This window comes from Pituophis catenifer, unplaced genomic scaffold, assembly GCF_029215685.1.
Source record: "Pituophis catenifer annectens isolate HBS135680 unplaced genomic scaffold, rPitCat1.0.hap2 SCAF_1, whole genome shotgun sequence".
Lineage (NCBI taxonomy): Eukaryota > Metazoa > Chordata > Lepidosauria > Squamata > Colubridae > Pituophis > Pituophis catenifer.
Genome location: NW_027256881.1, coordinates 104,302,127 through 105,285,643, shown reverse-complemented (window position 1 = coordinate 105,285,643; position 983,517 = coordinate 104,302,127). Strand labels below are relative to the sequence as shown.

At 37.8% G+C, this 983,517-nt stretch overlaps 1 protein-coding gene across 1 annotated transcript; it reads left to right on the top strand.

Moving 5' to 3' along the window:
* Positions 1-177,524: 177,524 nt before the first annotated feature.
* Positions 177,525-693,431, top strand: GRIK2 (glutamate ionotropic receptor kainate type subunit 2). The gene is made up of 16 exons (XM_070953760.1): positions 177,525-177,639; positions 383,524-383,700; positions 389,039-389,296; positions 419,244-419,425; positions 427,411-427,464; positions 431,314-431,487; positions 503,493-503,636; positions 505,772-505,879; positions 509,549-509,662; positions 516,028-516,234; positions 534,571-534,794; positions 579,414-579,532; positions 584,858-585,075; positions 664,729-664,954; positions 678,149-678,399; positions 693,267-693,431. Exons 1-16 carry the CDS (start codon positions 177,525-177,527, stop codon positions 693,429-693,431), a joined length of 2,736 nt encoding a protein of 911 aa, XP_070809861.1.
* The last annotated feature ends 290,086 nt before the right edge of the window (positions 693,432-983,517 follow it).

Genomic DNA, 983,517 nt, shown 5'->3' with positions numbered 1-983,517 from the left:
GGCATATCAACAATTACCAGTTGATGATGCCACAGCAGAGGCGCAAACGATTGTAACTCATAGGGGTGCATTTAAATGCACCAGGCTCCAGTTTGGGGTGAGCGTCGCACCCGGCCTATTTCAAAGCACCATGGAGCGCCTTCTTCAAGGGCTCCCCGGAGTGGTGCCCTATTTCGATGACGTTCTAGTCAGCGCTCAGGACGAACATCAGCTAGGGGACAGAGTAAGGAACGTCCTTTCTAGGTTTAGGGAAGCGGGACTTAAATTAAAGAAGAATAAATGTATGATCGCTGTCCCCTCCGTTGAATTTTTGGGGTACAGGGTGGATGGCACAGGCATCCACCCTACCGAAAGCAAGGTGAGAGCTATTAGGAGCGCACCTGCCCCCAAGACCAAAGCTGAGCTCCAAGCCTTCCTTGGACTGCTAAATTTTTACTCAATGTTCCTGAAAGACAAAGCTACCGTCGCAGATCCCCTACACAAACTATTGGGGAAGAATGTACCATGGGTCTGGGGGAAACCACAAGCAGCCGCTTTTGAGGCAGTAAAGAAACTTCTATCGGAAGACAGTTTCCTAATCCAATACAATGCAGCGCTACCGCTTGTATTGGTTTGTGACGCCTCCCCCGTAGGAGTTGGTGCCGTCCTAGGCCATAGACTGCCGAACGGCCTAGAGGCGCCCATTGCGTTTTACTCTCGCACCCTGTCAAGCGCAGAGCGGAACTATAGTCAGTTGGACAGAGAGGCTCTGGCTGCAATTGCGGGGGTTAAAAAGTTCCACGAATACCTCTATGGCCGGCAATTCGAACTTGTGACTGATCACCGGCCCTTGCTAGGACTTTTGGCAGGCGACAGGCCCACCCCCGCTGCTCTTTCCCCACGTTTGACTAGATGGGCTATTTTTCTTTCGGCCTATTCATATCAACTTGTACATCGACCTGGACGGACCCTGGGTCACGCGGATGCCCTCAGCCGCTGCCCCCTACCTGACTTACTGACCAATCCAACACCAGAGGCCTCCGTCCTTCTACTGGACTCATTAACTTTGGGACCTATTTCCTCTGCCGAAGTGGCAAAAGCCTCAGCCAGGGACCCGATCATTCGCACTGTGATGGAGTGGGTGCTGAAAGGGTGGCCGGTCAAGGTGGACGGGGGGACTACCAAGGTTTTGTAAACAAACGAAACGAACTGTTTACGCAAGGTGGTTGTTTGTTGTGGGGTGACAGGGTGGTAGTGCCAACAAAGCTACGAACAAGGGTCTTAGAACTGCTGCACGAAGGGCATCCGGGCATTGTCAGAATGAAGTTTAGCCCGCAGTTATGTATGGTGGCCCAACATGGACCAAGTTATCTCCGAGTGGGTGGGGAAGTGCAGACCCTGCCAGGAGTCTCGCCCCAATCCCCCAGTAGCGCCCATCCGAGAGTGGGAGAAACCGAAAGGGCCATGGGGGAGAATCCATATTGATTTCGCTGACCCCTTCCATGGGCAAACATTTTTAATTGTAGTAGATGCCTTTTCGAAATGGCTAGAAATAATTCTAATGCCCTCTACCACAGCTGAGGCAGTTATTAAAGCCCTTCGCAAGCTATTTGCCACACATGGCCTACCGGATACTCTAGTATCTGACAACGGCCCTCAATTCACAGCAACCCTGTTCGAGGGTTACTTGGCCGGACTGGGCATCTGCCATGCCCTATCGGCCCCGTTCCACCCGGCTTCTAACGGATTGGCCGAACGTTTTGTAAGAACGGCCAAAGAGGCCCTATCCAGACTAGATAACGGGGACTGGCAGGCCAGGATAGACCAATTCTTAGCTGTCCAGCATGCCACACCATGCACAGCCACAGGGAGAAGCCCAGCAGAGCTCCTCATGGGCAGGAAGCTTTGGTGTGTGTTAGATAGGCTTCACCCCAACTACTCGCACGAAAATTTCAAGGGAGAGACCTCTGGACTAAGACAGTTTCAGGTTGGGTCCCCGGTGTTCGCTCGCAACTATGCCAGCGGACCTCTATGGGTTGCAGGAACCATAGTGGGCATAACAGGCCCGAAATCTTATACGGTAGACGTAGGGGTAGACAGACTCTGGAAGCGCCACATAGACCAACTGAGAAAAAGGGTAGTCGGCGAAGCAAACATCAATTTAGACATCTCCGAGCCTAACTATAACAACTTTCCCAAAACAGCTAACTCAAGCCCGGGTTCGCGAAAATACTTAGCTGACAAGCCCTGGTTCCAGCGCTGCCCCAGCGAGTCGCCACTCCCAACCGGGGATAACCACGCCCCGGACAAAATCCAGGAGGTTCCATTGGCGGAGCCGGGAGAGACAGAAAGTCCCTCCGACCAGCTCGACGCCCCACCAAACACTGAACTGCGCAGGTCAACTAGGACGAGAACTCCTGGGCACCTGCGAGATTTTGTGTGTACTTATGTAAATATTTGAATGTTAGTGCCTTCTGGGAAGGGAGGGGTGTTATGTATTGATACTTTTAAGCGGGAGTTTCAAACCTGCCTATGTTTCTGATTGGCTGACAGTCCCTCCAGGATTGTATATAAGGAGGGCTGCAGCCTCTGAGTTTTTGCTGAAGTCTCACTGTATATTAAAGAGCTGTTGTCACTTGCTTGGTTGTGCCTCTCGTTATTCCCGAACCACTTCATAGACTTTGGCTGGTGTAATGGTGTATGTAGAGCATGTAGTCCCTTGGTAGCTGTTTGGACTCTCAAACCTGGGCCATGTTTTAAGAATCCCTTGATCCTTACGGGATTGAGCAAACTAAATAAATGCTAACATGGCTTTATATATAGTATCTTATTAGGTTAGAATTAATTAAGCTTTCTGTTAATTACTGATTAAATGATCAAATATAGTAAAATAGGACTTTCTCCCTGTTTCCTTCTTTGAAATTGTTTTGAAACAACTCCATTTTATAAATCATAATACTATAAATTATCCCTCTGATTCTTCCCACATGTTTGCCTAGTTTGATCTTGACCAGTGTCTTCTCCTGGTAGTCTTAGATGGATTTTACATAATTTGAAACTACATTACTCACAACTTTTATCTTTAATTTTTACAGTTTTGAATACCATTTTAGGCTTGATGCTCTGTTCGATGACAGTGAGAATTCTATCCAAACTTTTGAATCTCCATAAAATTAAATTATCATTAAACCATCATAAAAACTAACCCATGGCAGAAATATATGTAACAAAGGTTGCTGTCTTAGGAAGGGTAAAGCAAGCAGATAAATCTCACTACTCAATTTTTCCTTTAATGGGTTACATTTATTAGAATTTAGTGTCATAGTCTACTATTGCTTGACATGTCTCAATTGGCATCATTATGATTGCCCTACACTTTATTTCTTCTGTGTTCTTCTGGGGGCCCATGGCCTTTAAACATGTCATCAGGTCTTGGTAATATCCACATTTTGAAAAATGCTGCTTGGCCTTGATTTTCCTTTCATTCAGGGATGCCCCACAATCATCTATTTCAGTTGGCCATTGGCCCATAACATAGTTTCTGGACTGTTGTTTTTTTGTTCTAGTGAGAATAGATTATCTTTTTTTTTCTTTTTTGTATTTTGGTGCATCCTGCAAAGGGTCCTAATGACTGGAATGGCACATGAAATCTGTAAAACAAATGAATAATTAAAAAATACCACCACAATGTGGGTTGGAAGACAAAGAGGTTGTAAAATCCTAACTCATATTAAACTATCCTATTCACAAGATTTTTTTGTGTGCCTTTGAATCAATGTTGGATTGATTCCTGAAGTTTTCTTGGCAAGTTTTTCCAGAAGTGGTTTGTCGTTTCCTCCTTGCTAGAGCTGAGAGAAAATGATTGGCCCAAGATCACCCAACTGGGTTCTTGCCTAAAGAGGGACTAAAACTCACAGTCTCCCCGTTTCTAACCCAGCACTCAGTGGTGGGTTGCTCCCGGTTCGCCCCGTTCAGGCGAACAGGTAGTGGTTGCGGCGGGAGGTTCCACCTACCCTCCCACATGTCATCAAAAACAATCTGCACATGCGCAGATGCACCACACGCTACCGATAACGAACCGGTAGCACCGGGTTTTGAAACCCACTACTGCCAGCACTGGCTATCACACAAGTATATTTACCTCAATTGTATTAAACATTAGAAAGCAGATTGATACTTGACCAATTGCTTTAGATCAGTTTATTAGATTGCTCCTGATAAATTCTTACTCTGATAAGCTGTTTTCAATGACACTAGCAGTGCTTCTAATCAGACATGTTAGTAGTGTTAGTACTGAAATGTAGAATAAATTATTGAGGGCTCAATACTATACTGGGGTTTTAGTAAAACAAGCAGAGGCACCTTTGATACAATTTATTATCCATCTGAAGAGCAAATGGCCATTTCCTTTTTCATTATTTTGTATTGTGCTGAGGACAATTTAAAATTAGCACTGATTTGCTCTTCTTCCTAATAAAAAGAAGTACAGCTTTCCCTTAAACACTCCACCGTATGCAAACTGAAAACCAATCCACCAGCTGCTGCCCACTTCTGGGCAGCCTGCCTGCACTTCTAGCATAAGCTAGTGAGGATGTTGTGAGCAAGATGGCAATGTGAGTTCTTTTATAGTAAAACACGAAAGAAAGGAAAGAAAAAGCAAGAGAGAAGAACAGGCCGATTTTTCTCAAACTCTACAGGACTTACAAACCTGGCAAGTTTTTTTTAAAAATCCCACATAGTAACCGACTCTGTTACTGTAAAAAAACAATAACGGGTCCACCCATTTGGGCAGTTTGGTGGGGAAGGAAAAAAAATCCAATAGAATTACGGTAATATAAATACAATTGGTAATAATAGTAATTAGTATTTGTAATTATTAAATAGGTAATGCAATTTACCTATTATGCAATTTATCAGGCATCTTAATTCTCCTAGACTATAAGCATTCTACAGATATTAAAATAGAAATTAAATAAAATTGCATGATACTAATAATGCAATTTTGCCTTATAGTAATAAAATGATACAAGCAACATTTTATTCTGTTTTTAATCTATGTATATTGTCCTGAGTTGTATGTCAATTAAACAGCTATATAAATTGATTAAATAAGAAATAAAAGTAGTCAAATAATAAGAATATTGTATTTGGATATATACAAACATACATATACAGCTGATCCTCATTTATGACTACAATTGGGTCTGGAATTTCTGTTCTTAAACAAGGCAGTTGATAAGTGAGTCAGGCCTGATTTTTATGATATTTTTGACACAGTTGTTAAGTAAATCATGTATTCATTAAATGAATCTATCTTTTCCCATTGACTTTGTATACTGAAAGCCCCCTGGGAAGGTCACAAATGGTGATAATTCACCCTGGAATGCCGCAACTGTTGTAAATACATATTAATTGCCAAGTGCCTGGATTTTGATCATGTGACTGCATGGACTGCAATGGTCATAACGGCAAAAAAGTCATAAGTCACTTTTTTCAGTGCCACTATAAATTCAAACGTCATGAAACAAATGGTCTGAAGTTCGGGAGTATCTGTATCCAAATTATCCAAATTACTACCACCAATAGCCTTCCACCGGCCAGTACGCTCTCATAGAGAGGGACTCCTCCGGGTGCCGTCAGCCAAACAGTGTCAACTGGCAGCCCCTAGGGGGAGAGCCTTCTCTTTGGGGGCACCTACTATCTGGAATGAGCTCCCCCCGGAGATACGGAGGATCCCGGATCTGCGCACCTTCCGCCGCTCTGTGAAGACCTTTTTATTCCATCAGGCGGGCTTGGCCTAATCTCTTCCCTTTTTAAATATGTAAATTTTAATCTGTTTTTAAATTATTGGGGTGTTTTAATCTGTCTGGGCCAAAATGATTTAATTTGATTTTATCTGGTTTTAAATTTTTTGTATCTATGTATTTTATTGTTGGCTGTTCACCGCCCTGAGTCCTTTGGGAGTAGGGCAGTATACAAATCAAATAAACAAACAAACAAACAAACAAACAAACAAATTGCGAGCTGCTGTTAAACAATTTGCTTGAAACTAAATAATAGCATTATTTGAGAGGCAGTTTGGTGTACTATGTAGTTCAAGTCACTAGAGTAGAAATCCTAGATTGGGTCAATTAAAAAAACATACACCTACCAATTTGTAGTGGGACAGCATGGTAGATTACACTCCACAACTTCAATGAAGAGGATGGATTCACTGATCATATTAAGCAATAATGTGGCTTTTTTCAATTTGGCTAAGCATGTTCCATTAACCCAGCCAATCTGTTTTTAAAGCCATGCTTTACTGCTCAGTGTATTATTTGAACTTCGTCTTAGAAATTGAGTTAAAACTAACTATGGCTTGGTGTGATGTGAGAGCCCAGTTAAAATTCAATAGTAAGGAAACCTGGAATAGTAAGGAAATCTGGAAACCTGGAAAGGTGCAAAGTAGATGCTTGAAACAGCATCCAATCTCTGGACCTTCCTGAACATCACTGGCCTATGGCACATGGCACTGGTGCTGCCCACCACTCCTTTCCTGTGGTGGGTTTCAATTTTTTTTACTACCGGTTCTGTGGGTGTGGCTTGGTGGGCATGGCTTGGGCATGGCAGGGGAAGGATACTGTAAAATCTCCATTCCCACCCCACTCCGGGGGAAGGATATTGAAAAATCCCCATTTCCTCCTGATCAGCTGGGACTTAGGAGGCAGAGAATAAATGGGGATGGGGCCAGTCAGTATTTTTACTACCGGTTCTCCGAACTACTCAAAATTTCCGCTACCGGTTCTCCAGAACTGGTCAGAACCTGCTGGAACCCACCTCTGATCCTTTCACCAGATTCATCCTTGACACCTGGACCATCTATCAATACATTATGGATGACCATTTTATTTTATTTCGTCCTCTCTTTTTGTCTTTCAAATCTCCTCCTTACCAGAAAAATGGGTTTATTATCGTGAAAGCATGAACCAGTTCTTCTTAATCCTGTAGTCACGAGGATGCTGTAAGTTGAATTTTAAATATGAAGCTGCACATATTTAGAGCAGTTTTGTTTTTGTTATTTGTTTTTAATCAGAGCTGGCAAATTGTCTTGTAATTTAGCAGCAACTACAAAACCAGAAATAGCACTGTGACAGGGAGCAGGGATATTATTTATGCGCTTCACAACTGAAACAATACTGAAAAGCTGAAGAGTTTAAAATAATGTATTAATTAGACTGAGGCTTCACTACATGGCTTTCTAAAGGTGGCCTCCCAGAATATAGCAGGTAAAACAGAGGTGAAAAGCCTGTGTCCCTAAGAATGCCTGCAGTCTTCTGCTTCCTTTCAAAAGTGCCCAGCAAAGAATTGATTTCTGAGAGGCCAGCTAAGAGTTTTGTTGTTCAAAATGGAGAGAGAGACGAGAGTGTCAGAGAATGAGAGACGGATAGGAAATATGTCAGAAACTGAAAGAAAGGGATATGCTACAAACAGTATAGACCTCCTTCTATTTGGGGCTGTAACTTTACCCACTTCTATCCTTCACATATGAATCCAAACAGGTTAATTCCAAGGGACTGCTGTCCTTAATTGAGGGCCAGAATCTGAAATCTGTTTGTGAGCTATCTCTTTTGGATCATAGAGGGTCCTTGAATTTTGAATAATGTGCCAATTGCCACTTTCCAAACAGCAGAGGCAGCGCATCACTCAACACAATCAAGAACCGGGCTGTGTCACACATTTGGACCCCGAGCTCAATCACAGAGCTAAGTCTTCAAAACTTTATGGAAGGTCATCATGGATAGGACAAACTAATCTCCAAAATGATGATACCCCACAGGGCAGATGCTATGGCGGAAAGGACTCTCCTCCTGGACCCTGCCAGCCAGCAGCCAAGACATGGAGCTTGCCCCTCCTGATATGAATTGCTATCAGGTTTTGGATTATTTTTCCTTTATAGAATACTATATTTCAGTTTTCAAAATAGCACCCAGAACAAGTAAATAGGTGAGTTTTTATTTATTTATTTATTATTTATTTATTTATTAAATTTTTATACCGCCCTTCTCCCAAAGGACTCAGGGCGGTGTACAGCCAAAAATAAAACCCACAACTATATGAAAGTTAAAAGACAATTTAAAAATATTAAATAATTTGGCCGAAAGAGCTAAAATAGAAACCACCCATTAAAATAGCATTTAGGCCAGCCCTGCTTGGTGAAACAATAGCGTTTTGAGGGCGCAGCAAAAGGTGTGAAGGTCAGGGATCCTACGAATGTAGTCTTGCTTTAGTATATACTTTGTAATCTTGCTTTAGTATAAATTAAATTAAACTTTTTAAATGTAACCTTCAAAGGAGAATTAAAAGACAAACAATTATTATTATTATTATTATTATTATTATTATTATTATTATTATTATTATTATTATTATTATTATTTTGCTGTTGTATCTCAGAATAACTACCTGTTCTTTCTTTGCAGGCATATTCCAATTTAATGTCAGCGGCGCATGATCTGATTTTTGTTACAGTCAGTCACAACATTTTGCAAGCAGCAATGAGGTTATGAATACTGTATTTTTTATTAAGAATTTTAAAATAAATACAGCCTTTTAAAATATCAAGCGGGTGTTAGTTGAGATTTTGTGGATTTAGATAAGCTTAGGAAACTACTTCAGTAAGAAAATGTTTGCCTTGAAAATCTAATAGAAATTTTAATGATGGCTCCCCAAAGCAATTCACTGTGGGGAAAAAAAGCTATTATATGGTGTAATGAGGCTTTCCAGCAATTTTCTGAAAACATTTCCCTTTCACTACTCAGACAATATTGGGAACTTCAATTAATTATTTAACAACACCCCAAAAGTGCCTTCTCATTAAGATTGTAACTATCTTTTAAGACCTTTTGGTTGAACATTCCATTACTACACAGGTTTCAGATATCTTTTTTTTTTTAAAGTGAGATTACAATTCAGATAGACTTTTAGAATGGTTTTCTCCCAGAATACCAAGACTTTTTTGTTTTAGGAAGCAGATCTTTCCATTCCACAGAAGAGTCTTTTGACAAGTTGTAATTCAAAAGGGAAGCCAGGTCCTTTTTTGTTTAAAATTAAGATTCAAGCAGAATTTCTTCCCAGATAAATCTGAAATTTTTCAAACTTGGTCCATTTTACCAGACTGTAAATATTTTAATGCAATGCATGAATTAGGAGCCCAACTGAAACTATACAGTCAACTGGATCTTTGAATCTTGATATCCAAAAGTCCCTTGAAGATCATAAATAATATAACTTAAATGTAGCTGTATCCTGTGGGGGCTCTTTGCTCTCCAAGGACTTGACACAAATCTGTACACAATACTTTGTTGCAACACGCACTTTCCCCAATGACACACTATTGGTCTTCATCAACTCCACTCTTCTAGGACTTTGCAAGGTGATGTTGCCAGCAGTGGCTTCTTTGAGTGATGAAGATAGACAGGTCCCATTAAAGACATATGATTTAGTGGGAATGGTATATGATTGTCCTATTCATTTGAATGCAACATCATGAGTGCTTTCCCATCTCACCTCTGGAACAGTAGTGGGTTTCAATTCAGTTTGTATGTGCAGAAGTGTCCGGGCAGGTGGATGGAGCCTCCTGCCACCGCCGCTACTGGTTTGCCCGATCCAGGACGAACCGGTAGCAACCCACCACTGCCCTGGAACCCAACTAAGTATAAACATGTCCTGGCAATAATTTTTTTTCCTGCTATCTCTTCCTGATGTTATATTTATGTCACCTTCAGGCCATAAGTGAAAGGAGTTTAAATCTATTCCACTATTAAAGTTGTGCTTTTCCTTTCCACTGACAGCATCCAAAGACTCCTGCAGAAGATATGAAGCCTGTTGTGTATTCTCGCCCATTATCAGTATAGTAGGTAAAATCAGATAGGGGATTCTTGGCTGTTTTAGGTTAATATGAATAATCTCCTATCACTTGACAACCTCATTCACCATCACTCTGTAATAGCCTCCCTAAAGGATCAGACATAGCAGTGCTGTGCTGGTGGTTCTTTTGATTTTTGCAAGAATTCATTTGTTCATTTCTTCATTCATCCAATTCCTGAGCTACTCAACTCCAGAATCATTTCAGACAGCTTTACGAGAAAAAAGAAAACAGATAAAAACGACATTATTTTAAACATTATTACAAACCGCGGTGGTGCAGTGGTTAGAATGCAGTACTGCTGACTGCCAAGCTGCCTGCAGTTCAGAAGCTCAATTGTCACCGGCTCAAGGTTGATTCAGCATTTTATCCTCCCAAGGTGGGTAAAATTAGGACCCAGATTGTTGTGGGTAATATGCTGACTCTGTAAACCACCGAGGGCTGTAAGAACTGTGAAGCAGTATATAAGTCTAAGTGCTATTGCTATTATATACAATTGTTGCTTGGAAAGAACAAAAGAAAAAAGAAAAGAAACACTCCCACCCCACTATTCATCCATTTAAAAGGGTCAGTCCCTACAGAAACCCAAGCCTTGGGATAATAACCAGGTTTTTAAACTACTTACATGTAGGTAGATGAGGGCCATATGGATATCTATAAGAATGCTGTTTTAGAGAAAGTCATGAAAGACAGACAGTCTCTTAGATCAGAGGTCCCTAACCTGTGGGCCATGCCCCACTACTGGGTCGTGGTTTAATTGCCACCAGGCCACATGAGTGGCTGGCTGGTGTGCATGTGCCTGTGCACAGCCCCATTTGCATTAGCCTTTTGTGCCTGCCCCTTCCACAAAATCATCCCCTCTTTCCTCCTTCCCCCACCCTGCTCCAGGCCACCAGCCTGGAAAGTTTGGAGAACTCTGATGTAGACCTTTAAAGGAATTAACCAGCATCTTGAATTGTACCTGGAAGCTTACTTATCAAACTATATTGTTTTAGGCACTGGGGTGCCATAGGCAATCTTCATTTGTCATTATACAAATATTTTCCTGCCACACCCACATGTCTATCTATACAACAGGAACCGTTTATTATTTATTTTAATAAAGCACAGTTTATTGTAAAGTAAATGGTAAATGAATTATTTAATTTGTTTAGCAGCAGTTAAAGCAGTAAAGAAACAAGACAAACATATGGGTGCTGCCATTTTATATCCCTTAGAGAATATTGGAAGCACTCAAGAGCCAATAAATTTGAATAGAGATCTGTGGGAACTGAATAAAAGCATTAGAGTGCTCAGTGAATAGTCTTGTAAATGCTTTAACTCTATGACCTTTATCAGTTTAATACAAGACTGAAATGGCATAATGTTGAAATGATGGGACCAATTCTGCCCCCTTCCCCATTATCTCCCAACTGGAAGTTGCATTTGTTACTGTTTAAGTGGTGGGGCGAAAAAAAAACATTAATAAAAGTGTTGCTTGAGATTCAGTTCTCTTTATGACTCAGTCTGATTTGGTTGGTTTCGTTACAGCCGAACGAGGAGGGACACAGGAAGTAGCCTAAAAATAAAAGACATACTGTTAGATGCAATCCATTCCTGTTGCAGTGTTATGGTTGTTTCTGCTGCCCGCAGCTGACACACTGAAATGGAAGGGCAGCAAAGCCATAGGAATCAGCCAAACACTTTGCTTATCACATACTGCTCAAACGTAATCAGGACAGGAGCATTTAGCAGTGGCTCAGAACAGATGCACTAAAGGCAAGATAGGGATCAGCAGCGAAGCAGCAAATGTCATCCTGGTAAGTTTTCTGTTGATGACATAAGAATGAGCGCTTAGGACTTTAACAGTGGGCAAAGACCCTTAGGTGACCCCTAGATGTGTCGTGTGGTATTCAGAGATGTCTAGAGTGCAGGTTAGAAGGGTCAGAGTACAGCATGATGTTACGAGTTGAGTCACTGACAAAAGCACTGAATCCTGCAGATGCCTCTGATGGTATCACAAACAAATAGCTCCCCAATGACAGTAGTAAGATTCATAAATATACCTTAAGAATATATTGTGTGGGCAGAATTATGTGTAATAATAATATAAATATGAATAATAATAATATGATTCATATAATGGATGGTCATTCTTCATGAAACTCTTCACAGCTCCTTGGGTCTTCCCACAGATTTGGCAAGCTGCGTTCAGAAAATTGCCAGAGATAAAATAGATGGATTCACACTGCTAGTGGCAGCAGGAAACCAGTTATTTTCAACCAGACAGCTAACTTATCCCTGGCAAGCAGGATTTTTGAGAGAAAAGGGCAGCTGTGTTTCTTCCTCTTCCTCATAGTCTGTCGAATCGTGATACAGAATATGGGGGTAGTGTTTAAGGAAACATTGAAACATAGTATGCATGTATACTTATTAAGTGTTCGTGTAGTCCTCGTGCTCCCATTAGATAATGAATATGATGTTGAGCTAGAAACATACCTTTTTGTGATTGGATGTCTAACAGAGAAAACAGGTGCATTGGAAAAACAATATCTCAGCCCAAGAGAGAGAAGAAATGTGAGAAAGAGACTCAGAGCAATTCTACACAGTATTAATTACTCTACATATAAGTTGAGCTGGATAATGAGCAAGAATTTTTTCAGACCCATGAACGATTTATTATACACTAAAATATACTAAATATTCAAATTAATTGCCATTTTCTTCTAAACACTTTCTTATTAATTTGGCATATGATCATGACCATTTGTACATACAGTAACATTTTATCTAAAAAAATAAAATTAATAAAACATACTGGTGTGATAGGGGAACTGATTTTAATATACCCTGTAGAGCTGGTATACTGGTTCACATATCAGGCTAGAAAACAGGAGACTATGAGTTCTAGACCCACAATAGGCACAAAGCCAACTCGGTGACCTTGGACTAGTCCCTCTCGCTCTGCCCTAGGAAGGAGGCTAGGGCAAACTATTTCTGAACTCTTGCTAAGAAAACTGCAGAGACCTCCAGGCAGTTGCCAAGAGCCATAAACACACACAAACACACATTTATACATATACATGCATTCATTTTTCTGTCACTCAAATTAATTTATGTGCTCATCTCTTGGCCCATTCAAGCAAACATATTTGACTCATCACTGATCTCCAAGTGCTCTCTGTTTAAATGTGTGTATCAAGTAATTGAAATGAAATTCCTCTCGGCAGATGCTACTGTCACGGAAATTGTGAGAAGCATCCTAAATCAGTATTATTATGTAGGGACAATGCAACTTCCTCAGAAAATATCCAACATTTCTATTGCCCATGATTATGAAGTGATCATACTGTTCATGGAAAACAACAGCAGTGCACTTTACTGAGTTTGTATCATTTAGAATCAGCTGTCATTCTTCCCTGTGAACTTGTTGCTATGGCTTAATGCCTCCTTTCAAAATAACAGGAAGACTCTAAGTGGTCTGTTGGTTTTGGAACTAAACACTATGCCTCAAAAAAGGTGTTGCTACTGCATGAACATCTGCAAGTCTAATTTGCTTCTCTAGAGGTTGTCCTTCATTCTGTATTGCAGAATGTATTGTCATTCATCCATTAGTATTGCAGAAATAGGAATGAGATACCATTGCTTGTTGCTACCCTGTTTTCCCCAAAATAAGACATCCCCTGATAATAAGCCAAATTGGGCTTCTGAGCGCATGGCGATAAGGCCAAGTATTTATTTCAGGGTTCAAAAAAATATAAGACAGGGTCTTATTTATCAATGAAAATTCCTAAGCAGGGGCTGCTTTGCTTTGTTCGATAAATTATATGGAGTAGAATGTAAGCACATCTTTGCATTGTCCACCCCAAGATGCTTTTGATATCGATAAACTATGCTGTGGCTTGGTTGTTCATTTGGACTTCCTCTCTAGAGTTGAAGTTTGGGCTGAGAATGTAAAAGTTTTCACAGGCCCTTATTCTGCTGCTGTTTGGGCTAACTGAAGTTCCTGACTTTATGCTAGACCCATGATGGCAAACCTATGGCACACGTGCAACAAGTGACACGTGGAGCCATATTGGTGGGCACGTGAGCCCTAGTTCAGCTCCAGTGCGCATGTGCATACCGGCCAGCTGATTTTTGGGCCTTCCAGGCCCACCGGAAGTCGGGAAATGGGACGTTTCTGGCCTCTGGAGGGCCCCTGGGAGGGTGGGGAAGGCCATTTTCGCCCTCTCCAGGCTCCAAGAAAGCCTCTGGAGCTTGGGGAGGGCGAAAAAACAGGCCTCCCAGGCCCACTGTGCCATTGTATGCTAAAAGTGGGGTGAGCGTGGGGGGGGGGTTCGCACGTGTATGGGGGTGGGTGGGATGCATTGAATTGTGGGTGTAGGCACGCACGCGCACGACCCCCCCAGCGGTCCCCCTGCTTTTGGCACGTGACGGCAAAAAGGTTCTCCATCACTGTGCTAGACCTTCAGCTCCCTTGCCAGTTATGGCCACCATCGTGAACTTTGATGAGGTAACTGCCAGGGCTCCTAATCATTGAAAGAATTGAAAGTACTCTGAATCTCCACCCTGGGCTTTTGTATTGCACTGTTGGTACTCTGGGTGTATTTTAGCTTCCTGGGTTGGGTATTCTAGAATTCTTACTATTGCTACAGAGCTGGGCTACCTTGGCAGTGCTCTTGGCTTCCTTGTGCAGTTGCCAGTGCCCTGGACCTCACTTCCATTCTGGGCCCAATGAAGATGACTTCCAGCACCCTGATCCTCTCTGCTATGTGGTTGATGTGTTTCAAAGTTCTTTCCTGCCACTGCCAAAGCTGTCTGCTGTTGCTCTTCTCCACTAATATTCCATGGCATGGGGCGAAGTGGCAATGATTCTGTGAGAGGCTTTGGTGATGACCAGATACCGCACTCCTCAAATATCTGTTCCTGAGGTCAGGCTATAGAGCAGAGTAAAATAAAATAGTCTAACATCCTGTATACTACCCACTCTGGCTTCTGCAGCTGAATTGCTAGGTATTATTACGGGTCTATTTATGCTAGGAATTTTCAATTTCTATGCTCTAGAGGTGGGATCTGGAATGGTTCAGGAGTTACAGCCAAAATGATAATGCTGAGCTTATTTCTGGTGATTACTAGCACAATGTATATACAGGCAATTCTCGAATTACAACCTTTAGTTTTATAACTGTTTGTATTTACAATGGCTTTGAAATGGGTGCTTCACAATGGCTGGTAAAGCAACTTCAATCATCATAAATGGTTGTCATCTCTCCCCGTGCAGTCATATATGACTGCATTTTGGGTGCTTGGCAATCTCTTCTCATTTACAACCTCTTGCCAAATGCCCTGTGATCAGATGATTGCAGTTTGCAATCTTTTCTACCAGCTTCTTCAGAAAGTCAATAGGAAGGCTGAAAGTGGAGGATTTGAGATTAGTTTCCTCAGTGCACCAAGGGATTTCCTCTCCCCTCTGCTCAGGGAAGGATATCCTCACACACATTGGAGGAACAGCCCTCAAATGATGAGGGCACTGAGATATTAATATTCAGTGAAATATTAATGCATAGGCAGAATCTCATCCAACACTGCTGTTTAATAAGTCTTGTATGCTATTGGGAAAAAATGGTTGGGTTAAGCTCCCTTCAGAGAGCTGTGATTTGTTTTCAAGATTCATTTTGATATAGAAATCCTCATTGACAAGAACAAGCATGATAAGTGGAACAACATCTTGAGGGTTATCTAAGGTTACTTTGATTTTTTTAGACTTTATGGATGTATGCTGGGTTCCTGGATACATGAGGCCATCTATTGATCCAGCAGTGTTGAATAACTTCAACTTAATTTTTTTCTTTCTGGGGAAAAAAGCAATAAAAATGCAGCTACAGGGAGCCCTGGATGAAGTAGATTGATTCTATTCTTCTCAGCTGGGCTTCAGACCCAGATATGGGACTAAAACAGGATAGGATAGGATAGGATAGGATAGGATAGGATAGGATAGGATAGGATAGGATAGGATAGGATAGGATAGGATAGGACAGGACAGGACAGGATAGAATACTTTACTGGCCAAGTGTGATTAGATACACAAGGAATTTGTCTCTGGTGCATAGGCTCCCAGTGTACATGCAAAACAACCAAGTAATAATAATCATAATATCAAAATAATAATTATCATAATAATGATACCAATAAGGGAAGGTAATGGAACAAATGAGAAGGATAAAAGTAATACAGCCATACTACATGGGTACTGTAGATATATTTAGACATAAGACAGTAGTGTGGGAATTAGGTGTTCAGCAGAGTGAACACCTAATCCCAAAGATGCTTTTCAAAAGGCAACTGGACTTTCAGTTCTTCCAGAACTGATGAAGCTTCTTGGATGAGAAGTTAAACATTTTCAAGGAAAAAAACCACGAAAGTCCAGTTGCCTTGTGAAAAGCACTTTTGGGACAACCATGACCTGGATGATTGAGAATCTTCATAGACGACTGAAACTATATTGTTTTTTCTCAGGGATGGTCTCTGGTGCTAATGGATCTCCCAATGATATTTGATATAATTGATCCTAGTAACCTTTGAGACTGCTTGCAATAATTGGGGGTGTTTTAGGGTTTTAGTGTTTCGGCTTCTATTTGAATAGATATCTCCAACTGATGTAATGGGGGATGAGCCATGGAGTTCCTGGCCACTCCTGCATGAGGTTTGGTTCTTAGTTCCATGTTGTTTAGCTTCTACATGAAATTCGTGGATTATGTCTTTTATTGATTTAGGATGAGGTATAATTAATTTGTTCTCAATACCAGTTATGCTGTAATTTACCCTATGCTGGATAAAGGGTACTACAGATGAACGTATTTAGCATCTGGAGACAATAAAGAATTAGATGGAAGAAAATAAACTGAAACTAAATTGTAGCAAGATGGAATTGCTCTTGGTCTAGAAGCTATTAGATTTCATAGAGGTACCTAGCCAGAAAGAGCAGGTCCATCCATGACTCAGAGGAAGTCCTGAATTCATAGCTTTTGCTTCAGCATCAGTTGAGGCCAGCACCAGAGTCAGTTACTTCACCTTTCAACTATTTCTTTAATGACAGACCCTAATAAAAGTCACTCTGTCTGAGTTACCTTGAGCTTGGATGATTGCAGCACTATCATCTGTGGTTGCCATTGTAAACTATCTACAATTTTAAAGTAGCATAGAATGTGGCAGCATGCATGTTGATGGATGAGAGCTGCTTCACCTTTATCGTTGGGAATGCATTGGCTGCCAGTCTGTTTTTGAGTACAAAATGCTGGGTTTTGACTTATGGCTTGGATCCATATTACCTTTAGCCCTGTCTTCTCTGAACAGTTCCAGAATATTTACAGGCCAGGATATCAACTAAATTAAATGTCAAGATATTCTTGGCTGTAGCTAAACAAGGCCATGCTTTCACTGATTGCATAGCAAGTAGAGACATCTGTAGGATCAAAGGTTTTTTTGGCAAAAACACAAACAACAAAAGCAGTGTTGTGGCATTGCAATGCAAGACCTAACCTTTTCATACATCCTTGCATAATCACAGTGCATGTAACCGCAAGGGCAGAACTGGCATTGACACAATGCAATGGTACTTTCATCATTTTCCCTGCTTGACCCTCTGACATCAAGCTCATTTGTTGCTGTACTTATCACTTCAAAGTTTTAAAGATTTTTAAAAAGGGCAAGCCATTTTCTAAGTTCTTACCATCAGGCTTAGGCATCCTCAGAGCATCAGAACACACATTACTTTCTTATTAACAAGCAAACACAAAAGAAACTTTCCACGTCACGATATTTTTTTGAAAAAGGCCAATATAATTACAGAGAAACATTGTTATAATGAGTAATTTATTTCAATACTGTGACCTTGTTTTCTGTTTTTAGAACACTTTGACTAGTCCTGATTTGTTGTCATTCTCTGAGTGCTTAATGGGCATAGAATCCCAATAATAGGTTGGTTGCAATTTGTGTTCACATTATAATTAATTGTTTCATTACTGCCTGAGTCATTATTTTAGTTGTGTGGCATTATTTCTTAGTTTGAATGAATGGAATTGTAATATAGAAATAAAAGAGTTCAGTCAATGAACATTTCAAACTGTCTTCCCTATATATTTTGGGGTATTTAAAATCAATATCCAAAATAGTTAAGAGATGTGCCCATATGTCTGTTTCTAGATGTAATTTTCTTTTCTTTTCATTCTTTGAATATTCTTGGATTAAGGCAGTAGGTTTCATGATCCCCCCCCCATCTCAAAAAATTTGAGAACTGCAATAGGATTTAAATAACTTTTTAATTTTTGGGTATCCAAAACTCAATAAACAATTTTAAAAATCTTCCACAAAACTATAGTAGTAGAAACCTACATTAAAGTACAGAGTGGAAATAAAGTATTAAAAGTATGTCTCAAAGGCAAAGTAGTTTAGTGACAGTTATTACACAGAAAAATGTCAGGTGAACAAGTATATCTTTAGTAGATTTTTTAAATATAACAGTATTGGGAATGGGTAAAGCAACCATCAATCAATTAAGCTTCCCATTGGAAAGAGTTTGATACCTTGGGAACTGCCACTGAAAAGAGTACATTCTGAAAGCACCATACTACTAGCCAGTCCTATCAATGGGATTATCAGCAACTCCAAGTTCTAAGACCAATTGATCTTGGAAATCCATGTGTTACATTGGCATTCAAAATTTGCTCCTTACATATGGCTAAATAAGCCATAGGGTAGGTGGGTGGATAAGCAGAAAAGCACTAACAGATCTCATTGATAATCATCACACAGTCAATGTTGTGGTCATCGAATGTTGTAGTTTATAACTTTTATTATTATTAATCATGTCTGCTTTCAGCCATAGATACTTGCTGGTTCCTCATATAATCATGACTTTATCCATACCCAAAGTATCTGTACTGACTTTATGCTACATCTTCTTGATTAGGAATAAATTAACAGAAGATAGATTAGTCTCATAGGACACAGTGCTCAGAGGTCCTGGAGAAGCAACAGGAGGAAGTCGTAACACATCTAGGAAGAAGGAGATTGGAAATGGAGGTGATAGATGGCAGGTTAGATACACTTAGACAGCTCTAGAATTTGTTGAAGATGGTATGTTAGTTTTAATCTGGAAAAGGGATGGCTTGTGATCCTAAAATGAAGCCCAGTTCATCCTACTAAGATGGAAATGGCCAATAAGTTCTATAACCTCTTTTCTTAACACCACATAGAGTAATTTTACTATGTAACCATACAGTGAGATGCAAACATGCTTGAATACACACATATCTTAAGTTCAAATAATAACTTGCGAAGATACGCATGGGTGAAATGGCTTCAAGCTAAATGTTAGCTGAAAAAAAACCTATCATTTCCTGTACTTTTATAGGATGGGGAGGAACTACTCTCTGTGGAATGTAAAGTGATTAAGGGGATATAAAGCTTTTGCATAGTTGGAAACTGGAAACTGGGAAACCAAAACTGCTTTTCACTCTCTTTTAAGGTAAAAGAAAAAAGCTGGAATACTGTGTGGTACTGTCAGTTTGAATCCCTTTTAATACAGGGTATACACCCTATCACCATGTTGGCGAACCTATGGAATGTGTGCTGGAAGCGGCATGCATTCCATGATGAATGCGCGGCCTTGCTGGCTTCTCTTCTGCATTCCTGTGCACGCGCGCGTGCGCACACACACAAACACACACACCGGTCAGCTGGGCACCTGAACTTCTGGGTTTCCGTCGCGCGCATGTGTGATGGCCAGCTGTTTGTCGGGCGCACATCCGTGCCAGAAACCGGAAGTTTGGGTGCCGGCTCCCTCATGTGCGATAGACTGCCACTCTTCTGGGTATCAGTGCTCCCGTGCATGCGAAGGTCAGTGGGGCCGCGCATTCCTCACAGGATGGTTTCACATGCCATTTCCGGCACGTAGGCCAGCACACAGTGACGTAAAAGGTTAGCCTTCACTGCCCTATGACAAACATGTTGACTAAAACTTTGAGGAGTGATGTTTGAAATTTTGGGAATGGTTGAAATTCTGGAATTGTTACCATGCCACTTCTGTATGTTCAGAACTCCCTACATATTGCCAATGTGATATGAATGAACATGGGCTAAATGAAAAACAGCTCAACTACTGTATTAATATGGAGCCCTCTTTAATAGCAATCTACCTGCCTCTCCTATTTCATCACCTTTCTTCTTTGTTGCCTGAATAGAGTTAGCCAGAGAGCTGGGATCTGTCTGTAGATGTATGAGTGTGTGTGTGTTTGCGCACACATGTACATATTGTGTGTGCACATACATGCAGAAGTGCAATTCTCCTGCTTGCAGGTAATAATATCTATATGTTGACCTTCTGCATTTCCTCACATCTTCTTCTATCCTTCTCTATACAAATAAGTATCATATAAGAGGAAAATAGTCCATAAACGAAAGCCATTTAACTGAAAATAAAGTAAATAGTCTTGAGTCTTTCTCAGTGGTACAATCCTCCTATTTTTCAATAGTTGTCTGAAAGCAGTTTGAACAGAAAATGCATCCCTTTCCTTCTCTATTTCTGCAATGAGTTGACATTAGGTTGGATATTAAGACTTCTAGCCCAAGAAGTTATTGCATAAAAACAAGTCCAATTATCTCCACCTTGGGGAGTCATGAGTTGCAGAGGCCTGCAATGGACTTGTAGACTGCAATTTCTGAGAGGAATCCTCCAGCACTCCAGGACCACAAGTCAGAGAATTCAGTGACTGTTCAATTGATCCTAAAAAAATAGGCCCTACAAATGGACCGGAAAGGTATACGAAATACCAAAGTTCATCAGGTGAACCTTTAGCAGCATAAGGAAATTTCAGATGCCTCTGTGTTTTATTCTTTCGGGGTATGAAGGTACTAAATGTATAGCAGTTTTGTCAAAGGAATATGCTGATGGATACTTTAGACTCATCAATTATTTTTATCACGTTAATAATGGATCTGTGCTACTCTCAGTCATATGAAATGCATCTTCAATCGGAGAAAATGTTCAGGTATTTATTTTCCCCTTTTATGCAGAAACAAAAATATCTGAGAGAAAAAAAAAGGAACCTCAAATCTTACTGATTTAAATTATTTGTATCCTGCCTTTATTATTTTTACAAATAACTCCAGGTGGTGAACATGTTCAACACCTCTTTCTCCTCCTCTTTTCCCCACAACAACAACTCTGTGAGGTATATTGAGCTGAGAGCGAGAGTGATTGCCCTAAAGTAACCCAGCTGGCTTTCATGGCTAAGGTGGGACTTGAACTCAGGATCTGCCACTTTCTAACCTGGTGTCTTAACCCCCAACTGGCCCCAGGGCTAAATTACAGATAGACCTTGACATACAACTATAATTGAGACCAAAATTTCTATTGTCAAGTGAGACATTTGTTAAATGAATTTTGGCCCATTTTACGACTTTTCTTGCCACATTTGTTGAGTGAATGACTGCAGTTGTTAACTTAGTAATACAGTTGTTAAGTTGACTTTGCTTGTCAGAAGGTGATCGCATGATCACCTTCTCACAAAAGGTGATCACATGATCCCTGGACACTGCAACCGTCATAAATATGAACCAGTTGCCAAGTATCTGAATTTTAATTATGTGACCAGAGTGATGCTGCAATGGTTGTAAGTATGAAAACTGGTCATAAGTCATTTTTTTCAATGCCATTGTAACTTAGAACAGTCACTAAATGAACTGTTGTAAGTCGAAGACTACCTGTATCAGCAAAGCAATAAGAAAGTATATTTGGTTTTCTGTTTCTCTTTTCAGTTCCGTTCCACGTTAATAGAAGGATAGATCTATTGTAGTATATAAGCAGCTTCTGAATGTGGATTCAGAATAGGTTTGATTTTTCTTTTAAACTCCCGTCGTTCACATGCGTGAATCCATGCTGTGTGTGCAAATATCAAACAGATATATTGCAATGCTTGAATATTGTTTATTTCAAACTCTTAGTACGTGCTTTATGTTGGAAATGAGAATTCTTTCACTAAGGAAGCATGTATATTTTTTATTTCTTTTGAATGAAAGACACGTGTTGCAGCCCCAACCTTTCTGTATAACTCATCTTATTTCCGAGGCTTACATGGAAAGCTGCTTTAAATATTTCTTGTTGCTTGGTCCTTTGGATTGTTTTCAATGGAAGTTTCTAAAACCCTTTACCAAAGTAAGTGCCTTGGTAGCAAGTGTAACGGGACCCACCAAGATTGGCTGCCATTGTTCTTCACAGATACGTTGAGAGAAACTAGTCCTACTGGAATTGCACAAAGTAATGAAGCGTGTGCTAGTGGGCTGCCTATCACAATTATAGGCATGGATGTGTGTGAAATTATTCAAAATGTTTCAGCATCCTATGAATAAATATGAAGCACCGGCAGCAGATATTGGTGATTATGTGAATACTAGGAACTGCCTTTCATCTTCAGCCAAATCAGAATAGGTTATAGGTGTCCTGCCTTTGCCTTTACAATACCCAAAGTATAATCAAGTTGGACAGACTTTTCTTATTCCTTTTACAAGCCCCCTGCTTCTCATCTAAGGTCACAGACAGAAGGCAACATTACTGTATGTCGAATAATGTTTCTAAATGGGAAGAAGCAAGTGTCTGCGGTGCTAGGATAATAAATAAAAATTGGCAGAATTCTGAGTTTGAGAGAGTGTTGATTTACAATAATAGCAAAATGTTCCTCTTAAGCAGCTAGTCATTAAGTCAAGAATTATCTTGTTCATTCCAAATATCAGTGCTTGCGATCAGATCACTATAGAAGTCTAGAAAGTTCTCCAGGTTCTTAGCCAACCAAATCAGCAAAAATACTATTAGGGGACTCTGCAGAAGAGCCCACAGGCTTATAGGATGTTTGCACTAACTCCAGGGGTGAAATCCAGCAGGTTCTGACAGGTTCTGGAGAACCGGTAGCGGAAATTTTGAGTAGTTCAGAGAACTGGCAAATGCCACCTCTGGCTGGCCCCAGAGTGGGGTGGGAATGAAGATTTTGCAATATCCTTCCCCCAGGAGTGGGGAGGGAATGGGGATTTTGCAGTATCCTTCCCCTGGAGTGGGGTGGTAATGGAAATTTTGCAGTATCCTTCCCCTGCCATGCCTACCAAGCCATGCCCACCAAGCCACACCACGCCTACCAAGCCACAGCCACAGAACCGGTAGTAAAAAGTTTTGGATTTCACCACTGACTAACTCCAACATTTCTGCCAAGTTCTGCCACATATAGGAGGGCAAATGTATGTAGCATTGAGTTCTTACACTTATCGAAAGAGAGCTTATTTGAGTCCAACGGGTTTCTGCTGAGTTATGCCCGTATGAAGAACACACTGGAGGGGAAAGAAATAGTGCAGTTTTACAGGCTTCTAATATTTTTGCACCGATGAAATCCATGATAGGCTCAGGATTCAGCAGCTTTTATTTGCATTTTGAGATATACTGTACTGCAAGAATTACTTTGAATGGAAATTGTGCTCCTTGCAGCTGAGCTATTTTTGAAGTTGATCTGAACATTTCTGTTACTGCAAAAAGCAGCTTCCCAGATGTTTCTGGGTGGGAGAAACATAACATATGCATTAAAAGACTTAACACAGTGGGGAATCAAATTATTTGAAGGCCTGCCTTCAACCTTACCATTTAACATCAGGAATGGGGTGCTATTTGAAACACCAGCTTTAAAGAAATCTTAAATAGTTATTTATTCATGCAATCCTCTCCTTAAAGGATTAATTATCTAACAAATCTTATGTGCTTGCATATATGTGTTTAAATTGGTTGATTGATTAACTCTTAGTTTTATTAAGCTTGTCGTGAGGTTGAGGATGATGATAATGGTGATGATGACAATATGGGATTTTGTTTTTCTAAGTTGCATTGATAGAATTTTCTTCTAACAAACATCCTACAAATCAGATGGAGAAGTACTGTAGGTAGACCTGTCTTCAAGACTTTCTTTCAGTGAAGAAAAACATACAATTTTACATAAATTAGTAGCTTTATGTCAACAGAAAGCACCTGTCCTCAGGATAGGTACCTAAATGTTACTAGACTGTACTTTCTGCCTAGGCCTACTATCCTGAACCCACTTGGAAGCCCACTGTCCTGAACCCACTCCTACTTCTGAGGAGTTAGGACCTTCTAGTCAACTGTGTTTCTCCAGAAATAAGACCCGTCTTATATTTTTTGAACCCAAAATAAGCGCTTGGCCTTATTTTCGGGGAGGTCTTATTATTTTGGGGCACATGGAGCAAGATGGGAATCCTCTTGCTGTCTTACCTGATTTCCAGCTCTGTCTCCCTAACCCTAATCAGAAGAAATGGCGGGGACTGGCCGTGCATGGATTTAAATATTTTTTGGGAGGGTTTATTTTCAGAGGAGAGCTTATTTTTAGGGAAACACAGTAGGATGCGATGTGATGTGAAAAGCCAGAGTTGGAAGAAGATAGTCTTCCGGTGGACACATATTGCTTTATTTTTTTAGACATAGCACCCATTTTATTTATTCGTTTAAATGTATATAGCTGCATCTCTTGCCAAAACAATGCATATGATCCACATGTCTGCTGCATCACAGAAATGTCCTCTCTAGCGGAAATTTAAAAAGTGCCTTGAAAGTTTTGAAAGGTATTTTCCTCAAAGCTTAGTTTAGAGATCAGCATTTTATGGACAGCAGACCTAAGCAGAAAATTATTTTCATCGCTCTTATAAAGATTTACCCTTGATAATGGACAAAAGTGTTCAAACAGCATTAGGAAAACATTCTGAAATGGAATCATTATGCACACAGCATTTTTCACTTTGCCGTCTTTTAAAAATGCTTCTACATTGCCACCGACTAAATAATTGCCACAAGGAATATGTATTTATTCATTTATTTCACAGGAGTGGATGATGCCTTAGTACAAAACCAACCAATGGTATTGTCAGATGTAAATGCCTTATTCTCTAATGTGTAAATAATGTATATATGGAACATCAGGGGTTAACTTATTACTTGAGCTTTAATGTATTCATATTTTACCACTCCCATTCCTGGCTCCGCCCCTTGTATATAAAAGGAGCCATCCTCCCCATTTTCCTTGCTTCTATCTTGAATATTCAGCGAATATAGAATGCCTATTATGATTAAAGAGAATTATATTTAAACCTATAACTTCTATTATCTTTATTGAGTCTGATCCTGAAAATATTGCAACAAGCTGGTAGCAGAGGATGGTTAATTGACTCAATAAGTAATTAAAAATGTCCAAGAAAGATAGGCCCAACACCAGAGCCTACAGCAAAGAAATAGAAACTGATCAAGAGATGATCAACGAATCCACTAATGCGATTTCGAGAGAATCCGAAGAATACACCACTGAAGAAGAAGAACTGATGAGTGAAAATAACGACCAGGAAGAAATCGAGATAGAAAATAACGAACTCAGGTCAGAAATATTAAAAATACTAAAAAGCCAAAAGAATGATGAAAGCCTCATCGCGGACCTCCAGGAGATGCTGAGGAACAGCGGAGCAGCGAGAGAGAAAAACGTCATTAAAGAAAAACCCAAAGATCAAAAAACTGTGAGTGAAATGACTACTGAGAAAATAGTTGTAAAAAAGAAAAGATGTGACCCCGCGCGAAATTTTGAACGGCAGCCATCTTGGTTTCAACGAACTTCAAAAGAGAGTGAAGCAGAGCCAATCAAAACGCTCAGTTCAAAATTTCTGGCGCGAAAAACGCTATCAGACGAAGAAAGTGAAAAAGAAGTCTCAAACTCTTCAGATGAACCAAAATCAGAAAGTGAAGACGATTTAACAAAGTCTCAAGTAAAGTCAGCAATGAAAACGCTTTTTGCTGCTTTTGGGCCAAGATTGAAAATCTCCAAGACATCGACGAAGAAGCAAGAAATCAAACCGACAACTCAAGACCTGCACGCTCCCATCCTGACTTCGAAAACGACGACACCCGAGCCCAGAGAGCCATGCCGATTCCGTCCTACACCGCAGACAGAATCGAGTGCCAGCACACACAAGAGAAAGAAAAGAACCGCCGCCATCACCAAAGCCCCAAAAACCGAGCCAGAGACCGACTCATCTGAAGAGGAGCGGATCGAGAGAGCTGAAATGGAGAGAACCTTCCACAACGGCGCCAAAGAAGAAATGAGCAACGCGCATGTGCAAAACTACGTAGACGGCCCCGAAAGACTTGAACTGGCCAGAGAACCGCGCAGACTCGTTACAAGCATCCCAATGCCGTTCTGTAATTTCCTGCACTTGAGAGACCACGGACTGCCTCAGGTTGTAAGTAATGGACAAAATAATGTGGGGAACTTACCCAGTGACTTCCCAAAACTTAGAGTTGATGGCATTAATTTACAAGAGTGGTACCAACAGCTTCAGGTTATTTTTATGAAAGAAAATTTACTATTCTTTATAACTAGTCCTCCAAGAAGACCTTGGACTTTAAAAATAGACTGTTTACATCATAGAGCATTTTTCATAATAATTTCTAGCGTGTCTCCTGCAATGTATCATAGCATCAAACCAAACCTAACTGTATCAGAAATAATTCAATGCATGTTTAATCTATTTCACAGCGATAGTGTAGCCACAACCACAAGAATGTCTAAGGATTTCTTTTCTTCTAGAGTGAAACCAGGGGTTTCTATAAGTGAACATTTGATAAATCTAAACAAAATAAGAGCTGAGCTGCAATTGAGGGGGGAAGTGATTTCAGATCAAACTATGAAAAGTGTTATTATCAATTCACTTGATCCATCATGGGATAGCTTTATGTCACACTTAGATACCATTAATTTGGGATATTTATCAATAGAAAGTCTATCTAACAAATTGATAGCAGAAGACAATTCAAGAAAAAATCGTTCCAGTAACCAAACAGAACACAAATCTTTTAGGAAAGTAGTCTTTCAAGATAAATATAATGAAGCCTTTAGATGCCACAATTGTGGATCCAGGGAACACAGTAGAAGAGACTGTCACAAAGTCCCAAGGGAGAGACATAGGCCAGAACATAGGAGCAAATACAATTACAGACAATCTTCCACAGATAGACACAAATATAGAAGTCCACCAAACTACAGAGAAAGTAGAGGGGGTAGAGAAAATTCAAAAGAGAGAAAATCTGGGTCACTAAATGGGTTAAATAAACAAGACAGCACCAAAACACAACAAGATGAGAACAATAATTGGCTTATTGATTCTGGTGCAACAAATCACACCACTAATAACAAAAGTATATTATCTTCATTTACAGAAGATAAGTTTGTGATAAAGGTAGCTAATCAAGAAAAGGTTCAAGTATTAGGCAGAGGAAATGTGACCTTGCCTGGTTTAGGGAAAATAGAGGGGGTATTATTAATCCCAGAAATACCTCACAACATACTAAGTGCTATAAAACTAAGCAGAGAATCTGACATCAATATAGTTTTCTCAAAGGGGAAAGCAACTATAGAAAAGAACAAAACAAAGGTAGGCACTGTGATGATAAAAGGGGGTCTACCCTATCTGATAACCAAAGAAAGATGGTTACATAACATTGATTCAAATATGGAAGATTGTATTGAAGCAGATGATGAAAATGTCAGTAACAGTGACAATGATGAATGTAAATTAACTCATGATAACAAAAATACACACAATGAGAAGAAACCAAAAATAGGTAAACCAATTCATGATGAGTGTGCTCATATCTTACATAGGAAGTTAGGACATGCTAGCTTTCCTGTAGTACAAAAAATGACTGAACACGCAGAAGGTGTAAAAATAAAAAATTGTGAAAATTATTTAGAATGCTCAGTATGTAAATCCACCAAACTGAAAACCAGTCCTAGACCAAAAAAATCTAACAGATCAACTAACAATATTTTTGATTTGGTACATATGGACTTAGTTGGTCCATTAACTCCATCAATTACCTATAGAAAACGTTACTTCCTAACAATAGTGGATGATTACAGTCGCTATGGTTTTGTTTACACATTAAAGCACAAGGATGAAACCTTTCAGAAATTTAAGGAATTCTACAAACGCATAGAAACACAACATAATATCAGAATAAAACAAATTATGACAGATAGGGGATGTGAATTCATGTCTAAAGAATTCTCCCAATGGTTAAAGGATAGAGGGATGCTACATTTCACGTCCAATCCATTTTCTGCCTTTCAAAATGGGATTGCAGAGAGAAAGAACTCCACACTACAAACCATGATTAGATGCACATTAGAGGATGCTGGTTTAGGCAAACAATTTTGGTCAGAAGCCTTACATTATTCAAATTACACTCAAAATAGAACATGGTCCAGTATTGTGAATAAGACACCATATGAGGTGATGTACAATAGAAAACCTAAATTAGCACACATGCACATATTTGGAGTTACTGCAGACGTGCACATACCTAAACAATTGAGGAGAAAGGGAGAAAACGTATCCAGGAGATTAAGATTCATGGGATACGAAACTGGAACCAAAGGGTACAGATTCATCGATAATAATAACAAATTTATAGTATCCAGAACAGCTGTGTTTCATGAGCAGGCCAATTGGTCTAAGTTGCACCTTAATGAAATTTTTCCTAATAAAAGCAAAGATAATATATCTTGCGAGGAAGGAACAACAGAAAATCAAAATATTAACAAAAGTAAGAACAAAACCAAAACTTGGACAAATAGTCAGCATAAAATAAAGACAGACACATTAACAAAAAAAGAAGCCAGATATTTGCATGACAACCATAGCAAACCTGAAAGAAATATTAGAAATAATAGAAACCAAATACCAAATAAATACAAAGATTATATTATGCATATGGATGGAGAACAAATAACACCTAATACATATGAGGAAGTATTGAAACTTCCCCGTGAAGAAAGAGAAAAATGGGAACTAGCTATGGAAAAAGAAATGAAAAGTTTACAAGGATTAAATGTATTCACACCTGCGATCGCACCTAAGGATAAAACAATTATAGGTACTAGGTGGATTTATAAAATTAAGAATTTAGAAGGAGGTAATACCTTATACAAGGCCAGACTAGTTGCACAAGGTTATGCACAAAAATATCCAGAAGACTATACTGACACATATTCACCCACAGTGAGAACAGAGAGTGTCAAAACAGCTCTTGTAGTAGCATCTGCACTCAATCTAGACGTGTTTCAATATGACATACAGACTGCATACTTACATGCAAAATTGGATAAGGAAATATATGTAAGAGCACCACACAGTCAATACACTAATAAGAACGAAATTTGGTTACTAAATAAGAGTCTGTACGGATTGAAGCAATCTGGCAAAAGATGGTACGATTGCTTGGTAAAAGTACTAAAGACCATGAATTTCAACGCCACCACTGCTGATAACTGTTTCTTTGTAAAAAAGAGTAATGATCATATTGAATTTGTATTAATTTATGTGGATGATATTTTATATATTGGAAAGCATAAAGAGAGCAGGGAAATCTTTGTAAATAAGTTAAACGAACACTTCTCATTGAAATCACTAGGTAGAGTGAATAAATACCTTGGTGTACAAATTAACAAAACAAAAAGGGGATTCAAACTTACTCAAAAAGATAAAATCATTGAACTCCTAAACAAATGTAACTTAAATAATGCCAAAACATGTGACACACCTATGCAAACTGATTTTCTTAGAAACAATGATGAATCTTCCCCTGAGTTTAAAGACAACACATTTTACAGATCAGTTATAGGTTCACTCCTTTATATATCTAATTGGACTAGGCCAGATATTGCATTACCTCTCAATTTATTGTCAAGATATGTTAGCAAACCAACCTTGTATCATTGGGAAGCTGTCAAAAGAATTTTAAGATATCTGAAAAGTACATTAGATTTTTGTTTAATATTGGAACCCAATAATGACAAAGAACCAAAAATTACTTGTTATGCTGACGCAGATTGGGCTGGTGATACATCATGCAGAAAGAGTACCTCTGGTTATGTTTTTCTATTGAACGATTGTCCAGTTTACTGGTATACTGGTAAACAAGAACTGGTAGCCACCTCTACCACAGAAGCAGAATATGTTTGCTTGTCTAAAGCTGCAAATAATCTTGTATGGTTCAATGATTTGATCACAGATGTTTGGAAGAAACCTACTTTACCATTTATTATGCATGAAGATAATAAAGCGGCCATTGAAATTTCTAGATCCGATGCAATTGGACAAAGGTCCAGGCATATTGATATAAAATTTAAGCACGTGAGACAACTATCTCAAGACGGATTCATCAAAGCAATACATTGTGATACTTCTGAACAATTAGCTGACATATTAACAAAACCCTTACCTTCTAAACAACACAAATATTTAACCTCTAAATTATATGTATTATATTGTCCTGAATCTGAATGTAACTGGTGTTGTATAACGAACCGGCATTTAGAGGGGGATTTGTCAGATGTAAATGCCTTATTCTCTAATGTGTAAATAATGTATATATGGAACATCAGGGGTTAACTTATTACTTGAGCTTTAATGTATTCATATTTTACCACTCCCATTCCTGGCTCCGCCCCTTGTATATAAAAGGAGCCATCCTCCCCATTTTCCTTGCTTCTATCTTGAATATTCAGCGAATATAGAATGCCTATTATGATTAAAGAGAATTATATTTAAACCTATAACTTCTATTATCTTTATTGAGTCTGATCCTGAAAATATTGCAACAGGTATTACATGTCAATCCAATAATGATTAAAGCATAATAACTTTATATACCCTGAAAACACAAAAATATAATAAATAACCAAAAATTAACCCAGTCGTAAAATGCTGAGGAAAACCTATTCATAATAATATCCCCACACTTCAGAGGATATCCAACCCTCAGTCTCCCTCAAAGATGGTGAGTCCAGGAGGACCCTCAAGGTATGAACCAGTTAAGTACAGGGGAGTGCCCAGTCATGAAAAATAAATATAGGTTTAATTCTATGGAATTCAACCGATTTAGAACTGGATAATTCTTGGCACTAGCTCATCTATGTATTAATTTGATTTAGATGGCATCTCACTTCAGACCTACTGTGGATGACTCACAATACAATGAACAAGATAAAAATAGAGTATACTGTAAATTAAAAAAAAATTGAAAAAAAAAACCAAAGAAGGGGACAAACCTGGCCAACATCAGAGAGAGAAAGAGAAAGAGAAAGAGAAAGAGAAAGAGAAAGAGAAAGAGAAAGAGAAAGAGAAAGAGAAAGAGAAAGAGAAAACACAAGGGGCTCTAGCCACCAATTGCAATAGCAATAGTACTTAGATTTATATACTGCTTCATAGTGTTTTGTAGCACTCTCTAAGTGGTTTACAGAGTCAGCATATTTCCTCTAACAATCTGGTTCCTCATTTTACTGACCTCGGAAGGATGGAAGGCCCTTGAGCCCCTCAGGATTGAACTCCTGGCAGTGGGAACACTGCATTCTAACCACTGTGCCACCACATGTCCTCAAGACCTGGGAGAACAAATAGATATTTAAGGCTTTCCCAAATACCATAAGGACAGGACCTCCTAGATCTCAGGGGGAACCTCATTCCAGAGGGCAGGAATTCAGCATCATTAATAGCTGTGTCTTGTACTGAAATACTGATTTCTTGCCCCTATTATATTTTGAAGAACATCCCATATTTGCTACTGGACTTCCAGGATTGTACCACCTTCTACTTCAGTCTTTTGCTATTGTAGCTCCCATGCAAAATCAGCATCACCTTGATGCTTAGCATAAAAGAATTTTGACCCTAGATAAGTATAAAAAGGGGGATGCGATGGCTTAGTGGCTAAGACGCTGAGCTTGTCGATCAGCAAGGTTGGCAGTTCGGCGGTTTGAATCCCTAGCACCACGTAACGGAGTGAGCTCCCGTTACTTGTCCCAGCTTCTGCCAACCTAGCAGCTCGAAAGCATGTAAAAATGCAAGTAGAAAAATAGGGACCACCTTGGTGGGAAGGTAACAGCATTCCGTGAACCTTCGGCGTTCAGTCATGCCGGTCACATGACCACGGAGACATCTTTGGATAGTGCTGGCTCTTTGGCTTAGAAACGGAGATGAGCACCGCCCCCTAGAGTTGGGAACAACTAGCACAACCTTTACCTTTATAAAAACATCCCCCAAAACATGCAAAAAGTGTCTTAGATATATGTTGACATCCTAATAACAGGCCCCCCTTGGTGAAAAGTAGAAAACAGGATTGTGTGGAACACTGTTACTTTAATGGAATCAATAAGAAAACACAGCATGATTCATTTCTGATTTTGATGTTTTCAACTTGTCTTTGTGGATGTGGTTCTCCATCTGTTCATGTGATTGTCTGGGAGATCAATTGCATGGAGAAAGCTTTTCCTCGGTGTTTACTAGAAACAGCTGCAGCCCTGTATTGAGCAGGACATTTGTTCTATTATATGTAGGATCCTGAAGTGTATCTTTATAATTTATGGCTTTCATTCTGAAGTTAGAATTTTACTGCAACAGGCAGGAAAAAAGGAAGTCTCCGGACAAAAGCTCTCTGCAAGGGAGAGTTACAGGAAGCAGGTGATATGTAAGGGCAGTAGCTACAGAAAGTTATATCTTATCCTCCTTTTTAAATTCCAAGAATATCTTTACCTAATAAGAAATGGCATCCCATGTGGTGACACAACAGAATGTGACTTTTCAAATTAAAGGAGCAATCACTGCATCATTCTAACTCCTGCATGCATTGGGTAATTTCTGCTTAGGCAAGAGATTGAACAATGTAATATTAATTAGTTTTTGAATGATGTGGATTATCTATGTCCATTTCATTATGGCTTCATACTGGTTTAAAGACAGAGACAGGCTTGATCTCCTTTGTGGAAGTTCTCCTCTAGGAAATGAACTTGCTGTTGATTCCATTGGACTCCTATGTAACTTCTGATGCCATTAATCATAATTACTTTCTGAATCACCATCCATCCATCCAATTGCCTCATAATAGCATTGTGAAATGTGTTATTTACTTCTGGCATGGTGTCTCACCTATATGGGTGAACTGATACAAGCAATATTTGCCTCATGTGTGCATTAACTGTATAACGTGTAGACAGCCTTTGAAAATATTCAGAACATTTAGCCTTTCAGAATATTGAAGGCAGACTATTAATTATATGGTTCTGTTTTTCTATAAGAGCCAATTTGGTGCAGTGGTTAAGGTCATAGGTTAAAAACTAGGATAGTGTGATTTCTAGTCCCACTTTAGGCACAAAGCCATTGGGTCACTCTCTCTCATTGCCTCATTGCCACTTCTGAAATTTATTTTTATATATTTTTTATTTATCTATTAAATGTATATGCTGCCAATTTCCCTAATAGGGTGACTCTGAGTGACTGAAATTTTGCCAGGCAGACGAAATCATCTCCAGAACAGTAAAGCCTACAAACTTGAAATTTGGCACGTATGTTCCTCTTGGCTTCTAGGTGCTCACTAAGAAAGGATTTTTCGAAATGCCTATCGGATCATTAGTATTTCATATACAGTATTATATTCACATGCTCTGATTCTAAGGAGTTAGACATTCTACTCTCCCTCCCCACCTGAAAGGAACTCTTGTTTCAACTGCCAGTTGCCTTATATTAACACGTTCTGATGCTACTCCTTCGCTAAACCAGGCATGGGCATGGTCAGTGCGTGACTCATCCGGCCTGCGGGCTGAGACATTCTACTCCCTCTCCCTCTCTGTTCCAACTGCCAGTTGCCTTATATTAACATGCCCTGATGCTATGGAGTTACACATTCTACATTAACTTTCAGGCTTTAAGTGCCAATTTATCACGCCTGATCACATAGTTTCGTAGATATATATATGTGTGTGTGTGTGTGCGTATCAAATTTATATTTCCATTTATCAGCGAAATATAAATTTGGTATAAAATGGTTTGTCATGAATGTGATTGCTTGAGGGCTCCTGGATTGGACCTGAAAGGCAAAAGGGATGCAGTACGCTCCCTCCCACATGTTGGGGTAGACCAGGTGACTCGATAGGAAAACTCTTTTTATATATATATATATGTGTGTGTGTGTGTGTGTGTGTGTGTGTGTTTTCTCAGGTTTTCGTGGGTGTTTGTATGTAGGTCTTTGGTTATTCGGGTCTTCTCCCACGTAAAATTGGAAGTGTCTTGGCGACGTGTTGTTCGTCAGCTAAGCGTTTTGTTCTGGAAATGAGTGTCTTGGCTACAGAGTTGATCTGGGCAGGGTGGTGGTGTGAGAGTGCGTGCAGATAGCGGTTTGTGTGTGTTTTCTTCTGGTAGATAGTGTGTCCTAGGGACGAACAACACCTAAAAACCGAACTACACATTCTTACTAACGTACTAACATCCAATGGATTCCAAAGAAATAAGATCACCAACCTAATCCAAAAAGAAACCCCCACTAAAATCCAAGACAGAGAACAAGAAAACGGCAAAGCCCTCCTCCCATACATAAAAGGCACCACAGACAGAATAAGCAAAATCCTCCACAAACATAACATCAAGACAGCATTCTGCACAAACCGAAAAATATCCACCATCCTAAGGAACCCCAAAGACAAAATTGAGTTAGAAAATCAAGGAGTATATGAAATCCCATGCACCACCTGCCCCACTACATACATCGGACAAACCAACAGATGAATAAGTGCACGCATAGAAGAACACAAGAACTCAGTCAGAAAAGAGGAACCAACTTCTTCCCTGGTCCAACACCTTAAAGCCACAGGACATGATATTGACTTTAAAAAGACCAGAACTATTGCCAAAACTGAACACTTTAACAACAGAATAATCAGAGAAGCCATCGAGATAGAAAAACGCCCACACAGCATGAACAAACGAGACGATACCTCCCGCCTACCAGCCATTTGGAAACCCGCCCTTATTGACAAACGAGTCCCTAACACGACAAATGACACCAGACCCACACTCACGAGAGCCACACAGGATGTCACCACCACACATCCACGCAGAAAGCAGACTCAAACCCACACTGATAATGAGCCACGACCAAGGACCAGAAGCCAGACCACAGCTGCATCATTAGCCACTTTAAACCCCTCCAATCCATACATGAAGCAGACTGACACCCACCATGAAGAGCTCGCACGGCCACAAACACGAAGCCAAACAACAACAACGCAGCTCACCAGCTCAAATCCCCCTGCAACTCAGACTAAGCTGAGCACAACCAAGCCCCCACCCAAACAGAACACACCCCCAGCCAATCAGAGCACAACCAACCCCCCATCCAATCAGAGCACAGCCAAGCCCCTAACCAATCAGAACACACCTCCACCCAATCAGAACACAGCCAAGTCCCCACCCAATCAGCTCACACCCCCACTAGCAGTTAAAAGGAAGAGACAGCTGAGATCTCACATTGCTCCTGGAAGCACGAAGCCGAGAACACCAGCCTGAAGATGACGAATGAGACTTCGTCGAAACGTCGCCAAGACACTTCCAATTTTACGTGGGAGAAGACCCGAATAACCAAAGACCTATATATATATATATATATATATATATATATATATATATATATATATATATATATATATGTGTGTGTGTGTGTGTGTGTGTGTGTGTGTGTGTGTGTGTGTGTGTGTGTGTGTGTGTGGTTAATACCACTAAAATGTGAAACTAGCTGAAACTCAAATACTGGTGCTTAATCCAGTGATAAAGGTATAAATTCAAGCATATTTACTCATGTGAATGAAGCCCTTGCATTAAAAATCCAAATAGTTTGCAGCAATCAATTATGTCATCATGAAATATTTGAAATCCAGAAGAATATCATGAGCTGTTTTTAAAAATGAATACATTTAATGGTAGCTTTTTAATAAAGATGATGATTAAAATTTCTTATTAAGAAAGAGACTAGAATAACTGCAATAATTAACCAAAATGAATAATATGCATGGAAAAAATAGAAGAAATTGAGGATATTTATACATAAAAGCCCAATTCAATATCCTCCCCAGGCACAAATGAAATTCAGCAGCAAATCTTTAAATAACAGCATGTTTAAAGTAAAATAAATGAAATAGATATATTAAGATTTGATGAACTTAATTATTTTAACCACTGATATTCCCCCTCCCAGGGGTGGGTTCTACTTACCTTTACTACTGGTTCGCAACGGGGCCGCACACGCACGTTTGCTTCGCTCCTGCATGCGTGCGCTCTTCTGCGCATGCGCAGAAGCATTTTGATGACATCGGGGTCGGTGGGCGGGGCCTCCCACCGCTTTTACTACCGGTTCTATAGAACTGGTGCAAACCGGGGGCAACCCACCACTGCCCCCCCTAATTTTGAAAGTCAAGAATCCAGATCTCTCTTCCTCTAGTGAGATCATCTCACCTTTGCTAAACTGCCTGTAATCCTTAACTACCAGTAATAGTAATAATAGGGCTTGTGGCTGCAAAAAATGTTTCCTAGCTCTGCACTTGGTGAAGGATCACAGCATCTATCACTACATTAAAGCTGACACGTAATTAAATAATGCATGTCCAGATTGTCAACAATACGTTTTTTCCACATTCTCAAAACTAATATGTACAGCTGCTAACCAAATCACTACTTCCTTGCAAAAGTTCCCAGAGGAGTCAATAACAGATGCATGGTGTATTGAGTTTTGCATATCAGGAGATAAGAGCCAAAAAAAGGAACTTAACATTTGCACAGCTCTTGGAAGAGATGCTTGTAAAACTATTAACAAATGACCAGGAGCAAATTTCATTTCCTTTGAACAAGGTAACATGCCCCCAAAAGCCAGGTTCCGTAATACTTTGCCTAAATGTACATGTGTCCACATTAAATATTAAGTCTGCTGAACTGATAATAGCTATACATCAAATAGTTGTTCCCTGGCTGTTCTCCTGGAGTATTCCCAAGCATGATATACAGCATCTAAATAAAAATAAGAAGGGATTTCAGGCTTAAGAAGTAATGACAAGCTTAAAAGACAATAAATCAAAAGAGAGCAATCTGAAGCTTCCCAAGGTAGCTTGTGAGCACTGAAACCTCATTTAAGACTCTCTGAGAGTTTTAAAAGTTGTTACTGAGAACATTCTTTTAAGTATCAGAAGTGGAGAATTACTGAATGCATATTTAATCTTATTAAATATATTTTAACTTTGAATAAATGTCAAGGAAATCTTCCAGATTCAGTTTTGGTCTTGGGGAAAAGCTGTTGCCTATATTACTTACACAATTCCATAGATTTACAGAATAATCTACAAATGAGTGTAATAAATTGTTGCAATATTTTTCAGGATCAGACTCAATAAATTTAGCAAGAGTTAAAGGTTTAAATATATCTTCTTTTATTTACATTAGGCATTCTATATTCACTGAATATTCACAGATAGAAGCCAGGAAGTGGGTGCATACAGCTCCTTATATATACAATGGGTGGAGCTAGATGTGGGAGTGGTGAATTATGAATACATTAAGAAGTGAAGAATAAGTTAACCCCTGATACCCCGTTCATATACTATTTACACATTAGAGAATAAGGCATTTACATCTGACAAATCCCCCTCTAAATGCCGATTCGTTATGCAACACCAATTACATTCAGATTCAGGACAGTACAAAACATACAACTTAGAAGTTAAGTATTTATGCTGCTTAGAAGGTAAAGGTTTTGTCAATATGTCAGCTAATTGTTCTGAAGTTTCACAATGCACTGCTTTAATAAATCCATCCTGAGATAATTGTCTCACATGTTTAAATTTTATATCTATGTGTCTGGACCTTTGTCCTATGGCGTCAGATCTAGATATTTCAATAGCTGCCTTATTGTCTTCATGCATAACAAAAGGCAAAGCAGGTTTTTTCCAAACATCTGAAATCAAATCATTAAACCATACAAGGTTATTTGCAGCTTTAGATAAACAAACATATTCTGCTTCTGTCGTTGAAGTGGCCACTAATTCTTGTTTACCAGTGTACCAGTAAACTGGACAGTCATTTAAGAGGAATATATAACCAGATGTGCTTTTTCTACATGAGGTGTCTCCAGCCCAGTCCGCATCTGCGTAACATGTAAGCTTTGGTTCTTTATTATCGTTAGGTTCCAACATTAAACAAAAGTCTAGTGTATTTTTCAGATATCTTAATATTCTTTTAACAGCTTCCCAGTGGTACATTGTTGGCTTGCTGACATGTCTGGATAATAAATTGAGGGGTAAAGCGATATCTGGTCTTGTCCAATTAGATATATAAAGAAGTGAACCTATGACTGATCTATAAAATGTGTTATCTTTAAATTCAGGGGATGATTCATCAGCATTTCTTAGAAAATCAGTCTGCATAGGAGTATCACAAGGTTTGGCATCACTTAGATTGCATTTGTTTAAGAGCTCTATGATCTTATCTCTCTGAGTAAGTTTGAATCCTCTTTTAGTCTTATTAATTTGAACACCAAGATATTTGTTTACTTTGCCTAAAGATTTCAATGAGAAATGTTCACTTAGCTTAGTCACAAAAGTTTCTCTTCTCTCTTTATGTTTTCCTATGTATAAAATGTCATCCACATAGATCAATACAAATTCTATGTAATCATCACCCTTTTTGACAAAGAAACAGTTATCAGCAGTGGTGGCATTAAAGTCCATGGTTTTAAGTACTTTTACTAAACAATCATACCATCGTTTACCAGATTGTTTTAACCCGTATAAACTCTTGTTTAACAACCAAGTCTCATTCTTGTTTGTGTATTGACTGTGAGGTGCTCTTACATATATTTCCTTATCTAGTTTTGCGTGTAGATACGCAGTCTGTATGTCATATTGGAATACATCGAGATTGAGTGCTGATGCTACCACTAGAGCTGTTTTGACACTCTCAGTTCTTACTGTGGGGGAATACGTGTCAGTATAGTCCTCCGGATATTTCTGTGCATAACCTTGTGCAACTAGTCTAGCTTTGTATAGGGTATTGCCTCCCTCTAAGTTCTTAATTTTATATATCCACCTGGTACCAATAATTGTTTTATCTTTTGGTGCAACTGCAGGTGTAAATACATTTAATCCTTGTAAGCTTTCCATCTCTTTTTTCAATGCTAATTCCCATTTTTCCTTTTCTTTACGAGGGAGCTTTAACACTTCCTCATATGTATTAGGTATCGTTGACTCACCATCCATATGCATTATATAATCCTTGTATTTATTAGGCATCTGATTTCTGGTGTTTCTAATTGTTTTTTCAGGTTTACTATTGTTATCATGCAAATATCTTGCTTCCTTTTTTGTTAGTGTGTCTGTCTTTATTTTGTGTTGGCTATTTATCCATGTTTTGGTTTTGTTTTTATATTTGTTGATATTTTGCTTTTCTATAGTCCCTTTCTCTTGAGATTTTGTATCTTTGTTGTTACTTGGAAATATTTCATTAAGATGTATTTTAGACCAGTTGGCCTGTTCATGGAACACAGCTGTTCTGGAGACTATAAATTTGTTATTATTATCAATGAATCTGTACCCTTTAGTGCCTGTCTCATATCCCATAAATCTGAGTCTTCTGGACACGTTCTCTCCCTTTCTTCTTAATTGCTTAGGTATGTGTACGTCTGCAGTGACTCCGAATATGTGCATGTGTGCCAATTTTGGTTTCCTATTATACATTACTTCATATGGTGTCTTATTTACAATGCTGGACCAGGTTCTATTCTGTGTGTAATTGGAATAATGTAGGGCTTCTGACCAGAATTGTTTGCTTAAGCCAGCATCTTCCAATGTGCAACTAATCATGGTTTGTAATGTTGAGTTCTTTCTCTCTACAATCCCGTTCTGGAACGCAGAAAATGGACTAGATGTGTAATGTAACATTCCTCTGTCCTTTAACCATTGGGAGAATTCTTTAGACATGAATTCACATCCCCTATCTGTCATGATTTGTTTTATTTTGATATTGTGTTGTGTTTCTATGCGTTTATAAAATTCTTTAAATTTTTGAAAGGTTTCATCTTTGTGTTTTAATGTATAAACAAATCCATAGCGGCTATAATCGTCTACTATGGTCAAGAAGTAACGTTTTCTATAAGTGATTGATGGAGTTAGTGGACCAACTAAGTCCATGTGTACTAAATCAAAAATTTTGTTGGTTGATCTAGTAGATTTTCTTGGCCTGGGGCTAGTTTTTAGTTTTGTGGATTTACATACTGAGCATTCCAAATAGTTTTCACAATTTTTTATTTTAACACCTTCTGCGTGTTCAGTCATTTTTTGTACTACAGGAAAACTGGCATGTCCTAACTTCCTATGTAAGATGTGAGCACACTCATCATGAATTGGCTTACCTATTTTTGGTTTTTTTTCATTGTGTGCATCTTTGTGATCATGAGATATTTTACATTCATCATTGTCACTGTTGCTAATGTTTCCATCATCTACTTCAATACAATCTTCCATATTTGAATCAATGTTATGCAACCATTTTTCCTTTGTTATCAGATAAGGTAGGCCTCCTTTAATCATCACAGTGCCTATATCTATTTTATTTTTCTCCAAAGTCGCCTTTCCTTTAGAAAAAACAATGTTAATATCAGAATCTCTACTTAGTTTTATGGCACTTAGTATGTTATGAGGTATTTCAGGTATTAGCAATACCCCCTCTATTTTTCCTAGACCAGGCAAGGTTACATTCCCTTTACCTAATACTTGAACCTTTTCTTGGTTAGCTACCTTTATTACAAATTTATCTTCTACAAATGAAGACAATATATTTTTGTTATTAGTGGTGTGATTAGTTGCTCCAGAATCAATAAGCCAATTATTGTTCTCATTCTGCTGTATGTTAGTGTTGTCTTGTTTATTTAATCCATTCAGTGAACCAGATTTTCTATCCTTTGAATTATCTCTGCCCCCTCTATTCTCTTTGTAATTTGGTGGGCTTCTATATCTATGTCTATCCATGGAAGACTGTCTATAATTGTATTTGTTTCTATATTCAGACCTATGTCTTTCTTTTGAAGTTTTGGGGCAATCTCTTCTATTGTGTTCCCTGGATCCACAGTTATGACATTTAAATGTTTCATTATATTTTTCTTGGAAAGCTACTTTCCTATATGGTTTGTGTTCTATGTGTTTGTTAGAACGATCCCTTCTTGAATTGTCTTCTGCTATTAATTTATTGGATAGACTTTCTATGGATAAGTATCCTAGATTGATTGTGTCTAAATGTGACATATAATTGTCCCATGATGGATCAAGTGAGTTGATAATAACACTTTTCATTGTTTGGTCTGAAATCACCTCCCCCCTTAAATGCAGTTCAGCTCTTATTTTGTTTAAAGATATTAAGTGCTCACTTATGGAAACCCCTGGTTTTATCCTAGATGAAAAGAAATCTTTAGACATCCTTGTGGTGGTAGCTACACTGTCACTGTGAAACAAATTGAACATGCATTGAATAATTTCTGAAACAGTCAGATTTTGCTTAATGCTGTGATACATTGCAGGAGATACACTAGATATTAATAAGAAAAATGCTCTATGGTGTAAACAGTCTATTTTTAGAGTCCAAGGTCTTTTTGGGGGACTAGTGATAAAAAACAGTAAGTTTTCCTTCATAAAGACAACCTGGAGCTGCTGATACCATTCTTGTAAATTAATGCCATCTATCCTTAGCTTTGGGAAGTCACTGGGTAAATTTCCGACATTATTAGGTCCATTACTTACAACCTGAGGTATTCCGTGGTCTCGTAAATGCAGAAAGTCACAAAACGGCGTGGGGATGCTCGCAACGAGCCTGCATGGTCTTCTCGTCAATTCATGTCTTCCCGGACCGTCTGCGTAGTCTTGCGCATGCGCGTTGTTCATTTCTTCCCTGGAGTCGTCGTGAGAGGTTCTCCTCGTTGCGGCTCGCTCGTTCTGCTCCTCCTCAGACGAATCGGTCTCTGGCTCGATCTTGGGAGTCCTGACGATGGTGGCTGCTCTTCCTCTTCTTTTGAGTGCGTTGGTGTTTGCTTCGGTCTGTGGCGTGGGGCGGTATCGGCAGGGCTCTCTGGGTTCGGGCGTCGGCGCTCTCGTAGTCAGGATGGGAGCGGGCAGGTCTTGAGGCATTGGCTTGCTCGTTCGCTTCTTCGTTAGCTTTTTAGTAATTCTTAGTTTTGGCCCAAATGCAGCAAAAAGCGTTTTCATTGCTGATTTTATTTGATTGTTTGTTGAATCACCTTCACTTTCTGATTCTGATTCTTCTGAGGTGTTTGAATCTTCTTTTTCGTTTTCGTTGTCTGATAATGTTTTTCGCGCCAGAAATTTTGAATTGAGTTTTCTGATTGGCTCTGCTTCGCTCACCCTGGAGGTCTGTTGAAACCAAGATGGCTGCCATTCAAAATTTCGCACGGGATCACCGTTTTTCTTCTTCACAACAATTTTTTCTGCAGTCATATCACTCACTATTTTTGGGTCTTTTGATTTTTCATTAGTGATGTACTTCTCTCTCGCTGCTCCGCTGTTCTTCAGCATATCTTGGAGGTTCGCGATGAGGCTTTCATCATTCTTCTGGCTCTTCAATAGTTTTAATATCTCTGACCTGAGTTCGTTATTCTCTATTTCGATTTCCTCCTGATCATCATTTTCATCTATTATTTCTTCGTCTTCAGTGGTGTATTCTTCGGATTCTCTCGAAATCGCGTTTGTGGATTCGTTGATTATTTCTTGTTCTGTTTCCATTTCTTTGCTGTATGCCCTGGTGTTGGGCCTATCTTTCTTAGACATTTTTAAGTATTTATTGAGTCAATCAACCATCCTCTGCTACCAGCTTGTTGCAATATTTTTCAGGATCAGACTCAATAAATTTAGCAAGAGTTAAAGGTTTAAATATATCTTCTTTTATTTACATTAGGCATTCTATATTCACTGAATATTCACAGATAGAAGCCAGGAAGTGGGTGCATACAGCTCCTTATATATACAATGGGTGGAGCTAGATGTGGGAGTGGTGAATTATGAATACATTAAGAAGTGAAGAATAAGTTAACCCCTGATACCCCGTTCATATACTATTTACACATTAGAGAATAAGGCATTTACATCTGACATAAATATCTGTAAATGTTTGTCTGTGTCATAGGTTTGATTCAATAGGGTAAGAGCACAATTCAAGCAGCTAGATTTTATGGCCAAATATGGATGACCATATTTTGAGAGAACGTATTTGTGGAGCCTCAGAAATAGAAGACATTGCATGTCTACATTCGATTATCAATGATATGCTTCAGAAGGGTCTCAGTGCTTAGAGATACTATTTGAAAGAACCATATATTCTAATAAAAGGTTATCTTATTTACCTCAGTACATAAATATACTGTATATATAGTCACTAGAATTTTTAAGTTTATAGTCAGGGCTGTCCACCAGAGAACACATTTTATAGAACACATTGGGGCTGTGCGCAAAGGTAATGAATTCACTTTCACTATTAAATTTAATATTCATTTTATTATACATCTTTGTTTTCTATTTTATCTTATGCTCTTTTATCTTATCTTTTTATCTTGATTTTATTTTACCGTATTGTAATTAATTCCATTTTTATCTCTCTGTAGCCTATTCTATCGTATTGCACTGTATCTTACCTTACCTCATTTTATTAAATTTTATTGTGGCTGATGCTCATGCTCTGATATGCTCAACTGACTAATCAATAAAGTATTATCATTGTGATATTATGGTTGGTTGCATAGTCAGGCAGTAGTTTAGACTGGATTTGCATTTTTATTCACCTACTGAGTCCTTCCCAAGCACCTGGGAGCAGCAGACCCTTATACTTAATGGTGTATAGCCATAGGGTGTACAGTGTTCAAGTAAAGCTGCCTTTTGCAATTGACCGATGGTGGTTTTGTTAATGCTGATGGTATTAAGTGGTGTTCCAAATGTTTTGGAATTGCACCCGAGGCGCCTATCATTATCGATACTGTCTTTGCTTTTTTTGCCTCAGTCATTCTACTTCTATTTGCAGGTCTTTGTATTTTATTATTTTCTCCAGTTCTTTCTCTTCTATTTTTCAGTCTCCAGGTACTAACATGTCCACTCTCCAGATTTTCTTTAAACATTATTATTATTTAAAGTAAGGAATTAAAAGCCAGACTTCTTTTGGTAAACAGCTTTTTAACTTTGGACCTGACTCCCTATACATATGTTCTTTACGATTCCCCAACTAACCTTTGGACTAGTACAAGAGTAGTCTTCACTCTGATTCCTGGAACTTGGATTTTTTTTCAGTGTGGAATTTTGGCTTCTGAAATAAACATATTTGCTTTCCTGAGTTCTTGCATTCTTGCATTTCAGTTGCTACCACAGGATAAGTTAATGGGACACATGGGAACATGTGCAATTATCTCAGCCACTTAAGCAAAAGAGACTGCTCCGTTTTCTTTTATTGCTGGTTATCAGGGCTTATTTTAAGACTGGAGGAGGTGGTTTGATTTCCTTATGATCAATGGCATCAGGGTTGGATATGTTCTTGTACATGAATGGATCTGTTAAGTTTAACAGATTTAACTCTATTAAGTTAGTTCACTGGGTCAGAATAGAACAGAATAACAGAGTTGGAAGGGATCTTGGAAGTTTTCTAGTTCAACCACCTACTCAAGCAGGAAATCCTATATCATTTCAGGCAAATGGTTGTCCAATCTCTTCTTAAAAACTTCCAGTGTTGGAGCACCCACAATTTCTAGAGGCAAGTTGTTCCACTGATTAATGGCAGTAGATACACCCAGGCTTTTAGTCATGGGTGATTTCAACTTGCCATCCGTTGGTGAAACGTCCGAGGTGGCTCGGGAGTTCATGGCTTCCATGACGGCCATGGACCTGACCCAGTTAGTTCATGGCCCTACTCACAGGGGAGGTCACACTCTGGATTTGATTTTTGTCTCTGGCCAGTGGTTGAGTGGCCTTGTTATAGGGGATATAGACATGGAACCCTTGTCATGGACTGACCACTCACTCCTTCGCCTAGATCTTCGAACCGCGACCCCTCACCGCAGGGAGGCGGACCCAATTAGATGGATCCGCCCCAGGCGCCTGATGGATCCTGATAGGTTCCAGACGGAGCTTGGGCCATTTCCTGAGGATCTAGCACATGACTCGGCCGAGGACCTGGTAGCCGCCTGGGATCGGGCGGCTGGTGGGGCCTTGGACCGAGTTGTGCCTTTGCGGCCTCTGACCCGATGCCAATCCGTGCGGCTCCTTGGTTTACTGAGGAGCTGAGGGAAATGAAGCGCCGGAAAAGACGCCTGGAGAGCAGTTGGAGGGCCAGTCTCGCTGAATCTGATCGAACACTGGTAAGGTCGTATATTAAGGCCTACCTAGTGGCGATAAAGATGGCAAAGTCTAACTACTTTTCCGCCTCTATTGCATCATCAGGGAATCGTCCGGCCGCCCTGTTTAGGGTGACTCGCGCCCTGCTCCATCAGGGAGTGCGGGAGGATCCCTTAGAAGGCAGGGCGGAGGATTTCGGACAATACCTGTATGACAAAATCGCTCAGATCCGGGGGGATCTGGACTCTGACTGGGTAGATCAGGGCAGGGTGACGAGGAACAGTCTTGAGAATGTTATCTGGGAAGAGTTTGATGCTGTGACTCCCAATGATGTGGACAGGATTTTGGGGAGACTTAGTGCGGCCACATGTTTACTGGACCCGTGTCCCTCCTGGTTGGTACTGGCTTCCCGGGAGGTTACACGAGGCTGGCTCCAGGGCGTCATTAATGCTTCATTGAGTGAGGGTCACTTCCCCGCTGCCCTGAAAGAGGCGGTGGTGAGGCCTCTCCTCAAGAAGCCGTCCCTGGATCCAGCAATATTGGCCAACTATCGTCCTGTTTCCAACCTTCGCTTCATTGCGAAGGTTGTTGAGAGTGTGGTCGCGCAACAGTTTCCGCAATTCCTGGAGGAAACATCCTATCTAGATCCGTTCCAGTAGGGTTTCAGGTCTGGGCACAGCACGGAAACGGCATTGGTCGCATTGGTGGATGATCTCTGGAGGGCTCGGGACAGGGGTTATTCCTCTGTTCTGGTCCTATTAGATCTCTCAGCGGCTTTTGATACCATCAACCATGGTATCATGCTGCACCGGCTGGAAGAGTTAGGGGTGGGAGGCACTGTGTTGCAGTGGTTCTCCTCCTTTTTCTCCGACCGGTCGCAGTTTGTGTTGGCAGGGGGGCAGAGGTCGACCTCGAGCTTCTCATCTGTGGAGTGCCGCAGGGATCGGTCCTCTCGCTCCTTCTGTTCAACATTTATGTGAAGCCGCTGGGCGAGATCATCCGTGGCTTTGGGGTGAGATACCACCAGTACGCTGATGACACCCAGCTGTACATCTCCACCCCAGGCCACCCCAACGATGCCCTTGAAGTGATGTCCCAGTGCCTGGAGGCTGTGCGGATCTGGATGGGGAGGAACAGGCTCAGGCTCAACCCTTCCAAGACTGAGTGGCTGTGGCTCCCGGCATCCCGATATAGTCAGTTGACTCCATCGCTGACTATTGGGGGCGAGTCTTTGGCCCCCACTGAAAGGGCTCGCAATCTGGGAGTCCTCCTGGATAGGCAGCTGTCTTTGGAGGAACATCTAACGGCTGTTACCAGGGGGACCTTTTATCAGGTTCGCCTGATTCGCCAGTTGCGGCCCTTTCTTGATTGGGATTCCTTGTGCACAGTCACTCATGCCCTCGTTACCTCTCGCCTTGATACTGCAACGCTCTCTACATGGGGCTCCCCTTGAAGAGCACCCGGAGGCTCCAGCTGGTCCAGAATGCAGCAGAGCGGGTAGTGATGGGAGCAACATGGTGCTCCCATGTAACACCGCTCCTGCGCGAGCTGCACTGGCTCCCGGTGGTCTTCCGGGTGCGCTTCAAGGTGTTGGTTATCACCTTTAAAGCGCTCCATGGCATAGGGCCTAGCTATCTCCGAGACCGCCTGCTGCTACCGACGACCTCCCATCGACCCGTGCGCTCCCACAGAGAGGGCCTCCTCAGGGTGCCATCAGCCAAACAATGTAGGCTGGTGGACCCCAGGGGGAGGGCCTTCTCTGTGGGGGCTCCCACCCTCTGGAATCAGTTGCCCCCGGAGATAAGAAGAATCCATGACCTCAATGCCTTCCGTCGTTCCCTGAAAACCTATCTTTTTCAGCAAGCCGGGTTGGCTTAGAACAAATTTTTAAATTCTTTTAATTAGTTTGTGATTCTTAACTTCGGGCCAAAATTTATATATATTTTAAATGTTTTAATATTTGTATTCTATGTTTTTTATCTTGGCTGTACACTGCCCTGAGTCCTCAGGGAGAAGGGCGGTATATAAATTGGAAATTAAATTAAATTAAATTAAATTAAATTGTTCTATTAAATTAAACCTTCTTGGGTGTTTTTACAATCGAGCTCCTCATGTTAGTATGGGCATAAGACAGGGGTGAAATGCTACCGGTTCAGACCGGTTCGACTGAACCGGTAATGATGGTGGCGGGTGGTTCGGAGAACCGGTAGTGTTGGCAGCTCTAGGGTCCGCCCACACGCCCGGTCATCATTACTTCCTGGTTTTAACCAGGAAGTAACCTGTTTTTTACTCTGTGCATGCGCAGAAGGGTTTGTGTATGCACAGAGGTTCCGTGCATGTATGTGACATGTGCACGCACGCATGCACTTCAGAACCAGTAGGGAAGGTAAGTAGATTTCACCCCTGGCATAAGGCCAAAATAAAGCTCTGTAGATATTACAGATAAACACTTGTATAAAAAGGTGAATTGTCACATAACAAAATATGCAGTTATGATAATGACTGGAAAACCCAAAGAGTCATGAAAACCAGCTAATATAGGTAATGTAGAAATTGCTGAGTCAGCATATAGCATCATTTCTGTATCCTTCACTATCCCTAGTGTTTTACTTGATTTGTATTGTTTATAGACCTAAACCTGACTGTACTCAAGAAATTAACATCTGCTACCAAAATTACATGCACTTGCTGATTATACTGGCTTGGCTTTTACAACAAATACTGGCAAAATGCCTCATCTTTTTACAATAATTACAGTTAGCCTTCTGGGCAAGACATCCTATATAACTTGTAAATTGCTGCATAATCGAATCAATGATTTTCAACCAATGGCCTCTTTATAAATGTTTGTCTTATAATGAAATTTTCCTGCAAGACATCAGCTGTTTGCACTTACAATCCCCTCCCTCCCAAAAAAACCCCCTCTATTTTGACTTTTGTCAAGAATATCCCAACCTGAGTCAATTCCTAGAACTTTCTCAATATAAAAAAGAATTCCAGAGGCAAGGCAAAGGTATTTTTTTTAAGTCCATAAGTTAGTTTCTAATATTTGATATGGACTAACCCAATCTCCTGCAGGTACAGTATATATTCCATCTTCCATTCTCTATGAAATTTAAGAAAGAATAGACCAACTATAAAGATTAACTAATCTATTTGTTCAAGGCTGAAGCTTGCAAACTTGATATTGTGCAACATGAATGAGTTGCTAAGCTAGATCTGGTTCCATAAGGGTCTCTCCGCTGAGATGCTCTGGAATTACAACAATCCTGGGGAACCTAACATACCTTTTACTTCGTTATTCAATAAAGGCACTGACTTCACCATTGCATTATTTACTGTTGCTCTGCCACTTCTTCAGTACATTTATTTATGTTATTTATGTACAGGGCTTATACATTACTCCAGTCTGCTGAATCTGAGCTGTGTGAAACTCCTAATTCTTAATTGGGATTAGAATGATCCAATCAGAGGCCATGACTAAAAACATTAATAAAAGAAATCTAGTCTCTTAGACAAGAAACATTTGCAATAATCCAACCCCTCCCCCCTTACAATCCTTCCAAATAAACTCCACTATCTCCATAATCTTCTTAATTTCCCAATCTTTCATTTTGATGCCGCCATGGCAACAGTTCCTTCCCATCAATTATCAGATGCATTGATTTGTACCTTTCCCAATCCAAATAGCCTCTTTAATTCCTAACATTTCTCTCTCTCAATCACAGACCCCATTGGGGGTTAGATCACATTGTGCCCAAAGCAGATATGGGAAAAAATAGCATAAACTTTGAGAGTCTTCTGTCACGACCCCAAAATTGTGAAGCTTAGAATTCATATGTTGAGAATTAATTCATATACCATGCATCTTTATGCCTTGCTTATTGGCTTTTTTCCTGGAAGCATCGTAGTTTGGATAGAATGTGGGCCAATATATTCCTAGTATAATAATTCTATATCTTCTTTACTCAGAGGACAAATTGATAATTAAAGATTAAAATGTTATTTAACAATAGCCTTCATGAACAGTTAGTATAGGGTATAAATTGTTTCATTTTTAAAAATATACCAATGAATCTATGTTGTTATGATTACTTTCAAAATGAATAGTAAATTTGTCATAGGAAATTTGCACAGATTTCACAGGTTTCCCCTTTTTGTATATATTCCCCTCCCTTAGATACACTTGCCTTTTCTTATTTTGACCCTATCCAACATTTAATTGCCATCCTTTTTATTGAATTTTTAAAGTTTACTTAGCTTTATAGATGAGAATTTGATAGTTAACTCTTAACTCTCATTCTGAAGTGATAACCGGGCAGCCATGTTAAAATACAATCTTAGTCCTTGTGCTTGAAGGATAGTAGGTCAGCTCATATTACACCTTAGTCCTTGTCGCCAGTGACTTTTCTGTCTCAGTGATGAGACCAGCAAATACTTCTGCCCTCCCTGTTTTAATATGGGACAAGGACAGCAATCCCTTTAGCCTTGTTCTCTTACCAAACATTGCCTGCCATGACGAAGAAAACACAAACCACTATCTCTTTCCTTAATTGTGATAGGGCAATATTTTGTGTCTCACGGGTCTTTTAAAGGTGGGTTATCCTAACAACAGGTCACAGGTTGGACCTCTGCAAATTCCCGCCCTAACCATGTCATCAACTATATAGTTGACTAAGCCTCCTCCTTTTGATTGTATCCACATCAAAAATTGTTTCAGAAGAAAATACATTAAAACTGGAACAGCTAAAGTCAGTTTTACCCTGTTTCAGCTATGGATTGGGACTTACACAAGCAATGCAGTCAGCCTTTAGAGCAGTAGTGAAATCCAATTTTTTTTACTACTGGTTCTGTGGGCGTGGCTTGGTGGGCATGGTGTGGCATGGTGGGCGTGGCAGGGTAAAGATGCTGCAAAATCTCCATTTCCACCCCACTCCAGGGGAAGGATACTGCAAAATCCCCATTCCCTCCCTACTCCTGGGGAAAGGATATTGCAAAATCTCCATTTCCGCCCCACTCTAGGGCCAGCCAGAGGTGGTATTTGCCAGTTCTCCGAACTACTCAAAATTTCCGCTACCGGATCTCTGAACTGCTCAAAATTTCTGCTACCGGTTCTCCAGAACCTGTCAGAACCTGATGGATTTCACCCCTGCTTTAGAACTTGTCTAGACAAGAAGCACTAACCACATTACCATTATTATAAGGATACACTAGCAAAGTGTTGCAAGTCTGAAAATAAATCTCTGCCCCCTCACCTTTGCAGTCCTAGAAACTAGTGAGGGTTCCTTCGGAGACATTTGTCATGCCTCCATTGCTTCTGTAGGGTACACTGTCTCTTTTCTGATCTGCTATTGGTCCTGTCTCTAATGGACATTCTAACAGACCATTACAATATCATGAAGACATGTTATTAAGGTATGATAATATGGGCAGACCAGAGTCAGATGATGTGAACCTGGCTACTTAGAGAGAAAAGAATTCCGGTACAAAGTCTGGACCTGAAGCAAACAAGATTTCCCTTAAACTGACCTAGTAATGAAGATGATCATCAGACTTGTGTACACACCTTCCATTCATACTGCACGATAGCATCCTTAATCTAAATCTACTCATAAGAGACATCTCGTAAAAGAAATGTTGGGCTGTTCCTCAATATCTACATTGTGTCTTGGTAATCACCCATTCACTGACATTACTTCTATAATGACTTTTTACATGGTATTGATAATAAATTGATTATTTTTGGTGCTTGTATTTCCTTGCAGCAACATAGTCAGGATCAGATCTGTGAATGTGAAGTTTGTGTAATGTGTGTAGGATTCTCAGTGCATGATTTTTCTTGCTATCCCATGAGCAGCCATAATTTGGCACAGCAGAAAACTAAATGAGCCTTTTTAAAAGGACAGGTCACTTTGACTCTAGATGTAAACTGTGCCAAATAAAAGCAAAATACATGATGGTGAATTTGGATTGTCATCCAGAACATAAGCCACTGAAGTGTGTGACTGACCTAATTAAAGAGATTGCAAATTGCATCCTGACAAGGTCATACAAAAGTGGTTACTAGGACATGTTCATGCCATAGTTGGGGGATGAAGATGTGTCCTAAAAAAGGATCTTTCATCGTATCCTAATTCAAAAGATCTATTTTTCCAACTTGAGATTTAGAATCACAAACGGTCACATTTTAACCAAAAAGTTTCTTTTCTTGTTTAGCTTTGGTCTTTACATTATTTTCTCTGTATTCTATGTGCATGGGCAAAAGGTATTTCTGTCTTCTTTAAAATGTTATAAAATATTTCTAAAATGTTAATTCTGTGCTGGCAGGCATTACGGCAGATAATGAGAAGAAATGATCATCTAGTAGTAATGTCTTGTGGTGTGCTGATTGTGTGTGTGACAACAATGGACACTGCTTTTGACTAATAAAATCAGCATGGTTATTAAAGTTGGATGACTGACTTTTATTTTCCTTTTACAGAATTTGTTCCCGTAGACACAGTGGTGGGTTGCTCCCGGTTCTGTCTGGTTCTGGCGAACCGGTAGTAACAGCGGCGGGAGGCTCTGCCCACCCACCTGAATGTCATAATGGATGATCTGCACATGCTCAGAAGCGTGCATGTGAGCGAAGCAAAACATTGCGAACCTGTAGCAAAGGTAAGTAGAACCCACCCCTGCATAGACAGTATTGTTTTAAGAATTATATTCCCTTTTTGTTTCTGCTATTCTCATAGAGGCATGGTGGCTTAGTAGCTTAATGGCTTAATGATGCTGGAGAAGGTCTGTATCCCAGTTGTTCAAGTCCTAGCACCATGTGATGGAGTGAGTTCCCATCACTTGCCTCAGCTTCTGTCAAACTAGCAGTCTGAAAGCCTGTTGCATACAAGTAGATAAATAGGTACTACTTCAGTGGGAAAAAATGGTAGTTTGTGTGGTAATATGAATTCAACCATTGCCGGATGGCTGTCCACCCTGTCCAAATGCAGAGTGACATTGGTGATGGGAAAAACTCTGGGTGATGCTACAGAATGCCATCAAGCCTTCTGAATATGGAGCTAGCTTGTCCCCTATGTTGCACTCTGGATAGTGCGCGAGTGTGAACTGAACAATTGTCAACAATCAAACAACTACTTTGTTAATACACTGTAGTCTCCTGGCTAATGTAACATCATCATACACTAAATAAAGAAATCTGCCATTCTGCTAACAGAATAATTCCGAGCAAGTGTCTTACACCTGTCTTGATACATTGTTCTTCAGCAAATGTGCTGAGCTTCCAGGATTATGAGCATTTGTAGTAAGATTTTTTTTCTTGCTTTATAACAAAAATGAAACGTGGCTGAAGAGGGGAGAATGACCTCAGGAATTTCAAGAATGTAAACAAAAATATCTCTTTTTTGTCTTAATTAATTCTCTCTTAATCCCTTTATTCCCATAGAGATATTTGGAAATTTTATATTATTCTGAATGCTCATAAGATTCTGCAATAATACATACAATGAAAGCTGAGCAGAACATTGGAAATTTAACATCATAACTATCAATCTATCCATCAATCAAGATCTCTGAAAACTCCCTTCATACTGTGAGGTTTGCCATCTACAGAGAAAAAATAGACAAGTGAAATGTAATTAAAAGCAACTGATGCTCAGAAGAACTTGCATTAAATCATATTAAATCACAGAGTTGAATAGTCATAATCATAACGCTTTCATTTCTGAGATTTGAAGTCAGTGCTATGATTTTGCAATCTAGACCATGGAAATCCTAGAGGTAAGCATCAATCTAATTGTATCTTCATCTGAGAGCAGATTTTTATTGATTGATTGATTTGTCAAGCATATATAAGATAACAGGTAAAAGTGTAAACATAATTTGAATACATAAAGAAAGTAAAAAGGAATATTAGGACAGGGATGGTAGGCACGCTGGTACATTTATGCACTCCCCTTACAGACCTCTTAGGAATGGGGTGAGGTCAACAGTAGACAGTTTAAGGTTAAAGTTTTGGGGGTTTGAGGAAGAAACTACAGAGTCAGGTAGTACATTCTAAGCATTGATCACTCTGTTACTGAAGTCATATTTTCTGCAATTGAGTTTGGAGCAGTTTACCTTGAGTTTGTATCTATTATTTGCTCATGTATTGTTGTGGTTGAAGCTGAAGTAGTCATTGACAGGAAGGACATTGTAGCAGATAATTTTATGTACTATGCTTAGGTCAGACTGAAGTCGGCGTAGTTCTAAGTTGTCTAAGCCCAAAATTTGGAGTCTGGTGGCATAAGGTATTTTATTGCAGTTAGAGGAATGGAGGACTCTTCACCTAAAATATCTCTGAACTCTGTTGATTGTATTTATGTCCAATATGCAGTGCATATACAGATGAGCTATATACTCATCTGCATATACAGATGAGCGGAAATTTTGAGTAATTGGGAGAACCGGCAAATACCACCTCTGGCTGGCCCCAGAGTGGGGTGGGAATGGGGATTTTGCAGTATCCTTCCCCCTGGAGTGGGGTGGGAATGGAGATTTTGCAGCATCCTTCCCCTGCCATGCCCACCAAGCCACACCCACCAAGCCACACCCATAGAACCGGTAGTAAAAAAATTTGGATTTCACCACTGGTAGAGCAGGTTTGCTTCAAATGGCCAATTTGTGGTCTAAAAACATGGCTGCTCTGTATGAGTATGGTGCTTTTCTTGAGTGATGAAAAGCAGCACAGATCCTCATCTGCTTTTTAGAAGGCTCTTCTTATCATCAAAGGGCTTCAGAGAGATGCCTCAACTGTAATTCCATTTAACTGTATTGCTCAGGAGAAAAAAAGTGGTGTCTCCCCTTTACACATAGTAAAGTCACATCCCAATGAGAAAGAATGTTTCTTTCTCATGGAGATGCTTTTGAAGAGGCATGATGATTGAGCTTTGGTTGACTGGTCACTTCAGCACTCCTGGGGCATGAACAAAGCTCTGGCTTTGCTCTATAGAAGTGGTAAGTGCTTCTCCTTAATGGCACCACAAAGAGAAACTCTAATCTAATCTTCAGAATTTTGCCTCTGTTCCTATAAGATTAATGAACATTGATTTTCCAGTTTTGTCAAAGCATAGAGGTTGTGAGGTATGATTCTTGAAAACGTCCTTCTCTCCAAGGAGTTATGGATGAGTGCAAAAAACTCTCAAAATGGGGTGCAAATTGATGGACCCCCCCCCCAATGGAGACTCACCATTGCATGTATCTTAGCTTTTTTCTGTTGCAGTATGGACGTTTTCATCAGTTGGGGATTTCTGTTTGCAAGCGTAAATGTCATTACACACATAACTGTGTTGAACTGAGCTGGCCTCCATTAAGCATCCCATGTGACTATTGCAGGGAATTTTTGGCTTGCTCTGTATTCCAGCTCCTTATCTCCCAGACTATTGGGTTGAACATCAGAACTGGATGAAAGGCAGCATAAATAGTTTGTTGGTTAGACAAATTATTCTTTCTTTTAATGGACCAGAAAAAACAATTGTAGCTGTTTTTTGCAGCACAAAACTGAAGGGTAGAATAAGGTACTCCTTGCTGCCTGGTAGATGAATATTGAGCAGCTGACTGATTTCTGTGTTTGTTTTTTCATTATAACTAGCAAAAATGGATTGGTTGTTAGTTTTCCATTAGCACTGAACACTTGCAATCTAGTAAGTTTTTGTGCATCCTGGCATACTCCAATAATTTGAACGGTTGATTAGTTTTAATCGTGAAGTCAAAAGGTCTGGGTAATGGAAAGGTTGGGGGGAGCGTGTCTGTAACTGGACTCCATGCAAATTATTTTCATAACCCTGCAATAAGAAGACAAAGAAGATGAATAATCCATTCTTGGTAAATTGATTAAACAACAGAATGATGAGTAAGAGCATGTCACAACACTGATAAAAAAGGCTGGTTGAAGGGTTGCATTGCCTGCCCAATATGATCTGAGAGTCACTATTTCTTTTATGTAATTACAACATTTTCAGCCCATCTTCCATTAAGAATGTAAGAGTTTTCAAGTCAGAGAAAACATGATAGCAGATCTGACCATTGCCAGAACAAAGAACAGATTAAAACCAAAAGAGGCAGTCAGTCTGCTATGATATACAGTAGAGCGGGATAAAGAAAAAGGAACAGAAGGACTTCAATATTGATTCTATAAATAACCCTTGCTCTTGAAACACAGCATTTGCTGGATTCTTTCATAATGGTTACCTAAATTTTTTTCAATAAAAATTATTTACCAGCAAGTCTCAGATTCTTGTGAGCCTGCTTAACTGGCTCTATTGCCCATTTAAGCTTAAGAAAAGTCATCCCAAGTTTCCATAAATTCTTGCAGAGGTGAGAAATCCATCCTTGCCAGGTTTGCAGTCATTAAATGAGTTGTGTCCAATGCTATGACTCTTTTGCCACCACCATTAAATGAATCACCACAGTCAATAAGCAAATCACATAGTCATTAAGTAAAGCCACCTTTTCCCATTAAGTTTGTTGAAAAGCCCCTGGGAAAATTGCAAATGGCAATCACATGATCCTGGGAGGCTGCAACCATTGAAATATATGCTGGTTGCCAATCACCCTGGTTACATGACTGGGGAACACTGTGATGATCCTAAGAGCAAGCAAACCATATTCTGACTTGGCACGATGTATGAAAACTAGAATTTATGAGACAAGCAAGGGAAAAGAAAACGTATTGACTGTGGTGATTCGCTTAATGGGGCTGGCAAAAGAGTCATAGCATTGGACATAACTCATTTAATGACTGCATTATTAGTGATGGAAGTTCCAGTCCCAATTGTGATTATAAGTCTAGGACTGTATATAACAGTGATGGCAACCTTTTCGGGACCGAGTGCCCAAACCGGAACACGCATGCATGTGCATGCATGTGCGCGCACCGGAGCACCAGAAACCCAAAGACTAACTGGCCAGTGCATGCATGCCTGTTTCCCAGCTGTTTTCAGGCCATTTTTGGGCCAGTTTCGGGCCATTTTCCAGGCTGTTTTGGGGCAGTTTTTTGGGTCCAGAAAACGCCCCAGAAATGGCCCAGAAAATGGCTTGGTTTTTGGCTGTTTTCAGGCTGTTTTCCGGCACTCTGGTGCCCCTGAAGCAGTGGTGGTTTCCTCCCAGTTCGGCCCAGTTCCGCCAAGCCGGTAGCGGTGATGATATGATGTCACTGAACCAGTTCTGCCCCCCCGCCCCCACCCCCTGCATTATTCTTACCTTTTATTTGGCCCCACCCCCAATCTATTGCTGCCTCCTGAGTCCCAGTTGATCAGCTAGAAGGAAAAAAACTGTTTAAACTCTTGCTGCAGGGCTTCAAAGGGCCGCCCTACAGCTGATCAGTATTAAAAGGCAGTGTGGTGGTAAACCGGAGCCTCCAAAAACAAATGAGTAGACCGGTGCCTGCAAAAATAAATGGGTAGACCAGTACAGCTCTGCAAGCAGTTAAAAGCCTGGTAGACTAGTACCTCTGCTAAATCTTAAAGAATTGTCACATGACCATCAAGCCATGCCCACAAAATAAGCCACGCCCACAGAACCGGTAGTAAAAAAATTTAGAACCCACCCCTGCCCTGAAGACCAACTAGCCGGCATGCATGTGGATGCCGGAAACCAGAAGAGCAGCTGGTGATGGCACATGTGTCCATAGGGAGGCTCTGCGTGCTACCTCTGGCACGCGTGCCATAGGTTCGCCATCACGGGTATATAATATACTGATCACAGAACATAATAAATGATAGATAGATAGATAGATAGATAGATAGATAGATAGATAGATAGTTAGATTCATTCATTCATTCATTCATTAATTCATTCATTCATTCATTCATTCATTCCAGGCTTGGTTGTATTTGATTCCTAGGCAATTAGATTTTTAAAAAATTGTCTTAAACTGTGTTAAGCTTGTTCAGAGTAGCCAAAAAATATGATGTCAATTGTTATAACTTATTCTTTTCCCCAAAGTACAGCAACTAGGGCTCTACATGCATATATTGGTTGTAGGGATCTCATGTGTATTTATTTATAAATTCAGGAACACAATTATTTCTTTTAAATAAGGATTGAATTAAAATGATGAGTTTTAGATTTGGTTACTGCTTTGTATTTTGTCATAGATAAATACTATGGTTCTAAGTACAGCCTAGATCAGGGATGTGAAACTCAAGCACGTCAAGGGCCAGATCGTGATATATCGTGATGTTTTTTGCCTTTGCGGAGCCAGAGTGGGTTGGCCTGCACGTGACATATATGGCCCACATGCCACAAGTTTGACAGGCCTGGTCTAGATCCTTTTGCATGAATAGGAACAATTTGCTGGATTTTAACTAATTTACAGAATTTATCATGCTATTAACTCCTGGCGAAGAGCTGATGTCAGTCTGTTATTTTGTCATATTTTTAAATGTTTTTCTGTTATATTGTGAACTGCTGAAAAGCAGTACGTAACAAGTGAATAAATAAAGAAGAATTCCATTTGAGAATTTCTTCTGTGTGAACGCTGTGCAAGGCCAGAAATTATGTCATGAACAAGTAACCACCAACAGACTTGTTAAATCTGCCAAGCAGGTTTTCATGTTTTATTAAAATTAGAATTGATTATATTCTTCAAGGTAGCCTGAAATACAAGAGTTCCCAAAAGATTAGCGGTTCACCTGATTTAAGATGATAAATGACTAATACGATTCTTGTTAGTCATATTGGGAAAATATGATTCACTGGACAACATTTTAAAGTTGGACAGAAACATGATGAAAAATGAGGAGTAAACAAACCATTAACCATTGCCAGTACAAATGATTTAGTTGTCCATAAGACTTCAAGACTTCTGTAGGCACATGAAATATTCACATTCAAATACATTGTGCTGATGTTTCTCATGATGGATAGGTGAATGGTATTGTGCTTTAGATAATATTTATTTCCTTTACCTCTGTATTTCTCAACATGTCTTTGAAAAGTGATATGGCCTTTGCAAATGACTAGATAATCTACCCATTTAGTGTAATGACTCCTGGCCGAATACTGATGATATGCATCCTTAGAGTTCAATCACTGAAACATCACAAGAGCAAATGCCAATGATTGCATGCACAATTTCCTGGAGCAGAAAGAGAGGTAGCTGTTGCCAATTCCACTTTCTTTCTTTAGCTACTTCCATGTCCCCCTCTCCTTCAGGATCTGATCCAAAAAGTTGAAATTGTATAACAAAATTTCCCCAACAAGTGCCTCAAGTAAGTCACTCACTTCCACACAGCTATTGACCATTTGCCCTAAATCTCTGAGACATTTTTGCCCTGTTTCAAATGCGTCTTCACTGCTTTTGATTTTATAATCCCTGACATATTCTCTAAGCCAATCAATGCCATCTCTACCTAATTCATAAAGGGGCATATTAATTGGTATTGAGACTGCATTCTGTCCTTCATGGTTATTTATTTATATGACTTGTGTATCAATTATTTTTAAAAATCACATAATTTATAAAGTACTATGACATAGCAGTATGTCACATTGATTTCAACCAGGAGGGAGAGAAGGTGAAGGAAACAGGACAAATTAAGAGTTCGCGCCAATCAGAATTGATTTAAGAAATTTGGGGCCCATTAAAACATGAGATTTGCAAGGTCCACTACAGATGGATTCCTTTAAATATGGTGTTGCAAGATAGCCCTAGCAATAGCACTCAGATTTATATACGGCTTCATAGTGCTTTACAGCTCTCCCTAAGTGGTTTACAGAGTCAACATATTGCCTCCAACAATCTAGGTCTCATTTTACCAACCTTGGAAGGATGGAAGGCTGAGTTAAGCCAGTGAGAATTGAACTACTGGCAGTTGGCAGAATTAGCCTGCAATACTGCATTCTAACCACTGCGCCACCATGGCTCAGTGATGAAGGATGAGATGAAGGATGCATGTGTGCTTCTGATAAGCTGTTCTTCTGAATAATATATTTTTTAAAATGTGTATATTTCACACATTTAATACATGGTAAACTATGATATAGTTGGCTTTTAGAGAGTTTTTTTCAAGTTTACAACAATGGTTTCTCTTGCTTTTTTAAGTAGCGCTGTCAAGGATTATTCTAAAGGATTATAAAAGAGTTTTTCTGTTATGCTTAATATCATTTCACTTTGTTAGCATTCAACTATTTCAGAACTGAAAGCTAACATTGAGCTACTAAAACATGCACACTGTAGCCAAAGAAAAATTAATAGTAGCTTATAGTACAGAAACAGCAAATGTCAGCATACGGGAACCAGAAACTTGACAATACATATTTTAAAAATTAGCTGCTTAAATCAGTCAACCATTAATTCATTCTTAACAGGACTGCAATGGAAAGTTGATGAGAAGGCATTTGATTCACAAATCATTTTGGCACCACTCACATTAAAGGGGCAGGATAAGTCTAATTTATGACATTTCCTCTCTCTAAGGAACCCATTTTCTCTAACACAAAATGGTTCCTATGTTGCTTCTAGGAATTTGCATCATCTTGTATGTATAGGCTAGGATGGAATTAACAGGAAATTGGCTGCTTCAGCTTGAAGGCTAGTTAAGTAACATCATTAAATTGTAAAGTGTGTTTGAAACAAACCATGAATAAGCACAATAAATTTAAGATCTCAAGGCTAAAATTTGAATGCACAATAAAAAGTTTGCTTTAAACATGTGAGGCTGAGTCAGTTTCTGAAATTCAACCTTTCTGTTTTTCTAAAACCAACTCTTTGTGTGGTGTATTCAATCGATAGGATATTCATGTTATTTTAGACCGACTCTCAGGTGGCAACTTTGCCGGATAGTGAAGATGCTGAAGTTGGACATGATTGATTATAGTACTCTCTGAATCGGTCTATTGAGTTTGTGGCCCACTGCATCCAAACCGCACTCCCCAGATTTACACTGAACACAATGATGACATTCTTAATTCAAACAATTATAAAAGCATCATGGAAACAGTATGCCAAATTCAGATGTCAGGGCAGTCCCTTGACTGTCAATGGCTTTACTCTGCCTATTTATATCAGACTTGGAGCTGAATCCAGCAACCAACTGAATAATTCAATCTTCCAGCACAATAATTTTATTTGGTATAGCTGTTTAAATGTCTGTTTCCCCTTCTCTTTGCACCAGCTCTAGGAATAAGTAATCCTCTTTTCTCCATATGTTCAGGGAACATAATTTTTTTTTTTTAAAAAAGGCAATCTGTAAATAGCACTTGGTAATCCAGCCCATACATTGTGAATCTCTGTAGAACGTCTTTGTTTAGCTATGGATGACTAATTAATTCAGAATGGTGGAAAGTTATGGCTACAGCTGCCTAGATCAGAGAAGAGGTCCTCCACTTCAGGACAGGGAATGGATTGCTCAGATGGATGGCTTTTACAAATTCAACAAAGACATTGTAAGAAATACAGCCACGTTTAAGAAACCACCATAGGACTTCTTTGTATGGCAATACAGAGTTGGATTGCCTTAAAATTCATTACACTGCAGAGTTGCATTCTCAAATTAGAGAGAGGGCAAGGCAAGTCAGGGAGCTGATACCAAGTCATTCAACCAAAGGGAGAACATAGTAATATAAAATAAAATAAAATAAAAATGGGATGGAACAGAGCAACAACCTGACCGAACTGGATGTCAGTGAAAATTTGCTTAGGGCAGACCTGGGCATTTTATAGCCTGTGGACACAGCTAGTCCTTTCACTGACCCTGTCTGGTCCACAGCAGACAGGGGGCAGTGCTGAGGTGGTATTCAGCAGGTTCTGACCAGTTCTAGAGAACTGGTAGCGGAAATTTTGAGTAGTTCGGAGAACCGGTAAATACCACCTCTGACTGGCCTCGCCCCCATTTATTCTCTGCCTCCCGAGTCCCAGCTGATTGGGAAGAAATGGGGATTTTGCAGTATCCTTCCCCTGGAGTGGGGTGGGAATGGAGATTTTACAGTATCCTTCCCCTGGAGTGAGGAGGGAATGGAGATTTTAGTTTCCTTCCCCTGCCATGCCCACCAAGCCATGCTACACCCACCAAACCATGCCCACAGAACCGGTAGTAAAATTTTTTGAATCCCACCACTGCCCCAGGGACAATGGCAGGGGAGGGGGCAGCAGCGATCCTTCACAGCAGTCCTAGATTCTCATATGGCCCCTGGGAAAACTAATTGCCCCTCCCTGGCTTAGAGAGACATTTCTTTTCCCACCTCCTTTATTAAAATGTTCCTGATAGTTGCAGGAGCCTGCTGGAATAAAAAATACAACGCTTGCCTCTTTTCACCTTCACTGAGACTATCCCAATGACTAATGGCTATGCGAAACATAGGGTGATGGATAAGATATATGAACTCAAAGAAAATACATCTTGTCGTGGGATTTTGAAATTCCCATTAACTCATGTTCACCTTATTTGGCTTATTGTTCCTCTTTTAGCATTGCTCAAGCTCAGGAAGAATCAAGAAAGCTGTCTACACCCCATAGATACCGTGACATATTCTAAGACTGGAACATGTTGCAGCTAGTTTTAAAAGAAAGTCACAACATCCATTACATCAGTCTGTATGTGGAATTTATCTTTTGCAGCCTCTTTCTTCATATTGCAGATAGTCCTTGATTTATGACCAGTCACTGTTTGAAGTTACAATGGACCTCCTCCCAAAAAGTTACTTATGACCTGGTTCCAAAATTCTAACAGCCGTCCACTCCCGTGGTCATATGACCACATTTCAGGTACTCGGCGCAACATTTCCAGCCATTTGTAGCATCCTACAGTCATACGTCTGTGATTTACAACATTTTTGCCAAAACCTGGCATTTACTTCTGGCAAAAATAATCCATAACAAAGAATGGATTTGCCTAATGATTGCAGTGTTTGCTTAATGACCATTAATTTGCTTAACAACCACTGCAAAAATCAAAAAATCAAGTCCGTCACTGATTACCTGCTTTACAATATTCATCACTTATGACCATAATGGGTAGATTCCATTATGGTCGTAATCAAGAATTATTTTACTGCACATATGGTAATAAATCAGAACTGGCCTCTTCACAAGTATAAATCCACCCTTAAAGACTTAGTAATAACAGTGATAACAACAATAGAACAACAATATCTGGATCCTTTCAATCATACTGAGTATCTTTGATTGCTTTTGCTTAGTATAAGCCTTACTACCTCCTTACATATTCAATAGTTTTTTAAAAACGAGCAAACAAAATTCTTTCTCTATTAGAGTCTATTTTTTCCTAATGTTTGTTCAAAATTAACATGCCACAAAATGCATATGCTAATTCAGACAGAAGTGATTCTGTCCACTTTGCAACCCTTTATTATTCAATTATCACAAAAGGTATGCGGGCTCAATAGGTGGTGAATTCCATACATTTCTTTGAATTCCCCTGTGCTATTTGTATGGCAATAGAGTAGGCACTTGTTGAAGGTTTGTAGCAGGAACAACACCAGTTCAAAATGTTTTGGTAGTAGCTACAGGATCAGCCTGTTGGTAGTATGTCCAGTTCTTATGTCAACCCTGAAGCTGGCTTGATGGAGGCCATTTTGAGACTTCAGCACTGACACACTGGAGAAGAGGGACAGGGAGGGGGGGGAATAGAGATAGTTGAGGTGTTGTAGTCAAAATAAAATACTTTCTCTTGGGAACCAAGGACATTCCTGTAGGTGCTCGGAAGGAGGGGACTGGAGTCACCTAGTAACTGGACAGTATCCTGATTGGACCATGTGACTGATTGTTTTGAGAAAGTGAAAAACTTTTACTTTTAATTAGGTGAAAACCGGGGAAATAATCAGAGTCGGTTTTCACCATCCTGAGACAATATGATATATCCAATAAACTTATTCTTTGAGTAATCTACCTGTCTCAAAATTTTGTTTGCTACGGGTATGTTACTTAAAACCCTGACATCTTATGGAGCTAATTCATTCTGTCATAACTATTGAACTAGATGATTCATAGGCTAGAGACAATCCATCTGGATAGTCCATTGATTCCAATACTGGTTGAAGGTTTTTTATGATCAGCTGACTTCTTAAGGCTTTGGTAGCCATCCTTCTGCTCCTCAAACAGTGTGGTAGGAATAGGTGAAGAACTAATAACATCGTCAGGCTCACTTGTAAGACTTAGGCAAAAATTATGAGATACTCCATTTCTGAGGATTTCTGATTAGGCTCTAGACTCACATTTGGGTTAATGCTTTCAGACATAAAACATGGCATGGTAGAAAAGCATCTTTGTTTTTACTTTATGTTAATTGCACATTGGCACTTCAGATTTAGTAAATGCAATAATATGAAGAAAGTGATTGGAAAAAGACAAATTCCATGTACATCATGATCAGATGTGCTGGATGTGGCCAGCTTTCTTTTAAAACTAGCTGCAACACAAAATAATTCTTCTTTTAGATCCACTATAGAATATTTGTTTCTCCCTCCCTAATTTTTTAAACAGGCATTTCTCCTCCATTTTTAGGCTTTAAAGCTAGGCAACTATCGATTGATGGCATAATTTACCCATCTGCTTGAGAAATTCTGGCTTTCTATTTATCTTCCACAATGAGAATCTCCCATGGGCCTTATTTTCTCTAGCATTCAATTTGTGTTTACCAGAGTACCCAGTTTTTAAAACTTTTTTTTGAGGGAGTTAAGGGGATTTTTGTCCCAGATCTGGCAACTCTAATTGCCACATTACTGGCCACCTCCTCATAGAATCAGACTGGATAGAAAGTCATAATATGGCCCCCAGGGTGAAAAGGTTGGAATACCCTGATTTATGTAACGGGGGAAAGATAGTTATTACTGCTCACTGCTCATATTTATAAAAGGTATGCAGAATCATTTTATAGCCAGAATAGTATTATAAATTCATAACTTTCAGGAATGCAAATGATAAAGATATTTATGTTCAACTGTATATAGTGAGAAAAAAACAATCTGGAGCCTTGCCACACCCTATGTTTAATGATGTTTCTACGGCTACATGTATCTTTTCCCTGCAGACATTGCAAAAGGTAACACATTAAAACTGCAAAGAACTAGTTTCATTATTGAAAAAACAGCTGTTTACGGTTTATTCCCTTGCTTCCCAATGGGATGGATTACATTCATAGCCTGTTTCTCCCGTGTTTGCAAGTGTCTGTTTTCATTATCATACCCCCTTCCTTGTCTCCCACTTTAAACTTTCCTAATTTATTCCAGCCTAGGATAAATATTTTGGATGCTTACAAAGTTGCCACCTAGTTTAGGATTTGCAGATGTGGTGATGTGGTAAAGGGAATATTGTTTTAAGTCCTTTATGCTTGATAATAATTTTAGTAGTTAGCCTTTCATCAGATTGGCTCCATAATAGCCTATTAAGAGGATTTTATAAACCATCAGACAAATGCCTAGAAACTCAAATGGACAAATATCTGGATTGTGTATATTTGGAGAATGGGATGCCAGAAACCAACCTTCCTTCCTTCCTTCCTTCCTTCCTTCCTTCCTTCCTTCCTTCCTTCCTTCCTTCCTTCCTTCCTTCCTTCCTTCTTCCTCCCTCCCTCCCTCCCTTCCTCCCTCCCTCCTCCAAAAGAAGAGCTGTTTGCTATTTGCTTTTCACTGAGTGCTGGAAGCTTGTGGGGAAGCAATGACTTCATTGATTAGCAAGTTTGAAATGAAGAAAGTGAATAGTGATAGGCTTTCGTTTTCTGTATTCAGCTCTTGGTTAACCAAGGCAGAGCAATGACTGGCTTAAGTCAGATTTGCCTGACTCACAAATCATTAGGATAGGTTTAGGTAAGGATGACAAAGTCAGACAGGTTGGGCAGAAGTCCTGTGATGGGCAGTTTATTAGATTGTTTGATTACAGGATAGTTAAAGAATTTGATTGTTTCTTCATGCTGCCAACTCAGAGGTCTTTTCCCTTCTTGCCTTGGAAACTACAGAGGTTTCTGTGCTTTCTCAATGGATATTTTGGTGGCTAAATGTCTATTGAGGCTAAGTGCCTGTGAGATCTTGCACAAACTCTTTCTTCCTTTGGGCCTCCCATGATCTTCTTCCAGAAAGTCACCTCAGCCAATCCGAGCCTTCTGCTACCAAAAGGTGGTGGACTTGCTTTGGAGGGTTACTGCTTTGGAGGGTCAGGGATTCTTGGCAGGGCACATGAACTACCACTGTGCTATTTTGAAAGTTACTGTGCCACTAATACTGATGGACCCTCTTCCTGGGTGGCTTCTGGCCTCCCATAGCAAATCTATTGTCAACCTTTTACAAAGGCCTATATTCCCTAAAGACCCTGCTGACTTGATATTCCAATTCCTGCTGGGCCTTATCCTTCAGGCTGCCTTCTTTTCACCTGCTTCAGCTGCTATAGCCTAAAAGATTAGCTAGCTGTTGTTTTCTTTTTGGCATTAGCTACTCCCAGCTCTTTAGTTTAAGGGAAAAAAGCTTTACCACTTCTTTTTATGAACAGCAGTATTTTTTTTTTAGTTTCTCACCCCCCCACCCCATTACTCTAATGTATGGGGGGGGGAACATCTCCATGTCTTTCTTTTACACATTTCCCCTCTGCACTCTAAATTCTTGCACTTTGTGCTACCTAGATCCATCAGTATAAGCTTGTGTAGCTATTTAAATGCAGTGGAAAAAGGGAGAGATTACAGGGTATGTGTTCGGCCCCAGCTACGGACACCAAAGAACGCAGCACACACAAAGTCTATACAAACCTTAGTTTACTAAATTAAATCAGTCTTTTTCAAACAAAGGCTGTTAATTAACTTTCTTAACAGCCTACAAGAATCCAAAGAATAAATAATCATAATCTTACTATGGTTGGCAGAAAGTCCAAAAGCAATTTGCAGGAAACTGATAAGAGCACTAAGATCAAGACACGAAGGAGAGTGAACAAAGTTGTTCCCTGCAAATTGCCTCAGTCGTCATTAAATAGGCTAAGGGAGTGGCCAATTAGCCCCAAGCCTTACTCTTGAGGAGACCTCCTCCTAAGGAGCCACTCCTGCCTTTTGGCAGCTCTGCGCGCCTATGCATTGAGAAGAGGCTCCTCCTCTTCTTCCTCTTCACTTATGGGAACTTCTGGAGGTTCTGAAGGCCCTGGCTGAATCCCCACCTCTGGCACCACATCTTCTCCAGCCTCCTCATTGTCTGACATGAGTGCCAGCTGCACAGACTGCTGGCACAGCACCATACCAGCCTCCTCACAGTCAGAATCAGCTACTAGCTGCACAGGCCGCTGACGGGCCACAACAGTATGCCTTTTCAAATCTTGCAGGTGGTACAGTTTAACCACCTATAGCAGGGCTGTCAAACTTGTGGCCCATGGGCCAGTTGCATCACAAGCTGGCCACACCCATGCCCGGTTTAGCAAAGGAAAAAAAAATGTGATACATCACGTGACGACACGAGTTTGACACCCCTGAACTATAGTTTGTAGAATGCATTTTTTATTTGCAGATAGCAAGGACAAATATTGGTTGGATTTAAAGTTTGTTGGGAATTACAAATAATTGATAAATGTAAAATAATAATTGTAAGTAATTGTGTGGTAGATCTGAGTTGATACTATTTAGTATTTTTTAAATTCACATATACACATATGATGGATGTCCTATTATGTATCAATGTTTGGCATTCAAGGCTATTCAGAAATAAAATAGAGATCAGTTCCAAGCAAGTCAAAATAAAATATATACAAAATTAATAGCACAGAGTGACAGTTTGCATCATATTAAGGTCTAAAAATGCAATCCAATTATCAGCTAAGCCAAAGGCCTACCAGAACAAAAACAGCATATATCACTGGCAACAATACTGAAATCCGAATATGTGTGACTTTGAACAGTAATGCTACCTTAAGAGCAGTTTATCATCATGCAACTGACCATAGACTCTTTTCTCTTGTGAGAAACTTACATACAGGCCAGGAAACCACAATGGGAACAGAATGTGGTGAAATTGACTGGCAAAATCAGGAAGGGAGGGTGACAAGAATGCATATTCTTTCTTATGGAGTTTACTTATATATTGAATATATTGTATTAATATACAGGGAATCTGGATTGGAAGAAGATGAGTGTGGTTTTAAAGTGGGAAGAAGAAACTCAATAAACTGCTATTGTTGTGACCTAGGCTTACTGAGTAATTACAATACACAATTATTCCCAACAAACCTATTTTATTTTAACAGCTGAGAATTATGTTCATTCCCAGCTGAGTCCCAATTAGTTGCAAAACAAGTCCTTCAGAAGAAGTCCTTCGGGATAATCACTAACCTTCATCTTCTTTGACACCCTGCCAAAGGCCTTACTTGGCAAAGCCCTACAAAGTTCACCGACACCGACTGGAAACAGAGTTAGCAACGTTGCTTTCCTGCAAAATGGCCCAAGTGCCTCTGTTTCTCTTTTAAGCTTTATGGGAGAGGCCAGTCATCTCCTGGCCTTACTCCCGAGTCATCCCTTTTGCTTTAGCTGCTCTTGCCTTCTGGCAGCTCTGCGCATGCATGCACTACGAACAGGCTCCTCCTGTTCCTCTGCCTCTCTGCTGTCCAACTCTGGGGGCTCCGGAGTCCGCACATCACTCCCTGTTGTGACCCCGACTCCTGAGCCTGTCCTAACAGAGGAAAGGAGGAACTGACAAGGCCTCCCTCTCCAGGACCCTCCTTTCTGGCAATGCCTCAGGTTCCATCCGAAGGCCAGGAGGAACAGCCTGGGATGTGCCAGGAGGAAGGCATATCGGAGCACCAATTGATAGGGAGTGAGGATGATGAATCCTGACTTGATCCCAGGCAGCGTCAGAGGGAAAAGTGTGTGCAGCAACGGAAGAGGCATGGGAGGGCCAGAGATTGAGCTGATTCACGGAGCCACGCCCCACCAGAAATAAAAGTGGGTGGGATTGCTCTTCAGGCTTTGTGACGGACAAAGTTAAACCCTGAAAGTCACATCGTGATCTCTGAAATTCGGCTTGGATATATTTTGGACTGAACATTGACTAAACTCTTGTCTCATGGATAATTTGTTGCTCCTGGAACGGACTGAAGATAAGTCCTCTTCTGCTTTATGGGAGTGAAAACGGTCTTGGCAGGCATTTGGCAGTTTGCTGCCAAAACCTTGGTCTGCCAAGAATTCTAATCTGTTTACCTAATAAAATATTGGCAGGCGTGCTTGGTATTACGTAAGTCTGTGTGAGGAAGGGGGACAGAACACTCCCAGATGGCCCTGGTCCCATCTCTGCTTCCGACCTAGAGCCCTCATCAGGGCCTTCCCCAGACTCCACGACTGGCCCATGTTCCTCTCCAGCCTCCTCATTGTCCGACTCCACTGCCAGCTCTGCAGGCTGCTGGTGGACCACAACAGCTATGCTGATGATACTGTCCTGATAGCCAAAAATATTGAAGATCTGCAAGCCTTAGCATTAAAAGTCAAAGAGCAGATGGGAGAAATGAGACTAAAATTAAATCTAATGAAGACCACACTAATGACAGTTGGTAGAACACTGAGCCTTAGAACTGACAGTTCCAGGATACTGAAATAGTAGATAATTTCTGCATCTGGGGATCAACCATTAATAGTAAAGAAACAAATGTCTATGGAGATTCTCAGTCATCCAGGTCATGGTTGTCCCATGGTTTTTCAAGAGGCAACTGGACTTTCTGGTTTTTCTTTGAAGATATTTCACTTGTTGAGAAAAAAAAAAATCTTCAAAGAAAAACCAGAAAGTCCAGCTGCCTCTTGAAAAAGCACCTTTGGGACAGTAAAGAAACAAGCAGTCAAGAAATATGCAGCAGACTAACACTTGGTGGAGCATCCATGAGGCCATTGGAAAAAATGTATTAAATGCCATGATCTTACAAAGATCAGAATCATGCAAGCCATGGTATTACCTGTGATACTCTATGGAAGCAAAAATATTGACATTTTTGAACTTTGATGTTGGAGAAAATTCCTGAGAATATTGTGGACAGTTAAGAAAACAAAGCAATGGATTATTGAACAAATCAATCCAAAATTCTCACTTGAGCCACAAATGGCCAGGTTCACATTAATTTATTATGGAGATGTTACATGAAAACTGAGTTCTCTGGAAGATGCTGTAATGCTAAGAAAAGTGAAAAGATAGAGACGAGGATTTCAAGGAACAGGGTGGATGGATTTACAGAGGTGATAAATGCACTATTGGGAGACTTGAAGCCAACAGGTTAAGAATAGAATGTTGTGGTGGAAATCTATGTGATTGTTAGGAATTGAAAATGACTTGATGGCACATAATCCCTTAATCAATGTCCCCAAGATGATGATGTATTTATATAAAGTTAATGCTAATTTGGAACTTGTTTTTAATGCCATCCTTGATTTCATAGAGAGTATTCAGAAAAAAAAAATATATCTTCCTTGTCTAAGGGGATTTCACATAAACCCAGAACCTGCATTTATCGATGACTCCCTGCGCTATATTCCCGAAGCTGTGTTGTTTTTATGTGGACCAATGTGGGAAACACAAATAGGATTGCACAGAGCCTCTAATTTGCAATAGAGAAGATGTCTGTATTCATCCATAGAAGGTATAAATATGGGTAAAAGCCTATTGCAGTGGTATCATCAAAATGTTATATAAGGACTTTTCATTTAACCTGGTGAGTGAAAACTTTAAAGTTTTAAGACACAAGTAGTCCTCGACTTGTAACCATTCATTTAGCAACAGCACTGAAAAAAGTAACTTATAATTGTTCCTCACACTTATAACCATCATAGCTTTCCCCCAGTCACATGATCCCAAGCTGGGCATTTGGCAACCGTCTTGTATTTGCGATGGTTGCAACATCCCAGGAACACATCACCATTTGCAACCTTCCTAACTGGCTTCTGAGAAGCAAAGTCAATGGGGAAAGCTAGGTTTGCTTAATAAGCACGTGACAATTTTTAACAATTCCAGTGGTTCACTTAACAACCATTTCAAAAAAGGTCATACAATCAGGCACAACTTGTTTAACAATCCCCTGCTTACCAGTGGAAATTCTGGCCCCAATTGTGGTAGTAAGTCAAGTACTACCTGTACTTGATGGCTGATTATATATGTTATAAGGAGCAAATTACCACACAAAGGAAACGAACAATCATTAGCCAGTCTAGAAAAGATAAATTTTCTGATAACTGGATTCCCCTGTCTCTATATTTTAAAGTTTGATGCTCTTCCTATCAGACATTGTGGTTAAAATATATATTTCTTCCTGGAGGAATAAAATGTATTAACCTGCGGGAAAAAAGAAGGATGTCCATGCATGGAATGACACTTGACTGTCATCAGAAAAGAGGGGGAATTAGAAAGAGATTACCTAGCTGAAATAGTTTTAACTAGATTGCCTTTCAGTTAGTCTTGACTGCTGGATATTATTTGCCATGGACACCTATCAATCTTACTCTGCTGGATTTTTGTTCTTTTATAAACCCTTGGGTTATGAGCCAAATTATATCCCATATAATAGTTTGGAAACTGTTTTAGTCATACACAGTTTAAGTGTTATTAATCGTTCCTCATTACAGTAGGATGACAAGATTCACAGGGCCTGCTTCAAACCTATAGAATATGAAGCTAGAAGAACTCCATAGTCAGCATAAAGTAAAACTGAGAGATGTCTACTGGCTAATTTAGGGCATGGATAGCAACTCGCTGGAGAGGTTTAATCAGAGCATTGTTATGAGGGAATGAAATGAGGAGATGGATTCCCAGGAGGGAGGGGGTGCATCCTAGAGGAGTAAGAAGCAACTCACTCCAGATATTATATATGCTAGAAAGAGGGTAAAGACAGCTCCTCCCTTAATAGTTCACAGAGTATATTGTGGTTGCACATGGTAGAGTCTTCAGTCGGGCAAGATTTTCCCTATAGGTGTGAAACAATAAAGAACTCATCTTGGAAGAATTACCACATAATCATTACCAAGATTATGGTAAAAAAAGGGTAAAGGAGTCCCTGCAGATTTTATTCTACTAATCATTGTTGACTATAGGGGGTAGTGCTCATCTCTGTTTCAAGGCCATTAAGCTAGCGCTGACCGAAGACATTTCCATGGTTAGGTGGCCAGCATGACACCACAGAGCATTGTTACCTTCCCAATGAAGTGGTACCTATTTATCTACTTGCATTTGTATGTTTTCGAACTTCTAGGTGAGGGTGGGAGTTCACTGCATCACATGGATGTCGGCAGGTGTGAAATCCAGCAGGTTCTGACAGGTTCTAGAGAACCGGTTGCAGAAATTTTGAGTAGTTTGGAGAACTGGCAAATATCACCTCTGGCTAGCCCCAGAGTGGGGTGGGAATGGAGATTTTGCAATATCCTTCTTCCAGGAGTGGGGAGAGAATGGAGATTTTGCAGTATCCTTCCCCTATCATGCCACCAAGCCACGCCCACCAAGCCATATCGTGCCCACCAAGCCACGCCCACAGAACCGGTAGTAAAAAAAATTGGATTTAACCACTGAATGTCGGTTCGAACCTGGGCTGCTGGCTTTCCATCTGAGAAGCCCAGCATCTTAACCGCTGAGCCCCCGTGCCATCCCTTATTCATAGTTATTATAGTGCTGACAGCAATTAAATAGTCATAAGCTTTGCTTTAGCCTAGCCAGTACCTGGAGGGAAATCTCAGATCTCAAGCAAAATTTTAGGGAAGTAATCTGGAAAAGATTGAAAGGTACATGGCTGTTGTGACTCTGACCCCTGAGCCTGTCCTAACAGAGGGAGAGGACTCAGAAGGTGAAGGAGAGGATTTGGCAAGGCCTCCCTCTCCAGGACCCTCCTCTCTGGCAATGCCTCAGGTTCCATCCGAAGACCAGGAGGAACAGCCTGGGATGTGCCAGGAGGAAGGCAATTGATAGGGAGCAAGGATGATGAATCCTGGCTTGATCCCAGGCAGCGTCGGAGGGAGAAGCGTGTGCAGCAACGGAAGAGGCATGGGAGGGCCAGAGATTGAGCTGAGTCACTGGACCACACCCCACAAGGGATAAAAGTGGGTGTGTTGGCTCTTCAGGCCTTGTGACGGACAAATTGAAAAGCTCGGAAGTCATATCGTGTTTCTAGAACCCTGTTAGAATCTCTTTTTGGATCTCTTCGGACTGGACTTTGACAATTCTTTGCTTTGTGGAATTAATTTGGTATATCGGACTGAGGAGAAAAAACCTCCCTTAGTGAGTAAAATCTCTTGGCAGGCAGTTCATGGGTCGCTGCCAAGACTGTTATCTTAAAGGAATTCCTGACTGTTTGATTCATTAACTCCTGGCTGTCTGTTTGTGTGTGTGCGTGCGACAGGGACAGAACAATGGCTTACAATTGTTACAAGCATAAAAAACTAGCCTTCATCTTGTTATCAACTTGTCTTTCTTTTGGCTACTCAAGTGGCATGCCCTGGTTATTTTTCCACAAACAAATCTGCTTATGATTGACCATAACTCTAGGAAAAGAAATTCACTGAGTTTGCTGTTTAACCATTCAAGATGTAAAATGGTTCTCTGTTCACAGCCAGTTGTTGTCTGCCTTTGTACACATGTTATCTTCTGGTCTTATTAAATTCAACATCCACATTCATATTGACTTTAATGGAAGAAGAATTAGACTCATATTGAGATACTGGAACAGCATAGCTTATACCGTCAGTATGATTAGGAGTTCTGCCATCATCTTCCCTTGCTCACCCCCATTCTGACATCTGTCTTTTTCAGCATATAAATGAACTGCCTTGCAATGTAAACATTTCAGGAAATTTATGCATCTGCTTTTATTGGCAACCCAAGAAAAAGCTGTGGTATACTGGAAGCTTGACAGACCCACTAGTTTTTATAGCTTGTATTACAAATGTTCTCCATTTAATTTCATTAAAGGCCTAAATTAATGGAATAGATAGGAGGAAAAAATATCTTTTTTTCACTGCTTTAGCTATGAAATATATACATAGAAAAGAGGGTCTGTTCCCACAATCTTGCTTTTCTCCCTCCCTCTCTCTCTCTCTCTCTCTCTCTCTCTCTCTCTCTCTCTCTCTCTCTCTCTCTCTCTTTCTCTCTTTAGTGTTTTAACAGTTGTGACATTCTTGTAATTGTTAGTTGTATACCATCCAGAATCATATTTCGTGAGATTGGTGGGTCTATAACTTTGTTAAATAAATAAAATATATAGTTGAATTGCTTAATGCACTGTAAGCCGCCCTGAGTCTCCGGAGAAGGGCGGCATATAAATCAAATTTAAAAAAAAAAAAAAAAAGAATTGAAAAAACTGAATGACTGCAGATAAATTGAATATTAAGAGAGATTATGTTTTAAGTCAAACAAGTTGAGAATGAAAGTAAGATACAAATAAGAGCAATGGAATTGAGAAAGACAGTAGATTAAACAAGAACGGACATAGCAACTCCTTTGAAAGAACAGACTAATATCTCTGAATCCCTTTCTCTATTTCAAGTAAACCTACATAAACAAATTCTATCAGTAGACTGCAGAGCAGCAGTCTCTAAGTGTTTGATAGACAGAATCGGCATATATGTGTGTGTGTGTGTGTGTATACTGTATACTTATGACCATGATTGAGGCCAAAATTTCTGTTGCTAAGTGAGATATTTGTTAAGTGACTTTTGCTCCATTTTACAACCATTCTTGCCACTATAAATAAATGAATCACTGCTGTTGTTAAGTTAGTCACATGGTTGTTACTGCAACTGTGATAAATATGAGTCAGTTACCAAGCATCTAAATTTTGATCACGTGAGCACAGGATGCTGCAACCGTCATAAGTGTGAAAAACAGTCATAAGTCACTTTTTCCAGCACCATTGTAACTTTGAACAGTAACAAAATGAACTGTTGTAAGTTAAGGACTACATTCACACATACATACGTACATACATACACATATTAATCTAATGCTGGGAAAGGTAGAAGGAAAGAAAAGAAGAGAGCTGCTAGCAGCAAGGTGAATGAACACAGTGACGATGACAATTGGTTATACTGTTGGAAGACCTGAAAAAAGGGGTAATGAATAGAATAGAATAGAATAGAATAGAATAGAATAGAATAGAATAGAATAGAATAACAGAATTGGAAGGGACCTTGAAGGTCTTCTAGTCCAATGTCTTGCTTAGGCAGGAAAGCCTATATAATTTCAGACAAATATTTGTCCAATCGCCTCTTAAAAACTTCCAATGTTGGAGCATTTACAACTTCTGGAGGCAAGTTGTTCCACTGATTAATTGTTCTAACTGTCAGGAAATTTTTCCTTAGCTCTAGATTGATTCTCTCCTTGATTAGCTTCATCCATTGCTTCTTGTTCTGTCTCCAGGTACTTTGGAGAATAGTTTGACTCCCTCTTCTTTGTGGCAACCCCTGAGATATTGGAACACTACTATCATGTCACCCCTAGTCCTTCTTTTCATTAAACTAGACATACCTAATTCCAGCAAATGTTCTTTATATGTTTTAGCCTTCAGTCCCCTAATCACCTTTGTTGCTCTTTGCACTCTTTCTAGAGTCTCAACATCTTTTTCACATTGTGCCTACCAAAACCGGATGTAGTATTCCAGGTTGGGGAACAGATTGTCATGGAGAAAAATCTATCTATCTATTGACATTGACTTCATGATAAATAATAAAGCAATCACTTGTGTCAATGTCAAAAGAGACTATTCAATCTCTCTTTTCACTTTGTCCATGTATGGGAGTAATGCTTGAGACTTTGCAAAAATACCAAGTCTACTGAATCACCAAATCACCTTCAAATCTCTCTAAAGTGACCTGAAGGCACTGATTCAACTTGATTGTTTGAATTAACATGACCATTTGGTCGAAGTTGTAGTGTGAAAGATTGATTAGTTCAAATCTCCTCTAGAAACCACCCTTTAAAGTTTATCTCAGCCCCAGTACTATGGTGGCTCCAGAGGTTTCTATCTTTATTTCACTTTAAAACAAATTGTCCTTAACTGTTCTGCAATAAAATATTGCTCATCCTTAAGTAAAGGGAAATCACACCATGTAACAATATAAGTTCCAAATTACTTAGCTGCAAAACTGAGGATCTTTGGGGCAATATATAAATGCTGCCAGTGTTCAAATGAGGGGAGAAAATAAAAAATGAATGATATCTTACATTAGTAACATTAGTTACCTGACATTTTTTTTTTTTTTGGTCTAATGGCATGTGAAAATATGATAATGTTAAGAGATTGTGTATTACAAATGAAAACTCAAATTAAAAAATGAAACTTAGATTTGATCTGGACTCCCTACCACTGAGTTAGCTTTGCTTATCATACAATATATTTGTTTTCATATGAGAGAGTTTCTCTGCTGCAACCCTCCCCACCCAACCCAGAAATAATAATAATGGCTGAGCAACAGAGGGCCAGAAGCTGCAGTACTACTGGAAGAAAAGATATACAAAGATGAAAATCAAAGAAATGATTATCTGTAATTGGGTGCAATCCCAAAATATTTGGAGGACCATCGGCATTGACAAAATCACCATCAGTCAATTGCAAAAAGCAGCCTTACTTGGAACAGCTTACATCCTGCAACAGTACCTTTAATACACTCAAACAACAATATCTGCCTATCCTAAGTCATTGAGCAGGATTCAATAGGTAGATAAAAATGCCAAATCCAGTTTAATCATCTGGCTGACTGTACAAAAAACCAAAATAATAATAATTAGAGGTTGCTTCTGCAGATTTCAGAATACCGGTGAACATTCAATACCAATATTTAAAAATTAAAATTATAATCCAGTGTGAGCAGAAGCATCACATTGTTACCAGGCATATTGATCTCAATGGATCTCTGAATTGAAGCTGTTTTTATTATTCAGTGAAATGACAGAAAATGAGTTGGACTTTGTTTCGTCTGGCACATGTATCATCAGCTACATCTAATTGCAGCATCTTTTTGACAGATGGTGATTTATAGGACAAAAAGCACAGTAATTTTTATTCAAATGCCAGCCTGATTGACTGTGGCAACAGTTTATGGAGTTGCTAATTTCTGACTAAACACAGGGATTGTTTGGAGAAAATAAATGCAGAACAGCAAAGTCACCCATGGTTCGAGTTATATCTTGCTTTGGGTAGCTGATGAGGCAAATTCTAGGTGTGATAATGGACTTTCCCCAATTCTTCATCACCCAGGTTCTATTTGACTTCACAGTATATGCAACTTTAGCTGATTCAGATGGTAGACTGCAGCTTAAAGCCCCCAAAGGTATACAACTCTCCTACATATCTGGGCAAAACATGGTGACTTATACACCTAAATAAGAAAATAATGAGAATATAACTCTTCTGGGTCAAATCCTTATCCACCATTTGTTTCTCACAATGACCAATTAGATGGCTCTGGGGGGTATTCCCATGCAGGTGATGGAGACCTCTCACACACCATTGTGGTGATGTGTGTTTTATTTTCTTCTTTTTTTCCCTAAAAAGGCTGAGCTGCATAGAAAGAGGACTGAATGAGTAGTTTATGGTGACCAGACGTCCCGCTTTTGGCGGGACAGTCCTGATTTTTAGCAATTTGTCCCGCGTCCTGCAGCGTTTTAAAAAAGTCCCAATTTTTGGAAAGAATGCAGGACAAGCTAGGGAACAGCGGGAGAACGGGAAGGGAATATACGGTTTTCACTCACCCTCACCCTCTGTCTCTGTTGGATCGCTGGTCCCCGTTCGCTTACCCCACCCACTCCCAATCTATTGCTGAGTCCCAGCTGATGGCTAGAGGGAAAAAAACTGTTTAAATTCTTGCCACGGGGCTTCAAAGGGCCGCCCTACAACTGATCAGTGTTAAAAGAAAACAAATGAGTAGACTGGTGCCTGCAAAAATAGAAAAAACAGCCCCTTTCAGCTTCAGCATAGGTTAATTACCATAAGTTGATTTGATCAGCTCCCGACTCTCAGCTGATTTGCTCTCAGCTGTTTTGTGGAGGGCTAGCTAGCTGCAAAGAGGCAAATTGCTGGAGCAGATGTTTTTTTCCCCTAGCTATGCTGAAAAAGCGAAACTGAAAGTAAAGCAGGGTCTTTGCTGCAATGTGACAAAATGAGGCAGAGAGAGATTTCTTTTTCTTTTTCTTTTTCCTCACCAAAAAAGGCAAAATTGCAAACAATGGGAAATTTAGGGCAAAAGAGGAGGTTCAAGATTTTAAAACACAAAAGAAAAAAGCTCTATTTAACTAGGGAATTGTAATAATTGAGATATTATTAATTGTATATTGTGTTGAAAGCAGAAATGGTTAAGTTGTGGTTTGGAGGAATATATGGGGGAAATTATTTGGTTTATTATTATTAATTATTATTATTATTATTTGGTAAATATAATTAATTAATTTGTAAGAAATTGGATTGCATGGAAATAATTGGAATATTCATGTTCATATTGATTAATATACAAAAAAGATAGTTATATAACTAATTGATTTATATTAAAATGTTGAATTTGTATTAAACAACTGTATTACATAATTACATAATTAACCAATGTGAGGATGGATATAAAAATAGATGACAATGGGAAGGGGTATAATATAGAATAGAAGGGAAACATTGAATTTGATTAAGATTAGAGATGAGGATGAAGGGTAATATTGGTTTTTTTACAAAAATAGATAAGGAATAAATATGGCAAAAAGGAAATATAGAAATTGTAAATTTAATTGAAATGACTAAACACTGTTTAAATTTGTGAACCGGCCAAATACTCTGTTCAAAGAAAATACATTGTATGTTTGTATATGTGTTTCTAATTATTGCTATTTATTCATATTTGTTCTCTTCAGCTCTGCAACCTCTTGGCCAAAGAGGTGATTTAAAAAATGCTTTGAAAAATCTCTGACGATCCCAGCTGAGTTCCCTGATTGGCAAAGAGGCTTTTCAAAGCATTAGAAAAAATGCTTTGAAAAGTTTTTTTAAAAAAGTTGGCCACGCCCACCCAGTCACATTACCCCCTCACCCACCAAGCCACACCCACAGAACTGGTAGTAACAGATTTTACATTTCACCCCTGGTTATGATAGAATCTTCTCTGTTATGGTGGAACTTAGGAGCCCTGGTGGCATAAGTGGTTAAAGGGCAGTATTGCAAGCAAACTCTGTTCATAGCCTGAAGTTTGATTCTAATGGAGCTCGAGGTTGATTCCATCCTTCTGTGGTTGGTAAAATCAGGACCCAGATTGGCAAATCATGCTTCTACATTATAAACTGCCCAGAGAGTGCCAGAAAGCACAGTATTTTATCTATCTCATTGTTTTGGCATTTCACCAAGTCTTCATGATTACCCATTTTGAGTTTATCTCTTTTTCTGGATTTCAATATACATTTTGCTGCCAAATTTCCCATATGAGAACCATTGAAAAATTTGAATTGCTGAAGAAATCAGTTTATTTTTTTCTCCTTTAAAGTGAGCTGAAAAATATTAATGGTTTAATTTTATAGCATATTTAGACCTTGATCTAACACATAGTAGATATATGATTTTGCACACAAAGGTTGTTCCTTCTTCTGTCCTTTTATTTTTGCATGTAATGAAAAGAAAAACAAAAGCTATATTGATTTTAATGGCATTAAAGCAGCCTGAAATTGTCTTTATATCCAGCTAGGTTGTGTATTATAAAACTAAGCTACAGTAAAATATATTGTTAATGCAAATTCTAAAATATATGCTTATATGGCAGTTAAGTGTTGTGCATACTAACTAAAAGTATTAGTTTTAATACTAATACCTACTCTCCTATCGGGAGTAGGGCGGTATATAAATCCAAAATAAAATAAAAATAAAATTATTCTTTTCATATCTATTGAATTAACAGAAGCCATTGAATTAATAGGATACTCTCTCAGAGAAGCTACTTCACTGTGGAAGGAAGGAATATGAATCTAAATCAATAATAATATCATTATTTAGGATAAGCTTTAATATGGAAACTATGTGTTTTTCTGTTGGTCAAGCTCTTTTCAAAATAAACAAAGTTGAACTTTTTCAGCAAAAAAAGGGTATAATTCACATAAAGTTCAAGGAAGTTTGTTGAACCATTTTAGCTTGAAGTTCTAATGGTGAAGCATTAATGAGCCACCTAGTTTTGCTCACACTGTGAACAGAATAAATGTACATTTTCCCCTTGTTCCCAGCAGCTTTTGCCATCTGAAGGAATATTTTTGCCCTTACGTGCTGTGTGTCAGCTTCAAGCGGTCACCCTCATTCTAGATTGCTGAATCTTATTACTTACAGGCACCATTATTCTAGACCTTAGAAAGCCTTCCATTTTCACTTTGTTATTATTATAATTCTCCTCTGTTCTTTCAGGCTATTACATCTGTATAGATCCAGAGCACAATCCAGTAGTAGCAAGAGGGTGTAGAGCAAACATCTGAACTGATCAGGGCTTGCAATTCCTGCCTTTTGTGTGTAGTTTTAACAACTGCTCCTAAAACTGAGGCACCCTGTATTTCCACAATGAGAGTTAATGTTGATGAATGGCTGGTAAATAGCTTTGATGATGCTTCAGATAACTGCCTGCATTATATAACAGTACTTTGAAAAATGAACAATAGACTCATTAACAACTGATTGGCATGAGCTGGCAGTGTTTAATCACATTTACAACACAATAAAGCTCAGTGGCTTTTCAAATAACAATTTTCACTGGTGTACAGTGAACTTTTTCTTTCTTTGTAACAATTTCTATTTTTGTTTACAGGTGCATCTGGCCATCTGGTGAATAAGTATTTTCCCAAAAACAATTTCTATGTCACTGAAATAGAATTAGTCCTTTGGATGGTACAGATAGGTCATAATTTATTGTATTTGTATTTATTATTAGATTTTTATCTGGTCTTTATTGTTTTTAATAAGTAACTCAATGTTAATAAGTAACTCAATACTCTTGAGGGGTCCTTGGTGCTCTCTGAGCTTGCTTGTTTTCTTGCAAATGTTTCATTACCCAAACTAGATAACAACCTCAGTGCTAGTCTACAAATAACACTCTTTCCTTCTCTTTTCTCCATAACAACAATCCCGTGAAGCAGGTTGGACTGAGACACAGTGACTGGCCCAAGTGTCCTTGGAGATTCTAAATTATCCAGGTCATGGTTGTCCCAAAGGTGCTTTTCCAAAAGACAACTGGACTTTTTTGGATTTTTTTCCTCAAAAATGTTTTACTTCTTATCCAATGTTGGAAGAAATATCCTTCTGGCTTCAGTTCCAAGTGGGGAAAAAGATACTGGAAACATGGAGACTGCTTGGAAAGATAGTTTAATGGTGGACAGGATCACATGGTTTCAGTTCCTGAATAGAAAAATAGATGCTGCGAGTCCCTAGGTTTTATGCCCTCTCTGAGCCCTCAAATTCCTGGGGCATAGGAAGAATATCCTGATTGATTGTCAGACTCCCAGAGGGTGGGGGTTTTAGCTAGCCTCGCTGGCTGATGCAATCTTCCCAGATGCCATGTGGTGAGTTTCTGTTGCTAGATAGGTCCTATTGTGTTGCAGACGATGGTCCATTGACAAAGGTGGGGGAGGATTGGGTTTCTGCCTCTGGCCCATTGACAAAGGCGGGGGGAGGAGGAAGGAAGGTGGGAGTTGCTTTGTCTTTAAAACATGTTTCTCCATTCCTCATCCAGGGAAATATATTCTGCCTTTTTAATATTTTCTAAAATATTTCATTCTTCTAGGAGAGGGGTGGGTGCTAACTTCCTACACCAAGAAGCTTCCTTGAAAACTTTTCGCTTCTCATTTCAGAAGTTTCTTGGATAAGAAATGAAACTTTTCAAGAAACACCTCCCAAGAAAGTCCAGTTCCTTTTGGAAGAGCACTTTAAATATTAAGCCAAATTCATTGTTTTGAATGGTGGCATACAGTACAACATTTTTAAAGTAAGTACCATCAATAAAAAAAGGTCACAATTTGAAGAGGATATGGGTAAATGAAGTACAAATAGATATGAGCTTCAAGAAAATAACATTTGGTGGTATAAAGTGAATGAAATGTAGTGTACAAAGTTAGCACCCACACTTCTCCCAGAAGAATGAAATATTCTAGGAAATATTAAAAAGGCAGAATATTATACCTCCCTGGATGAGAAAAGAAGAAACATGCTCTTGGATAGCAGCCCGCACCTTTCTTAATAGCCCCAGAAAGACTATCTACAAGACAAAAGGCTGGGCCAGCTTATCTACAAAACAAAAGACCTTCACCCTCAGGACATAATAGGATTAGCCCTCTACCCATCTTACCACAAGGCACCTGAGAAGATTGCATCACCCAGCAAGGTTTAACCAAGTCTGGGGCTCAAGACAGCCTATAAAGTTACCCCTGCATGGCCCCATGGGAGCCTGACAACCAAACAGAATACATGGCCTTGCCACAGAAACAGGAAGCAAGTTCAAAGCCCAAGAGAAGGTATAAATCAATCCCCCCCCCTCTCTCTCTCTCAATCTCCCTCCCTCCCTCCCTCCCTCCCTTCCTCCCTCCCTCCCCCCCTCTCTCTCTCCCATGTGCTCAATTGCCCAGGACCTCAAACCATGTGGTCCTGTCCACCATTCTTGCCAAACAGCCTTCATGTTTCCAGTGTCTTTCTCCCCACTTGGAACAGAATCCAGATGGACATTTCTCCAACAGTAGGAATCCCTGACAAGAGATTGAAGACAAACTGCATCTACATTCCTTTGTCTGCCTTCCAGTGTACCCAGACAGAGAAATTAATTGTAGAAGAAACCCTCAAAAATAAGGCATACATTCCTTCTTGTTCCTTAGATAACTAGGCTCCCAAAAATTATAGAAAAGCTGATAAAAAACAAGGCATAGAGATCTCAACTTTTGGAAGGACAATTCCATATATTTTTATCTAAGCCAATATGTTGTATAGAGAGAGAAAGACATTTTACAGATCACTGTACATTAACTCCAATGCCTATGACTAGTAATCATCAGACATAAATATTAGGCCATTAATTAGAGAAACCAGTAAAGGAAAGGCTAACTCAATTTTCTTTTTTCCTGATTCAGACAGATGGGGAAGTTATTTTTATACATCTTAATGTAGAAATGTATTAGTGAGTTGATTAGACGAATGTTGTCCTATAGTATCCTATTTCTACAATTGTCTGATACTATTTTAACTTGATGTAACCAGGAATAGACACAAATTCTTACATTTCAGGATAGAGAGAGAGGGAGGGAGGGAGGGAGGGAAAGGGAACACTTTTTGAATAGACTAGAATAGAATTCTTTATTGGCCAAGAGTGATTGGACAAGGAATTTGTCTTAGGTGTATATGCTCTCAGTGTACATAAGGAGAATAAAATACATTCATCAAGAATAAAAAGACATAACACTACTAATAAGCTATCAAATCGTACTAGCAAACAAATAAAAACAATATAATTGAAAGATACAAGCAACATGGTTATAGTAATAAGTGGGAAGAGATAGATACTAGTAAGGAAGAGAAGAATAATAGTAATACAGTCTTAGTAAATTATTTGACAGTGTTGTGGGAATTAGTTGTTAAGCAGAGTGATGGCATTCGGGAAAAAACTGTCCTTATGTCTAGTTGTTTTGGTGTGCAGTGCCCTATAGCGTCTTTTTGAGGGTAGAAGTTGAAATAATTTATGTCCAGGATGTGAAGGGTCTGTAGATATTTTCACAGCCCTCTTTCTGACTCGTGCAGTATACAGCTCCTCAATGGAAGGCAGGTTGGTAGTAATTGTTTTTTCTGCAGTTCTAATTATCCGTTGAAGTCTATGTTTGTCTTGTTTGGTTGCAGAGCCAAACCAGACAGTTATAGAGGTACAGATGGCAGATTCAATAATTCCTCTGTAGAACTGAATCAGCAGCTCTTTGGGCAGTTTGAGCTTTCTGAATTTGTGCAGAAAGAACATTCTTTGTTGAGTTTTTTTAATGATGTTTTTGATGTTAGGTGTCCATTTCAAGCCTTGAGATATGATAGAACCTAGAAACTTAAACTTAAACTTTAAGTGTATCAACACACTGTTGATACTGTGTTGTCTAGTATTGTAAGAGGTGGTAGTATAGGAGGTTTTCTTCTAAAATACCACCATTTCTACGGTTTTGAGTGTATTTAGTTCAAGATTGTTCTGGTTGCACCAAAAGGCTAGTTGTTCATCCCGTCTGTATGCAGATTCATTGTTGTCTTGAATGAGACTAATCACTGTTGCATCATCTGCAAACTTGAATATCTGGAATTATGGTATTGAATGCTGAGCTGAAGTCTACAAAGAGGACCCTTGCATAGGTCTTTGGAGATTCAAGATGTTGTAGGATGTAGTGCAGAGTCATATTAACAGCATCATCTATCAATCTATTTGCTCAATAGACAAATTGCAAGGAGGTCTGATTTGCCAGGGTATGACAAATACTGTGTGTTTAAATTACAGGAGACCAATATCCATTATTGTGTGTAATAACTAGTAAGCAAATAGCTCAAACAGAGTTATATTAGGAGAAATTTGTGTATAAACAATAGTCCATAACCATGAATATACATAGGAAGCCATTCCTTACTCCAAGGACAAAATGTGCATTGTGATATCATAATGCAAGCTATATTGTTTTATAGTGGCCTAGCAGTGCTATACGCAAGTTTGTAACGGGGAATGATTGTTCTGTTACATACATTTTCTCACTACTCCTTATGAAATACATAATCAAAAAAAACAATTGCTTATCATTATCAGGAACAATGGTGGTGCAGTGGTTAAAATGCAACTCTGCAGGCTACTTCTGCTGACTGCTGGTGGCCTGCAATTCGGCAGTTTGAGTCTCACCAACTCAAGGTTGACTCAACATTCCATCTTTCCAAGGTTGGTAAAATAAGGACCAGATTGTTGGGGCAGTATGCTGACTCTGTAAACCACTTAGAGAGGGATGTGAAGTGGTATATAAGTCTAAGTGCTATTGCTACTGCTATTATGTGTGAACTCAGTCAAGACAAGGTACCTTGATTACTGCTTACAAGTTAACCTTTGACAAAGATCAGTTGTTATCACTGTGGCAATGGGATCTATTCATCCTATGTCACATCTTTTTTTATCATTGTCCTTTCAAAATTCAAATAAAGTATTGAGATTTCAAATATCCAGAAACATTGAAAGATTTTTTTTTCTTTTTTAAAGAAAAATTCAAAAGTTTTGGGGAAAATATATGTGTTGCTTAATTTCACAAAATGAACTCTATAAATATAATGTTATTTTCTTAACTGTACAAAATGTATTCTGTGTATCTTGATTGCTTATACAAGTACATTTGGTGGATGTTTCTGAAAAATATGCTTTACTCCAAATAATTATAGGTGTATTGACTCAATTTTGAGTGTTTTCCTTTCATTACAAATAGAAGCAAAAACAGCTGAGTTAAAAGGAATTGAGCATCTTTCCATTTAAATACATACCTCGATCTATAGCATTTTGTATAATTTGTCTCACTTCTTGAATCTGAAATATTATCAGAAGTTCCTACATCTGTGCCTTTCGTTGTACAGTATTATTTTTCATTTTCAATGCTTTCTGAAAATGGAAGATTCCCTTTAATCTGTAAACTTGATTTGGATTATTTCCAAATATAATGTTACTGGATCTATATCAGTGTTCTCCAAAATTTCTGGCTTTGTGGACCGCCAGAGCAGGGGGGATGGTTCTGTGTGAGTGGCAGGCGGCACGTGTCCACTACTTGCACAAATGGAGCTATGTGTGTGCACATGCACCACTCTCACAAGTGGAACTGAGCGCACTTGCTTATTGCTTCCACAGCCAAGTTCTGAATAGGCTGCAGCCCAGTCCTGGGCTGCGACCAGGGGGTTGAGGATCCCTGTTCTATATTCTATATTACTTTAAAATATCTATATCTATATTACTTTAAAATATTTCTTTCGTCTGTCCCCAAATTCTCCAATTTCTTAAACCATGTTTGTAAAACAAAAGTAGTTTAACTTATTTTATTTTTATTTTTTTAAATTCCTCTGGGAGCGACTCATTTTTTTCAGATCTTTACATTTCTAAGCCTGACACAATTTACTGTTTCAATTTTTTTTAATAACAAAATACTAAAACAAATATTTGATTGATTGATTTAATGCCCTTAAATTGAGGCCAACTTTTAGTGAACGCTAAAAGTGTTTAGGATGATCTGTCTCCTATTTTTTTAAAAAATGCCTCATAGGGCATTTTTTTAAAAAAACATTTTTTATATATCTTTACATTTCGAAGCCTGACATGATTTATTGTTTCAGAATTCTTTATAACAATCCCAAAGAACCAAAACAAACATTTGATTGATTGATTCCATACCCTCAAGTTGGGGCCAACCTTTAGTCACCACATAGGTAGACCTTGCTTAGGATGATCTGTCCCCAACCTGGTTCTTCAGACCTTCCAGTGGGGTACCCATCAACACGTAGTCAAGTACTCTGGATATTGCTGGTTACAGCTACTTTCTCCCAGTACTGCCATTCCCTTGAACACTTATCAATCTGGGATATAAGGGAGTTGGGGTAAAATTAACAAGAATTAACTGGGAAAAAGATTATAGGCATAGTGCAGGGCATGGGACAAAATAAGAGAGAAGTTGTCCAGTGCTTCTCACAGTTGGAGTGATAGGTGAAACAGCATGGAAGAAGTATCAGATAATCTCTCTCTTGGTTCATCCTGTACTCCTCTTTTTTCCTTTGTTCTTCCAACCCACCTTAGAACTTAGAGCTTAGAACTTTCCCCAAAGAGTGCTATCCTTTCCCCTAACTTGTCCCACATCAATCCTTCATTCACTTGTTAAGGCAGATGCACACTTTCTGCTTAACCCTTTGCCAGTACACTGCTTTGTGGTCTCCCAACCCTTTGCAAATCCATATCACATCCATGTAAGTTGTCCCAGGCTTCTCTAGGTCAAGTTATTGTTTATAATTGTGTATAGTAAAGGTTTGAATTACTGAATTATTTGAACAAATATATTTCAGATCCAAATGTCTGTTAAAACTGAATTTACACAAGACCTGTCATTTGTGTTAATTTACCTTGTTTGCATAACCATAATCAATTGGTTTAAAAAAATCCCCAAAATCCATGTGCATGTGTGTGTGAATGAAGGATGAGGAAAAAACACAGTGAAAGCTCTATATGTTTCGAAAAAACAAACTAGTATCATGAATGGGAAGAGTCTATAATCTAGTGAGTGATCATCTAACACTACTGGCTATTATTATTTTTTAATTTGCAAAGAAGATTAAAATACAAAATGTCAAATTATTTAAAAAAATACAACAAAAAAATACCTTAACCAAAATTGTCTTTAAAAAACCCTAACACACATATATATATAACTTACTTCCTAGTTGAATGCTGATTAGTATAATACAACAATGTTGGTTTCCCTTGTGAAAGAGGCCAAAATAATTTTAAACTGTTAAACTACTATATCTGCTTACAAATTGTTAGCCTGTCATCTACCAGTATAAACTATATTAACATTATTAATATTTAACTATATTAATAATTAACTATATTAATATTAATATTAATATAGTTTTTAATATGGATATTATTATTATTGTTGTTGTTGTTATTATCATCATCATCTTATTTTAGTTGAAGGTACATTTAGCTATTAAAAATGTTTCTCACTATTTCCCTCTTCTTTCATCATATCTTCCTTTAAATTGAAATAACTTATTTCTGAATATTTATGTATAGGAATTGCAGCACCAGTAAAGACATTAAAAGAAATGTTGTTGATGGCAAATATTTCACATTTTGATGCAGTTCTATATCCAAGTTTTGTGTTTCATTATGCTCCATTGAGCAGAATGTCAGTCATTTCAAAACTTCATTTCTTGAAGTAGACTTACATATTTTATGTCTAATTATAGTACTGATTGTTTTAAAAGCAATATTCTTAGCATAATTAAAAACATCCTATTATATGTGTAACTAATTGACATTCACAAATTTGCTTAGCAACTAATGTTTAAGAAAGAGATAAATGAACAAGATTATGGGCCTAAACTATATACAGACAATTATATGGAAGAGAAGGGCTGACAGTAAACATGCTTGTTAGGAAGAAAATCCTGACTGAATGCTGGAGGACTTGGGTGTTGTAAGCATAGATAGGAATGCACTCTTAGTGATTTTGGACAGAATTTATAGTATCTTATCTTAATAATTATTATGTTGTTGAGTATAACTTACATAAAAACTGTAGGATATAATGCAGGGGTAAACTCAGGGGTGAAATCTAAAATTTGTTACTACTGGTTCTGTGGGCGTGGCTTGGTGGGGTGGGTAATGTGACTGTGTGAGCATGGCCAACTTTTTTTTTTTTTTTACTTTTAAAAGCATCTTTTCTACAACCTCTCCGGCTGAAGAGGTTGCAGAAAAAAATGCTTTTAGAAGCCTCTGACGATCAGGCAATTCAGCTGGGATCGCCAGAGGCTTTTAAAGGCATTTTTTTTTCTACAGCCTCTTTGGCCGAAGAACCGAAGCCTCTGATGATCCCACCTGAGCCGCGCGATCATCAGAGGCTGTTTTTTTTTATTTTTAAAAGCATTTTTTCAACTGAAGAGGTTGTAGAAAAAATGCTTTTAAAAGTAAAAAAAACAGCCTCTGATGATCGCGCGGCTCAGCTGGGCATTGGGGGCAGGGATTTTTGTACTGGTTCTCCGAACCACCCACTGCCATCACTACTGGATCAGGTGATCCGGTCCAAACTGGGAGCATTTCACCCCTGGGTAAAATCCACTTATCTTCACTACCGGTTTGCAAATGGGAGCATGCAGATGCCTGCAAGCGAAGCAAGTACCCAAGCAAAGCAAGTGCGCAACACCTCTGCGCATGTGCAGGACCTTCTGTGCATGCGCAGAGCATCAAAAATGGGATGTGATGATGTCCAGGCGGGTGGGCGGAGGCTCCCGCTGCTGACGCTACTGGTTCACCCAAGCCAGATAGAACTGGCTGCATTTCACCACTGATATAATGAACAAAATGGGCATGGATTTTCCTGAAATTTATATTCCTAGAAGAGCATTCTTATGATAGGTTTCAGAATTTTAAGATTTGGCTGATTCAGTTTCACAGAGCATTGTAAAACTGTAAAATGTGCTGTAGGTAGCTAGAAAAACAGAAAGTGAAAAAGTGATGTGAAGGAGGGAGAATGTAGATTATGTCACATATAAATGCCTAACTCCCATACCACCCCCTACCTGGTACAGCAAGTGTTAACCAAAACAGGAGCAAGCGGGCAATGACCTGGTAAGAGGCACACCAACTTATCCCATTCCTCCGAGGAGGCCAAGACAGATTTCGTGCCTTTTTTGTGGTGGCCATCTTGGACTGTGACATCATTAGAGATGGCCGACCAATCACCGATGGGGATCTAGAATTCAAACCCAACGGTGGGAAACGGAGCCTACTCGTGAGTAGATGGGATGGGCAATGCCAATGATGGGGAAGAACATGACGTCGACCCCGAAGAATTGCCCAGTGAACTAGATATTGATTGGGCCATACGGACATTAACCGCAGCCTTCGGCCTGAAACTAAAAATACCTAACCTACGCCCGGACACCCTGAAGATGTCCGAGACAATGACCAATGCGCAAAGAACCCCGGCCGGAGCCTACCTGAGGGACTCAACCACCACTACGAGGGCCCCGATCCCAACGCAATGCACATGGGCCCAGCCTACACCACAAACAACGCCTGTGCCGGAGCCTGGAAATCGCACCGGACACTCACCAACCCAGTGGATACCGGCGAGCCATCCGGAACCCTTGACGACCGAAGACTTTGACCTGGGCCCAGCCAACGGACCGAGCGCCGGACCAGGCCACCTGGACCTTCGCCCTACAACCGCGGGTCTTCCGAGCACCACAAGGATCCAGAGGGACATCTCGACGATTCAGGCGACGGCCCAAGACTCCTCCAACCTTCGAAGGACTCCCAAGACGGAACCGAGACTTCAGCCAGGCGAGTGGGGCCTTCATCCAGGAGCTACGGCAGCGAGCTCCTTCCCCGGCGACAGCAGAGCGCAAATGATTTTCGAGCATGTGCAAAACCGACCACTTAGGAAAGAAGAAAGAAACATAGAAGCACGTCAGTTCAGACTACCGGCCAGCATACCAATGCCATTTTGCGAGTTCCCTTACATCCTAAACCATGGACAGCGCCCACCTGTAAGTAACCTCTCACACAACACTGGGACTTTATCAATAGACTTTCCAAAACTAAGATTGGATGGGACAAATCTACTAGAATGGAACCAACAGTTACAGGTCATTTTCTTAAAGGAGAATATATTATTTTTAATTACTGACCCCCCCCCCAAAAAGCCTTGGACTTTTGAAATAGACTGCTTACACCATAGAGCATATTACCTATTGATAGCCAGCATATCACCCTCCATATACCCTAGCATTAGTCATCACCTGACTGTGCCAGAATTGATACAAAAATTGTTTAGCCTGTTCTATAGCAAGAGTAGAGCCACCACCACTAGAATTTCTAGGGAATTTCACTCTGCCAGGCTTAAAGCAGGGACATCTATGAGTGAACACTTACTCACACTCAATGCCACTAGGGCTGAGTTACTGCAGAGGGGGATAATCATAATTGAAGAAAGCATGAAAAGCATAATTATCAACTCTTTGGACATAAGCTGGGAAAATTTCGTGTTGCAGCTTGTAGACAATCTCAGCATAAAACACCTATCTTTTGAAAACCTCACAAACAGACTACTAGCTGAGGACAACTAAAGGAAAGACCGCTCACAGTCACGCAGGGATCACAGATCAGACAGAAGGATAGGTTCCATAGACAGGAACAGCAATTCACCTGAATGCTACCTATGTGACTCCAGGAATCACTACACGAGAGATTGCCCCAGAAACACCCGAGGTAGGGAACATGGCCAGCACAGGGATAGGCCAGGATACAGGCAGAGACATTCCCCAGAATGAGGGTTCAGGCGCAGGGACTCTCCCAATCCCAACAGCAGAAGGGATAACAGAGACAGCTCCCGGGAGAGCCACTCAGGCTCACTCTATGGACTTAGAGGACAGGGGCATGCCAACACATGGATAAAGAAAGAGAACATTTGGCTAATAGATTCAGGCGCAACCAACCACACTACCCACAACACTAACTTACTCTCCTCATTCACTGAAGAAAACTTCATGATTAAAGTAGCGAACCAAAACAACGTTAGAGTGGCGGGAAAGAGAAACATAACCATACCAGAGATTGGAGAAATAGAGGGGGTATTATTCGTGCCAGAGATCCCACACAACATATTAGCCGCCATACGGCTTAGCAAGGACATGGACATCGAAGTCATTTTCAAGGCAGGACAGGCACTTAAAAATGGTTAAAAATGGAAAGGACATAGAAGAGGTTATGATTAGCAATGGCCTGCCATACTTCAGGGCAGGCAACATTAACCATCTAAGTATAAACACCAACTCAGAGGTAGAGCAGGAACATACATCTCATGAAGGCAATAGAGGGAACAATGATAAAGTAGAAGGAGATAGCCACCAAGAGACACGGGGCAGCGAACATAACCACAAGCCCACCGACAACAACAAACTCTTGTTAGGTAGGCCCATACATGACAACTGTGCGCACCTCCTACACAGGAAGCTAGGCCACATTAGTTTTCCCGTTGTACAAAATATGACAAAATGTACTGATGGTTTAAGAGTAAAGAATTGTGAAAACTATCTCGAGTGCTCTATCTGTAAGTGTTCCAAACTAAAAACAAAACCGAGACCAAAGAAGTCGGTACGCACAACTGACTCTATCTTTCAATTGATACATATGGACCTAGTGGGGCCTCTAAAACCTTCTATCAAATACAAAAAAAGATTCTTCCTAACTCTCATAGATGACTACAGCCACTATGGCTTTGTATACACCCTCAACCATAAGAATGAGGTATATCAAAAATTCAGGGAATTCTACAAAAGAATAGAGGTCCAACATAACACAAAAATAAAACAAATAATGACTGACCAAGGTTCTGAGTTCCTATCAAGGGACTTCTCAAGGTGGTTAAAGGAACATGGGGTACTGCATTACACATCCTCGCCGTTCTCCGCTTTCCAGAACGGAGTAGTAGAACGAAAAAACAGCACATTACAAACAATGATGAGGTGTACCTTGGAAGATGCGAGGTTAGGGCAATCCTTCTGGTCAGAAGCCCTTCTATACTCCAACTACACACTTAACAGGTTGTGGTCTAGCGTAATAAACACAACTCCCTATGAACTAATGTACAAGAGGAAACCCAACATAGCTCACCTACATGTGTTTGGGGTCACAGCCGACGTACATATATCAAAACAACTAAGGAGAAAGGGAGATAAAGTGTCTAGGAGGCTTAGGTTCATGGGGTATGAGCCAGGGACCAAAGGGTACAGATTCATAGACAATCATAACCGGTTCATAATATCTAGATCAGCTGACTTCCATGAGCACACTAACTGGTCAAGAATACATTTAAATGAAGTGTTTCACATACCCAAACTAACAAATAGCCAACAGAACACAGACACCAGAGAAGACAGTGAACACCAAAAAATCAAGCCTAGACATCAGGGTGTCAGCATCAGTGAGTGGAAGGAGAATCACCCGACACTAAAGCCCTCACAGAAAAGGAAGCCAGGTACTTACACGAATCAGTCACTCCACCAGACAGACCAGTCAGGGCAAACCAAAACAAAAGACCCAACAAGTTCAATGGCTTCGTCATGTCCATACATGCGAACAAAGCAACACCAAACTCATATAAAGAGGTGCTTAAATTACCCCAGGGGGAGAGAATAAAATGGGAACAAGCTATGGAGAAAGAAATGAGTAGCCTCAAGGAACTAGATGTATACACCCCCTCCGAGGTTCCAGAAGGTAAAACCCCAATTGGAACTAAGTGGATATATAAGATCAAGACTGTAGACGACAAGAAACACTATACAAGACAAGGCTAGTGGCACAGGGGTTTGCACAAAGAAGATTACATACTCACCCACTGTCAGAGCTGAAAGTGTCAAAAGTGCCTTAGTGATAGCCTCCATCTTAGGGCTCGAGGTACATCAATTTGATGTACAGACCACATACTTACATGCCAAGCTCAACAAAAGAATCTACGTTAAGGCACCACCAGGCACAAGGTCACAGGAAGGTAACACATGGCTTCTGAACGAAAGCCTATATGGACTCAAACAATCAGGGAAGAGGTGGTATGAATACTTGGCCAAAATCCTTAGAGCAATGGGTTTCACAGCCACATCAGCAGACATTTGCTTCTTCATAAGGAGAGAGAAGGACTCTGTAGAATATGTCCTCGTTTATGTGGATGACATATTATACATAGGCAAACAAAAACACAAATGTGACACATTTACCAAGGAGATGAGTAAACATTTATCTCTGAAAACACTAGGCAAAATAAACAAATACTTAGGGGTCCATATCGCACAAACTGAAAAAGGTTTCCGACTCTCACAAGAAGAAAAAATCTTGGAGCTGCTAGGGAAATTCAACAAGAGTAACACCAAGCCCTGTGATACCCCCATGCAACCCGACTTCCTGAAGAACATGCACAACGAGGACGAGCCATTCACAGACAACAAGCTATACAGATCAACCATAGGATCTCTACTATATATCGCAAACTGGACAAGGCCAGACATCGCTCTACCCAACCTACTATCCAGGTATGTTGGTAAACCCACAACTTATCATTGGGAGGCAGTGAAGAGACTTCTCAGATATCTAAAATACAGCTCCAACACATACCTAGGACTCAAACCAAAAACCTCCAAGGGACCCATACTCTCCTGCTATGCAGACGCTGACTGGGCAGGAGACATGAAAAGCAGGAAAAGCACATCTGGATACATCTTTTTCCTCAATGGCAGCCCTGTCCATTGGTACATGGCAAACAGAACTTAGTTGCTACATCCACCACAGAAGCTGAGTTCGTGTGTATGTCTAAAGCCACAAATAACCTAACCTGGTTCGATGACCTACTATCCAGTATTTGGACTGAGCCCTCATACCCCATCATCATTCACGAGGACAACAAAGCAGCCATCGAGATATCCAAAGCAGACGCAGTAGGTCAAAGGTCAAGACACATAGACATTAAGCATAAGCACGTAAGGCAACTCTCTAACATTGGATTTATTAGAGCCAACCACTGTGAGACAGAGGAACAGATAGCTGACATACTCACGAAACCTCTACAGGCCAAACAACACACCTACCTAAGATCCAAATTAGGCGTATGCTTGTAATATGCTTTGCCTGTGAATCTCACACAGACGCAACCAGTTAGGCATTTAGAGGAGGTTTTGTCACTTATAAATGCCTAACTCCCATACCATCCCCTGGTACAGCAAGGGTCCCCCACACCCTCACCTTTAGTACAGCCCCTCCTTACCTTTAGCCACACCTCCCAGGTACTTAAAGGACATGCACGAGGGCATCGGGCAGTTCTACATTCTCTCCTGCAAGAGAGCAGAGTTGATTCAATAAACATGATTGGAACATACCAGTGACTCTGAGTATTTCTTGGGCTGGATCCTCATACAGTAACAGATTAGACTCTGAAATGTCTTATTTAATTTAATGTGGCAGGTTAAGCATTTTATGGGTCCCATCAGCCAAGTTATGTTAACTGGTGGGTACCAGGAGATGTACCTTCTCTGTTGTAGAGTTGAGGATAACCCCAACTCTGTTGGCCTTTTGTAAGTTATTGAAGACCTGACTTTGTGCCCAAACCACAAAACAGGGCCCCAAATGTGTGAAGGGCCCCGTTTCATGACTGTATTAGCATCCATGGGCAATACTGCTGCTCCGTAACCATATATTTTTATTTTGTATTGCTTTAATTGCTTTTAATTTGTTTTTATGTTCATAAAGTCATAGGGTTAGAAGGGACCTTGGAGATCTATTAGTCCTTCCCAAGGTTATCCAATCTTTTCTTGAAAACTTTCACTGATAGAGCACCCACAACTACAGGAGGCAAGCTGTTTCATTCATTAATCATTCTCACTGTCAAGGATCTCCCTGTCTAACTATTCACTAAGTCTGCATTACTATTACTATTAATCTTGTCATCGTTCCTATCACCCATCTCCTCCCACTTATGACTGTATGACTGTAACTTGTTGCTGGTATCCTTAAGATTTATATTGACTGTTTCCTAGTATGATTCGATGCTTATTTGTACCCTATGACTATCATTAAGTGTTGTACCTTATGATGTTGTATCTATTCTATTCTATTCTATTCTATTCTATTCTATTCTATTCTATTCTATTCTATTCTATTCTATTCTATTCTATTCTCTATTTCTAGGTTGTTGATGCTATCACTCTATATACGCAGCCTAGGACTGCATTGGCTTTTTTGGCAGCAGCACTCTAACTCATGGTTAAGCTTATAATATATTATATATAATATATCAATACTTATTCAATATCTACTCCATTTATTTGGATCAGAAGCAGAACGTTTTAACAGTATTATCCTTTAGTAACTAACCAGCTATCCTTGCTCTGAATTAATTAGAATCGTATTGTACATGTATGTGCCAAAAGAGTTGATCTTGCTAGTAAATGAGATGAACTAAGAGTCAATAATTCATTGAAGAGATACAACAGAAGAGAGAGAATCTATCAGAGGTAATTAGTGGAGCCTTGGTGGTGCAGTGGTTAGAATACAGTATTGCAGGCAAGCTCTGCCCACAGTCTGGAATTCGATCCTGACCGGCTCAAGGTAGATTCAGCTTTCCATCCTTCCAAGGTTGCACCTAGATTGTTGGGGGCAATAAGCTTTGTAACTGCTTAGAGAGAGCTGCAAAGCACTATGGGGCAATATATATTTCTAAGTGCTTTTGCAAATGATTTTTTCATATTTCTTAATAGCTTTTATGAAGATAGGCAACAGTATTAAGGTATCATGGTGCATAGCATACAAGAAACTTACAGATTTTGCAAAACAGCAGAAATGAATGCCTAATGACAAAGTACAAAGGCTTCTGTGATAAAAAAGCAAAGCTTATAGACAGGGGTGGATTCAGCCTATTCAGACCGGTTCGGGTGAGCCGGTTACTCCAACGATCAGCTGAGAGCGAACCGGTTCGCTCCAACTATCATGTGGGCCTGCCTGCCTGCCTGTCCCTGCCTGTCGCTGCACTATCCTGACCTTTATTTTCTTTCTTTTTTTTTGAAGCCCAACTGATAGGTGCGGCAGAGCGGATTGCCACGCCTCAGCTGTTTTACTCACTGGGGCTGCAGTTGAAGGTAAGTTTTAGACCGGTTTTGAAATGTACTGCATGTGGGTGGAGTGCATGTTTGGCACGCATGCACTCAGAGAACCAGTTGTTACACTGGTTGAATCCCACCACTGCTTATAGAGCTCATATTTTCCTCTACTATTTCTGACAGAGAACGAGAACATTTAACCAAACACACAAACAAGTCACCAGTTGCTCTTTCAAAAACTGGGAGGAAAAGTTGCCTAGATATGGAAATCCTAAAACTACAACCAGTTTGACCCTCAATAAACATGATGGAAATACAGAGCTGGGTTTTTTCTCATTTTTCACTTTGATATTTTTGAAATGTCATTGAGAAGCTATGTGCACATTCTTTGCCCTTATCTCCTCCAAAGTATGAACTGTTTACTGATTGTACTGGATAGCTGATATGTACTAAAAAGAATAAGACCCATATTGCAAAAAAATATCTTCCCCTTCCCTAAATTCTCTGTATTTTTGTTCTTGCATATCTACAGTAAGCTTGATGTCTAATGCTGTTAGACAGGAATTTTCCAATTGGCTATTTATAGGAGTAGAGTGACTGGGTACAAAAACTTGGCAGGAAATATAAAGGACCAGAATATTGCTAACATTCATAAACTGATAAAGGCTAATATATCTTTCTGATAAGGATGAAGTTTCTCTGAAACCTTACAATTTGTCACAAGGAGGAGATGTTGAGTAGTTCTGTGTCTTCAGAAATAAATATTTCTTCAGCAGTTTGGTTTAAGCTGCTATGCATCATGCCTTCAGCTTTTGATTTATGTAAAGCCATAATTACTTATCACTTATGCATATACTTATCTCTTATCGCTGATATCAGTATATGTATATATATATTATTTATTTTTTTGTAAAGCCATAATTATCTCTTGTGCTTCTGCTTATCGCTTATCTCTCATATCAGTATATGTCGTCTGTACAGTAAATACAGTAAATTTTCTGTAGTGCAGGAATAAACAATGTGGCACAGTCTCCTGAGAATGCTACATTGTCCTGACAATTTAAAGGAATTAAGCTGATGGGTTTTAACGTGTGTTAAGAATGATTGGCATGATTCATAAGCTATTAAAATCATGTTTCAAACAAACCACGAATTACTTTGTAAAATGCATTACATTTTAATGTATTTCAATTACTTTTTTGCTAGATTTTTCAGGGATTTAAGTAAAAGTCCTTTGTAATTAAAATTTCTATTATAGTTAATCCACTAGCAATATATTACATGTGCACTTATGAGAAAATATGCTAATATAGATATGCTAAAGGTCATATGGTTGACCCAGAGAGAAACTTTATAAAGATTAGTCCCAGAGGCTAGAGACAAAACCATATTGGCATTAATATATGTGAAAGGTGACAAATCAGTGATCAATGGAAATCAGAGATGATTCGGACAATTTGGCCTAGTGGTTAAGGTGCTGACTAGAAACCAGGAGACTGTGAGTTCTAGTTTCATTTTAGGCTTGAAAGTCAGCTGGGTGAGTTTGGGGCAGTTACTCTTTCTCAGCCGACTCTACCACAGGGGGTTGTTGTGAGGAAAACAAGAGGAAGGAGGAAATAGAGAATACAATCAATGCAGAGAAAGATCTGATTCCAGGCAAAGGTATCAGGGAAGGCATTCCCCAGAACGCAGACCCAGAGGCGGGAGAGGGCATAGAGGGTCCCCTATCCCCAGACAAGTAAGAGAACGCAGGGACAACTCACAAGACAGCAATATGGGTTCCATATATGGTTTTAGAAATGGAAATTTTATCTTTAGCCAAAAAGAGAAGGAGAACATATGGCTCATAGACTCAGGAGCCACTAGCCATACAACATTTAATGTCAAACTATTTACTTCATTTACTGAAGTGGATTTCATAATAAAGGTAGCAAATCAAAACAACGCCAGGGTAGTAGGTAAAAAGAACGTATTCATACCAGAGATTTGTAAAATAGAGGGGTACTATTTGTACCTGAAATACCATACAATGTACTAGCCACCATAAAATTATGCCAAGATACCAATGTGGAGGTTGTGTTCAAAAATGGTAGAGTACCGTTGGCGAAGGAATAGGAGATGTCATAGTAAACGGTGGTTTATCATATTTTGTACCAAAAAAAAAGAGTAGTCAACAATGTGTATATGCAAGTTCAACCAATGTAAAAAGGAATAGAGAAATAGAGGGGGTCGATCTAAAAAATGCTGACAATGATTGTAATTTGCCTAAAGATAATGAATTTTCTATAGGGAAACCCATACACGACAATTGCGCCCATCTCCTTCACAGAAGGTTGGGCCACATTAGTTTCCTGGTTATAAAAAAGATGGTTAACTGTACTGAAGGTCTGAAAGTAAAAAGTTGTGAAAATTACCTTGAATGCGCTGTCTGTAAAAGTTCGAAACTTAAGGTAAAGCCAAGACCAAAAAGGTCAGGACGCACCACTAACTCTATTTTTCAATTAATGCATATGGACCTAGTAGGCCCACTTAAACCTTCTATTAGACACGAAGAAAGGTTCTTTTTAACAGTTGTAGATGACTTTAGTCGTTACGGCTTTGTATACACTCTTAGGAAGAAAAGCGAGGCATTCCAGAAATTCAAAGAGTTTTACAAAAGGATAGAAACCCAACATAACATTAGGATCAGACAAATAATGACAGACCGAGGCTCAGAGTTTATGTCCAGGGATTTCTCAAAATGGCTAAAAGAACATGGCGTATTGCGTTTCACCTCTTCTCCTTTTTCAGCCTTTCAGAACGGAGTGTCGGAATGCAGAAATGGAATTCTCCAAACCATGATGAGATGCGTTCTAGAAGACGCAGGGATGAGTCAGGTTTTTTGGTCAGAAGCTCTTTTTTACTCCAATTATACACTAACTAGACTATGGTCCAGCATAATAAACAAAACACCATATGAAATAATGCACAAAAGAAAACCCAACCTAGCACACCTACATGTATTCGGTGTCACCGCCGATGTTCACATACCCAAACAATTAAGAAGGAAAGGAGACAAGGTCTCCAAGAGACTGAGATTCACAGGATACGAACCAGGGACAAAAGGTTTTAGATTCATAGACAATAATAACAAATTCATAGTATCATGATCAGCAGAGTTTCACGAACACTCCAACTGGTCAAAAATACACTTAAACGATATTTTCTTTAAAAGAGAACATTCTATACTCAGACAAGATAACAGAAACCAAGACACAGACAATGCAAAAGAAAACACAAAAAATATAGAACTAAACATCACAAGGTTAAGATCAAAGAGTGGAAGGAAGGACACCCAACATTAAGAATAGACAAACTCACTGATAAAGAAGCCAAATACCTACACGAAGCAGACACACCACCAGACAGGCCAGTCAAAACAAATAGGTACAAAACACCCAAAAGATTCGAAGACTATATTGTTTCCATACATACATATAACACCACTCCTAAATCATATGAGGAAGTACTCAAATTGCTCCAGGAAGAAAGAAAGAATTGGGAACAGGCCATGGCAAGGGAAATGAATAGACTCAGAGACTTACAGGTATATAAACCAGCTGAAGCACCAAAGCACAAGACACTAATTGGAACAAAATGGATTTACAAAATCAAATCTTTAGAAAACAACAAGGTATTATACAAGGCAAGACTAGTTGCCCAAGGTTTTGCACAAAAATATACAAATGATTACACTGACACCTATTCCCCCAAAGCCAGAGCCGAGAGCGTTAAGAGCGCCTAGTAATAGCTTCCATATTAGGGCTTGAAATATATCAATTCGATGTCCAAACAGCATACCTATACACTAGATTAGATAAAAGAATCTATGTTAAAGCCCCACCAGGAATCGATGATAGGGACGGTAAAACGTGGCTCTTAAATAAGAGTTTGTATGGCCTAAAACAATCTGGCAAGAGATGGTATGACTGCCTAGCTAGGACTCTCAAATCAATAGGTTTTATGGCTACCTCAGCAGATAAATGCTTTTTTGTAAAGAGGGAAAATAATTTATTATTAAATTTATTATTAAATAATAATTTAATTGAAAATGTTCTTGTTTCTGTAGATGATATATTATATATTGGTAAACATAAATCCAAATGTTTATGCTTTTGCTGCTGAACTTAAAAAACACTTTTCACTTAAATCCCTGGGGACTATTGACAAATATTTGGGAGTCTATATCACCAAGACAGATAAAGGATTTCAATTCTCCCAAAAAGAAAAAATCATAGAACTGCTCCATAGATGCAACATGACAGAAACCAAACCCAGCGAGATACCTATGCAGCCTGATTTTATTAATAACATGTACAACAAATCAGAACCATTCACAGACAACAAACTATACAGATCCACTATAGGTTCACTGTTATACATAGCCAACTGGACACGACCTGATATTGCTTTACCAGTCAACCTTTTGTCCAGGCATGTCAGTGATCCCACCGTTTACCATTGGGATGCAATCAAGAAACTACTCAAATACTTAAAATACAGCTCTGATGCATACTTATGCCTTGAACCAGATGTCTCGAAAGAAACAAAATTATCCTGCTATGCAGACGCTGACTGGGCAGGAGACGTCAAAAGTAGAAAAAGTACTTCTGGATACATTTTCTTCCTCAATAATAGCCCTATACACTGGTATACGGGCAAACAGAAGCTTGTATCTACCTCCACCACAGAGGCAGAGTTTGTATACTTATCCATGGCCATTAACAACCTAACCTGGTTCGACGATTTGTTCTGCGACATCTGGACTAAACCTTCATATCCAATTATTGTTCATGAAGACAATAAAGCTGCCATCGATATATCCAAGTCTGATGCTATTGGACAAAGATCACGTCACATAGACATTAAATACAAACACGTTAGACAACTAGCAGAAATTGGATTTATTAAGGCCGTTCATTGTGAAACCGAAGAGCAAACTGCGGATATCCTCACCAAGCCTTTACAACGTAAACAACATACCTATTTAATGTCAAAACTGTGTGTATATATGTAATGCTTATACAAATATATGTATATATATGTATATATGTTCAAAATCTACCTATCAGTTAGACATTTAGAGGGGGTTTTGTCAGATAAAATGTCTAACTCTTGTATTTATTCTGCACTCTATGGTTTAGCATGGGTTAAATCCCTTAAACCCATCCCATTCCCAACTCGGCCTTACTTTTGACTCCTCCCTCCAGGTATATAAGTCCTTGTCTGTAAAACTTCTCCCTCAGATTTAGATGAATACCTATGAGATACAGAAGCAAGGTTATAGATGTATATGAATAGGTTAAGTTATATTCTCAAAAATAAATAGTTATTTCTGTTATTGATGAATTACTGAGAGTTATTGGGCTAGATCCTAGAAATTTAACATGCTAGATGAAATAAGTTTGTGTGCGTATGTTTAAAAAGAACAGCATTCATTATATAGCACTAGAAAACAGGGAAAACAGTTTTGCACTGAAGGAACAAGCAGTTATTGCACATTTATCTAATAATGTATCCTAGTGGTATTAACATAAATGGAACATTTCTATATTTATTTTCCATGGCAACATAATTCTAGTCTGTACTTACCCATATACTAGCATTTGTATATATAATTTGATATTGACAGTGTTTTGTACATTATCACTGAGAAAGTAATAGTAAAACAGTCAATATTTTTTTCTCCTTGATAATGTTTTTGAAGAAGTAACATCTTACCTCTGGTAACTGTTTAAATAAGTACTCCAGAGTTGGATCAGTGAGAACTTAGTTAACAGCTGAAAAGAATGACCATCTTCCACTTAGCATCTTAAGTTTACAAGTGACTCTTCTTGGGTATACTAGGTAAAAAAACATGAATGAAAATCTTATGGAACGATTTTGTGTTTTTAAGTATGAAAAAAGAAAGTATAATAAATAAAAGTAAGAGAACATGGAAATAATGGAACTCAAATTTTTTTATTCACAGAAAATACAGAAAGAATTATTTTAAATAAGCATAGAAAATTCCACAGCTCTTGAAAATGGCATCAGCAGTAATTCAGAAAAATCAAGTGTAACTTTCCTAATGGTCTAGCACAACTGTGAGAAACATTTCTACCATTATTGACAAAATGATGCAACTGGAATTGGGGAAGAGGGAAACTGGAATTTTTGGTTTTCTTTTCCCATTTTGATTTTTAAGCAAATACTAAATGTTAAAGGCATCCATTGTTTCTTGTTTTGTCAAGAATAATAATGTTGCCATCAGTACTGAAAGCCAAGGATGAATTTTTCATTCTACTTTATGGGTTTCTTCAGTACTACTGTCACAGTCAATTCATGTATGAATCTGTGAGTCAGCAAGTGCTGAGTCACCAAGCAGTGACAAACGAAACTACAAGGACATAGGTATGCACCCAAACCAACTTTTAGCTGTCAAAGTATAAAATCACTTGTGCCCTAATTAACATTACTCAAGGCTGGGGTTGAAATGATAGAAACTAAAAACAACTGTTCTATTGCTATTAAAAATAGGAAGCAGTGGGAGAAATACAGTGGGTGAATGTATATGGCTATTTCGGAGCACAACTGAATAAAATCTCTAAGTGACAGCAGTGTGAATGGCAGAATGCCCAAATAATAGAGTGGACTATATTTTTTCAGATATTTTTGGATGCACCCCAAATTAAAATTTCTCCAAAGGCTGGAAGCTGAAGAAAAGGTAAATTTTATCTTCAGGGACATTTGGTGTTTAAAAATAAAACACTTAGAAACATGCAAAAATAATAGTGTCTGAAGTAGTATAGTACATAATCTCTCCACATTCTAAAACATTTTTACAGAAGTCTCCAAATTTATATACCCATTGTGGACTAACCTGGAATAATTATGAAGATACAAAACATATTCAGAAGAGAAACCTTTAGCTGTGCTCCTGACCATTTTTGAGTCATCCAAACTTTAAATACGCAACTGACATGGCCTGTTGGATATCTGAATGCACATAGGCTTCCTTAGATTTCGAAGCTCAGTTAGTTAGGGTTTGGCATGGAAGGGATTCCCTGCTTGTGTGAAAACTCACAATTGCACCGATGTGAACAGGAGGAACTGCTTAAACATGTTGCTCTGAATGCTGACCTTTGAGTGAAGTACCTGTGAAGAGTGAAGAGTCTAATGTGGAAAAATCTTACTTAAGAACAAAATCAGCATAGAAATCAGAGGACATTCTAACCCATTAATTGTTCTCACTGTCCGAACATTTCTTGTTCTGTGGGAAGTTTTATATAAAAATCTATTTTATTCCTTACACTGTCTCCATCTTCCCTTAAGCATTAACAGAATCCACAATGGACTGAGAATCAGCATCTCTACCAGATAATTGATAGTCAAGCTGAAACTAAGTTAATTAAGTAAAAATAGCAAACGGGGTAATTTTTCTAAATTCAAACTTCCTTAAACCTCTAAATAAATTATCCAGGCTTAATCCACACAGCAAAGAAGAATGTCTGGAAACACAGAGAGTTAATTAAAACTGTTTCCCAGTGGAACTGCATGTTCACCAGAATAAACCTCACAGATGACATGTACCCATGTGCCCACACCCCTCAAGTGACACTAGCATGTACACACCTACACACCTCTCAAGACCCAGACCAAGGACAAGGCCTTATAAAACAGCCTTTTTGTACCTCATTTTCTCTCTGGCTATTCCCACAAGCAAACCTCTTTGCTTTTGGGAATAAATACATCTCCTTTCCTCACAGCTGTCTGGATTTCAAGCCAGGCTCGAGTTGAAACCCCAAATTATTCTTCTGACACTCCTAGTTTGGATCTCTTCTTAACAAGCTTTCACCCATTACTTCTTGTCCTGTTCTCTGGTACTTTGGAGAATATTCCTATTCTCTGTGACAGCCTCTCAAGTACTGGGAGACAGTTATCATGTCCTCCCTAATACTCTTTGATTGGCTAGACATACCTAACTCCCTCAACTGTTCATCATAGCATTTAGCTTCCAGACACTTTACCTGTTAGATCAGGCGCAGGAACAGAAGACGTGACCAGCTCGATACATGTAACAACTTTATTTACATAGTAACAAGTAAAAGAAGACTGCTGGTGCGCTGCCGGAGCTCTCCTTATATTCGCTCCCGGCAGACGCACCGCCCCTAGACAGGGATTCAAATCTCCCGCCCGATGGCTGGCAGCCAATCAGGGCGGATGCCCTTATATGGACATAACACTCCTCCCCCCTTAGTCTGAACTGTCAATCTCGTTTACAAAAGTCACGTAGTCGCGCAGGTACGTAGGACGCCTCGGCACCCTAGCTGACCTGCGCAGTCTCACTTGTTCTCCGTCTCCGACCTGGATGGACGGGGCTCTGTCGTCTCCGGGCTCCCTCTCCGGAACCGGGCTTGGTTCGGCTGTCGAGTGAGCGGGGTCACCCCCAGCGCCTCCGGCCGGACCGCAGACCTTGGGTGGCTGGTTCTGGTGGTCTTCTTCCTGGCCTGTGGATCTGTTTCCTCGTCTCGGTGGCTCGGTTCCGACCCGGGAAGAGCGTCTGCGTCTCGGTAAGTCCATCGTTTGCTCCTCCCTGGTCTCCCGGGCGCTGCGGTTCGGTTGCGGTTCGGCCTGGTGCCGGGTGGGTGGTGGTTCTGTTTGGTGCCCTCTGGACCGGCCCGCCGGCTGCGGGAGGTGCTGGCCCGTGTTGCGTTGTCCGACCTCGCAGGGGTGGTGTTGGTCTGCTAGGTCGGGCTGGCGTTGGTCTACCCTGTCTGGTCGGTGGTTGTCGACCTGGTCGGGCTGTTGTTGCGGCACTACCTCTGCGGGGCGGCGGAGGTCTCCCTTGCCGGGGTGGTGCAGGCCTACCTGGCCGGGTTGTTGTCGGCTTTCCCTTCCCCCTAGTCCCTGGTCTACCGTTGGGTGGTGCCTGGGGTCATCCGGGTCGGGGTGTCGTTTCCTGGCTGCCTCTTGTGATGGGCGGGGGTCCCTCTCGCCGGGGAGTCGAGTGCCACCCTTGCCCATAGGTTTGGGGGTGCCCGTCTTGGATGGGTCCCGGTCTACTCGCCTGGAACTGCAGTCCCCCTTGCTGGGCTGGCATGGGCTGCTGTAACTGGTGGGGTGCGCTGCTCCTCCTCTGGGCAGGTCCCGGTCTACCTGCGGGCTGGGTTGGTGGTCCTTGGCCTTGCCGTGCCCGGTGCCCACCTGGCTGGGTTGGTGGTGCCATCCCCCGTGCGGTTGGCCCCGGTCTACCTCGCTGGGCTGCCGGTGTGACAGCATTTGGTAGTGGGCTGGGCCAACCTTGTCGGGGTGGTGCTGCTCTGCCTCGCAGGGGTGTGGTAGGCCTACCTCGTCGGGGTGTTGTAGGCCTACCTCGCCGGGGTGTTGTAGGCCTACCTGGTCTGGGTGTGGTAGGCCTACCTCGCCGGGGTGTTGGAGGCCTACCTCGTCGGGGTGTTGTAGGCCTCCCTCGTCAGGCTGGTTTTCATGTGCCCCCCCCCACCTTTTTCGGAGTTGGTCGATGTGGCGTCTCGTGAACTGTCCATCTTCCAACTCAACGATGTAGGATTTGGGCCCGGTTGTGCTGGCAATTTTCCCCTTCAGCCACTTAGGAGAGCCGCTGAAATTCAGCGCGAAGATTGAATCTCCTTTGCTGAAGGCGCGAAGCGGGCGGCTGGCGGTTGCGGTCACTTCCGGGCTGTATTGGGGGTGCAGCCGGTCCAAGGGTGACCTCAACCTTCTGCCCATCAACAGTTCGGCCGGGCTCTTGTGGGTGGTGGCGTGTGGCGTGATGTGCTGGGTGAGGAGGAAGTTGTCTATGCGCTCTTGCCAGTCCCCCGGGCCCATCCGGGCCACCCTCTGAGGATCCAGGACTTCACTTGGCGGAGTGTGGGGTCCTTTTGGGTGTGGACGGCCACATCTGCGGATGACACCGGGCAGCTGGCGTCGTCATCAATGTGAAGTAGGTGGAGCGTGGGGGCTGGGTCCTCGACCGGCTTCTTCGACGGGCATCTGCTGAGGGCGTCAGCGTTCCCTATGGCTGTGCCTGGCTGGTGCACGAGCCTATAGGAGTAGCCAGCTAGGAAGATGGCCCATCTCGTCATTCTTGGGGACATGAAGGTCGGGGTTGGTTGGTCGCCTGCGAGGAGTCCCAGGAGAGGCTTGTGGTCTGTGACTATGGTGAAGCGTCTTCCGTAGAGGTATTCGTGGAAGCGCTTCACTCCAGCCACGATGGCCAGGGCTTCTTTGTCCAGCTGGCTATAGTTCCGTTCTGCGCCGGACATAGTCTTTGAAAAGTACGCGATTGGGGCTTCCGAGCCATTGGGCAGTTCGTGGCTGAGGACTGCCCCCACCCCGTAAGGCGACGCGTCGCAGGTCAGTCTGATGGGGAGCGTCTCGCTGTACTGGATGAGGACGCTTTTGGACGTCAATAGTCCTTTGATGGCCCGGAATGCCGCTTCCTCTTCCTGGCCCCACTTCCAGGAAGCCGATTTCCCCAGCAGGCGGTGGAGTGGCTCAGCAACTGTGGCTTTCTGTTTTAAGAAAATGGCGTAGAAGTTGAGCAACCCAAGGAAAGCCTGAAGCTCCGTTTTGTTTTTTGGGCTTGGAGCTTCATGGATTGCTTCCACTTTTGATTTGGTGGGGTGTATGCCTGTGCTATCAATGAGGAAGCCCAGGAACTCGACTTCCTGTACTCCTATGATGCACTTGTCCCGCCTGACCCTCAAACCCTTGTCCTTGAACCGCTGCAGGACAAGCCTGAGCCTTTCAAGGAGTTGGGGGTCTCGAGTCACCGGAGATGAGCACATCATCGAAGTAAGGCACCACCCCTGGAACGCCTTGGAGAAGGCGTTCCATCATGGATTGGAATATGCCAGGGGCAGCGCTGACTCCAAATTGGAGGCGGTTACATTTAAATGCCCCTCTGTGCGTGACAATTGTCTGAGCCTCCGCCGTTTTGTCATCCACTGGCAGTTGCTGGTAAGCCTGGGCCAGGTCCAGTTTCGCGAAAATTGATCCAGATCCCAGGGAATGCAGCAGGTGTTGCACCACTGGGACTGGGTATGCGCTCTGTGCCAACGCCTTGTTGATGGTACAACGGTAGTCAGCACAGATGCGCACAGACCCATCATGCTTCAGTGGGGTCACAATGGGGGTCTCCCATGAGGCATGATCGATCGGTTCCAGTACGCCCTGGGCGATCAGCTTATCCAGCTGTTCATCTACTTTCGGCCGCAGGGCAAATGGAACTCGGCGGGGCTTGAGCCTGATTGGGGTGATTCCCTTGTCCAGATTAAAAGAGATTGGCCTCCCCACAAATTTCCCCAGCTTACCATCGAAGACTTCTTTGAACTCTTCGATGATGGAGTCGAGTTCGTCCCTGCGGATCTCGTGGATGCCCTGAAGTGAAAGTCCTAGAGGCTTGAACCACTCCACGCCCAGCAGGTTCGGTCGGCTGTGCTGCACGATGGTGATGGGCAGCTTTCCATCGAAGTCGTTGTACTTCACATGGATGGTTGCTCTGCCTAGGATGTCGATGGGGTTTCCATTAAAGTCCACAAGTTTGTCTTTCGGGGCTTTCAGCTGGGTCCTTTTGTATGCCGGTTTCAGCTGTTGTAGGTGCTGCCAGTCCATGATGGAGAAGGCGGATCCGGAGTCTACCTCCATCTTGCACGGAGACCCCTCTGCTAGCAGCGTCACGTGGAACTTGGTGGTCCCCTCGTCGCTTGTGTGAGCAATGGTGGTGGTCTGGTGCACCGTTCTGTTTCGGGGATATTCCTCCTCCCCGCGCCGGGACTGGTTTGAGGACCGTTTGGATGTCCTCTGGTTATCTTTGCGATTTTCCCGGAATCGCGGTCTGGGCGGCTCCGGGGCTGGGTCTGTGGCTCTGCAGGCCTCGGCGATGTGGCCCCTCTTCAGGCATCGGCGGCAGGTCGCGTCCCTCCATCTGCAGGTCGCTCTGGGGTGGTCGCCTCTGCAGCTGCCGCATCGCTCTCCGCGGTCGCCATGCGGTGGGGTTTCCCGCCTGGGAGGGCGGGACACCTTGTGGACGGCCATTTCCTCATCAGACTCGGATTGAGTGGTTGCCTCGTCTGATGAGGTTGGGCCCGACTTGTGGATCTTATGGATCCCTCTTGCTTTTACCATTGCCGCGGCTGCTTGTTCGGACGTTTCCGCCGCTGTTGCCTCGTCGAGGACGTCTTTAAGCGGAATCTTCTTCCTGCTGAGGAATTTCTTCTGCAGCCCCACATCTCGCATTCCAAACACAATGCGGTCCCGGATGGCATTGTCCACATTGTCGAACTCACAGTTGGCAGCGAGTTGGCGGAGCGCTGCCACGAATTCTTTGATTGATTCACCTTCCCGCTGGTTTCTTTGCTGGAAGGTGAACCTGTTTGCGATGGGGGTGCCTGTAGGTGCATAGTGCTCCTGTAAGACGTCCTGCAGGTCATTCCAGGACATCTCCTCGATGTCCCTAGGTGCCACGAGGTCCATCGCCATCTCTAAGACGTCCGATCCGCAATGAGCCAGGAAGAGGGCTCTTTTCCTCTCATCATCGAGGTTCTGGTATCCATTGCCTCGCAGGAACTGCCGGAATCGGACCATGTATGACCTCCACTTCTCCCGGGATGGGTCGAACGGGTTCAGCGCGGTCATCGGGGCTTGCGGGGTAGCCATTCTGGAAGTCGCTGTGGTGAGGTGACTTCAGCTCTTTGGGCGATCGTGCCGTGAGTCTTTCTCAGGTTCTCTTCTCTAGTCCTTCGTCGCCAGTGTTAGATCAGGCGCAGGAACAGAAGACGTGACCAGCTCGATACATGTAACAACTTTATTTACATAGTAACAAGTAAAAGAAGACTGCTGGTGCGCTGCCGGAGCTCTCCTTATATTCGCTCCCGGCAGACGCACCGCCCCTAGACAGGGATTCAAATCTCCCGCCCGATGGCTGGCAGCCAATCAGGGCGGATGCCCTTATATGGACATAACATTACCATCTTTGTTGCTCTTTTCCTCACAATTTTTAGACAATTTCTCATTGTCTTTTTTTGTATCATGATGACCAGAACTGGATGCAGCATTTCAAATGTGGCCTTGCTAGTGCAGTATAAAAGGGTATTGTCACTTGTCATGACACTGATATTATCCTCTGTTGATACAGCCCACAACTGCATTGTTTGTTTAGTTTTTGATAACTGCACCACACTGCTGGCACTTATTTAAATATGTGATCCATCAGGAAACCTAGATCTCTCTCACAGTTAAAGTTGTGACTTTATATATACTAAATATGCCATGCATACATCAGCATAAGATAATCAAATAACTATATTAGATCATAGGCATGTTTAATCAATTCATAAGGACAACCCAAGGGTTAAAAATCTGCTGCAAAAACCTTTACAACCTCCTCTGCATACCTTTCTTTTTTCCCTAACCTTCACAAGTCAGCTGGAAACTTTTCCTTCCCAGGACTTCAGAAAGAAAAATTATGTTATCTTGTCCTTGAGTTCCTTGATGAAAAATGAACTGTTTGTATTTATATCATGTTTTGAAAGAAGGACAGAAAATCGGAAACCTCTAAGCTGTAAAGATATTGCTGCTAATTTGAAAATTCTTGCAAACCCAGATAATGAAATAATAGATTTTCCTTACAAGGAGTCCTTGATTTACAACGATTCATTTAGTGACTGTTCAAAGTTACAATGGCACTGAAAAAAGTGGGTTATGACCAGTGGTGGGTTGCCCCCAGTTCGCACTGGTTCTATAGAACCGGTAGTAAAACCAGCGGGAGGCTCCGCCCACCGACCCCGACGTCATCAGAACGCTTCTGCGCATGCCCCGTTGCAAACCGGTAGTAAAGGTAAGTAGAACCCACCTCTGGTTATGACTGTTTTTCACACTTATGACCATTGCAGCATTCACATCGAAATTCGGATGCTTAGCAACTGGCATGTATTTATGATGATTGCAGTGTCCCATGGTTATGTGATCACCTTTTGCAACCTTCTGACTAACAAAGTCAATGGCAAAGTCAGTTTCACTTAACAACTGTGTTACTAACAACTACAGCGACTCACTTAACAAATGTGTCAAGAAAGATTGTAAAATGGGGCAGAACTCACTTAACAACTGTCTTGCTCAACAATGAAAATTTTGGTCTCAATTGTGGTTGTAAGTCAAAGACTACCTGTAGTCTTCTTAAGCAGTGTTTTTCAACTCTGGCAATTATAAGACCAATGAACTTCAGCTTCTGGAATTCCCCAGCTAGGAGATTCAGGAAGTTAAAATCCATTCTTCTTAAAGTTGCCAAGATTGAGAAACACTGCTCTGGAGTATGGTTCTGATGGCTAGGAAAGGGAGATACATTCTAATCCCTGTCTCCCTGAGGGTTGGAGGGGTAAATTATTACTTTGAATCCAACATCCAGGAAGCAGGAGTTGGCCAAAGTTAGACCACTGGTGGGATTCTACCAGTTTGGACTGGTTCAGGTGAACCAATAGTTCTGATGATCAGCTGGGAATGAACTGGTTCACCCCAACATTCAGATGGACCCACCTGCCCACCCACGCTATTTTCCTACCTTTATCTCCTCAGCTGATTCACACAGCAGAGTCGATTGCCGTGTGAATCAGCTGTGTTACTCCTCCGAAGAAACCTGGAAGCGAAGATTTGTTCAAACTGTGCACGCGTCCACAGCATGCATTAGGCTCTGGGCACGCGCGATCAGCAAACCGGTTGTTAAGCCGGGAGGATCCCACCACTGAGTTAAATCAGTGAGAAAGCAACCATCCTATGAGCACTGCAGAGCTCATATGCAAAAAACAAAAACAAAAAACAACAACACACAAGATTTGTGTATCTTTTGTTGGCTACAAGATACACACACATAAAAAAACAAGCTTTTTAAAAGAAGTCAGAGCCAGAAATATATCAACTCCATTCTCCAAATCAGCCATTGCGCTTCCGCAAAACACTGACATAGTGAAGGTGTCTACATTGACAGTACCAGAGAAGATGGATCAATGATCTGTCTCTGCAGAATGCAATTTCCTATCTTCTTACCCAAAGCTGGGGCTAATTAATATCACATAGTGTGTTTCCTGCCAAACATTTGGATGGGCAAAGTGATATCTCATGGAGTAATTAATTCCATTTTACATAGATGGTTGGCTGCAAGATACACTCCATCTGCTGACTTTGAGATTAGATTCATTGATTTCATTCTGGCTGAGATTAATATGGGAATTCAATCATTGTGTTTTGTGAACCTTCATTCTGTGTTTGTGCAGGGTTTTTTTCCAGAATTGTTCTAAAAATGGCTTATTAACATAAAACATCACCAGGTGGTTGAGATGCAATGTTGTATGTGAATTGCATGTATGCATGCAATTGTTCTGCACACATGTGCGTGTACACACAAACATAGAAAAGAAGCATATCTTGTGCCACAAGTAGCACCATGCTGCTTTTGTTATTGGATGCCTCTGTTCTAACAGATATACTGTATTTTTTGGAGTATAAGACACACCGTTTTCACCCCTAAAAGGGGATGAAAATTTAGGTGCGTCTTATACACCGAATGTAGCCCCGCCCACCCACTGGCCCCCACCCTTTGGCCTCTGCCTCGCAGCAGTTACTACCTTGCAAGCAAACAGCAAGAAAAAACAGCTCCTTTCAGCTTCAGCACAGCCTAATTAGCACAAGTTGTTTGGATTGGCCTCCCAATTCTCAGCTGATTTGCTCTCAGTGCAGGGCTGTGCTGCTTGCTGCAAAGAGATAAATTGCTGGAACAGATTTTTTTTCCTTGTGCTAATCAAGCTATGCTGAAAACGAAAATGAAAGTAAAGTAGGCTGTTTGCTGTTTGCTGCAACGAGGCAAAATTGCTCAGAGGGCAGAGGGAGATTTCTTTTTCTTCTTTTCCTCACCAAAAAAGGTATGTGCGTCTTATACTCCGAAAAATACGGTAATCTTCCTCCAACATAGATAATTTATTAAATTTGTTACGATATTTTCAGGATCAGACTCAATAAATAAGTTGAGAATTAGATATTCAAATAAAGCACTGTTTATTTACAGAAGGCATTCTATATTCACTGAATAATCACAGATAGAAGCACAGAAAGAATGCATACAGCTCCTTATATATACAAGGGGTGGAGCTAGATATGGGAGTGGTGAAATATGAATATATTAAGTAGTGAAGAATAAGTTAACCCCTGATACCCTGGTCATGTACTATTTACATAATGAAGAATAAGGCATTTACTTGTGACAAAATTTATAATGCTACCTGATTCCCAGCAAAAATAGAAAAGGACATGAAAATTGATTGTCCTAATCCAAGTGGAAAATTCCAGATTCTGCCCAACTATATGAAATCCAACTAGCTAGAGTCTAATACTTCTTAGATATCTTGATTTTTTTGTTGTTAATTGCTAATGAAGTTGTGTGAGTTTCAGTTGACTACAACTGGATAACATCCGTTCAGAGAAGTCTGATATAATTACTCATTCCTTTACTAGCAGAGATGGTCTTCCTTTTCCTTTTATTCTAGTTTCTAAAAAAAAATATTTCATGTAATAAAATGCAGAGATTACTATTTTGTCTATCTATTTCAAATGCATTTACCCATTTCTTAAAAAAAAAAAAATTAGCTGCCACAAACTCACATTTCTAAAATTAAAGAAAGAGAAAGTATTCAATGGAAATAAATAGATTTAGGAATCATTTATTAGGATTTAGTCCCCTTTTATTTGAAATACATAAGGATCACAAAATGCGATCATAAAACAGGTAGTCCTCAACCACAATTGAGCCCAAAATTTTCATGGCTAAACAAAATATTTGCTAAGTGAGTTTTGCCCCATTTTATGACCTTTCTTGATACAGTTATTAAGTGAATCACTGCAATTGTTAGTAACATGACTGTTAAGTGAATCTGGCTTCTCCATTGACTTTGCTTGTCAGAAAGTCGCAAAAGGGAATAACATGAGCCCAGGACAGTGCAGCCATCATAAATACACATCAGCTGGCAAACGTCCAAATTTTGGTCACGTGACCCTGAGGATACTGCAATGGTCCTAAGTATGTAAAACAGTCATGTCATTTTTTTTTAGTGCCATTGTAATCTTGAACTAAATGAATGGTTGTAAGTTGAGGACTGCCTACATATGTTATTTATACCTTTGATAAACATTTTATATATTGTCTACATTGAACTTGTATTATCAACGTAAGTATGCTGTTTCAGTTGCATGGTGGTAATGTTATTGCTTTTTAATTTATACATTTTAAATCTTTTCGGAGATAATTATCATTGTAATTAAGAAAGAACAATAACCATAATTATTTTATGTTCTGCAACATTCCTAAAAAAGTTGCCAGCTCAAGCCATATTAGATTTGTTATTGCATTATGCCATACCAACACAATGTTCTAAAATAAAATTAGAACAAATTAATGAGTGAAAATAAATCTATCTGAAAAATAAATCTTTTTAAAGGCTGGCACTTTTTACATAATAAACAAACTACGAAGAGTGAGAAATGTTTCAAAATATTTAACTTATTTAGTAACCCTAATCCTAACCCTAAATCTGTACATTGTTTTGTATATTATATTTTCACAATAAATATTTATGAAAGACACTATCATATTACTTCTTGATATATTTTTTCTAATTATTTTACCACTGATTATAAACAAACAAACAAAAAACAAACAAAACTTTAATTCATAATGCACTCTCAGTGGGGTACAGTTAACCATAATATAAAATTTACATTTCCTCCAATGAGAATGATTTACAGATGAAATACTTTTACATATTTAAGGTCCTTCCTACTTTAAAACTACCAGCTCCATGATGTAGACCAGACCAAAATATCAGTTCCATCTTACGGCTAAATTAAAATTAGAATAATAGTGTCTTGCAAATCTGTGCTTCAGTCAATAAAGGAGAATATTTGTAGCTCAGGGCTGAAATTAGGGGTCCTTGGTTCTCTCTGAGCTTGGTTCTTTTCTTCCAGATTTTTCATTATCCAAACTAGGTAGCATCATGTAGTATAGTATAGCCTTTACTGTCATTGTATATCACGTATACAACGAAATTGGTTTTAGCCTCACTGGTGCAATCCATGACAAAAAATACAAACAATATAAATAGTATAAAGAATAATCCCTATGCAAGTAATTAAGGGGGGGAAAAGAAAAAGAAAGAAAAAGAAAAACTAGTCATATGTTTCTGCGTGGACATGGAGTGATTGTGGTTGTGTTTAAGAATCTGATAGCCCAAGGATAGAAACTATTTTTAAATCTATATGTTCGGCTGGCTATGCTTCGATGTCTTCTGCCCGATGATAGAAATGCAAAGAGACACTGGCCAGGGTGTGAATCATCTCTGAGTATCTTCTTTAGTCTGCTAAAGCAGTGAGACCTGGCGATGTCATCCGGTGGTGTTATTTCTTTATTTACTTACACAAATTTATATGCCACCCTTCTCCCTAAGGACTCAGGCTGGCGAACACAGGTTAAAAACATACAATAATAAAAGAAAACGTATTTAAAACCAATTTAAAAGAGCGACAATAAATAATAAAACCCAGGAATCCAAATCAACCCATTTGTAGAAACAGCCAAGTCTTTAGGTCTCGACGGAAGGAGTTAGAGGGCAACCAATGGTTTCTTGTGCCAAATTGAACACTCTCTGCAGTGCCTTCCTGTCCGCAACAGTTAAACCAGTGTACCATACTATAATGCAGTATGTGAGCATCGTGGACCGATACAAAGAGGTCATCAGCCGTTGTTCCACCTGCTTTTTTTTGCAGGACTCTAAGGAAATGAAGTCTCTGTTGGGCCTTGCCAATCACCAAGGACATGTTGTTTTGATTTTGTTAATTAGTTAATTATTCATTCATTCATTCATATATTCATACATTCATACATTCACTCATTTATATAGCTGCTTATCTCGGTCAATGACTCTGGGTGGTTTACAGTTAAAAAATACATTGCATTTAAAAAATATTTTAAAACAATAAAAACAATAAAAATATTCAGATTAAAGTTTACCTTCTTTTATATTCCTGTGAATTAGGGAAGTGTCCACGTAAGATGTTTTTGCATGCCTTCTACACGACTTGGGTTTAAGCCATGTTTTTGCCTTATTGATCTAGTAATGGATCACACATGTGTCAAGATCCTCTTTATTCTCTAAACCATTATGCAGTTGCAAGCCTTTGCCATGCATATTTGAACCTATATATGTAGGGCTGAGCAAAAATTCAACCTGAAGGTGACTTGATGATAGACTCCATTGGAATTGGGTGGCCAATAAATTCAAATAAATAATAATAAATAATAATAATAATACATGTGGACTCCAAACTCTAGATAAATGGATGACAGCAACAAGTGTTTTGGATTCTGTTGTTGCTATACCATGATCAGATTTTTATAGCTGTAATCAAATCAAATTTTTATCTAATTTTTAAATCAAGATATTGCATTAATTTTATATGTCAAATTGAATCATGTGCCTTTGATTTTATTCAGAAGATCCGTGGGCTTTGGCCCATTTTTCAGATCAAATATTCCAACTAAACCAACCTATGTTTTCAAATTAAAATGTAAATTTTAATCAGATCAATGAATGATATTGAAAATTGGAATAGGAACTTGGATGGTTCGCTCACCCATGTGCACATGCTGATTTAATTATTGAAGATGGATTATATTACTGATAAGGAAGAAGGCTTATTTACTGTAAGAATGTGAAGATTTTTGCTAGTAGCTGGCATACAAATATCAAATGGACATTATATGGCTGATGATCTGTACATTTTATTAAATAAATAAATGCTGTGCTTATAGTCCAAAATACTTTTAAAAGGTAAAGGTTCCCCTTGCACATATGTGCTAGTCGTTTTCAACTCTAGGGGGCAGTGCTCATCTCCGTTTCAAAGCCGAAGAGCCAGTACTATCCGAAGACGTCTCCGTGGTCATGTGGCCGGCATGACTAAATGCCAAAGGTGCATGGAACGCTGTTACCTTCCCACCAAAGGTGGTCCCTATTTTTTCTACTTGCATTTTTTACATGCTTTCAAACTGCTAGGATGGCAGAAGCTGGGAGAAGTAACAGGAGCTCACCCTGTTACGCAGCACTAGAGATTTGAACCACTGAACTGCCGATCTTTTGACCGAAAAGCTCAGCGTCTTAGCCACTGAGCCACCGCTCTAGTTAAAGTTTGTACCATAGTAGATGACCACGTGAGTGTTGTCTCCCTGGTTCTTAACACACCTTCTGATGATATGTAAATAAGTTATTGGATGGATAGGCATAGTGAGTATTGAACAAAGTCTGAGAAGTTAATCCAAAAGGTTTACAGATTTTTCATCAATCCCCCCCACCCCCCACCCCAATTTAACATATACATTATTCTATCCATATGAAATTATTCACTGGTCATTATATCAGAAAACATTGTTCAGAAACTGTCATATATGTATTTGTGTGTGCCTACTGAGTGTTTTAGAGGGATTTTAAACGGCTTGATTGCATTTTTTCTCCCTATCCATAGATAACTAAACTAATGCACAAATACAATTCTGCCAGAACATATTCCTATTAAATCTTCACCTCTCTGTAACTAATCTTCTGTTCCTAACCTTTGTTTTTCTTCATTTCAGAGCCCATCTTCAGTTAAGAAACATTTTTGCATTTCACTGAGTGCTTACTAAATTCCTTTAATAGCTTTATGCAGAAGAATTTATCAGAGCTTTTATATACAAAGAAGCTCCATTAATTAGTTAAGTTAATGGTGCACTTTGAAGATTAAATAGCACGGTATAAATGGTAAGTGGCATTATAATAAAAATGTTCCCTGTATATAATTGCTTCATTTTTAATGCAATAAAACTGACATTATTGGTGCCTGTCCAAATCATGTTGTCAAAATTTCACAGGTAATTTGAATTTGCTGTGCTTTGTTTTTATCCATTTATTCATTGGAGTCCTACTACTAGCGTTTGATAATTTGTATGCTTTTGATGTTCCTTAGCTCAGTCAGATTTCATTGTAATTTGTTTTATTTAATACATGTAAATAAAGTAATCAATCATATATTTCTTTCTCCTTTCTTCCAACAATCATGCCACATTAAGATATTTATTTTGTCAACATTAAAACCCAGAACCAACAAATAATTGGTTTGTAAAGTTGTATAATATAAGCCAACAAATACTGTTGAGTCAGTCTTCTCTAATCTGGTGGCTTTCAAGTTTATTGAACTTAATTCTTGTAGTCCTCAACTACTATGACTCTACATGTTATGATTTGGAAAATTGAGGATTGAACATCTAATATAGTTAGATGAAGAGCCTTGGTGGCGCAGCAGACTAAAGTGCTGTTAAGCAACACCAGCTGCCTGCAATTACTGCAAGTTCAAATCTTACCAGGCTCAAGGTTGACTCAGCCTTCCATCCTTTCAAGGTAGGTAAAATGAGGACCTGGATTGTTGGGGCAATAAACTGACTTTGTATAAAAAAGAACACCGCTTAGGGGGCCCTGAAAGCCCTACTAAGCAGGTATATACAAAAGTATGAAGGCTATTGCTTAAAAGCATTGTAAGTCGCCCTGAGTCTCCGGAGAAGGCTGGCATATAAATCGAACCAATAAATAAATAAATAAATAAATAAATAAATAAATAAATAAATAAATAAATAAATAAATAAATAAATAAATAAATAAATAGTTGGAGAGAACAATGGTGAAGGCTTTCTTAGGTTTATGTAGTCTACTGGTGCCCTACCTACAGAACTGTAATGCTGTGGAAGCTAATCTCCTCACATATATAGACAGACAGACCCACAATCATTGGCTGAATTCCTGATATATGCATAGTATGTTAACATTCAACACCATAAGAAAAACATGAGTTGAGTAAAAGAAGAGGCAACGAAAATGTAGGCTGGCTGCAGTGTCTGACAATTAGACTGGATACATAAATGGAGTTGATGAAAGAATTTTGTAATGTTAGAAGCCTGTGATAGTAGTTAAGAGTAGATTGTGCTTAGGTAGATAGACAGACAGATTTTTGCAGATATGGTCAATTACTACAGTCGTGTCGGGCATACCGGAGCACTTCCAAGTCGAAAGGAATGAATGGTGGCATCACCATTGCCTGGGGCACGCCCAATTAGGGGCTCTTTCATGCTTCTGCTAAATTGGCCATCGAAGTTGATAGGTTCTTCATCAAGTCACATCAATAACCAGTGTCTGAATGGAAATCCATGCTATACTTTCTGTAAAGCTGCTGGATGGAACAGCAGCTCCTTCATATGCACCTGGATGAGAGAGCAAGCGATAGAATAAGTGTTGCATCATTGTCATATACACTCTATGCTTATGGACTTGTATGTAACATTACAACCCAAGTACCAAAGAATGGCTCTTGTCCCATAAGTCCATTATAGGCAGTGGTGGGATTCAAGTAATTTAACAACCGGTTCTCTGCCCTAATGATTTCTTCCAACAACCAGTTTGCCAAACTGCTCAGAAAGTTAACAACCAGTTCTCCCGAAGTGGTGAGAACTGGCTGAATCCCACCACTGATTATAGGCATTTTGTAATTTTGGTATCATTATGGCTAGGTATAGACAAACATAATAACTGTTACCTTTTCAATTCTAGAAATGACTATTATTTTGGTCAATGAAGTAAATACAATCACTTCATTTATAAGATTAAGATTTATAAGATTAATGATTATTTGGTCAGATTAAAATTAATAGATAACATGAAAATACTATTAATATATTAATTTACATATTAAAAAGGTGCAAGCAAAATTATTTTGTTATTCAATTCAGAGTATCTCAGTGCAGATGAGAATGACAGTATAAGAATATAAGCTTACATAAACTGTGGGCAACATTTAGGTATCACTATAACCTTCCTGTTCAGGAGTAATCTTGCTACTTATAATAGGTTACATGAATGAGGTTTAACATCTGGATTAAGTTGAATTAAGTTCAACCCATGTAGACATCACCAATATCAGATGGATTTATTTTAGTTATCTCTAAATACAGTGTAAGAAAGACTGTGTTCAATCCATAATATTTAAAGGTGTTATTAAGGATGCTGGCAAACTCAAGATGATTAGTATGTTGTCATTATTTGTACTTAATGTTTGTATTTTCTGGAGAGCTCAGTTACAGTTAAATAAGCCTAATTGAATTTTGTGTGCCTTTGGCATTCAGAATTTAGTTACCCTCTCCCCCTTCCTACAGCATTTGCTGATAAATTTGCTTATTTATTGGATTTTGTTACTACATTTTCTTAGACTGGCTGAATTATTGTGGCTTTGATTTTTTAACCTACTGTTCATTATGAGATTTTCTGAGAGGATCCAATTCATATTTAAATTGAAAAAAATGGGGCACATGAGATTAAAAATAAGACTACTGCTTTATATTTATGTCATGGATTGATATAGATTATCGTTCTAGTTTCTCGTCCAGATATTATTATTATTATTATTATTATTATTATTATTATTATTATTATTATTATTATTATTATTATTATTTAATTATAATATTAATATTATTATTTAAATTTATTAAATTTTTATACTGCCCTTCTCCCGAAGGACCCAAGGTGGTGTACAGCCATATTAAAACAACATATACCCACAAAATTTAAAAACAGTTTAAAATATATTAAAAATTTGGCTCTTATATTAAAAACTACATACACCCAATTAAAATTCATTTTCTAAGCCAGCCCGGCCTTATTTCCACATCTGTTAAATTATTATGGTTTTAGAATTTTGTTTGAAGTTAGTTTTGTGGTTATATAATTATTGTGAGTAACTGAAGACTATTTTGGTTTGTTACAGACCTTTTGATAATTCTGTGGCTTTTTTGGTTGGACCTGTTTCCAAATCTGAAAATCATACTAATATTTAACTGAAGTTGGGGAAGCTGAAGTTGGGTTGAGGACAGTGAAGATGTTGATATACAAACTGTACTTTGCTGACTTTATAACACAAACACACTTTCACTGAAATGTTCTTTTGTTTTTTTGTCACATAGATAAAACATGGTTTATCCATCCAATTGTTTCCCAAAATGGTGTACAGTAATATGGTGGTCTTGCAGGAATATTTTATTCCATTGAAATTTATAAGCTGCTATTATGACTGAGAACTCAGACAGAATCTGAATTTGATGAAACCTGTGGAATATCGGCCTCAGCCAAGAATCAACTAAAGTTGATCAAGCACAGGAACCACCTGAACAGCTGGAGCAGTTAGATGACAATGATGTCAGGCCTCCCCAGCCATGACACCCAGCAAGTAGACTGGAGAACAGAGTAGAGACATTCTATGAGGCTCCTTACCAAGCAAGGTTGATTAAAGGCAGCTGACTGCAGTCTGATTTAAGAGGCAACCTCAACCCATGATCTTTCATTGGAATCAACCATCTGATTTTTGACTCTTGTGTGATGTTCATGTAGATTCTGCTCATGGAATTCTGATCTCTGAATTGTCTGACAACTCTGACCTGGATCTTGGAACTATGGATTGGATTTTGACTATTCCTCTGTGTGCACTAGTTAAAAGCAAAACCATTCAGGCAAGGTTTTCTTTAGAGATTCTGCTTTGGTATTCATTCTTTGTCTATGTTATCTCTTTGGCCTAGAATAAATTAATTTCTGTAGCTGGTTGTGTGGATGTTGAAACTAGAAGCAGGACAACTGTATTTCTTGCCTCATTTCCCCTGTTGCTTAATTTTTTTTAAGTTAAAGACATTGCACTGTGCTATTTCCACAAAAGCTGATTTCAGCCATCTAGTAAGTAAACTTTATTTTATACATTCCCCGTATGATTCTTTGAATTCCACACATGATCTTGTTTAAAGAGGAATCCTGACATTTCCTCGAAAAGCCTTCTTAGATGAAAGGTCTTTTAGATCCATTTGTTTCAAGGCCAGGGCCCAAGTATTCCACAATGTTCTATGTTAATTGAGATTTTTTTAAAAAAACTATGTGGAAGAATATATAGCTGCTTACAGGCTTCAACATGAATGACTTAGGCCTTTAGATATCAACTAATGACCAACATAAGTCATTAGACACCAAACAGTAGTGGGATGTAATATAGTATTCTGAAATATTTTGAGCAAAAAGTGGAAACTAACAAGACTCATTGTAACAGAGGGACACAACAATTAGACCAAATTAGCTGGATTTCTTATTCATTAGACTTTAATCAATTCGTGAATGCAAACTAATTCTGAGTTATATTTTAAATTTGATTTTTTATAATTAGCTGTTAGAAAAAATGCTTATTAAGCATGGAGTTCATTTACATGAGGAGAATGCTAAAGCACATTTTTATATTATTAGTTTATTGGGGATAGCTAGGCATACAGTTCATCTGTGCTCAAAATCCAAATGACCCTCAGATGGCAGCAAAGATGCACAGAAACTCTCATTCTTTGCTGACATCTGTTTATCATCTGAAATCAGGCCCAGATTTCACAGACCCAGTTAAAAAGAACCACTTCGCACTATTTTAGGAGAATGGGCCTCATATAATCTAAAATTCATTGCTGCGATATAAGCTTCTGTAATGCTGGTTGGGCTATTTGCACATTTAATAAATCAATAGATCTGTATAATTGCAGTTGGACTTTATAGATTAAAAATACTTCAAGTTATGGGTTACATGTCAAGAGTTGGTATAGGACTATGTACCTGGTATATTGTCAACTTTTGGCTTTCTATTGTATGGTGAGTAAGTAGATACTTTGGTAAACAAATGTTGCTGCTGGCAAAAGATAGCAAGAAAGGTAGTCCTCAACTTACAACCATAATTGAGCCCGTAATTATGGTTATAAGTCATTATATGGGTCATTATGTGAACATATCTGATTTTACAACCTTTTTTGTGTCAGTCATTAAGTGAACACCATGATCATCAAGCAAATCCATTGTCCACAAAGTGTAGTTTTTGCTAGAAACTAGAAGTAGACATTGTTTTCTGGCAAAAAATGCCATAAATGAAATCACATGACCCTTGTTCCCTTCCCCCCTGGCTGTCAGAACTTCAAATCTGGGTTGTAAATAGTAGTCCTGGTGAGGTCTGTCATAACTTTGAATGAATCATTCACTAAGTGAATGATCATAAATTGAGGACTATCTGTATGCTGCCAAGATACTTAAACTTGCAATCCACCTAATATTATTGCTGAATGTTACCGCTGCATTTAAAGTATTCCAAAAATGTCAGCAAACACAATAACATCTTACAGTATTTGAAAATATCAGACTTGTGATGGGCTTGTGATAAAGACATATTGCAGTTAGATTTTTGTCTTAATTCAGAAGATTTTTAAAACAAATATAAAATTGTAACCAGGTGTTTTCCCTTTAAAGGTAAAGGTTCCCCTCGCAGATCAGGTGTTAAGGATGTGCCAGGCACTACAGCCAACCAGAGCCAGGGCTGTTACTACAAAGGAACTAAATACTATATAGACCAGCCAGTATGCTGACTGAGGAATTTTGTGAGCTGAAGTCCATACATCTTAAAGTTGCTGAGGTTAAGAAACATTGCTATAGACCAGTGACCAGATTGCGCGGAAATGGCACACACCCTCGTTGGGGCCGCACTCTAGAAAAGCCAAATTTCCGGATTCTAGCACGCATGCACACCCGATGATCAGCTGGCCGGTGCGTATGCACAGGCCAGTTTTCAGCACTGCTGTGTGCATGAAGGGATCGCACTCTGGAAAAGCCAAACTTCTGGTTTTGGCACGCATGCGCACCCAATGATCAGCTGGCCGGCATGCCTGCTCACACTGGTTTTCAGCACTGTCACGCACGTGAAGGACAGCTGATCATTGCATGTGCATGCACGCCAGAAACCCAGAAGACAAACAGGCAAGGCCACACATGCTGGGTGACATGGCTTCATGTGCCACTTCGGGCACACATGCCATAGGTTCTCCATTACGACTATAGACCATCCTTCCTGAAGAGCTTAATATACTCAATCAAAGATGGAGTACACATACAAAAGGCTGGAACTAGGAGGAAGCTGATGTCATTCACAAAATGGGGAAAATGGGAGATCTGCCCCAGTGGTGAAATCTAAAATTTGTTACTACCGGTTCTGTGGGCGTGGCTTGGTGGGGTGTGTGTAATGTGACTGAGTGGGCGTGGCCATTTTTTTTACTTTTAAAACCATTTTTTCTACAACCTCTTTGGTGAAGAGGTTGTAAAAAAATGCTTTCAAAAGGCTCTGACGATCCCAGCTGACTTGCCTGATCGGCAGAGGCTTTTTTTCTTTTAAATGCCTCTAACGATCAGGCAACTCAGCTTGTATTGTCAGAGGCATTTAAAAGAAAAAAAGGGTTTTTTCATGCCCAGCTGAGCCGCGTGATCATCAGAGACTTTTTTTTTTTACTTTTAAAAGCATTTTTTCGGCCGAAGAGATTGTAGAAAAAATGCTTTTAAAAGTAAAAAAAAAAAAAAGCCTCTGATGATTGTGCGGCTCAGCTGGGCATGGGGGGTGGGCAGGGATTTTTGCTACCGGTTCTCTGAACCACCCACCTCCATCGCTACCGGATTGGGCGATCCGGTCCAAACCGGGAGCATTTCACCCCTGATCTGCCCTAAACGTTTTCATTTTAGATGTATCTCAGTAAAATAGCTTTTCTCAAAAGTGAAGGCTTGGCAGTTGAACTCCATCTCTGCAAGCAATTGATCTAAGCAGACTTTCCAAGTTATTTTTATATAGATCTTTGGATCTTTTGTTAAGCTTTTTTCTATATTGGTTATTTGAATATGTAAAGACTACCCTGATAGGAAAAAAATATTCAAAACTAGATATATATTTTTTACCAACCATGCTGTTTTTAAGATATTGATAAGCAGCACATGCTACAATTAAAGGCATATCTGCATGATTTCTGGTGATATTCTAACTGCCATATGGTAATTTTCAGCTTTCTCTCTGGGCTAGTTTGCATATCATCATTCTTGTATTATATCTGCATGTAACTTTGTGACATGCATGTGATTCTCAAGAGTACATCTGTGTATTTAACATTCAGCATGAGTACTCTTCCAGAGGCTGTAGCTATGACAGCAAAATGCTTTCTGATTATCTACACAGACATTATCTAGATTTTTAAAAATAAAGAAAAGAGATGGGAAAGAACTAGAAAACGGAGGCATTGGAGTTTTATTTCTATGTGTACAAACTCTGGTGTCTTTTCACCAACTATGCAATGTTCTTCACTAATGAATCCTGACTAATAGTCATTTTTCCTCAAAAATATAAAGCAAAATCTTACTACTGATCAAGTTATTAGTAGAATTAAAGTGTTAAAACTCACTGGAGGACACATAGGGCTAGAAAGAAAATTCATTACATGTAATATTAATAAAATACTACATTAGAATTGAATCTCTCTAGTTTTCAAAATCCTATTAAACTTTCTGATGTAGATTTTTCTATGCCATGATTTGATGCCATTGCAAACTGGAACTCTGCATGATACATCTAAGGATGTAATGCTAAAATATTTCACTTCTCAGAAGCATCTGTTAAAAATATGCAAATTGCTTGATAAAAATAGGTATAAAGTGAAAGAATAATGAAAGTAATTAATTACTGAGTGACTAATATGCAAAGAAGAACACTGATGTTGCAGGATTCAAAAGTACTTTTTAATGTCAAAAGCAAAATATGCTGGTGTAGGCAACATCTAAGATTAATAAATGCCCTTTTCTGAAGCAGATTCAGTGCAAATATGGAGGGATAAGATGAATTAAAGGACTCCACTAGCAAATATAAGATGTCATTTCATTGTCAGTATTAGCTAATACATCCAGGCTTTTCTCCTGGTACATCTCAGTAGTGAAAGTTCCTTGTAATAGGTTGGTGTCTACTCTTTTCCTCAAAATATCTTACTATATAATTTTATTTATTTATTTATTTTAATTTTTTTAATGTGTGGTTGGGTCAATTTAAAGAAGAGCAGGTGAAGTTACAATGCTGTACCACAGTTTTTTCCAGTCTGTTATTAAATGATGTCAATACCATCAATATAGAATTATTGTTTATGAGTTTTAGCATTCTAACATCTTGTTTTGAATTGAATTAGGTTCTGTGTATGAGTTTTAATCTTAATTGCTTCTACATTATTGTTATAATGCTTCATCTCACTCGCTTCAATGTTGCTTGGTTAGATATAGGCAATATAATGTTCCTAGGAACAACTGTAAATGAAGACGATTCCTTCTGTGTCTATGGAGACTTTCAATTATCCAGGTCCTGGTTGCTCCAAAGGTGCTTTTCCAAAAGGCAACTGGACTTTCTTGTTTTTTTTTTATTGATAAGAAGAATTCCCCACCAATAAGTTAGAACTGAAGAAGTTTCTAGGATGAGAAATGAAACATTTTCAAAGAAAAAGAAAAAACAAGGCAAATCGGTTGCCTTTTGGAAAAGCACCTTTGAGAAGACTCCTCCTAGATTTTCTGACCTGTTTTTTTAAAAACATTATATTAAATTAAAAGTAGAAGAGATAATATGGGGTACCAGAAGTCCTTTAACATAATCATTCCAACAATGTATCTATGCAGGAGGGGTGTTATTCAGCAGGTTCTGACAGGTTCTGGAGAACCAGTAGTGGAAATTTTGAGTAGTTCCGAGAACTGGCAAATACCATCTCTGGCTGGCCCCAGAGTGGAGAGGGAATGGGGATTTTGCAGTATCCTTCCCCTGGAGTGGGGTGGGAATTGAGCTTTTGCAGTATCCTTCCCCTGCCAAGCCCACCAAGCCACACCCACAGAGCCAGTAGTAAAAAATTTTGAATTCCACCACTGCTCCGCAGGTTTAGAAAGTAAAGGTAAAGGGGGACTGCACCCCATTATTGTGGTTAGAGAAGCAACCTAACCAAATTGCCTCCTATTGAAAAAAAAATATTCAATTCACCCATCCTGGCAATCATTTTGTGAACAGGGGTAAGTTCCCCTCCATAGCAATCATTGTGGTTATAACAGAATGGTCATTACGTTCTCTCAATATTCAAAATATGCCTATTGGTCCATAAGTATCTTATACATAGCCTTAATTGTCTTCCGCTCTCACTCTTAGCATGGTATAATTAGGGAAATATCCAATGTTAGCTTTGCTTAGCGTTCACAGTTATTTCCTATTTATTGTACCTCCTTGTATCCTGCCTGAAGAGCTACTTTTGAGTAATCAAGGAGAATACTGTAAGATATGATGGCAGTAGAAAAAAAAATCAACAAATGGATTGTTCTATCCTAACAAGATGGACATGCAAAGTCTTGGATAGGATTATGCTACTTGCTTTATCTAGTACACAAACCCTAAGAATATCCACTTTTTTGCAACAACTACAAACCCAGTGGTATCATTTTCCATTTCCCCAGTAATAGTTCAAGAGATAAAGAATACATTCTAAACAATATACACAAAGCAACAAGCTCCAGAAATAATGTGCTGAATTACCCCCTTAATCCTGCAGATGTTTGCAACCCAATAGACCAACAGAAGTTTATACTGCACCCAAACTAATGAATCACCTGGTATAATCTCATCCAGAAGAGAAGTAACACCCAGCAAAGAACTATCCTTCTTTTTCCTTGAAAGCACCTGCTTTTGATGCTGGCTATCCATGCCTCTGAGGATAGCACAGGACACTGCTGCTATTATCACTGCTACATAGGTAAACAGCCACTCAAAGTCTCTTAAGGAATGCTCTGCAAAGGTGACTCTTCCTGGTCCAGCCATAGAGAGCCAAGTTCAAACTGTGCTGCTTGAACAGCTAAAGCACAACTCAAAATCAAAGTTCATTCACTACCTCTGGAGTCAATGAACCATCCAATAAAACTGCCAATCAATTTTCTGGCAGTGGGTGGGTGGGGGGGCAAGCAACCCTGTACTGTCCCCCTCACCCTCAAGAGAATGAGACATTCCTTCTCACCTCTATTAATTGAAGACAGTGCACTATATCCCCGAATTCTGACCTTAATCCACTGTATATGCCTCTCTCTCTCTCAGTTCCAAACTTCTGCTATTGAACTCACAGCACAGAAAAGAGAAAGTAGACTCAACTGGCAGAAGCTGAGAATGATGTTTGGGGAAAAATCACCTTGGAACAAACAGGGGTAGAACCAGGGTTATAATGTAACTTTTTTCTTAATCATTTGGTTATCAACATCAGTCCTGATATATATTTGCATGAGAATCATCACAGAATATACAAGCACAATGAACTCTACTCCCTTGACTAGTGAATTTGCAGTTTTTCTGCTTTTATGCCTTCCTTCTTTAAATATAACCATATGTATGTTCCACTTTGGTTATTTTATTTGAAGGATGCTATTTTGTCTTCCCTTCAAAGTTCAAATTAAAAAAAAAAGTTTGCTTCTGCCATCCATTCTTATTTGCTTAGACAAATCAGGTGGGATTGTTGCAGTTTCATTTTGAGGCATTAATTGGCAAGGTGGAACTGATTTTTAAAGGGAAATTACACATGGAAATTTTACAAGGGGTTTTGCACATGAATAAGAACATATCTAATCACTTGATTGTGCATAATCACAAGTTAATGTAGCAAACTGATTTTTAGAAAGTCATTTGAAAAATAACATTTTAGAAGCTACTCAGGTAGCTACAAATGTTTTTTTTTTTTTTAACCCTGGAATGAAAGCTTTACATTTGTGGATCTAGACTTGTAGGTAAGATGATCCACAGAGGGGACAGATTTAACAATATGGAATTTACTGAAGGCAGTAATGCCGGAACTTATTATGGCATTTTCAAGTCAGTTTCCTAAGCAAAAGTATTTTCAAAATCCCTGTCAGTGTCTCATCTACATTTAGATTTGAGGTAATTTCATAATCATAGAGAAGCACTTCACATGCAGAGTTTCTGTTCATATGTTTCCATTTCTTTGAAAGTCAAAATCAGCGATTACCTAGAGACACTTTGATTTGCATGATTTGTAACAAACAGTAATACCTACATCTGTTTTGTTTATCCATCAAACTGTAACCTTTTCTCTCTTCAGAATACATTTTGCAGGGGTCCTTTGTGCTCTCTGAGCTTGGCTGTTTTCTTGCTAGCACTGATGATGATGTTACCTACAGTAGTTTGGGTAATGAAATGTCTGCAAGAAAATAACCAAGCTCAGAGTGTCTATGGAAATTCTCAGTCATCCAGGTCATGGTTGTCCCAAAGGTGCTTTTCAAAACGTTTTGCTTCTCATCCAAGAAGCTTCTTCAGTTCTAAGAATTCAGAACTGAAGAAGCTTCTTGGATGAGAAGTGAAATGTTTTGAAAGGAAAAAACCCCCAAAAGTCCAGTTGCCTTTTGAAAAACAACCAAGCTCAGAGGGCACCAAGGATCCCTTCTTTCAATCCTGAGCTACAAATGTTCTCTTTTATTGGTAAAACTTCGTAGGGCCACAAAGGAGCTAAAATGATAGATTACCAGGAAATCTAAAAGATGTGGGGTGTACTAGGCAATAAGTAAGTCATCCTAGAAGATGACTGTGACAAACTACTTCTCTACTGTTGTTAAAATTGCAGGATATGTTGAATTTTCCTTACGTCACTTTCCCCTATTTTAATGAAATGCTTGAGGGCACAGAGCCATTCCTAAAGAAGCAGGCTACCAATATACATTAGTATTACACAGTTAAGATGAAAGTAAAGGTGCCAATTCCATTAATTCCATTAATTGATCATATCACCTTGAGGCTGAGATTCAGGCCTGCCAAATTCCAAATGAAAAATAGTTGCACCCCCTTTATTGAAATATTAATCTTGATAGTCCCCTTATCATATCACCCTTGAAAGCAATGCCCAGAAATACAATATCCATATACATTTAATCTTTGTTTTATACATTGATAAAATATGAAACTAAACTAAAAAGACATTAAAATTAGCATATTTATTGCCATTTTTATGAGATGCGCTTCTGCAACAAACATAAAATCTTCTAGGATAAATCTGCATCTGGCATTGTCTCAATAACTTAAATTTACAATGGCACAATATTTACACTGGCTCTCCCTTTTAAAGAAACAATGAATTCTAAAGATGTCCTACACAATCTTGATTGTGGCATTTGATGTTGAGAGCACTGGGTAGATGCTACTATATGAAAATATGATCCAGAATATTTAGAATCCATGTATTTGGAATATTTGGATCATTTTGGAAAATGACATATCAACCTCTATGCTTCATTTCCTCCTTTATTTAATTTTTGTGATGTGTGCTTCAAATTGGCCCAAACTTCATTCTATGTATGGTTTATATCTGGTATTTATAAGATTTCTACTCAAGTCTGACTGAAAGATCTTTTTCATCTTATCATAAAAAAGGATTCACTACATTAAAATAAGGGCCACAATCTGGAAAAAAAGTTATTTGGAAAGTGCGTTTGATTTTACAGTTGGAAGATATGCATGGGTTCTTTCTGTGTCAGATGACCAGTCTTTTAAAGATATATGCAATTCTGTTAATAGGAAATTTCAATTATCCTAACATCTGCTGGCAACCAAACTTTGCTAAGGCTCAACAAAATATTGCCCTCTCTTGATAGCAACTTCACTTGTCTGTCAGCCCTCCAAGATAGACCAAACTTTGAAACCAAAGATATGCAAGTTAAAGCTACTTTTATTATAAGGTTATAGTAATAAAATCTTGCAAGTTTGAATTAACTCCCCCCCGTCTTCCTCCCTTTTTATCTTCAATAGAATTTAAGATGTTTTCTTAAATTACATTTCTGCCCTGGACTCGTATTTCTTTTATCTGTGGTTTGGTTCAGGCTCTTCTTCCTCTTCATCATGGTTACATAGCTAAAGGTTGAAAAAAGATAAAAAGATTTGCTATCTTAGACTTAATCCTTATCAGCAGCAGGGACAGTTCTAGGCTTAAGCAACCTAGCCAGTGGGCTAAGACACCAAATTTTAGGGAATGCCAAAATTGAAAAGAAAAACACAATAAAAAGCGAAAAGTAGTAATGGCATATTCTATGGATCAGTGCTGCTACTAAAGACTAAATATAATTTCACAGATGTATTGCCATATGACAACAATGGGCACTGATGTAATTAACATTATTTACTGTGATTCCCATTATTTGTACATCACATAAATAGTATGAAAAGTCCAAGAAACAAAAAATAATTGTCCAGGGCTGAAAATCTTACGTATAAAGCTCAAAAACTTGAAGAAAAAAGGGAACAAGCAAGTGCCTTTTTGAAATTCCTAACAAAATTGGAAGATGAGCTAAACCAAAAGGGGTACCAGAATATGACTTTGCCTAGGATGCCAAAATATCAAGAGCTGGTCCTGCCAACAGTGAAGAATTGATTGAAGAAATGAAGGTGATTATAAAATGTTATCCCTTGGAGGAGGAATTGATTTCAGAAAAGCAGATTTTGATGTCCTCTGAAGGAAGGTAAGCCAGATGCATTGGTTTGAAATCCTGAAGAAGAAATATGTCCAGGCAGATGGAAAACTCTATGAAAATTCATCATTCTAAAAAATGGAAGAAATTTAAAAGAGCCAGTAGGAATACATACCAAGCTCTTCAAAATAATAATAATAATAATAAAAAAAACACAAAGGGAAACACAAAGGAAATTGAAGGAGGACACATAACTAAAGAGAGATACAAGGGAATCTTGTGAAACTGAAAGAACTGTATCAGAAAAGGAAATCTTGAGTATTGTGAAAAATACAAAAATCGTCAAAAAGGCTCTCTTTGGGCACATTAGAAAGAAGGGATACATTGCCAACTGGCAATGCGGATGACTGCAAAAGCGAAACTTAATTCCAAATTTGCAACAGTATTCCATAGAATGGAAATGGAATCTTAACTAGTCATATAATTATGCCACTGGTAGAAGAAGGAATTGAGATCTAAAATAGACAAGAAGAATGTAAGAGGGAACTTAATTTAAATACATTCGATTTTGCAGGTCAGATGGATTATATTCCAGAGTACCAAATGAAGTAGCAGAAATAATAACAGAACAGCTCTCTGTAATTTTTGAGAACTCCTGAAGGACTGGCTTGGTCCCAGAAGACTGGAGGAAAGCAAATATTACTTTCATCTTCAAGAATAGAATAAAGGAGGAAAGTAAAAGTCAGCTTGATGTCTGTGCTGGGCAAGGTCCTTGAACTGATTATTTAGACATGTTCCTGAACACTTGGATAGGCATGCTGCAAATTCGGTTCTGTTGCAATTAAATTATTTCAGAATAAAGTTAGTTAGCTCTTTCTATGATAGTATTCTAGTTTAGTAGACTAGAAGAATACTGTAGACATAGCACAATTATATTTGAATAAAGCCCTCAAGAAAGTATTTTAGGTTATTATTCTTTTTTTAAAAAAATGGTAAACAATGGGCTAGAAAGAACTGTTCTTAGGTGGATTAACAATTAGGTGAACTAACAATTGCTCAAGAATGCTCCAAGAATGCTCATTTGAGATTCACAGATGGAGAAAATTGTCAAAAAGATAAGCCAAAACCAGGAAAGACAAAATTCTCGGGAATGAATTTATGAAAGAATTTCAGAGACATTCCTGAAGAAGTTCCAGAGAGAAGAAGTAGTGTTACAACATCTGTAAAGATTCTAGTTAAATAATGCTTAGGATCATCCAATGCAGATTAAAGCCCCACCTGAAAACAGAGATGCCAGATATTCAAAATAGTTTTAGAAAAGATCAAGGAATAAAAAACATTACTGTACCAATAAAAGAGAATATCTGTAGCTCAGGGTTGAAATGAGGGGTCCTTGGTGCTCTCTGAGCTTGGTTGTTGTTGTTTTTTTTGCAAACTTTTCATTACCCAAATTAGGTAACATCATCACTAGCCCTGATGATGTTACCTAGTTTGAGTAATGAAACATCTGCAAGAAAACATCCAAAATCAGAGAGTACCAAGGACCTCTCAAACATTACTATGGATGTATACTGAAAAAGAATACCAAAAAGAGTATGTTATGCTTATGGAAAGACTTTCATTAATGTCTACCATGTCAAACTGTGTGATATGCTTAGGAAAATGAGTCCCCAGGACATCTGATTGTCCTCATGCAAACACTATACACAGGGTTAGGACTATAGAGGAAATGACAAACAGAATGGTTGCAAGTTGGCACAAAAATGAGACACGTTTGCATACTTTCTCAAAAGAGTTTTGGGAATAGCAAGGATAATCAGAAAAACAACAAATGGATCATACAAGAATTGAATCAGAATTCTAACTCAAGACACAAACGATCAGGTTCAAATGGTCAAATTTTACACATAATATATGAAGAGCTAGGTTTTTTTTTAAAAAAAGAAGTCTATAATGCTGGGAAACGTAGAAGATAAAAGAAAAGAGGATGACTAGCAGTGAGGTGGATAGACTCAATTGTAGCTGGGATGGGTATACCACTAGAAAATCTGAAGGGTCAAGTTGGAGACAGATCATCTTTTAGAAAGTCTATTTATATCAGTGCTGGGTTTCAAACAAATTGACTGCCTGTTCTGTGGGTGTGGCTTGGTGGGCGTGGCAGGGGAAGGATACCATAAAATCTCCATTCCCACTCGTCTCCAGGGGAGGGTTACTGCAAAATCCCCCATTTCCTCCCGATCAGATGGGACTCGGGAGGCAGAGAATAGATGGAGGCAGGGCCAGGCAGAGGTGCTATTTACCGGTTCTCCAAACTACTCAAAATTTCCACTACCGGTTCTCCAGAACTGGTCAAAACCTGCTGAAACCGATCTCTGATTTATATGTTTAAGAGTCACCACCATCATCAATAAAAATCAAAATAAATTGAATCCTTGACTGCTAAAATTAATGGAATTGGCAGAATAAAGCACATCAAGAGAATTCCTTTACTAGTTACTAGATTAGTGTTTTAAATATGTAAGTTTCCAAAAATGATTTTAGCAAATTTTCTAGGTAGTAGATTACTAGAGGTCAGTGTATTCTAGCAATTTATAAAGACCAATACATATGACTTCTCCCAAATGTTTCTCTTATAATAAGTGTGAAATTGCAGCTGGGCCACAATTATGAAAACAGATAAATTATAATTACACTCAATGTATACCAGACTTTGGAAGAAAATGAGCGTTACATATTCTATAAATTCTAGTCTTGAGGAGTTGAATCAGCTGTTTTAATATTCATCAGCTAAAGCTTTTTGACTCATAATTTTTGTGTCTAGGCAGCTGTATATTTCTTTTACAGAGGAAGAAATCAATTGTTTCAGGACATTCCAATGAACAGAATGCTCAAATTGTAACCATTTACTAAGAAATATATATTTTAATTCAAATGCGTGGACAGGATCAGTTGAAACTAAAATAATAAATGCATGAATATTTGTATTGCTTCTAAAGGATGGTGTCTTTAGGGGTTACAGAAGGAAAGAATAGAATAGAATAGAATAGAATAGAATAGAATAGAATAGAATAGAATAGAATAGAATAGAATAGAATAGAATAGAATTTTATTGGCCAAGAGTGATTGGACACACAAGGAATTTGTTTTGGTGCATATGCTCTCAGACCAGTGGTGGGTTGCCCCGGTTCTCACCAGTTCTAGAACCAGTAGTAAAACCGGCAGGAGTTTCCACCCACTGACCCCAACATCATCAAAATTCTTCTGTGCATGTGCAAAAGTTTCTGCACTTGCGCAGAAGAGCGTGCACGTGCGAGTGAAGAGAACGCGCGCACATGGTCCCACTGCAGACCGGTAGTAAAGGTAAGTAGAACCCACCCCTGTCTCAGTGCACATAAAAGAAAAGATACGTTCGTCAAGAGTCATAAGGAACAACACTTCCTCATGGCTCAGCAGACTGATAGCATTGTGATTAACACCAGCTGTCTGCAATTACTGTAAGTTCGAATCTCACCAGGCTCAAGGTTGACTCAGCCTTCCATCCTTTCTAAGGTAGGTAAATTGAGGACCCAGTTTGTGGGGGCACTAAGCTGACTTTGTATAAATATACAAAAATATGAAGGCTATTGCTTAACGCATTGTAAGCCGCCCTAAGTCTCCAGAGAAGGGCAGCATATAAATCAAATTAAAAAAAAAAACGTGATAGTCATAGGGTACAAATAAAATCAAATCATATTAGGAAACAGTCAATATAAATCATAAGGATACCAGCAACAAGGTTACCGTCATACAGTCATAAGTGGGAGTAGATGGGTGATAGGAACGATGACAAGATTAATAGTAGTGCAAACTTAGTAACTAGTTTGACAGTGTTGAGGGAATTATTTGTTTAGCAGAGTGATGGCGTTTGGGGAAAAAACTGTTCTTGTGTCTAGTTGTTCTGGTGTGCAGCGCCCTATAGCGTCGTTTTGAGGGTAGGAGTTGAAACAGTTTATATTACCACATTATATCCTATATGTACAACATCTCAGAAAATGGGGGAAGCTTCGCCATTCTCCGCTGCCTCCCATCACCATTCTCCTCCTGCCCCTTATCTAAAGCAATCTAAATGAAAAAGTATATACTTTTCCTATACATTTTAGTTAATGAAGACTAGCCATTATCTACAGCTAGGGTAAAGAATTTGTTGGTGTGGTGGGAGAAACCAAATTGAGGAAATTATGGATTTCACAAGCTTATGTCTTTTCAGGAAATTAAGAAATATTTGATTGTTAGAATAACTCAAAACACACTGTGAGTAAAAATAATATAAAGCAATAGTTTTCTCTTCCCTGTGACATCTCAGTGTTATCTTCCAAAGTTCTTTCTTTTTCTGTATAGTTGTCATTACTTCTATCTTGATCCTTATCCAGTCCACAATATCAATAGGGATTATGTGTACTAGCTTTAAAGAACTGATTACTTAATGCTGGGTACTCCAGATACCATGTTTACAAAGGAACCTTATGGCATTGGCACAACATGAAAAATAACATGACATACATTCATATATCACTGTACCAATAGTCCAGCAGACATAAAGTCTATGGGACATAGGAGAAGGAGTAGCAGGACCTGGGGATGGCATGAAAAGGGGGATCAGCCTAGAAGGGATGGACATAACCCTCTTGAGTCCTTTTGGCTATCATCTAACTCTAACCAGGTGTCAACTTTTAGTTGAGAAGATTCTGTGCATAGGCTTTAGCAGTAAAGTAGTTTAATTGACGCCTTGTGGATCTGATGTTTTGTGTCTGAGATGGGCTGATGCATGAAATAACTACCCATCTAAACATGTTGCTGTCTACAGGGAACAGTAGTGTGCGCATCCTTCAGTGTGTTAATGAAAAATAAGAATAGTTGGAATGACATGAAATAGATTGTGAGGGCAATAAGCTGACTTTGTATAAATATACAAAAAGTATGAAGGCTATTGCTTAACGCATTGTAAGCCACCCTGAGTCTCCGGAGAAGGGCGGCATATAAATCAAATTTAAAAAACAAAACAAAACATGAAATAGAGATCTATACATTCTTCCTGGTCCATTGCCAGTATAGGCCACTCATCACTTCCTGAATATAGGAATGGGTGATGGGTGACAGCATCTTCTGCCCACTCTTAGCCAATGCTAAGAGTGGGCAGTGCTTTCTAACAGTCTAACTAACTAAATGCTAGGAGTGGGCAATTCTTTCTAACTTGGATTCAAAACTTCTGTGCCCTTCAAAATTGATGATCTTCAGTGCTTCATTCCATTCTAGCAGCAGCCCCAGGTCTGATTGGCTGCGGAGTACGGCAGGACCTTCCCCTCCAGCACTTGGTTATTTTATTCTGGGCTGCTGCTGGCTTTCTATATTTTGTCATGGTCATTAGTTCCTGTTATTTTTATAATCTTGGAGGTCGATCCATGTCAGTCCATTAAGTCAATAAAATATCCACAACTCTAGATTCTTATCTGCTACTTTTCCACCTTTCTATCCTCCCTGGACAGCTTTTCAGATTCTGCTTAGACTGGGTGAAGCCTGTTCCTCTAGCTTTCCCATCCTCAATACTTGCAAAACTTCCTTAACTTCTTTTAAACATCTGGAAGTTGCAACACAAGAACTTTGTTTCTAAAAAGCTGAACTATCATTCTTTGTTACAAAGTTTGTATGAAACTACAGAGGAAGAAAAGAACAAAAGAACAACCTGTTTGCTATTGCTTTGATCAGTGTAGCATCAGAGTATAATGGTAGCATAAGGGGAAAAAAGAAAATAAAGCAGTCTGTGTTAGTGTCAAAAGAGATAACATGGAAAGGGGAGTGTGTGTGAAGGCTTCCATCTGTGCAAACATCTGGGAAAACAATAGAAAGGCACGTGGGTGGACTAGTGAGGAGGGAACAATCTTTTTTTTTTTTTTTAGAGGCACTAGGAAACTGGTCCACAAAGGAGCTAGTTAGTGAGGCTGGCCTGATTTGCTTGGATAAGAAAGGCAAGAAGGAAGAGAAACAGGTTTTGCAGTGACCATAGATCAGTCTGGACCTCTTGCCAGCCATTGTAATCTGGACCAGAATTTCTGCAGCTGGTTCAGGAAAAAAAAAACTGGAAGTACCATGGGACTGAATCAAATTGGGATGCAGCATGGAATTCTTCTATATTTTTTAAATCCCTTTGAACTGCCTGAAAAGTAGAAGAAAATCTGGTGCGTGGTTTATGTCTGCGTGCGTGCAAATTGATGCAAATAGTTCACAAAGAGGAAAAATGACTGTTGGCTTGAATTATAAATAGTTCTAATATATATGTTTTCACACAGCCTTCAAGCGCAATCTTTTGGCTTTGCCTGTTAGAAGGAACTTTATTAAGTCACTTTTTATTTAATATCTTTACTAAAGATTTACAAAAGGGGCTGCTGAGGACGTTGGTTGATAACATCTATGTTTCTGTTTACAGATTTGCTAAAGCAAATGAACAATAAAAATATCCTTAGGTTGTCAGGCAGGCAGCCTATTTTAACAATCATCCAGCTTTGTTATTTACTGTCTGATAAACTGAAGGTTCAAGAACAAATGAAGGAAGCTGGTTAGAGATCTTGTATTGATTATCTAATTTTTTTAAAGGAATATGTACCTGTAAAAGCCTCTAATTTTAACTGGACTCTAGCAATTGCCTCCCCCGCCCCCCGGCCCCATTCTCACTGCTTCTATACTCAAGATAACAATTCCTTGAAGCTCCCTTTCACTATCAAAATAAATTCAAACTTCAATACATCAGCCTGTGGGTAATTTGCCCTACAAAATACATTTTTGTTAGGGTTTCGAGAAGGAAGAAATTGCATGTGGTGACAGAGACTTGGAACAATCTGTGCTTTCGCATAGGGTACACTTGTGCTGTGATTCAGAGTCACAACTTGATGAGTCAATAATGGATTGATAGAAATGTGCTTCATTTGATAGTTATGCCAGACATTTCACATTTTAAATATGTGTTGTTTGCATACTGAGCAGCTTCGGAAGAGATTGCAATATGTAGCAATCAACACTACTGTCTTCTTACTAAGTAGTGTGGAGAAGACTGAAATATTTCCTTCTGAAATCTGTTTCTTGAGGGCTTTGTTTTCTCTAAAATATGATGTCATCCTAGAACTTTGGATAACAGTAGTTCCATCATGGAAATTTTTTCTTCTGAAGCAAATGTGAAATTTTGTTATTCCAGCAAAGAAATTCTAGGAAAAGCTTAGAAAGCCGCTCAGATATGTTGGTAGATAACCACCAACTGAGCATCTGTTTCTGGTATTTTAGGCCCACTAACCAATTACAATGAAATAAATAAAAATCAAGGTCAGTATATCCTTCATGACTGCAGAAGGCCTTTTCAAGGATAATGTGAGGCACAAACAACCAGAACCATCCATGAATAGCTTCAAGGTATAACTTTATTGTTTATCACCTATGTTACAAGAATCTCACCAGACTGCTTGTCTTCCACTGGGGGAAAAATATTTCGACCTTTCCATCCTTCCTGGACAACCTGTCAGATTCTGCTTACACTGGGTGAAGCCTGGAAAGACCAAATAAGGCTTCATGGATTGGGGGGGGGAGGTCATGCTTATGCCATTTGCAGCTGCATAACAATTCTAAGATTGGCCCTCACAATTCCCTCCTGCCAATTCACCAACAGATATTACTATTCTTTTCCAGGAAAAAAGCAAAGGAATATAAATTTCAGAACATGGGCATTGAATATGATGGGTGGACAAGAAAAACTGGTCCTATAAGACTTCCTTTCTTCTCACTTATCTTTCTTGTAAGGAATTCCCTGGAGTAACATCATCCAGCAGAGTATTTCTGCTGGTGAAATAGATGGGGATGCTTTCCCTCTCCTGCTCCGTTATACCATTTCTTTCAATATTGGAAAGTGCTAAAGTATAAACCCCTGGATGAAAGTCATGCAGTCTCTTTAATCCCTAATTATAAGAAATATTTCATTTAACCCAAATTTGGTTAGGGTAGTCTTGTTGTCTTCTGGCAGAACCAGCCAGGAATTGAACTAGAAAAGCCATCAACTGTGCGCAGATTTCTGCAATAAAAGAATGCCTAAGAGAATGATGTCAGCTACAGTGAAAAATGAGGCTTAACTTCAGGGTCTGTTTGTCCTAAGAAATACATTACTGGGTTTCAAAGAATTCAGGAGCTTAAATGCCGAAGTGGAAACTTTGATACCATCAACATCCTGACTGAGTTTATCAGGAACTGGAAACACTGCTTTGAACACAAGGGAATATTCATCTGTTGTTTGCAGGGATAAGGGGAATGCTGCTATACCACAAGTGGTGTAGAAATCTCCCCCTATTGCTATGGATGACTCTGAAATTGAGAATCTGATAACCAATCAGATTGGTGGCGCAACAGACTAAAGTGCTGTTAAGCAACACCAACTGCCTGCAATTACTGCAAGTTCAAATCTCACCAGGCTCAAGGTTGACTCAGCCTTCCATCCTTTCGAGGTAGATAAAATGAAGACCCAGATTGTGGAGGCAATAAGCTGACTTTGTATAAAAAAGAACACCGCTTGGGGGGGGGGGGCGAAAGCCCTACTAAGCAGGTATATACAAAAGTATGAAGGCTATTGCTTAACACATTGTAAGCCACCCTGAGTCTCCGGAGAAGGGCGGCATATAAATCGAATCAATCAATCAATCAATCAATCAATCAATCAATCAATCAATCAATCCCCGGTAATGATTCATTTACTGTTGAGATGGAAATACATTCCTACAGCTGGAACCTGCTGCACACTTTGGCTGGGTACAGATCTCAGTCCTGAAACCAGTCATCCACAGCCTGATGCCCCAAGGGCATCCCAATTCTCTGAAGCCATCTCCTCATCTGAAAAGAAGAATTGCAAAGTGGTAAGCGAGACTAGCATTGAAATAAGGAATAACTGCATCAGCATAATAAGCTAACTGTGGATCAGAAGAACAATTAAAGGGAAATAACATCTACTCTAACTAAGTCACGGGTGTCAAACTCATCATGTCACATGTTGCCATCACATGATGTTTCGTAATGTTTTTTCCTTTCTCAGAGCTGGGGTGGGCGTGGCCTCTGCGGGACACATCTGGCCCATGGGCCGCCAGTTTGACACTTCTGAACTAGGTGAACTTAAAGAAGATGGGAGCAGAGTAATTTGTTTAAGAAGAAAGAAACCTTACCCTGTCTCTTTTCCTTTCCACCCAACCCCTAACATTAAAAACAAACAATGAAAGTTGTAGAAAGGTGGTATCGACATTTCCTGTTAAAAAGATAGCTATTTTTTGGCAGTGCAAATACTGTACATGAAAATAATACTTGGCCTTGTAGTATATGCTGCACTGGTTTTTCCAAACAAAGTTCATCCACTTTAGAGACAGAGGTGTCCTTCACAAAATACCTTCCTCAAGTAAAATGTGTTTTATTACTGGGCAAAGTTTTGTCACTCTACACCTCCATCAAATTCATTTGAAATTACATGGTAGCTGGCCATTGTTTGCAACAACCAGAGAGCTGGGAAAAGGCTGTTAGAGGAGCTTGTTCTTTAATAAAATGGCCGCCATGCAAAATAAGCTGCTTGCTGTTCTCACTATATCCTTCTCTTTCTACAGGGGACTGCTTTTTCCCCCCTGCTCATCTTTATTCTTTTTCTAGGCAGATGAACAGTCTTCCAAACCACCCAACACTGGGATGCAGCCCCATAATGTCTTTATGTTCTAAGAACACTTTCAGGAAGCACTGGACACTTAGGGGCATTATGGGAAATAAAGATGATGCCATAGCATTTGCTATATAGGCTGCCAACTTTTTTTTTAAAAAAAATTAAAAATGTTTTTAAAAGTCAAAAAAGTTAAATGAATACCGAGAGAAATGGTTATGGACAGAGCGTTCGCTAAGCATTAGTTGAGTGCTTCAGTTGAAGAGCAATAAATTGAAAATAGGTAAGATATATGGGAGAGGGAATGATACTTTTACAGACATCCTTAGCTCTATTTTAGCAAGGAGACCTGGTAATAATCCAATATATTTATATTTAAATCACTTTATAAATGCTTTGAGGCCTTCAAAAGGTTCCATAACAGAATTTACAACATTAAAACAGGAAACCAGAGATTACCAAAATAAAATATAATCCACTTGAAAAATATAGGTAAGGGTTACATAAAATCAAAAGTTTTGTGGAATTTTAAAAAGTGGTATATTTCTTCTTAAAATCTTAAAAAAACCAATCTAACCTTGATAAGTGTGGGTGTGAACAATGAGTGGGTATGGGCAAAGTACAGGGGTGAAATGCTCCCTGTTTGGACAGGTTCGGCCGAACCGATAGCAATGGCGGCCGGTGGTTTGGAGAACCAGTAGTGATGGTGGCGTGAGGTTCCGCCCACCTGCCTGGTCGTTGTTACTTCTTGGTTTTAACCAGGAATTAACCTGTGTTTTACCCTCTGCGCATGCGCAGAAGAGTTTGTGCATGCGCAGAGGGTCCAGTGCGTGCACTTCCGAACCGGTTGGGAAGGTAAGTAGATATCACCCCTGGCACAATATCACCACCAAATATATCCCCGTTTGTCCTTATTTGTGAGTATGTCCTATTGAGCAAATAATCTGTTCTGTTCTGTCCTTAATTTTCAAATAGTCTGAATCAGGAGTGTATGAAAACATGAGTGTCCAAGATACGTTGTGACTAAAAGATAAGTTCCTGGAAAATATTTGTTATTGCTGATACATTTAATGAGTTATTTTGGGGAAAGTGGCTTAAATGGAAACAAGTTTATGCTATGCAATACTGAGCCTTAGTGCTGTATATTTTATTGTTTTGCTTACATCACAGAATAAGTGCTTTTAAAAAAATCGAAATGGATGACTCAGTAAATTTATTAAGAACTAAAGCTTTGATTGCATCTCATTTGAGCTCCATTTACATCCATGTAACATTAGCAATTTCAATGCTTATTTTTAATTTACAGTTGAATATAATGGAAATGCATGACATCTTGGTCAGAGGTTGCCACTTGCGGTATACTCATCAAATGATAAACATTATAAAGGAAGGCAGCTGTCACATCAGATCACTACTATCTACCTCCATCAATCTGACTAACTCTTAATTCTATAGAGTAGGGGTGTCAAACTCGTGGCCCACGGTCCGGATGCGTCATACACTGGCCATGCCCACATCCGGTTTAGCGAAGGGGGAAAAACTCATGATAGGTCATGTGACGACTCCGTGATGATGCAAGTTTGACCCCCTTGCTATAGAGCAAGGAGGTAATTCAGCCTCAGTGCATTAACAAGGTTAAATATTTAGGTGAAGGCATATAAGTCGTATCATGAGTATTTGTTCATTAGCAGTACAGATGGTCCCTGTTCAGGGACTGCTCATTCAGAGAAGGTTCAAAATTACAGGGGTGCTAAATGAGGACACTTACAACTTCTCCTTGTAGTTGTGGCCATCACAGCATCTCCACAGTCATTTATTTATTTATTTATTTATTATTCGAATTTCTATACCGCCCTTCTCCTTTCGGACTCAGGGCGGTGAACAGCCAAAATAAAAACATTTATACATAAAGTACGATTAAAAATAGATTTAAAATAATTAAATTTGGCCCATAGTTTAAAATTTATCAATTTAAAATCCATATCAAAATTTAAAACCAACCATAAAATCATAAAATCAAGAGAGACCGGCTAACTGAAAGAGATGAGTTTTTAGGGCCCGACGAAAAGTCTGGAGGTCGGAGATCACTCGTATCTCTGGGGGTAGATTGTTCCAAAGGGTAGGTGCCACCACTGAGAAGGCTGTCCTCCTGGGGGTTGCCAGCCGGCATTGTCTAGCCGACGGCACCCTGAGGAGGCCCTCTCTGTGGGAGCGAACTGGCCGGTGGGAGGCTATTGGTGGCAGAAGGCGGTCCCGTAAGTACCCTGGCCCTAAGCCATGGAGCGCTTTAAAGGTGATCACCAACACCTTGAAGCGCACCCGGAAGTCCACCGGAAGCCAATGCAGCTCGCGCAGGAGAGGAGTCACATGGGAGCACCCAGTCGCTCCCATAATCCCCCACGCGGCCGCATTCTGCACCAGTTGGAGCCTCCGGGTGTACCCCAAGGGGAGCCCCATGTAGAGAGCGTTACAATAGTCCAGACGAGAGGTGACGAGTGCTTGAGTGACTGTGCGTAGGGAGTCCCGATCCAGAAAGGGGCGCAACTGGCGTATCAGGCGAACCTGATAAAAAGCCCCCCTGGCCACAGCTGCCATATGCCCTTCTAAAGACAGCCATGCGTCCAGGAGGACGCCCAAGTTGCAGGCCCTTTCTGTGGGGGCCAATGATTCGCCCCCAATAACCAGCGATGGCGTCAGCTGGCTATACTGGGACGCCGGCAGCCACAGCCACTCGGTCTTGGAAGGGTTGAGTCGAAGCCTGTTTCTCCCATCCAGACCCGCACAGGCTCCAGGCACTGGGACATCACTTCCAAGGCATCGTTGGGATGGTCTGGGGTGGAGATGTACAGCTGAGTATCATCAGCGTACTGATGGAACTCCACCCCAAAACCACGGATGATCTCACCCAGCGGCTTCACATAAATGTTGAACAGGAGGGGCGAGAGGACCGACCCTTGTGGCACCCCACAAACAAGGCACCTCGGGGTCGACCGCTGCCCCCCTGTCAACACGGATTGCGACCGGTTGGAGAGATAGGAGGAGAACCACCACAAAACGGTGCCCCCCACTCCCAGTCCCTCCAACCGGCACAACATGATACCATGGTCGATGGTATCAAAAGCCGCTGAGAGGTCTAACAGGACCAGGATAGAGGAATAACCCCTATCCCGAGCCCTCCAGAGATCATCCACCAACGCGACCAATGCCGTTTCCGTGCTGTACCCAGGTCTGAAGCCGGACTGGAGCGGATCCAGTCATGTGATCATGATTTGTGTACTTGGCAACAAGCTTACAATTACAACAGTTGCAGCATCTCATAATTATGGGCTTGTCATTTGCAACTTTTAGAGCTGGCTTCTGAGAAGCAGAATCAATACAGAAACCAGCAGAAGGAGGCAAATGGGAAGCACCTGACTGTGGGATCCTGCAACATCACAGGATTCACCTAACAATGACAACTTGGACTACTGGAACTGTTGTCATACGTTGGCATGGTCATGTGACATCATGCCTTACAACCACTTCACTTAATGACAAAGTTGCTGGCCCTAATTATTGTTGTCAAGCAAGGCCTACCTATATGGGGTTCAAGGAAATTGTCTTAAGTTTTTAGCATATTTCTTAACTCACCATCTTTGGATGAAAGATACTGTTTGGGTGAAGATATAAAAATGTTTGGAAGAGAATTTCCTTTTGCTCCTACCCTGTTTTCCTTTCACAGATTCCAAACAGAATAAATTAATTACAGTTGGATGGGCATCAATTCCATATCACTGTATCTTTAGCACATTAGAACATGTGAAAAGTTTGCATTCTTCAGATCCTGAAATGATACCAAAATGACTTTAAATATAGAAATAAACAGCTGGAAATTATTCCACAGATTCATGAAGGAAGCTTGATGTTGGAATTCAGCTGTTCAAATGCTGGCTTTTTGCCCTTATATACTATTGATTGCTTAGGGGACATAGATATAGAAATAATTATCAGAGGGAATCTTCACATTGATCTCCTTTCCTTGTTTACAGGACTTACTTCTCATGTTTCTACATAACATGCCTCTTGATATTATAGTGATATTCTTAGGGCTTTTATCTAAGTCCACTTCCTTTTGTCTTCTGACTGTTCTGTTCAGTTTAGATACTTATCTGATTTATTTATTTAGTTGTTGCATTCCAAATAGCTTCTTCCAAATAGCTCTGGAATACTCCATAAACTAAAAGCATAAGACATACAACTAGGGGTGGGTTCTAAATTTTTTTACTACTGGTTCTGTGGGCGTGGCTTATTTTGTGGGCATGGCTTGATGGTCATGTGACAATTCTTTAGGATTTAGCAGAGGTACTGGTCTACCAGGCTTTTAACTGCTTGCAGAGCTCTACCGATCTACCCATTTATTTTTGCAGGCACTGATCTACTCATGTATTTTTGCAGGCACTGGTCTACCCATTTATTTTTGCAGGCACTGATCTACTCATGTATTTTTGCAGGCACCGGTCTACTCATTTGTTTTCTTTTAACACTGATCAGCTATAGGGCGGCCCTTTGAAGCCCCGCGGCAAGAGTTTAAACAGTTTTTTTCTCTCTAGCCATCAGCTGGGACTCAGGAGGCAGCAATAGATTTGGGTTGGGCCAAATAAAAGGTAAGAATAACACGGGGGGGGGGGTGAGGGGTAGAACCGGTTCGGTGATGTCATATCATCACCGCTACTGGCTCGGCGGAACCGGGCGGATCCGGGAGGAACCCACCACTGCATACATCATAGAGCAAAGTGTTGAGGGAAATCACAAAGTTGCATTACATTGTCACTTTATCTTAATATCTATCTATCTATCTATCTATCTATCTATCTATCTATCTATCTAAAAGGATGTATGTATGTATGTATGTATGTTTGTTTAAGCATAACTCTGCAACACCTTGAGCAATTCCAACAAAACTTGGTACACAGATGACTTATCCTCTGGAGACAAGAACTGTGGAGTTAAGACACCCCTGGTGTGTGTGTGTGTGACTGTATATGTGTGTGTCCCAGCCTAACTCTGGAAAGACTGGGCCTTTAAGGAGAGTGAGTGCGGTGTCCTATAGTAACATTTGTTTGTGATGTCATGGGAGGGGAAAGGGAGCCTGATTAGGCCAGTACAGAGACCTTTGATTGAGCGTGCTCCCTCACACAGTGGGCCTTTAAGGCCTAGGCCTCCCTCACACAGTAGGCCTATGAAGCTAAGGGAGCCTGATTAGACCAGTACAGAGGACTTAGACTGGCCACGGCCTAACCAGATCGCCCACCCCCTCCTCACAGCTTCAGCCCATTTTCCCAGGATCGTCCTTTGCCCCAACTCATCGCGTGAAGGACGCGACCACACCAACTGAGGTGAAACAGGTATGGAGGCCACAGCCTATTTCAGCAGGAGTGGAGGAGGCGCAGCATGGCCCACCTCAGGGATTTATGTTCCAGCCCCAGGCCCAGTTTGAGGAAATGGTAAAATGGATGGTGGCACAGGTAGGGGGGTGGGAGGGGGATGGGAGAGAGCAGGGATGATGGGCATGGGAGTAGGGGGAAGGAAGGCCCCTCTCAATGGCTCCCTATCAGACAAACACTTTGATGTCTATAAATACCCGGGCAGCACCGGGTTATCAGCTAGTTGGAAATAAAGATGATGCCAGAGGATTGCATTTACTATGTAGGCTGCCATTTTTTTTTTATTAAAAAAAAGTTTTTTAAAACTCAGAAAAGTCAAATGAGCACCAAAGGAGATGGCTCTGGACAGATTGTTCCCTGAGCATTAGTTGACTGCTTCAGTTGAAGAGCAACAACCTGAAAATATGTAAGATACATGAGAGAGAGAGAATGATAAAAAGGGGTCTTGATAATCTGTTTTGTCTAGGACCCTCTGTAATTGCAGCCCAATCAACTTTCCCATAAAGGGACAATTGGAGAGTGAATGATAATTGTCCAGGGTAGTTTAGTGATGGCCTCTTGAGAAGAGCACAAGGCTCATTACTCTATACAGACTCAGGTTTTCCTGAATAAAGATTATTTTTCTTGTTTTTCACATAAACACCAGCCACAAGAATACTTCTTTACTAGAGTTATACTTCTAAATTTTAGTGCTTCTCTCTCCATGCATTTTTCTACTACATAAAGTTATATACAATGGAACTTCAGTATTCTGCTTCAAAAGTCATTGAATTTGGTACTTGACACATTTTGATGCAAAAATGTTGCCCCGGTACTTTCTTTGCTATTTGGTGTGCTGCAAAAGGAATAGGGGACCGCTATTGGCCCTTGAATGGAAAGCTCTGAAGAATTCTTTTACTCCTTAGAAAGCTCTCAAGAATTTATATATGTCTGTGTAAAATAGCCTTTTCATTCTATCTTTTAGGGGTTACACATACACAGGTATATTTATAAGACTGATAAATAATTTTAACACTGAATTATTGTTTTTTGTAAACCAGAATCGAAATAGATTTTTAAGAAGGTCTCCATCTGGATGGTTTATATAAGTCAGAATCTTAAATTAACACCATTTTAACTGTTCTCCTATTAAGAGGAGATGGTCCAAGCAACCATTGACTCTTTTAAATAAAGGAAATAGGCATGTCAAATTGCTTAGAGGAATTTTATTGTTTTCATTTGTAATTTATATACCTCATCCAAAGTGAACTTTTTCAAACACCTCTCAGTGATAAAACAATCTCAATAAATAAACAGACAATATATATGGTATATTTAACTAACTTGAGGGAAATTGATATTAAGCCACTACTACACAAGCTATAAATATACAAAAGTATGAAGGCTATTGCTTAACGCATTGTAAGCCGCCCTGAGTCTCTGGAGAAGGGCAGCATATAAATCAAATTAAAAAAAAAAAAAATAAATAAAGGAAAGCCACAATTGCTATACAATGTTATGGTCCAGACACCAAACAATCTAAGATACCTGGCAAAGGAGAGCAAATCATGTTTGTGCCAGTTAAGTTATAAAAGGAGAGCCATTAAAAATCTTCTCACTTTCTTGTATAGTACATAAATTCAGTCAGGATTCAGGCCTAATGATGGAAACAGAAATGGTTGCATTTTTAGATGATCTCTTACCAACCATGGTGGGGGTTAATCAGTGGTGAAATCCAAATTTTTTTACTGCCAGTTCTGTGGGCGTGGCTTGGTGGGTGTGGTGTGGCTTGGTGGGCGTGTTGGGGAAGGATACTGCAAAATCTCCATTCTCTCCCCGCTCTGGGGCCAGCCAGAGGTGGTATTTGCTGGTTCTCCAAACTACTCAAAATTTGCGCTACTGGTTCTCCAAACTGCTCAAAATTTCCACTACTGGTTCTCCAGAACCTGTCAGAACCTGCTGGATTTCACCCTTGAGGCTAATGCATCCATCCTTGCTCTGTTTGACCTTTCAGAAGTCTTCAATACCTGTGACCATGGTCTCTTTCTGCATCAGCTTTGGGGATTGGGGATGGGTGAACTCTAGTTAACTGGTTCTCCTTTCTCTGATTGCAGACTAAATTGGGAAGGTGAAAAGAAAATCCAGAAGGTGACAATGGCAAACCATTGCTATACTACTACCAAGCAAGTCTGCAACATGTGGTAAAAAAGTCAAGATGGCAACCATAATGGAGCAATCAGAGCTCTGCATGTTTTTGTGTGCATCATACATATGCAGCCACTGGTACATATTGGACCATCAATGACTAGACATAGGTTTAGGGTGGCCATAAAGGCCACGAACTCCTGGGCTACCCCAGTCTTAATGCCACCAAATGGCAGATTGAAATTCCTGAACACCAGCAGCCTTAGAGACTCTATTGCCAGATAAAATCCAACAGAAAGGGGTAATTATGGACAGCTGGGAATACAATACACCAGCAGCAATTTTAACTGTTTCCTTAAACTCACTTTCAACTAAGTCCCTTAAATCTGCCTCTGTGAACCCGTATGGATTCACAGATGACAATAGCCACTGGCCACTCTTCACTGGGATCTCAGTTGCTGCAAAACCCAAAATGATACATCTGCCTCCAAACCCAGTAATTCATGCTTGGTGTTCAAAAGAGGCTTTATAGTCTTGAATTGTCAGTTGCAATAGGTTTGTGTGCTGCAAAAGTGGTCCTATTTTCCAACGCTGACCATCTACTGTCTCTATCATCACTATCTTTTGAGACTCTGGTTCAGCTACTTTAATTTTGCATTGTGGCTTCATCTAGAAATCAGAGATTGCCCCTGAGTCCACAAGATCAAAACATTTTACTGGCCTGAATGTAAACAAAGAGTAAAAAGCACAATAAAGTATGATTGCTTGCTATTGGCTATCTTAGTTGTCTTGAAACCCCTGAGAGAGGGCCTTGCAAAGTTTCCTGATGAATTTTGAAACAAGTTGGGCACTTGCTTGCTACATGCTCCAGAGACTTGCAGTCTTGCATTTTGCTGCTATGTCAGAATCCTGAAATTTCAGTGTGCATACAAGTTCCATAGTTACAGTACATACAAGCTCCATAGTAAAAGTAAAAATAGTAAAAACAGAGGGTCAGATGTTTCTTTCTTGATGTTCTCTTGGGTGCTCAACTTCATACTTCATACAGCCTCTCATTTTCCTGGATTCCAAGATGGTCAGCAGAATGGAGGAAGGGGGAAAGAGAGACTGTAAAACTCCCCCCCCGCCCGGGCCATTTCTTCCTTGCCTCAACAATTCCAACATGTCATCTATTATCACACAACTTTGGAAATATTTTCTCAAATTATGTGGTGTGTTGCGTTGTCTCACATGCTTATCTTAGTTCTTCAGCAAATCTTCTCTGAACTGGTCAATCAGGTCCAGGTCATTTCATCTACATCTCTGGCAAGTAATTTAAAATCCAATATATATATGTAACCTCATTCTCCACTGACCTTTGCAGATCTCATAGATGGAAGTCAGGTGCTCCATGGAATCATCAAAGCAATGTGTAAATCTTCACATAAAGTTTCGATAATTGTCCAGTACCAGGCAATTGCTATCAATGATTGGTGAGGCCCATTTAGCTGCTCCAGCTTTTAGTAAACTTAGCATAAAAGTCACCTTGGTGTCATCTGTGTGAAACTACGCTGGTCTGCCAACCATAAACAGTTCATATTAAGTCAAGAAGGTCAGGAATTGGTCCTGGTCTCCTCCAATTTTTTTCTGGCAAGCTTCCAAGAGAACTCAGAAACACCAGCTATGCTGTAGGCTGCTGTGCCAGGGCAGGTTGAGGCAAATTATATCCCAATTGTTGCTTGCTGCATCATGGCATTTTATAAATCAGTTATTTGTATAACCATTTACAGCTGGTGTTGCAACAATGCTTCAATGAGGTGATCAATAGATAGCAGTGAGCCCCCCCTCCGCCCCTGAGGATCAAAGGCCATCTCCAATACCCAAAATGATCTCTCAGAATCTCTTCTAATAATCTCTTCTAATCTCTTCTCTAGAAAGAGATTAGGAGATTTGCAAGATTGATGTTACCTTATGAGGTAGACCAATGCAGGTCATTAGTACTTTTATTGTAAGAGAATCTTGCAAGTTTGAATTTGAACTAGAGAGGGTCTTGTCTGAGATTTTTTTTTTTTTTGAAGTTACTTTCTTGGTCAGGCCCAGACACTTTTTATCATATAATTGCTTTGGTAGCAGCTCTGCATCCTGTCCCTCAAGGCCTTTCCCTCTATAGGAATTTATAAAAATTCTTATCTTTGTTTAGGTTATGGTCAATGAAAGTAAAAGCTAAAATTCAAGACAAATTTCATGAGCAAATAATAAGAACACACCAGATTTTTGTTAAGTGTAAGAGCTTTATTAAGTGTAAATTACAGCAATTTTTTAAAAATGGAATAATAAACAGTGAAATAAACTTTAGCATCTAATATATATATATATATACTGTTTGCTAACTTTTTAAAATTTTAGTTATAAATTATTTTATTAAAAAAATGTTGAGTTCTGCTTAACCTCCTGTTATGAATTTGGTTTATTTAGGAGCAGCTATTGAATTAGTCCCAGAATAGTACTATTTAAATTCTGTTGCTTCTTTGAGATTGAAACAACTGTTCAGCTAAAAGCATCTTCCTTTTCATGAAAGCCTTTTCAAGAGTTCCCACAAATCAATTTAAAATTGCATATTGCAGAGAGCTAAATTTATAGTATGTTCTTTAACACATCACAACAAAAATATTTCTATGAATCTTAATTCTATGAGACCATCTGCCCATAATATATATTTCCATGATGTACATATTTCTGGGTTATATTAAAGTTTTGATTCTTCCTTTTAACCTATTTGTATACTGTTGGGCATGAAGAACCTGACCCACATGTGCAGAATTCAAGCTAACTACTTTATTATGTTCTACTTTATTATGTACAGGGATCTTCTCAGTCTTGCAGCCTCTTCTTGAGAACAATTAGATAAGGCTCCAAGGAACTAAGTCCTTGTCCTTTTAGCCTTTTCCAGGCTAGCTATACACTTGATCCTTCCTCCCAGTGGAGTGCTTCCCAATATATACATTAACATTCATCTATGATAATTTAGCTCTGATCTATGCTATTCGAGCATATTAAATCTATGATTATGAACACCTTATGTGGGAGTTAGAATCATGAGAATAAAGTCAAGCTTAACTACTTTTAAATAAAAGTTCATCTACCTTTACATTTTATTCTTCTTCCCATATCTCCTGTCCCTACTTTCCAGGCTGATGATGATCATGTAATTGCCTTATAGTTCTAATAAAACTACAGTTCAATACAGGTAGTCCTTGACTTATGATCACAATTAGGATCAGAATTGCCTCTACTAAGCAAGGCAATTGTTAAGTGAGTTGGGCCTGATGTTATGAACTTTTTCACTATAGTTGTTAAGCAAATCATTGTAGTGAATCATGTGGTCCTTAAGCAAATCTGGCTTCCCACACTGACTTTGCTTGTCAAAAGCTGTCTGGGAAGGTCACAAATAGTAGTCATGTGACCTGGGAACAGTGCAACCTTTTAAAATATATGCTGGTTGCCAAGCACTCAAATTTTAATCACATGACCATGCTGTAATGGTCATAAGCGTGAGGATTTGTTGTAAGTTACTTTTTTCAGTGCTGTTATAACTTTGAACAGTTACTAAACAAACTGCAGGTTGAGGACTCTATGTAGTACAAAATGACACTTTATAATATACACAAAGAAATTAGAGCATTAGGTGGTCAAAACAGGAAAAAGAAAGAGAGAGAGAGAGAGACGGAAAGGGGGAGGGAGAGAGAGAGAGAGAGAGAGAGAGAGAGAGAGAGATATGCTGGATTTAAGCTAAGGATGGAGAAGTTTGATAGTGGGATAGTTCTATAAATTCTGAAAACATTTTTCTAGCTCCCATTTCCAATTAGACGTAGTTCATGCAGATTTACTTATAATAGATCTTGACAACCTTTTTATTCAGAGCTTGGCATCCCTATCCTTTATCTACTATATTTAATTGTATCATATTTTTATACCAGGTGATGTATTATAAACAGTAAATCTGCACAAAGACAATATTCAACAAAGAACATAGAAAATCTATCTAGAAATATATATCATTGTCATTATCTATTGCGATTAATACAAGCATGAGTTAGTTAGGAGCTGCCTTTCCTGTCTTGAAAAATTCATTTGAATATGTGAAATATCAGGGGATATAATGGTGAACAGCTGGATGTAAGCCCTCCAGCCTTCTCTTTGGGGCTTTTGGCAGCTCAGCAGCAAGACACGTATGCCACAATTGGCCTCAGGAGAAAATGGCAACCCATCTCTTCACTTCAAGGCATGCTATTTTAACATCTGGCATAATAGAAGTGGGAGACTCAAATTGAGCAATGAGAGTATGTTGATAACATTCCCGCTTGGATGATTAAATTAAGGAAAATGCCTTTTTTTTTCCTTGGCTGTATTCAGCTGTCAGAAACTATGCCAGGGTTAATGTAAACATCAAAAATATTGTTGATCATTTGTTACATTTGCAGTAATAAAGCAAATTGAATTTTTAAAAAAATACTTTTGTTTTAGCATTTAGTAATGTTTCCTTTCCTTTCCTTTCCTTTTATTTGAAATGCTGCAGAAGAACAGACGGAGCCAATGAATGTATTTCTACTGAGCAGATCAAAAGGATGTTAAAGAGCAAAGCAAAGGAAGATGGATCATTTTTTTTTTTTTTGTGAAGCCTTGACAAAGCTTTCAGCTACACAGTCCCCAATGTTTAATTTTATAGCACTGTTTATACTGTCTGGAATGAAATTCCTGCTGTTTACATTGTACAGGGGCTTTTCTTTGGTAAAGGTAGATCTTTATCTACCATCCAGTTTCTAAGAAGAGTCTGTTTTGATATATTAAGCTGGATGTTTTCTCTGTATAAACAGAATGCTGGTTCTTTTCTGCTTTTAAAAAATGAAATTAACAATAAAAACATAAAACTGGCACAAATTTCATATGTTTTGACTCACACAAAACAGAAAATCTTTTTTTTCTCCTCCATAAACAGCTATGACAAACCTTGGTTTTATGCATTCTCATTTTGGACGTGTCTGTGTGTGTTGATCAATAATTATCTAAGCATTTAAGCTGAGGGAATTGTGGAACAATGGATTCAGAACAAGTTAGGATCTAAAATGATAGCCATTATGAAATTGTTATCATTTCCACTATTCAGTCATCATGGGAAATGATAGTTAGTTTAAAAGTGAAAGTTTCCAATCTCTTCGTAGCTGTGAAAAGAGGTGGAAAAAAGAATGGGAATGTATAAGCAAAGAATAATAATGGCCTTAAGATGCGTGGACCTCAACTCCAAGTATTTCCCAGCCAGCATGGGAGTTGAAATCTACATATCGGAAGTACAGAAATCCCAACATGAGAATTGAAGTACATTCATCTTAAAATTGCCAGCTTTAAAAAAACAACCTGATTTAGATTCAAAGGTTAACAGTCTCTTTTTACTGCATCTGTATAACCACAAAGCAGACACACAAGCGAAACAAATAAAAGTTCAAATCTCAGTTCAGAGTCTCTCAGCTGATAAATAGAATATGAGTTGCAGATGACAAGTGGTGTGGCCTCTCATAAAACATTTCCTCTTATTATTATAGGAGCAGTACAAGAAGAACAAGCACAAGTAGCAGCTGGAAATTTTTACAGATTTAGTCTACCTCTGGCTTGCACAAATGGAGGACTGTACACATGACTCACTAGTTCCTTTTAAAATTATGTCTCTCTTGTCCATGTAACCAAAGCCTACTGTGTTTCCCCGAAAATAAGACTGTCATATTTTTTTGAACCCCGAAATAAGCGCTTGACCTTATTTTCAGGGAGGCCTTATTATTTTGGGGTGCGTGGAGCAAGATGGGGCACCTCTTGCCATCTTACCTGATTTCCAGCTCTGCATTTAAATATTTTCGGGGAGGGCTTATTTTCGGGAGAGCTTATTTTAGCACATGTGCTCAAAAGCCTGATTGGGCTTATTATTAGGGGATGCCTTATTTTGGGGGAAACAGGGTATTATTTGCAGCCTTTACAGTTCATAGAGAAGGGTTGGTATGGTTTCTGTTGAGAGTTAAGGCTAAAGGTTGAATATCAGGTTAAAATAAATTCCTGATGGAATGGATTGGAAGCAAAGAAAGACAGAAATGTTACATTATGGACACATTCACACAGGCACTGAAGAATACTTTACTTCTACCCCAATGGTATATAAACCTGAATTTTCTAATTTCATGCAACATACCGAGTCAAAAAGCATGGCTCACTAATTACAATATTCAAAATTACGTAACACGCATAGCTGTAACACATAACAGCTTAGTGCAATGTAAAAACAAGGAGGATGTGTGTGTCTTTTTGCTAAGCAATAGGCACTTGTCCAAATTCCTCTTTCCCAGATCTTTAATTTTCTACTAAAATATTGTAGCTTTGATTTAGGATGTTTTTTTAAAAAAATTCTGTATCAGGGCCAGTAGCGTGTACTCATTGCACATACACCATGATAAATGTCATTATTTTCAGGCAACATCAAGTTAATATAGTTAAAACCAACTGTCATTAAGAGCTGGGCTCTAATCTGTTGGCATGCGAATAAAAATAAGAAACTCTTCTGGGAATTTAATTATTAAGCATATGATAAAAACCTATTATCTTTAATTGCTAAAAGATAAGAAGTCTATTAATGACCATTCTTGCTAGCTAAGTAGCTGGTATTCTTTCCTGATTATTTAATGCTGCAAACCAGGTGTGGTAGGAGAATGATCTACTGCATCATTTCTATATTTAGCAAGGCTCTCCAGTAAATTACACCTAACAATATACTGACATTTACACAATCTGTCTCAGGCATATTACACTTTGTCAATACTAAATTCCTCTGGCCATTTACATAGGAACTGATATAATTGCACACAAGTCTTGTTGGGAGTGTATTTTCCAGGTCCTGACAAACTCTAGGAGGAATTTTATAACTGATTATTGCTTAGGAAGATATTAAATTTGCAAATATTGTCTCTTGTGCTTGCATTTCACCTGACTTGGAAAAGAAAAGGAAGATGGGAGACATTTATTAATGTAGCAGCAGTTAAAACTATTCTAATCAAATCTTAATTCATTTTTTATTCTAAAGTAATCAAAAATATTAGTTGCTTGTATACTTGTACAACAATTGTCCCTTTACTGCTCAAATTGGAAGATTATAGGAGTTAGATCAAGATGCATATTTCAAATCTGTATCTTTAAAGAGATCTTCATTATCTCATTGTGCCCAAATCTTTCACTAAGCCATGGTTTGTTATAACTCCAGTTTGTTGAAAAAGCCATAATGATTTTGTTTGCCAGAAGGAGTGTCACATTTTATATTAAAGGTGAAACCAAGGCAACCCTATTTTGATTTAAATACAGTCCATGAATAAAGGCATTCAGTTTTATTGTTGGAATTTCTAAAAATCAAAAACTTCTGTTTGTTAATCTCTCCCCAATATGTTGTCAAGTGAAACTTATGTTCCTAAGCAATAGATATTAATGTCGTAGATATAAATAAAGATGGCTGTAAATGGACTAAAATATAAGTCTGTTTACAGAATCCCACAACATATAGACCTATACACAAAGTTACAGGGTAGACTATCAAATGTTGTCAAATGAGCCTTAGGTCAGGGGTATACAGAGCAGAGGTGGGTTTCAGTGGGTTCTGACCAGTTCTGGAGAACCAGTAGCGGAAATTTTGAATAGTTCGGAGAACCGGTAGTAAAAATTCTGACTGGCCCCGCTCCCATCTATTCTCTGCCTCCTGAGTCCCAGCTGATTGGGAGGAAATTGGGATTTTGCAGTAACCTTCCTCTGGATTGGGGAGGGAATGGAGTTTTTACAGTATCCTTCCCCTACCACACCTACCAAGCCACACCCACTAAGCCACACCCACAGAACCAGTAGTAAAAAAATTTGAAACCCACCACTGATACAGAGGCAGGACAGGATTAACTATGCTTTATTACAGGTTTATAAAATATGAAGTTATAAGCCATGATTTAGAAACAGCAATAGTGAAATATATACATAGTGCTAAACTGCAAATAAGGAATGCACACTATAACTTTGCATGGTCAGTGAATTCTGTGGATAAAATAAGATGAACCTTAACAAAGTAGATGTTTTTAAGATAAGACATGACAATTTGCCATGGCCAACTTGCCATGGCCAACTCATCACAGCCAACTCGCTGCAGGACAAGAGTTACATTAATATCAAAGAAATAGTGAAATAGAATCATTGAAGAAAGGATGCAAAAGGAGAGACAGGATGAAATGTGAATGGAAAAAAATAAAATAATGTTTTTATTTATTTTAAATAATTAAATAGAATTGTTAAATTGTCCCGCAGAGAGTTGTCCCATGGTGAGTTGGCTGTGATGAGTTGGCCTGCAGTGAGTTGACTGTAGTGAGTTGGCTGTAGCAAGTTGTCCCATTCCAGGAAAAGACATCTTTGTATCATTTGTAAATATTATACGGATTATTTGTGACTATTGTGAGGGATTGAGGCTATTTATACATATTTTCTTCTGGAAATATTTTGTGATACTGTTGGGAGACGTTTGAGGAAATTTGTATATTTTAATAATAATAATAATAATAATTTTATTTCTATACCGCCCTTCTCCCGAAGGACTCAGGGCGGTGTACAGCCTAATTAAAAACAGAATAAACATCAATTAATAATTAAAAATATTAAATAAATTTGGCTTAATTTAAAACCCCAAAAATTTAAAACATCCAATTTAAAATTATATTGCTAACCCAGCCTGGCGGAACAATAGGGTCTTGAGTGCACAGCGAAATACCCGGAGGTCAGAAATCTTACGAATTTCCGGGGGCAGTTCATTCCACAGGGCTGGGGCTCCCACAGAGAAGGCCCTCCCCCTGGGTGTCGCCAGCCGACATGACTTGGCCGATGGCACCCTGAGGAGACCCTCTCTGTGGGAGCGGACTGGCCTGTGGGAGGCTATTGGTGGCAGAAGACGGTCTCGAAGGTACCTGGGTCCTATGCCATGGAGCGCTTTAAAGGTGGTAACCAACACCTTGAATCGCACCCGGAAGACCACTGGGAGCCAGTGCAGCTCGCGCAGGAGGGGTGTCACGTGGGTGCAACGGGTTGCACCCATAACCACCCGCGCGGCCGCATTCTGGACCAGTTGGAGCCTCTGAGTGCTCTTCAAGGGGAGCCCCATGTAGAGAGCATTACAGTAGTCCAACCGGGAGGTAACAAGGGCGTGAGTGACTGTGCGCAGGGCGTCCCGATCCAGAAAGGGCCGCAACTGGCGAATCAGGCGGACCTGATAAAAGGCCCCCCTGGCCACGGCCGTCATATGTTCTTCTAAAGACACCCAGATTGCGAGCCCTCTCTGTGGGGGGCAAAGATTCACCCCCAATAGTCAGCGATGGCACCTGCTGACTATATCGGGACGCCGGGAGCCACAACCACTCGGTCTTGGAAGGGTTGAGTCTGAGCCTGTTTCTCCCCATCCAGACCCACACGGCCTCCAGGCAGCGAGACATCACATCAAGGGCATCGTTGGGGTGGTCTGGGGTGGAAATGTACAGCTGAGTGTCGTCAACGTATTTTGTATTACATAATAATGAATTTTATTGAGCAAAATTTCTACAAAAAGATTCTGTCAATCCTACCTCTCTTCCCCCCTAGTTGAATTTGTTTATTTCATGGTCTGGTCATTGTGATGCACCAAGCTTTGGGTTGCAAAATGTCGCTTTGGATTTGGGCACTAAATCAAATTAGAAAGTCTCTGATTTAGTTAGAATCACAATTCATGATTTTCCAAACTGGGGCTGAATCAATAGGTGTAAAGTATGGTACATTTATACATACTGAAATCATAATCTGTAAAAGTTGCTATGGATTTTTCCTCTTAAGCATGTGGTTGTATTAATTCTCATTAGCAAATTATTTGATGATCTATTTTACCACTCATGTTAAATCTTGCTGATGCTCTTGCTAATTTTACTGAATTCTTTCTCCACAGAAGTTAACCAAATTGCCTCTCCAAACTGGTACTGGCTCTGGGGATATAGCCAAGTATTTAATCATTTTTGCTTTTAAGAATTGTAAACATATTATTGCTGTGAGATAGCACTTGATTATGTAAAGAAAGCTTTTCTTGCCATTCTAAGCTACTCTCAGGATAATGAAAGTATTTTTTTTTTCTTATTTGCTAAATTATAATAGTTAAGCTGAGTCAACCCTGCTTAACATTTGGATGAGGAACCATCTGATAATTATAGGCCTGCCTGAATAAAGTCCCAGAAAAAGACAGTTGCAAAACCCTTTTGCCAAAAACTGCACAACCTACTCTATAGATCAGCTCATTGAGAATCAAGTTTGAAATCTTTATCTTTACAATGAATTGCAACCCAATCCATTGCCCAATTTGGCATGCTTATTGTCTGCTCAGTACAAGTTCAGTTGAACATAATTCATGTATTGGAATGACCTATTGAGGTGAGCCGAGGTGGCGCAGTGGTTAGAGTGCAGCATTGCAGGCTACTTCAGTTGACTGCTAGCTGCAGCTTGGCAGTTCAAATCTCAATGGCTCAAGGTTGACTCAGCCTAAGTGCTATTGCTATTGAAGTGAAGCAGACTCAGTCCAAATGTTTGTTAGGAGAAGTCCCACAATTTCAGCAATTAATACATTGACTAACCAATTCAGTCATTTAGACTGCAGGATTCCTGATTAAAGACATTTTAGTAAAATCAGAGGTAATAAAAGCATAGACAGAAGAAATTGCCATTAGCCTAAAAAAAAAAGTAATGGCTTTTTTATTCTATGTGTTTCAGTGAGTCAATAGCTTGACTCTCTAAAGCAGGCGAGTGGTCTGCAAGCTGCATGCAGCCCTGGACAGCTAGTAATGCATCCCACAAGATCATAAACATTAACATTATTATGTGATTTATATACTTCAATTATATTGCATATTTTATATGCCACTTATTCCTCTTCACCCAATGTGGTCCAGGCAAGCCAAATGTTTGGACACCCTTGCTCCAAAGCAAGGGTGTCAAACTCACGTCGTCATGGCGGCATCACGTGACGTATCTAGACTTTCCCTCCCTTTGCTAAACCGGGCATGTGTGTGGCCGGTGTGTGACACATCTGGCCCATAGGCTGGGAGTTTGACAGCTGTGCTCTAAATGATATTTCTTTAAAAGATTTGTCTGTGTTACTTAACTTATACACTGCTCAAAAAATAAAGGGAACACAAGCAGAAGACATCCGAGATCTGAATGAATGAAATAGCCTTATTAAATACTTTGTTCGTTACATACAGTAGTTTTGTGTTCCCTTTAGTTGTTTGAGCAGTGTATAAACTACTGTATGTAAAGAACAAAGTATTTAATAAGGCTATTTCATTCATTCAGATCTCGGATGTCTTCTGCTTGTGTTCCCTTTATTTTTTTGAGCAGTATATTATCAGTAGTATCCATCCATCAGTCCATCCATCCATCCATCCATCCATATACACATTTAATCATGTGTGTGTGTGTCTGTGTATATTTAATACGTGGGACCAAGTGGCCAAACATCTATGATCTTCAACCACAATTGCTTACAAGAATTTTTTTAAAAATCAACTGAATCAAAATGTGATGAAAACTATCTTGTATATTATACCAAATCCAGTGATATACTACCTTGATTGTTAATTAAGTTGGGACCTGCTTGGTTTTTTTTTAATTACTCCACAACATTAGATGCTCCCTGTCCATTCTTTGAGTTTAACCGCTTCCGTATGGTAGAATACCTGCAAACACAAAACCAGTGCAATAATGGACTGATTGAAAAAATAGCATCTCTCAATTGCACTGTGACACCATACAATCAGTGCTATAATGTCATTTTTCCTCTCTTGTTATTTAAATATTAGGCAGCCCTAAATGATGAGCAGGCAATTTACTGACACACATAACAAAACAAGCCCTTAGGCTCTTACTGCAAAGTGTGGCTGGTTTTCACATCTGGTAGTTCTAGCAACATAGCCTGAAAACCTTTTTTTTTTTTTTAATTTGATTTATATGCCGCCCTTCTCCGGAGACTCAGGGCGGCTTACAGTGCGTTAAGCAATAGCCTTCATACTTTTGTATATTTATACAAAGTCAGCTTATTGCCCCCACAAACTGGGTCCTCATTTAACCTACCTTAGAAAGGATGGAAGGCTGAGTCAACCTTGAGCCTTGGAGAGATTCGAACCAGCAGTAAATTGCAGGCAGCTGTGTTAATAACAGGGTGCTTTAAACCACTGTAGTACCAACCTTTCATTCCTGCATCTGGAAAGCATTGCTATAGAATGGTAGACTGGCCTGTGAACTAAATAGCAGACCTGGAAGTGATTGTACATTGATATATTACTAAATTTTAATATAAACAGAAAATGTCCATTTATTACTGAATTGCATCATTGCATCACAGACCCATTTTTGCAGCCTTAAATGTTTCTACAGTCCATGTTCCATATGATAGGATAAATTAGGAACATCGTACAATTGAAAGAAACTATTTAATTTAGGAAAAGCCACACTGTAGCATAATCCAACATATGGTTATTGGCATCCTAAGGATAGCTTAAGGAAATAGCTAGAAAATCCATCACGGGTAAAGGAGATGTCTTTTAAGGTCAACAAAGTTAATTTTATCTGCTAACTAGAAATGCAGAAATAGATTTATACAGAACAATCTTTCATAGCAGAAGCAGAACAATATATTTTATTTTATTTATTTTTGTATTAAATATATACCCCACTTTTCTGCTAGTATAACTTCAAAATAGCTTACAACAATTAAAAAACTACACAATAGTCAAATATGTAAAATTAAAATAAATACAATAAATATAATTTAACATTTAAAAGCTTGATCAAAAGATGTGCTTTTGTCATCTTCCAAATAATGGGAGAGTTATTATTTTATAATGTTATTATAAAATCAGGTTATATGTTGCCTTAATTGCCTAATGCTAGTGTGCACACAACATAAAATTATTTGGCTGTGTGCAGCAGTGTTAAAATATCAATAGCTGTGCTGCCAGTCAACCCCAGAATTGTATTGTTATTTATTTAGTGTTGAATTTATGCCCGTCTTTTTTATTTATTCAAAGACTTATAGCAATTTTTAAAAAGCATAAAGCAAAGCAAAATCAATAGAATAGAACTAAAATCTAATCCTTAAAATAATAAATAATTAAGAGCTTGGTGGAAGACATTTGTTTTTGACCAATTTCAAAATATTGGAAATGTTGTGGGAATCACATTTCTTTCCGGACAGTATTCCTTAGCTTAGCCACAAAGGACAAAGTGTTTTTCTGTATAAGCTTATGGCAGTGAATCATCTTCAACAGGGCCGTCTCTGTTTCTTTAAAAAACTACAGTAGTCCTCTACTTACAACAGTTCATTTAGTGACTATTTAAAGTTACGGCACTGAAAAATAATGACTTATGACTGTTTTTCACATTTACGACCAGCATCCCCATGATCAAAATTCAGACACTTGGCAACTGATTCATACTTATGACGGTTGCGGTGTCCCGGAGTCATGTGATCACCTTTTGAGACCTTCTGACAAGCAAGGTCAATGGGGGAAGCCAGATTTACTTAACAACCGTGTTACTAACTTAACAACTGCAGTGATTCACTTCACAACTGTGGCAAGAAAGGTCATAAAATGGGGAAGAATTCACTTAACAACTATCTAGCTTAGCAATAGAAATTTTGGGCTCAATTGTGGTTGTATGTTGGGGATATTGGTAGTTAGTTTCATTCAGTCACATACTACAAGTAAAAGCCATGATCCATCCACTCCAGAGTTTAGTGTACAAAAATTGCCACAAATTATGCATTCAAGAACATTTCAACTGACTTCTAAGCATGAAGGTAGAGAGAAAAATGTGCAGGTACAGTACAGAAAATGGAAGGCCAGAACTTTCTGTGTTATACCAATCTTGGTGAGGTTGGCTGCCCAGGTCAAAAAGCTGTTTTCCTGGTGAAAAAAGGAATTGTGTAGCAGTCTTGACTGTTTGTATACTTCAACTTGTGCACCAATTGCCAAGTTGCTAAATGAGCAAGAAATATTTTTTTAATAACAAAGCATTACATAATATATTTAATACTGTAGTGTTTCTATTATATGTAAATGATTTTATTCTAGTATTCTGTGTTGCCTTTCTCATTCCTATTTACTGCAGCAACAATGTACCATAGGGCCAGAGGGAGAAATTTATTTTGATTGTAGAATCCCATTGACACTAATGGAATTTTATATCCAGAAAGAGCTTGGCACAACATCCTTAGATAGCTTTTGCCCACAGTTAATATCAGAATTGGTTTTTTCATGGGAACAATTACAAATGAAGATTTTTTTTTTTTACAAAGGAGGAACACAACAAAACAAAACCCACCAATACTTTGCATTTATTGAGTGTACAATAATGTAGAATATTAAAAATCTACATTAGATTTTTGAGGACACAATGCAAAAAAAAAAAAAAATTGCATTGTGTCCTTTTTAGGGATTCTGCTGATCAAAAAAAAAGTTTCAATAGCTGGAAATCAACAGGATTCCTTGACAGCAGGATGATGACTCCAGGATCCACTTCAAACCTTTTCTCCTGGCATCTAGAGGGAACCAACCCATTCAGCTTTTGAAATTATTAACATGGGAGGGGGAATCCCACATGCACAGGAGCACTGCACATGGAAACTGTATTCAGTAGATTCTATCTTAATTCTCTAGAGTGATTTTCATTTATTTACTAAACAATTTATATGGCTGCCCAATTAATGCATGTTGACTGCAGATGGCTTACAACATTAAAAATCCCCAATAAATAGGAAATACTAATAAATCCAGTATAAATTGGATTAGCAATAATATGGAGTCCTTGGTGCTCTTATTTGCTTGCAGACATTTCATTACCTGATTAGGTAACATTAGCTAGTGAGTATAGGGTTTTATATACAATATTTGCCCTGCCAGTGTTGGTAAAAATGTAGTTTTCTCCTTGATTAGCATATTGCTTTCTGCTTATTTGTCTGGTGTTAATCCCTGCTTATCTGGGCGTTGGTTGCTGGATAGTATGTGTTCTGGTCTTTCTCTGACCTTCTTACCTTTATTTTATTGTCTCTTACAAATAGTGTGTAAGTGTAGTTTATCTCGATGGGTCTATTGATAGCTGAATGCCAAGCATCCAGGAATTCCCTAGAGTTTTTTTAGGTTTAGCTTGGTCTAGGATGCTGATGGTTTCTCAGCTGAAACTATAGTTGAGACTATATGTTGTGAAATTAAGGAGCTCTCCTTGTGTCTTCTGACAGCTGTGGTATTCATTAATATGTTCTGCTAGTGTTCTGTCTATGTATGTTAAGTAATGGCTGCTACAATCCTTACACTGTCTGTTCTCTTCTATTGGTATCGATAATGTTTCAACTTAGGAATCCCCAAACAATCTAACTTATGGATTTGTATTTGGGTGTCATAATTCTGTCAGTCAAGTCATGTATGTGTGTTTGTGTATATTGATTTAAATTGCTTCATCTTAATAGGCTATGCAAAAGATTAAAGAGGGGTGCTTTTTGAAGCAGAACAATCCTCAAAGCACTAAAATAGCTGCATATTCCAGAAAGATTGGCATGGCTGCTTCAAAGGCTTTCCTGTGGTCTGCCTGTGGCATGTCCAAGCATGACCATTTTACTTCACAGATGATGTGAACTGAAAGTGTTGGTCTCTGTACAGCTGGGGAACACCTTTGAAATACCCTAGCTGACCTTTCCTGGATGATGCAGCTGGTTTAAAATTTTGAAGAGGGCTCTTTTCATGTACCAACAGAAAGCCCCCGTTCAAAACCACAAATTAAATTGTGAACTGGGATATCAGTTGCTCTGTTCTCTTAGGTCCTTTGAACTAAAACTAGTCTAGTATGTGCATGATTTCCATGCACTTCAAAGAATAGTTCACCTCAATAGAACTACGATCAACAAAAAGACAATGGTAACACCAGAAAAGATTATTCAATAAGTGTAACAATATATTATACCAGTTTTCTCTCCTCTAGTAAGCCTTCAAAACAGCAAATAACTAAATAATAAAAGCATAAACTACTAGCCACTGATCAAGAGGAGGTCTTAGCTGCTTTCCTAGAAAAACCAGAAGAGTGAGAGGTGGATGTGGTATTTGAGGAGCATGTCATGGCTTGGGAGCAACCAAGAAGCTCTGTGTAAATAATTGCTGTGCTTTGTTATAGATTAATATTCTCATACTCCATGCACAAGCATTTTAAGAGAGAAATCATCAGAAAAATGATGTAGGAGATGACCAGGCTGAGCTCAAGGGAGGGGTCAAGCGAATCATTAGTTTGGAGTCCCTTCGCACCCACAAGAGATCAAACTCCAGCCTTCCTTGAATTCTGTTGACTCTTATCTACCATCAATTTGTCTTGACCATTAGTAGTTCAGATTTTTGTTTGGAAGTAGCATGGAATAAACTTGTACTCATTTTGGACCTAACCCTGGTTCCTGATGTCTTGCGCCTGACAATTGCCTGCATTTACATTTCTTATTAAAAATAATTATATAAAAATAATAATTAAAACATGAATCAGCAGCAAATCAGAGTAGTTGTTTTGTCTTGGAAAAAGGTGTTTCTGGATCCTGACTGCCCCTTCTGCTTGGCATAGTCTCATAAATGAATGGCTTTTTAATCAGTCCTCGATCCATTTATTAAATTAAATTCTGAAGAAAACCTTACACTGAAGAAATACTTCCAGCATTTCCCCCGTTTTTTATTACCAGGAGCTACTATTGAATTGTCACCCCCCTCCCCCCCCAGATTTTGGGCAAAGATTAACCAAAGACTATGATGAGACATTTCCAAACTCCATAATTTAGTTTTTCTGTTAATTGCAGAAATGCCATCCTTTGGCATTTATCATTATGCATGGATGTTAGTGTGATTATCCTTCAAATTTTTTTTTTTTGCATAAAAACAATTTATTTCTTTCACATATTTTGAGGTTGCAAAATGTTGGGGTACAGAGAACATCCTACGGAACATTTAAAATTCACTCTCTGGTGCAATAAAACTCCAGGATATCCAACAAGATTGGTCTTGGGTGTAGATCACGTTGATTATGTTTCATAATCCATGATTATCCACTTGGGTGAAAGTTTCTCTATACTAAATTTGTCTAAAAATATTGTCAGTGTGTTTCCTGTTGAACCAAACAATGCATAACCAAGCCATTATCTTTTAAAATCATCCCGAAGAGCCCATCAGATTCAAACCTAGCCTTTATAAGGGTTAAGTAAAGGTAGTTAAGCCACTAGTCTGCTCTTGGATTCCTTTGTTATTGTTTCCCTGGGTAAAAAGGTCACAAAAAGCCTCATTTTGTGGCTTGAATCCCTCCTTCACATAAGGTCGTGTTTGTCTGGGATCAATGCTGCCCTTGTACTATAACTTATAAAGTTTCTAGTGGCCTTCACATCCTGGACCAATTGACTTCAGAAGCTTATTTGCCTATTGGTGCTCCAGAGTAGTGTTTCTCAACCTTAGCAACTTTAAAATGAGTGGATTTAAACTTCCAGAATTTCCCAGTCCTCTTTAAATTGCCAAGGTTGGGAAACACTGCTCCAGAGACAGGCAGCAAAGACAGCTTATTCCCCATTGGAAGGAACTTTTGGGTCATCTTGCCACTGGATTCCTGGGTCTCTCCCTCCCTCCCTTTTGTGAAATGTGCCAGGCTGCCTTGTGCTGTTTTTCCTCTGGCTTCTGGTCCTTCAATAGTCCCTTGGTTGCTACTTTTCTGCTTTTCTTTTTCACCGCAAGATGCAAAAGGAGCACAATTTTACTTAGATGCCCTTTAATGCTGATCCATTGGCCGGTTGGAGAAAGTCCCTGCTGGTTTAAAAGAAAAATTCAAGAGCTTTCAGAACTTCAGGAAACCGAGGAAATCTTCTGCTTAAAAAGCTTTGAGGAATGAAGCAGGCAGCTGGATATTTTGATCCTTTCAATGTGTAAAAAGTTGCTATTCAAATTGAATCCACACGGGTGCCTAATGCACAGAGCACAGTCTACCTTTGTGTTAAATACTTTTTGACATGTATGCTTATGCACACTTCTAAAATGATCCAAAAGTATCACCTTATCTTTGCTAGTCTAAAAAAAAAGGAATCCATCTGATTTAAGGAATCCATTTATTAAAGTTAATGCAAATTCAGGCTTGCAGTAAAGCATGAGAAAGGTCAGAATCCTTTAGGAAATATCATAAAAGCACTGTCCTCACCCTAGATTTGAAAGCCTTCCTCCAAATACAGTAATTTTCAGTGCAGGCAAAGCCTTATTAACAATATCATCCTTGACATCTTATCCAAATGACTTAAAGTGCTGTTCTGTTATTGTTTTTTTCTCTATTTCTAACCTACTCAGTCCAAAAGGCTGAGTTCATCTCTTGATTTCCCCTCCCCCCCTTTCCTTATCCTTTCTGAAAAAGTACACTGCAATTCCAGAGGTTGAATCTGAGGAGTGGATAAAGTCACATTTGGGTATAGCTAGCTCTATACATTTGATAGAATTCAGAACTAAGGAGAAATTTCCTGACACTTAGAACAATTAATCAGTGGAACAACTTGCCTGCAGAAGTTATGAATGTCCCAACACTGGAAATTTTTAAAAAGATGTTGGATAACCATTTGTCTGAAGTGGTGTAGGGTTTCCCGCCTGGGCAGGGGGTTGGACTAGAAGACCTCCAAGGTCCTTTCCAACTCTGTTATTCTATTCTAATCTGAAAAGTAGTTCTGATTCCTTTTGGTATGATCATGCTGCTGCAACGTAAGAATATCCAGGATCTTACAGTGGCAGCAGGACACACAATACTTTTTGAAACCAAGAGGTAAATATGAATTTCTAATCTTTTATATATAGCAATAGATATAGCACTTAAGACTTATATACTGCTTTACAGCCCTCTCTAAGCAGTTTACAGAATCAGCATATTGCCCCCAACAATTTTGGGTCCTCATTTTACCAACCTCAGAAGGATGGAAGACTGAGTCAACCTTGAGCCTGGTGGGATTTGAACTGCCAAATTGCAGGCATATATGCAATTTAACTCCTCATCGTGTCAATCTCCTTTGACAAGTAAAAATATTCAATAGGGCAGATTCCTCACATTTTCCCAAATAAAGTAAGAAGGATAAATATTTGTAAACTACATGTAAAAGTTGGTGGTGGAGAGGAAAATTTGCATTCTTTATAACCCTAACAAGAAACCCTCAGCTGGCTTTCAGGAAAAGAACAGGATAGGAGAAGCAGCTGGAAATCAGGATATTCGGAAAGAGGGTGCAAAAACAGCCCATGAAGATTTGGCTCAAGTTGTTTTTGCAGTGATACAGGTAGCCCTCGACTTACAACAGTTCATTTAGTGACCATTCCAAGCTACAACAGCATTGAAAAAAGTGACTTTTTCACGTGACATTTGCCCCATCCCTGTGATCACGTGACCAAAATTCAGTTGCTTGGCAACTGACTCATATTTATGACGACTGCAGTGTCCCAGGGTCATCTTTTGCAACCTTCTGACAAGCAAAGTAAATGGGAGAAGCCAGATTCACTTAACTGGGTTATTAACTCTGGTTATTCACTTAACAGCTGCAGCAAGAAAGGTCGTTAAATGAGGCAAAATGAACGATTGTCTCACTTAGCAACAGAAATTTTGGGCTCAGTTGTGGCCACGGGCTATCTGTACATGCTTGGTAAAGAGAGTTAACTCTATTCATCATTACTTTGCCCAGCCACCGACACAGCACCTGTGTATCCTTTGCTTTGGGAAAATATACTCTTGCCATTTTAAACTCGGAGGATTAGAAGATGCTTCAGCAGCAGCTGAAAGGGAGCCCCCATTTTCACTGGTTACAATCCTTCTTTTCCACTCTCACTATTGCTCAGGTACATTAGGAAGAGTCTGCACAGAGAATCAAGCCCTCTTAGCACCAAACAGGATGCACTAGTGCATATGGAGATTCTCAGTCATGGTTGTCCCAAAGGTGCTTTTTCAAGAGGCAAATGAACTTTCTGGTTTTTCTTTGAAGACATTTTGCTTTCTCATCCAAGAAGCTTCTTCAGCCCTGACTGGATGATTCCCCATTCTCCCCACCATCCAGTCAGAGCTGAAGAAGCTTCTTGGATGGTCTTCAAAGAAAAACCAGAACGTTCAGTTGCCTCTTGAAAAAGCACCTTTGGGACTAGTGCAGTCTCTAATTCGCTCTAGTTTTTCCTTAGGTAGCAGAGCAAATGACAAATAAAATCATCTCCCAATTCCCATTGAATCCCCTACCAAAGGAGGTTCTCCTCCTCCTCCCCCTTCTTTCAATATTAAAAACTAACCCTTTTGGACCCCAAGATTCCCTTTTCCCTTTTATATCAGTTTAGGATTTCCATTGCCACATCTTTCTCCCTTTCTTTGCCGAACTAGAACTGCTCTTGCGCCCAGCCTCAAGCTAACTGTAGGGAGCACTCCGCTTTGACCTGCCTTCTGCAGGAAGGCGGTCCCTCAATTCCCGCATCTCCTCTTTTGATTATCGTCCGCGGGGAGGGGGGGGGTCGTCCAGGGAATCGTCGTTGCTTGCTCTGAGGTCGATTAAGCTGCAAGTCACAGCCAGCCAGCCAGCCCGCCCGGGCGAAACCCGCTCCGAGTACGCGCTGCCTCTTTCTCTTGCCGCACAATGGTTCCCATTGACCATTTATTTACGCCGTACAACAAGGCTGCTGTTTGCTCAAGTCAGAGGAGCCTTTTCAGCTAAGTAGCAGAGAGAGTAAGGCGCGGATGCTCCACGGTTCATCTCTCATTCTCTCTCCCGTCCCTTTCCCCTCTCTCATCAGGACCCAGCTGTTAGCCGGCTGCAAGCGTCACCTGAGAGAAAGAGAGAGAGAGAGAGAGAGAGAGAGAGAGAGAGAGAGAGAAAGAAAGAAAGAAAGGGAGAGAGAGAGAGACAGAGCGACAGAGAGAGAGAGAGACAGAGAGAGACAGAGCGACAGAGAGAGAGAGAGAGAGAGAGAGAGAGAGAGAGAGAGAGAGAGAGAGAGAGACGGGGCGAACTGCCGGTTTATCCCCCCTCTTGTATGTAGGCGGATCCCTCTTAGCTGTCCAATCAGAAAGGAGTTAGGAAAACAAATAGATTGGGGCTGGAGATCCCTGGCTGGGGATTGCCTGCGGCGAGGGCGGGGGGGAGTGGGGAGGGGAAGGGATGGCGATGGGGAGGGGGACACCACTGGGAACCACGGAATAATGGCCAAAAGGCAAAGCCCCAGCTGTCACTGCAGCAGGTAGAGAAAAGAGCGAGGGATTTCCCCAACGGTCTTCTGATGCAAGGCAGACCCCCAAGCGGGGTGGCCGGAAAAACGGTCTAGTTCAGAGTTAGAGGGAGATGAGTTGGAGATCCTCATCCGAGATGCGCTTGCTTGCAAGTTCAGAGCCACTGACTGAGCCAGAAGTGCCGTGGCTTTACGATTTGAGGGGTGTGTGTGTGTGTGTGTGTGTGTATGAAAATACTCTCCGCCAGCTCGTATTTCCAGAGGGCTGCAAATGCTTTACTGTTACTCTAATTGCAGCTCACCTAGCTGACTTTGGCTACTTTCGAAAATTAGCCAGAGAGGAGACGGCTGCAAAATCTCCAACGCTGTGAATTGGAGGGCGGGCAGAAGGCTGCCAGGCCGAACTCCCTTGGATCTCCCCAAACAATCCCTCAAAAGCTGGACGCCAGAGTCTTTACGGAACCGATGAAAAGTGAGCGAAAGTCTTATAGGTTAGTTGAAGCAGCATGGAATGAACACAGATCTCCCCCCCCCACCCCGTCAGAAGACATTCAGGGTCACCAGTCCCCTTACCCACGCCTGGTTTATAAAGGCGCGTCTCGCTCCCCGCTACTTTTAACCCCTAAGGAACTTGAGGCTGTTCATCCGTATTCCCTTCTCTTTGAAGAAGCAAACCAGGCAGATCGTTGGGACCGGTTGCCCTTCGTTTTAGCCTCCCCAAGATGGCACGGCTACAATCGGCATGAGAAGCGGAAGGGGCTTCGATCCCCCCCACTTTTTTGGGGGGGTTGGGGGGAAATAACATGAGAACTGCCGGCGAAAAAAGTGCGGTGGTTCACAAACCATTCGTACTACAAGGTTGCTTTAAAAAAAAAAAGAAAAAGAAGAGAGAAAGGCGAGTGGGGGCAGATTGGGGAAGCTCGGCGATCCTCATGGCAGTAAAACACGCAAACCTGATTGGGTTCCATCCTTTCACCATCCTTCTCCGATGCTGCTAAGATTGCCACTTTCTGAGACTCCCAAGGGGGTAACTAAGCATTCTGGTAAGGGGAAACACACTCTGCACATTGCTTAGGAGTGATCTCTTCCGCCCGGGTCCTATTTCACACCGATGTGTTCCCGGGACTTCTTGCTTGCTAAACGGTGTTACTGACTTCTCGGTAACAGCGGTGTCTGAAGTCAGAAGTTCTGAGACGTGTCCGCAAAGCGGGATCGAGGCCCGTAGGAAAGGCAACCGGGCGGGGGGTGGGGGGGACTGGGACTGGCTCCGAATGACTCTCCAAAAACGAAGAGCCTATTGCCCGGGTCTTCTCTAGATCCACCGCCGCCCCTCTCCGGAGCTCCCGCCGTCGCTTCTCCCTTGTTCCCGCCTTGGTTTGAGGCCGGAATCCTGACGGAAAAAAGAGGCGCTGTGTCTTTAAAGGGCTCTGCGCGGAGCTCCCGGCAGGAGGCGTACCTCTCTTTAGCTTGTCCGCCCGCCTCTGCTCGGCTGCCGCGGCTGCTGCTTTCAATTGAGCTCCGCGCGCCGCCTCTGCTTTTCAGTCCAGAGCCCGGTCTGACTACAGCAGCTCCGCGACTTTTTTGCGGTAGGACCGTCCCTGCCACCTGTCTAGCTTCTCCGAACGGCCGACAAGGTAAGGGGGACTTGCATATTTGGTCGCCCCCCCCTTAAAAAAATCCCCAACAGGCTGCTAGTGTGTGTGTGTGTGTGTGTGTGTGTGTGAGAGAGAGAGAGAGAGAGAGAGAGAGAGACAGAGAGACAGAGAGACAGAGAGACAGAGGCAGAGGCAGAGAGAAAGACAGAGAGAAGCAGAAAGAGAAACAGAGACACACACACGAGACAGAGAAAGAGAGAGAGAGAAAGAAGGACAAGAGAAAGGGACAGAGAGAGAGAGGGAGAGAGGGAGAGAGAAAGAGAGAGGGAGAGAGTGGGAGAGAGAGAGACAGACAGAGGCAGAGAGAGAGAGGAGACAAAGCGACACAGAGAGAGAGGGACAGAAAGATACAGAAAGAGAGAGAGAGGGAGAGAGAAAGAGAGAGAGGGAAAGAGAAAGAGAGGAGAGAGAGGATGAAGGGAGGATGAATAACTACCAAGAGCGAAAGAAAAGCATCCCAGAGCGACCAGGGTGGGTGAAGACACCGGACCTCTGCCGGACAGCTACCTTGCTCAGCGTTCTTGAAAGCAAATCCAGGCGAGAGCGTAATAAAAGCGACCCGACCAGCCAAACTCTTTAGCAAAAGCATCTTTCCCTCCCTAAAGATAATAATAATAATAATTGCCCCCACATCTTTTATTACTCGATCTATCTAATTTAACAATCCGTTCTTCTGTTCGCTCTCGCTCTCTCGCTCTCCTTCTGCAATCTTAAATCCACTTACGGGACTTGGAAACAACTTTAACAGCAACCGCCGCGGCTCCTTTCCAAGTCAAGGCCAAGGCTGAGCAGTAACTTTGCTGTCACCAGCCAGCCAGCCAGCCATCAGTCTAAAAATCCCTTCTTTCCCCACCCTGCCTGTTGGGGAAGGGAACCCTACCCCCCACCCCAAACTGGACCTTCGCTGTAGCCTCCCTCCGAGGTGCCCGCTAGTTTTGTAAAGCGGGAACCCGGAGCGTTGGAAGGGAGGCAGTGGGGCTCCGGAGTAAGACTTGCGGGCGTCGATCTCCGTCTGCTTCTTTCTTTCCCTTGCCCTCCCTCATCCTGAAGCTTTCTTCTCCATAGCAACAGTCTCTCTCTCTCTCTCTCTCTCTCTCTCTCTCTCTCTCTCTCTCTCTCTCTCTCTCTCTCTCTCTCTCTCTCTCTCTCTCTCTCTCTCTCTGTGTGTGTGTGTGTGTGTGTGTGTGTGCGTGAAAGAGAGAGAGGGAGGGAGAGAGAGAGAGCGCGCGAGAGCCTCAAAAAAGCCTGCTAAAAGACTTGTTCTACAGAACAAGTCACTAAATCTGGTTTGCGGGAAAGGAAAATGCCTTACTTAATTTTCGCGACCACGTTCGGCTTCTCACTACAACCCCTGTTTGCAGTAGGATTGCTTGAAAGTATGTGGGATGCAGCCTTTGTGCAGAAGTCAGAAAGACGCCGTCTTATCCGCCACCTGATCGGCAATCAGCTAAGCCATCCTTCTGGCACTGAACCCTGTTCTCAGTCCGACCTATCGCCAAGATACACCGAAGTTCTTGGACTGAATCCAATCGGACTCAGCCGTTTTAATACATTCCGGCTTATCTAGGACTTATTGCTGCCAAGCGATCCTTATTCGGCTGAAAGCCAAGCATCTCTGTTTAATTGATTTCTAGATTAGGCTTTTAGCTTGGATAGATTGTGCTATACATTCAACTACCAAAGCCAATTTTTTTTTCAAATATTGTGTTTTATAATCTGGCACATTGTTAAATAAACTGGGGTTTCAAAAAGCGAAACCTACTTAACGGAATCGGACCCAGTTGTCATGCTTTTTAAAGGATCCAGCAGTCTATTCCCAACAATGAAAATGTTAATCAGAAGCTTCTTTGTGCAGCGGTAGGAACAAACCTTACAATGAAGTGTTGCATATAGTGTAAAAACTTTAGGAAAAGGAGGATAAAGGAGAACCTGAGTGTTGACCGAAAAGAAAGAAGGAAGGAAGGCAAGCAAGGGGCTTCAAGAGAAGGTGGCAGGGGTGTAGGAGTGATGAATGGATCAAATCACAAATATTTGCATTCCCATGGTTAAAAATCTGCGAAGAATTGCATTGCGATGGAGTCCTCCCCACAAAAAGTGCTCGAACAAGTAAATCTATCATCTCCTCAGCTCCTTAATTAGGATGCACAACTCTTAGGCAGCTAAAAATTAATTACCATCTTAAAATGCCATTAATCATGGGCTCGGCAGAAAGGGAAAGACGGTGAATCTTTGGCTGAGCTAATAACAGGCAAAGGGGAATCTATCGTTTCTTTGGAGTGGAAAACAAGTGGATTCTGTGAGGTCCATGGGATGTTTTAAAGAAACAGAATATCAACATTTACAGAACTATCAACATTTATTTGCATACTTTGAATAGCCAACAGAAAGAAGGTGGCCTGGTTTACTTCTGTAAAGCTGTGACAGGTCTCTTTCTACTTACAAGCAGAGTTTTGGGAGATACAGAAGATAACAACTGTATATTAAGAGAGAACATCTCAAAATACTTCGGCCACAGCAGGATTTGAACTCTGCTGACTGCCAGCAGATTTAAAAAAAAAACATTTTCTTTAGAGGGGGGAAAAGCATATTGGAGACTCAGTCTGTCAAAGATAGGTTCTAAATATATTGATGAGAAAGGGAAAGGTGCATCAAATAAAGGACAGGACAGGAAAGGACAAAAAGACTGCCCACACCTTTTATGTATAGTTATTCAAGATTTTCTTGTTTCAAGCCCCTCTGCTGGGATTGAACTCCTAAATTTTGTAGAGTGCACCTAGCTTTACAACTTTAAAGCCATCCTAGTTTTGTCAGGATGTTATACCTGGGAATAAATCCTAATGAATTCAATCTAATTAATTGTCCATAGACATGCCGTTAGTCTTGTTAAGTCCTTCCCAGATAGAGTCAATTTAACCTGTAGATGAAACAAATTTTTCAAGCCTTTTGGGGAAGCATATGTATGCTTTCATGAAAGGAAACTGGAGGAACTGTTCTTTTCCATCGCTAGTGGTAGCGATGAGGAAAGTGCTGATTGGGGATAGTACCAAGAAATGATCTCTCAACATCATGCAACTCTAAAGCCTGACGTAACATTATTGTCCAGCACAGACAATTTTGGATTGGCTTCATGCTTTTAACAGACCAGCCTTCTATTCTTGATGTATGCATTTGAATTTCCATTTTACCTGCACACTTGGCTCGGGCAGGAAAGAAAATATGTTCTTTCCTAGGCTTTAAATATTGAAGAAAAAGAGTACATCAAGTTGCCAATGGCACCCAAGCATGGAACTGACATACACAGCTTCTCCTCTACTCCTCTAGCTTCTCCTCTACTCACTGCAATTCAGTGAAAGAGGCAGAAACAAAGAGCACAGTCAAGGTTCCATTTATCTGAAATACATGTATATGTAACAGATCTGCCACCTCTAGAAAAATAAATTAAAAACTAATTATTTCAGAAAATTATCATAAAAGTGGTGCATACCTCTTGAGGCATGTTCATTTTTTTTTAAATGAACATATTTAAATATTTATTTAAAAAAAAATCTAGGACCAAAATGAGTTACATATTTGAGGAAAGGACTTTGCTTATAGAAGGAAACTTACAACCATTGCAAGTAATCATTTATAAGGTTTGAATACCCTACTTATCACCCAAAATGATAATTTTGTCCTGTAATTTAATCAGCTCTAAATCTTGTTCAATCCTGTTTGTCTGCTTTTTCAACATACCCTGACAGGGTGATTTTAGTTTTATATTTTACAACATATTTTGCACATATATACAGCATTCAGCATGTTAGCAAGTTCAAATGTGTGTCGCTCTCCATGGTACTGAAAAAGGGAACCAATATTTAGTTGCTAAAATTCCAGTTTAGCATAGTGGTAAGGCATCAGGCTAAAAACCAAGAGACTGTGAGTTTTAATTCCATTTTAAGCACAAAGCCCAGATGGGTGACCTTGTGCCAGTCACTTTCTCTCAGCCCTGGGAAGAAGACAAGGGCAAACCACTTCTGAAAATCCTTGCCAAGAAAACTGTAGGGATTTGTCCAGGCAGTCTCCAAAAACAGGACAGGATGGAAGAAGAAAAAGAAGAATCCAGCAAAGTAGATTTGATGATATCTTTCTGATTCACAATCATCCAACAAAAGTTGAGAGTAAATAATTTTGCAAAGTAAAAACAGATGCAATATCTCATGCCAGAATTCAATTCCCTAGATAAAAGAATCTGGTGAGTCTTATAAAATAATGTCAAGCTGACTAGATAGAAAAACAAAGAAAATGCAGAAATCCTCATGAAATTAATAATGGGATTCAAATCTAGCAGTGGCTGTTAATAAAAGTTAAGTTACAACATTTTTGGAAAGGGAAGTCTTACAAATAAAAGAAATTATTTTCAAAACTATGTTGTCTCATCTAGAGGCACCAAACTAGAATTATATTTATTCATTTTAATATAAGCTTGGTTTTACCTTGTATTACCTTGTATTTGTTTTTGATCCAAATTAAAGTATTATGAAATGAATAATATATCCAATAGAGACAATCTCACACTGCAGTTTCATGGTAAAATATTCCAGAAGTGCACTGAAGGGGTCGCTAGATCCCCTTCTTTTCATTATTAATTCCCTCCCCTTCCAGTTCATTGAATTGCCTGTTAGTCTGCAGAAGTAGCCATTGCTGATACTTACTTTTGACATCACTGTAAGTCCCAAATTTTAATAGTTTTAAAAAAATCCCAAAGTTATTTATTTATCCCTTATTAATATGTAAATTTCAGTTCAATTGCAGATACGATAAATACCTTAATAGTAGAAAGCTATTCTGATTTGTTTTCCCATAACACAAGCTTTAACAGTCATAAATCTTAGTTATTTCATGACAAGGAGTAGCCTTACCCATCTTGACATCAAATCCTCTCTGCAGTATTCCTGGGGGGTTATGAAAACTGTAGTTGCTTACACATGGAGGGCATCACATCAAGGAATGGCTTCCTAATACGTTTGGTCTGAAATAGATGCATGAAAGGTGCAACCTATCATATTAATATCCAATTGTTATTCTTCTAGATGAACCAAATGAATCCAGGTTTAGATAAAGCAAGGCACAAAACAGCATAAGAAGAATCAGATTCTAAATTTCTTGGTGCAGTTGGGCCTATCCTTTTTTTTTTTCTTTCATTCCACAGTCTTACGGAGAGATAGATTGTCACACTTGTTGATGTGGTTCTTATGTCATCTTAATTTATAGAATGTCTTTTGGATCTTCTTCTGCATTAAAGTGGGGAGGGGCGCATTCCAAGACAGAATAAATCTCCATTCACTTTCATAGGATAGTAATAAAAGTTACCCTTCTCTCTCCCCCTATTGAACCATAATCAGTGCTTAACAATTTGAATGACAATGTCTTTCTTTCAAGAAATGCAAAAAGATTTGTGTTCTCCACAAAATGTGGTTTAATGAGTCCCCCTCTCCATTTTTTAAAAAAGCCCCTCAATTGTTGAAATATGACCCTAGTAAATATGTCTTTAATCTGATAAGTATATCTGTATGACAGACTGAGGGAGAGTAGTGAAAATAGAGATGAAAAGTTTCTCAGATTACTCTATTCAACTCTAGACAAGATGAATTCCTATTAAGTTTAAAGGTATCTAAAACTTCCAGATATCTCCATTTCTACATTAATAAGGCCTTCACTAAGAACTACACATGAACCTGATGAATACGTTTTAGGTTGCATTTGCTACCTATGTTTATATGGTGTTTTTAGTCTTACAAAACTTAGCCGTTGTTACAAAAGTATATAAAGGACATTAAAAACAGAACTTTTGTAATAGGGATATACATGAGAGCAGAGTTTAGAAACGTGGAAAAAAAAAGTTTCCTTCACTCACTGTTATTTCTGACAACAGCATGCAATCATATACAATATAGGTCTACATAAAGTAAGCTTCCTGGGTTCAGTATAACTTCCTTCCAGATAATCTGACATCAAATTACAGCTTTGGTTGTAGATAAGCGTTTAATTCTGGTTGTCATTCTTCCTATGGGTTTATGCAAAATTAGTTGTGTGGATTGATTGATTGATTGATTGATTGATTGAATGAATGAATACTTGTGAAAAAGCAAATGCCTATTGCTTCTTCGTATACATTTGGAATCAACAGAAACGTCATTTTCCCCCAAGTCTTAAGAAAGGATGTTCTGTCACCCATCAGTCAGCAGTGACTTAATTTTGATGGAGCGGTCTTGTTTGCTCTTCATGCTAAGCCTGAAGCTGCTTCTATGGAAATCGATCCGCTCTCAGTTTCAAGACTTTGGAACTGAAACTGACGCCAATCTCACAATTGGAGGAGCAATGTTGAGAAGGGCCCAGCATGGGACTTCGGGCTCCCCAGACAGGTGAATCCGGGATGCAAACCTCCCTCCCCGTCACTCACTTTGACCCAGGCTTCCCGCAGATTCCCTAGTCTCAGTTTCGGCTGCGTTCTAGTACCATTCCCGCTTAAAGTAGCCCATTTGCTCATCGCCCCAGGAAAAAAAACAAAAAAACAAAACAACAACAACAACAACAACAACAGGTTATTGGAAGGAAATCACCCAAACGCCAGGCACGTCACGACCGCCACGTTTCTTTCAAACTGTAACATGGTTTACTCCCAAAGGTTGGGTTGGCGATGGCATCGGCTTGAATAAGAGAAAGCGGGTTGGGGGGTGGGAAAAGGCCGCCTTAGCTGGCGGCCTCAAGACAAGGCGAGCTGTCTCCGTTTCTCACACTTCATCTTTGGCTGCGCGTCAGAAGCTGTGCGGCAGTTCAGTGGAAGGGAAACCCATCGGCCAAAGCGAGCGCCCGCCTCTTGCTCGGTGGCGGTTTCGCCCGCTCGGATCGCCTATTGATCTCTCTTTCTCTCTCTCTCTTTTGCCCCCCCTCCCTCCCTCCCTCCTTTCGCTTTTCTCCTCAGGTTCGCCCGGCTGGCCAAGGCGCCCCCAGCCTCCCTCTTTGGATTTCTCCCGGATTCCTCTCTTCCCTCCTTCCGCTCCCGCTCGCCCGACTACCATGGATGTCCCACCATTCCTTGCAGGCGAAGGCTGCTCCTTGGCGCAGTGAATGAAGAGCATGCAGGCTCGGCTAGCGGCGTTGGGAAGCGGAGAGTTCCTTGCCTCTGTTGTGACCATGCCGTGATCGCGTCTCAGGGCCAGGCACTTTTGACTACGGGCGGCTTCCTCGGCGCTTTTAACCCGACCCGCGGGGGGAAAAAAAAACCCTTGACGCTGAAGCAAAAGGGGGCCGAAAGGGAAGCGGCGCGGGTGTGCGTAGGGAAAACACCATGAAGATTATTTCCCCGATTCTAACTCATCCAGTCTTCAGAGGCACCGCTCGGCTCCTGCTTTGCTTAATGTGGATTGGATATTCTCAAGGCACCACACATGTGTTGAGATTCGGTAAGGCGGCCGTTTTATTCTCCTCCTCCTCGCCCCCTTACTCGCTTTGCCTTTATGTTGTGTCCCCAGGATTTGGTCAGGGAAGGGAAAGGGAGGTCGGAGGGAAGAGGAGAGGAAGCTACTTCCGGGCTAATCGCTATTTAGACTCTTCCCGGTTGCATTTAAGGCGCCCCTTCCTTCCCACCGTCTGACTTGGAAGCGAAGCGGCTTAACGAGCGAAAACAAGCCGAGGGAACCGCTTAGCTAGGAAGCGCCCGCCCCGCCAAGCCAAGCCAAGCCAAGCCAAGCCAGGCAGGGCGGGCTGGACTTCTCTTTAGCAAAGAAAAGCTGGCTTTTGTAGTTCTCTCTCTCTCTCTCTCTCTCTCTCTCTCTTCCCTCCCCCCCGGAGTTGCAAGGGGGGGGGTATGCGAGCCTCTGTATGCCTTTTTCGAAGTTGGTTCCCTTCTGATTTGCCAAGATCGAAGTCATTGTCCGTCTGATCGAGTCAGTGGCTTCCAAGCTTTTAAATTCCCGGCCGGATAGAAAGGTCCCTCTCGCGCCGTTTCCTTGGTTTACAAAGCACTTTCATCCACGGATCGATGGTTGGCGAACAGGCGGTTGTGGAAACTCCTTAACGCTCGTACTTTTCTTTCCCGCCCCATTCCGCCTTCCTCCAAATGAGGTGGGAAGGGTTCGTTTGTTACCGGTATATGGAGAGGGGTGAAGCATGCCTACCTTGAGCCAGGCAAGGGCTTTTACTTTAGGAGAAAGTGTGCCTGAGACTACAATGGCAATCTAGACCCCCAGAAGCCAGTGGCGGAGAAGGACGGGGGTGGTTTTCTAAAGTGGGACGGTAGGCGAGTTCTTTAGCAGCGAAGTACCTGGCTTGGTTGGAGATGTCAATACTGTGTCCTGAAGTAGTCGCTCTAGTAGGCTGCCTGAAGGCCAGAGTTTCTTCGAAAGAGGCGCTGGATGGCTGTGGTCAGCGGTAGCATTGGTCGTTGGATTTTTTTAAAAAAAAATTTATTTGGAGGGGACATTTCAGTCTTGACTTTTTTCAAAGGAGTTTACGTCTCCCTTTCCCTCCTGCATTCTTGAGAAACCTTGCTATTTAATAAACAGGGTGCAAACTCAAGCTTTGGAGGGTAATGCAAGCAAAATAGACAATGTTGGGGAGGAAGGGTTCAAGGTCAGGCTTCTTGGCATCTCTGAGCTGTAAATCTATCCAAGAAAAGTTAAGTCTGGCAGAAAGAGAAAGTTAAGGTCCGAAACAGCGGCTCCTCATATGAAGCCCATAGCTAAGCTGGGGGTTCGATTGGAATCATTCCAGATTGTCGTTATTAGAACAATGAGGAATAAATAACATTGGGATAAAGTTGTGCCTAATTCAAGGCGTGTTTGTCTTCCGAGCTTTCTCCTGCCGCTGAAACAATTCCTTCCCAGTGAGCATCGACAACGTTGCTTTGTGTGTGCGTTGGAACAAGATAGATGGTTAAAAATTGAGGAAGGAACTCGCAGCTGGGATCTGGGAAGAAGTGGGGATGCTCAGTGATCTTTATGTGACAAGGTAGATTATTCCTAGCTACCTTCCTTCCCCTCTCTTTTCCTGCCCCCCCTCCAAGCCCCTGTCCGCAATTATTGTCGCGTTGCTGTTAGCAACCATCATCAGGAAGGCCCCCTCCTTTTGAATGAAGCGCGAGGTAGTTCTGAAACACCTGTGGGGCATGGCTGGCAGGGAACTGATCCGTAGCCTGCTGAAAGCACCAAGCAGATGGACGTTGCTTGTGACACTGTCACTAAATGTTGACTGAGCACAGACATCCGCTGGGCTTTGGATGACAATATTATGCTTTCTCTGCAACTTTCACCAGAGAGGTTCTCTGGGGTTAATTAAAGCTGCCCCTGTGGGCAACTTCATCCCATTAGGCTTGTTTCAAGGAATAGTTTAGTGAAATGTTAATTGATCAGACAATGAAGGTTTCGCTCCCTCCTTCTCCAAGCACTGGAATTTTATTTTTTATTTTTTGTGGGATGTCCTTCTCACTTCTCCAGACTTGTTCGGTGGAAGATAGATCTGGGTGGGCTAAGTCTGTGTAACCCCAATGGGGGCAATGGATCTGAAGCTCATCTAAATCCTTTTTTTTTTTCAATTTCATCAGAATCGGATACCATTCTCGCTCCCCATACTATGTTCTGGGTAAAAGAGATATGAATAAACAGCAACCAGAGCTTTATTCTGCCACAGAAGGTAGCTGAGGCAGAAAAGGGATGAGATCCGGAGATTTCAGAGATTTGCCTTTTCCCAGCGTAGTTTTATTGATCAGAGGCAGCAAAACTGGAGATGCAAGGATGTGCAGGCGAGGGGACCCTGGTAATTGTCAGCTGTGCATATTGCCTGATTTCGCCAGAGAATGTCAAAGAATTTGTTGAAGCACTGACGCATGGTGTATGTATGTGTGTGCGTGTGTGTGCGTGCGTGCAGGCACTGTGTGTGCTCAAACTTCAAAATAAGCACTCCCTTGGATTGTTGGAGTAGGAATCAACTGTTGTAGGGAAATAAAAATGAATGAAATCCATCCAAAACAATCAGAAGCTTCACTCTGAGGGAATGTCTGGCTAAAGGAAGAAAGCATCCTTTGAGCAGATAAGGGAACATGCCCAGACATTTGCTGTTTGCTCTTTCTGCTCTACTGAACTTGGAACATTGACAGTAAGGGTTCTCCAACCACCAGTCCCCTCCTCTTTTTATTCTGTTACTCCTCCTCCCTGCCTCATCAAACATTTGGTAGACTGTTATCTCATCTTTTCTTCAGGTGATCAATATGTTGTACTCCTCCTCCCAATTTTCCTCAGAGCAAGCCTAAGAAATATTGACTGGCCAAAAGTCATCTAAAGGGTCTCTGGGGCTGTGGATAGATTTCTGCCGCATCTTAATTGCTCCATCACACTAGCTGTTCTGTGTCTTCAGCTAGTATTTTTGGTCCTTGATTTAAAGTAGTGGTTCTCAACCTGTGGTCCACGGACCCCTGGGGGGGGCACAGGGTCATCACAGGGGGTCCACGAAGGCTTGAAGAAATGTTATGATTTAAATCTTGAGTTAAGTCTTGGTGGTCTGTGGTCTCTGGCCACAAAAGGTATTTAAAGGGAGTCCATGGTGAAGAAAAGTTTGAGAATCACTGATCTAAAGCATAGTCAGCAAATAATTTTGTCCATTGCTTTCTCCCCCCCCCCAAGTTCCTTCTGGGCAACTGGGGAATCTTTAATGCCATTATGCATAAATCCATACAGCTGTTGCCCAGGCTTATCCCATTAACACTTGCACATGAGTGTGCATTTGTACAGTCAACCTCAATGGAAAGTGGTGCTAGAAGAGAGCTACTATGTTTGTGGTTAAACATTGGCATTATTCTTGTATTATTTGGCATTAGATGCATGTAATAGTAAATGTAGCGGTTTTGCAGCCTAGAAACGGTAGCCCTATGTTAGACAATAATAATTAATCCTGTGGGAGGGAGAGGGAGGGAAAGAGGGAGCTAGGAAGGGAGAGAAAGAGATATTAAGGCCAGTGGCCATCAAGGCCAGGGAAACAAAAACCAAATGCCAATTCAGATTCTTGGCCAAGAAAACAGACCAGCTTTTGGCTGCCTTTTGTTTCGCTGGGCTTATTCTTTGCCACCAACAAATATGAAAATTCCCAATCTCTCTGGGGAAAAAAAATCCCTTCAAAAAATATTTAGAACACCATCCTGGTGGTTACATTCAGATCTGAAGGGGTCATGAAAGTGAGAGAAAAGCCCAAGGAAAGATTTATTGCAATGGGACAGTCCTAGGACCAGCAGAAGGAAAAGGATTGATGTGGGAGTTTCAGACTGGTCTCCCAGATATTCATTAAACAATCTGATGAAAGCTTTCAATCTTTAGATTCTTTCTTTAAGGGAAGGTGGCAGGCAAACAAAAGCTAAATATTCGTGAGGGTGTGCAGTTCAGTGCATGGTCCTTTTTTTTGAAGACAGGTTTGAGACTTCTTTCCACATCAATATTTTGTTTGAATGCAGATTTATTTTATCATTACCGTGGGAAAAATCTGAGTGAATGTTTGTTGTGGTATCATTTCAAAACCTGATAAAGTACATGTTGTTTTGAGGGGTTTTTTTTTCCCGCCAAAAAAAATCTAATACATTTATATAGTTGCTCATCTCATTGGAAGCTTTCATTTTTTCCCTTCTTCTATGGAATTGTGTCTGTGTCCCTGTGATCTTGTGGGATTCTCAGAGACTGCTTGGACAACTTCCGGCAGTTTTCTTGGCAAGGCTTTTCAAAAGTGGTTTGGCACTAAAAGGGCTAAAAGAAAGAGGTTAGTCCAAAGTCACCCAGCTTGGCTTTGTGCCAAGGCGGGAAAAACTCATGGCCTCCCAGTTTTCTAACCTGATGCCTTAACCGCTATATCAGGATTGTTCCCCTTGCCAATTTACAGAATTAAAAACAAAAAAAGCAATATAAGGACAACCACCAAAATAAATAAATAAATAATAATAAAATTAACCATAAAAATATAAACTATGGGAGATTATACTGATCCGATGGAAAGCTTATTCCATTGTTTTGCATTTTTCTCTGTCAATTTGCACATCCATCTCTAAGCATCGATATGCATAATTCAGCTTTGTGCATTTATGACTTGCATGTTTTTAATATTGAGGCTTTTTGCTACCCTATTTTTAAACTGGCAACATTTCTCTTTTGAAATCAGTTTTATGTCAAATCTATCTGCCTAGTTACTTCCTCACTTAAACGTGTGTAACGTTTTCTTGCTGGTATGAGAATTTATATATTTTAACAAGCTGTTCATAATAATGTCTGTGTGTACAATTGATCTATCAATCTTGAGAAAGTAATGATTAAACTTAGGCATGTCATCTGATTAAAGAAATCATAACCAATGTATAAGTGCTATATTATATAACTTGTATTCAATTCATCTATTTGCATACATTTGCATATGAATAATAGCAGTGGCATAAAAGTAGACAGGTTGGTTTCTTTGAGTTAAATTATATTCTTGCTGCTAAATAACCAGGATTTTAGAAGAGGCATTCTACCTCCTAAATGCATGACAGAATACAGATTTTCTAATTGATCTTGTAATCTATACTTTTCATAAACACTAAAATAATATTTTATTAGCTGTTTCCAGAATAATAGATAGAATATTATAGAAATTTTTAAATTAATTATTTTAAACTTTTCAATATATTTTCTATAAAATCCTAAACTGATTGTACTCACAACATCTGCAATGGACCATAAAGACTGACTGAAAATACAATTTTTATTTCTTTATGGTATCTCTCTACAATTCTGTAACAATGGCCTACAGGGACTGAGAGATATAAATCAGAATTTAAAGTTTGATACAAAGTTAATAAATATATATATATACAGCATAGAAATAAATTTCCTGAGAAGTGTGGAAAATAAGAAATTACTGCAGAAGGAATAAAATGTGTAAATTTTTCTTTTGAGATTGTGTCATAAGCAGCATGAATTTCCCATTCTTCCTTTGGAACTATTAGTCATAACTAATGAAGTATCATATAGTGTAGAATCAAATACTTTGGAAATATAATGCTAACCTTATATTTACATGAATTTGCAATACATCATCATCATCATCATCATCATCATCATCATCATCATATCTATGATGAAGAGCTTCAGGACAAATACTGCAATACAGTATTTAGGTCCATGTTTCTTCTGAATTAACCATTTATTTTCCTTTGAAATTTCTTTGAGGCCCAGCTGAGACATAATATATAGCGTCTCAGGGCTCACATACGAATTATCTTTAAAGCTGAGGTACATATAAGTCTTGAATTTACTCTACACTATCATCTAAATTATCCTGCATACTTCACCTCATAGAGTGAGTAGTATATTGCTTAATGCCATAAAATGCAGCATCTCTTCATTTTTTTTCTTCATTCTTATGTTATCTTCTTTTGCTTCTTCATTCCAAAAACTATTCAAGGGTATGCAAATGTATAATAATGGCAGCTAAGGGAGCAACATGTATTTATCATTTTTATATTTTGAACCAATTATTTATTATTATTATATCCTTTGGTTTCTTTCTTACTGTTAAAATGCAACAAACTCAGTGTGTAATAAAAAAAAAATAGAAAAAGCAATACGAAAGAATGGTTAAAACAAATAAAATCAAAATACATAATTAAAAGTAATTCAAGACTCAGATTGAAAAAGATACATTTGTACTGAAGAATAAGAATAAGGGTCAGCTCTAGCTTCAAAGCAGATATGTCCTACAAAGATTCAAGATCATATTGGTTGGAAACATGCAGAAGAGGCCTTCCTCCTGCAGTGGATATACAATGGCTACAATGATGATGATGATGATGTCCTATAAAAGTAAAGTATAGGTCAACAATTGCATTTAGCTTCTCATTCAAGGGTTGGATTCCAAAAAAAGATAGGCATGGCCAGGATAAAAGCCATTATTTATTTTAAAGTCAATTAAATCAAGATAATTTATTTATTTATTATTTATTTATTAGTTCAATTTATATGCCGCCCTTCTCTGGAGACTCAGGGTGGCTTACAATGCGTTAAGCAGTAGCCTTCATACTTTTGTATATATCTGCTTAGTAGGGCTTTCGGCCCCCCCAAGTGGTGTTCTTTTTTATACAAAGTCAGCTTATTGCCCCCACAATCCGGGTCCTCATTTTACCTACCTCAAAAGGATGGAAGGCTGAGTCAACCTTGAGCCTGGTGAGATTTGAACTTGCAGTTATTGCAGGCAGCTGGTGTTATTTAATAGTACTTTAGTCTGCTGTGCCACCAAGGCTCATTATTTTCCCAATTCACTTATCAAAAGTAAATAGAATATCAACATTTTGGAAGCACCTGGCCGGGAGGTTTAGATTTTGCAGTCATGCTTTGTGAGAGAGTATATTAGAAGTTAGAGTGATAGAACTTTCCTGCCTGGGTGACAAGAGGCTTCTGTAGGAAGGATCATCTTCAGAAGGATTCTTTTTTAGACTGTTAGGTCCAGAAACAAGATTAAAACTTATCAAATAACGAGTTTACGGACTTAAAAAAAAAATTAAAATCAGCACTTTTAACTGAGTTCAGAAAATTGGTAAAGTAACATTTCGAGAGTTATCTTTGCAGTAGAAAGACTCTTACATTTTCTCATACGGATTTTTCAAGGACTTCTGGTGTTTTTATTTGCGTGTGTCATTTTTCTGAATTCTGAACTTGCAGGGCCTCTTGAGTCAAGTCTGCCTGATTACTCTTTTGGAAAATTATTATATAATTACAGGCATCTTGAGTAACAAAGGAACAAACTAGACATAAAAGGATATTAACATTTTCATTTATGACTTTTGTTTTTGTTTGTACATGACCTTTAAACAATATGCTGTTTTAGTGAATCTTGTGACAAGGGGTATTTAGTTACTGGAGCCAGGGAGAACATTTATATCAAAAACAGATACTCCTCTGGAGCAGCAAAGATTCTGCTTATGAAGTTGTGACAGCCATATTTTCAATCCACTGTATCTTTTGGAGATTTAAAGTTGACTACACACAAGGTAATGAATCTTGCTTTAGATCAGGGGTGTCAAACTCAAGGCCCGTGGGCCGGTGGGCCAGTGGGCCGGTGGGCCGGTGGGCCGGTGCTTACATCTGGCCTCCCTGGAAACAGCGAAGGACCAGTTCACGGTGCCTCTGCCAGCAAAAATGGAGTTCAGGTGGGCTGCATGTGTCCCTCCCAGGCTCCATTTTTGGCCACGATGGCCTCCTGCAGCCCTCTGCCAGCAAAAACAGAGCTCAGGGGGAATCCATTTTTGCTGACAGAGGGCTGCAGGAAGCTGTTGCGGTCGAAACCAGAGCCTCGACAAGTGACACTGAGCTGACCATGCCCTTTGACCAACCCCCCGGCCCCCGAGGTCAAACACAACCCTGATGCAGCCTTCAATGAAATCGAGTTTGACATCCCTGCTTTAGATTTTCACCCATATCTAGCACTTCTTTAAAACTTTATAGTACTCTAAAGATTATGGTTGAAATAATGGCACTCCATTATCGAGCACATTCTGTGAGCCCTGGCGGCTAGTTAAGGGTGCTCATGCTTTTATAGGAAGGTTAAGAAATAGAGACTTTCATAGACAAGGTAGAAACTAAAACTCTTCGGTGTGACTTCTGCTAGAAGCAGCTAACTGAAGACTGTTGGAAAAGGTCTCTGGTTAGAATATCAGAAGTGACAACAAACAATGTGATCTAATCATTGCTGAAAGTGTGTTACTATTGCTTTTCTCAGGGTAGGTAAAAGAAATCAGAAATGAAAATGGCCACACAGACAGCCAGAATTAAATCTCGCCTTCTACTCTATCTTTGATGATGGGAAATGAAACCCAGCGAGGGTTTTAGAATAGAATGGCCTGCATGGTATTCTTGCTAATGGCGATGTAATGATATAGTACTGACAGCTGGATGGTTGCTTTTACAAAGCCATTATTATAGGTACAGGGAGCGAAAACGGCTGGTATTGGGATTGTCTATGTGCTTTCCGTGGTCTTTTCCTGAATGGTAATAGTGTCTTTTACTTGAATGTGCCCACAGCAGGGACTTCGAGTCAGATTTCTTTACAAAGATTTGCTCTCAGTCCAGAAAAAGGATTCTTGCTGGTTCTTGCAGTCAATCCTCTGCATAGGAAAATAAAGTCAAGCTGAATTATGTATTAACACATTAAACTTGAATAAATCATCACTACCCCCTCACTATTTTTCTGCAGGTGTTTAAACTGTGCTTGAAGTAGCACATAGCACATTGTATAGTAGCACATTATATAGTAGAAGCTAATTTTGATCTTTTGATTCAGGGATGATGTAGAAAAACTGCTTAGGGGTCACAGGGAGAAGCCCAGAGCCACCCACCTCTATTTGGTTACCAGGAACCAGGGGGAGATTTCGTGTGCTAAAGGCATGGGCTGCAAGAAGGTAGAGAATAAGGCTTCAATAGTAAAATGCTAAAAGAAAAAAAAAAAAGAGAGAGAGAGAGAGAGAGAGAGAGAGAGAGAGAAAGAGCAAGACATTTGGAGGAAAGTGGAGGTTAAGAGTCCCCTGAAGGAAGGAAAGGGATGTAGAGCATGGTTATTGACTGGTCCAGATTAAAGAGCAGAGAGGAAGATTTCAATTTGATAACGTCATAGTCCTTCCTGTTTTTCTTTGCTGCGTGTGCCAACTATTTTGTAAGGTAATTAAATTGGCTGATTGAAGTCACAGTGGTCATGGGGCGATAAAGACCATTTGGATTTAATGGAATTTAAAAACAACAGTGCTCCATGCACAACTCTTACCGAACGAGAATTTTAATGATCCATTCAGGGTGCTGACTAAATAGAATGTCCCGGAACACGTTTAATTGAAAGGGCAAACCTGATTAGATATATGCTGTCTTTATGACCAGAGACAGGGAAATTAACATGATCCTTTTAAAATGACTCATTAATACATTATCAAGTTTTAAGGGAGGTCAAATGAAGAGTCTCATATGGAAAAAAAAATCTTTGGGGATCCTTACTCATACATTTCAAGTCAAGTCAATTTGAATGAAAGAATATCCTGCTGGTTATAAATACATCCTTTTTATTTTTAGCGCCTGTATTTATTTTTTGTGTGTATTCTGAATTCAATTAACACTATCAGTGCAAATGTGAGCAATAATGAATGATGTGCTTTCTTCTTTAGAGATAAGGGAGGAAGCCTCATTTTTCTACTTAAGTTTAGTATTTTTGTTTCTTAAATGTCTGATAATGATATATTGTTAGATGCCTACTCAGAACTAAAAATAAATAACTGGATGGTGGGGTGTCTACGCACACTTTTGATTTAAAGACTCCTGATTATAAATGTGGTACTATCATGTGTGTTGGGATATCAGAGAAAATGTAATACATAACAATATATAGTCATATTTTCATAACTGGAGAATAAAAAAGGCTAGCTGAATAAAAGTGCAGCCATCATTTTGTTCTTCCAAATTTATACTCATTGATTTGGATCAAGATTTTAGATATATCATTTTTGTCACAATGCAGCTTATATTTCCATATGTAGACGCAGAAACAGACTTATGATACAGATATAATATACACTTATGCATTCATATTGTGCAGCAATGTGTAGCAAATGTCAGAAGTGATGCTTAAACACGACAGCTCTTTAAATACTTCTAGTTCACGAATATTAAGGGAAGATGATAACTTTCTTTTAATGGATAGAACAAAACTTTTAAAATCACATAGAAGGAAATAGTCACTGCTGCCAACAGTGATATGATATGGCTGCAATCGTTCTCACCAGTAGTGGGTTCCACTTACCTTCGCTATTGGTTTGGAATCGGGAGCGTGCTCATGCTCTCTTTGCTTGCACACATGCCCAGAGCATCCGTGATGATATCCGGGTGGGTGGCCGCCACTACCAGTTCTCCTAAACTGGGGCAAACTGGTAGAAACCCACCACTGGTTCTCACTTATCATTAGACAAGCTGTTGCAGTTTGCATCAGATGTAGCTTCTGAATAATCTTCAAGAGCAGCCCCATAAAGAGTGAGTTACAGTGACCATGAGTTATAATGACCATGAGTTACAGTGTCAGCATGTTTGTTCTACAATTAGCCACAAATGGTGCACCAGCCAAAACCTGTAGGCCATGACTTTTACATGTTGATTCAACAAAAATTTCAAGTCCAGACAATAGAGGAGAAAAAGGAACCATAATAGCTGGACCATTTATATTTTAGGGAAACATTATGTACTTTCCCCTTCACGAGATACTTTATTGAATATTATGCATTAAATATGAGATTGCTGAAATCATCAAATCTACTAGTATGCATATATGCATTGATAAATGCATATATCTATTAACTGTAAAATGCTATGAAGTGGTATATAAGTCCAAGTGCTATTGTTACTACTCAAATTGCTCTTTAATATTTGTCCACAGTCTGTAAGAAAGGTATTCTTGACTCCACTTATTTTTCTTTAAAAACAACTCCAGAGACTGAAGCTTTGCATGGATGTTCTATCAGTAAAGTGCTCTGACTAATAATGAAATGTATGTCCCAAAATTAACAATTAAGTAATTATAAAAATGAAATATGGATTCTCCTGTATAGGAGAAAAAAACTTCCACATCCAAAAATCAATATTCTTATCTTAATTAGCGCACAACATTATTGAAGTACTTAGCAATGTCTAAACTGGAATGGAATTTAAAAACATGAGGTGAGTACTCAGAACACAATTCTCCCCATTTGTTATCTACACTTTGCAAAATATCTACAGAGAACGATAGCTCTGTTCTTCTCTCTCCTGCTCAGTGAATGATCCTACCCTTTTAAGAAGGAAGGTTTGGGCCTTTTATCATTCCCTTGTGGAGACAGAGTTCTGGGAATGGAGAAACTCAGTTTAGTTTGCAAAGATGTAAAACTTTTTCTCAATTCCTACAAAGATTACAATCATGAAACATGCAGAATCCCATTTGACCTTGAGTTTTCTTGCAGTGTTGACTATGATAAATGCACATCATTCTTTTAAAGTTTTGCTTATCACAGCTGATAGAATCCTTAAGTCCTGGCTACCACTGCCAGTTACCTGGCACACACACCCACCCCCAATGGTCCAAGCAATGGCATGCTTACCCTTCTCAGCCTGCCATCAATTACTCGCTGCCGCTGCCCCCAATTGGCTGGTGGCTTCTTGTCCTGTGAAGCCAAAGGCCCCAGTCAAATGGTGTCTGGGCAAATGGGCAGGGACGAAGAACAAAGGGTGAAGGGCCAGAGGGCCATTGGCCATGGAGCATCACTGAGGGAGGAGCAGTGGAGGAGGAAAGCTGGCTGTGAATCAGCTGAGGCAGGTGGCCGCGGGTGAAGGGGGCACGGCCAATGGTGGGCACCTAAACATCCATTCCACTTGCAACTGCATACCTACTCTTAGTTGGGTATGTATCAGTTGGATGGAACCAAAGAGAAACAGGAACTTTTTCAGGGTTGAATTTTCTGGGGCTCTTGCTGGAAAGCCTATATATATTTTGACTGGGCTAAGATTGCCAGTTGGGTGACTTTGGGCCAATCACTCTCTCTCAACCCAACTCATGTCACAGGATTATTGTGAAGAAAATAGGAGGAGGAAGGTGTTGGATATGTTTGAAGACTAGTGTAATATTTGGGCTAACCTGTTGACTATTGTTTGGGTTTTTTTTTACTTTTTTTCTTTCACTTTTTGTATATATTAGATGTTGGCTCAGTTTTATCAGATAGAGACGTCTTCATCTTCATCTGAAATATTTGTTTATATATTTTTCTTATTAAATAAGGGTGACAAAGGTTATAACTATTTGCAGACCCATTATCAGGGGTGGGTTCTACTTACCTTTACTACCCGTTCGCAACAGGATCTGTGCATGTGCAGATCGCAGATGACGACATCTGGGGTGGTGGGCGGGGCCTCCCACCAGTTTTACTACTGGTTCTTGCAAACTGGTTGGAACCGGGGGCAACCCACTACTGCCCATTATGCAAAGAGAGGAGAATTGATCTGGTTTTTAAATTTTATTTTCAGCCTCCAGCCAAGATGAATTTTTTCTATGTTTAATGTTGGACTTATTTGATGTTTGGGTCATTATTTTTCTTTTTTGTACACATTTTTATTTTTGTTTTGTTTTGTTACTGTTGGATGTATGGTTTTTTTCCTGTTTTCTATTTCATTCTCATTGATAAAATACAATAAATATATCATAAAAAAACTAAAACTAAAATAAAGCTCTGTTTAAAAGGAACAGCAAATTGCTACAAGACATTTTAACTTTAAACTCAAATTGCCTATCACACAGAATGTCCTGAATCCTTCTCTTGCCATGACTCAGAATTTATTCAGTATATCTCACCAAATGAGAAAGAGTGGTGGGGCAAAGAACGCGGGAGGAGACTGTAAAACAAAGATCACAAAACTGATTGAAAAATATATGGAAAACTGTTTTATTTCTTTAGGGATTTTACACCTGCTTATTGCACTCTTACTCTGAATTGAGTAATGTGAATTGAGTACTCTGAATTGAGTAATGTGAATTGCGTACTATGAATTGAGTAATGTGAATTGAGTACTCTGAATTGAGTAATGTGAATTGCGTACTATGAATTGAGTAATGTGAATTGAGTACTCTGAATTGAGTAATGTGAACTCTGAATTGAATAATGTGAATTGAGTTGCTACCACTGCACAGTTTGGACTCAACCTGCTGCCATTCAGATATGATGACTCTCACTTTCCCTGTGCAGGCATGCAATTATGGAAATTGAATTCTAGCATACTAGTCCTCCACTTTCAACCTTTCATTTAACAATAGTTTAAATAGTTTCAAGTTACGACAACCTCGGGAAAAGTGACTATATAACCTGTACTCTCAATGGTGACTTTCATATTGCCCTCGGGGTCCCGGGATTACAATTTGGATGCTTGGCAACTGGCTCACATTTATGACCAGTTGCAGCATCCTGCAATCAAATGATCATAATTTATGGTTTTGTTCTGTGCCAATTTATGGTAAAAGTGCTCATTGGAGAATCCGATGGAACGTCCATGGAAATTCACTTAACAACTGATGTAAAAATGGTCAAAACATCGGATCTGACTTAATTTTTATGACTATTACAACTTATGATACAAACTGTGGTTCCAATTGTGGTCATAAATCAAGGACAATCTGCATCTGAAAGATACTATGAAGAATTAGCATACTAACTTAAATAGTATGGTGTAGTAGAATTTAGACTGTAAATAACCAGACTCATACCTACTCAGCAATTAAGATTCATTAACTGGCTTTGGACCAATTATCATCTGTTGATTTAAACCTTCCCCATAGGGAGTCATTACAGATGTAAAAATTGAAGAAAGAGAGCAGCATCAATGCTGTTTTGAGTTCATAGAGGGAAAATTGGACTAACAAAATTTAAAACCAAAGCAAGCCAAACAACAGCTTAAAATCATTCTGCATTTCAAATGATATCTTGGTTTCCCTAAAATCTACCACATTTTTAAAGTTAAAATTATAATCCTGTACTTACTGCATAATGACCAATAGGACCTTCTATTATATAGTTTATCATGAATACTACAGATTCTCAGAAGTCTTTCTATGAAGAAGGATTAATAATAACAATAGTGTCAACTCGCAAAGCATTTATAGTTCACTCTCGAGTTGTCATGGGCTGAAAGTGGGGAGATCTGTTGGAGAAGTTCAGCAGCCACATTTACAAGCTCATTTCACACATTCCTTCCTTCAACTTCAGATCTTGGATTACCAGAGGCAGTTTGTGAGGCGTAGTTTCTACAGCCCGCGGAAGTGCCTCACTGGAGAATGTGATTTATGATACAGCCTGGGAGGAGGGGGGGAATTAGGGTCATAGGTGAGACGTAAATTATGTGCAGTAGAGTTGACTACACTTGACAAGCTGCCGACATGGCAAGCTCCTAATAAATAACTGGATTTCTTTTGAAACTTGGCTCAAGGCTCATGAGTTAATTAGGGCATTTGTTGGAGACCTGACAATTAGCACTTAGACTTATATACCACTTCACAGTTCTTTACAGCCCTCTCTAAGTGATTTACAGAGTCAACATATTGCCCCAACAATCTGGGTCCTCATTTTACCAACCTTGGAAGGATGGAAGCCTGGTGAGATTCAAACTGCCAAACCGTAGGCAACTGGCAGTCAGCAGAAGTAGCCTGCAGTACTGCACTCTAACCACTGTGCCACTATGGCTCCATAATGATGAAAATAATGGACCTACATATTCCCTTTGTTCACCAACAAGCTCCTTCTTTTCAGTACATTCAAATCATAATTATTCTCTTGCAATCAAAGCAATTTCTAATGGAATAATTCTATTCTATTTACTATTTATAGTAGCACAGACATCTCTAGAATGCATGCTTAATTTGCTCTCATAAACTTTTTGCTCATCTCAGCAGCTGAAAGTCAGTCTTATTCTTATCCTTCTTCCACTAGAATCCTACAGAAATTCTAAGAACAAGGTCAAATATTACATAAATCATCAATTCTTCTGCTTGTCCATTACTTTTCTTAATCAAGACCAATCTGATGACTCAGCATCTTGGGAAGATTTGTTCGCAGCATCTTATTTCTTTAATTTTGATCTGGTTTTACAAGCTTTCCTTCAAATCAGTCATCATAACATGGTGTGTCTTTTGTTGCCTTTTGTTGCCTCTTCAGCTTGTGCACCTGTGCCTCAAGTAGAATACGAATTGAGAAACAAGAATTTCCAACAATATTCCCCTTATGTAAACTGTAAAGTTCATTCTGCCCTATTAAAATTACTGGGTCAATCCCAAGGGTGATTGCACATACAGGTTGTCCTCGCTTACTGACTGCCTCGTTTTATGACTTTTCAAGATTATAATGCTGACAAAAAAAGAGATTTGCAACCAATTCTTGCATTTATGACTGTCAGAAAGTCCCATCATCATATGATTGCCATTTGTGTGCTTCCCAACTGGCTTGTGACAAGCAGAGTTAATGGAGAAGGAAGAAATGAAATCTTAAATTGTGGTCACATGATGTTTTCTTTAATGACCAGATGGGAAGTGATATCGTAAGTCCACCATGGTCGTATGATTTTCTGCTTAGCAGCCATGGTGCTTAACAGTACAGTTGCTGATCCCAATTGTGGCACTAAGTGAGGACTATCTGTATAACAAACATATCACAACCCTTCGAACAGTTACATGAGGTTAGAGAGCTCCCAACAAAACTTGAAAGATTCAGAACCAGAAAGTGTGCAGCAAGAACAAACTTCTTTTCACACGTGTTTATTGACACATGTTGTATAGTCGTTTGTTTCAGACTTTCACTGGTCTATCTCTCAGCATCTTCCACTCTACTCTTTTTGTAACTCCTTTATTTATTAAAAAATACTGTATGTTTGCATTAAGATTGAAAATAGTGAACATAGTTTTATTGCCTTGAAGAAAAAAAAAACCCTGAACATACTTTTTACTGATCTTTTAAAAACCAGTTTGGTCTCTGGAAAGTTTCAGGCAATGGAAAAACTACAAAACATTTCGATAACAAAAGAAGTGAATCCAAAAGCTACCATTGTGTAAAAATGTTTGAATTTCAAACAGTACATGATGAGTGGACTGTTTGGGATACAAGGTAAAAGAATATATATATATTCCTTAAACTCTGAGTAGCTCAGGGACACCAATAGAGTGCTTAATTATGTGCTATGGTTAGACTAATGAAATGTCTCTCTGTGTGTATATCCACACATACACACACACTATTTTAGAATGAAAAGAATAGAAACAATGACTCTTAGTAATGTTTCTATGCCTGTATAGAAGAATTTCAACACTCTTTGTATCAGCCTACTCATTTAGGTTGCAATTTGTGCCAAGTAATTTAAAAAAAAATACAATGTAAAAAGAAAACATTAAAAATATCATCTTAAATACCTGAAAAGAAAGATACATTTAAAATCAAAATAACATTAGCTAGCAAATGGACATTATCTTCAGCAGTGGGCAATGCTGATTTTTTGTATTACATCACCAACATTTTACAGGTTAATTTATACCTCTATACCAAGATATAATTTTACTCAAATACTTTATAAACTTTGATAAGGGAGAAAAATCTTAAGTGATTCAGATAGCTTTATTTTATTCCTTTTTGGTAAAGCATTACTCTTTCATGTTCTTGTTAACCATGTTTGGTAACTAACAACCATAAAATAAAAATTAAAAGCCAGTTTGAAGATTTGCAGCAATGTGAATAGAATTCCAGAATTAATTTGGTAGTTAAAGAAAGAAAGAAAAAACAGTAGAGCAAAATTTTTTAGCATTCCCCAATGCAATGGCAATTCAGGTCAGAAAATTGAGTCTGTCATCTGCACCTCTATAACTGTCTGGTTTGGCTCTGCAACCAAACAAGACAAACACAGACTTCAGAGGATAATTAGAACTGCAGAAAAAATAATTGCTACGAACCTGCCTTCCATACTCGTGTATACTGCACGAGTCAAAAAGAGGGCTGTGAAAATATCTACAGACCCCTCACATCCTGGACATAAACTGTTTCAACTTCTATCCTCAAAACGACACTACAGGGCACTGCACACCAAGACAACTAGACACAAGGACAGTTTTTTCCCCGAATGCCACCACTCTGCTAAACAACTAATTCCCACAACACTGTCAAATTAATTACTAAGACTTCTTAGTAGAAGATTCTTCTTCTCATCCTTACTAGTACCTATCTCTTCCCACGTATGGCTATATTCATGTTGCTTGTATCTTTACAACTTATATTGTTTTTATTGTTTGATTGTAGTATGATTTGATTGCTTATTAGTATCCTATGACTATCACTAAGTGTTGTATCTTATGATTCTTGACAAATATATTTTATTTTTTCTTTATGTACACTGAAAGCATATGCACCAAAGACAAATTCCTTGTGTGTCCAATAACACTTGGCTAATAAAGAATTCTATTCTATTCTATTCTATTCTATTCTATTCTATTCTATTCTATTCTATTCTATTCTATTCTATTCTATTCTATTCTACTCTACTCTACTCTACTCTACTCTACTCTACTCTACTCTATTCTAAAATCAATACATCTCCAAAACACAAAAATTAAAATGAATAATATACTTTTGTTCCTTAATAGAACCTTAATATTCTGACATTACAATGGCTCCAAATTTATCCCTCATATTAATAACCTATTTTAATGATCATTAATATGACACCTGTGATGTTTCTATGTGAGTATAATATCATGTAGACTAGTGCCTTTCATTTCATCATATCCTAGACACGCCACCAAGAGGCCAACATTGTGGAAACACTTCCCACCATTTGAAAATTCAGATAGAATGGAATAAAGTCCATGCTACATGTAGCTTAGACTTTAATTCACACTGTCTGAATTTCTGAATCCATGCATCAGTATGGACTGATGCATGGATTCAGAAATTCAGACAGCGTGAATTAAAGACTAAAGTACATCCATAGTGATGTAGACATACAAAACTCTTTTGTGTGAGAAAACGATCTGGCTCATTTGAGTTTCCTCCTCAGCGGAAGATGAAGAGTTTTCTGTCACTGTACAGATGGATGACATAGCATACTAGACATAAGAACCTGTGAAGCAACCCACTTTGTACTTTGTCTCATGCTTGTGTGAACTCCCCTTGGAGGGAATTCAAAGTTGTAGGGGATAAGGGAGGTGATCTTGACAGAAAAAGACAAAGTGGGCTGAAACATTATTTAAGTCCTAAGAAACAAGATAATATCTGGAAATGGCCCACCTCCCTAATTTACAGGGATATAAGAAAGAGGACAGGTAAAGCACAATCAGACTTGCAAGGTTCTGTTATTATAGCTTGTCTCAAGTAGCTATGGTTTTAGTCTTCCTGTGGAGTTGATTTTCTGGTTTGGTCTATCTAGTGGGGCTAACACAAGTGGGGCCAGGAAGGAATTCTGTGGGAAATCTAGATATCTGCTACAGTTGAATGTGGATAATATTGAGCTAGATAGATCAATTATCTACCTCAATTTAAGGCATCCTTGTATGCTCTTACATGAAGCTTCCACAGGGAGTTCACTTGTTTCAGATATAAAACATTAATAAAATAAATACTGTAAAGGAATGTAAACCTGTAAAGTGGAAAGTCTGAAAACTTCTCTCCCTGAACACCTCTGGGTTCTTACAACTGAACTAAGCCTGCGTCTTACTTTGGGGTAGATCCTGCCGCCGTAATCTATCTTCTGGGAGGCATGTAATGGGATGTGAGAATAACCTTGAGGAACAGGAAGAAGATTCAAACTAAGATTTTGGTTGGATAAGAGAAATCTGAGGCCAACGCAGGACTGTAATTTGAGAAAGCACCTAAATTTTGACCCACCTAAGAGTAATGTACAAATAAAGATGGGAGAGGTGCCTTCAGACTTGCAAGTTATTGAAATATTATAATAAAAGTCATAACTTTGGCTTTTTGGACTGGACTACCATGAAGGGCTGACATGGCACCTCATCCAGTATTCATCTCCAATCCCAGTGTATGCAAAAGGTAGAACACATCCTGTGCTGCCTTTCTGGCAATTAAAAACTCAAAACAGAAAAAGTGAAATAGTTTCTATCTAGAAAGACATCTTCTGGCACAGAGCATCGTGGATATAGCTTTTCTCTAGGAGAAAGATCAATCTTACAAAAGATAAATCAGCTATATTAAAAAAGAAAGAAAAGCCAAATCCATAATTTAGATAAAAGGCTAAATTACAGTGCTGACCAGATCATGATTAGCAGAATTTTACAAAAGAAAATGCAATGATCCAATCTATAAATAGAAAGTTTATAAAGTTTAAAGTGAAGCTGCAGGGAACTCAAAGTTTCTACAGGTCACAAGAAGATTATAAATACAAATAATGTCTTCATGCTCAACTTGAAAAATAGATAAAATAATATGCTAGCTGATATAGACAAACACAGAAAATCAGACAGCAACACACTGAAAACCAATCAAACCTTGCACAATGTTCCTAGCTACATACTGTACAGTAGCTAATCCCCACAGTAGATTTTTTCTGAAGAATATTAACCTGTGCTTTAGAGTTCCTGAATTATTCTGGCCTTTTGGAAGTTCAAAACTTTCCTTGGAGGCTCTTGGAGAGAAAAAAACTGATTTCTTAGCTAATTTATATAGGAGAGGAAATAGCAGAATGTGGGGGTGGAGTTAAAAGAGGGATCAGCCTAAAATCCCTATGTAGCCATAAGTGAACTAAATCCAACTTCCTTTGAATTCCATTGACCCTTATCCATTGACTCCAAGCAGGCACTAATCATTAGTTGAGAAGATTCCTGTTCATGATTAGCAATAAATCAGTTTAATTGAACCTTCATGGGTAGACCTTATCTTTCATGCCCAATACCTCTTGTCTCAGCTTCTCCAGCATTCAGCCTTATTTGAAAGGATCAGAGTGCTTGATATTTCCAAGATAGGGTGAGGCAAGCTGACTCTATAGATCAGGGTTGTCAAACTCACATTGTCACGGCATCATCATGTGATGTATCGGGACTTTTTCTCCCTTCGCTAAACCAGGTGTGGGCATGGTCAACACTTGACACATCTGGCCCACGGCCCGGGAGTTGGACAGCCCTGCTATATAGATAGTCCTTGACTTATGACATGTTGCTTTGCGAAAATTCAAAGTTATAATAATAAACTCTAAAAAAGGGATTTACAAGTTGGAGTTCTGACAGCTGAAATTTCGATGTCTGCCCTTCACCCCTCATGGCCATATGACTGTATTTTGGATGCTGGGTAGCCAAGCCACATCTATGGCCATTTGCAGCATCTCATAGTCCTGTGACCACAACTTAACAACAGTTTTGCTGGAAACAGCATTTACTTCCAGTTTCCAGCAAAAAATGCCCATAGCGAACAATGGGTTTGCTTATTGACTGCTGTGCTTGCTTATCAATTGCTGTGTTCACTTAATGTTAATTGTGTTCACAATTGCTGACACAAAAAAGGATGTAAAATCAGACATCATCACACAATGACTCATTTAACAACCATCATGATATATGACCGTAATTACAGGCTCAATTATAGTCATCAGTTATATACTTCAACTGTATACATCAAAGAGCTGCATCTTACCTGAGAAAATGTGATCTGAGAAATTGTTTAGCAAGTCAGCTTACACTTAATAACAATTTCATTCAGTGATGATCATTTTTTTCTTTTTGTTACCTGAAGAATTACAGATTATTTAATATCATAGCATAAAAAGGAAGGCAGGATTGGTAACTCATATGTGCATTCAATCCTCATAGCCCAATGGAGATATTCAACATAAAGAAAATAAAATATGCTTTTGAAATTAATTATATTATTTTCTTCACCTCTTTGCTGACTTTTTTGAGGTAGGGTCACCTTCACAGGGACCAGTGGAATGGGGAGTCTCTACTGTAATTCAGTTCATTAATTTAAGATTTTGCATATTGACTTATTACATTTTGAACTAAAATAATTCTGTGTGAATTGTTTTGATTTACTTTTTGGAAATGCAGTCATGCAGGCAATGGAACTTAAATAGTGTTTGTCGCATTTATTTAGACGAGGAAGAATTCTTCCACTGAATCATTTCCAGGAGTATAGAAGATTTTGAAACTGCAATATGAGAGAATGGCCTTTATGACCCTGTATTAAGGGCAAAATAGATGAATCACGTACTGCTATTATATCCAGGAATTTGGGAATTGTTGGACAATAAAAGTTATAACTGAGAAAATGGTTCAGCAGATTGTTCTGAAGTTTGGAAAAGTAGGTATGGTAGGTTCAGGCTAATATAAATAACTATTTTATTTATGTATTTCAAAAAATAAGAGATAACATTTTGATAATTCAGTACAGCAATTACAGTAACAGTATAACAAAGTTAGAAGGGACCTTGGGGATTTTCTAGTCCAACTCCGTTCCACTGATTAATTGTTTTCACTGCCAGGAAATTTCTCCTTAGTTCTAGGTTGGCTCTTTGATAAGTTTCCAACTGTCATTTCTTGTCCTTAGGTGCTTTGGAGAATAGGTCAATTCTCTCCTCTCTGTGACAGCCCCTCAAGACTGCTATCAAGGCACTCCTAGTCCTTCCCTTCCCTAGACATAACCAGTTCCTGCAACCTATTCATCACATGTTTTATCCTCCAGTCCCCTAATCTTTGTTGCTCTTTTCTGCATTCTTTCTAGAGTCTCAGCATCTTTTTTGTATTGTGGTGACCAAAACTGGATGCAGTATTACAAGTGTGGTCTTGCCAGTGCAGTAAAAAGCAGTGCTAACACTTCATGTGATCTTGATACTAACCCTTTGTTGATGCAGCCTAGGATTCCATGCATTCTGTTTTTAGGGAAATGGTTTATCCCATTTATGTTAAATGTCTATTGTGCACTTAACCCTTGATTGGTTAATTATGTGCCATCAAGTTAACTCAAGTTGACTCTTAGTGACCACATAGATAGATTTTTCTCTGTGACGATCACTCCTAACCTAGAATTTCAGGTCTTCCAATGGTGCCCCCATCACCGTTGTAACAGAGTCCATCCACCTTGCTTCTAGTTGTCCTCTTCACTTCACTTCTATTTCCTCCAGTATTAGACCTTTTCTATAGTTAAGTCTTCACATCATGTTTCCAAAGTAGGATGATTTGAATCTGGTCAGTTGTGCCTCAAATGAGAATTCTGGGCTGATTTTTTTTTGGGGGTGGGTGGGTGGGTGGGTGGGATGAGCCATTCATTTTGGGCTACAAGAAAAACATGCAAGGTTTCTAAAAACCGAACATTTATTTTTTCTGTATAGTGAAGCTGAAAAGATCTGATTAAAATGCTGTAGATAATCTTTTCAAAATGTAATTAAGACCCATTACTAATAAATCTGTTTTAATTCATTGCATTAAGGACTTTTCAAATTGCTCAAATCCCTAAAATCTGGGAAATTTATAATCCCAAGATACACTTTGCAGTCAAGAGGAATATAACATCATTTTTGTTGGGAGCTTAATTTGATTTTATTAGTTCGATAAAGCTGGATGATTGTCGGTAGCTCAGATTTGCCTATTCTAGTGGTGGTTCTAGCATTATGGAATTCCCTCTTTCTAATCTGCCTCTGCCTAAAATACAGAGGTTGTATTTTATTTAACATAAACTAAATATTTTATATTTTAGTAGATGCTTGGATATTTTATGCCGATGCCATGTTTTTATGGTTTGTGATTTATTTTATTTTGATGTTTTGTTTATCATGTTAAATGCTTTACTCTATTTTGGATAATATATTCCTTGATTTTGTTTACTATTTATTATTTTTGTTGAAAAGTACTATGATTGGTTTTATTAAGATCAGAAAGCATATACATTTTTTTCAATATATTTTCACCAGCACTATGGTTTAGAGCCCTGCAAAATTCTACTTTGTAGAAATCTTGCAGACTATGATAAGAAATATAAAATAAATACAATGACTTCTCTCTCTTTTTTACACCAGTAAATGATAAAATGCTTGCTTCGTTCTGTCCGTTTTGAACCCATTTTGTTTATTTCACCATGTAAGCACATGTGACTGTAAACTTGGTAGAAAAAAAATATTCTATCTGTTTAAATGCTTCTCAAAAGAGGGATTCCCTTCAAAAATTCATTTTGTGTATCTGTATCTGGGTCTGTCTGTCTGTCTGTCTGTCTGTCTGTCTGTCTGTCTGTCTCTGTGTGTGTATGTCTGTGTATCTAACAGAAGAGAGAAAAAGGATTTCTTCAAATTGCCTCTAGCTAAATTTTTGCAGTTTGGGAAAGGTATCTATTTCCTGTCAACAGGAATTAAAACAGAAGTTCAACAAAGGTGTGAAGGCAGAATAAATGTCATCACCTGGTGAGAGCACTATTGTATCTAGGAAGATATTGTTAGAAATAAAAGCCATCTAGGAAGATATTGTTAGAAATAAAAGCCATCTAAACAAATTTTACCGCAGATGAGAGAGGTAGAAGATGCTAGGGCTATGCGATTGAATGGAGGAATAATACATATTCTTCAGAAAAGCAATCTTAAATGCCATCAAAAAAGAATGTTTATAAAAAGAAGATGTTTTTCAAAATAATTCAAACAGTTGATATGATTAATTAACCATTACATTACAATGGTACCATTGATTATAATCAGACAGATATCTAGGGCTCCACGCAATGATGTAAAGCAGTGGTTCTCAACCTGTGGGTCGGGACCCCTTTGGGGGTCGAATGACCCTTTCACAGGGGTCGCCTAAGACCATCGGAAAACACATATTTTCAATGGCCTTAGGAATAATTTTATGGTTGGGGGTCACCACAACATGAGGAACTGTATTAAAAGGTCGCGGCATTAGGAAGGTTGAGACCCACTGATGTAAAGTAACAGGACCATCAAATTCAACAGATGAGATTTCCATACTTGGGAGGAAGGGAACATATATTCATTGCCCTCTTAAAAAGCGTGAGGCATTTTGTCCAGAATCTAATTGAACTACTATTAAAAAAAAAACCACACACACACACACACACACACACACACACACACACACACACACCATGAAGCAGTATGTTGGGAACTTTCTTTCTTTTAAAAATATAAGATAGCTTGTAAATGTATACATTAGCATATCTCTATTACATGTATTGGGGATTTTAAGGATTTCATTCAGTAGTGTATACTGGTTTTCTTTAGTCTTTCATACCATTTGTGGATCTGTATGCTCCCAATTTGCAGTTATCTAATAATCTCCTCAGCAGGCATAGGGGCAGGGTTTTGTTTTATTCCATAACATCCTAGACACCTATGGCAATTACAGGTAGTCCTTGACTTATAACACTTCATTTAATGATCATTCAAAGTTACAATGGTGCTGAAAAAATGTGACTTATGACCATTTTTCACACTTAGGACCAATGCAGCATCCTCATGGTCATGTGAACAAAATTCAGATTCTTGGCAATTGACTCATATTTACGACAGTTGCAGAGTCCTGGGATCATGTGATCACCTTTTGTGACCTTCCGACAAGCAAAGTCAAGTGGGAAGCCAGATTCACTTAACAACAGTGTCTGTCAGATCCCTAAAAGTGATACTGCCATTCAATTGGAAGAAGGGGGAGACTTGGATTCGATTTACTAGCATTGCCTGTGTCAACAGATATTTTACCAAAGAGCCCTGAGGTCCTCTTTACCTGGAGGAATTTTTATGATAGCCGTGTGGATTGTTTCAGTTTAAAAGGATAACAGTGTGAATACATGGTTGTTCGGGTTCTCAGGGAAACTAGTAAAGAAAGCATCTTCACACTTGTGTATTGGTTAAAATCTGCATTCTGACTTAAAGGGAGGGGTTCTCTACTGCTTTAATCCTACTTGTCTTGCCTAAGGGTATTCAGATCTTGCTTTAACTGGGTGGCTATCACTTCTGCTTAATAAAAGATCTCTTTTGAACAACCACGTTTCAAGAGTTTTTACTTTCTTAAATTGGAAGGAGAGGCAATCCTTACAGTGTCACTAACTTAACAACTGCAGTGATTCACTTAACAACTGTGGCAAGAAAGGGTGTGAAGTGGGACGAAATTCACTTAACAACAGAAATTTTGGGTTCAATTGTGGTCATAAGTCGAGGACTATCTATAATACCCCTTTCTCTTACAGTTGGGGGATAGTTGTGAAGGATCAGTTAAATTGGGATTACCTAAATAATAGTCACCCATATACCTTGTACTTTTAGTATATTTTTATCTATCTATCTATCTATCTATCTATCTATCTATCTATCTATCTATCTATCTATCTATCTATCTATCTCTACATACCAACATACCTACATACCTACCTATCAAATTTATATACTGTAGGTACCTTTCTTATCAGTAGGGACTCTGGACAGGATACATGTACATCAGCATGTATCATATCTTCTTGCAAAGGTGTAAAACAGTAATTGTGCAATGCAGGGGTGAAATCCAGCAGGTTCTGACAGGTTCTGGAGAACTGGTAGCGGAAATTTTGAGCAGTTTGGAGAACTGGCAGCAGATATTTTGAGTAGTTCAGAGAACCGGCAAATACCACCTCTGGCTGGCCCCAGAGTTTGGTGGGAATGGAGATTTTGCAATATCCTTCTTCCAGGAGTGGGGAAGCAATGGGGATTTTGCAGTATCCTTCCCCTAGAATGGGGTGGGAATGGAGATTTTGCAATATCCTTCCCCTGCTACGCCCACCAAGCCACGCCCACCAAGCCACGCCCACAGAACCGGTAGTAAAAAAATTTGGATTTCACCACTGATGCAATGGCATTTGAATAGCTGATTTCCCCCCAACCACTAATACGTACACAATAGGATGCAATTAATCAGCCAGCATATTGCCAGATGCAGATTGCGGAACAGACCATGAACTATTTTCAAAATAAGATTAAACCTAGAAGATGAAAGAGAATAGGTATGCTACCAAGGTAGGACATGGACAACATATGGATAGAATAAATGTCAAAGGACTTACTGTAACCGGTGGAGCAATAGTAAATTCCCTTTTTATATTTTCTGCATTATCCATCTTATACATTTTCATTGAATCGCTGTATTTCTTTTCTGTCTCAGACTTTTATCCTTCACCTTTCCCTGACTATCATAAGTTTATTCCGAAAGCCACTTGGATCTTTTCCACTTTGAAATTTGGAGAATACCTTTTCTATTCTGGTTTTTAATATTTTTTTTTCTTTCTACCATTCATTGGTTGTTTTTCATGTAAACTGAGTGTGCAGGGATTTTATTATTTTTTGCTTCACTGACTGCAGCAAGGCCTTTGACAGAGTAGTGAGATAAGGATGTATATTTTTCTCTGAAACTTACATTGCGTATATATTAGAAGAATGGTCTGGAATTAAAATTGAAGGTTGAAAGACTATGAGATATGCAACGATGCCATTTTGTTTAAGAAGATAAGAGCTTGTTATAAAAGTAAAAAATCAAAAGTGAAAAAAAAATCCAGGGCAATGTTAAATATGAAGATGATAAAAATGATATCGAACTGCATACTTTGTGACATTACAGTCAATAGCAAAGAAAGGAAGGTAGTGGATCGTTTTCTTGGGCACAAGATTAGATAAAGACGGACAGTGTGCTGGAGAAGTAAAAGAAGATTAATTACAGGGAAAGAAGCAATGACAAATCTAAGCAAAATAATTGGGCATGTAATGGGGGCAGATGATGAATTATTATGCTTGGCACATAATAAAGGTAGCAGATAAAGTGGATGGATGGGATCAAAGAAAGTTACTGGCATGTCCTTGGAAGAGTTATGGGTTATTACTAAAAACAGGGCAAGAGGGTGAGCATTTGCCCAATATTTGCCTCCATTCACTTGCCCATCCCATCATCAGAAACTGAATACAACTCAGTGATATATGCCATATTTTTCCATCTGTATAGAATCCTATACATCCCCCATGTATAGGATTCCCCCACGTTTCATGTAGAGTAAGTAAGCACACTACAAGCCATCACTGTGCAGAAGCCATCTTATTAGAGAGTGAGTAATGCAAGAACAAGAAATGCATCACAGGAACAATAGAGATGAAATCTAGAGGGCAATGTGATACAGGAAACAACTACAATAGAGAGGAATGATAGAGCTGCATATAAAGTAGAGGCTCATTCGGCAGAGCTGGAGGAAGAGTATTGACCACATCGTCTCCCTCCCGACCTCCTGTGTATAAGACGCCCCTAGATTTTCAAGTAAATATTTTAAAGAAAAAGTAGCATCTTATACACGGAAAAATACAGTAATTGGTAGATAGTAGTAGGATTACTCTTCCACACTGCTTATGAAATAAAAACAATACTCTATGGCATTAGGAAACTTTTCAAAACAAGCTAAAACTTGGAGTGCAATTGAACTTTCCTTTATTTCTCTGTGGTGTATGTCAACAAACAAGACCGGCTATTTGACAAGTAAAATGAGAGACCACTGTGTATAGTTAGAAAGTCTCTTCTAATCCAGACAGACATTCTCTGGTACCTCAGTTACATTTATATCCTCATTTTCTAACATAAAGATGTGAGCCATAGAAGCAATATGGGATTTCTGGTCATTTTTTACAAAAGTAAATTAGTCAAGCCAACAATCTGTCCTCATTGAAAATGTGATTAAAATAGGCAGACAGATTTGGGGCAAAACAATGTAAATATGTAAATGACAATCATATACTTTGATTCAAACAGAGGTAATGTTGCCCACATAATATGCTTAGAACTGCAATTTAAGTTAATAATCAAGTCAGCAATGAGTAAGTTATAAACCATGACAGACTAGTAAAATATTTGCTGCTTATAAATACATAAATAATAATGCCTTGGCATTTTACCCAAAATTTTGGGTAGTTTAGATACAGTACAGTTTAGTTGATTAGTGGGATTTGTTCAAGTGTTGTGTCTTCACTCTCATCGTTGTGTGACCCTTCCTTTCCTTCTTTCTTAGTGCACTATAACTGAAGAATTTTTGGCCTAATTAACTATAGTTTCTCGTTATATTTGAATTAAGAATATAAATATAAAAAGGGAGTAAGAAAAAAACAGAAAAGAAAAAAAAAGAAAAGAAATAGTTAATACAGAAATATAATACCAATAAATGGACAAAGGAATTACCAAGATTGCATAGCTAGTACTTAGTACATTGTTGCTGAAAAATTAATCCCAAGAAACAAAGTACATTAAATCATTTTAACAATGAGAAAGGATTTAGATTTCTAAGTTGAGTGCCAAAGACTCCACTATTTGTAATTTAAAAATTAAAAAGAAAGAAAGAAATAAAACTGAAAAATTAATAAAACATAAATATTAGCTTCTAAGCTCCCCTGTATTGCAATTATTATTTTTTATTAAAAGGATAGCAATACCATAACTGAGTTAAGTGTTTATTATAGAGATGTGACAATTTCTTACATTTTCTCTTGTTAAAAAATCTTCCTCCCACCAAATTCTGTTTCATGTTTTGCTATCATTATAGATAATGACTTTTTTTTTTATCACTAAAGGCATATGTTCTTCTGCCTTGATGAAATTTCCTCTTATGTCAAGTATTATAGTTGATTCTTTACTACCATAGATCTTACCCAAATATTTTGAACACGTTTAAATTTTTTAGTTCTGTGATTTTTTTCTGATTTTTACTTTTGAAATGAAATGAAGTTGTTTTGCATTATTGTTTCTAGGTAGCTCTATAACATATTTTGCATGCTTTGGAACCATGTTTACTTCCTTTTCTAGTAGTTGCCTTCACCAACTACTTCAGAATATGAAAGAATGCCATCTCTTTATCATGGATAGGATATGACTTCACTCAATTTATGGAAAAGTCTTAGTTTACAAAATGATGTAGTTGAAATAATAAAAACAGTGATCAGATCCATTGTTGTTTCATTGCAAAGACAACTATTGGCTTATATCAGACATGTAAAACACATGGCCGGCGGACCGGATTTGGCCCACGATAGGCTCATAATTGTCCTGTTGGGCCATCCCGGAGATGGTGAGGGACCAGACCATGCCATCCCACGCCCACCCAGTCAGTTGTGATGATCAGGCCCGCCCCCCCAAATCCTGATACGGCCCGCAATGGGATCAAGTTTGACACCCCTCATTTAGATAATTGAAATTTACTTCAGTATCTTATATGGTATTCACATCCGCAGTTTCTGGACTGGGCCTGAACCGTTTTCTGTACTGTACTGAAAATCAGTGTGAGAGCATTTTTGAATCACACTTTCTCTGCTGCGCTGAATGCAGGACAATGTGTCACAAGTAAATGTCAGTGGTCACTGAAATATCAATAGATCACTTTCATCCTTACTTCCATGGGGGAAAATTTTATTGCTCAATGTGATCATGCTGTTGAACTGTAGTTTTCGGAAAACACCAAACACTGCAGGATTGTGACTCTGATTGCACAAAATAAAGGTTTTCTTTAATCTTTAATTCAGCACCTTCATGGAAGAAGCCAGTGGAATACGGTCCTCTTATTACTCAAATTATATATTAAACAACTTGGAAAGATTGCAACGGCTAGATTAACAGGATGTTCTTGTTAATGATTTTATCATTTCTGATATAATGCTTTTCTGAAGTCTATTTCTCTAAATAGAATGTGGTGCAAATGATAGGAACATATCAAAAGTCAACACCTTCTAAATTTGTATAGAGAAATGAACTGGTACATTTAGCCAAACCATAAATACCAATAACAACCAATGCTTAATTATAAAATTACATATCCTCATATAAGAGAATGCATACATATTTATTATTTTTGTCCTACCCTTACTATGCAAATACTCTCCTGAGCACATTGTGGTCCTTCAACATTTGAAGAGATGATAATGCTGGCAGGTGAATGGGCCCAGATTTGTTTGGTAGTTTTATGACTATGGCAGGTTTGAGATTGTTTTAACATGGCACCTTGTTCTCATAGCACACTGATTGTCAGGGTAGCAATGCACTGGAAGGCTTTGATCCAGCCACAGCCATTTCCAGATGTTCAAAGGTTTTTTTCCCACTTTTTTCAATCCTTTGTTCCCCATAAAACAACTCAGGGAGCAAAGAAATTCCCTGAAATAAAAAGCAGTGTAGAAGGAAGGAAGGAAGGAAAGAAGGAAGGACTCAAGAGATAATAGTGCTCAGATTACTCCTCATTCTCAGCAGATGAGCGGAATTTTTGAATCTGTTTTTCAGAAATATATTTTCAGATAATATAATTTACCGTATGCTAAAACAAACAAGGACAAATGACTGTAATATATTTCAGTGATAATGGCTGGAAGAATCCTTTCACAAGCCTTCTAGTGAAGTCAGTCAGACCCATTTATTGTTGTTCAGCTGCTAAGTCATGTCTGATACTTCAGGATCCCATGGAGCACAGCATGCCAGCCCCTCCCATTCTCCATTGTTTCCCTGAGTCTTCCCAAACTCATGTCCACTGTGTGGATGATGCTATCTAACCAGCTCATCATTTGCCATTCCTTTTTCCTTCAATCTTTCCCAACATCAGGGTCTTTTCCAAGAAGTCCTTTCTTCTCATTTGGTGGCCAAAATATTTGAGCTTTAGCTTCAGTATCTGAAGTAGATCCATAGGCTAAGAAATAGATCCTTTACAGATTCCTTTCTGAAACCTTAATAGGAACCCAGAAGATTGCCTTAGGCCATCTGAGAACATTACCTGTTCTAGTTTAGGATTATCTACCTTGCCTTGGCAGTGCCTTCCTTGCATTTCAAGAGCCTCTTTCAGCATTTCTTCTATATGGTATTATTTATACCAGCCTTACCTCAGGCTACCAGAACTGGACTGCAAAAATTCAGATGACCACTAGGCAACTCTATCACACTTCTGTAAGGATTGGAATGAAGCTATTTAGTAAACAAGGAATTTTACCCAGATCTACTGGCTCTAAGTTTCTGCAATGTGAAACTCTACAGACATTTAAGATTATAATTCACAAGATTATCAGACAGCTGTCATTCATCTTGAGGTTGTCATATGAGGGGACATTGATGTATATGAAAGAGCAATGGTTTTTAGGGGTTTTCAGAGTACAGTTTTGATGTTGGAACTCTGGCACAAAAAACACGACGTTTTTTACTGAGCCGCAGCCCTGTTCTATTTCCATCTTCATTGTCTTTAGGAAGATCCTAAACATTTTTTTTTTTGCTTTTAATGATTGATGTCATATTGTATTATATAATTTTTCACTGCTTGATATTTTAAATCTTCATTTGAAATAGGCTATATTTATTTTACCGTGATATATATATTTACAATCCTCCATATAGCTTTGTACAACTTTATGAGCTATTTTGCAAAATACTTTTCTGTCATTAAAGACAGAATTCAAACCTTGAAGGAAATAAACACAGCATGCAAAATATCTGATTAAAACTAATTTTACCATAGTGTATTCCCAGGTTAAATATTCTTGTCAAATAAGAACCTTTTGGAAAAATACCAGAACTATATGCCTTCTGTTTCCTGCAGCATTTCATACTGTTTATCCATTTTATTGGCAAGGCAGAGGAATTCTTTATGTGCTACTGTGCTATATCTGTGGTGTCCAATGATCAAAACTCATTTTTCTGAATCACAGACATCTTGACTCTAATTAAAGCAATGTGCTGAGAATTAAACCCAGTTTCCTAAGGAAAAAAAAAATCTGATCAGGGCTCGTGTTTTTAATCCCATTGCAATCCCTAGGACAAAACTGGCTTAGAAACAAATACTTTGCTTCCTTCATAGTTTGTACTGTTCTTTGTGGCCATATTATAGCCTTTCCTAAATAGCCCGAACAAGTAGAGCACAGTGGTCAGTTCAGAGGCTCTGTGATAAAGTATTCATGTTCTCAAAGTTGTCAGCTGCATCCTGACTTTCATTGCAACCTACACAGATATGCATAGACCTGTGTGATTACTGTCCAAGAAAGAGTCCTTGGGAAGGTACCCAAGCTTTGGAGCAGCATCTGCATCCCTGGGGCACAGCTGGTGTTCCTTTACTCTGCACAATGGCCAGCATTCTTCTTTGAGTACCATACATTATCTGAGACAATAATAATTGATGAAACGATTGTCATCTTTTAAAAAATCTTTATTTTTAAGCATTAAGGAACCCCTTTCAGCTTTCAAGGATTCTCGTGAAGGACGTTTTGAAAACCACTGTAGGGGTAAAGAGGAATTTGCAAAGCCATAGCAATTAACAACACTATCTTTCAAAACTATTCCGATTCATTTTCTCAGAGATAACAGCAGCTCAGTTTTGAATGGCACCATACCAGCTTTCTGTCTGAATAGCATGTGTCCTTTTCTGGATTTAACTCAGCAGGAATGGTGTCTCAAAGAAACCGAGCAGCTCAAAGAGCAGCCAATGGAAAGGTCATCAGGCCCAGCAGATGTCTTCCTTGAGATGATGCAGAATGAGATTTGATATAATGAGACAACACTGAGATACTTTAAAATAATATTGATCTGTTAAATATCCCCCTTACAGTGCCCTATCAAGTCATACAAATAAATTGGAATAGAGTAGAATACTTTATTGTCACTTTGAATGTACACTAATCGGCATACATTAAAATGAAATTACCCTGCATACAGCTCTCAAAGGGTCTCCAGCTCTAATGTAAACATAAACATGACAAGATAAATAAATAAATAAATAAATAAATAAATAAATAAATAAATAAATAAATAAATAAATAAAAAGTTATGCATGTACCCACATATATTATATGACATGGAGAAACAACACAGTCTAGTTCGGTTTTATACATATACATGGCAAGAGAAACAAATCTTGCAGGTTTACCAGAAGGATAGGGAAAAAAAGTTGTTACAGAATCTGGAAGTCCTGCTACAAATACTTCGAAATCTCCTCCCAAGAGGGGAGCTACAGAAACAGACTGTGAAGTGGGTGTATGGGGTCTCTAACAATGTTTTGAGCTCTAAGCGCATAGCGCTTATAAGCAGTATCCCAAATGACAGGAAGTGAGCTTCCTATAATCTTCTCGGCTCTTCTTACCACTCTCAGTAAGGACTTTCTCTCTGAGGCACTGCAGCCACCAGCCCAAACAGTGATGCAGTTTGTTAAAATGCTCTCAATTGTGCCTCTGTAAAAAGTGGCCGGGATAGAAGGAGAAATGAGGAAATCTATAATTTATACATATATGACATTACTTTAAAAAAAAATGATCAGATTTTAAAATAAGGAAATAAAAACTAAAAGAACTAATAATTAAGATAAAAGATAGAAAAGAGAAAAAAGTAAAGAATGAAAAAGAAAGCAAAAGTGCAAAACAAAAAGGAATGACTTCTGACTTCCCTTTAGAACAGATAGAAGTATCGATTGACCTTCATCTCTTATTCTATGTTTACAACGTAACTTTATTTTTTCTATTAACTACTATTACCTGCAATCATCAAATCTGTGTATCACGTTGGTTCTCTTGTCTTGCAATTATTTGTGGGGAGAGGTGGCGGTGACAAGGGAAGAGTAAAATTTGATCCCTGGAGCTTAAGAACAGTTTACTATGAACTTTTCAGTTTAAAGCATTTCCAAAGTTTCTTATAAAATTCTTTCCATAGAGGTATGCTGGACAGAATTCCAAATATTCAGAATAATTCTGAGGCATTACCAGTAGTGGGTTTCAAATCTCGTCGCTACCAGTTCGCTTGTGCAGAAGTGTCCGGGCAGGTGGGTGGAGACTGCCACCGCTACCAGTTTGCCCAATTCAGAGCAAACCGGTAGCAACCCACCACTGGGCATTATTATAGAGAATAATTCTATTACTTTCAGCTATAGTATTTTTAAAATAACTAAGCTTCACTTTGGGTTCTTTGGCACAATCATTATAGCTACATGCTACAGTTGCAATGAAGTGATTCAGTTCCTTTCAGCAAATCACAGTTGATATCTTCAGCATTCCATAAATGATTAAGTGGTTATCCTATCTGCTTGGTCAGACTTTCTGCTGATTCTAAACCTTTTACTGGTAGTGAAAATATGATCCTAATTAATTAATAGAGGCAGGGGCGTGTGTTGGGTGTCAAAAAGCAGCAAGGTTGCAAGCATGGCCTTCCAATTTGGAATCCATCACTTCAATTAGCAGAGGCAGACTAATGGGGTAAGCAGATTATTTAGATATTGTAAATTAAATTGTGGTTTAAATGAAAATCTCATGCCATTTCAGAACAGTGACCTGAAAGAAGAGGTGTTTTCATCTTTTTCTCCCCTTCTTGCCTGCTTGGCATTTTTTCTTTTTCTTTTTAGAAAGTGTATTCCACTGAAGGCAGAAAAAGAGAGTGAACCTATGCTCCCTCCAGTGATGGGGTCCATCCAGGACACAGGTTGCCTCTTGAAGTCATGTGCTTGGTTAACTTTAACATCTCCCCTCTTTCTGATACTAGACTTTCTAATATTAGAAAGAACTGCCCATAGATGCTGCTAGGAAAGAATGTCTAATATTGGATTTGTCCCTTCAAGCCTAGAGCTCTACTGTGGATCTTCTGAAGAAACTGATGGAGCTGAACTGCCATTTTAGAGCCCATCCATTTGCCCTCTCAGTGTGCAGTTAATTTCCAGTGAATCTGAGTCACACAACTGCCCAACCTACATTAGTACTACTGAGACAAATGAGTCCTGACCGGCTCAAGATTGACTCAGCCTGCCATCCTTTCAAGGTTGTGAAAATAAGGACCTAGATTGTTGGGGGCAATTTGCTGACTCTGTAAACCACTAGAGAGGGCTGTAAAGCACTATAAATTGGTATATAAGTTTAAGTGCTGTTGCTATTGCTATTAGTACTTTCCTTACTTCATGCGTTATATCAAAATATGACTCTTTATAGGTTTCTGCCTACAAATTACCTCAAACAAATATAATGTATTGTTTAAAGTGGAGGATAGCAGTTAAGCTGTTAGACTAGAGCTGTGGAGATTCAGGTTCATGTTCTGTCACAGTCCTGGAAACGCATGAGTTATTTGTCACTCCCTCCTAGAGCAGTTTTTCTCAGGAGGTTATTGTTCTGAAGTTAAAATAAACAGAAATCCTAACAAAAGCTACCTTGAGTTCAGTTTAAAGGATTATAAAATAAATAAATAACTGCCCACAAATCCAGAAGTTTACAAATCTTGTCTTTATGACACAACTACTCATTTGTTGATAATGTTGGATAGTACTTTTATCTCATAAGTTTTATTTGCAACATAAACTTTTAGCCTGGTCATACAAGTTTTACCTAGGGGACAGCTGCCTTTTGGTTTGAACCTGACAACATGAACATTAACAACAAGCAGATCAATGAATCCTTTGACTGCTAACCATTCAGGATTATAACTAGATATCTGACTGTCAGCTCTGTGAGATAACCCAGACAAGATGCACAATAAAGGGCTACTAGCTCTCTCTTGGTTGTAAGCAGGGGTGGGATTCAGCCGGTTTGTACTAGTTCGGGCGAACCGGTAGCTCTGACGATCAGCTGGGCCCACCTTCCTGCCCCTGCCCTATACTGCCCTATATTCCCTTTGTTTGAAGCCCAGCTGATAGGCATGGCAGAGCGGATTGCTGCACCTCAGCTGTTTTATTCACCGGGGCTGCAGCAGAAGGTAAGTTTTAGAGCTGTTTTCAAACGCACTGCGTGCGCTCAGCAAACCAGTTGTTACACTGGTTGAATCCCACCAATGGTTGTAAGGCTACCGTAATTGAATCCTGAAAGTCCAAAAATATTTCTCTCCTCCTTTCCTTTTAATCTCCAGAAAACTAGGGAGGTTCTCTTTTGAAAGGCTTCCCACATTATCCCACCATCTGTGGGTTGAGACATCTCCTACATTTTGGTTGTCCAGTCTGCAGCCTATCTCTCAAGGTCATTCCCACATACCATTACACCAATGATCCATGTTATAGTCTAGAATTGAAATACAGCAATACAAATGGTGTAGTACAGAAGTTACCCCATGCTTTATCCCAGTGCCAAAATGGAGACTTACATTCTGAATTTTATTACTATCATTTTGTTCAATAGCTCTCTTCACATATCTAAGTTGTTAACAACAATGTTGACAAAAGAACAAGACATACATTGTGCTGCTCAGACATGAGCTCTATTCTTTCGTATTTGTATGATAAGGCTGTGCATGAATATAAGGTGTAGAGCTTGTGTGTTGCAATGTTGTAATGCATGTTTTGTCCCTCATGGCCATCTCTTCCCCTGCATGCCAAGGAATCTAAAAATATATCTTGTGTTGTGAGAATCTGCACAAATTCTGCACAATCTATATTTAATATAGCATATGCGTATAGTAGGTATATGTATGTGTGTATGTGTGTACAATTTTCAGTCAAAGAGAAATGGCAATAACCTTACTGCACAGATACATTTTTTATCAATGAAGTAGTGAAACAAAACAAATGAAAATTCTTGGTAACCAATTACCAAATTAAACAATACAAGGACTTGATATGTCTCAAAAATAGAGTCGCGTGCCAAAATCAAATGTTATTTTGAAGCCTATAAATCAGATCAAAGCATATGGATATGGAGAAAGACATATGGGATCTCCATATGTTACAACACATCTTTAGAGAGAAGCATGTCATGCAACTGAGAGGAAGTACAACATACTGTGCTGGTACAATTAAAGGCTATTGACCTTCAGCTGGTATAATAATATTACTCTGAAATAAAATGGAAGTTGCAAAACATCCTATCAATGAATGTTAGTGAGATACTAACAAACCATTTGAGAACCTTTTCACATGCTTCTCTTTGCAGAAGAAAGAGAAAACGAAGCACACAGAGTGCTTCTTTCAAAGAAAATGCATTTGCCACAATGAAGCCAAGTAAATCCCAGGCTTCAAATGCCGGCATGCAACAACTAAATAGTGTCATGGCTTGTTTATATTCTGGAAATAAGTGAATTACTAACCAATTTTGGCTTTCCTCACTGTTTTCTTGAACCATCCATTTTGAATCATCTCACAAAAGACAGCCACCTACAAGGCAGCTGAGTTAACTTGCTTTGTCTGAACAGGCAAAAAACCCAAATAATTTGACAGCTCACTTATTCTATTTACTACATGATTGGTGGCATCAGATGTGATACTTCTGAAAAGTGGCAAGAAAATCTACTTGGTAACCTTGGTGAACCGAATGAACTGAACCAAACCAAACCAAACCAAACCAAACCAAACCAAACCAAACCAAACCAAACCAAACCAAACCAAACCAAACCAAACCAAACCAAACCAAACCAAACCAAACCAAACCAAACCAAACCAAACCCATTTTGATATAGCATGCACAAAAAAACTGGTAGTCTAAACTCTAAACTCGGTTAGCAAACCAAATCAAAACATATATTTGAACCTTTTCTCAACCCAAGTCACTGAAATTGTTATGAAGTAGAGAAGGAGTGTCCAATCTTGGCAACTTTAAGACTTGTGGACTTCAACTCCCAGATTTCCCCATACAGCATTGGGTGCTGGAAACACAGAAAAGATAAAGAGCATAAAATAATGACATTCAAATTCTAAACACATCAGAGTTATCTAAACTTTCTACTCAAATTCACAGTATTCCTTAAATTGGTGAGACAATGTGGGCATTTTGCGCATCAACTTATATTACAATACGGTTTGCTTAGTTTTGAAATAAAGACATATTTGAATCCAGCTTCTGTGATTTGTAAAGTGTAGTTTCATGCGAAATAAAGAATAACCCAACAGCCAACTATGGCTTGTGAAAACTCAGTTAATGAAATATTTGGACATTTATTTGTACAATTTTTTTTAAAAAATCACTAAAATTATATACTAATATGCAAATCAAGAGAAGTTGTATCAAAAACCAAAGATCGGAGATATAGATAGACAATTTTAAAGTTAACACATTTAATTATTTGATCTAAGTAATGGTAACCAAAGTAAGATTATGCTTTCCATTTCCATTTAAGGAGATACTGGTTTACATTGGATTAGCAGATTGACTGCTACATAAGTAAATGTGCTCCTGCCATTATGATTTGTATTTCAGTCTTTGGCAATATATCTTCACAGATGTGCAAGAAATGTATTCATATATTCATATGGAATAAAATGAGGCATAATATCAGGCATAGCAAGGCATAGCATCCAAGTGAGAGAGAAGAGGTATGTTCACTAATATTTATTTATGTGTTCATTTTATTTATAACAGAGCTGGCCAAACTCTGAGATCAGATCTATTCTCTCAAAACCATTTTGATATACTATGCACAAAAAACTAGTAGTGTAAACTTTAACCTAGACTTAGCAGTCTTCAAAACAACAACTAAAATAAAGAAACATTGGCCAGCACAAAAAAAAAAATCCTGGCCCTAATTATTATTTATAAGGATGAACCTACCTATACTGCATCATTTTGCCCTATCCACTCTACCTATTACCACTCTGCCCCAAAAGTTAACTACAGCCTCTGACTTCTGTGCTGCCTTTTAGATCGTTGTTCTCACAAACCAATTCATTGACAAAAGATAAAATTCCACAGATCTCTTATTGGCAGATCCTTCACTATTTTCCTCTATCTAACTTTGATGTGGTTTACAGAGTTCAAATCTTCCTCTCTTTAACCTTGACTCTGGCATTCCCGGCTAAACACAAAATGGTATTATTCTTACTGAATAGAAGTTGGATGTATTCCCTGTAGTGTTTTAGGATTAGAGAGTAGTAAGTGATGGTAGGTCTCATACTGTGTAATCTTTGAGGGAATGGGGTGATGCTATTGTTTTGTTGACATAATGTCTCTTTCCCACATATGAACATTTGTCTGAAAAAAATCAATACAACGATGCTTCTTTTTAAAAGAAGGGCTCTTAAAACCACCAGCCAAACAGAGAATATCAATTTAAACTGAAGCCTGAAGCCCCATTTGGATAACTAGCAACAAAAAGATAATTACACAGAATAATGTTTTGCAATAAATTACATTAAAGGTTGCCACTGCAATGATGTCTCACTGACACTGACTATTTACATACTGTAGACCCATTGTTATTGGCTATCAATGGGAGTGTATATGTATGGAAAGAATAAAACAGTTTCTTTCATAAGATTGTGATCTAAGCCAACTTCATTGGAAGAATGTCCTCTTGTCTATCTGTGCTATTTATTTTATATGTATTCACAATGATGCCTCAGATAAATCTACTCAGTACTCACAACTGATTGTGATAAAGGCAGTTCCTCCCTATACCCACATCCCACCACTATAGTTCTGCTTAAGTGAAAATTGTCTATAGTAATAAAATCATAAACAGACCTTTATTTACCAATTATGCTGATGGGAACATTTCAGTTCTAGTTCAGCATCCTCACATATACGACTGAGACATACAAATAGTCCTTGATTTACTGGTTCATTTACCAATGGTCTGGGATTATGATGTCCTTGGAAAGAATGCCTTATGGCCTGTAAAGCACCTCCAGCCATCACAAAACATTGCACCACCACCTCTGCATCATGTAATCATGATTTAGGGGCTTGACAATGTAGGAGATGACCAGGCTGAGCCTGAAGGAGGGATCAAATGTGTCATCAGTCCTGAATCTCTTTGTGCCAACCCACCTTGAATTCCTTCTACCCTTTTCTACCACCAATTTCCTTTGGCAGTTAGTAGTTCAGATTCTTGTAGAGAACTTAAGCTTACAATAAATCTTTAACCCCATGAACTGCCTGGATCTCCTGATTTCCCTGGAGCTTGACAGACAACCTGTTCACACTTAATTGTTTACAACATAGCCAATTGCCAAGCACCTGCAATCATGAATGTCATTCTCAATCTTCTCTATTGGCTTCCCTAGAGAGTCAATGGGGGAAGCTGGCAGTGAAGATTGCGTGCTGCTGCCGCTTGCTCAAAGGACTCCTTCTCATCTCTCTGTCCTGGCTGAAAGAGCTGCCTCTTTCAGCTGAATTACTTCTGTGGGGATACAGAAACAGCTGAAATCCTGAAGATTTTGGCTTTGTTCCTGCACCTTGCTAAAAAAGTTTCCTTCTGTGCATGGAGGAGAGCTGAACTCCTTCAGTAGTAATTCAGCTCACCTAAAGAGATCAGAGGGAATCAAAATGCAAACACAGAGTGGACTGTCAGTGTTGTAAGATAAGGAACATAGGGTGCCTCAGGCATGAGGGGTCCTGGGAGAGCCTGACACAGGCCAAGCATGAACATCTCTTCACTTAATAGCTGAAAAACTTGCTTAGATTTTAGCAGGAGGACTTTCAGCTCCTGAATGGAGTCTCCCACTGTTCCAGGGACTCCCACAACAACCCTTTAAGGCACCTCACGCTCCTTGCCTTGGAGTCTTTCTGCTTAACAACCCCTGCAATTGCTTAATAACCACAACTGGGAGTGCCAGGACTGCAGTCATTGAGCAAAGTTGTCGCTTAAGAAATCATGCAATGTCTTACTTAATGTGACTGCCTTGCTCAACAACTGAGATTCCTGTCCCAATTGTGGTCTTAAGTTGAAGACTACTGGAAAATTTCCAGGAAACACCAAGGTTGAAGGCCGGACTGAGAATTTGGACAATAAATCTCAGAAGGTAATGGCAAACCACTTCAATATTGTTGCCAAAAACACAATAGGAACTGAATTTGACACAAGGAAGTCATTAGCATAATTGTTAGTTTGATTTCAGAGCAATACAGCAAACACTACAACAGCTTTGTATACCATCCCAATGCCTATTACCAAAGTTCTTAATGCACAATACATCTAACACACTGACTTGGTGTAACCATTTCTTGAATAACCATAGAGCTGGATTCTCTCTGTATACTGAACCATCACAACTAAATTCTTTGTAGCACAGCATATTATATGAACCTTGGTGCTGATTTCCATGGAGCAGTTTGACTGCTCCATACCATCTGCTTGCTGTATCAACTCCAATTCTCCACAAACTTTTCTTGGTGATGGATCCAGTCCCTTCTTTTCAGAACCTTGATCTATAAGTAGCAACCTTTCTGTTTCCTTTGCTTCCTTGAACTCTTGCTGATTTTCCCCCTGTTCAATTCTCCTTATTATAGTTGGGATGATAGATAGATTTGTAATATTCCCCCCTCAAGGAAATGGGTATATGTGGGATATAAAAGCAAACCAACAACCCAGATAAATGCCTTTATAATGTAAAATGAGAACTTGCCATGAAGGATCCAACTAATGAACAATAACTCCTTTCTCTCTTTCCTCTTTTGCATTTCCATTAATTTCTTTCTTCATTAATCTCCCAGCTATGTCCACCCTTTACAATTTCAAGCAAGAGAAAACAAATTAAGAAGAAAAAAAATCACCTCTCAGTTAATTGACTTTATTTGCTTTAGTGCTGCCAGTCCATATTATCTGCTTTCTTAAATAGAGTTTGAGATTGCAGTCCTTTGAGAGTATTACACTGCATTTTGAGTTGCTGCCAGCATATTTTGAGCAAATATATTTAAATCAAAGTTAAGCTGCTTAAAATATTCATCTAATTCTCTTAGTGTGATTTAGAGAAATGTGAAACCATTTAAGACTTAAAACCTGTTATAAGGCCAAGAATGGGTTGGAACTATCAGACATATAATCCAAATTGATAGTCAATCTTTTAGAATAGCTGGGCAGTCTGGTCAGGGGTGAAATGCAGCAGGTTCTGACAGGTTCTGGAGAACCGGTAGCGGAAATTTTGAGTAGTTCGGAGAACCAGCAAATACCACCTCTGGCTGGCCCCCATAGTGGGGTGGGAATGGAGATTTTGCAATATCCTTTCCCCAGGAGTGGGATGGGAATGGAGATTTTGCAGTATCCTTCCCCTGGAGTGGGGTGGGAATGGAGATTTTACAGTATCCTTCCCCTGGAGTGGGGTGGGAATGGAGATTTTGTAGTATCCTTCCCCCAGGAGTGAGATGGGAATGGAGATTTTGCAGTATCCTTCCCCTGGAGTGGGGTGGGAATGGAGATTTTACAGTATCCTTCCCCTGGAGTGGGGTGGGAATGGAGATTTTGCAGTATCCTTTCCCTGGAGTGGGGTGGGAATGGAGATTTTGCAGTATCCTTCCCCTGGCACGCCCACCAAGCCATGCCCACCAAGCCACACCACGACCACTAAGCCATGCCCACAGAACCGGTAGTAAAAAAAATTGGATTTCATCACTGAGTCTGGTCCTTCACCAATTGTCCTGCTTCACCATCTCTTTTGTGAAAATGTCTTCTGGACATGTATAGGGATGCATAGAAGACTTCAGGAAGGCTTCTTTGCTGTGGGTTTGATTTTTGGGTGTTTTTAGCTGCTTCAGTCTTTCTAAGAATGGATTCAGAGGAGTATTTGGGATCAAAGCAATGTTTCCTGTTAATGATTATGATAGGTCTAATGGGCATCCATTTCAGATAAATATTTTTTTAAAGGAAGGAGAGCAAAGTGTTATAAATGAAACAATTACTTTTCCTTTCCCTTTAGATTGAAATGGTACATTTTAGAAGCTTGTTCTTGAAATTGACATTCCTTCTGAAATGCCATTGGAAAGTCTAAAGTTCCAGCTTCAGCTGACTTTATATTTTTCAATGAACAAAACCAAAGATTCCTGTACATAATAATCATTCATATTCATGGAATCATGAAGCCATTGTCCCAACTTTCTGCTCAGTGAAAGCCTGCAAATCCAACATGCTCAGCAGAAGAGTAAAGTCCCCATTACTAGATAATTGGTTCCCCTATCAAAATGCTTTTATCCTTAGGATGCTTTTCCTAATATTTAGCTGAAATTTGTTTTACTGCCTTAAGATAAATTATTCCATGCCATTCATTATTTAGCATGATCTGAATAAATTCTTTATGTCTTAGGGGTTTGTACCAGGTGGCAAGAACACACTATGGGAAATCTGAGAATTCAGCTCTGACCTAGAATTTGACCTCAGCTAGAGAAGAATTCAGGAAAGTGAAATATAAAAGTTTGATTCTTTTTTATGGTGGTCTTGAAAGAATGTCAACAGCATTGGGCATTCCCTACATTTCTACATGTATGCACTAAAATACACTTTTCCTCCATACATAGTTCCCATTAGAACAGTGTACAGCAGCTTTATTTTCTTTGGAATAAGTAATTTGTTCAGTGGATAGTCACAATATGATTTAACTTCTTAGGTTATCTTGCATTAGTAAAGCCCTTATTTCGATCCAACTATCTTAGAGAATTTCTCTCCTGCCTTCAACCTTCAATTTTTGGAGAAGGGTGTTGAGAAGATCGACTGCAGTAGTAGAGGATCCTGGAGGTAGCAGATTATGTAGACCTCTTTCAGTTGGATTTGTCTGGTATTCGCTACACAAGCAATCTTGGCCTTGTAGGCAAATTCTAATTGGTGTTAGTAAGAGGAAAAGAGGCTGCTACTTTAGTCCTTCCTTTGTGGGATGTTATAAGATTTGATAGTCTCTTCTCTCTTGTTCAAAGTATATATGCAACCACTGGGTGAGTTTATCCAACATTTTGGCATCTGGTAGCACCACTATGCTCATGATACCCATTTATATACACCGCTCAAAAAAATAAAGGGAACACAAGCAGAAGACATCCGAGATCTGAATGAATGAAATAGCCTTATTAAATACTTTGTTCGTTACATACAGTAGTTTTGTGTTCCCTTTAGTTGTTTGAGCAGTGTATAAACTACTATATGTAAAGATCAAAGTATTTAATAAGGCTATTTCATTCATTCAGATTTCGGATGTCTTCTGCTTGTGTTCCCTTTATTTTTTTTAGCAGTATATTTTGACTACAGCCCAACCAAGTAAGGTTGTCAGAGACTTCTCCCAATGTCTGGAAGTTATGAGGGTCTGGATGTGGAGAAACAGTTTGTCTTAACCCAAAAATACCAAGTGGCTGTGCTTGCTAGCATCACCCAGGTCCAGAGACCTTTGAGTCTTACTCCTGGATGGAATGTCAGTTCTCCAATTCAGAATGGCATGCAATCTTGGGGGTCCACTTGGACTTGATAAGCAGGCGGCAGTTATGGCTAGACGCCTTTGCACACAGCATGTGTGTTCCTTGCTAAATTGGGCAATTTTCCAGAAAGTCATTCCTTTCTCATCTAATGGCCCAACAATGACGCTGCCCTAGAACATCAAATGGAAGTTTCAACTGGTCCAGAATGCAGTGGTGTGAGCAGTGGTGGACCTGCCCATGATATCCATGCTTTGTAAGCTATTTGGCTGGCAGTATGCTTTTGGATACAGTTCAGAGTGCTGATTCTCACCTATGCCAGTCTTAGATTATATTGGTTCCAGTTATTTGAGGGGCAACCTGTGTTCTGTAGTTTCTATTGCCCCTGAAAAAGCTGATGAGTGAGCTTACCCTTAATTAAATAGTGTTCTAGTTCAGTGTCCTTCTCTATCATGGATGTGGTTCCCCAAGATATAAATGGCTCTCAATCTGATGTCACTCCAGAAAGTCTTAACAAACCTGGTTATTCTCCTAGGTCTTGGGGTGGGGTGGGTGGAACCACTTGTTAGATGCATATATCTTATGTTCATATGTTTTGATCTTAATTGCTTGGGTTTGCTTATTTCCTTTACTGTATTTTTAATTGATTGTACTGCTTTGTTTTTCTTTTTTATATGATGAGCCATCCAGAGCCTAGAGTCAAGCAGCAACACCAAAGTTGAGTTAAATAAATAAATGATCTGATGACGTTAATTTTGCACATGCATGATATGGGGCAAAGACTTCTGAGTATTGGAGTTGCTAGAGAGAGAGAGAGAGAGAGAACGAGCATGGAAATTAAGTCTCTTTCCCTTTGGAGGCGGGGTAGGAACATATTGCTTTGTAGAGCAGCTTCAAAGGGGTACTTTGCATAAACCTTTGTCAAAGCAAAGCATCTCTTCAAAGCTTTTGGCAAACGTACTCATAATATACATGTTTTAATATTCAACTTAAGCTAATATGTACTCCCTTTTCGTATATATGCACATATAATTCATGCACATATAATTTGAAAGAATGAATTTTTTTAATATAGCTCAAGATCGCCAATGTGAAATACCTTACAAGAAGTAAAAATAAAATACAGATAGTAGCGCAGTACATAATAAAACAGACAGAAATATAAAAGCAATAGGAGATTGACAGCTATAACTGGAGAGGGAGATAGAGCACTAATTTTGCTGGCATCCCTTTGTTACCTGTTATCGCCCTCTACATGCTGCCATGCAAAATTTTGCTGCATAATAGCGACTAGCTGTCTGCCTGTCTGCCTGTGAAAGAGAGAAGGACTTCATCCAGGTGGCCTGAAAACTTTAGCAAAAGCAGCACAAAAAGCTTCTTATGTAAATCCCTATAGCATTCACAGTATAGGAAGATGCAACCCAATGCTTTGACTATCCCTGAGTGACAAAATGAACTTCTAGAGAACTGTAGTAAATCTGCCTTCTAACAGAGTAGATTAAGAGACAGAAAGCTCTGTGAAAATGAAGCAATTTGAAGGTAAGTAGGTAGATATCTGGTTGGCAAACTCTGTTCCTAGAACCTATTGAAATTGATCTCAGTTTGCCTTTAGTTGTATATGAAGCATCCTTCCATAATCATATGTCTAAGGATATACAGTATATTCAGGTAGTATGGCTGTATTACTATTATCGTTCTCATCTTTTCTACTACCTTCTCCTATTGGTATCTTATGATTATATTACCTTGTTGTTTGTATGTACACTGAGGGCTTACACACCAGAGACAAATTTCTTGTGTGTCCAATCACACTTGGTCAATAAAGAACTGTTCTGTTCTGTTCTGTTCTGTTCTGTTCCGTTCCGTTCCGTTCCGTTCCGTTCCGTCCCGTCCCGTCCCATCCTGTCCTGTCCCATGCTATACTATTCTCATAGAACTGAAAAAAACTCAGTGGAAAGGCCATGGGTTAGTTTATTCAGTAGCATCTTTTCAAGGAATGAATGAAGAATCCACTTATGAATGATATTTGTCAATAATTGTTAGGAAAGCCAAACCCATTGCACAGAATTCAACCTTTAACTAGAATTTAAGAACTTCCAGCCAACCCCTTCCTCCAACTACAAGGTGACATTGGGGATATTTTTGGGGATCTGAAATGTGACCCTCAGGAATTTAGTCGGCACTTTTTCTAGATGGGAATATTTGGGGAATGGCAGCAGCAGAGGTCTGTATAACTGTTGAGACAAGAACGTGGCCATAAATTGTTTGGCGACAGCAGGTACAATGATGTCTCCTTTTGAATGCAGAAAACATAAAATGCCTGTAGAATTTCCCTGTGGTAATTCCATTGCATTTTCAGTTTGGGCTCTCTTACTTGTTCATGGACACAAGTCCCAGATATTTAAAGCATTAAACCTGCTTAGTGGCATTGCCCTAGCAACTGTGTAATGCCACAATTTAAACATAATATAGGTTTTCTTTTTTTTTAAAAAAACTTTTCTGAATATAAATTTATATTTAACTATTTTTATAAATATATGCTAATTAGTAAGTTTATTACTATTAATTCTATTTGGACCATAATGAAATGGGTTTTAGCTATCATGCATATTGAAATAAAAAAGCATGTGCTTGAAAACTATAACTATTTATCTCTCTATCTGTCTCTCTGTTTCTATCTATCTCTCTGTCTTTCTCTGTCTCTCTTTCTGTCTGTCTGTCTGTCTATCTATCTATCTATCTATCTATCTATCTATCTATCTATCTATCTATCTATCTCATTCCTATTTATCCAGGCAGCACCAAAAATATTTTCTGACCTTTTTAATATATTAGAGATAATATACAATTGTTGTTAGTTCTTTAACTCCAGGACCCCTGGAGCTTCTCTTCTTTTATGACTGTGTTTTTGAAAGCACCGTTATTTAAATTCTACATTTGTGTTGCTCCTTCCTCAAACCTTTCAACAACCATTTGTACGATTTCAAGATCTATGCTATGCCAATTGGCAGGAATCCCCATGTTGAAGCTGCACCAGATTTCCTAGAGATATTTTGCAACACAAATTAGTCAATCTCAGAGCTCCAGCTGCATCTTCCTATTTGAATACTGACATTAATGCAAAGTAGTTTTTTTTAGTTTATAGTGTGAGTCTTATGACTGTGTGGATATGTCTGTCTGTCTAATCTCTTTCTCTCTCTCTCTCTTTCTCCATCCATAGTGTAGTGTATGTGTGTGTGTGTGTGTATGTGCATGTAAATGTATAAGTCTGAGGAGGGAGGGAGGGAGGGAGGGAGGGAGGGAGAGAGAGAGAGAGAGAGAGAGAGAGAGAGAGAGAGAGAGAGAGAGAGAGAGAGATTACCAGTCTGCAAGTTGTCTTTTTAGCCTATTTTACACTCAATATAAAGGTTATGCATTACTAACACTACATTTTTCTTCTTAGAATCAGTGAATGGATTCTAACTGAAGAATGCAAAATCACATATACAATATATTGATACTGTATGCAAAAGAGGCTATATTTCGAATTTAGAAATTCTATGGCTTTGTCTGTAGAGCCTTGGAGATCAACGACAAAGCCCAGGTTTCTGAATTGTAAAATTGTTGTCATCAGATAGAAAAGATACAGGCATTTTCATACTCATTTTTCAAATTGCAATTCCTGCTTTATAGTTTATAAAATAAGTGAAAGATAGAGGAAATAAAACATCATGAAATGTTAAGCTGAATGTTGTTCGAGCTAGTGTCTTATAGTAGAACTGAGGTCATTTTAGAATAAAAAAGCCAACACACAAAGGCAGAGAAGACAGGAAAACAACTGTACATTACCTTTCTTTAATGTGCAATTTCCAATGTATTTTAAGGCAGCTGCTTTAGCAGTTCCTTTAAGTTGCTTCTTTGAAATTAACATGCAAATTGAAACAGGAAGGACACTTGCACAATATGTAATGCTTTAAATTAGACTGCAAAATAATTCAATGTCGCTCTGTCTTGGATATTTCAGATAGGCTAGCGACAAAAACTGAAACAGAACAGAGACTTTTGGAAGAAATGAATTGTGGCATTTATCTGATGGATGTTTTGGGCTGCAATCCAATATGATGCATAAGATGTCTGTATTTTTCTCGAGAGCCTTCAGGTCTACTTAATCAAGCCTGGTGGGCAAGGTCATTGTTATTGGGGCCCACCTAAGTAAGTTGCAATTCTTTCTCCTGCCAAAGCCTGCCAAACTTATTTAACAAGCTATAGTACTACAGAAGTAGCAAAAGCCCCCAGCTTCCCACAATACACTGTGCTCCCACTGTTTATTCTTTTGCCAATTCTGCGGTACTCTGGCCTCTGTGTGAGCCAACACAGAGATGTCAGATGGTGCCATAGCAGGGTGGTGATGCAACTCTTTGTATTTCCACTTCATGTTTATCATTTCTGACTGACAATGAATAACTGCAGCTGCAGTTACCCAGTTTCTTGCTTTCTCTCTGGTGCAAAGTGTGAATGATAGGGATTAAACAATGAATCAACTCTCTGAGATTATAGAAACTGCTATTGTGTTCTTTGTTCCTGGCGCAGGCATTTTAACATTCTGCAGTGGAATTCTGACATATCCTATGCGGCAATAAGAAATATTATTGTTGCATTTTTTTAGAGGTGCTCAGAAAGCATGTTTAAGTTTTAATTAAAGTAAAACTGCTGCTGCAACCATGTATTATGTTCTGTCTAAGTAGAGGAACCTAAACATTAGGATCCAATGAAAAGATTCAAAGAGAATTGCATACATAGCCAGCTTTACATTCTTATACAGTAACAGCAATTCCCAATGGAAAATACTTTTAGTTTCTTGAAATGGTGTGTTTTAATCCAAAAGAAAAAGGTAAGGGTAAAGTTTCCTTTGTTCAGTCATGTCCGATTCTAGGGGGTAGTGCATGTGTCTATTTCTTAGCTGAGGGAGCCGATGTTGTCTGAAGACATTTGACTAAACACTGAGATGCACGGAACGCTGTTACCTTCCCACTGAAGTGGTACCTATTTATCTACTCTCATTTGCATACTTTCAAACTGTGAAGTGGGCAGAAGCTGAAGCAAACAATAAGAGCTAACCCTATCATGTGGCACTTGGGTCTTGAACCTGGCTTGTCAGTTTTCTAGCTCATAAGCTCAGTGTCTTTAACCACTGAGCTATTGTGCCCCAAGAGAACATTGAAGCTAAAATACACAGTACTTTATATTCTCACTCACTATAATCTTTTAAAAAAACTGTTTGGGTTGCTTCTCTTTAAAGAAGCTCTGCTCTCAATTAAAGGAGAAACTCATTGTTTCCAAGGCCTGATGTGGTACATTTTCTGCAGTTTCTGCAACCAGTGAGGAATCTCAAGAAAGCCTTTTGGGATTAGAATCCCCATGTACAGGGTAGACCCAGATGAAATCTCTTCTCAGTCTTTTTGGTCCCCACCCCCTTTCTTCAGGTCTGAGGGGAACAGGATGAATGAAAAATAATCAGGAGCAGAAGAGGCAGTGCTGCAAAGAGAAACCACATTTTGCAGTTGCTCCTTCATTAGGATTACCCAATCTGAGCTGCAGATAGCCAGGTGATCACTCAATGATATGAAAGCAGGCTTTCTCTGTGATAACCCTGAGGTCTTATCCCCAGAGGTACATCCACCCAGTCATTGTTGGCAAGCAAGGTGAGGGCCACATTCACCTCAGGGCAAGGTATGTCACTGCACAGTGGTTGCTATTGAGAAGGTATGCTTCTGCCCCTCCTTCTTGTACCTCATTTGAAGTGGCAACTCTGAGATGAATGCCTAGAATGACCTTGGTCTGGTCAAGAGATCCAAGAGAGTGATCAATAAAGAGCTTTATAGGTTAAAATCAGCACCTTGAATTGGATCCAATCTGGGTCAGTCCCTGGGACCAGATGTTTAGTCTTCTGAGCTTCTGAACTTTGGACACCATCCTTGGAGAACTTCTTTCTACTGGAATGGGTTACATTCCAGTAGAGAGAAGTTTCTTGAAGATGGGCTCCAGCACAAGTCAGAAAGCTCAGAAAACTAAACTTCTGACTCAGATTGGATCCTACAACAATCTACAACATTATCCTGGGACACGTATATTTGCCTTCAACATTGAAATCGATTTGAATGTCTATTAGCAACCAATGCAGAACTTAAGGTTGCTACTTATCCTGGTTAGTAACCTGGTTGCTATAGCTTACACTATTGATAGCTTCCAAAGCATTTTCAGAGGTTGACCTATGTAAAGCAAATTTAAGTCACATAAGAGAAATATAGTCACAACATCCTGCTCTAGAAAAAGTCACAGCTGGTATCAGCTAAAACTTACCCTGTGCCATAGCTTCTACCTTCTTTTTTGGGGAAGGCCAGTCCTGTTCAGAACCAATCTCAGGACTGGCAGGAAGCCAGGCTGCTCACTTTCAAATACCAAACTTCATTTTGTCAGGAATTGAATATGGTCTTCAGCTTATTTCATCTACAATGTTCAACTTTCTGATTCTGTCCATCATGAACATATTATTTTTCATATTAAAGCCAAACACGATTATATTAATTATTTTAAACAAATAACACTCTTCTTTTTAGACTATAGAATTTTTCACTGCTCCTCTACAAGGTTACTCTATAACATTTTGTAAAAATGAACACAATCTCTGCCAACATATATATTAAATCTGACAGTAATCCTAAGGAGTTATATGATTTTAAAAAATGATGAAATCTGCAGGAAGGAAATGAAAATCTTGATTTACAAATATTGGGTATGGAATATTGCTTCTTTCAAAATTTAAATTCCAATATTAGTGGAGCTGAGTATTCAAAAAACTTATAAAGGATTATAAAGGTATCTCTATCTCTATCTCTATCTCTATGTATTGTGTTTCGATTTGGCTGCAGAACAATGCAGTCTATTATATTCTTATACTCATTATACTTCCACTAGTATGGAAGAAACCTTGTATTTATATTTATATTTTGCCTTTCAATAACACATTAAAACAGAACCAATAAAGTGTACCTTCTAATCACTACCTCCTTAATTCCATAATAATCTTTAGTATAAGGAAGGGTGCTTTGACAAATGAACAGCCCTAGTTCCACTAGCTAGGATGTCGTAGCCTAAGTGGAAAAAGGAGAATTTCTTACCTATGAATTTCTTACCTTATGTTTTTCATGTTCCTATCTCCTCCTTTCTCCTGTTCTTTCACTAAAGTATCAAAAGCTATGAGATTCTAAAAAGGGACAGTCAATTTTCCATTTCCATACTCGAATGCATTTTTGAATTCCATGTGGAAATTTTTCAATTATAATAGCGTGAAGGAAACCAACCTGTTTCTCTTCTGCTTTGCTTGGTGAAGCTGTTATTCCCTAGTAGGCTCTGCTCGTGTGACAGGATTGCTGATAATGGCAACTTTCCAAATTTGCTGGCAGCAATTCTTTCATCACCTTCACAAATGGGAACAAGGAATAATGTCCCTGGAAGGATTTCTACTTATTTTGTGCAAGGGGGTATTGGGAGCAGAGGGGTTCCTTCACCTTCTGTATTTTACTTTGGAGATCACAAATTTGTAAAACAGTGCCTGAAATACAGTGATAAATAAATAGCAAACTCTTATTCACACTCCAGCACAGTCGTGGACTGCAGCCGGTTCGGACCAGTTCTAGTGAACCGGTAGTTCCCATGATCAGCTGGCCCCGCCCAACCACCCCTGCCCTATCCTGTCCTATATTTCCTTCTTTCTGGCTCATCTGATTTCTGCACCTCCATTGTTCTAAGTAGAAGAACTGGGGTTGCCTTAGAAGGTAAACAGCTGATCTTCAAATTGCTGTATTTTGAACACTGTGCGCAAGTGCGTTAGGCACGTGTGTGAAGCCCGCATGCACGCACGAAGCTCACACTCACAGAACCGATTGTTAAACTGGTTGCAGCCCACCACTGCTCCAGCACCTGACCAAATATAAAGACTCTTCCATCAGCTAGATGCTATTGGGGGAAAATACAGCAGTGGCTGCTGGAAATAACAGGTGTGAGCTTTCCCCTTCACCCAGACCTCTATTTACTCGGAATAAGACCAGACTACATCGATAAGAAGGATTGATATATATTTGTCCATGTCTCAACAGCGGCGAGAATGGCATTTGCTCAACTGTGGAAAGATGCAGATATGCCCCCTGACCATCTGATAATAAACAAGATTTTTTGATGTGCTGAGATGGACAGGCTAACGTATATCTTAAAAGACAAGAAAGATTCACTATACAATAGAAGCTGGGACAGATGCTTTGTCTGGCTCAAAAGAAGGTTAAACCTAGGAGAAGGGTGATAAGATCGTCTAATTAGATTAACTAGATATTTACTAGGCTTTATAACTCTTTATAATTTTGATAAAAACAGACCAATTGTTTTGTAGTTAGTAAAAAGAACTTGATTGCATTGAAATGTTTGGCTAGGATGATACTAGTTAATATTAATTGGAGAGTGAGCTTAACTCTCGGTTAGTCATGTTGTTTCGTTTTAGTCCTGTGTTTATGTGTTTCTATATTTCGCTTCCTATATTGCTTCTCAATCATTATTGTGTGTTAATATTATTGTAAATATTTAATAAAGATTATTTTATATATATAAAAAAGACTCTTCAGGGATAGTTAAATGGAAAAATACTAATAATACCACATAAAGAAGCAGATGCAGGAACTTGGGTTGAAATGCTTGTTGAGAAGTGTTATGAAGAAGGATCAGACCTAACTGCTTGGGTGGGGTTGGACTAGATGACCTACAAGGTCCCTTCAACTCTGTAATCTGATCTGGATTTGTATCCTGCTTCCCACTGTGGCAAATCAAATGCCCTGAGAAGTTAATAATGAGGAAAATGTTTCTCCTGAACAGCTGGTAATAGGGATTTACTTCTTCAGAAGAAGCATAAAAGGGTTGGCGCTGTTATAATTTATTTATTTATAGTAGGTATTCATCATTTTCCTAAATACAGGAACAGTTGGGGCCAAACGTTCTTCTTGAGGAGTGCATATTATAAACGTGGGGGCTTCACAGGAAATAGCAGAAGGGGATCTTCTTGTGTATCTCTGAATCCATAGAGATGCATAATTGCTACCATACAATTAAATTATATGTGGTAAACCTTAAGATATAAATAATTAATTTTAGAGAATAATATGCAACAGTGAATGCACACAGCAAGGGCAACACCCCTCCCCCCCACCAAAACTAAACTAAACCTCTTAAAATTAATTTAAAAGTAAAAATAGGAAAGATGGCAAGAGACAATTTACAAAAAATATTCCGTCTAAAGCCATTTCCAGAAGACTAAAAGGATGGTAAGCCTTAACTGATGCAAGAAACTACAGTATTTCATTAAGGCCAGCATAGCAACTGAGAAACAATATTTTCCTATATTCCATCCATGATTCATAAAATGAAAGTCTCATTTTACCTTATTTTTGAGTAGGGTTGCCAGGTCTGCTTCCAAAAAATAGTGGACAAGCCGGGGGGGGGGGGGGGAGTTAAGTAGTAAAAAAATAAAAAAAAATTTTTACAATTAAATTATATATTTTATATATAATATATATTTATTTACAATATATATATTTTCTTACAAACATTATTAAAATAATCACTTCAAAACTTTACTTAAAATTCAAAACATCAAATATATTATAATAATATGTAAAATATTAAATTACATTTTACTTTGCTGTCGTGTGTATTTTTTATTTGACTGCGCAGCTTTATTCAATTCTTTGTGTTTAAGGAATAATTCTTTAATTTCAGTACAACATTGAGAAATATTAAAAAATATAGATATAATTTCAAAAAGACCAGTGATAACCGTTCTCCATTTTCACTTTCTAAGCTGCTATTACTTTATGTGAGACTGAGGGGCATTCTTAGAAATAAAAATGATGCTGGAAGAAAACATTTTATGTGGCACCACCTTGCCATTCCATTTAATGATTTTTAACTTATAGAACATTTTGCAAAATCCAGCAGAATAAGGATCCTGGAGTACCCTATTGGGATCTCAAAATCAGAAAAATGAGCTTGTGGTGAATTTAAAATTGCATTATAAATGGAAAAGAACATTTTATAGAATGTTGGGAGAACAAAATCCTTTCATCAATTGTTAGATCACAGGGTTATTTGCTTCCTAAATGTTTTCAAAGAAAAAAGAGGAAATAGCAAAGGGTTTCATTGGAAAATTAATAAAGTGTGCAATATAACATATATTGCATTAAAATACACCACAATTAACTGAGGGAAACATTTCTTTAATAATAATAATAATAATAATAATAATAATAATAATAATAAGAAGAAGAAGAAGAACAACAACAACAACAAAACAATTTTTATTTTAAAACTGCAAATATTTTATAAATTAATATTAATCAATAAATTATAAATTAATATTTAACATTACATATGTAAATTAATTTAACATAGATTATTTTTCCTGATTAGATCATTCTATCCTCTTGTATTTAGGATACTGTCTGTTCCAGTTTTCCGGAACCTAATCCATTACTTGAATCAGTACATCGTATATTTTTTTCCCTAGCTTCTGTGATGCACAATTTTTAAAATATATTTTCTTTGAGGGCAACTACTTAAAGCTAGGTCACAAACATTCAAAGTTATCAGATATGATAGGGTAGTTCTGAAGCAGCTTGACAGGGTGGAAGTAAATGGTTTGGACTAGTCTCTTCATAGCTAGTATCTTCTTGAAATGTTAGAAATACAGTTTTCAAAATTCCTATGTAGTATGGCTGTGAATTTTAAGAGTTGTGGTTTCTTAAAAAATCTTAATGTGGTTTTTCTACATTAATTTGGAATCTAGAAATAAAAAAATGAAGCAATTCATTTTGCCATATTATTATCATTCCTTTCTTTCGAGTGGTGTGGTAGCCTAGAGGTGGAGTTTTCACCTCACAATCAGGAGGCTGTGAGTTCGATCCTAGGTAGTGGCAGATATTTCTTCCTGGGTTCAAAGAGAAAATATTTGCTCTGAGCTCTGTGTAGGTGTCAGGAAGGACATCCAGCTAGTAAACTCTCAGGTCCATTCAGTCTCCCCAACTCCACCCCCTATGCAAGGGATTATAGGGTCATTAAAAGAAAAAAACTCCGCTGTTTTTCCATCTAACTCAATGTAAAGTAGAGATTTTGTCTCATGTTTTCTCTCATATTCACTATATGAAAAAGGTTAGGAATTTTCATACATGTTGTATTTAAAAATGATTCAAACAAAAATTTCTACCATCAGTACTGGACATTTTAAATAAGAATAGTTATTTATAAATAGAGAGATTGTGTTCTCCCTGTTGAATAAGGTGTGTCAGAATCTTTATTCAGTGCCAATATGTGTAAAATACACTTAGATACAAATCTAACTTTTTAAAGTGTTTTATACAAAAAGGTTTTTCTGAATAAGGAAGGCTGCATTTTCCTTTTCTCCAAAATAGATGCACGGAATTTGCATACATGTATCTGAAAATGATCCAACCCAAATTTTCTACCATCAGCTTTTATTAGAAACTGGCAAATGTTTTAAAGTTCCTACATACAAAACATGAACATTTCTTTCTTCATTCTTAATCCACACTTCTATTCTTTCTAGTTCATTATCTTTCACTCTCCTTCCATTGCAGATTCAGCTAATCCTCAAATAGCCTGACAGGACCAAAAATGAAAAGTATGATAGCAGTTATAGGTCATAAAGATCACAAGTTATGATGAAAGATATTTGCTTGAGATTTTTATTTCATTAACTGAAAGTATACCAGCTACTGATCTGCATTGAGTTGATTAAGGGGACTGCAGCTTAATAAAATAGATATTTTGAGAAAAAATAATGGAGACCAGATTATATTTACAATATATAATTCAATGGGTGAGGAGGAAGACCTTATGCTCCTTGAAAACTCATCATGTTAATCCAATTATCAAAAGCTCTACTTAAACAGTTTAAACACTGCTATTAACGGTGGTTTGCTTTTCATGGGGGACAGCTTTGATTAAAATTAGAAATAAAATCCAATTTTGAAAGGTGTGATTAATGAGTCGGTTGATCAGTCACATCAGTGCATTGATTAATGCTTCTAGGCCTACTTTATTAAGTTTAATGTCACATTATGGAAAGTCAACAAACCTCTGAATGTTTCTAAGGTCAAGTATGATCCAATAGCTGAAGCTGCATGCATTTCTTCTGTTTAGGCTGCACAATTTTATATCGACTGGCCGAAATGCTAGGTGCATGGCTTCAGAACCAGCACTTTTGTTTGACCCTGGAGAGGCCAGGCGAGGTGAGGCACCCCTCGACGTGAGTGACATTGAGTTGGCCACACCCACCCAGTACACACCCACCCAGTCACACGACCACCCAGCCATGCCTATCCAGCCGCTCATTAGGGCAGAGAACCGGTTGTTAAATTATTTGAATCCCACCCACTGTATGTATATGTATATGTATATGTATATGTATATGTATATGTATATGTATATGTATATGTATATGTATATGTATATGTATATGTATATGTATATGTATACAGTATGTATATGCATATATATTTCATGTGGATGATACAATATAGGAAATATAATATTAACTTAAAATAAAATCATAATAAAATCACCATAATATGAAGCCATAGAACTGCAATGGGATGGATGTTATAATTTGATATCTAAGGAAGCGAACCATCTAATCATTCTTCTGTTGTGGCTGTGATGAGATCATCCCGGGTGCCTTGAAATTTCCTGAGGAGACATTCTTGAACTATATGTGTTACCCTGATAAATCAGTGATTTATGGTCAGAAAACAGGGCTGAGGGAAATTGGGGAAATATGGGAGGAATGGTGGATAAATGGTAGTGTAACTAACCCTCCCTCTTCCTGTTCCCCTTTTAATGGTATTGAAAGTGTAGTAGTTGCCTCAGGGATATGTTGTGAGTCTCATTCACTAGCAAAAGCACAACGTGTCCAATCCAATTGCAGGTCCTTTACAATAATTCTTCAACTTGTCTCCAGATCTCTCACCTGTGCTCCTAAAATGCTTGCTGCTTCTCTTCAAAATTGTACCCATTCCCAGATGACCCTACCCATTCTTATTCCCAATCTAAACTCCTAATCCCTATTGTTGTATTATCCCAGACAGAAGCATTCAGAAGATCACATTCCAATGAAAGAAGAAAGAACGTTCAGCCTGACACATTATCTGAAACAGCATGGAACACTCAGTGGTGCTGCTCAAAATAGCTGCATTTTTTCTGTAGTGAAACAAATAAACAAGCAAACTCTAAACTTTAACTCAGCATGGTTTGTTGCATTCCTGAAACAACTGACTCCAATATGCACGTTGACATGTTCTTCCATATTTACTAAGGGAAAACCTGACCTCTCAGATTTGGGTTTTCCCAGATGTGCCAGTTTACCTATTCTAGTAAATAGAACTTTGAAAACTGCTTGCTTCAGAGTTTTTACTTGGAGTTGGGGGGGTTTCTGGAACGCTGACACATGTTTTGTTCTGAACATGAAACACTCAAAATGGCGTTTTTGAGTTTCAGAACAGTTCGTGTGCAACCTTTTTGTACTCTCGTTTATCACAGGACCAAATTGGATAATTACTTTCAGAACTTTAAGTGTTTTTCTGGTATTACCCCAGTCTATACCAGGAAGTGATATTTATTCTTCATAATAATCTTCAAGGTCATTTTTGAGAGCATTGTTTCATTAGCTATAGAACTAATTTGTCATGGGTGCTTGTATGGATATGGTATTAGCAAAAATACTACTTCATCTTTTGTGCCTTTGCCTGTAGAGGAATATTTCTAAATTATATATATAATTTAGAATAACTTAGTTCAAATAATATTAGCATAAATGAAACCAGTCTGTTATATACCTATCAAAAATTATCAAATGAATACATCAGAGGTGTTATGTGATTAGATTCAAAATTCAGCATTAAAGACATGAGTGACTTAAAATTTTGGATGAACATTATAATTCTTATTTCTTATTAAAATAATAACCAATATTAACTCATAATATAGTAATATAAGAAGCTGTATGGCTGTGATCCTATTCAGATATGCCTGTATTTAAAATCTTTAGAATTCAGTAGGAATTTGTTCTAAAGAAATGCAATAATGATAATAATCCTCAAATGTCTGGAACACTCCTTGAACACCATCAGCATTGACAAAATAACCATGAGTCAATTGCAAAAATCAGCTTTACTAGAAAATCCTTACATTCTGCAGTGATATCTTTTAACACCGTCAAACAATAACATCTGCCTAAACCAGGTCTTTGGGAAGGACTTGATAGGTGGATAAAAATTCCAAGTCCAGTCTCAACATTGTCAAACCTTAACTATCTTCCTCAAGATCCCAGTCAAACTAGGCTAGACCAAATTGTCAGGCATGAAAGCTGGCTGGAAAGCTGGGCCATAACAACAACAACAACAACAATCCACAGTGAAGCACTACCTTGATGTGGTTATGGGGCTTGTGTGCTCTGAGGAAGATGAGAGCTATGCCAGAGGTTCAACCATACTGGACAGGTCTCATCAGAGGAGTCAGACAAAGAGTGTCTCTCCCATAAAACATATGGTGAGATGTAAATTTCAAAAAGCCATACCGGCTCAGATGTTACGTGGGTTAACAAGGTCTGCACTAGATGTTGGAGTTCCTGGATATCTGGTGAAAAGTGGGCTACAGGACTCAGGACTGTTGGCTGAGCAACCAGGGCCAGCAGCTGCAGAACTACTGGAAGAAAAGGTATTTAGCAACAATGGTGCATTGGAAGATCTGCAAGAAATATCATTTGCCTGTAAGCAAGAACTGGTGGGACCATAAAATAGAAAAAGTCATAGAAAATGAAGAAGTTAAATTGCTCTGGGACTTCAGAATCCAGACAGACAGGCATCTGCCACATAACACCCTGGATTTAACAGTTGTCGATAAGAAAGATAAAAACGTCTGGATAGTGGATGTGGCAGTGCCTGGAGACAGCAGAATAGAAGATAATAAAATACAAAGATCTACAAACAGAAATAGAACGATTATGGCAAAGGCAAGCAAGGGTAGTATCAATAGTAATAGGTGCCTTGGGTGCAGACCCAAAACAACTGGAGCACCACTTGAACACCATAGGCATTGACAAATTTGTCACCAGTCAATTGCAGAAGGCAGCTTTACTTGGAACTGCTTTCATCCTGTGACAATGTCTGTAACACCATCAAACATCCAGATTTGCCTATCCCAGATCCTTGGTAAAGACTCGATAGGTACACAAAAATATTGTTCAGACTGATAATACTTTTATTCATTAAACATGAAACTCAATCAACTGAACATTTAAAAATGTATCATACATTTGAATTTCATGTTTAATGAATAAAAGTATAATAATAATAGTAAATGTTTCACATTTAATATGTGAGTGCAGCAAAATCACGCAAACTGATTACAAAGCTAGACATGACTGAGTTGCTAAATTAATCCACTAGTCTTTATGTAAAAAATACAACTTACCTGTATCCGAAAAGTCATGGGAACATAAAGTGGAAAAAGTTGTCAAAAATGAGAATGTGAAGATCTTGTGGAACTTTTGAATGCAGACAGATCATCATTTGGAACACAACTTGCCAGATATCACTGTTGTCAAAAACTGAAGCGTACAATTTATTGATATCTGTACCAGGAGATGCCAGAGTCAAAGAAAAAGAACTAGAAAAAATAACGAAATATCACGACCTGGCCATCGAAACTACGCAATTATGGATGAAACATGTAACAATGATACCCATTGTCATCGGGCACTTGGTACCATGTCCAAGAATTTTACAAAATACATCAATAAATGGAGCTTCCTGCAATAACTCTAGCGGAACTGCAAAAAACTGCGCTACTTGGAACATCGCACATTTTAAGAGGATACTTGGTTGACACCTAGGATCCTGGCAGCAACCTGTATCAACCATCAGCGCCAGTCAATGATATTTGTGATAAATTTTTAAATGTTCAGTTGACTGCGTTTCATGTTTAATGAATAAAAGAATAATAATAATATAATGCACTTGCAGGAAAATGCTAGGAAGAAAAAAATGATATGGAAAATGATGTGATGGCCCCATCATAAAAGTTTATCTTTTGTCCACATTTGTCTTTCTGCAGATTCCCACCTTGTGTTAAGCAACAATAGGTTTATCAAGTTAGAATATTCCTAGAAATATGAGAGATGTTATTCTTTGATTATGCTTTTGCAAAAGCTCTTAGAGGTTTGGGAAATATACTACTTATTCAAATGGTCCCATCCTGCTTCATAATTGAACAAAACAAAATATGCCATTCCCCATGAAAAAGAGAGAGAGAGAGATTCATAAAGTAAATTGACAAAAATATCGCAATTTTGTTATGTTTGTTGCATAATAATGGGTACCATACAGGAAATAGACAAGAATGACCTTTTTAATATGACATTGTCTTTGTAATGCTTGATGAACAATTTGATATTAATGTTTGGTGATCTCTTCATATAGAGAGATAAGAGAGATAAAAAAAACCCACCCACTGCTTGCATTTGCATTCAATATATGAACAGCAGGATGCTATATGCCTGCAGTGAATCTTCAATTTTCACCGCTCATGCCTTAATTTTCTCCAAGAAATCATCTCTGTGAACTAATAATGGGCTCTTCACCTCAAAATAAGTTCCTCTTTCAAATCTCTGAGAATGAAAAATAGCGTAATTTAGAAGCTGCAAAATCAACATTTTTTTTATTTTTTAAAAAAGCAGATACACTATAATGCATTCTGTAAATGCCATTAAAATGTTTTAGTATTTATATGTCTAAAATTAGGAAACCCTGAGAACATGTACTGCCGTGTATTTTTTAATTATAAAAAGATTCCTGCCTTCTAAAATGTATTTTCCCTACAGTTTTACCCAGCTTGTAATTACATACTAAGGTTGGTACCACATGTGCTAATTGATACAAAAGAATAGCAAGAAAACAGTCATAAGTACCTGCTGGGAATCTGTCACTTTCCAGTTACTGCTGAATTATAACTTCCAGCAGCTTCAGTCAATGTGGTCCAAAAGAGACGCTGGGCGCTGCAGCCAGCAACATCTGGAAGGCCACAGGTTTCCATTTGTTGCTTTTTGATATCCCCAGCCCCCCAATTCAACTTGCTAGCTAGTTGCTAACTAATTTCCTTTCAGATCTTTTATGCTGCTTCTTGGATACATCTCTGTATCTAAGTTCTAGGGCTCAGATCAAAAATATTGGTTATGGGAAGGAAAGGCTGTCTTTTGCTAATGCAAAAATACTATGGGAGGTATGTAATATAGTTATTATGGTAAACTAATCCTAGAGTAAGTCAAATGATTGACTTGAATGCTTTAATCTAGCGAACTGCAGGTATATATCCTGCTGGTAGAAGAGATGGGGAAAAATAAGCCAAGATTATATTTAACAGCTCCTTATTCAGATAACAAAAAACACTGTTTCAGTAATGGAGGCAGAATGGGGTGGAGTCAACCTTTATATGTGCTTATTCCAAACATTTTTTTTTTTCAGGATGTGGAGGTACTTCTGCAATCTTCACATATCAGTGAATGTAAAAAGGAAGTGGTCTATACCCAACTAGTGGACAGAGTTATGGAACTGGTTAACCATATCTGAATTTCATGATTCAGGTTTCCTAATTATAAGGAGTGATTTTGGTTTCAGAATTTAAGGGATTATAATGTACAAATCAGGATTGGAATAATTAATTTGGAAGTGGTAGTTACGGCAATTGAATTACTTATTGGCCCTGCTTTGGAAATGTATCCATTTATTTGTTTGACTGACATGGCAGAAGAATTATTAGATGTCTCTCTGTGACAATAGCATTAAAGCATTGTATGTATGTATGTATGTATGTATGTATGTATGTATGTATGTATGTATGTATTTCTCTTTAGCCAAGATTTTAAACCAAGATTTTTATGCAGCCCTAGTTCAGTGAAATGACAATACACTAGTTTCTAGGCTTTTTTTTCTGGCAGCCAGCAAACACTCTGCTGCCCTAATGGATAAAAATCTTGGTTTAGGTAGGAAGAACCTGGCTAAAGAGAAATACACATAAAGCCTACGAAAAGGAAAGAAAACAAATATATATATATATATATATATATATATATATATATATATATATATATATATATATATATATATATATTAGATATGGATATAGATAGATAGACAGACAGACAGATATTACATCTATATATGACTATATATATTGTTCAGAAGGCAATCAGCTAAAACTGACTCCTGAGTGATAAAATTCATTGGACTTTTAAATGACACCGCTATAAACTGAGACATTTTTACATTTATTTTTCTTATTCATCTACAGTGGTACCTTGGTACTCAATTGCTTTGAAACTCACTGAATTTGGTACTCAATGCATTTTATCCCAGTGTTCATCATTTGTTTGATACTGCACAAGCTAGAACTTGTCAGTGTTAGTTGCCTTGTGACTCACTACATTATTCCCTATGGGAAAAAATTGTTTGGTATCATCATTTTTGGTATTCATTGTCTCTCTCAGAACTAATTAATGATAAGTACCAAAGTATCACTATATCTAATTAATTTAACAGCTTTATTATATTGATCCCGATCATCTTCACGTCCATTTAACTGCTTCATGATGATTGACAACAAGTAAGTTGTCTGGAGTTTTATTATGGTAAAAGAGAGAGCTACAAGCAATAACTAATTATGTATGTGTATACTTTCCTCTTTAGGTATGTAAAATAATCACGAAGGGCTAGCTTTGCCATTAGGGAGAATGTTGCAAATATTTCAGTTCTTCCTCTTGAGTTTAGTGGCAATATTACACTCATAGTTACTTCACGGGATCCTCATAATTAGATCATATTTTTTTTAATGCAGCTGTTTATGGCTGCAATCCTACCCAACTTAATGGGATTTATTTCTGAGCAGAAAATGCCTTTGGGTTGCACAACTGCTTTCTGTCATACACTTTAAATAATTCTTCCAGAAAATACAGAAATAAGAAAGCTTACAGGAGTATCTTCTGAGTAGCTTTGAGACATTTCTGGAATTCATTGTTAAAAGATGTGTTGAAGCCATTGGCACTCATAGCATTAAGAGTGGATTAGATTAATACAGGGAGTATGGGTCAGCAACATCTGCTTTTCATGAACCATTAGCCTCATGGATTTTGGAACAATAAGTCAAACACTCTGAAATTTATTGCCATTTTTTGACAATGTGTTCTGCTTTTTAAAGAAAAAGAATGTTCTAAGCATCATATACTGTCTAAAATTGGGAAGAAAGAGAGTAAAAAATAATGGGCCCCTGTAGGATAACATCATTGTATCCCTGCCATATTCTTTGCAGTCCTCACTTGACAATGAGATGGGCAGCATATAAATTAAATGAATTAATTAAATTAAAACAATCAATTTACAGAAAAAAGCCCAGCGTCTCAGACTTTACTGATAATGTTACAAGTAAAACCAATAGCTGTAGAACTTCCCAATTAAATGGGATATGCTTTCAGTGCTAGCCTGGGAGCATCAAAAAAAAGCAGTGGTTTATTGCCTGTTTAGAGCTATGCTGATGCAGTGGTTAGAATGCAAGACGGCAGGCTACTTCTGCTCACTGTTGGCTGCCTGCAGTTTGGCAGTTCGAGTCTCACTAGCTCAAGGTTGACTCAACCTTCCATCAGAAATGGGTTTCAGCAGGTTCTGACCAGTTCTGGAGAACCGGTAGTGAAAATTTTGAGTAGTTCGGAGAACTGGTAGTAAAAATTCTGACTGGCTTCACCTCCATCTATTCTCTGCCTCCCAAATCCCAGCTGATCAGGAGGAAATGGGGATTTGGCAGTAACCTTCCCCTGGAATGGAGTGGGAATGGAGATTTTACAGTGCCGCACCCACCAAGCCACGCCCACAGAACCGGTAATAAAATTTTTTGAAACCCACCACTGCCTTCCATCCTTCAGAGGTTGGTAAAATGAGGACCCAGATTATTGGCAGCAATATGTTGACTCTGTAAACTGCTTAGAGAGGGCTGTAAAGCACTGTAAAGCGGTATATAAATCTAAGTGCTATTGCTATTGCATTCATATCCTAGTTGTAGATTTCCTAAATATATCTTACCTGCCACTAGGGAAAATAGACTTTTAGACAAGGTACACCTTGGTTTATCTAGACTAGCTTTTCTTATGTTCAGTTGTTCTGAAAGCATTTACTATGGCGAGTAGCAGCTTATTTCATCTGCTGCTTTGTTGCATCTGGAGGCATAACATGGACCATTTTGATCACTTGTAGAATATTATATCAGGGTCCTCAGATTATTACACCACGTTAAGATTGGACATTTATAGTATTAAATTGCCTCCACGATTATCTTTCAGAATAATAAGCTGCTTAATTTTTAGACAGGAGAATACAGTCCATGTCAAACAAGAACTTTAAACTTAAGCCTTCCTGGACCAACCACAAAAAAATTGAATGTATACCAAATTGACGGTTATGCTGCATAAAAGTCTAAGGAAACGCTTGCATTTTTAGTGCAGCATGTATTTATGCTGGACTTTGAGCACATCTTTTTTGATGTGCTTTTCAAATTTGCAAGAAAATAGACTAAAATGGATAGGCAAATATTAAGTGAACATAAGCAGATGCTTTATGTAAAAGAAAAAAAAAAAGGATCAAGCATGAAATCTTTGATTTGGAGGGGAGAGAGGAAGCCCGGCCTGACATAACCTGTTCAAATGCATACTATATTGAAACAATATAAGGCAAACCAAAATTGCCTGTTCTTGCCCAAGGCTCTTTCGGCTACAGGCATGAATTGCGGAATGCATGCTGATTTTCAAGTGATCCCTTGAAGTGGCTGCTCGCTTTTCAGGATACAGAATATGGAAAGATGAGACAAAGATATTAAGGAGTCTTGAAAAAAGGTTTTAACTTCAGCAGGAAAATGTGAAATAATGAAGAAAACACTAATAAGTTAAACTTCAACTCAATTATGAGATAGGGTACTGTTAAAACAATGCTTCTCTCCTCCCGCCCCCCCAAAAAAGAACCCACCAGATTAAGATTAATGTGATGGGTATAATCAAGTGGTTTCCCTGTCCCCCAACTGAATATTTGTAACTAGGAGGCCTAAAGAAGGAGAATTTCTCATTCAATGTATACATTCCAACAGTGGCAAATCATGAAATTGGCAAAGGGTCAAGTAACCAAGTAATGCAAAATTTTAATCTCCAAGTAGCCCTTTTTGTTTCCATTTGACAATCCAGATGCATTTCTTCAGGTGCACTTCTTAAAAGAAAAGTCATTTGGTCATACCAACCAACTACAGGGCATAGGACCAGGTTACTTGATGGACTGCTGCCTCTCCAAAACCTCTTCCCATCCCTCACATTCCCACAGTCCAACAAGGAGGGCATGCTTCAGGTTCCTTCATTTGGATCTTTTTATCTTACAGGACTGAGATAAGAGGTAAAGGTTTCCCTGTCAGTCATATCCAACTAGGTCATGGTGCTCATCTCCATTTCTTGGCTGAGGGAACCAAGATAATTTCTGGGGTCATATGGCCAGCATGGCTATATGCCAAAGGTGCACAGAACGCTGTTACCTTCCCACCAAAGTGGTTGCTATTAATCTACTTGCATTTGTATGCTTTTGAACTGCTAGGTGGAAAACATACCTATTTTGAAGTTTCTCCTACTCTCTGGAACAACCTCTCTCTCACCCACCCTGATATAGGACCGGTTCTATAGAACTGGTAGTAAAACCGGAGGGAGGCTCCGCCCATCGACCTCGCTGTTATCAGAATGCTTCTGCACATGTGCAGAAGCATCTGCACATGTGCAGAAGAGCACGCGGGCAGCCCTGTTGCAAACCGGTAGTCAGGGTAAGTAGAACCCACCCCAGGGGTGGGCCGCCCGCGTGCTCTTCTGCACATGTGCAGACGCTTCTGCACATGTACAGACGCTTCTGCGCATGCGCAGAAGTGTTCTGATAACAGCAGGGTCAGTGGGCGGAGCCTCCCTCCAGTTTTACTACCAGTTCTATAGAACCGGTCCAAACCTGGGGCAACCCACTACTGGGATTGCCCCAAGTCATCTCACTTTTCAGAGAGTCATCAAACCCCGGTTATTCCCACAGACATTAGGTGTTGGTTGAGTGGGGATTCCCTTTTGATTGTTTCATTATATGCTTGGTTGCCATTTAATATTTATATATTGGGTTTCTTTATTGTTATGTGTGCTGTCTCCCGAAGTTATTCTCACAGACCATTAATTCAGTGAAAACCAATGGAAATGATACATTAAATAATATTCATAGGCTTTATTGTTCTAATTATTTCCAGATGTTTTCAAACTGTGGGACCCAGCCTGAAACAATTAGCGGAGGAGGGGAGGGTTTGTCTAAGTTGAGGTGCTGCCAAATTTACTATGGGCTTTCCACTCTGCTTTGACTATGGACCTTTCCCATACAATACAAAAACAGGTTTTAACAATGTACCTATACTACCTGTGTAAGTTTGCAGTTCCACAAAATTAGAAGAATGGTGTGATATATAAAGTGTAATTATTATAAGTGGCATATTTATTTTTTGCTAAATTGAAATCATTAATTTTCTTCATGGGGTGGGTCAAACAAATTCATACTACCTCAATTTAGTTGTTTCTATTTAATAGCAGTCTATAAGTATACCCAGGTACAAGTAATGCTTGACTTATAACCATTCATTTAGTGACCATTAGAAGTTACAATGGCACTGAAAAAAATGACTTCTGACCGTTTTTCACATTTATGATGGTTATAGCATCCCTATGGTCACATGATTAAAATTCTTATGCTTGGCAACTAGCTCATATTTTTGATGGTTGCAGTGTCCCAGAATCATTCTGAGACATTCTGACAAGCAAATGGGGTGTCAGTTTTGGAAGACAGTTCCTAATTGCCACATATTTTAGCCTAGGAAATTGGGTCAGGGGTTTTGTTGGAGCGGTAGAAAATTAGTCATAACAATATTCCATATTCAAGGACACTTTTGCCTGCATCTGCTGGAGACTGCCTGGAGATTGTATCCAGTTGAATGTGAAGAGTTGATTGGGTTATGTGATGAACTTGTGGGTGTGGGGCAGGGCTGTGAACTGTTAGCTGAGTGGAGAAAACCTGGAAGCTTTCAGATTCAGGTTTTCCCAGATGTGCCAACATGACATCTCTAATAAATTGGCACTTTGAAGAACCTCAGGCCTCGGAGTTTTATTTTGTTAGGGGTGTTCCTTGGAACCCTGACATGGGGTAGACAGATTCACTTTACAACTGTGTTACTAACTTAAACTGTCAGTGATTCACTTAACAACTGTGGCAAGAAAGGTCATAAAATGGAGCAAAACTCACTTAACAACTGTCTTGCTTAGCAACAGAAATGTTGGGGTCAATTGTGGTGGTAAATCTATATTTAGATTTACCTGTAAAAACTACCTGTACTTTAAAGAACATAATGCCCAAATCTTAAGAATGCCCAAGATTTGGACATTCTTCCTCACAAATCTCACAAAATGTGGCAATTTCAACAACACAGTGGCTATTTTTTAAAAACATAGTTTTGTTTAATTTTGGATCCATTATACAAGGTAAAAGTTTTGTGCAGTTCTGCATCTCTTTAGGAAAAAAAAGATAAAAAGCACTTGTTTAAGAAGGGCCTGGAAATATACATGTGCAAGGAGTGTGTCTGTCCTTGTCAACACATTAAACATGAGCCAGCATTTGCTAAAAAGGGAAAAGCTATTTTGGAATATATTAACAAGAATATAGGGACATAATTGTTATATTTTACTCTGTCTTGGAGATGGCATGACGTGGACAGTTTATTAAAAAGGCAATGACAAAATGAAGAACGTACAGAGTACAGCTTTCAAGATGACAAGATAGCTAGAGGCCAAATCCTATGAGGAACAGCTGAAGTTTGGGGTATGTTTAGATTCTAGAAAAGTGACTAGCTGAGTGTCTTCCTCAGCTCTAGGAAGATAGTAGTGGCAAACCACTTCTGAAATCTTGCTAAGAAAACTGCAGGGACTAGTCCAGGCAGTTGCCAGAAATCAACACTGATTCAAAGATGTGTGTGTGTGTGTGTGTGTGTGTGTGAGAGAGAGAGAGAGAGAGAGAGAGAGAGAGAGAGAGAATGCCTGTGCACACATGCCTCCCACACACATTTCAAAGATAAGCTCCTGTAATAAATGCCTCACACTTCAGAAGTTGAAAATGGAAGACAATAGGAGAGAGAACAAATTAAGGTGACTAATATAAGAAAATACATTCATTTTTGTGTATTTCTATATGGTTTTGTACTACTGGGTCAAAGGCTTCCAAAAGCAGAGGGTTCAGAGAAGAAGACTGAAGGAGAATGAAGAACAGTCACTCCACAATTTTCTGTTTTGATGTTCTTGCTAAGCAACAATCCCTCATTTACAGTGGATGGGTTCATACAATATGCCAACTCAAAAATCGAACAAATCACATTATAGTTCAATATGATCTGTAAGCCAGATCATCCTGTTCCTTCCCACACAACAGCTAGAACAAATTACTCTTCTCCAAAGCTCTGAAATGATGGCTTTTGCAATGGGGCTGAGGAGTTATGTTAGCCATGCCTATTTTATGGACATGTTACCATGACCGTGTGACATCTGTGCCAGCATGAAGTTTTTATAATGTGACCTTTTACTCTGTTGTCAGTGGTCCCATAGTTCACCATAACGCCACTATAGATCAGCCTGGAAAAACAGATATATTTAACCACACCAGCCACGAAAGAAGGATGCTGCAGTCTTCCAAGGAAACAATTTGAGTAGTATATTTAGCCCTCTCTGTGTTTCAAAATGAATTGTGGTAGTATGCTTTCCTAGTCTGTCTTCTGAGGGTAGGGAAATGTAGGTTGAAGATTTCAGGGGAAAATATCAAGACAATTCAGAGAAATGTATGTTTTCCTTTTCCCCTAGGCCCTTGTTTTATTTTTCCTGCATATGCTCAAAGACTCTTCCCCAAGGGTTCCTAGATCTCATTAAGTATTCATCCCTTACAGTGCTCTACTTTAACAACATGGGAGTCCTTTCAGTTAGCAACTTTAAAAGAAAAAGCATTTGAGATGTTTATTCTCTAGTCACAGGGATAAGTTGTGCTCAACCTATGAAGTTCTAAAGAGAATCCTTAGGGAGATAAACCTGATGATGGCTTGAAATGGGGCTTCTTAAAATATTTATCTTTTTTTTGGGGGGGGGCTATGTTTTTTTAAGTCTGCTGGATGCTCACCTGTCAATCATGCTCTAGGATAGTGTTTCTCAACCTTGGCAACTTTAATATGCCTGGATTTCTTCAACATGTTGGCTGGAAAGTTCTGGGAGTTGAAGTCCACAAATCTCAAAATTGCCAAATTGAAAAACACTGCTCTAGGAGATTTTGCACTGAGCAGGGGATATGCAAGGCCTGGCAAATATACTGTACAGACAAAATATTTGGCATGACTAAAGTGTTAAATACAGTACATGCCATTGGGGGAAGTGAGTCAAGAATTGTAAGTGGGGCAAAATATTGCCCTGTACTTTCACTGAAGCCCCAGGGAAAATAAGCTTGTAAGGTATTCCATTTGAGCTCCCATCTCCCTGGTGTTCCAGCTTCATTCCCACTCATGATCGCCATGCATGCTTCCCTCCCATAGCATATTTCTGAAAATTTGTTTTGCATCCCTTTGGGGCTTTATTCTCTAAAGATATCTTTTGCCACAACTTCTGCAAACAGTGGAATTCCTCTAAGCATGCAGATGTTTACATAAGGGTCCTTGCAGTATATAGAGGTGATATAAAATTAACTCCCAAATAAGTAGTAGTTTTGAGCATTATCTTACTTAGTTGGCTGTATGGATGCCTGAGTCTTACAATATGGGAAATGCAGCTAGAGCAGAGGTTCCAAATAGCTCTTGATTGGCTGGTAAAATTCCTTACAGAAGTATAAGATTGGTTTCAGTTTGACAGTTGTACTGGTAGAATTGGCATACCCTTCCACAGATAACCAGAAAGTCTCTTAAAAGGGCTGTGCCAAATTTCATGAAGCAATGTGATGTGAACCACATCTTCAAACAGCTTGCACAACCCTATTGTGTAATCTATATTCATAATGGAGATTGAAAGGAGGATAGTAAAAGGAGAGCTTTTTCTTCACAATTCATGGATCCAAATACCTTGGCAGGGTGTCAAGCACCAGGGAAATCAGGAGACCAGGAAATTCAAATGGGTATAAAGATTTATAGCAAGCTTAAACTCTCTACAGGAATCTACTAACTACTAACAGCCAAAGGAAATTGGTGGTAGATAAGGGTAGAAGTCAAGGTGACCTGGGCTTAGAACTCTTGTGGGAGCACAGGGATTCATGACTGATGATCCATTTGACCCCTCCTTCAGGCTCATCTACATCTACATTAAGGTTTTTTGTTGTTCTAGACCAGGGGTGTCAAATTCAAGGCCCGGGGGCTGGATCCTGTCCATGGGGTGCTTAGATCTGGCCTGTGGGCCTACCCTGGAAACAGCAAAGGACTGGCCCATGGTGCTTCTGCCAGCAAAAATGAATCTTGGGAGGGCCACGGGCAGTCCTCCTGAACTCTGTTTTTGCTGGTAGAGGATTGCAGAAGGCCGTCACAGTCAAAAACGGAGCTCAGGAACCCATTTTCACTGGCAGAGCACTTGGGCCTACAGGCACACCCAACACAAGGACGTTGAGCTGGCCATACCCATCCAGGCCCCCCAAGGTCAAACACAACCCTGATGTAGCCCTCAATGAAATCGAGTTTGACATCCCTGTTCTAGACAATACTCTGTGCACCTGCAGAGCTGAGCTTAATCCTTCAAAATTTAAGCAGGTGTAGTATATTTGTTTATCTTTGTGGTTTTTCAGAAATACATTAACATACATTAGCTATTCCTATGGGTGTTTCAGAGGGTATTCAATCCTACAAATCAGAAATTTATCCCTACCCCTAACTTAAGCCTTTTCCCCTTTGGAAAATGTAAAATGGACATTCAGATTATTCTGAAAACACCCAGCTTTGTTTGTTTTCAGAAGATGAGCATGGTTAGATCTGGTTAGTACATGGAAGGGAGGCAACAAAGAAAGTCCAAGATAGTTTATATATAATTGGATTAATACTAATACAATGTTATAATAAGATTTTCCTGTATGTTCAATGAGTACTTCATAAGAGGCAATCCTTGATTTATTAAGACAGCTACTACACATTTACTTCAATTATTCACAACCCTCATGAAAAATTTTGGAAGGTCAGTACCTTTGCTTTAACCACTCAGTGAACAAGTATTTAAAGTTTACACATGGTAAGGGGTTTTGCACTTAGCCAGTTGCCTGCATTTCTCATGAATACTGTAAATCAGCTCATTCAATTTAACTATTTAAGTTCTGTATTAGCCATTCAAAGATAATTTGTCTCTACCATGCTAGATTTTCTTTTACTTATTTATTTATAGCATCGACAGAAGAATCCCATCACTGCCTTTTCAAAAGTAAATCCAATTGAACTGAATGGAGCTTATTTCAAGATATGTGAATAAGAAATTGTAGAGGTGCAGCAGGACTGCTGGTGATATTTTTATTTAATATTTGCTCACCTCAATGTAAATATTGGAAGCAGCCATTGGACAAATAGTGAAGAGATTTGGGGAAACCTTCTGCTTCTTCAAATCTCTATGGAATAGTATTTGCTTTCCTTAAATTTCCCAAGAGCTACGGTTCATGCAACTAGTATATTAAGTTGCCTCCAAGTTATTTTATTGTCGTAAGACACAAATCTTGTTGAATGCAAAGACCGATAGTTTTATTTTATTCTTTCCTTCTTGTTTGGTGGCCATATGAACTTGCCATTTTTAGGAATGGAATGAGAAACCTCTTCTTTAAAAATATTCTCTTTGGTATTATAGCAATTCTATTATTAAATATCTGATGAGAATGATTTTTCAAATTTATATTTGTAGGAGGGAAATTATTATATATTCTCAAAACCTCCTCTACATTAGGTTTTTAAAGCACACATTCTTCTCCTTCTTTGTGCATGTAAATCTAGTTTTAAAATGTTGCTTTGGGTCAAAGGTTTTTTTCTATACGCTCAGAAGCATTCAGATTGAGACCTTGAACATTAAATAATGACCTGTATCAGGATTTTTGTCCAAGTCTGTCATGGAGGAAGTCCCTTAGTTTTATTGGCTAGCCACTGCACTCAAACATTGTTCCAGTAACAAGCCAGTTACAAAGTCAAAATGGTTTGCCAGATATATTTTTTTTAATTAAAAAGATCTTGTTAGGCATTAACCTTATAGTTTCAGGAAAAGCTATGGATTTTTGAATTTACACAGTCATATAAAGTCTTATAATTTGTACCGTCTTTTTTATGAATTAACTCAGTGGAAGGAACACTGTAATAGCACAACAAACGTTATCATTGTTTTTAAATAGTCCAAGGATGATTGTGTTCATAGTCTTAGTGTAAAATATTGATTGTAATGTTAGAAGCTAGACATTTGCATTGCTCTATTAATAATAAGTCATAACAATGTTGTCCTGTGCCCTTGCTGAGGGCAATATTTGAAACTGTACGTTATATACATCCATCACTTCCCCCTGTATTAAAAATGCTTATCTTCACCAGAGCTAGGAATATGAATTGCTGAGCTCTACAGTCTGGGATCCTATATCTGAGTAGTCAGATATATTTCTACAGAGATTACCTCAGAGACATAAACTTTCAAATTGTCCATATTAATATCCCCTTGCTCCGTTGAATCCAATTTGTTTGATCCGTGCAGTAATCAGTTAAACATGGTTAGGTTCAGGATTTAAACTCTTCTACAAGAAGTAGTTTAAAAATGTCTCTTGTCACCAATGAGGACTCAATAAAATAAAATACTTTGATTTCAGAGAACAATATAAATCAGCAAGGTCTATGGCTGATAGTTTGATGTTAGAATTCCCTCAAAATACCTTTGTCTCACCTCCAAAAAGGGAAAAAAACACAGAAACCTGGAAATTTAATCTTATAATGTTCCTCCTCCTCCTCCTCCTCCTCCTCCTCCTCCTCCTCCTCCTCCTCCTCCTCCTCCTCCATCATCATCATCATTGGGTTGACTCAGCCTTCTATCCTTCCGAGATGGGAAAAATGAGGACCCAAAATTGTTGGGGGCATTATGCTGACTCTGTAAACTGCTTACAGAGGGCTGTAAAGCACTGTAAAGTGGTATATAAGTCTAAGTGCTATTGCTAAGTGCTATTGCTATCATCATTATCATCATCATCATTATCATCATCATCATCATCATCATCATCATCATCATCATCATCAAAAACAACACTCTTCTACCCAAGGCAATGCCCACACTATTAAGCTTCTTCATATCTACACTAACAGTCTAGGAATTCTCAAGACTGCAGCATATTGCTTCTTCTTTTCATTTTATTCTATTTATGTCCTAGGCTGAAAATTCATTATAATGCATATATTCTTTTCACTACTGTCCCCTTTCTCTTCTGTACATAATATACCTGAGATGCCATCTGCAACCTCACTTGGGAAGCTTTCAATTTTTACATAACATCTTATAAGGGGGTGGGTTTCTCCCCTTAAACATTCTGCATTGTGAAATTTAGGCTTTCACAGGGGGTCTCATGTGGAAGTACAACATATAAGTAATGCAATACAAAAACAAATTTCTGAAATGCACTATTCATGACAAAAAGAAGAAATAAAATAAGGGTGTATGTCTGGTTTTCTGATGACACAATACAATGTCCCCCCCAAATATTATTTTTGTGATATATCTGAACAATAAGCACAGGGTGAAAAAATTGGGGCCTTTGCATTCTAGACCAGCTTCATTATCCAATATAATTCCATGGGAGCTAGCTGCATGACCTTTAATACATATTATCCCCATCAAACATACACTCCTCAAAGAACGTGTCTAGCGAGAGAGGAAAATAAAGTTTGAAAGAGAAAAATAGTACAGTAAATAAGGAGAATATAAATGAAATCATGAAAGGGGCACAAAATTGTCTCTTTTGTAGGTAATGTGCAGAGGATCTATATTAAGAAATAAGATAGTTACATGAGAAACGTACTGCTGGATTGGTATGCATAGGGTTCTTTTGTCAACAAGATTCCTCAACACTACTAATTCAACACAATAGCCACACTTGTCACATCAATGATTCTATTGTTCAATTTGGGAATAATAGAATACAGAAAGAATTAAAAGGGAGGCCTAGAAAGCAGTACTGTATATACTTGCATTTATTTATTAATTAAACTGCCATCTTCTGAGGTTGGAGCAAAATGCTTTCAAGAATCTTTGAGAAAAGCAGTCTGGATAATTATGAGGTCCATTCTTTTTGGAATAGTTCATAATCAAAATGGAACTGCGGTTTTGTATATTGTAATAATGCATGTTCAGGATTTTGGTTTTAGGATCCTGTTAAATGTCACCCTAAAGATAGTAGTCTGGATATTTGTGTCTGATGCTTCTAAATCAACAGCAAGCTCTCTTGATGGGAATAATTTTATCTTCAATTGCCTAACAGCCAAAAATGCAGTAAACTGCTGACAAACCCCCATATTTGGATCTAAAACAGCGTTTTTTTCAAACTTGGCCACTTTAAGATGTGTGACTTCAACTTCCAGAATTCACCAGCTAGGAAATTCTGGAGGTTGAAGTCCACACATCTTAAAGTTACTAAGTTTGAAAGCAATTGGTCTAAAATCAGTTGGGAAACCCAACTGCATGTTACTTGACAGCTAGCAGCAAATGTAGTGTTAAGCTTTGCAAAATGACTGCCTAAGCTATTATGCACACCACTTTTCAACACAGGCTCATAACCTGTCCTCCAAAGAATTTATGAAACCTACAAATATTGGGAAGTGGGGACAAACATATTAGTAGTAGTAGCAGCACTAATAGTTTACTTTATTTTCACTGAACCTTGTACAACGAAATTAAATGCCATCTTCAGTGTACATTATACATAAAAAATAAAACAAAAAGATACATCCTTCACACTCTATACAATTGCGTTGAAAATTCCTGATATTGCATTAATATTGCACTATACAGTGGAATTCAATATACTTACTACTCTGGGGTAGAAGTTGCTTTTCAGCCTATTTGTCCTTGTTTTTATTGTCCTGTACCAGGGGTGAAATCCAGCAGATTCTGACAGGTTCTGGAGAACCGGTAGCGGAAATTTTGAGCAGTTCGGAGAACCGGTAGCAGAAATTTTGAGTAGTTTGAAGAACCGGCAAATGCCACCTCTGGCTGGCCCCAGAGTGGGGTGGGAATAGAGATTTTGCAATATTCTTCCCCAGGAGTGAGGAGGGAATGGAGATTTTGCAGTATCCTTCCCCTGCCACGCCCACCAAGCCACACCCATCAAGCCACACCACACCCATCAAGCCATGCCCACAGAAGTGGTAGTAAAAAAATTTGGATTTCACCACTGTCCTGTTCTGTCTGTAATAGTACTGTCCTGTACTGTCCTGTAATAGTTCAGAAAAGGGTGCCCAGGATGAGATGGATATTTAAGAATGTCTTGAACTTTCTTAAGGCAGCGGGAGCTATAAAGCTCTTCCAAAGAGGGGAGAGGACAACCAATGTTCCTCTGGGCAATGACATTAATCCTCTGGAGTGCTGTCCTATCTGCTACTGTGTAATTGGCAATTGTCCTTTTAGCTTTGTCCTAGGTTGGTCTTCATGGCTCTTGTAATCAGTTTAACATCTTGCTGTATAAATTGAAAGGAGATTTTAGTTGCATTCAATAGAAAATGAGTAGATGTTTAGTTCATACAGGAAATGTAGAGGACAAGTCTACCTATTGAGGGTCCTTAAGTATTCTGAAAAGTCAATACATGTGAAGAGGACAGTTATAGCATTCCCTTGCAGCACAAGGGTACCCTGTATTGCAAGTTTATTTAATGATGTGAAACTGACCTTTATTCTGGTATGTTCTATTTTGCTCAGGTGTGTTAATTTGATTTTCCCCATTCAATTTTATCATTCATAACAGCCCTTTGAGATTAGGAATAATGAAAAGATCACCCAGTTTGTTTCATGAATAGGATTGTTTACAAGTCTCTGTGGTTCATGCCAGACATTATCTTTACTGAGTTTCATCAGTTGTGGCTTTAGTATAAAGCCACCTGTATAACTACCAGCTTCCTGGTGTTCAAAGAGCTGCTACCCAAATGGATAATGGCAGGACCGTATTGTAATATAATATATAGACTTCTTTGAGACAAGGAGAAGGGTTGGGATAGTCAAAAGATCCCAGCAAGTCAATGACAACTAATTGCCTATTGCTTTTAACAAACTTAAGAGACATCACAGAATGTCAGTTAGAGGTAAGGGAATCAATACACACTGGTATCTTTGTGTGTGGTGTGTTAGCACTCATGATTAAGTGTTACCCTGGGTTTTTGTTATTGTTGTTGCTGCTGTTCTTTTTGTTTTGAGTCAAATCAGTCAGGACAATTTAAGCCTATTCACTTAAAAGTGTATTTGGTTCTGCTGTTCTGCATGGAAGTTTAGAGATGTGAAGTAAACAAAGTTATGAAAACTGAGGGATCATTATTTCTTTGCTTGTTTTATTTGTTAGAAAGCTATTCTGCTTTTCCTCTAAGGAATTCAAGGTGTACATAGGCCACAAAATAATGACTGGCTCAAAATAATTGAATAAACTTTCATGACTGAAGCTAGAATTGGATGTTGACTTTCTGAAATTTAATTTAATAATGTAACCACAATGCCGTTGTGACTGTCATTAAGCAACACAAATGTGCCAGATCCTATTTATCGTATGCATAAAAATAATTTTGATTCATCAATTGGTTTTGGTTTTAATTTTGAAACCAAAGGTATCTGAAAGATAAACTATGTGAGAAATTAATTACTCCTTCATTTTTATAAACCAGCAAACCTAATTAGATGAAGAAACCATACCAAATGCATAAGCCTACATATTGAGCTTTGATATATGGCTACTGAATCTCTTATATTGTCTCCTACAATTTTTTTATTCAATTAATACATATCTCCTTAGATATGGGATTAATTTTAATATGATTAGATTTAAATGAAGACTATGTTAGAGCTTGGAAAAAGATAAATAAGGATTTGTCTCAGTGGAAAAACACTTCATGTAGGATACTGAACATAATAGTTGGATAATCTCTATTCCAAAATAGAAGTGTCAGAAAATGTAATAAATTCTGAGGAAAAAATGTTAAGGCATCAAAATCTCAAATTAAAAAAAAATGTTTGCTATATCTATCTTTTCACTAGATGATTGGATTATTTCTTATTTAAGCATCACTTACCTAAAAATATCACTATGCTTTATGATACAATGTTTGTTTTCTTTGCTATAGGACAATTATATAAAATAATGGGTATCAATGAAAAATATTTTTAAAGAATCAAAGTCTTTGACTGTGGTTGTTTTAAAGGAAAAAATGGATGTAGAAAAATTATGTTTTCAGTATGACTCTCACAGGACAAATTAAATTAGACACTGTTCCTTTGACTCTACTGCTAGCTTGTCCATTATTTTATAAGTGAAGGATTAATATATTCCAAATTTGATCAAAGAAAATAATTTTGGATTTTCAAAGACTTTTAGGCAAAATTTATCTCCAAATCCAAAAGATCAGTATAAATCTACTTAGACTATAATTTGGATTGGGTGCAAAGGGAACAATTGAATTTTTATTTTTACAACAATCTGAAGTAAAACAAATCTCACTGTTTTTCTGTTTTAATGCCTTTTGAATACATAATAAATATTTATTTAATAAGAGTCAAGGGTACTACTAAAATTATATAGATTGAAACATATAATAAGGAAGGGTTAAAGGCAGAATTAAAACAGAATAGAATAGAATTTTTTATTGGTCAAGTGTGATTGGATACACAAGGAATTTGTCTTGGTGTGTATGCTCTCAGTGTACATAAAAGAAAAGATATGTTCATCAAGAATCACAAGGTACAACACTTAATGATAGTCATAGGGTACAAATAAGCAATCAGGAAACAATATCAATATAAATCGTAAGGATATAAGCAACAAAGTTACAGTCATATATGACTATATGAAGTGGAAGTGGAAGGAGATGGTGGTGGGAACAATGAGAAGATTAATAATAGTGCAGAGTAAATAGTTTTACAGTGTTGAGGGAATTATTTGTTTAGCAGAGTGATGGTGTTCAGGAAAAAACTGTTCTTGTGTCTAGTTGTTCTGGTGTGCAGTGCTCTATAGCATCGTTTTGAGGGTAGGAGTTGAAACAGTTTATGTCCAGGATGTGAGGGGAATTAAAATAGCCTTAGGGACTAAAATGAGAGGAAAAACTAAGTAAAAATAGGAGAAATTCATCTTATTACAGCAATAGCATTAATTTTGGGGCTGCGATCTCATATGTGGAAGTAAGTTCCCACTGATTTTGATGGAGATTGGAGAATACTTATGATTAGTCATATTTAATTCCATTACAGATCTATTCAAATTATAACTAAATTTATAATTCTAAAGAATTAAAAGTTCTGTATTTAAGAGTTCTGAATATATTTTCCGAAAAAAGTCAGACTTCCAATGTGACCTAGAATAGGTGCTTTAGCAGTGAAATCTGCCACAACATTTCTATTACATATCATTTCAACACCATATTTTTCTGAATTCACTCTTAATAGAGAAAACAAAACAAACTGAAATACAAATACTGTCTAGAGATAGCAGACAGACTTTCCAGATACAGCTGAACTATAGCACACAGCACCCAAATTAACATTGCCGATGGGAATAAATATTGGGAATTGTAGTTCAACTAACCTTTATAGGACCATACAATCTCTTCCCAGCTGCATACTATTATCTCATCTTGAAATAAATCCAGCCAGCATGAACTGGAATGAGTAACCCACAGGGTGGTAAAGAATTTTATGAATGGCTTAGTGGGCATGATTGTTCCTTCATTCATACTTTCCATTGTTGGAAGATAATGGGACCAGAGCATAATGAAACACTTTCTTGGCTTCATTGGAGAGGCACTAGAAGCATGCATATAGAACAAAGAATATGATAACTGGTTATGCAAATGGATCTATCTTCATCTGTTATCTACTTCTGATTTTAGAAAGGATGCTATCTATCTTCCAGGATTCTGAATATGTTCCGGAATGTTGGAGCAGAATATGGAAAGATGGATAGGTCATATGCAGAGACAAAAGTGAAGGAAATTAAAAGTTTGGGAAGCCAAACTTCAAATGAGAATCCCTGGATGTGATCTGCCAGAGATTTACTTTATTCCAAGCAGAGAGAAATAAGTAATAAAATGCTTATTATCATTTACTCTTTGCTTCTTTACTCTCTCCATTCTGAAGTGAAAGGTAAATATCCAGATCTGGGCACAGCCTTTGTAATCTGACTTCTTCTGTGCTGAAAGTTTGCAATCCAAGTAGGTCTTCCTTAAAACACTTAGTAAAAATTACTGACAGAAAATTGGGGACTTAGTAATAAGGATCCATTTTAAATTTCTCAATAGTAATAATACTATTCTTCGTTTTACTATTTTGAAGAGGCATCTGTTGCTGATGCTTCATGCATAATTCCAAGAAAAGATGCAACATTACTTTTTAACCATTTTCCAAATTGGAAAAGGCATTTCTTTCTTCTTTTAAAGATTTGGTTGATGTGATATAGGATTGGGAATAGCCTTTTGGTCCATCAGGTTTAACCCTAGTTCAGTGCAGGAATCTAAGATAACACTTATATTAGAGGCATTGCTACTTCACTGTTGGGAGTCATTTTGAATTGAATTGGATTAAAAGAGTAATTTGAACCAAGATGGTACTTTGCAGTGGTGAAATCCAAATTTTTTTACTACCGGTTCTGTGGGTGTGGCTTGGTGGGCATGGTGTGATGTGACTTGGTGGGCGTGGCTTGGTGGGCATGGCGGGGGAAGGATACTGCAAAATCCCCATTCCCTCCCCACTCCTGGGGGAAGGATATTGCAAAATCTCCATTCCCTCCCCACTCTGGGGCCAGCCAGAGGTGGTATTTGCCAGTTCTCCAAACTGCTCAAAATTTCTGCTACCGGTTCTCCAGAACCTGTCAGAACCTGCTGGATTTCACCTCTGGTACTTCAGTATGAAAAGTTCTGTGATGCCTCAATCAAAGCACTGAATTCATGTTGTTTTGTCTTCTAAAAGTGCTAGAAGGAACTTGGAGCAACCGCTTTGATGTGGCATGGCCTTGCTGAGCTTTTAAGAAAATAGAGGATGCCTTGAGGTTTCATAGAACAGTCTGCAAGAAATGATTTGTTTCAGGCTTTGATCAAGGGGAAGGTATCACAAAGTCCATCAATAAAAGAATTCCTGCCCACCCTTTCCTTGAAAATATCTAGTAAAGGAATGCTTACTATCTCCCTTTGATAATTGGTTTCATTGTATTCATACTTTTAGGAAATTCTCTTCACATTTGGTCAGAACTAGTCTCCCCAAAATTTAAGAGTATTCTTTCATGTTCTGCATTGTGGGATAATACAGAAGAGGCCAAAGTTTTCTTCTGTGTACTTGAAGAATGCTGTCATATACCCATTCAGTCATCTTGTCTCAAGGCTAAATATTGCCAGTCCAATCAGTCTTTGAAACAGTTGCAAGATTTGTAGGCTGATGGTAATCCTTATTGCCCTCTTCTCTAGCTGCCCAGGGATACCTATATTACCTGAGATTGAGTCAGACCAATAAATGAACAAATGATGCTGTAACCAAGGCAAGTACTCCTATCTTATGCTGGCACATTTGATATTTTTCCTGAGTAAATAATTTTCCACTTGTCTCAAATTTCATTTGCTATTTTAAGTTCGTTTGTCTGCAACTCAAAATTATTTTGATGCCATTTAACTTTGTGTCATCTGCAAACGGGGTAACTATCCTTTCATCTCTTTATCCAAACCTTTAGTGAAATTATTCCAGTGTCGAGGACTTAGATAAAAGCCTACAGCACTCACTAAGTATGTCCCTCCAATTAATTGAGGAACCATTGATGATTGCTCTTTGAGTATAGTTTTAGGGCCAGGTAAAGATCTAATAGTTGTGCTTTCTAACCACACTTAACTATTATATCTTGCTAATCCAAGGTATGACAAACATCCCATCACATTTCTATTAGGCCTATTTGTTCAAGATTATTTTCAGATTTGGACATTGAAAGCTGAATTTACCTGAAATTGAATTTTGAGTCAGTGTTATTTCTGATTTTTCATTGGATGATTTAACAAGTCCTAGTTTAATTTTTCTCTCATGTACTTCTACAGTGCAGTTATAGTCAGTTATGCAGGTATCTCAGACCTTACAGACAGGAGCCAAATCTTTCCCACTGAAATAATTTCCATGGCCACTCATTCAGTTGTAGTATTCTTTCTCTTTTGTTTCTCTGGAGTGAAAAGATAGATTAAAATGTCACCTGAATCCCCAGATTATTTAGCTTCCTTTCTAAACCTTTGAACCTTCAAATTTGCATCTGCTCTTAGTAATGTCATTTATTCCCTAATGAATAACCAGGAAACGATGATAACTATTCTGTCACATCCCTAATTTGTATCCCTGGGAGACTGCATATTTTATAAAGCAATGGGTCCTGCTGGCAGATAAGCACTTTTTATTCCTTGTAGAAGACATCATCCACTGCTACAACTTTGCTCTTGCAAAAGGTATTCACATTTTTCTTTTCTGTTCAAAGGGCTCCAGCCTTCCATTTCCTATGCAGCTAGATTTAACATTGCTTCTAGTGATATGTGTTTTGGTATTGCTGTCCTCCTCTGGCATGCTTCTTTTACATTCGCTTTCTTAAGGAAAGTTGCTTCCTCTGTCAGCTGCTATTGTAGTGCCTCCTTTGCCTTTGCCTCTTCTTTTGGACTAAATAACAACTCATTCTTCCAATCATCTCAGTTGTTCTGCACCAGAAATTCATTGTTAAGTGATTCAGCGATCAAGTGAGGTTTCACATGATTACATGTGATTTTACCACCATTTTGCCATGGTCATTAAACAAACCACCCACGGTCGTTAGGCAAGACATCATGTAACTGTGACTTGCAACCTCCTGCCATTGACTTTGCTTGTCTGAAGCTGGCTGGGAAGGTCACAAATGGTGATCACATGACTTCAGGATGCTGCAACCATCATAAAAGCACAAGAGTTGCCAGGCACACAAATCATGATTACTTGACCAGGGGAATGCTGTGACAGTCCTAAATGCGAGGCTTGGTTTTTCAGTGCATTTGTACTTTGAAAGGTCATTAAATGACTCCCTGTAATGTTCAGATTCATGCAATGTATTGAATCTTGTTGTCAATCATATTTTCTTATTTGCTCATAAAGTACATGTATATTCACGTGCCATGTCAATACATTTTTAATGCCATCAAAATGATGCAATTATCCATCCATACATTAGACAATCAAGGAGACACCACACAGCTTTGGTTTATTTCCTGCTCCATGTTGAACTATTTAATAACATTCCATTTATTTTCCCATGTGCTTTAGTTACATCATATACTTCTTTTTTGCATTTAACAAGCAACTTTCAATCTTAGTTCAGGCAAAATTCATGCATAATTCAAGTCTATTAATTTTATCTGACATTAAAAATAACTTAGATTGCTAATGGTTAGATTATTAATCCTTAAATAGAACAATTTAATTAGTATACAAGTGCTCACTATTTAAGAACATTTGATAATGGAGCATAATTGCATCAGGATGGGCAATGTTTGATGGTTGAAGGTTGCAATTCAGTCTCATGACTTTCTAGGGAAAGAGGGCTGTTTTGTGAGATTGTTATGCCAGCAAAGGGACAGTATAACACTTTGATATTTCATTTCTGGAGATGATTAAAGATTGCCTCGCCAAACCTTCTCATATAGATATTTTAGATGTGGGCTTATTTGGGAGGGGAAATGGAGAGTATTGAGGTAGATATGGGAGGAATTTAGCTTTAAGAGGCCTCTTGCTGCCATTTCATCTCTAAATCTGTCAGAACTAATAAACAAATTGGTATTGTGCCAAAAATAGAAATATGAGAACACTGGGGGTGGGGGCATAGGGAAGTTTTAAGTCTAGGAATGGGTTAGCTATATCTGCCTTTTGCGTTAAAAAATTACTGTACTTTTCAGAGTATAAGACACACTTCCCCCCAAAAAAGTGGGTGAAAATTGTGGTGGGTCTTATACACTGAAGCCCCGCCCACCAACCAGCCCCCACCTTTCGGCTGTTTTTGGCTTACGTGTGTCTCATTTTTGGCCGGTTCCAGGCAGCGGGGATCAGCGGTGGCAAACAGGCTGCGCTGAATGGGCCGTGCCGGCAGCGAACGGGTGGCAGCGAATGGTCACGGTAGTGAATGGGTTGTGGTGAACAGGCCAGATGAATACTGGATGGATGCTGGGAGGTAAAGGCAGATTTTTTTTTCTTGCTTTCCTCCCCCAAAAACGTAGGTGCGTCTTATAGTCCAGAGCGTCTTATACTCTAAAAAATATGGTACTCTGGTTAAATGTGGCCACTTTGCTACAAGGTTTTAGCAGCATTTTCTCAGAATACTGGGAGGATGTTCTTCTAAAACACAGATACGTCTACAAATAATAAAAGAAACCCCAAGCTCTCAATGCTTCAGAACAACAGAACCAGGTTCTAAAGCTTTGCTAATATCCTATTTAACATTGCCTTTCCTTCCATATACTTGCAATTATTAAGTAAGCCATAACTTTGAATCAAATGCAGCACTAGAGAGATGCTGACCTTTCCTGCACAATTAGAGCTTTTCAAAATTTGAAAATTATTTGCTTACATTTTGTTTTCCTGTGAGCAGAGATGGCTTTTGTAAGGTACAGGCAAGTATCAGTTAGGAATATTTTAGCTTTATTCTAGTCAGTCAGAAGTACAGAATGAAATGCCAATGTTTATCCAAAATTCCTCTTGAACAATTGTAATACTCTTGCTTATGATACCTGTGATATGATCTATGATATGATACGATACGATACAATATGATGTGATGTGATACGATACGATATGCCAGCACAAGTTTTATTTTAATCATAAGGTAAAATCAAAAGAAGGAAATAATCTTTAGTATTTGAATTGTATCCTTAAAAATAAATTTGGCTAATTACCCAAAGGGCTAGGCCAGGCATTTTTATTTTTGTAAACTGCAATTATCCCAACGATGCTTTTCAAAAGGCAACTGGCCTTTCTTAGGGTTTTTTTCCTTAAAAATGCTTCTCTTCTCATCCAAGAAGCTTCTTCAATTCTGGACTTCTTGGATGAGAACTGAAAAATTTTCAAGAAAAAACTAAGAAACTTCCTCTGAAAAGCACCTTTGGGATAACCATGACCTGGATGTTTTATGATAGACATAAAGTGCAATTAGATTTTAGAATTGGGTTAGAAATTTAAAGGCTTTAGTTGAACAGAGTTTGAACCTAGTGCTTATTATTCTAGGCTCATTCATATGTGTTGTCTTCATACGATTAAATCCATTGTATATGACAATGTTTTTTTAAGAAACAGTGGTACATATACAACAGCTTTAGTAATGTTTTTTGCAGGGGGAAAATAGATAGTTACAGAGTGTTGATTGGACATGCTTTATATCAGGGGTGAAATCCAGCAGGTTTGGATAGGTTCTGGAGAATCGGTAGTGGAAATTTTGAGTAGTTCGGAGAACCAGCAAACTGGCCCCAGAGTGGGGTGGGAATGGAGATTTTGCAATATCCTTTCCCCAGGAGCGGGGAGGAAATGGGGATTTTGCAGTATTCTTCCCCTGCCACTTCCACCAAATCACGCGCAAGAACCGGTAGTAAAAAAAATTGGATTTCATCACTGCTTTATATTCATGATTTAATTTTAGTAGTATACAGTTTATTCTTCTGTCCCTTATTAACTTCATTTAATTTGTTCATTAAAAGCACAACTTCAAACCATAAACAAATCAGTCACCCACCAATCTGAAAAGAAGTTTCACTTAGGTAGTCCTTGGTTCTTGGTTGCCTCATTTAGTGACAATGGTATAAAAGTGACAATGGTATAAAAAGAAACAGCATTGCAACCAGTCCTCTCATTTACAACTTTTGCAGCATCCCACATTCACATGATCACCATTCAGGTGCTTTGTGTCTGGTGTGCATTGATGACCTTTGCAGCCTCCCACAGACATGTGATCACAATTTGCATTCTTCACAATCGGCTTCCAACAAGCAGAGTTAACAGAGAATGCGGAAGTAAAAATACAAGTTGCAGTCACACAATATCTTGCTTAACAACTGCAATGGTATACTTAAAAACCAAATGGGAAATCATGTCATAAGCAAATTATGGTCATGGTCTCCTTAGTGACCACAACACTTAATGATGAAGTTGCTCATGTCAATGGTTGTTAAGTGAAGGCTACATGTACCTGAAATACCATATAGATAGCTAGATAGCTAGATAGATACATGATAGATAGATAGATAGATAGATAGATAGATAGATAGACAGACAGACAGACAGACAGACAGACAGACAGATGTAGATGTAGATGTAGATGTAGATGTAGATGTAGATGTAGATATAGATATAGATATAGATATAGATATAGATATAGATATAGATATAGACAGATACAGTGGTGGGATTCAAGTAATTTAACAATGGTTCTCCTGAAGTGATGCGAACTGGCTGAATCCCACCACTGGATAGATAGATACACACACCTCTCTCTATATCTGTATCTGTATCTGTATCTGTATCTGTATCTGTATCTGTATCTGTATCTGTATCTGTATCTATATCTATATCTATATCTATATCTATATCTATATCTATATCTATATCTATATCTATATCTATCATCTACATCTACATCTACATCTACATCTACATCTATCTATATCTATCTATCTATCTATCTATCTATCTATCTATCTATCTATCTATCTATCTATTATTTATTTATTTATTTATTTATTTATTTATTTATTTATTTATTTATTGTTAAATTTGTATACCACCCTTCTCCCTGAGGACTCAGGGCGGTGAACAGCCAAGTAAAAACATAAACTACAAACATTAAAATACAATTAATATATATATATAAATTTGGCCCCATGATTAAAAACAATAACAAACAATTAAAAACATTTTTAAAAATGTTAGGCCAGCCCAGCTTGCTGGAAAAAGAAGGTTTTAAGGGCATGGCGGAAGGCACCGAGGTCTTGGATTCTCCTTATCTCTGGGGGTAGCTGGTTCCAGAGGGTAGGTGCCCCCACAGAGAAGGTCCTCCCCCTGGGGGTCACCAGCCTACATTGTTTGGCTGATGGCACCCCGAGGAGGCCCTCTCTGTGGGAGCGCACAGGTCGATGGGAGGCCGTCGGTAGCAGCAGGCGGTCTCGAAGATAACTAGGTCCTATGCCATGGAGCGCTTTAAAGGTGATAACCAACACCTTGAAGCACACCCAGAAGACCACTGGGAGCCAGTGCAGCTCACGCAGGAGAGGTGTTGTATGGGAGCTCCATGCGGCTCCCGTGACTACCTGCACGGCCGCATTCTGGACCAGTTGGAGCCTCTGGGTGCTCTTCAAGGGGAGCCCCATGTAGAGAGCATTGCAGTAATCCAGGCGAGAGGTGACAAGGGCATGAGTGACTGTGCACAGGGAATCCCGATCAAGAAAGGGCCGCAACTGGCGAATCAGGTGAACCTGACAGAAGGTCCCCCTGGCTACAGCCATCAGATGTTCCTCCAAGGACAGCTGCGTATCCAGGAGGACTCCCAGATTGCGCGCCCTCTCCGTGGGGGCCAAAGACTCGCCCCCGATAGTCAGTGATGGAGTCAACTGACTATATCGGGATGCCGGGAACCACAGCCACTCAGTCTTGGAAGGGTTGAGCTTGAGCCTGTTCCTCCCCATTACATATATATAATATAATGTCCATTGCATTCTGCTGAAGGCACAAAAGAAACGACCTATAAAAATACGGCCAGATTTATTTAATTGAAGCCAAAGCTTGGATGCCTCACTTTAGGGGTGGGGGGGGGGAAGCTAGTGAAATTTACTGCAGGATATACAATTTATGGCAAGCTGGTGGTTTCACTAAATTGATTGTGTTGTCTAGTTTCCTTGCTCCTCCTGGCATTTAGGTGTTCTACAAAAATAATTATCCTTCCTCTCTGCTCTAACTGCATTTATTTTATAGCCACTGCATCTTTGGGAGAGTGCGCTTTGTGGTTCTGTTAGCCTTATCTCATCTTAAGAAAAGGAAATAGGTGATTCTGGATTAAAACCATTTGTTTTAGTGGGAGGGTGGGGTGTGTGTGTTCAATTTGATCTCTCATCATTTGCCAAAAAAGCTGAACCCTTCAATGTGACTGAGAAGGGCACTTAATGTCACAAAACAAATAACCATCACAGGGGATGCTTCTCATATTTCTCCAAAGAGGAAAAATAAGAATTTCAGCTATAGCTAGGGGAATATTCAGAACACGGCATCTTTTACTCAGAGAGTTCTGGTGGCCATGAGTGAGAGCAGATGTCAACATGTGACGTCCTATTATACAGTTTATTTTGCTTGGCAAGGGCAGCATTGGTAAGCCAGACACTTTGTTCCCCCTGTTCTGCTTCACCTCAGGACCATGGGATATAATTTCCCTGGATTTTATTACTGATCTTATAAATTTGCAAGTTTACACAACAGTTTAGATGACAGTACATCTGTTTTGCTAAAATGGCTCATTTTATTCTACACAAGGGACTACTATCTGCTGTGGAGATTGCAAAAATCATTTCTAGGTTACATTTTTTTGGCATAATGTCTGCTGTCAGTCATGTGATCTTGAATTTACATCCAGGTTCTGGAAAGCTCCTTTTCACTTGCTGAATATTCATGATCATTTGTCATTATCTCATTACCCACAAATGGATAATCAGAAGGGACTAACTCTAGGCTGGAGCAATTTTTGCATTGTTACTTTTCCTATCAACAGGACAATTGGCCTGATTTGTGATTATTTGCAGAATTTGTCTATAGCAATTCTCTGCATTTCTTGATTGGTTTACGACCATAATCCCCACTGCTTGCCCTCTAAAAGTCCTACTTTTAAAGTTCTGGAAGTCTTTGATGTTCTCTAAGAGAGATAGACTGCTCAGCTCCTCTTAAAAGAATGGTTAGGTATGATCAAGGCTACGTTTAAATTTGTGTCACATTTGTATAGGCAAACACACATCAAGATTGCTGTGGGGAATTTTGGTATGGCTTTTGATTAAGTTTCTTCCTGTCCAAGAAACTATTTTACTGATATTTTTTCTGTCATAGATCAATTCACCAGTCTTCTGTGTGCAATTGCCTACCTCAGTGGTTTTTCTCTTTGGGCAGAAGAAACACTCCTTTACATTTAATATTTCCTTTTCCCACTAGTTTTTGTAGTTGGAGAAGAAGAACATTAAGTTGGGTATATTCTAGATTCTAGAGGCAGGAGGGGAAGGCTTGAATATTTTATTCACAGGAAGGATTGCCCTGACATAGAATGATCATGGGAAGTGGCAGAGGATGTTCAAACATCACAATTTCTCCATCTCATTCTGGCAAATGGAAGACAGTTCTGCTGAGAGCAGAGCTGAATCATTGCAGTGAAATGAAGAATTGGTGAGTGGACTGGCTTCTCATAATTCCTTTCTGGAGAAGGAGAAGACTTGGGATTGCCTACAAGTGCTCCAGACAGTTGCTTCCCATGCGGAAGTTTCTAATAGGCTTAGCTCTGGGAGTTGAGCAAATGTCATCTTAGCCCAAACAGTGTTTGGTCTCTTTATGGATGCAGAATGCACATTCTTCCTTTTCTAGGCTACTTATCTTTTGAGAGCACCCCTGGTGCTGCCCATGAGGGGGCATTGATAGATAATCCTATAGACTGAAGTGTTTGCATAGGTTTGTTTTTTTAAACCAGTAAGGAAGTCTGTATGAGCATGGATTTTGATCCTTAAGACAAGTTTTAATTCTCTCAGACAAATCTCTTATCAGGAAACCTTTCCTCAATTTTCTGCTTATGAAGACCAGCAACATATTCTTTGGAAAATTGGCTGTAATGAGCTGGTTGTCCTTGAGCTGAAGTGCCAGTATGGAGAGGTAGTCCCAGTCTGTTGTCTCAAGTGTCTCTCCCAGTAAAGCACGAGTTCATTCTCACCTTAGGCAGCAAGACAATTAGAGCGCCATTACACAAGACAAACCCATGCCTGTGCTGGGAAGCCCGCCTGTCAGTCTCCTGTCACCACCTGCAATCTGGTGGCAGCTCTTTGCAGGCAGCCAAATTCCAGCTGCTCTGCAGCTGCCAGAAGCAGTGTTTTTTTCCCTTGTTCGTCTCTGCGTTGGGAGGGAGGAAAAGACTTGTGAATATGTGTCTATAGTCCTTTGCTTGGCAAATGGAGAAGCTGGCTTTGGACCATGCCTCGCAGCTTGGCTTCCCAGTATAGAAAAACACAGATTGCAGCTGTGAATGGTGACTTCAGCAGAATATATGGGTGGGGGTTTATAGCAGGCTTGGGATGCCCAGCAAAACAAACAGATGGCTCTGTGAAAGACCTCCTGGCCTAATAGTCAGTGGCACCCTCACTCTGCCAAATCTCATTCTCCAGAGCTGCCTGACTTCTACTTTGACCTTCAGGTTTGGCTGGTGTGGCCCAGGCAGTGTGAATATTGATCTGGATCTCTTTAGGATCTTGATATCTATGCATGTCCTTCCCGCAAATGTTTAAGGAGCTTTCTTCTGCAGATACTGGCAAGCCCGAAAGCTCCATCTCATATGCTTTGGGCTTTAAATGTTTATCCTTTTCTTGTTCGCAAACTAAACCAAGGACATAAGGACATGTGAGTTCTTGTAACTCCAGCACTACTCTTTTCTATTTAACTCTTGTTTAACTGAGGGAAAAGGCTAAAACTGGAAGAATGACTACTGTAGAAGAGCTAGCAAGGATCATAGAGTTGGAAGGGACTTAAAGATCATCTAATTGACCTCCTGCTTAGTGCACGATCCTCTACAGTATCTCTAATGGATGGCCATCCTGCCTTTGTAGCAGTATGAAAGAACTCACCTTTTCATCTGGCAGGCTGTTTCATGGACTGACAACTTGTACAGTCAGGAGATTCCACCTACTGACTATCCTGGACCAGGGTTGGTTCTTCTTACCTTTACTATCGGTTTGCAATGGGGCCACGCACGTGCGCTCTTCTGTGCATGCCTAGAAGCATTTTGATGATGTTGGGGTTGGTGGGTGGAGCCTCCCGCCAGTTTTACTACCGGTTCTATAGAACTGGTACGAACCGGCGGCAACTCACCACTGGCCTGGACCTACTTCCTTATATTTTTAATCCACTTGTTGTGGGCTTGCTCTCTGAGGTATTAGAAAATGAATCTTCATAACAATCCTGTAGATATTCCAAGACTGTTAACATATCCTCCCTCCATTATCTGGTCTGTAAGATAAGGATTCCCATATTCTTTAACCATTTCTCACCTGGATTGATTTCCAGACTGTTCTCTTGGTAGTGCTTCTCTTGGTAGTGCTTCTCCTTGTTTTAATTTTCACCTTTTTTAAAAAAAAAATGTGGTGCCCAGAATTGGATACAGAATTCAAAGTGAAGTCTAATCAAGGCAGACTACACTGGAACAATTATATACCATGATCACTGCTAAAGTTAAGATATTGTTTTCCTGTTCAGCAGCTGCATCACATTATGTACATGTATACAACAGAACTCTCAAGTTTAAGAATAAAAATGTATCTCTATCTCCAGAGGCATTGTTTCCCAAACTTTAGTTATACATTAGTGGATCTATTCCTGACTTAAACATGGTCTCAAGGCCCTTGGAAAGTATGAGACATGAGCAGCAGTGCTGACTTATTTACAGCATATGGTAATAGACAACCAATATGATGTTGTCTTTAAGAGACTGGACTAGGAGTGGAATACTTAAATTCTAATTCTCATTTAGGCATAGAAGATAGCACTGGATCATTGTAGTAGATTATAATCCATAACTTTCCAAGAAGAAGCCTTCATCCTGCAGAGGAGAGTTCCTGTTAATAGTAATATGACTCCTGAGGAAGTGGACAAGGCTGTAAGAGCGATGAGTTCCTCTACTTGTTTGTTGGATCCGTGCCCCTTCTGGCTGGTTTTGGCCAGCAGGGAGGTGACATGAGGCTGGTTCCAGGCTTTAGTTAATGTGTCCTTGAGGGAAGGGGCCTTCCCACAACCATTAAAGGAAGCAGTTGTAAGGCCCCTCCTCAAGAAGCCTTCCCTGGATCCAGAAGAATTAAAGAACTTTTGCCCAGTCTCCATCCTACCCTTTGTGGGAAAGGTTGTAGAGAAAGTGGTGGCACTTCAGCTCCTGTGGTCATTATCTAGATTATCTAGACCAGTGATGGCTAACCTTTTTGCCATCGCGTGCCAAAAGCGTGGGGAGCGTGGGGGGGTTGCGGGCGTGCGTGCCCACATCCATAATTCAATGACACCCTGCACCACCATGCATGCGCACGCGACCCCCTTAACAGTGGGCCCAATAGGCCCAGTAGGCCCATTATTTGCCCTCCCCAGACTCCAGAGCCTGGGGAGGGTGAAAACAGCCTTCCCCACCCCCCCAGAGGCCCTCTGGAAGCTGGAAATGGCCCATTTCCTGACTTCCAGTGGTCCTGGAAGGTCCAAAAATCAGCTGGCCAGTGCGCACATGTGTGCTAGAGCTGAGCTAGGGCAACACTCACGTGCCCACAGATATGGCTCCGTGTGCCACCTGTGGCACCCGTGCCATAGGTTCGCCATCACGGATCTAGACCCTTTTCAATCTGGCTTCAGGCCTGGCTACAGCATGGAAACTGCTTTGGTCACGCTGATAGATGATCTCTGGTGAGCCCGAGATAGGGGTCATTCCTCCATCTTGGTGCTACTTGACCTCTCAGCAGCTTTTGATACCATTGACCATGGTATCCTTCTGGGATGACTAAGGGAGCTGGGAGTGGGAGGCACTGTGTTATGATGGTTCTCCTCCTATCTCTCTGGTCTGTCACAGTTGGTGTTGGTAGGAGGACAGAGATCAACCCCTAGGCCCCTTGTTTGTGGGATGCCTCAGGGCTCGGTCCTCTCCCCCCTCCTATTTAACATCTACAACAAGCCGCTGGGTGAAATCATCCGATGACACGGGGTGAGGTATCAGCAATACGCGGATGATACCCAGCTGTATATCTGTACCCCGTATCAATTCAGTGATGCAGTGTGCCAGTGCCTGGAGGCTGTGAGGGTCTGGATGGGAGTCAACAGGCTCAGACTTAACCCAGACAAGACCGAGTGGCTGTGGCTATTGCCTCCTAAAGACTATGTTGATTGTCCATCCTTGGTTCGGGGGGGGGGAGGAGAAATTGTCCCCCTCAGAACAGGCTCACAATTTGGGTGTCCTCCTAGACTCACAGCTAAGATTAGAGCAACATGTGACAGCTGTGGCTAGGAGGACCTTTGCACAGGTTCACCTGGTGCACCAATTGCGACCCTACTTGGATCAGGAGACTCTCCTCACAGTCACTCATGCCCTTGTCACCTCACAGTTAGATTATTGCAACACATTCTACATGGGGCTACCCATGAAAAGTGTTTGGAGACTACAATTGGTCCAGAACGCAGCTGCACGAGCTGTTGTGGGTACACCTAGATACACCCACATTACACCAATTCTCCGCAAGCTGCACTGACTCCCTATTGGTCTCCGGTCACAATTCAAGGTGTTGGTTATTACTTTAAAGCCCTACATGACTCAGGGCCAGGTTATCTTCGAGACCGCCTTCTGCTGCATAGCTCCCGGCGACCAGTAAGATCCCACAGAGTTGGTCTCATCCGGGTCCCATCAGCTAAACAATGCCGGCTGGTGGGCCCACGGGGGAGGGCCTTCTCTGTGGCTGTCCCAGCTCTCTGGAACCAGTTACCTCCTGAGGTCCAGACCATTCCCACCCTATTGGCCTTCCTATTGGCTTTTCTGGCAGGCCTGGGGCCGTTGATCTCGCTCTTGTTATCTGGCGAGATCTGGCCATGAATGGCGTGAATGAGTTTTTAATGTTTTTAATTTTTAAATGTTTTTTATAATGATTTTTAAAAATGTATTGTGAGCCGCCCTGAGTCTTCAGAGAGGGGCGGCATATAAATTGAATTAATTAAATAAAATTAATTAAATTAAATTAAATATTATATAACCCAATGCACATCTCTCATGACTTTTCAAACACATTTCTGCAAATACAAAAGGAGTGTTATAAGGCACAGTTAAATTGAAATTAGGAATATTTTCTAGTCCATAGAAACTTGGTGAGTGGGCAACCTTTAAAATATAGCTAGAGAAAATGAAATGAAATAACTGCTCAGTAAAAATTCAGCGTAGAAATTTGATTTAAAGGCCTGAATCAAACTGACTTTCCAAATTGAATCAGAAAAGCAAATTATCAAATCTGACAGTTCAGAAGTGTTGGATACTTCCACACATACATGGAAATGGCTTTTTCTGAATTAATTCCATAATCCAAATCAAACTAAATGCATTCAGTGAATTGAACTCAGAAGTTCAAATCTAGCTGGATTGAGTATATAGGAATTAGTCTGAATTTGCAGTGTGAAGAAAGGTCAGGGATGATAGGAATTGTCCATATCCAGGAACTATGTCTAGAATCTGTCCAAAGATGCTTTTCTCAAAGAGCAACATTGTTTTTCCTTGAAGATGTTTCACTTCTCATCCAAGAGGCTTCTTCAGTTCTAGTCTATGCCAGGCTAACTTTTTCTGGCAGCAGCTCAGAAACCTTGAAAATCAGATGTTTTCATGGCAGTGTTGATATACATGATTGTGATATGATTAATACATATTGACGACAATACTCTGCAAGAAATACTGTTGCATTTATGGGATTAGGTTGATTTATCACTCCTGCAGCACCTACATTTTTTTAAAGGACTCTAAATGTGGTGGCAATTCAAACATTCAAGGATCTTAAATAAAGTAATGGAAGAAAGGGGAAAAAACTTGAGAGCTGTTGGGGTGGGTCAAAGCTATGTTTGGTAATAAAATATTTATACTTGGGCCACAGATTGCTTATTAAATATTTTATTGCAGACTTCTATTTTCCCCATGGCATTCTGAACTTTTCTTATTCTAGTTCCCCGCATACTGCTGAACACAGTTTTTTGTTTGCATCCATCCGCTGCCATACCTTCCAGAGCAGGCTGGCTATATTTCTTTAAAAAAAGTTACATCAATTCTATTTTTTTTCAAAATTCTCATAATTGAACTTTATGGGAAGTTCCTCTTTACCCTGGAAATCTCCCTCCAGTATGACATGTAACTCTTGGTGTTGAAACAGGCTCTTCATCTCTTGCCCAGTAATTTTTAGTAATTTGGAATATACAACATAAACCATTTATTCCTTATTCCCTTTCTATGTGACTGGATTCACCATCTACTCTATGAAAAGAGCAGTTTTAAATGAAGAGTAGTAAGAGGGAGAAAAAAGAATTTTTTATTCTCTCCCCTCCCACCTTTTGAGGAGGAAAAAAGAAAAAATTCAGACTGGCAAATCGCTAATTGATTTTAGCATCTATTGGATTATAATGCTTCATTAGCATGGCACATTTTCAATGCAGCGTTTTAACATGTAGCCTATACGTTTTCTAATATTGCAATACCATTGTCTTGAAGATGTATTAATGCATTATGACAATTGTGAATAGGCATAATATAAACAGAAAATGAAAGTAATTGTATTAATGCAATTTCAAGTACATTTAGAAAATGGGATTTTATAAGGACTCTTTATTCTGCATGATATTTGATTGCATGTTTAGGGAAGCAAAGCATGTCTAACAAGATGGATTTTGGGGGAAAATTGACAAATCTACATGGATTATAAAGAACACTTGTGCTTAATTATTTGAAGTGCCTGTAGTATATGCAATGCATACTTAATGATTGCAAAATGAATGATTGACTGTGATTTATTCATGAGAAGAATATTTGTGCTCTAATAAAGGAAATGAGTGAGAAGTGACTGCATCTGAAGCCTTTAGAGTTCTCTTTTTCCTTGGAATTAGTTAAGTAGTATAGTACTTTACTCAAATTATGTTCAAGGTTATGAAGTCATCTGAAAATGAGAACTGAGTATTGTATGGGTTATACTGCCATCATTTATTATTCCAAAACATCATGGGTATTGTAGCATATTATTAATTCATTTGTTTTGAAAACAAAGATTTACATATTTGTTTTCTCCTCTACTTTATAGCTGGGCTATATGATAAGCCATATTATGTTTTTTAATCATAATTTAGATAAATCAGAGTGGCTGAGTTCATAATTACATCGAGTCATTGGCTACTCATGGTTTTCAAACTATAAAGCTTGGATTTACACAGTAGGATTAATCAAAGTTCAGACAAACCAAATACTGTATTTTTTGGAATATAAGACACACTTTTTTCCTCCAAAAAAGAGGGTGTGTCTTATACTCTGAATGTAGCCCTGCCCAGCTTCTCAAATGGAGGTTTAAGAGGCTGAAAAAAGCATCAGAAAAGAAGCTTCAGAAAAAAAGCCCCCAAACAGAGCTTCAGAAAATAAGCCCCCAAACAGAGCCTCAGAGGCTTTTTTTCTGAAGCTCTGTTTCGGAGGTTTTCAGAGGCAGGAAAAAGTTTTTTCTGAAACTGAGTTTCAGAAGTTTCAGAGGCAGAAAAAAAAGCAAAAAAAAAAAAAAAAAGAGCAAGGCACAGAGCTCACAACCAAGGAACCTGTTGCTAAAATTCACCTCTGGAAACAGTTGATTGGGGGTATTCGGAGAGGCTGATCCACCTGCCAATCAGCTTTTTTTCTTATTTTCCTCCCCAAAAACTAAGGTGTGTCTTATACTCCGGTGCATCTTATACTCCGAAAAATACAGTAGTTTAACCCAGGACAATCCATTGTACGATTATGCAGAAATAACACTGAGTTTAGAATGGCTTAATTTCTATGAAGTCTTAAACAACTTGGGTATATATTTATTTATGTGGAAGAAATGCATGCATATATAAAAGAAATAAATATGGCATTCTAAGAAAACAATTTTTGTAATTTACGTACAAAATAATTGCTCAGATGAGAACTTGAGATAGCTTGGCATAATAAAATGGCACATTGTTATGGTGTTATATACTACACCACAAAGCTTTCCATCTGGTGAACTTAAGTATATATGGCATGGCACTGGGATACACTATATCAGGCCCAATATTGATCCTTTCCATATGATACAAACATCTGGAGATAGCCTGCTAGAGTCTCCCTTCATGGAAAGTTCATAAGACTGGGATTCAGTGACAGGCAAACCTTCTATGAAGTGGTTCCTATGGTCTGGAATATACCTGTGCTGCCATCCATTAATAAGTATGATGTAGTGATTAATGCATCAGCTAGAAATCAGAAGACTGTCAGTTCCAGTCCCACCGTAGGCACAAAGCCAGCTGGGTTACCTTGGGCCAGTTATTCTCTCTTGGTCTTTTAAAGGAAGCAGTGGTAAACCACTTCTGAAATCTTGCCAAGAAAACTGCAGGGACCAGTCCAGGCAGTTGCCAGGAGTCAACACTGACTCAAAGGTAGGTGTGTGTGTGTGTGTGTGTGTGTGTGTGTGTAAATGTGCATGTGCTTTTTTCCTGCTTTAGTATTATATACCAGAAGATACAGACTGTAGAGGATATTTCCTAGTCTTCTAGAAGAGCAAAGCATTTGTATTTCACTCATCCAGTATTTTAATATTTAGAAAACATGCCTTTCTAAGAAATGACAGTCTAAAAAAGAAAAGTGACAGATTAGTCCACTAACTCAACAGATTAGTCCACTAACTCTAGGAAGGTGCTTCCTACTGACTGACAATGTTTGTGTTTATGTCCTTATTCCTCACAGTCCATTAAGTGATAAGGCATTCAGACAAAGAAGATTGGCCTGCAAATCACAACCCATCTTACTATGCATGCAAGAATTTTTGTTTGCCTGGTTTTGCCAGCCCGAACAAGAAAATGGCACCTTCCCATGTCTGTCTTCCTCACTGTGCCCAATGCTGAGTGACTGCTTTCTTTTTTACTTCCTTTGGAAGTTGCTCAAAAGTTTGGAAGGGTCCAGTGGCATTCTTTTGCTTAATGTAATAGGTGTGAAAGTGAAGGCATGCATGAACAAATCGTTAGGAAGAAAAGAATTGGGCAGTGCTGGACTACATTTCCCTTTACATGTGTTACACTAAATGAGCAGATTTTTCCAATTCACTTTAAAATAACAAGGCCAGCCTCTGTGCTTCAACTGGCAAAATTACATGACATTTTAAATTGGCAATACTGTTATCTAATTCAGGCCAGGCACAGTTTGTGACCAGCAAGGTAAAATACAATTAAGTGCCAAAATGCCCCGACCACTTCCCTGAGGTAGCAAAATTAAAATATTCCACAGAACGTTTGCTTTTCATCATCAAAAATCCAAGATCTGACTTCAACTGGGATATTTATTTTTTTAATCTCATGAACAATTTTTTATGTTATCCTCACTTCTAACTTGAAATATTAACAGAGTAAGCCAGTATTTTCCCTCAAACTCCATCCTATCCTGCAATATTGGTATGAGGACAGTCTTAAATATCTTAAATATAATATTCTTGTGCTAAAAAAAGCTCAATTCATATTAATACCCGTATTAAGGAACATAAAGTCCTTTCTTTTCATTTAATATCTCTTTTGGGTGGATAAGATGTTGTTAATTATTGTTGCACTGATCCTGAATTTTCCCATTTTTCAGGCACTTTCAGGCACTTTAAATTTGCATCCAAGATAACAAGATAATATCCACTATAAATATGATAAATTCAGTTTTCATTTATAAGTTATGTGAAATGATTTTTGTCCTTCACTGATTGGAAATTGGAAATAAAATTAGTAATTATAAATAGCTTCCAAACCATCTTGAAATTTAAAACTAGATATAGGTAAAAGAGCAATTTTAGATATTCATGCATAACTTAATTTAAATCTGCATCAGTCCTGAATATTACTCAAAGCAGAACAAACATAAAAAGCAAGTATGTTTAAGAGATTTCTTCAGAATTACATGTTTATGACTGTGGCTTAGGTAACTTCATGCAAACAATGTTTCTTTGCATTGACTTCCTTCTCTTCAGCCCAATATGCAACAACATTCTTTAGGGCTTATTTTAAATTTTGATATAGTGCATGAAACAAACTCTTATAATTTGTTAATTGCAATCAGTCTGTACTCTCAAGTAGTATATTCATAGTGATGTGCCAGGCACTGTCATTTGTGGATACCATCTAACTATTGCTTGTATGATCGTGTGGGGATTATGTGCAGAAGTGACATATTCAGCAAAAGCTTGAATCAAAAACAGTAAGACTCAAGTGGCTTGTCCTTAATCTCTCTTGAGGATGCTGAGCTGCTACACACTGTAGCAATGAAGTGTCTACTAAAATCCTGACTTGACAATCCTTCTGCAAAAAAGAAATACATTTTTGTAAAATCTTGGAAAATTCTCCTGCTGTCCTTAAAAAACAATGACCTTACAAAAACAAAACAAAAAGTATTTATGTGGCTTTTGATGTAGCAGGTTCTTCCAAATAATTTTGGAAGAAGGAATAGTTGTATTTATCAGAAACAGTTTCAAAATCTAAGGGACTGGTTTGGACAAAATTGAATAGCACTTTTTTGTGTGGCTGTTGATAAAAATAGGATTGCCAACATGATCGCCAATGTCCAATGACAAATATGGCACAACAAGAAGAAGAATAAAAAAAAGTCTCCCCTAACTAAGCTGGCAATTGTTATATGCCAATTTAACTTTAGATCTAAATTTTTTTTCCACATGTTTTATCTGTAATACCATTTGCAATATTATTGTGAAATTATCCCCAATAATACATTAGTGGTTACATTGTATTTAGGCTTGATGAAGTGAAAGATTAGGCATACCACAACATTTGAAATTCATATATTTGTGATGTGAGTGGATAATAGACTAGAGAAAGCTATGCTTGGCAAGATAGAAAGAAATAAAACAGCCGCTAAAATGGATGGATGGGATCAGATTATAACTAGAGGCAGGTCATGGTTGAGAATATTTTTTCATACAGTCATTCTGAGTTTAGCTCAACTTGATGACATCTGACTAATGATTGATGTTTTTATTTTCTGCTCTTCTTGGCTTGCAGCTCAGCTCTACTATATCTTATTTCAGTATCCTGATAATGTTTGTCTTTCTGGTTGATCTGTGCCTGCATTGACATTTCCAGACAAATTTACAGATCCAAGTTTGAGGTCACAGACTTCACTATTGTTTTATCTTAGTTTCTGAAATGGAACAGGGACTACTGGTAGCAATAATGTTGTCAAATAAAATTTTGTTAAATAGATGACCTCATCATTTCTTGTTTTCACAAGTTTGAAAACTAATTGGTTTTCTTTCTCAATTTTAAAATAGATGTCTAGCCAAAGACATTGGAAGACCTAGCCAAAGACATTGGAAGTTAATTGAAATAATCCTAAAAGTCTATGCCCTTCTTGAAACTGAATGGAGGAGAATGGAAGAGTCTACAACTTCTTGAGTTCCTTTCCAACTATTTGAATTAAGGAATTCATCTTTTCGTATATAATTTAACCTTTCTACAGACATCATTTAAACTATCATATTTTTATACCTAGTCACTTGCATGTATATTAGCCTACAGAGAACAGTATTCAGTGAACTAGCCACTTAGTACTTCCTTACAATCCTTAATTACAAACTTTGTGGGGGGAAAGCCTATAGGGTCTCTTTGTTAAATAATTGTTAAATAACATTATTTTGATTTCAATTATTACAAATTGGTTGTGTTCCCCACCGGAACACAATTGGGAGGCTACTAACTATATAAGTATTATTTTGGTTTATACTAGCAAAGCGGAATAGAATTTCTGAATGATAAAATAAATATAGTTTCATAAAAATAGGCCAGGAGCAGAAAAAATAAATTGCAGACATGGATTGCATTCTTGGAAAAGTAAACTCCTATTTATATTTTACTTAATACTATATATTTAACAATACGCTTTTGCGAATTAGCATATTATTATTCAGAATTGAAGTTATTTCTAGAATGGTGTGGTGGAGTTGGGTTTTGTTGGGTCGTTTTTTTTTTGTTTTTTTTTGGTATTGTGGTGAGGACAGATGTTTCTTAAGAGATACCCACAGGAGTTATGAACTTTTAGCAGATTGTTGGAAGTTTGTGGGTTGAAGGAGTTCGAGTTGCTTGGATTGGGCTGTTGGTGAAAAGATGACCATGAGTTGTGGATTATGATTGCCCTAGAATGGCCATCTGGGTGACCCGATGATGGAGCTCCCTGTCAGCCTATATGATTAAGGGTCCCAGTTGTTGGAATGGCAGCAGAGTTAGTGCCAGAGAAGAGGTTACAGCAGCACAGAGGTGGTATTCAACCGGTTCGGACGAACCGGTAGTAATGACCTACGGGTGGGCCCACCTGCCCCAGCACTATGCCATCCTATTTAGCCACGTTTTCAAGCTGTGTGCATGAATTGAAGCCATGCATGCGAGCAAAGCACATGCACAGAAGGCCGCACGCACATTCACATTTTTGGTGCTGGGCGAACCAGTAGGTAAATTATGTGAATCCCACCTCTGAGCACCAGTGATTGGCTCATCCAGTGGTGCAGAACTAACTACTTGTTCCTTGTTTGGGCAGCAATTCCAACATTGACAAGCAAGGTATCAGACAGTAAAGAAGATGACTTGGAGAAAAATATGAAAGTTACTTAGCCAAAGTGTCTGAACCATTTTTAAGTACAACAAACATAAAAGAGTATTTGGAAGTGGCTTTAGGTAGATGTATGATTTAATTGTCAACAAGAGACTTTCCACTATTTCTCCTGGTCTGTAGAAGAAGCTTACAAGATGCCTGGAGCGCCATTAGAAGAAAAAGTAGACTGAACCCAAGTAAGCACATATAAGAGTTTTTCTTAAGGATTATCTGGTGGCAAAAAGGGTGCTAAATATATTTACTGTATCTTGCTGCACTTATCATATTCATAGAGAACTGGCTGCCAGCCCCATAAAGTTTTAAATCTGGAACACTTACCTATATAATATTTAGACATTAATTGCTCTGTATAAGCAAATCTTTTGAGTGATTATGCTTTTCTCCTACTTTGCAATCAAGAAACTTATCCTGTTGTATTGTCTTCATCAGTCTTCTGCTAAGAAGAAAGTTTCTGAATGCAGGACGAAGTATTTGGGGAATTGACAGAAGTGAGACACAACTGTGTCAGTCATAAAGCCAGATAAAGAAGACCTTAAAATGGTAGATTTACTGTCTTGAAGAGATGCTTCCTTTCTCTACTGATGCTAACTATGGTCATATAATACACTTACTTCTAGCAAACATAGTGGCTACATTGAAAATAGATAAAAGATAAATAACCAGTTTCTTTTTTAAAAAAAATCTGGACCAGAAGGGTTGTTTATTGCATTCTGGTCTGGCATACCCAAGGGAAATTTTATGTACTGGCTTTTAACCTTTGTTTTATTATGGTAGTTTTGTAACTTTGGTAGCAGCGACAGTAGTATTATTTACTGCTGGCAGGCATCCTTCAGTTGCAGAAACTGAAATGACAGAGAATTTAGAGAAGGAAAAGAAGTGATAGGTTCTGTCAAGTAAAATGCAATTATGGAGAGAATATTTTTTGCTCCAATAACATCACTGTGCATTTCTATAATGAGTTGTAGGAATAACCTTGAGAAACAGAAAGAAGAGCCACAACTAAGACAATGGGCAGATGAAAGAAACATGAGTCCAAGACAGAAATGTAATGTGAGAAAGCATCTGAGGCTTCATTCTCCCTAGTTCTCTTGAAAATAAAGGCAGGGCATGGGGACACGCTTTCAGACTTTCAAGATTCTGTTACTGTAGCTTTATAATAAAAGTAGAATTAGCATTAATAACCTTAGTTTCCCAGCCTGGTCTACCTCAAGGAGCTTACAGTTTAATAATGTTTGCATTTAATTAGAAGCTGTAATTCCATCTGACTTCGGTAGGAGATAGTAAGCACATACTTAGCAGAGCAATTCTGTCTTGCAGTTATCCCAGGAACGAAAATGTGCCACTTTCATCCTGGTAGTGCTATCGCCATGCAATCCATGTTATTTCTGTGGCAGGAAGCACAGAAATATTTATTTATTCCAATCTGCAGATGCTGCTTCTTATAAAATACATCAAAATGGTTTACAATCACATGCTGATAAAATAATACCAAGCTAAAACAGTTCATATGAAAGATTGTTTGTTAAGAATGGGTAGGAGGAATTAAAAAAAAAGGACCCCTAATTCCCATTAAATATTAGGGGTCACACATTCCAAGCAACAGCTATTTTCACTGGGAAGGCCAATTCAGTCACGTTTACAAGATGATTATTTGTATTTGTGTCCAATGTTTGATGTAGTATGTAAGGCCCAGTGTTTGTTTCATCAGTTGCTTTTCCTTGGTAGCTCTTTCTCTGCGGATGGCTAAGTTTTTGCTGCATGGAAAACAATAGCTAAATTTTCAATACCCAGAAAAAGTTGACAGAAATAACACGACCCATCACTGCAAAAGCAGCAGTTAAACCTACAGCAACCATGGGAAAAGCACTTGTATTAAATATGATGAAAAAGTTACTTTCCTTATGGTCCAAAATGAAGAAACCCAACTAATCCTGTCAGCTCAAGTGTCTCTTGTTCAGCATGCACAACACACAATGCTCGTCCCAGTAACAAAAGCAAAAAGTATAGTTTCCCAAGACCAGACAACTTTGTAGAAACATAGACTGAAACCTTCCCCACATCTAGTCTACACTTTGATTTCAAGCATCCCAATCCTTCCTTTTGTCAACATGTCAGCCTGTAATTTTATGGGACAGTCCCCATTCCTTCTGGTTCCTTTTCCTCTTGTTAGAGAGCCTCCTTCATGGTACTTCATGTACTGATTGCCTTCAAGAAACTCACAGCATATTGCCTATGATTTTCTGAGTAGGTTTGCATTCTGAACTAGAGAGGAGAAAATGCCTAGGTAATATTAATTCTGCTCCTAAGATAAATGAAATCAGTGTTGGAGTACAATGAACACTGGTTTTATTCAGTTGTGAACATTGAAACAGAAATATGTGACTAATTGCATTGATTGAACAGTCCCTGGTGGGGGGTATCCCTAGAGAAATCCTTGTGAAGATTTTAATCAATGAGTAAGTTCACATTTCTAACATTTTCCATACTGAAATAATCCGGACCATTGTCCGTATGCTGTATTGTTCCAGAAGCAAATGAGAAGCCAATCAAGGTTTTTTTTTTTAATAATTAAAAAAGCACCTCTTTATAAAGTCAAGCTTGACTCCTTCATGGACATGGTCTTGATAGTGATGTGGAAGTAGTTTGCTGTAGTTTTCTACTGCCCCCTTTTCTCTGTTTAGTCTTGGGTTTCCTTAGAAATCAAATACTAACCAGGACCAATCCTGAGGAGGATTGGACAAATGGACAAATGCTGCCACCTGCTGAGATTGTGTTTGTTACATATTGGTATTGAGAAATACATTCCCAGGGGGAAATCGGATGACTCTGGCTGTGGGATTCTAGCAACCACCTTGAGCTCTCACTCTTTTGTAGAAGCTGTCACAACCTAGCCCAGTTTATAACTAGAGGGAAAATATCCTACCTGGCAGTGTAGATAAATCAGTTAGACAGATATAATGCCAAGAAAGTGAAAGATCTAAATGTATTTTGTTTGCCTCAGCTTCTTACAGATCAAAATAAGAGTTTGCTACGTAATTTTTAACCTGAAAAAGGTTGAAGACAGAAGAAACTTGGAGAAGATCACTGCCATGTTTTCCAGAAAAGACCAAAACAAAAAGTTAGAACTGTACTGATATCAGTATATTTTTCCAGTTCTGTTGTGTTAATAACACAATCCCCTACTAAAAGCATAATCCAGTAGTTCATTTCCCCAGAGTTTTATAATTGATTTTAATTATTCTAGATTATTTTCCTACTTGTGAAATATAGTGCATAAACTAGTTCACAGTTTGCTTTTTTTTTTTGTTGTATAAAAATGGATAAGCCATAAACAGAATAAACAACATTATGTCTTAATGTTTGAATCCAGCCTGAATGTATGAGTACAGGTACAGGTCCTCAAATTATGACCTGAGTGACATGTCAAAGTTACGACAGTCCTGAGTGAGAAGATTTACGCCCTTGAAGATGTGACCGTTGTTAAGGATATTGTTGTGTTAACCAACCAGCAGAGCAAGTGCACAGAGAAACGGTACTGAGAGCAATGAATACAATACATACAAACTGGTTTAACAAAGCTTTTACTTTGTAGTGAAAAACAGTTGCATAGTCTTTTAGTCAATCCAAATCTTTAGCCATTCAAATCAGTCCAGAGTTACATAAATCTTCTTACCATACAAAGCAGCAGTAGGTAATAAACAGCAATTCAATGCTGGTAACAAATCACGATGGTAGCAGATCCATCCACGATGAGAGCTCCTTCACACATGACGGTAACAGTTCCAACAGTTCCAACAAATTCTGACCAATTCCAACCAACAATGACTATAGCTCGGCTCCCTTCTTATACACAGTTTACACTAGTAATTATCCACTTAAGATAAGTGAAGTCAGCAGTGCAATGACTCAACAGTACAATTAGGATAATTGGAGTCAGCAGTCAGTCAGCAGTCAGTTACAATGACTCATCAGTACAATTACTCAGCATTACATCTTAAAGTTACAGAATACATTTAAAGTTATAGAACACGTATATTGCCTGGACAACCTGTTAGGCTTATACCATATCCTAACAATCGTCACAGCATCATTGTGTCATGTGATCACCGTTTGGCTTTCAGTTATGATAGTAGCAGCTCTCCGCAATCATGTGATCACCATTTTTGACCTTACTTGCCAGTTCCCAACAAGCAAACCCAATGGGAAAACTGATAGGAGTCACAAATGGTGATCAATGTGCCTTCAACCCTAACAACCATGCAGGGTTCACCTAATGACTGCAACTGGAATTGCTGTGATTGCTGTTGTAAGTCAGGGCAGTCAATGACATCATGCTGTATGACCACATTGCTTAATATGGATTTCTCAGTACCAATTACCATCATTAACTGTGGACCCCTCTATTTAATCATATATGAACATATATATATTGGTGAAATCCAGCAGGTTCTGACAGGTTCTGGAGAACCGGTAATGGCAATTTTGAATAGTTCGGAGAACCGGCAAATGCCATCTCTGGCTGGCCCCAGAGTGGGGTGGTAATGGAGATTTTGCAATATCCTTCCCCCAGGAGTGGGGAGGGAATGGGGATTTTGCAGTATCCTTCCCCTGCCATGCCCACCAAGCCACACCACGCCTACCAAGCCACGCCCACAGAACTGGTAGTAAAAAAATTTGGATTTCACCACTGATATATATTCATTATTAACTGGGGAACTAGAAAAAAATAAAGATTTGAGCTACTATATTACAAGAGAATTTAGGGCATAGTTTCAACAGATTTGAGATGAAACCTATTGAGATGAAACCCATTGGCGTGAATGCACATGTATAGATAAATGTATTTGTCCTGCTCCTGTTTCATTGGAAAAGGATCTTTATTATGACTAACTGATAGCAAGCCTGTGATTTTAGGTATAAATCAGCCAACACTGCCTTTTACTGTTTGCTTGTTTATTGCCAAGATGTCTAACCCACATAGAGTCTTCTATGAGATGGACAGCATGTACATTAAGCAAATCAACAAATAAAAAATTGCTGTTCCATTCCAGTCTAGCTCTGAGAAGAACCTTAAAAACTACTTTACACCATTTTTTATACCTAATGTTTCTTTCAATTTTGATTTCTATCTTGTCTTCCTCTTGAAAGGCAGAACTCATCTATCTTACTTAAGCTCCCATGCAATATAAATTTTAAAAAGTAGGATTATCAGTTCCTGGTATTCCTTAATGCTATGTCACCTTTGTAGCAAATGAAAGGAGTTGCTCTTTATGCAATCTGAAAAGTGTGGGCCTGCAGTTCAGTATCTTAATAATAATAGTCTATCTTTAGAAACTGGCATGTTTAGATTTGTTTAGAACTCTTCAAAGATAGATCTGTCATGGTAGATGAGAGAGCACTGTGGTTTTGATAGGCTTTCACAGGAAAGTTTTGATCAAAGGGAAGTCCTGATGTTGAGATAAAAGTATGTTTGCATACGTGCGTGTATCAGATTGTCAAACTAGGAACTCTAGCCTATATTAACATTTGACTTGAAAGAAACGTGGTAGGTTCCTAGAGTAGTGATGAGTTCATTAGTGGACTCTTTCATTCATTCTTCTCCAGTGCAATGTCTACATACTGAAAGAGAAGTCAATGAGAAAGAATTGACTTATGGCCAAAGAACATCCTTCATCTGTAAGAATGTGCACTTACTTTAGATGTTAAGAGTTGTAAAGCGAGCTAAGCAATCTCTGCCTGCATGATTTACCACTATGATCGCTGCATTGTGTAGAGAATACCTGTAGGATTAAGCTTTCAGGCAAACCACCATCTTTTACAAAACCATTTATATATTTACTCATTCCTTTTTCTTATTGAAGTGAGCAGATAATATTCAAATAAGCTTATTGAGTTTTTTAGATAGGTAGCAAAGCCTACTTCAACATTGTGTGTGGCCTCCAAAGTCCATGAATTATAAAATACCGTATTTTTTGTTCCATAAGACACACTTTTTTGTCCTCCAAAAGTGGGTGGAAACATCTGTGCATCTTATGGAGCAAATATTGTGTCACAGACAGGGCCGTGGTGGCGGGGGGGGGAAGATGTGGTTGGTATGGCAGTGGTGACAGGCAGCAGCGATGAATGGCTTGTCACTGCCACTGCCTATCACCACCATTGTCTATTGCCACCTATTGTCGCCACTGCCTATCATCACTGCTCACTGCCACCATCACCGTTCGCTGCTGCCACCTATCAGCAGTTAGATCGGCCTCCTGGAATACTGCCAATCAGCTATTCCAGGCGGTGCAAATGGCAGAGCAACAGGTGACGGCGATAGGCGGTGGCGATCCCCACCACCTGGAACAGTTGATCGGTGGTATTCTGGGAGGCCTATTGAACCGCCAATAGGCAGCGGCGGTGAATGGCGGCAGAAGCAAATGGTAGCAGCGAACGGCGGCAGTGGTGATAGACAGCGGCAATAGCTGGGGAATGTTGGCAGAGGCTCCAGCATTCCCCGGTGGAGGCAGCAGACACAGAGGAGGCAGCAGTAGCACTGTTTCTAGTCAGTCAGCCCTCTGATTGGCAGGGCTAGAGGATGCCAGGACCCAGCTGTCGCTCAGCTGACCGGTGGCAGTTGCAACGGAGTGGAGCCCTGACAAGCCACGTGCTTGGACTGGGAGGCAGAGGCAGATTTTTTTGTTTTCTTGTTTTCCTCCCCAAAAGCTAGGTGCATCTTATGGTCTGGAGCATCTTATGGAGCAAAAAATACGGTACTGGTATATGGATTCACAGTGCTCTTAAGATTAATAAAAATCAGACCTTAATGATGGGGAAACAACCTTTGAACAAAAAATGATTATCACTGACTGTAATTGTTACTGATCACTAGGAGTTCTGATGCAACCAGTTTCATCCTTAAAGAGATTTATCGGGCACAAGTAATCTCCATATGCTCAAACTTTTTATCAAGATTTGAATTTGCAGGTCCAAATGCATTTATCTTACTTGTGCATTCCTGTTGAGTGATATTAAAAGCCAAATGGGATTATTTTTTTCCCCTACAGGAAAAATATATGCTTTAGTTGTGAGATATCTTGTTTTTGCTTTGTTTTTTCATTTTCCATTGCCTCTTGATGTCCTCCTTCTTATACTTGCATAGCAATGCCTATAGTCCAGGGTTGGCAATGTATGACTATGAGCTACAGCCTGCTTTCATCCTCCTTTTTATCCTCATTTTTCAACTCATTTTTCTGACCCTCCAAAGATTAAATCACTAGCTTTTGGCAGCTAAATGCAAGTTTTGACAGCATGGTTTTTGTTGTTCTTGCTGAAAATAAGCTTTAATGGGCCTATTTTGCATTAATTTTCTCCTGAAACTTCCAGAAATAGGCTAGGCATTTCAATTTATTTCCCTCTGATAGTATCCTATGCTCTCAAGAAAACTGTTTGAAGGATTCTAGCATATAAATTTAGTATTCCCTTCCCCATTCGATCAATAAGTTGATACTGCTGTAAACTAGTTAAGACTCCACATAATCCCATCTTTCTTTATAATTGTGTTGTTAGCTGTCATTTAGATAGATGATCTGTCAATTAAAAGAAGGTGGCCTGTTGTGAAGAATGGGGTGCCAAGAACTACTGTACCTGAGTTGCAAAATTCCAGGCAATCTTTAGATGACAACAAAGTGATACATAAAATGTAAAATTGTTGCTGCATCTAGTCGACTATTGGAGTTTTGCCAGGAAGATTTGAAAGGTTTTTGCTCTAAATTAACTAGATGGTTTCAAACTCCTTGCTACTCTTACCACTTTTTCTTTTATTTCTCTTCCTCTGAAACTGCGAAGTGCTTATTGTTGTGCTTATTAATGCATCTTGTCTTTGTACAATTCTTCTCCATTCACATTCATTTCCAGAACACAACAACAAAATAAGTATAGCTGTTCAAAATATATAATACTAAAATTGTGCGAATAAATCCAACATTTCCCCCTATAACTTTGTCCAGAATTGAATTAGCTCCACATATTACCTGTAATTTTTCAATATTAACACTATTTTTTTTAAAAAAAAAATGATTCTGGATTAATCATTATACAGTATAGATACATACATACATACAGTACATACATACATACATACATACATGTATATATACACACACACATATATGTATATACTGTATATGTACACACACACACACACACACACACACACACACACACACACACACACACATATATATATATATATATATATATATATATATACAATATATATTGTACTGTATATATAATGTATAAATACATACACACATTGATTTATCCAAAAAGTCAAATAATCCAATATGCTTATTTTGTTACAAGTGGATCTGATATTTTGTTTTGCATCCTTGTTGCCTACTAGATTTGGAAAGTCCATTTCTATGAATACATTATAATGGTTACAATATACATATACAATATGGATACATTTGTAAACATGTACAATATATGCTTATCTATATGTGTATTCTGCATTATTATGTTATGTTATTATATTACATTATGTTACATTATATTATATATGTATACATAAGCATAGGCACACACAAGCACACACAGGCTTATAAATATAACATATTTGTAGGCATGGACCTTCTAAGTCTATTATGTCTGTTATAAAAATGGATCTTACTAGCAATCAGCTTGTCATTGGCATAGCAACAAGGATGCAAATCAAAATATCACACTCACTTGTCACAAAATGAGCATATTTTATCTCCTCTGTAGTAATGACTGTACAGAAAAATAAAGATAAAACATGCGTATTGGGAGCTGCTGATCTTTTAGAGATGGATCCTGGAAATATTGCCATAAACTGCTTTTCAGACATTATTGAGTTTTAGATTATGATTTCCTGTATATTTACTTGGCAAAACATCTTTATTAAAAGCTGTTCTCTCCTGAACGTAATATGTATGAAATCCTGACTGACAGCTAATCAAACATATGAGAAGGACTTATTTTGAGAGTAATGTAATTTTTGATTGAGTAGCAAAATGAAGTTCTAATTCTACAATTCAGATTAGATTCAATTCTTGGTGATTAGGATATCAAACAAGGAGAGGGTTCACCCAGTCAAAGAACTGATTTGTTTTATCTCAGAGGTCTCATCTGCTTAGACAGGTGAGAAGAGGTCTCCCATAGCCTATAGAACAGGGATGTCAAACTTAAGGCCTGTGGGCCAAATTTGGCCTGTGGGGTGCTTACATCTGGCCCTCAGGGCTGCCCTAGAAACAGCGAAGGACCAGCCCGTGGTTCCTCTGCCAGCAAAAACAGAACTTGAGAGGGCCACATGCAGTCCTCCCCAGCTCCATTTTTGCTGGCAGAGGATTGCAGGAGGCTGTTGCAACCAAAAATGGAGCTTAGGAACCCGTTTTCTCTGGCAGAGTGCTCGGCCCACCACAGGTGCCTCCAACACAAGTGACATGGAGCTGGCCATGCCCAACCTGGCCACCCCCACCCCAGTCCCCCAAGGTCAAACACAACCCTGATGCAGCCCTCAATGAAATCGAGTTTGACACCCCTGCTATAGAAGCTGACATGACTATTCCTTTCTGATGGATATTGTATCACAAGAAGTGCGGCATATTGTAATTAAGAAAAAAACACACACACAAGATCTCCTTGCAGAAAACATTTTATCACTTCATTACGATAATTCTCTTTCAATCAAACCAGCAACGTTCATGAAAATTTGCAAAATAGATACAATCTGGATACAGCTTTTATTTGTGTAGTGATAAAATTCAACTGAACCTAGAGATTAACTCTAGGAAAAAAAATTCCCAAGTTAATGTCTAATTTATGTGTTTTGTGAAGAGAGAGAAAAACAGATGGAAAAATGTGCGTGCACACATCTGTCTTTAATCTCTGATGAAGTGTTGGATACTTTTCATTTGTTACTATTCATTTATAGCACTCATGCCACAAAGCTGCTTTCAGACAGGTGAATGCTGGTGTCTCTTTTTAAAAATTCCATTAATAGTTTGAATTGCCTTAAGAAATCTGGTGATGGATGTTATGGGGTGGATGAGAGGCAGAGCTGCATGTTGTCAATAAGGCATTAATTTAGGCAAAGCCTGCAGAGATATTTGGAATCAGTCATAAATTATATGATCAGTTATCATTTATATGAGAGTAGACAATCTTCTTGGCACCTGTTATCCATCTTATATTTCATTGCTGAGATGGTTATAGACAAATCAGAATTAGGATGCATACTGCATATAACATATGGTGTGTATGCATGATTTTCTTTGTGTATACATAAGTAGTGGCCAAAATTGTGGAAACCTTTTGGGAAAAGTATATTTTTGAGGTTTGATGGCTAATAACACCACTTTTTTTTGGAGTTTCAAGATAATCATATTCCACTGCTGGAATGGCCCGGGAATAGCCCAGACCTTAACCCAATTGAAAATCTATGGAACTGACTAAAGAAACTTGTTAGTCAGAAGCGACCCAGCAATAAAACCAAGTTAATAGAAGCAATCATTCAATCTTGGTTTCACATTATAACAGCTGCAGAACTAAAAGACTTGGTTCGCTCCATGGGAAGATGTTGTAAGGCCATAATTCATGTTAAAGGTTACCCAACTTAGTATTAACTGACGTGATAATTTTTATATAACTCGTTTTTTCTAGAGTGATAATTTTTGTATATCTCATTTTTTCTACGTGCTTCACTTTTCTTCTTTATATTGTAACTGCTATTCTAATAGCCAATCCTTCATAAAAGTTATTGCATTACATTCTTGATTAAAGATATATATATATTCCATTGATATATAATTTTATCGTACTACTCCAAAAAAAAAGTGGTGTTATTAGTTTTAGAAAATACACTTTTCCCAAAAGGTTTCCACAATTTCGGCTACTACTGTATAGTAATTATTAAGGGCTGAACTCAGCACCATTTAGTGTATTATGAAATACACACTTCTAGTTGTAATATGGGAAACAGCTCCCAAAGAAAACAACTGAGAGGTATGTGCAACAAAACTAAATTACGGAAGTAATTGTTCCATAGGTCAATTATCATGTAAGTGAGCAACTGTTGATGTTGCCATGGTATTGAGTTCAAAATACAATATAGTCATGTCTCTCACCATCAAACACCCACAATGATTCATATTTATATTTCTTTATAAGTAGGTGTATGTGAATGTGTGTGCATTTCAAGCTCGAGGTGGATTTAAACTAACATTTCATAAATGTAACCAGATACAGTAGTTGTATTAGGAAATTATATAATGGTGCTAAAAAGTCTGATTTTAAAAAGTATTTTAAAAGGTAAATATTGGTATTGAGCAGAATAAGAAAGGAAGAAGCAATCTACAGTACATTAAGTTTAAAAATGTAGATGCAAATTGGAAGATGTTTGACAAGTTTAGGAATAAAAATAAAGTCTGGGTGCTAAGGTCTGAATCATAGAAACAGAAACATAGGGCTAGAAGGGATCTTGGAGGTCTTCTAGTCCAACCCCTTCTCAAGGTAGGATACCTTATACCATCCAGGTCAAATGGTTGTCCAGCCTATTTTTGAAAACCTCCGGTGATAGAGTACCTACAACTTCTGGAGGCAAGCTGTCCCTCTGATTAATTGACCTGGAATTATGGAGTAACTGCAACTAGAGGTTGTAAATAATCAAGAGCAATAGAAACTTCTACAACTAGAGTAAATAGAATTCTAAGGAAGCTGATGTCAGAGTGAAGTGAGAATGAGGAAGCTCCAGACAAAGTATTGCCCCAAGGAAAAAAATATGAAGAAAAAAAAAAAAGAAGTCTTTGGAGGGAATAGTATGTCTTTGAGGAGAAGTAGGTGTATAGGATGAATCCTACCTGACAAAAGGGTAATTGCTACAAAAGAAGAAGAAGAAGAAGAAGAAGAAGAAGAAGAAGAAGAAGAAGAAGAAGAAGAAGAAGAAGAAGAAGAAGAAGAAGAAGAAGAGGAGGAGGAGGAGGAGGAGGAGGAGGAGGAGGAGGAGGAGGAGGAGGAGGAGGAGGAGGAGGAGGAGGAAGAGGAAGAGGAAGAGGAAGAGGAAGAGGAAGAAGAAGAAGAAGAAGAAGAAGAAGAAGAAGAAGAAGAAGAAGAAGAAGAAGAAGGAGAAGAAGAAAGATAGCCTCAAAGATTCACCTAAAGAGATAAGGTAATTAGGACCAGAACTGGGTACTAATACTAATACCACTCTATAAAGCCCTAGTAAGACCACATCTAGAGTACTGCATCCAGTTTTGGTCACCATACTGTGAAAAAGATGTTGAGACGCTAGAAAAAGTGCAGAGGAGAGCAACCAGGATGATTAGGGGACTGGAGACTAAAACATATGAAGAACGGTTACATGAACTGGGCATGACTAGTCTAGTGAAGAGAAGGACCAGGGGAGACATGATAGCTGTCTTCCAATACTTGAGGGGCTGCCACAGAGAGGAGGGGGTCAAGCTATTTTCCAAAGCACCTGAGGACCAGACAAGAAATAATGGATAGAAACTGACCAAAGAGAGATTCAACCTAGAAATGAGGAGGAACTTTCTGACAGTGAGAAAAATCAACCAATGGAACAGCTTGCCCTCGGAAGTTGTGGGAGCTTCATCGCTTGAGACTTTCAAGAAAAGATTGGACTGCCATTTGTCAGAAATGGTGTAGGGTCTCCTGCTTGAGCGGGGGGTTGGACGAGATGACCTATAAAGTCCCTTCCAACTCTGTTAATATGTTATATCATACAGGTGGGAAGGAAAGATAAAAGGAAAGTAAACCCCAAAGGTGGAAAGGAGCAGATGGAAGGCTTTCTTCCCTGCAGCCCTGTGATTGGCAGCAAACAGAAAGGAAGGGGAGCTTTGAGGATACTTAGTTTGGTGGTATCTCAGCCAATAAGAGGGAGAAAGGTTGGCAGACTAAGCAGTGAGGAAAGAGCCCAACGGATTGGCTGATAGATTGTGACTTGGAGTATTAGGCCAGATTGGCCAGGAAGGGAGAGATCCAATCTAAAAGACATGATCAAGCAAGGAGGAGGGAATCCAAGAGTGAGCAAATTGCTTCAAGAGATTGGCAGACTCAGTTCTTGCTTTTAGAGCATTTTTTTCAATGGAGTGGAAATTTAGTGTCCTTGTTGTATGTTTTTAAAATACATGTTTTTAAGCTTATTGAAATTGCAGTCAGCAGAGAGGAAAAAATAACTAGGGGGTGGAGTGACTCTGAGTGTCAAGGAACTGCTACCTCAGTAGGAGAAAAGGGAATTATTCAATGGGTTTCATAGTATAGTTTAAAGTTATTCTTATATCTGTGTGACAATATCTGTTTGTAAATCAGGTTTGTTTATTGTTTGTAATGTAACGTTCATAAGAGAGTCAGTTTTATTGGATTTTCAAAGAGGAGTAGGGAAATGATCAATCAATATCTCACATTGGGTGGAGGTGTTGCTCACAGTAAATTGCAAGAACCCAGTTTAGGATGCTTGAAGAGAAACCACCTTCTTATAGACCAGAGGTGCCAAACTTGTGTCCCTTGGGCTGGATGCATCACACACTTGCCACACCCACTCCTGGTTTAGTGAAGGGGAAAAAGTCACGATACTTCAGGTGATGACAACATGATGCCACAAGTTTGACACTTCTTTTATAGACAAAGCAACTTCTGCTTCAACAGAATGGTTATATAAACAAAGTACATTCACAACTAAATTAACAGCTCACAGCTTCTAGGTTATTTTTTTACTTATCAGATGCATTCGGAGACACATTCCTTCTAAAGCAAAATGCAGGATGCTTTTTCTGTTTCATACTCATTGGCAAGTGAATTTTATTGTCAATAAATTGTATCTTTAGGATCCAGATTGTTGGGAGCAATATGCTGACTCTATAAACCACTTAGAGAGGGCTGTAAAGCACTGTGAAGCAGTAGATAAGTCTAAATGCTATTGCTATTATCTATTACTCCTATTTACACATAGAAGAACATAGTGCTTTTCTACTTTGCATATTCTTTCCTCTCTAGTTCTTCATGGCACGGGACCAAGATATTTGAAAGACCACCTTTCTCAAGTTGTCTGTCCCTGGCCTGTTAGATGTGACTGGTAGGCCATGTTTGGGTCCCAAGACTTCATCTTGTGGGACCCAAGAAGCATGACATTTTATAATCCTGTGTATATTCTGGAACACCCTGCACCTTGAGATTAGATTCTCTTCTTATTTTTTTGGGTGGGCAGTTGATTAAGGGAGAAAAAGAGAAAACACAGGAAGCCCTGTTAGGTTAGAAATGTTTAAACTTCTAATCTATGGTTAGAACAATTAATCAATGGAACAAGTTGCCTCCAGAAGTTGCGAATGCTCCAATACTGGAAGTTTTTAAGAAGATGTTGGATAATCATTTGTCTGAAGTGGTGTAGGGTTTCTTGCCTGGGCAGGGGGTTGGACTAGGAGACCTCCAAGGTCCCTTCCAACTCTGTTATTCTATTCTATTCTTTTTTTAAAAGAAGAAGTAGAACAACTGTGGCAAAAGAAAGTAAAGATGGTACCAATAGTGACAGGCCCCCTAGGTGGAATCCCCAAATAACTGGAACACCATTTGAACACCATTGGCATTGACCAAATCACCATCAGTCATTTGCAAAAGGCCACTTTATTTGGAACAGTTTACTACATCCTGTGATGGCACCTTTAACACCATCAAAGAACATCTGCCTATCCTAAGTCTTTATCAATAGGTGGATAAAATGTCAAATTGAGTCTAAATGTGTGGCTGACTGCAACAAACAACAATAATAAACAACCAAACTCAGAGAGCTCAACAATCCAACTCTGAGCTACATATATTCACTTCAATTAGAATAACAATAATGATAGCTGCCTCGCTATCCCTAAATCTAGAACCAGCTCTAGCATCTAGCCCATTTTAGAATACAGTTATTAAGTTCAGTCATAATGTTAACCCACCAGTTTTAATTTATGATTTGTTGACCAATGAACTTGGCTCATGCATTGCACAAATCCACTCATCAGTTCGTTTGCATATTATCTTGTGCATAAAGCAAATTTATGGCTTAACGTTCTGTACCATGCATATATATTTATTCACTATCTTTACACACATCATTTCCCAATTACTATAAACAGATAATTAACTTCTTTTAGGTTGAGAGAATATTAAAAGTCAAACAAAAGTGTTCAAATAGCATACATGCATTTGTCCGCCCCAAACTGGTTTAATATTAAATAGCACTTGTTATTGTATTTTTTAAAATTATATCTTTACTTAAAAGTTGTCTTAGGAAATATTCCTGTTCCATCACTTATTACTGCCTTACTAACTATATAAAACCTGTTTTTCTTTCAATGGAATATTTCATGATTACTGTAAATGATCAGTTTGTTTTATCTTTATCTTGCCCTTTAAAACCACAAGACTTCACTTACTTTATCTGTCCAAATCCTGCTTCCTTGAAAATGATCAAAATCATCCCTGGTGCAGGTGACAAAAAAGGCTGTTTGATCATAGTTTGAATATTTCTAACCCAACAGAGCTTCCCGTGCTTTTTCTTTTTTCCTTTAATCATCTGCCTGACAAAAATATAAGAGAATTCTTTCCCCAATTTTAATGATTCTGTGTTTTGTTCAGTGCATGGGGAAATCAGTTATTAAGATATTTACTGTTAGGATTGACAGACATGAGTTAAATGTATTTATTTCAAAATGTCATTACTGGGTGGGGAATAACTTAGAATATTTGGGGTGATCACTTTGTGTCTGCCCAAATGAAAATATTTACTTGGCTCCCTGCAATTCTGTGCTTGGCAAGAAAGTGTTAACATATAAAATCCATTAAAAAAAAAAAACAATTCCTGAATCTGTCTGTTTCCCTCCTTCCTTCCTTCCTTCCTTCCTTCCTTCCTTCCTTCCTTCCTTCCTTCCTTCCTTCCTTCCTTCCTTCCTTCCTCCCTCCCTCCCTCCCTCCCTCCCTCCCTCCTCTCTTCCTTTAATTATTTTTTGTTTTGGAGAACATTCTTATGCTTTTCCCCTGACAAGAAACAATGTTTTTACCAAGCATTTGCCAAATTTACCCTATGGTTTGGTCTAAGTCTAGCACATTTGAAAGAACTGAGAACGTTTCCCTTTATTTTAAATATAACAACTCTGTCTTTTTCTTTACATACAGCAAAATATTAAATCTTTCTGATATTATTATATGGTGTAACTGTCTCTAAGTGATAGATATTATTTTGAAGCATAGTTTGTATTTATCAGCATGTTAAATGTGGCTGCTTTGATAAAGACCACAGAAAGCAATCTGATGCCAGCCTACATAAAAGTAATTATATTGAATTAGAAAGGACTTATTTCTCTATAAATGCACATATCTGGAATCTTTCACTCACACAAACTTGTGTATAAGCCCCTTTCCAAAGATACATGCATAAAATTGTGGTATATGAATTGAAGAGAGAAGGACCCTCTGCTCAAGATCAACTTGTTTTCTTTCTTACAAATAATGTAATTGCCGCAAATCTGTTTCTGTTGCATAAAACAAGCACGTGGAATCATGCCTTACAGTAATACACTGAACCCCGCACAGTTAAAGGATACATTTTTCAGACTGTAATGTATACTGTATTTCAGTTTACAATTTTCAGCTGGTGTTACAATAGATTGCCTTGGGTTTTACTGATCTGTCAAAATAGTTATGGCTAAATGCTAGGCTTATATATATATATATAATTATATAATTTTCATGTTCTCTTATGTGTAAGGAAGTACACTCTGTGTCCTGTAAACTGTTTTTGAATTATATGTGAATTTTTAAATCTTAAAAAATATATTTCAGTCTGGGGAGGTAGAGCTTCTGTTACTTGTCCCAGCTTCTTCCAACCTAGCAGTTCGAAAGCACATAAAAAATGCAAGTAGAAAAATAGGGACCACCTTTGGTGGGAAGGTAACAGCATTTTGTGTGCCTTTGGCATTTAGTCATGCCGGCCACATGACCATGGAGACATCTTGGGACAGCGCTGGCTCTTCGGCTTTGAAATGGAGATGAACACTGCCCCCTAGAGTCGGGAACATCTAGCATATATGTGTGAGGGGAACCTTTACCTTTATTATCTAAGTATAGCATATTAAATTCTTTATTGTTTCAGCAAGATGTTGCTATAGGTTTTTCATTAATTAATAAATAATAAATATTTTTGTTGCAATATTCCAATATTAAGTGAAGACAAAAAGTATAATCGTTAGCCCAGGTGACATTTTAATCTGGCATTATGGTTTGCTCTTGTCCTATGCCATTTTCCTGAATTCTACAGTTGCATTTTAGAGCAACGACAGCACAGACAAAAGATGAAAATGATTTTGAACAGCCTGGCATCCCTTTGCTGAATATTCTATTGCTCATTAAATTTCAGATATTCAGATCAGCACCAGGAGATTTGATAAGTGTGAGGAAAACGTGAACAAAATCCATGATCCAGAAACACAGTTACTCTATGTTTTTAACTTTGGAATATTTGCTTGCATCCACTTTTTCCCAGCCAAGGTTAATCTGAAAAACCAAGGCAAACTGGATGCATAAACCCTGACTTGTAAAGCTATTATAGCATATGAGACTGAATAACCCTTACAATTTATGTAGCGTAGAATACAAGATGGCATTTTTCTATTGCAACTATATGGATTTCTGAAGAATGAATGCAATGTTCGGTTGTATTACAGAGAAAATACATACTTGTTGGTTGGTGAACCAATACATACTTGATTGTTGGTGAAAAACAATCCTATCAAATCTAATGTCAGGTTTTAATGTTTTTTTTTAAATAAATTCAAGCTGCTAGGGGTTTTTTTAGGCACTTAGTTATATTGTCTTGGCAATCTTGTTTTAAATAATTTCAGCAAATATGCAGTATTCCATATAAAATATACATTGTTCTGAGGGCTGCTCATTGCTGATAGCAATGTCCAAATGTACTTATTTAGAAGGGATGTTCCAGTTTCCTTTACATGTATTTAGAGCCTTGGTGGCACAGCAGACTAAAGCACTGTTAAGTAACACCAGCTGCCTGCAATTACTGCAAGTTCAAATCTCACCAGGCTCAAGGTTGACTCAGCCTTCCATCCTTTCAAGGTAGGTAAAATGAGGACCCGGATTGTGGGGGCAATAAATTGACTTTGTATAAAAAAGAACACCGCTTGGGGGCCCCCCCGAAAGCCCTACTAAGCAGGTATTTACAAAAGTATGAAGGCTATTGCTTAACGCATTGTAAGCTGCCCTGAATCTCCAGAAAAGGGCGGCATATAAATCAAACCAATAAATATTTCATTGGGGGAGAAGGAAGCTATGAAAAAACAGATATTATTGAGACTAACATATTTTTTTTTAATGAATAAACACAACACAAGAAATATCAGAAATCTATATGCTATTTCTAAATTGACAGCATTTGTATTCTTCGGTGTCCCTGAAAAATAAGTGAAGTTTTATATTGAATCCTTACCTAAGTTAACGTGCATTAAAATTTAGTGTTAAGGAGGACTGCATTCAAATTAAAGGTTCTGGTGTTTCTCAGCTTCAGCAATTTTAAGCTGTGTGGACTTAGACTCACAGAATTCCCTAGCTGGGTTCCCCAAATTCAAAGAATGGAATTCTTGGCTGTTATAAATATTTACTTTAAGCCACACTACATCTCTCAAGAGGCTATGAATGCTTTTCCAGTACCCCTCCCTTTGTTGCATTTACCTTTGAGAAAGTATTTGGGCCTCTCATTGGGGATGGGGTGATTCAGGGCTAATGGCTCTGGAGAAAAAGTCTCTCAATCCCTCAGACCTGCTTTTTAGGTGGCTGCTTCACTTTGATAGTAGTGTGTTCTTTGTGTGGAAGACTCTAAAGGATGAGCTGAAGATGTTGTAGATACAGTCTGTTGTGCTAAGGCCAGATGGAGAAAAGCCTTGTGACTGTTATTTCTCCAGGATGCTCAAGTCATAATTCTATCTGAATACCTTCCCCCCAACACCCCAAACATTCTGTTTTTGTGCCACGCTTTAAAAAAAAAAACACCTTGCAGTATTGTTCCATCCTGAAGTAGCCTGATAAGCAGTAGAAAACAAATGAATCTGGGAAGCTTTCCAGCTATACTTGGCACTTGGAGCTCACTTCTTTCTGTACTTGTGTGCTGCCTAAAGGGCTTGAATCTTGAGGCACCAATTGAAAGCTTCAAGCCTGAAACCTGTTGTGTTGCAAAGCCAATCTAGATATTACTATGACTCTTGGGTTTGACTAGAGAACTTATAAATGACTGTCTGGTCCTGTTGAACTTCTGCTTGTGAAAGAATTCATTTTCTAAGAAATGTATCTGTGAAGGATGATGATGATGATGATGATGATGATTTTTTAATTATTATTTATTGAATTTGTATACCGCCCTACTCCCGAAGGACTCAGGGCGGTGAACAGCCAAATAAAATACATATAATACAAATGTTAATACAAATACATATAATACAAATGTTAAAAAACCATTAAAATACAATTAAATAATTGGCCCGAAAAATGAAATTTAAAACACCCCAAATTCATGACAAATTTAAAATTAAAAAAAAAAAAATTAAAAGAGAGGTTAGGTCAGGCCGGCCTGCTGGAAAAGAAATGTGCGCACTGTGGAAAGTGTGCAGGTCCGGGATACTCCGTATCTCCGGGGGGAGCTCGTTCCAGATGGCGGGTGCCCCACAGAGAAGGCTCTCCCCCTGGGGGCTGGCAGTCGACATTGTTTGGCCGACGGCACCCTGAGGAGCCCCTCTCTATGGGAGCGTACTGGTCGGTGAGAGGCCATGATGATGATGATGATGATGATGATGATGATGATGATGATGATGATGGTGATGATGATGCACTTTGGTCTGCTTCCTTCTTGTTCCAGGACATCTTGTTCCCCAACTTTCTATGTAATCTGACCACCAGTGCATTAGACCACAGAATTAAATTTTGCCTGCATTTTTTTCTTTCTTGTCCAGACTCTGGCTACTTCATTGGCTTCAAATGCTACTGGGCCCTGAAACATCAGGGTTCATGGTAAAATAAGTGTTTAGGTTCAATTACTGGCTGATCACTTTGTCCCTGTTTCTGCTGTGGTTATCACCTCTTCTGATTCCTTTCAGATAACAAAGGCATCTGCAGGTACATCTGTTTCCGATATTTTGCTGAAGAACTTTTTCTTTTATGATAGAAGAAAGAAATGGAAATGCTAACCGGCATCCCAGGGATATGTTTAATCAGTACAGATACTGAATGCTGGACTAGATGGACCTTTGGCACAGTTCCTCTTTTGTCTTTGTATGTGTCTTTTTATTTTATTTGCATAAAAAAGTGCAAGTGCTGAAATGAAATACAGACAGTGTTCAGTCGAACCAGAATGTTAAGTGGCAAAATTCACTGAGATTAAAAAAAAAAAAAATCTAGAAAAAGGTTAGATCAGTTTATATTATGTGGAAATCTGTTATACATCCATTAAACCGACAGTGCTTTTGTAAATCGTGAAAGTCTCGATTTCCCATGAGACTATGACAAATTTATGACACAGAGTTGTAACTTAGAAAATGTGCAACTTGCATTAAGAACCTGGTCTTCACATTTCACCATACAGTAGCCATTTTCTCTTTGGGAAGATTGCCAGTGGGCAGATGTGTTGGCATCATAGAACTGTGGTGGCACAGTGGTTAGAATGCAGTACTGCAGGCTAATTCTGCTGACTGCCGGCTTCCAGCAGTTCGACAATTCTATTCTCACTGGCTCAAGGAGTCAGCATTCCAAGTAATGCACCTGTAGCAAGTGGAACTCTGAGGCAGGTAGATTCCTCAAAGAACAATTTATTGAATACATCATATTGGCACAACTGGTGAAAACCGACTCTGAGAGTTCCTGTGGGTTGCACCTAATTAAAAAGTGAAAGTTCCCCCTTCCCCCCAAGTCATCAGTCACATTGTCCAATAGAAGTGCTGGGCGGTTGCTTGGTTACTCTGCTCCTCCTCTTCCCAGCACTTGTTGGAATGTCCATGGTTCCCACAGGAAAACTTTTTGTTTTGACTACAAACCCCAGCTATCTATTTGCTGCCCTCCATGTCCCTTCTTCTGCTTTGTGGCAACCCTGAAGCCTCAAAGATTGCCTCAGCTAGGTTTGCTTCAGGGTTGACATAAGGTTGATTCAGCCTTCCATCCTTCCGAGGTCGGTAAAATGAGGACCCAGATTATTGGGGGCAATGTGCTGACTCCTGTAAACTGCTTAGAGAAGGGTGTAAAGCACTATGAAGCAGTATATAACCCTAAGTGCTATTGCTATAGTCGGCCTGAATTGAGACGGTAGGAGATGGTGTACACAATCCCTTATGCACAATGCAATCTTTGTGCTTCATATTCAATAGCTGTAGGCTTCACTCTGTGCCTCTTTTCTCCCTCTTTCTTTCCAAAGATTATTATCAACAAGAAAAATATAATCATACAGAAGCCAGAACATATTTTCGGAATCTTATCCAAAATACAAAATGCGCTTATAAACTGAATATAAGCTTTATTATCATTAGTAGTTGTTTTTTTTTTTTTTAAACTAAATATCAGTGTAATGGCATCTGCCCTGCTCTTAGACATTTATCATGGAATTTTACAGACTCTGATTTATGAGTACAGATAATCCACAATTTACAACTGTAATTGTCAGTCATAATAAAGGTTTTAAAAGAGGTCATCACGTGACCATGCCTGATTTTACGAGCTTTTCTGCATTACTCGTTAAACAAATGCCACATCATTAAATGAAAGCATTGTTTGCAATGAGGCAGTTTTTGCAAAACACATGCACACACAAATCCCTGTAAAATTCACAGTTGCTATATGGTTTGAGAATGATGAATCCATGTAAGTAATACTTTTATATTTTGATGGAGAATTTGTTCTCGGGACCCATTATTTTCAGTTGGACTGCTTGGACTCAAACCTTATCAGCATTTTGTTGACTTGACTGAAAAATTACTTAAAACTCACGTTTCATCTAGGCCAGGGGTAAAATTCAAAATTTTTCCCTATCGGTTCTGTGGGCGTGGCTCGGTGGGTGTGGCAGGGGAAGGATACTGCAAAATCCCCATTTCCTCCCCACTCCTGGGGGAAGGATATTGCAAAACTTCCATTCCCACCCCACTCTGGGCCAGCCAGAGGTGGTATTTGCCGGTTCTCTGAACTACTCAAAATTTCCACTACCGGTTCTCCAGAACCTGTTAGAACCTGCTGGATTTCACCTCTGACCTAGACCCAATGAAGGTAAAGGTGCTAATCCTCTTACCAAAGAAGAGCCTGGACATATGGGCTCAGTAAACATGTATATAGTTGGGTTTGCCCTAAATTATGTCAAGCAATTGGCACCGCTCCTGATTAGAAATTAATTAGATCAGTGTCAGTACAGCACAGAGTTTCTTTCTCATACAACATGCCAAATCCATTAAGAATAAACTACTTGATGCTGATTTCAGCCTTTCATGCTTTGTCAGTTCAGCTGCATATCTCGCCAATGTTAATGAGGATCACTGCATGAATACCATTATTGGTGTAAGTATACAGTGTTTAGTTTAGACAGAAATTTCATTCCAATGGGCAAGACCATTTCTCTTGAAAGTTGCACTAGACAGTAGCATTGACTAGCTCCTATCCCATCCGGCTACACTGATGAGCTTTTCAAATGAATAATAAATAATCACTTATAATTAGAATGACAAAGCAGACGCTTGGTTTCTTTTGCTCGTTTTTTAAAAAATTGTAGCATTAGCCAGCATGTAGCATTTTGAAGTCCCATGCTAGCCTACAACTCTCGTATTTCCTGGTGGTCTTCTAATTAGATAACCATCTCCAACCTTGCTGAAGTTTTATAGGCAACATCAGCTACAGGTAATCCACAAGTTACAACTATAATGGAGCCTGCCCATTCTGGTTATAAGTTGTGATGGTTACAATACAGGTCATCACATGACCAATTTTATGACATTTTTGGGAATCACCATGGTTATTAAGTGAATTCATGATAATTAAGTAAACCCATTGTTTGGTATGGGACATTTTTACTCAAACTGGAAGTAAACACTAGTTTTGTGCAAAAACATAGTAAAACGTAGTCATGTGACCATAGGATGCTGCAAATGGCTGAAAATGGAGGCTGGTTGCCAAGTGCCCAAAATGCAGTTATGTAACTATGGGAGGGAGGGGGGGGGCTGTTGGAACTTCAGGACTGGATCATAAGTTTCTTTTGAGAAGGGTTCATCATAACTTTGAATGGTCAACTGTCTATGGAGATTCTCAGTCATCCAGTTCATGGTTGTCCCATAGGTGTTTTTTCAAGAGGCAACTGGATTTTGTGGTTTTTCTTTGAAGATGTTTTGCTTCTCATCCAAGAAGCTTCTTCAGCTCTGAAGAATCCTTCCATTCTCCACCATCCAGCCAGAGCTGAAGAAGCTTCTTGGATAAGAAGCAAAATGTCTTTGAAGAAAAACCACGAAGTCCAGTTGCCTGTTGAAAAAGCACCTTTGGGACTTTGGTCACTAAATTACTAGCATAAGTTGAAGACTACCTGTAATTACAGTCACTTAACTGGATCTATACATATGTAAATAAACCCAAAAGTTACATAAATATAATGGGGCATTTTCCAGAGATAACTACTTTTAGAATTTCTCTTCATTTGAGGAAGAAGGAACAAATTGGATGAATCATCTGGGGTGCGTTAATGTTTTAAAACTTTCCTTCTGAATAAAATTAAAAGTCATGCTATATACAGTTGTCAGAAGTAGGATGCAGTAACATTCCATGTTTATAATCAGCAAATTACTAGCATTTGTTTAGTCACATAATAATGGCTATATTATCAGTTTTGCATTATATGATGGATATTTATTCAGGGACTAGATTCATAAGGTTGCATGATATAATAATTTATTACACTTCCAGAAACAGAATTCTAAATATTCAGAACTTCTAAGCTTTTGAATTCATTTTATACTGAGAGCTGAAGAAGCTTCTTGGATGAGAAGCGAAATATCTTCAAAGAAAAACAAAGGAAATCCAGTTGCCTTTTGATAAAGCACCTTTGGGACAACCATGATCTGAATGAATGAGAATCTCCACAGACTTTTATACCAAGTGTTTAACAAGAGTTTCTTCCTTCTCACTTGGACCCTCAGGGACAAGATAAGGTTTATTTTTTTTTCTACTCAGACAGGACACCAGAGTATTTTAGTTTCCAAAATTTATTACGGGTATACAAAGCCAGGTTAAGCACACATGGAGATGTTCAGTAACACTCAGTAGTGGGTTCCATTTGCTGTTCGGAATCGGCAGCGCACGCACATGCATGCACTTGCTTTGCTCACGTGTGGCGCTTCTGCACATGTGCAGAACCTTCTGCGTATGCGCAGAGCATCTGTCATGACGTCCGGGTGGGTGGGCGGAGCCTCCCGCCACCGCCACTATCGGTTCGTCTGAACAGGGGCAAACCTGTAGAAACCCACCACTGGTAACACTCCATAGGCAAGATTGAGAAACAAAGAAAACAGGATGTATTTATAATCAGGCAATAAGAAACCACAGGATTATAATGTGATTAGTTACAATTGATTATAAAAAGGCAAAGTTTAAAACAGAATCACTATGCTGTATCACATTGGTTAAATGTCAATCCAGAACTTCAGTGAACTAGCTATCTGACCAACTTTCTCTTAAACTGCTCATTAAGTGTAAAGCTAATTCTAAAAAAATTGCAAATTAATGGCTACTATGCTTAAAATTCTGAGAATGCTCAGGAACTAAAACATTTAGTAATATTAAGGTGTCCCAAATTCTTCCACACATTCCAGATTTTTTTTAAAAAACACTGTTTTCTAATATTTTTGGATGATTAGTCTTCTTTGCACTTGTTTTGTTTGTTAGCCTGTAGAACATTTGTAACTGTGACAACTGCTAGCAAAAATGGCATAGGGAAGTGTTTTGCAATCCTTTGTAATAAAAGATGTTAAGCACAATCGTCTGAAGAATAGTAGAATGAGATCACATTTTAGTGTGTGAATATGTCGGGACAATTCATTTCATTTGTTCAAGTTTTTATTTTAAAGCACTTTTTAAAAAACACTTTCATTCTGTGGATCCTGCTTTGCTATTTAAATGGATTCATGCTGTTTTTACAAATTTAGGCCTCCACCAGCTGTGCATATGGATTATATACTTGGTTACTCTTACATAGATAATGCATTGCCTATTTGCTCTTCTTGATAAGCATCCAGGAATTAAGTCTGAAATTAATGTGAAGGGACAGAAGTATGGCTGCAGAATAAGTTGAAGACTAGGAATTTCATATTTCTTGGTTCTTTTGGTTTTTCAATCCTCTCTGCTTATAGTGGATGCATACTGTAAGAATCCTTCTCCTTGACTTTAAGCTGTCGGCCGCTGTTTCTTCCTAAACTGACCAGAGGACTATTCATTTTGAGTGGCGTGTGGACTAACTGTTGCCTCCTAAGGACTTTCTAGAGAGAACGGCCAGAGGATACAATTCAGGAAGACAGAAAGTTGGGTGTTTCTTTGTTCTCAGTAAGCTTTGGCTGGGTGGTCCTGAAGGATTTGAAGAAAGATGGAATTATGTGGCTGGATTTAAGCCTAAAAAAATCTCAGGAAAACTGGAACCAGCTTGGGAAAGTTGATAGGTAACATTTAGCTAATTTAACAAAAGAACCTTTATGTTTTTTAAGTAATGCTGACTCAGTTTTGATAATTTTATATAAGCATCAATTATCTACCTATACAGTACATTAATTTTTTGATTAAATTTAGAAAGCTACTCAGTTCCAGAACACTCCGGGTGGTGTACAATGCTAAAGCTAATAGAAATCAAATCATTAAAAAAGAACAATACTTGGAAGAAAACAGTCCACTGACGTATAAAAAAAAGAAACTTGCTGTCCACTCAAAGCCAAGGGCTGTGAATAAAGCCATGTTTTCAAGGAGTTTTTAAAGATAATCATGGTAGGAGCCTTGAAAGAAAGATGAGTTTGACAGAAATATGTAAGAATCTTTATCTAGAAAACAAGGCCAGGGTCTGGACCAAAGCAAGAACATTTGGAAGTGGTTCAGGTAGAGGCCCCCTTAATTCAGTGGACTATAAGGAGGAGGAGGAGGAGGTACAATACAATCAGACATGCAGGATTATTATTTAGATAATCTCAATAAAAGTAGTTTTGACTTTTCCATGGAGCTGATTTCTTTTTTTGGTCTACCTAATGGTAGACCAGAAAAGTCTACCATGGAGCTGACAATAAAAACAGAGAAAGCAAGCTGGCTGGGGAATTCTGAGAGCTGACATTCATATTTATATTATATTTATTTATATTTCACAATTCTGAAATGCCCATCCCCTCAAATATTCTCACATATCTTAAAGTTGCCAAGGTTGGAAAATAATATTCTAGATTTTCTCAAACAAGTAACATGACCACATATTGATGTTGTCTCCTCCCCCTCCCCCTCTCCCCCTTATTCCTCCTGATTTATAAGATTGTACTAATTCCATTCAATGGGGGAGATCTCTCTCTCTCTCCCCCCTCTGTGTATATATTCAAGACTGTTAGCTTCAGCAACTACTTCCATGCATTTAATCATTATTATCATCATTCTTTTGATCATACCTCTAGTCAGAAACTTTCCACAGTATCAGCACAAAGCATCAATGCAAACTGTAGATATAGCAAATGGCAATTTTCCAACATTTACTTAAAACTAGCAGCAGTTTTAAAAAAATACAAACTTTTTTAGTTCTCTGAAAAGCCAGCACCAATGAAGCTTTGTGTGCTCCTCTGGGGAGGATGTTCTAAAGAAGTTTGTGTCTTCTCCCATCTCTCCCTGTATTCCGCATTCTTTTTGCATGAATGTCCTTGTCATCTGAGGTCAAGTAGAGAGGCAAAGAGGGAAGGAGTGAGGGGTACTTTCAATTATGATGTCCTGCTGTCAAACTCTTTCCCTAGGGACGTTTGCCTGATGCCTGCTCTAATGTTTTTAGATGGCCTGAAAAGGCCCTTTGTTTTCCTAGGCTTTTAATCTCCAATGTAGTTCTGTTTCTGCTCTGCTTATTTCCACTGCTGATCCTTGCTGCAGTTTTGTTGATTGAAGTTATATTATGGGTGACAAAAAATTGTACACTTTTTTTTACTGGAAGATAGCAGAAAAAAAATCAACCTACATATCAGAGTGTGCTGAAGATTGTTTCCACTTCCTTTTTCCCCTAAATAAATTTTCAGTTAATCCATTTTCTGAGGTACAACACTTCAGTCTATAGGATTATCTATCAATGCTCCCTCATGGGCAGCACCAGGGGTGGGTTGCTGGGGGTTCACAGGGGTTCGGGAGAACCTCTATCGGGAGAACCTCTATCTAAGATTCTGTGCAGTTCGGAGAACCCCCAAATCCCATTCCTGGCTGGCCCCACCCACCCTCCAGAAGTCCCCACATGGCCCGTTTTGGATGCAGGTAAGTATAGGGCACAATGGAGGCTTGGGGAGGGTGAAAAATGGGCCTACTGGCCTCCAGAGGAACTCCGGAGCTTGGGGAGACCGTTTTCACCTTCCCAGAGGTTCAAGGAAAGCCTCTGAAGGCCAGAGAGGGTAAAACGCCCCCCCCACCTTGGTGCAGGAGGTCGACTAGACCACGCCTACCATGGCCACACCCACCCAGCAACCAGGCAGAGAAGCATGATGCTTATGAGAAGCTCATAGGTACCAAAAATTTTTTTTTCTTGGAGAACCTGAATAAGAAGTGTTTCAGATTCATATGGTACTGTATGTATTCAGCAGTGGTGGGTTCCTCCCTGTTTGGTCCGGTTCGGCCGAGCCAGTAGCGGTGACGATATGATGTCACCGAACCGGTTCTCCCCCCCGCCCTCCCACCCCCCACGTTATTATTACCTTTTATTTGGTCCCACCCCCAATCTATTGCTGCCTCCTGAGTCCCAGCTGATGACTAGAGGGAAAAAAACTGTTTAAACTCTTGCTGCGGGGCTTCAAAGGGCCCTCCTACAGCTGATCAGTGTTAAAAGCAAACAAATGAGTCGGGTCGTAAGTGCGAGGACTGGTCGTAAGTACGAGGACCTTCCAGAAATGACTGACCAGCTAGCCACGCCCACCTAGTCACATGACCTCCAAGCCACACCTACAAAATAAGCCACGCCCACAGAACCGGTAGTAAAAAAAATTAGAACCCACCCCTGGTATTCAGGAATGGAAAAGAACCCTTAACTGAGGAGAAGCCTCAAGTGGCCACTGCCATGATAAAAACTCTGTGATATTTAACAGCATCCATCACCGTGTCTTCTCTTAATTTCTTCCCGCATGTGACTTTAGAGATAAGATAAGATAATTTTCCTGTTCTTAGCTCTAGAAATTAACTTGGTGATAGGGCCTCATTTTTTTTTTACATTTTGATCTTCACACATTTCTAAGAGGAATATCCAAAATACAGTTTTATTTCAGGAAACCTAATGGAATACTACACATCACACTACTTATCTGGTCTTGCTGAAATCTTTTTTCCTAAAGGAATTCTATATTTTCTCAACTCCAGAAGATAAAGGTAGCATTTTTTGGCAACGATAAATTATTTTTTTTTAAAAATGACAGTTTTTTTAAAAAAACTTGATTTTTTAAAGCAATTATAATTAATATTTTGAAATTGCTCTGTATTCTTTAGCTGGATATTATGTATATTGTTTAAAAAAGGAGGGGGAAAAGTCTAATAGCGTTTATAGATAAAGACATTAAGCATCTGGCACTTATAAAGTAGCTTAATTGGTTTTGGCTACAGTCCTAGACATACTTCCTATGATAAAAATACCATTGGACTCCAGGATTTATTCTAAGTAAATGCATTCAATTTTGACTATTTGCTATAAAGGTGGAATAGACTTCTTGTATTACCTGTACCTCTTGAAGAAAATATTCTAAATATTTTACTATTAGATGCCCTTATCATTATTTTATGTATATATAGTATATATTTTTTTCTTCTGTACATTCATATCCACTTCTTAATGACTGCTTGGACAAATTCCCAGTCTTTTTGGCAAGATTTTTCGGAAGTGGTTTGCCATTGCCTCCTTTCTAGGACTGAGAGAAAGTGAATGGCCCAAAGTCAGAAGGTACTGTGAACAATGTATCACCTTCAAAGTCCCTGGAAACCAAAGCTGACCACATCTCAATTATTTTCCTTAAAAAGGGAAGATTGGAAACTGGATGAAAATTGTCTAGGATTTTTGGGTGCACCTTCTTGAAGAGGGGGCACTCAACCATCTCTTTCAAAGCCAAGGAAATAACCTCCTTTCTCAGAGAAGGATCCAATCAGAGATCACTTCCAGGAAAGGTCTGGTGTTATCAAACAGGTGGCTGAGTTCACCATCCAAGGATCCTATTTACTTCCTCAGGAGTCACAGGAGTGAACTCGCTTGAGATAACTTTTTAAGATTCTGCTTCATGTACCTTTATTGGATCTATCCAGTTAGTCTGCTCTAAGCAAATCCAAGTGATTATCTGCCAGGCAGCAAGGATAATCCCCATAGCGGCCAAATAGATGTTTCTGTGACAGGGAATGAGTCACCTTAAACTGTACCCCTAGGTGGCTATTGGTGGATGTAATAAAGATGGATAAATAATAATGTGTCACTGCCCTAATCACCAAAACATAATCCCAATATATGGACTCTTACTCATGGATATTAGGTGCTCCCATCATTTATAATAGCTTAAGATATATCTCTTCCAACAAGTAAATTCATGATCTTGTATTTTAGAAGTATGATTTATGTTTCAGTCATAAAATAGTTTAGTTTAGTTTAGTTTACTTTATTGTCATTGCACCTCGTACAACAAAATTAAGTGCCATCTTTAGTGTACATTATAACTATAAAAATAAAACACAAACACACATCCTTCACATTCTATACAATTGAATTGGAAACCCCTGATATTGCATTAATATTGCATTATACAGTACAATTCAATATGGTTACTGCCTTGGAATGGAAGCTATTTTTCGGCCTATTTGTCATTGTTTTTATTATCCTGTACCGTCTGCCAGATGGTAATAGTTCAAAAAAAGGGTGCCCAGGATGGGACAGATCTTTAAGAGTTCCTTGGGAGTTGGGAGTTGGGCGGCATAGAAATGAGATAAATTAAAATTAAATTAAATTAAATTAAATTAAATTAAATTAAATAATTAAATTAAATTAAATTAAATTAAATTAAATTAAATTAAATTAAATTAAATTAAATTAAATTAAATTAAATTAAATTAAATTATTAAATTAAATTAAATTAAATTAAATTAAATTAAATTAAATTAAATAATGTTTTGAACTTTCTTAAGGCAGAGGGAACTATAAAGCTCTTCCAAAGAGGGAAGAGGGCACCCAATGATCCTCTGCGCAATGATGTTAACCCTCTGGAGTACTGTCCTATCTGCTACTGTGCAATTGGCAAACCATACACAGGTGCAGTAAGTTAAAATATTCTCTATGATGCAGCGGTAGAAGGTCACCAGTAGTTTTTCATTTTGTTGTTGTTTCCTGAGAAGTCTCAGGTAGTATAATCTCTGCTGGGCCCTTTTGACCTGTGCTGCAATGTAAGTGCCCCAGGTCAGGTCCTCTTTTATGCTAACACCCAGAAACTTAAAACTGGCCACTTGTTCCACTCGGTCTCCATTGATAAGTAAGGGCTGGATGTCTGATCTGTTCCTTCTATTGTCCACTATAAACTCCTTTGTCTTATTGGTGTTAAGGACCAAATTATTGTCTCCACACCACAAAAGCATCCGATCCACCTCATCTCAATAGGCAGACTCATTCCTCGCGGAGATAAATCTGCCACTGTTGTATCATTTGCAAGTTTAGTAATAGTATTGCTAGCGTGAGTGGGAATGCAGTCATGCACATAAAGAGTATAGAGTAAGGGACTCAACACACAACCCTGTGGTGTACCAGTGTTAAGAATAAGGGCTGAACAGATACAATTACCTAATCTGACTCTCTGAGAGCAGCCAGACAGGAAATCCATAATCCAAAGGCAGATTGAATAAGAAAGTCCAAGATCCATAAATTTAGACACTAGTCTATGTGGAAGTATTGTGTTAAATGCAGAGCTAAAATCTACAAAAAGCATCCTCACATAGCCCCCCCACTGTTCCAAATGAGTCAGAGCAGTGTGAAGAGCAGGGGTGGTATTCACTTACCTTCGCTACCGGTTCGCAAATGGGAGTGCACGCGCCACCTCCGCACATGCGCAGAGTCTTCCGCGCATGAGCAGAGCATCAAAAATGGGATATGATGATGTTTGGGCAGATGGGCGGAGCCTCCCGCAGCTGCCACTACCAGTTTTCCCGAACTGGATAAAACCGGCTGAATACCATCACTGATGAAGAGTGATGGCTATAGTATCCTCTGTAGATCTATTTCTTCAGTATGCAAACTGGTGTTTATCAAATGTATGAGGAATACCAGAAATGATGTGCCAGCAGACCAATTTCTCAAAGCACTTCATGATGATAGGAGTGAGTGCCACTGGTCTGTAATCGTGAGATTATTGATAGGGAACTTCTTTGGCAGCGGAACAATGGTGGAAGCCTTCAAACAAGATGGAATAGTGGACTGGGATAAAGACTGATTGAAGATCCTGAAACCATCACCGAACCGGTTCTGTTTCTTCGGGAGCTGGGCCCTCCCATCCACCCCCACATTATTCCGACCTTATATTTCTTCTTTTTTCGCCCAGCTGAGAGGTGCGGCAGAGTGGATTGCCACACCTCAGCTGGGCAGATTCGCAATGCGCTTGCGCAAAGCCCTAATTTGGTGCGCATGTGAGTGAAGCGAAGAGGCGATCGCGCGTGAAGCGCACGCACAAAGAGAACTGGTAGTAAAGCCGGTTAGAACCCACCACTGGCCCAGGGAATGGATCCGGCCCACATGGTGCTTAGATCTGGCCCACGGGGCCACTCTGGAAACAGCAAAAGGCCAGCCCGCCGTGCCATTGCCAGCATAAACGAAGCTCTGTTTTCACTGGCAGAGGGTTGCAGGAGGCTCTCACAGCCAAAAATGGAGCTCGAGAGCCCGTTTTCACTGGCAAAACGCTTGGGCCACTACAGGCGCCCCCGACATAAGTGACATCGAGCTGGCCATGCCCACCCAGCCAACTGATTAGCACAGTCCAGCCCAGACTCCAGCCAACTGATCAGCACAGTCTTTAAGCACTTGGCCAGAGATACCATCAGGACCAGCAGCCTTTCTAGGGTCCACAGCCCTCTGAATGCTCCTCACCTCTTGTTTCTCCATGATGAGGTAGGGGCTACAATAGGCTGATGGCTATATTTTAGCTGTCTCTGTCTACATGATGCAAATTATATCAATTTACATAATGCATATTATATCAATTTATATTTTAATAATATTCCACATTTGACATAATAGAATTTCATTAAGCTGTATTAAACACTTATTTAAAATGAAGTGATTTGATTGCTATTTTAGTGTTGTAGATAGGAAATATTCATTTTAACCAGGCATTTTGTATCTTATTGGCTTTTTATTGAATTGGTACTATCATATCACAAGATTAAGACATAATCTGCTCTTTTATTAATATTTAAAACACAATGTCTACTTTTACTAATATTGGCTAAAGCAAATGCATTATTTAGTATGGCATGATTGTTGCGTTGTTTGAAATTATGTTAGAATAATTTCTAATCTTTTTGGTTTGGTTGATCGTGTAATAGTCAAGACAGCAAGCACTTAGTATGCATTTCTCAAGCCATGTTCTTCATCAGTTAGTCCTTGACTTACAACAGTTTATTTAGTGACCATTCAAAGTTACCATGGCATTGAAAATAGTGACTTATGACCTTTGCGGCATCCTCAACGTCACATGATTTATGTTTGGACACTTGGCAACTGAGTCATATTTATGGTGATTGCAGTGTTCAGGAATCATGTGATCCCCTTTTCCAACCCTCTGACAAGCAAAGTCAATGGGGAAACCAGATTCACTTAACAACCAAGTTACTAATTTAACAACTGCAGCTATTCACTTAACCAATGTGGCAAGAAAAGTCATAAAATGGGACAAAACTCACTTAACAAATTTCTCAGTTAGCAATATAAATTTTGCGCTCAATTGTGGTCATAGGTTGAGGACTAACTGTATTCCAGAAATATCTTAATTCAAAGATACTTTTTAGAATTTAAAAATGTCATAGAACGTCTTTTTAAAAATGGATTCTCATGTATAAAACTTCTTCCATTCATTAGGCCTTCAAAATAGCTCAAATAGGCGAGTTTCCGTAATGCATAGTCACAGCTTTGCCCTAATCAGAAAAGAATTGTTCTACTGCTCAGTGGCCTTGTGAGATAAGAATCCTGGCTGGACTCCATTCATTTCATTTACACAAACCTGCATGGCCAAGATGTTTCTAATACAGGCAGAACAGGCTGAAGATGGATGAACACCTACAGCTTCCTGTAAAAAAGCATTAGTGAAGTATTAGGCAAAAGAAGAAAGAAGATGTGAATACAGCAAAGTTTTGGGTTAATGCGTTGAGCAATAATTTCAGATGAATTGATTTAAAACATATTGATCAATATTTCTCTGCTGGGTGAATGTAAATACTTCTGTATCTTAATTTGCTGGTTTAATAGGATTATATTTTAATAAAGCTTCATAGTTTCAAAATAATGCGGTGAACACTCATTCAAAAAAAAAATCCTTTGTTAAACTTGTTTAACAGGCTCTCAAGGATCAATTCTGCATATGCTCGTGGGTTTGTTGTTTAAATTCTCTTTTTGACTCCCCCCACCCTATCAGGTACATGAGAAATAACTGTTTGAAGTTAGGACAGGGACATCCTTTGTCTTGTTCACAAACCAATAAAATAGTGGATTATTTGGACAATCCAGGTAGTATATTATTTTCACTGCAATTCAGTATGATAGCAGTAGGACCCAGCCTTCCCTCCTTTCTTTCCCTTTTTAGACAGAGAACGGTTTGCAGTGGGGCATGGGATGAATGCTAAACCCGCTTTCCATATGTTTCCACCATCTATGATTTTCAAGGAAATTATAGCAATTCTTTCACCAAAAAGCTCAAAGCATTTCATATTTTGTTTCTTATTCTTTGATTTGAATTTTATGCTGGCTTAAAGCACCTTGAATTGAATTGAATTGAATTGAATCGAATCGAATCGAATCGAATCAAATCAAATAGAATAGAATAGAATTCTTTATTGGCCAAGTGTGATTGGGCACACAAGGAATTTGTTGGTGCATTCGCACTCGGTGTACATAAAAGAAAAGATACATTTGTCAAGAATCATAAGGTACAACACTTAATGATAGTCAAAGGGAAACAGTCATTATAAATTGTAAGGATACAAGCAACAAAATTACAGTCATTAGTGGAAGGAGATGGGTGATAGGAACGATGAGAAAATTAATAGTAATGCAGATTTAGTAACTAGTTTGACAGTGTTGAGGGAATTATTTGTTTAGCAGAGTGATGGCATTTGGGAAAAAACTGTTCTTGTGTCTAGTTGTTCTGGTGTGCAGTGCTCTATAGCAGTGGTTCTCAACCTGTGGGTCGCGACCCCTTTGGGGGTCAAACGACCCCTTCACATGCCTAAGACCATCGGAAATCACATATTTTCAATGGTTTTAGGAATAATTTTATGGTTGTGGGTCACCACAACATGAGGAACTGCATTAAAGGGTTGGGGCATTAGGAAGATTGAAAACCACTGCTCTATAGCATCATTTTGAGGGTAGGAGTTGAAACAGTTTATGTCCAGGATGAGAGGGGTCTGTAAATATTTTCACAGCCCTCTTTTTGACTCATAGCTTGAAAAGGAAGCAAATAACTCTTCTGAATCTGTTTTCACCATCTTTGAGTAACTCTTTCCTGGCACCTCAGTTTCTAAGACAGAGGTGACATTGCAGTCTCTACAAGATCTTCCCATATGTTCTGACACAACTAAAAAAATGTCATCAATCATAATGTACTCTGATGTCAAAAATGTTGGGCTGTACATTGCATAATGATGAGTTTGATCTCCATCACCTAATTTCTTGTCCTATGTATAGCGACTTATCTTGCTGATCTTGAAAATGCTCATTTTTTTTCTTTGTACTGTGACCTTGACATGCCAAATATTCAGGAATATTCTAATATCAGAATATAAAGTTACCTGGCCTATAAAGAAGCATCAAACTCAGTGGTTCTATCAAGTCATTTCCATGTATTAATTCTTTTAGAAAACGGAGCTCAAGTGATTCCTATTCTGCAAATAAGTAGCTCAAAAAAATATTTCCGTCAAAACAGTAGAGCTGCAATCTTGGTAAGTTTAATGCAAGCTGTATTTGTCTTTTATTTGTCTTCTCCAACTTTCATTTATTTATCTCAATATTGTTTTGCCAATAGATCTGTGTACTCATGAACCATTGCTTGTAGTTTCACAGTGAAATTCCAGCCTAGGGCAACTTTCATCTAAAATGCAGTTTGATAAATGTGAGACAGACCTGCAACAGGCATTCCACAACATCAAACTAAGTGCACTCCAGTTACATTTTATCCTTTGTGAGATATTCCCACAGGTCTTTAGAGCATGATATGTCTTTTAATTTAAATGTGATTACTGGACTAAGGTAGAGTAATACTAAGGGAATGGAATGGAGTGTGTTGCTGCAGATGGGATAATCATAGTATTATTAAACTTTGTTATTTGAAAATTGAACAAACATACTGCACTCTAGTGTAAAAGAGGACTGTGCTTGAACAATGAAATGATAAAGAGAGATTCATGCTGTCCTGCCTGAAGGAGGAATGGTGGTATGAGCCACGGTGGTGCAGTGGTTAGAATGCAGTATTGCAGGTTACTTCTACTGACTGCTGGCTGCCTTCAATTTAGGAGTTTGAATCTCACCAGACTAAAGGTTGACTCAACCATCCATCTTTCTGAGGTTGGTAAAATGAGGACCCAGATTGTTGTTGACTCCTGTAAACCGCTTAGAGAGGGCTGTAAAGCACTGTGAAGTGGTATATAAGTCTAAGTGCTATTGGTATTTACCAATGTCAGTTTGTTTTTTATGTTAGCTTGCGAAGAATTGGTCACTGGATCTCCTTTATTGCAAAAATCATTTAACGTATGATTATAATGTAATTTTTTTAATGAAAGAAATGTAACTCAGAGAAAAGATGTATAAATAAGGCATGGTCAGTAATAACAAATAGGCGGTAAGAGGAGCTGATCAGTTGGGAAAAAAACATGTATATTGTTAGAATCCTGCTAATTATTCTTTATGCTTCTTCATGCTTCTCTAAAGCAATTTGCATACAACAATGAAATATATCTTCTAAATTGGGGTGAGGGTAAGGGTGGACAACTAATACATTAAAACACAGCTCAAGGTTCAAAGGCAGGGGTGAAATTCAGCTGGTTCTGTCCGGTTTGGTAGTGGTAGTGGCGGCTGCGGAAGACTCTGCCCACCCACCTGGATGTCATGACATCACTTTTTTGCAACTATTTTAAACCTCTGTGTGGTGCATGCACATTTGGGAACTGGTAGGGAAGGTAAGTAAATTTCACTCCTATTCAAAGGGATCTTGAAAGATTTGAAGTTTAGGCCTCATCTTACAAAAGGCGGTTCAGTGGTGAGAAAAGTTTTACTGTGGACAGTAAAACCAGATGTGAGGTACAAGATAGGCAGTACCTGGCTCAGCTGTAATACTTTTGAAAATGATTGGGATGTCCTCATAGACCATAGAGTAAATATGCAGCTATCAAATAAGCACCTACAATCGTGGACAGCATCAGCAGACGATAATGCTGAGATGTAGGAAGCAGTGGTGAGTTGCTGGGCCCATTGACCCAGACCTCATCAGGAAGCTTCTGCGCATGCGCGCGAGTGAAGTGCATTGCGTTGGTCAGAACCCTCCTGGAGTACTATGTCCAGTTTTGGTTGTCATCATACAAGAAGGATATTGAAGAACTGAAAAGGATGCAAAGAAAAGTAACAAAGATGGTGAGTGGCTTTAAGGTGAAATCCAATTAGGAAAGGTTAAAAGAACTGATATATTTAGCCTAAAGAAGAGAAGGTTAATGGGAAGCTTGATCATACTGTCCCAATACTTGAAGGTTTGTCACAGATATAGTCTCTGTAGCGCCTAAGGGTAGGGCAAGAACCAATGGATGAGAGTTTTATAGAAGAAATCCACATTTGAAACAAGGATGTATCTCCTGATCGTTAGAACTATTAAGGAGTGGAACAGCCAGCTTCCTAGAGACATGAGCCCTAATGATTGTACAGCCACTTATCTGAAATGGTCTGAGGATTTCTGTCTGAGGCAGGAGATAGAGTAGAATTCCCCCCGCCAAATCTATGGATTGATCTCAAAAAATTAAGAGGGGCTAGGCCTGATAACTAGTTTAGTAAAAGATTCCTAGTAAATCTCTGGGCTACAGGATAGACTGGGGAATGTTCTGGAAGAAGGCATGGCAAACCATTTTCATACTATTGCCCAGAAAACAACACGAGTATGTCCATGAAGTAAAAATAAATCTAGTTAAACACAAAGGAGATTTTTTTTTTTTTAATTCTCTTTATGCAACAGCGAGGCATTTCAACTGACTTAGATCTACAGAAAATAGAAAAACAAATTATGAAAATACAGGACAGTTCCAAAATGGTTTTTATTTTTATTTTTTAAAAAAGTTGTCTGGCTGGATCAAACCACTTGTAGATGAAAATATCTGATTTTACGGAAAAAGCCGTGTTTTCAAAAATGCCTACAAAATTGCTCATTTCTGCAGATGTTCTGACTGAATGAAAATGTATTCGCAGCATTTTTTCAGAGCTTTATAGTAGCTTTCACCTACTTCTCTCTCTTTTTCTCTCCCTCTTCTCTACCCTTTTTTCCCTTGCCCAGTACATTAGTAACATTTCTGTGAAAAGTGTGCTGTTGCTGTGAGTGGCTCTCATTACCACTAAGGGAGTAGATGACAGTGAAATGCCATATAAAACTTTCTTTTCTCTCTCTCTCTCTCTCTTTTTTTTCCCTTTTAAATTTTTCTAGTTTGTGAACAAAAAGGTTCAATCACAGCACTTACTGGAAGCCCTCTTCCTTTTCTTTTTCTTTCTATTGAAACAGAAGCTGACTGCTGGTTTATAGCCAGAGCTCCAGAAATACAGTTGCCCATAACAACCAGAATTTGAGTCCAGAAAATCTCTACTACATTGAACTATGGGAACAAAAGTTTTATATTTGTTTGTTTAGCCACTAAGAGATAGTGGCTTTATCTTAGATTGGCAGTCTTTAGTGGTGCTGGTCTGGAAATAGTAATAATACACCAGAACCCTGGTGGCACATTGGTTAGAATGCAGAAGTGAATACCATGGCCAATATATATATGAAACTGCTTTTTTTCATCATTAGAAATGCTGGTTCTTCAATTGATGGTGAAAGTCTTGTCAATTTCAGGTAGCAGTGCAAGCCTGAGGGACACCAATTAAAATCACAGAATGGAGCTTGTTAACTTGCAGTTAGAGTTTATTAGGGAAGTGCCTAAATCGTAGATCACATCACGGCCAGCTGTAAGCTTAGGGCATACAGTAGTCCAGTATCTGTTTTTTTTTAAATGTAAAAGATATTGTGCTTCAATGGTTAAATGGCCTAGATCCGTGATGGCGAACCTATGGCACGCAGAGCCGTATCTGTGGGCACACGAGCGTTGCCCTAGCTTCAGCACACATGCATGCGCCGGCCACCTGATTTTTGGCCCTTCCGGGCCCACTGGAAGTCAGGACATGGGCTGTTTCTGGCCTCCGGGGGGGTGGGGGGGATGGGGAAGCCAGTTTTTGCCCTCCCCAGGCTCCTAGACAACCTCTGGAGCCTGGGGAGGGTGAAAAACAGGCCTACTGGGTGCAGCATACCATCGCATGCCAAAAGCGGGGGGATGGGGGGTCATGTGCACATGTGTGGGGGTGGGGCGCATTGATTATGGGTGTAGGCACACACATGCACAAACCCCCTGCACTTCCCCCGCTTTTGGCATGCGACAGCAAAAAGGTTAGCCATCACTGGCCTAGACATTGATATTTGAACATAGGTCTTTTTAACTTTGATATTTTATTGTGTTTTACTAATCTAGGTAAATTTTAATATATATATTGCTAGTCTATGTATGATATGCCATACTCTAAATAAATAATAATAGGGAAGTGCCATGCTGGGAAGAAAAGCTGCTAGTTTCATCCTGAAACAATGCAATCCTACATCACTCAGAACCCTGTGAGATTAATATGGCTGTTGTCCAATGCAGCCTTATTCAATTTGTCCCTGAAGACTCAAATTCCATGGAGTATTTCTTTTTCATTTTCACCTTTCTTCTAGTTATCAGGGATCTATTAGCGACTGTAGAATCTCATCCTATGTTTTAGGAATTATCTGGTGAGAAGAGCAGGAATGCAGAGAATATACGCAGGCAACTGTCTCCAACAGACAGGACATAGAGGTATGGGGAAATGAAATCAAAGTATTCACTCCGTAGGGAATGAAGTCATAAACAAGTGCTTAGGAATTGATGTCTGCCTGGGTATAAATTCTGTACCAATTCTCCTGCCTGTTCAGAGTGTGTCTGCTGTGGCTATCATTTCAGTATAACTGTAAAGATGTAGTCACTAAGCGTGCTTATTGAGGTCTCTGAAGAATTTCTGTCTCTCTCTCTCTCAGGGGAACCTAACACGAGCCTTGCAGTTACTGATAAAACTGAAATGCCAACTTGCTTTGTAAATCCATCTTACCAATAAGGATTTAGATGGCATAAATTTCTGACCAATAAATATTCTATGATATCACAGAAGCACAGCCACCGGCTCCAAATGTAGAGGTAGTTTGTTAAGTTTAGAGTGCTGCATCGGTTCTGGAAATGGCAACCTTATTGATAATATAAAGGGTGCTTTTTTGGGCGGCGGGGGGGGGAAGGGAGGTGGATAGCTGTTTTGTGTTTCACTCTGGTATTCCCAAAGATGCTTTTTCAGGAGGCAACTGGACTTCCTTGGTTTTTCTTTTGAAGATGTTTTGCTTCTCATCCAAGAAGCTTCTTCAGCTCTGACAGGATAGTGGGGAATGGAAGGATTTATATGCCTTACAGACAGCTGGTCATTTGCATCCTTTTAAAAGGTCATTGAACCACTTGGAGGTGTATCTGTTTCCTCAGGGTCACCTGATTAGTGCTCCTGGTTCCTGTAGTCTGCAATTGTTTTTCCTCTGGAAAAACTCCTACTTCCACACCATTCAAAGGGTGTTCATCCCAAATTGTATAGCTAAAGGTCTGTAGAGATTCTCAGTCATCCAGGCCATGGTTGTCCCAAAGGCACATTTGGGACAATCATGACCTGGATGACTGAGAACCTCTACAGACTTCAATCTGGTATCTTCAGTCATATCTGTAATAGCATCAAATACAACTGGCAGTCCATCTGTGGCTTTCTACTGTGTTTCCCCAAAAATAAGACCCTGTCTTATATTTTTTTGAACCCTGAAATAAGCGCTTGGCTTTATTGCCATGCGCCCAACAGCCCGATTGGGCTTATTATCAGGGGATGTCTTATTTTGGGGGAAACAGGGTATCATTGGATCATTTTTATGTGTCTATTAGCCCAAGCTGTAGAGATCTAGAGATTCCTCTTTAGTGCTTATTTAGTCTGCATTAGGAGTAATAAGATGAGAAGCTGTAGTTCCTCTAACCTAACTGTAGAGTGTAAGAAAGATGATCTTGACAGAAATTCATAAGGTTTGTTACCTAGACAAAGAGAGTGAGACATTCTTTAAGTCCTGTAAAACCAGATAATATTTGGAAGTGGCTCAGGGAAATATTGATTCTGGAGTTTAGGAAGAAGAGGTATAAAGCAATCAGACTTGCAAGATTCTGTTATTACAACCACAGTATCTCAATAAAGTATACTTCTGGTCTTCTTGTGGGTTGATTCTTATAGTCTGGTCTACCTAATGGGGATGATACTACAGTATTTTATGGTAAGCTATACTGGCTTTGGCTAGCTTGGTGCAGGCAAAAGGTCATTTTCCCCCTATTTGGGTCACATCCAGGCTAATGAGTGTAGATGTATCATAGGAGAGCAGAGTAGCTTTGAATGCATGCAATATTATGCAGTTTGGGAATTTGTTTTGTTCTTCTGGTGGAAGAATTATAGACCATAGATAATTTGTCTGAGTGATTGAAATGCTTTCCAACTAATATTGCACCTTTGTTAGAAGCCAGTGGGCATGTTCTCCTGAACCCTTCTAAGAAAACAACAGTCAGAGAGGAAGGATTGGATTGTACCTTGATTTAGACCCTTCCTAGGGTAACATGTTTTTCTGGCTGTTATGGGCATGAACTGTGTCCATAAACAGTACAGGTAACTCTTGATTTACAACCAAAGTTGAGCCCAAAATTTCTGTTGTTAAGTGAAACATTTGTTAAGTGAATTTTGCCCCATTTTATGACCTTTCTTGCCACACTTGTTAAGTGAATCGCTGCAGTTGTTAAATTAGTAACATGGTTGTTAAGTGAATCTGGCTTTCCCATTGACTTTACTTGTCAGAAGGTTGCAAAAGGGGATCCCATGACCTCGGGACACAGCAATGGTCATAAATATGAACCAGTTGCCAAGCATCTGAATTTTGATTACGTGATTATGGGGATGCTGCAAAGGTCATAACTGTGAAAAATGGTCATAAGTTACATTTTTCAGTGCTGTTGTAACTTTGAACAGTCACTAAATGAACTGTTGTAAATTGAGGACTACTTGTACTCCTACAATTGGAATGCTCAGCCTGGTCTCTCTACTCCTTTGACATAGATGGTAGTTTCTCTGCTGCCTTCCCAATATTGCTCAAGTATTTTGAATGGAGCTATATCTATATATCTATATTTGTATCCCTACATTTTTGTGAATAATGCTCCTGAATTTATCCTATCTTCTTTTTTTGTTGAAGGTGAATTGTTTAGTTGCTTTGAGATAGCATATTGTGTTTCTAGATGCCTGGAGTTATAAGTGATGTTTTCTTAGTGCACATTAAAGCTGATTTTCTGTCATTATGTTTATCTTCCTGTACATTCCTATGTACCTTGGAGGTTTTTTAATCTCGAGTCAGAGGCAGACTATATTAAGGATGGGAAATCTGTAATCCTTAAAGTTTTGCAGATTTTCTGTAGATACGTAGGCTGAGCATCACAGTGGTCTAGAGCAGGGGTGGGTTCTACTTACCTTTACTACTGGTTCGCAGCAGGGCCGTGCACTCTTCTGCGCATGTGCAGAAGCATTTTGATGACATCGGAATCGGTGGGCCGAGCCTCCCACCGGTTTTACTACCAGTTCTATAGAACCGGTGTGAAACGGGGGCAACCCACCAGTGGTCTAGAGGTGAAGATGCTTGCCTCATACTCAGGAGGCTGGGAGTTCAATCCTAGGCAGCGATAGATGTTCTTCTATCCAGCTGCAAAAATAAAATATCTGCTGCAAACTCTACTTAGGCATCAGGAAGGGCATCTGGCTGGTGAATGCTCAGCTCCATTTAATCATCCCAACTCCATCCCAATGAAAAGAATTACAGGGTCATAAAAAGAAAAAAAAACTGTTCATGCATAGCCTAGAAGATGGATGCTAGGTGCTTTAATTCAACTGCATTTCCAATCCTGCCTTATGGTAGGACAAAAATAGAAGTAAATACTAACTTCTAAATAGATTTATTTATACTGCAGAAGTCCAGAAAAACACTAGATGGCAACAAAACAAACCTCCAATTGTTTGCTGCCATCTGGTGGTCATTTGTATGTCTGTAGTACAAATATGGCATCCATAATTTTTACTAGTATTGTCAAGAAGAGTACAATAGCAAGAATATGATGTATTGCATTGTAACAGTAACAGAAAAGGAGAATAAATTACCAAGCCAAATGCTAATGATATTTGAGGAATCCTGTAGCTAAGGGGAAATATAAATTTAGTTTCTGAATTGACCATCTAATTGTATGAAATATGATTCACCTTTGTAATGAAGTTTCATAACTAACTGCCTGCCTAATTCAAACCCTCAATTACCCTGAATTACTTATCTAAATTGAACAAAGCAGAAGAACAAGGGTGGTGTAGTGATTAAAGTGCTAGACTAGAAGAGGTGAGCCTCAGATTTGGAAGCCCTGGGGCGAATTTGGTCCAATAGTATTATCACAGATTAGTCTACATCAGTGGGTCTCAACCTTCCTAATGCTGTGACCCTTTAATACAGTTCCTCATGTTGTGGTGACCCCCAACCATAAAATTATTCCTAAAACCATTGAAAATATGTGTTTTCGGATGGTCTTAGGCGACCCCTGTGAAAGGGTCGTTCGACCCCCAAAGGGGTCCTGACCACAGGTTGAGAACCACTGGTCTACATGAACCTTCCTGTTGTGATGGGAAAAATGAGGATGGAATGCTACGTATGCTGCCTTAACTTTGTTCATAAAGGTGAACTATAAAACATAATAAAATATAGAACTGAGAGATGAACTATTCTTGTCATCACATATATAGCCAAAGAATTTTAGAACGTTGATTATGATGAAAAAAATTCTAAAATTATTATTTTCCAGTTAAGTGAGTATAGTTAATAAAACAACAACATAATGACTTGATTGTATCCTATATTTGATTATTTAAATGAAGCTAAAACTAACTGAATTAACCTTTGGTTAGTTACATCTTTAAAGCAAGCTTTTCTTAAAAAAACTTCAATTTTTGGTTTTGGATAATATAGCCATGAAATGATGGCAATAGGAGAATGATGTAAACCCTGTTTCAGTAAATTTTCCCCCTTTTGTAGCAAAACCATATTTTATTAGACTGCTGCATGTTGTGATGCTTTAGTGAAGCATAACTTTATAATGTTGAGCTGCTTCCACAAATTCCAATGCAAAATTTCCCTGCCTTAGAGAATATTTTCATTTTCTTCTTTACTTTTAAATAGTGCGCCCAATCCTAAATGTAGATCAACTATGTAGTTTTTAAAAAATCTAACAATAAGTGTACATTTCTTGAACATAGAAACTGCTTATTGTAAAGTATATCATTAATAATAAATGTTGAACTGTGTGACTCGGCAGGAACAAAGAGGTGGTCCAAAGTGTGTGTGTGTGTGTGTGTGTGTGTGTGTGTGTGTCTGTCTGTCTGTCTGTCTGTCTGTCTGTCTGTCTGTCTCACTCCCTCTCTCTTGTTTATTCAGTCCTAAACAAAGGTTGGTCCTCCCATAAGGCTGGAAGAACACTGAATGCATTTTAAAGCAAGTATATATAGATATCATAATACATAAGGTTCAGAAGTTACAAAAATACTTTTTCACACATCCTGTGGCAATGGATGCAGGGCAGTGGTGGGTTCTAACTGGCTTTACTACCGGTTCTCTTCATGTGTGCGCTTTGTGCGCGATCGCCGCACGCTTGCTCTCTTTGCTCGCATGTGCACCAAACTTGCACTCCGCGCAAACGCATTAGCAATATTCCCAGCTGAAGTGCGGTAATCCACTCTGCCGCACCTATCAGCTGGGCTAAAAATAAAGAAGTATAAGTTAGGAATAACGCGGGGGGCGGGTGGGAGGGTTCTCTTTGCACAAAGAGAACCGGTTCGGTGATGTCATATTGTCACCGCTACCAGCTCGGCCGAACCGGGCCGAACCAGGAGAACCCAGCACTGATGCAGGGTCAGTTGCAAGCATTGTGGTTTATTTATCAAGGTTGTCATGATGGCTTCATGAGGTCTTCTTGAGCCTGGAGGCCTGTTCTGAGACCGGTCTTTATTTCTATCATTTCAATATAATAATCTAAATCATCAGTCCATATTTCAGAGTTATCAGAATCCTGATTAGCAGAATAATAAATGACTTCAGAATTAGATTAATGATAGATTCTGCTATTTGTTAAAGGGCCATCAGTGGGTACCAAAGTTTTGTTGTGTGACTCATTTTTGTTTTTTGAACTGTAACCATTGGATAGATGATTCGAAGAACAATGTTCAGAATTCAAAAATCATTTTATAGGTCTGGCTTACTTGTAAACGGACTTACATTTAGCTAATGTAATGTTCAGATACTAATCTTGCAATTGGTTCAAATTCCTAATACATTGTCTTTTAACTTGACATTCTCTATTCATTATTCTGTTAGTTTGCATAATGTATAGAATTTGACATGATGCGTGTAGTTGTGTCGGCTGAAAAGGATGGAACTGAAAAATGACAATGACTTCACTTCTGTCCGATAATAATCTGTCACGAAACACATTATTTTGGATGTTATTATTTGAATTAGTTGTTTAGAAAGCAAAACCCACACCTGCCCTCTCCTGGTTGTTATAGTGGCACTGCTGTGTTTCTTCTAGCAAAATCTAGCAGAAGACTATTTTTAATAGCATAGAGTCAATGTGAGGGCAGCTAAACAATAGAAAGGGAGTATTATTGTAGTGGGAGAAAAATGAAAGTAGTAATTTAACTGCGATTAAAAATGAATCAATTTTCTATCATAGTCGAGGTCCAGATATACAGCATTGTTAAAATTAGAAATATATTACTCTAAATAATGGAATGTAATTGTGTGTAAAATCTAATGTTAGTACAGCCTTTGTAACTTTTATGTTATTATTTCTATTTCTGTTATTGCCTTTCCTGTTCTTAGCATTAGAATTACGGTTTCTGGAAGCAGTTACCTCTTGCAAAATGCTCTGCTTCTTTTGATTTGTTAGTTTTATCAGCAGGCTTCTTTATATTTAAAATTAGATTTTTTAAAAAAAAAAAAACCACTGCTATAATAAGTTTCCTTTTCCATTTCCACATCAATTTAACTTTCAATTAAATATTAATACGGGTGATTCTTTGTGAACTAAACATCAGTAGCAATCATCGCATTTTAAATTCTCATTTGTACATACAAAAAGGATCTAGTTGTCTTGCTTAATTACAAGAATAAATGAACCAGTACTGCACTGCATCTGCTAAAAATGCCCCCCAGTCTTGCGGAGCAGAAATGGAAATATCAAAGCAAATATATGTCTATTCTGTGCTGGTCATGATATATGAACTGTGTTACCTAATTGTCCAGAGGAAAGCAATAGGATTGATGCCTATATATGGACTTTCCAATATGATTTCTCCAAGCAAGCATTTGTTAAATGTTCTTCTCTATCTTTTTTATATTAAACAAAAATAATTTTAATTAAAAAAAATGCAAAAGCAACAACAAAGAAATTGCTTCCAATGTTATCTTTATTTCCAAGTATACTGTGGGTCCCTGAAGCCTTCCTAGAAAATACAGGATTAGATTGCATAGAATGGTGGGAACAAATTTCAACTAACATTAGGAACAATGGTGGGATTAATTTTTTTTTTTACTACTGGTTCTGTGGGCGTGGCTTGGTGGACGTAGCATGGCTTGGTGGGCGTGGCTTGGTGGGCATGGCAGGGGAAGGATACTGTAAAATCTCCATTCACTCCCCACTCCAGGGAAGGATACTGCAAAATCCCCATTTCCTCCCTATCAGCTGGGACTCGGGAAGCAGAGAATAGATGGGGGCGGGGCCAATCAGCAGTGGTATTTACCAGTTCTCTGAACTACTCAAAATTTCCGCTACCGGTTCTCCAATACTGGTCAGAACCTGCTGAATACCACCTCTGAATAGGAAAAACTTCCTAATGATAAGACTGTTCATGAATGAAACCCTAACTTGGTTTCTGCTTATATATAATTGGAAGTTGGGTAGCAGTTGTCAGAGATTTTGTGATTGCATTGTAGATCAATGGTCCCTAATTTTCTGGCTTGGTGGCCTGGTCGGACGGTGGGGGGAGAGAGGGGATGGTTCTGTGTGAGTAGCAGGTGCATGTGCAAGCGGCCAAAGCCCCATTTGCACAAATGGCAGGCAGCTTTGTACGTGAACGTGAGTGCCCACTGCTTGCACAAGTGGAGCTGTGCACACGCGCTTGCCTGCTCACTTGTGTAGCCCGCTTCCAAACGGGCCTGGTCCTGGATCTAGGGATCCCTGTTGTAGATCATATAATAAAAAAATTGGATCAGACCTTTTGAAAGCGCTTTTGGATGTGAACTGAAGAAGCTTCTCGGATGAGAAGCAAAACATCTTCAAGGAAAAGCAAAGAAAGTCCAGTTGCCTTTTGAAAAAAAAAAAAAAAAAAACCTTTTGGGACAACCATGACTTGGATGACTGAGAAGCTTCATAGACATTTTGGATCTGAGCTATTATTTTATACTTTGAAATTGATTCCCCAAATCAATTTTTGCATTCTTACATACTGAATCTTTGGTATTTTTCATACAGTTTTATTAAATACTTAAATTGGGAACCATCTCACCTTCATCCCTAATCTAGATGACTTTTTTTAAAAAAATAATATGTGAAGCAATAGGACAGTAATTTATTTATTTATTTATTTATTTATTTATTTATTTATTTATTTATTTATTTATTTATTTATTATATTTCTATGTCGCACAAGTCTCCGAGGACTCTGGGCGGCTTACAACAAAGACAATATGAACAATATACAATAAGAGACATTAAAAAACCCCATACACACCGCTCATGGCCAGATCTCGCAAGATCACAGCGGTGAGATCAACGGCCCCAAGCCTGCTGGAAAAGCCAGGTTTTCACCATTTTCCAGAAGGCCAGTAGGTTGGGAGTGGCCCAGGCCTCAGGAGGTAGCTGATTCCAGAGAGCCAGGGCAGCCACAGAGAAGGCCCTTCCCCACGGACCCGCCAGCCGACATGTAATGTCTCCTAAATTTAAGCATACAGTTGATGCTTTCGTTGTTAGTTTAAAATCTCATAAAAGCAGCAAAGTGAAGTAAAATCTATTCAGTGTTTCAAACACAGTTTTTCAGTGCTAGTTGTTATGATTTAGACTTTTCATGTGTGAAAATTTTATAAAGCATATATCATTTCAAGCAGATGGGCAACTGATTTATATACATAAAAATCCTTTTTGCTCATTTGTAATTGAATGAGGAGGGGAGTATAAGATTAATGTAACCTTCCAGGAGTACATCTTGAGAAAAATCTTTGCCTATGACAACTTGGAGAACTTGGAGAATTTGTTCTTTCTTTTTAACACTCTGTGGTATGATGGTATGTAGTTAGTTACTTAGTCTACCCATATTTGTTAAGACAAATTAATATTTTAATATTTCCCTTGAATGATCATATAAAGCATGGAGGTTCTGCATGGAATTTCTTTTGTTGCAAATGCACTAAATATATATATTAGAAGATATTGTATTTTTCTAAATACATGAGATTGCCTAATGAACAAGTAAATTGTTTAAGTGATTCTTTTCAAATAATCTCTCTTTCTCTCTATCTGTTCTTGGCACATATTAACCATAGCATAACTTCAGCAGAGAGATGTGGCAGAGACATTCTTTCTCAAATGGTTTTTCAGGCACTATTAATTCAGTATGATGTGCTATAGAAATCCAATCAGATCATTTCGCCCAAGAGCTGAGATCTCAGATGACTTTGTGATTAAACTCTTCAGTCAGTCAATCAATCATAATTAAACTCTTAAACTACCAAAAAGCCTTTAGGCTTGAAGTGACCGATTAACTATTCACCTTTTTATTTCGGGGGTGGGGGGGAAAGAAGGCCTTGAGGCAATTCATTTCAGAATCTGAAATTTAGTTGGAAGATTGTTAACAGCTTTGGCTGATTGAAGAGCTGATTACTTTGAAAGAGCACGTGCTCAATTTATGTAATGATATTGCATATTCTTCCCAGTTGCTTCCCAGTTAGTCCAATTTTATCTTAAAGAAAGTGCTGAACACTCAGGGGGACTCAGGAAGTCATGCCTGTGTTCAACGCATTGAATGTGATGGTCTTTTTTTCTTTATTTATGCACCAAAATAATGTTCATCTTACTCTTCAGCTGAAAAAGCCTCCTAGAGTAATTTACAGAAGTAAAAGAGTCCTTAATATCATATCCTAAATAACCCGGGGGGCGGGGGGGAGAAGGAAAACTCGAGAGAGGGGAAGAAAAAACATTAAGGTCATATCAGGGTTTCTAAGTTCTTACGCTGACTACAAATATTCAATTGAAGTAAAACCTGATCTCAGCTAAATCCATCGAGAAATCTGATCATTCTATTCCTTGTTTTTTCCTTCTGTTTTGTTTGACGTTTGGGCAAAGGTAAACACTAAAATAAAATAAAAAATCTAATGTTCATCCCTCTATGAATATTCTTTGAGAGGACCAGTAAACACATAATAATATTGACAAGCACTTATGTTGTATTTATTTAATTTCTATGGACATCCTACTTCAGTTGTTTCCTGTTATGATTTGCCTGACAAGGTGGAAAAAATATACCCAGCTATCAATAATCAGTATGTCAGTATGATGTATATTATTCAAATTTCTCTTCCTCCCATTTTCCCCTGTATTTTTAAACGCACACATAAGCACGGGCACACACATACATTATATCATTTACTAAATGGGTATCAGGTGCCATATTTCACATTCCAAGCTAAATATGAGATACTTGACTAGACTTATATATAATTTAGAACTGTATGCTTCCCAGAGTCGCTTGCTTGAGATGGGTGTCCATATAAATTAAATAAACAAATATAGTGTGGGCACTTGACTTTAGCCTGTGTTAGATGGATCCAGATAATTGTGATTTGTTTGACAAAACTTAGTCAAGTAAAATGCGCTTAATGTAATTCATGAACTAGGTCAATAGCTTTCTTATCCAATTTCTTTCATATTTTAACTTTTCAAAAATGAACTGGACTGGATCCAGGTAGCCTATGGGCATTAAAGCAACAGCCCATTGATTTTAGTAGTTTAAGACATTTATTTAACACCCAAGCAAAATATCTACAGATCTCATTTTTATATAGAGTGTGGTTCCAGTGTTGTACAGAAGAATAAACACATTTCTTAAAGTAATTCTTTTTAGGGCATTAAAACATTATCGATTCCTACATCCATCTACCATTAGATCAGTCGACCGTATCAGCTGTAAAAGAGTTGGAAAGAAATGCTTTGTGGAAAAATATTATAAGTAAATGTTACAATTTTTCTTTGAGGAAATGTAGAAGTTCTACTTGCATTGATTCTCCATTGCCCCCTTCCAAAAGCCTTCAGTTTCCCACGTTTGTTTTGTCATGCCTCAGTTAACAGATTTATAAAGTATCTCCTTTGAACAGTAAAAAATCATTTGCCATTTGGTAAAATTGGCTGACATTTCATTTTTGCTGTACGGATTGCAGATTATGTTGACATTATTTTGCCAGGCTGCATGCTACATCGCTAACACATTGCTCACAACGTAAAAGCTAAAATGACATTACTTCAGTCATTGCAGTCCTCCACAACATTTTTGCATGGTTAGGAGAAAAAAAAAACATATGCCACTGAAACATACGTCTCTGAAAATTTACATCAATTCAGTTACAATAAAACAGACCCACATCAGCTTTAACAGACATCACCTCATTGAAACCTTGATTCAGACTATTTAAAATATTGTCTTTCCAATTTCTGTTTAGATTTTGGTTCTATTCTATTTGATATTTCTGTATCAGCACTGCCGGATTTGTTGCACGACAATAAAATGGGCAGTCTCTGATCACAGTCTAATTTCATTCCTTTCCAATTTGGACCATTTCTAATGCAATGAGAAGAAGCTAGATATGTATCAGCATCTTCATACACTGAGACTTTTTCAATTAATCTCGGAACACCGGCATGATATTCAGTTCGAGTCAAGTGTGAATGCCTTCGAGTGAGACATTGAAAAGGCTCCAGCTGCATAAGTTCATTTGAAATGAGTATCACAATAAGGAAAGGAGGTTTTGATCATGGCTTTGAAGAGGATTCCATGTCTTTTTAAGATAGGCGTGCCCTGGTTTATAATGACACACTCTGGCAGATTCCATGCAGTTATCTTTAGCTGTTACTTTAGAAGTTTAGGGATTTAATTGTATGCAAAGGATCCGCCTTCCCTATTCTTACAGCTCCTCAACCTTCAGCCTATCTCTAGCATTGTGTTCATCTGGCAGTTTATGTAAGGGACTTAAATATCAACTCTTTTATTTTATCCCTTCTGTTTCCTTTTTTCAAGAAAAACAACCGAAACCTAACTTGACTTCTTCAAAACCGCTCCATCAACTTTAGTACTGCTAGAATTCATACCTGCACAGAGCCCAGATCCAGGGCCACCAATACTGCACTAGTTGTTTGTTTGTTTGTTTGTTTGTTTGTTTGTTTGTTTGTTTTGCAAGTTTTTCTTTGCTTTTTTGTAATGTGAAACTGGTTGATCCTGGACTTAATGTTATTGTTGGATTTTGGGATAGTAGTACAGGTAGTTCTCGAATTACAAAAGTTCATTTAGCAACCATTACAACGGCACTGAAAAAAGTGACTTATGACCATTTTCATACTTAATACCTTTTTTATTTTATTTTTATTTTTATTTTTATTTTATTTTGAATTTGTATACCGCTCTTCTTCCTGAGGACTCAGGGTGGTGAACAGCCAAATAAAAACATCAAATACAAATATTAAAATACAGTTAAATATATATATATAGATTTGGCCCCATTAATTAAAACGATAAACAAAACAATTAAAAACACTTAAAAAGAATTAGGCCAGCCCGGCTTGTTGGAAAAAGAAGGTTTTAAGGGCACGGCGGAAGGCAGCCTCCCCATGCTCACTGTGATTTACATTTGAATGCTTGACAACTGACTCCCATTTATGACGGTTACAGTGTCCCGGAGTCACATGATCCCCTTTTGTGATCTTCTGATCAGCAAAGTCAATGAGGAAACCAGATTCACTAAACCACCGTGTTACTAATTTAAGAACTGCAGTGATTCACTTAACAAATGCAGCTAGGAAAGTTGTCAAATGGGGCAAAACTCACTTAACAAATTTCTCAGTTAGCAACAAATAAATTTTGGGCTCAATTGTCATCGTAAGTTGAGGACTACCTGTACAGTCAAACGTGGGTTTTACTAGCTAATGCTGGCCAGCTAGTGTGCCACTTTGTGTGCCACCTTGGAATAAAAAATCTCTGTGGTGACCATATTGCATTGTAGTTATTGCTGGGAACTTGACCCTTCCATTCATTTCCACTCTTGGCTGTGACATTCCAGCATGTCTGTTAAGACTTGAAGAAGATGTAAGTAGCCTCTGGTACAGAATGTATTGCTGATTGGAATTTCTGATTTGAAGCTTTTGCTCTCGATTAGATTTCACCTGTTTGCTTGTTTTTCTCTCTGTTTTGCTTTCTCTAAAATGTCATTTGTGGAAAGTACCCTGAGTTGGATATTCTATATAGAGAGAGTGTATATGGATTGTCTCATTGATGTTGCATTAGCAGCTACTTATCTCTTTCTCACACATAGATGATTACTTGTTGCCAGGGAGACAGGAAGCTCTTTTCATAAGATATGCTATGCAGAATAAGCAAGCTGCTATTCCTTTATATGAAGTGGGAGCTTTTTCTCTCTGCACCGTAGATCCAAAACATTTGGTTCTTTGTTATTCTTACCATTCTTCAGGAGAGATTTAAAGGATTCTTTAAAAGAAAATCATTCACACAAAGTGGATGTTTCAGGTTGCTGAATTTCTAAAAGTCTCCAAACTGAAAACTGTAATATTTTGAATTATTGATAACATACAAGGATATGGAACAGGTTCGATGATTTTGCTCTAAGCTTCATGATGGTTGTTGTCATTGCTGTTATTATTTCTTCCTTTCTACTAAAATCATGCACAAAGCGGTAATGTCATCACTAAGCAACAACTTAAAATATAAATTAAAACAGAACAGATGTAATATCAATCACCAGCAATAATGGGATAAATTTAGCTGAAAAAACTTTTTAATCTTACTGCAGAATTATTTTAAAAAAATGATCAGCTGAACAGTAAAATACTTAATTGTTGACAAGATTGGGGCCAACTTTCCATCCTTCCAAAGTCAGCATTCCAACCATATTCTAAATCATTATACAGGTAGTCCTCGACTTATGACCACAATTGGGACCAGAATTTCCATTGCTAAGCAAGATAGCTGTTATGCTCAATTTTATGTTTTTGCCACAGTTGTTAAGTAAATTACTGAAGCTGTTAAGTGAATCATACAATTGTTAAGCATATCCACTTTCCCCATTGACTTTGCCTGCTGGAAGCTGGCTGCAAATGGCTATCATATGACCCTGGGTTGTAGTAAACATCATAAACACATGCCAGTTGCCACGTGTCCAAATTTTTATCATGTGACTATGGGGATGTTGCAACAGTTATAAGTATAGAATAGAATAGAATAACAGAGTTGGAAGGGACCTTGGAGGTCTTCTAGTCCAACCCCCTGCTTAGGCAGGAAACCCTACACTACTTCAGACAAATGGTTATCCAACATCTTCTTAAAAACTTCCAGTGTTGGAGCATTCACAACTTCTGGAGGCAACTTGTTCCACTGATTAATTGTTCTAACTGTCAGGAAATTTCTCCTTAGTTCTAAGTTGCTTCTCTCCTTGATTAGTTTCCACCCATTGCTTCTTGTCCTGCCCTCAGGTGCTTTGGAGAATAGCTTGACTCCCTTTTCTTTGTGGCAGCCCCTGAGATATTGGAACACTGCTATCATGTCTCCCCTAGTCCTTCTTTTCATTAAACTAGACATACCCAGTTCCTGCAACTGTTCTTCATATGTTTCATATGTTTGTAAGAGGTCCTTGGTGTTCTCTGAGCTTGCTTATTTTCTTACATATGTTTCATTACTCCCTAACACTGATTATGTTGTCTAGTTTGAGTAATGAAACGTCCGCAAGAAAACAGAGAGAGAGCCCCAAAGATCCCTCCCTCATGTCAACCCTGTGTTACAAATATTCTTCTGTTATTAACTGTTGAAAGTGCAAGGGCTGGTTGTAAGTCACTGTTTTTAGTGCTGTTGTAACTTCAATCAGTCATTAAATGAATGGATGTAAATGAAGAAGTACCTGTACTGTGGATCATCCACAAGGGTTGCTTGCTATTGGAAAATGGACTCCAAGGCTGCAGTATTTATTGTTCTCTATGGACTGGCTTCTATAAATATCTTATATATCATTCTGATAGCATTGATTATACTGCATCACAAAATTATTTCTATGTATTCTGCTTAAACATTAAGATGCATAAACATCTTAATGTTTAAGTAGAATACATAGAAATAATTTTGTGATGCAATGTGAAAAGTCTTCCTATATGGTCTTTGACTTATGGCTGATTTCGCATATGCAAATCATTAAGGGATGACCATGCTTGTATCAGCTAACTCTGAAACTCTGAAATCTACTGACCATCTAATGAAAAGAGAACAATTCCAAACTGTATTTGTTTGCTGAAGCAAGATGTAGCACAACAGCACTTATTTCTCCTTCCAGCCACCCCCTCCCAACTTGATAATTGAAGAGAATTTAGCTTTGGCTTTCCGCTTTGTACTAAACAAGTTCTTCTGAAGACTTGCAAATTCTGAGTGTTAGATGGGATTCATTCATTTCCTGTGAGACTATAAGACTGCAATGGATTTCACAGTAAATTTGACATAGTAACTGGAATTACTGTATTAATATTTATACGCAATAAAAACCTTGCTCACATCTAGATCTTTCCTAGTATGAGAAAACATTTCTGGTTTCCTGCTGCGTAGATAAATGAATGCTAGCAAGTGAAGGATGCACCAGCAGAATCAATTATCTCTACATGGAAGAGACAAAACACTTCCTTAAGATGTTGGGTATTTTGGCCAGAAGTGCATAGGTCAGAACTACAATGGTTTAGTGTACCATAAGATATAGTTCTGTTCTTTCACTATCTCATTTAATAACTCATCCCTCCTCCTGGATTTTAAACATGCATTAACGATGTTAAAAAACAAATCCCACAAACTAAATCAAGCATGATCAGGCGAATGAAAGGGGGAAGATACCTAACATAGCTGAACTTGATAGTATAGTTTGAAATTTGGTACTGCCCATATATCCCATTCTTTCATGTTTTGTAAAAGCTTACATTTAATTGTCAGTTTAGTTTGATCATATAAAATTGGTTGTCTCTGTTACTTGTTTAACATGTTAGTGCCAATTATTATTGGGATCAAGTATTACCCAGGCCAGATAAGATCTGCCAGATGCTGTTATTTGCTGAGGCCTGTGAAGTCTGCCACTGCTGCTACTGTTGGTGAAAACATTTGTGAAGTAAGTCTATTCACTCAGATTTTACTGAAAGAAGCACTCACAATGGAAAGGAGAATTTGTATCATTTCTCCTGAGATGAGGATTGTCCCTTTAAAAATAAAATAGTAAATAACCATCTTTAGCAGGCAGGTGCTTCTAAAAGTTGGCTAGCTGTTGTATAAACACACACACACATACACCTGCATCCATATATATGCACAGCCACCTTCATTTTAGCGAGTTCTGGTCCAACATGGATCTCTCCTGATTGCTAGTTCATTTTTCCTTTGGTTCATATATGCCTGGCTCTGGCTTTTCCTTCTTTGTTTCTCTGAGCCACGATTGATTTCAACTTACTTTTTCTAGAAGAGGCTGATCCGTAGGATGAAAAGACCCGTAGGATGAAAAGTTTTAATTCAAATAACATAAGCAATTATCACACTTTTATAATGGAAACTCTGCTTCTTTTGTACATACGTGCAATGTCATGCTGTACAAACAAATGGGGACAGAAATTGCATTGCAGCAACACAACCCTGGTTTTTGTCCTTTGCTCCTCTTCTCCCCCTCCGTGCATGTCTGTTTTTTAACCTCTGCTCTGGCTCTGGCTGCAACCTTTTGAACCCTCCCCATCAACTTCCTCCCTAGGCTATTGTGTTTGCACTATTCTTCCAGAAAATATCTACTTATATTTCATCAAATTATTCTCATACCTACTGATTTATAACTCAAAGGCAAACAAAAAGCAAAATAAATAAAAAATGAGATGTATACCAAACTTTTTTTAAAAAAAATAGTAAGTAAACCAATAGTATACCAAATAGTAAATATAAGAACTGTAGCAGATTTAAAACAAATTATGTGTTTTAAATCCCAGCAAAGAAGAGGAACAAAGATGAGCATGTTTCAGTAGCCCTCTAAGAGATCCTTTTGCCTGTCTCCTACCACTAGCCTCTATACGTAGTTGGAAGTCTTGATGGATCATCCAAACTCTATCAGTAGTAGTAATTATAGCATGTGATCATTGTAAGAATAACTTTTTAGAAACTGCTTTCACTATTTTACTTTAATCCTTCCAATCATTCTCCTAGAGGAGAATGCTCTTTAGAAGGCCAGATCCTGAACATGAAACTGTTGTACTTTGGCCACCTAATGAGAAGGAAGGACTCACTGGAGAAAAGCCTAATGCTGGGAAAGATTGAGGGCAAAAGAAGAAGGGGACGACAGAGAATGAGGTGGCTGGATGGAGTCACTGAAGCAGTAAGTGTAAGCTTAAATGGACTCCAGAGGATGGTAGAGGACAGGAAGGCCTGGAGGAACGTTGTCCATGGGATCGCGATGGGTTGAACATGACTTCGCAACTAACAACAACATCATTCCACACACAAACCCACATACCATTACATTTATTTACTTATTTATTAAACTTTGATCTTTCCTAAGTAACTCAAGGCGGCAAATATACCTAATGCTCTTTCCTCCTCCTATCATCCCTCAACAACAGCCTGTGAGTTGGGTTGCACTGATAGAACATTTGTCCTAAAATCACCAAGCTGGCTTTCATGCTTAAGGTGACTAGAACTGAGTCTCCTGGTACCTGCTCCACTTTACAGAAGGCCGCAGGTGTATTCACCTCAGTGGCTGAAGTCCTGATAACTACTTAATATTCAGTGGAGAAGCCCATTGTTCAATAAGAGCTTCAACTGTCCCTCTTTAATTTAGGAATTATCTGTGTAAGAAATCATACATCTTAGGAAGGTCTTTGCTATTGTGCTAAAAGAAAGGCAAAAGGAAGTTTGAACATAATGAGATGCTGATATTTGGTTATGCCTTTGATTTAATGGTTTGCCTACTAATTGGCTTCACCAATGGCTGTAAAGGAAAATGAACATTACTTTGGAGTGTCTCTTTCTATGCAGAAAGATCTAAGCCCAGTTGATTTATCGTTACTTCAGCCCTTTGGCAAGAGAGTTATACTATAGATACTATGATGCAGATGGACATCATGAGATCAAGGCTGCCTGAAGCCTCTGCAGGTAAGATGATACCAGCTGTACCATTCACAAGAAACAGTAACAGTAACAGAGTTGGAAGGGACCTTGGAGGTCATCTAGTCCAACCCCCTGCTCACACAGGAGACCTATACTAGGGATTCGAACCGCTGAACTGCCGATCTTTCTGATCAACAAGCTCAGCATCTTAGCCACTGAGCCACCACAACTCTTGCAGTTCCAGCCCATGAAAGACAGAAAGTGCCTTCCCCTTTGCTCTCCAGAACCAACATTAGAGTTTTTTTTTTTTAAAAAAAACTGATTCCTCTCACCTTATTTCAGCAGGCTCTCATGAAAATTTAGGAAATAAACAGACTTGTGAAGTTTTCTCCATACTGAGAGGGTCATCGAAAGGATAAATCGCAATGTAAAGGATCCAATCATAGCTGGGTGATAAGTAGACAGGATGTAAGGACTTGATAAAAGCGTTAAAATAATTTCATTTTTTTTTTTTAGAGCAAGTTAAAATGTTGAAAGTTCTGCTGTTCTGCCACTTCATTAACACTCTTCAATTAGGCTGTTGATAGCCTCCCACTCAATCCGGAGTGCTTACCAAACCCAGCAATACCTTTTCTCTATTTATATCCGTGTGTTTTCATTGAAATAGAAGCAAAGTTTTGGGGAGGCAAACTTCCATCCTGGTTCATTGCTCCAAACTCAGGAGGAGATTTGTTGACACAGAGAGCCAGTATGAATTTTAGAAAGTTAGCTGGGGCATCGTCATTCCAACCAATAATGGAAGGGGCTACAATTTCTTACCAGCGATGAGATAGCAAGTGATCAATTTGGACATTTCTCACTTTAGACATCTCAGGCTGTCCATTCATTTTGATTTAGTGGCTTTACTTAGCACAATCCTCATTAACTCGGCACCCTTCAGATGAATGAGTTTTCAGCAGAATATTTGAACAGGCTGGATATTTTAGGACTCTGCAGTCATAATGAATCCAGAAGGTGCTAGGGTGAGATGAAGAATGTCAAGAAATTCTAAAGTAATAGAAAAAATAATAATGACATTATATAGGACAAGATATACAGACACTTTTCTTTTTAGCACCCTTTTGCTCATGTAACAATATAAATAAGTGGTTGCTGCTACTCATGTCAATTGCATTCCCAGTGCTTGGAGGTCAAGTGCAGGACAGAAATAGAGTTACCAACATAAAACCCTAAAGTCAGAAGAAGAAGAAAAAGAAAGCAATGCCTCTGAAGTAAGAGCTGCATTTGCATCCTTTGAGGCTTTGAAGCATTTGAAGTTCTACTGTGGAGACTGCACTGAAAGGCTCAGCTTTTATATATTAGAATGTGGCATCAAAGCTTGCCAATAGTTATTTTGTGCTTTCTTTCAATATTCTACTTTTTAGGAGTATTTGTTATTCTTTTGCTCAATTCTCACCAAAGAAGAAAGGAATGCTCTCAAATGAACTTGGTCTTATACATTTTCTTCAATGTATAAACATTAACTACTAATCCATTTAGTTATTCTGTTTACAGCACTGTGGCATAGTAGCTAGGTGTCAAACTGGCAGCCCATGGGCTGGATGCATCACACACAAGTGTGACCACAGCTCTGCAAATGGGAAAAACATAGCAAAATGTCATGTGCTAGCAATGTGACGCAATGAGTTTGATACCCGTGAGCTAGGCCATCAAGCTAGAAACTGGGAGGCTGTGAGTTCTAGTCCACCTTGGGGACAAAACCAGCCACGGTGGCGCAGTGGTTAGAGTGCAGTACTATAGGCTACTTCTGCTGCCTGCTGGCTGTCTGCAATTTGGCAGTTCAAATCTCACCAGGCTCAAGGTTGACTCAACCTTCCATCCTTTCGAGGTTGGTAAAATGAGGACCCAAATTGTTGGGGGCAATATGCCAACTCTGTAAACCACTTAGAGAGGGCTGTAAAGCACTATGAAGTGGTATATAAGTCCAAGTGCTATTGCTTAGTGCTACCTTGAGTACAAAGGGTGATCTAGTCCCTTTCCCTCAGCCCTAGGAAGGAGACCATGACAAACCATTTCTGAAATCTTGTCAAGAATACTTCAGGGATTAGTCCAAGCAGTTACTAGAAAAAAAACTGACATGAAGGCACTGTTACCACCAAGACCACCAATGACACTATACTGAAAAGAGTAGCCACAAAACCCATCAGAGATCATAGCAAGTTTCTACTCTGAAGTTGTATGTTATAGTTAAGGAGCCATGGCGGTGCAGTGGTGCAGGAGTATTGCATGGATTCAATCCTCACTGGTCAATGCTGACTCAGCCTTCCATCCTTCCAAGGTCGGTAAAATGAGGACCTAGATTGTTGGGGACAATATGCTGACTCTGTAAACCACTTAAAGAGGGCTGTAAAGCACCATGAAGGAGTATATAAGTCTAATTGAGACTGCTATTCTTGTAATTAATCCATGGAATGCCTTGATTCCAAACGAACAATCTAAAGTGGGGCTTAGGTTAGAGGTACATTGCCTTTCAAAACCTGACAGTTTAGCTTACAAAAGAAAAAGATAATGGAAGATATGACAGCAGTCTTCAGGTATATGAAGGCTTACTGTACAGAAGAGAAAATAAATGTATTCTCTATTGGCACAGAAGGCAGGATCAAAACCAAAAACCAATTATTAGGAAGTAGGTTCAGGCTAGACATCAGGAGAACTTCCTGACTGAAAAGTTCTATTCACATAAAAGAAAACTTTTGTTCTTCTGTTCTTTACAGGATGATATTAATAGAGAAACTTTAGTGGATCCTGAACAGAATAGAGAATGGGATCAGATGACTTCTAAGAGTTCCTTCCCACAACTCTCAGATTGTATGAATTATAAAGATATTATTGAAAGTTTATGTAAGACTGTCATGATATGTTGTTCATCGCCTTGGAGAGTAAAAGTTGGGACAATACATAATCATTATTCTTTATCATTTACCATTTTTTGTGTCATTTGAGAAAACGTATTAGGAAATACTTCAAAATCATTTTTTTCCAATGTGTTCCAACCTCACCCTCAAACTAACAAAACCCAGTTCTCACTCCCCATATCAGTTGCAGGGGTCCCCCCCCCGTCCTGTAACATCTCTTGTCTAGATATACAAAGTCTGAGCTACTTGGTCAAAATTTACTTAGTGCCAACTTGACAAACTAATTATGTCCATTGTTGAGGATATTGATCACATACTCTTCTTTGTCTTACTGTCTCTATTTTAATTATCACTTGTACTTGTTTGCCTGATCATGTAGGAAACCTTTAGAAGTATTGACTATTGAATAAAGCAAGAATGCTAAGCATTTTCTCTAGCATCTTGTCTCTAATACTCTCTTGTCTAGTATCTTGCCTGGATACTAGACAAGAAGTAGATTCTATAACAAATGAAGGTAAGACTTCTTGTGAAAGGGGTATATTCTGGCAGTGAGTAGGGTTAAAACCTAAAACAGTTCTTGATCTCTGCTTCTTCCAACATATCGCTGATTCTGAGTTTCTCTTTCTTTTAGATCTCTATGTTGTGACACACATATACGTCTTGCCAGAAGTCTGATCTTGTAGTTGAACTTATCCAAAAACTATAGGTGGTCCTAAAATTGCATGTTTTCCCCACTCTCCTGGAAGTAGGTAAAGGTAAAGGTTCCCCTCACACATATGTGCTAGTCGTTCCCGACTCTAGGGGGCAGTGCTCATCTCCATTTCAAAGCCGAAGAGCCAGCGCTTTCTGAAGACATCTCTGTGGTCATGTGGCTGGCATGACTAAATGCCAAAGGTGCATGGAACACTGTTACCTTCCCACCAAAGGTGATCCCTATTTTTCTACTTGCATTTTTATGTGCTTTCGAACTGCTAGGTTGGCAGAAGCTGGGACAAATAACGGGAGCTACCCCTGTTACGTGACACTAGGGATTTGAACCACTGAACTGCTGACTTTTTGATTAACAAGCTCAGCATCTTAGCCACTGAGCCACCACATCCCTATCTTCTGGAAATGATGTAAATAGATAAATAAAAAAATATCAATACAGATGATATACACAATTTGATAAAACAACAGTTTGTTTTTACGTGTTAAATTATATTGCTCAGAGTATGGAAATGTGTTTTTTATATAGTAGACAATTTGGAGTAGATACCCAGGAAAATAAATGTGTGTAAGCTTCCCATATCCAAAACTGTGATCAGCCAGTTTCAGTGAAACCTACTAGTGTGCATTGGAGAATTCTGCCTAAAATTTGGCTTTAATATTCCTCATTAGTTAACTTAGCGAGCATGATATTCCTCTATGGTTTTATAGTTTTATTGCGAATTGTTTTGGCTGGTCTTTTATTGGCACTGAAATATCTCCTGCTGTTATTGAGAGTAGGATTCAGATAATGATTCTTTGTGATAATAAGAATGTTAAATCCCATTCATCTGAACATATAGGGAGTTCAAAGTGGGAGAATCACATAGGCTCATTTCTACGTTTTTCCAATCTCTGTATTGGTGGTCCAAAGGGGAGTTTTATTTACGTTTACTTTAAAAGAGGGACAGTTATTTAAACAATCCACTACCCTAATGTATTCCAATCTTGGATCAGGCAGAAAATTATAATCAGGATCAAGTTGAAGACTAGTGCTCTTTTTCAGACTTTCCTAAATAAATACAAATTGAAATGAGGCAGGAATGGAGTTCATGTGTGACCAGATTCTCTACACAAGTTGATTTTTTTTTCCCAGGGGCTATATTCTTTCCCTTAATCTGCTACATTCATCCACACTGCAAAGAGAAGAGAAGAGCAACTGTTTGATAACAGGATAAAGGAGCATGTTAGTGTAGGCAGCCAGAGCTAGTTGTGAAGATAAAAAAAAAAAAAGATGTACTTAGTGACATCATGACACGAACTTTTATTTTATTTTTTATTTTATTTTGTTTGTCAAACAAGATAGCAGGTATAGGTATAAACATAAACAAAGGAAGTAAGTACAGATAAATGGGGACAGTAAGACAGGGATGGTAGTCACACCCCCTTTATGGACCTCTTAGGAATGGGGTAGGTCATCGGTAGAAGTTTGAGGTTGAAGCTGTGAGGGTTTGAGACTGTAACAATGGAGTTGGGTAGAGCATTCCAGGTGTTGACCACTCTGTTGCTGAAGTTATATTTTCTGCAATCGAGTTTGGAGCAGTTTACCTTGAGTTTGTATCGATCATTTGCCCATGTATTATTGTGGTTGAAGCTGAAGTCGTTGACAGGTAAGATATTGTAGCAGACAATTCTGTGTACTATGCTTAGATCAGACCGCAGGCAGTGCAGTTCCAGATTGTCCAAGCCCAGAACTTCAAGTCTGGTGGCACAAGGGATTCTATTGTGAGTAGAGGAGTAGAGTACTCTTCTCATTAAATACCTCTGGACCCGCTCAATCGTGTTAATATCTGATATACAGTGTGGATTCCAGGTGGATGAGCTGTATTCAAGAACTTACCCGTCTGTAGTTGCATTCTGTGGAATGCAAAAATGTGGGTCCTAGTTCTTCATTTTAATTTTCTTGACATATTTCATCATATCCTTTTCCTTGACTGATTTTCGGAGATTACATTTCAATAAATGTAATTCTGAGCTACTGAAATAGGTGAGGAAAACAATGCCTTCTGAAACACAATCAGGTTAGCAATCTTACTGATATCTATTCAGAAATCAGGATATGCTCAGTGGGTCTCTGCACTTCTAGTCCCATGAAGTGGGCCAATCTTCTTTGTTATATATCTCAGAGATGTCAATGCAGAATGAATTCTTGGTTTGGGTCTCCAGAAATCTAGACTTACAGTTCACATGTCTGGAGGAAGATTTTTCCTGAATGCCATTAATTTCCCTAAGATCTAGAAAAAAAAAATTACAACCAACAATCTGCTATGACAGTAAGCCACCACTATCTGTCTAGAAAGGCTATATCACTTCCAGGTCCACTTAAAAATCTGTCATAAAATGTTTTAGAATAATGGTTCTATGCTCAGTGAATAAAGAGGAGAAATTTATTTGGCCACAATCTTGAAACTTCCCACAGGGGCAGAAAGCAGCTTTGGGATGATTATAGTACTTGCAGCACAGTCCCATGTGTTTATTTCTCATTGATTTAATATACACGAGTAAGCTATATTATTTTACACATACATACAGTTTTAAAACACTGACTAGGACTTTCCAACTTAAAATGTCCTAGTCTACGTGCCAATTTATTATCTTGGCTTCATTGTACATGACTAATACAATGGAGAACGGCTTTTTATTTGTCCCTACAGAAGTAAACATAGACAACTTCCCAAATGTCCAGTTACTTGTGAAGTGAAAAAATAGCAAATGCTTATCAGAACTTGAATACTGAAAAGGTCTTGTACAGAGAAGGCAACTGGGTTTCATAGCTTAGATAAGCTTTCTGAACTTGATTAGTTGACAAAAAGAGTTTTACTCAAGTGATACAGAGAGAGGAAATGTGTAAATTATAGAAAATAAAATTGAAGCTCATCAAATGATGCCCTACAGCAGGGGTCCCCAAACCTCAGCCCACGGCTCACTACTGGGCCATGGACTATTCAGAACCAGGCCATATGAGCAGTGGGCCAATGTGCAAGTTTGCGCATGCAGATCAAGTTGCATGAGCAGCGGGCCAGCGCACATGCACATGTACACACAGCTGACGTGTGAGCACTGGGCCACCACTCGACCCAATTCCCCTCTCCTCCCCACAGACGGGCCACCAAATCACAAAGGTTGGGCACCGCTGCCCTACAGAACCAGGTTCACTGTCACCATGGTGATTCCTGAATTTTAAAGATATGGCCATATATGTTTCCACTGAATTTTTAGACACTGCATTGTAGACACTGTGTTTTTAAGGCTTACAAAGATTGGATATTTCTAAGAACTTTGAAGTTGTCTTATCTGTAGAACTGATAGGTAGCTGCTTGAATAGAGTTACCATTTGAATTGCTCCCCAAAGCTCTCAAACACTTTTTGAAAAAAAGATGCCTTATGATTCCAAACAGGCTGGGGATATGAAATCCTTGAGTACATATATTTTGCCTATGAATGAAATGAATGTTCTATAGTTACACAGAAAACTGTGTACTCTGTAGTCCCATATATAGTAACAAGTGAATTTTGCAGCAAAAACTAGAGTAATTCACTTCTCAGTGTGCAACGAAGAACTTTATAGAACTCTGTTTCCAGAACAGAGACTGTTAAGCCCCACATACACAAGACAAATGCTTATAAAATAATTGGTGATTGTAGGTTTAAACAAAACATCACTGAGCTTCTAATTATGTGGTTCATTGACTTTCTTAAAATCTATAACTAAAGCTGTTTAAGCCCATGGCAGAGGCAAGCAGAACTGTTCAAAAGTACAAATATATTGGCAAACCACCCACTATAACTGTTCATATAATAGGAAATAGCAAAACAGTTCTGCCTGGCTTTTAAATTATGAAAGCATGTGCCAGTTTGCAATAACATTTAATTTTTTCCTATAGGGCTGTAGTTGGAAATATTGGTATATTCCCTCTGCCTCTCTGTGTGTATGAATGTATTTGTGGCTAAGTTCTCAGACTTTTCAATTCCACCACATCTCACAATGATGAATGATGGTGTGTTTCAAATCTTCCCTAGGGAATTCTTACAGGTTAGTCCTGGACATGAAGTAAATGAACCACTTTTAACAATTCAATCATGATCTATGTCTCAAATAAAACAACTTGCAACTTTTTTTGCATGATTTGTTTGGGGATGACTTTTCACTTTGCTAGGCTTCATACTCTCAGTGAATTGTCTGAAAGATACAGCGAAGTTGTTCTTTTCAATAGAAAAAAAAATCACATGAAAGATATAGAACTTACATCAAATTCTCTTGATTTAGGCTTACTTTTATAGGCTTTCTTGGTGGATTAAATATCTAGCTTCTGGCTCATCACCCAATTTACAATAATGATAACTTCACCAATGCATACAAAAGAAAAATGTATCTTTTCTTTTATGTACACTGAGAGCGTATGCACCAAGACAAATTCCTTGTGTGTCCAATCACACTTGGCCAATAAAGAATTCTATTCTATTCTATTCTATTCTATTCTATTCTATTCTATTCTATTCTATTCTATTCTATTCTATTCTATTCTATTCTACTTCTACTTCTACTTCTACTTCTACTTCTACTTCTATGGACACTCCAAAGATACAATATGTAACTATATACCATGCCATGTGAAAAACAGTATCTAGTATCAATGGTTTAGCTTAGTATTCAGAAGCAATTGATGAACTCTGCAGAAGTGAGTCTTGTTCATTGAGTTTATGTTAAAAACCTCACCCATAAAATATATTTCTCTTTAGTCAAAGCAACTTAAAAAGTGTTACTGCCATTATTCACCTGAAACTTTTTAATGGATACATTTAAACTTGGAATAAAACAGTTATGTAGGTATGTATTTAAAAGTTCATTTCAGAATAATGGTGTGTCATAGAAATCATTAAGAAAATACATAGAATTCTAAGAAAAGGAAGAAAGACCATAACTTAGAACTATACCGCCTTCGGTCTGACCTAAGCATAGTACATAAAATTATCTGCTACAATGTCCTTCCTGTCAGTGACTACTTCAGCTTCAACCACAACAACACACGAACACATAATAAATACAAATTTAAGGTAAACCGGTCCAGACTTGATTGAAGAAAATACAACTTCACCCACAGAGTGGTCAATGCCTGGAATGCAACCTGACTCTGTGGTTTCCTCCCCAAACTCCCAAACCCTTAACCTTAGACTGTCTACGGTTGACCTCACTCCATTCCTAAGAGGTCTGTAAGGAGCATGCATAAGTGCACCAACGTGCCTACCGTCCCAGTCCTAATGTTCCCTTTTATTCGTAACCATCTTATGTATTTTTCTCATGTATTTCATATATTCTCATGTATCTCATGTATTTCATGTATTCACAATCATGTTTATACTTTTATCTGTAATCTTATATATGCTTATTTATTTATTTATTTATTTATTTATTTATTTATTTATTATATTTCTATACCGCCTTTCTCCCATAGGACTCAAGGCGGTGTACAGTCAAGAAAAATATAGACACACAAACATCATAAAATTGCTAATTAAAATTATTACTTAGTTTGGTCAATCAAATAAAACCCAGAATTAGATAACATTTTAAAAATCATTCACATTTTCATATGTTTAGCCCCGCCTGTTGGAACATCAGGGTCTTGAGGGCACGGCGGAAAGCACGGAGATCAGGGATATTCCGTATCTCTGGGGGCAGTTCATTCCAAAGGGTTGGAGCCCCCACAGAGAAGGCCCTCCCACTGGGAGTTGCCAGTCGATATAATTTGACTGACGGTACCCTGAGTAGTCCCTCCCTGTGAGAACGAACTGGTCGGTGGGAGGCTATTGGTGGCAAAAGACGGTCTCATAGGTACCCAGGTCCTAAGCCATGGAGCGCTTTAAAGGTGATAACTAACACCTTGAATTGCACCCAGAAGACCACTGGGACCCAGTGCAGCTCGCGTAGGAGAGGTGTTACATGGGCATAACAAGCTGCGCCCATAATCACCCGCGCGGCTACGTTCTGGACCAGTTGGAGCCTCCGGGTGCTTTTCAAGGGGAGCCCCATGTAGAGAGCATTACAGTAGTCCATACGGGAGGTAACTAGGGCATGAGTGACCGTGCGCAAGGCATCCCGATCCAGAAAGGGACGCAACTGGCGGATCAGGCAAACCTGATAAAAGGCACCCCTGGCCACAGCTGTCAAATGATCTTCTAAAGATAGCCGTGAATCCAGGAGGACACCCAAGTTGCGGGCCCTCTCTGTGGGGAGCAAGATCTCATCCCCTATTGTCAGTGATGATACTAGTTGACTATACCGGGACGCCGGAAGCCACAGCCACTCGGTCTTGGAGGGGTTGAGTCTGAGCTTGTTTCTCCCCATCCAGATCCGCACAGCCTCCAGGCAACGGGACATCACAGCAAGGGCATCATTGGGGTGGTTTGGGGTGGAGATGTATAGCTGTGTGTCATCAGCATACTGATGAACACTCACCCCAAAACCACGGATGATCTCGCCTAGCGGTTTTACATAAATGTTGAACAGAAGGGGTGAGAGGACTGACCCTTGCGGCACCCCACAAATAAGGTGCCTCGAGGTTGACCTCTGCCCCCCTGCCAACACAAACTGCGAACGGTCAGAGAGGAAGGAGGAGAACCGCCGAAGCATGGTGCCCCCTATTCCTAACCCCTCCAGCCGGTGCAGTAAGATACCATGGTGGATGGTATCAAAAGCCGCTGAGAGATCTGATAGGACCAGGATAGAGGAGCAACCTCTGTCCCGAGCCCTCCAGAGATCATCCACCAATGCGACCAATGCCGTTTCCGTGCTGTATCGTGACCTGAAGCCCGACTGGAACGGATCCAGATAGACAACTTCATCCAGGTATCGGGGTAGTTGTCACGCCACCACACTCTCAACAACCTTCGCAACAAAGCGAAGATTGGAGACTGGATGATAATTTGATAATATAGCCGGGTCCAGGGAAGGCTTCTTGACAAAAATAAATAAATAAAAATAAAAAAATAAACTGAAAGCAAAATCCCCCCTCCCTAAAATGATCTCCCTTCTAGGTTGCTAATGATTTAAAGCTAACTACTGATGGTCAATGTTCAGATCTAAGAAGTGGATAAGTAAAAAAGAAGTCAATCATATTATAGTTTTGCAAAGCCTATAATTCTGGTGTATAAGCTATGTAAGTCAGTGGTGAAATCCAAATTTTTTTACTACCGGTTCTGTGGGCGTGGCTTGGTGGGTGTGGTGTGGCTTGGTGGATGTAGCAGGGGAAGGATATTGCAAAATCTGGGGCCAGCCAGAAGTGGTATTTGCCGGTTCTCCGAACTACTCAAAATTTCTGCTACCGGTTCTCCGAACTGCTCAAAATTTCCATACCGGTTTTCCAGAACCTGTCAGAACCTGCTGGATTTCACCCTGATGTAAATTAATCCTGCCAGCCTATGTTTGTAGGAAGCCTACTCACATAATGATACTGGCATCAACTTGTGCTTTTCCACACATACATATCTAGTGAACTGTATGTCTGATTTTACTGTGACACACACCATTTTCTATAAAATCTATGTATCTGATTTTACCGTGACACATACTGTTTTCTAACTCATTTTTAATTGGTGACTTTGGAACTGAAAGACATGATTGATGAACTAGACATAAGGGCAACTGCACTAGAATCTATTCTAGTCTGCAGAAAAAAAAAGTCAAACTGTTATTTTAGATCAATGGATCTTATCTCTATGATCATGGAGAATGGGAAATGGGATCATAGCCATGAGTCATATATTTCCAGAAAAATTCACAAACACAAATTTTCACATTTTTGTGTGAAGATAATTTTAGTGCATTAGAAATGAATTTCATTCACATCAGGGGTGAGTTCTACTTACCTTTACTACCGGTTTGCAACGTGGCCATACGTGTGCTCTTCTGCACATGTGCAGACATGTTTTGATGATGTCAGGGTCAGTGGGCGGAGCCTCCTTCCGGTTTTACTACTGGTTCTATAGAACTGGTGCGAACCAGGGGCAACCCACCATTGATTTACATAGACAAAATATAAAAACAGTATTTGCCAAGAACTATCAAAGAACTGGCTACTTCATGATAAAATCAGTAATAAGGTTTTTCTTTTTCCAGTAAAATTTCACTTTGCAAACAAATTTTTGGCCAATTCAAAGGTACGATGGCCAAAAGAGACTCAGAGAAAGGAAGTCTTTTTTTTAAAAAAAATGATGTCAATATTTACATCATGGATGAAAAATAGAACCTGTTGCAGAGAAAGTGACCAGTGATTTCATCCAGTTGCATGCTGAAAAGAAGTGGCATAGCTGCCAATTCCCTTAGGACTTAGTTAAAAATATTAGGAAAAAAAATCATAATTTTAGAATAGATCACATCATTTTAAAGTCATGGTTTCATTCCCACCCCTCACTTCTAAACCACAAACCAGCTCAACCATTTCCAGGATGCTCAGCTTTTACAGTGTCTTTCTGATCACACAAGTTGTTGGGGACTTTTTACCTAACACCAGGTAGCCACAAAACCAAAAGATGAAGAGTTGTTGAAGTTGTTTTATTGGCATTCTGATCACAACTTATTTTATCTCAGATAAGATGAAAAATTACATGCAAGCAAATATTATCTTGTTAATGATGAACAGCATTTTGTTTAATTGGATGTTGATCAGGCAAAACTATCACAATCTTGTTATTTTCTTTGGGAATTATACAAAGACACATTCATCTGTGTTATTTTCTTCCTTTTTTAATGCACCTTTGATTCATTGGAAGGTTCTCTAACTGTCTTCTAGTCTGCACTTTTAAATAGTTTCAGTGATGTCTACTATTGGCTGATATTACAACGTCTTTTTTTGTGTGGCAATGCAATAAACAACCTTGTGGGATGCTTCTTCAGATCAAGGCTTTTGGATTGGGCAAAATGCTTATAGTTCCAAGAAGAGTAGTTCCAGATTTTTAAATCAAACATTTTTTCAATGATGAAGACCCAGGGTACCTAATGAACTTTCATGGTCAGACATAAAATACTCCTTCAGCTTTATTGGCTTCATGTTTCCATTGACAAAGATTTTACCACTGAAGTAATACATTTTTTTTTTCATGTTCAGTGATGAAAATGAAACCAAGTGGCTTGGTGGCCTAGAGGTGGAGCTCTTGCCTCACAATTACTAGGAGGCTGAGAGTTCAATCCCAGGTAGCAGCAGATATTTCTCTCTCTGGGTGCAAAGAGAAAATGTCTGCTATAAACATGTAGAACAGAACAGAACAGAACAGAACAGAACAGAACAGAACAGAACAGAATTCTTTATTGGCCAAGTGTGATTGGACATGCAAGGAATTTGTCTTGGTACATTTGCTCTCGGAGTACATAAAAGAAAAGATACATTTGTCAAGAATCATAAGATACAACACTTAATGATAGTCATAGGGAAACAGTCAATATAAATCTTAAGGATACCAGCAACAAGGTCACAGTCATACAGTCATAAGTGGGAGGAGATGGGTGATAGGTGTCAGGAAAGGCATACAGCCAGTAAATGCTCAGCTGCATTCAGTTGCCCTGACTCCACCCCAATTGCAGGGTCATTAAAAGTAAAAAAAAACAAAAACCCAATGAAAATGAAACCGAAGGATGCATATATTTCCTTTTCTGCGACATTTTCCAAATTAATACAGGCCTGCAAAAACAAAAAGTAACCAAGTACCACGATCTATTTTTTTTTTTAATTGAAGATTCCCATTAGACTCAGTGGTGTTTATTTCTGAACAGACACGCAGGACTGCACTATTAATTTCTAAAAAACATTGATACTGTGTTGGAAAAAATGCACAAATTATCAAATAAAAATAAAAGCCCAGCTTTGTTTGCAGTTAAATAAATCCAAAAAGTTAGTTGTCCTATGAATGACCGATTTGGATAGTCCTGGGTATTTTTTCCTGTTCTATCATTCTACATTCCAGCTGTTCAATGTAGCAGGTAAAAAAAAAATGAATTACGGTAACCCATGGTCAAGTACTGAATTTGTAAATTGCATCACTCTGCTGGTTAACAAGAAAAGACACGGGAGATAGAAAAGATGAGATATACAGTATGCATGCAAACTTTTAGGTTGCAGACAAAATCACAGCCAAACTGGTTGGCTTGACAATTATTGCAATATTTCACAGTGCTCTTGAAAAACAGTTATTCGTTACTGAAAATTAAATGAAGAGGGAAACAACATATTATAGATGTGATTGCTTGATCTTGCTGTTGAGGAGTAGGACAATTAAAGGGCAGGACAAAAGATCTCATTTTTATTGAGAAGGTTCATTTTCATGTTCTCTATCATTTTATTTATACTGTTTGCCTTAAGGCTTTGGATTTAGAACAAGAAATGTGTATTTTGATAAGAGTTTATATTTAAAAAATGAAGAGGTTGCAGAGATTTGTTCAAGTACAATATTAATAAGGATGCCCAAAAGTTTCAAGATATTTTAATTAGCATGACCTTGCAGTGCTTGGATTGATAATCATTACTGTTATTGTTACTTACAGTGATAATTGCCCAAAATCCATTTTCATCGTTCTCTTTTTCTCTTCTTATCCTTTGAACTAGAGTTTTAAAAGGTGCGCTTCCTTCAGATGTTAATATTAATTGTTCTTTTTGAGGGAGATGGAACAAGCCTTCTTAGATAATCGGATCAAAGCATACTCTATTCTGAAAGAGCCCTAGGATCAGTCTCCTCATCTATATCAGCTGTATCTGGGAATTTGTACCTGATGAGAGGGGGAAAAAACATTTCCTGTATTTGAAAAGAGGCAACAAGCCTGCTATATCATTCATCGTCTCTCCCTCCATCCCAGTGGTGGAATTCAAATTTTTTTACTACTGGTTCTGTGGGTGTGGCTTGGTGGGCATGGCAGGGGAAGGATACTACAAAATCTCCATTCCCTCCCCACTCCTGGGGGAAGGATATTGCAAAATCCCAATTCCCTCCCCATTCCAGGTGAAGGATACTACAAAATCCCCATTCCCTCCCCACTCCTGGGGGAAGGATATTGCAAACTCTCCATTGCCACCCCTCTCTGGGGCCAGCCAGTGGTGGTATTTGCTGGTTCTCTGAGCTACTCAAAATTTCCTCTACCAAGTTCTCCAGAACCTGTCAGAACCTGCTGAATAGCACCCCTGCTCCACCCTTATAATTTGCTTCAATCAAAGTCAACACTGAGCTATGTTCAATTCCTACTCAGAATTGTTTTTATTTTCTTAACAAAGCAATTGGTTCTGTTTAAAAAAAAAAGATTGGATGCATTTCTGGAAAATATAGGTATTAGCTTATAATAGTATAGCCTCCGAGGTTCAAATTTAGAACTTTTTAAAAAAAAGTTTAGAAGCTTTTGTTCAAAGTTAAAATAATTGAGTGTGTGGGCGGGTGTTAATGTGCATGCATATCTATATGCATATATGCAATCCTAAAAAGGAAGCTTGGAATTGGAATGTGATAAACTCCTCCATATATGCTGGAATATGGCAAATAATGATTCGGATTTGACTTCTTGGAAATTTACAGCTGTGTTTAATGCACAAAACGTCACACACCATTGTTTCCAAAGCATGAGCAGCATTGTAAGCAACCTGTCAATACTTGTTCACAGCAGTTCTTCCAACAGAGCTGATTCATTCTAATTTGGAATTATATTATCAAGACTGAAAGTTGGAGTGAGTTGTTGATGAAGAAATCAATATCTTGCATCAGAAAACCTACTTTTCTCTTAAAGGTGTCTGCTAATAAGAATTGGCTTGTACCATATAAGATGACTTTGTTTAAATCTAATTTAAATTATCTTGATAATGATAAATACTGAAAAGCTGCCTCAAACATCCTTGAAATCAAGGTATTGCTTCTCGATTCTTGGATGGAGGTCTCTCTCTCTCTCTCTCTCTCTCTCTCTCTCTCTCTCTCTCTCTCTCTCTCTGTGTGTGTGTGTGTGTGTGTGTGTGTGTGTGTATAATATAAATTTGGTATAAAATGGTTTGTCGTGAATGCGACTGCTTGAGGGCTCCTGGATTGGAGCTGAAAGGCAAAAGGGAGCACATGTATATATATATATATATATTTACTGAGGTTGGTGGAAAAGAAAAACATCAATGTAGTAATTTATTGTAAATTAACTTTTTAAAATAAGATTCAAAAGTTTGCAGCCCGGGCATTGAGGTCCCCTGGGATAGATTATAAGGATAGACATTTTCAGTGCTCTTTCCATATTGATCATTGTATTTAAAACAAACTATTTTGCAGCCAAAACAAATGTAGACTTAGAACTTAGAATAACTTTATTGTCACTTTGAATGTACATTAACTGGAATACATTAAAATGAAATTTCATCGCATACAGCTCTCAAAGGGTCACCACCTCCAATATACACTACATAAACTTGACAAAATAAATAAATAAATACAAAATTATGCATATACCCACATACCCACATATATTATATGACACAGAAACAATACAGTCTCGTTCGGATGTATACATGTACATGTAGAAATTTAATACCATGCTATTTTAAAAGACAGTGCTATAAACAGAGGCTGTTGGCTATTGCTGCAGCAGAAACAATGGAAAAATGTAATAAAATACAAAAATGGAATAATTGTAAGATGCATGTCATCCCTGGTAAACAGCAGTGCTGATTACAAATTACTTTTAATGAGTGGTTTTAATACACAAACATACTGAAAGAGGATTTGAACATTTATATTTCTGCTTATTCCTCCCTCCCCATGTCCTGTAAATATCTGACACCATGGCTGGATTTACAGATTTAAGGTGGTTAAACAGTTTAGTGAATCTGACCATTTCAAATGATAAATTATGGTTTATGACTCAGCAAATTATTTTAGTAAGGATGGTATGTGTTAAAATAATCTAAAGAATCCAATTCTGTTAATATTTGTCAACAGACATTACTGGATTACATTACAGTATCAGATATTTCAAAACTGTTGATATCTGATATATCAACTCTTATAGCCAGAATGTGTTTAATCAGTTATTTTTATGCATTAAGAAGACAGCAAAGGACTATATTATTATGCACCTATTGTGGACAAAGTTTAAAGAAATGAATTGGTGGCTCCAAATGAATTGGAGTTTCATGTCCACTCCCACCTGTTGGTAGAAAAACTACAACTAACCACTCTCCCTAATGTGGAATGCAATGGGAATGGGCAAGTATAGGCAGGTGCTTAAAATGATGGATTTAGCCACCTATGACATTGCCTAGCAGTACAATGTGGAAGGATGTGTAGGATGAAGCAGTTCTAATTATCTTGCTCAGCACAGTCCATCTTCCCTATCGATGTCCTATTAGATAGGCTATTTCTGAATCAGGTCCAGCTCTCTTCTGAAAGAGCACTATATCCATGTTCACAAATGCCTTGGTAAACAGTTGCAGGTGGAGAGATATGGAATGAAGTGAGAAGTTAATGAATGAGCTCTGTAATCAGGTATTGCTGTGGGGGAATGGCAATGTTGGCAGTGAGTAACCAATGACTCTAGTTCTGAGCTTCTGATTGGCAACACCTAAGGTTCCCAAAGCTACAATAGAATACACAAAATGGCAGCTCCTCTAAGGAATAAAAGCAATAAATCCATGGTCCTGTGGAACACCTTCTCAGGAGAAACAGCAAAAAATATGTAATATACTTAATAAGGACAGTATAAGAACCAATTTAATAACTAATTAAAACATACTCAATAGTGACCGTACTAGTAATGTAGAGTAATACACAGCAATTAAAACAAACAAAATCTTGTTCATGGAGGACTGAGGTGTATGGTTCTAAATAAAACAGAAAACCTTTCATTTTTGGCTTTGATTACTTCATTTACAAATCAGAATTTGTTGAGAGACTGCCATTGATCATCCGAGAGCAGACTTGTGCTTCTATCTGAGAGGAGGGTGGTGACTCTGCCTTTAACACTTTTCTACTTCACTGTGTGATTGAGTGATGGTAAGTGGTTTCTCTGACTATCTGTTTCTATATGCATTTGATAGGATGATCTCAAGGAGTATTTCACAGTTCTTCACAAGTTTCACACATCTCATGAAACCACAGTGAGGCTTCTTTGGTTTCAATTTTGCATGCTATTTGAATTTTAAGTGTAGTCTTTTAAAATTGTTTTTGAAGATAAAAGATTATGGTTTGAGTTTTAACTGCATGCTACCATCATAATATGCAAGTGAGATGGGCAGCCTTATAAATTTAATTATATATATATATATATATATATATATATATATATATATATATATATATATATATATATATATATACCAGTGGTGGGTTTCAACTGGTGTAACCGCCGATTCGCTTCATGCACGTGCTTCGCATGCATGCCAAACTTGGGCTCTGCGCAAGTGTAGTGTATTAAGGAACAGCTGAGACGCAGCAATCTGCTCTGCTGCGCCTTTCAGATGGGCTAAAAATAACTGAATATAAGGTATGTATAATGCAGGGGTGGGCGGGAGGGCCAAACTAACCGTCAGAGAGAACCGGTTCACTTTCACATCACCAACTCCACTACCGGTTCGCACGAACCGGGGAGAACTGGTAGCAACCCACCACTGACATAGACATAGACATAGACATAGACATAGACATAGACATAGACATAGACATAGACATAGACATCATATACACATACACATACACATACACATACACATACACATACACATACACATACATATACATGTGTGTGTGTGTTTATTACTATGACCACTATTGTTTGATATTGTATTGATCCTTTTGTCAACAATAAGACAGATTATAGATATCAAACATTAAAAAAAAACATATGCCAGGCTATCCAGCTCCTTTACATGGATGATCTGAAGTTGTATGGAAAAACACCATTTCAAACAAAATTGTTTCTCAACCACTATCTCTATATACAGCTGAGGTAATGCTATGGAGATTGGGTTGGACAAATGTGCCACATCGTCAACAGGGGAAAACTAGTGAAAAATGAAGGGATCAATATGCCCTATGGCAATAAAATGAAGAATCTGGATGAAAAAGTCACTACAAATACCTGAGCATCCTTCAAAATGACAACAACAAGCATACCAAAGTCAAGAAGATTAGAAGAGTGAAAAAGATCTCAGTGGAGAAAATACCACCAAGGCCATTACACACTCATTATTAGCTATAGAGTTGGAAATAGTAGACTGGACTCAAGCACAACTAAAAGCCCTGGGTAGGAAAACTAGGGATGAAATGAATGGTGCCCTTCATCCATACAGTGATGTTCACAGAGTCTATTTACCAAGGAACATAGATATGTGTGGAATGTTGCAAGTATACCAGACTGTTGAAGACTGAAAATGGACATTGGAAAAATATCTGAAGGACACTGAAGAAGATAACACTGAACAAAGATAAAATGAAGAATAGAAAAAAAAAAGTAATGGCAAGGAAGTATTACATGGCCAGCAGACATAGCACACACAGAGAGAGAGAGAGACAGAGAGACAGAGACACAGAGAGAGAGAGAGACAGACAGACACACAGAGAGAAGGCCAAGTAACAAAACCTGGCAATGGCTAACAGTAGGAAAGTTGAAGAAAGAGATAGAGAGGCTAAATCTGATTGCAGAAGACAATCCCTAAGAACAAATGCATACTAAGCCAGAATTTACACAGCAACAGACAGCAAATGCCACGTCTCGAAAGATGCTGAAGAAACAATGGGCAAACTAGTTAGCTGCTGCAAAAAGATTGCACAGATTGACTCAAGTGACAGCATGACAAAATAGAAACAATGGTGCGTTAGAACTGTTAGAACAGCAAGAAATACTGTTCGCCTGAAAACAAGAACTCTGTGAGGGAAATGGGCAGTTTAAAAATGTGATCAATAAATATATAGATTAAGTAATGTAAAAGGAAGACGCTCACATGCTCTGGAACTTTAGAATTCAAAAAGACAAGCACTTGCCACATAAAGTCTAGACCTAAAAAACTGTTGATAAAAAAGACAAAAAATGTAGATATTGGAAGATGCAGAATAGAAGAGAAAGAACTGGAGAAAATCACAAAATATGAATACCTGCAAATAGAAGATGAAGAGCGTGTTAAAAGAAAGAAAAGATACCACTAATAGAAATAGGTGCCTTGGGTGGAATCCCAACCAAATGGAGCACCTCTTGAACACCACCGACATTGCCAAATTCACCATCAGTCAATTGCAAAAGGCAGCTTTACTTGGAACTTTATATCACACAATAGTACCATTAATAGAATCAAATAACATCTGCCTTTCCCAAGTTTTTGGGGAAAGAGTCGACAAATGGGCAAAAATGCCAAATGCAGATCTAAACATCAGGTTGACTATGCAGGCAGCCATAATAATAATAATAATAATAATAATAATAATAATAATAATAATAATAACAACAACAACAACAACAACAACAACAACAACAGCAGCAGCAGCAGCAGCAGCAGCAGCAGTAGCAGCAACCACCACCACCACCACCACCACCAGGAGATGCCAGAGTCGAAGAAAAAGAACTGGAAAAAATCATGAAATATTGCGACCTGGCCATCGAAACTATGCAGCTATGGATGAAACATGTAACAGTGATACCCATTGTCATTGGGGCACTTGGTATCATGTCCAAGAATTTTACAAAACACATCAAGAAATTGCAGTTTCCTGTAATAACACCAGAGAAACTGCAAAAACCCTGTGCTACTCGGAACATCATATATTTTAAGAAGATACTTGGTTGATACCTAGGACGCTGGCAGCAACCCGTATCAACCATTAGCACCAGTCAGTGGTATTTGTGACATATTTTTAAGTGTTCAGTTGACTGAGTTTCATGTTTAATGAATAAAAGAGATAATAACAATGTGAAACACATTTGCTTATTGGAATTATGAGTTTATCAGCATGAACCTTTTTCTTATATAGTAGACGATGGTAAGTCCCAGGATTGCCATCAAAAGTAGAATAGTGGCTGATTGGGTTAATTTAGTTCTTGTCCTGCTAATGGGCTTCCCATTGGCAGAAATGTGAAGGCGCTTTTTATTCGGAGTTGGATGTGAAGAGCTATTGATCCCATTTAGATTGGTTCTCATGTTTGCTTGTTTCTATTGATATTTTCATGTTTCTGCTTTTTGCTGCTTGCTATAAATTATTTTGTAATGTCAATATAGTTGGAGTTTGGCACACTTTGAGTTGAGAACTTCAATTCCTAAGAAAAAGAGACTAAATCTCTTCTCTCTCTCTCTCTCTCTCTCTCTCTCTCTCTCTCTCTCTCTCTCTCTCTCTCACTCTCTCTCATTTTTTAATATAATAATTCTATCTTCAATTAAACAGTGTGTCATCTGGGTACAAATATCTTTGTAAAATGATAATCAAGATTTACAATAATATTCATTACATTAACATTAATTCTATAATATTAAAATAATAATATTAAACATAATAATCATAATACTTGCTTCTCTCTCTTAACATATCTTCTTTATTTCACTAATCTTTTTCTTTTGTTTCCCTGTTTCTAACTTCCATTTTTGTTATCTAACCATTGATAAAATAAGTCCCATGTCATACAGTTTGTTCTTTCTCCTTAATTGCTAGCATTGGTCTATTCATTTCTGCACATTCTAACATTTTCCTGATCGCATTCTCATCTGTAGGGATCTCTTCACTTTTCCAATTTTGTGCAAATACAATTCTAGCTGCAGTTAATATATGAATAATTAAATATGCATTCTCCTTACTATATCTTTTGGGTAAAATCCCCAACAAGAATATTTCTGGCTTTAAATCAATATGCCACTTTATCAGTTTTTCCAGCCATGTGTGTATTTTTGTCCAATATTTCTTTTTGCTTTTGAGCATGTCTATCACACATGATAATATGACCCAGGTATCTGATATCAATATGCCACTTCCAGCATTTAGTCGACTTATCTTTAAACATCTTTGCCAACCTCACTGGTGCAAAATGCCATCTATAAAACATCTTATACAAATTTTCTTTGTATGCAGTTGACATTGTTAATTTATAGTTCCTATCCCACAGTTTCTGCCATTTATCTAACTCTATTGTATAGCCAAAGTTTTTTTGGCCATACTATCATTGTCTCCTTCACTTGTTCACTTTCCAATTTAATACCCAATAAGTAGCTGTACATTTTCTTTATCAATTTTCCTTCTGCCCCTCTTAATATCTTATCTAATTCTCATAAATTTTTTCTGAGCTTCTCCCCCACTGGCACCTTTCAAGGGCCAAGTGTGACTTTGCTGCTTTATATAATAACAACAAAAGTGAAAATAAAAAGCATAAAACTCTGAACCAACGTAAGTCAATACATTTTACCATTCAAAACTGAGAAAGGGAAAAGAAAGCTCAGAAATCCTGCAGGAGCATATATCATTTCAGACATATTAAAGTATGTTTCATATCTACATTGCAGAAAAATATGGCTCTGTTTTGACATCCCGAAAAGTACAAAATATAACTTAGTCACTGACCTTTTCTTTTTCTCCCCTTTTATAAATTTTAATAACATATTTTTTATTCTATACTTTGTCAGTGCAAAATATTTATTGGAACTTTTAACTGTCAGCTAGGCATGAAATGCTCCTGATATTAGAGATAAAGTAGCTTTCTTTAAAGGGAACAAAATGCATTTAACTGCTGTGCTCGTGAAATGCAAGGGAATGAGGTAGATGGATTCTTGCATCAGGTAATTTACACATTGGGCACAGAGTGTACCACAGGATGCTGTCAGATTCAGTTTTATTTCACTTTGGAAAATGTTCAATATTTAGCAAGGTGAAAGTTTGAGCTTACTGACTGAACTACTAAGTGCTGTTTTGCTTGTGAGAGGCTGCTGTGAAATCTATGGGCCCATTGTCCCTAGATCAGGGTTCTCTAACCTTGGCAAATTTAAGACTTGTGGACTTCAACTCTTAAAATTGAAGTTGCCAAGTCTTAAAGTTGCCAAGGTTGGAGAACCCTGCCCTAGATCACTTGTTGCCATTAAAGCATTATTTGCTAAAGGAGATCTGCTTCTTCCATCCACCCAAATTTAGTGAAAATGTGGATATTCTTTATGCAGATTTAATGCTTTTGAAAAAAAATCATGTATGACAATGTCTAATAACAACTTTGTCCTTCTCCTTCTCCTCCTCCTTGTCCTTTTACTTCTTCTCCTCTTCCTTCCTTGAGTCATGATTTCAAACAATAATACTTTATAGGACTAAAAGGATATAAAACTGTCAAATTACCAGCTTGAATATATAATTAATTTATGCAGGGATCTCTATAAAGGGAGGGGAAACATTTTGTTTCCTGCCTGTTACTTAAAATAATAGGACACTTTGGGATAAATGTAATTGAAAAAAATTATTGGTCATAATGAATTTATATTCAAGATGGTACATAATCAGTCAAATATAGTTCTTCTTTCAAACTGAGGATTAGTTTCGATATACTTTGGGGTAAACGGGCATAATTGCATTTATTATAATATATTAGCAGAATAGAATTATAAAATAAAATAAGCAGCATTTTATTAAACTAAATGGAGACATCGATTTCACAAAATGAATAAGGGAGTGCAGTTTCTATTTAGTTTAAGCATGTTAATTTGGAAGCAAAAACTGTATCCAGTAAAAAGAACCTCTTACATATTAAAGGACTGTGCCTACAGAATGGTGAACTACTCCTTTGAACCCCATTGCCAAACGATGCTTCTTGCAAATGGAAGCTTTGCACTTTGACTAAGCTTTGGGTACCTCAACATGATGGAACATAATGGATGGTTTATTAGCACTGCTTGTAATTTATCATATCAATTTCCAGCCTATGCGCTACTCTGGTAAAAGCATATCCAAATCTGTATTTCCCAGGATAATATAATGGCAAAATAAAATAGAAAAATAAAAAGTCACTGTCTGGAAATAATACACAGTTGAGGAAGATTAAATATTACATTCTACTAGCTCTTTCTAATATATAAAAATGAGCACCATGCAAAAGGGTGAGCTCCTGTTATTTGCCCCACCTCTGCCCTCTAGATACTGCCTTCTGAGCCATCATGCCTATCTGTATCTGTATCTGTATCTGTATCTGTATCTGTATCTGTATCTGTATCTGTATCCGTAGCCGTAGCCGTAGCCGTAGCCGTAGCCGTATCCATATCCATATATCTATATCTATATCTATATCTATATCTATATCTATATCTATATCTATATCTATATCTATATCTATATCTATATCTATATCTATATCTATATCTATATCTATATCTGGGTGGGTTCTACTTACCTTTACAAGTGGTTTGCAATGGGATCGCGCACGCTCGCTTTGCTCACATGTGTGCCTTGCTTCTGTGCTGATGACATCATCTGGGTGGTGGGCGGGGCCTCCCACCGGTTTTACTACCGGTTCTTGCGAACCGGTCCGAACCGGGGGCAACCCACCACTGATCTATATCTATATCTATATCCAGTGATGGGATTCAAATAATTTAACAACCGGTTCTCTGCCCTAATGATTTCCTCCAACAACCAGTTCACCAAACTGCTCAGAAAGTTAACAACCAGTTCTCCCGAAGTGGTGCGAACTGGCTGAATCCCTCCACTATCTATATCTATATCTATATCTATATCTATATCTATATCTATATCTATATCTATATCTATATCTATATCTATATCTATATCTATCTATATCTATTTTCTCAGGTTTTCGCGGGTGTTTGTATGTAGGTCTTTGGTTATTCGGGTCTTCTCCCACGTAAAATTGAAGGTTTCTTGGCGACGTTTCGACGAAGTCTCATTCGTCATCTTCAGGGTGGTGTTCTCGGCTTCGTGCTTCCAGGAGCAATGTGAGCAATATAGATATCTATATCTATATCTATATCTATATCTATATCTATATCTATATCTATATCTATATCTATATCTATATCTATATCTATATCTATATCTATATCTATATCTATATCTATATCTATATCTATCTATATCTCTATACATACATATATACATATACACCCACATACAAACACACACACACACTATATATATATATATATATATATATATATATATATATATATATATATATATATATATATATATATATATATATATGTTTTTCTTCTAGCCAGGTTTTCCCTACGTAGCCAAGGTTTTTTTGTAGCTCCAGCTCAGTAGAATCTCATCTACTCGGTTCTGGGCTTTTTTCTTTTCTAACACCTAGCAAGCTCTCACTGCTAGGTGGGAGACCTAAATAGATCCATTTCTAGCTCGTTAGCTTTCATCAGTAGGCCACACCCATCTCCTCCCTGTAAAGGCATAGTATCAATTTTCTTACTTCTTCGTAGGGGCTATGTGTGTTTTTCTTCTAGCCAGGTTTTCCCTACGTAGCCAAGGTTTTTTTGTAGCTCCAGCTCAGTAGAATCTCATCTACTCGGTTCTGGGCTTTTTTCTTTTCTAACACCTAGCAAGCTCTCACTGCTAGGTGGGAGACCTAAATAGATCCATTTCTAGCTCGTTAGCTTTCATCAGTAGGCCACACCCATCTCCTCCCTGTAAAGGCATAGTATCAATTTTCTTACTTCTTCGTAGGGGCTATGTGTGTTTTTCTTCTAGCCAGGTTTTCCCTACGTAGCCAAGGTTTTTTTGTAGCTCCAGCTCAGTAGAATCTCATCTACTCGGTTCTGGGCTTTTTTCTTTTCTAACACCTAGCAAGCTCTCACTGCTAGGTGGGAGACCTAAATAGATCCATTTCTAGCTCGTTAGCTTTCATCAGTAGGCCACACCCATCTCCTCCCTGTAAAGGCATAGTATCAATTTTCTTACTTCTTCGTAGGGGCTATGTGTGTTTTTCTTCTAGCCAGGTTTTCCCTACGTAGCCAAGGTTTTTTTGTAGCTCCAGCTCAGTAGAATCTCATCTACTCGGTTCTGGGCTTTTTTCTTTTCTAACACCTAGCAAGCTCTCACTGCTAGGTGGGAGACCTAAATAGATCCATTTCTAGCTCGTTAGCTTTCATCAGTAGGCCACACCCATCTCCTCCCTGAAAACATATATATATATATGTTTTCTCAGGTTTTCGCGGGTGTTTGTATGTAGGTCTTTGGTTATTCGGGTCTTCTCCCACGTAAAATTGGAAGTGTCTTGGCGACGTTTCGACAAAGTCTCATTCGTCATCTTCAGGGTGGTGTTCTCGGCTTCGTGCTTCCAGGAGCAATGTGAGATTGCAGCTGTCTCTTCCTTTTAACTGCTAGTGGGGATGTGAGCTGATTGGGTGGGAACTTGGCTGTGTTCTGATTGGGTGGAGGTGTGTTCTGATTGGTTAGAGGCTTGGCTTTGCTCTGATTGGATGGGGGGTTGGTTGTGCTCTGATTGGCTGGGTGTGTGTTCTGTTTGGGTGGGGGCTTGGTTGTGCTCAGCTTAGTCTGAGTTGCAGGGGGATTTGAGCTGGTGAGCTGCGTTGTTGTTGTTTGGCTTCGTGTTTGTGGCCGTGCGAGCTCTTCATGGTGGGTGTCAGTCTGCTTCATGTATGGATTGGAGGGGTTTAAAGTGGCTAATGATGCAGCTGCGGTCTGGCTTCTGGTCCTTGGTCGTGGCTCATTATCAGTGTGGGTTTGAGTCTGCTTTCTGCGTGGATGTGTGGTGGTGACATCCTGTGTGGCTCTCGTGAGTGTGGGTCTGGTGTCATTCGTCGTGTTAGGGACTCGTTTGTCAATAAGGGCGGGTTTCCAAATGGCTGGTAGGCGGGAGGTATCGTCTCGTTTGTTCATGCTGTGTGGGCGTTTTTCTATCTCGATGGCTTCTCTGATTATTCTGTTGTTAAAGTGTTCAGTTTTGGCGATAGTTCTGGTCTTTTTAAAGTCAATATCATGTCCTGTGGCTTTAAGGTGTTGGACCAGGGAAGAAGTTGGTTCCTCTTTTCTGACTGAGTTCTTGTGTTCTTCTATGCGTGCACTTATTCGTCTGTTGGTTTGTCCAATGTATGTGGTGGGGCAGGCGGTGCATGGGATTTCATATACTCCTTGATTTTCTAACTCAATTTTGTCTTTGGGATTCCTTAGGATGGTGGATATTTTTCGGTTTGTGCAGAATGATGTCTTGATGTTATGTTTGTGGAGGATTTTGCTTATTCTGTCTGTGGTGCCTTTTATGTATGGGAGGAGGGCTTTGCCGTTTTCTTGTTCTCTGTCTTGGATTTTAGTGGGGGTTTCTTTTTGGATTAGGTTGGTGATCTTATTTCTTTGAAATCCATTGGATGTTAGTACGTTAGTGAGAGTGTGTAGTTCGGTTTTTAGGTGTTGTTCGTCAGCTAAGCGTTTTGTTCTGGAAATGAGTGTCTTGGCTACAGAGTTGATCTGGGCAGGGTGGTGATGTGAGAGTGCGTGCAGATAGCGGTTTGTGTGTGTTTTCTTCTGGTAGATAGTGTGTCCTAGGGAGCCATTGGATTTTCTGTAGACTAAGACATCCAGGAAGGGAAGTTGGTTGTTCGCTTCTGTTTCCATGGTGAACTGTATTTTGGGGTGTAGGCTGTTGAGGTGTGTGAGGAAGTTGTCCAGTTTTTCTTTCCCATGTGGCCAGATTATGAAGGTGTCATCCACATATCTGAGCCAGAGTTTAGGTTTGTGATCAGATTTTTCTAGAGCTTGGGTTTCAAAGTATTCCATATAGAGGTTGGCAATGACAGGTGAGAGGGGTGATCCCATGGGTGCTCCTTCTGTTTGTTTGTATTTCTGTCCATTATAGATGAAGTATGTGTTGGATAGGCAGTGGTTGGTCAGATCTAAGATGTGCTTTGGGGGGTTATATTTGTTTTGGATAACTGTCAAGGCTTCTTTGATTGGTATTTGGGTGAAGAGGGATATGACATCGAAGCTCACGAGTAGGTCACTGGGCTGTAAGTTTTGTTGCTTTATGATGTCTATGAACTGGAATGAGTTTTTTACGTATGAGGTGATGGATTCTGCATAGGGATGTAGTTGTTTGGCGAGAAATTTGGCTAGGTTTTGTAGAGGTGAGCCTATGGAGCTGACTATGGGTCTAAGTGGGGTTCCTTCTTTGTGTATATAAAGCTTAGGGCATCTGGATGATTTCTCTCTGGGAATGATCCTGAAGATGACGAATGAGACTTCGTCGAAACGTCGCCAAGACACTTCCAATTTTACGTGGGAGAAGACCCGAATAACCAAAGACCTACATATATATATATATATATATATATATATATATATATATATATATATATATATATATATATATATATATATATATATATATATATTTTCTTACTTCTTCGTAGGGTTTATGTGTGTTTTTCTTCTAGCCAGGTTTTCCCTACGTAGCCAAGGTTTTTTTGTACTGAGCTGGAGCTACAAAAAAACCTTGGCTACGTAGGGAAAACCTGGCTAGAAGAAAAACATATATATATATATATATATATATATATATATATATATATATATATATATATATATATATATATATATATAAGTTTTCTCAGGTTTTCACAGGTGTTTGTATGTAGGTCTTTGGTTATTCGGGTCTTCTCCCACGTAAAATTGGAAGTGTCTTGGCGACGTTTCGACGAAGTCTCATTCGTCATCTTCAGGCTGGTGTTTTCGGCTTCGTGCTTCCAGGAGAATATGCATATATATATATATATATATATATATATATATATATATATACACTCTGCTCAAAAAAATAAAGGGAACAAGCAGAAGACATCCGAGATCTGAATGAATGAAATAGCCTTATTAAATACTTACATGTAATGTAAGTATGTAATATGCAATATGTAATATGTAATACTTCGTTACATACAGTAGTTTTGTGTTCCCTTTAGTTGTTTGAGCAGTGTATAAACTACTGTATGTAAAGAACAAAGTATTTAATAAGGCTATTTTATTCATTGAGATCTCAGATGTCTTCTCCTTGTGTTCCCTTTATTTTTTTGAGCAGTATATATATGTGTGTGTGTGTGTGTGTGTATATGTGTGTACACACACACACACACACACACACACACACACACACACAGGGATGAGCACAATGGGATGAGCACCCATCTTCGCCTATCTCCTGCCCACCTAGCAGTTTGAAAGCACACAAATGCTCTTTTTTATGAGTAGATAAATAGGCACCACTTTAATGGGGAGGAGAGACTGCTCTGCAACATCATGCTTGCCACATGATTCCGGAAACATCTTCAGACAGTACTGGCTCAATGTGTTTGAAATGAGGATGAGCACTGCCCCCTATAATTAGCAATGACTAGTGGTGTAAAATCCATGGGGACTCCTTCTCTCTCCCTCCCTCCCTCTCTCTCCCTTTGTCCCTCCCTCCCTCTCTCTCCATCCATGTATCCATCTACCCATCCACAGGGATTGTCTTCTGCAGCCAGATTTAGCCCTTCTATCCCTTTCTTCAACTTTCCTACTGTTAGCCATTGCCAAGTTTTGTTACTTGGCCTTCTCACTTTCTTTCTCTGTCTCTGCTACCCGCCCCCCCCATGTGTCTGTCTCTCTGCCTCCCTCTCTCTCCATTCATGTAGCCATGCATCCATACATACATATGTTACTCATTTATTGACTGCCACATTTAGTGACCATTTGCAGATCTATAAAACAAAGGAAAGCAGAAATAATATCATACATTGCTTTCTGATTTAGAGGCTGCTTCACTTAATGACCAAATTACTAGTCCTAATTATGGTCACTAAAATGAGGATTACTGGTATCTGTGTAGATAGATAGATAGATAGATAGATAGATAGATAGATAGATAGATAGATACTCCCACTTTCTATTTAGCATTTTTAGAAGTATTATGTGACCTTGGGCTTTTGTGTTCAGAGGATTTAGTTCTCACTGCAGGCTTTTTATGTGATAGAGGAGAAAATATTGTGCTGGTCCTTAATAGTTTATCACTATTATTAAATGCCCTTAGTATGTTTGTTCAGAGTGTAGCATCTTCAATATATATATATTGAATTTATATATATATATATATAACTATATATATATAGTTGATGAAATGCAGTATTTAGATTCAGATTAATCTGCTTTAAACACAGATGCATTTTTCATAAAGAGTCTAGCCATTAAGATGTTTAGCAGTTGATATCTAATCATTATGCAGTAATAACTACTAATATGATAATTAAGTTCTAATTACTACTCCTCTTGGGGCAAAGTGTGAAAATCTGTTTTGGGGGTAGGAAACATGTATATGCCTCTAATGTAAAGCATTTGCTTCTGACGTTTCATGGCTACATAGAATGAAAGTGTGAAAGTATACACTAGAGATGATTTACAACAGAAATATTTAAAATAATTCTGAAGCGGCACGACTCTGAACCCATAGTTTAAAAATTGCTAAAAAAGAGTTGAAGACCAGGATAACATCAAAGCAACATAACAAGAGGGAATAAAGGGGGAAAATAGGCATTAAATAATATAGCAGTGCTGAGAAATATAGGTGGTCCTTAGTTACAACCATTTGTTCAATGATCTTTGGAAGTTACAGTGGTGCTAAATGAATGGTACTTATGCCTGGTCCCCCAAAACTGTTGCAATGACCTCTGTTGGTCACATATTCAGTATTTGGGGACTTTACAGCTTTCCCACACTTACAAATGGTGGATTTGTCTATTTCCCTTGGTCTCTCCGAGGTTGGTTGTTTTCTTATAAATATTTCTTTAGCCAACTAGATAACATCATCAATGCTAGAAGGAAGTGGGATTTGCTTTCTTTTTATATGCTAGTAACTTGCTAGTGTTGGTGGGAGTGTACCAGGGGTGGGTTTTATTTACCTTTACTACCAGTTTGCAACGAGGCCATGTGTGCACACTCACTTCGGTCGCACGTGCGCTCTTCTGAGCAAGTGCAGAAGCATTTTGATGACGTCGGGGTCATTGGGCAGAGCCTCTCGCCGGTTTTACTACCGGTTCTATAGAACCGGTGAGAACCAAGGGCAATCCACCACTGCAGTGTACTTGGTGGTTCTTTGTTTGGGCTGTTGTTTACTATTAGCTTATTTGTCTGAATTGGTAGTTCCTTAATTGGGTGTATTGTATACTGCTTGATTGCTGGTCTAGTATTAATCTTGGTGTTAATCTCTGTTTGCTGGGTCATGATTGATGTCAAGGACGTATTTGAGCTTTCTGTTTCCTTTTTGACTTTTGGATTGTCTCTCTATGTGTCTGTTGATAGCTGATTTATCTGCCCCATTAGGTTGCCTATATAAAAAGCTCAAGCCATGAATACCAACACTAGCTTTATTGTAAGCTTATAATATAGCAGTGCTATAACAGAATCTTGCAAGTCTAACAGAAATAACAGAATCTTGCAACTCTGAAGCCCTTTATTTATTTATTTTATTTATCTATTTTATTAGTTTGATTTATATGCCGCCCTTCTCCGGAGACTCAGGGCGGCTTACAATGCTTTTAAGCAATAGCCTTCATACTTTTGTATATACCTGCTTAGTAGGGCTTTTGGCCTCCCCTAAGCAGTGTTTTATTTTATACAAAGTCAGCTTATTGCCCCCACAAACCGGGTCCTCATTTTACCTACCTCAGAAGGATGGAAGGCTGAGTCAACCTTGAGCCTGGTGAGAAATAAACTCGCAATAATTGCAGGCAGCTGGCAGCTAAATACTACTTTAACAGTAGTTTAGTCCACTGCACCACCAGGCTCCTTTCCCCCCTCTTTACTTTTACTTTCTCGAAAACTAGGGAGGGTCCCTTATCTGAGATACCTTATGCATGTTGATTGTCCAGTTGGTGGCTCCCCCTTCTATCACCTAAGATCATTCCCAGATTACATACCATTACTGCCCTTGACTAACTTTTTGTTTATTTGAAATGGTGCTATCTAGTGTTTCTGGCAGTCTTCTTTCCCTTTGTCTAGATTTTTTAGAACATGGAAATGCTTTAAAGAATAGGCCTATGAACCTCTACCTGTTAAAAGCTTACTAGTAGGCCCTAATGACTGTCTTGAAGTACAAAGATGTAAATCATAAATCTGCTCTGGTTTCATGTAGTTTGTAGAATTTTGTACAAAGAAAAAAGAATCCCATTCCTCCGACATTGAAAAACTTCACTTAGAGGAAGTGAGAAAATACTCATATATGGTGATACTTTCCTTGGGATATAATTTATAATAAGAAACACTCACATGCCAGATTTAAGAATACTGATTTAGAAATAAGTCCTTTTAAAGTCAAGGTTAAAGTTCTTAAGGTTCAGCTCTGATGATCTTTTAAACATGAAGCAAGACATAAGGTCATTCCAAATTAGCAAAAATCCTGTCATTTACTCCTTAGGCCTTAACCCTGGGGAAATGTTAGATTAGAATTGACAGAGGCTATGTTTACTCATTGTGTGAAGACAGGCTTATTTTAACCATGGTTCTTACATATGTCATAGCTGAACCATCACACTAAACTATGCTTTAGAAACTGAGGTTGTGCATGACATGTAGCCCAAATCAACAAATCAGCTTTATTAATTAATATATTAATTCACCCCTCATATTTGTCAGCTTTGGAAGCCATATTAGGCTGGAAGCTTCCAAGCTGCCAATATTAAGCAGCTTGGAAGCAATAGTATTATTTTGAAATAGGAACTGACTAACATAGTTAAATTAGTCTGAAATGCGTTTGATATCCAGCTTATTAAAAAATGTACTTCAGCTCTGCTGAATTATTAGGCTAGTTTAGAAAAGTCATATAACTTTATAATTTTAAATCAGCTGTTAAAAACGTGAAGAAAGGCCATGACTAATGCTATGCAAACATCACTGGTGAAGATCTATGGAAAAGAAAAAAAAATCATTTGACTAAGCAAGGTTTGGCAAAGCTCACAAAATAATAGAACTGTGGGTTTAGAAGGGATCATTTTAAGCAACTGAATCTGATATCCTGCTTTGTGAAAGAATCCAGATTAAATCATCTATGACAGATGACTAACCAGCTGTAATATCTATATGATGGATTCAGTGGTGGGTTTCAAATTTTTTTACTACCGATTCTGTGGGTGTGGTTTGGTGGGCATGACTTGGCTTGGTGGGCATGGCAGGGGAAGGATACTGCAAAATCTCCATTCCCACCCCACTCCAGGAGAAGGATACTGTAAAATCTCCATTCCCTCCCCAATCCAGGAGAAGGATACTGTAAAATCTCCATTCCGTCCCCAATCTAGAAGGATACTGCAACATCCCCATTTCCTCCCGATCAGCTGGGACTTGGCAGAGAATAGATGGGGGCAGGGCCAGTCAGAATTTTTACTACTGGTTCTCCAAATTACTCAAAATTTCCACTACCGGTTCTCCAGAACTGGTCAGAACCTGCTGAAACCCACCTCTGATTGGATTCCTAAGTAAGTATTGTATTTGTGTTTATTACATATATCTACATATATTATATACATCTATAATTCTGTAATTATCCATCCAATTATCCATTAAATTCTAGGAGTATCAGTAAGTCTTCATAGTTAACTGCTTTCCCACTAAGGCAGGTAGGCAATAACATCAGTGGAAGGGAAAGGGATGGGAAGAAAATAAAAATAGTAAAGTTTCCAGTTCCTGTCAATCATCCTTCTTCCCTTATTTCCCTCTTTCCCCCATATTTGTCCAAATAAGCAGAAGATAAATAAATAAATAAATAAATAAATAGATAGATAGATAGATAGATAGATAGATAGATAGATAGATAGATAGATAAATAATTTTAAAAGATAAGCTTTTGGCTAGAACACTGAATACCAGTTCACCTCTACTAACCCAACTACAAGGCCTTTTATTCATGTTCATATTCATGTTCATTCAATCCTTCATTCATTGTTTTGTGACTTTATGATATCAGAGAAAAACAACAACATAATTAAAAGTCAGAAACAAAAAAAAATCAAAATGCAAACTGCAAAAACAAATCTGAGATAGGAAATAAAAAGCAAATAGTACAGGTGATGTTATGAAAAGGCCTAGATGTTCTAGTTTGAATAACTTCCAAATCACTAAATAAATAAATGAATAAATAGCTACCAGGGAAGGAAGCAATCTCCTTTTTCATTGGACAGACCATTCTATGGTATTGGGTTCAAATTACTTTTCTTAATCCCACATTAACTAGAATTAGGTGTTCCCCTGTTAAGAGTCTTCTAGCACAGTATGCTGCATGCATACTGGTTGTGCAGTGGTGGGTTTCACTTACCTTTGCTACTGGTTCACTCGCTACCAAAGCTACCGAAGCTTCTGCGCATGCGCAGAGCGTGTTTGATGATGTCTGGGCGGGTGGGCAGAACCTCCTGCCACCGCTACTACTGGTTCGCCTGAACCGGGATGAACCAGTAGCAACCCACCACTGTGGTTGTGACCATTTAAACCCCTATATCCCAAGCCTTCCCAACCTGAATATAGAAATCTGAAAGGAGTGACCTCCAAGGTCCCTTCCAGCCCTATGATTCTATGATTCTACTTATATCTGTTGAGCATGAATGGAATTCTCTTTGCAACCCCAGATTTCAGTGCAAATACTAGTTCCATTCAAGTTTTTTTAAAAAAACTGATGTAAATTTTTCTCCCAGAGAGAGGTGGGATTCACTTACCTTCCCTACTGGTTCGCAAATGTGAGTGCTTCTGCCACTTCTGTGCATGCACACGGCCTTCTTTGCATGCGCAGTAGTCATACATTACATCCAGGCAGGTGGACGGAGCCTCCTGGGTCGCCACTACCAGTTCGCGCAATTCAGACAGAACGGCTAAATCCTACCACTGCTCCCAGACCTTGATTCTTAACATGTAAGGGTCTGATGAACATGCAAAAGGAACAGATCTTGCTTAAGGTGCCTAGCTTCAGATACAAGAAACCAGGAACTGGAGTAGAGTTCAAAGCACTAAAGGTTTATTTCATGCTACCTATACATATGAATCTGATCTACTAACCATTAAGCCAAATTGGCATTCAATAAGGGTTAACGGAATTGACCCATGGAGGCTGGGTTTAAGTCTGTTGTGGGAATGTGATGACTTCAAACTGATGACGTGTTTGACCCTGACTTCCGCTTCCATGGCTACATCTAGCCCTTTTCTCCCTACACATTTAGAACCTATCTTTACTCTGGAATTCATGGTACTTAAACGTTTTAATGTAGTAAAAATTGTGATTAAATGAACCTTTTTAAAAAGTTGTATTGCTGAAGATTAACCCTCTGTGGAGAACTGTAATCTAATATATTTTTGTCAACAATTGATTTTTGACAAAAACGGAGTACAGATGCTATAGGTGTAATCTAACAGGCTCACACTTAGGCATATGTTGGTTTTAGCAGATCCATATAATACAGGTAGTCCTCGATTTACAACAGTTCGCTTAGTGACCATTTGAAGTTACAATAACACTGAAAAAAGTGACTTATGACCCTTTTTCTTTTTTTTATTGATTTTTTATTAAATAACATAATAGTACAATTCAACGTTTTTGGTTTGGCTATGTGTACTCATGCTATATACTTATATAAGTGGTATCTAATAGATTACATAAATATTTTAAAATTAAGATATGAAATACTTATAAACTATTACAATATACATTATGATGCATGTTATTACTTAAGATATATAGGTTACATACGTAGTTTGATACTACCCTTCTTAATTCAAATTAACATTTACGTTTATTTTCCAGCCCTTTTTCACACTTATAACCATTGCAGTATCTCCATAGTCACATGATCAAAATTCGGATATTGGCAACTGACTCATGCTTATGACGCTTGCAGCATCCTGGGGTCATGCGACCTTCTGACAGGCAAAGTCAATGGGGAAGCCAGATTCACTGAACAACCATGTTACTAACTTAACGACTGCAATGTTTCACTTAACAACTTTGGCAAGAAAGGACATTAAATGGGGCAAAACTCACTTAATAACTGTCTCGCTTAGCAACAGAAATTTGGGGCTCATTTGTGTAGGTTGTAAGTTGAGGACTACCCGTATTTATGTAGATGTGTATATATTTAATTAATATCAATTGACTAGATATCTGCAAAGGAGATGAGTAATTAGTTGTATTACATTCTGGTCTATAAGAGGTTTCTTGCTAAAACTATAGTATCTAAATTCCCCTAATTTTATCAGGTGAAAGTTATTTGCCTGCCTCACATTCAGAGGTTCACTTTTTATGCAGACCTTGCTGCATCCAGATTTTTGCTGTGAGTGTCCTGTTTGCCTTTTAAGTGTGGGTTAATATTATTCCCATTTGCATGAATGTAAATACCACTTTGTGGCTGCATAACAAAAAGCCTGATTAGCATGAAAGAATCCTCTAGTGGGCAAGGAATTGGGTACTTAGAGAAATAGTCTATCCATGAAAACATAGGCAGCTAACCCTTTGCAAGCATATCAAACACCATTATGGTTTGAGGTGTGGGGGGAAAGGGAGGGGGAACCTGCCAAGTTAAGTGGTTCAAGAGAGTCTGCTTTGAAATGCACTTTTTACTACTGATGGGCAAAATGCTGTGCTGACAGCGAAGTCTGATGCTTAAGGACTCCCCAACCGATCATAATGGGTTCATAATGGACAAGTAATCAAAACCCTGTTTTCTGTGTAAGCATTAATGGCTCTGCCTAACCAACATCTGCAGCAAGAATTTTGAAGTGCCATAGGCAGGTAGCTGCAATGTTTTGTTTATTTTATTTTTTTAATACAAAATGTCTGTTTGTTGTCCTGATTATTTTGCTCACGTATTTAAAACCCAAACAGAAGTAGACTTCTGGTTTACCCAAATCTGCTTTTAAAAATATCCGCATTAAATTTGCCATCAAGTAAAACTGACAATTCTCTCCCAACAGATGTGTCCTTGCCCTGCAGTGAAGTGCTTACCTCAAGGCAAGTTCTGTCAAATACTGAGTCCCTCCCCAAATCATTGCTCACTCCCACGGTGGATTAACAGTACAGGCTGTTCAGACTTTAAATATTATTTGGAAAAAGGATCTCAACAGAAGTGTGAGCATAATATTTCTGTTATTCATTGAAGTCGGTTCCCACAAGACGCAATAGTCTACATTGGACTCCCCTTTATTTATTTTATTTATTTATTATTAGATTTATATACCGCCCTACTCCCGAGGGACTCAGGGCGGTGAACAGCCAAGAGATAAAACACACAGAATTACAAAATTTAAAAACAGTATAAAAACCTAATTAAATAAATTTGGCCCAGAACAGATTAAGACAACCCTAAAATTTTAGACAAATTTAAAATTTACAATTAAAAAGGGAGGTTAGACCTTAAAGACCATGTGGAAATTGCAGCTGATCAGCTGAAATTACAGCTGATCCAACAGCATATGCAGTTTTGGGTAACCCACAGTTCATCTGTGTTATATTGATCTAGTATGAGTTGCACTGGCTTCTAGTATTTTTCCAGGTGCATGTCAAAGCGCTGGTTATCACCATTCAAGCTCCGAATATCACTGGGCCAGGTTTTATTGGACTACCTCTCCATGAGTGTACAGTATCTGCCTCTTACACTAGATCTGATAAGGTGAGAATACTCTAGGTCCCTTTTCAATGTTGCCATTTAGTGGGACCTAGACAGTATGTCTTCTTGTTAGTGGCCCCTGCACTTTCAAATACCTTAACCCTGAAATCCAGCAAGGAGGAGAGTCTGAAGTATTTATTTCAAATAATTTCTGAGGCATGCACACAGCCTTAATAATTCTATATGGTGTTGCCATAGAATGTCATTTCCAGTTGAGATTATGACCAATAATGTTAACCTCTTTTGATTTTTTGTGTTTTATAAAAAAATATAAATTTCTCAGAAAAATAATCTCTGATTTTCCATTTGGGAAAAATTACTACTAATCTTTGTTTCTAATAGAAGTAGCTCTAATCAAATTCTCAAATATAATTCTGAATTCCATGTAAAACATTTAGATCAATCTATTTGTGTATTTCCTTGATACATGGACCAACTCCCAGAATTCTCAAGCCCATATGAACATTGCTAAGAATTCTAGGAATAGAGTTTCATAATATTTGGAATGGGATCAGGCTGGGAAAATTGGTTTATGCAGATAGTTTTACTTTAAATTATGGGTTAGGAGGTTTGATTATTTTGGTGTTGTTGGGGATGCTGCTACTGTTGTCACAGGTAGTCTTTGCTTAACGTCTGCTCATTCTTAACTTTGCTTAACGTCTGCTGTTCATATTTACGGTGGTGCTGAACAAATGGTACTTCTGACTGGATCTCATAGTTTTGGCAATCACAGCATCCTGTGGTTATGTAATTGTCATCTAGGTGCTTGGTTACTGGCTCACCATTACAACATTTCAGTGTCAAATTATCACCATTTGTGATCTTCGCTGCTGGCTTTCAACAAGCAAAGTCAAACCAGAAGAAGACTGCAAATGGCAACCAAGTGATTTTATGCTTAACTACAGTGCATGATTCGTTTAATCTTGGCAATCAGATATGCCAGAATTGCAGCTAAGTGTAATGGTCATATGGTATTGCTCTTTAGGGTTATATTGGTTAATGAGGGAAATTCCTATCCCAATTACAAAAGTTAACTGAGGACTTCCTGTATTATTAATTTGGTAGAAAGAAAATGAATGAAAACTAGGATGATTAGCACTGAAATAAAACATGCCTCCCCAGCATAAAACTGAATGGGTACTATGAATGAAAATGAAACTTGTTTAAAAGTATCTTGTTTCCTCATAATTAAAACAAACAAATCAGGATCAAATGTTCATGGTCAATTTCATGTGTACTGATGATTCTCTTCCTGGTGCTAGCCATAAGCTGGCAGTGAGTTATCTAGAAGTATAAAATCTGTCTGGTTGCCTCAAGATAGTCTTCAGTTCTTGATTATTTAAGATTTAATCTTCCATTCTATTCAAGTCTAGGACTAGTAAAAACTTAAAAGTTTAAGTCCTAACCGAGGACCTAACTGTTGTTAAGGTATTATTTGCAAAATTTAAAGGTATATGTAGGGATGAGTTTACTGAAATGATGGCTGCTTGAGTAATCTCTCTCTTTGTTGTTTATCCTAATGGGCATTCATAAGGGACAGTGGGGAGCAAATGACAAAGCATCTATCACCACATCACAACACAAACATTTGTATTTGTGTTCTCACAATTATGTAAGGAATGGGCTTGAATTATGTAATGGCATGTGGAAATGACTTTGGGTGATGGGCTAGGAGGAGAGATGCTGCTTAGGGAATGATCAGAAGATAGAGTGGGGAGCAGCTGTGTAAGAGGCAGGGACAGATTCAGACTGGAACCCCCCTAACTTATCAAGAGATGTTGGGAGATTTGTATTTTCAGACTCCCAAGATTTTACTAATGTAACCTTACAATAAAGTAGAATTAGGTCATTTGGTCATATTTCCTGCCTCATCCGCCTGAGTAAGCTAACAAATCATATCTGTTGGGATGTCATTTTGATGATATGTCTGTTTGCTGTGGACACACACATTTATACCAGTTTCTGAAATATCAACTTTTCTTACTACATGGCTGACAAATATAAAAACAAATTAAAATATATAAAAGCATAAAGTAAAGCTGATCATTCAATCAATAGCAACAGATAAAATATAAACTACAATTGTGGCTCTATTCTGTAACTCACAATCCATCAAACTGAGTAGTAAAAAAAAAACCCCACTAAAAAGGAACTAAGAGGGTAACATATTTTGCATAATATAAGTAACTACAGTGATGATTCCTCTTTTCCTACTCCTGGTAGTCATGGACCATTAACCTCCTGGATAAAGGAAAAGTTGAATTAGAAAAGTTAGCAGTGCTGAATATCTGCCTTAGTATTTTCTATGTTTCTTTCCCTCAATACTCCATCAAGCGATAAAATTCCTCCACCCTTTTGTATTCTTCAACCCATAGATATTAGTCTTGTTTAGATTATGAGTAATGTTCAGAAATGTTTATTGCCTAATTCCAGTTTGCCCTGAGGCCACTTTATATTGCTCAGGGATTCTTAATATGGTGAAAGTTATATTTCATTTGAAATTATGGTTGCAATATATTTGCACTTGCTCAGTGGAAGAATGCAGTTTTGCCTTCCAACCCCAGGCTTCAATCTTGTAGACAAATATACAGGAAAATAGTGTTAGTAATTTTGTTTCTTCTTTTTCTTTCCTTTTTTAAAGAGTGAAACGATGGCTCGCTAAAAATAGTTCCACCAGAGGGACAGATTGCTTTGGTATACACATTCGCCTAACAAAATAACTAGCACATTTTTTTTTTCAAAGCTTATGAAAATCGCTATCTTCCAGATCTAAGATATATGCAAGAGGGATGAGTTTTAATTTTCAGGTAGCTGGAAGTTTTTTTTCCTGAAAAATCCCTTTTATATTTTATAAAATCAAATTATTTACTGTTCAGATCTCCGGGGTAAAGGATGGTCATAACCAAATAAAAGGTAACCCTTGTCTCACAATCACAACTGAGTCCCAAATTTCTGTTGCTAAGTGAGACAGTTGTTAAGGGAGTTTTACCCCATTTTATTACCTTTCTTTCCACAATTGTTAAGTGAATCACTACAGTGGTTAAGTTAGTAACATGATTGTAAAGTGATTCTGGCTTCCCCATTGACTTTAACAGTTTTAAGAGTAACAGAGTTGGAAGGGACTTTGCAGCTTATCTAGTCCAACCCCCTGCTCACGCAGGAGACCTGTACTAGGGATTCAAACTGCCCGCCTCTGATCGACAAGCTCAGTGTCTTACCCACTGAGCCACCTAGTCAGACGTTGCTTGACAGAAGGTTGCAAAAAGTGATCACATGACCCTGGGATGCTGTAACTGTCCTAAAGAAGAGCCAGTTGCCAAGCATCTGAATTTTGGTCACATGACCACAGGGATGTTGCAACCATTGTAATGTGAAAAACAATCATGCGTCATTTTTTTTCAGTGCCATTGCACCTTTGAACAGTCTCTAAAAGAATGGTTTTAAGTTGAGGATTAACTATATATCAGTCTCTTCTTTCCCGAAACATAAAATATTTTTCCATGAAACTTTTTTTTTTGCATAACATACAGTAGATCAACACAGGGAAAATCAACCTCTCCAAATCTAAGATATTTACTGTCTGGAGAGTTTAACATTGCTTATTTAGTTTTTTGGCACTTTCTAAGAAACACACAAGATGTTTGTGCTTCTGTCAACTCACATTTTAATATTGTTCTTGCGCTCATTTCACTGATAAGGTACCACCATATTCAAGGGGAGAAAAAAAAAAGGTAATGTTGGAATCTTTTATTCCTTACCAAGTTTGTTCTGAACTGGGATAATAGGCACCAAGCAGTTCCATGAAATTAAATTATTTATTCTAAATCTAGGAGAGTTTAACAAAGTGTTAGGTGGGCAGCTGTAATGACCCCTTCCTCCATCCAGCTCATATTAAATACATTGCAATCAACCTCTCTAACAGAATACCAACCACTTAACCCAGTGGTCCCCAACCTTTTGGGCACCAGAAACCGATTCCATGGAGAGAGGCTTTTCCATGGACCAGAGGGGGAGTGCTTTCGTGTGCTGCCTGCATCCCACTTATTTGTGCGGCCTGGTGTCTGGCATGCCGCGGCCCAGTGCCAATCCATAAACCGGGGGTTGGGGACCTCTGACTTAACCAGTCACTCATGTCCCTCCCGATGTCATCCCATATAAGGAACTTCCTTCGTTCCTTGCCAGGGCCTCTAACTTTTGTGAAAATACATTTGTCTAAGAAGAAGCTATCCTTGGAATGTATCTAGGGTGCTATTCAGCAGGTTCTGATAGGTTCCGGAGAACCGGTAGCAGAAATTTTGAGTAGTTTGGAGAACTGGCAAATACAACCAACCTCTCGCTGGTCCCAGAGTGGGGTGGGAATGGAGATTCTGCAATATAATTCCCCCTGGAGTGGGGTGGGAATAGAGATTTTGCAGTATCCTTCTCCTGCCATGCCCTCCAAGCCACACCACACCCACCAAGCCACGCCCACAGAACCGGTAGTAAAAAAAAAATTGAATTCAACCACTGAATGTATCCCTTGTGTCACTTCCCTGGGTAAACTACTTTCAATGTCTTGAACAATGAACTGTAAGAAGGCCAACAAATCTTAAAGATAACAAAAGGAGCCATGGTGTCTAAACCTTAATAAAGCTGAAAATCTCAAATATAATATTCAAATACTATATTATATAAAATACTATAAGAGTAAAATGTGATAACTGATTAGTTCTTTATCTCTTATCAGAAATCTTTTCTGTATTTCATTGGATCTCTGTGACTGAACACTGTTTATTTGGAGCCTCTATGAATTGGTTTACTAATGTTTTCTCCAAATCAAATGATGCATCTCTAATACAATACACAAACTCTCACATGCATTGAATGCTTCCTTGGCACCCTCTTGTAATGAAAACCTGTTTCTTCAGTCTCCTCTGATTGCAAAGTGATTTGCATAGTTTAATTAGGTGTGGTGAAAGTGACAATTAAAGTCACAGTAACAACAAAAAAAGCGGACACAATAGCCGCTACAATGGATGTGGGTAACATTTTTTTTAATATCCTATAATACAATGCATGGACATTATAAGGTATAAAAAAACATGAATGGTCAGCTCTACTTAAAATCTTTTCAGTTAATACCAGCTGCCACTACAGACAAGGATCCATCAAGAAGAGGGTGAAATTTCACCCTCTGGTTAGGAATAAACCTTCTGTCTCTAGAAACATGACTGCTGTCTTTGAAGAAAAAGATAAACTGTTTAAAAATAATAAACCAAATGACATAAATAGAAATGAGCAATATTTGCAGATGTCCAAAATGCAGTATAAAAATATTTAAGTAGCAATTAACATCTGGGAGAAAAATGGTGAGAAAGAGAAAGAAATGGGGGCTATTAGAATGCTTTTACTTATGGGTTTTTAAATCCTTTTTTTAAAAAAAATTATAACCACTTCAACCTTCACTCTCGCAAAATTGTGGAAGATGCTGCTAAAGTTAGACAGGATGTTTAATTCTGACTCCACCTCATTTTTATGATAAGTGATATGATTAGATTAATATGTTTTTCAAGCTTGAGGACTAGCAATCAACTACTAGATGTTATTCCCTGCCCAAGTTCAGAGCTATTTTGAAATCAGTGAATTACTGGCGTTTATGACATTCTAATTCACCTCATTTAATTAAACTCATTATGTTGCAGTTGACATGAAATGGCCTTCTACCATATTTTTAAAAGATGCAATTTCTCTAAAATTATTAAAAGAATCCTTCAGCCATTTCAGCAGAATTCCATCAAGAACTCAAATGATACTTTAATCAGGTCCTTTCAGCCATCTCTGCCAATTTCTGTTTTGTTTAGGTGTTTGTAGTAGGTAGATTTGTAGTTACTATTTGTTTTCCAACTCAAAATGATCTAAATCAAAATTACATTTAATGTGTGCCTGAAAAAGCAAGGAAACCTAAGATGGGATGGATTGGTCCAGCTGACTTTTGATACGGGTTTCTAGCAGCTTTCCCCTTAATCAGTATTACTACTGAGGAGAGCATCTTTGGTAAACACTGCCACCAGCTACTTTTTTCCCAATGAAATCCTCTCTACTACCAAGCTACTAAGTAAAATGTCTATGGAGATTCTCAGTCATCCAGGTCATGGTTGTCCCAAAGGTGTTTTTTCAAGAGGCAACTGGATTTATAATCCTTGCAGACAGCTGGTCATTTGCATTCTTTTAGAGAGTGGTTGAAGCCATTTGGAGGTTTGACTGTGACCTCATGGTCACCTGGGTAGTGCAAATGGGTATGGAGCCTTCTTGGAACTACTGAAAGGACTGTGTTGTAGACTAGAGATAGATGATATCGTATCCCTCCCTCTCTGTTGAGAGAGGGCTGTGCAGTACACATTAATAAAGACAGAAGCCTTAACATTGAAGTTTACAGAAAACCCACACACAGAGATCAATATTTACAATTTGATTCTCACCACTGACTGGAGCACAAAATGGGAATTATCAGAAGCCTACACCACTGAGCTGAAGGCCTGCGTACCAGCAAAGATGGGAAAGAAAAAAAAAACTGAAAAGCTGTCTGCAAGGAGTATAAATCTTTCCAATCCCCATCATCCAATCAGAGCTGAAGAAACTTCATGGATCAGAAGTGATATGACTTCAAAGAAAGTCCAGTTGCCTCTTGAAAAAGTACCATTGGGACAAGTTACTAAGTACGTGAAGTGGCAAGATGGTAATGGTCTTCTCATAGTTTTTTTTCCTTTTGTAGCCTGACTGTATGGAGAGATGTATGTGCTAAGGTAAAAATCCTTTCAGAATGAGACTCATTGATTCAATTAAAATTCAAGTCTTTATTGTATATATGAAGAACTAAAGTGGAATTGAAAAAAAAAGAGAGAGAAAAGGGAAAGAAAGAGAAAGTAACATGGCTTTCTAAATAGATTATTTCAGCCATTGCTCCTTCATCCAGGAACATGAATGTATCTACACCAGGGGTGTCAAACTCGATTTCATTGAGGACCACATCAGGGTTGTGTTTGACCGTGAGGGGCTGGGGTGGGCGTGGCCAGCTCAACGTCACTTGTGTCGGGGTGCCAGTGGTGGCCAGAGTGCTCTGCCAGCAAAAATGGGCTCCCGAGCTCTGTTTTCAGCAACAACGGCCTCCTGCAACCCTCTGCCAGTGAAAATGGAGTGTGGCCCTCCCGAACTCCATTTTCATTGGCAGAGGCACTGAGGGCCAGTCCGCTGTTTCCAGGTGGCCCCGTGGGCCAGATCTAAGCACCCTGTGGGCCATATGCAGCCCGCGGGCCTTGAGTTTGACATCCCTGATCTACACAGAACAAAGTAGAGCAAAAGCACCACAGCTGAAATATTATTTCTACAAATCAGAGCCTGAATTCTCATCAGCATCCAGCTATTTTGTAGTATGATAGAATTTTTCCTGAATTTTAACCCATCCTGTGGATTGTGGCACTGCTTACCTTTGGGCTGGTTTGGGAAGAGATACATGAAAGGAAGCAAATAAGCAGAGACTGTAGATCTGTGTCTCCCTCTTTTTGGATTGGCTCTTTCATGTTTGATTTTTATGAGTTTTGAATGTTTTGCCTATTTATTTGTACTGACAGAGATCAAGTATTCTTTTAGCCCTTTCAGAACCCAAACTACTTCTAATGGGAATCCTCTCATTATTTGTATTTACATACTTTACAGGAAAAATAAGTTTTCTAGGAGCCTAAAAACAAGTTCAGAGATAGTATGCAACTATGAGGCTGCAAGCTGATCACTTGTATGTATATTAGTACAACGTAAATACTTGGCACAAGATCCTTGGAGCTGCTTTATTGGAAACACAGCTGTATTCATGTTGTACATTTCCAGTACATGTAGAATTCTTGAATGCAGAGAAAAATGCAGCCTAAAACAGCATAAGTATGTGCAAAGCTAACACTGAAATTGCATTAAAGCTTGCCAGATTTGGATAAAGGGATCACTTTAGTGAACTAGTGCCAGTTTTGTGGATTAATCTTCAAGATTGGTACTGGAAATCAAATATCTCCCACATTTAACTCTTCACAGCTCTTAGACAAAACAATAAACTAAAATAAACCCCAAACACTTGTAAATGTGTTGTATATTGGAAACTATATTGCTTCCTTTCTTATTTGAGGATCTATACTGGACATCTTACGTAGTATATTAATAAGGCTATTATAAATAAGAATAATTACTGTATGTCTGCAAGAGAAATAATCATATTTGGATTCATCAATTTGTTAATTTTTAGAAAGAAATACTTGTTAGTTTGGAGGCCTTAGAAGTATCTCTCCCCCTGCATATTTATATTATGTTGATTTTTTTTTAACCCATTAAATTAGTAACTCAAGAATAGATTATACCATCAGTAGGATCAAGAAGTATCTATTTATCTGACTTGTACTGTTTTAGATTGTAGACAAGGGACTGCAGTCTGAATTCTGTCTTATAAAATATTCTTCTGACAATTAGAAAGCATTTTAAAAAGCAAGATTCCACCTAGTTGAGAGATATTCAAGTATATAATCAGCAACCTAAAGGTGTCTTTGTCTGATTTTTTTTAAAGAAGAGGCTTGGTTCCTTTTGTTAGAAATGTGCTCTAGCTCTTGATCTCCTGCATTAAGCAAAGTTTGTATGGACTATTAGACTTTCTCAGAATCCTTTCTTGAATGTAACCCTCTCCATTAATCACCCCTTATTAGGCTGTATCTTATGATGGTATCATATTCTTCCGCTATTCAGCTGTTTGTTTGTTTTTTATTTGTTGTTCCATAATTGGTTTTTCTTTGTGGAGAATATAATTGGTTGTGTCTGTAGCATAAGTTGTAATTATCATTCTCAGAACAGAATAATGATTATTTTGAGGTTTTCCTATCTGAGTATTTAGCATCTTGTCCTAATTCTTGAAACACAGTGAGATCTAAATCAATTCCATCTTAAGTGGTTAAACTTTTATTTTTATCAGCTTACAATGCTATTTGCAGCTTTGATGACACAGAAGTTATCAGAGGAACTTATGAAACATTCATATTTGTTTCTACATCTTGATATTATTTGGTTGTGTTATTCCAAATTGCTTCTCAAGTTTGCAGCTTTGATGTAAATAAGGTTCGAAAGACAACATGAAATCCTGTTTTTAAACAACCTGTGAAGTTTTCTTATTGTTGTTCAGAAGTTATCTAATGAAGTGGAATAGTGAGACATTCAGCATGGATAAAAGGAAGTGCATCCTTAATCCTTGAAATCTGATGGTACAAGTTATAAGGATGGATCTTAACTTAAGCAGTTCAAAAAGAGTTAGAGAAGATAATGTAATCATCTGTCTCTGAATACTAATTGCTGGATGATATGGGCAGGAGAAAAGTCTTGTACTCATTACTTGTTTATGGGCTTTTCACAGATATCTGCCTAGCTTTTCTAAGGATGGAGGAATTGCTAAAAGGATTGTTCTGATCTTGTACACATTTTCTTACCTTCTAAAAGATAATGCAGATATCAAATGAGTAATCTTTAATCTGATAACGAGGGAGCGAGGAATGTACAGTTAACCGTAATGACATTCTAGCCACAATTGCATTATTTCACATCCCAGCTCAGTGAACTTTTCTGCATGTATGCATGTATGCATTTATTTTTTACAGGACTTGCAGTTGACAGATATGGAGGTCATGAACTGACTCCTGCCTTGGCTATGTGCCCTATGTAGAAATTATATGATGGATGAAAGGAAGGATCAATCTCCAGTACTGTTAACAGAATAATAGAGTTGGAAGGGACCTTGGACCTTTAGTCCAACCCCATGCTCAAGCAGGAGAGCCTATATCATCCCAGACAAGTGGTTGTCCAGACTCTTCTTAAAAGTCTCCAGTGATGAAACACCCACAATTTCAGAAGGCAATTCTGGTTAATTGTTCTCACTGTTAGGAAATCTCTCCTTAGTTCTACTGTAGGTTGCTTCTCTCCTTGATTGGTTTCCATCCATTAGTTTGTTGTTTGATTGCCTTAGATGTACTTTGAAGTAAAAAATGTTCTTGATATCTCTCTCTCCATTTTTATAGGGGGTATTTTTGAATGTGTGGAATCTGGTCCAACTGGAGCAATGGGAGCAGAAGAATTGGCCTTCCGATTTGCTGTGAACACAATCAACCGAAACAGGACCCTGCTGCCAAATACTACATTAACATATGACACTCAGAAAATTAATCTCTACGATAGTTTTGAAGCATCTAAAAAAGGTATGCTTTAGAAAGTCTTGGAGTTTGGTTGCCAGATGTCTGGGCAGTCTAAACATTTAATAGAATAAAGAGGCAAGCAAATTAGCAAATCCAGAAATCTATTTAATGAGAGTTCACATCAAGACAATATGGCCAAAATACATCTCAATGAAGTGCCACATGTTTCTATTGCACATTGGTTGTGCAAAATGCTAAACAAGCATTATTCGTTCATTTGTGGTACCAGAGGTGGGTTTCAGCAGGTTCTGACCAGTTCTGGAGAACCGGTAGTGGAAATTTTGAGTAGTTTGGAGAACTGGTAGTAAAAATTCTGACTGGCCCCGCCCCCATCTATTCTCTGCCTCCCAAGTCCCAGCTAATCAGGAGGAAATGGGGATTTTGTAGTAACCTTCCCCTGGATTGGGGAGGGAATGGAAATTTTACAGTATCCTTCCCCTGCCATGCCCACCAAGCCATGCCCACCAAGCCATGCCACACCCACCAAACCACGCCCACAGAACTGGTAATAAAAAGTTTAGAAACCTACCCCTGCTTGGTACCAATCTATAGATGGCCTGCCAAAGTTCAGTTGTAGAAGGAGATGAGAAAAATGAACTTTTCTGATTCAGAAAAGTTTGTTCAGTCATGTTAATCAGCCTGTCCCTTAATATCAGCTGTAGATCAACACTTTACAAAGCCGTACTGTATATGAATGAAAAAAAAATCATTTTTCTGATGCAGCATTTAATTAGTGAATTTTCCTGTGTCCCAAACTTCAGGTGTGAACATTTTCTGTATTTAACTCTATTGCTGTTTAAATATACTGCTCTGTAACTACAAGAGTAAGGAACTTGAAGTCCTTCACAGAATAGTAACTGACACTTCTAGAAAGCCCAGTCAACATGATCAGTAGTGATGAATGTCCAGGATTGTAATTTGGCAAAATCTAAAGGGCTACACATTCGTTTTAAAGCAAATTTCGGGGGGGGGGGGGGACGCTGTGAGATAGATATCACTAATACACTGTTTGTTTGTTTTTTAAATTACTTTCTTTAATCCCATTTATTTATCATTCCTGACAGGTGGTTCTTCAACTTGTAAATATCTCCAAGAAAAGGAATGTTCATCACCATCTAATGTAATTTGCAAGGCAATCTGTTCCATTTTTGAACAAATTTTGCTATTAGGAAATTTTGATTTCAATTTGAATTCTACATTCTTAGAATTTAAACTTTTCTGAAACAACTTTGAACTGTTCTGTCCTGCCTTCTATGTGACAATTCTTCAGATATTTTAAAATAAGTATCATATATCTCTGGGTCATTTCTTTTTCAGGGTAAAAAGTTATATTATCTTCAACACTTCTGTCAAGATTTTCATCCAAAGCTCTTAGCATCTTGTTCGGTCTTCTCTGGATAAATTTTTATGTCCCCACTAAACTGCACTATCTAGAAAAGCATGCAGTATTTTGCCTGAGATCTGACCAGGGCAGAGTGGAAATGAAAAAAAAAAAAGATTTATTTTGATCCTGACATTGTAATTCTATTGATTCAGCCTAAGGTTGAATATGCTTTTCCACAGCAATATTACTGTACACTGGTGGCTGATATTCAGCTCGTGATCTAAGAGGTCTAATTTAATTTTACATGTTTGGCTGCCCAGTACAATCCCCTTCATGTCTTTGATAGTTAGGTTCTGCTTTTCTTCCTGATGAAATTTATCTTACTTAGTTACTGGTTACTTGGTTTAAATGGTTTTTATTCATTTCTTCTGCTTTTTTCTAAGTTCCTTTCTATTCCTGCTTCTTTTGTTGTTGTTAGTTGCGAAATCATGTCCGACCCATTGGACAATGTTCCTCCAGGCCTTCCTGTTCTCTACCATCCTCTGAAGTCCATTTAAGCCCACACTTATTACTTCAGCCACCTCGTTCTCTGTCGGCCCCTTCTTCTTTTGCCCTCAATCTTTCCCAGCATTAGGTTCTTCTCCAATGAGTCCTTCCTTCTCATTAGGTGGCCAATATATATATATATATTAATTTGATTTATATGCCGCCCTTCTCCGGAGACTCAGGGCGGCTTACAATGCGTTAAGCAATAGCCTTCATACTTTTGTATATTTTTATACAAAGTCAGCTTATTGCCCCCACAAACTGGGTCCTCATTTCACCTACCTTAGAAAGGATGGAAGGCTGAGTCAACCTTGAGCCTTGGAGAGATTCGAACCAGCAGTAATTGCAGGCAGCTGTATTAATAACAGGGTGCTTAGACCACTGTACCATCAAGGCTCTTGTAATTTGAGTTTCTTCTTCAGGATCTGGCCTTCTAAAGAGCAGTCAGGGTTGATCTCCTCTAGGACTGACTGATTTGATCGCCTTGCAGTCCAAGGGACTTGCAGGAGTCTTCTCCAGCACCATAGTTTAAAGGCCTCAATTCTTTAGTGCTCAGCCTTTCTTATAGTCCAACTTTCACAGCCATACATTGCAACTGGGAAAACCATAGCCTTGACTATAACCTGCTTCTTTACATCATCTAAAATTTTGATAATGTTTTAAATTTTGATATTTATTTTGGTAACATTTTTTCTAACTTCATCCAAATAGTTTATAAATTTCTTGACTAGCCAAGTCCAACCTTGGAGTCCTGTGTTAGGCTGTTTGACATTCCAGCTTGACATGGAATCATTGGAATATTCCTGTTGGATATGATTGTTCAACCAACACAAAATAGAAGGGGAAAAAAAGCAAAACATAAAAATCCATGCATTGTCAAAAAAAATTTCTCGGTCATTATTTTAAAAGCAATAAAAGTATAAATTAAAAAAAAAAAAACAGGCCATGGAGGAAAATCTATTGAAAAACTGCCCCTCCAGTCCTACTAATGGAAGTCTCTTTTTCTCATAAATGGTGCAACATTACAGCCTACAAGCCCCTGGCTATCAAATCTATCATTACCTGCAAAAACACAGATAACAACAGACAACAGCAAAAAAATGATACACAATATGGCTACCCTTTTGGAGATTTCAATGTGTAATTCTGCATTCATAAACCTAGTGATTGTCTAGATTTTTGCAGATAACCAGCAGCAAAATGGAGAGTTATAACACAATAAGTGCCCCATTGGAAGAACTGAAGAATGATGTTAGGGTCAGATTATTATGGAGGGAATCTATCTATCTAGTCTCAATGGGTTGACAATGACTTAGTGGCATGGAATCATATTTGTTAATAGCTCTGTATGAACCTATGTGGCTGGACACGATATTTTTCCTTCAGTATCTTCTAGTCAGAAGAGGTTTAATAAGGTTTTATAATGTTTTAATAGGGTTTTATAATGTTTTAATATGTGATAATACTGTTAATATGAAAAGGGAAGATGTTATAGTTGCTTGCATCAGAACTTTGCATGTTTCACAATGTTTTACAATGTTATAAGGTTTAATAAGGTTTAATAATGTTTTAATAAGGTTTTATAATGTTTTAATATGTGATAGTTATATTAATATGAAAAGGGAAGATGTTACAGTGGTTATATCTGCTGTGTTGGCAGGATTAGTCTGAGGTGCATTCCCTGCCTCTCGAGGAGCTGCCTTCAGCTGCTCCTGTGAGGTATTTCCAGTTCCTGGCATATGTAGATATATACTTGTAATGATGGCTTCTTATCAGCTTCCACAATTTCAAATTCAAGTTTATAAATATCCCCACGTATGCTGCATTCTATTTGAAATAGGCCCAGTGAGTTCATTAGTTCTGAATATAACTTCAGTTTAATACTGCTAGGCTGAAGAAGTATCTCGGGTGCCAGTTTCATTTTGTCCTTTAGACTCATAACATCACAGGTTGCACCTGAGTCTAGCTGGCAGGGTTGAATTACGTTGTTAAATCTGAGATTTACAAACTTTTTGCCCTTGGAGTGCATTGTGCCGATTCATTCTATAAACCACATCAGTGGTAAACAAGGATGCATCCTCCTGAGGTGCATTCTCCAAGTCTGACATTGTATGCAGCTTCCTCACTTCCCTTTTTTGTGCCTAACACACTCCTGCAAAGTGATTTAGTCTCCACATGCTCTGCAGGTTTTCCCATATGCAGGGCACTGCTCTCTCTCTTGTATATCCACACTGCCACAATATTTGTATGCTACTTGATTGTTTATAGATGAATTATAAAACTGCCTTTTATGCTGGTACTTGTATTGATAATTTATCGTATTTGGCTGTTGTTTAGAGACTGTATTAACACAATCCTTACCCGGCTCTAGAACTCCCAGCCGTTTGTCAGATGTCTGACACATCTCAATTGCTGCTTGTAGGCTTAAATTATGCTCCCTCAAGAGATGGCAGCATGTGCTTTCGTTAGTAACGCCCAAAACTATTTTGTCCCAAATGAGTTCATCTCTTAAGGGGCGATAGTCACAACTGGCTGCTTTTTCCTTTAAGCGTGTGACAAAGCTATCTATGGTTTCACCTTCTTCTTACTTGCAGCTGCCAATTATGTATCTTTCAAAAATAACATTTTTGAGAGGTCCGAAATAAGTCTCTAAAGCATCTAGAATAACTTTAGTATTTCTTTCTTGCTCCACAGAAAGGGTTAAGTTGTGTTTGTAAATGTGGAGGCATTCATTGCCCATCAATCTCCTTAATGTAGCAGCTTGAACTGCTACTGGCTTACCATCCAAGCCTGTAGCTAAGGCGTAGTCTTCTAACTCGCCCTGAATTTATTCCAATTGCTGCTGCAGTCTCCACTCACCCTCATGGCCTCAGGCAGAGGTATACTGTTAGCAGCTGTCATGCTTCCATTGCTTAGCTTCCGGGAGTATGCTTCAAATGTATAAGGAAGACATGGATTCAGACTTCTGGCACCATGTTTCGGGAAGTTTAATCATAAGGAAGATGCTCAATAAGCCATCATTACAAGTATATATCTACATATGCCAGGAACCAGAAATACCTTGCAGGAGCAGCTGAAGGCAGCTCCTCAAGAGGCAGGGAATGCATCTCAGACTAATCCTGCCAACACAGCAGACATAACCACTGTAACAGTTTTGACTTCTAGTAACTGCCTGGGCAAATCTCTGCAGGTTTCTTGGTATGATTTTTTCAGAAGTGATTTGCTATTGCTTCCTCCCAAGGACTGGGAGAGATTGAATGGCCCAAGGTCACCAAGCTGTTTTTATGCCTAAGGCAGGAACTCAGAATCTCCCAGTTTCTAGCCTGATGTCTTAACCTTGGCTCTCTGATCATGAATCAGATAAGTAAATATCTGCCTGCCTGCTTGCCTCCCTCCCTCCCCCTGAAAAGAGTTTAAACATTAGCCCTTATTCTTTGTGTAATATGAATTGTATTTCTCTTTTTTTCCCAGCTTGTGACCAGCTCTCATTGGGAGTAGCAGCTATCTTTGGCCCTTCCCATAGCTCTTCAGCAAACGCAGTGCAATCCATCTGCAATGCACTGGGGGTTCCACATATACAGACCCGCTGGAAGCATCAGGTTTCAGACAACAAAGACTCATTTTATGTCAGCCTTTATCCAGATTTTTCTTCACTCAGTCGTGCCATCCTTGACCTTGTGCAATTCTTCAAGTGGAAAACTGTCACAGTGGTTTATGATGACAGCACAGGTAAGCACAACTCTGGTACTTACATCTGCGGATGCTCTTAATACAATATGTATAATCCTTTAACCAACCTAAGAATTACAGCTTAATGCATGTGATCACGTTTGCCTGAAAATACAGTGAGATATTGCAAGCTATAACATTAAAAGATTTTACATATATTCCTTCTGCACAAGAAAGCTATCAGTTAAGTGTGCTTTTCTGTATATTTAATCTGCATCCAGAGAGAAAAGGAGAGAGAATTTTTCACCATAAACATGTTTATCTAGGCATCTTGACTGAAGAAAAACATGAAAATTTCATGAGAGCTATCTTTTGCTATTTCAGCTGAAAAACAAATCAGAGAGAATTTGTAGTACCTACAGTAGTATCTCTTTTATAAACCACCTTGTGAACCCAGTTGTTTACATTTTATTGAAAGATTTATCATTTTAAACCTGCAATTTGTTTTTATAAAGGGTATAAGCAAACAGGTTCTGACATGCTTATCCATTGTATTGGGAGTGGGGATCAGGCAGGGAATTTCAAAATATTCCGTCACAAAAAGGAGTTCCAACATGGACACACCCTTTTCCATTGGCTATGTAGTGCCATTGACACAACTCTCTGTGTTAAATACAAATGTAATAGAACAACTATCTCTGACCATGGAAACCAAGATTCACCTATGGAGTTCTGGTTGGCTTGAAAAAGATCTCAATTTCACATTGGAGATACCAAGTTGAGTTCTTAGCATATCTATGTATGAGAAAGAGCCTGGCTAGGAATTAGAAGGAAAGGACTACTTCAAAGAAAACCAAGGAGCCCAGTTGCCTCTTGTAAAAACATCTTTGGGACAAAGGATCACTCTATTTAATCATTTGCTTTTGGGGATTCTTTCTATTGTAGTAAATGTTCATATTATGAGGGCATATCTTCAGGAGTTGGAGACATGTGTACATTGCAACACAAACACCATCCCTTTGGCTTTTGTGTGAAATATTAGGCTACAGGTTTGAAAGAATGGAGTTTGTATTGCACTAGGCTTGTGAAGTAGTCGAGACAAGAAGCACAACCAGGAATACTAGCTCTACTTTTATTGTATGGCTATATTAAGAATATCTGGCAAGTCTGAAAGTAATCCCTCTTGTCCTCTGCTTTTGATCTATTGAAACCCTTTTTTAATCCTCCTTCAAATTCAACATTTTTTCATTAGACCGCTATCTAGGCTCTTCTTCCTGACTCCCAAAGTCTTTCCCACATGCTATTTCATGTTGTGATGTCACAATGCATGTTTCATTTTGGCATTTTAGGTAGTTAGGAATAAAAGCCTATGCATTAGAGTTGTCATAGGAGAAAGGGTCGATATCATAGAAACTTTAAATCACTGATCTTCTAAAAGTAAGTATGTTTCTGTTTACTTATATGTGTATAATTATAAGTGGTTACTATATGCCAGGGATTGCTATAGCTGCAGGAATTGCTTGGTTAGTGGCTGGAAAGTTTGTACTTTCAGACTTTCAAGATTCTGTTAATGTAGCATGAATAAAGGCAAATATACGTGTCCCAGGATAATGTTGCAGATCCAATCTGGGTTCATCACCAGGACCAGACGTTTAATTTTCCAAGTTTTTGGGCTCATGCTGGAGCCCATCCTCAGGGAACTTCTCTCTAACAGAATGTGCACATTCTGCTAGAGAGAAGTTCCCTGAGGATGGGCTCCAGCATGAGTCCAAATGCTCTGAAGACTAAATGTCTGGTCTCAGTGACTGACCTGTGGATCCTGTTAATGTAGCCTTACAATAAAATAGATTTAACTTGTTTAGTTGTGTTTCCTATCTGGCTTACCTGGGATGGTTGACACATAGCAAGACTGATTGGTGGAATTCTGTTTATTCTGTACAAAGCAGGATGGCTTGCTTTAGATCAGGGCTGTCAAACTCCCAGCCTGTGGGCTGGAAGTGTCACGCACTGGCCATGCCCACAGCTGGTTTAGTGAAGGGGGGGAAAGTCCCGATACGTCACGTGATGCCACCCTGATGATGTGAGTTTGACACTCCTGCTTTAGATTTTATCAATTATACAACATAATTTAGAAGATATTAGATCTGGACCCTGTGTGTTGTGGTGCCTGCCCTGTGGAACAGCAGCCCCTCAAAACTCATTTGACTGAACTTCAAGGGTATCCTGAAAATGGGTTTACCTTGTGTCCTTGGATTAATGTATCTGGAGATCTCTTCTAGGCTGAGGGTGATGTAGGAAAGTAACTCGTATCATTTTGTGTTATAATTTTTTAGAACATTTCTGGGTAATACATACATGCATAAGTACACACACACAGACAAACATGTGTGCGCACACACACATATAAACTCACCCTCACACACAGATAGTGAATTTTTTGGAAAGATCCCTTTGGCCAAATCTTCAGTTGTTTAATCTGTAAAGCTTACACGTCATATCTTATATTAACATTGTAGTATAAATGCTTTAGAGGAAACAGATTGTTATAAACAATTTATAGATCTGAACATGGCACAAACCTGCACAGTTAAAAACTGCTCTGTAGTCTGAGGTGCAATATAAATAATTAATAATATTAAATGGTCTGATTTATGAGCATTTTTTATTTCATGTTAACCACATAAGCACCTGTTATGGGAGCAATAAACTATAGTTATAACAAAGGGTCTTTATCTGTTATGCTATTTTATTTTTAATGAGTGTCTTGACTAACACACTATTCATCAACTCTCTGAAAATGAGATCTTACTATCAGGGAGAACTGGCTGTATCAGTGATGTGCATAAGATCTGAAGATATATTTAAAAAATAGTGGCTCTGCAGACAAGGAAAAGTGTATGGTATTTTGTTCATGAACCGATTTGTCTGTACATTTGTACAGTATCTGTATTCCATTCTGATATTTTCAACAGTAGATGTTGTCAACAATAGAAATGCTATCCTTAACAAGGATTATGCAAATCTTTATGGCGAGTGATCAATTGGATGGTCATTCATGAATAATTACACTTAGCTATTCTTGTTTATGGTTTTGTAGATACAGCTTGTGTTCTGAAGGAATCACATAGGTAGGGTATCGAAATTCTTTATAGAATGGCCTTAAATCCTCCTCCTCCCCCTTCATCTTAATTTCTCTCATTGAGGATTACTGAGGCAGAACTTTGAGCTAAAATTTAAATTCTCATCACAAATATCCATAGGATATTCACTGCAGAAGTTTTTGTGACTTATTCCTAAAAATGCCTGTTTTCGTTTACATGTAATATCATGATGAAAATCCATGAAAACAAATAGTAATTGTTGTCTAATTCAGGTACAACATCCTTGTTTTTACTGAAATCAACCAGTAACTGAAATTCAATTTACTTGAATGACAACCAGTTTTGACTATAAATCAATAGCATGAAACTAACTAGCTGCTTTTGGGCTAGTCCTCCTTTCTCAGCCTTGGGAAGAAAGCCAGGATAAACCACTTCTGAAATCTTGCTAAAAAACAAAACAAAACCTGCAGGGATTTGTCCAGCCAGTTTTCAAGAGTCAACATTGACTTGCAGGCATGAAATCAGTCAATCAATTGAAAAATAACATTGTAAAATTCTCCTAATTAGATGGCTTCTTTTCTTGAAGTTAATTCTAACTAAATTTCGATGTAGACTAAGTTTGCACAGAAACAATGCGAATGTAGCCTATTTATGTCAGTGTGGTTAGTGTTTTGCCCAGGGACGAGCAGGGGAGTGAACTCCTAAAATTATGTTGAGATTCTGCATGCGAAATATGTCCTTTTGCACTGAGCAGTGGCTCCTGCCACATAAATGTTTCCCATAGAGAGAGGTACAGTACATTGTCTGAGAACTAATTGCTACATGTGGCACACAGGCACACAAAATGTGTGAATGGTATGACCTCCAAAAGCTGTGACTACAATGTGGTTTTTAATCTGAGGAGAGAGAGAGACACACAGAGAGAGAGAGAGACAGAGACAGAGATACACACACAGAGAGAGACAGAGATACACACACACACACACACACAGAGATTTTACAAACATGATTGGATAGTAATAATTGTGTGTGTACTTAATTTTAATTATAATTTAATTATAATCAAAATGAATTCAGATATAGTGTTCTTCTCTAGCAACTCAAAGACAAAGCCTGACTTTAGCCAAGAAACAGTTGCATTCTTCTGCTATAAATGGACCATGATTAATTTATCGTGATTTGCCCAAAGTAAAGAGGTACATTTTTTTTTAGGGAAACTGCTTAATTAATTACATTGAAAGGATTTACTCAAGAGCCTCGGTGGTACAGTGGACTAAAGTGCTGTTAAGTGTTAGCACTTAGTTGCCAGCTGCCTGCAATTAGTGCAAGTTCAAATCTCACCAGGCTCAAGGTTGACTCAGCCTTCCATCCTTTCGAGGTAGGTAAATTGAGGACCCGGATTGTGGGGGCAATAAGCCAACTTTGTATAGAACAACACCGCTTGGGGGGGCCGAAAGCCCTAATAAGCAGGTATATACAAAAAAAGTATGCAGGCTATTGCTATAATGCATAGTAAGCTCCCCTGAGTCTACAGAGAAGGGCGGCATATAAATTGGACTAATAAATAAATAAATAATAATTGGACTAATATTTTATGACAGGGAAAGAAAACAAACCAATCTCATGTATATAGCTAGCTTCAGAATCTGAAAAAAGAGTTATTAAACTTAAAATATTGAAATTATCCCCAGCTGAATTGTGAAATTAGTTTTGTTTTTCCCTTTTTACATCTAGTTTTGTGGATGGTATTACAGATATATTTTCCGATGAAATAGTGTTGTACACATATATGCATGTGTGCAAACATAAACATCAGACACATGGAGCAACTTTAAATCTATATGCATTAACACTAAACTCTCACATTTCAAATGTTTTATCAAAACATAAATGCATGTCAACCAAGATGCAAATGAGTTGAAGAAATATAAGTAATATGTTTTGGCATGTCAATTTAAAAAATCCTTGGTGAGGCCCAAATAGAAATGGATTTATAACTGTCTAATTCCAGCCCAAATCAGTTTTGTACCTGTCCATTAATATGTACTGATGTTATTTCAACATGAGTCTGTACTGTTATGAAAACATTAATTCTGTGTTATTTTTATAAAATATGCTTTCTATACTCCTTTAAAGACATACCCGTTTCTCTAAAAATAAGACCCTGTCTTATATTTTTTTGAACCCCAAAATAAGCGCTTGGCCTTATTTTCGGGGAGGTCATATTATTTTGGGGCGCGTGGAGCAAGATGGGGCTCCTCTTGCTGTCTTACCTGATTTCCACCTCTGCGTTTAAATATTTTCAGGGAGGACTTATTTTTGGGAGAAGGCTTATTTTAGCGCATGTTCTCAAAAGCCCAATTGGGCTTATTATCAGGGGATGTCTTATTTTTGGGGAAACAGGGTATTTTTGTACACATTTTTCACCAGGTTCACATTTTATCTGCATTTTATTCTCAAATGCACCTTATTATCAGATACATTTCAGTACATCTTCGGATTAGAAAACCGTACTTAAAAATTGGACTGTGACTTCCAGGAAATCATTGGTGAAGGAAAGATGGTTCTGCTGAGAATAGAGTTGATGACTACTACGGAATGAGGAGCCAGTGAACTGGCTTCTCAGGATATATCCCCATATAAGGAGAAGACTTGGATTATTTACAAGTGCTTGAAAAAGCTGTTTTGTGGAAGGAGACCATAAGACAGTGATCTCTGGTGGGTTTAGATATCTGGAAGACAATGGATCACCATCTATGCCAAAGCCACAGTAGACATCTTCAAAAAGACACTGGTTTCCTTACTTCTTCTCTTAATCACGTCTCTGGAATTTTTTTTTTTTAATTTGATTTATATGCCGCCCTTCTCCGGAGACTCAGGGCGGCTTACAATGTGCTAAGCAATAGCATTCATTCTTTTGTATATTTATACAAAGTCAGCTTATTGCCCCCACAACTGGGTCCTCAATTTACCTACCTTAGAAAGGATGGAAGGCTGAGCCTTGGCGAGATTCGAACCTGCAGTAATTGCAGGCAGCTGGTCTTAATAACCAGCTTAATAACAGGGTGCCTTAGACCACTGTACTACCAAGGCTCTTGCATGTTAGCTGCTTTTGCATGTTAGCTGCTTTTTTGCATGTTAACATGCTTTTGCATGTTAGCTGCTTTGGGGATATTAGGAATCTTAAGAATGGCAAATTTCATTACACTGGGTGAGTCTCCTTCAATCCTTAGTGAAAGACATTTTTATGCAAGTTTGAGGACTTCAAAAAAAATCTTATTTTGGAATAAACAGCAAAAGGGTGTTTAGAATGTTGATTCTAGAAAGTTATAAATGGATTATGGGAATATGAAATGAGGTTTGAAATTAATTACAAGAATCCTTTCTGTGAGTGGTTTAAAATTCTATAAAGCATTAAGATTTTGAAATTAAATGTACAAAACCTTCGCATGGGAAAATTCTGTTTATTAGAAAAAAACATGATAAAATGGGACTTTGAAGGTTGGATACTAGAGGGAACCAATAACTAATAATTTAAGGAGAAGAGCTGCATTAATACAGAAGGGAGCAAAATAACTTTGGAAGAATTCAAGGATATTTGGGAACAATTCACTCAAAAATTATTCTTAAAATTATCTGCATTCATAAAACTGGATTTTAAAATGGTTATAGAAGAGGAGCAAGTTTTACTGAACAAGACTGAGCCTGAGGTTTATTCAGATGTGGATTTTAAAAAGGACAGATTACACTGGACATGCAAATGAAACTGGCTAATGTTTTAATAATTAACAGAAATATGCAAATAATAAACCAGAAGAATGACTTACTTATTTTGGATTTACAAAGGAGATCTGTTAAAATTTTGAAAAGCTTTCTGAGAAGAAATGAAGAGAAAATGAAAAGAAATCAAGTTCTGGGAGCCATTTAAAGGATTAAAGTTCAAAGGGAAGGAATATAATCTAGGTTTATATGATCAAGGTTAAACATATACATTACTGTTTCTGGTAACTCTTATTGGATATTTGGCAGAATGACAAGGTTTCAAAGATTTGTTTCTATACAAACAATTAGAAGTGGGAAGAAGTTGTTTTTTTATTGTAGAAAAAGTGATAAGTTACTGTGTTAAAAATAAAATAAAAAGTATAAAAAATATTTATTTATTCATTTATTCATTCATTTATTCATTTATTCATTACATTTCTCTATTGCCCAACTCACCTAAGTGACAAATTGGTTTATCTGATTAAGGTTTATATATGTGTGTGTGTGTTATTTCTGATAACTTTTAATGGACTTCTGCTGATTAGAACAGAATAATAAGGCTCTAAGAATTTATTTATAGATAAGATATTTTTCTTTATTTTTTTAGAACTTTATTTCATTTTCAAGCAATATCAGGTACTTTGATTAACAGAAATCCTAGATACTTACAAAGAAAGAAAAAAATAGAAAATATAAAAAAATATCTACTACAATGTAAACAAAAAAGTACAGTACTTTACCAGTGAAAATTTACCTTATATAAAGCATATACCAAATTATAATCTATTGCCATTAAAGTAAACCATAAAAATCCAATCAAATTTAATGAAAACTGTGGTTTCTGGTTTTGAAATCTCATTACTTTGATTGGGAGCCACCCAGAGTTTGTTGTAAGATGGGCAATTATGAAATAATAAATAACATAATTAAATTTGAATATTATCTGTGATTTTTTTGAAATCAGAAATGAACCACAAATGAAAAAATGATCCTTTTTTTGACAACTTCTTCAGCATTGAAAGAATAATTTTGATACATGTATGTCACTCTAACAAAAGTCTAATGCCAACTACAGTATATATAATCTTCCATTGTGATCCTTGCATTGAAGCTGAAATGAATCCACCGAGTCTCTCTAATTGCTGCCAGTTTGTAGGCTGTATGAGATTACCAGGATCTGTATCCTTTAATCCATATGATGGTTCTCCTATTTCTGATTGCAATAATAACCTATACAAATCTGACATTTTTCCTTTTGGTTATTCTAAACAATGAAATATTGAATTCCTGAAATTGTAAGGCTGTAATTGCCAAATATCTAATATTCCTATTGCCCTAAAAGGGTTTAAGTTGATGCCAAAAAAAAACCATTCATTAAGTGATAAGCACAGTATTAGTATAAAAATCATTTAGTACATAAAGATTGCATACTTAAAAAAGTTTCATTTGGGCCAAACCATAATAATTATCCAGGTCTAAAACTATTAACAAAAAAGTTAAAGGACAAACATCCTTTATCAAAACTATAACTGAATTTATTCTTCCAAATATGAAGCATTGTTTTAATAAAAACATTTTGAATCTATTTTATTCTAGAAAAAATATTTTGGATGAAAAGGACACTAAGTTATAAACTTATTTGACTTTAACATAATTTCAATTTGAATCCATTGTTTGGAAGAGTCTTCCATAGTAAATCCTAAACTCTAATCTTACTTCTTGATAATATATTAACAAATTTGATATATGCCAACTTTCTCGTTTCTTGAGGTCTATATAGAAGCCTCTTATTTATTCTCATTTTTTTTAGCTTAAAAGCAAAAGCTTTCTATTTTTCTCTCTCTCCAATGTCTTAAAGCCTGTTCTAGAATTACCAGGAGGCATTGTAATAAAAAGTTCAGTCATGTGAAATTTTTATCTTCACTGCTACAATTCACCCTAAAATATTGAAATTCTTTGAAACCCAATTTTTTGTGTCCTTTTTTAAATTTCTTCTACATTGGCATATAGGGTCCTTTTTTTGTAAAATTGTTATTAATATTTTTAGTAGTAGTAATGTTTAAATATTTTAAAGATTTATATACTATTGGAATCCTGAAAATATGGAAATTTCCTTTTGAGTTTTTGGAAGAGTATAAAAAAAATCAGATGTGATTTACGTAACTTAACTGATATGCCTGACACCTCTGTAAATTTCTTTAATATAAATAGCTGAATAAGAAGCATTTGAGAAAGACAAAATCTTATCATTTGCAAATAGATACATCTTAACTCCCATTTTATCCTAGAAATCTGATCTGGATTTGAATGCTATTGCCAATACTTCTGTGGCTTAGTTGAATAATAAAAATAATGGTAAACCCACCTTGGTGCCTCTTAAAATTATAATGAGATCTGAATCATAGCTCTTAAGTCATATCTGAGCTTACCATAAATACATACAATTGTCTTACAAAGCAAGCCCAAAATTTAAATTTATTTAATAATTGTTTTAAAAATTGGATATATCTAAAGAACAAATATTTAGAGACAATTTATTAATTTAATGAACTGTTTATTATTTAATAGTTGTCTAATAAAGATAAAAGTTTCCCCTTTCCAGTCCTATCTGACTTTAGGGTGTGATGCTTATCTCTGTTTCTTAGTCAAGGGAGGCAGCATTGTCCAAAGATATTTCCATGGTCATGTAGGCATCATGACTACAAGTATATGCCAAAGGTGCATGGAATGCTGTTAACTTTCCAATGAAATGGTACTTATTTATCTACTTTCATTTGTATGCTTTTGAATTGCTAGGTTGGCAGGAGCTGGTGCAAGTAACGGGAGCTCACTTTATTGGGTAGCGCTGGGGTCTTGAACCCGGATCGTCAGCTTTCCAGTGACAAGCTCAGCATCTTTAATGGCTGAGTCATCATGCCCCCTGCAGTTGTCTAATACTGTAGATATATTTTGATTTTGAAAAAAGACAGATTAATCCATACAATTAATTTTACCTTTAATCATTTTTAGTTGATAGCTAACAGTGTAGTGAACAGTTAATGGTCCAGATTAAGACGTTAAATAGGAATATAAGGTAACAATTTAAGGATCAAAATTATCTAAGATGCCAGTAAAGGATTTCTTTCATGCAAAGCATTGCATAAAAATAAAAATTATGTATTAAAATTTGTTTAAATTCTTCATAAAATCTGCATGGCCATTGTCAGAGCCAGGAGATTTTCCATTTGGAGTAGCTTTAAAAAATACAGAAATTTCTGAAAAAAATAAATAAATTCTTCAGGACCATTTGTGGGACTATTAATCTATTTAAGTATTTATTTATTTATAAATAAATGAGATATGGGGAAAAAAGATCCTCTGTTGTAGTATTGCAGAAGGTTATAAATTACTGAAATTTTATTTTTCATGATAAAGAGGGAAGTAATTTATTTCTTTATATATCTTTTCTTTTTTTAAAATTTACTATTAAATAAATAAATAATAGAAAAAAAATTCCTCTTACTTTTCACCTGCTTTTTATATTTTTCTTACTTTGTGTTAGTTTTTATTTTTTATTTTTATCTTTAATCAAAATTATTATTATTATTATTTTAAAAAAGAAAAGAAAACTGGCATGGTGTGACATTTTTTCCCCAATCTAGACCATCAGAAGTATTGTAGTTGGCATTTGAGTTATACTCTACTGTCACTGAAAATGGGCAATACACTGTACATTACTTGTGAAAATCATATATATTTTAAAAAAATCTAGGAAACTGAGATATATATACAGTATTTAAAACTGCATTGGTAATATATCAATTCATCACAATCTGCATCTGCAAAATATTTTTTTAAAAAATTAGGGCTGCTTCTTTTATACCAGAGCTTTTAAAGGCAAGGCTTGATTTCTTACTGCATTTCAATGTTTTTAAGAAAAGTTCAAGAAATAATAAACGACATGCAGCTTTCTTCTCAAATTTCTAAAATAAACAACAACAACAAAAAAACCCCAGCTATATGAATTAATCTTCTCTAAACTGAAGGCGGAGATCAGCTCCATTCTAAAGAGTGCTTTGTAGGCATTAAAAGTTTTGAAGCTAGGTTTCAATTTCAACAACTGTGCATAATATAAAAACATAATATCATTTTAATTTGCATAATGATTACGTGCTTTTTTTTTTTTTTGCTTACATCTGCCATTTACTGTACATCTGTTGAGGTTTTAGGTAGAATCTAAATATTATAATGAACCTTTATCTGTCCTACATATCCTACATTTTTATCCTCCAAATCTTCAGAAATCCATTCAAGTTGCACCAGAGGTGGCCTCAAGAACTGCTCATGAGAATGTCAAATTTGTCTTCAGTAAGTGTTGCACACATGCTCCCAAGTTTGGCTTACTGTCACTCATACACTCACTGCCCTGGAAAATAGCCACACCAAAATCATACTTACTCACATCCTCAAATTGGTTCCTTCTTAATTACTTCCCCTAAGGGAGCTTTTCCTGGCCTTTATCCACTCTGCTTACATGCTTTTTCATCTTTAGGTATGGCAGCTTCATCTTACTCTTATATAAGCCTATGAAGGAATACAAAAAACAGTATTCCGGGTACTCCTCACTCTTATGAGTGTGCAAAGTATTCCTTTCAGGCAGTGTTTCTCAACCTCAACAACTTTAAGATGTGTGAATCAGAATTCTCCAGCAAGCATTCTAGCTGGGGATTTTGAAAATTGAAGTCCACACAACTAGAATTGTTGATGATGAGAAACACTGCTTTACAGGATGGACTATCCCAGCATTTTCTGGACCATCTTAATTTGACTATTTGGGAGTGGTGCAACAGTGTTGCTAGGATAGATCTTTAGTAACAGAAGGTGGTTCATGGTGTTCTGCCTTACCATAAATAAAGGATTTAAAGTTTTCCCCTGTCCAGTCATGATCAACTCAAGTTGGTGGTGCTCATCTCTGATTCTCAGCTGAAAGAGCCTGTGTGTTTGAGAGATATTTCCATCATTGTGTGGTCAGCATGAAAATATGGAACATAGTAACTTTCCCACCAAAGTGGTACCTGTTTATCTACTCAAATTTGCATGCTTTCAAACTGCTAGGTTGGCAGGAGCTGGGGTGAATAACAGGAGCTCACCCTGTCATGCAGTGCTTAGGTCTCGAACCTGGGTCGTTACCTTTTCAGCTGACAAGTGCAATGTCTTAACCATTGAGCCATCACACCCATGTTGCCACCAGTAAAAGGGGAGAAATCTGAGGCTCTGGGGTACAAGACGATAAGGTAGAAATTGCCATCAATAAGGAAGTCACATCTCATACCTCCAAAAGAAACTACAATACTGTCTTCATTTCGTTTCACTTGGAGCGGCAAACCCATGTCAAGGACGTTGATTAGTCCTCTGACAGACTCATGGCACTGAAACTCTCATGCTAATTTCAAATTACTGCTGCCCTTGAATGTGGAATTTGGAGCAAATTCCAAAGATAAAAGAAAAATATTCCAGGTAAAAAATGCCGTGCTTTTTTTTTTTAAATGTTTTTAACCCATGCATGTATTCTGATAAAATAGTGTTTGGATTTTATGAACAGGGAGTGTGTAGGTGCAGAGTTTATAAATGATTTCATTATACATTCTAACCTCATTATCATGGTCTGAAGCAGCACTGATCAGCGTACATGAAACTGACTACCACATGCATACATTTCTTTGGAGAAATGTGATTTATGATTTCAGATTTTATTATAATAAATGATAATTTTGATGATTTGATACAGAATCAGTTGATCTATATTCCATCTTTTGGCAAATGAATGATACTTAGCCAAGAGATTTAGTCAAAGAATAGCCTGAAGCTCCTTGCCTGGAGCTTCTTCTTAGCATGACTTCACTATGAACAAAAAAGACAGGACAATGTAATTATTAGATATGTTTTTATATCTAGATAGAGTGTAAATCTTTCCAAGGTTGTCTAGCTATAAAATTACGAGCTACGGTAATAAGAATACAACAAAAAAAGACAATGCTTCTTTTTCTAGAAATGAGATTGGCTAAAAGCAATTTATGTTGGAGTAAGCTTAAATATAAATGAGGACAGAACTTTCAAACAGTTGTTAGTATAACAGTGTTATCTCGTAAATGACTTTAAATGTTACTTCTCCTACATGACTGGAGTGCTCAATAGAAGGAACTATAAAATACACTACCAATAAATAATGGTTTTCAATCCATTTTGGCAAAGTATGAGGATATTGATTCCGGGGGTATTATTATTTAGTTGCTCGGTAGAGTATGTTTTGAGTAACCTTTACAGTAACTTCAAGGGCAACATAATTAGTAATTATTTACAAAAGCTAATTATTGCATGGGGTCCTTCCTTTAATGAAAACTGATTGTTTTATTAGTTGTGCATTATATAATTGTGTTTGTTTCTCAGTCCTAAAAAAGTAGAGAAAATTTATATTTTAATTATTGTTCCAATGGTTTTAACTTCTCTGCATTAATAATCTCTCAAGTTTGTGAACATTAATTTGATTTATGCTTAAATATTCTGCTCTTTTAATCCTTATAACTCATTTAACAATTGTGGAAACTCTCAAAGCAGAGAAAGCCTAACCTACAAATAACAACCAAGTAATCCATGAACTTGAATATAATTAGGGTTCCTTGTCTAAATAAAATGATGAGTTGTTCATTTTTACAGTATCTCATAGTGTGTATTTGTTTGAATCTAGATGATAAAGCATCTAGATATAGCTGATTTTTTTTTTAAAAAAAGGCAATGAAATAATTGTAATAATATGAATAATATATCTATCCTGTGTGTACCAAAAGCTGGTCCCCACAGGCAATTTAGTACATAAATTAAATTAAGTGTTCAAATTGTTTGCCATATTTTTCTAAACACTTCCTTTCTCATGTGCCTTTGAACATTCCTAAGTATAGTTTTCTCTGAAGAAAAAAAAGTAATTAGTTTTTAAAAGGGTATGATTGTGTACGGAGGGCTGATTTTTGGTACTCTATCTATACCGTGTATTAAAAAAAAATAACAACGGAATCAGAGCTAATTTGGCAGGATTGGATGTTCCTGGCTATCTAGAATTCTCAGGATCTTACCGTTTGCCTTGTTAGATCAGTTGCATTCCAGTCTAGACTAGATGACCTCCAAGGTCCTTCCAACTCTGTTACTGTTACTAAATGTTACTATAATGCAGCAGTCCTCAACCTCTGTGGCTCGGTGGCCTGGCTTGGGGGAGGGTAGAGGGGAACTGGGCTGTGCAAGCAGTTCCCCTTGTGCAGGTCCCTTGGGCCGGCATGAGTGGTGAGGCAACGCGCACACATGCAGCTTGACTTGTGTGAGTGGTGGGCTGGCATGCACACACGCAAGTGCCTGCCAGCCTACTGCTCATGCAAGCTGAGCTGCATGTGTGTACACACGCACTCCAGCCAGCCACTCATGTGGCCAAATAGACTATGGCCCAGTAGTGGGCCATGGCCCAGGGGTTGGGGACACCTGCTATAATGTGATCCCCAATTAAATATCTATGATTACAAAGACACTTTCCATTCATGGACAGAACTAAAATTGAATAGAGGATATTTTATTTCAGTATTTTTATTTTACAAACCTCTAGGCACCTATCTACCTGAAGAAACTCATTGAGGCTCTGATAAAACTCATGTGTATTCATCAATAATCCCACCCTGGTTAAAAACAACAACAACCAAGTCTTCATCACTTTCCTGAAGGTCAACAGAATCAGGGCTATCTGTTTCTCAAGTGTGGGATGGGTGGGGCTTGCTCCATAAAACAAGCACCACAATAGAGAAGGCAGGCTTCTTAAATTCCAACAAACAACATTGTTTCATAGAGGGAAGCTGGATCATGCCTACCCAGTAAGAAATAGTAGATGCCAGTGGCAGTCAGGGGTTATTCTGTAGTTCCCCCTGCCTTTTACAAGCTATTTTTTCAAGAGCATAAGAAGAAAGTTAAAGAGCCTTGGTACTACAGTGGTTTAAAGCACCCTGTTATTAACACAGCTGCCTGCAATTTACTGCTGGTTCGAATCTCTCCAAGGCTCAAGGTTGACTCAGCCTTCCATCCTTTCTAAGGTAGGTTAAATGAGGACCCAGTTTGTGGGGGCAATAAGCTGACTTTGTATAAATATACAAAAGTATGAAGGCTATTGCTTAACGCACTGTAAGCCGCCCTGAGTCTCCGGAGAAGGGCGGCATATAAATCAAATTAAAAAAAAAAAAAAGAAAGTCATTTGCTTCAAGAACATGTGTTGGCAGAATTCACAGAAGGCAAGGAATAATTGTAATAAAATTCTAATAGTATACTGTATTATAGTAGTCTAGTAATTAGTAACAATGCACTCATAGCCATTCACTCATGAGACTTGTAATTTGAGATACTGAAGGAATAGCTGACTGGCCAGATAGACCTTGATAGACTTGACTGGCTAGCCAGAAAATTGATGAATATGGATGATGCCCTAGGCTGCTATAGCATAGATTATATTTTCCAAAGAAGACTTTGGATTTACAGGTTTTTATTAAAAAAAAAAAAAGTAAAGGAAAAAATAAGAGGAAAAATATTAAAATAATCTCAGAAAGAACATCTACTTTGAAGATATGGCATATAAGCATGACTATAAAAATAATAGCTTAAAATGAGATTAGAAAATTGGAAAACCAAAACATCCCATATTTGAAATACACTTAAAGGAAATCAGTCAACATCAGAAGAAGGTGGTGGCTTAAGAAAGGTACATTAAAAAGGGAAATGGAAGAAATGTTTTTTTTTTCACTCCAAGAACAAGCACTACACACAAATACCATCAAAGCAAAAGGAGAAAATCTCAATTTGGATAGTAAAATACCAATTGTGCTGAGTTAAGAATGAAATGATTGACCATATAATAAGGAGATGAAAGTAAAACTACAGAATTTCATAGATTATAAAAAGGGGCATGAACAAATTGGAAGGGTACTTACATTGGAATCTATACAAAAACATGGATATACCATCAATAATAATGACTGAAAACCTGAAATTATGTTAAATTAATTGACAGGAAAAAAACAAAAACCATTATGGGATTTTAAATTTCAGACTGACTGACACCTGAGACATCACACACCAAACATTATTGTCATTGTGAAAATTGTGAAAAGCCATATTTGGTTTATCGATGCAGCCTAATTGAAGAAAGGAACAGAAAGCATTGTAAAATATTGATATTTGCAAATAACAGATTGGAAATATTTGAAGAAGTTGACAATGTACCAATTATTATTGAAGTATTAGGTACAATCCAACACGGACTTTAAAAAAAAATGGACTGTTTAAATATGGAACAACTTAAAACAGCTCAACTACAAACAAAGGCTCTTTGGGGATATCTCATACACAATTAGATGCTGTCTTTGCAATCTCTAAACCCTTAGGTAGGGCTTGAATCAAAAAGAAGAAAAATGACCAACATTGGCTGTGACATATAATTAGTAGAATTGGAGAACATAAATAATAGAATACAACAGTTTGGTCATTGAATCTTCTGAATTAAGTTTAAGCTTTAAATGGCTTTAACAAGAGTCCCATGAAAATTGTGCACAATCTGCCATCCATGCAGTTGAATGTATGGGAGAAAGTCCCACCTCCCCTTTATATACAGTGGAAAACTTGAATCAAGGGTGATATTCAGCAGTGAAAGAAAAGCTCTCATTGATAAACAAATGAGAAGTTTAATGAAAAGCATAGAGAAACAATAACCTCCTCAAAATAGGTTATTTTAAAGACAGATGTGTGTGTTACCACTTCAGGAACTCTCATTCTGAAGGGCCCCAAAGCATTTGTTTAAAAGGTAGTATCTGATGCCATCATTTTCTTTGTCCATCCTAAATGGGCAAAACTGAATGGATTATTATACTAAGCAAAAATGCAGTTTAATTGGCCTTGGTTTAGCACAGTGTCTGAAAACACTACATGTTAAGTGTGCCCAATATTTAAACCCATTCACTTAAGTCTGTAAATTGTGGTTCAAGGTTTCAAATTCAGTGTGGCAATTAAATCTCCCCACTCTACATTCCAAGTAGACATGAGAAGGTTAGATAAGTAGATTTATTGCTGAAAATTCAGAAGCCGTATATATGAAAAAAGTTTTTCATATGAAAATATCTAGAATTCTTGCAATTTATATAGATAAATTTGAGCCTCTTCTTTCCTTTTCAATCAATGGGTATATACTGTACCTCCTTGTTTCCTGGCCTTGAATGTTTTTATCCTTGTTCCTCCTTTACAAAATGGTTCTGTATGAAGGGAGAATCCAAGATCCCTGCCTCACCAGTTTCAGTCTTTATAGGGGCTCAAAATGATGTCTTGATCCTATTCTCTCCCTCTCTCTCTCTCTCTCTCCCTCCCTCCCTCCCTCTCTCTCTCTCTCTATCTATCTATCTCACACAATCAAAGTCACAGCATTTTGTTTTTATCATTGTATAAATAAAGTTTGCTATGTGATTGCAATAATAATAGCTCAACATATGATTTTGCTGAAGTGGATTATTTCATGTTTCATAGTTCATATTTCCTCTAAATATCAAACCACTAAAAGATTTTATTTTTTTTAACATCCACAATAGCAGGTCCGTTTTTCTCCTCCTTCCTCCATACATGTACAAAACAATCTTTCACATGGATGTCAACAATTCTGAAGATCATTGTTTCCCCTCTATCAACTTCCATCTCTGAAAATGTTCTCATTGGGATTCAGCTCCCCTTTGTGCTGCATAGTGATAAATCTTCATCCTACACATTTGGCAGTTTAGGGAACAGTTTTCACAACATGCATTCAGCTAACAACTCTCATATATTTTACTGTCAAGGCTACTTTGCTGTAGTAGCTCTTCAAAACATATGCTCATTGAGGTTATGCATAAAATGATGGGAGTTTAGATCAACCCTTAGTCATTGGTGCCATGTGTTCATCCATAATGTCTTTCATCTGGATTATTGATTTCATTGGCTGTGTTAGGGTAACCACCAGATCATCTGCAAATGCCTTTATTCTGTAATCCTCTTGCCTTATCATTATTCCTTTCAAGATATTAGAGTCCCGAATTGTGTTTAACAAGACTTCTAATGTTAAAATAAATAACAATGGGGATAACGGACATCCCTGTCTTGTTCCTTTTTCTATTTTAAACTCTGTTGTCAAGCTTCCATTGATAATAATCTGTGCCTTTTGCTCTTGGTAAATTGCTGAAACCGCCTGTATAAATTGATCCCCAAAGTCCATCTTTTTTAAAGTCTTTAGTAGAAAGTTCCAATCCACTCTATCAAAGGCCTTTTCCACATCCAAAAAGACCAGCACTGCAGGTTTACCATTTATTGTTTTTGTGGACTATGAGTCTTCTAATAGCCCTGTATTTATTTATCTATTTATTTAAAAAAATATGTTTACCTCTGGAGAAAAAATAGGGCTGCCAAGCATTTAATAATATTAGAAAATGAAAACTCATGCAGATAAAGGTGCATTGTCAGACAGTTTTTAAAATACAAGATGCTAATAAGTCCCAATACCATTTTTAGCTCTACTGGTTGACTGAATTAATGAACAAATGAACTGAGTAAGAAAGAACTTTTTCAATTCTGACATTCCAATTATGAAACATCTTTCCACAGATAAATTGGATTAAGGTACAATGTGACTACTTGTCTTTTTCTCCAAGATTACGTTTCTCAGTTTTAAACTGTGTTTTTCTTATTGGCATAATTAACTTGTATTTGATTGTTGATCATATTTAAATTTAGCTCAGTAATTAAGTTTGTTCAGATAAACTAATACAGGTGACATTCAAATATAAACTAATCAATAACCATTCATAGCTACATTATGATTACAATTCCCATTCTTCCCATGAGCCTGAGAAATAAGCAGGAATCACAATGACATTTTTTGTTATATGTTTATTTTCTACTACCATAGGATGGGGTGGGAAATAGATGGAAGATTTAAATGGAGCATATTTTCTAGGAAATGAGAAATGCTATCTGAGCAAATTATAAGATATTAATAGCTTTTCTTTGCTTTGAAGGGTTTGATCTTTGGTTTCCTCATTGATTATAAAATCCAGGACATTATAGATTCATGATGAAACTTCCTGTAGAATACTTCTAGGACCATTTTCTTGAATTATAATGTTGTTTACCTTTGTGAGTGCAATGTATGAACTAGCCCCTTAACTCAGTGCTTACTTAGTATTATGCATGAACCATGTTGCTATGGTTTACCCAAGAACCCATACTTTTAAAAAAAGATTGAGTACACAATATGAAACCTGATTTTTGTTTTCTCCTATAGAGAGAAGAGAAATGTTCAGTCTTATCATTTATTGGCGCAGCTTCCTTTTAAACTTCTTGTTAGCATGCTATGTTTGCTCAAGTTCTAAATCCTGTATCTTAGCCTGCAATACTAATAATAGAGACATTTATTTGGCCAGGATATATTTTATTAAGCAGTGAGATTTTCACTTTGCATGAAGAAGGTGCCAGCTTCAATTCCCAATGTTTACAGGGCTGGAATAGTTTCATATCTGAAATCTTAGAGAACAGTGACAGTCATTTCATACAACACTGAGCAAGTTGCACCAATGGAATAACATAGCAGAATACAGCCTCATTAATTCCTACTTATTCTAGTGTTTGTTTCTCTCTTCTCCTCTGTCATTCCTCTTTGTCTTCTCTTATAGCTTTGAAGAGTTCCATGGTTGGCAGAATGCTATTAAAAATTTTCCAAGAGGCTCTTAGAAGACTCTATTGAATTTTTATAAATTAAGTTCTTTAAATAGATTTTAGTGAGGCATTCTTACAGCTTCATTGATAATTCATTAATGTACTCAACATTCGTGAACTGTTAATGCATCACCTTCTGATAATGGGGTATAAGTGTAAATTTATGTGGATGAATTTGTAGCACACAGTTGATAATCAATTAGTGATAGGTTGATGTGTTATTCCTTTCTTCTTCCTCTTCACTCTTCCTTACCATTGTTTTGATGCTAGGTTACTTCTTGCATTATGTCTGCTACCTTTTCTGCTAAGAAGTTTAATGCTAAATTTATTTAGCATTAAACACCTTAGCAGAAAATGTAGCAGACATAATGCAAGAAGTAACCTAGCATCAAAACAATGGTAATTTACAATTCTGATTGCCTAGTTTGTATATTGGGACAAGATTATGCTTATTATTTTATTCCTATTTCGTTCTATATGATATATTGTTAGATTAATTTAATCTTTTTTTTTTAATTTGATTTATATGCCGCCCTTCTCCGGAGACTCAGGGCGGCTTACAATGCGTTAAGCAATAGCCTTCATACTTTTGTATATTTTATACAAAGTCAGCTTATTGCCCCCACAAACTGGGTTCTCATTTCACCTACCTTAGAAAGGATGGAAGGCTGAGTCAACCTTGAGCCTTGGAGAGATTTGAACCAGCAGAAATTGCAGGCAGCTGTGTTAATAACAGGGTGCGTAGACCACTGTACTATCAAATCTTCACAGTTTAAAACTGCTGAAGTAAAATTGAAATAGATGATAATCAGAAGTTCTGTGACTCATATTTGCTGACACAAAATGGACTTTGTGTCATCATCTTTCTGAAGGCATCATCTTTCTGAATTATTTGGAATAGTTCTTCCATAAACCCAGTTTAAGGATTGTGGAAACTGGCCTTTAGGAAACCTATTTGCTAGACTGAACGTTTTTCATAAATATCTGTTTGCTGAATTCCATGTAAATTATATTCATAGCTCACTTAAAAGCAGTGGTGGAATTCAAATAATTTAACAACCGGTTCTCTGCCCTAATGACTGTCTGGGTAGGCATGGCTGGGTGGGCATGGCCGGGGTGGGCGTGACATGGGATTCATGTAGAGCTAAGGCAGGACTTCCCTGAAACTTTCCCTCACTCTCATTATACAGGTAATCCTCCAGTTACAAATATAGTAGAGCCTGCCAATTACATTTGTAACCTGGGGATTCATTTGACTGAATCACATTAAATGAACATGATCACACCCTGCTTTCCCCAATGCATTTGTTAATTGAATATGCAGGTCTTTAAATGCACATGAGGTATCTCAGGCTGGAGAACGGCATGTGGGGCCTAGTGCTGGATCAGATCATCCAAGGCCTTACACTGAGGTATCTCATGCTCCCCTGGGGTCCCCACAATTGCTTTCTCCACCCCATCCTCCCCAGACTGGGCCTGCTTTGCTAGCATTTTAGATTCAACTTACTCTTCCCCACCCCATTTCCCATGGGTTTCTTGCTTTTTGAAGATCTCCAGAGGTCCAGAAGAGGCTGACCCACTGGCAGAAAAGCCAAAGTGTTTTATTCAGATGATGGCAAAGCTATAAGAATGTGAAATTTAAAGAAAACAATTTCACCAGCTCTTGAGTATAATACTTTCACTTGGGGCCAGCTTCAGAGATTGAGATAGCAACATCAGCTAATCAATGAGGAGCTTGCTTCCTTTGTCTCAGTGGACTGAACTGCAACCCCCTTGTTGATTGTCTGCCACACCCCAATCCCTGAAGCTGCTCATTTGAACTAGCCAGTCAGCAGCAAGCAGACTGGGCCCAAACTAAGTCTGATCTGCAGGCCTTCAGGACAGAGAAGCCAAAGTCTTTTATTCAAATGGGGAAAGCTGTTTTCCTTATATCTCATGTTCTTACAGCTTTACTGGCTTCTGAATAAAAGATTTTGGCTTTTCTGCCACATGGGTCAGCCTCTTCTGCAGCTCTTTGAAAAGTAAGTACAGTAAAGACATGGGAAATGGCGCCTGGGAGGGCTGGATCGGGCCCAGGGAGGCTCCATTTCAGCCTGTAATAGGCTGGGGGAGCACTAGTCTCAGCCCCTCTGGAGCCGCTGGTGCTTCACCAGGCATGAAGGAACATGAGGGTTATTTGACACTCGACAGCTAGGGAGACCTGAACAGGGCCTAGGAGGGCCGGATCAGGCCCACAGAGCCTCCATTTTGGTCTGTAATAGGTCTGGGAACCCTAGGAGAAGGCCTGAACTGGGCCTGGGAGGGCTGGATTGGGCCCACAGAGGCTCCATTTTGGCCTGTAACAGGCCGGGGGAGCCCTAGGGTGGGCTTGGGTGGGATTGGGGCCATGGATGCTCCATTTTGGCCTGTAACAGGCTGGGGGTGGGCTACGCAAGCCCAAATGGAGCCCTAGCAAGCTCGGACAAGTGGCCGGGAGGTGAGACAAGCCTCCTGGTGAGGAGAGACTGGTAGGGAAGGGCAAGGCTTCAGCTGATAAGGGAAACTGAACAAATGGTTAACAACTGGTTCTAGTGAACCGGTGCGAACCAGCTGAAGCCCACCACTGCTTAAAAGCCTATGCACATTCAGTTTTTCTCCTGCAAGGATTAACTTTGAACTCACAAGTATCTGAAGGAAAAAGGAATAATTTGATTTGTATTGGCAGATGAGGTTTAATTGGAATGGTCACTTAATTAGTCTTCTGGTTCCTACATTTCTGGTAATCCTTGATTTACAACTATAATTGTGCCAGAATTATAGTTCTAAATAATGACAGTTGTAAGTTGAGGCAGCTACATAACCTGACCAGAGGTGGTACTCAGCAGGTTCTGACCAGTTCTGGAGAACCGGTAGCGGAAATTTTGAGTAGTTCAGAGAACCAGTAAATACTACCTCTGACTGGCCCCACCCCCATCTATTCTCTATCTCCTGAGTCCCAGCTGATCAGGAGGAAATGGGGATTTTGCAGTAACCTTCCCCTGGAGTGGGGTGGGAATAGAGATTTTACAGTATCCTTCCCCTGTCACACCCACCAAGCCATGCTCACCAAGCCATTCCATGCCCACCAAGCAACACCCTCAGAACCGGTAGTAAAAAATTTTGAATCCCACCACTGAACCTGACTCAATATTACAACTGCTTTTACAGTGATCATTAAGCAAATCACACAGTTATAAATCCAAACCCAATCTCCTGAATGAGTATTGGCCAAAACTGGTTTACCCTTTCTAAGGCTATCGTAACTCCAAAGGGTTGTTAAACAATAGGCTGTAAGTCAAGGACTATTGGTAATTGAAGACAGCTATAATCAGGAAGTTGGTCTGCAGGAAATGCATTATGACCCGGGCAGAGATATCTGTTGATTTTTTAAAAAGAGAAAATTGTATGTATGAAGAGCTAATAAATATTGTGATGCTAAAAGCCTTTTGATGGAAACTAAACTAGATAATTTTGCCTTACTATAAATATGCTAAGGTGCTTCCAGGTAATCAGTTTTTCTGTAGTCCAGTATCAATAGTTTTCTTAACATTTTTGTGGTCTCATTTATCACAAAACTTTATAGTAAAATGCCTACCAACTAAGGATAACAGTGTTATTTCTCATTTTATGTAGTAGTGAGCTAAGTACAGTTCACAGTGCTTAAACAGATTATTTACTTATTTTCCTAAATGGTAAAAAAATGGTTTTGGATATTTTTGTATATTTTTATGGTTTTCCAGGGGTGATTTTTACACTTCCTACAAATTGTAAGTCACTCAAAGTTGCTTTTTTATAGATTGGATCACCAGCTAATAAATAAACATTTAAAATTCAAGAGGTCTATGATTGATGAAAACATTTAATAAACATCACCCAAGCTATGGAGTATGTAGAAACTACATTTATCATTTTTAAAGAATGTACTTTTCATCCAGTTCTTATTCCACTGTATCTGAATCCCCAAAATTAATTCTAAGTAACCATTTACATAGAGTTGTGTAATTGTGCTATGTTCAGGGTCATAGTTGGTCTATGAAAGATGTATTTTAAATATCACAGACAAAAACTCGACAATTTGATCTGATTGTAGAAATATTGTGTATTTTAGTGTTGCTATTTGACATATACATCTTGTACTTTTTAAAAAAAAAATTAGACTAAGAGGCTATTTTATTATATAGCTGTAGTGTTATTTTGATTATTCGATTTGTGTATTAATTTAATATTATGTTTTTGTCTTTTTGTTTTAACTTAGAGTTAGAAAGTACTTTATTATACATCTATCTATACTGAAGAAAGTCAAAAGTTTCTCCTTTTGTACTTTTTCCATATTGTCACTTTTTTAACTTCTTTACCCATTTGATCTCTTCCCCTCCCAATCATTCTTTTTATTTTACTTTGTATTTTATTTCTTTCTGAAACTCAGTAGTTTGTTTAAAAAAAAAAAGACAAAAAATAAAACTGATATAATGTAATTTATTTTTTAAATAAAAATCAAATACAATTTTTTTTCAATCATGTAATCTTAATTTCTAGTTTTTTTCATTTTAAAAACTACACTTTGGCATCAAATTTGGAGAATGCAGTCAAGATTCTGAGGGAAGTAGATCTGGCACGATAATTTTAGCAGTCCTGATTTATACTCATTTACCTTTTCAACAAGAGGGACTTTTGGAAGTTTGGGAGACTGCATTAAGCACCTCTTTGATAATTTGAATATGATTGTTATGGTGAACATGATCAGTCAAATTATGTTGGAGGATGACACTTCACCGTACTACATAAACTTCTTATTTATATAAATTTTAAATTAAAAAAGAATCTAATATAAGAAGGACAAGGCATTTGGTTGGTATCAAGGGAAACTTTTACCTTGTTAATAATACATCAAATAACCTGAATGGATGCATGCCCATAATTTATAATATCAATCCATCCTGGATTCATATTGCAAGGCATTACCTATTGCAGATGGGAATACATTTTAGACAGCTGAATGTGTGTCGAATATGAACATGAAATTACAGATTTAACCCTTAGCTAAATATCTATTTGGATTAAAAATGTGATATATCCATTAAATCTGGGTTTCCCCTTCACATTTTCATGCTTTTCCATTCTTAAATTCTGCTACTCTATTTTCATATTAGGCTGACTCTCATTCCATAACACTGCATTTTGTATACACATATTTTGGGGGTTTGGGAGGGCCTTTTAAGTACTGTATGTTTTGGAGTATAAGACACACCAGAGTATAAGACACAGCTTAGTTTTTGGGGAGGAAAATAGGGGGGGGGAATCTGCCTACCAGGTATTCATTTGGCTAGCGTCCTTAGTCTGGTCAACTTCAGCACATTAGTTTGCTGGTTTTTTATCCCTGCTTGGGGATAAAAAACAGCTTCTAAGGCACGGCTGAGAGGAAGCAGCAATGAGAAAAGCAGGCAAAGCATGGGGGGAGATCACTTCACTCGGTTAGCACCTAGTTAGGACTGAAAAAAAGCTTCTAAAGAACAGCTGAGAGTTGGAGCAAAGCATGGAGATTGCTTCACTCGCTAGCGCCTCGTTAAAGTGCAGCAGAGAGTCGAGGGAGCAGGCAAAGCTGGTAAGATTGCTTCACTTGTTAGTGCCTCATTAGCGCCTTGTTAGGGCTGAAAAAAAGCTTCAAAAAAGCTACATTCGGAGTATAAGATGCACCCAAAATTTCAGCCTCTTTTAGAGGGGAAAAAGGTGCATCTTATACTCTGAAAAATATGGTACTATAAGTACAATATTCTATCCCTTATTTTTTTCAGGTTGTAAATATAAAATCTTTTTCTTGATGCGGTCAGTGCACCTGGCAAAATATCTAATCATTGGCACCCTTCAGTCTCAAGAGACTATGGTATTGTGCTCTGGAAAGAGGTCCTAAAACAGCATCTAGTGTGACTAAAAAGGCCAATTCGAGAGTGGCAATCCCTTCCACACTGAGGGCAGATACATTCTGTCCCCTGCCCAGCCCTCAGATATCGCTGGTTCTGGGACTGCCTCTTTGCCTTAGCCTGCTGAACAAGTGTCTCTTTGAATTGGGGAAGGCCCTTTAGCCTCCAAGCTGAACGATCGAAGGTAAAGGTTTCCCAGTTGTTAATGTCCATTCCCAGGGACTTTAGGTCCCTCTTGCAGATATCCTTATATCGCAGCTGTGGTCTCCCTCTGAGGTGCTTTCTTTGCATTAATTCTCCATACAGGAGATCTTTCAGAATCCGACCATCAGCCATTCTCATGACTTGCCCCAGCCAATGTAGACATTGCTGTTTCAATAGTATATACATGCTAGAAATTCCAGCATGTTCCAAGACTGCGCTATTTGGAACTTTGTCCTGCCAGGTGATGCCAAGAATTCGTTGGAGACAACACATATGAAAGGTGTTCAACTTTCTCTCCTGCCGTGTGTAGAGAGTCCAAGACTCACTGCAGTACAAGAGTGTGCTCAGGACACAGGCTCTATAGACCTGAATCTTTGTATGTTCTGTCAGCTTCTTATTAAGCCATACTCTCTTTGTAAGTCTGGAAAATGTGGTAGCCGCTTTACCAATACGTTTTCAGTTCAGTTTACCAATACCAATATTCAGTTCAGTATTTAAAGAGAGAGTGTCAGAGATAGTTGAGCCGAGGTACACAAAGTCATGGACGACCTCCAGTTCTTGTGCAGAGATCGTAATACAGGGAGGTGAGTCCACGTCCTGACCCATGACTTGTGTGTTTTTCAGGCTGATTATTAGTCCAAAATCTTGGCAGGCCTTGCTAAAACTGTCCATAAGTTGTTGAAGGTCTTCAGCAGAGTGAGCAGTGATGGCAGCAGCAGCAGCAAAGAGGAAATCCCGTAAGCATTTCAGCTGGACTTTAGACTTTGCTCTCAATCTAGAGAGATTAAAGAGTTTTCTGTCTGATCTGGTCTGGAGGTAAATACCCTCTGTTGCAGTTCCAAAAGCATATTTCAGCATGACAGCAAAAAAAGTCCCGAATAAAGTTGGCGCGAGGACACAGCCCTGCTTCACTCCACTTCGAATATCAAAGGAATCTGAAGTTAAGCTATCAAAAACTACAGTGCCCTTCATTTCTTCATGAAAGGACCTGCTGATGTTGAGGACCTGAGATGGATATCCAATCTTGGGGAGAATTTTATAAAGGCTATCCCTGCTAACCAAGTCAAAAGCCTTCATAAGATCTATGAAGGTTACAAAAAGTGGCTGTCTTTGTTCCCTACATTTCTCCTGCAACTGTCTAAGGGAAAATATCATGTCAGTAGTAGACCTGTTGGCTCGAAATCCACACTGTGATTTTGGATAGACTCTCACTGCAAGCACCTGGAGCCTCTTCAGTACGACACAGGCAAGCAGTTTCCCTACAACACTAAGAAGAGAGATGCCATGGTAGTTGTTACAGTCACCCTGACACCTTTGTTCTTGTACAGTGTAACAATATTTGCATCCTTCATGTCCTGTGGTACTCCACCTTCCCTCCAACAAAGACAGAAGATTTCATGCAGTTCAGTGGAGATGTTCTCTTTGCAGCACTTTAGAACTTCGGCAGGAATGTTATCTTTCCTGGGTGCCTTGCCAGAGGCAAGGGAGTCCAGGGCCGCATTTAGTTCTTCTAAAGTTGGTTCACTGTCAAGCTCTCCAGGACAGGCAGGCACTCAATGTTATTTAATGCTTCTTCAGTTACCACATTTTCTCTGGAATATAACTCAGAGTAGTGCTGCACCCAGCGTGCCATCTGCTGTGTTCAATCCTGGATAACCTCACCTGTAGCAGACTTCAGAGGGGCAGATTTCTTCTGTGTTGGACCTAAGGCCTGCTTGATGCCATCATATATCCCCTTGATGTTGCCTGTGTCAGTTGCTATCTGGATCCGAGAGAGCAAAGCTGCAGCCAATAATCATTAGCACATCTCCTGGCGGTCTGTTGGACTTTTCTACGAGCAGCTCGCAGAACCTGTAGGTTGCGCTCACTGGAACAGGCTTTATATGCAATTAGAGTTCTCCTTTTTTCCTCGATGGCTGGCGTCAACTCCTCCGAATAGGCTTCAAACCAATCTGCTGTCTTTCTGCTCTCCTTACCAAATACTGACAAGGTGGTGTTATAAACAGCATTCTTGAAATATCCCCATCGTTCAGACGCATTTACTTCAACTGGGCCTGGGAGAGTTTCCTTAGTGCTTGTGTAAATTCCTCTACTTTACCCTGATTGCGGGTCTTGTTGATGTCAATTCGTGGTCTTCCTTCCTTCTTCGAGTGATGCAATCTCTTTGTTTGTAGTTTTATTCTGCTGCACACCAAGGAGTGGTCTGTATTGCAATCAGCACCCTTATAGATGGGTGTGATTGTAATATTGGGAAGGCTGGAGCGCCTGGTAAGGATCAAGTCGAGTGGTGCCAATGCTTCGATCTTGGATGTCTCCAAGAGACTCTGTGTTGAGGCTTTGTTTTAAAGTATGTATTGCTAACACAAAGACCATAGTAGCAGCAAAACTCCAGCAGTCGTTGGCCATTTTTGTTCATCTTTCCAACGCCGAACTGACCTAAACAAGTGGGCCAAGAACTATAATCAGCTCCAATTCTGGCATTAAAATCGCCAAGGATAAACAATGGTTCTTTCTCAGGGATTTTCTTGATAGTAGCAGCCAGATTGTGTAGAATTTGCCTTTGTAGTCTACTGAAGATGATAATGTCAGAGCATATGCGCTAATAAGAGTAACCAGCCCTGCTGATGAGTGGAGCTGCAAGGACAGAATTCTTTCACTTCCTGAAGCAGGTGGAGTAATGGATCCTAGTAGGGTGTTTCTGACTATGAAGCCAACCCCATATTCCCTAGATTCATTTGATGGTTTTCCCTGCCAGAAGAACGAGAAGTTTTTCTCCTTAATAGATCCTGAGTCTAACAATCTTGTCTCTTGAAGGGCAATGATGTCCATCTGCAGTCTGCTCAACTCCATGTCAATGGAAGCTGTCTTATGTACATCATCTATCTCTTGTAAATCGTAAGAAAGGCCAGGGCTCATTGTCCGAACATTCCAGGTGCCCAACTTTAGGGCTAAAGTTTTCTTATGTTTGTTGCATGGTGCAAAGTTATTGATCTGCTTGTCGGCTTTGACCCTAAACCCCATGCACCCTGTGAGGTTAACAGACCGTGGTGGGGCAGCACCTTACTGGCTGGGGGCGGTAGCTGCCCAATGAGGTACAATGACCTCTCCCACTGATGAAAGTGGCCCCTGGCAATCAAGCAAAGACTTATAACCAGTAACTGCCACTTCCCGTATTGTTTCAATGCTGTATGCAAAACTGGAGTGTCCTCTCCAGAGCACGAGGCCTGGCTAGATTAATATGGAGGATAGACTGTTACCCAAGCAGCAGATCCCCCCTCTCCATGTCGCTGAAATAGCCCAATGGAATGGCAAAGCCAATACAATTAGTTCCAGCTGCATCACAGGAGTTACCAGAACGTGATTGTACACAGTCACAAACTGCTTCAGCTCTGGATTTTGCCTCGAGGTTGACTCCTGAAGCCTTTTCCAGTAGTAGATATAGACACAAGGCAGTGGAGGTTTGTAATCAGAGTTTCCCTTCTCCTAGAAGATGGTTCTGCCATTTTATCTGCCATTGGGGCATAAAGCCCTCTTTCGCCTTCAAAACAGTTGACCATCTTCTCCTGTAACCCTGGATAGGGGCCCTTATGAGGTGCTACCAGCTGGGCCAACTGGACCAAGGTTTTGTTTTGTTTTTTAAATATCTAATATGGCAGCTTTAATTTCTGCCATGCCATAACTTAATAACTGAATTATTGCAATGAATGAAGCAATCCTAATTATATGATTAAGGAGGCTAAATATCTTCAGAACATTGATGTAGATGATCTGAGGACGGTCTATGCAGAGTCTAACAAAGGAAATCTATATGCAAGACTTTTAAAATACGGTGATTAAAAAACTATTAGTGAAACATATTGGTTTAACCAATTAATGTACCACTACATATTATGAGGTAGAAAATTACCATAATTCTCAGATAAGGAAGATTTGTTTTATGAGGTAAACTGAGCTCCTTATTTTCAATCAATATTAGCAAAGAAGGAAAGGGAGAGGCTTTGGCAAGGAAGTGCTCATATACCATTTTCAAATGTTGGTTTATGTATATACTTTACATAATGGTGAGTAAATAAAAAGGAAACACATTTTAGAAGTATAGCAGTGATGATAGGCTAAAAGCTCTTGTGTCAGTTTATTAACATTTTGATAGCTTCCCTTTGTTCTTTCTATAATGTACCTTCTGAAACCCTTTGTCTTATCTTATTTCTCTGAACAAAGGTCTTATTCGATTGCAAGAACTTATTAAGGCTCCATCAAGGTACAATTTGCGTCTAAAAATTCGCCAATTACCCTCTGACACCAAGGATGCCAAGCCCTTGCTCAAGGAGATGAAAAGAGGCAAAGAATTCCATGTCATATTTGACTGCAGTCATGAGATGGCAGCAGGTATTTTAAAACAGGTAAGCATACCTTTTCCACTTCCCTTACCCTTTCTCAGAGACAATAGACATTCTGAAGTCAGTGTGGTTAGCCTTAACATAGACATTAATCTATGAGTTGCAGCTACCTGGAAGCATGGTTCAGTTATTCTGAATAGACTTGGGAGACTTAAGCAGTGGTGGGTTGCCCCTGGTTCAGACCGGTTCGCGAGAACCAGTAGTAAAACCAGTGGGAGGCTCTGCCCACTGACCCAGACATCATCATAGGTGATCTGTGCATGCGCAGAAGCTTCGGGCGTGATGCGAACCGATAGTAAAGGTAAGTAGAACCCACCCCTGGTCTTAAGGAATATAGAGGAAAGGATCATGTACAAGGATTCCATCCTCTAAATTCTCCCATTACTCCTGTCTCTTGTTTTTTTTATTATTATTTATTTGATTTATATGCCACCCTTCTCCGGAGACTCAGGGCGGCTTACAATGCATTAAGCAATAGCCTTCATACTTTTGTATATTTATACAAAATCAGCTTATTGCCCCCACAATCCGGGTCCTCATTTTACCTACCTTAGAAAGGATAGAAGGCTGAGTCAATCTCTGGTGAGATTTGAATTTGCAGTAATTGCAGGCAGCTGGTGTTAATAACAGTGCTTTAGTGCTTTAGTCTGCTGCGCCACCAGGGCTCCTGGTGGCGCAGCAGTCTTTAGGAGGAGGTGTGAAGTTAGCTGAACTGGTAAATAGTGTGCCCCAGAGTTCCAGACTGTAAAAAAAGAGTTAAAATCAATGTCAATCAAATGTGATTTTCAGTTCTTCCTTAGATCTCCCATGTGAATATGAAGAGAGATGAGGGAAAGCAGGAAAATCCAGATAGAGCGTCAGGATATGACCATATTTTCAACAATTTTTTAAAGAACAATTGAAGAAGGCTCTTGATACAGGCAAATTAATAGAAAATACAGAAAATTCAATTCTTGAACTAGTCCTTGATTTTCCAAGCTTAATATGCAAAGAAAATAGATTATCCACTAACCATAAATATTCTTAAGAAGCTGGCTGATTTACTTCAAGGTACAAGTCTGCCCTTTTCATTTCCAATTATTAATGTGCTGTGATTATTTAATTTTACATATTATCTCAAGTACTGTCATTCAATTTCTTCTGTGCTGAGATGAGTGATCTATTTTGCATCCCAAAAGGGAACCTTCACAGGTCCTACTTCACAGTGACCTTCTCGCCTCTGTGATCACATGCCGTAGCAGCTCTCTGGCAGTTGAACTGATTTACTTAAAGTTCATACGCAGTACAAGAGGAACTGTTGTAAATGGATTTCATCAAGAAATGTTGTAATTCTGTGGAATTTCTGTGGTAGCACAAATTTCTTCTTTGGAAAGATTTTGTGTTATCTGTTCGGTGTGCCTGAACTCATCTCCCTTAGCAGATCCTGTAAGGGAAATTCTGGCTTGAAAATTTTGCATTTTTTCTTCATAACAAAATGGCTAAGAGTGAAATTAGTTAATCTCTGTCAGTTTCCTCTTTTTTTTTTTTCATCAAGAAATGAACCCCACATCCATGGTATTTATAATTCCTTCTCTGATTTATGGTGGGAATAAGGGTTTTTTTGTTTTTGTTTTTTGTTATTCTAGGATTTCTGGCAGCTCAAAACAAGGCAGTGATTTTTATTCCCAGTTCTCAGCATTTCAAATCCCCAGAAGTGAAGAGAACACAAGTGGCTTTCAATTTGGTTCAGAGGAACTGAAAAATAGAAACTGATACCATGGATAGGTCTATATTATTATCTGTTCAGATGTATTTTGATTTACATAAAACATTGCATTTTAATTTCAGTTTTCAGTGAAAATTCAGTAGTCTCTCAAAGTTCAGGTAGTCCAGTGCTTATGACCACAATTGAGTCTAAGATTTATGTTACTAAGTGAGACATTTGTTAAGTGAGCTTTGTCCAATTTTACCAGCCTTTTGTGTCCCATTTGTTAAGTGAATCCCTGCAGTTATTAAGTTATTAACATGATTGTTAAGTGAATCTAGCTTCCCCATTGACTTTTCTTGTTAGGAGGTCACAAAAAGGGATCACATGACCATAGGACAATGCAAACATCATAAATATGAGTCAGTTGCCAAGCAACTGAATTTTGATCATGTGACCTTGGGGATGTTGCAATGGTCGTAAGAGTGAAAAACAGTCATAAGTCCCTTTTTCAGTGCCATTGTAACTTTGAACAGTCACTATAAGTCACTTGTAAGTCGAGGACTACTTGTATTAGAAAGACTAGTGTGGATAAGAGGGATAATTATTTCAAAAGAAAAGAAATTGCTATGACCGTGTTACAAAATCCCAATTAAAAAAAACAACTGATGATTAATAATTAGTCTAAGCAATGAACCAGCACTCTTGGTTCATTTAGTATGCTATTTTTAATTCATAAATTGCATGGTATCTTAGAAACTGAGTGAGTATATACACTTATACAAACAAATAACAACATTTTCTAAATCCTGCATTCAGAAATGGTGCCAGATTATTTAACCTATTCAAGGCTATATCATGTTCTTGATGAACTTTGATCCAATTTGACAACAGTGAATAGAAGATAGATGGGGATCTTTTCATAAATCTCCACATAAATAAATGTGGAATAGTAGTACATGGAAATGGAGTGTCAACTCTTCATTACCTCTCTCCTTCCACCTTCTCTCTAAACCAGGTTGCTAAATGAACAAAGCAAAAATAATCAGGAATGTATGGAATGGACTGATATTAAAAACAAAGTTTTGGTTGGAGTTGCATGCTTAGAAACATATATCTGGCCTGATCCTGTATTTTGCATGTGATTCCATTTGTAAAACTAGTAAAAAAAATAGATTTTGAAAGACTGTAACCCCAAATTTGAGGCTTACTGAAACAAACTTTGTTTGTATAACACAAACTATGTTTAACTAAAAGATTTTATTGGCTTAGCCTGATTACTGGGGTTCACGTAATACAATGAATCATAAATTAAGGGGATGACTTAAAAATGCAGTTATAGTTTAGTATACTATACTAATACTAATACTAATACTAATACTAATACTAATACTAATACTAATACTAATACTAATACTAATACTAATACTAATACTAATACTATACTATACTATACTATACTATACTATACTATACTATACTATACTATACTATACTATGAGATCATCCGACAATACGGGGTGAGCTATCAGCAATATGCTGATGATACCCAGCTGTATATCTCTACCCCATGTCAATTCAGTGATGCGGTGGATGTGATGTGCCGGTGCTTGGAGGCTGTGAGGGTCTGGATGGGAGTCAACAGGCTCAGACTTAAGCCAGACAAGACCGAGTGACTGTGGGTATTGCCTCTTAAAGACTATCTTGATTGTCCATCCTTGGCTCTGTGGGGGGAGAAATTGTCCCCCTCAGAACGGGTTTGCAATTTGGGTGTCCTCCTAGACTCACAGCTAAGATTAGAACAACATCTGACAGCTGTAGCTAGGGGGACCTTTGCACAGGTTCGCCTGGTTCACCAATTGCGACCCTACTTGGATCGGGAGGCTCTCCTCATGGTCACTCATGCCCTTGTCACCTCACGGTTAGATTATTGCAATGCGCTCTACATGGGGCTACCCTTGAAAAGTGTTTGGAGACCTCAGTTGGTCCAGAACGTAGCTGCGTGAGCTGTCATGGGTGCACCTAGGTACACCCACATTACACTAATTCTCTGCAAGCTGCACTGGCTCCCTATTGGTCTCCGGTCACAATTCAAGGTGTTGGTTATTACCTTTAAAGCCCTACATGGCTCAAGGCCAGGGTATCTTCGAGACGCCTTCTACCGCATAACTCCCAACGACCGGTAAGATCCCACAGAGTTGGTCTCCTCTGGGTCCCGTCAGCTAAACAATCCGGCTGGCGGGCCCGTGGGGGAGGGCCTTCTCTGTGGCTGCCCCAGCTCTCTGGAACCAGTTACCTCCTGAGGTCTGGACCATCCCCACCCTATTGGCCTTCCAAAAAGCGGTGAAGACCTGGCTTTTCCGGCAGGCCTGGGGTGGTTGATCTTGCTCTTGCGATCTGGCGAGATCCGGCCATGAATGGTGTGAATGAGTTTTAATGTTTTTAATATTTTTAATTTTTAAATGTTTTTTATAATGATTTTAAATGCATTGTGAGCCGCCCTGAGTCTTCAGAGAGGGCGGCATACAAATTGAATTAATTAATAAATAATAATAATAATAAATACTATACTAGAGCCCAATAAGCAAATGATATCAGAGCTGGAAGCTTGCATTTATAAGATATTTACTGTAACTATTTCTGTGAGATTTCCATTTTAAAAGTTGTGAACAATTCCTTCTTTGTATGTTAAGTTCTGTTTTAGGATTCTCTTACAAAAAATCCAACTCATCATCTTGTCTCCCAGGTTTGATAACTGTGCCACAGTGGTTTGCTGGCATGAATGGCTAAATGAGTCAAAATGCTGGCATGCCAACCATGACAAGCAAAGAAATCTCTGCAAGGGATGGCTAAATGTTTTAGCTTTATAAGAAGGGGGAAAGAGCAGGTATAACTGTAACTGTTGAGTCTTGATTGGCCAACAATTCCGAGATTGCTGTTGGGCTCTTGATCTCTATGAGCCCTATGGATTCTCTAGATAGGCTTAGGTAGCAAATAGTGGAGTTCTAGAAAATCTCAGATGGATTGGTGATGTGTTTGAAGTGACATTCTAAGGGCTGCAAAGTGGAAAGGCTGTTTGTCTGCAAGTGCCCTAAACTTGCAGCATATGGTGCATTTCAAAGTTAATAAACCATGTTTTAGTCAGACAGGTTGTACAAATGCAGCCACTGTAAAAGGAAAGCTGTGGAAATCCAACTTTAAATAAGCAGGATAGATCATGAGCTGTTAAAAGTCAGCAGCCAGAATCTTAGAGATTTCCATGCGCAGATATAGTGTCGTGTTCTACAGCACCCTGTTCCACAAGTTTGCAAAATGAACATTATCTCAGGTTGTTTATGACAATGCTAAATTTTGAGGGTGCTTTGGTACAGATTGGGGTCTCCAACCTTGGCAACTTTAAGCCTGGCAGATTTAAACTAAATCCTGGGTGCGATTCAAGGTGTTGGTTGCCACCTTTAAAGCGCTCCATGGCTTAGGACCTGGGTATTTACACCTTCTGCCACCAATAGCCTCCCATCGATCAGTACGCTCCCACAGAGAAGGACTCCTCGGGGTGCCATCGGTCAAACAGTGTCGACTGGTGACCACCAGGGGGAGAGCCTTCTCTGTGGGGGCACGTGCCCTATGGAATGAGCTGCCCCTGGAGATTTGTAGGATTCCCGACCTTCGCACCTTCCGCCGTGCCCTCAAAACGGTTTTGTTTCAGCAGGCAAGACTGGCCTAAATGTAATTTTAATGGGTTGTTTTATGTTATTTTAGGTTCGGCCAAATTATTTAATACTTTTAATTTGCCTTTAACTTTTATATTTGTGGGTTTTATCTTGGCTGTATACCGCCCTGAGTCCTTCGGGAGAAGGGCGGTATAGAAATTTAAATATAAATAAAATAAATAAATAAAATAAACTCCCAGAATTCCCCAGCCAGCAAAGCAAAGCTGGCTGGGGATTTCTAGCAGTTGAAGTCCGCCAGGCTTAAAGTTGCCAAAGTTGGACCCCCCTCGTATAGATTTCTAATTTTTCTAACCAGAGAGGCAGACAATCAGGGGTGAAATCCAACAGGTTCTGATAGGTTCTGGAGAACCGGTAGCAGAAATTATGAGCAGTTCAGAGAACTGGTAGTTGAAATTTTGAGTAGCTTGGAGAACTGGCAAATACCACTTCTGGCTGGCCCCAGAGTGGGGTGGGAATGGAGATTTTGCAATATCCTTCCCCCAGGAGTGGGGAGGGAATGGAGATTTTGTAGTATCCTTCCCCTGGAGTGGGATGGGAATGGAGATTTTGCAGTATCCTTCCCCTGCCATGCCCACCATGCCACACTCATAGAACCAGTAGTAAAAAGAATTGGATTTCACCACTTCAGACAACATTTATATTGCTGAGAACCACAGTTCAGCTGCTCGAGTATGATTATAGCAGTCTCCCTTATGTTCAAGATACCAGCTTTGTTTCTAAACTTTTTATTTGATTTATTAGATTTTTGTACCACCCATCTTGTCTATGAGACAACTTTTCTGGGGAGACGCAAAAGAGGCTTTCTTTCATGGCAGAAAAATGGGGCCTATGATAAGAGTCTCTGCATGATCAATGTTCCTTGTAAGGATGAAAACTGTTTTTTACTCCCCAAGAAAAAGTTAGACCCAAGTTTCATGGCCTAAAAAATAAAGCTGAAATTGCTGACTATGGGTTAATTTTTCTCCTGCGTTAAAACATTTGGTTCCAAAATGGCAACCAAGCAACCAGAACAATAAGTTAGTCCATCAGCCAAGCTGCATTATTTATAATGTACCAATATGCTGTAAGTGAACAACAAATGTAGCTTTTGATAGTTCTCATGTCAGCAAAAACAAATGGGTGCTTTATAAGAATTAGAGCTGACTGGGGCCCTTGTTTTATAGCCGTCCTCCTTTGTACATATAAAAGGTTTTTCACTGCTGAATTATCTTTCGTTTTTTCTTTTTTCTTTTTTGACAAGCAAGGGTTTTCAAGGTACCTATATGCAAAATAAGCCAACAAAAATATGTAAAAATAATAAAGTAGCCCTTGAAAATAAGTATTTATTGCTCCTTGTGTATGTAATTGCAATTATATATCATCTAGTTTAAATCATTATCAGACTGCAAACTTGACTTTTCCCGGAGCATTTGATGGACTGAAGTTCAGAAGATCTCTTTTAGCTACAGAATATTTATACTGAAATGTGTTTTAGAAAATGGGGTTTGGCTCAGATTCATTATCCTTAATGCAGATTCTGCATGTGGCTGAAAGCTTGTTGCTTCTTCCTTGGGTCCTGGTGCTTCATCCACAGTTTACACATAAATTCCCTTTGGATCCTATAGGCTTCCTGTGAGGACTAGCTTTCCAGAGCGCATGTGGGTGATCTTGTGGCTTGTCCTTTATTTAATTAAATTCTGCAAGTTCAAGTTCACTGCTCAGTTATTAATCTCCACTAAGATGTCATCTCCAATTATTGGAGGTGCATCAGGTCCACTGTTTGCACCTCTAACTGGTTGCTAGTTTAGGCAGATTTTTGCTTAGTTTAAAATACTTCTTTGGAGTTATTTAATCAATTCAGTGTAATGACAATATCATCAGGAGAGTGGAATTCTTATTTATTGAACAAAGAGGTGATTAAGAAAAGCCTCAAATGGGAAGTTAAATTTGGTTCAGGTTCAGGAGGTAGAAAAAACAACAACATTTATTTAATGGTTAGTATTTTTTGAATTATACAACTTGCATTAGAATTTATATACTATGATATTCATACCAGACATCACCTTAAATACATGTTGGTTCAGGGCTAATATTTGATGCATGTCTTCCTTTTTGTAGAGGGGGATTTAGATTTAATTGCCAGCACTTCAATTTTAGCTTCTTTGACTCAATTGTTTTTAATTTATGTTTCTTCAGTGGGTATTCATTATATAATGAAAATCCATAGAATAAATGAAATTAATGCCACATCTTCCATTAGATTTGTTTGGTTGGCAACCACAACAATAATAATCTGTTTCTTTCATATTTGCAACACTAAACAGTCTAATAGTAACCCTTCTATCTACAGTTTCGTTTCATTAATTCTTTTAATAGCCAGTTATCTGCTCTAACTGCTTAAGAATGATTTGCTTGGCCTAATTTTAGTATAATTCTAGCCCTATATTTTTATGCACATCTTCATCTTATGGGAACTTTCCATTGTTCTCATAGGTGTGATTAAAAACAGCAATAAGAATAACTGCAGAAATAATGAAGCGGTGTTACCTAACTTCTTAAAAAGTTAATGTATATACTGATTTTTTTCTTTACAGGGTTTAGCAATGGGAATGATGACAGAATACTATCATTACATCTTTACTACACTGGTAAGTAGCTTTAGAAGAATATGCTGATGGTCTCAGGCATCACTCTAAAGCAGGGGTATCAAACTCGATTTCATTGCGGGCCACATCAGGGTTGTGTTTGACCTTGGGGGGCTGGGGTGGGTGTGGCCAAAGTTCATCGGAGTGAAAGCCATTCATATCTCAGGAAGACAGACACTTCAGCAGAGAAGGCATGCTTCCAGGTTCTGATAGATGGCCATACTTGATCAAAGGAAGCTGCAGCAACTCTGTTGGACTGAATTAGCCAGGCTACACTATGGAAGTTAGGTGACCCCTCAAGAGACCAACTTTAGGCCATATAGGATTTTATAGGGCATAACTAGGGCCTTGAATCTACCCTTGAACCCTTTAGCAAGTGTTCTCTGCCCAGTTGCTGGGTGGGTGTGGCCTAGTTGGCCTCCTGCACCATGGGGGAGGGATGTTTTTGCCTTCCCCGGGCTCTGGAGGCTTTCCTCCAGCCTCCGGTTGGGGGGGCGAAAATGGTCTCCCCAGGCCCTGGAGGCCCTCTGGAGGCCGGAAATGGGCCAGTTTCTGGCCTTCCCGAACTTCTGGTAGGCCCATTTTTCACCCTTCCCGAGCCTCCGCACATGCCCTGCACTTACCTGCATCCAAAACAGGCCATGGGGGACTCCTGGGAGGGGAAGGGCCAGCCAGGAGTGGGATTTGTGGGGTTCTCCAAACTGCACAGAATCTTAGCTAGCGGTTCTCCCAAACCACTGCGAACCTCCAGCAGCCCACCCCTGAATCTACCTGGAAGGAAACCAGAACCAGTGAAGCTCATAAAACAAGGATAACACAAGCATACCAAAGCATACCTATCACGTCTTGCACCACTCCATTCTTAGAAGCTTTGTAGCCAGCAATCAGGCTGAGGGAATTATATTTAATGCAGTTCTGGGCCTGCCTAAATGGGAGAAGTAAGCTTCTTTGGCAAAAGAGCAAGGAAACAGCATAATGAGTAAACAAGCTCCATGGAAGAAATAATACAATTAGTAAGGCACAAAAAGTTCTATATCTAGCACTCAATCTTCTGGCCTAATTAAATAGTCCCATTTGCTTATTAGTCTTGAAAGAAAGTAAAGTTAGCGGGAGGTCATGGATTTTCTTTTATTTTTTCCCTTCTTTTTCTTTTTCTTGGAAGAACTTCAGAAGTTGACAACTAAGGTAATTTGGGATATGCCAGCCAGAAGATAGATATTTTGCTCAATGGAGCCATGTAACTTGTATCACTTTTGGCTCCTCTGCTTTATTAATTACTTCTTACCTGACACAGTAAAAGTCTTGTCCAATAAATTTTCCAGTCACACTGTTTAGCTGCACTATTTGGAAGTGTACTTTCTCATGATTGATTTGGAGTCTAATGTAATACCTCATTAATTCTCTCTGAACTGTTGTGCATATTTATTATAGTTTTGAGTAAACAGAAATGTGTTCAAATTGCATAATTACTTATGCAATTGTCCAAGATGGCTTGGAAGCAACCCAGGTTTAAAGAAAAGGGGGTTTGAGTCATTATTGCAAGTAGCTTTGCACCTGGCCCATGTTCAACAAACCTAAATTACAGGGATTTTTGCCATTGCCATTAATGTCATGCAATTCTTTTGCTTATGCCATATGAATCATTCTATTAGTTTTCTATGGAAAAGGAGGACATTTTTAAAACTACATTTTCACTCTTACTATCTCCTTATCACATAGTGTAGTTGATGTAAATTGAATTGCTCTATAGGTGACCAGGTCCATTATAACAAGTGGAGCCCCTTATAGAAATCTCAACGTTTAATAGCAATATTACTTAGACTTATATACCACTTCATAGTGCTTTACAGCCCTCTCTAAGCAGTTTACATAATCAGCATATTGCCCTGAATAAATGATTGTTTGCCCAAACTAGTCTGCCTTAAAATAGGAAGGAAAGTGCAGCTTAATAATGACTGTAACATAAAATCAGTGGTGGGATTCAGCCAGTTCGCACCACTTTGGGAGAACTGGTTGTTAACTTTCTGAGCAGTTTGGCAAACTGGTTGTTGGAAGAAATCATCCAAGCAGAGAACTGGTTGTTAAATTATTTGAATCCCACCACTGCATAAAATGTACCATGTGGTACAGACTCAGAAGAAACAAGTTGATGCTTTAATTAAACTGTGAAAAATGATGTGATTACCTCTCATTCTAATTTGAAGCATTAACTGTGTTTGTATTCTTGAATTATTAAAGTGCCCATTATCATATTGTCCTCCTCCTCCTCCTCCTTACCTAAAATAGAAGGTAAGGTAAGAATACAGAATCCATATCCAATACTAAAAACTATTTGTGAGTAAGACTAAACATATTTAGAGGTCAGTCACGTCCAGTAACTTCTGATTGTTGCTGCAGTGGCACAAATTTTGGCTGCTGTTGGAAAATTCTTAATTCTGCTCATTAAAAAGGTAGCACAGTATTTCCATATGAGATAAATCTGGGCATGATAAAAGGGAAGATGGAATGGCTAGTTAATATTGTGCCTTCTTCTCTTCCCCCAATGAATAAATTAATACGATTAATATACTAGGGACAGGCTAAACCAGCTTTACACCTCCAAATGTGCCATTTTTTATATAAACATTCTGGAGTCATATTCTTAACTGCACTGGAAAGAATTAGATTATTGAAAACTGACCTAAATTACCCCTAGATCTCCACTAGATGGGAAAAATAGTGCATGAAATTGAACATTATCAATTGGTCAAGAAATGGAAATATTGAAAAATCAGAATCCCTTCCCACTTGTCGTCCAAGTCTGCCTTGGAGATTTGAAAGACAAATATAGAAAACGATGAAACTAGAGAAAACTGTAGTAGTTAGTCTTAACAGCTCTTTAGCAATCCTTATTCTGGAAAAAAATTATCTTGTTCCTCTTTTTTTCATTGTATTGGTTCTGTTCAATCATGCCAAAACTTTTCTGCAGGATTGTTTGCTTTCATGTTTTGGGGTCAGTAGTGCAGGAACATGAGAGTAGTTTGTGCGGGTTACACTGCCATAATTGCATTTAGAACTTGTGCTAATATTTCAAGTTTGATTAACATAGCATAGTTTTGAATATGACTTCTGGTAGATGTGTTGATATTTACTCCTGTCTTCCACATTATGCATAGCAAGCTATCTAAACTTTCTGTTATTTCTCTTAAGCTGATTGTTAAGGGGAGCAGAAGAGAAATATTATAAATGCAGACAAGCCTGAAGTTAGTAATGATGACACCAAAGTGACAAAATATGGAGATGTTCCATCATAAAATCCACCTTTTGATACTTGTATCATGATTGCACACAAGTTTATAAGAATTAAAATTGGCTTGTGTGGGTAAATAAGTAACATGTGCATTTACAGGTTTGAGTTTGTTTGGCTTAGGAACTTCCTTTTGTTTCCTAACATACACATTACAACCAAAACATTGTAAAAAGATTTATTAGAGCAGAATTATTACACAATCTTTGGGTAATGAAGACTTATGGATTGTCCGCAAACAGCAAAGGTTGTGGCTCAATGACTTTCCTTGACAATCTATAAATGCTTATGTTAATAGCTATGGAGTTTTGTTATGACTTAGTGCACACTTGGAAACATCCTACAAGCATCACACATTTGTGATTTTCATTGGGCAGTATTATAAAATAATTTAATTCACAGCTGTATTGGTATCGCATATGGTTGTCAAACCCTTCAGAAAGTACACAAATGGTTAGATGTATTGTTTTGTTACCATTGTTACACATGAAAGGAGAAAAATGTTTGGAAATGGAGAGATTATGTATGGATGAAAGTATTTACAAATATTTTCTCCTTTTCTTTAGGACCTCTTTGCTCTTGATGTGGAACCTTATCGGTATAGTGGAGTAAACATGACTGGTTTCAGGATTCTAAATACAGAAAATACCCAGGTGGTGTCCATAATTGAAAAATGGTCCATGGAACGGTTGCAAGCTCCTCCAAAACCCGATTCAGGTTTGCTGGATGGATTTATGACGGTATGAACACCAATTAACCTACATTTGTCAAATATTTGATATGATTTCATATTTTCCTCTTGTGTATCTTGGATTGTCTAACTCTTCACTAAGATAGAGGTTGTCCTTTATGTCTCAGTTCTGGATTTTATCTCAGTTTCTGGATCTGAAAAGTAAAGTATAACTGTCCACATTGATACTCCAACAAATGACTTGAACGGCTTGGTGAGATTATGTACCTGACCGAACCATATACCCCAGCCATACATTATGAATGTTTGGAGCTCCCATGCTAACACTAATGCTAAAATGAACTATATTAAAAGGATCTCTATATTCATGCTTCTGGTTTGAGGTTGTGTTGATAAGCTACTGGCCTTCCCTTTTCTAGTTTTATGCAGCCATGATGGACTAGCAAATGATCATCATTCTTGATGTGAATCACGTATTGTTATGTATAAAACAAATACGTATAAAGGTTTTCTAAATCAAACAATCAATCAATCAAACAAACAAACAAACAAACAAACAAACAAACAAACCAATCAATGCATTCCTATGCCCACAGAAACAGTACAGTGCATGTAGCAGCTCTATAGGACAGCTAGAAAGAAAACTGTGTTGCCAAATACATCATTTATACTGTAATTCCTGAGTTGATGTGAAGCCTAAATGCTAAAATTAGATAGTCAGTGAGCATGCCCTCATCTATATATATACATGTATGCACTGATGGCATTTCATCCATTATGGAGAAGGGATCAGATGTGGCTTAGTGCAAAACAAAGACACAAAGTCCAGATCTCTCTTGATAAATGGACAAACTTATTCAGCTGAAAAAAATATGTGTCATCTCATAAAAGAACCCTGAATGTAGTTTGAAGCAAGTCTATATAGATTTCTTATTTTTATTTAGTTACATAAGAGGAAGTCAGAATGCAGTAGATAAGGTATAGAACAATGATGGCTAACCTTTTTGTTGTCATGTGCCGAAACTGCCTGAACCCATAATGCAATGCATTTACGCCCCCCGTGCCCCACCTCCCGTAAATGTGCACGACCCCCTCCTTTCCCGTTTTGGGCCTAGTAGGCCTCCCTGCAGCCTCCTGGAACCAAAAACAGGCCGTGGGAGGGGGGGTTTGCAGTTTTTGATCCCAGGAGGCTGCAGGCTTTGGGGGGCCCACCACACACACCCAGCACTCCCCCCCACATGCACAGCAGAGACCCGAAAATCATCTGGCCAGCGGGAGGCATGTGTGCATGCAGGGTGGAGCTGAACTGGGCCCACAGAGAGGGTTCCATGTGCCACTTGTGGCACAACTACCATAGGTTCACCATCATGGGTATAAAAATTATAAAAATATTAATGTACCTTCTGTGGTTTCGATCATTCTGTATGTTTAACCCACAGGCTTGTTGTTTCTTATGGCACTTTCCACAACCCTAAAGGCCAGTTAATGCCTGAATTTTAATTCTGTCATTTTAACCTTTTGACCAATTGTCATAATTATCAGAATCCTGATCAACACCATGTCCTCTTTTTGAGTATTTCAGCCACTACAAACTTGACTGTATCCTTTTATTTTTGTGCTGAGATTTTTATAATTAAACATTTGTGTTTGCAAAAAGAGCCAAGGAGCTGTCAGAATTTGCTTACAAAATAAAGAGTTGTTGCTAATACTGGACCGTTTCCATTTTTTTAAAAAAACTACACTGTGCTGATATTGCTGAGACATCTCATGTTCTCTTTTTTCATAATGTTACAAGACAATAGGAATCTCATTGAACTTCCCTGTGTCTGGAAAAGAAAGACCCATTATTGGTAGTGGTAATACAGTCATTTGTCACTATATAAGTTCGCAGAGCTTATGCATTTCTCTCTTGGCTTTATGTCAGAGCTTTGGTTGGAAATAAAGAAAAAAGGAATTGGATTCATTTATGGAGTCTCATGGCTCAGTTAACCCCTTTAATTGGTTCCTAGAAGCTATCATTGGAGCCTGTCTATTCAGCCACAAAATAATGAATGTTTTGCGTTTTGTACTCAAGTAGGGTGCCATTGGTGTAAGGCAAAACTTTTTAAGGAAGTCTTCTTATGTCTTTCTCTTAGCTAGAGAAAGCTTATTTTTGCAGTGGCGAGAATATTACAATTGTTGGAGGCTTGTTTCATATAGTGCATTCATTCTTAAGCACAGCTGTAGGTTGCTCTTGTATGAGGAACACTTCTCCAGTTGTATTTTGGATGTAAGAAGAAAATTGGTCTTAGTACTTGGTGGGACAGAGTCCATGTGTGATGTTTCAAGAGAGGAAATAGTCCATAAATATATTAAACCTGTAAATGAATGAATGAATGAATGAATGAATGAATGAATGAATGATTGAATAAAATCTGATAGTGATAGAAGAGAATGGATAGGATAGAAAAAAGAGAGAGACATATGCCATTTGTCTATACCCATCATTGGAGATTAGAATTATAAAGAGGGATAAAGATTTTTTTTTTTACTTAGTTGGAAGCTCCTGGCCTGTTCTTTTCTCTCTGGAGGAAGGAGTTAGATGAATATTAACTCAAAGTTTAAGTGCCCTCTAAGACCAAAATTAAACTTGTTTAATTGCCATCTTAAGTGCTTTGAATGGATGGATGGATGGATGGATGGATGGATAGATGGATGGATGATTTAAGCATGCCATTCTGATTTTTGGTGTGATCCAAAGATGCTTAGGAGACATACAACATAGCACTTTGATGTTCACATGTGGTCTTTGGGTCAAAGATTACCCTTCGCAGTATAAAAGAATATGAGACTTAGTAGAAGGAAGGAATCTTTCATTTATTAAATTTATATAGACAACCGTCTCAAGTACATGACTCTTGGCAGCTAAGAAAAATGAAATAAAAACAATAAACAAAATTATAAATAACAGAAATAGTAGCTAAATGACCACAGTATCACTAACAATCATTGCAGACAATACAGTCTGTTAATGGCTCACACACAACATCAGGATCCCAGATTTGATGGAAAAATTGGGTCTTTAAGACTTCATATCTGAAGCTTTACCACTTGAACCAATTTATAAATATAAAGCATGCTTTCAAAACAGAGAGGATGATTTTATAAATGAGGATAATTTCATGTCATAAAGAGCTTAGTGATACCTTAATTCTTTTGGATGGAGTGTCTCAGTGAAGAGAAATAAAAGTTTATGAGACAAGTGAATGTCTCATAAACATTAAAAGGGCTTATAGAAAACATAGAGTCTTTCTGAATGGAACAGCATTACACATCAAGTTCCTTGAGAAAATTACTTTAATGTACCCTGTTTCCCCAAAAATAAGACATCCCCTGATAATAAGCCCAATCGGGCTTTTGAGCGCATGCGCTAAAATAAACCTTCACCCTAAAATAAGCCCTCCCTGAAAATATTTAAATGCAAAGCTGGAAAGGTAAGACGGCAAGAGGAGCCCCATCTTGCTCCATGTGCCCCAAAATAATAAGACCTCCCCGAAAATAAGGCCAAGCTCTTATTTCAGGGTTCAAAAAAAATATAAGACAGGATCTTATTTTCGGAGAAATATGGTATTCCTTAGTAGACTGAGCATTGCAGGTACAGAGATTTGTTCTTTCTAGGACTGAGGGAAGAGAGAGAATACCAAAGAATTCCTCTTACTTTGTTTAAATGTGGAGAGATAAATCTCTTGAGTTCAGTTGCTTTTCTGTTAGGAGGATCTTGCTATTTGATTTTAGTACAATGACATTTTAAAATCTTTGTCTGAGATATTCTAGCTACATGAATTGATTTTGCACTGGAAAGGAAAGCTTTCTAATGAACTGGTTCAGATTTGGGCCATGTTTATGAACACTGTAGTTTGAGAATTGGTCAACAAAGGTATGTCACAAATATTGTTACTAATACTTTATGTTTAATGTTAGAAAGAAGAAAAAACGTTTGACCTTTCAGTTCATACACTTTTGACTGAAAAAATGTACTGATTTATTAATTAATCCCTGACTTTATTTGGTTTAGAAAACCTGTTTGCCATATAATTGTTAATAGGTGTAAAAAAAATAGTAGCTTCTTACATATTTCTATAAGCAGCCTAACATTTAAACATTTTCCATTACAAAAAAAGTACTCCTGTCTAGAGTGAATTCTTTGCATGGTTGCATATAAGTAAAAAAGAAAAAAAGCCACCATTGTTACACTTGTGAGAGATCCTGTTATAATTCTGCTCTTGAGTATTGAAATCTTGGTTGAATTTAATTTCTTAAATACTCTTCATGTCTTTGTTCCACAAACTATTGTAGTAATACACAAAATGTTTTCCAGTCTACCTCACAGCATGCCTTAGAGATTAATTAGCCTGTTACTAAATTTTCAGGATCAGACTCAATAAATCATTTAAGAATTAAGAGTTCAAATATATCTCTCTTTATTTACATGAGGCATTCTATATACACTGAATATTCACAGATAGAAGCAAGGAATGGATGTGTGCAGCTCCTTATATATGTACAATGGGTGGAGCTGAATATGGGAGTGGTGAAGTATGAATACATTAAGAAGTGGAGAATAAATTAACCCCTGATATCCCGTTCATGTACTATTTACATAATGGAGAATAAGGCATTTACTTGTGACAAATCCCCCTCTAAATGCCGATTCGATATGCTACACCAGTTACATTCAGATTCAGAACAATACAAAACATATAACTTAGAAGTCAGGTATTTATGTTGTTTAGATGGCAAAGGTTTAGTTAATATATCAGCCAATTGTTCGGATGTTTCACAATGCACTGCTTTAATAAATCCGTCCTGAGATAACTGTCTCACATGTTTAAATTTTATATCTATATGCCTGGATCTTTGTCCAATGGCGTCAGATCTAGATATTTCGATAGCTGCTTTGTTGTCTTCATGCATGATGAAAGGCAAGGTGGGTTTTTTCCAAATATCAGAAATTAAGTCATTAAACCATACAAGGTTATTTGCTGCTTTGGATAGACAAACATATTCTGCTTCTGTTGTAGAAGTAGCCACTAAGTCTTGTTTGCCAGTGTACCAGTAAACTGGACAACCGTTAAGAAGAAATACATAGCCAGATGTGCTTTTTCTGCATGAAGTGTCTCCAGCCCAATCAGCATCTGCGTAGCATGTGAGGTTTGGCTCCTTGACATTATTAGGCTCTAATATCAAACAAAAATCTAAGGTATTCTTTAAATATCTTAAAATTCTTTTGACTGCTTCCCAATGGTACATTGTTGGTTTGCTGACATGTCTGGACAATAAATTGAGGGACAAAGCGATATCAGGTCTGGTCCAATTGGAAATGTAGAGAAGGGAACCTATGACTTATCTATAGAATGTGTTATCTTTGAACTCAGGGGATGATTCATCTGCATTCCTTAAAAAATCAGTCTGCATAGGAGTGTCACAGGGTTTAGCATCGCTTAGATTACATTTGTTCAAGAGTTCTATGATCTTATCTCTCTGAGAAAGCTTGAATCCTCTTCTAGTTTTACTAATTTGAACGCCAAGATACTTGTTTACTTTGCCCAAAGATTTCAGTGAAAAATGTTCATTTAGCTTTGTTACAAATGTTTCTCTTTTTTCTTTATGTTTACCTATGTACAAAATGTCATCCACATATATCAATACAAACTCTATGGAATCATCACCCTTTTTAACAAATAAACAGTTATCAGCAGTAGTGGCACTGAAATCCATAGTTTTAAGTACTTTTACTAAACAATCATACCATCGTTTACCAGATTGTTTTAACCCGTATAAACTTTTGTTTAATAACCAAGTCTCATTTTTGTTTGTATATTGACTGTGAGGTGCTTTTACATATATTTCCTTGTCTAATTCTGCGTGTAAATACGCAGTCTGTATGTCGTATTGGAATACATCGAGATTGAGTGCTGATGCTACCACTAGAGCTGTTTTGACACTCTCAGTTCTCACAGTGGGAGAGTATGTGTCAGTGTAATCTTCGGGATATTTCTGTGCATAACCTTGTGCAACTAATCTGGCCTTATATAGAGTATTGCCTCCCTCTAGATTTTTTATTTTATATATCCACCTAGTGCCAATGATAGTTTTGTCTTTTGGCGCAATTGCAGGTGTAAATACATTTAGTCCTCGTAAACTATCCATCTCTTTAGTCATTGCTGATTCCCATTTTTCCTTTTCTTTAGGAGGAAGTTTTAACACTTCCTCATATGTATTAGGTGTTGTTGATTCTCCATTCATATGCATTATATAATCCTTGTATTTATTTGGCATTTGATTTCTGGTATTTCTAATTGGTTTTTCAGGTTGACTATTATTGTCATGCAAATATCTTGCTTCCTTTTTTGTTAATGTGTCTGTCTTTATTTTGTGTTGACTGTTTGTTCATGTTTTGGTTTTGTTTCTATGTTTGTTGTCATTTTGCTTTTCTATAGTCCTTTTCTCTTGGGTTTTTGTATCTGTGTTGTTGTTTGGGAATATTTCATTAAGATGTATTTTAGACCAGTTGGCCTGTTCATGGAACACAGCTGTTCTGGAAACTATAAATTTGTTATTATTATCAATGAATCTGTATCCTTTTGTACCTGTCTCATATCCCATAAATCTAAGTCTTCTAGACACATTTTCTCCTTTTCTTCTTAATTGTTTAGGTATGTGTACGTCTGCAGTGACTCCAAATATGTGCATGTGTGCTAATTTTGGTTTCCTATTATACATCACTTCATACGGTGTCTTATTTACAATGCTGGACCAAGTTCTATTTTGTGTGTAATTAGAATATTGTAGTGCTTCTGACCAGAATTGTTTGCCCAAGCCAGCATCTTCTAATGTGCATCTAATCATGGTTTGTAATGTCGAGTTCTTTCTCTCTGCCACTCCGTTCTGAAACGCGGAAAAAGGGCTAGATGTGTAATGTAACATTCCTCTGTCCTTTAGCCATTGGGAGAATTCTTTAGACATGAATTCACATCCCCTATCTGTCATGATTTGCTTTATTTTAATGTTGTGCTGTGTTTCTACACGTTTGTAGAACTCTTTGAATTTCTGAAATGTTTCATCTTTATGTTTTAATGTGTAAACAAATCCATAACGACTATAATCATCTACAATGGTTAGAAAGTAACGTTTTTTGTAGGTAATTGATGGTGTAAGCGGACCAACTAGGTCCATGTGTACCAAATCAAAAATTTTGTTGGTTGATCTTGTTGATTTTCTAGGTCTGGGACTAGTTTTTAGTTTTGTAGACTTACACACTGAGCATTCCAAATAGTTTTCACAACTTTTTATTTTTACACCTTCTGCGTGTTCAGTCATCTTTTGTACTACAGGGAAACTGGCATGTCCTAACTTCCTATGTAAAACATGAGCACACTCATCGTGAATTGGCTTACCTATTTTAGGTTTTTTTTTATTGTGTGTATCTTTGTGATTATGAGTTACTTCACACTCATCATTGTCACTGTTACTATTGTTACCATTATCTATCTCAATGCTATCTTCCATATTTGAATCAATGTTGTGTAACCATTCTTCTTTTGTCATTAAATAAGGTAGACCTCCTTTGATTATTACTGTACCTATATCTATTCCATTCTTTTTTAATGTTGCATTCCCCTTTGAGAACACAATGTTAGTGTCTGAATCTCTGCTAAGCTTTATGGCACTCAGTATGTTATGAGGTATTTCAGGTATTAGTAATACCCCCTCTATTTTTCCTAAACCAGGTAGGGTTACATTCCCTCTACCTATCACTTGGACCTTCTCTTGATTAGCTACTTTGATTACAAACTTATCTTCTACAAAGGAAGACAATATATTTCTATTGTTTGTGGTGTGATTGGTTGCTCCAGAATCAATGAGCCAATTATTGTTTTTTGTTTGTTGTATGTTAGTGTTGTCTTGTTTGTTTAGTCCGTTTAGTGAACCAGATTTCCTATCTTTCGAATTGTCTCTGCCCCCTCTATTTTCTTTATAATTTGGTGGGCTTCTATATCTATATCTATCGATGGAAGACTGTCTATAGTTGTATTTGTTTCTGTGTTCTGACCTATGTCTTTCTTTTGAAAATTTGGGGCAATCTCTCCTATTGTGTTCCTTGGATCCACAGTTGTGGCATCTAAATGTTTCATGATATTTTTCTTGGAAAGCTACCTTCCTATATGGTTTGTGTTCTATGTGACTGTTAGAGCGACTCCTCCTTGAATTGTCTTCAGCTATTAACTTATTAGATAGACTTTCTATGGATAAGTACCCTAGATTGATTGTGTCTAAATGTGACATATAATTATCCCATGATGGGTCAAGTGAGTTGATGATAACACTTTTCATTGTTTGATCTGAAATCACCTCCCCCCTTAAATGCAGTTCAGCTCTAATTTTGTTTAAATATATTAAATGTTCACTTATGGAAACCCCTGGTTTAATCCTAGAAGAAAAGAAATCTTTAGACATTCTTGTGGTAGTGGCTACACTATCACTGTGAAATAGGTTGAACATGCATTGAATAATTTCTGAGACAGTCATATTTTGCTTAATGCTGTGATACATTGCAGGAGATATACTAGAGATTAATAAGAAAAATGCTCTATGGTGTAAGCAGTCTAGCTTTAGAGTCCAAGGTCTTTTTGGGGGATTAGTGATAAAAAACAGTAAGTTCTCTTTCATAAAGACAACCTGGAGCTGCTGATACCACTCTTGTAAATTAATGCCATCTATTCTCAACTTTGGGAAGTCACTGGGCAAGTTTCCGACATTATTGGGTCCATTACTTACAACCGGAGGTAGTCCGTGGTCTCGTAAATGCTGGAAATTACAAAATGGCATGGGGATGCTCGCAACGAGTCTGCACGATCCTTTCAGCAACTCATGTCTTCCTGGGTCGTCTGCGTGGTCTTGCGCATGCGCGTTGCTCATTTCACTTCTGAAGTCGTCGTGAGAGGTTCTCGTCGTCGCGGCTCGCTCGCTCTGCTCCTCCTCAGATGAATCGGTCTCCGGCTCGATCTTGGGAGTCCTGACGATGGCGGTAGTTCTTTTACTTCTCTTGAGAGCGTTGGTGCTTGCATCGATCTGCGGTGTGGGACGGTATCTGCAGGGCTCTCTGGGTTCAGGCGTCGGTGCCCTCGTCGCCAGGATGGGAGTGGGTAGATTTTGAGGCGTTGACTTGCTCGCTTGCTTTCTATTTGATTTTTTGTTAATCTTTAGTTTCGGCCCAAAGGCAGCAAAAAGCGTTTTCATTGCTGACTCTATTTGCCTGTTTGTTGAATCATCTTCACTTTCCGATTCTGATTCTTCTGAGGCGTTTGGTTTTTCTTTTTCATTTTCATCATCAAGCAATGCCTTTCGCGCCAGAAATTTTGAATTAAGTCTTCTGATTGGCTCTGCGTCGCTTACCCTGGAGGTCTGTTGAAACCAAGATGGCTGCCATTCAAAAATTTGCGCGGGATCACCGATTTTCTTCTTTACAGCGTTTTTGTTTGTGGCCGTATCACTCACTATTTTTAATTCTTCTGTCTTTTCAGTAGCGATGTGCTTCTCTCTCGCTGCTCCGCTGTTTTTCAGCATATCTTGGAGGTTCGCGATGAGGCTTTCATCGTCCTTCTGACTTTTTAGCAGTTTTAATATTTCTGACCTGAGTTCGTTATTTTCTATTTTGTTTTCCTCTCGGTCATCATTCTCATTTATTATTTCTTCTTCTTCAGTGGTGTATTCTTCAGATTCTCTCGAAATTGCATTTGTGGACTCATCGATTATTTCTTGATCCGTTTCTATTTCTTTGCTGTATGCCCTGGTGTTGGGCCTATTTCTCTTAGACATATTTAAGTTTTTATTGAGTCAATTAACCATCCTCTGCTACCAGCTTGTTACTAAATTTTCAGGATCAGACTCAATAAATCATTTAAGAATTAAGAGTTCAAATATATCTCTCTTTATTTACATGAGGCATTCTATATACACTGAATATTCACAGATAGAAACAAGGAATGGATGTGTGCAGCTCCTTATATATGTACAATGGGTGGAGCTGAATATGGGAGTGGTGAAGTATGAATACATTAAGAAGTGGAGAATAAATTAACCCCTGATATCCCGTTCATGTACTATTTACATAATGGAGAATAAGGCATTTACTTGTGACATAGCCAATGTTAATATGGTACTTAGAAAATCTGAAGTACTGCATCATTATTAACATAGAAATCAAAGATATTGCCATGTTGCTTAGCTATATTTAAGTTACATACTATAATCAGAAAGGATTTATAGGTTAAAAAGGAAGTTACTTACTTCAATAGAAGGGATTTCTATAAAACCTTCAATGAAGAATTTTCTGTGAAATTAAAAATAGCTTTCAGATAGTAAATTTGAAGAAAGAATTGTCAATATTTGTAAGATCCAAAATCTAGTTTCACATATAAAATAATATTTTATTTCTCAACAATTGGTCAGCTCTAAGGAATCTTTCTGTCTTTGTGGCTCCTGTAAACTTATCCCTGGTGTGCTATTTCTGAGGCTACCAAAGATGACCATGTCTGGTATCTCCTAGACAAACATGGCTTGTAGACACTAAATGCCAAATCTAGCTAGACTCTAAAAACAAGTAAAGCTTCATTCTTTTCTGAAGTGGCTTGGACAGCATTCTCTCAACCATCTTCCTCCTCTTTCCATTCCACACCTCCTCCTACTCTCACACTCTGGTGGTCCTGTTCTCTGCGTCTTCTCCTCCATGTCCCCATCATTTTCTGCTCTTTCATTCTCCCTCTTTCTGGTGCTCAGGCACTATACTTATCATCATAACAGGCCACCTCTTCTGTAGCCTTCCAGTTCAGGATGAAGCTCCCCTTCTTCTTGTTCATGGATTTTAAGTCATGCCTTTCCTATTGTAGGATTCAGCCTTTCTTCTTCCTGTTTGCTCCTGATCAAGGACCCAAATCTCATCTCCCTTTATTGTCTCCAGCTTTATTCTTCAGCCCCAGATACCTGTCCAGCACAGGTACCAAGCTTCTTACAACCATTGTTGCTGTTGTTACAATTTCTAAAGAGGAGGCTTCAGGAGAAATACAGTTGATACTATGAATCTGCATTTATGAGTGCTTATCTAGGTGCTGCCTAGGTGTGCATGCATATGAATGTTTATATATCTACAGTATATGTATCAGTGGTGAAATCCAAATTCTTTTACTACCGGTTCTGTGGGCATGGCTTGGTGGGTGTGGTGTGGCTTGGTGGATGTGGCAGGGGAAGGATACTGCAAAATCTCCATTCCCATCCCACTCCAGGGGAAGGATATTGCAAAATCCCCATTCCCTCCCCAGTCCTGGGGGAAGGATATTGCAAAATCTCCATTCCCACCCCACTCTGGGGCCAGCCAGAGGTGGCATTTGCAGGTTCTCCGAACTACTCAAAATTTCCACTACCGGTTCCTCAGAACTTGTCAGAACCTGCTGGATTTCATCCCTGATATGTATGTATGTATGTATATATGTATGTATGTATGTATGTATGTATGTATGTATGTATGTATGTATGCATGTATGCATGCATATATGTATGTGTTAGAAATTGATTGAGAAATTCAGATTCAAGTTCCTACTTCCTGTGATTCCTTCAAGTTCTATGCTTTGGGCCTAACCTACCCCACAGTATAGTGGTTTAATTATTATTTTAAAATAAAGGCGACTTGACCCCATGTCAGCTACCTTGACATTTTAGAGAAAATATGTGCATGAATGCATAAATAAATATATGATTCCAGAACACATGAAATAAAACACTAGCTACCTTAAAAAAAAAAAAAGTCATATTCCAGTTCAGTCCTGCTCTTGGCTATTGATATTTTATATGTAATTTCTTATCCAAATAACTTCTCAGTTGGTTAAAGTAAAGTGTTGGGATTTGGTTGTATGACTGCTGAACCCTTTGTGATTGTCCACAATAATTTGCCTCTTAAATACATTTAAGAAATACATTTAAATTCTGAAATACATTTCTTAAATACATTTCAACATCTTTAGTTGGCTGAAAACTTTAAATTTCAGATTCTTGAATCTGTATAAATGATAAGTACAACAACAGCAAAGCTTTATTATAATCTTAGGCCAGATAGAATACACACATCTAAAATTTCTGAGAAGACTAAAAAGAAGTCATAAAATACAATAAAATTTTAGCAATATAGGACTTCCGGGTTGGCTCCGCAGCGCCATTGACGGTCTTTTTAGACCGCCGCCCCGTGATTCCGTTGAGCCGTTCTGACAGCGTTAATCAGCTGTCAAACGGCTTGAAAATCTCCCCTTCGGGAAAAGAAGGGGAGGAGAGCAGGTGGGTGAGGGTAGAGCTCCCTGAAAACCCCTGGATTAATTCCAGGGGTTAGGAGGGTGAGAGCTCCCCGTTCAGCCCACTGAAGCTCCGGATCCGGGGGGACTCTGTTTTTTTTTACAGAGCTAGGCGTTGCGTCCAATTTCTGCTGTCAAACAGAAGATTAAATGATTTCAAAAAAGCAGGCGGAACAGAAGCAGGAGGACAAGCTTTTTGCAAGTATAACACTTAACTCCGGGGATACAATGTTTCTAATTGGATTTTCTGAGCTGGAAGTTAAGATGGCGTTTCTTTGTTGCGATTTTAAAAGGGAAAGTTAGAAAAAGTTTTTGCTAATAGACTCGTGCTCAGAGACTGGCTTTAAGTTGCTGGAATAGATTTTGAAGAGCTGTTTGGGAAAAGATTGTTTATAAAGAAATTGCTGAATGCTGCTCAAAAGGATGGCTCTGACTTTATGATTTTATGGTTGTGGGAAGAAAGAAAATTTCTTTAAAATAAAATGGCTTCTAAGAAAGGAGATCTTGAAAGTGCTGGATGCTATTTGGAGGTGTCAGAAACGAAACAGTTGTTTGATTTACAGAGTTGTAAGGATTTTGATGCAGAACTTACAGAATTTATAAAAGAAGCCATGAATAATCATACCGCAGCTATAAGTAACCAAATAGCAATTCTTAAAGGGATAACAACAGAAATGACTGAGGAAACCAAAACAACTACGGAGCATGATGACAACTCAGGAGATATTGCAGCAGAGAGGGTGGAAGAATTTTCTCAAGAATTTTCGAGCTTACTCTCTGCTCTTTTCGGAAAAATTGATAGAATCTTTCAAAATTATGACTTGGTTTGGAAAAAAGTAGTAAATGACCAGACTTTCGAAGTTTCAGAAGATGAAGGAGACTTGTCAGTGGCATCTATACATTTAATAGAAAAGAAACAATTGAACTTTTCTTCACAAACTCTTGACAAACTTTGGTTTTACAGACGAAGGAATGAACTGATTTATATAAGCATGAAGAGGCGATTTGGGGGCTCTAAATCAGAGGAAACTTTCTTAAAAAGGGGACAATCTTTGCAGTTATATCAACCTCAAATTAAAATGAAAAACCTCCTCAAAATAGAAGTAGGAGGGATGCAGAAAGATTGGAAAAAATATAAAAAGAAAGCAAGAATGGAAGATTAACCTTTTCTTTTGGCTTTGTAGTTGTTCTACTCATGGTTAAAAATGATTATGTTGTAGGTATTATAACTACTGAGGGGGGAAAAAGTATAAAGTTAAATATTGATTTTTAAATATGATGTACTAATGGTTGATTAATCCTTTTTGGTTTTTTTAGTTTATGTATTAATGGTTAATTATGTTGTTGATTATCTTTCAAATTTTAAAAGTTGGAGGGAGGAATAATGAAGGGGGGAAATTTAGAAACTTAAAAAATGTAGAAATTTAATTAGTGAATATCTAAGGTTTATTTTTTGTTATGAGATTTCAAAATAAGAAATCAAGAATGGAAGATTAATTTTTTTTTTTTTGGCTTTGCAGTTGTTCTACTCATGGTTTAAATTGATTATGTTTTAGGTGTTATAACTACTGAGGGGGAAAAAGTATAAAGTTGAATATTGATTTTTAAATATGATGTATTAATGGTTGATTAATCTTTTTTGGTTTTCTAGTTAATGTACTAATGGTTAATTATAAAAATGTAGAAATTTAATTAGTGAATATCTAAGGTTTATTTTTTGTTATGAGATTTCAAAATATCTGAACTTTGAGAAAAGTAGGAGGGGGAAAAATGTTTTTAGGTTTGAATGTTTAAGATTTGTTAATGGTTTTAAAATTCTTAGAGTTATTGGATTACATGTTACTTTGTGTTTATATAAAGGGAGGTTGATGAAATTGTAAAAGGGGAGTTAAGGGGTCTTGGGAGTTATTAAATCTTGCAGTTAGCTAGTTTATTTTAGCGAATGTTTGGTGAAATCTATGCCCTGTTTTTGTTCTGGGAAGTCGGGGGTGGGGGGTGGTGAGGAGGGGTTGAAGATTGAGTTTACCAAATTGATTTTTTTTTCTTTTTTTCTGATGATAGTTTGAATGATTGTTTATATTGTATACTTGTTTGATCAGAAAATAAAAACTTTTTTATTAAAAAAAAATAATTTTAGCAATATAATTAATATGGTAATAATAATATAAATACCACTGGCAATTGCCAAGAGCAGCACTAATTTTCAGTTATTATTGGGACGAATATAATAGTGGCATAAAATTAGGAAACCGAAACATCAAGAATTCTGGTCAGATAGCAGTAAAGATAAGCACTGTTTTTTTCTACCACAGAAGTTCTTTAAAATGGGATAGATGAAGGTCTTCCAAGACTCCCTGTTAAGAGAGCAAGGAAGGAGCATGTGGCTTAGGGACTCCTGAAAAACATCAGCTCTTCACCTCTGACTAAATCTTGCACTCTACAGAGCAATATAATTGTGAAGTGGTCTGCTTCATACAGAATTGAGAGGGGAAAAAAAATGCTGCGGTGCAACATTAAAACTTCATAAATGCTAAAGAAAACCAAAAGGGTCACAATTCTATCTTTAGATTATTTGCTCAGTAGGTTTCAGAAAGCATTCTTTATTTACACAAGGACGTTTAGGAACTCCTAATGTGTTTTGTAAGTGGAATTATTCATTGCCCTATCAAAGGTCAGCCTTTTACTGTCTATCACTGAATGGTATCTATTGCAAGTACACTGTCGCTCCAAACATTGTTTATGTAAAATAAATCCAGAACAATGCTTGTAAATATAAATTATTATTACTGTCTGCATCTACTTAATTGGAACATGTGATAGCAAGAAAGTTGTTTCTATTTCCTATCCCCTGGGAAACTGATTTATCTTAACGCTACCAGTGGCTGATTATTTGAAGAAGAAAAAAACATTAGCATAAAAACCTGTTTAATGGGTGTGCATCTAGCTAGTGCCAATTAGTTAAATGCCATATATCCAGGTGTTTGTTGGCATAAAATAGTGACTTCTGGACACATGGAAAGAAACCAACTCAAATGTACATTAGATTCTTTTTTAATGAACAGTTCAGCTGCCTCACTCAAGAAAGAAGAGCTTTTAATGGGAGAGTCAATTTTCATTAAATATGGACAATAATGTGCTTCAAAAATGTTACACAATGTATTTAACACCTGGTCAGAAATGGAGGTTGTAACCACCATTGTATTTAGAGTGATTCCCTTCCCTGTTGTTGGTTTTTTTTTGCCTTAAAATCCTTTCTCTCTCTCTCTCTCTCTCTCTCTCTCTCTCTCTGAGATAGACTTCTCCATGTGATCAGTTGAAATGGTGTTATATATTGAGAGACTCTCAAACTTGTTCCCATCTGATATGTGTGTGATGGAGAGAAATATTCTCTCCTTTGTGTTTGGAGATAGATCCATAAATTATCTATTCACAAAAATGGCTTTCTGCCTGCATCAGAATCTTATGTGTTCTGCTCAGAATAATCCAATGAATAAAGTTTTCACTACCAAGCCAGAGGTGGGTTTCAGCAGGTTCTGACCAGTTCTGGAGAACCGGTAGCAGAAATTTTGAGTAGTTCGGAGAACTGGTAAATACCACCTCTGACTGGCCCCACCCCCATCTATTCTCTGCCTCCTGAGTCCCAGCTGATTGGGAGGAAGCCAGAATTTTGCAATAATCTTCCCCTGGATTGGGGAGGGAATGGAGATTTTACAGTATCCTTCCCCTGCCATGCCCACCAAGCCACGCCCACCAAGCCACACCTACAGAACCGGTAGTAAAAATTTTTGAAACCCACCATTGTATCAAGCCAACAATTTTAACAATGGTAGGTTAGAAAGAAAACACATAGGAAATAGCTTGGGATTCAGCATAAAGATTATACAATGAACTATCAAATGTAAGTAGTTTTGGGATATGTCTGTTCAAGTGTGAGCCTTAGCTTCACATATCCAGGTTTTTGGACATTCTTTTGATTATTAGATTTTCCTGGGTTTTTTGTTGCTATTCATCCTAACACTGTACCTTTAAAATGCTTACTAATAAACTATAATTAATTTACAAGTCACAGTCTACATATTGCACTGAATTATTCTTGGGATAGGGATTTTTGGTTTTTGGAAAATTACATATATTTTAGATTTCTTCTCCCTTCCCGGTCCCTATCATCTAGCATAAAAATGACCTGTTAGGTATAGACATTTATTCCCAGCAATATACTGTATTTCTTAGTACTTACAAAAAATAATAATATATTTTGCTAAACGGTCAAGGGTATCAATCAAAACCATAAATTCTGCTCATTGTAAATTTGTTAAGTAATTACTATCATAGTATTTAAGACAGTCAAAAAAGCGTAATAACATTTGAATCTATGCTCAAGCTATACCAAACTGTGTTCATCAAGAAAGATGTTCCGCATTTTGGAACAAATGGTATTGCAAAAGCAAACACTGTATATTAGAAACTAAAATAAAAGGAATATTCTATTGATCTTCTATTCTAACATTTTTCAGCCTGCAAAATACTTTGTGTTATCAATGATATTCAGCTACCAAAGTAAATGTTACAATATGGCATTAAAAAGAGGGAAAATCTGATTTACTGTATATCAGTATAAAATGAAACTAGGTAACTATATTTGATGATAGGTAAAAGCAATTAGCAAGAAAAGCTAAATTAATGAGTCTTCAGAGCCTGGGGGTCATCTTAATTACATATACTTAGCTATGAGTTGCAGTAAACTGTACTTTGAAAGATTAATATGAGAGCAATTGGCGCAATTAAGTTGTATGATATTCCTGAGAGTCTGAGGCCTAAATTTACTTCTTTTTCCCCTGCATATATACCCAGTAGCCTGTACTGTATACTTATTGGTGTTGGGATAAGAATATAGATTTTATTTATTACCTCAGTTTACCCTCTCTTAAAAAAGGGTAAAATCAATTGCACGTCATTTTTAAAAGTATCTTTTAAAAAAGTTTTATTAATAGGGGAACTGGAAAATTAATCACTGTTTCTCAGCTTCACCAGCCTGTTCTAAGTCTAACTGTAGTCAATGATAGAGGGTGGAAACGATGAAATCTGTGGTGACTTGAGGATTGTTTTTAATGTTTAAAATATTTGTAGTCAGAACCTGCAAAACCATGAAACACTACATTTTGCTCTGAAGTGTTGTGAACTTGGAACAAAAGAGATCAGATTTCGGGACAAAACTAGAGACATGAGCTATTCTGCTACATCTTGAGACATTTGAAATGATCAATCTGAACTTCCAGCTTTTCAAGTCTGTAATGTTTTTTATACTGCCACTAGCTACTGTGAAAGCAAAGTAGACAGCTGTGTTGCATTTATATTTGATTCTTAGATAAATTAGTGATCTGAAAAACTAATTATACAAGTATTAGTCATTTTGAAAAATAAAACAACCCTATTTCCTCTTATGTTAGAGAGACAGGATTTAAATTGTTGTTACATGTTCACAAAGACAATGAGAACATAAGTTAAATGTAATTTAACTCTGTTGACAAAATCCATGTTTAATTTCATTTAATTGATAGGCATGACACATACTTAAATTTCCTTAAAACGTGCTCAGTAACCATAGATGTATTCAGTGTCTTGTAAATTGCATCCCTTTGTTGCATTGTTTGGCAATGTAGTTTTTTCAGTCACCATTTTTTTGAAATCAGAGTGTCTTATTAAGTACTTGATTATTATTTTTTTAGGTGCTTATGGTTTGAATGTCAGGCACCTACATTGATTTACATGTGAGATCAAGAAAAAAAAAGTTGTTCAATAAAGCAGCAGGAAGTAAAGCAGTATCAGGAGAGAAGTTTATTTGTCAGAATTCCAGCTATCTGGTTTATTAGACTTTTTCTTATACTTAATTGCTCCACTGGAAATATTACTCAGTAACACCTATACAGCTAGTTCTGTCCTTAGATTTAGCAAAGGAACCTTTTAGGTAAGTTATCTACTAGTGGAAAAGCATTACACCTATATGGTTCCTGCTGCTTCTGTTCAGCTACCTCCTGCTAGGATGCATAACATTGTTCAGAACTGCTTGACAGTCAGATTATTGTAACATTTATCTTTCCCCACTAGCCACAAAAAAATTAGAATGCTTCATTTGTTGCTTTCTAATGTCATACACATTATTTTGGGAGAAAAATACACCTATCCTGTATTGTACATTTGAAAATGGAAATACTAGATTAACTGTAACCCAGTAAAATTTGCAATGAATCCATGCCATAAATTCATAAGACTTAATATGGCATAAATGTCATTTTGTGGATAATACTTGTATCTGCTTTGAGTTAAAAGCCAGATGTTTGTAATTTAATGAGCTGGCAGAGGTGACAACTTGGAAAGTTACCTAGGAAATGTTTGAGTCTTTGGATCTTAAGCAAGTACATAGCAAACTTAGTAATGTTCACTCCGCCACATATGGATTATGTAGGACTCTGCCCTATTGAGTAAAGTGGACAGAGAGGAGACTTGCAAGACTTGCAAGATCGATGTCAGCTTTGCAGAAACACACCCAGAACTGAACTAACTCTAATTTATTGTAAGGTGACATTAACAGAACTTTTGAAAGTCTGAAAGTACATCCCCCCACCATTGCCATTAGAGCCCACAAAACTAGAGAGAGTCCTTTTGAGATATTTGTCATGCTCAAATTCCTGCTGCAGGCTCAGCTGCTGTTGCTCTGACCATTGTTCTATCTGCAGCACTTCCTTCTGCCTCAAATTCAAACTCATTCCCATGTACCATTACACCGTGAAACTGCCTTTACAGATATTAAAAAAAAAAAAATCAAAACCTTTATTGTCAGAGTAGAACGTATACAATGACATTGGCTGAGCTTCCCTTTGTGCATCCCTCCAACCCAATACAACTCACAGTGAGACAGTAAAAGAAAAGAAAAATCCCTAACCCAGTGAATCCTGCTAACAAACACACAATCCTACTACACCATGTGAACTTATTGCACATTGCGCCAGCCCCGCGAGTCAATCGTACTATGTTGTTGCAAAGTTATTTTCCATTCAGAAGTCTGAATGGACTTCTGAAGTCTGATAGCCTATGAATAAAAACTGTTCTTCAGCCTATTTGTGCGGCTGCCTATCTGCTGTAGTCCATCAGCAGCCTGCGGAGCTGGCAGCAGAGTCAGACAGTGAGGAGGCTGGGGAGGAACATGGGCCAGTCCTGGAGTCTGGTGAAGGCCCGGACAAGGGCTCTGCGTTGGAGGCAGAGATAAGGCCAGGGCCATCTGGGAGTGATGCGTGGACTCCGGAGCCCCCAGAGTCGGACAGCAGAGAGGCAGAGGAACAGGAGGAGCCTGTTCCTAATGCATGCATGCTCAGAGCTGCCAGAAGGCAAGAACAGCTAAAGCAAAAGGGATGACTTGGGAGTAAGGCCAGGAGATGATTGGCCCCTCCCATAAGTCTTAAAAGAGAAACAAAGGCACTTGGGCCTTTTTGCAGGAAAGCAACGTTGCTAACTCTGTTTCCAATCAGCATCTCTTGTTTGTTTCTGAACTTTGTGGGGCTTTGCCAAGTAAGGCCTTTGACAGGGTGTCAAAGAAGATAAAGGTTGGTGATTATCCTGAAGGACTTCTTCCAAAGGACTTGTTTTGCAATTAATTGGGATTCAGGTAGGAATGAATGTAATTCTCAGCTATTACAATAAAATAGGTTTATTTGGGACTAATTGTGTCTTGTAATGACTTAGTAAACCTAGGTCACAACAATATCTCCTTCCCGATGGCAGGAAAATAATGAAGCACTGACCAGGGTGTGAGTCGTTCCTGAGGATTTTCCTTCTAAGGCACTGCCTGATGTTGTCTAGAGCAGCGGTTCTCAACCTGGGGGTCGCGACCCCTTTGGAGGTTGAACGGCCATTTCACAGGGGTCGCCAAAACCCTCTCTCGCCCCCCCCACGCATTCACTCACCCTCACTCTCTGCCTCTGTTGGATCGCCGGCCGTTCGCTTACCCCACCCACTTCCAATCTATTGCTGCCTCCTGAGTCCCAGCTGATGGCTAGAGGGAAAAAAACTATTTAAATTCTTGCCGCGGGGCTTCAAAGGGCTGCCCTACAGCTGATCAGTGTTAAAAGAAAACAAATGAGTAGACCGGTGCCTGCAAAAATAGAAAAAACAGCCCCTTTCAGCTTCAGGATAGGTTAATTAGCACAAGTTGATTAGATTAGCCTCCACTCTCAGCTGATTTGCTCTCAGCTGTTTTGCGGAGGGCTCTGTTGCTAGCTGCAAAAAAAATCTCGAGCAGATTTTTCCCCCTAGCTATGCTGAAAAAACGAAACTGAAAGTAAAGCAACGTGACAAAATGGAGGCAGAGAGATTTCTTTTTCTTTTTCCTCACCAAAAAAAAGGTAGGTGTAAAACTGCAAACAATGGGAAATTTAGGGCAAAAAAGGAGGTTCAAGATTTTAAAACACAAAAGAAAAAAAGCTCTATTTAATTAGAGAATTGTAATAATTGAGATACTATTAATTGTATATTGTGTTGAAAGCAGAAATGGTTAAGTTGTGGTTTGGAGGAATATATGGGGGATATTATTTGGTTTATTATTATTGGTAAATATAATTAATTGATTTGTAAGAAATTGGATTGCATGGAAATAATTGGAATATTCATGTTCATATTGATTAATATTCAAAAAAGATAGTTATATAACTAATTGATTTATATTAAAATGTTGAACTTGTATTAAATAACTGTATTACATAATTAACCAATGTGAGGATGGATATAAAAATAGATGACAACGCGAAGGGGTATAACATAGAATAGAAAAATTGAATTTGATTAAGATTAGAGATGAGGATGAAGGGTAATATTGGTTTTTTTAAAAAATAGATGAGGAATAAATATGGCAAAAAGGAAATATAGAAATTGTAAATTTAATTGAAATGACTAGACACTGTTTAAATTTGTGAACTGGCCAAATACTCTGTTCAAAGAAAATACATTGTATGTTTGTATGTGTGTTTCTAATTATTGCTATTTATTCATATTTGTTCTCTTTTATTCTTTAAAGTTTAACAATTCATTCTTTATCTTAATATCTTCATATTTGTTTGGGGTTGGTTTTCTTCCCTTTCATCTTTTTTATTGTACAGCAATCTTTCTCCTCAAACCTACCACCTCCACCTCTCTCCTTTCTTTCCTTCTTACTTTCTCTTCCTCCCCTCTTCTTCTCCTCCCTACTTCCTCTTCCTTTCTCCTTCTCCTCCTCTCTTCCTCCCTGTCTTACCCTCACTCCTACTCTAATTTCCCTTCCCTTTCTTTATCCCTCTCTATTGCTGTATCCTTTTATGCATATGGACTACTCAGAGGGCTGAAAAAGTTATTTTTGACTGGTCCTCGCACTTTTGACCAGTTCTCGAATTTACGACTGTCCTCACATTTTACGTTTTTTGCCCTATCTTATCACCATGGTGAAAAGAAGCAGTTGTGAAATGAGTAACATGGTTGTTAAGAATGCTGCACAGACATAAATGTGAGGATGGTCATAAGTGTGAGGACCAGTCAAAAGTGCGAGGACCTGTCAGAAATGACTTTTTTCAACCCTCTGAGTAGTCCCTATACACATAGCCATGGCCACCCGGTCACATGATCAGCTAGCCACACCCACCCAGTCACATGACCTCTAAGCCACACCCACAAAATAAGCCACGCCCACAGAACCGGTAGTAAAAATATTTAGAACCCACCCCTAGTTGGGGGTCACCACAACATGAGGAACTGTATTAAAGGGTCGCGGCATTAGGAAGGTTGAGAACCACTGGTCTAGAGATATCAGGGGACAACCCATAATGTTTTCTGCTGTGCTCACCACCCTCTGTAATATCTTTCTATCCGCGGCTGTCAAGACAGCACACCACACCGTAATGCACTGAGTGAGGACACTTTCTATTGTGGACCAGTAAAAGGTGGTCATCAGGTGTTGTTCCACTTTGTTTTTTCGCAAGACTCTAAGGAAGTGGAGTCTCTGTTGGTCCTTTCTGTTGATTTTCCAGGTGAGATCTTCACTGAGGTAGACTCCCAGGAATTTAAAGGAGGACACTCTCTCCACACAGCCCCCCTCGATGTAAAATGGGGCAGGTTCCTCTCTTTTCTTCCAGAGGTCTAACACCATCTCCTTTGTCTTGCTGATGTTCAGGTGTAGGTTGTTTTCCATGTGGATAATTTTTGAACCTCCCCTCTGTATGTTTCATCTCCAGATAGATTCTGTCTGTGCAGTACAAGAATCCAGAAAATAAACCTGTTTGGTTTATTGTACATGCATGTTGTGTATGTTACAGTAACATACAGGTATAATTTAAATACTATTAAAAACAGGAAATAGAAGTGTCTTTTGCTCACCTTTTCTATTGTATAGTCACCTTTGATAACAAATGAAGTATAAAATATAGTGAAGTTTGTAGTGTAAATAACCTTCACTAAATTCACTGGGTTTGCCATTGATACTTGTACATGAAAATTGCAGGTTAAATTTGTTATAATACATACGTGCAACTAGATGATATGGCTCTCATCTAATTTATGTTTATCAGCTGAAATACTTGGGAAGTTCAAGTTTAAATGTCAAAGACAAATTCTTAGCATGTACTTACTGTTGCCAATCAGCTACAGCACACTGTGAAAGATAATCTTCTATTAGAAATTGTATACTTAAAAGAGAAAAAAAAAAACCACTGAGATTTTCATGCAAAGCATTTATTAAAAGATCTTGGATGTCATATCTCTGTCGAGGCAAGAAGTTAATGATTCATTTGAACAGCTGATTTGTATCTGGAAGATAACAAAAAGCTTCTGCCAGGTTGGTTAATATGGATTTTTTTTTTTATGCAAGACTTGAATTAAAGACTAGGCTCTTTTTAAATTTCTGAATAAAGGGCACAAATATGAACAGAGTTGTAATCTTAATTAGTGGTTGTTTGATTACTAGGAAATGTGTAAAAAATTTCCATTTAAAAGTGTTGCATCTGAAGTTAAATTTGATAATATGGAGTTTTTATCTGTGGTCTCAGACTTATAATAATTCCATGTGCAAACAATCAGACACTTGGAATACGCAAGTAATTAATATGACTGTATGAAAAAGTCTTTGAAGTGTTTGAAGACCATTATTCCCAGCTAAAATAGATTTTTGTGTGTGTACATACATATACACACATACATACACATATACTCCTCAATAATATTTTGTGAAGTTGTGATTTTCTTGGGAGGATGGGGAAGACTTTTAATCATCAAAAATATAAAGAGGCTTTTTTTTAAAAAAAAATCTTATATAAACTATCAGAACTACAGTCAAATAACTCCTCTAGACATTTAGCAGTTATAATCCTAAATTTGTGCTTTCACATGTCTTGAGTGAGTAATGTTATAATTCACCATCCCATAACATATGGCCATTGACTACCTACTAAAGTTTTTGTCCTTTGGGAACAATATAGAATCATACAATATCACTGACCTATTTTATTCTTCCTTGGCTTGTCAAGAATGTTCTCTGTTTCATTACAGAACAAAAGGAAATTTAATATTTCAGGAAACAAATTATAAAAATAGAAAGATTGATGGTATCTGGTAAATGGAACGGTCACCATTGGAGAACTAAATTCTTCATGTTTTTGCTGTCTGCTAAGGCAGCCTCCTTTCACACACACACCCACACACCCAAAAAATACTCACTGCCAAAAAAACTTATTTTATTTTCATTTCTTCATGAATTCATATTTGCTTATTTTTATTGTGGACAAAACTAGTGTCTGAAAGTCATAAATTATCACACTGACATTATCTTTGCCAAAGAATTCATGATAGGAGAAGTTATAATTCTGCTTGATCCGATGGAAGAGGCATAAAGCTAGTGTCCTGAATAAATGATAAGGATATTACTTACATATTAAGCCACTTTATCCGCCTTTCATACTGCGTTACTGGAAAGTTAGTTTGGCAAAAAAGCCTGTAGGGCACTTTTTTTGGATAAGTTCCAAACTTTCCACCACTTCACTGTATTTGTGGAAAAGATTAAGTTTTTCTACAGTCTATGTAGTAAACTGGGACTGTGCTTTGCTTTCTTCGTTTCCTCCTTCCTATTAACAGCATGGAAAAGGAATCTATGACTTGAGAAAATAAAACAAATTAGCCAAAAATATGCATTACTTAAAAGGCCTGTAGACATGTAATATATATTATTTACTTATTTTTTTGATCACTTGGGAAAATGTGGAAAAAAGCGCGGAGGGGGGGGAGAAATACCTCAGCGTAGATAAGAGGCATTGTGTAGGCCAAGATTAAATAACTAGACCTTCAACAAGCTGTAATGTTGTGAGTTCAGTGGGCAGTTAGGTACATGAATGGAAGCATCATGCTGAGCTAACATAGATTTTGGTTCCAATTTATTCAGAGTCGGCAATTGAACATTATGATATGAATAGCAGCATTAAATGCTGTGAAATTCCCTGCCAGAAAACAAGAACACTAAGTCCTTTCTACTATAAAATGAGGATCCAGATTGTTGGGGGCAATATGCTGACATTTGTAAACCGCTTAGCCTTATAAAGTGCTGCAAAGCGCCATGGAACGGTATATAAATTTAAGTGCTATTGCTACTAGAAAAAAATTCATTGACGGGGTTTAATAGCAATAGCAATAGTAATAGCACTTAGACTTATACAGTATACTGCTTCACAGTGCTTTACCGCCCTCTCTAAGTGGTTTACACTGTCAGCATATTGCCTCCAACAATCTGGGTCCTCATTTTACCAACCTTGGAAGGATGGAAGGATGATTCAGCCTTGAGATTCGATCTGCCAAATTGCAGGCAGCCAGCAGTCAGCAGAAGTAGCCTGCAATACTGCATTCTAACCACTGCGCCACCAGGGCTCATAATAGGGGTGAAAAACAGAAACGGAAAACAAATGTCTACCCATTTAATACTTCCATTGATTTCTTTCCTAAGGAATCACCACCACCATGATGGTGGCACTTTTTATTTTCATTTCACAATCAGGCTCCAGCTGTTTATAAGACAGCAAAATATAGTTGGCTTTTTGTCTAATACCTGCCAGCTCTGTTAGTCTGTTTAAGAAGGTATAGAAGAAGAAAACTTTTCAGATTTGCCATTAATATATATCACTAATGTCTCTAGAATAAAATCCAGATACTTACTGATTCCTCATGTCTCTTAAAAACAATATATACATTTTATCTTACAAAAGTAGCACTTTATAATAAGATATATCAATTGTGCTTGTTTGGTTTACACACACACACACACACACACACACACACACACACACACACACACACAGACCATAAATGATGATTACCAATTGTAACATTTTCACAAGATAGACAGTTCGGTAAAATATGTGAGTGTTGGTTCTATGGAAGACATTTTGTCACTGCAGTTTATATCAAAGCTTAGAATTTTCATGCTAGGTTGTATAAATGAGGAAAACTCTAAAATGCTCTCCTGAATTTTTGTGACGTCTAACTTTTGGGGTTATCTATTATTATCTTTTTCTTCCTTCTCTTTTTCTTCTCTTCTTCTGCCTCTTTTAGAACACCTTTACTTTCAGAATTGTGTTTATGGCAGCTTTGCCGTACATATGGTATATTCTGCATACCAAAACATAGGGGGGTAGGGGGAGAAATGAAACAATGTCCTAAATAGATCTTAGAAACCAGCATTTCCTAGCTTTGCAAAACAGAATTCCCCAGCCTTGATTTTGGTGCTGAAAACAAATCAATTTGTTTACAGCAATCTGCTGTAAATATTGCTCATTGTACTGTCACAATCTTGTCAGAAGGGGCTTCTCATAGTTAATATATCAACTCAAAACATTTTATTACACGTGATCTGGCTCACAGAGCTTGTGAAGAAACCATTTATCTTTTGAATGCTTTGGAGATGATCATGCCCATCTGACTGGACAAAAATGTTATTTTAAAAATTGATGTCAGTCTGTTACTAAGAGGTTCTTTAACTGCTGGAAGGCTTTTTTCCCCCCAATAGGTTGGGTGAAATATTATAAGACAGTAGAATATCATTGATCTCAGAATAAAGTAAACTAAAGTAGAATGGCAAAGCTTACATTTTTGAAATACCGTATTTTTCGGAATATAAGACGCACCGGAGTATAAGACGCAGCTAAGTTTTTGGGGAGGAAAATAAAATCTGCCTACCAGGTATTCATCTGGCTAGCATCCTTAGTCTGGTCAGCTTCAGCACATTAGTTTGCTGGTTTTTTATCCCCTGCTTGGGGATAAAAAGCAGCTTCTAAGGCACAGCTGAGAGGAAGCAGCAATGAGAAAAGCAGGGTAAACACAGGGAGATCACTTCACTCAGCTAGTGCCTAGTTAGGGCTGAAAAAAAGCTTCTAAAGAACAGCTGAGAGTTGGAGCAAAGCATGGCAATTGCTTCATTCACTAGCACTTTGTTAAAGCACAGCAGAGAGTCGGAGAGTCGAGGGAGCAGGCAAAGCTGAGAAGATTGCTTCACTCGCTAGCGCCTCGTTACGGCTGAAAAAAAGCTTCAAAAAAGCTACATTCGGAGTATAAGACACACCCAAATTTTCAGCTTTTTTAAACTCTGAAAAATACAGTAGTTGTTTGGCACATCCCAAAGTATTTGGTTGTGTTAAATATCAGTATTAAACTCTATCTGTGTTTCTTTCAATTTGTGATTTATACATTTCCTATGTTTTTATACTAGCTTGCCGAAAACATTGTAGAGTTTGGAGCTGAATTCGAGGAAGAGGGAGAGATTTAGGATAGTAATTCCCTAGAATCTCCCAGGCTATACCCACTAGATATGAATAGTATAGATTTTGTCTGGCAAGTTTCGTGTGAGTAGATAAAGAATTTGACTAGATTGTCTAGGTCATTCTCAGACTAGGCCTGACATTGTGCTTAGCACAGTAGATTGGCTTACTTTGGCTTTTCAATAGTAATATATGTCCACAAGTGTTGTGGCCTGCCAGCGGAGCTGTTGGCAGACTCAGACAGTGAAGAGGTTGGGGAGGAACATTGGCCAGTCCTGGAGTCTAGGGAAGACTCTGATGAGTGCTCTGCATCGGAAGCAGAGATGGGGCCAGGGCCGTCTGACAGTTATCAGCTGTCTTTGGAGTCAGATATCAATGGGGCAGAAGAACAGCTGGAGCCTGTTCCCGATGTGCGCATGTGCAGAGCTGCCAGGAGAAGAGAACAGCTAAGGAACAAGGGCCGACTTGGGAGTAAAGGCACAAGTGGATGGTGAATGGCCTCTCCCATAGGGAATAAAGAGGAGCGAAAGGGAGGGGAGTTTGCAGGAGACAATTAGTTAAATCATTAGGGTGAAGATCTATTCCTGACTTCTTGCCAAGTAATTGCTGCTACAGTGTGGCGTTTGGAAGATATCGGCCTGGCAACTCTCCAAGCCTGATAAAAGTCTGTAGTTGTGAAATCTCATGAAAGAATGTTTGCTGGGACTTTGCTGGAGAGGAATTCCCTTTAACCTAAATAAAAGAAGTTTTATCGGGACAAGGAGTCTCCTTCATGATCTTGGGAGGCCTAGGTCAGAACAACAAGTAAGTAAGAAGTGAGTTATATTGTTTCTGGCAACAGTGAACTTCATTCCCAAAGAATAATGTGTGGATGGGTCCAAAGTCAGGATTCTGACTATCTCCATAACGAGGGGTCCTTGGTGCTCTCTGAGCTTACTTTTAACTGATAATATTATCATTCTGAAAATAATAAATGGTATTACTCCTAAGCAGGGCTTGGTTTGCAAGATATTGGGACTATATTCCCCAGAATTCTGTGTTAATTTAGAATTTGTGACTTGTTCTCCAGATATCTGGAAAACACGAAGTTAGTTAAGACTCTGTATATCCACCTGAAAGTGTTTTATTACATTTGTTTGTTTAAAATATTTGTACAATGTTTTTTCACTGAAAACTCTTGAAGTAGTATTTAAACAAGTCAGATTGTCAAGCCTTGACAATAGTGAGATCTTGAAAAAAAAAAACGAGAATGGCAAATGCTAAAGCTTAATTACCTGTCATTTCTATTAAAAAGATTAAACAGTCATATTGCATTGCACTGTGGGGCTTTTTAAAAAGAAAATGTCAGAAGCAATAGTTAATATTGGCGCTATTTCTTCCTTCTTGTTGGTGTGATGAGAAATGACAATGAAAGAACAGAGGTTAAATGTTCCATTTTAATAGAGACCCCCTTCAATAGAAAGGGTGGGTCCTCCAGGTTCTCTTCACAACTGAACAGTTTTTATATTCTCCTGGGCTGTGCTTGTTTGTCACACTACTGTATTCTGACAACTTTCTGTCAGAAAACAGTCCTCCAGAGCGAGCGCTCGAACTGAATAGAGAAGATATTCATATTATTAGCTGGCTGTCCCTATCCCAAGGAAGGCGGAATCGTTTCAAGATAGGATGTTGTTTGAATAGTAATCATGGATGGAATAATAACAGTTACATCTCTTGCATAATGCATTAACCTTGTTAGGTGGACTCAAATGCCATACAGTGTTAGGCTTTTTCAATCCATAATTGATGGCTTGTGGGACGTATAAAATTTGGCCTATAGAGAGCAAAGCAAAAGAACTAGATATTCAAAATACTGTTAATTTGCATGGCCTAAATGTATTAGAAATGAATGATAATATGCTCAAAGAAGTCTGTAAACAATAACGTGTAACAGAATTTGCATATACTACAGCTACCATATTTTTTTTCTTTTCTTTTTTTAACAATAATGCTTGAAGTTACACTAGGCCGCCATGGAATGCAGAAATCCACATTCAGAGGGTAACATGTGATCCAAGCACTGGTGGGTGTGCACATAGCCCCTTTTTGCAACTTCTTAAACCCAGTACATTTTTTTCCTAGGATCATGTTGCAGCTCAAGGAGGACAGCTGTACAATCCTGGGAAGAGACACAGCTCCTTTAAAGAGAATGCAGCCATATGGAATGCGAGCGTTCTGAACAGTTTTTACCTTTGATTCAAAGCAACACACAGCCTTCCATGAATTAAATCCAGTGCATCAGATTGCCATTTTTTAAAAAATCACTGAGCAGTTCTAAGGAAAAAGGAGAAAAATGGAAAATAAGGCTACTCTTTGGGCTGCAGCTTCTAATCTGCGTTGATGTTTGATTCTAATTTGGCATGTTTGAAAAACGACAAAGGCGAATGAAGTTGTTACTTGGCGAGATGGATGCATAAAACATACTATGGCCATCCATTTGGACAATACCCCTTTGCCTCATTAATTATCTGCTCTGAGAAAATCGGATGAAGTCAATACTTTTACTAATTGCTACGCTGAGTTTCGTGTTATGATTTAAGAAATGATCCCTCTGTGCCAGATCATGAATACAATGTCTAAAGAAGACATTGGATCCTCATTAAATGCAGTTCTGCTTCACTGTGCTTCGCTTTTAATAGGGAGCTGAGAGCAACTGTGCAAAAGCAACTGTCTGTGGCTTTGAAGCAATATGGTACTGTATTCACAGCAGTTAATGAAAAGCAATGAAAAAAGGCAATAGCTAATAGAGCCCAGCACACATTTTATTTAATTCTTAAGGAGAAGTAAATTGCATAATGTCCTCATGAATTGGTTAAAGTACTCCTTAGGTAATAAATATTTATTTAGACATACCTTTTTCCTGTAGCTTAAAAAAGTATGATTGCGTGAAAAACATAAACATTGGTAGTTGGGCAGTCCAGCACAGATACAGTATATACTTGCACATTTGTCCCTTTTTATTAGTAGAATAAACTGAACTTTTGAACATACTTTTTTTAGAAGTAATTGCCTCTAAAACCTCTAGAGTCTAGACTATAGTTCTTAGTAGAGGTTAATTTTTACAAAATGTGGTGGCAGGGACTAAAAGCTTCTGCAAGCAATGTTCAAGTCGTTGCCCTTGAAATCTCTAGGCTTTCTTTGTAGGAGTTAATTTTTAGAAACAGTGGTGACAGAGCCTAAAGTCCACTTATGGTGCTTCTCCAAAAGACTCCTGGACACATAGTATAACTTTCCTTTGTTTTCCTCCATGCTATGCCTAAATCACGGGTGTCAAACTCACGGCATCACGTTGCCGTCACGTGATGTTTTGTAATGTTTTTCCCCTTTGCAGAGCTGGGATGGGCATGGCATGTGACACATCCGGCCCGCGGGCCACTAGTTTGACACTCCTGGCCTAAGTGTTCCAGGTTTAGCCTTTAGTGTTCCCCGGTCTCTTAGAATAGATTTTTCTGGCAGATGCTCTTCTGTGAGTAAAAGATTAGGCTCAAAAATAATGGGAATGACACTGAAATTAGACAAAGTTGGAATCACCTTAATTTTTGTTAGGATTGGGGCCATCATCACTGACCAAGTTAGATATTTTCCTAGTGGGCAGCTCTCACTTGCTACAAAGGAAATGTTCATTTCTTTGCCTATTTTCCTCAAGACTGAAAAAGTTTAAAGACTTCTGGTGGCTCAGTCTTTGTAACAAAATATCAAATGGGGACAGAGATCGAGAGCTTAGAGAAGCCTGATTTTTGCAGGGCTCCAATTGGCCTTTTTGTTGGTAGCAGCTAGACTGTGTTAAACCTCTCAACCCAGTTTGTGCAATAGGCTGAATAGATAAAAAGGAGTCCCTGCTGATTTTGCTCTACTAGTCATTGCCGACTGCTCATCTCCATTTCAAGGCCATTGAATCAGCGCTGTCTGAAGACATTTCCGTGGTCATATGGCCAGTATGATGTCATGGAGCACTGTTACCTTCCCACCAAAATGGTACCTGTTTATCTACTCACATTTGCATGCTTTTGAACTAGGTTTGCAGGAGCTGGAATGAGGATGGGAGCTCACTCTGTCACATAGCGCTCAGGTCTCAAACCTGGGCTATCAGCTTTCCAGCAAAAAAGCCTGACGTCTTAATCGCTGAGCCACTGTGCCACCCCCAATAGGTTGAGTGGGGAAAATTAATTAGTCTGAAACAACTATGAACCTATTTGAGACTAATAGCCCCTCCCTCTATCTTTTTTTGATGACTTGGGTTTTGATGTTGGCATGAGATTTGAGATATATTCTCCTCTCTTATTTAACAACCACTGTGCTTTCAGGGCCACCATATCAAAAAAACAAACGCATATTTATGGTAACCATCATACATGGCTTATTAAAATATATTTTCTCATTTTCTTTATTGTCAAAAATTGATGCCTTGGTACCAGGGGATCAGCAAGAAAACATTTTTATGTTTAGTGCAGGAAGCCAAAGAAAAAATGTTTTTGACTGAATTCTGATGATTTCAGATGCCCCCATTTTATACCTGCAATGCGGAAAATAACTTTTATTTTTATACTCTCAAGTGTGGACATATCTCATGTAATTTACCCTGATGTGTGTGTACCTGTGTGTGTTTGTTTTTGAAAGTTCCAACCTGCATTATGGTTTTGGTTCAGTATTTACTCGAGAAAGCTTAAAATCACATTTGAATGTTTTAAACTATAAAAATAAGCATGTTTACTGTTCTATCCAAAAGATTAAAAATAACGCTGACATTATCCCGCCAAGTATTTGTTTGCACTTATTCCTATCTTGTCTTCCTGTCAGTTCGTAATTGCCTTCAGTCTCATTGTGTACAATTAACATATTTCACGATAAGTAAATATTCTCCCCAAACCTTTGTGGCCAGGCCTCAGGTGGGGAGGGATGACTTCAGTTCATAGTGGTACTAATGGAACAGAAATGCATTAAAATTACAGGCCTTTTTCACAACCTTTTATTAGAAGCAAGTGATTAAATGAGTTAAGAGCTGTTGTTCATTTTTGTCTTCCAACATGGAATGTTAAAAGATGTGCTGTATGTGGTATAATTATAGTTATCCATTTGCCTCATTGCCCTGTTCAGGAATGTGACTGTAATTCTGGCAGCCCGTCTATGTTTGAATCTGACTTGTATGCTTTCCACCGCAGATGTCTAATTGCAGGCAACCATTTCAGTTCAAATGGATCATTAAAGTGGGAGCCATTTAGCACTGGCAACACAGAGCTGCACCCATGATTATGCATTTCATTAGAGAACTTCAGGATTCCTCTGCTCACCCTTCTTGTCCTAAAGTCACTGTGTATTGAAGTATGGCATATTGGAAGAATTACAATTAAAGCTGTACAAAATTTCATTATGCCGATTCAATTTTACGAAGTTGGGATAAATTAGTTTCTAAAATTAAATCAATCTGATCCAGACAATCAAATTTACAATATGAATCAAATTGATGTGATGATTAAACACTTAGGATTGAGTCTATTATAAATGCATATGCATAGGTACACATACATACAACAACGAATATATACAATAAGTGTTTAGTCTAGTGGTTAAGGCACCAGGCTAGAAAGTGGGAGAACATGAGTTCAAGTCCCCCCATTAGCCATGGAAGCCAGCTGGGTGACTTTCACTCTCTCTCAATCCAACCCACTTTACGGGGTTGTTGTGGGGAAAATAGGAGGAAGCAGTGTTGAATATGTTCGCCACCTTGAGTTATTTATAAAAATAATAACGGAGGAATAGAAATGAATAAACAAAAAATAATAAACAACATGAATTCACAGCTACCAGTTCTTTAGGTGGTATTGACTTTCTCAGGCATCACGTCCTCAAGAACCTAGGATGTCATAATGTGTTGGCATAGTAAATGTGCAGATCCAAGAAGTGTGGCCTTTTGTAACTGACATATTTTGTTAATGCACAAATTTTCTAACTATTATTCATGGTTTTTTTTGGTATGGCACCCAGTGTGCCAATAAGTCCTGGGACCACCATGATTTATTTATGCCATATTATTTCAAATTTGATTTTCAGATCTTGATATTTTGTAATTTTCTCCAATTCTCTCTTCTATTCTACTATCTCCTGGTATTGTCAAATCAATTATCCACACTTTCTTCTTTTGAACCACAGTGAAATCTGCTCTGTGCCCAGATTTTATCAATTTGTATCCAGAAGCCCCACAATATGTTAACTTGTTCATTTGTGTCTACTTTTCAAATATATGTTCCCACCTATTTTTCATTACTGGCACATGATAATTTTTACAGATGTTTTAGAGAATCATTTTGATGATTGTATCATGTTGTTGTTTATAGCCAGTTTGTGTGATCTTCTTGCATGAGCTGCATATTATATGATCTATTGTTTTTTCTCTCTCTTTGCACAATCTGTATTATGAATAATTTGATGATTTTTCAATTCTGGCCTTCTGCAGGCAGAATTAACCATTCTGTCTCTTTCTTCAACTTTCCTGCTCTTCCAGGTGTGGTTGTTATCTGTTCAGCCTGCTGTATGTATATGTGTGTGTGTCTGTCTTATTGGCCTTGTAATACTTTGCCTTGCTATATCTCTTTTCATTTCATCTTTCCTTGTAGATGGTTTGGTTTCTCCAATATTCTGTAATCCTTCATGATGTATTAGTTTAAGTGCATATTCTTAACTGTCCTTTAGATATTCTTCCAATACCTTTTTCCCCTTTAACTGTCTGGTGTACCAATAGCAATAGCATTTAGACTTACATACCGCTTCATAGTGCTTTACAGCCCTCTCTAAATAGTTTACAGAGTCAGCATATTGCCCCCAACAATCTGGGTCCTCATTTTACCGACCTCGGAATGATGGAAGGCTGAATCAATCTTGAGCCTGGTGAGATTCAAATTGCCAAATTGCAGGCATCTGGCAGTCAGCAGAAGTAGCCTGCAGTACTGCATTCTAACCACTGCGCCATCACGGCACCATGTACGTGTTGCATGTACTTGTAACATTCCATGTCTACCTATTTTCCTTGATAAGTAGAGTCTGTCAACATCTTTGTGTGGATGTAGGACATGATTCATTTTCAATATTTTTTTTCTGGTCTTTCTATTCAGGGCTTTTAGTTCTGCTTGAGTTCAGTCCACTACTCCATATTTAATGACTGGAATTGCCCAAGTGTTAATTATATGGATGGTATTGCTTCCACTGATTTGGACTTTAAGATCTTCACTGTCTTGATATATTCACTTCTAACCTTCTTCTTCTTAGTGTGCTTGAAATTGTCAGCTTGAAGGTTCCCCTAGTATTTGTAGTGACCCAGACTCAGATCCAGATCCAGATCTTGATGTTATTTCCATAGGAAATCAATAAGATTTCCATCTTTCAATTTTTCCACTGTTGATGGTAAGGGTGGCACATTTGTCCAGTCTAGACCCCACTGCAATATCATGGATATTTTTACAAAGAGTGTTGAACAGCAGTTCTATTTCAGATGCTGTTTTTCTGGGCAGCTTCAGATCATCCACATAAAGAAGGTGAGGTAGTCTGGCAGATGTTTCTAGCTGCGGTCTCCAACCTAGCTTTGTGAATTGGTGGAGGAGAGGGGATGATTTTGTGTGAGTGATGAGTAATCACGCACATGTGCACAGCTCCATTTGCACAAGCAGCAGGCACCTGCACCTGCAACTCACAAAAATGGGGCTGCATGCATGAGCTTTCCCGCCCATTGCGCATGCAAGTGGAGTTGTGCACACAAGTGGAGCTGCATAATGGACTATGGGCCAGGTGGTGGGTTTCTACTGGGTGAACTGGTGGCAGCGGCGGTGGGAGGCTCCGCTCACCTGCCTGGACATCATCATGGATGCTCTGCACATGCGCAGAAGCGCTGCACATGCTCACAGTTCCGAACCAGTAGTGAAGGTAAGTGAAACTCACTACTGGGCCAGGGGTTTGGGACCCCTGTTTCTAGTATGTGATAGCCTGGGTTGTTCAGTGTTGTTGACAGAGGAATCGATGCAGTGACAATCAGTAGTGGTGATAGTGACTTCAATTTATGCTCATGGCAGTACTGGAAGTAACTGCTTGGCAATGAATAGATGTAAATTAGATAGGGATAGTCTATCAGGGCTGGAAAAAATCTGAGCAGATGTTTGGCAGAAAGAAAAAGGTACAGAAAGTTATTTTTGCTACAGCACAGTGGTTGTCCTGACCTTTTTAGTCCAGATATCTAACGTTAAGGTTGGGCATCTGATCAGTGGTAAAATCAAGTTTTCTCAGAGAGATAGAATATGTGATGTTCAAGTGTGAGAATTCTAAAATATTATCTGTCTACTTTCTGGAGCATTCACTGCATTTGTAGGTTGCTATTTTGTACCTTTTTTGTGTATCAAATCACCTGCCAGTGCAATTCAGATTCTCTTATTTCAAGCTCTTCTAGCCCAGTCGTGCACTGTCGTGTTTTATTTCAGCAGCTTTCAGCTTGTAGTCTAAACCTATTTCCCTTTATAATGTAGAAGCATTTGAAACTAAGTCTACTTGAATACGGATTCAAAGTAATTTTGTCTTGTTTTCATGAAGGTAAATTGTTAGAGGCTTCCATTCTAAGTTAAATCCAAATTACTGGAGACCCATCTGAGCTGAATCAAATCAAGCCTCTATTACAGTCAAAGACCACCATAGGAAAGGTGGGGTACAAACAATTAAGAACCATAAAGAAGACAATAAATAAAACTTCATAGAAAGCTAAAACAATATAAAAACAAAATTCTAAAACAGGGTAAAATAAATGGGCATTTAAAACATGACAAACTGATTCTGTCATAAATAGAAAACACTCTTTAATAATGAGCTGGATGCTTACTAAAACTGGGTTGTGGCCCAGGTCATGTTCTGATGGATTTTAAATATTGTTGCACAGAACCTGATAACATTATATGTTATAGCAGGATTGGTATCTGAAAGCAGGTATAAAATTGCTCTGCTCACTCACTTATTTATGCAATAATGGTGAAATAAGGCTAATACAAAAGTCATTATAGTGTAGGCCAGGGGTGTCAAACTCACGTCGTCATGGTGGCATCACATGGCGTATTGGGACTTTTTCCCCCTTCGCTAAACCAGATGTGGGCATGGTCAGCGTGTGACACATCTGGCCCAAATCCTGGGAGTTTGAGAGCTCTGGTATAGGCATTGGAAAAGTACAAGTTCTGTTGTTTCTACAAGTCTAGAGTTGCAGGAGCCTATATCTTCCTATACTGGCCTTCGAGGACAGCTGAGGAGAGGCTGTGACATTGTGCCATTAATAATTAGTTGCTTTAAACAGAAAATAGTTTCGGAAGCGGCCTATTTTCAGCTGGCTATAGCTTGTTTCTATGGGCCTGGACAACACCATTATAACTCTTTTTTAGCACAATTGCAGGAATATATTGTACAGCTCTCATAATAAGATCTCTCTGTCAGCAATTTTCTGGGCTAGAAATGTTTCTAACTAGTAGGACAAGATTTGAATCAAGAAAAAGACTTGTGACTCAACTTAGCTCATAGGTGACCAAATGAAGTCACTAGTTACTATGGCATTCTTACCTAGAGTTTACAATCTTGAATCCTATTGGTATGAAATCCTCCTTATGGGATTTATATAGTAGTAGTTGTATTTTAATGTTGTATGCCACCTAGAGTCATAGTGTTAATTTAGTTCAATTGAATTTAATTAATTGAATTTAATAAATTAAATAACAAGCAAACAAACAAATATCATTTTTAATAGAAATGAAAGTTTTATTACGGTTCCAGTTCTTTGATAAAAGGATTCATTTGGTGTGGAGTCTGATTACCAGCCTAAGATATTTCTCACTTCTTGAAAAAGTGCCCAGTTCAACAGTGCAAGTGAAAAGTAGAAAATATACGTTCTTGTAAGGCTCTCATTGTACAGTTTAGTTTAGTCAGGAAAAGAACACACTGTTACTAACAGCTATGTGCTAATGTACACGTGGAACTTATAAAACATAAAATGGTTTTTCTTTTCTCCTTAAAATATTCTACCTAATATTAATCCTTTAAAAAATGAAACCAGAGCCAAATTGACAGTTTTGCTGAAATTGATTTGTTTGCTCAGGATAACTGTTCCACTGGGAGTTTTTAACATGTGGAATATTTTACACTTGTACTTTGTGGGTCAGCAAGTTTTCCTGTCTTTGCCTTATTACTTGTGTTGGATTCTTAATGTTCATCACGTACTTCTTCAGTGCCCTCAAGTTACATTCTGCAGTTATATTGTTGTAGTATTCTTGATGTAATCAGCTCTTCATAGACAACACAGATTAATGTTTTTCCTGTCCTTAAAATGAGTTATTGAAATATCACTGCTCATTTATCTTTGGTTAGGCCTTGTTTATCTCCTTTAACCATAATCAGAGGCAGTGCTTAGAGAAGTCGAATGCATTTTATCAAAGAGAGAAGCAACCTGGAATTTAAGAGAAACTTCCTAACAGTGAGGACAATTAAACAGTGGAACAGCTTGCCTCCAGAAATCATGGGCGCTCCATCACTGGATGTTTTTAAGAAGAGCCTATACAGTCACTTTTCTGAAATAGTATAGATTCTCCTGCTTGAGCAGGGGGATGGACTAGAAGACCTCTAAGGTTCCTTCCAGATCATTCATTTTATGTGCATCTATCCAAATGAAGCAGGGTGACCAAGACAAGATCATTACAATTCCAATATAATCCACTATTTGATTAGATGATTGATTTATCTATCTACCACTTTATAATCTTTATACTTATTGTTTATGTAGGACGGTAGAGGACAGGAAGGCCTGGAGAAATGTTGTCCATGGGGTTGCGATGGGTCGGACATGACTTCGCAACTAACAACAACAACATAAAGTTGTTCAATATAGATACAGAAAAATGCTCATTTGACTTAAGATGTCCAGGAAACCCAAATTAAAACAAGCTTTGGGGTTTCTAGTGACACTGATATGTAAGAATTATCATTGAAATTTTTTGCGGTGCAGGGATAAAAAACTAACACTTGATCTGGTAGTACCTGTTTCAATCAAACTAGGAGCCAAATCTTCTTTTGAACCTATCATCCAATATTCTATTTTCCTTCTGGTTAAATAGCCTGGGTGACAACCAGGGGTGAAATGCTCCCGGTTCGGACCGGATCACCCGATCTGGTAGCGATGGAGGCAGGTGGTTCGAAGAACCGGTAGCAAAATACCCTGCCCCCCCCCATGCCCAGCTGAGCTGCGTGATCATCAGAGGCTTTTTTTTCTTTTAAATGCCTCTGATGATCCAAGCTGAGTTGCCTGATTGGTAGAGGCTTTTTAAAAAAACCTCTGCCAATCAGGCAACTCAGCTTGGATCATCAGAGGCATTTAAAAGAAAAAAAAGCTTCTGATGATCAGGCAACTCAGCTTGGAGAGTCAGAGGCATTTATGCCTCTGATGATCCAAGCTGAGTTGCCTGATTGTCAAGCTGAGTTTGACAATCCAAGCTGACGATCCAAGACGATGCCTGACGATCCAAGCTGAGTTGCCTGATCGTCAAATGCTTTTTTTCTTTTAAAATCCTCTGACGATCCAAGCTGAGTTGCCTGATCGTTAGAGGCATTTAAAAGAAAAAAAAGCCTCTGATGATCAGGCAACTCAGCTGGGCTCATCAGAGCCTTTTGAAAGCATTTTTTTCTGCCAAAGAGGTTGTAGAAAAAATGGTTTTAAAAGTTTTTTTAAAAAATGGCCACACCCACCCAGTCACATTACCCCCCACCAAGCCACGCCCACAGAACTGGTAGTAACAAATTTTAGATTTCACCACTGGTGACAACAATGTTATAAAACCTGGGAAGGGGATATAAAATTTTATGAAAGGGACAGATTGCACATAAAAAAGATAATAATTAAAAATATGCACACTACAGACCTTTATTTAAAACATGATATAGGAATGTAATATGCATATGCATTTCTGTTCCATATTATTTGTATTGGTACTTTAAATAGTGTTCGGTTCTGTAGGGCAGTCAGCTAATTTTCTTGGAACAAAATTAAAAACAGAAATTATTTATGGAGAAATTTACTAATAATAAATTGAAGTGATTACTAAGCAGTGTTAACCATTTTTGAGACTGATAATATAAGTTTTGTATATAAACTCCTTTCAAATTGTAGATGTCTCCACAACAATTTTATAAGCTTAATTTATATATTTTTTCCTCAGAGCACAAACTTTACCTCTGTGTGATAACATCATTTTAATAAAATATTTATGTAGTTATTTACGTAATTTTGTATGCTGCCTAAACATAATGACTCTAGGCAGCTTACATCCACAAAACTGTATGAAAGGCAAGTGTTTCTCACTGCTGTATTACAGAAGAACTACTAGTAAAAGTTGCTCTAGAACAGTGCTCTAGAACAATGTTTCTTAAAGTGTGGTCTGAGGTTCCCCAAAATCTCTCAGGGATCTGCAAAGTCATAATTATCAGTTAATTCATTATATGAATATAATTATTCAGATATTGAAGATATTTGTAAAGATTTAAAACGTCACTCTTCTCATTGTTATTTTTATATGTTAAAAATATAAGTTTTTTTCATGAAAAATATTTATTTATTTATTTATTTATTTTTAAATTTGATTTATATGCCGCCCTTCTCCGGAGACTCAGGGCAGCTTACAATGTGTTAAGCAATAGTCTTCATACTTTTGTATATTTATACAAAGTCAGCTTATTGCCCCCACAAACTGGGTCCTCATTTTACCTACCTTAGAAAGGATGGAAGGCTGAGTCAACCTTGAGCCTGGTGAGATTCGAACTTACAGTAATTGCAGACAGCTGGTGTTAATCACAATGCTTTTAGTCTGCTGCACCACCAGGCTAACAGCACCAGGCAATTAGATATTACTATCTAATGAGTTTAATATTGTTATTTTTATATGATTCAGTAAAGAAACATTTCTATGATTGTCAATTTTAACTTTGAATAAGGTAAATATCGGTAAATATAACCCTTTATACAAACAAAAGCTCTTTTGTCTTCCATCATTTTTAAAGTGGGAATAAGTCCTGTGAGTAATATATTAAGAAACAGAGATTGTCAGGCACAATCATGACCAAAAGTTAAGTTGCAGTTCAAAAGATTTATTGCTGAAGCCTATGCACAAGAATATAGTCAACTGAAGTTCAGTACTAAATTGGTGCAAGTTAAGGGTCAATGGTATTCAAGAGGGGTGGGACTTTGACCATTAGTAGGAATGAAATGATTCTAAGCTGATGATCGGCTTAACTCCACCCCTCAGTTCTGTCAGCTCTTCTCCTACAGTGATGTAGAGAACGTTAGAGAGCATGGTAACTCCTGATATAGTTGAGGGGGAATTTTTGCCTCAGCAAAGTAGCCAGTCAAAATGCAGCAGAAAGAAAGAAAGAAAGAAAGAAAGAAAGAAAGAAAGAAAGAAAGAAAGAAAGAAAGAAACATTCCGCAGGCAAAATGTTTAGCAGTGCTTGAGGCTGAAGAAAAAGGAAACAATATTTTAAAAGCAGAACAAGGCTGGAGTTAGCTTTCCTGATGGAGGAGTACGGTGTGATGTCACCCATTTTTGCCATCCAGAAAGAGCTGCTGACCTGTTCTGGTGACAGGATAACCTAGCAATGCAGATAGGCCTATAAACACTCCTAAATTGTAGCTTATATGACAGGACGCTCTTTCACAAAATGGCTGACCTGATGGCTATGCCCATTTCAAGACATCCATTTTATGGAAGATAACATTGAAACAAATGAAGGTGGCTTTTTTAAAATAAAACCTAACAACTACAAATCTTATCTATGATGCTCAGTATAAGATAGAAGTAAAATCTAAGGCCCAAATGCTAAATCAGTTATATTTTATATTGAAAACTTTTTAGTCCATTTTTAGGCCACATCAGTTTTACTGGGCAGTCATAGATTAAAATATATTTTTTATAAAACAGTGATTTGCATAAGATTTTCACAATTTAAAAACTTAAACTCAGTATCATTTTCCCATCCCCCATCTATGTTTGATGTTGATGCTTCAGGAAAAGACTAAGAATCAATGATTTCAACATTAATTAAAACAAGGAAGACTTTCCTCCTGCTGACAGGATATTTAGGAGGAAAATAATTAAATGAGCTATTGTGGAAAATGCAATATTGATTTCTTACCAAGAGAAGCTCCTTGAAGACTGTGATAAGCATTGATAATTGATAAGGTCTTTTTTTCCTCTCTTCATTCTTTTTTTCCCCCTCTTGTCTCAGTTTTCTGTTTCGGAAAAAAGACTAAAACATTATATATATTTTTTTCAACTTAAAAGCAAACATAATGTTGAGAGAGGTTTTACAAGCTTAATCACTTTATTTGTCATTATATACAAAACCATTTCAAGTTCCAGGTTGAAGCTCTGTTATGTTTGGCTTGTTGGAAGTCAATATGTACACTGATCTTAGTCTGGAATGAATGAGTATTATTCTAGACTGAATGAAGATACTATTTTGGAATGGAGGTGGGTTGAGATCATGCATATAGGTAGTCCTTGACTTACAACCATAACTGGGATCAGGATTTCTGTTGCTAAGCAGGGCAGCTGTTAAGTTGTGCTTGATTTTACAAATGTGCTTGATTTTACAATTTTTTTTTTTGCTATGATTTGTAATCAAACCACTGCAGTTGCTAATGGAATCAGTTATCCCCATAGACTTTGCTTGTCAGAAGCAAATGGAAGCAATCTGGAATGATCTCAATTGGCTACTACATGACCCCACGATGCTACAGCCATTGTATAACATGCCATTTTTGCCAAGTACTCGAATTCTGATCTCTTGACTGTTTGCGTACTGTGGAAATCTGTGTGCAAGGACTGGTTGTAAGTAACATTTTTTCAACATTGTTGTAATTTACAATTGCTAAACAGATGGTTGTATGTTGAGGACTACCTGTATATTATTATTGATACATGGCTGGTTTTAAATTGGATTGACAGCCCAAAACACTAATTCATACACTCAAGTGTAACAGAAGAATCTGCACTTAATGAATATCAAGAATTTGACGAACTATGACTTTTAGAATTCCCCCAACAGTTGTTCATATTGGCTATAGTTACTTGCAGTTTTATTTCAACCTTGTATGGAAAGCCAGAAGAGCTTGAATCAGCCATCAAATTATTGTCAGAAGAAATCTGCTCCATCTCTTCCACCTCTTCTTAATTTATTTTTTTAAATAAATTGCTGATTACACATTATCTGTGGAACTATTTTTTCCATGGCATGTTTTATCAGCGATGATGGCATACCCCTGAGAGTCACAGCATTGCTGCTAGCAGATAAAAAGAGAGAAAGAAACATGGTCCCTCTTAACATTTGTGTAAATTGTCAGTACTTCACTGCAAGTACAACAAATCACATCTGGTCAAGGATGTGGGCAAGGATATGTCCTTTGTGTGCAAGGTTATCTTGAAAAATGTAACAAGGTAACACCCAGTGATTACAGACCTTTGCATACCAGCACTTAAAAATACAGAAATTTCATTTTCTCTACCACTTGCATAAGAATTTTTGAATGCTAATCCCTTTTGAGGATAAGCTGTCAGTTTTCCTCTAATTTTTTTCATTTGAAAAAACTAAAAATAAATAAATATTTGAATATGAGGAAACAATAAGTGGGGAGCAATTATTGATTAATGGTAATAATATATAACCTTTGGATTAGTTTTGGGATAGGTGTAAAGACTGTTTTACAGGAATAATGAAATCCTCTCATTGAAAGCTGTATTTTTGGAGGAAGGGGAGAGAAAGTACTTGGATTATAGAAAAAGTACAATGAAACTGCCCCTGGCCTCTGAAATAAATTTGTTGAAATGAGAAAAATAGATGTCCAGAGATTTAGGAATATGGGGGGGGGGGGATCAGGTGATATAGGAAAATGGATCAATCTAGTTTTTAAATTGATTCCTTCAGAGGACTCAGAAGGGTTCAAGGCTTATTTATGAGAGGGGCTGATGCTCCCCCCCAAAAAAGCATAGGGAAATTTACTGATTGCTCATTTTAAGACTCTATGACATATTCTGGAAAGACAAATGTCAACTGTATGGTGATAACTGTATCTTGGTGCTTTCTTAAAAATAAACTCCTGTTAGTTAAAAGAGTCTTATTGACAAGATTCTTTTTTGTCCAACATTATAACATGAACACTGTTGTGTTCCTATTGTAATGGATGTCTCATGTTGCTATCTGTGTATGTTATGTTAAGGTTTTCTGATAAGATGTTAAAGTTATTGTTGCAATATTTTCAGGATCAGACTCAATAAAGATAATAGAAGTTATAGGTTTAAATATAATTCTCTTTAATCATAATAGGCATTCTATATTCGCTGAATATTCAAGATAGAAGCAAGGAAAATGGGGAGGATGGCTCCTTTTATATACAAGGGGCGGAGCCAGGAATGGGAGTGGTAAAATATGAATACATTAAAGCTCAAGTAATAAGTTAACCCCTGATGTTCCATATATACATTATTTACACATTAGAGAATAAGGCATTTACATCTGACAAATCCCCCTCTAAATGCCGGTTCGTTATACAACACCAGTTACATTCAGATTCAGGACAATATAATACATATAATTTAGAAGTTAAATATTTGTGTTGTTTAGAAGGTAAGGGTTTTGTTAATATGTCAGCTAATTGTTCAGAAGTATCACAATGTATTGCTTTGATGAATCCGTCTTGAGATAGTTGTCTCACGTGCTTAAATTTTATATCAATATGCCTGGACCTTTGTCCAATTGCATCGGATCTAGAAATTTCAATGGCCGCTTTATTATCTTCATGCATAATAAATGGTAAAGTAGGTTTCTTCCAAACATCTGTGATCAAATCATTGAACCATACAAGGTTATTTGCAGCTTTAGACAAGCAAACATATTCTGCTTCTGTGGTAGAGGTGGCTACCAGTTCTTGTTTACCAGTATACCAGTAAACTGGACAATCGTTCAATAGAAAAACATAACCAGAGGTACTCTTTCTGCATGATGTATCACCAGCCCAATCTGCATCAGCATAACAAGTAATTTTTGGTTCTTTGTCATTATTGGGTTCCAATATTAAACAAAAATCTAATGTACTTTTCAGATATCTTAAAATTCTTTTGACAGCTTCCCAATGATACAAGGTTGGTTTGCTAACATATCTTGACAATAAATTGAGAGGTAATGCAATATCTGGCCTAGTCCAATTAGATATATAAAGGAGTGAACCTATAACTGATCTGTAAAATGTGTTGTCTTTAAACTCAGGGGAAGATTCATCATTGTTTCTAAGAAAATCAGTTTGCATAGGTGTGTCACATGTTTTGGCATTATTTAAGTTACATTTGTTTAGGAGTTCAATGATTTTATCTTTTTGAGTAAGTTTGAATCCCCTTTTTGTTTTGTTAATTTGTACACCAAGGTATTTATTCACTCTACCTAGTGATTTCAATGAGAAGTGTTCGTTTAACTTATTTACAAAGATTTCCCTGCTCTCTTTATGCTTTCCAATATATAAAATATCATCCACATAAATTAATACAAATTCAATATGATCATTACTCTTTTTTACAAAGAAACAGTTATCAGCAGTGGTGGCGTTGAAATCCATGGTCTTTAGTACTTTTACCAAACAATCGTACCATCTTTTGCCAGATTGCTTCAATCCGTACAGACTCTTATTTAGTAACCAAATTTCGTTCTTATTAGTGTATTGACTGTGTGGTGCTCTTACATATATTTCCTTATCTAATTTTGCATGTAAGTATGCAGTCTGTATGTCATATTGAAACACGTCTAGATTGAGTGCAGATGCTACTACAAGAGCTGTTTTGACACTCTCTGTTCTCACTGTGGGTGAATATGTGTCAGTATAGTCTTCTGGATATTTTTGTGCATAACCTTGTGCAACTAGTCTGGCCTTGTATAAGGTATTACCTCCTTCTAAATTCTTAATTTTATAAATCCACCTGGTACCTATAATTGTTTTATCCTTAGGTGCGATCGCAGGTGTGAATACATTTAATCCTTGTAAACTTTTCATTTCTTTTTCCATAGCTAGTTCCCATTTTTCTCTTTCTTCACGGGGAAGTTTCAATACTTCCTCATATGTATTAGGTGTTATTTGTTCTCCATCCATATGCATAATATAATCTTTGTATTTATTTGGTATTTGGTTTCTATTATTTCTAATATTTCTTTCAGGTTTGCTATGGTTGTCATGCAAATATCTGGCTTCCTTTTTTGTTAATGTGTCTGTCTTTATTTTATGCTGACTATTTGTCCAAGTTTTGGTTTTGTTCTTACTTTTGTTAATATTTTGATTTTCTGTTGTTCCTTCCTCGCAAGATATATTATCTTTGCTTTTATTAGGAAAAATTTCATTAAGGTGCAACTTAGACCAATTGGCCTGCTCATGAAACACAGCTGTTCTGGATACTATAAATTTGTTATTATTATCGATGAATCTGTACCCTTTGGTTCCAGTTTCGTATCCCATGAATCTTAATCTCCTGGATACGTTTTCTCCCTTTCTCCTCAATTGTTTAGGTATGTGCACGTCTGCAGTAACTCCAAATATGTGCATGTGTGCTAATTTAGGTTTTCTATTGTACATCACCTCATATGGTGTCTTATTCACAATACTGGACCATGTTCTATTTTGAGTGTAATTTGAATAATGTAAGGCTTCTGACCAAAATTGTTTGCCTAAACCAGCATCCTCTAATGTGCATCTAATCATGGTTTGTAGTGTGGAGTTCTTTCTCTCTGCAATCCCATTTTGAAAGGCAGAAAATGGATTGGACGTGAAATGTAGCATCCCTCTATCCTTTAACCATTGGGAGAATTCTTTAGACATGAATTCACATCCCCTATCTGTCATAATTTGTTTTATTCTGATATTATGTTGTGTTTCTATGCGTTTGTAGAATTCCTTAAATTTCTGAAAGGTTTCATCCTTGTGCTTTAATGTGTAAACAAAACCATAGCGACTGTAATCATCCACTATTGTTAGGAAGTAACGTTTTCTATAGGTAATTGATGGAGTTAATGGACCAACTAAGTCCATATGTACCAAATCAAAAATATTGTTAGTTGATCTGTTAGATTTTTTTGGTCTAGGACTGGTTTTTAGTTTGGTGGATTTACATACTGAGCATTCTAAATAATTTTCACAATTTTTTATTTTTACACCTTCTGCGTGTTCAGTCATTTTTTGTACTACAGGAAAGCTTGCATGTCCTAACTTCCTATGTAAGATATGAGCACACTCATCATGAATTGGTTTACCTATTTTTGGTTTCTTCTCATTGTGTGTATTTTTGTTATCATGAGTTATTTTACATTCATCATTGTCACTGTTACTGACATTTTCATCATCTGCTTCAATACAATCTTCCATATTTGAATCAATGTTATGTAACCATCTTTCTTTGGTTATCAGATAGGGTAGACCCCCTTTTATCATCACAGTGCCTACATTTGTTTTGTTCTTTTCTATAGTTGCTTTCCCCTTTGAGAAAACTATATTGATGTCAGATTCTCTGCTTAGTTTTATAGCACTTAGTATGTTGTGAGGTATTTCTGGGATTAATAATACCCCCTCTATTTTCCCTAAACCAGGCAAGGTCACATTTCCTCTGCCTAATACTTGAACCTTTTCTTGATTAGCTACCTTTATCACAAACTTATCTTCTGTAAATGAAGATAATATACTTTTGTTATTAGTGGTGTGATTTGTTGCACCAGAATCAATAAGCCAATTATTGTTCTCATCTTGTTGTGTTTTGGTGCTGTCTTGTTTATTTAGCCCATTTAGTGACCCAGATTTTCTCTCTTTTGAATTTTCTCTACCCCCTCTACTTTCTCTGTAGTTTGGTGGACTTCTATATTTGTGTCTATCTGTGGAAGATTGTCTGTAATTGTATTTGCTCCTATATTCTGGCCTATGTCTATCCCTTGGGACTTTGGGACAGTCTCTTCTACTGTGTTCCCTGGATCCACAATTGTGGCATCTAAAGGCTTCATTATATTTATCTTGAAAGACTACTTTCCTAAAAGATTTGTGTTCTGTTTGGTTACTGGAACGATTTTTTCTTGAATTGTCTTCTGCTATCAATTTGTTAGATAGACTTTCTATTGATAAATATCCCAAATTAATGGTATCTAAGTGTGACATAAAGCTATCCCATGATGGATCAAGTGAATTGATAATAACACTTTTCATAGTTTGATCTGAAATCACTTCCCCCCTCAATTGCAGCTCAGCTCTTATTTTGTTTAGATTTATCAAATGTTCACTTATAGAAACCCCTGGTTTCACTCTAGAAGAAAAGAAATCCTTAGACATTCTTGTGGTTGTGGCTACGCTATCGCTGTGAAATAGATTAAACATGCATTGAATTATTTCTGATACAGTTAGGTTTGGTTTGATGCTATGATACATTGCAGGAGACACGCTAGAAATTATTATGAAAAATGCTCTATGATGTAAACAGTCTATTTTTAAAGTCCAAGGTCTTCTTGGAGGACTAGTTATAAAGAATAGTAAATTTTCTTTCATAAAAATAACCTGAAGCTGTTGGTACCACTCTTGTAAATTAATGCCATCAACTCTAAGTTTTGGGAAGTCACTGGGTAAGTTCCCCACATTATTTTGTCCATTACTTACAACCTGAGGCAGTCCGTGGTCTCTCAAGTGCAGGAAATTACAGAACGGCATTGGGATGCTTGTAACGAGTCTGCGCGGTTCTCTGGCCAGTTCAAGTCTTTCGGGGCCGTCTACGTAGTTTTGCACATGCGCGTTGCTCATTTCTTCTTTGGCGCCGTTGTGGAAGGTTCTCTCCATTTCAGCTCTCTCGATCCGCTCCTCTTCAGATGAGTCGGTCTCTGGCTCGGTTTTTGGGGCTTTGGTGATGGCGGCGGTTCTTCTCTTTCTCTTGTGTGTGCTGGCACTCGATTCTGTCTGCGGTGTAGGACGGAATCGGCATGGCTCTCTGGGCTCGGGTGTCGTCGTTTTCGAAGTCAGGATGGGAGCGTGCAGGTCTTGAGTTGTCGGTTTGATTGCTTGCTTCTTCGTTGATGTCTTAGAAATTTTCAATCTTGGCCCAAAAGCAGCAAAAAGTGTTTTCATTGCTGACTCTACTTGAGACTTTGTTAAATCGTCTTCACTTTCTGATTTTGGTTCGTCTGAAGAGTTTGAGACTTCTTTTTCACTTTCTTCGTCTGATAGCGTTTTTCGCGCCAGAAATTTTGAACTGAGCGTTTTGATTGGCTCTGCTTCACTCTCTTTTGAAGTTCGTTGAAACCAAGATGGCTGCCGTTCAAAATTTCGCGCGGGGGTCACATCTTTTCTTTTTTACAACTATTTTCTCAGTAGTCATTTCACTCACAGTTTTTTGATCTTTGGGTTTTTCTTTAATGATGTTTTTCTCTCTCGCTGCTCCGCTGTTCCTCAGCATCTCCTGGAGGTCCGCGATGAGGCTTTCATCATTCTTTTGGCTTTTTAGTATTTTTAATATTTCTGACCTGAGTTCGTTATTTTCTATCTCGATTTCTTCCTGGTCGTTATTTTCACTCATCAGTTCTTCTTCTTCAGTGGTGTATTCTTCGGATTCTCTCGAAATCGCATTAGTGGATTCGTTGATCATCTCTTGATCAGTTTCTATTTCTTTGCTGTAGGCCCTGGTGTTGGGCCTATCTTTCTTGTACATTTTTAATTACTTATTGAGTCAATTAACCATCCTCTGCTACCAACTTGTTGCAATATTTTCAGGATCAGACTCAATAAAGATAATAGAAGTTATAGGTTTAAATATAATTCTCTTTAATCATAATAGGCATTCTATATTCGCTGAATATTCAAGATAGAAGCAAGGAAAATGGGGAGGATGGCTCCTTTTATATACAAGGGGCGGAGCCAGGAATGGGAGTGGTAAAATATGAATACATTAAAGCTCAAGTAATAAGTTAACCCCTGATGTTCCATATATACATTATTTACACATTAGAGAATAAGGCATTTACATCTGACAGTTATAAATCAGATATTTCCTCATATAATATTTTAGTAAAATAATTCATTTGCCTTCTGATAACAGAGGATGATTTGTTAAGATGATGACTTCAAAATTCATTGATATGGAACAAAAAATATGCCCCATATTAATGCTTCCTTCATAGTTTCTCCCCATTCCCTGCTTAATTTTATTTCAGTATTCTTGTGCTAACTCTGAACATCTGGGAATAAATGCCTATATGAGTGTAACTGCAATATATTATGTACTATTCTTACCTTTGGGATGTTATAATACTTTCAGCAAGTAGTTGAAAAGCAAACACAATCAACCTTCACACAACTAAGTATTGCTTTCCTTCACCATGGGATGAATGTTTAGTGAGAAATGGAACTCAATATATTTTATTATAAAAATAATGAGTGTATTGGGTATGACCTTTTTTATAGTAGTGCATTGGCAGCCCAATGTGTATTTTTGCTAGTAGATTTTGTAAGAAAAGAAGCAGATTCTGCATCTGAAATATATTTATATCCCACCTTCAAACTGTACCTGTATCACCATCTTTCCTTTTTCCTTCCTCTGTTGTAATAAGAAAAGAAGGATAAAAGAAAGTTCTCCCCTCTCCACCTAAATTTGACAGATTAAACTGTGATCATCACATTTATTCATTTAAATGAAGGATAGTCTTCCTCCCCCATAATTAAATGCAGCAAGGATAATGGCTCCATTAGGCTAGTGGCTGGAGAAAATCATTTGATGGCATTTTTGAAAGAATGCGTTTTAAACAGTGATGCGGGTTCCTGCAAATCATAACAGGTTTCTTGGTTTTTAATCAAAGGTCAGAAGTTACTCCACTGACCAAAAACAAATTAAAAATGTGTAAAGCCACTAACTATAATGGCACTCTGATGTACGACAAATGTGATTCCATTCCTTCTGGGTCATGATACTCATGAAATGAGGGCTTCATAGAATAATATCACAATTGTGAAAATGTATGACTTTAATATAATAGTTTTATTTCTTGTTTTTTTCTCCTCTTCCACTTCAATAGGAAGTGGAAATTTCTCTAGTTTTTATTTATTAAAAATAATGCAAGATTTGGGAGAGATGTAATTAATCATTCAGTGGCCTGTCCCACATCAAATGTGTGTGTGCATGCACAAATTTGCCACTATAAGGATGCTCATTGTTTGAATTTATAATAAAACTGAAGCCTGTCATTATGTTGGTTTGCATTGTGAGAGCCAGATACAAGTTCCAGCAGGAGAATAAATCCGATACTATGGGAAGGATTTTTCTGGATACTCTTATTGTGCAAATTACTTCTGCACAATCTAAAACCTACTTGTAGCTTATAGTGATAAAATTATGGGGAGGAGGAGGAGGATAGATCTTTTTAAAAGGATACTGCTTAAAAGCAAAAATTAGCTTCTTGTTAAGAAAATCCTTTTCCCAAGCTCTCATTGGCTACTCAACTTATTCCATTATTTCTGTGGGTGTAAGTCAAATTTGTAATACTTACCCTTGACTTTTTAGCAATATTTAGCTGCATTTTAAGAAAGTTCATAGGAATCAGAAGGGAGTTATGAAGAGACAGTCTTCATAGAAATCCCAGCTAGGCAGAAAGCTCAGATATAGAACCTGGATTAATAGACAAAACACTTCTACAGCTCCTCCCACTCAGCAAAGTTCTATCTTCTAACTTGTTCTGCCAACACAAATGCTTGTTCATGATCTTTTCTGCTTCTTTTCCATTTGTTTCCTTCTAAAGCAGCTTGAATTTTGAAATAGAGGTCTGTGTGTACAAGTGTTATTAAACTCCATTTCTCCTACCATGTTTTCCCGAAAATAAAATCCTGTCTTATATTCTTTTGAACCCTGAAATAAGCGCTTGGCCTTATTTCATGTGCTCAAAAGCCCGATTGGACTTATTATCAGGGGATGTCTTATTTTGGGGAAAACAGGGTATTTAAAAGATACACAATACTACAGAATAACTGTTGTGCCTTCCAGTAATTCTTATATATGAGATGCCATATCACTGCTTTCTCTGATGGTGTTAACTATTGAACATCAGTAATTCAAAATATTTTTTTTGTTTCTTCCTCTGCTTTTAATGCTGAGAGGATGAAGAATAGACAATCTTTTAGCCTTAGTTCGACTCATCGATAAAATGCTTTGATTAATAAGCACTCTTCAGGATTATTAATCATTTTGATAGTATTAGATCTATTTAGCCTATAAAAACCTTTCCATGCTGAGGTAGTTCACTCTTTTGATTGGTATTGATCTCCAGTTAGAAAATCACTTAGCGGTTCTCATAGGTAAAGCAATGATCCAATTGCTTTATCTATTGATAAAGTACCCTGAGACAATAAAAGCAGGAATCGACTTCTGGTTTGGTGCCGTGGGGCTATGGTGGGCTCTAACGAGCCCACGGAAACCCTGACTGACAAACCACCTACCGATCGGTCCTCGGACCGACCCTGTCTCATAGGGATAGGGGGAGATGAGGAGCACCTCGGAAGGCTTAGAGGAACAGGCAAGTTCCTCGGAAGCCAGAAGGAATCCTCGAAGTCAGCGGTGGGGGTAGGCAGCCATGGCGGCTGCCGCAAAGCCGCGGCGGACTGTGAAAAGAATGTGCAGGAGAGAAGAGGAAAGGAAGAGTTTTTCGAAGCCGGGTGAGTGACACCAATCCAGGCAAGAAACAACAGAATTGTATTTTTTTAAAATAAGAACCCAAAACTTAAAAAGCGGCTACAGAGCTTTGGGGCTTGAAAATTTGACACAGAATAATTAATTGGAAATAAATGACCCATGTTAGAATTTTTTTTTAGTATAATTGATTTGGAAGAATTGGCTTTTAATGAATCAGAAAATTGGATTTTATTTTCCCTATTTTTCTAATTGGAATGGATTGGAGAAACATTTTTTTTTTTGCTTTTTTTCTTGGGAGTCAACAACTTTGGAAAGTTAATGAAGAAAGGCAGATGAACGGCTACATTGTAGTTATGGAGTCTGCAGTGACTAAACAGAATGTGGATTAAAGAGACTTCCCTTCTATTTGGGAAAGAAATATCTTGAATGGAGTTTTATTTTGGATTATTTTGAAATTAACCTTAGATTTAAGGATTTTGGAGATTCCTGTTCTGTCGCTGGGTGATTTTAAAAAGGAGAAAGAAGAAACACTCTGGATTTACTAGAATTGAAACTAACTGGCCTAGCAAGAAAAAGGTGTGGCGCAAGAATAAAAGACAGGAAGTTGATGTACTATATATGGAGCAGATGTTACAAAGCATTAAAGTGACATACAGAGTTTTCAACTTGGATATATGGATTTTTAAGTGGGATATTTATGGACAGACAGGAAAAGGAAGAAATAAAACAGATAAAATTGAAATGTAATGTTTAAAAACTTAAATATATAAAAGATTTTTGAATAAAAATAGGAGGGCCTCTGGAGTAACAAATCCCAAGAAAATTTTTTTTTGGTTGTAATATGTATTAACCTTAATTGTAAACAAATTTAGATTGGTAAATGTGATTGATTAAGGTTTTATTGGATGTAATTATAAAACACATGGACTTCAGTTACAAATTGTTATTGAATTCAGCGTAAGCTAGAAATGATTAACACTAGGAAATATACTGAAAATTAACTTGAAAGAATATGCATAAAGAAGAATATATACCAATATGAGAGAACCTTAAGAAAATTTATTGCTTGTTGTAATATGTCTTAATTTTAATTTGTAAACAAATGCTAGACTGGTGAATATGATTGATTAATATCCTATTGAATGAAACCATAAGGTACACAGATCTTAGTGATAAATTGTGATTTAATTTAATATATGTTAGAAATGAGGATTATTATGAAATATGTTGAGAATTAATTTGAAAGAGTATGTTGGGAAACTGACATGAAATAGATAACTATATCGCAGGGAAAGTTAAAATAAGAGATGACGGTTGCCAACTAGATAAGAGTTTGAGACTTGGAGAAAATGAGTTGGAAATTAATTAAAATGCTGGAAATCAGCCAAAGAATTGTAGGAGAGATGGAGGAGACTATGCTGGAAATCAGTCAAACAAACGTGGGAGTTTTGGAGGAGACTATGCTGGAAATCAGCCAAACATAATATGCTGGAAATCAGTCAATAAAATGCTGGAAATCAGCCAAACAATAGGAGGAGAGTCGGAGGAGATTATGCTGGAAATCAGACAAACAACAGTGGGAGTTTTGGAGGAGAATATGCTGGAAATCAGCCCAAAATAGTTGGTGCTCTGGAGGAGGTTATGCTGCGAATCAGCCAACCATAATATGCTAGAAAATAGCTAAATAAATAGAGAGAGGTATGGAGGAGATTATGCTGGAAATCAGCCAAACAACAGTGGGAGTTTCGGAGGAGAATATGCTGGAAATCAGCCCAAAATAGTTGGTGCTCTGGAGGAGGTTATGCTGCGAATCAGCCAACCATAATATGCTAGAAAATAGCTAAACAAATAGAGAGAGGTATGGAGGAGATTATGTTGGAAATTAGCTTAAATAAAGCATGTTTTTGATAAAACTGTGTAATATGAAATGTGTAACAGATGATAAGTGGGATAAAATCAAAGACAAACTGATAAAGTTCAAGATATTAAGATTTGATAAAAAGGGTCAAGGAACTAAGATACAGATAGAATTGTGTTTTATAAACTGTAATAAAATGGAGTTGTATTGAACTTGAATTTAAGAATTGTGATAAAATTATAAGGTAAATAATTAGAATAGGAGATTAGAATATTGTTAAAAATTATTTTGACATTGATGGTAAAAGATATAATAAAGACAATGTGGAGAAGAACCAGATGTAACCAGGATTGATAAATAGACATAAAAATGAGTTAAATTTAAATTGAAGCTATAATTGTATTGATAGACTTGTTTAGATGAAGATGTTAGAATCTGTGTTAAAATTTGTTCTTTTATATTTTGAATTTTTACTTTTAAAAGATCTAATGGGAAATCGGGAATGGAGCTTGTTAAAGGAAGCTCTATGACCGGATCAAAACTCTGTTCTTGAAAGTTATATTTTATGTTTATGTTTGAAAAAAATAAAAAATATTTACAAATAAATAAATAAATAAAATAAAAGCAGAAATCATGGAACTGGGTCAGACTTTCAGGAAAAGTGGAAAAGAACCGAGCAGAAATAGATGTATTTGATGATACTATAAACAAGATTCAAAACTATTTCAGAATGATTAGGTGCATTCATTTGAATCTGTTTGACAAGAACATTGATTTTGACAAGGTTTTGATGCAGAAATAGCTTGTGAGAACACTTAAATTGCAAGTTATTTTTCAGCATGCTTGAAAATCTCAATTGTAACCTTTTTTCACTATGGAGGAGTATAGCATTTTGAAATTGATACGAATCTCTCTCTCTCATTATTTGTTTGTATATATGCATTTTCGTATGCACATATACACTGTTACAGATAGAGCATTGGTTTAATTAGTAAACCATCAGCACATTGTGATGTATAAGAGACCTACAACTTGGCTTTAAAGTATTTCTATAGGCAACCTTCGTGAATGCATTATATTTATATAGTTATTATAAGGGTATTTCTATACTTCTTATACATCATGAGAAGACTTAAAGGCCATAAAACCAGGAAAAGTGGAAAGAAATAAACAATAAAATGGATGGACTTAATTATAGGGATAATGGTTGTTTTACTGGAAGACATAAAATATCATGTTAGGGACAGATTGCACAAAAAAAAACTATGTGGTTAATAAGACATGATATTGACTTGATAGCACATAATCAATCAATCAATCAATTTCTGTTCATTACAAATTTGTTTATAAAAACTAAAAAATCATTCTTGAAGAAAACAAAGCATAGACTAAAGGTATTGTAAAACTGAATAAAACTCAAAGTTTAAAAAAACACACTAAAACCAATTCACTACAATCTATGTATCAGGAAGACTTAATAGCTGGAGGAAGAAAGTGTAAAGAGATGGATTTTTTTAAAGAAAAAGTTCCTGAGGCATGTTAAATATAGATCATAGCTGCCACTGCAGAAAAGACCCAATTCTATGTCCCTGCCAAGCAGCAATTCAGAAGCTATGAAATTCTGACTGAAGTCTGAAGTATCTGAAGACTGATATAATTGGACATTAATGTGACCTGGTGCTGAATTATTTTGGACTTTGGCATCTACAAGCAGTATCATAAATCTGGCACCATAGCATATGCAGAACTTTTAGCTGAGCTGCAATATGTATGTTACCTATGGCCCTGTCATAAACTAGCATTAGATGAAAATTCTGACCAAATCCCAAGGGCAACACCAAATTGAATGCATCACAGTAAGCCAATCTTGAGGTTATCAGTGCATTACTCACCACGGCTGAGTGATTCCTATTCAGTAACAAATACCTCTGATATGCCAGTTTAAACTGATAGTAGAGGCTCTTAATCACAATCTGCATACATGTTTCTATAGGCACTGATTATGAAAACACTTAGCATCAGCTCCACCCAACTTTTAATTTTTACTATTTTATATTCCAAGTTTATACTATTCTTTTAAGGATTGAGTGCTTAGATCTGGATGAACACTTTCAATATGAATAGTGCAACCTGTTTCCAAGGCAACAGAAGTACATTTATCATTTAGTGTCTGTCTTTCTCACTGGTACATAAAATCTTTGTGAATGAGAGATGGACCTGATCCCATATACTTATTTTGCAATTTTCTCACTTTATTCCACACTTCTAAAAATCAATAAAGTTTATGTCATGAAGCTGAAAGAATATAAACTATTTTAATGTAATCAGAACTGTACCTTTCCCTCACTGGAAAAATAATAACAATAACGATGACTGCCTAAGTAGAATTTTGCCTCCTGATATATCCTGATCTCTTTTATTTATTTCTTAGATTTATACTATTCATGTTTCTGTCTAGCTCCAAAAACCCTCTGAGATAGTTTAGATTCAGAGAGACTCAAAGCCATTCAGGGAGTTTTATTGATTGACAATAAACTAGACTTGGGTCTTCCTTCTCATGGTCCATCTTCTGAACTAGCTGAATCTCTTATCCAAACATTTGAGATGGTTTACAGAGAATATTGTCCTGGCAAGAAAACCTAGTGCTACATATATGGATTTCTAGTTATTAGACTGAAATTCAGAGGTAATGTATACATAGCGCCCAGAAACATCTTTTGGAACAATATATTAAGCATCCTTTTTAAAATTTAGTATACTAAAAGTAGATTCTCCTGACAAATAATTATATGCAGTAACCATAAGACTGTGGTGGTTTTTTAAGACTAGTTGCAAATAATGATGGACACAAAGTCTGCATTTGGTAAAGAATTCACCCACTTCAAAATTTTCCACTCCAGTATATGGTGAACTCATACTTAGCTTGGATTTGTACAAATTGGCATTTACCCATCATTGTAGCTCTGGACTACAAGAAAAGGTTAACAGTTGGATGGAGATCTTGACAGTTATCCAATGAGTGCAGTAACAAGTCTCTGTCCAATTGTTAACCTTTCCTTATATGCCTTCCTTTTGCAACTAGAGTACATGGGATTTTTGGAGCATTGGAAAATGTAGCTAATTCTTTGTAGGTAGGAGGCCTATGCCACTGGAACAAAAGATAGGAAATCTGGTTGTAGCTTTTTGAAACTTTGGAAAAATTGATGAGTCCAGAGATTCAGGGACGCAGAGAAAATAATATCAGATGATATAAAAAATGAATCAATCTACTTTTAGGATTCAGAAGAATTCAAGGTCTCTTTATGAAAGGAGCTGATGGCATATGAAAGGAGCATAGGGTAGGAATCTGGTAGCACTTTTTTTGACTAATATGTTATTCAAAGTCAAAAGCTTTTCCGAGCTGCAGCTCATGTCATCAGAGGTATACCACAACTAAACTGATGTAGGGTTTAAAATAGGGTAAAATGAAACTAGATTGGATAGAAAGGGAGGGGAAGATAGATCGGTTGCACATCTTACACATGAGACAGATTGTAATACCTTATCAATTAAGAATTGTACATTAATGTAGTTAAAAACTCATTATGTTGGCTGAGACCTTTTGCAATTGCCTGGAACTTTTGGATCTATGTAAGTTTAGCAATTTCTCACTTGATGATATTTTTAAAATTCCATCCCCCCAAAAAAATAGTTATATTGAGGTCTGGTAAACAGTATCCTAAGATGTCCAAATGCTCTGATATTAATGTATCTTTGATCTGAATTCTGAATTATTAATCCATTAATTAATAATGTTTTTGAATAATTTGAGCTGTAAGCTGCAGATGACAAGCAGTGGCATTCTGTTGTTCTGTTTTGTGGTCATCTTTTAATAAGTTGTCCTTGCAAATTGATTTGGTTCTATTGATTTGCCTATTTATCCCAGTGGGTGTATAGGTCAGGCAACCTGAGCATCTCTGTCAAGTGGGTGAGAACAATGCTGCTGTTGTTGAGAAGAGCAACTAAGATGATTAAGGGCCTGGACACTAAAACATATGAAGAATGGTGGCAGGAATTGGGTATAACTAGTCTAGTGAAAACAAGGTCTAGGGATGATATGATAGTAGTGTTTTGATATTTGAGAACCAAGGCAACAAACAATCAAGGAGGAAAGCAGCATAGAACTAAGGAGAAACTTCCTAACAGTGAGAACAGTTAACCAGCAGAATGGCTTGCCTTCAGAAATTGTGGGTGTTCCATCATTGGAGGCTTTTAAGAAGAGACTGAATAGCCACTTGTCTGAAACAGCATAGGGCTTCCTGCTTGAGCAGGGGTTGGACTACAAAAGCTCCTTCCAAATCTGTTATTCTGCTGCATAAAACCATATAAATGATAGATTTAAGGTCCATTCAGGCATAAACTGGAAACATAAGTATGTAGATTTCTTATATTGTATGTTTACATTTCAATTTTGTAATTTTACGGTGACATCAAAGAAGTAGACTTGTTCCATTGATGGTTCATGGTGTAGTTCAGTTGTTGATGAAAATGTAATTAATTAATCTCAAGTCAAAGAACGGATTTAGGAAATAAGAGTTAAGAAAGTGTCACTCTAGCCATTAAGATATTGGTATATTGGGAAACCATACATGTGCTCCTGGCTGTCCCACTGATTTGCAGGTACATATATTGACAAACCTCAGTACAAAGTCAACAAGTGTGATTGCAAGGTGTACTGTTGGCCCTTAGTGATTATGTTCTTGATGGCTGGAAGCCCACAAATTTGACATTGGGACTCAAAACAAGAACAAAGTGGTATCAGCATTTCAGTGTCCTGGAACATTCTATCAAAGAGTGGGAGTTCAAAAGCATTATCATATGAGAAATGGCTGAAGTCACATGCATCAAAAGATTTCAATCAATTTCAGAAGGTCTTAGCAGACTATTTACTTATTTGACCATCCATTTCACAGGGTGACTCTAGATGGCATGTACACCAGGCAACATATGACTCTGGTTGGCATACCATAACATACAACCCTTGTGTTCTGTCCCCGTCTCACACACGCACACCAGCAGTTGACCAAGAGTTAAAATAAACCAGCAGACAAGAATTTCCTTTGATAACAGAATTGGCAGCAACCCAGTGGCTGCTTGCCAAAAGTTTTTACTTACAAAGGGAGGTTTATCTCCTCCGACCGAAAACATCAAAGTAAGTCCACAAAAGCCAAAGAATAGTCAAGTCCAGTACAAGAATCAATCCAAGCAGAGCATATAACAAAGTTCCAGAAATGCAGAATGACTTGCTAGCTTTCAGTTTTGTCTGTCACAAAGCCTGAATGGCCACCACACCCCCTTTTATCCCCTGGGAGGTGTGGTCCAGTGACTCAGCTTAATCTCTGGCACGCCTCCTTCTCTGCTGCACGCGCTTGTCTTTCTGACGCTGTCGGGGATCCAGCCAAGACTTATCTCCGTCGCTGTCTAACTGCGGCTGCTCGGAAGTGCCTGGCTCCTGGCCTATCTCTTCTCCTTCGGAAGACACCTGAGGCATTGCCAGAGAGGAGGGTCCTGGAGAGGGAGGCCTTGGCAACTCCTCTCCTTCACTTTTGGAGTCTTCTCCCTCCGATAAGACGGGCTCGGGGGTCAGAGTCACAACACCTTGGTGCTCAAGGATAGAACATGATCCTACTCACAGAAAAACACATCAACAGCAGCAAAGCTCAACTAACTTCCTGACCCAAATGCCTGTTGACTGATAAGGTATTTGCAATCTGTCTCAGATGTAACCTCCATGTTAATTACCAATCTATGGTTTCCTCTTCCCTACCGTTCCACTTTCTTTTCCTCCTCATCCCAATTTAAATCTTACAACAGTTCAGAGACTGTACACATCTTACAGTAGTCCAACCTAGTTTACCTCTAGGTTAGACTACTGTAACACCCTCTACATGGGGCTGCCCTTGGGATGCGTCAGGAGGCTCCAGCTAGTCCAGAATGCGGCTGTGCAGGTAATTACGGGGGCCTCTTGATACTCCCGTGTAACGCCTCTCCTGCGCGAGCTGCACTGGCTGCCAGTGGTGTTCCGGATTCATTTCAAGATGCTGGTGCTTACCTATAAAGCCCTTCATGGCTTAGGCCCGGGGTACATGCAGGACCACCTCCAGCCGCTCTCCCACCGTCCCATGCACTCTCACAGAGGGGCCTCCTCAGGGTGCCTTCAGCCAAATAATGTCGGCTGACGGCCCCCAGGAGGAGAGCGTTCTCTGTGGGAGCCCTGACCTTCTGGAATGATTTGCCCGCCGAGCTCAGGACAGCCCCCGACCTCCTTTCCTTCCATTGTGAGTTGAAGACATGGCTCTTTCATCAACTTAGCTGATCCGCCATGGGTGTACATTGCTATAATTTTAAACTGTTTTAATTGGGTTGTTGATTTTAATTTCATTGTGATTTGTATTGGATATTGTTTTTGTAAGCCGCCCTGAGTCCCTCAGGAGAATGGCGGCATATAAATCGCAATAATAAATAAATAAATAAATAAATAAATAAATAAATAAATAAATAAATAAATAAATAAATCTAATGACATGAGCTGCATCTTATTAAAAATTATGGCTTTTAATAAAATGGATTTGTCAGAAAAGAGGCTATTAGCCTCTTTCTGATAATCCAGTCATTAGTTCTTTTAAAAAGAGACATTTCTTTTCATTATGCTTTGTCTCAATTCTTCCAAATACTGAGGATATGAAGACATTTTTTGTAGTTAAAATTTTGCAACATACATTATCTTAAATTTACAAATTTCTTAGGATTCACTGGGTAAATATTTGTATTCTTAAAATAATGTTGCCTATGATGTCAATATTAATATTAATGAAAAAATCTACCCCTCAAAAATAGCTGTTTTCTACTTGGGTCAAATTAGAAAGTGTGTATTTTTTATTGTTTGAAAGCTTGCTGATATTCATATTTTGCCCCCAGTTGGGATAAACTGCAGTAATGAAAATAAAATCTTTTCTGCTTGTTTAATTACACCCTAGGGCGGAGTTTTTAAATGTGTCAAGAAGTGAGAGAACACCAGCTTTAATAGGCATATAGTGCAATTTTACAGTTCATAAAACAGTAAAATTTAATCTGAGACCAGAAGATTTATTAAATCTCACTCAGCAAAATGGATGCGGGAGTTGGTGAGAATTAAGAGAAATTATTCCAGGGACTATATATTTTATTACACCATGGAGATGCAGGACAACTTGTTCCTTTAGGCTGGCAATCTTTGTAATTACTATTACTTAACTGAGTATGTTTTAAGAGCAGAATAATATGCATGTCTTTTTCATGCATTCAGTCATGTTTGAATTACAATTTGGCAGCAGTGTTTGAAAGGGCTGCATCTGAAGGAAGTAACATGTGGTTCTAGGTGTCTAGGTGGAGATTCTCAGTCATCCAGGTCACAGTTGTCTCAAAGATGCCTTTTTTCTTCAAAAGGCAATTGGACTTTTAGAGGAGGAAGAAGAAAATGATTTGCTCCTCATCCAAGAAATATCACCAATTCTGATGGTGGAAGGAAGGAAGGATATGTATGTGTTCTTCTTTCTTAAGGAAAAAAAATTGATCCAGATGCCTTTTGGGGAAAAAAAAAGCACCTTTGTGACTCTAGGTGGTGCAACCCTGAAACATTATATTAATTTTATTACACGTCTTATATTAGATGAAATTAATGTTGGAAAATTACTGTGGTGAAATTTCAAGATTAGTTTGCATCCAGCAACTTCAAGTCAATGTGTGTGCAGTACTAGAAAAAAAAAAGCTTTATATTTATTAAGCATCAAAACATGGCTGGTGCCATCGCTGACTATTGGGGGTGAATCTCTGCCCCCCACAGAGAGGGCTTGCAATCTGGGTGTCCTCCTGGATGCACGGCTGTCTTTAGAAGAGCATATGACAGCCGTGGCCAGGGGGGCTTTCTATCAAGTTCGCCTGATTCGCCAGTTGCAGCCCTTTCTGGACTGGAACGCCTTGCGCACGGTCACTCACGCCCTTGTCACCTCCCGGCTGGACTACTGTAATGCTCTCTACATGGGGCTCCCCTTGAAGAGCACTAGGAGGCTCCAACAGGTCCAAAATGCGGCCGCACGGGTGGTTATGGGCGCAACTCGTTGTGCCCATGTGATACCCCTCCTGCGTGAGCTGCACTGGCTCCCAGTGGTGTTGCGGGTACGATTCAAGGTGCTGGTCATCACCTTTAAAGTGCTCCATGGCATAGGACCCGTGTACCTTCGAGACCGACTTCTGCCACCAATAGCCTCCCACCGGCCAGTCCGCTCCCACAGAAAGGGTCTCCTCAGGGTGCCATCAGCCAAGTTATGTCGGCTGGCGACACCCAGGGGGAGGGCCTTCTCCATGGGAGCCCTTGCCCTGTGGAATGAACTGCCCCTGGAAATGCGTAAGATCTCCGACCTCCATGTATTTCGCTGTGCCCTTAAGACCCTGCTGTTCCGCCAGGCCGGGCTATCAATGTAATGATTTTAAATTGGGTGTTTTAAATTTTGGGGGTTTTAAATCTGAGCCAAAATTATTTAATAATTTTAATTATTTTTAATTGATGTCTGTCTTTGTGCTTTTAATAGGCTGTACACCACCCTGAGTCCTTCGGGAGAAGGGTGGTATAGAAATAAAATTATTTATTTATTTATTTATTTATATTTATTTAATTGGCAAAAATGGAATAAAGGGAGGGACAAGAATATCCACGAGTTATTCAAATCTCTACATCTATCATAGCTGCTGGAAACAATACTGTGGATAATTAGAATTCACAATAACAGAGTAAAGAAGGAAAGTGGGACATCAGGAGACCTCTCTGCTATCGGGCACTATGAAGGAAACATTTTGGTGAAGGAAGATAGTGCATATACAGTGGTATGAACATAGTCTCAGGTTTCCAATCTACTCTAGGAAGTTCGGGAAACAGGGACAGATTGAGCAGAAAGGTGGTATGGGGATAAGAACTATGATGGAATGTGGGTTTCATACAACAAAGGAAGAAGATGTAATGCTGTTACATAACTTGACACCTGGAAAAGTAGGAAATTTGATAAATCAAATTTCTCGCATTTCTGGATTGGGTTAAGTATAAATTGAAGTTGAAGATGTTTCACAAGCATTTATGATGCTGTTACAATATATTAATGGCACTGAAATATATTCTAGGCTGCTAGCAACTCCAGATCTTCCCAAGTCATAGGACTGACATTAGTTCATCATTCCCACCCACCCCATTCTCTGAGTCAAACTAACATCCCATCACCACAGCAATGAGAAGTTTCACTGGTAAACTGAAAAAGAGGACAACAGTTTCCATTTTGCCTTCTTGACTACTATATACTGTACTATACTCTTCAGATAACTTTACAAGCAGAATTATTTGTATATTTATTAATATATTTGGTATCTAATTAAAAATATTTCTAAATATCAAAGATTTAAATATAGCTCATTTTCATGGCACATTTTCATACAGATCTAGAAATCACAATTCAGGAAAAACATGAAATAGACTATATCCAGTTTGGCAAAGGATTGCAACAAGTCTATATTCTCTCCCTTTATTTAATCAACCTGTATGAACAAAGGGAAGCTGGACTGGAAGAAGATGAATGTGGCTTTAAAATTGGAGGAAGAAACCTGTAGTATCCTGGTGCTACTATTCGAAGAGCGAAAAATGTAAAGTATCTGAAATTCTAATAATAAAAGTCAAGAAGTAAAGTGAAATATTGAAACTAAGATTAAAGAAGACCTAATTAATGATAGCAGGTAGAAAACCAGTTTTAGAATTGGGACTGACAATATCAAAGTGGTGGATAGTTTTGCCTTTCAGGATCAATTATCAACAATAAAGATGCAAGCAGTCAAGAAATACTCTGCAGGCTGGTACTTAATACTTAATAGAGAAGCCATAATGTTATTGGAAAAGATATTCAAATGTGATGTGTCTATACTACAAAAATCAGAAGTTTGCAAGCTGTTATATTCCCTATTACAGTCTATGAAAGTAAAAGTTGGACTTTGAAGAAGAAGGATAGGAATAATATTAACATTTCTCAACTTTGGTGTTGGGGAAGACTCCTGGGAATACTTTTGACAGGTAAGAAAACAAACTGCTAAATCATCAAACAAATAAATCCAGTATAGGACAAAAAACCAAGCACAAATTATCCTACTTTGGATTTAAAGACCTAACTCTCTGGAAAAGGATCTAATGTTGGGAAATGTAGAAGGAAAGAGAAGAAAATGACAAACAGCAACAAAGATGGAATCATTTACAGTGTTAATGGGTGAATTGAAGGACCAAGTTAGAGAAAGATCATCATAGAGAAAATCTATATATGTGGTTATTAAACATTGAAAACAACTTGATGGCACATAATCAAAAAATCAAAGACATTGTGCTGCAATTAAACACATTTATTTTGTCTGTGCTTTCAGACTATGCTTTTTTAATGTATATTGTCACAATGATATGGTAGGAACTGCTATTGAATCTGCTTTATCTCTGTGCAGTATGTTCTTACCTAATTTGACTATGGAAATATAAATATTCTGTTGCTGTGACAAAGCTTACCAGAAACCTGTATCAGAAAAGTTACTCTAACATTTTTTGCCAAAATGACTTAACTTGACTCTATTTTTGCCAAAATGACTTTAGTGACTTGAAAAAAATAGTAACAAAAAAATAGTTATCTCTAAATTTTACTAAGATATGAATATATATTCAAAAGTATATTCTTTTTAATTTTCAGACAGCATTCGTTTTAATTTTATTAGAATTGATAAATTCAGAAAATATTAACTTCAAATAAATACTAACTTCAAACATTTCGTTATAAATTAACCAGCTGAAAACAACTAGGAAAATATTGCACAATATAGTACTATACATTTACATTAGAAAATATAAATATATAAATTTTGTGATCTATTCAAGCAGAGGTAGGAAATATGTGGCAATAAATCTTTGTCAGCCTCAGGTTCAGCTGTTAAAACTTATGATTGTTCTTGTCATGTAGTTCAAGGAACTCTCAAAACTACTAGTAAAAAATATTTAGGTTGTTTTCAAACTTTTAAATGTCTACAAATAACATATTAAACAATGTGTTTCATGTTATTTATTTGTTTATTGAAATCATGGAAGTACTTTTGCTTTAGTTTAATAGTTGCACCATGCATACAAGTAATGTAATTTCAATATACAGTATTAAAAGAGTGACCACCTGTAGAGAGTTAAAGGAGGTGATTTGGAAAAAATAAGCAAGAACCATTACCCAAGCAAAAGGAGTTGAAACAAAATTCAGATCTTCAGAAACAAAATAATATTTGGAAGTAGCCCATGCAAGTGCCTCGTTGATTCACTAGAAGGAGGGGAGCATAATCAAAATTCTGTCATTTATAGTCCATGTCAATAAGACCATCTTAAGACCATCTGATTCTCCTGTGAAGTTGTTTTCTAGTTTTCTCTACTCGGGGAGGTGGGGGTCTAACACAACTTAAGGAAGTGCTTTTTCTTACAGAAGTATATTATTCCTTCTTGAGATTTTTCTAGTATCTTGCAGAGGTTCTTTCCTTTGTCTTGATGAATATTTTGAGGCATGGGCCTCAATCATCTGATCCACCTCACCAATAGCTTTTGTGCATGCACACAAGCAGTTTTGTCAACTACGGCAAAGTGGCAGCACTTAGTCACTTGAAGGACTTTATGGAGGCACTTAAAATCTCCATTAAAGTAAAGCACCACTTTGAAGATCTATGTAATATCTCAGTTGAATCCAGAAACAATTAATCAACATGAATTCTTATCTGCTAGAGGGAGTTAACAGCTAGCTAATGGCTTTCTCAGTACTGTACTATAAGCAGAAAGTTGAAATAATGTTGAAACCATAACAAGTCTGTGTTATCTAATTCCAGCAAACAAATTGGATTGTTCTTTCTTTATAGTCTTTCAAGAGATTAATTTTCATAATGAATGCATAACTAATACTCATACATTTTGTGTTATCCAACATTATCCCTGAAGGATGAGCTTCAATAACACGACAGAAATCTATTAAATAGTACGTTTTGTATATCAGTTGGACTATTGATGTAGTCAGTTCTAAACTATACTTACATCTGTTGCAAATTTGGCATTTTTCATTAGAAGGGCTTGTTCATCCCATGACTTCTGCATTCAACATATCATTACAATGAGTTAGATAGAAAGTCAGGCAGGCAGGCAGGCAGGCAGACAGAAAGAAAGATAGATAATAAAATCACTTTTTCTCAGACCAATCCATCTCACAGAATTATGGTTGTGGGGAAAATAAAAGGAGGGAGTATTAGCTATGACATTTTTAATTGTGCAAGATGAAATAGTTCTAATAAATAAATAAATAAATAAATAAATAAATAAATAAATAAATAAATAAATAAATAACATGCCTTCATTTGTAAATTAAGGCAATATATTTCTTTCACATGAAGGCTAAAAGAAGAGATTGGACAGTCATTTGTCTGGAATCATATAGGGTCTTCTGCTTAAGCAGCAGGTTGGACTAGAAGACTTCCAAGGTCCTGAAACTCTGTTATTATGTAATTCTGTAAATTCAAAATCTAGTGGAATGCATATCATTCATTTCCCTTACTCAAACCTTTTTCTAGAGATAGCTATAGTTACATAGTGAATTGGACATCAATGCAAGATCAGAGGTGAGGAGCAGGTCTCCGCACTCCCACGCTGAGTTGTCCCTGTTGGAGGGCTCCAAAAGGAGCTAAAGCCACCCTGTAGGGGCGGTGAAGAAAAGAGGGGTGCCCTGCAGGTCGCAGAGAGGAGCAACTCTCCTGATTGACCCAGAGCTTCTTCCCTCTCATCCACAATGAGGAGAAGAGGCAGCCATCATGCCTGCCATGAAGCTGGGACAGCCGAGACAACAAAGGAATGTGCAGGAGCAGTGTAAATGAATAGTGACTGGAGCTGGGTGAGAAGAAAAAAAGAAAAGAAAGAGGAAAATCCAGGAAAAGAGACTCTTAGAACTATTTCTTAAAGCAGCGAACAATAGAGAGAAAAATCCTAGACCTGAAAGAAAGGAATTAAGGGGAGAAAAGCTAAAGACCTTTTAAAACATAGAAAATTGGATTTTTAAACTGGGTAAGCATTGTTTTGGAAAGGCATTATAAAATGCTGGAAATATCTACTTGAATTTATCTGAATAGCCAACTTTGCGTCCATAAATTGAACTAAATTTGGATTAATCAATTTATCAGACTTGAAACAATGCTGAAACCTAAGCTGAGGGTGCCATTTATTGGTGAATGAAAAATATACCATATCTCTACAAGTCTAGGAATTCCTGATATGAGAAATAACATACATCTGAAGGTTTGTGGTGATACTTACTGTTCTATAACAATCTACGTTATGACTACTGTAGACTCTATTGTGAGAATAAGGAAGACTATTAAGTAAGTGACTTTTTACTGTGGAAGCTGCCTGGACTACTTAAATGGAACTGATTGATAATCCTGAGATGTAAGGAATTATGATTATTGAACTTTCTGTGGAGCAACATTGGATTCGAATATATTGTTTTGGACTTGAGTAAGATTTATTAAAGTAAGACAAGATGCTCCCTCATGGGGAAATGAGTGAGATTTCAAGAGAAATGGCGCTGATGTTTCAAAACATTAGGGGTATTATAACAAAAACCCCCCCACATAATAATGACTGATGAAATAAACCAAGGGAGATTTAAAAAATGGAATTGAATAATTTGGAAGATACTTTTGAAAGGGAGATAGGGGTTTGGGTGGACATCCTGGGACCTTGCAGCTTAGGAGGATAGAGATGGGAGAAATATATTGCTCAATTTTGCTACTTGGCTTAGTTCATCTGTATTTTTAAAATATGATTTTATTGAGTTTTATAAAGCTTACTCTTCTAAAAACAGTAAAAAGCAAAACAAAAATCCAAATTGAGAAAGAAAATGAAATAGAATATAAAATATAGAATAGAATAGAATAGAATAGAGTAGAGTAGAGTAGAGTAGAGTAGAGTAGAGTAGAGTAGAATAGAATAGAATAGAATAGAATAGAATAGAATAGAATAGAATAGAATAGAATAGAATAGAATAGAACAGAACAGAACAGAACAGAACAGAACAGAACAGAATATTTCATCTGTATGAAGTGGATTGTCTTGTCAAGAGTATCTTGGTTTTTTTTTTCTATTTTGTTTTTATTTGGGCCTTTATTTTCTTTTCCAGAATTTCCCAAACATCCTGCACTTTTTTGCCCTTGTAGGATTTTCATTCCTAGAATCCACCTATTCTTTGACTTTGTTGAAGTCAGCTCTCTCAAAATCTAGAACACTGATCTGACTTTGTTCAGCTGCTCTTGCCTGCATTATGCTGACAGGATATTATATCATGGAAAACTTTCAGCAGAAACCTCAAAATACAATTTATATTTTTTTAAAAAATATTAGCATACTGACACTTCTCCACAGCAATGGAGCAATATCAAATTTAACAATTATCCATAGTTGGAGCAAGAACATCTGGAAAGAAAGGGGAGAAGAATTGATCTCTTTCCTGCCACCATTGTAATACAGGTAGTCGTCAACTTACAACAATTCATTTAGTGACTGTGCAAAATTACAGTGGCTCTAAAAAGAGTGACTTATGACCATTTGCAGCATCCCTGTGGCCAGGTGATCAAAATTCAGATGACTCATATTTATGATACTGCAGTGGTCATATGATCACCTTTTGCGATCTTCTGACAAGCAAAGTTGATGGGGAAACCAGACTCACTTAACAACCGGGTTTCTAACTTACCACTGCCGTGGTTCACTTAACAATTGTGGCAAGAAAGCTGGTAAAATTCAGCAAGATTCACTTAGTAACTGTCTCACCTAGCATCAGAAATTTTGGGCTCAGTTGTGGTTGTAAGTCAAGGACTATCTGTACATGACCATATTCTTTTTAATTTTTTAATCTTCCTTGCTCCTAGAAGGAGAAGCATCTACCATATGGTCTTTCCCTACTTATCTATTAAAGTAGTCCATTAAAGTAGGTATGTGTGAAAAACAGAGTATGAACAATGTATATCTTGCTTCCCAAGACATACTGCATAATACAGGGATTTTTGGTTGAAGGATGGAGCATTTTGCCACAGAATTTAGATCAAACTGATGCAGAATTTTGTTAAGGCCATATATCTCAAATAGTTGGAGTCTAGATTTATTACTGCATTGTACATTAAGGTAGGATGGTGGAAAAAGCTGAGTACCAATGCAGAGATTTTTAGAAGGATTTGTATCTTTTGTTTTATCATTACTTTGTGCTTGTTTCCTAACTTTTAAATGGCATAGAATGTGATTTAAATTGCATAAAATTCTGCTTCTAGAATTTCCACTTACATAAAGCATGTTCACCATTGTAATGTCAGGATTCAAAAGATACTTGGCTCTTACAATGGATTCACATTAGTCTTAAAAGCACTTTGAAATATAAGTCGGTGAATCATTTTGGGGCCTCTGATGTTTTTGCAAATCTACCATGTGAGTAGAAACTCCAGGTGTTTTAAACACTGCATGATGTTGTTCTACAATCCATTTTAAACAGAAGAATTATTCCCCTTTTTAGTTTGGAAATGTCACCACGGGAGACCCATTTACATCTAAACGTGCATTATCTCTTTTAGTACCGGCTTATGGTCTCTAACAGTTAAGGGTAGTTTTACAATTTTAATGTTTTTTTTATTGTAAAGTGAGTTGGGATTAATTTGTATGGAGGACATTATAGAAGTTAACTCTGTGGTTGTGTTGTATGATGACAAATTCAGTAATCTCTAGGCTTCCTATTGTTAATTAATTCATTTCACAGCTCACTAATTTTGTCAATGAACAGAAGCTACTGCTTCTTCTGAGAAAGGATACAGAGTTATACTCACATGCACAAAGAACAAACATGAAGTGTCTGTGGAAAAAAAGGATTAAATGTATATATGTGTATGTATGTGTATACACACACATACACACACACACACACACACACACATATATACACACACACACACAGTGGGCCAAAAATGTATTTAGTCAGCCACCAATTGTGCCACTTAAAAAGATGAAAGAGGACTGTAATTGTCATCATAGGTAGACCTCAACTATGAGAGACAAAATGAGAAAACAAATCCAGACAATCACATTGTCTGATTTGGAAAGAATTTATTTGCAAATTATGGTGGAAAATAAGTATTTGGTCAATATCAAAAGTTCATCTCAATACTTTGTTATATATCCTTTGTTGGCAATGACAGAGGTCAAACATTTTCTGTAAGTCTTCACAAGGTTGGCACACACTGTTGCTGGTATGTTGGCCCATTCCTCCATGCAGATCTCCTCTAGAGCAGTGATGTTTTGGGGCTGTCGCTGGGCAACACAGACTTTCAACTCCCTCCAAAGGTTTTCTATGGGATTGAGATCTGGAGAGTGGCTAGGCCACTCCAGGACCTTGAAATGCTTCTTACGAAGCCACTCCTTCGTTGCCCGGCTGGTGTGTTTGGGATCATTGTCATGCTGAAAGACCCAGCCACGTTTCATCTTCAATGCCCTTGCTGATGGAAGGAGGTTTGCACTCAAAATCTCACAATACATGGCCCCATTCATTCTTTCCTGTACCTGGTCCCTTTGCATAGAAATAGCCCCAAAGCATGATGTTGCCACCCCCATGCTTCACAGTAGGTATGGTGTTCTTTGGATGCAACTCAGCATTCTCTCTCCTCCAAACACAATGAGTTGTGTTTCTACCAAACAGTTCTACTTTGGTTTCATCTGACCATATGACATTCTCCCAATCCTCTTCTGGATCATCCAAATGCTCTCTAGCAAACTTCAGACGGGCGCGGACATGTACTGGCTTAAGCAGGGGGACACGTCTGGCACTGCAGGATCTGAGTCCCTGGCGGCGTAGTGTGTTACTGATGATAGCCTTTGTTACATTGGTCCCAGCTCTCTGCAGGTCATTCACTATGTGACCTTACAATGCGTTATTGCTTATGCATTGTAAGCCGCCCTGAGTCTCTGGAGAAGGGTGGCATATAAATCAAATAATAATAATAATAATAATAATAAAAAAAAACCCTAAGTCTCCCCGTATGGTTCTGGGAATATTTGCTCACCGTTCTTGTGATCATTTTGACTCCACGGGGTGAGATCTGCGTGGAGCCCCAGATCGAGGGAGATTATCAGTGGTCTTGTATGTCTTCCATTTTCTAATTATTGCTTCCACAGTTGATTTCTTCACACCAAGCTGCTTGCCTATTGCAGATTCAGTCTTCCCAGCCTGGTGCAGGTCTACAATTTTGTTTCTGGTGTCCTTCGACAGCTCTTTGGTCTTCACCATAGTGGAGTTTGGAGTGTGACTGTTTGAGATTGTGGACAGGTGTCTTTTATACTGGTAACAAGTTCAAACAGGTGCCATTAAAACAGGTAATGAGTGGAGGACAGAGGAGCCTCTTAAAGAAGAAGTTACAGGTCTATGAGAGCCAGAAATCTTGCTTGTTTGTAGGTGACCAAAAACTTATTTTCCACCATAATTTGCAAATAAATTCTTTCCAAATCAGACAATGTGATTGTCTGGATTTGTTTTCTCATTTTGTCTCTCATAGTTGAAGTCTACCTATGATGACAATTACAGGCCTCTCTCATCAGTTTTTTTTTTAAATGCCTTTGCTGGGAATGCTGTTGAATATAAAGTGTAACATAAAATCCTTAAAATTAAGCATCATCTCATCCCAGCAAGAGCTCTATCTATTGAAGAAGAATTTCATTCAATTTATTGTTCTAAAATAAGAATTTAAACAAAATTTAGAAATATTGTTTAGAAAACAGTTTGGGGAGCAAGGGAACCTGACAGATTTAATCCATTTCTAAACCTAATTTGAGAGGAATGAGTAAGGTCTTAAATGTTTCTATCCCCTCACACAATTCGAATCAGATTCTTTCTCTCATTTTTTTTTCTTACTGAAAAATAAAGGAAGATGAAATTTGTAGCACCATGTATTTCGTGTACTACATAATTTAATCATCATGTATTCACTTAATAAGAAAACTATATTATCACTTTCTTCTGTCATAAGGTAAGGTGGAAAGAGTATGCCTTGCTTTTCCTTGCCTAGCTGTGATGCAATTTCTCTGGGTCATTTTCACAGCATTGATTGTGTTCTCATTTCAGACAGATGCAGCTTTAATGTATGATGCTGTTCATGTGGTGTCAGTTGCTGTCCAGCAGTTTCCACAGATGACTGTCAGTTCATTACAGTGTAATCGGCACAAACCATGGAGGTTTGGGACCCGCTTTATGAATCTAATTAAAGAGGTAAGTCAGGAGCAAGATATGTGCCATTGTTAGTTAGAAATTCAGCACATGCAAATGCCTTTGGATTTGTGACGTGCACTCCATTTTCAATCCATTTTTTTTCCTGCTGAATTTTGTACCCAAGAAGCCCAAGCAATAAAGTGCCCAGTAAACTAAATAATAAATAGGAGGAAATGTTTTGCTGAGAAGTATCATCCCTGGGCAGAATGATAAATCGAATGAGTGCAAAATATAATAGCTGTGTACAGCAATTTGATGCCTTTCTATATTATTTTCCTAATGTTTTCATGCTAAATGTTTTCAATGTACGCTCCTCAGTTTCTGAAAGGCCTACATTTTATGAGCTTCAAATTTTACTTAATGTAAGATTGAATTATAAGATATAAAAATAGAACATGGATACTTTCAAGCAGTAGAACGAGTGCTGATAATCTTTTAACAGGTCATGATGCTGCATTCAGCAGTGCGAATTTAGTTTGTTTTCTGGTCTGAAAAATATGGATTCAGATGAACCCTGAAGTCAGTGTTATATACATAGTCCTCACATTGGAGCATTCCACAGTCATGCGATCATCATTGCTGCCCTTTTCAACCAATGCATATTTATAACTATCACACTGTCTTGTGGTCACATAACTGCCATTTGTATGCTTCACAATCAGCTCGCAACAAGCAGAGTTAATAGAACATGCAAAAGTAAAATTGTAAGACATGGTCACAGGATATTTTGCTTAATGACCATGGTGATTTACTTAATGACTGAAGGAGAAGTAAGCTCATAAGCCTGTTTTGGCAATGTGATTTTCCACTTAGGGGCCACAGCATTTAATGCTACAGTGGTCAGTCCTGATTGTGGTCACTAAGTGAGAACTACCTGTATTTTATAAGGCAATTTTGACCAAGAGGAGAGAAGCATTGGAGTCTGCAATTTCTAAAGTTTAAATGAGAATGGCTAGCTGTTTCCAGAAATTGAACAAGAACATCATTCAATATCAAACCAAGAACTGTTAATCAGCAGGCAGACCACTAGTGTAGGCATGGACATTCTTGCTACTTTGGCATTTTCTTATATGTGTGGTCAGGTGTTTATTATGTTGAATCCTTCCCCCCCCCCACCACCTATTTTGGCAGCTGACTATATTTCTAAAATACGGTCAACTTTAACTATTGAGCTTTAAAATGAACTTGCAATTATCATAATTGTGCAGGTATATACCATTTTATATAACCCACTTTATGGAAACTGAGATCTTTCAACAAAATTTTGGAAGGGGGAAATTAGTGGGAATTAGTTCCCACTAATTTGGAACTTTAGAAGAAGTTGGCTGCATGTATATATTTAAATACAAGTAATGACCCCCTTTCTTCCACTTCCAATCCATTTCTATGATGCATTTTTTACTTAATCTTGGTGATTTCCCATGGAATGACTATAGGAGAATTTCTGCAGGATCCACTCTGATTTCTTCCTTTTTTCTTGCTATAGGAACAGTGGTAGCTAGAATCCAATTGGATGCTTTTGTTAGCAAAAGTTATTTCTGGGGTGCAATGGCAAGCGGCAATTGCTTTTTTTCTTATGAACACTTTGAAAGGAATAAAGTAATATCCATCTGAACTAGCAATAAACTACTAGGACAGCGCTGGATTCTACCTAGGGCAAAACTCCTATTTTTAATTTTCCATAGTCAAAAATGAATATTAGAGATTAATACTATATTTTGTGAGAATAGTTTTGAATGCAATAAGGACTGTGTTACACAAAGTGCTAAGATGTGTTATTATAAAACTCATAACTGGAGATATGCTGAAAGACAGCAGCAGACAACAAAGATGCCTGTATCCTAAATAAGAAAGTAATGAAAATGTTTCAAAGATCATCCTAGTCCGGAAGTGGTATATAGCAGGAGAAAAGGAATGGGAAGCATTGTATGCAGAGATTAAAGAAAAGTTGGTTTAATTATCAGAAGAATGCCAGAAATCCAAAAAGTGGATATTATTTTTTTTTATATTGGCTATGAGGAAAATGAATTAAATTTAATGAATAATTAATATTTCCATTTTAAGTTATTAATTTATTCATTTCTCTTTATCTCTTTCTTGCTGCTTACATATAATTTTTCCCTTATTTTTCCTAGGCTCACTGGGAAGGTCTCACTGGCAGGATAACTTTCAACAAAACCAATGGGTTAAGGACAGATTTTGACTTAGATGTCATTAGTCTGAAGGAGGAAGGTCTTGAAAAGGTACTTAAATTACTCCCTCACAACTGATAATAGTTCAAAAGAATAATATTTCTCATTTCCCTTTATGAATTTATTTAAATTACTGGATATAATGTTCACAATTTCATTGCCTGTTTAAAAGATATTTTGGGAAAAAAATGATGATTAGCTACGGTGGCTAGATTTTTTCTTTCAAATGGTATATAGAAAACTACGGCTGTCATTACATTCATATAAAACTTGTACAGCATTAATATTGAAGTAATAGAAGCTGTAATGGTACATGGGCATGACCTTGGAAGACAAGAACCAAAGATTAGGCAATGGTCACAAAAGCGTCAACTTAAGTCTGCAGAAGGAAATGGGGGTGTCTCAGCAGGATGTCTCAGCGGGAACCCTTCCCAGATTTTAAAGGCAAGGTAGGAAAGATGTATTTTTAGTCTTGCAAGATCTTCTTTATATCACTTTACGATATGTAGGGAGATAATACTGTTTGTTTTACCTCAGAGGGCTGACAGAAGCTGGGCAGTCATATAACTGTCAGCCCCATGAGATAGGCCAATTTAATGAACGGGCAATGGGATTCTGTTAATGCTATTTATTGTTATAAGGTAGACAAGTAGAATCTTTAAAACCTGTCAGAGTTTCTATCTGTCCCATCTTATGCTAAACATAATGAAGGAAGGACCATTTTGAGTTCCCCCCACCCCACCCTTTTCCCTCTTTCTTGGGAGTGAGCAATCTTTTCTCCAAGGTCACCCTTAACTGTTTGTTCATTCCTTTCCAATTTCCAAGAAAAGATCTACATTCCTTCATGATAACCATCTACATATATTAATGCTGAAAGTTCAAAAGGATTTGTATGCCACTCTTGTAACTCTTATTTTTTTAAAAAAAAATCTCCTAAAGATAAGAGAGAAAATAGCAGTAGCGGTGAGGAACTTCCATTATTTCCTATCTTTATGCACAAACTACATGTTTCCCTCTCTTTGTAGGAATTTGCTATTTATAGGGTTGATCATTTTTTTCCAAAAATTTGCTTTATGAAAAAACAAAAAGCTTACTCCTATCCTCAAAATGTAAGACAGTATAGACAATTGTGACAGTTTGCAGACCTGAATGGGTATATCCCATCAAAATCAGTGGTGAAATCAATTTTTTTTTACTACTGGTTCTGTGGGTATGACTTGGTGGGTGTGGTATGGCTTGGTGGGCATGGCAGGGGAAGGATACTGCAAAATCTCCATTCCCACCCCACTCCAGGGGAAGGATATTGCAAAATCTCCATTCCCACCCCATTCTGGGGCCAGCCAGAGGTGGCATTTGCTGGTTCTCCAAACTACTCAAAATTTCCGCTACCAATTCTCCAGAACCTGTCAGAACCTGCTGGATTTCAACCCTGAACAAAACCCCTTTTCTGTCTTTGACACAAATCTTGTATCGAGATGAATTCACAAGACTTAGACCATTTTGAACAGATTCAGAAAAGGGATTTTATTAAGAAATAGGAATTGCTTGGGAATATTTAGCTGAGGAAACAGAAAATTGAAGGGGGATATGATACAGTATGGTAACTAGATGACTTTTAAGGTTCCTTCCAACTGTGTGAATCTATGCTTCTTCAAATTATGTCATCTATAAAGTAAGATTAACACTTATTTTCTACATTAATACCCTCCACTTTCAGGTATGCTTTAGTTAATATCCTTATGTTGAGCAAACAGCTTGATTTAAAGGCCAGTCTGGCTCCTATGATTCTATTTGTTAGCTGTAGCTTTTCTGAATACTTCTACCATACTTTATTATAGCCTATTTTTGATTGGTTGAGTTAGTTAAGGTTTACTGAATCATTGTTCAGATGGCTGCCAACACTTTTCATTTGGGGCAGCTTTAGAATTAAAATACTTAGGCTAAGCAAACTAACTTCAAAAAGATGTGGTGCTAAAGTTAATATTTTATGGAGAAACATAACTCTGGTTAAAATTAGCATCAATGCATTGTAATCCCATTACAGCAAAGAGCATATGTTGGAACTGCTCATATATGTTTTAGGAAACTACAAGAAGTAAAGTGCTTACACTTTATATGGTTGTCAAGCAGGTATAATTCTTTCCTAAATAAGTTAAAAAAAAGTAAAGCCATAGAATGTAGTAATGAAACTAATCAACAACTACCTAGAGGTTTTTGGAGTCAAGCAGCATACAAAGTTAATTAATTAAATTAACTATGAAAGAATAACTTTGTTGATTCACATTGCAAGTATAATAATTTTTATATAGTATCTTTGATGTCTGTAGACAAAAAAAATGACCAGGTATAAGATTTTAAACTATTAGTGTTACACAAATGTTGCATCTTATGTATTATTATTATTTTTATTGAATATGTACTAATTTATACACTAGGGAACTGATAGTTTTAATCTTGATTTTCTATGGGTTTAAACTAGTATACAATGTGGAAACAGCCAGTTATAAACCCAGGTTTTTAGAATATACTGATTTGTTGATGTATGTGTGAATTTGTGTCTATACACATATAGACACAACAAGGCCTTTTGAGATTTAATTAATTAAACATTGTTACACAAGCCGCAACTTAGTGCAATATGTAAACAAGGCTAGTAGCTCCTTCTGGAAGCTATTTTTGCATCCTCCCACATACACTCAACCCCCCCTCCCCAACTTGCCAATCTAATAGTGAAAGAAATATGCTGTAGAGACAGTAACTATGAGATTTTCTATATATTATTTTTGGACAGTCAGAGCAAGATTTTAGCCACCATCTTCACCTTCTTTTCTAAAGTACCTTTTGTTCAAAATAGCTTTCAAAAGAGACCCTGAAATTAACCATTCCAATAGAAACTGGAGGACCATTTTTTTTTTTAAAAGAAATGGTTTAAAAAGAATGCTGCTATAATTCAGTCAAAGCTTTTCAACTGGCTTTATTCTATTAAACTTACCAGCAGAAATTGGATTTCTAGGATTCAGAATGAATTCATTTCATTCTGCCAATTTGGTATCAGAATCCAAGTGAAAATCTAATTTGGTCAAATTGTTTCTGAAGCAATATGTTGAGTTATAAAACAATGGCACCCCTGTCTGGAATACATTCTTGTTCAAAAAATTTGTATTACCTTTAACTGGCTACTGCTGAATGAATTGGAGTGGTAGCCACAAATCATCAATTTTTAAGAACAGTGGATAATTGTGATTGAATAGAAGGGAGTAGAAGTGAGTTTCCACTTCATAATTTTTTTTCTGACTTGGGAGAGAAGAATGCAGTTGTGTGTCAACATGTAATTTATGAGACTTGAATCCTTTATGTGTGTGTATCTGAACTTTCATAGCATTAGGAAGAATAGAAAGGAATAGATTTGTTTACAGTGAAAGATAACTTATAGGGGAGAATATAGATACACCAAGCTGTTCTTACTATTTTTTTCTTTAGAGGATAGAATTTAAATGGAAAATTAAATACTTGACAGTCTGTACATCATTTTATCCCAAAGGCCACCCTTTGCTAGACATATTTTGAAATTCAGTGAATCACATTTTAGACCAGCTGCTAAAATGATTGCACCATAAGAGAATAGGAGAAAGAGTTTGCAGTTCTAATTTTGTCTTATTATTTCTCTTTTCTAGTGGATGATACCATGCATGATATGTAAATTCTTATCCTGTTTTCTAGATTGGAACTTGGGATCCTGCAAGTGGCCTTAATATGACTGAGAATCAAAAAGGAAAACCAGCAAACATAACTGATTCCCTTTCTAATCGTTCCTTAACTGTAACCACTATTTTGGTAAGTTATCTCTCATGCAATTAGTTTTCAGAGATTCAGCTATAGTTGAAAACTACTGAAAGTCACAGTGCATAAAATAATAATTATCAGCATTTGTATGTCATAGTTATGTAGCAATTACTGATTAATGAATAAGCTGAAATATCTCATTAACTGTGGGATTTTACCTTCAACTATGAAGATAGCCATTTTAATTTCTGTGCTATAATCTCAGTTGACTAATTATTTAACTTTCTTGTGATTTTCCAACATTTGTATATTTAGACAGAATATGTTTTGCTAGATTTGGAGAAAATGTTTCAGTTGGAGGTGTGTATAATTTTTAAAATGCAATTAAATATTAATTTAGCAAAGAAATTCCTTCCAAAAGCAGTAGTGATTCTTTCAGACTTCTCATTCATATTTAGTTTAGATTTAATTTCAAATTTATAAATAATAAAAGAAATATACATCTAAAATAACTCCTTAAATGCAGAAAAATTAAGACTTTTTAAAAGTTTAACTCCAGCACTTTTATTTAATCTAATTCAGTTTGATTTTTTTTCTTTTTCCTACCACATTTAAGAGAGTATTTCAGTTAGAGTTCAAAAGATTTGTTTCAAGCTTGAAATAGCTGTCATATGTTTGAAATGGGCTGGTCAGGTCATCATGGAAATGTTTCAAGTTTGAAATGGAGTGCCCAAACCAAAAAAAGAGGCCATTTCATGCTCAAATACATCTCATTTTTGATTGAAACAGATAAAAAATAAAACATTTTACACAGGCTCTTTATACTATATTTATTAGCTATTTTATTTTTATTTGTCCTTGGAGCAGGAATAAGTAATATGACATGACTTGAAACTGTGCATTTTATTCTAATATAAATAAATAATATTTTACATGATTCTATTGCACATAAATATTTTGTGATGAAGGGCACACAGGGAAAATAGAAAAAAAAAGGAAAAACGTTTTCCTTGCCTGATTTCTACTGCAACCACCAATCACTTCTTAAACTAAGCAGTACTTTATTTTTATGCAGTGTTAAAAACAGAAAAGAAACATCTGAACTTGTAATAGAAGTGCTAAATAAGAAATAGAACTTGCAATAGAAGTGCTAAATAAATTCTGAACTGAGCAATTTTCTCCTGTCTTACTCAAAATGTTAATGATCATTTGCCCAATGATTCCATCTTAATTATTTTCTTATCTGCTTTAATTTTTAATTTTTTTAAAACTATGTTTGTAACACAATCTTTTTTAAAAAATGGACTTACTTATAAGGATCCCTGTTTAAGGCCTTGTTTGAAGACAATTTAAATTCTGCATTGTCTTAAATTGCACTTTCTCACTCTGATGTCCTTCCAATATATTGAACTGAATCACCATACTTTTCCACCAGCATCAGATAATTATCACTTTTTGATATAAAATAAAGCCAAGTTAGTGCAGCACAGACACTAGTTTTAGGAAAAGTGTGCTGTTGCTATAATTCATTCATTTCTGTTCTTAAATCTACAAAGTGAATGTCATTCATCTATGAAATATGCATCTCCATACTTTCCAAAAATATTCTTTTACTATAGTGAAAGTCTAACAAGAATAAACAAGTGTAAATTTTTCACCTGTTTTTTTTTAATGTGTAACCAATCAAAATTTATTAGTATGTATATTGCTCAGTGGAAATATTTTTCCTGGCCTGGAAACTTAAGTAGACTTGGTTTAGTTTTTCAATGGGACATTGCCAGGGACTACATAAACAACAGTGGGAAGTTGAAGAATACCCTGAAAGAACATAAAGAAGAAATTTTTGGCATACAGTTGTCAGAAATACTGTGTGGATGTTTTCCTGAAGTTACAGGGTATCGAACCTAACTTGAAGGAGACATTACTTAATATGAACAATAAAACAGATTGGATTTTTATTGAGCCACTCTTCCTGTTTATATTCTGAAGAACAACAGGTTCAGAAGACCACCTTAAAGACTGGCAGGTTGGTTACAGCATAAGTCTACATGGCTGCAACACAGAAATGCTTAATTGCTTTTTATCATATATCTCACAATAATAGCTTCATAGGTACAGAAATTATTTGTTTTCTTTTGGTAATTCTGCAGCATAACAAAGTAATAATATAGACATTTCTTTGATAAAATCTGAAGAAAAATTCTAGTTCCCTGTAATGATTTTTAATTGTTGCTTAACTAGTTAGTGGTTTGTAATTTGTAGTCTTCATCAAGCACATAGAACCGCCGTATAGAACAGCTCCTTATTCTTCATTTCAACATTCTTTCTATTTCAGAAATAAAGAACGTTAGCCACAGAACTCAATGTGGTGCATTCTATATCTCAAAAAGAAAGCCCTCAAGAATGAGTGAGATAAAATAAATTTAAATTTACTTTAAAAATAATGCTCACTATATTTATCATTATAATCTTTTCAACCTGTCCTGAGAAATAGCAACAAATAAGTTTTTGTTCTTCTCTGTCTTAAACAATTTGGTGGGAAAAGTGCCAAATATTGTGAGAAGGAACATGCCAGCAGCAAAAGAAAAGAACTTTGTTGTGCCTGGCAACAGTAGAAGAGAAAGAAGTGCTTTCTATGGATGATGATCATGCATGGTGTTAAGGTGCTGAATGTGGAATGGGAAAACCCATATTTCAGTTATCCTTTAGACACAGAAGCCAATCAGATGATTGTGGGCCAGGCCTTCTATTTTAATGCTAGATGGAAAGTTGAAAAACATCTGTCTTACCACCAATATTGGACCAGCATGTTAGATAACAGTCTATAACTTTTAGTAACAAAAGCCAGTTTGGTGTAGTAGTTTAAATAGTTGTTTCAGGGTACAAACTGGGAGACTGTGGGTTAAAGAAATAGAAAGCACATAGCTCTTAGAAGGGTGCTATAACTAATTGGAAACATTCTTTGTGATACCATTGTTAAGTAGGCCTTTACCAGTTAGCTTTCTGTTGTATCTTAGATAGTGTTGCCATTCAAAAAGAGGCCTCTGTTGAGAATACGGAGAAGTGTCGCCCAGAGAAGTGGGCAAGTGTTCTGAAAGATAGTAAGATATAACCAGGACAAAGTGCCTGTCCTTTATAGTTTAACAGCAAATAATAAAGTGGTAATCAGAAAGGAAGAGAGCTAATCAAATCCAAAAGAAGCCAGTACCTCTGGAATAGATTTAGTTGAGTTGGTCTCTGGGATCCACAAAACAGCTTCTCAACATGCAAAACTGAACTTTAAGGAAGTATTTATTTTTATTTTTTTAAATCATATGTGGTTGCTGAAGAACTGGAAAGAGGATGAGACTAAAAGAAGGTGGTTCCAGAATAAAAGTGGAAATGGAACGCAGAAGATTTCATTTTTAATTTGTAGTTCTTTTTTAATAACATGGAGGCGTCCCCATAGTAGTTTGAAGGAAGAATAAAAAGATTTGGCTGCAAGTTTTTGATTACAATAAAATAATAAGCCAGGCATAACACATGAATTTTGCCCTTTGAAAAAGATGTAAACATTATCTTTACTTATCTTTTGGTCCATTCCTTTGGCTGGTTGCCTACTGAACATGCAGCTTCTAATGTCTGGACAATTATTCCATACCCATCTCATAACGATGAAAAACATAATTAGGGGTCTTGGTACCAAGGGCCCAGTAGCACATCTCTCAGAGAGATAGATCAGATGGTATACTTTCTGAGGGCTTGGGATTCCTTCTGGCTCAGTCTTGAGGAATTCTAGATCTTCTTCATCAGAAGAATATTCCATATTAAAGATGAGAAAAATAACATATTGTCCATTTTCATTACTAAATTATGTTCTTTCTCTTGCTACTTTAGTTGGCAAATATTTTTAAAACTCCTTATGAAGTTTCATGCCCATTTTTATGGACAGTTCTCCTTTTCTTGAACCTTTTTTTTTATCAGGTGCATATTTTCATTAGAAATATGCATTCTTCTTTGCGCTCGCTGAAATGTATACAATTCTTTAAAACTGGAATAAGAGCAAACATTATATATCATTCCCCTTTGGAATGCAAGCTGCATGTCCTTTCAATTAAAATATGTTTCTTTTTGAAGGCTATGGTAGCTTTACAGGTAAAGCTTGCTATCAGTTCTGTACTCTTTTTTTTTGGACTGAATGTTTTTGCAGTAATTCTAGAATGGGTTCTGGGACTCTAATCACTTCTTCAAGAAAATTGGTCAGACATACAATTCCAAGTGTATCTTTGATTGTGTCTAGTCTCTGAGGGATTCTTCTGGGCTATACTATCAGTCTGTGCTGACATGACGAACAAGTCTAAATCATTTTCTTTGCTACAACTCTGAAAGGTGTCGGAGTATGAAACTTTCCTAGCCTATTATCTCATCTCAAAAACATAATATTTGTCCTGCAACAGGCAAGTTACCTTGTATTAGGCCACATGCAACTTTTTAAGAATCTTGAATTCTTTTTACTGAAATGATTTTCTCCAATATGTTCTTGTTGGAAATATAGTTTATATTATTAGAATATTAGAAATCAGTGGGATTTAAAGCTCATGAACAATGTTAAACTGAAACACTAGCAAAAGAAGCCACAAAAAAGACAGACAATGTTGTTCTTCCCACAGCTGCACTTTGCAAATTACTAAAGCTTAGAATGTAATTGTTTTATATTATTTGCCGATTTGAGATTTATAAAGGAGAGCAAACCTTGGATGCCATAAAATGAATACATGGGTATTGCTTAACTCAGGGCTTAATCTCTGGGCCATAGCCCACTACCTATTTGCAATTGGACCATGTGAAGAATCAGGCTGGTGTGCATATGTTTAGCTTGACTTACACAAGTAGCGGGCTGGCATGCATTCACAGCTCAACTTGAGCAAGTTGAGATTAACTTGTGCAAGTTAGTTGAGGTGTGCGAGTGCATCAGTCTCCCACTCATGTGAGTTGAGCTGCACATACATGTGCATTGATCCACTACTCATGCAGCCTTGGTTTCCTTCTCCCTGCCCCCAGCTAGGCTGCCAAGCCACAAAGGTTGGGGATCACTGGCTTAACTGATGCAGTTGCTTACCTATCATAATAATCTTCTTTGCAGAGTAAGAGTCAGCTGTACTGAAGGAAGTTGGAAAGAGAGTTTGTTGACCTATCTATCTTTATTCCTTCCAGGGAAAACCTAGGTAGAAATCAGTTGGCATTTCATGTTGGTATGTTTTGACCAACTGTGTTCCCATTATGAGAGTAGATATATAATATTGGTCCACTATTGTCCATAATTGTTTAGCATAATTCCATGAAAGATAGTTTCTGATTATTTTTATTGGAATGGGAGATATTCTCCATTGTTTCCATTTGCTTACTTTAAAGAAACAGGTCCTGGAATATGAGTAGAATTGGTATGTTTTGCCTTTTTTATATATATTATATTTCCTATCCAATAATCACCAATGTTCTGTCAGTTGTTGGGAATGTTTGCAATTCCATGTATTTTGGGTTAAATATCTTCAGGAACTGGCAGGTTTATTATGTTTTAGAAAGCAGTCACAACTGGATATTGACAGAGATTATTAGCTTCATGTGAGTCTCAATTGTATCCAACCACCATATTTAGCCTGATTCTTAATTTATGATTTCATAGGGAAAAGGAAAGTTGTTTATAGTGTATCATACTGTATCTGTACAGGCCCTCTCAGTATTTCTCTAGGATTTCTGATGGGTCTTTCATAACCCTAGCTGGGATTACTCTTGCATGCACTATCCAGAGTATCTTCTCTGGATAGTGCACGCAGTACCACTGAGTTATAACTGAATGGAGGTTAGTTGTTGAGAAATTTGAGAATTCTGCTCATTGTCTACTTCTTATCGTCCATGATGAAAGTCTCACCCATAAAATCACTGGATTACATTTCTTATTATTAATATACATTTTCTGATTATTAATCTACATTTTGAAACATGTAAATCCTGTATAGTTTTTATGATTATGGAGATTCTCAGTCATTTAGGTATACATTCATCCATATATAGCTTTTATTTCCAGGCAATTATAATGCTAACTGCTATTTTAATTATGTCATCACAGTTGCCAAACTGGATTCGGACTCAACTATAAAAGCTATAATTCCTTAGTAATAGTTGAATAAATCAAAAGTAAGTTGCCTCTCAGTAAAGATAGTATTCAGCATAACTTCTGGGCACATAGAAGATATGTAAAGAAGCTGAATGAGCTTTGCAAAGGACAGAGTGTTTTTTAGTGATTTCAGAACAAGAGTTTTGTACGTATTCTTGTATTAGGGAAAATCTTTTGAATTTTCATGATGTTGTAAAAAATATTTATCTGTTAAAAAATAATAATTGAATTTTATTTCCTCTCTATTTATATTCTTTTTCAGGAAGAGCCATATGTGATGTTCAAGAAATCTGATAAACCTTTATATGGGAATGATAGATTTGAAGGATATTGTATCGATCTCCTTAGGGAACTATCAACTTTTCTTGGATTTACCTATGAAATTAGATTGGTGGAAGATGGGAAATATGGAGCCCGGGATGACGGTAGTGGACAATGGAATGGCATGGTTCGAGAATTAATTGATCATGTAAGTTACTTTAGAATTCATCTTTAGGAACTTATTTTCCTAAATTTATGTTCTCACTCTGACCTCCATAATCTTTCAACAAGCAATTTGTGCAAGTTTATTAGAATAAAAAGTATTCTTTTACTGTACATGATCTGTCATTTTTTACCTAAAATTGTGTTATGGTGGATGGGATGAATCAGGTATCATCCTGGTACCATCATTTGTATTTTTAGCTACAGAGCTCTTTATTTCTATATACAGAACTGTGTATAGAAAATTAAAATTGTAGTTAGCATCCTTCTTTATTTTTTGGAAAATTTTATGGAACTGGGCATTTGATGTTTGCTCTTCCATAATGTGGGTTACTACAATCCAGAAACAATATTACCATGTAGTCAACAATATGTGTAGTTTTAATTTTTAAAGTTAATTGGAACTTTTTCCCAAAGAAATATATTGACATATTGAGATAATTGTTAGAAGTTTGTCTGGGGCTGATTCTCTTATGCTATTGATGGTGGACAAGTAATGGTAATATGTCACTTCTACAAATCCTTTCCCAATCCAATGTTAAGTTTGATAATTCAAAGCCTTTCTATTAAAACCCTTCAGTTTCTCTGTTTCTTTGCTAGCTAGCACAATATTTTGATTTGACCTTTTAGATTTGTATTAACCCTTTTTGGGAACTCATTTTAAATTAAAATGCTTGAATAGTTAAGTGTGCATGATTGTGTACATCAGGAACTTTAGGAACAAGGCATTTTATTAAAATATTATATTTGCTTCTGTTTCCAAGAAGAATTCATATAGACTCTTTATAATGTGTGGTATTGCTTTTCATTAGCATGTTCTGAGAAGTGTCCTGCTCTTTCCATTTAAAATATCATCTATGAAATTTTAGATTAGACAGAAATATTAATGTATAGTGAAACAGCAGGTTAATTCAATGTGAGTCAAAACAGATATCATTAGAAGCAATTGTTTATAATTGAGTAAGTCAGGCATCCCTTCACTTCATTGCTTTTAAAACATATTCTCTCAGTAGGTGGTACCAATTGAATCTGGTTTCCTGGAAACAAAATTTAGTCCCCTTGAAAATTAGGTAATTGTCTTCAGCTTTTTTGTGTTTTACATTTGCTTTAGAAAAACACTCAATAGCAAGGCATCTGATCAAAAACAGATAACTGGTAATAAAAGAAAAATTCTTAGAGCTGTTGCTATTTAATACAACAATAAAAAAAAGTGGTTCTGTCCTTCAAATAGATACTTTTCATTGGAAACAATGGGATTGTCTTAAGCTTATTATTTTGATGGGGCAATCAATTACTTCCTTAGAGGCTTTCACATCTCATTAGATCTTCCTACCATTTGAGACCTCTTTTCAATTCTCCATTCAGTTATTCCTTAGATTCGTGTGTGTGTGTGTGTGTGTGTGTGTGTGTAATATAGATAGATAGATAGAGATAGAGATAGAGATAGAGATGATATAGATATTGATATATAGATAGATATACTGTAGATGTCTCCTGTCAAACGTATTATCTTGGATTCTTAATTTTAAACTATAGTATATTATCAAAGAGAATTAATAGAATATTTAAGGTTATGTAAACTGTGTTTGATTTGAAATGTTGGCTAGATTTGAGATAAGCTGAATCACAGTATATCTGAAGCGGCTCAGAGTGAGAGAGGCTGCACTGACATATACATTATAATTTTGTCCACATTTTCTGTAGCAAAAATAGTACAAATGATTTCTTTTCAAAGGTCAAACATCAAAAACAGTATGTCTTCTTTTTTCCCCCCTTTTTTCGTTTGAAAGCTACAAGCAAGAATAACCTCCTTTAGCATTTAGCTCCAAATGCCTACATACATATTCTAATATGGCTTTTAGACAGTAATAACTGCAAGCTACTTTCAGAAATTAATTCTAACTTTGAAAAATGCCATCCTGTCTCTCTTCTTATTTAAATCATAAAAGATCTAAATAATTCTAAATGATAACCTTTATAGTTAAAAATGTGGGAGGGATTGGAAATTAGAACAGCATAACATTTATTGATTTATTTATATCCGACCTTTATATTTTTGTAAAAAATAAAGGTGGGATATAAAATAAGAACTTTAACATACTATACATCGCAACATCAAAAGAAGTTTCCTACATCAATAGCTTTAGAAATAAACAGAACTGAAGAAGCTTCTTGGATAAGAAGTGAAACATTTTCAAGGAAAATACTCAGAAAGTCTAGTTGCCTTTTGAAACGCACCTTTGAAAATGATAACAAACTAAATAATACAAACTGGAAAAGAATACAAATGTATTTCAGAATAGTAATAGCTAAAATTAATACTCTTGGGGAAAATGTATTTTAAAATATATTTTTTTAAAAAAGTTCTGTATGTAGGTATATTATGGTATAAGTATTTATATGTACGTGGGCATATGTGCATTTGTCGGTGCACACAAACAGAAGTACACATCCTTAGAGATTCTTATTATATTGTATATTATAATACACTTATCTATTAGATTTTTATCCTGCTTTTATTACTCATTGTTTTGATAAATAACTCAAGATGGCCAACATACCTAGTACACCTTCATCCTCCTGTTTTCCCAGTAACAACCATCTTATGAACTGGTTTGGGCAGAGAGAGAGAGAATGACTGGTGACCCAGCCGGCTTTCATGCCTCAAATGGGACTAGAAGTCTCTCCAGATTTCTAGTCTAGTATCTTAACCTCTAGACAGTCTGGCTCTCTTTTATCTCCTTGCTGTTTTCTTCCTTCTTTTCCCTGTCCACAACACAATTTATATTTCCTTGTTTCACACAAACAGAAGTAAAAAAAAATCTAGGTTGCCTCCTAATGAAAGCCTTTCTTTAGTTAAAAGATATATACAACTCAGCTGGAGGGTGTAGGTTGTGCAACCAATTTCTCACATTGGTGAACACTTACACAAGTAATCAAATTGATTTATATCTCACCCTGAAGTGGTTGCTTTAAGTCAAGGGAGTGATTAATGAAGATGGTTATCAATACAGCCTCTTGAGCTCTTCTGGGTCTAGCTAGCAAGCAATTTGTTTCAATTTGTCCTCATTTCTGTTCTTTTAAAAATATTCACCTCCATCTTTTTTCTTTTCTGTGACTTACACACACACACACACACACACACACACACACACGATTCCTTTTGAAATAACGAACACACACACACATATTACCTACATACAAACACACACTATATACAAATACATCCGTTCACACATTTGTGTATTATATTATAATATTATATGTATATTATATATACATATAGTATAATCAGTGGTGGGATTCAGCCAGTTCGCACCACTTCAGGAGAACCAGTTGTTAACTTTCTGAGCGGTTTGGTGAACTGATTGTTGGAAGAAATCATTAGGGCAGAGAACCGGTTGTTAAATTATTTGAATCCCACCACTGAGTATAATATACATATATTATTATACTATACAGTATGTATATTATATATACTACATTATAATACAATGTAATGTAATTAATGATAACATAGCATAGCATAGCATAGCATAGCATAGCATAGCATAGCATAGCATAGCATAGCATAGCATAACATAACATAACATAACATAACATAACATAACATAACATAACATAACATAACATAACATAACATAGCGAAAGCCAGTTAAATGACCTTGGATCAGGCCAACCCACCTCACAGGATTATTGTGGGGAAAATAGGAGGAAGAATATGTATTAGGAATGGTAATCTGGGTAATTAGGAACAAATGCAGGTTTGCACAAATGTCATGGTTTTCAAAAACTGAAAAGCTAGTTGAGGTAAATTAAAAACAGAAATTATTAACTATTCTGTTTCTTTCACTGTTTTTGGTAAAACAGTACCAATCATGTAGGCCACATGCTATCTAAAAATTTTCCCTGATTAATTTGTGTAGGACCAAATTGAGCATCTTCTATTCTTCTTGTCTTCCTGTCCAAGTAAAGCTTTGATTCTGACCTGGGCAGATCCTGTGAAACCCATAAATAGTGCTCGCCATATGTTGAGCAATATGTCCTTTATGACTCAGGTAACATGATAATGAAGTATTCACACTGGATTTTAACTCCAAGCTGGCCCAGAAAAATAAACATTTGCACATTTGACAACTACATCTGTGCTTGGCAAATGTCATGTCTCACAGCACTTTCTTTTTAATAAGTCACTGTTGAGAATGACTAGTTACAATTCCTCAGCTCTTTTCAATTATACTTAAGGGCACTTTTGCACGTCTTTATATGGCAATTGCCATTGCATTTATTTTATTAACTGAAAGTAACTTAATTATAAACAGAAACATATTCTTGAGTCAAGCAACCAGAAATTTTTGGTTTACTTCTAACTTGCATTTCAGGGCTAGCTGATTAAATGTGTTAACCAAATTCATGGTGAATAGCCTGGAACTGATTGGTTAAGTGGGTTACCAACCAGAGCTAGATACTTCAGCATGAAGTTGATTTTCACTTCTATCTGGAGTTCTTTAATGAGCTTGTAACTGAATGAAAGAGATGGTATGACCAAGTTGATTTTCTTCCACTTTTCAACATCTTCCAGTACCATTGTTCTTCAATTCTCCTTGTTTGACTTAAGGAATTGGGAACTAGATTCACTTACCATTTTTGTTTCAAATAACTGTTTGAATGGATCTTCCTGAACTTTGGAATGTTATGAAGAATAATTTCTTCATTTTCCCTTCTTATGAATTAAGAGCCAGAAAAGCTTGGCTTTGGAATAAAGAAATGAAGTTAATCCAAATAAGAATAGCTTGATAGAGATGGGTTTATCTTTCATGCATTTCTTGGCAGCAAAATAGAAATATTTAAATAAAAAAGATAAAACAATGGTAAAAACAGTAACATCATCAGTTATTTAATGTCACAATCAGAGCAGCCAATGAAAAGTGAAGAAGAAAATCAAGAGAATGATCCACAAGCAGATAACTTTAATTTAATTTATTTTTAGTTTTACAGTTTATTTTAGTGTAATTTAATATAACATACGTTTAGTAGAAGACTTTCTAGTCTACATTGGAAGTGTGCTCTAAAAGGGAGGCATTACTACAAGGAATGTTCACATTTTTACAGTAACAGTTCTTATCAAAAAATCAAGTTCGGGTAGACCTATATGGAAAGAGGTGGGTCCTTATAGAATGAAATTCTGAGCCATTTATAAATCAGCGCCAACAGTTGGACAGCTGATCAATGAAGTCAGTGAAGTCTTCAGCATAGTTAATGTAGGTACATGTTAAGGAACTCCAATGACTAACCTAGCCAGAGGACTCTATAATAACTGCAATCTGTAAAACAAACTCTCAAAAGAAGTGCCATGTGGTGTATATTACAGTAATTCATCCCTGAGGTTACCAGTACATAAAATGCTGTGGTAAATTGTGCTCTGCCCAGGAAAAGTTCTGGTTGGTAAAAATTGAAATTGTTCCCAAAAGCTTCTTAGGTTTTTAATAGCAAATTCTCTAGAAGAATTCCCTCAAAGGGAAAGCAATGCCATCTAGAATAACTAATTTCTTTTGGAAGATGAAATCCTTGGTGCTCTCTGAGCTTGGTTTTCCCTTGGAACTACTTCCTTATCAGTCATCAGCCTTAAGAATATTTGTTCTCATCTAGCCCACCACTGTCATACCAAGTGGTAGAAATGAGATATTCTAGCTGATCTGGAGAAGCTAAGAAGAGTTAAATTATTTTGTACTTGACTGGAGAACTGTTAAGAAATACTAAAAATGTATGCTAGGAACATCTCAGAAAACAGCCATAGTAAAATGCTTGTGTATTACTGCCATGGAAATTACATAGATGTATCTATACAGTCAGCAAAAATCATGTTTGATAGGAAAGAATCTTTAATTTTAACCAGCAGTACCATCACCACTGTTATGTTGCATTAATTTTAAATTCTTTAGATGTCTTAGTTTGGATATAATGTTAAGCAATTTTCTATATCAAACAATTGTATGTATAATATTTAATTATTGACTTATTATCCTGCCTTTCCCCCTCCCCAGTAACTTAAAACTTTGCTGAACTCATATCAACCAATCTCTATAGACCAGGGATGTCAAACTGGTGGCCCGCAGATCAGATGCATCATGCACGGGCCACACCCACCCCAGCTCTGCAAAGGGAAAAAACCTCGCGATACCTCATGTGATGGCAATGTGACACCACGAGTTTGGCACCTGTGCTATAGACTATGATATGCCCCATTTTCCATTTCCATTTCACTTCTATTACATTTCATTTCAGATTGTTCATAAACTATTTTTTAGTTTATTTCTTTTTCTACGTTCCTTTTTTTTTTTTTTTTGCCTTCTTGGAATGTTCATGGTTGCATTACTATTTTGTACACCTTTTTTCTTCATCTTCCCTGCCATGAGGTCCTTATAATAGTTCAGCTTAATATTTCTAGGGTTTTTTGGGAAAAAAGGAGCCAAAGAATTGATAGGAGTGGTATAGAGAATAAGAATGATGACCTTGATGGAGAAACTGTTGCCTAAACAAAAAGCAGATGCTGTCGCCTAAACCAAAAGGCCTGAAGCATTTAAAAAAACAAACGAACTAAAAAACAGAGCTGTCAGATAACATTTAGAAGTGGCTCAGTTATTGTCAGCCCCTTGAGATAGACCAGACTAGGAAACCAAAGTTATGAATGCTATCTAATTTATATAGATGTTAGAAGCAAATGGATTTGGGTGCTGTACAAAAAAACTGAAAGAATAAATATCAAAAAACATTTAAAATCTCCAAAAGCAGCTAAAAAAAAGAATAATAGAGGAAGGAATGTTAAAACTAATGGTGCCAGCTCACTACTTCACCCATCTTCTGGGGACCCCAGGCTGATTGGCATAATAGGTCTTGAGGGCCTTTTGGAAGTCGAGAAGCAATGAGGTCATCCTCACATTTGGGTGGGAGGGAGAAGCAGAAGATTCCACAGCACAGGAACCACAGTTGCAGATTATAGACGAAACAGAGGACTATAAAACATAGAATTGCACAGTACAAAATAGAAAACTATAAAGCTACAGTTAAATAATAGAAACCATAGAGATGATAGGGTAATGTTATAGATTATAGACCCATTGAGATAGGATTAGGACCTATCAAGTAAAATAATTAGGTTTCCAACATAGTAAGAGATAAAATTATTATTATATGCAAAGGAAAAAATTGTAAGATTTTTCTAAAAAAAAAAAAAATCCCTTTATACAGAATTTGTTTGTTTCTCTATCTCTGGTTGTTATCATCTCACAAATGTACATTATGATTTCATGCCCCTTTGAAAGATCTGCAGAATGCTTCTGAGAGGCGCGAGTCACATCTTTTCTTTCCCTGGAGGAGACACCAATAACAGACTTGTTTTTTATTTGCCTCACCACTTATTTTAACAAGGATGTATATTTTTAATATATATTTTGACTCTCCCTGCTTTTCTGTTGTCCTGTTTTTAACAACATGCAGCTTTCCATTACTATGATCTCATCATGGGAATCATCCCAGTGTTATTTCTTTTAAATCACGTTTGCTCTTGTTTATTCCTCACGCTCTCAGCATTAGTATATGGACAATGAGAAGCACAATATTGATGAGTCCATACACTAATGCTGAGGCTTTTGTTTTTGTCAGCCACAGGATTCTTTTGAAAGCCCTGAATATGTATATTTAAAACTCTGAAAATATAAATTATTTAACAGATTAACAGAGTTGGAAGGGACCTTGCAGGTCATTGAGTCCAAACCCCTGCCCAAGCAGGAGACCGTACATCTACCTCTACCTCTACCTAGGATCGAACTCACAACCTCCTGATTGTGAGGCAAGAGCTCCACCTCTAGGCCATCGGGTCTTGGTATTATATTGCATATAATTTATTTATTAAATTTGTTTTCCACCCATCTCTCTTCAGGCCAATCTTAATATAATAAATTAAATATAACAATACAATAAATATTATATATTTTATATTTATTATATAATAAATATAAAATATAATAAACATTCACGCAGACATCATATAAACACAGAATTCTCTCAAGATTGCAGTTGACTTCTGCCTATAAATGGAATTTTGTGTAAGAACAGAATAATAAAAAAAGAACTGCGTCATCTAACACTAATATTGATAACTACTGAGTATTTTTTTCAGAGCTATTTTCTTGCCATTTAGCTTTTGTTTGGTTAATATGGATTGATATAGATCGCTCAGCTATATCACTTATTAACCATAAATGGCGTAAATGGTTAGATGGGCATCAGACATTCAAACATCAATATAAACTGAAACAGAACCTGAGCTTTTGTGCTCAATTTTGTCTTTACATTAGCTCCTTTTTAAAATTATTTCATAATGCTTATTTTATTACTGTATTTTTCAAGCTGTGCATAATTGTTTCCTTTCGCTGTATGTCTTAGCTCTTTAAAGGCTACCTGCTCAGATTGTGTTTGTATGTTGTGCTGTACAAATTATTTAGCATGATTGCTTTATGCCTGAACTTTGTCTCTACAGGAAACCATTATCAATTATATTAAATTAAGCATTTTATGTTAGCTTTTGGAGATTTATTAAGACATATCTCCAAAAGCTAACTAATCAAATCATTAGTCATTGTTCTTTCTTGATCACATTTTAGTCAGCTGTTAATTTTTAGCCGTTGGCACCTTATTTTTTTTTATCCTGGAGTACTATGGTACATATATTCTTTCTGGGAACTAATTTTTTTAAAAATTCTTGTTCAAGTTGCCAATGCAGTGATATTCCTATTCTTCTTGCCCTGATATCCATTGGCTGGATGTAGGAAATGTATTATATAGATACATAATAAATCAGAAAAGATTGCTCTGACTTTTTACATTGTATAGTCCAATTGTATCAGAGCATCTTACTTTTTTAAATCTTCAGTGCTATTTGTTATAACTCAAACAAGCCAATTGGTTTTGCCCTTACTAGATTGACTTTGGTGATGGCAAGCAGTCTCTAATGTATCATTTACCCAATGTATGCAAGCCAAAGCTTTGTGTTAACATTGCATTATTGTGCTCTGTGTCCTCAAAGGAATTCAAAAGACTCTTACTATCATGCACATTTATTTTGAACAATCAAGTTCTGTGTCAGTTGAAAGAAAAGATTTGTCTAGCATTTCCAAACATAAATTTCCTTAGATTTCACAGTAGACATGCAGTTTGGGAGAAATCTAATTTCAGGAATTACATTAAAGATTTGCACTTTTGCAGACGATTCAGGATGAGCCTACCAGTACCGTGTTTTCTGTCCCCGTCTCCACACACACACAAACACAGCCAGCCGAGGGTTAAGAAAGCACTTGGCACCCACACAGGTCATTATCTCAAACTTGGCAACAATATAAGCACCGTCTGCCAAGAGCTTTACTGCAACAGATAACATAAAATTACTTACGCATTGTAAATAGTCCAGCAAAACAATATCCCTTCGGCAGCTTCAGGCATTGTTCAAGTGACTAGCCAGAGTTAGTTTTTGTTCATCACAGAGTTTTACCAGCCACCACCCTCTCTTATATAGTCTCTGGGGTGTGGTCCAGTGACTCAGCTATAATCCCTAGCACGCCTCCTTAATTGCTGCAACCGTTTATCATGCCTTCGTTGGCGTGCATCCAGGAATGATGGCTCTCCTTCCTCGCTCTCATCAGAGACACCTGGCTCCTGGCCAATCTCCCCTTCCTCGGCCGGCACCTGAGGCAGTGCCAGAGGGGAGGGGCCTGGAGAGGGAGGCCTGGCTGACTCCTCTCCCTCATGTTCGGAGCCTTCTTCCTCCGATGAGATAGGCTCAGAGGGTGGGGCCACAACACGTGTTTCCCCGAAAATAAGACCCTGTCTTCTATTTTTTCGAACCCTGAAATAAGCTTTATTGCCATGTGCTCAAAAGCCCAATTGGCTTATTATCAGGGGATGTCTTATTCTGAGAGAAATAGGGTAGCTTTGACAGGAGTCAGAGAAGGGGAGTCAGAGTGATGCTAACCCTGATCTTGTCTATGTTCATGAATGCCCAGGAAGGGTAGAACTTGCATCACAAAACTGTGATTATGCTTTCATCATTCTGACAAATCTTTGTCACACGTTTGTCAATGAATCACTGGTTTCTTTGGCATCAATATCTATTTATATATTAGATTGATATGCTGCTTTGTTTATGGTTTCATTTGCATCTCTTTCCCACTGTTTTCATTGCAGCACATAGAACATTAATTGAAAGGAACATTTTTTTTTTAATTTAGTTGTAGGTATTGTTATACTTTATAAGACCTGCAGTTATCCATACAAATTCTGTTTTTTTTTAAATAAATATACCAAAGGATATTTACTTACTATATCAATTTATATTAGTTAGTTGAAAACCAATGATTTTAATGCATACAGTATATGCTGCTCTTCTGCCAATAATGTTGCTGGCTAGTTTGCAAGCTAGAACCAAAGTCACTATTGACTATATTATTCCAAGAAAACCCCAACCTTACTGAGAAGAATCATGTGTAAGTATTTGTGTCAATTCCTATGCATGTGCAGACACAGGAATGGAAGATGCAAATTCTGAGCAAAGCAAAGAATTGCTTAGATTGGGCTTCATTGTTCATTATGAAGCTGCCTGAGTTGGGCATCATAAACATATTGATGGTGCCAAACTGCAAAACTCTGCATAAACCTTAACAGAAGTGGAGGTCAGGGTGGATTTCCCAAAAAAAAAATCACTGAAAGCCTGTAGTTATTTCTTAACAAAAACCAGCTACCATCACCTTCTGAAAATTTCTTCCAAGAAAGATTGGAGCTGTCATAAACAATTGACTGTTGCACTAATTTGGGGTCTCTTGGACAGGACTCATGACTCAAAAAGCAGGCGGCAGTTGTAGCTGGGATAACCATTGCTTAGCTTTGCCTTTTATATCCCTTCCTGGCTGGAAGGCTCTTCTGTCAGTCACTCTTACCTTAGTCATTTCCTGCATGGACTATTGTAACATGCTCTACGTGGGCCTATCCTTGACAAGTATCTGAAAGCTTCAGCTGATTAAGAATGTGGCTGCACGAATAATCTTGGGCTCCCCTGGGATGGCGCATGTAACACCTCCGCTGCATGAACTGCATTGGTTGCAGGTTTGTTTCTGCGTCCAATTCAAGGTATTGATTATGACCTTTAAAGCCCTACATGGCAGGCTGGCAGGTTACCTGCAGAACCATCTTTGTCCCATTATATCAGCCTATCCCACTAGGTCAGGTATGAAGGGTTTGTTGCACATGCCTGCAGTTAAAGAATTTCAACTGGTGGACTCCAGAAAGAGACTATTCTCTGCCATTGCCCCTAGCCTTTGGAACATTCTCCCACCAGAATGGACACTGGCTCCCACTCTCTTTCCCTTTGGAAATCCCTGAAGATTTAGCTTTCCTGTTATTTTCCATAACTAAATTAAAGATTTTGGGGAAGAATGAATCAGCCAGACCATTGCTCGTTTAACAGTTACAAGTCTGTGAATTTAACCATTGTTCTTATTATTTACTAGGTTAGATAGATACTTATATTTTTTCATTGATGCTGATTTACGGATATCTAAATATCTTCTTTATATATCCTTTTTCTTTCATTGTATTAAAATTCTAAGCATGATTATTTAGTAAGTATTGGTAAGAAAATACCTGAAGTACAGCAAAATAACCTTTTAAGTTTGCATTCATTCTCATTTTATACATCATTAACTTATTTCTAATGCGATTGAATAGAGCAAAATACTGAATACTGCAAAAAACAAACAAAAAGCCCCACATCCTCTGCTGAATTACTAAAAATACAAATACATGGTTGATAATTCTGGACTTATGAGACCAGTTACATTGTATGGTGTTATTCTGTATATTTAAACAATTTTAGTAACTTTACACTAACAATTAAAGTAATTTGGAAATACATTTAAATTGTTGATATTTTTCTAAATTAGCTTAATCTGAAAAAAAAACCTTTTAAAAAAAAGATTAATGGCATTTGAAAGATTAATGGTAGCTATATAAATAGCCACTCATCTTATCAATAGATGAAATCAGACTAATCTGTACTTAAATAAGAGATAGAGGATATGTTAAGATGCTTATAAGAGATTAGTTTTCACTGAAGTTAGTAAATTATAAGAGCCTTGGTGGTGCAGCAGACTAAAGTGCTGTTAAGTAGCACCAGCTGCCTGCAATTACTGCAAGTTCAAATCTCACCAGGCTCAAGGTTGACTCAGCCTACCATCCTTTCGAGGTAGGTAAAATGAGGACCTGGATTGTGGGGGCAATAAAATGACTTTGTATAAAAAAGAACACCGCTCAGCGCCCCCCCCCCCCCCGAAAGCCCTACTAAGCAGGTATATACAAAAGTATGAAGGCTATTGCTTAATGCATTGTAAGCTGCTCTGAGTCTCCGGAGAAGGGCGGCATATAAATTGAACCAATAAATAAACGATAAATAAATAAATATAAGAGGCAGTTATAAGAAGCAGTCTAGTGGTTAAGATACCAGGCCAGAAACAGGAGATTATGAATTGTGGTCCTGCCTTAGGCATGAAACCATCTGGGTGACTTTGGCCAGTTACTTTCTGTCTGCCACCTTGAGTTATTTATAAAAATAATAAAAGCCGGTTAAAAGAATGTTATGAATAAATAGATTTTAAAAATTGCAGTCTGCAATGGAAATAGCCTAGGGCCTTTAAAACAATAGGAAAATATTTGGTATTTATGACTCTTCAAAATAGCAATTGAAACAATCTGTTTCATGTTTTAAATATTTGAACCACTTTTTTTCTTTATATAACAATGGATTTCTTTATGGTAGTTACTGGCAGCAAACATATCATATGGTTATTCTGGACAGAATTTCTTAGTATATAACCAGATCTTTAGCTATTATAACAGTTTTGATAGCAAGTCATATTAAAACTATTGTAGTGGAACCTACTGCTGTGTAAAGATTACAGTCATAATGGAAAATATCACTGAGTTTATAGATATGTATGGAAGTCCTAATGTTGCCAATGTCATTCACTTAGTTAAGAAAGTGGACTGAGCAAAACCTAAACCTATATTTTATAATCCCAAATAGATATAAAGAAAGGAAACTGGGTTCTGTTCCCAAATAAGCTATTAGAGAGCCAGTTTGGTCCAGGGCAGCAGCCTCTCCTTTTGAGCACCAGGGTCCAGTTCTGTGGAGAAACGTTTTTCCACGGACCAGAGGGGATGTGGTTTTGCATGATGCCTGTATCCTGCAGATGGGGTTCGCTTGTTTGCGTGGTCTGGTTGCTGGCATCCCATGGACTGGTGTGGGTCCATGGACCGAGGATTGGGCACCCTTGGTCTAGTGGTTAAGATACCAGGCTAGAAAGTAAGAGAGTGTGAGTTCAATACCTACCTTAACTATGAAAGCCAGCTGGGTGACCTAGGGCCATTCACCCTCCTTCAGCCCAACTCACCTCATAGGATTATTGTGGTTATGGTGGGGAAAAAAGGATAAGGGAAATGTGTTGGATATATTTGCTGCCTTGAGTTGTTTGTGAAAATAATAAAGGCAGGATATGAACAATTAAATGAATTAGCTTTACTATTATCCTAAAGGTACTTTTTAATTCAAAAGTGCAACTGAACTTTCTGGTTTTTCTTTGAAGACATTTTTCTTCTCATCCAAGAAGCTTCTTCCGCTCTGACTGGATGATGGGGACTGGAAGGATTTATACTCCTTGCAGACAGCTGGACATTTTAGCGGATCATTAAGGTCACCTGGAGGTTTATCCAGATGTCATCAGGATCACCTGAGTGGTGCAAATTGGTGTGGAACCTTCTTGGTACTGTTGATCCACACCAATTTGCACCACTCAGGTGAGAAAGAAAAATGTCTTCAAAGGAAAAAGTCCAGAAAGTCCAGTTGCCTCTTCAAAAAAGGCACCTTTGGGACAACCATGACCTGGATAACTGAAAATCTCCATAGACATTTAGCTTTACCATTAGTGAGTATTATTAGTGAGAATACACAGAAACTCTATGTTGGGTTCTCAGTCCAGTATTAGACATCATGATTCACAGATATAGCAGTATGTACTACATAGTGATCTGAACTCCCTTTGGATAATTTGCAACACAGCTTTATCTTGACTAGGGAACTTGTTATATTGACAATATTGTCAAGACGGTGGTTTTCAGTGGATTTTTACATTGCCAGTTGTAACACATGGCAATGAAAGCTGGACCATCAGAAAATTGTTGCCTTTGAATTCTGCTGTTGGAAAAAAGTGGTTGAGATGACCTTCTACTGAAATAAAAATAATTCAATAATAGATGATGTAAAGCAGTCCCCGCTGTAAGAACTAACCATGAAGATGAAATTTAAATATTTTTAAACAAAGAATGGGAAGGTGAAAAGAATTGTAGGCAGTTTTGATGTCTGGAAAAATCAAAAGTAATTTGAAAAGAGTGCTGGTTAGATACTATCACTGAGGACTACAATATGAGTTATAAGAATTCAAAGAAGCACTTACTGATGCACACTGCTGGCAAATGAATGAAAAGAACAGAAACCTCATAAATAAATTGAAATAAATTCCATGATTTTGCCTGCATTTTTTTCAGTAACTGATAGAGTTGTCTATAGTGACCTGTTCTCAGTATTTATTTTTCCATTTATTCCTACATGTGAAGGAATGTCGCAGTGTCAATTGACTCTAGATTAGTGTTCATTAGTAGAGCAAATGGATTAAGATATTATTGTATTTTCTGCCAAGAACATATAAATCTTGTTTTATAGTTAGTATTTTATGCATATGGTTTTTATCGACATATTGACTGAATAAATGCAATAAATTTATCTTAGTCTCTTCAGCTTAAGTAAACTTAACTTCCTTAAACTAGTAAAATGGGCATAATTTTAGATTTTTATATTTCTCATTAGCTTTGAGCAAAACACAGGGTCAAAGTCAAGTTAGAAGGCAGATGGGCTTATTTTTGCTTCTCTGTACTGATTTCAAATTGCATCTAAATGATTAGTTTACACATCTTTATGCAAAACAAATAAAAGCTCCATAGCTGCAATTTATTCCTGTACACAGAATTGCACAGCAAAACGAAGGGGGAAAACTATTTAGAATAGATGACATTCATTTGGTTTTCTTTTAATTCTGTACACTGATGTTCAATTAAACATTAGTAGAGTTGCAGCATAAGCCATTACAGAGTAATTCTTGTTTTCCTTATTCAAGTCATATTGAACAACTAAATATTACACATTCTGATGAGCTTTAATATATGCATGCCATGATCTGCCGGTAATTCACTTGTTTAACTGCATCAACAATTTTTCCTTTCTGCTTTGTTTTTTATATTTTATTTTTTTTAAAGAAAATCCCAGGGAATAGTTTATAACATGAACAGTCTGTGATCAACAAAGGATTTAAGAATGAAAATGCGGTGAATGGGTACATTAAAGCTCTATGAACATGCCCTTCTAGAATATTAGGGAACCCTCCAATATTTATCATAATAGTGTGCAAAATATCACTCAACTACTATTTCTTTCCCTGGAGCCATACATAGTTTGTATCAGAGGTGGGTTGCAGCAGGTTCTGACCAGTTCTGGAGAACCGGTAGTGGAAATTTTGAGTAGTTTGGAGAACCAGTAGTAAAAATTCTGACTGGCCCCGCCCCCATCTATTCTCTGCCTCCCAAGTCCCAGCTGATTGGGAGGAAATGGGGATTTTGCAGTAACCTTCCCCTGGAGTGGGGTGGGAATGGGGATGTTGCAGTATCCTTCCACTGCCACGCCCACAAAGCCACACCCATAGAACTGGTAGTAAAAAATTTTGAAACCCACCACTAGTTTGCATGGTCAATAATAGAGCATAGAGCTCGCAGAACTGCCTTAGAAATACTTTTTTGTAAAAAACCAAGGCTTCTCTTCAGACTATTCCATGCCTGCCAAGCTGTTAAATCTTGCTTAAATTCAAATTAGAGAATGTATTACTCCGCATTTATTCTACTTCTGGTATTTAGGCTTTAATATGTGTACATTGACTTGGGATAATGTAGATAATAACATTATATCACCTGATTATATGATAAACTTTACAGTAAGTACAAATAAGGCAATGGACCAATAAAGCTCTGCCAACATTTCTGTATGTAAATTGGGAAAAGTCTATATTACATACATTCTTTAAAGTCCTTAACATTTAACTTGGCAGAACGCAAGAGCAGATAAATGTTATACTTAAATTTTGAAGCAATATGGAGCTCATTTGTGAACTATGACTTGATCAACACTCCCTAATTTAAAAACCATGGCTTAGAGTGATGTGTGAAACTAGTCTCCAAAACAGGGATGGGCAAATGAAAGATGTCATTGCTAAAGAATACAAATGAGTGAGAGCTTCATAGATTGCTCACCTTTCCTGCATTTCCAGTATATTTTCATTACCTTTTTTCTTTTTTTAAAAAAAGACAGGAAGTGGCAATTTATGTAGAGTTATGTGCAACTAATCATTATTCTTAAAAGAAGAGGGCTTATTAAGTCAGAACACAAGCTATTTTTTAAATATATTTTGAGGCTGCAGACACTATAACTTGCCAAGTATTGTGCATGGTAACAGAGATCTAAATCAAAATGTCAGCAAGGATGTGATTCAAAGTAATTAACTGTCGGGTGAAAAATATTATCTGATATACAGAGAAAATCTTTGTCATTTATATTTTGTAGAGAATGAGTGGCCCTGAAAAACATTCATATAGATCAAGATGGTATCATATTTTAAATTATAAATAGACATATTTTAAAGTAAAAATGGCAGAACTTCACGAAAATGTTGTGATAATCTTTCATAATCTGGATAAAGTTAGACATATTTTCTGTTTCAAATTTGTTACTCATCAAGTCAAACATAGCCCACCATCAGCTCACTATCAAATATGCCATCAAGGCAGGGCATAAGACACAGGCCATGGGCTGCAATCCAGGGGTGGATTCTACTTACCTTTACTACTGGTTCACAATGGAATCGCATGCACAGATCGCGCGCACATCTGTGCACATGCGCAGATCGCCAATGATGACATCCGGGGCGGGGGGCCTCCCACCAGTTTTACTACCGGTTCTTGTGATCCGGTCTGAACTTGGAGCAACCCACCACTGCTGCAATCCATTTGCTTTAAAATTATTAATTTTCACAAATATTGAGCCCTGTTACTGCTAATTTTATATATTTACATTAGAATATTGTTTTGGTGCAAGATGAGGGAGCTCAAACTGTCTGGCTTATAGTTTATTGAGTATATTTGTTTTCTTATCACAGTGTTACTTATCTTTCCTCAAACCCATGTTTTGGGAATATAGCCCACATAATTCTTATTTTTAAAAGATATTTTCATGAGCTTTCCCATTTATCTTCAAACACAACTTTTACCTATATAGAGATTTCTGATAAAAGCATTTTTGAAAATATTCTTATGATTTGCAGCATTCTTTTCTATTTTGACCTTGAATCAGGGGCTTAGAAAGAATCAAATAAAAACAATTTCCTGCATACTAAAAATATAATCAAAATATTGCACTCATCCAATAAATAAAACCAATATCTTGCCAAAACTAACATGTAAAAGACTAATAATATTTTTTTCCCAAAATAACCAAATGTTCAACCATTATTGCATGAGGGTTAATGTATTCTACATGTTTCATCTCAGATGACATGACATGCATCCTGAGGCTGATTTTAGCTAGTTAGGTACAAAAAAGAAAGGTCTTGACCCAGGCATATCTAAGAGGGGAGACAGAAAAATCACAACAGAATAAAGCTTAAGTTTAATAAAATGATCAGCATATAAATTTATTACAGCTTATATTTCTGAGATGGTTTTCCAACATATATTTTAAAAAAATAACAATCAAAATTCATGTGTTGTATGAAACAATAGAAATATTTCCACATATAATATTTTTCCTATGTATTTTTGTCTGGAGTGTTAGCTTCATTTGTCAACACTTATGTTCAGAACTCTTCAGGGAAGAGTAACCGTAAATGTTGACCATTTTATCAGAGGAGGAAGAGGAGAAGGAGCAAAAGCAGCGTTTTAAATTTCAGCGTACTTGGTACCAAGACAGATTTCCAAATGTAAAGTCTTGTTTAATTTGTTTGCCTACTTCTTCCTACTGCTTTTGACTTACCGTCTATTCTCTCTGTCTCTCTGTCTCTGTCTCTCTCTCTCTCTCTCTCTTTCTCTCTCTCTCTCTCTCTTTCTCATTTTCCTTTGCAAACAGAAAGCTGACCTTGCAGTTGCACCTCTGGCAATTACGTATGTTCGAGAGACGGTCATCGACTTTTCCAAGCCCTTTATGACTCTCGGAATAAGTATTTTGTACCACAAGCCCAATGGTACAAACCCGGGTGTCTTCTCCTTCCTGAATCCTCTCTCCCCTGATATCTGGATGTATATTCTGCTGGCTTACTTGGGTGTCAGTTGTGTGCTCTTTGTCATAGCCAGGTAACATGTCACACCTTGTGATTTTTTTGGCAATTGTTATTTTTTTCCCCTCTTCAACAATAATTGTCAAAAGTCACAAATTCTTCCTTCTTTCTTATTCTTAATTGCTAATCTGTTATCTATACAGAGAAAAAGTCAGCATCAATTTAGCTTCAAGCTCCTGCACTATAATGCTTTTGTGCTAATTCATATTGACTGTGCCCCTTATCTTTTCATAATAGTTATGATTTCTATAAACTTGTGAACAGTAAATTGAAGAAATTGGGCAGCTTTTTAGAAACAATTTCCTCCCTTCCGATCTTGAGTTTCGCTGTTTTGAAAGTTTATTTTTATATACTGGTACAATATTAAAAGAAAGAGATATTCAAATAAAACACACAAGTATTCTAAATGAAATTAAGGACTAAAATATCTCTACATAATGCTAGTAACAGCAAACGAAGCTGAGAAAGTGGAGCCATGGCCACTGGCCCAAGACTTGTTATATATTTTTTTATTATTAGTCTCTCTCTTTGCACAGTCCATTTATTGTTAAAAAGTAGTTAATTCTTGATTTTATGGATCATTTAGGAAGGAAGAAGGAGAATGTCCATTAAATCCAAATGTCTGTTAAATCTGAATTTATGTTATTTGTGGATGATTTAATTGATGCAAATTGTGTTGTTTGGGTTGAACCTAGATTTAATGGGTAAATGTTAATCTATTAATACATAGTAGCCCATTAAATATGGGTGGACTCAGTACAAAAAAATTGTACATTGTACCTTGCATCTATGAAATACAAGTCTACTTTACTGAGGTTTTACTGTACTTCTGATGACAGGAGTTTGCATACCTTCCTTATGATTTTGAATCTGGTCACCAAAGCTGCTAAAAATCAGGAAAGTGATGAGGGGCAAAGCAATGGTGGGGAGAGGCAGCATGGACCTGCCTATTTCGGTATGGCATATTTTAGATTAAAAAACTAAATCTATTAAACATTTCACTTGTAGGTCAAGTGTAGAAGAAATGTACACAATCGGGCATAATATGGTTTTAAGATCCAGGTACTTTGTAACCAGATTAATAAAACCATATGTTTCTACTCTAATTCCTCCTATCTCTTTAGAATTTCCATTAATTAACTGAATAATGATTGGTGCTAGTAGTGGTTTTTAACTTGCTTGAGTCCTGAAAATAGGTAAATCAGAACAACAGATTTAAAAACATACCTAGATACTGAGACTGAGTAAATTACTACCATAGAATCCCAGTAAAACAAGGATATCAGAGCCCCAAAGGTGTCTTTTCAAAAGGCAACTGGACTTTCCTTGAAGGCATTTTGTTTTCCTTGAAGACATTTTGCTTCTTATCCAAGAAGCCTCTTCAGTTCAGTCAGTTCTTGGATAAGAAGCAAAATGCCTTCAAGGAAAACAAAGTCAAGTTGCCTTTTGAAAAAGCATCATTGGGACATCTATGACCTGGATAACTGAGAATCTCCATAGACAAGGAGATCAGATTCCTTGGATTTTCATTTTATATGTATTTAGTGTTTTAAATTAAGAAATAGGCAGTTTGGTCCAGTGAAGTTACTCAAATGCACCCAACTTACAGTATGAAGTCTTAATGTAAATCAGAATTATTCCACTGATTTGGGTTATAGATGCTCCAGAGCTTCTATTAATCATGTTATCAATTTGGTTAAATTTTGTTATCTGAACAGACTATTCCTAGCAGTGGAGCTAATACATTTGTTTGCCAGTCCTTATGTCAAAATAATGCTCCCATTTGATGGTTGCTGGTTTATAATCAAACTGGGGAAATTTCTTGCTTCATTCCTGCATCTTGCTGATCACTCTTCACAAATTCTAATTTGTGTTTATGATGCCTTGATTTTTGTTGCTTTTATGGATTAGCGGGTTATGTCAGTGGGCAAGAAGATGTGACTTTGGGACTCGCGCATAAAAAAACCTTAATCTAGGGGCAAGATATGTTCATGTTGCAGTGGTTATAAAAATAAATATGTAGCAAAATATAGATCATGTATATCAAAATTTACATATACAAACACACGCACAGACACAGACACACACACACAAAATGAAAACTGTAAAAAAAAAGTTGAGCGTATGAAGTGCAACATTTGTACTATTCTAAAAACTGCTCACTTCACCTTTTATTTCCCTCTGTTCATTCCTCAGAGGGGTTTTGTTTCCCCCTTTACTAAAACTATTTTCATGCCATGTTTATTTTTTGTTTTTCAGTAAGAGTAATCAGTAATTGATTTCTCTTTTCCAGGGCCAGGCCTTCCTTTATCCAAAGTGAGGGGGCTATCTTAAGCATAAGAGCTAGAAGTAGCTCCCTAGCAATTATTCCTTTCCACAATCCTTGGAGGAAACAGTGAAGGACATAGCCTATGCTGTATTTGTTAAACTAAGATGCTGCTCTCAAGTGTTAATCTGAAATAAGATAAACCTATCAGCAAAACTTATTTTTATATATAGGTAGAAATGTGACTTCTGCCACTCTTAGTAGTATATCTTGATTTGGCCCTGAATCAGAATTCCATTTAATTCATTTGATACAATTTTTAAAGAGATGGTATTGTTCCATTATCTAATGCTGAATTAGTGGTATGGTATGGTATGGTATGGTATGGTATGGTATGAAACCATAACAATGGTGACTTAGCCATTCTACAGTATATATCTCTCTAATAAGCAGATGGCATAATTTATTAAAACATACTTTGAATGGTTTCCTAGGCATCTTTGATTTACCCAGAATATTATAGCATTTTTAAAGAATTTCCTATGCATATTAACAAAGTACAACTGTTGATGAACAGTTACAGATGTCATTACAGGTATTTTACAGACACTGTATAATCGGATTTTCAGAAAGCTTTTAAACTAAGTCTCTCAAGAAATTGCTAAATTAAACTTTATTTATGTGGTGGAAGGAGTAAGGTTTTACTAAAGATTGGTAAAGAAACTGGGAAATGAAAGGTGGCATTCATGCCATATCTACCTGCTAAATAATAGTCATCATTTATGGCTAGAATCATTTACAGCACAAGTTTGTAAATGACACTGCTTATTCAAGATAGCAAAATGCCAAACAGAAATAGAAAATCAGTCAAAATCATTAGCAGACAAATGAATCACTGATAACATTTCAGGTTTGTTGTGACCATCCAGAAAGAAATGTTGTTAAAATTATAAATGAAATCTGAGTGAAAATGTAGGCTGTCTGAATTCAGATAACAACTATGTAGAATGGATGTAAACCTAAACAATAAAATATGTGCAGTTAAGCAATGCAGCTGCTCAGCTACATGTCTAAAGCATCTAAAGACATAGATAAAGAGAAAGAGAAAGGACTGAGAAAAATGTGCTAATAATTGGACCACCAAAATACATGCAATACATTTCTTAAATCAATGCAGTGACTATTTAGTCATAAGTAGCCATATGTCATAAGTAACTAATATAATATCGGTTTCCTGTGGATTAGGTTCAAAGGAACATTCTTCATTTAAGGAAGACCCAGCACTTTCACTTCTAGAGGAAGCATCATTACATTCAATTCCTTTTTTTTTTTTTTGTTATTCTGAAGAATATTAAACATTCTATCTATAGCATATTTTTGAGGAACATCTATATTGCATAGGGGTAGAGAATCTCTCTTTCTCCCTCCCTCCCTCTGTCCCTTCCTCCCTTTTCTCTCTCTCACCCACACAAAACACACACTCATCTTCTAATGCCAGCAGCAATCATAAGTGCATTTAATAGCCATGTGTGTAGAGCCAGTTCTAAACATATTGGCACCCTAGGAAAAGTTAAATTCTGGCACCCCTTATGGTTTGATTATTCCAATTTTGTTAGGAATTTTTAACATGTGTCCCATTGCTTTTTTTTTTTTCTTCAGGTTTTTGAGCTTACGATTTTCAGCCCTGTAGAATTTTTTTTCTCTTGGATATTTTTACCCTATTTCCTACCAAATAGTTTTAATTACATCAGTATCCATGTTGTCATATGGCAACAATTCTGTATAATTATATTTAACCATTGAGTGAGCACAGTGACCCACAGAGTATGCTGCTACTGCTTTCTTTTATTGAGTTGTTAAAGAAGTTATTTTCAATTTTGATGTCACCTAAAATTTGTTGCCCTTAACCAATACCTACTATATCTGGCCCTGCTTTTGTGGATGAAAAGGGCCTTTTTTGTCAAAGCCAGCATCTAGATATAAATCTAGATATATATATATATAAAGAAATAAATTTATTCATGTTAAATATCTAATGGAAGCTACCATTAATCTGAGTGAAAAATTAAAATTTTAGAATCCTAATTTCTAAGTAAGTATAAATGCATGGGTGTATATTGTAGCTAAATAGAAATGCAAGAGTACAAGTTTTATATATGAGTTATCTGACTAGAAATCTTTAGTGTTTATTTCTCTCTAAGGAAAATTCCTTGAATTTTAAATATGCTGATTCCAAAACAAGTTGCCTTGCTACTTATATTCTTCCATTTAGATATATTGAACATAGAATCACTATTTTTTCCCCCAGTAACTAGCTCTGTTTTCAAGGGTCACAATGGAAATTTTCTGTTGTTATTCCCTATCAGATGTTGAAAACATTATTTTAGTCAAAAATAATTATATTTACATACCATTGAGCATATATCTTTCTTAAACTAAGCTATTGGGTTGAGATGTTGGTTGCACGATTAGGATAGCATGTGTGTTTAAAAATACAAGTAAAAAGAAAATACAACTTATTTTGAATAACAAAAAGGTTTTCAGGTATCCAAAGAAAGCATAGGACTGACTTTTTTTCTCCTAAATGAGAGTTGATTCTTAATTGCATTTTATATGCATTAACTCATTCAACTAATTAAACCTCGATTTTGTAGGAAAAGGTTATTAAATCTATATAAGATTATGATTTGAAGGTGAATTTTGAGAATATCAAATGGACTATAAATTATTTGTATTCTTAGAACTATTTGAAGCTATTCTTGCAACAAATATCTCTATAGTTTACTAGTGTACTGCTACAGGTTTCTTGTAGCATTTATTATAGTGTAATTAAAATAAGATGTGAATTTAAAGCTTTTGGCATTCTATGTACGTATATTTGTGGGTACAGTATGTGTATATATAAAATATAAGAATCGATTTATAGAATGCAAACTAAGATAACATGTATTTCATAATTACTGCTTCTTGCGCTTATCCTTGTTTGTTCATTAGAATTTGTTTATTTGCAGTTATTCATGTTGAACATAATTCTAAAACATCGTACTAGGTAGATCTCTACACATTAGGGGCAAAAAACAATGATTTAAAAGATGCAGTATGGTCACACCTACTTTGCATTTGTAATATCTATTACAGGTGATCCTCAGTTAATTCAGTTTCCTTACATTTTATTTTCATGTAGAGGCTGGATTTCTTGCAACTCTTGATCTACTGATTATTTCCTTAAACCTCTCTAGGCTTCTCATGATGAGTCTTAAATCAATGAAGCTAACTTTAGCAAGAGGAAAGTGACTGCAAAGGGAGTTATCTTTTTTTTTTTTTTTTTAGGTAAAATAGGGCATAGGCCCACTTGATATTTTGTTCTTCTGCTATACAAGTCAACAGGGCGTTGACCTTCCTTGAACATGACTGGGTATAGTTTAACACTGAAGAGTGTTTTGGGAAGGAAACACTCATTTAAAGAAACTGCTTTTTTTTTAAAGACTCTAACATATCAGTCTAAAGCCTGATATGGCTTCAGGAAAGTAAACATCTCTTGCCTTAAAAATAACTTTTTATTTTAAAGAAACGATTTTGAGGAGTCTAACAACTTCTAGAGCTGAAGTATTTGAAGGTAAAGGTTAAATATTCTTTGAATCATGCTTAACTTAGGTGGCAATAGTCCAGAAATGGTTTATTGTTGCTTTCTTCTGTTTTATTTTCTTATTTTGTCTTCTCAATCTACCTCATAGTTAAGCAATATTTCCTACTTCTAATATTTAGGATTAGGTGTTAAAAGGTATTAATAGGGTGCTTATATTTTGGTGATAAAAGATCTTACCTTTTCAAACTTTTAGAGAAATGAAGCTCAAAGTATAACTATTTTTATTTAAATCAAGGATAACTGAGGAGGCTCATGATTTCATGTTTAGATATGAAATTACTTAAAATGTTTTAGAATCTGCATAAGTATGCCATTCATTTGCAATATATGTTATGGCTTCCTGTAATTTATATACCACTTAGTTCATCTTTTGCTAGAAAAAATATATGGAGCTGTCCATGAAATCACTGGGAGTCAAACTTAAGCCAAAAGAGATTATATTTTTATTTTTAAAATTCAATTTTATTTAGATGTTGTATAAAAGGTTAGAGCATACACTTTTGCCTGTCTTAGCTCTAGGATTTTCTAATGAGTATCTTATTACAGATCATACTATTTTGTCCTTCATTGGGACATCGATGAAAATGAACTCTAATATAAGAGTCAATTGCAGTCTGGACATCCAGTTCACAGGCTTTCAAGCCTGCCTTCTATTTGTATTTATAATTATTTTCTGTTTCTGTTTCCATGAGAGTCAGATGTTAATTTTTCGGTCATGGAACTCTGTACTAAATCTGTTTATTTTTAAATTATGTTTTTACCATAGTAGAAACCACTATCAGGATCATAAAAAGATGGTGAAAATGTGAAAAATACAATAATCTTAATCTCAGCAACAAATTTCATATGTTCGATTTAAATTTTCAGAACAGACATTTCATATGTTCATTAACTCTCATGAATAAACCTAACGTAAGTGTAAACAGAGAGAGAAAAGAAGAATGCAACATAATTTGGATGCATTCATAATAGAATGCATCCAAATGAAAATGGATCCAAAGAAAAATAATAGAATATATAGTAACTGGAAGCTCAGAAATTTACTCACCCTCTTAAATCAAAAAAAGAAAAAAAATTAATTAAGAAAATTTTAGCACATTCATCTCAAGAGGTGACTAATACTCCATGCAAAATTACCCTAACATTAAACTTAAATATTCAGCTTAAATCATACCATATTGTTAGGAATCTAGTAATTAAAATCCATCCCAAACAATGATGTTTTCAGTGCTCTAGGAAATTAATTAAATTTCTACTTTGGTGGTCTCCAGAATGGAGAGATTTGATGGATTTGACTTCAGTTTCATTTTTTATGATTTAGTTATCATCTATTATTGAACTTATTTTAACTCACAGGTATGTTAACTCCTGTGAGCCTTTAATCTTTATTAATTTATTGATTTATAAATCAAATTTATATAGCTGCCCAGTTCACCAAAGATAACTGTGCGATGCACAACAAATGGGAAGTACCACATATAAAAACCTCAGTCCTGCTAACATAACCAGATCTTGAGAGACTTCTGAAATATCAAAATAGATGGAAGCAATCTAATTTGGAGTGGGGGAAGGAGAATATTTTGTTAGGCAGGTGTCATAGTAGAGAAAACAAGATTCCTGGATCCATCAAATGTAAGTCCATAGCTGATGGTCTAATGGGGTGGGTTGATGTAATTCGGGACAGGCACTTCCTCAGATAATTCAATCCTAGGCCATGAAGGACTTTATTGGTCAAAACTGGCATCCTGAATTCAACTCAGAAGCAACATGCAGCTTTATGTTTATTTTAACAAGCCCCTCCCATGTCTTGACAACAAATGCCATTAATTCGCCTTCTACTTTCAGCTAAATTAGAATTTTGTGCCAACATGGCTCGTGACTGGAAGAGATTTTGGGAATTTGTAGTGCAAACGTATTTGGATGTGGAAGCTTTGGGAAGACACTCTTAGAGTTGTCATTGAAAGCCTTAATGATTTATCTTTTGTTATTTAGCATATATCTTGAAAAGATCAACAAGCTGGTTTTTTTTTCATTTATAATCTGCCATTAGGAAAACCAACAGACTATGCGAATAAGGAAATAGTGATGGATATTCTTGATTTATTATTTATTTATTAATCAAATTTATATACTGCACATTTATTCTCAAAGGGCACTCTGGGCGGTGTGCAATAATAAACCAATTTAATCAATTTCATAGTAGCAAAAAAGGAACATATGACCCAAACTATTTTGTTTTGAATCCATTGCATCCATGGATTACTCTTGTTCAAAAATAATATTTGGGCATCATATTTAAATTGGAAATATGACTAGTTGTGGAGTTTATCTCCTTGTCATCTAGTCTGGATTGTAAACCTTGTACCTGAATTTTGAATTATTTAATATAGTTGTAATTACAGGTCCTTGTTTAATGACCACTTGTTCAGTGATCATTCATACTTAAAATGGTGCTGAATGAGTGGTGATTATGAGCAGTCCTCATACTTATGTTGATTGCAGCATTCAATGCCAGCTCACAATTATGACATTGTAGAATTCCACAGCCATGTCATCATATTGTGAACTTCTTTGCTGACTTTCTACAAAGTCAGTTAGGGAAGGTGGCAGGAGCGTTCAAGTGGCAAACTTGAGGTCCTTGCTAAATGGTCCTGGGTGATTTGTTTTATGACAGCAATTGGAAGTGCCAGAATTTGTCATTGCTAAGTGACTTGGTCATGTGATATCATACTTTACAACTATGTTGCACAGCAATGAAAATTCCAGTCCCAGTTGCTTTCATTAGTCGAGAACTACCTGTCTATTTAACTAGGTTTATATGTCCCTCCATCCATTGATTGCTTCTGTTTCTTTCACTAGAGACTTTCCTCACCCCTCTATGCAAATTTGACAGCCTCTATTCCAGATTGAGATAATAATTGAGAGATACATGGGGAATTGATGGCTTTGAAGTGCAAAACAGTGAAACATTTGCATGCCATATATTAAAAGTAACATACATATACTGATGTAATATGAATTACCAAATTTTGATAAACCATTCCATAAATGGAAGAAATGCCATCAGTTGAAATCACAAACATATTATTCCAAACTTGGTTTGTATTTTTATAAATTAAAATAGGCTTGAATTTTATATCTTGAAGGAACAGAAATGTATTCTTGTTTCTTGATAAATTCTAAGTATGACCTTATTATCATTTGTCTCTAATATGTTTTTTTCTTCAAACAATTTTCAAGCATAGTATTAAAGTCTGAACAATAGTTTAATATCCACTGCCAGCTTTTATGGGTTTAAATAAAATATTTTTCTCAAAATAAATTTGAGCAGAACTTTTTATGAAGAGTAGACTCCAAAACATCTGTAGGCTGATATTTTAAAAACTGTAAAAATATGCTTGTCTTTTAAATTTTTCCATGTTTATTACATAAAAATCTCATATTCTTGGAGGTTTTCTAAATTTCACAGTACCATAAAATTCAATATTAACCTTATTAACCTTGAACTTTTACATGAGATTTCAAGAAGTAGCAAATAATGGTCAGAGTTAAGTATAATATGTGTTTTACACATTGCTCTCATATACAGTAGTTTCAATTGTCTCTGGGATAAATTTTGCAGTATTTTCTTTTTCAGCTGAGGTTACCATAACCTTTGGTTAATCAATTTCATTTATAACATCAGTTACATTACATTACTTTGCTTCCTAGAATCAATGGACAATGCTCATAATGTTGCAATCTCATAACTATCTATTTTTAAAAATACATTTTTGTTAAAAAATTTAATACAAAACAACTACTAACAAGAACTAATATTTAGGATAAATAAGGGAAACAATGAAAAGAGGAAAGACAAAGATTCAGAAATATATATAAAAAGAAAAGAATTGTAAAGCAGTGGCCTCTTTATTTTACAGCAATTATAAGTATACATATGAAATAATTTGTTACTTTGTGGTTACAGGTTTTTTTTTTTACTTTTTCCCTATAATCTTTTATTTTTATTGTTATTTTTAAAATCAAATATCATATCATTTCCCCCCTGTTTTTTCTGTTTTCCACAAAAAATTAAAAGGAGTTTCCAATTATCATTAAATTTAATGAACTGCTCTAATCAAAATAGTTGATTAGGCCATCTCTGGACATTCCAACACCTTCACTATCCATTCCTCCATTGTGGGTAAAAGTCAGATCTTTCCACCTTTATATATATAACAGTCTCACTGCAGTCACCATGTATAAAAGCAATGTTACATACAGTATTTTTTCCAGCTGCTTATTTGTTAATCCCAAAAGCAAAGCTTTTGGTTTCAAACCTATGTGAGTCTTTCAAATTTTCTGTATTATTGTATGTAATTGAATCCAATTTTCTGGCTTTTTTACACGTCCACCAAGCATGACAAAATGTCTCTCTTTGTTGATTACATTTCCCACTTAAGTTTGAAGACCCTTTCAGATTTTTGATATGCTATATTATTTATTTGTGTCCTTACTATTTTTTCAAGTGATAAAAACAACAGCAGTTATTATTCTGCATTCAAAATGCTAATTTAAGCTTTCCAGGCCTTACACGGCTGGCCCTGGTGTAGTTGCAGGAACATCATCTCTACTCAGTTTCCACCCACCTAACTTGGATGTCACAGGAGAAACTGCTTGTAAATCTTCCTTTTGTAAAAAAAAAGGGAATGCAGACTCATAGATACTCTTCTTCCATGGGGTTCATATACTTTGATTTTGTCAAGAAACCCCCTCTCTAATTTCCTACAAACTTTTAAAAAATGAGTTATTTTGGGGAGGATGAGCTAACATCATCAGAACTGATTATAATGTTCTTTTAATTAATTGTTTTTATGTTCTTTTCAAGTGAGCACTTTATGCTATTTCTATTGATGTTATTAAAGTGCCAAGAATCTTTTTAATTGCCATAAGAGAACTTATTGTCAGTCAGTCATTTTGTTTGGCTTTTGACCAACAAAACAAAAGATCTTTAGTCTCATCAACTAATGTCCCATAACTTGTTTTCTTATTATTTTCTCTTTGTGTCTTTTCAGGAACAGTTTGAGCAATTCCCTGGTTCCACACCAGTGGTAGGTTGCTACCAATTCATCCTGGATCAGGCGAACCGGTAGCAGCAGTGGCGGAAGGCTCCGCCCACCTGCCTGGACGTCTCTGCGCATGCGCAGAAGCGTCTCGCACACCCACAAGTGAACCAGTAGCGATGGGATTTGAAACCCACTACTGTTCCACACATTCCTTTTATAAATCCAAGATAAGGAGACTTTCCAAGTCAGTCTTCTGATTTATTATTTGTATGTCCTCTTTAATTATTATGACATCAAGTGATTTCATTTATAAATCTATTTTGGTATCTATTCCACATCACTCTTATACTCTGGCATTTTTAAATCCATTTTCAGATCCATAGTATCATTTTTTTAATTTCACTTTTGTAATTCAATATTTTTTAAACTCCAAATCCATATTCAAATTAATCTCAGTCTCTCTTTTATCCAGTAAAATCAGTTCTTCTATATCCTCTGTTACAGTATCAAAGGACCTTAATAATAACTTTTGAGTATATTGTTCCCAAAGAGTCTTAATTGCTTCTATAGTCAAATAGTGTTGCTAATAGAGCTTTTCTCATTTAAAAGTAATATTTTGTTCTCTCCTTCAAGTCCCCTCTTATCTTCTATTTTCCAATCAACAAAACTTCCCCACTGGAGGATATCTTACAACTAATTTCAAATGCTGCATATATTATTTTATTAATTTTTAAACACCCCACAGGAATTGTTCTTTCAAGTCCATCTTGCCCCTTAACTTTGCAAAATCAACATTCTAGTCCCCCTTTTACTGTTTTCCAAAAATTAAAGCCTTTCTTGTTAATCCTTAAACTTACTTGGAGCTTCTTTTATCTGTGGTGGAAGGAAAATCTCCCTGTCATCTTTCCGAAGATTCTTAACCTCCAGAAAATCATTAATAAGCAACTTCCTAAAGTAGTTAAAAGAGGAAGTATATAAAGCAGTGTCCCTGAATCATGGCTTAGATAAGATGTTTTCTCCCCTGGGTTGTGGAGCTTTCAAATTTGCTGGAGATTATTATTTTACAATCCCTTTGCAGGGAGGCTCTGAATAGAGCAAACTTGTAAAATAATCTAGTCCTTAATCTGGAAAGGAATTCCAAGGAGCTGATCCATTCACTGGGTCCTGTTTTTTCACAAAAAGTCCAGGGGGACTTTTTCAAAACAGATCAAACAACTATATTTTTCAAACTTGATGGCAATATTCCTTCCCTCAGAGGTGTGCCTACAATTTTTCTTCATTCAGAAGCTCATAGCTTGCTTGCTTACCAAAAGATGCCAAGAAGGCATGGGTACAGGTCACAGGTTGCAGAATTCATGGTATAGAGCAGTGATGGCTAATGTTTTCGGTGCCGAGTACCGTAAGCACGCGCACACACTCATAATGCAATGCATGTGTGATCCCCCTCATCTGCCTGCCTCCCCGCATGTGTGCACAACCCCCCTGTATGCACCTCACCCCCGCACATGCGTGTGTGACCACCCCGTGCTGCCCACCCCCATGCATATGCATATGCCCCCACGCATGCCCCCACCCCTTACACATGTGCACGGGTCACATGAACCCTGCATGCACCCTGCCCCCGTGCATGTGTGGCAGAGACCCAAAACCATCTGGCCAGTGGGAAGCATGCATGCATGCATGGCAGAACTGAGCTGGGGTGATGGCTCGCATGCCCGCAGAGAGGGCTTTGCATGCCACCTGCATGCCATAGGTTCACCATCACGGGTATGGAGAATCTATACACTTCCTTAAGTGCAAGGAATTCAGAAGAATCCCATATAACATTACAAGATGCCTCATTCACTCCTGGATTCTGTTCAATTGATATCTGATCATAAGGAAATGCAATCAATTTTGTCCGCCAAGAAACTCACAAAATCATCTGGTGAGTCTATAGTGGTCTGATCTGTCCCCCGTCCTCACACAGACAAATGCAGTATCAAACACGCCTGCCAATAATTTATTGTATAAACAGACCAGAATTCCTGGCAGACGAGAGTTCTGGCAGCTAACTGTAAAACGCCTGCCAAGTCCAATTAGTACTTCCAAAAAGCAGGAGAGGCCTTATCTGCAGTTCATTTCCAGAGCGACAAATTATCCACAAGAGTTTAGTCCAAAATATATCTGAGCCGAAGTGCAGGATTCATGATGTGTCTCTTTAGAGTTTAAACTTTTGTCCATCATAAAGCCTGCCGAGCAATCACGCCCCCTTTTATTCCTTGTGGGGCATGGCTCAGTGACTCAGCTCAATCCCTGGCCCTCCCACGCCTCTTCCTTTGCTGCGCATGCTTCTCCCTCTGACACTGCCTGGGATCAAGCCAGAATTCATCATTATCACTCTCTATCAATGGGTGCTCCAAAATGCCTTCCTCCTGGCCCATCCCAGGCTGTTCCTCCTGGCCTTCAGATGGAACTTGAGGCATTGCCAGAGAGGAGGGTCCTGGAGAGGGAGGCCTTGTCAGTTCCTCCCCCTCACCTTCTGAGTCTCTTCCTCCATGAGGACAGGCTCGGGAGTCGGAGTCACAACATGATCTTTTCCTTCCATCCTTCCTCAAAATGGTTCAAAATGGCCATGTAGAGATCTGCAGATGCAATATGTGAAGAGAAGAATCGATACTTCACCTCTCTTATCGCTGTTGCAATGCAGGCTGCAATCATTTGACACTCCCCCCTCTCCCAGCAATTCCTCTGGGATCTCCAAAATTTGTCGAAGTGTAGGACTCATGAGCAAGCAGCAAGATGCTAAACTCACCAGCTATACATATTGAGCAGAGAGAGCATTTAAGTTTCCAAAGGAACAATTGCTAGAAGCAACTCCAGCTTCTGGCTTGTCTATTGGGACAGCTGGAATCTAATTATTTATGACTCTAGCTTATTGACTAATTGGTACCTTGTCTCTTTCTTGATCTGGCATTGTAAATCTTTGGCTTGACTTCAAACTGCTCCACTTGGAAACTTGCCTTACTCAACTAAGTCTTATCTACAATTAATTGCTGTTTTGTGCCACTGTTGGTATTTGCAGAGGCAAGTCTTCCTTTTTACACTCTGTGTGCTTAGGAACAGTGTTTGGTGTTCGATGGGAAGCTAAAAAGCCAGAATGTGAAATTAGCATTCACTCAAACTAGATACCTAATCTAATCCATTAATACTTCAGATTCCATAGGACCATCTAATCCTATCACACCTCCTCATTCCAGCCCTTCCTGATCTCTCACTTGAGGGGGAGGAGTCGCTATCAGAGAGACACATCTCATCTGTGATGCATGATATGGTATTCTCCAATACTTAAAGCTTGTATTCAGCCACTTTGCTATTGGGGTGAGTTTTACTAGGTCCATCTCAACCAGTTTGGCTTAAGCAATTGCAATATATTCAGGGGTGTAAACTTTCTGTCCAGATCTTCCCAAATCTTTTATTATAACCAACATTCCTCTTTAGCCAAATATTATCCAGAATCAGGCAGCACTCTGTTTCAGTTGTAGTGGTTAAGGCATCAGACTCAAAACTGGGAGGTCTAGTCCCACCTCAGGCACAAAGCCAGCTGAGTGACCTTGGGCCAGTCACACACACTCTCAGCTCTAGGAAGACAGCAATTGTAAACCACTTCTAAAAGAAAATGGCAGGAAGTATTCCATGCTGTGGCCATGAGTCAACACCGACACACAAACATACCATACCTCCCATGCTCAGGCCTTTACAGTTTCATTTGCCATAACCTGTCTTATAACCATAGTCCTGATGGTTATTTATTTATTCAATTTCTATAGCTGTCCACTTTCCCTGATAAGATCTCTTCAGTTCATCCCTGGTTAGTCCTTCTAGCTATTTTCTGGGATGCAGCTCTCCACAATGTGGCTCACAAGGATGTAGAATAACCAAGGCTGTGGTGAAGACTCTATTGTCCAGACAGAATCTTATTTACCTAACACTTCTTTGTACAATTTTTCCTTGCTTCTATTGTAGCTCACCATCAACTTATTGGTGCATGCACTTCAACTATTTTGTTTCACTTTCCAACTTTCCTCCCTTTGCTTTTCACCACAACTTTCACTATTCTTTAAAACACTTACAGTCTGTTTTATGAGTTATCCAATAACTCATAACCTCCCAAGTAAAACCTACAGTTGCTAAACTAATACTGGAAAGCTGAATGACTACAATACTTTTTTCAGATGCCATAATTATCTTTATTATTATTATTGGTAGTTATAGTAGTTTTCATGTAACAATACAGCATATTAGCTGTAGTGGATGTAGTGATTTATGCTTTAAGGAGAGGCAAAAAAGTTGGGAGGGGAATGTTTTGCAACTATATTAATTTTATCATAGGCATAACACTTTTTTAAAATTTTCAGTTGGAAATCTGTGCTTCTGTTTTTTTCAGTGCTTTGCTAATAAATTTGATTCACATGAAATCAACAGGTTCAATATAGTTTGCATAATAGGAACCAAACATTTAGTCCTTTCAATGGGCTTCAGAAATTTTTTCTCTGATATGAATATGTTGCTGAAATTAGTTTATAATTGTAGCCCCTGAGCAACAACATAAAGTGGAAAATTTCATCTGTATTTGTAGATGCCATTAACAGGTAATGGAAACATGCAGTTCCAGCCAAATGTTACATTGGATAGAAAATGCATTTTTAATGTTGGTAAAATATTTAGAGAAACTAGCGTATTCTGGAACTTCTAATACATGAAATTAGGTATGTCGATGAAACAGTACACTTTGTTAATTTCTTAACCTTACTTTAAGAAAAGTTTATGATTTTTTCCCCCCTGAAAACAATAGAATAAAATTTGTAAATGAGAGATTGTGGGTAGGCTGAAAAAGGAAGAAAGGAAAATAAAAACAAATGAAGAAACGATGTGCAAATTAGATGGGTGGAGAGAATTTTGGAAAATGTGTTTGAAACCACTCAATGAGATTTTGTATTAATAAATAAACAAACAAACAAACAAACCAATCAATCAATCTGAGAAATTCTTATTATAGTTCATTATTTGAATTTTTTTTCAGAGAGCTTCCAAGAATTTAATTCTTTGCTATACTTACATAATTTTGCATTCTATATTTCTTGATATAGTTAACTTATTCTTGACATTTTAAAATAGTTTTGTTTCTATGTGGAAACCTAAAGAAATAGTTTCTTACATTATTTTAGGAATAAACAGAAATGTGAAATTAGATACCTTCTGGCCAGGCAATATGTTGTGGCTTCTGTGGTGTGACAACAGTTTTTTAACTTGAAAGTTCAGAGCAATAAGTTTTGCATATCTAGCAGAAAATGCACAATTGCAGTGGTTCATTCCCAAGTTACTGTTTTTATCATCTTAGAGTAGGATATCAGAATGGATATTTTCTCTGTTCTTAATTAATAACCGTTCTTCTCTTTAGTAAGGTTGATTTCATTTTTTCAAAACAGATAAATAATTAAATGGAACAAAACATTTCACAAAACAATAATCCATTGATTTAAGTCTATTTGATAGTCATTTTGTCGATTTTGGCTTCATTTCAAGTTATATCTTATTTTTAAACAGTGAAAACTGAACCAATATTGACTGTTTTATCTAGTTGTAAAATCTGTATGAGCATATTCTTAATGATGTGTTTCCCAGAATTTATTTAGCATTGAATTAACTGATTTTATTATGCATGAAACTTCCATCATTCCTTTTCTTCCATATTCAGAATTCAGTAATAAATAACAGCATGCGATTTTCATTTATTACAATGTTACTTTTATTGGAGATAAATATTCTATCCTATATTCAGCAGCCCCTTTAATTTATTTGGGGCAGTCTAATGCTGTATTTATATGAACTGAAATCATTTAGTTCATGAAGGAGATATTTTCCCCATGTTTCTCAAAGAGTGAATTTCCCATCTATATTTTTTTACTACTATATTTATTGACCATTCATTAATGGTGATTTGACAAACTACTGAATACATGTTCATTATTACAGAAATAATACAGAACTATGCTAGTTTCAAAAAAATGTGTTAGATGTACCTCATTCTATCCCCCAAGCTAATCTGTTCCTGTCTACCAACCCATATACAGTTCAACAAATCCTGAAGGATCATATCTTATATTTAAGTGATTAATAGCCTTTGTCTTGTTTTTGGCTGGGACTGTTAATAGGAACTGCCATGTCAAAGTCTTCAACCTCCCACTCATACCAATATTTCATGTTGTTTTCTAAAGCCATTGATTGTTTTTTTCCCCATTCTTTCAAATACTGTCATATTTGTCACCACTCTCTAAATGTTAGAACTATGTGAATGAACACTGAGGAGGAATCAGCAATTCTGCAAAAGTTTTTGCTGCAGTTTTCCAACTTCAGTTGTAATTATTTTTATTTATTTATAAAATGTGTTTCCTCCAATTGCAAAAACGTCAAGGCAAAGGAAAAAACACCTTAAAATGGCACTGAAATCTGTAAAAGTTAAAAGTGGTAAAATTAAAATGTAAATTTTAAATTAATTTAAATTCCTAAAAATTCATTTTAAATTAAAACTTTCCTTGAGACAACTAGAAATATGAAGAGAAAAACCTACATGTTCACAACCTAATAGTTTAATAGCTGATGAGGACAAGGTTTCATCTATAAGGTTAAATTTTATTTATGTATACATCGAATTTGGAGACTGTCCATCTTACTCACATAGTGACTCTGGGCAGTGTACTGGTTGAGTAGACTAGGTATAGAAAAATGGAGAATAAATCAGTTTTATAACTCAGATTAGATATACAAGAATGGTTCCACAAGAATATATTAGAATAAATTTGTTTAATTTATTCTAATATAATGAAACAGAAGATAGTTATTGAAAAATTATGGCCAATTTAGTGGAGAGATATAGACAATCCATTGGTGTTTGATTGTCAGTATTTAGAGATACAGACCATTTCCTTAAAAATCTAATTTACAAATTACAAAAAATCTAATTAGCAAATTAGGAAAACAATGTATAAATCCTAGTCAGGGATTTTATAGGTGGTCGTGAGTACAATTAGACATAGAGCTTGCACATAATTGGAAGTCCCACCTGCTCCACCTCTTGTCTGGTCCTTTATGGGTGAAACTCTTTTGCCTCTTTTAATATTTGTACCTGTGACCACTTCCTTATAATAATATATTACATTTATCATATCAGTTTGTCTACTGATAAAGCCTTTTGTCACAGAGTGGGCATCTTCTTCCACATGGTCATAGATTGGCTATAGGCCTTCACAGCAGGGCAAATTCAAATTCATAGTGAAGATTCCTGTCCTTGCTCAAGCTATTTAAAATTTTTAAGAATCAATAGTTTCAACTCAGGTTATATCAGAAAAGAACCTGGTCATCACAATGTCCAATAGCTGAAGTTTTGAACATTCTTTGAAAATAGTTATGGAGTTAATTGTAAAAATGTAAATGAGAATTTTTTAAGACAAAGATCGATGTATTTTTAAACATTGTGTACATTTCACATCTAAAGGTAATCAATTGCCTTCAGGATGTAATGAGAAGTTCAGAAACATCCCATGCATGAGAATCTACTTCAAAGGGTGCAAACTTATGATGATGAACTTCATCAAGAACAGACTGAACTCTCAAATCAGAATTTGCTTATCTACCATGAACTCATTTTGCCCAATTTAAACCTAAATTTGTTCAGTCCAGCAATTCTTCTAGAAAATAGTTCCAGGACTGTTTCCTTGGAGCCATTTCAAAAAGAGACTCAAAGCTGGCGGTCATTGAGTTGACAGTAAATCCCTGTCTAAACTTCTGATGATCTCTCCCATTAACACAATAAAAAAAAAAATCATTTAAACAGAGAGCCCCAAGGGTTCTATTATATTTTAAGAAAGCAAGTAGAATTTTCCCAAAATTAGGTGTGTTCTTAGCAAAGAGGGATCAAAAACACTGTAAAATGAAGGAATGCCCCAAGTGCCACAGTATCTACAAAATCCACAACACTGCCATGGTTGATGGTACTGAATGCAATTGAAAGGATCATTAGAAACAACAGGAACTACATTTTATTTTTGTACTTGCTAGTGTTGAACATTTCATAAGGCAAATCAAATCAAATCAAATTATTTATTTCCGCTAATAAGTCTTCAACATCTTAATCTTAAAGTATATGTACTGTATGCTTCCTAGACAGTTAAGACGATGCAGTTTTATTTTATTTATTTATTTATTTATTTATTTATTTATTTATTTATTTATTTATTTATTTTATTTGATTTCTATACCGCCCTTCTCCAACAGTACTCAGGGTGGTGAACAGCCGAGATAAAACATAACATATAAAATTTAAAAAACAGTTTAAAAGACATTAAATAATTTTGGCCCTCAATTTAAAACAACCCAATTAAAACCAATTTCAAATTAAAACCGAAAGGATGGGATCAAGCCAGCCTGGCCAGATGAAATAGATGTGTTTTCAGGGCCCGACAAAAGTCCGGAGGTCTGGTATCGTGCGTATCTCTGGGGGTAGGTCGTTCCAGAGGGCAGGTGCCACAACAGAGAAGGCTCTCCCCCTGGGGGTTGCCAGCTGACATTGTCTGGCTGACGGCACCCTGAGGAGGCCCTCTCTGTGCGAGCAAACTGGCCGGAGGGAGGTTATTGGCGGCAGAAGGCGATCTCGTAGATACCCCAGCCCTAAGCCATGGAGCGCTTTAAAGGTGGTCACCAACACCTTGAAGTGCACCCGGAAGACCACCGGAGGCCAGTGCAGCTCGTGCAGGAGAGGTGTCACATGGGAGCGCCCCGTCGCTCCCATAATCCCCCGCGCAGCTGCATTCTGGACCAACTGGAGCCTCCGGGTGCACCCCAAGTGGAGCCCCATGTAGAGAGCATTGCAGTAGTCCAGGCGGAAAGTGACGAGTGCCTGAGTGACCGTGCGTAGGGAGTCCCAATCCAGAAAGGGACACAACTGGCGTATCAGACGGACCTGATAAAAAGCCCCCCTGGCCACGGCCATCATATGCTCTTCTAAAGACAGACATGCATCCAGGAGGACGCTCAAGTTGCGAACCTTTCTGTGGGGGCCAGTGATTCGCCCCCAATAACCAGCGATGACACCAGCTGGCTATATCGGGATGCCGGAAGCCACAGCCACTCGGTCTTGGAACGGTTGAGTTGGAGCTTGTTTCTCCCCATCCAGGCCCGCACGGCCTCCAGGCACCAGGACATCACTTCAAGGGCATCGTTGGGGTGGCCTGGGGTGGAGATGTACAGCTGAGTGTCATCAGCATACTGATGGAACTCCACCCCAAAGCCACGGATGATCTCACCCAGCGGCTTTACATAAATGTTGAACAGAAGGGGCAAGAGGACCGACCCTTGCGGCACCCCACAAAGAAGGTGCTTCGGGGTCGACTGCTGCCCCCCTGCCAACACAGATTGCAACCGGTCAGAGAGGTAGGATGAGAACCACCGCAAAACGGTGCCCCCCACTCCCAACCGGTGCAACATGATACTATGGTCGATGGTATCAAAAGCTGCTGGGAGATCTAACAGGACCAGGATAGAGGAACAACCCCTATCCCGAGCCCTCCATCATCCACCAACACGACCAATGCCGTTTCCATGCTGTGCCCAGGCCTGAAGCCGGACTGGAGCGGATCTAGATAGACAGCTTCATCCAGGTACTGTGGAAGTACTTGGATGTTTTGATGCTTGGAATAGCAATATGCACAACTGTGTTCATATATCCCCCTCGTTGAGATGTGCCCACCGGGTTTCTATGCATTCCATCAGCTGAGGTCCCAGGGGAGGGGAGGGGTGGTGGTGGTTCTTGTAAAGGAAGGACTTGCTCCAAGGGAGGCCACTGTACCTCAGATAGCCAGATGTGAGTCCCTCCTTATGAAGTGGGGACATGGGAGGCAGATGGGCTTGCTGATTGCATTTATTTATTTTTTATTTTATTTCAAATTTATATACCGCACCTTCTCCCAAGGGACTCAGGGCGGAGTACAGCCAGATAAAAACATACAATACAAACATTAAAAACAATTAAAATAATATATATTAATTTGGCCCCAGTTTAAAATGACAAACCAATTAAAAATTTAAAAATATGTTAAGCCAGCCCGGCTTGTTGAAAAAAGAAAGTTTTAAGGGCACGGCGGAAGGCACCGAGGTCTTGGATTCTCCTTATCTCTGGGGGCAGCTGGTTCCATAGGGTAGGTGCCCCCACAGAGAAGGCCCTCCCCCTGGGGGTCACCAGCCTACATTGTTTGGCTGATGGCACCCCGAGGAGGCCCTCTCTGTGGGAGTGCACGGGTCGATGGGAGGTTGTCGGTAGCAGCAGGCGGTCTCGAAGATAACTAGATCCTATGCCATGGAGTGTTTTAAAGGTGGTAACCAACACCTTGAAGTGCACCCGGAAGACCACTGGGAGCCAGTGCAGCTCACGCAGGAGCAGTGTTATGTGGGAGCGCCATGCAGCTCTCGTAATTACCCACACGGCCGCATTCTGGACTAGTTGGAGCCTCCGGGTGCTCTTCAAGGGGAGCCCCATGTAGAGAGTGTTGTACATACCTGGCTCCCTGCCACATGTCGGCTGCCCTGCCCAAGCTGCTCAACGTGATTGCCAAGGTGGTGGTGGACATGTGACACCCCTCCTGCGCGAGCTGCATTGGCTTCCGGTGGTCTTCTGGGTGTACTCCAAGGTGTTGATTACCACCTTTAAAGCGCTCCATGGGTACTTACGGGACCGCCTTCTGCCGCCGATAGCCTCCCACCGGCCAGTTCGCTCCCACAGAGAGGGACTCCTCAGGGTGCCGTCAGCCATGCAATGTCAGTGGCGACCACCAGGGGGAGGGCCTTTTCTGTGGCAGAACCTGCCCTCTGGAATGACCTGCCCCCAGAGATATGTAGGATACCAGATCTCTCTGCTTTTCGCCGTGCCCTCAAACTTTTCTATTTCATCAAGCTGGGCTGGCGTAACCCCCCCCCTTTAGATATTTTTAATTGTAAATGGATTTTAGTCGGGAGGTTTTAAATTTTGGGCCAAAATTTGTTTAATTCTTTTAAAATTTTAAATTTTTGTATTGGGATGTTTTTTATTCTTGGCTGTGCACTGCCCTGAGTCCAGCAGGAGAAGGGCGGTATAAAAGTTTAATAAAATAAATAAAAATAAAAAATAAATATGCACTCACAGAAAGACCTCTTATCACATACACACAATTAATAGTGGAACTAATTATTCAAAGAGATGGTGGGCCAGTTGTGTTCAACTGGAAGCTAGACAGCCATCTGTGACAGTTGCTTTAAATTGGATTCCTGCATTTGAGCATAAGTTTGGATTGGATGATTTCAATAGTTTTTCCCCCCTACTTCCTGACTCAATGTATCAGTTTGGAATCCAAAAACATTTTACTGGACACAGTTTCTTATATGGATATTGCATCAACTCTGAGCAGTTTTCAATATACAGTGGAGGTGAATTTTTTAAAAAAGCTTGATCAGTTTTTGCAACAATATTCAGGATCAATATTGAATCAGTTCTACCTGCTGGTTTTATAAGGTCATAGCCTCAAGAGGTTCAAGGGGAACTTAGTCCTCTTCTTGTGGCCATACCACTCATTGCACATCTGTTGTGACACTCTGTTGCTGCCTTGGTAACAGCAGCAGGAGCAACCTAATTAATCATATGCCATGCTGAGCATATTTGATTGTAAAAGCAATTTGTTGCCAAAAGCATATTTGAATAAATTGCAGCCTGTCAGATAGAAAGCTTCTGACAATCTTAATTATCTTTTGTTTTCCTTATTGCCTCAGACAATAGGAAGACGATAAGAATAGGCACCCAGTTTGCAAAGAAGATACAAGTTTCGAGATAATATTTTTAAAAATGCCTCATAGAATTGTTAAGACGCAGACAGGGAAATTTTAATTGTGATGTTTTAATGTCTTTGTCAGCTCTGAATTAATTTCTTGATATCCCCACATCTTTCCCCATTGCTGCTCTAGTTGAAGTTTGAAGAAAACTGGGAAATACATGCAATTGTGTACTTGCCTTTATGGAAAACAATGAGTTGGATCCAGAGTTAAATTTATATATGTGTTCATTCCTGCACAAGTGCCATCTCCATTTGCATAGGTATCTGGAAATAGTTCACTGTAAATCATGCCACTATAATATGGGATCTTTTGTGCTTCTATTTCTCCCAATTCTCTTCTTCCTTAATATCAAAGGAAAATGTATGAATCCTATTTTTTGGTGCTGTATCATTCAAACTTAATTATCCAAGCACTGGTTTGTTTGTGTATGTTCCTTCAAGTCAATGTTGACTGGCATCTGTTTGGAATAGTTCCTGAACATTGTTTGGCAGATTTTCAGAAGTGATTTGCCATCACTGTTTTCCTAGGGCTGAGAGAGAGTGACTCGATCAAGGTCATCCAGCTGACTTTGTGCCTAAGGTGGCACTAGAATGCATATGCTCTCTGTTTCTAGCCTGATGCCTTAACCCAAGGCTGTCAAACTCAAGGCCCGGGGACCGAATCTGGCCCATGAGATGCTTAGATCTGGCCTGCGGGGCTGCCCTGGAAACAATGAAGGACCGGCTCGTGGAGCCTCTGCCAGCAAAACTGGAGCTCAGGAGGGCCGCCGGCAGCCCTCACGAACTCCATTTTCACTGGCAGAGGATTGCAGGAAGCCATTGCAGCCGAAAAAGGTGCTTGGGAGCCCATTTTTGCTGGCAGAGCACTCGGGCCACCACAGGCACCCCCAACACGAGTTATGTCAAGCTGGCCATGCCCACCCTGGCCATGCCCACCCTGACCCCCCTGAGGTCAAACACAACCTTGATGCGGCCCTATTAAAATCGAGTTTGACACCCCTGCCTTAACCAGTACACTGATCTGGCTCTCAAACATTGGTTTGGAGTTTCAAAACAAATAATCACACCTGAATGTTTACTTGCAGCAATGCCAATGTGTTTTAGTCCTTCAGCTTCATTACAATCTCATAATAGGTCTCCTAGGAAGGGGAAAAAAAACTAGAAATAGTAAAACAAGGTGTTCACTTCATAATATGTGGGTAGATAATAACTTTTTGAAAAGTGTATGATTACAAGACATTTCCGTGCAATATAATTTCCTTTATCTTTTAAGGTTCCCAATTTGCTACAGACTATTTACTATGTTATCTCGGAATCCAGGGCTTGCTTCTAATGTCATTTTAAACAGACAGATAGTTTTTTTGAGATCACAGCAATGAAGCCTTTTGTTCTAAATTATTGTGCGTATTTTGTCAGACCATTTGATATAATCACATTTTCAGAGTTTGAGGGGGAGTATTGCTCTATTTATGTGACTTTCTTTACCAAATGAAAAGGGGAAAAGATCCAATCTGCATATGTATTAGAACAAAAATATCTATTTGGATGATCTGCAGAATTTTCACAATTCTTGAGTATTTCTCCATGGAGAAAATTCACCACTCAGAGAAAAGTACTGAAGAAAATAGTTAACTTCTGTATTCTAACATATTGATTGAGAATTTGTATCAGTTTTACATGTCCAACTAATAACATTCTCTCTTGCTGTCACATTCAGCCATGGAAACATTTTGGAAATCTCATTTTGGTTTGGGTATCAATTACAGGGATGGCTCATCCAGACTGATGCTTCCATTCCTTCTTTATGCAGTATAATAGGCATTTGGAAAATAGGCAAGTGACTCACTTAGATAAAAAACAAAAAACAAAACAAAACAGCATTTAGTTTTTGTTCAAAGAATAATCCTGCTTAAAACCAATACACACCAGATTCTATGTTATCTATTGTTTGTATAGAATGATGGGTACCAGAAATATGCTGGGTACAAATATTTGATGAATGAAGACAATTATATGTGTCCCAAGATAATGTGCCAGGGTCTGTTCTTACTCTCACCCCCCCCCCCCCCATGACACAGCCCTTCTCTCACCAACACTTAGATATTCTGGTGACCAACCCAGATTGGATCCTGAAACAAATGCAATTCCATGTTAACTATCGTATGTATGGAATGATGGGTACCAGAAATGTGCTGGGTACAAATATTTGATTGTACTTCAGTGCATTACTGGATGACTCCCTCACCAACTTTTTTCATGTGCTTCTACCACAGTGACAGTGGTATGTCACCAGTATGTAGTAAGACAATTTTAGGCCTGTAGAAACTGTTGAAATTTCTCTGATAAGAGCCTTGTAACTTTCAAATGGAATTTTAGTAAGAAGAAGGAAAGAGCTTCTCTATTTTAATGATGGAAATTCTCAAAGGATGAACTTCATTCCGGAACTTTGAAATTCTGGATTTAGAAGTAAGCTATGATACTTGTCCGCAAGAAAAATGTAATCAGATAGCAGAACTCTCTACACTAGATTAGCTTTTTGTGCTTATGAAGCATTGAAAATATAATACCATACAGTATAATGTAGTGTAATATCTATACAAACTTTTAAAAAGACCCTGAAAATAAAACTCCTAATTAGTTACATATTCCTCCCTATTATAGTTTTATTTTTGTCTTTTTATTTTGAACGGAAAATAGACCATCAGTATGACGTGACGGTACTTAATGTTGAAATCCTGGTCACTGTGTATTTCATTTAGTGTTAATGAGATTTTCACTTTGCCTTAATTGCAACTTTAACTAGATGGATGCTTAAATATAGATTTTGAAGTCATTTACCATGGGAAGTGAATGTGTTTCTGGATTTTTCACTGTATCAAATAATGATGCTCAGGCCTGCTTCTTGTGATGGTTTTGGAATTTCGTTTCAGTATTCAACTGCATGATACAATTGTATTGGATTCAGGAAAAGTCCATATATATTTCATTTACTTTTTGAAGAACACTTGTCTCTTTTCTGACCATTAGTGTTAGAATGCTGTCAATTAGTTATGATCAAACAATGATCATTATATCCAATGATCATTATATCCAATAGGAGCCTGAGTGGCGTAGGAGGCTAATGCCTCCTAAGGCAGCATTTAACATCCAGCTGCCTGCAATTACTGCGAGTTCAATTCTCACCAGGCTCAAGGTCGACTCAGCCTTCCATCCTTTCTAAGGTGGGTAAATTGAGGACCCAGTTTGTGGGGGCAATAAGCTGACTTTGTATAAATATACAAAAGTATGAAGGCTATTACTTAACGCATTGTAAGCCGCCCTGAGTCTCCGGAGAAGGGCGGCATATAAATCAAATTAAAAAAAAATGTGGAATTTAAACTAAGAAGAGGAAGTCAGGAAGTGAGGCACTGACATAGGCACCTGCTTTCAATTATCTGTTCAGGTGAATGTGCTCAATAAGGAGAATCTGTGAATCTACATAGAGTTGAGTTGTGAGGACAACTTGTTTAGGATTACAACTTCTTCTTGAAATCATTTTTTTTTCTTCCAATTAGTGAACCAAAGAGAAAGAAATAAAAATATTTCTTACTTTCAGGAACAGCTATTGTGAAATGCTGCAGAATTGCATCCTGCTATTTCAAAGCATAAGTGAAATATTGCTAATATGAGAGCTCTTCTCCAGAACCTCCATTTTGGAAAGGAGTTTAATCTAAAAGGTTTTTCTACTGAAAATGTACTTCTAATTAACATGCAGCTTGTTTCCTTCTCCCACCTCACATGACATAGCCTTTCTGTCACCAACATTTAGATATGCTCTCACCAAGACTTTGATGTGACACAGTCTGAACTATGTATCGATCCATGGCATTACACAACACATAAACAGCTAATGTCTTACATAAGACAAATCTTTATTATCTTAATGCCTTTCTACACCATCTGTGTTGGTACAGAATAACAATGAGATTAGTAAAATCAAATTTGTTTTATACACGTAATAAGCAATCCAATAGCATCTTTTCAGGCTAACAAAGTTTATTAAAGCTGTAGGCATTTGTGAACCACACTTCACTTCAGCAGAGCCACTGAGTAGCTAAATGCTACTTTTAATACTTTTTAGTGAAATTTGTTATTTTGAAAATATGGTATCAGACTCTTTTTGATTTGGGTCATCATAGACTAATAGAATTCTCCTCATCCAATAACCTTAGGAGGCCCATAGCTTCCAAAAATTAATAAAAAAACTTAAAACATACATGATTTAAAATGTTCTCATTTATACACACATGTACATACAGACATGGACATAAATATATGTATAATTAGTTGGCAGCTTTATCATCTATCACTTTAATTTTTCCATTTGCTTGAAGGCAACTGCTTTTCATACTGGAAAAAGCTCTGCCATAAACACTTTCCTGTTTTCAATTTTTTTTTATTTATTTTTTTATTTTATTTTTTTTAGAGTCAGGTTATAAAGATCATGTCCAAAGTGCCTAAATTAAGAGCAGTTCTTGTCTGGTTTCTAGCTGAAGTGCAATAATATTTATATTCCTCACTCTGATGGGTGACATTTAAAGTACAGTGAAGGACAACAATGAAGAGTTGAATTATGCACTCTGAAATGGATAGCTGCTTGTGCGAATGTTAGGTGTGTAAAGCTAATCCTCTGTCAAGAATGCTGATGAAACATTGAAAAGAAAACAATCTCCCATTTGCTTCTCTTCTTCCCCTCCACACACATATATAGCCTTAAATCTTAATTCAATACCTTTAATAATAAATAATTGACCTATAATCCTAGGTTTAGTTATTATAATTCATGCATTAGAATGGTTAAGTATGATGCCAGATGTATGTAAGTATGTATGTATTTAGCAGTATAGATGCATACTGCTAAAACAGAGTAAGTACAGTATCAATAATCAAAAGGCTGATAATTTTATTTACTGTATGAAATTTACTTAAAGCAGTTTTCAGATCCTGATTGCTGAGCAACATTTAGGATGGAGTACAGGTAGTCCTTGACTTACAATCATAATTGAGCCCGACATTTCTGTTCAGTGATACATTTGTTAAGCGAGCTTTGCTCTTCTTTACAACCTTTCTTGCCAAAGTTGTTAAGTGAATCACTGCAGTTGATAAATTAGTAACCCGTTTGTTAAGTGAATCTGGCTTCTCCATTGACTTTGCTTGTCAGAAGGTCACAAAAGGTAATCACATAATCTTGGGACACTGCAATCATCATAAATATGAGTCAATTGCCAAGCATCTGAATTTTGATCACATGATGATGGGGATGCTACAAAGCTTGTAAGTGTGTAAGTCACTTTTTTTCAGTGTGGTTGTTACTTTGAACAGTCACTAAATGAACTGTTATAAATTGAGGACTACCTGTATTTATATAATATTCTCAGACAAATACCTGTTGAACATAACAGAGTTTCCTGATGAATGTGGCTAAGATTCCCCTTTAAAATAGTTAGGTCAATGAAGTATGGTGACCATGGACAGATATTGGACTAATGTTGAACTTCCCAGCAACAATGGATAAAGATGAGATGTAACATATGATGATTCTGAAGTGTGAAACATCCTGCAGAACAATTCCAGATTTGGAAATGCAGAAAATTCCACCAAGATTTTATGACATCTATATTACTTATTTATTAATCAAACTTACAAATAGCTGGCCATCTCACAAGATGTGATTCTCGGTAGCACGCAATAATCAAAGAAAAAAAAATCCATGTCATATGTAAAAACAAGCATTTAAAAATATAAAAAGTCAACCTTAAAATAATGAGAGTTAATTAAAATATATACAAATCCCAGGCAGGGAGAGAAAAAGTATTTCCATCTCAATAATGGCACCATCTAAACATATCTCTGGTACGCTGGGAAACCCAGGCATGGTGACAAGCAGATCTTGAGGAACTTCTGAAACATCAAGAGGGATGAAGGGGTGGGATGTTCCATAAGGTGAGTGCCACATCAGAGAAGGCCTGCCACTTGGGACCTACCAAATATAAGTTCCTGGCAGGTGGTGCCTAACATACTTTTTTTGCTAAATCTAATGGGGCAGCCTGATATAATGTGTACTAATTTATAGATAACACTCATCATGCACTGTGTCAGTAAATGGAATGAAAGATAGAGGAGAAGATATTAGTCAATGCTATAGTAGAGAACACAGTCTACTGCATGACTTTCTACCAATGATTGCATTATCCATAATGGATGAAAGCAGCTTCTATGCTATGAACAGAACCTAATCCTGGCTGATTTTGTACAACTGCGATTCACATAGTATTTATACTTTTAGGCTCAAGGCTTCAATCTATTTGCTTTTATCTATTTGATTTAAGTTAATTAAACTGTTTTGAATTTCTCTGTAAGTGATACATAGATTGTTTCCAAGGAGCAGACAATTGATTGCTGTAAACTTAATAACTTTAGTGATGTGTTGGTTTGATTTGTAATTATAGTACTTTTTTTTTTAAAAAAAAAGTCACAGTGCCTCAAATTCAATATTATCTTGCTTCCTTAAAGCCAGTCTCTCTATGCACCATTCATAGAGAGACTGGCTAGTGGGTTGTGTTGTTATCTCAATAACAAATGTAAGTAACTGATATGAAGTGCTTGTTTTATGTTCATCCTATTATAAGAAAGAAAATACAAGATTCTTTTTGTCCCTGCCCAATATCTGCATAGTACCTTTTTTTTTTTATTGGGAACTAATCTTTAGACTCCCTGGGGCAGAAAGACTGCTTGTAATCTTAAATAATGTATTAGTTCAATAAATATTTTTTGTAGACTAGCTTCTGGGAAATGTGCTCAGCTTCTGCCGATTTATTTCAATTTAGAAGCTCTATAGAGCCTGGCTAAATAAATCAAAAATACTAATTGTTTTAGTCTGTGGGAACATCAGATCAAGAAGCAGAACCATTTCATTACTACAGCCATCATACATAGTTCATGGAAAGGTCATGTAAGAGCCATATATTCAGGTGTGAGTTTGTACACTTATTTGAGTGCATCCATACAATTCATACAGTAATTAATACATTAATAATTCATCAGTAAATTATTATATTCCTGCAACTTAGAAATGATGTTTTCTGTTTCCCAAATTGTGTTATTAGTATTTATTCTATCCATAAATTTAGTGTTATAGAACTAGAAGTTTTAAAGGATTTCATTGAAATGTCTATGTTTGGTAGGTGTAGCTTAGCCAAATAAATATTGGATTTATTCAGGAAATGTATTTATTTATTTTAATATAATATATAGGATTGCAGTATACTATCTTTTCTATGGAGTATTGGGCTAAAATGCTAGATTTTAGGCAAATCCAAGAACTAATTATTGTATAAAATAACTTCTAAATTAAGAAGAGTTGAACATCTATCTATCTATCTATCTATCTATCTATCTATCTATCTATCTATCTATCTAGATGATAGATAGATAGATAGATAGATAGATAGATAGATAGATAGATAGATAGATAGATAGATAGATAGATAAATTATAGTGAGGGAACATTCCAACAGATTAGTTTCAATAGCATTATTCTGGGTGTACGAAGCTGTTGATAGCACAAAACTGCAGGGAATTATACTATGATATGGGGCATGATGGCAAAATATCCAAAATATTTGGGAGTCATACTATATCATGATTCCCAGGGTACTATATCAATAAAATATGACATCAGTTAGCTAATCCTTATTGCAAGATAAATCCTAGATAAATTCCTCATAATTCCTCACTCTCTGAAATTTTAAATTAGTTTTGGGTTTGGGGTTAGTTGAGGTAATGGTCATATTAATTTTAGTAATGAGATCTTAAATCATCTTTAAGACTTTTTTCATGAATTACACTGTTAAATAGGAAATTACTTTGCAGTTAGCTCTACTTCTCAAAAAATTGAACCCAGAATTGAGTAGGAATTATTACATTTCTATCATAACTCTATTTGGCCATAACTCTGTAAGAATAGCATGGTATTTCCTGGATCATTCTTCTACAGAATACGAGCCTCACAAACAGAGCAAAGTTGCTTCATCTTATAGTCCCAAGTGATAAATCTTAAAAATTTCTGAAGACATATGTATGTACTCACCTATCAAATCCCATTATTGCTATTGATTCTCTATTTATGTAAAGTAGTCCAAAAGTCACTACTTTCAAATTCAATCTATGTATGACTCTGTTTCCCAAACAAATATATTTAATAGGAAAATACATGTTACTTTGTCCCATTTGCACCTGAAACACAGGGGTTGAGTGGGTTGATTTCAGGCAGGGGTCAAGTCCAGCTCTTATTTTAGGATAGTGGCATAGTCTTCAAATTTTTCAATGACTATACTATATGAGATGATGATGAAACATGAAATTTGAAGAAATAAAGAAGTAAGTGATTACTATAGTCATTTTAATTGCATGCTTGAGTAACGTTGCCATGGTGATAACTATTGATAGTAAGGAGAATAATTGCAAGTAACAGGGATGTTATTATTATTTTGTTTATTTATTTGTTTGAATTGATTTTTGATGCTGCCTGAGCCCAGATGAAAACTCTACTGATAAACCATGTAACACGGACACATAATTTTGAATTAATATATCATGAAGTACAGCTGGCCATGGTAGATTTTTTAAAAATTAGCATTACTTCATTTTGTGTCATCTGGCAGATTACATATTCTTTTTTCAATATTTCCTTAATTGCCTGTGTCTACAATTTGTGATGAAATGCAGAAAAAATATTATTAATACTAACTTTAAACAGAAATGATTTAATGCAGCCTGTGTTTTCTGACTTTGGCTTGGAAACATGTACAGATAGAGTGTGTTAAATTTGAGGGCAGCATGCAGCTAAACCTATCTATGCATTTGAATTTATGATGAATTAAGTCTTCTATTAAACCTTCTATAATAGTTGTTTTAAGTCTTCTGTAATAGTACTTAAACTGATGGTGAAGGCCTTTAAGAATGTTACTGGCATTATGACCATTCCAAAACCAGGGCAGCAACTGTCATCTAAGTTGGTCCAGAATATGCACCTGAATATTTATTTTAATATATTTAAATGAAAAGAATTTAGGTAAGTTTCCCTTGCTTTCCCTTTTTATACATTCTAATTTGAAAGTAATTTGAAAGTAACATCCTAGCTAAGCTATGTAGCCTACGATCAGCTTGGCATTTATTAGTTCTGAAGTGGCTAAATTACGGAATAGTACACAGGTAAGCATTCGGTCTTATGGGCAAAGAATCACAATCAAAATGTGTTGTGTGGGATTTTTAATGCAGCTGTTGGGAAGAAAACAGTTAACTGTTCTAGGCATGTGCGGGGGGGGGGGATGTTTAGTATAGATCTGGGAAAATAATTGCACACACACACAAACACACCAAAGTAGTAATCAAGGAAGCTACTGCATTTCCTCCCCAAATAATACAAAGAATTTTAACCCATTGAGCCATCATACACAATACAAATCATGCAAGCAAGAAAATGAAAAATGATAGGCGATCATAATATTGCTACCACTTTCCAGATGTTTTTTGTAGGTGATTTATTTAAAGAATTGCTACTGACTTACTTGTTATGTTGCATTATGAATACCAATGTGTTTTCATGTTGATAAAAATATACAATATTTATTTTTTTAAAAAATCTCTTTGGTTGCGGTTTTTTTAATTTTATTTTATTGTGCATATTTCTGTTACATAGCTCTTTATTTTTCCTTTATATTAAATGTACTTCTCATATTTGCTTTTACAAATTCAACAGCAAAGTTGGTACTCAGCAGTACATGAATTTAAAAAGATGGCTATCTTTATGTTTAAATCTACTGGATAAAGTTGTCAAATGGCTTTAATTATGTAGATGCAGAAAGGATTCAGAATAATTGTTCTTGACTTAAAAAAAAAACTTAACCAGTGTTAGTTCTGGATCAAGTATGGTGATTATCTTTACATTGCTGTAAGCTGTTGCTTATTGAGCAAGAAATGTGTTTATGAATATTGTTATATAAGCAACACCTATTTAATATGGATGGGAAGTACAATTTAAATATGCAAATGATTTCCCCAATGGTGCACACTCCATCCTCAAATTAACCAAATACAAACATGGGACAGATCTCATTTAATCTGAGGCATCTGCAAAAGGAAATTCTTTGTGGATTCCACTCAATATTCCAAGCATCTTCCAGGAAAATCTGCAGCATTGAATTTATTGTTTGTTTTTATTTTATTTTTTAAAAAATATTTTTTAAGATAAGAATAACTGGAAAATAAATATAAGCCTTGGTAAGCATTTATTTACTTAATATTTTTATAAGTCTTTAAAGCCACTCTGCCAAAAACTGAATATAAATTGTAACATTAAAGATTGTTTTGTAGTGGGAATAGTTTTGCATTCAAATTGTTAAGATGACTGACAGTAATATTACCAAATTCTGACATTCTGGGTTATGAATGTATATATACGTATGTATGTATGTATGTGTGCGTGTGTGTGCATATGTATATTTCATAGATTTATAAATATAGACTATATATTAGGGTCAAAGTTCTATTTAGTCTTGTTACTTGATCTTTATGGACTGTGTTTATGTTCAATCTGAAATATTTGTGTTTGAGATCGTACAAAAAAATTATGTTACTCTTCATGTTTCTCTAGAATTTTTAATTCAATATTTTTTTTGTAATTTATATTGTAATGTAATATTTATTTTATGATTTATTTTCTTTTTATTCCATATCCAGTGCATTTGTTTACCTTCTTTTGACTATTTAAAAATCAAGGAAGTATTAAAATTAACACATATTTTAAAATTGTGCTTATCAATACTTTTTTTAAAAAACAAACAAACAAGGGCTTCCTAGTTCCAGATCAGGACTATAGTATGCAGGAAGTTTTTTTTAAAAAAATCATTGTCTACTTATAGTATTTTCTATCCTTGTTCTGCCTACAGTTTTACCTGAATGTATGATTTAAAAACAGCTTTAGGGCAATAACCAACAGAAACTGTATCCTCATCATCACTCCCACCTTTTCTTTTAGCAGGAATGCAGACAGAATGAAGAAGAACTAGCACATACTTTTTAAAATGAAGGTTGATATTCATGTCAACCTACATTTTAAATATATTAGACTAGAGGTATATAAACAAACCTGAAAGTCAAATTCCGAAGCACTCAGAATCAAATACCTTATGTTGCCAGAATTGACTGAATATGAGCCAGACACCTCTCCCCCCACAAAATCTGTGTTGACTTATTTGCCACACTTTCAGTCTGTGCTGAAAAATGAAAAACTATCAGTTTTCAAACTATGAATGTGTATGTTACTGATATTTTTCCCATTAATCATTTAGATTGATCATAATATGCAAAATAGCACTGTAATAGTAGTACTAATAGTAATAGATTTTAGCACTTTGACTTCCTGAGGAACTTTGCTGTGTTGCAGGGTCAGTGACATGTAGTAAAGTTTATTGATTTGCTCTTGTTTAATGCAAGCCTGTGGTAGATTATCAGCCCTTTCAGAATTGGCAGGCAGCCTGGTCTGTTCCAGCAGTTTAAGGGCAGGGTTAACATGCTTCAGGAAACAAAGGGAGTGGGATCACTTGTAGGCTTATGACTGATACATGTGGCCATTGTCAGCATTGTTGACTAAGTTTGCAAGGGAGCGGCGATCTATTAATTTGGAGGATTCAGGTTTACAACTTGTTCATAATATGCTTTTTTTTTTTTTTTTGGATGCATGCAATTATGGATACTTGAGGCTGGTGGCAGGATAAAATTTTCCATTAAATTCAGAAACTTCCTAAGGTTTCCTGAAACCATATGCCTTTATTTGCTACTGTTTCATACAGAGATCAATTTCAGAGATCATTTGTAAATATAAAGATATGTCTAGCACATCTTTCTAGTCACTTCCAAGTACTACTATCGTTGCAGTGTATTATTTTTATATTTCTTAATAAGAAAGATCTGTGATGTAAAATATCTTCTGAGCCAAGGACACTCCTGGCATTTGAGTGAAATGTAACACTACAGATGGCCAGAAACTGAATTTGATTTAATTTAACTTTATATTTAATTACAAGTAATTTAGGGAATATGATTATTCTCTAATAATGTATTGAATAAGGCTGAACAAAGAATAAGTGCTTCAGAATGCCTAAGAATGTATATAAAACTCTTCTTTTAAGATCCTTTATGAATCTTTAAAACAAAACTTCTTTTAGTTGTCTCTACATTCAATGCAGGCCAACTAAAGGAGTAGATTCAAATATTTTCACACTCTTTTATTTAATTGTTTTCATATCTTAAATTTGGAAACAACAAGATAATCCCAAGAAGCTGTGCCCTTTGATTTCAAGGGCTGCTTGGAGAACTGATGAATAACAATCATAACTTGATATTCATGTTTTGTTGCCTGAATATTAGTAAGTTCCAATTTTTAACTTGGATCAATGCTTGTTCTTGACTGTCTTTTCCATAATCAGCCAATGCATGCTGTTCTTCTAGGATAGTTTGTTTGACTTGAAGTAAAACCTCTGCTTCCATTTCTGCCAGGCATGTATAATCTATCAATTATCATTATGGCTATGTAATGCATAGTGAACAGTCAGTAGCTTTTTTGTTTTTCTGTCTGTTATTTTTATTATTTTACATTTATTTGGCTGCCCATCTCCAGTGGATTCTGGGCAACCCATAAGTCTAAAAGAGACATAAAGCAACTAAAATATTAAATCAATAGATAGACTGGATTAAGATGCTCTAGGAAGAAAATCCACAAAAGAAAACCATTAAACAAACATTAACCTTAGCCTAGAATTATAGCCACTTTTTTTTTCATAGTTTTCTAGAACTCTAAATCAGAGTTTGGTCTCCTTAGCTCTAGGGAGAATCTCTACATACTGTATGTTATATCTCAGCAATATTTATTATGCATTTTATAATGTATAAGATTATATACATCTGTTAGTGATACATTGTATTGTAAAATTAGAGCAAGTAGAGAAGCATAAAATTTAATATCTGAAATACCATAAAGCCAAATTAAAAGAGAAGTTAAGATATCCAATCATATGAAACCACTCACTTGTGATTATTTTATTTTTATTAGGTGATGTTCTAGTAGTCAGTACCCTTGCTCAATTTTGGCTGTCACTAATCATTATCTTTTCTTCGATCCCTGTATGGTAGGTACCCTCCCTTGGTCATTCCAGATGCATTGTTATTTCTCACCTTGGAAAACAGCCATGGGACTGATCAATATATACATTATGCAATAGGAGCTTGTACCATTAGATAACAAGAAGCAATCTAATGTTTCTACCCTGCTATCCAATTTTCTTATTTGATACATGTCTATCAAGTTCTCTAGCTTTTCAAGCCAAACATTTTTTAGTAAAGCTGTTCAAATGGATGGGTATGAAGATCTGGACAGTATTATTTGATTAGGGACCTGTCATGTAGATAGAAGAGGTAGGTTGCTACTTATATAATGTATGGGTCCAGACACTTATAATTACAAAAGCCACGTGGCTATCTCTCAGGCAGCACCTCTAGTCCCATGGGATAGATTAGATTTTTTTTTCTTTTGTTGTTGAAAACATAGCTTTCAAAGAGGAAAACCCAGCTGGAAAACTTACTTCTGTCACTTCAGCTTTAGGGCAGTTTTCTCTAATAGCAGAAACTTCTGCATCTCCTTCCAATTGTCACTACGAGCTGTACCATATTACATGCCATGTAATTGTGTGTAAGTATGTGTATGTATGTAGCTACAATATATGTATGTGTACATCTGCACACACACACACACAGAGATGTATATATACACACATTTCTAACTCCTGTACAAATCAGTTTTACACATCCACTGACGTAATATTAACTTCCTTTTGATCTTTTTATAAATAGAATACTTGATTTCTTAAACAGACATTCAAACAAAACAAACAAAAGGTACTAATCTTTTAGGAAAAAGAATGAGTACAATTCCAATAGACAAGCCTCCATTTTTAGATTTGTGCTTTAGATTTGTTTGTCTTTGGTAGTGAGCAGGTGGTAGTTTTGATACCTCATTTTTAATAGATGCTATTATCACAACATTATATGGTCTAGATATAGGCAATCATGCATTTTAATATTTGTTTACACCCTTCAAGGCTCTTCAGATTTTCTCAATAAAAACAAACTAATGAAGAGTATTATAGCTCAGGTCTTAGCCCATTTAATATAAAATATACCATTAGATGAAAACATTCAGCACTACATACTGCAAAACAGTTTAATAAACTTTGCAAGCTTTGTTTCTGAAAATAACTCGCAAAACAGTTTAATAAACTTTGCAAGCTTTGTTTCTGAAAATAACTCACAGTTTCATAAAGAACATATACTGAGCTACAGGAAGGAGAGGATATCATTTCAAAATGGCTTCCTGTTACTTTTATAGCAAGGCTAGTCAGGAAGACCTCTAAAATCTCAATACATGGATAAGATGGCGGAGGAGAGGCTTTAGATTTGTTAATCATTGGAGAATATTTCGGAAAAAGTTGTGTACAAAGAAGACAGACTCCATCTCAACTGAAATAGAACAAGGCTGTTCTATGTGAAATATCAAAATGGTGGCAGAACAGATTTTATAAGCCTTCGTATGGTAAAGAAATCTGTAGATATTTCCAAAAATATTATTCAAAATAACAAAAAGGCTGGGTCTGAGTTAATGCATGGTGATGTTAATAAGGAACTGAAAGGGTGAGAAAAAGGCTGTGAGAAAAGGCTCATACCAATGACATTTGGAAAAGGATACGGGACTGCAGGAATGCAGAATGCAGGACTGTTAAAAAACATATCTGAGCCAAACAATAGAAACCTAGAAATATGGAGAGAATCAGTTGGATGCAATCATTTCCAGATGCAGATTTTATAGGCAAGACCAGGAAGAGTGCTGTGGGATTGACCTTGCTCTTTATATGAAAGCAAATATAAAGTCTAACATTATACCAAAGATTTGAAACCTGATGATTCTATATAAATATGATGGGTGGCATATGTGGACAGAAATAAAAATTAAAGTTAGGGACATGCTATTGCCATCCTGATCAAAATACTGAAGATGATCTTCAGAGTTCCAGAAATATTGCTCGTATTTGGGTAAATGAACCAAAGGGCAAATGTAATTCAGCTCATATTAATGAGACCATGGTCTCATATTAAGGCAAAACAAATTTAAATTCACACATGTGTTAATAAGTCTCAGTTGTTTATAGATATTTTATAAATTAATCTGTGGAATTTCTTACCACAAAATGTGGCAATGCCCTGTAATTTGGAACTTTTAAAAGGGCAATTAATACATTTATGAAATATAGTTCTATCAAGGGCTATTGAGCTTGAACAGTCAATACTGCCTCCACATGCCGTGTGCAGCTGAACAATGGTGGAAAAGCATCATGGCTGATAAGCACTTCAGAAGCATCTGGTGGATTATTTTGAGAAACAAATTACTGGCTTGACCTGATCCAACTATGCTGTTCATCATCTCACCTCATATTGTAGTTGCTACATGGAAATTTAGAAACTATGATATAAACAGATTTAGGCTGGTGGTAATAGGATTAATTTAGGATACTATATAGTGTATATAAAATTGTAATGAGTTTTTCAATATAGTAACTTAACATTTCATTTTCTCTCCTTATGTATTTGGTTACTTCTATTTTTGGATAGCTTCAGTCAAGAGATTCAGATATGAGTGAAAATCAAATGCTTATTGTAAAAATGTAGGAAACATATTCTGAATTAATGAAAGAATTGATTTCATCATGTAAAACAGGAAGAATGTGAGAAGCTTTAGTTCATGCTTATTATGTTGTGATAGTGTTGATTGGAAAGTATCTGGGGTTTATTTCAGTTCAGAATTGGGAAGATTGAGACTGGATTCAGAGATGCATTGTTGCAGCAAATAATAACTTGGAATCTGAGTTTGTAATTAAAAGTCTCAGCAGATGCCAAACTATAGTATCTCAGATTATCAGTAGCAGGTTGAATTATTGTTGCTGTTTTTCTCATTAGATTGATGATGCTTGTGTAAAAAAGTAGTCATGATGTAATCCAGAGTTCCCCAACCTTTCTGGCTTTGAGGACCCGCGAGGGGTGGCTGTAATAGAGTGCCAGGCAAATGAAATGCATATATGTGCTCACCCACTGCTTTTATAAGTGGGGATATGTGTGCACGTGTGCTTGCCTGTGACTTCCTCAGCCTCAAGGCCCGATAGTGGGCCACGACCCAGTGGTTGGGACCCCTGATATAATCATTGGCCCTAAAATATCTTGAATGAAAAAACATTATTTTCTTTTTTTGAACTTTAATTTTGTTTTAGAGCAAGAAGCCAAGGTTTTAGAGTTACAATCATATGGATATTAAGATTTTTAATCTTTTTAAACCTTTTTCATCTCTTTAGTATTTATGCTTAAACATTTAAAGGTAGTTTCAAATAGCATTTGCTGTAAGTGGGGAAACCTTTCTGCCTAAATGTAACTGTTCTCTACATCTTCATCGTTCGTATACATGCTCTTCCCTGTTAGCGTCAAAGGATATTTGCTTGAACAAATGGAAGATAGATTAAGATTCCTAAAGGAAGCATAGCTGTTTCAGGTATTCCTATAGCTCTAAACAATTTGCCTTTCCATTTTTATTTGCCCCCTTTTTTTCAACAGTTTTATGGAGAGATATTTGCAGATTTAGGCTGCAAATATCCAGACAACCACAAGGTGATAGCAAAGAGACTCAGAAATAATTCCTTCTAATGGTGTTTGAATTGCTGTCCTAGATTACCCTACAACTAGCATCTCACCTGTTTAGTGAATTAATAGTAGGATTGTCAAGAATCTCTATGGTAATGTGTGAAACACTTCGAAAGTTGTGTTCCTGTACTGAGCATTGCCTCACACAATTGTATGCTGAAGAAGAGACATTTTTGTAAGTTCTCTAAATGTGATTCTCTCCTTGTTTTTTAAAAATATGCCAATATGTACAATAGCATTGAAAAGGCAACACTACCTCAGAATTAATAAGCATAGCAGTTTGAAAGGAAAAAGAAGAAATATAAAGGGGCTCCTGGACATTTGTTGCAAAGCAGAACAACTTGAATGGTTTCACCAAATTGCTTGAAAGGCTGTCCCCCCCCACCCCGTTCACCTTCGCTTCTCCTTTTTAAATTCCTAACTGAAATGTTGATAAGCAACACATAACAATCAACTGCTGCAAATCAGTATTAATTTTGTCCTTTAAGGAATATAGAAAAGTGGATTTAACCAACTTCTAGATCTGAAAAAAAAAAGCACAATTCATCATAGATTCCAGATCTTGGGCATTTTTCATATTGAAGTGCTGCATATAACAGAAGGATGCCCAGAGCTTACAAATCAGTTTGATGCTAGTTAAGTCACTTAGCTCAAAGGTCACAGGGAAGATGGCAAAATGTTTTTGATACTCACTTCTCTGTGGAATTAGGTGTTCTTATTCATGTTATTCCAGCAAGCAACGTCAGACCCATTTAATCACCAGTTTGGTCACCACACTATAAAAAAGATGTTGAGACTCTAGAAAAAATGCAGAGAAAAGCAACCAAGATGATTAAGGGACAGGAGGCTAAAACATACAATGAATGGTTGCAAGTACTTGACATGGCTAGTCTAGTGAAGAGAAGAACTAGGGGAGACATGATAGTAGTGTTCCAATATTTGAGGGGCTGCCACAGAGAGGAGGGGTGAACCTATTTTCGAAAGCACGCGAAGGCCAAACAAGGAATAATGGATGGAAACTGATCAAGGAGAGATTCAACCTAGAAATAAGGAGAAATTTTCTGACAGTGAGAACAATCAACCAATGGAACAGCTTGCCTTCAGAAGTTGTGGGAGCTTCATCACTGGAAGCTTTCAGGAAGAGACTGGACTGTATCATTTGTCAGAAATGATGTAGGGTCTCCTGCTTGAGCAGGGCTTTGTACTAGATGATTTACAAGGTCCCTTCCAACTCTGTTAATCTGTTAACCAGGAGAGGGTGCTTGGATAATTCCCTGAGAATCTACTACATTGCTCAATTGAGACCTTAGTCATCACTTGGAATGAAAAGTTGATGACAGCCTTGGATCAGACTGTGTCTATTCAGTCTTTCACTGTTGTGAATCTTTCAGAAGAGCTCCAGGGTATGAAATAATGGAAGAGCAATCTGCAGTGCTGTTGTAGAAAGATCAGGAGCAAATCTAACCAAATATGTATATATAGTCTATATTAATAGTTATATCATGGCAATAACAGTGGGAAAATATAATAATATTTTCCTATCATTGTTGCATCTACAATGCTATTTAGTAACCTTGTTCAACATAACCAAGTCCCTACAAAGCCACTGAAAATTATTTTAGGTTTCTGATGGTTAAAGTATCTTGGATCCATTCTAAACTTCACTCCAGTTGTGCATATCCTGTTGAGATGGCTTGAGGTAACAACTGTGAGATAATATTCAAACTGGTGAATATCAAAACTGTTCCAAGGAACTATTTAAACTGATGTTTTTATTATATTGATTAACCCTGGCATTATATATGATAATGGAAAATGATCAACATGAATCTGGAAGACAAACAAGCAAATGTTATAACCAGCTGAAATTGAGGGTGACTCTCTCTTAATTTCATACTAACAACTAGGAATTGCTTGGAGGTGGGGTAGGGATTTTAACTTTCCTCCCACAGTAAATACCCTGATAAATTTCTGAGTGTTTGTTAAGAGTTGATTCATTAGTATTTCCATCCAATTTTTATTTTCCTTCATCAACTCTGAGCAAAAAAAAAAAAACTTTTCTACTTTTCTAACTTTTAAAAAAAATCTTAATAGGAAGTAAATAAATTTATAAAAATTTAGTTTTTTTCTCCCTTTCCTGGAAATAGATAAATATCAATATTTTCTATGATTTTCCAGAAAAGATGTTCCATGTATGGAACTGATGTGGTGTACTTATCTCAGTAAATATTCATTTAGGGTTGCCAACGTAATTCCCCCTTGAATTATGATACAGAACATTCTATGCACTATTCAGAGGAGAGGAATCATTATTATTTAGTTTATTTCATTTAGTACCTTATGGCAGTTGTTTTATTATTGACGTGCAGTGGGTTTGAAAGAGCCCCATACTACATGGAATAATTTTATTCATGTACATATGCATACACATTTAAGGCAGTATTCTCTATAATCCAAATCTGAACCTAGATGAAAGTTCATTAGTGATTCAAGAAGTGAAAAGTTACAGAGAGAGACACAGGCTAACTTCCCAACTTCAAGTATAGTCCATGGAGCCTGAAAAAGTGGTCCGAATCCAATAATTGCATTCTCATGCTTGAATGCTTCCTGTAGATGGAAAGCTAGTAGTATTAACCTAAAGCCAAGTCTTGTCCATGTACCCCAACATAAAAATATTTATAATTTTTTCTTTCATGGATGAAACATGAAATTTTATTCTAGTGTCATGTATGTGTAAATTTTGTTCAGATACATTTAATTATAATTATATCTATCTTTTTTTCTGTGTGTCTTTCCCTCTTTTGTTTCTGTCTAACTGTAAACAAAAAAAGGGGCAGTGTTTTCTTTTACTCACTTCATAAGTGATTCTTGTATTATGACCAAGAATATAGAATTTTGAATCATTTCCCCTTGATCCCAAAGTGCCTAAAACATATAAACCCAAACCTACTCAATGAAGCAAGTAAATTCAGAGCCCGAAAACTTTATAAATCATATTTTTGTCCTTCGGATGATCCTTATGCGTATGCAGCTACTGGAAGTTGTGAATAAGTTACTAAATCAAAGACAAAGTACATTGAAAGGGATTCTTCTTATACTAATACACAGTAAAAGAAATAAAATAAGTCTTGATTGCTTGGGAAACAGTGCACAAAAAAGAGAGGGTCAGAATACATAATTATAAACCCATCAACTTTTTCTGAGCAGCAATGTCAGTTTTCCTTGTGAGACCAAAATGAAACATTTCTTTGTTTCTTAAGCACAGGCTTTTAAGGAGATATGCTATCATTCTATTAAGAGGATAAAAATGGCTTGTTTGATCTTCTGAATGTTAATGTGTTGAAAAGATTATTGGAAATAAGATTGCACTCTCTGAAGTGAAGAAAAGCATTATTCAGATATCTTTAATTATATGACAAGTTGTTGTCCCTCCTACTTTTTAATGCTTTAATAATGGATTTGTACTTCAATTCAGTTTTGTAACAGAGTGGCTTTAAAGATTTGAGAAGTTATAATAATGCATTATCAAGAATTTAGCTCTTACATTCTTATATCTGATGAATTATTGATACATTGTTTACTATGCTGTTTCTTTTCTCCTTCTATGATGTAATTGATAGTAAACACACAATTTTTGATTGTGCCAAATTAAAAGACTCATAACAAATCTAATGGGTTCTCTACTAGCCAAATGTTTACTTGAGGTGAAATTATTTGTTTTTTATATTTATTTATCAAATGTATATAGCCATCCATCTCACATATGTGACTCATCAAGATACAAATAACTATTTACATATAATTTAATTTGGAAATTCAATTTTGCTTCATAAGAACTTGTTCTTAAGTGTGCTTTTACATAAAAGACAATGAACAATAAGTAAGGAAGTCTTTATGTATTACTTTGGGTGATTCCCCACAATTTGAACTATAATTTTCAGAAATCGCGCCAAGTGCAATAAAGTGTGATAGATGGTTCAGCAACACTTCTAGGTATATAAATTCCCTACTCCTGTTTCAGCCATAACCTGACACACTGGATTTCAGACTGGAAGTCATCAGTGATGTAAATATTGCACATTGTTCTGTCATTATCACTTCCAGTAATCAAATAATACATGTTTATAGGTTTTTTAAAAATTACTCCTTCTCCTAAAAGAGAAACAGATCACTTCTCAAATAAATAATTAAGAGATGTATAATGTGGATTTAAGACAGTCCATTCTCCAGTTAAATAAAATTTGAGGGCCAGAAACATAAGGAAGTCTCTGGAATGAGTTCTGTCAGTTAATTATAGAGATTATTGAGTGTTCCAGATAATTTAAATTCTATCTGATCTAGAGGTTGGACGTTCACATACATTTCAGATTTATAATGATAATAATGGCTAAATCATAATAATAATAATATCCTTTGAATTTTAATAAAGTATATTAACCCACAGTTATAATTGATTTCCTTCTGTGCTCATTGGCTGAAAGCTTTTGTGAAAAATTGCAATTAATTTTTAAAATGCAATTATGTCTTAGCTTAATGTAACAGTTTCCTCTTCTTGATATGTAATAACATGTCTGATAGCTACATGGTGTAATGTTACTGAAAAAATTAAGTAATGCTTACTAAAAGCTTTTGAATGACTTCTCTTGGGGCCGTATTATTTCTGAGTACATTATTGTATTACTGTTATTAATAAAGCAGTATTAATTAGCTGATAGAATACTTCTTTCCTTCCTTCCTTCCTTCCTTCCTTCCTTCCTTCCTTCCTTCCTTCCTTCCTTCCTTCCTTTGTTTCTATTGTATAATGCAGTTTCATTGTGAAGATTTTCTTTCTGTTTTCTGTTTAACTTTTTTCTTGTTTTTCTGCTCTTTTGCAGCAAATTTGCTGGATAGACTTTCGGTTTGCTGCTTGTTAAATCTGTTTTTTTTTTTCCTTTGTCAATTACCACAGGTTTAGTCCCTATGAGTGGTATAACCCACACCCTTGCAATCCTGACTCAGACGTGGTGGAAAACAATTTTACCTTGCTAAATAGTTTCTGGTTTGGAGTTGGAGCTCTCATGCAGCAAGGTATACGATTCAGTCTGCTATTTCTCTTGGGTGCCATGTCCCACTTTTTGCTGGGGGTAATCGTTCTGTTTTTCTCTGGCACAAACCGCTTGCATGGGTACCTCTGTGCATGTAACCATAGACCAGCTTTTTTTTTTTTTAAACCAACAGGCTTTCAGAAACAAAGTGGCCAGGAAACAAACATAAATCAAAACATCAGCATTTTCAGACAGGTCCAGTCTAATCCCAAGAGGAAGTACATACCATTAATAAACACAGTAACTTGCATTCTCCAAACACTAATATCTACATGAAGCAAGAGCTGAAAGCATGAACCTCTCCTATCCTTATTATGGTCTACTTTCCAATATTAACTTCCCCCTTCTGTACTTAAGGCAGAAACAAAATGCCATTTAGTGCATGTTTAATAAATGTCATCCCTGTGTGCATTATTGGTTGCAAACAAGCTGCATTTGAAAAAAAAAATGGAGATTAATGAATGACCATTAGTGCACTTGACAGAATAAACATTGATGTATTGCATGCTGTACCTTACCTGAAAGGAAAGATATAAATGACTAAAATATAAATGGTTGCTAAAATAATAGATATGTTAATAGATATATTAACCTGAGAATAAACCATAATAAATAAATCAGTCTGGATGGATGGAGGTTGTAGGTCATACAGCGCATGCCACCTTTAATTTGCTGTGCTCAGTTTGTTATTTATCTTTCTTTTGGGGCATCTACAAGATTGTTAACATAAGCAATAGAAACTCATTCTGTTTCTAACAAAGCTTTCTCACTACAGTATAAGCTTCCATTGCTCATAAAGAAATTTTGGTGTAATGCCTGTGATTTAAGTCCTCACATTAATTCTTTTAAGAGTTATATTTTTAAAAAATACTTCCATCGCTACTTCTTGTCCATACTAGGCTTCATCCATATTACCATAGTATATCTAAGAATTCTTTCCTCCTCTTTGACCATATTTTTTCATCACTGGTTTTTAAGAGAACCTGACAGCTTTAGGAAAGTATGTACATAAGTCTAGCTTTACAATCAGGTTTTAATTAATCAATTTGTTTTCAGTAACAAAAACTACAGAATATGGATAAGGGCAGCTAAAACAACATTTCAGGAAAAATAATAAAGGCACTATTCCTTTTGGGAAAAAAATAAAGAATGCAATTGGCATAATGTCAAAGAAAAAATATTGAAGTTGGAATAGACCAGATTAAATACCCAACAATAAGAAGCTAAAGCTAATTTAACAAACCATTGCAGACATATTACTTTGGATTCTTATAATGTTTAAAATTATAGTTCTCCTAATATTGAAAATAACTCCTACAACAATGGATACAATCCAGCTAGAGACGTGTATCTTAGGCCATACACATTTCAGTAGGATAAAGTCATTTCATTACAATACTTCATATACATCTCAAGTTTCAACATGTGCAGTATGTCTATGAGATCTCTATTTCTTTATTATTAATTAGAAGAGTAGAATCAGAGTAGAATCCCTTGTAGGGATACAGAAAAGTATGTTCCATTAAGTTCACTGTACCTAATTCATAGGCATATGACTGCATTTATACTCAGTTGTACTCTCAGTGTGCACACGTATCACCTTTCCTACGGGAGCTACATTGGCTGCCGATTTGCTTCCAGGTGCAATTCAAGGTGCTGGTTGTCACCTTTAAAGCCCTTCATGGCTTGGGACCATGTTATCTGTGGGACCATCTCTCAGATACATTAATACATTATAATACATAATACAGTAATAACTGGTTCAGGAACCATTCATCAGTGAGTGTAAAAATAGCTAGTAGATTGTTTGGCCCACAAATAACTTGGAACCTTTTGCCTACTGGAAGTAGGTGCAGCTCACGGAATAGTGGTATGTGGGAACACTTTGGAGTATCTGTAACTCACCATGCTGCCACATTCTGGGAAATATTCTGGTTCTGTTAGATGCAAAAATGGTTTCTGGAGAAGGACCCTTTCTTAAAGACATTAAAACACCCTTTATTCAGATATCTAGGCCCTGAACCATGAAGGATTTTAAATTTAAATCTTGAATTACACTGGAAGCTAACTGGGAACCAGTAAAGCTCTTAGAGGATAGGTGTTACATGGATGCCTTGAGCACACCCACAACTACTTAAATTATTGCATTCTGGAATAGCTGTAGCTTCTGAATGCTTTTTAGAAAATAAAGTATGTGAAAATAGTCCACCACTTAGAAATGCTTGCAATTTTAGAAAAATAGAGGAAAGTGGGCATGCAAAAAGAAAAGTTTTCTGGTAAATAAGGACCATGTACCCAATCAATCAAAGAAACAAACAAAAGGGAAACAATGACCATGGGCACTGGTTGATTCATGCAACACTATGGTTTATTAAGATATGTAAACTGAATCATTTGCACATAGAGAAGAATGTAGTTTTTATGTGAGCTGAATAGCACTGGCACTTCACATTTCACACTGACAAGTTTCTATCTAAGTAATTTTCTTTTTAAATAAATTTAACAGCATATTTTGCAGTGTTGTATCTGTTTTCCATGCAGTTTGATGTAGCACATCTGTTAAGTTACAATCTTATTCAGCAGCTATATTGGTATCCCCTTAAATTATAACAGCTCCAAAATATACTGTTAAATTATCTTCAGTGAACTAACTGTGAAAATAGATAAAACAATAATCACAAACATTGTATTTGATGCTGTTTAATCAAATTTAAGTTTTGTTCTATGTCCACTTCTCTGTTGGAGAGTGATGCAACCACATTACATTTAAAGCAATATGTAGCCCTCTAACTATAAAATGTACCCCCCAATTAATTCTGACTGAAGATAGTCACCCTTTAAATAAATAAATAATTTAGATTAAATTAAATCTATAATAAAATAAAATTTCACTAAAATTCAGGCGTAATTCTCTTTTACAGTGACTCCATTTAAATCAGTGGAGTTTAATTTACTTATGATATGTTCTAAGTAGGGATAAATTGAATTCTACTAACTAATTATGTATGGATTGCAGCAGAAATGGTTGTTGTGAACCCTTTTTTGCGACAGTGCCTTACATGTTTTAACATGGAAAAACAAATTTCCCAACATAAGACAAATGACTTTTTTACTAAGTCATTTTTGTCTAAATTGATGGAAATCAATCTTCATAGAAAGAGACCATCCTACGCTTAATAACTCCTGACTCACACAAAGAGTCTACTTTTATCTATCTTGTTCCTAACACACTGACCTAGGAAACAAATGCTGGATTTGTTTAGGCTACAACAAATAGAGGCTACATGATAGAGGAAACTCATACATTCCTTGCCTGGTTCCCTTACTCCCAGGAAACTGTGGGATATAGTGCTGGACATGACGTTACCTTGGGTACATGACAGTCAGCCCCTAACCAGGCTCTGTTTTACAGGCTTTGGTGGCACCTTCTTTATATTCTTGGTAAGATATGAACTTGTGGTAATTGGGGCAAGAATGGCAAACATATCTATGTTCTTTTCTTCCAAATCTTGTTCGACTTTTCTAAGTGTCTGTTTTAAAGAAAACAGTATAAGCTCTTGGGCTTATTTGGCACTATTAGTGTTTTATTGTTTAAGTGTCTGACTGACAGGGCATAGGAGCGACTACATCTGAAAGGTACTTTTTTACTTTTTTCCCTGCAGAATTCTAGGCAAAGTCTGGTGCTGGAGTTGGCTGTCATGTCCAAGGCTGTCAGCTTTTTTCTTCTTTTTTCTTCTTTTCTTTTGTTCATTTTCTTCAAAATCACAAGGGTATGATGAACTGCAGGGTCAGATGGGCTGTTTTGGATCAAACAGTTTGTTTGGGATATCACGTCTCTCTTTCAAAAACGAAAGTTATTTTTTTCTCCCCTGCTCCATACTTGATGTTGAGTTTGGCAAAAGTTCCCTTCACTACAAGATGAGTTCCACTACTTTGTTGGAGGAGCTCCTTATCCTTGAGTGAATGTGAATGTTATAATTGATCAGGAATAAAATAGTCCATCTTGCCTGCGTTTCATTTTACCTCGTTAAAAAAATAAAACCAATCCCTGGCTAATTAATTTAAATTTCTAAAACTTTACTCATAATGACCATTTGTTGCATCTACACCTTGCAAAATTATTTTGCCCATTATGGGAAAATGAATATATTTGTATATATATTTGTTTGTTCAAGTTACTCAATTTTTCATCTTAAAGATTTCATGCATGTCAATTGCATTTTATATATATATATATATATATATTTGGCAAATTAGAGGAATGTAAAGGCTACTGATCTCAGCCTTTTCTATTGTTATTAAATTGTGATTTAGAATGATGAAGATATTACCAAAATCCCTCTATTTTAATGGTCATGAGCAGGCAACTCCAGCAATTTATGTATAGTCTGACTTGTTTTAAAATAAGCACAATAGTAATATTTTCATTGCTTTTGAAGTAAATGAGATATGTAGCTCATCCACTTCTATTTACTTTGAAGTGTGAAGCTATGTATAGAGATGGGAGATGTTTCATTTTATTATTGACTTGTGACATCTAGCTTCATTATGATGATTTTTATATGATTGCATGATATATTCAGATTTCTTGTATCCTTATTTGTATCAGAGTTTTCTTGATACTTCCCCCTTCCCCATTAATTCTATTATTTCTTAGAGTTTAAGATAGCATCTTATTTGTTATGGAAGTCAAATGTTTTATGAGCAAATTATTTAGAAACTCATAAATGCTTTGAACTCTGCAAATTTTAACTGACAGGATCGAGGTTTTATTATTTGTTTTTAAGATAGATGGAAACTTTCTCTTTTATGACTCACATCACTGATTGTTTTTCATTACTGCTTTATTTGTCATTTTCTATATGCTAGATTATGATAGTGAAATATTCATTCAGGTCTCCCATTGCTATAACTTGTGTTCTACAATCTTGCGATTTGTTTCAAAAAAATACTTTGGGGTGTGTGTGAGATCTATCTATCTATGTATCTATCTATCTATGTATCTATCTATCTATCTATCTATCTATCTATCTATCTATCTATCTATCTATCTATCTATCTATCTATCTACACACACATGCATATGTCTGTGTATGTGTGGGTATGGGTGTGGCATCATATTTTTTTATGTATATAATTTTTTGCCATTTCCGTTGTTTGTCTTCATATGTGTCAGTTAAGCTGTAGTTTTATTTCATTGTTATTGGCTCAGTGAATCCCTGTTTCCTTGATAATAAAACCCTGAATTCTAACATTCTAATCTATTGTTAATACTCTGGATTCATCCTTTTCCCCTGGTTTTCATTAGGTTCCGAGCTCATGCCCAAAGCCCTCTCCACTAGGATAGTGGGAGGCATTTGGTGGTTTTTCACACTTATCATCATTTCCTCGTACACTGCTAATTTAGCCGCCTTTCTGACAGTGGAACGCATGGAATCCCCCATTGACTCAGCAGATGACTTAGCAAAGCAAACAAAAATAGAATATGGAACTGTTGAAGATGGAGCAACCATGACCTTTTTTAAGGTAGGACCTTTAAAATTAATTAATGAGAGGGAGGGAACTCTACGTTTTCTTTTACTCAACAAATTAGCAGGCAGGAAAGCCCTTTCTTCACCTAAGTTATTTTTAAATCTGGGCGGGGTATTTGTTTCTGGCATATTTGAAGATATAGGTTATATTTGTACATAAATAATTTACTTTTGAAGTGATAGTTGTTGTTAACATATTTATCCTGACTTTTTCATCAAGGGACTAATGAAAAATCAGGACAAAGGATACTTCTGCTGGATTCTCTTTGTTTTATTGTAACATATATTTACCGATGAATCAACTTGTACTATTTTATTACTTAGAAACATCAGATCTTGGTTTGACATTTGACCAATATGTTCCTGATGTACTAAGGCAGTACCAAAGTGATATCCTTATTTGCATTATACTTGGCATAAATTACTAAATAGAACAATATCAGAATCATCTTATTGGTAAACCCTGTCCTGATATATTCAATTTCATTAGACCTTGAAAAAGTTACCAGTTAGAATGCAGTATTCAGCTTCATATGTCAAATTTGTGTGAGCCTGAACTGCTTCTTAGAAGTGGACTGGGGTACTGGATAATACCCCTTGCCCATTAAAAAAATAAAAATAAAAAGCAATAATACTTGCTTTTGTCAGCATGAATTCATTTATTAGGGTCTGATCCATCTGACTTTTGTAATGTTTTTAGCATTTTTAGAAGCTTTCTCATGAATTCAATAAATAGTCCAGAAATACAGATATATATACACATTCTCAACAACGGCATAGAAGCAACAAGCTCTAGAAACATGAGGCTGGATGTTTCCATCATTCTCAGCTTCCTCACTTGCTGTTCCTGTGAAGTTGTACTGCGAATGGAAGCTAACTTCAAAGATAAGATTGAGGTTGCTCCTAACTTTGTATGCATGTGTATGGGAAGTTAACTGTAAGAGAACAAGCTGCGACTATATCCTAAAACTTCTTTATAGCTACTCATTTGTTGTTGTTATTTCAGTTTCATTTATTTTTCTGCTTGTGAGCTACAATGGTGTTGGCATCATCCTTTCATTTTTGAAGGAACAAATATCTAGTTGCACTGAAGGTGGATAAGCTGCTGTTATTTTAAAATATGTGTGGGTCATTCACTTCTCAGGGCAAACTGTTAATATTTTCAAATGGATTTAAACACTCTGCCTCTGGGGAATTGGGAACAGCTGACTTTGTTGGTCTGTTTGATTGAAAGAAATATAACAGCATAAGGCAATTTATATGAAAGGTTTGAGAAAACAATTGATAGACTTATGCTACTGCTAATTGCATATATATTTTTGTTCTTATGACCTATGAGTATCCTGATATTTGCAAACACAGGTGATAACTTTCAAAATTAATTATTATTCTGGTGACCTAATAGTTTGACTGAATTTTGTCTGACTTTATGAATAATTTAGCTATTTCTGCTGATACTACAAGAGTTAAATAAACATAAACCAAGCTCTGGTGGAAATTCAATTTACTCTAGAAATTAAAACTAATTAATATTTCACTGCCCAAAAAGAATGAGAAATGCTTTTACTTGTGGGTTGTTTTGCAGAAGATGTATACAGCATCTTAATGAAAATTTTATGAGGAAAAAAAAATACTCTTATTTAGTAGGAACTAATCAATTATAGCGACCGTAATGATTTGGGGCATTAAAACTGTCAGAACACAAATAGGGGAATGTTTGAAGAGATTTTTTTTTTTTTTTTTTGGTCTTTAAAGAGATCATATGATTAACCTCCCAGAGAGTATAGATGACACAGATAATTGATTCTCCTTTACCAAAGAAGAATAGAGGGCTTTAATTTACTGTCATATTTATTTTGATCTTGTAAAGAACGTCAATCATCTATTCTATCTGATTGTATGTCTGAGAGGAAAAGCAATGTTTTGGAGTCCAATTGTCAGAACTACTATTCCTCCTAAACTCTTAAAGAGCAGGGTTCTTTTTCTTATCTGATGCTATTTATTGCTTCTTTTCTGTTCCCTGATTACAGATTCTTCTTTACAATGTTTTTTAATTTTATTTTTTTCCAAATTATTGCTTTCTATGCATACATATTAAAAGTTGAACCCAGTAGTATCTATTACCACATAAGAAAGCAGATAAAGTAAGATGATGAGAGGGGAGGGGAGGGGAGGGGAGGGGAAGATAAGGGAAGGGAAGGGAAGGGAAGAGAAGGGAAAATAGATAAGATAAGAAGATAATTTTTATTGTCACTTTTTTACTGGCCCACATTAAAAATGAAATTCTGTTGCCTGCACTCAAGAGAAAGCATGTATCTATCCATACACATACATAACTCTCATATACACATGCTATATACATATATAAATATGTACCTGAACCCATACATGTATATATTAATCACTGCCCATTTTGAATACATAGTGGAAAGAGAAAACTTGAGAGTTCACAAGATTGATGCTATGTGAAATTGTGACTGAATTTGGATGTTTTGCTTCGGATACCACGAAGCCTCCTCCCAGAATGTAACAAGGAAAACAGGTCATGAAGAGGATGTATATGTCCCAGACAATCCTGCAGACTCTGCTTAAGCATTGCTTATATGCTATGTCCTGGATAGAAGGAAGTGAACTACCAATGATCTTTTCTGTCATCTAAACCACTTTCTGCACCGCCTTCCTGTCTGAAGCAGTAAGCAGTGCATATATGGTGTAAAATTGCAGTTGAACATATTTTATATCCAAAGATGGAATACAATTTTAATTAGTATTAATTTATTTTATATTGGAGTTAGAATTAATTTTATTCAAGAATTGGAATAACAAAAGTATAGTCTGTTAAATTCTTGTGTAGTGCAGTAAAACATACATTCAATGTGTGGCTCAAATTATTCCATATACAATGGAGTGAAAAGTAGATGTCTGCCAAAATTACTCTCCTTAGAAAATAGGGGCTGCTAGCTTTCAAGCCTATTTCCACCCCCCATAAATATAGGTGCAAAATTATAATGTTACCCTGTTAACCCCAAAATAAGACATCCCCTGATAATAAGCCCAATTGGGCTTTTGAGCACATGGCAATAAGGCCAAGCACTTATTTCAGGGTTCAAAAAAATATAAGACAGGGTCTTATTTTCGGGGAAACATGGTAGTTATACGGTAAAAATTCTGAAACAAGTCTCCTAATATGATAATCCTGGAATTTGTAATTAATTTCAGGACTGACTTAGTCTTTCCATATAAGAAAGTAACATTTTTTTCTTTTCTCCATGCATTACTTTTCCTAATTTTATTTATGTAGCACAATTAAGTAGATAATAGCTGCCTGAGTTATTGCATTCATATTTGTAATTTAATCATAAGAGGAATATTTGGTCCTGAAAATGAAAGTTCACTCCTTATTGACATGGCATAAGAAAGATAGTAGTAGAGTGGTTATGAGTGTCTCCTATTAGAGAAAGATTTTTTTTTAAGTAAAAACTAAGCAAAACAGCCTTATTCTAACATAACATAGTGCAAATATCTGCATTCTTTGGGTTAGATGAAAATATAAAACCTCAATAATAACAGGATCTGTCAAAAACCATGAGACATTATAGCTGCTGCTCTGAATCACTGTAATTCCTTTTGAAAATAGATGATAGATAGATAGATAGATAGATAGATAGATAGATAGATAGATAGATAGATATTGAACATTTCAGTATCTTATCAATAACAAATTAGAGGTTGAAAACTCATTTTTAATATATTATTTGGAGGCTTGACATTTGGATGCTGGATGTTTGTTGCCTCTTGCATACCTTTTCTTCCTAAACATCTTTCTCAACCTTAAGAACATTAAGAGATGATGGCTGTGGAATTTTGAGAACTGAAGTCCATATATCTCAAAGTTGCAAAAGCTGAAAAAGATTGATCTAAAGTATCATTTGTGTATAGGACAGGGTAGCCAGATGGTTCAGAGTTTAGCTTTGATCATTAATAACATAACCCCCTGAAAAGTTCAGTGTTTTTTCCAGTTCCCTAATATTTCTGAATATCAGGTAATTGTTTCTACTTTTAAAAGTGATGTTATAAAGGATTTCTTAAATCTTGCATATCTTTTAATTAGTGCTCATAATATCAGTACATCTAACATACTGTAATACGTTATGTGAAAAAATATAAATGAACTATAATAGTTTAAGAATTTCTCACTTTTCATCCTACTTATGTTGGTCAAAATCTGTATGCAACTTTTTTGCAGCAACAACAAACTTGGCAAGTGACAAAAGTCTTTTCATCTGCCAAAAAGTTGATAACCAACTGCAATACTGAAAAATCATTTCCTTGGTAGATAAAATGAAGCAACAATTTTTTTCTAGGATCAGCATAAATCAGATAAAAATAGAGGATAGAAAATATCTTCAGTAGCTCTGGTTCCACAAATACATTAACTGGCATTATCTTTCATTAGTAAACACTGAGCCCATTGCAGACTTAACTCAGCAAATGCCCTCCTCAACATGGGAAAAATGATCGTCAAAAATAAGGCGGCCTTTTATGAATTCTGTTAAGCAATATTAATCATCTAAAACTTTGTGAAAATTACAGTCTTCTCCTGAATTGTATCCATTCATTGGAAAAGTTAACCTGCTTATACTCCAATAATATTAGAAGAAGGAAGGAGGGAGGGAGGGAGGAAGGGAAGGAAGGAAGGAAGGAAGGAAGGAAGGAAGGAAGGAAGGAAGGAAGGAAGGAAGGAAGGAAGGAGAGAGAGAGAAACCATAGTGTTGGCAGGGATCATTTAAGCATCTGTTCAACTCCTCTCCCCTCCAGTGCAGGAATCCCACTGAAGTCTCTGCTTAAATAATTCAGCAAAAAAAAAAAAAGAAAGAAAGAAAGAAAGGAAAAGTCCTTTCTCAGTAATTTACTGAATTTTATGAAATTCCTAATCTGAATCTGCCTTTCTATACCTCTCCGTACCTACTTTGTGTCCTGAACTAAGACAGGTGATTTCTTTCTTCTGATACTTTTTCTGAAGGCTAAAAGTGAAATTGTCCTAGCATCCCCTTATTGAACCTTGGATAATCCTGCTACCTTTCTTTATATATTTTGTATGTACAGGATTCATCCTGTATTAATCCTTCTTTAAGTGTGTGTTCTAGACTTAGACTTAGATCATGGGTGTCAAGCTCGATCATGTCATATGATGTATTGTGACTTATCATGATGTTTTTTGCCTTTGCAGAGCTGGGGTGGGTGTGGCCTGCATGTGGCGCATCCTACCCTCGGGCTGCCAGTTTGACTGGCCTGACTTAGATCTTCTGAATAGGATCTAACCAAAGTACTCTATAGTGAAACTATTATTCTCCATAATTTGGAAATTATTATTGGTGTAGCCTACAGTTTTGTGTAACTTTTGAAGGCCATGTTATATGAGGTATCAGTCCAATTATCACCCATTCCATACCTGAATATAGGAGGTTCTCAACTTACAACTGTTTGTTTAGTGACCATTTGAAGTTACAGTGGCATTGAAAAAAGTGACTTATTACCAGTCCTCACAGTTATGGCTCTTGCAATATCCCCACGGCTAGAATTCAGATGCTTGGCAACTGGCATGTACTGATGATGGTTGCAGCATCCTGGGCTTATGTGATTGCCATTTATGACCTTCATAACTGGTTTCTGACAAGCACAGGCAATGAGGGAAGCTGGGTTTATCTTAAAATCCACATGATTCACTTAAGTGCAGTAATTTGTGTAATATCCGTGGCAAAAAAGATTGTACAATTGGGCACAATTCATTTAACAACTGCTTTGTTTAGCAATGGAAATTCTTGTCTGAATTATGGTCATAAGTCAAGGACTATCTGTATTTGCTTTTTTCTGAAATGAATAATTTACTCTTGTCTCTTTTAAATATTATTCTAATTTTTAGTCTACAGTGCTTCTTTAACAAATAATGCCCTTCTAGGGCATCATCTATCCATTTGTGTGATCTACATATTTTATAAATATTCAATTAATGCAACTGTTGTGGTTTAGGAACACCTTCAAGAATATTATTCATTCATTTATAGCTGATTAACTATGTGCTAGAATGGAACACAATTGTTTCATATACTTATTCACTTAATTGTGCCATATTATTTAACTAATGGAGTTAATAGCATATACATATTAATTAGACAAAATATCTATTATGTTCTCACAAAAAGTCCTTTTAATTGTTGTTTAAGAAATTTTGTCTTGTTTCTTAATTGATGTAGCATAACCACTATCAGCTTTCTTTTTCAATTTTAAAGAAATAATTAAATCTACTGTACAGTATGTAGATATTAATGTCCAGGGTCAGAAACTTTTTCAGATTCTTTTTCCAGTTTGAATATAAGATATCTAAAATACAATATTATGCTCACTGATATTCTAAATGTTTGTAGAAATTCTACTATTTTATTTTATTTTATTATTTTGTTTTATTTTATTTTATTATTTTATTTTATTTTATTTTATTATGTCTGGCTTTATGGTTATAATAAGATGATTTGTTTTGAGTCCCATAAGTAAAAAAGGTATACAACAAGCTATTAATGTACATAGAAAAGTACAAGTAGCATGGGGTATCATTATGCACATTATACACAGTGAAAGTCATAACTGCCAGTTCTTTAGCTGGCATTGAGTTCTTCTCAGGAATCTATGATATCAAAAATGTGTTGTCCTTATATATGTGCAGATCCAAGGAGTGTGGCCTTTTGTGATTGACAGATAGAAATTTTGTTAATGCACATATTTTCTAAATGCTATCCAAGAAACTGTCCTAGGATCCCCATGGCTGGTTTATGCCATAATCTTTCAATTTTCATATATTGATATTTTATGATCTTCTCCAATTCTTTGTCTCCCATTCTACTAATCTCCTGATATTGCTACATTGATTATCCACAGCATCTTCTTTTCAACCACAATTAAATCAGGTGTGTTATGGAACAAGACTTCACCAGTTTATATTTGGAAATCCCACAATAATTTTACCTGCTGATTTTTGACTACTTAATCAACTCTATATTGACAACAATTTTTTGTTACTGTTACATGAGAAACTTTACAGATGTGACATTCCACTGAATAATTTTGGGGACTGCATTATGTTGTTTCTTGTGTGATCTTCTTACACAAGCTGAATATATGATGTATTGTTTATTCTGCTTCTTTGAATGATCTGCACTTCGACTCATTTGATTATTCTTTTAAAAAAATTCAGCCTTAATTGCATTGTTCCAATAGGTTTCTTTTGAACAGCCAAAGCAAGTCTTTGGTTTCTTTATTTTTTCTTTCTTTTTCTTTTTTTTTTTTTAATATTCCAGTTGTAAGTCCTTACCAGGGCTTATACACCTGCCCTCTATCTTTTGTAGAAATAGATCCTGTAATGCTTTTCTTTGCCAATATTCTGTTTGTGTTTTTATTACATGACTTAAATAGTCACTTTTTGTTTCCTATATGTTTATCAAGTTCCAATTTTTAGTTTGCATCAATTCTTGCTTTTGGCTATCTTTTAGATAACCAGCCAATGTACACTTTTCTTCACTCACGTAATGCATAGTGAATATCATCAGTTTTCTTGTTTTTTTTTTTAACCAAACTGTCCAGTTAAGATTGTATCTAGTTAATAATCCCAGTAATGGTTTAGGCAATGATGGCTTTGATAGTCTTTCCATTGTTCAATTTTGCCTTTAGCAATTTTTTAACCCTTTGGATGTATTCTTTACTAATCACATTTTCAATTTGTCCATATTTGATGCAGCAGTGGGTTTCAATTTTTTTTACTACTGGTTGTGTGGGTGTGGCTTGGTGGGCATGGCATGGCTTGGTGGGCATGTCAGGGGAAGAATACTGTAAAATCTCCATTCCCATCCCATTCCAGGGGAAGGATACTTTAAAATATCCATTTCCTCGCTAATCCAGGGGAAGGTTATTGCAAAATTCCCTTTTCCTCTCAATCAGCTGGGACTCGGGAGGCAGAGAATAGATGGGGATGGGGCCAGTCAAAGGTGGTATTTACCAATTCTCTGAACTACTCAAAATTTCCACTACCAGTTCTCCAGAACTGGTCAGAACCTGCTGAAACCCAATTCTGGATTTAATTTAAATTTAAAAATATTGGTTTATGATTTAGTTAAAGGGATACATACTGTTTGTAAGCAGGTAGCATATGGAATGGCTGTAATCAAAAGAATATAAAATACCAATTTATATTCTAATGCAGGGGTGCCAAACTCACATCGTCATGGCGGCATCACGTGACGTAGTGGGACTTTTTCCACCTTCACTAAACCTGGTGTGGGTGTGGTCAGCGTGTGATGCATCTGACCCACAGTCCGGGAGTTTGACAGCCCTGTTCTAGTGCAAAGAAATAAGGGACACAATGGCTCAGCGGTTAAAGAAGCTGACCTTGCCAATTAGAGAGCTGACAGCCTGGGTTTGACACTCAAGTTTTGTGCAACAGGGTGAGCTTCCATTATTTGTCCCAGCTCTTGCCCACCTAGCAGTTTGAAAACATGCAAATGCAAGTAGATCAATAGGTATCACTTTGGTGGGAAGGTACCAGTATATATGTGCCTTTGGTTGACCACTTGACCATGGATATTGTCTTTGGATATCATTGGTTCCCTCAACTAAAAAACAGAGATGAGCACCATGCTCTACAGTCAGAACTGACTGACAAGGAAACCTCTACCTTTTTACCTTGCAAAGAAATAACAGAGCTTAATAATGCTGAAGCTACCACCCAATTGCTACTATATATTACTAAGAAAATACTCAAGGTTTTTCAATCTAGAGCTTCAAAATGCAAATAGAAACTGGATGTATTCTAATATATTAAATGTATTCCCCGCTGTATACCTACTAAGTGCAGAGGTATCAGATTGAAGGCAATGTCTATGAAAGATACACCATCAGAAAAGCTGAACAAAGCTAAATGAATACTTTTGAATTGTAGCATTAAAGTAATTTATTTAGAATTCCTTGAACAGCAAGACAAACAACATATCCATACTAGATGAAGTAAATCTAGACTGATTACTGGAAGAACTATTAATGTGACTAGAGCTATAATATTTGTGACCTATAATGTAAAGCCAATTTCCTGATACAGGGAAACATGAAAAACAATAAAAATCAAGCCAAGATGAGGTGGCTTAATATTATAACTGATGATTCAGGCATTAGCTTACAGGAACTCAAACAAGCTGTTATTGAGACAGTCCTTGTGAAATCATGTCTATTGGCTCATGAAGAAATGGAACAATTGAGCATCCAAATAAGTGGTTTCTGGATTTCTGCCCTTTCTGCCCTCCTTTAGATATACTGTAGTAAAGGTATAGTAATTGCCCAGTTTGGGTCCCCACCCCTTATAATGCTGTCTCAATGCAGAAATCAAAACTGTATTCTTCTTTGTACATTGAGTTCTGTAGTCAACAAAACCATGCCTCTTCCATGTAAGCCCTAGCAACCATTGAGTACAAAGTACAGAAGAGAGTAGAAAATACTGGAAAGACTGTATGTTATTGGGCTTATAGGAATAGGTTGTTCCAGAAAATTAGCAGATCCTGTAATGCTGAATGCCTGGAGGGGGCAGTGGGTTTTAATGCACACTTCCCAACAAGCTGTGCTAATTCAATTCTTTGAACTGAGGGGAGGGAAGGCACCCATTGTGCTGTGCACACATGCAATCTCTGACTCAGTGCTTGCATACAATGGAAAATACTTATTCTTACTGTACAGAATTCCCTCAATTTTAGCAGCCCACCACAATTTAACTGTTTTCAGCCCTTCTCCTTACACATGCATAGCCACTGGAAAATGTAAACCACAGAAGGCAGATGCAGATAGTGAGAATGTAAGAAATATTTCACTTATTTAATTGCCTTCCAGAACTTTGAAGGCAGAAAAGTAGGAAATCTATGGGGTTTGTTGATATCCCTGTTTGTCTGTTAGATGGAAATAGAGAGAGGAAAACAGCTGAAAGAATCATGCATTCTAAACTGATCACAAGCAAGAAATGTACACCTCCAGTTTTTTGATAGGTCCATATCATTTTGGCTTTGTTCACTCATCATTCAAAAGAGATTTTTTTTTAACTTTAGTTTTGAACTGATCTTAGAAGCTTTTGGTGTATACACAAAATATTAAATATATTTTATTAATGATGAAGGCATAGTTTAAAATAGTGTTCCCAACCTTTTTTTGGCCATGCCCCCTAAGCATCTCTAAAATCCTGATGCCCCCCCCCCCCGGTGACATATAATTCTTACGATTCAAATGCACTTTAACAAAGACAACAATAGGTAAATGAAACACAGCTGTTTCATCACAAATATATAAGAACAATTAGTGGGTTTTAAAAATTCAGTTAATAGCTCATTTTTGAATTCCCCCCATTAAAAATCAAATTGCCCCCCTCTTCGGAACCATTGATTTAAAACCTTGTGGTTAGAATGAGTATTTAGGAATTTTTGATTTCTATATTAACAAACCTGCAGAATAAAATAAAAATTATCTTTAAATGGGTATTGTATGACAATTTTTGTGAATTTAAATGTGTTTTTCTCTCTCATGTTTAGACATAACATCTTTTGTTTTCATACCAATAAAATAAATGGTTAATTCATTTCCTTTGTACAATATACATACCGGGTACATCTTATATTCTGCTTTTGCAAAATTTATACCTAACTTATGATTTATTCTTTTTTTAAAAAATAGGTATAAGTTGTGATCAACAAGTAGTCTTTCTTTCTTTCTTTCTTTCTTTCTTTCTTTCTTTCTTTCTTTCTTTCTTTCTTTCTTTCTTTCTTTCTTTCTTTCTATCTATCTATCTATCTATCTTTCTCCCATTTAACACAGGGTAATTTGGCTTTAATCTGACATTGACAAATGTTTTTCTAACATGTATTAAAAATAGCAAATGTTGTTCTAAAAGTGCTGCCCTAGCTAATTTATTTTATACTGAACTTTCTATCTATCTATATTTTTATCTATCATCTATCTATCTATCTATCTATCTATCTATCTATCTATCTATCTATCTACCTACCTACCTACCTACCTACCTACCTACCTACCTACCTACTGTGTTTCCTCAAAAATAAGACCCTGTCTTATATTTTTTTGAACCCCGAAATAAGCGCTTGGCCTTATTGCCATGTGCTCAAAAGCCTGATTGGGCTTATTATCAGAGGATGTCTTATTTTGGGGGAAACAGGGTATCTATCTATCTACCATATCTATCTATCTATCATCTATCTATATTGGAAGAAATTAATAAAGAAAAGGACAAGGGAACAGAACACAGGTTTGTTACAATAGCTTCATACAACTATCTGAGTTTTTAAAGTGACAACTTTTTGATATGGGGCTATAGTAATAATTCTTTCTGTTAAATAATAAAAAAGCCAATCTTTGAGACTGAGAGAGTTAATATTGTAGGTTCAGGTCATAATTTCTTTTTAACGGCAATGTATATTTTTAACTATAAATAAAACTTCTATAAATCCAAAATTCTTCAAAAACTGATTAATTACAGATTTGGGGTAAATAATACAACACATCAATAATATTTTTGTACCTTATTTTCCTTTCCCCAAATTATATTGAGAATTTGAGAACAGAATGAGAAAATACTAGAAAGGCTGTATCATTATTTTCAGAAAATTAGCAGATAATATTATCAATAATAACCAGAAAAACAACACAACCATAGGAAATGACTTAGTTCACTCAAATATAACTCTTCTTAAAGTTCAGTTCAATAACCAAGAAGGCAAATCTTAACTATTTAATCTCATCATAATACATACATTAAAATTCTTTAAAATGCAAGAGCATTTTTCATTTTTCTTACCAGAATTGCTGATATTTCTTTACCAGTTGTTGTAGATAAAAGATAGTGCTGCCCTGTGGCATTCTGGGATATTTTTTAAAAAATCTGGAACCAAACTGGCCTTCAATTTTGTAGCCTACATAAAATATTCTTACCTATTGTTGTTCAGCAGCTTGAAGACAATTGTTGCCAGTCTTGATATTTCATCTATATATATTGTGCAATTAGTCTAGCCCACATATAGATTAATTTACAAATACATTTTAAATTTTAGTCTCTATCCTTTAATAATACTATTCTAGTTTCTAGTGATGTGCTATTGATAAGAAATGTAGAAAAGAAATTGGATGCATTGCATTTTCTAACATGAACAATTTTTCATTCATAAACATAATGCACAAAAGCATCACAAAGGCAAATCTGCTGAGTGTGTTGAAATTGTGCTACTGCTAGTTTCTTTTTAGATTTCCCCTAAGAAAACTACTTTCTTTACTGTAATTTAAATCTTAATGTGTTTACCAAAGTGGATGAGTGGTTTGAAAATAAATAAAATATATATTTGGCAAACATCTAAAGAATATCCTTTGTGTCATATTCCTAATGAATTTTGATTGAAGAAGCATGTGTTGCTGTCTCTGAATTATAATTACAGCTATGCAAATGGGAAGCATATACTTGCCAACATAATTTTAATATGCCATTAGTTATTGCATTGTGCAATATGAATTGCTTGAACACAAAATCAAGAACAATCTCATACATGTTTATAGTTGTTAGAAACATGCTTTGGTTTTCTTTTGCTTGCATGCATTCAAAGTTTATTTATTAAGGACAAAATATGAGCAGTTATTTTGTTATATAAATATATTTATATATACCAAGTACCCAGTGGTGGGTTTCAAATTTTTTTACTACCGGTTCTGTGGGTGTGGCTTGGTGGACATGGCATGGCTTGGTGGGTGTGGTTTGGTGGGCATGGCAGCGGAAGGATACTGTAAAATCTCAATTCCAACCGCAAAATCCCCATTTCCTCCCGATCAGCTGGGACTTGGGAGGCAGAGATGGGGGCGGGCCAGTCAGAATTTTTATTACCGGTTCTCCGAACTACTCAAAATTTCCACCGGTTCTCCAGAACTGGTCAGAACCTGCTGAAACCCACCTCTGCATGTACCCTTCCATGATATTCGTCTTATAGTTTATGTTTATTTTTATAATATTTGACAAACTGAGGATAAATTCATAATAAATTTCCTATTTCTTTCAAATATGTAAAAAAATAAAAACAAAGATTTCTATGTCCCTTTCTTTCCACTCCCTCAAGTAAACGTACCTCAGTGAAGAAAACTTGATGACATTTGCCCATCATGCCATTCCTATTCAGGCAAAAATTATACAAAACACAGAAAAAGAGTAAGAAGTGAATAAAATAATGTAAAGAAAGGAAATATAACAAGAGGGAGCCTGGCTAAAACATGTTCACAACAGCACCTTTCACTATATTTCTGTATACCTTTCTTTCCTGTCAAACCATGCTTGTTTTCCTCATATCCGTGCATTGCCTTGCTCTTTTTATGAATTTAATCACTCCTAGCCTACCACAAATTTCTCAGTCTCATCCTTCTTCTAAACCCTTTTGCTTTTCCTTTGTTTATTCATTTAGCTGTTTAATTATTATTCCTTCTCTTTTTAAGTACTTCAGTATAATTTTTTTGGTCCAAGTCCCTCACATTTCTTTTCACTCAACATTTATGATTTATTTTTGATCTTATCTCTCGTTCTCCCTTTTTTGGCTGTGCAAGTGCACTTGCAATTCATTTTACTCTTATGTTTCTTCCATGGACAATCTGGTCACTTCCAGATTACAAATTGTCACTTCCATGAACAAACACTCATTCTTCACAATAGATAATATAATTGCCAGTAACTTTCTACTAGCATTTGTGTATCTTAAAATTTCACTATCCATTTTATTCTACCTCTAGTAACATTACAGGTGGACAGGTTAGAAAAAAATAGATTCTCAGCTTTAGTTATACCCATGCCCCATCCCCCGCTAAGTATCTAGGATAATACCACTCAGGTTTTGCCCCATTTTGGCTAATATGTCACAAGCATGACCCAGGCTCAATTTTGCTCAAGCAGGTGTATGCTATTTTGTGCAAATCAACATCTCTGTTTACATGTTGCCCTTAGCCTACCAACTAAGAGTACTATCATAGTCAGATATATCTGATGAAATTTGATTTTGGAGTAAAAATACATTATGGCTGGAATGTCCGATAGTTGTTTTATTGTGTCGTTAGCATTCCAATTTACTGGAACCTTCTATAAGACTGCTAAGGAATCAACCTGCTATTTCCTTAATTCACCTGCTCATTAAAGAATCATGGCTGTATTTTCTTTCTGGCAGTACTCCAGTGTAGTGATTTGATTTAGTTCCTTGCAGTGCATTTCCAAAGGTGTGATTAAACTAAATAACCTTTCTGAGGACATATTTTAGTATTCTTTGTTCTTATGCATCCTGTACATTTCAGAATTTTTTCTTTTCCAAGAAACCAAGTGGGTTTTTGTTTTTTTTTTTAAAAAAATTCAATTTATTTCAGTGAGTCTACTAAGTGGGAGTAGGTTTGGATCCAACTATTTATGCTGTAGAAGTCACATTACATCTAATCTGCTCCCCATTTCACATGGCACAGTCACAAAATAGTAATATCAGAAACCAAAAATAACAATAAATTGTCTGCTTTTTGCTTTTTATTCTAATACTTTGGCAAAATGGCCACATTCTTCCTGGACTGAGGTAATATATTTTGATTGCTTGGGCAAATTCAAGCATCATGTGATTCATCTTCAGTTAATTCTCTTTTCCTTTTCTTCTGCCTGAGCTCTTGAACTCCTGTCTGCTCAGAACAATTCCAAATTCCTCAGAGCAAGTTTTAAGAGCATGAAGATGATTGAGGGGAAGACAGAACATTGTTCATAAAATATTTATAACTCGTGAACACAGATACCATCCTCAAATTATTTTAAATATAACACTTATATTTATAAGTGTTACTTATATCTAATAAATATCTAATAGAGAGATGAGCCTGATGGCTCAGCAGACTAAACTACTGTTAAAAGTAGCATTTAGCTGCCAGCTGCCTGCAATTACTGCGAGTTCAATTCTCACCAGGCTCAAGGTTGACTCAGCCTTCCATCCCTTCAAGGTAGGTAAAATGAGGACCCGGTTTGTGGGGGCAATAAGCTGACTTTGTATAAAATAGAACACCGCTTAGGGGGGCCCAAAAAAGCCCTACTAAGCAGGTATATACAAAAGTATGAAGGCTATTGCTTAATGCATTGTAAGCCGCCCTGAGTCTCCGGAGAAGGGCTTCATATAAATCAAACTAATAAATAAATAAATAAATAAATAAATAAATAAATAAATAAATAAATAAATAAATAAATAAATTATTCTTTCCTAGAATATACTTGGTAGAGATTAAAGACCTAAACTACATTATCAAATTTGATTGCTGACAAAATGATTTTATATACCGGTATTTTATATAAGTAATATAAAAAAGAAGAAGGAACACAGGAATATAAAAAAGAAGAAGGAACACAGAAAAAAAGGAAAAAAACTAATTCAAAAATAAATTTAAAATATACAGGCCATGTATTTACAGACATACATGTACATCAATAAATGAAAGTTATTAATTCGATCAATTAATATTTATTTGGTTAATGACCAGCAACAAGAGTGAAGCAAATGACTTTAATAATATACTAACAATTAACAAAATAAATCAGATAAGTATAACATTCACTCAGATGAAATAAATTCACTCATGATTCTGCATACCACTAAATAATTGGAGATCTATGTTGGTCTTGCAAAAGTGTATAAACATCTGAAAATAGTTGAGTTAGTGCATGCAATAACTTCTTTCCCAAACTGAACAATATCCTATATATTTTAGTCTCTAACATCATAAAACCATAAGTCACAAGTTAATTTTTTTTTAAAAAAAAACTATGTTAAAAGGCTATAAGAGCCTACTGGTTAACAGTAAATGTAGATAAGGTTTTTTCTCTAACTGAATAAGATAATTTATCCATGTCAGAAAAATATGTCAATTTTACCTATTCCTCTATTATGGGTAATGTCCAATCTTTCCATCTCTGTGCATACATTAATCTTGCTGCTATGATCATATATTGAAATAATCTTCCATGGTTTTTTTTTTCAAATGTTTATCCATTATTCCTCAAAAGAAAAGTTCTGGCTTTAATTAAATATTGATCTTTAAAATCCTTATGTATTTCTATCCATTTTTAAAGCTTTTTTATATTTACATCAAGCACGGTAAAATGTCCCTTCATGCTGTTCACATTTCCAACATATGTTTGAAGTGTCTATGGAGATTCTCAGTCATCCAGGTCATGGTTGTCCCAAAGGTGCTTTTTCAAAAGGCAGCTGGACTTCCTTTGTTTTTCCTTGAAGATATTTTGTTTCTCATCCAAGAAGCTTTTTATGATACTGTACATTATGTAACTTGTTTCAAATTTGAAAAAAAGTTTGTACATTTTGACAATTACACATTCATTGTCAGTACCGTACACAATTGTATTTCAAATTTTGACTTACTTTGCTCCGTACCACAAGTCTTTTTATCCATTTTAAATAGTTGAGATAAATATAAATGGGAGAACCATTGAGATTGTGGGTAGAGTTAACCGGCAATATTAATCATGGCACCAGAAGTTGTATTAGCCTCCTTCCAGCTATCAGGAATCTTTCTGTTCTGCAAAATAGTACTTACTGTTTTTTATAAAGGTTGTAAACGCTCATTTTCAAAATGTTTGTAGTAGAGGCTGGCAGTCCATCAGGTACCTTTCCTATTTTAATCTTTATTTGCTGCTCTGCACAGCTTCTTTATTGTTATAGGTCTATTCAAAATCTGATTATCTGTAATTTTAGGTGAATTCTGTTTATGCAATTATTCATCCATTTTCTGAAGAAATTAGTGTAATACTGATGAAACACTTTTTGCATCTTCGTATTATCTATTATTACAGTATTCCCTTTCTATAACTTTAATACCACTTTCTTTGTCTTTGTTTTTTTTAAACTTCTATGCCACTTATCTCACTGGTTTATTTGGAAATTCAAAATTTCTTTGTTTTGCATTGTTCATCTTTATCTCCCTCTCACTTAGATAATTGCTCGGTAAAAACGTAATGTGATAACTTATTGTTATTGCCCCTAGAGATTTCTAAAATTCTTCGAAATCATTTTGTCTCATCTTTTCTTTTTAAATTCACTATTCCATTGTATAAAATAACATCTTAAAGCTTTCCTTGCATCCCAAATCATCCTCACTTTTTAAATCTTTAGTAAGATTATTCTAGAAAAATTACTTTAACTTTTTTTTCCAATCTTCCTTTATCATATCTTTTAGTGATAAGATCTCATTGTCTCCACCTAAAAGATCCATTTCTCCTTTTAAAAGTTGAAATTTAAAGTCACTAGATTATGTTACCTCCCTTTCGCTTAACTTCCACCACAATGTAACTGCCATTGTCATCTATCAATACAAATTTTGAATGTAATTGGCAGTTTATATGCAAAACAACTTTTTTTCCCCATCAAACTTGCTGAAATATTTTTCCAGGTTGTTTTTCCAGTGGTGAACTGTAAATTTTGTTACTACCGGTTCTGTGGGCATGGCTTGGTGACGGGGTAATGTGACTGGGTGGGCATGGCCAACTTTTTTTTTTTACTTTTAAAAGCATTTTTTCTACAACCTCTTCGGCCGATGGATCTTTTAGGTAGAGACAATGAGATTTTATCACTAAAAGATATGATAAAGGAAGATTGGAAAAAACAAGTTAAAGGATTTTTTTTAGAATTTTTCTAGAATTTTTCTAGAAAAGAGGTTATTACAAAATGCTTTTAAAAGCTTCTGCCAATTAGACAACTCAGCTGGGATCGTCAGAGGCTTTTAAAGAAAAAAAGCCTCTGCTGATCAGGCAACAGCTGGGATTGTCAGAGGCTTTTAAAAGCATTTTTTCTATAACCTCTTTGGCCGAAGTGGTTGTAGAAAAAATCCTTTTAAAAGCTTCTGACAATCCCAGCTGAGCCACATGATCAGCAGAGCCTTTTTTTTTTTACTTTTAAAAGCATTTTTTCTGCCGAAGAGGTTGTAGAAAAAATGCTTTTAAAAATAATTTTAAAAAATCTCTGATGATTGCGCGGTTCAGCTGGGCATGGGGAGGGGCAGGAATTTTTGCTACTGGTTCTCCAAACCACCCGCCTCCATCGCTATCAGATTGGGTGATCCGGTCCGAACTGGGAGCATTTATACCCCTATAACTACAATCATATATACATTTCTATTAGTATTTTGTATCTAAGATCATTTTATTGTCTATACATATTTCAAAAGTTTCAGTAGAGTAGTGGCTCTTTTGACTTTGTATAGCAACATTTTCCCTCCAAACACAGATCTAAGCTTCTCAGTATAGCAGCACAGACAATTATAGGCATAATAATTTAATGCAGGAGCTGCACTGGCAACCAGTAATCTTTTGGATGCAATTCAAGAATTTTGTTATTACTTATAAATCTCTTCTTATTTCTGAAAACCTGCCTATTTATCCAAGACTTGTGTTAGAATGAGTTCATGTTTCATTGCTTTTCTTCCATGGTTTGAATGGGAGTTCTGTTGTTGTTGCTTCTTCTAATTATATTGAATAATTTATTGTAAGCTGCCCAGATTTATTGTAGAGTTGGGCGGCCTTATAAATTTCTAAAATTAATTAATAAAGTACAGACAATAGATTCTTCACAACTCAGCATTATATTTTAATCTTGGAAAAGATTATTAGCACTGCATTGCAGTGAAAAAAACAAACAAACATCTGATTCAACTAATTCAAGTGAGCAGTAGCTGAATCATAAACTATGACTCTAGTACACAGAAATTCTTAATCTCTTGGCCTTAAATTCCTGTTGCCTGCATCCAAGAAGAAGCCACAGTAGATTGGACAGAATCAGTAGCATATAGTCTTCCTTTAACCTCCTTGGAGTTTCCAAAATTACTCCAGCTTGTTAATTTTAACATGTCAAAAGATGAAAAATATTAAATATATACTTAATTATTTTAATATTAATGAAATTCAAATAAAATTAGTTTCATTTTTTTTGTCCTACCGTGTCCACTCAGCATTTTGACATGACTTATCTACTTTTTCAACTGTGTCTCTTAAGAAGCCATTGAGGGTCATGTGTGACCATCAGCCAGAAACAGTTTGTAGGGAAAATAAATATTGAACTTCTGTCAGTCTGTGCATTGGTTTAATATCAAAAGTAACTCTAGATCAGGGGTGAAATGCTCCCAGTTTGGACCGGATTGCCTGATCCGGTAGCGATGGAGGCGAGTGGTTCGGAGAACCGGTAGCAAAAATCCCTGCCCCCCCCCATGGCCAGTTGAGCCGCACAATCATCAGAGACTTTTTTTTTTACTTTTAAAAGCATTTTTTCTATAACCTCTTCGGCGGAAAAAATGCTTTTAAAAGTAAAAAAAAAAAGCCTCTGATGATCGCATGGCTCAGATGGGATCATCAAAGGCTTTTTTTAAAAAAAAAAACCCTTTTTTTCTTTTAAATGCCTCTGACGATCCAAGCTGAGTTGTCTGATCAGCAGAGGATTTTTAAAAAACTCAGCTTGGATTGTCAGAGGCATTTAAAAGAAAAAAAGGGTTTTTTTTCTTTTAAAAGCCTTTGACGATCCCAGCTGAGTTGCCTGATTGGCAGAGGCCTTTTTTCTTTTAAAAGCCTCTTCCGATCAGGCAACTCAGCTTGGATCGTCAGAGGCGTTTAAAAGAAAAAAACCCCTTTTTTCTTTTAAATGCCTCTGATGATCAAAGCTGAGTTGCCTGATTGTCAGAGCCTTTTGAAAGCATTTTTTTACAACCTCTTCACCGAAGAGGTTGTAGAAAAAATGGTTTTAAAAGTTAAAAAAAATTGGCCACGCCCACCCAGTCACATTAACCCCCCCCCATGAAGCCACACCCACAGAACCGGTAGTAACAAATTTTAGATTTCACCGCTGCTAGATAAACAAATTTAGCCAATTACGGTTTGTATTAATTTTTTTTTGCTCACAGGCAAGCCTCATTATCCCTTTTCATATAAATATTTATATGAAAAAATGGAAGAAATATGTTAGCCTTGAACAATCTAGTGACAGCCAATTAATGATTTCCTCACTTTACATTTTTAATCATAATTGATTGGTATTAAAATAAATTCTTGATAAATGATCTACATTGTTGTAAAAATTATTCACCTTTGTTTAATTTTAGTTCATATCTATAGTGGGTCACAACAACATATGAAATGTATTTAATTATTTCTATTTGAAATGAACATCCTTGGCAATCAGAATTAACTATACACTATTATGACAAAGTCTGGTCCATTGTGTTTTGATTCACTTTGCTTAAGCTTATTAAAAGCAGAGATCTCATTCATCTTCCACTGGCACAGCAGATGTAACTGTGTCACAAATTATAAAGCCTCCTATTTATTTAGTTTTTTCAAATTTATTTTTTAATTAAAATAAATTTCGGTGGCAGGTTCAAATTTGTCAGTTGTGCACCATTTTTAAATACCATTTGTGCATTTTGTTAAAAGCAGGTGACAAACCTTGCTTCTGTCCCACATGAACAAAATTTATATTCAAGAATACAGTGCAAAAGTATTAGTGGTCAAATTTTTTAAACCAGTTGGAATCCAGGATGATCACATAGGGCATAGTTTTCAAAGGGACCCAAGAGAGATAGTTAGGGTTAGAGTTTTAAAATGTATTTTATTTATTTATTTATTTATTTAATCTAATTTTTATACTGCCCTTCTCCCAAAGGACTCAGGACAGTGCACAGCCAAAGATAAAACAAACACATATATAAGTTAGGGTTAGGGTTGGAATTGGAGTTGATGGAGCTGGATAGAGATAGAGAGAGAGAGAGAGAGAGAGAGAGGGAGGGGGAGGGAGAGGGAGAGAGAGGAAGGAAGGAAGGAAGGAAGGAAGGGAGGGAGGGAGGGAGGGAGGGTTAGCTAAATGCTACTTCAGTAGCTTGCTCATCAAGATTGTCTCTGCCACTCAGCACAGAGTCACTTTCACCAAGTGGTCTGTGGCAGAAATTTGTTTAATTTTTTAAATAAGACACTTTGCCAGGATTATTGTTCTGTAAAACAAGCTATAAATAACTTCCACAAATAAGTAATTATAATAATTTTTAAACATTATTTTCTTATATAATAATTAGAATACAAAAAATAACACATAATATGCATATGACACATAACTTTGAATAGTAGTTGATCTTGTTATGTGAAGCTATTTATGGCTTGGACCTCAGGACCTAAAAAAATCCTCTTCTCCAAGGACACTTCAATCTGAAAATTAAATGGTGCTTAATGAAATGAAAGATTCTGAAGATTTGTCTCCAGTTCTTTCTTTCAGTACAGTTATCTTTCTATTTAAATAACTCATGCACTGGTTATTTGGAGGTAAAAATAAGAATATTTCTATATTTCAGAACAGAGGAGAGACCAAAGGAATTTTATAAATGGGAGGTGCAATTTCATCAAATTGAGAGCTGCACCAGAAAGTTCAAAGCATGTCAAAGACTCATTTTTCCTCAATATTTTTTTAAATCCCTGATTTATTTCTTAATTTTATTTTAATTTTTGTTTTTATTTTTGAGGACAGGTGCCAATAAATTCCTCTCCTCAAATCAACCCCCATTAGTTGCTGCATTTTTTTTTTCATTAATAGAAAAACTCTTGAGTGGTCCCATATTTGAATAGCATATCTCTAACCTGCGTTTAAAACTTGTTTTAATTTTATGTTAGCATAAAAAAAACCCTCCACTCTTTCATTCTTTTCTTTTCTTTTTTGTCTTATGATTGCACTGGAGGGAAGACACAGACAATCATCTTAGAAATTTGCACACAGGCATTGTTTTGAAGATAACATTCACAATTTTATTTTATCTCCCTCTCTGTTTTCTGTTTAGAAACTAAGTAGAATGCTATAACAGAATTGGTCTATCAAGCACTCCAGTTATTCTCATGCCAAGTTTCGGAGACCTATAGGGAAACAGCAGATGTGAAGGTTACTTGGCATTAAAGGATATGAGTGAAAGGCTTCCCTTTGGGAGAGAAAGTGCTTCATTTCATTTTATCTCCACTAAGAACATTGGTTCTATCAAGCTGTCAGAAAATTAGAATGTGATTGGGTTTATTACCCCAGCTCTGCCAAAGCAGTTTTAATAGTTAAAAAAGTTAGAGATGTCTTCTGTTCAGGGAATTTCAATCTATGACTAGGGCTTTAGTAAACTTAATCAGAATAGTACAACTTCTTTTATCGCCGAATGGAGCAGCTTGATCCAGTTGCCATCGCACGCCAGGCTTTTGTTTCTTAGTGACCATTGCATTCTCCACAATTGAAACTGCTCCTTTGGATAGCTGTTTTAATCAAGAAATGAAGTTGTGCCCATGCCAGGAATAATGGATTTGGAACTGCAGCCGTTTCATCTTTCCAGAGCATTCATGGCTGAAGGCTTTTTTCAAATAACATTGTTGTGAGCTGGATTTTGTCCAAAACCTACAGCCTAAGAATCAAGTATATTGCTTGATTCTTGTTGCTGCATCAATCAAAATATGATTTAGAGATATTCCCTTCTAGGGGCTAGAAGGATATAAGTAGTTTAATAGCGAGATGAAGAGGAGCAAATGAGAAGTAAAGAGAGAGAAAGGAAGAAAAAAAGGAATTAAGAAATATGGAATAATTTTAGGTTATATTTATGGAGATTCTCAGCCATCCAGTTCATGGTTGTCCCCAAAGGTGTTTTTTCAAAAGGCATCTGGACTTTTTGTTTTTTCTTTGAAGATGTTTCGCTTCTCATCCAAGAAGCTTCTTCAACTCTTCAGATGAGCTGAAGAAGCTTCTTGGATGAGAAGTGAAATGTCTTCAAAGAAAAAACAGAAAGTCCAGTTGCCTCTTGAAAAAGCACTTTTGGGACAATTTTAGATTATGTTTAATTTTTTTTTAAAAAAAAAATCTCATTGTTTTTATACCATGAAGGCAAATATCCATGTAATTTATTTATATTTATTTATAAAAATAATAATTTTTATACTATTTTTAACAAAACAATATATATATATATATATATATAAAACTTAAATAACTTATTGCTGAAGATGTTTTAGCAATAGTATGAAAAAAGTCATGAGTATACATTTATCCAAGTGTAGCATTTTTAAAAGAGTCAGTTTGGTGCAGTGATTAAGGTACCAGGGCTTGAAATTGTGAATTCTAATAGAATGCTTTATTTGGTCAAATGAGATTAGACACAGAAGAAATTTGTCTCTGGTGCAGAAAATCTCACTGTACATGCAAAACAATAGAGTAATAATAATCATAATAATGATGCCAATAAGAATGGTGGTAAAAAAGATGAAAAGGATAACAATAGTACTACAGTCATACCACATGGGTAAATATACTTAGACATAAGACAATACTAATGCTTTAGGTAGACAGCCAGCTGGATGATCTTGGTCCAATCTCTCTCTCTCGGCCTAAGGAAGAAAGCAGTGGCAACCCACTTCTGAAATCTTACCAAGAAAACTGCAGGGATGAGTCCAGACCAGGGGTGTCAAACTCACGTCGTCATGGTGGCGTCATATGATGTATTGGGACTTTTTCCCCCTTCGCTAAACTGGGCGTGGGCGTGGCCAGTGCATGATACATGATGCATCCAACCCATGGGCCGGGAGTTTGACAGCCCTGGTCCAGACAGTCACCATGGAGCCCACATTGTTTCAAGGCATGAGTGCATATGGTTGCATGCACGGCACATGCATATACACATATATACTCTTTAAAGAATAAATGAAGATATCCAAATTTTTATCCAAATTGTTTTGTTTACAACAGTTTGTAATCTATTTTTTTCAATTAATTACCCGGTCATGAGACTAAGATGTGTGAACCCAGAGTTAAGCCTCGCCCCCCCCCCCCATTCTTTCAAAATAGCAAAAAAAGGATACAGGATAGATCCTGCCAATTTCTAATTGTTGAAGCAGTAAACACTGTTACATTATTTAATCACCCTTTGTGTATCACTGGATTTTACCTGGATCCATCCTTTAACTTTTCATTATCTTGAATGGATTCTAAAGCCAATGCTTGATGGAGAGTTTCCAGAGAGATCTCATGTATGCCTGATCAGTGGAATGTGTACTGTAGAATAAATAGGAAAAAGACAAACAATGGGATGCATATCATTTGAGTTTTTCTGCTGGCACCTTAAATGGCATAAAATGTGTTGTTTTATTCAGGATTACATTTTAAATTGTAACAAATCCATGGAAACTCTTTGCCTCCTTTCTACATCTGCTTTATCAGAAAGATACAGCAGCACATGATTTTTTCCATTCAAGAAAGAAGGTCATGCATATTCTGAGAATATGTGAACCTTTTTTAATACCTTGGAAGGACCTGCATAGGAACCAGAATATACTCAAGCAGAGTTCATTTAGGTATTATGCTTAGTATTATAGGTAGCTCTCTCAATGATTAAATATTGCAATTACATCTAATTATGGTATACAAGTATAATTTTCCAGCCTCCTGACATTTTCTTGCCTGTTTGAATTCATGTTTATTTTATTTCTGTGACAAATCAATAAAGGATATAGAACTTCCATTTATTGAAATTCATTGTATTTATTGTAAGAGTAAAAGACTAGAATATTAAACTGCCTTGCCTAAAATCAAGCTGGGTTGAGAGGGGTGAAATGAAGTGAAAAAGAAAAAGACATACATATGTAAAGTAGGAAGGAGATTTGTATACTTTTACATTAACGGATGGTTGAAATCCAACACAACCAGAAAATTGGTAAAAGAGCAACACATCCATAATATGCATATTTTCAAAAAAAAAATCTATTTCATTGTCTCAAGAGGAAGATGCATTATATGTTTGAAAAAGAGTTTTCAATATCCCAGAGGCAAACAACCTTTTGGTGGCTAGTAGTTTGGTAGTGGGACAAGGGAAAGAACCACAGTGCAAAGCGCATGACAGGGCCACATATCAACCATGTGACCAATGATAAGTATTTTCCTTGCAGTAGTTAATGGTATTTAAATTTCAATTGATATGGTTGCCCATTTTCTCAAAGTGACTCTAGACAGCTACCATTAGAAAAAAATACAACATAATACATTTGTTTGTTTGTTTGTTTGTTTATTTTCTTGCAAGGTGACTCTGGGTGATTTAAAACATCAAAATAAAACCATAAATATACATACAAATGTATCAAATCACAAAATTGTAATAAAAATACAAATTATAACTCAAAAGCTAAAAGAGGGAGAGGAAAGGAACAGAATGCACAATGGGAAAGTTGATGCCACAAAAATAAATATATAATTGGCTGCTGAGTTAAAATCACAAACACTCATTGACATAAGCGAATGATAGGCTTTGCCATACATTTTAATACCATAGCTGGTGGCGTAGCCACATCTTCCAAGTTTTATAAAAGGATAATCTAATTTTCAAGGCAGGTATTACAGCAGAAAGGGCTCTTGTACCCCCTCCCAACAACTCGTTTGAGGAGAATAGGGTCTTTATACCATGTTTTCCCGAAAATAAGACCTGTCTTATATTTTTTTGAACCCTGAAATAAGCACTTGGCCTTATTGCCATGTGCTCAAAAGCCCAATTGGGCTTATTATCAGGGGAGGTCTTATTTTGGGGGAAACAGGGTATGTGCGGGAAATTTCATGAGAGTTTACCTTAAAATTGTGAGAAATCAAATGAAGTGATTATAAGGTGGTGGTTTGGGGTCTACCAGAGAGACAAAGACAGGAAAGACAATGTGTTATCTGTAGTTTTCCTATGTCTCTTTAGCCTTGAGATGAATGCATTAAACCAGGAGTGTCAAACTCAATTTCATTTTTATTTGCTTTATTATATAAAATACAAAGAAAAAACAAATAGAAATAGGAAATTAAGGGAAGGAAAAGTGAGAAAAAGGGGATGTGAGATAAAAGGGGAAAAGAATAAAAAAGCCATTGACTTACGACTCTTCTTAGCACAGTAGGATGATGCATTAAACTTTAATGTGCAGAATAGGGACAATATCCAGATAAGATCTGCGTACCTTTTAATAGGGTACTTACTTTGTGACATAAGTGAGAGAATAATTTTCATACAGTATATGCATGCCTATCACACTGTTCTGTTCCAAGGTAAGTTTTGCTTTCATCAGAACTGTCTTCTAGAATTCTGTGCAGGAAACAGCCCCAAAATAAGACTTTGAGAAATCTGATTATAATAATTCTTAGAAGGCAGATTAAGATAATAACAAAAAATCCCATTATTTTGTTTTCAAATGAGCCACCATTCATTGTCACATATTCTTAAGGTGGAGGGGACTGGAAACTTGCCATATTTGTAAAGACAAACCTGTCTGAGTCTATTTATTGCTTGGTACGGGCTTATAAACTTATAAATGTGAGATTCATCTCCTCCTCCTCCCTCTCCCTCTCTCCATATCCCCCCTCTTTCTCCTTCTCTTTCCCTCCATCCAGTTGTGGGTTTCAAATTTTTTTACTACCGTTCTGTGTGTGTAGCTTGGTGGGCGTGGCATGGCTTGGTGGGCGTGGCAGAGGAAGGATACTGTAAAATCTAAATTCCCACCCCACTCCAAGGGAAGGATACTGTAAAATCTCCATTCTCACCCCAATTCAGGGGAAGGTTACTGCAAAATCCCCATTTCGTCCCGATCAGCTGGGACTCGGCAGAGAATATATGGGGGCGGGGCCAGTCAGAGTTGGTATTTACTGGTTCTCTGAACTACTCAAAATTTCCACTACCGGTTCTCCAGAACTGGTCAGAACCTGCTGAAACCCACCTCTCCCTCCCTCTCTCTTTCAAACGCAGATATCTTGTTCTCCTTTTGCCACTTTTTGCTTACTCTTTTCTTACTCACTTTTGTATTTCTTCCCTTTTTCTTGTTCTTCCTTTCCTAATGGTTTCCTTTTCTTTCTTCAATACATCATTTACAGAAAGATAAGTATCTTGATCCACCAGTTGAGCTCTACTCTTTTGACCATATGGATATGCCCATACCAGTGGTGAAATGTAAAATTTGTTACTAACGGTTCTGTGGGCGTGGCTTGGTGGGGGGGGGTAATGTGACTGAGTGGACGTGGCCAACTTTTTTTTTAATTTTTAAAACCATTTTTTTCTCTTCAGCTGAAGAGGTTGTAAAAAATGCTTTAAAAAGCCTCTGACGATCCCAGGTGTGCCGCGTGATCATCAGAGGGTTTTTTTTTTAACTTTTAAAAGCATTTTTTCGGCCAAAGAGATTGTAGAAAAAATGCTTTTAAAAATTAAAAAAAAAAAGCCTCTGATGATTGCGTGACTCAGCTGGGCATTGGGGTGGCAGGGATTTTTGCTACCGGTTCTCCGAACCACCTGCTGCCACTGCTACCAAATTGGGCGATCCGGTCCGAACTGGGAGCATTTCACACCTGGTCCATACTATTTTCTTGGATGCTTTTCTCATTCTCTCTCTCTCTCTCCCTCCCTCTCTATGTCTCTCACACACATTCGCTCCTTTCTTTGGACTTTCTAGCCTAGCCTATAGTCTTGGGGTGCAAGATTAGGCAAAATAAGAAATCAGCTAGTTGCTGCTGAAACAATGAATGAATGAATGCATGCATGCATGCATGCTATTTTTTTCCAATGGGATTTATCTCAAAACTATTTCAATCAGAATAATTTTGAAGGACAATAAACGACATATATATTCTGGATGCAGGGAAGAGGCATCCAGTTATATTTAATTCTATGGAAAAGGATAGAGTTCTCAATCTATATTTTTGTAGCTTTCTGTATGACAGCATTATTCTCATATTATAATTTGTTGAAAACAGGATATGGCATCATAATGCTGGCCTGCCGATTGTAGAGAGAACATTTGAAAGTTGCCAACCTATTTTACATTTCAGAAAAAATATAGCCGTGATATTATATTAATTCATAATTTTATAATTCACTGAAACTATATTAATAATATTTTTGAATCTTACAGTAACTTTCATTAGTTACTGTGTGCCATTTATTACCTCAGACATTTAATTTGTTACTCTTATTTTATTTCTGTTTCTCATAAGTAATCGTCATTCTGTAGCAACACTTTTGTTGCTAGAATTTAGCGTTGCATATTTAGAATAAACAATTACTCTGTTTATGGGTTAGATGCTTGTATCTGGATATATTGCTCAATTTCACTTTGTTATTATTTTATGAAACTTACATTCAGTAAATTTAGTTATTTATTTGCATGTATAGGTTATTAATATTGGTACAGATTGACACACACACACACATATGTAAGCATGATAAAATTTTGCATATTGTATTTTCCCTCGAATACCTTTCTACATGCATGCTTTTTCTCTCAATTTTCAACATATTCTTCTGAACACATTATGAGTCTCTGGAGGCTGGGGGCAGCAAAAAATCTCACTTCCTGTCCCACCGGAAGTTGGGAAATGGGTCCTTTCACGCCTCTGGAGGGCCTCCGAGGGAGTGGGAAAGGCTGTTTTTGCCCTCCGCAGATACACAGAGAGGAACTGGAGCCAGGTAAGAAAGAAAAACGGGCCTTCCCCATCCCCCCCAGGCCCTCCGGATGCAGGAAACAGCCTGTTTCCCTACTTCTGGTGTGCCCAGAAGGCTCGAAAATCAGTTGGCTGGTGTGCGCTCAGCCAGAGCTGAGCTGAGCTGGTGTGCCCACTGATATGGCTATGCCACAGGTGGCACAGGCTATGCATGCCGTAGGTTCACCATCACGGGGCTAAGGTGTGCGAGGCTGGCCGCAACCATCCAAAGGTAAGTAGTAGGGCAGCTCCACACCCCCCATCCCTACCCTAGCTTAATTTTTACCTGTTTCTTGATTTAAGGGATCAGGGAGGGTTGGACTAAAAGACTCCTATAGATCCTCCCAACTCTGTGATTCTAAATATGATTGGCTTTTTCTAAACAAGTAAAATTCAGAGCATTAGATGGGGTATGTTCTATTAACTCCATCAATTTTCAGACAATTTTTTTTTTAATTGATCAGGGTATTATAATGTAAATATAGGTTGGAGATATGAAAAGTTCACCACTACAGTATTTTTTTTAAAAAATTATTTTTATATGCCGCCCTTCTCTGGAGACTCAGGGCAATGCTTTAAGCAATAGCCTTCATACTTTTGTATATTTTATACAAAGTCAGCTTATTGTCCCCACAAACCGGGTAATAGCACTGTGCTCCGGTACTGCTTGATCCTTGAAAATAAAATCACATCAAGCCGTGGTTGTTTAATTAATTACATTATTTTTTTCATTTACTTCTGCTAAACTTGGAAAAATATACAGGATAAAATGCTCCAGTAATTACAATTTTATATCTGATGGTTAGTTAGCAGTGATCATATAAAGACGCTTTCATGCTATATTTTCCATGTTTTTAAACCAGTATCTGAAAATTTTTTCCTGAATGTTAAACCTCTTGAGACATATTTTGTATTAATGTCATATTTATTAGAGAAAGAGTTTGCAATGTACCATTCTAGGATATGCTTGATAATTGCCGCCCTTTGGCCTCCAGTTCATTGCCGGGTACTTTCTGATCTTATTTATGTAATTAGGTAAAACCAGAAGTATGCTGCCAATTTGTTAACAATTCAGAAATAGAGAGTGCACTGGGGAAGGGGCAGTAAAAGGTTTTCTTTGGTGTTCCTGAATAACAAAAACATCCTTTCTCTCTGGCTTTTTCTTCTATGCTGTTCTTTGGAAATCAAATTAATTGAGAGAGAGTAGAATGATTAATGCAGCAAGTGACAATACATTAGTCTGTCATCTCAAGTGCTCTCTCACCCAACAACCCCTACAAAGGATTGTAGCTCCTACCTTAATACCTTTGCCCTTGTGGACATGGCCAGATTACTGTAAGCAGTACCTTCTGTAATGGTCCTCTCTTTATTGTCTAGTCATACACCACAGCCACAGTGTTTAATTTTATTCAAAAACTTTTTAATCAAAGGGCTCTAAGAATTTTTATTCAGTGTAACCTTGCTGAGGTTAAATTTTTCAATCCTGGCTGTGTGCTTAAAGTAATGTACATTAGTAGACAAATGGAATGGCAGATTGCTTCAAAATATGGTATTGCCATAACCACCAATTTTAAGGGCCTTTCACTTTATATTTGATCAACCCAGATGCAAAAGAGACAGTGTTTTAAAGCAGATGTAGTAGCATTATCAATTCCCATAAACCATAAGAGATTGCCAATATTAAAGATTGATAGCTCACTGTCAATACCACATGCTTTTGATTGATAAGCATTGTACGATTATTACTGTTCTTTATGATGCTACAGTGGGATTGCACATAAAGCCAAACCATAGTTGGTGAGTTTAGGCAAAAGTAAAAAGGTTCCTCTGATGGCTAAGTTAAAATGCTATCCACCAGTTCTTGAATGAGCAGAAAAGCATTCTAGCATAAATTATACTAATCCTGTTGTCAATTCCTATTCTGCCATAGTTACAAGCTTCAGAAATGATGACGTCATTTTTATTGCAGGAAAGGAATAGAATTACTGGATTCCCACAGGTTAAATTTCCTTCCCACCAAGCATTGCTTGACAGGGGGAAAGTAACTATCAATTATTCTTCTTGTCATAGGTAGACCTAGAGAATGGTGGGGTTTACCATATGTCAAGTGCTTGACTGACAAAAGGCAGGCATTAAGAGTTATGTGAGGATTGAATGAAAGGAAACATTTCCCATGGTCCTGTTTGGTGAAGTCTCTTTTCGCTATTTGTTACAGTTAAATCAGGCTGCGTCTGAGTATGGGTATAACACTTTTCTGAAAAAGCACTAAGCCCATATTGAAAATTAGCAGCACAGGATGAAGAGAGAGAAATTGACACAATATTAAAGGAATTTCTCCCATAAATCTAGAAAAGTTTATTACAGGCACCTCCATACACAGATTCTGTTCATTTAGTTTACAGTTTATCATGTTTACTTAGCAGTTTATTTAACATAGAATTCATGCCTGATTAGAAATTTAAAGGTTTGCATATTTATTTCCAGTTGCTCCCCAGAGTATCTCAGTTCAAAGGTTTGCTTTCAGGCAAGGAATTATTTGGGGGCTTTTTTTGTAAGAAAAAATCATGAACAGCCTATAATTGCCATTTAAGTATTGAATATTTGTTCTTGTTTTTAGTCTAGATCTGGAAATGACATTAAACCAGGAAGTATGTTTCTCCTTTTTCTTTTTCTTTTTAAATCTATTACATGAAATCCAGACAAAACTATTTAATTTCTTTGTAGAAGTACATAAAGGTCAGATGAAGATTTCACCACAAGAAGGATATGTTTGTTCAACCTTCTTCTAGAAATATGCAAGTCTTCAAGAATCCACAAACTTCTGACTGAATATGGCATTGCTTATATCCATTCTGTCATCTTTTGTTACTAAGGAAAGACCTCTTCGGATGGGAGGGTTCCATTGTTAAGGATTTGGGTGTTTGTTCTGATAAATATAATACATAGAATATTGATTATAATGCAGGATGAATGCCCATTTTTGACAGGTATCCCCAGTTGAAGACAGATTTGATCAAAATTGAATTGGCACTTACCAGTTACAGCATTGAGCCATTTGCATTATTGATTTTCTCCACTTGAATGCTTAGCTTATTAATATTTCTCTTTGCTTCTTCCTGTAAGGTATTATATATTTATCAGCCAATCTGCATTGGACCAGTATGGTAGATAACTATCTATAACCTTCATGGACTGATTCAGGTATTAAATTCCATAGTTCCCATGAGGTAGTCATGTTATTATGTTGCAGATTTACAGGCTAATTATACAATAACCATATTAGTATTTTAAGAACCATATATATAACAGAAACTCCTCTGAGTTATTAATCCGATGAGGATTGTTGTTGTACTTGATAATAAGTGTCAAATCGATATCCATTGGGCAATTGTATAGCACATTTCTTTTTTTCAACATGCATTTCAAGATATATTGTTCTATCCCCACACAAATACTATCAGAAGCTCAAGAAAGTGTTGTTATTGCTGTCCAGAAGTAGAAATGCTGGGCTGCCTCCTTCTCCTCCACCTTCTTTTTCAATAGAAAATAAGTCACATGAGGTTAGGGTCTAAAGCAAATTGTTGACACTGAAAGTACTGCCTGTGTGCCTGAATTTTATTTTAAAAAGTAGAAATTGCTAGCTGAATGCAATCTAAAGAAGCTTTAATTTGCATTCTTTCCATTATTTTAGAGTTACAACATAGTAATTACTTCAGTATTCATGTTAAATGGCTAATTTTCATAGAACATCTGTAGCATGTCTTATCCTACCTATATCACATTAATTTTGTAAAACGATTTTCTCCCTTCTTTTTGTATTTTTAAAAAGGTAGTAAAATGTACCTAATTAGGATACTAAGGGTGTTCTAAATTAGAAAACTGATATGTTATTTTTATTCTTTACTCTGACAGGAATTAAGCTCATTTAATAATGAAAACAATGAAAGCTAGCAACTAATTTGAATCCAATTTGCAAACAGTATTCTTCCCAGGAAAGAATTAAGAAAAATAGCAAAATAGTCCAAAAACTAATGCTGACGTGTACCCCATACTATCCATGGGTCTCTTTCTGAATAATAAATAAAATAAATTCCCATAGAAAGGCAAGAATGAGAACCAATGGTGAGTAGAATTAAATTTAGAAAGTTTAAATTTATAGAGCTCCCATTGATGCCTTTAGCAAGAAAAATGTGAAAGGTTTCAGCAAAATATCTCAGGGTCTCAAGAAAAAAAACAAAACAGATATCTAAGGCTAGCTATATTTCTCTAATTGATATTGTAGATAGATGTGTTGTCACAGGATTTCAGTAGTGAGAAATCAAAGGATTTTGAAACTAAGAAATCAGTAAATTAAGATAAATTTCTAGGATAGAATGACTAATTGAGTACTGCACTCAGACCCATGCATATACCAATAATAGATTATTGGTATATACCAATACCAATATACATGTACCAATAATAGATTATTCCTTTTTCTCTAGTTTGATATTTAAATTAAATCATGCCTCTGTCCCCAATTTGCCACATTAAGACATATTCTAATTAAACTAGAGATATGTGAGTTAGAAAAGGTTTCTTCAAAGCCAGACTGATGGTTACCATTTTAGATTTCCCAGACGAGCTATTCCATTGATCCATTATGACTAAAATCATGGTATCCTCTCCCACCCACCCAAGAAAAACATAAGGCATTTAATGTGATCAACTTTCTGGGATAATTTAAACTGACCAGGGGAATCACGTATTACAATTTCCTCTACATTTTCAGCCTGTACATTCCACTGCTCTAATTGATAGTAACATGCCTAAATGAGTTAAAGTCATGGGAGAGCGGACATTTCCTCACTAGCAGCCCTTGTTGGTATGCTTAAAATCTCCTGGCAAAATGATATCATCATCGTCTTTGCTGTTATCTATGTTTGTGGCTATCTGATATTTTGTTGTATGAAAAATAAGCAGGAAATAATTTCTTGGGGATACTTAGTATCATTAGCCAATCCAGTGATGCTTTAAAAAATTAGATTGTTATTAGAAGATTTGTGCTTGGCAGGAGGATTATTTGCTTTTAAAATTGTGTATTCACTTAATTATAAACCAGTGTAATTCTGTCTATAGAAAAGGTAGTTTGAAGAAATCATTACTTGTAATGATTGGTGTATGTGGTACTTACTGTCCTTTTACACTTCTGGTTGGATAGACGTGGACAAGTGATACTACTTTGAGAGCTATCTAATAGGTTGGGAAGAGAAGACTTGTTCCTTCAAGATCTACAGTCATGCCCTAGCTAGAATCTTATCCGGATAAAAGAAGTAGTGCCATGTTATGTATTATCTTTGTCCTCATTTCCTCTTCCCCTGGGATTCAGCAGCTGCCAATGGAGGTCATTAAATAATCATAAACAGTGGGACACCCCTACTCAGTATTACATACCTGAAAAAGAAGGCAATAGAGGACACCCTAATTGAAATGAAAAATGAAATATTTCAGAATAAACCTTGCATATCTCTTTTCATATTTAGTCTGTGTTCTGGAAAAAACAAAACAATCAGATTCTGATGAGAAATTTCAATGAGAAATTCTGCAGGAACATAAAACATAAAGCAGTGAACCTTGCTAGGTTAAAGATTGAAAAATCTTCAAAGAACTTCAGAAGTATTTTGAGTTCTTGCATGCATGTTTATATGCATACAACACCCTCACACTCATACCGATGTAAAATAAAAGCCATAAATGAAGATGGATGGGGTAATTAAAAAGTAATTAGGTGAAAAAAAGTCCAAGGGATAAAACATGCATTTTTTTCTCATCCTCTGTCTAGTTTCTTATGGCAGACAAATGCTCTCTGTATATCGTAAGTGCCTAGCTTCTCTGCCTGAAGTGTTCCTAAAAACATGTGTTACTCATCAGTCGTTACGTATTACTTCAGGCTCTGTACCAAATATCTTGGGACATGTACCATTTCTTTCCAAAATCTGATTCTTTAGTTCAGTGAACCTTGCTTTATCTATCTGAAGGAAACTTTTGTCTATTAATGAACCACTCAAGCCATACTCAGTTACACAATGATCAATATTAGTTTATGAAAACGTGTGTTTCACATTGTTTGAGTTCAGCAAACTGCTTCTGCTTCTTAGTGGATTATGGATTAGAATTTGAGAATAATCTATTAGAACAGATGAGAATAACCCATTTAAAAAAATGTGGTCTTCAAGTCATTCATTTTAGGGAAATGCTTTAGGGATTCAATTTATTATATTTAAATAAATGAAATGAGTGGTATAGATGAAATTCAAGTACCTACTATAACAGATTCTTTAAATTTTACAGTCAGTATTTCAGGCATAAATTGTAGCTTTTCTAGCCTGTTGTTCCCCATCAAGATCACCAAGTCTTCAGGCACTGTAAAGAATCCACAGCTTCACTTAATTTACCAGTACAAAGATATATAACTGGGTATCACCTGCGTATTGATGATACCTCATCCTGTAGTAATGGATGATCTCACCATCACTTAGACCACCATTTCTAAAATGGGCAGGTGGGATACAGGATGAAAATCATCCAGCAGAGTAGGGTCTAGCAATAGTGGTGCATCTTGAGAAGCTTCTTGAGCAGAGGATCCACCAGTCTCTTTAAACTGTTCCAGGAACCTCCCCTTCCTCAAGGATGAATTATTATTACCAGGATCCTCCTTCATGTCACCTCCCAGCTGTCCTTCACCAGCCAGGATGGGCATAGATTTAGTTTGCAGGTGCTTGTGTTCACAGTCCTGAGGATCCTGTCCACTTCCTTGGGTCCAATTATTCCCATATGACTGGGTAAGTTCATTCCCCAGACATCTCCAAAAAATCTGTACTATGCTTGGCCTCCAACTGAGAATGGATCCAAGCAATTTTATCTACAAGCTATACAGAGATTGCCTCTCACAGCCTTGAAGGTAAACCTCCAGGCCTCCCTTACTTATGAGGGTCTGGGTAGCCTTAAATAGCCATTGAGAGTGATAGTCTGCAGGTGTAATAAGTGTGGAAAAATATAAACATTTTGCCACTCTTACACCATGAAGTAGACCGTAATAGCGGCTCCAGTTGTTGGATTGGATTTGTCCCTTGTCTTCTTTCAGTGGCACTCTAGATGTCTCTTAACTCTTTTCAGCTACCTCAGTTCCTCAATAAACTATGAGGAATGTCCAGAGTGATGATCCAAAATGGTACCAGGGCATGATCCTGTTCAGGGCCTCCCTATTCCAGGTTGTGGCCAATGACTTAGCAGGACTGTGCAGCAGACCATGCAACAGCATGTATAACCCTCAGTTCCCTTTGGAACCTGCAGAGTTTATCAGTCACATGAGATGGACCAATTGAATCTTTCCTATTTTCCTATGAAGTGGGACAGCATAAGAGAGTCACCAGGGTGTGATCTGACCATAACAGAGGGAACAGCAATAGCTCCTTCCTCAGATCAAGTTGCCACTGCTCTGACAAGAAAACCATGTCTACATGTGGCCACTGTTTCAAGTCAGGCCATGAATGACCTGGGAGAGGCCCATGGCCACAGTACCATCCCTGAACTCTTGAGCCAACTCTAAGGCCAATTTCAAGAACAGAAGATTAAAGTCCTCAAAGACCAGTAACCTGGGACATTCCATAGATAACCCCTTGATGACCTCCAGCAACTCAGGCAGGAAGGTTGCTATATAGCAGTGACGGCGAATCTTTTTTTCCTCGAGTACCAAAAGCACGCACACACACGTGCCCACACCCATAATGCAATGTACCCATGCATGCACTTCCCCCCTGCGCATGTGCATGCAATCCCCCCTGCACTGCCCGCCCCCTGCGCAGGTGCGTGAGACTCCCCATGCCCCATTTCCTGACTTACGGTGTTTCCGGGAGGCCTGTTTTTTGCCCTCCACAGGCTCTGGAGGCTTTCCTGGAGCCTCCAGGAAGGTGAAAATGGTCTGTCCTGGCCTCCGGAGACACTCCGGAGGTCGGAAATGGCACATTTCCGGACTTCCAGTAGGCCCGTTTTTCACCCTCCCAGAGTCTCCGTGTGAGCCCTGTATTTATGTGCCATCCAAAATGGGCCATGTGAAGACTCCTGGGAGGGCCAGGGTGGCATGGGCATGTGCGTGTTTCTTCCGCATGCACGGCAGAGACCCGAAAATCAGCTGGCTGGCAGGAGGCACGTGTGCATCATGATGGAGCTGATCTAGGACGATGGCTTGTGTGCCTGCAGAAATGGCTCGGGGGCCACCTGTGGCACGCGTGCCATATGTTTGCCATCACGGCTATATAGCATAGAGGTTGGAACTGTAGCAACAGGTCCAATGAGCCTATCTTCAGAAACAGGGTATCACAACTGGTAATTTGTGAAACAGTGGCCCCTCTCTCCCCTCCTTGGGGTCTTGGCTGGGCATAGAGAGAAATTTCCATTTCATTGCTCAGCCAAGTCTTGATAATACATGTAGCTGCATGATTTCTCCAATTGAGCGATTGGCCTGCCGAAAAGCATTACTTTGTGGGCCTGTGAATCCAATACCCTCTTCCCTTTCTTCTCCAGGGTGTTCTGGATAAATGCTTACAGTTTTTTTAATTGATTACTTTATTCGCTTTTGTGTGCTTTTTTGCATTCTTCCCTTACAGCCCTGGAGAAATAGAGACTGGAATTTCATGAAAGCCTTGAATTGAAATGGAAAGATATTGTACATATTTGTTTTTCCCCATGGAAATGAACATTTATTCTAAATTATTGTACTCTATTATTTAGTTCAGGTTACGCAGAGTCCAAGACTAACCCCAATGCCCACATACATGAACTCAGCTGTCTATCACCACATACACTTCAGAACAGAATGTACTCTTTCTACATACAGCTAGCTATTGAAATTTAAGTTAATGGTGACCTTCAAGGATGACCTTTATGGTTTCCCCCCCAAGATACTATTCTAGTTTAACATATTGTAGACCAGAAAAAGCAAGAAATTATAATTGGTGGTTTGCAAGATAAAATAGTTATTTCAGGTTAATGGAATATGTATAAAATACTGACAAACATCTAAGCCATGATAAAACATAGAACTGCATATTTACTCAACTCAAATATAATGAGTTATTTCTAAAATAGCAGTTTCACTTTAAACAAACAAAATTGTTCAAGCCTTAGTGTCCAATATGCCTCTCCTCCTCTCCCAATACTCCTTCCTCCTCTATTGTAAAAACCTGCTGTTTCCAAGAAAAGTGCATCTTTTATTTGACAAGGACAAACATTCCTTATCCTTAAACTAAACAGTAGTTTTTGAAACAAACCAAAATTAAACTGATGGTTTCAGAATCTGATGTGTTCAAAGAAGAGTTGTTTAAGATAAAAACAATTTTTGATTTAAATATAGTGACAAAGCAGTTTCTTTCAGGTTAAAAAAAAACAAGTTCTTGCAAATTCCATCTCCTTCTCCATCTTAATCATAATCATAAGTTTATTTTGTCAAGCTTATATAAGATAACAGGTAAAAGTATAAACATAATTTGAATACATGAAAAGAGTAATTAAAAAGAAATATTAGGACAGGGACGGTAGGCACACTGGTGCACTTATGAACGCCCCTTACAGACCTCTTAGGAATGGGGTGAGGTCAACAGTAGACAGTTTAAGGTGAAAGTTTTGGGGGTTTGGGGAAGAAACTACAAAGTCAGCTAGTGCATTCCAGGCATTGACCACTCTGTTACTGAAGTCATATTTTCTGCAATCGAGTTTGGAATGGTTTACCTTGAGTTTGTATCTATTATTTGCTTGTGTATTGTTATGGTTGAAGCTGAATTAGTCATTGACAGGAAGTACATTGTGGCAGATAATTTTATGTACTATGCTTAGGTCAGACTGAAGTCAGCGTAGTTCTAAGTTGTTTAAGCCCAAAAGGTATTTTATTGCAGTTAGAGGAATGGAGGACTCTTCATTAGGAAACTTCAATAGGAAACTCATTTTATGACACTAACTTGGGGTTTAGAATTAATCTTAAACCACATTTTTTATAAACCATTTGAATGTGTTGATGTTATGAATCAGAGTACTGATAGTTCTCATTTAGCAACTGCAATTGGGACCAGCACCTCAATTGTTAAGCAAAATAGTCACTAAGTGAAAAATCACATGATCATGACTGTGCTTACAATTTTACTACTGCTTTTCTTTGCTTTACAGCAGGGGTGTCAAACCCACGGCATCATGTTGTCACGTGATGTATCATGACTTTTTTTCACCTTCCCTAAACTGAGGGTGGGCATGGCCACAGCATGTTGCATCCAGCCCACGGGCTGTGATTTTGACACCCCTCCTTTACAGCATCAGAAGAATATAACACCAAACATCCAGGTGAGCACAAATGGCAAGAAAGGCTTCTGGACTTAAGAGAAAGTCAGATAAAAGGGCATGTCTTATAGACCTATTTTCCAACTTCTCTGTCCCTTGGAAGAGAAGAGAATTCATATTTGTATTACACTTATTGAAAAGAAAGGGATTGCAAAATAGTAAGCAGCACACAATTGGGAATAAAGGAATGTGCTGGAACCATTTGTTTACCTAGTGTGCAAGGGCTACAAGCCATGAGTCACTTAGGTAGCAAACAAAAACTAAATATCTGAAACTGATTAAAGTCTTGTCAGTTTCCAAAAGCAGCTGCCAGATCCTGGGACAAATCCAATGAATTAATTAAAACCACGAAGCTGTGCTTCTTAACTTGTGGTTAGCACTCTTAGGAATACACTGCAGAGAAAAGCAGCTGAGGAAGAAATGGATTGTTTAAGCAATTTCTCCACTTTGGAGAAGGGAGACGATCAGGCCCAGTATATAATCCATACTAACTGACCATAATGGTGTGTGTGTGAGAGAGACGGGGGGGGGGGGGGGAGGCAAGGAGGGAGGGAGGGAGGGAGGGACAGAGACAGAGACTGTGAAGATCATAAATGTGGTCTCTGGTTGTAAAATTAGTTTTTTATCACCATCATAACTGCAAACAGTCACTATCTGAAGAAGTCATTAAATGAGGATTACTACATATTCTCCTTGCTATAAAAATACATTAAGAATGATTAAAAATAAAATTCAAGATTTATCTGTTTATTTTAAACTGATTTCAAGAAGTCATTTAAATTAAAGCTATTGTGTTTCTTATCTTTTCTTCTGGATTTTACTGCAATTTCTGGGTGGTGACTCTAAAGATCTACATATCACTGGCAACTTTCAAATTATGGAAGCCTCATGTAGGGCACTTCTTCCACCCAAGGTCTCTGTGTCAAGACTAGACTTTTATAATCCTACAGTGTTGGCTCTGTCTGATCCAATTTATTTCTGGTTCACTTGTGCTACATTTGACATCATTATAAAACTATTTCTTTTGTTAATGCTGTAGTTCTATGGAGCTTGAGAGTAATCCATTGCCCCATTTCACACCCCATCATATCTTCCAGCTTCTAAACTGCACGTGTTGCAAGTAGGAAGATGCTGTGACACATTTTCAGCTACCCCTCAAAGATAACCTTGGAACTGTTTCATATCATCAAACAAACAAAACATGAAGTAAAGACATAGATGAGAGATGGGATGAATGCAAACATATTATTTCTCATAGAGTGGGAATGAGATTTTTGTTACTGAAGTTCTTGTGGCAATTCAAGACAAGACAGGGATCCTTGTTATCAGTATTTTGAGGTTGAAAGGTTTGAAAGACAATATTGGATTCCTGGAAACTGCTTTTGAGGAGTTGGGAATGGAATTGATCATAATATGGAAATATTGGAATATTCATCTTCATACAGTTAATTCTCCTTAGCCCTAATGTTATTGCCTGAATTTTTGGAGGCAGGAAAAATAAACATTCATGTAAATTCTCCATCAGTGTCCTAATACAAGGTTGTTCAATCTTACCATGTGGAGCAAGACTAATAGAAGAGTATTTCTGTATTATGCTTCAATATCTTCTGCAAATCTGATTTATGATCATGTATTCTAAAAGGGAGGTGTGAACCTTCCAATTAAAACCAAGACGTTTGTGCCAAAAATGATTCAAATATTCCATATGTGCACGATCAAACAACAAAAACTAGGCACATGAACTGTGACACCAGTATTTATCAGCCTGCTTAATTATCTAATCTCAATCTAGAAAGTGCAGAGAGAACCATAAACACAAATGTTTGTTTTTATCTTGGGGGGGGGGTTATGTAAGAAAAACAACAGGAAATAGTCTACTTGGTTCAACATATAGAACAGACAAACAAAGAAACAAACAAACAAAAAAGCCAGTTTGGTGTAGTGATTAAGGTGCTGGCCTAGAAACCAGGAGATTGGAAGTTCTAGTCCCACTTTAGGCATGAAAAACCTAAAACCTGTGTGACTTTGGACTGGTCACTGTCCCTCAGTCCAACCCATTTCATAGGATTTTTGTTATATGGAAAATAGGAGGAAGAAATATGTATGTTTGCCACCTTGGGTTGCTTATAAAATAATACAGTAGGGCTTAAAAAAAAGCTTCTTAACAAATCTAGTGGTTGTTGCCTGGAGGTTTCCGCTTAAACTATTCTTCCTAACTTTTCTGTTACTGATATCTTTCCCATAAATCTGTCCAGTAATTTTGAGCTGTACTCACAGATTTTACACAAATCTATATTGCCTTTCACTTTGAAAGAATGACCCTTTACTAAAACATACTACAGTATAAGTAGTAAAATACCTTTAGTTCATGATATTATAGATTAAATACAAAGGATTCCCTAATTACACACTTACCTAATAGCCTGCAATCAGAGACTGTGGAGTAATTAGTGATTAAAACACATGTTATTTACAGAATAGTTCAGGACCTCTTTAAGTGCCATCTCAAACTATTCCTATAATTATGCAATTTGTGCATTTTATAAAGGGTACTTTTTATGTTTAGAGCATTGCACAAAATGTAACTACAGCTGCTGACATTCTGCTTTCTTGGAACCTTTTCCTAGAAGTTTGAAAAAATGGTGTAAGGATATTGGCATAAACTCATGAAAATGTAGGTGGCTGAGAAAAGGATGAAATGTTTCAGAGTCAAGAGGGTAGAGAGCATTTGGCAATATTTGCTTGGCACTGAACAACTATAGGAGCTAGCAATTTGGTTTTATAAGTATGTGGTTCAGGAGTACCATCCAGATAAGACCATCTCTTCTAGAGAGTATTATCATTTTCTTTGCTGCTGCTATTTCTGCTCCAGTTCCATAGTCTATATCAGGGCTGTCAAACTCCCAGCCTGCAGGCTGGATGCGTCATGCGCTGGCCACTCCCACACCTGGTTTAGCGAAGGGGAAAAAAGTCTCGATATGTCAAGTGACGCCGCTGTAACAACATGAGTTTGACATCCGTGGTCTATATGGACCTCTCAATGCTCCTTTGTATTACTCTTTCTCTTTTTCAAGACATAATTTAGTAGAAAATGAACAAGCCTACCCTCTTCTGAGCTTTTCCTTTCTTCTTACAAAGGCAAAGTGACTATGGGAGATTTTTCACTTTTGTTTTAGTAGTTTTAGATTAACTACATTTCAGTGGGTCTCCCAACCCTAAACTTTGGTGAATCAAATGTATGATTAGGGGAAAGAAAGCAGACCCACAAGGACATTTTCAGAAGGGGTGGGTTAAGAAAATCAAAATGATGGCTGCCATCATGTAATCAAAGTCCCTTTTTATGTTGCCATGACTACAACACAATACCCTAAAAAGCAAAAAAGGGGGATGGACCTTCAGAATGATAACAGTTGCCTCCTTGCCTTTTTTTGGTACCTTCCTTCTCCAGATGCCTTGCAGTTACATCCACTGAAAGCTGATTTTCTCAACTTCTCTCCATCTTTATGGACACCCCAGTTAATATGAGCCTGTTAGTGTGAGCAAGATCTCATCAAAGGCTTCCCACCCCCCATTAAATAATTCTGTGAGACATCTTTGACACCTTGTGAAATAGAGGAGAGGCAAAGAATGAGAAAAAGAGGACTTAATCAGGAAAGCTGATTTTGTCTGTGCCCATATGTGTGCAATTTCATTTGTTACAAAAAGAGAATTTCTTTTTAATGATATTTTATGTAGGGAAGGTCTTACTGAAGAATTTCAGACTCCTGTTAGTCTGTCATTCATTGACTATCAGGTAAGGGCCTTCATAGTATCATTTTTTCTGATTGGCAGCTGCTGGATGTTCACCCTCATTTCATTTTTCTTTCAGAAAATTGCTCTCTTTCAGTTTATTATCTCTCCACTATCTCTGTGTCATAGCCTTTAAGCAATCTGGCAGGCTCTGACAGAAGGAAGTCGAGAAAATGGGTAGCCCATCAAGTGCGGCATCTTCATTCTAAAGCTTTCAGCTGCTTCGGCTGGAGAGCCACTGCAGCTGCTGTTGCTCAGGCCCTTGATATTAAGGGGTTCTGTCACCAGAGTTTGCCCACAGTGAACTAATCGATACTTGATTAGATCAAAGACATCTCTCCCCAAAACTGCAGGTGAACTTAGGCCATAGGCTTTGTTCAAAATAGGCTTCTGCTGAGCTGTGTCCCCCTGTTATCGCTAAGCCTGTTTAATTTGATAATATATATTGCATATTGATTATCCCACTGAGCAGAGGAATTGAGTTTTAGCAGGCTGTTCTTTTTTTTTTTTTAACGTAATGCTTTTTAATAAAGCACTAGTACTTCCTTTAGTAGCCTCTTATGACTTTTTAGTTACATTAAGAATAGGTATCTGTATCTATTCATGTAATAAAGAATACATTAAAAACTCTTTCCTGCTCACCGCCTGCTATATATGTCTTCTCTGTACAAGAATGTCTGTCAGAAATTATAGCAACATTAAAGTGACAATACATGCATGATTCCTAAATTTCAGTTCTTTGTCATCTACTTCCCCCCCCCCCCCCAAAAGTATGTTAATTCCTTAAAATATTTGAAGTATTTATACAAAGATAATGTCAAGCTTCTTCGTGTGTTAGTAAAGAACCAGAATGATGCTGGACATGTTAGACCCTGAACACAATAGCTTTGTACTCACTGTCTATCATTTTGTTTCTGATTGAGAAACAATGTATAGTCTGACACTTGTATTTTAACTTTGTGTCCCCTTTTTATTCCAGACTGATTACTGACAGTACTGTAATTCTAGAATAATCTAGTTTAGCATTGTCATTAAAGGCATTCTTTTTAGCCCATCCTTTCTTTGCTACAAATACAATAAGGTTAATTATTAACATAAGGAATTAGAAATAAAAGCCGGCAATCCTGATTGTTTTCCCATTTATATCCCCAAATTTAAAAGTATCCTTCAGTGAGTTTAAATTATTTCCCATATAAAAGAAACCTGTAGAAAACCATACATCAGAGGTTCCCAATCTTTGGGGCATCAGGGACCAGTTCCATGGAGAGGGGTTTTTCCATGGACTGGAGGGGATATGGTTTTGCATGCTGACTGCATCCCATGGATGGGGCTTCACTTATTTGTTTGGCCGAGTTTCTGGCAGCCCGGTGTCGATCCATGGACCAAGAGTTGGGGACCCCTGCCATACATAACTGAAGTAGGAAATAGCAAACTGCAGTAATGTGTCTTGATACATATAATAGTATTAACTTATATCATGAAAATGTAATAGTATTAATATTTTGATTAGCTGTCTAATGGGCTCTCAATAAATGAAGGTGTCAATGAGAAAAATCTATTAATTAGTGAGCTTGCATTCATTCCATTGTTGTTTGATTTTCTTAGAGTGGTGAAACTATAGAATTTCCATACCAAAAAAAAAAACAAAAAACCAACAACAATATTTGTAGCAGTAAGAGTTGTAGAGAAAATCCAGGAAGTTCAGAGATTGGGTGAAAGCATATCAGATAAGGATTTAAGAGATTATAAGTACTCATTTCTTCCTTATACTCTTACTTCTTAAATACTGGGCCTCTGTCTCTTTTTCCTTCTTTTACATTTAATGGTCTGCTAGCAATAAAATCATTTTTTAAAAGAAATAATTGTTTAAACATAATATTACACCCTAAAGTTCTTTTATGTGATTTTTTTTCCCCCTTAACCTCAGGGCAGTGAAAGAAGTAGTTTAAGGGTAGAAGCGCCTAAATGTCTTTTGAAGCCTGCATAATTACTTAGTCCATTTCATTTTCATAGTTTTGTTCATATCAGAAGTACAGCAAGGTGCTTCTGTGAGATTTAAAGTCTGGTGTAGCAGAAAATATTCAAAAGCTAGCTTGAAGACACTCCTAAGACTCATTGCCATTCACCCCATTAAGCGCCTGATAAAAAGTAAAAGCCTGAAAGCTGCCAAATGGATGTATTTCATCCCGTTGTTTTTATCAGAAGCATGTGGGTGGGGGGGAGAGAATTGGTGGGGAGAGTCAGGCAGGCAGACAGGAAGGAAGAAAATGAGGAAGAAATATCATGTAATATAATAATAATATATGTGGTAGGAATAAAAATGGTTTGTTTGTTTGCATGCATGTGTGTGTGTGTGTGTGTATGTGTGTGTGTATGATGTTTGCATATATCTCTGTCAGATTTTGGTTGTCTTTAATTAGTCCTTCTTTGCACTTAAATATTCCCTGATGATTTGTTGGCATCTCCAACCCCTCCAGAAGGAATAAACGCAAGCAGGAACATTGATGGAATTGCTCTTCTTTTTGAAATACACAGCAACATGGCTTGATAAGACATGCCTTGATTTAGCTGCTCTGTGACCACTATTTGCAGTACTCTGAAGCAACACCATTTTGTGGATACCCAAATTCTAACTGAGGGATTTCATCCATCCATCCGTTCCACCATAACTAATGGAAAACGTTTTGGATTCCCGGCTCTGTCCAATGCAAATCTCTAATTTCTATTATTAGGGTGTTCATTACACAATAGGCTCTTTTTTTCTTTTCTTTTCAGAGGAATACGAAGCCCCGTGCGATTGTGTGTATGATACCAGCAGTGTCCAATATGCAGTCCTTAATCAACTTTAATAGGTTAAACCCAGCACGGAGAAGTAGGGGGGAAATGTGCAATATGGAAAAGATAAGACCATGGCTTTCAAATTTTCTGTTTGCTGGAGATAAAAGTAAAACACAAGGACCTCTGAAGTTCTCTTAGTGACTTTAAAATAAAAAATCAGATCCGTACTGAAATCTCTGTTTTCAAGCACACATAACCAAAAATATTGGATAGGGAAGAAAGGACTGAAAAAACCTTCATGAAGGATTTACCCCAATCAAAAGGAATTTTTCTTCTTCCTTCCACTGCTACCTAGAATTGCTGCCTTCCTTAATGCTTAGCACCCTTTTGATAACTCTTACCTTTCTGCACTTTATCTCCTGCCAGGAGGAATGGCAGGCGGACTCTAGTAATCCATCAATTGCTTGTGCATGACAGCTTTCCATTACTGGCAAAATTGCAATGCATGAAACTAACAAAGCACATTCATTTGATTGGGACAAACATCCAGTAACTAAGATACGATGCCTGTCTAATTTCTCTTTGAAACTTGCATGAGTATTTGAATGGTATGCATGATGAATGGAACTCCCTGGGGTTGCTTGGTGCCCTCTTTTCAGATCTTCCATTATCCATATTTATGTTTCTCTACTCCTGTGATTTTAAAGCTTTCTGAGTATGATTAATCAAGTACTGCCATAACCAATTTGTGTTTTTTTCAGTATCACTCTGTCTTTGTGTTTTGCCAATAAACTTTATATCATAGGAATTTGTTCACAGAATCAGTATTACCTGTTGCTTTTGCCTGCATTGCACAGAAATGTTCAACATGTTTAACTATAGACCTCTGCTATTATCTTGTACATAAAGGTAAAGGTTCCCCTCGCACATATGTGCTAGTCGTTCCCAACTCTATGGGGTGGTGCTCATCTCCGTTTCAAAGCTGAAGAGCCAGCGCTGTTTGAAGACATCTCTGTGGTCATGTGGCTGGCATGACTAAAAGCCAAAAGCACACGGAACACCGTTACCTTCCCACCAAAGGTGGTCCCTATTTTTCTACTTGCATTTTTTACGTGCTTTTGAACTACTAGGTTCAAAACTGGGACAAGTAACGGTACTAGGATTCAAATGCTGAACTGCCGACCTTTTAATCGACAAGCTCAGCGTCTTAGCCACTGAGCCACCACACCCCTTATCTTGTACATAGCCACTGATAAATGAATGCTAGACAGATTTTTAATAGCTATAGGTTACATTTTAAAAAGAAACAATATTTGATTTGGTGAAGAAATACACATACATAAAGAATACGGAAGAGACAATTCAAAAGGTTTGTTTGCATCTAAGTACTAAATTTAATGTCATAATAAAAAAGGTGTTTTATGGAAATAAATACCAGCAAATCTACTGCATCCTTTAGGCAGTTTGACAATCTTTTTAACAAGTGGTGTTTGCTCACCAAAAAAAAAAAGATTGCCTATAAAAGTAGTTCATAAGCAATAAAAGTTAGTTGACGTTTGTAATGGGCTTGAGAATAACCATGAGAGACATAAGAAAGAGCCACAACCTAGGCAAAGTCTGATAAGGGAAATCTGAGTCAAAGCAGGAATGCCGTTAGAGAAAGTGTCTTAGAATTGACCGTCCCTAGTTCTCTGCGATGTAAAGGTGGTGGGAGGGGGAGTCCTTTCAGACTTGCAAAATGCTGTTACTGTAACCTTACAATAAAAGTAATATTAGTATTTTAGTTTTGGTTTCCTGGTCTGAACTATCTCGAAGGGTCAACAATGATAGAGCCATAATATTGACATGGCAACTGACAATCGTTTGTGTAAATATTACAGGTTGTTCCTGAAATTCTGGGCATTGCTATTATCTTGCATCATTTAGCTGCACTTACACAGTCTATTAATTTCAAACCTTATATAGGGCATTTGCTTTATGCAAATAGGATAAAGAATATTTTGCCAGTTCCTGCATACAAATATTTACAAGTTTCTAACTGTAGCCAGAACTGTAACCATTTTCATCCAGATATACTCATTTCCCTTTATAATTATTTTCAATAGGTCCCTGCATAAATAAATGCAATTCAGGGATGGCAGCAGTGGTGGGTTGCTACTGGTTCGCCCTGGATTGGGCGAACTGGTGGTGGCGGTGGGAGGCTCCACCCACCCGCCTGGACGCTTCTGCGCATGTGCAGAAGCATCGCATGCGTGAACGAACTGGTAGCAAACTAAATTGAAACCCACTACTGGATGGCAGCATTAATAGCAATAGCACTTAGACTTATATACTGCTTCACTGTGCTTTACAGCTCTCTTTAAATTATTCACAGAGTCAGTATATTGCTCCCAACAATCTGGGTCCTCCTTTTACTGACCTTGGGAGAATGAAAGGCTGAATCAACCTTGAGCTGGTGAGAATCGAACTGCTGGCAGTCAGCAGAATTAGCCTGCTATACTGTGTTCTACCACTGTGCCACCATTGCTCTATTAAAAATCTATTTTTCGACTTCAACTATCTTCATTTCATTATTATTATCTATTTTATTCATTAAACATGAAACTCAAGCCAGCTGAACATTTAAAAATGTGTCATAATTACCATTGACTGGTGCTAATGGCTGATATGGGTTGCTGCCAGTGTCATAAGTATCAACCAAGTACCTTCTTAAAATATATGATGTTCCGAGTAGCACAGTTTTTTTCAGTTTCGCTGGTGTTATTGCAGGAAGCTGCAATTTCTTCTTTTTTTTTTTAATTTGATTTATATGCCGCCCTTCTCCAGAGACTCAGGGCGGCTTACAATGCGTTAAGCAATAGCCTTCATACCTTTGTATATTTTTATACAAAGTCAGCTTATTGCCCCCACAAACTGGGTCCTCATTTCACCTACCTTAGAAAGGATGGAAGGCTGAGTCAACCTTGAGCCTTGGAGATATTCGAACCAGCAGTAATTGCAGGCAGCTGTGTTAATAACAGGGTGCTTAGACCACTGTACTATCAAGGCTCTTTCACATTTCTTGATGTGTTTTGTAAAATTCTTGGACATGGAACCAAGTGCCCCGATGACAATGGGTATCACTGTTACATGTTTCATGCATAGCTGTGTAATTTCGATGGCCAGGTCACGATATTTCATAATTTTTTCCAGTTCTTTTTCTTCGATGCTGGCGTCTCCTGGTACAGTGATATCAATTCATTCCACCACCATTACCATCATCGTTGTTGTTGTTGTTATTTTTATTTATTTATGTATTTATTTATTTATTAAATTTGTTTGCTACCCATCTTGCTGTAAAGCAAATCTGTGCAGATTACAACATTAAGGTAAAAAATTAAGGTACAAAATATTTATCTCAAGTTTTTAAAAACTGTCAACGGAAATGGACATCTTACTCAATAAAACAACAGTTCTCTTGGATACTATGTTATTAAGCAAAAAAAAAAAAAGGCATCTTCTATGTATAGCTAATATTACCTATAATTGTATTTTGATATTTGTCCTAACTTGTAGCAGATTTAAATGTCCCCCTATCATTGGCAAGTTATATCATGGTATAGTATTAAACATTAAAGTTGAGTTTTAAATCTTATGTGCCACTTTGTTTTGGTATGCAGACATTGTCTCTTTCTAGTTACATGATGTATCAGCTTTAGATGCAAGTATTATTACATTTTTTATATCCCTTTATTTTGGTTTTCTTTTTCACTTTAATGGCACTGATTACTTTCCTGTCTTGGAGCTGCAAATCAGTTGATAGCCCTATTTATAGATTCCAGGCTCGCAGCCAGTTACCTTGGAAACTGTTTGAAGCACATCATCTTGAATATTTGTTCTGCCAGAGTCACTAAACTGCCCTTCAGCCTTCCATTGCCCATATGCAAGCTCATGTATAGCGCTGGTCTCCTGCTGGATGTCCATCTCAAAGCTAATCAGAATGACATTGTGCAACAAGTGTCCAGTCACTTTGCGAAGATAAATAAGAGAGAGAAGCATGGTGGTACATTTTATTTTCCATACATTCAAAGTATATAATCATAGGTACTCTCTCTACTACCCAGTTGATATTTATAGTACGTTCAACAGCCATCTCTAGATTCATAACATTTAGACAACCTAATTGCTACTAGCTCATTTTGTTTCTTTTACAAGTTGTAATTTATTTGTGGAAGGATATGGAAGATTTTACTGATCTCTAGAAACTGTTTTGTACTGAAGATATAAACCTGTGGAAGTTTCTTCACCTTAACCACCTTCTTCTCCTGGGTGCTTTATTGCCATGGGCAGGTAATATATAGTCTGAATGCTGAGTGGGAACAGAAGATAATTGGTTAATTAGAATGCTGTGAGAGATTAGAAGATAATTGGATCCATTCTAAATTAACACATTTTAAAATCTTTGGAGCTAATTCATGTCTAACTTATTGCACTGATTCTAGTGGGACTGAGGTACAAGTAGCCAGAACATAGAATCACAGAGTTGGAAACAGCTATTTGGTTTATTGACTCTAAATTCCTGCTTAATACAGGAATGTAAATTAAAGCATCTCTAACTGTATAGCCTCTGCTTCAACACACTTAGGTGAAGGAAATTTTACCATGTCTCTATATAATTAATTCCATTGTCAAACTGCTATTACATTAAATTGGAATTTGCCTTCTCGGTATCTACGTCCATTATTCTTCACTCTAGAACCATGATGGAGAACCTGTGGCACGCGTGCCACAGGTGGCACGTGGAGCCATATCTGCGGGCATGTGAGCCATTGCTCTAGTTCAGTTCCAGCGTACATGTGTGTGCCAGCCAGCTGATTTTTGGCTGCCCCTCCCCTCCCAGGAGTCTCCATGCGGCCTGTTTTGGATGCCAGGGCTTACGTGGAGGCTCTGGAAGGGAGTTTTCGGTCTCCGGAGGGCCTCCTGGGGGGGGGAGGCCGTTTTCACCTTCCCCAGGCTCCAAAAAAGCTTCTGGAGCCTGGGGAGTGCGAAAAACAGGCCTTCTGGTTCCATCGGAAGTCAGGAAACGGGCCGTTTCTGGCCTCTGGAGGCATCAGGGTGGCCTGCTAGGCCCAAAATGAGGCACGGGTGTGTGTGTGTGTCATGCGTGCATGCGCAGGGGGGCAGGGTGCAGGGGGATTGAATTATGGGTGTGGGCACGCACACACTCCCCCCCGCACTCCCCCCAGCTTCTGGCACACGGCAGCAAAAAGGTTAACCATCACTGCTCTAGAACATTCTTAATTTTCTTAAGGAATCCTTTCACATATTTGAAGATATGTAGCTGCCATAGGCCACCTCATGTGTTTCTTGATCTTTCTTCATAGGATTGGTTTCTACAACTCTAATTACTCTCTTGGCTTTTTTCTGAATCTCTTCCATGAATTCCTAAAGTGAGATTCCCAGAACTGGCCACTCTACTCAAAATGGTTTTGAACAAAATAAACAAAACAACTTTTTACATCTAGTGATTTGGCAACTTATTACTGTTGATGTATTCTATTCAATTTTTTTTATGCCACTTTGTAGCACTCATGCCCTACTTATCTCCAGATTGGACTTCTGCTTTGTGCTCTTGTCTCTATGAGCTTACAGAAAAAGGTCCACCCCAAATTACAAGCATTTTTTGACATGGAGCATTTTCAGCATGGGCCCTTTGCAGCCAACCCCCAGAGACAAGGTCACACCCACATGTTTCAGGAGGCTGGCTGCAAACGTCTCATGCTGAAAATGCCCCATATCAAAATCCTGCTTGGATTTTGGCAACAGCTTGCAACCGTCCCTTCTGGCTTTCCCACTGAGTTTCTGGGGAAGCTGGCAGGAAAGATTACCAATGGTGATCACATAATTATGGGGTGTTTGGCAATGAGTTGTAAGTGCAAACAGTTGCCAAGTTTCCAGACTGCAATCTTGTGACTGCATGGAAATGCAACAGCAGTACTTTGGGCACAGGTTTTAAGACCCTTTATTCTGTGCCATGGTAATTTTGAATGGTTGATGAACAAATGGTCAGTAAGAAGTACCTATACTTGAACATCTGAAAATGTCTCTATTGGAACCTTACCAAATAGTCTCTGAAGTAAAGAAATTCATCTATTGTTTTTGCTTTTTCATAATTTATCTACAATTTGCAATTATTCACTCCATTTTTCTTAGTCCCTTACTTTTCAGATCCAGCCTCATTGTTGTATCAAACGATCTAGCATTCCCTGAAAATCATTTGTATTAGCAGGGCACATGAGTGAGGACAAATTTTTGAATGATCTTTTAGAACAGTTTTATTAAGCAACTGTGACAGCAGAGGTAGAAAAAACATATTACTGCACAGAACATCAATATGTTAAACTAAAGAAATAATTGATAAAGACTCATGGAGAAAGCGTCACTAGTATTAGTCTTGTTTTAAGAAATTGGAGTGGACATTATGGTACTCTTGCCAAGAAGAACAAAAGAATATCAATATACTATTGTAGTTTGTGATTATAGAACTTGGACCTAGAAGCGGTTCCATTGCATATGACTGCTGGAAAAAATATCACAGATGAATCAGCGAAAACTTTTACTTGAATAGAGACTGTGTGAGATCCTCACAAATCAGCATGCAAAGTTTCAGTTGTAATTATTGAAATATTTATATGGAGATCTAGGGATCTCAGGAGGACAAATTGATTCTTATGATCCAAGATCCTTATAGAGGGATTTTCTGGTCTTGTTTGTTTCTTTAAGTTTTGGATGTGTTTTTTTGGGGGGGGAGGAGGGTTGTTTTGTTTTAGTTCATGTGCTGTTGTCTCTTGGTGGAGTTTGATTAGTTGAGCATTTGGTAGTTGGGAATAAATATTTTATATGGTCCGTTTGATTTGTTGAGCTCATTCACTTGTAACTGCATTGCACTAGGAATTCTCTGTAACAAGATAACATAGAAGAATTATTCTTGGGTCTGTTTGTGTGGCCACCAGGCTCCAGTTCATGACAGGAGCAATGGATCACGGTGATGATAGGGTGACAAGAGGAAGTTAATGGTGGTGGTGCCAGCCAGAGGCTGGAATCCCAGGTTCTGTTGGAATCATCTCGGCAACAGATCCAGAAGAGCAGAGCTGGAGGATGAGCTGGTCTGCACCAGAACAGGCACAATGCTCAGAGTGCCTAGAGAGAGCAGGGCTGGGCTGGAAGTCTACAGTTTGAGACCAGTTACAACAAGGGAAAGACTGAAGACACCAGAAATTGATTGCTCAGAAGAATCCCAAAGGTGGGGAGTAACAATAATACAGCAACTGAAGAGTACAGAGAAACTGGCAGAGCAATGAACTGGCAGGGCCTGGCCATGAGGACTGGAAACAGGAGGTATGGACTTTGTGGGGCACCTCTGCTTCCTTGATGTTGGAAGATTGGGTATTGATTGCCCACCTGGGGGCTGTTAGTGGATTTATTATGGCTGCGGAGCTCCTTGGGTGTTCAGGTGTTTCACAGCTGCAGAGTGCTTAAGACAGAGCAACTGGTGGGGGCCCTGGAACCAAGGGTATACACAGGCAGTTGTTATATGGGATGGGTGTTTGTGTTGTTGTTGGTTGTTTGCTGTGAGTAAGGATTCTGTTTGGAGGGTGGGAGGTATGGATAGTTGGATCTGGGATAGAAGAACTGAGGATGAGAGTGGACAGGGGAGATAGGAGGTTAGGAATACTATTGATACAGTGTCATTCAGAAGGAGATATTGTGGAATCTGTGGGTGTGTCATAGTCAGAGATGCTATGAATGCTGTTTGAAAGTAATCCTAATGTCTTATCATTAGCCTTCACCCTCAGAACCAGGTAGATGGATCCTGGGTGGTCCCACGTCCAACTGGGTTGGACGCTTTTCAATTCTGGATTGGTATAGAACAAATCTGCACTCATCTGCCATCTAATTGTGAATGAACAAGCAACGTGGCATGTGATGTGTTGGAACCACCAACAGAAGGGAAGGAGAACCCACCATGGAGTAAACATACATTTCAGTTTAGAGTCCATTTTGGGGGACTCAAATAAAGGATCCACTATATAGGTGATTCACTATAAAATATGTGCTCGGGCCTATCCACAAGTGGTCCTGGTTGCTTGAACCTAACACATGCATAACTGAGACTTAGAGGGATTCCTTCTTGGAAGTATATCCACCTGCATATCAGTTTGTCACTAGTCACAACTAGTGACTAGGGAGAGGGGTGGCTGTTGTCATCTGTGTGTTGTTGAGGGCCCTTAGAGCTCTGTCATGCAGATAACTGGATGTGATGATCTCTGGTTTAAGATAGGTTTTAACAATTGGACTAATTGCTGGTATACTATTCCCATCCACCACCACCACTTCGCTGCCCAGCATCATCCCTACTTTAATTGCTAGATTGCATTGCTGGGTTGGCAGAGGAGCCTCTGAGGTTATTTTTGGACTTTAACTTGCCACTTGGCTATGTTGAGTTCATTGGCAGCTCTGGAGTTCATGGACTCCTTGGCATTCATGGAACCTGCCTCAAATGATAGAAAGCCAAAGGCATTCCAGAAGTTGCATGCTATATCTGGTTTGGTTTTGGGGCAGTAGAGTGCAGACTAGAATCAGAGGACATTGCCACTTATCCATTGCCATGAACGGGTCATTCTTCGATTGCTCTCTGACTCACTGGGACTATCCAACTATGCAGAAGGTGAAGACATATTAGGTTGCCCCAGATAATCTGGGTCTGTTGAGGTCTAGAGGAAGCTTGAGTTTTTCCCCAAGGATTGACAGGCACTTTGGCTGAAGCCTGGGCTGCAGCCTGGAATAGATATATGACTGGGACTGCATTGCACCTATATGATCTCCATCTGTGTGCTGATTCTGAAGTGTTCCTTAGTTTTACAAAATGCTCCAGGAGATTAAATGTCATAAGTGATGCTAGGATTTCTTTCTCCATTGTAGAAAGACAATGAGCAAATCCAACTAGACCTAAGAGTCCATATTTACTTACATCATGGCAATAGGTTTGGAAAAACATTGCCCACCAGTCCTCTTTATGATGACCTATTTTTGGCTGTGGCACTAGACACACAGGATCATCCTCAAGGCTTTGGTGATGAATATGTGTCTTCAAGCAGACAAAATGCTCACATTTGCTCAAACATGGACTCTTACTAGGCAAGTAATTTTATCTGGACTGTGTTTGATTCTGTTACTATCAAGGAAGGTCCTTCTATATGTTAGTTCAGGCACCTGTATGTTAGATCCTGATCTCTTCTGGGTTATTAAATTGGCCCAGGAAAAGACCACAGGTTGGGTCCATGAAATGACTTGAGCCTCTTTGAGGGACGAGTGCTCCAATACATCTTTTAACGACATGGTGGTATGTCCCCTCCTTAAGAAGTCATTCATGAACTCTTCCCTGTTGGATAATTATACATCAATTTCCATTCTGCTCTTCTTGGAAAAGATTGGTTAGATAAGAGTTACAGAAAATCTTGGAGAAAACAGATTATCGAGACTCATTTTAGATGGTTTCAGGCCAGGGCACAGTATAGAGACATGTGTTGGTTGCATGTTTTGAACTGTTGATTACTTCATTGGTAATCAACAATAAGAAAACATCAGTCATTTCATAGCCTGACAAAGATATCAAAGAACAAAATGTATTTTCACTGAATGCATTGAATGATCAGTTACTAAGTATGCAGGCAAACAGTTTGTTGGAGAATGACACCAGGAAGGGGTTATTCATTTTAATCCTTTGAGTAGTAATACACATGGTTCCTAGGAGGAAATGGGTATAGAATGAATAGGGGAAAAAATAAAAGGAACAAAAATGAAGGTAAAATGACTGCTGGAAGAGAAAGTACAAGTCCTGTAAAAAAAAAAAAAAAAAAAAAGCATTCAAAGATATATTAATCTTCCAATAGAATGAATGGATGGTGGATGCAAAAAATAGAATATGTGAAAGTGAAAAATGATATCACACAATGCCACAGAGACTGTGGAGTTATGCTAGTGGGAAATAAGAAAAAGGATGTTTGGTAGAATAATGAGGTGAAATAAACCGTAGGTGAGATAAGAAAAGAAATCTTAATGATAAACTATGCACTAAATGAACAAGTTTTGCAAGGTCATATACTATTCACTTACTGAATTAATGTTATGTTATTGTTTTTATTTAGTGGGGGTAGATCTTTAGGCACTGGGATGGCACTTCGAGATATTTCTCTCATAATTTGTTGCAGCCTTTTACTTTATTGTATTGCTTTCTTTTATTCTTCTTTTAAAGCGCAGTAAATTATGGACAGTAAGTTTGGTGCACTGGTTAGGGCACTAGGCTAGAAACTGAGAGATGGTGAGATGGCACAAAGCCATCACTTGCTGACCTTGGGCCAGGAATTCACTTTCACCCTTAGGCTGGAAGCTATGACAAACTACTACTAAAAAACCTTGACCAGAAAACTTCAGGTACTAGGTAGCTTGAATTTGAAGATATGCACATGCATACGCACAAAGGGGATTATGATCCTTTAAAAAAAAAAAATCTTTAAAAAGTGCATGAGATGTCTCACGTGAAACGTATTTTTATTATTTATAAAAACAAAATGCACAGGTATAGAATAGGTAATACCTGGCTAAATAGTAATAACTGTGAGAAAATCTTGGAGTCCTAGTGCATAATCACTTTAATATGAGCCAACAGTGTGCTACAGCTGCCAAAAAAGCCAACACAGTCCTAGGCTGTATTAAAACAGAGATAGAATTAAGATCATTTGAAGTGTGAGTACCACTTCATAACGCCTTGGTAAGATGATTAGGGAACAAGAGGCAAAAACATATAGTTGCAGGAATTGGGTATGTCTAGTTTAATGAAAAGAAGGACCACGGGTAACATGATAGCAGTGTTCCAATATCTAAAGGGCTGCCACCAATAAGAGGGGATCAGCCTATTCTCCAAAGCATGTGAAGGCAAAACAAGAAGCAATGGACAGAAACTAATCAAGAAGAGAACCAAACTAGACATAAGGAGAAATTTCCTGACAGCTAGAACAATTAATCAGTGGAACAGTTGTGGGTACTCCATCACTGGAGGTTTTTAAGAAGAGATTGGACAACTATTTGTCTGAAATGGTATAGGGCAGATGTGTCAAACTTGGTCATCACGGCGTCATCACATGACATATCAGGTCTTTTTCCCCCTTTGCTAAACCAGGCAGAGGTGGGGCCAGCACATGACATATCCAGTCCGCGGGCTGCGAGTTTGACATCTCTGGTATAGGGTTTCCTGCCTGAGCAGGAGATTGGACTAGAAGACTTCCAAAGTCCCTTCGAACTCTGTTATGCGGTTCTTTCATTCTCAGTCTTTGCTGATTTATGGACATCTTGGGATTTTGTTTATATGTTGTAGGATGCAATTAATCTTTCTTGAAACAACCCATATATTGGTGATCCATAGAAAAATCCTCACTCGGCCTTCTTTGCTATTAATAAAAAGAGTAATATTTAAATATATGAAAAGTCGGAAGGTTTTTAAATTCCTGTGTAAAGCACTGTTTCAGCCAAGCTAATTTTTCAATAATTCATAAATGTTGGTTGAATTGAAATGCTGCTGTGTTTGGACACTCTCAAAGTGGAGATTGATGCAATTGACTAGAAGTTTCCTATTCCACTCATTATTCTGAATTCTGTTTTTTAAATGTGTACCTCCCAACTAATTTCCTAGAAATTCATAACTAGGTTGTTCTATCTCATGAATACAGTGGAGGCTGCAGGCATCTACAAATAAAATAAGTGGACGCAAATGATGAAACTTGCCTTGTGACATCACAAAGCAAACACCTTAGATGTTTGCATCATATATTGGGAAAACATCATACAATTAAAAATTGGAATTTGTGGCATGCTATTATAATACTTTTTGTTTTGTTTTGATCATTGTGGTTCTTAGCAGGTGCCCATGAACTGTAGATCTTATTTCTATCTTCTTCCTGTAGTCATAGGTGGTCAAGCATAATTTTTTCATGAGGTGTAGAGATCAGCTCCTGCTAGGGAAGGCTGTCCCAATTAACAAATGACTGTCCAAAGCTCTGTGGATTACAAGATACTTTATTAATGTTGATCATTAGTTGACTTTCTGTTTTTCCATCTTTAAAAAACCCAAATCAGCACCACTGTTTCCATTCATCCTAATTTCTTCTGATGATGCCTCTCAGGCGGCAATTAAGTTTATTAAAGCAGGAAGTAGTCTTATAAACATGGTTGAAAATGTGCTATGTATTGGCATATACAGTAATATGGAAGCTTGCCAAGAATGTCTCTGCACCTAAGGATCTAAAAACATGTTTGACTGGACTAAAAAGAGAACTTGCTTTCTCTTTTATAGTAGTTTGATGATATGGATATAGCGTTGGAGTTGGATATAGCCAAGTCAATGAAATCCATTATTTTTTACAATCAGACATAAAGATTATAACATCAAATATCTGATTCTGAAGTTCTGAAAGCAATTTTTAAAGCATTTTCAACTTATTTTTTTCAAAACACATGCCTGGACTATGTGAGATATGAAACTTATTTGGAGATACGAAGTAGTAAAGGGGAGAAATAATTTGAGAGAATGTGTCTAAAATGTTGCTGGTTTCTAAGCACCAAGCATTGGTTTCATTGGACAACAAAGATTTTGCTTCCTGAACAAGTTTGAATATCTTTTATAGATTTTAGGCTGCTAATCATGAAAATAACCTGTAATTTAATGTATCACTATTTTATAGAAATTGTTAGCTTTTACACAATGGCAATGTACACCCTTCAGTTCAAGTTGGCTATGCTGCACACATGAAAAAAAACATATGGAAACATGGAACTATTTTTGAAGCATATCTAGTACACCAAGTGGAATATCTGCTGATTGGAAAGCAGTTTGGAAATGTCAAATATTGTTGCTAAATATGTAAGTGAGACAGTCGTGCAAGAGAGTTGCATTACATTAAAAAGAAATGGACATTCCAAACAAATTTGGCTCCAGGATAGAAAAACATGATACATGAACTACTTGTTAACCTGACAAAGGTATTTTTGCCTCTGCTTCATATAAAATTCAGACTGATGAAAAATGTTGTGAAAGCAATGCACAAGGAAGGTGAAGGTTTTCGTTATTTGAGACAAATGTTTAAAATAGCTGATGCCAAGATTAAAGAAGGGATTTTTGTCAGTCCACAGATCTGATATATCATCATAGACAAGCAGCTCAAAGATCTGTTAGTGGGGCCAGGGAAAATTGCCTCGAAAGCATTCAAGAATGTCATTAAGGATTTTCTTGGCAACTATAAAGCAGCAAACTACATTCAGCTGGTTGACAACCTTCTAATAGCATACAAAACCATGTAGTGCAAAATGTCATTGAAGATTCATTTTCTCCATTCACAGTTGAACTTCTTTCCTGAAAATATAGGTGCGTTCATTGATGAACATGTGAAAGGTTTCAACAGAATATTGGAAAAATGGTATGAGGGCAACTGGAATCCATTGATGCTGGTTGATTATTGTTGGACTGCAGTGAGAGGTATTGGACACAGTACAAATGAAAATCAACAGCAAAATACTTTCAACCCTGTTGAATTCATGCAGTGTGTCAGAAACATTGTATGATTAAATACGTACATTATAGTCATTTAAAGTTAATTTCATATTTCTCAAGATTCCTGTGTGATGCTGAAATTATAGCTGTGTTCGGTGTGAAAGGGTTCTATCATAATCACAAAAAGATTTTCAGGTAGCAAAACATTTGAAAAAAAAGTCTAGTGTTTTTAAAATACATCTCTAGAGAGTAAAGAGATGGACATGTTATCTATGTTCCTGGTGGTGTTTATTGATAATGTTTCCTAACCCTCTAGCTCATTTCACTTTATCAAATAGGAAAGCTTTCCTTTGTTCATCACAACATAATCCCAATGAATTATGTACTGCTCTACTGAGTATCAGTTTGAGTTCTACTTTCTATCATCTTCTGTAGCTTGTCCTTGGCAGATTTCCAGGCCAGCCAGCATATTGGCACTAGCAAAGCTGTTATAGAAGCCAGACTACCTTTTCCCACCAGATTAAAGGGCCAATGCTTTAAGAGGTCATGTTTCATGACATCAAAGACATTGGCAGCTGATTTACTTAGATCTGCTCTCTTTTCTCAATTCCATCCTTCAGAGGTCGGTAAAATGAGGACCGAGATTGTTGGGGGGGCAATATGCTGACTCTGTAAACCGCTTAGAGAGGGCTGTAAAATATAAGTCTAAGTGCTATTGCTATTGCTATTGATCAGTTTGCCTCAAGTGACTGATTCGTAACATAAACATCTTTTATCCCCTGTTTAAAGCAATCCATACTTTACACATGACAAAAATATACTTATCATGGCCTCATCTTCTTTTACAGAAGTGACCTATTTGATTGTGATAGGATTTCTTGGCATAATTGCTCTGGCCCTTACTATTCTAGATTTTGTATTGATTGATAGTGATACAAAAGAACCAGTTTTAAATGTATACATACGTGTTGATTATTATATTTAATGATTTTTTTGTCTAATGATCCATAGGATGAAAGTATTAAGGAGTAATAGTTATTAGTTATTAATTTAATTGATGTTTTTAAAATATATATTTCAATCTGTATATGTGTCTTCCTTCCTTCCTTCCTTCCTTCCTTCCTTCCTTCCTTCCTTCCTTCCTTCCTTCCTTCCTTCCTTCCTTCCTTCCCTCCTTTCCTAACAATTGTAATGCTGCTGAATTCATTATTAGATTAATTTGGAAAAGAACATTTATACAGCCTGATGGGAATGACTTGTTAATCCTTAGGATTTTCTACCATCTGGATAATGAAAATAGACTGTCGTCAATTACTATTCATCCTAAAGACTTAGTGTCATAAACCACAAGGTGAATCTTGACTGATTGATGACTTCCCTAGAATGCCAAGGCATTATGAGATTCCTCAATTCCATATTGGATTGTTTACAGAGACACAAATACTTAGCAAAATTATGATAATGCCACCTACCCCAAGGCCAAGGTTTTAAATAAACATAACTAGTGTCAGTGAATATGAGTACACCTGATAGTCTTTGACTTTGTAATGCATACAAATAGAAAAAAAAAAATAGAGGAAGATTCCTTTTTTTTTTTTTTTAGTTTTAGTTTTCATGGCTCCAGATTTGGAAGCTATTCCAAAATCCAGAGATGATAAATAGATTTCTCTACTTGCTAGCACATCTGTATGAAGGGAGTTTTTGTTTTTGTTTGGTTTTGCAAATAAGCACTCATATTTCCTCTCCTGTTCTTTGAGATAGCACCCAACCATATTTTTTTTGGTCTTCTCACGCCTTAAGCATGAAAGCCAGCTGGGTCACTTTGGGCCAGTCACCTCACAAAGTTGTTGTGGTGGGGAAAATAGGAGGAGGAAGAAGTGTTAGGAATGTTTGCCACTTTATTTATAAAAGTAACAAAGGTGAGATTAAAAAAAAATCTAAATAAAAAATAAATAAAAAACAAATCTAACTGATCCTTCCACAGCTGGAATTTTATTACTCTACACCTTTCTTTCTGTTGTGCCAGGCACAGTTTCCTAGCAATCTTATTAGAGACTCTCCTAATCAAAAACCACAGTGAGTCCACATGCCACTGTGTACTCAAGCATGCTTCTGTCTATGAATACCAGGAATAAAATAATAATTTAAAAAAACAGGACATGGTAATGATTTAATAATGTTTAACACAGCATGCATCTATGTGATTGTGGATCACTCAGTGCTTTGTTTCTTTGTTTTGGAAGTTCTCCAGAACACTGCAACACATAATTATATTTCATGGCATCTGAAAGTTGTCAAAAGGGAGTTATATTAATTTATTTAAATGGAATCTGAATTTCTCTTATTTATTTATGAACTTCTTAAATGAACCATGCCACTAGTTTATTCTGACAAATATCCATACATTACAGAGTCAGGATTCCAGTCCAGGTTGTTTGGATTAGGCTTCATTGTTCTAAAACAGGTAAAGTATGAAGTGTAGGCTACCAGAAAATCTATAACACCTCCAGATGATACCAAAGAGTAGGAGTTTTCTATATTAATATACTGACATTTTGAAATTGCCTGGCTGTTTCTAACCTCTGCTTAACAGACGTAACAGAGTAGGCCCTTCCCTCCTTGAAATTATTGATTTATTTATTGTGATTTATCTACTATTTGCATTCAGACGAAGTAATCCATGATTCTGGGAGTTTACAATGGAAAAAAAAAAAACCCTGCAACATGCATGCCATATGTATTCCAAATTACTTTTTTTACCTTTGAATCCAGATTGTTACACAGGCCTAGGAATCACAAAAATATGACTCTACAACCAATGATAGCATGTTAACAGATATGAAAATTACATCTCCCTATTTATTTCTTCTCTGATTTTTAAAAGTAATTTATTGTCTAACAAACCAAATGAAAACCATTTTCCAGAAACACAGACAAAAAAACATCATTATTTCTGTTAACTTTTAAATGTGCCTAAGCTTAGGTAGCTGACCAACATCAGGTGGTTTGCAAGATCCCATCAGTAGGAATTAGGAAAAAGGGAATTTGAGCTAAGGAGACTTATAACACAAGAACACATGGGAATTCACTTAAATTGGATAGAAGTTGTTCTTGAGGCCAAGATTAAATCATGGAGGGATTTCTTTAATTTAGACCTTTCTGTCAAGAAGTGTGCAAAAAGGGAATGGAGAGGATTCTAGGGTCTAAAAGACAAGAGAAAGGATTTGAGTACAAAGTGATCTCTTAACTCCACTATTGAGTTGTTCTGTTGAAATTAAAATGTCTTAATTCCAACATGACAGCCAGTTTTGGTGTAGTGATTAAGGCATCAGGCTAGAAAATGGGACTCAGTGAACCAATTTAGGCAGAAAGTCAGTGAGTGACCTTGGGCCACTCCCTGTCTAGGAAGCAGGCAAGGTCAAACCACTTCTGAAATCTTGCCAAGAAAACTGCAGGAAGTAGTCCAGGAAGTTGCCAGGAGTCAGCCTTGATTTTGAAGGCCGCCTAAGCAAACAAACAAAAAAAACGCACCAACATTCTGTATAAATGAGTCAAATGTTTCAATTCTATTGAACGTTTAAGTTAATTTTATAGTGTTTATGTAAAGTGCTATAGATATCTACAATTGATAAAGCTACATGTTCTCTACTGGACATTTTGCATCTGGCTATAGAGCCAGTTCCTTCATAATGATCATAGAGGCAGAATTTAAAGTGTATTTAGAACATTCAGAGAGACTGTGAACTGCCAATGAGAAATGGATCCAAGGAGTTTTATGAAGTCATATCGATAATATTTTTAATGGCAACCTAATAAACATGGGAATAAAAATAAACATATTTCTTAAATTAGAAAATGTGCTACGGAATAAACTGCTTGAGTTCCTGTATACAGTATCTATGATTCTGTTTCTATTTAGACTAAGAATGTAACCTTCCATACTCACTGACTGTCATTCAGAACCTTGATTTGCCAAGGTGTCAGATCAATGGCTCAATGGCTTTTTGACAAGCAATTGATAAACTTGTTGACTGACAGCTTAATAGCAGCAACACAGCAGCTGCTGTTTTTGAGTGCATAGTGTTTCTCTGCAAGAAAGGTTTGTTGCCATAAAGGTCTGAAATTCTATAGAATTATCAATGTACTACACCCTAAAAATTGCCATGGTACAAAACAGTATTGGACATATAATTGTGAACTACATTTCTTTCATGAGTCATACCATATGTCTGTTCTGATACTTTGAAACCTCAGTTCATTTTATTTATATGTGACACACAGCTTGACTCTTTGGATCTCAAATGATTCACTTTGATATTTTGAATGCTAGCTAGATTATTATCATTTACATTATATAGAGAAAAGAAAGCCAGAGACTGACTTTCTGAAGCTTGTCTGTTGAACAAGAATTTGAATGCTTGGTTTAATCATATCTGAGTTTTAAAATAATGAAATCAGTTATTTAGACAAAACGGATAAGCATTTTCTTTGGACGGGTTGTGAATTCAGAACAGTGAGATTCGTATTGCCTTATAGACAAAAAATAAAGTTGTAATGATAATTAATTTATGTGTCTTTTTCTAGAGCAACCTCATTGTACATTCTAAAGTACAACTTCTTCTCATATTAAATACATAACTTACTGTATATACTCACATACATGCTCATCCATGGATAAGGAGACCCTCACATTTTAAACCAAAATACTATTAAAAATGTGCCATGGATAAGCTGGTTACACATTTCATGGCATTGGATTAAAAATGTGAGGGTCCATATATCGGTGACTGGGCTTATCTACTAGTATATCCTGGTAGTGAAAAGTAATATATAAACCTATAGTACCTGCTTCACCTATTGTTGATCCTTTGAATTAATCCTGTCCTTTATCTATTTTCCTTCCCAAATATCTATTGTAAACTATTTGTATACATTTGCAATGATAATTTGAACTCTGTTGTAGGTGGATGATGTGATCTATTGTTCTTGGCAATTCTGTTTTTCAAGGTTTGGATGCTCTCTTGACTCAACAATTTATGCTTATTACTGAATGTCACAAGGTGATATTCTGAAACATACGCACTTGCCACAGAGAATGGCCGGAAAGTAATAAATTGCTGTTCTGTGTGAGGTGAGGACATGGCAATCTGATTTCTAGTCTATGTTTTCTTTCGGTCAGCACAGTTCAGTTATATGAACATTATATGAACCTAACTGTGTTGCTAATGATAAAACATAGGCGTCTTTACTCAAGCATTATACAAAAGAGATAAAACAAAATTGCATGTAACTCTTCTCCTTGTAATTGAAACCATCAGGATATTTTCCACCTGAAAAATCAGCCTAGTAATAAGACCTGTGACAAATCTTCACCATGCCCTTACTGGATACTGTGCTACGATTTTCTGAAATACATTTAGGCAGATCAATTAATTAATCCGAACTGAGCCTGATGCTCTCTCACCTCTTGCCCAGAAGTCATGCCCTTTTTGGTGACTTTTCCATCATCAGTAAATATAACTAATGATGAAGTCTGAGTTTCCAGAGCATGATGAAATGAGTCTTGCTCCATTATTGGCACACATTGATTGTAATTGGGGATCTCAAACAGATCCTATCCTTGTCATCATTTGATATCAGGTTCTCTGTTTGAAGTAAAAGAACTAGCTTAGGCTGGACACTTTATTGATTTGGTAGCCTGTTTATTTATCCACAATCTCAGCCTTTGAGGGCTTTTTGCCTTGAAAAGTGCCAATCACAGCCAATTTTGTTTAAGTTCATCATATAATTTCTCTTTCAAAATTGTCAGCTGTTTTTCTGTTCTGTCAGACTATGCTGTGTTCTGTAGGTATTCCTCCTCCACAAGGATTGTATTCATTAAAAAGTAAATATGTGTCTTCAAATAAATTGCTGAGGACTAATTTGTACGATGTAAAAAGAGGTTAAAATAGAAAGCTGAGTTACTCAGTAATCTGAGTAGCACTGGGAAGGACTTATTTTATCTAATATTCTTCCCACAGTATTTTTCTTTATTTATTTTTCTTCTTCTCTTTGAGAGGGAGGAAGCAAAGTTGCAACTGCAGCTCCAGCATTGCAAGGAATATTAGGCACCTTGATGTTGTTCTAAATGTTAATGCTATTTTTAAATTTTTAACTGAATAGTTGTTCAGCTGCATTTTAGAATTATAATTTATATTTGACAGCAGGCAGACTGAACAGGAGGTTGAACATTTTATTTTCCTTTCCAAGCATCCAAAAAACAAGAACTTCTATAAAGTTAGGTGACATAGTTCAGCTTTTGATTTAACTTCCTTGGTATACTACAATATGAGGATAAATAGCAAAAAAACTAGCAAAATTCAATATGCACACAAACACACAAGCATGTATATGAATGTTTCATAACAGAGTCATTGTATGTTTGTGTGTATGTGTATATATATATGATGTGTATGTATATTTGTGTGTGTGATCCTGGCAACTTACAATTAAAAGCATTAAAAAAAAAACATTAAAAGCAGGCTAAAAATAAGTATATGGAGAAACAAACAAAATCTAGCATGATCCCAACCCAGAATTTATAAATCAGTGTTTTCCAAACTGTAGTCTTTCAGATGTGTTAGGACTGGGACTGTCAGCAGTTCCCCAAATTCCCACTCTTTGGTTCTGTTGGCTCAGGAAATCTGGAGTGTCATTCCCAGCACACATGAGAGGCCATGTATTGAGGAGTATGCCCCAAGCAATGACTTCATGGAACTCAGAGGGCAGGCCTATTATTTTCCACTCAGAAGCAGGTTTTATTAGTTCCAGTGTCAAGATAAATAAGTACACAAGCCTCTTGTGAGTCTCAAAAACTCACAAATAAAGGAAGTTTGAAAATATTTTTTCAAAAAAATTACAAAACCTAAAGCCACCACAGAGCAACAAAACTACAAGGAGATCAAAAACTTTGCCTGGCCACAAAAATGTAATGTGCCAGGCATGACTTGACCAGTAATGGGCACATTCACAGGCACTTCCATCCAGAATTACAAGCAACACTTAAAACATAACCTTCCTGTTTTTTGTTTTTTTTTAAGAATTACAGAATTCATTTTGATCATTAGCTTTACGTTTCTCACATTTCTGTTCAGAAAAACACTTGATGGCTTAAATGTGATCTTAATTGCAATAGTGTAAATCTACAAACCCTCTTGCCCTTTACTCTTTTTTTAACCCATTCTTTTCTGTAGTGTCCTTGGAGCTCTCTGAGATCTGTTGTTTGTTTGCATACTTTTCATTATCCAACTAGATAACGTCAATGTGAGTAAGTGTGTTGGAGAGTATAGGTAAACTCTTGGAGAGGATGTGCTTTGTTCTTTAAAATATAGCTTCTATATATTTTCCTTACGTATTTTAGATAGATCTACAATAAATAGGTAATGTACGTTATCTATTTTCTTTAAAAGACTAGAAGATGTATTCTATAGCAGCCAATATATAAGATGGAATTAACACGAGACAAACAGTCAAGCAGAAAACAAGGAACTACCAAAGAGAAAACCACACCTTCACCAAAAATGGCAGGCCAAGCTAAACAGAGAGCAAAATACCACCTTTCTTTGCCCTGATGATCGTTTGGTAGTGAAATGTCCACAAGCAAACGACCAAGCTCAGAAAGCATCAAGGCCTCTATAGTTCAACCTGGACCTACATAGTTTATCTTCTGTTGGAACCATTCTTTTCTTTTCTGGTGGTGATCCATTTGCAAAAGTTCCAACACTTTTGTTAACTGAAGCATATAGGATTGGTCTTTCCCCAATATATAAACTTGTTCCACAATTTTGCAAGTACATAGATTCATATTTTTGCTTGAAAGTTAGCCTCTATGCCAGTCAGATGGCAAAGCACTTAATTGCTCTTTGCCCTCCCTTTCGCTTCTACTTATTGTTACAACAGAAGTGAGACCGCAGAGTTCAGGATGTTAACTATCATGTAAAAACATTAGCTGCAAAGCATTTGATTTTAGAAGCATCATTACAGATAAGGCATAGCAAAATATTTCTTTCTGAGCTGGCGTCTTTAATACCTTCTATTTTATACAATATTCTTAGACATAGACTTTCTTGTTGGAGAAATTTGATTACTTAACATCATCATGTACGAAGCTTCCCTAAGGTAATAGAGTAATCTAGAATTAACCATCAATTCATTAGGGTTATCTTATCCACATCAGTAACAAAATAAATACATCTTGAACTTGATCTAATTATCTTCTGCTTTTTAAAGCCAACCATCCTTCATCCCTCTCTCCTCACTTTTTTTTTTGGCAGTACAGTTGGCTGCTTAGCAGGATTTATTTTGCCCGGCACTTCATTCTTCATTCTGTGAGGCACCTTTCTTGGCAGGTGCTCCTTTGCTACCTTTCTTCATCTTTGCTCTATGGACCATGAAAACTGCCATTACAAAAGAGAGAACATGGTATGAACTGTGTTTTTATATCAGTTTTGTGCCGACACTGCAAAATCGACTGATTCACTTAAATCCTCAGCAGTTCTGATTTTTTTTTTAAAAAAAAAAGGGGGGGGGAAATATGTGGTGGTGAAGACCAACCAGATCATCTTTGATCATTATCCTTGAAAACTGCATATAAAGAACGACACTATAGTTATCGATGGCTTAAAAATGAGATTCAGGTTCCTTTCATCATTTTTTTTTTTAATTGACAAAAATAAGTATTATCTGAAAATGTTACTGACGTGGATACATTCATGTTTTGGTACTACGTGATCTCCCATAAAATGTATAGCAATAAACTTCAAACATATATGCTTGCATCTTTACTCATAAATGAATGTTCAACATGTGATGGACCTGACTAGCACACTAGAAAAATGCAATGTGCTACAAGTTTCTGCCATTTTTGCATGTGGGCGTAGAAATATAGAGGTTTAGAATCAAGATAGCATTAAGTTATATGTTGTACTTCTGGGGGACCACTTGCTGACTTGATGCTGTTATTGGTAGTCCTCAACTTACAAACATTTGTTTACCAATTGTTCAAAGTTATAACAGCACTGAAATAACTGGTCCTTGCACTTAAAATGGTTGTAGCATCTCCACAGTCACAATCAAAATTCCAGTGCTTGGCAACTGGCATGTAACAGTCGCAGCATCCCAGAATACAAATTTCCCAGCCAGCTTCCAACAAACAAATGGGGGGAAGCCGGATTTGCTTAATGGCCATATGACTGCAGTGACTCGCTTAACACCAATGGCAAAAATAGGTTGTAAAATGGGAGACATTCGTTTAACAACCCCATTGCTTAGCAATGGAAATTCTGGTCTCAATTCTGGCCATGTCAATTTTTCTTTTTTCTTTTCGTTTTGTTTGTAAAGCTGAGCTGCAAGTTATAGAAATGTACCAAGACCTGCTAACCAAAACCCTATCCATTCTCCAATAGGAATTTCACCCTCAGTAATAAATGAGTGGCTTGTAAAAGCTCCTAAGAAGCACCTGAAGGCAACATGGCCTCTTCTAATGTTGATCACAGTAACTCAGGGCTGTCGAACTTGAGGCCTGTGAGCTGGATGCATCATGTGCTGGCCACGCCCATGCCCGGTTTAGTGAAAGGGAAAGAAGTCATGATACAACATGTGATTATGCCATGACAACACGAGTTTGACATCTCTGCAGTAGCTGCAGTTGCTGCAGTAGCTGCAGTAGCCGGTCAGTGCATGATTGTTCTTAGATTTGCACTCATTTCAGAAGCACTTCCAGATTGAAAGATTTAGCTGGTGACTCACCATGGCCTGGGAGACACCCATTTGAGAGCTCCTTTCATTGCCATTGGCAGGAGCTGGAGCAAAGGATGTGAATTTACCCTACCCGAGGGAAACTCTCAGGTCTCAAACAAAGGTTTGCTAACCAACCCAGCATCCTAAGCATGAGAGCCACCATGCTCTGGTTCTTAGCTATGAATTATATTAGGGAATAGTGAATTGACTCTATTATGCATTAAGAATCCAGGTAAAAGTGATTGTATCTTAGTTTAGAGTTTTACAGGATGTATTATAGCTAAATGTATATACACTTCCTAAAACAACACTGAGGCAAGAAAAAGACATTTTTTTTAAAGCAATAACAAATGGGCAAATTCTTCCAAACATACAAATCACTAATTTCTAGAAATTCAGTTTTAGACATGTTTACTGGGAACCAAATTGTTGTGGTTTGCCAGCAGCCTGCAGAGCTGGCAGCAGAGTCGGACAGTGAGGAGGCTGGGGAGTAACATGGGCCAGTCCTGGAGTCTGGGGAAGCTTGGATGAGGGCTCTGCGTCGGAGGCAGAGATGGGGCCAGGGCCATCTGGGAGTTATGTGCAGACTCCGGAGCTTCCAGAGTCAGACATCAGTGAGGCAGAGGAACAGGGGGAGCCTGTTCCTAGTGTGTGCATGCGCAGAGCTGCCAGAAAGCAAGAACAGTTAAAACAAAAGGGATGCCTCGGGAGTAAGGCTTGGAGATGATTGGCCCCTCTCATAAGACATAAAGGAAGAGCAAAGGCACGTGGGCCTTTGCAGGAAGCAACGTTGTGGATGGTGTTGGTTTGTACTTTGAAGCTCCATTTTTGACTCTCTGTTTCCATGTGGCCTTGCCAAGATAATTGCCAATTAGGTCTTTGGCAGCATGTCAAAGAACATAAAAGTGGGTGTTTACCAGCCTTATCTGAAGGACTGTGGCAGACTTCTGTTGGACTATTGGTGAATGAAAAGAATTCACAGCCGTTAAAATAAAAAAAAAAGGAGTTTTGGGACTAATTGTGTGCTTTTTACTATATCAGGAAGCCTAGGTCAGAACACAAATCCTTTTGGTTCCAAATGGCTAAGGTTTAAATGTTTTGGCAGGAATTAGCATATCTTTAATGTCATAATATTTGAAGTTTTTCTCAGGAGCTGCCCATAGAAACATAGTTTGTAAAAGTGAAGTGTACAAACTTTACTACCTCAAGAAAAAAAATGTCAGTGAATTGGCTTTATGCCTAATGAAATGTTCTGTATGTGAGAGGGTGTTTCAAAGAAAATATTAAAATATTATGTTACATTCTTAAAGTATGTTTTTGTATAGACCTTGATACACAGTTCTTCTTATGGTAGCTTTTTTCTCCATATTTTCATACTATTAGTAAAACTGAAATCAGCAAATAGTAGAAGTGTCCAGTCCAAATGCAGTACATGAGAGGTACAGGATTAGGAAAATTAGAAATGTCTTTTTATCATAGTCAATACTAAGTGTCCAAAAGACAGAAAGAAATAATAGATAATAGTGGGTGGGGATTTGTTGAGAGTTCATGATCATTGTTTGGGATTTTGATTTAAAATGAAAATTTTGATGTCCAGTCAAAGGAAAACAGTCTTCAATTTGATTTACTAAGGAATACGGAGCTTGATAACAAGATCACTCCTTGTTCATGCATGGCATTTTTTAAAAATCTCCCCCACATCAAAATACAGGTAGTCCTTGACTTACAACCACAACTGAGCACAAAATTGTTGTTGTTAAATGAAATATTTGTTAAGTGAGTTTTGCCTCATTTTACGACCTTTCTTGACACAATTAAGAGAATCACTGCAGTTGCTAAGTTAGTAACACAGTTGTTAAGTGAATCTGTCATCCCTTTGACTTTGCTTATCAGAAGGTTGCAACAGGTGGATCATGTGACCCTGGGACACTTCAACCGTCGTTAATATGAGTTAGTTGCAAGCATCTGAATTTTGATCATGTGATCATGGGGATGCTGCAATGGTTGTAAGTGTGAAAAATGATTGTAAGTTACTTTTTTTTTTTTTTTTTAATTTGATTTATATGCCGCCCTTCTCCGGAGACTCAGGGCGGCTTACAATGTGCTCAGCAATAGCCTTCATCCTTTTGTATATTTATACAAAGTCAGCTTATTGCCCCCACAACTGGGTCCTCAATTTACCTACCTTAGAAAGGATGGAAGGCTGAGTCAACCTTGAGCCTTGGCGAGATTCGAACCTGCAGTAATTGCAGGCAGCTGGTCTTAATAACCAGCTTAATAACAGGGTGCCTTAGACCACTGTACTACCAAGGCTCTCTTTTTTCAATGCCGTTGTAACTTTGAACCATCACTAAATGAACTGCTGCTAAGTTGAGGACTATCTGTAGATAGGGTAGTTTTGTTTTGCTTTGCTGTATAGTTTTCAAGTGTTTAGTGCTCAACTATTTCATTAATTTTGGTCATAATGCATGGAATTCATGTCTAATGTATGTCATCATGCATAAATTAACACTTTGTACATTCTTTCCATCACTAGAATTAGAGAAATAATTTTAAGGATGTTGCCTTATATCTTCAGCTTTTCTAGATTCACCCAGGTTTGGGATGACTCAATGTTTTCATTATGTTTACATTTGTGATGTCTGACACATATATCTTCTAGTGATCTTTAATTTATGAGTGCTGAATAAGCTAGAAAGCACTCTCTCTTCTGCATGCCATTGCAATATCTTTCGTCTTCAGGCATCAGGCAGTGAACTGTTTGACTTCTTTAACCTCTAATTGTCTTGCTAGTCCGGAGAGTCTTTGGGGTTTCAGAATCATTACTGCCTCACCTCTTTCGCATGAAATGTCATAAATCATAACTTTAAAATGCCACATTATCTCTTGAATAAGAATGAGAAAATAAGCTTAAGGTCTGTTACCACCAGGTTTCTTTTATGGTTAATATTTCAAGTAGAGCAGATTATTCCTAGTGAGATCTGATTTTAGGTAAAATAAAATTATGCACACCAACGGACCCTATAAGTCACTTCATTGGAACCTTTATGTGTGGATGCTTGAATTACAATAAAATATACTGTAAATTGCAGCCTCTGACTACAGATGTGTTGTTTGTATAAAAATAAAAATCACAATGGCCAAAAAACAAGGTAGCTGAAGGTAGAAAATAAGGTGTGTGTGTGTGGGGGGGGAAAGCTGTGGCAAATGTCCATCTTGCCAATAACTAAAGGGAAGAGCAGGGCAGGAATGGAGATTGCTGTGGGAGTAGGCAAGGCAGTTAGAATTTTTAACCTTTTTGAAACTCAGTATTTACTTAGAAAATGGATGTATTCATTTCCCCACAAAAGTTTTATGTGAGTCTGTTTACAGAGAGTTGAATAGGACATTAGCTTATATTTAGAACTCAAGTGCCTATAGTTCCTCATTGTTATTTCCTTTTGAGAGACTGTACCGTGATAATTCAATATGTCTTTCCAGATACAAATTTAGAATATTAGTTGTATTTCTTGTCCCATAAGATAAACACTCAGTTATGTTACTAATGGGAACAAAATAATTTCTCTCTCTCTCTCTCTCTCTCTCTCTCTCTCTCTCTCTCTCTCTCTCTCTCTCTCTCTCTCTCCCTCCCTCCCTCCCTCCCTCCCTCCCCCCTTCCCCCCTCCCATAAATGGAAGACTTTGCTGTTGAAGCTTGTATAGAATTATTATTATTATTATTATTATTATTATTATTATTATTATTATTATTATTATTATTATTTTATTTCTATACTGCCCTTCTCCCGAAGGACTCAGGGCGGTGTACAGCCTATTTAAAAACAGAACATCAATTAAAATAAACATCAATTTAAAATAATTTAAAAATATTAAATAAATTTGGCTTAATTTAAAACCCCAAAAATTTAAAACATCCAATTTAAAATTATGTTGCTAACCCAGCCTGGCGGAACAACAGGGTCTTGAGTGCGCAGCGAAATACCCGGAGGTCAGAAATCTTATGAATTTCTGGGGCAATTTAATCTGTCCAATCCCAAACAATTACAGTTAATCTCTGTGGATTTGCTAGGTTTACATATTGAAGAAATAATTACATATTATAAGAAATAAGAAATAACAGACGCAATTATGTCTCTCTTTTATTTAAAAAAAGTGTTATCAAATGTAAAATTATATGAAAGTTGAGAAGTCTTGCTCTCATATACCTGGAAAGATACTTAGATGCATTGGTATTTGTATAGGATTTGACAACTTGATGGGTATCCTTCAGAATTGCAATTTGTCTTGAAATTAGTCAAATTGTCTAGACTGGAGACAACCTGTGTCCAGAATTCTTAGAAAATATCTTATTGTCTACCTGTGGACCCCAGTAGTGCAATATGTGCTATACATGTAGCACTGAGTAGCATTATTACACTTTGCTTTGCTACTCTTTCTCCATCTTCTGGTCATGTGGATGTCAATAGAATGCTGGTATATTCTATAGTAGAATGCATGTACTATTATATTTTGAACATTGATCTGTGCACAATAGCTCACATTCTGTTCATTTATGAGCACTTATGCATATTCATGTTATATATCTACTTTTGTTCAGGATCCTCTTGGTTTTCTGGCATGACATTGAATTATTTAAGAGATCCTTTTCTTTAGTATAAATATGTTTCTGACATCTTCGGCATGTGTAATTGGTATTTATTCAGTTTGTGCAACAGCCTATATGGTGTACTAAAATGGTTCCAATCCCTCTATTGTTTTACTAGTGCCTTGAAGGTTTTACTGTACCAGTTCAACACCATAATTTACAATAGACCCCTAAAACAAGTTTACTCTAATGGAGATTACAGCTGTATTCCATTTTCTACTTTCTGATAATCATATCTCAGTTGGCAATCCTTTACAAATTCACAAGATGTTTTATACGGTTGCTATTTTGAAGTATATTCTCACCTATCTTGGCAAATTTGATAAAATAACTAATTGGTGATTCTCCTTCTCCTTCTCCTTCTCCTTCTCCTTCTCCTTCTCCTTCTCCTTCTCCTTCTCCTTCTTCCTCCTCCTCCTCCTCCACCACCACCACTACTACTACTACTACTGCTGCTGCTGCTGCTGTTACTTCATCGTCATCGTCAACACCATCACTACCATGATCATCATTATCTGAAAATCATGGTAATACTCTGATTTTCCACTGGGCAATATTTTCTCATTTCCCATTTAGTGGGAAGGAGAGATAAAAGATATGTGTCCTGGCATTTTGTTTTAGAACAAAAAGAAATAAAAACACTGAAAATAATTAAATTATAGCACATCTGTTCAATCTGTCTTTCATACCCATACAAAAACAGCAGTTGTGTTGATGGGATGATCCAAATTAAGAGAGCACTGTGGAGAGAAATCCTTTGTTTCTCTTTTTCCCTCCTTTTTTTTACTGGTGCTATAGCTATAGCATCTCAAATATGCAATTTTTAGAAATAGGTAATTCAGCTCCCTATTTTTTTCTAAAAGACAGTTGGTATAAACAAGTATTTTAAAAAGCACGGTTAATGTTTTCCTTTTTAGTCTATGTTTGATATCCCATTTTAAAAAAATAATAAAAATGTATACATGTCAATTATTCCTATTTTGTAATATACTGTTGTTGTTTTTTTAAGCTAAGTGTATTAATCTTCTATTAGGCTCTTAGAGTTTGCCAAGTCTTTCAAAGGTAACAAGTCTTTTGTCCTAATAATTAAATGCCACTATATTCCACTTATTAGCAATTTCAATGTATACTTAAGATAAATCAAACATTAATTTCTTTATAATTAATCTTGTCACATAGTCAAATCTTGTCAGCAATATAACGGTGAGGACTAGAACGTTATTTAAAAAAAGAATACAACTGCTGAGATCTTTGACATTGCAGCATGCAGCTTGAAGACATCTGTTGTTATGTAATTGTTACCACTGAGCTATTCAACCTGCTATAAATTCTTCAGTCAATTTATTCTCTTCTTTGTTACTGTCACTGAAAAATAAACAGAGTCATGTACAGTTAAGATGCAGCTGCGACAGAAAAAGAGGAAGATGCTGATGAGTGTTGATGGAGAAATTCTCCATTTCTTTTAATACATTAATTTATTACTTAGGGTTTTTCCCCCCTCTATTCTGCATGATGAAATCATGTTGTTTCCCAGAGAACCTAGTATTCGAGACTCAAGTGTATTTTCCACTGCTATGTAGTTATATTGATACAGAATGAATGCAAAGATCGTTTGCTCTCAGATTGAAATTCATACAATATACCCTTGTTTGTGTATGAGAGATCCCTATTCATTATATTCTATTCTTTTTCCATGCTCTCTTATTGAAATGCCCCTTCAATCAATAATGTATCGTATCTTGACACTATCTTAGTGATGGATATAAAATTCTGTTTTCATTGCCATTGGGTTTTGAATGATAGATTTGCAGAGTTCCCTGGGCAAATTGAAATAAGCCTTGAACTGTATCTCAGCAGGGATGCTAAGTTATCCTTATTCAGAATAAATATCTTTTCTTAAAAAAAATCCCACACATACCACTAATTCTTCTCAGAGTCAGAAGCTACAGGTGCCAATCAAGTCAGCTTTAGAGGAATCAGTACTGTCAATTTTAGGCTTATTTCCTATTTGAGGGAAAGAATAGTAATGATATATAAAGTGAACCTTAGCACATTAGGGAAGAGAGAAGTTTACCCGCTAGATATATGTTTTGCTTTTGGGGATGAGTTAACTTTGTGTGTGGCTAGTTTACCTTACAATCAGGTTGATTCCCTTGCTTGTTTATATTATGTTAAAATTAATAATGTGTTATCATTGTCATTGTAAAATGGCAAACATTGCTTCTGAAGAGGTTCATCAAATCACAAGATTGACATGCACGTGACATTACCAAGATAGATTTAATGAACCTCAGCTTAGTGAACTAAGAGTGCAATGCAAATTTTCATCTGAGCATCATTCCCCAATAAGGGACAAAATTTCCATTTCATCCAAAATAGTTGAGATTTGCATAATTTACATTAGTGTTGAATCCAAATTGACTGGATGCAAATAATGCAAATCCATGTAAAAGGAACATTGAGGTTTAACATGCACCCTTTCTCCTGAAATTCTGTAAAAGAAGAAAATACTGTAATGCCACTATTCATTTTATTATCACATGCATCAAAGCCCCATGTGTGCACATGTATGCTTTATATTATTTATATTTATTAAATTTATAAACCACTTTTCTCACTGTGGCTAGTTTACAATGCAATAAAAATAAATTACACACACACACACACACACACACACACACACACACATATATATGTAAAAAGTTAAAATCTCAGGTGTTTCCCCGCGTCATTAAAAGTCTGTTAATTGAAATGCTTAAAATCCTGGCTAAAATCCCAGCTTAAAATCCTCCAAAATCCCAACAAAACACTTTGTAAGGTCTTTTGAAACTCTGGCTAACCAACACTAATCCTAACCAACACTTTAAAAGTTTTCTTTTTGGCAACGTTTCAACAAGCTCTCTAACTTGTCATCATCGGACCCCTATTTTCAGTTTAGAAGCTGTGGATATGCTGCGAGATCGGAGCTGTCGCCTTTCTATGTTCGCTGCTGCTGACGTATGCTGGTTAGCCTGCAACTCTGTGTCCTGATTGGAGGGCAGCAGTTTTTTCTCCTGCTTCATTATCCTAGCTGCAGCCTGACTGCATGTTAAAGGCCCAGCTTTCTCTGGTTCCTTATTACTAACTGTCAACTGCAAAGAAGGAAGGATACTGGTAGGCATCACAACACCGCTGATTGCTTGTTGAGATCTCAGCCTATCTTCTGGCTCGGTTCTCTCTCTCTCCCTGTTCTCTCTCATCTGCAAAGAGGGAAGGACTCTGGCAGGCATTACAACACCACTGGTTGCCTCTTGGAATCTCTGCCTATCCTCTGATGTTAAAACCCGAGTTTCCCTCAGTGCAGGTCTCCAAATACTTGATAACCTAGAAGCGTCATCTCGTCTATTCATATTCTGTGACCTCTTTTCAATTTCGATAGTCTCCCTAATTATTCTCTTATTAAGATGTTCCTCTTTCATCACTATTCTAGTATTGTTGAAGTCGATATTATGTCCCGTGGCCTTCATGTGTTGTACCAAGGAAGAAGTTCGCTCTTCTTTTTTCACTGCGTTTTTGTGTTCTTCTAAACGCACACCTATTCGTCTATTTGTCTGTCCAATGTAAGATGACTGACAGGAGGCACATGGCACTTCGTATACCCCTTGATTTTCCAGTTCAATTTTATCCTTGGGGTTTCTTAACATCATCAATATTTTTCTATCTGTGTGGAACACTGTTTTTATTTTGTGTTTCTGTAATATCTTACTAATTTTATCGGTGGTCTCTTTTATATAGGGCAGGATGGCTTTTCCCATATTCTGTTCTTCTTCTTGGGTTTCACTCTGTCCTAATGTCCCTTGCCGGATTATACTTCTAATTTTATTTTCGTGGAACCCATTTGCCATTAATACCTCTGTGAGAGTCTGAAGCTCTGTTTGTACATGTGCCTCATCTAATAGACGTTTAGTTTTAATAATTAAGGTTTTTGCCACTGAATTTATTTGCGAAGGATGATGGTGTGAGTGTGTGTATCGATTTGTGTGTATCTTCTTTCGGTAGACACTATGTCCTAGGGTGCCATCATCTCTCTCTCTCTCTGTCTCTGTCTCTGTCTCTGTCTCTCTCTGTCTCTCTCTCTCTCTCTCTCTCTCTCTCTCTCTCTCTCTCTCTTTCTCTCTCTCTCTCTCTCTCCTAAATTTGGTATAAAATGGTTTGCTGTGAATGCGACTGCTTGAGGGCTCCTGGATTGGAGCTGAAAAGGCGAAAGGGATGCAGTACGCTCCCTCCCACAAGACCCTGTCTTATATTTTTTTTAACCCCGAAATAAGCACTTGGCCTTATTTTCGGGGAGGTCTTATTATTTTGGGGTGCGTGGAGCGAGATGGGGCTACTCTTGCCGTCTTACCTGATTTCCAGCTCTGCGTTTAAATATTTTCAGGGAGGGTTTATTTTCAGGGGGAGGTTTATTTTAGCACAATTATTTATACATATATAAATAATTATATATGTATGCACACAGATACACACACACAATTTAAAAATTACAACAATTAAATGCAAACTAAAACCCAAGGGTCCAAGCAGATATGGTGCCTTCTCTGCACCAACCACTTCCAGCCTGAAGTGTCTCCATTTGGGTCCCATGCCAACGGACCCCAATTATGTCATGTATTTATTTGATACTTTTGTTCCAGTGTATATATTATATGCTATATAGCTATATATTCTGTATGTGTGTGTGGATGGAGCAAGTAAGAAAGGGAGTCAGAATAAAAAGGTATTATTAGATATTTTTTTAATCCATTGCAGGAGGCCATGGAAAGCCTCTTCATTGTAAATTACGGAATGTAATCTACCCCTCTGTTCCAGCTTGTGTTGGTAAATCGATGTTATTCAGATGAAAAAGAATGACTGACCCACAGTTACCCAGGTGTTTCTTGCCTAAAGGAAGATTAGAACCTTGCTAGAATCTGGGCTCCTAATCTAGTACCTTAACTACTACCCTATCCTGGCTGTCACAAATTACCTTTGGATCCTTTCATTGATCATTTCCTCCCCCCACCCCACCCCTTTGGTTGTTTATTTATGCAAAGTGCTTCTGAAGGTAGTAAATTGAAGAAAGCTGCTACAGATTTCTCTGATAACAATAGTAATCCCCAGTCTAGCACAGGTATGTTTATATGTCTAGTCTTTTAATCTATTTATATATATATATATATATTCTTCCCCTTAGCCATCTATGTATGGTATTCTATCTGGTGTTTCCCCTATTTTAAACGGAGGATTTTTCAATTCGCAAAAGGCAAAACTACAAACAGCATCAGAAGTGGGATTATAAAATGAGATGCTTTTACAAAAAAAATGCAGATCTGCTATTAATTGTTTTCTAGGGAAATCAGAATATTTTTGAAATGATTTTAAATGCCTTTAAAAATAAAGCCAACAAAAAATAATGACCAGGCAATGTCTTCATAATCAGGTTAGCATTGCCCATGTAGATATTTTCTTAATTTAATTAGCCATGAAACTGTCTTTATTTCATGAATGCTTAAACTGTGTTGGTGCAGTGGTTAAAATGCAGTATTGCAGGCTAACTCTGCCCATGCCAGGAGTTAGTTCCTTATTGGCTCAAGTTTGACTCAGCCTTCCATCCTTCCAAGGTCAATAGAATGAGGACCCATATTGTTGTGGGCAGTATGCTGACTCTGAAAACTGTTTAGAGGGTGCTGTATGAAACAGTATGTAAGTCTAGGGCTATTGCTATTAAGCATGAATAAAATGTTGAGTAACATAGCTGCAACTATTATTTGCAAATGTATTAGTCTTACCTTCTTTCCTCCAAGGAACCTAGCAAAATATTGTTCTGCATATAAGTCTGGTTTATAATGACAATATTTTCATTCTTATAAAACATTTTCTAGGAATCTTTAGCTGTTAGCTGAACTATGCTAGTTAAAACAATTAACCCAGCTTTATCAAAAGCAGATTTCTTCTGCAATCCTTCATCCTCTGCTTCTTATGCTTTGATCCAACGTATTTATAGTGTTTCAAACAATTGGAAGCTCTTAACATTATATTATAATCATGTTGTCCTTATTAATGTTAATTTCTATTTCAGAAATCAAAAATTGCCACGTATGAAAAAATGTGGGCCTTTATGAATAGCAGAAGGCAGTCAGTGCTTGTCAAAGGCAATGAGGAAGGTATCCAACGTGTACTCACTTCTGATTATGCTTTCCTAATGGAGTCAACTACCATTGAGTTTGTTACACAGCGGAACTGTAACCTGACACAAATTGGAGGCCTGATAGATTCCAAAGGTTATGGGGTTGGAACTCCCATGGGTAGGTTGCACATCTTTTCTAATTTGTATTCATAATTGTAGTTGCAATGATAACAGATGTTTCCTAGATTGTTAGCCACTCAATCTGTGTAATAACATTGTGTCCTATTTATTGTAAATAGTATTTATATTGTTAAGGTAGCATCTAAATATTACTAGGATGATATGCTAATAGTACTGTAAGCTTTATATATTTATTTTTCAACTGGAAGAATGTGATCTATGCTAAGGAAACAAATTCCATTTATGGCTGCGTAAAAATATAAATACCATGTTAGCAGATGCATGATTTTTTTTTTAAAAAAAAATAAAGAATAAAGATAACATTTTCTGGAAAAGAAAACTTTAATTAAATGTAATTGTAGATGACCCCTGTGAATATATTTCTGGTTATGCAGTTTTTTTTTTACTCTTTCTCCAGATGCCAAGTTTGACTAGTGAAGTATTATATTTGTAGAGTTCTTTCTGCTGGCAGTGAATATAAGTCAGTGCTTGAAGAGATTATTGACTAATCTCTTTATATGACTAGTTTTGGGCAAGCTAACCCTAATTGTTATTAGGTTTTATTATAGAGCATATTACCAATAATCATTTGGGATGCAATTTGAAATATTACCAGAGTGTTCATCATGACCGTGCAGGGCTCTTCAAGGCACAATATCTCAAGTAGATTCCAGTATTTAGCAGTTCTCTTCTAACATCCGTAGACTTCAGTGCCTCAATTAAAGCAATAGTGGGAATAATGAAAACAGAAAATCTAAAGTAGCATAGATGAACTCGGTCTTGGAGGAGTTGAGTCTGAGCCTGTTTCTCCCCATCCAGATCCGCACGGCCTCCAGGCACCGGGACATCACGTCAAGGGCATCATTGGGGTGGTCCGGGGTAGAGATGTACAGCTGAGTATCATCAGCGAACTGATGGAACTTCACCCCAAAACCACGGATTATCTTACCCAGCGGCTTCACATAAATGTTGAACAGGAGGGGCGAAAGGACCGACCCTTGCGGCACCCCACAAACAAGGCGCCTTGAGGTCGACCTCTGCCCCCCTGCCAACACAGACTGCTTACAGTCAGAGAGGAAGGAGGAGAACCACCGCAACATGGTGCCCCTACTCCTAACCCCTCCAACCGGCGCAGCATGATACCATGGCCCACGGTATCAAAAGCCGCTGAGAGGTCTAATAGGACCAGGACAGAGGAATAGCCCCTGTCCCGAGCCCTCCAAAGATCATCAACCAATGCGACCAATGCCATTTCTGTGCTGTACCCAGGCTTGAAGCCCGACTGGTACGGATCTAGTATCAAATACGTTACATATAACTGCATTGTCAGAAAAGTTTCATACTCCCTGAAGTTGTATAATGTCTATCAAAAACAAAATACCATGAATAAAAATATAGCTTTCCAGTATAATTGTATTGATCATTGAATCTAGGGCTTCAAGGCCATCATTTAATTTCAAAATTTTGGACTGAAACCAAGAACCTTTCATATTGCTTTTGGCAAGGAGTTCAGTTTTCTTCACGTTTTGGTGAAAAATCTATAAATGTTCTATGGTGAAGTTCAGTCTCAGTCTGAAAAAGATTTCTGTTATGTGTTATCTTTTCTTATTCTTTTTCCAGTGTAATTATCTGTATTCTGGAAAGAAAGTGACATAGTGATTGGACAAAGTGGGTGGTTGTTTGCATGTATATGCAGTTGTGATTAGATCTGCTTGCTTAATTTAGTTAAATTATTGACAGTAGTGTCTTGCGCATATTAGAAAATTATGCATTGTTACTGTTGTTGCTGTTGTTATTGCGGCTTTTCCACCTGAGCTTGAAAAGGCCCCTGTCTACAATTCTAGAGCATTGTTGCTAATCCGCTTTGACACTATGGACCTAGATAATCAGGTCTAAGTCAGTGTAAGACAATTTCCTGGGTTCCTCTGGTTGCTGTTGGGGAATATTTTTCTTCTTTTATTTCAGTCAGCCAAATAGCACATGATTAAAGTGCTCTTTGGAATTAGCTCATTTTGAAGGCTTGTCTTTTTCATCTTAATTCATCAGGCAGAGCATCTTGAAAGAGGTATTTCACACTCCGCTCCTTTAAATTAAAGGCTTTGCCACCCAAAAGGGGTTTCAGACAATAATTTATGATCCACAGCTTCATACTGTATTCTGCTCAGAATATGACTTCATGAATTATTGATATTTACCCAGTCCATTAATGAGTGCATTATAATGCTGCTGTTCTACCTTGGTATGCAGAAATCCTTGCCTTGAGTAGACTTTGAATCTACCATATTTAATTGCTAGGCAATGGCCAGTAATAAACTCTTTAGCTTATTCAGTCTGCATTACCTCCTGGGAGTGATTTTGATCTTTATGTTCTTATGGCATTGAATTGTACAAAGCCAGCATTGCCTTTCCAAAAAATTCATTTCATTCTTTACCAGAGCAAAGAATTATGTATTTTATTTTCTTGTTGTGCATTTTCAAGCTCAACATCCAATGGGATGTAGTTTCTCTTAGGCTGGGTGATATAGAGCAGGGTGGGATTTTTTTATTTTTTATTTTTTGCTTATTCTGTTCCATTCTTTATTCTTCTTCAATGAGACAGGATGCTCTAAAAACAGTAATTTGGAAATTCTAAGAAAGTTTTCCAAAATATGTAACCTACACACACACACATACAATGCCTATTAATTGAATATCCAGTCTAAATTATGCATCCATGGAAATTTTTTGACATGAGGATGCAGCAGCATAGATGACGGTAACAAAGGTAAGTAGCAAAGTTCAATTCTCAAGAAAAAATTTTGATGCTCTCAGCTGAAGGAGTTGATGGAAAGTTCTGCTCATTATCTGCTCAGTGTTGGGGTTGAAAGACTGAGCTGTGAAATTGAAAGTCTCCAGTACAGCTACTAACTGTAGACATATTGTGCTTGCTACTACCCTGTACCCTACGCTACTTTATCTGAAAGTTAGAAATAATAGTACAGATTTGCCTTTGAAGATCGTTATACAGTCTGCTGAGCCTGGTGGCTCAGCATCGTGATTAACACTAGCTGTCTGCAATTACTGTAAGTTCGAATCTCACCAGGCTCAAGGTTGACTCAGCCTTCCATCCTTTCTAAGGTAGGTTAAATGAGGACCCAGTTTGTGGGGGCAATAAGCTGACTTTGTATAAATATACAAAAGTATGAAGGCTATTGCTTAAAGCATTGTAAGCCGCCCTGAGTCTCTGGAGAAGGGCGGCATATAAATCAAATTAAAATAAATAAAATAAAATACTATTCCCCTTTTAAACAATGTAAAGCCTATGAAGTACCTCAAATGCCAAAATGCAAAAAGGCCAACATTCTTCTTGGATTTTGATAAATCTCGGGAAGAGCAGAAATTCACATTCCTTAATCCAAATTCTACTTTAAAGGGGGAAAAGGGCAGAAGATTTTAACCAACCAAAATATTTGAGTATCTCTAATATGCAACTTTTTGGGGATCTCTTTGAGGCTTTTCAGATAGCAATAGCCCTTAGACTTATATATTGCTTCACAGTGCTTTACAGCCCGCTCTTTTTCAGAGTCAGCATATTGCCCCCCAACAACCTGGACCCTCATATCATATCATGAAATAAATCATCTTTGTGGACTAGCTCCAGGAATTAAGAGTTGGTAACTCTTCTATGTGGTGGTTCCACTCTTCCTTGTTGGGAAGCAAGTAACGGAATAGCATTAGGAGACTATGGATTGGCTTCCAAGCAGTCTTATTGTAGACAATTCTGAAACTAACATGTTGTCAGGATTAAGTATGTATACAAAGTTGATAAATACAGTCACTACAGTATTATTGGCAGATGTCACCAATAGATTGATGATATCAGGCTGTATTAGATTGCATTCAAGAGAGACAGCGTGCAGTTAAAAAAGATTTTTCAGTAAAGTAAATGGGGAAGAAGAAACTAACTCTCTACAGGGCAAAAGCATAATGAGTAGGTGATCCCCAGATCTGCTGATTAGGGAATTGCCTGTTCTAGGTGAGTTGCATATCCACTAAAGGCTTACAATTATGATGCTCCTGGATTCATCGTTATCACAGGAATCCCAGGTGATAATTTTGGCTAACAAATTATCAATTCAAGTTTATATTTCAAATTATCAACAATTATCTATTCAACTTTATATTTCAGATATGTTGCTTATATAATAAGGATAGCTTGGCCATACTAATCCAACCTCAAATTGATAATGAAGTCCCTGTGTGTTTGCCATTGAAATTAGCTAGAACAGTGATGGCTAACCTTTTTGCCACCATGTGCCAGGAGAGGAGGGGGTGGGGGAGGGTCGCGCGTGCACGTGCCCACGCGCATGTGTGCGCAACCCATTTCCCCCCCCCACTCCTGGCACATGATGGCCTGGTAGGCCCGTTTTTCTTTCTTATCTGGTTCCAGATCTTCTCTGTGTATCTGAGAATGGTGAAAACAGCCTTTCCCACTCCCTTAGAGGCCCTACGGAGGCTGAAAAAGCCCATTTCCCAACTCCCGGTGGGACAGGAAGTGACATTTTTTGCTGTCCCCAGCCTCCAGAACCTCTCTAGGAGTCTGTAGGAGCCTCTCTAGGAGTCTCTGGAGGCTGGGGACAGGAAAAAACATCACTTCCTGTCCCACCGGGAGTGGGGAAATGGGCCCTTTGAGCCTCCATAGGGCCTCCAAGGAAGTGGGAAAGATTATTTTCGCCGTTCCCAGATACACAGAGAGGATCTGGAGCCAGGTAAGAAAAAAAAACGGGCCTTCCCCACCCCCCCAGGCCCTCCAGAGGCAGGAAACAGCCTGTTTCCCTACTTCTGGTGGGCCCAGAAGGCCCGAAAATCAGCTGGCCGGCGCGCGCATGCACCCCAGAGCTGAGCTGGCGTGCCCACTAATATGGCTCCGTGTGCCACCTGTGGCACGCGTGCCATAGGTTCACCATCACGGAGCTAGAAGCTACATAGTAACTTTGGTTACTTGTGTGTCTTATGGTAAACATACATCATACCAATGTGGTTGGATCTCCATGTATTGCTCTAGCATATAAATCCATGAAGAACTTGAACCATATTTTCCTAACACAATGGATTTAGCCTTTTCATCCTTCCACATATTTCTACTCATTGGAAGACATTCTGCTTTAATTGCTTTCTGATACCCATTCTGGAATGGGCCTCCTCTGCAATGGTACCTACCTTATTGAATAGCCTCCCCTATGTGAGACTTCAGATTGGGAATAACTATACATTTCTATTTTTCTAGAAACTCAGACTGGGTTAGGAGCTAGTTAATAGAAGAAACGTCTACAGACTTGATGCTGCTAAATTAACTTGTATTGTAGGCAAACAATAAGTCACATATGTATTCAGAACTTCAGTCTGATAGATCCAAGCCCTTCTCCCCAGACACTAGAGTTTAAACCTGTTCCTCCTACCTATCAAGCCAATGTATCCTCCATCATTCATTTCCCAGTTTTAAAAATGGAATGCACTGGCTTTACACAATAGTACTGTCAGATTTGAAAAGTATTAGTTCCTATATAACTAACATATGCCTTTAAACCCTTTTGTGTTATTACAAATTCATTCTATATTTTTTATTTTGGCCTTCCACAGCTATCCATTGTCCTGATATGTGTGTATACATATACATATGTATATGTATATATATAATAATTCCATCTTCCATTAAACTGTGTGTCATCTGTGTACAAATATTTTTGTGCAGTAATAAGCAAAGTTTACAACAATATTCCTTGCATTAATATTAATTTTCTAATTTTACAATACTAATATTGAACATAATAAATATATTCACTTCTCCCTTTTAACATATCTTCTAATAGGAATATAATAGTAATAATAATATTAAACATAATAATCCTAATAGTCATAATAATAATTATAATTGTGTTTTCTCTCTTGACATATTTTCTATATTTCATTAATCTTCTTCTTTTATTTCACTATTTCTAACTTCTGTTTTTATTTTCTAACCATTGATAAAATAATTCCCATGTCGTGTAGTATTTAGTTTGTTCTTTCTCCTTAATTTCAAGTGTTAATCTATTCATTTCTGCATATTCTAATATTTTCCTAATCACATTCTCATCTGTAGGGATCTCTTCACTTCCCTGATATATTTTTGATGAATTATTAAAGCCACCAGAAAAGATTGCAAATGGTAATGACATGATCGTAGGCACTTGGCAACCAGTCATAAATACGAACAGGTTACCAAGCTTCTAAAATGCACTTGTGTGACTAGGGAGAGAGCAATGCAACATTTTACACTAATTGATCAATTGTATTGGAAAGTTATCTCTAGTGTGAGACAAGCTAAGGGAAGTCAATCCAAAATACTCATATGTTGAGCATTCCAAACAGCATAAGGCTGAATGGAGTAATAAGTTTGTCCTTATTTTAGGTCTTCAGAGTCCATGAGGCAGAAGCGCTATTATTTGTATTTTCTTGTATGGAAATGGCTTGGGTTTGAAGTGTTCTTCATTCCTACTTAGTAGGGTTGTATTGCATTGTGTTGTGTTGTGCTGTATTGTATTGTATGGACAGTAACCAGTATACTGATTTTTGTCTTAAGACCAAACTACACAGTTGATGCCTTTCTGAAAAATAAACCAAACTTAATAGCTGCTTCCGTTATAGAAGAACAGTATTAGAAAAAAAAAAAAAAACCTTCCTCAGAGAAAGAAAACATGGTTCTTAATTTAAGAACTGCTCTTACCTCTTGTAGGGTTTGTAGTAGAAAACACTTTCATTTTCTGATGTGTAAGAGTACATGTCTATAATCTGGTATCATTTGCAGTTTTCTTTAATATATGTGAAGTGGCCAGGTGTATATGTTAGAAACGGTTGAAAAGCAAATATGTCAAATCCTGCAAACTGCCTCTTCCCCAAAGTATATCTTTCTTTCATCAAAGCTGTTTGGCATTTTTGTCACGTGTGTGTGTGTGTGTGTGTGTGTGTGTGTGTGTGTGTGTGTGTGTGTGTAAATGCCAAAATATATAAATGTGATTTTCTGGATCAACCAGACTGTTCATTTTTATTGAAATGTATTTTAAACCGAAAGCCATTACTCTAATCTCATGTATAAATACAATCCAGGCATTAAATATTCATTAAATCTTAATTATAATAGCATAAAATTCCCCAGTGCTTTTTTTCTGAAAATGTGAGTTATCCTAGATTTAATTAAGGAGGTTGGGGAGTCAGAAAAGAATCTTGGGTGGCGAGGGAGCCCAAGAGCACAGTTATAATATTTCTTATTGTATCTATAAAAATCAGGCAAAGGAAAAGGGCAGTTGGGGATGTAAAAGCCTTTATAAATGACACATGATAGAAAAGTGCAAAAAATCCACAGCACTTACATTCCTAAGGCTTCTATTTCAGTTCCTGAGAGATTGTTGCAAATGTTTCTAAAACTAATTTGAAAGCAATAGAAAGAAAATGTAATTGCAGTAATGCCATTGCTTAAGCAACTGGGAACATTGTCACAATGTGAACATGCGCACCCAAAACACCTGGGTGCATAATTTTGTGGCATTTGGGGAGAAGAAAGCAACTGAACATCTGTATCATTTTACTCTAGCACATAGGCTGCAAGCCAGTCAACCATTAAAGGCATCATATAAAGGCATAAATGAATAGGCTGGATCCCATCCACTATTATCTGTTCTTCTAAATGGGAAATGGGCATGAATAGAATTAGGGCAAGATTGTACACTAAACTAGAAAACTGGAACTGCATTTGTAACAATTCAATGAAATTAGGAAAAAATGCTTCAAAGTCTACAAAGCACTATTTTTATGAGACAATGCCTTTGATTAACACCTTGAATTAAAAGGCTACTTGCAATCAAATCTGTTTCTTCAAGATGCCAACCAGCCTTCTATGCAGGATACTCCATTCCATTCCATTCTGTTCTCCATCTCTTTCTTTTACAGCAGCCTGTCAACACTCTGAGGCCACTGAGTATTCTTATTCCTCATTAAGTAGTTATGGTACAGTGGTTGGCTTTAATATTATTATGGATTGTAGGAATTCCTACAATCTTAATGATACCTCCCACTTGGAGAAAAGTGGTGCCACTCTGGTTATCTAAGATTCTGGAGTCAAAAGTAACATTAATTTTAGTATACACACAGCCATTTTTTTCTTGTCAAGTACAAAACATATTCCTTCTTCAAAATTTTCTAAAAGAAATAATGTACAGTAGGTACAAGTTTGAGATCTAGTTTTTCCCACCAGACTCCCTTCTACTTTTCTCACAGGCAGTATTTAAACTCTTCTTTGGACTGGGGTGTGCAAACTTGGTAGATGAGAGGTACACATAATTGGGGTGAAAGTTATAATGGAGACATAATGACAAATATATAGATATTTTTGAGATATCCTATAGTTTTTCATATTTTGTTGTTGTCTGTGTTGGGGTGAGTTTCTCTGTACTTTTAATTTTCTAAGAAAGGTATGAGAAAGGTATGAGAAAGTTCATCCATGCCACATGGATATGTCACTGCCAAATTTTGGCGATTATATCACTGCCATTTCTTTTCTAAAGTGCATAGTAGCCAATTTTGACCCTGAGGAAGACATAGCAACCTGGATAAAGCAGTTCAGAATGAATTAAAAAATGACAAGTTATAATTCCTTTTGTACAATTCCTACCATTTTCTATGATTTTTGGAATCTGGAAACATAAAACAAGTTTGAATACACTCTCAAATTTTTCATGGAATAATATCAGATAATTTTTCAGAGCTATTAAGTAATACCTAATAACGTTTTACATATTTTCCTTTTGTATTTACATTACAGAAACATTTCTCTTCCTCTCAAATTTCTTTAACTATTTGCTTAAGATTTTAATAGATCAACAGATGTTTTAATATATTTTTGAAACTGAACATATTTGTGTAATGGAGAAGAGAAGATTTCTAACTTTATGTGTGAACTAAAGAAAAGGGTGACCAAGCCTCCATATGTACTGGGGGTTTTTTCTGACACACATGCATTTCATGAAATCTACTCAATCTCCCATCTCTTCACCCTGATATTGCATATTACTTCAGAAATTAATAAGTTCTAAAGCAAAAAATAGTTTTTCACATATGCTTCTCTGGGGAAAGAAATGTCATGTTTTAATAATGTATTTGTCCTCTTCAGCAACTTAAAATATATTGCAAACACATTTGAGCTACAAAAACATAAACACCTCTGCATCAATTTTCCGCCTCCTAATGTTAGCATGAAGACAAATGGAATGGTTGCTACAGTCAGATCTCAGATCCGATGCTCAAGAGTGTTATACATAAAACTCTGATAAATAGTGTTTACATGTAACATGATGGATCTAGGAAAAACAGAGCATTGCTTAACTGCCTTGTTTAAAAAATGTTGGAAGATTAAAATTAAGATATCTGTCTATATAGATTTTTAGACTCATGGTATCAAATATAGTCACAGACTAAGCAGTAGTCAGTTTGGTCTTATATATCTTTTTTTCTCTTTATATGACCAAAACAGTTAAGAGTTCCCAGTTCTTATCATTAACTTTTATTATTTTTATGCATGGTCAATTGAGGCTACCATAAATCAGACCAATATTTATAGCAGTTACAATTTTTAAAGCATTTTCCGGTGAAATCTGTAGTGATCATAAAGGTGGACAAGAGAAGCAAACAGAAGTCAAAAATTGCATTGTTGGCTTGTACTCCATTATAAGTGTAAAATTGCACCTTGTCATTAGAACTCATTCACACTTTAGACTGATCACTGCAATGTGCTCTGTATTGGGTTACCTCTATAGACTATCCACAAGCTGTGATGGATAGAGAAGACATGGTGACATTGTCTCCCATTCTTCCTGATTTTCCATAACAGCCTGAAATCCTGGCTCTGCCAGTTGGCTTGCGGCCCCAATGGGAGAATTTCACACTGGCAGTAGTTGAACTAATAGCAGTTCCCTCCCCCACCATATATTTTCCTCTCTCCCCATTGTTAGTTATATCTTATATATATTTGGACTTTCAATGTGATTTTATATATTTATGGTTCATCTTAATGTTGTAAGCTGCCCAGAATTGTCTTGTAGTGAGATGGGTGGCAAACAAATTTAATAAATAAATACACATACATATACAGTATGTATATACACACATATGTATGTATGTATGTATGTATGTATGTATGTATGTATGTATGTATACCAGTGGTGGGTTGCCCCTGGTTCAGACCAGTTCGCAAGAACCAGTAGTAAAACTGCTGGGAGGCTCCGCCCACTGACCCGGACGTCATCTGCGCATACGCAGAAGAGCGTGCACAGGCGCGATGCGAACCGGTAGTAAAGGTAAGTAGAACCCACCCCTGATGTATACACACACATACACACAAACATATACAAAACAGTGATTACAAATATGCTCATCCTTCCCTCTGTCATATTATTATCTAAAAAGAATTATAATACACCAACATGAATCAAAACAGTATGCATCTGTCATTGTTAATGGTAGTGAATCCGTTTAGAAACGAAGATAAGGAATGACACAAACTATCCTCTGAAATATGATGAGGACTCATTTGTGGACCCTAGAGTGCCAAAATGATGGGTAGAGTATTTTGGAGCCTTTTTAATTTTATTTGGGAAAGAGCAGTTCTGTCTCATTTAACATTTCAGGATTAAGTGAAACAATTTGAAATGCAAGTCTGATCTTGACAAATGTGAACTGTTATCCAGTGGCAGGCTTATGTAATTATACATTTCTTGGTAGAATCTGAATTTTAAGGGACCTATAGGTCATTCCATCCTGTATCCTACCCATTGCAAGAACTAACTAAATCTTTTTCAACAAATCTAACTCCAGTGTGAAGTCCTTTAGTTTGGCAGAATACATTACTGCTGTAGATAGACTGCTGCAACAATTAACATCTCCTTCTGTCAGAAAGTTCCTCCTAATATTCAAGTTGAATCTCTTTTCTATTCATTTCAACTGATTGGCCTTTAAACTACTCTTGAGTTTCAACAAAGAGTATGTTCTCTGTCTCTTGTGCATGACAGCCTTTTACTTGTAGACCTTTATCATCTACTGGTATAAAGATATAGATATCATATATGCCTATATACTCCTGTGCACCTTGCTTCATTTCTTGCCATCTTTGTTAATTGCAAATCAATTTAATGTTAACATTCATTATTTTAATATTTTAATGTTTTATCTTATTGCATTTACTTGGTTATAAAATTCCTACAGTCTCCTCTTGGTGAGATGGGTGGCATATAAATTTAATAAATAATAAATGAATAAAAGGAAGACACTATTCTTTCAGAAGTTATATATGCTTAGTTCCTTTAAACATTCTTCATAGTTTTTTAGCTTCCAGACCCTTTATCATCATGGTTACTTCTTTGTGATCCAATAGCACCTTCTCCATATCCCTTTTAAAGTGTTGTATTTAGAATCTTGTTGCATTCTGACTTGAATGCAGTGCTTTTACTAATGCAGCCCAATATTTCATTGCTCTTCTAAGCTGCTGCCTGCTTATATTCAGCTAGTGGTTTATTAGAATCTTTAAATCATGTGTAGTGCTGTCAAGCAGATCTTTTCAATCCTGTATCTATTCGCATGGTTTTTCTTGCTTAAATGCAGGACCTAAAACCTATCACTATTGAGTCTCATCTTTGACCCAGTGTTAAAGCTTCTAGTTAGAATTGTGATGTTGTCCTGTATGACATTAATCTTGCAAATTTGATCAATATTCTTTCCACTCCTTCCCCTGGATGATTTAGAAAGGTGCTGAAAAAGGTGAAGTCTATCAGGTTCTACTAGATGTTTTAATGCTTTACCTGAAACATGGTAGATACTGAAAGAAAAACAACATTAGAGTAGGATCAAGAGCATCTTTTAGGAAAGGAGATCTCCATTAATAACCAGCTCCCTCTTATTTCTCCTGCAGTTCAGGAAATATAGCTGAGTAGGATCTGGATATCAGGAAGATGATATTTCTTTCTGGCAGTAAATCAAGAGTGGGCAACCCTTGACCCACACATCCTATATGGCAGTGTTGGTGAAACTTTTCGGCACCAAGTGCCAAAATGGGACCGTGCACGCATGGGGGAGCACTCTCAGAAGAGCAGTTTCCTGGGGCACACATGCGCACCGGAACCTGGAAGAGCAATGTGCAACGGCTGGCGTGCCTGGAGAGATGGCTCTGCGTGCCACTTCCAGCACATGTATCATAGGTTCGCCATCACTGCTATATAGTATAATCATTATTTTGGTAGTGGGGAGAGAGGGGGAATTTAGACTGCATTCTATTGACATATGCACTACTATGCTATGCAGCAACAAACGTGTCTGATACCAGTGCAAAATAATTTCCTGTGTAATGCTAGACATATTTACTCGAAGGTAAATCCCTGTGTCCGGTAGTGGCTAAAAGCTATAAGCAGAAGTGACTTGCTTTACTCCCTGCATAGTAAACTTTTACACCAGTGTTTTTCAACTTTGGCAATTTTAAACAGTGTAGACTTCAATTCCCAGAATTGCCCAGTCAGCCACACTGGATCAATAGTATCTTCTTCCACTATTAACCAAATACAGCAAGAATTTTTTCTTCAATATGATTCTAAAAAGGAAAAATCTTCTCTATGGATGCTGGTGGCCAGGAAGCAGTGGCAATGAGGTGAAAGACAGACATGATTTGCATTCTCCAAAGTAGCCTGTGTCCTCCAATTTCAGGGAGAGATAGTTTTCTGTTTCTACTGACGAAGAACATTAAAGTATGTAGCCATTTCCTACATATGGAAATAGAGAGAAGCACTATCTCATCTTTCTAAATATTTCCTGCTGGATGAAAGAGCTACTGGAGGCAAAGTACATTTCAGTATATCCTATGATGGACTCAAACATAGAAAAGGGAAAACCACCTCTAAAGGACTTTATTTATATTAAAAATCACATGTCCTGCATTCCCTCTTGAAAAGCGGGACCATGAAGAATGAACCTCCAATGAGCTTTAGCATAAAATGCTCCTTTTTTTCCCAAAACAGTCAAAGTTTCCTATCAAATGAGACTTCTTGTGCCAGTAGACACACTTTAGTAACGTTCTGCCAGTGACCATGCTTTTAACAACCTTCTTTGTAATTTATGCTCTCCCTCTTCTATCCTGCAGGGTCTCCCTACAGAGACAAGATAACTATAGCCATTCTTCACTTGCAAGAGGAAGGCAAGCTGCACATGATGAAGGAGAAATGGTGGCGAGGAAATGGTTGTCCAGAAGAGGAAAGCAAAGATGCCAGTGCCCTTGGAGTACAAAACATTGGTGGCATCTTCATTGTTTTGGCAGCAGGATTGGTACTTTCCGTCTTTGTGGCAGTGGGGGAGTTTTTGTACAAATCCAAAAAAAATGCTCAGTTGGAGAAGGTAAATATTGCCCTTTTCACATTTAATTCTGCAATTATGGTCTAGTCAGAATCTCTTGGGCAACCAACCGAAAAGCCATTCTGATGTCTTTCATAGTTTTGCTCACATCATTAAAGTTCTTAGGGAATGAGCACTGAAGTTTTCATCTTTACAACTTTTAATGTGTCGTCAATATTTTTAATTGTAGCCAGCTTTCAGGACAAGTGACTATTTCTCCTCTTATTCAAGCTTGAAAAAAGACACCTTTTTACTCCTGGAAGTTCACTGCAGTTAATTTTATGGATGAAGAAGAAAGTGAAATCTGTTAATTGGAAACAAAATTAACTTTCTACAGATAGAGCTGAGTATTAACTGAAACAACTTTCTATCAGTCCAAAGTCAGAAGTCTAAAAAGCATCTTTTTCTATGTCCTTACTGGAAGGTGTTTACTCTTCAACATATGATGATAGCATCTGGAAAAGCATTAAGTCAATATATTAAGGATTTACTATTGATTATGATTTTATCATCTGTAACTTGGACAGATTCCAATTTTAAAATGTAAATTTTTGAATTTATTTGATACTGGATCAACAACTGGATGACTGATTATTTTTTCAAAGAGACAAAAGCATCCATAGAAGTTTTGTTTCAGTACTTATCTGTATATATGTAATACGTAAAATGAGCAAACATGTCTTTTATTTATATGGATTGCTATGAATATACATTTAAAAGCAGGGAGAAAATATGTTTTGCACAGCTGAGGAGCTTGTGACCTCCTTAAATGCATATTTTGGCACTACTATTATTAAAATGTATAGTAAATCCATACAACACACACAAAGTATATATTTCTTTTGCAGATGCTATGCTTAATAGTTCTCATAATTTTTAACAGTTTGGGGACTTCTGAATTTGCACTTGTAGATTAATCCTATTTGTACCACATTTATTTAGTATGCAGTTATACCTGGTTCACTGGTGTAAGTGTGTATAGTTCACTATCTAGCTTTTTTCATTAGTAACACATATATTATTTTTTCAAAGTTCTGTTAGAAGAAATATTTATATTAAGTTTTTTTAAAAAAAAACAAAACAATGGATGAGGTCACAAGTTCCTTATCAGTTCTTTGAATATGTATGTGTTTCACTAAATTATGGTATGGGTGAAAATTTAGTTTTTCGCTAATTATGGGGGATGAATTCATTCTGTCAAGATAGTTTTGCAGTTTTTAGTAATTAAAATGAACTTTTCTTTTAGAAAATGGACTTCAGTCATGAATGTATACATCATAATGGCTTTATCCTTTTTTAAAAACAATATGTCAGAAATGAGTGATTGTTTTGTATTCTTGGTCTGTAATTTTTTTATAAAAACTATTTTTATTTATATATAAAGTTCAAACATTTTATTGTGAGTTTTGTAATACAGTTGAAGTTGCATTTAAATTGCTTAGATGCAACTTTAGTTGATATATGAGAATATGATGTGAACAGCATGACTTATCTTCCTAAGCATTGAATGAATATGCATATATATAAAATATGATTTTTACAATGATTTAATATTACAACTCAGTTCATATATTAAGCAATCTTGAATTGTTCAAATACTTCTGTAATATTGCACTGATCTATATTTTCTTTCATTTCTGGTACACAATGATGTATGTGTTTTCTACATGGAGATATGATAGTGGGAGATTATGGCTGTGCATATGATAGATTCTACCTTAAAACTGAGCCTTGGTTATAATAATTTGAATGAAAAGGAATAGAGAACAGGGACTTACTTGCCAAATCCAGTTCAAGGACTTACTAAATGCTGTTCTACTCTTTCACTGCTGATGATCCCATGTTCCACATACATATTTAAAGGAAAGTTCTACACAGCTTTAAGTGACCATACATAGAACCTCTTTGAGTTAGAAACCCAGATGATGATGATGATATAAGATTTACATTCCATCTCAGATAAGCTAGAAGTATTCATAATTATTGGGAGGCTGGCATTCTAAACATTTTCAGTTTAGTGCAGGTAGAAACCTACTTGAGTTCTTCATATTGAACATCACTGGAATGAAGATGATGGAAGCACTACCAGCTAGTGCAAGTACAAATTTCTGCCCCGATGGGTTTCGGCTGAATGCCTAACCTGGATTATGCCGTTCTGATTTATAAAAACCTACATGATGCATATTATTAAGACAACCACAGCACTTTGGATCAGTTCAGAAAATGTGCAACAGTGTGCATGTGAATGAAAACGTACTACTTCTTTATAACTCTTGTAAGTTGCTGTGTGTGTTTGTGTGTTAATGGAATTGGGAGCTGCTCTGGGCAGCTGTTTGAAAGATTTACAGTCATATGTTACGTTTGTATCACCATGTATCACGAAACACATTCTTGGAATCACATTTGAAGCACTGCATAGCCTTACCATATAACGACTTCATTCTAGAGACATGTTGTACTGTGTGCATTTTTATTTTCTTGTTTTATCATTAGAGATTTGTCTTTGTTTAATTTAAAGGCTATTTCTTAGCATATAACCTAAACAAGACAATGTATTGAGCTGATTCAGAGGCTCAGTGATGACTATTCTAAAAATGAATAGCCACTGCTTATTTTATTGACGAGGTTGCAAGGCCATGCCAGTCTGTAGCAATATAATCAATCAAAGATCTTGTGGCACTTTAAGGGCTATAAAGGATCGTTTGGCCCACAGTTTCATCAGATGTACAAATCAGACTATCTAATCAACTTCTTGCCGCTTTGAATTCTATGAGAAGACACTTTCAAAGTGCCTGTGGGGAAGCAGATCCGTGTGAATAAATTCTCAGTTTTTAAGTTCATGATTTCCTTACATTCTCATGAAAGTTAATAATCTTCCAGAAGTTAATAATCAGATTGATCATATCAACTCTTTTTCTTTTAATAATTGAATTGGCTATATTAAGTTGTTAGCTGCTGATCATTAAGTCATTAGCAGCTGATCATGTGAATGCAGCTGTTGCTATGAAGAAGGTATTTGTAACTTTACTCCTTGATAACATATATCAATTGGTTTGGGCCTGATATGGTCAGAAATATTTCTCATTTGATGACTTTGTCACTGCAGAAGGTTGTGGATGTAATTCACTTTTTGGTGCTAAATCACAATTCCCGATGTCAAATGGATTTATGCTGCTGTCTCTCACTTTTTCTTAGATCAGCAGAGGTCTGGAGGAATAGCAGAGTGCATTGCTTTTCTCTTCTCCCACAGGTGCTCCTGTTGTCATCATCACCATCACCTTAATTTAATAATACTGTGGAAGAATTTAGCTTAAAAATGATCATTGCATCTGTTTTCAGTCTGTTTATCAAGTGAAAAATGATGTCTCATTCTCTGAAGAGTATACCATGCCACTTTTTGATTTGGTCTCATCTATATTTCTCTGCAGCATTGGGTTTTTTTTTTTTTTTTTAATCCCCCTTTGCCAAATAGTCATCAAAATCTATTGGTCTTCTTCTATGTGTGAACACATAAGTAGATACAATAATATGTAAATGATCTTTATAGCACTGAACATTCAGTTTAAAAGTATATCAATGAAATCTTTAGGAGCAAGAAGAAAGGAAACTCAGATATGCACCAAATAAATAAATAAATAAATAAATGAAAATGAATTGGTGAAATATAAACTGATATATTGCTATTGTAATGCAATTTAACTACAAATATGTGTTCTAGATTTTCTTAATCTAGGAAAGATTTCAAAACCATACAAACAGTGCTTACCGTCACTATCTATGATTTGTGTTCTGAAAGACACATTCTTTGTAGACAGAATATATATATATATATATATGTATATATATTTATTAATGCTTTTTTAAAAAGAAAGGCATATGTACCTTGATCAGAGTAAATTTGTTAAACCATACTATCATTCTAATATTGATTGCCTGAAAAATTTCAGCAGTCTTATTTCTATGAAATCATCACAAAATAGCCAGATCTAAAGCAATCAAGTAATTTTGGAGATTTGCATTTATTGTTGTCATTATTGGTTTTTTTCCCCCTTTAATTGGTTCTTGAATTAGAAAAGACCAAAGGAATTTTGGGCCATCTTCCATGCTGTTTTTGTAACTAGGTTACAATTTGGCAAAATTGGCAGTTGGTGCACTTTGATTTCATTAAGACCCCTCCTTTTTTCCCCCATAAATCAAATATGGATGAACAAATAAAGCTATGTCTAACAAATAATATATATGTTTGAGAATGCTTTAGGATGAATATGCGACAATAACCATTTTTGTGTGTTTGTTGAAAGTTAAAATTTATATAGAAACACAAAATATATGCCTGGCCTGATTTTTTTAAAAAATGTTCACTCCTTGTGTGGTTAATAGTCATGTTCTCTGATATTCAGTATCTTAGTGAATACAAGTGAATGTGTGTGCGTGTATACATCTATATATACAGTACTTCTATACATATAGATATACATGCATACAAAAATACCAAATACAAAGATGCTTAATGGCTTTTGGGTTTTGTTTTGCTTTTTATATGTTTAAATACTTTTTGACTTCTGGAAACTGAACTAATCTCTGAAGTTTTCTTGGCAAGGCTTTTCAGAAGTGGTTTGCCCTTGCATCTTGCCTAGGGATGAGAGAATTACTAGCCCAAGGTCACCTCGCTAGCTTAGTGCCTAACGTGGGACTAGAACTCATGAACTCCTGGCTTCTAGCTACTTAACCACTATACCAAACTGACTCTCCTGTAAATTTATTAGCTTTATCTTAAATTATGTTCTCTTAGACAATTACATTGTCTAAGTTATAATTAGCATAATTTTTCTTACAGGAAGTTTGATTCTGATGCTTACTTCCTTATACAACCTTCAAATATGAATACTGACTGTTCCTTATTAACATAAAACATAGATATCAGCTAAGGCAATGCTGCTTTGAAGTTCTAATATAAGAAATGAGTAAAAAATACAGCCATGGAACTTATCAAACATCAAAGGAAAATGTCTAAGTTGGTCATTTTTATTTTTAACCTTTAGTTGAAATACTACACTGGATTCTCTTGGCTTGCATTGGAGCAAAGGAGTACACTTGAAAACTACTTCAAATTCAAGTCAATATTTTAAAATATTTGCATCCTTATTTTCATTTTTAAATATACCATTCCATTCTTGAGTTATTATTTATAATTCAAAGACACACCGTTATGTTATCTATTTGGAAAGCATATATATTAACCGCACATTTGTTTTCTGAGATAAGTACCAAGTAATTTTCATTTTTAATTGCTTCTATTAGCAAATGACTCAGTCATTTGTAACTTTATGCTGGCACTTAGCAGACATTCACAAAGCATTTTCAGAAACTAAAGTTGCATTAAACAATTACCCAACTGTTTACAGCTGATGTAGTTGATTTGCTGTGATGTAAGCTATTCTACTCATGTATATGAAACAAATGCTTTATTTATATCACAGATAGTGCTATATTCTTAAAGCAGTAGCCAAGATGACAAATGGCTCCTTGACAGACAAATTAACTCACAGAAATAACGTTAGGAAAATATTAGTGTAATATAAATTATTATAAAGTACTCTTAACTTCCACAAAGGAAAACCAGGCTAAAACTATGATATAATATTAATGTGAAATACAAAAGCAGAGCACTTCCACCTTGTATACTTTACCAGCCTTGAAAAAATAAAATTTTTAAAACTTTTTTTTCGCAGTAATGCATTTTCGTTTGGACAGTGTGAAAGAAAATAACATCTTCTACTTTAATGACAATTGTACAAGTTAGGCATTTTTGTGTGTGAGAGAAATTCAGAATCAGCCCAAGACTTTTTTCTAATGATCATTATGTCAGTTGATGATGTAGTCATGGTTTATTTCTCAACACCTTATCATTGCAAATGATCAGATCCTGAGTTTGATCCAGAGAAGATGTGTGGAGGCATACCTATGGCAACCAATCTGGGTCATGAAATCAAGATTACTATTATTATAAGGTTATTTTATCATTTATTTATTAAACAAATTTATATAGCCACCCAACTCATGCATAGGTAATGCCAGGCAGCTCACAATTTAAAAAAAAAAAAATATATCATGAAACCCTACCCTACCCCTGAAGGCAACAACAACACAATAACTTGATTGGCTCTGTTTCCACTTGTGGTCCCCAGGTTCTCTGACAAAACCACATCTTTAGGGCCTTTCAGGAAAGCAGCAAGTTGGGAACCAGCCATAAATCAGGGGGAATGGTGTTTCATTAAAAGGGGGCCATTACGGAGAAGACCCTTTTTCATGCTCCTACTGAATGACAACCCCTAACTGATGAGACCTAATGGGCTGGACAGATGTTATAGGGAAGAAGCACCAAGCCTTTTTCTATTTCTCTTTGTGGATTGCCATGTTTTTGCAGCCCAAAGTCTGATAGGTCTATATCTATATAGTACACTCTATTATGAGTTGCTACTTGCTGCTCTTCAGGATCTGTCATTACTATCAGGCTTACAATGTTTGATAGTGAACCATATAGATATTGATTGATTGATTGAGTGAGTGAGTGAATCTATTTTAGGCTTAAACTTTAGTCCCATTATCATACAGCCGGAACTAGTCTTGGGTAAAAAACAGACTGTACCATTTTAGTATGTATTCAATTTAAGGATACAAATTGGAGAGGGCAGTCAGCTCAGAAACTCAGTATCTATGATACATCTCTTTTTTTTTTCTTCCAGTACAGAAACAGTTTGTGCACAAAACACAAGCACTTTATTCTTTGGGAGCATTTGTGAATTTATTTTTTAAAAGTACATTCCTTAAAAAAAGTGTACAAAGCCATAACTTTTTACAGGTAGATACATATGCCCAAATCTTCTATATGAAAATAGCAAATCTAAATAACTCTTTGTACTTTTTCCTGAATTAATCCTTGACTTTTTTTAAAAAAAATCTTGGTTATAAAAGTATAATATTTCTTAAAATGACAATTGACCTGAGTTCTAATACTAGTATTGGGGGCCAGTGCAACATTTTAAAATATTTGATAAAGCAATCCAAGCCATTTGAGGATTCCTGCAACACTGTTTTAAGAAATATTTGCTTAAAAAAGATACTACACCAGTTTATGTAAATCTTTTCCCCTGTCGGAAAAACAGGCTTATTGCACTGTGAAAGTCAATCTGTTTATCATAGCATCACAGATGAAATTAATGTATAAGGCAGCTCCTTGTTAGGATACTGACTAGTACTTATAATTGTTTTCTGCCCTTTGTTCCTTGATACGGTGTTGTTTGTTATCAAGGATCAGAGAAGGATCTTCGTGGAAGACACAGAAGAATGAAAGTCGTATTATGTGTTATAGGTGGGCCCAGTAATCTTTGTCTTCCTCTTTCTATGTGCTAGATAAAACACTCTTGCTTCTTACATTGTTCTAAAAACCAGAATATAGAAATTCTGTGTTTAAAGAAACAATAAGACATATTTCACAAAACATTCCCTTAATAGACATGGAAAAAGGCCATCAAGAATCGATTCATAGTTTTTGTCCAAATTGGGCATTTCAATTTAGCAATTTACAATCACAATGTTCTTTCCTAATACATGAAGTAAACTAGTAAATTTTTACAAACAGTGTAGGAGTTCATGACTATGGTTAAAGATATAGTCTCTCTCTCTCTCTCTCTCTCCTTTCACATCCATTGCACAAATAGATCCATAGATTCAAAATCATGTTGAGTTAATTGAGCATCGAAGAAGTCTTGTGCATAAGTTATCTTTTCCAAGAACTTTTTTTTTACTAATTTCAGAATATTACAGATATTCAGATATAGTCTCCATATATTCCACAGTTTCATATGTTTCTTGAAATCACTCTCTAATAATTGCCTGAGTTGACATTGCAATGGAATCAGTTGCATGATACCAAACAATTAGCAGTTCAGATCTTAAAAGTATCCAGTAGTTTAAAATGTACAAAAATAACTCAGTTTCTCTTAAATTTCAATTGAGAATGGTTCAGTTCCACAGAATTTGGACCATTGAGTGACTTGAGATCTTTTTCATATATGTATGCTTTTAAATAGCAAGTCATCTATTTTATCGTGATTCCAGCATTACCAAAGTTAGCAGAAAGTTACCAGCTTCTAGTGCAAGTATCTTGCTGTGTTTTTAGAATGATCCTATAATAGTCCTTATGGAATGGGAGCAGCCTCTTGCAAGAAAATACAGTGTCTTATAGTCCAAAATCCTAAAAACATAGAAGAGTTCCTAGAATTACTGTCTTACTACACTCCTTCTGCCCACTTCCTTCCATAAAATTTTACTGCAGAACCTACAGCAAAATAGCATGAGTTTCATAACAATCACATCATCTTTTATTTGTCCAGTCTCTGTACAACTATTGACCTTCATGTATGGCCCTAAGAAGTATTAGTGTCTTCACTAGTTTGCTTTGACAAGTAGGAAAAGAAAAAAAAAATGGGCTGTGTATCTTCTACCTCTTGATACACCACAGCCCAAACTGTTTCATTATCTTCCCCCAGTGGCCTCATATACATGTTGAAAGGAAGGATGACAGAATGAAACCTTGTGGAATTCCGCATGAAAGAGAGCCCACGAGGCAGCTCAGCAATTGCCCAATATCATCCTCTGAGATCTCTCTGAGAGGGAAGAATGGAACCACACAAGTGCAATCCCATCAACCCCAACCTAGATCCACAGGTGAGTCAGCAAAACTCAAAGGTCTTTGCTTCAGTTGATCGTTAGTAATTACTCATCACTGACAAACCTTTGTTCATTAGTTAGTAGCAACCTAATGTTGGCAGTAGATAAGTCTTCATTTATCCCCAGAGCATTCTTGCCACAATTGTCCTCAACATAATATACTCTTGGTGAAAGAAAGGTGAAGGTTAGAAACCAGCAGACCTGAAAGTTCACATTAAGAGATATCTAGGTCTTATTTTACTATCTTCCAATTAAGAGTATATAATATTCTATTTTCTTCAGGAGAACATTATGGCTAGTTCTAACAGGAAGATCCTTCTATTACTGCACAAACCACTGACAGACTGGTAGAATAATTCAAGTTTATAAATAGGAAAGCCAGTAGAAACTACTCCGGAAAAAAAATCCTTTCAGTCTTCTTAGATAGAATCTCTGCAGTTTCTAAGACTTCCAGTCATCCACAGCCTTAAAATCTTGTACTACTTGAAGAAGACTCTTTTTTTATTTTTTTCCTGGCAAAGTCTGGATCTGGAGATTAATTAATCTTTTGGGTTATTTGATAAACAAGTGAAGGCAAAGTTTTCAATATCTTTACACAAGTGAATTGTGCCATTGACCCCCAAACTGAATGGTTAATTATAATAGTGTTAAAATAGAAAATGATGCCTCTTATCTAGTTTTAAAATTATAAGAATTAGGTGAATTATAAGATGTGAGTTATCTAGGTTTACTTATTTTGCTTCTCAGATTTACTATTTTAATAATTTTGAGATAAACCAATCCTTAAACATTGCCATAAACGATCTGGACTGTCAACTGCTAACATCCTCATTATTTGATATTCTTGGAGAAATGGTGATCAGAAGCTTATTAGGAAAAGAAGGCTAAGAGAAATCTGGCAACTCTCAAAGCAAACAAACATGAAAAGCACTTTGATGCAGAAGTCCTAATAGATGGTAGAACACTGACCCTCACATCAGGTATAAATGGCAAAGTTTTTTTAAAATAAGATTTCAAATACCATCTGTTGTGCAAAGCTGAAAGTAATAAATTTCTGAGTAAAGCTTGTAGATTCTTACTAAATTTTGACAGTCAATTTTATATGGACTTCCTTAAAGTAAAGAGATTAGTGTTAAGCAGGACAAAAAAAAATGGAATATGTTTGTTTAAAAAAACTAGAAGGGAAACAATGGCAGAGTCGTTCAAAAATTAAAACAAGAAAAAAGGGAAGTTGCAATATAGATATTCTTTCTCTTCTCCAAATTTATATATATGTATATTAAATAATAATGTTGTCTTCCTGTCAATATAAATGAACCAATAAAACAACTCTTTGAGTACATAAGTGATTTGATATATACATAAGAATAGGCCTGTATGTATTTAATTAATCTCAGTTACTGAGTCTCAAATTTGTTTGCTGTTACTGACTTGAAAAAAGTCACTGAGTGAACTACAGATTTATATTCATCAGATACAGATAGCAGATACAGATAGCATCTACTATTATATGTGTGGAGACACTTGATACTGCAGGTAACTGGAAACCCAAGTGGTGCTACCAAAGATGAGAGCCACCTAGCAAGATGTCTCCAGCAGGCCTAGTTCTTCCTGGAAAGGACCATGGAGTTGTTAGGAACGAGAGAAAGAGAATATTAAAGAAATTTGCAACATCTAATAAACACCAAACTATCCTCCTATTTTTTAACCTTTCATTAGTCAAATAATATTTTAGAATATTTTATCTTCTATTGTATAATACTTACTGCACTTCCGTATTGTAAAATGAACGCTGCAGAGAATTTATTCAACACATAGATATCTTTGCCTAGTTTGAGCAAGAAAACATTTAATAAAGAGAAAATATTAACGGTATTTACTTACTTACTTACTTACTTACTTACTTACTTACTTACTTATTAAATTTATATGCTGCCCATCTCACTCAGAGGCAACTCTAGTCAGCTTACAAATAAATAGAATAAACAGAGTTGGAAGGGACCAGAGTTGGAGATCTTCTAGTCCAATTCTCTGCAGGTATAGGCAGAAAACCTTATACCATTTCAGACAAATGGTTGTCCAATTTCTTCTTAAAAACTTCCAGTATTGGAGCATCCACAACTTCTGGAAGCAAGTCATTCCACTTTTGATCAATTGTTGTCACTGTCAGGCAATTTCTCCTTAGTTCTAGGTTGCTTCTCTCCTTGATTTGTTTCCATCTATTTCTTCCTTCCTATTCCTGCCTTCAGGTGCTTTGGAGAATAGGATGATCCCCCTCTTCCTTGTGGCAGCCCCTTAGATATTATCATGTCACCCCTAGTCCTTCTTGTCATTAAGCTAGAGTAAGTAAAAGTAAGTAAGAAGACAAAATAATAAAATAATAAATATTAACATTACAATTGACTTAAAAGTAACAAAGATGGCAAGGAAGGGAGCAAGTTACACATGGGGTGGATGTGGAGTCTTATTTCAGTCCTTTAACCACTTCTAGATTGAACAATATGTTCCAGAGGATAAGCCACAGCAGAAAATATACTCCTCCTGCCAGAATTCCTTGATTGACAAGGTCCACAACATGCACCTTCTGCTGGCACAGGGGAAGAGGTGGGCCAATGCCATTGGGGTGAGATAGTTTCTCAAGTAACCTGAACCCATGCCATAAAGGGCTTTAAATATAACAAGCAATACTTCAAATTGGACCTAGAAACAAAGTGACAATCAGTGTAGCTTACACAATGGTGCTATAACATGACTTATACTCGGGCCCCCAAGAAATGTCCGTGTGGCTGCATTCTATGCGAGCTGTAGCTTCCAAATACATTTCAGCTTTTGCATTTTTTTTAAATTCTGTTCCTCCTTTTGGGAGATTGGGTGGCTGAGTGGGTCGAATTTAACAAAGCAAAAAGGAGGTGCAAAATACATTCATGAATATTGTTCAAAACTTTCTGGATAGAGCTCCCTTTAGATAGAGATTTTTTGTTTCTTCTTTCTTAGGATCAAATTAAATAACTTCCTAATACTTGATCTTCTATATCACCATGTATGTAGATCCAAATATGGAAAAAGTACCAGAAATAAATAAAAAAAAACCAATACTGTGAGAAAAGTTTAAGCTTTTCCTTCTCAGTTGTTTTCCCAATCTAACATATCTCTTATTGTCCTGTTGAAGAAGGACCATCTATCCATCTATCTATCCATCCACATGTCTGTTTGTCAGTCTCTGTCATATAATCTAATCTAATTCAATATGAAAGGAAAATGGGAAGAGGAAACAGTGAAGAGCTTCTATATCTACAACACATTCTTAACTTGAGTCAAACCTGGCTACTTGGGACTAAAAAAACAAGTGGGAAAACTGGTCACAGAACATTGTAATTCTAGAAATCCTTTTGATCTGAAGAGTGGCAAAATCTTCATTGTATGCATGGGGTTTCCTCAATAGATCACACCATTCTTCAGGAATAGCTTGTCAAGATATATATTCACTGTATTCAAAAGGAAGTTTGAAGATAAATTTAAAAAAAGACTCTGATTTGACATCTGGGAAAGTTTGAGCAAAACTTTTAGCTGGGGAAAAAAGCCTATACAATCTGTACGTAACTCTCCAACTTATAATATATAATAAACTTGTCTTTACATACCTGTGCTACATATTGCTATTTCCTTGAATACAATAGTGATCAGAAATAAGTAATGGTTCCAATGTAGAATGCTCTCTCTCTCTCTCTCTCTCTCTCTCTCTCTCTCTCTCTCTCTCTCTCTCTCTCTCTCTCTCTCTCTCTCTCTCTCTCTCCCTCCCTCCCTCCCTCCCTCCCTCCCTCCCCCTCCCTCTCCCTCTCTCTCCCCACATGCACTTATAGGGAGAGGGAGAGAGAGCACAACAGCCCCATAATGGTTTGTATTGCATTACAATTGGCTCATTGTAACCATTATGATTTGGGATTTGATGGACAGAGGAAGCTATTCTGTGTCTTAAATTAATCAGGCACTAATGAATTTTGCTTTGGGGAAACCACTGCAATGTGTAGAGGATTGTATAATAAAGCAGCAGAAATACCTGCAGAAAAAAAAATGCATATCTTGTGATCATAGAACTCCTTGGATTTGATTTGAAATGGTACTTTTAGTTGTAAGCCCATATCTGTGCATGTGTAGGTATAACTACAAAGACTACTGTTCCAACAATAAAGAATGTATGAAGATATTTTCAAATGTTGGCTTTTTCTCCTCTTGGATTTACTAAAATTCAGCCAAAATGATCAAATCACCAGAAGTAACAAATCTATTATGAGTGCTATACACTTGGTCATGTTGAAACAACATAGAAACCCTGAAACCTGACAAAAATGAAGCCACATTGACAGGTTTTCTTTTTCCGATGACCCACTGTTAACCATACAAAACCCGAGTTTGGTTTATGATAACCTGCTTGGTAGTAGATATAGTCTGTAGCCTCAATTATGCATCTCCCTGTGGTTTTTAAGGTGATTTGCCTTATTAAACTTGATTGAAGAAACAAAAGCCTAGGACGTTCTTGAACTTTGCAATGTACTTCAAGGGGGAGCATCAAACAATGCATTGAAAGAATGAGCAACCTTTTTATTTTTTGCAAAAGCTCTTTTGTTTCCAAACTCTTCATTTTGGACAAAGCATTTGGAATTCCTACGCCATTGTATACTTACATTCCTGACAGGATTAAGCAGAGGAAGAGGACGTGGTTTTATTTCTTTTGATTTGCAATGCAGGGGAATAATTTAGGCATGAATTGTATTTTATTCCAACTGATTATATTCCAAAAGTGTTTTAAGTAGTGCACACCTGAAAGTGTGCTGAGTGTAATGCTCTCAAACCCCTTGGTTTCCAGCTTCCTTGTCATTCCCTTGTTGGGAATGATGATAAGGTCCCTGATATCTATGGAGATTCTCAGTCATCCAGTCATGGTTGTCTCAAAGGTTCTTTTTCAAAAGGCAACTGGACTATGGGTTTTTTTTCCCTTGAGGGAGAGGATGTTTCACTTCTCATCCAAGAAGTGATGAAGCTTCTTGGACCATAAGCAAAATAACTTCAAGGAAAAAGCAATGCAATTGCCCTGTTGATTTTAGATGTAATGAGGGGTCTTTGGTGTTCTTTGAAACATCTGCAAGAAAACAATCAAGCTCAGAGAGCACCAGAGACCCCTTTCAATATTTCAAACATTTGAGCTACAAATATTCTCCTTTATTGAACCTAGATGTAATTTATACATGAGTGAGTGAGTGCTGAATTCCAGGGTGTGTAACTTTTTGGTTTCTTTTGTTGATTATTCAGCACTATTATAAATTTAACTTAGCATCATTTAATACAAAAGCAATATTTAAATTAGACATTTATTCAGAATAAATATACATTATTTTGAAGATTCAGAATGTCATGGTCTGAAGACCTTTGCTAGCAGCAACTAATGAAAAGAGGTGTTTGAATGCATGTTTATCCTAAGAATACCTGTGAGCATGTATGTTCATAAACTGATGACTTTTGGAATATCCATTGACAGTTTCCATTTGTGCAACAGTAACACTGATGCAGGGGGTTTCAGCAGGATGCCAAAGAGGATCTTTTCATTTCAGCTACATCACTTTCCATGTGTGCAATTATCAGCTGCGACTCATCTAATCACCACCTCATTAAACCACCAAGTAATATACAGTACATGGGATCAACTCTTTATATGTAATGTACATCATTAGAACCTACTTAGAAAATAAAATGTTTTCAGAAAGCTGAAGCAGCTTGATGGCAGTTTAACCATACGAGATGCATATTTTAAAACATAACAATGTTGTAAGGAGATTTTGGCAGATATATTTAAGGGTTGGGAGGACTAAGCAATCAGAAGATTTATAATTCCAGTTGAGAAATGACTCAAAATTTGCAATGTTGCCCATAAGGAGTATTAGCTACAGACTTGGGAGCAGAATTTTTATCAATCTTTTTCACATACTAGTTTGGCCTAAGCTTCAGCTAGAAATTGAAAATAAATGACTTGATTAATAACATCAAATGATTAATTAATCTATGTGCTACTGTAATAACAGCAATAATAATTTTATGATTTTCTATTTTCTTCTTTTCATTTTCTCCCTACACTTCTCCTATAGAGGTCCTTTTGTAGTGCCATGGTAGAGGAGCTGAGAATGTCCTTGAAATGTCAGCGTCGGTTAAAACACAAACCACAGGCTCCTGTAATTGTGAAGACAGAAGAGGTTATCAACATGCACACATTTAATGACAGAAGGTTGCCAGGAAAAGAAACTATGGCATAGAGCTGGGAGACCACCCAACCCCAAGCACAAACTCTTGTTTTTTTTCCCCTTTCCTTTCCTTTCCTTCCCCATGCCCCAAAACCAACGTTTGCGAGAATGTTTCCTGTGGAAATATGCAACCTGTGCAAAATAAAATGAGTTACCTCATGCCGCTGTGTCTATGAACTAGAGACTCTGAGATCTAAGCAGTTGCAAAGGCCAGACTCGAATCACAAGCATCACAGAGCAACCGTATTTGTCAGGGGAGGGAGGGGTTGGGGTATTGGCATTCCACCGTTTGTCATGGGGTCCACCTTTCTGTAACAAGCAAAAGTTCTATGGGAATTTTCTGAAATCGCAGTGAGAAACGGCAGGTTTCTTTTTGAAGTGCATCATTTGCCAGGGACTGGAGAAGCAATCAAACAGCTTCAAGAAAGTAACTACTGTACCAGAGGAGTTTCTGAAAAATAATAGATCAAAACTCTATTCACAGAAAAAAACAAAAACAAAACCCTAACTCTATTCTGTACTCTTGAGCATAGAAGATCTTGTAATTGCTGACCAAAGTCAATACGGGCCTGCCAACTGATAGGAGCTTATTCAGAGGGAAAGTCATGAAAAAGGAAACCGTAAATAGAAGAATGAAAACAGAAGTGTTACTTGCAATTTTTGTTTCTCTCACTGTGTCATTCACCTGAATAAAGATAAAAAAAATCTATGCCAATAGAAAATCACATAATTCATCTGTGTTGGAGCTTGGAGAGAACCCAAAGGAGGTGGGCCATATTTTAAATAAGAAAAAAAAAAAGTTTTCCCTCAGTTTCTTTTCTTAAAGATGATGTTCCTTATGATGCCTAACTATAAGCAATTCTGTCATTGTTTAACTGTGAAGCAAAGTACACATTTGATATAGCAGAAGAGTGTAATTTGTAGCCCTGAAGGGGGGTCTGGATAACTCTTGTTCCTGCTTCAAAATGAACTCAAGGGAGCCTGTGGCGTTCTCACAAGTAGCTGAAGTATAGATGGGCCACCTAACCAGCAGGGAAAGTGGACTGCATTTCTCAACACAATCAATGGTGTTTAAATGAGCAACATTCTTGAGCCTTTTTTTCCCTCATCCAAAAACAAGAGGGAAAAGAATGTTCAGATTTATTTGTGGAAATGCAAGATTTCTATGAAAATAGTTTTTTGTATGGAAATTTTTTGTAATACTTTTTAAATCAACAATCTCAAGAACCTGCGTTTCAATCACAGTCAGGGGTGTGGTGCGAAGAGTGGCTGGTAGTGCGTGTGCACCACCAACGTTTGGTGAAAACTATTTTTATCATGGAAAAAAAATGGGGGAAATCTTAGAAATATTTTCAAGTTAGATAATATAATATCTAGGTGCACTACCAATACTGCTTATAATACCACACCCTTGGTTTTCACTAGCCTGATATTATGCTGTAATGAACCAATGTGTGTAAATTATGAAAGACATAGACCTCTTGACCACATTGTGATAACAGTCGAAGTACACACAGTTTGCTGTTTGAATCCAATGCACAAACATTAAAAAAAAAAAACAATCACGACACATACATAAAGAAAATTGTCCGTTTGCAGTTGTTTTCTGGGAAGGGTGGGTTGGGAATTTCAATGTGATTGAAACAAGATGCGTGTAGGACTGTTAGAACTTTTAATATTAAGATCTAATTCTGCACTCATCACCCTCCTGAGTTTGCAAGAACATCAGCATCTGAAATGTATTTCAAGACAAAGCCCACACCATCTCACTGGCTACTATTCCTTTCAGTTGGTTGTTAATTGTTGGGCATTGTCTAAAGGGGATCCCTTCTGTGCAAGATCTCTGGGAATGGATAACAGTTGCAGAATGTGTTCATGTGCAACTTTTATTATTTTCAGCAAAATCTATACAGAAGAACCATCTGTTGATTGCTTCTTCCTGCCTTCTGAGGCCCTGGGTAAGGAGCCCCTGTGTGAGTGATATATAAAACAACTGGTGTTTCAAATACCTTTCTGGTGCTCAAAACAGATGTGATACCATCTTAATAATTTTAACATAGTCTTACTGTAAATTTGTATCCTGAAAATGTATAATGTAGGGACACTTGACTATAGCCACAGTTTATAAATATAGCTTTTTATGCCAAACAAATCACTTATTTCTTTTTTTCTTTTATTTTTAATAAACAGAATCCAAACATTATTTTGTAGAAACAATGAGTCATCTGTAGATAATGAACATACTATTTATATATTCAAGGCACAAATATTCATTAAAAAAACTGCACTTTTTTTTTAAAAAAAAGAGTCCCTCATAAAGTGTTGCATGTGTCGATAGACAAACCAACTCTTGCAATGCATGAGAGCAATTTCTCCTTCCACTATGGTGGTTGTTGCTCGTTTGGACCTCAGAGCACATGGAGAGGCCTATACTCCAATATTCCCTGCTTCATCCTTATTCTCTCTGAAAACAAAGCAAGGTGTGACTCATTGTGAGATGATTCAAATGGTGAGACCCATTTGCACTGGAATTTGGATGTGGGCTGTGGCTATAATTCTCAGATGTTACAGTAAGTATTTACCTATACTAAGCATTAGACGTTCTGCTTGGGTGGGTAAATGGTTAAACAAGTGCAGTCCGTGGCATGACTCACAGATGCCTCAAACAGGTTAGAGTTCCTCTTTGTTTCAGCAAAAGACTGATATTCACAGTGTCCCAAAGTGCCACAGGAACAGTGTCATCATAGAAGGTCATTTGTCAGTATCATATAGGGCTGTGATGGCGAACCTATGGCACACGTGCCACAGGTGGCACATGGAGCCATATCTGTGGGCACGCAAACATTGCCCTAGCTCAGCTCCAGTGTGCATGTGCACACTGGCCAGCTGATTTTTGGGCCTTGCGGTCCCACCAGAAGTTAGGAAACAGGCCGTTTCCGGCCTCTGGAGGGCCAAGAAAGCCTCTGGAGCCTGAGGAGGGCAAAAAATGGGCCTAGCGGGCCCACCGGTAACCTTTTTGCCATCGCATGCCAAAAGCAGGGGGAGCGCAGGGGGTCGCCCACGCATGCGGGGAGGGGAGGGTTGCACATGCATGCACGGGGGGGCGGGGTCCCGGGGGGGCATTGAATTCTGGGTGTGAGCACATGCATACGCTCCCCCCTTTTTGGCACGCGACAGCAAAAAGGTTAGCCATCACTGATACAGGAAATAGTAACTATACTTTAACCGACATGTGGGAATCCCTGATTTATTCTAGTTTCCCCCCCAAAAAAATTCCTCTTGCATAATAGAGCTTGTCTATAATTGCAATATGTTTCATGCATGCAACTGCTTTGCTAAAGTGAAGTTCAATATGGATAAATTACATTGTGCAAAAGTCATACTACTGATTTTGAAACACTTGGGAAACAAAAGCTTGTTATGAATTGGAACCTATGTGCCTTGTTCTGCACGTTTTCTTTGATAAAAAGAAAAGACTTTACTGTATAATGAAATTCAGGAAAATTATTCTCACCCTTAACTCTTTTTACTCCCTACTCAATTTAGTTTGGATTTTGTTTCATGGCATTGCAATACAATGTATTTCAAGCTGAATTAGATCTTGCCATCAACCTCATAGCACAGATCAAGGACTGTTTAAGTATAAGATCAAGTGCACCTGAGCTATTACTAAATATACCAGTTCACATAAAACAATTGGCACTATGTGTGAATTATTCACCAATAAATAATTTGCAACTAATAACCCCATTCAGAAACAGCCAGAGTGCTGTTGTAGTTAAGGTACTGAACTAAGGTTGTGGGGCTCTCTTGGCATGGAAGCCAACTAGTGTTCTTGCACCAGTCCTACTCATCATTATCCAGCTCTGCAACATACTGGCTGAAAAAAAAAAAAAAAACCTCATTGTATCATGTACTAATACCGTGTTTCCCCGAAAATACGATCTACTCAGAAAGTAATTTCTAGCTTGAGTTTTACATGTGTGTCCAATATAAGCCCTACTGCCAAAATAAGTCCCAATTAAGACTCTGCCCACTTCAGGGTGCACTGGTAAAAATTAAGTTAGAGTGGGGATAGGGGGGTGGAGCTGCCCTTACTATTTACCTTCAGATAATTGCAGACAGGCCTCACACACCTCAGCCCATTTCTTCTGCCAGCAAGGATTTCCTGAAAGCCTCTGTAGCCAATAACAGAGCTCCAGATCAATCTGGAGCTCTGTTATAGGCTGCAGAGGCCTTCAGGAAAGCGTTGCTGGCCCTGCCAGATGAAAAAGTTCTGACAGTGAAAAGAAGGCTGGGGGCAAAGCATGCAAGTGAGGTGAGTCAGTAGATGACATCCCCCCCCTAAAAATAAGACCTGGTACCTTTTTTGGTGGAAAAAAATTTATAAGACAGGGTCTTATTTTTAGGGAAACACAGTAAGCATTGCTATAGAGATTAAGTGAACACAATGCGAAAAATAAAATTCTGCAACTAAACAAGGAAAATGCTGATAATAATAGCAATCCTTTTCCCTATTATGAAGATCGTAGGGCATCTGCAGGCCAACCAGTTGTAAAAGTCTAAGTTATAAAATAAGACACTGGTTTGATTATGTTCTATTGCTTGCATTATATTGAATTCTGATATGATATGGTCACTCTCACCCAAATTTCTGGCCACTTCAACCCTCTCTATCACTTCTTCTCTATTTGTAAGAATTAGCACCAGTATAGTTGTCCCTCTAGTTCTCTCCTCTACCTTTTGGATAGTGATTAATTGCTCCTTGGTTGTGTTGCTATATTATTTTGGGAATCTCATTGTATAATATGTGGACAATGGGGCAGGAGAAAAGAGTCCAAACTTGCAAAGATGAAGTCAGGAAAGCTAAGGCTCAGAATGAAGTCAAGGAAGTAATCTGTCCACTAATAGGAGAAGATGGCAAGGAAATAATGGGCAGTAGAGAGAAAGCAGAGCTACTGAATTTATTTTTTGCATCTGCCTTCACATAAAAAGAAAATATAGCCCAATCTACCAAAAACATAACCATAAAAGACAGACTAGGAATACAAATAAGCAAGAAAATGGTAAGAGAACACCTGTCCGCTCTATATGTGTTCAAATCACTGGGACCTGATGGATTACATCCCAGAGTTCTGAAGGAACTGGCAGACCTAATCTTGGAACTATTGAATCATATCTTTCAAAGATCCAGGAGAACCGAGGACTGGAAAAGAGCTGATGTGGTTCCCATCTTTAAAAAACGGGAGGAAAAGATCCAGGAATCTATAGACCAATAAGCCTGACATCAATACCTGGGAAGATTCTGGAAAAGATAATCAAGCAACAGATCAGTGAACACCTAGAAGCAAGCAAAGTTATAACCAGAAGCCAATATGGGTTTGTCAAAAACAAATCTTATTTCATTCTTTGACAAAGTGATTAAGTTAGTGGACCAGCAAAATGCTGTGGAGATAGTATACTTTGATTTCAGAAAGGCATTTGACAAAATAAACCACAATGTACTTCTTCATAAGCTAGAAAAATGTGGGGTAGACAGCACCACCATGAGATGAATTTGTAACTGGCTGACAAACTACACTCAATATGTAGTCCTTAATGGAACTACATCTACATGAAGGGAAGTAAGCAGTGGGGTATCCCAAGCTTCCATTTTAGGCCTAGTACTCTTCAATAGCTTCATAAACAATTTAGATGAATGGATAGAAGGGGAACTCATCAAATTTTCAGATAACACTAAACTGGCAGATGACACTAAACTGGCAGGAGTAGCTAATATCCAGAAAATAGTCTCAAGATCCAGAACACGAAATGTAGAGGTTTACCCTTAGGCAAGAAAAACCAAATGTACAGGTATAGCTTATATCCGTGATGGCGAACCTATGGCACACCTGCCAGAGGTGGCACTCAGCGCCCTCTCTGATGGCTCGCGAGCCGTCACCCCAGTTCAGCTCAGCTGTGCATGAGGTGGGTCTCCCTCCAGCCAGCTGGTCTTCGGATCTCTGCCTCACATGCATGGGGGCTGGGGGGCATGCGGGGGCAGCATGCATGCACGGGGTGGGGTTTATGGGTGGCCATGCACGCATATGCGGGGAACCACACACGCATTGAATTTTGGGGGTTTGGGCGTGCTTTGAGCACTCGGTTCGGAAAAGGTTAGCCATCACTGGCTTAGATGAAACCTGGCTCAATAGCAATAACTGTGAGAGGAATCTTGCAGTCCTAGGGGACAATGATGTAACCAGTTGTGTCTGGCAGTTGTGTCTGGCAGCCAAAATAGCCAATACAATCCTAGGTTGCATTAACAAAGGGATAGAATCAAGATCACATGTGAAGTATTAGTACCACTTTATAAAGCCTTAGTAAGACCACACCAGTGATCATTAGCACTGATGATGCTACCTAGTTTGGGTAATAAAATATTTGCAAGAAAACAATGAAGCACAGAAAGCACCAAGGACCCCTCATTTCAACCCTGAGCCACAAATATTCTCCTTGAAATGAACTTTTCTCTGTCTCCATTGCATAGTAGTTCCTCTATAGATTAAATTTGTTCCAGGGAGGTTGTTTGTTTATTAAACAAATTTATATAGCTGCCCATAGGGAACATAGGGGACTCTGAGTTTAGCCGTTGGAGAAGAGTTTGAGGGCCCACAGTAGGATTATCTTCTGACTTTCAACCACATACGCAGTTCCATCACTGAGAAAACTTGACTATGACCCTTTCTTACAAAATTACCTGTATTTGTACATACTTGAAGAAGAAAGGATGTGTAAAATTTCTGTTTTACATCGCACCGTTATACACAAATGCCCTCCATTTCACCTGGGATATGACTTTAGAGGGGCAGAATTACATTTGAGCAAATTAACCTACTTGTAAGTATCTTAAGGCATTTTTAAATAGCATGTATCCAAAGAGCCACAATCTTATTAGAATACTTTTTACTTTTATAAATGATTATGACCCTTGTGATATGAAGTACAATGTAGTATTATAATCACATTAATATTTTAATACAAATGATAAAATAAAAGTGCTAGTAGCTTACATCTCTGGAGTAATGTTCCTAGATAATCATCATCTCCATTGTTGGGTAACTTTGATTATACTGACTTTGAAATCTAGGAGGAATTAGAGCCTCTATATTGGAACAGCAACAAGAAAAGGAAGTCCATTTCAGATATTATTAACCATAATGGGGATATATGCATGTAAAACCTATTAAGAAATATAGCCTTATGAGGAATTTATACAACCTCAAATGAATTTTTAGAAGTTCTCCAACATAGGACTAAGTTTGCTATCCAACATCGCATTTCCCAGACCTGTATTCAGATTATCGCTTTATGACTGTTGCTGAAGCTTTGTCAGTTTTAAAATAAGATGAAATGTGCTCCCTTTAGAGGTGAAATTTATCTGACTTTCTACAGTATAAAATTCTAGCAACCAGTTGGTTTTTGTGTCAAAAGGACCAGCCTGCTATGCAGCCTACAAAATCTAAGTAAAATTCAGCTAAAAGCCAATTATGTAGCACCATCTGGATAATAAAACTAGAATTTAAAAACTGTCTACTCATCATTCTTCCCATTCATTTGTATGAATAGGAAAATTTAGTTTGATCACCACTATAGTTGATAAGTGTAAGAGTTTTCAAAAACTATAGTAGGAGAGACTGCTTTTTTTTTTTTTTTGTCCTTTGAAAGCTGGAAGAACACCTGCACAAGAAACTCTTAAATATATAAAGCAAAAAAATTTAAGGACAAGGGATGTAGAATGAGGAATATACCATTGTTAGCAGGGGACTTCTTTCCTTAAACTTGACCCTGTCTCCAGTTATATGAGATATTACCACTTTCTGTATAAGATACCCTTAATAGTGGTTTCTTCCCAGCATTGGGATTTCATCAATATATTCTAAAATTAAAAATGTTCCATCCAATGTTGTACCAATTAGAGAAAATTCCTACTTTTCCCCCACTGGTTTTCATTCAATTGGATGAAATGCTCTTTGCATTTGTGATTTCTTTCAAAGAAAAGGAAGAGAGTTGTGAAGAAAGATTCATGGACTAAATGTGTTGGAGTTCTTCTTACTTACAGTCACTAGCACCTTTGCTAGTGAAATTTGATTTATATGCCGCCCTTCTCCGGAGACTCAGGCGGCTTACAGTGCGTTAAGCAATAGCTTTCATACTTTTGTATATTTATACAAAGTCAGCTTATTGCCCCCACAAACTGGGTCCTCAATTTACCTACCTTAGAAAGGATGGAAGGCTGAGTCAACTTTGAGCCTGGCGAGATTCGATCTTACTTTAATTGCAGACAGCTGGTGTTAAATTACAGTGCTTCTGTCTGTTGAGCTAAACCAGGCTCCTAATCTAAATGCTCCAAAATTGGCTCAGACACATGGTGGACAAATAGGAAGAATCTGGTTTGGAAGAATCTGGTTTATCATACAATGCAGAACTTCCCTGGGAGACGATGTTCAAGAACCAGAGAAGACTCACGCCAAACTGACCTGACCAGTAGCTATACGGCTGAGATGTCATTAATCAACTAGTGAAGAAAGTTAGTTTGCACCTACAACTCTCATGGCTTGTCATCCCAAATTCCCTACTTGAGGGGGAAACACATCAACTTAACATTTGAACAGTTAAGAATATATTTAAGTTTACCTCATGTATGAGATGTAAAAATGATGAAAGGAAACTCATGAGGATATAGCGGAAGAAAAAGAGATTGTCTGAACACTTTTATGCCATAGTTAAGTACGAATGAGGGAAGGCCCATTGCAGAGGGACACAAACCTTGTTTTGAATCTTCACTGCAGTAAGAAACTAATAAGGTATTTTGTCATTTAACCGTTTAACAATTTATTGTTAGAAATCTTCACTATTCACAAATATAACCATTTTCTTAACAGTTTTTGCTTTCATGATAACATCCTTCCCCAGCACTATGTCAATCTATTTTTTCTGATAATCACATTAACATAGTTGTATGCCAGCTTTTAGACAAAATTAGAGATAAATTTGCTTGCAATTTAAGAATAATCATTATATCACTTGATATGTATTTCAGTATAAAAAATTCTCTTCTCATCCTTGTGGGTGGTATGTGTCTTCTTCAATCTTGGGTCCTCTATCAGAGACCTGGGAGTTTGAGGGTTCTGCGTAGGATCTTAGCTGTTTCTAGGATTGCACTTTTGTGGACGGAAAGCTCTGATGTTGGTCCTAGTATCTGTTGGAGCCACTCTTAAGAGTCACAGCTCCAAGTGCCCCTACTACAGTGGTGAGTTCCTCCCGGTTCCGGCCAGTTCCGCCGAGCCAGTAGCGGTGATGCCCCCCGCCCCCCACCCACCCCCCGCATTATTCTTACCTTTTATTTGGCCCCATCCCCAATCTATTGCTGCCTCCTAAGTCCCAGTTGATGGCTAGAGGGGAAAAAACTGTTTAAACTCTTGCCGTGGGGCTTCAAAGGGCCGCCCTACAGCTGATCAGTGTTAAAAGAAAACAAATGAATAGATTGGTGCCTGCAAAAATAAATGGGTAGACCAGTGCCTGCAAAAACAAATGGGTAGTTCGGTACAGCTCTGCAAGCAGTTAAAAGCCTGGTAGACCAGTACCTCTGCTAAATCCTAAATAATTGTCACATGACCATCAAGCCATGCCCACAAAATAAGCCACGCCCACAGAACCGGTAGTAAAAAAATTTAGAACCCACCCGTGCCCTACTACCATTGGCACAAGTTTGGCCTTTACTTTCCACAACCTCTTTAGTTCCTCTTTCATTATTTGGTTCCAAGCCAATAACCCAAGTCTGACAGATATAGGTAGAAACTTATCAGAAGTGCCCTAATATAATTCCATATCAATGTAAACCAGTGGTTAAATCCAATTTTTTTTACTACCGGTTCTGTGGGCGTGGCTCCATGGGCGTGGCAGGGGAAGGATACTGAAAAATCACCATTCCCACCCCACTCCAGGGGAAGGATACTGCAAAATCCCCATTCCCTCCTCACTCCTGGGTGAAAGATATTGCAAAATCTCCATTCCCACCCCACTCTGGGGCCAGCCAGAGGAACTATTCAAAATTTCTGCTACTGGTTCTCCGAACTGCTCAAAATTTCCACTACCGGTTCCCCAGAACCTGTCAGAACCTGCTGGATTTCACCCCGATGTAAACTACTCAATGATAGTTTATGACAGAAATGAGATGAAAGAAGCTCTCCTAAAAAGCTTTTCCATTTTCCCCCAGATATTGGAATTTACTGGCTGATATCAGATAGTGTTCATATAATCCTTATTTATGGTTGGAGAATATTCAGATGTTCTTGGCATGTTCTTGTACAATCAAGACCAGAAGTGAATTCATCTGAGGTATTATGCTCCAATAGTGCCTCAGATAAATTGTTTATGAAACCGAGAATGTGTCCAATGCTCCTTTGTGTATGACCACTTTTCCACAATTGTTTTGGACTTTACCAACAGAGTATGCTTAATGAGCTGCTAATGCATGCTTAATAAGCTTCTAATGAAATCCATAGCTCATACAGTTTGAAAATTAGCTATCATTTACCATCATATATTAGCCACTGAATATGCTTTATTGAATATTCCATGACAAGTTACCCAATAATTATATCTGACTCAACATCTCATTTCCCCCCCCCAAACTTTTATTAAAATAAGATTAAGATTGGGACTTTTTTTTAGAAGCTACAGATATATCTTTTGCCAGCTGTTTTATTCTAGAGATCAGTTCATGATGCTGAATTTGCATTTCTGTCTTTTTCTTTTCTTGGCAAGTTTTTCAAATTTGAAAGCTGTAGGCTGTAGGTACAACGTGATCCCTTTCATTCCTGACATCTATTGATTTTGGGTAACAGAAGTGTATGAGAGTAATATATCTCTAGAACAATTCCTGGGATTCACAATAGAGATCAAAATGTTGTCATACACAGTGCAAAATCCTGAATCAAGGTTGGTCAATTTAATTTCTCAAAGAAATCTTTTATTTGGAAAATATTGAGGACCCAGATTGTTGGGGGCAATGTGCTGACTCTGTAAACTGCTTAGAGAGAACTTTAAAAAGCACTATCAAGCGGTATATAAGTCTAAGTGCTATTGCTATCATGGTGTACAAAATTATTCATGGCATGGATAAAGTGGATAAAGAAAAGTTATTTTCCCCTTCCCAAATTCTAGAACCAGAGGTCACTCAATGAAATTGAATACTGGAAGAATGAGGAAAGGCAAAGAAGAAATACTTTCTTTAACGTACATAGTTAATCTTTTGAATTGGCCATCAGAAGATGTGGTGCTGGCTACCACCATAACAGGCTCCAAACAATGATTAGGTCAATTCATGGACCTAATCCTTGTTTGGATTAGGTCCAAACAAGGTGTCAAGGCTAATTGCTATTAGCCTTGATAGCAATGTGACTGCCTTTGAAGGCCATCTGCTGGGACTAGTTGGCCACTGTTGGAAGAGATGGACCAAGAATCTGTCCAGCAGGATCTGCTTATGTTTTTAGGAGAAAATACTGAGTAGCAAGAAAAGTAAATTTCTGAGTTATCCCTACTTATTTATTTATACTACATATTTAATTTCTTCAATAATTTTCATTAAACATCCTCTATTAATGGATAACAGAGTATCACCACTCTTTCACAGGATTTTTACATTTTATGTAATGTTTTGATCTGTGCACCCATTAAGACATTCTCTACACTCCTTAAAGGTAAAGGTTCCCCTCACACATATGTGCTAGTTGTTCCCGACTCTAGGGGGTAAGATGTAAGATGGCTCTGTCATCTGTGCTAGTTGTTCTCGACTCTAGGGGGTGGTGCTCATCTCAGTTTCAAAGCCGAAGAGCCAGCGCTGTCCAAAGATGTCTCCATGGTCATGTGGCCGGCATGACTAAACGCCAAAGGTGCATGGAACGCTGTTACCTTCCCACCAAAGATGGTCCCTATTTGTCTACTTGCATTTTTATGTGCTTTCAAACTGCTAGGTTGGCAGAAGCTGGGACAAGTAATGGGAGCTCACCCCGTTACGTGGCACTAGGGATTCGAACTTCTGAACTGCCAACCTTTCGATCAACAAGCTCAGCACCTTAGCCACTGAGCCATCACATCCATCCACACTGCTTACACAGAGGCAATTAGCTGAGTCATATTTCTGTAAGCCTTTCCATCTTAAATATAATTTAAAATGTACCTGAGATTGAACCAGGCTGTTTTGAAGAATTTCTCACTCAATCAAATATCAGGACACTATGAGTTTAGCATTTTATCTTTGTAAATCTTATAAAGCTCTTGCATAGAACTGTTAGTCAATCAGCTTTTTGGCTACTTTGCTTTTATTTGGGTATTGGCCACTGTCAACTACCCTCTTTTTTCTGGCAACCCAATAGCTGAGGGCTTCCTTTTGACTCCTTCAGAAAAATAAAAAAGAATAAATTACTTACGTTTCCCATGCTTTTGTTCTCACCTGAGAGACAAATCTCTGTTGCCTTCAAAGTACTTAAAGTTGAGGTTGATATATCTGCATGGGGGTTCTTTTATCTAATAATGCAAGGACAGTTTTGTGATGGAATCTCAAGTAAGGTACGCTAAGATTCCTTTTCAATGAAATACAAGCTGCCCTCTGAGGCACAATGCAGTGACAGTTTTCTTTTTGAAACAGCATTACCTGCTTTGAAACATTTCCCTATCTACAGATGAAATATTGTTTGTTCAGGAATATTCCCAAATTGCTTTCAAATGTTCAAGTCCCTGGTTATGATCTCATGTGATCCACAGGGATCTCATCTTAGTCAAGCATTGGGAAGGGCATCCACTTGAAAATTCTCATGATTTTGATTCATATTCCATAATTTATTTATTTTATATTTTTCCCCATCTTTATGATTTTTATAAATAATTCAAGATGGCAATACCTACTTAATTAGTCCTAGTTTCTCCACATTGACAATTCAGTGAGGTGTTTTGGGTTGAGAAAGAATTACTGACCCAAAGTCACCCAGCTGGTTTTCATGGCAGGATTAGAACTGACAGTCTTCTGCTTTTCTAAACCAGCACCTTAACCACTTTTCTTTGGACAAAGTACACTAAATACAATATATATTGCAACCATCTCTTTATTTTCAAAAGTGAATGTGCAGTAGGCATTCAGGGATGAAGAGACTGTTTTGTTGTATTTTTATATAAAGTGGTAAACTATTGGGTTTAAAAGTTGTTGTTTATTTAAATAGAACAGATATTACCACCTCTGGTAAATTTGTGAAGGAATTTCTGAGAAGAGACAGAGATAATGATAAGAAATTAACTTGTGAAACGCTGTTTAAATGTGTTAAGATTAAGATTCTTAATGTGTTGTTATTTCTGGTAGTTCTTAATGGATTTTTCTTGACTAGGTCTGAATGACAAGACTTTAAAAATTGTTTTTAGATAGTAGATGGGAAGAACATTTTTGTTGGGCTTTTTTTTTTAAAAAAAAATAGTAAGTTACTGTGTTAAAAATAAAGGAAAGGAATTTGGAACTGATTTATCTGATTAAGGTTAAAACATATATGTTGTTATTTTTGGTAACTTTTAATGGACCTTTGCTATTTAGGTTTGAATGACATGGCTTTATAATTTATTTATAGATAAGAGATGTGGTATGAGAAGACAAGCTCTTTTGTTGAAATTAGAAAGGGTGATTAGTTATGACTTTTGTTTGTACTGATGAAGAAAGTCCTTTTTTTATATCTTTTTTTTTCTTATTTCTTTTTCTTCCTCCTTATATATTTTTAGTCGGTGTTATCTTTATATCTTTGCATTTTAGAATAATAATAATAATAATAATAATAATAATAATAATAATAATAATAATGGCTCATACAATAATAATAAGCCTCTGACTTAATACATAATAAAGTCAAGGAATTAACCTCAGCCAAGTACATTCGGCGAATTCGTAAGATATTAATGTCCAAGCTGAGTGGAGGAAACATCATAAAAGCCATAAATACCTGGGCTATACCTGTGATTCGATACTCTGCAGGAATAATTGACTGGACCCAGATGGAGTTAGACAGCTTGGACAGAAAAACAAGGAAGCTTATGACAATGAATCATGCCTTGCACCCGAAAAGTGATGTTGACCGATTATATTTACCAAGAGCAGAGGGTGGTCGAGGACTCCTACAAGTAAAGCAGACTGTGGAAGAAGAAAAACGCAGCTTGAATGTTTACATCCAGAAAAGTGAAGAACCAATGATTAAGGAAGTAAATAAAGGAGGCCTTTTAAAGACAACTAAAACAAAAGCAGAATATAAGAAAGAAGTTTAGTTTAGTTTAGTTTAGTTTATTTAATTTGTATACCGCCCTACTCCCGAAGGACTCAGGGCGGTGAACAGCCAAACAATAAAATACATAGATACAAAAAATTTAAAAAACCAGATAAAATCAAATTAAATCATTTTGGCCCAGACAGATTAAAACACCCCGATAATTTAAAAACAGATTAAAATTTACATATTTAAAAAAGGGAAGAGATTAGGCCAAGCCCGCCTGATGGAATAAAAAGGTCTTCACAGCACGACGGAAGGTGTGCAGATCCGGGATCCTCCGTATCTCCGGGGGGAGCTCATTCCAGACGGTAGGTGCCCCCACAGAGAAAGCTCTCCCCCTAGGGGCCGCCAGTCGACACTGTTTGGCTGACGGCACCTGGAGGAGTCCCTCTCTATGAGAGCGTACTGGCCGGTGGGAGGCTATTGGTGGTAGTAGGTGGTCCCGTAGATAACCAGGTCCTAAGCCATGGAGCACTTTAAAGGTGGTAACCAAAACCTTGAAGCGCACCCGGAAGACCACCGGGAGCCACTGCAGCTCACGCAGGAGAGGTGTTACATGGGAGTGCCATGTCGCTCCCATTACCACCCGCACGGCCGGACTCTGCACCAGTTGGAGCCTCCGGGTGCTCCTCAAGGGGAGCCCCATGTAGAGAGCATTGCAATAGTCCAGGTGGGAGGTGACGAGGGCATGAGTGACCGTGCGTAACGAGTCCCAATCCAGAAAGGGACGCAACTGGCGAATCAGGCGAACCTGATGAAAAATCCTCCCGGTCACGACCGTCAAGTGCTCTTCTAAAGACAGCCGTGAATCCAGGAGGACGCTCAAGTTGCGAGCCCTCTCCGTGGGGGCCAATGATTCGCCCCCAATAGTCAGTGATTGCGTCAACTGACTATATCGGGACGTCAGAAACCACAGCCACTCGGTCTTGGATGGGTTGAGCCTGAGCCTGTTCCTCCCCATCCAGATCCGTATGGCCTCCAGGCACTGGGACATCACTTCAAGGGTATTGTTGGGGTGATCCGGGGTGGAGATGTACAGCTGGGTGTCGTCAGCATACTGATGGTACTCCACCCCGAAACCACGGATGATCTCGCCCAGCAGCTTCACATAAATGTTGAACAAGAGAGGCGAGAGGACCGACCCTTGCGGCACCCCACATATGAGGGGCCTCGGGGTCGACCTCTGTCCCCCTGTCAACACAGACTGCGACCGGTCAGAGAGAAAGGAGGAGAACCACCGCAACACAGTACCTCCCACCCCTAACTCTTCCAACCGGTGTAGCATGATACCATGGTTGATGGTATCAAAAGCCGCTGAGAGATTTAACAGGACCAGGACAGAGGAGCAGCCCCTGTCCCGAGCCCTCCAGAGATCATCGACCAACGCAACCAATGCCATTTCCATGCTGTACCCAGGCCTGAAGCCCGACTGGAACGGATCCAGATACATCGTTTCATCCAGGTGCTGGGGGAGCTGTTGCGCAACCACTCTCAACAACCTTCACCACAAAACGAAGGTTGGAGACCGGACGATAATTTACCAACATTGCCAGGTCCAGGGAAGGCTTCTTGAGGAGAGGCCTCACCACCGCCTCTTAGAAGGCAGCAGGAAAGACACCCTCACCCAATGAAGCATTTATAATCCCCTGGAACTAGCCTCGTGTCACCTCCCGAGAAGCCAGCACTAACCAGGAGGGACACGGGTCCAATAAACAAGTGGTCGCATTCAGTCTACCTAGAATCCTGTCCATGTCCTCAGGGGTCACAGGATCAAACTCATCCCAGATAACATTCTCAAGACCTGCCCCAGTCCCTCCCCCTGAGACTACCCAGTTGGAGTTCAGATCTTACCGAATCTGAGTGATTTTGTCATACAGATATTGAACAAAATCCTCGGCTCTACCCTCCAAGGGGTCCTCCCGCGCTTCCTGGTGGAGCAGGGAGTGGGTCACCCTAAACAGGGCGGCCGGACAATTATCTGATGATGCAATAAGAGCAGCAAAATAGCTACATTTCGCTGCTTTTATCGCCACTAGGTAATTCCTAATATGAGATCTTACCAGTGTCCAGTCAGATTCAGAAAGACTGGCCCTCCAACTACTCTCTAGGCGTCTTTTCCGGCGCTTCAACTCCCTCAGCTCCTCCGTGAACCAAGGAGCTAAATGAGATCGGCGCCGGGTCAGAGGCCGCAAAGGCACGACCCGGTCCAGAGCTCCAGCGGCCGCCCTATCCCAGGCGGCCACTAGGTCTCCAATCGAGGCGTGTGCCAGAGCCTCAGGGAATGGCCCAAGCTCCATCTGGAACCTGTCAGGTTCCATCAGGCGCCTGGGGTGGAACCATCTTACCGGCTCCGCCTCCCTGCAGCAGGGTGTAGTGGTTCGAAGGTCGAGACGAAGGAGAGAGTGATCAGACCATGACAAGGGTTCGGTGACTATATCCCCTATCTCTAGATCACTCAACCACTGTCCAGAGACAAAAACCAGATCCAGCGTGTTTCCCCCCATGTGGGTAGGGCCATGAATTAACTGGGTCAGGTCCATGGCTGTCATGGAAGCCATGAACTCCTGAGCCACCTCCGACGCCTCACCCATGGACGGCAGGTTGAAATCCCGCATGACCATAAGCCTAGGGGTATCAACCGCCATCGCGGCGATGACGTTTAGTAGCTCAGGCAGGGCTGCTTCCATGTGGCAGGGAGCCAGGTACGTGATCAGCAAACCTCTCTGAACCCCGTGACCCCATTTCACAAGGAGGGATTCACAGCCAGTCGTCTGAGGAACGGTGGCCTCCCTCGGTCTCAGACCATCTTTAATGATAACTGCTACCCCCCCGCCCCTCCCCTGTGACCTTGGCTCATGGAATGCGTGGAAACCTGGTGGGCACATTTCAATGAGGGGAACCCCCCCCTCCTGGCCCAACCAAGTCTCCGTAATACCTGCCAGGTCCGCACCCCCCTCCTGAATAAGATCACAAATGAGGGGGGCTTTATTTACTACGGACCTGGCATTGCATAGCATCAGCCAAAGGCCTGGGCCCTGAGGGTCTATGCAACCTGGAGAACGGGTGGAGCCTTGGGGGCCGGAGCACGCCATCGCTCGTAAACAGTGAGTGCACACTCCCCTAACATGATATGGCCCCCTGCTCCTGCCATATCTACCCCTCCCACCCACAGTATTGATGTTTGAAACACTATCCGGATGAGCTCTGACACCCCCCTCAACCCCAGGTCCCCCACCCCCCCTCGCCGCACTTTGAGGCCAGAGCCGACCCTCCCCCTTGTGGGTTTTCCCCCAAACCCACAACCCGAGTTCTAATTCAACCCTCCCCCTCCCTGGGACCCCTTAAAAGTTTAATTAAAAAATTTGATTAAAAAACCCCTCAACCCCCTGGTTTTCACATGCCACCTCTCTGGGTCCCAAAACCCGTCCTTGAGGTAGGCCCTCGATAATGTGGAGGGCCAGATCTGCAAGAGGGGGGAATCTCACAGTGCAAGAAGATCACAGGTAGTATACATCTTAGGTTACAACGAGGGAGGCGGAGATCGTAATCAGGGGTCCATTTGGTAATCCCGAAATCAGATGTAACACACAGCCATGAGGCTCCACTGGTAAATACACTGTCCTCTCACGACAGTTTGAGGGGTCTTTCACAGTTTCAGCCAAACTCTTTCACAGTTTCAGCCAAACTCCCTCATGGCGGGAGGGTAATTGAGCAGTGAGCTGAAAATTGGAAAAGCAAAGCTCTGCATGGCCAATACTTGAAAAGTATTGAAGGCAAAGCTGACCAGAAACTAACTTGGAACTGGTTAAGATCAGGAGTACTGAAAAAAGAAACAGAAAGCTTTATTTTGGCAGCTCAAGAACAAGCCCTAGCCACAAACTGCATGAAGGCAAAAATTCAACATGTTACCACGAACAGCAAATCGCCTACAGCCACCTCTGTAATGAGAAAGATGAGACAGTCAACCACCTGATCAGTGGGTGCAGCAAAATTTCACAAACTGACTACCTACAATGCCATGACCGCATTGCTAAAATCATTCACTGGAAATTGTGCCAGAAGTTTGGATTTGAGTATAGCAAAAACCACTGGGAACATCAAGTTGAGAAAGTTTTAGAGAATGAGAAACTCAAGATGTGGGACTTCAGGATTCAGACTGACAGGCACTTGGTCCACAATACACCTGACATAACAATAGTTGAAAAGAAAAAAGTATGGTTCATTGACATTGCAATACCTGGTGATGCACGGATTGAAGATAAGCAGCAAGAAAAAAATCACAAAGTACCGGGACTTGCAAATTGAAGTTGAGCGACTGTGAAAAAAGAAATTGTGTGTTGTCCCGATTGTAATTGGAGCCCTTGGGGCAATACCCAAAGGGCTACCCCACTATTTAGAAATTCTAAATGTCTAAATTTCTGGACTTGAACATTTTGACTCTACAAAAAACCACCTTACTCGGAACAACTTACATCCTCCGATGATACCTTAACAGTTCCTAGGTCCTAGGTTCCTAGGTCCTTGGTTAGGACTCAAGCTGCTCAGCTATTAACCAGCCTCAAAGGCTATGAATCTCACTAAAGATTAAATAATAATAATAATAATAATAATAATAATAATAATAATAATAATAATAATAATAATAATAATAATTCATTGAACAGTCAGTCAGATGTTCAGACAGTGTTTGGCATTTTTGTCTAACCATTGAGTCCTTACCAAGGACCTGGGATAGGTAGATATGGATGTTTGATTGTGTTACAGATATCATCACAGGATGGAAGCTGTTCCAATTAAGCCACCTTCTGCAATTGACTGATGGAGAATTTGTCAATGCCAATTGTGTTCAAGTGGTGCTCCAGTTGTTTTGGGATTGCACCCAAGGTGCCTATTACTATTGGTACTGCCTTGCTTGCCTTTGCCATAGTTGTTCTATTTCTATTTGTAGGTCTTTGTATTTTATTATCTTCTCCATTTCTTTTTCTTCTCTTCTGCTGACTCCAGTGCCACATTCACTATCCAGACTTTTTTGTCTTTCTTAATGATAATTGTTAAGTCTGGGGTGTTAGGTGTTAGGTACATTATTATTGATCATCACACAGTCCACCAGATGTTCAGACTGAGTTTGGAATTTTTGTCTACCTTTTGAGTCGTTACTAAGGTCCTGGAATAGGCAGATCTGGATGTTTCATGGTATTACAGATATCATCATCATCATCATCATCCAAACAAAAAAAAAAAAGAGTTCAGAGTGGCCATGAACTTAAATCTTGCTCTAACTGGATGAGAGTCATCTCTCCTTTCCTCCTTGAATTGAAAATTCAATCTATTGGGAAAGGAAATTTTTTCTCCCTTCCCATATGCTCCCTTCCCTTCCCTTTCTTTTTTACTGTTAAAAGCAGAAATGGAAGTTGCAAAGGCAACAAGAGGACCTTCTTTTTCCTCCTTACACAGCCATCTCCTGACTTGTTATCCAGTTCTTTGATTTGCATGTTGTTCTAAGTCATCATGTGCCTTTTTGATTTCAAAGTGTTGCATGAACCAAGACATACTTAATGCTTGCTCTGATGTGTGAACCAGACAATACGGTTGCCTCTAATTGACAAAAGACCTCTCTATGCAATACCATCTCACACAGTGCTGCTGTTTCTGCAACAATCAATTGTTTGCAGCAAATCTCACAACTGCAGCACTAATGAGCTGGGACAAATGCAAGGGTAAGTGTCCTGCCCTTCTGAGCTGAGGCAGCACAGAAGTCAGAACTGCTGTGCAGGTCAAAACAGTCAACCTGCTTATGTAAGCATCTATAACTAGCGATCTATGTGGAAATAAATTTGCAAGCCCAGCAGTTTTGTTTCCTTTTAATGCTTTAGTTTATATAATCCTTCAAAACTTTCCCCCACATTCTAGAGTTCACTTTCTCTGAAAGATTGTATAACATGTTCTGATTACAGAGAAAAGAATTTTCTCTGATTACAGAGAAAAGAATTTCAGACCCACTCCAAGAAGAGAATCCCTTTGAAGAACTGATATTCCTTGCATGAGTGAAGATTTTGAAGACATGAAAAAAAAAAAAAAAGTCAACTCTGTCAAGAAAATCTAACCATATTCTATCATAATATTTACCACGGTTTGGGCAGCATTCAAGAAATAAAACAAGAGCATAATAGAAGCTCATACAATAAAAAAAAAAATCCGATTTTCTCAATTTAAACATTGCAGTCACAATTAACACCCTCCAAAATGAATTACAAAATGCAGAATTTCAAATATCTAGTGAAATCATGCTAGCTAGCCCTTTTCTAAAGTTAGGCAGTGTGGAAGCGCACAAACTGCTTGTCACTCAAGCAGAGTTAATAGGAAACATCTCATCTTGGCTGAAACCTACAAGATAGCCTAAAAGTGGGTGGTCCTAAGGATTATTTATTTATTTATTTATTTATTTATTTATTTATTCATTCATTCATTCATTCATTTATTTATTTATTTATTTATTTATTTATTTATTGGTTCGATTTATATGCCGCCCTTCTCCGGAGACTCAGGGCAGTTTACAATGTGTTAAGCAATAGCCTTCATACTTTTGTATTTACCTGCTTAGTAGGGCTTGTGGGGCCCCCTAAGTGGTGTTCTTTTTTATACAAAGTCAGCTTATTGCCCCCACAATCCGGGTCCTCATCTATCTATCTATCATCTATCTATCTATCTATCTATCTATCTATCTATCTATCTATCTATCTATCTATCTATCTATCTACCTACCTACCTACCTACCTATCTATCTATCTATCTATCTATCTATCTATCTATCTATGGACTATCTATCTATCTAAGGACTATCTATCTATCTAGCACTAGCCTAAGGACTATTTATGTATCTTAAATGTAATTATGATGTTGCACATTGATTGCAAATGTGAGACTGTAGTGCCTGCTGGATCTTATGGAGGTATGAGAGCCATTAGTCCCATTAATTTCAAAGAGGAATCTCAAAGGAAATTTTATTTTAAAAAAAGGATCATGTAAATTATGAAATGGTTTCAACAGCACTAACAAAACTGCAGAAGTGTGAAGATTCCAATGAAGCTTCCATTTTGAATGAAGGGGAATAATAGAAAGAAAATGCCATTTATGATGGAGGATTGTATTTTAGCATAATTGTTGGCTGCCATGTAAGCTGTGGAGAGAAAGGGGTGAAAAACTAGTTCAAGCAGTTGTTTACATAGTTCATGCTGAGAAGCCCTGGAAGAACCATGGAACATAGTGTGAAAGACAAAACAACCATTTGGCTATCTAGAATGTTTAATGTAGTTGATAAATGCCAGAATTTTGACTTCTGGTAGAGAGGTTGTTTATGCTCAGGACGTTTGTGACATGGCATAGCTAAAAAATTGGTGTACTGTAAGATCCTACTTCACAAATTACAGCAAAATTGAGAATAAAATAATAAAACAATATCTGTAGTTTGTACCATACATCAAAGTATATGTGTGTCATAATGCTGAAGAACTTATGTGAACTAGGAACATTTGGGAGGTGATCTCTCTCTCTCTCCCTCCCTCCCTCCCTCTCCCCCTCTCCCTCTCTCCCTCTCCCTCATCTATCTATCTATCTATCTATCTATCTATCTATCTATCTATCTATCTATCTATCTATCATCTCTATCATCTATCTATCTAATTGCCATTATCATCTCCCTCTCTACCTCCCTCCTCCCTCCCCCCCTCTCTCCTGTCTATCTCTCTCAAACCTCTTAACCATCCATCTCCCTTGTAGAGGGGCTATAATTGGAAACCAAGTCATTTAAAGCCATTTATAATTGAGTTTATATTTGAAAGCTTATTGGCAACCAATGTGACTTCTGCATAATAGGTATTAGGTTGCTATGGCAGTTCTCAGTCCTTCACCAATAGGGCAACTTCATTCTGAATCAATGATAGTTTTGGGGCAATTGTCAGAGGCAGCTCCAAGTAGAGCATGATTCAGTGGTATAAGCCTGAAGGGATGAGAATGGAATCACTGTCGCAAGAGCTGATGCTTTAAGAACAGCTAAAGCTGGCACACTAGCTGCAACTGGGATAAAGCCTTGCTATGACTTCCACTGCTAATTCAGCAATAATCATGAGTCCAGAAGATTTCCCAAGCTACATATGTGCTTCAGAGTTCATGAAAGAACAGGTACAAAGCCAGATGCTTACTTTGAGTTAGTTGTTATCTTCTTTTTTTTAAGTTTCAGTAAAAATCTTGCAAAGCTATTTTTTTCAGCACTGCCATTACTTTGAAAGCTTGCTGAATGAGGCAGTCAGCAAGTGAGCTCTACCTGCAGCATTGGGAGAATTCAGCATCGCTGAATTGAAGGAGTCAAAGATCATGACCATTCTTCCCCTGTAACTACCAAATGAAATTGCTTACTTAAGAAGAAGTGTATAAACAATGCCACCTGATCACGTCCTTGTAGCTGATCCAGAAAGTTTGTATTATCATTAATATTGAATGCAATTAAGTGGACTAATGGGAGTAGATGGCTTCCATCCAGGTCTGATGAAGGCCATTCACCAGAGTGCTCAATAGCACTAGTATCTCTTTCATGCCCGGCCCTGAAAAATCAAAATAATGTTATGTGCTGTTGGGCTCCAAGTTCTAGTTGGAGCTTACTGAAAGCATTCTACAAATTGTTCTCTGTGACGCAGAAGCAATGAGTTGTCTCAGCATCAAAATCTAACCAAAATGGGCCAGGGTGAAATTATATACACGCTACTTTATTGCAGACATGCATACAGAGCAGTGGTGAAATCCAAATTTTTTTACTACCGGTTCTGTGGGCGTGGCTTGGTGGGCATGGTGTGTTTTTGTGGGCATGGCTTGGTGGGAATGGCAGGGGAAGGATACTGCAAAATCCCCATTCCCTTCCCACTCCTGGGGGAAGGATATTGCAAATTCTCCATTCCCACATCACTCTGGGGCCAGCCAGAGGTGATATTTCCCGATTCTCCGAACTGCTCAAGATTTCCATTACCGGTTCTCCAGAACCTGTCAGAACCTACTGGATTTCACCCCGATACAGAGGTGGGTTTTAGCAGGTTCTGACCAGTTCTGGAGAACCAGTAGCAGAAATTTTGAGTAGTTTGGAGAACTGGTAAATACCACCTCTGATTGGCCCTGTCCACATCTATTCTCTGCCTCCCGAGTCCCAGCTGATTGGAGGAAATGGGGATTTTGCAGTAACCTTCCCCTGGAGTGGGGAGGGAATGTAGATTTTAAAGTATCATATTCCTGCCACACCCACCAAGCCACACCCACCAAGCCATGCCCACCAAGCCATGCCATGCCACGCCCACCAAGCCACACCCACAGAACCGGTAGAAAAAAAATTGAAACCCACCACTGCATGCATACATATAAGCATGTTCCTTTGTGGGCTAAACAATTATGTAATAGAAAATAAGAAATAATAAGCGAAAGAAATTAAGGCATGCGGTTAATGCTAAGAACACTATCTATTTTCCATATCTATCTTGTTTCCACTATGTTCCTAACTATTTATGAAGAGCCATAGTGGCGCAGTGGTTAGAATGCAGTATTGCAGACTAACCCTACTTACTGCCAGGAGTTTGATTCTGATCAGTTCAAGGTTGACTCAGCCTTTCCAAGGTCAGTAAAATGAGGACCCAGATTGTTGGGGGTAGTACGCTGACTCTGTAAACCACAGGGGTGTAAAACACTATGAAGCAGTATATAAGTCTAAGCCTATTGCTATTTCATATATTGGCATTTGTTCTTTAAACTTCTCATCTTTTTCTTTTCAGGATCTCATTAATTTCATTATTCATTCTCCATGATCAAACTATTTCATTCTATGTCTTTCATACACTTTTGCATTTAATTCAGGGTCATTCAGTACCCATTAGTTCTCGAACTCATCTCTTCTTGTTTTGCCATAAATACTGCTTTTGTAAACTATTCCTTTAGTTTACTTTAAGCTTATTTTATCTTCTCCTCATATGTTTGTCATTTCCAGGTAATAAAGTGGGCATAAATACACTCTTATACACAGCCATTTTTGTTTCTTTCCACGAGCACTTTCTTCACCATAGATCACACACTCCTACTTCTTCAACCTTTCTATGGATGAAGAAAGGTTACTAGCACAACTTAGCATTCATCCATTTTTTCCCTATCTTTAGTAAACATTCTATTAAGGTACATGGATTCATTTTCTTGCTCTGCCTTTTCATGACATACATATAACTTTCAATTATTCACTCCATTTTCTCCCGCAAACACAACTGTCCTGATATATTAATAAACAGACTAGATTCCTTATTTGCTTGTTTACATCCATAATTTATATCCTGCCTGATTCCATGGAAAAAAATCATTAAAACTAACCCATTTAAAAGGCAGTATTATTAAAACAGCACTACTTAACAGATATCTAAGATCTGAAAAAATAATACCATATTTGCCCTTTTCTTAAATTCCAAAACTGTGGAAACTATCTAGGTTAGCAATTCCAGAGTGATAGGCTAGGGAAAGGGTAGAAAATTCAGAGTGATGGACCACCATAGAAAAAGTCTGGCTTCAAGAACCCAATCCTCTAACAGAGAGGACCTAAAACATAGCTTTCCCCTAATATATAGGGTTTTACAAGTCAAAGCTAGCACTTTGATTTGTACTCAACATACACTGGCAACCAATGTGACAATGTAGTTGTTATATTATATAACAACTACATTATTATATTATATTATATTATATTATATTATATTATATTATATTATGTTATGTTATGTTATGTTATGTTATGTTATATTAGATTGCATTATTATATTATTATATTTACGTATACATATATATAAATATAGTATATATTATATACTATACGATCATATTAAAAGCAGCTGTGTCCTCTTCGTGATGATGTAAAATTATTTAACACCACTGACAATGCTGCTGCCCTACAAAGTGACTTTGACCATGTGTCAGAATGCTTGCGCATTTGGCAACTCCAAATCTCAACTCATAAATGCTCTGTCCTATACATTGGAAATAAAAATCAGAACACCAAATACAAGTTGGGCGGAAACAACCTTGTAGATGACCCTCATTCTGTCGAGAACCTAGGAGTACTCATCTCAAACAATCTAAGCCCCAGAGCTCACTGTAACAGCATTGCCAAAAAGGCATTAACAATTGTTAAACTAATTTTGCTAAGCTTCTTCTCTGGTAACATTATATTGCTAACTAGGGCATACAAAACCTTTGCCAGACCAATTCACGAATACAGCTTGTCTGCCTGGAATCCACACTGTATATCAGACATTACTTTCCCCATTTATTTATATTCATTTCCCTTGTTCATGTTCATATTCATACCTGCTATCTTGTACATGTTTGACAAACAAACAAACAAATAAATAAATATTGCTGAAAAGGCTATCACCCATCAGCCTGTAGGTGGCTGCATTATATTATAATAGCAGTTTTCAGGAAGTCTTCAGATGACTTCAGGTATGGCATATAGCATGAAGCCCTATCCCTATATATACACATAAGCACTTGACGCATATCAGGCAAGTTGTCAGCCAATAATTTGGCATCATCTGCATACAGATGATATAGGATACAGAATTGCACACATATTCATGTCTGTAGACAACACATTTCTAACAGCATCACAAGGATTCTTTTATCCATAAATACATTGACTGACATCATACTCACTTAGCTTACTTCCTCCTTGTATCATTCACCAAGCATGCCACTCCTTCTTTACATGTTTTACTTGTATCATTTCCCAGTGTTGCCTCTGTAAACCTCCCAAAATGGGGCAGGGAGGTCCAAAAATGTCCACATCATCCAAAAAATATGGGTAATAAAACTGTTGCCACTTGTCTAACACAAATGTAAACTTTTCCACTTTTAACTGAAAATAAATCTTCTCCTTGGTTCAATGGGTAGTGATTAATTTCTCATTATTATTTCTCATTATTTATTTATTACTATTTATCATTATTTAGTATCCTCAAATAGTTCTTCTGCCACAAAAAAGAGGGGGTCAATTTATTTTCCAAAGCACCAGAAGGCAGAACAAGAAACAATGGGTGGAAATGAATCAAGGAGAGAAGCAACTTGGAATTAAGGAGAAACTTCCTAACAGTGAGAATAGTTAACCAGTGAAACTAATTGCCTTCAGAAATTGTGGATGCTTCAGCACTGGAGGATTTTAAGAAGAGATGGGACAGCCACTTGTCTGGAATGATATAAGGTCTCTTTCTTGAGCAGGGAGTTGGACTAGAAGACCTCCAAGGTTCCTTTCAGTTGTGTTATATTCTCTTCTTCCATACTGTTTGTACAGGGAAAAAGCTCTATTTTCAGCCCTGCAGATAAGGGGCAACCTCACAAGAAAAGGGCAGAAAAAAAACAGAATACAATTTGATTGGACTGGAATACAGGGAAATAAAAGAATAGGGGTATACTTCAGAATCTGAGTAACTGTTAAGATAGCAGTGCAATAATACATTCAAAGTATCACAGCTTGTTTATATGTGGGCATGTGCATCACAAGAAAAAAAGGAACATGCCTTCAATTGCACAGTTGTGATCACCATTCGGATTTTTAAAAATCACTCCTGCGGATGATAAATGGTGGAGAATGGTGGAGAAGAATTCTGGTACTTCACCAGAATGATGAAGTAAAAGCCAAGGAAGAATCAAGAGAAGCAGTGATTTGTTTGCTTTCGTTTCTTGCTTATACCACCAGACTTAAACCACCCCCTCCAAAAAAAAAAAAAAGGGTGGTGGTGGTTTCTGGCAGTTTATAACATCAACTGATCAAACCAAGATAAAAAAAATAAAGCAAGAAGTTTAATGGTGACCATTCATCTTCCAAAGGCCCTCCAGACAAATTTTGTCTGAACACATCGGGAAAACCAACAATGTGAGGGCCCATGTAATCTCTAGGGGAGAGGCTGCCATAACAGGATGGCTGAAATAGAGCAACATTGTTAATGGGTACTGGCCTTCTGGCCTCCATTATCCTTTCTGCGGGGTGAGTAAAACATAGCCTTGTGTAACACAGCTACATTCTAGATTGTTAAATCTGTCTGTCTGTCTGTCTGTCTGTGTCTGTGTCTCTCTTTCGCTTTCACTCTCGCTCTTGCTCTATATCTATTAGCTATCTCTATCTATCTATCTATCTATCTATCTATCTATCATCTATCTATCTATCTATCTATCTACCTACCTATCTATCTATCATCTATATCATCTATTTATCTATCATCTATCTCCATCCATCCATCCATCCATCCATCCATCCATCCATCCATCCATCCATGCCTCTGGAGTTTCGGAGAACAGCAGAAAAATCCCTGCTTCTTTCTTTCTTGTTTTGCTAGGGAGTAAATTATTTCTTACCATTTCATGGATCACATAATCCATTTGGACAGTTAGCAGGTTACTCTGGCAAGAGAAAATTAAGGCTCCTGTCAGTCCCTCTTTCTCCTTGCCATTTTGCACAACCAGAATGAACAAATGAATTCTTCTGCTTCTCTGGAGAGCTGAAGGAAAGCAAAAATAAACCAAACCAAACCAAACTTGTTCCTTCTGATGGTTGGAGTCCACCCTGAAGCAGATGAAGCAAAGCTCTCTTTTATTTTATAGCACTGTAATAGCTGTGGCAAAGTACCTTTAATTTTTCTGTCTTACACTTTTATGGCCTCTAAAAGTATAAAGTAGACTATTGGGTACCCTAACTAGCTTCCTTGTTTCAATCTGAGAGAAGTACTTCCTTCTCCTTCCAATGTCAATGCTGACAGCTTTGAATGTCAGAGAAAAAAAAATAATACGGTTTTATGCAAATTGTTCAATTTCCTAGAAATCTAAACATTATTTTGAAGTTGGCTTTGGGGAGAAAAACATGCTCTGCAGGATTTTGACCAAAAAGAGAATTAAACCCTCAATCCAAGACATGTGACCACCTAGTACAAAAATGTTGATATAAAACTTTATGTTGACAATACTGTCTCAACCTGGAGGCTATTCTAGAGGAAAAGAGAAAATGCTCCTCAATGGAGCAGAAAAACACATGAGTTTATGACGCCTTTAAAGGTAACCTTTAAAAAGACAATCTAGGAATCTTGCCAGTGTGTTCAAATTACCAGAAATATCCATAATGTCAGGGAAATTGCACAGGAAAAAAAAAAAGACAATAATCATCTTAGTAGCGAGAGCATTATTGCTTCTTTATTTTCTTGATTCAGGACTTCAGTGATAGAAGAGAGTCCAAAATGCATTTTAAAAAATACCAACCTGTGTTATTTATTTTGTCTAAACAAAGGATGCCTCTTGATGCTGCTTGAAATATTGCTTTGTTATATGTATTTCAGTATATATGAATGGGGACCATAATGTTAACTACAGGTACAACAAAAATGGAAGAATAAGAGGAGAACGACAGTCCATCCAATAGCTAGACCCAGAGTTCTAGAGAGTTTTAAGAGGTGGAAAACCAGCACCTTGAATTATGCTTAGAATTTTATTTGGTAACCATTCTAACTTATATGAGAAGTATCACTTACGTGCACTTCACTAGACTCCCAAACTGATTTTATTATCAAGTTTTTGGACCAACTGCAACTATTGAATGGCCTTCAAGGGGGAGCCCATTGCAACAGAATAAATTGTGCAAATAAAGTTCAGCTTTAAGAGTGAATTGCAATAGTTCCTAAAGCATGTTTAGGAAAAGACACAATTAGTGAACCAGACAAATCTGGGCAATGATCCTGTAACCCACAGTTGACATCTACTTTTTGAGCAGAAGCTGTGGGGCCAGGAGGCCCCTCACCCAGTTTTATCCAGGGGAGTGCTTCATTATTTTATCCAGGGGTTTTATCCAAGGGAGTGCTTCACTATTCATATCTGAATATAGAAAATTGATGAAAAGAATTTTTACACAACTATTTGTGATAGAGTTACATTACCAACTTTGGCTTATGTGCCTGTTCTTAAAAGCAGTCAGTGACAATGTTGTGGTCCATAGATGAGGGTAGATTTGAGTACTGCTGTTATTCCAAAGCTTGTGGTAGATATTGATCTGAAGTACAAAAAGAGCCTTGATAGTACAAGGGTTTAGTGCACCCTGTTATTAACACAGCTGCCTGCAATTTCTGCTGGTTCGAATCTCTCCAAGGCTCAAGGTTGACTCAGCCTTCCATCCTTTCTAAGGTAGGTGAAATGAGGACCCAGTTTGTGGGGGCAATAAGCTGACTTTGTATAAAATATACAAAAGAATGAAGGCTATTGCTTAACGCATTGTAAGCCGCCCTGAGTCTCCGGAGAAGGGCGGCATATAAATCAAATTAAAAAAACAAAAAAAACAAAACACACACAAAAAAAAGAGAAATAGAAAATAAAATAAAAAAGATTTAAAGAAGTGGCTTCTTATCTTCTTTATGGCAATTGTAAGTACAATTATAGATTTATCTCTTTCTTTAAAGTTACATCACAATTTTTTCCCTAGAATCTTATCTAATTGTCAAAACCATAGATCATGTTCATTTTTTTTATTTGCACAATTCTCTCATCCTGTCTTATATCTGTTTCAAGATCTAAATATTCTTGAATCCTTAGATACTCTTGTATCTCTATTGAATATTTTAAGAATTAAAATAACAAGAACTTTAGCTTTCTTTTTTGTTTCTTCCTTTTCCCCCTTTCCTTCTTTATTTTAGTTTGTATTAATTGTTACTCTTTTGAAAACTTTCATTAAAAATATATCTTTTAAAAATACTGATCTGAGTTTGTGGTAAAACAAATGAGTAAATTGATTGTAGAAACATGACATAATACAGAGTACAAGTACTATAATTTTATGTGCACAGACTAACCTCATTGATCTCAAAGGAATATATTTTGGACAATATTTATTATTTATTTATTTATTTAATTTTTACACCACCCACCTTCCTTAGAAAATGATCCTAGGTGACTTTTATATGTATACATACCTAGAATAATGACATAAAGGAAATAGCAATAGCACATAGGCATATATACTGCTTCATAGTGCTTTGCAACCCTCTTTAAGTAGTTTACAGAGTCAGCATATTGCCTCCAACAATCTAGATCCTCATTTTACCAACCTCAGAAAGATAGAAGTCTGAGTCAACCTAGAGCTGGTGAGACTCTAACTGCCAAACTGCTGGCAATTGGCAGTCAGCAGAATTAACCTGCAATACTGCATTCTAACCACTGAGCCACCACGGCTCTTTGTGTTCTGCTAGTTACAAAGCTAACTAGAAAAAAGCTTCCTGTTTCACAGTTAACTACAGATTAAGATGCTTAATTTAAAATAAAACCAGGAAACAGAATAAAGAATTGGAACCTTTTGGAATGCCATGCCAAGCAACTAGTATTTTGTTACAATCTGGCATAAGTCACACGGGAATTTATGCTTCCTTCATAAATTTATAATCCTGCTGAATCTGAAATAACTTCTGCCAGCTTGATCATGAATTAAATTCATATGTTGTTAAACAAAGGACTTGACAGAACATATGGGATGGTCCTCATTTCAATTTCCCCAGATAATGGTGGAAAAAAGTCATAAAGTACAGTAAAAGAGAAATAATAAACTCCCAAAATCATAGTTCCACAAGCTTTTATTCCTTCTGCAAAACTTAATGAAATCATTTCATAGGGCCCCTGCTCTGGGAAATTTACTGCTCATTAGAGCATATTCATTTTTTTAAAAAAATAAAATATTCTTTTATTACTTTCAGAATTATGACCAAACTGCACCAACAAAAACAAAGATAAAAAATGCATGAATGGTTAAAGAAGAGAAAAAAAATACATAGGAAGTGTTTTTAAAGTGAAAATATACAAGAAACAAAACTGATGTATCATTTTAGCTTAAATAGTTAGAATTATACAAATAGTAACCTACTGTATTTTGTATAAATAAGTCCCATATTTCACTATATTTGTCCATACTAGGTCTGAAGAAAAAGAGAAGCAGCAGAATTGCACAACAGAACTCATGACACATGTTCCTTGTTCATGATTATTCATGAGGTAATCCTTTCAGTCTGGTTCTATGAATAACCTCCAAATAAGATTGTGAATGCTTGTTTCTCTTGGTAGCCTATTTGGCCGCACAAGAAACAAAGCATTAAAATATCTCATTCGGCTATCTTGTTACATTGAACTGTGGGACATCCATCGCGGCTGACCTATTCAATGATCCCTCAATTGCAATCGATCACGTAAATATTGTATGGTGCAAGAAACTGTCTTCATGGAAGTGATTGCAGTTATATTACCTGTGGGTTAGCAAGGGAATGGAAACTGGATGTACATATAAATTGAGAAATGCAGCAGATGCAAACAAACAGGAAAAAAATATTAAAGATCAGAAATTAGAAATTGAACAGATGGAGGAGCACCAGAGATACTTTTAGAACATGTTTATTCTCCTCAGAGTGATTTTGGAATAGAGTTTATGGAATTCTTGATTACCATTCAGTGAATCCTGAACTGGACTTAAACTTTTCAGCCTGATTTTATTCACACTGAATATTCAAAACATGATGAAAATATTGTGAGCATCCACATTGAACAAAAGGAACAAAGGAATGAAGAAATGGGGGAATGGAATCCTATATAAACTAATATGATTAAAAGATTTGAGAAATTAACATTTGATATAACTTTTTTGCAACACAGTATTAGACTTGTTTGCAGTTTTCATACAATTCCTGAGGTAACATTCAGAGTGAATTTGCATAGATGGCCTCTAAATTTTAATAATTAGCTGCTGCTTTTTATAGGATTTGCATCCTGTTTTCTAAACACAGACCATTGTAAGCTATAGAGATTCCCTAGACAGATCTCTTATTTGTTGCATTTACATTACAATTTCCCATACTACAACTTAAAATTTATATCTTTGTGACAAAGTAGCACTCCATGTTATTTTAGTAATTCATTATGAAAACCTTCATCTATTTCCAGAGGTACATGCTATTATGAAGTGTGTTATATGTATTCAAATGTATAAGTAGTCAGAAATAAAATATGCTATTTGGAATTCTAAATTATGACAATTTGCTCCAAGAATGGCTCAAGGCTACAGAGTTTTGCATGCTATGAAATATATAAATTATATTAATGTTACTTTTTGTTGTTATATCAATCTACAGTTAAGAATTCTCTCTATACCGCAAGTATCCAATATGAAGATCATTCAAAATATATATTATATACTTCTGATACACTTATATGACAATCATGTTTTTATGTAACGTACTGTAGTTGGAATAATTAAGTTCTTTATTTCCTTATATTTATCCATACAAAGTCTATATGTATTAGGTGATCTACTATCTGCTTTCTAACTGCTTCCAGAGATATTAGAATTCTATTGTATTTAGATACTAAAACTGTTTATTCAACCAAAGGTGCTATATATGAATATTCCAAAGTTGCCAACATCACAAAATTAACCCCAATTGTGGTCTTCCAGGTTTACTATACTTGACAATAGTTAAGCATAATGACATAGCTCCAGATTCTGAAAGCTGAATCCTTCTTCATTAATTGCTAATTGCATTTTCTGTAAAGATATTCTCAGAATTGAAGAACCCCATAGAAATTTTCTAAACAAAGAATTTATTTTTTGAAAACATTTTCCAGCTATATAAACTGGAATTCCTCTAAGAATATAAATTAATCTGAGAATAATATTCATTTTGAGACTGTTCACCTTTCCACAAAATTTATGTTTCTTAAATATCAATTATGTACATTGAATTTTCCACTCTTTGAAGCCCAGCCTTGAGGTTCCCATATATATTTTCTGAAGACATCAACAAGATGACAAAATCTTGGGTTTTTTTAAATCAAATCTTGACTCGGCTTGTAACTTGTTTCTATGATTCTTTGTACCAGTTGATGATTATTGCATTTTAATAACATATATTAACTGCTATGGTCAGTACAATAGTACAATATGGTCAGAAGAATAGAAGTTTTCCACAATTTAAAGTGGAATACATTGATAATTGCACCCCAAATCCATTGAATATAGTTTGGAAAATTAAGATTCTTATGTATGCAGATTGGGGCATAAAAGTACGTGTAATCATTAGATTGACAATAAAGAATTGGTTTTCTGTTTCTCTTTGCTCTGTTCTAGTTGTCTTCTAGATTTTTGCAATCCAGATCTGGTTAGATCTTCTTGAATTAAAAACAGGGTGTCAGCTGCCCAGCTGGCGAATCCAGAAAGAAACTCCTGGGACATTATTTTACCAATAGTATAAACTTTACTGAATAAATTCACATTGCCACAGAAGAAAGGAAACCAGCTCTGAGTTTCCCACACAAATGCACACATAGTTCATTTCCCCTTTCCCCATGGGCCACCCACAGTCCACCAATCTCTTCTGCCATTTTGCTTTTGGGAAACAGTTCTGGGCGTCCTTGGGGGGGGAGCAATGTCTCATGGGGATCATGGCCTGTTTGGAGGCCATTCCCCCCACCCTTGCATTCCAATCCACACTTTATGAAGTGGATTCTTTATGAAGCTGTGAGCAAAGCAGAATAGAGGTGAAAGTTCAAGTCAATCTTGACAGAGAGACTGTTTGGATTCATACATCACAGTAAACCAATATTTACTTAACAGAGCTTTCTTGTTTATAAACATGGTTGACAGATTGCAATCTCTACATCCATGAAAGAAACCAAAGCAAAAAGAAACCATAGTTTATTATGTTGTACAAATTTAGTCGCTGTAGATAGAAGTCAGTCTGTGTAATCTGAAGACAGAGAAAATGGATATAGTAAATCCTTATCCTGCCCTTCCTATATTCTTCTTCCTTTTGACTCTGATCAGCAGATAACTGTTGGATTGATGTGAACAAATCTTTGAAAAGACGATAGGGATAAGATGCATTTCTCCTTGATACTAATGCCTAAAAGATATATCCATATTCCTCAAAGTACCTATTGCAAATTAAATAAACTACTTAATTGTACTAAGCTCTGAGTTTACTTCTGGCTGAAAGATTTTTATGGATAGGTTTCTATTTTAATTTGGAAATTTATGAAACAGAAATCTTGCTCAATCTTTTGCTTTGTGAATTTCTATATACATACACACAAGGATGACATAGGATCTGATCAGCAAGATCTTGTTTTAGTTTTTAACGAACAGCAAAATACAATGTGGTATTCTAACTATTAAAACAATTGTAAAGTAATCAAATAAAGGAAAGGAATTGACCAGTAATTTTGTGAATGCAGCATGAAATAATTATACCAAGTTTTGCTAAACTAGCTACTGCACAACAAATTCAATGTAGCCTCCACTAGTTAATAGTTTGGAGTGAAGGAAGACCTGAGGACAGTGAATTACAGCAGAACAAATTTGGAAGTATGTAGGAAATGATGGGTGAAATTGAATGAGCTTGAGTAATGGAGAGAAATTTAAAGTGTTCCAAGATAAATTTATCTATGCCCGGTGATTATGCATGCCATCTACCAATAAATAGAGTGAAAGAGAAAGAGAAAGCCAATGAAGATGAACAGTGAAGTGAAAAAAATAACTACAGGCAAAAAAGCTGAATGTAAAGTGCAAGTATATGATTTATAAGACAGTATAAACAGAGAGTAAAGGTGCCTCTATTACATAGAAATTAATACGAAAGCTAAAATAACATATACCCATAAATTGCAATCCTGATATATTTAGAGAAGACCAATGCACTACTTACATTTAAACATTTAAAGAAATTAAGTAGAATCTCACTTAAATGATTGGGATCCCTTATTTTCAATGGGTCAATCATGCTTAAAATAGTAATACTTAAAACAGACTGGTCCAAGAATAGTGGATAATTTCAATTTCAATTGAAATCAACAGAACCTATATTGTCATGCCTTAATTTAATGCTGTTCATGGCTGAGTTTGAAATGGAATAACATATGAATGATGAACATGTGATTGCAAAAATTATAAACTTCTACTAAAATTTGAAACAGAAAAACAAGCAAAAGAATGTATGATAAAGTAGGCTAAAATTTTTGGTAATGATATACAAATAGAACAATGGGAAATATAGTCAATAGAACTGAAATTTACACTACACTATAATCGATTAAAACCTATTAAAAATATCTCAAAAGAGATTTTTTTAAAAAATAAAATGATGTGCTGTTGGTATATGTCACCAGAGAAGTTGTCTAGAAGGTATAAAGGTATAAAGACATTTCAAAACAAACTGTTCTTTATGAAATTGACAAATGGCTGCAAAAGTTGATGGAGTTAGCAGAGATGGCTAAACTGATTGCTTTGATTAAAGAAAAGAACACAATTTTGTTTCTACCTTTTGGATTTTGTGCTTGGGGTGGAATAAAAAAAATAAAACTTTGATTTTGATTTGATTTTGATGATTAGATACGTTGGTATTATAGAAATGACTAACATAAATTATTATGTGAAAGTAAAAAAAAATGAGGCTTTGTGCTATTATATTTTTCTGTTGCACCAAAAGAACTTGTAAGTCAATGCTTTTGGTTTTTCCCCTCTACCCTACACTTTTCTCCCTTCCTCTTTCTCTTCCTTATTTTCCCCTTATTTACTTTCTTCTTCTTTGTATTTTTGTATTTTATATTATATTTTGATAAACTAATAAAAAAATTGAAACTAAAAAAAAAGAACTATTCTTTATGTCTAGTGCATTGGCAACATGGCAGATGGAACTCATATCTTCCATCTATTTTTTCTCCTTTCTTGCTTTGTTGACATTAGATAATCAGCTCCTAGAGAATAGCAATGGGAAATTGAACATGTTCTTTAATGCTTCATACATAAATACATACAACATTACCTTATTTTGCCTTTATTTTGCCTTTATCCTCTATTTCTGTGATGGTACAGTTGTGCATTTTTTTAGCTGTAGAAACGTCAGCTGAAATCAGGTTGCAATAAAATGTATAACGAAATTTATTGGGGACAGGACCAACTAACCTTCCCAAACTTGATGATGCAAAATGGCACTCCGTGTTGAAAAACATAAAGTGCATTTGTTATTTTCCATTTTAAAACTTCATGGCTTCATCTAAGCACTCTGTCTGCTTCACCAGCATGTGAAGATTTACATAGTGAATTAAAATGAAGCAAAACAAAAAGGCTGAAGTAATAGAGATGTAATTTTCTGAACACAGTATGCTAATCCATCACAGTTAAATAACTATTACATAAACTTCTGTGGAGTTTTCTTACTGTTCAATTCTCTAAACCAGCTGCAGTTTTTATTATGTATTTTCTAGGGGACCTAGATATCTATAATGTAGACTTTATAGCCCATTTAGCTAGAACTGTAACACATTATTTCAAGTTTTATAGAATCTCAGATGCCCCATTTACTAAGATATCTTTTTTTTTTACATCTGACAATCTTTTGTTTGTTTTATAATTTTATTGTATTATTGAGTCTCAGAGAAGCAAGAAATGTGGCAGTAATATTTTCCGATTTAAATAAGGAATCCAAATTTCTGTCTAGTCAAATCTAGACTTAGCTGTTTTATTTAACACACATTTTGCCGCTGCTTTGTATGCCATCTGTTTGATGCTTTTCAGTGGCTGGGTTGGTAAACTACTCATAATCAGCCCTTCCAAGATATGATACAATATCCTTTTCCTTATTATTCTGTCTGCTTATCACAGTACTGCTTGAGTAGACACAATAACATTGTTCTTGAATATGAGCAGAAAAATAAAAATTGAGTCAGCAACTATCATTGTGGCTACCTGACCTTTTCTTTCTTCATTTTAATTAAGAAGAGGAGTGTGGGTACATGTGTCAGAATAATAATTTGTACGAAAATGTTCTTCCAACTATAATGGCTATAATCTTATTGCATTGAATTATTCACAACTGGAACTATGTTCTTTGTTTTTTGAAATCACATTTTATTTAATTAAACCTACATTGGGTGGGTGGGGAACCTAGCATGGTACAATGTAAAAAAATGATAGTACAATGTACAAAATCATAGCATCATACAATATACAGCTTGGAAGAGTTTTTAGAGATCATCTTTTCTACCTATTGCCCAGGGCAGGACTCAAAACAAAAATGTGACTAAAGCAACATTATCATCATGCTGTAAGCGCCTTCATGTGGAATGTGCATACCTAGTGATGGGGTTTGCAACAGTATGGCTTGACACTGTAGCTGGTTTGATTTTTCCAGTTTTCACCTCCATCCCACACACTGCCATGCACAAATGTGAAAAATCTTGTGAAACAAGATCCTATAAACTTTAGTAGACAGTGTTTATGGAGATTCTCAATCATCCAGGTCATGTTGTCCCAAAGGTGCTTTTTCAAAAGACAACTGGACTTTCTTTTTGCTTGAATATGTTTCACTTCTGATCCAAGAAGCTTCTTCAGTTCTAGTAGATAGTATTAATGCTCAGAGCCACAGAATTTTGACTCCCAGACAGGGCAGAGTGAAGAGAGGGAAACTGAACAAGGATGAGATGGAATATTGTAGAAGAAGACATGTATGGCTAGCTAAATGTTCTTGGGCAACCATATCAATTGATCAACTACATTGATTTGCATGATTCATAAGATCAACAAAAGCAGCATTAGAGTTGTTGAGAAACTTACCTCCCTTCCTCCTACTCCACCATATTTTGCTATACGCCTATCTCAACAGTTTGGATAAGAAAGTGAGAGAGTGGCCACTTTAAATAAGTTAGGGAAGCTGCAGCTTTGTCGTAGCTGTTGCTCAACACTTTGGAAACTGAGGCAAGCACCTCTTTTTCCCCTTCTATACCTTCTTGCTTAGGCCAAGATTCTAAAAAGTTTTCATTTCTATTTTCTTCCTACTCTATTCCTCCTGTGGAACTGGTCTGCTACCTATCTCAGTATAGGAGAACTAACAAGCATCCTTATTCAAACAACAACCATTCAAATGCATCAAAAGGAAATGTAACCTTTTTTGTCTGCATGGTAATCACTGGCGTTTACAGTAATTTCCCCCCTCCTTCTTGACTGGAAACATTTGAACATCTCCCTGAGATCAATAATGTAGAGCAGCTCATGTACTAATGAGATGGTTTCAAGACTGACCAGCCTATCCCCAGTCACTGAGCACCACACCTATTTTTATTCACTTCAGGTTGGAGAAGCTACGTTCAACCAAGGTCTTTCCTTCCTGAAATCTCATAGCTCATGTGGAGCTTCCCCTTTTCATGCTTCTTCAAACTGTCATCAAAAATTTTATACAGAGCAGTTTCAAGTCAGCCTTAATGTAAAGGTTCAAGAAAATATATTTAACTCTGTTAAGACATTTGATAGGGTCGGGAATGATAAAGGATTCTTCAGCATTTTCAAAGTAATTTCTTTGCAATTCATACAAGGCTTACCTGCCGCAATTCTTCCTAATTTGTTTTTTACTTTTCTAGTCTGAAGGCTTAAGTTTCTTGATTGATGCTCATGATGATATATTTCTACATCAACATCCCCACCTGTTCTAAATTTATCATTTCCCATTTAATGTTGAGGGGGGGAACCCTCATCACACCCCCATTTCAGTTGATGATACTAGATTCATGAACATTTAATGGTAATGTAGCACTGCAGGCTGCATATTAATACGGCTGGAATTGATATGCAACTTGAGTAAATGTATTTAAAAGAACAGGCAGACTTGTGAAGAAGGCATTATGATTAGCAAATGACGTACAAAGACCTTAAACCCAGAGCATGCTGACATCTTCAAGGAGCAGGTAATTTAATCTCTACAGGGGCCATCGATCCCTTTTGACAACCAGCAGCGATATGCAGATCAATGTTAATGTTATTAGTCTGTTTGGTATTGCTGACAGAATGGAAGGCTGCAGATTTATGAAAGAGAAGTACTTTCTTAAGAGATCAAGTGGATTATGTGCCGCATTGGCTTTAAAAGGAAACAAAATGTGCTATTTTTCACCATGCAGTAAAATCATTTTGGTACCTGATTTTATTTTTTTTTTAAAAAAAAACATCATGGACATTTACATGTTTAAAGGAACACAAAGGTCGGTTCCTTTTTGTTCCCTAAAAGTGTGACTCTAATTAAAAGGAAAGAGTCATAGCACCCGATCATCTGCTTTGGGTTCATTTAAACAATGACAGGCAGTCCATGAGTCACAGGCATAGTCCCACTTAAAAAAAAATACCAACCAACTTCATCCAAATATTTTAATAATGCAAACAAAATTTTTAAAAAGAACATATATATGGTCTACTACAGCGATGCTTTATACTTTAAAACTATTTCCCTTCAAGCCCCAAATACAGAAAACACTTTGTCAACTCACAAAGTATCCCTGGCCTGATTTCAAGTTGCTATAGGCAAGGGGGTTGGGAAACTGAGGAAGCAGCATGGGAGCCAAAAATAGAAGTACATTCCAGACATATCTCTCTCAAGGCTGTCTCCCAGGGTTACCCACAGCAGCCTGAGGGGAGTGATCTCTACAGCCTGCAAAATTGCTCCATTGGCAAATGTGATTGATGACACACCCTCAGGGGAAGGGGGAAACAGGATCATGATTGGGGCGAGAGTTGGCTTCACCTGGAATGTGCCAACATGAAGTTCCTAATAAATAACTGGATTTCTTTTGAAGTTTGGCTCGAGGCTCATGATTTAATTAGGGCATCTATCGGAACCCTGATACACTTGTTATAGGGACGTATCATGCTCTTTGGTGGCCATAGTCATAACATTTTATCAAAAACAGTTGTCCATCATGGATTTAAAATATTACTTTTCTTTCCCTTTATAAAAAGAAATCCATACATCTTTTCAAGTTATAGCATGCATAGAAAGTGACTCTTAAAAAAAAAAAAATTAGAGTTCACTAACAAATTTTGTTATGATAAATTGGGCTAGAATGGAAGTTGGTAGTTTGTGGCATGGCCTATTATTGAATCAAATCATCATGTAAGCCATAATATGGTTGACCCGTCTAGGCACAGCTTGTTAAGGAAGCCAGCAACTGTGTCTCCTTAACTCAGGTTTAGTGTGTGGTTTTAATTCAGCCAGAATTTTGCAGTTAGAATGGCAATTTATAACTAGGTGTCTGTGAATGAAGAAAAAAAAAAGTTTAACCTGCTGCTTTTTTTTTTTTTTTTTAAAGGAAATGCATTAGGATTCCTTAGTCTCTATTGTGCTGTTCATGTTTTCCGATAGGGAGCACTGATGGGGAAGAAGGCCTGACTTCACTTACCTAAAATCTACAGTGACAAGCAAACAGAGACTGATTGCCCTGCATATTGTCATCAAGGGAAAATGGTAACATTTTTAGTGCTGTAGTCTTTGGACTTTGGCAAATGCCCAACATAATTACCATTCCCTGGAGCTATACCTGAATACGTTAAATTTGTTCGTGTCTCTCCTTTGTATCTAATTGCTTATAGAATCTGTAATATCAGATGAAGTCAGTAGATTGCTAATTGCTTTCCCATAGCCCTAAGCTTATACAAGCCCATGTCCTCTGTTATGACTTGGTCTAGGTTACTGATTTCTTCTGAGGTGAGGGAGGTTGAAAAAGGAACTTTTCATGCTCTGGCTACTTTATTGTATTATTTCAGACCTTCTTTCTCACATCTAAATTCAAATCTGCAAGAACTTGTTTATTATTTGTATCCTACCTCTACCAAGTCTCTGGGTGGCTTACAGCAATAATAAAAATACAATCATCACGATCCATTAAAACAACAATAAGAAAAATCCAATAAAACATGCAATAAAATTAACAATTTAAATGACTTTAAAATCAATATTAAAAATGACCTGAGATAGGAAAAACTGCATCCTAAAAGTTCAGTGAAAAAGTATTGTGTTAGCAACTTCCTGAAGATTAGTAGTGTGGCAGTAGTGGTTTCAAAACTCGTCACTACCGGTTCGCTCATGGGTGCGTGCTCTTGTGCACACGCATGCACAGAAGCATTCAGGCGGGTGGGTGGAGCCTCCTGCCACCACCGCTACCCACCACTGTAGTGTGGGATTGTGTTACACCTCATAAGACCTAAACTGTAATTCTCTCATATTCAACCCTCTCATGTCCAAACCATCCAGAATCAGACAGGATGGGCAGATTCTATTAGAAAAAATGCCTCCCTTGTAACAATGTCCCAGGTCTTAAAGGTTTTATGGGGCATAACCTCAGAAATCTAGCAGTAGCCCTAATCTAACAGTAAGACAAATAGATGTTGCTCTCAATCCATCAGCAAGTACACTTTGCATTCTCCCAACTGTAGAATGAAGGTTGCCTTCAAAACATCCCCAAGCAGAGTCCATTGCAGTAATCCAACCTTCAGGTAATGGGTGAATGAGTAACTGTTTTGGATATTCTACTTTGAGAAGGGCTGTGTAATTGCAAGTGGTATGCCAGTCAAAGGGGAAACAGTCTCCCTAGATACAACCTCCATCTACTGTTCAAGCAGGCATGAATCCATTAGAGAAACCTCGAGTTACATAATTGTTCCTTCAGGGATAGTATGACTCTCTCAAGAGTTACTTTTGGAGCCAACATGGAGCCAGGATTCAGTTTCAATCTGTTTTATCCCCATCTCACAGCCTCTATACACCAGATGACATTCACTGCAATGGTATGCTTAGCCTGGAAGGCACATTTATAACTCAATATCATAAATGTATTATATATCACCCCAAAACCATAGGTTCTCCCAGTAGGTTCATACAGAGTAAAACAAATGGGAGGGAGAGAGCTAGACCCGGTAGCACACACAAAGGGTACAACCACTCATTTATCAATCCAGAAACGGGTACAAGAAAAGAATGGAATTGCTGCCTAGAAAAAAATGGGACCACTGTAGAACAGTCCTGCCAAGCCAAACTCTCATGTTTGCTCCAGAAGATTTATGTCAAAAACAACTGAGAGGACTAATGAAATCAGAAGGGTTGTCCTCTATTTGTTTAGGTCCTGACTGAGGTCATCCACAAGAGTGACACATGCAGTTTTTGTTATGAAACTCAAATGATAGTGATCCAGATATTCTGCTTCCTACAGGATTTACTGCTATCAATAGCTCATCATCTTCCACAAAAGCTTCCCTAAAAAGACTGTGTGGAATTTGTCCAACATGGTTGAATTGCAATATATTTTCAGAGCTGAAGCAACAGATTCCCACAGTTGGTTACCTTTGCTCAGAGTTTTTAGTATCGCTCCCTCAAATAGATCCATGTGCTGATCCACTACCTAAATTTTGGATCTCTTCTATCCATGAGTGGGCTTCAAAAATTTTAGCAAGGTGTACTCTTGCTGGGTGGGCGTGGCCATGGTGGGCATGCCCTAGTTGGCTTCCTGCACCAGTGGGGGGAGGGAGAGTTTTTGCCCTCCCTGGGTTCCAGAGGCTTTCCTCAAGCCTCCAGGAGGGAAAAAACAGCCTCCCCAAACTCCAGAGGCCCTTTGGAGGCCAGAAACGGGCCAGTTTCCAGCCTTCCCAAACTTCAGTAGGCCCATTTTTCACCCTCCTTGAACCTCCGTGCATGCCCTGCACTTACCTGCATCCAAAACAGGCCGTATGGGGACTCCTGGGAGGGGTGGGGCGGGATGGGAGGGGCGGGGCAGGACCAACCAGGAGTGGGATTTGGGGGTTCTCTGAACTGCACAGAATCTTAGCTAGAGGTTCTTTCTGCGAACCTCCAGCAGCCCACCTCTGCTTCTATCTCTGTAGGTATAGATGAAGATTCAGAAAAAAAGTAAGATGACCAGGATTTCATACACACAAAAATATCTTGCATCTGTGAGCTATAACATCAAGTATACCTTGCAGTTTTTATAAATGCAGTGATTTATGCTTCTTGCTGCTTCTCTTGCAAAAAAGACTTGGAATAAGTCTTCGGTGTGGGCTTGGCTATACTTTTCCCTCAGAATGTTTGACTATTTTTTTCTCCAAGGGTAGTGATGACAAATACTCATGAATTAGTGTTGCTTAAGATTCTTCATGTCAAGCTTCTTTTTCTGGTCTTTTTTTTTTTTTAATTGAAAAAGTTTTTCAAATACAAATTTTTCCCCCTTCCCCCCCCTCCTCCCTAACCCCCCCTTGCCCTCCCCTCCCCCTGTGGCTTCTTCAGGGTACAACCCAAATTCCTAACAGATTATATAATACTTTACCATCCCCTTACTCCATCCCCCATATGCTGACCCTTTCTTTCTAATAATATTATTATATCCCCCTTATACTATACATTTCGAAATAACATTCTACTATAATATTATATAATAACTCCTAATTTAGCATAGTAATATTATTATATCCCCCAATTTCACAATTTCTACTCATGATCTACTCTTTTACTCCTCCCCCATACATATATCTCTTAAATCAAATCTTTTTTGTATATTAATATGACATTTCAAAGCAACCTTCCACTATAAAACTATATAATAAATCCTAATTTAACATTTATTCAACTCATAGTCTGCCCATTTCCTCCACCCCCATAGATATATGTCTTAACTCAAATCTTTTACATATATTCATATCTAAACATAATATCCCTTTTCTTCAACTAAACAATCAATAAGCTAACCTATCTCCACCCACTTTCCTACAGAACTACCATACATAATAGTTCTTGATATCTTTATTCTTCTGCCCACACCACTAAGAAGTATTCCCTTATATAAATAAAATCCTCAAATGACTTTAAGCTTGTAATCCATATAGTATCTTCTGTAGTGTCTTTCAGCTGGATTGTCAACTCCATCACCCATATTAGGGTAACATCACATCCTAATTCCAACAGTATGTTCGGTATCTTCAATTACCATCTGCCCCCATCAACAATAGATGTCTTGATATATAAAAAACAACCACCCGAGTGACTTTATATTTGTATTCCATATAGTGTCTATAGTAGTGTCTTTCATCTAAATTATTAATTCCAACCACCGTAAGAGGGTAACAACCAGATCTTCTGCGTGGCCCAATCCCATAACTCTCTTGCCTTGTAGCTCAACATAAACGTAATACATTTATCAAAGAATCCAAAATAGATAATTCCAATCCATTCAGTTTAAGGCCCTTTTCACATCCCAAAAGTAGAGCACTGCAGAGATCTGTCACTGTCCTCAGGATAATATAAATCAATACTTTGCCTCAGCTATCTTTTCATATATTCAATCATCTCTTAGATAACTGGCATTGAACTGTTGTTTAGTTTAAAAGTTTTTGTTTTTGTAAGACCTGCTTCTTCTTTTCTTGACTTTTTGTGGGTTAGATCTCCATCCTGATTTCCTTTCTATAAATTGTGTATCAACTATTTGGTTTTCATGCTGATCTATAACTTGATCTTGTTGGTTTTGCTTTTGTGGTTTAAGTCTCCATTCTGGTTTGTTTTCTTTGAGTTGTATATCAACTGATTGATTTCTATACTGGTCTGTAATTTGATGAATCATCACATTAGAATCCAAAGCCGCCTCTCTTGTATTTATAAATAGTCCAGCTGTAACCTCTGAAGGAGAATCCAGAAGCTGCTCATCTACTAAGTCCTCTGTAACTTGTTGTTTTTCCATTACTTCCATCTCTTTCTGCTTATCCTGAATTTCTATCTCTTGTTGATTTTGCTTTTCTTTATTCCACTCATGTATTATACATGAAGATGTTGAACCCATTTTAAGAACCTTATAGTAAAATTCTTCCGCTTTTTCAACAGAATTTAGTTGGTATCTTTCTCCTTGATATCTCAATATTATGCCAACTGGGACATCCCACCTGAATGAGATGTTTTGTTTGTTTAGCTCAGTCACCAAAAATCCGAATTTCTTTCTATCTTTTAATATCTTGGGCGGCAACTCTTTATATATCCAGATCTTTCTTCCATACAATTGTAGAGTAGAATTAAAAGATTTTTGCACAATATCATTTCTTATTTCTTTATCTGTAAAATAAATCACCACATCTCTAGGCAATTGCCTTTGCTTTGCAATCCAAGAATTTACTCTATAGGCCTTGTCGATCTTACAAGATACCTCCTCTGGATGAATCTTTAAAATCCCAGCCAGAACTTCAGCAGATATTTTTCTTAAAGCATCTCTATTATTTTCCTGTAACCCTCTCATTCTAACCGCAAATTCTGTGAGCCTGTATTGCATCATTGTAACTTCTTTTTCAATCCCTTGTTTTATATTTTCTGCATTGTAAGTCTCGTGATCAGCTTCCTTTTTAGACTTTACTTCAGAGCTATTGTCTTGAATATTTATCAAGTCATTTTCCATTCTTTGTATTTTATTGTTCAAATTATAAATCTTATCATCAACTTCCTCCATTTTAGACTCTAATAACTTGATATTTGTATCCATCTTTATAACTATTTCTGAAAAAGCATTAGTCAGTGTTACAATCTTTCTTTGTAAGTTATCATACTTTAATTGTATGAATTCTTTAATTTCCTGCTTAAATTTTTCAAAATTCTGGTTCACAATCTCGTCATGTCTTGCCATTTCCTTCAAAACAAATTCTTTTAAATTAAAACCATTCTTCTGAGTCTGTAAACTCGAAACTTGTTCACATAATTGTAAATGGGGGACCCTCCCCCCCGCTGCTTGTTTGTCTGGCTTTGTTAATTTTAACGCCATCCTGCCACACAGACAAACTCTTTTTGAAGAAAGAGGACTTCTCTCCAACAAGATCAATATCAAATCTCCAAGAAAAAAAAAAGAAACTTAGAGTAGAAATTTTTTCTTTTCTCTATTCTAGCCAGCACTGTTTGCTCCGCTACTTTGTAACTTGTTTCGGAAGGACTTTCACTTTCGGCTACTTCTCAAGCCTCAGCGGTCGCCATTTTAAGCTTTTTTTTCCCTTCACTTAGAAACGCTTATAAAATCATTAAAAATACTTGCAATTTAGGGTCCCAAGTCCAGATCTCATCCTCTTTAATTAAGCAATCTGTTATTTTCGTTGAAAGGTTTGATCTCGTCACCTGGCTCTGCAAGAGGCAGAGGTCTCCCGAAGCCCGGAGCAGCGGCGAGGGAAATAGGGAGCCTCATCCTGCTTCGTCCCCAAGAGTAAAAGAAAAACTCTGGGGACTTTGCAGAGGGCTCTACCTGCCCTCGCCTGCTCTATCTCACATTTCCTTATGGAAATGGAGTTTTTCTAGCCGCCTTTCAGGTGTAAAGGCGGCTCTTTATGAGCGACGGGGCTGGCGGTCTCAAAGGACCGTCTGATGGCAACGGAAGTCAAACTGGAAGCCTTTTTCTGGTCTTTTTGTACTGCTGCCACTATTACATTCTTTTTAGGGTTCACAAATACTTTAAGAAAACATAGTTGGGTGGAACATCATACAGCTCTAGCATGGTGCAGATAGTTGGAGTCCGGAAGTGCTTTTTCCAACTTAAACTTTAAGAAGGCAGAATCAAGAAAAACAAGAAGTCACATTGCTGCAACACATCTATTTTTTTAATCTTTTAACATGAGAGTCTCTGTTTTCTAAAAGAAACACCTAGCAATGACTCAATCCCTCTTCCTTCTCTTCTCATTCTGGAACAGCAAAAGTAAATTAATATCTTATCAGATAGATGCTGTCATTTTCTCATGCCCATTGGAGCACCCAATCATTTATGAAGATCCTGAAGGTACTGATGTGGTACTGATTGCTTCAGAGGAAATCCCATTTCACCTGCACAACCAGAATTTCTCAACAAAACCATCTATTTGGTTTAGGATTTGGCCAGATTTTTATCAGTTCTGGGTTCCCAGGAGACCAGGCAGATGTTCCAGTGGCTTCCTTACTGAAGTTAACATCACCCTTTCTGTTTAAAATAGTTACATTTTAAATTGTGATTATTTTAACATATTTATTTTGTTTTTTAATTAAATGCTGCTTAGAGTCACTTTCATATGAGATAGAAAGCTAAACAAATATGATTAATGGCTCCAAAACATCTTGTCCCCATTCACACCAATGCATGACGGAACAAGGTGTTTTACTTTCTGGATTTTCACAGAAGGTGAAAAGGTCACACAGGAAGTACTAGAATCTGGTTTTTCTGTTCTAATTCTAGTTCTGTTCTCTTCATAACTGCTACACCGTATGGACTCTCAGAATAGCCCTATTCAATCAGAAGAAATAAATGTACTGTATTTAATACAAACTGAAGAACTATTTAAGGCAATCCAAAGGATTTGGATATACTCAGTAAAGCTTTTGGCTTTATTCCCTTTGAACAGCAGTTGTCTTGGCATTGCCATATCAGAAACTGCATTAAAAATTCTTAATTTAAAAGTGTTCATCTGTGTGACAAGTAGAGTTCTGTTTAAGAAATATCAACATCTGATTTTTTAAAAAAATTCTTATGTTTAGATATAAAATAAAACTTTGTTGATACATATGCCTTTTTTTTCTCAGGCATGTCTCATATTTAATTTGCAATCAATTATGGTTCCAAGATATTTTTCACCAGTATTACCAAGTCAAGTATTCTGTATCCAGTGGTGGGATTCAAATAATTTAACAACCGGTTCTCTGCCCTAATGATTTCTTCCAACAACCAGTTCACCAAACTGCTCAGAAAATTAACAACTGGTTCTCCCGAACTGGTGCGAAGTGGCTGAATCCCACCACTGCCTGTATCCCTTAACTACGTATCAGATGTTGTTTCCTAAGTGAAGACATTCACAGTTGTTTCTAACCCATTTAAGTTAGTTTCATCCCATTTCTCCAACCTATTGAGATCAATCTTTCAACCTTTCATTTAAGTCATTAGTAAAAATATTTGAGAGTATCAAGAAATGAATTTTTCAGCACACCACTTGATGCACATTTCTCCACTGATAAGTGTCCACTGATAAGCTGTTTTTTTTTTTTTTGGGGGAGCACATTTTTAAGCTAGCTCTCCCTTGAGGAACCAATAACCAAGCTTAAATTATCTTATTCCAGACACATTATGCAAAGACTAACTCTCTGGAGAACTTCAGAATGCTGGGAAAAAGTTAAAGAAAAAGAAGAGGATAACCAGAACAAGGTGGATGAACTCAGTTACAATAGAGAGGAGTGCAAGCTGAAGGACCAGATCATGGACAAATCCTCCTGGAGAAAATCTATTTATATGTCACTAAGAGCCAACACTGAAGTGACGGCACATAATCAATCAGTCACTCAATCAGGTCTTCAGTCTTCCAATTCTCACTAATTAAGAGAAATTTGAAGCTACTAAAAAGTCCAATACAGCCATTAGTGAACATCTGGTCACAGAATTTTTGTCCATTGCCCAAGCAACTAACATTGCTGCAGACTGTTCAGTAACATCTGGAGAAGCACAGGTTATCTTTTTTCCCTGGTTCCAGATTTGTTTGTTGGTTAATACCCTGGCATTTTTAAAAACTTGCTAATATATTTTAAGATATCAGATTGCTCTAAAGATTCTGTGTGACATTTTCCATATTGACCTCAGCAGTATTCCCAGGAGGATACAAGGCAGGTCAGATTGATGTTAGTGGAGACACCTTAACCCTTTCCTAATATATTGTGTTATGCAGGTCCCAAAGAGGTGACACTTGTGTTGCAATGCTATTTTTGTCATTCTTATGGAAATAGCAGCTTCCTGTTGATTCGCTTGAATGGATTGATTCTAAACTTGCTTGTCTGTCCATGATTCATTTGGCTTGCCCCATGCTCATATCGTAACCCTTCACTTATGCTGCTAGCTAAAGCAAAGGATAAAATCTCCAAAGAGCAAGGCAAACCCCAAGCTGTTGAGACCAAGAATAAAACATTCAGAGAGAAGGACTACTGGATGAATGCAGTTTAATTTGATTCTGAAAACGTGCTTCAGAACATATGTGAATGAGACTGTGGCATCTACTGGCAGCTCATTAAAGCAGACACGACTTTTTTTCAGAACTATGCAATTGCTATAGGGTACCTTCTAATATATTGGCATGATCCTGATACAGCTCCTTTAATGAAACAGTTACATGGTTTGCAGAAGAGTCCAAAGATTTTCAAAAACCTTCACAAGGTGTGAAAGGCAGATCTTTATAAAATACTAGGTAACCACAAATTATTAAATTAAAAGGAATCACTCTCCTCACCTTCTGAAAAGGGTTTAAGACATGGCTCTGCGGCCTTGTGTGGGGACCCCAAAGGAACAAGAAGTTGTGGGGTTGGTTGGTGCCGTGACAGCCCTCTCTTTGCCTTCATCAATTACTTTTTAACCAGGTTTAATTATTCTTGCCTCCTTAAATTTTTTTTAAAAAATTCTAGCCATTTTTATATTTTGAAGTTTTATTGTACCGCCCAGAATCCCTCTTTGAGAGAAATGGGTGGTTCGGAAATGGGAAAAATAAATTAATTACCCCTGACCTACTAGGTCATCATTTCAATGATATTCCTTACCTAAATAGAGAGCCGAATGATCATAGGAAAACAAAAAACAAACAAACCAACAAACCATAGAGTGGGAGCTTTGTCTTGGTGTTGGCTTCCCCACTGGAAAGATCACATCTTAATTGGGTAAGTCTCTCCCACTTGGACATCTTCCTTCACTTGCATTTTACTTGCCACTCACACACCCCGCATAGCCTCTCTGATCCTCACCACACCTATTGTGCATGCCCTTGCTCCTTCCCCTCACCAGCAGAAGCCACTTAATTCCTGCTGGCCTTGGACTTGCAACTTCCTATCAGCATTCCCTCTGACATTGTTTCTGGGAAGCTGGAAAGAGCAGCTTTAGTTTAGACTCCCTGCTGACTTCCTTACTGATTTGTGGGAAGCTTTCAGGGAGCATTGTAAATGATGATCACATTTCTGTGACTGATCACAACAGTACAGTGGCATTGAAGTGGCCAGAACTTTGCCAAAGTTCAAAGCCATGGGAGTGTTGCATTCTGGATTTTGGAAGCATTTTGTAAATTAACCTTGGTGTCTCTGATGTACCTTGGTTCAAAAATGTTTGTCCTATGATGAATCATTTCGCCCAATTGAAAGTTACAAGCAGACATAAAAGTCTTTGTAGTATAAATATAATAAATGCAATAAAATGTACAAAGATCCATTAATTCTTGTATCAATTCACATTATCATAAAACTCTGAAATCATACTATCAGTGCCCTATCAGGCAAATTAGGGAAATTTAATTAGGACCCTCACCTGATGTGATCCTCACCTGATGTGACCTCCCCATCACAAGACCTACTGACCACACAAAGCTTTTATAAGCAGAAGAACAGTGACACTGACAACCCCTAAACATCACTGAAGATGTTACCTAGCTTGGTAATAAAACACTTGGAAAACCAACCAACAAGCTTGGAGAATGAACTTCCACCCTCAAATTACGGTAAGTATATCAATTACTATTAGGCATAATAGCAATAGCACTAAGATTTATATACTGCTTCACAGTGCTTTACAGCCCTGTCTAAGTGGTTTACAGTGTCAGCATATTGCCCCCAACAATCTGGGTCCTCATTTTACTGACCTCAGAAGAATGGAAGGCTGAGTCAACCTTGAGTCGGTGAGATTCGAACTGCAAACTGCCGGCAGTCAGCAGAAGTTGCCTGCAGTACTGCATTGTAAGCACTGCACCACCACGGCTCTTAATGATGATAGAATATATTAGATTTAGGTTTAATGGGAAAATACAACTGAACTTTTTCAAAGTTTGTGGCTTTCTTGGAGATGTTTAAAATTGGAAGAAACTGAATGTTAAACTAGCAAAGCTTTTAGCTGCACACCTCATGGCTTTTCTTATGTTTACTTTCAAACAAATGTAAGAAATCTAGGAAAAACAGATTGGCATTTACATGCAGCTTTTTTCAAGAAAAAAAAAAACCATCAGGTTCTATTGTAAGGTTGGCCAGACATCAATTTATCTTTAAGGTTGTGAATTAGTATTCCTATAGTTATTTCTGTTGCCTTTCCCATGCAAAAGCACTACTATTCTGCCTCCATAGCATCTGTCTGATGGAAAATGTACGCCGATAATGTTTTTAAAGATCCTGTTCACACTTGCAATTCTTCTTGTCTTAGTTCATGGCAAGAAAACTTAACAGTTGTCAAAAATGAAAGAAAAAATACAGACCATGAGAATAAAGCATGCTAAGAATAATAACATGCAGAAATATAGAAATATCTTAAAGTGTGTGGTGGGGCAGTGCATTAAGAGTTTTTCAGGATAAGAGGGCAAGAGAATATAAACAACCAATTGCCACTTAACACTGAGTGTGAAAAAAGTAAAGCAAGATTTCCATTAAGCCACAGAAAGCATGGGAGGAGAGCATACCAAGCTGAACCTCATGAGGATATGCACTGATGTCAGTAGATTGTTGTGAGGTAAGACACTTCTTGAAGTGGCTTTAGTTCTGTGTGCAATTAATTTTCCTCACTAGCCATGCCTTGTTGAATGTCTAGAAGCTTTAGCCAGGCTTAAATCAGCCCAGAGGAGTCAATTCTACTTGACTCAGTTGTAAACCAAATTTCTTCTCTGGCCATAAATCCATGAAGAATCTCAAGGCATACCCAATTTCATGCCTTCTGTAATGAGGAACACATATTAGGCTGCTTATTTCAGATTATCATTGGACACTTCCTGAACTATTGTTATAAAATAAGAATAAGCATTGAGCTGACTCAAAGTAGGAAGGTTTTTTTTAACCTTTGATGTTTTATTTAACATTATGAATGAATCCCCTGGTTCAGATGTAAAAGAAATCTACATGAATGACAAGGTAGAAAGAATAAGACAGGAATACATATGGATGGTGCTACTTGGGACAATTGTTTGGGACCTGCCTGGAACAATTATTCATACAGAGTCACCAACAAACCAACCCAAAACAAACCCAAAACAAACCCAAACAAACCCAAACAAACCCAAACAAACCCAAACCCAAACCCAAACCCAAACCCAAAACCCAAACCACAACCACAACCACAACCAAACCTCTGGTCTCAGGCCTTTGGTAGAATAATATTGTGTTTCTTGAGTGCTACCACAGATAAACATGTTAAACCTGGGATTTTCTGCATCTAAAACAAGGACTTACACATTTGTAATAGCAAGGATATCCAAGCCAAAATGGAAAGAGAAGGAGAAGGAGAAGGAGAAAGAAAGAGAGAGAGAGAGGGAGAGAGAGAAAGCGAGAGGGAGGAGAGAGGAGAGAGGTGTGTTGAAGCCACTCAATGCCTAATGTGCATTTTTAAGTGTCTAGAGGTTTTATGTAAACTCAATCCTATAAATTGAACATCTAAGCCATTTTTGTATTAAATGATCATGATAAATGATCTTATTTTGCAACTGAAGCCAAACAGAAAATGCTTTAAGATGCATAAAGTGTATGCTGTCCCAATGAGCTACAGTTTGTGTCATAACACTGACCTAATTTTCAGGATTAGTATAAAGATAACAAAAGCCATGGAAACCGAACAAAGAATAACGAAAAAGAAAATAAATGTTAAGATTTTAGCTCAGCCTTACTTAGTTAACTACAGCTGACTCCGAAAACCAAATTCTAGTTATTAAATGTTAGATCGATGGTCTCCCTGTTAATTAGGGAGACAATGTCCTTGACTGTCTGCTCAAGTATGGGGAGAAAATGCTTTCTTAATCCATAAATTCAATGAAGTATGTGCCTTTATTTTTATCTTGTTTGTGCGATCCTCCAAACACATTCAGTGAATATAGAAACTATCCCGTAGTAGGTAGAAAACTTGTGAATATGAAGACCTGTGGAAATTTTCAGTTTTTAAGCAATTATTAAGCTTTCTTTGCGGCAATGTGTTCATACCAAGAACAGTTGGTATTTCATTCTTTTCAAGAAAGGAAAACAGCTCGAAGCAATGAAAAAGTTTTTTTTTTTATTGGATTCAGCTATACGAGCAGAATAAAAGGAAGATTGTAAGGAAAACAAGTTGCTGAGTTCGTAGCTTTCAGACGCATGAATGTCCTGCAGCCTTACTAATAATTTATTTGACCGCTTTATAAGTAACTTTCCCTGTACTAGAGAAAACTAGCAAACTGTGGCCCTGTGGGCAATTTTCATAGGAATATGAATCCTTATCTAGTTTACAAGCGTCAAAATCTCTCCAGCCAAGTATGTCTTCTCCAGAGACTTCAAACATGTTCCCATTGCCTGTCATTTTTTCCAACCACTGAAATGTCCTTGAGCTGTTCTTTTGGCTTTTTTACTGATATTGCTTCTTCCATGTATTTGTGTTGTTTTAATTGCTTTATTTCCATTGAAATGGGGTTTATAACGTTACCAAGAGCTTGAAATTCAGCTTGTCAGAATTCTCTTTCTCTTATTTTCTTTATCAAGTTATTCTGCCCATGATCCACAGGCTTACTTATACATTGGGCAAATGGATTCAGTACAATTGCTGCCTAGGGGTGTCCAACAGATTGCGTGATTATAACCCACCTGATTTGTATTCTGTCCTAAAATAAAGGAAATAGCAGTGTCAGAGTAGATTTCTGGTCCTGGTGGGTTTATATTTGCTTGAATGCAGAAGACAGCAACTGAAAGAAAACAAACAAACAAACAAACAAACAAAAACCTCACAGCACAAGAAGCACAACAAACTTACCTAACCAACACTTTACATATCAAGAAAAGTTCTTGCCAATCTCCTTTTTTGATTCAAATTTGCTCCAAGGACCAATGAAACTGTAGGAAAAGGATGATGGGATGTTTGTAAATTCTGAATCATGTGCTTGCTTTTTGCTTTCTAAGTGACAACCAAATTTTGGAGAAATTGCAATTTTTAATGCATTTGATAGGCCACATGGGTAAATTCAACATGGGGATAAGAGATTATTCAGGACTGAATACAGATAGCACTGGTCTACAAATTTTGGGAACTTATCGATCTCCAAGATAAAATGTGTTAATTTTACATATTTTGATTAGATGTATTAGACAACAAGTGATACAGGTGCTCGTTGGCTAAAGTTTTCAAGATATTTCACAATAAAGATTTATGCTCAGGTGAATATATTTTCCTACAAGGGAGGGGAGGTGTCTAATGATCATGATGTCTTGTAACTTCTCAACAAAGTATGGAAGAACAATGAAAATGGTACCACATGGAAGTGTATAAATTTATCTTCACTTTGAGAATAGCAAAGCTATGGCAAGGCTATGAAAAACATGTGGAAAATTTGCTTAGGTCCTATAAAGTAATTTGTGCAAACGTGTTACTGAAAATTCACTTCACTCACATTTAGACTATTTCCCTTTGAACTGTGGGGCAGGGAGTGATGAGCATGGGGAGAGATTCCACCAGGATATCGCAGTCATGGAGAAAAAATACCAAGGGACATGGAGTCCATCCATGCTTGCCAATTACTGCTGGAATCTCCGCAGGGATGATCCTACTGCAGTTCACAGGAGAAAAACGAAAAAGTGCAGCTTAGATACTGAATAAAGATGGAACCTTGTTGCTTAATCTGATGTTAGAGCTTGTCAGTTTTTCATGCAAAAAGCATGAAAATATTACATGAAAAACCAATAAATGAATGGAAAGTTATGTTATTAATATCAATAAAAATATAAATTTATAATGATTGGTGTGGCACCATTCTAATTGCTATATCACATTTTGCAGAAAAGTTATGGAGCATAATCGCACATTCTCCTTGCAATTTTGAATTATTTTGATGCAATGTTGACCTGAAGCTGTATCTTGGAAACTGGAGCCAATTAATACTCAGGACTTAATTTTTCTTTTTTAGTGACCCAATTCTGGTAAAATTAAGCTACTTTCATTTCTGAGGCTTTCTCCTTTATACCAGTGTAGTAACAAAGTAACACAGTAACAAAGTTCTATGAAATGTAACTATCTGCTATCTCAATAAATAAGTTATTCCAGATCACAATCATTCCTGGTAAACTCACCACAATGATGGAAGCAGAAAAAACTTAGTAAAACATAACACAATTCCTGATTTTGTTCTATGCTTGTGATAAACCCAGTGTGTAGGTACATGTTTGTACAGTATTTGAGTGGAATTTAAACAGCTGTTACACATGCTAGTAAAATACAGTTAATGTAGACCAGAGTTCTAGATAACCTTTGTTGAAGTCGCTGGCTGGTATAACAGAGCATTGATAAAACCGCACAAGCTCTTCCTTTATTGCTTTCATGAAGACAGAGACCTCAAGGTTAAAAGGTCTAAGCAGAGATGCTAGTAATCAAACCAACCATTTTCTTTGTCTCTCTTCCTTGTGGAAAATGGCTATTTCAAGGAGAAATTGCAAAGTCATCTGACCCATAGGTAGATCTTTGGAGAATGTTCTTCAGTGTATTCCAGTCAATTGTTCTGGTTTTTCACCTTGACAGTTCTCATTTGGAAAAAAAAATCTGGAATATGGAGCAATATATATATATATCTTACCAAATATGTAATATTTGCTATTTTTGTAATATTTGGGCTCCTAGGGAGGGAGGGAGGGAGGGAGGGAGGGAGGGAGGAGACGGGGAGAGGGAGAGAGAGAATATATATATCCAGGTTAATTAGTTTTCTTCTTTTTCAAAAACCTCTATAGAGAGTATCATTTTGCTGAAATTCTGCACAACTGACTTTAATAATATAGCCTCATTTTCAAGGAGTGGGAATAAAAGCATAGTTGTGAAAAATCCAAACAAAAATACTTGCTAGATAAAATGATTTCATATGTTCAGTCTTTTGAAGGCATAATCATTAAGTAGACTTGTTAGTCAGGTTTGCAGCAAAGGAGGTTCTCCTGAATTATCCGTGTCTGTGCATGCTTGTATGTGCGTGTGTGCGCACATATGTTTGTGAGTATAAACATGGCCTTTAAAACTTTGCTTTTTTAAAAAAAAATTTTAGTGTAGCTACTTGCAGGTTGCAACTTTTACAGCACATATTGATTGTGGCCCTTATGGTATGTAATTGTTACAGAAAAGTCAGCTAATTAAAAATCATATTCTATTTCTCATTTTAGATTGTTATCAGAAATAGATTAAAATTCACATTCAGAATAGTGTTTTTTACATAAAGTAAGATACATTCTTTGTCCTCACCCCTTCCCTCCTCACAGCAGGGGGAAGAGGTCTCTAAAGGGCAACCAGTCAAATTACATAACTTACTCCTGGACTTACTCCTGGAACCCTGAGGTGGCCTTGGTTCCCAGGCTGAGCAGGCAAAGAAATCATTTTAATTCCATAAACTACTTGCGAGATGTAATTATACCTTACATAATGAGTTATTTTGTTCTTTTTGCAAACAATTTCTATGGCGGTCTTCTACTATAGTTTAAATGGAAAATCATGCAGGTTAATAGCTGATCCCCCACCTGGAACACTTTCTCAGTCCTCTCCCTTTATTTTTCAGAAAGTCTATAAAATATTTGAAGCTCTGAGGCTGATAAAATAGTGGAATCATTTTTCTTCAGCTAGTGCTAGTCTACCATTCAGCCATTCCTTTAGGAAGTATAGTAGCCATTAAATCACTTAAATGGTTTAGGAAGTGGAAGTGTCCTTTAAAAGAATCTGGGAATGAAACTTCTATAGATAACTGCTAGCCTCCAGAAACTAGGAGTTTATTTTATTTGATATTATTATGTTATTTCTTATCACTGAGCAGACATACAGTAGTGCAAGTGGCAGAATCTTATCTATATCATTAATCTATGAAGTGCTTGACTTCATGAGTCCTAGGAAACAAATGGAGATTTCACTATACAATGAATTTATCCTTCTATGACAATTCTTAGGAAAGATTTTCTTGGGTCCTATAATTTCTCAAGGAAGGAAGGAAGGAAGGAAGGAAGGAAGGAAGGAAGGAAGGAAGGAGGGAGAGAGGGAGAGAGAAAGAAAGAAAGAGAGAGAGAGAGAGAGAGAGAGAGAGAGAGAGAGAGAGAGAGAGAGAGAGAGAAAGGACATCTTTTAAACTTCAGTGAAAGAGAGTAGTCATTGAAAATATTAAACAGCTAATGAACCAATGTTTCAAAAATATAAAAATTAATATATAATGGCATAACAAGAATGTGTCATGTTGAATTGAACATAAAAAGAAAGAGAAGAAAGGACTTTTAGATATCTGTTTCTAGAATAGCATACAGGTAGGTCTTGACTTATGACCACAATTTCCATGGCTAAGCGATGTGGACACAAAGTAAGATGTCATTCCTGGTTGCCATCATTAACCAAGAATCATGTGTCATTAAGAGAAAGAAGTCCCAGGTAAACAGCATGGACATGCTGCAGTGAGGTGGAAGTGGCCCTGAGAGGCTGGTACAGACTGTGCATGAGATGGGGTGGGGGGGGGGAATCCTGCAGTTTAGCACAAAGCTACAGCTGCCCTGGAATCAGGGGTGAAATTCAGCAGATTCTGACAGGTTCTGGAGAACCGGTAGTGGAAATTTTGAGTAGTTCAGAGAACCGGCAAATACCACCTCTGGCTGGCCCCAGAGTGGGGTGCGAATGGAGATTTTGCAATATCCTTCCCCCAGGAGTGGGGAGGAAATGAAGATTTTGCAGTATCCTTCCCCTGGAGTGGGGTGGGAATGGAGATTTTGTAGTATTCTTCCCTTGCCATGCCCACCAAGCCATGCCCACAGAACCGGTAGTAAAAAACCCTGAATTTCACCACTGCCTGGAAGTCTTGTCCTTCCCAGCCCAGCCCAACAGCATAGTACAAATCTGTTGTGTCCTGGCAAGTCTCAGTCATCTCACCTTACCCAGCACCACTTAGCTACTGCCCCCACCTGGCATATCTCCCCTGTATCTATTCCATTTTGGCTGCCCTCACACAATCATTTGGCTGGATCCCAATCTTCCCCACGTGCCTGTTCGCCTTTCCAGCTCCTCCTTTATATTAGCAGCAGTTGTCCAGGAATTAAAAATCTAGTGACTAAAAATGTTTGCTATTGTGGCCCTCAAACTAGTACTCATGCAGCACTCAGGACAATTTGAGATTTAGACGCAGCTATACAGAAGAAAGCTCTAAAGAGTTTATTATCTACAGTTTAGCACAGAAAGAAAAAGGAACCTCCTCTGCTCTGGAACCATCTGGAACTTTCTGACAGCTGAAACCAAGATTTCTAAGACTTCCATCAGAAGAGAAAGACATTTCCAAAGAAAAAGTCAGGCAACTGGCAATGAAAAGGACATGTTAATTTCTATCATACGTAACAAGGAGACAGAGTGGTGGCACAAAGTTAGGTGAGTCTCAGAGTAGTCTTAGGTAATTTCTACCACACAAATCATTAAACAAACAAAACTACTTCTCCTCCCTCTCCTTCTATCAGGGATGCTTTAAATTCAACCAGCTTCAAATTACAGTCAGCTTTATGTCAGTTCAGCCCTGTGCTTTCGCTATTTATGATTAGCTGAATTATGATTTATTATGAAGTTGCTTTAGCTGGACCGCTTTATAAAACCTGCCTAGCTGTGTCTAATTGGGACTACAATCATAGTTTTATGGTTTCTATTTGTAGCTTCAGCCTTTAATAAATAGATTTATATAGCAGGACGCAACAAACGGTAAAACAATAACTAAATTTAAGAGTAGGAACAAATAGCTAGCTGACTAGTCATGAATGTCTAATATATAAACCTCCCAACTAGTGTAGGTCCCAATAAATGGATATTTTAAGCAGTTGAAATTCCTGAATATGAGACAGTGTCTTTTTTTTTTTTTTAATGCAGAAATGTATGGTAATCTTTGGTAGCGCAGGAGCTAAACTACTCTGAACACAATTCATATACATTTTCTAGCCTTGCATTCTAGTATTATTTTAAATGTGCCCCCTTTTTTCAAACCAAACTAAAAGCTGAAATCTTAACTTGGACTGTACTCTTTTACATCTAACCAATTGTTTATGAGCATCACTTAAAAACATAAAACCAAACGTTTCTGCTGAACCAACAGTCTTTTCTTTAATAACTGGGAGGAAAAATATTTTCCATTATGGGGATCTTGTCAATAAAGATGTATCAAGCTTTTAGCTGCATTTTAAACTTGAATACACATCTGCTTGAGGTTAGGAACATTATATTTCCCTACTTGGTAAAGCAATTCTGCAAGAACAATCACTTTCTTTAGAATTTCCTCCCTCAGGAGAAACCTCCTGATATTTAGCTTCTATCTTAACCTTGGTTTTAACTAATTAATAGATTACATCATATATTACGTTTAGCTTTTACTTAGCAAAGCAAATGACAGCCTGATTTTTTTTAACTCACCTAAGCAGTACACAGGGTCAGGTGTATGCAATCAGATTTGGTCCCATTGTGTAGACAAGCTGCTATTTATTTAGCTTAGTCAAATTTATATGGCCATACTTCTCATAAAACAAGCGACTCTGGGCATGGCGTAAAATTTATTCAGGACACCAGCACTCAGGATGATTTTTGCCGTATCTTGGGCTGGAAGTAGTTATAGCTGGAAATTTTATGCTCAGAGGAAAATGAAGGGCTATGAAACTTTTATCTGTTTTAAACAAACACTACTATGTCTGTTGTGCTTAAAGTTATATTCAGTTGTTTTTACAGTCTATCATCAGCAATTACAAAAGACAATAGAAACCCATCACTAGTTTTTGTTTGTTTGGGAAGCATCTATACATGAAGAAGCATTTTACCATAACACCTATAAGATATTATTGCTACTTACAGTTACTAATGTTTAATAATTAGTCAAGGAAATTTCAAATCAAATTTCTCCGGGTATTCCCCTGACTTCAGGAGGAAGTAACTCCTTTTTAAAAATGAATACATTTAAAATGGGTTGTTTAGAACAAACCTACTTTGCAGTTTTGATGGTAGAAAGTGCCAGGAAGTAAGCTATGTTTGTTCAGTATTAGTTGAAATATCTGGGCTTCATCTTTTTAAGCTGCAAAAATCTAGACAAGCAGTAGATGGCAGCAAACAGATACAAAACACTTTCTTGGCTGCCATCTAACAATCCTTTGAACTTTTGTAGCCTAGTTCTGCAAGCCCTTTATATTGTCAGTATTTCCCCCCCTCCCCAGTGCTGTGGAGTCGGAGTCGGAGTCAGAGTTGAGGAGTCGGAGTCGGAGTCGGAGGAAATTTTGGGTACCTGGAATCGGAGTCGGAGTCGGAAGTACAAAAAAACCTGAGGAGTCGGAGTCGGAGTCGGAACATTTATCTCCCGACTCCATAGCCCTGACAGTACTGTGGAGTCAGAGTCGGAGTCGAGGAGTCGGAGTCGAAGGAAATTTTGGGTACCTGGAGTCGGAGTTGGAGTCGGAAGTACAAAAAACTGAGGAGTCGGAGTCGGAACATTTATCTCCCGACTCCACAGCCTGCCCCTCCCTTCCTTTTCAGACTTCAGTTATTCTTTACTTCAAAATACTTCTGCCCTGGATGTTTTAAACATCCATGTGTACAGACACATTTTAATTTTACTTTATTGAGCTTCATAAAAAATACTATCATTCAAAGCCATCTGCATCAATGATTTTTGGCTTCCAAAATGGCAGCTGTGACTGATTGATCCTGCCCCTTTTTATAAGCAGGCTCCTGTTCAAAAGAGGTGGGACTTTGATCATCAGGTCAGACCCACATTTTGAAGCTAATGGCCATCACTGTGACAATCCCTACTTCAATTTATGAAGTTATTGATAAAACACAATAACTATATAAATTAAAATGCTACTGTAGGAAGTACTATCTGTATGGAAAGAAATATCCTTCTGGGTTCAGTTCCAAGTGGTGAAAAAGACACTGGAAACATGGAGAGTGCTTGGAAAGATGGTTTAATGGTGGAGATGCTGAGTGTACCTTGGTTTTATGCCCTCTCTGAGCTTTGAACTTCCTGGGGCACAGGAAGAGTATCCTGATTGGTTGTCAGACTCCCAGGGGGTGGGTGTCTTAGCTAGCCTTGCTGGCTGATGTAATCTTCCCTGGTGCCATGTGGTGAGTTTCTGTTGCTAGATGGGTCCTATTGTGTTGCAGATGATGGTCCATTGACAAACGTGGGAGGAATGAGTGAGCTTGGCTGCGACCTTAATGGCCCATTGACAAAGATGGGGAGAGGCAGAAAGCTGCATTGGCTTTAAAACATGTTTCTCCATTTCTCATCCAGGGGAATGTAATATTCTGCCTTTTTAATATTTCCTAAAATATTTCATTCTTCTAGGAGAGGGGTGAGTGCTAACTTCCTACAATGGAAAGCCTAAATAACTCTAACTGGAAAAAAAAAGGATGGGATGGAGAAATGATGAGGAGAATAAAGAGAAAAAACATGTAAAAGGAAAGAAGAAAGTTAAAAAAAAAATGAAAACTCAAACACCAAGAAATCCCAGGCTAAGAAATTTCACTAGTATCCTTCAAAATAATAGTTTTAATTTGCATTGATACAATTCAATATAATATACTTTTTAAATATCGAATTAAACCCAGACCGTTCAAAATCATAGTAGCTTGTCTCCCCAAAATAGTAAGATATAAACCATGGTTTACAAACCAGAATAGTTGGATTCACTGATTGCACTAAGGCAAAACTGAACTGTTATAAATGAATAAGATGTATAAACCTAGCCGGTTTGTGTGACGCATGACAGCGTCAGATTTACCTTCCCATAGTGAAGTGCTAGTCTAAGTGATAGAAAAGAATATATTGCAACAAGTCCTGTGGTACAGAGTAAAGGCTTATTTCTAACAAAATCCATGACAACATGAATTCTAGTGACAAGTAGAATCTACCTAGTATTTAGGAACATGATCTAGGCCAGGGGTCTCCAACCTTGGCAACTTTAAGCTTGGCGGACTTCAACTCCCAGAATTCCCCAGCCAGCATTGCTTTGCTTTGCTGGCTGGAGAATTCTGGGAGTTGAAGTCCGCCAAGCTTAAAGTTGCCAAGGTTGGAGATCCCTGATCTATGTCTTCAAAGGAAGGATCAAAATGGCGGAAGCCACTAGGGAGTTGAAGCCTCAACCCTGTTTAAAGTGTGTCTTTTGTATTGCATGCACATACTAATGTGTCTACCATTTTCACGTCATTGATATCCCTTCCATGTTCTCTTTTTCATATTCATTGTTTTCTGCAATAAACAAAACCTCTGTGAAGAAGTTAGGAGATTGCACATAGTTTTTATTTTTTAATGCAAAAGCCATGTTAAGAAATGTCTTAACATTGGCCTTCTTACAGCATACTGGGCTTACAGCATTACAGCACACAGAGAGCTGTTTCTCTATTTTGCACTTCCAAGAATGTTTACATGCCAAGGAACTCTCACTCCAATTTGCTTTGAATAATGCTATAATACATTTTTCTCCTCAATTTCACACTTTCCAAAGCACCGCTCAAGCTGGGAGATCTATTTTGATTTGCCTCTTCGTTTCAGTGTGGATGAAAAAAATATACGCATGTACAATTTGAATAAATAGGACTTACTTTTTCCTTATTCCATGGTTTTTGTCCATGGATTTTATTATTTTTTAAAAATGAAGTTAATTTCTGTCTCCTCATGCCCATATACAAATACGCACATATAAATATGCAAATATTTCTTTCTGTACTTATAGCAGCTGGTTCTCCGTATAAAACATATTAAACAAAGGAGGTTTGGGGCAGTTTTAATCTTTCTTTTCTTTTCTTTTGCATTTTAATATTTAGTATCCGATTAAATATATTTAAAAGAATAGGCCACCTAGAAAACATTTGCTAGCTTTATAAAAATTAAAAAAAACAACAACCCCACACTATTAAAACAAATCAACACTCAGCTCCAAGCGCAGATGATATCTTATTTTTAAAAACAGCTACATCAAACAGATAGACAGCCTCTATTTGCATAAATCAGGCCTGTCAGATGGTGTGTTTTTAGTTCAAGGAGAGGAAATTAATTGCAAATGCCATGTAGATAATTTGTGCTATAGGGCCAGATACTTAGGATTAGGATTTTGGTTAAAAGGACAAATCTTAAATTAATGAATTTTCTTCCCATTAGGGTTAACTATAGAGCTACTTCTCAGTGGGGTATTAATTGCTTCTCTTTGGCAAAGCTCTTTCTAATAAGGATGCACTGGAAGGGGTATACCATCAGCACAGTGTGGAAAGAATTATATATTCCGCACCTGGTTGGTACCAAAGCAAATTCCATGGTGGGGTATTTTGTGTGCCACTTTGAAATCTGAAGAAAGGGAGGAAGTATTATAATAATCCATCCCACCCTATGAAAGACCCCAAACACTCCCTGCATTTATGTCAACAGCCAAGACATCTGGAAATGGTCATTACTTTCACAGTGCCATAAAGTATCAAATATGGGTTTGCATATTTATTTTAAATTTCAGACTCATTCACTAAGCTGAAACAGGGCCTTGATGTGATTAACTAGAAATATTGACAATGTACCTTACTGCTAAACATGAATAATAATATTATTAATATTATTAATTATTAATTATTAAAAATTTTCATTTTTCCCTTTCATGGGAAAAAGACTAGGATCCCTAGAAACTGTATGTGAGGAATAAAAAAGGTGGTCAAGCTTTTTAGGATTCGGATTCAGAAAGGAATAGAAATGTCAAGATGGAGCTAAAAGACTCCTATATGCAAGAGAAACAGCAGCTGCTCAGAAAGGTCTGGCTTCTGGATAACCTTTATACAATTTTAGGCCCTTTCCGATAATTAGCTTTTTTGTCATCCACTCCAGGTTAAAACATGCCAAAACATTCCTTGGACTATCTTTGGATTTATTTCAGATTTTTAGTTGAGTAGGCATGAGGAAAGTGACTCTGAAGGAGAAAGATAGAAAGCTTGTGTGGATTTAGCTTAGAAAATGAGAGGAGAAATTAGATGCCATCTTCTGTCTATTTCTCATGCTCCAAACAGGGAAAGAAAGAAACAAAATATCTGATAGGCAAAGCCATGCCCTCTGTTCTCTTTCTGTCTTCCCTCCCTGAAACTCTCTAATGTCCAGGCTGTTTTGGGAACATCCTTAGGAACAAAACCATCTGGCTGTAGGGCCATCTGAATCTTTAAAATCTCTTTACTGTCTTGAAATTACATTTCCTAGAAAGGAAACAACGGAAATATATTTGAATTGCTTGCGGTGGCAAGACCCTAGGTACAATGTGATTTGATTATGAAGGGGTTCATCTCGCACTAAACCCAGGACTGCACCTTCATCTCATAAGCCTCTTGGAATAAAGAGCAAAACTTAATTAGGATTCATTTGAGATGCAGCAGCTATAGAATTTTCCCCCAAAAAATGCTGCAGGCGAGGAATGTTTTATATAGGTACATTTCTCCTCTTTTTTTCTTTTTTCTTTTTAAAGATTGAAATGGAAGTGGTGGATAATATATATTGTACTGGAATATAGCAAAGACATTCTGAATAAGACTGAGCTCAGGTCAAAAATATATTTGGCTTTTTAAGAAAGTTGCAGTCTGACACTTTTAATTATTCAGTTTTTACACATTACTTTGGAGTTGTTTTTTGAGAGATATGACAGCCACCATTTGTCAATTTTGTTGAACATAGAGTGAATGATGTACAAGGAATGAACTTGTCTTGGGTATAATTTGATCCATTTGGGGGTACACTGGTATAATTTTAAATCATTTTTTAATTGGGTTACTGATTTTAATTTGGTATTGTATTGTGATTTGTATTGAAGTTGTCATTTTGTAAGCCTCCTTGAGTCCCTAGGGAGAAAGGCGGCATATAAATCGCAATAAATAAATAAATAAATAAATAAATAAATAAATAAATAATTAGCAACCTGGATACTATTTCTGGATTTGTTAGATCATCATTTCTTTGGAGTGTTGACTCTATTGAGAAAAAGAGAATACAAGAGTCTACTTACCAAAGAAAATAGGTGGGTGGAGAATGTTGCAAGTATACAAGACAGTTGAAAAACCAAAAATGACATTGGAAGTATATCTGAAAGGAGCATGCACTGAAACTGGTAGACCATGAAGGTTTACTGAATACTGAAGAGACCAAACTGGCCTACAAGAACAGACAAAGCACAAAATAGAGAATAGAAAAGAGACAAAGCAAGGCAAAGTATTATATGGCCAGTACATTTAAAAAATAGTTAAGTCAAACAGATAACAACAAGATAACTATGATCAGAAAAGTTGAAAAAAGGGACAGAACTGGCTGCCCAAGACCAAGCCTTAAGAACAAAAACAGAGAAAGTCAAAATTAACAGCAAAAGATGGCAAATGTCACCTCTGCAAAGAAGCTGAAGAAATAATGGACCACCTAGTCCCCTGTTGCAAGAAGATTACACAGACTAACTACAAAGAGTGGTATGACAAAGTTGAGAAAATGATGTATTGGAATATCTGAAAGAGATACTGTTTGGCTGCAAGCAAGAACTGATGGGCCTCTGCCGATCAGGCAACTCAGCTTGGATCGTTAAAGGCATTTAAAAGAAAAAAAAACCCTTTTTTTCTTTTAAATGCTCTGACGATCCAAGCTGAGTTGCCTGATCGGCAGAGGTTTTTCTGCCGATCAGGCAACTCAGCTTGGATCGTCAGAGGCATTTAAAAGAAAAAAAAGGTTTTTTTTCTTTTAAAAGCCTTTGAAGATCCCAGCTGAGCCGCGCGATCATCAGAGGCTTTTTTTTTTTTTTACTTTTAAAAGCATTTTTTTGGCCGAAGAGGTTGTAGAAAAAATGCTTTTAAAAGTAAAAAAAAGCCTCTGATGATTGTGCGGCTCAGCTGGGCATGGGGGGAGGGCAGGGATTTTTGCTACTGGTTCTCTGAACCACCCGCCTCCATCACTACCGGATCGGGCGATCCGGTCCAAATCAGGAGCATTTCACCCCTGAGATAGTGGATGTGGCAGTACTTGGAGACAACAGAATAGAAATAACTGGGGGGAGGGGAGGAGGGGAATCACAAAATCCAAAGACTTGCAAATACAAGTAGAATAACTGTGGCAGAAGAAAGCAAGGATAAAGGCACCTTGAGTGCAATCCCAAAACACCACTTGAATACCATTGGCATTGACAAAATCTCCATCAGTCAATTGCAAAAAGCAGATTTATTGGAAAAATTTACATCCTGTTATGCTAGTTTAACATAATCAAAGAACAACATTTGCTTATCCCATATTCTTGGGAAGGACTCAATAGGTGGATAAAATATGAAATCTAGTCTAAACATTTGGCCAACTGTGTGACCAAACACCGTTAATAATTTTGTATGAGATGTATCTTCTAGATGCTCTTCAAGATCAGCCCTGTGTACAGGGCATTGCATTTATCTAGTCATGAAATAACCAGAGTGTGAGTGCAACCATCTGAAGGGTCTCTTGATGTGTTGCAGATCAGTTTTGTTTTGATTTCAAATAAATCAACACAAAAGTAGAAAAAAAGAAAGTTCAGTTGTTGAAATGAGCAAGTGTAATATTACCAGAGACGACAACAGCCAATTATAGAATGGCTCATAGTCACAAAATATAATTATATATTCTGCACTATAGCATAATTTGAATTTAAAAAAACAGCCCTAACCACACAAATGAGACAATGAGTTAGAGAATGTTATTCTTTGAGTTTAGTATCTTCCTTTTGGACAGAGTTTCTGATGGTAGGAAGAGGGGAAATTTTAGAGATATGTTGTTCATATTTCTGTACTCTTCCAAAATGCCAAATTGCTTTAAAAACTTGAAGTCCATGTTTTCTTTTTGAATATTTGGAGGCTCTTTGCTTTTATTACTTTATATTTTATTTGGGATTTTCCTAATTTTTAGAGATAGTCCTAAAAATAAATCATTTATCAATTTTTTTCTAAGCTGTGTTTAATTTTAGAACATTATGCTCTTATTATTACTCTTTTCCTTGAAAACCCCAATATTTTAGCTTACAACCTTTGACCGTTTGAGGTGATTTTCTTGAATACTTTTTTTTTCCAGATCTCTTACTCAATTTTTTTAGAAGGGATAATCCAAATGTAATAAATTCAGTCATGATTTATTATCTTTAATTCTTATTTTGTTTCAGTCATTTGCCTCACTCTTGAAATCTTTGGAATAGTGACTGATTCTGTTTCTCCCTTCCAATGTTTTATGTTTCAGCACACGTTGATAGATATTTATTTCTTCTTAATAATAAATGCAATTAGAGCTCCAGAGCTCCAGTTGGCAATTAATATCCTTAGTGCACTTCCCTTCAGCTATCAACAGAGGAAGCACTGCCATGCTATTAATAAGATGCCAAAGAAAGGGGATTTTAAAGGAATTTTCTTTCTCCAACAACAATGTCCCCATTTTTAATGGTCCCTTGAGAAGAACACAGTCTACTAAGTGAATTGATGGGTACTTATTTAGCAACTTATTTATGCAACAAAAGCATTAACTAGGGCCTCATCCAAGTATCCACACTGCTGTTTGTTCATTTGATTAGTTGTTCTTACAATAGCTGAAAGCATAAGCTTATATAAGGTTTTTCTCAGATATAAATCAGAACACATTCCCAAATGTTAAGTTTCTTTCTCTCTGGGTTTGTAAGGCTAAAGGGAGTTCAGTTGTCTCTTTCTCCTTTGCAACAAGGCCATGATTTAAGTCAGAAGTTCATGGTGGGAGTCAAAGTAGAAGAAACTGTAGATTGAGGAATCCTGGGCTGGCAGTGGACATGTCAAAGTTTATATTTGTCTAGACTCTAGAGTCTTTTGATCTCTTTCATCTCCATATATTTGCACACATTGCATTAGCCCCAACACTAGCTTAAACCTCTACCAACTCTTTAAATATACCCAGAGGTAGACATGCACAGAGGCCCAGTCTCTTCTTAGACTCAAAGGTACCACCTGTGGTTCAGAAGTCCTTTGTATCAATCCATCTGGTGTGCCAATTGTGCCATTACCAAGGCAGAGGTCTCTTTAGAAAATCACTCATATTTTGTCATCTCATATTTGGCCAGTTGCAATGAACTCTACATGTAGCTTCCCTTGAAAACTATTTGGAAGCTGCAATTGATTCAGCGTGCAATGGTATGGGAAACATGGGCATGCCCATGTAATAGCTTTGCTTTGTGAACTATACTGACTCCCAGAAGGCTACCAGGTGCAATTCAAGGTACCGATTGTTACTTACAAAACCAAATGGCTACGAAGATTCTCACTCATCCAGGTCATAGTTATCCCAATGGTGCTTTTTCAAGAGGCAACTGGACCTTCTTGTTTTTCTTTGAAGATGGATGAGAAGTACTGTAGATAAGAAGTGAAATGTCTTCAAAGAAAAACAAGAAGATTCAATTGCCTCTTGAAAAAGCACCTTTAGGACTACCTATAAAGCCCTTCTTGGTATTGGTCTTGATTATCTAAGGGACTGTCTTCCATGACTTCTTGCATCCTATATGATTGTGGGCAGAGTTGGAATGATCCATCCATCAAGCAATATCATCTGAGGACATCCTTCTCTACTGCATTATTTGCCCTCTGGAACAACATTACCATTGAGATTCAACTGGCTCCCTTCCTCACCATGATTAAAAGAATGCTAATATCTTGGGGCTTCCACACAGAGCTAGATTGAGTGATGGGTCCTTGGCATAGGTTGGCTTTATAATAGACGTTTTTTTCTCCTCTGGATATCTGTCATGTTTTACTTCTATTTTTTTTTTAATGTAACAATGCTATTTCCATACCCTCCCAAATTTTAAGGAGTTGGGTGACTAAATAAATAAATAAATAAGAATAGGAAGTAAATAATAATAATAATGGTAAACCACTTCCTTGTCTTTCCTACGCCCCCCCCCCCCCCTACGGTTATACATAATACCAGTGAAATCATCAATACTTGAACTCAACTTGAAAAAAGTATTTTATTATATATGTCTTATACAACGAATCCACAATAGGGTCAAGTTAGGTGTACTAGCGTGTAAACCATGAAAGAGAAAAAGTCATTACTCTGACGGCATAGTTTTCTTTAAAATAAAATGTTGGCCCTTGTTCCATATTATTTGATATTGTCCAATTGATCATTCTGGAATATTTTGGCCTGTAAAGGTTCAGGAGTTGTGAATATACTTTAACAAAAGCTGTATAGAGGTTGCCGTCAGCAAGAAGAGAATAAAAACAGAGCTAATGATTGTTTGAGCAGAGCCAAAGGTATGTCAGCGGACTTAGCTCTTCAGATGTGTACACCCTTATAAATTAAGCCAATGCTTTTAATCCAGGATGCGCCTGTAACAATTATGCCCTTATGTGGTTGATTTGTGCTTGCCAGCAGGAAATCAGGACAGAAGGAAAGAAAGAGAGATGGAAGCATGTGGTCCTGGTTTCAAAGCTAAAGGGGGAAAGAACTTTATGGTATTGAACAGAATTTGCATGGTATTACTGCAGAGATTGACTACCACAAAGCAAAGAACAAACAGCCAGGTTCTGGTGCATGTGTTCATTAAGCAGAATTAGACTATAGTGTTATCCCCAGGCAGTGTTAAATTTCTTTGAGAAGAAGTTGCCAATATTCAGTAGAATCTTTTAGTCTGCAGCTGTCCATGATGCCCTACAGTGATAAATGAATAGTGGGGTGTTAAATTGAAAGTGCAGAAAACTGCATACTTCAAGAACAATAGATAGCCTAGGAAAAAAAAAAAAGCCTGTTACAATAAAAATATCTTGGAAGGATAGTGAAAAAGCTCTAGCTTTTCCCGCACCCCAGCTTTAACAGACAGTTGAAAAATAAGAAAGCTAAATAATACTGCTGTTATGCATAGTAATCTATAAATATTCTAGAGTTTGCACATTTATTTTTATTCCCATAGCAGCTGTAGTTTTTTTTTATATATATGCTGGTTTTCTTTAACACTATATTCTCCTATACCCTCTGCCATCATGCATATTGCTTGTAGATCCTAAAAAATTGTAATAAGTCTATACTTATTTTATACTTATATAGACTATACTTATATAGAAGACTATATGGACATTTCTGCACTGACTAACATATCATGTATCACATTGATTACTGAACACTTTGAAATAACTTTCATTTCAGTTTTATTTTGCTTTTTGTACTTGTCTGAGGCAAAAAGCTATCCAAACAGTGCTCATAAATAGACATTAGGAAATGTATTATTAGTGTATTATTGTATTATTGCAATATTAGTCTATTGCATTTTGGGAATAATGTTATATAGGATTGATTTGTTAAAGAGGACATAGTTCTAAATATCAAAGAATCTGATGGATGAAATAATATAAAACAGCATCTTGTTCCCTACTGTAGCCAAACATGTGCTTGCAGGAAGTCTTAATCAAGGTTATTAAGAAGTAAACAGAAGCAGCAATGACTATCAAAGTCAGGTTGTCTCTGCTACTGAAAGCAATATACAGCCTTTTAAAGCCATTGACAGTGGACTCAGAGAGTGGAATCACCATTGAATCACAGTCCTAAGGTGCAGCCATAATCTCTACTAGAAATTATGCTGCTTTCAGTCATAACTGAAGAAGATTCTTGGATGAGAAGTGAAAAGTCTTCAAGGGAAAACCAAGTCCAGTTGCCTTTTGAAAAAGTATTTTTGGGACAAAAATGACTGAGAATCTCCATAGACAATGCTTTCAGATATATATCTAAGAATGTCTCTGGGTCTGCTGGAATGAGAGGGAAAAAATTTTTTTGGTTGATCTTTCATTTTTAGAGAGACAAAATCTAACTATTTCTTACAACTGACCCTCTCGATAATGAACAATTCAAAATATTCATATATTTTGTCTGATTCCGCATTTACCACAGGAAGGTGATAATTCAGATTTGCTTCTTTTTATAATTTGGGTTTAATAGGATCGACTTCATCTTGAAAACTTTGCTAATCATCATTTTTTTAAAAGATAATGGAACTGTCATGAGCACTATGAAGGATGGAAACAAATCAAGGCCAGATGGCAATCCTATAGAGATTTACATAAAATTAGTTGCAGCGCTCTCAATGAGTACTTGTGCAAGATCCTAGTTCTAATTCTAGTCTGGAGAGAAAAGAGAAAATCTTAACATGAAATTATTAAGATATAGAGTAGAGATGCTTGACAAAAGCAGATCACAGGACATCTCAGTTCAAAATGACAAGATGTTGATTAACTTTTTTTTTTTGTCTTTAGACCTGTTGTTATCTCTTAGCCCAATCTGCTTTCTAGGATGGCTGTTGTGGGAAAAAATGAAAAGAAGATTGAGCCTTGGTAGTACAGTGGTCTAAAGCACCCTGTTATTAAGAGCAGCTGCCTGCAATTACTGCAGGTTCGAATCTCGCCAAGGCTCAAGGTTGACTCAGCCTTCCATCCTTTCTAAGGTGGGTAAATTGAGGATCCAGTTTGTGGGGGCAATAAGCTGACTTTGTATAAATATACAAAAGAATGAAGGCTATTGCTTAGTGCATTGTAAGCCGCCCTGAGTCGCCAGAGAAGGGCGGCATATAAATCAAATTAGAAAAAAAAAAGATTTCTCTTGAGCTCCTATATGGAAGCAAGGCTGTATAGCCTGCCTAGCCCTTTCTAATTGTGGCTACAATCACTGTTTTATGGTTTCCATTTGTAGCCTCAGTCTTTAATAAATAGATTATACAGCAGGAAATAAGGTATGAAACAACAAAGAGCAAAGCATTAATAAAAAATAACTAAATTAGGAACAGATCTATTCTAGTGCTCACTAGCTAATCATGAATGTTTAGTATATAAAGCTCCCAGCTAGAGTAGTTCTCAGTAAATAGATATTTTAAGTCTGTTAATATCCCTGAATATGAAAGAGTGTCTGTCCATCTATCTATGAAATATCTATTGAATATTTCTGCTTAGTATTCAAAATTCTGCTTTAGAGATGTTTTATCTTATCCTATTATGACTGAAACACTGATGGTCTTATTTTATTATTACATAGTTATAAAAGGAACAGTTGGTAGCATTTCATGATCATATTCCAAACACACTGCCTGTGATCAAAGTGGAGATATCTGCATCTATCTCTATCTCTATCTCTATCTCTATCTCTATCTCTATCTCTATCTCTATCTCTATCTCTATCTCTATCTCTATCTCTATCTCTATCTCTATCTCTATCTCTATCTCTATCTATCTATCTATCTATCTATCTATCTATCTATCTATCTATCTATTTATATCCCACTTTTCTTACAATGAAGGACACTTCGTCACATAAAAGAGAAATAATTTTGTTCACAGGGAAATTCTAAAATGTGTGATCACCCGATGAAAGCTTGTAAAAAATGAACAGGATGGATATGGATGGAGATAGATAGATAGATAGATAGATAGATAGATAGATAGATAGGGAGATGGATGGATGGATGGATGGATGATATAGGAAAATCCATGATGTTACATTATTTCATTTTGTGTTAAGGCAAAGGTAGGGATGCTGTCATGTCAAGCTTGTATTCTGCTGATTATATGACCATCTCTATCCAGCATTCTTGACACCAGTGTGGAAGAGATTTGCTATTTCCTTCTTACAGGATTTTTCAACCCTTTCCAATCTAGCCCACAGTCATGTTATTCCCAGGTGGTCTCCTACGTAAGTAATAACCAGACCTGGTCCTGCTTAGCTTCTAAACCTAGGCAAGGCAAGCTGCCTGCTTAGTACTACCCTCAATTACAGTATTGACAATTGTTTAAATTGGAGCAATCTCTTTTCTGAGATGAGCTCTGCCAACAGAAACACCATTCTTCCAGATCCCCTAAGTTACTCCAGTCTGGAACTGACATAGCAAATTCCTCCCTCTTGCTGTCTTCTAATATAAAATAAAAATACATATCAAGGTTAAAAAAAATAGGAAAGTTTTTACAGAGATTTTTTGCTGTGGCTGCTCTGAGCAAATGGATCTTGTAAATGACAATGTAATTTTCTCCACAATATTTTATTGTGTAGAAAATGTACCTAGGCCGGTATTCCAAACTGAATAATTCTTTAACCTGAACATTTCTGTGACATATTTAAGCCAATGAGAAGATTATTTAAATGAATAGGCAGTAGGGAGATCTTGTTACTTAATGACAGTCTATGCTTGGAATTTAATTAATATTTGGCGTATTATGAACAATTAACTCTAGATCTTAAAAGCCACAATGAACCACTAAAATGGTAACATTACTATATCATGGATTACAAAAGAACAATATTTCCCATTTTTTCACAAGCTATTCCTCTTCAGAGGAACAAACTTCTCTCAATGTGCAATATCAAATTCTGCAATAGATTCAGCCATATCTCAGGCTGAATTGTGTTGCTTTGGAAAGTTTATGTGGCTCCCTCAGATAAAATGGGAAATAACCAAAATAAGCTTTATGCGTAATTTGATCCTCCGGACGGCTACAAAATTCTCTATTAAAAAAAGAGCTAGGCTGAAGATACCAGCTGAAGGAAGAACAGTCATGTGACTAATGTGTCTAGTTTTGAATTAAAGGAAATGGGCCTCCAATCATATTGCCTTTTGGCAATAATGTGAGAATTGCATAATCTTTTATTTTGATGGCTCTTTCCAACAATATGCTTTTTACTTATTTCCAGCCTTCTGAAATGTTGGACCGAGATTATATAAATGTCTGCCTCAGTGAAATAACATTCTGAATACTAAACAGATTAAAACCAAATTTGGTGGTGATTGGTGGAGAAGATAACAAAAGAAATGTTGAGCTCCAAAAGAAACCCAATCTGGTTAGGAACAGCATGGAAAGAAATCCTGAAAAAAAATCCTAATGCACCATTATGTGAGATAGCAACAGATAGTTTCTCAAAATCTTAGCAACTGCTCCTTTCTAAGTCCCTCCTTCCTTCCTCCCAGTGACATGATCCAGGTTAGTGTGTATATTTATTTATTTATTTATTTATTTATTTATTTATTTATTTATTTATTTATTTATTTATTTATTTATTTAATTTGTATACCACCCTTCTCCCAGAAGGGACTCAGGGCGATGAACAGCCAAAATTAAAAAACATACAATACAAAAGTTAAGATAATTAAAAAGAATTAAATCATTGGCTTCCCAATTTAAAACCCTCAAGTCTATAAAATTTAAAATCCCAATTAAGAGCCATTTAGGCTAGGCCGGCTTGGTGGAATAAATAAGTCTTCAGGGCCTTATGGAAGGTACGGACGTCAAGGATCAGTCGTATTCCAGGAGGCAGCTCGTTCCACAGGGCGGGTACCCCCACAGAGAAGGCTCTCCCCCTGGGAGCCACCAGCTGACATTGTTTGACCGACGGCATCCCAAGGAAGCCCTCTCTGTGAGAGCGTATTGGCCGGTGGGAGGTTATTGGTAGCAGCAGATGGTCTCGTAAGTACCCTGGCCCTAAGCCATGGAGCGCTTTAAAGATGAGAACCAACACCTTAAAGTGCACCCGGAAGACCATCGGGAGCCAGTGCAGCTCATGCAGGAGAGGTGTTACATGGGAGCGCCATGTCGCTCCCATAATCACCCGCGCAGCCGCATTCTGGACCAGTTGGAGCCTCCGGGTGCTCCTCAAGGGGAGCCCCATGTAGAGAGCGTTGCAGTAGTCCAGGCAAGACGTGATGAGTGCATGGGTGACTGTGCATAAGGAGTCCCGATCCAGAAAGGAGCGCAACTGGCGTATCAGGCGAACCTGATAAAAAGCCCCCCTGGCCACGGCTGTCATATGGTCTTCTAAAGACAGCTGTGTGTCCAGGAGGACACCCAAGTTGCGAGCCCCCTCTGTGGGGGTCAATGACTCGCCCCCAATAGCCAGCGATGGCACCAGCTGGCTATATCGGGACGCCGGCATCCACAGCCACTCAATCTTGGAAGGGTTGAGTCGAAGCCTGTTCCTCCCCATCCAGACCTGCATGGCCTCCAGACACTGGGACATCACTTTGAGGGCATCATTGGGGTGGTCTGGGGTGGAGATGTACAGCTGAGTGTCATCAGCCTAAGATGGCATCGCACCCCAAAACCACGGATGATCTCACCCAGCAGCTTCACATAAATGTAGAACAGGAGCGGCAAGACGACCGACCCTTGCGGCACCCCGCAAACAAGGCAACTCGAGGTTGACCTCTGCCCCCCTGCCAACACGAACTGCAACGGGTCAGAGAGATAGGAGGAGAACCACCACAGCACGGTGCCTCCCACCCCTAATCCCCCCAGTCGACACAGCATGATACCATGGTCGATGGTATCAAAAGCCGCTGAGAGGTCTAATATATGTATTTCCCAGTATGATATATTCCTGCAAATATATCATTATTCCTGTGAAAACTGATGGGAATAATTCCAGAATCTAAAATCTGCATTCTTTCCCTATGTTGTTAGAATTTTATTACATAGGCAGAATTATTGCTTTCCTTATATTCCACTTTCCAATTTTACTTTGCGTCACTAGATTAGTTATTATTGGGGGTGAGTTCTATATTAATTCTTCATTTTTTAATTTAGATTATTTAACGTATTAGCAATTTTTAATGGTCATATTTATTTTATCTTGAAGTTTGATTAATGTTTGTATGTGTGTATCATAAGGGTGTTATGGTAACCAACTTCATGTTTGATTAAATTATTGCAATAGTTCACACTGTATTGTTTTAGTGACTTAAAAATAAAGAGTTTCTCTGACATGTTACTAAACTTCCTTCTCCTTATAATATCAGCTTTATTCCTTTTCTGAACTTAAATTATTGTTGCTTACTCTTGATCATGCATTTGTCTGGTTTAGCTTGGTCCAGGTCTCATTTCCTGTTTTTGAATCAATGTCATTTGTTGAGTTCAACCTCAGTATTATTTCAGAGTTCAATAATTTATTCTTATCCTGGCTTGGGCTTCTACTGGACATGGTATCTCCAAAACAACTGAGCCTTTCAAATAGTGGTTTAGAAAACAGCAGTGACATCAGGATAGGAAAATCTCAGACTTGAAAGTGGGAAAGACTACAGTATCTGAAATGTGAAAAGTGTAATGGTATATGAGAAAGACCTTGACAAAAAAATGGAGATGTTATTTGAAAGGCTCAGTTGTTTTGGAGATGACATGTTCAGTCCAGGAAGTTAGGGAGGGTCCCTTTTGAGCCCCTTTCTCTGCCCATTATGCAACTGTGGGCTATACACTCTCTTATCTGTTTCCTAGGCTGCCTCTCTCTTCCCCATTTTTCAAGGTCTTTCTCACATACAATTACAATTTTCACATTTTAGGTACTCTATTCTTTCCCACTTTCAAGCCTGAGGTTTTCCTATCCTGATATCACTGCTGTTTTCTAAACCACGTGCTAGTTTTGAAGGCATGAACATGTTCTTCATTGAGAATGTATTCCTAATGAATATCCATGATAAGTGGACTTTTGATAATGGCTGATTTTTATTCTTGACCAAGCACGTGGAAATAAATTTGGATAGATTTTGTGATTTGGAGTCCTTAGCATTTAATTCTTACTCCCTTCTGGGCCTATAATCCATTTGTTGGAAAATTCCTGTAGGTAATTTCCATTCTAGTTTGTACCCAGCACATGTCTAGTCAATCCCTATATCTAGATCAGAGCAAGCACACATGCCACTCAGTGTAGCTAGCAAAAATACAGCTTTATTTATTAAACATCAGCAAACTTCAAAAAACATTCAACTGTCAAAAACAGGATAAAAGTCACAGAAAAGCAGGGAGAGAAATTCAACAGTCATGAATTTACTGGAATGTGATTATTTCAATCTTAACCCTTTTATGTACACAATGGTAGCTGAATAAAGATGAAAAGTAGTGCAAAAGAGGATGTTCTTTTCATTTTATACCACAAAGGCAACCATTTGGTGGATGGGGATGGTGTCTCCAACCATTGAACTTTGAAAGTGTTTCCATATAACATTTGGGAGCAGAACCAGCCTATTTGATCACATGAAATCAGTTTTGCCATAGAGCTCAGTTGATTTATTACTGTCTCATTTTCAGTATAGGTAGTCCTCATTTACAACTGGGACCATTAATATGGTTGCTAAGTGAAGCAAGCACTAAATGAAACTGACTATGCTTATGATCTTACTGCAGCTTTCCTTTGCTCAATAGATCTGTGAAGGTCATAAATATGAAGATTGGCAGTAAAACTTATTTTTTCATCAGTATTGTAAATGCAAATGGCCATTAAATGAAGCAGCTACTAAACAAGGATTACCTGTACATCTGAAATTCCAGGAGATGTGTTTATTTTATTTTATTTTTAATTTGAAGCATCTCAGTTGTACAGAATTTATGGATGGCTGGTACTTCATTGGTCTTTCTTTACCCAGATCAGAGACTACCTTTTACTTCCTACCCTGTTTCCACGCTGACATTTAAAGTTCAGCTACCACAGCATTTAGCTCAGCATTTTGAGGGCTTTGTGGCTTGGCCTCAAACTCAGGTTTTGGAGGATGAAGCATTGACCATATGGACATATTCTCATCCTGCCATTACTGAGAATTAGTCTCTTTCTTTCGAAATAGAGGAATAGTATTAGATGTTGGAAGGAGAGGGGAGAACTTTTTGTTAGGTATAGATGTTTCTGAAGGCCTTGTGCATGAAGTGACCTTGGTGACACAAGAGGGAGTCATCTTTCACACCATTAGTCATGCAAATATGGCTGCTGAATGATAGAGAGTAAGAAGCAGAGACTCCCGTGAGTTATGGTCTTTCAGATTCTTTGCCTCTTTTTCTCTAATAGTAGAGTAAAGGGTTTTTTTATTCTAATTCTGGGCCAATTAGAAGAGGCAAAGTCTGCTGGGGAAATGCTATGTATGATGCTATGTATCTGCCTGCACTACAAGTCCAGTGGTTGATCCCTCCTGGCTGGGGAATATTATCTTTTTTTTCTTCAAAATTAAAAAAAAAAGTCCAATAAATTCTGTAAGTGATTACAGGATCTTGCAGGTGTCTTGCTGACCACCAAAGCCATTTTTAAAATTCATTCAGCAAATATATTTCGTTTTTCCTTTATTTCATTATGCCTTTAGAATGTGACAAAGATGAAGGACAACACCATTCTATAACTATAAACAAAGAAACAAATTTATTTTTGTTACATAATTTAAAATGCTTTATAAATGGCTTCACTTAATTTCACAGGAAATCTATAACAAAGTCAATACTTGTCTAGTCTAGCACTAAATATATTCCTAACTCTCTGATAGATAGAAGATTTCCTAAACTAAGACTCTGAGCATCTTCCAGACCTGCCTTCTATTTTCTTTCTCAAAATCACTTTTCTTTCAATTCCATCCTTCTTCTGGAATATAGACTAGGAGGAGATGCCCTATGTTGCTAATGCTTTGATTGGCAGCCCCACCATCCTGTCATCACAGAGCTGGAGGGAAAAAACCCTCAAAATAACATCAGGGTGAATTTGACTGATATAGTATGTCATAAAGATTTTGACTGACCAATACTGCAAAGCAAGATGTCTTATTTAGAGAAGCTTCTCACATCTTCTCGGTATTCCTCCTCAAATGTCAATAATGTAAATTGTCCATTACTAGAAAGACAGCTTCTGGTCTCTTCTTAATCTAAGGGAACTACTAATCTCTGATCAGCACCACTGTTGCATGTCTACAATGTCATAGACCTTTTGGCTCTATGGATTAATTTATAAATTAACTAATTGAATTTTTGCTCCAGAGACAATGCAAGGTTTTATTTAATGTGTTCTCTTGAAGCCATATCAGGAAGTAGTTGCCATCAGCAGAAATTCCTGCCTCATCTCTTTTTCTTTCTTCATTCATTCATTCATTCATTCATTCATTCATTCATTCATTCATTCACCTCTTTCTCTTTGTCCCTTTTTCTTTCACAGTGACACTTTTTTTTTAAAAAAAATGCCCTCTTTTCCCATCCTTGAGGCTACTGAAGGGCAATGACTACATCCTGATCTGGCATTGTCTATTGGCTGTTGGAGAACTGACCACTGCAAGGAGGAAAACTTATCAGCCATATGCAAATGGTCACTATCTCATTTTGGAAATTACACTTCATTGTACTTAAAAAATGTCAAAAGTTGTCCACAGTCTGAAAAAAAAGGTTTTTATAGTATATCTGATCTCTTTATATCTGACCTCTTTCTCATTGGGGACTTTTCCATGTCTTCATTGCATTCTGCCATATCTCAAAGTTATTTTTTCTGTAGCCTAGAAAGAAAGAGTTGTATATTTCCAGCATCTGAATTATAGATGCCATGTCTTTCTAAGGTGCTTAGGTGTTTTTTTTTACATCATCAGAATGAAAAGTACCTATTGTATGTATATATTTAGTCTCCCCATGCATTCCCTTTCTTTTTTTTCCTTGTGAGCTTAAAATAACTTTGTCTCTGTAAATGTGGAGCTCAATCAAAATTTGACTGCTCTTAAACCCAAAGCACTCAACATTTTGCCTATGGCCTAAAATGATATTAGCCTGTGTGTTCAAATAAGGTTTCAGAATTTTCATTTCAACGCAATCTTAATATTCCTTTAGCAATCAGCTTTAAAATTTCCTTCTTTTCTGACTCCAAAATGAATGTTGAAAATGCCCTATGAAAACTGCCTCTTCAGTAACTCTTCCATGTTTTTGGCAGGTTCTCTATCAAGGTCTAGTTCTACAACTTATCTAACTTCCATAAAGATTACCTAATAAAGAGTAGGAGTTAGATATAGATAGATTATAGATAGATACTGTAGATAATAGATAGATGATAGATAGATATTGTAGATCTGTGATGTGTCCGCCGGCCAGCTGATTTTCGGGCCTTCCGGGCCCACCGGAAGTTGGAAAATGGGCTGTTTCCAGCCTCCGGAGGGCCTGCGGAGGGTGTTGAGGAAGGCTGTTTTTGCCCTCCCCAGGCTCCTAGAAAGCCTCTGGAGCCTGGGGAGAGTGAAAAATGGGCCCACTGTGCCATCGCGTGCCAAAAGCAGGAGAAGTGCGGGGGGAGCACGTGCACATGCGCAGGAGGGTGGGGCACGGGGGGGCATTGAATTATGAGTGTGGGCACGCATGCGCATGATCCCCCACTCTCCCCCCCGCTTTTGGCATGTGATGGTTAGCCATCACTGCTGTAGATGATAGATAGATAGATAGATAGATAGATAGATAGATAGATAGATAGATAGATGAGAGGGGGGGAGAGGGGGAGAGGGGGAGAGGGAGAGAGGGGGAGAGGGGAGAGAGAGGGAGGAGAGGGAGAGAGAGAGAGAGAGAGAGAGAGAGAGAGAGAGAGAGAGAGAGAGAGATCACCTCCCAAATGTTTCTAGTTCACATAAGTTCTTCAGCATTATGACACACATATACTTTGATGTATGGTACAAACTACAGATATTGCTTTATTATTTTATTCTCAATTTTGCTGTAATTTGTGAAGTAGGATCTTACATTACACCAATTTTTTAGCTATGCCATGTCACAAACGTCCTGAGCATAAACAACCTCTCTACCAGAAGACAAAATTCTGGCATTTATCAACTACATTAAACATTCTAGATAGCCAAATGGTTGTTTTGACTTTCACATTATGTTCCATAGTTCTTCCAGGGCTTCTCAGCATGAACTATGTAAACAACTGCTTGAACTAGTTTCCCCCCCCCTTTCTCTCCACAGCTTACATGGCAGCCAACAATTATGCTAAAGTACAATCCTCCATCATAAATGGCATTTTCTTTCTATTATGCCCCTACATTCAAAATGGAAGTTTCATTGGATTCTTCACACTTCAGTTTTGTTAGTGCTGTTAAAACTATTTCATAATTTACATGATCCTTTTTTTTAAATAAAGTCTCCTTTAAGATTCGTCTTTGAAATTAATGTGACTAATGGCTCTCATACCTCCATATGATCCAGCAGGCACTGCAGTCTCACATTTGCAACCAATGTGTGAAATCATAATTACATTTACTAAGTAGAAAAGACATATTTTCTCTCTTTTCCAGCCAAGTTTATTTGCCTTGTGATTATTTTCAACTAATCTACACATGGCTTCTTCCTGTTATGCCAGAAGGTTGGTTATACTAGGGTAAAATCCAGAAAGCCAACAAGTTGGGTAATAAACTTTGTCACATCCTTCCTTTCATTTTCTATATTTAGCTTGGATCTGTAAGAAATTTCTGCCACAACCATTTGTCACAATAGCTCTGCTTCACCAAAGATAAATTGATTCTAAGAAGAGTCTGGTTTCAGCAGTACAGAATAAAACTAGAACCCTGCTAAGGACAACTGGTTCTTCTAGTTTGAAAAGTGATTTGTTAATTTGCCTTTCCTCTGTTCATAAAATATGCTACCTAACTCCATAAAGTTAATGAAACCTTCTGTGATTTGGTGTCCACCTGATACTTTGGACTTCAATTCTAAAATTCCTAAGCTAGCATTGCCAAAGTAATGCTGGCTGAAAATTGTAGGAGTTAAAGTCTAACTCATTTGGGGAGCACTAAATCAAGGGAGAAATACAGAGGAGAGATTTAGCTAGCTTGCAGTATGATTTCATAAAGGTAATTTATACTTTAAAGAACAGTATTTTATTTCTAAAGTGTTAAGAAATGCACATTCTGCATTTTCTTTCTTTCTTTCTTTCTTTCTTTCTCTCTCTCTCTTTCTTTCTTTTCCTTCCTTCCTCTCTCTGTCCTTTCTTTCCCTCCCTCCCTCTATCCCTTCCTTCTCTCCTTCTCTCCCTCCTTCTCAATGTCTGTTACTGCCTATCAATTCCAGAAGATTATGAAAGAACAGTAAACAAGAATGAAAATGCATTTTGTTCCTCAGAATGTTTAAAAGGGTAAACATTACAGTATGACTATCTGGCAATCTGCATGATCAGAGGCTTGAAGCTTGTCCAAAACTAAGACCATATGTTTCCTGGCTCATACTCGTAGTTAGGGTGGGAATACAGATAATCCTCACTTAACAACAATAATTGAGACCCAAATTTCTATTGGTAAGTGACATAGTTATAAAACCCAATGTCACATGACCATGGAGCTTAATAATTTTGGCACCTCCTTTGTCATCCTTAAGTGAAATTGCTACAGGTTACGTGAGAATGTCATTTGATTGCCATTTGTAATCTCCTGTCTACTTCCCCATTGACTTTGGTTGTTGGAAGCTGATGATCATGTGATGGTGATCATGTGACTGGTGTAAGTATGAAGTTTGGTTAAAGGTACCATTTGTTCAATACTCTCATAAATTCTAATGTTCACTAAAAGAGGGGTTATTGAGGACACCTTTAATCTGTGATCCTCCAATTTTCCTGAATTACAATTTACAAGTTGGCATAACTAATAAGGATGTTAAATTGGAACCTACAGAGGGGCTTATTCCATAATTTAAGAGTCCATACAATTCTGTTACTGATGAGAAAACTTTGCTTCATATATGTTACAGCACCTTTTATTTCTCCATGAATAACAGGGAACAACTGTCATTGGAAAGATGTATTTATTTTTAAAAAACTGACTTTCAGAAAACATATATATGTGTGTGTGTGTGTGTGTGTGTGTGTGTGTGTGTGTGTGTGTGTATAGTTAATATTTCGGGTTTCTTCCCATGTAATTGTGGATATATCCCTAAAAGGGTAGAAGCGACGTTTCGACAGAATCTCATCTGCCATCATCAGGCTTATGTGAGGAGTCTTTTGCAGTAACTGCCGTTACTATTTCAAATCTGGTGCTGGTAGTCTGGGATGGCTCCACCATATATATATAAGTATATATATATACTTGAGCTTTGAATAAGCAAGCACTTGTGATTTTTTTAATGTTGATGGCAACATTAAGTGCCCTTTCTAGATTGTCAATGTAAGACTAGTTTTGAGTTTAACAGATTTGCAGTGATGTAACTGAAGTACCTCAATATTCCAGGAAAAAGAAAAAAAAGTTTAATTCAGAACAAGTTCATGCTGTAAGTATGAATGTATATGGCCATTTTCATGTTTCATCCTGATCTATATTCTTTTCCACATCTAGAAAGATGGGGATGCCAATGAAGAAAAACATGACTTATGAAAATATATTACAGCAAGAGATAGCAGAAGGAAGCTCAGAATTTGATAGTAGATTGCCTCCTAATTTGGCATAAATCAGAAAAGATTTCAAACTCCCAGTGGTTTAACAATAGCAAAAAGAAAGGCCTAAATCAAGGTTCCCTGGGAGAAAGGACAAAGGAAGAAATTTGTGGGTCTGAAAAGATTAATGTTCAAGCTCCAGTTCTGGTGCTGAAAATAAGTATTGCTACTTAGAGGCAGCTTGATTTACAATTCTATTTTCCTTTTGAGCCACTATGTTATACATGGTTCCAGTAGATGGACCATTAAAATTAGAGTAGATCTCACAAGTCCATTCCTGATGACTGCTAAACAGTGGTCTTCCAGTTTATTGGGCTGCAATCTTACTTCCTAGTAGGGGTTCATAGAATTGTGGACCAACAATGAAATGACCCTGGTAAGGCACATCAAGTAAATTCCTCTGGTTTTATTTTTTCCAATATCCTTCATCCTTATCATCAACGGATAGGGAAATATAATGATTCATAGCTTTTTGCGGCTGTGGCTATATATTCAAGCTGCATTGGGACTCGTAGTATATTTATTGAGAATGTTGAAACATTTTTTTTTGTCTTTCTAAATATACCAAAGCAGGTTGTCCTGAGCAGGTGTCTTAGCAATAGCAACAGCAATAGCAATAGCATATAGGCTTATATATTATCCTATAGTTCTTTACAGGACTCTCTGGCACCCTGGTGGCACTCTCTGGGCAGTTTACAATAATGATAATTTTTGCACATTGCAATATGAGTCCTCATTTTACCAAGTTCAGAGGCTGATTCAATCTTGAGCAACATCAAGATCAAACTCCGGGCTGTGGGCAGAGTTTGCCTGCAAAACTGCACTTTAACTACTGTATCACCAGGGCCCAGGATATCTAACTATCAGCTTTCTTCACCTACAGATATTAAAAGGTTCAGTTGCTTACCACTTTCATAGGTGACATCCCTGGTTTGTATAGATTTATTAATTCTCTCCTCTCCCCCCCCCACACCATTTCTTTTCCTCTCTCCCAAACACTAATCCACAGTAGTTAGCATTTATGTTCTAAATAGATGATAGTTTTTTGAACAGTATAACAACTACCTGCCAGTGAAACTGACAGTTCTTTTAAATGAACTTTGACCAGCAGCTACCTAGAAATGTCATTCCAGTTCCATTGTCTACTTAACTATGAAGCCCTCCGGTACTGAACAGCTGTTTAGCCCTCAGAACAACCCTGTCAGGGTAGCTGATCAGAGGTCTGAGAGAGCTACACAATAGAGAGATGTGTGGGTCCCTCTCCCCAATTTCAGTTGAATTGTCTCCTATTTCATTATTAGTCAGTCGTGAGCCAGAAGCCAATAGGGAGCTGCCAGATAAAGCTGTATCTTGTAGCCAGCCCATATCCAAATGGCTCCATCTGGGGAAAAGCGTTGTAATTCTATAGTTCATGAGAACCTTTCCCAATCTGGTATTCTCCAGATGTAGTGGACTTCGATTCCAGAAACACCATCTGGGTTGGTCAGTTCTACATAGCTCATAATCTTTGTAAAAGAGAAATCATTGACTGTTTGTTGTTGGCCTTTCTGAATTTTTCATTTCTTTGTAACCTGTCATGATCTTTTGGTATTTTAAATTATGATTTTTCCATCATGCCTTTATCAACAACAATATTACATATTGTGTTTGGTCATAGTTTCCTTAAGACTGATTTATTAAATAAACAGCAACTGGCTGTATTCACACAACACACTAAGCCATCATCCAAGACTTATAAACTATAATTATAATTGAATTAACACTATTTGCTGGATTCAATCCAACTGAGGTACATTATGGCATGGAAGAGAGATATAAAACCTATTTCTCAGAATGAGTAGTGCCAATTTTATTGGCTTTTTTTTTTTTTCAATTTGGAAGTGTTTGTGCATGTGAAAGGGGTAGGCTGAATTAACTAAACTTTGCATAGATGTGAAAAACAATCTATCTCTTAAAACTCCAGACTTCAATCTCACATCAAAAGCTTCTGAATCTCATCCATTTTTAAGAGTGGCTAATGGATATAAAGTGATATGGAGGTGGTACCACTACCACGTAAATTAAATCAAATAGATGGTAAATATACAAATATTTGTTGGAGGTGCAAGAAAGAGGTTGGAACATATAAGCATATGTAGTGGGATTGTGATAGTGCACAAAAATATGGGACATGGTGTTTAGAGAAATTAGAGCACTTTTGAATGTAAATTTAGACATGTCACTGAGAATTGCATTACTGTTGCTGATGGAAAAATGGGATACAAATGAAACAAAAAAGGAATTGATTGTAAATTTGATAATGGCAGCTAGATTAGTGATGGCTAAATATTTGGGATGAAATTGGGATATTCAAAGAAATAAGTGGTATAATGAAATTTGGAGTATGGCAACAAATGATAAATTAACAACATAAATTTAATTTTAAAAAGGGATGATCAAAGCAAATAATTATAATGAAATATGGGGGGATTTTATAAAATCAGTGTTGGTAGAAGGAAAAGCAAATAAACCTACTCAAGAATATATGTTATTTTGGAGGGGATAAGGGCACAATTGGAATATATTGTATATCTTCTAGTTGTTATAGATAAAGAAATATAAGGGGGGAAAATGGTCTCCGGGGGTGGGGGTGCACTATAATATTTGTTTTTTTTTCCCCTTTTTTTCCCCCCCCCTTTTTTTGTATTTAGATGTATATGTCCTATGTTTATATTATTTGTATTTTAAAAAAATAATGGCCAATGATGCAATCTGCAAGCCAATGGAAATTACATTCCCTTGGCTGGACAGCCTGTGTAACACTAGATATGTAGATTTTTGAAGAAGATGTACTATCAGATTTCATTAAAGTATTTCAATATAATGGGTAAAGTACAAGCACTGGATCAGTTATTATTGTTCCTCATCCCAATCCTCATTCTAACCCATTCCTACTCTGCAAGATTTTTAAATTTTTAAAGATTTTTAAATTAGATTTTTAAAGATAAATAAATTAGAGGAAGGAGTGCTTTATTTGTTATGTTGAGCTCCTGAAGTAAATGAGAAGTAAACAAAAATGGTTAACATATTATGATGTATTAGAATTCTTTCAAGGAAATGTAAAATTAAATTAAGAGAAGTTTTGGTAATAGAAGGATGCTTTTGTCAATGATTTTCTTATTTACAGGTAACAGCAAGGTTTAAATTGGATGAAAGGTTTTACAGGTTTGAAGACAGTTAAGATTGACTTTGAAATAGAATTATGTACTAATGATAAACATGTAAATTGCTAAAACATAAACTTTGGCTGAAATGTAAGACAGAGGAAGAATAAGTGAAAGATGTATGATAGAATGGTCTAAAATTTTGGCTATAATATACAAATGGACCTGGGGTGAAATCTACTTACCTTCCTTACTGGTTTGGAAGCGCATGCACCGTGGGTGCGCATCATGTGTGCACGCAAAACCTGTGCATGTGCAGAAGGTAAAAAAAAAAACATTACTTCCTGGTTAAAACAAGGAAGTAATGACACCCGGGCAGGTGGGCGGAGCTTTGCTCCACCATCGCTACCAGATCGCCGAACCAACAACCAAGATTGCTACCGGACCGGGTGATCCGGCCCGATCTGGGAGCATTTCACCCATGAAATGGACCAGTGAGAAAATATGTAGTTGAAAGGATTGAAATTTATCCTGTCCTCTATTCTTAAAAAGATTTTTTTTTTAATAAAATGATGTATCATTAATATGTATTATCAGAAAAATTGTCTAGAATATACAAGGACAGATTGAATCTTTGCTGCACACTTTTGTGCATATTCTAGACAATTTCTTCACTTTAAGAACATGAAGAGACATTTTATCATTTTTGGTGGACATTCTAAAAAGTTTTTTTTTTAAAAAAAGATACAAATACACACATTAATTCAGAAGGTTTTAAAGTTTAAAGTGTAATTGAAACCAGAGACTCCTTTTGGGAATAATGCCAAGGAACTGGAAAAAAATTCATGGAACTTTTTATATATGATAACTGCAGCAAAATTATGCTCAAAAGTGGAAAGGATCAACTTCTCTTACAATGAAAGAGATGGTTAACACAGTGGAACTTGTGGACATGGCTAAACAAACCTTTTTGATTAGAGGAAAAAAAACCCAGAATTTACATTAATGGTTGACTAGATACACTTTATAGACTGTTTTCAGGAAATGGGGGGGGGGGGGGAAGCGCTTATGATTTGTGTTTTTTATGATTAGGAGAAAAAAAACCCTGGAGAACAGAAAAGAGGGAGTTCTCCTGCCACAGAGTAAGAGATAATGTTGTAATTGTACTTTTCTTTGCTGTAAAGGGAATCAGAAGCTTCTTTCTATTTCTTTCTTATTCTTTCTTTCCGCACTTTTTCATTTTTTCTTCTTCATTTCTTTCCTGCGCGTATCCTTTATTAATTTGCAATACTTTTATGTTCTTTGTAAAACTTTTAATAAAAATATTAAAAAGGAGAAGAATATAATAATACATATATTATTAATATACACACCCTTTATAATTAACTTATTTTACAATAATTTATAATAATTTATAAAAATTATAATAATTTATAATAAAGTTAATTTATGTTAATTTATAATATTTCTGTTAATTTATAATAATTAACAAAGGATTATAATTTTGTTTGTGAGTGTAAAAAAAAAAGGGGAGTAGGGTAGGAAGCTGAGGAGGCCGCAATGAATTTTAAATGTAACTAGTACTTCTTAAACGAAAAGTATTCTTCTAAAACTAAGGTCACTTCCCCACTACTGCTATTTCCACCTCACTTGAGTAACAAAATTACTCACATCTACACAAATAGTGAAACCCCAAAACAAATAATTCAAGCAGTCTTGATTTTTAGACATCTGCTGTTACAAACAGAATGGAGAATCAGGACAAATCTGATTTAACTTCCTCCCCCCCCCCCCTAAATTAAAGTATCGTTTTGCTTTAAAAACCTGCTATGGCAGTCTTTGCTTGGGAGCTGAGCTGAGAAAAGAGGCCCGTGTGTAGGAGTGTACTGTGCATATTATGATATGCTATTACAGTTGAAATTAAGAATGCTGCTAAAAATGAAGTCAATCTTCACCTTCAAGAATTCTCTGAAATATCTACTGTCAATAGGCTGAAAGAATATGACAGCAATGTAATAACTTTTCAAAAACTTCTCTAAATTGTTTGGGGTGAACTCCAGCTAAACATTCCTATCTAATTGAACTGTTGACAGCGAAATTTAGAAATTCAGCAATAAAATAGAAAATGCATCACTTTCTGTCTTTTAATAAGAAATTTTTAAAAATGAAGGAAATAGTTATATCAAACTTTCAAAAGGCTTAATGCACTGTTTTCCTTAATTTCTTAATCTCTAGCGCCATGTTGTATGAATATGACATTGAAGTAATTATGAGGACATAAATTATACAACCCTACCCTTGCAACAAAATAGAGATGACAAGGATTCAGAACAACAGGTATTCATATTATCAGGTGCTGGGGCTCCAGTAACAGGTAGCATCAAGCCAGAACAGAAGATCAGGAGCAGAGAAAACATGTTATTTCAAGTATATGCTACAATCCACTGTTGCTGCCTTTCCAAAATCCCTGCTTACCCTCATGCCTTTCTTTACCAGGTAATATGTTATGGCAGTAATTAAGAAGGCAAGCAGGTGATGGTTCAATGAAAAAGTTGGATCAGCATACCAAATGCCCACTAAGGCATCCTGAGAAAATATAATTTTTTCAAATCATAAATGCTGAGTAAAGAATATTTTAATAATACCTCCTTCTGATTTTCCATGATGATATCCAAATTAGTATTAGAATAGAATAGAATAGAATAGAATAGAATAGAATAGAATAGAATAGAATAGAATAGAATAGAATAGAATAGAATAGAATAGAATAGAATAGAATTCTTTATTGGACACACAAGGAATTTGTCTTGGTGCATACACTCTCAGTGTACATAAAAGAAAAGATACATTTGTCAAGAATCATAAGGTACAACACTTAATGATAGTCATAGGGTATAAATAACCAATCAAATCATATTAGGAAACAGTCAATATAAATCATAATGATGCAAGCAACAAAGTTACAGTCATACAGTCATAAGTGGGAGGAGATGGGTGATAGGAACAATGAGAAGATTAATAGTAGTGTAGACCTAGTGAATAGTTTGACAGCGTTGAGGGAATTATTTGTTTAGCAGAGTGATGGTGTTCAGGAAAAAACTATTCTTGTGTCTAGTTGTTCTGGTGTGCAGTGCTCTATAGCGTCGTTTTGAGGGTAGGAGTTGCAACAGTTTATGTCCAGGATATGAGGGGTTAGGGTTAGCTAACTATACTAAGCATAGTTAAGGGCTCAGGGACCTTCTTTTCCTCTTAATTCAAGCCTCATTGATAGAAAATCCTTCACACAGTTCCATTTTGTATACCTGTCAAGACAACTTCTGGATTGGGATATTTGTTCACTGTCATTCACTCCTTAGTCACTACCGGTTTAAAGCCCTACGATACAGTCTATATCAGGCTGCTCATGAATAAGCATTCAAAAATTCAGCTGATCCAAAATGTAATGATATACACAATATTGGGCGCACGTAGGTTTGTCCATGTGACATCACTTTTGGGCAACTGCACTGACTTCAAGTAGGCTTCCCAGGTGCTGGTTATTTATTTATTTATTTATTTATTTATTTATTTATTTATTTATTTATTTATTTATTTATTTATTTATTTATTGGTTTGATTTATATGCCACCCTTCTCCGGAGACTCAGAGTGGCTTACAATGTGTTAAGCAATAGCCTTCATATTTTTTGTATATACCTGCTTAGTAGGGCTTTCGGCCCCCCCTAAGCGGTGTTCTTTTTTATACAAAGTCAGCTTATTGCCCCCACAATCCGGGTCCTCATTTTACCTACCTCGAAAGGATGGAAGGCTGAGTCAACCTTGAGCCTGGTGAGATTTGAACTTGCAGTAATTGCAGGCAGCTGATGTTACTTAACAGCACTTTAGTCTGCTGCGCCACCAAGGCTCTTGTTACTATCTTTAAAGCCGTACAGGTCAGCTGGAAGATTGCTAGGCTCTACTAGTTTCCTCTAATCCTACCAGATCCAACAGTATGGTCATGAATCTGTTTTGTTAAATAGGGCCATCTTGTGGGATCCTGAAGATGTCTGAAGGAACAGCCTTCCCACCTAAGATCCTGACTAGTCCCAACTTTGTTAGCTTTCCAGGATGTCATGAAAACCTGTTTTTCCCCCCCTTCAGTAAAGACTGACATTTGAGTCTGAGGGTCTGTGAGTCACTTTGGCGATGCCTCATTTTATATTTTAATTGAATTTCTCTGCTACGTTTTTCTATTGGCTTTTGTACACGCATACCTTTTCTGAGTAATCAAACAAAACCATATGTAAGAGGAGCACTTCAGGAAAGGTTTGTATGTTAGCGATTGCGTGACCTTTGTAGGCACCTTATGCTAAATAAAATAAATTCAGGAAAGGTCCTGGAGTCAAAAGAATAAGGACAAAGAATATCTCTTGGGAGGGGCATTCCAAGTCTGGAGTCCACCACTAAGAAAAGCTGTTCCTAAGTGTGGCCCACGACATCATAATGTTGTTCTGCCAGAATAAGAAGAGACTATAGGGCCTGAGCAGGAATAAGTAAGAAGAATGTTATTCTATATATCCACGGCAGCAACTTTCCTTAAATTCTAGAAGACACATTTTCTTGCTAGAAAATGCTATTTTAAGTATTATTTTTTTGTTAATGAAAACCCCTGGAAGATGAGATGGGATGGGACAAAGTTCTCACACTATCAATGGTTACATTTATGTCATTTGGTGGAGGCTATGTTAAACTATGATCATAAGAGCCAATATATAGTGATGGCATCCATGTAGCTGCTTAGGAAGAAGATGGAAAAGTTTCTAGAGGAAATGGCTAAGAGATAGGATAGCAGTATTTTTCTTTAGTACAAGATACAGGCATTGCGATAGGGAGCCACAGTACATTTCACGCTTTTTAAATAATGTTAAGCGTAAGTAATGATATTAACAATTTTACTGAAGTTCAGTAAACAGCTATTGAAGCATACATCAGTAATAATTATGCAGTCACTCAAGCTTTATTTTCAACTTTTGAGAACTCTATCTCAATGCTAACAAATCTTCAGGACCAAACATTGTCTGATGTTTGGTATGGATTTCCATTCACACAAAACAAACAAGCCCAGTAAAAACTAATAGCCTGAAATTATCCTCATTATAAAGTTAAGCAGTTGCTGAGTATAATAGGAACAGCATTTCTTGATAATAGCGCTTTAAACTATGAAGAAATGCAAGCCCTGTATGAGAATGTAAAATATGGAAGTACTTAAAATGAATTTAAAATCACTGGGGACACATTAAAAACATTTGTGCCAACTGGCAAAGGACGAAGCACATTTAGGAAGCCAATTTATTCCATGATATTGAATTTTGATTTTACATTCAACTGTCTAATTTATTTTAATTTCTAATAATCTGGAATAATATTGGTGATTTGCCTTTCTCTAAAGAGAAATCATGTAAATAATCATCAGCATTATTTCCCTTCACCAAATGGTGTTTCCTTCTTCAATGTGCTTTCATTGGCAGAAGCTTGAAAAAGCCACCGTTGGAAAAAAAAAATGGAAATTAAGCAGGCACCGGACTTGGATATCAGGCAAATGTTTTAATACCTCATTAATGATATTAATCCAATGGGGCTGATTTTAGTTAGCTTCTTGAATGCACTGATTCCAAAAATAAATTGCACCTGCAGGAACTCATCTTGGATCTGTGGACCTTCCAGTGCTACAAGAGCACCAAAGTTCAAAGTGATTTCTTCTGTACAATTAACCTCTACTGTTCCTGCAATTAGTTACTTACATTCGATAAATGCAGAACTGCATGACAGTTACTGATTCACAGGCTTTGTACAGTTTACTAGTGATATTTTTATGCTCTGAAAACAACAAGAAGTTCATGATCTCCAAAACCTACATTTTTTTTTGGCAAAAATGAAAGTTAAAGGAGAGTTTTAAGAGGGAGGGAGAAGAAACATTAAAAATGTACAAGATGTATCTCTCTGTGTGTTATGTATATAGCTTGCCCAGCATCCTTCTGGAAGACAGGGCAAGTACTACGCTGGTTGTTTGGAGAAAAACATATTTGGGTTTCAAAATAAAGCTTTAAATGATCTGGAGTAAAGCAGCTGCTCTGGTAATCTATTCCGATTCTGATCCATGGCAGCACATTTTCATACTTCCCTACTTTTGAAGAAACGAATTAGCTGTAAAGATCATGGTGTACATTTATATACATATAAATATTGTTTTGGTTTAGTTTTTGTAATCCATTATTTTTCTGGAATTTCATGTGCATTTGAGAAGGTTGCTGTGGACTATAATGAGTTTTAGAGTTATATATTTTCTGTGCCTTTCTGAGACCTCATTTATCCTGTCATTCTAGGAAGCCTACTATCAGATTTTCTCCACTGCCATTTGGAATTGGATATTTAACTCCAAGGGGTGGCATTTGCCATAATCAATATCACCTCTACTTTTATGCTACCACAGACAGCTTCCTTTTTGACATAAGGGATCTTCAGACACATCTGTCTTAATATCTTTAGCCTGTCCCCAGCTAACTAGTCACAAAGGAGAAATGAAGGTGACGAACAAAAAAATATTTTAAAAGTTTCTACACTTCTTACAGACATCTTCACTTTCTTCTTTTCTAACAGTATGTAAAACTATCAAGTGAACATTATTTCCATTCAGTCAGCCGTGTACCTGTTATTATTCTACAGAATTTCTTTCCTATAATCCACTATTTATTTTGTGATGATAGTTTCACGACGTCCTTATTTTTGATTTTGTGTTTTGTGTTTTTAGATTCAGTTTTAGAGCCAGAAAAATCCAGTTTTAAATAATATAACATACAAATATAAATATATACAAATATATATACAAATAATTTTAGTACTGATTCTGAAAAACAGTTACTAGTTCAAGATCATGCCAAATGCCATCCAGATGTTTGGGGAAACAGTTCTTGGAACTACCAATCCCACTGACCCTGTGTCATACAACTACAATTTACAATAGTGTAGATAATGTAGATATTGTAGATACGATAATTTCTATGTACAGTGTAGGTAGTTACATGCAGTGTTCTAAACAGAATTCACCAAGCTTCAATAAGATTTAGAGCAATATTTGAACCTTGAGTGAGATGTTTATAACCAGAATACATAGAAATTTACCAGTATTCAGATGAAGGAATAACAATATGTTTAAGGACAACTCTTGTTATTGGAAATTCTAAGACTATGATAGATAAATGTACATTGATTGTTTAGTGGAATTAGTAATACTGGGAAGATGGAGGAACCAGAAGTGAAACTGAGTTTAGTGCTGCTTGAGAAGCAAAAGGTATATATGGTAGCATACTTCACAAAATGTCTTGTCTCCTGGAAGCACATTGCTCAGCAGCAACATGATAAAATATCTTTTGGAGGTGTATATTCCACCTTGACTCTTCATCAAATTATGGCCAATCAGTTTCACTTGGCAGATGCATCTCCCAGCAATGGCTGGCTCAGAAGACACTGATATTAATCAAAGCGGCATGGCTGTTCCATTAAATAGTTCTGAAATACTGTTGCATTTCACAGACACACTTTGCTTGGGGAAGGCCCCTTTGAAGATTGCCCTGTTGGTGAAAAAAATCCCAAAGTATATTATTAATGTCAGTTATACTTTTACTGTTGGCATTAAACTAGTGGTTTAATTTTTATTTCTGCTTTGAATAGTACATAGCTAAGTTGATCAGCCTAGTTGCTATGAAACTCTCTTCTCTCTGCTGTCCTCTCCTGTTCTGCCTGTTTTTTTGCCTTCAAAACCTGAGATGCAGCTTTTTAATAGAAGATAACATTGACTTATTTATTATTTGGGTTTCAGTGCTGCTTGATCAAGACTTTGAGCTGGGCATCCAGGGATAAGGGATCAAAAAGTAAAGAAGGTGATTGTGAGCATGTTATTAAATCCTTTTCCTTTTGTACATGCATTGCTTGCAATGTACATTCAAAAGGAATGGGACTTTGGTCACATGGTTATGATGGCCATCTCTACCTCTTCATTCTCCTTCCAGATGTTTCTGTTCAGAACAGCTTACAATTTCTAAATAATCCTGGGAATATCAAAATGTTACTTACCAAGATATTCCATCCTTTATGGTTTTGCCATCAGCTGATCTTAACGGGATCTCACAGAGCCCCTTGACTCTGCCTGGATCACGGTATAATTGCCAAGAGCCTCAAAAAGAAAATGGTGAATTATTTCTGCCTTAACACAGCTGAAATTTGCCTGTTGTAACATGATCTGACTCACCCATTTTCCTCCAGGAATAAAGAGTGGGAATAGTGGGAAGCAAAGTTGCCACATTTAGTGTGTAAAAAATATAGCAGCTATTAACTTTTTGACATTTTTTTTTCTTATGGATTCTTATTGGTGTTGACTTCAGATCAAAGTATGGTATCACATATAGCTTTCTGATATGTGACCAGAAGCCCATTGAAACATCACTTTTTTTGCTTTGGGAATGGGGGGGGCGGTAGGCAGGTTTACAAGACAAGCTTTTTTGTACCCCTTTCTTTTAGAAATTAAGGAAAGTTCAGCTAAACTAGTTGTTCATTTTGTGATCTCATTTCACTGCAAATAACATGGTAGTACAAAAATAGGATTTTCCCAGCATATGGGGGCGGGGGGGGTAGAGGGGAGAAGCCTTACTAAAATTACCTCTACAATCAGCATTTTTTTAAAAAAAGAAACTTCATCAAAGTACTTTAGATATTCTTCTGCCCTGTATATCCCCCCCGCCATGTAGTTTTGATTGAGGAAAGCATTTTTGCTTTCCTCCCTACCCTTCAAACCAGACACAACTGAGGAATGAGGTTATCAATAGTACAAGAACAATATGATATATGAGATATCCAGATGAGTAAACCATATTTCTTCTTCCCTGACTCAGCCCCAAAATCTAAGCCCCAAAGCCCTTCTGTACTGTTATTATTATCTGGACTTATTTTACATATTACTTTACCTCTGGATTCTTATGCATTGTCTTAGCATGCTTCACCCATGAGAGTAGAGCTAGTCTTCGACTTATGACCATAATTGAGGCCAGACTTATAGTTGTAATTGCAGTTGTTAAGTGAGTCATTATGTAACTGCAACCAATTTTGTGACCTTTTTTGTGGCAATTGCTAAACAAACATCGTGGTCAATCAGTGAATGTGGCAGTTGTTAAATGAATGCATTTTATCCAATGAGTGGTAAATGCCACATAAATTATTAACCTGGACATCTGAACAAGACACATTCTTTTGCCTACCAACTGCTTTTATGATAGTTTGTAGTGAAGAAGACCTGGTGCCACTACTGAAAATAAAGGTCTAGATTTCTTTCTTGCCTTTGTATTTGTCAGGCTCCAAGTAATGCACCTATTACAAATCAAACTCCGAGGAATTACTTTTCCTCAAGGAACAAATTTATTTAGATACACCATCTTGGTCCTACTGGTGAAAAGCCAGTACTAAAGTTCCCAGGCTTTTCACCCCAATATAAGGTTCAGTTTCTCAAGTTTCCAAAACAATTGGTCACATTGTCCAACCAAGATGAGAGCTGGTTGCTTGATGACTCCTCTTCCTCCTTCCCCTCCCCCTCCCCTCCCCCACCCCCTCCTCCTCCTGTCAGTGAGCCATTGGCTAGTCATGCTGTTGTGACTGAAGGCTCCATCCTCCTCCAGCTCAAAACTGTGTCAAACTGAATTAACATTAGAACACCCCAGGATACAAATAATCCCACACCCAGGTAAAATTCAGGCTTGACAGTATTCTAGTATATACGACATTATATTGTTATACCCATGTCAACCCAGATGATCAGATTCCTGGTCTGATGATGCTACATGGATATTTGAGAAACCCTCAACCATGGATACCCAAGTATGGACATGCGCCAATGAAAGCAAAGTTAACAGCAGCAGGTGAAAATTGAAGGTCCTGATTTAATTCAGTCTAATCTCAAAATATATTAGATTGAAAGCCAATTTGGTTGATTCAATAGAAGTTGCTTTTGGAGTCAGCCTAAGACATGTTCGATCTGCTTTTGTTCTTTAATGTATTCTTCATCTTTAAAAGTGGATTTCTCCCCCCACCTTCCCACCACCCATCGTTTTCAACTTATGTCAGCCATGTGTGAGCTTTAGCCATTTATAAATGCTAGTGGGTATTTTCTTCTGAAACGCTCCAGCAAATGCATTTGGAGGATTTTAAAATACATTTGGATGACTGCAGTCTCCCCAGTGATTTTTATCACTTTTTTTTTAAAGCAAACTGCCTAAGAGCATGGTAAAATACAATGTTTAGTCTTTGAACTTAAAAATGTCTGGAGAGTGGCTTAGCACTCTATACACTAGGTTTTCTTCTTCCTCTTTTTTTTTTTTTTTAATAAGTGCAAGGCTTTGGAATATAATAGCTCTATTTTGATAGAATGAAAGTGTCTCACAATGTGTGCAAAAGGGGGAAAAAAGCATTGTAAGCCAAGAGAGAAAGAGAACTAAAACATCCTTTTGGGTTCACAATTGACATCAATACTTTTAAAAAGCTCAGCACTGGTCTGCTTACTGATGGATCAACTATGCAACACTGAAAGAATACCTACCGTACAATATTAAGTATTAATTGGGTGGATGGCATCTAGCTCAGTTTTACACTATTTTACTTCTGGAATTGTTTCATGATACAACGTACAAATATCAAGTGAAGACTATTCTGCAACTTCAAGTATGGGCAAAGAATTGGACAGAGAAAGAACAGTTGTAGTCAGAAAGATGATCCAATCTGTGATATATGTTGTATGATATGCTTAATGCTTAAGTAATGTTATCCTGCCAAGTAGCCCTCTTTCCTTTAATTTCTTTTGTTCCAATTCCCCCCTCCCTTTTTTTTGAAGATGGGAATTACATCGACCCTTTTCAAATCCTCTGGTAGTTACCCATGCTCCAGGATCTTTGAAAGATATGGTTTAGTGGTTCTGAGATCGCATCTAACAGATCCCTCAGAACCCTTGGGATATTCATCTTGTCCTAGTGATTTGTCTAGGGTGGACAAGCACTCTCACTATTTTCTTGCCTATTTTAACTTGTATTCCGAATCTGTTTTTTTTACAGTACAGTTTTTGATAAGTTTGGCTGTTTTTTTCTTTTTGTGTAGACAGATGCAAAAATCAAGTTAAGCAGTTCTGCTTTCCCCTGATGCTTGTCACCTTCTTGCCATTTTCTACCATTAATGGAAGAAAATCAATATTTGAAGATTTTTATTCCTTCTCCTTCTCCTTTCTTGAACAACATTTAGTGCAGGAATAAAAAAAACTTCTGAATATATTTTTCATGAAGGTAGCTCTCTCTCTTTCTCTCTCTCTGTGTGTGTGTGTGTGTGTGTGTGTTTCTGGATGTGTATTCATTTTATTCACAATTAAATTTAACTCAAATAAAATAAATACAATAGGATTGTACTGTATACGGTCATATACTGTACTTTTCGGAGTATAATATGCACTTTCCCCCTCCTAAAAGAGGCTGTAAATGTCAGTGCATCTTATAGACCGAATACGGCCATTTTTGGCCTCCCAAAATCCCACCCCGTGTGTCCCATTTTCACCAAAAATGGGCCCATTTTTTGCAAAAAGAGGACATGTAGAGGGTTTGGGAGGCCTGCAGAGTGTTCCTGGGGGCTGGAAAGGGCAAAAACGGGGACATGTGGAGGGTTCAGGAGACCAAAAACAGGCCCATTTTTTGCAAAAATGGGACACACAGGGGGTTTGGGAAGCCTGCAGAGTGCTCCTGGGGGCCGGGGAGGGCAAAAGCCAGATGTGCAGAGGCCAAAAACTATTTTTTTCTTGTTTTCCTCTTCGAAATCTTGGTGCATCTTATACTCCGGTGCATTTTATAGTCCAAAAAATATGGTACTTAGCAATTCTCCCCTTCTGTCACATTAAACATGATACTTTGAGAGCAATATCAGGAAATCTTAGGAATTGTATTTAAGGTTATTAGAAAGCCACCTGTAATCTTGAGGATTAAGATTCTGCATCTCTGTTAAGGAAAATCTTTGTCTTTGAATTCCTAAATTCCTTGTACCAACTAGCCAAGCTTAAATAAAGACTGTATTGGTTATTATTCTTCAAAATAGGAAGTTTTGTCCAGGCAGGATACTTCATCAATGGGGGAATCATATCTCCAATGTTTCTCTTCAAATTTCACTAGTCAATGGAAGAAATGTAGAGCGAGAAAGATGGAATCAATTCATGTATCCATTTCATGAATCCAGCCAATTCATGATTTCATATCCATCTCTCTCCTCTCCTGCTTCCAGTTGTTTCAGTATGTCAGGATAACAAATACTGCTATTAAATGCCAAAGATGGCATGAAACAGCCTTGGTTTTATAGGGAAGCTTTAATTTTGATATTTTTGTGATTTATAGCTGTACATAGTTACATATTTATGATGGGAAGCCATATAAATAGCCTAAATATAATATAAATTAGCAAGCATCCTAAGGCTGTTAGTCTCTGAGTCCATTTCTTTTTCTCTGCTTTAATTCAATTTGCATATTTAAAAATTTAGAGCTGAGGATATATACGTAGAAGAAATACCTGCCTGATAGATTTGCAACAGTTCTTTACCAGGATGCAATTGAACTGGGAAAACAAAGTAAATACAAGCAATCTATTTTTCAAAAGTCTTTTAGGTCCTCAGGTACAGAAAGTTTGCTTTGGATGTATGTGTGAGTCAAAGAAGTGATGAAAAATAGAATCAAAATATAGCCAAGGGAACAGCCAAGTCTGTTTGATATTTCTTTGAGCTCCTGAAGTCTCTTTGGCTTGAAACATTAGTGAAAATCTTAATTTTTCATCTTCCTACAGGTTGTCTAGAAACATTTGGAGATAAACATGCCATTAACCCAAGTCATAAACTCTTCATCTACAGTGTCAACTCCCAGGAAGATTCATGTCTCATGCATTACTAATCCAGTTTTACACAGCTCAGTATACTCAGTATATTCCACCATGAAGACGTGTATCAGTGTTAGAGTTGTATATGTCTGGATCATGTTTTGTGAAACAGCTTTTGTGAAACTCTTAATGGAAGAATTGGAATTCATGCCAAATGCAATTTCTGGTATTCAAGGTTTGTAATATTAAACATTATTTTATTTTGAATAGTTCCTCTTACTAAGCTATTTCTATGATTTTGGAAATTCCACGATTTTTAATTTCCTTCCAGAGAATGTCTATGAAGTTCTGGATGATTAATATAGACAAAAAAAAAGTATGATTATGTAAATCAGCCTTGATCACATTACAATTAAGATTTGATGGTGGCATGATTCAGTTCTATGTTTAGATAATGCACAATTAAATCTTCTTGCTTCTGGGTTCAATTGCGAAAAAAATGCTTCAATAGATTGTAAAAGAAAACATCAAAATGCCTAAGGATCTTAAGTTGTTTTTTTTTCTGCAGAGTGGGATAAAAATATCAGCATTGATTAACTTTTAAAGGATACTAACCCAGTAAATGTTCAGCCACACAGTTTAAGTTTAAATATAACAGAATTTTAAAGTATTCCTCATAACTATTATATGGCAGGGATGAAAACAAGATGGCACAACAGCTAAATACCCACCAAAGTTTTCTTGAGATCACTTTCTTCTGGAGCAAAGAGGCTTGCAGGCATGGCTCATAAGAGAGTCAAGCATCTGGAAAATCAGGCAACATCAATAGGTAAATGGTGGCATGATGTAAGTACCATATTTTTTAGACTATAAGATGCACCGGAGTATAAGACGCACCTTAGTTTTTGGGGAAGAAAATAAGAAAAAAGCTGATTGGGGGTGGATCGGCCTCCTGGAACCTCCATTTCAGAGGCTGGGCGGGGCTACAGTTGGACTATAAGATGTACCCAGATTTTCACCCTCTTTTTGGGGGTAAAAATCTGCGTCTTATACACCAAAAAATATGGTAATTGCCAGAATTTGCCTCCTGAGATTACTGGCTACTGTAGGCTGGGAAGTTGGCTTATCTAGAAATGGAATCTCTCCTAAGACTGATCAGCAATATTCCAACTCACAAAGAGATACACAAACAGCAATGCAGAAATTCTAGCAACAAATAGAAGCAACAGAAAAAATCCATCACATAGTCAAAGCAGTTCAAAGCCCTCCAAATACCTTGGTAGCAACAATTTCAATTGGATGTCATGTTGTGAATCACTTCTTTGATTCAATTTGATTCAAAAGGAGGGGAGTGTAAATAGCTCTGAAAAAAATTCTTCAAACAGAATCAAAATTGCACATTTTCTTTGTCTCATTTTCAAAACAAAAAAAACAAAAACAAAAAAAAAAAACCTAGAACAGAACACAAGACTGAAAAATATTGTAACATATTAAGCAAATAAAACCTTTCTGATACCATGTTCAACTCCCAAAATGTCATCCCCCCCCAATTTCTTTATTCCTGCTTCTGCATAATGACAATATTATTCTTACCGTCCCTGAGATGAATTCAATACTCCATACTAACTTGAATATAGTCCAATGTAGAATGATCCTTGAACCAGGTTCTTTTTTTTCTCCCTTAGTTAATCTTCTAAAGTGCACTTATGACTACTTTAAGATGGAAAACACTTTTGTAAATGCTGACATATTCTTCTGAATGCTTCTATTCCACACTCAAAGATCACATCTTACAGCTAATGATCCTTATTCAATGTTGTTCTCAAATCAGTGCTATTTAGGTCCATCATGTCGCCTCTACCAGGCATTTTATGCAATGAATAGAAACCACTCTCCCTGCAAGTTTGACTACAAAATAACCATTTGCCTATATTTATGGACTAGGTATATGTTTAGGTTTCACACACTTCAACGACACGTGGGAAGACAATTTTTGTAATGCTTCAACTAACAGCATCTTTGTAGATTATTAAACAGTGCATGGAATGGATATTCGTTTTTCATCCGTTTTACAAAAGCCCAAATATTTTTTTCCCCACAATGCTTTGTTTCATTGCAAAGCCATCCCATTAAAATGGATATATTACAGTTCATGATTACTCCTTCCTTTGGATTGAAACTTAGGCCACATGACCAGATGACTTAAGTTTCTCTCTCCACCCCCCCACCCACCTCAGTATTTAATTTGTTTTGTCTTGTTCTCACTTCATTTAAAATAGAAGGGAAAATCAAGCACACAAACACCTGTATGGGTGTATCTTCCCAACAATTATTCCTATTTTTTAAATTCTTTACCCCATAAGACGAGACTGGCCAGTCACTTATCTGAAATGGTACAGGGTCTCCTGCTTGAGCAGGAAGCTGGACCAAAAGACCTCCAAAGTCCCTCCCAGCTCTATTCTGATTGATTGATTGATTTTCCAGAGAAGAATATCATCCTAAAGTTCAGATACTAAATCTAGCCCAATCTTTTGGTTTACATCAGGGATGTCAAACTCATGGCCTGTGGGCTGGATGCATCACATGCTGGCCATACACCCCCCCAGTTTAGCAAAGGGGAAAAAAGTCCAGATACATCACATGACAATGACATGACAACATGAGTTTGACACCCCTGGTTTACATGAAGATCCAGAATATGAGAATTAAATAAAATTAAATAAAATGGCCTGGTGGCTCAGCAGACTAAAAGCATTGTGATTAACACCAGCTGTCTGCAATTACTGTAAATTCAATCTCACCAGGCTCAAGGTTGATTCAGCCTTCCATCCTTTCTAAGGTAGGTAAAATGAGGACCCAGTTTGTGGGGGCAATAAGCTGACTTTGTATAAATATACAAAAGTATGAAAGCTATTGCTTAACGCACTGTAAGCCGCCCTGAGTCTTCGGAGAAGGGCGGCATATAAATCAATTTTTTTAAAAAATTGAGTAAATGTCTATGGAGATTCTCAGTCATCCAGGTCATGTTTGTCCCAAAGGTACTTTTTCAAGAGGCAACTGGACTTTCTGGTTTTTTTTTTGAAAACATTTCACTTCTCAATCAAGAAGCTTCTTCAGCTCTGCCTGGATGGTGGGGAATGGAAGAATGTATACTCCATGCAGACAGCTGGTCATTTGCAGTCTTTTAGAGAATCATTAAGGTCCCCTGGAGGTTTATCTGAGTCCTCAGGTCACCTGAGTGATTCAAATGGGTGTGGAGCCTTCTTGGAACTGTTGAAAGGCTTTGTAGATGGGATAGATGATGTCATATCCCCCCTTCTGTTGAGTGAGGGCTATTCAATTTTGACATAGATGGCCTCTTTGACCCCTCTTTCAAACCAACAGTCCTCTCTATCCAAAATGTAGATTTTGCTGTTTTCAAAAGAGTGGCCTTTATCTTTTAAATGCAAATGGACTGCTGAATCTAGTCTAACATAGGGGGAAAAAACTATCAGGACTAGAAGCAAAATGTCTTCAAAGAAAATCAGAAAGTCCAGTTGCCTCTTGAAAAAGCATCTTTGGGACAAAACTGAGTAAAATTATTATTAATCCAACTTCTCCATCTATCTACAGCAGGGGTGTCAAACTTGATTTCATTGAGGACCGCCTCAGGGTTGAGTTTGACCAGCTTGGGCATGGCCAAGGTGGGTGTGGCCAGCTCAACATCACTTGTGTCAGGGGCGCCTGTGGTGTCCACCTTCCAGAGTCCTCAGGCACTCTGCCAGAGAAAACGGGCTCCCGAGCTCCATTTCGGCTGCGATGGCCTCCTACAACCCTCTGCCAGCTAAAACAGAGTTTGGGAGGGCTGCCTGCAGCTCTCCCAAGCTCTGTTTTCATTGGCAGAGGCACCATGGGCTGGTCCTTTGCTGTTTCCAGGGTGGCCCTGTGGGCCAGATCTAAGCACCCCATGGGCTGGATCCGGCCCCCAGGCCTTGAGTTTGACACCCCGATCTACAGTATATAAAAGAACTACGACCAGTGAAATAATTCTTGACAAAATGGCATAAATAAAGAGTGATTCATTAACCTATGAAACAGTTTCTGATGTAACTCATAATACATTTAACACATGTGAACAATGCTATCATCATGAGGAATTATATATCAACGATTTGGGACATATAAATTCTATTTCCAGTAGTTTCGATCTCCATAGGCAAAGCTGTGTTAGAACTGCCAAGGTTTTAAAATACACGATATACTTTCCTTGCATGAACTCTTAAAATTTCTTGAACCTATGGACCTGGAATATAGGAAAATGAAGCTAGCAACATGTTGATCACACTGGCATTCCTACCAAGTAAAAATGGATAGAGTTGGTTGTGTGAAGAGTAAGATAATGATGGGGAACTTGCATCCTTGTTTGACATGGAATAAGTACTTAATCAATAAATTGGAAGAATCTAAATCTTGCAACCTGTATAAAAAACGAAAACTGAGCAGGATTACCATAGTAATTTGGTAAATAACTGAACCTTATAAATGCAACACATTGACTTTTATATATTTACAACAAACTCAAATATGTGCAGGAGTAACCAATGTTATAAAACATTTTGTCTGGTGGCCTCTGGCAGACTTAATCATCTGGAAAATGAAAGCCACGTTATGCATCTTTATAATTACTCTTTCTTTCAGGCACGAAAAGAATGAAATGAACTGGCATCTGCTCTGGGGTTCAGAGTTACTAGTTTAGGATTTTGAAATGGATTCCATGTAAAATATGATCATTTATAACTCCTCACAATGGTTCAACTTTGGGGAGTTCCAGTTACCCCAATGCTTTATTAAAATTTCCAAGAGAACATGGTTTATGGATGACAAACAATGGTTGGAAATTAAATTAGTTTTCCATTTGGAAGTAGAGGCTTATAGTTTAAGGCCATCTTATTAAATTTGTATCACCAAATTTTGATGTTCTTCAATTTTTTTTCCCTGTTTCTTTATTGAGACTGTCCTTTGGCTAAGGATTAAGATTCTGCAACATATTCCTAAGAATTCTGGATTTTGTCAAGTGGGCAAAGTGCTTGATTTCTGTTGCATTATGGGAAAGAAACTTTCCAAATCCAAAGAGAGCACACAGGAATCTTCTCGTTTTTTTTTAAAGAGTGCTAATTGCAAAGAAGAAGAAAGAACGATGAATGAGCTTTTTTCATTTGTGCATGATGCTTGCCCAAAGGCATAATTGGCTTATGTTTTGGCCCCTTTAATCATTACGTGCTGTACAGCAGTCTTCCTGGAGTCTATTGAATTAGCAGGTTGTAAGAGATGCAATAAGCAAACAAATGGGTACGTAAAGAAGAAGCTTCAAATGATGGCAACAATGTGATGAACTGAGAAGATGCACTGTGAAAAGAGGAATGACACGATATTTAAACCCAAATCTGTGCACCACTTTAGAGGTTCAAAAACAAACAAAACATTTCTAATGGACATAGCACCAGAGCTACTAGAACTGGAATTGATTTTTATCCAGCATTTCATCCGCTCTAGCACATGGAACTTATAGTCTATAAGCAAATGCACATGGATTGATCATCTGACATCAAATCACTGTCAATTTTTAGTGTCCATGTAGGTAGATTTCATCCATGACCATCTATCCCCAATCTTGTCCTTGAGGTCTTCCAATGGTGCACCCATTTACCACTGTAACTGAGTCAATCCATGTAGCTGTTCTCTTTTATTTCCTTCCTTCTTTCCCATATTAGAGCTCTCGCCAGTCTTTGCAAAAAGTATCCAAAATAGGGTAAACTTGATTATTTGTGCCTTAAGCAAGAACTCTGGTTTGATATGGTGTTTGATGATCCATCAGGTTCTTTTCTTCTTCTAGTGTAAGAGGTTGCCAGTCCAAAACCCAGCACTGAGTTGATTTCATCTTGATAGTAAAAAGAAGAATTAAAAGTTGTTAGATATCAGGGCAAATATTATACTAGCTGAAGAAGTATTTATTTCTTTATGAAGCAGCCAAGGAATGAATGGTTAAGATTAACTTATAAGTAAGTAAACCACTCTAGTCAAAACAGAGAAGAGCACTCGAGACAACACAAGAAAAAAAAAACAACCATCATTTTGAAAATACAGTAAAAAAAGGTTTGTAAGGAGAGGAAGCTAAATGAAGGGTTCCATTTCTGCCCTCTAAAAGCGGTTGCTATTCCAGTCAAATGAGGCAATATGCAACACAGATAAAGATTAGTTTATAATCTTAGGCATATCCATTTCACAAAAAATATTTCTTGCTAAAGGTACGGAAAACACTGGTCTGTTTTGCCTATAAGTCACAGGTGCAATCAAATCCCAGGTTTACCCCAAGCATGCTCATGCTATTCTGTGTGAATTAGAATCTATAGTTTAAAGATTAACTGATCTTTCTTTGCTCCTAAAATCTCTGCAGTGTGAGATGGCTGGCCATATAAATTACTTAAACCAACACACAATAAATGAATACATCCATTTATCCAGAAAGCCAGCTGTGGGAAATTGTATCATGCCTTTGAACCTATGAACCTTTTCATCCCTGTAGCAAATAGTGAGAGACAGGTAAGGGGGAAAAGTTTCAGGTGATGCCCTGTGTTTGTATCTCACCTGCCTTATTGTTAATTCAACCAGTGTCTGGGTATAAGAGGCAAAAGAAGATTCCTGTTTCTCTCTTGTGTTTCCCTTTCTTCAGAATGGAGGTTAGGTAGACATGATTTTTTCTTTCCCTCCTGGATTTCTTAATAACAAGTAATAAGGTTTTACTTCAGACATACTGACTATTACCGTGTTTCTTCAAAAATACGACCGGGTCTTATTTTCTTTTGACCCCCCCAAAAACGGCTAGGCCTTCTTTTTGAGGGGTGTCTTAATTTCTCCCCCACATGCTTGGCCTGGCCACCGGGCCATTTCTTTCATGGACAAAAAGAGCAAGTGATGCGACCCACACACCTTGCACAGCCTTGCCTACTTGTAACAGTCACTCCAGCTACTTGTAGCCGTTCACCCGAAAAAGCCTGCTGTCATCCACTCCAGCAAGCCTGGCCGCGTATCCGCTTAAATAGGGCCAAATTTTAGGGGTAGGGCTTAATTTTAACGCATGCGCACAAAACAGTGCTGGGCCTTTTTGGGGTGGGTCGTATTTTAGGAGAAACACAGTAGAATTTGCTGGGCTGAACATAGCAAATATTTTGCCTGCAACACACTATATTAGGAATATATGTGTGTGCTCACCTATAATTAAATTATTCAGCATTATTTTGTCATTCTGGTTTGAGGACTTAGCCTCTCAGAAGATCTGCTGATGATTTCAAATCCAATACTAGCATATTGTTGCCCATATCTCCACAAACAGGATGTATACACAGCTTACCCACATACCCTCAGGATTCATCTTGATTGTCAGTTTTTTCAAGATTTAACTTTGTTCTGCTTTGTGCTAATGAAGTGTTACCCTTGTTGGTTAGCCCTTCCAATATCAAGTCATGTCTTGACAGAATTCTGCATATGAAGTAAAGATTGCCTTTCCTTTGAAATTCTGCACAATTGGGGCAGGTTTAACATCCTTGATAATGAATTAATAGATGCTGACTTAATCTAGTCACTGGGTCACATTTTTACTGCTGTCATAATAAAAGAAGGTTGAAAATGCCACACACACACTCTCTGCTGTTTGCCCCTCCTTGTGGCACTGATTCTTCTGTTTTTGCTAGCTAAGTAACTCTAACCTGATTCAGCCAGTTCCCGACAGCGATTGTATGGGTGTATCTTTCCACTGACATCAAGCGTTCAACCAGCTTCCCGTACCTTAACTGTACTGCTCGTATTACTTCCACTTAATGCTAGAGTAATATCTTTATAATTACTATTATTATACAATACCATCATCGCAGATGGCCTTGGAGTTTCACAAGAACACAGAGCTTTGTTCCAAAGAAACGTACAGTCTGAATTATAGATTATGTATATATTAATGCCAAACTAAATTATATATTACATATTGAAATCAAATGGGATGGTAAAAACATTAAAGCAAAGATGTTGCTCAACGATTGCCAGCAAAATTATAATTCAGCTCAAAGCCACACTCTCTTTTCTCTTCCCCCCCAGACCAAAACATATCACCTTGGGAAAGAAGAATTTAGAGGAGACAGAATCTAAAAAGACACCTTGGAAAATCTGTGGAAGCATCTGTTTCTTCTATTACCTCTGTCTTCCTATTCCTCAGTGTCATTTCTTGGGCTTTGGGGAAGGGAAGAAGAGGTAGCTTGTCAAAATATTTGTGAGGTCCCTTCAGGCTTCCTGAATGATGGATTGGCACACTGCAGATTGAGAAGGAGAGAATTCTTCCTAGGAGTAAATTGGCTCAGTGAATAAATGTGAAGTTTTACTTCCTTGTGAAGTTGTCCTTCCTTGGCTTCCCCATACTTTTTTACTTCAAATTACATGGTCACTTTTTTTTAAACATTTACAAGTCTCACATCATTCCACTAGTTTAATTTGTGCTGATCTGGTGAAAAATCAACATCCTAGGTTCAGTATATTGAAGGCAAAATGAGAAGTGGATGGCAGAGCATGAGATGGTTAGATAGTGTCATCGATGCAGTGAACATGGGTTTGAGCAGACCCTGGGAAACTGGAGAGGACAGGGGATGCTGGGGTCCATGAGGTTGTGGGAAATTGACTTAACAACTGAACAACAATAATAACAGAAGTTTTAGAATACTTTTTCTTTTTCTTCTTTTTGTCTCTGGTATGTCATTTCTAGAGTTAGGAATTTACTGACTAAATGAAGCTATTAGCAATAGCACTTAGACTTATATACCACTTCATAGTGCTTTACAGCCCTCTCTCAATGGTTTACAGAGTCAGCATATTGCCCCCAACAATCTGGGTCCTCATTTTATCGACCTCAGAAGGATGGAAGCAGGGGTGAAATTCAACAGTTTCTGACAGGTTCTGAAGAACTGGTAGAGGAAATTTTGAGCAGTTCGGAGAACCAGCAAATACCACCTCTGGCTAGACCCAGAGTGGGGAGGGAATGGGGATTTTGCAGTATCCTTCCCCTGCCATGCCCACAGAACCAGTAGTAAAAAAAAACTGGATTTCACCATTGGATGGAAGGCTGAATCAACCTTGAGCCTGGTGAGATTCGACCTGCCAAACTGCTGGCAGCCAGTGATCAGCAGAAGTAGCTTGCAGTACTGCATTCTAACCACTGTGCCACTGCAGCTCTATTACCTTTTTATTTTTATTGATCAGTTATGTATTTATTTATTGATCAAATTTATAGGGGTGCTCATCTCATGAAAAAGTGACTCTTGGTGGTGTACAATAAAACTATGAAACAGTTACATAAAAATATTCAGCTAAAATTAAATACTTAACTAAAATTAAAAATTGCAATCAAAGAATAATAGGGCAGCAGATGTCAACAGCAATGGATACACCTCCATACCATGGTATTCTCTTGGGGCCCCCAGGCCTAATGGCATAGACAAGTTTTGAGAGATTCTAGAAAATCAACAGGGATGAATCCAATTTCACTTTGGGGGGAGGACATTCCATAAGGTGGGTGCCACAACAAAGAAGGCCCCACTTTCTGAGTCCCACCAAGTTTAGCAGATGGGACCAGGGGTGGGTTCTAAATTATTTTACTACCAGTTCTCTGGGCGTGGCTTATTTTGTGGGTGTGGCTTGGAGGTCATGTGACTAGGTGGGCGTGGCTAGCTGGTCAGAGTCATTTCTGGAAGGTCCTCACACTTACGACCAGTCCTCGCACTTATGACCCAACTCATTTGTTTGCTTTTAACACTATTCAGTGGTAGGATGGCCCTTTGAAGCCCCGCGGCAAGAGTTTAAACAGATTTTTTCCCCTTTAGTTATCAGCTGGGACTCTGGAGGCAGCAATAGATTGGGGGTGGGACCAAATAAAAGGTAAGAATAACATAGGTGAGTGGGTGGGTGGCAGGGCGGAGGGGGGGAAGAACCGGTTCGGTGACGTCATATCGTCACCGCTACCGGCTCGGCCGAACCGGACCGAACTGGGAGGAACCCACCACTGGATGGGACTTATAGCAGGGATCTTCTGTGAGATCACATAGACCAGCTAACCTTTTCCAGACCGAGTGCCCAAAATGCCTGAACCTCCAAAATGCAATGCACCTGTGGCCCCCATGTACATGGGGGCCGCCCTCCATGTATGCATGTGTGCCCCCCGCATGTGGCTCATCCCCCACATGTTCAGCCCCCACACACTCCCCGCCCACGCATCTGCACGCACCCCCCCACATGTGCCATGCTCCCTGCACATGCACAGCAGAGACCTGATGACCAGCTGGTTGGTGGGAGATGCACGCGCATGTGTGGCAGAGCTGAACTGGGGTGACAGCTTGCGTGCCCACAGAGAGGGTGCTGCGTGCCACCTCTGGCACACATGCCATAGGTTCGTGTTGTGTTCGGCAGCTCCCGGAAACAAGGGACGCTGCCCGGGGATTGGCTAAGAGGCGTGGCCTCATAAACGCGGCAGTATCTGTGTTTGCTATTGGTTGTGCTCTGACAGCTAGTTGATATTTTAAGAGCTGTCATGTTACCTCAGCATTAGCCCTGTTGTGTTTTCCAGCCTGTTGGCTCTTAATAAAGGTTTTTGTTAACACCACTATCAGTCCCAGTTAATGCCTGCGCTAAGAATATAATACTGGCGAAGAGGAGTGGAGAACTACTAATGGCACTGCCTACTTTTGCCCCTTTCGATGCTTCCTCAGAGGTTTGGGACGCTTACATGGAAAGGTTTGAATGCTTCTTGGAAGCAAACGATTTCACCGATCTTTCCGGGGGTAAGAAGAGGGCGCATTTCCTTAATTCTTGCGGGCCAGAGGTTTTTGCGACCGCTCGGGCATTGTTCGCACCTACCCCAGTGCATACCGTGGCCTGGGACGTCCTACGGCTTAAATTGAAGGACAATTACTCCCCCACCCCGTCTCGCATTGCCCGGAGGTTTAAACTGCGCCAAATTCTACAGGATGAGGGGGAGACCATCAACCATTACATGGCTCAATTGTGAACAGCTGTCCTTGATTGTGAGTACCGCGACCTGGATGATGCCCTTGTAGAACAGCTGGTGTGTGGTGTTAAGGACATAAGGTTGCAGAGGCGTCTACTGGCCAAACGGAACTTAGATCTTCCTACCGCGATTGAGGAGGCCCAGGCAGCTGAAATGGCTGAGAGATCCACTGCTGACATTCGGAAATTTTACCCTTCCGGGGGCACTACCTCTTCCGCAGTGCCCCTGCATGACATTGTCTCTGAAGGGTCTACGGATGAGGACACTGAGATCGACCGCCTTCAGTCGTCCAAGCCCCGGCCCAAGGAAAAACGTTGGCCTAAGAAGACTCCACCTTCGGGATGTCTCAGCTGTGGTGACCTGCACCCGAGGTCGACCTGCCGTTTCCGTTCTGCTACGTGTCGCCGTTGTGGGAGACTGGGCCACATTGCTCATGCATGCCGATCCCTGCCGAAACCTGCTGCTGCGTCTAAGCCTCGCCATTCTGCTAAAGATGAGTGTTTCTCCATCTCGCGTGACTGCCGCATCACTGAGGTGAATGCCCTTTCAAGATCTCCATCCAACAACAAACTTTACATGACTGTGAACATTGAAGGAGCCTCCTGCCAGATGGAGGTGGACACGGGGTCTGCAAAGTCTATTGTGTCATGGGGGGTGTTAAAGAGGCTGTTACCAACCATATGGAAGAGCCAGTTAAAACCCTGCCCAGTCAGATTGAGGGACTACCAAGGGAATTTCATTCCAATTTTGGGTCAGGGTTCTTTTTTAGTTGAAACCAGGGGGTTTGTGGGACCCCTTCCATTGATTGTGGTCAAGGGTTTCCTTCCCAGCCTTCTGGGAATGGATTGGTTTCAATCGTTAGGATTGCAGATCGAAGGAATTCACTCCACGGGGGTGGACATGTATGGGGGCCTTTTAAATGAGTTCGCTGACATTTTCGATGGGGGCCTGGGTCAGTATGTGGGTTCTCCCATCTCCCTGAACGTGGATGCCCGGGTTGCCCCGATTAGACTGAAGGCATGACGAGTTCCTTTTGCTCTCAGGCCGAAAGTGGACACTGAACTCGACAAACTCTTATCCCAGGGGGTTTTAGAACCCACGGACCACTCCAAATGGGAAACCCCCATTGTGATTCCCATCAAACCTGACGGGTCTATTAGGATTTGTGGTGATTTTAAATGTACCCTTAATAAGGCGTTGACGGCAAATCCTTACCCTGTTTCTGTAGTTCAACACCTACTCCATTCCCTAGGCTCAGGGTCTATATTCACTAAATTAGATTTGGCCCAAGCATACCAGCAGCTCCCAGTGGATGATGCTTCGGCGGAAGCTCAAACCATCGTAACCCACCGTGGAGCTTTTAAGTGTCGGCGCCTGCAGTTTGGTGTCAATGTTGCCCCAGGCCTTTTCCAGAACCTAATGGAGCGGTTATTGCAGGGCCTACCAGGAGTAGTCCCTTACTTCGATGATGTGCTCATCTCTGCTTCTTGTCGGGACAAGCTCATTGAGCGAGTAAGGGCTGTCCTCCTCCGTTTCCGGAAATCGGGGTTAAAATTGAACAAAAACAAATGTAAAATTGGTGTTCCCCAGATAGAATTCCTGGGCTACTTGGTAGATAGTAAGGGAATCCGTCCCACCCCCACCAAGATAGTGGCTATCAAACACGCACCGGTGCCCACCTCCCGAGCTGAGTTGCAGTCATTCTTGGGGCTTTTAAACTTTTATAATGTGTTTTTGCCCCACAAGGCCACAATGGCCGAACCCCTCCATCGCTTGCTGTTCAAAACGGCCCCATGGGTGTGGACAGAAGTATATGACCATGCCTTTCGCGTGGTTAAAGATCTATTGTCGTCATCTGCGGTCCTAGTCCAATATAATGCAGATTTGCCCCTTACCCTGACCGCTGACGCATCACCGTTCGGTATAGGTGCGGTGTTGAGTCATCGTTTTCCGAATGGGTTAGAAGCCCCTATAGCGTTTTACTCTAGGACATTATCTCCCGCTGAAAGAAACTACAGTCAGCTTGACCGGGAGGCTCTCGCGGCTGTGGCTTCAATTAAAAGGTTTCATGAGTATTTATATGGCAGGTTCTTTGAGCTAGTAACAGATCATAAGCCCCTGCTAGGTTTGCTGGATGGAGGCCGCCAAACACCTGTGGTCATGTCCCCCCGCATGTCCCGGTGGTCTGTCTTCCTGGCCGCCTATAACTATTCCTTAGTATACCAGCCTGGTAAACTTATCCCTCATGCTGACGCCCTGAGTTGTTCACCTTTACCTTCCCCGGTGCTCGGCCCCTCCCCGGCTCTGCCCGTCCTCCTAGTCAAAGAGTCATCTTTGCCTCTGACCGCCACAGACATTGCTGCCCATTCCCTCCGGGACCCTATCCTGTCTCAGGTTCTCTGCTGGGTTAGTAGGGGGTGGCCATTGGAGCAGACCCCCTCTGTCTTTACCCCTTTTCGAAATCGCCAATACGAGCTTTCTGTTCAATTGGGGTATTTACTGTGGGGACATCGGGTAGTTGTTCCCCTGTCCCTCCAGCCTGGGGTTCTCCGGTGTTTATATGCGGGCCACCCCGGCATTGTACATATGAAGGAGTTAGGGCGTAGCTATGTTTGGTGGCCTTCATTCGACCGTGATGTTTCTGAATGGGTTTCCGGGTGCCAGCCTTGTCAGTTTTCCCGTCCGGCCCCTCCATCCACCCCACCCAGGGAATGGGAAGCTCCCCATGGGCCCTGGGCTCGGCTGCATTTGGATTTTGCTGGCCCCTTCCGAGGTCGTCATTTCTTAATCGTGGTGGATGCTCTGTCTAAGTGGGTAGAGCTGGAACTCATGCCTACCACCACTGCCGAGGCCACTGTGCAGGTGCTACGACGCCTGTTCGCCACCCATGGGATTCCTGATGTGGTTGTAACTGACAATGGTCCGCAATTTGCTTCTGCCACCTTCCAGTCTTTCCTTGCGAGTTTGAGAGCTCATCATGTCCCAATTGCCCCTTACCGTCCAGCTGGAAATGGTTTGGCTGAATGGGCTGTGCGATCTGCCAAGGAAGTTTTGACCCGGTTAACTTCTGGTGACTGGCAGGAGAGGATTGCCACATATCTGTCCGCCCAACATGCGACTCCTTGCCCACTCACCCACAGGAGTCCCACAGAGGACTTGATGGGACGGTGGCTGCGAACGGTACTGGATGGTTTGCATCCCACCTACGCTCCTGATGGTTACCAGGGTACCAGTGTGGGGCTCAGGGCATTTAAGGAAGTAGACCTAGTCTTTGCCAGAAATTTAGGGGGCGAACCATGTTGGCTGCCGGGTCAGGTGACTGCTATAACGGGCCCCTGTTCTTACAGGATCCTACTGACTGATGGGCAAACGTGGTGCCGACACGTGGACCAACTGAGAGGTCGGCGAGATACCCTGCCTGATGTTTTGCCCGACGGCGACCCGAGTGTTGGGCCTCAAGAAGCGGCAGCACCCAGATACAGTCCTGTGGCTGACGCACTACCTTCTAGCCCCCACAGCCACAGCCCATCATGAAACTTACCTGTGGCATCTGTACCTCCCACGGTGTTGGACGATTCGGTGGCCACGCCTGTTCCTGATCCCGCCCCGCCCCCGGCAGCCGCGCCTGCGCTAAGACGTTCATCTCACCTGCGCAGGCACCCCGAGTATCTTAAGGACTATGTCTGTTCAAACCGGGGGTGAAGGAGTGTTGTGTTCGGTAGCTCCCGGAAACAAGGGACGCTGCCCGGGGATTGGCTAAGAGGCGTGGCCTCGAAACACGGCAGTATCTGTGTTTGCTATTGGTTGTGCTCTGACAGCTAGTTGGTATTTTAAGAGCTGTCATGTTACCTCAGCATTAGCCCTGTTGTGTTTTCCAGCCTGTTGGCTCTTAATAAAGGTTTTTGTTAACACCACTATCAGTCCCAGTTAATGCCTGCGCTAAGAATATAATAGTTCGCCATCACGGACATACACTATGTGATGGAAATCTATCCAAAACACTCTGTTAGGAAAGGGTAAACTGCCCAAGCCTTATCCCAAGAGAAGGACTTTATTCTATGCTTAGTTTAGTACCTGAAGCAATCAGAGGGTTTAGTACAAATTTTCAGTTAAAATATAATCCAAAAGTTATAGTGCTATTTTGGTTTTTCCCATATAATCCTGTTTGATTTCAATGTCCATTAATTTTAATAGAGACTGAGCAAGAAATATATTAACTTAGGATGCAATGAAGATGAATTGTGAGGATTCTAATCCTCATTCTGTCTCCAGGCTTTCTGGACTGTTTAAAAGATACAGAGTAAATCTTATTATATACTTCTGTTAAAAAGAAACATACCATATCTACCCTCCCTACCCTGTAAATGATTAGAATAAAGACAATATTTTTTAGGTGAACAAAATCTTTAATATTTTTCCAGTCAGGAAAATGTCACAGTATCTTCCTCTGCTGTTCCTTCTTTGAAAGGTTGATACTATATTTAATTTTGCCCATGTCTTTGCTCTTTGGGAGATGATTTCCAGATAGTATTCTCATTTTTATGGAGTATGTTTAGCCATAAAGTCATCTTGCCAATTCAGCATTTCTTGATGCATCAGCCAAATGTTTTTGATTTAAAATGACTGTTGGTTTAAAACCTAAATCAGAGGAATCAATGTTGCTTTTTTAATTAAACAATTAATTAAACAATTTGGGGCAGCCAATGCATCCCACTGGATAGCCTTTGTTCTGTATCGAATGAGTGCAGGATGTTTCCAAATAATTATTTCCCTGCACCTACACCTACAATCAGTGTTTCCCAGGACAACTGAGTTAGAATTAATACATCAGTCCTAAGGATTGCTAGAAAATACTTTTCCCATATGCAGAGATCTACATGTTATTTGCAAGTACCAATTCCCTTATTATGGGGAAAAAATTGTCTTTGAGCCAGTGAAAGAAATTCCTTAGGCTTTGAGTGGGTGAATCTTCATGCCTAAGATTATTCAGCCAGGGACTTCAAAAGCATTTCAGAATTAAAGTTCAGATAAACTTTTTTTTTTTTTTACAGATGATAATAATGAAAAAACCACAGACTGAAGCACAGTAATAAAAAAAAAATCTAATAATAAATGATATTCTGGGAAAGATAGTAAAATGTGTTTCTTTAACCATACTTCTTTAGTAATTTAGTAACCAAGATATACACCTTTGATGTTATATTTGTTTGTATGTTAAAATATTTTTATGGCCATTCAAATCAAACAATACAAGTTGGGTGGCATACTACAAACTAAAGAACAAACAAAGTGAAATAAACAGTACCAGCTAAAAGAAAACATAACAATTAAATGGAGATCAAATCCTCAGATTCCTTATCCCCTTCTATAGAGAAATTCCAATCCTCTTGGTCAAATGACCAAGGAATTTATATAATATTGCTAAGAAACTGCATTATTGTTAAGAATTTTTCATTAGATACTCTTGTGTTTCTAAATGTATTACTTGACACCACAAGTACCTTTAGAAATTCAAGTGGCTATCACCAGATAGTTTTCAAAAGGATCTCAAGAACATGGATTGTCTCCCAAGCTTTGAGTTTGCGTAGATAACTCAAAGTCAGATATGTAATATGTTGTGTTGACTAGATCTTTCATCTGTTTATTGTTTATTTTAATTTTTTTTTGCAAAAGGTTATATACTTGTTCTATTTTTATGTTGTAAGATGACCAGAATACATTAGAATTAGGTGGCATCTAAGTTGACATAGTGGATAAACCTAATTACTCTTCATAGACATATGTGCCTAAAGAGTCACCTACACTTTTTTATCTCATGTCCTGTTGAACAATTCACTAAGGTAGAAATTCCTTTTTCCCCTCTAACATGGTGAAATTATACAGTAAATATATTCTTTAGAAACCGAAATGTTAAGTAGATTCTGACAACTAAAAGTAGTATAAATGGCAGCCCCAAAACTGGTTTCAGATATACATATATAAATGCTATTTTTAAAAAATAATTAATGAAAGTGATAATTAAACAATGAAGAAGCTGAACCATTCAGAGCTGGGTTTATGAGGGTACTTACGAGACCGCCTTCTGCCACCAGTAGCCTCTCACCGACCAGTTCGCTCCCATAGAGAGGGGCTCCTCAGGGTGCCATCGGCCAAACAATGTCGCCTGGCGGCCCCCAGGGGGAGAGCCTTCTCTGTGGGGGCACCTGCCATCTGGAACAAGCTCCCCCCGGAGATACGGAGGATCCAAGATCCTGCGCCCTAAAAAACGTTTTTATTCCAACAGCTGGTCTGGTCTAACTCTCCCTTTTAAATGGGGTTTTAAATGTTTTACATAAATTGGATGTTTTTAAATTTGTTTCTTGAGCCCAAATTATTAAATCTATTTTTAATAGCTTTTAACTTTTGTATGTTTTTTGTATTTTTATCTTGGCTGTTCACCGCCCTGAGGCCTCCGGGAGTAGGGCGGTATACAAATATGATAAAATAAATAAATAAAAATAAATAAATTTACATTTCAGTCAAAATAGAAATGAAGTTCTTTCTTAAAAATCAGATAGGTATGATATAATTCTTGCTTCTCTATAAACAGGCTGGGACGGGTGACAATATTCAGTATGACTTGTTTTTCAGTTGCCGTTTCACATTTTAGACCTGAAAGATCAAAAATAAAGGTGAAAATAGACTCATTTATTTCTCAGCTTTTCCACTGCCAGAGGTGGAATCCATATGTGATTTATAGAATGAGTTGATAGAAGAAGGCTAGGTAATAGAAGGAGTATTATTTTACCACTTCAAGCAACAAAGATCAGTATGGTGTTCCTTTCTATGTTTTTTTTTAAAAAAACTTCTATCAGGAAATTAAAAAGAAAAAGATATCTGCAAGAAGATTCCAGCCCTCTACTCTGAAAGTTTTCAAATATGCAAGGATTTTGTTAATTTAGTTAAGTATTTAAAGGTATTTTCCTTACACTTTATGCTATATTATACCTTATACTACTTTACTTTCACCTCATCCAGCTGCATGGGACAGATCAAGCTGTAGTCAGATTCATAAACAGACCTATTTCCTTTCCATGCTAGATCTTCTTTCTCTCCTTGGAGTTTTTAATCATAAGATGAATAACTGCAGCATTTTTTTTTCTAGAGATGTTGACACTCAATTCTGATTCCCAAAGATACTTCACATGTAAATTAAGTTTGAGGAAAAAGGATGAATTCTGCAATAAGATCTGATTGAGTTATTATCCTGATAATATCTGATTATATTGTTATATACATTGAATATATATATATATGTGTGTGTGTATTTGTCCCTCCCTCCCCCCCTCTCTCTATTTATGTATGTATGTATTTTTCTGTATGTATTTTTCTATCAAGACACCTGGTCTACCCCAGCATGTGGGAGAAAGAGTACTTCATTCCTTTTGCCTTTCAGCTCCAATCCAGGAGCCCTCAAGCAGTCACATTCACGACAAACCATTTTATACCAAATTTATATTTCACTGATAAAGAAATAAAGGGAGACTAGAATAGATCTATTTCAATATATTTAGCTCTCATCAGCTAGCCATACCCTTACTTGGATTCGAACTTGGGCTGCCTCCATGTTAGGCAGTTGTATTAACCTCTGAGCCACAAGTTCTCCTCCCTTCATCAGCTCTATATAAACTATATGTATGTGTGTGTGTGTGTGTGTGTGTGTGTATGAATATATATGAATATATATGAATATATATATATATATATATATATATGAATATATATATATATATATATATATATATATATATATATGAATATATATATATATATATATATATATATATATATATATATATATATATATATGAAAATATATATATATACTTTTATTTTTATTTTACTTCAAATTTATATACCGCCCTTCTCCCTAGGGACTCAGGGCGGTGTACAGCCAAGTAAAAACACATAAATACATAATACATAATACATAGATTAAGAACAGATTAAAAGGAAATATCTCAATTTGGCCCAAACTTTAAAAAGACAAACGAATTTAAAATCATTTAAAATCATTTAAAAGGATTTGTTAGGCCAGCCCGGCTTGTTGAAAAAGGAAAGTTTTAAGGGACCGGCGGAAGGCACGAAGGTCTTGGATTTTCCTTATCTCTTATCTCTATATATCCTGTGTGTGTCATATCAACAATAAAATTACTGCTAGCAGTTGTTTAGCTTGTTTTGGCCTTCATTTGCATCACGTTCTTCCCTAGGATGTAATAATGTAATGGCATAGTGGATATGTGTATAATAATGGATAGTGGATATGTGTGTAATAATGTAATGGCATAGTGGATATGTGTAGAGCCATATTTATGGATCCAAGCAGTGTGGCCCTTGTTAAATGACAGAAGTTAATTGACAGATAGAAGTTAATTGACAGATAGAAATTTTTGTCAATTCACAGATTTTCCAAGCACTTTTGAATATTTTTTGGTGTAGTGCCCCGGGGTGCCAATACCAAATGGGACCACTACAGCTGATTTATGATATAATCTTTCAAGTTCAATTTTTAGATGTTGAAACTTTGTAATTTACTCCAACTCTTTGTCTTCTATTCTAATATCCCCTGGTATTACCACATTAATTATCCACACTTTCGTCTTTTAAACCACCAGTCAAATCTGGTGTGATATATTTGGAGGTTATCAAGTTCAAGAAGGTTTAATTAAATTGAGGGGGTGTGATCCCATAGGAACCTTTTGCCCTAGGCCTATGTTTTTTGTTTTTTTTTCTGAACTGCTGATGCTTTTCTTGCAAATCTCTTTGTTAACTATTAAGAAAGCAGAATATTCTGAAACAGACTTCTCTGGCTCTCACAGAATTGCATGAAACAACCATGAGAGAATTGATTCTAATTCCAGTACATTCTAATTTCAGTGCACCTTCTCTGATGCTATACCAGAGCATACACTTGGCATCCTGAGAATACTCTGCCTTCTACTTTGCATTTTGATGTTGAGTGCCAGCAGACATTCTCAGTTCTTTGTTATTTTCCTTGCCTTAAAAGAAAATTAAAACTATTTAATTAAAAACTATGCCCAGCCCATTTTATCAGGCTCTTACCCCTTTTTTTCTCTAAATTGAATTTGGAAAACTCTTAATCAGGTCCAAAACCAAGAATGACACATGGTGATTTTTCCAAGCTGAGTTCTTTATTGTTTCATGCCTATAGACTCTTGCCAGACTGAAAACTCGAATAGCTGCATCTACAATAAACTCCGTGAACTATGAGGGAGGGGCTGTCTTCACCTTCTTTCTGTCACACATAATATTTGTATTCAATTGCCTCCTATTCCATTGGAATGCATTCTGTCCCTCCTTGGAATCTACCTCTTTACTATGTTCTATCACACTTTTATAAGTTATGGAATGGGGTGATTCTTGTCATTGTGTGATGGGGCAACTAAATCCAAGAAAATTTAAGCAGTTTTTTGTTCTCTTCCTAGTCTTTCAGCTCAAATTAAGGACTGATTTACATATTGTTTGCAGGGAAAATATTTTCACATGTCAAGATTTCATTCTTGGCTGTAGAATTTTGTTGCATTCATCCTGGTGGGCTTCTCATGGGAGGTCCAGTTTAGGAAAAACACAGGACAAGTGTTTTCTCGGGATGAGGAAGCAGTGAACAAAAGGCTACCATCTCTTTTATTAGTTATCAAAATACAGCATCATCAGAAGGCGTTATTATGGCTACACATCTCATATTACATACAAGAAATAGAAAAGCATCCATATATTCTCCTTATAGGTTTCACATTCTTACCAATTACAGTAAATCACGTGAATTCTAGGAAAGTGAAAGTTAAGGAAAAACTAAACTCAATTCTCCCAGCTTCTGCCTTCTGCTAGCAGAGAGGCCCGTCTCCCCGTCTCCCGTTATCAGAGATTACCTCAGCCCTCAGGAATGTAGCAGAAGGAGATGTCTCTGGCTTTGCAAATACAGTCTATGTTATGAACAAAGAGAGAATGAATAGGGCCCTTCAGAGAGTATCCATATGAACCCGCTTTTTCTACTCAGATTATTTCGGTGCCAAGCTCCATACAGTGTCCAACCAGTTAGACTGGTCTATACATGTACTATGGCCACCGCATTCCCACATTTCCTCTGTTTTTGTTTTTTGCAACAGGGTTCAGCTGTGTTGTTATTATGATGTTCTCTTTATGCCTGGGAAACATGCCTATCATCATAGCAAACAAAGCAGGAATATATTGGATACATACAAAAATAAGCAAAGCAATAATCATGAGTACAGTAGACAATATGTTCTTCAGCCATCCAGTTTCTGCAAATGTTTGTAGCTTACCCATCCTTTTATTACGGTGAACAAAATTAGTGGAAAAGTGGCCGGGAGATGTCAAGCGAGGTAGGCCATCAAGTTTCTGAGTTGTATTCCAGTTATACATTTCCACAAATCGCTCACACAAATTGTAAATCCATCCGGTTTCAGGCACCCAAGAAAACCACATGTAACCTCTGAGTTATCTTGAAAGCCCTATCTTGCAAGTCCCGAGCACCTTCTCTGACCACACCTGATTTGTTCCTCCAGTTCCAGAAGGGCTTTGGTTTCACTTATCAGGACGTCCTTCCTATTGGAGGGAATAAAACCTTTGCACATCTGCAGAAGGGAGGGGAGACATAGGATACAGCAACAAAGCAAAACAAGCAGTACAATTATAGATACAATAATTGGCATAATTGATTTCAACCAAGAACCATCCGGGGGCCATGACCAAAGAGCAGCCCAGATGTCAATGGCATCAGATCCATTGGATGATAAGGGATTGTTTTTTGATCTAGTTTTCCATATGTTCTATGGTGTGAGTGATGTTATACTGATAATCAGATACATAGGTACAACAACGTGAATGCATGAGGGCACAATCGCCTCCTTTAGCTACTAGCACAATATCTAAGGCATATCAGTTTTGTAAGACTACCTCCCTGATTTCAACCAGTTCTTTGTTCATCAGCTTCAGCACCTTGATAGTCTCGTTGAACATATGTACTGTCCAGTTAAATAATAAATGAAGATCCCGATAGTTCATTGCCACCTGAGATTGGGCAAGATGTCTCTGGATATCTGAGTTTTTAATGAGCCACCCAATGTCAGTGGTGGGTGTGGTTTGAGAAATAGGAGTAGTGGAGTTTGTCTGATTAGCAGCTATTTGAATGTCTTTTATTACTGTCCCATCATGATTGAATGTAGAGGTTGCTGACATGAAGGATCATGAGATGTAGGGGCAATAGATGCAAGATCGTGACTTAATTCCAGAATCCATGATATATAGTCTCCTTTATGCAATTGTTACAGAGGCCCATTGTTCTTATTCACTCCCCCCTCAGCTGGAAATGTCAATATGGGAAACCTTAGGTGGTGGAGTAGACTTAGGTAGAAAGTAAGGACCTTGTGCATAGACAATGCGTTTGTGGCGGGAGCGTACTTGACTTGAAGTGTATATATGTGGGGATTTGATGTTCCTTACATGGTCACTTGAGAGTCCCAAAGCTAACAATGTCCAAAGCCATAAACAAATCATAATCAACTATGGTGTGAAGCTCACAACGTCAGGGAGAGGGTCAGTGGTGCGTGTGGGTTGGGATATAGCAGCAGCAAGAAAAAGCCTAGGTCTACCACAAAAACGCTCCTTATATGTGTAAAACAAAATTACTAGTAAAATTAGAAAAACAATTCTACTAACATTAGTATGTGTAAGAAAGTGTTAAAATGTATATGTACAATGTGAAGGTAGTTTCCTCCTGAATGAATCTTCCGCTGTGCTCAGGGGACTAGCTTCCGGTGTAGTCCTGCAAAGCTGATGGTCACCACCGTGCGTTAAGAGTCTGTTGCCGTCTCAGCACCAGGGGTTTCTCCTTCTTTTTGTTGTAAATGAAATGGTCTTATGTGTCTTCTGGGGATCCAAATGATGCAATCGTTGTCCTGGACAGCAGCATATCCATGGCCCCAGGTAATAAGGTCAGCAGGTCCTTTCCAGGCAGGATCAGGTAGTTGGTGGAAATAGACCTTCGGTTTTAGGGCAGCTGATGGGTAAGCAGAAAAATGACGGGTCACAGCCGATGTGGGAGGCTGTTCAGTCAGGTTAAGGAAGTTCAAAGTATATAAACAAAGATTGAGTTTGTTTTGCATGGCTGGGAGGCCGAGGCATTTTTCCTCTTTCAATTTTATAAGCCAAATTTGTGTGTGATGGACCACTTGTTACAAAAGTCTGCAAAGGCAGTACTGGTGCATGCAGGTCCATTGTCAGTTTTAAGTTCAATTGGGCGTCCCATCGATGCAGAAGTCCAAATACAATGATTTATTACATGTTTGGTTGCTTCCCCTTTTTGGGAATGCCAATAATAAATCCTGAATAAGTATCCAAGGAAACATTCCACATAGTCCCCAAATTGCTTTTATGGCAAGATAACAAGGTAAAAAGAAAAAGAAAATGACTTTGAAAAAGAAATAAAGAGGTAGAACTCTTTGGGTAAAACTGGAGAGAAAAGTCTGAATGAAACTTGATTATTTGAACAATCAAGGATTTATCTGGAATGTTACAGATTGTGCCTAGGTCACTCATCCTAAAAAACCCATGGTAAATGGGGGAAATCCCTGTGAGAAAAGTGAGGTTAATCAATCACCTTTCCTGTGATTAGGGTTGTGAAGTAGCATTTTCCAAATAAAAATGGGCTTGCTATTAGTACTATCCTATGAGGTCAAGGCTCCCAACAATCTTGGTTTTGAAACCAAGGCAAGCAGATAGGCATGTAAACCAGAAGAGGAGAATGCCACCAAATTTCTAACTCCCCTGTCTGTCCAGCAGCAGGATTATGTAGAAGCTAGAAAGAATTGAGAAGTTTTATTAGATAACATGGCACTGAGAAGTTGGTATTAAGACATGAAAAATTACACCCTCCTTTCATTTTTCTAGCTAATTATATTGGGAGGCATACTTCCAAGGTTCCTCTCCAGATGTCTATCCTGGAGCTTCAGTGAAAACATCTGTAAGGCACATAGTCAATGACATCTCATCAATCCTAAAATTGTATGACATTAGTCGGTTTACCAGCATCACCTGGTAAAATAGTGGGAGCTCTAACCCCTCTGTTTCACCTTTCTCTACCATTCTTAGCTTGTGCCACCTTATTCTGCCTCTGGCATGTTCCAGAAATTACACATGCAAACATCTATCTATTTATCCTAATTAATGCTCATTGATGCACTGCCTGAAACAACCCACAAATGAGTATTTTTGAAGACTATATACTGTTGATCAACTGATATCTATGTTTTTCTTTGACTGAAGGACCTCTTCTCTTTGCCTCAAGACTTTTTCTACTTTTCCCCTAAAAAATAAGATTCCATTTACAGACCAGCAAACTGGCTTCACGTGAAGATCAGCATAGGATTCAGGAAATAAGTTGTGTGAACCATGCCATGCTATCTTCCACACATGTTATCATCCCCATCTCTCACCTTTCAACTGAAACCATCTTACTTTATCTATCATCGTTCAACCCAGATTAAGTTGAAATGCAGGATGCTCCTATAGAGAATGAAACTGCCTCCAGTTGTAACCAGTAGATTCCATCTGATAATTGAGAATGGAAACAGAACAAATGTTTCATGCCTCAAAGGTATTGTTACAAATTAGGGCTGAGCCAAAGTGAATCCAGTGTGGAGAGAACACCTGTCTTCTGTCATTTGCATTCTCTCAATTAAAAGTATTCTGTCTTCTCTGAGCTATTGGCCCAATTTATAGAGACAACATGTAACGAAATAAAACACATTTCAAATGTTCACTTTAAAAAAAAAAAACTTGCAGTATGTAAGTAAGCTTCCTTCATTATCATTAATGCAGGTTTTCAATTGCTTCAATAACTTGCAAAGTTTCATTGTATATGTTCTCTAAAGAATAGAAATAATTCAAAGTCTTCAATGTTATAAGTTAATTTAAAGCAGGGGTGAAATCCGGCAGGTTCTGACAGGTTCTGGACAACCAGTACTGGAAATTTTGAGCAGTTCGGAGAAACAGCAGTGGAAATTTTGAGTAGTTCGGAGAACCAGCAAATGCCACCTCTGGCTGGGCCCAGAGTGGGATGGGAATGGAGATTTTGCAATATCCTTCCCCTGGAGTGTGGTGGGAATGGAGATTTTGCAGTATCCTTACCCTGCCATGCCCACAAAGCCACACCACACCCACCAAGCCACGCCCACAGTTCTTCTCAGAGCCTTCTCTGTGGGTAGTAAAAAAATTGGATTTCACCACTGATTTAAAGATACATTGGTGTTATATATAGTGTCAACTAGTGACAAAAAATGCATCTGGATGGAGAGAGGGAGAATGGGAAGTGGGAGGTTCTATTGTTTTATGCAAGATGATCTAAACATTACAAGTGCATTATTTTGCAGTGTGATTTTGAATTACACAAAACTGGATTTTTAGGGAGAATGCAGGCATTTCAAAAGTAAATATTTGGGTGGCCTTAAAACTAATTAAAAATGAGGCAGAATGAATTTAGGAGTGCCCATCTGGAAAGTTGATAAAAGAAGGAAGTAAATTACCAGCCATCCCTACATAGGATTATTTGTAAGAGAAAGGACCGAAATAATAATTTCCATACAAATATATCATATAGCATTATGGGGCAATATATAAGCCTAAATGTTATTGCTACGCTATATCCAGTGAACAATAACTAAAATAAATAAACAAGCAATACTTCCTTAAAGATCTCTCTTCTGTTTTTTAACGATTTCTGCTAATGGTCCATTAAAAGCAAGAATTTGCATTTTGATATGGTCAGCTTAGGAGAAGAAATCAATGGGCAGCTATTTATTTGTCCTTGGTACTCTTTGTCTTTGGAGCATATTGCTGCTGCAAAGGTAAGCTCATTAATAAAGCTGGCAAGAGTTATACAAATAATAATTGGAAAGCAAGAGATGGAAAGCCATTCTAAAAGCTATGCAAAGAGGCATTTGCTGGTCTCTTTGTGTGTGTGTGTGTGTGCGCGTGCGCGTGTGTATGCGCGCGTGCATGCACGCACACACACGTAGCTGCACATATTTGTATCTCACAATAGTTCATAGAGTTCATTATGTAGGCCGTATTCTATTATTTGAGGGTCTGCCACAAAGAAGAAGGGCTCAAATTATTCTCCAAAACACCAGTGGGCAGGACAAGAAACAATGATTGGAAACTAATCAAGGAGAGAAGCAACCTGGAATTAAGGAGAAACTTCCTAACAGTGAGGACAATTAACCAGGGGAACAGCTTGCCTTCAGGAATCGTGGGCACTCCATCACTGGAAGTTTTAAAGAAGAGATTAGACCCGTGAAGACGAAACTATGGCACGTGTGCCACAAGTGGCATGCGGAGCCATATCTGTGGGCACACGAATGTTGCCCTAGCTCAGCTCCAGCATGCATCGGCCAGCTGATTTTTGGGCCTTCTGGGCCCACTGGAAGTCAGGAAACGGGCCATTTCCGGCCTCCGGAGGGCCTCGGAAGGGGTGGGGGAGGCAGTTTTCATCTTCCCCAGGCTCCAAGAAAGCCTCTGGAGCCTGGAGAGGGCAAAAAATGGACCTACCGGACCCATCTGTAACCTTTTTGCCGTCACGTGCCAAAAGTGGGGGGAGTGCGGGAGGTCACACACGCATGCGCAAGGGGGTGGGGCAGGGGTGCATTGAAGTATGGGTGTGGGCCCATGTGCGCACGACCCCCCCACACACTCCCCCACTTTTGGCATGAGACGGCAAAAAGGTTAGCCATCACTGGACTAGACAGTCACTTATCTGAAATGATATAGGTTGTCCTGCTTGAGCAGGGGACTGGACTAGAAGACCTTCAAGGTCCCTTCCAGCTATATTCTATTCTATTCTTCTTCCTAGAATGTTCCTCTTCTAATGAAAAAAAATCCAGCAATTGCTAAGTGATTAATATGGTTGGGAAGTAGCTATTGGGTTTAGTTTCTTCTGGGACTATGCCACACTCTAATTCAGTTTTGATTTATTTGGGCAATTTGTAAACCACTCAGTTACAGGATTTCCTGGACAAAGGTACAGTTTTATTACAGAAATACAATAGAATCATAAAAGCAAAATATTACAGAAACTAAAAAATCTGGCTTCTCAAATCCAACAAAACTATAGATAGGCTTAGTTAAAAAAACAACAATCCTAAAAAAATATAAAACTCCTCTTAATGCTAGAGATAGTTTCTCTAGAGAGAGAATTCCATATCTGAAATGTCACAAATATTTTAAAACTATATATTTATACAAATACCATGATTAACCCCTTATGGTGGTGACAGTGGGAGACTCAGATTTTCTTGGATTCTTCAAGCAGCCAGGTTGAAAACTATTCATAAATTTATAAGGAGCTTCTCTCTCTTAATGATTAATGGTTAACCTTTACCTAAAAGTAGCAATTCTCAACCACAGTCATTCATGTCTTTCCATATTAGTTTATTTCAGCTAGCAGTTATACTAAAAATTAAGGTGTGCACTGATAATAACATTTGGTATGGCCATTGACTCAATAGTTGGAAAAACAATGTGATTTTATTTTGATCGAATCAGAAGGTATCTTGTTTGATTTGATATGTTGTCGAGAAAACTGCAAACTTCCTAGAAGTATCTTTCCAAATTGCTAAAGAATATATGCAAGGAGAATTAACTATTTAAGTAGTTTTTGTATAAAAGGGAAGAGAATATTTAATGGATTCATTTTTTTTACCTTTTCTGGTTTTCCCTCCCTCCCTCCCTCCCTCCCTCCCTCCCTCTTTCTTTTCTTTCTTTCTTTCTTTCTTTCTTTCTTTCTTTCTTTCTTTCTTTCTTTCTTTCTTTCTTTCTTTCTTTCTTTCTTTCCTGGTAGACAGCTTTTTGTTTGCCCTAAAGCAATGTTTTGCCTGTCTCTAATTTAAAGACTTTTGTACTCTATATTTTAATATAGGCCAGTTTGCCAAAAACACCTAAATATTTTAAAACATCTTAATCTCAGCAGAGATTGTCTGTAAAATATGTCCCAAAGGTGTTTTTTTGAAAAGGCAACTGGACTTCTTTTTTTTCTTGAAGACATTTTGCTTTTTATCCAAGAAGTTTCTTCAGTTCTGAATGGTGAGAGCAGATGAGAATGGATCAGGAAGCAAAACATCTTCAACGAAAAACAACAACAAAGAAAAGTCCAGTTGCCTTTTGAAAAAGCACCTTTGGGACAACCATGACCTGGATGACCGAGAATCTCCATAGACATCTGTAAAATATGGTTCTAAAATTCTGACTTGGCATTAGATTTTGGTCACAATTTTTTTTAAAAAAATAGCATCTACAGGAACCCAAATCTCTTCCATTTACAAGTAAGAGCCATGAAAAACCTCAAACATTAGGGATTAAAGGCCAGTGTTTGGCTTTCACAAATGGCTTCTTCAAGACAGTTATATTTTTTTATAGAACTCTTGCTCAAAACTGCTTCTCCGTTGTTACTTGACTATATATTAAATTTCCTCTACCTCTGTCTACCCCCTTTAAAAAGTGTCATTCTGTCATTATTTCTTTGTGAACTGTTGGGATATGTTGAACACAACTTTGCTGTTCACATAAACAAATACTAAATTAATTATTTTACTAAATAATTTATAAATTGGAGAAATTGTCAAGCATGCTTTGGAGATTATTGTAGCTGATAAATATATGAAATATGCATAATTATTCCAATTACAGGATTATCATATACAAGATGAAAGTTACCAAAAGTGAAGACTCTTCATTCTTAGAATGCATAAAAGCTGGGAGAAAACCCTGAATAACACAATATGTGAAATTTCTGGCCTGTGGGCTTGATGTAGCCCAATATCTGGACCCTGCAATCTATAGGTCTTTTAGTGATGACCCTTTCCTTCCTTTAAGAGTAACCTTTTCCATAAAGAGGACCATGACATCAGTTATTCACCTTCAGAAAGCATTTCTAAAACTGGAACTCTGTCCAAATAATATTTTTGGGGGTGGGGAATGGAGAGGGGGTTGGGTCAGATCAAGAAGAATCAGCACAGGTGGAGCAAGAAGATCAATTTAGAATGAAACAGTTACCAGAATCAAAGCCCTCCAGCGGATGTTCCTAAGTTCCTAAATAGAAAAAATAAGGCAAGTAGGTACAATAATAGGGACGAGGTGGCTCAGTGGCTAAGACCCTGAGCTTGTTGATCGAAAGGTCGGGAGTTCAGTGGTTCGAATCCCTTGTGCCACGTAATGGGTGAGCTCCCGTTACTTGTCCCAGCTTCTGCCAACCTAGCAGTTCGAAAGCATGTAAAAAATGCAAGTAGAAAAATAGGAACCACCTTTGGTGGAAAGTAACAGCGTCCTATGTGCCTTTGGTGTTTAGTCATGCTGGCCACATGACCACAGAGACATCTGAGCTGCCATGCTATTTTTCTGCCAAAGGCCCATTTGTTCTGCACATTACCCAAGTGACTAGTTGAGGCAACATCAATGGAACTGAAAAGTAATGCTCACACATGGTTGAATATCTTTATTGAAGTAGAGTTATCTTTCCAATATATCCATGTGTGAAATAGAATGTGTCAAATCACAGATCTGTAGGGGCATCAATAAAACAAACCACAAACTTTATAAACTATCTGATTCCAAGGAACAGGGAACGCAGCTATTTCAACATCACAGGTGGTTTCTTTTTTAGAAATCCTCTACCTTTTGATTGTCCTTTCGATAATATTTTATAGCCAAGGCTCACATGTCCAGTGGGTGAGGGCAAGATATTAGCAGATTTGTAGTTAAGGGGACGTGGTGGCTTAGTGGCTAAGACGCTGAGCTTGTCAATTGAAAGGTCGGCAGTTCAGCAGTTCAAATCCCTAGTGCTGCATAATGGGGTGAGCTCCCATTACTTGTCCCAGCTTCTGCCAACCTAGCAGTTCGAAAGCACATAAAAAATGCAAGTAGAAAAATAGGGACCACCTTACCTTTGATGGGAAGGTAACAGCGTTTCATGCACCTTTGGCGTTTAGTCATGCTGGCCACATGACCACAGAGACATCTTCGGACAGCGCTGGTTCTTCGGCTTTGAAATGGAGATGAGCAATGCCCCTAGAGTTGGGAAAGACTAGCACATATTTGTGAGGGGAACCTTTACCTTAGGTACAATAATACATAGGTAGCAAAACAAACAGCAATCTGGAATTTAAAAAGATTTAAGGGTTTATTCAGCATTCTTCCTGCAGTTTTTAGTCTTTTTTTTATGATCTTAAGCAGATTACATAGAGAGCTCCTCTCTTTTTAGTCCCACAAGAGCAATCTGAGGCAGATTGGGCTAAAACAGACTGCTGGACCAAAATGCCTTCTTTGTGCCCAGAGGGGAACTAAAACTTGGATCTCCACAGTTGGAGCCAATACTTTATTACTTCAAACCTAGGACCGGGGATCAATTTACTAAATCAGTTGCGGCTCATTAGAAACACTGTTAACTATCTTGTTCCTGGAATAAGAAGCTAATCAGGGATCAGCTGATTAGCTAATCAAGGGTCATACCACAGGTATTGAACTTTTCTTGACTTGGGATGTAGCCCTGAGTATAAAAGGGATTTTATGACTTGGGATTCTTTGTGATTCTTTCATGTAGAGTCTTAGGTTTCATAAGGGATAAAGGTACTTTAAGTATAAAAGAGGCAGAAAACTGGAGGAGAGGTAAGGATTTTAGTAGGCAAACTTGGATTTTAGTAGGCAAAACAATCTAGATTCACTTCAGAAAAGAGATTCATATTTTCTTCATTGAAGCAAAGAGGTAACACAATTTGCTTGATAAAATGTTTCACATTTCCTCAAAGCTTTTCCCCATCTCTTCTCTGTCACCTGCCAATGCGAAGTCTTTGGGCTTTGGTGAGAACATGCCAGTGGATGCATGGAAGCTTGTTCTCTGGCACAGCTTGTCAAAACTTTGGGCTTGCAAAAGCATTTTAAAGCAGGGGCAAAAGCAACATAATCATTTTACTTTGCTCTTAGAAGCAAAGCTGACATGCCATCGTGTGAAGCAATTTCAACAGAGTGCTTCCCTGAACTACTTGTTCGGAGGAGAAAGTATCCTTTTAAAGATTTGCACAACCTTATTCTTCTGCCTTCTCAAGGTTGAGTGTTGGAGCAACAAGTTTTGTACTGGCTGGTAGTTCAGCTGGTAGTTTTCTATATTGAGCTCTCCAAGGTCCTGAAGTTCTTACTTTTGCCAAAGACAAAAACGTACTTCATTTATCCATAGGGATACAATATTTACTTAGCTTACAGCCCAGCCAAGATAGGTTATACAAAGTGAACTTTTAGTCATCATAAACTCACCTTCCCCCCCCCCCAAATGGAACACTTATGAGCTAAATATTATCAATGAACTCCACTAGGTTTTTTTTAATTTCCAATCAATCTTCCCTTCATTATCCAAGGTCAAAATCAGTGGTACCTAATTTCACCTTATAGCATCTCTCTGTCACTTTTATAAAAATACTGTTATACATTCCACCAATTTTTCCAACCCATACAATTAGAGTTAAGCTTCGTACATAATTAATTATTGCTGTTGAAATGGTATTGCTGGTCCTTTTTATCTCTGGGCAGGAATCCAACATTGCTGCAGTAATTCATTTCAGACTAATCTTTGAACAGGAATGGTCCTGCCCAGGCTAATGTTCATGCCAGCAAGCTTTGGCTGGATTCTTTTTCTCTTACAATTCTTAAGTATTCCTTAAAAAAAATAGTAACATCTAAGATTTCCCTCCATATTTAACATATAAAGATGCTAGACCACTTTTTTTTTTTTAAAAAAATCACTCACTATGTTTGTTCTCTGATAAGTGGAATACATTCCAGTTTATATGAACTTTGCAGCAAGTAACCTATTTTCTTTGGAGGATTATTGGCAGATCTTAGTTGTATAAAATACATATAGCTTTGAAATAGTTTTACCAAAGATGATAAATCGCTCTCCTTGCAAAAGTGCTCCCCATATATAACACACAACTTAGTCTATAATAAACTCAGTTTTAAGTAACTTGTGGCTTATGGCTTGTGATTGGATTATGACTGTATAAATGAAATATGTAAGGAAGATAACCTGAATATGTTCCCCTATGGAATTGCTCTGTCAGATAACAATAGTAAAAGAACAAAGCATACCATTCAATTTCTGCAGAATTTTCAAACTATTGTCACAAAACTTTGCAGAGCCATGTAAAGCTATGCAAAATGGTAGACTTTGCAACCAAATTCTTTAAAAGGAAGAAAACTCAGTTCACTTTATACATTGTTTTTGATTAAGAATGTCTATTTTTGTCTGGAAGCACAATTCCGCTTTCTGTTGCAGGAATTGGGTATGGCTAGTCTAGAGAAAAGAAGGACTAGGGCTGACATGCTAGCAGTATTCCAGTATTTGAAGGGCTGCCGCAAAGAAGAGGGGGTCAACTTATTTTCCAAAGCAACAGAAGGCAAGACAAGAAACAATGGATGGAAACTAATCAACCTGTAATTAAGGAGAAACTTCCTAACAGTGGGGATAATTAACCAGTGCCTTCAGAAGTTTTGTAGGAGTTTCATCACTGGAGGTTTTTAAGAAAAGACTGGACAACCACCTATCTGAAATGGTATAGGGCCATGATGGCGAACCTATGGCACGCATGCCACAGGTGGCACATGAAGCCATATTGGTGGGCATGTGAGCATTGCCTTAGCTCATCTCCAGCATGCATGTGCATGCTGGCCAGCTGATTTTCAGATCTTCTGGGCCCACTGGAAGTTGGGAAACACGGGCCCGGATGGATTCCCAGGGGAACTATACAAAAATTTAGAATTAGAAGATATCCTACTCCCAAGAATGCTACAAATTTTTAATGAGGCCCTAATGAAAAACAAAATACCAGAATCCTGGAGAGAGGCCTATATTATACTTTTACCAAAAGAGGGATCGAACACCAAATTGATACAGAATTACCGGCCAATTTCACTTCTTAACACGGATTATAAAATATATATGAACATATTAGCGGAAAGACTAAAAAAAATTCTAAATAAGATAATACATAGTGACCAGAATGGATTCCTCCCAGGGAGGCATATAAGGAATAACACTAGGACGATCCTGGATGTGCTAGAATATTATGAGGAACATCCGGAAAAAGAGGTAGCACTAGTCTTTTTAGATGCACAGAAGGCCTTCGACAATTTGAATTGGGAGTTTATAAAGCAACAATTGAACATAATGGGATTTGGACAAAATTTTACAAATACAATAAAGACGATCTATGAGAAACAAAGGGCCAACATTCTAGTAAATGGGAAACTCACCAAAACATTTCAGATCAGTAAAGGAGTAAGACAGGGATGCCCAATGTCACCACTTTTGTACATACTGGCATTAGAAGTGCTATTGAAAAAGATTAGAGAGAGCGGTCAAATTAAAGGGCTCAAAATAAGGAAGGAAATATATAAAGTTCAAGCGTTTGCGGATGACGTCGTCCTAATCATGGAAGAACCGGTTGAAACAGGTACACATATATTGGAAACACTTGATAAATATGGAGAAGTAGCAGGACTTAAATTAAACAAATCTAAAACTAAAATGCTCACTAAAAATATGACGAAAAATCAAAAAGAAGTCCTGGAGGAATTTATGGGAATCCAAATTGCGAAAAAAGTAAAATATTTGGGAGTATGGATCTCAACAAAGTATTCGGCCCTTAAAGAAGACAATTATATACCCCTGGTAAAAAGTATAAAACAAGATTTGGAGAAGTGGGGGAAGTTGCAAATTTCCTTCCTCGGGAGGATAGCGACCATTAAAATGAGTATCCTACCCAAATTGCTGTTCTTGTTTCAAACAGCGCCAATCAAATTGGATAAAAAAATTTTCAATGAACTCAATGCCATTATCAGGAAGTTTATATGGGGAGGGAAAAAACCAAGAATAGCAATCAGGAGTTTACAAGATAAAAAAAATAGGGGAGGGTTAGGATTACCTATTTGGGAAACATTTCACAAGGCAGCAATCCTTGTATGGTTAAAAGAATGGGCGACGTTAGCGAATAAAAGAATTCTAACATTAGAAGGGCATGAGCTTCAGATGGGTTGGCATGCCTATCTATGGGAAACCGGGAAAAAAACCAAAACATATTTCAATAAACATAAACTGAGGGACATACTAAAATCTATGTGGGACGAAATAAGACGGAAACATTACACTAAAATTCCCAGCTGGCTCTCAACCATGGAGGCGATAATCTACCCAAACGTTCTGGACTATGGCAAAACTGTAAAATACAAAGAAATTCTAGATGAGGCAGGGAACCTCAAAACATTAGAACAATTAAAAGAACAAGGCATTTATATTGAATGGTGGACATATGCGCAGATAAAATCAAGACACAAAAAAGATAAAGTACAATATGGCATAGAAATGGGGAGCAAAGATTTTGACAAAATCTGGATGGGTACAGATAATAAATTATTAGCTAAAATATATAACTACTTAGTAGAATATGATTTGATGGAAGAAGTAGTTAAAGGCCCAATGTTAGCATGGGCAAAAAATATTGGGAAAAATATAAATTTGGAAGAATGGGATCAATTATGGAACATTAACATAAAACTCACCAAGGCAACCACTTATAAGGAAAACCAGTACAAGATGATTTATAGGTGGCATCTAGAACCGGCTAGAATTGCTAAGATCTTCCCTAACTCTAACCCAAGGTGTTGGAAGTGTGCACACCAGCAAGGTTCCTTTTACCATTGCTGGTGGACGTGCTCCCAAGCAAAAAAGTACTGGAAGACGATTTGTAATTGGCTCTCAGAAATAATAGGTGAAACTTTCGAATTAGATCCTAAAATACTTCTCCTGGGAATTCTTCAGAAGGAAATGACAAAAAAGAAGAAATATTTGGCATTGCATATAATAACAGCAGCAAGAATTGCCTTCGCCCAACAATGGAAAGAGAAAAAAATCCCGAATGAGGAACAAGTAATCGGCAAAATAATGGAGTGTGCCGAGATGAACAAATTAACATTAGAAATTAATGACAGAGATGATTCGGATTATTACAGCGTATGGGACAAGTGGTACGGGTGGCTAGAGAAGAGGAAATTGAAATAAAAAGGGAAGAGACCAGAACAAGAAATAGTAAAACGGAATAGTAAGAGAAGATGTAGAGAGGATGGTAGGAAAGATAAGATGGTAAGGAGAGGATACTCGGATAAGTAGGAGACAAAATTTATGTATTCATTAATGTATAGTAGAAGATTATTATAGATATATAATATACGACCTAAATGATATGAGAACACAATTCTCCACTTTTTCTGTATTTACTGCTATGCACTACTATGTATCTGGGCTGAAAAAATCACTCATTTATGTTCAATATGTAATTTGCATTTATTTCTTTTTCCATACTATGTAACCGGATGGAGAAAAAATTGTATTATTATAACTTCTTACAATATAAAAAAAAAAAAAAAAGGAAGTTGGGAAACAGGCTGTTTTCAGCCTTCTGAGGGCTTCTGGGGGATGGGAAAGGCCATTTTTGCCCTCCCCAGGCTCCTAGAAAGGCTCTGGAGCCTGGGGAGGGTGAAAAAATAGTCCTACTGGGCCCACCGTGTCATCACATGCCAAAAGTGGAGTGAGCATGGGGGGGTTGCGTGCACAGGCGTGGGGAGCGGGGTGCATTGAATTATGGGTGTGGACATGTGCATGCCTGACCTCCCCGCTCCTTCTGCTTTTGCGATGGCAAAAAGGTTAGCTATCACTGGTATAGGGTCTCCTGCTTGAGCAGGGGGTTGGATAGAAGACTTCCAAGGTCCCTTACAGCTCTATTCTTATTGATTGATTGTCCTGCATGGAGGACATGATTGGCATGGATTACATCCACCAACTGTGACTGCTAACTGAACCACACAGTCCGAGACAACTGGAGTTCTATGTGCTCCCTGTTGAGGTCGGCGGCCTGCAGAGCTGGCAGCAGAGTTGGACAGTGAGGAGGCTGGGGAGGAACATGGGCCAGCCTGGAGTCTGGGGAAGGCTTGGATGAGGGCTCTGCATCGGAGGCAGAGATGGAGCCAGGGCCATCTGGAAGTTATGTGCAGACTCTGGAGCCTCCAGAGTTGGATCTCAGCGAGGCAGAGGAATAGGGGGAGCCTGTTCCCAGTGCACGCATGTGCAGAGCTGCCAGAAGACAGGAACAGTTAAAACAAAAGGGATGACTCAGGAGTAGGGTTTGGAGATGATTGACCCCTCCCATAAGACATAAAGGAGGAGCAAAGGCACATGGGCCTTTGCAGGAAGCAACTGTTGTTTGTGCTGGCCAGTTATAATACTGCAGTTCCGTTTTGACTCTGTGTTCTGTGTGGCCTTGCAAAGTTAATTGCCAATTAGGTCTTGGCAGTGTGTCAAGGGAGATAAAGGTGGGTGCTTATCAGCCTTATCCCGAAGAACTGTGGCAGACTTCTGTCAGACTCTTTACAACTATTTGGGACTCATCTGTGAATGAACAGATTGAGAATGAACAGGCTCTGAATGAGCAGAATTCACAGCCATTGAAATAAAAAGAGGGTTTTCGGGACTCATTGTGTGGTTTTACTGTATCAGGAAGCCTAGGTCAGAACACTCCCTCAGATAGCCAGGACCTATTCCAAGAAGAGGTTTAAAGGTGATAACTAATAACCTGGAAGCCAACTGGCAACTGGTACAGCTGGTAAAGCAGCAGAATCACAGAGACCTAACATATACTAGCCCTTTCATTACCTGTACCACTGTACTTTGGATCAGCTGTAGCTCCCAGTGTAGTCCCATGCAGTGATATTTCAGTAACTCAATTGTGAGATGACTAGGGCATAAATGTTGGGCTTCTCAGTCCAGGAAATAGCATAACTGGTACTTAAAATATTCCTTTGCAAAGTTCTTGTGACCATTGCTTTCACATACTCTATGAATAGAAGTTTATAATCCAAGGGAATCCCTAGATTCAATTTGCTACAAGTTTAGATATATAACTCGGTGTCAACAGGCCAGATTTAGGCTAGGATGGCAAAGGTTATGGGATGTAAATACTGCCCCTCCTTCCAAATCATTCTAAAAATGCAATTTTTAGTGGTGGATTGGTGGGAGGTGGTGCCATCAATCATCCCAGAGGCATACATGCCCTATGTCAGCAGTGGGTACAATTCACATATTTATAATATCTAATTCCAAACCATGACTAATCTCACCCAATGGTTTCTTATGGATGTTAAACAAAAGGAGAGAGAATGTAGAACTGTTCAACTCCCCACAAATGAGAGGCTATGGATAAAATCTCCCCTCTGCTTTGTTAAAACTGTTTGAAACCAGCCACAGGGAAAGGAGGAAAATAATTTAAAACAGCGCCGTCTATCTCCAACCCTCGAAGCTGCTTCGAAGAGATACCATGGTAAATAATACTGATAATCACTGAAACATCAAGGAGCACAAGGATGGATACAGCACCCCCCTCCCTAGCTCTGCCCAAGTTCATGAACAAGTGTGACCATCTCCATGCTAAACCCCAGCCTGAAACAAGTGTGAATACTACACTTCCTCCAGGATCCTCCACAACCACTTCATGCCCTTAACAGTACTTCCACAATTTCCACCCAGCCCTCACTACCCCTGCACAGCCTTCATAGCAGCTTTAGAATTTCTTCAGTTTCTGCATGGCTTCACAAACCTCCCGGTATGGCATGTGAAATGGGTACTCCTAGGCAGTGATGGCAAACCTTTTCGGCACCAAATGCCCAAACCGGAATATGTGTGCATGTGTGCTTGTGCATGCGCCAGAGAGCCGGAAATCTGAAAACTAGCTAACTGGCACGCACATGCCTGTTTTTTGGCCGTTTTTTTGGTTGTTTTCAGGCCATTTTTAGGCCATTTTCAGGCCATTTTGGGGGCTGTTTTCAGGCCAAAAACAGGCCTAGAAAACAGTCCCAAAATGGCCTGTTTATTGGCTATTTTCAGGCCATTTTCCGGCGCTCCAGCATCTGCGAAGACCAGCTGGCAGGCACACCAAAAACCAGAAAAGCAGCTGGCGACAGCACACATGCCCACAGAGAGGGCTCTGCATTCCACCTCTGGCACCCGTGCCATAGGTTCGCCATCATGGCCCTAGGGTTTTGTGAAGGACTAGGGAGGCAATAAATCCTGTGCAAGCTTCCTGACCTCACCCTATATGACAAAGGGATCATCCCAACCACAACAGTTGCAAGGCATCCAAACAAAATCTGCATTATCAATCCCACAAAACAACCACATTACACTCAGCCCTTGCTAACATACAACCCTTTTGAACGTCTCCTTGCAATACAGAACTGCTGTAATAATGCAAAATAATCTTGCTATATTTTGGGGATTTTTCAGTTTAATTAATCTGCCAACAGTTGTACCTTATAATTTATATAGGCTATCCTTTGCAAGCTTGCATGTTTGCAATTTTAATATTTAGCATTACCAGCTCTGCTAATATTTTCTTTCTTTAAAAAAAAACCAAAGCCTACTTTTTATTCCTTGTTAAGCAGACTGTTTTAAAGAAGAGATGATAATGCTGGTCACAAGAAATTATGGAAAATAAAACAAGGTACGGGAGCCCTTTTTCTCCCACCCACTATAAAGTACTGCCTCCTTTGGAATAGATTGGATAGAAGACAGGGCCAGGGTGTGATGACCTAAAGGATTTCTGGAAGTAGTGGTTTAAATCCTGACTCTTCCGTGGATCAGCTATTCTGCTACACAAGCATTTCAGTTGTTTAATAACAAATATATTAAAATGTCATGAATGTTGTACAATATGTAGGGCTACGGCATGTCCCTTTAAACACTGTAAAGCACAAAGAAAGAAATGAGGATGCTTCTCAGATCCTAATTCTATATAGCAGGGGTGTCAAATTCATGTCATCATGGCGGTATCACGTGATGTATCAGGACTCTTTCCCCCTTTGCTATACTGGGCGTGGGCATGGCCATCACGTGACACATCTGGCCCACAGGCCGCGAATTTGACAGCCCTGTTGTATAGAGTCAGCATATGGGCCATTGGGAGAGAAAAATACAGGAGAAAAATTAGCGTCACAGTGACCAATGAAAATGCCTAATTTTAAGCAATCTATATAGGAAAATCTAAAATATTATGTCAGTCACAATTCAGATGATGTATGGACAGTTCTGATTTAATTAAACACTGCAATATGTCAATGCTGAAGCTTCAAATACTATTGATGACTAAACCTGTGTGGATTTGATTTGGAACAGGAAATATCCCATGATTGTTTTAATTCACAAAGGATCATCTGTTCTGCCCTCACAGCTATTTTTTTTTGCCTGAACCCAGTTTTTAAAATTAGAAATTCTGTTACCCTGATATTGATTCCCATAACTAAAAAGTTAAAGGTAAAGGTTCTCCCCACACATATGTGTTAGTCGTTCCCAACTCTAGGGGGAGGTGCTCATCTCCATTTCAAAGCCAAAGAGCCAGCGCTGTCTGAAGACGTCTCTGTGGTCATGTGGCCGGCATGACCAAACACCAAAGGCGCACTGAATGCTGTTACCTTCTCACCAAAGGGGGTCCCTATTTTTCTACTTGCATTTTTTATGTGCTTTCGAACTGCTAGGTTGGCAGAAGCTGGGACAAGTAATGGGAGCTCACCCCATTATGCGGCACTAGGGATTTGAACTGCTGAACTGCCGACCTTTCAATTGACAAGCTCAGCGTCTTAGCCACTAAGCCACCACATCCCCTTAACTACAAATCTGCTAATATCTTGCCCTCACCCACTGGACATGTCAGCCTTGGCTATAAAATATTATCGAAAGGACGATCAAAAGGTAGAGGATTTCTAAAAAAGAAACCACCTGTGATGTTGAAATAGCTGTGTTCTCTGTTCCTTGGAATCAGATAGTTTATAAAGTTTGTGGTTTGTTTTATTGATGCCCCTACAGATCTGTGATTTGACACGTTCTATTTCACACATGGATATATTGGAAAGATAACTCTACTTCAATAAAGATATTCAACCATGTGTGAGCATTACTTTTCAGTTCCATTGATGTTGCCTCAACTAGTCACTTGGGTAATGTGCAGAACAAATGGGCCTTTGGCAGAAAAATAGCATGGCAGCTCATAAATAATGAAGCTACAGGCATTTTCCAGACATAGGATGGTGATAGACTCCCAGTCACCTGTATTAAAACATAAACAAACCAACCTAGGGAGAAAGAGAGCATAAATAGTTTGCATTTGAAGTGTGAGCTTTATTCGCACGGCAATATGCAGAAATGCATAGCTTGATGGAAAGGCTTTTGAAGCAGCCTTGGCAGGAAGCTCATTTTGATCCCTTGTCATCTATTCTTTTACCTTTCTAATTCAACCTCAGCCTGAAGTTACCAACTTTCTGTGATTTTCACTTCACAGTCACAGTCATAAAGGCGTAAGAGTTTCATCCTTCAAATTAAAAAAAAAAATTGCTCCAAGCAATTGCCTTTTTAGATGGGATTCTTGTACTTGGGAGTCCACTTCTGTGTTATTCATAATCTACCAGAGCGAAGCTCTAATTCAAATTCTGCTGAGGAGAGGAGGGCTGTGGGGAGATTACCATTTTTCACGCCATCTAAAATGGCCTACTGTGATTTGACATCATTCCCAAGCATTCTAGATTTAAAAATATGTTCTTACTGACAATGTACAGTGAAATTTTAAACTGTGGCTGTTTAGGCATTATGCACCCTTCTCAAGGGGGTCACATTTCACCTGGGTGCATTTGTGTGTTTTCCCAAAAAAGGGAAAGGTAAATAGAAATGGAAAACAAAGGGTAACTGAATACCCCTAGATCAGGGATTTCAAACTCAAGGCCCGCAGGCCGGATCTGGCACATGGGGTGCTTAGATCTGGCCTGCGAAGCTGCCCTGGAAATAGCAAAGGATTGGCCCGCGGTGCTTCTGACAGTGAAAATGGAGCTTGGGAGGGCTGTGCATGGCCCACCCAAGCTCCGATTTTGCTGGCAGAGGACTGCAGGAAGATCCCCCCAGCCCCGCCTGGGCCACTGCAGGTGCCCCCGACACGAATGACATTGAGCTGGCCACGCCCACCCTGGCCACACCCACCCATCCCCCTGAGGTCAAACACAACCCTGATGTGGCCCTCAATGAAATTGAGTTTGACACCCTGCCATAGATGAATACCAAAGAAGAATACATACAAGTAAGATAAAAACATTACATTGGGGAAATTCAGCCTATAATCTGATTAATGCTTTCAGTTCCCAGCATTCAGGCTATGTATGTGCAACTCAGTGGTTGCAGTTGAATGGTGCAAAGCAGAAAAGGTTAAAGGTTAAGTTGCTAAGATGCAGAATGCAAGAAATTGTATCCTTAGAGATGGGGAATAAATTGAGGTAAAGATTGTGGAAAGAGAAAAGAATGTCTCCCTAGACCTGTTGATGTCCAGGTATATTTTAATTAGCCCCAGCCCCTAAAATTGAGATAGTATGGAGAGGGGATAGAATGAAGCAAAGGAAGCTTGTTTGGGGAAAGAGTCAGAGACTTAACTGAGAAGCATATAAAAGGACTACCTGTTGAGATGTGGCGCAGGAGAAAAAGTATGAGAAGAAGGAAGGAGGAAAAATGTTTGAAACCAGCAAGGTGAAAATCCTCCCTCTCTGTTATTAGGAAGACTACTTTGAATAAGCAAAAGGCATGGTGTGTAAAAAGGACAAGCGCACTGGTTGGCAACTTGGCCTCTGTAGAGCATGTGAAGTTTCACCCATGAAAGAACTCTGTAGTAGATTTGACTGAGAGCAAATCAAGTTTCGGCTAGCCAACAGATTTTGATTCAGTTGAGCCAGATGGGGAGGAAGTCCAACCCATGAAAAAAGGGATCAAGTTCCCATCAAGAAAAGGAGAAGGATACAGTTACTAGAACTATATGTAGAGACTGTAGGCACTTGCAAAAGGTTGTTTGTTGGGAGGGGAGGAAAATAGATTTGTTTAGTGTGCCCTGGGCTTTAGAAATACACTACATCAGTGGTTCCCAACATGAGGCCCATGCCCCATAGGGGGGCAGTTTGATTTTTAATGTGGGCAATTTGAACCTTGTTTAAATCAAGTTAATGGCCTTTTAGGCTTCCTCCGTGTGAGTAGAGTTCATTTTTTGAGTAAAGTAAGAATTATATGTCACGGCGGGGGGGGGATCAGGATTTTAGAGATGCTTAGGTGGGGCATGGCCAAAAAAAGGTTGGAAACCACTGGACTACATCTTTATGGAGACTGCTTGATCCATTATGTGAGAAGACAATTACTAACTATGAGTAAGCCTCCCATAGCTTCCCATTAAATTTAAATAGGTGTTGGAGAGCAACCACCTCAGATGGGAGGAGAGCTTAAGCGAGGAATCAGCCTGGATTCACTACTAAACACAAAAGGACTACCGGTAAGTTTGAACTCTCTTGAAAGCCTTAGAGCCTTATCTGATTTTCCTAGGTGAAAACTGCCTTGTATTATAAGCAGATAACAATAAAGAAGCTACTAGTTTGAACTCTACATGTGTGGATCTGGTTGTTCATGCCTAGATACTCCTGAAATTGAGAAAATAACTTTTTAACATTTTCTTGTTGATGGAAGTTTTAGCAGCTGTCTTGATTAAAGTTAGAGTTGAAAAAATCCCATTTGGACCAATTATGGGGAGAATTAGTTCAAACCTAGGGCAAATCGATGTGCTCCAAAACACTTTTCACTCAAATTTTGCGGCAGGGGACAGTTTTATTTCACAACCCAGAAGAATAAATTGCTAACCAAACCAAAGATTAAGGATAAGCGCTGTTCTATTCTTTCTGAATTTTGATATATAAACATTTCAGCAGCCACTCAGCATATTTTTGATGAATTCCCTTCTGAGTCTTACTCATGTGAACGAGCGTGATGAATTCTTGCAATATTTCACAATCATTTTGCCCCAGCTCCTGTCTGCTTTTGCAAGAATTTTGCAAATTCTTGTTTGGATTAACTTTGATTTAGCTGCCTTGTGATATAATGGCAAAATTCCTTTCAGGACAATGCCCAGATTTGATCATTACTTAGGGAACCAGTCCAGAGAGCAGTCCATGCTTCATTTTTTTTTTTTAAAAAAAGGACATTTTTATACACATGTCATGTGTGAGTTCTGGGTGAAGAATAAAATGTGCTAATAGTAGGCTGAAAAGGTGCTGGGAAATAGGATATGCTAGCAGAATGCTGGGGTACTGGTTAAAACTATCTGTACGCTATTCAGAGCAGCTCTATGAAGGAGATGAGCAATTACTAAATATGATAAATTAATAAAGAAGGGAGAGGAAAATACTGAATGAATCAGGTATTGCAGCAGCAAAAAGATGATTTTTCCACACCATCCTGGCTTCTGCCCTATTATATTTCCTGATGCCAGAACACTTGGGGGGGGATCAGGTTCTTTCATTGATTTAGGGATCAACCACCCCTAAATTTTGTGCAAATAATGATACCCCTTAAATAACTGAGAGAAAAAGGTCTGTGTTGGGGAGGTTTTCAGATGTAATGAGCATTCAGGCTTAACAAATAGAGCTTCTTTCCCAATGATGAATTCAATTAAGATTTTTGTATATTTTCCTGTTAATATTTTTGCATGAGCCCAAACATCTAATTACAAATTTTGTTAAAAAAATAAACAAACATTACCTTGATGTTGCGTAACCATAAGGGGCTCACATGAAGACATACAGTGCCTTTACCCAAGTGAGGGTTTGATAATATTGAATAAAATGACAGTTGATTAGGGGAAAAATATCTGAATTCATGACTTGGATTTCCAAATGTGAAACTTCATTTCTCAGTGGAATTTCTCCACTGATTTGTATACATGAAGTCATGAAGTTCTGTGCATTGATCTTCTTATACGGAAACAGTGACTGTATTTATTGTACAGGTATGTGGAAGAAAATGACATCTAACAGACAATGAGGTCAGGGGACTAAGAACCGCCACAAATCATACTATACTATATTATGTCTGAAATATTAATGGGGAAGACCGTGTAATAAGGGCAAGTTCAAAATATATTCCCCTGTGATGGAAAATGTGTCAGTCCCTTTTAAAACAAGGCCAAAACCTTCTCCCAAAGGTTCTTTTTCAAGGGACAATTGGACTTTGTTTTTCCTTGAAGATGTTTCACTTCTCATCCAAGAAGCTGAAGAAGCTTCTTGGATGGGAAGTGAAACGTCTTCAAGGAAAAACAAAGAAAGTCCAATCAGTTCTTGAAAAAAACACATTTGGGACAACTATGACCTGGATAACTGAGACTCTCCATAGATACCAAATCCTTCTAAATTCAATTCTGCTTTATAATCAGCTTTGCTTCCAGTTCCTTTTTTCCCTTGCTGTTATATTGGAGAAGGGAAAAGGATACAAGCAGGATTACTGAGTACCTGTTCAGCCAGGAAAATTATTTTGCTTCTACTTGAATGTATGGGGGTTGCAATTTTCCTCTGTTTTCTAGATCAAGGGTCGCCAACCTTTCGGACCTCAGGGATCACTAAATTCATAATTTTAAATCCCTAATATGAAGTTTTTAAAAAGATAAATAGTATTTAGTGCAATATAAAAAATGCAAATTATTTTTCTGCAGCCACCAAAATTTTCTCGGGAACCACCGGTTGGTGACCACTATTCTAGATCAATCCAAGGCTTCCTGCCTCAGAATGATGGAAAATTCTAACTAGAAGCTAATCAAGATGAACTCTTGTTCTAAGCTGCATCCAGCAATCTTCCCTGAATTGCTATCTGAGCCTGAGCTAAAGAAGAGAATCATGATTTTTTTAGCCTGACAGCTGCTCTTTTCAAATGGGATACCAGGTGTTGCCTTTCCAAAATACATGGGTCAGGACAAAAAAAGGAAAAGGATCAGGTCAAGTAATTATTGCAATCTGATGGATATTTTCATTTTCTAGATAGTTAACAAGAACCTCTGTTAAATGTTATTCTGTTACATCTGTTAGATGTTATTTTTAGAACTTGGTTTTAAGTTGCCACCAAGATGTCAAGGTATTCATTTGGAATTAAAGGACTAAACCAGGATCTATTGGTTATAAACTCACTTTGCCCATTGGAGGAACTCTGGATGATTCTCATATTTGGTGATATTATTCCTTTTTTAAAAAAAATCATAATTCTGTCCTATGGTTATGTTACAGAAATTAGGGGAATTTCTGTAGGGGAATTAGGGTTATTAATAAAGTGGGTTATTAGACTGATCATTCTGTTTTATTCTCTAAAAAGCTGCTACACAGTTTATGTAGTCATTTTTTTTAGGCCTTGGTGTTGTTTTTACAGGACAGCACACTTCCTCTTTGCAATCCAATTAATCACCATGTATAGCTAGTGTCAAGCATAAAATTATTTCAGTTTTATTTGTCAAAGTGGGAAAGCGTACTTGGACATTTTAGTGCAGTCAAGGTAAGAAGAGTGTTGTGCTCCAGTTGTTTATTACAGAGCATTTCTCAAAACCTTTTGTCAGGTTCTTAAATAGCAGGCTGTCAACCATGGCAATCTCTCTTCAACTCATGTTAGTCTGCTAGCCCTAGAGAAACTCAATAGCTTTGAGTGGTTTATTTTGCCCATTTTTTTCTCCGATGTTAGTAAATTCTGATGATATCCATCAGTGTGTTCAGGGAATGAATAGTGCTTTTACTGCTGAATAAAAGCACTAATTCTAGAGTTAAAGAACTTTGAAACATCTGATGGAGCAATAGCAGCAAGATAGACCAACCAACTGAGAATACGTAGACAGACCGATAAATAGGTAGATCTAGATATGTTTATGAAAAAAAGCCCTTGTTACAATTAAACTACAGCGATCTAATTTTAGTCTGCGAATGAACTTTCCAAGTTCATTCCCCAGTCCTTTTTCTACAAATTCACTGAACTGAATTTCTGGCTAACTTTATTATAAGATAATAAGAAAACAATTCATGGTAAAAGTACCAAGCCACAAAGCCTTTATCAGCATAGACCTCCTTGAAATGTCTTGAATCAACCTCCTTGATTATCTTGAGTAACCAAAGACTGATATCAAAGACCAGCAAGCATTTGTACTCAAAACTGTTAGCTAATAATCAGGAATAAGATCTAGACCAGTGGTGGGTTGCCCTTGGTTTGGACCGGTTCGCAAGAACCGGTAGTAAAACTGGCGGGAGGCCCCACCCACCACCCCGGATGTCATCATCGGTGATCTGCACATGCGCAGAAGCTATCCCATTGTGAACCAGTAGTAAAGGTAAGTAGAACCCACCTCTGATCTAGACAATGTTTATGTGATAGAAAGGGTCCTTCAAATGCCTGGGTCCAAATATCTTACATCAGAGCTTCTAGATTCTATCTACCCTGGGAGTAACAGGATAAAACTGAAGATAAAGAAGGAATTAATTTAGATCCATTCTATCTCAGGTCAGGGATATAGCCAAGGATAGTTTAAAATCACCAGGAGGTTCCTGAAAAGCATCTTGCCTTGCCACATCTCCCTTAAATACTTTTTTATCTTGATTCTCTCAATATTAATGATGATGATGCTATCCGTTCAATCAAGTCTGACTCCTGTCGATTCTATGGGACAAGTCTCCATATCTTCCAATCTTACACTATTTCTCTTGATGTTATAAAGAGCCAACCCTTGAGATTGGGGGGAGAAAAGGGAGGAGAAATTTACTGCTATATTGTCTAGTCCAAATATGGACCTTTTATAACTTCAAAAGAAGAAATCTAACAAACCCTATTAGTCTTTCAACACTATTCCAAGAATCTACTTAAGTTTATTGTTGCTGGTACTGGTACTTGCAATTCATGATGCGTGTACACAGATTGCAATCATGTGACCAAGGGGATGCTGGGATGGCCAGAACTCCAAGGACTAGCCATAGCCACAATTTGTTTAATAATAATAATAATAATAATAATAATAATAATAATAATAATAATAATAATAATAATAATTTTATTTCTATACTGCCCTTCTCCCGAAGGACTCAGGACGGTGTACAGCCAATTTAAAAACACAAGACACAACAATGATTAAAAATTAAAATAATTAAATAGATTTGGCCAATTTAAAACCCCAAAAATTTAAAATACCCCAATTTAAAATTATTATGTTGATAGCCCTGCCTGGCGGAACAACAGGGTCTTCAGTGCGCAGCGAAACACCCTGAGGTCGGAGATCTTACGTATTTCCGGGGGCAGTTCATTCCACAGGGCTGGGGCTCCCACAGAGAAGGCCCTCCCCCTGGGTGTCGCCAGCCGACATAACTTGGCTGATGGCACCCTGAGGAGACCCTCTCTGTGGGAACGGACTGGCCAGTGGGAGGCTATTGGTGGCAGAAGACGGTCTCGAAGGTACCCGGGTCCTATGCCATGGAGCGCTTTGAAGGTGGTAACCAACACCTTGAATCGCACCCGGAAGACCACTGGGAGTCAGTGCAGCTCGCGCAGAAGGGGTGTCACGCGGGCACAATGAGTTGCGCCCATAACCACCCGCGTGGCCACATTCTGGACCAGTTGGAGCCTCCGAGTATTCTTCAAGGGGAGCCCCATGTAGAGAGCATTCCAGCCGGGAGGTGACAAGGGCATGAGTGACTGTGCGCAAGGTTTAGTGTCATTATAACATGGAACAGTTGCTGATTTAATGGTTGTAGGTCAAGCACTACCTCTATTCTACTTTTTTAATTTTTCAGTATGGGTAGTATTTCAGAAATGACTAGTGCATTTTATTAGCCTTCTGAAACTAATCATTTGCTTAAGTGACTGATGTGTATGCATATACACATTCAGTCACCCACCTCCAAACCCTCTGCTGACAGCATTTACTTCTTTCCAATTTCCAATTGTCTTCAAATCTCAGCAAATTGGAAATTAAGCTCTTAATAACCATGAACAATAAGCTGTGAAGATTTTGTTTTGTTTAAAGGGCTAGAATAACATGTAAATTATGCTTTATCCAGCCACAGTTTCTGCTGACATTTCAGGTGAAATGTGGGGTCAGAAATGTGGGTCAGGATGGTACCCAAATGAGATTCACTTATTTAAATCAATTCAGAGAGATGCCCCATCCCTGAAATTATTGACAATTTATATATTATGAAAGTGTATTCTAAAGAGGTTAATGCAAGCCCAGACGTTATTAAAAATAACAGATTCAGAAAATAATAGACAGATATACTGCTGCTTTTGCGTGGATCATCGGACCAACATATATCCTGTTATTTAAAAATTGCTTTGTTAATTCTCTATTTCATAGATTCATAGACTTATTACAGAGCCAGTAACCAAATCTGCTGGTAAGAAGGATAAGCTTAAAACTGAACACATTTTGACATAGTATTGTTTTCACTTCCCAATTGCTTCAAAACATATGAAAATCAGCCTTATGATAGTCATAATGATGTAGAGGCCAAAGAGAATCACCTTGAGAGACAGGAGGCAGACCCATTGCCAAGACAATGATTAGATAAAGAGAATAATTTTTGTCCAATGTCCAACCTTTCCTTGTTAGGGAAGATAAGATAAGATAAGATAAGATAAGATAAGATAAGATAAGATAAGATAAGATAAGATAAGATAAGATAAGATAAGATAAGATAAGATAAGAAAAAAGGGCCTGGTGGCTCAGCAGACTGATAACATTGTGATTAACACCAGCTGCCTGCAATTACTGTAAGTTCGAATCTCACCAGGCTCAAGGTTGACTCAGCCTTCCATCCTTTCTAAGGTAGGTAAATTGAGGACCCAGTTTGTGGGGGCAATAAGCTGACTTTGTATAAATATACAAAAGTATGAAGGATATTGCTTAACGCATTGTAAGCCACCCTGAGTCTCCGGAGAAGGGCGGCATATAAATCAAATTAAAAAAAAAAAAAAGATTGTATGGAAGATTGTTGTGCAATATCTTCAGAAGTTCTTAGATGGAGCAGATTATCCAGACCCATGATGGTGAACCTATGGCATGTGTGCCAGAGGTGGCATGCAGAACCCTCTCTATGGGCACACGAGCTGTTGCCAAGTGCTCCTCTGGTTTCTGGCACACACATGCATGCCGGCCAGCTGGTCTTCACTGACACCGGAGCACCAGAAAATGTTCTGAAAAACACCCCCAAAATAGGCCGTTTTCCAGGCATTTTGCGGGGCATTTTTCAGGCCGTTTTCCAAGCTATTTTCAAGCCATTTTTGGGTCATTTTTTTGGGCCAAAAATGGCCTGAAAACAGTCCGAAAAAGGCCTGAAAATGGCCTGAAAAATGGCCAAAACCAGCCAAAAAACAGACATGCATGCACTGGCCAGCTGATCTTCGGGTTTCCAGCGCTCTGGTACGGGCACATGCACACACCTTCACGCGTGTTCCGGTTTGGGCACTTGTTGCCGAAAAGGTTCACCATCACTGATCTAGACCCTTTAAGTTAGAATTCAGTCTTGGATGAGGGATGAAAATGCCATTGGTTGTGGTTTGATGGCCTTTGACAGGAGCTATGGGGATAGTGCATCCATCATTGCTCTCTTTGACCTCTTGATACTGTCAACCATGGTATTCTTCTGGGCTGGCTTTGGGTGTTGGGAGAAGGTGGCATTGTATTGTGCTGGTCGCCTTCCTTCCTCCTCTGAAATTAGTTCCAATCAGTGTTAATTGGGAGCAAGAAGTCCTGTTTTGGCCCCTTCTTTGTGGGATGCTGCAGGTCTCAGTATTCTTTCTGCTCCTCTTTAATATACACATGAAATTGTGTATCATTCATCACCAAAGACTGAGGTAATATCAGGTACCAGCAGATGATATCCATCTCTTCCCTGATTAAGCTAAGTGATGCTGTTGATGTCCTCTCTTGATGCCTGAAAGCTATTGAGATTTGGATGGGGATTTCAGCTGAACACTAGTAAGACTGAGTAGCTTTGCTTTTTAGGACCTACTGCATCTGGGGATTTGTCAGATTTGGTGTTGGATGGGGTTCCACTGCCCCAAACAGATGTGGTGTACAATACTCTGGACTCACAACTCCTGCTTAAAGACCAGGGGGCAGTCATGACCAGGAAGGCCTTTGCCTGAATTCATGTTATGCACCAGTTGCACCCATTCTTGGATCAAAGGTCATTCATGCTCTAGTCACCTCCTAAGTTGACTACTATAATACCCTTTACCTGGGACAGTTCTTTTTTTTTTAATTGAAAAAGTTTTTCAAATACAAATTTTTCCCCCTTTCCCCCCCTCCTCCCTAACCCCCCCTCCCCCTCCCCTCCCCCTGTGGCTTCTTCAAAATAAAACCAAATTCATAACAGATTATATAATACTTTACCATCCCCTTGCTCCATCCCCCATACACTGACCCTTTCTTTCTAATAATATTATTATATCCCCCTTATACTATACATTTCAAAATAACATTCTACTATAACATTATATAATAACTCCTAATTTAGCATAGTAATATTATTATATCTCCCAGTTCAATTTCTGCTCATAATCTACCCTTTTTCTCCCCCCCATACATATATCTCTTAAATCAAATCTTTTATGTATATTAATATAACATTTCAAAGCAACCTTCCCTATAAGACTATATAATAATTCCTAATTTAACATTGATTCAACTCATAGTCTGCCCATTTCCTCCACCCCCATAGATATATCTCTTAACTCAAATCTTTTACATATATTCATATCTAAACATAATATCCCTTTTCTTAAACTAAACAATCAATAAGCTAACCTGTCTCCACCCACTTTCCTACAGGACTACCATACTTAATAATTCTTAATATCTTTATTCTTCTGCCCACACCACTAAAAAGTATCTTATGTAAATAAAATCCTCTTAAAATGACTTTAAGCTTGTAATCCATATGATATTTTCTGTAATGTCTTTCAGCTGGATTGTTAACTCCATCACCCATGTTAGGGTAACATCACATCCTAATTCCAACAGTATGTTCGGTATCTTCAATTACCATCTGCCCCCATCAATAGCAAATATCTTCTAAAAAAAAAACAACAACAACCACCCGAGTGACTTTATATTTGTATTCCATATAGTGTCTATAGTAGTGTCTTTCATCTAAATTATTAATTCCAACCACCGTAATAGGATAACAACCAGATCATCTGCGTGCCCCAATCCCATAACTCTCTTGCCTTGTAGCTCAGCATAAACGTAGTACATTTATCAAAGAATCCAAAAAAAGATAGTTCCAATCCATTCAGTTTAAGGCCCTTTTCACATCCCAAAAGTACAGCACTGCAGAGGTCTGTCACTCTCCTCAAGATAATATAAACCAATACTTTGCCTCAGCTATCTTTTCATATATTCAATCATCTCTTAGATAACTGGCATTACACTGTTGTTTAGTTTAAAAGTTTTTGTTTTTGTGAGACCTGCTTCTTCTTTTCTTGACTTTTTGTGGGTTAGATCTCCATCCTGATTTTCTTTCTATAAATTGTATATCAACTGTTTGATTTTCATGCTGATCTATAACTTGATCTTGTTGGTTTTGCTTTTGTGACTTAAATCTCCATTCTGGTTCTATGAGTTGTATATCAACTGATTGATTTCCATGCTGGTCTGTAACTTGATAAGTCATCACATTAGAATCCAGAGCCGCCTCTCTTGTATTTATAAATAGTCCAGCTGAGACCTCTGAAGGAGAATCCAGAAGCGGCTCATCTACAAAAACCTCTGTAACTTGTTGTTTTTCTATTACTTCCACCTCCTTCTGCTTATCCTGAATTTCTATCTCTTGTTGATTTTGCTTTTTGAGAACCTTGTAGTAAAATTCTTCCGCTTTTTCAACAGTATTTAGTTGATATCTTTCTCCTTGATATCTCAATATTATGCCAACTGGAATGTCCCACCTGAATGAGATGTTTTGTTTCTTTAGTTCAGTCACCAAAAATCCAAATTTCTTTCTATCTTTTAACATCTTGGGCGGCAACTCTTTATATATCCAGATCTTTCTTCCATACAATTGTAGAGTAGAATTAAAGCATTTCTGCACAATATCATTTCTTATTTCTTTATCTGTAAAGTAAATCACCACATCTCTAGGCAATTGCCTTTGCTTTGCAATCCAAGAATTTACTCTATAGGCCTTGTCAATCTTACAAGATACCTCCTCAGGATGAACCTTTAAAATCCCGGCCAGAACTTGAGCAGATATTTTTCTTAAATCATCTCTATTATTTTCCTGTAACCCTCTCATTCTAACCGCAAATTCCGTGAGCCTGTATTGCATCATTGTAACTTCTTTTTCAATCCCTTGCTTTATATCTTCTGCATTGTAGGTCTCATGACCAGCTTCCTTTTTAGACTTTACTTCTAAACTATTGTCTTGAATATTTATCAAATCATTTTCAATTCTTCGTATTTTATTGTCCAAATTATAAATCTTATCATCAATTTCCTCCATTTTAGACTCTAATAACTTGATATTTGTATCCATCTTTATAACTATTTCTGAAAAAGCATTAGTCACTGTTACAATCTTTCATTGCAAATTATCATACTTTAGTTGTATCAATTCTTTAATTTCCTGCCTAAATTTTTCAAAATTCTGGTTCACAGTCTCGTGATATCTTGCCATTTCCTCCAGGACAAATTCTTTTAAATTAAAGCCATTCTTCTGAGTCTGTAAGCTCGAAACTTGCTCACATAATTGTAAATGGGGGAACACCCCCCCCTGCTGCTTGTTTATCAGGCTTTATTAGTTTTAACGCCATCCTGCCACACAGACAAACTCTTTTTAAAGAAAGAAAACTTCTCCCCAAACAAGATCAATATCAAATCTCCAAGAAAAAAGAAACTTAAAATAGATATTTTTCTTCTAGATTCTAGCCAGCACTGTTTATTCCGCTACTTTGTAGCTTGTTATGGAAGGACTTTTGCTTTCGGCTTTCTTCTTCTTCTCAAGCCTCAGCAGTCACCATTTTAAACTTTTTTTCCCTTCACTTAAAAACGCTTGTAAAATCGTTAAAAATACTTGCGATTTAGGGTCCCAAGTCCAAATCTCGTCCTCTTTAATTAAACCATCTGTTGATTTTCGTTAAAAGGCTTGGTCACGTCGCCTGGCTCTGCAAAAGGCAGAGGTCTCTCGAAGCCTGGAGCAGCGGCGAAGGAAATAGGGAGCCTCATCCTGCTTCGTCCCCAAGAGTAAAAGAAAAACTCTGGGGACTTCGCAGAGGGCTCTACCTGCCCTCGCCTGCTCTATCTCACATTTCCTTATGGAAATGGAGTTTTTCGAGCCGCCTTTCAGCTGTGAAGGCGGCTCTTTACGGGCGACGGGGCTGGCGGTCCCAAGGGACCGTCTGACAGCGACGAAAGCCAAACCGGAAGCCACCTGGGACAGTTCTTGAAGAGTTTCTGGAAGCTTCAGTTGGTGCAAAATGCAGCAGCATGGGAAGTTATTTGTGCTTCAAGATCTGCATATGTTACACTTCTGTTTTGTGAGCTGCATTGATTGTCAAATTGCTTCAGAGCCCAACTCAAGGTGTTGGTTATTATTTAAAGCCCTACATGGCATGGGACCAGGATATTTGAAGGACTGCCTTTCCCCAGTTACATCTATCCATCCCATCAGGTCTGGCAAGATAAGTGTATTGTGGGTCCTGGAGGCCAGGGAGTGTGGTCAAGTGGAACATTTGGAGGCCTTTTCTGCCATTTCCACCAAGGTCAGACTGGCCTCAACCCTATTGGACTTCCAGAAGGTCCTTAAAACATGGTTTTGTCAATTAGCTTAGTGGTTCCATGACAGAATGGAGCTTACATGACAATTAATGTAAAGTATTCTTTATGTTTTGCAGTTATTTTAAATTTATGTTTAGCTTGGTTTTTTTATTCAAATCATTTGATTTAATGTTTTTTATATATTTTGATTATCAGGTATGCTATCCAGAATCAGCATGTGATATAGGTGGCTATACAAATATGAATGAATGAATGAATGAATGAATGAATGAATGAATGAATGAGTCTGGAAAAGAATATGTAAATATCTCAGATATGTCCTTAGATATAGGAAGGAAGGGGAGAAGTGCATTAGACTTGCAAGATTATGTCACTATAACTTCACAATAAATTAGTACTGGTCTATATGACATTGGTTTCCTAATCTGATCTACCTTGAAGGGCTGATGTCAGACCTTGGAATACTAGCAACAGCAGTGACCAATCAGTTAGCTGACCACAAGAAGAATGTAAATATCATTACCTCACCCTTTAAGCTATGACATATCCTGAACCGGTTTTCCCCACCAATATATGGTTGTCAGTCTTAATTCTGAATAAAACCAAGATGAATCTTTCAATATTCTTTCTTGGCATTGGTTAAAATCACTTTATTGGTTGTAATAGATTGAAATAAACAAAATGGAATGTTTAAAAGGAATGACAAAACACAAAATTCAGAACATTTGTTGGGGCTTATTGAAACATGACTCAGAAACCAAAGAAGTTAAAAATTGTATGATTAAATGGATATAGCATTTAAACAGCAACACTTAATATACAACAATGACAATATCAATAGAAGACAAATATTAAAATCATAATGAATATTATACCTAAGAAAAAAACTACTATAATATATTTTACTGCTGGTATATTACTCCAATGTTGTTTTCCAAAATTCATTTTCTAAAAACTGATAGAAAAGCAATAATCAGACTTAATCATTATTGGTGGGTATGTAAGTACAACAATTCTAGAAGATGATACATAACAGAATAATATATATAGAAGGTTGAATTTTATTCCTGCCAATTTTTTTTTTTTTGTTATACATCACCAAATCTTATTCCTACAAAAATGCACACAACCCCGCCCCCTTAAATCTTACAAAATATATCAAGTTAGCCGTTTATAAAATAACAGCTTTGTTCATTTTATGGCTTTTATTGGAAATACATATAATTCCCTCTTTAGAAAAGTGACAAATCAAGTTGAGGGAACATGCATCAATGCTAAAAAGAACTCTGTATTTGAAAAACAAATTTGATACATAATGTAATTCAACCTGGAAATAATTTATGGAATACATTTCTAAAAATACTGTATTTGTATATTTGTATTTCTCTTAATATAATGCTACATTCTGCCGAATTCATTAAATAAGGATAGAATTTTTAGACTACACCAAAACTTTTGTTAATGGTTCACTCTGATTCATATTATTTTGGCCACTTTAGTTAAATGTTGAATATTGACTATCTTAATAATGACTTTGAAATCACTTTCATTTAAATATTAAATTTTAGTATGCAGCTCTAACCTAATGTTACTTTGAAATATTTATTCAGTTATTCAGAAGTTTAAATAGTCCCTAAATTCAGTTACCAATTCCTCCTCAATTCATATTTTTGAAAGATTAGTTATCATCTCTTACGTTGCAAATGCAAACAATGTGGAAATACATTAGTGCATGTGCCTTAGTTCTCTACAGTTAGTTCTTTTTCAGTCAGAGTTTGCTACTGGCTGAAGAAGGATTTGGCGAGAAAGGTAAAATTTAAAAATGTAATGTGTTTATACTGCACTACTGATTTACAAAGAGCTTTGGATATATATGTTTGGACTACTGACAGAAAGATGAATATGCCAGTACTTTTATTTGGTTGTTATATTTTGTTCTTATGTTTTTAACAGTTGTAATTATACAACCCAAATGATAAAAAATAACCAGAGTCTTCTGGAGTGGGTGGCCATAATGAATTTAATAAAGTAATAGCGATGATGGTGATGAACGGATTGTATAGCAAACCTATATAAAGGTTGGTTAATTTGTCAACGCTCCACTTTTGAAATTGCTTTTCATCGATGGAAGCAAACAAAAGGGAAAGTTTATTATCTATTATCATTATCAAAATGAAAATTATTTTTAAAAATGAGACATAGTAAATGCTATTATGCTATTATTTACACCATCCAGAGTGATTACGTGAGATAGGGAGCCACACAAATGTGGTTAAACAAATAACATGAAATAAAAATTGTTTCTTTTCCCCCTTTTTTCTTTCCCTTCTTTTTCTTCATTCTACCTTATTAGCATACATTAAGCTTTTATCTATTTGAATTGACACATAGTTTGGATTTTCTTTTTAATGTTCTAAAATAAAATAAAAATATTATTAACAGCAACAAGCAGAGTTTCTGGTTCTCAAAATATATAAATTTTAAAAGTGATACTTTGACCAATTGTCATCAAAGACTTTCATGTGACCCATATTTTATTTTATTTATGTGTTTACTTTATCTTATGCATATTCCAATAAGAAGAGCAGAAAGAAAGAAAAATGAGTAGAACTTTTCACTCATACTACAGAAGGGCACAAATGATACGTTGTGTAATAGAAGTATAATCTGATGAATGACCATCGCTGAGATCTTATTAAATAGACTGGTTGATCAATTCTTCATTGAAAGAGTGTTGCATTTTTGCCATTTCAATAATGGGTGAGGGGACAGAGGAGGGCTTCTCAAGTGATCTCACCTGAAAAAACAACTTTGGAACAGTCTTATTGATGTCCGGAATGCTACAGAAATAACCTTAATTTCTCCTGTCTTGAATTGTTTTTGCCCAGAAGAAATTAAAATTATAGATCTTTGGCAATGATGGAGAACTTCTGGGAATCATTTTCATCTAGATAATGATTATTAGAGGTATGCATCTTTCAACTTGGAAGATCCTCCTTTAACTTTGAGAAGAATTGTGATAATTTTATTTGAAGTGTCCTGACTTTGCTGGAGCTAGAGACCCTTTTCAAGCTAGAAATTGGGACATTTCATGGAAAGAATACTTTTAGTAAGAATGGGACAGCACCAGACTATTTGGTGAGATTGTAGCAGTTCATTTCCCAGGTTGACACTGCTATTCTGAATTGAATACTTTGTAGGGCATATTAGATATACTTCAAGAATAAGCTTGCTTACCTATAAGTACCGTATGTTTCAGACTATAAGACACACCTGGCTATAAGACACACCTATATTTAGAAGAGGAAAACAACAATAAAAAAGTTTTTTGCCTCCACGCACCCCATTTTTGGTCCTTTTTATGGCCCTTTTTTTTGCCCTTTTCCAGCCTTTTTTCGGCCCGTTTTCAGGGCTTTTTTCAGCCTGTTTTTTATACTTTCTTCGGCCAGTTTTTGAGGCATTTGTGGCCCATTTTTGAGTCTTTTTTCAACCTTTTTTCAGCCTGTTTTTGAGGCTTTTTTCAGCCCACTTTCAAAGATTTTTCCGGCCCATTTTTCCTGAAAAAATGGGCCAATAAAAAAGCCTTGAAAACGTGCCAAAAAAGGCCTCAAAAATGGGCCAAAAAAGCTTTGAAAATGGGCCAAAAAGTTTCGGTCTATAAGACGCACAGACATTTTCACCCCCTTTTGGGAGACAAAAAAGTGTGTCTTATAGTCCGAAAAATATGGCAGGTATCATCTTAAATGTTTTTTATTGTAACTGATCTTATTAGCTTTTGACATCCAATTCCAATTCCAGATTTGGTCATCTATAAAATTCCTTTCCCAATAGGAAATATCACCTGCTCAGCCCCAAATAATGATCCATGATCATATTTTCAGATTCTATGGTAACTTTGATCAGAGTAGGTATTGATACATTGTTACAAATTAGTCTGTTATGTGTAATTGCTGATTGCTATGCCAACAGTGTTGAAGCCAGGAATTGAAAACTTGTTCACCCTTATTATAAATTCTCTATTGTTACAGTAGGTGAAATGATTCATAACGGTACCTTCAGAACAGGGGTGGGTTCTAAATGTTTTTACTACCGGTTCTGTGGGTGTGGCTTATTTTGTGGGTGTGGCTTGGAGGTCATGTGACTAGGTGGGCGTGGCTAGCTGGTCAGAGTCATTTCTGGAAGATCCTGGGCACTTACGACCAGTCCTCGCACTTACGACCCGACTCATTTGTTTGCTTTTAACACTGATCAGCTGTAGGACGGCCCTTTGAAGCCCCACGGCAAGAGTTTAAACAGTTTTTTTCCCTCTAGTCATCAGCTGGGACTCAGGAGGCAGCAATAGATTGGGGGTGGGACCAAATAAAAGGTAAGAATAACGTGGGGGGTGGGAGGGCGGGGGGGGGGGGAGAACCGGTTCGGTGACGTCATATCGTCACCGCTACCGGCTCGGTCGAACCGGACCGAACTGGAGGAACCCACCACTGCTTCAGAATGAAGCTCAACGTTTTTGAATTTTGAATGGAATATTTACTGATTAGCAAATGACAAACCAGTCTCAGAAATGCCTGGTAAAGACAAGGTAGAGGTAGTCCTTGATTTAGAACAGTTTGTTTAGTGATGGTTCAAAGTTACAACGGCACTGAAAAAAGTGACTTATGACAATTTTTCACACTTATGACCGTAGCAGCATCTTCATGATCATGTGATCAAAATACAGGCGCTTGGTAACTGACTCACATTTATGACCATTGCAGTGTCCAGGGGTCATGTGATTACCTTTTGCAATCTTCTGATAAGCAAAATCAATGGGGAAGCCACATTCACTTAACAACCGTGTTACTAACTTAATAACTGCAGTGATTCACTTAAGAAAATGTGGCAAGAAAAGTCATAAAATGGGGCAAAACTCACTTAAAAAAATTTGTCACTTAGCAACATAACTTTTGGGCTCAATTGTGGTCAGGTAAGTCAAGTACTACCTGTATTGAATAAATATCAGGATAAGTAATAATAGCATGGAAATGGTTAAAACAGAAACCTAGAAATCAAAGCATAAATGTATATCAGCTATGAAGATATGAGAAACATGGCTAAGGCATCAATGGATGCGCTAGTGTGGCTACTGCCACAGGAACTATGGCAAATTTGGATGCAATAGCAGAGCAGAGAACAAAATAGCATATTTTGAACCACACAAGTTTGGGATAAGAGACAAATTTGGGTAAAGCATCAAATGTTAATGCTACTGCTTCCTTGAAGCCATTATAGCTATATAGGCCTTTGTTCAAAAGACCAGGACTAATTCACAATAACTAAAATAGAAGTTTCTGATTAGATTTTAATGTTTGGGGGGGGGGTCTAATAATAGAAATTATTAAGACTTTGATAATAACCTGCAAAGGGAATATCTAGCAAGAGAAGGATAAGAATAAAAAAAAATCAGTACTCAGTTATGATTAATGTTATTGATTTATACTGTGTAGGTTTAAATGCCTTTTATTGATCTAGAGGTTGTAGTTTGTCCTTTGCTGTGTGAAAAATAATACATATCTAATAGAGGAAAAAGGAACAATAATAACAGAAATGGACAAAACATTGAACAAAACTAAAGTGTTAATGTTGAGCAAGAAGAAGGACAGAAAAAAATTCAACCTATGAATAAAGAAAAAAAGAATAGTGTTTTCCAAAACAAAAGAAAACCGTGAAAATACAGGCAAAATTGTAATGCAGAATACTGTTGGGCTACTAGACTGCTAATGGATGACAAGGGAATATCTTGGAGGTATTCTTGTTATTGTTTCAAATCTGTAATCATCTGTTTTATTCCTGCTTATTTTGTTTAAAAACTTAGTCTTTTTTTATATTCAAAGTCCTAAACAATTTGGAATGGGATCTATGTACTTGTTAGATAGATAATCTCCCCCTGATCAGAATATGATATGATTTCTTCCTTGTACTGTCATCCTCAAATACATATCAAAGGAAATAGCCCTTTTAGTGACAGCTTCCAATTTATGAGAATATAGTAAAAAACAAAGTTCATCTAGTGCCTATTTTTGTGTAATTTAAATTCCCAGATGAATATGCCTTTATATTCACAGAAGTAATAGATCTATGTATCTATTATTTATCTATCTACTGTATCTATCTTTCATCTACCTTCCTATCTACTTATCTTTATGCATTTACTTTTACTCTCTCTGAAACTACTATTGAAATGTATTCATTCATTCATTCATTCTTTTTTGTTTATTTATATTTATTAAGAATTTTTCATACAATAGAAGAAATTGAAGGGAAAGGAGGAAAGAAAGAACAGGAAAACAAATTGAAAAATACAAGAAAAGAAAAGGAAAAAAGTTTTAAAAATGCTTATTTTCACTGGCCACCAAACATAATAAATGCATGTATTTGAATTTTTGTTCTTATTTTTATATGATCTTTTTTAGTCTTACTCTTGGTAATATCAGCTGCTATCCTGGGAATCCTGTGTTTGCCACTTTCATTGACTGAAGATATATAACTTTCAGGAAAATAAAAGTATCAAATCATAAATAGTGTTGAAAGGGAATAACAGGCAGCTATATAGCCTCTGTGCAGAATTCTCTTTATATAAAAAATAAGTCTGCAGCTCAGATGTAGAACAGTAATTTTGCATTTATAAAATCCTGAATTCAGTCCCTGGCATATATCTCTGATAGAGCTGGGAAACATTCCTGTCTGAATCGTTGATTTTTGCAAGCAAGCCAGCTAGTAAGTATAGTGTAGATAAAGCTTGATCAGGGAAGGGGAACCTGAGGCTGCAAAACATCATCTCTCAATTGTTTTGCCATTGATGAGGGATGGTGGGAATTATAGTTCAGCACTATCTGGAGGTCCATAGCTTTATTTATTTATTCATTGGATTTCAATACTGCTTGACCTTGAAACCACTCTGGGTAGAGTATATAATTAAAAGAATACATAATTAAAAAGTGCATTAAAAGCAAACACACAGACAAGAGCCATATAAATAAAATATTGGCCTCCACAAACACCCAAACCCAGAGATGGGAACACAGCCTGATTTTAGGAGTCATCCAAAACACTTCAGGATTATGGCTTGTACGTGTCTCCAAGGGGATGCTGTTCAGAGAGCAGAGGACATGACAAAAAAGGCATCCATCCCACAAGATGATGAAATTTAATTGAAAAGAGTCAGAAGGCAGCCAGTTTGCCTGATTCTATCAGGCAAATAACAGAAAGCTTCTCAGATAATAGACCCCATACCATGAAAGGCTTTATAAGTAACAATCTTCATCTTGAATGTCCCAAAGGTGCTTTTTTCAAGAGGCAAGTGGAGTTTCTTGTTTTCTTTGAAGACATTTCATTTCTCATCCAAGAAGCTTCTTCAGCTCTGACTGGATGGTGGGAAATGGAAAGATTCATATTCCTTGCAGACAGCTGGCCATTTGTATTCTTTTAGAGAGTCGCTGATGCCACTTGGAGGAGTTTTTACTGTGTCCTCTTGGTCACCTGAGTAATGCAAACAGGTGTGGAGCCTTCTTGGAACTGCTGAAAGGACTATGTTGTGGAGCTGTGCTTTCTGCAGGATGTTTTCTGCCCTGTCTCTCTTCACTGTTGAACATAGGTGCAGGCTGTTTGAGGATGAGTCTGTGTTGTCTGCATCTCAAGGGGATGAGTCTGTGTGTTGTCTGCAGTGCAAATGGTTCCTGAAGAATGCAATTTTTCTGGAAATCTGTTCTTACTCCTGCACCATTCGAAGGGTGTTCATCCCATAGTGCATAGCTAAACTTTAATGAAGATTTTCAGTCACCTGGGTCATGGTTCTCTCAAAAGTGCTTTTTCAAGAGGCAACTGGGCTTTCTTGTTTTTCTTTGAAAATGTTTTGCTTCTCATCCAAGAAGCTTCTTCAGCTCTGACTGGATGGTAGGGAATGAAAGTCCAGTTGCCTCTTAAGAAAGCACCTTTGGAACAACCATGATCTGAGAATCTTCATTGACATCATCTTGAATCACACCTGGAAGCTAACTGATAACCAGTGTAGCTTGTAAAGTAGCAATAACATATGGACATAATGAAAAGCACTATCACTGCCCCTGTCACTGGATTTTGGACAAGCTTTAGCTTTTGGATAGTCTTCAGGGGCAGCCCCATGTAGAACACATTATAAGAGTACAACAGTTGTACTCTCATACCACTCAGGCATGAGTGGTCATTTGAAGAGTCCCTTGGTTGAGGAAAGGGCACAACTAGTGTATAAAATGAAACTTTGTATAAGGTCAACCCAGTGGTGGGTTTCAAATTTTTTTACTACCAGTTCTGGGGGTATGGCTTGGTGGGTGTGGCATGGTTTGGTGGACGTGGCAGGGGAAGGCCTGGAGTGAGGAGGGAAATCTCCATTCCCTCCTCACTCCAGGGGAAGGATACTGCAAAATCTCCATTCCCTCCCCACTCCTGGGGGAAGGATACTGCAAAATCCCCATTTCTTCCTGATCAGCTGGGACTCAGGAGGCAGAGAATAGATGGGGATGGGGTCAGTCAGAATTTTTACTACCGGGTCTCCGAACTACTCAAAATTTCCGCTACCGGTTCTCCAGAACTGGTCAGAAGCTGCTAAAACCCACCTTTGGGTCAACCTGTGCAAAGGCCATTTGGGCCACACCAGACCCCTGTCTTTTAAACTGCAAATCTAAGAGGACCTCCCAGTCAGTCAGTCAGTCAGTCAGCCAGCCAGCCAGCCAGCCAGCCATGTGCTAATCTCAAATGGAAAACTGCTATTTATGTAAAATGAAAATGTCCTAAGCCCAGGTATCCCAAATAACCACAGTTATTTAGTCTTGTCAGGACCATGGCTGAATTTGTTGCTCCTCATTCTGATGTGCCATCAGACACTGGTTCAGTATATTAATAGCTTCACCTGGGCAACCCAGGACTGAGATCTACAATAAAATATCATTAGGATACTGATGATACTGGCTCCTGAACTGTTGTTTATCGAGAAAGGTCAGCCTGTCAGACCTTCAGGTATATTCCAGGTTAGGGACTGTGTATGTGATCTCTACCTTCCTATCTACACGGTCTGGAACTGACTGCTGTCCATCTTTGAAGTAACATATAAGGCAGTTTCCTCTATTCTAAATCATCATCATATATAAGAATGATATTATTAACCCACGGCATTTTAGTGTACCTACAAAATGGACCTTTTGGTATATTTATATTGTGGAATTTAAAATCTGATCAGAAATAGATCAAGCTTTTTTTTTTTTTTTTTGCCTGTCTGGTAAATATATTTTTATCAGAAAATATAGTGAAAAAGCTACTGGTTGGGAGACATCAAGTAACTTCATTATTTCTTCAAAGTTCCCAGTGATATAGTCAGGAAAGAACGCTGCTTTGCACAGCTTCTCTATTGATGTCAATGTGATAAAAGATTTATGTTACAAAATGTGTGTATAAAGCATAGTCTCTAGTGAGAACGCAAAGCAGAATGATTTATTCTTCTGAATAATTTTAAGCATCACCAGTTTGGTTAACAGAACAAATTTCCCAATAGATATTAACTCTTACATACCTTACTTCACTAAGAAGAATAGTATAAAGTTACAAGATGATGAGTATAGCAAAGAGAAGAAGTAAACTTAATTTCGGGGGTGGAGGATTTTAAGCTGTGGGGAGAAAAAAAAAAACCTAAGCAAAAATATACTTCAAACTGGTTTAGTCACCATGTAAAATATTGATGGTGCTGACTAATGTACATTCCCTAAATTAGAAATGACATCAATTCCCAGACGGATTGCAATGAAGTTTTAAGATTGAACATAAACTGTCAACTTCTGTTATCAATCCTTGAAATGACTGTGGAATTCTTCAGTGTTGTTGTAGATTCGAAAACGGTAGTCACAAATGATGGTTCTTGTGTTTGATGCATTTTTGTTTGCTTGTTTGTTTATTCTATGCGTTTCTGGTCAGAAGTGATGAAAAGCTATTCCACTTCATATTTTTTTCAGACTTCAGTATGTTTGAAGCCAGCTAACTGTATCATACTGCTGATTGTTTTTACAAATAACATTTAAAAAGTGCCTCACAGACATTTTTCTGAATGTTATTGTCTTGGAAAAGAATATGGCTGAGAGAGGGATTATAACGGTACTTTTTAGCTAATTTTGGTTTTTAGAGACTTGTTGCAAGTTTCAATAATTATTATTAGTGCTGAGGGAAAAATCAAAATAGTAGCACAATTAGCTTTTCTGCATTTCAAGATGACTTCATGTTTGTGTTTTTCAAACAATGGTACTTCAAGAACCTAGGTGATTTCAGAAGGAATTTATAGTTTGATATTAAACACTGCCTAAGACTTTTAGCAAACTTGAATTAGCGGCTGATAATAAATAACCCTTGTGTAGTTTTGGCTTTTCATATGAATCAAATGTCTCATTTTTCAGATCAGACAAGAACCCATAGGATGCTTGGGTGTATTATTGGGTGTATTATTCAGCTTCACCCCATGAAACAGAAAATCTTGGGTTTCGCCTGATGTTATACTATACTATAATTATGAGATGTCCTTTTGTTATGGGAACACTCCACCTCCTTCTCAAGCACCTGCATTGGTGACCTTGATGGTTTCCAAGCTTTCACAATCCGTGCACAAAAGTTCAGCACTCTATTCCACCATTCCCTCCCCTCAGTTGATTGGCAAGTTGAATAGTGGTAAGGTTTGAAAGAAGCAAAGATCTTGACATTTGTATTCAGAATAATAATTTGGTGCATCTATATTATTCCCCCCCCCAGACCTTATTCTGGTCTTTTATTAAACTAAAAATTCATTGTTTGTTACTCCAATAGTAACAATAGGTTTGTTTTAACATCATGCACTCCAAAATCACATGGGCATGGTAGCCGACTAAAATGATAGAATTGGAGCTAATTATTTAAAACAATCTCCTTTTCTGAACTATGATTCTCAGCATCTTTCGCTATTGGTTATGATTGATGAAGTCGCTGTGCAAAATATCTAGATAAAGATTATTCAATCCTGCTGTACTTATAATAGCACTGGGGTAGATCATTGCAAAGAATCTACTGTAATTCAGAAATAAATCAATAAATTACACATAACATACAATTGCAGGGGGAAAAAAAGGAGAAAGAGTGAAGAATATTGGTTCTTTACCCAGAGCCCTAACTTGGAATAAGATTGTGTTCCTACTCAATATAATTGAGGACAGTCTTAATACGATGCCACTGCAGAATATGGTGCTGAAACTCTTATCTGTGAAATCTATTTAGTAAATTTAGCTCAAGGGCAGTCCTTGCTAACACTTCTATTTACAGTTGTTCGGGGTGAATCTTCCACCTTTGTCCTATGCTTTTTATTTCTAAGCTGAAGACAAGTGCAGACATATAGGATCATCTAGGTCTATTTAATCAGTCAGTGGAAACATTGAATCTATTCCTGTGAGCCATCAAGTAGTATCCATAACAATTTTAGTTTTCACTTGTCAGCTTACAGTTATGCTAAAGAGCACCTCTGCAACTTAATTTTCAAAAAAACATTCTCCCGACCTCCTGCTACATTCAGTGGCTGATTTCATGCCAGTCAGCTTGATAATTTCACTGTGCAATGTAGGCATGCTTATTCATAGAGGTTAGTTTGGGGGCAACAAGGCAAAGAAAAACCCCACCATCACCTAGTTATGTGCTGTTGTGATGCTCCATCTTGCAAGTTTTTTTTTTTTTTTTGAAAAGCTTCCAGCAAACTGTCAGGAAGAAGGACAAAAGTTAACACAAACTGTGACTATTCTACTAAGATAAACTTTTTTAAAAAGGTAGATTAAAAACTTATCATGTTTAGTGTTTTTGCATTGTGGATATATGCATTGTGAAGCTTCTCCCAGCAAATAATTGACTAACCCAGAGAAAGGACACAAATCTCACATTTGGAGTTCAGAAATGTGGATACACAAACTTTTCTGCTTTATATTCACAGATAAATCAAGGTGGCATGATTCCACATATTCTTTCTTCTGTGTGGTGGTATGGCCAATGGCTTTCAGCACATTCATAAAGAAAGCTACCAGGAACCATATTCCTTATCTTTATAAAATTTAAATGATGTCCCCTAGAAATCTGGCTTGATTTAGTATACATCTTACTCCAGATCTCACAGCATATTTTACATTCACGCTTCAGTCTTAGAAGTGATTTGTGGATTCATATATGTGCAAATATTGCATGGCAGAAGAGGACAACAAGTCAAACTCCAGAATAATTTAAGTGATAATTCTGTGAGCACACCAAAGGCATAATTTATAGTGTCTTCATAAAAACCAGCTCATATTGTAAGAAGCTGTCATGGTCTGAGTCCATATATGACTTTCTGCAGATAGGAAGGACAAGGTAAGGATAAATTCTATTGTTGGGATTTTTCTCACTCACTTTTCTTCCAACTTCTCATTTAAGTCTTCCATCTATCCATTATCCATCTATCTAACTGGTTATCTGCATTGAAATGCTTTGCTTCATCTAAAATCTGCTTTGGAGAGGAAACATCATGGGAATTTGAAGAAAAATATCTGTTTCTAATGTTATGAACAAGCTGTCTAGAGTGCAGTGTGAGACCATTTGGTCAGTTTTCATTTGATTCAGGTTTTCACGAGAACAGTAGATTGCCTACAGATAATTCTTTCAAGTAAATACTTAGAGATTTATTCCTCTGCCATGTGAGGCTTTAAAAGGAGAAAGGAAACCAGCTTGCCTGTTGATCATTCTTGAAATGTGAAAACTTGCAACCCTGAATTAACTTAATCAAGATACTGCTTGAAGATGGAATTTGCATTTTAGATTTGCCACCTGTATCCGGGTTAAAATGGGAAGAATGACAGAGAAGTTTAAGATCATGAAAACAAATGAAGCTTTATTTTATGAATAACATACCTGATGGTTGAATCTTGCTTTGATATTTGTAATGAAAAGATGCTGCTTTACTACAGATATATAGAAGAACACAAAGCCTTTTAAAAAAAAGGTTTAGAAGCCACCCAGATAAAGCTTTATTTTGAAAACTGGCATATGCATTTTAAAAATAAACAAGATGAAAATAAACCTAGTTGGTGACTCCCAGCAGGCTAAGCTTATGGCAGCCTTTGGAAATAGTTTTTCTAGAAACTTATTGCATGGCAGAAATTCTCAGCATCTGTCAGCTTTGTAAAACATGTTGAGTGCTCTATGCCAAATATAGGGGCAACCCTTTCCACTTTCCAGGTGTGTTGATGGGCCAAGATCTGCAAGGCTCAATGCACACATTTTAATCTTAAAACTACCCAATATCCTCCAATGTAATGCCCAACCCATCCAAGAGAGACTGGAGTCATGTGGAGACTCCAGAGACCATTGGAGTTGGCTGGCTAATCAATTTGAATGAATCTATCAATTTTGCACCCTTATTGAGAGCATTCAATTTTTAGGAATGGACTTTGGAGCCCAAATGGAGAATTTGGCAGGCATTTAAGAATAGGTAGAAATGGGATCAGGTTCCTTTAACTTGTTATTCAGGAATAGCAGATGAAAAAAAAAAATCAGGAAACATGCTTAGCATAATTATTGGGTTGACTTCTACAAGCAGAGCCCAATGACACAAAGTAAAAATCAGTTCCTTTTTAATATTTTTCTTTAAAACTCTCTCTCTCTCTCTCTCTCTCTCTCTCTCTCTCTCTCTCTCTCTCTCTCTCTCTCTCTCTCTCTCTCTCTCTCTCTCTCTCTCTCTCTCTCTCTCAATCATGGGGAGTCATGTCACCATGTAGGCAGTTGCAGCTGCCCAGGTTATTAAAATTTAAAAATACAGTCTTCTTTTCTACAACAAAATGTTGCTTATTTCTAAGACTTTGTTTAACCATTCAGAGGGAGCTTCCTACAGTATCTTCAGAAGACTAGTCATCTAAAGTTATCTAGCTAATAAGGGCATATCAAACAGTTACAATCCAATTTTAACCCTTACTTCAGCAGTCAGACTAGTCAAAATAATCTGGTTTTAATGCAGTTCTCTTTGATCAGTGACTTTGATGCTGGAAAGGGAGAAAAAAAAAAGCATTTGAGCCAAGTATCCAGGTGGAAATAACTGAGCTCTGGTAGTGGAGTGGTTAAAATGCGGTATTGCAGACTATCTCTTCCCACAATCTGGAGTTCGATCTTGATTAGGATCGGATCAAATCAGATCGGATAGAACAGAACAGGAGTAGAGTAGAGTAGAGTAGAGTAGAGTAGAGTAGAGTAGAGTAGGGTAGAATTCTTTATTAAACATGTGTGATTGGAATGGAATGGAATGGAATGGAGTGGAATAGAATAGAATTTTTTATTGGCCAAGTGTGATTGGACAAACAAGGAATTTGTCTCCGGCGCATAAACTCTCGGTGTGTATAAGCTTTTTCGAATTGACCTTGGCTGATCTTGGAATGTTAAACAAGGCTATTCATGGATGAAATTTCAATAAGAAATCTTCAAGAATTCCCCTAGTTGAAGCTAAGCTTGAAGGTTCAAAAGCATCCCATAAAAAAGCAATGGAAAACTGTTTCATTGTTCCCAAGAAAACTATGTGAATGTAGTCCTGAAGGCACCTGGAATTGAGTTCTACTAGAGGAAATCTTTACTTGCTTGATATATAATAGCTATGATATTATTAATTCTTCTTCTACTACTACTAATAAAAAATTATGCTTTTCTGTACTAGAATTTTTAATCATCCTAATAATTATATCCATGAATTTCCTGCCGTTTCAATACAGGTCAAACTTTAGGGTAACATTATCAGTCCTGAGTTGCTAGTATTATCAGATCTGTGTTGCCAACATCTGTGTTATAAAGTTATGGTTTCAGTTGCAACTTATTAGCTCTGCCTCTAGAATTATCTTTGCCTGCAGAGTTATATTTACTGAAGAATTAATATGCATTGTCAGAATGGTCTGGATGATTGCAATCCCCAAATGATATTCTCAAGATAAACTTGTTTTGTTGGTACTTGGCACTATAAAGAAAAGAGAACTATTGATTTTTTTTTAAAGTGTGAACATTTCTTTGTTAGGTCTGCTAATAAACAAACCTTGAATAAGGACAAAAGACCATTGTTTTAAATAAGAATTGTCAAGGAGGCTCTGAAAAGGAGCTTGCAATGAAATAATATTTAAATTTAATTCCCAACAGATTTAGTTCCCCAACACAACAAAAGAACAAAAAAGTTTTAATGTTTTTTTTAAAAAAACACTAACATCTATAACTATTCTTTTCTTGAATGTAGCATTATAAACTGAAACATATGACATATTCCTCTTTAAATTTGTTCTTAAAAGCAAGACATTATTTGCTATTCTTAAAAGCAGAAGGCAAAGTAAATTTGCCTTTTACTAGGCCCGGGATACTTGTCGGACCCCCTGCAGCCAGGAACAATCTCCAATTGCCCAGTGTGTTCCCATAGACAGGGCCTCCTCGGAGTGCCATCGGCCAGACAATGTCAGTTGATGACCCCCAGGGGGAGAGCTTTCTCTGTGGGTACACCCACCCTTTGGAACCAACTTCCTTTGGAGCTCCGGATGGCCCCTGACCTTCGCTCGTTCCGCCGTGATTTGAAGACCTGGTTGTTTCGTAGCCTGGACTGATTGGGGGGGAGGTTCTTAATAGTTCTAAATTGATTTTAAACTGTTTTAATTTGGAGTTTTAATTTCATATTGTTTTAATGTGCAATTGTGCATTTTATTGTTGTGAGCCGCCCTGAGTCCATTGGAGATAGGGCGGCATATAAATCGCATTAAACTTAAACTTAAATCTTTTTTTTTTTTTAACAGAGGCATATGTGAAAGACAAATACAACTGTCTTTATAGCATCAGTCTGCAAAAGTTCCTTTCAATTTAGATGAGTCCCTCCTGTCCTTTCCTCTACCTTGGTTGAAACACAGTGGGCACAGCCACCTAATGCTTTTGGCTATTATTTGAAAATTAGTAAATCACGTTGAGAATGACTACTTATAAAAGAATAATTTGACAGTGAGATGGGCAACATATAAATTTATTAAATAAACCAATAAATGTAGCATTGTAATATGGAAGGATGCAAATCTTGTTTGTAAAAATTTAGACATCCGAAATCTTCCAAAGAGGGAGACAAAGGTCAAGATTGTCCTTATAAGTTCCATTTTTACCTTAAAATTATAGAAAATAAAATGGGAATTATCTTCTATGAGTTGCATATAATTATGCCATTAACAGCTCCACATACCAAGCTGGATTTCTTTGTGTTGTCTCTCTCATATGTAATTGTTTTCCTTATTGTCTCCTGCCTTTCTGACTTACCCTAGTTTGGTTTGTGTAGAAATTCTAGGTTGCTATACATAGTACAGTACAGGCTGGAATAACAATCTGGATCAGGTTGATTTCAAATGTATAATTAAAAGACAGCCAAGTAGTTAGTTATGGTATGTAACTTATTATTACAGCATTCTTTTACTCTCAGGGATAATTGCTTGCTATTTCGTTTGTATCTTGCTGGAAGTGTCAAAAGTAGATAGATCATCAGCTTCATGCCTTAATTTGCTAGCGTAGCAATAGAGTTGAATGAAGGATAGACTAAGTTGTGATGTTTGGGGTAGAAAAAGGGGGTGGGGGGCAGTTGGATCTTTCAGTGAAAAAATCTGTGAGAAGAGATACAAAGGAATATAACGAAGTAGACCAGATTCCAATTTTATTTTATTAACATGTCATTGCATTGTGCTTGCAATGTGACCCAACCAGCTTGGTCATGGGTTCCCCAATTCAGTTTCATGACCTGAATCAGAATAAAATGGAGCATAGTAATTTGCTGTAAAATAAACCTATCTAAATCATTTATTCCAAAGCCAAACTATTGCTGATTTTGATCTGACTGTATTTTTAGACTCTTTATTTTGGTTACAAAAACAACACATCGTTTTTTTTTTTTTTAAATATACGATATATGATATTTTAGGAAATGGAAAGCGTAATGAATGCAGACCACTGGTACAACAGATTATTCTTTGACAGACCCAGAGGCATCTGCAAATGAAGCTTGCCAAAGAGGCAGATGCTGCTTGTATTTAAGTAGCTTCTATAGCCTGTCATTTGGGTCCAATCATTTGAATGCCAAAGGATGAAAGCTGTGCATTGCAATAAATAAAGCACTAATAGCCAATGTGTTCCTAGCTTTTTAAAATAGCAGCATCTTTTACCATATGGGACTGAGAAATAGCTTATATGTGACAAATATAACAGAAAAGATACCCTCTTTCAATGAAGCATCTATGGTGGAGATCAGCAAAGAGAAGGATCTTTCTTCAACCCATTACTTCATACTTCTGAAAAGATAGGGAAGTCATGTTATTGAAATTACAAAAGGAAGCTACAAACATTGTGCCTAAATTCCAATTTCTGATTTTTGAATTATTCTTTTAGAACCTGGAAAGCAACATTTCAGCATACTAAAAAGCAGAGACATCACCCTGCCAACAAAAGTGTGTATAGGCAAGGCTTTTCCAGTTGCAATGTATGGCTGTGAAAGTTGGACCATAAGAAAGGCTGAGAGCCAAACAATTGAGGCCTTTGAACTCTGGTGCTGGAGAAGACTCCTGCGAGTCCCTTGGACTGACCAAACCGGTCAGTCCTAGAGGAGATCAACCCTGACTGCTCTTTAGAAGGCCAGATCCTGAAGATGAAACTCAAATATTTTGGCTTCCTTTTCATATAATGAGAAGGAAGGACTCAATGGAGAAGAGCCTAATGCTGGGAAAGATTGAGGGCAAAAGAAGAAGGGGATGACAGAGAATGAGGTGGCTGGATGGAGTCACTGAAGCAGTAGGCATGAGCTTAAATGGACTCCAGAGGATTGTAGAGAACAGGAAGGCCTGGAGAAAAATTTTCCATGGGGTCGCGATGGGTCGGACATGAGTTCGCAACTAACAACAGAAAGCAATATTTGGGAAATCTCTGAATCTGTAAACTTTCATTTGTCAATAACTTCTTACAAGAGATGCTGTGAGAGAACAGATGCAAGTAGCACTCAGACTTATATATCACTTCATGGAGCTTGACAGCTCTCTCTAAGTGGTTTACAGAGTCAGCCTATGGCCCCCAATAATCTGGGTCCTCATTTTATTGACCTTGGTAGGATGTAAGACTGAGTTAACTTTTGAGCCGGTCAGCATCAAACTCCTGGCTGTGGGCAGAGTTAGCCTGCAATAGTGCATTCTAATCACTGTGACACCACGGCTGTTTGCAAGCTACTCTTTGTAAGCAATGGAATGGGACAACTTGCCACAGCCAACTCTCTGCAGTCTATTCGCCGTGGCCAACTTGCCACAGCCAACTCGTCATTGCCAACTCAACATGGCCAACTCACCATGGGACAACTCACCACAGGCAACTTGCCACGGGATAACTTGCCACAGGACAATTTAAGAATTCAATTTAATTATTTAAAAGAAATAAAAAATATTTTGATTTTTGTCATTTGTATTCCATTTGGCCCTCCTTTTGCATCCTTTTTTTAATGATGCTATTTCATCGTTTCTTTTATATTAGTGTAACTCTTGTTCTGCAGAGAGTTGTTCTTCAGTGAATTGGCCATGGTGAGTTATCCTGCAGCTAGTTCACCCATTGCCTTTTAAGTATACTGTAATACTAAATAATATTATTATAATATTAAAATATTATTTCATTCAGTTTATTAACAATGGGAAAATAGATGTCCAAAACAAGTGTAAGAATAAAATAGAATAGAGCTGGAAGGGATCTTGGAGGTCTTCTAGTCCAGCCCCCTACTCAAGCACGAGAACCTATACTATTTCAGGTAAGTGGCTGTCTAGTTTCTTCTTAAAAACCTCCAGTGATGGTGCGCCCATGATTTCTGAAGGCAAGGTATTCCACTGATTAATTGTCTTCACTGTTAGGAAGTGTCTCCTTAATTCCAGGTTGCTTCCCTTTTTGGTTAGTTTTCAACCATTGTTTCTTGTCCTGCCCTCTGGTGCTTCGTAGAATAATTTGACCCCCTCTTCTTTGTGGCAGCCCTCAAATACTGGAATACTGATATCATGTCACCCCTAATTCTTCTTTTCTTTAGACTAGCCAAATTCAAATCCTGCAGGCGTTCTTCATATGTTTTCATCTCCAGGCCTTTGATCATCTTAGTTGCTCTTCTCTGAACATGGCTTTCCAAGGTCTCAACATCTTTTTTGTAGTATGATGACCAAAATTAGTTGCAATATTTCAGGTCTATTTCTTCCTTTCCAATCTCAAGGATATATTGTAGATATAAAGATGTCACCAGAACTTAAAATACTGGATTGACCTTTAATTATATATTTTCTTTGGGTTTTAAGTGTGGAAGGTTTTCCTGCATACATAGTGAAACTGCTTCTTTCTTATGGCTGTTCCTTCTGTTCTGTATTTGAGCTTCTTCAACGATCTTTTTTATTTGACTTGGATATGCATATTAAAGGTTTTGTACGTAACTCATTTTCATCTTTCTTTTGGTTATGTATATCAAGCATATTTATGATATTCATGTTTAATGCTTCATATGCAGCACAACTGTGCATTTAAGGAAGGGGGAGTATGGATTTAGTTTGCAGAGCATTAACTCACCAAAAGATATGCAGTTCTGTCCTACAATAACACAAATAAATAGGTTTTTCTAAAGCAATGTTCTTTTCCTGTTTATATAGTACAATCTGGGAATATTTAACAACATAATTATCAACGCTTGCTATGTTACAGGGACTAGTCTATAACAATGATAACATTTGAATTATGCAATATATATATATATATATATATATATATATATATATATGTGTGTGTGTGTGTGTGTGTGTGTGTGTGTGTGTGTGTGTGTGTGTTTATGTAAGTTTTCACGGGTATGTATGTGTGTATAGTTAATATTTCGGGTTTCTTCCCGTGTAATTGTGGATATATCCCTAAAAGGGTAGAAGCGACGTTTCGACAGAATCCCATCTGCCATCATAGTCTTTTGCACTAGTCTTTTGCATTAGTCTTTTGCACTAACTGCCGTTGGTATTTCAAATCTGGTGCTGGTATTCTGGGATGGCTCCACCTTTTCATTCTGATTGGTTGGGAGTCCCAGTATGTGTTTATTGGCTTGGCTTCAGGTGTATGGTCGGTTTTTCTCCACTAGGTGGCAGGGCTTCATCTTTGTGGCTGGTTTGAATATGATTTGGTTGGGATTTTTTTGATTAATGTTTGGTCTATGTTTTATATATGGTGTATATATAGATAGACAAATAGATAGACGAATCTTAACACCATATATAAAACATAGACCAAACATTAATCAAAAAAATCCCAACCAAATCATATTCAAACCAGCCACAAAGATGAAGCCCTGCCACCTAGTGGAGAAAAACCGACCATACACCCGAAGCCAAGCCAATAAACACATACTGGGACTCCCAACCAATCAGAATGAAAAGGTGGAGCCATCCCAGAATACCAGCACCAGATTTGAAATACCAATGGCAGTTAGTGCAAAAGACTACTGACATAAGCCTGATGATGGCAGATGGGATTCTGTCGAAACGTCGCTTCTACCCTTTTAGGGATATATCCACAATTACACGGGAAGAAACCCGAAATATTAACTACACACACACACACACACACACACACACACACACACACACACACACATATATATATATATATATATAATCAGTGTGTGTGTATACATATATGTATGTATGTGCATATATATGTGTGTACATATGTGTATGTATATGCATATATATGTGTGTGTGTGTACACACACATACATACACACATGTATGATGTAGAAAATACCTTGTGATAGTCATATTTGTTTACATAGATTACTCTATAAGATTATCATATTTCTACTAAACTTAATTGTGCTTACTTTTTAAAAATTGTCAAATACTGACGCTGCTGCATGTCTGCAGCCAGATATTGCAACTGAATCTGTTGCATATGAACTGTAAATTTCTGACAGATACTGAATGCTACTTTTCTGATAATATGAAATAAGAAGTGATGTCTGCCACAGCTGTCAAATATCATAATGTCAAGTGTTCACTATCAAATACAGACACTTGCTGCTGTCAAGATGTTAAGTGCTACTGGAAAGTCTTTCTTCGTGAACAATGCAGTTTGTATAGAGTATGTACACATTCAGAGGACATTTGGAGGGGGAAAAAATCATGCAATCAGAAAGACATTTTGGAGCAATTTTCTGTAGTTGAAAGGATTGCACCATAGGGAAAGCCTATTGGGTTATGGGGGAGACTTTAAGCCTACTTGTGAGCAAACATCACCCCGAATGTAAACCTGCTCTGCTAATAAAAAGGGCTGCTTCATTTGTAGGACTTGACCAAACCACACAAACAATAGGAACTCTGCAAGCCAAATACATTTAGGTTAGGAAACCATTTTAACAAGCAGTTTTTAAAGTGAGAATGGCATTAATCTTGCAACAAAAAGAGCTACTAAAATAATAAATTGATATACTGATGGGGTTTAATTTTTTTAAAGGAAAAAGTAAGTAGCTTGGAAAAATACTAATTAAAAAATGGGGATGCTGATCATGTCAAGCAATTTTCATACTAGGTAACCTGGAAACGCCAGTGGTGTGCTGGAGCTGGCTTGTACAGCTGACAAGACATAATAGTTAAAGTTTCTGGAGTTTTTTGAATTGGTTGAGAGCAGAGCTGAGTCATAACACCTAGTGGACCAATTAGCTGATGAGCATCCTGATATGGTAGTAGCAAAGAGCCAGTAGTGCTGGTAGGTGAACATCCACTGTTGAAAATAGAGGTTGAAGAAGGCATTTTTGAAGAAAATATGAAAAAATGTGGTGAGGGAGAATTTTGCCTCTACATAAAACATGGTCGAATTATGAGAATTTCTTTTAGGAAACTATTTCAACTTGAAGTAAGATAACATGGTGGAAGTTACATTTGTAGTAGGTGGGAAGTGAGTAGAAGATACATTTTCCTGCCCTCCGGAAATTTTTGCTGGCCTTAATTGCAGTGGGGCATATTGGCAGTGCACACGGGTGGGTTCTAAAATTTTTTACTACCGTTTCTGTGGGCGTGGCTTATTTTGTGGGCATGGCCTGGTGGGGGTAATGTGACTGGGTGGGTGTGGCCAACTTTTTTTTTTTTACTTTTAAAAGCATTTTTTCTACAACCTTAAGAGGTGCAGAAAAAAGTGCTTTTAGAAGCCTCTGACAATCAGGCAACTCAGCTGGAATCTCCAGAGGCTTTTAAAGACATTTTTCTTTCTACAACCTCTTCAGCTGAAGAGGTTGTAGAAAAAATACTTTTAAAAGCCTCTGACGATCCCAACTGAGCTGCACAATCATCAGAGGCTTTTTTTTTTTTTTACTTTTAAAAGCATTGTTTCGGCCAAAGAAGTTGTAGAAAAAATGCTTTTAAAAGTTAAAAAAAAAAAGCCTCTGATGAGGTGGATGGGGTAAGGGAGTGGCGACCGGGCTATATATATATATATATATATATATATATATATATATATATATATATATATATATATATATATATATATATATATATATATGTATGTTTTTCTTCTAGCCAGGTTTTCCCTACGTAGCCAAGGTTTTTTTGTAGCTCCAGCTCAGTAGAATCTCATCTACTCGGTTCTGGGCTTTTTTCTTTTCTAACACCTAGCAAGCTCTCACTGCTAGGTGGGAGACCTAAATAGATCCATTTCTAGCTCGTTAGCTTTCATCAGTAGGCCACACCCATCTCCTCCCTGTAAAGGCATAGTATCAATTTTCTTACTTCTTCGTAGGGTCTATGTGTGTTTTTCTTCTAGCCAGGTTTTCCCTACGTAGCCAAGGTTTTTTTGTAGCTCCAGCTCAGTAGAATCTCATCTACTCGGTTCTGGGCTTTTTTCTTTTCTAACACCTAGCAAGCTCTCACTGCTAGGTGGGAGACCTAAATAGATCCATTTCTAGCTCGTTAGCTTTCATCAGTAGGCCACACCCATCTCCTCCCTGTAAAGGCATAGTATCAATTTTCTTACTTCTTCGTAGGGTCTATGTGTGTTTTTCTTCTAGCCAGGTTTTCCCTACGTAGCCAAGGTTTTTTTGTAGCTCCAGCTCAGTAGAATCTCATCTACTCGGTTCTGGGCTTTTTTCTTTTCTAACACCTAGCAAGCTCTCACTGCTAGGTGGGAGACCTAAATAGATCCATTTCAAAAACCTTGGCTACGTAGGGAAAACCTGGCTAGAAGAAAAACACACATAGACCCTACGAAGAAGTAAGAAAATTGATACTATGCCTTTACAGGGAGGAGATGGGTGTGGCCTACTGATGAAAGCTAACGAGCTAGAAATGGATCTATTTAGGTCTCCCACCTAGCAGTGAGAGCTTGCTAGGTGTTAGAAAAGAAAAAAGCCCAGAACCGAGTAGATGAGATTCTACTGAGCTGGAGCTACAAAAAAACCTTGGCTACGTAGGGAAAACCTGGCTAGAAGAAAAACACACATAGACCCTACGAAGAAGTAAGAAAATTGATACTATGCCTTTACAGGGAGGAGATGGGTGTGGCCTACTGATGAAAGCTAACGAGCTAGAAATGGATCTATTTAGGTCTCCCACCTAGCAGTGAGAGCTTGCTAGGTGTTAGAAAAGAAAAAAGCCCAGAACCGAGTAGATGAGATTCTACTGAGCTGGAGCTACAAAAAAACCTTGGCTACGTAGGGAAAACCTGGCTAGAAGAAAAACACACATAGACCCTACGAAGAAGTAAGAAAATTGATACTATGCCTTTACAGGGAGGAGATGGGTGTGGCCTACTGATGAAAGCTAACGAGCTAGAAATGGATCTATTTAGGTCTCCCACCTAGCAGTGAGAGCTTGCTAGGTGTTAGAAAAGAAAAAAGCCCAGAACCGAGTAGATGAGATTCTACTGAGCTGGAGCTACAAAAAAACCTTGGCTACGTAGGGAAAACCTGGCTAGAAGAAAAACACACATAGACCCTACGAAGAAGTAAGAAAATTGATACTATGCCTTTACAGGGAGGAGATGGGTGTGGCCTACTGATGAAAGCTAACGAGCTAGAAATGGATCTATTTAGGTCTCCCACCTAGCAGTGAGAGCTTGCTAGGTGTTAGAAAAGAAAAAAGCCCAGAACCGAGTAGATGAGATTCTACTGAGCTGGAGCTACAAAAAAACCTTGGCTACGTAGGGAAAACCTGGCTAGAAGAAAAACACACATAGACCCTACGAAGAAGTAAGAAAATTGATACTATGCCTTTACAGGGAGGAGATGGGTGTGGCCTACTGATGAAAGCTAACGAGCTAGAAATGGATCTATTTAGGTCTCCCACCTAGCAGTGAGAGCTTGCTAGGTGTTAGAAAAGAAAAAAGCCCAGAACCGAGTAGATGAGATTCTACTGAGCTGGAGCTACAAAAAAACCTTGGCTACGTAGGGAAAACCTGGCTAGAAGAAAAACACACATAGACCCTACGAAGAAGTAAGAAAATTGATACTATGCCTTTACAGGGAGGAGATGGGTGTGGCCTACTGATGAAAGCTAACGAGCTAGAAATGGATCTATTTAGGTCTCCCACCTAGCAGTGAGAGCTTGCTAGGTGTTAGAAAAGAAAAAAGCCCAGAACCGAGTAGATGAGATTCTACTGAGCTGGAGCTACAAAAAAACCTTGGCTACGTAGGGAAAACCTGGCTAGAAGAAAAACACACATAGACCCTACGAAGAAGTAAGAAAATTGATACTATGCCTTTACAGGGAGGAGATGGGTGTGGCCTACTGATGAAAGCTAACGAGCTAGAAATGGATCTATTTAGGTCTCCCACCTAGCAGTGAGAGCTTGCTAGGTGTTAGAAAAGAAAAAAGCCCAGAACCGAGTAGATGAGATTCTACTGAGCTGGAGCTACAAAAAAAACCTTGGCTACGTAGGGAAAACCTGGCTAGAAGAAAAACACACATAGACCCTACGAAGAAGTAAGAAAATATATATATATATATATATATATATATATATATATATATATATATATATATATATATATATATATATATATATATATATTTTCTCAGGTTTTCGCGGGTGTTTGTATGTAGGTCTTTGGTTATTCGGGTCTTCTCCCACATAAAATTGGAAGTGTCTTGGCGACGTTTCGACGAAGTCTCATTCGTCATCTTCAGGCTGCTGTTCTCGGCTTCATGCTTCCAGGAGCAATGTGAGATCGCGGCTGTCTCTTCCTTTTAACTGCTAGTGGGGGTGTGAGCTGATTGGGTGGGAACTTGCCTGTGTTCTGATTGAGTGGAGGTGTGTTCTGATTGGTTAGGGGCTTGGCTGTGCTCTGATTGGATGGGGGGTTGGTTGTGCTCTGATTGGATGGGGGTGTGTTCTGTTTGGGTGGGGGCTTGGTTGTGCTCAGCTTAGTCTGCACTTAGTTTGAGTTGCAGGGGGATTTGAGCTGGTGAGCTGCGTTGTTGTTGTTTGGCTTCGTGTTTGTGGCCGTGCGAGCTCTTCATGGTGGGTGTCAGTCTGCTTCATGTATGGATTGGAGGGGTTTAAAGTGGCTAATGATGCAGCTGCGGTCTGGCTTCTGGTCCTTAGTCATGGCTCATTATCAGTGTGGGTTTGAGTCTGCTTTCTGCGTGGATGTGTGGTGGTGACATCCTGTGTATAATATATATAAAATATTTATTTATTTATTTATTTATTTTTATTTATTTATTAAATTTATATACCGCCCTATTCCTAAGGGACTCAGGGCGGTGAACAGCGAACGATAAAAATACATGTAATACAAACGTTAATAATAAAAAAACCAATTAAAATATACTAAACATTCTGGTCCTAGATAATTCAAGACATCCCAGTTTAAAATAAAATCAAAAAGCAATATAAAGGGAAAGTTAGGCCAGGCCGGCCTGCTGAAACAGGAATGTTTTGAGGGCACGGCGGAAAGTGCGCAGATCCGGAATCTTCTGTATCTCTGTGGGGAGCTCGTTCCAGATGGTGGGTGCCCTCACAGAAAAGGCTCTCCCCCTGGGGGCCGCCAGTTGACATTGTTTGGCTGACGGCACCCTGAGAAGCCCCTCTGTATGGGAGCATACTGGGCGGTGAGAGGCTATTGGTGGCAGAAGGCGGTCTCGTAAGTACCCCGGTCCTAAGCCATGGAGCGCTCTAAAGGTGGTATCTAAGACCTTGAAGCGCACCCGGAAGACCACAGGGAGCCAGTGCAGCTCGCGCAGGAGGGGAGCCACATGGGAGCACCATGCTGCTCCCATAACTACCCCGCGCGGCCGCATTCTGGACCAGCTGGAGCCTCCGGGTGCTCCTCAAGGGGAGCCCCATGTAGAGAGCATTACAGTAGTCCAGGCGTGAAGTGACGAGGGCATGAGTGACCGTTTTTAACGAGCCCCGATCCAGAAAGGGACGCAACTGGCGAATCAGGCGAACCTGATAAAAAGATCTCCCGGCCACAGCCGTCAAGTGTTCTTCTAAAGACAGCCGTGAGTCCAAGAGGACGCCTAAGTTGCGAACCCTCTCCGTGGGGGGCAATGACTCATCCCCAATAGTCAGTGATGGCACCAATTGACTATATCGGGACGTTGGAAACCACAGCCACTCGGTCTTGGATGGGTTGAGCCTGAGTCTGTTCCTCCCCATCCAGATCCGTACAGCCTCCAGGCACTGGGACATCACTTTAAGGGCATCATTGGGGTGGTCCGGGGTGGAGATGTATAGCTGAGTATCATCAGCATACTGATGATACTTCACCCCAAAACCACGGATGATCTCGCCCAGTGGCTTCACATAAATGTTGAACAGAAGGGGTGAGAGAACCGACCCCTGTGGCACCCCACATACAAGGGGCCTCGGGGTCGACCTCTGCCCCCCTGTCAACACAGACTGCGACCGATCAGAGAGAAAGGAGGAGAACCACCGCAACACGGTGCCCCCCACCCCTAACTCTTCCAACCGGTGCAGCATGATACCATGGTCGATGGTATCAAAAGCTGCTGAGAGGTCTAATAGGACCAGGATAGAGGAGCAACCCCTGTCCCGGGCCCTCCAGAGATCATCTACCAATGCGACCAATGCCGTTTCCATGCTGTATCCAGGCCTGAAGCCCGACTGGAACGGATCTAGATAAGCCGATTCATCCAAGTAGTGAGGAAGCTGTTGCGCTACCACACTCTCAACAACCTTCGCAACGAAGTGAAGGTTGGAGACTGGACGGTAATTAGCCAACACTGCTGGGTCCAGGGAAGGCTTCTTGAGGAGAGGCCTCACCACCGCCTCCTTCAAGGCGGCAGGGAAGACACCCTCTCTCAAGGAAGCATTTATAATCCCCTGGAGCCAACCTCATGTAACCTCCCAAGAGGCCAGCACCAGCCAGGAGGGACATGGGTCCAATAAACATGTGGCCGCGCTTAGTCTGCCCAGTATCTTGTCCACGTTTTCCGGAGTCACAGAATCAAACTCTTCCCAGGTAATATTCTCAAGACTTGCCTCCATCCTCCCTCCCGAATCTACCCAGTCAGAGTCCAAATTTTCCCGAATCTGAGCGATTTTGTCATACAGATATTGTACAAAGTCCTCGGCTCTACCCTCCAAGGGGTCCTCCCACGCTTCCTGGTGGAGCAGGGAGCGGGTCACCCTAAACAGGGCGGCCGCCGATTATCTGATGACACAATAAGAGCGGAAAAATAGTTACACTTTGCCGCTTTTATTGCCACCAGGTAGGTCTTAATATGAGACCTTACCAGTGTTCGGTCAGATTCAGAACGGCTGGCCCTCCAACTGCTCTCCAGGCATCTTTATATATATATAAACTGTACACACACACACACACACACACACACACACACACACACACACATATGTATGTATGTATGTATGTATACACACACACACACACACACACACACACACACACACACACACACATACATACCACTCTTCTCCCAGAAAGATTCAGATTTGTTGGCATCTTATTTAAATAAAGCTGTCTCATACATCAATAGGGAGGCATGATGATTCAGCGGCTTAAGGATACCGGAGATGGTCTCAACACCAGTGGTTCAAGCTCTAGCTCTATGTGGTCTAAACCTGACTAGTTCTATGTGGCAGTTGTGAGCTGTTGTCACTCACTTCAGCTGCTGTCCACCCAACAGTTTAAAACCATGTTCTATGCAAGTAGATAGATAGGTACCACTTTGGTGGGAAGACAAATTGGTGCTCTGTACAGGCAGTCAGAATACTGATAGCTGTGAACATTCTGGTTGTGGCACCCATTTACATAGCAGCCCCAGGAAGAGAGGAGGACTTAGGTAGTGCAGTGGTTAGAGTGCAGTACTGCAGGCTACTTCTACTGACTGCCGGCTGCCTGTAATTTGGCAGTTCAAACCCCACCAGGCTCAAAGTTGATTCAGCTTCCATCCTTCTGAGGTGGGTAAAATGAGGACCCAGAATGTTGGGGGCAATATGCTGACTCTGGAAACTGCTTAAAGAGGGCTGTAAAGCACTGTAAAGCAATATATAGGTTTAAGTGCTATTGCTATTGCTAGGTGCTTCTGCAGGAAGATCCTCTCGTCTGTCTCTAAGGTGCAAAGCCACCTCACCTTCCTGTGATGTACCTTGGGAAATGTGCAAGTGTGTCCTATAACAGGACAGAACGGAAGAATCTTCTTGTATGAGAAGCAAAATGTCTTCAAGGAAAACAAAACAAAACAAAACAAAGTTCAGTTGCCTTTGTTGAAAATGCATCTTTGGGTATAACAGGGCTGGTGCCAAGGCTACTTTGCAATAACATTGGGGTGTCTAATAATAATCTACACTAATAATAATGATACAAATTTCTTCTGGCACAGAAATTTGGGGATAAGTGAATGCATTGGTTGTATTTTTTTTTACCACTTATTACCTTTGTATTTGTGAATGGCTGCTTTATAATGCAGTTGCTAAACAAGGACTACCTGTATATAATTTATGCTTAAGCTATAATTTCTCAAACAAGTACCTTTTGGAGTATAAGACACACCTTTTCCCCCCAAAAAAGTGGGTGAAAATCTGGGTGCGTCTTATACTCTGAATGTAGCCCCGCCCAGCCTTGCAAATGGAGCTTTCAGAGGCTGAAAGAAGCCTCTGAAAGAAGCTTCAGAAAAAAAAGCCTCAGTAACAAAGCTTCAGAATAAAAGCCTCTGAAAGGCTTTTATCTAAAATAATATGGCAAGCAACAAAAGAAGAATCAGTAAAGGTTCTAACCAAACTATGCTAACAAATCTGGAGAATGACACAATAACCAACAGATCGGAAGAGGTTAATCTATATACCAATACCAAAGAAAAGAGATTGAACAGAGTACAGATAGTCCTTCAGAATAAAAGCCTCTGAAAGAAGCTTCAGAAAAAAAGCCGCCAAACAGAGCTTCAGAAAAAAAGCCTTTTTTTCCTGAAGCTCTGTTTTGGAGGCTTTCAGAGGCAGAAAAAAGAGCAAGGCATGGAGCTCACAATCAACGAACCTGTTGCTAAAATTCACCTCTTGGAGCAGCTGACTGGGGGTATTCTGGGAGGCCGATCGACCTACCAATCAGGTTTTCTTAAATTTTCCTCCCCAAAAATTAAGGTGCACCTTATACTCTGAAAAATATGGTATTTAAACTCTAGAGTTACACAGTTTGCTTAGTTTGATACGCCAAAGCAACTGCAAGGTAATTTTTTTGGGCGTGTTAAAAATAGATCACTCCAGTCTATTTTAATCATTTTTAACAATAGCCATAACCAAAGTTGAGCACTTGATGTTTCTAGGGGTGGAACAGATGCAGATTGGATATTTTCCAAAGGATATTAGAAGTTATTTGTGATATCATTCTGAAATAAAACCATGCCATAAATGTTCACAGTCTGATTTTTTTTCCCTGTAGAAGTACAGCAGCAGCATAAAAACCAAATTTACATCATTCATGGATTAATGCATTCGGCTCATGTTCACATATTAGGACACATAATATGCTATTGCACATGCTTATTACTGCATAATTAATTGAAATAACATTTTATTTGAACATGACGTTGCATGTACTGAAGTTTTTAAAGCCACATCAAATCACTGAAAACACAACAACTGCTTTGAACACACTTAAAAGTGCACTTTTTAGAGAGCTGGCACAACACATTTGTGCAGATGCACAAAATTTGAAATCATATATACAGGTGTCTAATAAAGCTGATCAGAAATAACTCCAGCACCCTAGGAACGAGAATTAAATGTGGATATATGTTAACGCTGATCTTTATAAAAATCATTTTATAAGCTAACATCTGTGCTGTTATAAAAGTTAATTGTTGGAGCATTCTCCCTACATCAACTCACAGAGAACAATGCATGGAAAGTGAACCTCTTTGAACTGTAGAGCATCTGTCATCGTTCAGTAAAGCCTGCAGTGTTTTTAATGACTTTTATAAAGAGTGGTCATGTTATCATGTTTGATATTTACAGGTCACTAGATGCTGCTATTTGTATATCTCTGAAAATGATCTCATATATGACCATATATAGGTATTATAATGGTGTCCGTGTGCGTAATGGCTCAGCAGTTAAAGATGCTGGGTTTGTCAGGTGGAAAACTGACAGCTGGGTTTGAGACCCGAGCGCCATGCAATGGGGTGAGCTCCCATCCTTGCCCCAGCTCCTGTCCACCTATCAGTTCGAAAGCATGTAAATGCAAATAGATAAATAGGTACCACTTTGGTGGGAAGCCTTGGCATATAGTCATGTTGGCCACATGACCATGGAAATGTCTTTGGACAATGCTGGCTCCCTCCGCCAAGAAACAAAGATGAGCAATGCCCCTAGAGTTGGACATGACTGGACAAGGGAAACCTTACATATTATACTGTATATTAGGGTCCCCAACCCTCAGGCTATAGACTGATATCAGTCCGTAGACTGTTAGGAACCGAGCTGTGCAAGTGGCAAGTGAGCCAAGCTTCATCTACACGTACATAGGATGCTGGTTGTGCATGAAACCATCTCCGGGCCCTCAGACTGTGGGAAATTGAAAATGGTCCCTAGTGCCAGAAAATTTGGGGGCCACTGTTACATATATATATACATACACTAATATTACTACATTATTATAATGTAGCCTATGTATGTATATTATACATACTATAATATTATAATGAGCCTATGTATGTATAGCCAATTTGGTGTAATTATTAAGGTGCTGGCCTAGAAACCAGAAGACTGTGAGTTCTAGTCCTGCATTATGTGTGAAAGTTGACTGATTGACTGACTGACTGACTGACTGACTGTATGTATGTATACATATTAGGATATGTATATGTATACATATTAGGATATGTATATGTATACATATGATGTAGGTCTTTGGTTATTCGGGTCTTCTCCCACGTAAAATTGGAAGTGTCTTGGCGACGTTTCGACGAAGTCTCATTCGTCATCTTCAGGCTGGTGTTCTCAGCTTCGTGCTTCCAGGAGCAATGTGAGATCGCAGCTGTCTCTTCCTTTTAACTGCTAGTGGGGGTGTGAGCTGATTGGGTGGGAACTTGCCTGTGTTCTGATTGGGTGGAGGTGTGTTCTGATTGGTTAGGGGCTTGGCTATGCTCTGATTGGATGGGGGGTTGGTTGTGCTCTGATTGGCTGGGGGTGTGTTCTGTTTGGGTGGGGGCTTGGTTGTGCTCAGCTTAGTCTGAGTTGCAGGGGGATTTGAGCTGGTGAGCTGCATTGTTGTTGTTTGGCTTCGTGTTTGTGGCCGTGCGAGCTCTTCATGGTGGGTGTCAGTCTGCTTCATGTATGGATTGGAGGGGTTTAAAGTGGCTAATGATGCAGCTGCGGTCTGGCTTCTGGTCCTTGGTCGTGGTTCATTATCATTGTGGGTTTGAGTCTGCTTTCTGCGTGGATGTGTGGTGGTGACATCCTGTGTGGCTCTCGTGAGCATGGGTCTGGTGTCATTCATCGTGTTAGGGACTCGTTTGTCAATAAGGGCGGGTTTCCAAATGGCTGGTAGGCGGGAGGTATCGTCTCGTTTGTTCATGCTCATTTGTTCATGCTCGTTTGTTCATACATATTATGTATACATATGTATCAGGGGTGGGTTCTAATTTTTTTAATACCGGTTCTGTGGGTGTGGCTTATTTTGTGGGTGTGGCTTGATGGGGGTAATGTGACTGGGTGGGCATGGCCAACTTTAAAAAAAAAAATTAAAGCATTTTTTCTACAACCTTAAAAGATTGCAGAAAAAAATGCTTTTAGAAGCCTCTGACTATCAGGCAACTCAGCTGGGATCGCCAGAGGCTTTTAAAGGCATTTTTCTTTCTACAACCTCTTCAGCCAATGATGATGTGGGCGGGGTAAGCGAGCAGCGACCGGGCCTGGGATCAGTTCGGGGGCGTGGCCAGGCAATGTTATTACCAGTTCTCCGAACCGGGAGCAACCCACCACTGATATGTATACATATTATTCTGTCATCATTCAGTAAAGCCAGCAGAGCTTTAATGATTTTTAGGTAGAGTGGTCATGTTATCATGTTTGATATTTACAGGTCACTAGATGCTGCTATTCATATATCTCTGAAAACGGTCCTATATATGACTATATATATATATATATGTTTTTCCTCTAGCCAGGTTTATCCTATGTAACCAAGGTTTTTCTGCAGCCCTAGCTCAGTGGAATCACATCCACTCAATTCTGGGCTTTTTTCTTTCTGGCAGCCAGCAAGTTCTTGCTGCCAGGTGAGAGACTTATATAGATCTATTTCTGGCTTGTTAGCCATAATCAGTAAGCCACACCCACATCTCATGTATCCTCCCTGTAAAGGTACAATATCTATTTTCTTACTTCTTTGTAGGATTTATGTGTGTTTTTCCTCTAGCCACGTTTTTCCTATGTAACCAAGGATTTTTTTCCTTGGTTATGTAGGAAAAACCTGGCTAGAGGAAAAACACACATAAATCCTACAAAGAAGTAAGAATATATATATATATATGTGTGTGTGTGTGTGTGTGTGTGTGTGTGTGTGTTTGCATGCACGCACATGCCTAATACATATTATGATATATATGTATACATATTATGTATACATATTAGGATCATAAACTTCCTAACAGACAGGAAGCAGCAGGTGAGGCTAGGCAAAATAACACCAGATAACCACACAATTAGCACAGGAGCCCCCTAGGGCTGTGTGCTCTCTCCACTTCTCTTCCCTCTATACACCAATGACTGCATCTCAAAATACCCCTCTGTTAAAATATTGAAGTTTGCAGATGATACAACAGTGATTGGTCTCATTCAAGACAACGATGAATCTGCATACAGACAGGAGGTTGAACAACTAGCCTTGTGGTGCAACCAGAATAATCTTGAGCTAAATACACTCAAAATCGTAGAAATGGTGGTGGATTTTAGAAGAAAACCTCCTATAATACCACTTCTTACAATACTAGACAACACAGTATCAACAGAAGAGTCCTCAAGTTTCTAGGTTCTATCATATCTCAAGACTTAAAATGGACATCTAACATCAAAAACATCATCAAAAACACTCAACAAAGAATGTTCTTTCTTTGCAAACTCAGAAAGCTCAAACTGCCCAAAGAGCTGCCCATTCAGTTCTACAGAGAAATTATTGAGTCTGTCATCTGCACCTCTATAACTGTCTGGTTTGGCTCTGCAACCAAACAAGACAAACACAGACTTCAATGGATAATTAGAAATGCAGAAAAAAACAATTGCTGCCAACCTGCTTTCCATTGAGGATCTGTATATTGCACGAGTCAAAAAGAGGGTTGTGAAAATATCTACAGACCCTTCACATCCTGGACATAAACTGTTTCAACTTCTACCCTCAAAAAGATGCTATAGGGCACTGCACACCAAAACAACTAGACACAAGGTCAGTTTTTACCTGAATGCCATCACTCTGCTTGACAACTAATTCCCACAACACTGTCAAATAATTTACTAAGACTGTATTACTATTATTCTTCTCTTCCTTACTAGTGTCTATCACTTCCCACTTATTACTATAACCATGTTGCTTTTATCTTTCAATTATGTTGTTTTTATTAGTTTCCTAGTACAATTGGATAGCTTATAAGTAATCTTGACTATCACTAACTGTTGTATCTTTTTATTCTTGATGAATGTATTTTATCCTTCTTATGTACACTGAGAGCATATACACCTAAGACAAATTCCTTGTGTGTCCAATCACACTTGGCCAATAAAGAATTCTGTTCTGTTCTGTTCTGTTCTGTTCTGTTCTGTTCTGTTCTGTTCTGTTCTGTTCTGTTCTATTCTATTCTATTCTATTCTATTCTATTCTATTCTATTCTATTCTATTCTATTCTTCTACTCTACTCTACTCTACTCTACTCTACTCTACTCTATTCTATTCTATTCTATTCTATTCTATTCTATTCTATTCATATAAATGTATAAATGTAAAAACACATTAGGAGCCACTGCCTTTTCAAACATGTGCAAGGCTCAGTAGATCTATTGTATATACCTCTTCCTTCTCTGTGTCTTCTGAATTAGTTTCAGTGAAATGATCCTGACATCACTGAAGAAAGATCTTGATGTGAAAATATATATTAGGTGAACTCTGCAAATATACATCTGGAATCTGATAAAAAAAAATCCACAATGTGGAACTTTTAAAAGTATGCAGCATTGCATTTTCATTCTTTTTTAAAAAAATCTGTAACCTCCCCTTTTCCAAGGAGTGAAAATTACTATGCTAAAATCATCTGAATAATAATTCAGTCATGGAAGACTCTTGTGACTTCCTGCATGTGGGAACTTAGTATCAGAACAAGTTTCAAATATCTGTCATTGGATATTTGAAAACAAACATACCTCCTACTGATCAGTTCAATATTCATGTATCCTTCCCTGCTGAGGAGATAATGGAAAAGGAAAGGAAGAGAAGAAATCCAGTTTTTTTCCTCAATATAGAAAAGAGAGACATAGTTGGTAACAAACAATTCAAGTACAGGAGTAGGAGGACTATGAAAAAAACAGACAATATCAGATCCAGGTACATAGTTTGAGATAGGTCTTTTTTGTGATTGAATCTGGGATAGCATGCATGCAAAAAATATGACCTTTATCATTGGGCTACAGATGTTCCACTCCATGAATGCAAGCCAGAATTCTGCAGAATGTAACAGATCATGCAGAAATCTATTTGGCGTGAAATAGGGAGCCAACTTCACAGTGACTGGATCATAGCCATGCATATCTGCAATACCTCTGTGGCTACCTGACTTAATGTGATATGGGCTACACAGGGGATATTGTCAAAGAAAGGATGCCAAAGTTTTTGCTTCTCAGGATAACTTTGTCACATTTCCAGTTTTCTATTCCAACTCGCAGGTGGTAATGAATTTCTGGAAAGCTATCAAGCTTTATATTTGGTGTCTCTTTAGGCATTACTATCAGAGGAAACAAAAGACATAATGGGCTTGTCAAATGGAACATCTAACCATCTCTGATACTTCACAGATCCTCCTAAACCTTTATGTTACAAGGGTAAACCAGAGCAGAGCTAATGGTATTGCTAATGTTTATTACATTCTTTCATAAATGTTCTGTCATCATTTGCCTAAAAATCTGATCTTGCATCTAGTTCCACTGATAATGAAAATTATGGGCTGTATTAATGACAACATCTTGACAAGATTAAAGAATCTCCAAAATTAATAGCTCTGTATTTCACTATTATATACATAAGTCAACAAAAGAAAATTAATGCTTTCTTGCACAAAATGTATACTAATTAATTCACCTTGGTTGAATTAAAACAGCTAAAGGTTGGACCCGGTTAGTGTTTGACTGGAAATCCACTACATCTCAGACTTATAACATAGTCTAGGAATAAAAACGATCTATAACCGTGATGGTGAACCTCGTGTCACAGGTGGCACACAAAGCCCTCTCTACGGGCACATGAGCTGTCGCCCCAGTTCAGCTCCGCCATGCATGTGTGTGCGCCTCCTGTTGGCAAGCTGGTTTTCGGGTCTCTGCTGCGCATGTGTGGGAGGCAGGGCGCATGCAGGAGATGTGCACGCATGCATGGGGGGCTGGATGCAGACACGGGAATTGCACACGCATGCATGGTGGAGCAGGACACACACTGGGAGTTGTGTGCACATGCACGGGGGTGGGGTGCACATAGGGGTCGTGTGTGCATGAATGGGGGTCATGCACACATTGCATTATAGGTGTGCACACATGATTTTAGCACTCGGTGCTGAAAAGGTTAGCCATCACTGAGTATAAGAAGGAAATCACTATTAAGTTGTTGCCAAAAATATTTATTAAGAGTTAAACATGACTCAAGGAAATCTATATCATTTAATATCCCTTGCTTGCAATATTCCTTTCTAAATTTTTGGCGGTAGCATGTTCAAACAATGAGGAGGCATAGTTGAGCCTACATACATCTTAGGAACAAAAATTTCTTTTTATGTTTTAGCTCTGAGGGACAATGTCAATTTGGCTGCCAATATTCTATAGTGAAATAGTTTTCTGAGTGTAGATTTTTGTGGTTTCAAAATGGCATTATATAATAAATCATATAAAAGGAGAAGGCTTCTGAAAGGATTCTGAAGTTTCTAAAATTAGAAATTCCTAAAAAGGGCTTTAGCAAAATAGATGACAAAGCAGCCCAAGCCTTGTGCCTCTGTAAAGTGATGAGCAGTCTTTAAAAGGAGGGATTTTTTTAAAAAAGAGAATGATATAGGGCAGTGGTGGCGAACCTTTTACTTACCAAGTGCCGAACAGGAACGCACTTCATGCACTGCGCGTGTTCACATTCCATCCACGGTAACAAGCAGCTCCTCCCCACGTGCTGCCCGTGCAACTGCACCATATGCACATGCGCACAGCTTTCACTGTGCAATGCACATGTGCAAATGCTGTCTGCACATGTACGCACAATCTCGTGCACATGCACAAATATGCACGCATGCGCAGGAGAGCTTCGAAGACCAGCTGGGTCCCCTGAATTGCGTGCATGCACACCAGAGGCCTGAACACCAGCTGGGGCATGCACGCATGCACAGTTTCAGGTGAGCTTGGCGACGGCTCGCATGCCTGGAAAAATGTGTGCCACTTCCGGCACGTGTGCCATAGGTTGGCCAACACGGATATAGGGAAATAAGCAGTCCAGAAAAAAAGGCATACTCAATGAAGAAAGAATCCATAGTGTCACAGCTATTTGCAGGTAGAGCTTGCTTAGTCTACTCTTTAGAAGATAGAAAACAGAATAACAGAATAACAGAGTTGGAAGGGAGCTTTGAAGTCTCTTAATCCAACTCTCTGCTCAAGTAGGAGACCCTATACCACTCTGGCCAAATGACTCTCCATTCTCTTCTTAAAAGCCTCCTGTAATGGAGCACTTCCCAACCTATGGAAGCAAGCCATTCCACTGATTAGTTCTTTTCACTGTCAGGAATTTTTTTTCTTAATTCTAAAATGGATGTCTCCTTCTTAAGCTTTGGAGAATAGGTTGACCACCTGATCTCTATGACAGCCCAGACTGCAAGATAGCAGTCTTCTAATATTTGATGGGCTGTCACAGAGAAGAGATGACCAACCTATTCTCCAAAGCTTAAGAAAGAGACATTCATTTTGTCCCTTGTCTATCTTGTCACTCATAGACTTTCTCTTCATTGTACTAGACATTTCCAGTTTCTGCAAGTTTTGAGCCGCGGTGGCACAGTGGTTAGAGTGCAGTACTACAGGCTACTTCTGGCTGCTTGCAATTTGGCAGTTCAAATCTCACCAGGCTCAAGGTTGACTCAGCCTTCCATCCTTCTGAGGTGGGTAAAAGGAGGACCCAAATTGTTGGGGGCAACAACTTAAAGAGTTGTATACAACTTAGAGAATGCTGGAAAGCACTGGAAAGCGGTATATAAGGTGCTATTGCTATTGCTTCATTTATGAATTCCAGTCTCTAGTCCCCTGATCATCTTTGTCTTTTCTCTGTACAGTTTCTAGAGTCTCAAAGTCTTTTTTTTCCCCTCATGGTAACCAAAACTGGGTGGAGTGCTCTTGCCAGTGCAATATAAAACTTGACGTGATCTCAATTCTATTCTTCTGTTAATGCAACCTAGGACTGAATTGGCCTTTTTGGCAGCTGTGGCACACTACTGATTAATACTTAAGTGAACATCTTTCCGTTTCAACTAGTACTTTGCACTGTGGACATAGTGGCTTTATTTTATTCTTTGGATAAGAGCAGTTTTTAATACATATTAAATGGAACACTTTTAATACACTGTATTTTATGGATTATATAATTTATATTTATTTTAGATTTAGATTTATATGGCTGCCCACTTCCTGATAATTTCTGGGAAAGGTACCAATTGAGAAACATGAACAATGAGAATTAACAATAAAATGAACTACAATAGAAATAATATACTAAACCTGCAGAACAGCAACCACAAAACCCCAGGTTTTAACAGAAAAAGAAAAATAATAATAGCAACCAAAGCCAATCAACGTATATTTTACTCAGAAGTCTTATATTCTATAAGGGCTAATCCTACAGTCTGGTCTAATGCTCAGGGAAGAGCCTGGTGTTTAGAAATTGGCAAAAGGACAGAAGGATCAAAATATAGGTAATTCTCTATTTACCACTACAATTGACCCTAAAATTTCTGTTGCTAAGCAACATAGTTGTTAAGTGAGTTTTTTCCCATTTTACAACCTTTTTTGCCACAATTGTTTAGTGAATCACTGCAGTTGTTATGTTAGCATCATGGTTGTTAAGTAGATCTGGTTTCCCCATTGAATTTGCCTGTCAGAAGGTCTGAAAAGATGTTAGGCTGTTAGAATAGACTAGAATAACAGAGTTGGAAGTCAACTTGGAGGTCTTCTAGCCCAACTCCCTGCTTAGGCAGGAAACCCTACACCACTTCTGGCAAATGGTTATCCAATCTCTTCTTCAAAACTTTCAGTGTTGGAGCATTTACAACTTCTGGAGGCAAGTTGTTCCATTGATTAATTGTTCTAACTGTCAGACAATTTCTCCTTAGTTCTAAGTTGCTTCTCTCCTTGATTAGTTACCACCCATTGCTTCTTGTCCTGCCCTCAGGTGTTTTGGAGAATAGCTTGACTTCCTCTTTTTGTGGCAACCCCTGAGATATTGGAACACTGCTATCATGTCTCCCCTAGTCCTTCTTTTCATAAGACTAGACATACCCAATTCCAGCAACCATTCTTTATATGTTTTAGCTCCAGTCCCCTAATCATCTTTGTTGCTCTTCTCTGCGCTCTTTCTAAAGTCTCAATGTCTTTTTTACATTGTGGCAACCATTACATGATCCTGGGGCACTGTAATCATCATAAATATGAGTCTGTTGCCAAAATTGGATTAAATGATCATAGGGATGCTGCAATAGTTTTAAGTGTGAAAAATGTTCATAAATCGCTTATTTCAACACTGTTTTAACTTTGAATGGTTACTAAATGAATAGTTGTAAATTGACGAGTATTTATAGTCCAAACCTTGAGAAAAATTAAATTTCCATGGGGAGGCGTTGTCTCATGGAAAGTATGTGAAACATGCCTGTTATTCTGGATTTCACAGGACAAGCAGAAGTACTAATGATATCTGGCATTAAAGCAAGAGATGAGCACAGCTGGTGCTCCTATGAGCAGTAAAACAGTACAGTCTTGCAGAACAGAATTCAGGAACCTTGCCTAGATGTCTTTCCTCCTGACTAGAAACTTCCACGGAGGGGGAAAAAAAGAGAACTAATGTTGCTGCACTCTCACTCTCAAATTTATTTATTAGTTCAATTTATATGCCGCCTTTCTCCAAAGACTCAGGACGGCTGAAGCTGGTATGAAATTGGTATAAACTGAGCAATACCACCTGCCCCAAAGGACAGATCCAATTTCTCAATTTGTATATAGATTTAGGTGTGTCTGTCTGTCTGACCCTCTAGCAATCTATCTTATTTTCTCTCCCTCCCTCCCTCCCTCCCTCCCTCCCTCCCTCTCTCTCTCTCTCTCTCTCTCTCTCACACACACACAAACACACACACACACATCTGGAAGTCCAAATGGGAACAGCTATGGAAATATAGTGCAACGTAATATAGAAATGAGTACAAAATTCGTCTCTAAAGGATATTTATACAGTATGTCATTTAATAAAATATTTCTAATAATATTATAGAAAAATACTAAAGTGATGATCCAGTAGAGTAAGTCTGGGTATAATCTTCATAAAATATATATTTTGCAGAAATTAAATTTTATCAGCTACATATTACTCAATCAAATGTACCTACCCTGCTCATAAAGTTCTGCAGCATTAAATTTCTACTGTTTTGTTTTGAGCTTGTGACTGTAATAGTACCAGGGCAAGAAAAAGAACTACTGAACGGGAAACCATAAGTGGCTATATAAAATATAACAGTAAGTTTGCAAATTTAAATATGCTGAGCAAGGAGCAACCTTGTCACCTCTCTCTGTCAATTTTTTTTCCTTCTGAATTAATATTGTTACTGAAAAGAACATCTGACGCTATTGAGAGCAAAAATGAAGATTTCCAAGAGTTCAGTAATAGCTTCTATGAAAGTTAAAATAATTCTGGTGACCTCAATAGATACATAAAATGGAAGCCTGAATGTTGAATGCCAATATTTGCATTTCCAGAAATTAGATGAACAGAAATGTGCTAGCTGGCATTTGAATTGTCGGGCAACCAGTTTCTTGGCAGTCAGATATGCTGCTTTTCCCCCCGCCTTCCAGATACACAATACATCTTTTTGTTCCAGAATTTTAAGTAAGAATTTGAAGAGGGGAGAGGAAGCTTACATTTGTTTCAGACCTAGCAATTAATGCACTCATGTACTCCTTTATTTTCCTTTCTTACAGCCTTCCTCTCAAATCTTTTAATACAATTCATGCTGTTCTTTTTTTAAACCTATTTCAAAGTTGAATTTGTTTCATCATTTAACTTGGAGGATTCACTCAACCAATATTTCCCAGTTTGGCCAGATTGAGAAATACCCTATATTTCTTACATTCTTGAACCATAAATCACAACTTCATCCCTTCTTCTCTCTGAGGGCAGAAGAGGAGAGGAGAAAAAGGGATTCAGAAGGCACAATGAACAAGCCAGGCTACTCACCCCTGAATCTATGACACTGTGATTGAGAGACCTAAAATATATATGGCTGAAGGGCAGTGATTGATCTACCTGTAAGATATGGTACCAAATGGAGCACTTGAAAGAAGGAGAAGGAGGAGGAGGAGGAGGAGGAGGAGGAGGAGGAGGAGGAGGCGGCTCAAATGTTCAGATGTTGGATGTTGGCATGTGAGACATACAAAACGCTGTTTTCATGAGCAAAACATAATTTTAAAATGCCATTATTTAGGTATATATACTTTCTAGTGGTTAATTTAAATTGATGTTACAGTGTCCACAAATTCATCATTGAAAATATCTCTAATTAACTTATAATGAGTTAATAATGAGTGCATCTTCAGATGCTTCAGAATCAGTAATATTAGTCCAGTGGTGAAATCCTACTGGTTCGCACCGGTTTGGGTGAACTGGTAGTGATAAAAGCTACCGGTTTGGCAAACCAGTAGTAAAAAAAAGCTACTGGTTGGTCCGAACTGGTATTTCCAACAATCAGCTGTGCTGAGTGATTTAAATTCACTAGAAAGCAGGAAATCCTGCTTTCTAGCGAATCAAAGTAGCGCGGCACAACTGTTCCCCCCTCGCTGTTCTACTTATCTTGTTAAGTGTCCTTTTTCCATGCAAAGTATGCATTTGGCCTGCACTGCACATGCACATGCATGCAGTGTGCATTTGTTGCATATTGCACATGCACAAACAGCGTGCATTTGGTATGCATTGTGCATGCATGTGCACACAGCATGAGTTTGGCATGCACTGTGCATGCATGCATGCAGCATGTGTTTGGCGCGCCCCGTGCATGTGTAGGCAGCGAACCAGTGGATTTCACCACTGTATTAGTCTCTTTTCTCCTGGCTACTTTTTGTGCTTTTAACAGCTGTGCAAGAAGCTGAAATGATTACAGAAGGTTATTTGGTTTATTTATATTGTTTATCTTTAGCATGGTGATTAAATCTGGGTCCTAGTCATTGCATCCTCCTCTTCTTCTTCCCTGATGCAAATAATAGATAGACATGTTACATTAAGGGCTTCAAAAGTCTATTTTCTTAGTAGAAGAAAAAGAAATATAAATACAAACAAGAATGAAATCAGGGATAGAAAATGGCTATTTCTAGAAGTGTCAACTTTTCTCGCGGTTCAAGTTCACAAATGAATCACAGAAAAGTGTAAAAGAAAAGAAGAATATAAGATTCAGAATTTATTTTCTCCCCCAAACCTCTCCCTTTGTGCTTTCAATCTCCTATAAGGAGCTTTGGAAATATTGACTATTTTAAAGAAAGCTAGACATTTAAACACCCACAAAATGGCTTTATTTTATTGGCAGCCTGCATAGAATCCTTGTTGCAAATAGAATCATTTATTTTTTAAAAAGTTTTTTAAAAAGTAGCTTCATTTTTCCACTGAGTCATTTTCAGGATTAGCAGTGTGGGGTTAATCCAGGCATAGTGATAGAAAATCTCAATAGTGGGATACAGTAATCCAATTATTAATATGCATTTTTCAAGTGTAAAATCTGTTCCCAATCAAACATGTGTTGCGGTTTCATTTACATATAGACAAAGTTTCATGGTCATGTTCACCATTTACATTAACTCTTTGCGAAAAACTCTTTACGAAGAAACTCTTTGCAGGAGTTTCTGCTGAAAAGTTATTTATCAATATAAGCAATGCAAACACCAGAAAAAAGACTACAAATTTGACTCTATAATATGTTTGCTCTCAGTAAGCCCCATTGCCTTCCAAATGGGAAACCTCTTTGACTTCAGCTACTGCAAAGAACTATTAGCCGATGGGAGCAAAATGCGTATTTATTTACAAATATATCAGTGCAGTCAGGAATAGTTCTTCTGCCATTGCCTCTTAACCTACTGTCTCTGAAGTTAAATTTCACTCATTCAAGACACTTTAATTGCACCTAGGCAACCTCCATCAGAGTACAGCTGTACAGAGTACAGCTTTTTTCTACATTAATGCCTGTAATGCCTTCAATAAACTACGCAGTGGGATTGAAAATAGCAAAATGGATGAAACAGAAAATACTAGCTCTGATGTACCTAAAGTTTCAAATATATATCAGCACATTATCAATGACTTAAAGCAAAAAAATTAAAACAAACCACAAAGCCAAGGGTACTGATAACTGTGGTCAAAATTTCCTTACAAAAAACAATATTAAAAAAAAGGGAAACATGTACTGTTGAAGTTAACTCTGGCAACAAGTAATGAAATTGAATCAGAATGGGTGGTAGAAACATCTTTCCACTCATGAAAGTGGATAGCATTATAGCTCTGACCAAATGTACATAGAATCAGAACCACCTCAGTATGGAAGAAATAGGGGCTCTAAAATTACTAAAGAATGATCAAGCCATCATAAATCACAAGGAGATGAAGGATGAGAGTCACAGTTATCATGGGCACAGCATAATACACCCTCTCCTCATTTAGTGACCATAATTTATTCCCTAGTTTGGGAGCAAAATGATTGCTAAGCAAACGGGGGGGGGGAGAGATCACTGGTTGCTGTTATGTTATCTAGATAACATAACATGCTGTTATGATATCTAAATAGTTCTTTCATACTATTACTCTCAAAAAGAAATTTGGTATCTGGGATCCCATCTCCAAGGCAATGGCAACATCAATGATGAGGTGCAAGCAAGGGTGAATGCAGCCTGGATGCACTGGCAAGAACTCACCAGTGTGTTATGTAACAGATGAATGCCAACCCATCTTAAATCTAAGATTTACAAGACAACCATCTGCCCTGTTGCATTGTATGACACTGAATGCTGGGCAGCAACAACAGGGACCGAAAGCTATCTCCATGCCATGGAAATGCAAATGCTCCATTGGATATCGGGCATCTCCCTTCTGAACCACATCACAAATGACACCATTTGAGAACATTTTGGTGTGGCGCCAATTATAGAGAAGATGAGAGAAGGTATGGACATGTCCAGAGAGCAGCACCTTCCACCCTGGCCAAGACTGCCTATCAACTAGGTGTCCAAAACAGAGATGGCAAGACACCATCAACAAAGATATGCAAGCCACGGGCTTGCACCCCAAGGATGCAGTTGACCGTAAAAAGTAGTGTTCAATGATATGAAAAGTGGACCCTGCACCTGCGGGAATATGCTAGGCAGAAGAAGAAGATAGTATTTCTCTCAAAATTAATCTCACTCTCCTGCTGTTTTGATTTTCCTTATGTTCAGTGTTTATATGTGAATGCTGATATGTGATGTGAAATTTGTAATCATTGTTACCACTGCCTTGATTAACTATTGTATAGACAAGGTGCCTTTGCAGCAAATGTCATCCTCTTGGGAATTGGGATGGCGGTGAGAGCCTGCAACTGCTTTCTCCTAAATCTTTCCTTTGGATATGCTATAAATGACCATGGCAATCTTTCTGGCTTTTTCCTCTTTTGTTTCCCACAATGTTTTCATATATCTGCAATCCTCGAGGTTATCCTACATTTGTTGGGTTATTCCAAGCCTGTCACTATCTCCATTTCTTTTAATGGCATTTGAGATGGTCAACCTCGACGGAGTTTAAAGAAAGGAATGGAAGTGGCAAAATTAAAGATTATATGAAAGTTTTGCCAGGATCTGCTATTGCTTGAAATGCATTGAGTCAGTTCCAGATCTCTAGTTATTCAGGGATAGAACTAGAAAGAAGATGTGATTAAAGGTGGTTTTATGTAATGTTGTCATCTTTCAGAGACTCCACAAACCATTAATTTGTAGTGATATAATTTAATTTTACAGCTTTTCTATCACAAATTTGCAGCATAGCCTCAGACTATGTCTTCCTTTATCCTCTTCACTAAAAGGGCTACACAAAATCTGAACTACCTCTCTGCCTTATCAGCTAATAGTGTAGATTCTTCTATACAAATGGCTGTTGTTTTTTTAAATGTGAAAATATATTTGATAACAAATGTTAAAAGAAAATCAAGGCCAATTTCAAAAAGATGACAAGGAATCTAAATGTATCTGGGAGGATATAAAAGTTGCCAGGGCTGGCATGGGCAAACAAATAAAACTAACAAAAAAAAAAAAATCCAAACCAACATGAAATAAAATATGGCTTCCAAGTTTTAATTTAGCAAGACTTCTTCCATGCAGTTGGTCTTTATGTTGTCTGAAAGTCTAGAGTTTGCATCAGTAAATATAACAAGCTACTACTCCAGCTGTTGAGGCCAAAAAGATAATGGACTGTAGAAGAATGGAGCAAGAGATCAATGTCAGAAAGCTTTTGTTTTCGATCTGATTCTGATCTATGGAATCTGTAATCCACAGTTTCATGTAGACAATACATTGAATCTGCTGTTGCTGCAAAAAAATCTGCATCTCAGCTTCATAACACCATCCTTCTTCAAAATTTGTATTAAGAACCTGAAGTAATAACTCTCTGATTACTGCAGGATCCAATATGGTTGGTCACTGGGACTAATCCAGATTGGATCCTGCAACATTATCCTGGGTCATGTATATTTGCCTTCATTCATGTCTGATTACTAATTCACTTGCCAACCTGTGTCTCTCAATTCTTGCTTGCTGAATTTATTACTTTTGATGCTCCCTAGCTTGAATGTTTTCATATCATGTCAGTTATATCCATATCTTTAGTTGGGTCCTACAGCCTTTCTCCTCCTGTCACTGGTAAGCTCTGTGGATGGTGATAGTGTATGCTCTTTTCTGCTTCCAGAAGTCCTAAGGCTCTCTCATTCATCTTCCAGTCATTTACTTTCTGGTGAGCCCATTCATCTTTTTGCATGGTGTGACAAGCTGCATTCAGAAAGTGCTTCCTGCTGGCTGTGTACATATTCATATAGAAAACCCAACTTTATTCATCCAAAGAAGTGCCAGCTGACAACCTCACTCATAGAGAAATTGCTTCCAATATTTGTAAGTCTTTCCTTAACTCCAAACTATTCTATCTGAATAAGAAGGTTGGGAATAAACCATGACAATGAGGTGGTCACTCAAATAGTCAGACCTTATGCCACATGCAGCATAATAGGTAATAGTCAACACTTTAAGTTGCACCCAAAAGCCTACTAGCAACTAATGCAGAGAATCTTTCCATTTCCCACCACCTAGTCAGAGCTGAAGAAGCTTCTTGAATAAGAAATGAAACATCTTCAAAGAAAAACAAGAAAGTCCAGTTGCCTCTTGAAAAAGCACCTTTGGGACAGCCATGACCTGGATGATTGAAAATCTCTGCAGACATTTAGCTATGTACTTTGGGATGGCCACCCTTCAAATGGTGTGGAAGTATGAATGCATTTCCAGAAAAATTGCAGACTACAGGAACCATTTGCACTTCTGTTTGAGATGCAGACAACACAGACTCATCCCCAAGAGCCTGTGCACCAGTGGTGGGTTCCTCCCGGTTCGGTCCAGTTCGGCCGAGCCGGTAGCGGTGACGATATGACGTCACCAAACCGGTTCTCCCTCCCGCCCTCCCCCACCCACCCACATTATTCTTACCTTTTATTTGGTCCCACCCCCAATCTATTGCTGCCTCCTGAGTCCCAGCTGATGACTAGAGGGAAAAAAAACTGTTTAAACTCTTGCCGCGGGGCTTCAAAGGGCCGTCCTACAGCTGATCAGTGTTAAAAGCAAACAAATGAGTCGGGTTGTAAGTGCGAGGACTGGTCGTAAGTGCGAGGACCTTCCAGAGATGACTCTGACCAGCTAGCCACGCCCACCTAGTCACATGACCTCCAAGCCACACCCACAAAATAAGCCACGCCCACAGAACCGGTAGTAAAAAAATTTAGAACCCACCCCTGCTGGGCATGTGTTCAACAGTGAAGGGATACAGGGCAGAAAACATCCTGCAGAAAGCACAGTTCCACAGCACAGTCCTTTCAGCAGTTCCAAGAATGCTCCACACCCATTTGCACTACTCAGATGACCCTGATGACACAGACAAAACTCCTCCAAGTGGCATCAGTGACTCTCTAAAAGAATGCAAATGACCAGCTGTCTGCAAGGAATATAAATCCTTCCATTCCCCACCATCCAGTCAGAGCTGAAGAAGCTTCTTGGATGAGAAGTGAAAATGTCTTCAAAGAAAAATAAGAAAGTCCAATTGCCTCTTGAAAAAGCACCTTTGGGACGATCGTGACCTGGATAACTGAGTATCTCTATAGACATAATGCAGAAAAGTTACATGGGCATTCTAAGGCATGCACATAGCTGACGATGCTATCATATTCTGATTGCTAGGATTCTAGATACTAGGACATAGAAATAGAACAATATCTCTACTGTATATATTAAAACAAACTTGTGTGTGTGTGTGCTGAAGTGCTGAAGTGAAGCTGCCATAGAGCTGCCACATAAAGCTGTGAGCACTCTATGTGTTGACTGTTAGTCTCTTTTTCATGTTTGCATTGTTCCATGGATTTGTGTAAAGTAAAAAGAGTAAAAGCATTTGACTGATTGCCTTATATCATGAATACTGTAGAATCAACTTATTTGTGAACCACAGCAATCATTAGTATTGTTGTGACTTTAAATTAGCATTTCTAAAGAGTAAGAATAAACCTTATTCTTTAAGGTTAATTAAAAATAAATGTTAACCGAGTAGGAATTGATGCGCTCAGATTATTTCTGATTAGTTCCAAAAGCCACTTTCCATGGGCCAAGTAATAGTCTGTTCAAGAATTTTCAAATGGTATGTAATATGGGTTTAATTCTTATATATTAAAAGCAATATTTCAATTATATAAAGAGAGATCATGATATATGTACTTCAGGTTTGGGTACCATTTCCACACTGTAACACTAACAACAGTGTTATGGTGAATTATTATTAATACTAATAATAATTTCCAAATTCAGATGGAACAACATTTAGAACATTAAAATTTACTGCATCCGATATCACATTAGTTGAAGATTACATTTTATTTATAGATGCCACAAAATGCTAACAAATGATAACAGAGTAGCTCAAAGAATTCTGAAATATAGCCAGTTAACAACCAAAATACAAAGATTATGGGATAAACCATCAAAGATTTCCCCATTGTTATTGGAACTTTATTGGAATTGTCGAAAGAGCTTAAAAATAGAATAATTTTATCTCACAACATCTAATTTACAAAAACAAGATTGTTTTGGATCCCATCTCTATTATGGACATTTCTTAGGTTTTGGGACAAAGCTAGAATTGACCCTAAATTACCAACATTTGCTGAGCATTCTTTGGAAGAGAATATATTACAACAACAATGCCAACAAATCATTATTGTACTTGAAGCAACAAAGAAATGTTCTAAACAAAAGATATGAAAGGAATGAGGCAGAGAGAAGATTAAAAGGGAAGACTGAATTCAGGCATCTTTGCACTTTTGCGTGAAGTCAGTATATTCTGAAAGAAGACAGACCTGAAAAAAAGCTTTTCAAGTGTCTGTATTACAAAGATTTCTTCCCCGTCTATTTTGTACATTATCCTCTCAAGTAAACTCAATCCATAATCCAGTTCGGTTGAAGTATTAGGCTTTAAAAGAATTTAATCCCATTTATTCCCATTAGATTAAATAGGTTTAAATCCAAGCACTTTGTTTTAAGCCAGTTGCCAGTTGCCAATTATAATGCAGTGCTGATGTATGGAGTATCTTTGGCATTAGGAGATGTGAATATATTATATGAGTAGTATTCTTACTTTTGAAGAGCTTTGAAAAGGTACTTTTCTAAATACACAAAGCTCTATTGACTTGAAAAGAAAACACTACATTTCATTTCTCTCTGTTTATAAAGAAAACGTTTCTGTCTGGTGAGGATAAAAATGGAATATTAACAGGAGTGTCCACATGGTGGGGGGAGGGGGTTTCAAAAAATTCAAGATGGAAGCCACAAGCATGTGATCAAAGCTCACCCCCCCCTTTTTTTTTTTACATATTATATGTTTTCCTTTTTCTAACCCCTTCCTTGTGAAGATCCTGGAACCTGGTTTATTTATTTATATTATATTACTACTAACTAGATATAAAGACACATCTACTGTTGGTTATTCTGGGTGGCACAGGCAATTAAAAGAACAACAAAAACAAATAATAAAAAAAATTAAAAAAACAAAACCATTTAAATACAATAAAAGAGTTAAAACCAAACAAAACAACCTAGAGAATGCATTCTGAGCTTACAAACAACACAACTATTTAATGGGCTCCGTACTTCCACAGGTTCCTCAGGCTCAATGACAAAATCAAGTTCTAAGGGCCTTCTGGAAGGCCAAAAGGGTTGGGGCCAATCTCACTTCATTCCAAAGCTCCAAAGTGCAGGTGTCATGGCTGAAAAGGCTCTCCTTCTGGATCTCACCAAAGCTCCTTGATTAATGGGACCTACAAAATAACTCTCCTGCCGGAACTGATAAAACAGATAGCTACAACTGGGGAAAAGTGGTCCTTCAGATAACCTGGCCCTATGCCTTATAGGGCTTTAAAGATCAGAACCAGCACCTTGAATTGACTTGGAAGCAAAGTAGCAACCAACACAGCTTGTGGAGCAAAAGTAATGTGCAGTTCTAGGAACACACATCCCACATCACTATATTTTGTATCTACTATGGCTTCCAGGTGCTTTAAATGTCTCCTGATAAGAAGGGAATGGGAAATTGCCCACATGTGCTCCAGACAACCGCTTCTTACAAGCAGACTGCATAATTGTGGTTTTCTGTAGATTTGACAGCAGACAACTGAATTAGCTATCTACTTTGCAACTGCAGTTGACTTTTAAAGTACATTAAGTTTGCAAAACTCATGTTTTACTAACTTTCAGAAATTGCTCATAAACTTCTAAGCTATTAGAGACCTTCAGAACAAAAATTTGAAAACTCCGGGTGAGTTCATCTTCAATTCTGAATGAAAGAAAAAAATAATAATCAGTTTAAGAATTTAAAGAATCTGAAATAAACTTCATTTATAAAAGTAAGAAAAGTGAGATAGAAATATAAATAAAATAAAAAAAGCTAAATATGAATTTTATTTTAGAAAGTTATAAACAGATTAAGGGTCGACATAAAATTGGAATATTGAAATTTTTATAATAAGGTTTTGGAATTAATTATAAAAAATATGTTCTCTTTTGTTATTTACAAGGCATAACAAATATAAGCAAATTCATGATTTCAAAAACTGGGATTAGAGGGGACTAAAATTTTTAGGTAGAGGAAAGATTTACTAGCCTGTAAATGTAACAAAATGTTACAACAATAAAATTATTGAAGATTTTTGAAGAATGAAATCATAAAATAGTAGCCACAATATCAACAATGTGAGTAATGATGTCAGCTTCTATGGAGAGACTGTGTCCAAAAAATATTACTGAAAAAATGACAGATCTAGAACAAATTTTGTCTGAATGGTATTGAAAGTGGATTTATAACTGACAGGCCAAAATAATGAGTTAGAAAAGGATGATTCACTGGATCTATAAAATAATCTGGCTGAGGCTTTAAAATTTAAATGGGAAATACAAAGGATAAACCAAGAGAGTGTCCTGGGTAATTTTTTCCTAGTGAATTTACAAGAGCTTGTTAAAGCCTTGAAGAAGAAATGAATAGAAATCAAATCCTACAACAAATTTGGAGGAAGACTTGAATTAAGACTGTTAGAAGTAAAAGAAAAAATATATAGAATTATAGGGCTGGAAGGGACCTTGGAGGTCTTCTAATATAACCCCCTTCCCAAGTCAAGAGCCTTTATATCACCTTGGACAAATGGTTGTCCAATCATTTCTTAAAAACCTTCACAACTCCATGAGTCAAGCTATTCTCATTGTCAGGAAAGTCCTCCTTATTTCCAGGTTGGATCTCCCTGTGATGATTTTCCACCCATTGCTTCTTGTCCTGCCTCTGGTGCTATGGAGAATACATGGAAGTCATCTTCCCTGTGACAGCCCTTCAAGTATTGGAAGACTTTTCTCATGTCATCCTTAAGCCTTCTTTTCATTGAGTTAAATATAGCTAGCTTCCTTAGCTGTTCATCATCACAGATTTTAGTGAAATAATGGAGGCTGAATCTCTCTCTGTTTATGTGTTCCAAGCCTAAGGACTAAAGAGTACATAACAGCATTTTTCAAATACTTGAAGACTTGTTGTACTAATTTTTAATTGGTTTGTTATCTTAAATTGGGGCCAAATTAATATATATCCTTTTAATTGTTTTTAATGTTTGTATTGTATGTTTTTATCTGGCTGTACACCGCCCTGAGTCCCTCGGGAGAAGGTGCAGTATATAAATTTGAAATAAAATAAAATAAAATAAAATAAAATAAAATAAAATAAAATAAAATAAAATAAAATAAAATAAAATAATGCTAAACATGTCTTGCTCCTTTTTTTCTTTTGACAGCTAAATCTCAGAGTGGACTTAGAATAGAGTTGGGTAGCCATATAAATTTAAATAAGCAAACAAAAAAAAAACAAACAAAAATAAATTGTCACAATTTCTTGCAAAAATCAAATCCAGAAGCACACAAAGATAACTGATTCAGCAGGATTCATTAACTTCTCTTTATATACATAATAACAGTTGAAGTAAATTTTACAATACCAATAGCAGAGTTCTTTCAGCGTGGTACAAGTTACAAGAAAAACACACAAGGCAGGAGAGAACAGTTAGTTTCATTTCAGCAGAGCAGAGCAGACCAGCAGAAAAGTCTAGTTTTAGTTTCTTTTTGCACAGACTCAGAAGCTGCAGACTAAGACACACCCTGGCTCCGGTCTGTCTCAGCTCCCAATTGTCTGACTTAGTTGCTATGCCTATTCATTGGCTAACCTTGTTACCATGTCTCTGCCAGTTCATGAATAATCTGACATAAATAAATAAATAACTAAATAACTAAATAAATAAGCATTTATCTTAATGTGAAAAGATAATGATCATGATTCCATCCAAAGCAGTGCAAGTACCCTATCATGTTACTTTTATTTCATTATTTATTTAATCATTTTATATCATCAGCCACTTCGCATATGTGCCTCCACATTTTCACATCCTCTTAAGTGAAGAACAATAAATTATCTGGGGAGCTAACATATCTAGATTTTTAGTATCCTTTCAAACACAAAATAATGGTAATTTTTAAAAAGAATCTTGAGAGCTGCCAAGTAAAGATTTAATATATTTTTGTTGTATAGTGTGTAATCACAATTATTATTATTATTTTTTTGTCCTTCCCCTCCTCCCCTCCTTTGTTTAAATGTAGATTGGAGATTAAATGCAAGCTAATGCCAGTAGTTTTAATTTTCCTGCTGAGTAGTCAACCCTAAAGCCAGCCTTTTTTAAACACACAGTTTTAAAGGCTTAGACAAGATTTCATAGGAAAAAAATTTCAATCACTTGGACAAGAAAACTATAGGTTGAGAAACATTGCCACTTAAAATTAATTACAGGACCCTTTTAAAGCTTTTTGCTGGAGGAAAGAAAGGCCTTCTAAACTTCACCAATACAAATTGGATAAAATATGAATTGGAAACTAGACAATGGGAGTAGGAAGAGATGAATCAATTTCAATTTCACTCAGTGTCTTGTTTTCATGAGTCAAAATTTACTTTGGTTTCTTTCCACATCAGTTTCGGAATTTGGCTGCCTTCATCTTGTGCCCTCACAAATATTTTCATAAGATTCTTCTCTAATACACAGTTCAGCATGTTTTTAATGTATTGACTTTTTCAGGGGATTATTCCCCAATACTGCACAATTATATTTATTTGTCAAATTTATAATGTGTAAGGACTTTAGGGCAGACTAAAAACAAAACCAAATGCAATAAGACAGATAAAGGATGGCATTTACCAGGAAATCAATGTACCCCAGTCACATTTAACCAGATACATATGCCATCTAACCCAGAGCATAAGAAAAAACCTCAGCTCTGTAAACCTCATTTGAAGGACAGTAAGGTCCTTTAGGGTATGTCTCCTGGGTCCCATCAGATGACACTGCTTTAAAGAAAGCATCCAGAAGATACTTATGTTGGCAGATGTTGCAAGACATGGGTTTGTAGGTAACAACCAACACCTTGAATTGCATCTAGAACCATACCCATATAGCACATTTCTTCCTTCTTTCAGAAATATGACATGGATTTACCTCCAATAACTGCTTGCATTCCTGACCGGCTGGAGCTTCAGAGTGGTCTTCAAGGGCAGTCCCACATAGAGCATTACAATAGCTCACCTGCGAGGTAAGTAAAACAAGACTCACCTGTGAGAAGAGATTCCCAGCGTAGGAAGAGTCCCAAATGGTGCATCTGATGAATGGGAGCAAAGATCCTGATGGCCTCACCTGCTATTTGCTCTTTGAGCAGATGCTGTGAATCCAGAAGGACTCCCCGGACTCTTAAATTGCAAACCATTTCTGTCTGGTTTAATAAGTACCACCCATTAAGACCCCAAAGTGGAAAACTACCAGGACCAATTATTTAATGTTTTCATTATCTATATTATAGGACCGTGATGGTGAACCTATGGCATGCGTGCCACAGGTGGCACACAGCGCCCTCTCTGTGGGCACATGAGCCATCGCCCCATTTCAGCTGTGCCACGCCTGTGCGCATGCTTCCCGCCAGCCAACTGCTCGTCGGGTCTCTGCCACGCATGTGTGGGGGTGGGGTGGGTGCAGGGGGCCACGCGTGCATGCACGGGAGGGCAGGGCACATGCAGGGGGTTGTGCGCACATGCATGGGGGTGGGGCGCATGCATGGGGCCTGCATGTGCATTGCAATTTGGGGGTTCAGGTGCACTTTGGGCACTTGGTCTGGAAAAGGTTAGCTATCACTGTTATAGGATATTAATTGTATTAAATATGACAATAGCTGCCTAAAGAGAGATGTACACATTATTATCTCAGATTAATGTCATAATATTTTATTTTAGTTTAAAAGAAAACAACAAGGAAACGTTTGAGGGTAAACAAAAACAAAACAAAACCCTACTTGAAGTAGTACCTACTTCAAGATTTTGTAATCACAAACTATATTGCTATCTTTATTCACCTAATGAAGGAGGCAGCATTGGAAGGAAGATATACTAAGAATATCAATAATAAAAAGTTTCCACGATGCTTAATACTCTTTTAAGCAAGTTTTTTTCTGGTTAAATTTTCCTAATCATCTAAACTTTGGCTTGATAGCGGCAACAATCTTATAATTACCATTGAGTATAAACAGAATTCAAATGATTATCTGTCCATGAACATATTTATCTGAATATCAATATCTTCAAAATATATGACTACAGCAAAATCTCTTTCAGTTTATGGTGTGCATTGGTGGCTGCATATCTGTGGAGCAGGTTTACAAGTGTAAGAAATACTTTGTACATAGTAAACCTTTTAACTGGTACCTTCTTTATAACTTGCTGACTGGGAATAGAAATTGACTAGTAAGAAATTCTTCCTCACTTACAAAATGTGTAGCTTCAAATGCAGGCAATGAGGCATTTTGATTAAGGAGATTGTGCTGTGTTATGATTTTATACATTGTACAATATACAAATCAAGTGCTTAAAATACTATTAGATAGATCATTATGCTTTGCTGCAATGCAAAATTTTGGTTTCAATCTGGCTGTCTCAATGGACAGACAACCAGCATATAGGACTTATGATTTATTTCTGTTTGCATAAAATTTCTTTCATGATAGTGCTACCAGATTTGAGGAATGGGATAGATTGATGAAAAGAAGATTTTAGATTTTTATATTAACAATTAATATTTTTAAGAGATTACTTACCTTTTGTATGAAGGTATGAATATGGTAGTGATTTGAATTTGGCAGGGTATATTTTGTATAAGGTGAAGTTACATTTTTTAAAATACTTTTAAGTAAACCTACCGGTACCTCTATCTATCTCTGAATGGCAGGTAATTAGACTTTTCCTCCATTTTCATCAAAATTTAGTTGCAAGGTAGAGTTTCCACCATTGTCCAGTTGCCTTTTGAAGGGAAAAAAAAACCATCTTTGAGACATTTCACTGTGATTTTCAGTAGGTTGGCAGGATGGTGGTCATTCCAGACTAAAGCCACCACAGCTCATGTTTGGTAATTCCCCGCCCCCCCCCTGCCCCCTTCCCCGACACTATATTAATGCTTTGTAGCAAAGAAAGATTGATGGTCCATCTTCATAAAAGCAAGTTAGCATTTTGTAGTTTAATTTCAACATTGCTACAAAGACTTTTTGAGGGAGAGGAGAAAGAGGAAAGGGAAGCTTTGCAGTACTGGGTTCAAGAATCTGAAATGATATAGGGTCTCCTGCTTAAGCAGGCAGTTGGACTAGAAGATCTGCAAGGTCCCTTCCAACTCTATTATTTTATGTTCTATGAGTTGAGCAAGCTTAATATAGTTTGGTGAAAAACTGAAAAGAAGATCCCTGGGAGATGTAACCAGTGAATCTAGTAATGAGTTTCTAGAGGGTATGGAGAAACAGAGGGTAGGGAAAATTCACTGACTTAATGGGACAATGGTAGATCAATTACACAGCATTTAAAAATGCAGTTGTCAACAAGTACAGAAAATGGGAGCCCTGACGTTCAGGATGAAATTTCTGAACAGGGCAGCAACCAGCTCTGGAGGAGAGGTAATATAGCAATAGCAAATGGAATAGCAATAGTACTTTAGACTTATATACTGCTTCATAGTGCTTTACAGCACTCTCTAAGCGGTTTGCAGAGTCAGCATATTGTCCCCAACAATCTGGGTCCTCATTTTACTGACCTTGGAAGGATGGAAGGCTGAGTCAACCTCGAGCCTGGTGAGATTCGATCTGCCAAACTGCTTGCAGCCGGTGATCAGCAGAAGTAGCCTGCAGTACTGCCTTCTAACCACTGCGCCAACACAGCTCAATATGCCAAACACTAGCCAATTGCTGCTGGCAGAAAGAAGTACTGCAGACCCTCTACTTGGGAGAACTTAAGATGTCTAATGACAGAAAACAGCACAGGTGAAAGATGCATTTACAGCAGGAGTTGGTACATTTATCCTTGTATTAAATAATTAATTGTGACCCATACTGGAGATAGAGCAAACCAAAAATGTGGCTCTGTCTATCATTATTTATAGAAGAGCAACTGCTCATAACTGTGGACCCATACAAGTAAAGCAAAAGGTAGAAATTAATTTACAACTATCTGCTTGCATTTCCCTAACACATGAACATCAGGAGGTCTAGCCATGGAATGTGCCCAAGACATAATAAGGATTAGTGCCATGCTTCTTATCCCCATTAATCATATAAATGTCAAATGAAAGAAGGTTAAGCTGTGTTTAGAATTGCATCCTTAATGTATCTTTAATAGTCCTAACCAATTGGAATTATTTTCTCTGTTCCTTTGTACTGCAATACAGTTCCTACTGACTTTAGCACAATGCCTGCTGTTATTAGATACAATCAGTGAACTAAGGCAATTCAGTATTTCTAATTCTCCTTCTTTTCTATATTTATGATAAGGTCTTACTGCTACTTTATATAGTGTATGTGTGTGTGTGGGGGGGGGGTTCTTTCATCCTTAGTAGACTGTTTATGTTTGAATAAAAGCAAAGCACCGATAAACAGAAGTTGAAAGCATCTCTTTAACTATATTCAAACAAAGGCTTACCGATTATAAGATGAAAATTGGAGTCTGAAAATAGTTCTGCTCACCACCTTCACAAATTCACAGAAAATAAATGCAGAAAGGATATAAATTGGATTAAAATGATCGGTAGTTAAGTAAGTACAATGCCCACCTATTTATAAACTCAGTGGATTAGATTAAGCTTGTTTGTTACTTGACTTATGTTCTACCTATTGGAAACAGGAAAGTAATACATTTTTCCTTCCATATAATAGACTTTGAAGAAACAAGAAGACCAAAAATATCACATTTTTGTACTTTGGTGTTAGAAAAGACTGTTACAAATACCATGATAGTAAAAAAAAAAAACAAAAAAACAACAACACCAAGATAAACGAAGAGAGCCAAAAAACAACAACAAAACAAAATAGACCAAAAAGAAAACAAAACAAATAAACCAAGGGATGGTATAAAACAATGCAAAGTTTTCACTGATGGTTTAAATGACCAAACTGAAATTAACATAATTTTGACATATTATTTGCAGACCTAACTCTCTGGACAATAGTCTCATGATGGGAAAGGTTGGAGAAAGGGAAGAAGGTTATTGGGAAGCCCCAATAAGATGGGGCTTTCAATTATAGTGATGGTGGGTGCAACACTAGGAGGCCAGGTTAAGGATAAATCATTCTGGAGAAGGTCTATCCGTATGGTCACTAAGATATCACTTTGCTAATAATCAATACTTCCAAGTGGAGTTATTATGCTGATTCAAGCTATTAGAGGACTGGGAACTTTCCTGAGGAAGAAATGTGAATGTGTATTGGGGGGAGGTAGTGAGAATTAACTAGAATCATTTCCTCTTAGATCCTGTAACAGGAGCGTGTACTGGATTTCATAATGTTCTACAAATGAAAAGAGTTGCTTTTTGTATGGAAGGGGCAATGTGTAATGAATCAAACACACTAGAAAACTCATTAATATACCAGTATCTTGATTCTTAGAAAATGCATAACATCTATAGTGGAAGAAAAATCTGTTCAGCAAATAGTAACAGATCAGACACATGGAAGACTATCCCCAAATGAAAGCATAATGTAAGTACACCATCCCTGACAAATTGTATTATCTCCCAGGGAATCTATCATGGATGTTCTTATTACATATCTAACAATCAAAATGTCATTGAACTACAAAATGCAAAAACAAAAATACGTTGCTTCTTTCATTCAGATTGGAAACAGGTTACTTGAAAGTATATTCTTATGCATAATGTATCAGAGTTTGTTGCAAAAATCAAATCCAGAAAGCACACACAGGCAGACTGATGCAGCAGGATTCATTAACTTATTTATATACATAATAATACATGAAGTAAATTTACAATACCAATATAGATTCTTCTTCAACGTAGTAGCAGTTACAAGCAAAACACAAGCAGCAGTACAGCAGAGATGCAAGTCCAGACTTGTTTAGTTCTCAGCACAGAATCAAACTCAGAGCTTAAAGCTGCAGGGCTAAACCAGGCCCAGGCACTTTTCAGTTTCAGTTTCAATTCACCAATCAGTTCCCATTGGCTGATTTAGTTGCTATGCCTATTCATTGGCTGCCCTTGTTACCGTGTCCCCATTCAGTCCTCATTGGCTGATCTATTCCAGTCTATGAATATTCATACTCTGACAAAATGCTTAGAGAGTAATGAATCATTTTTACTAGGGAAGCATCCTGAATCAGATTTCATAGGCTGCATTTAAACAAGAATGCATGTTCTACTCCCAAGTTTTATATTTGGATTTAAAAAAGAAAAAAAGAAAAAAAGCTGCAGCCATTTATTATTGTAGAACTTAATACAGTTCCTGTCTTCTGAAAGGTTACATATTTGCCCCATAAGTCAGAGGGTATTATTATTGTTATTGCTTCTAATCACTCCAGTTACTTTTTGCATTATGCTAGATTGAGCTGCAAAGAGATTTTCAAAGGCAGGTATTAAAACTGAAAAATTGTTAGCACCTCGGCTAATAAACTCAGACACATTCATTCGTGTCATCATACCAAGCAGTTAACACTAGGCCACTGGATATTAATGAGCTATTTTGTAGACTTATAGAAGTCATTTATACCAACTGCAAGATTTCTGCCTCACAAATGGAGATCCATGGTATTAGACATTCATGTCCTGTTTCTCATTTCATATCAACTGATGGCCAAACCCTGAATTTTCTAACTCTTTTGCGATAATGAATGGCCTGGATAAATGAAAGTACTACATTATGAAATTGAAAAGAGATAGAAAATCTTCTGTGGACAAAGGAAAAGATGGTGTCATTGATTCTTTGAGTATTATGTCGTCTTAATAATCCATCGGATAAATAGCAGTTATTTATCATAGTTAGCATTTATATAGATGAAGTGTTTAGAGGTCTTCATTTCCCACCCCTACCCCAAGAATCCTTTCAAGAGCCCAATAAATTTATCTAGGCTGACAGAAACAAAATAGGCCTGAAGGATAACTTAGTCGATGTCTGCCAAAGGTAACATTTTAGAAAGGATTTTCTCTTTTCATAGCTTGTGTTTTAGGGCAGCTTCTCCAACTTTCTACTTCATAGATGAAGGAAAGACAAAGATTTCTCCTGTCCAGTTATGTCAGGGGGTGGCACTCATCTCTGTTTCTTAGCTGAGGGAGCCAGCATTGTCTGAAGACATTTCCATGATCATGCGGACAAAGGCTGTGATTTCAATGCATGTGGAACATGCTAGGTTCAAGAAGAAAATCTTAAATTTTGAATGAGAGTTTGCCTCTACCAATCCCTGTTTTTTCCCCCCAGTTTTTAGTTTATTTTAGATTTGTGTGGATGTTCGGTCTCCAAATGGAATGAAATTGGAAGAGTTTCACCTGTTGTGAAGAACTACAAAAATATTAGGTGATGCACTTGGTTTTACTGTCTGATTACCCCTTCTTTTAAAACCAAATGGAGAGTCACTGGAGAACAAAAACAGTATTTTTATTTATTTATTTATTAAATTTTTATACCGCCCCCTCTCCCGAAGGACTCGGGGCGGTGAACAGCCAGAATTAAAAACACACAATACAAATATTAAAATACATTAAAACGAAATTAAATTGTCTTTGGCTTCTCCAATTTAAAACCCCTTACCCCTAAAATTCCCCAATTAAAAAATTGTTAACCCAGCCCGGCTTGCTGAAATAAAAAAGTCTTCAGGTCCCGGCGGAAGGTCCGGAGGTCCGGGATTAGTCGTATCCCTGGGGGTAGCTCATTCCAGAGGGTGGGTGCCCCCACAGAGAAGGCTCTTCCCCGGGGGGTCGCCAGCTGACATTGCCTGACAGATGGCACCCTGAGGAGGCCCTCTCTGTGGGAGCATGTTGGCCAGTGGGAGGTTATCGGAGGCAGAAGGTGGTCTCGTAAGTAACCGGGTCCTAAGCCATGGAGCGCTTTGAAGATGAGAACCAACACCTTGAAGCGCACTCGGAAGACCACTGGAAGCCAATGCAGCTCGCGCAGGAGAGGTGTCACGTGGGAGCGCCATGTCGCCCCCATAAGTACCCGCGCAGCCACATTCTGCACCAGTTGGAGCCTCCGAGTGCTCCTCAAGGGGAGCCCCATGTAAAGAGCATTGCAGTAGTCGAGGCGGGAAGTGACGAGGGCATGAGTGACCGTGCATAGGGAGTCCCGATCCAGAAAGGGGCGCAACTGGCATATCAGGTGAACCTGATAGAAAGCCCCCCTGGCCATGGCCGTCATATGCTCTTCTAAAGACAGCCGTGCGTCCAGGAGGACACCCAAGTTACGCGCCCTCTCCGTGGGGGCCAATGTCTCGCCCCCAATAGTCAGCGATGGCACCAGCTGACTATATCGGGACGCCGGCAGCCACAGCCACTCAGTCTTGGAGGGATTGAGTCAGAGCCTGTTCCTCCCCATCCAGACCTGTACGGCCTCCAGGCACCGGGACATCACAGTAGATATGGCTGTTGGGCTTATTCATGATGCTTTGTTTATCCAAGTTATTTCTCTATAGCAAAGAACTAGTTTTTTCCCAGTAGTTTACTTGACAAATATCTCAAAGTAGATTAAAAGCTTAATTGCTAATCTCCTGTCTTTAGAGAATTATGTTTCAAATGAACAAAGCTTGTGTGACTCCTTATGTTGGGTTCTAACAAAGAAGTATGTTTCAGAATTTTTAAAATGGCTAAGTTTAGATTCTATTATCTGGAGGAAAGTCATTGGAATCATCCAAAATAACTAAATAAGACAACAAGAGATGTGGCTTTGATGACTTTTCATTAATTACATATCACCATAACAACTGAAGGCCTATTCTGAAAATATTTTCATTGTTAGAAAAGCAACATTCCTTTTATACCTTTATAAAAAGTCTCAGTGCTGCTTGCCCTTTACAACCCTGGCTATTCAACAACAAATCTGAACTGAAATGGTGTGATGACTTAACACCAATGGCTCATATACTCTTTAATGAAAAATCTGTACTGGTCTTAAAAAAAACTCATTTTTATTAGTGATGCCATGTGAATGGAATCTAGCATATTTTTTCTATGCATGACTCTGATACACTAATCTTTAATAGGTCTGTAATTGAAATGAGAGGGATCATATTCCTTTGCATTGATGAGCTAGCTCAAATAATAAGGAGACAAATGTTAATTGGTGTATTCAGTTTGCTGATCTTGAAGGATTTTACAGGTAGTCCTTGATTTACAACAGTTCATTTAGTGACTGTTCAATGTTACAACAGCACTGAAAAAAGTGACTTATGACTGTTTTTCACACTTACAACCATTGCAGCATCCCCATGATCCCATGATCAAAATTCAGACACTTGGCAACTGACTCATATTTATGACAGTTGCAGTGTCCCGGGGAGAGGTGGGTTTCAGCAGGTTCTGACCAGTTCTGGAGAACCGGTAGTGGAAATTTTGAGTAGTTTGGAGAACCGGTAGTAAAAATTCTGACTGGCCCCACCTCCATCTATTCTCTGCCTCCCGAGTCCCAGCTGATAAGGGAGGAAATGGGGATTTTGCAGTAACCTTCCCCTGGATTGGGGAGTGAATGGAGATTTTACAGTATCCTTCCACTGCCACGCCCACCAAACCATGCCATGCCCACCAAGCCACACCCACAGAACTGGTAGTAAAAAAATTTGAAACCCACCACTGGTTCCGGTGTTATATGATCCCCTTTTGCGACCTTCTGACAAGCAAAGTCAATGGGGAAACCAGATTCATTTTACAGTCATGTGACTGACTTACCAACTGCTTAACAGCTGTGTCAAGAAAGGTCATAAAACGGGGCAAAATTCACTTAAAAAATGTCTCATTTAGCAACAGAAATTTTGGGCTCAATTACAGTCATAATTTGAGGACTACCTGGAGTAGGCCTGGAGTTGCCATGCAGGCTATCTCCCCATTGAATCTTACCTGCCCCTCAATCACCTGTCTGTTGTTAGATTTTCTGTTGTTTTCTGTCCTTTCTGTTGTTTCTCCTGTCAGAATGAGAAGCCTTTTTCCTTGAGGCTCAATATGGGAATGTGAAGGAATAGAAAGTAAATATATGGAAGTGTGTGATATGAAAAAGGAATAAGATTTTGGGAAGGTGTAAATAAGATGGAAATGGAAGGATACAGGAATAATGGTAAATGTATGGGTGTGTATACAAGTGGCTGTGTTACATAGTATGTGGTGAGGGGAAGAGAATGGAATGACAGAGAAATATCTGAGGTAATAGTGTTCCACTTCCACTGCAGAGAAATATCTGAGGTAATATTGTTCCACTTCCACTGCAATGGTGATTTATTTTTTATTCCTTAGCAAATTAAGCAAAACCAACCAATTTTAAGTTCATGCAACGAATCAGAGTAAATAGCACTATGCAATCCCATGGGTTAATGTGCATTCTTTTCATTGCTGGAATACACACCCATATCCCTTGATGATATTCTTTCACCCAGAATTATTTTTATTTCATGTATACTGAGGTAACTATGGGGCTCTTCTACATACTGATAAAACAGAAGTTCTTGAGGCATGACATAAGTTTTTGGGTAATATTTTTTTCCCTCAGCATTTCATAAAAGCAGTCCTGAAATACAAAGAAAGGGGACATAATAATTGAATTCAGAGACCTAAAGCTGTCAGAAACAAAGTTGTAATTTGGAAACAAATTGGAATCATGGAAAATCTCCACGGCATAGATTCTGCTTTCAAATATTAGATTAGGTATATGAGAATGGTAGAGTTGTCTAGGAAGGATTTTGGTTGTATCACTAATAAACATGAAGAATGAACTAATCTTAGAATGAACTAATTATCTACAATCTCTGGATTATTATTATTTTTTGAAGTATTCATTTATTTTATTTATTTCTACATCAATTTTCAAATGTCTTAAAAACATGAAAACTTTATTTATTTTATTTTATTTTATTTTATTTTATTTTATTTTATTTTATTTTATTTTATTTTATTTTATTTATTTTATTTTATTTTATTTTATTTATATACCGCTCTTCTCCCGAAGGACTCAGGGCGGTGAACAGCCATAATAAAACAGTGTACAAAATAGAATTTAAAAGCAGATTAAAATAATTAAATTATAGGCCGAATTTAAAACTCTCGTTTAAAGCCAATTTTAAAATCCCATTAGAACCAAATTAAAACCATTTATCCCATCAAAGCGGCTTGCTGGAATAACAGGGTCTTCACTGCACAACGGAAGATGCAGAGGTCGGGGATCCTTTGTATGTCCGGGGGCAATTCATTCCAGAGGGCAGGGGCCCCCACAGAGAAGGCTCTCCCCCGGGGGTCACCAGTCTACATTGTTTGGCTGACAGCACCCTGAGGAGGCCCTCTCTGTGTGAGCGTACGGGTCGGTGGGAGGTAATCAGTGGCAGAATGCAGTCTTGTAGATAGCCAGATCCTAAGCCATGGAGCGCTTTAAAGGTGGTAACCAACACCTTGAAGCAATAATTAACAATAATTTATATGCTTTTTGTATGAAATCTTATTTTTAATAATACATATTACTGCTAGCAATTTCTTTTTATCTATTCATTTTTGCTCATTGTTTCTGAGCCGGGACCTACATAAAAAAAAAAAAAAAAAAAAATCAGACAAGTAAGAAAACAGAAAGGTAATTATGTTCTACTCTGCACATTAATTTTGAAACTGTTAAAGCAGGAAATAAATAAACTTGTCTCTCCCCCTTCCAGAATAAAATAAAATGCAGTAAATTTATCAATAAAAATAAAAGCCATTGTAGACTATTTTAATGGCATATTAGCAATTTTAGCAGAAATGCTTACCTTTTTAAAAAATTGGCAATATTGTCTTTTCCTGAACCATGGTGGTGCAGTAGTTAGAGTGCAGCACTGCAATTTGGCAGTTCAAATCTCACCAGGCTCAAGGTTGACTCAGCCTTTCAACCTTCCGAGATGGTTAAAACAAGGACCCAGATTGTTGGGGGCAATATGCTTGTCAGGAAATGATTATTACCTAACTTGTTGGGTTGGCAATATATAAACCTTCAATATAGCTTTAAGACTTCTGTATTACATCATACTGTGTCCTGATTGGTTAGCTCTGTAGCCAATGTCCTTAAGAGGGAGCTAGAAACATGGTTTGTTTTTCTTTGCTGCTCTTTGCAGTTTTTGCTCTCTTATATCTCTGTATGCTACTGTTTGCAAATCCAGAAGAACTGTTAATGTGAATGACTACAACGACTAGTAAGAAGACTTTGTTATTGGATTATCCCTGGACTGTTGTTTTTGCTAGCTCCTGCTTTATATGTGTATGACGTGGACTGTTTATTGGACTGTGCCTTACTATTTCCTGAAAGTAAACACAACTCAGTGTATCTGGGTGTTGGCTGTGTTTATTCGTAACTACTCTCAATCGCTTTCATGTGTACACTGTTGCTACTCAAGGGTTACTCTGTGAATTCCTTAACAATGCTGATTCTATAAACCGCTTAGAGAGGGCTGTAAAGCACTGTAAAGTGGTATATAGTGCTATTGCTATTCCTGTATGGATAGTTAGAAGCACACATAGGACAATAAAGAACCTCTCCTTCTATACTGAAAATATTGGAATAATTTGATCTCACAACAAGTAAAACTACAAACCCTGAGTTAAATGTGCATGGTTTTGAGCTATGTAACAAGTAATTTTACTTGTTGCTATTTTTCATTTTAAGAATTGAATATATTGGTCTGAGTTAGAAATATTGGTATACAATTTTCACTTTGTTTTCTTTAGAGAGTCTTAATAGTTTTCACTCTCGGATTCCCTTTTCTTGAACAAACATATGCACCCCTTCACAGATGCATTCAGTATTATCTAGGTATTTCTAGGTATAAGGATATGCATTGTATTTTCTATTGCCAACTGGGGAGCAGCTAATTAGTGAAAAATTTGGTTTCATGAAGAATAGAAGATCATCATGTTTTTTTTAAAAAACTGCATAAAATCCATTATTAGAAATGTTTTATGATTACTGCACTGATATTTGTCCTAGAGGGGGAAAATCTGCATACTTTTTCAGTGCTCTGTTTTTAAAAAAAACTTTCAAAATTCCAGGATCGCATGAGAGTAGGCTGAGTAGAACTATCCCATATATCCCAGTTATTAGATCTTCACCTTCATAAATTCTAGATTCATTGTTAAAGCTTTTTAAAAAGGCTCAATTAAGCTATTCTTTCTTCTGTCACTCTATTTTAGTTTTTGGTTGCCTGTGTCACAAAAGCTCCAGGCCAGATAGCAAATGTCACCTTAAAAACCTTTATAGTTTAATTGAAATTCTTATCTTCTCCTTTTAAGTTTTGTTCCCTCTCCTGGGTCCTCAGTTTTTCGAAGTTTAATTGGAGGTTTACTGGATGAATGTCTCCTTATTCTGTTTTAAAATGTCATTCCAGTTGCTTCGTTAAAAAAAAAAAAAAGCAGGACCTTATTATTCAACTTCATTGTTCTGCCTGTGTCTTTGAGTTATAGCTGCTCATTTCACCAAGGGAAGCTTTTTTTTAAAAAAAAATCTGTTCACAGGAAAGTATAATTTCATTTGTAACCTGAAATTCTTCATGTTAAGACTGCACACCGGTTTCATGAAGAAAAGGAGGATCATAATAAAGTCATTGAAATTGGGGAGTTTAGGCAGGCTTTCTCTTCCTAAGTTTGAATAGCAGAAAAGATGAATGCTTATCTATAATACAAATAATTATTTTATAGCATTTCAATATCTGTGCTGTTTTTTTCTTGTAGCCCATTACAGCAGGTAAGTTGGAAAAATGCAATGTGAAGCCTGCAAGACCACACCCGACAAAACATTTAAGTTTGTTCACTACCCATGACTTCATCAAATGCATCCTTTTCAGACTTAGAAGAGCATGCAAAATGAGATAAAATAGTTGTTACAATGTCATGATTCTGAAATATTTAGGAATAGATAATAATGTGAAGAAATCGGAGTGCAAGGTGAAAAGGGATTGTGATTGACATCATGACAGATATAGACAGATTACTTAATTTGTTTTAAAAAAATAGTTTTTATTGAATATTTTACATTTTTAAAACCAAAAACATAATAGAAAAAGACAAAAAAAAAAAGAAAAAAGAAAAAGAAAGAAAGAGAACCTACACATACACCAAACGGTAAAATACAAAACACAAATAACAACATTATATCATATTTTACAACTTTCTGCATCAACAATTATCTTTACTTTTAAATTCAATCTTCCTAATCATTCTCTTATTCTTGTATAACCATATTGAGCATTCTTATAAGCTAAATTGTTATATATACTTGCATCCTATTTATTAACATAGTCAAAATTTTATCCTTGCCAGTATTCAATACTCTTAGATTCCAATTAATCAAATTTCAATTTATATTCTTATTCCTTGTTTTGATTTCTATTTTCTAGCCATGTATAGAATCTATTCCACACTTTATAGTAGTCCGAATCATCTCTTTCTTTAATCTCCATTGTCATTTTATCCATTTCAGCACATTTGAGGATCTTTTTAATTACTATTTCTTCAGGGGATATATTGATCTGTTTCCACATTTGCGCCAGAGCAATTCTGGCCGCCGTTAGTATATGCAATGTTATGTAGTACAAACTTTTCTCCATTTTCTTATCAATCATTCCTAGAAGAAATAACTCTGGTTTGAAATCAATGTTTTGGAGTGTAATCTCTTTTAACCACCTTCTGATTTTATACCAATTTTTTTTAACACTGGAGCACATCCACCACATGTGGTAGTATATTCCTAATTTATGGCCATAGACAGATTACTTTAATGTTGCTTGCACTGTGCTCTTTCTTCTTAACAGTAAAATCCATCACTCCTGTTTCTCACTGAGATATATGCTTCCTCCTCCTCCTCTTCTTATTTTATTATTTTATTGCAGAAATCCTCCTAAGGAAGTTTATACATATTAGAAATATATACAAACAGCAACTAGCCTGGAACCCTAGTTGAGAAACAATTCTCTTAACCTTCAGATTAATCCAGAAGCCTGGAATCAAAGTCCTGAAATAGCAATCTATGTCTTCATTGTCAGAGTTTCTTGCAAAATCAAATCCAGAAGCACACACAGGTAACTGATTCAGCAGGATTCATTAACTTCTCTCTATATACATAATAACAGATGAAGTAAATTTTACAATACCAATAGCAGAGTTCTTTCAATGTGGTAACAAGTTAAAAGCAAAACACACAGGCAGCAGTACAGCAGAGATGCAAGTCCAAACTTGTTTCAGTTTCGTTTCTCAGCACAGGACAGAGCTGAGCCACGCCCAGCCTCCAAACTGTTTCAGCTCCCATTGGCTGACTTAGTTGCTATGCCTATTCATTGGCTGACCTTCTTACCATGTCTCTGCCAGTTCATGAATAATCTGACATTCATAATCCATATTAGTAATCATAGTGGTGCGGAAATAGTTATAACCTTTTTCTTTCTTTCTTTCTTTCTTTCTTTCTTTCTTTCTTTCTTTCTTTCTTTCTTTCTTTCTTTCTTTCTTTCTTTCTTTCTTCCTTCCTTCCTTCCTTCCTTCCTTCCTTCCTTCCTTCCTTTCCCCAATGCAATTTAAATTTCAGGAATAATCTTTTTCAAATGGATAATGCATACAAAAAGACAAGAGAATTCCCCCCCCGAGAATAAATAGCAATGCAGTGACCATAAAACATGTTTAAAACTATTAAATGATTACAGCCTTAAAACACACAAAGATCTGCAACTTTATTTATACCTGACAATGTATGCGCACATTTTAAATGGTTACAACATGTTTGAAATATTTGACAGACCAGGATGGGCAGCTGGCAGATTCTGCTACTTCAAAAGGGCTCCCGCAAGCCATATTTTACATCAATAGATTCAATGTCCTTCTACAGAAATAGCATTTATAGTTTCTTTCATAAAAAAGCATACTCATCCTGATCCCTTTGTGAGCAGTTATTATAAAGTTAGCATACAATGTAAAGGGTGCCCCATCTAAAAACAATGTGATAGGGAAAAAAAAATAAAGAATAGATTTGAGAGAAAAGATTTTAATTATAATTGAATATACATACTGCAGAAGTCCCATGCTTTTTAATTTGTTCCTTTTACATATGCTCCTCACTATGCTTTATAAGTTTGCATTAATAGATACATTTATGAATAGTATCCTCACTAGTCAGAATACACTCTGCTTCCAGTATTTTTAAGTGAAGGCTTCTCACACCCAGAATGAATGCTTCTCAACTTCGCTTTATTTGTTCTTGTCTGTTTAGTGTTTTTTTTTTAAAAGAAAAACTTTCAAACTGCACTTTCACTTTATATTTTTCAAAAGTGTCAGGAGAACTGCCTTGAATCCATATCAATCAGAATAGAGCTGGAAGGGGCCTTGGAGATCTTCTAGTCCAACCCCCTGCTCAAGCAGGAGACTGTATACCATTTCAGATAGGCAACTATCCAGTCTTTTCATAAAAATGTCCAGTGATGAAGCATCTACAACTGCTGAGGCAAGCTATTCCCCTGGTTAATTGTCCTCACTGTTAAGAAGTTTCTCCTTAATTCCAGGTTGCTTCTCTTCTTCATTAGTTTCCATTCATTGTTTCTTGTCTTGTCTTCTGGTGCTTTGGAAAAATAAGTTGACCCCCTCTTCTTTGTGGCATAAAGTACTGGAATACTAGAATGCTGTTATCATGTCACCCCTAGTTCTCTGGATTATTTTCTTTACAGAATTTTGCAGCTGTTCTGGATTGTAGTTTGATCGTATTTTACTTGGCAGTTTTACAAATGATAAGGTGGCCAAAGAAAGTGACTTGATTATTGCTATCAACCACATCATTAGTCTGGATGTAGTTGGTTTTGGCCACAGAAGGAAAGAGTTACATAATGAACTCATAGCCAATGTTTGCGAGTAGCACCTACTGCCAGCTCTTTAAGCCTGTAGCATCTTCTCCTAGGTTCACACAAGTGCAAATTTGTAGCTGCAGTGAACGAAATGCACATTTTGTTTAAGAGGTTCCCATAAATCATGGGTGTCAAACTCGCAGTGTCACATTGCTGTCATGTGATGTATTGCAATGTTTTTTCCCTTTGTGGAGCTGGGGTGGGCATGGCCTACGCATAACACATCTGGCCTGTGGGCTGTTAATTTAATGCCTCTGCCATAGATGCTACAGTATGTATTTACTCATGTGTGTATATTTATTTCCCCCTCTCCCTTTTTTTTTTCTTCTTTCAGGAAAAAAAAAAAATTATTGGGAAAAGCAGAACAAAGCTGACATAAAATTAGAAGCAACAACGGAAATGAAAGATGGGGAAATTAGCAGATTCATTCATTCCTGGTTCCTCAGGACCCAGTTTGTGGGGGCAACAAGCTGACTTTGTATAAAATATACAAAAGTATGCAGGCTATTACTTAATGCACAGTAAGCCGCCCTGAGTCTCCAGAGAAGGGCGGCATATAAATCAATTTTTTTTAAAAAAAACCATTTTGATATATGAGAAACAATCTTAATTTTTAAGAGATAACAATAAAATGAATAAAACAAAATGTATACATTTTTAATGAATGCATACATTTACCATTATTATGTAAGCAGATAAGAGTTAATGAATGAGAGACAAATATGCAATCTGCAGTAAAGATATATATATATATATATATATATATATATATATATATATATATATATATATATATGTCTTGAGACCGTTATCTGGGAAGAGTTTGACTCTGTGGCTCCTGAGGATGTGGACAGGATTCTGGGCAAGCTTAACGCTGCCACATGTTTATTGGACCCGTGTCCCTCCTGGTTGGTACTGGCCTCCCGGGAGGTTACACGAGGCTGGCTCCAGGGGATTATAAATGCTTCTCTGAGTGAGGGTGTCTTTCCCGCCACCTTGAAAGAGGTGGTTGTGAAGCCCCTCCTCAAGAAGCCTTCCCCGGACCCGGCTATATTATCAAATTATCGTCCAGTCTCCAATCTTCACTTTGTTGCGAAGATTGTTGAGAGTGTGGTGGTGCGACAACTACCCCGATACCTGGATGAAGTTGTCTATTTGGATCCGTTCCAGTTGGGCTTCAGGTCTCGATACAGCACGGAAACGGCATTGGTCGCATTGGTGGATGATCTCTGGAGGGCTCGGGACAGAGGTTGCTCCTCTATCCTGGTCCTATTAGATCTCTCAGCGGCTTTTGATACCATCGACCATGGTATCTTACTGCACCGGCTGGAGGGGTTAGGAATAGGGGGCACCATGCTTCGGTGGTTCTCCTCCTTCCTCTCTGACCGTTCGCAGTTTGTGTTGGCAGGGGGGCAGAGGTCGACCTCGAGGCACCTTATTTGTGGGGTGCCGCAAGGGTCAGTCCTCTCACCCCTTCTGTTCAACATTTATGTAAAACCGCTAGGCGAGATCATCCGTGGTTTTGGGGTGAGTGTTCATCAGTATGCTGATGACACACAGCTATACATCTCCACCCCAGACCACCCCAATAATGCCCTTGCTGTGATGTCCAGTTGCCTGGAGGCCGTGTGGATCTGGATGGGGAGAAACAAGCTCAGACTCAACCCCTCCAAGACCGAGTGGCTCTGGCTTCCGGCGTCCCGGTATAGTCAGCTGGTACCATCACTGACAATAGGGGATGAGATCTTGCTCCCCACAGAGAGGGCCCGCAACTTGGGTGTCCTCCTGGATTCACGGTTATCTTTAGAAGATCATTTGACGGCCGTGGCCAGGGCTGCCTTTTATCAGGTTCGCCTGATCCGCCAGTTGCGTCCCTTTCTGGATCGGGACGCCTTGCGCACGATCACTCATGCCCTAGTTACCTCCCGTATGGACTACTGTAATGCTGTCTACATGGGGCTCCCCTTGAAAAGCACCCGGAGGCTCCAACTGGTCCAGAACGTAGCCGCGCGGGTGATTATGGGCGCAGCTCGTTACGCCCATGTAACACCTCTCCTACGTGAGCTGCACTGGCTCCCGGTGGTCTTCCGGGTGTGATTCAAGGTGTTAGTTATCACCTTTAAAGCGCTCCATGGCTTAGGACCTGGGTACCTACGAGACCGTCTTTTGCCACCAATAGCCTCCCACCGACCAGTTCGTTCTCACAGGGAGGGACTACTCAGGGTACCGTCAGTCAAATTATGTCGACTGGCGACTCCCAGGGGGAGGGCCTTCTCTGTGGGGGCTCCAATCCTTTGGAATGAACTGCCCCCGGAGATACGGAATATCCCTGATCTCCGTGCTTTCCGCCGTGCCCTCAAGACCCTGATGTTCCAACAGGCGGGGCTAAACATACGAACATGTGAATGATTTTTTAAATGTGATCTAATTCTGGGTTTTATTTAATTGACCAAACTAAGTAATAATTTTAATTAGCAATTTTATGATGTTTGTGTGTCTATATTTTTCTTGACTGTACACCGCCTTGAGTCCTACGGGAGAAAGGCGGTATAGAAATATAATAAATAAATAAATAAATAAATAAATAAATAAATAAATAAATAAATAAATAAATAAATAAAAAGCCTTATGTACAATTACTTTTAGAAGCAGAAGTTTGAATGATAAAGCTGCTATCAGCCTTGATAGATTTTTGCATTATTGGTTTTGGTTACAGGACAAAGCTCCTATGATCCCAAGTGGACCTATACTGAAGATGCCACGAATGTCTTTGAATTATTAATGTCAATGAAACAGATTTTCCCCCAGATCTGTTTAGACTCTTTTACTCTATTTGCTGCAAAGCAAGGGAACTGTAATAGTCCTCTGAAACACAATATGGTATTTCACAGGTTGTGAATAATGCACTGCAGTTTGATGCTGTGTGAAAGGGAGAGCCATCAATTCTATACCAATGAGTATACCCTCTATAGATATCATGGGATTTGTTACATGTCTCATTCTGCAAACTTATGGAAAATATTTTCTCCTTCTTTAAAATAGCTGAGAATGATCAGACATTTACAGTATGTTAATCTTGTTAAAACAACAAGGTAACTTTTCCGCATCATTAGCTTTCCTAGGAAAGGTGTGTTATTGCTAAGCAGCAAAAGGCCAGAGATGATTTTTACAGATCATTCCCATAGAATTGGCTTTCTGATCTAGAAACACAAGACAATATCCAGCAACTTGCTGTGTGATCTATGTAGTAGGGTTTAACCCTGTTGTAATGTGGAGTGAGGTTGTGGCTGACTCTTATTGAATCCCATTTTCCTTTGTTTTCATTTCCTTCCCCTCTTTTCACAGAATCAGCTAAGGTACTGGAAAGTTTGAGTAAAAATACAGGAGAAAATTGATGAGAGTCAGTGATGGACACGCTTTCTTAGTGTGATTTCCTACAAGAGTTTGTGCAATGGGGCAAAAGAAATGTAGTTCTCCTACAAAATGAAAGGAATATCTTTGCCATATAATGACAGTTGAGTAATAGCCATTAAAATATACCTTACACAAAGACTAGTAAATAATAGGTTCCACAGTGGAGGTTCCTAAAATGATAAACAACGGATTCCAAAAATAAAGACATCCTGCAGGAGAAAATTTACCGGTATGTCAGCATCTCTTCATGGCAGCATGGCATGCTATTTTACATTTAGGTTCAAGAAGTGTACTTTTGTGGAGTTATAATGTAAAACAGATTTATTCAAAGTAGCAAGGTGGTAAGAAATCATGCTTTGCACTATAAATACATAGGTAAAAAATTTGGCTTTAAAAATTCCGCAGCACAAAACTCAATCTCATTCCAACTTTTCTCCAACTCTCTCTCTCTCTCTTTCCTGGTATACTTTATTGAGGGGACTTTGGTGTTCTCTGAGCTTAGTTGTTTTCTTACAGATGTTTCATTACCCAAACTAGGTAACATAATCAGTGAGCCCTCATAATGTTACCTAGGTTGAGTAATGAAAACTCTGCAAGAAAACAACTAACTCAGAAGACACCAAGAACCCCTCATTTCAACCCTGAACTGCAATATTCTTCTTTATTAGTAATCTTTATTGTCTGTTTTACTATAAGTACTATGTGCTTGTGATTTCAACATTATAAGTGGTCTAAAGTTTAATGAGTATGAAGCATTCAAATAAGTATAGCAATAAAAAAGCTCTAAAACTATATATACATATAAGAATGGAGGGGCTACCTTAAAGGATATGAGGAAGATGTTTCACGGGGAGGATTGATGAGACAAGCAGCAGCTTTCTCTTATAATATTGGGAGATGACATATTCATCACCTGTAAAGGACAGAGGTATCAACCCTTCACCAACATCACCACCACCTTCTGACATGTTTGGACATGATGTGGTTGAGTACTCCATTGCAATCCCTGAGTTATTACCAATAGAACGTTCTCCAGAAATGGACAAACAATCTGTGGCTGCTTCCCCCACAGCTGTCAATAGTTTATAGGCATGTTCTGGTATCAGATTTTGCTACTTTTGATTTTCCTTTGGTATAAGAAAACCACCCCGGTCCTTAACTTTCTAAATATAATATTTAGAGCATAGTGGAGAGCATAATAATAATCTGGTTTATTGTTATTATTGATTAAGCATGCCATTGATTTTGTATTGTTATTATCTTGGCCTGTGGATAAATATTCCTGGGTTTCAGTAAAGCAAATTTACTTCCTACCCTGGTATTTTCTGTTTATGCAGTAGAAAAGATTGTTTACATTCTTTCAGAATAATTTGAATTTAAGCATATTGACTTAATCTGAATCCCCCTCTGTGGATCTTGCCATTAACCTACCCTAAGCCTATCAATCTGTTAGTCACAAACACTAAAATGTCTACTGCTCAGCTAACATGTTACAAGTTGCCATGCTGCTTTTAGACTCACAAGGCATATAGAAGGTAATCATAAAGATTCAAACAAAGATTCAATAATTTAGTGCCTGGTGCTCCACAAGACCAGATGGGGAAAACAGGTTGACCTTCATTTGCAATAGATTTATTAGTCCCAAAAGGGCATTAAGAGCTCTGGAGGAGAGCAGTGGATGCTAGGGGAGAGGAGGAGGAGGAGGAGGAGGAGGAGGAGGAGGAGGAGGAGGAGGAGGAGGAGGAGGAGGAGGAGGAGGAGGAGGAGGAAGAAGAAGAAGAAGAAGAAGAAGAAGAAGAAGAAGAAGAAGAAGAAGAAGAAGAAGAAGAAGAAGAAGAGGAGGAGGAGGAGGAGGAGGAGGAGGAGGAGGAGGAGGAGGAGGAGGAGGAGGAGATGCTAGCAACAGATCAGCATCCCTCTATCATCACAAGATTTGCTGTAATCAGGATTTATAACTGCCTACATCTGTACATATAAAGCATAGCAGAACCAGTTGGTACCCAGTTTTAGAGAATCCGTGGGTCAAAACATGTTGGTAATGAAGCACTCCATTCCCTGTTGCCTAGCATGAACTGCTGGTTATTTAAACCACATAAACACAGGAATTCATAAAGCTTCAAGTTTGTATCAAGCATCCATGGGGGATTGGCATATTTCTCTTTTTCATCAGCTTTCTTCTTTGGCAGAGATTCTACTTTTCATCTTAGGGCTCTTACTGGTAAAGCTTGCTCTCTCACCACAGAGACAGAACTTTTTGAGTAAGGAATATTTCTGCAGGCCATGTTTATTGCCGTTGTTTTATATCTTGTGCCTCCATATTATGCTTCAAATGCTCTAAGCATGTGAGAAGGAAATTCTGTCCAGGTCTACCAACCGTGTCAATATCAATTGTGTTAGATGGCCTGTAGCGTTTTATGCATTCAGCACTTACCCTTTAATTTTAATTGAGTTAGCCTTCACTCCATTGTTTACAGCTAAAGGGCTAAATTGCTTCCCACAGGATATTTGGAGAAAGCTAACATAAATCAAGGTGTTGGAAGATTTCAGTGTGATCCTGTCTCATTATTACATTCCCGCCTTAGAGCTCCCATTCCTATTGTCTATTTCAATTAATTTTATTCTGTGGGCTGAAATGTTAGCTTATTCAAAAGAAATGTTTTGCTTCAGGCCTACCAAGAATTAATATGGTGCTGTATTATTAGAATATAGATTTATTAGAATGCATACACAAACACATTCTGCCAGTAAAATGCCACTTAAGACTGTTTTATGTGTTGCATTTTCCTGTGCAAGACTTATAACAAGCCAGTGTTTATATATTTTGCCTCAATGTCAAAAAGCTATAAGAAAGGAGTTATTCAGAGGTGGTTTTTTTTTTTTACTTTATTTCATAAAATACAGTTATCTTTCAAGGGAAATAATGACAAGGGAAGCTAACTTGGGATTCTCCCATCACAGTCTCCTTGCCCTGCATCTGAAACAGTTTGTTTACCATATGTTAAAGGAACAAGACATTCATAACAGAATCTCTGTATCAAGATTAGCCTGCTGGTGAGATAGACTAGATACATATCAAAGTAATCTAGCAGAAAAGTGTTGTTTTACAGTGGAAAATAGAAAGTATTTCCTATGCAAATTTTATGAGTAGTGTGAAGAAGCTTCAGAAGATAGATGGCCTACTGGGCTCAAGATGGCCTGTTGTAGTCCTGTTTCCTCTCATCTGGCCATGGTACTACTCTGCCTCTCTGGTCATTTCTGCTTTGGTAACTAGAGAAAACAGAGGGTCTCTTGGTAACTACTTTTTTGCTTGGTTGTTTAATTTGGCCACGGAAATATTGTCCCTGTGGAAGTCTGTGGAGATTCTGAGTCATCTAAGTCATGGTTGTCCCATCCAAGAAGCTTCTTCAGTTTTGCTTCTTGGATGAGAAGTGAAATGTCTTCAAAGAAAAACAAAGAAAGTCCAGCTGCCTTTTGAAAAAAAAAAGATACTTTTGGGGTATCCCTGGGGAAGACCTTCCACAAAAATCATCATTTCAATTGGAAAGTGATTTATTAGCACCTAATTAGACCCACATGGGTCAGTTTCAATTCAACAGGCAATTTTGCTATTTTGTCTATTCTCAGTGGTCAGTCTCCAAAAGCCCTTGTCCCTGTCTGGTACCCTGTCTTCATGACAGCCATAATATGCCTGCCCATATTACGGCTGTCTTATTTTTTCTAGCTCTCCTTTCTATATTCCTTTAGCACTGCTGCTACTCAAGGTAGGAATAGCTACTCCCTCTTTCCCTCCTCCTATTCTACCCACAGCTCTGTATCTTTATCATCCCCATTTTCTTCCTAATAATTGCTAAGCAAACAGTGCTCCCCATTTCCTGGGGGGGGGGTGAAGGTTCAAATCAGGAGGATGGTATCCTCAGTCAAAGTCTAAATGTCTTTGTGGCCACTTGACAGCAATAACAATTACTTTCTCAAGCCCTCTGATTGCCTCAGTTTGGAGATGCAATAGGAAGAATGCTGTAAGAGCAGTGTTTATTTTGGCCACGGGAATATTGTCCCTGTGGAAGTCTGTGGAGAGTCTGTAGACATCCTTGGGGCTGAATGGGTAAGCTGGTAGGTCTCTTAACCTCTCTTAAAATAAAACTGGAACATAATATAATCATAATTTAAGTGAGGTTTCTGGAATGAAAGCTTAGGTGATTCCAACCATTTTCCTAGTATCCTTTAGACAAACTTTAGCTCCATGAGGGTAAAACCAATTAACACAAATTCACAGTTTATTATATATCACATAAATATGTTTCCATTTTCTGTTAGTATAGGTTGAAAAGATATTTCTCTATTCATCCCACCTCTCTCTCAATCAATGAATAGCACTGGTGAATAGGAAGATTGATAGATTCTGGTGTGTTTTCTGTGTGTCTGTCTATGCAGTCAGTAAACACAATAGGCATATACAAGCTGAGATCCACCTCCAGATTTTGCATTACAATTAAAATACATACTACATGACAGTTGTTGGATTTTGTAGGCGAGAGCTACAAAATGGCTCACTAGGGAAAGCAGTCTATCCAGCACTGCATCATGTTTGCCAGAAGTGATTCTTCATGTCACTATTTACAGAAATAATGCAGCAATATAGTAATTAATGAGTCACCAAAGCGAGATGGGCAGCAAATCTAATAAATAAAATAATTAAGATTTCTTCCCCCGTTATTCTTTTTTAAATGTCCAGCAGTCTGAAGCCTTGGGCAGTTCTGCTCTCTGCTTGCTATGACCAACAAAACAAAGTAAGTCAATAGTTGTTAGTCTCCTGAGGTAGGAATGCTATAAGAATAAATTGAATGGACACTATATATCTAGGTAAAACTATTGCTAAGAAAATGCACAATAAATTAATTTACTAACTAGGAAGGAAACTTCAGCATTTTTGATCACCCATGGAAAAGGTCTGAGATACTAAAGGCTAGATGTCAGAGTTCATACAGATTCATGCTGAAATTGGTTCTGTGAGTTTGATTCTGCATATCTGGTATATCTGCTTATTTGTTCATATCTAGCTTCCTATTCAGAACAGAGATCAATGGAGGGAAACAGAAGCTGCAGGAGGTCGAGGACAGGATGTCAAAAATTGCAGTTAAGTCTGCTTCATTCTTTCTGGAATGTAATTAACCATTTATGGTGTGAGTGACTCAAATTGGTTAGGATGGTCAGAACATGCATAGGGTAGTACAAAGAACTGAGACAGATATGGTATGTTCTGAGACCATAAGAAGATCTATGGCCATGCTAAAAAGGACATTTCTAGTTAGTGATACAAAATGTTCCTTCTGCTATTATTTGTTTATTAGATTCATATCCTGCTTTTCATTCAGAACACAAGGTAGTACTCTCCCTTCTATTTTTCTTCTCAACATCATGAGTGACATTCAGATGAGAGGGGGAGTGACTGATGAAAAGTCCACCAAGGAAGTTCTGTGCCTGAGCAGGGAATTAAACCTGGTCTCTTTTGTCTTTGTGCAACATCTTAAGTACTATACTACACTGGTTTTCCCAATAGGCACTTCATTTATTCTTTTTTTTTGTGTGTGTTAATTGAATGATTGTTTGTGTTAGTGTTAGAGTTGTTAGTGACTTCTAAAAAATTCTGAGTGCTGGTGATGATTTACAAAGTTCTGAAAAATAATAATAAGGCAATATTTTTTTCTTAAAGGATAGTTTTCATCTAGGTCAACCTGTCTGCATTTCAGCTATAGACTCATCTTTCTGCTTATAAGACCAGTTACATTTATGGGAACATGAAACAAGACATTCTCAATAGTAGCCCCATATCTGGAATTTGGTCAGAAAAGAAATCTGTTTAGTTCTCATAGGCCTTTATGCATTTTTTTAAAAAATTCTTCGCATAGATTTTGGCACTTGGATTCATGTTCTTTTAACTTTGATAACGTGATCTTGTTGGCTGGAGTTATTTTATTCAGTAGTGCCACCAAGTGAATAGGAGATTTTTAAAAAGTTCTCTTGCAGGGGGGGGGGTATTCATAAGCAGAAAGATGACTTGACTTTCTAACCACTACACCCCACCGCAGGGATGTGGGACTGACTAGGCACCTGATGGATCCTGAGAGGTTCCAGATGGAGCTTGGGCCATTTCCTGAGATTCTGGCTCATGACTCGGCTGAAGACCTGGTGGCCACCTGGGACAGTGCGGCCGCCGGGGCTTTGGACTGCGTCGTGCCTTTGCGGCCTCTGACCCGGCACCGAACTCACCTAGCTCCTTGGTTCTCCAAGGAGCTGAGGGAGATGAAGCACCGGAAAAAACACCTGGAGAGTGGTTGGAGGACCAGCTGTTCCGAATCCGACCGAACATTGGTGAGGTCTCATATTAAGACCTACCTAGTGGTGATAAAAGCGGCAAAATCTAACTATTTTGCCGCTCTTATTGCATCATCAGATAATCGCCTAGCCACCCTGTTTAGGGTGACCCGCTCCCTCCTCCATCTGGGAGCGCAGGATGATCCCTTGCAGGGTTGAGCTGAGGAGTTTGTGCAGTATCTGTATGACAAGATCGCTCAGATTCGGGAAGGCCTGGCCTCTGACTGGGTAAGTCCGGACGGGATGATTGAGGCAGGTCTTGAGAGTGTTATCTGGGAGGAGTTTGATCCTGTGGCTCCCGAGGACATGGACAGGATTCTGGGATGGCTGAACACGACCACATGTTTATTGGACCCGTGTCCCTCCTGGTTGGTGCTGGCTTCCCGGGAGGTTATACGAGGCTGGCTCCAGAGGATTATTAACGCTTCTTTGAGCAAGGGTGTCCTACCAGCCGTCTTGAAAGAAGCAGTGGTGAGGCCCCTCCTCAAGAAGCCCTCTCTGGATCTGGCTGTTTTGGCTAACTATCGTCCAGTCTCCAACCTTCGTTTTATTGTGAAGGTTGTTGAGAGTGTGGTGGCGCAGCAGCTTCCACAGTACCTGGATGAAGCTGTCTATCTAGATCCACTCCAGTCCAGCTTCAGGCCTGGGCACAGCATGGAAACGGCATTGGTCGCATTGGTGGATGATCTCTGGAGGGCTCGGGATAGGGGTTGTTCCTCTATCCTGGTCCTGTTAGATCTCTCAGCAGCTTTTGATACCATCGACCATGGTATCATGTTGCACCGGTTGGAGGGGTTGGGGGTGGGGGGCACTGTTTTGTGGTGGTTCTCCTTCTACCTCTCTGACCGGTCACAATCTGTGTTGGCAGGGGGGCAGTGGTCGACCCCAAGGCGCCTTGTTTGTGGGGTGCCACAAGGGTTGGTCCTCTCGCTCCTTCTGTTCAACATTTATGTAAAGCCGCTGGGTGAGATCATCCATGGCTTTGGGGTGGAGTTCCATCAGTACGCTGATGACACTCAGCTGTACATCTCCACCCCAGGCCACCTCAACGATGCCCTTGAAGTGATGTCCCGGTGTCTGGAGGCCGTGCGGGCCTGGATGGGGAGAAACAGGCTCCGACTCAAACCTTCCAAGACCGAGTGGCTGTGGCTTCCGGCGTCCCGATATAGCCAGCTGGTGCCATTGCTGGTTATTGGGAGCGAATCACTGGCCCCCACGGAGAGGGCTCGCAACTTGGGTGTCCTCCTGGATGCACGTCTGTCTTTAGAAGAGCATATGACGGCTGTGGCCAGGGGGGCTTTTTATCAGGTCCGCCTGATATGCCAGTTGCGTCCCTTTCTGGATTGGGACTCCCTACGCACGGTCACTCAGGCACTCATCATTTCCAGCCTGAACTACTGCAATGCTCTCTACATGTGGCTCCCCTTGGGGTGCACCCAGAGGCTCCAGTTGGTCCAGAATGCGGCCGCATGGGGGATTATGGGAGCGACGGGGCATGTGACACCTCCTGCGTGAGCTGCACTAGCTTCTGGTGGTCTTCTGGGTGCGCTTCAAGGTGTTGGTGACCATCTTTAAAGTGCTCCATGGCTCAGGGCTAGGGTATCTATGAGACCTCCTTCTGCCGCCAATAGCCTCCCACTGGCCAGTTCGCTCACACAGAGAGGGCCTCCTTAGGGTGCCGTCGGCCAGACAATGTCGGCTGGCCACTCCCAGGGGGACAGCCTTCTCTGTGCAGCACCTGCCCTCTGGAACAACCTACCCCCAGATATACGCACGATACCAGACCTCCGGACTTTTCGTCGGGCCCTGAAAACACATCTATTTCATCTAGCTGGGCTGGCTTGATCCCATCCTTTCAGTTTTAATTTGAAATTGGTTTTAACTGGGTTGTTTTAAATTGAGGGCCGAAATTATTTAATGTCTTTTAAACTATTTTTTAAATTTTATATGTTAAGTTTTATCTCGGCTGTTCACTGCCCTGAGTCCTGTTGGAGAAGGGCGGTATAAAAATCATATAAATAATAATAATAATAATAATAATAATAATAATAATAATAATAATAATAATAATAATAATAATAATAATAATGAATCCAATGTGACAGTGTAGCTAAAGTGCAGACAGGTTGATTTAGATGAAAACTATCCTAACCAATCATATTATCTCCTGCTATTTAAAAGGAAGTAATTCATTGCCTGCTGCTTTATAAATGGCAGAAAGACAGGGAGAAGGAATAGGGAAATAAATATCTTTTCCCTTCTAAGAAAAGAAAGGGGAGTAACCCATTCATTTTCTATCATCAACACAACATGTAGGAATGAAGATCTGTGAAATCCTTAGAATACCAATTTAATTGGGAATGTTGGCTGTAGCATACCAGATCAACTCTATGAAAAAAATGTAAAAAACAGATTAGAATATATATATATATATTCTAAAGTGTATATGTATATATTCTAAAGTTATATAACATGCTTTATATTACATAATAGAACTATTATTGGAAATTATAAATCTATAATAGTTAATGTTTTACAGCCAGTATAATATAATGGTTAGGTGGTTGTCAAAGTCCAGGAAGAGCCAGATTCTCTTCAACCACAGTAACTTATTAGTTGACTCTGAATCAGTCTCATACCAACCCACCTTACAAGAGGGCTGTTTTAAGAGAAAGAAAATATGGAAGAAGGAGTTCTATATGCCAAATCTTCAACTTGAAAATTAATCAATTACTTGTAACATGAAATTCAGTTTGGTATAATGGTTAAAATGCATTTTTGAAAAATGTTGCCAAGAAAACTAAAGGAACCTGTCCATGTTGTCTTTGAGAGTCAAAACTAATTTGAAGACAAGAAAAAACAAACAAACTTTGTAACATTATTGCAAATAAATGTCTTTATTGATAGAGAATATCCATGTCCAACAAAATATACAAAAACTGCCAAAGGTTATGACACAACTTCATTGATAAGACATATTTAGTCCCCTGGATTCCATACTGTGAAGTTTGTAATGGTTACAAAAGACAACCTTTCTTTCTTTAATGATAGCTAACTGAGGAAACAAATTTTATAACAATGGTGGGTTTTTGTCTCCCTCCAAATGTCAACAGGTTTATCATGTATTTCTGACAAATTCTGGAAACACGTCAAAACCTATGAATTTTCCAACCAAACCAAACAAAAACATTTTCCCCTCCTGATACATGATAGATAGATAGATAGATAGATAGATAGATAGATAGGGGGAAGGGGAGGGAGGGGGAGAGAGAGAGAGATGGGAGAGGTAAATAAAACAATCCTACCAACTAGTTAGGATTTCTGGGGAACCTGTAAGTATGACTCAAAGAAGATCAAATGAGTAGGAGGAGATATTTTTGACTCAGTCATGATTACAAAATCTTTTTAAAAACCCAAGACAGAATTAACCTTCTTTATGACTCATACACAACTCTAATTATGCAATCTTACACATTTTTTTCAATTGTCTATCTTGATTTGATATGAACTTTTCATGCCATGCTTCAGAATCAACAGAAGCAAATAAAAGCAATTGTACATTCCTAATTATGTCCTTGGATTCCATTATTTGTCAGTGTTCAAGGACACCAGCACAAGATACTTCATTATATTATTTACTCCCAACATGATAAATACAAGAAGAAAGATCTGGAATGACATAAAATCTGAATGTGACACCAATAATGATACTGTGATGTCTACCATCAGATATTGAAGACCACAACTTATTAAATAATTTACCTCATGCCCCTGAAAACAGGAACCAGTTCTGCCAAAACAATTAAGTGCTATCATTGCTATTTGTGTTATTTAGATGAAACAACATTTCCAAGACTGATCTGTGACCTTGGACAATAGATTCCTATGTTCCCACAAAACATAGCTAATAAGGTTTTCTTAATACATTGTAGTAATTACTGTGCAGGACTACTAATTCATCAAAGCAATTAGTAAGCTTTAATGTATTAATATGAAACTAGATTATCTGAGATTAGTTGTATTATTATTATTTAACTCTCCACTCCCACACAAACTTAAAAAAATAGAAAGTTAAATGGCCACTGGAAGACAAATCACATTTTAAGACTACACCAGTTATATTTTAGTACCAATAATATCCCAATTTATTATAAGAGCTGAATGGGAAGTATCCATTGATCTTACTATGGAGGACTGTTATTAGCTGACTCCTGGCACTTATATAAAACTCATTTCCCATTTCTCCTCCTTTTAAAGGACAAGAAAACTACATCAGAATAATTCAATGTCACATATATAATAACGTTGCATTCAGTGAATTGTCTACAGCATAGTATATCTACTCAGATAGTTGGGTTTATATTTGCTTTTGTAATCTGAGAATATGATTGAAAAGCAATATAAAATACCTACAATCAATAAATTGCTTTGTCTTTGTCAGGCCCAGTTCAAGAATGACATAGAACAATTTAGCCAAAGTTCAGTTCTTTATTTGATTACACCTAATAGACTGAATCTTTCCAAACTAAATAAATATAACTCTCATCCTAATAGATATACCCTGGTTCAAAGGAGTGTCTATTCTAACTCTGTTTCTCTGCCTCTGATCCAGCTTTGGGCTGTACTTCCCTTGAGTCAACCCCCTCCTTGGAATATGTTCTTTCCTTCCTGGAAAACTGCCATTTTACTGTAGTCCTACACACTATCTCCTCCTCCATAGGCAGATTCCATCACAGGTTTGGGGGTTTTTTAATCCCCAGAAACAACAGAAATATCTGTGTCCTGATTTATTAAATTAGCTTTGTGGAAAAAGACCAGACAGACAAAGACTGTGTTCCAAATTCATATTGACCTACACATATTTTGCATTTTCTCAGGTAAATTCCACAATATTCCTCAGTGGTTTCAGCTTGGATCTATTAGCATTACTTTTCATTAAATTACAAATATAAGGAGAGAAAGAACTACATGGTTTTGTTTTTGTTCAACTTCTATGGACAATAAAGCAGATCTTGATCACACCAACCAAGAAATAGAGATAAGGATACATATAAACAGGGTACAGATAAAAAATGATTTCTGGAATAAAAACTTGGACATTCTTAAAATTCACTGAACTGCCTTGGAATTCACAATCTTTCACCATTCTCAATTATCCTGCGGGGATATTTTTAATTCAGGAATTTCTCCTTCTTGATTTCCCTTCTGTCTCCCCCCCCCCCGCCCCATCAAATAATGAGCCACATAAAGGATGATTGGGGAAGACTGTTGAAGTCCAACATAAATGTGTATGATTATGGGTTGTTGGTTTGTTTTATTGTGTTATTGTGGTGGAGCCAGTGACTGAAGGAGAGGGCACCCATTCTATGGGGTGTAAAGAAACATTCCAGGTTAGATTCTGTTCAAGGGAGGAAATATCTGAGGTCAAAATCTTTGGTCTATATCTGCCATTTCCCAAGGGAAGGCAGGTAGTCTGGAAAGATTCTTGTAATATAGGTGATCAACAATAAAATACCGATTTGGGCCTGTCCATGAATGGTTTTGTTTGCTTGTGCCTAACAATTATTTTGTTAATATTTATTTTATTTTATTCTAAAGTTAAAATCCAAAATCCAAAAAAAGAAAAGAAAGACAAAAAAGACGAAAACAAACAAGATCAGAAAAATATGCGTAAAAACAAAGTAACAAAAATACAGATAGATTGCCCCCCCCATCTGATAATTATTATGTATATGGTTTTATTGTGACTGAGATTATTTTGGTTTACTTTTGCTTACTCATTGTGTCACTGCCCAGAGTATAGTGTTATTATATTTCAATAACCAAACAAGCAACGAATAAACAAAAAACTGTTATTGTTATGTCAGGGTAGATGAGATAAAACACTGTGCACACTAACAATCATATTCAATTGCTTATGAAACATATTACTCATCTACTACTCTTGCACATAAAAAACAACTCATCTCTTATAAGCTGCCATCGATCTCTGACTCATCTCTCTTTTCACTTTCTCTTCAAAAATGAATCTCAGATCATCTTTCAATCCTAGAAATTTAATAGCAGAAGCCTTGATTTCATTGACCTTATTAATTTAGGATAGAATTCAATTATTATATACAGAGCTATTTCAAAGTAGTACTTCAGTTGCAGACGCAACATTTGTCCTAACAAAACATATTTTTAAATTTATAATTTCTTTTTTTTATTCCCGCCACCGAAATATTGTAATGCAATTGTTAAAAGGTTACCAAAGCCATTGCAAATACTGTAGAGGTAGTTTCTAGACTTACAACCACAATTCAGCCCAAAATTTGTGTTGCTAAGTGAGATATTTGTTAGGTGAGCTTTGCCCCATTTTGCACCTTTTCTTGCCATGGTTGTTAAGTGACTCACTGCAATTGTTAAGTTAGTAACAGAGTTGTTAAGTGAATCTGGCTTCCCCACTGACTTTGCTTGTCAGAAGATCACAAAAAGCGATCACATCACCTCGAGACAGTGCAACCATTATAGAGTCATTTGCCAAGCATCTGAATTGGGATCTCATGACGATGGGGATGCTGCAATGGTTGTAAGTGTGAAACATGGTCATAAATCACTTTTTTCAGTGCCGTTATAACTTTGAACGCTCATTAAATGAACTCTTGTAAGTCAAGAATTTGTATAGCTCATACAAGGAGGAGATAAATCAGAAAAGAATGCTTCATGGACTGTACCACCTGAAAATTTAGCCAATTCTGTATTTTCTAGAACTAGTGACTAAAGCCAGATTTATTGATACCTAGACAAAACCTCTGCAGTTTTAATTCAATACATTAGCTGATCATTCTGGTTGATTAACATTTGTGGACTTTAGAAAGCTACAGTGTACTAATGAGACAAAAGGTGGAGAAAGGATCAAAGCAATGAAATATAAATAAAAGCGCACTTTCTAGAAACAAATGCAAGCATTTCCCATTGGAATAAATTTCCAGGAAGCAGAAAAGATCTGCTTGAGCTTGCTGAAAATACACTGTAAAACATTTGCTGGGAAAAGCTTTAAATAGATAAATTCAAATAAATGAATTCATCAGTAAGCATTTCCAACATTTAAAAAGAGTCAAACTTCAACATTCTTTATTAACAATGACTATGTTTTATTCCTGTCCCCTTGCATAGTGACTGATGCCACAGTCATGTCCAATAATGCACCAATGCAAAAGCCTACTAGGTAAAGCAATCGTTCTTTTTATAGATTGTGCCTCAGATCCTCAAAGCATGCTATTATTCTGGTTTTGCCATATGCCACAACATGACTTCATAATGGAAACATTTCTCTTTGTCAAAAATTCTCTTCACCATTTCAACTGTATGATACTTTGTACAAATGTCTCTTGCATCTCCAGCTATGTATATCCTGTGTTAAATCTAGGTTGTGCTTTATCTGGATGATTCAAGCTATTCCTTTTATCAGTAAAACATTCTGTATGGCTATTTCCTTTGGTAATCTGTCAAGACCTCAAGACAGAGTCCCCATGAGCAATAATATCTAGAAATACTTTTTTTTTTTTAAAAAAAAAAGGTAGTCGCCTTAGCTTACCCACTGTAGTAAGATAGTCCCCTTACTTGTCACCTTACCCTGATCTTGTGCTGCTGTGATAAACTGTGAATTTTGACAAATATGTGAAGCAACATCAAGAGAGTTTAGCCCTTGCCTGAATGAAAACAGAGCATTGAAATTGAAGACAGGTATTTCCCAAGATCACCCATAGAGGGTTTTCTTGAATTACTAAAGGAAAATGGGCTTAACTGTGACAGGTCAAAGCTGCTTGCACTTTGGATCCTCCAAACATCACCCCATTGCAGATAAATGGAGTGGCGAGCAAAAGCTTTACTTCATCATATATCCACAAAGGCAATCTGTTTTAAAGAAGTCATGTCTCTTTAAGGATCTAGTTTAGGGATGTCAAACTCATGTCATCATGGCGGTGTCATGTGACATATTGGGACTTCCCCCCTTCGCTAAACCAGGCGTGGGCATGGCCAGTGTGTGATGCATCTGGCCCGTGGGCCATGTGTTTGACAGCCCTGATCTACCTAGTTCTCAATAATAATTACCTGCAGTTTACTAGGCATTCTTGTTCTTGTTGTACTTGTTCTAACATTACCATGTAACATACTTTTGTGTAGTAAATAACCAACACATATAGATCTCAAGCCTTGAAAAGAAATACTCTGTAGGGAGCTTTACACTTACACCGAGGAGATTAGTTATTGAGCTCAGACGAAATAATTGAATCGAATAATTACCAAATTTAAGACATCAGTGCAGAAAAGTTGATTAAATTTGTGCAATTAAGCTTAGAGCAGCAGTTATAATGCTAGAAGTGTCAAATAAGGAAGTAGGAAGGAAAAAAAAACCTTTTTCAAGGATGGAATCGCAGAGAGTTGGCATTTAATAAGTAGCATTAGAAGCTCTCAGAACACTGGATGAGTAGAAGAGCCATGATAGAGAAAAATGGCAAATATAGATGAAAAAGAGAAAGGTGAAAAGATTGGAGCGGGCATATTTATCTATTCCAGAGAACAAGGATTGAACAGCTGTCAATTTTAGTTCCAGTTCCAGGGATTCTGCTTTTGTGATTTTGTAAAGAGATAATAATGTCTAATGCCTTGCTGATAACATCTACCTTTACACATTCAAAGAGGTGATCTACGCTTCCTGCTTGCCCCAGCATGAGGACAAACCACCTACTATTTCAGAAGGGCACAAACAGTTGATGAAGTCTTCAGCGTATCCCAAGCCTGCTGGGAATGTGACCTTTATCCAAGTTAGCTGGCTTCACATCAAAAGCAGAGATTTTCCCTCGCTGCTGGCACAGTCTGGTTCACCTGTGGGACCTCATTTATTCTGCCCAAATGCCTCCAATCCAATTAGCTGGTGTGTACTCGGCTGGTTGCATCCCCCAGGCTCTTCTCTCTATCTTCAATAGCTGTGTCATCGTGGACTGCTGTGTTGACTGCCATGAAAGTCTGGCCCATTTTAGAGGTTTGGTGGTGGCAGAGTGAAATGTTGGCTGGCTGGCTAGCTTTTCTTCCTTTTAATTGGGTAAAATTGACAAGATTTTTGCCAGGTTCTCTCTTGCTCTTCAAGAAAAGCTGTAAAACTATCAGTCATTAAAAACAAAAACCCAAAAACTTGTCCTTAGAAGACCTGCCCACTGAAGAAGAAACAATTGGTGCTTGCTCTCCTGGCATGGATGGGAGAAGAAAAGCAGAAATCCACTCTAAAGATCAGGGTCCGTGTTAACTTTTGCTGACCACAACTGTGATCAGTGGAGCCCAGAAATGGATTTCTGCAAGCTTGATTAATTTCTAGCCATTTTATACCAAGGAGACTGAAGACTACCATGTGGAAAAGCCCAAGTGATCAAAGTAACATTTTTTGTACCAATAGGCAAAGATAGTTTCTGCTGTTAATAATTCCTTAATAATAATGTTTATTATTAAACATTATTATTCTTTAATAATAATGTTTCAAAGAGCATTGCAAAAAAGGAGACCAAGGAAGGCAAGGAAGAAGGAATATTCAGATACATTTAAAAATGAATATTGTTCAACACAAAGCATACTTATACAATGGTATTGAAAGAAACACATATCTAACGTAGATAATTAAATGTAGAAGCATAGACATCTACATGTAAATGTGTATTAAATGTCACTGAATGTGAAAATAGGATGAAATGAATTTCTGGTTGAATATGTAGATGAGAGTGGCATATTTCTGTATTTGTAATTTACAGTGTCATTCAGCCACAGCTGTGGCAATATAGATCCTGTTTTTATTAATCGTATGTCATAATAGTAATGCGAAGATGACACTATAGCAATGTCTCACCCATTGTAAAATTCCTTATTTAACTTACATTTCTATTTGTGTGAACTATAGTTTATATTGCATCTTGCATATTGCAAGATAATTTTTTCCCCACAGGCATCCAGGGAATTAAGCCATGCCAATTAACATTATATATATATCATGATACATATTACAGATACCACTGTTTGTAAGCATTAAATATGTAACAGAGGGATTTGGATTATGATGTCACTGCAAGTCTCATTTGTTGATTTAATCCAGGGGTGAAATCCAGTAGGTTCTGACAGGTTCTGGAGAACCGATAGCGGAAATTTTGAGCAGTTCGGAGAACCGGTAGCAGAAATTTTGAGCAGTTCGGAGAACCGGCAAATACCACCTCTGGCTGGCCCCAGAGTGGGGTGGGAATGGAGATTTTGCAGTATCCTTCCCCTGCCACACCTACCAAGCCACACCACGCCCACCAAGCCATGCCCACAGAACTGGTAGTAAAAAAATTGGATTTCACCACTGATTTAATCTCAGCTCACTGCAAATGTCTGTGATTATTCCATGTCTCAAAACAATCTTCTCCATCTTGATGTTATCCAAACAAGATGGACTACAACACCTATAATTTTTGTTCAGTGTAACCTTTGAGGAAGACTTTTCAGGAAGAACCCTGACTTTGGAGAAGTGCCTCGAATGGAGTAATATTCTACTAAAATATCTGTTTCATTGCCTACCTTAAAAGTCATTAAGCTCTAAATGGCATTGCAGGGACAGTGACATGTGCTTAATGCTTAATGAAGTTAATGGCATTTAAATTGTCATAACTATGTGCAGAGTTATAGCCATAGGCTATGATCCTATGCTCACTTATCTGTTTCTCCTTTGGCTAAACATGAGGCTTGTTCCTTGTACAAATGCTGGTGATGGGGATATTAGATTACAGATGAAAATGGCTATTATCACACCTCTGATGTCAGTCTTCTGTGGAATGAAATGCTTATCTGGAGATAGAAACTGCAGGCATTAACTAACGGAATGACAAGGTTTAGAGATAAATATATGTAATGATACAAGCCACCATATTACAACATCTAAAGCATAACTAAATTGCTGTAGCAGAACTGAATAATAGAGGAAATGCAGGGTAATAAAAGGAGGATTAACACTGGCAGAACCAGTAATGGCTGATCCTGGGTCAGCTGGAGCAAAATGGAGCCGGCAATACTATGGAAGGCTGAAGAGGCAATAATGGTGGTTCATCCAATCAGCAATCTGGCTTTGGATTGCTGCACTTTAGGGAGATGGCAAACAATCCAGCTTGATGGACAAGGACCATTTTAAAGTATTGATAATTTCCATGTAAATTAAAATGATCTAGCTGAAAGTGAAATAACAGGCCTGGAGGAATGCTTGGCAGGTTGCCTGCTTATTACAACAGTGCAGTCACCAAGCAAGGATATCAAAGCTATTTAGAATTACAGCTGTAACTTATCCTTGGTGTTGAGTAGTTGGGGAATAATATATTCCTCCCTGGGGTTTGCTTTGTGATTTACTGACAGTGCAGTTTATTAACTTAGAACAAGGTGGCAGAGCTTACATCCTTTTCTCGGTGTAATTCTTCCATGATTAAAACAATGGAACTGATGGCACAGGAAGCTTGTGCCAACTCATTCGTGGACTTAAAATATTGCACTGGTATCTGGACAAGAAATGAATACATGATAAGGGTAAGGATAATAGTAACCATGGCTTGAGTTGCTTTGAGATCTTGTTCTTAAAATGCAGTTTCATATGGTGATGCAGCTCTACTTGGACTCTGGGCCTAATGATTTTATTACTACAACTTTCCTCCCCTCAGAAGGCCATAGGCATTATTACAGTCAAAAAGCATAGAATCCTAGAATCCATAGAATCTTGGCATTGAATCCTTTGCAGTTGTTAAAATTCTTTAAATGTTAGAACATAAACCCCATCAGCATGGTTTGACCATCTTGATGCTGTCTTATATTACATACTATACCCAAATAAAGCACTTGCAATCAGTCCATCTGACCCAGAAGTCTCTGGTGCTGAAGTCTAACCGTCTTCTCAATAATCTTCCCCAGAGAACTGGATGAAAATTATCCAGAATAATTGTGTTTGTGAAGGTTTCCTGAGACTACAATTTTGAGGACTCTCTTCACTTTCTCAAGACTCACATCCTGAAACATCCCCAGATGACTCTACAAGACACCTCAATTAGACCTGTCCAGTGGAATCCAACTTTGAACAGAAGCAGATCTAAGTGACTTTATCTTCCAGATAACAAGAGTAATCATCACAGTGGTTCAATAGATATTCCTATGTACATTCATTCCCAAACAGGATGAATTAGTTTAAACAGAACCACCACACAGTTGTCAGCAGATGAAATAACATTTTGCGACCCTTATTGCCATAATGTAATACTGAATTTGAACTTGCACCCATATTTGCTCTTTGTCTTCTTCCGCTAGTGCTTAAGATGGCTATTATATACATTTACTTCAGATGGCTCTTATAAGCATCTGGAGTTTCTTGTACAAGCTCTGCATAGCCCGTGATCAAATCACAGAGGCTACCTAGGAGCAATTCAATGCAGGGCCTCAAGTGCCCATTCAATTCTAGGTGGTAACTAAGGCCTCAGATGAACTGTCCACCAGTTTCTTAGGAAAAACCCTAAGAATTTTCTGGAAACAACCAGGCCCATCAGACACCTGGGGTGGGCCAATCGGAAAGGCCCTAATCCCCATACAGTGGGGTAGTCTCATAAAGTCAAGGAAAAAAACAATCAAAGAACAGAGATGGCATCATCAGCCACCTAAAGAGTTGGACCCATTTAACTCTCTTTTTGAGCAGCAGAAAGGAAACTTTAAAGAGCTTCCCTGGGGGAAAAGTGAAAATAAAAAACTCTTAAGAACTTTGTAATGAAGTATGGCTTGAATTTGCTTCCTTTTCCCCCTCATCTTCTCCTTCCCAGAATCATTTGCTTTTTGTGTCATGTCTGTAAGATTGTGACCCTGAGGATAGTGACTGCTCTATTATTAAACTTCAGAAAAAGCTATGTGAGATTTTCAGCTGAAGAGTAAAGTAAAAATGCTTTGCAGTAAGTTGGGCAGCTTTTTGAAAGGGGGTTTACAGGTTTTGGGGCTTATGTTTTTGGTCTTGAAAGCCCAGAAGTAGAATTAATGCAATAATGTAATCAAAGAGTTTACATTTTTACTGTAACCTTTATATTTAGGGACAGCATAGTTTTTGAAGCAAAATAACTATTATTTTCACATCTCCATTTAATAGATTTTTAAAATTGGAGAAGAGTTGCCTCTGGCTCAGTTTAATTAAACCACCAGCTGTTGGTACAGACACCTTGTCATATTTATGTTTCATGTGAAATTTAATAGGTGCTTATCATGGACTTGCCTCCCTAAAATCAGGTCTAAGACCTTATCTGGCTTCAGTTGCTAAACACTATTTGGGATTAACAGGCCTGTAGGCCAGACTGGGAAGCAAACAATATCCTGGAAGTAGACAACAGTAGCCCGCTTACAAATTGTTGCAAGGAAACTTGCATCCACCTGTTCCTAAAGTCAGCAGAAAATCAAGTTTGACTTGAAGAACACTTTGCCTTTTTCAGATCTGCTATCACTTTTGTGTCAACAAAAAAGCACTTCTTCAACTTTGCCTTTGGCTGTCATTGAAGCTTCAGTAAAGTCTCAGCTTTGTTTACATGCACACATCATGTAAAATTATCTGTCCTACACCGATGCTCATTGCTCCCAAGTCTTTCTACATGGTTTGGCTGCCTGCCAGTTCCGTACGTTTGCCCATCATGGCTCTTTTTGTTTCTGGTTGCTTGTATGCAAGCAGTAGAATCTGACCCTACTAGTCCTGCCAAGTCAGGTAATGAAAAAAGGAGATTGTGAAGACCAGCTAGGTATCTATACTTTCCCCCATCCACATTTTTTTTCTTTATGAATTTAAGAGATTTCTAGAGATGGAGCTGTTTCTTTCCTGGAATTGATACTAGAGTGCTAATCCCTGTAACGCTTCAAGGAGTCTTGGATGTCTGCAATGTTCTCTAGTTAGGATAGGATAGGATAGGATAGGATAGAATAGAATAGAATAGAATAGAATAGAATAGAATAGAATAGAATAGAATAGAATAGAATAGAATAGAATAGAATAGAATAACAGAGTTGGAAGGGACCTTGGACGTCTTCTAGTCCAATCCCCTGCCCAGGCAGGAATCCCTACACCACTTCAGACAAATGGTTATCCAACATCTTCTTAAAAATTTCCAGCACCAGAATCCAGCAAACCTGCTAGAAATACTTCGAAACCTCCTCCCAGAGGGGAGCAACAGAAACAGGCCATGAAATGGGTGTGTGGGGTCTCTAACGATGCTTTGAACTCTAAGCACATAGCGCTTATAAGCAATATCCTGAATAACAAGAAGTGAGCTTCTTATAATCTTCTCTGCTGTCCTCACCACTCTCTGTATGGACTTTCTATCTGAGGCGCTGCTGCCACCAAACCAAAAACAGGGATGCAGTTTGTTAAAACGCTCTCAATCATGTCTTTGTAAAAAGTGGTCAGGACAGAAGGAGAAAGATGTGCTCTCCTCATCTGACACAGGAAATGCAGACGCTGGTTTGCACACTACCTATGAAGAGACCAAGTCAGATTGTTAGAGAAATTTTCTGCCAGTGAGAACAATTAATCACTGGAATGACTTGCCCCCTATGGTTGTGGGTGCTTCATCACTGGAGGTTTTCAAAAATGGACTGAACAGCCATTTGACTGAGATAGTATAAGATCTCCTGCCAGGGATTAGATGACTTCTGAGGTTCCTTCAAGCTCTATTTTAGGTTCTAATATTCTGGATTAGATTCTAGACCAGTGATGGCCCAGTGGTTAGAGTGCCGTATTGCAGGCTAAGTCACTGCTCACTGCCAGCAGTTTGATCCTGACCGGCTCAAGGTTGACTCAGCCTTCCATCCTTCCGAGATTGTTAAAATTAGGACCCAGATTGTTGGGGGCAAGATGCTGTCTCTATAAACTGCTTAGAGAGGGGTGTAAAGCACTATGAAGTGGTATATAGAATAGAATAACAGAGTTGGAAGGGACCTTGGAGGTCTTCTAGCCCAACCCCCTGCTTAGGCAGGAAACCCCACACCACTTCAAACAAATGGTTATCCAATATCTTCTTAAAAACTTCCAGTGTTGGAGCATTGTTGAGAGTGTGGTCGCACGACAGTTTCCACAATTCCTGGAGGAAACATCTTATCTAGATCCATTACAGTTGGGTTTCAGGTCTGGGCACAGCACGGAAACGGCATTGGTCGCGTTGGTTGATGATCTCTGGAGGGCTCGGGACAGGGGTTGCTCCTCTGTCCTGGTCCTGTTAGATCTCTCAGCGGCTTTTGATACCATCAACCATGGTATCATGCTGCACCGGCTGGAAGAGTTGGGGGTGGGAGGCACTGTGTTGCGGTGGTTCTCCTCCTTTCTCTCCGACCGGTCGCAGTTTGTGTTGGCAGGGGGGCAGAGGTCGACCTCGAGGCCTCTCATCTGTGGAGTGCCGCAGGGATCGGTCCTCTCTCCCCTTCTGTTCAACATTTATGTGAAGCCGCTGGGCGAGATCATCCGTGGCTTCGGAGTGAGATACCATCAGTAAGCTGATGATACCCAGCTGTAGATCTCCACCCCAGGCCACCCCAACGATGCCCTTGAAGTGATGTCCCAGTGCCTGGAGGCTGTGCGGATCTGGATGGGGAGGAACAGGCTCAAACTCAACCCTTCCAAGACAGAGTGGCGGTGGCTCCCGGCATCCCGATATAGTCAGTTGACTCCATCACTGACTATTGGGGGCGAGTCTTTGGCCCCCACTGAAAGGGCTCACAATCTGGGAGTCCTCCTGGATATGCAGCTGTCCTTGGAGGAACATCTGATGGCTGTAACCAGGGGGACCTTTTGTCAGGTTCGCCTGATTCGCCAGTTGCGGCCCTTTCTTGATCGGGATTCCCTGTGCACAGTCACTCACGCCCTCGTCACCTCTCTCCTTGACTACTGCAACACTCTCTACATGGGACTCCCCTTGAGGAGCACTCAGAGGCTCCAACTGGTCCAGAATGCAGCAGCGCGGGTAGTGATGGGAGCAACATGGCGCTCCCATGTAACACCACTCTTGCGCGAGCTGCACTGGCTCCCGGTGGTCTTCCGGGTGTGCTTCAAGGTGTTGATCATCACCTTTAAAGCGCTCCATGGCATAGGGCCTAGCTATCTGCGAGACCGCCTGCTGCTACCGACGACCTCCCATCGACCCGTGCGCTCCCACAGAGAGGGCCTCCTCAGGGTGTCATCAGCCAAACAATGTAGGCTGGTGACCCCCAGGGGGAGGGCCTTCTCTGTGGGGGCTTCTACCCTCTGGAATCAGTTGCCCCCTGAGATAAGGATCAGTGCCTTCCATCGTGCCCTTAAAACCCATTTTTTCCAGCAAGCCAGGCTGGCTTAAGAATAAATTTTTTAAATTGTTTTAATTGGTTTTGTGATTTCTTAATGTCTGGGCCAAATTTATATATATATTTTAACTGTTTTTTTAACATTTGTATTTTATGTTCTTATTTTGGCTGTACACTGCCCTCAGTCCTCAGGGAGAAGGGCGGTATATAAATTAGAAATAAAATAAAATAAAAATAAATTCACAACTTCTGGAGGCAAGTTGCTCCACTGATTAATTGTTCTAACTGTCAGGAAATTTCTCCTTAGTTCTAAGTTGCTTCTCTCCTTGATTAGTTTCTACCCATTGCTTCTTTTTCTACCCTCAGGTGCTTTGGAGAATAGTTTGACTCTTCTTTGTGGCAACCCTTGAGATATTGGAACACTGCTATCATGTCTCCCCTAGTCCTTCTTTTCATTAAACTACTAGACATACCCAGTTCCTGCAACCGTTCTTTATATGTTTTAGCCTCCAGTCCCCTAATCATCTTTGTTGCTCTTCTCTGCACTCTTTCTAGAATCTCAACATCTTTTTTACATCATGGCAACCAAAACTGAATGCAGTATTCCAAGTGTGGCCTTACCATGGCATTAATTAGATGAGTTATCTTTAAAAATAGTGGAAAAATCTAGTAATTTACACTTTGTCCAGTTCTACATTTTTTTTCCTGCACTTCAAATTTGTTTGGGATTTTTAAAGTTTGCATCAGTTCCAAATTATATTGCGAAACCTGAGAAGAAATATAGATTTTGGCACATAATTTTGTTCTAGTTTGTGTACTGATTCACAAGTTACAAACGACATAAGTTCATTCATGTGTTTTGACATGAATGCTTATCTTATTCAAATCAAATCAAAATCTTTATTATGGTCATAGATTATCATAATGTATCTATTCACACTTTACATTGTTAAGGACACATTAGCTCCTTAAGAGCTAATGGTAAGAGACTGGCTTCAAACATCAGACTTGGACTGAATCCGAGAAATCTGTTCCAACTCATTTCTCAAATCTACATTAAGATCCAGAAAACAGATACTTGCATGTTTCATGGTTTAACACAGAGAAAGAAAAAAGGTTTTAGTTTTTGAATTTTGTAAATACAATATATTCCTAGATAGACTGTTCATTTTATAGAGACAGTTGCAGTGAGTTCAGTTATAATTTCTTATTTTTTTTCTTTTTTAATTAAGGTCTGCAGCAATCATTTGTGGCAAAATTTGATGCAAATACCCAACAGGAATTCCTTCTTCTGTAATGGAAAAATCAGATGGTAAAATGGTATAGAAAGGGAAAGGTATTCTAGGAAAGTATAATTCTTTACAAAGTCCTGAATGTGGAAAGGTAGAAGAATAGAAATATAATATAAGAGTTTCACTCAGGTTAGAATAAGCATTTCTAATAAACCAATCTCTTAAAAGGAGCTGAGAGAGGGTTAAATAAATAAAAAATAAAATAAGAGGAATTAAGACACATGTCAAATTATTTATTAAAGTTATAATACAAGGCAAATAACTAAAAAGTTAGTAACAGTTAACACAATAAAACTGCTCATGATGGTCATTTTCATGTGAGATGGGTGGATATACAAATACGATAAAATAATAAAATAAATAATAAAATAATAAGAAAGAAACAAATGGATCTTCTTTCCTAGTCTCTAAATGCTTGTACCAGATGAATCCCAATAAGAATGAAACCAGTTCTGTACTGCTTTCTGGTGGTCACGTAATATATACAATGTCCAAATATTATTATTAGGTTGATCTCACAGGTCTGCTCCCTCAGTGCACTTATTTGAAAGGAGAAATTCAGTATTTTCCTCTGTTACCTCCATTCTTATTTTCCAGTAAACTAAAAGTCCTGTTCCCTTTGCAACAGCAAATAGTTCAAGAGATGTAGATAACTTTATTGAGAATCAGATTATTATAATAAGTTAATTTGATTCTTCTATGTCTTGGGGAGCAGATCAGGGCTGGGTTCTACTTACCTTTACTACCGGTTTGCAACAGGGCTGCACGCGCGCTTTTCTGTGCAAGTGCAGAAGCTTCTGCGCATGCACAGAAGCATTTTGATGATGTCAGGGTCAGTGGGTGGAGCCTCCCGCAGGTTTTACTACCGTTTCTATAGAACCAGTGCGAACCGGGGACAACCCACCACTGGAGCAGATCTTCTCAGTTGAACTTGGGGCTCTAATTCATCTGAATTCGAAATACTACCTTAATAGCAATAGCACTTAGACTTATATACCTCTTCACAGTGCTTTACTACCCTCTGTAAGCGGTTTAACAGAGTCAGAATATTGCCCCCAACAATCTGGGTCCTCATTTTCCTGACCTCAGAAGGATGGAAGGCTGAGTCAACCTTGAGCCTGGTGAGATTCGAACTGCCAAATTGCTGGCAGCTGGCAGTCAGCAGAAGTACTGCATTCTAGCCACTGTGCCACCACAGCTCTTAATAATACAATGTACACAGTGTACATCAAAAACTGCATGTATGACTTTGAAAAATATATATATTTCTGGTTATTTTTTACAATGCCTAGAAGTTTTATTATTTTAAAAAAGCCATTCCTGTGAATTTACTAAGAGCCTGCCCTGACTTTATGTACACACACACATTTTCTATTCAGTCATGGATAATTGTCAGAGACTGCCTGGACAAGTTCCTGCAATTTTCTTGGCAAGGTTTTACAGAAGTGGTTTTCCATTTTACCTTCTTCCTGGAGCTGACATAAAGTGATTGGCTCAAAGTCACTGCTTGGCTTTGTACCAAAGGCAGGACTAAAATTCATGATCTTCCAGTTTCTAGTCTGCCTTAACCCCAATTCTATATTCTTATATAAGAGTTTCCTAATTCATAGTTGCAAATGTATGGCTTAATAGAAAGATGCAGTTGAAAATTAAGTATAAATACAGTAATGATGTTTTCAAGTTTTCTTGATCAAGGAGTAGATAGAGGCCAGAGAGGAGGACCTTACCCAGCTTCAGCTGGTGCAGCAATTGTATGCTTTCTACCACAGTGGTATGTACCATCATTGCTCACACTTAAACCATTCCAAGATGTTTTGCCCAGGGCTCCCTTGTAAGTGATTAATTAACTCAAAATGCAGTGGTATGACTGTAAAATATAGAAGAGTCATCAATATTATCCCAGTTCTCTAATCACTGCATTGGACTTCTGGGTCCAGTTTTTTTTTTTTTTAATTTGATTTATATGCCGCCCTTCTCTGGAGACTCAGGGCGGCTTACAATGTGTTAAGCAATAGCCTTCATACAGTTCATTCATTTACATTCAGTCCAAGCAGGACTACTGAGGCACACCTTGTACATGGTTGCCCCTGTAAGTGTGGAATCTCCTATACTTTGATGGTATGGAAAGCACACATTTTCCACTGTTTTCAAACAATAACAAAGACCATGTCAAATGCGCTTTGACACAGGTGATATTCTTGGACTATTTCTATAACTGACTTCTTTTTCTGTTTCCTTTTGGTGGGTTTTTTCCCCCAATATTCTTTGGAAGAAGAGTAATTTTGAAATGGCCATATGTATGTATATGTGAATTAAAGAATGTAATAGAGTTGATAACATTTAAAATATGCATCTTTGTCAATACTAGCTTCATGTTATATAAATCATAAGCTCAAGGCCAAGCTAGTGAAACAAATTCTTCTAATTAATGAATGATTGCAGAAAAATCAGTAGAGTTCATTAGCATCATACCATGAATATTCTTAGCCTGTAAAATCATCCATCCTTGATCACTCTAAAAAATAAATCAAGTCAGGTCCAATTACAGATTCTATATGCTTAACTTTGCACAATCAGTCAAATGAAAATTGCAGACAAAATTTGAGACCCTGCCACAAGGTATGATCATGATCCAACAAAGAGGCTAGACAAATTCACAAATAATGAATTTTATCTTCAGGTGAAATGTGATTTAGAACAGTACATGTTAGTAAAAGGAGAAGCCTGATCTAATTAATTGCTATGGGAAACTTGATGCTTGGCTAGATGGGCTTTGATCTACTTGAGAAGACTTGAGTTTTTATGAAATACACAAATCTCTCATTTGGGTTTCAGAGATTCATTCTAGCTTCTACAGCATTTCTGTCCTTATTTATACAATGAGGTATTAATGAGCTGTAACATAGCTAGCTAGCCAGCTAGCTAACATAGCTAGCTGGCTAGCTAGCTGATATTAGCTAGCTAGCTAATATCAGTGTTACGAGTAATGCATCCAAAGAAATCAGAACTCCAAGGCAGGCAGGTCCCTCAAAGAACATGTTTATTGGATACGTCATATCAGCACAGCTAGTGAACTCTGAAGTTTCCCGTGCTAATAGCATAATGAAAAGAGTGTTTCTCTCCCCAATTGTTCCAAGTCACATTGTCCAATTAGAACAGTTGGCGGGTTCCTTGGTCACTCCTTTCCTACTTCAACTAACACCTGTTGGGATGACATTGGTTCCCATGGGAAGGCTCATTGCTGTGTTTGCAGATGGTCTATCTACCCCACCCCTTAGAGTGTGTGTCAACTGTGAAACAACTATGAACAGCAAATGATTCAGAGTTGACAGCTAGCTAGATGATAGATAGATAGATAGATAGATAGATAGATAGATAGATAGATAGATAGATAGGAAAAGGTACACATTGCTTTCGACTCATAGTACTATATTTATTTTCTAGGGTTGTGGCCACTGCATAAAGAATTTGGATATAGTTCAATCCAACTTGAACCTAAAAGGTGATGTTCTGTGCAAGGTCTAAACCGTTTCTTCCAAATAATTTTCTTAAATGTTCAGTTCCATTATTTTCAAACACTGTATCCAATGTTAATTCAATGTTACATTTTATTAAAAAAATATCTGAAAGATATGTTAACTACTTTTAAGCTTGTGGTTAATAAGTTTTATAGCATCAGGGAAGTTTCCTTTAATCCCTAGTGAAAGAAGGTTTAACGACAAGTTTAAAAACTTTAAAACTTTAAAAACTGCAAAAGGTTGATTAACATATGTAATAAAGGAAATTTTTCAATAATGGTCTCAGAAAATTTTAAAAGTGACTGTCCATTTAGATAGGGTGTGTCTAAAAGATGTTATGGAATAGGAACAAATTCTACTTGACAAGATGAAGATTGAGTTAAAAGAGGATTTAAAAATGACAGACAACAAGGATGACAGGGAAAAACATAGACACACACAAAAAAACGAGATGATGTCTTAATAATTAAAAAAGATATACAAGCAACAAACCAAGAAAGTGACCTGAATAATTTACCTATATTGGAATTACAAAAAAAGGCTTGTTAATATTTTGAAAAATTGGAAAATGGGTAAAGAAAAAAATGAAAAGAAATGAAGTTGTGCAATGCTGTTTGAATGAATTAAAGATCAAGATTGTTAGAAGTAAAAGAAAGGAATATAAAGTTGATTTGTTTGATCAAGGCTAAAACAGACTAACTACAGCACAACCAAGCCCCCACCCAAACAGAACACACCCCCATCCAATCAGAGCACAGCCAACCCCCCATCCAATCAGAGCACAGCCAAGCCCCCAACCAATCAGTTCACACCCCCACTGGCAGTTAAAAGGAAGAAACAGCTGTGATCACACATTGCTCCTAGAAGCACGAAGCCAAAAACACCAGCCTGAAGGTGACGAATGAGACTTCATTGAAACGTCGCCAAGACACTTCCAATTTTACGCGGGAGAAAACCCGAATAACCAAAGACCTACATACAAACACCCGCGAAAACCTCAGAAAACAAATATAGATAGATGATAGATAGATAGATAGATAGATAGATAGATAGATATAGATATAGATATAGATATAGATATATATAGATAGACACACACACACATACATACATACATACATACATACATACATACATACACACACACACACACACACACACACACACACACACATATCCAGGGGTGAAATGCTCCTGGTTTGGACCGGATCGCCTGATCCGGTAGTGATGGAGGTGAGTGGTTCGGAGAACCAGTAGCAAAAATCCCTGCCCCCCCCCCCTGCCCAGCTGAGTCGCACAATATCAGAGGCTTTTTTTTTTTACTTTTCAAAGCATTTTTTCTACAACCTCTTCAGCCAAAAAATGCTTTTTTGTAAAAGTAAAAAAAAAAAAGCCTCTGATGATTGCACAGCTCAGCTGGGATCGTTAAAGGCTTTTAAAAGAAAAAACCTTTTTTTTTCTTTTAAATGCCTCTGACGATCCAAGCTGAGTTGCCTGATTGGCAGAGGCTTTTTAAAAAACCTCTGCCAATCAGGCAACTCAGCTGGGATCGTCAGAGCCTTTTGAAAGCATTTTTTTACAACCTCTTCGCCGAAGAGGTTGTAGAAAAAATGGTTTTAAAAGTAAAAAAAAAAAAATGGCCACGCCCACCCAGTCACATTACCCCCCACCAAGCCACACCCATAGAACTGGTAGTAACAAATTTTAGATTTCACCACTGTGTGTGTGTGTGTGTGTGTGTGTGTGTGCGTGTGTGTGTGTGTGTGTGTGTGTGTATATATATATATATATATATATATATATATATATATATATATATATATATATATATATATATGTCTTTGGTTATTCGGGTTTTCTCCCGCGTAAAATTGGAGGTTTCTTGGCAACGTTTTGATGAAGTCTCATTCGTCATCTTCAGGCTGGTGTTCTCGGCTTCGTGCTTCCAGGAGCAATAATTATAATTGTTTATAATGTATAATTGTTTATAATATATAATTGTTTATATATGTTGTGATAAAAATGGCAGATATCTTCTTTATATCTTTCTTTTTCTTACAATATCCTTTTTTCTTATTCCTCTTTCTAGTTTTTCCTTTATTTCTTCTTCATTATTTTATCTCCTCTTTTTCAGTTGTTTTTTTCACTTTGTATTAGTTTTAACGTTATAATAACAGTAACTCTGAAAAAAGGCTCATCCAAAATATCTATTTGTTTGTCTTAAAGAATTGTGTGATCAAAATACTGTGGAATGGATACTTTTCTATCTTTATACTAATGTATAATAGCATGGCATGATAGTTTCTGCAGGAGGTTGCTATGTAAGTATTAAGAACAAGTACTATTAGTTTTGCATGTACTGACAGCAGCAAGGATTGTATTTGCACAATATTGGAAACATGAGAATACTCCATCAGATGAGGATGTAATTCGGAAAATATTAGACTGTGCAGAGATGGACAGATTGACTTTAAAAATAAAAGACAAAGAAGACAGAATATTACTTGATATGGAATAGATTTTATGAGTAGTTAGAGATAAGAGGTAGAAATTAGATGAAGAAAGATTATTGCTATATATGAATTAAATATAAAGATGGTTTATAATTATAAATATGCCAATATAATTAACAGAATTATAAATAAGGTACTATAAAGAAAAAAATTAGTCAAAACTATTCTGTTATATTATTACTATTGTTACTAGTATGTATGGTAATATTTCTTTTTGTTCTCTCTTTGATTTTCTTTTGTAAATGATATACCCTGACAATACAGTGTATTCAAAATGTTTATAAATAAAAAATAAAATTAAAAAAACCAAGTACTAAAATGTAGTAGTTGTATTTGAAATATGAAATTGTTATCAGATGTGGGTGGGAGAATAGCAACATAAGAACTAGAATGCTCTCTTTGTAGCTAGGCAATAGTGCCATCTCATTCTTCCCACCTTCTTCATGCTGTAACTTTTATTAAGGGCTTTATTGGTCTATTGTTCTATTTCTTTGTATCTGCCAGTAAACTGTGATGACCTCATGAGTTTCAGCATCACTTAATTGTTGCCATTGAACCTTTTATATAAAAGTTGATGCAATTTATCTCACTTCATTCTATAATACTATTGGTACTGCTGAGTACTCCACCGAGCTGGGAAGTAAGATGTATGCATGGTGTCGTGGATTGCTGTTTTTTTCTTCTATTGCCAATCTCATATATTATTAAAATCTCATGTAGAGGCACAACAAGGGCCCTAGCATTGAATGTATGATTCGTTCTCGGTTCAACTATCAGAAGAGATATAATTTTAGGCATTGGTTAGCAAATGTGGAAATCAATTTATGTACATTTATGTGTGTGAGAGATTCTCTGTGTTGGATGCAAAGAATTGTTACAGCTAAATCAAAAGTCACCTTGTGACAATTGTCACCATCTAAAGGAAAGTGCATATAGTTCCTACATCTTTGATTTATGGTCCCATCCTCTTGCTTACCCTGTCAACTGAATTCATATAATAAATCTGTGGCAACCGGCTCTTTCTGGTCGGAGATGGCAGTGGTGCCATATAAGGTCACTTCCTTTCAGGAATTGCTTAGTTGCTCATCAAATCCATCATACATGTTCCAAGGTTAGTGAAAGAACCTTTTGAGCCCTCTGGATGCACTGGAAACAAGGTAATCTTTTTTATTAGAAATGCCGACCATTTCGCAAAAGCCGGCCCTCCAATTGCGGACTGAGGTAAAATGATCACACTTTTCAGTGGCAAATAGATTGCTCAATTGACATATGAATAGCCTTTCCATTCAACAAGTCTTTTACTTCGAATTCATCACAAAGAGAATATGAAAGATCAGATCTAAAGCATCTTCCTCTGTTTGCATAATCTTTCTAAATCTTACTGTGAGTTACTACCAAAATGCCTGTATGCAATATTATCCATCTGTTGTTCCTAAAGAGTACAAGGACCAACTACCACCTGGCACTCCATCAGGTTATAGTCAGATGAGTCACTCAACGTTTGTATTAATTGCCAGGTAAGCTGAAACAAGCTCTTCAGGTACATAAGATCATTTTCACTTCTTTTCATCCTTCTGTAACCAAATGTTCAGGTTGCAGCCAAGGAAGCAAGGAAGAGAGACACGATGAATGGCAAATTGTTCCTCCAGAAGACAGTGACATGATAAAATGAGATAGAAGATTGACAAATGCAGAATTTGAAATGACAGGGGGAATCCAGGAAGAACAAACAACCTGCTTGAAAAGCATTTAAAAGACAATTGATCCTTTTTTTTTTGCTTAATAACATGGATAAATGTACTTATTAACAAATATTTTAATTATTGCAACTTTTTAATACAGCCAGAGAACTATAGTATATAGCATAATTATTTAATAATAAATATTAATATTCTTGCTGTTGTAGTATATATTGCCTTGGGATGTCCACATTTGCAAAAAGTTCATTTTTAGGGATAATCTGGCAATCTACTTTGGTGTTAATTCCCCCAAACAACAAAAGCAAAGCTATATGAATTTACTATAGGCATATGACAGTTCAGTATATGGATGATGCAAAAACAGGGACAAAATCAAACTGCTTAGAGCAGAGGTCTCCAACCTTGGCAACTTTACAACTTGTGGGCTTCAATTCCCAGAATTCCTCAGCCGATGTGAGCTGACTGAGGAATTCTGGGAATTGAAGTCCACAAGTCATAAAGTTGCCAAGGTTGGAGACAGAATAACAGAACAGAATAACAGAGTTGGAAGGGACCCTCTGCACAATCCAACCCTCTGCACAAACTGGAGACCCTATATCATTTCAGACAAGTGGCTGTAAGTGTTCAGTTTCTTCTTAAAAGCCTCTAGTGATAGAGCATCCACAACATCTATCAATAATATCAAGATTGTCAAATATAAATATTAAGATAATATATTATATATTATATTGATAGATAATATCAAGATTGTCAAAGGGCACCTGGACAAGCTGAAACATTAGACAAACCCAACAAGAGGCATTCCAACAGGAAAAATACATGCTATGCAAAAATACAAAGTCCTACATTTGAGTATCTCAGCAGGTGGGTGGATGGAATTAAATACACCAGTCTTCTTTATCCATAGAAGAATATCAAAAATGAAAAGGGTTCTCAAAGCAACACTTAGTAGTGGTTGGAGCTGTTGCAAGCCTACAGGAATAATAACAGTACTCTTCAAGTATCATGTATAACAGTAGAGATTATTCAGATTTATTCCAGAAGATAGAACAAGAAATAATAGATTCAAATTGCAAAGTAGTTTTCAATTTTAACTTAATGAGTTAGCAGTGAAGGCTTTGAAAAGAAATTCAGATGTGATTATTTTTCCCTGTGACACTCTATGGAAGTGAAAGTTGGATTTTGAAGAAGTAAGATAAAAAGACTACTTAGAATTGTATAACTAGCCAAAAAAAACCAAGCATAGAGCAAGTCGATCCAATGTTCTACACAAGGCACAGGCAAGCGGGCTCAAAATACGTATTCATATTTTGAACACATTATGCAAAGAACCTCAATAGTAAAAGAACAAGCAATCAAGAAATAGTCTCTGACTACCATATGAAGACCTTGGAAAAGATATTCATATGCTGTGATGTGACTATATCTACAAAGCAGGGGTGGCTATCCAGCTCGGGCGAACCGGTAGTGATGGCTGCAGGAGGCCCTACCCACTCATGATGTCGCTTTTTGGTGACATTTTAATCCTCTGCACATGTGCAGAAGGCTTTGCACATGTGCAGATGATGACACGCATAAGCGGAGTGAGCACGCACACGGCGCGCACACATTGGCAAACCGGTAGAGAAGGTAAGTAAATTTCACCCCTGCTTCAAAGTTCAGAACAGTGCAGGCAATGGAATTCCCCATGACGTTCAATGGAAACAAAATGTGGACTTTGAAGAAGCCAGATAGAGTATTGCAATTGGGAATGCTACCAAAATGCTAAGAAAACAAACAAATGGATGAACCTAGAGTTCTCAAATGACCAGGCTCAAATTATCCTAATGTGTACACCTTATATGAAGATCTAGTTCTAATGTTCTGAAAGGTGAAAGGAAAGCGAAGAATGGGAAGATCGGCAGCAAGATGGATCGGTTGCAGAGCCCACTAGAGTTGGGTGGCTATAACAACCACCTCAATCTCAACCACAAGTAGCCATCAACCCAGCAATAATTCAAACCCACCAAATAATATACCCTTACTTATCAAAGACACCATTGAACGTGAACAAAAATGTTCAAATGGTATTTTATTTGGCCTAGATGACAACGATGAATCTGATGATATCACAAAGGTTCGCAACATTATAAGAAACTACAATAAACCAAACATCTCCCCTGATGACATCATTGAAATTTCAAGAGATGGCCCTGAGTTCAAATACAATGATGGCTCGGTAGCTCCATGATTTTGCAGAGTTAGTTGCAAAAATGAGTTCATCAAACGCATATTCATACATACAATAAATTCAATCGCCAAAACCAACATCAGCCATAACAAACTTCACTCATGTCCAGACTTACCCATATTGCAAAGAATCTGCTCCCGTGAACTCTGATCAGAACTTAAAAGACATCAAGAAAATGGACATACTGACTTATACATCGACTACCGTGCTGACTGTATCAAAAGAAAGCCCCACAACCCACATCCTAACACCCAATCCTCCTCCATCCAACCCTCCATCACCCAAAACTAGGTGCGCACACCCCAAACTTCCTCTATAATAACTACTACCGGCCTTAAATGCAAGCTACTTAATGCAAGAAGCCTTGTAAATAAAATACCTGAATTCCTCCTCTTACTGAATATGGCTATATTCGACATTATATTTGTCTGTGAAACTTGGCTAAATACATCACTCCCTGACTCCATTACTACAGTAAGAGACTATCATGTTTACTGGTCAGATCGTGAAATCCGTAGAGGAGGTAGTGTTGCTATCTTCTACAAAAAGTCCCTACATCTAAAAAATATTCAAGTTACATGCAAACTTGCTCTTCCTGAGACCATCGTCTGTGATCTGTCCTTAAATACCACACTTCAATTCTTACTTTGTTACAGAGCCCCAGATTATGACATCAAACATACGAACAAGTTAACTTCACTACTAACCTGGGCAGCCTCCTGTCCTCTCCCAATAAACTTTCCTGGTAATCTTAATTTACTACTTATTAATTGGACTCTAAATGGATGTACAACTGAACCTATACCTGCAACCCTGTACAATACTGTAACTAATCTGGGACTTGATCAACTAGTAACTAACAACACTAGACTCAACAACTGCCTTGATCTCATCTTCTGCAACAGTTTAAATTCTATTTATGGACTACAAATAAAAAAAACATTCTCCAACAGCGACCACAGCATGATTGACTTTTGTCTCAACTTATGACCTCTCAAAAATCATCATAATGATGGGATTCCCAGTTATAACTTTAAAAAAGCCAATTATGATCTCATAGACAATGAACTCTCATATCTTGATTGGCAAAATCTATTCTCTGGCTGTAATACTGCTGATGACCATTACAACATTTTCTTACACGAACTCAAAAGAGTCATTAAACTTTACATACCACTAATACCCCACAAAACCAGAAAAAATAAACTACCAATAAAAATAAGGAAATTACAATCCAGAAAAAAAATATCTTTGGTGAAAAAACAAAACAAACTACGTAGCTAACTTCAAAAACCGCTACAAAACCTTATGCCAACAAATAAAGATTGAATGCACCAATTATCACATCAAGCAAGAAGAAAACCTACGCACAAAATCCACCTGTGCCTTCTATAATTTTGTAAACAACAAATTTAAAGACTCGACCCCTAAAAGGACCAAACAATGAAGATTGTATTGATGAAACCATTAAAGCCAATCTCTTTAACACGTTCTTCAGCTTAGTCTTTGTAAACAGCAACAACACATACCCAATATTTCCCAGTCGTACTACAGACAATTACAATGATTAAGGTGATCTTATACATATTGATTTTACAGAAGACAATGTTGAAAAGGCACTACGCAATCTAAAACCACCTCTATCTGCAGAAATTCTCTGTATGTGATTGAAAGAGTTAATTTTAACTTGATGGCACACAATCAGCCTATCATTTAATCAATCAGATTTCACTTGGACACCATGAAAGAAATTGTAGTAAGAAATATTCAACAATGGCACAGATTGCCTAAAGGGATGGTGAATTCTCCTCTAGAAATGTTTAACCAAAGGCTGCATACTCATCTATATTAATCTGTGGATCCCTCCATTGGAAAAGGACAAGATAATCTCCAAGATTATCTATAACTCCACATGATCTTATGGTCCTCTGGTGGTTTATGTATATATAACTGAATGTACAAGTTTCTGGAGACAGAAAGCATCTGAAAATATTGCATAAACTGCAAAGTCCTTCAACTTGCAGGATGAAAGAAATAGGAAATGTGCCAGAATTCTGCAAGAGATTAAACCTTATTTAAGAATTGAAACCTGCAGGTCATTGCATTAAAACAAACAGGATATTTTCCTTGACATTCCTACTGCAGCTCAACTGTTAAGAGCCTAGATAAAATCATGTAGTTCATGATGTGAAACCTATATATTCTCATATGTCATACCAAACATGGCAATATATCTTAATTCTCCAGACACTTAAACTTGTATAAAGGAAGTTTATATAGCAAAGATGCTCAAAAATGATACGGTGAGATAAAAGGCTTTATTTAAGACAAGATAGAATATATAAATGAACGAATCATTTGCCTATTCACAACTCAGAAATCAATAAATGTTTGCATAAACGTGTGTGTGTGTGTGTGTTGTAAATTCTAGGACTTTTCTTCCTCCATTTTTGAGTGAATAGACATGTGACCAGTTTTCTCCATGCTTGGCACTGATAGATATCTGACATTATCAGTGTTTAGATAATGGTTCTGTCTTTCTTGAGAACCATGGATCCCACCTTGCCAATGCATGCCTTTATACATATAAAAAAATGCTTTGAATAAACTACCTGAAAATAAATAAGTATGGCTGACTTTTCACAAAGCTTCATGCTGCACTCCTCCCCTGCCCTGAGCGGCTTCAGCAAATAGGAGCTCTGTGGTGGCCCTGCAGCAGGACAGATGGAGGCCTTGGAGGTCCTTGCAGGTAGAAGCAGCCCAGTCAAGAGCAGTGTGAGGCCAGAAGCAGCAAGTATGGGATGGGTTTTGGTCTGCAGAGGCTGCGGAGGCCTCCAGCCTTGCAATCCTACACAGGGAAGGCACAGGTTTGCTCCGGAGCTACGGCAGAACATTGTACCAGGAGGCCTCTGCCTGGGGATCCCATACGTCCACCCATCTGGGATCATCACCGGAGCCAAGAGGGTCAGGGTGGATTGCTTTGCATGGTTTGCATTGCACGGCATACCGGTAGCATTGAGGAATGTCTTGCTCACCTTTCCATCAGAGGGGTGCAGGCTGGGGGCTTAACAGCCAGGGAAGACAGGGCTTTGGGATGCAAAGGAGGAAGGGGTGATCTCCCCCTATATCCTCTGTTCCACTGCAAGGCTACTTCAGACCTCTTGTCTACCGAAGCTAGTGCTGTGGGAAACTGTGAGGGGAGATTGTATAGAGGGGAAAATATCAAGCCATAATAACATTCTTTTCTCTTTGCTAGTCAAGGACACTCTGCCCTGCACCTGGAGTGTCGTGACTGGGAGGAACCTCCAGATGGAACAGTGCATTGATTGGACCATGTGATGGACATGTGGGTGCAGGGGAAGGGATTTGGACATTCTTTTGGGTGAGGAAAACCTGAAAGCTTTCAGATTCAGTTTTTCCCAGATGTGCCAATATGACATCTCTAATACAATGGAACTTTGAGGAATTTCTAGCCTCAGAGTCTTCTTTCGTTGGGGTTGTTACTTGGAACCCTGACAGGGCCCTTGGCTGCAAGGTTGCCTGGTGCCCTGGGCAGGGCCAGGGATGGTGAGAGTGCACCAGAAGCACTTCCAGGTGTCTGGAGAGATAGAACAAAAGACAGGTCCTGTCCGTCACTGGCTCAGCCAATCTACAGGGCTGCAATTAAGGGGCTGCCAAGTCACACTATGTGTCCCCTCCCACACACAGATTTGGCCACTGGAGTCATACTGGTGGGGCAGCAAGGAAGCACACCTTCATGAGGTGACAGGGGAAGAGAAGGAGCCACCATGATAAGTGCTGCCTCAGGGATTGCTGTCCATGTTTGTGAGGGGACACATGGTTGTGCTGCTTCCTATGCTGGCCACATCCACTCCCTTCACTAGGGCTTATTTTTGGGTAGGGCTTATTTTAAACCCATGCTTAAAAATCAGGCTAGGGCTTATTTTCAGGATAGGACTTATTTTCAAGGAAACAGTAATTTATATACATTTAAAAAGAGCGGCTTCAATCCTTCATTTCTTTGTTCTGGTGCATCAAGTTCTTTAGGTAATCTTTGATAACTTGTGTAGCATGATAACTTAAAAATATACTCTGTGGTGCATTTTATCATCCTCCCACATAAAAATACTGCTCATTATTTCAATAAAGCAATTTCATAAATTTGGCTTAGGGTTGCAGCCAAACTAATTAGTTAAAGAAATTATAAACTACCAATACAAAGCATGCAAGTGTCTGTGTTATGAAGCATTGAATATACATGAATATGGTTTAAATTATTAAATGACCCCATAGTAACCATGGGAACATGGAGGTAAGAAGTTCTACACGGTCAAAAATGAATTTAATTACCTGTACATTGACAGATATATGTGAGTTGAGTATATGTGAGTTGAGAAGGAATAGAATTAGACAATTTCAGTCAGAAAATTATACTCTTTACTACTCAGGACATTAGTAACCAAGGCTGAACAAAGGTTGGTTACAGTGCAATCAATGGCTGATTAATAACAACTATATTAATCCTTATTATGATTATCCAAGTTTATATTCCTACTACTAATACATAAGAATATGAGGTTTATGAGTTTCATGATCAAGTTCAATTTGAAATCTATAGAACATGCAAGCAAATATACTGCCTGTGACTGGACACTAGACTGCCAAAGCTGGAAATGTACTTGGACTGTATGACTTAAGAAACCAAAATGAAGCAAGAAGACAACTTATATTTATGCTAGTCCAATGGTTTCTTTATTGCTAACACTGTTTTCAAACAATTAAAACAACACCCATATATGAACATCACGAGATAAGAGTACCAGAAATCACCAGAAATCAAATGGATTATATTGGTAGAATGCAATAAAAAAATGCTCAGTTATACCAGGAGAGATTTCGCTAGGGCAAATCTCTGCAACAGATCCCAAATTTGCAGGTTCCATGTTAAGCTGAAGGGAAAGAAGAAGAAAACCACCTAATTCCCATGATACAATTTTCATCTAAAGACAAAAAAAAACAAGATTGTTGAATAAATCAACCCAGAGTTCTCACTCGAGGCATAAATGACCAAGCTCAAATTATCATAACTGGGACATGATATGCAAAGACTTAGCTCTCTAGAGAAGGCAATAATACTGGTGAAAATGAAAGAAAAGAGAAGAGGATGGCCAGCCACAAAATAAAGGTAAAGGTAAAGGTTCCCCTCGCACATATGTGCTAGTCGTTCCCGACTCTAGGGGGCAGTGCTCATCTCTATTTCAAAGCCGAAGAGCCAGCGCTGTCTGAAGATGTCTCCATGGTCATGTGGCCGGCATGACTAAATGCCAAAGGCTCACGGAATGCTGTTTCCTTCCCACCAAAGGTGGTCCCTATTTTTCTACTTGCATTTTTTACATGCTTTCGAACTGCTAGGTTGGCAGAAGCTGGGACAAGTAATGGGAGCTCACCCCATTATGTGGGACTAGGGATTCAAACTGCTGAACTGCCGATCTTTCAATCGACAAGCTCAGCATCTTAGCCCCTGAGCCACCGCATCCCTTAGCCACAAGATAGATGGAGTCAATTATATTAAATAGGGTACATTGTTGGAAGACCTAAAGTAGAGGTCCCCCCAGACCATGGATAGTACTGGTCCATGGTCTCTTAGAAATTGGACTATGTAAGTGGCAGGTGAGCTCATGAAGCTTCATCTGTGGATTCACAGAATTTAGGTTGCATGTGAAACCATTCCTACCCTCCACCCCCAATCAATGGAAAAAATATCTTCCATGAAATTGATCCCTGGTGCCAGAAAGGTTGTGAACCGCTGACCTATTGGAGAGAAATTTTGAGGAGAGATCCTCAGATAGACAGATACTATGTCTATATATGAGTGCACAGCAATTTGATGGCACATAATCATTAGCTAAATCTTTATGATATAGGATAATTATACATTATTTTGAAATAACTGGAAATTAGTCACACTATCCCACCCCTGCAACCCTCGTCCCGCAATAAAGCACCCGAGCTTCTAAAGCAGAGCTGAAATGATGTTTTCAATACCCTAGCAAAATAGTCAAACAAGCACATGAAAGGCTTCTATTCAGTGGATCAATTCAGCAGTGAGAAGCAATGGAGCAATACTTCATCCACAATATCATAAAATTCTAATATTAAAAAAAAATCCACTTCTTAAAACATCTGAATTTAGAGCAAGCTAGGACATTATTATGGAGATTATATGTTTTTTTGTTTTTTTGTTTATTAAATAGATTTATACGGCCTCCGAACTTACACACAATAAATATAAAGCTATGTCCCTTTATATGCTTTAAAAATCCAGTATTATTTCTTCATTAACTATTTAGATATACTATATAGAACTCAGGTGACTGTAATGTTACCTGACAATACAAAGGGGATCTTTAATAATATTGTTAGTGTCAAAAACAATTAGTTTGGCAATATCCCTCTGTGTCCTGGAATGTCCCTTCACTCATGAGCAGTGATGCCCAGCTGAGTTAATGATTTGGTTTTAATTATAAAGGGGACACTGAGCTGGGAAACCATTTTAATCCCCTGTAAATTATTACAGAGGCAGTTCTTTACACAATTATTACTGCAAAATTCACTCTCTGATGATGGAAGCCCACTCAAAATGAAAAGAGAACAAAGCAATCTTTCATAGTTTTCTGGCTTGATGAACTCTTGTACCACAGGAATGAAATTTGTTTTGTTTTGTTTCCTAATGAAATATTAGGTAAAACAAGATAGCAATGACAGGTGTTGTTGTGTTTCTGTCAGATAAATTTCGCATGAAACTGAGTTAGATAATCTGTTCATCTAATTCAGTGACTTCCTAAATGGTCTGGCAGAAGTTTTTTTCCCCATGCTGTCTACTGACATCTCTTTGAAATCGTGATGGCATTGCATAAAATGTGTGGCAGTGTGTTAGTCTGCTAATGAATTAGTGGTGTATTAGTCAACTAATTTGATTTAAAGGCATCAAATGGGCGAAGCCAATGGTCCCTTATCATAATTCTTTAACTATCTGAAAAAAAACCTTTAAAACCTTTAACCCTTTTCACACAATCAATATGCCATGATATTATAGGCCCCATATAATTCATTTCTACTTCTCCATACCCACTTTTGATATCATGCTGCAGAAACATCTTCAGAGAGCACTGGCTCAATGTACCTTGAAACAGACAAGAGCATGATCCCATATAATCAGCAACAACTAGCGGAGTAAAATCCTTTATACCTACTTTGAATAGCCTATGAGTTTAGACATGATACAGTTAGAATTGTTTGTGCAAAACTTTGCACATGCATTCCCTAAAGGGCTAGTAAAGTGGACATATTTTTTCTTGCATGATTATCTATCATATAGTAGCCCTTCAATGTCATCCTATTGATACTTACCATGAAGATTCTTCCACAAAAGTGATTGTTTATGCAGAGGCATAGAAAAAAGGACAGAGAAAGACAATTGCTATGTGGTATAATAGAAGAAGTCCCTCCCTGTTTCTTCCAAATTCCCCCAATAACTTGTTTCTGTTGTTGTTAGTCTAAGGTGACCAGATTTTAACATTGGTAAAGAGGGACATTGTGGGCGTGGCTTATTTTGTGGGTGTGGCTAGCTGGTCATGTGACTGGGTGGGCGTGGCTAGCTGGTCATGTGACCGGGTGGCCATGGCTATGTGTATAGGGTAAGGTGAACAGATTTTAACATTGGTAAGAGGGACACCATTGTGGGCGTGGCTTATTTTGTGGGCGTGGCTTGGAGGCCATGTGACTGGGTGGGCGTGGCTAGCTGGTCATGTGACCGGGTGGCCATGGCTATGTGTATAGGGACTACTCAGAGGGCTGGAAAGTCATTTCTGACAGGTCCTCACACTTTTGACTGGTCCTCACACTTATGACCATCCTCACATTTATGCCCGTGCAGCATTCTTAACAACCATGTCACTCATTTCACAACTGCTTCTCTTCACCATGGTGATAAGATAGGGAAAAAAACGTAAAATGTGAGGACAGTCGTAAGTTCGAGGACTGGTCAAAAGTGCGAGGACCAGTCAAAAATAACTTTTTCAGCCCTCTGAGTAGTCCATATGCACAAAAGGACTAACCAGAGGGCTGAAAAAAGTCATTTCTGACAGTTCCTCACACTTTTGACTGGTCCTCACACTTATGACCATCCTCACATTTATGCCCGTGCAGTATTCTTAACAACCATGTCACTCATTTCACAACTGCTTCTCTTCACCATGATGACAAGATAGGGAAAAAATGTAAAATGTGAGGACAGTCGTAAGTTCGAGGACTGGTCAAAAGTGCGAGGACCAGTCAAAAATAACTTTTTCAGCCCTCTGAGTAGTCCATATGCATAAAAGGATACAGTAATTGAGAGGGATGAAGGAAGGGAAGGGAAATTAGAGTAGGAGTGACGGTTAAGAGAGGGAGGAAGAGAGGAGGAGAAGGAGAAAGGAAGAGGAAGTAGGGAGGAGAAGAAGAGGGGGGGAAGAGAAAGTAAGAAGGAAAGAAAAGAGAGGTGGTAGGTTTGAGGAGAAAGATTGCTGTACAATAAAAAAGATGAAAGGGAAGAAAGCCAACCCCAAACAAATATAAAGATATTAAGATAAAGAATGAATTGTTAAACTTTAAATAATAAAAGAGAACAAATATGAATAAATAGCAATAATTAGAAACACACATACATACAATGTATTTTCTTTGAACAGAATATTTGGCTGGTTCACAAATTTAAACAGTGTTTAGTCATTTCAATTAAATTTACAATTTCTATATTTCCTTTTTGCCATATTTATTCCTCATCTATTTTTTTAAAAAAACAATATTACCCTTCATCCTCATCTCTAATCTTAATCAAATTCAATTTTTCCCTTCTATTTTATACCCCTTCCCATTGTCATCTATTTTTATATCCATCCTCACATTGGTTAATTATGTAATTATGTAATACAGTTGTTTAATACAAATTCAACATTTTAATATAAATCAATTAGTTATATAACTATCTTTTTTGTATATTAATCAATATGAACATGAATATTCCAATTATTTCCATGCAATCCAATTTCTTACAAATCAATTAATTATACTTACCAATAATAATAAACCAAATAATTTCCCCCATATATTCCTCCAAACCACAATTTAACCATTTCTGCTTTCAACACAGTATACAATTAATAATATCTCAATTATTACAATTCCCTAGTTAAAAAGAGCTTTTTTTCTTTTGTGTTTTAAAATCTTGAACTCTCCTCTTTTGCCCTAAATAATTTTCCATTGTTTGCACTTACCTTTGGTGAGGAAAAGGAAAATAAATCTGCTGCCTAATTTTCCAACGTTGCAAGCAAACCGCAAAGCCAACAGCCTGTTTTACTTTCACTTTCGTTTTGAGCTTGGTTTGCACAAAGAGGAAAAAAAAACTGAGCAATTTAGCAAGAGCAGAGCCCTGTGCAAATCAGCTGAGAGGGGGAAGCTGAGCTAATTAACGTAGGGCGGCCCTTTGAAGCCCCGCGGCAAGAGTTTAAACAGGTTTTTTCCCTCTAGCCATCAGCGGGGATTCAGGAGGCAGCCGGGAACCAGGAGGCAGAATGAAAAATCGGGACTTTTTTAAAATGCCGCGGGACGCGGGACAAATTGCTCAAAAGCGGGACTGTCCCGCCAAAAGCGGGACGTCTGGTCACCTTATGTTAGTCGCAAAGTCATTTCCGACCCATCGTGACCCCATGGACAACATTCCTCCAGGCCTTCCTGTCCTCTACTATCCTCTGGAGCCCATTTAAGCTCACACTGACTGGTTCAGTGACTCCATCCAGCCACCTCGTTCTCTGTTGTCCCCTTCTTATTTTGCCCTCAATCTTTCCCAGCATTAGGTTCTTCTCCAGTGAGTTCTTCCTTCTCATTAGGTGGCCAAATATTTCAGTGTCATCTTCAGGATCTGGCCTTCTAAAGAGCAGTCAGGGTTGATCTCCTCTAGGACTGACCAGTTTGATCACCTTGCAGTCCAAGGGACTCACAGGAGTCTTCTCCAGCACCATAGGTCAAAGGCCTCAATTCTTTGGTGCTCAGCCTTTCTTATGGTCCAACTTTCACAGCGATACATTGCAACTGGGAAAACCATAGCCTTGACGATAGGCACTTTTGTTGATAGGGTGATATCTCTGCTTTTTAGTATGCTGTCTAGATTTGCCATAGCTTTCCTCCCCAGGAGCAAGTGTCTTTTAATTTCTTGGCTGCAGTCCTCATCTGTGGTGATGTTGGAGCCCAGGAAAATAAAATCTGTCACTAACTCCATTTCTTCCCTATCTATTTGCCAGGAATTGAGAGGGCTGGATGCCATGATCTTAGTTTTCTTAATGTTGAGTTTCAAGTCAACTTTTGCACTTTCCTTCTTCATCCCCATCAAGAGGCTCTTTAGTTCCTCTTCACTTTCTGCCATTAGAGTGGTATCATCTGCCTAACTGAGGTTGCTGATATTTTTTCCAGCAATTTTAATTCCAACTTGTGATTCATCTAGCCCTGCCTTTCTCATGATGTGCTCTGCATATAAGTTAAATAGGAGGGTGACAGTATACAGCCTTGCCAAACGCCTTTCTCAATTTTGAACCAATCAGTGGTTCCGTGTCCAGTTCTCACTGTTGCTACTTGACCTGCATATAGGTTTCTCAAGAAACAAATAAGATGGTCTGATACTCCCATCTCTTTAAGAACTCCCAATAACTTACTTTGAGATAAACTAATATTAAACAGAAGTAAGATAAAATGGTGTGAATAACTGGTCCTTAATTCTGGGAATTATGAGTATTTTGGATAAAGAAACATTATTTTCAAAGTATCTATGGAGATTCTCAGTCACCCAGGTCATGGTTGTCCTAAAGGTGCTTTTTCCAAAAGGCAACTGAACTTTGTTTTTCTTTGAAGATGTTTCGCTTTTCATCCAAGAAACTTCTTCATTCCATTAGTTTATTGTTCTCACTGACAGGAAATTTCTCCTTAGTTCTAGGTTGGATCTCTCTTTGATTAGTTTCCACCCATTGGTTCTTGCCTTGCCTTCTGATGCTTTGGAAAATAGGTTGATCCCATCTTCTTTGTGGCAGCCCCTTAAACATTGGAAGACTGCTATCATGTAACCTCAATCCTTCTTCTCACTAGATTAGCCAGTCCTAATTCCTGAAACTGTTCTTCATGTGTTTTAGCCTCCAGCCCCTTAATAATCTTTGATGCTGTTCTCTGCACTCTTTCTAGAATCTCAACATATTTTTGTACCATGGTTACTAAAACTGGATGCAGTATCCCAACTGTGACCTCATCAGAACATTATAAAGTGGATGTAATACCTAATATGATCTTCATACTATCTCTCTGTTGAAGCAGCCTATGACTGCATTGGCTTTTTTGGCAGCTACAAGACACTGCTGATTCATATATAAGTGGTTGTCCATTAGGACTCCTAGGACCTCCCATTTTGGGATCAATCAACCCTAATTGTTCTGTAAAAAGGCAAACCAGATTTAGACCTTGTTTATATTTGGATGACACACACACAGAGACACACAAACCTCCAGGGTTGTGTGCTAAAATGGAAAAAGAAGATGAATGTAAATTGTTTCCACATTTTTTTTTAATGAAAAGTGAGTGGATGCATCCATGAAGTTTCCAAATTATGAACTGTACTTAATTTAATAAAAGACTCACAATTCAAAGGACATTGTTATGTATTTTATCCAAGACAACTCATGTATTTTTAAAAAACAATTTGATATATGGTTTATATTTTTAAGTAAGTTTGCATCAAGAAAAGGATTTCAGTTATGAAAACATATTCTTTAAAAAAATCCAATGCTCAGAATAAGTGTCTTTTGAATAGGTGCCCATGAATTTAACTTACTTAAATCAGTGGTAGTGCCAGATAGGAAAAAGGAGCTAAAACAAAAGGAGTAACGTATATTTGGAAACAGAAGACTAGTTCATAATTAGTCTCACAGCTGAAATAAAGGCATGGATGTAAGAGTGTTCTGCATCCTTAAAGCTAAGAATTCCACAATGGAACATGAAATTCTTGATTCAAATGTGCTTATTCTCTATTACCCTTCAACATGAATTTATCTCTCAGAATAATCTGTAGGTCACAAAGTAGTTCGTGTAGCCAATCTTTTAATCTCATAATATTCTAAGCATCTGTACATTTTAGCTGAGGTATTATCTTCAATATTAATGCAGTTTTACTGTAAATTAATACCCTCATGATGATAATATGAATTGACATCACTTTTACAAATGAAATTTTACCAAGTGTGTTGTCATGTACATTTTTATAATAAAATAGCATTAAAGGTCTCATATTAAAACATGGATTTATTGAAATCTCTTTATAACGAAATTGTCAAATGCACATTGTAATCCAGACAATATTTTAGATTTTAAAATGGATTGATTTATTTCATTAGGAAACTTAGTGTCACAAGTAAGCACAGAGAAAATGGTATAACCTCATCTTCCCCAAAATATACTGAGCCTGCAATAACATATCATAAATAATTACAGTAAGGCTTTTAGAATAACTATGAACTTCTTCATGTAAATATTAATATCTCTTTTTATCAATGGAAATCCAGAAGTGGCACACTGGATCTGAAACAGGCAAAACATTTAGCTTGTTTTTATAAATGAACATTATTATTCGTTAGTGAGAAAACAGAACGTAAGTTTAGTAAATAAACTCGTGCTACTGAAAGGGAGATGGATGCTACTGAAATGGAGACTTTTGGGCAGAAGGTTGTGTGATGTAAAATATTTTATTTTAGTTTCTGGCTTCCTTGAGACGATCCTCAAATATGGGATACTTGGAGTGATTTTAATTTTACTTAAGATAGAATAAGGTTCTCTAATTTACTTTGTCCTCACTTTTTCCTCCAGCATACATTTGAGGAGCTGCCAAAGAGTATTATCTTTTTATCAGAGGACCCTCAGGTAGTGATGATAGAAAAAAAAATTGAGAGAGTTTAAACATTTGTTCATCTTACCATTTCTGATTACCAATCTTTTGAAGTTGTAAGAAGTATTATGACCTTTTTAACTGCCTGTCTTATTTTTGTTATGCTTTACAGTCTAATTTTCCTGTACATTTCATCTAATTCAAATAAAGAACATCTCTATCATTATCTAGTGTGTGTGTGTGTGTGTGTGTGTGTGTGTGTGTGTGTGTGTGTGTGTGTACACTGCTGGACTGCCGGCTGCCAGAAGTTCAATTCTAACTGGCTCAAGGTTGACTCAGCCTTCTATCTTCCCGAGGTGGGTAAAATGAAGACCCAGATTGTTGGGGGCAATATGCTGACTCTGTAAACCACTTAAAGAGGGCTGTAAAACACTGTGAAGCAGTATATAAGTCTAAGTGCTATTGCTAGCAACATAAATTAGTAAAATAACTCTGAGATGTACTTCTTGAAACCTGTATACACACTAGGTGAATCAGATATAGCTTCTGCCAGATTCAACCCTAGCATCTAGACCATGGCGAAGTAGACAGCACTTAGTAGGAAGTTTTTACTGTTTTTTTTTTTTTTTAGTCTTTCCTAGTTTCTAGGAAGCTCCTAGTTTTTTGATGAGACATGTTCTATAATGAAACCATAGGAGGAAATAATGTGCTTCATCTCTTGCCACCCACACAACCCAAATCTTTCCCTGTTTTGCTGTCTTGATATTTAAGGTTGTTGTGTGAGATTCCCTACATTGATTTTAGCTGCTCTTTGGCAGCAGATGGTAACTTTGCTCTTGGTAGTTTTTCTTACCTGCCTTTATGCTGCACTGTAATGTGTTGCAGTCTGCTTACTCTGATTAACTGTAGCCAAGCAGAAAGTTCTCTGTATTTCTTTTTTGTGCCATTTAGCTGATGAAACAATCTGTAACCGAAGCTCAATTTGGTATATTGAACGGTATATAAGTAGAAAGATCCTAGTAGAGACTATGAAACTCCCCAGATCTCTGTTTACTGGTGACAATTTTGATCAATAATTCTAAATGAGGCATGAAATCCTGAGTCTTTGGTTTAGTGTAGAGCAGGGGTGTCAAACGCGATTTCAGGGAGGGCCGCATCAGGATTGTGTTTGACCTCAGGGTGATAGGAGTCTTTGGCCAGGGTGAGCATGGCCAGCTTGATGTCACTCATGTCAGGGACATCTGTGGTGGCCTGGGCGGGGCTGGAGGGATCCTCCTACAGCCCTCTGCCAGCAAAAACTGAGCTCGGGAGGGCCATGCAGAGGCACTGCGAGTTGGTCCTTCGCTGTTTCCAGGGCAGCCCCATGAGCCAGATCCAGCCTAAAGACTTTGAGTTTGATACCCCTGGTATAGAGGCATAGGAAGTCACAAACCTACAGTTGGTAGCCTGTTATAGATTACATGGAGAGCCATGACTTCACTTCCTGCCCAACTCTATGTGTTTCACCTTCTAGTGCAGGGGTGTGAAACTCACATCATCATGGTATTGTCACGTGACGTATCAGGACTTTTTCCCCCTTCGTTAAACTGGGCAGGGGTGGAGCCAGCATGTGACACATCCGGCCTGCGGGCTATGAATTTGACATCCTTGTTCTAGTGGTTTATTTTGTTGTACATGGATTCATAGCTAGTGATCTACCTTCCATGCACAGAGCAGGAACTCAACAAAAGAAACTGCAGCAGCACAGTTGGTCACCATATGTGAGGGTAACGCTATTGGAAGTATTGGGCAATAGAAACAGTACAATTGATCAGAGAAAAGTAACTCACACCAAAACATATATGTGCATAAGGATGCATTCAAGCACACCTATACATGTCCATACCCAAGGGTAATGCAAAAGTTTCAATCATTCTGTTCAAACTCCAGTATCTTTTTTTGTTCGTTTGTTCGTTTGTTTTCAGATACTTGTCTCATGCCAATAGTGACATCTGCCATAATTACAGTCTATTTTTTTTCTTTTTGCATCTGGATATATTATTACAGGCTACAGCAGTTGTAATTGTGGAGAATGTGGGTGCCTTTTTCTATCTGTCTCCACCGTTTCCACTGAAGGAGTTTCAATATTAATATTGCTATTGTTCTCTCTGCAAAATGAACAAATATGACATCTAGAACAGAACAACAGAGGCAGGTGAATGTGATGACATTTTGCTGCCTACATCACAAAGTAAGAGTCAAATAGTGGTCAGACACTTTTTGTTTGGCTCCAGCAAACATTTCACCATCCTTCTTTCTGTTTTGTTTGAAAATATGACCAGAAAAGCCCTTACCCTTTCCCTAACAGGAAGGCTTTCTGATTGTAAAAGTGACTACACAGATTCAGTTTATACCTTATGTGCACTGCATTTCATAGAGAGAAGAATTGGTGAAAAATTAAATTCTTGCCTTGAAATGTCCCTCTGGATGTAAGCTTTATATACTTTAATTCGGAAACTTGTAGAATCATAAAGTTGGAAGAAACCTTAGGGCCCACTCCCTTGATCTGTGCACCAGAACCACTAGAGCTTCTCTGACGGAACACCATTCCACTTTTGTCAGAAGACTTCCAGGTCGTCATACGACAGCCACCTTGTTCCTCTGGCTCATACAGTAAAAAGAAAAAATGCTTATTATTAAAAATGGCATGCTACTTTTCCAAATTGTCTCTGAGTGATGTAGGACAAGAAAATAGAAAATCAGAAGAATAACAAGCAGTATATATTATTATTATGTCACTAACCATTAGAGGCAGATTAAAATGATGATAATAAAAAATAATCCCTAAAATTTCTCCTCCACAGCTAAATTTTCATCTATTTATAGAAACTCATTAGGAAGTAGGGAGCTGTTATATATAAAGACAGATTGTTCCACAGAAAGGGTACCACCATTGTGACGACTATGTGATAGGGTCTTTATAGATAGGCTCTCTTTGAAGATGGGATCCTTTGCAGAACCTCTGTCCCAGAACTTACTGGTTGGGCAGGGCTCTTAGATACAACAGGTCTGGAACTACGTAAGACTTTAAAAGTAACCTTGAAATGTGCCCAAAAACTGACTAGGAGCCAATGCAGTTCCTGCAGTAGAAATGTTATGTTGGCAAATCTTAATGTGTTCAACCCCAGACCATTGCATGCTGAACTACAGTAGTTTAAGCTAAAATACTATTTAAGCTTCAGGGTGGTCTTCAAAGGTAACCCCACATAGAGTAGTTTGTAGTAGCCCAGGTTCCTGTTGATATGTTGCCTGACCTACTTCTTTTAATCCATTGACTTTGGTTCTAGGTGTCCTCTTTATTTACTCTAATTTATGATACTAAAAAAAAATAGACCCTGTTTTATGCCTTTGGGATTTAAAGTGAAGTTTTAGAAGTTGGAGTCCTAAGTTTCTCATGCAAGTTCAATATATCCAATGAACAGTGCTGAGAGATTTTTTTTCCAAAATGGAATCTAAGTATTGCAGAAATATGTCTTGACTTTTTTTTCTTGTGATGTCATTTTCAAGCCCATCAACTTCTTGTCCTAGCAAGAAAATGGGAATTTATTCTGACACCATGCAAGGATAAAACTGCATTGAATGTATCAGATGACAGTCATGAATTGAAACAGAGGCAATAGAAGTAGGCTAGGAATCAGCAGCGGAAACCACAAATTTCATGAGTGTAGTGTTTTCTGTTGACTCAGAGGATGAGTGGAAAATTTCTGACTGCTTTCTCTAGAATTACTGTTTTCATTGTTATGTATTGTGTTGTTTTGATGATTATATGTTAATAAAATAATAGGAGTGTTGAGAGAAATGAATGCTCTAAAAACTGCATTTTGTTCATTGTTTAGAGTAGATTGACCAGGAGACCTATTACATCTCCTGGTTTATTTGCAAAAAGGAACAAGAGGAAACCCCATGGAGATCATTCTGTAAACTTTTCACTCCATTTAACATGCAATGACCCACCCAGTTAAAATAAGTGGAAATATTGTTATTTGCACCAAGCAATCATCTGCTTTGCAGATATTTAATTGGTTACATTGAACTAAATCTAACTCTTGTTGAAAAAAATCTAAACGTACAACCCAGTGGTTGAGGGACAATTTACAAAACTTATTTCTACCATTTATTCATTGTACAAATAAATGCCAATGATAGTTATTTTGCATTTCATTTTGGGAAGGTACCAAACTGAATGCTTTTACAGCCTACACTTTAAAAACCTTTTTATTCAATATTTCATACTGATGGTAAATGTTGTTTTCATCATTCTGCAATTAATCTACTTTCTGCTGGCTATTTTGATAAGCATATGGGGGAAAATGCCATGAGTCTTACTTTCAAATTTGAGGCAGACGTTTAATAGGGATTTCCAGAAATAAAAGTATAGATCAGTAAAACAGCCTATACCTCTTTCACTTGCCAACAATATCTATAGATGCCAATTCAACGTAACCAACTGTTACATATGTACTAATAAAGGATTGACAATGGGGGTCTCTCTGAGCTTGCTTGTTTTCTTGTTTCATTACCCAAACTAGGTAACATCATCAGTGCTAGTAAGGAATGCAGTTTGCTGTCAGTTTATATTAGGATGTCTTACCTGTCAGTGTTGGTGGGGGTGGCCTTAGAGACTCTTTGATTGAGAAAAATCACCCATACCAACCAGGTGGTCCACTCTCAAAGACCCAAGCAGCTTTCCACCAGCACCCAGCACCCAGATCAGGAAATAGAGCATCTGTACAACATATTCCAACAAAATGGATATCCATGCAACTTTATCAAGTTCCCTGGCCACTCAACCCAATACAGCACAACCAACCCAAGCCTAAAAAGAATTACACTGAGGAGATCAACCCCGACTGCTCTTTAGAAGGCCAGATCCTGAAGATGAAACTCAAATACTTTGGCTACCTAATGAGAAGGAAGGGCTCACTGGAGAAGAGCCTAATGCTGGGAACGAATGAGGGCAAAAGAATAAGGGGACGACAGAGAATGAGGTGGGTGGATGGAGTCACTGAAGCAGTTGGTGTGAGCTTAAATGGACTCCAGAGGATGGTGGAAGACAGGAGGGCTTGGAGGAACATTGTCCATGGGGTCGTGATAGGTCGGACATGACTTCATGACTAACAATAAAAACATACCATCTCAAAAATCACCAACTGACTACTACAACCCACATGGAATCAACATAGCACACAAGCCAAGTAAAGCTCTTCAAAATATCCTAAGCAGACCAAAAGATCCAGCAAACCCAGATGAAAAAAAAACAAAAAACAAAAAACCAGGAGTCATCTACAACATACAATGTAAAAACTGCAACCACCACTATGTAGGACAAACAGGCAGAATACTGGCAGAGTGCATCCACAAACATCAACTGTCAGTCAGAAGACATGATGAAAATTATTTAATTTTACAACATATAGACAGATTTAACCACAGTTTCAATTGGAAAAAATGTGACCAAACCAAGTCCAAAAATGCCAGGGAATTGCTAGAAGCCTGGTACTCTGATAAATCAGCCATCAATTGACACATAGACATTAACAACATCTATAGACTATGCAAAAGAGACTACCATCCAGCCTAAAAAAGAACAAAAAGACCCAAGCAGCTTTCCACCAGCACCCAGCACCCAGATCAGCATAGATTAACTTCAAGGTTAACATCAGACCAACAATCAAGTAAACAATACCCCAATCAAGAAACAGCAAATATCCCAACCAAAGAATCTCTAAAACCAACCCCAACACTGACAGGTAAGCCACTGGAATATAAGATGATAGCAAACTGCACTCCTTACTAGGACTGATAATTTTACCTGGTTTGGGTAATGAAACATCTGCAAGAAACAAGCAAGCTCAGAGAACACCAATATGTAAATGTGAGAAAGGAAACTGTAAGGAGGTCTATATCTATTCAGTGTCAATATTACACTTTACCATTGGACTATACATAATTATGCAAATTACAAGTTAGTGTTTCCTCATCTACATATTTTGTACATTTCTTGTATATACCCTTTGCAAATGTGTATTTTTGCATCCTGTTTCCTTAAATCTGAAAGATATTATTTTTGAAATAAGAAATAGTTTAAGATGAACAGTAGCATATTCTGTGAATGGCATGTTTTGGGGCTATACTAGATTCTATTTTGGAAGATTGTATTATTTTGCTTAAAGAGAATATTTAACTGATTTTCTCCAGAATATCTCTATATTAAGCAAAGCATGTATAGAATTATGATGAATAGTGTTTTCATCCGAAAGGAGTACGTATTTGACAAATGTGTAGGAAATGAAAGTATTAACTCTTGTTATCAAGAACATTTTCTTTCAAGGGCAAAGATATACCGGTATATTTTTTTTAAAAAAAATTCAAAGGTATATTATGCGGTGCACTAAACTCTACAATACAAATTTCTCACTTCTTTTCACAAGGATTCTGAAGTAGAAGTTTTTGTTAAGTAACACATTTAATATCATTCATTCATTTTGAATATCATTCATTCTACCTTGTTTCCCTGAAAATAAGAACCAACTGGAAAATAAGTCCTAGCATGATTTTTCAGGATGCTCGTAATATAAACCCTACCCCCAAAATAAGCCCCAGTTAAGATTAAGGGTGCATTTAGTACCGTATTTCCCCCAAAATAAGACCTAACCAGAAAATAAGCCATAATATGTCTTTTGGAGCAAAAATTAATATAAAACCCGGTCTTATTTTTGGGGAAACGTGGTATCTGATCACACACTGAAGTCTAACAAAACTTAAAGATGAAAACAGAATGTAAAATGTTAAAAATGTTGATTTAAATTCATGAAATAGTTGAAAGATTGGGAAGATTCATCCTTAAAGATGTGCTAAATGTTGTGGAAGGATACAATTCCCAATAGCAATTGGCCACTAGTACAGATCTTTCTGAAAGTGTAAGCATCATCCATATTTATCTTTCAGCAGTTATACCTGCTTAATTTTGCACCAACTGCAACTCTTGAAAACTTCTCAAGGGTAGTCCCACTTACAGTGTGCTGCAGTAATTCTATTTGGAAGAAATTGAATTGATGAATGATTCAGGGACAATGTGATACATCCAACTGCAAAAATGTACTATACAAGCTCTATTTTTGCAAAACATGGTTTAGAGTATGGGGATTACAGTAGTGTGGGGGAATTCTATAAGTATAACATGCCAAGGGAGAAATAACTTTCAATTGAATCCATGTCACAACATTAATATTACAGCTCTTTAGTAATAGATGGTGCAAGATAAAAGTTTCAATAACTTGATATAATAGGATTCTACTCAAAAGACCTTGGGAATATATACTAAGTAGTTCTCTGATCTTAATGGAGGTCAGAGGTGTATGTTTGTATGCATGTATATATGTATGTATGTATGTAATAGTAACAGTTCACTTCTGTAACCAGAATGGCTACATGGGGAAAAAAAGTATATTAAAGAACAAAATAAAACAAAAAAAATTGCTAAGGCTCGATTATTCTGAATTCTTGCCCAAATAGCAAAGTTACTACAACTTTCTGCAACATGGCCACATAGCAGTTATTTTTTTGTAATACTGAGAATCATATCACAATAAATACTGAAGCAACAGTAGTGGTATAGGCACATGTACAAACATTTTAAAAAGTTTTCATCTAGAAATTTCTAGGCATTTTCAGAAGTATAGAGAGATATTATTCATACCCTATGGATTTTTTGTGCATTGAACAACAAACTAATGCTGGCTTCATTTCCCCAGTAAATTATACATAATTTTAGGAATTATTAGGCTGTGTTTGATGAAATATGCTGTAGCATGCACATCAGTCCAAAACTTTCATAATACTTGTTTCTTCATATGTCATCAATGTGAACTTTACATAAAAAAAATCTTGCAGCTATAATGAGGTCAGCCAGAGTTAATTGCTCTGGGGATAATTAGAATAGTTTTAGCAGTATCTTAGCTGTTAATAAGGAACAATTTAGGGCTTCCAGAGCATGGACAGGTTTGGTTGTTCATAACTATTCAACTACTTTGCACTGTGTGTTATTTGCACTGTATGATGTTCTAATTTTTACAGTATGTTATTATGTCTACTAACCACTTTCCAGCCTAATTCTTTTGAACATTTATTTAATTGCGTTACTGTCTTGGACCGAACTTGTTCTTCACTTATAAGAAGCAGGGGTGGGTTCTACTTACATTTACTCCCAGTTCACAGCGGGGCTTCGCTCGCTCGCGCACACATGCACTCTTCTGTGCAAACACAGAAGCTTTTGCGCATGCGCAGAGCATTTTGATGACGTCAGGGTCAGTGGGCGGACCCTCCCGCCAGTTTTACTACCGGTTCTATAGAACCGGTGCAAACCAGGGGCAACCCATCACTGATAAGAAGGTTGCCTCCTCAGCTAACTAAATATCCCAGATTATGTATTCTAACACAGGAAAAGGGAGCTTAATTAGTTATTTGGGAAAGAATGGTTGAAATTTGTCAGCTGTCTTCTGATTCCCAAATAAATTCTCTGTAAATAATATTTGGATACATTGGTTTTACCAGGTTATTGTTTTTGTAAATTTTACTTTTGATGTTTGCCACCCAGAATCTCTCACAACTGAGTTAGAATTGGTGTTCACAAACTCACAAGATAGAAGAGCCATCCCTTTGATTTACAGAGGAAGGAGCACTCCCTTTAATATACGTAAGTTTGCTAAACATGTTTCTGGGAGTAACATGGTTTAAAATGTTATGAACACCACAAGTGGTGGTATTCAGCCGGTTCTATCCGGATCGGGCAAACTAGTAGCTGCAGCTGCAGGAGGCTCCGCCCACCCACCCGGAAGTCATCAAGTCCCGTTTTTGATGCTCTGCGCATACGCAGGTCACGTTTGCACGCTCACATTTGCGAACCGGTAGCAAAGGTAAGTGAATACCACCCGTGGTTATGAATGTTATGAAAAAAATGGAGCACAGCACTAAAAAGGAAAGCTAAGAATTCATTATATGAAAGTTGTTGGGTTCCAAATCTCAAGAAAAATGAAAAGTTGTGAGAGATAAAAATATAAATTTATATAGAGAATTAAGTCCCTAATTGTCAGGCTTGCCTCCGTTCAAAGCTCAAGAAAGAAAAACCCCAACTCCAAGTTTGTAGAGAAAGGTACTTTTACTGTGTATGAATTGAATGCAGCGAAAGAAAAGTGTTGTGACTCCGACCCCCGAGCCCGTCTTATCGGAGGGAGAAGACTCCGAAAGTGAAGGAGAGGAGATGGCAAGGCCTCTCTCTCCAGGACCCTCCTCTCTGGCAATGCCTCAGGTGTCTCCCGAAGGAGAAGAGATAGGCCAGGAGCCAGGCATCTCCGAACAGCCGCAGTCAGACAGTGATGGAGATAAGTCTTGGCTGGATCCCTGCCAGCATCAGAAAGACAAGTGCACACAGCAGAGAAGGAGGCATGCCAGAGATTAAGCTGAGTCACTGGACCACAGCCCACAGGGGATAAAAGCCCACAGCCCACAGAGGTGTGGTGGCCATTCAGTCTTTGTGACGGACAAAACTGAACAACTAGCAAGTTATACTGTGTCTCTGGAGCTTTTTTATCTGCCTTCCTTGGATTTATTACAGACTGGACTTGACAATTCTTTGGCTTTGTGAATTTATTTTGGTTTATCTGACAGAGGAGGAACACCTCCCTCTGTGAGTAAAGTTTTTGGCAAGCAGCTACTGGGTTGCTGCCAATTCTGTTATCGAAGGAAATTATTGTCTGCAAGTTTACTTTAACTCCTGGCTGACTGTTTGTGTGCGTGTGTGAGATGGGGACAGAACAAAAAGCAAAGTCTGAGGCAATAGGTGCAAAAATTACATATTGAAAGCATCCGCCAAATCCCTCCCCCCACAGTCCCAAGGCAAATGTCCAATCCACATCTCCCCAAGATGTCATGTGGGGTACTTCTTTAGGCAGCCCCATCTATCTGGTATGCTGGAACGGTTGACCTTGGCAGTTATCAGCTTTCTCTGCAGCTGCTAAAAAGACAGTGAGAATTTTCCTCTCTTTTTCGAGACATCTCCACCAGGGAGAGGGATTACAATGGCAGCCGAAAGTAAGCAAGCATCATGAGGCTGACACTAATACATACAGCACAATTAGTTATTAGTTATTCACAGACTTTGTGTGTATTAGCTGTTGTTTTAGCAATTCTTACGAAGACCCACCCTTTTGGTTAAGCACAGTTTTAATAAAGGTGTTCCCAATTGAACAATTAATTTCAAAGGGATAGTAGTAGACGCTTAAATTGTTAGTTTAATACCTTGAGCTTTTCTAGTGAATGGCCCTAGAAATAATGTTATTAAGCCTTGCATTGATCTAATCAAAGGCAGAAAAGGAAATTTTCTCTTTGATTAGATTAGTAATGGAGAACGGTATTAAAGGAAGAGACTTTGCCTTGTTTCAATCAAGGATGGAAAGATATCAGTGGAAAATCTTTCCTTTTGGACCAGTTCTGTTCATATGGCCAGTAGCAGGTAGGGATTTTGGATATAGAGGAAATTTTTATTTGTTAGAAAATAAGTGAATGTGATTTTTGAATTATATAAACAATTTGGAATCTATCATACATAGTATAGATTTATCAAGTCTGGGGCATTAAAAAAAGATTATTTTACAATGGAAGTGACATACAGCCTCAAATTTATAGTCTTGGACTGAAAATATGCATTCATTCTCTGCTTACTGGCTTTCTACTGATGTAATAGAAAGATCAATCAATATTTTACCACATGGTCAATATTTAATGCTGTACGCAAACCAAATATATACAATAGTACACAAGGAGGTTCCCCATCTTGTTTTATGTTTTAATAACAATAGCATGTAAATTTACTCCCCGTGCTTTATAGCAGTGGTCACCAACCAGTGGTCTGTGAGAAAATTTTGGTGGTCCACAGAGAAATTTTTGTATTTTTGCAAGCGGCAGGAAATGTCTGTCTTGCACCGCAAATATACCAAGGCAGAATCCTGATGCCACACTACAGCAGAGAGAAGAAGCTGGATTCTGCTCTCCATTGTGGATGCCAGATCAGCCCCCTGCAACTCTCGTCTCTCGAGGAGCACTCCCCGAAGTGGTGCGGGAAACTTTGGTTGGGCTCCTCGAGAGAGGAGAATGGGAGAGAGAGAGAGAGAGAGAGAGAGAGAGAGAGAGAGAATGACAGAAAATGAGAGACGGAGAAAGAGACAGAGAATGAAAGAGAGAGAATCAGAGAATGAGAGAGAAAGAGACAAAATAAATGAGAGAATCAGAATGAGAGAATCAGAATGAGAGAGAGAGAAAGAGTGAGAGAGAGAGGGGGAAAGAGAAAGAGAGAAGGAGAGAGAAAGAGTGGGAAAGAGAGGGGAGAGAGAGAGCAAAAGAGAGAGAGAGAGAAAGAGAGAGGAGGGAGAGTGCCTGAAGGACCCCATCCTGTCACTGGGAGTCCAGGTGCTTTAGCAAGCGGCGTGCTGGATTTGTATTAGTGGTCTACAAAATTTAAAATTATGAACTTGGTGGTCCCTGAGGTCCAAAAGGTTGGGGACCCCTGCTTTACAGCATTGTCTGGGTGGTTTATAATATAGAAGTATTGTTTCCATATTTCCCCCCACCCCGACAATCTGGATCCTCATTTTACTGATTTTGCAAGGATGGAAGGCTGAGTCAACCTTGAGCCCCATCAGTATTGAACCCCAGGCTGTGGGTAGGGTTTGCCTGCAATACTGCACTTTAACCACTGGTCCACCATGGTTCATACTGTCAGCATGTTTGTGGTTCCAACAGACTACTAGATAATCATTGTATCATCTGTAATGAACCAGATTCCTTGTCAAATCACAATTTCTAAAGGTCTTTATATATGTTAGTGCTGTTGGAAATCTTTTTGGATTATTCAAACCTGGGGTTCCTATCACCCAATTTCTTTGTGGTTCTGCTGTTTGAAAGAAATGGGAAAGGAGCAAGAGAGAAAGAAGTCTTGCTTGGGAGGAAGGGAAAAAAAACTGGATCCCCCCCCCTTAAATTCTGAATGATTTGATTCTTGACACCTGATATGTTTGTGAGCTTTTAAACAATTGGAGGAAGAAGCCTGAGTTAATTCCGAATGATATTTATTAAAACAAACAAATAAAACCTTGTGAACTATGGAGTCAATCCATATGAGTTATGTTCTTGGCCAAAACAGAGATAACACACTGGGTTATTATTGACTGATTACTTTCCTCATATAACCTCTTATCTGTAGCTTCAAGCATACAAGACTTCTATCCCATGCTGCTTTTGGTCAATTACATTTCTTAACTTCAGGAAGCTGTGAGTTGTTTTTTTTTAATACATCAGCAATCAGACAGCAATATCTTTTTATATCAGTTCCCTGTGGTGGACAGATATAAATTAAGCAATAGTATGATTTTTTTTTTAAAGTTAACTCAATTTTTATGAAATCGATGTGGTAGATTTTTATTTATGACTTATAATGCAATCAGATGACATGACAAATACATGCTAGCACTTTTCTTCATGCACTCATACAGGTACACGCAGTGTCTCTCAAACAGCAGTAAATCATTCTTTGACTTTTTGTTTTGACTTCTTTGACCTACAGGATAGTGTTTGATTCCTAGATTCAGCAGGAGCCTACCATAGGGCATAAACATCTTTCTGAAAGATTCTTTTTGATGCATGAGTTTCTTCAGCACAAGTTCGGTTCACAGTTTGAGCAGCCAAAAAGTGAAACAACTCTTTATAACATGTTTTCTTCCCAGAAGGCCCACTTCAGCAACTTCAAGCCAAATTCACTAAAGTCTCCAAAGAAGTTCATCTGCCCTTTGTGTGTGGTTATTTTTCCATATGATGAAACCCCACAACACTAGCTGGTCAGTATAAATTTATACTCAGTTTATTCACAGAAATAACAAATCAGATAATTCATTTTTTTCAGGAACATTAGGGCTTATTCTGGGATAAACAAATAGGACACAGTAGCCTAAATATCTTATATTACATTAATAGTGAGCTGAAAATGCCAAACAAAAAGAGGCTCAAAACCAAATAGTGAGCCCAAATCTCGCAACAGAAAGGACATCAAAAACAAATAGTAAACATGCATGCATGAATAAATATAAAATTAAAACAAAAAAGGCCTTTATTTTAAATATATTTCAGCAATATAAGTTTTGATTAACATGATTATCCTGTAGTGAGACTAGGAAACGAGATAAAAAAATAGACATTCTTATTTTAAGGCCATTGGATAGATGATGCACTGAGATCATGCAAACATTCATCAGAGGAAAATGCAGTTTAAAACATGACTGACTTGTTAATTAAAGAGAGAAAGTGAAAGTCTGATTCAAAAAATCTTAAATATATTTTTAAATCTTAAATTGTCAGTGTCTTCAGGAGTAAGGTCCAAAAAGAGAAAATGGCAATCATGACACTGATATCCCTTTCTTTTTGTGCCATATATTTATATAGCACACAATCACCAGCCTGCCTTCTTAGATCCCTCTCTTGCCCCAAATGCTACTATCTTAAACAGAATGAAAATGGGACTTTATTTAACATTTGATTTATTTTTAACAGTATATTTACTTTATTTAACATTTGAAATAGTCTGTGCAAAGAATCTAGAATTCCACAATGTATCCTAACGTGTATTATGGAAGTGGTGCAATTCTCTTTGAGGAATTAAAGAGGCAATATATCTGGATTTAGTAAGGCACAGCTTCTTCTACAAATGGTCCACTTTTAGTGACCATAATTGGGACTGGTAACTCAGATGGTAAATGATGCAGTCACTAAGTCACTAAGCAGTCAAAACCAAACTTTTGATCTTACTTTAGCTTGTCTTTACAAAGGTCATAAATGTGAAGGTTGATCACAAATTTAATTTTTCATCACTATATGTAACTGCAGATGTTTGCTAAATAAGGCAGTTGCTGAATGATTGTATGTAGGGCATTTTATTTGTCTGTTTGTTTGTTTACTTGTTTATTTGCTTGCTTATCATATTTATCTGCTGACTATCTCACAGTTTGGGGAATATTTGTTCCTCCAAAATTTGAAAAAAAGTATCAGTGATAATTGTATCAATCCAGTATTTGCACAGAAGTCCTTTCTGAATCTTCTTAATGCTGACTTAGAAATAAGGGAACCACATTACTTCATAAACCTATTTCAAGGCACAGATTTTCATTAAGAAGAGCATTCACTCAAAGATGTGTACAGCCCTAATCTTAATGCAAGTCACTTGAGGAAGAAGATAATGAAAATAGTCATCTCTGTTTTTCCCCTCTTCCTTTAATTATAACAGTGCCTTGGATAAGCTGGAAATCACTGGATCAATAAGTTGTATGACCTAGCTTTATTGTGTGTATTGTGAGTTAGGACTGCACCAGAATTAATTTTGGAGAAAATTTCCAATTCAAATCTCCAAAATAATTTGTAGGATTGAATCAGATAGGTTACCTTTAATCCATATTGGCATGATTCAAATATGTTTGATTATTCAAAAGATGTGTGTGTGTGTGTGTGTGTGTGTGTGTGTGTGTGTGTGTGTGTGTGTGTATAAGGGGGCGGGGGAAGTGTGGAACTTACCATATTTTCATAGCTTGCTTATACTACTGCTTGTTAGATCTTCATATACTGCTTAGATGTAATAATGTCAAATTTTAATTAAAGAAGAATAACAGATTGTCTTCTTTGAAAGTGATCCAAATATTTTGACAGTGATGGTGATTCAAGCCATGATAAACATTCATTCAGGAACTACACTATTTGGCTGACAACCCAGATATTCTGAAATTAAAATGCAACTGTGTTCTCTTTCTGCTCCCCCACCCATTAAATGAACTACTTTTTGCCAATGACAACAACCTATGAAGCAAGGATTTCATTTATGGTATTTTCCAATGGACACAAATCAATATATTTCAGCATTGTGATCTCTAGAACCCATGGATGAAATATTAAGGCTTACATCTGCAAGCCAGCACTCACCAGGAATTTAAGCACAACATTTGCTTACTGCTTCAAATGTTGGTGTTATGTTTGTGACAGCTGAACTGTTTATTTGCAACAAAGAGTTCCATAGCTAGCTGGGTGAATTTAGGCCAGTCACTCTGTCAGCACAATTCACCTCATAGGGTTATTGTCATGTGGAAAATAGGAGGAAGAAGGTCTATTAGATGTTCACTGCCTTGAGTTATTCATAAAAAATAACAAATGCATAATCTAAAATTAATAAATAGACTCCAAAAAAGCTGAACAACATTGATTTGCTTGTATAACAAGAAGAAAGGGAAGTTTCCAATACTGAACACCATGCAAGTAAATTAAGAGTTCAGTGATCACATTTTCTTGGAAAAAAATAAAGGACAAACCTGAAAAAGGGCTAAACCTGAAAGAGGTTCATAATGATATAAAAAAAACAACCTTACAAAAACACATTTTGTACTAATAGATATTGGTAATAAATACAAATAGATATTTGCAATAAATACAGATATTTTTAATGAAAATATCTAAAATGAAATTGCATATGTCAATTTATCTTAAAAAGATAGTGTCCATATTTTTGACACGAATTAGAAGATTGTATACTGTGATACCCTTTATATGGTACAGGTTAAATGACCAAAATAAGTGATAAAAGTAAGTTTGGAAAAAAATAAATAAACCTAAAGGTTTCTGAAATAAAGGACTGCCCTTTAAAGTAAAGGATATAGGTCGCTGTAATTAAGAGGAAAGTTTTCATGGCTTCTTCAGGTCAAACAATTATAATACATGCTGCATGTTATCCCATGCAAATTCTCTTTGCCACTGCTAAGTGTTTTTTTTTTTAATGTAAAAATATGAAGGAATTTGTCTTAAGCCTTTTGCAAGTCTAAATTAAGAATGTATATAAAAATATCATTCATGCTCAAATTTCTGTTGACCATTTCATACTCTTAAAGTAATGAGGGTACTTGTTTTTCTGTTAAGATAATTTAGTTAATGAAAAGTTACTTTCCATATGATTGATAACTTTAAGTTTTACATTTTACCTTTAAATAGAATATTATAAGATACATCCACAGTCAAGTGAGGATAAAGTGGTCAAAATTGTGGGCGTTTGTATATGTTTGTCTAAGCAATGCATGTCCAAAGGGATGGACTTTGATCTGTAGTCACGTTTAGCCTCTTGATCTTCTTGGTCCCTTTGCAGCCAAGCCTGGTGTTCTGACCCAGCCTTAGCAGAAGAAAGAAACAGACTCCTTGTCATGAAAAAACTCTCTGTATTGACCTCTTGTGAATTAATTGCATTCACCCACTGAAAAGTCCAGGTAAGAGTCCTGCCAGGAGTTAACGGCAGTAACAGATTTTATCAGTTCCTTGCAATAATTGCAAGGCCGTGAGCTCCCAGCTGAAAGGCTGCAAATTAAGTTCTGGCAAGCAGTCTTTGATGCATGAAACACAATGAGCAAAATCTTCAGAAATATGAACTGTTGTCCCCTCTCCTGCAACAACCATCCCTTTTCTTTCTATTTATTCCCCAGCCAGGGAGGGGCCATTCAACGTCCATGTGTGCTTTGCTTCCTGAGTCAACTCCTTGTCCTCCGTTGTTCACCTCTGCTAACTTTCTGCACATACGTGCATCTGGAACAGGCCCCAGCTGTTCCTCCTCCTCACTCATATCAGCCTCCAAAGGCAGCTGCCTCTCCAGTGGCTGGGAAATGTCTGACGGCCATGGCTCTATCTCTGCGTCAGACGCAGAGCATCCATCAGAGCCTTCTTCAGACTCCAGAACTGGCCCAAGTTCCTCCCCAACCTCCTCATCATCCAAGTCTGCCACCAGCTCCTCTGGCAGCTGGTGGGCCACAACATCTAGTTCCAGTTTTCCTTGCTAAATGGGCTGGATGTGTCACATGCAGGCCACACCCACCCTAGCTCCACAAAGGGGAAAAAGTGTTGCAAAATGTCACACAACGGTGATGTGACGCTGTGATTTTGACACTCATGGCTTACAACATTAAGAGCAAAAGAAGCATGAAAAATATATGTTTCTAATAACAATAAAGGAACAAGTTATAATTAGAAATGGGGAGGGAGCAGGATCGAGGGGTGAGGAGGAGGTGGGATCTTCTATATTTGTTGTTAGAAATTAAATATTTTAACATTTGAATTGAAAAGAAATGGCTATAGTTTGAGGCTACTGAACTGC

Coding starts and splice junctions, on each gene's coding strand:
- GRIK2 (XM_070953760.1), top strand. CDS start 177,525: ATGAAGATTATTTCCCCGATTCTAACTCATCCAGTCTTCAGAGGCACC. Junction 427,465..431,313: donor ATTACATCTTTACTACACTG/GTAAGTAGCTTT, acceptor CCTTTTCTTTAG/GACCTCTTTGCTCTTGATGT. Junction 503,637..505,771: donor TTATGAATCTAATTAAAGAG/GTAAGTCAGGAG, acceptor TATTTTTCCTAG/GCTCACTGGGAAGGTCTCAC.